General features: G+C 38.9%; 5 protein-coding genes across 18 annotated transcripts; all 5 read right to left on the reverse strand.

Moving 5' to 3' along the window:
• Positions 1-33,055: 33,055 nt before the first annotated feature.
• On the reverse strand, positions 33,056-35,359 carry FEZF1 (FEZ family zinc finger 1). 2 transcript variants are annotated; one of them, XM_065939906.1, is made up of 5 exons: positions 34,931-35,359; positions 34,559-34,780; positions 34,240-34,374; positions 33,848-33,980; positions 33,056-33,417 (listed from the first exon to the last, which is right to left on the reverse strand). In XM_065939906.1, exons 1-5 carry the CDS (start codon positions 35,357-35,359, stop codon positions 33,056-33,058), a joined length of 1,281 nt encoding a protein of 426 aa, XP_065795978.1. The 2 variants fall into 2 exon arrangements, with proteins under 2 accessions (XP_065795978.1, XP_065795977.1); XM_065939905.1 differs by having other exon boundaries at positions 34,559-35,359.
• Positions 35,360-51,071: 15,712 nt separating this feature from the next.
• On the reverse strand, positions 51,072-595,871 carry CADPS2 (calcium dependent secretion activator 2). 11 transcript variants are annotated; one of them, XM_065938659.1, is made up of 29 exons: positions 595,391-595,871; positions 453,989-454,102; positions 395,312-395,644; positions 371,334-371,414; positions 365,659-365,895; positions 360,000-360,121; positions 316,293-316,404; positions 286,154-286,293; positions 248,580-248,646; positions 228,389-228,497; positions 226,921-227,121; positions 217,945-218,081; positions 215,457-215,644; positions 193,307-193,408; positions 182,466-182,529; positions 179,366-179,489; positions 177,322-177,342; positions 154,021-154,124; positions 140,427-140,583; positions 122,985-123,126; positions 119,175-119,330; positions 117,460-117,607; positions 116,721-116,735; positions 109,755-109,829; positions 93,868-93,951; positions 93,736-93,768; positions 78,906-79,013; positions 57,390-57,494; positions 51,072-52,017 (listed from the first exon to the last, which is right to left on the reverse strand). In XM_065938659.1, the coding sequence occupies exons 1-29, from the start codon at positions 595,724-595,726 to the stop codon at positions 51,844-51,846; spliced, it is 3,789 nt and encodes a 1,262-aa protein (XP_065794731.1). In that variant the 5' UTR covers positions 595,727-595,871; the 3' UTR covers positions 51,072-51,843. The 11 variants fall into 11 exon arrangements, with proteins under 11 accessions (XP_065794731.1, XP_065794735.1, XP_065794733.1 ...); XM_065938663.1 differs by lacking the exon at positions 177,322-177,342; XM_065938661.1 differs by lacking the exon at positions 116,721-116,735.
• On the reverse strand, positions 416,116-417,249 carry RNF133 (ring finger protein 133). The gene has a single exon (XM_065939741.1). The coding sequence runs from the start codon at positions 417,247-417,249 to the stop codon at positions 416,116-416,118; it is 1,134 nt and encodes a 377-aa protein (XP_065795813.1).
• An 84,014-nt stretch (positions 595,872-679,885) lies between the features above and the next one.
• Positions 679,886-680,791, reverse strand: TAS2R16 (taste 2 receptor member 16). The gene has a single exon (XM_065938761.1). It carries the CDS (start codon positions 680,789-680,791, stop codon positions 679,886-679,888), a length of 906 nt encoding a protein of 301 aa, XP_065794833.1.
• A 56,585-nt stretch (positions 680,792-737,376) lies between these two features.
• SLC13A1 (solute carrier family 13 member 1) lies at positions 737,377-845,768 on the reverse strand. 3 transcript variants are annotated; one of them, XM_065938673.1, is made up of 16 exons: positions 845,645-845,768; positions 822,213-822,341; positions 818,879-819,015; positions 816,489-816,676; positions 815,843-815,900; positions 815,716-815,764; positions 797,734-797,891; positions 783,557-783,676; positions 778,667-778,765; positions 778,179-778,280; positions 774,977-775,083; positions 772,429-772,538; positions 768,664-768,825; positions 766,796-766,933; positions 764,967-765,123; positions 737,377-737,886 (listed from the first exon to the last, which is right to left on the reverse strand). In XM_065938673.1, the coding sequence occupies exons 1-15, from the start codon at positions 845,741-845,743 to the stop codon at positions 764,986-764,988; spliced, it is 1,794 nt and encodes a 597-aa protein (XP_065794745.1). In that variant the 5' UTR covers positions 845,744-845,768; the 3' UTR covers positions 737,377-737,886; positions 764,967-764,985. The 3 variants fall into 3 exon arrangements, with proteins under 3 accessions (XP_065794745.1, XP_065794746.1, XP_065794747.1); XM_065938674.1 differs by lacking the exon at positions 737,377-737,886 and adding an exon at positions 741,919-742,088; XM_065938675.1 differs by lacking the exon at positions 737,377-737,886 and adding an exon at positions 749,220-750,212.
• Positions 845,769-974,117: the final 128,349 nt, after the last annotated feature.

The following is a 974,117-nucleotide window of genomic DNA, read 5'->3' on the forward strand; positions in this document are numbered from 1 at the left end:
GACTTTCAAATATTGAGGAGTTAATTAATTCAAACTCCTAAAGGCAGACCCTTAATAACACTTTAATAACAAGAAAACCTAGTAGACCACAAATCTCCCAATTAAGAAATGGGTAATATGGGAAAATAATAGATATAATAATATATCTATTTTATATAAATATATATTTAGTAACAGAGTTTATTTTATGTTGACACTTTATTGACTGGGGGATTTTTACATAAACTAATGCCTGTGGTCAGTGATTTGTTATGTAAGTGAATACTGAAATGTCTCGTCAATAATGTTTGGGAAAATGAAGACAAAGTCAGCAATGAAATAAAGCATAAAACCCCCCAAATTAGGTTCTTATCACCTTCCAGCAAATGCTTCATATAACCTAAAATGCAACTCATGCTCTTTCTTTGATAATTCTTGTTAAACAGGATGAAATGAGAAATGTTTAAATGTGCAATAAAACTTGAACTATTGTAAATAGATATGTATGTATGTATGAACATATTTATGTATATATTTAAAATGAGGGTAAAAATAAAGTCAAGCAATATTTTTTTTAAACTGAGACTGAGTCCTTTTCAAGGTATCAAGACAAATAAATGCCAGAAGATTTTAATTATAAGCTTTTATGACAATGCAAGGACAAACAACTGGTTTGGCTGAGTTGTGCCTTAATGGACTTGCTTGATCAAGTAAACAGCTAGGTTTCCTACAAAGTAGGTACATCGTAGACTTTCTGAATTTTTCTACTTTTTATCAAAACTTTTAAACACCCTTTCCAGTTGCTTGTTTACTTTCCACATGATTGTACACAGCATAAGGAGGCAATTTAAGGCCAGTTTCCAGTCACTATTTTTTCATGCAGTGTAAAAACTGGCATGTAAAATAACTATTTTTTACCCTGAATATGACAGCTTCACTTCTGTAGCCCAAAAGTCATGGTGTCTAATATAAGTTTTCCTGCTAATCTAATTGGTAACAATTAAACTTCATCAGTAGGTCTATTCTATATTACTTTAGAAGGTACCATCCAACTTAACCACAGGTAATAGTGCTGTTCTGGAAAGGATTCTCAAAGATAAGGCTACTCTGCAATTACAGGACAGCTTGAAGCTTCCATCTGTCTGCCCTTCTGTATTCAATAACCACAGTCCTTGGGTTTCAGCCAGCTAACAAAAGACAATAGAATGCCATCCTTCTTATTAGATTATGCTGTTGACAGTATGATAATCCATGTGCATGAGCGAGGCTGAAAGGACGGTGAAGTAGCAGAATTTTCTTTATTCACAGCAAGCCTGTGAAGAAAGTCATTTGAATTTTGGCAAAAGACAGTGCCCTAAGAGCAGCCTTAGCTGTCCTTCGGCGTCTGCACTGTTCAGATTGTATCCTCACAACATCTGCTTTATTTGTTTGCAACTTGGCCCCACCCCCACCCCATGTTGTCAGCTTCTTGGAGGCAGAAAATCCAGTGTGCATTCCTCTGAGATCCCTAGGGAAGCGGTGATCTTCTCTGAACAGTAGGTAATCAATAAGGACTTGTTAGGCTAATTTGTTTGCCACTCCTGTTTGCCAACAACTCACAGCTCCTTCACATTGCTTGAAACAGTGCTTCAGTGAATCCCTTATGAGTCCTTGTAACAGTGTCACATAATGGAATAAAGCAGGGAACACAGACTTCTAATACCTGGATTTTGGTCCCAATTCGCTGCTAACTTTGGTGTTGTGGGAGATGCTTGGAAAAAATGCCCGTTGGCGGGGCTTTCAGATTTTTTGGTATCCTCCCACAAGCCCCTGTAATGTAATCTTTTAAAAAGAGGCCCCTCCTAACTAGCTTAATCAAAATTAACACCGCGGCCATCCCTGGTGGTCCCGTGGTTAAGAGTCTGCCTTGCAATGCAGCGGACATGGGCTCAGTCCCTGGGTGGGGAACTGAGATCGCACATCCTGAGTGGGAAACTAAGATCGCACATACCACTGGAGAGTCCGGCACCACAGTGAAGACCCAGCATGTGGGGACTAGGACCCAGTGCAATCAAATAAATTAATTAATTAAAAAAAATTGAAACCAACTACCAACTCCAACCCAGAGGAATTTCCCTTTGTCCTTCCTTTATTTTTCTCTGTAACATTTAACTGCATTTCACATATTAATTTATTTTTTACCACCTCCCCTCATTAGAATGGAATCTCCATGAAATCAGGGGCTTTCATCTCCTTTAACCAATGTATTTCCAATATTTGGGACAATGCATGAGTGATTGTAGGCATTCAATAAATATTTGTCAGTAGGCAATAAATAACATTTCACTCAAGAGGAGGAGATGGAATTAACAGATTAGGACTGGAACTAGGATCCATTGCTGTTTGTGGGCTCTTTTCCCAGAAGATGGGCTTCCCTGGTGGCTCAGATTGTATAGAATCTGCCTGCAATGCATGAGACCTGGGTTCAATCCCTGGGTCGGGAAGATCCCCTGAAGAAGGAAATGGCTACCCTCTCCAGTATTCTTGCCTGGAGAATTCCATGGACAGAGGAGCCCAGTCCACAGGGTCGCAAAGAGTTGGACATGACTGAGTGACTAACACTTTCACTTCCCAGAAGATAGGTTGTATATTGCATCAAAGGAAGAGAACATATAATATTTGCAAATTTTCTTTTTTTTTAATATTTGCAAATTTTCTATCACAAGTCCCTGTTTGTTCAGAAATTATGCAAACCTAGTCTTGGTGTTTCTTCTGGACAATAGGGAGAAATCTTCCCTTTAGCATTTAGTTTAATAGAAAGTATCAAAAATAATGAGTGATGACTAGATTCTGGGTTACATAAAACATTTGTTGGAATTTGGCATGCCAGAGAAAGTTAACAAAAACAGATCATAATCACTTCTTTGGGAGACAATACTTCAACACATCAGAGATTCAACTGAAAGTTTCAAGAACCTCTGCTTATAGTTCATCTCCAATTCTGAAGAGATAATGTCATCTCATGGCCCAGAATCCATCAATAATTGCAGAATCCCACCTTTAGGCAAAAGACTGGAAGCAGCAGTTAAACATCTCAGCATTGCTTTGTATCCTATTTGACAGGAAAGAAATGGATTGAAAAACTTTTTAGAATGTTGCATCTCTTGGTGCCCTGCAATTTTCCATTTGAAAGAGTGAGAAAATAATGTAGTCCAGAGACAGACAGAGAGAAGTGCTCTGAGAAAGAGCCTTGCAAAATTCTGGCAAGTATACGTGATAATAATTCATCCAATCCTTCCCCAAGGGTCCTGTAGCCAGTTATTTGGGTAATTGTTTACTGAGGAGAGAGAATGCAAATTTTTTTTGCTGTTTTGTTTGTTTTTCTCTAGGACTCTTAGACAAATGGTCTGGGTTGAAACTGATCTTCGGAGACCTTAAGTGCCATTAGACCCCAGTTGCTAGAGTGGCCAAGTGGTAAAGAACCCACCTGCCAATGCAGGACACTGGAGAGACATGGGTTTGATCCCTGGGCCAGGAAGATCTCCTGGAGGAGGGAATGGCTACCCACTCCAGTATTCTTGCCTGGACAAAGTCCATGGATAGAGGAGCCTGGTAGGCTACAGTCCATGGGGTCACAAGGAGTCAGACACAACTGACGCAACTTAGCACTGCACACGCAGAACTAACATAGTAATTCTTTGACATGCAGGATAAAAATGTTGCAGAGACGAACTCCAGGTAGAAGCTTCTGAATCTTCCCTTTTTCTCGCTGACATAGTGGACAAAAAGCAAGAGAATACCACTTGCAGTTAGAATATAGAAAGTAACAAGAGACCACTGTTCCAACCCTATTGTCAACCAGCTGAAAAAGCTAACCATCTGCAAAAAAAAAAAAAACAACAATGAGAAAAAGCCATGACACTAAATCAGGTCTTATTTATCATGACACTCAATCATGGCTTTATTATTTGTCGTCACTAAATCATGTGTCGTCAGAGAACGACTACACATAAAAAACAAAGCAAACTAAAAAACATGGTAATGAGTTCCTTCCATCTCTTGCAGAGCAGAGGGAAGAGGTGGAAGGCACTCTTGGCAGTGGTAAAGAGTGACCAGTTGAACTTTCAGCAAGCTTCTGGTGGCAGCATGTATGGATTGGAACCCTGAGGATCCCAAGCCAAGAGTGAGTCCATGCCTACCCCAATTTTCCTACAGGTTTTCACCCAGTACAGTGGGATGATACACAAAAAGATTGGTTACATGCAGGGGAGTCAAGAGAAAAATCCCCCAAAGTGCTCTTCAACAACCCAAAAAGCTGACAACTAGGCTTTAGAGCACAAAGATCTCCAGAATTTGATAAAGGGGCTACCTTGGTAACTCAGATGTAAAGAATCTGCCTGCAACGCAGGAGACCCACGTTTGATCCCTGGGTTGGGAAGATCCCCTGGAAAAGGGAATGGTTATCAACTCCAGTATTCTTACCTGGAGAATCCCCATGCCACAGAAGCCTGGTGGGCTACAGCCCGTGGAGCCACAAAGAGTCGGACACGACTGAGTGATTAACACTTTCACTTTCCTCTCAGAAACGAAGCACTGCTGAAGAAAAGTCCTGATGTTGCCCCCCAAAATATTTAAACCAGAGGTGAACTGAAAGTAAAGCTGCAACAAAGTTGAGATTCATTTCAGTTATAGATGAGATTACCTTAGTGTTCATACCAGTAGCCTGCCAGAAAAGATGGGATCATCATATCATTTACTTCAATGTCTACTATTCTCTTACACATATGTAATATCTGACCACACAATCAAACTATGTAAGACACAAGAAAAAACAAAAAAAATGCCATCTATGGCCAAGAGAGGAAAACAGTGAATAGAAACAGATTAACAGATATCTTAGGTCGTAAAATATCCCATAATTATAACATAGTGATTTTAAAGTAGCTATGATAAATGTCCAAAAGACGTGGTATAGAAGACATTATGTATACATATATAGATGGAGAATTTTAGAAGAGAGATGGAACTGTAAATAAAAATTAAATAAAATCACTAAAAATGAAAAATATGAATCAAAATTAAGAATTCAAGCAATATCGGTCAACTAAGCATCAATAAGCTGGATGGCATCACCTACTCGATGGGCATGAGTTTGAGTAAACTCCGGGAGCTGGTGATGGACAGGGAGGCCTGGCGTGATGTGATTCATGGGGTCGCAAAGAGTTGGACACGACTGAGCGACTGAACTGAACTGAACTGAAGCTTCAATAAAAGTAAATTAATTTAATTTTTTTAAAAAGAATTCAAGAAATAGTCTTAATAGCACACTGGGTACTACAGAGGAAAAATAAGTAAACTTGAAAATGATGGTTTAGTGGCTAAATCAAGTCCAACCCTTGTGACTCCATGGACTGTAGCCTGACAAGCTCCTCTGTCCATGGGGTTTTCCAGGCAAGAATACTGGGGTAGGTTGCCACTTTCCTCTCCAGGGGATCTTCCCGACCCTACACTGCAGGCAGATTCTTTACCACTGAGCCACTAGGGAAGCCCCAAACTTGAAGATAAATCAATAAAAATTATTTGTATTGAAATGCAAAGAGAAAAAAGGTGAAAAATAAAACAGAACATCTCAAACGTCTGGGACAATAAACATAAATGGAGTCAAATATACATATAAATGGAGCACCAAAAATAAAACAGTAAGAAAAGGATCAGAAGAAATATTCAAAGAAATAACAGTAATTTTTCTCTCAAATCATAAAATACATCAAATCATGGATCCAAGCAGTTTAGTGACCACAAGTCGAGTACAAAACACACACACACATGTATAAGTTAAGCTGCTGAAAAAATAGAGACAAAGAGAGGATCTGAAAAATCAACCAAAAGAAAAAAAAGCAAACAACTGGTGTGGATTATGATTTACTTCTCATCAGAAACAATAGAAAAGCTGGTGAAAAGGGCCAAAAGAGAATAAAAACAAACAAACAAACTTTAAAATACTGGAAGAAAAAAATTCCTAGCCTAAAATTCCATTTCCAGCAGAATTATCCTTCAAAAATGAAGATGAAGTAAAGTCATTCTCATTAGCGACCACTTGAGAAATTTTGTCTCCAGTAGACCTTTACAAGAAACATGGAGAGAAGTTTCTCAGGCTAAAGGAAAATACTGTCAAATGGAGCACGGAATATGAGGATGGGAACGAAAAAATAATATATATATGTATATATATAATTTACTGAAAAGACTTGATTATGAAAAACAATAACCGATAATGCAGGGGTTATAGACTATATAAAAATAAAATATAAAAGAATAAGAGAACACGTGTCAGGAGAAGGAATAGAAGTACTTATTACACTTTTTCACAAGGTAATACAATACTATTTGAAGGCACATTGTGAGGTGATAAAACATATTGTCACATTAATAGATGGTGAGAAAGTATTTGATGTCTTAATGCATGGGAAAAAAATATACTAATGATAGAAACTCTTAACCATGCTAGAAAGAGAAGGACATTTCCTAGAGACACAGAAGTAGACAACAAATGCATGGACACCAAGGAGGGGGAGGAGGAGTGGGGTGGATCGGGAGACCCCGGGACTGACATATATACACTATTATGTACAAAAGAGATAACTAATGAGAACCTGCGTTACAGCACAGGGAACTCTGCTCAGGGCTCTGCAGTGACCTAAACAGGAAGGAAATCCAAAAAAGGGCATCTATGTACATGTATAACTGACTCACTTTGCCGTACAGCAAAAACTAACACAAACTTGTAAAGAAATGATGACTGCAATAATAATTAGAATTGAAAAAAAAGATAAGGGCATTTCCTCTTGATAAAGGACATTCATAAAATACTATCTATCGCTAATGCTAATGCTGTACATAATGTGAAACACTAACCTCTTTTTCACTAATACGGGGAATGTTGCAGAATGTCTGGTCTCACTTCTTCCATTCAATATTGTTATGCAAGTTCTAGCCAATGTTACAAAGCGAAAAAAAAAAAAAAAAAGATGAAGGGCATAAATATTAGAAAGGAGGAAGCATACTCATCACTACTCTCAGTGAGTGAAAGTCAGATTCTTTACCAACTGAGCTATCAGAGAAGCCCACTACTCTCAAATAATGTGCAAATACACATAGAAAACCCAATTTCATCTTCCCAAAGTACTAATAAAACCACTAATAAAATAAAATGCTAATAAATAATGCTACTAAAAATTACTTGTACTGAGGAATTTATTAATTTGGTTGAATAAAAGGTCAGGATGCAAAAATAGATTGTAATCCAAAACATTTTAAAAGTACTTTTAAAAAATATAATTTGAAAGTCCATCAAAAACACCATATAACTAGGAATAAATCCAACAAACAGTACAAAATATACCAACATTGGAAACTATTGATAGAAAACATTGCTGAAAGAAATTAAAGAAGACATATACAAATGAAAAGACATAACCCATTTATGGATTGAAGGATTCAATATCATAATATTTCCTCTCTCTCCAAATGCAATGCTATCCCAGTCAAAATTCCAGGAAGGAATTTTACAGAAATATACATACTGATTCTAAAATGTATACGAAAATGCAAAGGACCTGGAATATCCAAAGTCATATTTTAAAAGAAGGACAAAATAAAGAACTTATTCTGCCTGACTCACTGGCTTTATAGCTACAAAAATAATACATTTATTAAACGTTTAATTGACCTAAGCATCAATGAATATATCAATGAAACAGAATAGAGTCCAGAAACAGATAAACACACGTGTGGTCAATTCAATGGGAAAAGGAAGTCTTTTTAACAAATTATTCTGGAAGGGGATAAACATATATAAAAAAATGGACCTCTACCCCTGTGCAACCACACACAAAAATTAACTTGAGATAGATCATAGACCTAAATGTAAAAGCTAAATCCATAAAACTTTTAGCAGAAAATATAGGCATATATCTTCATGAATTTGTAGTAGGAAAAGTTTTCTCAAATCACAAAAAACATTCATCGTAAAAGAAAAAATAATAGTTTAGATTTTGTTAAAAAAAAAAAAAAGTTCTGCTCATTAAAATCACCTTTAAAAATTAATAGTCAGGCCATGGTATTTTGGGGATATGCTTTAAAAAAGAAATCATGACCTTGATATATTTTTAGCAACTACTACAAACCAACAATAAAAAGAAAAAAAATCCTCCCCTTTTTTAAAATGGGCAAAAGACTTGAACAGACACTTGATAATAGAAAATATAGGTATAGCCTATATAGAAAAGGTGTTCAAAATCATTAATTATTAGGGGAATTCCCTGGTGGTCCAGTGGTCAGAACTCAGGGCTTTCACTGAGCGCCCAGTTGCAATCTCTGGTGGGGAACTGAGATTCCCACAGGCCGTGTGGCATGGCCAGAAAAAGAAGAACCACTAATCATTAGGAAAGTACAAATTAAAACCACAATGAGGTACCATATCCCACCTGTTAGAATGTCTAAAGTCAACGAGTATGCCCTATCAAATTCTAATGAGAATGTGGACCAATTGATCCTCCCACATAGCACCAAGTGGGAGTGAAAAATTAGTAAAACCTCTTCGGGGAATTGTTTGCAAAGTTTTCTAAAAGAGTTCTAGGTCAGGACATGCCATTGGCCACTCCACCAATGTTATCATGATAATTGAAACAGAGGAGCAAAATTAGCTAGTATGTTGAAAGTTTGGGTAAGCACCTGTATTCCGAAAGATTTAAAATAGACGTTATGGGACTTCCCTGGTGGCTCAGTGGTAAAGAATCTGCCTGCCAATGCAGGAAGTTCAGTTCAGTTCAGTCGCTCAGTCATTTCTGACTCTTTGCAACCCCATGAACCGCAGCACGTCAGGCCTCCCTGTCCATCACCAACTCCCGGAGTTTACCCAAACTCACGTCCATCGAGTCGATGTTGCCATCCAACCACCTCATCCTCTGTCATCCCCTTCTCCTCCTGCCTTCAATCTTTCCCAGCATCAGGGTCTTCTCAAATGAGCAGCTCTTCCCAGCAGGTGGTCAAAATATTGGAGTTTCAGCTTCAACATCAGTCCTTCCAGTGAATACTCAGGACTGATCTCCTTTAGGATGGACTGGTTGGATCTCCTTGCAGTCCAAGGGACTTTCAAGAGTCTTCTCCAACACCACAGTTCAAAACCATCAATTCATCTGTGCTCAGCTTTCTTTATAGTCCAACTCTCACATCCATACATGACTACTGGAAAAACAATAGCCTTGACTAGACGGACCTTTGTTGGCAAAGTAATGTCTCTGCTTTTTAACATGCTGTCTAAGTTGGTCATAACTTTCCTTCCAAGGAGTAAGGGTCTTTTAATTTCATGGCTACAGTCACCATCTGCAGTGATTTTGGAACCCCAAAAAATAAAGTCAGCCACTGTTTCCCCATCTATTTGCCATGAAGCGATGGGACCAGATGCCATGATCTTGGTTTTCTGAATGTTGAGCTTTAGGCCAACTTTTTCACTCTCCTCTTTCACTTTCATCAAGAGTCTCTTTAGTTCTTCTTCACTTTCTGCCATAAGGGTGATGTCATCTGCATATCTGAGCTTATTGATATTTCTCCTGGCAATCTTGATTCCAGGTTGTGCTTCCTCCAGCCCAGCATTTCCCATGATGAACTCTGCATATAAGTTAAATAAGCAGGGTGACAATATACAGCCTTGACATACTCCTTTTCCTATTTGGAATCAGTCTGTAGTAACACAGGTTCAATCCCTGATCTGGGGAGACCCCACATGCCTCGGGACAACTAAGCCCAAGTGACATAACAATTGAGCCCGAGCTCCACAGTCCGGGAGCCTCAACTCCTTAAGCCGGCTTACCCTGGAGCCTGCGTGCTCCCCAGCAAGAGAAGCCACCACAGTGAGCAGCCCGTGCACCACAGCCAGAGAGTAACTCCCTCTCGCTTCAGCTAGAGAATTGCTCACACAGCAACAAAGATCCAGCATAGCCAAAATTCAATACATTTCAATAAGTAAATAAACCTTAAGAAGACTCAGAAGTCAACCACATCAATAAAAGTTGTTTAAGATTTTAGTGGTCTGAGGTATGCCAGGATTATCACGTTAGGTTCTGGAGACAGCACATTTCGCACTTGCAAATACTGCCCCAAACCATTTACTGAGTGATCTGGAAGGTTGACAGCTTTTAATGAGATCCAGAGAAGTAAGGGGCCCTGGGGCAGGATTAGGCTGTGGGACAAGCACCCTGTCACTGGGCTGTATAACCCAGCAGACCCTATGGTCCTAGAGGAATCCGTGATGGAAAAGATGTTGTGTGGATTTATGGCAAGCCGCTGTGGAAGAATTGAAATATGAGACATGTACAGTTCTGGAGTAAGGCCATGGCATCCGCAGGAGAGAATGAGTGGTAACTAGATGGAAGTGATGCATCAGAGATGGGGTCTGAGCAAGGCCAGAGGCACGGTCAGCGGTACCAGCCAACAGCCCAGACTCCTGTGACATCCATTACTGGTGCAATGATGCTTCCTGCTCAGCTCACATGTGTAGCTGAGTGCTAGCTTAGGCCCTGAGGACAGAGGTGGCAAAAGGTCAAGCTGCAGTCACAGATGAGTTGGCTCAATATACACGCAGGACAAAAATTGACTGCAGTGTCACTCTCTCCTCACTTGGAGGGAGAAGAGGTGCCCAAAAGAAAGTGGTTACAGGAAAATCTTCCCGAAAAGCCATCTTGGATATGGGCTGCTCTTGGGGAAGGGGTGTTGGAAGGCTCAACCCCCTCACCTCCATTCAGGACATCTCTGAAGACTAATCCCAGCTTCACAGCACACAGTGGGCCCGGGTGAGGTTTCTCTTAGACTGCGTTAACAGTCCAACTTCTCCCTCTGCCCAGTCCTGCTTCCCTCACATCTTGATAGAGGTTATGCCCAAGAACACATCTCAGTGATCTCCAAGTCAGCCTGTTTCCCAGGAAACCTAACTTGCAAACAGTGGATTTAAAAACTCAGTGAAATAAGTCAGGACTAAAAGTTCTACATTTAGAAAGTTTGTGGGAGGCAAGGAGGATTGTTTGTTCTGTTTGGAAACTCAAGTTATTGATCTTGAAACTTTTTTAAAAAGTATTTATTTCTGACAGTGCTAGGTCTTTGTTGCTATGCAAGCTTTCTCTAGTTGAGGCCAGCGGGGGCCACTCTCTAGCTGTGGTTCGCAGGCTTCTCGTTGTGGTGGCTTCTTTTGTGGCGTACTGGCTCTAGGACACTCAGCATCAGTAGGTGCAGCTCATGGGCTCTAGAGCGCTATCTCAGGAGTTGGGGCGCACAGGCTTAGTTGCCCCATCACATGTAGAATCTTCCCAGATCAGGAGTCGCCCCTGTATCCGCTGCACTGGACGTGGACTCTTTACCACTGAACCACCAGGGAAGACTTTCAACCTGTTTTTTTTAGTTCTCTTATTTCTGATGGTGGAGACATACACCTCGACTAGAGCTATACTAGAATATAGGCTTGGTGAGGGTCCTAGCAGGACTGTCACTCCACGAACTGAAAGTAGAGGGCGCTTTTGCCTGGAACACTTGAGAACAATTTTTTTTCTCACTACTTCTCTGCTGCAAGAGGAGGGTAGTTTGCCAAAGGCTTGCTGATGGAAATGAGAGTTCTCTAGTGATCTATCTATCTATCTAAAGGCAAGGTGAATAGTTAATGTGCAATATTGGGGAAAAAGACACATAGTGCAGTATGGGAGCAGCCATGCTTGGAGTATATTACTCAAAGGGCAAATATATATTTCTTTCCTCTTTTCCTTTGTCAGAATTATTTTTTGGACATCAAGTGCAGATAACTGCACTAACCATAATCCTAAATTCATAACAGGCTTCTATCAGTGATATGTAAAAAGCTCTTATTTGTTTATTGTTCATTTGTCAGTTTATTGGTTTCAATAATATAATAAACAATTGTGAAATCACCATCTAAGAGAAAATTTAAATGATGACAACTCACATCCACATGAGATCCTCACCTATCCTGTGTCCTTGCCTCTCACCTTGAAACTTGAGTTCATTGTTGTCTTTCTTTTTGGTATAATTATATTAAACTCAACTGTATTTATTAATAGCATATAGTTTTGTTTGGTTGTCTTAAAACATAAAAGAATCTCTGTATTCATTTTTAGTGTATTATATGTTACAATGAAAAGGATTTTTTAAAGGTGTCATGCAAGATGTAATCTCTGGGTACTTTTCACTTAAAATTATACTCCAAAAATTCACCTATGGGTGAATTGTCATATGTGGCTATTGTCATATGTAGCTATGTTTATTTATTTTGTTTACTGGTTTTATTTTCTATCTTAAAGATAATATGAGAACTTCCCTGACAGTCCAGTGGTAAGACTTTGCCTTCCAGTGGAGGGGCTGCATGTTCCATCCCTGGGGATGCTAAGATTTCATATGCCTTGAAGCCAAAAAAGCAAAGCATAAAACAGAAACAATATTGTGATAAATTCCATACATACTTTAAAAATGGTCTACATAAAAAAAAAAAAATCTTAAAATGATAATGTGTTAATTCCGAACAACACAGTCTCATCCATTTCTAGAAATTCATCTACAGACATCATCTTTTTTTTATCTTTTCCTTTCAAGACATTAAATTTTTTTCTTTATTTCCTGTCTCCCACAACATCCTCATTGACTTTACTGTGTACCGCATATGTGCTCTGCTGCTTCTTTTTCCAATACAAGTTTCAAGGAACTTGTTTAGTATGGCTTGTTTAGTTTCAGAAGGAGGAATGCTTGTTTTCCTAGAAAACCAGAACAGAGAAATTCAAAATGCCTTTAACATAAAGCCACATTTTGAATACCCCCTGGGCCTACACATCAACCTTGTTCTTGTAGGTCCCTTAAGCCCACCTGAGCCCTTATACCAGTTGAGCTGTTTGTAAAGATTCATTTGATTGGGTATAAAGAAATCTCCTGTGGTATTGAAAACACATCCCTCAGAGAATAAAGGACCAAGCTGTTGGGCATAATGAAAATCAAGTATTAAACATAAGCCCTACAGGCACTTCACACACCTGGAACAACAGCCTCATGGTTGGGAGAGACAATGACAGAAAACGAATCTCATGTGTATTCCAGATGGTTCCTAGGGCTCACAGACAAACAACGCTCGTTCCACCCCCTTTTCAGAGCAGCTCCAATGAAAATTTCCTCCCACTCTCAGCGAAATAAAGAAAAGTGAAGTGGTTAAATAAACCCCTGAGTTGTGACAGGTTATCTTTATCCTCCCAACTTGCATATGAATGTGAAGTCATCTTGCAGGTAGAGATGACAAATACCCAAACTACCACGATCACATTGACATTCCCCAGTGGACACGATGACCAAGAGTACACACAGATCACCACGCTGAGATGGATACAGATAGGAGTTTAACATGTGCTGAGCCCCACGGCGCTGGACAGGCCAGGGGTAGGGAGAGAAATCGCTCACTCTGAGGAGCAATAGCAGTGAATGGTGCAGCCACATTTCTGCAGACAGAAAGAACACGGTCCCACCATTCACAACAGCTTTTAAAAGAGCAAATATTTTCTATTCATTCTAAAGAAAATTATGTTTGTGAGACTAGCAAATTGTGTGGATGCAGATTTTCCAACCTGGTAATTAGCTCTGCTCCATTTCAATAAGTAAAGGTTTGGGGGGGATTATTCATATCCGAATCATTTTCACTGCTTTTTATTTGCAGAATAGATTGGAACTGTATGAATAAGAGACCTTCAACTCCTATTAACATTTTTGCATGCAGTTGAGGCTCTCCAGAAATTAAAAAGACAAACATTGGTAAATCAATAAAAGAAAACATTATTTTATTTCACCTTGGGCTCAGCCACCCACTGCCTAGCTTCTCTCCATCCTTGGAAATTTTTCTTTTGCACTGACCCAGCTAGAATGTAGACAGGTGGTGAGGAGGCGAGGGTGGGGGAAGTGGGGGGAGCATGGAGGCTGAAAGGAGCTGTTTGAACTAAGGGGAAACTTTATGGGGAGGGGGGAGCAGGAAGTAACTTCTTTGGTGGGATAGAAGGGTTCCCATGCGGAAGCAGTTATAGAGGAGGCACTTTGTGGAGGAATTTAAATGTCACGATAATCTAGTCGGAAGCCACAGAGGCCATGGAGGTGAATGAGTGAGCGTGTTGGGGAGGGGAAATGGGTGCTCTCCAAGGACCTGGGTTGATAAGGGATAACAATAAGTGGCAATGGACTACTAGTGCACTGTAGCAAAACCTGAAGGCTTTGTGTCAGATATACCGCAACTAAAATATTGGCTTAGCCTCTTCCTAACTCTGCCACCTTGGGCAAATTACTTATCTAAGGCAAAATTAGGTTGAGAGGATTCAATAAAATCATCTCCACAAAGTACTGGACACATTGTAAGGTTAAGTACAAATATTAGACATGATCATTGTCATCATCTTCAGTATTATCATTGCTATTTCAGGAAAATTAATTCTCTATGTGAGATGGGATGAGATGAGAAATATCATCAAGATGATATTTATCAAAAATACCAAGATGAGAAATATCCATCTACTACTGCACACGGCTCTGATAGGAAGAGCCCCATTTTCGGCAATACTGTAAAGCAAGTAATATACAGGCTGTTTTCATTTTGCACAGCCTTTAAACATATATACTTCTCAGAATAAAGAAATTCCTTATTTAAAATGCCCTTAGGGCAAAGTGAACTTTACCTCTTTAAATTGCAAACATTAAACACAGGTGAACTTCAACTTAAGTTTCTCTGTAAAATTCTTTTGGGGAAAAAGTTGGCCCAAGTCTAGAAAAAAATAAAACTAACTTACATGTTAAAGGCAAGTCGGTGCAAAGAACTCACAGTAATGGCTGCGTCAGCCGGGGCATCACCTCCCTCCCTCGGGGAGGAGCAGGGGAGCTCCAGATTGTAGCAGAAGGGGATTATGTTTTCTTTGTTTGGTTTCATAGGTCTGAGGCCCGAGAACACGAGAACACGACTGAGTTACTCAATTGCAGAATTAGGCAATTCCATACCCACCTAGTGCCTTCAGTCGTCTTTTTATTAAAGGAATGAGGAAATTCAAAGGAACAGCCATGATTATTTTCTAAATAGGCTACTTAAAAGTCAAGATTTATGTTACCTATTTAAGCGGGTGGCTGTGTGAGGCAGAGGAAAACTTACTGACATAGAGATGGGGTAAGTCAGATCAGATTCCATCTCTTTATTTAGGGAGAGAGAGAGAGACAACACACAACTTCATTTGTAAGAGAAGGAAAGGGTCTGAATTAGGTGATCCAAAAGTTTCTTCCAGGCCTCAATTTCTGATTCTACGTTAGCCACATTTTGCACAGCTGGGTCTCCGAACTCCTCCAAACCAGATGTGACCTTTCCCTCCATTAAAAACCTGGAGAATTTCCCCTTCTTCTAGAATACTTGCTATGCTCCAGCTTGCATTATATTTAAGGGTGTACCTGCTTATTTCTCCCTAATTGACTATAAGATTCCTTAATGGAAGAGATATTTTTATTCATATTTGCATAAACCCAATAATGTATAGAAAGAATTATACACCACAGCCAAGTGGGACTTGGTTCAAGTATCTAAGGCTGACCCAACATTAAAAAATCAATTAATGTAATCCACCATGCATGCGTGTGTGATCAGTCAGGTCTGACTCTTTGCGACCCCAGGAACTGCAGTCCTCAAGGCTCCTCTGCCCATGGAATTTCTCAGGCAAGAATACTGGAGCGGGTTGCCATTTCCTGTTCCAGCGGATCTTCCCAACTCAGGGATCAAACCCAGGTCTCTTGCATCTCCTGTATTGGCAAGTGGATTTTTTTACCACTGAACCACCTGAGAAGCCCTTGCAACCCACCATGTCAAAGTCTAAAAGAGAAAAATTATATGATCATTCCAGTTAATGCAGAAGGAGCATTTGGCAGTATCCAACACCCATTAGTAATAATTCTCAGCAAACTAGGAACAGAGAAGAACTTACTCAACCTGATAAGTACTATCTTTAATAAATCTACTGCTGCTGCTGCTGCTGCTAAGTCACTTCAGTTGTGTCCGACTCTGTGACCCCATAGACCGCAGCCCACCAGGCTCCCCCGCCCCTGGGATTCTCCAGGCAAGAACACCAGAGTGGGTTGCCATTTCCTTCTCCACTGCATGAAAGTAAAAAGTGAAAGTGAAGTCGCTCAGTCGTGTCCGACTCCTAGTGACCCCATGGACTGCAGCCTACCAGGCTCCTCCGTCCATGGGATTTTCCAGGCAAGAGTACTGGAGTGGGGTGTTATCGCCTTCTCTGAATAAATCTACAGCTAACATCAAATCTACTGATGAGCAACTGGATGCTTTACCCCTAAAACTTGGAACAAGGTAAGGATATTCTGTTTTACCATTCTTCTTCAATAATGTTCTAGAGGTCCTAGCTAATGCCTGGAACATCTTGCAGTACCACTGTAAGAAAGTACTCAAATACACATACACAGACAGGTACACACACACATACACACACTAACAGTAATGGGATTATGTGTCAAAAGGACCCAAGAGCCAACTGAAAGAACTTCAAATGACCAAAGCTAAGACAATCTGAGCAAAAAATAAAGTGATGTTTTATTATAACCCAAAGTATAAAATAAACATCCATCAGCCGATACTGATACATATATACATATATATGTATGTGTGTATATATGTGTGTGTGTGTGTGGTTAAATAAATAAACAAATGGGGAAAAATAAATCTCTCATGCAGAAAATTTCCAAATAATTTATGTAGCTACTTTGCCTTCAGGGAGGTGGAACTCTCCAGCTGAGATTGAAACCAGGTGTGTACCGTGGCATTAATCCACTCAGTTTTGTGGTTTTCTTCAGCAGCACTTTAGCAAACTGTGTAGTAAGACAGAAAACAGGAATATGAATTGACTCAAGGCTGCGGTTTGAAGTGGAAGTACAATGAGATAGAAGGAGACTAGGATGTTGAAAATGCTGACAAGCATGTGGCTAAAGTCATGCTAGCTGTGAAAATGCTGAGGATCTGGATGAAGAAGATTGTTGGAATTGATGAATGACTTGAAGTATGAGGATGACTTTGTGTAAGAGCAAATTGACCAGGTAGACTTGTATTTTGACTATGGCAGGGGATGAGGGGTGAGAGAACAGCAGGACTGAATGGTCTCAAGGCTAAGATTTTAAGCAGGCTGGATGCAAGCTTGCGGGGTGTCAGCCACTGAGCTCTCCCTATCCTGGATTCCCCACCAAGGAAGTTATCAGTATGTCTGTACTTTAGTGTCACAAATAGAAGGATAGTGAGAAACTACTTGGCTGCTTTTGAAAGGTTGCAATTGGGAACTTTCTATTTTCATCCACTTCTGAGAAACTAGATATTTCTCGAAAGCACTGGTGATGTCCATCTTTGATTATAAGTCTGAGACTTTTTCCCTTCCACTTTATAGAGGCATGATTAACAAATAAAATCATACACTTTTAGGTTGTACAACATCATGTTTTGATAAACGTATACATTGTGAACTGATCTCTGCAATCAAGCTAACTCACATGTCCATCACCTGATACAGTAGTTTTTTTTGTGTGTGGTGAGAACACATGAGCACTTAGTAAGTTTCAAGGATGTAATATACTAATTATAATCATTACATTGTATGTTATGTCTCCAGAACTTATTGTATTTTATAACTGAAAGTTTGTACCCTTTGACCAGCACTTCCATTTTCCACCCACTCTATAGCCTTGGTAATCACCATTCTCCTCTCTGTTACTGTGAGTTCAATTTTTTTTTTTTTTTAGATTGCACAGATAAATTATACCATACAGTATTCATCTTTCCTTGACTGGATTATTTCATTTAGCATATTGTCCCCTGGCTTCATTCATGCCATTGCAAATGATGGAGTTTCCTTCTTTTAAAGCTGAGTAATATTCATATATATATATATATATATATATATATATAGTATCTTTTTTATTCATTCATCTATTGATGGACACTTAGGTTATTTCTATATCTTGGTTGTTGTGAATAATGTTGCAATGGACATAGGAGTGCAAATTTTTTTGTGATAGTAATTTCCATTTCCTTTAGACATATACCCAGAAGTGGGATTGCTGGATCATACGGTAGTTCTGTTTTTGATTTTTTGAGGACCCTCCCATACTGGAGAGTTATCATGTTTGTCTTCGTGTTGAAGAGGCTAAGAGAACACCAGTTTGGGGGTTATGGAGCAAATAAGAGAGGATTTGGCAGACGATTTAGGCGTGATTATTTCACCTTTGACGTACTGGAGAAATATCTTAAGAAAGACAAAGAAAAAGGCTGTTTAGAACTTTCAGAGTGTGGGAATAAAGAGTTCAGAAGTCCTGTTCTCCAGCAAAACAACAATCTAACTGGTAAAAACTATATATTTTATATATGCTTATGTAACATACTATTAAATTATTATGTTGTATATACTAAATTGGGCTTCCCATGTGACTCGGTAAAGAATCCGCCTGCCAATGCAGTAGATGAGGGTTTAGTCCCTGAGTCAGGAAGATCCCCTGGAGAAGGAAATGGCAACCCACTTCAGTATTTTTGCCTGGAGAATTCCATGGACAGAAGGAGCCTGATGGGCCACAGCCCATAGGGTTACAATGGGTATGACATGATTAAGCAACAACAAATACATTAAATTATATATGTATTACATACACATATATAGATGTAGATACAAAATAATCACTTAAAATCTCTGGAAATTATTCTTCAGGGTACACGACAAGTGCAGAAACATTCATTTAAGAAAATGAACCAAATCTTGCAATAACTGAGAGTCAGGGGCTGTTGAACCATGGCCCAGTTCCTTATCACCCCACCCTTAGCTCCACGATACAGAAGCTCAATCCTGGGTCCCTGGGTGCTCTATTGCAGGCAGATACAGTGAAGACGGGAGGTGTTACCCTCTCTTCCACCCCCAGCCCCAGCTCCCAGTCTAAAGTACTGGCATCCCCCTGGAAGATGCAAGTTGTCTGTGCTTCTCATCCCCTTCTCCCAGGCCCAGCTGCAGAAACTAGAGATTCCAGGCCCCAGAGTATGCACCTTCCCCCACGCATCCCCCATCCGTAGGGTAGAAGAGCTTCCCCAGGTGCAGCAGGGCAGAGAATGCCAGGGATTGGGAGGTGAGGGAAAAAACGAGTCACCACCTGTAGGGCTGGGGTTTATTTTTGTGGGGACAAAATTGTTCTCAGCAGTTTTAGTAACGATTACATAACCCTATGGATTCACTTTTAAAAATCTGAGTGTATGCTTTAGATGAGTATTTATATAATATATAAATTATACTTCAATACTTCAATAAATTATACTTCAATAGTCAAACTGCTAGGCCCCTCAGCTGTACTGTGACATTTTGCCAATGGCCCAGGCTGAGCAAAACTACGCAAAACAATTTTTAAGAGTTGAGTGTTTACTCAGACATTTTTGAGGATGAAATTCACTGCATCCTTTCAGTGTCTTCTCTCTAGGAAGGCCTACCTGGGGCAAATCCTACCGTGTCTCACTACCATCATAGTATATTTCTTCCCGACATTATCTTCCTATAGATATAGTCGATCATGACTCTGATGAGTTCTCTCTTTTCATGTTTGCTTTTTGAATGCATAAAACAAAATTAGTGTCTCTGTGCCAGGAAGCCAATAAGATCTGGCTGTAAGTTCCAGGTGCTAAACCTAATCCAGGCTTGATTTTATGTTTCCTGCCTTCATTTTCTCATCTGTTTGCTTTTAACTTTATTTTCTTATCATATGAGTCTATTTTAATAACCTATTTTTAATTGCTCCTGGAACAAAACAAAACAAAAAATTAGTTCCCAATACCCCTAGGGAAAACTTTCTTGGAATGTATTTCTGGCTAAATCAAATGAAAATGATGAGGGTAACTCAGGTGGCCAAATAGGAGAAAAATGTGTTTCATCACCAGGGTTCTCCTTCAAATGCTACTCTTCAACCTACTCTACCAGTCTGCATAGACTGTTGCTGTGGGGAAAGAAAGAAAGATCTTTTGTAACTCATTTTTGAAGGCTTTCTGATGAGCCTTGAATCTCTAATCTGGGGAAGCTTAGGCAGATGAGTGGAGTAAACACCCAAACACCATTCTCTGAGAGGTCAACATGGTATTTCTGGCTGGGATTCATTGTTCTGAGATATTAGCACAGGGACCCATGGCTGTGATGGAGTCAAGTGCCTAGCACAATCGTGCCTCTGACAGCATCCTAGGCAGAACCCTGGCTATGCCTTGCCTCCCTGTGTTTCTGCCTGAGTTTAGTTCAAAACTCTGTAACCCAAACTGTGAGCAATAGGATCTGTAAGCCAAATGATTCCTTTTTTTTTTTTTTTTTTTTGGCTATTCAAAATTATTTAATTACAAGGCTGGATAACTAGAAAAGAATTTTCTTTTCAAAATAGTTTCATAGGTAGAAAGTAATACACTGGTTAACAGGTTATGATTCTACAGCAGTGTCATGGTCAAACAGAAATGCCTTGACTCTTATGGATGCATTATCTAGACTCGATGCTGGTTCAGAATCTATTTACAAGCCAATGTAAAAATATAATTCATCCTGAACTTTCTTCCCACATCCATAAAATGGAGATTTTTCCAACCACCAGATTTTCATATGACAGACAAGTAAGACTTGCAGCACTAGCCAGAAATTTTTCCACCTTCAAAATGTCACAGCAGACTGACTTCTTTCAACAGGCAGACAGCAACCCCTCACTGTTGGCACAGAAAACCCCACTACTGTGAATTAAGTTTTTCCTCTATGAGGCATAACCCAACAGAAATCTGTTATAAAACTTCTACTCATATCTGCACATTAGTCTTGTCTCAGAAGCTGAATCTGTACATGCTTTTCTTCAAGCCAAATGATTCCTACTCAATAAATTCCTTTTCTTTTCAGATCTACAGATCCAGGTTTGTGGGTTCTTCTCAGAAATCTTGATTAGTACACAGGGCCACTCCCATTTTCTCTCTTTTCTTTATCAGTTTTTATTGGCATACTTAACTTATATCAGTTGGATCATTGAAAAAGCAAGAGAGTTCCAGAAAAACATCTACTTCTGCTATATTGACCAAGTCAAAGACTTTGACTGTGTGGATCACCACAAACTGGAAAATTCTGAAAGAGATGGGAATACCAGACCATCTGACCTGCCTCTTGAGAAACCTGTATGCAGGTCAGGAAGCAACAGTTAGAACTGGACATGGAACAACAGACTGGTTGCAAATCAGGACAGGAGTATGTCCCAAGGCTGTATATTGTTACCCTGCTAATTTAACTTATATGCAGAGTATATCATGAGAAATGCTGGGCTGGATGAAGCACAAGCTGGAATCAAGATTGCTTGGAGAAATATCTATAACCTCAGATATGCAGAAGACACGACCCTTATGGCAGAAAGTGAAGAAGAATTAAAGAGCCTGTTGAAGAAAGTGAAAGAAGAGAGTGAAAAAGTTGGCTTAAACTCAACATTCAGAAACTAAGATCATGGCATCCGGTCCTGTCACTTCATGGCAAATAGATGGGGAAACAATGGAAGCAGTGAGAGACTTCATTTTGGGGGGCTCCAAAATCACTGCAGATGGTGACTGCAGCCATGAAATTAAAAGACGTTTGCTCCTTGGAAGAAAAGTTATGACCAACCTAGACAGCATATTAAAAAGCAGAGACATTTTGGAGCCCCCCCAAAAATAAAGTCTGTCACTGTTTCCACATCTATTTGCCATGAAGTGACGGAACCAGATGCCATTATCTTAGTTTTCTCAATGTTGAGCTTTAAGCCAATTTTTTCACTCTCCTCTGGAGAGTGAAATTCTTCAAGAGATGGGTATACCAGACCATCTGACCTGCCTCCTAAGAAATCTGAATGCAGGTCAGGAAGCAACAGTTAGAATGGGACATGGAAGTTCCAAATAGGAAAAGGAGTACGTCAAGGCTGTATACTGTCACCCTGCTTATTTAACTTATATGCAGAGTATATCATGAGAAACATTGGGCTGGATTAAGCACAAACTGGAATCAAAATTGCTGGGAGAAATATCAATAACTTCAGAGATGCAGATGATACCACCCTTATGGCAGAAATTGAAGAACTAAAGAGCCTTTTGATGAAAGTAAAACAGGAGAGTGAAAAAGTTGGCTTAAAGCTTAGCATTCAGAAAACTAAGATCATGGCATTCAGTCCCATCACTTCATGGCAAATAGTTGGGGAAACAGTGACTGATTTTATTTTTTGAGTTCCAAAATCACTGCAGATGGTGACTGTAGCCATGAAATTAAAAGATGCTTACTCCTTGGAAGGAAAGTTATGACCATTCTAGACAGCATGTTAAAAAGCAGAGACATTACTTTGCCAACAAAGGTCATTCTAGTCAAGGTTATAGTTTTTCCAGTGGTCATGTATGGATGTGAGAGTTGGACTATAAAGAAAGCTGAGTGCTGAAGAATTGATGCTTTTGAACTGTGGTGTTGGAGAAGACTCTTGAGAGTCCCTTGGACTGCAAGGAGATCCAACCAGTCCATCCTAAAGGAGATCAGTCCTGAATGTTCTTTGGAAGGACTGATGTTGAAGCTGAAACTCCAATCCTTTGACCACCTGATGCAAAGAGCTGACTCCTTGGAAAAGACCCTGATGCTGGGAAAGACTGAAGGCAGGAGGAGAAGGAGACAACAGAAGATGAGATAGTTGGATGGCATCACCGACTCAATGGATATGAGTTTGAGTAAACTCTGGGAGTTGGTGATGGACAGGGAGACCTGGTGTGCTGCGGTCCATGGGGTCACAAAGAGTTGAACACGAATGAGCGACTGAACTGAGTTGATATATAGGTATACATATACCTCTCCTTCATGAGCCTTCCTCTCACCTCCTATCCCACTCCTCAAGGTCATAATAGAGCACCAGGTTGGACTCCCTGTGTTATATAGCAGTTTCCCACTAGCTAGCTATTTTTCACATGATAATGTATATATGTCAGTGCTACTGTCTCAATTTGTCCTACCCTCTTCTTCCCCCACTGTCTCCACAAGTCCGTTCTCTAGGTCTGCGTCATCTCCACTCCATCCCTGCAAACAGGTTCATCAGTGCTATTTTTCTAGATTCCATATATATGCATCAATATATGATATTTGTAAAACCATGTTTTTTTAAACTTAACTTTGTAAAATTCCAACCATATTCTGAAGTCCTTTCTCATTTTTTGATGGTTTCATGGTTTTTATTATATGAATAAAGTACAGCAAATTTAACCTAGTTCTAGGCATAGATATACAAGTTGTTTTAGTCTCTCCTCTGATAAATTATGCTGAAATAAAGTATATAATAAGAATTTTCCAAATAAGAGATAAAGTCATAGAAGTAGAATTGTGGTGTCAAAGGGGATGTGCAACCCATAATTGGAATGATATTGTCAAATTGCCCTCCACCCATATTGTATCAGTTTAAACTACCACCAGTAATGCCTGAGCGCCTGTTTCCACAAACCTCACCAACAAAGTGAGCTAAATCTTTGCTAATGAGATAGGTGAAAATTGCTTCATTGAAGTTTTCATCTACAATTATCTTAATACAGTGAGGTTGAACACCTTCTGATGTTTACCAAACATTTGTATGTTCTTTTTAAAGAACTCTTTCTATAAACACTTGTTAGGTACATCCTTTTCATAACAAATGTGTCAGGAATTCTCCTTCATACAGCGAAAATACTTGCTCTATGTTTGGTTTTTAAGTTGCAAACATTCTCCCAGTTTGTGATTTCCTTTTGACTTTGCTTAATTTTTTTTAGATGTGCATTTTTTTAATATTTATGAGGTTAGTTTATCAACATCTCTTTAATGTATTCTGAATTTGTTGCCACACTTAGAGAGTTATCCTCACTATGTGAGTATTAAAAAATATTCCATAATTTCTTCTATTTCTTTTATGGTTACATATTTTTCATCTAAATATTTGTTCTTTTGCAATTTCCCTTGGTTAAGGTAAGAGGTATGAGCCATATGTATTTTTTTCCATGACTGCTCAGCTGCCTGTGTAAATCACAAAAAAACTGTGGAAAATTCTTCAGTTCAGTTCAGTTACTTGGTCATGTCTGACTCTTTGCAACCCCATGGACTGCAGCACACCAGGCCTCTCTGTCCATCACTAACTCCCAGAGTTTACTCACACTCATATCCATTGAGTCGGTGATACCATCCTGTCATCTCATCCTTTGTTGTCTCCTTCTCCTCCTGCCTTCAGTCTTTCCCAGCATCAGGGTCTTTTCCAATGAGTCAGTTCTTCACATCAGGTGGCCAAAGGATTGTAGTTTCAGCTACCTCATCAATCCCTCCAAGGAATATTTAGGACTGATCTCCTTTAGGATGGACTGGTTGGATCTCCTTGCAGTCCAAGGGACTCTCAAGAGTCTTCTTCAACACCACAGTTCAAAAGCATCAATTCTTCAGCATTCAGCTTTCTTTATAGTTCAACTCTCACATTCACACGTGACTGCTGGAAAAAACCATAGCTTTGACTAGACGGACAAAGTAATGTTTCTGATTTTCAATATGCTGTCTAGGTTGGTCATAGCTTTTCTTCCAAGGAGCAAGTGTTTTTTAATTTCATGGCTGCTGTCACCATCTGCAGTGATTTTGGAGCCCCCCCTAAAATAAAGCCTGTCACTGTTTCCACTGTTTCCCCATCTATTTGCCATGAAGTGATGGAACCAGATGTCATTATCTTAGTTTTATGAATGTTGAGCTTTAAGCCAACTTTTTCACTCTCCTCTTTAACTTTCATCAGGAGCCTCTTTAGTTCTTCTTTACTTTCTGCCATAAGGGTGGTGTCATCTGCATATCTGAGGTTATGGATATTTCTCCCAGCAATCTTGATTCCAGCTTGTGCTTCATCTAACCCATCATTACACATGATGTACTCTGCATATAAGTTAAATAAGCAGAGTGACAATATACAGCCTTGATGTACTCCTTTCCTGATTTGGAACCAGTCTGTTGCTCCATGTCCGGTTCTAACTGTTGCTTCTTGACCTGAATATAGATTTCTCAGGAGGTGGGTCAGGTGGTTTGGTATTTTCATCTCTTTAAGAATATTCCCTGGAGAAGGAAATGGCGATCCACTCCAGTATTCTTGCCTAGAGAATCCCGTGGACAGAGGAGCCTGGTGGGCTGCTGTCCATAGCATCGCACAGAGTTGGAGACGGTTGAAGTGACTTAGCATGCATGCACGCCTTGCACAAGGAAATGGCAACCCACTCCAGTATTCTTGCCTGGACAATCCCATGGACAGAGGAGCCTGTTGGGCTGCCGTCTATGGCGTAGCACAGAGTCAGACATGATAGAAGTGACTTAGCAGCAGCAGCAGCAAGAATATTCCAGTTTGCTGTGATCTACACAAAGGCTTTGGCATAATTAATAAAGCAGAAGTAGGTGTTTTTCTGGTATTCTCTTGCTTTTTCGATGATCCAGCATTTTGGCAATTTGATCTCTGGTTCCTCTGCCTTTTCCAAATTCAGCTTGAACATCTGGAAGTTCACAGTTCGCATACCGTTGAAGCCCGGCTTGGAGAACTTTGAGCATTGCTTTACTAGCGTGTGAGATGAGTGCAACTGTGTGGTAGTTTGAGTGTTCTTTGGCTTTGCCTTTCTTGGGGATGAATGAAAACTGACTTTTTCCAGTCCTGTGGCCACTGGTGAGTTTTTCAAATGTGCTGGCATATTGATTGCAGCACTTTCACAGCATCATCTTTTAGGATTTGGAATAGCTCAACTGGGATTCCATCACCTCCACTAGCTTTGTTCGAAGTGATGCGCCCTAAGGCCCACTTGACTTCACATTCCAGGATGTCTGGCTCTAGGTGTGATCATACCATCGTGGTTGTCTGGGTCATGAAGATCTTTTTTGTATAGTTTTTCACTGTATTGTTGCCACCTCTTCTTAATATCTTTTGCTTCTGTTAGGTCCATACCATTTCTGTCCTTTATTGGGCCCATCTTTGCATGAAATGTTCTCTTGGTATCTCTCATCTTCTTGAAGAGCTCTCTAGTCTTTCCCATTCTATTATTTTCCTCTATTTCTTTGCATTGATCGCTGAAGAAGGCTTTCTTATGTATTCTTGCTATTCTTTGGAACTCTGCATTCAAATGGGTATATCTTTCCTTCTCTCCTTTGCCTTTAGCATCTCTTCTTTTCTCAACTATTTGTAAGATATATATGATGGATAACACCAATTATATGCATTGGGTTTCTTAGGCATTTTAGGCATTGCAAATTTCTTTGTACTCATTGGGTACTTACTAGCCCCATTTTCTTACTGTAAAATTTCTTAGCCTGAAAATTTCATGTGATACAAAAGTAAGTGAGCATTTTGAATGAATCAATGAAATAATGAATGAACACCGAGTTTTAGTTTTGGTTTTCTTGGAACTGAGTGTCTACACAATGCTGAGGTTTCCCTTTTCTGTACTGCTTTTCATTTAACCCTTGCTTTTATATATTTCTTCTATCTCAAATATCTTAACCAATATAATCCCTCAATTGTCATTTACTCTCATATTTTACTTCTCAAGAGAGTAGGAGATTCAGTGGTTCTCTTCCTTTACATTCTCTTCCATAAACTGACAGTTATTTAATTGCTTTTTTGTAGAATTATTTAATTCTACAAAATGTTTAAGGTTTTATATTGCAATGATATTAATGCTAGAATCAGACTAAAAAGAACAGCATAAACAATTAATGCATTACTCAATATACAAAATTAATGCTTTCAGGTGATAGGAATAGGAGTGTTTAGAGAGAGAATGTTTTATGATACAACTTACTGTAAAATATTTTTAAGTGAAAATTTAAACTTAATCAAAGTATTCAGAATGTATAATATAGTATTGTTTAGCATTACCCAGCATCAAAAAAAATTCATGGCCAATGTTATTCATCTGTACTTATACCCCTTCTTTTCTCCTGCATTATTTTAAAGCAAATTCCAGATATCACTTTACCCTTAAATCATTGAATACAGTTCTTATAGAACCATTTTTTAAAATAAAACTACTATTCTTTTTTCATATCTCAAAAAGTGAACATGATTTGTTAATTTTATTAAACTGTGTTCAAATTTGCAGTTGTCTCAGATGTTACAAATGATTTTCATTTTTACAGTTTATTTCATTAATTTGGGGTTGAAATAAGATTTACATGTAGCAATTGATTATTAATAGCAGCTATTTTAACAACTGTTAAATAGCTATGTTAAAAATATAGCAACCATCTTTAAAATCACTTTTGGGATTTACCTGGTGGTCCAGTGGTTAAGACTTCCCCTTGCAACCTACAGGTTCAATCCCTGGTGGGGGAGCTAAGATCCTTCACACCTTTGGGCCAAAAAGCTAAAACATAAAACAGAAGTAATATTGTAACAAATTTGATAAAGACTTAAAAAAAAATGGTCCACATTAAAAATAAGCTTTTTTAAAATCTCTTTTAAGTGATAGGTTTCTTCCTCCTTGTCCTCATCCTTTTCCTCCTTGCCCTCAGCCTTTCTATAGGTCCCCGTACCACTTGCTTCTCTTTTTCCAGCTCTCCCTCCCCACTCTCTCTTACTACTGTTTGTTGAAGAAACTAAGCTGTTTGTTCTATAGATGTTTCTTCCAAACTTTAGTTCTATCCGAAATTTTTTAAAATGCGAATCTTATTCAGAAATTTGTGTAAAAAATTTACATGTGTGGAATGTTTCACCAGTTCCAGGTTTTGTTCACATTTAACTGACAAAGTACATTTCTATGCATGCACATGTGCTCAGTCACGCCCAAGTCTTTGCAACCCTATGGACTGGAGCCCACCAGGCTCCTCTGTCCATGGGATTTCCCAGGCAGGAATACTGGAGCGGTTTGCCAGTTTCTCCTCCAGTTACATTTCTATGTGGGCTATCAAGAGACATCTCAATATTTGCTACTACGCTTCAAGGGTTCCGCATTGGTCTGAACTTTTATATTTCTCCCACAAAAATGTATATTACTGCTATCAAGAAGAAGAGCATTCAATCAGACTGGAAATCTGTCCTTCACTGGGAAATAGATTTGTAGCTTGAGTGAGGAACTGGTACATGATGCTGTCTCTCCCTACTCCCATAGCTTTGTACCCACGAACAACATTTGTTTTTTTGACAGCAAAATATTAGCCCTGGAGATTTCTATTGACAGAATTTTGTTTCATTTTTATTTAGTAACTTGATCTTCATAAGACCAATAGCAATATGAGTTCATTTGACACCAAAATCACCTTGAACTGGAACAGAAAATGTGTATAGTTATTTGTGATATTTGAATGGTCAAATGCATGATGGATTTTGACTTTTCTTCAAAGTTCATTATGGGCAACATGTCACAATACAAGCAGAAAAAATATAATAGCAGAGGTAGATTTTCCTGTTGAGGTCATTTAAAAACCAAGCTTTCTCTTTATTGCCTGGAGTAAGTAACCTATCCTGGCTTGAACTGGCAATTGCTTCAACACCAAGAGAATACAAATGACCAGTGTGTTGATGAATGTATCTTTGTTTTTAGTCTGCCTAGAGCTGGAATGGACATATGAATAGACTTCTAGAAACAATGAAATCTATAATAAGGTATCTTATAATTGCAAATATGATTTTTTTGGTCTTTAATTAATCTAATGGAAGCAATTTCTTGTGTGAAAGTAACATGTGTTTCTGGCAAAAATATAGAAAAAGGCAAAGTTTTCTGGGACAAGACAACAACTTCATACTCTTATTCACTGAGATTTAGGTTTGTGTTTAATTTTCATGCTTTTGAAAATATATTGTTTGTAACAGAGCAAGTCATGATCCCTTAAAATAAAAAACTTTATGCATCATAAAGGTTTTACTTATTAAAATGGTTTATAAAGTGACAAAAAATGTTTCTATAAGAAAAAAAACCCTAATTTTGAATTTGAGATCATTTGTAATTTATAGTATATATTTGGAGATAAATATTTTGCAGAGACAAAATGTTCCATTACAGTTATAATTTAGTCAATGCTTTGTCACCATATCTAACAAAATTATGATTTCTGACTTATCTACCACTAACTAAGGGGCAATTATTAAATAGTGCTCACATTTCTGGAAATTAGATTCCATTGCACCTTGTGGATTCATTCCTTTCACATTTAGACAGGAGCAAAGTTCTACAAGAAACTCACTAACCTGCAAACTTCATGAACATATAAAAAATGTTTTCATTTACTATTGAAAAACTGACACTTCAGTCCTAATCTTGCACAATAACAACTTGTTCTCAAACTAAATTTTTTAAAGTTGGAACATTTTATATCCTTTGAGATTATTAGAAATCAGAATTTGGGATCTGGGTTAAAATAAAATTGGTAGGCGTTAACTACTTATCTTATTAATTCCATTCTACATTCTGTTTTCCCAAACTGAATAAAACATAAGGCCCCAGATCAGTAACTTTCTAAAACTGGTTCCTGCAGTCTGATGGGCCGCCTTCCCTCATACCCAAAGTTATTAATAACTCCAGCTGAGAGTTGAAGATAAACCGTTTCCTTCTGCAGATAATCTGAACACTGGCCATTCTTCTTCATAAAGAAGAGAATTTGCTGGTTAAAGAAAGTGGATTGGGATATGAGTCAATTTGCGATGCACACCATTGGGGTGCCTATCTCATGAATGAAAACAGACATTTATATAAGCACACACAAACACAAACATTCAGGTTAGATAGTGAAGGGGCACCTTTTAATATCTGTTGGAAGTGGGAGAACTGTAAGGTCTTCTATTGACTATTAGCTAAGTAGCCCTTTTCATCAATTTTCAACACCCCCTCCTCCAGCCGCCACCACTCCAACTAATCTCTAAGCTCATCTCTAAGCTCATCCTGTCTTTAAAGAGATTCTCCTTGATGTTCAGTGAGTTCTAACAGCTTTGTCATAAATCAAAGTTCATCGATAATTCACCTCCTGACAAGTAGTTCTCCTGAGTGCTTAGTTTTGAGAATTTCCTTCTGGCTTCTCCTACTTAATCATCACTACTTTAGGCTACTGAAACCTGTGACCAGACAGACAACAGTTCCATTGCCTGTCTTGTCTGGAATGGCTGCCCCATCCCAAATCAGACCTGCAAAAGGCCATTCCAGATTACAATAACAGATCCTCTATACCTCGGCCCCCCTCAGCAGACCAATTCTATCCTTCCCTAGATAACTTATTTTTCAACACAAGTCAAGGTACACTGGCAGGGGCTAAAAGATGGGAGGACCACTTAGAAGTACTTCCTAACTATAAGTGTTTTATGACTTAGCAATTTTCTTCAAATATGCTCATTTTCTTTTCCACCAGTAAAATTGTGTAACCTTGAAAGTCTGGGAGAATTACATCCTGATTTTGAGAATAAGTGCAAATACTTATTGAGAATAAATTCAAGAGGCAAAGGCCATTTTCTGCCCTTTATAATGACCTCTGACTTCATTCTGTGTACCTGAAGAGAACAAATGCTTTCAATATTCGGCTAAGCCACCTCAGAAACAGTGGATGCCCATAAGCTAGAAGACTTTCCCCCCAAGCTCCCTGGGGTTCAGGCAGCTCTGAGGGAATGTGGCCAGCAGCTCGGACAAGATTTTCCACTTGGCTGCGATATTCAAGGGGAATGGCCATTCTGCCAGCTTCGCAGATTCAGAATTTACCCACCTATGGAGTTTCAAAACTCTCCATCTCTTTCTGAAGTTAAATCTAACAGGGATCTAGTCTCAGCAAAGGATAAGGTGAGGTGTGGGGAGGTCAAGAAAAGAGAAAGTTTGGGGTTCGATTTCCAGATTGCCGGATTGGGACTTCAGAGTCCCAGTGCCCTGGGGGTGATGGGGTGACGAAGGGTGTGCGTCCCAGATCAAGGGCTGAGAAATCCAGACCCGACCTCTGCACGTGGAACCAAGAATTCCTGACTCTCGGAAGCTCTGCTGTCCACTCCGTGCCCGGGGTCTTGGGCTTCCCAACCCGAGAGGGGTCCAGTAGAACTTGTCTAGGGTGTCCTGTGGGACCTGCTCACCCACTGGTCGGTGGTCGCCTCACCCAGGGTTTCTACCACCTCTCTGACTCTTGGACCGCCAAGGGATCCTGGAAGCCGTCAATCCTTCCACTACCTGAAAATGTGGGTCTCTGGTTGCCAAGGAACTCGCCGCCTTGCCGGGGAGGTGCCCCCTGCCGATCTTCCCTTCCTCAAGTCTGTCGCCGCATTTCCTTCAGCGCCCCCCAAGGCTTACAAAAAAGAGGCCAGATCAAAAGATAAAACTCCTTTCCCGCACCTCTCTTGGGGCCCTCGAGGTACTAGGAGGGCCGGGAAGACCGCCCTGCCCCGGTGCGGGAGGAGATCCTAAGCTCTTGGTGAGGATCCGCGGTGGATTCTGCATCGTAGCCTGGCCTGCCCGGAGCGCCAGGCCGAGGGAGGGGCCGAGAGGCACCCCGAGGCTCCCGGGACTACGAGGACCCTTGCTGCCCACTACCCACCCCCACCCCAGCCTCTCTCCCTGGAGGTGGCCCCGCTGCAGCGGGATGGCTGGGCTGGGCTGGGAGCTTGTCTGGCAGCTTCTACTGAGCAGCTAATAGTATAACAACCCGGCTTTGATAAATCTGAACTAATTACCCCTCTTAATTAAAGTCTTTAGCAGTTGTTTCACTGTTTTGGCAAGAAAACAGGAGAGACTTGCAGTTAGAAAACACCAGAGCCCAAGCTCACAGCGGAGCTGCTGATTAACACTTGAAGCATTTCAAGGACCTGGCACCCGCCACAGTTTGGTTTTCATCCATGTTTCCTCCTTGAATGGAGGTATATTCGTCTACAAACATACATAGACACATAAAAACATGCAGGCTCCTTTTGCCAGCTGTGTACAAGTCAGTATGTGCCTTCGGGATATGAACAATAGATCCCCCATCTACAAGGCATCCTTGTAATCCTGTGTGAAGATGCTTATTACATGCACCTTCTAGATATGTTGTTCTCACTTAACTTTGCACCACAAACACATCCGATGGTCCAGGACAAAGATGTGCTCCTGTTAGAAAGCTCCACATCTTCTGTCTTTGAACTGAATCAAATTTCGTTAGTTTACCAGAGTTGTAACAATTTGCTCTTATTTGGAGAGACTATTATTTGCTCTTGGTGAATTTTTCAGAACATTGGGGGGTACTAATCCATGGTTGACTATTTTACAAAAGAAGGCTGAGGGGGTCAGAATCAGTGATCTCTAGCTGAAAAACAGGAACAGAGCCCTGAAGGTTGTTGATTAAATAAGCATGTTCCAAGGATTTATTTCCAACAGTCAATGAATCAGTTTTCACGTGCAAGAATCAAAACCAAAATTTCAACTTCAAATTCATCCATAATGAACCACCCTTATCTAACGTGTATGTGTGCATATGTGCATGTGCGCTCATGAATGTGGCATGTGTCTTAACAGACACACACATCTATGCGTGTATATATAACATACACACAGAGTTTTTTTTGACCTCAGGGAAAGAGGAAATGGTAATAAACAATCGGCAGGCATTTCGAGATTGCAGAATCAACACAATGGGAATATATACAATAATAAAATAAAAACGGTTGCAGCATCCCCGCGTAGGATAATACAGATCTCAATAAATACAGCAGAAAATTTGTTTTAAAAAACAAAAGAAACACCATCTCTCCACCCGAGATGAAAGTCTTTCCAACTTAAAAAAAAAATCAGAACACAAACAAACCCCCAAGTTTTCTCATAATTGTTAGTGCCTATATAGCATATTATACACGAAACCATGTAGCAGGTGCATGCAAGAGGCGAAAAGACCGGGGGATTCAGAGGCTTCTGGTTGGCGCTAACGCGTGGGGCCCAACATGCCCTGGGTTCTACAGACGAGTTTGGGTAGAGAGGTCCAGCTCTATTTCGCCAGCTGTCTCGGGAGTGGGGACCCCGGCTGGGGTGGGGAAGAGACTTTGGCCTTGATCACTGGTGGCCCGGATGGAGCCCAGGCTGCAGGGGCCCCGGGGGCGGCAGCGGCGGCGGCAGAGGCGGCAGCGTCGCCGGCGGCGGCGGCGGCTGGAGAGGGGGCGACGGGTCCGCACCTGGCTCCCCAGCCGACGCGCGCGGCAGCCCCAGGCCGCTGTCGTGTAGCTTCCGGACGTGCTTCTTGAGGTCAAAGTTCCGGCAGAAGCCCTTGCCGCACGTGGGGCAGGTGAAGGGCTTCTTGTCGTTGTGGGTGTGCATGTGGAACGTGAGGTTGTAAACCTGGTGGAAAGCCTTGTTGCAAATATTGCACTTGAACTGCTTCTCCCCGCTGTGGGTCAGCTTGTGGTTTTTGTAATTCCCTGCAACAGACAAACGACAGGGACGTGGACCTGAAAAGAGCTTGAAAAGGGAGGAGCAGACGATGGAGGGACCAGGAGGCGGGAGAAGGGGGGCCACAGATCCGACAGCCCTGGGCAGGACTTAGCTGCCCACCTGCACTCGGCTGCCCGAAGTTATTTTAAAATATCGACCATGAAGTCGTTCCCGCCACATTTCAATACAATAGTTATTAATCCAATTCTATAAAACGAGAACAGGAGGTTAAAAAGAAATACCCCCTCTGTGTACGAGCCATGCCTTTGTCTAATCCCACTAAGGGGTAGGAGGTTGGAAAGGCAACGCACGCGCCGGTAGCTAGATGCACTTAAAACACATCTTCCAAAACGGCCCCCAGAACTGAGAGCTTTCGGAAAGACTCCCGCGAAAGACAACGCCTCCTGGGTTCCATACCTTTTTGATGAAATCCTTTGCCACAGAATTCACACACAAACGGTTTGTAACCTGCGTGTATTCGGGTATGCGTGTTTAAAGTAGAACTTCTATTAAACGCTTTGCCACACTGGTTACATTTATGGGGTTTTTCCTAAGCGGAAAGAAGAAACAAGCAGGGAAGTGAAGGTACTTTGTTAGTGAGTGGAGTCTGAAAAACTCAAAACACTGTCATGCTCTCTCCCTCATGCTTTTAAGTAGAACAAAGGCAAACAGTACCGGCATTTCCCCCTCGTCCAGCCGGCACATTTCAAACAAACCTTAACTGTAAGGAGCAAGAGTCTATCGGCCATTAAAACAAAAACAAAACAGTTCGGAAACAAACCAGGTGAAATTGACACAGTTGAACACACCTGGGTGTGAATGATCTTGTGTCTGCACAGGGTGCTCGCTTGCCTGAAGCCCTTTCCACACACTTTGCAAACGAAGGGTCTGGCTCCTGTGTGCACCGGCATGTGACGGGTTAAGTTATAGTGCGCGTTAAAGACCTTAAAATTAAACACAAGTACAACAGGTTAGCCCAAACAGCCCTTGGAGAACACCCCGGGCAGAGGAAAGGGAAGGAGGTGATAACATTCTAGCAAGTGTATACAAATAATTACAAAATAAACTTAGAAGGAAGGAAGGAAGACTTACCGCCCCCCGCCACCCCCCCCCCCCCCAAGTACTTGCCTTTCCACACACTTCGCAAGTGAAAACTTTGGGTTTGGTGTTAGGAGAGCCTCGGCTGAAGTCAGAGGTTTTGAATGCTATTTTTTCCGACAGAAGCTGGGCGCTTTCTTTCATATAATGCTGCAGCTGAGCCTGAGACAAGTCTTTGAAAGCTACTCCCGAGGGGTACTTCTCCACCGACGGGACCACCAGTTTATTCCTTTCGGCTAAATACGTTTTTGGCTGCGGGTGCAAAGGGGAACTGAGAAAGTAGGAGGCCAGCGGGTGGATGTTGACGCCGGCCGCCGGGTGGCACGGGCCGTCACCTCGGTTCAGGTAGCACAGGGCGCCCATGGCGTGGAAAGAGGAATGGTTGACCACCCGCGGCCTTACCAGCTTGTACTGCTGCAGCGGCAGCGCGTCGCGGGCCAGGTCACTCTTGAGGCTCAGCGCGCAGTTGAGCAGGTCGCTGCAGCTGAACGCGGGCTCCGCGGGTGTTCCGGCCGGGGCCCCCGGAGTCTCCAGACTCGCCTTCCGGGGCTCCGAGCCCGTCATCCCCGTCTTGGGGCTCGTGTCGTACGCCACAGGCACGAAGGGAATCATGCAGGGGATCGACGAGTTAAGATGCAGCGAGTGCTTGGGGTCCCCTTTGGGCATGGCTCCCTGCAGGAAGTGGGGGACGGGCAGGGCTTTGGGCTCGGGGGTGCGTGCCATGATTCTTTCGATGGAGAAAGCCAAGGGTTTGGAGGTGTTCATCACGTTGCCCCGGGCTGGAGCAGTCGCTAACATTTTGGCAGTCGCGTTGTGGCAGCTACTGTCCATGTCGGAGTCGCCAGCGTCCGTCGTCAGCCGGGGCCGGGTTGCGCCGTCGTTGCCTCGTTCCCTGCTTGTCACAGACCTGCGGAGAGGGGGACGGGCACCATCACCACCAGCAGCCTCTTCCTCCTCCTCCCCAGCATCACCAGCCGAACCTGCCTGCCCAGCCCAATGGACTCCTGCCAGCCCATCGCAGAGTTCTTGGCGCACCAATGACTCGGGGACAATCACTACTTATTTCTATCAATAGAAAGTGTTGTGTCAATAACGCAGCCAAGATCTCGCCAATCGTTAACTTCCAAGAGGAGAAGGTAAACTAGATAATTGCTCAGTTCGCTTCCAACAGTCAACAGGAAAACTTTTTTTTCCCCCTCGGCAGTCAGTGACTACTTTTCATTGGTGAGTGAGGTTCCCCCGCCCAGAAGAGGCGGGGGCGCTCTCCTCCGCGCGGCGGGCCCTCCCCTCCGCGCACACACTCTTGGGCGCACACTTCAGGCTCCTCCACCCGCCCCCCCCCCACCTTTGCTTTTTCCTCTCTTTTTAATTCTCAATCTGCTTAACCAGGCTTTAGAGGCCAAGCAAATCTGAGATCAATTTTCTCGTTTAGCTCTAAATGACATCATCTAAAATCATTGTGCAAGGGCTAAATAAGGAAACAGACTCTAATTCAGGGGCAAACGCCAGGCTATATTTATCAAACGCCAGGCTCTAGAAAGCCACGGCCAGGAAGCCTCCGGCAGCGAAATCCTAGCCTTCCCCGCGTGGTTCCTCCCGGCCGGTGCTGGACCCGGGTGGGATCCGCGCCTCCTCCGCAGTCTCTCTCTTTCTCTGGGGCAAGGAACCGAGGGCTCCCGGAATCCCGAAGTCTCCGCGGCCCGAACCAACTCTGGACCATTTGGAAGACGCCAGCAGGTAACTGGCCTCCCTAAATGCCCCTGAGAATTAAAGGCCTTCGGAGGCTTGTTTTGTGTTTGTGGTTTTGTAAGTGCGATGCCATGACAAAAGCTTGGGAAAGACATGCTCCATCCACAAAGTTAAGGAGGGGTGGCAGGGAATAAGCGGGAGTCGCATCAAAAGAAATCTCGACTAGGACCGAGCCCACTCCCGTCCGCCTCACACACAAATATACGCGCGCGCTCTCCCGGAACTAGTCTTTTTAAGTACCTGCGCTGAGCTAGAGCTCTCTCGGAGCATTTAAAATAACTGTTGGGCAGAGAAGGGAAGCAATCTTATTGATTCCCCCCTCCAATCTTCTGACTGCTGGTGTCCGCACGCCTCCCCAAAGAAGCGCGGGCGACAGCCAGGGTGAGTGTGCAGGGGGGCAAATGGGGACGATGAGCACAGCGACCTGCCTGCGCTCCGGGAGTGACCTTATCCGCGCTTCCGCCTCGGAGAGAGCGCTTGGAGCCTAAGTCCTGCAACGCCTCTCTTCCCAGCGCGCTCCGGGTGTGGCGCCTGGGCCAAAACTCCCCGGGAGTTGTTGCCGAGCGTAAGGAGCGTTCCCGGAAGACTCCCGGGCCAGCGACTCCGGCAGCGCGGATTCTCACCGCTCAGGCGGGCGCGGCCAGGAGCGCTCCGGCCGCAGCGGTGCGCACGGTCCTGGTCGCTCCCCTTGGCCAGCCTGCGATCGTGCAGAGCTTAGCCTTGCGGCCAGATGTGCTAGTGCCCAGCAAGCACTAGCTGCTGCACCGGAGGGACGTGGGAGGCGGGAGCTCGCGCCGGGAGGCAGAGGAACAGCGCAGAGATGCCAGCTCCCGGGTCTCGCGGCCTGCAAGCCCTTGTGAGTGGCCACCCGCAGCAGCGCCGGATGCCATCTACCTGGTGAGTTACCCCGAATGGGTGCGTGTAGAACGGGTGGTGGCGGGTGCCAGACATCGGGCCAAGCGGGCGTGGGCGTCCTCTTCCAGCAGGAGCGATGGAAAGGGTCGGCGGTGGGAAGCTGGATGCGAGCAGACTAGAAACCCTGGAATTGTTGAGCTGCTGATCAATTACACACCGAATGCAAAGTTGGACCCCAAGCAGAGGAAATTGACCTCAAAATACTCCAAAACAGTTCATTTTTCCTACCCCATTGCCCCGCAGAAGCTAGGGGCCACTCCCTCTGTCCTTTTGGGGGGATCTATCCCGTCTCTGCCCGGCGGGCCAAGGAGAGTGGAAACCGAGAGAGTCTGGGCTGGGAGAGCCAGAGAGATGCCCAACCGCGAAGCAGAGCAGCTGGCTGGATGGGGGCGAGGGGGGTGGGGGAAGCCCAATTGCTAAGGAGATGGGGGAGGAGGCGTGAGTCCTATTGGAAGTTGAAGGTAGCCGAAGGGCCAGGTGGGGGGAAGGTCCAGATGCGACCGGCCTCAGCCACTAGGCCTGCAAGTGCCGGGTTTCAGGTCTCGAGGTGGCGCCGGGCTGAGAGGACAGATGCCGCGGTAGAGAAGTGCAGAATGGGGCGAGCGCAGAGCGCGGGCCGGGGTCCCGGAAGACGCACCACGCCCCCGGGGGCACTTTGGAGCGGTCCTCGGCCCAACAAGCCCCGTCACCCAGGGTGTGCCCAGGCTGGAAACTGTCTTTCCATTTGCTGTTGGGGCCGCCGAACCTGTGTCTTCTCCCCTGCTCAGACAAAGAGCGCCGGACCGTTTTGCTAAGGGAGAGTGGGGGTGGGGGTCCCACGACAGATGGATCGCGGTTAAGACTTTAATTGCTGCCTTTTGGGGGCGGATCAGGTTTCCTTTCCTACCTGCCGGTTCTCAACATCGAAAAATCCACCCCACCCACCCCCAACTGCTGCACGCCTCCGATGCAGTGCCAGGTTTAAAGGAAAAAGCAAAGAAGCACGAAACTGCCCGACTCTGGAAAGCGTTGGAGCGCTTAGCTGACATGTACAACTCACCCGCTTCCGGAACGTTACCTGTCTCCTTGCCTGAATGCCACCAGTTTGTTTTACGTTCGTCGCGTGTCCCTCCCTCTTCTCCCCCTCCCCCACTCCCTCCTCCTTAACGGCAAAGAGCCTTGATTTGACCCCGGTAAATTTCTCCTTCATCGGACACTGAACTATAAAGGAAAATTATTGGCTAAAGTATATGTGTTTGGTAGGGTTAATATTTCAATGGTTTGCTTTTCACTGGTCTCTTGCTGATTTGCCTTTTTGACACACATATAAGCGTTGTGTGAAAGTATAGTGTCATTTGAGTAACACAAATATCACAAAGTAGCAATTATACCCGTCCTTTACTAGACTGGATCTTCCTTACCCTAAAGACTGAGGAGGTGCTTTATAAATCCAAGTCTTATGAGTCTAACACTCTGAATATTTTCCACTAAAAAAACTAACCTATATGTTAATTTTTAAAAATCTCTATTAAGTTAGGACTCTGAAACAAAATGCACAACATTCAGCAAATTCTTCCATTTTATTAACAAATTTATCCAGTACTTTGGGTTTTTTCCAAGCACATTTGGAAAATAACAATAACAAAAACGGTACCGATGAAAGCAGAGCTTATTTGACAAATTTAGAGGCTTCTATAACAGTTGAACACTTTAAAGTTGTCTGTTAAAGGAATGCAAAGGAGACCTGTTTGTTTTGTCAATGGCAAAATAGAAACTTGGTTTCTTTGGATTTTCTTGGAGAATCCTATAATCCCCCTTTGCTCACTAGAACTGACGATTAAGTATCCCTCCCCTTCCCAGCCACAGAAAGGCTACTTTAAATCCTCATGGAAGGTGAATTTCAAATGGGTGGTTTATCTTGCATGAGATGGGTAAGGGAAGCAGAAAAACCTTTGGTAGGAAGAAACCAGATAACAAACTCGAACTTAAGACTTTCTGAGAAAAGAAGAAAGTTCTGTTTTGCAAAAGTAATTTAAAGTTCTCTTCTTTTTTCTAGGGAATCTGATTTTCATCTCAATGCTTCCTAACCCGTGTTCTTGATATTTTTCAAGAACTTACATAATGTTCACAGGCTTTTCATTTACGTACCTGTCACAAGGAAATGCCATTACGGGTCATGATTAGTGCAATCTGCAATAGAAGACAATATAATAGAGCCATCAGTTACCAAATAATCCACAACCTTTAACCTCTTCGTCTTTGATGTCACAAAATACTGCTGAATATTAAAAAAATGAAAAGTAGACTGGGAAATACTATAATGTATTCATCCTCCTACCAAGTGCACTATTTCATCCCCAGTCACATTTTTAAGGTTTTTAAGGTTTTCAGGGCTTTCCAACATTTACCTCCCCCACCTCTTAATCAAAAGCAACTATTCAGCTTTCTTTTTGCTTCTTATTAGTTATTGAAAGCTAAAAAAGAGAGAAGAGATTATGATGATGACCTCTTACACTTTCCCAGGCATTTAGATTCATCCCCACTTTTTTCCTATTTAATAAATAGTACCAGGGGTAATGTACTTCTTTCTAGAGGAGGAAAAACATTCATAAATTCTCCTACAGTTTTGCTCAGTCTTTATCTCTGACTGGTCTTTTGTATTTCTTGTGTGTGATGGAGGCGGGAGATGGAATAGGACACAAATGGGAAGGGTCTGCAGAGTTCAAGGAAAGTCTGTTGTGTTCCTCTGATTAGTGAGGGCTAACTTTCCAGGACATTAACAAATACATGGGCCAAGAGTTCAGATTTAAGGCTTCTACTTTTGCTTTTGGTTAGTTTGGTAACAAATAAGGAATTCCTGCTAATTTCATAAAGCACTTGAAAGGCAGTAAGTATCACAGGTTAGGAGTTTAGGAGGTTAGTTAACTGGAAGACCCCTCCTTTCTTTTGAGGGAGGAGGGGTGGGGAAATGGCTTGTTTATCCCTAGGTCTTTGTTGTTACTCTTTTTTTCATATTAGGGTTTCCCTTAAACCAAATGAAATTATTCCCCTCAAAACAGCATTTGCATACTAGGTCAGTTTGTCAGAGTAAATGAAGAGCCCCAAAGGTGAGAGCTGGTAATGAGCGGGCAGGATACCTGCCCTGGGTCTGCTTCTGCCCTTCCACTAACGCTGGGCTTTTTCTCACCCGTTCCCACAGGCCTGTGAGCTGTTTTCCCTGCAGACTACCAGGCTGCGATTCAGGGTTGGACTTGATGGAAAATGAAGTTTATAAACAAGCAACCCAATTTCTCCAACGTATTGGAGGAGCTGCCTAGAAGTTAAGCAACAAAAAACGCAAAGTTTTGCTGGTAATTTACAACGATGTTACTGAAACCCGGCAAGTGAACAATGAGAAGAAGGATACCTCAAGTAGGCTCTTGTCCTGCACTGATAGCACGGTTATGCAATTGACCGCTGAGCGTTTTGCCGCAGTCGGGATATTTTTTTAAAGGTGCTTTTTTGGTCAAAATAAAAACTGTATTTAACACACAACGCGAATCTTTCCTTGATATTACGCACGAGGTTTAGAGCGGTTTTTATTTTCCAAGTTTCCTCCTTATCTCTCACGAAATAAAAGTCGACATGACCACTCAAATAACAGAGCAATGAACGAGCTTAGCAAACGGAGAAGCAATCGAGGTAAATCACAATCTTTGGGCGAGAAAGAACTTTCTGAGAGTCGTTTATAAATTGTTACTTCCCGGGACCCCGGCCGTCGGAGCGTCCGGCGCCGACCTTCAGCGCTCGGGTGCCTGGGCCTCCATCACCGTCTCGGCGGTGCCTTGGCGCCCCCCGCCCCGGCCTCCGAAGGGGACTGCCTCCCGGTGCGGGCGTGGGAGCTCGGGTGCCGGCCTCACTCCCGATATACAGGCCGGAGCTGAGCCAGGCGATAGAAGCCCGAAGTGAAACACAAAAGCTGACCCACTCTCCCCGGCCGGAGTCTCCACTCACTGGCTCTTGCTCAGGAGCCCCAAACAGTTCAAATGACGTTAGCGAGACCGAGGGCGGCCGGGCTCCGCGCGGTGGCCTTGGAGAGGCCTGGGGGCGGCGGCTCCGGCCTCCAGGAGGGGGCCGGGAGCTGGGGCGCCGCTCCGACCGCTCGACCCTCCCTCCCCGCCCGCCGCGCGGTGCCGGTGCCGGTCCAGCCGACTCCGCGGCCCCGGTTCGTCCTCCGGGGTGCCGGGTCAGCCAGCGCCGCGCGCTCGCCGACCTGATCCCTCCAACCTCGGGCCCTGGGGACCACCACCAGCCCCGGGGGCCCCGCGGCCCCTCCCGGGCGCGATCACGCTCCTCCCTCTCCCCGCGCACCCCAGCGGATCCTGCAGCGGCTGCCCTCCCTCCGCCCCCCAAGGCTGCGAGAAGGGGGGGGGGTCCTCCAAAACCTCCAAAGGGTTTCGGGAGGGGGAGGGGGTGCTGGATCGGGTTTAAAGACCGCGTTAACAGATGGCAGAGAAATCGTGTTTGTAAAGTTTTTGAACAGAACATTTGCTAATAGATTTGCTTTGACGACTCAGAGTGTAACTGAAGGGTCATTGAATCTAGTTGTCAGGTGAAAGAAAATAAGCCTGACGCGGTGACACGCCCAAGAAGGAACTAGAGCATCTTTTTATTAGTTTTGCCCGTCATTTTGAGTTTCCCGGCGAACACTATCTTAAGCCAATTTTATATGGAGACGGTGGGGAGGGGATACCTCTGAGTTCTCCCCCTAAAACCTTTCAGTCCATTGTCCTGTACTGTATTTTTGTAGCCCCCCTCCCCGCCCCCACGAAGAATCCTTTCGGGCCCTGTTGCTTGAGCTTAGAATTCGTTCGTGTCTTCTGACGGTCCTGGGGAATGCGAGGGAATTTTCCAACTAGATTCTCCTGTTTTAAGATAATTTCCTTCTACCTTACCATTTTGCACCCACCCTCCAATTTGCCCTTTTATTCCGGGTCCTGAACTCTCCCCTGTCAAGCCCCTCTTTTTTTCTCCCCTCTTCAAATGAGGAGATGGGACGGCTGTCCACAGAGCCCAACGCCCCCGCCGCCACCTGCGGGGGGCTTCCCCAGCCCTGAAGCTGAGGAATCGCTCAGCCACTGGCCGGCCCCCTATTCTCATCTCAGTGGGGGCGGACGCTCTTCTGCGATCCCCACCACCTCCCTCCCTAAAGCCTCTCTCAGACCAGATCCCACAGCTGTTGACCCTTTCCCAAGAGTTGAGCTGTAACACCCACGCCAGGAAGATCCCAAGATGAGGCTTGATCCGTCATTAAGGAATCTGACAACTTTTACCATGTTAGGTTAAATCATTGCCTTCTTAGCTTGAAGTAATTTGGAAGTCATTTTTTCCTTTTCTCTTACCACCGTCTCTTCTTTAAGTTCTGTTGAGCCTTTAAATTTCACCAACAGTGGGGCTGCTGCCCTCGGAGTTTCCCCTCGGTCTCATAGAGGAAGAGGCTGCAGGAAACCCCGCGAAGCTACGCCGCCCGCGTCCACGCGGACCTCGGCCGCAGAGAAACCGCATTCCGCGAACCGCGGTGACCTCGACGGCCGGCTGACGTCCGGAACGCGGCCCGCCGCGGCTCCTGGGACGGCTGGGCGGCTCTGATTCTCTGCAGACCCGCGAGGTCGAGGGCGGGGAGGCAAGCTGGGTCCGGGTAAAAAGCGGGAGGAAGAAACAAGGCTGTGAACCATTCAAAGGCTGAATGGGGTCGGGTTCCTGCTGCAAGTGGAGGCGGGGGTGGAGGGGGAACCCTCTTCGGTCTAACCCTGTGATTCACAGCTTCTCAGAAATTTACATAATACAAGGGCGTCGATGTAAACCTAAAGGACAAAAATAATAATTCGACAGCACATATTCCGTTTTTCGCACCATGGGCCTGGATATGTTCCCGGTGTTGGCACAGTCGCTCATTCCCTGAGCTTTTTGCTCACGCGGGAGAGTAACTGAAGTTTCACAACAGTGTTGAAAGGAAAGGCAGAGAGGGAGGGAAAAAAAGGGAGAGAAATAGAGATTGGCTTTAGTGATGCTGATTTAGATTTCTCATTGATGGCAAAAGAGTTCTAAAAATTGAGAGCGTATGCTGTGTTCAAAAGGCAGTGGACATGAGAGTAATTGGGGTCCCTCACTTTCCAAAGGACCTGTTCCCCTCATTTGTCTAACGTGGACCTTTTATCCGTAAAGCAAATTCACTACCTTTTAATATTAATAGGAAATTCCACTGTCAAACCTGGCTCCACCTGACCAACATAAATCTAAGACCCAAACGCAAAACACAGTAGCTACAAAATACATGTAATTGCTGTCTTATCTTTTGGATTAGGTTATTTTCTTTCTGCATTTGAACTCAGATGTATGTGTTCAGTGGTTCGGTGGTATCCAACTCTTTGGGAGCCCATAGACTGCAGGCCGCCAGGCTCCTCTGTCCATGGTATTCTCCAGGCAAGAATACTGGAGTGGGTAGCCATTCCTTTTGCCAGGGGATCTTTCTGACCCAGGGATCGAACCCCTGCCTCCTGCATCTCCTTCATTGGAAGGTGGATTCTTCACCACTGGGAACTGCTGCTGCTATTCAGTCGCTCAGTCGTGTATGACTCTTGGCGCCCCTCTGGACTGCAGCATGCCAGGCCTCCCTGTCCCTCACCGTCCCGGAGCTCACCCAAATTCAAATCCTGGAGCCCTGCTGGAGGCGTTTTCTTAATGATGCCCTGTGCAACACCGGGCAAAGGAAAACCTAAGGACAAGGTTTGTGGGATCCCAGTGTGCCCCCTTATTTTAGCGCGAGAGCGTACTGGTGCAGGTGCTCTTTGGACTGGTCTATGCCTCCGCCAAGTGCTTCCGGCCGGCAAGTCTAGTCCGTCTGCGGGTGAGCAGCGGCACGCTCCCCTCTTGTTCAGTTGCCGAGGTGGTTTCATTGGAAATGAGAAAGAGGAAAGGCCTTTTTTCTCCCATCTCTGCCTTCCTGCATCTGACTGTTATTTCAGCCTCCCCTTTCTCTGCAAAACCTGTGTGCAAAGTTGGCCACATTCTCTAACATTCAGTCCAACCCATTAGCAGTTTACAGTTATTTTAATTTCTAAAGCTTTTAGTTAAACCTGTATAGGCAGGAACTTAAGAGGAGAAAACATCTACTTTTTCAAGTATGCAGTGAATTCTGCCTCCACTAAGCGCCCCCACCACACTGCTGCCCCATAAAGGGTAAATAATAATCCTCTTTCCTCCTCTTTGTTTCTTTCTATCCTTTTATAGCTAGTTTCTTCAATTAGCCATTGAAATTGAGAAACTTTCCTCCCCTCTAAGAAACTTATTCTTTGTAAGTACTCCTACCAATGTGTCCCAGACGTTTTCAGGGCTGAAATAAATGATGCCAGTTTGGCGTCCTGCTTTGGCCTGCTAGCCAGGGAGTGCCAGCTTGTGGAGGGCCACACAGCTAGTGGACTCCTTGTTAACCAGAATGGATGGTGGCAGTTCCTCTTTGCCTTGAATTGTTTTCCTGTAAAATGGGACTAAATCAAAGCCCACTTTATTGTTGGGAGGCTTTGAGATTGAAAAGAGATTTCAAAATAAAACTACTTTGCATATGAAAAGCTATCCATCACCTTGTTAAAAAGTTAAGCTATAAACTTTTCCCAAATGTTCTTCAGACAACTGTATTTTAAAACAACTGTCCTGCTCAATGATTTGCTTTCTGGTTATAGACAGGGACATGCTAAAATACACTTGAAGAATCCCTTTTGCTAAATTATTTCTTCACAACCTTGAGGACTTTCCCTATCCTTGGGGGCCTGCTCTCCCACATCCAGCCTTGAGTTCCCCAGAGGACAGTTTCTTCTGTAGATGTGCGAATTAACCTTTCACAAAAGCTTTTCAAAAACCCCGATTTGATTAAAGCAGATTTCATCTCTTTAGAAACTGTTATGCATTTCTAAAATTAATCAAATTTCTGATAGACTGTCCTAATGATATGAAAGAACACACCTAGCAATCACCCAGTGTAACAAAACTGCCCAGTTTGAATAAATGACTATAAATAAGCTTCTTCAATATAGCAACTTTGATGTATTTTTTAAAAAATTATTACCCAGCTTTGGGTGTGTATGTGGGCAGTGGGGAGGGGTGCTTAACAAAAGCCCTCCCCTGATACAATCTGCTGCTCCCCTGGCATTTCTGGGTTTCACTTTTTGACTTTTTGAAATCGAGTCCTGTTGAGTTCTGACCTTTTACTAATATAACCCTTTTTAATGAATTTTTTTTTCTACCTCCCTACCAAAATCTCCTTCCGAAGTTACAATTAGTTTTGCTTCCTTGGCATTTTAAGGAAATACCCTGAACAACAAACTTCAGCATTTAAAGTTTCCTTTCTGGCAGTCACACCCAAGATCGGTGTTACCAGTTGGATGTCAGAAAGGAGGTGGTGTTAAAAGGCAAACCAGGGACTTCCCTAGTGGTCCAATGGTTAGGAATCTGCCTTGCAACAATGCAGGGGTTTCATTCCCTGGTGGGAGAAATAAGATTCCACAGGCCAGGGAGCAACTAAGCCCACATGCCTCAACTACTGAGCCCGGATGCTCTAACTGGAGAGTCCGTGGGCGGCAACAGAAGATCCTGCAGGATGTAACTAAGACCCAATGCAGCTGAATAGATAAATAAATAATTATTTTAACAAAAGAGAGGGGGAGAAAAGAAAAAGGCAAACTGGAATAGACAAAGTAGAAAAAGAACTTAACACACCACTTTCAGTTTTTGCAAAGGTGCATACCCGTGTAGAGGCTCCATAAACAAGCCTGTGTCAGGGCCTGATGGAGATTGAGTTTGAAAGCAACTCTTCACTTCCTCTCGGACCAGAAAACCGCTGATCCAAGGGATGGACAACAGGAAAGGAGATTTCAGACAAATCTAGAATATGATTATTGGTTGATTTATTTTTTAATTGCATTGCAAATAAGCACACAAATAAAGCTAACTTTAATAGAAAATTGCAAAGTAGGGGAGATAAAAGTCACCGTGGCATTCCGGAGTGGGAAGCTGGGGGTGGGGCCATGAAATCGTGTTCCCTAGGTCTGTAACTCAGAAAGGTGCAAGCAGGATATCTTAAAGGACTGACGGCCCGAGGAACATCCCTCCACTATTTAAAAAAAAAAAAAAAAAAAGCAGCTCTAGTCCTGGCACGAAGCAGGGCTCGGAATCTTTCTATTTGGTGAGTGATCGGTTTTTACCTCCGCAAGGCCACCGCGTGCCTGGCCCCGGCATTATCCGGGGCTGGCGTCTCCCCCACCACGGGCATCCTGGTTTGTGACCCTGGACCGCGCCCTCGTCCCACGCAGGGTCTCCACGCTATTGGCGTTTATCCAACAGCCTACAAGAGCTGTCAGTTCAACGCTCCGGGCAAGACTCCGTGCTGGCGGTCATCCTCAACGCTGCCGTTTATACTTGGCTGCCAAGGCTGAGGTCACGAAGGCCGAGGTCGGGATGGCCTTTGACCTCCTCTGCCTCTCTCTTGGTGCCGCTTCGTATTTTCCAAGCGCTTTCTGTGAGAGCATCTCTGGGCTGACTCAGGACGTCCTTCTAGCCTCCTTAAACTTTGCAAAACATTAATGAACAGCAATTTGTCCTTGTAAGTCTCCTGAACTCAACCTACTGGGCACAGGGCCGAGGCCTGGGATTCCTCGCTTGTGGTTTGACACCCCCAGATTGGAACCATCCAGTTTCGGAGGCCTTGGCTAACAATATACCCATGTGGACCCCAAGACACGTCTCCAGCGGCCTCCCCTCCCAACCGCAAGGCTGAGCAATGCTGGCGCTCTTTGGAGATAATCGACTTGACTCTCCCTGTCTCCTCCCCTCCCACCACGCTGGCCGTATAAATAACCCTGGAACTGGACAGTTCTAGCCAGTCCACGGACATGCCAGGGACCGGGCTAAAGGTCCGCCGAAATGACTGTGATCAAGAAGGACCCTGAACCAACCCGGAGGAACTGGGCTGTTGGAGAGTGGTCGTGTATGTTGGCAGAGGCTGACCTCCCACAGTTTCTTCTGAATCCACTCCTACATTCAGAAATAGTTAACAGGGGACTTCCCTGACGGTCCATCCGTTGAGACTTTGCACTTCCACTGCAGTAGGCTGCGGGTTCAATCCCCGGTCAGGGAAATAAGATTCCACATGCCCCGTGGTATGGCCAAAAAAGAAATACATTTTTTTAAAAAATTAACAATGGCCACGACTTCTTACACGTCTCTAACTCTCACAATTACCTTCTTTACAGAGAGTTTAAGTAACTTGCCTAAGGACAAGAGCTCGGACGAGGGGACAACGTGTAGGTGCTGGGACTCAAACCTAAGTTTTTCTAGCTCTAAGGTCGTGGCTTTACGGTTCCCCATAAAGCTGTCAGTGCCTTCGCTTCTGGGTAGTTCTTTATATCGGGGTCTTTTTCATCTGGGGAAACACATCGCATTGTTGCCTAGCTTCCTTTCTCTAGATACATAACTCACACTCCAGGGTCTCCTTCTCCCTTCAAAGGGTCACGTATAGCACCCGGATAGAGGCTGTGGTTGACCGTCCCTGTGACTTCTGGATAACCCAGTTCTCAGAGCTTTGCGTTAAAATGTCTTACTTCAACCTTACAGGGAGGAAGGCAGGTGCGCTCCGCAGCATCTTCCAGCCCAAACCCGGGTGCGGGTGGGCTCCCAGTTTGGGGGTGGGGCACTTCGGAGCTGTCCCTGCGGCTGGGGGCCACCCCGCTCCTCCTTGCGTCTGCCAGGCCCCTAGGCTTGACTCCATCTGCAGCGAAATTCCGGGGCCAAGTGAGCCGTCGGCCTTTCCGGAAGGTTCTTGCGGGTCCAGAGAGTCGTACTTGAAGGGAAAAGGAGACCCCCGCCCACGGCGTCTCTCTGCACAGCACTGGGGAGGGGGCGACGTGGGGACTCAGCCCCACCCTCTGAAGCCCCACACCCTAGACCTCGGAGCGCCGGGCTGAGCCCGCGGCGGTGGGATGGGTGGAGGGTTGTCGGCCGGGCGGGGGATGCGGGGAAGGGCGAGCGCAGAGGCTCGGGGGCCGACTGACTGCGCGATCTCCGGGCGAGTCGCCGCCCTGCTAGCGGCGCCTGAACAGCTCTCGGGAACATCGATCTGCCACCTCCCTTTAGGGATCCGGACCGGGAAATTTCCATCTTCTGTGTCGGGAGGAAGAAATAAAAGCGATCAAGCTCTTGCTCTAATTTCTTCCATCGGCCTTTTTACCAAAGGCGTGGCGGGAGGGTCCCTGGGAGGCCCGGGGTGCGCGGGGTGCCGGGTCCGGGGTCTCCGCGGGCCTTCGCGGGGTGGCAGCGGGCGCGCCTCTCTCGCGGCAGAGGGAAAGGGTTTCAGGGTCCGGGAGTGGCGGTGGCTGAGCGGCCGCTTTCCCACTAAGGGCGCCTTCCTGGAGCTCAGGGACCCCCTCACCCTCAGTCGCCGCGGGGCCAGACCGGCTGTGCCCCTGGGGGCGCGGCGGGGGCCCCGAGTCGCTTTCCCCGCGCGGTTATTGCAAAAAGTAGCAGGAAATCCTTTCTCCAGAGCGAGGGACAATGAACAAGAACTAAAGGGAATTCAAGTGGAAAAATCCGTGAATACAAGAACGACCCACAGCTGGAGCTGTGAGGTTTCCATTAAGCTCTGTGTGGCTCTTTCCCTTTCCGGGAAAAAGGCATTATTATTATTATTATTTTTCTCCAACAAGTGCTTGGAGAAACTTTCCCTCTAGATGTGTTATTTAACAAACCCATTCCGGCTGGATTAGTTATTTTCTCCTGTAACAGTCACCAAACTGTCCAAAGGTTACCCCCCCCACCCCCGACCTTTCTCAAGACATTTAGGAGGGTAAAGAGATTCCCTTTAAGTTAAAAATTATTTTCATTTCAAAAATTGTGCTACATTTGTTAGATTTTCAATTAAATTCTTAATTAAAAAAAAAACACAACACTTGGCTTCCTTTTAATAGACAGATGCTTGGGCATTCACCCTCACAGTTACACACACCAATGAACAATAATATATTATTTCAAGCAATTTGCAGTTATATTGAAGAGCATTTCTGGGCAAAAACCCAAAAATAACTTTTCATTCTTTTTCAGGGTAACTTTATAAATTTCTGTCCACACACCGTTCTGTGGCTCAAAGGTGAGTCCACACAGTCCTCATACAACCGTGAGCATCTCCACTACCTGCTCTTGACTGTTGTCCTCTGTGCGCGCCAGTGGAGACTGGAGCCGGGGAGGAAACTTTCAGAAATCCCTGGGTGTACAAGGGAAGAATACCCAAACTGGGGAGAAGCTACAAGAGGCTGACCAGCAAAGAAGGCTAGTGGGTGGGTGACATAGGTCAGGTCAGCAGCGAGACCCTCCTGGTCCCAAGTAATTTCCCCTACAACACACGCCTTCCCCTTTATTTCTGAATTCTATCAGCTAGATATATACAAATATATATATGGCTAAGAGTGGGGTCATCAATTATTCATTTTAGGACAAAATGGACCAATTACTCTTAGATATGCTGTGTCAAGGATTTGCCTGGTGGCTCAGTGGTAAAGAATCTGTCTGCCAATGCCAGAGATGTGGGTTTGATCCCTGGGTGGAGAAAATCCCCTGGAGAAGGAAATGGCAACCCACTGCAGTATTCTTGCCTTGGAAATCCCATGGACAGAGGAGCCTGGTGGGCTACAGTCCACAGGGTCATGAAGAGTTGGACAAGGCTTAGCAACTGTTGTGTGCTCAATCGTGTTCGACTCCTTGCAATCCTTAGGATTGTAACCCGTCAGAGGATGTTCCCGACCCAGGGATCGAATTCCCGTCTCTTGCGACTCTTGCTTGGCAGGTAGATTCTTTACCAGACTTAGCAACTAAACAACAAACAAGCTGTGTCAAAGAAACAGGCATTTGACATAAAGGAAAAGAAGTGTGAGTCATTTCCAAGTAGAAAGCAATTTGAGCTGTGCAGAGCCACCTTGGGGAGGGTACCACTGGGAATTTGAAGGTAGCATGACTGGACAATCGAGGACTTGAAAAAAGGATAGTATTGGTGTGATGGTGGACCAGAAAGGAAAGGACAGCATTCCAAGACAGACTGCCTGTCAACAGAGTGGGTCTCTAATCCAGGAAAGGAGAAGAAATGTCCTGTCCTGTCTATCTTGTAGTACAGGGTCTCCTACCCCTAGGGCCCAGCACTAAAGGAACACAGTATTTTACAGTATTTTAATTGTGGGCTAGTCTAGGTCAGGCACCAGAATAAATGCGGAGAGCCAAGAAGTTGTTTTACTTCCAGTGCTTCAGAAATTATGTTTACACAAGTTCAGGGGTATCTTCACTTATTCTGCATTAACTTACTTCATTTAAAAATTATTTATGGGGACTTCAGTGGTTAAAACTCTGTGCTTTCCACTGCAAGGGACGTAGGTTCGATCCCTGGTTGGGGAACTAAGATCCCACGTGGATATCATGCAGCCCAAATAAATAAATAACAATTTAAAAAAATTTTATAAATTACTTATGAATGAATGCTAACATATTTTTGAAAAAAAAATTCAAAGATAAATAAAAATTCAAAATTACAGCCAGAAAATATTTTGGAGGAAGAAAAAATGTTAATTACTTAATTATCATTATTTAATGTCAACTGCTAGTTAACATTACTTGCATTTCTAGTATTACTCATTATTAATACTAATTGATAATGTTAACTAGTAGTACATGAGTATGTAGTCAACATTACCTTTGCTCTGGAAATGTGCTGTCATAGTAACTAGTTCTTTGAACAAGTGTGTGCCTACTAGCTGGAAAGCAGTGTTAATATCTCATACTCATTTGATTATAAATAAACAAAATAAAAACACAGAGCCAAACTGTTGAGATGTTTGTAATACTGCTAACATTTTTTACTGCATTTAATTTATACAATTCTAATAAATACAGAGGTGGTTAGGACCAAGCAGACTTCTATTGCCTGCAAGCTGTTACACTGAGAAGCAGAACATGGCATGTTAAAGGCAGCACACTTATTACCCACACTTTGGGATTTTTTTTATACTTGAAAGAAGACATATTCTGAATGGAATAAGACAAGTCCATTGGATAATCTAGTCTATATTTGGGTTTGGTGATCCTTTAAGCCCAGGAATACATCTGCAGACCAATTTGGAGTGCTGAGAACCAAGGTTACATATCACAACAATGATAAATTAACTAGGAGACAAACTTTGCACATAAATGATGAACTGTCAAATACACACCATTTTAACAAGGGTACATAAGATAGGACTGGCACAGTGATTTGAAGTGGCTTATTCTCACAATGTTGTATCATGAGAAATACATATCTCACTTCACAACACAGGACATGACTTTGATGTTATTACAGAAAACAAAAGTCAAATCTTCTTCAAAAAAAGATTCATGTTCCAATCACAGAGCCAGCCAAAGGTCATCATTTTAGATCAAGCTACACAAAAAAGGCTGTTTTTTAAAAAAATACTTACATTTTCTCCTTTAACTCTAATTCCACATTAACTTTTTAAATGTAGCATGAAATACAAGCATTTATATTTGGTCCAAACAATCAATATAATTACAAGAACAGGTACAAAATAAAGTCAAGATCCTCCTTCCTTCTGCAGAGCTGCGTGTCATCAGCCTTCTTCTTCTTCATCACTGTCTTTCATCGTGATGCCTTGAAGTCCTCCACTTTCTGAAACAGAAGCTGTAGCCTCCTCTACTGTTAAACGTCTGTGTAGGGTGTCATAGGTCTTACTGTTCAGGGTGCCTTCCAGCACACCCTGCAGTCGGAAGTCCCTATAGGTTTTCTGGATGAAGGAGAGAGAAACTGCTTAGATCCATTACAGATTATATGTACGGATGTATATGCGTGCATGTGTGCTAAGTTGCTTGAGTTGTGTCTGACTCTTTGTGACCCAATGGACTGTAGCCTGCCAGGCTCCTCTATCCATGGGATTCTCCAGGCAAGAATACTGGAGTGGGCTGCCATGTCCTCCTCCAGGGATTTTCCCAACTCAGAGATTGAACCTGCCTCTCTTGCATTGGCAGATGGGTTCTTTACCACTATCGCCGCCGCCTAGGAAGCCCCTATGGATGCATATGTGCATGTTTAAATGTATATATACTCAGTTGGTATTCAAAAATGACCTGGTACAATTTACTAATGGATTCAGATTTTAGCTGCCCATGCCAGTCATCCTGTAGGTATAGTTCCGGGGAGAAAATGAAATGTGAGACTTCTGATAATGCTATTCAAACTAGAATTACCCTGAGTAGATCAAAATGTTGTGACTGTCAGATGACAAATGAGTTTTAACCAAAATATTACTAACTGCACAACATTTACTGTTTGAATAACCTGTAACAAAAGTAAAATGATAAATACTTATGTACATTTTTAATCTGAAGGTATTCTTAGTTTTTTAACTGAGGATTGAAAAATACATTTTATACACTGCATTAGGTTTTGGTGGGGGGTGTGGAGGGAAGAGGATTAATTCTATTATCACTAAAACAAGTCTGCATTTTTAGCATTGGTGAATTATAAAGTTTATTTATATGTATACTGGGTAAAAATCTGTGAGAACCTAAATGTCTATGAATTTTGCCCTTCTGAAATTGACTTGGTATGTGAAGTGCTAAATTCCAGCATTGAGCTTCTGTTGGTGGATTAATGAAAGGCATATTTACACTTTTGTGAAACAGTAAATTATTTGGTGTATTATGTGTCAAAAATAGAACAAATACCATTTTATTGTTTATACAGTGCTTTGTAACAATAGAAATAACTACACTACTCCGATTTCTGTGGCTCTTAAGATATGTAAACTATAGAATTTTCCTCATTTTACTTTTCCCCTTAAGTGAGACTTTCTTTACATGTGACTTTTTTATGACTAAACAAGGCTGGCATTTTATTATTGATTTTTAAAGTTGTAGTTAGTTGAATGGGGGAACAAAGCATAAATAAAGATAGCTTATTCTATAGAAACACTTCCAAGGCCATTAAAATGCTAAATATCTTTAAAGGTTTTTTTTTTTTTTTTTTTTTTCCTGTCCTATATTAGATTTAGAATACTAAACAGCCAGGTTTCAATGGATTGTCCCAGAGCATCAGTACATATCCACATGCCAGTTTTTTGGTCTAAATGATTGCTAAAAGTCACTTTTTTGGAGGTTGCACTTAGTAGAAGAAAAAAGTCAAAGAAGAAGAAGGAATGTTGTACTTTCTGGCCCAATGTAACAACTCCAATAGCTGAGACATTATGGGATGCCTGATTTCACTTAACACAATTAGAAGGAAAATATCATGATATTCAGATAGTTCAGCTGAAGGTGCTTATTCATGTGAGGGCAGAAGTGGTGACGGATGGCATCTTAAGCCCCTGGATATACACACCTGGGTTATGAACAGACTTCTGGGAAGGAGCAGAACCATTACAAGGTAGTGGAGTCATTGGTATTTTCACATTTTATCTTCTTGTCATCTAGGATTTGATTTATGCCCTATGGAATCATTCACATTTCAGAAGTGATATTCTCTTGTCATAAATAAAATGCATATTTGAGAAGTCCACCACATGTCCAAAAAATAAACTGAACTGTGAGGAACATGGACTGTATCTGAGGTCAGCATCTCAACAGCAAGAAGAGTTTAGTGTGTTTTTTTTTCTTAGATGACCAAAACTATTCTAATTTGATTTTAATATTTTATATTAAGACACATAAAACCTACCATCCTTATTGCCTCTTTCTAAACTACTCTGAGCCACTAGGGAAGCCCTCTAAACCATTAAACCTTATTATTACTAAGATGATATTTCACACCAAAACTTATGTAATTTGCTCCAGAACCCAAAAAGTAACTCTGTTAGGTCAATTTTGTCTAGAAAATCTGGAAACTAGTTTGCATGGTATTGCTACATAGGAGATTTGTGTTCAAGCCTCTAACAGTCTAACAGATTAAAATATATCAAGCACACAAAAATATTCATCTACAGATAAAGCATCTGAAATAAAGTATTATTGTTCCCCTGACAATTATATACTGAATTTGTGAGTCCTACTTTATTATATTGGAATGGCTTTCTTTACATTTACTCTAATTATCAATAAGTTGGCTAGGACAGAGCTGTAGTGTGGATTTGCCATCTTAAAGGCTTTGTAGTTTGTATAAAATGGGACTCTGCTTCCTTATTTTATTAGGAAGTGATAAGCCGTTAGGGGAACTGCAGGGCAGGAACCCTTGCAATCTCCCTCTCTCTCTAGAATTCATAAAATGTTTTTGACACTTAGAGATCCTCTGTGGCTGCCAAGAAGGTCTGCTTGGCTCTTATTTAAGACAAGTGCCTGCCGCGGGGTGCTGCTCACTTGTCTTTTCTCCTGGTAAAAGAGGCAGCTCATTTATGTTAACTGCTTCAAAATGTCAAATGGCCTCTAGGGAGAAGAGCAATCCATCAGCCATTTTATTTGAGGATTCTATTTTACCCTTCCCCAAATAAATCATTCTGATAGTACAACTTTGTTAATTTCTTCATCCTACATCTTCTGTGAAAATCTTATTGCAATTTGTTTTTTTCCCAGTGAGCAACACAAATGAACCAATGACTGTCTAGGTGTCTTTGTGGGGCAGAACTGGTTATCACAGATATTTTGATGGCATCTGGGTCTCCGTGGGCACAGAAGAATAACAATGCTTGCAAGGGCCAGGTTTCTAGAGTCTAGTAGCTGGGCTCCCGAGTAGAATGCATGGCTCTGCTGTAACAGGCAGGTCTAGCCTATGTGATGTGGATGGAAGGACAGCCTACTCAGAGCCTGCACAACTCTATACATGTGGTGTCTAATAGCTGCTTAAATTCACTGGAAAATGAACATTATAACTATATAGGCTCCAAAGAATGATGCATTTATAATTGGCTACTGTCTGCTTATATTCAAAGTAGAAAAAAATAATTAGAACACTAATTCATCCTAATTTTCACTGTAAAAATAATCACTTTTAATTATTAAATAAAGCACTAGGATTTGATTAAATGCATCAGCCCAAGAAAGTATTGACTGAGTTTGGGGGCCTGCTTGTGAAAAATAAAACCTGGAAAGTCAAACATATATACATGAAATTTAATTTCATATTTATCAGTCTTGATTGCTGGTAGCCATAATGAACACTATATTAAAATAAGATTAAAAAACAAGATAAATAGATTGACTTAGAATTAAATGGAAATGTCACCCTCTAATTAACAAAATTATTAATCATTTTTCCTGCTAACTATGTGAATGACTAGTGAACATTAGAAAAGGAATGACTTTGAAAGAAAAAATGATGGGTTAATAAAACATTCAGATTCTTATTCTAAAAACAAGAGTTTACCAACCTATCAACTAATACCAGTCACCTGAGTATGTAATTTCTGACATCCTGAACACAGTAGATATTAGCTTGAAAATATGGCTGATTCTAAGGGATATTAGCTGATCCTAAGCTAATCCTAATATTAGTCACATTACTGACTGCAGTCTTAACATGTACATATATTTAGAACATAAACACAGATTATTCTGATTCTCTTTTATGAAAAACAAACTTCATTTGAAAGCTCTCCAAGTCACGTTTATAGAAACAAGGAAGAAATCATAGAAGAGCTAAAGCAAATATGAACATATCGTGGTGTGATTTCAGTTTTTTGTAAAATAAATAACACCTGGTAAAAAGTCTTCTAGATCAAAGGTAGTTTGTTGATTGAAACAGAATGTGTTTAGTGTATAAAAGTTACTGGATGGCTATAACTTTACTTGCTGTTTATGACTAATCATGATTGCTATCACTGTGACATCATAGGTCTGGTCCTGTTCGAGCAGATTTGCCAATTTCTGACTTTAGAACTTTCCTCTCGGTGGGTACTTTAATCTATGATAACCTCTGTGTCTATGGTACAAAAGAATCTGCAATCTAATGAGACTTCAGGAACCATGAGAATGGTGGAAAATATTTTAATATGAATAAAACTTTTAACGATGTGATACAATGGTTCTTCTCAAACTTTATCATCTATCAGAATCCTCTGGAGGGCTTGTTCATGTGCAGATGGCCAGGTATGGCTCTCAGACACTCTGATTCAGTTGCTCTGGGGTGGAGCCCAAGAATTTGCATGTCTGAGTTCTCAGGTGATATAACATTACCAATGTTATATCAGGAATGACATTGTCAGAACCACTGCATATATGTGTGTGTGTGTGCACATACACACATGAATATATATACATATGTATATATGTGCATAAAGATACATACAAATATATAGGCACACACACACATATATAAATACATGAAAGTGAAGTGAAAGTGTTAGCCGCTCAGCTGTGCCTGACTCTTCGCGACCCCAAGGACTGTAGCCCAGAACCGCTGGTTTGCAATAGCTTAGAGTTCTGTTGCCAGCCAAAATGTAGAATTTGTCTCAATTTTAGGAAAAAGTTATACCTGTGGCACATTCTGCATTTCTACTAGAATTTATAAGGTGTGAAAAATCATGTGAATTTTAAAGGTGTGAAAAAGATATTATCTTAAAGTCCCTCTTCACTAAGTATACTCTTGAAAAGCATAAGTCAAGACAGTCTTGGTGAACTGAGATTACATCTGTTAGTGGTTATGGATGGTCCCCAACACTCACACTGATCAACTCTCACATATTGGGGTGTGCTTCCAAAAGAATTCAGGCAGTGACAACGTTTTACTTTCATATCAGGATATAACAAAAATAATGGAGATTCTCCTTGTCCTAGGGGCAAATACAATTCAAAACCCTCTAATGATATGTTAATAAATATGAAGGAAATGTATGAGGAAAAAACATTGCTGTAACTAAGATAATTAATACAGAATTATTATGGACATACTACATTTAGGTAAATATGGTAGGGGCTTTATGCATATTATCTTAAAATGTGATTCCTTGGTAACAAAATACTTTTTATTAGTGGAAACACGATAAATCTTTGTGTTTATTTCATAGTCTCGCTGAAGATGGAATAAACAGCAGTGCATCATTGCCAACAGTGATGTTTTTAAAGTACTTACATCCACTCGGTTCTATTAAATATGATTTTCTTATATGTCAATATCTTGCCATTATTCTTTATAGCTTGGTGGGCAATTCACATCTCAACACATTTTGTTTACCTTCACAATCTTGATGAGTGTCTTCAGTTGGTAAATATGAAGCTGAAGGTCTAATCTATCAGCCAGCCACACACAGATGACTTTCATGGAGCTGCTGTACCATTGCTGCAAAGAAGGATGGGGGCAGAAGGTAGGAGAACAAAACAAGAAAACCACCTCTGCAGTACTCATTTAACAGATTCGGTAATGAGGGGGTAATGAAACACTGCGAAATGACCACAGATCGGCACTTGAAGTCAATAATGCTATAATTTCTGTTAACAGAATTGTACGTTTTGCTAGAGAATCTGCTAAATTGACCCGGGCTGTGCTTTATGTGAATTAACATTACAGTCTTTCAGCTGCAACATGTTCATGGGAAACAGTGTTTTTGCATTTGCAGCCTAGCGGCCTGCTTTGTAATTTATAGGTAACAATGGGTACTAAATACAGGATGTGGGACTGAATGGACTGCCAAGCAGCAGGGAAAAAATGGGTAAATTATTTTCAAAGGGAAATTTCCCATTAATCTGTAGGTCATGTAAAAATCAGTAGATGCCATAATGCATGTAGGCAATACCTAGAAACAGCATTTTAAAGGAGGGATGGCCAAAAACATCCACAGTTTACTAACCTCTAATCCCCCAAAACACCTTTATCTATTACTGGTTGTTAAGTATTTGCCAAGATGGCTTAAAACCACCTAAAATAAAGATTTCAGATCTTAGAAAGGAACATTATCAGGAATCAGGAATTCTTGTGTCTTATAAGAATTACAAAAACAGATGTCAGTTGACCAAATTATAAAGGAAAACAATCTGTTTCATTTTGCAAGTGTTTTTGGAGGGTTCATGTTTTCTGTTTATGAAAACGCTCTTGAGGGGAAAACTAAAATTCTCCTCTAATGTACTTTTTTGCTCCTATATAATGTCTGTGAGCATTGTAAAAGAAGAGATTTTGTTCCCATTTTCAAGAAAAGGCAATCTGCCATTAGTGATGACATTTTAAGGTAACTGGTACTCATATGCCAGAGCCAGGTTTAGGTAATACTGTAAGAAAATAATGCTATTCATTCAGGTAACTGCGAGAAATATCAATGTCCATGTAGCATTTAGGAAGTGACAAAAGAGTTTTTGAGAGAGAAGGGATTTTGTGCTTTGCTTGTATATACAAAAACAGTGACACCGCAGATCACATATGCACGTTCATATGTTGTTAGGTATTCAAACAGAAAAAAATATTTCTTCCACAATAAAGCAGTAAATCGTGTCAAATTTCTAAAAGAAATCTCAAGTGATGTAAATCTGAAATTCACCTGGACTTGTATTTTATAACATGTTCTAACAAAATTTACTATAAGGAATGGTAATTTAAGCATAATGTAAAAATGAATTGGTTTAAGATTTCATCAGACTTATTTCTATTAATTGGTAGATATACTGGACACACATGCATAAAATAAGCTATTTGAAAATGAATACTGTGATATCAAACGGATGAATGAACATTCTAGTTTTTAAAATGTGAGATGGGCTATGTTTTTTTTTTTTAATGTTATTCATGTACCCAATTTTACTTTTTCCTAATGATTACTTTCCTAACTTTCAGAACGTGTAAAGGTATCAGATATAAGTTTTATAAAACAAGATAATCCTAAATTCTTAAAAAATAATAAATTCAGTACTTCAGCTGACATATTAAATCTTAATAGATTAGTATCTGATATTTAAATCCTCTACTTATTTTAAATGATAGCCTCAACTTCTTGAGTCCTATTTTAATGCAAGCAAACACTCAGAGGTATTGGTGATACTAAATATGAGTATACTGAACTAACATAACACCCTTACCTCTACTCCACTCTCCAAGTAACTTGAAAGGTAAAATGTAGCTGTAATGGTTATAACTCTTAAATTATAGTGCTTCTTCAAGGGGTAATTTAGTTAGGAGACAAAATATGATATATTGTACTAAGTTTATAACATATGCAATAATCTGGCTGTCAGACTGTAAAGTCACTATATATGTGGTAAGTTGTATGAATTTGAGATAAATGAAAATGCTTTCTTAAAATTACTCCTTATGCATCTTATGTTCTTAAAAAATCCACAGATAATTTAAAATTAATATAACTTCATTTTTCTATTATATGTAAATGATACTTATGATTAAGCGATAATTGAAAGGACATCTAATATAACACAGAAACTTATTATTAATATAACTTCTGTAACACAATGCCAAAACTGTAATTTTAAAGAATAATAATTTGGGAATCAAACATCTAAAGTTAACTATAAAAACAGAGAAAAAGAATTAATGTTAATAAAGTGCTTAAGCCACTGCATCATCATCTTGCTTTAAAGGCAAACAAATTATTCTACAAGGAACATTCTATAAGAGAAATTATTTCACCCACTAATCATGCATAATTTTAATTCCCAAGTCAAAGCATTTTGAAGAATTTCAGCGAAAGCAAGCAAAAGAGAAATAAGCAGCTTAGCTTAGAGTTTATGGTGTTATGAAGAATAAGCTAACAAACCAAAAAAAAACCCTCACTAGGACTGCTTCTTTCTTGTATATGGTGAAACACACAAACACACCAAAAAAATAAAACCACCAAACAAAACAGATGTCAGTAGCATTTCCATATTTCTGGAGCTGGAATAGAAATGTTCTTTTGGGTGGAGGATGGTAGGTCCCATTTTTTTTATTTTGAGAAAAGATTTCAAAGGTAAGTTAGCTTCATTCCCCTCACCCACCCACCAGCTCTACCGAAGCAAACCAATCCCCCAAAACAAAGAAAAAAAAATTTGAAAGGGGTGAATGTGCAGTGAAGTGTGATTGTTAGAAAATGTGCTTTCAGTTTGGAAAAGTTAATTTTATAAAGCAACTTGGTTGACTATTCACTTTTCCCTTCAGGGGATGACAACGAAGGGGCGCTGGAGCTTGCACTCAAGTCATGGGTACGGCATCACTGCTTTATTCTCTCCTTGGTCTACTTAGGAATAAAGCAGTAAGTGTATATTCTGCACTCTTTTTTTTCCCTCCATCAACCCATGCCAGCAGCCTACCACTTTAACAAAAAATATGTGGTTTTTTTTTTTTTTTCTTTTTGTGGTTCATTCAACTCCTGTAAGGGCATGCATTACTCACTTCATCTTCTTGAGATATCTCTTTTAAAGCAAAAATAAAAGAAAAGGAAAGGCTAGGGTTGACTCTGTGAGACCCCTGTATTTATTCACACTTATTGTGCATGACTGTAGACTGGTAAATCATATTAGCGGCCCGTCTCCCCATCAAGCTGCTACTTGCTTTCCAGCCCTGGGAAGGTTCAACAAATCAACAGGAGCACGGAAAACAGAACATCAGTCTAATCTAGTGTTTAAGGTGAAGTTTTCAAACCCAATCTAAGAAGATCTTTAGAGCAAGCAACAAGCTGAAGGGCTCAGAAGGTGGTATTGACAATGAAAGAGTGTTGAAATATTGAGAAGCGCAGCACTTGTGCATTTTTAATAACAAGAGGGTCAACAAGGACACAGCTCCCTTAGTGCCAGGAGTTGCCACTGACTATGGAAATTGCCACACCAGGGCTATAAACGCTTGCAGTTCATCAGCTTTCTTAAACAGTTCATCAGCTTTCTTAAACACCCTGAACCCCCTCAGTGGACCTTTAGTCTTGAATTAACAAACCAAAGCAATGAAAGAGGGTGCATTCTGAATGGCTGGCATTGATCCCCAACTGTGTCAGCACTGCTACAGGCCCTGAAAACTCTCTCCATTGTCAATAGAAATTGACAAACCTCCTCTCCTAAATAGTGCAGCTGAGCCGGGCGGGATCCACGCAGCTCTAAAGGGCGCTGCTCTTGGGGCCGGGAGCTCTGACAATGGAACAAGCATGAGCTCTTTGTCAGCCCCAGACTCGGCAATTTTCTAACAAGGATTAAAGTTGTTTCTCGGCAGTGCTGGTTGAAAAGAGATTTAGCAACACACCGTGCTTTCTTCATGCAAGTTAAAGAGAAGTAGTTAAGGAATTTCATTATTCCCTTGACTAGTGGAAATACAAAACAAATATATTAAATATGCGTGGCTCCCTTTTCTGCCTAATTTATAACATTTGGAGGCAAGAGGATTCAATGCAATATAACACTTCTTGCCTGGAAACAAGCACTCTACCTTTATTTTGGAAGTTTTATATATTTTTCTTTTTAAGAAAGTCCAGTCGCTTGCCACCTGGAATGAGGTCTCAATACATACTAATGCACAATGTATTCAGACCCTCTGGGGCTGATATTCCTAAATCTGAATCACAGGACCCCATAGGGTCCATGTATTACAGCGGCTTCGAGCAAATCATTTGTCATAATGCGGCTTCTGATGATGATGGCTGGGTAAAAATAACTGCTTTGCTGGGGAACAAATCTATGATCTATTTTCTGCTTAAGTGTTTAGTTTTTTTATTGATTATGAATTGGTACAACTAGTTGATATATTTTCATTCTTCTCCAGCTAGTCTCATCTCAATAGGTGAACAACAGAAAAAAAAAAACACCACAAAAACACAACCAATACTTTTTAGTGCCCCCAGATATGGAATGGCTAAATTTCCACAGTATGTATGTATTTCTTCATTTACTTCAAGAGAAGCTGTCTGTTTTTATCAGAGTCAAGTCACTGTGTTGAAATGAAATACCATCTAGAAAATCTCATCTGAGGAAGTATGTACCTCTTAAATGTTAAGATGAATTGAATAAAAGAACAAATAATAGTTTTGAAAAGGTGAAGGTTTTGAAAAATCTGATAAATATAAAGAATCCTTTAAGATCATGTTGTGGCTTTAGAGAGCTACAAAATATTTAGAAAAGTGAATATCTTACAGTTTCACCAGTACATTAAAAAGTAAATATAAATGCTTTATACATGGAGTGCTCCTTTGGTCCACAGTACATCTGTTTGACATAATTAAATTCGTGGTCACTCACTTCTCATTTCTTAACACTAAAATGTACATTTGATGTAATAATTCCATTCATCCCCCCTCTATTCAAGGCATCCCCCAGAAATAATTATATTTGATTCCACAGAACAGATCCTCAAAACAAAAGCATTTTGAAAGTTCTAAAGTGTGGATTTTTTGTTGGTTTGGAATAGGATTAAGGGCTATATTTAAGGAAAAGTGAAACCAGTCTATTACGTTTATAATACAGGAAGTGTTCAACCTAATCTACATCTATCAACCAGCTCAACCCAGAGGCATGCAGGAGGAGTGTGATAAAGACTTGCTCTGGACTTACTAGCTGAGGGCTGGTCGTGAACACACCAGAGAAAGACATCATCAACACAGAAGCTACGGGGGCTGAGTACGTGGAAGCCCTGTGAGGTTACCATTCACTTGACTGAGCCTCTTGCTTTCTCTATGCCTCAGTTTTCTCATCTGTGATATGAGGGGCAGCTGAGATGAATCTAGCTTTACAATAAGATTCTTATACTCTCCAGAAATACTTTGAGATTCCTTTGAGATCAAAGGAAAGGGCATGATTAGAAACAATACAGCTTGTGATTCTATTAAAAATGAACTGAAGGGAAAAGCCAAATTGTCTTTTTTTTTTGTTTTTTCAATGCTGCTTAAATATAGCTTTGTTCATCCAAATATGCAAGGCTAGAATTATAGAAGTTTCTATTAGATGTTATTTTGTTTTAAATTTATTCATTTTGGCTTTTTAATGAAGAATAGATATACTACAAAAATGAAACAGTAAAGTATAAAGAAGAATAAATAGAATTTATTAAGAGCTGTGAAGCATTCTTATTACTATGATTTTATATTAATAATGCTACCTATATTATATATTATATAATAATAATCTGACTATAAAAGTATCTGGTGTTTTTTTAAAACCTCCGTTCTACCTCCATGGGAAGTTCAAGTTCATCAGTCCAATTTTCATTTGATTCTTATACCAACCATGATGAGATGGTTCTTATTTTCATTTTGCATGGAGACTGAGCTCACAGAGGTAGAAAGCTAAGTTTAGATTAAATAATTTACTTATTTAAGTTTATATAAGTGGCAGGGTTAAGATTCATCTTATATCTATACTCCAAAGTTTGTGCTCATGACTACTAGGTTATTCCATTTCCTTCTATGAAACAGTTTGTTTTATCAATGAAGTCTCTGATTTTTTCAGAACAGTTTGGTATTTGTAGCAGACAACTAAGAAAATAGCTCTACCATTCCTGGTGCTCCCTCATGGTTATAATGCAGGATTATGAAATAGTATAGGAGAAGCTTATTGTTCCAAAGAAGTCCATCACATTTTCTTACAAGTTAATGTAATCTACATTTCCAAAGGTATTTGTACACCTGACAATGTAGTTATATAATATAATAAATTTTATGAAGAACCACACTGTTAGGATAACTAACCAACTGGTCCTTGTGCTATGCATTTCCCACATGTTTTCTTCTTAAGTGCCGTACACTCTAATGCTTTTAAAGTGCCATATACTCTAAAACTTAGGAATGCTGAGAAAATCTTTTTTCACTGCAACAAAACAAAGCAATGTGGAAAGAAGATCCTAGTTCATTCATAAAAGGATTCGATCTACATGTACAGTTTTCTGATTTTTTTATTTTTTAAATACAGAACATAGAAGAACTTGATTCATGCTTTTTTCCCTTCTGTGTTCAAGAAACTCACACTTAGGGTGATTTTCATTTTATAGTTCTATGAGGAAGATGGCAACGCAGAGTTCATGAGTACTATGGTGTCTGTTAAGAAGGAGAAAGTGTAAGAAGTGCTAACGTGGGAGGTTTGGCATATAGTAGGCACCTAATAAATGCTTGTTGAATGATGAAACATTTTTCCTACTCTTGAAGTTCAGTACTTTTTTCCATTATTTTTTAAAATGCATGAATGTAATAACTAAGATGCTTCCAGATGCATTCAATCCTCTTCAATCATAAAACAGGGTAAGTTATATAATAGGGTAAGTTCGAGAAACTGGGGGTTGCACAAGATTTTTTCCACTCACCTCTATTTAAATAACTCCAAATTTCCTTTCTCCCAAAATATCCTGAAAGTAATGTTACTAAACTAGCCTATCTATCCTCACACTACCCAAAGAGCATTAAAATCAATACTATTCTTCATTATTCATTATCATCAAGCAGGCAAGTGCCTTTGTAAATTTATTCTGCAGTTCTCTTCCTGGTGCTAAAACGACCAGGGATTACAAAGTGAAAATTTCAGATCATCAGTTGTTTCCCTTTCCCCTACTTAATGACAAATGATGGAATGCATACTGGTTGGGCTAATCTTTTGACTAATCAGTGGTTTGGCTGAACGCAGTGGTCAACCCAGTTATAATGGTATGTGTACTAGTTTAGGAGGCAGACATAGATTGTGAATGATTTATTTGGGCATAAGACCTGTTCATTTGGTTCAGTGACACATTTGTACTATACATAAAAGTTTGGTCAATATTGCATTTAAATCAATAATGTAAGATTTGGATAAAAATAAATTAGACTCCTGCAATTTCTATTGAATGGTACAAGTCTGAGATAAAACCTCCATCTGAGAATGAATGGTTAGTCAGTCTTTCTGCCTCAGTTTCCTTATAAAAAATAGGTAACAATTATTCCAAAGTTCCTTTTCCAGAGTATTGTAGGGACTGAAGTAAACAGTTATCCTTCTGTCCCTGACTCATGGTGCACTCTCAGAGGAAATGAGTGATCTGCTGGTCTGGTAGATACTGGGTTTCTCTATAAGTTTTGGGTAAGTCAATCCCTCTTTTGGGACTTTTATCCCCATGTACATTTCACCGGCCAGATTCATGACACTGAAGACTCCATTCAACCATCATTTCTCCTATGAAGCCAACACTATCTCTTCAGTTCAGTTCAGTTCAGTTGCTCAGTCGTGTCTGACTCTTTGCGACCCCGTGAACTGCAGCACGCCAGGCCTCCCTGTCCATCACAAACCGAGGCTAAACACTATCTCTTACCAGGTAGAATTAGAAGCTCCCATATTTTCTGCCCCTAAATCTCTGTACATGTGTCTGTAGAAATACTGCACAATGTGCTTAAAATCTGCCTCAACAGGATGTGAGTATCCATAAGGTAGAAACCGAGACTTTTTTAATATCTCCAGCCCTTAGCAGAATGTTCAGCACATAACATGTGTTAACACACTTTTTGAGGGACTGAATGCTTTTAAAATATTTGGAGATATAAACCGTTACACAGATAATAGTGGCAGGGCAACTTTTCAATAGACAAAGGATAGTATCAGAGTCAGAGGAACTGTTGACTTGAATGAAGCATTTCATTAATAGCAAAATAATGTAATGAATGCTAAAGTTGCAGGCATCACCTAAAAGTAAACAACTGCAATTGGCTAATGAAATTTAACACACAACGAAAACAGAACTGAAAATGTGACAGTCTAATTTCATTGTAGGTGATGAACTAAGTAAAGGAGAAAGTACTATAAACTAATGAACCCCCATACCTAGGTACATATAAGAGTGTCCACATATAGGAAATCAACCCTGAATATTCACTGGAAGGACTGATGCTGAAGCTCCAATAATTTGGCTGCCTGATATGAAGAGCCAACTCACTGATAAAAGACCCTGCTGCTGGGAAAGATTGAAGGCAGGAGGAGAAGGGGACGAAAGAGGATGAGATGGTTGGATGGCATCACCGACTCAACGGACGTGAGTTTGAGAAAACTCCAGGAGATAGTGAAGGACGGGGAAGTCTGGCGTGCTGCAATGCATGGGATCGCAAAGGGTCAGACACAACTCAGCAACTGAACAACAACACAACATATACATTCTTACACACAAAGATATAATGCTACATGTGCTCAGAGTCTGTCATGTATGCAGTGAACCGTCTGGCATGTGCTCAGGGGCATGAGTAGCTGTTCCTGGAGGGGATCAAAGGCTGTGAGGCTACCAAGTGTGGAGCTGCCAGCGCCGCGTTGTGCGTTCTCACCACTAAACGACGTGTCCTGGGTGCCTTCAGGGCTTGCTGGTCTTGTGAGAGGCGTATCAAAGAGGCAGACAGACACCATGCTGTGGCACTGTGACTCAGACTTGAGTCTGAGTGAATATGAGAGCCCTCCTGGGAGGTGGCATAAGCCTGGTTTTTCAGCAGAGAACCTCTGAAGGGTAGAGAGGGGGAGCCTGCCCTTGTTGCACCGATATGGCATTTGATATTGCAAACACTAGAAGTAGGTACAACTGTTGAATCAACTCTACATCCTGGCAGGTTTCCAAGCATCCACTTGCAACAGAGAGAAATAAAATCAAGTCAAAGATAACCACTACCTCCTATTTGAAAGCTTTCTAAATTTTAATTCTCCACAGTATACTATTTGAAAAAAAAGTCTATTCAGTAGATGAAAATGTGAAACATTTTAATGTAGAAGCTAACTTTTTCAAAAGACCCATTTTACCATAAGAATGTAAATTCCTTTATTAAAGCAGGAACTTGGTCTATCTTACCTAACATTGTATTCTCAGCCTCCAGCAGTGTGTGGCTTCAACAAAGTAAATACCGGTTGTATGACTAAATAATAAAAGGAGTTTTGATTTCCTATTTTAATTAGAATCCTACCAAGTCATTGTGACAGAGATACTCAATGATGTAAGACAAAACCAATGCCTAACCTTTATTATATTTTGGCTGTGGAGCATGTGGCATCTTACTATTAGTTCCCTAACCAAGGATTGAACCTGTGCCATCTGCATTGCAAGTGTGGAGTCTTAACCACTGGACCACCAGAGAAGTCTCTATGTTTAAACTTTCAGTCTCAATATTTACCACCATTTCTTGCACATCCTAATTGAAAGATCAACTGGATTTACTTTCTAGATCTTATGCACCCAAAATGTCAAATGAATGAACATTTAACATTAATAAACATAAATTTTATGTGTATAATATAGGCAGTAACTAAGGGGAAAGGAAAGGAAAATGAAGTCACTCAGTTGTATCCGACTCTTTGTGATCCCATGGACCATAACCTACCAGGCTCCTCTGTTCATGGGATTTTCCAGGCAAGAGTACTGGAGTGGGTTGCCATTTCCTTCTCCAGGGGATCTTCCCGACCCAAGGATTGAACCTGGGTCTCCCACATTGCATATAGACACTTTACCATCTGAGCCACCAGGAAAGCCAGAACTAAGGGGAAAGTCAACAAGAAATGTAGGGAGTATATGGAGCCAAATTTATGAGGATCAGTAGAGCAAAAAAGTATGGGAAAGCTTTCCATGAGAATGTATAAATAGGAATGTGTACTGCTGCTGCTGCTGCTAAACTGCTTCAGTCGTGTCTGACTCTGTGCGGCCCCACAGACAGTAGCCCACCAGGCTCCGCTGTCCCTGGGATTCTCCAGGCAAGAACACTGGAGTGGGTTGCCGTTTCCTTCTCCAATGAATGAAAGTGAAAAGTGAAAGTGAAGTCGCTCAGGCATGTCCGACTCTTCGCGACCCCATGGACTGCAGCCTACCAGGCTCCTCCGTCCATGGGATTTTCCAGGCAAGAGTACTGGAGTGGGGTGCCATTGCCTTCTCCGAGGAATGTGTACAGTCACATTCAAATACTACATCCTAGTCCTGGCAAACAGAAGGGGAAACAATGAAAACAATGGAAAGTAACAGACTTTATTTTGTTGGGCTCCAAAATCACTGCAGATGATGACTGTAGCCATGAAATTAAAAGACACTTGCTCCTTGGCAGAAAAGCTATGACAAACATAGCGTATTAAAAAGCAGAGACATCACTTTGCTGATAAAGGCCTGTCTAGTCAAAGCTATAGTTTTTCCAGTAGTCATGTATGGATGTGAGAGTTGGACCATAAAGAAGGCTGAGTGCCAAAAAATTGATGCTTTTGAACTGTGTGTTGAAGAAGACTCTTGAGAGTCCCCTGGACTGCAAGGAGATCAAACCAGTTACTACTAAAGGAAATCAGTCCTGAATATTCACTGGAAGGACTGATGCTGAAGTTGGAGCTCCAATACTTTGACCACCTGATAAGAAAAACTGACTCATTTGAAAAGACCCTGTTGCTGGGAAAGGTTGAAGGTAGGAGGAGGAGGGGGTGGCAGAAGACATGATGGTTGGATGGCATCACTGACTTGATAGACATGAGTTTGAGTAAGCTTCTGGGAGACAGTGAAGGACAAGGGAAGCCTGATGTGCTGCAGTCCATGGGGTCGCAAAGAGCTAGACACAACTCAGTGACTGAACAACAACAAATTCCTGACTCTAGAGCCTAAGCATGACACAGAGCATTTTGAGAAGCTTCAGAGGACAGCCCCCCAAAAGATTAAAGGGCTAGAAAAGGGGCCTATGATGAGAAGTTGAGCAAAAGGGATTATTTATCCTGGAGTAGACAAGGATGACAGGTGTCTTACTAACAGTCTTCATATATAGGAAGGATTATTCCCTAGAGACGCTGGCTACCTGCTTTTTGTTCTCCACTGAGAGGAAAAGGGGAAATGAGCTTAAAAAACAGCATGAAGAATTTAGGTGAGGTAAGGATTAGAACTTGCTTTATTTCAAATAAAACATTTTGCCCATTTTAAGAGAGTGAAATTTAGATGGTGTCTTACTTAGGGCTGGGCTGAGATCAAGTAATTGAAGGCTCTTCTTGAGTTTAGGTAAGTACCTGTGAAAATTGTTTATAGAGCTTCTTTTCAATGCGTTTAACGAACACCCTGTTTTGCCACAATGATGTTGGTTTACTGCAACAGCTGCTTCCTGACAGACTTTGTTTTTAGTTGGACTTAGTCAACGGTGGCATTCTGGCTGCCTCTCCTGTGCTCACTTGTGAATGGCACCAACCATGTAGATGAGGCTACAGGCGAGGCTTGCAGAGGGCGTGACTGATGGAGGAGGAGATCAAAAAGCCACCACAGAAAATGACTTTAAAGCCATGTGTCATTTGCTTATGAAGTTGGGTTTGAGGAGAAGGAGAATGGTAGCCACCATTTCTATGAAAACATCACACTGGCCAACTGATGGAGATGCTGTTCTCAGGGGAGCCCTGTATAGTTTCATTAATAAGTCACTGGTAGCCAGCTGCAGTGCAAGCATGCAAAGCCACTGAGGAAAAGCCAGGTTCTATATGGAGAAGCCAGAGTTTCCAGACCATCATCCATATGAAAGCAGCAAGCAATCAATACTAAATAACTTTTGAACCGCTCAACATGTTGTTTGTAATTATTTCAACTATCTTTGATAAAATCAGGAGGGGGAATATTCTGATTTCTTCCATGACTATTAAGTTACTGTCACTGGCTTCGGTGAATGAAAGCAAATACACATTTATGCATTTGATGTATAAAAAATTTCTTGAGGAAAATGCAAGTTTTGACATCTTTCATTCATCAGAGAGTTTTACCATGGTGAAGTGATTTTAAGTGATCAACCCCAATTTTTTTTTCTCCTATTCAGCAAAAACCTCAGATCAGTTCACAAGTTTTTTTTTTTTTTTTTTTAAATTCTGAGCACAATTAAAGGTGAGTTAAGGCTCTGGTGGAAATCTAAAGAGCATCAGCAAATCTGAGCACTGCTCAGCTTTTGAATTGCTTTTCTACTTCTTAGTTCTTTTAAATGGTTTTCTATGGCAGGAACATTTTTCTTAATTAGTCACAGCTAATTAGTGTTCTGGCATAGACAAGTAATCAGAAATGTCAGAGCTGCAAGGCTACATCTCCCTAATCCTTTGATAATAATTTAGCCTCCTGGGAGGGCCCCAAGCTGCGGTAAGTAGTGACTGACAATAAGGCAAAATTAGGTGGGCAGCAGACCATTAGGATAGAAAAATAAAAAGCACTACCCGATCCCGCTGAGCACCATCAGGCAACTAACTGCACTGCCAGATGAGGTGCCTGTTTAAGCCTATGTTGTTAATTAGCCTGATTCTACCAGACCTGCCACATATGTCCAGGTGCCTCATGCAAAGATGTGTATTTCTGGGCATCTGCCAAATGACAATTGTGTCCCATGATCGCATTTCAAGAATCTAAGGGAGAGGTCCACATATTTCTTGAAGATTCTTTTGAATTATCAAAGAAATAAGATCAACCGGCTACAATACATTTTTTTCTTGTGGAGTTTCTTTTAGGCAATTAGGCATGCTTAGCTCAGGTTTCTTAGGTCTTCATTCACCAACAGCTTAGATTCAAATGAGGGCCTTTGGCCGTGAGGAGTCACGTCTGGACTTGCCAAAGTTATTCTGGCACACACTGTACATCTAAAGTAGATTTTTTCATAAATTCTTACACTTACAAATGATAACTCAACATTAAAATAAAGATGATTAACTAAAATGAATGAGACAGCTGTAATTTGAGAGCAGAGGTTTTGAAGAGAAATAAACTTTGAGAGGGGGAAAGGCAGCTAAGGAGCAAGTTTGAATGCCATTTACTAAAGCAGACGTGACCATATACAGAACAAGTCTTTACAACTGTCTTAAAAGAGGCCAAACAACTTCTGTGTAAGTACAAATACTGTGGGTAAAATAAAGTGGGAATAAATACATATAATTACATTAAAAAACACCCCCTGGAAAACAGTATATTCAAGCTGCTAAATAAGAAACTGCTAAAGTGTAGGAGAGGTGACCTGCCAGTACTATGAACATGATAAGAAATAGTCAAGCTTCTGATCTACCTTTAGTGCACAAGGCGACCCCAGGGTGCATGACATAGCAGTGGGTAGAAATAAATGATCTTGGCCTCAAGTACATCACTGAGCTTATATCATTCATCTTTTCTAGGGATGGAAAAGCAAAATAATGGTTAGGACACGAGAGTGATAGTAACATTTGATTTTGACTGTTGATAGGAAACTCATGGGTGGGTCCAAGTTAATGTTTTATATTTGACTTCTCTTTACATAGAGACAACATTGAAGACAAAAATACTCTGTAATTTCTGTAAAATCTGTAATTTGTACTGATTTAGTGGTTCCCAGCCTTTTTGGCACCAGGAACTGGTTTCGTGGAAGACAGTTTTTCTATGGATGGGGTGGAATGACTCAAGATTACATTTATTGTAGCCTGTATTTCCATTATTATCACATCAGCTCCACCTCAGATCAGCAGGCATTAGATCCCTGAGGTTGGGGACCCTTGGATATAACAACTTGTTTGTCACTTGAAAGTGAAATAACATTGAAAAGAGGAAAATTGTTATTTTAAAATCAACAGTCATATATAAGCGAATGTATCTATAATATTATGGAATTATAAGAAATGCAAGAAGGCAAAGAAGCCCTCTGAATGGGTCTTACTGGGTTCCAGCCTTTGTTTGTAATGAGGCTGATTACACATACAAAGAAATTCATCCAAGGAATATGACTGAAAAAGTAGCCGGTCAGTTCTAAATATATTCTACTGTCTATTAATAGCCGCCAACCTTACTCATGTTCTGTGGATTTCAAGTATTCCTGGAAAACCAATGAAACAAATTTAATTTTTAAATAAGAATAGTAGCATCAATCTTACTGAGGATGAATAAATTCTTGAATCAAAAAGTTTGGGCATGGGTGTGAAACACTGAACTCGAAAACTCTGAGCATTTCCTCCGTTTCTTATTTGGGAGTCCAGAGAGATAAACAAGACGTAGAAATGCAAAATTACTTTTATTTTGAAAAGCATATTCACTTGCAAGAGTTTCATTCTCCCCCCCCTCCCTTACCAAATCTTAAGATGGCCACTAAACTCACTGATATTATTGAGGATCGTTTTACTTAAAATGCTTAATTTAGAGTTTCTTAACCAAAAAGAATCTTTTTCAAGGAAAGTCCTGAAAATTAATCCTATACAAAGCACTATGTGGATGAATATCACTGATTAACTATCATTTAAAGGATTACTTTTAATTTTAGAAGATATCACAACACAATTTAAAAAAAAATCTCGTTGAGATGAAACTCCTCAACAATTAAATATTTAATCAGTTTATAACACAAGAGAATGTTTAATCTGCATGATTTACCAATTAAAGACTGCACCCTGATGTGTCTTCAGCAACATGAGAGCTAAAACAAAATTGTCTCAGAGGGCCTCAAGATGGGCAATGCCTTGTAAAGGCACAAACGTTTACAGAGTTAGGTAGGTTTAGTGTCTCTCCTAGACAACGGGATGCATTCCTGTTGACCCCTACCAGCCTCAGCATTTGGGATATTCTTGGACATTAGTAAGTGGCCACAGAGGGTGCTCTTGTGACAATTACTGTGAGCATCAGTTTTGATTTCTGAAACATCACCACTTTTCAACCCAGAGACTCAAAGCTCTCTGGGAAAGTGTCCAGCCTCTCTGCTGACCCATGGGTACCTGGGGCTCATTCTGTGTTTCCTGAAACCTGACGGTGTGAGAAAAAACCTCATAATAGGCATGAAAAATGGAACTTGTGCTGCATGCTCAGTTGCATCTGACTCTCTGCAACCCTATGGAAGATAGCCTGCCAGGTTCCTCCGTCCATGGGATTTTAAAGGCAACAGTACTGGAGTGGGTTGCCATTCCCTTCTCCAAAAATGGAACTTGAGAATTAGAAAAGCATTGCCATGGTTTTAAATTGGGATCAGACAAGTTGTAAATGGTTTTGATTTGCTAGTATTTTTTAAAACAGCTACTGACAATGACGCTTTATAAGTTGGAATAAGAGAGACTACCTATAAAGCAGAACTTTGCTGGTAAATCCATATTCTCTTCTGCTAGAGAACTTCCTTTAAATTTCTCTGACCCAGACAAGGCACACTTTTTTAATGTATCTTAAGGTAAATCCCTGGGTCGGGAAGATCCCCTAGAGAAGGAAATGGCAACCCACTCCAGTATTCTTGCCTGGAGAATCCCATGGATAGAGGAGCCTGGTGGGTTACAGTCCACAGGGTCGCAAAGAGTCAGACACAACTGAGTGATCAGTTTGTTTGTTTTGTTTTGAAGGTAAATTTAACATGTGAGATTTTTTTTCCCATTGGCTAAATTCAAAATACAATGATAATCACTAAGTTTAATTCCTTTCTTTTTTAAAAGTATAGTCAAAGCTATGGTTTTTACAGTAGTCATGTATGGATGTCATTGGAAAAGATCCTGATTTTGGGAAAGATTGAAGGCAAAAAGGAGAAAGGGGTGGCAGAGGATGACATGGTTAGATAGCATCTTGACTCACCGGACATGAATTTGAGCAAGCTCCAGGAGATAGCAAAGGACAGGGAAGCCTGGCATGTTGCAGTACATGGGGTGGCAAAGAGTTGGACATGACTTAGCGACTGAAGAACAACAACAAAATAGTTGCTATATAATATTATATTAAGGCTTCCCAGGTGGCGCTAATGGCAAAGAACTCTCCTGCCAATGGAAGAGACATAAGAGATGTGGGTTCAGTGCTTGGGTTGGGAAGATCCCTTGGAGGAGAACATGGCAATCCACTCTAGCATCCTTACCTAGAGAGTCCCATTGACAGAGTAGCCTGGCAGGCTACACACCACAGGGTCGCAAAGAGTCAGACATGACTGAAGCAACTTAACACACACAGAATATTGTATGTTACAGGTGTACAGTGTAGTAACTTACAATTTTTAAAGGTTATATTACATTGAGGGAAGCCCGGCCTGCTGTTGTCTATGGGGTCACAAAGAGTCAGACATAACGTAACGACTGAACAACAACAGTTGCTATAAAATATTGGCTTTATTTCCTATGTTGTACAATATAAGCTACAAGAATATGTTGTGCAATTCCGGGAATATCATATTCACATATAGATTTCAGTATGTGCACCATTTGACAAGCAAAGACAGCCTCCGTTTAAGATATTCTGGTCATTCTAAAAGACTTAACATGAATACAGAATATATGGGTTCCAAGTATTTTTCTACCTGTAGGCTTCAGAACCATGGTGGGAGCTGTATAGAATATCAATGACATTCCTTATGTAGAATCTCTTTTCTACCTATCTACTGTAACTGCTACTGCTTCTTGCTTTCACCTGGCCATCACAAAAACACTTTAGAACTGTCTGCTACTCCGGGGTGCAAGACTCAGCATGCAAGCAACCCAGTAACTTTTGTCACCACTGCTAATTAAAACTAATTTATTTAAAACCTGGAAGGGATTTCAGAAACCATCTGGAGTTCTAGACCAGCTTCTTCAGTTTACATGTGCTGTCTATACGGAGTTTCAGACAGGTGACAGAACTTCTTGAAGTGCACTTATCCAGTCAATGGCAGAACTGTGGCTAGAACTCAGGTTTCTGGAGTCCTGGTCCACTCCTCTTCCTCCAAACACTATTCTATCATTTCAAATTCTGTAAATCTGAAGTTGTTGTTCAGTCACTGAGTCATGTCTGACTCTTTGAGCCCCATGGACTGTAGCACGCCAGGCTTCCCTGTCCTTCACCATCTCCCAGAGCTTGCTCAAACTCATGTCCATTGAGTTGGAAGTATGGTAGGCGTAATATGGACTTTTAAACTAGAGTGACACAATTTCAAAGTCTGATTTAGTATGTAACAAGTCTTTTGTCATCTCTGGATGGGACATTTCTTAACCTGAAAATAAGGCTAAAATGGGGGTGATAGCATCTACACATGTGGCTTCCCAGGTGGCGCTAGTGGTAAAGAACTCACTTGCAATGCAGGAGACAAAAGAGACACAGGTTCAATCCCCAGGTTGGAAAGATCCCATGGACAGAAGAGCCTGGTGGGCTACAGTACACAGGGTCACAAAAAGTCGAACATGACTGAAGTGACTTGGCAGGCATGCAAGCATCTACCCAGGTTAGAAGTGATACAGGTCAAGAACCTAGCACATTTCCTGGTACATGGAGGTCTGGGAATAGCAGTGATGACAGGTAAGGCCACAATGATAATTTTCACACTTTAAAAAAATTAGGGATGTATTGGGTTGGCCAAAAAGTTCATTCAGTTTTAAGTACCAATAAAAGGCATATTTTTCATTTTCACGATGAACTTTACTGAACAATGTATTCACTAACTGAACAAATTTTTGGCCAACCCAATACCTTAGTCAAATCCAGTACCTTCTATTAAATAGGGTATCTGCCACCATTTACTGAACACTTTTCTGAAGTTATTTCTGTTTAAAATAGGAAGTGTTTTATAAGTTTAACTTATGGAGCAAAGCAAAATGTCTTGATATCTGTTCTGATATTAACCATGATCTTCAAATGATACCTTAGTTTTAATACTCCAAGATTTGACCTAGAAGTCTAAGATTATCCTATTTATGGCCTTTCAGATAATATATATTTTAGTCATCTCCCTCTTTCGCACATTGAAGAAACCAAAAAACTTCCATAGAGGCTAAAACAATACTCACAGCAATGCAGGATGCTCAGAAAGCAGGGTCACGGCGTGTGGCTGTGTGGGCTGCTCATGGGCAATGATAGGAGGCACCATTCTCCTTCATGGGTGAAGCCCCAAAACAACGGACACAAATCTAGAGCAGTGCCCATCTTTTTGGCCCTTAGTCACCGGTACAATTATTTAAACAGAACCCTAAGGTATTTAGTCAGAAATATTAGTAACTATTATCAGGCTTCCCAGGTGGCGCTAGTGGTAAAGAACCTGCCAGCCAATGCAGGGGACACAAGAGGTTCAAGCTCCTAGTCAGGAAGATGCCCCCAGAGAAGGAAGTGGCCACCCACTCTAGTATTCTTGCCTGGGAAATCCCATGGACAGAGGAGCCTGGCAGGCTACAGTCCACAGGGTTGCAAAGAATCAGACACGACTGAGCACCTATCTCCCTTTGAATTAGGAACTATTAAGATGCTTCATTAATCAAAAAAAGATTTTAAAGCCAGGAACATCATGAGTAATTTATTATTACTCTTAGGACAAGTTTCACAGAATTTTCAGCAGTCTTTTCCATGCATGGGGCATCATGCAGAAAAAGATTCTTTAGTAAAACAACTGATTTCTTTTTCTTTTTTTTCTGATTTCTTTTTTTAAAGTGTTGGTATTGGAGGCAGGATCAGTGCTTTGTAGAATAATTGATTTATATAGAAATATTAGTATTTATTCTAAAATGAAGCAAATTTCTTTTGGATAAAAAGCATATCCTTTGTAAGGAATTAAGCTCTCATACTATAACCCCTGTACTCTTATCTGGGTGGGTTAAAACCACTACGTAACGACACTGCTGTGTGCACGTGTGTGTGTGTACACATTTTCCTTTGCATCTGAAGGTGGGAGCCTCCATTCCCTTACTTACTCAGGAAACACTTTAATTGGAATAGCAAAAGTTTGTCACTGATGCCTGAATAAAATTGCTCCCTTCAATTTTTTACCTGTAATAGACTCAGGTTGCTAACAGTATTTATAGGGTCATTATTTTCAACTGCTTCTTAACACCTAACAATATTATTTTAAGCTCCAGTCAAGTGGATTTCCAATAATTATATAATGTCTCTCAGTAATGATTTGTTGCTTAAGATACACATTCTACTTTACCTTTCAACACATACTTGATAACCTCTCATTTACTAACTGTAATTGAGGCAAATTCAGTCTTGGCTAATTAGGGGCTCTTAGTATCCCCTCATCTATGTTATTCTTGATGACATGTCAATAGAAGTAGAGTCTACTTTTTGTTTTTAATTATAGTAATACAAGTGTGCAACTTAAAAATATTAGAATGTTTAAGGACATTGTAACTATTTTACAAATAACAAGTCCAATGTCCTACTGGGGATATTCAAAATGACAAAACCTTCACAACCAAAACAGAATGGTTTTTTGTTATGGGTTCCTTTTAGAAGCAAATCCATAGCAATATCCGATGCTTAGGCATTGGAAGGAAAGTGCGATATACACCTATAGCCATGACAATAGAACGAGCACATCATTTTAATGTTGGCCTCCTGGCATCTACTTTAGTCAGCTCCCTTTGTTAATTGCTGCCATACAAAAGTCTCAAAAGAAGTTTGGTGAATGGAGGGGAGTTGAAGTGGGAAATATTTTTATGAAGAAAGAAATTCTACCTCTGTTACAAACTGAGGATGAGTTCTGTAGTAAAAAGGTCACCAAGACAAAAAATTGAAGATGTTAAGAAATATGTAACACACAGAGATACACACACACAGACATGCGTAGTGGCCTATTTGGAGAATGACTCTACCATGTTTTCAACAGAGAAAATGTACTTCCACTATACCAAGAAGAAACATAATGGGAATAACATCAACTCTTCTTTTCTAGTTCAACATTTTTGAAAATTACCACATAAGCAAAAAAAAAAAAAAAAAAAAAAAAAAGTAAAAGAGAACTTGGAAGTGAAACATATGCTCGTAAGTACAGAGCAATACCAAATGGAAGCAGAAGTTGCTAATACGGTTTCAGTATTTTGTAAAAGAGCCAGCTGGATGGATGATAATTTTTCTACCCCTGCAGGGCATCAAAGCTTTTCGGAAATCATTCTCTTCACACATATTAACACTTAGCTTATTAAAACAGATGATACTTTTATTGTAAAACAGCCTGGTAGAGGCTAGAAACATAAAATACGAAAGAGAAGGCTCATTTTGACCACCCAACCTGATAAACAACACACACTGACATGACAGACCATGGTGGGGAGGATGACGTAGCAAGACCTTCTGTAACTGCCACAGCTGAAGTGTCACCATGAAGCCCGTGAATTGTTGTTGTGAAAACATTTGCAGTAACTTGCATAATTAAATGAAACTGCCAGAAAAGCATTTCTAAAATGCAGAGAAGATGTACATAAATAAATACAGTTCAGAGCAAATATTACACGTCAGAATCAGCAATGGAATGGGTTATGCAAAGTTATGTCATCAGCAAAGTACCATTTCCTTTGAACTGACTGCTGCCTAATTACAAACAAGTGACAACATTGTTATTGAAATGGACTGCTCTCTTAGTCTCTTTTACAGATACTCACTGGATGAAACTTGTGGATCAAGGCATCTAAAACTACAACCTCCCCTTCCTAGGAGCTACCACGCCTTTGTGAAGACCTCCACGAGACCGGAGCAGCATTCCATCTGTTAGCAAACCTTAGTACCGGAAAACAAGATGAAAAGGCACACTACCAGTACAGTAGCAGATATCTGGCTTTACTGTGACTTATTTCTTTGTTTCCATGAAGAATATCATATTGACTTCAGAAAAACTTTTACAGTAGGGGCCAAAAACATTACAGTATGATTCTGTTTATGGATTGTGACAAAGGCAACTGATGTAAGCTGTACACAATGGTAAACTGGATATCATCTTGCTTGCCAAAATGAACCTTCGAATGATTTTGAGACTCTCATTCTAATAGTGACAGTTTTCAAGTATAGGAAAAAAAAAAAAAAACCCATTAAGACTTCTGTCAGCAGTCAAAGAAAAAACAATAAACTATTAGCTGAATGGAAGGGAAAAAAAGAAAAGAAAGAGTGATTTGCAGACACACTCTCAAAATGCAACTTTTCCCTTCATAGTACATCTACAATGCCAACTGGCTCTGAAGAGTAGCTACTTACATCGAACAACTTTTCTATGTACATTTCCTCATTGACCTTTTCTCGAAGAATGTCTTGATTTTGCCGAACAAACATAATATAGGTATCTGCCAGATCCATCCCTGGTTTCTGTTGTGAGGAAAAAGCACGGGGAATAGAACAATCTTAGGTTTTGATTGTGAAAATTTATTTAATCACCACCCTAGAAAATCATTCATTATATTATTTCAAAAGTTACACTAGAAAAATATGCTTAAGATCAACAATTGTCGTTGTTCAGTTGCCTAGTCGTGTCTGACTCTTTGTGACCCTATGGACTGCAGCACGCCAGGCCTCTCTGTCCCTCACCATCTCCTGAAGTTTGCCCAAGTTCATGCCCATTGCATCAGTAACAACAACAACAAAAAAAGATCAACAATGGACACCTTCAAATTCCATAATTAAAGTATTAAATAAAAGTTTACCATTGAGGTCTATAACTTGAGGTCATAGTTATTGTTCATCATTTAAAAGACTAGAAATATGTGGTTGTAAGATAGTAGATACCTTTTTTAAAAAATGCCTACCTTACAAAGCCAATATACTGAGTATAAATGAATAAATTTTTCAAAAAATTCCCATATGCAATAATCATTTCTTAATTGCAACTACAATTTCTTTTTCATCATTTTTGGCTGGTTTATCCATATATATATATTTTAAAAATGTTAGCTTTCCTTGGGTTGCCTTCCTCAACTACTATGGGTGTTCAAGGAATACAAAATAAGTTTTCTTATTAGGAAGATATTGAACAAAAAACATTTAATGCATTACAAAGTGAAATGCAAATCAAAATACTGTGGGTTATCCATTGCTTCTGCTCATCCATATTTATCAGTACTACTTCAAGGACTTATATTATTTTAGAAATGCAATATGACTATGGATGAACTAGTCTCCTATGAAGAGCCAAAGGTGTGGGCTAGCTAACTTTGCAAAGTTATCCAACATTTTACATCTTCTAATGTTAGATGAGACAGGGCAGTTAATAAAAATCCTCCTTGCTATGGAATCTACAAAATCTGCACAAGGAGGGGATAAAACTCTGAATGGTTCCTAAAGAGTATTCCTTCTAAACTTATCTTTAGTTCTTTATTGAGTTTCATATAGCTTGACTAGATGATTTGTATACTCTATACCTGGAGTTGATTCATAGTCTGTACTGAGTTATTCATTTAATTAGAATAGGGTAATAATATGATGAAATGGTAAAACTGATGCCCAAATGAGTCAGTCAGTCGTGCATCATTTCATATCTGTAGGATGCACTTATATAAGCCATTAATGGACTCTTCACAAAAGTAAATAACATAAGGAAATCTGGTGAAAGAGGATGTGAATCATTTAACTATTCAGAAAGATCCCTTAGGGAAGGAAATGGCAAACCACTCCAGTATCCTTGCCTGGAAAATCTCATGGATAGAGGAACCTGGTGGGCTGCAGTTCATGGGGTTGCAAAGAGCTGCGCATAACTGAGCGACTAACACACTGCAGGAAAGACAAGATATACCTCTGAGTGATGTTAGGACAGTGGTCATGCCTTTTCCTTAAATGAAAGACAGATAGTTCCTATCACTTCTTTTTTTGGGGGGAGGGATAATAGTTTATATACAATGATAAAACTGCCCATCTCTTAACCAGTGCACAGTGCAGACACTGGCATACCTCATTAATAAAAATTAATTTGACTTTTTGCTAACGAAGTTATTTCTGGGCAATGAAAATCCCAGGAAGTACTTACTGTTCTTAGACTAAAGGGAAATTTATATCACATACACTGAAGGATACTTTCAAACATAACCTTGATATAACAAAATTCATGACTAGTTATAACCGGAAACAATTATTTATATAAACATCTTAATTGATCTTTCCTTCAAGAGCATTCCTACACAATGTAGAATATATATATCAAACTTACCAAACTCATTTTGCTGTTTTTCTACATAATTCTCATCAGCAATGTTTGAAAGTTTAAATAATTACAAGGATACTCAAGAGAAACCTAAGCAATTTTCTTCTTTGGGGCAAGTGGTGTTATACTATTTCCAGTGAAAAGGTAGGGTAATTTGTATAAGATTATTAGCTACTATTAACAGTTGAAACCCGTAAGATAAGGATTTCTCTCCGTGTTTCTCAAACTCTGTCAAAACACTAAAAATGAGTGCATTCAGAAAACATACTGCTGAATGAAAATGACAGAATAATTTTCTATGTATGATAACAAGTCAGCTCCACCTGTGAGTTTCAGTCAAGTGCTTGGAAAGAAAATGCTATGATATGTATAATACCAGGTAGCAGGGTTTTGCCCAGCTGGACTGAGAGTTAAAGAATAAACACATGAGAGGCTTGCCTCCTCCACCATTTCTCTTTACCCCACCCCATTTTTATTTCTGCCTTTCAAAAGAGGAGTATGCTTATAAATTTATACTAATTAAACACTAGACCCATCAGACTCACTGGAAACTGAGTTATAGCCAGATGAAATGGAGAATGATGCCTTTATACACCTGCCATAGACTCGGAAGGTAATTTTCTGTTTCCTTGATCACTTTTAAGATAACATTAGACATCATGAAACATTGTCCAGGAAAAACGTTATCTTTTGCCACCTTAAACTAACAAACACTTTACAATTTAAGCCTAAAAGAAAACTCTGTGTTGTTTCCTTTGGCAGACCCAAGGGCTGTAATACTGAAATGTGTAAGCTGAGACAATTCTACAACTAAGAAAATTAGAATCCCTGGTTGGGGGTGTGAAGTAAGGCTCATTTAAGTTTATTTCAACAAATTAAGTGTCGTCTTTTTCTTTTTGAAATTACACTTTCTCCCCTTTGGCAAATTATGCTCCGCTTGCCTAGTAAACAAAACCTACAATTTTTACATTCCTCATTAGCATTATTTTTTCCTTTATCTTTGAGCTGTTTACCTATTCTTGAAACTGTGACATACGCGAATTTCACACCTAGTGAATATATTTTCATGTAGCTTGTGGCATGAGACTATAATCATTAAAAGAATATACACAAGTAAGAATAACTGCAACAGCTGGTGACATTTACCAATTAGAATTATAGTTCTTTAAAACACTTTATCGTTCCTTTGGTGTATGAAGGGTAATTATCTCTGATAAATTGCTGAAAAAGATATAATTTTCCTTTTAAACAGTTTCTACTTACAGTACAAATGTGTTTGGATAGAAGACATTATCACTGGTTCAGTGCTCCTTTGTGCTAAGACTCTTGCTTTATGGCAGTAAAATTTACATACTTTGGAAGTCACTGTGTCTCATTCCATTAATACATATTATCTTATTAGGAAAAAAGTTTAGTCAGAAAACAAAAACTGAACACACTTGGTTCAGTTTTCATTTTCTGGTGCGTAAATGAAAGGCATGCATGTGACTGCATCAGCCAGACAGAAAATTGCTATGCATTTTGGTGCAAGTGCGTGTCCTCAATCTTATCAAAGGAATAGCCGGTTCAACTTCAACAGCTGCAGATTTGGATGAGTTTTTATCAAGAATATTACATTCTAGAGAAGTACACTTAGAAATGCTTTCTACATCTGTAATTATCAGTTCAGTTGCTCAGTCGTGTCTGACTCTTTGTGACCCCAACGACTGCAGCACACCAGGCTTCCTTGTCCATCACCAGTTCCCAGAGCTTGTTCAAACTCTTGTCCATCGAGTCAGTGATGCCATCCAACCATCTCATCCTCTGCCGTCCCCTTCTCCTTCTGCCTTCAATCTTTCCCAGCAACAGGGTCTTTTCCAATGAGTCAGTTCTTTGCATCAGGTGGCCAATGTATTGGAGTTCCAGCTTCTGCATCAATCCTTCCAGTGAACACCCAAGACTGATCTCCTTTAGGATGGACTGGTTGGATCTCCTTGCAGACCAAGGGACTCTCAAAAGTCTTCTCCAACACCACAGTTCAAAAGCATCCTTTGGCACTCAGCTTTCTTTATAGTTCAACTCTCACATCCATACATGACTACTAGAAAAATCATAGCTTTGACTAGATGGACCTTTGTTGGCAAAGTAATTTGTAATTACAGTTTTCTTAACAAAGGAGAAAATAATGATTAAAGAACACATAGTAAGCACATGCGTGTTAAGTTGCTTCAGTTGGTTCCAACTGTTTGTGACCCTATGGATTATAGCCCACCAGGCTCTTCTGTCCATGGGATTCTTCAGGCAAGAATACTGGGTGGGTTTCCATGCCCTCCTCCAGGCAGTCTTCCTGACTCAGGGATCTAACCTGTGTCTCATGTCTTGCATTTGCAGGAGGGTTCTTTACCACTAGCACCATCTGGGAAGCCCTATAACAAGCACATTATGTATAAAATACTGGGTCTCCTGCATTGCAGGCAGATTCTTTACTGTCTGAGGCACCAGGAAAGCCTTAAATACCCCTAAAAGAGAGTCAACATTGTTATCCTTTCTCTATTCAAACCTTTGAGATCCTCAGTTCACTAAGCACTAACTTCTCCATCTTGTTTTTTAGGGTAGTAATCTCTAAATCAAAATAAGACTTCCTGGATTACTTCTAAATTGATTCAGAAAAGAACAGAATGTGGCTAATGAAATGACAGTAAAAGGTAAAACATCTAAAAAATTCCCCCAGGGGCATAAAGAAATCAATACACATGGAAGGGAAGAGAGTATCGAAAGGTGAGTTCCTCTGACTCAGGCCGTATAAGAAACAGAATACACCAGCGAGTGAATGCGTTTAAGTAAGGGTGCAGACTCCAGCAAATTTTCTTCCAGTGTTAATCACCAGTTGACTTAGTGAGATGAACACGCCGTTCAAAAAGAGAAAGAAAAAAATTCCTCGTTAATTATATACTACAAACGCTTACTTCCTGCTGCTGCACCTAATTCCACAGGTGCAAGTCTTTACTTTCCTCATTCATGGGTAGGTGGGTGCAGTGCTGCGGACATTTTTCACAGCTACAGATTTCGATACAGAAGAAGCCGCTTAACCTTCCACGGAAGGTTAACAATACACTATGCAAACACTGTCATGGTGTCTATTTAACAAGGAGACAAATTTTTAAATATACTATTTCCGTCTCAAAGATTAATAGAAGCTACAGTCTAATTGACTTAATTTGAAAGTGCACATCTCATAACCTAGAAAAGCCTGCCTTGAAGAAACAATCAAGAGTGGAACTCTGATATCTTGATTTATGATAATCTGGGTGCTTCAGAAGTGAAATATCTGCACCTGGTCATTATTTTTATTTGCAAGAAAAATGGATATTCTGAGATTTAAAACAATAGCTGCTGCTGCTGCTAAGTCGCTTCAGCATGTCTTTTCAATTTGAAGTTGTGGTAGGAAAAATTTACATTTCCACTCTGGCATTTCAGATTCAGGAAAACTCTATGATTGATCATCAGAGAATATAGGACCTAATTGTATAAACACACAACTTATCTGAGGTACCTTTAACAACAACATATTTTTTCTTTTATTATTTAATATGTTCCTTATTAGTTTGGAATTTATGCAGCAATTTCTGTGTTTTATATTTGAGTGAAAATGTTCTTAAAATTAAGTTTCTCAAAAGCATTTGGAGTAGTTTAAGAAGTTACATACACTCAGATACTTAAAGTTAAAAAAAAGTTTTGAGTGTAGGTGTGATGATTATATGTAAAACATATATACACTTTTTAAAACCAAATTTTCCAAAAACTAGAATAATTATATTGTATTCACACATAGAAAATCAAAAAGAAAGAAACTGAATGAAGGCCTTCAAATTAGATTTATTCCAACTTAAATATAAGCCCAGGATGAAGACTAATTCATAAAAAGGGGGAGAAGAAATGTCAATAATGGAAAAGCTGTAAGGATATAAAATTTTCAAGATTTTCTAATAACAGTTAATCTAGTTTTTTAAATCAAATTATTTCCAGCAGCAGCCACAGATACCTCTCCCTTTGTTAAATGTGAAGCTATTCAAAATTCTATTAATTCACACTATAATGCATTTTGAATCCAAATTAGGAAGTAGAAAATTCTGAATTAGATAATGGCATGCACATCCATTTGAAAACATCTTTCGGACTTGGAGCATGTAACATGTGTGTTTTAAGTATGTAATTTTACTCAGTCCCACATTCTAAGGGAGAGGGTTCCGTTACTCCAGAATTCTGGCTCTGGATAAGAGTCTTCTGTTTGATCCCTGTAAGCACAGTCAGTAAAAAAGCAGATTCCTACCACAATGCTGCAAGAATATCTTACATCAGAATCTGCTATAATTAACGCTCCTATAGTTTATGCAGTCATATTGTTCAAATTCTTAAAATTCACCCGAAAGCTTCACACTATTCCTTCTAAATAGTGACATATTTTATGTGTTCATTGATTTAAGCACTAGCATGTTCAAACATTTTTGTTGTATCGTGGCAGAAAACCTTCCAAAGAGGAGGTTATTTTAAATATTAAAAGGAATATTGAATAGTAATTTAAAATAATAGCCTAAAGTACTCAAGGAAAAGAGGCAGGCTGATTTTCAATTGAGACTTATGGGCTTAATTTTCATCTTACTATGACTTACCCACTTGAGCTCATGAGCGTATAGTATCTCTCTTGCTATTTCTGATCTATAAGATCACTAACGTCTCAAGAGTTTTGACGATTAGCTGCTGATACAGAGAGGAAAGTGGTAACATGTATGTCACACACTAGCTTTATAATATTATTTTCATTATTATATATACTCAATATTATAATATTTCATTATTATGAGTAATTAGGGTGACTATGAAGAAATTAAATCTCCCATTTATAATACTGCTGTAACCTTTCCCCTGTCTATCTATAGTTGCTATAATGTCAACTATAGAAACTACACTGAGGACTTGAAGACTAAACTTTAAATGCTATGGGTATTATTTCATTTCCCTTTTAAAATTCAGATTGCCTGGGGTTGTGTTATTTGGCACTAATTTGGAACCTTTCAGATTTTGGCCTAAAGGACACATGAGGATGCTAGAATTGTCAGGGTCTGGAGGCAGTTCATGGATTACCCTTCTGTAAGAGGAATGAGACAGACAAGAAAACGAAAGAAATAAAGCTGAAAGAAGCAAAGCACTCTTCTAGGAAGCACAGAAGGCAGCCTCGCCTGCTCCTGTAACGGCGAGGCTCTCAGCTTGGTCCGGGTGTGATCTGCCTCTGCAGGTGAACACGTCCCAGCGGGCACGCGCACCATTCCCCATGTTCTGCCTGGCTCTCCCTCTGACGTAAAGCACCGACTGTTCCAGCGGCCTCATCTAGGTAACAAACAACGTCTGAACAAAGGAAGGAGGAAAAACACCTCTTGTCACTGAACTGACTGGCCATACTTTTAAAAGTCATCACTGGCACATGCAAGGTGCTTGAGAGTCTAAAATAAAAGGAAAATAAATGAAAAGCAATCTAATGTTTTTCACCCTGTGGAAAACAAAATGGTTTTTCTTTTGGAAAATGGTCATGCTCTGAAGCAGAGGGTGCAGGGCAATGTATGGTGCGGGGAGCATCATTACAGGTAGAAGCGAAGACAATCCTTTTTATATGAACAGTGTGTGACATTTATAAAGCACATAGTATATGCTTTTATTATTTTTATAATGCATATTTTTATTTATTTTTATAAACAAATATGTACTTTTATTATTATTTAATATTATCCACATTAATATGTGCATCAAATCCTCAAAAGAAACCAGTGAAGGAGACAGCACAGGGATGACACCATTGTCATCACTGCACAGGTGGGAAGCCCAGGGGTCAGACTGCCAGTAAGGGGCAAAGGTGGGACTTGAACTGAGATCCTGGACTCCACACCAAGCCTGTCCAGTAGTCTATGCAGTGTGCTCAGTCACTCATTCATGGGCCACTCTTTGCAACCCCATGGACTGTGGCCCACCAGGCTCCTCTGTCCATGGGACTTCCCAGGCAAGAACACTGGAGTGGGTTGCATTTCCTTCGCCAGGGAATCGTCCCAAGCCAGGGATCGAACCCAAGTCTCTTCTGTTTCCTGCATTGACAGGCAGGTTCTTTACCACTAGCACCACCTGGGAAGCCTCCACAGTACAGAGCTGAATTCAAGTCACACTGTGGAGAATGGGAAGGTTAGAAATCTTCGGCAAGTGTTATAACAGAGAGAACATTTGAGAGAACTGTTAATGAAGACAGGAAAAAGACAAGCCATCTCCACCTTCTCAGGGAGGACCACCACGGCCAGGCGGCAGCGCTAAGCAGCCGATCCAGGGGGAGTGTCCTTGGTCCTGGCCACCGTCAACCTCATCTTGTCCTCCAGGTCCCTTTAGCCGTGTCACCTCACTGCCTAGCGCAGAGGTCACATGTGATGTGTGTGATAACCTGCAATAGGCATTGTTCACAGACACACCCACACCAAAGTGCCCTATAACTTAACGACCTATAAAACAAAATTGCAGAATTGGAGTTGGAAAAGGCTTTTACAAAAAATTTATTTGGTTCCATCCGGTCTCTGCTGTGGCAGGTGGGGTCTTCATTGCGGTGTGCGGACCCTCTAGCTGTGATGGGTGGGCTCACTTGCTGTGAGGTGCGTGGGATCTCAGTTTCCTAACCTGGAATCGAACCTGTGTCCTTTGCATTGCCAGGCAGATTCTCAGCCTCTGGACCATTAAAGAAGCCCCAGAAAGGGCTTTTAAATGTCCCTTTAAATGTTAAGCATCATCTGGTTATTTTCCCCATATAATTCAGCAATCTGCAGTACCACATCTGGTAAAAGAGTGGAGTAACTACTACTATACTATATCACCCTTGTAAAGAATTTTAGTTTCTTTTTTGTTCTTAATATACTGATTTCAGTTCTGCCTCCCACTGGGTTTTAGTTAACTGATCCTTGTTCTGTCCTCTTGACTGGATAAATATTGAGGCTTCCTCTTCTTTAAAATGGGAACTCCATATATTAAACAGCACTCTCTTGTCTCTTAGGTTTTTGCTCCCTCAAGAGTAATATCCTGATTCCCCCCCTTGTTTTTCTTTATAAGCCATTATTTCTAGATTCCCTTAACTATGCTGGCTGCTCTCTACAATAGGAGGTAAACTAAAAAGTATATGTTGGTTTTAAAAGACTATTGATAGATTTGCCACATTAATAGATGTGAACAAATAGTATAGAACAGAATGATTATTTTTTTAGAATCTGGATACTAGATTTACTATAATCAACAATAATGTTGTATAATGACTGCTAACATTTATCGATCACTAATTTCATTCTAGGAATCTTGAAAACTGCTTAACATATTTGCAACAAGCCTAAAAGTGGTATAATTCTATTTCCCTTTGATAAAGTAATTGGTGTTCACACAGGTATATGTGTGCTACGTGTTTAGACACTCAGTCATGTTTGATTCTTTTGCAACCCCATGGACTGTAATCCGCCAGGCTCCTCAGTCTATGGAATTTTTCAGGCAAGAATACTGGAGTGGGTTGCCATTTCCTCCTCCAGAGGATCTTCCCGACACAGGGATCGAACTGGGTCTCTCGTGTCTCCTGCATTGGCAAGTGGATTCTTTACCACTGCACCATCTGGGAAGCCCACACACAGGTATATGCCTATTTCCAAACTCATCTAATTATAAACACTAAATATGTGCAGTTTTTAATATATCAGTTATGCCTCAATAAAGCTGTAAAAAAAAGAAACTGATGCTCGATTATACAGATACTGAGCAAAGTGATGGAGCAAAGGTTGGAAGTGAGGCATCTGGCTCCTGAGTTTGGTTTGTACCTTCTCTGCTGTGTTCCCTCCACAGGTCCACACTGCCTCGTGGTTTTGTTTTTAGTAGCTACCGTACATTATGGTCTCATACACATTTTCATCCTATTTTCTAACACACATTGCTATCAGCTACATCTTCCCAACCTTACAGGGAGGCAATATGTCTTTTGGGGGGGTTAATTTTAATATACTACCTAAATTTTTTTAATTAAAAAAATTTTTATTGGCATAATAGGGACACAGATGTAGAGAATAAATGTTATGGACACCAAGGGGGGTGGATAGGAGGGGTGGGATGAATTGGGAGAGTGGGATTGACATATTTATACTATTATGTATAAAAGAGCTAACTCCTTCTCCAGGGGATCTTTCCAATCTAGGGATTGAACCCAGGTCTCCCCACTGCTGAGCCACGAGGGGTGCTCAAGAATACTGGAGTGGCTGGCCTATCCCTTCTCCAGGGGATCTTCCTGACCCAGGAATTGAAAAGGGGTCGCCTGCATTGCAGGCAGATTCTTTACCAACTGAGCTATCAGGAGAACCCAACTAATGATAACCTACTGTATAGCACAGGGAACTCTACCCAAAGCTCTGTGGTGGCCTAAAGTGAAGTCGCTCAGTCATGTCCGACTCTGGGACCCCATGGACTGTAGCCTACTAGGCTCCTCCATCCATGGGATTTTCCAGGCAAGAGTACTGGAGTGGGGTGCCATTTCCTTCTCCTGTGGTGACCTAAAGGGGAAGGAAGTATAAAAAAGAGGGGAGATAGGTATACATATAGCTGATTCACTTTGCTGGACAGCAAGAAACGAACACAACATTAATATACTACTTTAACTCTACTGAATGTTTGGTCTGGGCCTGGTGTTTCCATCTGTGAAGCTAAGGTGAATGTTTTCATGCTGGCCCTACATCTACTACAGCTGTTTTCCCCCCCATCTCTCAGGACTGAGTTCCCTTCACCTAAGTTACTGTTAGGATGAACAGACTCATTCTTTCCAGGTCTCGCTTTTTCTTTAATGTCTGAGGTTTTTGCCACCATGAACACACCAAGGTTCTATGATGGAGCCTTGAATTGTGTAACTATGACAGGAACTTGTCTCCAGATTGGTGGTTGGGTGGTTTAGTTGCTAAGTCGTGTCCGACTCTTGCGATCCCATGGACTGTAGCCCGCCAAGCTCCTCTGTCTGTGGGGTTCTCCAAGTGAGAATACTGGAGTGGGTTGCCATTTCCTTCTCCAGAGGATCTTTCCCACCCAGGAATCAAAACACGGGTCTCCTGCATTGAAGGAAGATTCTTTACTGACTGAGCTATGAGGGAAACCCCTTGTCTCCAGATGAGGGCTATTTAATCAAGAAAAAAGTCTATCAAACCGTCTGAAGGTCACTCTTTATCACCTTGACTAGGAAGACATCATGGGAGGCCCTACCAGCTTCTTTGCTAAGATGCATGAGATAACAAAGTTTCTTTTTGTTCAGGAACATTTTAATGACTTTTCTCTTATGTATGATATGTTTTCTTTTATAAAGAAGTATCATGAAAGTACAAAGATACATAAGACTATGTTCATAACATGCTATATTTAAATGACTAGATTTGAATCATTTTCTGTTATTGACACTTATACATCTTTAGTTGTGCTATAATTATAAGGTATACCAGATAATCAATTATGTTCCAGGAACATGAATTCCTTCTTCTCTTTTGCATTAGGAATACCACTTAATTGTATGGATATACCACTTCTTGTTTATCCATAGGCTGGACTGAAAGACGTTTTGGTTGCTTTCAATTTTTGGTGATTATGAATAAAGCTGTTATGAACATTTTTGCAGGTTTCATTGTGGACATATGTTTTCAGATCAGTTGAATAAATACCTAGGAGTGTAATCAGTGGGTTGCTAAAGCCTATATTTAGGTTTGTAAGAAACTGCCAAATAGTCTCCCAAAGTGGCTGTACAATTTTGCATTTCCACCAGCAATGAATGAGAATTCCTCTTGCACTGGATCTTTGTCAACATTTTGCCATTAACAGTGTTAAATTTTAGCCATTCCAATAGGTGTGTAATACTACCTCATTGTTTTAATTTTTATTTCTCCAATGACAAATGATATTGAGCACCTTTTCATGTGCCTATTTGATACCTATGTCTTCACTGTAGTATCTGTTCTGATCTTTTGCCCATTTTTTACCTGTGCTGTTTGTTTTCTTATCCTTGAGTGTTAAGAGTTGTTTGTACATTTTGGATAAAGTCCTTGAGCAAATATGTCTGTAGCTTGTCTTTTTACTTCCTTTAAAGTGCAGAATGCTGTGTGTGCTTAGTCACTTAGTTGCATCTGATTTTTTGTGACCCCCATGGACTGAAGCCCGCCAGGCTCCTCTGTCGATGGGGATTCTCCAGGAAAGAATACTGGAGTGTGCCTGCATGCCCTCCTCCAGGGGATCTTCCCAGCCCAGGTCTCTCGCATTGCAGGCAGATTCTTTACCATCTGAGCCACCTATTAATTCCAACTTACAATGTTTTTCTTTCATGGATGTTTTGGGGTTTGTATCTAAACTTAAGGTAGTATTTTCTCTTATGTTTTCCTCTAGAAGTTTTATAGTTTGCATTTTACAAGTAGGTTTTTAAATCAGTTGTGAGTTAATTTTTGTGAAAGGTAAGCCACTGTTCTTTTTTCTCATAAAGTTCTCTGTAAAAGATTGCTTCAGAGAGGTATCTTGCTGTAGCTTTAGCATTAAAAAAACAGTAACAGCCAACAGCATCTCATAATTTTTGAAATTAAATTTTACTTCCAGATCTAAGGGAGAAACTCTAGCAACCTACCATGGTCACGCCACATCTATGGTTTAGTATGCTTTGCTCTGTGTGGCAACTTGATTAATAGTGACATTAGTAAGTTGGAATTCATTAGAGAGTGATTGGTATGGTAAAGAGTCTGAGCACAATGCTATGGCTGTTTTCATGATATATCTATCATGAAACTGAGTCATTTGGAACTGAAAACTGAGTCACTGGAAAAGACCCTGATGCTGGGCAAGATTGAAGGCAGGAGGAGAAAGGGATGACAGAGGATGAGATGGTTGGATGGAATCACTGACTCGATGGACAAGCTCTGGGAGCTGGTAATGGACAGAGAAGCCTGGTGTGCTGCAGATCATGGGGTCGCAAAGAGTCGGACACGACTGAGCAACTGAACTGAACTATTTCTCTAACTCTTTTATTCCTAGACACTGAACAGCTTGCAGGCAGGACATATATATTTTTTCATTGTAGCCCAGAGTCTAGCACTTAGTGATTATTAAATAAGATTTATTCAACGAATTTAGTGAAAAAGTTGAGGATGTTTAATGTAGAAAATAAGAATTCCTTAGACAACAAATCCTTTTGAATAGCCATCATATCTCTTGGGAAGAGGATGCATGATAACTATCACCAAATATCTGAAGGGCTATCACGCAGAAAAGGAATTAGAATCAAGATAGAAATCACAGAGGTACAGATATTCAACTCGTTACACATAAGAGGAAGCTGCCTTACGGTGAGCCTACAATCACTGAAAAAATTAAAAGAGCTTGACTGAATCTTTTTGAGGGCTATCAGGAGAGGGGGCTTCTGCATGAAAAGGAGCAAGAATGAACCACTTTCCGGGTCTTTCAACAATGAAGCTCTAAGTGCTCTAACAGATCTAGTACAGAGTCAAATCAAGAATTGCTATAGCCCTAAGAACAGAAATAATTACGGCGTTCCATTCCATGTGTATTTAATAATTCAAAATTAGAAACAAAATCTATATTATAAAGTACTCGTTAAGAACAATAAAGTCCATATGTTCCCATGATGACTTGTCCTTTTCTTCTTCAGATAGCAAATATAAACTATTCCCCCTCACTGCTTCCTTTCTCTCTTTCGAGAGGCTCCTTTGCAGGATCACACACATGTGATTATTTCTGTTTATTGCCCAGTACTGATTTTCTGATTCTAATACAAGACAAAGAGTATGCCAAAACTTCTTTGGGAATTATTTGTAAAACTAAAAACAAAACCTACTCCCAAGAAACCCTAGGCAAAGATAGGAAAGTCCATGGCCTTTTCATTTCAAATGTTCATTTTTAATAACTATAGCATCGGTAAATCTGGGGACTGTCGAATCCATAGTATAAAATGAAATCATGCAATTTAAAAATAAGAGCCACCTACAACAGATATACAAAGCTTGCCAGCACTAAAAGTGCTAACATTTATAATAATGACCTAGAGATGGTAATGCTATTCAAGCACAGCCTGAATTAAAGATGAGATGACTTATATTCCACTTAGTTTTAAATTTTATGTTTTTTTTTCCATTGTGCTCTAACTCGTTGATATACATGCCAAGACACATGATTCAACAGATTATCAGAGGCCTTGATCATATATACGTGATAATGGAATTTAAGGCAAAAACTTTGTTAATGATTGTCAACTTAAAAATGCTGTACTAACTTGTTGATTATATTTATCACGTAAATTTTTTTTCATTGTAGCTAAGTAAGTTTCATAGTTTCCTCTCTTAATTTTTGAACAAATTTACAGATTATGCATTATTTCCCAAGAATTCTGTGAAAAACCAAATGATAAGTAAGTCAACACTGATTTATTTATGACACTTCTGTATTTAGAAAACTAGTCCTCTGATTTAACTGATTCCTCTTGTTTTGTTACTTAAACTCCAATAAGACACCTGTGAGAGCCTTCATGGCAAGGAAAGGAGAGTGAATTTTTTTCTATAAATAATGAGAGGCATTTTCTCCCTGATCCTGGAGCTACCCCCGAGCTGGTATGTTCTCATGATGAACTGACCTCCATAAGAGTCCCCAAGTTGCAACAGGAAAAGTACAGTGAAATAAACTTGTCAGGTTTTGCTATGAGAGCTAGTCCTCACTTAAAAATAAACTGCTCCCTGAGGGAATCACACTGGTTTAAAGATTTGAAATAAACCCATGGTGAACCATAAATACATTTTTAGAAGAATTATATATAGTTTTTAAAAGCAAATAAAAAATACTTACTGGAACATCAACATATTTTGCAGCTGCTTTCACCTTAAGTGGAAAAGAGATAATTATGAGAATTACTTTCTTAACTGATAAGTACTATGACAGCAGTCAAAAGAGAGAGGAGAACTCATTCAAAATACTCACAGTGAATGACAGGATGGATGAAAAGAAAGTGCCTTCATCATATCTTGAGAGCTTAGACAACACCCCTTCCAGCACTGAAACAAACTAGAACACAGTTTATGGTTGAGTATTTAGGATAGGACTGTGCGCACAAACGCATAACAGGGCAAACAATTCCTGGATCAACTTCTCCCATGGCACAAAAACCCAAAATGTACAAAGTCACACCTAAGAGGTTGGCTTATGATGTTTATTCTCTTATTTTGAAGATAAATTCTAAGGTCCTTTCACTTTTCAGGAAATAATACGTACATTTTTAAAGATAAAAGAACAATGTATAATAGGAGTCTGGTTACTATGTGTGAGATAATTTAAACCACTTAGTAAATAACTTTAAATCCCTGAGACTATTCCTTAAAATAACTTTCAACTCCAGTATAGATAAGTTCTCATCACAAGGAAAAATATTATAACTATGAATGGGGATGGATGATGTTAAGTAGAGTTATTTTGGTGACCATTTTGAAATTCATACAAGTATCAAATCATTATGTTGTATACCTGCAACTAATACAGTGTTGCAGGTCAGTAACACCTCAAGAAAAAAATACAGATGTTTAGAGGGTCAAGTGTTCAAATCCTGTTCTATCATATATCACTTGACCATTCCCCAACTTTTTCTAACCACAGAAGAGGTTGAATGAAAAAGAGAACAGATAATGAAAAGGAGGTGTAACATCTGAGGCTCTTGTAACACTAAAATGAAGTCTGATACATTAGCTAGCGAGTATTCACCAAGCAGCTCCAACTGGGACACGTAAGGATCACCCCCGCTTTCAGAAGCTTACAAAGCAATCAGGAGCTCAAACAGAGACACACACGTCAGGGTACAATAGAAAGAGCAGCAGGCTGAGAAAATACATCCTGATTCTGTTACTGACTGCTATGTGGGGTCCAGACAACCAGTGCACCAGTTCCCCCATCAGTCAAACGGTGTGTTTGTGTTGGGGGAGCGGTATGGAATTTAAACTGTCTTAAGAGTTCTACCTTTCTAAACTTTTAGTTTCTATGAAATGAAAATTAAGATACATATACGTAATGTAATTAAAATGTGGAACATTTTATTTCACTGAGTGGGAACATTAAGATCTGGCATGAAGATATAGAAGAGATGTTAATAAGGATCTACTACCCTACATCTTTCCTTTTTAGAACTAATATAAAATAATAAAATAATATGCATATATATGGTGCATATAAAATAATATGCACCATTGAAAAATTATACTTTCCCAAAGGGAAAATACTGACAAGGTTTTTTAAATACGAAAAGGGAAATTAATGAAGGCTGGTTTTTGTTCACATAGCAGCTTCTTCAACAAAGTGATAATAGTTCCAGGGACACAGCTTATTGGTCTCTGGTGACCAGGGAGCTCACTGAGGGTGCACAGGAGATAATCTTCTCTCTATGGCTGGTCAATTACTGCAAAATAGTTTATGCAAAAGAAACAAAAACTTCCCTATAGGTTTCTCCATCACATCATTTGCGACATGATGTAAGAACACAGAAACAAATTCATGCAAACAGCTGACTAAAATTTTGTTTTTAAAGAACGAGAATTATATATGGTCGGTTAGTTATCCTAGGGCACACAAACAGCAAAAACCACAAAATTACAAATTGCTCACAACTAAACGTCCACTGAGCACTTTCCTCCTGCTCGTTCAGATTTCTTACCTATCACAGCTGGCTAACTCAACTTGATGTGGTTGGCAAAGACCCAGAAGGCCAATACTCCAGGGTTGTGTCAGATCAGGGGAAGGGAATTCCAAACTTAATGGCCCTCTGTGGAAAATGCCTCGTCTCTGGTAACTCAAATCCTGAGCGCTAGTGTGAGCTGGGTGATCTCATTTGTCACGAGGAGAGCGACCATTGCTATGGTTACCAGACAACCTGAACCACTGAAGGCTCTAGCACAGCACCTGGTCCCTGGTGCCTGCAAGCATTTGTTTCCACAGGGGAGTGATGCTGAGGGGCTGGCCAAGCTAGAGGCTGACCTTGGATGGGTTTAGAAGGTCTGAGGTCGAGTTGTAGCTCTGCCTACTCTTTGGCTGTGAGCTAAGAGGCTGGACATTCAGCTTCTCCAGCCTCAGCGTACTCATCACTAAAACGAGGAGGATGACACTGCTCTGCCCACAAGAAGGATGGGGTGAAGATCAACAGAGATGATTCAGATGAAGGGGCTGTGAAAACGGCAACACACTAAGAGATGTAAAGAATGAATATCATTGGTATGATTAGCTATATCACTAGGGATTATATGTCTAAAAACCTACACATATTAAGTTACAAGTTCATGGGGGTAACCGTGGGGTTGTTCAATGGTAAGGAGAAATAATAAATTTCGTTATGAGATAATGGGTCTTATTCAATGAAATGATAACTATGGAGGCAGGATAGAGTTGACACCATAAGTCAGAAGACCCAGGTCAGAATTCTATCTGTCTCAAGGTCTTGGGGCTGATGGTAGAGGAGGGAGGCTTTGGATACAGGTGATTTGGCTCCAAAGCTCTGTTTTTTATCATCACACTACAAAGTTGTAATAATTAAATGATATGACAGTAATGTGTCTGGTATATAATAAGTGTTCAATAAATACTATTTGGTTATTATTATTATTGGAGTTTCCCTGGTGGCTCAGATGGTAAAGCGTCTGTTTGCAATGCGACCCAGGTTCGATCCCTGGGTTGGGCAGAGTTCCTGAAGAAGGAAATGGCAACCCACTCCAGTACTCTTGCCTGGAAAATCCCACAGACGGAGGAGCCTGGTGGGCTACACTCCATGGGGTCGCAAAGAGTTGGACACGACTGAGCGACTTCACTTTACAATATGGGAAATACAAAAAGTATGACTCTTAGAACCTTCCCTCCAGGAACATACAAACTAGCAGGAGAGAAAGAGATGTATACAGTTGGTCGTGAGGCAAGGCAGGAAGTGATGAGGGACAAATAGTATAACTGAACTGACTTCCATTGGAGGAGAGTGGGTAAGCCTCATTCACATGGTAGCATAGGACCTGAGCAGGATAGCTGAAATGGAGTGACTCAAACAACACTGGGGCAAGTCCATCAGCAGATGACCCGCAGGCAGAAGTTTCCCCACTGTGGCAGATGGCAGCCTGTCTAGGTTGTCCTTTCTTTAGAGTATGAAGCAGCACCAGGTTATACCCCACTAAGTCCAACGTGTGGATGGGTGGTCCTGCTGCACGCATGTCACAGAATTCTTGGCCTCCATTTTAACAACAAGGCAGAGTGTCTCCCTGGGATCCTTCCTACTCCAAATGGTCCCGGGGGAGGCCGCACACAGCAGGGACTCTAAGTGCTTACCCGGCAGTGAGCAGTGCCTGGCCCCCTGGGATCACCCAGGTAAGCCATATGGTTCCAACAGGAAGGTTTTCTTTGTCAAGGCACACGTGGGGGAAGAGCTACCTTAAAACCCCACATCTATTAATATCAACATTGACTAACAGCGATGTAGTTTCCATCTGGCTTTTAGCTGTGTAAAGCTGCAAGAATCCAAAAAAAATCCAGTGAAATGCTGGATTTAGTTGCTGTGTCTTTAACTGCTTCCTGTGAACTTTCTCTGTTCAGCTCAGGGAGTATATAAATACTCACAGATTGCCTTGAGCTCTGTTCTCTTGAGAATGTCGGGTGGGAACGAAACCCTGTAATCTCTTTGTTTCCCTGCTCTTTACTGTGGATGTCATTTACTGGGTTTGTTGGAATAATACTGAGCACCTAAAGTCTGTCTGGGTGATTACCAACTTTGCCTCATCACGTACACCCTCAGGGAAATTAAAGATGAAGGCGCAGTGAAGTGACCAGTAGAATGAAACTTGCAGTGTGCCACACGACATATGGGTTTAAATTTCCTGCTGGGTTTTAACAGGGTTTAAGAGGCATTTTCCTATGTGTATATAAAGCTATGAAGACATGCCACAGCCAAAAACACATAAACAAACAAATCTAAAAAAAAAATAAACCAGTTGACTTAATCTGGTTGAGTTAGGGTTGGGGGAGAAGATACTTTAATTACATCATCCAGACAGGTCAGATCTGTCCTCTGGCCCTTTTAAGGGAAATACAGGGAAAAATATTCCAGGTTATCAAGAAGAATAGGTCTTTGTGTGTATGTATATGTATTTATGGGCTTCCCAGGTGGCACTAGTGGTAAAGAATCCGCCTGCCAATGCAAGAGACCAGGGTTCAACCCCTGGGTTGAGAAGATCCCCTGGAGAAGGAAATGGCACCCCACTCCAGCAATCTTGCCTGGAAAATCCCATGGACAGAGGAGTCTGGCAGGCTACAGTCCATGCGGTCACAAAGAGTTGGACATGACTTAGTGACTGAACAACCAACGCCTAAGACATATTTGAAGACACTAAATACTGATGTATCTCATAAACATCATAAAAGTATATATAAATATGTCACAGACATCATAAAAATGCTTGAAAAGTCCCTGCTAGGTGATCTCAGGGTTGTTTTCTAACTCTAACACATCGTGTGTGCTATGGAACTTGAGAGCCTGGGCAGAAAAGATGCAGGCCCCCGAGGCCTCCACACACAAACATATATAACGATCTTTGCTTTAGACTGAGAAAAGGCTGTAGATATTTTTCTCATCCAAAGCTCCTGCTTTTTTGATGAGGAAACTGAGTCATGCAAGGAGACCCAGTTGCTAGCATGAAGCAGGAATGAAGTCTAGCTCTCCTGAACTCCCGGTTTGTCCGGGTTAATTAATTCTAATAAAAGCTATGACAAACCTAGGTAGTGTATTAAAAAGCAGAGACATCACTTTGCCAAGAAAAGTTCATCTAGTCAAAGCTATGGTTTTTCCAGGAGCCATGTATGGATGTGAGAATTGGACCATAAAGAAGGCTGAGTGCCGCAGAATTGATACTTTCGAACTGTGGTGTTGGAGAAGGCTCTTGAGAGTCCTGTGGATGCAAGGAGATCGAATTAACCTTAAAGGAGATCAACGCTGATTATTCACTGGAAGGACTGTTGCTGAAGCTGAAGCTTCAATACTTTGGCCACCTGATGAGAAGAACTGACTCACTGAAAAGGACCCTGATGCTGGGAAAGAATGAGGGCAGGAGGAGAAGGGGACAACAGAGGATTAGGTGGCATTGTTGACTCAATGGACATGAATTTGAGCAACTCCAGGAGACAGTGAAGGACAGGAAAGACTGGCATGCTGTAGGCCACAGGGTGCTAAAGAGTTGGACACATGACTTAGTGACTGAACAACAACAATTAGTTCAGTTCAGTTGCTCAGTTGTGTCGGACCCTTCGCAACCCCATAAACTGCAGTACACCAGGCCTACCTGTCCATCACCAACTCCCAGAGTCCACCCAAACCCATGTCCATTGAGTAGGTGATGGCATCCAACCATCTCATCTTCTGTTGTCCCCTTCTTCTCCTGCCCTCTATCTTTCCCAGCATCAGGATCTTTTCCAATGAGTCAGCTCTTCACATCAGGGGCCCAAAGTATTGGAGTTTCAGCTTCAATATCAGTCCTTCCAATGAACACCCAGGACTGATCTCCTTTAGGATGGACTGGTTGGATGTCCTTGCAGTCTAAGGGATTCTCAAGAGTCTTCTCCAACACCACAGTTCAAAAGCATAGATTCTTCTGTGCTCAGCTTTCTTTATAGTCCAACTCTCATATCCATACATGACCACTGGAAAAACCATAGCCTTGATATAAGGTAGCAATAAATATGGCATTTCTTGTATCCTTTCCTTGGCAAGATTTAATGTTCCTGCCTTCATTGTTTTTTCTTGGTAAAAATTATCTAAGTCCTTTTCTGGCTGGAAACTTTTTCTTCGGCCACATCACATAGCATTTGGGATCTTAGTTCCTCCACCTGAACCCAAGTCCCCTGCATCAGAAGCACAGAGTCTTAAACACTGGACTGACAGGGAAGTCCCCTGGAAGCTTTTGCTTTCTTTAAGGTGGTTTTCATCTCTCCACATCTTCCACAGGGGCTCCAGTTATAACACATATGCCTGAGAACAGCAGCTACTGATATAATAATTTCCAATGGCTGACATCTTATGGTTACATTAGTATTTCAATCCCATATCCTTCCTCTGAACTCCAGCCCCAAACACCTAAATATCTGAATGTTCCCTTGGTATGTCCTCCTTCCAGTATTTCAGAGGTAGCTCAACTCCCAAATGCCTGATACTGATATCATTATCTTTTCGTCTAAATCTGTTCCTCTCCCAGGGCACCTTGCATCACTGAAACACATCAACATCCATCTCCTGCTTCAGGCTATAAACCTAGACGAATCCTCAATGTTCTCCTTTCTCTCCCCACTACTAATCCCTTGTCAGTCTGCTCAGACTGCTGCGCCGGATGCCATAGACTGGATGGCTTACAGACAATAATAACTTCTCACAGTCTGGAGGCTACAAGACCTTTTAGAACCAACACTAAAAGAAAAATTGTCCTTTGCCTCATCGGGGACTGGAATGCAAAAGTAGGCAGTCAAGAGATACCTTGAGTAATAGGCAAGTTTCGCCTTGGAATACAAAATGAAGCAGGGCAAAGGATAATAGAACTTTGTCAAAAGAACACACTGGTCATAGCACACCCTCTTCCAACAACACAAGAGAAGACTCTACACATGGACATCAGCAGATGGTCAACACCGAAATCAGATTGGTTATATTCTTTGCAGACAAAGATGGAGAAGCTCTAGACGTCAGCAAAAACATGACCAGGAGCCGACTGTGGCTCAGATCATAACTCCTTATTGCCAAATCCAGACTTAAACTGAAGAAAGTGGGGGAAGCAACTAGACCATTAGGTATGACCTAAATTAAATCCCTTACAGTCATACAGTGGAAGTGACAAACAGATTCAAGAGATTAGATCTGACAGACAAGACTGCCTGAAGAACTATGGACAGGGGTTTGTGACATTGTACAGGAGGCAGTGATCAAGACGATCCCCAAGAAAAAGAAATGCAAAAAGGCAAAATGTTTGTCTGAGGAGAACTTACAAATAGCTGAGAAAAGAAGATAAGCTAAAGGCAAAGGAAAAAAGGGAAGATATTCCCATTTGAATGCAGAGTTCCAAAGAGTAGCAAGGAGAGATATGAAAGCCTTCCTCAGCAATCAGTGCAAAGAAATAAAGGAAAACAATAGAATGGGAAAGACTAGAGATCGCTTCAAGAAAATTAGAGATACCAAGGGAACATTTCATGCACAGATGGGCACAATAAGACAGAAATGGTAGGGACCTAACAGAAGCAGAAGATAGTAAGAGGTGGCAAGAATACATAGAATTATACAAAAAAGATCTTCAGGACCCAGATAACCACAGTGGTGTGATCACTCACCTAGAGCCAGACATCCTGGAGTGTGAAGTCAAGTGGGTCTTACGAAGCATCACTACCAACAATGCTAGTGGAACTGATGGAATTCCAGTTGAGTTATTTCAAATCCTGAAAGATTATGCTGTGAAAGTGCTGCATTCAATGTACCAGTAAATTTGGAAAACTCAGCAGTGGCCACAGGACTGGAAAACGTCAGTCTTCATTTCAATCCCCAAGAAAGGCAATGCCAAATAATGTTCAAACTACCACAGAATCACACTCATCTCATACACTAGCAAAGTAATGCTCAAGACTCTGCAAGTGAGGCTTCAACAGTACATGAATGGAGAATGTCCAGATACTCCAGCTGAATTTAGAAAAGGCAGGGGAACTAGAGATCAAATTGCCAACATCCACTGGATCACAGAAAAAGCAAGAGAATTCCAGAAAAACATCTATTTCTGCTTCATTGACTATGCTAAAGCCTTTGACTGTGTAGATCACAACAAATTGTCGAAAATTCTGAAAGAGATGGGAATACCAGACCACCTTACCTGCCTCCAGTGAAGCCTGTATGCAGGTCAAGAAGCAACAGTTAGAATCGGACATGGAAGGATGGACTGGTTCAAAATTGGGAAAGAAGTATGTCAAGGCTGTAAACTGTTACCCTGCTTATTTAACTTACATGTAGAGTAAGTACCTCATGCAAAATGCTGGGCTGAAAGAAGCATGAGTTGGAATAGAGACTGCTGGGAAAAATATGAATAACCTCAGATATGCAGATGATACCACTCTTATGGTGGAAAGTGAAGAACTAAAGAGCCTCTTGGAGAAGGTGAAAGAGGAGTGTGAAAAAACTGGCCTAAAACTCAATATTTAGAAAACTAAGATCATGGCATCTGGTCCCATCACTTTATGGCAAATGAATGGGGAAACAATGGAAACAGTGACAGACTTTATTTTCTTGGGCTCTAAAATCACTGCAGATAGTGACTGCAGCCATGAAATTAAAAGATGCTTGCTTCTAGGAAGAAAAGCTATGACCAACCTAGACAGCATATTAAAAAGCAGAGACATTACTTTGACAACGAAGATCCGTATAGTCAAGTTCAGTTTAGTTCAGATTGGTCGCTCAGATGTGTCTGACTCATTGCTACCCATGGACTGCAGCACGCCAGGCCTCCCTGTCCATCACCAATTCCCGGAGTTTACTCAAACTCATGTCCATTGAGTTGGTGATGCCATACAGCCATCTCATCCTCTGTCGTTCCCTTTTCCTCCCACCTTCAATCTTTCCCAGCAACAGGGTCTTTTCAAATGAGTCAGTTCTTTGTATCAGGTGGCTAAAATATTGGAGTTTCAGCTTCAACATCAGTCCTTCCAACGAATATTCAGGGCTGATTTCCTTTAGGATGGACTGGTTGGATTTCCTTGCAGTCCAAGGGACTCTCAAGAGTCTTTTCCAATAGTGTTCCTCCAACCGTTCAAAAGCATCAGTTCTTTGGTGCTCAGCTTTCTTTACAGTCCAACTCTCACATCTATACATGACTCCTGGAAAAACCATAGCTTTAACTAGATGAACCTTTGTTGGCAAAGTAATGTCTCTGCTTTTTAATATGCTGTCTAGATTGATCATAGCTTTTCTCCAAGGAGCAAGCGTCTTTTAATTTCATGGCTGCAGTCACCATCTGCAGTGATTTTGGAGCCCAATAAAATAAAGTCTGTCACTGTTTCCACTGTTTCCCCATCTATTTGCCATAAAGTGATGGGACCAGATGCCATGATCTTAGTTTTCTGAATGTTGAGCTTTAAGGTAACTTTATCACTCTCCTCCCCTTTCTCCTCCTCTTTTATGTTCATCAAGAGGCTCTAATTCTTTTTCACTTTGTCATAAGTGTGGTGTCATCTGCATATCTGAGGTTATTGATACTTCTCCCAGAAATCTTGATTCCAGCTTGTGCTTCATCCAGTCCTGCGTTTCCCATAATGTACTCTACATATAAGTTAAAAAAAACAGGGTGGCAATATATAGCCTTGATGTACTCCTCTCCTGATTTGGAACCAGTCTGTTTCATGTCCAGTTCTAACTGTTGCTTCTTGACCTGCAGACAGATTTCTCAGGAGGCAGGTTAGGTGGTGTGGTATTTCCATCTCTTTAAAGAATTTTCCACAGTTTGTTGTGATCCACACAAAGGCTTTGGCATAGTCAATAAAGCAGAAGTAGATATTTTTCTGGAACTATCTTGCTTTATCGATGATCCAAGGGATATTGGCAATTTGATATCTGGTTCCTCTGTCTTTTCTAAATCCAGGTTGAACATCTGGAAGTTCACGGTTCATGTAATGTTGAAGGCTGGCCTAGAGAATTTTGGGCATCACTTTGCTAGCATGTGAGATGAGTGCAATTGTGTGGTGGTGTGAGCATTTTTTGGCATTGCCTTTCTTTGGGATTGGAATGAAAACTGACCTTTTCCAGTCCTGTGGCCACTGCCGACTTTTCCAAATTTGCTGGCATATTGACTGCAGCATTTTCACAGCATCATCTTTTAGGATTTAAAATAGCTTAACTGGAATTCCATCACTTCCACTAGCCTTGTTGGTAGTGATACTTCCTAAGGCCCACTTGACTTTACAATTCAGGATGTCTGGCTCTAGGTGAGTGACCACAGCATCGTGATTATCTGGGTCGTGAAGATCTTTTTTGTATAGTTCTTCTGTGTATCCTAGCCACCTCTTAATATCTCTGCTTCTGTTAGGTCCTGCTCTGTGGTTTTGTGGTGCCTCATAATGACTGAAGGCAAAAGGGGAGCCTTGTCAGGGGTTTATACTGACCTGCCAATGCCAAGAGGTACCCGAGGTCCCTGCTAGGGGAGCAACCAGAGGTGGGCAAAGCGTGTAGACTGAACTTTCTTTTCTTGGTCACCTTTTCCTGGGCTCTTTGACCATTCTGTAATTGCATGGAGAATTAGAACTACTAACATAATCTGTCGGATCACAGACTTTCAATGGACTTGTGTTCATGGTGTTACCTAGTAATAAAGTTACTAGGTACTTTTACTTAGACCCCAAACTTGGCAGTCAGGGAAGTGCCTAGCTTTGCTAGAAGTTATAAGTTACAACAGTATGTTTGGGAGTGAGGCAGAACTCTAGCTCCAGGAAAGTCTCTCAGGCAAAGCTATGGTTTTTCTAGTAGTCATGTATGGATGTCAGAGTTGGACTATAAAGAAAGCTGAGCACCGAAGAATTGATGCTTTTGAAATGTGGTCTTGGAGAAGACTCTTTAGAGTCCCTTGGACTTCAAGGAGATCCAACCAGTCAATCCTAAAGGAAATTAGTCCTGAATATTCATGGGAAGGACTGATGCTCTTAAACTCCATTCCTTTGGCCACTGGAAAAGACCCTGATACTGGAAAAGATTGAAGGCAGAAAAAGGGGATGACAGAGGATGAGATGGTTGGATGGCATTACTGACTTGATGGACATGAGTTTAAGCAAGCTCCAGGAGATGGTGAAGGACAGGAAAGCCTGGCGTGCTGCGGTCCATGGGACTGCAAAGAGTCAGACATGAGTGAGCAACTGAATTGGAGGCTGAAAAGGCCACAATCAAGGTGCTAGCAGATTCAATGCTTGATGAGGACCCACTTCATTGTTCACAGATGATATCTTTTGGCTTGTTTTCACCTGGCAGAAGGGACCAGGAAGCTTTGTGGAGTGTTTTATATAAGGACACTAATCCCATTTATGAGGGCTTTAACCTCATGACTTTATTACCTCCTAAGTGTACCACCTCCAAATATCCCCACACCAAGGATTAGGTTTTAATATATGAATTGTGGGAGAACACAGACATTCAGTCTTTAGCATCCTGCCCATTGTATATCTTAAATGTCTTTGGATTAGTCCAACAGAGACCAATGTTACAGCCTCCTTCCTACTCCCTCTCAATCTGCTTGCTATGTACAATCAAATGAATCATCTTATAATGCAAATAAATATGATTAATTCCCTACTGCTGCTCTCTGCCACGCCAACTCTTCAATGACTTCTCATTGCTCTTAGGATGAACACATTAAACTCCTCAGGCCTGTAGCTGGGCTTTGCAGCAAGATTATATACTACCTCTCAGGGAGAGGAGTTTCCCTATATGCTAAGGGAACCATCAACATATAGTTAAACTGGAAGTGTGAAAGTCACAGAAATGTATGGAATGAGTTCAAGAGAAGAGCATATATAAAAAGTCAAGAATATCACCATTTAGCAGCTAGGTAGAGAGAACACAGGATAGAAAGCTGAGATCTTTTCCAGGTGTGAAAAATGGGTGTGTACGTGGGACATACGCTGCTGAGTGTTACATGTGATTAACAATGCTGGATCATCTTAAAATATTTGTGAAGACATGTGGATAAGAAGAGGATGCAGAAGTAGAATTGAAGAGATAAAAAGAAGGATGTGTTATTTTTTATTCATCCATATGTAATAAACATATTTCTCAATATGCACAACAACTTAAAATTATGGAAAGAAACACTTGAGATTCAAGGAATTCACTACTTTATTAATCTACTTTATATTGAATTAATATAATATTGAAATAATTAATATGGTATAAAAAGTCTAGGACAAATCTCTTAGAATTTGCCGTTCATAATGATCATCAATGTAGAAGTTACATATTTTAATTTTCACAGTCTATTGCTTTTTACTGCTTTCCTGGAGATCTGAAATCAGCAAGCGCATTGGATTGGGAATCTGAAACTCAAAGCTTTGAATCTCGACACCTGCACTTAGTAGGTGTATGACTCTGGTTAGTTCACTCTGCTGGTTTGCAGAATAGATTCCCATCTGTGAAATAGGGTAAGCCCACCTATTTCCTAGGTGCTAGGTATGCAGTTTGAATTAAGTAACACATGTATGGTCACTCTTTCTCAGTAGGTACTTCATAAATATCTCTTAAAAAAACCATTTCTTCTTTGGTGAAAACAAATGGCAACACATATCTCAGGGGCTGTCTTATTTTTAAATATGCTTTAGTCTTAAGGTAGTTTATATAGCCATCTAGGTGCAGGGTCATCAGAGCAGTGGTTCTCAAAGTCTGACTCAGGAACCCCTACATCAAAATCACCATGAAGAGTGGCTAAACATGCACATTCCTGTCCTGCTTCCAAAACTTCTGGAAAGCAGGGCTTGGGCACCTGCATTTGAAAAAGCTGTCAGGCAATTTTTTGGCATGCTAGCATTTAAGGATTGTATCACAGAATTGTCATGATTTATCTTTGCTTAATGATATAAAATTTCTTATTTATTGTCATCTTCGTGCAAACAGCATTTTTAATTAAGATGGTGACCCAAACTACCAAATGAATTTACTTTATACTTTTAAACTTAAGATTATTTAAAAGTGCTATTTGACTGTAGGAGAAAGGATAACTACAATCTAGACTTCATTACTAAATATAATATTAATAGCTAGTTTCAATAGGCTATTTAAAATGAATTAAAATGAAAATTTCAATTCCTCAGTTGCACTAGTCATGTCTCAAGTGCTCTACAGCCACATGCTACCACACTGGATGGTCGGGATAAACATTTGTATCATCACAGACAGTTCTAGTGGATGGTGCTGATTTCTGGAACACCATTTCCTGACTCAGATATACTAGTTTTGTCATTATCCAAATGCATTTGATATAGAAAAATTTAGGTTTCTTACTTTGTCAGAAACAAATGCAGAGATGATGTGCAGCCCTGCCTACCTTTTCTGCACTCCCTCCTCCCCCCAACCAAAACTAATTATAGTCTTTTTGCCTTGTTGCCTATTTAAACCTTTATGAACTACATGTGTGTGAGTGCATGCTCGGTCATGCCTGACTCTTTGTGACCTCATGGGCTGCAGCCTGCCAAGCTCCTCTGTCCATGGTAATCTCCAGGCAAGAATACTGGAGTGGGTTGCCATTTCCTCCTCCAGGGGATCTTCCCAACCCAGGGATTAAACCCATGTCTCCTGCACTGGCAGGCAGACTCTTTACCACTGCACCACCTGGTAAGCCCTATGAACTGCATGAAAAAAAAGTAAAGTGAAAGTGTTAGTCACTCAGTCGTGTCTGACTCTTTGCGACCCCGTGCACTATAGCCCGCCAGGCTCCTTTGTCTATGGAATTCTCCAGTTAAGAATACTGGAGTGGGTGGACATTTCCTTCCCCAGGGGATCTGGCAGATTCTTTATCTTCTGAGCCACCAGGGAAGCCCTTGCACTTCATTAGCTCTGTTTATGTATCATTCTCACGAAAGACAACTTCCACAGAGGAACTGTGCTCATAGTGAGGCTCCATCTGAATAAAATTTCCCTGGACAGCTCATAGACAATGAAGGTGCTCTGTTAACTATGTCCCTTTGGCGTGCTGGTGGCACACTGCTGCTAAAAGCGACGGGCTGGCTGGACTCCTGCGAGGGCAGGAACCTCCTGGTTCTTCTTCTAGAAGCTTCATTCTCCTGCGGTTCACCTCCTCCGCCACCTGCCAGAAGCTGTTCCTGTTAACCCTTCTCCTTTGCCCTTCTTGGTGAGTGTGTGCTGTAAGTGTGGGTGTTCAGTTCTGGGGTGGAAGCCAGCAGAGCAAGAACAAATGGGAGGTGGTGTTATTCTAAAATCATTTTTTTGTGTGACTTTTTCCCACCTGAGTACCTGCTACCAGAGAATTTGGAAAACACACAGAATAAATTCTAAGAAATCCTCCCTACTCGCAAATTAACTATAATCCCACCACCCAGATAAAAGCTCTGCTGACATTCTCATGTTTACCTGTCTTTTCTGTACGTGATAACAATTCAGATCATAGTTTCCACTTCTAAATATTGAGCTTTTTTCCCACTTGACACTATATTATGAAACTTTAATATTACAGTCTTTGAAAGCAAGCTTTCTTAATATAGATGTCCTATAATTTACCACTGATCTCATGTTAGAGATTAAAGTTGATGTCAATTTTTAATTTGAAATAATGTGACAACTATTAATGCATACAAATTTTGTGCATCTCTCTAGGTAGAAAGAAAAAAATACAAAAAGGATTTTGGGTGAATGGGTATCAATGTACTCAACAGAATTCTAACCTATGTTCTATAAATGTTGTAGACATTTATACCTCCATATACAGAAAATGTGAGTGTCCCATTTGACCTTTTCTAAAATCAAGTGATAGCTTAAGAACATCTGTGCTAATTTCTAGAAGAAAATATTATGTAAATTTTAGTTTTTGGTATGGTTTAAATTAATGAGGCTTAACATTTTTCATGCTTATTGGGCATCTCTATCTTTTCTTTTCTAAGCAACATGTACATGGGGACTTCCCTGGTGGTCCAGTGGTGAAGAATTTGCCTTCTAATGCAGGAAGTGTGAATTTGATTCCTCCTTGGGGAACTAAGAACCCACATGCCTTGTGGCTAAAAAACCAAAACATAAAACAGAAGCAATATTGTAGCAAATTCAATAAAGACCTTGAAAAAAATAAACAACATGTCCTATGTCTGTTTACTGAATTGAAGGTGACTTTTCCTTTGTATATTTTTATTCTTTTGCATTCGTATATACTTCTAATTGTTTTATGAAGTCTGATCTTGGGTTCTTCAATCAAGTATCTGTTCTTATCAAAGTGCCCCTCAGGGACCCATGCATACTCTTTCCTCGCTCTTTCAGCTTCCCAGGCTCTCAGGTTGTCCATCTCTTTTCCTATCAGATCTGATCTCAAACGTCACCTATGGCAGTCTGTTCCACCTTAATGCAAGTGCTAGTCGCTCAGTCGTGTCCGACTCTTTGTGACCCCATGGACTGTAGCCCACCAGGCTCCTCTGCCCATGAGGATTCTCCAGGCAAGAATACTGGAGCGGGTTGCCATTCACTTCTCCATGGGATCTTCCTAACCCAGGGTTTGAACCCAGGTCTCCTGTGTTGCAGGCAGGTGCTTTACTATCTGAGCCACCAGGGAAGTCCTTAGTGGAATTTTAAATGGAACACTCATTGATGCTTCATCTCTACTTATACAACTCAAGGTCATAGCTTTTGTCAAAGATATCTGAAACCTCATACAGGAAATCGTGGGAGGCCTCTGAGAGTGGAGAACCTCAGACATCACCCTGTCAACCTTCTCTGTCAACCTGTGAGACCAGTTCTAGAGTCCCAGTGCTGCCACCACAACCAACAAGCTAATTCCAAGAACTGATGGCCACTCAACTCATCCCTAGAGACAAACAGTAAGAGAACGTGAGTGTGAAAGGGTCAGGTGTTACTGGACAAGAGAGTTATTTTTAGAAGGACAACTGAAAAAAAAAAGCCAAAATTAATCAAACAAAAACCCAAAAGTTACTGACAAAGAGTGTTCATAATTTGATCCTAACTTTGCTTAAAATATGAACTTTCTCACATCTACCTTAAAGTTACTATTTCTCAATCAGGTATTTCAAAAGCTAAGACATACATTTCTAAAAATTCACAGTTGAAAATTATATAAAGAATACCTTACCTTTGAAACTAGGAGTGAAATGATTTCTTTTACAGTGTTGTCAATCAAATCATCTATTTTGGAATGGTACTGCTGCTAGATATTAAAAGACAAAGATGCATTAGTTGAAGTGGACACAAAACTTATTTATGTCATTACACATAAATGCCTTAAAGCTACCAGTTATGACATATCAGATTTACACAAAATGACCATTTTGCACCTTAAAAGAACAAAACCTTGAAAATGATCCACCCATCAACACTTTTTACATTGTGGGTTTTGAAAATTTTCCCATGTGCTCTGTTGAGTTAAGCAGCTAATGGGGTTATTATACAGATGAATTGAGTTCTTATTCTTATTCAGACAGAGGAATGTGAAGGATACTTTTTGTCTTCTCCTCTATAATTAAGGTGGCCGAGTATTTTTCTAAAGGGTTGGTTTAGCCAGAGAAGCAAAAAGACTGGAAAAAGATTTAATTAATACAGCATTTCATGTCTGACAACTCTCATTCATAAGTTATTTTAAATGTGCTCTAGAAATAAAATGAGCTCCCAATTGTTCTCGCTGAAAGGACCTTTTTGTCAGCATGGGGAGCTGCAGTTTATACAATTCTTACAATATGCTCAAGCAAGGGCAAAATTAAAATTTCATCAACAAAGGTGATAGATGGTAACAAATTAATAGGCCATAAAAGGTACAATGAAACGGCACTCACTCCCCATAGCTTTTTTACTGCTTCCTCATGAAAATGACGCCTTTAAGTAAATGCAAAAAAAAAGATGTATTTAAAATAAACCTGAAAGACTCTTTATTTTTTGCTTTCTTTAGAGACTACTAGAGTCCTCTTCTTAAATTAGCAGGAGCTTCGGCTTTGGCGGTGTGCGAAGGCACATTCATTGAAACAGTAATTCTTCCTTTAGAAGCATTTATCTGACGGCTGATTGTCCGCAATAGCCACTTCACAGAAAATGTGACTTGTAAAGACTAACCCTATCTTGATGGTTCAAGGCTTCTTGGAACCGCTAACATAATGCATGGAGTAAAAGTACTCAGGTCAGGATAAACATTAGACCAACTTAACAGCTGCTGGTTGAATGGTTTCCAAAGATGTGAGTTTTTGAAAGCTATTTTTCTTTCTGAAAACATGTCTCAAAGTTTCCACACAGAACAAAACATCAACTTAGGTCTGTTCTGGAACACGCAGGAATGAGGTCCCCCCGCAGGCTTTCAAAGTGACAAGCCATCATCTACCTGCATAAATAATGAAGAAAGGAGGCAGAATTTTGAAGCATGGGAATTATTTTCTTTTCCTGCTTGTGCGTGTGTGTATGCCTCTGTGTGTGTGTTGATAAGTGGTCTTAAATTAAGCACATATATATGAAGAGGGAACTTTCTAGGCATGTATTTATCACTCAGGGAAATAACATACTAAGTGTCTGTCTCACCTAAAGCCTTACTGATCCCCAAATTTGTACTCCCCAAAGGACAAACAGAAGGGAAATCTAGAGGGTGGATTCCTACTGCTGTAGGTTTTTGCTTTTGTTTTTTTTTTCAGAACAGCTTGAAGAGAGGGAAAAGGAAAAACAAAACCACAAAACAAAGAAAAGCAAGGTAGAAGGGGAAAAGGTTGAAAAACCTGGCCTAAAACCTGGCTGGTAGTTGAGATGACCAAGAAGACCCCAGAGGCCACAGGTAAAAAACACCACTTCCCTCTCCCCCCAACCCCCTCCTCCCAGCTGAAACTCCTGCTGACCAGGCAGGGGCGGAGCCTATGCAAATGAGCTCTGCTGGCTCCCCCTCCAAGCACTCTCTTTTCACATCCTTCTCTCTCTAGATTTGCAGCTGTGTAGCAGGAGGAAATAAAAATAGCAGACTGAGGCTTCTCTTTGGGGTAGAAGAGGAAAGGGATACAAGAGATGGGCTTCAGGCTTCTCTCCTTACTCTACACGGAAAGTGCTACAGAACATTCAGAGTCACCTGAAGCTGCAAAGGTTCATCTTCTTGCATATGCCCTACCCTCAATGTTTATCTCTCTTTGCCATAAATTTCATTTTTAACTAGAAAAATAATGAAATGGCATCAGAAAGCTATTGGATATAGAACAGCAGAGCTTCTACACAGCTGACTTTTGGGTTGCACTGAGTTTTGGCAATTTCTTAAAATCAAGAGATGAGCTGCTAAGGAGGTCTTTTTATATCGTTTTTTATTGAAAGGCAGGGAAAAGCAGGCTCTAGGAGTCATCCAATTCTCCTATAATACACACCTTTAGACTGCTGTTTTCTTTCATGTTTAATTTAGCCAAAAGCAGAGGGAGGGAAAGAGATCAAGTTAAAAATGAAGAAACGGGGTGGGAGGGGGGCTCAAGAGGAAGGGTACAAATGTGTACTTATAGCTGATTTGCATTGCTGTAGAGCAAAAACTGATATAATATTGTAAGGCAATTATACTCTGATTTAAAAAGTATATAATTTAAAAAGAGGGGAAAAAAGAAAAGTATACATTTTAAATGTGTTACCCAGGAGGCAAACCTAAATAGTATAATGGTTGCTAGGTTGCTTTTTTTTTTAATATGAGATTTTGGTGGTGCTAATGGTAAAGAACCTGCCTGCTGATGCAGGAGACACAAGAGACGTGGGTTCATTCCCTGGGTTGGGAAGATCCCCTGGAGTAGGAAATGGGAACTCACTCCAATATTCTTGACTGGAAAAGTCCATGGACAGAAGAGCCTGGCGGGTCTACAGTCAATGGGGTTGCAAAGAGTTGGCCATGACCGAGTGACTGGGCAGTAGTTTGCTACTGTCAATTTATCTGATCAGCTCTGATTTCCACTAATACTAAATCTGAAAGCAGCTGGGAACTTCCAGAGTCTGTTCCAACTGCACAGGCAGCAGATGTGGTCTAGGAGCACTGCGAGTGGAAATGTGGAGGTGGCTGCAGAATTCACATTTTACATACATACTCTGCAAAGAGAATAACCCAGAAACGCCACATACAGGTAACAGAAAGTTAGCTTGAAAAAAGTTATTCATTAGGGGGTCCAGATAATTTCCAAAGACAAAAATAAACACACAAAGAGAGCAAAACAGGTATGAACAGAATTTATCTGGAAACATGGACATTTCCTAAGCTAAAGTTGATAGGTTTTCATTTAGATTAGCAGACCAAATTTTTGTTCAAAACCTGCCAAGTTTTTGTCTGCAACAGTAAAAGCCTATAAAATTTCTATCAGAATATTTCAAATTGGATCAATGATTTCTACAAACTGGTACTTTCCAGATCATTCTTAGACAAATTCCTTGCACAACTGACCTCAAAAGTAAACTGTCAGCGCCCTGCTTCTCCATTAGGTGACTCTGCACTTGGATTAAGATGAACTTTGATGGTGACTGCAGCCATGAAATTAAAAGACGCTTGCTCCTTGGAAGAAAAGCTATGACCAACGTAGACAGCATATTAAAAAGCAGAGACATTACTTTGCAGACAAAGGTCCATCTAGTCAAGGCTATGGTTTTTCTAGTAGTCATGGATGGCTGTGAGAGTTGGACTATAAAGAAAGCTGAGTGTCGAAGAACTGATGCTTTTGAACTGTGGTGTTAGAGAGGACTCTTGAGAGTCCCTTGGACTGCAAGATCAAACCAGTCAATCCTAAGTTAAATCAGCTCTGAATATTCATTGGAAGGACTGATGCTGAAGCTCCAATATTTTGGCCATCTGATGTGAAGAACTGACTCATTGGAAAAGACCCTGATGTTGGGAAAGATTGAAGGCAGGAGGAGAAGGGGATGACAGAGGATGAGATGGCTGGATGGTAACACCAACTAGTTGGACGTAAGTTTGAGTAAGCTTCGGGAGTTGGTGGTAGACTGGGAAGCCTAGTGTGCTGCAGTCCAAGGGGCTGCAGAGAGTCAGACACGACTGAGCGACTGGACTGAATGACTGATTGAGGAATTTTTGCTTCATGGAGCCCAGGAAATTCAGATCAGGCATGGGTCTGAAGTCCTGGCTCCCTTGAAAGAAAGTGAAAGTGAAGCTGCTCAGTCGTGTCCGACTCTTTGCGACCCCGTGGACTGTAGCCCACCAGGCTGCTCTGTCCATGGGATTCTCCAGGCACAGATACTGGAGTGGGTTGCCATGTCCTGGCTCCCTCACACATGGGTAAATATCCTCATCTCACCTGACTGTTCTCATGCAGACATGTAAGAAATGAAGACTAGCCAAATGCCTGTGTAATCCAGCATTTAAAAATTTTGGTCCTTCTGCTGGGATGATTTTAAAGGTATTGGATTGTTAGTTCTGGAAATGGAAGTATTTTACTGCAATTGAAAACAAATCCCACGTAAGTAGGGGTCCCTGAGTTGCTCCATTAATGTGTTTTCACTTTTAATGGGTGGACCATGAGAAACAGTAGGTCTGAGAGCATATGACAGCTGAAGGCCCATGCAGTCATCTGCTCTTTTGCAGGGATGGATAACGAGGATTTCTTAGCACTGGTGGTTTTCCGATCTCCACATCTGTCCCTGAGGGCCTGGCCTGAGATTGCTGACTCATTACACACAGCTGTCATAAGAGCAGATCATTCTCTCACTAATTACTCCATTAAATGCTTTTCCGGGCTGTGGCTGAGAGTGTCTGCATCATCGTATGCCACGTAAGAAAACAGAATCATAATTCAGGAGTCCAGAAGGGGCTTCACTGTGGGTAAGGAGTTGGTAAGCTTTTGTCCCAGCAATGATGATATAATAAATTTACTAGAGATTGTGCAGAGGTAATTCCCTTAAATCTAGAAAAAATAAAATTTCCTAGGTTTATCTATGTAGTATACTATATATCTTTATGAGTTTCCAAACTCTGTAATAATGTAGTTTTTTCAACAACTTTAATTTGTTGCTTGTGATACAATGGGGTCCTATCCATGGGCTTACCTACGCATATAATGTATTCGTCACTTTGCAATCATCCCCAAACTTGTCTTAAACACGTACAGAGAGGAAAAGCCTGTGCAATTACATGTATATATTTCCTGGAGATTAAAAACAAAGTATAAAATACTTCTTGTGCATGGAAACTCTTGTTTACCACTTTTCAGGGTTGCTAATGGGTTTTACACCTGCACATTTTGAAGTATATTAATTGTGTGAAAGTTGTGGGGAACTAATTGTCTCTGGTGAGAAGGTACAGGTGCAGACATAATGAACAGCAGCAGCAGATTACTCTTCAAAATCATCCACCTATTAATGTAAAGAATCATTTGACAATGCAACAATGTTTTGTCATTTGTGTGTGCGCCTGCTTTTCTTTCAGAGTACTGGAGTGAGTTTTTTCTTACAGGGGAGGCAGGATTTTTTTTAATGGGGGTAAGATTTTTAAAGCAGTGACAAAAAATCAGTCTGCTCATTCAACAAATATTTACTATGTATCTATTGTGTGTCAGGTACTGCAGTATATGTGAAAACAAGAACAAATAGATAAATGCAGTATTAATGGAAGAGGCAAGATGATTCCATAAACCTGATGAAAAATGGACATGTGTATAAAGAGACAGACAATGTTCTCAAGCAGATAATAAAAGGTTTACATCTGGCTATAGAAAACCAAGAAGGTGGTTGTGAGCCATTGATAGCCAAGCCAGCTGCCTACTCATTCGAATAATTAGAGATAATAAATCACGTTTCAAGAGATCAGAGAATGACAAAACTGAACACTCGATAACATGAATCAGCTCCTTACTGAGTCTGTAAGGTTGTATGCTGTGGTATTAGAAATACACTTTTTCCCCCTGAATTGCTCAAAGAATGAAATACGTGGATACGTGCACAAATCATGGCCAAATAGCTAATGTCTGTCTCTTGGTTAAATAAACATGACATTCAAAATAGTGGACCTTCTTATCCTCTTTGTGTAGTATTGTGTGTGTGTGCTCAGCTGTGTCCGACCCATGGACTGTGCCCAGGCTCCTCTGTCCATGGAATTTCCCAGCAAAGAATACTGGAGCAGGTTGCCATTTCCTCCTTCAGGGGATCTTCACGACCCAGGGACTGAACACGTGCCTCTTGCGTCTCCCACACTGGCAGGCAGATTCTTTACCACTCGTTACCTGGGAAACCTCTTATCCTCTTAGTGGTTACCTAAGCCCTTCTGCTTGGATTAGAGTTGCTAGCCCAGTGAAGAGTTGGTTCTGAGTTTGACTCCCGCGTGTCAACTCTAAGACTCGTAAGATTTAACATATCCGTAGAGCACAGAAGCATTTGACTTATTAAAAAATATTTCTTTAATCTAGTCAATCCTGTAAGGTATAAAGGATTTCAGTGATGTTCCTCCAAGGCTCGGGGTGGTACCTCAAGAAAACCTGTGTGCGGAAGGGGAAAGGCGCCTGACACAGGCCTGTCCTTCCCTGAATCTGATGATGGTGCTATCCCAGACCATGAGTAGGAGGAGAAAGGCTGTTATCACAGTGGGCATATTCCTCACTGAAATTCACAACTGGGTTCTTCTGTATGGAGTGACCTTAAGAGTGGCCTCCTGGTCCTCAAATTTATAGGTTACCTTGTATATATGCTGTATGTCATCTACAGCCCCTAACTCTAAATTCTTTCAATACTATTAGTGAAAGTATATACTACATATATATGCATCTTAAAAATGTTAACAATCACTCTGCTTCTGAATTTATTTAGAATTTAAAGAAGGGTGAATTCACTTGGTTTTAAATAATTTTATCTTAAAAAATTGTAAAGTCATCTGTTGATTCTGCAGCTCAACGAGGAAGAAACATTCCCTTTGACATTATTTAAGGTGAAAGTATTTATATGTGCTTTAATGCATCTTTGGGTATTGCAATGTAGTATTATACACATACACGCCAACCAAAAACCTGAAAATGGAATTATATTATTTTAATTTGAAAAGATGAACACAAAAAAGGTACACTTACAAGAATAATAATTCAAATGAAAATGTGTGTGTGTTTTTTTAAATGAAACTTACCCACTGACTATCAAACTGGATCATGCCATGAGGGAAAATAAAACACGATGAAGGAGAACATAAGGGAAAAATAAAGAAATGATGAAAAAGTAATTACAATGGACAAAGATGCAACAAAATATTAACTTAAAGAGATAATCTAAGAAAAAGAGATCCATTTCACCCAATCACCACTCTCAACAAAAATAAAATCATGGCGTAAAATAAACTCTATTTCTGAATACAGAACCAAACAAAATAGAAATCAAATTGAAACAACAGGGCATTCATTGAAAAAGCAAAGACCAATTTTCCAGTATATTTCTACTTGATCTTTAAAAAAAAAAAGGGAACTTCTGTGTAAATAAAATATTTCATGGGCTATTTTCTGTGGCCTGTTTTTTGGATGCAAACTCTGGATACTCTATATTTGTATAAACAAAGCAAGTAGCTTTCTAGCTTTCTCATTTGCTTGTGAAAAGCAAGGTTTATGTAAATACACAACACCTAAGCCATTAAAAGGTATATCTGAAATTCAATGGCCACTTGTAAAATTTGGGGCAGTCTTTGTATTAAAAAGAAGCATCTGATAAGAGCAAAGAAGAAAGGGGCATTCCATTATTATAATACAGAAAAGATGAAACACATGTATGGGGAACTAGGTCTTTTTCATCTAGTCAAGTAAGAAACTTCTGGAAACAGCATGTACTTCTCTGCCAAGGCACCCTACATTCCCACATGGGACATTCAATCCACTTACCTCCTGTCCTCCATCCAGGGCACAGAGCTTGGTGCTTTGCTTTTTGGCATCAACTAGCACGTTAAACATCGTGCACATAGAAGCTGGGATGCGCAAGTCAGTGGTTTTGCTCGCCTTTTGCAGCTTGAGTTCAAATGCAGTTCTTGTTCTATTCATTAAAACATGAATTCGGAGTAAGAAATCTGACATGTCCCCCTGATTTGTAAAAGTGAAATCAACACTACAAGATGCTAATTTAAAACATGCAAATACGGAGTGTGGCATTGCCTGGGAGGTGGGATGCTCTTCTTTTTAGGTGTCTTGTATGAAAGATCAGACTGCGATACTACTTGGATACTCACTCAGACAGTTAAGTGAAACCGTGAAGTTTTTCCATTCAGAGTACACACTAGATGTCTGAGTGAGTATCCAAGTAGTAATATTAAAGCAGAATAAATCCTCTGTGTTAGGGTTTACCAAATTAAAAAAAAAAAGGACAAATCTGGAAAACTAAAACACATAATTAATGTGCAACACAGAATGTATAATTCTTCTATGTCACTTAGTTTCTCTTTCAAACACCTGAAGTTGCATTTAGGGTTTTTTTTTTTTTTTAAAGAAACTGCATAATAGATGAATTGGAAATGGTTTTGCTAAACTGTCCAAAGGATATCCATAGATTTGATACATTAGAATCACACATGCCAAACCTGATGTTTTTTAAACATTAAATAATCTAATTCATGGCCTTGTTTTAAAAAGCCATTAAACATTATTTTAAAGGGATAATTTTTCTGGTTTTGAAGAATTCAGTATTATCCAGTTGCTCCAACCAGAATTTATTATTCCAATAGGCTGCCTGCATTGCTCTTGTATATCTCATGAACAAAGGCAATGGGGAAAATAATGCTAATTAGGATGAAGTGCTGATTTTGTAAAAAGTATTAAATAAAATGAAAGTGCATGTGGAAGAATTCAAAGCCTCATAACTTATTTCTGGTTAAGTTCTGAAGAATGTAAATGGATACTTGGAACTCATCTGATGTGGACAGAGAATACCAGAAAACAGAACAATTGATGGCAATGATCATCATTGAAGCTTGTCATGCCATTTCACAGCATGTGAACACAGTATGTAATGTATAAAGTACTGAACAGATCTCTCCATGTCTCAGGAAGCACGGCCTTGGGGACTTAAAGCACAGCATTCCCAGAGATAACAATAAACACAACAGAAAGGATTAATATGAGTATGGGTGCTATGGCTGAGAGCAATGGCTTATTATTTAGTTGCTAAGTTGTGTTCAGCTCCTTGTGACTCTATGGACTATAGCCCACCAGGTTCCTCTGCTCATGGGATTTTCCAGGCAAAAATGCTGGAGTGAGTTGCATGCCCTCCTCCAGGGTATCTTCCCAACCCAGGGATTGAACCCACTTCTCTGGTGTCTCCTGCATTAGCAGGTGGGTTCTTTACCACCAGGGAAACCTGGGAAGCCCCAATGGCAATAGTTAGACCTGAAAAAAAGTAGTGGGCCAATTGTATCAAGTACATTCATCCTTAGAGTTTAGCTCCAAGTACATAATGTCCTTTAAATTAGTATGTAATGTCCTTTAAATTTTGGAAAAGCTATACAAATTGAAACCTTTCTTGTGACAGTTAAGTAAAACGTACTTGGTGAAATGTGGTATTTTGGGTGCTTGGCAGAGTAAGCAGCAACTTGAAAATATACGTCTACCTTTTGACACAGGCCTCTATCATGTCACTGGCCATTAGTTTAAGTCTTTGCTCTAAGTGATGGGCAAATTCTTGTTCTGGCCAGTGAAGATCAAAGACAAACATTTGCAGTGCATCAAGTTTCCAAAAAAGGTCTTCTGATGTTGCTGAGCCATTGCTAGAAGAAAAAGGAAGAATGAACATTGTGAACTTCCACTATTAGCTACATGGATCACCCATACATTTTTTTTTTTTTCTGTATCAATTGTTGTCAGTGAAAAAATGCTACATAAAACCTCTAATGATCAATATTTTCTTTGCCCAACCTTCTAGTTTTCCCTTTTTACTTCTTAATGAATGAGGCAAGGCAAGGAGAACAAAATAGAAGTACTGCAGTAAAGTTTCATAAAAAGGGGTAAAATAATGGGTAATGGTTTTTATTAAAGAAAAAAATAAACTTATATACATAGGAACAGACAAATGTTCTTTATCAACCTCTAGGATAAACATAAAATACATATTTTCTCCTAGAAATTCAAAGAAGTATGTTTTATGCAAGAAAATCCATATGATGGCAACTATAAGCTTTACTCAACTCATGCATTTATGCTTCTGTAATCATGATGGCTTCTGTTTGTCTTCACCTATGTTGCCTTCAGGGCTTTAAATTTCTCAGTTACAGGTAAGTGAAAGAGGTATCGGGAATGAAATAATAGATTGGGTAGGGAAGCAAATCTTGCCTCTATTTTGAAATGTTTTGGGCCTTTTCTCACTCATAATTAAACCTTACTTAGTACAAGATATGGTCTAACAGAGAAAAGATATACAAGGTGCTCTCAAGTCAGAGCAACATCATATATTTCAGGTCCTTCCATTTATCTAACCAAGAAGCCAAGGTCTGCTATGCCTTCACTACTCTGGTAAGGTTACTCTAGGGACCAGGTTTTCACACCATGCAAGGAGGTAATTAGTGTCAGAGTATATAATATTTGGGCCAATGATAGTATTATTTACTTTCCATTAAACCTAATGTACAGCCTAAGAGGAAAAGAGATGATTTGAAAATAACAGTCCTATGTATACTGCAACTTAATTATAAAAGAGAACAAAAGAAAAAGAAACAACAAATGCTGTACGATTCACTTCTGCTTAGCTTTCCAACATTTAACATATACTAACTTGAAATTTATATTTCAGGTTTGTAAAAGAAAAAATTTAAGATAAACTAATTTATCACAAGGGCATGGTGGAAAATTTTTATAAAGAAAAATTCTTTTAAATAGCCACATTGTTTAGCTAAACATATCTTAATTAGTCAGCTTAAAAACAATCACCTCCTGCTCTGGCTAATTAAAGGCTTATTTCTATGCCCTTGCTCCCCCACTGCCTCAGCATCTCAGCTCCATCACCAATCTAGCCTGCTCTCCTCCTCCCATTCTGCCAGTAATTCCTCATGATCTCCTCATTGAGCCAATATGTCCTCAGAGTTAAATTCTCAAGGGAGCAATCACAGCAAAGCAGTGAACATTACCCACAGCACTTTCTTCACTTACTGTCTCCAAACCTTAATATTCAGTGCCCCAAAAGTATCATTAAACAAAAGAACCAGAGAACCACACTGACACTGCTGTAAAAAAAAGTTTGAGAAAACACTATATTTAATTCTTCATTTTGCTACTTATATAATAAAAATAAGTGAAAAAAATCATGAAGCAAAATCCTCTGATACACTTACAGTGTCCACTTTGGTAGATTAGAAGAACTATGTTTTAAGAGTAATTGAATATAATTGACAAAGAAGCAAATTTATTTCTTATAATTTTTCAACAAAACAACAGCAACAAAACAAACCCACCATTAAGACAAAATCCCAAATAGTAAAGGTAGAATTCTAATAAAAATGAACTTTCTCATAATATGTGACAAATAGATCTTTATAGAGAATATGGATATATGTTTTTTGTTCTTTGATTCTGTTACAGAATGATTCTAAATGATACATATGCTTAATTGGGAATGTAATTAAGGTAAAAAGTATTTGTTACAATTAAATAGATGAAAAATGTAAATAGGTTTTCTCTCAAGCTGGCATGTATAACCTGCAACTTATTCATAGTTTTTTCATTTTAATATGACTTCTGATTAGTGACCTATCCCTAAAAGTATTAATCACAGGTTAAAGAATCCAAATGTGAAAAATGGAGTCTGAGATAATTTCCTGAAAATGCCAGCAGAAAACTTGCCTTACTGGCATTCACTCCTAGAGCTAAAAAAGCCAGAATTTTATAGACAGGGAGAGATTTGGAGGAGCATCTATTAAGATGATTTATACAAATGCGGGTTCAAAGCCTGCCATTCGCTGACTGGGAGACACGGCCCAGTTCTGCCTTTTAACCTCTTGGTGACTTCGTTTCCTTAACTGGAGAAAGGGGAAAGTGATATTGACCTCACAGGGTTGTCACAAGGCTTAACCGAGAAAAAGAATTTGGCTCTCTATCTCAATTAATGGTAGCTAATTTTCTTCTTCGAATTATTATTTTTTCTAGCTGACTTCATGTGAGATCTTGTGCAAAGCATGGGCTATTACTGAGTTCATTTCATTTCCGTGAGGCTCAAACTTTTGGAAACCATTCAGTTATGGGTAATAATGATGATTGGTGATAATGTCATAATAATTATGGTAATAACACTCATAATGTAGATTGTAGTTATATAGTAGTTATCATTTATGGAGACCCTAGGCTGTGCCAGGCTCTTTTCACAGTTTTTTTTTTTTAAATCCCCCCAAAAACATCTTTAAATTAGATGTAATAACCATTTTAGAGTTGAGGAAACTGAGGTTAAGGAAGACTTAAGGATGAATAAGCTAAGCTAATGAGGAATAAGGATCTAAATGTAAAGCTGATAGATTTCAAAGCCCATGTCCTTTTCACTTTAATGACTCTCATTTACCAAATCTGCAATAGGGAGGCTTGTGACAATCTGGAGTTAATAAATATGGTTTGTAATGATATAAAGATTATTTAAAAGTAACAAGATGGAACAAAGGATACATGAAAGGACAAAGGAAGACTTGCTGGCACTGAGGAACAAAGGACAAACCCTCCTCTGCAACCTGCATTATTGGTTCTTTAAAGGTGAGACTAAGATAAAAGCAGGAAAAGACTGTGTTCTTAAAGCTGTTCTTACAAAGGTTTTTCTACACAGATAAGATAAATCACACCACTGGAGCCAACAAAGGATCCTGGACATACACAGCGCTAACCACACCGCTTGCCTGAATATGGAAAACTCCGGTTATATCACTTAGACTAGAGTCACAACCTAGGTCACAAAATGACCCTGCCCCACAGGTCACATATGAACATCAATGCTGGGAGTATTAAAAAAAAAAATCGATATTATATATCATCGATATGCTAAGCTTAGCTTAATAGCTTCAAAAACTCAAACAAATAAAACCAAAACATAGTATTCCTCAACCAATGATGATAAATGCCATGCAATGTAAACACATTTGCACAGAACACAGCCCAGGCCATGCACCAGCTAACACACCACCAGGAAAGAAGTGAGGGATACACACGTGGACTCATATAAAGAAGCCATCCACGAAGGAGTAGAAAAGCTAGGAATCTGTGGAAGATTAAGAGGCAGACTTGGAACTTTTGGAAGAGCTACATTGGGAAGACTGTTGGCGATATTCCTGTAAAGAAACAAACAACGTGGGAAGGGACCACCATAAGCAATAACTACAGATGGCCATGTGTAAAGTCATCAGGGCAGGAGAGAAGAGACAGGGGCTCTGTGGACACTAACGCAAGATACCTACTTGACAGGCTGCCACGTCTCTTGCTCAAAACCTCTGTGAATTGACTGAGCGATGGAGGACTCCATGAGATCCACGTAGCGGACAACCAAGGGCACAAATATCTCTTGCAAGTGTTTATGAAATTTTCCATTACATAAAAGTGCTGAAATAGTCAAGCAGAAACAGAGTTTGTCAGAGGGCTTATAGCAGGCATCTGGAAAATATGGATGAAAAACTTTTCTGGAAAGAGTATGACATAGAACCAATAAAATACAGAGAATAACGGGCTTTGTTCCTCATACTGGATATCACGCAATCAAAATGAACCCAGAAGCAGAGTCAGCTTCTCCATATGGCTGTCAAAACCATAAATCTATCTCTATAAAATCTTCCTGGCAGGTGGTATGGTTTTATTTTCTAAAAGGTTTAGCTCACGAGGCATTTGGCCACTTGTTGGAGATTCAAGCGAACTGTGGAGTGCCCTAAAGATCTTGACACGTGGAAATATGGCAATTAACCAGTTATAATCCTCGTGGGTTTCCCACGTGACTCTCGCGGTAAAGAACCCGCCTGCCAATCCGAGAGACATAAGAGATGTGGATTAGATCCCTGAGTCAGGAAGATCCAGGAGGGCATGGCAATCCACTTCAGTATTCTTGCTTCGGAATACTGGGAAAGTCCCAATTCTTCAGACTTCCCTGTAGCTCAGATGGTAAAGAATCTGCCTGAAATGCAGGAGACCTAGGTTTGATCCCTCAGTCAGGAAGATCCCCTGGAGAAGGAAATGGCAACCCACTCCAGTATTCTTGCCTGGGGAATTCCATGGACTGAAGAGTCTGGTGGGCTACAGTCCATGGGGTCGCAAAGAGTCAGACACAACTGTGCAACTAACACATTTTTTCTTGTCTGGAGAGTCCCGCGGACAGAAGTGTCTGGTGGGCTAGGGTCTATGAGGCGGCAGGAGTCAGACACAACTGAAAAGATTTAGCATGCATACACAATCCCTGTGGCATGCTGTGTACCACGGAATTAAACCTCTTCAATTCTAAAAGTCTGCTTGCTTCTAAGAGATACACTAGTTTAATTCACCAGGAGGGTGACTGTGGCCTTGGGAATGTCTATTCTACTTTATGAACTTTTTAGTTATCTGTGTAATTTTTCTTAATCACTCACTTCTCCATGTGTGTATGTAAAAAGAGTCAGCATATCACATGCATTTTTTAGTTGTCCATTAGTTTTTAGTGAATTGTGATGTAGTAATAGAACAAACATCCTATCTAATGCCATTGCAGGAGTCTAAGGATTGGTACTACCAGGACAGGAGAGCTGGACAAGATGCACTCTACTTCCTCTAAGAGATGGCTGCTTTCTATGCACAGGTCATAACTCTATTAGAATAGTCAGTGCTGTGGATGGAAGGTCTATCTCTCTCCCAAATTCGTATGCTGAAATCCTAACTTCCATTCCCCAATGGTTCAGCATGTAAAAAGTTTGCCCACAAAGCAGGAGACACAGGAGACGCAGGTTCAATCCCTGGGTCTGGAAAATCCCCTGGAGAAGGAGATGGCAACCCACTCCAGTAGTTGGCTTGCCTGGAAAAGCCCATGGACAGAGGAGTGTAGTGGGCTACAATCCGTGGGGTTGCAAAGAGTTGGACAGAACTGAGTGAGGACAGTAAGCACATTAATAGGATGGTATTAGGAGAGGGGGTCTTTGGGAAGTGATTAGGTTGAGGGCAGAGCCCTCAACAATAGGATCAGGACTCTTCTTAGAGACCCTAGGACAATCCCTTTCACCATGTAAAGTTACAGTGAGAAGATGGTTGGCAGTGAACCAGGAAATCTAGCCCTCCCTAGACACTGAATCTGCTGGTGCTTTTGATGTTAGACTTCCCAGCCTCCAGAACTGTCAGGAAGAAATTTCTGTGACCTTGACTTATAAGCCACCCAGTGTGAGGTATTCTGTTGTGGTAGCTGGAACTAACAGTGTGTGCCCAAACTGCACCATGAAAGAAGAGAAATTCTCTAGGAAAATACTAAGTAATGCTAAGCAACTGTCAACAAAGTATTTGTCATTTTTTAAATGATAGTACATACTTCTCAAGGGGATATCCTAAACTCAGTTGTGATTTCTTTAAATAACTGTCAAAGTGAAAATGTATTCATTTAAAAAAATACTCTGTGGTTAGCAAAGGTATTCCTTAAGAGATGGTATTTTAACTGAGCCTAAATGATAGGAGAGCCTTGCATGGAAGATTTAGAGGGAAAGTTTCTAGGAAGGAATGAGCTGGTGTGCTCCTAGTAAAACAAAAAAGCCAATATGGCAGAAGCAGAGTGAGGGAGGGGGAAGAATATTCCCAGGTAATGTCTAGATGGTAGGACATTGTGAAAAGGATGAATTTTACTGGGGAATGGGATGCATTCTTATTTTTATTAAGAGAGGAGTGATGTGATATGGTCTCTCTGGCTGATGTGTAGAGATGGAGTAGATGCCAAAGGGTGGAAGCAGAGAAGAAGGTTAATACTCAGTCCTTTTCTACAAGAGACCAGATGAAAAGTTGTCGATGATGGTGGTGGCAGAGTTAGGAGGAGATGTGGAAAAGGCTCATCAGTAATCCCATTCCTTTTCTTTCCCAGCAGGATGGATGAATGTGGTTTACAATACTGTACTATATACTTGAAAATTGCCAAGAGAGGAGATTTCAAATGTTCTTTCTAAGCCCTCTGCCAAAAAAATTGTAACCATGTGAGGTGAAGGGTGTGACAACTAACCTCAATGCATTAGTCATATCAACACAAAAGTAATCAAATTACTGTACTGCACACCTTAAACTTACACAGTATTAAATGTCAACGATCTCAATACTTTTATTTATATGAATTTGAACAGTTGTATATGCTTATAGTTACTGATCTAATTACTAGAACATATTACTATTGGCTTGGCCAAGAAGTTTGTTTGCTTTTTTCTGTAATATCTTATGGAAAAACCAGAATAAACTTTTTAACCAACCCAACAGTATTATCTTCATAAAATATTCAGCTAAATACACCAATTACCTCATAATCTTTCTCAGGGCAAAAACACTTCAAAAACCTAAACAGTGTTTTAAAACTTGGGCAAAGTATGTGATGTTTACCATGGTAGCACTAATAGGAAAATGCTCATAATCACTTTAACTTAGTGATTCTAAAATTGGTCAGAGGCTGAAAACTACAGACACATGAACACGGAATGGGAAGTTATTCCCAAGTACAGAAGAAAATACAACACTGTGGTTTTTCTTGAATCTCTAATTGACATAGTTTAGCATTTTTCTTTTCTGGTGTAATAATCTTTACTGGCTTACCTATATGCTAAAAGATTTCCCACTAAAGTGAGAATGATAATTATATTTAACAATAAATGTCTTATGGAGGAGATTCATGTTATCTTAATGATGTTTTTATTAACACACTGAAAGGAGCTTTATTTATTCCTAGAAAGGTAGAAGGTACTATAGGTCATGTAATTCAGTTCCTTTTACCAAATGGCTTCCCTGGTGGCTCAGACGGTAAAGAGTCGGCCTGCAATGTGGGAGACCTGGGTTCAATCCCTAGATGGGGAAGATCCCCTGGAGGAGGGCATGGCAACCCACTCCAGTATCCTTGCCTGGAGAATCCACATGGACAGAGGAGCCTGATGGGCTACAGTCCACGGGGTCACAAAGAGTCGGACATGACCGAGTGACTAGGCGCACGTAAGTAAGGATACTTACTGAATAAATCACTGCAGTAAGAAAATTTAAAAGTACATACACTAACTTGAATCTACTGGATCTCTACTTCAGCAATCTCCTTATGTTCCTCCTCCACCTTCTTCTCTTCGTTATCACTAGCATTTCTGAACTGTCAGTACTATATTAAGTTCCTTTCTAAGTATTCTCTCATTTAATCATCACAAACGCTCTGTGAGGGAAGTGTTATTATTTTTTTTCCATCTCTTCAGTATAGGAGATTGAGGCACAAATCATTTAGGACACTTGGCCAAGTCATTCAGTCATTAGACAGTACAACAAGGATTTGGTATCAGAGCCCCTTCTTAACTTTCAGATTATAATACTTGTTGTTAGTCACCAAGTTGTGTCCAACTCTTTTGTGACCTAATGGATGGTAGCCTGCCAGGCTCCTCTGTCCATGGGATTTTATCAGACCAGAATACTGGAGTGGGTTGCCATCTCCCTCTCCAGAGATTCTTCCCCACTCAGGGATCAAACCTGCATCTCCTGCATTGGCAGGTGGATTCTTTACCACTGAACTACCTGGGAAGTCCAGATTATAATACTATTTTATCTCAATTTTAGGTACCATAAACTATTATCATTCTCTCTATTCATTTACATATCTGTTCAACTTACTATCATCATATTAGCATCTTTTAAGATCTAGAAATGTGGTAAACTCTTCTGGATTTAAAAAAAAAAAAGAAAAAAAACCCTGCAAATGACAAACACACTACACCATATCTTAGATGACTTACATGTATTTGGAATTAGAATTTTTAAAAACTGTTACAACATGAAAAGTGAAAAGGTTAGCAAGATCATTATATTCAATGAACTGAAAAGTGAACTAAATTGGGCAGCATGATTTATCCAGCTCTGTTCTTTTTTCTCAAGATTATTTTGGTTCTTTGTGGTCTTTCAGCAATTCTACTCCTGTGTATATGTCTAGAAAAAACAAGAACACTAATTTGAAAGGATATATGCACCCCAATGTTCATAGCAGCATTACTTACAATTGTTAAGATATGGAGGCAACCTAGGTGTCTATCAACAAATGAACGGAGAAAGAAGTGTCTATCAACAAATGTCCATATATACACAAAGGAACACTACTCAGCCATTAAAAAAGAAATTTTGCCATCTGCAGCAACATTGATGGACTTGGAAGGCACTATGCTAAGTGAAATACGTCAGACAGAGAAAGGCAAATAGTATAATATCAGTTACATGTGGAATCTGAAAAATGTAATCATCTAGTAGATAAAAAAGACACAGACTCACAGATACAGAGGACAAAATAGCAGTTCCCAGTAGGAAGGGGGAAGCGGACTAAGAGGTGTGTGCACGCTAATTTGCTTCAGTCGTGTCCGACTCTGTGCGACCCCATGGACTGCAGCTTACCAGGCTTCTCTGTCCGTGGGATTCTCCAGGCAAGAACACTGGAGTGGGTTGCCATGCCCTTCTCCAGGGAAGAGGTATAAACTACCAGGTATAAGATAAGCTCCAAGGGAATAGAGACACTGATGTAGAGAACAGACTTGTGGACATCGTGTGGGAAGAGGAGGGTGGGATGAACTGAGAGAGGGCAGCACTGAAATATATAATTTCAATGTATAAAACAGATAGCTAGTAGGAAGTCGCTGTTTAGCAAGAGGAGCTCAGCCTGATGCTCTGTGATGACCTAGAGGGGTATGATGGGGGGTTGGAAGGGAGGCTTAGGAGGGAAAGGATATGTGTACACTTATGGCTGGTTCTTGCTGTTGTATGGTAGAAAACAACACAACATTGTAAAACAATTACCCTCCAATAAAAAATAAAAGAGTATGCTCCAATGATACCTTGCAAAACACAGGAAATATAGCCCACATTGCACAGTAAAGATAAATGGAGTGTAACATTTAAAAATTGTCAATCACTACACAGTACACCTATGTATATGTATTTGTATTCAGTCACTCAGTCATGTCTGATTCTTTGTAATCCCATGGACCACAGCCTGCCAGGCTCCTCTGCCCATGGAATTTTTCCAAGCAAGAATACTGGAGTGGGTTGCCATTTTCTACTCCAGGGGATCTTTCTGACCCAGGGATCAAACACGTTGTCTTACATCTCCTGCACTGGCAGGTGAATTTTATTGCTAGCACCACCTGGGAAGCCCTGTACACCTGTAATATATAATATTTTATATCAACTATATTTCAATAAATAAAAGTGAACTAACACTGTGAAAATATTCAGTGTGCTTATAATACACATTGAAAGGACCATTTCATGGACAATTTTACATGGCTGTATAGCTAGACGGTGTGCCTAAGCCTTCGTTTATATGGCCTATGAATAAAAAGTATAAAGAACCTTAGGCTTTGCATCTTGATGAAAGTGAAAGTGAAAGTCGCTCAGTCGTGTCCGACTCTTTGCCACCCCATGGACTATACAGTCTATGGAATTCTCTAGGTCAGAATACTGGAGTGGGTAGCCTTTCCCTTCTCCAGGGGATCTTCCCAAGACAGGGATCTAACCCAGGTCTCCCACATTGCAGGTGGATTCTTTACCAGCTGAGCCACAAGGAAGGTCCAAGAATATTGGAGTGGGTAGCCAATCGCTTCTTCAGCAGTTGCATCTTGATAGGTACAATTAAATATCATCATTTTGAACTATACCAAAGCCAAAATACAGCCTAATGTTAACAAATCATTTCACCTGCAAATGAGCAGTTTACCTCATCAGTTTAAATGCTACTTTACTACACATTTAGAGATTAGGTACATTGGCTATTCAGTCATACTTTGTTAAGATGAGGATGCACATAAGGAAAATCATACTCAGTTACTATTAAATGTTACAATGATTCTAAGATTAAGTAGCAGTTGACTCAAATGTATTTCTGGCAAGAGCTCTCTTTTATGAAACAAATTTTACATCTACAAATGAGCACTCTACCTCATTAATTCAAATGCTACTTTATTGTACCTTTAGAGATTAGATATGTTGGCTATTAAGTCATGCTTAGTTTGTTAAAATGAAGCACATAAAGAGAATCACACACGGTTATTATGTTATTATTACATGTTATAATGATTCTAAGATTAAGTAGCAGTTGACTCAGATTATTTCTAGTAAGAGCTCTCTTTTTTTGATATACTTGATAAGCACTGGATTCATTATCTTGTTAAACAAGACTGCTTCTCTTCTCTTATTATGATCCTAGGAAAAAAAAAAACAGAGATCGTCCACCTGATCAATATACCAGCAACCTGGAAGTTGTACCAGAGGTCTTTCCTTCAGTTCCTACCTCCAATTAGGAGTGAGAACCAGCATATTTTATATCCTTACTATCTTTCCAGCACATCTCATCCTTCTGTTCATCAACACTGCTGTTGTCCTAGTTCCAACCTCTCATCTCCCATCTTGGCTAATGCAATAATTTCCTAACTCGTCTTAGGCACCTAATTTTCCTTCTGTCCATTCATCTTCTTAAAATCTCAGGCAGAGGGGTGTGTTAAAATATGAAACAAATAATGTATCTCTTAAAGATCGTAATTTTTTAATGGATCCTCAAGAGAAACTTCAAAAGCCTTAGCATGAAATGAAAGCCATCTGTGAGGTGTCTTAATATGACCTCTCTGGCTCATTTGAGTTACCCGACTCCCTTACGCCCTGTGGTCCAGTCATGATTCTGATGGTTTAGTTCAAGTAGACACTTTCCCATCTAAGTATCTCTTGAAATGCTTCATGCTGCTGTCCTTTAGCCAAGTTACTGGTTTCCTCTGCTTATTCTTCACCCTGCACAGGCTTCTACTGTGGTCCATGCTATACTTCTGTACTTGATGATGTATCTCTTTCTTCCTATGAGGGTGCAAGGTCCATGAAGAAGGGACTATATCTGTATTCTTAGTATTCAACAAAATCCCTGTCTCAGAGCAAGCGTTCAAATCTTTGTTGAATGAATGACTTGAATGCTCTATGAAGATTACTATATAGTTACTACATTATTATTCTGTATAAGAATGTATTGAGGGCTGTGTATTTTTTCATATTTTATGTGAAATATACAGTACTAAATACTTTTATGAGAAATCCTATTTTTAGACCATAATGTCCAATATCAGACCGCTAAGAATTCTACTGGATATTCATTGTTATTTAGTCACTAAGTTGTATCCAACTCTTTTTGTGATTCCCACAGATTGTAGCCTGGGCTTCCCCTGGTGGCTCAGTAGTGAAGAATTCATGGGCAATGCAGCAGCCAGAGGAAACAGAGGCTCAATCCCTGGGTTGGGAAGATCCCCTGGAGGAGGGCATGGCAACCCATTCAGCATTCTTGCCTGGAGAATCTCACGGACAGAGGAGCTTGGCGGGCTACAGTCCATAGGGTCACAAAGAGTAGGACATGACTGAAGCGACTTAGCATGCACATACACATGAACTTTAGCCCACCAGGCTCCTCCGTCCATGGGACTCTCCAGGCAAGAATACTGGAGTGGGTTGCCATTTCCTTCTCCAGGAGATCTTCCCAACTCAGGGATCAAACACGTGTCTCCTGCTTGGCAGCTGGATTCCTTACCACTAAGCCACCTGGGCAAGCTCGTCTACTGGATATAAATGTCAATTTTTGTCTCTCATTCCATTATTATTATTCCTTTGGGCATGCTTGTGGGATCTTAATTCCCTGACCAGTGATCAAACCCAGGGTCCCAGCAATGGAAGCCTGGAATCCTAGCCACTGGACCCCCAGGGAATTCTATATCTCTTATTTTAGTGAATGTACCAAAGGGAGTATTTCTTCTGTTCAGTTATGACTTGACAGCGGACTATTACATCCTGCAGAATTAGAAGAAAATGGAGATTCACATTATTTCCTAAGTACGGTCACCAGTGTTGAACGCTGGCCAAAAGTTTGCTCACGTTTTAGCAGAGTTTTCCTTTTTTATTAAAAATATCAAATTATAAACCCAAGTTCCACAGTTTTAGAAAATTGGCAACTGGTAGTACTACTTCTTTGGTAAAAGGCAAGGAAGGATGAAGGGAGAGATGGGATGGAGGAGAGAAAGGAAGAGGAAAAATGAGAAGAAATGAAGAGAAAATACACATAGAAAGGTAAAGAGAGACAGAGGACTTGGTTTCAAAAAGCAAGACTCCTTGGATACAGACAACACTATACTTGTGTATGTAAATGTATGCTCCTTTTCTCAGTTGCCCATATGCCAGTTTGCATCCCACTCCTATCAGACATTGTCAAAAGCTCTCTTAATATGTAGCCCCAGGCAGCAGAATGAGTGCTTCTATCTTCCCCATATGGTGTAATAAGGATGAGTTAGGATTTGGGACTGCCACCTGCCCAAATCAGGCCTTTACAAGGCATTCACTGCAACAGCTCATTGGAAGAGGCAGGTTTGCAACATGGCATCATCCAAGAATGTTGTGACCTTATACCAGAGGTGTGGAAGTAGAAAGAACTGCTCAGAAGGATTCTACATAGCAGTTATGAGAACATAAGTGGAGGACCAGCATCTACTTTGTTGATAAAAGTATTTTTTTCCAAAAGATTCCATGTTTTCCAAATATCACCTTCTTGAAAATAGGAAAGCATCAGTGACATCAAGCCCAATGGTACAATTAGAAATGGCAAAAAAAAAAAAGTAAAAGGCTTAAATAAAAGGTAAACTGGGGTGCAGATGTGCCCAATTATATTGAGCATTAATTAATTAATTAATCCCAATAATTAATTAGTGTTGATTATTTACATACCCCAAAGAGTCTTACATTTACAAAAGTACTTGTCATAGGCTTTTAACAGTCAGATTTCAACAGAGAATTTAAACTTGATCCAATTAGTAACAGTTACTAAGACAATAATCACTGGAAAAATTAAGAATAAGCAGATAAAAGAGTACATGTATTGTGTTTATGTTCATGTATCTCCTTTAGGGAGAGGGGAAAGGCTACCCACTCCAGCATGCTGGCCTGGAGAATTCCATGGAGTCCATGGGGTTGCAAAGAGTCGAACTCAACTGAGCAACTTTCACTTTCTCCCTGTTGACAGATGCATATAATGGGATCCCCATCATATGAAGTATGAATATGAAGTTCCGGAGAAAAGCCAGGAGGAGCCTAAAACAGCATTATGTAAAAAGAAAACACACACACACACACACAAAAGCAAACCAAATGTACTCCCCACTCAAATACAGGAACAGTACCCAGCCACGAGTCTGGGACATTAAGTAGTCACTCAGTAAATATGTGTTTACTGAGTGAGTATCAATAAAAATCCCACCCCTAAAGGAAACTCTGAGAGCATCCCACTGAAGTTTAAGTAAAATAGAGAATGCTTCAGGTTTTATTCTCCATTAAGTAAAAACATGATCAGCAATTTTATATAGTTTGGTAATATTTAATTTATACCATATTGGGATGAGAACCTCCTAAAACTACACCCAACACTTCCTTTCCTCTCAGTGCACTTAAAAAAAAAACTATGTGCCTGTTTGGCTGCACCATGTCTTAGTCATGGCAGGTAGTATCTTTTAGTTACAGCACATGGGATCTAGTTCCCTGACCAGGGATGGAACCTGGATCCTTTGCATTAGGAACGCAGGGTCTTAGCCACTAGACCACCAGAGTAGTCCAGGGCACTTGTTAAAAAGTCTCTCTCTCCCTTGAGATAGGAGGTTAGAAGGAGTGAGAGCACTGATGTTATAATGTCTACAATTTGTGGGGCAACAAATCCAACAAATCCAAGTTTAAAACCATAATTAAAAATGTCATAGCACACAGTACATACAATTGAATTGCAGCTTTATAATCTGCTGCATTATAGTTAATAGTGCCCACAGTAGCGCCCAAGGATGGGCATAGTAGTATATGCCCATCTCCATTAGATTATATCCTTTTCAAGGGCAGGAATTGTTTTTTATTCATGTATCATAAGGTGACTGAGCGTTAGTAAATCGTAGGCATACAGACCCTGTTTCATGAAGAATTAACTCAGGGAAAAACAAACTAATATAATCATTCAGCAACTTCTATTTTAGTCCTCAGTCATGTCGAACTCTTTTGGGACACCATGGACTGGAGCCTGCCAGGCTCCTCTGTCCAAGGGATTTTCCCAAAACGAATACTGGAGTGGGTTGCCATCTCCTTCTTCAGGGGATCTTCCCGACCCAGGGATTGAACTGGTGCCTCCTGATTGGCAGGCAGATTCTTTACCACAGAGCTACCTGGGAACATTCAGCAACGCTTAAGGCAAAAATAAACAGAAAGTCTTGTGGTCTAGCAATTCTCATGCTGTCTTTCATGAGATTAGTATTAAAGGCAAATGGGAAAGTCTGGAATTTTACTCCAGCTACACACAGCCTTCTGATCTTTGGGGTTATGTCCCTCAATACCGTCCTGGTAATGGAAACAATTGAGTATGGCTGTAACACTAACTTCTAAGAAAATATACAAACAGATTAAAATTTAATGTCTGCATGTAGTAAAGATTCTAGAGAAGAATTCAATATAACGAAAGCTAGTGACTCATTGCATTTACCTTCCTTTTACTATACTGGTGGGTAAAACAAGTTTGAAACACAATTCTGAATTTAATCAACTTTGGGATTGGGATCATTTTCACATTTTACTGGTCATTTCATCGTTTGTAAGAGCGTTATAAATCTAAGTGGGCACACAGCCCTGCTATAATCTAGAAGTTACATTCAGCTGTTCCTAGTAGATGCATGTACAGACCTATCTGTAAACACTAATTTGTGAATTTCAGATGTACAGCTCATTTAAGCACTGAAGAAGAACGACATGCAGGTGCCAGCCCTCCACATTTCAAAGCTTGAAGATTAACCTAATATACAATATGGTGACCTAACAGTTCTTCATTTGAAAGAAATCTGAAAAATAATCTCTGATACAGCCGAAGTGTGAGAATAACCCAGCGGGATTTCCACCTCTTCATTTCTTAATGAGTTTTTTGATAATGAGAGGTGACTTTGCCAGTCACTCTGGGCTCTATTATGGCTAATTTGACTCCACTTCACTCTCCTTGTTAATTATTAACACTAGCCTTTTTATCCTCACGAGACCACATTCCAATTTTTCTTTTTTCGATTTTTATGAGCCCATCTTTACGAAGGTGAAAGTCCTGGAGAATAGGTTTTCACTTAGTATAGAACCTGAACATTTATTATTCGTTTAGGCAGAGATGCTGTGACACTGATTATACAAGCATGGGTGTTCGTTGAGATGGCTTTAATGTGCTAGCAATGTGAAAAAGGCTGTTAATTAAAGAAGAAGCGCCATGGTATTTTTCACCCGGGAATCAGTTCCCAATAGAATGGTCATTTGCCACTTGCTAGCATATCCACAGATTAAAAGGTGACTAGCTCCAAGGGTTTGCCTTTCGGTAGTCCTGAGAGGAAAGATTTGTGCTATTTGCAGATGGCTTTCATTTGTCAGAAGCAGTCACTAGCCCTACCTATTATCCACAGGACAATTGTGGAAAATAGCACACAAGGATAGACTCTATTTGTACCAGCTTCACAGTCATTCAGGATCATTCAACTATCATGCTAATTGCTTCATTATGAAAACATTTATTTTCACTAATTTTAATACATCTCTTTTTCAAAACTGTTTCCTTAGATACCATTTAAAGTGATTATCCATCTAATTAAGGCATTAGTTGGGGAGAGTGCATCAGGATGGATGGAGGCAGGGTGGAGAGGTAAACGGGGTTTCAGTCTTTTTTGGACAGAAATGAAGGAGCCCAAGTTTGTTTTCTTCGTCAGTTCTGCTCTGGGAACCAGTGGAAGAGCCTGTGAGGGGCAGGAGATTGGGGACAGCAGCTAAAATTGTGGTGTAGCTGGTACTCTTCCCTTGAGGAAAATCATGTTGCATCTCCAAGGATTCTCAGGTCTAAGACTCTCCCTAATCATGCACAACTGGAAGGAAACACACCTACCCCAGACACAATTCTTTGCTTCCCCTTCTTAAAACAGCAACTAAATTCGCTATCTTGAATCTCTTTCCCCTCTAATTTGTCCAGTCCCTGGAATTCTTGTAATGGATGTTTTACAGTGTACATGCTAAGACAATACTTCATCTGGTCCTTTCTGCATGCTTTAACCAACCTACTTCTTCTACCTCTATAACTCAAGGCCCTCATAAACTTATTAGGCAGGAATATAAGTTTAAATGGGCTTCTCTTTACAGATGGTAAAGAATACGTCTGTGATGCAGGATATCCTGGTTCGATCCCTGGATCAGGAATACACCCTGGAGAAGGAAATGGCAACCTACTCTGGTATTCTTGCCTGGAGAATTCCACGGACAGAGGAACCTGGTGGGTTACAGTCCATGGGGTCACAAAGAGTCAGCCGTGACTGAGCGACTAACACTTTCACTTTCAAAAGCTTAAAGAATCTACTCTCTTTAAAGATATTATCTTATTTTCTAATGTCCCCAGAATTGCATCTGTTATTGCAGACCAAGTGGTCAGGCTCCAACTCACTGCGCTACTGGTTTCCTGTCAGCAAGCCCCAGCCGAGGTGCCTCGCCTCCTAGATGGAAAATGAAGATGCTTGCCTAAGATCCTCTCTGCTCCCCTAAAGATAAACACTTATTTTTTAAATATCAAAGCATAAATGTTTTCACAAAATAAAGATGGTAAATATTCAGTGCGAATAGCTAAATTATTCATTAAAAAACAAAGACAACTCAGCTATAAAACTTCCAAGCACAAATAAAACACCCATTCTAACTAATATCTCTGTTAGAGACACATTAGTAATTTTTATTTTGGAAAAGCAGACACAAGTATGTGACATTATTAATAATAAATCACAACCATTTAAAATTTTTGTATAATTAGTGGTATGCCACATGTGGGGTAACAGCTGCTTGCTGCTGCTGCTAAGTCGCTTCAGTCGTGTCCGACTCTGTGCGACCCCATAGACGGCAGCCCACCAGGCTCCCCGTCCCTGGGATTCTCCAGGCAAGAATACAGGAGTGGGTTGCCATTTCCTTCTCCAGTGCATGAAAGTGAACAGTGAAAGTGAAGTTGCTCAGTCGTGTCCGACTCTTAGCGACCCCGTGGACTGCAGCCTACCAGGCTCCTCCATCCATGGGATTTTCCAGGCAAGAGTACTGGAGTGGGGTGCCATCGCCTTCTCCGGGGTAATAGCAAGCGCTACTATTCGACAAATCATCTCACCTAACAAGATTGGACAGTTCAGAGCAATCTGTTCCTATTTTACCCCTGGCTAGTTAAGACTGAAATTAATTACTATTTGGACTATAACTCTAATTGGGTCAATATGGTAAAAACTGTCATACCATGACAGTGATGTAAGAATTTTTCTTTGGGGACACGGTGGTAAAAGGGTAGAAATTTTATGTTTTCCCATAAACATTCCAAAAGGACAATTTGGGGGGAGCTTTAGGTTGATACTTAACATTTGAACTGAATTCACTAAACGACCATCTGAACATTTCAGGAATTTAATAAAACAAACACACAATTATTAACAATAACTTTCATTATTATAATATTCTTCATTACTATACTGCAAGCAAAAAAAAATTACGTCTTAGCACCTAGTGAGATATTATTAATACTAAGCGGTCTTGACTTTGGATGGTAACTTCTGAGTTTGAGTTGAAAGTTACTGTGTTCTATATCAATTCCCCAGACCACATCCTTTTCCCAATACCAAAAGGAAATTATGGCACAGGGGAACTTTTCTATTTACCTGACTACACAGAGGAGCTGTTTTTCTCTGAAATAATTGATGCTTTCTAATATATGTTAATCACTGAATAATCAAACCTAGATCTAGATTTGCCTCCCAAATGGACAGCACTCAAAAGAGATCATTAATAAGTGCTTGTGATTAAGTAACATGTACAAAAATGACAAAACACACAATGTTATGCATTTGATAGTAGCCAATATTATATAAATGGTTTAAAAAGGAGAGGAATATGACATTCTTTTGAATTAAACATTTGGTTAAAAATCACATATCTCTTTTAAAAACCAATTTTTCTCTTTTTAATGTTTTTTTGGACATTTTGAGAGATCTTAAAAATTAAATTTAAAAGATGCTAATTTATTGGCATTACAGCAGAGGTTCCAAAGAAAATTTCTAAGAAATCTATAACATATTTTGCTTTCTCTATAAATAAATTGCAATATATTGAATAAGTTAAATCATCTTTACTGTGAGCATTAATAAGTACTTTCATCTTAAAACAACCCTCTAATAAATCTAAATATGGTTGATTCTTGAATTTTCACGCAACTGGAGAAAAGCAATGTTAGAAATAATCCTATACTTATTTATTTTCATTTAGGGACTTAATGTATAATACATTCATCATTTTTGGCAGCAGGTTTATTGCTATATATTTATCGTAAGACAATATTAAACCTGACTTGTAATTTCTTAGCAGAAAAAAATGATGATAAGAGGCTGGGAAAGAAGAAGGTCATTTGAAGTCTGCTACCTGGCAGGAGGGAACTAAACTAGAACTTAAAAACTGGGAGAAGATAATTTGCAGAATAAATAATTCACATATGGATAACTGGGTGTAGCAACTCCTAAGAGCAGACATTGTTGCTGAAACTGAAGTAGGAATTGTAGCTTAGTTCTTTGACTTTTTAATAAGACGTTTTTGGAAATTAAATTGGATAAGAGAATGAAAAGATGGTCAAAGGAATCACGATTGACATTTTAACTGATATCTAAAATATTTATTTAGCATTCATTTTACATGAGCTATTGCCTTCTTTAATCCTCACCACCAATGACACTGTATGTACTATTCTTTCTTTATTTTATAGATAAAGAACTTAAAGTTTACCAAGATTAAGTGATTGTCAAAGGTCAGATAGCAACTAGCAGAGACAGATGTGAATCTGTTGGGCACTAAAGCCCATGTTATTAATTACTACCACATGATGCCCCTGTTACTAAAACAAAGGTTCCTACCCTGATATCCAAAATACAGATGTCCATGGGGAGTCCAATATTATACACAATTTCATATCTATGCAGATGTTTTTTCCCAATAAAAGAGTTGGAGTTGTAGCACAGACTCAAAGGGATGAATAACCAAAGGAAGGTAAGAAATGATGGACTAGAGTGATGAACAAAATCAATAGAGTAATTAAAAAAAAAAGATAAAAGTCCAAAAAGTGACTTAAGTTTAAACCTAGAAGTACAGAGTAGTGATATCCTGGAAAGACAGAAGTAAAAAGATCTGGAGTTTTCAACGACAGCAAGTGTGAACTGTATCACCGGTGTGACTGAGCTCTGGGGAAAGAGAGGGCAGAGGTGGGCTGCAGGAAGACAAGGCAGAAGACGGGGAGCCCTCTGGGGCCTGGGTTACTCAAGCCCTGCTGTGGGCACTCTGTTCTACTTAGCACCACACTCCAGAGCAATGCTGAGAAATGGAGTGAGGTCTTTTCAGGGGAAGCTGATGAGAATGGTAATGGGCATGAAAATGCTAAGAGTTAAATGACTGGGAGTAATGGCTGGGAAAAGAACATATGCAACAAAAGAAGGACAATTCCACTGACTTAACAGAATAAGTCAGAACCAGAGGTTAGGAGGACATGGAGTTCAACCTGGCTTATAGTGAGAGGAATGTTCTAGAATAGGGAATTAGCAACCCCAAGATCACTACAAATGTTGAAGCAAAGGCTGCCAGTAGAAACCAAACTTAAGTTGAAGGGAAATTAAAAAAAAAAAATTAAACTTTCTAATTGGAGTATAATTGCTTTGTAACATCGTATTAGATTCTGCTGTACAGAAAAGTGAATCAGATAATACATATCCATATACAACCTGCCTGTTGAGCCTCCCTCCTAGCCCTGAAGGCCATCACAGAGCACCAAACTGAGCTCCCTGCGCTAGAGAGCGGCTTCCCACTAGCTAGCTATTTTACACTTGGCAGTGTATTCACGTCAATGCTACTCTCTCAATTCTTCCCACTCTCTCTTGCCCTACTGTGTCCACAAGTCTGCTCTCTGTGTCTGCATCTAAAAAAATCATCATAGGAAAGGCCCACAGGAAACTACATGCTAAGAAACTCCTCCAAAAATTCTGATGAAAACCTGTGTCGATACAATCTGCTAGAAGACCATGGACCAGAATCATGATAAAAGTTATTACTGCATTGGAAAAAAAATGTCTCAGTAGAGAAACTTTATATTCTCTTTAATTTCTAAATGAGAGAAAGCAAGCCATACCACAGGGCAACATTACTATCATCTGTAGAACCAAATCTGGTCCACAAACATTAACACAATGTGAATTAGCAGAAGCCTTGATATGGCAGGACATCTAGAATAATAAGTCTCTAGGATGTATTTCAGGGATTTTAGTATTCTCAGGTACTTTAGAAATATTGATCTTTGACGATTTTCTGATTCACAAGGTACAGTGAGAAGGTCCCTGTGTTATCACTAATCCTGAAGGCAGGAGGGTAGGCATAAGAGCAACTTTGGGGCCAGTGGAACAATGTGAGATTGTTGCTGGCCTCCCGTGGACCCTAGCCAGATATATCTGGGGGATGAGCAAACATGTTACCTGGGTCAATCCTTGTTGAGCGAGTGCTAGAACTCTGTAAATACACACTCACACACACGATGTTCTCTCCTCTTCCTCATTTAACACACTAAAAGAAATGCAAATGCTTACCATCATTTCTGAGGAAATTATTAAGCAGTTGGAAAAGAGGAAAACTGTCCCAGGAGTCTTGTGGCTGGGCTTCAAGTGCTGTATCCATATCTACTGTGAATAAAGCCCAAAATTTCTCTGCATGCTCTGCCAATAAATCAGGCCACCAGGCAAATGCCTGTGAACAAATAAGGAAATAATGTAAACATAGATTACTTGTTAGAAACATACACAAATACTGTGAAAATGTGATTAAAAGTGAAATTGTAGAACATTATTGTAGAATATGATACCAAATGTTTTAATATTTCTAGTCATAGAGAAAAAGAATTGACATAAATACACCAAAATATTCATAGTAGTTATGAACAAATTAAGACATACAAGGAATTTTTGTTTTACATATTTTTCTAATGTTTTAAATTGATGTATTTTTAGAAATACAATGTCATTTTATATTTTAACTCTATATTAGATATCATATTTATCAATATAAAATTTGCTTACTATTTAAATATATATCCATAAAATTATTTCTCATTTAAAAAATTACATTTTACTTGTAGTACTTTTTTATGAATCAAAATCTAAAACTAAAACACACATTCAGAGAGAGGGATTTCCTGTCCCTCCAGTGTAAATTAGGTCCCACTAGATAGGACCTAAAAACTCTCTGCTGTTTAGATGGGTAAAAAGAATATTTACTTTTTAGGAAGTTCTCAAAAATAATGTGACCTGTCCATGGAAACTGGAAGCAGGCCCACCAACCAGCCCACCTATGGATTCGACCAACCAGACTACCTAAAATATCTGGCTGAGTTGACTGGTGAAGTCAGTCTGTAAAGAAAGGAGGAAGTGACAGTTTCTTCAAATGCACAACAATAACGCAAGACTACAAGAAATATGAAGAATCTAGAAACAGGACACCAAAAAAAAAAAGAACAAAATAAAGCTCCCATAACCAATTTGAAAGAAATGGAGACCTATAAAGTTCCTAAAAAACTTCAAAAACTGTTTTAAAGCACTTCAGAGAGTTACAAGAGAAAAAAAATAGATAACTAAATGAAATCAGGAAAATAATAAAAGAAAAAATGAGAATTTCAACAAAGAGAACGATAGAAAAGAATCAATTTTTATTCTGGAGCTGAAGAATACAACAACCAAAAAGTTTAAAGGGTAGCTTCAACAGCAGACTTGATCAAAATAGAAGAGTGAAGCAATGAACTTGAAAACAAATAATTTGAAATTATCTAGTCAGAGGAATGAAAAAAAAAGAATGGAAAAGACTGAAGAAAGCCTATGATATTTGTGGTACATCTTCAAGGGAACCAATCTGATATATATTATTAGAGTCCCAGAAACAAAAAGAGACAGAAAACTTATGTAAGGAAATAATGACTGAAAACTTCCCAAATCTGGGGAATGAAGTGGACATACAAATTGATGAAACCCAAAAGACCCAAGCTGGGTTGACTTATAGTGAGACATATTATAATTATAAAATGTCAAAAATTAAAGATAAAGAGAGGATTTTGAAAGCAGCAAGAGAAAAATGACTCATCATATAAAAAATTAAGGCTAATATTATCAGATTTCCCAGCAGAAACCCTGGAGGTTTAGAGGGAGTGGTAAGATATATCCAAAACGCTAAAGAAAAACTGCTAACCAAGAATACCATACACAGCAAAACTGTCCTTTAACAATGAAGGCAAGATAAAGACTTTTTCAGACTTAGCGAGTTCGTCACCACTAAACCTGCCTTATAGAAAAGTGTGAAAGAAAATTCTCCAAGTTGAAACAAAAGGATGCTAAATCTAACATAAATATGCATGAAAGTATAAATATCACTGGTAAAGGTAAATATATAGACAAATAATACTGTAATGCTGGTGCATAAATAACTTTAAACTGTACTATAAAATTCAAAAGAGGAAGGTATTAATAATAACTATAACCACAAAAATTTGTTAAGGGATAAATATTAGTACAGAAGAGGTAAAATTTGATACCAATAACATAAAGTGTATTCAGGAAGTAAAACTGCAGGGTTTTGTATGTGACTGGAGTTAAAAGTTTAAAGTAGATGGTGAAAAGATCTGAAGTCCAACTGAAAGCTAAGTCTTATCTATCAATAATTTTAAATGTAAATGGATTAAACTCTTCAATCAAAAGACACAGAGCGGCTGAATGATAAAAGCACAAGATACAACAATAAGGTTGCTGCCTATGAGAAACTCACTTTAAGGACACACATAGGCTGAAAGCGAAGGGGTAGAAAAAATATTCCATGCAAATGATAACCAAAAGTGACCAGGAGTGGCTATACTTACATATGTTAACAATAACCACAAGAAACAAAAAAGGTCATTCCATAATGGGAGAGGGTCAATTCACCGGAAAACTAGGATAATTATAAATATATAAGCATGCAAATGGTTGGAAAGATGCCCTGTAGGAGGGCATGGCAACCCACTCTAATATTCTTGCCTGAAATATCCCATGGACTGACAAGCCTGGTGCACTATAGTCCATAGCGTTGCAAAGACTCAAAAAGACTCAAAGTGAATGAGCATGCATGCACACACATGGGATATAAAATCAACATACAAAAATCATGTGCATTTATATACACACTAATAACAATCTGAAAAAGAAATTAGAAATCAAGAAACAACAGAGTAAAAATTCCTAGAAATAAACCTAACCAAATAGGTGAAAGATTTGTAAACTACAAATTATAAAACACTGATGAAAGAAACTAAAGTAGTCCCAAATAAATGAAAACTATCCAGTGTCATGGATTGGAAGAGTTTATATTGTTAAAATGCCCATATTACCCCAAACCATCTACAGTTTCAACACAAGCCCTATCAAATTCAATTGAACTTTTTCTTTTTTACAGGAATAGAAAAAAAAATTCTAAAATTCATATGGAATCCCAAATGACCTCAGATAGCTAGAATAATCTTAAGAACAAAGCTGAAGACGCCACACTTTCTGATATCAATATAGGTAAATTATTAAGCTGTGGTAATTAAATCAATCTTGCACTAACATCAATACAGACACCTAGGCCAATGACAGAGAATACTGATCCCAGAAGTAAACCCACACATATATGATCAACTAACCTTCAGAAAGGTTATATTCTGGAGGAACATAAAATGAGGAAAGGACAGTCCCTTCAATAAACAGTGCCAGTAAAACTGGATATCCACAAACAAAACAATCAAACTGGACTACTGTTTTGCACCATGTGTAAAAATCAACTCAGAAAGCATTAAATACTTAAAGACATGAAACTATCAAACTCCTGGGAGAAAACACAGAGGAAAAGCTTCTTAATTTTGCCTTGGCAATGGTTTTTCAAATATGACACCAAAAGCACAGACAACATAAGCAAAAACAAGCAAATCATCAAACTAAAAACTTAATGAACAGCAAAGAAATCAACCAACAAAGGAATGAGAGAAAATATTTGTAGGCCATATACAGGATAAAGGGCTAATATCCAAAATATATAGTACACTCCTATAACTCAAAGCAAAAACAAAACAAAACAAAAAATAAATAACATGACTAAAAGATGTACATAGGACCGAACAGACATTTTCCCAAAGAAGACCAACAAATGGTCAAGAGGTATATGAAAAGTTTCAACATCACTGATTATCATTTGATTTTCAAATGCAAATCAAAACCACAATGAGATATTACCTCACACCTGTTAGAGTGACTATTATTTACAAAAGCAAAAGATAAGTTTTGTTGAGGTTGTAGAGGAAAGAGAACCCTTGTACACTGTTGATAGAAATGTAAATTGGTGCAGCCATTATGGAAAACAGTATGAAAGTTCCTTCAAAAATTAAAAATAGAACTCTCATATGACCCATCAATCCCACCCCTGGGTATATTTCTAAAGGAATTGAAATAAGAATCTCAGATATTTACACTGCCACAGTCAATGCAGTACTATTCACAGTAGCTAAGCACAGAGGGCATGCCAACTCACTCTAATATTCTTGCCTGGAGAATCCCCATGGACAGAGCAGCCTGGTGGGCTACAGTCCTCAGGGTTGAAAAGAGTTGGACACAACCGAAGTGACTGAACATGTGTGCAAGACACAGAAGCAAGCCATCACTTTGTCGACAAAGGTCTGTATAGTCAAAGCTATGTTTTTTCCAGTAGTCATGTATGGATGTGAGAGTTGGAGAATTTTTGCATTCAAATTGTGGTGCTGGAGAAGACTCTTGAGAGTCCACTGGACTGCAGGGAGATGAAACCAGTCAATCCTAAAATAAATCCACCCTGAGTATCCATTGGAAGGACTGACACTGAAGCTGAAGCTCCAATACTTTGGCCACCTGATTCGAAGAGCTGACTCATTAGAAAAGCCCCTGATGCTGGGAAAGATTGAGGGCAGGAGCAGAAGGGGGCGACAGCGGATGAGATGGTTGGATGGCATCTCCGACTCAACGGACATGAGTTTCAGCAAACTCCAAGAGATGGTTAAGGACAGGGAAGCCTCGGGTGCTGCAGTCCATGGGGTCACAGAGAGTTGGACGTGACTTAGTGACTGAACAACAATAACAAACCCACAAATGAATAACTAGAAAACAAAATATGATATGTACACACAATACAATAATTTTCACCTGAGAAAAGAAGGCAACCATGCCATTTGTAGCAGCATGATTGAACCTGGAGGACATTAAGTAAAATAAGCCAGAGACAGAAGGACAAATACTTTACATAGTCATACTTTATGACTTACATGAGGAATCAAAAATAGTCAATTTCATAGAAGCAGAGAGTGGAATGGTCATTTCAGAGAGTAGACTGACTGGGGAAAGGATGTAAAAGGAGGGTATTCATGAAAGTGTGGTGGTACAAAGATTCAGTTATATAAGGTGAACACATCCTAGAGGTCTACTAACAGCACAGTACCTACAACACTGTATTGTATACTTGACATTTTGCTTAGAAGGTATATCTTATTTTTAGTATTCTCATTATGTGCCTGTGTGAGTCACTCAGTTGTGTCCGACTCTGTGAGCCCTGGACTGTAGCCCACCAACATCCTCTGTCCGTGGACTTCTCCAGGCAAGAATACTAGAGTGGTCTGCCATTCCCTTCTCCAGGGGTTTTTCCCAACCCAGGAATCAAACCCAGGTCTCCTGCATTGCAGGTAGATTCTTTACTGTTTGAGCCACCAGAGAATACTCACACAAAAAATAATGTGAGCTTCTCTGGCTACAGTATCTCAGTTTTGTTTTAATCTGAATTTTTCTAATTTTGGATGAATTTACCATTTCTCATACGTTTTAGGGCTCTCTTTATACTGTTTTTAGTGAAATGTCTCTCAGGTCTTCCCCTCTCCCCTTTTTAAATGTAGCTTTTGATAGCACTAGAACTTTTTAATCAAGTAACTATAAAATTATCACACACATTTGTGTGATACAGATATTTCTGTTATTCTTTCAGTTAAAAATAACGTTAGAAAAAGTTTCATCATATTACACTTAGAGAAGTCCATATTTACTTTGAAGAACTTTTTTAGAACATGTGAGATTTGTGGTTGCAAAACTCCATCAATGTCTTCCAAAATAAGTTCAATTATAACAAAAAGAGCCAAACCACAAACCAAAAAAAAGTGGATTATAAGATATGGACATATTGAGTATTTTCTTAAAAACTTTTGCCACAATGATAATGTTCAATATATTTATAAAAAATATTATTGTGTAACTAATTAGTAGGTGGAAACTGAAGAAAACAGGTAAAGAAAAAGGGTGGTGCAGTACAAATAACAAACTCTAGTGTTGCTGCTGCTGCTAAGTTGCTTCAGTCGTGTCCAACTCTGTGCGACCCCATGGATGGCAGCCCACCAGGGTCCCCTGTCCCTGGTATTCTCCAGGCAAGAATACGAGTGGGTTGCCATTTCCTCCTCCAATGCATGAAAGTGAAAAGGGAGTGAGGTCGCTCAGTCGTGTCCAACTCTGTGCGACCCCATGGATGGCAGCCCACCAGGGTCCCCTGTCCCTGGTATTCTCCAGGCAAGAATACGAGTGGGTTGCCATTTCCTCCTCCAATGCATGAAAGTGAAAAGGGAAAGTGAGGTCGCTCAGTCGTGTCCAACTCTTTGCGACCCCATGGACTGCAGCCCACCAGGCTCCTCCGTCCATGGGATTTTCCAGGCAAGAGTATTGCAGTGGGTTGCCATTGCCTTCTCCAATATTTGTGGCAGATAATACTCTGAAAGCCATGTTTGTTTACTCAGTGAAGCTGGAAACAGCGGCAAGTAAGACTATCTCTGAAAATGGAAGAGTACTGAGATTTTGAACTTGGTGAGACTTGAGTGCTCATGGGCAAATCAGTTCTTGGATCGATTTCCACTTCCTCATCTGCAAATTGGCAGTAACAATACTTTTCCTAGCCTCCTCCAGGGTTATGTGGAAAAGTCAAGGGATATGAAAATCTCTTGCTGTACGAAAGTAAAAAATGAATCATTATCAGCAACACAAAAATGAGTCAAAATTCACACAAATCTTATAATGTTAGCTTTAGATGTTTTAAGAATAGTAATGTCCAACATTAGTGGAATAGTTTCTATGTGCAAGTACTGTTCTAAAGACTTTTTGCACATTATTTTACTTAATCCTTTCAGGTAGATGGTACAATTATCCTTATTTTACGGTTGCACGCTAAGTCGGTTCAGTTGTGTCTGACTCTTTACAACCCTATGAACTGTAGCCCACCAGGCTCCTCTGTCCATGGGGTTCTCCAGGCAAGAATACTGGACTGGGTTGCCATGCCCTTCTTCAGGGGATCTTCCCAACCCAGGGGTTTTACAGGTTAGCAAAGTCAGAAAGATTAAGGAACTTGCCCAAAGTCATAAAATTGGTAACAGAGCAATAATTTGAATTCAGGTCAGCTGGAGTGTAGAGATCAAGCTCTTACATATATTCAGTTCAGTCGCTCAGTCATGTCCGACTCTTTGCGACCCCAGGAACCGCAACACGTCAGGCCTCCCTGTCCATCACCAAATCCTGGCGTCCACCCAAACCCATGTCCACTGAGTCAGTGATGCCATCCAAGCATCTCATCCTCTGTTGTCCCCTTCTCTTCCTTCCCTCAAACTTTCCCAGCATCAGGGTCTTTTCAAGTGAGTCAGCTCTTCACATCAGGTAGCCAAAGGATTGGAGTTTCAGCTTCAACATCAGTCCTTCCAATGAACACCCAGGACTGATCTCCTTTAGGATACACTGGTTGGATCTCCTTGCAGTCCAAGGGACTCTCAAGAGTCTTCTCCAACACCACAGTTCAAAAGCATCAATTCTTCAGTGCTCAGCTTTCTTTATGGTCCAACTCTCACATCCATACATGACTACTGGAAAAACCATAGCTTTGACTAGACAGACCTTTGTTGGCAAAGTAATGTCTCTGCTTTTTAATATGCTGTCTAGGTTGGTCATAACATTCCTTCCAAGGAGTAAGCATCTTTTAATTTCATGGCTGCAATCACCATCTGCAGTGATTTTGGAGCCCAGGAAAATAAAGTTAGCCATTGTTTCCACTGTTTCCCCATCTATTTCCCATGAAGTGATGGGTCCGGATGCCATGATCTTAGTTTTCTGAAAGTTGAGCTTTAAGCCAACTTTTTCACTCTTCTCTTTCACTTTTATCAAGAGGCTGTTTAGTTCTTCTTCACTTTCTGCCATAAGGGTGGTGTCATCTGCATATCTGAGGTTATTGATATTTCTCCGGGCAATCTTGATTCCAGCTTGTCCTTCTTCCAGTCCAGCGTTTCTCATGATGTACTCTGCATCTTACATATATGGCCTCTTCTTAATCAACTCTCTATATAGCACACTGCCTTTCTGTCTTTCTAGTTTCTTAATCAACTACATATTTAGAAACTGTCTATCTAGTTTCTTAATCAACTATATATATATAACACACTGCCTTTTTGTTCATCTGTTTGCCTATCTAGTTCTGCAAATCAGACCAATGTTTTTGTCCTCTGAGCATGTTTTTGCCAGAACATCTATTATAGTCTTATTTTTTATAATATCTTTTTCATATTTTTGGGGGGTCTTAAGTCTTTTTATTACTTTTGCCCTCAAAATGCAGTAAACATTTCATATTTTACAACAACAAAAAAATGATGACTGCATAAATGAGCAAAAACAGTGCATCTGATTTTGGAACATATTACATGCTTCCTCCACACCCCAAAAAGATCAGCTTGTAATCTTTTATTTTGTAGATGATCCTAAAAGCTCTGGACACAGTTCAGTGTCTAGGGTGTCATTACACTTCCCAACATACACATACAGTAACATGATGCTGAGAGGCCATATTCTAGAAATATTGAAGCTCTCTTGAGGAGCCAGTAGAGTGGATTTGAACCTTCAGGGTGACACCTAAACTCATGTCAAAGGAATCATAAGTTTTCTGCAACTCAATTCATAACCATATTTCCCTAATTGGGTTCCTGCTGCTGCTAAGTCGCTTCAGTTGTGTCCGACTCTGTGCGACCCCATAGACGGCAGCCCACCAGGCTCCCCCGTCCCTGGGATTCTCCAGGCAAGAAGACTGGAGTGGGTTGCCATTTTCTTTTCCAATGCATGAAAGTGAAAAGGGAAAGTGAAGTTGCTCAGTCGTGTCCGACTCTTAGCGACCCCATGGACCACAGCCTACCAGGCTCATCTGTCCATGGGATTTTGCAGGCAAGAGTACTGGAGTGGGGTGCCACTGCCTTCTCCAACTGGGTTCCTAGATGAATATAAATATTAAAATAATCAATCGAAATGAGGAGCTCAAAATGCTTCAAAAGGTATGTCAAGGTAAAGTGCTACTCTTATTATTATGTATTTGTAAGTTAGTGACTAAGAAACATTTTCGGTAGGGTATTTGTGACCATGCAGTTTCGTCTGAGAGTCCTGCTGCAAGTGGAATTCTTCCTCTATAGCTCAGCCATATGAAAATCACTTGCTGGTCATCTTCTTCCAAAAATAGGAACATTTGTTGTACCACAGGCTAATCTAACCCTAAACCTAAACCTTTCCTAAAAATGAAAAGTTGATTTATCTCACTGGCTATCCAGATATAAATGCTGTGTAATTAAGATGAACTCAACTGTTGAGATGACTGCAATTACTTAGTAGTGTGTAGTAAACAGCCCTTGTTTATGAATAAGTCACTGGAAAGACTGATTCTGAAGCTGAAGTTTGAATACATTGGCTATCTGATGTGCACTGCCAACTCACTGGAAAAGACCCTGATGCTGGGAAAGACTGAAGGTGAGAAGAGAAGGGGGCCACAGAGCATGAGATAGTGGGATGGCATTACCAACTCAATGGATACGAATTTAAGCAAACTAGGAGATAGTGAAGGACAGGGAAGCCTGGTGCACTGCAGTTCATGGAGTCACAGTTGGACACGATTTAGTGACTGAACAACAACAATAAGGAATAAACAAAAGCAATGGGAAACATTTTTAAAAATCAAACATCTTTTCTTTTGCTTTTTTTTTTCATTTATTTTTATTAGTTGGAGGCTAATTACAATATTGTAGTGGGTTTTGTCATACATTGACATGAATCAGCCATGGATTTACATGTATTCCCCGTCCCGATCCCCCCCCCTCCCACCTCCCTCTCTACCCCATCCCTCTGGGTCTTCCCAGTGCACCAGGCCTGAGCACTTGTCTCATGGATCCAACCTGGGCTGGTGATCTGTTTCACTATAGATAATATACATGTTTCGATGCTGTTCTCTCGAAACATCCCACCCTCACCTTCTCCCACAGAGTCCAAAAGTCTGTTCTGTACATCTGTGTCTCTTTTTCTGTTTTGCATATAGGGTTATCGTTACCATCTTTCTAAATTCCATATATGTGTGTTAGTATACTGTAATGTTCTTTATCTTTCTGGCTTACTTCACTCTGTATAATGGGCTCCAGTTTCATCCATCTCAATAGAACTGATTCAAATGAATTCTTTTTAATGGCTGATATAATCTATCCAGATGCATGGGCTTCCCTGGTGGCTCAGACGGTAAAGAATCTGCCTGCGATGCAAGAGACCGAGGTTTGATCCCTGGGTTGGGAAGATCCCCCGGAGAAGGGAACGGTTACCCACACTGTATTCTTGCTTGGAGAATCCCATGGACAGAGGAGCCTGGCGGGCTACAGTCCACGGGGTTGCAAAGAGCGGGACACAATGAGCGATTTTCACTCACTCACTCACATCCAGACACATAATCTGGTTCAGACACTGATGTTTACATGAATGGCCAGGATCACAGGTATGTGTGTCCGCACTGAACTACTCTCCCTGCAATCCTCTACTGTTGGAACAACCTGGGACCCAGTCAGCTGGAGAGCACGATACATCCACCATTCACAGGGAGCCAAGTGGCAAACACTGAATTACTGCCTGACATTCGCCTGGCCTACAGTGTCACCAATATGGTGGACGATATTATATTTAAAATATTTTAGGGACCTTCAATTAAGATTCTGCTGCAACAATAAGTCACAGAGTAATAACCTGAGCTGTGCTCATATCTATCACGTTGTCTCTGTCTCTGCCTCTTCCCTGGGGGATATTCCTGGCCCTCCATCCCCATAGCCAAGTCCCAGGATCCGCCAGGGGAGGAAGAGTCTGACAGGATTGAAAGGGACATCTCAGGCTTGCAGTGTCATCTTTCTCTCTGCACTTACATTTCTGCTATGATGCTGAGTGTCAAACCTGCCGGCAGAACTGAGACAAGACGCCCATCCCGGCCACTCTATTGAATTTGAGAAATAACAACGTGCTCCCTGGAAAGTGTAGAGTCTGGAGTTGGCCTGACTGTGTATCGCCAGCAAGTTTTCTCACCAGGAACGTGGTGCACGTGTGTGCAGGCGTGTGCTGGGGTGAGAGCCCAAGGCTTTCCAGAAGGCATCTGGAACTCGCCGCCTTTGTCAGAGTGAGGGGCCTTAGACGGACAGTGGTCGGATCAGTTTGTCTAAATTTCTGGTCAGACACAGTCTCGTCCCAGGAATGTGAAAGATGGCTTTAAAGATTTTCTGGAAAGGAGCTTAAACTATCTTTTTCAAGAGAAAACATAGAAATTCGGAAGAAAAGCCTGAGGGGAGAGGTTGAGAGGTCCTCAGAGAGAAGGGAGGACTATCTTAGAAGCAAGTTATTGTGAAAGATCTGAAGGACGCGAAACCTGCTCAACTGAGAAACTGTTGAAGGACAGAAACAACCTCTTGGCCCCGTGAAGTGAACCACCCCTGAGGAGGGGAGGAGGAGGGAAAAAGAGAGGAGCTGACACATGGCCACTTGAAGGTGTCTGAGACAGATGCATTAACCTCCACCTAGGGAGCTGGGCTGGGTTCTCTTTTGTGCAGTGAAGACAGTCTAGCCAGGAAATCCAGCAAAATCAACATTACTGTACAATGCCATCCATCCACTCACTCTGGAAATGACTTTGGAATAAGACTAATTCACTCCTCCCCCCAGTAGAGAAAAACCTGGATCTCCTGGTTGAAAACAGTGGAAAATCCTTCAGGCAAAGCTGGCCTTTACTTAGATGGCCAGCAATAATTATGCAGGCAGTTGGTAATAAGACATTTTCATGGAAACAGTACAACCAAGATTGGTCTGTTTAAATACATACAGTCGTTAATTTCAGCTTCCCTGGTAGCTCAGCTGGTAAAGAATCTACCTGCAGGGCAGGAGACCCAGGTTCAATTCCTGGGTCAGAAAGATCTGCTGGAAAAGGGACAGGCTACCCTCTCCAGTATTCTTGGGCTTCCCTGGTGTCTCAGCTGGTAAAGAACCTACCTGCGATTTAGGAGACCTGGGTTCGATTGATCTCCTGGAGAAGGGAATGGCTAATTCCAAGGAGAGGGACTAAGGTGGCTTTAAAACTATAACCAGAGTGGGTTCTATCTTATCTTCACGTAAAAGAGTTATTCCATGCTATGAAAATGATGAAAACGATTCTACTCACCTCTCTTCCCTGAGGAATCCCAAGAATTTGGAAGCATTGTGGAATGAAGACATGCCATAGTGACACAAAGCATTTTAAAAAGAGGTCATTATAATACTTCTGTATTTTGGCATCTAGTTCAGTGATATTTATAAGTTTTGATTATCTCTGTTCAATAAAATCAACTATATTTTTGTAGCTTAGAAAATAAGTAATACTTACATTTTAATTGTGTTTGGATACATTGTACTTTAACAAAGCATATAGTGGTTGCAGGGAGTATTTAACATTATTTACACTTAAAAGACAGAAGAGTTATTATTTTCCTTATTAGTGTAGGAAGATTAAATGTAATTTTTGTGAAATGTAAATTAGATGTACCTGTGAAATTGGATAGCCAATCAGAATTTTTTTTTGAATTCGAAAAGGTCTAATACTCTGATGATAATGCCTTTTAACAAAAGACAAAGACAACACATACATACATTTTTATCATATAATCATTTTCATTGTAACACAGCAGTAGTACTAGCCTAGAAAAGCTCCTCCTGGGAATTCATTTCAAATTATTGAAGCAGCTGTTTCTTCAGTTTAAAATAAAATATCCATAACAAGTTCACACATGACAGATGCAAGGTAAAAACTTGATTCCATAGTGTGAGCTAAAAGCAGATGTTTTGAATGATCATATTTATAAGCAGATACAATACATCTTAGTTATCTATAGCAGGGCTTCATGAATATTCTTTTCTGAGAATTTGCTTAAAATGTACTTCTATAGTTTCTTATATTTTTGAGGACTAGGCTTCATTAAATATGAATATTCTATAAATTCTTCTGTATCTGTTCTTTTTCCTTCTTGCTCATTTCACATACTTTCTCAAGAATAAAAGGATTGCTAGGGCACTGAAATGTATTACATTTATTTAATTTTATACATTTTCTCTACCTAATTCAAAGTCAAAAAACTCCTGTTTTTTCAAAAAAATGAACTCATGGCTATTAGAAAGAATGACACTTTTAAATCTCAGAATAAGCGGCTTGCCTGATGAAATACCATTTTATATCTCTACTGAATGTCAATACATAATTAGAACCAGAACTTTTGAAAACTATTAAAAATGCAGGGTTAGTGAAAATTGAAAGAAACGCTTAATGGTAAAAGTGAAACACTAGTTGCCAATGACGCAGTTATGAATGTCTTCTGTGTGATTTTATTATTGTTTATCACTACTTCTCCTTGTGCACATCGACTAACTTACATTTCTAAACTAAAGCCATCAGGATACAGGGAGAAAAGCTAGTGAGTGATCTGGCATCATTAGATGGGGGTCATGTCCCAGCTTTGCTTCTTGCTAGTTGTACACCTCTGGCAGATCTCATAAGCTCTTCCGTTTTCCGCACAGAAAGACAGTTGTCAGGTATAGATACTAAATTATAGACATACACAATTCCTTTGTAACATATAGGAGTTATATTTCCAGGAAAAGCACACATTCTCAGTTTACTATAGATAAATGGCCAGGTGTGTATCAAAGGCTATGGACAGGCCACATCTTCAGTGCCATTCCGACTATCGCAAAGCATTATGCACGGCTTCATGTGACAGTTAAAACAAGTCATCACCTCTGCATGATGCTCTTCATTCTGCTGTAAGACTTCAATGCAGAGCTCTGCTAGATGAAGAACCTCTTCCAGCTTCCTCGCGGGAGTCGCCTGGTTCATGGTCTCTATATTAAAAACAAATCATAACCATGTTACCTTGAAAATAAAAAGCCAAACAGATTCTACAAGATGTAATGATGAGACCAGGGTGTTGAAACAGAATGAGAAAGCATATTTTTGAGAAACAAGAGAGACAAGAAATACAAATGAATACATTCTTTAAAGCAAAACAAAACAAATCAGTTCACCAGATTGCAGAAAATACTTCACCCACAAAGCAATCACAGGAAACGGCAAGTGCTTTGCCATTTAACATATTAGACCTAACAGGTGCACCAGAACATTAGATGCTCAACTTCTGCAACAAACAAGTTCTAATTCTCCTCAAGGTCAGAGATACAAAGAAAAGCAGATACCACAGTCTTTTCCTTCTCTCGGTATTGTATTATCAATACAATACCATTCTCACCAGATGAGTCATTCCTGGCATTAGCGAAACCCAGGCTTTTTTTTTTTTTGCTGCTATTTAAATTTCCAGCCTGAAATGTCTAAGGTTCATGTTGATCTTAAGCTGGAGAAGTACAAAGTCACCTAAAACAACTCTGACAGGCTGCAATTAACTGATTTCCTCCCTTCCAACTGGGGAAGGGTGGGGAGCCGTTCTTTAAAGCTGAAGGTTCTTTTCGTATTACAGCAAACTAATATGAAAAGGCCAGGCCGCAAAGAGATTAAGTGCAGCTACCTGGAATTCAGCAACAGAGAAGGCAAAGCAGGTGATTTCTGAGAGAAAATGAACTGGCAAAAATTAGAGGTGACCTGTGTAATGAGACTGTATCAAAATAGAGCTTTCAGCAAGGATATTAAAGATAAACGTTGTCTTAGATTTCTGGACTCTCTCTTTGCCCATATATAGAGATTGTAGGGAAGAACAAGAAAATATTCAGATAAAGAGCTTTTTCTGTGGAACCTAAGGAGTCTTTTTTTTTGCGGGGGGGTGGGGGGTGGAATAGATCTAGTCCCTCAGCATCTCCCTATAACGTCAGCCTTAAATGTGGAGGAGACTTTCATTTGCTCTTAATTTGTCCCCAACTGACATACAATGATGCAGTGAAACATAGCTTGTGGTTGGTGCTTGTTCATTAAACATTTATTACACACTCACTATAGGTTACAGTGTGATGTATGTGGGGGTTCCCATCCTCCAACCCTGGTACACATCCTCCTAAATTCCCATGCAGGATGAAAGCCACTGGCCCTCTTGACAGGGATCAAAGAGGTTGTTGATTCTTCAGGAAAACAGTGAGCCAAATACTGCAGAGTGGAGTGTGCCTACAAGGATCTCGACTGTGGGGAGTGGGAGGAAATATAAGACATGTCCCCGCTTTCAAACAGCTCAGACTCCAAAAATCACTCCTGCTAGGATCCTCAGGCATCCATTATCCAATCTTCCCTCTGTTTCATGATCACCTCAACGTCCTCACGTAAGGGTGAAGTCAAGTAGGCTCATGACTTTGCACAGCAGTCTTCTCTACTTGGGAACAGTTCTAGCTGTGACGGTGAGGAAGCGTAAGGATTTTGGGAACCGTGTAAAGCCAAGAGAGGTGATGAAGGGGATGTGAGGAGGGACAGCTGAGAGCAGGTGCATGTGGGGGAATCAGTAGGAAGATAATCAGAAACGGAGGCAAGTCCTAAAGGAGAAACCAAGGACCTTGGTAAGAGAAAGAAGCGTTTCTAGAAATGACAGAGATGTGCATTTCAGAGGAAGGTGAGGATGCAGCTGGCTACAAATGTTACCATTTATTGAGAGCCAAGGATGTGTCAGGTCCAGCACCACGCACTTCTCATGTGTCATCATGCTAATTTTCCTAACAACTTTAAGCCATTTGGCTATTTATTCATATGAGTCATAGATGAGGAAACGAGCATGGAGAAATGACATGAAACAGCTAGTACATAGTAAAGGTGGGGCCTCACAGCATGAGTTCTTACCATCTCTGCCCTGCACGTGCCCGGATGGAGCAGAAATATGCTGGGGAATGATGGCAGAGGAGCCTGAGATTGGATCATCACAGGCTTTAAGTAAGAAAATAAACAGACTTAGTAACTATATCCTATGGGGCTTCCCAGGTGGTGCAGTGGTAAAGAATCTACCTGCAATGCAGGAGACATGGGTTCGATCCCTGGGTCAAGAAGATCCCCTGGAGGAGCAACCGCAACGCACTCCAATATTCATGCCTGGGAAATCCCATGGACAGAGGAGCCTGGTGGGCTACAGTCCATGTGGTCACAAAAGAGTCAGACATGACTAACCACACACACACACACACACACACACACACACACACACACACACACATCATACAACTATATGTTATAGGTAACTTCAAGCAAATGTTCCTTTGCTGGGCTTTACAATAAGTTAATTTTGGGAAAATGAATTTGTGACTGCAGAACAAGGAAGGACTGGTGGGGGCCAGGTCTATTGTATGGAAAATGACTGGAAGATGGCAATGGGAGCAGAAAAGAAAGAGGAAGGTGGAGGGACACTTTGAGGAGACAATTTGCAAGCATTTGTGACTGGAAATTGCAAGCCAGAGAGGACAATGACCCTGAGGTCTGCAAACTGCATGGCTCAGAGAATGAAGATGCATGGTTGATGAAACTACCAAACAGGTCTTTTTGGTTCACCCCACATATTTTGGGAGTAATTACCGCGTACATATAAAGTAAGCAAATTATTCTAAACTGAAAGGAAAGTTGTGCATTGTATTAAAATTTGCATCCACAAGGAATTAGGCCATCTGGTTGCTTCAAGCAGAAAACTACTCATCATTCAAGTCATAACTTTAATGTTACCTTAATTGTGGGGCATCCTCAAAGTTTTGATGCTGAGTGACTTACTCCTCTCTCCGGCTCATGAGCCTGTTATTAGACTGGGCTCAGATCAGTGAGAAACCGGGTCTCAAGATCTCGTGCTCTCACTGTCTTGAAGAGACTTTGGACCATGATGGGTACTTAATGAATGCTCACGAGAATGCAGTAGCATAATTTTGGGGAATGTGCATGTTAAAAACAGAATCAATACCCAAATTATTTCATTTCACTTTGTGTGGGATTGCAAATAGCTTTTAGTCACTCACACACCAGAGGCGGACGAGACACGAAGCCCACTGATAAAATGCAGCTGTGGCCTGAGGACACCGCTCAAAAATCAACGAAAGCTGTGTTCTGAAATTAGAGATTTTGGGGGAGGAGTTTTCAAAATAATTTTTGATTCTCAAGAGCATATCACTCATATTCCTTAATTTTTCCATCTTTAGGCTGAGGGTGCTGCATGAAATTGAGGATTCCTAACCTTAGGTTTGAGGGAATCCTTGAGCCCCTTGAAATTATATGCTAATTTTTGTATACAGAGGCGTTTTTTCGGGAGTGAAGAGTCACGACTCTCAGATTCCCAAAGTAGTCCATGTGCCACACAAATGATAAGAATCACTGGACCATACACTTTTTAAGATTGCTTCTATCTAAGAGAGTCTACGCTTCCTATCAATTTTGGGCTTTACCTATATTGGGTTATATTATTTCAACTTCATGAGGAAATGGAAAGGCAACAAAATGTAACTGTTTTGATCACAGAAGGGGAATTTATTTCTCCTACATACTTTAGAACATTATTTACTGAACCCCTAAAACCACTCTGCCAGTTAGGGAATCAGGACCCCCATATCCAGATTAGGGAAAAGAGAGAGGTTAAAACAGTAGTAATACAATAACTTGAATTCTTTTCCACTCAATTCTCTGAATAGGATTAACATACACATATACACACTCAACTAAATATTTATATAAAAATAAGTACAGTTTATTCAATATAAATAAGCTATATTTATTCAATATAAATAAACTTCTAAATAAACTCAGAAGTTTATTTAATATAAACTCATCATGAACTTATTTAATAGAAACTTCTGAAATAGCTGAAAGTTTGAGCTTATAAAGTTACCATATCTTTAGCCACAAGTAGGCAATAATGGAAAAGAACCAAGGAAGCTACCTGAAAACTTATTACGTGTGAATATGTTTACGTGTGAATATGTCAAAACTAGCTTTTACATTTGACATTCTCTTAAGGAAAAACTCAGAGTACCTTGTGTTCTACTGAAACTTAAAAACAGTCTGAAACATTTTCTTCTAGATTAAATTCACTGAGAGTCTCAAAACTTCGTACTTGAACATAATGGCCACTCTAACACTTTAAATAAGTAGAATTTTTATCAAGCACACTATGTATGCCATCTCTGGCTGCCACTCATTTGACTACTGCCAAGAAGTTTAATGCATTTTGTAGTCAGAAGTCTATTAGATAACAAGGTTACCAATAGTGCCATTAAAATTCTGAATGCTGTGAATATTTGAGACATCACCCTTAAAATATCCACTTCCCTCTTTTTGTAACATTTCTACAGCATTATAGATGCCTCAATATTCTTCAAGCTTCAACATCAAGTTGCTCATAGTTGTAATGCATTTCAAACAGTGATATTTAAAAAAAAATAGATACCTAAAGTAGCACGATTTCTTGATGAATTTCAAAGTACTGCTTTTGGCTAAGAAAGTTTTTCATTCTGGAACACTTTTACTTTTCTATGATAACACTTCTTGGCTCCTCAAAGCAATTCCTTTTAATTATGTGTTGTTGTTTAGTTACTGAGTCGTGTCTGACTCTATTGCAACCCCATGGACGGTAGCCCACCAGGCTCCTCTGTCCACAGGATTTCCCAGGCAAGAAAACTGAAGTAGATTGCCATTTCCTTCTCCAGGGGATCTTCCTGAGCCAGGGATTGAACCTGTGTCTCCTGCATGGGCAGGCAGATTCTTTACTCCTGAGTCACCAAGGAAGCCCTTTAATTATGTACCTCTGCACATTTAAGAAGGGTTTTCCAGGTGGCTCACTGGTAAAGCAGCTACTGCCAATCCAGGAGACATGGATTCTATCACTGGCTCAGGAAGATCCCCTGGAGCAGGAAATGGCAGCCCACTCCAATATTTTTTGCCTGGAAAATCTGATGCACAAGGAGCCTGGTGGGTTACAGTCCAAAGGGTTGCAAGAGTCAGACACAATTGAGCATGTCATTTAAAAAGACAGCTTGACCACTGGGCATTAGTACACTTTAACTCTGCTCCCCTGCTTCGAATAGGGTGCACATTCTCAGCATTCTTTCCTTGGCTGCCTCCCTCCCTGCCACTGCCTGTCAAAGTTCCTTGTGGATACACAAGGATGCTCACAGTGAAGTTTGTGAGAGGACATGGGGAGAAGACTAGTCTAAAGATAATTTAGTCCATTTTTCTCTATATAAGACATACAGAGATTTTGAAATAATGTATTTGATCTTAACTTTTAACAGACTGACTATATCTGTACTTGCAGCTAAAGAAGAAATAGAACTCAGAATGGTGTTGAATTGAAGGCTATGGTGATAATCCCATCACAGAACGGCCATGTCTTACTCCTTTGCGTCTAGATCATGACAACTAGCTGGAGTGCACCAACAATAGTTCCTATATATGTGCCAAGATTTCTTGCTGATTCTTCACCATCCCCAGATTTTGTGGTCCTGTATTTGATTCAACAAACATATACTGCAAGTAAGATATTGTATTAATAACTGAGGGGATAGAATGATGAACAGAACTTCTGCCTTCAATGAATTTATGTATTTTTTCCCCTAATCAGCATATAAGGTAGAGGACAGAGCTGCATCCCATCCCTTTTTGGTCAATAAGAGGAAGTTCTACGAAAAGAGCTCTGACAGAGAGTGAATTAAAGGTACTCACTATGCAGAAAGAAATAGGATCAAAGATATATCAAAAAGAAGGGTTTTAATTGCTTGTGTATAATACATGGAGTTCTTCAGAATTAAATTATCCTCTTGGTGGGTGTGTGTTTTGAGTTCAGAAACTCTAGATCAGAGAAAGTTAGCCACAGGCTGACACCGAAGTTGCCCATCTTTCCCCTCCCCCATCTTAAGAAAAAGAACTCCCTCCCTCCCTCTAAAGGACAAAAATCAGATGAATGAGGAGAAAGCCCTGACATTCAGGGGGTAACTGAGGAGAGAAGCTTGTACACCTGAAGAAGAGATGCTGGGGAGAACTGCAGGTCCTGGGGAGAAAAGGAAAAGTAAAGAAATAAAAAAAGAAAGAGGAACGAGGGGGAGGAAGTCTAGAAATGACTCTCATTTAGAGAAAGGAATTAAAGGAAGGTGTACAGCTTGTTCCAAGTAAGGAGATGGGCAACATGGAAGCATCTACATGGGACACTGTGGAGACCCAGACAGGGAGCCTGTGCCTTGCAAGGTTCAACTAAACACGGAGGCTGACCCAAGGATACAACAACTGAGTTCTTCTACCTGAAACCCCAAAGGTCATTCAGAGGCAAGGACTGCCGGCACCCTCTCTGTAGACTGCTGATCAGGAAAACTTCTCTACCCACAGACCAACGGTGGAAGGGATCCCTCTATTTCCTTGTGCCCCTCGTCCACCAAAGTATTGGGCTGGCCAAAAAGTTCATATGGGTATCCATAACATTTTATGGCCATAACATCTTGGCCATCTATTGGCCAACCCAATAAGATGGTGACTGCTCCTGTCACCCTCCTCACCCTCTTATAAAAATACCGGGCAGTATCATACTATGGACCTATGCTGCACACTGCTATGTACACATACCTGCTTTATACCAATCAGATCAGAAATTGCTCCATCTGAACTACCACCTCTATGTTAAATGCCTTTTTCCATTCATACACCCTGGAGGCCAGCCTAGCTGGCTCAGAGAATTTCTACTGGCTCCCCAGCCTGTCTTAATTTGAATCTTAATTCTTGTCTGGGGTCAATGTTCTCCTTGTTCATGTGATTCAAATGGAGAACACAATTGGAAAATGTAAATTTTATTGAGATTTTCTGACCTACCCTCTAGCTCCAGGCACAGCAACCTGGTAAGAGATACAGTGCCAGAGTCTAGTATAGCTAGGTCCTTGGGGGGTCCTACCCCTGGTCAGACCTCAATACTCATGGGCCTTTATATCTCAAGAGGGAAGGAGGGCAGGAGATCAAATACTTTCCCATTAAACAAAACAGCCACTCCTCCTCCCACCTGTCTGCCACTTTAGAGCTTATAACTAGAAGAGATGATTTTGGGGGAAATGCTCTCAACTTAGTCCCCTAGAGGGAAGAGAATATAACCTGCTGGCTAAAAAGACCATCCTAGAATCATGGGAGAGGTGTAGCCCAAATCTGAACCCCACATCCCCAACCTGATCTATATCTGCTTAGGATATGACTCCCCAAACTTGGCACTACTAACTGTTGCAAAAGGATGGCTTATCACTGATTCTCTCTTGAACTGTCTTACTGCAAGCTATTACGGTTCTGAGTTCCAGATGGGCTTCCCTGGTGGCTCAGTAGTAAAGAGCCTGCCTGCCAACATAGGAGATATGGGTTCAGTCCCGGGAAGATCCCCTGGAGGAGGAAATGGCTACACTCCAGTATTCTTGCCTGGAGAATTCCAAGGACAGAGGGGCCTAGTGGGCTACCATCCATGGGGGTCACAACAAGTCAGACAAGACCTAGCTACTGAGCATGTACGCACACACCCTGAGTGCTAGACATAATACATAGCTCTAATCAATGAATTGAGTGTCTTCAGTATAGGTCCATGATTCACAACTTCATCATGCACCAGAATCACCTGGAGGGCTTGTTGAAACACAGATTGATGACATCAGCCCCAGAGTTTTAGATTCAGTAGCTCTCGTGTGGGGGTCAAACAATTCACAGGTCCCAGGAAGTGCTGGTCTGGGGAATGCACTTTGACAACTATTAGTGTTTATGAAAAACAAAGATGACTTGTTGAAACTTCAAATTATTTCTTTCTTTACCTGCAGTCAAGCTACATGGTTACATAAATTTCATTTTAGAAAAAAAAGTGACTTTATTCTGTAGAATCAGAACACACTATCCCTTTCTGTAATGTTACTCCAGATAGGATGAGGTATATTTTTGGACAATCTTTAGGTGAATGAAAATAATCTGGAATGCCTCCCTATAGCCATTTACAATCCATGAGAATACCAACGCCACAGATGTTTGAAAACAATAGGTCTGTAGCTTCCTAATTCCAAGACTCCCTTTGGGGCCAACTTGTTTAATGACCCGTCATTTAAAGCAACAGTTGCAGTTAATACCTCCTTGGAATTAACCATGCTAATGATATAGTGCTTTCAAATAATTGTCCTGTGGTCACAGATATATTAAATACTTTACCTGGATTGTCTTTCACATCAATAAATTCATTTTTAAGGGTATGGTTGGCTATAGAGCACAGGAGAATTGACACTGGACTACAGACAATGGCAGCCAAATTGGATCCAATTGAGCAACCTCCATAAGCCACAGCCAGTGATCTATGAGTGACAGGCCAGAAAAAGTCACATATATTTGGATGTAAATGTCAGTGACACTTGGTCAAAGTTGCTTGAGGAGGAATATGGAGGTACTGTCTCCTCTGAAGATCTTTTTTAAAAAAATTTTATCTTGTTTATTATTTGTTTACTTGGCTGCTCTGGGTCTTAGCTGTGGTCTTTGATCTTGTTTGCAGCATGCAGGATCTTTAGCTGTGATATGTGAACTCTGAGTTTCTGCCTGTGGGATGTAATTCCCAGACTAGGGATCAAACCCTGGCCCCCTGCACTAGAAGAGTGGAGTCTTAGTCACTGAATTGCCAGGGAAGTCCCTTCTCCTGAGATCTTAAAGTGAGGAACGACTGTGACGGAATTACAGAGACAGGACTATTAAGATCCGTACACAACCAGTTGAGTATTATTTGGTTTAACATTTGTCACAGGCTTCTAAAACTTGACTTTTAAGAGTGGAGAAACAGTTTAAGCCTGGAAAAATCCCATGGACAGAGGAGCCATGCGGGCTACAGTCTAAAAGGTCACAAAGAGTTGTACATGACTGGGCAAGTAAGCACACACACATATATATACCATATTTATTTCTCCTCAAAGAACTCAGATTCAGAAATTGAAAACCATCAGAATAATCTCAATTATAGTAACTGACACACCAATATTAAATTATCATATAATTAAGGCCTATAGTATCTTAAATTTCATGTCTAGTCCTTCCAGTCTTCTGATTGAAAGTGAAAGTGAAAGTGTTAAGTCCCTCAGTTGTGTCAGACTCTGAGATCCCATAGACTGTATCCCACCAGGCTCCTCTGTCCATGGAATTCTCCAGGCCAGAATATTGGAGTGGTAGCCTTTCCTTCTTCAGGGGCTCTTCCCAACCCAGGGATCAAACCTCGGTCTTCTGCATTGAAGGCAGATTCTTTACCATCTGTGCTACCAGGGAAGCCCCAAGAATAAAGGTAATCCAAAGACATTTACCTAAAACAAACAGCTTTTCCATGGTCATTCATTACATTCCTACATACAGGGAGTAACTTCATACCTCCATACTCATCCTTCTCCTGGCCCTATACTCTTCTCTCCATTTTCTAGGAGAAAGTCTGCCTGTGAACAATGTGGGTTAGGTAAGCAGGATCCAGTGAGGCAATGGGGGTGAAGATGGTTTGTTCAGCAATGAGCAATGGTCAAGGAGAAAGGCATCACAGAGGCTTCCCAGCTGGAAGACAAGCTGAAGGAGAAGAAATGAGAAGTCTTCTAGACAGCAACCACGATTGAAGATTTGTAGCCCTGGATGCTAAGAAATTAGTCAAAAGATCTTTAAGATATTTTTTGATGTTCACCATTTTTTAAAAGGTCTTTACTGAATGTGTTATAATATTGCTGTGTTTAATGTTTTGGGTTTCTGGCCACAAGCCATGTGAAATCTTAGCTCCTTAATCAGGGGTTGAACCTGCACACCCTACTTTGGAAGGCGAAGTCTTAACCACTGGACCACAAAGGAAGTCCCTAGTCAAAAGATTTTGATGTCTGTATGTATGTCTTTGTTTCCTTTGACACATAATCAAGAACTGTTAAGGCAGCCAGCCCATGCATTAGTGGTGATAATGTATTTGAAACCATGATTTGGAAAAAGTCTTCTAGTTGGGAAAGTATACAGACCAACTGAAGACTGTAGGGTTGGAGCTGGTGACCTGAGTACGTCTACGATTGCTTGTAACCTCCTGGGTCTGCCTGCCACCATGAATGTGTGTGTGTACACTGATGCCTCAGGGATATTTTATAGGTTTCCCTTTTGAAATTAAAATCCAGCAATACAAATCCAGCAATACAAATTCAAACTGAGTGCTTGAAGCTATATGGCCACTTTGCTATGGGCTACAAGATATCTCCCTAATTTCCCAAACTAGTTATCTGTCTAAGGCTTTGAGCACTTACACATTCTGTTGAGAAATAGAGAGGTGAAATCTGTCAGTTTGCATTATTCTGGTTTTGTCCAAGTGGAAAGACTTTTTAATACACCTAAACTACTCGGATTAACAAGGTGCCACAGGAGCCACACTGCTGCCTGTCACTTGGTTTGCCTGTTGACATGTGTTAGTAAATAAATAAGAAGGTCATCAATCAGTTGGTTTCAAAACCTGGATTTAGAGAATGACAAATTCGACAGAATTGCTCAGAAAAGCTAGTTATTTCAAGGCTGCATTTACCTGTGAGCCACAATCTATACAAAAATAAAAATAAAACACAAAAAAATACATGAGACACTGTCAAGTGAGCTGAATAAACTGACACCCTTTCTGAGACCTTTTAGGTAACAGGTGTTGAACACTTGTAATGAGATTTCCATGCATCTTCAGAGGAAGGAGATAAGATTCTAGCAAGAGCTGTTCAGAGTGTTACGGAGCAAGGCCAAGGGAATAGTTCTCAGGGAGGAACGCTGTGAAGGAGACATTACATAAACGTTTTGTTCTCTCAGCAGGTGCTTATGTTCTCACTAAGAATTTTTACAAAAGGCAAATATTCACCCAAGAGAGAAGCTTTAGGAAGGCTATAACTTTTCCAGATTCTGAGGAATCTGGGGTATATTTAATTAAGTACTCCTGATGCCTTATCTTGGGTATTTACCTCATATTATTTTACAAATCTTCCTTTGAAATGTGGAGAGTCAATATGGTTCTTGGAGCGCTCAAAGTAGCATTTCAGAATGTGTGAAGAATTTTTTTTTTCCAAGCATAAATGGTTGGTTAACAATTCTTTATAGAAAAATGAAGTTACTAAATTGCAAGTTTGGAAAACTGAGGAAGTGAAAAGATAAAAATGTTGCTTGATGATAGTTAACAATAAAAAGAAATGAAGCATTTACAGTAGTAGATGTTTTTTGGTAACACTCTGTTGTCTTAAATCTGTCTGGAGACCATGTTTTTTTTCTTAGAGACAGATTTAGTTTCTCTTAATCCATTTAGCTGCTGCTGCTGTTGTCTTTTTAACATTCTTGGAACATCCTATCCTTCCAAAGTGATTTGTGGTCCCACTGTATTCTGGATGAAGCACATCAATCTCCCATTTATACACGCCTCTGTCTCTACATTCCTGTTCTGAGTATCTGGTTGATCACGGGCTTTGGGGATTGTTTTATAAATTGTCTCAGTATGTGGCAAGGCAAGTCTCTACACTGTTTTGCTTTTCCTTAAGTTAATACAATTTTCCTGTACCCTTTATTCTTTTATTTAAATTTTGGAGTAACTTTTATCAATTTTCCCTAAAATCCTGAAATTCTGATGGACGTTGCAGTGAAATTATAGATTAACTTGGGGGGCTGCTAAGTCACTTCAGTTGTGTCCGACTCTGTGCGACCCCATAGACGGCAGCCCACCAGGCTCCCCCGTCCCTGGGATTCTCCAGGCAAGAACACTGGAGTGGGCTGCCATTTCCTTCTCCAATGCATGAAAGTGAAAAATGAAAATGAAGTCGCTCAGTCGTGTCTGACTCTTAGCAACCTCATGGACTGCAGCCTACCAGGCTCCTCCATCCATGGGATTTTCCAGGCAATAGTACTGGAGTGGGGTGCCATTGCCTTCTCCAACTTGGGGGGAGAATTTACCTATTATTAAGTCATCTCTCTTAAGGACATGAACTGTCTCTATATCTATTTAGATTACTCGCTGTGACCTTTATTTAAATTTCAAAGTTTTCTTTATAGAAGTCTATAAGTTCTGTATAGTCTGGCTGGATACCTTAGAGTTTGGTGGTTACTGTGAAAGGTACCTTATCTATCCATCCATCTACCTAATAGAATGATGGTGCAAAGTAGTATTTCTGAGTGTGGTCCATGAACCACTGTGGATCCCCAATACCTTTTGGAGGGCCTTCATAGTCAAAAGTACTTTCATAATAAGATGTTTTGCCTTTAAATTCTGTTGACATTTACACTAATGGTGCAAAATCAATAGTAGGTAAAACTTGTTACCTCACCATGAATCAAGGCTTAAGGTGTTAAATTATACTTCTCATGTATTCTTTATCACCACGTACTCAAGAAAAAATGCTGGATGGAAGAGTAAAAATTATTAATAACATTGAATTTCTACCCTTGAGTATATATTTAAAAAAATATCATTGGTGACAAAATGAGAAATTTGTGTTAAGTGCTTTTGTATACTGAAGCACAGTGACTATTTCAGGGAAAAGTATTTGGACTGTTTCAATCCAAGGCTGAGTTAACTGCATTTTATTCTTTTACAGAGAACCATTTTTAGTTGAGAACTACTGACAAAGTATGGTTATTCAGACTTGGAAATCTGGCAGATGTTTTCTGAAAAATGAAGTAAACCTGTCACTTTAAGGAAACAACAGACAGTATTTGTTGCCAGTGATAAAATGGAAGCTTTCAAGCAAGGGTAGAAGTTTAGAAAACATATCTGTCATGAGCTTGATAGCTTCCCAATACTTTAAGGCTTTTTTGATGAGTCAAGGGTGATACTGACAAGGGTGATTTTTTCAGTATTACATAATATTTGTTAATATTAAAAAGATCACAAGTCACTGCATATTTTTCAAATGATCAATACTTGGTGTTAAAAATTACACAAGGTGAAAGACGCATTCAAAATACATGATATATCAATGGAACTTAATGAAACCTCATGAAGAGTTTACTGATTTGCTTTCAGATTCCACATTTCAATTAACCTATAATAAACTTTCATTTGCTGAGAAGAAAACTCATAATTGTATGAAAAGTTTACTAACACTTTTCAACTACAATAAGATTGAACACAGATTTTTCTTCTGGTCTTAACCAAAAATAACACATTGCAATAGATTGAATGCAGAAGTATGTATGAGAATCTAGATGTTTTCAATTAGGGAAGCAATTAAAATAGATGTACAAAAACGTAAAACACAGTTACTCTTCTCACGAGATAGTTTTTTGTTCGTTTTGGACATTTTTCCTTTTCATAAAAATATTTTATGTTAACAAGTAATGGGTTTATGTTTATTTTTAGGCAACATTTTATATATTTGTTTTATACATTTGTTTTGCATTAATTTTTAAGAGTATAATAGGTCCCAAAATTATAAAGTTTGAGGACACTGGTGTAAAGAAAGGCAATTAATTTTAACCGGCTGACTTTTCAACCTTGATGAACTCTAGTATATCATAGGTTCTATTTAGATCCTGTAGAATATTCTAGGGAAGATGATCATTTGCAAACAACGGTGGTTTTATATCTTCTCTTTCCATTCTTTTGACTCACTTTTTTTTCATTCCTCTTAGGAAGAGAGTCTGAGACTCAGTATTATGAAAAATAATAATGTATGTATTTGTCTTATTTGTAATCCTAGAGAATGACTTTAAAATTTCTTCATTAAATATCCACTGTAGGGATTTTTCTATATGAATTATACAAAGCTAAGGAACTCTTTCTAAGCTAACGGTCTAATCTTTTTAATGCCTAAGTGTTGAACTGTTTCACCCTTTGAAAAATATCTATTGAGGTCATATGATCTTTAAGATTTTTAGTTTTTGATGTTGAATCACTTTTATATATTTGAAACAAATCTCACTGATCATGATATGTTATTTTCCAAATACACTGTTGGATTTGTGAGCTAATATATCTAGGAATTTTATATATATGCTTATAATGAAAAGGACCTATAATAATTCTCTCTTGTTCTATTGTCATTATCAGGCTTGGGAATCAAGATTATGCTTGTTTTATGAAGTAAACTTCCCTCATTTCCCACTTTATTGAACTAATTTTGGATAGGAATTATTTGTTCCTTAAAATTTGGTAGAATTTACCTCCCCAAACAACTGTTCTTAGGGATTTGGGGATGGGAGATTTTTGACAACTACTTCATTTTCTCTAAAACTTATGGCCATTGAAGCTTTGTTTCTTGGGCTGATTTTACCAATATACAGCTTTTTGAGAAATGTATCAATTTCTGACTTTCAAGTTCTGTATTTGTTCACAATACTTTTCGAGTATTTTCTCTGTCATGTGTCTCTAGTTCATTTTTGTTTTCATACTGCATTTATCTGCATTCTTTCCTAAGTAGTCAGAAGTCTATCTTACTCTATTTCTATTCTTTATAACACTTATATTTTTCTTTTGTATTGTCTACTTATTTCTGCTTTCTTGCTGCCCTCCTTCTAATCACCTAGGTCACTAGCCAGTTTTTCAGCTGTATTCATCCTGTATTCTGTTTTTCTTACAACCATATTATTTCATACCCAATACTTCCACTCAGTTTTTCACTACTGCCAGTCGCTGCATCACACTGCTAAGTATCTTCCTGTATTGCTTTGAGAATATTATGCTCAGTTTAACTTCTTCCTCCACCAGTTCCAGATAATACATATTACTTATTGTCTTTGCTAAGAGCTGCACTCCTTCGGAGTCTAGTAATTTTGGATGGAGAGCTCAAGATCATCTGGAAGTACAGAGAATGGGGTGATGGGTGGGCCTGTGACCTTTGCAGGGACTTTGAAAGGAGAGAATCTTAGTCTTTGGAGTAGAGAGTCTCAGGCAACACAGAACCAATACTGATAGATTCCCTTTTCATACTAATCCATCAGGTAACTCCTATGCATAGGGATTCACCATTGATTTGTTAGATTTAAAGCAACAGCACTTGGTTAAAAGTCTCCTTAGCTTTAGTTCATCAGGCTGAGGGTTGGGATGCAGAAGAGTGAAGGGATGATGGGGGTGGCTCAGCTCTTTCCTGTTTTCATCAAACTCTCACTGCATCACAGCTGAGCCCCTGTCCTGATACTACTGAAGATCTTGGCCACCTGACCTACTGCTATCAATCCCAATGACAAGAGCTAAGGCATTGGACGTCTCAAGGCAATGTGGGGGGAGGCAGGAGCAGAATTTAAAAGTTTCCCTCCCTCCCTCTCTCCTTCTGACCAGCCATACATCAGACTAGGGTAACTAACTCCCCATCAGACAGACTGGTGAGACTGGAAGGCACTCTTCTTTGGGCAAAGTAGAGTAAAAGTTCTTTGGGCAAAGTGGAATGAAACTGAAACGAAGGTGAGATTATACCCTGCTCTTTGGATGGCAGCTGAAAGGTGGCAGAACTCAAGACAAGGTGTTTTTTAGGGAGACACCAATGTTATAAATGGAAGGTAAATAATGTAAGAGAAGACAGAGGTACAAGCCACAGGAGAAAGTAGGGATATACGATGGAAAAAAATACCTTCGGAAAGGGGTAGGTAGAATTGGGGTCAACATCACAGGTGGATGAGTTGGCCTTGAAGAGAAGATAACTCATCCCCTGATGATGCAGAAGAGAAGAGACAAGTGGGTGTGAGTAACAGGAAGTTTGCAGCTACAGAGCTAGAAAACTGAGGCTTACTATGTCCTTTGTAAGACTAAAAGGTACTGACTTCCCCTAAAAAATCTTAAATTTAGGTGTCATTGAAACTTAGGGTCATGTTCCTATGATAGCCTAATCTGGAAAAGGAACACTGATCATGACTGAATCAGGTTTTCATTCTTTTATATATGGAATACGCTATGACTGTCTCTGAAACTGTCCTTATCTATTGCAATTCACACTCAAACAGAATAAGATGATAACTGAGAAAAAGATGGATGACTCATTGACAAAGAGACTGATGATCAAGGAAAAGTTCTGCTCACTTAGGTCACAAAAGACTTGATGGCATGACAAGTCATTCAGCCCTGGCAATATTAACCCCAATACAAAGGACAGAAGCCAAAAGCAGAGGGTAGCATGACGGTGCAGCCAACAGTTGCTTTAGATGGAGCAGTGCATACTAATACTTTCCCAGAATTAAACGAAGGTCAATCAGGAAGGACCTTAGAGGAATGCAGACCCAGAACTAATTTTAGAGGAGACAGGGCTAAGTGTCCTGAAATGTCTCCATGCGGGACCTAGAGATTGTCACGCTGAGTGAAGGAAGTCAGACAGAGAAAGAGAAATATCATATGACATCCCTTATATTCGGAATCTAAAAAGAAATGATACAATGAACTTATTTACAAAACAAAAACAGACTCACAGACTTAGAGAACAAACTGACGGTTGCCAGGGGGGGAAGAATGGGGAAAAGAGATGGTTGGGGAGTTTGGGATGGAAATGTACACATTGCTATATTCAAAAAGGATAACCAACAAGGACCTACTGCACAGCACAGAGAACTCTGTTCAGTGATACGTGGCAGCCTGAATGTGAGGGGAATTTGGGGTAGAATGGACACAGGTATATGTACGGCCGAGACCCTTTCCTGTCCTCCTGAAACTATCACAACACTGCTAACTAGCTGTTCAGTTCAGTCGCTCAGTTGTGTCCGACTCTTTGCAACCCCATGGACTGCAGCACACCAGGCTTCTCTTTCCATCACCAACTCCTGGAGCTTACTCAAACTCACGTCCATCAAGTTGGTGATGCCATCCAACCATCTTATCCTCTGTTGTCCCCTTCTCCTCCTGCCTTCAATTATTCCCAACATCGGGGTCTTTTCAAATGAGTCAGTTCTTCGCATCAGGTGGCCAAAGCATTGGAGTTTCAGCTTCAGTACTCCAATATAAAATAAAAAGTTGAAAAGAAATGTCTCCACGCTTTGTCAGAACGCTTGTCCTTTGGGAACTAGAGCTGTGGATGAACAGTGGGTGCAGAGGTCCCAGGCCACCCCTGGCATACAAGGGTGCGCCTCATGTCTTCATCTGACTCTTCACTTGGTTAGTGACCTGAGTGTACAGAGAGCTAACGAGCAACTGTACCACACGCTTGTACTCTGTCCTAAGCTGCCGGAAGATACACACAGAACACTACAGCTCTGTCAGGCGTAAGCAAATCATGCCTTCACTTGCCTCTTCTAGTCAATAATCCCTGCAACTCCTGCCTGTTATGGTCCCAAACTGGCTTTGGATATATGGGAATGAATCTGCCAACATTGTCGTCAGTTGGTTAACGACGTGAACGCAAATTTTATAGTGGCGGTGCTTATCTTGAGTGCCTAGTGAGTTGGTGGGAGAGAAAATTTGGGGCAAATAAACATACTTGAAATCCTCATTTATTCCAGATCAGATGTGGAAATAGTCAAAATGAATTTACATTATTGCATAATACTTAAAAAAGAATATGGTCTTAATACTTTCTGTACATGCATCATATAGAATAAGGCTAATGGTGTGGCAAGGAGGTGTGAAAGACACCAATATATTGACAAGAATATGCTGATAAAAATAGTTTAAAATTAACATTTCAATTGTGTCATCCTAACTGATAGAATTAAAATAATTTATAGCTATCAGAAAACAATTATCTTCTTAGGTAATTTAAATATTTTATTGACTCACAGCTTTTCCTTATATATAGTGCAAAAATGAATTTTAATTTGATCCCTATCTAGATAATCAGAGATACTAACTCAGGGTAGCTCAAAAAAAAAAAAAAAACTTTATAGATTTAGATGATTTTCTCAGATATTTTAAAGAAAATGACAACAGGTCATTCTGTTTTAGAGTCAGAAACTGTATCTACCAATTTGTTCCTAAACCATCAGGTGAAATAATCAGAAGCAGAAATGGTCACTGAGGTTTTTATTTTCAGTCCAAGATCCCACAGTCCAGGTCACATTGTCCTAATAGGCTGGACTCTATTATCTTCAAGGCAAGGACTTTGGGTTTCCCTGGTGGCTCAGATGGCAAAAAATCTGCCTGCATGCAGATTCAATCCCCGGGTCAGGAAGATCCCCTGGAGAAGGGAATAGCAACACAGACCAGTATTCTCGCCTATAGAATTCCATGGACAGAAGAGACTGGCAGGCTACAGTCCATGGGGTTGCAAAGAGTAAGACACGGCTGAGCAACTAACAATTCCATTTCCACTTGTTTCTTTTCGTACACAAATTACCTCTTGAAAAGTGTTGTCAGGACTTATGGGAATGCAAGATTTCAGGTCTATTACTTAGACATTGTAGCCTGAATTCATGGTAACACATAATCCTTCCAAAATTTAAAAATCAAATTTGTAAGGAAACTCAAAAACTTTGTTGAGAGTAAACTGTTATGTTATCCTGGAAATATTAGAAAGAAATGATCAATTCATTAACAAAAAATTTTTCATCAACTCTGCAGTTTATATACTGCCTTCTGTACACACACGTCCTTAAGTAGAATGTGTGTGCGTCCTAAGTTGTTTCAGTTGTGTCTGACTCTGTGTGACACCATGGACTCCTCTGTCCATGGGATTCTCCAGGCAAGAATACTGGAGTGGGTTGCCACGCCCTCCTCCAGAGGATCTTCCACAACCAGGGATCAAACCTGCATCTCCTGGGGCTCCCGCACTGCACTATCCTGCCCTATCTTTACTCCTTTACTGCAGGGAAGAATCAGGATTCTTTACTGATTTCATGTATTTATTATTTACTGCTCCACTTTGACAATGAAGTGCTAAATTAAAATGCCACCCAGATGGCAAACACATCCTAATGACGTCAGGAGGGCTGCAGCGCAACTTCCCCACTCAAAGAAAGCAAGCAGTGCGGCCCTCTGGGAAAGCACGTCTCTCCTGTTCAGCTGAGACCTTGAAAATGAGAGCACTAGGGGGTTAGAGCCGGGAACCTGGCAACAAGGACCTAGACAGATCCTCACCGCACAAAGCCTCTGCATGTTCATTCCATGCTACCTTCTGTTCAGGGCACCTCCACGTACTGAGATTCACAAGGAGCTTAGGTACCAAACTGATGTAAAATATCCCAGGTCAAGGCAAGCTCTAAGGAGAGGTCTCCCTCCTCTTTCATCGTAAGTCACAAAATGTTACGTAGTTTTTAGGAGAAAGTAGAGATGGTTATTAGACATTTTATAGTTGTTTCTGTTCATTAAAAAATTCCTTGAATTAAAGAACAAATGAATAATTCTTTAAAAATAATTTGCATCAATAAGGCATGTGATTAAAACACACACATACAATTAGAAACCTAGTTTCAGTATCATTTTGAACCTTGGATTATCAATAAAAATGATCCTCCTATTATATAAAAAGTTAGGGGTAAAATTAAACCAAAGAGGAAACTAGCTGATTTTGCAACAGTGTAAATCTCAAACATTTCTTAAAATTTAAAAAAAAAATTGCTTTCTAGAAATTTCAGGTTCTTCAAATGAATTCTTCAAATGAACTACAAAAGTGTTCTCATAAAACTCATGTAAACAATTTCCAAGAAGGAAAGAAGGCATTTAGAGAGGGGTCATCTGTTTTATCTCATCTAATACAGAGTTGTAAAATCCCTTTTTCTCTTAAAATTTGTGCTGCCAATGGAAAATTTGAAGAATTCCCAAGGATGAGAACTATGAGTCAAATGCTGAACATCATTCTAAATTATAGAAACAACTACTGAAACAGGTTAGATTACTAGCTGTAATTAATACAATTGCTGTCTATAACTTCTGGCTTGTGTGATCCCAAGCCTCTTTACCACGCCTCCCCCAACACCTACCCCAATAAAGGGCATGAAATTCTGGTTTAATTTTTCCAATCTTGTTATTTTAAATCAGTGGTTCATTTTTGCTCGATACTGTTAACTATTCAGGGGTTGGTTTGAATGACCTTTTGTAAGCCAGCTTGCCAGTTTACAGATATTCTCTCTACTGTAGAGTCTGATCACTGTGCCATAAACTCAATCACTTATTCAATAAAGTTTATATCAAGTAACAATGCACCGGGCACTTTTTTCAGCACTAGAGATACAGCAGTTTTGAAATACACAAGCCTGCCCTTGGGGGGGAGGGGCTAACATTCTAGGACAATAGCTGGATGAAATAACTCTCTTGCGTGTTAGATCATATGGGTTATAAAGTAAAAGAAGGGAGAATCACTTGGGGTTGTAGAGAGGTGGCACATTTTAATTATATTCAACATTTGACACTTAAGAAGTGTCAGGGAAAATAAACATTTAGTTTCTGGAGTCCTCTTAGCCTTCCGCCAGAGACCTGTGCTGTCCAGTTCAGCAGCCACTGGTCACTGGGATATGGATGAGTAGCTACTTCTCATGGAGGTGTGCTGGAAGAGGAAAATGCCCACTGGATTTCAGAAACACCGTAGGAAAAAAAGAATGCAAAATATTGTAATAACTGTGTATACTGAATACATTTTTAAATGGTAATATTTGGATATATTGGGTTAATAACCTATAATCTTAAAATTAATTTCACTGCTTTTAAAAACACCTCTTAAATACAACTACCAAATAATTTTAAGTTACAAATATGGCTTTCATTGCATCTCTATGGGCAGCACTGTTCCATTGCAAATGTCCATTTTAACTGAGTGCAGAATGGAAAGGTAGGCAAGTGCAGGGAAAATATGAAGACAGCTTAACAGGTAGACAGTGGGTTCTAATCTCCACTTACTAGCTATGTGACCAGAGACCGGCTCGCAGATAATTACCCTTCTCCTTCTGTTTTCCAAAAGGAAATAATAAAAGTAATATTTACTGTAAAGAGAGGTTGTAAAGGATAAATGGATCCATGTAAAGTGCTGAGAATAATGCCTAGCATGTAACTGTTTCCTCTTATTAAATATTATTTTTGGAAAAAGTGATTCTACAAATAACCCTTGGCTTTTGTGACGCATGTGAGAGGTTTGTCAGAAAACGTCATGACTTTGGATCAGACCGCCCTGGAGGCAGGGAAGCCAGAGGAAGAGCGAGGAGCGGGCTCTGATGACTGAGGAACATGGGTGCAAGTCTCAGGTCAGCTCAATTTCAATCGTGGCATGACCTCAAGCAAGCTGCTGACTTTTTCTAAAGTCTCAGTTGCCTCATCTGTAAAATATTTATTCTGAAGAGCAGTTTAAGAAACGCAAGTTGCTGACTTTTTCTAAAGTCTCAGTTGCCTCAACTGTAAATTATTTATTTTGAAGAGGAGTTTAAGAAACTATTGAAGCAGTATAAATGAAAAACCCCTGGGGCAACAGGTCAACAGATGACAAAATGATGACAAACTCTGGATGAATTTTATTCTCTGTGTTGGACAGACTAACTGAGGATAATGATTATAATGCTCAAGAGATGACTATTTCAAAGTTTTATCAAGCCTTTAAGCTCCTCCACATGCAACTGATACTCATTTTTACTCACTGTTAAAAGTACCTCCAAGAACATTTACTAAGCAACCCTGTTAACTTGCAACCCAATGCAACTAGAAGAATATAACTACATTTCTTAAAAACCTCTCTTCTGTTACTTTAGAACAGTCTTGAGTGGAGGGTATCTTTCTCTTCCATTCACTTAAACTACTGAGACTATACTGATTTTTTTTCTCTTTTCTATGCAAGCGTTTAATTTTTAAAAAGTCTTTTTCCCAGAGTCTGCAGCCTAGACAGCTGCGAAATGGCAGGGATGTTAAACATGAGAGAAGGGAAGACTGACTTTTATCTGGTGGAAGCGAGTAGACGGGACAGCAAGTTTCACAACGAGGGCAACTGCCTCTGCTCCATCCTTGCCAAGGCGAACGGCGACCCCTTCCCATTTCACAGAAGCCTAGCCACTGCAGGCTGGGGATCAGGGCTCCTGACTCTAGTCCCAGCTGGCTGACTTGTTTACCCTACGGCAAATGGGAAAACCACTGACAACCCTGGACTTCTTGTCTGCAAACTACGTAAAAACTGTTTGCAACAGAAATGCGGGGGATAAAATGCTCTAAAAGGTTTTGAAAAAGTTTGCTAAAGAGCATGGGACTGGGGCTCTCACAATGGGCTGTCATGAGAGGGGAGGGGAGTCTCATATTCCTTTTCGAATTCATTTTTTTCTAAAGTGCACTTCAGCGATCATTGGAGGTGTGTTCTTTCCCCTTTTCCTCGCTCTGAGTGTTTTGTTCCTGACACTTTCTGAGGTCAAATACCGGGAGAGAATTGAAGGTAGGAAAAAAACAAAAATGAAATAGTGCCCTTAATGGAAAACGTCAGGTAAAAACCACCCAAGTAAACTTGTCTATAAGACTTCGTGCACAATTTGACTAAGCTGAGAAAACTAGCATTAGAAAGGTCCATCACTTGTCTCTAGCACCTTTGTTTTCAGGTGGAACTAACTAATGGCCCTTTTGTCTCTCTCCAAGTAGTGAGTATCTACTTTGTGTCATGGGCACAGCGCTGGGTGTAGGAGACAAAACAGTGAACAATTTCAGTATAGACCTTGCCTGCAAGAATCTGAAGCAGAGATGGATGGGATGAACACACACTGGCCTCTGTAATTAAATTAATTACAACAGGCAAAAGTGGTATGCATACATACAAAACAAAACCTTTAAAAAACCTTAGAGACCTGGAGAAGAACTCCTTCCTAGCAATTTCTTGAGAATGGAGTTTTATAACCTCTGCTATGATGAACAACTTGCAAAGGTAAGAGCAGCTTATTTTTTATTTAACAGCATTATATGTTTTTACTCTCAGGTTATCTTCCGGGAATGATGAAAGGAAGATGGTCCTCTTTTCTACTTGTAAGAGTCCTTCAAACATTGGTGACAGCTCCAAATAAGATTAGTGTACATGCTTAAAACCTGATGCATAACATTAATACATCTAACATGTATTGCTTTGAACTCATATCAAAAAATATTACTGAACTTTTGCAGAGATAAATGGCTTGTATTTTCCCTACAAAGCATTAGCAATAGCTCCAACAAAAGTCAAAATCTTTTCAGTCAAAGTGATCAAATAAGACCTCTAAAAGGGAAAGAGCTATTCATCCATATCAAAACACAACACCACCACATTAAAAATAACGGCACAGGCATGCACAAACATTTATTACCTGTTTCCTTTTCTGCTGGGCCTAAAACGTAAGAGAAGAAAATTTAGGAGAAAAGCAAAGTCTATCCATGTTGCCCACTCCATAATGTAAAAGCAAAGAAATTAGCCCAATTCCTATTTCTAACTTAAAGTTGAGTTTGTTCTTGGTCTGACCCTAAGGATGAAACAAAACTATTTTTGAAGATACAAAAAAAGGGGGGGAAGGGAGAAAATGAAAAGCATAAAGGTTTTCCTTATCTAATAAGCATGCATTTTTTTTTTTTTTTTGAAAAGAGACTGCTCAGCAGTCCTACCTGACAAGATTTCTAAGATCCCTTTTCTAGAATGTTCTGAGAGGGATGACTCCAGAAAGGAACAGGTGGGAGAATTCTCTGCTCCCACCCCACTGGATCCTATTTTAGGCTTTTTTCTAACACAGACTTGCTTTTGTGTGTGATCCAGAAGAATAACCATTTCTTTCTGATCACACTGTTAGTGTGTTTATTTAGCTGATTAACGAAAGAAGCCCATGGCTCTGTATAAAAAAATTTTTCATTTGTCCATATTAAAATGGACTCTACAACTAGAAAATAAACACAGAAATAAAAAATATATGGCATATTTTTTCAATATTGTTGGATAAGGTAATGGTCAAAAATATTAACTAAAATAGTAAAGACCAAAAGGATTCTCAAAGTTTTTTGTACAGGGTTCATAATATTTGGATAAAACAATATTGTGTTTACTCAGATTATCCACAAGTTTTTTCTCTTTGCCAAACTTGAAAGTTTTAATATCTCTAGTTTTATATAAATTCTTTTAATCCATGTTCACAAAATCCAATATTCCCAAAACATGAAAATTGTTTGGATGAGTATTCAAAATGTGAAAACCAATCTGTTTCTACTTTCCCCAAATGATCTAATATTAATCGCTTTTGCTTTAACACAACATGATATCATAATTAATGAAGTTAAACTGGTAACTAAGGAGGTCTCATGTTGTTACTCTCGTGATATAATATTGGTTGCTATAGTGACGGGATGGCTTTTTTGTTAATCACTCAGGAGGTTGGTTATCACGTGCTCGTTAGAAAGCCTGATCAGGTTTGGAGAGAAAAAAGGATATAACACAGCCAATTATAATCATCTATTTCACCATCCCAATTTTGATGAATCTATCATAATATCAACTAATTAATAAACTTATAATTCATTAAAAACACTTTTATATTAGAAGTTATTACAATTTTTTCTAATGGACAATTATTTTTTATTTTTAGAGATAACTATTTAACACCATAAACTTTTTCTTTCCTAAGTTAAAGCTACATGTACTACACAAGCTAGTTTTCTGATAATTAGAGAATCTGAGGTCATTTCTATTGCTTTTAATTATATCAGTCAAAGGACGGTTAGATAAGAGCTGATTGTGTGACTTTGCCACAAATTTCAATCTATGTATTTCTAAGCATCTTAAACCTTAATGAAGAAAATGAATTATCCTTAATGAATAAAACCTGAAGAAAGAGAAAAAAATGCACAATCCTCTCAAGAGATCTAATCTTTCAAATGCATCAATATACTGTAAGCAATTAAAAGTTGCAAGGACATTCTATCAGTTTGTTTCAGCCCTCACCATAATCAACAAGTTTCCTCTTTTCTCTGAGAGATGCTGCAGAACCGAAAATGAAATTATGTAACAGTACACTGTTATAGACCAAGAATGAATACACTGCCCATCCTTTAAATGTTAGACATACTCACTGTAATGTCAAAAAATACAACCCATGAAAACACGTTTTGGTTTCTTCAAAACTCAAAATAAGAACAAAGGACAACTTAAGCACGAATCCCGGGTCTTTCATTCAAGCAGAGTCCCAGGAGGCATATTAAAGCAATGAATAGGAAAAAGCTCTTCAGTTCACCAGCTGAGATTTTAATGAGACATTTCCCTTTGCCATGGCACAGGTTTGTTCAGGGAAGGAAAGGACTTCTCACAGAAAACGCAGTTAATAGGCATTGTTGGCTCTCACGGCCACTTCAGCAATTGCTCACTGCACTGACCTTCTATTTTGGCGTATTCTGTGAGTCTCGTGTAATTGATCAAGGCAGCTTTCTCAAGACATTTTCTGACCACTTTTTTCACCTCTTCTGCTGGTATGGGAGTGGCAATATCTTTCATTAAAACCTAGAGAGAGAGAGAGAAAGACAGAGACTGCATAGAATATGAAAAGCAAGTACATAAATTGTCCTAAACCTATTAGTAGGAAGGGGTCCCAGGTAACCTTGGGGGAGGCAATGAGGAGGCACTTCACAGCTGGGAAGTAATCTCTGAGTCTTGGCTCCTCCTGTCTAAGCCTCCTGTAAGGACATCAAAAACGCCCACAGGCTACATTACCATTCAGTGGGACTCACTTTTCCTCCAGGGAAACACAAAGCCTAGAGCAGCTGTTTCAGATGAGGGTTACAGTCCTTGGGACGAAACTTTTGTCCTTGTACAAAGTGTACCTTGTACATCCTTGATTTAAAAGCCTTAAATATTTGGAGCAATATACATGTAAACACAAATTCCATTAAAATAAGCATTATTTACAGACTCTACAAAAATCAAGACCTCTACTTTCACTAATTGTACTTTCTTTTGATCTGCTGGGGACCAGGGGCGGGGGGGACTTCTTTGTCTTAGTGAAATGAAAGGACTATCAAATGTCAAAACAAAAGGAAGCTTTCTGAAATTAAACAAAAAAAAACAAAAACTGATTACTTTCCTAAATTATTATTATGGGTTCCTAAATTATATTTTTGGATTTTCTATTTACAGGTATTACTGTTGGCAAATGGAAAATGCAATTATATCCAGAATTCAACATATAACTCAGTTAAGTACTTTTATAATGACTCATTGACAGTTTTCCTTAAAACTTTCCTAGTGATAAAAAAAACTGCTTACAGTAGGTTTTAGTTATACAATTAGTCAACCTCTATCTTCCCTATAAGTAATATGATTTTTCTTGCTTTGCTTCCATTCAAATTCTACAAAATACAGGTATAGCAAAATCTTAACATAAAGAAGACAATACTTTTTAAAGTGTTCTTTATCAGTCTTTCACTTTGAAAAAAAATATTAAAAGAACATGAAGATATCCATTTCATGCTTCATTATTTCATTCTATTTTGACCAGCCTCAGCACGAAGAATTTTATAAACTCAAATTCATTCAATTATTCTAGCACTGGTGATCCTTGACAACATGTTTTCATCTTGTCAGGCAAGGTTTCCTTCTGAAAACAGCAAACTTTATCACTTAAAACTTTCCTCTCCTATCAAATTAAACTTTCTTCATATTCTCATATTAAAAATCTTTAACACACTGACATATATTTGGCACTTGAACTAGAACTGCACATTAGACTCTTTATTGCCAGAAAAATAAATCCTTCTGCCAACAGTTAAAGCATTAACAGGCACTATTCTTTTTAATGTGATTACTACTAAAATTTAAGATTAATTTTACTATTAGACTTTCCCCATGGTGCCAAGCTTTCAAATAACAGTAACAGCTTTAAAATTTGAACGTCTGTATTTAGGGTTAAAATCAGGCAGTATTTCATAGTATCTAGAAGCTGGACACTGTCTGAAGTGTGTGTGGGGAAACTGAATCCGCTTTCCTGGAGAAGTACAGGTAAAGGACTGGCACGTGCAAAAGGGAGGCACAAACTGTGTTTCATGCTTCCTCCTCTGTTTATTCAAGGCATCCTAAGGATCAACAATTCACATGCAGATTTTATTTTTCTAAGATGTCAGTAAGTACAGACATGAAAATGAAGAAATAGCCCTTACCATTTCCTCAATTCGGTAAGAGACATGATCAGTTACTATAATTGGAATGAAGGTCACTGTTCATTCTGCCACCTGTCAGTGTAGGCCATGAGGGCATCTCTGCTATTACTAACTCTTCCCTGCTGGGGGAAGGACAGAAGCTCTGCCATGGAGCTTCCAAAAACCAAAGCTGCCTTTAAAGACTTCTGTCTCATCAACAATACTTTAACGCATAGGAGGAAATGAAAACTATGAAAAGTCTGAGTTACAGACAGCTTTTAATACTATAACAATTCTATTAAAATAGTTATGACAATAATATTTCTATCACATAGTTCACAGAGATCAAGGATAAGACAGAGACAGATAGATAACACTAATCTGTATTCCAAAGATCTCACTTCAGTCCTCAGTTCTAGCTCTCCTCTCCTAAATTCTTAAATCACTGAACACTGTCTCCCCTTTTTGCTTTTCAGAGAGGTGTGAATAAATAATGCATTACCTGGAATTCCTTGAGCAGAAAAATCAGTAAGAACAGCGCTTTGAAGTCAACAAACCAAGACCAGAATAATCAAATCATGAGACAGAGATGATCGCTAGATATACTTTTTAATATGGATAAGGAATAAAACTTGTCCACATTACTCAACTGCTAGTTTTCAACTAGCATGTGAATACTTTTATAACTAGATGAAATGATATTTCCCTTTCTCACCTAATCTACCACAGAAACAGCAGTGGAGAATATACTTTCACTAATAATGATTTTTAACATGGATATAAAGCCTTATTTGCTGTTTACTTTTCATACACTTATATAATTTCATGACTTCTATGATCATCAATTTCTGTCATTTGTGAATTCACTCAAAGTAACACATACATAGAATTGAAATAAATTTTGAGGCAAATTGAGAATGAAAGAAATGATACGTGTGTGAATATTAAATGCCGAGAACTCTTACAGATATGAGGAATATGGCAGGCAGAAGTACAAATAAGGGGGGATAATAAAAGACAACTGTAAAGTCTGAGAAACAGATGATTATATTAAACTGAAATAAAAAGTGACTATTTCCTGAGGGGGAACAAAGAGGTGGGAAAAATGGATATTACCAAAAGGATGCTACAAACTCAGGATGGCAGTGGTGCAGGCTTCAGAAAGGTTTTGGAGAGGAAAAGGAAGATATAGAATTTGAACGTAGTAAGAAAAAGTGAGAAACTGATGAAATGCAACAAACCTAGAGGATATGACACTCCTAAGGAATGGGACCGTCAGCCTAGTTCAATAACTACACAGCCACTGAGAATGCAAATATACTTACAAAGTCATGTTCAAACATACCCTTTCAAGTAATGAAAGTGTGGCTTTCAGCGCACCCTCAGGTCTTCCAAAGGGAAAACAGTATCTTTAAAAAAAGGAGGAACAAAAGAGTCAAACATGTAATATCCAAGACTGCTAAATAATTCTTTTCGATTACTTGGCATTATTGAAGAACAGCAGAACGTGGTTAAAAGGGCACCGACCCATGCAGGGAATTTTAACTGCTGAAATTTATATAGTCCCATGAGTTAAATGTCTTAAAACAGGAAAGGTATAAACTGTGATGAAAAAGATTCTCAAGTTTCAATGATACAGGTACAGGGAAAAATATGGTAATCAAAGCGGAATCCCTAAGGTCCTATAAGGGAAACCTAAAATGCATTTCCTTCTGATTTCTTGTTTACGTATTTTGCTGCTCAAACTCTGTGATAAAATAAAATGATTTCCCCCACTTGCTCGTGCACTCATGTGTGATTTCAAGATGGAAACCCACACCACATATCTAACTTCTGCAGGAAGCAAGGTCCCGGCTCCCCACCCTTCCTCATACTTGCCAGGCTCCGCTGGTGTTGCTCCGCCCCCACCCCGCCCCACCCCTCCCACCTTTTGCAGCTCTTTGGCCAGAAGTCATTTATCCAAAGTATTTCTCGTCTCATGTAATCCTCACACACACGGATAACGGGAGGGCGGGCCACGTGGATATTCTGAAATCAGGGTCGGAACTGGGAGTGTGCGTGGGCTCCTCCTAAGTCAGCTGCCACGCGGTAGGGGCAGGTTTACTGCTTTTTACAAGGGGTCCCTCTTAGGGTCACCTTCCACTTGGAGAGCACAGAATGTCAGCCATTTCAGCCTGCAGGAGCGCCTCCCTTGTCCAGCTAGGTTCAGCAAAGCCTCCCTCCCTGGATCTCTTCCACTCACCCCACTCTCGCGCCCAAGATCAAGAGCTTGAGGCAGCTGGTGCCATTTTGCTCTGACTTAGACACCTTCAAACTAATAACTTGGAAAGTTTACTCATTGCCATGCCTTCTGCCATTATCCAAGGGCTCAGTAGACATATTTTCTAAGACATGATTATCATGGGAATGATTACTTTTCGCACTGTAATTTGCAGACCTTTCTCTCCAAAGCACACATAGTTTAAGCTCAAGTTCTTTTACTGGACCCAAATTTTAGACGGAAAGACTGATTCATCACAAAGCAGTAGTTGAATTTATATTCAGACTAGGTTTTAGTTTTGTGAAACTTTCATTAGTGTCAGATAAGTGCAAATAAGTGGCACATAAATCTAGCCACTCACATTTCTCTTTAGAATACTGTGCATCATTTCATTTACTGTTAAAATTCTCCTTCATTTAATCTTGCCTCTCTGCACCTCTTAACCCTCTGCCCCACCCATACATAAAAAATATCACCAATTTATTTTGATAGAGTTCCCTGCCCCCCACTCCCACCCCACTGGTGTTTTTCTTTAGAGTATTAGCAAATTAGGAAAGTAGTTTTAGTCATTTTGTATACCATAAACCTTAATCCATGCTTAAATAAAACACCAATTGGGTTCTTGTAGTCCCCTCCTCCTGCTTAAATCTTTTCAGCATATTTGCATAATCCACCCATTGTCTTTCCTATTGTTTATTTCCATTAACTGTGGGTGACACATTTTATGAATGGAATGTTATTGATCCCCAGATTACATTTAGCATTTCAGGGCTCTGAGGTCCCACTGGGTATGTTCTGAATTAGCATTAGCTGCACATGATGTGTAAATAATTTAACACATTTACAGAGTACAAGTAATCCTGAATCAGTAAAATACAGAAAATAACTATACAGAAGCTTAATTAATCCTCACAAAACAAGTTTGAAAAGAAGGGAATCATTTTGTTCTGCTTTTCAGGATAAATATTTTGGGTTTTTACCACTTTGATAGCTCTCTAATAGCTAAGCAAAATGAAAAACACTCAATTATCAAATAAAATTCAACCAAATTTAATACCTAATCTGAATAAATTAAAGTCACCCTGATTTTCACTTTAGTCAATTAATTACACAGATAAATGAGCCTGCATAGATCTGCCCAATGATTAAACTATTTCTTTTCTTTGAACTTTATATTAAAATTTAAATACAGCATCTATTTTTATCAAAGTTATATATGCACATAGCCTCAAAGGAAACTTCTTCTAAGGGAATTTTTATGAAAAACCTGTTTTTGTCAGTTCCATCCCACTTTTCAAGTAATTTCTCTAGGAAAACATGTCCTAAACTTTTAGCTGATTCTTTTGGTATTTAAATGTCATATTCCTGACCTACATGATAACATTTCAAAATTTTAATTTTCCAATTTTAGATATTATCCTACTAACTTCTCATTATGAAAGAGAAGTACTTAACTTAAAAAATATAGATTTAGAGGTATAAGTGATGTAGAATGAACTACACATATTTATAAAGTATTCAATTTGATAAATTTTGACAATATGTATGCAAGGCATACATGTGTGAACCCATCAGGACAATCAACACAATATTCATATTCATGACCCCCAACGTTTCCTTCCAACTCCTGGGGCCCAGGCAATTGCTCATTTACTGTCATTTAGCTTATATTTTCTATAATTCCATGTTAAGAGAAATCATATAGTGTGAACTTTTTAGGTCTGATTTCTCTCAGCATAACTGTTTTGATATCCTTTCATGCTATTGCAATGCATCAATATTTCATTCCTTTTCATTTCTCAGAAGTATTCTAATATTTTTTTTTTATCCATTCTTTGTTGATGGTCACCTGACTTGTTTCCATAATTTGGCTACTATGAAAATGCTGGTATAAATATTCATATCAAAGTCTTTTTGTGGGTATATGCCATCATTTCTCTTGGGGAAATACCTAAAAATGGACTAACTAGGTCATACTTCAGGTGTTTCATTTTTTAAAAATCGCAAACTATTTTACAAAGTGAGTTGTATCATTTTACATTTCTGTCAATCAGTGTGGGTTTAGGTTGTAGTTCCCTAAAGAGTAATGATGTTGAGTCTATTTTTATGTGCCTTTTCACCATGATACATTTTCAGTGAAGTATCTGTCAGAACAACTTTCTATTGGGTTGCGTTATTTCTTATCGTTTTAAGAGTTATTTATAGGGAGTTCCCTGGTGACTGAGGATTCTAGGCCTTTACTGCTGTGGTCCAGGTTCAATCCCTGGTCAGAGAACTGAAATTCAGCAAGTCATGCGGCACAGCTAAAAAAAAACGAAAAAAGTGTTATATATTGTTGATAGAAGTCTTTTGAGGAATATGTATTGTACAAATATTTTCTCCCATTCTGAGGTTACCTTACAGTGTCTTTGGAAGATCAAAAGTTCTTAATGTTGATAAAATTCAAGGTAATATCTTTCTATTTATGAATCATGATTTTGGTGTTGCATTTAAGCACCTGTGCTTAGTCCAATGACACAGATTTTGTTTTCTATGTCTATCCATCTTGAATTAAATTTTGGACCAAGTGTGAGGTATGGATACAGGTTGTTATTTTACATTTGGATATTCAATAGTCAGTTTCATGTGTTGAATAAAGTATACTTTGCAAATTATTTATACATTTGTCAAAAATTCACTGACCATATATGTATGTGAGTCTATTACTGGACTCTACACCACATAAGTTACTGATTTTTGAGTACATAGTCTTGTCTTCCTTTTCTACCATTATGTATGATATTAGCTGTAGGTTTCCCATGATGCCTTTAACAGCTTAAACATATGGCATGCAGTAACAATAATTATTTTAATACTGTTGTTCACTAATTCTGTCTTCAGTGTCATTTTCACTTTTGCTTGTATTTATCCTCTTTATTGTTGTATTTTACTATTTCTTTGTATGCTGAGAAATTTCTGACTGGATGCTAGACACTGTTGCTTTGCCATATTGGTGGCTGAAAACTTTTGTATTCCTTTAAATATTCTTGCATTTTGTTTTGGAAGGCAGTTAAATTACTTGCAAATAGTTTTATTATATGAATCTTGGTTTTAAACCTCCTTAGGAAAGACCATGACAGTGTTTATTCTAGGGCTAATTTTTTTTCCCACTACTGAGGCAAAACCATCTGTATTCGACCTGATGCTCATGATTTAGGCTTCTAACTTAGATACTGAAAACTGAAACTAGCCCTGCTGCTGCTGCTGCTAAGTCGCTTAAGTTGTGTCTGACTCTGTGTGACCCCATAGATGGCAGCCCACCAGGCTCCCCCGTCCCTGGGATTCTCCAGGCAAGAACACTGGAGTGGGTTGCCATTTCCTTCTCCAGTGCATGAAAGTGAAAAGTCAAAGTGAAGTCGCTCAGTCCTGTCTGACTCTTAGCGACCCCATGGACTGCCGCCCACCAGGCTCCTCCATCCATGGTTTTTTCCAGGCAAGAGTACTGGAGTGGGGTGCCATTGCCTTCTCTGGGAACTAGCCCTAGCCCTGTGTAAAGAAATCCCTTATAATTCTTTCACATAATTCTTTGCACAACTTTGAACAGTTTCTTCACATTCATGCACAGATCATTACTTAGCTGAAGACTCCAGGGGGACCCTCAGCAAATAGTTGCAGGTCTACTCTCTCCTTTAGAACTTTGAGTTGAAAACTGTGGCTGCCTTATACTTCTGGACTCTCAGCTCTGTCTCCTCAAGTCAGGGTATCACTGGGATCTGCCCAGATTCCTCCTTCCTGGATCATAATCTAGAAACACTGTCCTGGTATTGAAGTGAAAGGCTCTCAATTGTGTTCTACTCTTTGTAACCCCATGGACTATACAGTCCATGGAATTCTCCAGGCCAGAATACTAGAGTGGGTTCAGGTCAGTTCAGTCAGTCAGTGGTGTCTGACCTCTGTGACCCAATGGACCACAGCACTCCAGGCCTCCCGGATGTCCATCACCAACTCTCGGAGTCCACCCAAACCCATGTCCATTGACTCAGTGATGCCATCCAACTATCTCATCCTCTGTCGTCCCGTTCTCCGCCTGCCTTCAACCTTTCCCAGCATCAGGGTCTTTTCAAATGAGTCAGCTCTTCATATCAGGTGGCCAAAGGATTGGAGTTTCAGCTTCAACATCAGTCCTTCCAATGAACACCCAGGACTCTTCTTTAGGATGGACTGGTTGGATCTCCTTGCAGTCCAAGGGACTCTCAAGAGTCTTCTCCAACACCACAGTTCAAAAGCATCAATTCTTCGGTGCTCAGCTTTCTTTATAGTCCAACTCTCACATCTATACATGGCCACTAGAGTGGGTAGCCTCTCCCTTTTCCGGGGGATCTTTTCAACCCAGGGATCAAACCCAGGTCTCCCACATTGCAGGCAGATTCTTTACCAGCTGAGCCATAAGGGAAACCCAGGTGAAAGTGAAAGTCACTCAGTCATGTCTGACTCTTTTCAACCCAGGCCAGAATACTGGAGTGGGTAGCCTTTCCCTTCTCCAGGGGATCTTTCCAACCCAGGTCTCCCACATTGCAGGCGGATTCTTCACCAGCTGAGCCACAAGGGAAGTCCGTCCAGCTAGGGCAATTAAAGGGCCTCTTCATTGTCTCCCATCTCTTAGGAATCATTGTTATTCACTGTCTTACATTTACTAGCTTGAAAAGCATTTTTTCCCATATATTTTGTCTTTAAAAAATCGTTTCAGGTGAAAGGTAAAGATCATCCCATTATTCCATCTTGGATGTAAAGTTGCTTTTTTTAAAGACCACTTTGTACCACCCTGAACATAATTTCAGTTCCTCCTACCCTTCTGATGCAGTTACATCATTTCTGTGGGTTAGATCTAAATTCACAATCTACATTAATTATATAAATGTCCTAGATAACTGAGATGTATTTAATATGATTACTTTCTATGTGCCACTATTTTTGTTTATAATTAATACTTTGCTAAATTTGTCTCTTTTAATTTTGTTTTTATATACATCTTAATTCTCCCTCTTTGTCTTCTCCTTTGTCTTGGTAAATTTTATTCTCCAGAAAGGGAATATGGGGAGCACGTGTTTTGAAAGCATCATTATTTTATGATATCCTAAAAATATCATTATCCTACCACTACCCTTAATGGCTTCCCTGGTGGCTCAGATGGTAAAGCGTCTGCCTACAGTGCGGGAGACCCGTGTTTGATCCCTGAGTGGGGAAGATCCCCTGGAGAAGGAAATGGCAACCCACTCCAATATTCTTGCCTGGAAAATCCCATGGACGAAGGAGCCTGGTAGGCTATAGTCCAGGGTGGCAAAGAGTCGAATGTGACTGAGCGACTTCACTTTCTTTTCTTTCTACCCTTAATGGAGACATTTACTAGCATAGAATTTTAGGCTGGAAATAATTTTTTCTCAAAATTGTGAAGTCACTGATGCATTGCTTCCTGAATATCAGTACTGCTCCTCCCATCAAAATGAAAGCTGAAGAAAAGGATCATTTAAAAAAATTTGTTCACTGCCCAGCACATAGTAGGTTTTAATGTTATTGTATGTGTCAATGTAATTTTTTTAAGTTACATTAAGATGTTAATTTTAGGTGAACCTGGGAGATGCATATACAGGAACTTTCTGTCCTTGCTCTGCAACACTTCTGTAAATATAAAATAATATCAAAATAAAATATGAAATAAAGTACAAAACAAACAAAAAACTGTTGTAGAACAAATCAGTGTTGAGAAGTAATTTTGATTCTTGATTTTTTTGTGCTTTGGGATCCCCACTTTTATGTTCAAGATTGTGAAAATTCATAACATACTCTAAAGAGTGTCTATTTTAATTCATTGTGCTTGGTACTCAATGAACTCTTTTAACCTGAACACTTATGTGTCTTAATTCTGGAAAATTGTTTAGAATAACTTTATTGATAATTTCCTACCTTCAGCCTTAACTGTTTCTGGAATTCCTATTATTTATGATGATGAAACGCCTAAGCAGATCCTTCATTTTTTCCTGTCTTTGTAGAGCTTTCCCTTAGTATCTGTAGGGGATTGATTCAAGGACCCCCATGGATGCAAAAATCCACAGATACTCAATTCCCTTATATAAAATGGTGCAGTACAATCAGCCCTGTATATGTGCAGATTCAACTAATCCAAATCGATCCAGTCAGGGATGTGAAACCTGAGGACAGGAAGGGCCAACTGTATTCCTATTTTCCTATCCTTCTCACTCTCCTACTTTTTGGGAGGTTTCATTAACTTAATTTCTCAATAGTGTGTATGTATTATTTGTGTCATCTGCATCAATTTCTAAGAGCTCTTAATTTTCCTTAAGATTTTTTTTAAAGTCTTGTTTTTGTTTCATAAACGCTCTATATTCTCAAATCTCTCCAAATATATTAATAATAGATTCCCACCACCTCCTCCACCATTTTCTTTTTCCCATTTGGTCCGTTTTTTCCCCCAAGTTGCTGTTTTGTATTACTTGTTTGGGCTTTGAGCCCTACAGCAAATACTTTCCCCAAATATCTGAAGCTTTACCTTGGCTGTCTGATCATTTTCAAAACTGCATTATTAAATAACTGAACAGAAGCTAAATGCACCTAGGTGGGTATGTGTAGACTGTGGTCTTTGCTGACAGGGACTAGAGCTGAGCTGTTTTGTGGGAGTCTTTATTTTTCACAGCTTTAGGGCTTTTCTCTTGTGTTAGTCAGAGTCCCAGGGGAAGACACTTATAATATGTATGGAAGGCATAAGCCTGTTTGCCTGCCTGCCAGCATTTTGGGTGCCAAGTGCGTGAGGTGGAAGGAGAAGGCTGTGAATCTCAGATTTCAGAATAAACATTTATTTAATCCCCATGTTTCTATATAATCCTGAACTCCAACTGTGCCTGTTTCCTCCCCTCCTCCACCTCAGCCCAGGTACCCTCTAATTTTACCCTCTCTAGGGAAAAAAAACCTGCAGTGCTCTGCTAGGGAAGGGGAGGGGCAGCAGCCTAGCTGATGAGTTAGAAAAGAGATCTGGGGATCTAAGTATGTTTTAAGCAGATTTACAGCAAATCATCCTACTCTTAATTTCCAGGCGGGTTTACAACTGGCAGTTCCAAACGTTTTGGCGATTGTATGACATAAATCAGATTGCTTCTCTCTTTTTCCCGACTTCCAGTTTTTCCTGGGTGGCTAAATTAGATACCACCCATTCATCTGACTTCCACATTTTAAACTTTTTTTCCATTTTTTCCTCTCTTACTCTTGTCTTTGTAGGTCTCTATCTCCTGAAAAATACTGTTCTGTTATTTTGGTTAAGTTCTATTAGGAAGCTGAGCCAGACATGCATTTAACCTGCTGTCTTTAACCAGAAGTCCCTCATTTATGTTTAATTTAATTTGCCTTACTTTATCTGTGTCTTTGAAATTCATTTCTGAAACACAGTGGGGCCTGAATAAATTTTTTATTCAAGAGTTATTAATAGTACTCTGGTTATTCTTTAGTGTGAGTTGATAAGTAATTTATGTTCTTTCTAAATTTTAATGTATTGATAAGTGGCTAAGGAAGATCATTTGATAGAATCCTTAGGAAAATCTTCATGGATAATTTAAATATGCTTCTAAATTTGTCTATATGGATCCCTAAAATTTCTTCTGTTTTATTTTAACCTCATTTCCTCTTATCCAGTTTTCTATGGACTCAGGAAAAACAAAACTCATAAAATTTATACAAACTCTACATATATCAAAAGGGAATATAAAAGTCAGCCCAAAATATCTAGAGCTGTTTGGTTTAGCTCTTATCTTTAGTACATCAAAGAAATAAAAATGAAAAAGAATTCGAGTACATCTTTACAGACTTTACACAGAAAAGCAGAGAAATAAAACCGTAAGAGAGAGGAAATGAATACAATAAATGATGTGGACAATAGTCATTCTGCTGGCTCAGATGGTAAAGAATCTGCTTGCAATGCAGGAGAGTTGGGTTTGATCCCTGGGCTGGGAAGAGTCCCTGGAGAAGGAATGGCAACCCACTCCAGTATTCTTGTCTGGAAAAAATCCCATGGACAGAGGAGGCTGGCAGGCTACAGTCCATGGGGTTGCAGAGAGTCGGACACAACTTTCACACTTCACCACTCCCACTGCGGTGGCAGGCCCCTGGTGGGCTGGCTCTGACCAGGCTGACTCAGTCATGGTGGTCCCACGGCTTGTCACTGAGAAAGCACCCAGCGCATGGGCTTCCCCTGGCCCCTGGGTTGGGTTAGGGACCAGGCCTATGACCTGTCTGGGGCAAATGAGATATGAGAGGTGGTTTGCCAGCATCTTCTACGGCAGCTTTCCATCTTAAGAGAGAATCACAGAAAGAGAGAGCCTCTACTAGCTTCCCTTTAAACCTCCATGTATGGATGGGAGGTCAGGAATTCCTGGTCTTGCTACCCATCAAGGGCTAAAGCTACTCCATGAAAAAAGACAGCCATATGAGAAACACAAAGAAATGGAGCTCTGGCTACTAAATTCAGCCTGTACTGAAGTTCCCCTTATCTGAGACCTGTGTGTAAGTGAACATATATACATCTATTAGTTTAAACCAATATGAGGTGGGATCTGTTACTTGCACATGAAATCACTACTACAAATAACCATGGAGACTTACATAGTTTCTGATACAGATATTCAACTGAATGAGCTGTGTCTCAGTAATGCCAACAACAGAAAAACTACATATTTTCATTAAATGACATACACAATGAATATAATGGTGTCTATGCAACCTGAAAGATACTAATTTTGGCAGCAAATGCATATATATTCCTTGCAAATGTGTTTGCTAATGTGAATTTATTGGCCTTTTGGACAGAATAATTCTCATAATTCTCCAACAATTCTGTCCCATGCACAGCATTTCTAAATACAGCAATGAATGACTGCCCCAGGTACAATTATCATGACAAAGTAAATCCTCCCTCATTCATTTACCTTAAGTTGGTGGTACCAGCTCCAGCTGAAGTCACTAATGCAGGGAAACAGATGAACAGTCTATCCTCTGATAATTTTTTCCTTCAGGATCATTTTAAAAAATCACAGAGTCTAAGTTTTTCATATTACAAATAAAGAAACTGAGACTCAGAGCAGCCACACACCATTCACATGGTTAAATCATAGTGTTTTCAAACTGTTGAGGGCAATATTAACTAGATTTTTTTTCAATAAGTTCATATGAAATGATTCCAAATTACATATCCACAGCATGACAGATGTGCTATAAGATACAATACATTGACATGGCAGCATTTTATAGGATCTAATGATGAGAGTAATAGAAAAAGGCAAAATTGTTTTTGACCATTAAGTTCTATTAAGCCCTCTATAATCAGGGAAAAAAAGGAATATTATCAAGATATTTATCCTCCATCCTGCAAATGTTTCTTAGTGCCAGTACTTCATTTTTTTGACTGAGAAACTGTGCCAGCTGCACTGTGGTCCTTATTCTCACAGAACGTAAATAAAAGGATAACTAAGGACTTGAGAAAGGTATGTCCTTACCAGGTGGTGGGTAACTAGGGCATAGGACAGATGATGAACAGGTTTTCCACCCTCTGTTGGAATAAATGAGAAAGTCTCCTTGCCTGGTGATGCAGAAAGAGGGGGTAAACGTGCCTAGAGCTGAGCGAACAGCTTATGCAAGGCTGAGAAGACACTGTGAGCAGAATGGATATTGCAGGCGGTGGGGTCTACCTAATGAGTTGTGGAAATTGAAAGGCAGGCTGAGAAGGAGATCCCAGATGGAGGAATGTGTAGATCATATTTTGCAAGCAATGGAGGAGAAGCTAACTGATAGTTCTTGAGCAGTAGTAGAACAACATAATCCACATTTGTAGGAGATTAGAAGATTGAGCGAAATAAGCAAGCAAACACTTGTACTCATGGAGTATATACCTGAAATGGCTTATCTGATTCTCTAAAAGGGAAGAGAGTCTTTCCTTTATTTCCTCAAATCTCTCTTTTTCTTCCACTGAAACAGTTCCAATTCCATCAGGCCTGAAAAAAAAGTAGAATCAGTAATTTTAGTGATAGAAAATGAATGTATTTTATATTTTTCTATTTCCCTGAAAAATCCAAATAATAAAGGAAAATGCACATGGGTTCACAGTATACATAAAGCTTATGTCTACAGTGAAATTTTATTGGAGGTGTTTGCAGTCATTTGCTCCATATTTTGACCTGGAATGAATGGAAGGGATTTATTCTCTTTTAGAGAGGCTTCAAGGCAAAGAATAACAATAAATAGTTTTCAGATCCAGAAAACAATAACTAGTCCTTGAGAATGGCAATGAAAAGTGTTTATAGTGATTTTATCAAACAGTTGACCAATTAAATGTCATGAATGGAATTATAAAGAATATATTGAACGTAAGCTAAAATGTCTTAACTGCTTCTCTTCCAAATAAAATTTGAGCTAATGTGAAATGAGAGATTTAATTTTAATTGCTATAAGGAAAAGACATTTTGGATATGTGTAGTGGTTTATTGCTCTATTTTTTTTTGTTTAAATATGAATTAAATATAAACATTTAAATTAAAAAATTTAATATAAAATTAAAATATAAATATTTTAATTAAATATAAAAATTAAATATAAACATTAAATATAAAAAAATTAAATATAAACATTTGAATGAAAACACGCAAGGAAGAAAGTCTACCTATGTTTCAAGATTTTTGTGTTTAACCAAATATGCTTATGAAATTAAGGTGATGACTGAACAGAAGTATTCTTTTACTAAGAGATTAGAATTGAAAATATAAAATATATCTAATAGCATGGATTCAGAATTTACTCTGTATCAGTTTAAGTATCTGGTAGTATAGCACTCACCTAAAAATTTCAATATGTGAGTTTAACTGTCTTAATTAAAAACAGAGAAAAAGATACAGGACTTTTGCATTAACTTTACATATTTATACAGTTCAACAAAATGAATCTTTTACATTTGTTAGCACTAATCATTCCTTGTCCAATTAACTTATTTTTTTAAGAATATATTTTAATTCCCAAAGACTTATCATTTGAATTTATTTTTAATGTCTATGTACAAAATAGGTAAAGTGAGGATTATGAAAAAAAAGATATTAAAAATAACTTTCCCAATAAGATTTGTATTTGCTGTTCCAACTGGTTTTTACAAAAAGATCTATACATGTGTGTGTGTGCATTTTTGATACTTATAAACTAGTTGAGTAGGATAAAAGCAATTAATTCTAAAATTATACCTGAATCAGACTGGCTTAAAGACCTTCTATTCATATCAGAAAAAACAGCTATCATTAAAGTCTGAGAATTTCTTTCTAAAACAGAGCAAATAGTTTATTATTTCAGAAAGTTGTATCTTGCTTGAATTTATGCTTTGAAAATATTATCTACAATTATATTTCATTCTGATCCATAAAAATGCAGTTTGAAAGTTAACTGCAAAAAAAAACCAAACAAACTAATGTCAAAATATTGGTCTTTCAAAATTTTTAAGAAAGAAAAAAGTCTGATATTAAATTCTGGAGCAATGAACTAGGAGCTAACGCCAATGGTTTATAATAATTTAACAATGGATTTTTTCATATGTTACTTTGGAGTTATTACCTATTGAGCAAATAACAGCACAAAACCCAGACTATAACCTAAGAATGACTATTACCAATGATCACAGAAGTTGAACTGGAGAGTTTTATCTATATAATTCATTAATTTGGGAATGTGGGTAAATGAAAACTGCTAGCTACATTATGTTATTATTAATACATAGCATAAAAACCCTTACCACCAAGTTGTAGGTGGTTATTTCACTAAATACACCTATGCAAACTTGAAAAAGAGCAAAGCCCTTATTTTTTTTGTTGTGACGACTGACACAGCCCTTGATCTGGCTCTCTGACAGATGCCACGTGATTATATTTGAGTGAATTTTACTGTTTGTTTCAACTATCCAAGGAGACTAATCCACAGTGACAGTGTATGTCGTCAGGCGATACGAAACTTCACTGGGGCACATTGCCTACCTGACTGAATGGAACCAGGGGTTGTGAGAAAAGTCCGTCAGGGGGATGTCACTTGTGTCACCTTCACTGAGATACAGACGGTTATTCACACTGAAGGTCTGTCATTTTACTGAGTTTATTACGAAATTAGGTACACATCTGACAGGTTAAATACATTTTATATTTTGGACCTACTCTTATTCACACGTCCTTATTTTAGTGTGTATGTCAGTGAGTGAAAGTCACTCAGTGATGTCCATCTCTTTGCGATCCCATGGATTGTAGCCTGCCAGAATCTTCTGTCCATGGAATTCTCCAGGCAAAAATACTGGAGTGGGTAGCCATTCCCTTCTCCAGGGGAATCTTCCCAACCCAGGGATCAAACCCAGGTCTCCCACATTGCAAGTGGATTCTTTACCATCTGAGCCACCAGGAAAGCCCAAGAATGCTGGAGTGGGTAACCTATCCCTTCTCAGGGGATCTTCCCCACTCAGGGATCAAACTGGGGTCTCCTGTACTGCAAGTGGATTCTTTACCATCTGAGCGACAAGTGAAGACCCAATATACCAGGCTATGTATACACCAATATACCAGACTATGTACTAAATATCAGGTGTATGAGGTGGCCTTCTATATCTAAAATGAGCCTAAACAGCAACTTTGCTGTAGTCAAGCTTCAAAGTAACAACTCTTTCTAAAATTATTCTTCCCAGGAAATGCAAATACTTCTGTGTCATTAATATCTTGTCATGACAGTTATTAAAACAAACAGAGTAATTATCAATTCACTGGGTACTGTGCTGTCTTATATGTATAGCAACACAGGTTGAACACAGTAATCTTTTCTCTAGTCCCCCAGAGAGGGGGCTACTGAGGCTCAGGGAGGTTAGGTGACTTCCATAAGGTCACACAGCTTGTAAGGACAGGAGCCTGGACTTGAATCTAGGTCTCCTGCATTCCAAATCCAGGGTTTTTAGTGCCCATGAATTATTGTCTTTCCTCTTTTTTTTTTCTTTTTTGCTGTATCATGAGGCATGTGGGATCTTAGTTCCCCACCCAGGGATCGAAATTGTGCTTCCCGCAACAGAAGCATGGAGTCTTAACCACTGGACTTCCAGGGAAGTCCTTCCTCTATGTTTAAAAAGAAAATACAGAGCAATAAAAAAAACCCCTAATAAAAAATGGAAGCTATATCTGAGAAGCAACAACGGTGGAACTCCTTCTCAGTTTCAGTTCAGTCGCTCAGCCGTGTCCAACTCTTTGCGACTCCATGAACCGCAGCACGCCAGGCCTCCCTGTCCATCACCAACTCCTGAAGTTCACCCAAACTCATGTCCATTGAGTCAGTGATGCCATCCAACAATCTCATCCTCTATCTTCCCCTTCTCCTTCTGCCCTCAATCTTTCCCACCATCAGGGTCTTTTCCAATGAGCCAGCTCTTTGTATCAGGTGGCCAAAGTATTACAGTTTCAGCTTCAGCATCAGTCCTTCCAATGAACACCCAGGACTGATCTCCTTTAGGATGGACTGGTTGGATCTCCTCACAGTCCAAGGGACTCTCAAGAGTCTTCTCTAACACCACAGTTCAAAAGCATCAATTCTTTGGCACTCAGCTTTCTTTATAGTCCAACTCTCACATCCACACATGACCACTGGAAAAACCATAGCCTTGACTAGAAGGACCTTTGTTGACAAAGTTATGTCTCTGCTTTTTAGTATGCTGTCTAGGTTGGTCATAACTTTCCTTCCAAGGAGCAAGCATCTTTTAATTTCATGGCTACAGTCACCATCTGCAGTGATTCTGGAGCCCCCCAAAATAAAGCCTGACACTATATCCACTGTTTCCCCATCTATTTGCCATGAAGTGATGGGACTGGATGCCATGATCTTAGTTTTCTGAATGCTGAGCTTTAAGCCAACTTCTTCACTCTCTTCTTTCACTTTCATCAAGAAGCTCTTTAGTTCCTCTTCACTTTCTGCCATAAGGGTGGTGTCATTTGCATATCTGAGGTTACTGATATTTCTCCTGGCAGTCTTGATTCCAGCTTGTGCTTCCTCCAGCCCAGTGTTTCTCATGATGTACTCTGCATATAAGTTAAATAAGCAGGGTGATGATATACAGCCTTGACGTACTCCTTTTCCTATTTGGAACTAGTTTGTTGTTCCATGTCCAGTTCTAACTGTTGCTTCCTGACCTGCATACAGGTTTCTCAAGAGGCAGGTCAGGTAGTCTGATATTCCCATCTATTTCAGAATTTTCCAGTTTATTGTGATCCACACAGCCAAAGGCTTTGGCACAGTCAATAAAGCAGAAATAGTTGTTTTTCTGGAACTCTCTTTGCTTTTTCGATGATTCATCGGATGTCATGCTTATTTACATCACACATTTTCTGTTACTTGTATAAGACAGAGAGCTTAAATATCAGTACAATTTAAAATACCTACTATCAAATCAGTAAACTCAGTTAAAAGAGACCTTAACAAAAGAAAATCCTAAAATTTGCTCTTTCATACATTATAACCTAGGTACTCACAGAAGCCTGAGAGAGATTCAAACCAGTCATATTTATGAACATTTACCTAGTAGACTCAGGGTAAGGGGAGATTTAAAATACAATAGTTTTACAAGCTCAGTTTATAAATTAATTTGTCAGCTACATATTCAAAACATATTCAGAACTGACTACCCCGACCACTTCTGCTGCCCGCCTTGGTGCTGTCATTCATCGCAGGCTCTCCCCCCAGTGTGACTACAGCGAACACCGTCCCTCTCTTTCAGTCTTTTCTTTATCAGAGTATTGGCTGCACACTACTTGAGCCATTTTCAAGCAGGAGTCATATCCCTGCAGAGGTCACACTCACTGTAAAAGCCAAAAGCCCACTCTGCTCTTCTCTGCCTGCTCAAGACAAGCCCCTTCTCTGCAGCCACGCCGGCCTCCCTACCAGTTTCCAAACACAGGAAGCGCGCTGTGCCTCATGGCCTTTCGGGTGAACCTTCCACCGGCCCGGAGCCTTTCCCCAGGCACACACGTGGCTTTCTCACTTCCTTCATTCTCATCTCAAGTGACATGCTCAGGATTAACGAGGTCATCTCTAACCACCCGATGGAAGAGTGTCATCTCCCATTTCCACAGGCCTCTTTATTGTTTGCCGTTGTATATTAGATGACTGATGTCATCTAACATGTTATACACTTGTCTCCTCTGTGCTATACTACTAGTGCCCTGAACAGTAGCCGGCATATGATTAACATTCAATATATAAATGCTAAAAATATGAATTAGTGTGATGTAGAATAGAAAATATCAGTTATACAGGATCATAAGAATTCATGAATTAATAATATCATATATATTATTATTACTTATTAGTATTAATATGGCGTGTACTATTTGGAAAAAGATCAGTACACTGATCTTCACTTATAATGCACTATTAGGTAAAATAGGAAATTTTTGAAAAGCAAACAGCAGCAGGAATTATAGTCAAGAATTCTGGGTAAAAAGATCTCTAACAAAAGTTACTGTGCATTTATACTAAGCAGAAAATTTTTAGTGTTTACCTAAACACTATTATTAGTAAAGTGAAGTGGTTTAGATCTTAAGAAGAGATTTTTTTTTTTCCTGAGATAATAAAAGTAAAAATAACACTGCCTCTTTGACATTGATAATAATGATGTTAAAATGTGGTTATTTAAAATTCTAACAAAGATGACTAGTTTTCTAATTTGAATGTTAACTGGGGTTTAACTCTTTGCTTAATATATTAAAGTGGTTCCAATGAGAGGGAAGGGTATGCTCATGTACCAAGAATTAATACATATTTTCATGTTCTCCTGAGGTTTGCAGTTATTGAAGTTACATGATTTTAATAAAAAAAATAGTGTGTTAGGAGAAATAAGCTTAAGATATGAATAAATTATAAAGCATAGTTCAATAGTAGATATACTCTTTAAAATATAAGATACTGTCAAATGAATTATGACATAGAACTTCCTTCTGGTATTACATTAAAAGCAACTGAACGCCACAAGCAGTTGTGCCTATGTTAATTATTACCTGAAAAATTCTTAAAAAACAATCGTATAACAGAACTTTCTGCCATTCATTCATGCTTAGTAGACTGATCTTAGATCTGTCTATAGGTCATATTCTGTTTTTACAGAAGCCATTATGTGTGCACATGTGCATGCCTGTGTGTACATACACACACACACAGAATATCTTTTTTGAAGGGCAGATTCATCCAAAAAATAGATCCTATACATATTAAGACCTGTAAAATCAATTTCACTCAATTACTTCATGAATTAAGGGATTTTATAATTTGTACTATCCATCAATCTGGTACATTGAGCATTTTATTTTTTTTTAATGTTTATTTTTTTCCATTTATTTTTATTAGTTGGAGGCTAATTACTTTATAATATTGTAGTGGTTTTTGCCATACATTGACATGAATCAGCCATGGAGTTACATGTGTTCCCCATTCCTATCCCCCCTCCCGCCTCCCTCCCCACCCCATCCCTCTGGGTCTTCCCAGTGCACCAGCCCTGAGCACTTCTCTCATGCATCCAACCTGGGCTGGTGATCTGTTTCACCCTTGATAATATACATGTTTCCATGCTGTTCTCTTAAAACATCCCACCCTCGCCTTTTCCCACCACATTGAGCATTTTAAAGTAAACAGAACCCTTTCTGTATATGTGACAACTTGTCATGATTACCAATTCCTTCCATAATGAGTGCAACATAAACTCTAAGTGAGGTGGTGGTTTAGTCACTAAGTCCTGCCTGATTCTTGAGATCCCATGGACTGTAGCCCACCAGGCTCCTCTGTCCATGGGATTTCCACACAAGAACAGTGGAGTGAACTGCCATTTTGTTCACTGGGGATCTTCCCAATCCAGGGATTGAACCCAGGTCTCCTGAATTACAGGCAGTCTCCTGCACTGCAGGGAGATTCTTAACTGATTGAGCCAAGGTCTAAAGTGAGGCAGATGCTCTGAAAAGACAACTGCAGAACAAGAGGGATGCACAGTATTACTCACCCATTTTCTATAATCTTTGATGGCTTTTGGGGTAGTTCAGGTAATAAATTAGTTTATTAGGGAAAGGATGATTCCACTGTATTTCAAGAAAGATCTGAGAGGAAAAGAGTACAGAACTGGGTTGCAGAGTTGTATTTGAGCAGAAGAGAGAATATCACGGAGGGGACCTGCCTAAATGTTCAGACATGTACTAATCTGGTAGCTTCCCTTCCCTTGACAGGACAGCAGACAGTTTATGTGTTTTGTAGCCCTTTTCTCAGTATCATACAACATTTCAGAGGCCTGTAAGACCAATACAGACTAATTCTGGCATTTTAATATCCATTATATCTGCACAAATTTGAGTAAAGATGATTTACTGGCTACCACCATATTTTAAGGAGCAATGGTTCTGTGACAAACCCCAAAAAGAAGGGTGAAACAGCCCATGTATTTTATTTTTGAATACCACAAATCATGAGAACTTGTTGGGGTTCTGAGTGCAACCGTGAGGTCTGAGAAGGTTGACAGTAAAGGAATCGGTTTAATTTGCTGTACTGGTGCATTCTGGATTACTCAATCATGGGATCTTCCCACAATTACCACTTAAAAAACACCATCTGGGGATGAGGAGCATTTGTGCTAATACTCAATGAAAACAATAACATTTCTATGATTATTTTCTTTCTTTTTATAATTTTTTTAACATTTATTTTTGGCGGTGCTGGCTCTTTGTTGCTGCACTCGAGCTTTCTCTAGTTGCAATGAGCGGGGGCCACTCTCTGGTTGCGGTGCTCGGGCTTCTCACTGCAGTGGCTCCTCTTGTTGCAGAAAAAGTGCTCTAAGGCACATGGGCCTCAGTAGTTGTGGCATGTGGCCTCAATATTGCCGAGCCCTGGCTCTAGAGCACAGACTCGACAGCTGAGGCACGTGGGCTTAGCTGCTCCAAGGCATGTGGCATCTTCCCAGACCAGGGATTGAACCCACGTCTCCTGCATTGGCAGATGGATTCTTTATTGCTGACCACAAGGTCAGGCCTATGGCTATTCCCTTAAGCACTTTCATCATCAGGGCAGTGTCTAGATATTTAAGGCATAAATGTGCCCTTGGCTTTATAATCTCTAGCAGTGGGCATACCACCTGCAACAAAGTGCCTGGGAAATCTGTGGGCTGAATAAATACACCAGGAATTAATACTGCATAGAAAAGTCTGGTAAACTGATGAGATTTCCTTTCCCTCCTCACACACCCCTCCCTTCCCCAACTCCTAAGGGAAGTTTGCTTATCCTGGCAGTTTGGTGGCTTGTGGTAAAAGATATTTTACAAGTAACGAGTAGGCAAATGCAAAGTTCATGGTGCTTCTGAGTTTCTTACTGGCTGCTTTTCACCTGGCCTCTCTGATGAGGGATATATGACATCCTGGCTTCCACCGGAGAGAGTGAGAAGGGAGAGACGCCTGGAGGGTGGTCTTTCTGAGTTGTCAATTCCGCCTGCAGCACAGCAGGTAAAAGTCACTTTGTACTTCGTGTATTTCCCACCAATATCCATTTGTGAACAGAATGAAAAAAACGAGAAAGGCACAGTGCGAGAATGAGAAATGGTGGAAGCTGAGGGAGAAAACAGTAACCTCTCATTTTTGTTCTCTAACCTATAATACCTCCTATTGTTTCAAACAAAAGGATATATCATTTAGACGGTCATACAATACATAATCAGTGTTCTTTCACTTCCCCTGAAATTTTAAATATCTAGAAGCAGATATTAATTCTACACCTATACATTCACTGAAATAGAAGAAACCAATTTTATAGGTGCAAATATCTTGGAAATGAAATTTAAAAATCATATTCTCTTTTTCCAAACCCTCCTCCATCCTAATCCTTTCCATATGTGAATTTCCAACTGTATGCTATTTTCTTTGGAGGTTTTAGATACTTCTACAAAAAGAGCAGGAATTTGACACTATGAAGACATGCAATTTTGTGACTTCGTTTTTGTGGTAAAGTAGTGATAGACAGACAGGTAAAGGATGGCTATCAAGTATTTCATAACTGGCCTCTCCTAGAACCAAACTAAAATCACTATTGCACACAATTCTTGAGTTTAAGAAAAATAAAATATTGAGAGGATTTTAAAATAAAAATAAAGAGAATTAAGGTTAACAGTGTTCTCTGACATAAGTATTATATCTAATCAAAACCTAATATTATTTTAAAAAATAACTTTTAAAAATAGTAAAGAACTATACATACACCATAATTTAGGAGGAGAATTCAGAAAAACACAAAGACAAAAATTTTTGTAAATGCCCCAATCAGAAACAACTGGTAATGTCATTTTCTAAATATAACCCAGTCTTCTTTCTATAAATCTATACATATACTGCACATTCTGATGCATAATTTGATTGTTTTAATGAAGTATAAACATCTTCTCACATCATTTAAATGTCCTAAGATATGCTTTTTAATGGAAGTATGGTATTTCATTATATGGATATACCACAATCTATTTATCCAATATCCCATTAGTAGAAATTTAGACTTTTTCCATTTTTTAGACCATAAATACTGCTGCAATAACCAATCTTACACTACATATTTTTAACCTCTGATTGTTTCCTTGGGATAAATTCCTGAAAGTACATTGTTGAGTTAAATGGTGCTATGGATCAAAATGCATTTCCCTAAAAATTCATAAGCTATAGTCCCAACCCTCAATATTACTGTATTTGGAGACAGGTCTTTCAGGTAGTACTTAAGGTGGAATGCGGAGAAGGCAATGGCACCCCACTCCAGTACTCTTGCCTGGAAAATCCCATGAACGGAGGAGCCTGGTGGGCTGCGGTCCATGGGATCGCTAAGAGTCAGACACGATTGAGCGACTTCCCTTTCACTTTTCACTTTCATGCATTGGAGAAGGTAATGGCAGCCCACTGCAGTGTTCTTGCCTGGAGAATCCCAGGGACGGGGGAGCCTGGTGGGCTTCCATCTATGGAGTCGCACAGAGTTGGACACGACTGAAGTGACTTAGCAGCAGCAGCATGGTGGGATGAGGTCTTAGGGCTGGGACACAAATCTTATTGGATTGGTTGCTTTGTTAAAGAGGAAGAGTGAGTCTTTTTCTCTCTCTCTCTTCTGTAAGAACACAGAGAGAAGGCAATCATCTGCAAATTAGGAACAGGGTCCTCTTCAGAACCCAAGCACACTGGCATCCTGAACTCAGACTTCTAGTCTCTGGAACTGTTAGAAAATGCATTTCTGTTCTTTAAGCCACATAGTCTATGATATCTTGTCATAGTAGCCTGAGTTAGGACAAATAAGATGACATTTGCAGGCATTTGATATATATTGCAAAACTGCTTCTTAAGAAAGCACTTATCAGCTTACATTCTGACCCACAGCATAAGAAATTATTAATTTCCCTCTAACCTTATCAACTGTGGTCTTTTATCATTTGTTATAATCACTTTCAATTTTATATATAAAAGGGTATTTCACTGTTTTAAGTCATTGATTTCTATGCAGCAAAGCGACACAATATTGCTAGTTATATGGGGTCTTTCCAAAGGCCATAAAATTCACTGCAACTGATTCATTAAGAACACTTAATTGTGAGCTGTATTTATGAAGTGTCCCAACATGTCACCTATAAAATCTGTAAATAGATGGTCCAATGTCATTCATTTAACTTACTCAATGAATATTTACTGAGTACTGGCCAGGTCCTAGGGACAAAATATAAACCTAACAGAAATGTCTCCTGCCTTAGTAGAGTTTATAATAGGGAAAGGCATAAAACAGAAAAATCAGACAGCAAGTGTACCTTACATTAAGAAGGACATAAACACAAAGCTCTGGTGTAATTTGAATTTTAGGTAAGGATGTAGTTTGGGAACGATATTTAAGCAGAGATACAATGGATGAGCAGCAGTTGATCAGGTGCTGCTTGAAACAGAAGGATTAGGGAGAGGGTCTCAGGAGGTTCTCCTTAGAGATATTCAAATATTTTTCTCAAAATGCAAGTTTTATCACATAATTTTTGCTCCTAGTAGGCTGACACGATACTCCAAAAATCCTTCTTCATTGCAAAGCACCTAAACACTGAATAAATTACAACAGGTATACTGGTAAGTGTTATGTTATACTTACAAGAAAGTAAAAAATTCTCATAAGGGCAGGAAAATAAAAAATGAACTAGGAGCGGAAACTGAAGGGGAATGTGAACATCAGAGCTACCTCAGAGGCAAATGTCAATTTCAAGGAGGTCTACGGCTATGTTCAGGGCTTCCCTGATAGCTCAGATGGTAAAGAATCTGCCTGAAATGCAGGAGATTCCTGTTTGATTCCTGGGTCGGGAATACCCACTGAAGAAGGGATAAGCTACCCACCCCAGTATTCTTGAGCTTCCCTTGTGGCTCAGCTGGTAAAGAATCTGCCTGCAATGTGGGAGACCTGGGTTCGATCCCTGGGTTGGGAAGATCCCCTGGAGAAGGGAAAGGGTATCAACTCCAGTATTCTGACTTGGAAAAATCCATGGACTGTATAGTCCAAGGGGTCACAAAGAGTCGGACACAACTGAGCGACTTTCACTTTCATGGCTATGTTTAAGGGGATGGATGCACCATGAGTCAGAGACCATCTCTAGGGGCTGCTGAACCTGAGATGCCTGCAAAAAATGGGACACTTGAATGGGCTATACCATCAGTGAAAGGATGGGCTAGAAAATAAATATCCTTGCAAAGGAGAGCAAACAAGGAAATCAGTCTGTTTCTACCACATCTATAGGCTGAATAAAAAGAGTCATTCCTGAGAATATGCACCACATGCCTGACTTCATAAATGGGGTACCACCCGTGCAATTGAGGAATCTCTAAGATGGAAAATAAGAGAACTCCTGTAGCACCTCCTATCACTAAACGAAAACAAGAGCAAGTCCTTTTGGGAAGAAAGCATTCTCAACCTGGGCCTTGAATGAGAATTTCCTCAGATTAATCCAAAAATATGTGCTTACTACAAAAACTGTTAGCAGAATAAGCAAACAGTGACCATGGCAAAAACATCAGCAGAAACAATAGATAAACACATCTAGAAAAGGGAAGTTCACAATTAATGAGTAGATCAAAAGGCAGGTGTCACAGCTTATTGAGAAACGTGGAAGAAGAATAAGGGTCAGCAAACTACAGCCCCCACCTGTCTTTGTGAATAAAATTTGTACAGAACACAAGCCACACGCATTCATTTACATACGGTCCATTGACTCCTTTTGCTCTACAGGAAGATAAAGTAGCTGTGACAGACACCGTATTCCCCATAAAGTCCAAAATATGTCCTATGTTTACAATCTGGCCCTTTATAGAAAAAAATTGCTGAGTTCTGAGCTAGAAGATAGAACTAAAAATATTACACAGAATGAAGCTAGGGAAATAAGTAGATAGAATATCTATCAGACATATTTAGAGATATAGAAGATAAAATGCCCAATACATGGTTAATTGGCATTTAAGAGAAAGCAAGTTTAGAGGGGAGACAATACTTAAAGAGATTACAACATTCCAGAACTGCTGACAAGCATGGATCTTCACATCCCAATCTAGGTAAAATTCCACAAGAAATTTATACCTACCCAATATCAGGGCATGTGGATCAGAAACCCACAAAAATCCCAAACAGAATTCTTTAAAAAGAAATCCATATGTAGAAATACAACAGTTAATCCACAAAACATAAAAAACAAAATAATCTTAAAAGTCTTAAGTTAAATTCCCCTTATAAAAATGGTAATGAAGCCTACTTAACAAAGGAAGCCAGAAGAAAATGGAGTGCTACCTTCAAAGTTTGGAGAGAAAATAACAAAGTAGAATGTACAACAAGCAAAATTTTCTTTCAAACATGTCAATGAAACAAAGATAACTCCAAATAAAAATTAGTGATCTATAGGTATTCTATTTTAAGAATATACTTTGGGAAGAATGTAATTTCTAAATTGAAGCAAGTATTGAGTATAAAATAATAAAAACAATAAAAATAATGCCTAATGCTTAAGAGTAGAAAACAAGTAAGGATACAATTAAACTACTAGACAGCATAAGTGTGTTAAGTCACACGCAAATATTCTAAGGCCTCTGCACTCTCCACTCTCCAGAATGAGAGGAAATTTGCTGATTAGTGTAAGATTTAAAATTTTAGCAATATACAAGGCAAAATCTCAAATGGTGAAAATTGTAAATGAGGAGGAAAAAAAAAAGAAAATAACCTGTATGAAACAAAAAGGAGGCAAGAAACAGAAAGCTTAGAAACATGAGCCAAAAAGATCTCAAATAAAATGGTAGAAATGCATTTACTTATATTGATACATCTGGTAATTGTAAATGAGCTAAAATGATTACAAATAGAAAATATTATACTGGATAATTAAATCAGAATCTAGTTTGCTATTTATAAGACATAAGAGTACAGCCGTGTCAATATGATGCTAAAAGAATAAACATATATCAGACAAATGCGAAAAGAAGGCTACGCTAATAATCATCTAAAAAAATTTTAACATAAAATACATTATTAATTATGAAAAGGGTCACTAAATCATGAGAATAATTGCCATCTGCCAGAAGATTTAATAATTTTTAAACCTGAAAGTACCTAATAAACAGCCTCAAATTACAAAGCAAAAATTGGTAGAAGCAGAGGAAGAAACCACGACTGCAGTGGCAGCTTTCCATTCACCTTGGTTATAACCTCACAGATCAAGTAGGCAAAAAATCAGTAAGAGTTTGGAAGATTTGAACCACACAACACCTGCTTGCCCCACCAAGCTACACAATATACATATTTTTCAAGCAAGATGAAACATTTATAATATTTAACACATAATTGGCTATAAAGGAGTCTCTAGTTATGAAGAATCAATATCACATGAATTACCTTCTCTGAACACAAAGAAATTAAGTTAGAAATGAATTTTCAAGAATCTAACCAAAAGAGATTCACTATTGTAGAAATTCTAAAATATACTTATAAATAACTGTGTCTAAGAAGAAATTATAATGGAAAGTTAGAATTACCTACAATGAATCTTAATCAGATACATTATCAAAATGCATATATGTAACAAAAGCAGTACTTAGTGGAAACTGAACCTTAAATATTTATTTTAGAAAAAGAAGAAAAGATGACTATTAAAGAGTTAAATTTAGGAATTTAATGAGTTAATTTAGGAAGGTAGAAAAAAATAATCCAAGAAAGTAGAAGGAAGGAATAATAAACTTAAAGACAAAATTTAATGAAATGGTTGACTATAGAAGGGAGCATGCAGGGGAACTTTTAGGGTGACAGAACTGGCATTAGGGTAGTGAATATATGGCTTAATGTATCTGTCAAAACTGACAGAACTGTAAGAACCACACAGCAAAAGAATGACTTGACTTTATATAAGTGTAAAGAGAAAAAAAAAGTTCTATATCAACTAGGATGCTGAGGGACCCTAGGATGGAATGCATATTGTGCAAGTGACTCTAACTGTATTATATGACAGAACCTCACTAGAGAGAGGGAGGGAGGAAAGGAAGTGTCATATTGAACCTTGGAAGACAGTTTTGATTGGAAACTCCAAGCTCAGTGACTGAAGGACCTGTACACAAAGTACTCTAGTTGGTGAATTTTGAAACTGCTTTACACATATACTGGGATTGAACAAATAAGTAAATGGATGGGATGGTGGAAGCCAAGTTTCTCACTGCCGAAGAGAAAAGTTATGAATAAGCAAGAAAGGATGGCTAATAAGAACTCTGGTGTACTGGACTGGAGGCAGAGATATCAGTATGAACTCATGGGTTAGCATACATATACAACACAGGGTTAAAGTACCGAACTGACCTGCAATAGTAATAGCAAATGGTTCGGACGGATATATATATATGTATTCTGTTTCACTGGATCGTTTTTAACACAACAGCATCACATACTATATTCTTTAAAAACCTTAGCATGTTAGAAAACTACACCAAGATACAACTAGAGACTTCAAACTCTCTTCTTCCACATTTTAGATGCTAAAAGCCTTGAAAGGCCCTAAACTTATGAAAAGCTACACCAGAAAAGCAGCTCTTGCTTCTCTTCATTGTTAACTTGATCTATATTCTAACATGGGGGTCCCCAACCCATGATACTGGTCCATAGCCTGCTAGGAATTGGGTTGCACAGCAGGAGGTGATCAGCGGGCGAGAGAGTGCAGTTTCATTTGTCTTTACAGCCGCTCCCCCATGGCTTATATTCCCTCAGTCCGTGGAAAAAGTTATCTTTCATGAAACCAGTCCCTGGTGCCAAAAAATCTGGGGACTGCTATTTTAAGGCATACTGAAAAATCCTTTTGTCTTATTTCTTATGCAGTGATTTACGTTCAGTAGGCTATTTAATGCATTGCTTTAGGGAAAAAAAAAGTTGTTTGCTGTGCATGAATGGTGTGGAGTGACAAGAAAGAAAATTGATTACGTGGCCTTGGTAATTATTGCCGCAAGGTGCAGCTGGTAACTTACTCACCCTGGGTGATGGGGTACCTGGTTCCTGCTTCGGCTGTCCATGTGGCTGCCCTGTTAGACCCTCAGGGCTTTCCAGCAACAGGAGGGGCTGGGATGGAACGTGGGGGAAGAGATCCCAGAACCTCCCTGTGGCTCCTTCTAATGATCATGGACAGTAGATGAAGTGAGGCACCTGTTTAAGGCTTTCCCAGTCTCATCTTCCTGCGTGAGACTTGTGTAGAGTGAGCTACTTGATACCACGATCAAGTCCAGCTTTGCACTGTCAGTCTTTTACAGAGACATGCCCTCGAGCTTATTAACTACTCTGTGTGTGTGTGCGTGCTCAGTCACCCAGTTGTGTGCGACTCTTTGTGACCCCATGTATTGCAGCCCTCCAGGTCCCCTGTCTGTGGAATTTTCCAGGCAAGAGTTCTAGAGTGGGTTGATATTTCCTCCTCCAGGGGATCTTCCTGACTCAGGGATCAAACTTGCATCTCCTGCATCGGCAGACAGATTCTTTACCACTGCGCCACCTGGGAAGCCCTTTAACTACCATATCCTATGCAAAATATCACTGCTTGATATTTAAGTGATATACTATCACTTACAAAGTGTTTACATAATCATATTTGACCTATTTAGTCACTGTATCGGGTAGGCAAAATTGATGATATTAGTCACAAGGAACAGATGGGGAAACTGAGGCTCAGACAGGACCAACTGCTCCAAGAAAAATAGCTGAAAAGTGGGGGAACCTGGGCAAGAAGACAGATGTGCTGACTGCTAGCTCAGTGCTCTTTTCAACATAGTAAATCTCTCTGCTCCTTGCTCACTTTCGGACTCTGTCTTATTTTAAAAGGCATAATTATAGTTGGTACTGAACTCCAGGTTGGGTAGTTCTAGGTATTTCTGTTGGAAAGTCTGATTGAGGCAGATTTGGGTTGTAATATAGTTTCTGACAGAATCAATAATAGTTTCTCAGTGTGTTTTTAAAAGGCCCTCATTGCTAACTGTCCTTTCTGCTTCTACACAAGTAGCACCTGGGATAAAATCCGTCAGGTCAGCCACATGGTGTAAATTTCACCTTGCTATGATATTTTATCCGCTTGCTCCCCTGTCCCAGAAGTGCGTCTCTAGATTCATAATGGGTGTGATACTTACACTTAATTTCTCTAACTCATATATCAAAAGAGCAGAATTAAGACATGGTAATGAAAATTCCCAATGAGACTATTTGAGGCAATTTTCTATGATTTGACTCAAAATGTGCAGCCCTGCCTCTAAAATGAGAGGCAGGAAGTTGAGGCATGATTTCCAAACTGACAGGTAAGAGGAAATGTCATCATCTCTGAAGACAGAGGTATCATGATACGATGATTTGATACCTGTGAAGGTTGCGTCCTACTCTGTGGTATGATCTGGAATCCACAGAAAGCAGGGATCGCTTTACACATAAACTGCAGTCACATTGTCCTTCCTGGACGTGAAAGCCTGCACAGCTGAGCTGGCCTTTGTTGGGTAGACGGCAGCTCAAAGATGGCCCGACGAGATCACACAAGGCAGCGTCTCCGCTGCATCTCTCACATGAAACAGGGACACAAAGCCCTTCTGTGCTTTTTAATTTCTCCACCCTCAGCCTGACTTACGAAACCAGGATGTCTAAGCCTGCACACGTCAGCCTAGAGCTCCACCCGACAGGCACTGCCTCTGAAGTCTCTTTTCTCCTGGCTGACAGTCCTGAGTGGCGCCGAGGCTGAGTGTGGGGCCGTGTTCTTCACGACCATGTGAGGCAAGCATGCCGCATCCGCAGGAGTGGGTTGGCTTCCGTCCTTGACTCACTTTTCTCTGTCTTCCTTCCTTTTCTCCTCTTCCTTGGGTCTTAGTACCAGCCAGATCTCGTCTGTTGAACTCTGTTCTCTTACTCCTGGAACACTCAGAGTGCTATTCGGAGATGCTGGGTCTGCGGGGAATGCACATGCCTACGGTGCTGAGTGCCTTGTGACAGGATGGACTCCTGGAAACGGTTCAGAGCCAGACAGCACTGCTGTCCTTCGTGTCCATCCTGAACAAAAGACAGTCTTCCTTTCTTCTGAATTTTTGACAGAGGCAGTTCAGGTGCCTCAGAGCAAAGTGACTCTTTGAGGCTGTGTCTCGACAGAAGGAAAAATGATCAAGAGAGAATCTGGCCAATGCTGTAGAAAAGTTAGACTTGACATTGACGGTATTTTTAATGGAAGTCTGGATAAGTATCAGACGCCACAGACAGGGATGAGAGAAGTTTATTCTCACAAGAGGAGGTTGCTAAAATCCAGAACGTTCCATCAGTGAAGAAATTAAGAGTGTAATTACATACACACTGAAATATTTCGACTGAGCCTGCAGTGAAAGTGAAAGTCACTTAGCTGTATCCAACTTTTTGCAACCCCATGGACTATACAGTCCATGGAATTCTCCAGGTCAGAATATGGAGTGGGTAGCCTTTCCCTTCTCCAGGGGATCTTCCCAACCCAAGGATTGAACCAGGGTCTCCTGCATTGCAGGCAGATTGTTTACCAGCTGAGCCACAAGGGAAGCCCAAGAATACTGGAGTGGGTAGCCTATCCCTTCTCCAGGGGGTCTTCCTGACCCAGGAATTGAACCAGGGTCTCCTGCATTGCAGGCAAATTCTTTACCAGCTGAGCTACCAGGGAAGCCCTGCAAAACTACTTATTTTTCACATTTTTCTTCCTCTCACAATTCACATGCTTCTGGCTGGCTGCCAAAGGGAAACATATTAGAATAATGTACAGTATCAATATTGATATTGTACTTTATAATTACCCAGGATCTTCACCTTAGTATTTCCCTTTTTCTATATGATAATGCCCAGTTTCAGAAAGGTTAGATGATTTGCGCAACATGGCTCAGTTTGCATGTTTCAGAGCCAAGGTTCCAGTAGAGATCTTCTGCCTCTTTTAATTCTTTCATTGTGACAGCATGACATTTCTGAGTGACATCTGTTAGACTCTAAACATTATATAAAGTGTTATGCCTTTAAGGTCATCTTGGAACATTTTTACCCTAAACTGAGGTTCAAATTTCCCTAAAATCTATACTCCTTCTTTTTTAAGATATATCTGACCTAACTGCTGAATCAGAAACTGACTATTGACCACTGAAACTGACTATTCTAAAACACCACCCAGGGATACCTGCATAAGTACACATTTTAACCTGGGAAATGGATTTAATGTGTAATGAAAAGTGAAAGTGTTAGTTATTCAGTCTTGTCTGACTCTCTGCCAGAGTCTTCTGGCCATGGAATTCTCCAGGCAAGAATACTGGAGTGGGTAGCCATGCCCTTCTCCAGGGGATCTTCCTGACTGAAGGAATGAACCTGGGTCTTCGGCACTGCAGGCAGACTCTTTACAGTCTGGGCCACCAGGGAAGCCCTTAATGTGTAATAGTAAGTATAATATATGCGTGAACATATAAACATACCTTACATTGCACTTACAGTGTACCATCATAAGAAAAACAACAGTTTATAGAATAGAAGTAACTACGGCAACCTACAGATTTAAATCACGCTGCCTCCCATGTGCTGGCAGGAGCTCCCAGTTATCTCAGTAACTTTCCATTAACATGTGTCTCAAACACATGCATTTTCAGGGGCACATTAGCTAAATTTTCCACTTAATGTTCTCACTTTAATTTCACCTTTCTGTGTTAATGACTAAAACATGCTGATCCTATTGTGCTCTCCGAGAATGTCTATTTCACTGCAACCTTCTCATCCTCTTACATTTCAGACTTCTGCCTAAACTTGGAGGCCTAGCTTTTGACACCCATTGGTCAGGAGGAATTAAGATAGAGCCTGGAGAGAGAAGAAACTGTTTTTACTACAACAGCCCCTAACTTTGCCTATCAAAGATTAGTCATCCGGTTATCCCGACTGTCTCATGCTTGCCCTGGCATCTCACCCAAACCTTCAAAGTTTGCTGCGTGCAGAGGGTTTAATTTGGAGTAACAGGAAAAATGATTAAACTGTGTAGTTAGTGTTAGTCGCTCGTAGTGTCTGACTCCTTGCGACCCCATGAACTATAGCCTGCCAGGGTCCTCTGTCCATGGGATTTCCCAGGAAAGAATACTGGAGTGGGGTAGCCATTCCCTTCTTGAGCGGATATTCCCCACCCAGGGATCAAACTGAGGTCTCTACAATACAGGCAGAGCCACCAGGGAAATAAAAGGAAAAGACAAATGGAAGATGGATAGGCTGTTACTGGAAAAGACATTAACACAAATAATGAAGTCATTCATTCATTCATCAAATGTTTACTGAAGACTTAGATTTTGTGCTCGGGTGTTACTTTTTGTCAGGCACTCTGCTCGGAGCTCAGAGAGGTATAGGAGCTGGCTTCATGAGATGATGGATTTAATTTTCAACATGGAGACTTTAAAGCATCAGCAGAATAGTCAAGCTGCCAGCTGCAGACAGAGACCTATAGCTTAGGAGAATAATTTATTTGGAATTATCTGTATAAAGAGAGGTCAGCATTAAAGCTGTGGAAAGTGCAAGAGCACCAAGGTAGAATTTTTCACTGAAGTAGAAAAAAATTCTCAGGATGAGAGAGCAAGTTCAAGAACAGATATAAAAAAAAAATAAAAAGAACAGATATAAAAACAAAACACCATGCCACACTTGGGGTCTAGAGAAACAGAAATTATTAACAAAAGAAGTGACAGAAAAAAAATAAAATAAAAAGAGGAGAGATAAAATAGCTACACTGGGGAAAATGAGCAGCCTTTACCAGAAGCACAGGAACTTATGAATTCCACAGCACTGACATTCCCATGAGAGTCAAGAGGGTGAAGCTGGAGAAGGAGATCCAGTTTAAGTAAGCTCATCAGCAAAGTGAGGAGCTGGGAGCCAAATGTGGGAAATGGTGAGAGGCGTTTCGTGGGGAAGATGAAGAGAACAATGGAAAGGTAGCTTGACAGGATAATCATACTTAGAAAATGTAAACTATCCCTTAACATTCTTTTCTTTGAGAGGGCTCCAAAATCACTGCAGATGGTGACTGCAGCCACGAAATTAAAAGATGCTTGTTCCTTAGAAGAAAACTTATGACCAACCTAGACAGCATATTAAAAAGCAGAGATATTACTTTGCCAACAAAGGTCTGTCTAGTTCAGGCTACGGTTTTTCCAGTGGTCATGTATGGATGTGAGAGTTGGACTGTGAAGAAAGCTGAGTGCTGAAAAATTGATGCTTTTGAACTGTGGTGTTGGAGAAGACTCTTGAGAGTCCCTTGGACTGCAAGGAGATCCAACCAGTCCATCCCAGAGGAGATCAGTCCTGGGTGTTCATTGGAAGGACTGATGCTGAAGCTGAAACTCCAGTACTTTGGTCACCTCATGCGAAGAGTTGACTCATTGGAAAAGACCCTGATGCTGGGAGGGACTGGGGGCAGGAGGAGAAGGGAACGACAGAGGATGAGATGGCTGGATGGCATCACCGACTCGATGGGCATGAGTTTGAGTAAACCCCAAGAGTTGGTGATGGACAGGGAGGCCTGGCATGCTGTGATTCATGGGGTCGCAAAGAGTCAGACACAACTGATCGACTGAACTAACTAACTAACTAACTGGAGAACTAAGATCCCACAAGTCTGGGGGCAACCAAGACCAAGTGTGTCAAAACTAGTGAGCTTGTAACTAAGACTCGACACAGCCAAAATACACACACACACACACACACACATACACACACACACACATATATGTATAAATACATAAAGAAAACAAAGAGGTGATGATGAAAGAACGGTTGAGGCAAGGTACAAAGGTAAGAGCTACCTCCTTTATGGGAGGAGCCCCTGCTAGCAAAGTTTCCCTGGAAAGAGGCTGCCAGAAGAGAGTAAATAATATAAAACAAAGACTTAAGTTAAGAGATACATAGTTGTGGGGGCCTGCGTTACATGCTATTTTGTCATTTTGGTAAAATAAGAGGTGACGTGACTGGCTCAGAGTGCTAAAAGGGGATACCCGTTCTTCAAGTGTGGATCAGGGAAGGGGCTGGGAAGGGACCTACATCAACCCATCATTATCTCGCTTTATCAATGAACACATTCCACCATGGAAAAGCAAGAATCATTAGGTATTCACAAACCTGCCCACAAACCCTACCCAGACATATATATGCATTACAATAGAAATTCAGAGGACACTCAGGCGAGGCAGATCCTAGTACCAGATGGTACATAAGAACTAAAAGGCACCTTCTAATCTTACAGACACTCTCTCTGGGTTTCAAGTGGTTTTAATGGCAAAAAGACACATAAATCAGCCCACCTAAATCAACAGCATACTGATGTACATTTTTCCTTTGTGGGTTTTTTTTTTTTTTCCCCTCTTGCAAGAAGTGTTTGCTATTTAAAATCTGTTACTAGGTGATGATGGCAAAGCACGTTTTTCTCTCTTCCCAAGTTCAACCCTCCACATTTCACTGTGTGTTTGCAAGTAAAAATACCTGTTGCCGTGCACGTGAGAGGCACAGAATGCAAAGCTGTAATGGAGCAGGGTTGGGTCAATGACAGCACCGTTCTCCGAATGTTCCATCAGTTCTGTAAGGTAGCAGAGATGTCTGTGACAGCCCCTCACGCCGTAACGGGCACAGTACTCATCCAACACAAAGACCTGGCCAGGACTAAACCACCCCTGCAAAAGGAAGAACAACAACAGAAAAAAATTATTATTTTTCTTGCACCAGAATTCACTTTTCTGCAGGCCCTATTAGGTATTGTAAGCAAAAAACGCGTTAGTGTCTTTTGACAATTTTTTTTTTTCTTCTATTAGCAGTATGTTTCCTATTGTTTTTAAAACAGCAAATGCCATCGATTTTGGAACTGGTTTGGGCCACTGACAGCTTAACACCATCCTTTCTTTACTGCCAAGTGAGGCAGGGGCAACCTGCTCTTTTCCGCTGTCACGCACAATTAGTCAAATTTATTCATGGTATCTAAAATGTGGGTTGCAAACAATAACCTTCCAACAAACTTCAATCTCTATATGAATCAATTAAAAAGAAAATGGCAAAGCAGACCCGATAACTGAAATCACCTAGTTTCCAAAAGCACTGTATAAAGTGAACTGAGAGAATTTCAGTAAGTTTTAGCAGTGGTATTTAAATTATTATTTGGGTATTTAAATAGTTTGGCATTGTTATCACTCTACTGTCTTTCAATGACAAATATAACAAAGTTAATGTCTTTTTTTTTTTTTTTTTTTTTAAAAGTTAATGTCTTATAGCAATAGTTTCTGGTTCTCTTGAAAAGAGATGTTAGAGTCGGTATATGCGCTTGGTTAACAAGACAGGGCCAGGTTAGGGGGAGTTGGTTTACAAAATATTTCAGTGGATTATATGGATTAATTCAAGATAAAAAAAGAGAAAGAAGGGGGGATGCAGAGTTTTCAAAAGGGCCAGTATAATCACGAAAGAGACAGAAAAGATTGTGAAATGCAGAAAGATGAGATAAAAATAAAATGCACTAAAATTAAATAAAAAATTTTAAAAGAAGAGAAAAAAACACTAGAACAATACTGTGGTGATGGTGAAGGCACTGTACTAGACATGCTCTATATATCTTTAATATTTAGAACTATCATGCATTCTAGTTATTATGATTCCATGCTATAGATACAGAAGCTAAAGTTGAGAGGTGTTCAGTGAATTGCTCAAGACCACAGTGCAGATCAGCTGCTGAGTCAAGTTAACATCCAAGGTCATCATGAGCTCAAATGCTCTTTCTAATCACACCTGCCCTCGAGGTACAGTGTAATCCACTGTAGAGTTCTCCTCACACTCCATATGGCCTGTGGGGTCATCCACATGATCAAAACGACTTTCTGACATTTTAAGAACTAACCCCATGGAGTGGAATCCAAGAGGAAAGCGTTCCTGTTGATTATCAATCTATGTGTGCTTGTCCCCAGAAAGATAGATAAGGGTTTTGTGATGACTTTTTTTACTCTCTAATTATAAAGTTTGTGCTGGATTTGGTTTAAGCTATACAACTGCATGCTGAATAACAGGTACTTAATAGTGAGTCTATAAATAAATTAATGAACATCAGTATGATCATGGCAGTAAGTTGTTCCATTTCTTCCTGTCTGTTGAAACATCTCTGATGAGCTTAGAGTATGTTCTGTCTAAAATCTTAGAGAGAGTGTAACTTTATTGCATGCAGCTACCATGTTCAATAGCCAAGAGACTAAGAGGTGATAGGAACATGGAGATTCTGGCCAGAGGAATTTCAGAGGAATTGCCACCAACAAAATAAATCCTTGGATTTAAAGGCACAAGAGATTTTTAGGCTATAGTGTCATGCACACATTCTAAGGAGTCAAGGATTCCTTCCCTCCTAATTGTAAATTATACCTTGCATCCCAAATTTGGCTGGTTTAAACACAAAGGAGCATTTTAGCTACTCAATTTAATGCCTTTTTTTAAATAAAATAATTCCAATTATTTTTGGAGGGTTAGATAAAACTAAAGCTTTCCTCTGTTACACAAGTCATCATCATATTGTTTATTACACGGTTTCTCTCACCTGTCACTTAGGTAGTCTTTGTAGCAATGAGAGAATGGTATCACCATTTGGTGAGCAGAATTTAAACCTTAAAATGTCTGTATAGGTGTTAGTAAATCCTATCACAGAGGTTATTGCTTTAGTCTTTAGTAAAGCCTTCTATTTTCATTTCACCTTCTCCAGAGGGACCAAGAAACCACAGTTCAGCGTCTGTTCGAGTCCTTTCTCCTGGCTATTGAGTGGCACAGCAGTGATCTTCAAGTGTATAATTTTCAAATTGGGAAGCAATCGATTGGAATCCTTTATCCCTAACTCCAACTATAGTTATTAAATGAGTCAGGGATAAAAGGCTGCTTCACAACAAGTATTTCTCACTTTAAAAAAATCTCTCACTCTAACCTATAGGGGATGAGATAGATTTGTACTAACCAAGCAAGAATAGGAATCGTTCAGTCTATGATCCAAAGTCTGCCTCTGGAGTATTCTAAACAGGAAGGCGTGGTCCAGCTTGCAGGGGTTCGCAGAAATAAACTCATCCATACCGTGTTTCTGAAAACGGTCTGCATCTGTGAATTCAGAAAAGTATGGACCTTTATTTTTCTGGTTTAATAATAAGAGCAAATAAGGCTCTTGAACAACACAAAATGAGTGTCCCATCATAACAGATAAATACTCTGCTCTACATAAAGTAAGAGGCCACGAATTCAGCAAAACCCATAAAATACAATATTTTTTGTAGCCTAAATAAAAATGATAGGGAAAAACTTGCCAATCAGTTGGAAGGAGGGAATTATATTTTCATTCACAGCTACTTCAAATATCTACCACAGAAATAATCTCACCCCCCCTAATATTAAGAAAAGTTGATACATTTTAAGTATATATTTACTGAGCTGGAAAACAGCCCAGGACTATTCATAAAAAAAAAAAAATGACAACGATGGCTAGAAGCCTGCTTTCCAAATGGCAAACTAGGGCAGAAATGAACACACTTGCTTCAGCTGGATCACTTCCAGCCTTTTTTTGTAGGGAGCTCTTAATGGGACCAACTTTAATGTAGAAATGGCAATGAATGCTTCCAGGCTTCAAGTTTAAGAGACATGAAAAAGGGAACATCATGCTTGTGCAAATATGCAGACAAAGCACAACATCCCAAATGGCACTTCAATCAAAGGCTCAAATTTATTGTTCTTCACAGATTGCATCTTTCAACGCCTGTAGACCCTGCGGGTTTATCAAAAGGCAAGCTTTTATGATTGCCTTCATTAATGGTATGTTTTGTCAAAGTCTTCAATGTGAGTTCTTTACTAACGATAGAGACAGCGAGCCACACACCACCCCAAAGGAGTGCTGGGGTGTTACTACATTAGCTCCCTAAGAGATGTTGCGCATATTGGGCAAGCAACCAGCTATCAAGATAAAAGTGGGCTCTCCTCACAATGGTTGAGCTAAGCCTCCATTGTTCCTTAAAATTCACAGAGAGATCTCATTTCTAGTCATCACAAGCAGCACAGTCCTAAATGTAAGCTAAATATAGTTTTTAAAAACCTAGATGGTCCAACCCTAAAATTGCAATAGGAAAGGAGACAAAAGTTTATTGATTACACCCAATTATAGGGTCCAGCTCATAATAAAACTCAATATTGATCTGTAGACATGATGCTAACATAATCAGTCACATTTAGATATTTAGCCCAGATCATATTGATCCATGTCAAGTTCAACTTTCAGCCATATTTGTGGATGGAAGAAGTATATAATTCAAGCTGAAGGGTCTTCAGAATCACATGTTAAAAAAAAAAAGATACACAAACTAATTTATATCTCACATCAATGAAGGATATCAAAAGGTGAATGCAACAAGGAAGCAATGAATGGCCACTCATCAACGATGTGAGGTATTAGGTTCTGTCCATGAAGGAAGTGGCATATATATTCTTTTGCGTTTCATAATTGCTTATCTGAATGATTAAATACATTACATGTGGTAAATTAGAATTGGTTGCATTTAACACTGAACTAAACTGCTTTTCCTAAACTGAGAAATGAGACAATCCAACTTCTGTATTTATTCTTATGTCTGATTGCTTTTTAATATAAAGTTAAATATATGATAATGTGAAATTATACCAAATGTGGAGGCAGAATATTGATAACTGCAAGGCACACATTATAAAATCAGATTTTGTATTTTAAAGAATTTATCTTAGAATCTTCACCTCTCCATTTATCTGAGTTAAAAAAAAAAGTTTTTAGCATCACCTTTAGGAAATTATAGTTTTAAAAAACATCTGCTGAATTTTATTCATTATTTCTTTCACCAGAGAAGCTCATAACAAGATGTTAAAAATAACGCCCATTAACAGTTTATCTGTTGAGAACATGATATGCAAGAGATTTCAGAGAAAAAAATTCATAATTTCCCTTTCACTATAAAGGTTTGTAGAAGGAAATTCTTATTTTAAAATAATAGGTGTATAGTCTTTAAATATAAAAAAATTGAAAAAATTGAGTCAGTAGTTCATTTCTGTAATTAAATATTTTCAAAAATGAATTTATGAAGTATCTTTCTCATGAAATATAACTCATATATTATTAAATGTGATAAGCTTTTCCAAATTACACACATAAATGGATAAGTACTTTTCTAGCAAATACTATTTCCAATAAAAATAATATTTACAATAACAATTCAAGCCACAAACAGACTATACATTGACAGTGAAAAAACACAGAGGAAAATCCACTAAAATTTTTATTAAAAAAAGAAAATAAACCCTACAATCCCTCCAGGGCTATAAATTCGATGAAACGGAAATGTTCTCTTTGGGATTATCCCATTTTCAAACACAGGCTGTAAAGACCCTGAGTACTTACTTCTTTTCTATGTCTGATCAGCACAATTCAAAATATTTTAATGAAACATACTTCAACATGTACTACTTTACTATATTTCCATGAATTTATGAATAAAAATAAATTATAAAGGAGACAGTTTTGAACTCTCTATAGGAAACGTTTCATTTTAAAATTCTCTCATGAACCAAGGTAAAAAAGGAAAATAGCTAATATTAAATATCTAGTTTCTTATTTTTATAAAATGATATTTTCCATATAGTTTTCTCTTGGCATAACATATCTTCAATTAACTATGAGGGTAACACTGAGCTATCAATTGAATTAAATGGAAATCATGCTTTCAGTCAATTATGTAACCAAATCCAAGGCTTAAGAGGCTTGCTTTAAAACTGAGTTATACTTGATTATCTTCAATTAATGTTCATCATAACACAAAATTATGGTAACTAGTCTTAAACAGAAAGTTATTCATGGCCCTAATCAAATCTTCAATGGTAGTTTGGTTTGTCTCCTGAAATAATATAAGGAAATTATCAAAAGAAACCGATGCAATATGAGATGAAACAATGTACTGTACAACTGTCATAAATTGTGATGATTAACCTATGGACTAAGTACAGATGTTAGACATGGTAAATGAGCATGCTGGTGGAGTTTCTATGGCAACAGTTGGATACATGCTCTAGCGTCCTTAGTGCTGTCACCAGGTATGGTAAAAGTGGATGGAATAAAACTCGAATTGAGAAAGATTACTATTTACAACAGATTTAAGAAATGATAGAGGCTTTATTCAAATGGGATCTGAAAATGTAAGTTTTTCATTAATAGCTGTCGGGAGTCAAGAGATAAGATTAATAAGTAGGCTCACAGTATCAATCTAAACAGTTAACACTGACTTGAAAATAGCTAGCATAGAAAACCATGTGAGGTCTATTAGCAAGCTGGCAGATCCCACTATGCTGGGAGGGCTATTTGCTGGGAGCTGACCACAGTGAACCCAAATCCTAGGAAGGGCACCTAAGTCAGAATGTGAGAAAGGAAAAAATTAATTGAAATGTTTCTCTTTCCTTTGCAACTAATTTCAAGGATGCTGAATATTTTTCCTCTTTTCTATCCTTTTTTTCCCCTGCTGTTCACAGTGTGAGAGAGATTAGGGATTAACAGAGCAAAGGGAAGGTAAAAGAGAGTTGGAGGAAAGGGCAAGAAGAAGAGTAGGCCACTGAAGATCAGGCCATTCATTCACCTTCTAAGACCACTCATGTGCCCAGGGGTCCAGGCCTGGGACCCAGGTACCAAAAGGACTAATAAGAGTGTGTTACTAGCTGAGAGGTTGTCTCTTCTGCAAAATCTTGAGCTAAATGAAGTAGCAAATGAACCTTTGGAAATACAATAACTTGTTTTAGAATTACCCTGTGTTTAGGAGTTTGCCTGTAGCTCCATTTACCACCTCCCACTCCGATTAAATTTTCCTTTTAGCTCCCAACCTTCATTAGCTTGAAGATTCACAGCAAGTTAAAAGTGATACAAAAAACAGCCACTTCCCTTTTTATGGCACACATATAGCCTTTAATAGGAAGAGCTAATGTTTTAAAATTTTATGTAGATTATCTGGTTGGTATGTTCCCATACGTTTTATGCAAAACCTAAGAGAAAAAGTTGGTAGATACTGTTTCTTGAGGAGTCTTTTCACATCTCTATTATTAACTCAAATAGGTTTTGGCCTGTTTTGGTAAATACATTAAAAATGAATGTACGGATGTATAAGTCTTACTTTCTGCAGCAGATAACAAATGATACTTTTACATGATGACAATTTTAATCAACACATACAGACCTATAATTAAACATTTATTTTAAATAATATATTCATCATATTTTACCAATGAAGGGTGAAATTTAACTTACTAGGGTCAGCGAGGAGAATTAGCTTAAAAATTAAATAATAGTTTACAATCTGACTAAATAATTTTTTAAAAATTTGGCTTAACATTGAAAAGAAGTTAAGTACTCAGGTTCATTTTTGACACTGATTTATTATTGAAAGTCAGCTATTACTGTAGTGTATTAGGTAACAAATACTATATATTATGTTTGTGCCTAGGTGAAAGGAAAAATTTTTTAAAAGGTGCTTGCATAATCTTTTTTTGGGGGATAACAATGAAGAATAGTTTAACCAAACAATGTCTGTCAGTTTGGCAAAAGGCAGTGCACAGTTTGAAGCACAAAAACTGGATCGCATTCCTTCAGCCTTGCTTTAATTCACTTTTTTCCTTAGAATTTCTATGTATCTTAAAAGTCAGTGAAACAGGGAAGTAGAATACATCCACTTATCAGATAAATCTATGAATACACACCATTATTTATATTTTAAAAAAGATAATAAGGTTGTTCCTAATAAGTTAGATTTGATAATTATTATTTTGTTCTGATTATTCCTAACCATTCAGTACGGTTGGATTCAAAAATGAGCTTTTCTTTTTAAAGTTATAACATAGATACTTCAAAGAAAATTCAGGAAATAGAGGCAATGAATTAACAACCAATCCCTTTAATTAAACTGATCCACTGTAAATATTTTAGGTATAATTCTACCTATATTAAAAAAAAATTATCAGAGTCACAATAATATCACATATATAATTTAGCATTTTCTCACTTAACGTTATAGAGCAGTTTTGCAAGCTATAGTAACAATTTCATAGCAATTTCCTTTATGCTTACATCGATGAGAGATACTAGGTTGTTTTTACTTCCCTGTTGTGGCAAAAATAAGCATTTCTGTTTCCTAAATGACAAGGTTAATGTAAACATTCCAGTCCTGCCTAGAAAGCAGTATCATGATACTGTAAATAAGATCACGATATTACTTGAAAAAATTTTATCATTATAAAAATTTTAATATGGTAAAGCAAAAATAAGTCATAAAAATACTTACCCTTACCAGCTATAGGCCAGCAAAGAAATGAAAAACATATTTAAATGGGTTAGAAACATTTATTTCTAGTCATTTTAATTTTATGTCATTTCCTCAGTTTCCACTAATGACTCTAGAAGTTGTCTTTCCAAGAGATGATCAAGAAAGAGAGAAAGGAATAATATGGACGTCAAGGAAGAGAGGAAAATTAAGGCAAAACTACTCTCTGGATCAGTTCAATGGTATCTCTGATAAAGGTCATGGTCAGTATCTCATTTAGGTGAGACAGAAACACATTTTTCTTTCTTCTTTCCTTTCCTTTTTAAAGATAAAACATCAGGGTCTGTGAGTAAATACAAAAAAACCTCTTAACACGACTGGAACAGCTTGGATTTTTAGAACAAATTTAGCTTTTTTAAAGCAAGTTAATCAAGGGGCTAAAAAATTCAGTTCCACTTAGCCTGATCAACACTGTCTTGACAATAAATTGCTATCTAACAGAAAGATTTTGCTGGGAAGACATTATATGGCTCTCTTACTAAACTGATTATCAGTTCTTTTATTAATTCCACATCAGGAAGTCATGATTTTAATGTTCTTGATTCAGTGCTTTCCAACCACTTCTCTTCCCACTTTGACATCCTTTATAATATGGGCTTCCCTGGTAGCTCAGTGGTAAAGAATTCGCCTGCCAATGCAGGAGACATAGCTTTGATCCCTGGGTTGGGAAGATCCCCTGGAGAAGGAAAGGGCAAACCACTCCAGGATTCTTGCCTGGGAAGTCCCATGAACAGAGGAGCCTGGCGGGTCACAGTCCATGGGGTTGCAAAATAGTTAGACACGACTTCACCATGGAACAACAACATCTTTTATAACACCAGTACATGCCTTCGGTATTACTTATACTCAAGATGTAAAGAAAAAAATACTGGAACACAAGCGAATGAGGGAGACATTTTCATAAAAATAATTTCCAAGACAATGCAACCTGGCAGTTCTTAAACGGTGGTAACCTTCCCCACCTTTGTCTCTGTCCCCTGGAACATTTGACATCTAGAGAAAATTTTGGTCATTAAACCTGGGACAGTGGAGTCAATCATTACAGGGATCTAGTGGGTAGGAGACAGCGAGGATACTAACCACCCCATAATACACAGGACAGCCTTCCCCCGACCCCTGAAACAAGGAATTATCTAGCCCAAAATGACAGTCTTGCTGAGAAATACTGCTCTAACAAAGAAAACAATCACTCTGCTTCTGGTTAGTGTAATTAAAACAGTGTAATTAAAAGCAGATTAACCCTCCTACCTGAAACAACTAAAAAAAATCATTAAAAAATACTTTTAAGAAAGTTCTCAAAATTTTGGACATCCGGCAACACAGCAGAGTGATTCCTGAGAGGCGGGGAAACCAGTGAGATGAGCCTTTTAGCTGCCTCAGGTTAATGCTGGAAGAAACTTTCAAAGCGGTGGCTCTGGGAAGAAGAACCCAGGGAGAGCTAAGGGTCCCTCTGGGCTGAGAAGATGGGAGCTGACAGTTCAGGAAGGTCAAGGCGGCTGAAATTTGCAGGAAAGACTGTTGTTTCCTCCCGCTACCCCACCCCGTATTCAAATGAATACTGACCACCTGTCACTCGATGGAGGCAACGATATGAGGATGGGGAAGAACCACCACAAAGGATTAGAGGGAACAGTGCCCCCATGCACACACAGACTAGAACAGTGCTCGTTTCCAACAGCCAGAAGGTGAAACTTCAATTTTCACTGCTCATCAGCTGGCATCCAGGTGCTAGTGGTTTAGTTGCTAAGTCGTGTCCGACACTTGTGACTCCAAGGACTGCAGCCCGCCAGGCTCCTCTGTTCATAGGATTTCCCAGGCAAGAATCCTGGAGTGGCTTGCCATTTCCTTCTCCAGGGGATCTTCCCAACCCAGGGATCAAACTTGGGTCCCCTGCATTGCAGGCAGATTTCTTTACCCACTGAGCCACCAGGGGAACCCAGACTAGATGTTATGTGGCTCCACCTAAAAGTTAAACCTGAAAGGATTACATTTCTTTTGAGTACTTTAACTATGTCTTAGGATAAAACTCAAGAATATTTTTGTAAAGAAAACGACACCAAGGTACATCATAATTAAATTGCTCAAAACCAGTGTTTAAGTGAAAAGTTTTAAAGCAGCTTGGGAGCGGGGGTGAAAAACAAACCACAACACACATTATGTACAGAAGAAGAAACAAAAATAATAGAAAAATTTTTCATCAGGGAAGAGAAAAAGCAAGTCAGAGAGCAGAGCAAAGTCTTTAAAGAACTGAAAGAAAAGCATTTTTCAAAATGAAGGTAAAATGAAGACATTTTCATACATAAAAAAGCTAAAAGCTGCGCACATACTACAAGAAAAGTCAAAGGACATCCTTCAGGAGGTGAACTATTTCTCTAAGTGAATAAAGAGTGCTAGGAATGGTAACTACATGTTCGAGGATATAATATTTTCTCTTATTATTTACATTTCTTTAAAAGGTAATTGACTATTCCTGGCATAATAATAATATCAATGTATTGTGGGATTCATAATATCTGTAGAAGTAAGATGCATGACCAGAATTGTACAGAAGCCAGGAAGGGAGATACAGAAGTCTACAATTGTGAGGCGTATGTACTATGTATGAAGTACCATAATCACTTGAAGATGGATCAGGTAAATTTAAAGGTGTATACTAAGAAGCCTAAAGTATGCAGGAGACAGGTTGAGCCTAGATCCCATCTTTATTTGGCCTAAAGTGCCTTTAAGATGTCTAAATGTAATACTAATGGGTGTCTAAACAGAACAGGAAGTAGTTATTTGATGCATGAAAAGTAAGAGAAGTCAGAATGTTGCTCTCCTGGAGATGAACCTTGAGAATGAAGGGTGTTGGATGAAAAGTCACGATTTGAGCTTACAGTAAAGATAAACTGATTTATCACATTATAGGAGAAAATAGAGAAGTTTTGGAAAGGAGTATAGCAAGTTAAAACATTTGGTTTAATGATTACTAAAGCTCTGTTTGAAAATGTTTCTATCATTATTACATAACTTGCAATTAATTACTTCCAAATTAAAATGAATAATTTAGTTCTTCATGATTTAAATTAGCATACAGAAAGTGACATGAATATAAAGGTATTTAGAAAAAGAAAGCTGCCTTGATGACTTTTGTTTTCCCAAACTTATAACAGAAAATAGGCCTAATACTCTCTTGGTTTGTTAAAAACAACTCCAAAAAGCAACAGTTCATCATTTTGGTGTTCTGGAATCTTATCAATGCCAATTTGATTTTGCAATATGCTTCCCATTTCAGTAGAACATATAAGTTAGAATTATATTAAGTTTAGATAAACTTACTCTTATGCTTTTGAGACTCCCAGAGACACCCCAAGGCCTGGCAAATTTATGAATGAAAACCACACGCACCATTTACTCCAGGTTTGTGTGAAAACTAGATAACTTATTCTATGACTATGAAAATGAACTATTTTTATTCAATTAGGAATCAGGTAATGATGTAAACTACAATACTGAGCAAATTTGACTCAGACAATTTTATATCTTATTAAGGTTATTAATTGATAATCAAATTATTTTTCAACAAAACTTACAAAATTGAGCATCTGCATGGAGACTTCCTCCTTTAGGATTCAGCTTCTGGGCCTGAATTGCAGGAACAGGTTTATAGGACTGTCCAGTGGCCCTGTACATGGCTTGAACCCAGAGAATTCTATCCTGTTCATCATCACTGGCAAATATTACAGTGTCTCCTTCTTTAACAGCATTGAAGAACATATGCCCACCCTGAAGGCCTGTGGAGGGAAAAAAGCATTGCTAAAAATTCACACAGTTGACAGATTGTAGCCTCATTCATTAAATGGTCTCATGGAAAAGAACTGATCTGCTATTTGCAGCTCAATGCCTTTGAATCATATCCACAATTGAAGAACTGAAGGGAAAGGATATGAGAAAGATTTATATTTCCGTATCACTTTGGAAATTAAAAATAGCTTAGAAAAAAGTTCATAACACAGCAGAGTTCTGCAACACACACAAGAACGCATAGCAAAGTCTGGTATTTCATGCCAGAGAAAACACTCCTTATCTGTTAGCACATTTCTCATTCTATATGTAGGAGACAGATATGACCAGTTTAGCAGAAAACAATACAGGTAAGACTAAAATGATATTTACATTGTACAGTATTTTACTTTTGCAAAACTCTTTCACAGGGAAGATATTTTGGATTTTAAGTGATTTATTAGTGGATATAATCACTGACTCTTTTTTCATCTCTCTATATTAGTTTCTTATTCTATTTATTAGCAGATACATATATTTCCTTTTTGTTGTTTAGTGGTGAAGTCATATCTGACTCTTTTGCAATCCCAGGACTGTAGCCCGCTCCTGTGTCCACGGGATTTCCCAGGCAAATATACTGGAGTGAGTTTCCATTTCCTTCTCCAGGGGATCTTCCTGACCCAGAGATCAAACCTGTGTCTCCTGCATTGGCAGGTGGATTCTTTAGCACTAAGACACCAGGGAAATCCATATATTTTTTTACCTCACTGATTAATTTTATTAATCTCCACATAATCATACATTTACTCACTCACTCACTAATCTCAGACACTGAGTATCCATTACTATACCCAGAATTAATACATTAGGAGGGAGGCAGAGAAATATAAGTATCCATTGTTAGGGAGAAAATTAGTAGAATATAATATATGGTAGCAATTCATTAGCCATTTCTTTCCCTATTTCTGTCTCTTGTACCTATTTGCTTTTCAGTAAAGAAGTTTCTGAAAGCACCGCTGATACTTCTCCTGTAATTTCTGTATTATAGTATCTTTCAGATATTTCATCCTTTCACTAAGTTAACAGACATGGTGAGTTATGGCTAGAACTGAGTAACCTCATAAAGATACAATTTAAATCCCATCAAGTCTTATCTAGGTATAAGAATGAAATATGTTCCATTTACTGAACGGAGTTTGAATGGAAAATAGACACAGGATATTTATGAGAATTTCATGAATACAGGAGAGGCACGGCAGTGATTCAACTAGGAATTACCTGGGTGGGGATCTGTGTAATCCACAGTATATCCTTCAAGCTGCATTAATTCTTGTGGCTCAGACTTTTTTTCTCTATAACTGCACATAGCAAAGGTGTATTGGCTAACCTGCATGAGAAAAAAGTTTACATATTGGTTGCATTAACTTTATCTTTTAGTTTTTTCTTTATCAGAAGACTGTTTGCCCAAGTTTAAAACCATAACATATAATCTGCATATAAGTTATTAAATGTTAGCATTTTTTAAGACCTTGCTCAGAGATTAAAGCACTTTTTGTTTATCCATTTACAATTAGGTCTTTTATGCCTATGATCCAGCATTTCCCAAATTGATGACCTTCTGGCCAAATTCTATGAACTATTAACAGAAGAGCCATTAAAAACTAGTCACATTAAATATAAATTTGGGACCATAAAAGCTTTAGAGGAAAACACAGGCAGAACACCCTTTGATATAAACCATAGCAATATATTTTCCAGATATCTCCTAAAGCAAAAGAAATGAAAGTCAAAATAAGCAAATGGGACCTAATTAAACTTACAAGGTTTCACACAGCAAAGGAAACTATCAATATGAAATGAAGACAACCTACTGAATAGAAGAAGATATTTGCAAATGACCAATAAGTGATTTATATCCAACATATATAAATAGCTCATACAACTGAATATCAAAAAACCAAGTCACCCTATTAAAAACATGGGCAGAAGACTTGAATAGACATTTTTCCAGAGAAGACATACAGATGGCCAATGGGCACATGAAAAGATGCTCAATACCTCTAGTTAATAGGGAACTGAAAATCAAAACCACAATGAGGTACCACTTCACACCTGTCAGAATGGTTAGTATCAAAAAGATCACAAACAACAAATGTTAGAGAGGATGTGAAGAAGAGGAACTCTTCTACACTGTTGCTGCGAATGTAAACTGGTGTAGTCACCATGGAAAACAGCATGGAGGGTTCACAAAAAACTAAAGATAGAACTATCATGTGACCCGAAATTCCACTCTTGGGTATATATCTGAAAAACAAAACAAAACAAAACCAAACCCACTAATTCATAAGGATACATGCACCCTGATGTTCCTAGCAGCACAATTCTTTACTATTTCTAAGATGTATTACAACATAAAGAGAAGATTTAAGAAAATGTAGAGTGCCCTTTTTTGGGTAAACACTATTCATATGAACAGTACAGTAGTTATTACAGCAGGGTACAATTATAGGTCATTTAAAGTTTTTTTTTTTTTTTTTTTTTTCCCCCAGTGTTTGTAGTTTTTCTCAAAGAATATGAATTACTTTGTAAGGAGACTTTTTCTAATTTGGAATAACACCCAAAGTTAGGTTTGGGAACAGTGAATCTAATAACTTGAGACACTTAGGGTTTTTGCTACTCTTAGATTTTCTTTTTCTTTCTATATCTTATAGATCACTGAAATTACTTTCTCACCAAAAGGTCATCAAAATGCTAAGAAAATTCAGGAAAAATAAAATGAAACAACAAATAATAAAGCAAAAAATAATTTGGGAAACTATTTAGGGAGTGATTATTCACATTTTAAAAGAAATTCTTAACCTTCTCAAAAACATCTGGTTCATATAAGTAATGGTATTTTTCTATATTTCATGCATTTCTACTTAGACAAAAGAGACCAATACAATAACATGTACTGCAAACTGAAAGCTGATAGGAAAAAAAAAAAAAGTAAGCAGCTTCAAAACTGTAATGGAACATAATAAAATGTATAATTTCATTCCAAATTCCAAATATTATTTACATGTATATCAGATACATATTATGTAATAACACATAGGATTGTTGTATTTTTCGACATCACAGATTTACTTTTTGAGAGTACTGTCATAATATTCTATAAGGTATTTATTTAACCAGTAAAAATTGACCAAGGGAACAAAATATTGTTACATTTGCCAGAATTACAGGTTTCAATTATGTGGTGAGGATTTTAAAATAATACATTGGAAACTAGCGACTATGATTTCTCACTAAATCAAGTAGCTACTCCCAGAGCTAAGCTTCACTGAAAAGGAAACATAAGACTATTCTTTGAAACATACTGCTATTGAGAGATGAGGGTTATGCATGAGCCCTTGAGATTGCAATTTTAACTACAAAGTCCACAGATGTGGAAACTGATTTTCCTAAGGTCACCCAGAAAGAGAACGCGATCTGGAGTGGAGAACACGTCTCTACAATCTAGTAGGTTGTCCTTCCAATATATCGCATTAAAATTCACATTCTGGAACTTAAGAACAGCTGTGTTCCCAAATAACGAGCTGAGCTGTGTGCGCTTAGCTGCTCAGTCCTGTCTGACTCTTGAGACCCCATGGACTGTAGCCCGTCAGGCTCGTCTGTCCATGGGATTCTCCAGGCAAGAGTACTGGAGCGGGCTGCCATGCCCTCCTCCAGGGGGTCTTCCCAACCCAGGGACTGAACCCAGGTCTCCCGCATTGCAGGTAGATTCTCTACCATGAGCCACCAGGGAAGCCCAAATAACAAGCTAATTGCCTCAAATTCTGGCAAAGCTACTATTTAAGATAGGTGTAAGACATTTACTTAGATATCTCTAAGAATCTGCAACCAAAGACTACTAATGGTATGGGAGAGAGAGGAAAGCGCGTTGAGCAGCAGACAAGTTGAGGCATTGCCTGTTTATTATTTATCTTCTCTCAGGTACATATTTGATAAATCACCCTCATTTGCTTTACAGTAATGCTTATATCTGTAATTGATATAAAAGCATAATCCTTTCATATATTTAATTCTCCTCTTGAATTTAACTTGGTCTGAATTTAACACTGTCATCCTACTTTCCATGTTTTAGCCTTTTCTCTGTGGTATGTCTCACATGTGGATTTTGGTTTTTATTCCATTCCAAGAATCTGTCACTAGGTCCATTTAACTCACTTAAACTAAAAATTCATATATGTATATGAATTTTACATATATATTTTTGTCTTCTGCTATATGATTACTAAAAATTCCTTGGCATCCTATTTTTAATCTATACTAGTTACTACACAAGTTTTCAGAGACATCACTGACCCCATATTTTCTTTACCTACTGTAAGACAAATCATTTTTTTTTTTTACTGTATATAACTTACATACAGTATATAACTTTCTTATATAACTTTCACAAAATCTGGAGTTTACATTTCACATATTGTTATAATTACTTAATTACTTCATAAGCCTGGAACCTAATATAGGAATCATTTTTCAAGTTTTTCTTTGAGTCAAAATATTTTGTAACAGTAATTTAGATGTAGCTACCTTTGTTTCTTAACATTATGCTCTTTAATTCGTCTATATTTTAAGTTTGATATTTCTGAGATATTACACTCATTTACTCACTTCCTGGTCAGGAAGATTCCCTGGAAAAGGGATTGGCTACCCACTCCAGTATTCTTGGGCTTCCCTGGTAGCTTAGACAGTAAAGAATGTGGGAGAGCTGGGTTCGATCCCTGGGTTGGGAAGACCCCCTGGAGGAGGGCATGGCAACCCACTCCAGTATTTTTGCCTGGAGAAGCCCACGGACAGAGGAGCCTGGATGGGCTACAGTCCATGGGGTCGCAAAGAGTTGGACATGACTGAGCGACGAAGCACACAGCACTGCACACTCAGTCACATTTCCAATATCAGAAATTCCCTTTAGATATTTTTAGGAAAGGGAATTGTGTATTTTCTGAATCTTCACCCATATTATAATACTGGGTTTGGCCAAAAGGTTGGTTTAGATTTTTCTGGTAAGATATTGTTACAGAAAAACCTGAACGGCTTGGCCAACCCGATATTTTCTTCCAGTGCTTGTATTCATGAAGAACAACTTCTTGGAGGTATATTGAATTCTCAAGTCGTACAATTTCCCATCAATTCTCTGTAGCTGTAACTCTACTGACTTCTACACTTCAGTGTTACGGAGATATCTGAAGCAACATACACAACCTGAATTGAAAAAATATTTTGAAAGAAATGTTGAGATGAAAATCTGTTTTCACTAAACTTCCTGAAATGTGGGGAGTCTGTGTATCTGCAGACTAATATCTTTCAAATTTCACAAAATGTTTCTTTTGTTGTATTTTTTACTGTTATTCTTATTTCTGCTCTGTTCATCTGTTTTGTCCTCTTCTTTTCACACTTAGAGAAGCAGATTTTTGTTTTACAGGATACTTGCTTTCTTTCCTTAGTATCTGCCATTGTGAGCTGCTTTCAGTTCACACTTGACTCAAAGAAAAACATGAAAAATGACTCCTAAAGTGTTACAGGTGTATGAAATAATTAAGTAACTATAACAACATGTAAAACCGAAACTTCTGATTTTGTGAAAGTTATATACGGAAGTTATATACTGTATGCAAGCTATATTCAGTAAAAAAAAAAAAAAAAAAAAAAAAAAGATTTGTGTTTCAGTAACTTTTCTTCTTCTATAGAACTGACTGAAGCAGTGGTCATTCTGGATGTGTGTGCATGCTCAACCGCTCAGCTATATCTGACTCATGCCAGGCTTCTCTGTCCATGGGATTTCCTAGGCCAGAATACTGGAGTAGGTTGCCATTTCCTTCTGCAGGGCGTCTTCCTGACCCAGGGGTCAAACCCGAGTCTCTTATGTCTCCTGCATTGGCAGGCGGGTTCTTTATCTCTGAGCCACCTGGGAAGTTCCTCATTCTGTACATCACCACCTAAAATGTGGGCATCGATGAGCTGCTGTTTTTTAGTTTTAATCCTTCTGATTTCTCCCAGAACTCTTTCATTAATCTCAGACAACAACTCTTTTTTTTTTTTATACAAACTTTTCAATGGAGACCGTGTTTATCATAAATTTAAAAACTAAAATCAATATATTTGATTTCAATATCATAGAATCTCTTCATAGGTCTCCCTTAGTCCCTCTTCCTTGAACAAACAGATTTTCAAAGTCTGCTATTTGCCAAATGATAGCAGAGCCTCATTGATTCCTCTTAGTTTCCCACTGAAGTAGTGACAGATTCACCTCTTCAGTCTCAAGCTTGAAAGCAAGTAGACATTAACAGCTCTCTCTAACCCTATTTTCATTCTTTAGCAGGCATTTATGTAGCGATTTTTTTTATTGGGGTACGGTTGCTCTACAATGTTGCATTGGTTTCTTCAGTACAATGAAGTGTATCAGCTATATGTGTACACATGTTGCCTCCCTTTAGGACTTTCCTCCCCAATCCTACCCATCCAGTGATGGAGCTGAGCTCCCCGTGCTATGCAGCGGATTTCCACTAGCTATCTGTTTTACACTTGACAGTGAGGTTTTGACAGACATGCTTCCTGTTGTAATTGTATGGTTCTTTACAATCAGAGGAAAAACAACATTTTTTTTTCCATTTATTTTTATTAGTTGGAGGATAATTACTTTACAATATTATAGTGGTATTTGCCATACATTGACATGAATCAGCCATGGATTTACATGTGTTCCCCATCCCCATCCCCCCTCCCGCCTCCCTCCCCATCCCATCCCTCTGGGTCTTCCCAGTGCACCAGCCCTGAGCACTTGTCTCATGCATCCAACCTGGGCTGGTGATCTGTTTCACCCTTGATAGTATACTTGTTTCAATGCTGTTCTCTCTGAACATCCCACCCTCGCCTTCTCCCACAGAATCCAAAAGTCTGTTCTGTACATCTGTGTCTCTTTTTCTGTTTTGCATATAGGGTTATCATTGCCATCTTTTTAAATTCCATATATATGTGCTAGTATACTGTATTGGTCTTTATCTTCCTGGCTTACTTCACTCTGTATAATGGGCTCCAGTTTCATCCATCTCATTAGAACTGATTCAAATGAATTCTTTTTAACGACTGAGTAATATTCCATTGTGTATATGTACCACAGCTTCCTTATCCATTCATCTGCTGATGGGCATCTAGGTTGTTTCCATGTCCTGGCTATTATAAACAGTGCTTCGATGAACATTGGGGTACACGCAAAACAACATATTTTGAAAGTAACATGGTTTCCATAATTTTTTGTTTTCAGCATAACTGTAGAAGGCTCCAATTCTAAAGCCTTCTCGACTTAGCCTTCTAGTTATAAAATGACCAAATAATAATAAGATATATCACTTTATGGGGCATCTAACTCAGGAATTAGAAAAAATTTTTGAGACAGTGAGAGATACCACTGTGACAAAGGTTCTGTTCCCATCTGCTTATTTAGACAAGCCAAGCTTCCCCATGTTCACATCTTGGAAAGTTGTAAGAAAACATCTTGGAGATGCTCATATCTTGGAAAGCAAAAAAGGAATTACTGTGAAACCCTTTCTCATTATAGAATAAATAAGTCATTCACAGGTAAACTGGGAAGGGGAGCTAAATTCAGCTCATGAACATAGGCATTTCCAGTCAAATTTAACCTTAATAATTATTCTTCAATTACTTATATGTTTTTATAAGCTGTGTGCTACTTATATAATTGCAGTTATACTTCAATATAAAATACATTTTTAACACTTAAAGCCTTCTGATCACAGGAATTTTTATTTACTCTTCCTTGTTTCATTTTTTGTAATTAAAAATAATTATTTTTGGCTGTGCCGAGTTTCTGTTGTTGCTCAAGATTTTTTTCGAGTTGCAGCAAGCAGGGGCTACTCAGGTTGTGGTGTGCAGGCTTCTCACTGTGGTGGATTCTCTCGTGGAGATCGGCTCTAGGAAGTGTGAGCTTCAGTAATCGCAGCACGCAGGCTTCAGAAGTTGGGGCTCCTGGGCTCTAGAACACAGACTCAGTAGTTGTGGCAAAGGGGCTTAGCCACCCCGCAGCATGTGGGATCTTCCAGGACCAGGGACTGGACCTGTGTCTCCTGCATTGGCAGGCGGATTCTTCACCACTGCAGCACCAGGGAAACCCTTGGCTTCTCTTTTTCTTCAGGTGAGGCAGTTTGACTGACTTGGTTTTTTCAAACAGAGGGACAAGGGGAAATAAATCTGGAAGTTTAGGAGAAAAAGATCTAGTAACAAAGATTTTTTAAGGAAAGGGGATTTTTGGCCTTCCTGTGTTATTCTTTATATTTGCTCTCTCTGCTCTCTGGATCTTTATTTGGCTTAAACAACAGAAATTTATTGTCTTGAAGTGCTAGAGGCTAGAAGTTGAACATTAAGGGGTCGGCAGGTTGGCTCCTTCTAAGGGCTGTGAGGGTAATTTGCTCCTTATCCCTCTCACTCGTAGTGGGTTGCTGGCCAGTTTTGGCACTCCTTGGCTTGCGGCGGTATCACGTCCATCTCTGCCTTCATCTTCACTTGGCTTTCTCCTGGGTGTGTATCTGCTTCCAAGCTCCCTCTTTTTTAATATGGGCATGAGTCACACTGGATTAGGGGCACACCCTTCTCTGGTATGACCTCATCTTGATGACGCACACAATGCTATTTTCAAATAAGGTCATATTCTAAGTTACTGGGGTTTAGGACTCCAACATAGGAGAGTTCTTTACTCCAATTTTGTAGACATTTTTAATTGCAGATAAGCACGACAGAGTGATAAAAAAGATTCTGATGCATAAGTGCTTAGTTGCTCAGTCATGTCCCTTTGTGACCCCATGAACTGTAGACTGCCAGGCTCCTCTGTCCATGGGAATTCTCAGGCCAGAATACTGCAGTGCGTTGCCATTTTCTCCTCCAGGTGATCTTCCTAACCCAAGGATCGAACCTGTGTCTCCTGTATTACAGGCAGATAAGCTAAGCCATCAGGGAAGCCCATTGATGCATAGTACTTATTTCCTAAGAATAAAATTCTGTTGGGGATCAGTCATGGAAATAAGAATTCAAGGAGAAAAAGCTAATAATATAAAATCTGCAATGGTTAGAGATGTACATAAAATCACAACAATATTCAAATTCAATTGAGAATGTTTATGATCAATTTAGTGGTTTTATTTTAGAAACTACCTCCATTGTAACTGTTTATGATGAAAAGTTTACAGTGACCTATAGTTGTAAAATCTAGCAAATTAGCAAAACAGTTTGAAGACTGATGTGAGTGCTCCTATTTCTCTCTGATCTTTTTTAGGAAGATGCATATGGTTCTTCCTTGATACCTTTTAGAGATGTGATAACTAGTATTTCATTTCTTACAAGTCAGAATGGCAAATAACTAACTGTAGTTTTATGTCCACTTTCAATTTTTATTATCTTCTTCCATGGGTAGTGTTCCCTGTTATTTATTCACTCAACAAATATTTATTGAATACCTACAGTGCATTTTTTCTAAGCCTTGAGTATACAATAACGTCCTCGGCATCAGAATAAGAAAAAAACAGAAAAATAATAGCATTTCTCAAACAGTGATATGGAGAAGACTCGATTACACATTAACAATACCTACAACAATTTTGGGTTGTTTTGAATGAACTGTTTTGAAGAAAAATAAAACAGAGTAAAGAGTATGACAGGGAAGGAGTCTATTTTTGATAAAGCATCCAGAAAAGGGCTCTCTGAGGACAACCATATTTCAATACTGGAAGTATTCTGATTGGAAGTGAAGGGGGATAAACCATGTTTAACAAATGAGCCTGCCATTTCAAATCTAGGTCCCACTTTCATTTCTCCCTCAGTTACTTCTCCTTATTCTTTTCAGCTTCAGTTTGACAAGACCTTGGACATCTCGCTCTAACCCTTGTATTGCTCAGCGTGATTTTCTATAAAACAGAGACGACAACAACACGTGTTCTGCAGGTCTCTGACAGCGCTGTGTGCTAAGCTGGGTCAGGCGTGTCCAACTCTTTGCTGCCCAGTGGACTGTGGCCCACCAGGCTCCTCTGTCCATGGGATTCCCAAGGCAAGAATACGCGAGTGGGTTGCCATTCCTTCTCCAGGGGATCTTCCTGTCGCAGGGATCAAACCCACGTCTCTCATGTCTCCTGCACTGGGAGATGGGTTCCTTGCCGCTAGCGCCACCTGGGAAGCCCTTGTGAGCACTGGAGATACTAATGCAGAACACCTAGCACCATGCCTGCCTGATACGCAGGCGTCTCCCAGTAAGTCACACCCAGTTGTCAAGGGTCCATCATCCCTCTCTCTCTTCTTATGTGCCTTCCTAGAGTCGTTTCATTGTGGGTTAGAGATATAGTTTGTTCCGTAATAGGTTTGAAAGTGTGATGTCAGGATTGACCCCATTTTGAGGCTGTACGTTTCCAAGCTGGGAATGACTAAGCACTCTTGGCCTTCATGCCTCAGGCTTCTAATTTCCAGCCTCACTGGGTTCTCCCCAACTTATATGTCTACTTCATCCCAGGCTGATGGGTTGCTGCTTTCCATTAAAAAGATAGTGATCACAGTACTGAAAATACCTGTTGAATATTTGAATACATAAAAGGACAATAAATTGAGGATGAAAAGAAAAATCAGAGATGCCTCTAAATGTAGTTTAGATATTATTCCCTCTATTTCTAATGGATATTATCCATGAATATATATTTCAATATATATATTTTAAATATGATTCTCTTAAAACAACAAAAAAGATTAATCTCTATAAAGGTCTTTATACAAGTCATGTTCGTGCTGTCGTGCATTAAAGAGTCTTGGCTTGATATGCATAGCATACCTAAAGTGCTAAAAATGTGCTTGCTGTTTAAGATCTACCTTTAAAAACTACCTGTCAAAAGGCTACTTGTTTTTCATATGCGGTGTAAAATGCTTGCATCTGTGTTGCTTTTTTCTTTATATAACTTGAAGTACAGGTTCAGTTGCTGTTTTATGCTTTAAGTACTGTATTTCTAGTTAGCTTTAAATAACACAAACATTTCTTAACATGATGGATGTGTTTAAGAACCAATTTCAAAATCTTTGGAATTACCAAGAAAAAGAAAATCCAAGTAAAAAAGCCTCCAGCTTCAGAAAAATCACCTACTTTTGACAACCACGGTGATTTAAATGATAAGTATTGAACATGTGTTCTATTTTTTACTTCTTTTAATACTGTTTACTCTAATATCTCAAAAGTCACCTAACAGTCCTGGAGTTTACCACAGATGATTGGGCCCTGAGGTTTAACGAAGAACACAGATGGAAGAGAAACAAAACACCAACGACCAACAAAGCTGTCACTGACAATTAGGGAATTTGACCCAGGAGACAACTGAAAAAAGTGCAGTTTGGCTTTTCAATACTTTGGTTCAAGAAGCAAATAAGTATGAACACCATCCTTTGCCTCACTAGCTCCTGGTTCTGTTTCCATAAAATGCCATTGCATTTTATTCTTTTGATTCCTCTCATATCCCCAAGAGCCTTCCACTTTTTTCCATTTCTTTTGTAAGGTCATGCTAAATCACCTTACTGAGGCAAACCCTACAATGAACCTGTAGTATAAGATCAAGTGAATCCTTCTGAACAGTGTCAACGCCTTGCAGCTACTGGTTTGGCAGCCAACATCCAGGGTGAGGGTACCCTGGAAAAATCCCACTTGGAGAGAACTCATTATCAATTGGCATTAATCTTTAATATATGCTTTGGATGCGTGCTAAGTCACTTCAGTTGTGTCTGACTCTTTGTGACTCTATGGACTGCAGCCTGCCAGTCTCCTCTGTCCATGGGATTCTACAGGCAAAAATTCTGGAGTGGGTTGCCATTTCCTTCTCCAGGGGATCTTTCTGACCCAGGGATCGAAGCTGCGTCTCTTATGTCTCCTGCATTTGCAGGCGGGTTCTTTACCACCAGTGCCACCTGGGAAGCCCTAATATACGCTGCTGAAAGCTAAATGGTAGGGGCCAGGGGTTCCCCATGCTCCCTGTGCTTCCAGCTGATGGCAGTCTGGCCCATCTCCACGTGCCAGGGAATTAGATAGAAACAGGTGGTCGGATCTATTCTGATCTTTGTTTTCAGGGATAAGCTGACTTATAAGCTTATATAATATATTATATTGCGACTGAAAATCCATTCAGCAGAAAGACAGAGCCATGATAAACACTCAATATCCTTAACCCAATCCATTCTTAATAACTCCATAAAGGATGGATTTGTTGAGAACTGGGGGATATAAATGTACTTTAATCTGAGGACAGAGTAAAATCAGGCTGTTTTGGCATCACAGGGCACCTTAATTTACTGGGGTCCCACGAGGTACCATCATCTGATCTAGGAAACCTCCCATTTTATTTTCAACTGCCAACCTGTTCAACACCTGTCCATGTCCACACGTGTAAATGCTAACGATGAGTTCTTAGAGACCACCGCATTCTGGCTTGTATGTTGGGTTCCTACGGCAGGGATCACGTTAACAGTTGGCAGCCTAGCAACTGCCACCATCTAATTTCAGTAAAGATTAAGGCTTAAAAATCCTTAGCTGGAAATGTTCTTGGCAGAGGCCAAAGGTGCTGCTAGAGTTACTAAAAAAAAAAAAAAAAATCCCAGAGCTTAATTTAATCAAGGAAGATGAATATATTCTTCAAGATCATGATGGATTTGAAGGGAATATATATTTACTGTCTGGACCAAATGGCATAAAAAAGATTTAGCAATCAGTGTATAAATTAGAAAGAGGAAAGGCAGTCTTTTTAAAAACACTGCTCAGAGTGACTCACATATATTCATCTACTGAACAAATATTTAGCCAGTTTCTACTCACAGTAGATTGTAAGACAGACAAGGTCTTTATTTTCATGGAGCATATATTCTAGAAGGGATAAAGAGATAATTAACAAATAAATATATAAGGATGTATAACTCTGATCAGAGAAAAATATTCTGAGAAATATAAAATTGGGTAATGTGACAGGGGGTCACTTCAGATTGGGTGGGCAAAAAAGACCCATTTAAGGTGACAGTGGATCTGATACCTAAGTGGGTAGGTAGAACCAGCTAGTCATGGGGAAAACGTAAAAGGTAGAATAAATGTTCCGAATTTCTTTAGATGCTTAGCAAGCTAAGCAACAACTGAGTGGAAGAAAGGTGTGTGGTCTATGTTTAGTCACTGAGTCATGTCTGACCCCATGAACTGCAGCACAACCAGGCTTCCCAGTCCTAGGAAGAAAGGTAGGGAGATTTAATTCAAAGGCATATCTGCATAGAAATCACACTTCAAAAATAAACTCATATTATTTTATATATTTGAGAGAGGGGGCTGGTGACCTGGAGGTGCTAAACCCCAGTTCTCGGCACTGCAATTAACCTGGACGCAGAGCATTACAAGTCAAGCTGCTGCTCAGTCACAGGTGAGGACTCATCCGAGAGGAAGCTAGAGGCCACAACAGGGACAATATATAGGACTTCCCCTTGGTTACGGTCAGAGGTTTTCTAAGTGTAATAGCAGTCATGGAAGAATCTAGACAGAAAATTGGCAAAATCTGAGTTATGTTTCAAATAGATTATTCTGGCAATGTGAAGAATGGATTGTCAGGAGAATGGTGGAAAGTAGACCCAGAGAGAAGAGCTGGGATTCTACTGTGAAAATCCATGTGAAGATAATAATGGTTTCTACTAGAATGATAGGAGAGAAGATGGAAGGAACTGAATGTAAGCAGGATACTATTATGACTATAGAAAAACAGGATTTTCTGACTGACATAGGGGTAATGAATAAAAAAGGGAACAAAAAGGACACCATGGTTTTGGTTCAAGTATGCTCAAATATGGGCTTCCCCGATGGCTCAATGGTAAAGAATTTGCCTGCAATGCAGGAGACGCAGGTTTGATCCCTGGGTCAGGAAGATCACCTGGATGAGGACAGTCCATAGGGTTGTAAAAAGTCGGATACACCTGAGCACACTTGCACAGATACTCAAATATAAATCAATTTTATGTTTTATATAGGTTTGAGAAGGAACCCAAATTAAAGGTGAGATAATATTTACTTATCTGACATTTACCAAGTCTTTATTATGCAGCAGGAACACTACATATGTGTAAAGATATATGTGCATATGAATGCATGCATACATATAAACATATATTGCATTTTAAAGTTGAGTCTTATAAAATCAAGCCCATTAACATTCAATTCAGATAAATAATACGGTTACAATACTGCACATTCCTCATTCATAGGTCTTTACTCTTTCATGTAGGTGTGAGCTAGAAAAGAAGTGAAATGGATATTTTTCCACATGAAAATACCAACACAAATTTTAAAGGAACACAAGGTACATGTAAAAGAGGAATTTTGGCATTGTGATCATTTCCTGATCCTTATGAGATATTCCTTATCAAATTCAGCTCCACTCTCATTCCACTTTCTTTTATAATTTTAACTCTTAAGACATAGGTAAATGATCATTTCAATATATTTTACAACTATTTTGAAGAATAAATGCATTATTTCATTTACAGAAAACTCGATTATTACAAAGGCTATCATAAAAAGGAAACTTAAATTCTTTTCCTCTGGGATTTTTTTCCCACAGCCAAAAGAATTTTCAATTTTCTTTTCTATGTGCATTTTGAAAGATAATATAATACATGCAACTTGACTCATAATGACCATTAACTATTAAAAAAAAAAGCTAAGTTTCAGTGAATATTTAAATGTTCATGAGTCATCAAGTTTTATAAATCTTAACTTCATATTATAGGTATCTATGTCTTGGCTCAGCAATTTCATTTCTATAGGAATATTCTAACACACATGCATGAGCCCAAAGATCAAGCATATATATTCCAGCATTATCTGTTGATTAAAGAAAGGAACTTAAATTTCTAAAAACAGGGAATTGTTATGTAAATTATTTTAAACTAGATTATTGAATCCAATCATTCGTTAAAAGGAATAAAGTGAATTTTTAGATACTGACATGGTAACTTGATGTTTTATTTTTCATTTATCTTAAATATTTATTTTAATTAATTTATTTATTTAGCTGTGCCAGTCTTGGTGGCACGTGGGCTCTTCAATCTTCATTGCCGCGTGCAGGACCCAATTCCCTGACCAGGGATTAAACCCAGGCCCCTTGCACTGGAAACAGAGTCTTAGTCAACTGTTCCACCAGGGAAATCCCATAACGCATTTTAAAGGTGGGTCAAAACAACTCAGAAAACAAATATATATGTGGATGATTCCATTAGGATTGGATTATACTGAAACAAATTTAAAAGTTCAGCCTACTAGTGATGGCTACTTGGCCACTGGAAGAAAAGACTGAAATGAGGGGGTCATGCTGGTAGGGGTTCTGATGAGGGCCACAAAGACTTGCGTATGGTTTGAGTTTATCCTATACTGAGCATGTCTTGGGTTTGTACATCTTAAATCAGTTTAAAACGTAAAGCCAGAGAGACACTACCCCATGACTTTCTTGATTTGACAGCAGTATATCTATTCACTCTGCATTACTATTAGCAAACATCAGCGTATGTCCTAAGACTAAACCTAGATCATCTAATTTCCTGCAGTGGTGGCATTCTCAGATAACGAGACAGCAGTCTGCAGCAGGGTGTGTGGGATATTTCAGATATCACTGGGCTGGTGCAGCCACTTCTGTAAGCCGAGAGCAGGTTTTGACGGCGTCTCACTAACGGAGGGGCTCTCGTGTGTTTGCAGCAGGTACAGATCACTTAGTGGCGTGGCTGACTGTTTACATCCTGTGCCAGCTCAGCTGGTAGGTAATTAACATTATGCCTTGGTAGCCTGCTGTTGTTTGCAGCAACTTCGAGTCATGATTCTGACACATTGACAATAAGCAGTGAACACGTTGATACAGGGCCAGAACAACATAGATGTCTACCTACTTCAGTTTCCAGTAACGTCCCGTGGTAAGTGGGCTTCATGAGGGCGGATCTCTTTATGCCACCACTCACTGGCCATTTCTTTAACATAGTAACACTGCTGTGTACCTCATGAAATGAATGTTCCACAATGATTACGCACATATCTGTTTGTCTTTAGATCAACTGTAGTTGTGTACATTTATTTGATCATGGCATGGTGACAGAGGATATGGGAGCTTAGCCTCTAGAGGTTGACAGAACTGGATCAGATCACCAGACACTACTTACCTCAAACTAACTGTATAATTCTGGCCAAATTATTAATATATAACCTCTTTGTATATCAAGTTAATCTGTACAATGGGGACAATAATGCATGCATGTGTGCTAAGTCGCTTCAGTCGTGTCCGACTCTGTGCGACGCCACAGACGGCAGCCCACCAGGCTCCTCTGTCCACGGGATTCTCTAGACAAGAGTACTGGAGTGGGTTGTCATATCCTTCTCCAGGGGATAATAATACCTATCTTCAAATCTTATTTTGAAGACTAAAAGAGATAGTGTGGTGGTAAAAAAGTGCTTTGCATAAATAACTGCCATATTTGCATAATAAATATTAAAGATAGCAATAGTTGTATTAATAGGGGAGTGCTTCAGGAATTTTTATATCACCACAAAATATGCAGCATTTGAGGGCATACAGTTATTTGTGGAGGTATTAGCTGAATACAGATTTATGAAATAATTCAGTTTGCTTAAATTGTAGATACAAATATGGAATTTTAAAGCCATTAAATGGTTTATTACAATGAACTAAAGCATACTAGTGTCATAAGTACTTTACATCAATGATATCTTCCAAATGTAACACTAAAACACTGAATATGCTTAAGAAAAATTAATAAGAAACACATATAAGTTTAATAAAAACACATGTAAGTTTTGGGAAGATTTCCAACATATTCCTCAAGATCACTGTTCTTTCAGTTTGGCTTGGACCCAAATTTACCTTCATCAGAAACAAATGCAACCTCTTAAAAAAAGCATGAAAAAATATTTTTAATACTGCAAGCATACCGGCTTTAGAATGTAAATGGGGTCCAAAACTAATCTTACTTAGCTCAGTTAACACCCCACAATGATAAGTAATTCATTTTCCCATTTTCAACTCGGATTTAAATGTTGATACAAGAGTCTCTGGAAAGTCTCTTCACCTCAGCAGCTCCGCAAGTGTTCACTTTGAACAACGACGTTGCAGCTGAGCAAACGAGACTCTCAATCAATTTTTTTTCTTTTTTTTGAGTTTCAAGTCATGTACTTTATTTATTTTTTTAATTCTTTTTTTTTTTTTTTTTATTAGTTGGAGGCTAATTACTTCACAACATTTCAGTGGGTTTTGTCATACATTGACATGAATCAGCCATGGAGTTACATGTATTCCCCATCCCGATCCCCCCTCCCACCTCCCTCTCCACCCGATTCCTCTGGTTTCAATCAATTTTTATGAGCACAAATTCCTGGGCTGATGGCTAGGCCTCCAGCTCCATCACTCAGATAATACACACTCACGAGTGGTGATGAGATTCACATTATCACCAGAGCACCATTCTGCCGACGGCGGCAGCAGACACAGCAGGGTGCACTGTCCTCCTGGAAACGACTCCCTCACCTTTCAATAGTGCAGTCTGCAGGTATGGATCCACAAGCCATGTGCCAACAGAATGAGAGCTGTCTTTAAAGATACTAATAAAATGACCCACTACTTCCCAGTGAGTCCTTCTGCTGAATCTCCATACATACCCATCTTGATTCTGAAGTGTGTAGACCCGTTTTCCCATTACATTTGGAATTGAAAGGATGATTCAATTACATTTAACACTTAAAAGAGTTGTCAGAGTACTGGCATGTAAATCTCAATACACTTGGGCATGGGATTCTCTGTGTGAATATACGTGTATATACATATATTTGTATAAAGATACAATGCTTCCCTGGTGGCTCAGACAGTAAAGAATCTGCCCGCAATGCAGGAGACCTGGGTTCGATTCCTGGGTCAGAAAGATCCCCTGGAGAAGGGAATGGCAACCTACTGCAGTATTCTTCCCTGGAGAATCCCATGGAAAGAAAAGCCTGGCGAGCTACGTCTATGTGGCTGCAAAGAGTTGTACACAACTGAGTGACTAACACTTTCACAATGCTTAAATATGACTTCAAATTTCAAGACGCTATGTCAGGTAGAATACATCTGAGTTGACAGTTTGAAATGACAGTTTGGTGGTGTTTATCCTAAATTTTAATTATGGAGTATAGAGGTTTAGCTCCTTTGGTTTAAACTGGAGGTTGCCTTTAAAATGTTAAACATATTTTTGTTACATGGAGAATTTTCCAGCTCTCCAAAGACATGGTTAATGTTCTGTAAAGAACAATTAATGATCTCAAAGCATTCAAATTCTTTTTCTGAATTTTTTGAATAAAAGAAAAAGTTCTTCTTTTATTTCTCAAGCCTCTTATGGGGTGATAATGAACATATACATGGTTGCTCTGTAACTTGATTCTTGTGATCATATATCAAAAAATAAGGTAAGGAGCAAAGGATTACCCCAAACTTTACCTAGGTAGAAGCATAAGGTGTCCATCTGAGCTCTCAAAACTGATCTACTAAGGCCTAATTTTCATATTAAAACAATGTATATTAGAAACTCTTTTAGCCTGCTGTTGCTTTACTAGATCTCTACACAAAGAACACTCTAGGATTCTTTCTTTAAAAATAATGAATATGATCCAGCAGTCATGCTCCTTGGTATTTACCCAAAGAAGCTGGAAAGATGTCTACACAAAAACCCGCACACAAATGTGTATAACATCTTGATTCATAATTGCCCAAATTTGGAAGCAACCAAGATGTCATTCAGTAGGTGAATAAATAAACTGTGCTTCATTTGTACAATGGAATATTATTCAGTGCTAAAAAGAAATGAGCTTTTAAGCCTTGGAAAAAAACATGGAAAAACTTTAAATGCAAATTCCTAAGTGAAAGAAGCTAATCAGTAAAGGCTACATGCTGCAAGATTCCAACTATGACATTCTGGAAAAGGCAAACCCATGGTAAAAAGATCAGGGGTTGCCAAAGGTGGGAGGGTGAAGATGAAAAGGCAGAATAGAGGATTTTCAAGGGAGCGAAATGCTTTGTATGTTACAGCGATAAGTAGTATGTTTGTTCAAATACACAGATGTACAACACCAAAAGTGAAATCTAATAAAAAGTATGGACTTTCGATGAAGATGATGTGTCAAGTGTAGATCATTCTTGGTAACAAATGTACCATTCTGATGAGTGACGTTGATAGTGGAGGAACTTATGTGGGGACAGAGGATAGATAGGAAATCTCTGTACCTTCCCTTAAATTTTGTTGTGAACCTAAAACTGCTCTTGAAAAACCAAATTGACTAATAGGTATGACATGTTGAAATTTGTGGTTACTGGGTGACATTCTCATGTGTTCTTATACTTATTTCCACCAGTTCAACTCTATGCTTACTAAGAATCAGTAGTGTTTGATGAGGTCAATAACATCAGCTACTGAACTTATGGGATGAGAACTTATGATATTCTGTGTAAATGCATGATATACGACCATGAAAAAGAAGCTGCAGTTTTTATGAAAAATCTTTTGAATGTTTTGGAAAGATTTGACAAAGGCAAGTCACTAACACAAACTTGCTAAATTAGATGTAGGTGAGAAAATCTATAAGTGGAAATAAAATTAAAATGTACAAAAAGATATGCGCTCAAACTGCCTAGTAAATGCATTTAAATTTTTGTGCCAGTGTAAAGAAATTAAGCCTAGAAACCCAAGAAGACGCCTTATGGGTGTGACTTTTGGAGGACAGACCACTGAGAACTACCAACAGGGAGCCCTTACTCAAAGCAAATGTGTGGGTTTTATATAAAAAATAGTCTCTCTGTGTGTGCAAATGTATGTGCATCTTTTATTAATCTGGTTGACCAAATAGTGGTTCTATTTACTTATTTATAAATTTTGTTATTATTTATTTTTGACTGCATTGCATGGCATGTGGTATCTGCTTCTCTAACCAGGGATTGAACCAAGGGCCCTTGTAATGGAAGCCTGGAGTCTTAACCTCTGAACCACCAGGGGATTGTCAGTTCTATTTACATAAGAAAAAGTTACACTTTACCCAGGCGGGGAAAAAACCCACTTTTGATTAAAAATTTACACTTTCATGAAGTTACCATGCTATTATGGCACATCAATAAAATAATTTTATCCAGCAGTAGATAGATGACTTTATTTCTGGAAGATAGCAAATGATTTTCCTTCCTTGGGATATCACCATGTTAACCTGATCTTGTCTATACTTGCTTAACACGTGAGTAGGGCTTCCTTGGGGCTCAAGTGGTAAAGAAGCCACCTGCCAATGCTGGAGATGCAAGTTTGGGAAGATTCCCTGGATCTGCAAGATCCATTGGAGGAGGAAATGGCAACTCACTCCAGCATTCTTATCTGGGGAAATCCCATGGACAGAGCCTGGGGGAATGCTACTGTACATGGGCTTGCAAAATAGTTCAGATATGACTTAGCAACTGAATAAAAACAATACTCTGTGGATAGGAATCGGTAAGATTTTACAGACTGTTTTGAGTTAAGGATACCAAGAGAGCTTCTCTTTTCATATATATTCATTGGAAATAAGACAGCTTGAATTTATCATGAATTGGAATGACTATTACTCAAAACTATTCTTTAAAGTAACTTTAACTAAATGAGTATATTCTATGAGCAAAGGTCATTCATGATTCAAACACCAAAACAAAACAAGAGTCTACTGAACTCTACATTGTAGCAATCTGCCTATATTCAGAATCCTATCACAAACAAACCCACCAGTCAAGGCAATTAAAAAACCTGTACCTCTGAATAAGTGATATATATGATACAGTTTTTTAAAAAAGCATGTTTCTATGAATTAAGTTTTATCTATAAAACATCAGAATAATGCAGTGGTCTCAAGGTATGGTCTCGGGATCCTGGGGATCTTCAAAATCCTTTCAGGGGACTTGTGAGGTCAAAACCATTTTTAAAATTATGTTTAAACGTCTTTGCCTGTTTCACACTTACTCTGTCAAGAGCATATAGTAGAGTTTACCAGAGGCTAAATTTCACCTGAGACTGCAACAGATTGAAGGCAGAAGCTGATTTGAAAATACAGCTGCATTCTATTTTTATTAAGCCAGACATTGAAGAGGTGCAGAAAAGCATAAAATAATGCCATTTAGTTCCCTAAAATGTTTGACTTGAAAAAATAGTTATTTTAAATAAAAAGGTTAGTTGTATTGGAACGGCCTTACTACTTTCATTTTAAAATGAATTAAATATTTTCTAAATTTCTCAGTTTTAATGTCTAATACAGTAGATACTGACAGATAGAACCCAAATAAAGTTTGATTGCCTTACAGTGATTATATGACAGGAAAAAAAGTGTACTTACCTGAACAAGAACAAAGTAACGTTTTTTCCATCTTTTCCAAACCTTCTGTCCAAGGGCATACAGATATCTGGTAAGAAAGACAGAAATATCTTATATGAATAATGGTGTGGTGCCACATAATCATATTTATTCCATAGGTATTTATTCTCGAGAGCAGCCTGTAAAGTTTAGTTCAATTGGAACCTGCGACAGCACCCAACTTCTGTGTTACAAAATGACTGAGTCTGTTCTAAGGCTCTTGAAAGGGAATTGATGCATGTGGTTTATCAATTTGTCAGTTCTCTCCACAAACTGAGTGAAGTTGGAGTTAGAAAGGATAATCAAAGCAGCAGTAGGAATTGTATTCTTACACATATTTCTCAGGAAAGACGTATGCTATGAATTGGGGCTAGGGACCAGATGTTTCAGCTCTCAGGTGACAGAGGCTGAGGCCTGTGGCCTGGCAGGGAGCTGGCTGCAGAGTCCAGAACCCAGGATGAAGAGTCTGTCCAGCTGAGTGTCCCCAAAATGTGCCTGGACCAGTCTCAGTTTCCATTTCCTCAATTATCAAATCAAAGAACTATATGTGATGATTTCTAAGGTCCAAGCCCTGTAACTTGGAGACTTATCTGACTTATGCGAGCTTCTTAATGCAAATTTTCCTAACTATGAAACTCAGATACTAATGAAAGCGAAATTGTATAATTTAACAATAGTTTCAACCAAGACTTCTGTTTAACTGTGCATAGCTGTTAGTAACCTGAATTGAAATGATTCAAGTAGTTAATCACTGGAGAACAGAACTTTTGCTCTTACTTGAATACACAGATGTAGGCTTAAGGATTGAAGAGGAAAGGGAAGAAATTAATCAAGTAGGAGCATGTCATGGAGAGCTATTTAAAATTATACCACATACCTCCCACAAAAGTGGAAAATATTTTAGAAGTTAAAAAGTATGACAGAGACCTAATTTTTCAATTAAAGTATGATTTTTCACAATTCCTTATTGTGAAAAATTCCTTATCACAATTCCTTTTTCTGTAGTCAAGATTTAACATTACAGAGGGTATTCAAGCTAATTTAAATTATATACAATTCTGAATGATTAAAAAAAAGCCCTTTAGCTAATAGTTTGTTGATGGTCTTATTGTCTTTAATCTTTCTCTCAATTTTTAAAACTGAAATCTTAGCTTGAAATTTTAGTTCCTGTTTTATGAAAATAATTCTCCTTTGCAAAAAAAAGCAAACATACTTTTTGCCCTCTTTTAAAAAAGATATGGGATATTGGCTGAGGGGTGCTGAAATGATGGGCTTTCATATTCACTACTCATGGAGTGTAAAATAAGACCACCTTCTTGTAGAATAACATGACATGCAAAAATGGGCTCAATAAAGGATAGAAATGGTATGGACCTAACAGAAGCAAAAGATATTAAGAAGAAGTGGCAATAATACACAGAAGAACTGTACAAAAGACATCTTCATGACCCAGATAATCACGATGATGTGATCACTTCTGGCTCTAGCCAGACATTCTGGAATGTGAAGTCAAGTGGGCCTTAGGAAGCATGACTACGAACAAAGCTACTGGAGGTGATGGAACTCCAGTTAAGCTATCTCAAATTCTAAAAGGTGATGCTGTGAAAGTGCTGCACTCAATATGTCAGCAAATTTGAAAACTCAGCAGTGGCCATGGAATTGGAAAAGATCAGTTTTCATTCAAATCCTAAAGAAAGGCAATGGCAAAGAATGCTCAAATTACCGCACAGTTGCACTCATCTCACACCCTAGTAAAGTAATGCTCAAAATTCTCCAAGTCAGGCTTCAACAATATGTCAACCGTGAACTTCCTGAAGCTCAAGCTGGATTTAGAAAAGGCAGAGGAACCAGAGATCAAATTGCCAACACCCGCTGGATCATCGAAAAAGCAAGAGAGTTCCAGAAAAAAACATCTATTTCTGCTTTATTGACTATGCCAAAGCTTTTGACTGTGTGGATCACAAAAAACTGTGGAAAATTCCGAAAGATATGGGAATACCAGACCACCTGACCTGCCTCTTGAGAAATCTGTATGCAGGCCAGGAAGCAACAACTAGAACTGGACATGGAACAACAGACTGGTTCCAAATAGGAAAAGGAGTACATCAAGGCTGTATACTGTCACCCTGCTTATTTAGCTTATATGTAGTGTACATCATGAGAAATGCTGGGCTGGATGAAGCACAAGCTGTAATCAAGATTGCTGGGAGAAATATCACTAACCTCAGATATGCAGATGACACCACTCTTAAGGCAGAAAGAGAAGAAGAACTAAAGAGACTCTTGATGAAAGTGAAAGAGGAGAGTGAAAAAGTTGGCTTAAAGCTCAACTTTCAGAAAACAAAGATTATGGCATCTGGTCCCATCACTTCATGGCAAATAGATGGGGAAACAGTGGCAGAATTTATATTTTTGGACTCCAAAATCACTGTAGATGGTGACTGCAACCATTAAATTAAAAGATGCTTGCTCCTTAGAAGAAAAGCTATGACCAACCTAGACAGCATATTAAAAAGCAGAGATATTTGCCAACAAAGGTCCATCTAGACAAAGCTATGGTTTTTCCAGTAGTCACGCATGGATATGAGAGCTGGACCATGAATAAAGTTGAGCAACGAAGAATTGATGCTTTTGAACTGTGGTGTTGGAGAAGACTCTTGAGAGTCCCTTGCACTGCAAGGGGATCCAACCAGTCCATCCTAAAGGAAATCAGTCCTGAATATTCATTGGAAGGACTGGTGTTGAACCTGAAGCTCCAATACTTTGACCACCTGATGCGAAGAACTGATTCATTGGAAAAGACCCTGATGCTGGGAAAGATTGAGGGCAGGAGGAGAAGTGGACGACAGAGGATGAGATGGTTGGATGGCATCACCAACTTAATGGGCATGAGTTTGATTAAACTTCAGGAGTTGGTGATGGACAGGGAAGCCTGACGTGCTGCAGTCCATGGGGTTGCAAAGAGTCGGAAACGACTGAGTGACTGGACTGAACTGATACAGAAATAGTCCCCCACTTCTTCATCATGGAGTTAGGGAAACAGACACACACACGAATACATACGTTACATGGATATATAGAACAGTATTATTCATATTATGAAAAAAGGTAACAATGTCTAACAGTAGGTGAATTGTTTAACAATGCTGGAAGATGCACAGAAAGAAATACTATGCTGCCACTGAAAAAATATTTTTGATAAAATTAATAACACAAAGAATATCTCATGATATAATGTTTTATGAAAAAAGTTTCAAAACCATATAAATACTTAAGAGATTTGAAATTTGTAAAAGAAATATATGAAATAGATACTGCAAAATTGTTAGTAATAGTGCCTTTGAATGGTGGGGTTAGGAAGATTTAATTTTCCATCTTTATTCCCTGTATTTCTAAATTTTCATTAAAAAAAAAACCACACAAACAGAAACGGAGTGACTAAAGTTGACATAAATCCTAGGCTCCTGCCTAGAAAACATTGCCAGTACTGCCCAAATCAATGATGTATTTTCTTTCTCTCAGGCACATAAGTTAGTGGGAGTATTTTGCGAACTTCTATTCAGTTTTGTAATACTCTAGATATCCTACTGTCTGCGCTTTTGAATGTAATACTGATGCAGCTAGAGACTATCAGAAACATCCGTCAGTACGTTCTCACCTGTTCACCCTCCCCTCCTGAGGGCCCCTGGAAACCCTTTGCCCCACCTTTGCTCCAGCCTCTAATTTCTCTTCTATGGTTCCAGTGATAGGTGTTTAGTTGCTCTCTTCCTGTCTTCCCTATGTAATTTTCCTCTTCTGAAAGGCACATACTCCAGTGCCTATTACAGGGTTAACAGCAATGACCCCAAGAGCTATATATACTGTGGACGTGACAGATGCTCTCTGTACAAATTCACTAGCAAGATGTGCAGCAAATAGCTGCCAAGGAGTCAAGAGGGCATTTGGAATAACCTCTGCCTGTGACCGCAGGCTGCTTCTTCAACGTGTCTCACTTAGCATGCTGGTCAGACATAAGCGAAAGTGAATAGTGATACACAAACCATCAACACCATAAGCAAGTGTAAGTCTGGCTGACAGCGAAGGTTCTGCATAAGGGATAATACTGTCAGCAGCAACTTCATTCAAAATGATGCCTCGACACATTTGGAATGAAAAGGTATGGTCTCTGTGAAGAGAGAAAGCAGAGGGGTGGGTGGATGCACGCGGGTATATTGAAAGATGTTGTGAAGAATAGAATAAAAGACAATTCAAGATTGGAACCAAGGTAAGCATTTGAATGTTGGGCCTTGAGGCATTATGGGCTACTGTACTGTAAGAATTCAATAGAAAATGCATGAAAGAAGTCACCACTGATCAAACATTTCTAGAAAGGAATTCCTCATAAGAGTTTTTGTCTCAACATAAAAAAAAATTTATATTCAACAGAAGTAAACATTTCTACATAATGTAAGTGTTACCAATGCTATGAGGGAAAAATATGACAGTTTCCTCCTTTAGTTTTCCTAGTAGCCAGACAAAAATTTTACATAAGAAATGAACAGAAATAAAAGAATCAGAAGCAATAACTAATACTAAATAAGAATACATTAAACTTAATTTCAAATCTAACATTTTTCACTATAATCATGCATTCTATAATTAGGTATCAATATCATCATCTAGTTGTTTTTTTGCTGGTATAAAATCAGATTCTTACTATAAGAGACACATGTAAAATTCAGGGGAGAATGAAGAAAAAAGATGTTCACCAATGTCAGTCAAGAGCAAAAAGTCACAACCCAACTAAGAATCAAGGAGTCAAAATGATTAGGTTGTCATTAAAAGTGATGCCAAAAAAAACGACATGGAAATTATAATAATGCTAAATTTAAAAAAAGCTGTCACATGAACTCATAGTGTATGTATGGCAAAAAAAAATACATAGATATATCAAAATGTTACACCTGAAAATTAATACCTGGCTGATGAGATTAAGGATGAATTTCATTTTCCTCTTAATGTCTTTCTGCATTTCCACAATTTCTACATTGAGTATGTCTTTTTTTGTTGCTGTTGGTTGCGATTTAAGTAGGGTTTATCATTAGTGTACTTAAAGTAAAATCCACCCATTTTAAATATATAATTTGATGAAAGTTGACATAGAAGGAAAGTAACCACCACAATGAATTTATAGAACATCTCCACTCCTCACCCAAAGGTCTCTTTATGCCTTTTTACAATTAGTCTTTTCCTCATACAACCTCTGCAACCACTGATCTGACCTTAGAGTTCAGTTTTCCAGAAGGTCAAGTAAGTGGAATTGTACACTATGCAGCCTTTTGTGCCTAGCATCTTTCACTTAGTATAAAGTTTTTGAGATTCAGCTTTTGTCTGTATCAGGAGTTTATTCCTTCTTATTTCAATGTATGACTTCAGTGTGTTTTTCACCAGTTGGTAGACATTTGTTTCCACCTGTTTAGCTATCATAAATAAAGGTTGCTATGATCAGTCACATTTGGACTTTCCCAGTATCCACAGCAGTAAAGAATCCACCTGCAATACAGGAGCCGAAAGGAGATGCAGGTTTGATCCCTGTGCTGGGAAGACCTCCTGGAGGAGAGCATGGCGACCCACTCCAGTGTTCTTGCCTGGAGAATTCTATGGACAGAGGAGTCTGGCAGGCTATAGTCCATGGAGTCACAAAGAGTTGGACATGATTGAAGTGACTTAGCATGCTTGCATAACCATTCACATTTAAATCCTTGTGTGTGCACATATTTTCATTTCTCCAGAGTAATTATCTAGGATTGGGATTATTGAGTTATAGTTAAAGTGTGTTTAACTATAGAAACTGCCAAACTGTTTTCTAAAGTGCTATACAATTTTGCATTACCAGTAACAATGTATGAGACCTCATCCTACTAATCTGCCCCTGGCACGCAGCATGTGGGATCTTAGTTCCTAGACCAGGGATCAAACCTGTGCCCCCTGCACTGGAAGCATAGAGTCTTAACCACTGCACCACTGGGCAAGTCTCCTCATCATACTTTTATAATTAGAAAAAAAAAATGACTTTTATTAAGGATTTGAAGGATGTGGACATTACAGCTCCATAAATAATATCTCTGGCATGATTAAGCTAAGTTCCTGTAGACCAAACACGAGGATGTCTTGTCACTTTATCTTGAGGACTGTGGCGGATTCCTATAAGCTTTAATGGTTAAATGGGTTTTCTAGTTTTCAAATCTATTCTCAAGTCTGGTATTTAGAGCAGTCTAAATTCTTGGAAGGTGGGTGGTCTTATCCGGGGATGACTGAAATGTAGAGAGAGTAAGGAAAAAGGAGCCCAAATCATTTGAATATTTGGTTTTAATCAGGTAGTCCATTTATTAGAAAGCATCTATAAAAGTAAAAATGCATTGTCTCTGGACTCATCTTTATGCTGAGCACTACTGTTGAATTCAGAGTATGGTGTTTGTTTTTAATGTTGAGTGTTAGGCTATAAATTATCTCTTTTATGGATAAAAATGCAGTAAATTTTTTTAATTTCAGAAAAATATACTAAAGTTACATTTAACATATGCTATATTAAGCAATAAATTCATTTCATTACACATATAGAAATGCTTAATTACTGAAAAATGAGTTATTCTAGGGAGACTGTATATACATCTATAATGAATTTTTAAAGAATTTATATACAATAGGTTGACTTGACTTCAAATAGTCATAAAATATAATTTGATCATTCCTTAATGATTTAGAATAGGACCCTATAAGTATCTCAGGGTCATTACCATGAACATTAATTATAACTGCATAGTTCTATAAAAAGGAGAAGCTACGCCTGATAGGACTAAATCTATTCAACATACAGTGGCAATAGTGTTAATTAAATCTTTGAGAGTTATTTACTTGTCACTTATTTCTGCTTCATAAAAATAGTTTAGAACTTTCAAAAGTCTATTATTAATATTCTATTGCTATGTGAATCTGAACTCTGGAAAAATGAATTTTTTTAATGCCCTATGAAATTTGATGCTACCCCACAAAGGTATAGAGAGCATTATCCAAGAAGCGTATTTGTCATCCAGGAGAGAGAGAGTACCTTGGCTGGTACACTATAGATGGGCTGGGGTGGGGGCAGTGGATCTGCTCTGGAGTTATATTCTCCCCCAAATATTCTGTAGCCTGTTGAGTCATTAGCTTCCTCTAAATATATGATTATCTCAAATAAAAAAAAAATTAAAGAGTATGTACGTACATTAGACCTGCCAAACACCAGGCAAACTGGGGACAGACATTTAACTGGGTTCTATGTGACAATTTATAATGCTACCCAATAAAATAAGTATCACACAGCAGGAGAGCAACATTCTTTAACAAATGATTTTTTTTCACCTTATTTAAAGAGGCTTTAAAGAGCAAAGCAAAAGTAGGTCTTTTGTTTTAGTTTCGGTGGGGCTTTAAACATGATTCATTTTCATCTACCTACAGAATTTGGTTTTAAACAAAACCATGCTTTCTCATCCTTGTTAAATAATCTCAGTTAGTAAGAAATGGATGGAGGGACTTTCTTGGTGGTCCAGTGGTTAGGGCTCTGAAAATCTACTGCAGGGGATTCAGGTTGGACCTCTGGTTGGGGAACTAAGATCCCATAAATTGCATGGTGTGCCCCCCTCCCAAAAAAAAAAAAAAAAAAAAAACGAAATGGATAGAAGAGGCACACATATCCGCAGTTTTCACAGTCAGAGTCATACTGCATTCTTTAGTATTCTATATTAGAGTATGATGCTAGGGAAAAGATTCCCTAATCAAAGTTAAATTTGATTCAAGATTATTATTTAAATGAGGACAAGAGATATAGTCTATTGTGTGTAATATATTTGAAAAGCATATATTTCCAATGCTAACTTATACTAAAAATAACACTTTTTCCATTGAAATATGTCCCATGTGTCACAATACTCATGTAAACTAGAGTACTTTTGGATTATGTAAAAATAACTGCTCAGATACGATTGTAAAGTGTTTGCTTTCATCAAAAAATCCAACTTAAGTAAGGTATTAAGAAGCTGTTCCCTTTGAACAAAAAAATTGCCTGCTTAACTTTAAAATCTTCTCTGCTTACAAAGAAATTAGCAGCACTGACACAAAGCCCGGATTTAACACATAAGAGTAAAGCCTTGAAGCATTTGGGTTTATAAATCAGTATACACACAGCAATAATCTTAAAGTATTAATCCCTCTTCTAGGACTATTTCTAATGAAGAGTACTATTTGTTTCCAGCAAATAGGAATAAGCTAGGAATCAGCTAGGAAACAAGGCACAAAATGAACTAAATGTGTATCAATGCTTCATTCACCTATGAATTTTTTTTTGGTATTTCTAACTATTCATGCTCTATCCTCAAATATCAAAGCTAAGAGACAATGAACTTCAAGTCTGTTACTTGTATATTTAAAATATGGTATGGACATGAAGATTATGTACCATGATAAGCATGTTGTTAGGGAAAAATGTCAAGAAAAAAGAAAATAAAAAGAGCTTTGGTATAGTCAAACCTTTAAGTCAATATAGTTATTATCAACAAGGCAAACTGGTCATCATTTTTCATCCATTACAGCACAGTTATATATGAGAATCTCAATATTTAACATTAAAAATCATATAACCTCTATGGTCTCAACGTGATCCTTAAAAGCATTATCTCTTAACTTAAGAAGCCAGCTGGAACACACACCATAGTTGCTCCTTAAAGTTTTCATTTGTGAATAAAGTAAAGCAGGGTCTTAATGAGATCTATCAGAATGTGCTCTGACAACAGGAATAAAAACTTTTCTGTAGAGATATGTTGATCTTAACAGCATGTGTTACTCTTAACAGTACGTATTACGAATAAAATGATCTCAACATATTTGTTAAGTAAAATGAAGTTTGGTAAAAATCATCTTCAAGCAAAACAAAAATTCATATAATTAAGAAGTTTATTTCTGCTGAATTTTCAAATATATATTCATATTTCATCACATCTTCACATTGTAATGCCTATAAAAATTATTTTAAATGCTTGTTTTTTCACACAGTATCCCTGTGAGTATTTAATAAAACAGATTCCCATATAACATTCTATGACTTGCCTTCCTTTAAGCCAAAAAACCTCTGAAATTAGTTTTACTAATAAATTAAGCCACTTTCTACAAATGCTATATATTATCTGCTAATATATATATAATCGGAAAAGTTAATGAAATTTCAAGAGCTCATTTTCTGATTAGTTTTAAAAATTTAGATTTAACTTATCTCCATAACACAATATGTCTGAACTACAATATACTCTATATATTATTCTAGTAAAGAAATAGCCAATATTCTCTAACCATGCCATATTTGAGAAAGAAAATGGTAACATGAAATCAAGAATTCATATATCCAAACATGTTAAAATCACTTTAAAAAATATAACTAGAAAGTTGTTCAAAGAACACTTTAACACACAAATTCTCCAGATGCATTAATAAATATTGTAGTTTAGTGTCAATTAGAGCAGTGGCAGACAGTTCTAATAGAAAGGTGAATATAATGATTTATTTGCACTGAGTCCACGCTGTGGGAGTTCATGATTTTACTTTATCATGAAAAATCATCACTAATGAATATCTGAAAAACATAATTGTATACAGAATCTGGGAATTATTTGGCACTTAAAAAAAAAAGACTGTTACTTTGGGTAGATCACTTATGAGTCTAGCTTTTTATTCATAGAAATGGAACAATCAATCTACATGTGGAATGATAAAGCCTATTCTTCTATGAGCCTTCATTTTTCAAGGAAAAATACAGAAAGAAAAAAAAAATCAATATATAGAGTAGTTTAGTCCTGGAAAGGCCTTTCTTAAAGAGAAACCTCAGTCAAGGTTGAAAGAGCAATTAATGCAGGCTCAAAAATCTGGGCCATTCTGATAGAGTTCGGTTAACATGTGGCAGAAGTAATCATCCACTTGTGAAAATGATTTTCGGTTCATTCTCAAACACCTTTCAGACACTCATGATCCCATTTAACTGACAACAATACAGGCTATCCATGGGCACCACTGCATTTGATGTGAAAACCAATAGGGACCAAATGCCCTCAGGCACTTTCAGTCATTCCCCACACGGTCTTTGCTTGCCGCTCCCACTCAGCTCCAGAATAAAAGGAATCTTCCTTCTTTCACTACATTCTTTCCTTTATTTAACCCCACAAGATTAAGTCTATCTTTTTTTTTTTTTGGTTTTGTTTTCAACTAAGCATGAGAAAAAGAAACTGATTCAAAACAACAGCGTGACCTGGGCATTAAGACATCTACAAGTAAATACTTGCCAGTTGGCTTTTATAAAACTTCTTGAATTCTTCTGGGAAGGAGAAAAAGAGGTGAGGAGGCCAGGGAAAGATCATCATCAAACAAAATCAAAGAACATTTTGAAAGAAATGATGAATGATAAAAAAAAAAAAACTCCTATTTTTAAGTAAGAAGTTAAAATGTATGTGCTATGTCAACAGGAAACTTATAATAGCAGAGGAGTAAAATGCAGTTCATTTTCTGTATCATGTTTTATAGAATCTGTAACATAAAAACTGCCTCTCCTTCTCCCTGAGGAGTCTCATCTCCTGTTAATTTCAGTTAAATCTGAGCTCATATCCTTTAAAAACTGGCTTATGGTTAGTCACTCATTTGTGTCTGACTCTTTGCGACTCCATGGACTGTAGGACAACCAGGCTCCTCCCTCCATGGAGTTCTCCAGGCAAGAATACTGGAGTGGGCCACCATTCCCTTCTCCAGGGATCTTCCCAACTCAGGGGTTGAACCTGGGTATCCTGCATTGCAGGAGGATTCTTTACCATCTACACCACCATTTGTACAAACTGGAAAATGAATATAGGCAAACTTCCAAGATGAGAAGACCTTATTAATCATATCCTACCCTTAGACAAGACATCAAGATCTACAAGTGACCACTCGGAAAGGAGGTGCTCTAAGATACATGATAATGCACTGTTACCTAGAAACAAAAATGATCTGGGGAAATTTACCCAAGCAGTTCTACAAAATGTAGTTTTAAATAGCTAAGCACAAGCCAAACCATTCTAGCTGTCCAGAGAAATCTTTTCTTATAAAGACAGTGTTTCCTATTTTTTTGATAACTGACCATCAATACTCTTTTATATCTCAATTAGCAGAAAAAGTGCCCCAATACATATGCTTTCATGGTTCATTATCTCACCAATTCTGATATTTAGAAAGTTATACAAATATGTTAGGCTCTTATTCTAATATACTCCACCACAGAGGGCATATTTTGTAGGCATGGCTTCATACTTTTCCTCCGTTTAAATGTATTTCAAATTACAACGCTTATCTGCATGTGTGGAAATTTGACTGCCTTGTTAAAAGCTGAAGAAAATTAGTGAACTTACCAAGCTGATTATAAAATGTCTCAGAAGAGGGTAAGAGGAAAACGAATGTTACAAAAATGTAGTGAGTAATCTAGTCCGGTCAGGCAAACTTGCTTAGAGTCAAGCTTATGCCTCCATCCCCTTGGAGGAGGGATACAGGCTGTGAGGATGCATCTCTCTAGGGGTCACACTCTGACACATTCCAAAGGGAAAGATACTCTGCAACACTTAGCAAAAAACTTCTGGTGCACTTAATGATGAAAATGAAATCAATCACTTAGGCACTCCTAGGTATTTTTGTGACACAATTGATTCAACTTTCCTCTCCCTGAAAATGCAAATGGTTTGGTAATAATGAAACAAAAAGTTTTAGCAAAGGCTTTTAGGCATGGATCATACTACATCTTATTTACCAGGGGAAATACTTTTCCGTTGGGGGCAAAATACGCCTAAAACAATGCAAAACGTTCCAACAGTTTTAAACATCATATGCATTATGGGTAATCCTGAGTTAACATGGATATTGTAGCTCTCAGTATCCTCTCTTGTAACTGGATATATCTGTTCTACCTACTTCATATTCAGCATAAATTTAATGAAATACAAACACAAAAATGACAGTTTTTATAAACCATACACACTCTGAAAAGAAAATCATTGAGAAGATAAAATGGGATTCAGTGTTTTCCACTGTGTGTGTCTTGGGACATCTGGATAGAAAGAAGTAGTACATGGAGACAAGAATGGATTTGGAGGACAAATAAATACTGAGAAATACTGAGGTAACAAAGCTAACTGCTCTGTGTGTGAGGATGAGTAAAAGGCTGTTACAGACCTGGGAGACGGGATGCTGAAGAGTGGGGACAGGCTAGGGAGAACAGTGTAACTACTGTCTCCAAAATTACTCTCTCATAGAAGACCATGGAGGAGTCATGTTCTCCAGTGCACACTTTGGGAAATTAGACTAGATGACTAGTATCTTTTTTTTTTTTTTTATGACTAGTGTCTTTAAACATTATAATCTTATAACTCAGTTTTTGCACTCTGTTTGGAATTAACTAATACCCTAATCATGATTAAAAATATCCTCTTCACTTCTAATACTGTCTTACTTAGAATCTATAAATATTTGTTATTTGGAAACAAAAAGTTTTCTGTAAAATTTGGGTCATAATCACCATGTTCTGTTTGATTCCTGAAAGGTCTCTGCTTCTATAATATTATTCTCCGGTCTTAGTTAATGAGGACATTTTTGCAGGGCTTTAAAAATTTAGAAGACATACCGTGTATATCCATTTTTAAAGTAACTTATCTTCACATCAGTTATTTGCAAGGGTATTTGAATGCCTCCTGACACTCACATACCCCAACAGCCTTGTTCTACCTAAACTGTATCACTTTGGGCGTCCCTTCTGTGTTTTGTGATCAGCCTCACCTGCCATCAAGGAGGACTGTGAGTTCTGGGTCAAGACTTGGACTGAGCAGTGAGACCCCTTCGCTGTCCTGACAGCTCAACCTTGTACTTTGGCCTCAGCATCGCTGTCCCTGCCCTGTTCCCTGGAGCTTACATGGTTGTGTTGATGTCACCCAATACTCTAGCCTGAGGATCCAGCTCTGCTCTTGTTCTAGCTCATCTTTCTCTGATACCCTGCTCTTGAATTCTGGACTGATTAGCTGGGTGCAGACATTTCCATGATCACTCACGTCTGGAACATTCCTGTGCTGAGATCCTCTCATACTTTTCTTGGCTTTTCTGGGGACACCACCCACTCCTTTGTGCCAACACTCTGCCTTCTCACTGCTCCTCTGCTTGTCTGTGCGTTGGCTGTCTTACCCCGTCAGTCCCACACATCTTACAATCTCATTCATTTCCAGCAATTTAAACTCATTTCGTTCCTGCCTCTCAGGTTTCCAATCTCTTCTCATTCCTCAGAGTTCAACTATCACTTTCTCAGAGAAGCTCTCCCTGACGTCCCTAATGAGGTCAGATGCCTTCTTACATGGATTAGGTGAGATGTAGACATTCCTTCCACGGCTCTGCCATGGCATTCGGCACCGTGGACGAAAGTCTATTTCCAGGGCAACACAGTAAGCTCCGTGAGGGTAAGGACCACATCCGTTACCACTCACCACCCCTCACAGCACCATGACTTTATACCGCAGCAGATATTTCATTAACGGTTTTGAAATGACTAAACAGCTACTTTTAGTCTTGCCATTAGGAATGATGATAAGAACCTAATAAAGAAAGTAAATCTCCAGCAAAAATTTATATAGTATATACTGAGGTCAAAGAAAAAGTCTTAGGAAGACTTTGGATCTTCCAGAAAGTGGGTGGTTTTAAATTTATTTAATCAAGAGTATTCAGTGTTTTAGCAGCAGGATTTCATCCTGATATTTAACTTAACACAGGAGCTCAGAACATAAAGGAAGGCGGAGTGACTGCTGGAGAGGCAGGCGCAAAGCTGCAGGAGTCCCCGCTCGTCCAAAAAGCCCGTCATTCCTCAACGGGACTCCTAGGGCTTCTAGGTCACAGCATCACAGGAACCTTCTAGGTGAAACTCAATAAATACATTCTGCCCAAAGACCTCAAAACATCACCAGATTTCTAAGTACCACTAATATACACAGATTTTAAGTTTCTGATATATAAACATGGGTGGGGTCTTTGAGAAGGCTCAGTAATTTAGTAGCCTGAGTTTTGAACAAACTGGCTAAAGACAAAAGAGCTGTGAGTAAGAAGCTAAAAGAGTACCTTCTCACTGACAAATACTGAAGAATCTGGCTCATTTCTGTAAAGGTGGGCTCCCTTACGAGGTTCGGTATTATATCAGACATACTTTCCCCACGCTGTCACAGGCAGCGCTGGTCAGGCCAAATCTGTCCACGTGGAGATCCTGCCCCCGACAGTTCCCAATGGAAAGAGCTGAACTATGCATGCCCAGGCTCGGCTCTCAAACGAATTAATTAGATGTATCCAAAAAAAGGGGGTAGAGAGAAGTCAGGAGTATTACTGTCATGGGTATTCCTCTGCATGGAAGGAAGTAATAGGGGTACAGAATAAGAGCTTTTATAAACTAGAGATGAAAGAGTTAAAATAACGAGATACAGAAGAACACCAGAGCAAGACAGCGTGAGAGGGAAAACGAATGAGTCTCTTTAACTTTTAACCGTTATGTGTCTGGTGTGCTCTTCACTATTTTTTCACCTGTAAAACAGAAATGCAATGTTTGCCCTGATTAAAACAGGTGGTGTCATTACAAATATCTAGTTAAATGATGTATGCAAAGGGACTTTTGAAATTACAAAGCACAATGGAAGTCAAGACATCATCACTATTACAGATGTAGTAGTGTAGACTGGAAAATATTTCGATTTAACTTTTTAAAGGACTCTTTGGAAAGCTTTGGGAAGGTGGCTATGAATTTTTCAGTTTTTCCCACTTTAAGGAAAAAAAACTTAAAGAGTGGCACAAAAATTTAAGAATACATTTTCCTACAATGAAGGATAACTATGATATCACACAAGCTACGACTAAACACCTAGTTCTTATTTGTGAGATAAAAGCAATATTTCTGTAGAGTACATGTATTATGTTTCCCAGCTACTTAATTCCTTAGGTTATTAAGAAATTGCCACTTATCCACCTGCTAAAAAAACTCTGGACTACTATGAAAAAAGTACATTTTGATGTTCAGTTTCTCACTTGCATCTATTTGGACGAGCATGAATAACAAAAGAAAGGCAACAGTAATAAGAAGGCCATGTACAATCAGGTTGGGATTCATTGGGATACTCTTATAAAATGTTTCTCCTTCTCCCTTAACTTAAAGACTAATAATTCCATTTGTTTCTTTACTTGCTTATTCTTAGGCAATCTTTTTGCTTGTGAATGCAGGATACAAAGAGAAATGAAATCGAGATAGTCAACAGGAGAAAAAAAGAAAACAAAAAACACCTTTGACATTTACAAAACATATTCAGAATTGAAAGTCTCAGATATTTTTGGTTCAAACTGACCTTAGTGACATCTTTGATTATTCATATAGTGCTAAACATTAAAGTTTTTCTATGTTAATTTGATAAAATGTCTTGACAAGTTTGATATGTCCAAAATGGACTACCACTTCACTTTCTAAAATTTTCTTACAATTAAAAAATGTCTTGAAGATTACTTAGTATTACTTAAATAATGCTACCCTTATTATCAAGTTTTCTATTCAACAGATAAAAATAGTTCTTTTCTGGGGGGATGCTTGCGCCATCTACTGGAGAAATATATTACTATTTTTGTCAAATGACAACTTGAACACCATTTCCAGAGGTACTTGGTGAAGTACTTCCCTCTAAAATGCAACGCTGGAACAAAATCTGGTCCTTTTCTTTCTTGCACGTGTCAGTACAGGAAATCAGTACTTTCCCCCACAAAATAACACAAATACACATTAGTTCAAGTAATTCAATATTCCCATCTTATTTTGACAGCTATTCATCCACAGGCAAAAGTAGATGTGGGAGAGAGAAACACAGATGGAGAAAGGAGATTATATAACCCTTTTACTACTTATTTAAAAAGTATACAAACATCTAATTTTAAATGAATATAAGCAGAGGTTCTCTCCCATTTAGCCATACAGCTACGGAATAAAGACTACAATTGACAAATCAATTTGTAGAATATCAAGATTATTTTAAAGAATTGAAACCATTCTAAAGGTATCTCTGGGTATTTCTTAATACATAACCAAGATCATAATAAAATGGAGTGTAAAAAAAAATCACTACACAGAAGACCATGATCTCTAAATAGCTTTTTTCTCCATTCTCTGTATGATGGCACCACCTAAAGCAGAAGAATTTAAGATCTGTTCATTTTCAATTAAGAAGGCAGGCTATTTTTTTTTTCCTAGTAAAAGAAATGAGAATCTTGTCTGAAGATCTGTATCATAATTACATCTCTGGGTGTAGGATATGATTCAGTTGCAGGCACATATATATCTGCTTTTCAGTGGGATGCATAGATTATTAAAAAGTTACCATAAATTACTCTGTAACTGTAATTGATTAGAATCCAAATAATTTTTGATTTATGAGAAGCCCTTCTCTCTCCCTCTCTCTCTGTAATTAGAGGAAATAGACAAAAAATAGCCCCTCACTGCAGAGACTGAAGACATATGCTGGAGTTGGTATTCCTTAGGAATAACTGATTTAATATTTTTGTGCATTTTAGGACAGAAGATATGTTCACCATAAACATTAACAAAAGATAGAAAATACAATGAAAAGTGAACATGAATTACCATGGGAGTTCCTATAACTCAGAGTCTCAGATAGATGACCACAGGTAAATACATGATCCTTGATTATCAAATAAAATTTAAATGTATTTATGAAACTCTAAAGAGAAATACAGAATTCTACTGAACATTAAGGCGATTTAATAAAGTCTGAAATTTTAAAAGGCTTAAATAAGTTAATTTTGCTAGCATTCAGGTTAACCTTTTCAATCAACCTGAAATTGAAAAAAAAATCAAAACCAAAACCCAGGAAAAAGCAAGTAAAATAACAGATTATAATAGTACATCAGAACATATCCTGTCATTGCCCACGTCCTCCACTGAGATCCTTCGAATCAAGTAGCAACTCCCATTGCATTTCATGATTGTTTTGTTTATAACAGGTTATATTTTATTTTAGGGGATTTACTGAATTCCAGTCACCATGCTTTGCATTTTACATATATCACTTTGATTAATACTCATTAGTGATCCTATTAGGTAGGCAGAGTTACTGCTACAAACTACAGGAAACACACAGTTTATAGCCAATTTCTGATTCTTTCAATACTATAGAAACTATATATTAAGCACTGCCTTTAAGTTTCAATTAGCAACACTCACTGAATATACTTTGACTTTGTTACAAGATTCACTTCACAGTTGTAGTGAATTGTGAGAGAACAGGCCCCAGCTTCCACATACATGAAATGCTTCTCTTCATTTAAGGTTTAACCTCTCATGGAGAAGGTGGTCTTGAGCCCCAAAGAGCAATCTCAAGGCCAGTCCTTGTACACGGGGTGAAGTACATTCTGTCTGAGTTGCTGGATTGGGTATGAATGGCAGGCTTTGTATTTTACACATATTACTTTGATTTGGAGAAAAGACTAAGGGCAGATGAGCAGGAGACCATGATGAGACGCCAGCTAACTCAAGCCAGCTTTCTGGAGAGACCCCTGGTATCCCAGGACAGCAGACAAACAGGTCAGAATCCACAGAATCATAGCAAGTTTTCCGGGTACCTTCTTTATTTTCTGTGATTACCTTCTTATTTGTTCTCCCTTAGCATCAAGTAGGGCAGAAGTTCTGCTCTACTCTAGCTGATCAAAGAGAAAGTAGGAAGAAGAGCCTATTACAGAAGAGAGAGGGAATGAGAGGCAGGCAGGGCACGTCTGAGGTCCAGCGCAGCATGGAGGGAGGATGTGAGGGAATCCCCCCAAGAGGGGAAAGCTTGGTTCTGACCTCACAGTCCAGTCACCGTATCTCCAGAAGGTTCTCCTTCCTTCCTAAACCACTGGAGGTTTGGAGGTGTTCTTTAAAGGGCAGAGCTGTTCTCTCCAGGCAGTTTCCACTAACTCTCCGAGACAGAGGAACAAAATCAGCTTTTCACAAACAGAATTAGCATAGTGTCCCTACACTAATATAACACTTAGATAAGAATTCTGAAACTGGTCTCGAGCCTCAGTTCTTCCTAACTATAAACAGAGCTAATGATTGGCTTCTTGATTGCCTGAAAGGGTTACTTGAGGATCAAATGACCCAACCAAACCCAAGATATATAATAGCTCTTATATTAAAGACAAAGATGCTATAAAGATGTAAAGAAATACTATTAACAGTATTATGTTAAAGTCTAGGTCATGTTAAATGACCTAGAAGTTAAATTTGAGAAATTCCATTAATTGCCCTATTTCTCTACATAATATAAAACGATTGATTAAAATTGGGTTCTTTTTCTGGGCGGACGAAAGTGGCTAATCTACTAACTGTTTTGATTCATATGGATCCAGCTATAAAATCATGAATGAAAAATAAACTTAATTCTTTAGAATTATTTCTTATAGGAGAGAAAACTTTCCTAAGAAACACATTTTCACAACATTTCAAACATATCTGATAAGTTAATTTTCAGTATAATAATTTTTAACAAAATTTTAAAGTATATAAAAAAATCACTCTAATTCAGTGCTTCTTGAATGTTATTAGCAAGCAACAATATCAGCATAGAGAGCTTGTGAAAACATGCACGGCTAGGTCCCACGCTCCACGTTTCTGACCTAGTGCAGTTGGCCTGGAAACCTGTTTCTACAAGTTCTCAGGTGAGGCTGACGGTTCTCATACAGACAACACACATTAACCATCGGTTAATCCACACCTATTCTGAAACTTGAACAAAAACTGCAGCCACCTTTAGTTGTATATTTAAAAAGGTACTTTACATAAAAGTATACAATGAGTTACGGTTTCCTTATAGTAGCACTAGGAACACATTTTCTAACTGAAAAAAACCTAACAAAATCACATTTTCCCCTTTCCCTCTTAAATTGGATCACAGTGCCCCCAAGTGGATAAAAATGTTACTCACAGGAAAGGAAAACAATTCTTCCCTGGGAGGGAGTGGGGCTCTATGCGCTTAGTTGCTCAGTCCTGTCCGATTCTTTGAGACCCCATGGACTGTAGCCCTTCAGGCTCCTCGGTCCATGGGGGTTCTCCAGGCAAGAATGCTGGAGCGGACTGCCATGCCCTCCTCCAGGGGATCTTCCCAACCCACGGAACAGACCCAGGTCTCCTGCACTGTAGGCAGATTCTTTACTGTCCAAGCCACCAGGAAGGGTATTACCTAAATTTATCTTTACATTTTCCAGAAGGCCCAACCTAGTGTTCTTCCTAGGATACACTCAGTACAGGTTAATGGAATGAATACCCACATGCACTTTAAAAAGGCTTACCACTCATGTTTTCAGTGTTTCATTTACAAAACGCTAATATTGGTCAAGTAATCCCTAAATCTCTTAGTTCTTAAATTCTATGCCAGCAGGAAATAACCACAAAAACCTATTTAGAATCAAGTAGAATGTAGAGAAATAACAGAAATACCAGCATTATTCTCTGCTCTCCATTCTCACTATCATATAGCTCCTCCAACTTGTGACAGAAGGCAATAAGCATTCACTTAAGGTTTAAAAAGAAAATACATGTATTTAAATGACTGAATATAATGCTAGGTGGTTAAAGGGGCTCTGGCTAACCACCTGCCTCCCCAACACAACTATGCGTAGCACATCCTGGAGAAATTCTTTGGAAGAAAATGCAGCTTTCTTCCTACGTGTAATTGATAGTATCTTTACAGACACTCCATAGACATTTGTAGCACTATAATTAATTTAAAAATCAACAGGATTGTATTTTTTTTACTTCAGTGGGCACATATGAAGCCAATAAATAAAGAGGCCTTAGTCAATGCCATGAAAAGGATACTGCTGATAGGTTAAAATTACTTGTGGCTTAAAGCAGGGGTCCCCAACCTCTGGGATCTAATGGCTGATAATCTGAGGTGGAGCTGATACAATAATAATAAAATGCACAATAAATGGAATGTGCTTGTATCATCCTGAAACTGCTCCCCTGACGCTGGTCGGAAGAAAAACTGTCTTTCATGAAAACTGGTCCCTGGTGCCAAAAAGGCTGGGGTGTACTGGCTTAAAGGATTGATATTAAATCTTAATAATTTTCTTATATGCATGTACCTTTCTGCCTATCTTCCTCTCACTTATTAGTATTTATTTATATACACGTGTAACTCTGTCTCTTCACTTTTCATCATTCTCTTGATTTCAGAAAAGCACCTTCTATTTCAAATGTATATCCACAGTCTCATATTTTTATAAACTGCTCATGTAAATTCATTCTGCCTAATAGAAGGACAGAAACCCAAAGAAGGATGAATACAGGTTTGGTGGCATGATGGTGACATGGGTACATGCTCTAAGGGGGCTAACGCATACATTTACCTCTTCGCATTTCCCCTGGCTTCCTTAAGTACATGTATTTCTCATATGAAATACCCCTAAAGTCCCATGTTATTTCATGCCAATTAACAAATTGCTAACATGTCATGTTAATAATAAAGCAGTTGACCTAAGTAGAATGGCTAATTAAATGGAGTCAGGTAATTAAACGATTCTCAACATGTAATCAAAAATTATGGCTGGAAGTGTTTCACAACGTTGTCATTTTGGTTTCAAGTATCTGCCTATCTGCAAAATTCTAATCAGTGTATCCATATGCATAAAAGACAGATTCAGTGCAGATGTTAATTTGTTGCATGATAGAAATCAGGTGTTCAATTACAAATAATGGGGTGTATGAGAGAACGCCCAAGACTTCCATTTAGCTGAACACATGCATCTCAACCAGCAAATGATTGCCGACCATTCATACTGGAATTAGCTACTAACATGCACCCAAGGCACATCACATTCAACTCCTTTATTATCTTCATTATATAATATTCACATCTCCAGCCCTGTGTGTTATCTAATTTGCCGCTGATTTAGGAGTGTGAATATTTGGTGATCTAAATTCTATTTATCGTACCCGAATTCTTTAAAAAGGATTGTTTGGATTTTTATCTAAACTCTAGAGCACTTTAACATGAGCAATTTTGTTTCCTCATATTACATTTTAAACAATCAAAACAATTTGCTTTTGTACTAAGGTAAATTCCTTGAACTAAGAGTATTCAAAGCTTTTAATATGTAAAGCCTATTTCAACAAAGCCTTCTCAACATGCTATCTAAACCTATTTTAACAAAGTAACCACACAGAGGGGCCAAATAGATTCACTTGGCTAAACGATTTGCTTTTTTAATATAATTTACAACAAAGACACAGGCTTAGAATTTACTTATTAAGATATTCACCATGCCAAGCTCATAGATTGACACAATCCTGAAAGGATGAATAAATACCAGGCTGATGCTGAATTATGTCCTAAATCAAGACCCCTAATATTGAGAATTTGCAAATTGGTTATTCAAGAACTAGCAAGGCCATATACCTCTAAAACTTTAATGTCAGATAATCAGAGGAGACAAAGAAAAAGATATCTGATTAGATGGCAGAATAATGGCAGTGTACTTCAATAGAGACTTCATCATTTTAAAAGAATATGTGAAGAAGGTTTAAAAAAAAGAAAAGTGCATTAATTTTTAATTCCCTTCATTCTCTTAAAATCAGTTTCAAAATATGTGACTGTGTAAGGTCCCTAACTCATTAAGAAAGTAAACAAATGCTATTTCTGAGTATGCAGCCACCAGCAAAGCCTCAACAGTTAAGAATGGTGAAGGGATCATTTCTGTAGCCAAGAGACGCAACAATTGTGGCCTGATGAGCTGAATCAGGCCTGCTGATACACTCTGAGAGCTCAGCATCACAAAAAAACGATTCTGCATTTCTCTCTGTAGGGCATGCTACCTTGATTCCACTAATCCTGACTATTTCACTCTTCATGACCTTATGCTTAATCATTTCACACTTCTGTTTGGCTTAATCATTTCATGTTTTGTTTCTTGTTTCACACTTTGGGCCATGGAGTGCCTAGATATTTGGTCAAACATTATTTTAGGTGTTTCTATCAGGATATTTTTGGATAAGAGTAACATTTAAATCAGCAGGCTGACTGGACTGCCTTCCTTAATGTGGGTGGGCTTCATCCAATTAGTTGAAGACCTGGTTAGAACAAAATGCTAACCCTCTTCTGAGTGAGAGAGAATTCTCCCGTCTGACAGCCTTCAAACTGGAACACTTTCAGACGGGGACACTGGCTCTTTCTGGTTGTACAGTAGCTTCTAGCCTTTGGGACGTTGATTCTGCAGACTTTGGAATTTCTAGTTTCCATAATCACATGAGCCAACTTCTTATGACAAATTTCCTACTAGTTCTTTTGCTCTGGAGAATGCTAATACAGATTTAGTTCTTCTAAAACTGAGAAAAGGCAAGCCTGTCATTCCTAAATAACAGCATTCAAGGCCTAGGCCCATTGTATAAGACAAGAAGAGAGCAAAGATAGCAAAAAAAAGAGGAAAAACTGCCATTATTTGCAGATGACACAATCACCTACAGAAAAAAAAAAAATATGACACAATAAACTGTTAGAAAAAGAACTGATCAAGTCAGTTAGTTATAATCAGTACTCTACTTCTATACCACAAAAGCGAAGGTAAAATGATGGACTGCTTTTCACACAATACTGTGAAAAAACTTACATGTTGAAAAAACAAAGTTGGAGGCTTTCCTTATTACAACCTATCTAAACTGGAGCTCTAGGTGGGTTAAAGACCTAAAGGTATAAGATAAATCTGCAAGTCTAAAAGAAGAAAATAAAGGAGATTATTTCTATGATTTAGGGGTAAAGGATACCTTTTAAATAACTCCAAAGCACAGATATGGACTTCCCTGGCGGCTCAGATGGTAAACAATCTACCTGCCATGCCAGAGACCCAGGTTTGATCCCTAGGTTGGGAAGATCCCCTGGAGAAGGAAATGGCAATTCTCCAGTATTCTTGCCTGGAGAATTCCATGGACAGAGTAGCCTGGTGGGCTACAGTCCATGGTGTTGCAAAGAGTTGGACATGACTGAGTGACTAACATACATGTACACACACAAAGCATAAATATAGGAAGAAATGGATGGATTTAAATATCAGGCCTTTCTGTTCAACCAGGTTATTCAGCAGGTAAGAGATGGAGATGACATCTGGAATAGCAAAACCACCAGAAGATTATCTTCAAGTTATCTACAGAAGATAAATGTGGCTACTTAAATTGATAAAAATTATATGGTTGCACTTTTTAAGTGCTCAAAAGTCACACGTGGTCCCCAAATTGTGATAAATGCTGAAACAAAAATAAAGAAAACACGTGAATACTCCAGAAATCTGAAAGCAAGTTAGAAATTCAACTTGGCAAAGGAGATAAACATATGAATCACAAAGCAGGAGCCTAACTAACAAAAATATGTGGGAAAAGATACTCAGACTTATTAATCAAATGAAACACCCCTGCCCGCTAATCAGAAAAAACAAAAATCTGAAAGGTAAGTTTACTGGATAAGCATAGACAAATAATCTAGACAGAGACAAATAATCGAGAAAGCAATCCTGGAATACTTAATGAAATTAAGCATGTGTATGTCTGATTCTTCATTACATACGGTAGAGAAATTCTGACACGGGCCTACTAGTGGACATGAACAAGGACAATCAGTGGGGCAGTGTGTATGGTGATGGACTGGAGACAGTTTTGGTTGGTCATCATAAGAGAACTGCATAAGTAAAATGTGATAAATACTATGGAATGTACACAATATCAAGAAGCAGTGAGCTAGGAGAATACAAACTTAATCATGTGTACTAGGTCTTAAAATACTTAATGTTTAATGAAAACATAAGAAGTTGAATATCTTTAGGATAAAATATATAAATTTAAAACACATACATACACAAAATGTATTTTATAAAATTACCTAACATTCAAAGGTACACTATCTAATACTGAATGGACACCCATGCAGGTAGGCACAGAAGACACCAGGGCCAAAAACTGAAACAGCCGCTGACGGTGTGCAATGAAATGAGGAATATGAGTATGCAAATTTCTGCACCTCAAATTCTAGAGACATCAATAATTGTTTAAACTCTTCTCAAGTACATGTCCTTTTAGGTGAATTTATTTTAACCAGAAAATTTTTAGATGTAATCTAGATTTGTAAGAGTCCACTGAATATGACATTTATAAGTTGATACTTTGGCCACCTGATGCAAAGAACTGACTCATTGGAAAAGACCCTGATGCTGGGAAAGATTGAAGGCAGGAGGAGAAGGGGACGACAGAGGATGAGATGGCTGGATGGCATCACCAACTCAATGGAAATGAGTTTGAGTAAACTCCTGGAGTTGGTGATGGGACAGGGAGGTGGGGCGTGTTGCAGTCCATCGGGTCGCAAAGAGTCAGACACGACTGAGCAACTGAACTGAAGTGAATGAAGTGTTAACAGATCATGTAATTTATATAATACTGACATCACTGTTTACTGAAGAGCTTCCCCAAAAGGCGATAAATGCTGAAACAAACAAACAAACAAACAAACATCAAGAAACCTGAAAGCATTTTAGGAGCTCAATTTAGCGTTATAGCAATTTATAAAACATGCTAACCTTTAAAATATTATAAACTGTGTTAAAGTTCAATAATCAATCCAATAAAAAATGAACTTGTACCAAATTAAAGAAACATTTCAAATTTTATGATTGTTAACCTTCCCTAACCACAGATCACTCTAACAAAGTCTGCTGTGGGTATGCTCTTGAATTTGGAACTAAATTTATATCTCAGCTCTTATAAACACTCAAACTAATTATTTCAGAATGAATGTAGAATGACACTTTAATTAGTAATGTGTCCCCTGGCAATTAAGATTCTCTTGCTTCTCTTGGCAATTAAAATGGCAAGGCATATTATTAAGGTCCCATGATTCTTCATACTTCTTCCTGACAATTACCATAAGAAACATTAAAGGCAAGATCTCAGCTATAATACATTCACTGAATATTCGGTAGTAGGGTAAACACATTCTCCTCCTTGCCTAATAATTTTTCATTTCATTCATTACCCATCAATCATGCAATTTGTGCTCTGTCTTACAAAGTTCAATTTTTCATTTTATATAACTTATTATAACCAATTGATTTTGTTGGAATGCAAGTGTAGGGATACTTTTAATTAAGGAATAATTTTTAACCCATTTATTCATGATATGACTCTAACAGTCAGAACATTAAATACACAGAGTGATTGATGCTGGCAGAAAATATTAGTGGTGGAATATGAGACATCTAAAATGACTGTAAATTGGATATATTAATATAACAAAGATACATGCACAAAATTATTGATATGGCTGGTGGGGTCAGAGAATAAACACTTTTATTTAACTTTTAAATACCTAAGATTTTTTCTCTACCCACCTCTTTTACTGTTTCAAAAAAAGTTATTGAAGTATAGTTTGATTTATAATGTTGTGTTTATACCTAAGATTTTTTAAAAAGTGGTTTTATGAGGTAACTTTCATGTCCTTGATTCTCTTCTAATTCCAATTTTTATATTAAATATGTACTATTACAGAAATAGGAAAATAGTTACATAAAATTAAAATTTTATATTATGTAATACTAGTTCACAAAACTAAAACATGGTATTCACATGCATGTGAAACTTTTGAAAACAGTAAAGCACTATAAAATTTAAAGAACCTTTCATTCAGTAAGAAAAAGGCATGGCATTTAATTGCAAATTAGTGTGAATTAACTGTTTATGACAACAGCTAAAATGTATTGAACGTCAACTGTGTGCCTGGCACTTTACTGATATTAACTCATTTAACCCTTGCAGCAAGCCTGTGAAATAGGTGACTGCTATTCCACTTTACAAGTGAAGAACTGAGTGAGGCACGAGGAGGAAGAAATTGACACCAAGAGTATACTGTGATGGGGCTAGAGCCAGGCTGCTCACTCCAGCCACTCCAACGAAGCAGCACTGCTATGGCATTACATTGTCCTTTAGAAGTTTTCATTCTGCCTTAAAACGTTTCATCAATTACTCATACATTTCACTGTAAACACACCTAACACTGTCCCTCTCTCAGATATGCTTAGTAAATCTAATGGTTACACCTCTGAGTGAACAACATACGGTTGTCTATAACTACGTACAAGTATTGCTAAGTGTAAGCAGGTCCTGTCAAGAGTCCATAACTGTGTCTTGCTTAAGGTCAAGGCAAAAGACTAAACACAAGCAAGCATGTTTTCCTTTGAATAAAAAAGGTATATTTGTGTCCAATGCAAAAAGAGGCAAGGTAGGGCCTGATAAGTTATCCAAGTGTTCTGCCCTGATATTTGCAATTGTAACATGACTTTCCAATTTTTTAAAATAGCAGTTTTACTCATTTCCAATCCTTATTCTTTTGCCTTGGTCATACAGGCTACATCAGTCTAGAAATCTGATCACTCAGGTTTGATCAACTTTCCTGCTATAGATTTTCACATTTTACAAGAGGGGTCGAGCCATTCTCATCCTTCTTAAATAGACCATGTTTGTTTAGTTTACTAAATAGTCATAAACACACAGTCCTCACAATTACTACCTACACGGACAATATTGTTCAGTCAACACACTGTTCTCAAGTAATCAATTCTTTCACTGACAGGACTGACCAATGAAAACTATACTCGTCCAATTTGGGCAACACCTTCAAAAAAGAGTAACAAAAGAGCTTATTTTTAAAACTGTTTTGAATTATGATATAAGGGTTTTGGAAACAGTGGCAAACCACCAGTTAAAGGGATTCTGTGAACCACTTGTTTATGATATACTTTTAATTAGGTTGTAAAGTCATGGAAGAAGCAATTGACACCCGGTAGTCCATTACATTCTGTATATATGACTGTATTTTATCAGCTTAAATAGTTTTCCATTTTACAGTTTTATTTTCTAGCCTATGCAATTAGGTTAATAGCTACTCTATTTCGGTGGGAGAAGTAATTACTTCTACTATATCTAATGTATCTTTTGGTGCTGGTTAATACCTCTTTTTAAGCATCAATAATTTATTCATTCATTCATTCAAAGAGTTTGGCACATGGTAATCAATAAATCTGTACTGAATGACTGATTTGATGAAACCAAGCATGTACTCACTGGCTGATCAAACAATGGTAAATAATAAACTCCATTCTACAAGGAGTTAATTTCAGCTGGAGGGACAAACAAAACTGTGGATGACTGTAATTCTGTAACAGAATGTTCAGTGTACCTGGAACACAAATTTGGGAGACTGAAGTGGAAAGATGAGGAGTATGAAGGAATTTTGTATTGTATCTTCGTTTGAAAGTACATAAAATCAACCAGTTATCAGTATTTAAATCCCATGGGAAAAGTAATGAAGAGCCAAGATCCCTGCCTCAGGAGACAACAAACAAGCTATAGATTTAAGACAAATAAAAATGTAAGTATAAGTAATAAAAGCCAGGGGGGGAAAAAAGGACCTCACACACAGCTGGAGAAGATACATGCTGGTACAACTATTGGTAAAACTTGTAGTATTGTCTTGTAAAGATAATCTGTATATTCTCATCAATTCAGCAATTTCACTCTTAGGTACACACTCAAGAGAAACTACCTATATGCAAGAGGAGATATAATAAGCACTGTCTGAAATAGGACAAATCTGGAAATCACTCAAAGGTCTATTTTGATAAAATGTATAAATTATGTTTATAGATCAGCATATTCAGGAAATAGCTACATATAATTAAATATAAGGGCTTCTCAGGTGGCACAGGGGTAAAGAATCCACCTGCTAATTCAGAAGACACAGGAGATGGGGGTTTGGTCCCTGGGTCAGGAAGATCTCCTGAAGGATGAAATGGCAACCCACTCTAGTACTCTTGCCTGGGAAATCCCATGGATAGAGGAGTCTGGCGGGCTACAGTCCATGGGGCTGCAAAGAGTCAGACACAACTAAACTTGCATGCTGCATATAATAATTAATGCGGTATATGGGACAGGCCAAGAATTAAGACTAATCCAAATTTGTGTATCTATTATATAACAGAAGAGAGGGAAAAAAGTGAATAGGATTTTATAGCAAGACAACAGTGCATAGTATCAGTTAGCCTTTGCTGTGCAATATACCACACTCGAACTCAGCAACTTAAAACAATAATCATTTATTATTTCTCATGAACATATAGTTAGCTGAGCAATTCTACTGATCTGATCTGGGCTCAGCATGACCCACCCATGTGTTTTTACAAACTGGCTAGTTGGTCCGGGTTCACTCATATGTCTGAGACCTTAGAACAACTTGGGTTGATTGAGTTCTGTTCCTCTAGTGGTCTAGCTCACATGTGTCCTCATGATGAAGACAGAGAGGAGGAGAGAAAGTAACAATGCACAAATGCTTTTTTCAGCCTCTGCTTATGCCAAGTGTGCTACTGTCTCAAGGGCCAAAGTGAGTCACATGACCAAGCCCAAAGCTGGAGGGGACAATGTAGATACAGGGCAAAGGGTGTGAATTTAGGGGGCCTATTTGTTGGGTCCACTTATATAGTCCACCCACCACATAGACAAAGAACGAATTTCCTAAATATATCTCCTCCTTCAAAGTAGCAAAGCTTAGGCATGGCCAACTTAGAGAGTTTTACATAAGGTTGTAAGGCTGGTCCCAGGCAGACTTAGAAGAGGGGTGCTCACCCTCCTGGGGCCTGGAGACTATGTTGAAAGGAAAATGGAGAGGAGGGCAGGCAGTTAGAGGCACATCTTGTACTTAAGGAACACGCTAGGGTAGAAGGGCTTCTGCCCCACTTCCCACTTCAGATTCCTTGGTATAACCCGGTGGGAGGGCTTCCCTGGCGGCTCAGCTGGTAAAGAATCGCCTGCAATGCGGGAGTCCTGGGTTTGATACCTGGGATGGGAAGATCCCCTGGAGAAGGCAGAGGCTACCCACTCCAGTATTCTGGCCTGGAGAATTCCATGGACTGTATAGTCCACGGGGTCACAAAGAGTCGGACACGGCTGAGGAACCTTCATTTTCAACTCGGTGGGAGGGGTCCCGATGAAGCAGAAGGCTGGAGCTGAGTTGGGCTCATAATCTCCTGGTGTAAAGGATTCAGAAATTCCCTCAAGACCAGAGGCATGGAGATGAAGCGATGTGGACTACCTGAGTTTCTGCTCAAGGACAAGTTAGATTAAGAAGCTATCTTTCTTGGGAAGCCTCTACTACCGTGGGAAAATGTGCAATGCAGAATCAGACTAGTAGGTTCTGTTAAGTGAAAAAGTGGACCAAATAGGAATGCCTTAGTAAAAGCCTGTTAAGGGTACATGAATTGGTTGATTTAGTTGAAGTTGGGGTGCGGGCTGTTGGGTACAGAAAGGAAAAGAAGTTGGAAAGATGAGATGGGGCCAGGTTTTTGGAGAATTTGAATGCTAGGCTAAAAGTGTGAATCTAATTCCACAGGCAATGGGGAGGCACCAGAAGTTTTTAGTAGAGACATTAAATTGTATTCCTAATTCCTGCATGTGTTAGAAAACAGGTAAAACAAGAAAATCAGTGCAAAAGTCACTGAACAGGTTTCTATGTTGTTGCTGCTGTTAGGGGAGGACTGCACTGGGGTTGGCACAAGGAATGGATTTATCAGTGGGGAACACTAGGAGCTTAACTACAACGAGTGGAGGAGGAGCAGTTAAAGGCGAATATAGAGATCAATCTAACTGGCAGAAAGGATGAGGCTCTCAAATCTGCAAAGCTGATACTAACATTTTCTGACTTTTGGTCTACTGCCATGCTGTTCTACGCAGGATTCTGGCCTGGAGAACTCCATGGCCTGTATAGTCCATGGGGTCGCAAAGAGTTGGACACGACTGAGCGAATTTCACTTTTGTGCTCTTCTAATCTGCTGTCAGAGAAAGTTAAAAACATTTTTTTTCAGAAGTTCTGATACATGAAATAAAGACACTAAAAGAGATTCATACTCTTATAAAGGTAATAATGGGGGAGGAAATGATTGACTTGAGTTATAATTTTCTACGTGTCTAAGGAGCCATTCACATTTTCTCGCCCACTCTCCTTCAGTAATTGATGAAACCAGGCCAAAAACGATGACTTAGCCAAAGTCAGTGACAGAACTGAGTCCAAAATACAGGTGTCTTGGCTCTTAAACTGTTTCATTCTACATAACTATTATTGTACCATCCTCCATCTATGCCACAGTTCAGCTACATGTATCAGAGAAAAGGACCAAAAATAAGTATCCTTAAATGTCCAAATTGTCTTGACCTTCCACAATGCTCACACCTTTAGCAAGCTCAAGATTTTTCTTTTATTAATTCAGTGTTAATACTTCCAAACTTATGGATATATCCAAATAATAAAACATACCATAGTCTCAGGTATATTGTACAAAAATTTTATAGCAAGGCTTCAGTTAAGAGGAAACCATTCCATTATAATTATATACACTGTTTATAAAATTTTATAGTATTCCTAAATAGTTTTCACTATATCTTTTTGAAAAGTGCCCCAAATTAATTGAGATAACCAACGTATATGATCTGTGGTTTCTGAAATAATGAAAAAAAGAGTTAATCTTCTACCCTTAGTTATTTGACCTAAAATACCATTGTTTAGGATGCCCAGATGGGAAACAAGCATGTCTAAAAGCAAAAAAAAAAAAGTTATTTGGTGCATGAACAGTAGAAAACAATAATGTATGTTAAGATGTTACCCTCCTACAGAAAAATACTGTGTTGAATAGAAATGCACAGTTTAAGCTTAAAATTACAGACTAATTTGTCACAGGAGAAATTAGAGAAGTTTGCAAAGGAGTATAACAATTAGACATATAGTTTAATAATTATTAAAGCTATGTTTGAAAAAGTTCCCAACATTATAATTTATTAATCACTAATTAAAATGAAAACCACAGCTCAATGATTTTTATTAGTATACATAAAGTGACATGAATTTTAAGGCAGTTGGCAAAATAAAGTTGGCTTTCTGACTTACTCTTATCATTCTACAATGACTAAATCAATGTACCACAGACAGACTTCTCTTACAAAAATCATATTTAGAAAAAGGATCAATCATTTATTAAGAATCTAGCAAACGTTTTGTCAGAAGTTTTGGCAAGGCTATAAGGAGTAAGACCTTCGATGAAAATGGGGTAAGCCAGAATGAGGTAGTAAATTGGGAACTGAGAATGCAAATAGACATGTATGTATGTATGTATGTATGTATGTATGTATGTATGTATGTATGTGTGTGTGTGTGTGTGTGTGTGTGTGTGTGTGTGTGTGTGTGTGTGTGTGTGTGTGTGTATTCAGATGAGTTAGATGTCAAAATTTTAGACAAGGGCATATAGAAGCATATAGAAAGTCATGCTAAAAGGTCAATTTAAAATAAGGAATCAATTTTCCCTGGAAAAAAAAAACAGACTTGTCTCTTTTATAAGGTACCCTCCAAGTAAATGCCACTTTGACAAAGATAAGATTTTCCTCCTTTTGGTCCTCGACTGTCCCCTGAATTACTCGAAGATCATAAACCTTAAATAAAAAACGAATGCAATTTTCTTAAGAGTACAGTCATTTCACTTTAGGAGCAAATGCCACACTTGAACATTACGACTGAAAGGTTCCGTAAGCATCACACCACGGCCCCCGAATGCCTGGCTGGTCCCCTACCCTGGGAAGCACAGGAAAACGGCAACGCAGCCAGCTCCAGGCTTACCCTGTGCGTCCTGCTGGAATCTTACCCGCTGCCTTGCCCCTGAAGCCAGCAACGGGCACAGGGCCTTTTATACCTTTATGACGCAAATTAAGGAGTTTTATATATGATAATCTCAAAGTATTTCAAAATGTCTATTTATTTAATAAATGTTCAAACTGTCAAGCATGACTCTACACACAAAGGATGATGAGATCTATATGGCAGTGATTTGGCTGACAGTTTATCTTATTAATTTTAACTGTGAAATAATTATTCTACAGTTATATACTTACAAAGTTTTCTTTTTTTATTTTTATAGTAAAAAAAATCAGCATCATGCAGATATTTGGTAGATTCTAGTCATACTCTTCTACCTATTTGTGACAATTTAAGTTTCTTCTTTTTCCTTTTCAGTTGTAGATTTGTCATAATAATCATTGCTTTATTAGTTCCACTTTATTTTGCCTTTCTTATGGCTAAAAAAATAACATTTTAATTGGGAAAACATGATTTAATAAAAATGAGGATAGTAGTTCTCAGATTTAAGTTAATACTGCCACTCAGCCACTAGGCTATGCTAAAGGACAATCCATTTGTTCAAGAGCACTTCTGTCTTCCGGCCACCCAAAAAAAGCAGGAAAGTAAATTCTATAGTGGAATGTAAATTATTTAACCACTCATAACCTAGACTGAAATTCTTTTAACAGATTTATATAAAGGTTTATGTAATTAGTTTATATGACATACCTCCAAAGAATAAATGTACCCAAATTTTATCAAGTGTCATATAATAATGTTTGTTACTCAAATTAAATATCCATTTTCATTTGCATGTAGTCAGTCCTGTTAAAAAAACTGTAATGTATAGACATGGGCTGATTAATTACCAGAAACATGAGCTTCAGATTGGTTTTATTTTTCTTTTTGTTTCAAAAAAGATCATTTTAAAACACAACAGTTGAGGTTCAACCCCCATTTACTTCATTTATTTTAGGTATTCTTTTACATTAAATTATACACTATCCTCTAAATCACTCCTAAACCTTTAAAATCCTTTAACTTAGGAACATATTCATTACTTTTTTCTTAAAACACTAAGGAGCACACTATTTTCACTTTCATGACTATTCCTATTACTATCTTTGCTGGTTTATGCACGGTGGGAAGTACGAGGTGTTCAAATGGGTCTAAGAAACTTATGTAGTCAGGAATACATAAAATAAGGATAACATTAATAAAAATATTTACATAGTGGTAATAAAGGGCCATATACATATATTAAAAAAGGAGAATTCATGTAAAAACAGTTCATAAAAGAGAGATAAATTGATAATTGTTGCCCATACCATTAAAACAGAGAAAAGGATTTTATGACGAATGCTCAAAGATGTCTAGCTCTGAAAAGCTCTCCAAGCACAAAAATCCATAACCCTCCAATTTATTGTTTGACAACTGTAAAGATAAATTTTTTAACTCTCTCTTTTAATTATTCATTATTCATCTGTTAATCATTTATTATAGGATTAATTATTGACAGAATGTAATCCCGCCCAAAAGCAAAATGCTATTAATCTGCTACTCCCATGTGTGCCTAAAATACCACTTTGGCATCTGAAAGAGCACTAGAAAGAAAAAGGTTGGGTGACTTTCGCTTCTTCGATGTAATTAAGTTTAGTAAAATCCATCTATGAAGCACCAAAGAGAAAGACGAATATGGTTGTGACAGCTATGATTATGTGTCAATTCATATTTTTCCATATATATTTAAACACAGGGTGATAGTCAAGCTGTTTAAAGCTGCTACCTCAGAGGCACTGAAAAAGCTAGACAGGTGCCTGTGGTCTGCCTAGTGTGATAAATTACTATTACAGCAATGATGAAATTCTGGTTGATTATTATTACTATGTTCAATAATGGTCTTACATAGTTTTTTTTGAATAACTATTAGGAAATACAATATTCTTAATTATGCTCCATAACACACCAACTAGCAGAACAACATCACTGATATTTTCGTTTCTAGAATTTCTTTTTACATGCCATAAACTGCAGTTACCTGGATGTCTGGAAATGCTTGCTGGTACCTTTCAGTGAGAGTGAAGTGAAAGTGTTAGCTGCTCAGTCGTGTCCGACTTTTTCCAATCCCATGGACCGTAGCCTGCCAGGCTCCTGTGTTCATGGAATTTTCCAGGAAAGAATACTGGAGTGGGTTGCCATTCCCTTCTGCAAGGGATCTTCCTGACCCAGGGATCAAACCTGGGTCTCCCACATTGGGGTCAGATTCTTTACCATCGGCGTCACCAAGAAAGCCCTTCGTAAAGGTAAGTTATGAGAGTTCTTAAGTTTTGCAGATTACATTCAGAGACTATGATATATTCTCTTTAGTCATCTCCTTTGTCTATAGTCTTGGGCAGTAGTCAACTCCAGAACCATTCTGGGCGTCCTAATTTAGCCAGAGGACTCTAAAGATGTGATATGAACCAATTCTCCTTCATTGCAAAGGAATGGTAAAAAGGGAATATACATATAAAGTCTTGAAAGGCAGGTGGATTGTCTCACCTGACTGGAATATTCCAGAGCAAGAAAATGCCAAGGATGAGAGAGCAGAACTTACTCTCCACAGGAGCTGAAGGCTTCAGAACCTGCCATGTGCCCAACTTCATATTCAGTGTCGGTTCTTGGGATAATCTGAGGGCTCTAAGGGTATGCACCACGGTGCGGCCCGTGTGCAAATCAGGGGCTATCTCGGTGTAGCAGTACACAGGTTCCCATTTCTTTATATATATACATTTATTTTGGCTGCACTGGGTCTTAGTGACAGCATGTGGGATCTAGGAGGGATTGAACCTGGGCCCCCTGCATTGAGAGCTCAGAGTCTTAGCCACTGGACCATCAGGGAAGTCTCCAGGTTCCCACTTTTTGTGCCATTATTCATCAAGAGACTGAATTCAGAAGAGTAGGGAATTAACTATAAGGCTTGAAACATTATGTGTTCCTTTAATCTCCCTCTAGTGTCTATTACTCTGTAAGCATTTTAGAACAGTAGTACTCTCTCTAGTCTAAGCACTCTCCAGCTAAACCAAAATTGTCATGGTTAGCTAACAGCCCTTCCAGATCTCCTGTCCATGTACACCCTATGCCAGATGGCTGGTGGCTGGACTGCCTTTCTTCCTCACTGCCCACCTGCTGAATTCATGCCTCAAGCTTCATCTCAATAGTCAGTTGTCTTCTGAGACTTCCTTTGACCAGCTCCAGCAAGAATCAGGTATTACTTCCATCAGTTTCCACTCCTCTCTTACGGTGCTTATCACTCAGAATCATCATTATTTGTCTACAAGCCTGAATCCCTGGCTAGTCACTTCCTTCAGGCCTGGGATGGTATCTCACTGAGGTTTGTTCTGGTTGGCACAGAGGAAGGGCTCAATCCATGGCTGCTTCGTAAATCACAGTGAGCAGGTAGATGGACGGGGGAAGAAAGAGCTCTAGGTTTTAAATCCCAGGAACTCTATCTGCATAATGAGTCATAGTTACACTGGGCATCACTGCATTAAAGATACGCTATTATGGGATAGGCAAATTCTTGTTCTTTCTCAGAGTCTACCCACTGAGGTCTTTTCCCCCTAAATATGACCGGTTCTGACAAAGCATACGCTATTGCCTGCTCAAACCAAGGAAGCCATATGGTCCTTAGAGGCTCATCTCAGCTGCAGAAGGTACCTCTGGGTTGCCTCCTATTCAGTCTAACTTTTCTCCCTAGTGGTCATTTGAAGAATCCTTATCTTGTTGACTTACCAATTAACTCTGCCACAATGTTAGTGATTTAGAAACCAATAGAGCTACCTCTTTGTACAAGAAGACACAGAGACTGTTAGGTTTGTGGCTAAACTTTCAGTTCGGTTCAGTCGCTCAGTCGTGTCCGACTCTTTGCAACCCCATGAACTGCAGCACACCAGGCTTTCCTGTCCATCACCAACTCCCAGAGTTTACTCAAACTCATCTCCATTGAGTCGATGATGCCATCCAACCATCTCATCCTCTGTTGTCCCCTTCTCCTCCCACCTTCAATCTTTCCCAGCATCAGGGTCTTTTCAAATGAATCAGTTATTTGCATCAGGTGGCCAAAGTACTGGAGTTTCAGCTTCAGCATCAGTCCTTTCAATGAATATTCTGGACTGATTCCCTTTAGCATGGACTGGTTGGATCTCCTTGCAGTCCAAGGGACTCTCAAGAATCTTCTCCAACACCACAGTTCAAAGTCATCAATTCTTTAGTGCTCTGCTTTCTTTATAGTTCAACTCTCACATCCATACATGACTACTGGAAAAACCATAGCTTTGACTAGATGGATCTTTGTTGGCAAAGTGATGTCTCTGCTTTTTAATATGCTGTCTAGGTTGGTCATAGGTTTTCTTTCAAGGAGCAAGCATCTTTTAATTTCATGGCTGCAGTCACCATCTGCAGTGATTTTGGAGCCCAAGAAAATCAAGTCTCTCACCGTTTTCCCTGTTTCCCCATCTATTTCCCATGAAGTCATGGGACCGGATGCCATGATCTTAGTTTTCTGAATGTTGAGCTTTAAGCCAACTTTTTCACTCTCCTCTTGCACTTTCATCAAGAGGCTTTTTAGTTCCTCTTCACTTTCTGCCATAAGGGTGGTATCATATGCATATCTGAGATTATTGATATTTCTCCCGGCAATCTTGGTTCCAGCTTGTGCTTCAATCAGTCCAGCACTTTTCATGATGTACCCTGTGGCTAAACTTTAGTAACGAAAATTATTCTGTTCTTTTTTTTTTTTTTTTAATTTATTTATTATGGCCAGCACCCTAGGCTAGAATTTGGCTGTAGCGAGTCATAAGGCATTAATCTGAGAAAAATCTGGGTTTAAAAAAAAGCTCACTGAATTGTATTCATGAGTTAAGGCCTATTTCCTCATCAGCTACAAGGTAAAAAGGAACCTCAGAGATAAAAGCTGACATGATCCATGGCAATCCCCAGGGGCCAGTCCCTGCACTTCTGGTTATCCACAGCATCAGCTTCCTCCCATGTTGATCTGGTTTCTCACTCACACAATGGATGAAGACTCATACCCTTCCCAGCAAATCTTATACAGTCTCTTGGGTTCTATCCAAACCAGCATTTAACTTTAAAGTAGTCTGTGTACGTTTATTTCTGGTGATCTGAAAGCTAGGCTTGTTTCAACTATTATTGTATTTTGAAAAATATGTCTTCAATGTTACCTCCACACATCATTGTTCTTTATCCATGTAAATGATGTGTAATACCAGTGTAATCAAGTGCCAATAATGTGTTAGCACGCAAACAGTTACACTAACTAAATACTCAGACATTTAGCTATAAAAATGTCTATACACTTAAAAAATTAAGTTAACCTAGAATGAAATTTGAGGCTTCCCTGATGGTTCAGATGGTAAAAAATTTGCCTCCAACGCAGGACAACAGGGTTCGATCCCTGGATCGGGAAGATCCCCTGGAGAAGGGAATGACTACCCATTCTAGTATTCTTGTCTGGAGAATTTCATGGACAGAGGAGCCTGGTGGGTTATAAACCATGGGGGGCAGAGAGTTGGACACTAGTGAGAAACTAATACTTTCACTTTCAGCCTTTTCATGGATGTAATTTTGGTGGGGGGGAACTCCATGTGAATGCCTGATATTTTCTCTGAGGAAAAGGACGAAAGTGATACCATGAAACTCAGTAACTCAGAAGAAAAACATCTTCAAGTACACACTCACCCACTATGCTTCATATGTGGCGGTTTATCCATCCGTACTGCCAATTTGATTTTTAGGTCAGAGTCCTGGCTATTTTTGGGAACTATCATTTGGTGCAACTCAGCTGACTTGGAGCTATTGGAAGTTGGGTATAATATCACCTGTAAGGGACAAAAAAGAACACATTTAGGTGTATAATACAGAATTTCTAAGGAGCAGAATTCAATCTTTTCTATACATTTTCCTGTCTGAAAAGCCGGTGTCGCACCTGAACGTGTTTGATAAACCATTTCACTCCTGCTACAGCAAATGGGTTTTCAATACAAACTCGTTTATTTTTTTTTGACAAATATGTGTTTTCATATTATCACATAATGAGTTTTCTTCCTGTGTCACTTCATAACGAATTAATAGCACAGCAGCTACAGCTGACTTGACAGTTGAAAAATACTTAATAGACACCTATAATTTCAAGACCACTCTAAACTCCTCAGGGCAAAGAAGTTCAGAAAGAAATGTTCCTTGAAATTACAGGTAGCATGCTCAAAAACCAAAACCAATTATTGGAAGCAGCAAACGTATACCTCATGTTTTAATATTTTCATTGCAAAGCAGTATTAAAGAAAATCAACTCAATTAGAGACGGGAAAGATGGATGACCACATATTCGTCAATACCCAGGAAACTTCTGCCTGACACATGTTTTCAAAACTATAAAGATGATATTATGAGGACTCTAACAAAATAATTATTTTTCATAAAACTGCCAAACTATCAAGTCATTATTTCACATTCCCAGAGTTCCACAGAGTCAAAATGGGCAAGAAATACTCTTCAGATGCTAGGTATCTAGTAGATAAAAGAAAAAGTATTGTCCCCTTTTTAGTCAGTCATGATACCATTTAGACACAGCCTATATTCAAGTCTTAATGATTATTTTTAAATGGAATAAATATGCAGAACTCAGGACATTATATTTTCAGCTATCCTTATTTTAAACTAAGGTAAAAAAGTAAATACACTTGAAGCTTCTAAGTAAATCGGAGAACTATAAACATGCTTAGGTATGATAAAATGCTTTTAAAGCACAACACGGCAACTGAATTTGGTGTACTCTGCAGAAAATAAAAAAATCTTTGTTTCCACACGTAAGTGAAAATATTCACGAAGAAATCTTCAGGCAAGGCTCTTTCTCTAAGAGAGACAACATAGTCATATCATAAAATTTTTTCAAACTAGTCTCAACTTCCAAGTTGTTAAATGTATCTACTACCTTGAGACTTTTCTCTAGCCCATCCTAGAAGCCATAATCAGGTTCAGTCCAGCATTTCTACACTTAAGCATATGAAAGCTCAGCCAAGAGTAGATTACATTGCATTTGTGATGCAATGTATAATTTTCAAAAATTATGATCAGATTCTAGAATGAATCCTTTTTGACTGCTGGAATATCCAACGGGATATTTTACAGATACTTTATTAAACAAATGGTAAAGGAAAACGAGTTGAAAGTTTCCGGCTCAAACCAGCAGAACAAAGGAATGTCATTTTTAACTCAGGAGATGATTCCAAAAAAGAAGCCAAGACTAAGACAGAGCTATACATCCTCTGTAGTTATAACTGCTATTTCCCTGGCAAGTCTGGAAAGCTTTTTCTATTTCTTCCTATCCCGTCTTTAAAAAATAAAAACTTGGCATGAACCACCTACAGACTTTATTCCTTTTAAATTCTTCTATGTTGATATGAAAATTGGTATTGTTCCAAACTCCAAGCGTCTTATACAGGAAGAGAATATTTAAAACTTTTGACAATTTCTTATTCTTTAAATGCCAATAACAGGTGACTAAAAGGTCCAAAAATAACTATTTGCAGTTGATTCCCAAATTAAGGATCATCTCAGTACTGAGCATCATCGTCTCTGCCACATTTTAATTTTCTGATGAATATCTCTAACTGAAGTCAGTGGAAAGATTTATTGCTTATCTCTGTTCAATTAAACATTTAAGGGCTTATCCTATGTGGGGACACAAAGATGAAAGATAAGCAAGGAGCTGATGGTTTCCTCCTACGGGAGCTAAAACCTCAGATGATATATGGTCATATCACTTCCTTCTACTGCCTTTCTATCCCTTGGGGTGTAGTAGTTTACTGATTTTGTAGCCTCTAAGTTTATTCAACATCATTTGTTTGGTGTCTGCTCTATCACACATGTAGCTAATTCCCAATGTTAAGTTTCCTCCATTGAAATAACCTGGGATTTTCTGTTTTTCTGGGCACACTGGACTAACAATATGAACACGGTACTAAAGGTGCAAATACTCATATGTTTAACAAATGAAGGCCCATAGATATGAAATCTACTGCTTCTAAAAATGATAATGGTGAAGAAACTCTGTGAAATGGTTACCAGGTTTCCAAGTAGAAAGTGATCATACTCCTTTACATGATTCAGCCATGGATGACAACAAGACAAAGAAGTTTCTAAATGTGCAGAGATCAAAGGGCCAGGGAGAATAAAGGATGAAAAAATTCTTTTCAGATGCATAATAATGCAATAATTTCAAATGCATAATGATCAAGAACTGAATACTGCGAGGCATGGAGCCGTCACAGGGTTTGCCATGGCAGCATCTCACTGTTCTCACTGGACAAGTATTGCTCTGTATTTCCCACTTCCCCTTTTTTGAATGAGAAACTTAATTGTAGCTTTCCTGCCCCCCTGATAAGCTGCTATATATTGGATTTGTGCTTGGGCACAGTGGAGAGGGGCGGGGAACAGTAGGCAGTTAACATAAACCCTAGTTTATAGGTCACCAGGCTCCAAAGAGCCACAGCTAGACCTGATTGAGATGCTGGACTTTGGACTGGAAGTAAGGACAGGATGAAATTTTGGGCTGTTTCCCTTGAGTTGAACTGAAAGCCTTCTATGAGTGGGAGAAAGGGTAACAATTGTTGCCTTGGCTAGAGAGATGAGTTATGACAGATCATCTAGCAGTCCACCAGGATTCATGCTTTCACTAGTAGAGAACAGGTGCCAGGAAGGAGCTAGCCAGCCACGTCTTCTAGCTCCCCTTGCATCTAAGTAGGAACACATGAAAGTTTCAACTAAAGGAATATGAAGACAAGTGGTAAGTCTTCTGGGGTAATGATGATTAAGATTTATGTATGCCTTCTTCTGTGGCTCAGATCATGAACTCCTTATTGCCAAATTCAGACTTAAATTGAAGAAAGTAGGGAAAACCACTAGACCATTCAGGTATGACCTAAATCAAATCCCTTATGACTATAGAGTGGAAGTCAGAAATAGATTTAAGGGACTACATCTAATAGACAGAGTGCCTGATGAACTATGGACGGAGGTTCGTGACACTGTACAGGAGAAAGGGATCAAGACCATCCACATGGAAAAGAAACGCAAAAAGGCAAAATGGTTGTCTGAGGAGGCCTTACAAATAGCTGTGAAAAGAAGAGAAGCGAAAAGCAAAGGAGAAAAGGAAAGATATTCCCATTTGAATGCAGAGTTCCAAAGAATAGCCAGGAGAGATAAGAAAGCCTTCCTCAGCGATCAATGCAAAGAAATAGAGGAAAACATCAGAATAGGAAAGACTAGATGTCTCTTCAAGAAAATTAGAGATACCAAGGGAACATTTCATGCGAAGATGGGCTCAATAAAGGACAGAAATGGTATGGACCTGATAGAAACAGAAGATATTAAGAAGAGGTGGCAAGAAAACACAGTAGAACTGTACAAAAAAGATCTTCATGGCCTAGATAATCACGATGTTGTGATCACTCACCTAGAGCCAGATATCCTGGAATGTGAAGTCAAGTGGGCCTTAGGAAGCATCACTATAAACAAAGCTAGTGGAGGTGATGGAACTCCAGTTGAGCTATTTCAAATCCTGAAAGATGATGCTGTGAAAGTGCTGCACTCAATATGCCAGCAAATTTGGAAAACTCAGCAGTGGACAAAGGACTGGAAAAGGTCAGTTTTCATTCCAATACCAAAGAAAAGTAATGCCAAATAATGCTTGAACTACTGCACAATTGCACTCATCTCACATGCTAGTAAAGTAATGCTCAAAATTCTCCAAGCCAGGCTTCAGCAATACGTGAATCGTCAACTTTCAGATGTTCAAGCTGGTTTTAGAAAAGGCAGAGGAACCAGAGATCAAATTGCCAACATCTGCTGGATCACTGAAAAAGCAAGAGAGATCCAGAAAAACATCTATTTCTGCTTCATTGACTATGCCAAAGCCTTTGACTGTGTGGATCACAATAAACTGGAAAATTCTGAATGAGATGGGAATACCAAACCATCTGACCTGCCTCTTGAGAAACCTATACGTAGGTCAGGAAGCAACAGTTAGAACAGGACATGGAACAACAGACTGGTTCCAAATAAGAAAAGGAGTATGTCAAGGCTGTATATTGCCACCCTGCTTATTTAACTTACATGCAGAGTACATCATGAGAAATGCTGGGCTGGAGGAAGCACAGGCTGGAATCCAAACTGCCAGGAGAAATATCAATAACCTCAGATATACAGATGACACCACCCTTTTGGCAGAAAGTGAAGAAGAACTAAAAAGCCTCTTGTTGAAAGTGAAAGAGGAGAGTGAAAAAGTTGGCTTAAATCTCAACATTCAGAAAACTAAGATCATGGCATCTGGTCCCATCACTTCATGGCAAATAGATGGAGGAACAGTGGAAACAGTGGTTGGCTTTATTTTTATGGGCTCCAAAATCACTGCATATGGTGACAGCAGCCTTGAAATTAAAAGATGCTTACTCCTTAGAAGGAAAGTTATGACCAACCTAGACAGCATATTAAAAAGCAGAGACATTACTTTGCCAACAAAGGTCCGTCTAGTCAAGGCTATGGTTTTTCCAGTGGTCATGTATGGATGTGAGAGTTGGACTATGAAGAAAGCTGAGCACTGAAGAACTGATGTTTTTGAACTGTGGTGTTGGAGAAGACTCTTGAGAATCCCTTGGACTACAAGGAGATCCAACCAGTCCATTTTAAAGGAGATCCAGGAGTTCTGGATGTTCATTGGAAGGACTGATGCTGAAGCTGAAACTCCAATACTTTGGCCACCTCATGTGAAGAGCTGACTCATTCGAAAAGACCCTGATGGTGGTAGGGATTGGAGGCAGGAGGAGAAGGGGACGACAGAGGATGAGATGGCTGGATGGCATCACTGACTCGATGGACATGAGTTTTGAGTAAACTCTGGGAATTGGTGATGGACAGGCAGGCCTGGTGTGCTGTGATTCATGGGGTTGCAAAGAGTCAGACATGACTGAGCAACTGAACTGAATTGATGCCTTTTTCACTTATTTTCTAGCCAGAAGCAGAGGATCACAATGTTCTAGGAAATGAGACAGCTGTAAGAGGGTGGACACCAGAGTCCTGAATCACCACATGGAGGAAAACTATCTATCAGGAACACCTACAATAAATTCCTGAATAGTCACTGGAAGGCCTGATGCTGAAGTTCCAATACTTTGGCCACCTGATGTGACTAGCCAACTCACTGGAAAAGACCCTGATGCTGGGAAAGATTGAGGGCAGGAGGAGAAGGGGGTGACAGAGGATGAGATGGTTGGATGACATCACTGATTCAATGGACATGAATTTGAGCAAACTCTGGGAGACAGTGGAAGACAGAGGGGCCTGGTATGCAGCAGTCCATGAAGTCACAAAGGGTCAGACGCAACTTAGTGACTAAACAACAACAACTCTTTTAAAATATTGAAATGTTGTCATTTGTTTGTTATAGCAGATAGTAGTATACTAATATTACATTAACAGAGCTTGGCTGCATAAGACTAGCACAGGGAGTTGAGTGCTTCAAGATTTTTATTTCATAAGTAGATAAGCAGTTCTTCTTCAATAGAACTTAGTTCATGTTCAGAGAGGGATGTCTGATGTTGATGTACATAATTAATTATGTATAATAATGAAAATATTTAGTGTACATAACATTTTACTCATAATTCTTCTCGTGTTTTAGTTAAATCATGTGCTCACTTGCTCAGTCATGTCCGACTCTTTGTGACTCCAAGGACTATAGCCCACCAGGCTCCTTTGTCTATAGGATTTTCCAGGCCAGAAAACTGGAGTAGGTTGCCACTTCCTTCTCCAGTGGATCGTCCCAACCCAGGGATCGAACCTGTGCTCTATGTCTCCTGCACTGGCAGGTGGGTTCGTTGCCACTGAGCCATGAGGAAAGCCCAACAATTCTTTTCATATTTTAGTTAAATCATAGCTCTGTACAAAATAGTTGGCTTCTCATATTATTTAGCAAGATAGCTTGTTCTTTGCTACTCATTTCTCTTAGCTTTTCTACACACATTTCTGTTTCTAGTCTCCTAGTTTATTTTTATCACCAACACATGAAATGATTTGTCATTTAGCATAACACAACACATTTTATCATTTATCTTAAATATAAAGCCAATGTATCTTCTTCATAACAAAATGGAAACACTACTTTCCATCTTTGCTAAAGTGTAATGGAAAACAACAAAAAAGGTTTTATTCAAGCTTTGTTTAAAATTCTGTCAAACTAAATACTAAGGAAGAAAAAGAAGTGTAAAAGCATACATACATAATATTTAGAGTAATATGGAGTGCAAAAGAATTTTTCTGTTAAAATATACTTGTACAAGCTGACACCTCTACATTATTTCCTTCTATTAAGGTCCATTTATTAAAGCCAAGCCACGTGCATCTGTACATATACACATTAGTTAAACTTTGTAATCTATGAATTCACAACTTAGTATGTCCCTAAACTGTTTCAAAACCCGAAAAACTAAAAACTTGGGAAGGGGGGAATCTAGAATAACTGAGAGGGAGCTAAGTAGGATCCGAGTGAGATGAAGAACTCACCACCTTTGCCCATAAATCTCTCAGTCCAGAGGAAGAAAAAGACCACATGACCATAACAACTGCATTGCAGTCTTTGAGCAAAATAATAGTTACATATTTGATATGAATCTAGCTCAAAGGCAGGTGCAGTCAACAAATTCTTGGAAGAATCAGGACAGACTTCATAGAAGAATCACTGCTTCATTTTGGAGTCTAAAAGAACAGATATGATTTGAAAGAGAAAAACACAGGGGAGAGACTGCTAAAGATATGAGGCTGTTGGAACTGAACCACGCTTAGAGTGGCACCCTAAAACAGGCACACAATCCCATCCTGATAGTGACATTCACACCACCACCTTTGGTTATTAAGCCCTGCCCCAAGCCTAAATGGCCAGCTCTGTGTTCTCTGGGACCTATGCTTAATCAGTTTACACTGTTTGCCACCGACAAAACGTCAACTGATACAGATGTTCGCTACATTTTTCTGCCATGTCAATACTCTACCTTATCATAAGGGAAGGGAGGACCCTGTGGAACATCACTTTTAAGTGTTAAGAAAAGAGAGAACTCCATAAGTAAGGCCAGAAGTCAAGGAGGCAGAAGAAAAACCAGAAGGGTGGAATTTACTACATTTAAGGCAGCGAGTGTTTTGGGAAATAGAAAGTGGCCATCGATGCCAGCACAGTGAGGATGGAAATGCCATTATTGTTTGGTTTAAAAATGGAGGAGTCACTAGAGATATAAACAAGAGAAATTTTAGGTGAGGCAGAGTATAATGGTTTGAGGGATGAAATCAATTAGGGATGGGGGAAGATATCACTCAACTATTTCGTGAACAAGATGGGGCAAGATGAGCAAGATCACTTTGGATGGAAGGGACGTTGTGTGCAAAGGAAAGGGGGTGAGGATATGGCCATGTAGACTCAAGAGGGTGAGGAAGTAGGAAATACTGATAGGTGAGATTGGAAAGGAAGACTGGGGATAGACTGTAAAAGCGTAAGTTTTGCTAAGGAGTTTGTATATTACCCCATAACACGTAGTCAGAAGATGCTTCTAAACCAGAGAGTGACAATCAAAATGTCGTACTCTTGTGCAAAGAAAAGTTTCCACCTATCCAGCTGTATACATTCTGGAGAAGAGTCATGTGCAGTCAAGTATCCAACATCCAGTTAGGAAATGAAATGGCCTTTAAAAATACATCTTAAAAACAGAGTAAGAAGGGACTGAAAATGCTTTTAGCTAGAATGTTTCAATTTGTGATTAGATTTTTTTTTTTCCCTGACAATCAGATGTCCTTGAGGCACAGGGTGTTTTAAGGAAGTGTCCAAGGGGACATCACTCCAGACAGGTAGAGTTACCTCTATGGGAAACCTTGACTTTGGGGGTTCAGTTGACAGTTTTCTTTCTCCTTCAACTGACAATAAACTTTGCTGTTTAGCAAAGACTCATGATGACTATTCCTGGTGAACATTTTAAGTACCTTGTTGAGAGCTTAGAACCTTGAGAAAGTATGTACTGTGAAAGGACTCACTGAATTTACTTCATTTCAATAAATTTTTATTTAGCACATGCTAGTAGCTAGCATTTTTCCTCCAACATTCAAGTCCTATATTTTCAGTGTGTGAAGAAGTTAAACTGGATGATTTTTCTTGAGAGAAATCTACATCCTTAAGTGACATTTTCCAGTGTTTTAATACACTTGAGGTTGCTTAGTCTAAATTGTTTCTCTTTCAATTTAATATCATTGCTTCCTATCCTACTTGGTTGAAACAAAGAGCAACCTGGTCACTTTCACAAGGGTTTTTTCTTTTTTTGCATATTGAAAGATTTCCATTAAGTCTGCTGTCAACTTATGGTCTATAGGCTAAATCCAGTTCCTTGCATTTTCAAAGTTGGAAAGAATCCTGGAATTTACAATATAGAATTGGTCAAACTTGCAACCTCTTAAAGAATTGCGCTATTGGCCTGACAGAAAATTACACATTTCCTTCCTTCTATATAGTACTTTTTTAAAATTAAAAAAAGCCACCTCAAAAAATGAGTTAAACAAGAGAAAAAGAAAGTACTATCCAAATTAGGGGCTTCCCTGGTGGCTCAGACAGTAAAGAACCCACCTGCAATGCAGGGGACCAGGGTTTGATCCCTGGGTCGGGAAGATTCCCCGGAGGAGGGCATGGCTACCCACTCCAGTACTGTTGCCTCGAGGATCCCAAGGGATCTCAAAGAGACAGACACAATTGAGCGAATAAGCATGGACTTTCTATACTATGTAATTTTTCTTGGTATTAGCTTGTTGTATCTTTTTAAAAGAGAGGTATATAAGCTTTGATATTTGAATAATGGGGGTTGGGGAGACAGTATGGAAAACAAACACCAAGGTGTGTACATTATTTTTAAATCTTTTCTGGCATCACTACTTAATGAACGATTATATGAAGGGGCTCAAGTAATGCATTTAGCAGAGTATGCTTCTTGAGGGCAAGATCTCATAATGATAGAATGGTTTCTAGGGTAATTTAAGCCAATATTGTCAAGTAAGGCATTTTATTTTTTGACAAGTGTAGTTGATTTACAATATAGTGTTAATTTCAGATGTACAGCATAGTGATTTGGTATTTTTGCAGATTCTTTTCTACTGTAGGTTATTATAAGATAATGGCTATAAATTCCTTGTGTCTTATAGTATATCCCTATTGTTTATTTATATTATATATAATAGCTTGTATCTTAATCCCAATATCCCTAATTTGTCTCTCCCCTCCTCCCCTTGCTAACCACTGGTTTGTTTTCTACATCTGTGAGTCTGTTTCTGTTTTGTAGATACATTAATTTGTACTTTTTTTTAGATTCCACATACAAGTGATATTATATAGCATTTGTCTTCTTCTGTCTGACTTATTTCACTAAGCATTATATTGTCAGGGTCTATCCATACTGCTTCACATCCTAGATACTTACCAAGTATTACTGGATAGGTGCATGGATGCTTAAAGAAATTAGAAATAAAGATGCAAACTGTAAACTGATACCTCACTGTAGTGAAAAAGAGAAAAAGACTTGCCAACTAAAAATCACTGCCCAAACTTTATAACAGAAAGTGACAGTAGCAAATGCCAGAACTCGCATGCCACTTACTTGCCAGTCTCTAAAATATTTTGAAACTCTCATCTTTCCCCTTTTGTACTGTAACAGGTAGAATAACATGTTGTTGTTGTTCAGTCACTCAGGTGTATCTGACCCTTTGCAACTTTATGGTCTGCAGCATGCCAGCCGTCCCTATCCTTCACTATTTCCCAGAGTTTGCTCACACTCCTGTCCATTGAGTCAATGACGCCATTCAACCATCTCATTCTCTGTCACCTCTTCTCATCCTGCCCTCAATCCTTCCCAGCACTGGGGTCTTTTCCAAGAAGTCTGCTCTTCGCATCAGGTGGCCAAAGTACTAGAGCTTCAGCATCAGTCCTTCCAATGAATATTCAGGCTTGATTTCCTTTAGGGTTGACAGTTTTGATCTCCTTGCTGTCCAAGGAACTCTCAAGAGTCTTCTCCAACACCACAGTTCAAAAGCATTTTCTTTGGCACTCAGCCTTCTTTATGGTCCAACTCTACATCCATACATGACTACTGGAAAAACCATATATTTGACTATATAGACCTTTGTCAGCAAAGTGATACCTCTGCTTTTTAGTATGCTGTCTAGGTTAGTCATAGATTTTCTGGAGAAGGAAATGGCAACCCACTCCAGTACTCTTGCCTGGAAAATTACATGGACTGAGGTGCCTGGTAGGCTGCAGTCTATGGGGTCACAAAGAGTCAGACACGACTTCACTTTCACTTTCTCCCAAGGAGCATGTATCTTTTAATTTAGACTATTAGTATCCCCAAAATGCCTAGTCCTAATCCCCAGAACCTGTGACTATGTTCCTTCCCTGGCAAAGGGGAGTTGTGGTAACAGACGGAATTAAGGTCACTAATAATTTAGCAGGCCTTAAGAAAGGGAGACTATACAAGTGGGCCCAATGCAATTACAAGGGTTCTCAGAGGTGGAAGAAGACGACAAAGGCGTGATGGAGCAATGTGATGTGAGCAGCAATCAGCCATTGCTGGTTTTGGAAATGGAAGAGGGCCATGTATGAGCCAAATACAGGCAGCCTCTAAAAGCTGGAAGAGGTAACAAAACAAAAAACCTACATTCTCCCTTAGGTCTTCTGGATAGAAACACAACACTGCCTACAGCTTCATTTGAGCACACCAAGAATTGCTTTGGACCAACACAACTATAAGATAATAATTCTGTGTTGTTTTAAGCCACGAAGCTTTCCGTAATTTGCTGAAGTGGCAACAGGAAACCAATACACAGGTAATAAAAGCTGCGATTCAATCATAACAACATTAAATTTACCTAGTAGACTTCTTTAGCTAATTGTGTGACTCAAAGATTTTTACATAGTTTTCTACCATTACCTGTGATTACTTTAACAAGATGGTTTTATGTATGTGATTATCTCTCTTACTTTCCTGAAGTATTCTGCTTGTATGAAATCTTTTGAAAAAAATGTTTCTCCCTTTGTGTTAAAGCTTTCACTTTTCTTATCATAAATCAAAAGAAAGACTTAAAAAGGATTCACAATGAGACAGATTTTGGTGGTTACTAGAATGAAGACCATCATGCCTGTATTTCTAGCAAATGTCAAGCTCCACACACCCAAATGATAAAGGATTATATCTTCCATTTCAAAGTCTTTCTTGAAGACTTTGAAAGACATAGTCAAATTTGTCACAGTATTTTCCGTGGCTCAATTAAAGACACTGACTTTAAGTAATTTTCATGTATCACTGTTATTGCTTGTAGGGTCTCAATTTCAAACTTCTCCTTGAGTGGAGCATATATTCCCTCACAGCTACATCTATCTTTAAGACTTAACTAGACAGCAAAGCATTATTATTAGTCTTGATCTATTCCCCTCAGCCATAAATTATGAATAGCAGTAACCTTTATATTTCCTTACCAATACAGTTTCTATTAGAGGACCCTGCATGAGTAGCTTTATCATGAGTGTTTCTTTTTACTAGTCTGGTTATAATAATGCCTGGCATTTATAAAGAACCTTTCAACTCAGTGCCTTGAAATGCTTTGTGGAATTTAAATTAATTCTCACATCACCCTTAAAAGATAGGCATTGCTCTTGTTATGTAAGTAACTTGATGCTGAAGTTAAATGAATAGCCAAGAAAAATGACTTCAAGATAACAATAGGCACTTTCAATTTTACTTCCCCTCCCCAATACATTCCCTTCATAATTTCACAAACAGTATAACAACTAATTTAGCTTTGTTCTCACTCTTTGGTTATTAAGTACTATAAGAATTCTTTGAGTCAGACCAATTTTATTTCTGTCAATCCATACATACAATGGAGGGATAGGAAGGAGGAAGTTATGATAATGTCTATGCCTGGATTATTTCAGCTGCATCCTTAAACTGAAAACAATTATAGCTAAGGGTCTGGGAACTAATTTACAGCTAAGTGTTGGTATTTATATTAAAAACCAACTGCCACCCTGAAGAATGAAGATGAATTATTATTCTTCATTCGAATAAGATGTCAAAGCAAGGGCTGATGATTACAACCTCACAATATGCCAAGATGATAAGATTCATGAAAACCTTCCTAATTTGTCATTCTATATGTATGCAAACTAGAAAGAAGTCCTTTAAAGAATGGAAAAAAAGAAGATAGGACAGTAGGAGGTTAAGAACTCTTGGTGTTACATTTTCACTTGTTCCAAAGAACTTCATGAATTCAGAGAAATATAAGATGGAAGTGGTGCGGAATAAAGGTCAAGAGAGAGAGCTTCAGTGATTTATTCACGCCCTACTGTGTATTAAGGCAGAGCTAAAAGCATAATTTACATCTTCTGGAAGCAGGTTTCAAACTTTTCAGTTTGTTATATTCAACAACCAATCTGAATGCTGGACCTCTGACCTCAGGACTTTATTTCTGACTCAAAATACATGTCATAAAAACTAGCAGGAGATAAAAGCACTCAGCTTTTTGGTATTGGTGCTAGAGACAATAAAATAGGATGTTCCAAAGAAGCTTTGGGGGGTTCACTGGTGACTCAGTGGTAAAGAATCCACCTGTCAATACAGGAGACATGGCTTCAATTCCTGGGTCGGGAGGATCACCTGCAGAAGGCAACTAACTCCAGTATTCTTGCCTGGGAAATCTGATGGACAGAGGAGCCTGGCAGGCTACAGTCCATGGGGTCGCAAGAGAGTCAGATGCGACTAGCAACTGAACAAAAGGCTATGGAGAGTTCCCAGATACAGTAACTAAAAGAATAGGTTAGGAATGAATGTGAGGATGTTTCAACTGCTTCTTCAGTGTATTATAACTTGGAGGTAGGCTGACTATCCTAGAATCTCACTCTTACAGTAGAATCCAAATCATATGTCATTCAGTTATTGCTGTTGAGGCTTATCACTTGATTAGGGAGCCCAGGTGTTCAAACAAAACTGACTCATTCTACTGTCCATGCAAAGGAGAAATGAAACTGAAATTTCAGGGGATGGTTCGTTTGTTCATTCATCCTTTCAGCAATAACTGGACATGTATTGTGCATCAGAAACTGTTAGACAGATGCTATTGCTAAAGTAATAGGCCTTACCTTCAATGGGAAATGGAGATATAATATTGCACAGCTCATAAACTACACATGAAGTGTTTGTTACATTATCATTTGAAGTTAGACTAAACTTAAAGCAACACTTAATAGTAATCAATAATAAGCAAAGAAGAAAAATGGAATCAAAAAATATTAAATTAGTCTAAAAGAGAAAAAAGGAGATATAATGAACATGGAAGACAGAAAAAAACCTAAATGACATATTCAAACTTAATCATATCCATAATCATATTAAAATATATTTTAAATACTGATTAAAAAGCAGAGATGGTCAGATTGTATAAAAAATAAAGATCCAATCATATGTGGCTTTTAAATGCAAAGAGACAAATAAATTAAAGGATATAAAAATATATAATATACTAACATTAGTTAAGAAGAAAGCTTGGATAGCTAAAATAAGGAAGATTTTAAAGCGAAGTATATTACCAGGTATTACAAGGTATAAATGAAATATAATACAAAGTTATTTCAGAGTGACAAAGTGGTCAATTAATGAAGAGGAAATAGAAATCCTAAGTATAACATAATATTTATCCTAAATATTTATGCATATGCCTTCAAAATACAAGCATCAAAAATAATAATAATAGGTCCATAATTACACTCAGGTTAATATAAATCTCTCAATAATTGCTTTTTAGAAAGTTGATCCCAAAATTAGTAAAGATATAGATATTTAAACAACAACTTGAACTATTTGACATTTATAAAATTCTACTGAACAAAAGAACATGCAATTTTGTTTCCTTTTGAAAACTCTGAATGTGGAACATTCACAGGATAGACCATATTATAAGCTATAAACTATGACTCAATAAATTTAAAAAGGATCCAAGTCATATAAAGTATATTCTCTAAAGCCAGTAGATTTCAATTAGATATCAATTAGAAACCCATAACATAGAGAACTCCAAGAAGCTCTCACATATGTGGAAACTAATACATTTCAAATAACCTATGGGTCAAAGGAATCAAAATGACACAGAATATTTTGAAAAGAATGAAAATGAGAAAAAAATACTAAAAAAAATTTCTGGGTTGCTATTAAACTAGTATTTAGGGAATGGGGACTTAGAGCACTAAATGTCTATATTATTGGGTTGGCCAGAAAGTTCATTTGCATCTTAAGATAGTAGAGAAAAATCAAAAAGAACTTTCTGGCCAACCCAACAGAAAAAAAGATTTTTCTTAACTTATTGGATTCAGCTTTAATAAAATGTATCACGAATTAAACTCAAAGTACATAGAAGAAACAACAAAGATTAGAGCCAAAATATATTAAATTAAAAAATAGCAGAAGGAATTTTATCAACTTGAGGAAAGAGATCTACCCAAAACCTATAACTAATGTCATATTTAATGTTCAAAGATTCATTTTTCCCCCTAAGATCAAGAATTAGACTAGATGTTCACTTTCATTATTTCTATTTGCAATAAGACAACCAAAATACATAAATAAAAGCATCTAGATTGCAAAGAAGTAAAATTATCTCTATTAGTAGACAACAAAATTGTCTATGGAAAAATTGTCTACCAAGATACCAGCAGAACTAGTTAGTGAGTTTATCAAGGTTACAGGATGCAAGATCAATATAGAAAAGTCAATTACATTTCAACATAATAATAATATCTAAATTGAAAAATTAAAACTAACAAAATAATGTCATTTAAGATAGCAACAAAAATATGAAATACTCAGCGACAGATCTGGCAAAAGAAATGCAAGACCTGTACACTGAAAACTATTAAGACATCATTATGGAGAACAAAATAAGACCTAAATAAATAGAGGGGTATACTGTGTTTCTGGGTCAGAAAACTCAACTTTGTCAATCAATTACCAAATTGATATACAGATTCAATATGATCACAGTAAAAATCACAGTGGATTTTTTCTTTTTTGTAGAAATCCCCCAAATGATTTTAAAATTCACAGGGCAAAACATAGGACCTATAATAGCCAAAACTATGCAGGAGTTGGGAGAGAAAAAAAGAGAGAAACAGAGTTGGAGAGCTATCACTACTTAATATAATAGACTTACAATAAAACCAAGGTAATCATAGCAGTGTCCTGCTGGCATTGAGATAGAAAACTAGATAAATGGAACAGAATACAGAGTCCAGAAGTAGACCCAACAAACACGTGGACAACTGACTTTCGACAAGTACTAAGAGAAGAAAGTCTTTACAATAAATGGTACTAGAACAACTTGATACTCCTACACAAAAATATGAACTCTGATTTGTTAGTAGCTCTAGAAATAAAAACTAAAAAGATCAAAGAGCTAAATCTAAAAATATGAAACTATAAAACTTCTAGAAGAAAGCATAGGAAAATTCTGACCTGGGGTTAAGCAAAGATTTCTTACATATGGCAACAAAACTACAAACCATAAAAGAAAAAAGAAATAGACTTCATCAAAATTAAGACCATCACTCTTTGAAACACACTATTAACAAAATGAAAAGATGAGTTGGGAGAAAAATATTTACAAATCATAATTCTGGTAAAAGATGCACAAACAACAGATTATTATGGTCTTTCCAAACTTAAGAATAAGAAAACAGGAAACCCAACTAAAAATTGGAAAAATTTCTGAACAGATTCAAGGAATGACAAAGTAAATCATTTTTACTTCAGTCATTACAAATGACAAGTAAGCATGCAAAAAAGATAACATGATTAGTACTAGTTTTTACAGAAGTATACATTAAAACCATAATATGACACTACACCTATTAGAAATAAGGATTTGGTCTAGTGTATAGGTTGAATACTTATTCTATCTGGGGTCAAGGTTGCTGTAGTTAGCTGTTCAGTCGTGTCCAACTCTTTGCGAGTCCATGGGCTCCTCTGTCCATGGAATTGTCCAGGCAAGAATATTAGTGGGTAGCCATTCCCTTCTCCAGAGGGTCTTCCTGACTTAGGCAACAAACCCAGATCTCCTGCATTGCAGGCAGATTCTTTACCATTTGAGCCACTAGGGAAGTCTAACTCATCAGCTAAATGAGAAACTAGAGATTACTGGTCAGGGATGCAGAAAGAGATCTGAATGCCCTAATGAAGGTGATTGTTGAAGATACAGGAGTAGAAATTTTGACGCAGAAGAGGGTCTGGACTCTAAATAAATAAAGATATCAAAAGATAGGAGAATGAGAAAAAACGAAATGAGAACGATATAAAAAAATAAATAGAACCCACACAGTAGAGAAGTGTGCTATTTCAAGGGGAAAGAGAGTAGTCAAAAAACACAGCAGAAAAAATATTAAAGATTGGATTGGACAATAAAATTCATAATCAATTTAAAGGAGTGATTTTAGTTTAATAGTAAGGATGGATGAGTTAGCAATGGATTAAGGGAAGACTAAGTAGTTAAAAAAAAAAAAAAAAAAGAAGTTGGTGCATTTCACCCATAAAATGTTCACTGAGGAAAACTTACGGAAAGTGATATAAAAGCTAAGGGGAAACCTGAGTAGGTTTGAGGGAGGCCTCTATTTTTCTGAGGACACTGAAATGTCAACTATAATCACCCACATGGATCCACCGTGGAGAATGTCTATTTATAACTTGCTCTTTTAGCACTGGGAAGGAAAGAAAATGCTTTCCCCTCACTTTACCGCGAAGATGATGGCCAGCTCCTCAGACAGGGTCTGAGGGAGATTCACTGAGGAACCAGTCACGCACGTTACCAGTCTCCTTTCCAAGGCTAACTCAGGATGACCGAGTCTTCTTTAACACTTTACAGACCGTGATTAACGAGCCAGATGTGAGCTGCAAAGAGAAACATTTAGAAAGGCTTTGCACCCTATGTGCCTGATCTCCGGCCCATCACCTATCTCTGGCGCCTCTCCTGTCACCAGAATGGCTTCTGCGATACGGCATCGAAGTCTTGTGACAAATGGCTACAGAACACGTTCTGTTCTGAACAGGTTCCCTTCTGTTGCTCATGGGATTTCCCAGCAAGAATACTCGAGTGGGTTGCCATTTTCTTCTTCAGGGGATCTTCCCAAACCACGGATCTTCAGGGGATCTTCCCAAACCACGGATTGAACTCACATCTCCTGTACTGCAGGCAGATTCTCAACTGCTGAGCCACCAAGGAAGCCCCGTAACACCATACCACTTGTTAGAACTACAAAATAAAAGTTTACTTTGTATGGTGATGTGAGTTAGATATATGTGAAATGCAAACAAATTTCCATTCCGTTTTGCAGCAAATGATATTAATTTGCTGGCTAAAATAACTGTCATCTAGTACCAGCTATTTAAAAAAAAATTGGATATTAAATTTCGCTTTCAAATAGTAAAAATGCCTATGATTATGATTTCATGAGAAGTTCCTCTAAAGTTGTTTTGATGCATATGGAGATGAATCAAATTTGTATAATGCTGGAAAGTTTAATCCTCAAATATAAACTTTGAGTGAAGGGAAGGCCTAAAATGATTTTTGACATTTTATAATTATTTGTGAAAACTAGGATTGTTAATTAGTCAACAAAACATCTGTAGTCTATTCCCGACCTACTGCTTTGTATGTCGCAATTAAGAAGTTCTATGCTGACTGCCTATAAACCAGGCATGTAGAGACACGATTTAAACTCTATAGGTCTTAACCAGTTCTATATATGGGGTGTAGCTAAATATCCTGAATTTGGCTAAAAATATGTTAGCTCTTGAACATTTTAACATAAAGGAAGAATTTAGAGGGAATTCAGCTTGGAGAGAACTATATAAATGAGAAAAATTAAAAAGGATATACTCCAGGAAAACAAAAGGGGCAAAAAAGAAAATTAGACTGACCAATGAATTAGAGCTCCTGAAACAGTAATTATCTCCCAAGAAAACAGATGTTTGAACAAACTGTATTGCCTCTCTCTTAAACAGAAATTATGCATGTTCTGATAATTCTTCAGTTGGATCTCCTTCGATGCATCAGAAAGCCATGTAAGAAAAAACTTGATGAAAAAAGCACATATATAAGCTAATTTGTACCTGCTACATTAAGATGTACCAAGATGTTTTAAAGATAATAGCTCATTTTAATGGGATAATCAATTGAGCAAAGCAAATTTATCTTAATATTTTAAATACACCTGAAATTTCCAGAGTATTTACATTTATACATGTATAATGTACATGTACATTACATGCATATATACATTACATGTATAATGACTGTCACTTTGAATTGTTAGGTTATGACCATCTCCATATTAAGGAATGTTGAATAAAAATACAAATACTGAAATATCATTTAATCAAATATGAAAGAAGGACATCATTCTAGCTCCACTGTACCATAAGGAAAATAGATTCTGATTTATGTGCTTCTCTATCCTCAGGGAGGCAGAAGAATCAGTGTGCTCCTGTGTATACTGATGATGGGGGTACCAAGACCATGACCTCCCAGTGTTTGCACAGATAATGGGTTCTAACTGTCGGAAAGAATGTGCTCATAGCAACACTTCTAAAACTAAAAAGTTGCAAGGGTAGAAACTTCAAAAATCCATTTTGGACTCAAGAACACCATTTGATAAGTTAAACAGTACCAAAGAAAACAACAATTCATCCTGAAAGACTTAATGGAAACTACACTGCCCACAAATAGATGCCTTATGGGATTATTTAGACTTTTATATGGTTATGTTATCTAAGTCTTGTTTTTAAAGTTCGGGGGGCAATAGACTATGATCAACTGTATATTTATGGGTGCTTAACTGGTCCACTATTTACCTGCTTGGACATACCCATAATAAGAAAAATACTCTGTTCTGCCTCTAGCTAGTCCCTCAGCACCCAGTAGGGGGCTGGCCACCAATTCGGATGAAAAATCTCCTTATGCCACCTAGTTTCCATAAATAGGTATTCTCATCTGTCATCTGCTAACAAAATCTACATGCCAAGTATTTGCCAGAGAACATAACCTTCAACTGCCTAATGCCTATTTAAATTTCAGGTATCATTTCACAAAACTATGTGGTACAATAGTTTGTGGTTTTTGTTTGTTTTTTTTAATGAGTTACTAGTTCTCAACACTGACTGCACATTAGTATCAGTGATACTCTCTGTGCCAATGTTTGTCAACCATATATGCACATGACTAGCTCCTGAGAAGTACTTAAATGCTGCTTTCTGGATTCATCCTAAACCAACTAAGACTGGGAGTCCAGAACTTGAATTTTTTCAAACACTCCCTGAACCACTCCCTGTGTGAACATAAAGTTGAGATGCACCATCATAAATGAAAGTTATAAAAGCACCCAGAGAGTATCCTAATATGTTTCAAATCACTGTATAAAATGGTAGAAAATGACTATGCATGAAACGGCTTTAGTTTAAATAATATTCAGTCCTGCTTTAAGTCATGAAATTAAATTGGCCCATATAGACACCATGATTTGTAAAATAGTCACATTTCCTTATCCCATCAAACATAGCATTTAATGATTTTTTTTTAGGAAACGACTTTGAAGTCAGAAAGTTCAAGTTCAAATCCAGATTCTTGCAATTGCCGAGTGGTCTTAACCTCTGATTATCATTCTTTAACTAAACATGGACCGTTAACTCTCTTCTTCAAAGAGGATTAAATGGGATACGTGAATAGTAAGTAGTCACAGCAACCAGTAAAGCAATATAATGATAGAGAAGGAGAACGAGAAATGACAACAGTATTTGTATTTCACCTAGCTCAATTTACAGGCAAGGGGTCAGAGATCCAGAGAGTAAATGCCTGCCAGATCATGCCTAATAAAAAGTCAACCTTACTTAGTATGGCAAAACTGATCTAATAAACCCTTCAGTGAGTTGTTTGGGTGAGAACTATTATCTGATAGATCTGTTGAAGGAAATCTCCATAATGACTGAACTTATAGAAATTTTCAGTGATTTTTACCATTTAGAATATAAATAAGACATTTTACCTTTCTATTGCACTGGCTACTTTTAAATAAGGGCCTCCCAGGTGGCGCTAATAGGAAAGAGCCTACCTGCCAATGCAAAAGACTTAATAGATGGAGGTTTGATCCCTGAGTCAGGAAGATCCCCTGGAAGAGGGCAGAGCAACCCACTCCAGTATTCTTGCCTGGAGAATCCCACGGGTAGAAGAGCTTGGTGGGCTACCGTCCGTAGGGTCACAAAGAGTCAGACATGACTGAAGTGACTTGGCACAAAGTTAAATAAAGTAATCAGACATACATCTTTATTGAGATACATTCTAAGGACAAAAAGAACTGCAAAGAAATACTGACCACTACTTTGTAAGTTTTTTGTTGATTGTGGTACTGGTACAGTATTTCTGGAACAAATTTGTATGTATTATAAAACAGAAAATATTAAATTTATATTGATGCTGCAGAGAACCTGTTAAGTCATGATTTAAAATATTTATCCCTTAACCTGTTCATTTCTTGTTTCTTCCATTGTGGTTTGATATTTTTCTTAGTAGTATGGTTGTGTTTCTTTCTTCTTAGTTTTTGTGTATCTATTGTGGGTTTTAAATTTGTGAAAACATGAGGTTCACATATTTGCTTGTTTTAAACTAGTAGTCATTTAAGTTTAAACACACTCTAAAAGAGTCACATTTTTTTACTTCCCTCCTCCACATGGTGCTTTGATGTCATATTTTAATTTTCACACTTATCCCTTTACAATTTATTATAGCTATAGTTGCCTTTATAATTTTTGTCTTTTAATCTCCATACTGGCTTAATGGAAGTGGTTGAACCTCAGTCCTTAGAATATATTTGCCTTTCCTAGTGGAATTTTCCTTCTCCTATCGACGGCAGAAAGTGAAGAGGAACTAAAGAGCCTCTTGATGAAAGTGAAAGAGGAGAATGAAAAAGGTTGACTTAAAACTCAACATTCAAAAGACTAAGATCATAGCATCCGGTCCCATCACTTCATGGCAAAGGATGGGAAAACAATGGAAACAGTGACAGACTTTACTTTCTTGGGCTTCAAAATCACTGCAGATGGTGACTGCAGCCATGAAATCAGAAGATGCTTGCTCCTTGGAAGAAAAGCTATGACCAACCTAGACAGCATATTACAAAGCAGAGACATTACCTTGCCAACAAAGATCCATCTAGTCAAAGCTATGGCTTTTCCAGGAGTCGTGTATGGATTTGAGAGTTGGACCATAAAGAAAGCTGAGTGCCAAAGAATTGATGCTTTTGAACTGTGGTGTTGGAGAAGACTCTTGAGAATCCCTTGGACTGCAAGGAGATCCAATCAGTCTATCCTAAAGGAAATCAGTCCTGAATATGCACTGGAAGAACTGATGCTGAAGCTGAAACTCCAATCCTTTGGCCACGTGATGTGAACAACTGACTTATTTGAAAAGACCCTGCAATCCCACTTCTGGGTATACACACTGAGGAAACCAGATCTGAAAGAGACACGTGCACCCCAATGTTCATCGCAGCTCTATTTACAATTGCCAGGACATGGAAGCAACCTAGATGCCCATTAGCAGACGAATGGATAAGGAAGCTGTGGTACATATACACCATGGAATATTACTCAGCCATTAAAAAGAATTCATTTGAATCAGTTCTAATGAGATGGATGAAACTGGAGACCATTATACAGGGTGAAGTAAGCCAGAAAGATAAAGACCAATACAGTATACTAACACATATATATGGAATTTAGAAAGATGGGAATGATAACCCTATATGCAAAACAGAAAAAGAGACACAGATGTACAGAACAGAGTTTTGGACTCTGTGGGAGAAGGCAAGGGTGGGAGGTTTCAGGAGAACAGCATTGAAACATGTATATTATCTAGGGTGAAACAGATCACCAGTCCAGGTTGGATGCATGAGACAAGTGCTCGGGCCTGGTGCACTGGGAAGACCCAGAGGGATCAGGTGGAGAGGGAGGTGGGAGGGGGGATTGGGATGGGGAATACATGTAAATCCATGGCTGATTCATGTCAATGTATGACAAAAACCACTTCTATATTGTAATTAGCCTCCAACTAATAAAAATAAATGGAAAAAAAATAAAATTGCTTTATTAAAAAAAAAAAAAAAGAAAGAAAAGACCCTGATGCTGGGAAAGACTGAAGGTGGGAGGAGAAGAGCATGACAGAGGATGAGATGCTTAGATGGCATCACGGACTTTTGGACATGAGCTTGAGCAAGCTCTGGGAGTTGCATGATGGACAGGGAAGCCTGGCGTGCTGCAGACCATGGGGTCACAGTCAGACACAACTGAGCGACTGAACTGATAGATTCCTGTCTTAAAGACTCTTTAATGTTTGTTAGAATAAGCTTAGTACTAACGAACTCTGTTTTTGCTTGCCTGAGAAGTTCTTTATCTTTTCTATTCTAAATAATAATCTTGCTAGGAAGATATCCTAGATATCTTTTTCCCTTTCAGCACTTTGAATATATCATGTCACTCCCTTTTGGCTTGCAAAGTTTCTGTAGAGAAGATAGCCTTGTGGTGATTCTCTTGTATTTGAGGGTTTTTGTCTTTCTGCATTTATAATTCTTTATCTTTTGTCATTTTAATTATAATATGTCTTGGTGTGGGTCTGTTTCAGGTCACCAACTTTGAAATCTGCTCTGCTTTCAATATCTGGATATTTATTTCCTTCCTCAAGTTTGGAAAGTTTACAGCTACAATTTCCTCAAATACATTTTCAAACTCTTTTTCTCCTTTCCTTTCTGGGACCTCTATACTGCAAGTACTGGCAGGCTTAATGTTATCCCAGAGATCTCAAACGGTTTTCATTTAAAAAAAAAAAAATTTTTTTTTCTGCTCTGATTGGGTGATATCCATTATTCTGTCTTCCAGATGGCTTACGTGTTTTTCTGTATCAGTGAGTGTGCTCTTCATACTTTTATGTGTGATTTTTTTTAACTTCAGCTCTTGTATTCATTTCTGATTGTATCTTTTTTCCCTATTTTCTAGTTCCCTGTTAACATTTTCATTGAATGTATCTACCCTTTTCCCTAATTTAGTTAACACTTTTATTACCAGTGCTTTGAATTCTTTATCTGGCAAGGTGTTTATTTCATTATTTGTTCAGAGGTTTTCTTTTGCTGTTTCAAGGACAGCAATCTCTCTACCTCCTTTGGGTTAATTTTCTCTGCCTCTACGAATTTAGGTGAAAGTCACCTGTTGTGGTCCTGAAGGAGTATTCTTACGTGGGAGAGTCCCTATGCAGATGTGCCCAACGCCTTTGGCAGGAGAGCTGGATTTGATGTGAAGACAAGTCGCGTGTCTGCTCAGGGTGTGCGGGCAGCTCTGGCCCTGGTCGGGGCGGGGCTGGAGACGGCAGCGTAGAGCCAGGCGTGGGGCCGGTCCTCCCCTCCGCTCGGTGACCCTCAACAGAGGCCCAGGCTTTCTCTGCTGTGCTGAGTGTGCACCCACAATTGTTCCCCTCACTGCTCAGACACAGCCTCGGGTGCAAATCCCTTTGTCGCTCACAGCTGATCACTGCTCCCAGCCTCCGCCACCCTTGCCCCGTGGTGGAACAACACCGCGGGGCGGGGGAACCCACGTGGACTTTCAGCGCGTATGGGGTGGTGGGTGGTGCTGGACGGGCTGCCGCAGAGATCTAGGCTGCTTATTTAAGTGCCCAACAACGGCCGCCACCCCCTCGCCCAGGCCCCGCCCAGAACTTGGCGGCCTCTGCATCCCACACTTGAATCTTCTCCCCAGTTGTGGCTGCCTCAGGTCCAGCGTCCTGGGAAACCTGGCCGCCTCCAGGACAGACCTCCCTCCCCTCTGACTTGGGGGAGAAGCCAGTGCATTCCTGCTGCTCACGAGCTGAGTTTAGAGTTCCCAGAGTCTACATGTTTGTCCCCAGGATCCCAGGACTAGGGCGTGTGATCTGTGGCTCTCACTGCTCATCCCCTAGGGCAGGGGTCCAACTGTATTCTCGATTTTTCTCCAAGTTCCTGTCCAGGGTCACAAGGCTCAACAGGATTGCTTTTCTTCTCTCCCTACTGGATATTTGTATCTTTTCTACAGCCTTGGCTGTGCAGGAGTCCTTCTGCCAGTTTCCAGTTAGTTTTCAGTGAGAACTGTTAGACCTGGAGGTATATTTTTGATGTGTTCAAACATGTGAGCTCCACATTCTCTTACCCTCCCCATCTTGACTGATCTCCTGTGATGTGCAGGTCTATGTGTTTAGGCAAATGCATACATCCATATACTCAATACCCAGTGTCACACATAAATACTCCTTCACCCTGAAAGATCCTGAACACCATTTACAGATAACCACTTCCCCCTTGGGTCAATCCCTGGGTCAATTCATCTATTTCCTGTTTCTACAGTACTGCCTCTTTTAGAACAAAGCATACAATATGTTGTAAGTTTAAGTCTGCTGATCTGCATCCTTGTCAGCATTTGTTATTGTCAGTTTCTTATATTACAGCCATTTAATGGTATCACCTTGTGGTATCAATCTATTTTAAGGGCTATCTACTCATCTTTCAAATACTACACTAAATTTTAATTTAAAAACATCACTCAGTCAAGATCCCCAGATACAGAATTAAATAATTTTAGACTACAGACTTCAGATGATGTAAGGCCTTTTTCTTCAAATTTAACTCTTTATGCTGTTTCTAAGTGTGGTTGTAGTGGTTCAGTTGCTAAGCTGTGTCCACCTCTTGCGACGCCACATGTAAAAGTAGATAAATATATAGAAAACATTACCAACAGCTCTACCATCCAGAGATGACCACTGTTTTCTTCTAATTGTGTGTGAGTGCACATGTGGTCATATATATGTGGTCACATGTGGTCATGTCTAAAGACCCAAAGTTTTTAATTAATTAATTAATAAATATACTTTTGGCTGCACTGGGTCTTTGTTGCTGCATGCAGGCTTTTTATTGCAGCTGCTTCTCCTGTTGCAGAACATGGGCTCTAGAGCATGCAGGCTTAATAGTTGTGGTGCATGGGCTAGTTGTCCATGGCATGTGGAATCCTCCTGGATCAGGGATAAAACCCAGTCCCCTGAATTGGCAGGCAGACTCTTAAACCACTGGACCACCAGGGAAGTCCCAATTAATGCTATATTTAATATTCAAAGACTGAATGTTTCTTCCCTAAGATCAAGAATAAGACTAGAATGTCCACTTTCACTATATCTATTCACTGTAGTGGAGAATCTTATAGATGCAATTGTTGTTGTTAGTCGCTCAGTCATGTCTGACTCTTTGTGACTCTGTAGCCTGCCAGACTCCTGCCAGAATCCTGTACATGGGATTCTCCAGGCAAGAACACTAGAGTGGATTACCATTCCCTTCTCCAGAGGATCTTCCCAACCCAGGGATCAAACCCAGGTCTCCTGCATCACAGGCAGGTTTTCTTTACCATCTGAGTCATCAGGGAAGCCCAACAGATGCAATAAAACAGTCAAAATAAATACAAGCATCTAGATTGGTAGGTTGATTCTTAACCACTGGACCACCAGGGAAGTCCTGACCCAAAATTTAAAATCTGATTATGTTTAAGGTAAGAAAGCCAAGCGTGAAGGAAGAATGATAGCAAACAAGGTGGGTGTGATAGGAGGTAAATTTAGAGAGATCTGTTCAGGTGGAGTGGAGCTCTTCAATGTTGGTTGTGGCCAATGATGAGACCTTGTCAAAAGAGGGAGCGGGTAGAGAGGGAGGTGGGAGGGGGGATCAGGATGGGGAACACATGTAAAACCATGGCTGATTCATGTCAATGTATGACAAAAACCACTACAATACTGTAAAGTAATTAGCCTCCAACTAATAAAAATAAATGATAAAAAAAAGAGAAAGAGACTGTGGTATCCTACCCACCAAGTTTCTGATCCAGCAGACAGAGATTTGGACCTGAGAATCTGAATTTGCAACCATCTTCCAGGTGTTGCTGATGCTGCTGGTACAGGGTCCCACTCTGAGAACTCTTCCTGGGCATACCATACTATGATGAAGAGTCTGACTTTTTTATTCCAAATAGATGAGAAGACAGTGTAAGGTTTTAAAGACAGAATGATGTGTTTCTGTGTTGAATTTTACGTAGATAATAGTGGCTGAGGTGTGAAAGCTGAATCAGAGGGGACTGGATGACAAATGAGGAAGCAGTAAGTGGACTACTACTAGTGAGAAAATGTCTTGAATCAGGGTAGAGAAAATGTTAAAGTGTGAACCAACTCAGTATAAATTTAGGGAAAAGCTGACAGAACTTGCAAATAGACTGGATATTAGTCAAAGAAGAAATAATAAAGGGCAAGCTGAGGTCACTGCCTTGAAAACAACCTCTATGGAAGACTAGATGGGGTTGCTAATCAAAAGTTCTTATTTCAAAAATATTTAGTGTGTGATATCTGTTAATACACTAGAAATACCAAGTATGCAAGATAGATATACAAATCTAAAGCTCCAAGGAAGACAATTTAAAAATGGGAAGTCATGAACCCATGAACACATTTATAATCATGGAACCTACTGAGGTCATTAGCACAGATCAAAGGCTTGCAAGCAGGTCTTGCTCCCAGGGGATGCTTGGCAATGTCTGGAGATATTTCTTATCAACTTTACTTAAGAGGGGATGAGACTACTGGATATATTGACTGGAGGTCAGGAATACTACTGAAATGTCATAAAATGCACAGGAGTGCTCCTAACAGCAAAGAATTATCCTCCTCAGAACATCAATAGTGCTGAGGTTGAGAAACTCTTACACAGATAGAAAAATTGTCTTTCGTGTATGATGGGAACACAGGAGTACAAGGCCTTTCTCATATATACAAACGACTGGAAATATAGCACTCGTGCACATTATTTAAAAGTTGCATCAGTTCAGTTTAGTCGCTCGCTCAATCAATCACGTCTGACTCTTTGTGACCCCATGGACTGCAGCACACCGGGCCTCCCTGTCCATCACCAACTCCTGGAGCCTACTTAAACTCATGTCCATTGAGTTGGTGATGCCATCCAACCATCTCATCCTCTGTCATCCCCTTCTCCTCCCACCCTCAATCTTTCCCAGCATCAGGGTCTTTTCAAATGTGTCAGTTCTTCCCATCAGATGGCCAAAGGATTGGAGTTTCAGCTTCAGCATCTGTCCTTCCAATGAAAATTCAGGACTGATTTCTTTAGGACTGACTGGTTGAATGTCCTTGCAGTCCAAGGGATTCTCAAGAGACTTTCTGAACACCACAGTTCAAAAACATCAATTCTTCAGCACTCAGCTTTCTTTATAGTCCAACTCTCACATCTATACATGACTATGGGAAAAACCATAGCTTTGGCTAGACAAACTTTTGTTGGCAAAGTAATGTCTCTGTTTTTTAATATGCTGTCTAGGTTGGTCACAGGTTTTCTTCCAGGGAGCAAGCGTCTTTAAATTTCATGGCTGCAGTCACCAACTGCAGTGATTTTGGAGACCAAAAAATAAAGTCTCACTGTTGCCATGAAGTAATGGGACCAGAAGCCATGATCTTAGTTTTCTGAATGTTGAGTTTTAAGCCAGCTTTTTCATCCTCCTCTTTCACTTTCATCAAGAGGCCCTTTAGTTCCTCTTCACTTTCTGCCATAAGGGTGGTGTCACCTGCGTATCTGAGGTTATTGATATTTCTCCCAGCAATCTTGATTCCAGCTTGTGCTTCATCCAGATCAGCCTTTTGCATAACGTACTCTGCATATAAGTTAAATAAGCAGGGTGACAATATACAGCCTTGATGTACTCCTTTCCCGATTGGGAACCAGTCTGTTGTTACACATCTAGTTTTAACTGTTGCTTCTTGAGCTGCACACAGATTTCTAAGGAGGCAGGTCAGGTGGTCTGGTATTCCCATCTCTTTAAAGATTTTCCACGGTTTGTTGTGATCCACACAGTCAAAGGCTTTGGCATAGTCAATAAAGCAGATGTTTTTCTCAAACTCTCTTGCTTTTTCAATGATCCAACAGATATTGGCAATTTAATGTCTGGTTCCTTTGCCTTTTCTAAATCCAGCTTTAACATCTGGAAGTTCACAGTTCACATACTGTTGAAGGCTGGCTTGGAGAATTTTGAGCATTACTTTGCTAGCTTGTGAGATGAGTGCAATTGTGTGGTAGTTTGAGCATTCTTTGGGATTGCCTTTCTTTGGGATATGTATATGCAATTTATATATATATATGTATATATATGGAGAGCTGAAGAATAAATTAAATATACCTCAAGTTACATTATAGCATTAGATTTAAATGGCTGCTGCTATTCGACAGTGAAAAACACAATAAGGAAATAAGGTAAAATGAATATAACCATAATTTAAATAAAAAATTTGGACTCACAAATCCATCAGACTATATGGAATCTCCAGGACTCTATTATGCCACCTGTACATGTTTGTTGCATGAGTAAATGCACAAATATACAAGCACACAAATGAATGAATATTATGGTTTAGCTCTCTTAGGTAATTAAGAAATAGATGCAACAGGGAAACAGAAGAGGAAATATAGAATGTAAGTGCAGACTCACAATTTCTGGACTGTGGGTAGAGATTCACAAAATTTCTAGAAATGAAAAGAAACTTGAAAGATGTAAAGTAGACAGAAAAGGAGGAACATTTGAAATCAACAGAAATCCTAACTTTAGGGGGGAAAAATCCAGTATACACACTAATCCTATTGTCCTTCAACACGGAGCATCACAGCAGCAAGCCACCATTACGAGAAATTCCTAAGAGTTTTCTTGAGGCTTTATCCTCTGGAAAATACCTATGAAAGCAGTGCTCAGGTCTGAGTAAAATAGAGTCACATTACAGAAGATAATTTTATAGATGACTCATTGGAACACATCTACTTCAGAAACAAGAATGCAGAAAATCTTTCACACAGAGAGATATTGAGAGCACATGTTAATGTTAGTGCTTTTAGAGTCAGAAGATGCTGAGTATAGGTGAAAGACACAGGAATTGGAGGGGGCTGGGAAGAACCCTTGGAGGCGGAAATGACAATCTACTCCGGTATCTTTGACTGGAAAAACCCATGGACAGAGAAGTCTGGCAGGCTACAATCCATGGGGTCGCAAAAAGTCAGACACGACTAAAGTGACCTCAGCCCTCATATTCCAGGTATGAGGAGGTGACCATGGGCGGGGGCGGGGGGGGGGTGGATAATTCTGTGTTAAAAGGTGTGTGACAAAAATCTTTGCACAGAGAAAAATAGGTATAAGAAAGAAATACACTTGAGATATTCTGTAATCAGTCTAATCACAATATAAGGAACAGATGACTTCAAATATAAAGAGGATGCTTTTAGCCCATGGACAGAAACGTTTAAATTAGGGTTACCTTTCACCAAGGAGGACGAGTCGGTCTGTACCACTCCCTTGCTGGCCAGTGAAGTACGTGTGACAGGAATGACTCAGTCAGTGCCTATGACCTTGTGTGTTCCCCTTACACACCCAAGACCTCTCACAATACAGTCTAATGACAGCAGTTATGTTTAGGAAATCAGAGATGTAAGCTGGGCTCATAGGAAATTACAAATAAATTCCTAATGTAGTTCACACACTGCATGCTGGTCCATTCCAACTCTAAATCAAGAGAAGTTAACACGTGCTGCCTGGGACACGTGGCGCTGACCGTAACTCACCCTTCCCAGCTCTTTATCTTCAAGAGCCAGGACGCCAGTGCTTTCTGTAAAGAGTTTTACTTTGACCACAGGCCGTGGATGAGTAGTGGTGAAGTCTCCTTGGGTTCCCCACCTGCAATGAAGTAACAAAGATTCTCTTTAAAATGCAGCATTAATTTTTGTCTTCCATATAGATGTGTCTCCTTAGAAGGCACATCAAGCAATACAGAATCTTTCATGGCTCGGTGAGATTTTTATCTTCCCTCTTGTTTCTGACAGATGGCGGTCAAGAAAGAAAATAAGAATAAGCTTACAGCTTGTAATAATTATTCAGCTGGTCAAAAAATTAGCACCTTAGACTATAAAACATTTAAGAATCTAGGTGAAGGTAAGCATTAAGGAATATATATATAACTCAGTCACTGTTGTACACCTGCAACTAATACAACATTATAAATCAACTATACTTCCATAAAAAAGCAAAGCATTGTAGATATACCTATTGGTACCTATTTTATTAATTTAAATATAAATTATAACACCATTTTTATGGATGGTTGGGGAACATTTCTAGGGGTTTGAGTATAAGAGGCAGTGTCTCAGAAACCATTTTTTCATGCTGAAAATTTCACCCTATCTCTTCTAGTAAAGTCTTTACTAGACATTTTATTTATATGTTTAAAAGTGGAGGTAATTATCTTGTCATTTACTTTATATGATTTTTTTTAAAGGTCACATCAAAAGGAAAGAAATAAGCATCATAAAATATAGGAGTGTTTTCCCATTGATTTCCTAGTACACTCTCCAAAGAATAGAGTAAATCTGTCTATATCTGACTTTTCAAATGATCATAGCAAAATAACATGTTTCCTTGGTTTATCTTTCAATTAACAGCATCTCGTCATTACCACATACCAACTCATTCTAGTCTGTTTACAAACTTAACTGGCATACACTTGTATTAAAAAAATCTTATAAATGTTTCTCGTATTTCTGAGAGATGAGACATGAGACTTAGCACAGTATGAAGAAAATGCCATTGGAAAAATCAAGAGGAAGAAAGACATAAGAGACAAAAGAAAGAGAAATTCAATGAAATAAAGATTCCTATTAAAAATAAATCACCAAACAAAAACACCAATTTCTTATTAAAAAAAAAGCAAGTAGTGGCACTGTCTAAAGTTTATTTTATAAAACTTATTCAGAAAACTGAAATATAGAGATAAAAAAAAACAGAAACATATACCAAACCTGAATACTCATGATGTCATCTCCCATCATAGCAATTTTAACTTTTAACACAGTGATATGTGTTCAGTAAAAGCAGAAGCCGTTTCAATGACTAAAGAAACTAGCATCAAGATGCTAGTTTGTTCTTTTGAAATTAACATAATACTTCAGAGGGAAGGAGGAGACCCATTTAGGATGGAAAACAACTTAATTTCTATCTTAGATTTCTAGAAAGGGATTAGCAAAGAATCTTTTTGCTGTTTCATAGAATTGAGAAGGTCTGAGACAAAGTAGAGCTAAAACAGGAATAAAAATGAAAACAGATTCAGAATCAAAATAAGGAAGGAAAGAATGATTTTCAGTTTAAAGTGAGGTATCTTAAGCCTTAATACAGTCAGGCAATCTGAATGGTAACTCCAGAGTCAACTCCCACGACATACCCCTTTCTTTATCGAGTATCATGTGGTCAAATTTGGAAAACAAACTTTCTAAATGAAGTTCACCTTTTCAAGTTCTATGCTTTTGCATCATATTAGAGAATAAAATCTGTATGACAGTAATCTTTTGAAATAATTAAAATTAGCTTCATATTATAAAATATTTATCTGTGTGTCTAACTTTTCCATGAGTACTTGAAAACTATTCTGCGTTGTGGGTACAGTGTGATATACACATATACAAGGTCAAGGTTGCTACTGTGCTATTTAAATCTACTTTATCCTTGATGAGCTTTGGTATCCCTTATATAGCAGCATATAGGTATTCACATCTCCTACCAAGACTGGAATTTTGACACTTTCTTTTATATTTTTGTCAACTTCTGGTGTTCTATTTGGTGATGTAAAGTGTTCAGTGAGGCATCACAGACTCAATGGACATAAGTTTCAGCGAGCTCTGGGAGTTGGTGATGGACAGGAAAGCCTGGCATGCTGTAGTCCATGGGGCTGCAAAGAGTCGGACGTGACTGAGCGACTGAACTGAAAGTGTTCAATAGTAACCATATCCTTTAAATATGAATAGTTTATTATTTTTCACAATCCCACAGTCATGTTACTTCTCAATCACTGCTGCTGCTAAGTTGCTTCAGTCGTGTCCGACTCTGTGCGACCCCACAGACGGCAGCCCACCAGGCTCCCCCGTCCCTGGGATTCTCCAGGCAAGAACACTGGAGTGGGGTGCCATTTCCTTCTCCAGTGCATGAACGTGAAAAGGGGAAGTGAAGTCTCTCAGTCTTGTCCAACTCTTTGTGACCCCATGGACTGCAGCCTACCAGGCTCCTCCGTCCACGGGATTTTCCAGGCAAGAACACTGGAGTGGGTTGCCATTTCCTTCTCCAGTGCATGAACGTGAAAAGGGGAAGTGAAGTCTCTCAGTTGTGTCCAACTCTTTGTGACCCCATGGACTGCAGCCTACCAGGCTCCTCCGTCCACAGGATTTTCCAGGCAAGAGTACTGGTTTCTCAATCACTAGACTTGTGTAAAAATAAAGAACTAACACTATGCTAGGAATAGTGATAAGGTAAAAACCAACTTAGAGAAGTCAAATAAGGAATCTAATCAACATATTGCAAGTAGAGACAGTAATTAGAAAACAAAGAGCTAAAATGTAATGGGAAATCACTGATAATATATAACTTGGAAGGGGATCCAGGATATCCAGTCTCAAAATCAGTAATGCCAATAAAGACAGGAAATAGATGACTATCATAGGCCTGGAGGCAATCCATGAGGGTACATCTCCCTCAAACGAGGTATAGGAACTCTGAGTTCAGAGTATGGAATGCTAACAGTCAATTCCTGTGAAATGAGGAAAGCTTAAATAACACATTTTCAGGAAGGGAGAAGCCAAGGCACAAAGGTATCAGCAGATCCTAACTGTAACAGCCAGACGTCTAAATTTTTAGAGGCATTCAACAACAACAAAAATGTGCAATTTTAAAAGGGTGCATAGATAAAAATACTGTGATGATAGTTCTCATAAATTCCAACATTCCAGGGTATAAGCAAACTGGCACCACCTTGATAATTTCTCCACTGAAAAATAAAAGTTAAAAAGCTATGTACAGTTTAAAAATGCTTATGAATTCTATAACGAGTTAATTAAAAAATACAAAGTCTCCCTCCCTTTCCACCAAAAAAGGCAGCACGGAAGAAAGGAAAAAGATAATAGGCCTATTTTCAATATTCACCATGATACTTCCTTGCTTTCTACTTAATTGGCATGTTTAAACACTTTCAGGAATTAATACCAGTTATTATCTTCATGCTATTTTCTCTGTATTATGTGAAGAAAGAATACACTACCCTTGCTGTCAATTTGCTTTGACTCAAGATACATTGCCTTTTTCTACTTCTATGAATGTATTATTTATGAGGACTCAGACTTCCAGTGTAAATCTTCAAATGAATAAAATATCTACAAAGTAACTTTATGAAGACTGCAGGGTTTTGTGGCGATGAAAACTGGGTAGGTCATATACAAACTGAAATAACTGACATTATTATGTATTTGCTAATAAATAAAGTATGCTGGAAATTTGTATCAGGACCAAAAAACTGTTCAGTCTATTCACCTAGTAAGGCTATTTCTAGGAATTTATCCCAACAAAATAACCATGTGTAATTAAAAAAGCATAAGCAGGAATGTATTCTACCATAGCATTATACATAAATAACAAAAGCAAGCAACCTAAATATCTAATATTAGGGGAAATATTATGTAAATTATGTGACATACAATGGAAATTTTTGCTGCTACCTATGACAGTTATCAAGGTGATATAAAACCATGAATGATGTATTAAAAAAGAGGGGACACAAAACTGAATCAGGTGTTGATGTATAGCAAAAACTATCACAATACTGCAAAGTAATTATCCTCCAGTTAAAATAAATCAATTTTAGAAATGGAATCAGGGTCTTTCATTCATTCAAAAAACTTATTGAGTAACTCTTGTGTGCCAGACATATTCTAGTGTTGGTAACCAAAGTCTAACCTCTTAAAAAATACATTCTAATAGAAGATGATAGACATAAACAATTTTATTATTATATCATGCAGTATACGTCTCTTTCCACTCTTGCTCTGCATTCTTAACAGCTAGATATCCCCCACGGTCTCCTAAAGTAGCTAGAGAACTAGATTTATATTGTGATCTGAAAGAATTCTCAAAAGTTAATAGTGTATTTGTTTTACTTTATTTTTTTAATTTTTTTCCATTTATTTTTATTAGTTGGAGGCTAATTACTTTACAATATTGTAGTGGTTTTTGCCATACACTGACATGAATCAGCCATGGATTTGCATGTATTCCACGTCCCGATCCCCCCTCCCACCTCCCTCCCCATCCAATCCCTCTGGGTCTTCCCAGTGCACCAGCCCTGAGCACTTGTCTCATGCACCCAACCTGGGCTGGTGATCTGTTTCACCCTTGATAATATACATGTTTTGATGCTGTTCTCTCAAAACCTCCCACCCTCGCCTTCTCCCACAGAATCCAAAAGTCTGTTCTGTACATCTGTGTCTCTTTTTCTGTTTTGCATATAGGGTTATTGTTACCATCTTTCTAAATTCCATATATATGTGTTAGTATGCTGTAATATTCTTTATCTTTCTGGCTTACTTCACTCTGTATAATGGGCTCCAGTTTCATCCATCTCATTAGAACTGATTCAAATAATTCTTTTTAATGGCTGAGTAATATTCCATGGTGTATATGTACCACAGCTTCCTTATCCATTCGTCTGCTGATGGGCATCTAGGTTGCTTCCATGTCCTGGCTATTATAAACAGTGCTGCAATGAACACTGGGGTGCATGAGTCTCTTTCAGATCTGGTTTCCTTGGTGTGTATGCATTTGTTTTAAAGTATGTTGAAAACCATGAGCAGTAAAACAGTTATGTCAAAAAGTACTCAAATCCCTTAACTCAAAATTCTTATTCATTGTGAATACATAATGCACTGTGATACAGAAGCTAGGAACTTGAAAGCAGTCTCAATCTATATTCTTCATCTATAACCAGCAGTAATGAATTAAAGATATATGTAACCCCAAAATTATTTCATCCATCAACTATCTTTGCATCTTTTCATCTATCCAACTATGTGACTGGAATTGGGAAAGGTAGCGGGCATTCAAAAAAAACAAAAATCAAGATGACAGATCTCGTATTAAATGAACTCAGACTAGTAGGAGAGACAAACATATAAACTCAAATGTAAACAATAAACCAAATCATATAGAACTGAACAGGGCTCTATAAAGTACACTTCTTTTAAATTACTTCTGAGGTCAAGCACTTTCTTTTTACTGGTCACCTGCATTTCTGGCTTGCTTTTTTATTACCATTGTCTGTTTCTCTCTTAGGCTTTCTATCAATTTGGCAATTTTTAAAAACTCTTTGTATGATAGACATTAACTGTTGCCATACATATGGCAAATATTTTCATATTTGGTTATTTTCTACTTGACTCATGTATGGCTTTTTAAAATGCATAGCTTAAAAATATTAGGTAGTCAATTCTGTTGATCTGATTTATAGTTTTTGACATTAACACCCTACTTAAAAATTTTCTTCTTAAAGATTATATGAAATTTAACCTATATTTCTTTCATACATTTCCACTGTTTAAATCTTCAAGTTGTCTGAAATTCAGTAGTAATATTAAAGTGGCAGTTTCACTTCTCTTTTTATCCCAATCTCATTTGGTTTAGAAATCAAATATATTTATGGCTACATAAGCTTGAGTTTGGCTTTAAAGTTTCTGTCCTAAAAATCTATCTCTTGAACTGTGCTAACAAAACAATAGTTTCATTAGAGCTTTACAAGATTATATGTTATAACAAAAAGAAAATAGACATTTTCAAATTATATTTGAACTTTGAAATTGAAATTATATTTGATTCAAGAAAAAGGAAAGTCTCCATTAATTAAAATCTATTTCAATATTTCTTGGTAAAGACTTAAATTTTTTTCATCTTCCACATAGGTCTTACACATTGCTTATCGAACTCATCTCACAGTACAGTTGATCCTTGAACAGCATGAGGATTCATCCCCATATAATTTATAGTTGGCCTTTGTATCTAGTTCCTCTCCATCTGTGGATCCAACCAACCACTGACTGCAAAGCACCACTAGATTTACTATTGAAAAATATACACATGTAAGTGTACCCATGCAGTTCAAATTCAAGCTATTCAAGGGTCAACCACATTTCTTATTTTGTGATTCTAAGGAATCTTTTTCCTTTATATTGTCTGACTATTGGTGTCATATAAGAAAGTTATAAACTCCTTTTTCAAATAGTTTTATTTTCAATCTAGTGACTGTTTTTTCAAATGATGTCTTCAACAAATTAATTCTATTACAGAAACTGAGTTATTAAAATAACTTATGTAATTAAAAATGACATAATTCTATGCTATACATTGCTAACTTTATAATAGAAACATTAAATAAGGGTCCAGAGGTAAAGGTGAGTCTTAAAGAATTATATGTAATTCTTAAGCTTTTTTATGCTGAAATTACAAAATAGTCAAACTATAAATTAGCATTCTCATAATTTTGGCATTTTAAGATTAAAATAATGTAATATTTACCCAACAATCTTTGCATACCTAAAAGTTTCTGTTCATAACTTAAGCATCAAAGCATCAGATATTTGGTAGCACTGACTTAAACACTCTCTTGGAAAGCAGAAAATGTTCTACGTTTTCTGCAATTGACTTCAAATAGGTCTGAGGTCTCTTTCTGCTGTCCTACAGGGAATTGCCCAAGAAACTAGATTTGGATTATTTTATTTTCAATTACTCGTATTTGGTGATAAGGGAGGTATCACTCCTCACAAGCTCCAAAGATCAAAAAGGAATAAAGATGCTTGAGAATGGGATGCAAAGAAAGAGACAAGGAGAAAGAAATTATGGGTAGAGAAGTGAACAGCAATGGAGTAAAAGGGTAGAGAGGGGGAGAAAAGAGAGGAGGATTAAAAAAGACCAGTCTGGAAAGGAGAGCATTAGAGTGCTCTGAATCTTAACCCATTTTTGCACAGGATCTTTAGTCTTTCTTTTAAAGACCATTTATAGTCTAAAACGCTGTGCTGTGTTATGCTTAGTTGCTCAGCTGTGTCCAACTCTTTGGGACCCCATGGACTGTTGCCCACCAGGCTTCTCTGTCCATGGGGATTCTCTAGGCAAGAATACTGGAGTGGGTAACCTATCCCTTCTCCAGGGAATCTTCTTGACTCAGGAATCGAACCAGGGTCTCCTGCATTGCAGGCAGATTCTTTACCAGCTGAGCTACCAGGGAAGCTGACACATTGCAGTTCTAATAACAAATGAAAAACATCCTTTAAAGTAACTACGTTTTCTCACTCTAAGTTTTGAGAGGATCTTTCAAAAACACCACGTTAAAACTTTTTATAATGATAAAAAGACAGTACAAATTATCTGTTTCTTCAACATGACAAAGAAAAACCTTGGGGTGTATGTTACAATTTAAGGTAGAACAATATTCAGTGATGGCTTTGGGAGGGTAATGGTCACTTTCATAAAGAAAGAAAAATGCTACAGGCTTCACCTTCATTCTCACTCTTACCATCTGTAGGATTTTTCCCTTCAACAGACAGCTCCATTTTAGTGCTCTCAAGATTGCTAAAGCCTCAAGGAAAACAGGATCTCAAAAGTCTGCATTTCATTTATGAAGTATTCATTGCCATTAAACTTCCATATCCAGAATACAGAGAATCATTATATTTGTACCATTTTCTTCTGAACAAGTCAAACAAGCATGTTAGCACAAAATCAGGTTTCAGAAAAGAAAGAAGATATAATCTCTCATAAGCATTTTTCATTTTCTCTCTCATAGAAGGGTAGTTCAGAGACATTAGCTTGAAGCATCTAATTTTAAAGAGAACCATTTGTCACATCATGCATTATAATTTTACTTGGTGAAGACATTACAAAAAATAAGTTTTTATAAAATAGAAATCAAGACTTTTAAGAGCCTACATAGAGAAAGACTAAATAATTGATGTAGAAGATAAAGCATAAAATCTGCTATACACATGCAAATTCTTAGAAAGAGGTTTAAATAATAAAATGCAATGATGTATAAATGAGAACATACTGCATAAACCACTAGTCACCTACAGATATTTATCAATATATGGTCATACTGCTCTCATACCTGCACCTTTGAAACTTGTGAGACCATCCATCTGATTTTGTCCTGTTTTTTGACATGAAAATAAAAGGTGAATGTGTTATATGAACTGAATCAGAAAAAAAAAAAACTCTTTAAAATGTCATAGAATTAATGTCCTTTAAAGACAAAAGGAAATTTAAACTATTTTTAGTGCTTTGAACTACTAGGTTGTAATTATCACCAATCAGTACAGCATATTATTATTAGTAAGTTGGAATATCCATCAGTTACTGGTACAACTGATCCTTGAACAACAGAGGAGAGAGGGATGCTGACCCTCTGTGAAGTCACAAATCCAAGTATAATTTATAGTCAGCTCTTCTCATATAGGCATCTGTTTCTGTTGTTCAGTTGCTAAGTCATGCTTGATTCTTTGTGACCCCAAGAAGTGCAGCGTACCAGGCTTCTCTGTTCTTCACTATCTCTTGGAGTTGCTTCAAACCCATGCCCATTGAGTTGGTGATGCCATCTGACCATCTCATCCCTTGTCACCCTCTTCTCCTGCACTTAATCTTTCCCAGCATCAGAGCCTTTTCTAATAAGCCAGCTCTTCAAATCGGGTGGCTAAAGTTTTGGAGCATCAGCATCAGTCTTTCCAATGAACACTCAGGGTTGATTTCCTTTAAGATTGACTGGTTTGATCTCCGTGCTGTCCAGGGGACTCTCAAGTCTTCTCCAGCACCACAATTCGTCAGCATCAGCTCCTCGGTGCTCAGCCTTCTTTACAGTCCAACTCTCACATTTGTGGATTCAGCCAACTCAAATCATGTTTACTACTGACAACAAATTCACAAGTAAGTGGGCCTGCACTGTTCGGACCCATGTTGTTCAAGGGGCAGCTGGAACTCACTTTACCAGATCTTCCCATGATTAATCTCTAATTTGCTAGAACTTCAAGCAGGGGTTAATGTTCTTTGGGGCTAAACATATCGGCATGAAAATGTTCTGAAAATTTACATGTATTTTTAATGTGAAAGCCCTAGAATTGCTAGGGTAATACAATGTTAGTTCATCCCATTCTTAGTGACTTATGTTTGAAAGCAAACGCTCCTCAGCTGTTTCTAGCTGCTCCAAAGGTAAAAGACTCTTGGCTGTGTCTCTGAGCAGCGGGTTGAGAGGGAAACGTCAGACTGAATCATCTACAAAGGCCTGTTTTAGTTCTGGAAAAAGTCCTCTTGGGGTCTCTCTGCAGATAAAATTACTTTTTTTTTTTCATTCCTAAATGACTCTTTTAGGTGAAATGAAAATATTTTCCAAGTGCAGAGTAGTTGGATAGCCAAGGGAGAAGTCTCTGAACTATACCAACATCTCAGATTCCAGAGAGGACTGGAGTCAGCTGGGACCACTTCTGACGGAGGCTGAGAAGACAGCCAAAAGCACTAAGCGCTCAAGAAGGGCACGATGTATGGTGCGGAAACAAAGTGGATTTAAATAAAGTAAGCAAGCCATGGCAGGATCCAACCAGCCCCAGGAGCATCAGCTGAGGACTTGTGCTCCAGTCCACAGCCCAGAGGTGACATCACAGGCCGATTCAGGAGGAACCTGGCAAGCAGCTGGATCTGGTAATTTTCACAGACCGTAGCTGCCACTGGTACTGTGCTTCTAGATCCTATGAGACCTACCCTGTGTCACTCAGCAAGAGAAACCCCCATTTGTTGACTTCTGATGGCCAGTGATTACTCACTTTTGTGATACTCTCCAACTTAAATGAAAAATAGACATGCTTTTAAAAATTAAGGACATTTAAACTGATTTTTTAAAGAAATGTTGGATACTTATGAAATAGTTGAAACTCCGTTAAGGTTTCAAAAGAGTGAAAACATAAGTGACTTATGTTTTTCCCCTGTAACTTGCCAAGTTGGCACTTAATGAGACATTTTAATAATGACACTAATTCTTGTTTCATTTGTGCAACCTCGAGAATGATATTTAATAAGCACCCAGTATATGCCCATTATAGGACTGAATGTTAAAAATACAAAGATGAAAGAAAACAGACTACGGCCTCAGGGACTTGGTTTGTGGGGAAAAGAGAAGCATCAGACAGATAGTATTCTTCTGATTAAAGGCGCCCATTGGCTTTCACATTAAGACCATAGTCTCCCACCTATGCCATTACCCTTCTACGTTTACGATTTGTCTGAGCAACCACGGCTAGACCCCTTACCGCAACCACCACTGGGCTCTGGACATAATAAGCACACATTACACATTCAAGAGAGAAGATGATGAAGTGTTAAAAAAAGAAATATGGACTTTGTAATCTAAGAGGACTGGGTGTCAATAGGTGAGTTAATCAAGTACGTCAAACTTTTGAGGATCCATTCTCTTCTCTAGAAAGTAGGAATGAGTCTTCCCTGACAAGGGTTCAGAAGAGCAAATGAAGTTAATAAGAAAACATCTATCATAATGTCTGGAAAATCAGAAGGGCATATGAAATAAATGATTGTTCCCAATTCACCTGAGCACCCTATTCTCCTGATAGGAGGACAGAGGTCCAAATGACTAATTCCTGACTGATTTCTCATACTGGTGGGCAAGCAGCCGGACAGTGATCTCACATTCTCTTTTTTAGCAGAAAGCAGCAGCAAATACATCAAGTACAAAACAAGACAGGTCCTGAAAACCCTCTAGGTTTTATCCATATTAGGTGGTAACAACAAGGTTTGGCTAATAGCTCTCTGACTTCTGGGAAGTCAATCTGTGTTGACCAGAAAACATAGCTGGTGCATATTTTGCTTTGCGTGCTCCTTTATCAGTTCGGTTCAGTTCAGTCACTCAGTCGTGTCCAACTCTTTGCGACCCCATGAACCGCAGCACACCAGGCCTCCCTGTCCATCACCAACTCCCGGAGTCCACCCAAACCCACGTCCATTGAGTCGGTGATGCCATCCAACCATCTCATCTTCTGTCATCCCCTTCTCCTCCTGCCTTCAATCTTCCCCAGCATCAGAGTCTTTTCCAATGAGTCAGCTTTTCACATCAGGTGGCCAAATATTGGAGTTTCAGCTTCAACATCAATCCTTCCAATGAACACCCAGGACTGATCTCCTTTAGGATGGACTGGTTGGATCTCCTTGCAGTTCAAGGGACTCTCAAGAGTCTTCTCCAACACCACAGTTCAAAAGCATCAATTCTTCAGCACTCAGCTTTCTTTATAGTCCAACTCTCACATCCATACATGACCACTGGAAAAACCATAGCCTTGACTAGATGGACCATTGTTGACAAAGTAATGCCTCTGCTTTTTAACATGCTGTCTAGGTTGGTCATAACATTCCTTCCAAGGAGTAAGCGTCTTTTAATTTCATGGCTGCAATCACCACTTGCAGTGATTTTGGAGCCCATAAAAATAAAGTCAGCCACTGTTTCCCCATCTATTTAGTTATTTTTACATGGTACCCAATCTTGAGGTAGGGAGCACTTTGCAGAATGTCTCATCCAAGTCTGAGATGTAAGACAATTTGAATTCCTAAAATGTTTACTGAATCTTTACAGGTTCTCTTTGGAAGAGAATTCTGAAACAAAATAAAATTAAAATTCCAGTCCTTACAGTACTTTGCAGCAGTACAAAGCTGATGGCTATGTCAGTCAAGCTAAGAACCTTATGGTCTAGGTATAGCTTTTGTCATCAATATACTGGTGGGAAATCTGATCTAGAGAAGAATTTCTTAAGATCCAAAACTATTGGCAGGCCTCTCCTCGCTTTTGGTTGGGATGTGCAGAAGGAGGATTGGGATTTTTTGTTTGTTTTCATTTTCATTTTTTTCCCTTCATTCACTCTGTCCTTGAGTTACTATGATTATCAACAGTCTTATTTTTATATGGTGGAGGTAATTATTGTTTTTCACTTGCTACGTCATGTCTGACTCTTAGCGACCCCATGGACTGCAGCATGCCAGGCTTTCCTATCCTTCTCTATCTCCCAGAGTTTGCTCAAAATCATGTTCACTGAGTTGGCAACGCTATCTGACTATCTCATTCACTATCACCCTCTTCTTTTGCTTTCAATCCTTCCCAACATCAGAGTTTTTTTCCAATGAGTTAGCTCTTCACATCAGGTGACCAAAGTATTGGAGCTTCAGCTTCAAATATTCAGGGTTGATTTCCTTTAGGATTGACTGGTTTGATCTGTTTACTTGTCTCTCTGCTGAGAACTCAAGAGTTACTTGCTCAAAAAGACTTCCCTATCCATCTCCTTCTGCAGTACAGGACAATCCCCCAAAGAAGTAAGATTACTGTGTCATTTATTTTGCCTAGGATCATATTCCTTTTCTACAAAGCAGTTACTTTGTAATTATATGTTTCTGGATGTTTCCTTGTTAAGGTATATCTCTGCTTTAGACTTCAAGTGCCATTGCTACGGCCATTTTTTAAATTAATTTTTTAATTTATGTATAGTTGATTTACCAGCTATTTGATTTTAATCATTTCAAATCCAGCACCCGTGCGACACTCAGTGCAGAGCTCAGCTCAGTAACTCTGCTGCATGAATGACGCCATATGCTCTCTTATAACCAGTCTTCAAAGAGCCAGGAAGTGAGTCAGCAGTTGAATAACCGAGTTTGGTTTACAGTATATTTTGCTGGGTATACTGTTGTCTCTTGGTGTCCGTGAGAGACGAGTTCCAGTGTGTCCCTCAGATACCAGAATCTGTGGATGCTCAAGCCCCTTATATAAAATTATGTAGGTAGAGTCGACACCTTTGGTATCTGGTGGGTCCCACATCTGCTGATGCTAGCAACTGAGGATCTAGTGCGATGGGCTGAAGCCGTGGACATGGAACCCATGGGTGTGAGGGGACGACTTGCATAGATGGAGAATTAAGATCGGGAGCTGTGCTGCTTTAATTACTCCCACATCAGACACCTGGACAAGTTGCATGTACCAGAGCCTAGACCAGACTTCCATTGATATATACAAAAACATGGAAAATATTTCACGTTTACAGACAAGACAGTTCTACAGATAATGCAGCCAATGCAAAGTGGAAGGGGCTGCTGTTAATCACCTGAATCCGAAAACCATTTTTGTATTTAAAGCATAACATTACATTTAACCAAAATAATATCATCAGTAATTTTAATATATTTATAGTGCTTCAGAGAAATTCTCAAACAAGTAGATGTCTATATATCAGAACTGTTGAGACTGATAAACAACACATGCACATTTTAAAAGTATTTACCTAAGATTACTATTCATTTCTTAATCTCTGTCTCAGTAAACTGTGAAGATATGGAACTTTCTTTAGCCAAAATTTTTTAATCAGTGACAGGTGTGTTTTAGCAATCTACTCAATAAACATTTCATTTAATTTTTGAGAGCTGAAATTTATTTAAGCTCTTTTTGGAGCTTGAACAAAACAATTTTGTAGTATTTTACCACTTGTCTTTTTGGGCACACATTTCTTATCCTGTCATCACTGCACATCCCTCCTTAAGGAGAGAGTTATTATAGAATACATCATTAAAAGCTACCTGACTGCCTAAGCAGTAATCACAATTTTCTCCATGAGGTGAATCTGATACAGTATTTACTAAGGGCTTCTCCTGAAATAAAAATGAAATACCGAGGCAAAGTCTATTTGTGTGTGTGCTCAGTGGTGTCCAGACTCCTTGTGACCTGATGGACTGTAGCCCACCAGGCTCCTCTGTCTATGGGACTTTCCTGGCAAGAGTATTGGAGTGGGTTGCCATTTCCTACTCCAGGGGATCTTCCTGACCCGGGGATCAAAACCCCATTCCCTGTGTCTCCTGCATTGACAGGTGGATTCTTCACCACTGTGCCGCCTGGGTCTATTTTGTATATATTATAAAACCAAATACTAATTTAAGATCAGAAAACACTTTGTTCCCAGTTTCCATTTGAAGACTTCACAAACATTAACCAATCAAATCATATGTCTGATATGTTTATAACTTCAGAAGAATCACAAAATTTAACTGTGGATTATATTTCAACTCAACCAGCTAAAGACACATTTGTCATGTTTTTTCAATGGAAGCATATAGAACTTGGGGCTTCCTCAGTGGCTCATCTGATAAAGAACCTGCCTGTCAGTGCAGGAGACTTAAGAGATGTGGGTTCAATCCCTGGGTCAGGAAGATCCTCTGGAGGAGGGCATGGCAACCCACTCCATTACACTTGCCTGGAGAATCCCATGGATAGAGGAGCCTAGCAGGCTACGGTCCACAGGGTTGCACATAGTCAGACGTGACTGAAGCAACTTAGTATACACACATAAAGGACTTGTATAAAGACATATTTCACATATTTTCAAGGGAATAATATGGTTTTAGAAAATGAAATATGATCTGGGTCCTCTGACCACCGAAACCATATATTCACAAAATAGGTGGAATTCAGTTGCCTGGTTGGATATTTCATTATTTTGGAGTTGCAACTTTCTTCTTCTTAATTAACTATATGTATGTAAATATAGCAGTTGCTTCATTAATCCTTATTTACATATGCAAAATTAGAAGTAAACAATGTGGGTGGAAAACTTTTAAGTGAAAACAAGCACAGTTGTATATCTGGTTAAATAAAAATATTCTACCTTGTTACAAAAATGTCTTTTTGAAAACTGCCCATATGCTTTAAAAAAATTACTATAATAGCTTTAAAGAATTTTACAATTCCAATTTAAATTTAAGGAGCATTTTCTTCAAGAAATTTCATTTAATTTTTATAGGAGATTTTAATTATATATAATGCTTCTCTAGATGCACAAATATTCTGGATATGCAAGATAGGATGTCAGTGTTGTACTATTTGCAATTTGTGAAGATCTGGACCACAGAAGGCCATTGGTACAATGTCACTTAGCAGACTGTATTTCACTGTACAGTGGGTGGGAATTAGGGTGACAACTGGCTCCTAGCTGCTTTTAAGTCTGTTCAGACTCTGGTTCAACATTCCCAAGCATGAATACTAGATGGCTGTCAGTTTTATATGCATATCTAATTTTTGTTAATCAGTATTCTCCTTATAGATTACTCTCATGATTCAACAGAATTTTGTTGCTAATCATTTGATGTCAAAGTCTTCATCAGCTACAAGTCAAGTACTGAGCCAGACACTGGAAATGCAAAGCTGAAAAAGACCTGACCTCTGCCTTTAGGGAACTCATAGGTGGGTGGTAGCAGACAGAGGCAACTACAACACAGAATGAGATTTCCAGACTATGTTGTTGTTGTTCAGTTGCTAAGTCATGTCCGACTCTTTGCGACCCCATGCACTGCAGCACACCAGGTTCCTCTACCCTCCTCTATCTCCCAGAGTTTGCCCAAATTCATGTCCATTGAGTTGGTGATGCTATCTAACCATCTTATCCTCTGCCACCCTCTTCTCCTTTTGCCTTCAATCTTTCCCAGTATCAGGGACATTTCCAATGAGCTGGCTCCTTGTATCAGGTGGCCAGAGTAATGCAGCTTCAACATCAGTCCTTCCAATGAATATTTGTGGTTGATTTCCTTTAAGATTGACTGGTAAGATCTCCTTGCTGTCCAAGGGACTCTCAAGAGTCCTCTCCAGCATCACAATTTGAAAGCATCAATTCTTCGACACTAGGCTTTCCTTATGGCCCAACTTTCACATCTGTACGTGACTACTGGAAAAACTATAGCTTTGACTATATGGACCTTCGTCAGAAAGTTATTTCTCTGTTTTTTAAAATGCTGTCTATGTGTCTAGCTTTTCTTCCAAGGAGCAGGCATCTTTTCATTTCAGTCCACAGTGATTTTGGAGCCCAAGAAAATTAAATGTCACTGTTTCCACTTTTCCCCATCTATTTGCCATGAAGTGATGGAGTAGTCCTCACAGTCAACAAAAGTCTGAAATGCAGTACTTGGGTACAATCTCAAAAATGACAGAATGATCTTGGTTTGCTTCTAGGAAAACCATTCTATATCATAGTTTTCCAAGTCTATGCCCCAACCACTAATGCTGAAGAAGATGAAGTCAAACCGTTCTGTGAAGAACTACATGGCCTAGAACTAACACCAAAAAAAGATGTCCTTTTCATCATAGGGGATTGGAATGCAAAAGTAGGAAGTCAAGAGATACCTGGAGTAACAGGCAAGTTTGGCCTTCGGGTACAAAATGAAGCAGGGCAAAAAGCTAACACAGTCCCATCAAGAGAACACGCGGGTCATAGCAAACACCCTCTTCCAACAACACAAGAGACTATAAATGGACATCATCAGATGGTCAAAATAAAAATCAGATTGATGATATTCTTTGCAGCAGAAGATGGAAATGCTCTATACAGTCAGCAAAAACAAGACCTGGAGCTGAGTGTGGCTCAGATCGTCAGATCATCAGCTCCTTATTGCAAAATTCAGGCTTACATTGAAGAAAGTAGGGAAAACCACTAGGCCATTCAGGTAGGACCCAAATCAAATCCCTTAAGATTATATAGTGGAGGTGATGAATAGAATCCAGGGATCAGATCTGCTAGACAGAGTGTAAGAAGGCAAAGTGGTTTTCTGAGGAGGCCTTAAAAATAGCTGAGAAAAGAAAAGAAGTGAAAGGCAAATGAAAAAAGGAAAGATATACCCATCTGAATGTAGTTCCAGAGCAATTGCAAGGAGAGATAAGAAAGCCTTCTTTTGTGAACAATGAATGTTTCCTATCTAATAAAAGAGTGATGATATTTTCTACTGTGAAATTCTTGTTCATTCATGCCATATGGATAAATATTTCTAGATCAGATTAATTATCCTTCTTGTAATATGTCTTAATTTACATAAGTGATGCTATAAAACTGTGAACAATTTTGATCAATTTAGAAGAATGTGCTATGAAGTATTACATCTTTGGATTGCTTTAAAGAAAAGGATGAGTATAAAATGGATGGAAACTTTTTGCCCAGCCCATCAGAAGCTACATGACAGAAAGAAAACAAAACAACACACGCAGTAGCTAAGTAAAGGAATTAAACTCTTTGTGAACAGAAAGAGCAGCCCTGTGGAGTCAAACTAACAAAGCCAAGCACAGCTTGGTGCAAACAAGCTTTCTCTTTCTAAAGATGCCACCAACTGAGGAAAAACAGCAAAGGTCACTGGCTAGGTTGGGGACCTTCTCTGAAAAACCAAACCATGAAACATTCACAGATATGCCCAAGGATATTAACAATGAAAATTTAATGTAATCACTCATCTCTCTGATGATGAGAGAAACAGGTCCATCTGTCAGTACATCTCAGCACAAAAGTGATTCATCACATTAAGTCCACAAACCTGCTCTGAGCCTTCCAGAAATAGTTACTTCTGCAATTTTAATGAGTTTTCATTAGAAATCAAGACCCTTACTTTAAGCCATTAATCATTCTAGTCCTACTACAAGTAGGGTGTGTGCTTAAGCAAGGAGCTCAAATAAATACTGAAGTCCACCAAGTTCCTGCTATGACATGAAGTCACTTGAAGTCAAACTTAGAAAAAAGCACATGTCTGTCCTCATCCCAACTTGCTGAAGGTTTTATAAACTGAAGAACTCATGAGTCTTTCCCCTAGAAGTTCACTCTGGATCTTTCTCCTAGAATTGAGTATTTGCAAAGAAATAACAAAAGAAGGAGGTAACCTGAAACGCTGATCCTTTGTAAAGTAAGTAATTGGATGAAAATGTTTTTGAGTTTTTAGAGGGAAACCACAGGAAAAGTTGTTTGACGTTGACAGAAATGTTAACCCTTAGCTACTGATACTATGTTAATAAAAACTTAAGTTGTTACTTTAGAACATGATTTTCAAATGTGGAAGACAAAAGGTTAAGTTTTTACAACTCTAAGTTTATATAATCATGAGCTTCCCTGGTGGCTCAGACAGTCAAGAATCTGCCTGCAAAGCAGGAGACCCAGGTTCGATCCCTGGTCGGGAAGATCCCCTGGAGAAGGGAATGGCAACCCACTCCAGTATTCTTGCCCAGAGAATCCCATGGACAGAGGAGCCTGTTGGGCTACAGTTCTGGTGTAGCCTGGTCGGTTTGCAGAGTCAGACAGGACTGAGCAACAAACGCTTTCACTTTTCACTTTCAAGATTATATTCATAGTAAATGCTTTAACTTTTTTTCTAAACATCTATCCTATTTAAACATGAAGTAATACAGTGTATGAACAGAAGAAAAATGCTTAAGAATTTGTCTCTGCCACTCTTGCAGTTATGTAAAATTTGTGATTCCCCCCCACATTCAAATACTAAAATTTTTGAAGATTTCTATGAGAATTTGCCAATTTCAATATGATCCAAATGTTACCATCTGCCAGTAAAGCTATATTATGGCAAGGAGAGGAAAACTAAACATGAGAACACAGTGAGAGTTTCACAAAGTTGCTTCAGGTAAAAATTTGCTATTTTATAAGCCAAAGTATCAAATCTTTGCCAACCAAATTCATCGTGCATTTTGTGTAACAAGGAAATTTGTGTCAGGATAATAATAGCATTAAAATTAAAAATTTACTAATGAACTAACTAAAATTTAAAAATTGGCTAATTCTTCACTTCTCTTTTGCCAAACTTACTGGTTTCTTGGATCATCTTAAATCAATGAGATCTGCTCTGAGAATAAGAGAAATTTTAGAATATACTTCTTTCATCATCTTTCAAAACTCTCTTTAAATAATATTATGTCAGTATCTTTGATGCAGTATTTCCAGAGCTGATACTTTTGAGAAGATGGAAAGTACAAAACAGACAACACCCCCAAAAGTTTACATAAGACTCATTCTTTCTATGAAGTAAAAGAAAACTTAAGGAAAAACACCATCTCATCTTCCAGATAACAGAGCTTCCATACACAAAAAGTTCTCTTTAAATTTCAGAAAGAAGCAAAAATACTATGAACAATGGGTCTCATTCAGTAAAAGTTCCCTGATAGTTATCAATACTTTAGAAGATTTAAGAGTCTACTTTTTTCTGTACAGAAAGCCTTAGAATTGTAATTTTAAAAAATACATGAAATAAAAATAATCGACTTATAATTAATCTTAACTAAACAATTAGTGACAAAGTATCTTATAAGTAACATTTAATGAGGAAAGCCAGTCATGAATAAAACTCACCTTAGTAGGGGAAAAAGAACGTCACTTAGGTGGTATGAGCAGGAATTTCTTAAATTGACAAACCTTTAGTTAGACTATGTACTATAAAGAGAGACTCAAAATTAGAAATGAAAAAAGGACATTACAACTGATGTCACGGAGATTAAAGAGAGTCATATGAGACCACTAAGAAAAATTACACACCAACAAACTGGATAACCCAGAAGAGATGGACAAAATTCCTAGAAACATACAACCTACTAAGACCAATTCATGAAGAAACAGAAAATCTGATCAGACTTGTAAATGGAAAGGAGATTCAATCAGTAATCAAAAACTTTCCCCCAAAAAAGCCCAGAATCAGATGGATTCACTGGGGAATTATACCACAATTTTAAGAAGAATTAATGATAATTATTTTTCAAACTTCCAAAAATTTGAAGAGAACACTTCGAAGCTCATTTTAAAAGGCCAGCATCATCCAGATGCCAAAGCCACACAAAGACAGCACAAGAAAAGACTGTGTGCTCAGTGGGTTCTGACTCTTTGCAACCCCATGGACTATAGGATGCCAGGGTCCTCTGTTTGTGGCATTTCCCAGACAAAAACACTGAAGTGGGTTACCATTTTCTTCTCCAGGGGATCTTCCCAATCTTCCTAACCCAGGGAACGAACCTGCGTCTCTTACATCTCCTGATTGGCAGGCAGATTCTTCACCACTAGTGCCACGTGGGAAGCCCACAATAAAAGAAACTACAGGTAAATATCACCTATATATACTGATAAAAAGTCCTCACAACTTACCAGTAATGCAAATTCAACAGGATGTGAAAAGGTCATGATACGCACCAGGACATAGTGAGGTTTATTCCTGGACCTGACATATACAAATCAATGTGACATACCATGTTTACTGAATGAAGGCTGAAAATCACCTGATCATCAAATGAGAGGCAGAAAAAAAGCTTGACAAAATTCAGCATTCTTTTATGATAAAAGACTGACAAACTAAGAATAAAAGGAATTTATTCAATATGATAAAGACCATTTATGACAAGTTCACAGCTAATATCATACTCAATGGTGAAAAACAGAAAACTTTTCCTCTAAGATCAGGAACAAGGCAAGGCTGTCCATTTCTACCACTTTTATTCAACATAGTAACAAAAATTCTACCCAGAGCAATTAGGGGAAAAAAGGAATTTTAAAAGCATACAAGTTGGAAAGGAAGAAGTAAAATTATCCGGATGACATTATCTTATATGTAGAAAACACTAACGGTACACATAAACTTGTAACTAATAAATTCAATAAATCTGCAGAATACATAATCAACATACAAAAAACCCAATTGCATTTCTGTACAATAAAAAATGAACTATCCAAAGAAGTTAAGAAAACAATCCCACTAAGAATAATGCTAAAAGGAACAAAATATTTAGGAATAAACTTAACTAAGGATATGAGTTGGAAAGAGTTGGACATGACTGAGCGACTGAACTGAACTGAAGGATATGAAAGACTTATAGAAGGAAAATGTTATGAAACTGATGAAAGAATATAAAGATGACAAAAAGTAAATTGGAAGAGACTCCATGTTCATGGATTGGAAAAATCAAAATTATTAAAATGTTCATACTAATCAAAGCAATCTACCAACTCTACCAAAGCTCCAGTGGTAATGTTTTGAAAAGAAATAGAAAAAAAAATTCTAAAATTCAAGAGGAACCACAAAAGACCTTAAATAGCCAAAGCAACCTTGAGTAAAAAAAGAAAAAAGCTGGAGGCATAACACCTCTTGATTTCAAAACACATAACAAAGTTACAGTAATCAAAACAGTATGGTACTGACATAAAAACAGAAATATATACCAATGGAACAGAACAGAGAACCCCCAAATCAGTTCAGTTACTCTGTTGTGTCCAACTCTTTGAGATCCCACAGATTGCAGCACACCAGGCTTCTCTGTCCATCAGTAACTCTCAGAGCTTGCTTAAACTCATGTCCATTGAGTCGGTGATGCCATCCAAGCATCTCATCCTCTGTTTTCCCCTTCACCTCCTGCCTTCAATCTTTCCCAGCATCAGAGTCTTTTCCAAGGAGTCAGTTCTTCACATTAGGTGGTCAGAGGAGTGGAGTTTCAGCTTGAGCATCTGTCCTTGCAATGAATATTCAGGATTGATTTCCTTTAGAAGGACTGGTTGGATCTCTTTGCAGTCCAAGGGACTCTCAAGAGTCTTCTCCAACACCACAGTTCAAAAGCATCAATTCTTTGGCACTCAGCTTTCTTTATAGTCCAACTCTTATATCCATATCCATACATGACTACTGGAAAAACCATAGCTAGATGGACATTTGTAAGCAAAGTAATGTCTCTGCTTTTTAGTATGCCGTCTAGGTTGGTCATAGCTTTTCTTCCAAGGGGCAAGTGTCTTTAATTTCCTGGCCACAGTCACCATCTGCAGTGATTTGGAACCCCCCCCAAAATAAAATCTCTCACTGTTTCCCCATCTATTTGGCATGAAGTGATGCGACCAGATGCCATGATCTTAGTTTTCTGAATGTTGAGTTCTAAGCCAACTTTTCCACTCTCCTCTTTCACTTTCATCAAGAGGCTCTTTAGTTCTTCTTTGCTTTCTGCCATAAGGGTGGTATCAGCTGCATCTCTGAGGTTATTGATATTTCTCCCAGCAATCTTTATTCCAGCTTGTGCTTCATCCAGCCCAGCATTTTGCATGATATACTCTGCATGTAAGTTAAATAAGCAGGGTGACAATATACAGCCTTGATGTACTCATTTCCCGATTTGGAACCAGTCTGTTGTTCCATGTCCAGTTCTAACTATTGCTTCTTGAACTGCATACTGATTTCTCAGGAGGCAGGTCAGGTGGTCTGGTATTCCCATCTCTTTCAGAATGTGCCACAGTTTGTTGTGGTCCATGTAGTCAAAGGCTTTGGCGTAGTTAATAAAGCAGAAGTAGATGTTTTTCTGGAACTCTCTTGCATTTTTGATAATCCAGCGGATATTGGCATTTTGATCTCTGGTTCCTCTGTCTTTTCTAAATCCAGCTTGAGGAATGAAAACCACAATCCCAGAAAACTAATCAAACTGATCACATGGACCACAGCCTTGTCTAACTCAGCGGAACTATGAGCCATGCTGTGCAGGGCCACCGAAGATGGATGGGTCACGGTGGAGTGTTCTGACAAGACTTGGTCCACTGGAGAAGGAAATGGCAAACCACTTCAGTATTCTTGCCTTGAGAACTCCATGAACAGTATGAAAAAGCCCCCAAATAAACTCCTACATAAATAGTCTACTGACATTTCAAAAAGCCATCAAGTATATATAATGTAGAAAAGGTAGTCTCTTCAACAAGTAGTGCTGGGGAAATTCCAGTGCACTGGATATTCACATGCAACAGGATAAAACTGGAACCTTCTCTTACATCATACACACAAAAATCAAATGAATGTGGATTAAGGACTTAAATATAAAGTCTGAATTTAAACAACTCCTGGAAGAAAACATAGGGAAGAAGTTTCATGACATTGACCTAAGTAATGATTTATTAGATATGAGACTAAAAGTATTAATATAAGCAACAAAGCAAAAATAGCCAACTAGGATTACACCAAACTGGAAAAAAAACTGCAAAACAAAGAAAATAATCAACAGAGTGAAAAGGAAACCTATGGAATGAGAGAATATTTACAAACAGTATGTCTGATAATGTGATAATGTGTTAACATCTAAAACATAGAAGAATCTCATACAACTCAGAAGAAAAACAAGTAACTTGAGTAGAAAATGGGCAAACGACATAAATAACCATTTCTTCTAGGAAATTATACAAATGGCCAAAAGGTATATTAAAGTCTGCTCAACATCTGTAATCATCAGGGAGAAACAAATCAAAACCCAATGAGACATCACCCCACACCTCTTAGGATGACTATTATCTTAAAAAAAAACATATATATATATATATATATATATATGTATGTATATATATATATATATAAATATATACAACAAGTGCTGGTGAGGATGTGGAGAAGTTGGAACCCATGGAACACTGATGGTGGGAATAAAAAAATGATGTGGTTGCTATAGAAAACAGTATGGAGGTTTCTCAAAAAAATTAAAAACAGAGTTACTATATGACTCAATACCATCCCACTTCTGGGTATATACATACATATGTGTGTGTGTGTGTATAAATCAGAATTTGAAAGTGACATTATACTCCCATGTTCACTGCATTTTTCACAACAGTTAAAATATGGAACAACCTAAATGAATATCAATGGATGGATGGATAAAGATATTACAGAGGAAAACACAGACAGTACACTCTTTGACATTAATTGCAGCATGATTCTCTCTGACGCATCTCCTAGATTAATGCAAAGAAAAACAAAAATAAATAGGACCTAATAAAATTTAACAGTTTTTGCACAGTAAAAGAAACTATAAGCAAAATGTAAAGACAGTCCTCAGAATGAGAGAAAATAACTGCAAATGAAGCAACTGACAAAGGATTAATCTCCAAAATAATAAGCAGCTCATATAGCTCAACATCAGAAAAACAACCCAATCAAAAAATGGGCAGAAGACCTAAACATACATTTCTCCAAAGAAGACATACAGATACCCAATAAGCACATAAAAAGATACTCAACATCATTCATTATTAAAGAAATGCAAATCAAAACTACAATGAGGTATCACCTCACACCAGTAAGAATGGCCATCAAAAAATCTACAAACAACAAATGCTGGAGAAGATGTGGAGAAAAAGGAGTCCTCCTGCACTACTGTTGGGAATGTAAACTAATACAGCCATTATGGAAAACAGTATGGAGATGCCTTAAGAAACTAGGACTAAATCTACCACACGACCCAGAAATCCTACTACTGGGCATATAGCCTGAGAAAACCACAATTCTAAAAGACACATGTACCCCAATGTTCACTGTAGCAATATTTACAATAGCCAGGACATGGAACTAACCCAGATGGTCATCAACAGATGAATGGATAAAGAAGTTGTGGTACATGTATACAGTGGAATATTACTCAGCCATAAAAAGGAACGAATTTGAGTCAGCTCTAGTGAGGTAGATGAACCTACAGCCTCTTATTCAGAGTGAAGTAAATCAGAAAGGGAATGACAAGCACTGCATATCAATGCATATATATATTTATATATACATATATAAATATACATATGTATATATACACATATATACACATATATACATACATATACAAATATACATATGTATATATATACACATTTATAAATATATATATATGAAATCTAGGAAAAGGGTACTGATGAACCTAGTAGAGAATGGACTTGTGAACACCAAGTTAGTGGGAAGCTGAGGGTGGGGCGAATTGAGAAAGTCACACTGACATATATACACTATCATGTGTAAAACAGATATAGCTAGTGGGGAGTTGCTATATAACACTGGTAGTCCAGCCAGGCACTCTGTGATAATCCAGAGGGGTGGGATAGAGGGAGAGGAGGGAAGTATATATACTTCCCTCAAGAGGGAGGAGAGATGTATATAATTAGGGCTGATTCGCATTGCTGTAGGGCAGAAACCAATACAACACTGTAAAGCAATTTTCTGCCAATTAAAAAAGTAAAAAATAAAATCGACCCCCCTCCTTCCTGGAAAAAAAAAATGAAATCTGGCCATATGTGACAACAAGGATGAACCTTGAAGGCATTATGTTAAGTGAAATTAGTTAGTCACAGAAGGACATGAGGTACCTAACAGTCAAATTCATAGAAATAGGGAGCAGAATGGTAACTGTCAGGTCTGGAGTGAAATGAAGATGGGAGTTGGTGTTCAACAGTTATGAATTTTCAGTTCAGTATAATTTCTACAGATCAGCTGAATGACATTTTGCCTATAGTCAATAGTACTGTATTGGGCACTCAAAATTCATTAAGAGGGTAGATCTCATATTTCTTGTGTGTGTATTTTTAGAATAAAAACTAATTTTTACTTGCAAAGAATCTGTCTTGATCTCACTACAACTAGTGCAAGGATATTTTATATGTTACTCAACTCAAAACATCTCCACATAATAATGTGTGTATATAGGTATATATATATATCAATACATAAACATACACATTATGGATATTACTCCCGAACTCCAAAATGAGTTTTTCTATGAAGGAATATATAACCAGCCATCAGGATGAATATAAAAAATTAAATATATTATAATATGTTGAATTGTGTTTATGTATTTACACTATATTTATGTATTATACTATGCTTAAGTAAAAAATGCTAATAAAGAAGAGAGCGTGCTGAGATCAGCCTGAGGACAAAACCTCCACCAAGTTCAACTGATCTTTGAACATATCCACATTTCTTTGGGCAGAGAAAGGCAGGGGGAAGCACCCCGTTCTCATACACAGGCACGTCAGTACTGCATTTCTGACCCTGACTCCCCGAGGGTCCCCCCATCACCAAGGCCATTTGAATACTCTAATTTGCAGAAACAGCCATCTGTATTCCCTTCTTACCAGGACATTTTTACCAACTGTTTTAGATTTCCCTGTATCTGAAACAATCCAGGTAATATAAGTTGCACTGATTTTAGGATTACCTTTTCTTTCATGGCTCCACATGTCAATTGTAGTGGGAGTCCCCAGCTGAATTTCTATTCCACAGCTCTAGTAGACAACACAGTTGAGTGCCCCGCACATAATGTATTAACATGGTGCCAACATGGAAGACACGGTTGCAAAATTACCGTCAACAGTAGTGGGAAGCTCAGCTGCGAGCTGGTGATCCACTGACAGCTGTGCTTTACCAGAGCAGATATAAATCTTCGATGGCATCAGCTGAGAAACAAATCCAATGCTGATAGCAAATGTGTGACAACTGAAGAATGCTGTCCATTTGTGATTGACACTGTGGCATTATTCATGTTGAAAACTACCTCCTTTTGATGGAAACTAACTCTTCTATCTTACAAAAAAAAGTGGTCATGGGATTCACATCAAATAAATTTTACATGACAAAGAAAACGCCCAAGTCAAAAATCAGATGGAACTCAGAAGACCAAAGCATATTTGGCTTCATAATATGTTTGTTCATGTTGTCAAGAGCACTGAATTTTTCTTCAACTATGAGCCCCCTTCTTGAGATGCTTGACTTTAAAACAGGGTGCTAAGAGAAAAGGTTTAAAGAAAGTAGAAAATGAACACAAGGTTAAAGAAACTGAAAATGAACAGAACAAAGGCTAAAACAGAGAATAGTGAATATATGAGGTGAGATAAAAGCAGAAGAACATGGTCAAGTGTTCCTACACACAGTAGGTCAATTATTCACAATATAATCCTTCATACAGGCACCTCCTTCCCATTTTGAGGCTTTCTTGGTGGCTCAGTGATAAAGAATCCCCTCAGCTAATGCTGGAGACATGGGTTCAATCCCTGGGTTGGGAAGATCCCCTGGAGAAGGGAATAGCTACCCACTCCAGTATTCTTGCCTGGAGAATTCTATGGACAGAGGAGCCTCACAGTCCATGGAGTCACAACGAGTAGGATGTGACTGAGCAAGCATTGATATCCCCATTTTACCAATGAAGAAACACCTCACAGACAAAAATAACTGGCCATGATGAGATAGTTAACCTGTTGCAACGCTGAGATCTACACTCTGATCTGTCTGATTCTTTGGTTTACAGCCATGTTGTCCTCAAACAGAGCATCACCTTGAAATTAATGTTTTAAAATCCTGAAATTTGACTTTTTAAATATCCTACTTTCTTGCTAATTTATCTAATTTCTATGTATTTCTATTTTTAAATATTATAAATTCTGCTCATTTTTTAAAAATATCAGCTTATTTTACCACTTCACACCAAATACCATGCAGTAAAATGTAAAATGTCTTTCCTACTTATGGATATCATCATTCTTCTCATTTGTTGATGGCTCTGAGGATCCTGGCAAATCCTTTACATGGACTACTCTCACTCTCTGTTCACAGCAATGTCTATGTAGTGATTACCATGCACATGTCTTTCCCTGGTGGCTCAGACAGTAAAAAATCTGCCTGAAACGCGGGAGACCTGGGTTTGATTCCTGAGTTGGGAAGATCCCCTGGAGGAGGGCATGGCAACCCACTCCAGTATTCTTGCCTGGATAATCCCCATGGACAGAGGAGTCTGGTGGGCTATAGTCCATGGAGTTGCAAAGAGTCTGACATCACTGAGCGACTAAGCACACAGTCTTAAGACGTGCAGTCTTAAGATGCTCATCTGGTCTCCATGAAGATGTGTATCAGTGGAAGTGAGCCCCAGGGATATCTCCTGGGCTGCTGGTCAGTACTACAGATTTAAGTACAGGAATAGTTAAGAATAAAGGCATCTCTTCTGACTGTCTGGGCTCAGCAACCTAATCTGTAGCACTGCAACAGTAAAGTCTTCTAACCTCAGGACTCAGACTGGCTCCAAAACACTGCATGTTTTAGAAAAGCAGCCTTCAAAGTTTGTCTCATGTACTTCCCAAAATAATTTTCAAAAATTATGTACCCTCTTCACACATTTTTAAATTGACATCTAGAAATTTTAAATATAAATTTAAAGAGTTGCAAAGGGTATGATATCTGGTGTGTTGGAAACATTGACATTTAACATGAAGCAGTGATATTATTTTTAAGTGGATTCAAGGGAATTTATCACAAAAAAAATGATTTCATCACCATGCATTAAAAAACACCTCTATAATTCTTTAACAAAAAATTTGATATTGTTTTTTGCTTTGAATTTTTACTTTGATTCTATTTATTCCTCAAAGATTTAGAATTTTACCCTACTATATTTTAATGCTTGACAACAAACTACCACACAAGTGCACTCATCTCATATGCTAGCCAAGTAATACTTAAAATTCTCCAAGCCAGGCTTCAACAGCATGTGAACCATGAACTTACAGAGGTTCAAGCTGGATTTAGAAAAGGCAGAGGAACCAGAGATCAATTTGTCAATATCTGCTGGATCATCGAAAAAGCAAGAGAGTTCCAGAAAAACATCTACTTCTGCTTTAGTGACTATGCCAAAGCCTTTGACTGTGTGGATCACAACAAACTGTGGAAAATTCTGAAAGAGATGGGAATACCAGACCACCTGACATGCCTCTTGAGAAATCTATATGCAGGTCAGGAAGCAACAATTAGAACTGGACATGGAACAACACACTGGTTCCAAATCAGGAAAGGAGTACGTCAAGGCTGTATACTGTCACCCTGCTTATTTAACTTATATATGCAGAGTATATCATGCAAAATGCCGGGCTGGATGAAGCACAAGCTGGAATCAAGACTGCCAGGAGAAATAGCAATAACCTCATATATGCAGGTGACACCACCCTTATGGCAGAAACTGAAGAAGAACTAAAGAGCCTCTTGATGAATGTAAAAGAGAAGAGTGGAAAAGTTGGCTTCAAACTTAATATTCTGAAAACTAAGATTATGGCATCCAGTCCCATCACTTCATGGCAAATAGATGGGGAAACAATGGAAACAAAGAGAGACTACTTTTTTTTTTGGCTCTAAAATCACTGCACATGGTGACTGCAGCCATGAAATCAAAAGATACCTGCTCCTTAGAAGAAAAGCTATGACCAACTTAGCATACTGGAAAGCAGAGAGATTACTTTGCTGACAAAGGTCCATTTAGTCAAAGCTATGTTGTCATGTATGGATGTGAGAGTTGGACCGTGAAGAAAGCTAAGCACTGAAGAATTGGTGCTTTTGAACTGTGGTACTGGAAAAGACTCCTGAGAGTCTCTTGGACTGCGAGGAGATCCAACCTGTCTATCCTCAAGGAAATCAGTCCCGAATATTCATTGGAAGGACTGATGCTGAAGCTGAAACTCCAATCTTTTGGCAACCTGAGGCTAAGAACTGACTCTTTGGAAAAGACCCTGATGCTGGGAAAGAGTGAAGGCAGGAAGAGAAGGGGATGACAGAGGATGAGATGGTTGGATGGCATCACCGACTTGATGGACATGAGTTTGAGTAAGCTCCAGGATTGGTGATGGATAGGGAGGCCTGGCGTGTTGCAGTCCATGCGGTCTCAAAGAGTCTGACAAGACTGAGATGAACTGAATATTTTATTGATGCTCTTATAATTATCTGATGCAAACAACTGACTCATTGGAAAAGTCCCTGACACTGGAAAAGACGGAAGGCAGGAGAAGAGGGCAACAGAGGATAAGATGGTTGGATGGCTTCACTGATTCAATGGACACGAACTTGGGCAAACTCTGGGAAATGACAAATGACAGCAAAGCCTGGTGTGTTGCAGTCCACTGGGTCACGAAGAGTCAAACATGACTTGGTGATTGAACAATAACATAATTAGCTGTTGTCCAGTCATCCAGTCACATCCAACTTTTTAAAATTATCTGTATCTACATGTATATAAATATGTATAAAAACTTTAATTTTCTCTGATCATAAGGCTCTACACATTGTGGGGGGAGAGAGAGGAAGGAGCTAATGAATGAATGTATTTCCTTCTGGAATATAACTCAACATTATAAAAGCCCACAGATTCATAGTTAGCAGCAAAAAACTGAACGCTTTTCCTCTAAGATTGGGAAGAAGATAAGGGCATCTACCTCTTTTAATCAACATAATACTAGAAGTCCTATCCATAATAAAAATGAAAAAGGCAAGAAAAGTGAAAAGCATGAAAACCAGAAAGGAAAAAGTAAAACTGTTGGCATATGACATAATCTCTTCAATAAATGTGCTGAGAAACCTAGATATCCATATGCAGATGGTACATCTTACACCACACACAAAACTCAACTAAAAATGGATGAAAGACTTATAAACAAGACATAAAATCATAAAACTCCTAAAAGAAAACATAAGGGAAAGTCTCCTTGACATTAGTCTATGCAATGACTTCTTAGATATGACACTAAAAGCACAAGCTGCAAAAATGCAAAAATAGCCAAGGAGCACTGCATCAAAATAAGAATGTCTGCACAGCAAAGGAAACAGTCAGCAGACTGAAGAGGCAACCTATGCAACGGGAGGAAATATTTGCAAACTGTATCTCTGATAATGAGGCCATACCCAAATTATAAAGAACTTGTACAAATCAATGACAAAAGGAAAAAACCTGATCAGAAAATAGGCAAAGAACAGAAATAGCCATTTCTCCAAAGAAGATAGACAAATGGCTAACAGATACATGAAAAGATGCTCAACATCAGTAATCAGGAAAATGCAAATCAAAACCACAATGAGATGTCACATCACATGCGTAAGGATGGCTATTATTTAAATAACAAAAGAAAACAAGTGACTGTAAAGATGTGAAAAGTTGGAACCCTCCTAACACTGTTCATATGTATAAAAATGATGTAGTTGCTATGGAGAACATTACTGAGGTTTGTCAAAAATTAACAGTAGATCTACCAAATAATCCAGCAATCCCAGTTCTGAGTATATACTCAGGGATATAAAATCCCCATCTTGAAGAGATATCTGTACTCCGATGTTCATTGATTGGAAGGACTGATACTGAAGCTCCAGTACCTTTGGACACCTGATGTGAAGAGCTGACTCATTGGAAAAGACCATAATCCTGGGAAAGATTGAGGACAGGAGAAAAAGGATATGACTCAAAGGACATGAGCCTGAGCAAACTCCGGGAGATAGTGAAGGACAGGGAAGCCTGGCGTGCTACAGTCCATGGGGTCGCAAAGAGTCAGACAAGACTTAGTGACTGAACTAACACATGTTCATTTCAGTATTATTCACAGTAGCCAACATAGGGAAGCAAGTATCCATCTATAGAAATAAAACGTGTTTTTTATACAACAGAATATTGCACAGCCTTACAAAAGAAGGAAGTCCTGTCATTTGCAATAGCATGGAAATATTGAATGTTTGGAAGACATTACGTTAAGTGAAATAAGCCAGACACAAAAAGACAAATATGGTATGATCTCACTTATATGTGGAATCTTAAACATAAAACCTAACTCATAATGACAGACAGAAGAGAATGTTGGTTACCAGAACTTGGGAGGTGGAGGAAAAGGAAAGATACTGATCAAAGGGTATGAATTTCTCAGCATGGTGACTAGTAATAATGTGTATACTTGAAATTTCTTAAGACTAGATCAAGGGTTCTCACCACACAAACACACAAAGGTGACTATGGGAGCTGATGAATATGGGAAATGATTACTATCGTCAGGTCAATTTAAAATGTCTGCACATAACAAGCATCAAGTTGGACACCTTAAATACAAACAAAATTTGTCAAAAATAAAAATCAAAGTAAAATTCCTTCTAAATTTAGTTTATTACAATTACTATCCAAGTGACCCCAAAGAAGTATGATGAATATTAATAAATGTGAAAAGTAAAAATATTCGTTAGAAATGCATGTCTTAATGAAATGGATAGAGCTATTTTTCCTATTATTTCATGTATATACAAATGATTGTAGCTTAATTCTACACTGAGACAGTTCAACATCAATTTTAACCCATTTTCCTTCTTTCCTATAAACTAAGAAAATAAGTAGATGGGGCATTATTACAGCACTGTCTATCAATTTGTTCCCTTCATATATGAATGTACAAAAATACAGTGATTGATAAGCAAAAACTATTTTTCAATCATCCAGCAGTTTAAAACTTGAACAAATCCATCAGCTTTGTTGAAAGCAGAGAAATAGAAGACATCTAATTTGCAGAAGGATTTATTATATCATTGGTCAATTGTTTTCTCAAAACTACCAGGAACATTAATTTTTTTTTCCCTTTTGAATGGTGATGTGGTGGTTTTCCACTCTAGGAAAAAGATCATGGTAAGATTCAAGCTGGATGAGAGGTGAACCTTTCTTTTGTAAAGTCAAAGAAAGGAGTCTGAAAAGTGGGTTGAGAGAGAACTTGCGGCTCTTCCCTGGAAGAGAGAACAGCAGGCTCTTCCCTGGAAAGAAGGGCTTCAGGGAACAGTATTTATGAACTAGAAGAATCATATACCAATTCTATTAAAGCTGAACTTGTGCCCCTGTATCCCTTGGCAAGTCCTCTTGTTTACCCAAGTGGTCCCTCATCTCAGGGTATCCAGGGTAACAAAGATCTGAAAGTACTTTTGAATTCCAGCCTCAATATAGCACACAGAAGCAGAAGAACTGGTCCTTTAAAGGGAATATGTTTCCCAAGGAACTTCTAGGTAAATGGGGGCTTGGGGTGTGAGAATGAGCACTGGACATCCTGTTAATCTGGGTAGGCGCTGGCTCAAGAGTCATACTCTGATACCTACTGAGAGACTGTATTTTTTTAAATAATCTACATAGTAGAGAAAATATTTAAATTAGATTACAGACCACAAATGGGCCATATTATTTATGGCTGGTGCTAGACGAGAACCAGGAGGTATCATATACAGCCTTTGTATTCAAGGAACTTCCATTTTATTAAAGGTAAAGTGGAAGTCGATCAGTTGTGTTCAACTCTTTGCGACCCCATGGACTGCAACCCCCACCAGGCTCCTCTGTCCATGGGCTTCTCCATGCAAGAACACTGGTGTGGGTAGCCATTCCCTTCTCCAGGGGATCTTCCTGACCCAGAGGTCAAACCCAGGTCACCAATTTACTGTGTTGGCCTAAAAGTTCGTTTGGGTTTTCTCATTAACATCTTACAGAGAAGCCTGAATGAACTTCTCTTGCTGTCCAGTACTAAGCTGTGTCTGACTCTTGATCCCACGGACGGCAGCATGCTAGGCTGCTCTATCCTCTACTAACTCCCGACGTTTGCTCAGATGCATGTCCATTGACCTGATGATGCTGTCTAACCATCTCATCAACCGCCGCCCTCTTCTCCCTTCAGGCCAACCCAATGTGTGAGCCATCTGCTGAGAAAACTAGTTCAAGCAGGAAGAGGATTTGCGGGCAACATCATTAAAGCAGTGGCTCGGGGGAAGAGGAAGGAAGGCGGCCACAGGATACATTATTCTAGAAAGGAAGAGTGTGAGGTCAGACGTTCTGGGCAGCAGGGGCTGTGTCTCCAAGGAACTGCACCAGAGAAAAGTTAAATGTGGACATTTTCCATGACAGACGGCATCTGCTAACCAAGGGAGGACCACAGAGAGCACTTCTATGTTAATACAAAGGCATTTTGCCCCTTCCCCTCTTCCCTCCTCCAGCCTACCCAAAACTGGTAGAAAAGTACATACAGGCAGGCAAAAACAAAATGCAAGTGAGGAACAGACAACAGTACCCTTTCCCCAGGACAGGTTTCTGGGCATGCTGGGAGGAAAGAAAGGAAAAGAATGTGAAAGTGAAAGCGTTAGTCGTTCAATCATGTCTGACTCTGTGCGACCCCATGTGCTATAGCCCACCAGGTTCCTCTGTGAATGGAATTCTCCAGGCAAGAATACTGAAGTGGGTAGCCCTTTACTTCTCCAGGGGATCTTTCCAACCAACCCGGGTCCCTGTGTTGCAGGCAGACGCTTTACCATCTGAGGCACCAGGGAAGCCACCGAGAGAAATCTTACCCTTTTGAAATGGGTAGGCTTTGATTTAAAGTGATAGGAAAATTTGAATACCTAAACATGTTATTTGACACCTGAAAAGTGGTTCAGAGAGTAAAGCATCTGCTTGCAACGCAGGAGACCCAGGTTTCATCTCTGGGTTGGCAAGATCCCCTGGAGAAGGCAATGGCAACCCACTCCAGCATTCTTGCCTGGAGAACTCCATGGACAGAGGAGCCTGGTGGGCTACAGTCCATGGGGGCGCAAAAAGCTAGACACAATCAAGGGACTAACACTTTTACTTTCAAACATGTTCTTGGACACCGGAAAATGGGCAGCAAAGCTCTGGGTTCTGCTAAGATCTCTCTCACTAGAACAGGAGGGTATTTCTGGAGCACGTCTGAGAGCAGTACCATGAGAGAAGTTGTTTGTGACATACACTCTGTGAAATGTTTTGCACTCAATAAATTGGATACATAGATCAAACAATGATGAAAACAACTCCAAAACATTGCTCTGGAAAAAAGTCAAGGATTATAAGGGGAAGTCAGGGGCTTCCCTGATAGCTCAGTTGGTAAAGAATCCGCCTGCAATGCAGGAGACCCCAGTTGATTCCTGGGTCAGGAAGATCCGCTGGAGAAGGGATAGGCTACCCACTCCAGTATTCTTGGGCTTCCCTTGTGGCTCAGATGGTAAAAATTCCACCAGCAATGCAGAAGACCTGGGTTCGATCCCTGGCTTGGGAAGATCCCCTAGAGAAGGGAAATACTACCCACTCCAGTATTCTGACCTGGAGAATTCCACAGACTGTGTAGTCCATGGGGTCTCCAAGAGTCAGACATGACTGAGCAACTTTCACTTACTTTTCACTTTTACTTACAAACTGTTAATCCCTCCTCCAGATGTTGAGGCTCACAGATACGCACTTTCTCCCAAGCTCTCTCAATGCTGGTTTCCATTAGTGCTTTTCAGCAAGCATCTGGAATCTTAATCCATCATGCTTTCCCTCTAATTCGGATGCCATCAACTATCAGATTCCACACATTAGCTTCTTTTACTTCCAAACAAACTCTCAATGAATGCAATTTCTGTATTAGGCTTCATTTTCTTCTGCACCAGTAGCATGAGTTTTAGAGAAATGTGATTTCTGGCAACTTTATATAAGAGGAGGGAATCTCGTATTTTTAAAGATGAAAATGAGAAAAATGAAACGTGAGTGATTTGAGTGTTTTCCTCTTGATGCATTAAGAATAGGCATAATTTTGACAGATGATTTTAAAATGTAGTATATTCTATCTCTTGTCAGCAAGAGTAGCTGGATAATGAATTACACTTCAAAACTAATTTTGGCCTTAGTAGATACTAAAATGAAAATAACTGTTTTTTTTTTTTTTAAATACGGTTACCTTCCTCTTGGTTTATTTTTATTTAATCTCTCTTAAATGTGTGTCCCAGTAGCTTGTCATTCTGTTAAGCTTCCCATAAGTGGCAATAATCTTTCAATAGTTTGACAGATTGTTATAATTCTGGTTCAGAATTTAAAATTTCCAGAAGCAAGTACTGAAGTCTGCGTTTCCCATCATTTCCATGAGGTAGAAGAATGTTCTGTTCCAATAAGCATAAATATATTTGTCTAATGATACAGCTCAATAGCGTTTCTTACTGTTCCTTGCTTTTCTATTTTATTATTTGCTTTGATGGGGGTAGGGGACAGAGACCTATTAACCTTCAAATGTCTTTAATAAGACAGCACTACGGGATGAGAGAGAGAGAAGGTATCACAAAAAACAGTCCTGCTTCCCAGGATCTTTCCTGTGAGTGACAAGAACATTTAACATGAAATCTACCCTCTTAAAGAACTTGTAGGAGAACAATACAGTATTGTATTATTGCACAATGTTGGACAGCAAAACTCTAGAATTTTAGTCACCTTGCATATTTGAAACATTATACTGCTTGCATTGGAGAAGCAAATGGCAACCCACTCCAGTACTCTTGCCTGGAGAATCCCACAGAGGAGCCTGGTGGGCTACAGAACATGGGGTCGCAAAGAGGTGGACACGACTGAAGTGACTTAGCATGCACTCCTTGAAAAGCAACTCCCCATTCCCAGCTCCCAGCAGTTCCTGATTTGTTTTTAAAAATGAATTCCCTTGCATTTATTTCCCCAGAACCAAGATCTGCCTTGGCCTCCCATAGGGTATCATTAGCTCTTATGTTTTAGACACTCGAAGGATGCTCATTGTCTTTAGGGAAAGTGTGTAAGTGTGTTAAGATGACCACATATCAAGATACTGGTGACCACTACACGACCACAAGTCACTCCCTGCCCCTTCCAGCTTCAGTCTGTTGTCTGACTACCCCTCTACTTCCATTCAGGTGGTATCACTAAGGGTACGGGCTAAAATTGAAATAATGAAATGTCTCAAAATGGTAAAAAGCTATAAAAGTGGAGCAACAATGCTTCTGTATGTTATTATAGAGAAACAAACTTTCCCGGGTTCACTGAGAGATTATGAAATGATGAATTTTCTCCACTGAAGATACCATTTGTCTACATTCCATCACCGCTATTAAAAAAGAAAACAAAAGTAAAAATGAAACTTTAATAGATGACTACCACTCTTCATGAATCAAACTTGTCTATAAACATCGTTTTTATTAGATCCCAGGTTCCACAATCTAAGTTATGTGCCAACCTCACATGCTGTTTTCTACCTAATTGCTGGCAGGAAATCTGAATTACAGGAATGAAATAGGCAAAGGCTAGAAATCTTGATTACATTTATTGGAAATGTGGACTAAACAAGGTGCTTTAATATCAGACAGAAGGATGAATTGATCTCCAACAAAGCACAAACTGTTGAAACAATGAAATTTAGAAAACAAGTCCGAGGCGTAATTCACTATGATGATGGAGGAGATGAATGCCTTTCCTGTTGCATAAGATGAATTCAAGATAAAAATTACCACACTGCTGAAAAGCTGCAGTTGGTCAGCATTTAGGAGATAAATTTTTAAGGAAATCTGTGCTGGGAACAATGATAAACATCCTTTAGTTCTTCTTAAAAATTAACTCAGAATTAATGAGGAAATGCATGTAAGATACTTCAGCCAAATTTCCTTGTGATAAGAGTAATAAAAGGACTGTCTGTACATTAAGTCGCTTTAGTCGTGTCTAACTCTTTGCAACCCTGTGGACTGTAGCCCACCAGGCTCCTCTGTCCATGGGATTCTCCAGGTAGGAATACTGGAGTGGGTTGCCATTTCCACCTCCACGGGATCTTCCGGACCCAGGGATCAAACCTGGGTTTCTTACATCTCTTCCATTGGCAGGCTGGATCTTTACCACTAGCGCCACCTTGGAAGCCCCCAAGAAAATAGTATTGGAGGCTTATTTTAATATTTTCTAACTCACAAATATTTTAATTCATTTAAATTGTCCATGCTTAATTTTCCTATTATAGCATCTCTTTATGGATACATTCTGAGTTTATTAGAAATTAAATGGGAAGCAGCTTTCAAAAATTTTACTATTTGTGAAAAAGTAATTGATAAAATAACTATATAAAAATTAACTCATTTCATTGGACAAATATTTAAGTATCAATTAAATACACTCTGTAGAGATTATGCCAAGTGAAAAAAAAGCCAGATACAAAAGACTACATTTTACATATCATTTATATGAAAAATTCAGAAAAAAATTATAGAGCTAGAAAGTATATGAGTGGTTTCCTGGAACTGAGTAAGAATGCAAATGGGAATGAAGCAATTTTGTGAAATAATGTGTTCTGATACTGAATTGTGATGGTAGCACAAGTGTATAAATTTATTAAAAATCATCTAAATTTCAATAAAAGAATTTTATGCTATATAAATTATACATCAGTAAAACTTGGAAAAAAAAAAGATTCTTTAAAAGCATCATGGCATTGTGCTTCTAAGGACTTTGCACTCCCTTAAGAACTCATGGAGTGCTAGAGTAGGGTAGTGTTTATGAACGCTATAAATTAATATGTTGATGCCCTAATCGCCTATGTGACTGTACTTGGAGGCGGGGCCTCTGGGAGGTAACTGGGCTCAGATGAGGTCATGTGGGGAGAGACCCATGAAAATATGGCTGTCCTTATAAAAGGATGACGAGAAATGAGACGGTTCTCTTCACTATGTGAGGACACAGCAAGAAGGCAGCCATCTGTAAAGCAGGTTTTCACCAAGAACCTAACCCAGCAGGGCTATCATGGTTCATTATGTAATCAGAATTAGTAATCACAAAAGACCTACAAACAAAAATCCAACCCCTGATAGTCCCACTGGTAATTCTACCAAATATGTAAACAATAATTAATACCAATTCTTCATACCCTTCCAAGAAGTTTTTATGAGGCCAATATAAAATCAGACAGAAGTCACCAAAGAAGGGGTACTACAGACCAACCTCTTATGAACATAGATTTAAAAAATCCTCAACAAGATACTAGAACACTTAAACCAGGAACGATAAGAATTACATATCATGACCAAGTGGCAATTACATCAGAAATGCACGATTCGGTTAACACCCCCAATACCACAGAATGCAATGTACCATATTAATAGAATAAAAGGCAAATACCACATGATCATATCAATAGAAGCAAAGAAAACACTGACAAAGTCCAACACTCTCTCATGGAAAAAAATCCACTCAAACTAGGAATAGAAAGGAGTTTCCTCAAACAGATAAGGGGTATATATTAAAAAGGCACTGCTAACATCATGTTTAATGATGAAAGACTATGCTTTTCCCCTAAAATCAAGAATACAAGAATGTCCATTCTTGCCACTTCTATTTAACATTGTACTGAAGAAGCTAGGGCAATTAGGCAAAAAATTAAATAAAACGCATTTGGATTGGACAGTAAGAAGTAAAATAATCATTATTAGCAAAGGTCATATTAAATAGAGAAAAGTCTAAGAAATCCAGTAAAAATTATTAGATAAACAAGTTCAGTAAGGGTACATCCAATGGAAGTAACATATAAAAATCAACTGTATTTCTATACACTTGCAATAAATAATCCAAAAATGAATTCAAAGGAAGAATTCCATTAATAATAACATCAAAAAGAATAAAATACTAGAGATAAACTTAACCCAAGAAGTAAAAAACGTATCTTGAAAACTACAAGACACTGTTGAAAGAAATTATAGACTCAGATACATGCAAAGACATGCCATGCTCCCCAGTAGGAAGACTTAATATTGTTAAGATAGCAATACTCTCCAAATTGACCCCAGGTTCAATACAATTCCTATCTGAATCTTAGCTGGTGATATTTACAAAGCTTTTGCAGAAATTGACAATGATCCTAAAACTAATATGGAAAATCAGAATAGCCAAAATAATCTTGAAAAAATGTATTTGGAAGACACGTGCACCTGAATTTAAAACTTAATACAAAGCAATGGTAAACAAGATAATATGGTACTAGCATAAGAATAAATAAACATATAGATATATCATTGGAAATATTTCAAAATTGAGAGTACATAAATAAACCCATGATTCTTAAAAGGGTACCAAGAATACTGACTGGACAAGTAGTTTCTTCAATAAATGGTGTTGGGACAACTGGACTGCCATATACAAAAGAAGGAAGTTATACCCTACATACTATGTACCAAAATTAGCTTAAAAGGGATCAATGACAGAAATGTAAAAGCTGAAATCATGACGGTATAGGCATAAAACCACAGGAATAAATGTATGTGACCTTGGATTTGGCACTGGATTCTTAGATACGACACCAAAAGCACAAGCAACAAAAAGCGAGATAAAATTATGCTTCAAAAGACTTTACCAACAAAGTAAAAAGACAATGAACAAATGGAAGGAAACATGTGTGAAACATATATATATATACACACATATATATAAAGGGTCTAGTATCTAGTATCTCAGGGATCAGTGCAAAGAAATAGAGGAAAACAATAGAATGGGAAAGACTAGAGATCTGTTCAAGAAAATTAGAGATACCAAGGGAGCATTTCATGCAAAGATGCGTTCAATAAAGGACAGAAATGGTATGGACCTAACAGAAGCAGAAGATATTAAGAAGAGGTGGCAAGAATACACAGAACTGTACAAAAAAATTCTTCATGATCCAGATAATCACAATGGTGTGATCACTCACCTAGAGCCAGACATCATGGAATGTGAAGTCAGGTGGGCCTTAGGAATCATCACTATGAACAAAGTTAGTGGAGGTGATGGAATTCCGGTTGAGCTATTTCTAATCCTCAAAGATGATGCTGTGAAAGTGCTGCACTCAATATGCCAGCAAATTTGGAAAACTCAGCAGTGGAAACTCACAGCATTTGGAAAACTCACAGGACTGGAAAAGGTCAGTTTTCATTCCAATCCCAAAGAAAGGCAATGCCAAAGAATGCTCAAACTACCACAAAATTACACTCATGTCACACTCTAGGCAAAGTAATGCTCAATATTCTCCAAGCCAGGCTTCAACAACATGTGAACTGTGAACTTCCAGATGTTCAAGCTGGTTTTAGAAAAGGCAGAGGAACCAGAGATCAAATTGCCAACATCGGCTGGATCATTGAAAAAGCAAGAGAGTTCCAGAAAAAACATCTATTTCTGCTTTAGTGACTAGGCCAAAGCCTTTGACTGTCGTGTGGATCACAATAAACTGTGGAAAATTCTGAAAGAGATGGAATACCAGACCACCTGATCTGCCTCTTGAGAAATCTGTATGCAAGGCAGGAAGCAACAGTTAGAGCTGGACATGGAACAACAGTCTGGTTCCAAATAGGAAAAGGAGTACGTCAAGGCTGTATACTGTCACCCTGCTTATTTAACTTATATGCAGAGTACATCATGAGAAACGCTGGGCTGGAGGAAGCACAGGCTGGAAACAAGATTGCTGGGAGAAATATCAGTAACCTCAGATATGCAGATGACACCACCCTTATGGCAGAAAGTGAAGAAAAACTAAAGAACCTCTTGATGAAGGTGAAAGAGGAGAGTGAAAAAGTTGGCTTAAAGCTCAACATTCAGAAAACAAAGAGCAAGGCATCTGATCCCATCACTTCATGGCAAACAGATGGAGAAACAGTGGAACCAGTGGTAGACTTTATTCTTTTGGGCTCCAAAATCACTGTAGATGGTTGACTGCAGCCATGAAATTAAAAGACGCTTGCTCCTTGAAAAAAAAGCTATGACCAACCTAGACAGCATACTAAAAAGCAGAGACATTATTTTACTGAAAAAGGTCCATCTAGACAAAGCTATGGTTTTTCCAGTAGTCATGTATGGATGTGAGAGCTGGACCATAAAGAAAGCTGAGCACTGAAGAATTGATGCTTTTGAACTGTAGTGTTGGAGAAGACTCTTGTGAGTCCCTTGGACTGCAAGGAGATCCAGCCAGTCCATCCTAAAGGAAATCAGTCCTGAACATTCATTGGAAGGACTGATGTTGAAGCTGAAACTCCAATACTTTGGCCACCTGATGCGAAGTGCTGACTCATTTGAAAAGACCCTGATGCTGGGAAAGACTGGGTGGGAGGAGAAGGTGATGACAGAGGATGAGATTGTTGGATGGCATCAACGACTTGATGGACATGAGCTTGAGTAAGCTCCAGGAGTTGCTGATGGACAGGGCAGCCTGGCGTGCTACAGTCCATGGAGTGGCAAAGAGTTGGACAGAACTGAGAGACTGAACATGAAGGGGAACTAAGATCCAAGAGGCCACGTGGTATGGCCAAGTATAAAAAATAAATAAAGCTTTTTAAAAAAAGAGCTTCTTTTCGAGGTGATGAGTATGTTTTAAAATGGACAGTGGTTGCATAACACTCTGAATATAGTAAAACAGCTAATATTTTAAAATAAATACCAAACCTCTTTCTTGACTCCGTATGCCCTCCTAGAAATGGTTCCAATCTCCCTTTCCATCTCACATAGCCTCCTCTTAAGAGGTTTTAACCTCTTAAAAAGCTATTTATCCTCCTTATTTTCACTTCATTGTCACATTGTAAGTCAATTCTATTTGGCTGCAGGAATAGATACAACATCATTTAATATTTACTATGACAAGGCATAAAAGTAAGCTCAGGCAGGCAAATTAGTAAATTCTGACTAAGTGTCTCCTAGGTACTATGATAGAAGATGGAGAGGACAAGAGCTCTGTTCAAAAGGAGAGAGGAAGGACTTGCCTGGTGGTCCAGTGCCTAAGACTCCACACTCCCAATGCAGGGGGTTTGGATTCTATCCCTGCTTGGGGAACTGGATTTCACATGCTGCAACTAAAACAAAAAATATCATGCATGCTGCAATAAAGATTGAAGATCCTTGTGTGACTCAACTAAGACCTGGTGCAGCCAAATAAGTTTTTTTTTTTTTTCCCCAAAAAGGACAGAGGAAGGGAAACAATACAAAATACACAGATGAGAAACCACTAATTTAAAAATTATAAAGTGATGAGTCAGAAAATATCAGCTTAGCAACGGGTTATCTGAGGGATTGAATTGTGCTCAGCAAGGGATTATTTCTCAATACTAAGGATCCAGCTTTAAAAAGATAAGAGGCAAAGTCACTGCAGGCAGAGGAAAAAGCAAGTGCCATGACAAGAGAAGCTTGAGAGGTGTGAGGAACTTCATGAGGTCCAGGGAGCTGGAAGAGTGACTGACCAGAGGAACAGAGGGGCAAGGTGAGGTCCCGGAGGTAAGGAGAGACTGGCCAAGGGTAGACCTGTAGGGTTCTGTAAGGCAGGATGAGAAGTTTCAGATTGCTTCTCCTCAACCCTGGGACACTGTGCACAACGGCCCTGTTGCACGTAATCTTCTGTATACCTCCTTTGACTCCATCTGCTCTAAGAAAAATCAGTTTCCTATTCATCTCTGTCTATCCAGTGCTTAGCCAGTGATTAGCCAGAAGTTCAGAGGTTGAGGTTTCCTGAATGAAGACTCCACCTATGGACACCATAATAAGGCAAAAATGCCAAGTCCTGTAAAGAAATTCTGAATGAAATCTAAATAGAATAAAAAAAATGTTATTGAAAGGCAGTGTGCAGATTAAGGCCAGCGGATCTTCATTTGAATTCTTCTGGCCAACGTAAGGTTATTTCTACCAGAGGTTGTGATGTTTTGCAAGTGTGAAATCAGTTAAACAGAATATTTTCCAAACTTAATTACACTCATTTCCAGCATCCAAAACGTAAAACTGCCAGCAATGAACATCGTTAGCATTTCCAGTGACTGCTCACTAGTCATGAACTGGTTCTCTAACTCAAGCCTACTCACTGGAGCAACCCAAGACATCACCCACACCATCTACCTCAGCACCGCCACTGAGGTGGAAAAGCTATAGATTATATTACTAGCGACTGAAATAGAATCGAGCACTATCTTTTAAATAACACATAACACACGCTTCCTTACGAATGACTGACAAACATTTAATTGCCTAATAATTAGTTTCACATATGCATGCTGGATTTTCTGTTTGCACTACACAGGGGCTTCTGCTACAGCTCCAATTACAGCCTCATTATGCAGAAAGGCACTCACTGATTGTAACACAGTTGAGACAAAGGTAGCCAACTAACAGTTTCAGAGTACAAACCCATACAATTCTGCAAATCGACAAGGCACGTTTCTTTGGGAGGGAAGGAAAACACATTTTTTCCCAGCGGGCTTACTGTGGCCTTGAGGCTTCCGCCTGGTCTGTCTGCAGTTTCTCTCCTCCTTCCACTTCCATTGTACAGTAAACAACTCGATTGGGAGCGACTGACCTCAAACCTTGCACTTCCATTATGACAATCTAAAGACAAGAAAAATGTTTCACAGATTTGTCAAATTGACAACATTTAGCAACAGAGACAACAGAATGAACTACAATTAGGCTGACCAATTGATAAAATTATCTGACAATCTCGACGGTATTTTATCTTCTTTATAATCCATCTTTATTCATGGAGGGTATAGTACATAACATTTTGAAAAAGTTGGTATCTGAAGATGCATCTCCTGCCAGCAATTAAGTTAAAGTCTCTAGATATGAGCCACAATGAAGTGAGATATACACTCAGATCCTATAAAACAATTTTGGCAGGTGTGCATGAGGCAAAGCAGAATGATGAAAATTCAGTGAATGTGTTACAAGAATACAGGTTGAATTCCATATAAGGTGACTGGTAGACACTGTCACCATCATACCAATTCACAGATAATCAATACATGGCATCAGAAAATGTCTATACTCAGTTATTTATATGACTATCAGCATTTACAAAAGAATTTTCTTTATGGCCAATGCATATCTTATGAAAATATAAAAAAATATAACTTGCCAAGAATATCTTACTATTAACCAGACAAGGAAAAATATTTTCCCAATCCATTAATTTGATAAAGTCTACTGGAAAAGAGTAGAAAGACTGATATCAGCTTATATATTCATAACTCCCGGGGAGAAGGGAAACATACTTTACAAGTGTGGTTTTTATCTTTGTATAAAAGGCTGCCAATCTTAAAATATTGTAACCTAACATTCTCACTGGATATACACATAAAATATGAATACTGCTGAATATTATTTACTATAGCCTTTTAAAAAATTTGCATCATGAATTTTCCTAAATTCTCAACATTCATAAAATATATTCAATGGAATTCATATATATATAAAATATGTATGTATATTTTATTGATCTCCTGTTGTATATGTGCAAACAATATTAACAGCATTCATGCCATGTAGCTACCAAAATATCCACTAAAAATGTATGTATCATTTATTGATTTTTTAATACATCACTAAATCATTATACCTTTTGTAGAGCTATGATATGAACCTTGAGGCAAAAAGGTCTCAAAGAAATAAATCATCTTAACAGAACTTTTATTCCTTTTAGTTCTGGTACAAGATTTTTTGTAAATACAAATGCCTACTGTTTTGTTTTTCCATAAAAAAACATATGGGAAACTGATCACCAAAAATACAAGTCAAACTCAGAAGCATTTTCTTCCCTCAGCCAGAGCTTTATCATTTTGTCACTCTGAAATGCATACAAACATATGAATAAAAATAAACACAATGAAAACACACTATGAGAATTAATAGATAATAGTAACAGTGTTCACAGTCTAACACTCAAGGAAGCTGAGATGAAGTACTAAGCATGAAACAGAATTGAGTACACTAGACAAATCTAGAAATCTTGATGGCACGAGTTCACATGATATCTGTCCTGCATCTCTTTCTGTTGTGTGTTTAATAGCCAGAGTGCAAGAGAACAAAGGAAGCAGCTGCTTACCATTATTTCCATTACCTCTACTACAAGCTACACTATAAACAGGACAACCTAAAACAGACGACTTGTGAAAGTCTTCTGCTCTTCAGAACAACGCTCCCATCTGTGTTGGGAACGTTCTATCCTGCAGGACCGCCATTCAAAAGATGTAACTTCTACTGTGAATCCATGCATGCGTGCCTGTTTAGCTTCTCAGTTGTGTCTGACTCTTTGTGACCTCATGTAGCCCGCCAGGCTCCTCTGTCCATAGGATTCTCCGGGCAAGAATGGAGAATGGGTTTCTATGCCCTCCTCCAGGGGACCTTCCCTACTCAGGGATAGAACCTGCATCTCCTGTGTCTCCTGCATTGCAGGCAGATTTTTTACCCGCTGAGACACTGGGGAAGCCCATACATATAAGTAAATAAAACAACAATATTCTGCAGATCTGATTTCCAAAAGGAATTTGAAAAGCACAGCTAGTTTCAATTATGAAGGATAAAAGCAGCTAAGAATTCCATGGACCATCATCTCCTCTAACTTTAGGTAACTGTTTCAAACAATTCCCAGCAAAACTTGATAATGAAACTGCAGAAAATAAAACTGATCTGTGTTCTGTCTTCTCTTCCCAGATCTCTAGATGAATGATGTAATAAGGATAAAACAAAGTTATTCTAGAAGCATAAAGAAGGGAAGCATGTACAAAATATGAAATAACATGTTTCTGAATAAGACACTGTCCATCCACAGAGTTATGTGGCAACTCAGGCATATTGAGGTTGTAGTAAGAGGAAGCTGAGCAGTCTGGTGAACAGGGGACCATAAAAGTACCTCCAGATACAGAGAAGATCATGGGGTCTGCTGCCCTATTACCTACAAAAACAGTGTGGGGAAAAAAACTATATTCATGCCACTGACACCATTTCATTATTTCTGTATGACAACATACAGACTCATAACTTTCTGGATGAGCATTTTCCTAACTTCACTTGACTATTTAATTTTGACATACCATTGTATAGCTTAGTGTTTTGTGAGTTAGCTTGTCTTTTACTTTATAATTCTCTCTGAAAGCTTCATGAATGAAGAGACCTAAAAGTAATCTTGCGAGGCCAACGGCTGATTTTTGATACCATTAAAGTCCCTAACTCAAAAAACAGTTATCGCGTCAACTGAGTGGCCAGGTACTCTTTCGGGCTCTTAGAATACCTCAGTAAACAAAAACAGAAGAAAAAAAGACCTCAACTTCCTAGTTTACATTCTAGTCAAGAAAACCAGATAATGAATAATATCACTGAATTTTATGTTAGGTGCTGTGGTGGGAGATGGGATGAGTGGGTAGAAATTTTACAGAGATGATAAAATTTGAGCAGTGCTTCAAATCTGCACTTATTCTTTAGACTGGGACTTCTGTTTCTAGGAGAAAAAAATTCCTTCTCCGCTGGATAGACTCAACCTGACGGATGAAATGTGAAACCCTTAAAATGGATTAACTGCTTGCCTTTCGGAGTTTTCTCAAGCTGAAATCTGGTGTCAGATGAGGGAAGCCTGGAAAAAGGGTGAAGGATAATTATTCAGTTTAGCTAGGCAAAGGTCAGAGGCCCTGGGGCTGGAGGAGGCACCTAGTCCATTCCCTCTGGAGTTCCACAGACAAGCATGGTGCAGTCTGCCCTTCAAAGTGATTTCAATTTGTTCTGAGACTGACTCCTATTTAAAATACTGTAGGCACTATGGAACATGTCTGTACTATGCTATGACAGGAAAATATCTGTCTTACATAGACATAGTAACAGAGCATGTCAAAATAATTATAAAAATATGGAAGCTTCTTAGACCATGGCTAAATGAAGTTTTAATTCATATTATCCTCCTAACACCATTTTATTGTTAATTGCACAGCCTATTGAATACACTGGCAATAAAGCGCAGACTAACAATTCATAGAAAAATGAACTCATGAGCATAATTTTGTTTTCAAAAGGGAGAGAGAATTCATAAAAGCTCATTATTTACAATGGTGTAAGATTTTTAAACAATAGAGAAAAGAGAACGTGTTTTGAGCTGTTTTCAGTTGTGCATGCTTATAGAAATAATGGTATGCTTAAACATTACAAAAATAATTTGATTTTCAAATTATTTTTATCATTAACGAATTTAAATGCCAAACTCTTGGTAGGAAAAGTTAGACTGTCATTAAATAACTGATTTTGTTTTGTACAAAACCTTAAGAAAAAAAGGAGTTGGCACTTTTCATTCAAGTCCATAGGAAACCTGACTCAGGAATGAATGGGAAATTTTATACCTGAGATACTACTTAGGTTCAAATTAAACACTCTTAGGTTATGAGGTTAAAGAGATTGAGAAGAAACCCAGGAGCAAAGCTACTTGGCAAAGTTATTAGCTAATCCCGGAACTGAGTTTGGAGTCAGAAGAAAATCTTCTGTTTCTACTCTGATGCTAAATTTAACCTATTAACTTACAAAGGAAAGGTTAGGCTGGAAGTGAAAAAAGAGAGGCAGTTGTCTTCTCCTCAAACTTGAATTTCAAGTTGAATAAGTGGAGGAAGGAACAGAAGCATTTGTTTTTTCTGCCATAAAGGTAACAAGCCAAGCTTAAGAACTATAAACAAATAAATCTAAAATTGTACCTCCTAAGAGTACATACTTTGCTTTGTTAATTAGCAGACTCAAATAGCAATAGTGGGCCCCAGCAGAGAGAGAATAGAACAATGCAAGAAAAGAGCTACAAGCTTTAATTTTTGAGAGGCTATAAATTTAAGCTAGATATTTCGAGCATATGTGTGGATGTTGTGTAAAAACCTATATACAGAGATGAGCAGTTGAGGAAATGCATCATGAAAAATATCCACAGGGATCGGCAGCAGCAGTCAGGGATCAGTTATCTTTGGTTTCCAGTGCTTTGTACACAAGGGATGAAACTGTGCAGTCTTGGGGAACACAATTTTAAATGTACAACATTTATACTTGCTTTTTTAAAAAAGAATTTTACTGTACCTATAAGGAAACTGCAAGTCCCAGAAAGGAAGTCTTTACTTCTCATCATCTACAGTACTCAGTATTATACATTCAGTTCAGTTCAGTTGCTCAGTCATGTCTGATTCTTTGTGATCCTATGGGCTGCAGCATGCCAGGCCTCCCTGTCCATCACCAACTTCTGGAGTTTATTCACACTCATGTCCACTGAGTCGGAGATGCCATCCAAGCCTCTCATCCTCTGTCGTCCCCTTCTCCTCCCACCTTCAATCTTTCCCAGCATTAGGGTCTTTTCAAATGAGTCAGCTCCTTGCATCAGGTGACCAAAGTATTGGAGTTTCAGCTTCAACATCAGTCCTTCCAATGAATATTCAGGACTGATTTCCTTTATGATGGACTGGTTGGATCTCCTCGCAGTCCAAGGGACTCTCAAGAGTCTTCTCCAACACCACAATTCAAAAGCATCAATTCTTCGGTGCTCAGCTTTCTTTATAGTCCAACTCTCACATCCATACATGACCACTGTAAAAACCATAGCCTTGACTAGACGGACCTTTGTTGGCAAAGTAATGCCTCTGCTTTTTAATATGCTGTCTAGGTTGGTCATAACTTTTCTTCCAAGGAGTAAGCGTCTTTTGTAATATTATATATTACAGCTGGTTTATGTGATCTGATTCTCATAGTCAAAGTAGATTAACAACAAGGATAACCAAAAGCTTGAAAGGAGTTTTCAAATTACAGAGAATTCAATTATATGTTTTAAATCCTATTTCTACTCAAGTGTGTTTCAGTACTTCTACCAATAAACTTACACTGGCCTCGCTGGCACCAAGCGACTTGCCTCAAAGCTTGTATTATTTTATTATTTAACCCTAACACAACTGTTATGTTTAAAGGACAATTTGCATTAATTTGCATTCACAATCTGATTGTCTAGCCAATGAAGACTAATTTAACCTCTTTAAAATATATTATGGTGCTTTAAATTTGAAATGTTATCACAAAGGTCAGCAGAAATTATCCTGCAGCCTCATTTATGCTGTCAGAAGTGAACATGGGGTAAAGGCACTTACCTCCAAGGTGAATGACAGGACCACATCGGACTTTGACAGCTGAATCTCATTCTCATCCCCTATGTCCAAAAAGGCAGAGTTCTGGGAACGTTTTAATTTTTGCAATTTAAATTCTGGGCCGCCTTTTGAAACCGGAAGACTCTCCAAATTGGCCATTAGCAAATTCACTGAAGACCGCAATTCTTCTATATACACGCTCTCCATTTCTTTTGATATAAACTTGGGGAATCGTCTTTCCTTAAAAATAATTATTAAGATAACGATGTTACACCAGTCGGATCTCAATTTCTTCATAAAACACTATATTATGTACATATACTTGACTGTCTTAGAAACTGTGACACTAAATATAATGCATTTACCTGATCCGTTAGTCTCCAGGCTTTAAAAGCCTTGTGCTGTGTGCACAGTCGCTCAGTCATGTCTGACTTTTTGCGACCCCATGGACTGTAGCCCGCCAGGCTCCTCTGTACATGGGGATTCTCCAGGCAAAAATACTGGAGTAGGTTGTCATGCCCTCCCCTTCAGGGGATCTTCCCATTCCAGGGAACAAACCTACAGCTCTCGCATTGCAGGTGGATTCTTTACCGTCTGAGCCACCAGGGATGGGATGATAGCTGTACAAAATGGGCTGGGGAGTGATGGCCTAAAACAGCCGTCACTCAGACGACTGCCTAATGCTCCAGAAAATCAATGCCTTTACCACCACGTTCTTTGGCATCATTTAAACCGCAACCTAAGACATCCTCATCTCCAGAGTGAATGGACCACATCCAGAGCATGTTCATCAACCTGCACCTCATCTGACTCTCTCGCCCCAGTTTGTTCATGGGCTGGAAAGGAACATCTGGCACCACCTCATGACTTGGTCCCAGAGCCTCAAACCACCTGTTTTCCTTTCCTCCCAACCTAAACTTGTCATATTTCTTTTAAAATAATTTACATATAACCAATATTAAAACTGCAAATGTATTATCATAGTTATTAAATATCTACATCCATTATTAACTTTCCCGGGAAAGCTTCTTAAGTGGCCTTTTAATTTTCCTCTATAGTTTGAAGCAACATTCCCACATAGTAAGTTTGCATCCTCAGAAAAAAGCACACAGCTACTCAGTTATGTAATAACTTGGTTTCTTTGGGGGATGGAGGTGGGGAATAACATTTGGATAGTTTTTCAGTACATGCAAAAGAGGAAAAAAAATAAAGCATAAAAGCATTTTTATATTTGTGAACTAATTTTAAAAGCTATCATAAAAAGCAGCCAAAACTCAGATAATAGCAAAAAGGTGAGAGAATAGATCCTTTCAATACCATATGTGAGCAAAGACCATCCAAGACTCATGCAGGGTAAATGTCCCGAGTTTAATTTACTGTTTGTAGCCTGCCAGGCTTCTCTGTGCATGGAATTCTCCAGACCAGAATACTGGAGTGGGTAGCTATTCCCTTCTCCAGGTGTTCTTCCCAACCCAGGGATGAAACCCAGGTCTCCCGCATTGCAGGTGGATTCTTTATCACCTGAGCCACCAAGGAAGCCCCCAATTTACTGTTTACTACTGATATAAGATCCCAGATGGCTGAAGCTACATGTTACTTTATAGAATTTTGCCTGGTGATGATATAAGTAATGTGCATCTGGTGAGTAAGACAATCCAACGATTATTTTTAAAATCCTTGTTGGAAACTAATCACTTTTACTGGGTTTTACTTGGATCTTAACTTTGCCTAAAAACACCTACTTTTCAAATGCTCTTCAGACTAGGTTCTAATAACTATCTAGTTTGCTCATTAATTATACACTGAGTACAATCATTGTTTATTCATTTTATATTTGTATGACCATCGGTTTTGCCTTTTAGAAATATATGAGGAAAGTAAAAGGCAGATACATCATGTGTTTGACAGTTTCGGTGTACTGGTTATTTTACCTAAATTTTCAAGGTGTTATTTCAAGGAAAATGTAATAACAGCACATGAAAAAAACCTATTCTTATTTAGCTTTCATTAAAAATACTTCAAGGAAGAGACTGGGAGAAATCACCCCGACTGTATCAGCATTTTCAAACTTTACAGGAAATAGACTATACTAGATTTTCTTTTTCTCTCTGGGGGAATAAAAACAACAACTCTGTTTTAAAGCTTTGAGGTTTGTTGATAGTATTTCTTAAACTTTATTTAGCCTGCCTCTTTCTTGGAAACAAAACCAAATGTACATATTAAATTTGATCTTTTAAATTAGAACAGCATCAGAAATAGCACTATTCTGTAGCTTAACTGTGAGTTGTTCCTATAAACCATTTTAGTGTTCTAATTTGGTCTTCTGTACAGCTTAGCTCATTACCAGCCCTAACACATTATGTACATAAAAAAAAAAAAAATCTGTTCCATAAAATTTCCATTATTCAAATTTAGTCACTCTTTAAGGGCTCTTCACTTTCCAGTAGATGAAGCATGCATCAGAGTGGCAGGATGAAGACAGTGACAACTGTCAGACTTAGGAAATACTCTGAAGAGAGGCACAAATGGATTTCCTGACAAACATGGGATGAGCAAAAAAAGGGTCAAATATGATTCCAAGTTTTTACGCCTGATGTACTAGAAAGATAGTACCGCTAAGGACTGGCAGACGTTGATCACTTGACTGGAAATTGTCAACACCCTCCTCCACTCCCATATTCCCAACTCCATCTTCTCTATTTTCTAAATAGCAAATGATCACCTTCCATAATTTTGTTACACAGCATGTTTGTTGCTTATTTCAAGTCTCTCCCAAACAAAATGTAAGCTCTCTGAGGACATGGCAGGGATACTTTTGTCTGATGTTATCCTAAGACAACTACATCTGTCTGGATGTATCCCAAATGCCTAAAATAGCACCTGATCATTTTAATAAGGTGTTCAATATTTATTCACTGAATTTATGAACAGAGAAATTCAGGGGCCAAAAGGTTAAATAAGTTGCTAATGTTATCTATCCAGGAAACAGCAAACATGGATTTGATCCACAGGTCTTTCTGGCCCAGGCCACCACATTTTTCCTATCACTACTTCCTAATCATGCCTTGGCTAAAAGGCATAATTTTAGCCAAAGTCAATGTATATACATGGCTGATTCATGCTATTGTACAGCACAAACATAACATTTTAAAGCAATTATACTCCAATTAAAATGATAAGAAGAAAAGAAACAAGAAAAAAATATTTATATCCCTTGAAACAGATTTCTGCCCTGTGGATTCAATGCTACTGTATTGTGTTGTGAAGTGTAATAGTTGCTGCTCTATTGCTGACTCTTTGTGACCCCATGGACTGCAGAACACCAGGCTTCCCTGTCCTTCACTATCTCCTGGAGTTTGCTCAAACTCATGTCCATTGAGTCAGTGATGCCATCCAACCATCTCATGTTCTGTCACCCCCTTTTCCTCCTGCCCTCAACCTTCCTGACATCAGGGTCTTTTCCAGTGAGTTGGCTCTTTGTATAAGGTGGCCAAAATATTGGAACTTCAACTTCAGCATCAGTCCTTCCAATGAATATTCAGGGTTGATTTCCTTTATGATTGACTGGCTTGATATCCTTGCTACAGTTTGCCCAGGACTGTGCAGGAAGAACAGATTCAAACCTCCACTCAGATCTTTAAAACACTAGTTCTCATTGTTCCACGTGGATTTCCTGTAATAATAGGTACCAAGTGTGATAGGTGTTCCTAATAGTTGATTGCCAACTCTAAACTATGAATAAACCATGTTTCTGAATTTATGACATTGAAGAGGCATCAGGGCCTAGAAAAACAAACCCAAGCTCTGGAGTCCAAAGACCAATGTCTGAGGTCTTTCATTAAGTAATCTTGGCTAAACCTCAATCTCCTTGTCTACAAAATAAATTCATTATATCATCTGCCCTTGTGGGTTCAAAGGATTATGGTAGAGATCTAAGACAACAAGGTCAGTAAATTACAAATAGCCTTATATTTTAGGAAGGTGGCTTCAATTTGGTGAAACAAAGTAGAAAGCAATTAAACATCTATTTACCAAAAGACATTATATTTTGAGGGGTTTTTTTTTCATTCCAATCTCACTGGCTTCAATTTCTTCCTTCTTCGTGCTTTTTCTACTTCATCAACATTCTGATGGAATCAGTAGGGTCCCCTCAAAGAGAAGCTGCTGGTGTGCGTCACTGACTCAGCCCAGAGGTTGTACAAACACATTCTTCTCGACAGACATGGACTTGAGAACACATCCCAGGCTCCCCATCCTACTCTGGACCCCTCTGGAAATTCATTTCAATTATCACATATCCAGCCAGACCCTTGGAGAAGAACTTGGGACAGTGTGAACAGCTCAGGTACAATCTAAATACAAAGAGACAATTCAGAAATGCAGATCACAGGTCCAGAGTCCTTCCCACAGTGCCAGGCACATCTCTCCGGATTCTCTCTTAGCCTCAGTTCTTCAAGAAAAGCAATGCCCTTCTAGACAGCTTCCAACACAGGGTAGGATTTGGGGGAAAGCATTTTTCTCTCGAGGTTTTCAATTTCAATTGTCAAATTCAGTGTGGGACAGATCTCCTTAACTGCTGGTAAAGTTCACTGTCTTGATTTGGGAGGTGGTTATATAGTGTGTTATGTTATGGAGGAAATGGCAACCCACTCCAGTACTCTTGCCTGGAAAATCCCATGGACAGAGGAGTCTACAGCTCTCTATATGGACAGAGGCTACAGTCTATGAGGTCGCAAAGAGTCGGACACGACTGAGCGACTTCACTTTCACTATATAGCGTATACACACATTTATCAAGCTATAAACTAAAGACCTATGTACTCTCCTATATACATTCTGTGCCTTAATTTTTAAAATGAAAAAATCCCCAATAGAGAGGACTCTTCAGAGAGACAAAGACAGAATCAGAGGGACAAGGGGAGAAAGGAGAGTAAGAGTCTCCTTTATTATGTTTGAATAAAACACATTCAAAGTTTTCATTAAGCAGAAGAAAAAAGGAAAAACAAAATCTTATTCTCAGACCCAAAGCATTATAACTTCAAGTCTCTTTTAAGGGACTAAAATTTTACTTTTACTACTGAAGTAAATTAATGTATCAATTTATTGAGAATGATTTAGACAAAAGAGTCCTCAGTATTAAAAACAAGCACAGCTTTTGTTTGAAATCTATTTCTGTTCACAGAAACACAGTGACTCTATAAATAAAAGCAAACAAAATATTGTATTTAATATATCCTGAGATTCTATACTACAAACCTCAAATTATATTTTTCATCCATTCAAATATTAGTTGATCCCACTGTGGGCCAAACACTATGCCAGATACTTTGGGATATAGCACATGATTTTTCAGGGAGGATGGTCTTCTCTCTGATTATACTATGCTTACTGCAATATTAAACTTCTAAGTCTGGCAGCTTGAGAAATTTAGGCATTGCTTTAAGAACAACCTACAAAAGTTATCATTGAACTTAAACATCTCATATAAAGATGGATATGTAAACTAAATAATATGCTCCATTTAGATAATACACATTCATGTATCTGAGCTTAAGAGGTATGCATGGAAACAAGAAAATGATAAAATTACACTGGCTTTATCTATACAAAACTTTCACCTTACAGAAATCTAAGTACAGAAAGAAATGTGGTGCAGTATATCAAAGTTAACAATTTACCTTTGCCATTTTCTCAGCCAACTGCAAACGGCCATCAAGTTCCCTTCTGATCTGGGCTGCTTGTTCATCTGCATTATCCAACTTAAAACAGAAAATCACACGTACATGATTACTTAACAGCAGTGACCTAGAGATTAAAGCAATGCTAAAATGACTCCAAAAAAACTTTATAAGTCTTCTCAACTACCTATTGAGAACACAGAAAATCGTTTAATTAGATTGACACTGTAATTAAATTTCTTGGACACTTTTCACTATGATTTGCTCACAAAAAAAGGTAATAGATCGCTAAGGTTAATAGTTCGGTTTACCAAAAACTCTAATTATAATAATCCTTTGCCTAATATATCCCTAACAAATCTAAGCCAAGAAGTCCTTGTTTCCTTGAGGATGCATGAAGTTGTAATTAAGTTTATTCAGTTCAGTTCATTCTTCCACCTCCATTAATGTCAGTCCTAAATAGTTCCAATTAGATAAATCTCTTGTTCTTTCAAATTCCCAGAATGCACTTCTGGAGAGTGAGATACTAATGTTTCACTAATTTCCTTGCTCTTTCAAAAAATATTTCATTTGTATAATAAGTTTCTGTTAGTGCTAAACTATCAAAGTACTATTTGATTGACTGCTATCACTTTCTACCATTTAAATCTTCATATGCTCCTCATTCTAGTACCAACAGGCTCATACTGCCAAGAAATCCTTTTACAGGCTGGCACCACATTAGAATTCCGTTCTCTCATTCTAAATTTGATTGAAAGCTTAGCATGTTAGCCTCATTTTTAAAGATATTTCCATCTACATGGAAAATTACTTTAACTTCTCCACTGAAATAACCCTTAACTTTTTTTCTATAGCTTCCTTTAACTTTTCCTCATGATTCCTTCTCTCTCTTTATTGGTTCCTTATAAAACCTCTTCCTGTGAGCCATGCACAGTGTGGGAGGCCCTGGGTGGGTGACAGACATAGATCAGACTGATGTTCCTCTCCATTTTAATTCCTTCCCCTCTCTCACTTCCATCATCAAGAAGCCTAGACCTCACAATTCAACCATACTTTAGTAAAAGTCCATCTAAAAATTGGATTAGTGCTGAGTACAACATTAGACACCTGGGATAATGTAGACTGACTTGTCCATTTGTTGAAGAACTACATATAAACCATGCTACATTAAAAAAAAAAAAGGCCATAAAAAAGAAAAATTCTGAAAAAAAATGAGTAGGTCAGTAGGATGGTCCTGTCAGAAGGCACTATATGAAAAGTCAAGAAGAAGGAAAGATGCTCTAGTAAAAGGGGACCAAACATCTGGAGATGAGATCAGACATTGGTGTGGGGGATGGACTGGGGCAGGGGGGAAAAGGGAAGGGCAATGAGAGGTGGGGTTGGAGAGAGAGGCAGGGCTGCTTTAAATGCCTAAGCCAAATGAAGAAGGTTGGAATTGGTTCTTAACGCACTGGAAATTCACCAAGAGATTTTAAGCAGAACTTCATAATGGTCACCGTGTCTGTCTCCATCAAAAACAACAGGCGAGATGGACATAAAGATTTCTGTCTGTCCATTCATCTATCTAACTTGTAAATAAACAAACAGGCAGATCTGGGGTTAACTCTCTAAAAAATGTCTGTAAGTTGATTTTAAAAAACTAAGTTCATTTAAAAACGAGATTAATAATAGGATTTTCCTAAACTAAATCCTTGCTATAAAGGAGTTTCTATGTCATCTCAAAAATGAATATACTTTTTATTTTAATTAATATTAATAATTAAACAAGTTTCTCTTCACTGTGTATAAAGTCAAAATGATTTATATTAAAAACTAATATAATTATTAAGGAAAAGAAAATGTGATAAATGTCTATTCCAGGTAACCAAAGTCATGGTCCTAAAAATAAAAATTTAAAGAACAAAATTAAAATTAAAAACAAAATTTTGTTTAACTATAGTAGCTCAAATACAGTAAACATAATATGAGATATCCTCTCATCTTTGCTTAAATGCTGATAAATATTTTTCCACAAAGAAACAAAATGGTTCCTTGCATGTAAAGAGTTAAGAGTGCTACCAAGAAATAGCATTTAACATCTTAAAATCTTAGAAATTCTTCAAATTTCACCACAAAATATTATTTAACATCTTTATCTCTATATTAACAGCTCTTACCTAATTTTAAATGGAGTAGTTTGAGTTACTTCTGGGGTTTATCAGTGCTTTCTGAGAGTTTTCCATCACTTTTAAAAAATATTAATGCCTTGGGACTTCCCTGGTGGTGGTGGGGTACAGCCTACAATGCAGGGGACACGGGTTCGATCCCTGGTTGGGAAATTAAGATCCCGCATGTCACAACCACCGAGAGAGTCCCTGCACCCCAACAAAAGACCCTATGTAACACAAGGAAGATCACACGTGCTGCAGCTAAGACCCGATGCAGCCAAATAAATACAATCGAAAAAATATTAACGCCTTCACTGCATTTTGTCTGAAAAAACACAAAGAAAAACAGAGTGCTGCTACACTAAACTGTCTCTTAATAGCAGTCTCTCAGAGACAGAAAGGATATTAACTTTGATGACTACAGTGTTATTTTGTGAAACTAGAAAAACATATTTCCAAACATTTTTTTTTAAAAAAGGAAAAGCTAATACAATAAAGACAACACGTTAGAATTCAAGGAGGTATTAATAAATCAGCTGGTTGAATTTTAGTTTACCATTCCATGTCCCATATGGTTTGTCTTCTTTTGATTATCACCTTTGTTTTTCATAACATGAGAAAGTTTGTATAATTTTTATGAATGCTTTTTTAAAGGTTGATTTCTCAGTTGAGGTTTCACATGCAGTTGTAAGAGATACTTGAGAGATATCCACTGTACTGCCCAGTTTTCCCCATGGTAGCATCTTATAAAACCAGACCATCATCTATAACCAGAATACTGACACTCTCATCCAGTTTATTCCAGTTTCCTTAGTCTCATGCACATGTATCTGTGTGTATTGACTTCTATTCAACTTATCACGCGTCTAGGTTTGTACAGTCACCATCACCGTCAAGGCACTGGTCAGCTTTAACACCATATTTTGCCCTTTTATAAACACATCTACCTCCCCTCACCAGTCCTGGACTGTGTAACTTCAACAATGTACCTCACTTTCGGAATTTTCCAAACTAAATTTAATAAGGCAACAAATTTCCTTTTAATTTCCATGATTACATTGGTGGTGTGCTCCCATGAGAAATTAACTTTCATTAACACTGCATTGGGGCCATAGACCTCTTTAATCTATATGTTCACTTCTTTGGTCCTTTCCTCAAAGCCTATAGCCATAAATAGCCATCTATTCACTGATAACCCTCAAGTATGTATCTATAACTCCAACTTCTCACCAGAGTACCAGTCTTTTATTTTCAACTGCCTACCAGACTTTATTTTCTTGGACTCCAAAATCACTGAAGATGGTGACTGCAGCCATAAAATTAAAAGACACTTGCTCCTTGGAAAAAAAGCTAGACAGTGTATTAAAAAAAGCTAGACAGTGTATTAAAAAGCAGAGACATCACTTTGTTGACAAAGGTCCATATAGTAAAAGCTATGGTTTTTCCAGTAGTCATGTACAGATGTGAGAGTTGGACCATAAAGAAGGCTGAGTGCCAAAGAACTGATGCTTTTGAACTGTGGTGCTGGAGAAGACTCTTGAGAGTCCCTTGGACTGCAAGGAGATCAAACCAGCCAACTCACTGGAAAAGACACCGATGCTGGGAAAGAGAGGGCAGGAGGAGAAGGGGGCGAGAGAGATGAGATAGTTGGATGGCATCATTGACTCAATATACATGAATCTGAGGAAACTCCGGGAGATAGTGAAGGACAGGGAGGCCTGGTGTGCTGCAATCCATGGGGTCATAAAGAGTTGGACATGACTGAGCAACTGAACTACCACCTACCATTTCAACTTGCATGAAGACAAGACGCATACCCCATCTAAATACCCCAAACAGAATCTTGCTTTCCAGCTTCCCACCCCAGTCACTCCTTTCATGAGCAATGCCATGTGATATAATTGGAACACCTAATTACCATGTGTTCAAGCCCAAAGTCAACATGTCATTTGTGACCTCTCTTTCCTTCACAACCCACAACCAATCCAACTACAGTCATGCAGTGAAACCTAGAATCACTTCATTTCAGTTGGCCAACACAGTTGTATACATTATTTTGATGAGAATAACTATTTTTCTTTTATGAAAACTTGGTTTTACACACTATCTCCTCTAACTCCTTCTCTTCAAACAAAAAAGCAGGAAAAAACCCCAAAAGAATACTTTAATAGATGTATCTATTCATCACACTTTTAAATGCTGGTGACGCATCCATCTCTAGCATCTCATTTGGTCTCTCAGATCAAGACAATGAGGATAATTTGTGGAGTGTGGAGTTGGTGGCTGGGGCCAAAGGCAAGCTTCACTCCACAAAGACATCTTTTAATTTCACTTTCTTTTACTTTAGATTCCTGATTTCAATGCTTTATGTGACAATTGACTACTTATACCTCACAGATGTCTTTTCTTAGTACGGAATATTCTTCAGGTCTTTACAGAGGGTCATTTAGCCCTGACCATAAAAGATTCCCATACATATCTTGACTCTGTGCAACACCTCCAGTGTCTATCACACAGAACATTTTACCACTTCAATATTCAAAATATTTCACTGTCTTGACAAATATTTAGTACTTTTATTTTCTTTCTACTCATTACATGGGAATTACTGTTTCTACATTCAGAATTCTCTTGGCTAAAATGTTCCTAACCTGGACCATTTAGGAGTCTGAACCATCCAACTTGGGAACAAAATTTGGCGAGGTATGCATTTTTTTTCCTTGAGGAATCGTCTGAATTTCATAGCTTACCCAAAGGGGTGGTTAATTCAAAAGACATAAAGAATCATGGCTCTAGGAGAATCTTCTTCATAGAAGTCTCTATTCATTTGTTCTAGAAGAGGCTGCATAAGTTTTCAAACATAAGCAATAGAAAATGGTCACCTCATACCTACACATTATCAATTTTACCCTTTCAGAGATGCGCTGAATTCTTCGTGAAAGGACACTGGCTCTGGAAATGACCTAAACTCTGAAAAATGCTGACTGAATGATCCACAGATTACTTTACCAACTGTTGTTTCTTCTACACCTACTATACAGCCAGTACTACTGAAGGCTCTTCAGTAGCTACAGAAGTAGTGGGCTTTCTACGAGTTCACACTTCATACAGAAAACAGTTTTAAAAAACGTATTTAAAACAGAATAGAACTGCCACAAGAAACTACTGATCAAGGACTGTGGGAATTCAGTGATGGAAGATATGTCTTTCCTGGTTGACAGTATCAGAAAGGATTGCTACAATGGAAATATTAAAAAATGAACTTTGAGGAATAGAAAACATGGATTAGTCTTGACTTGCACCTCTCAAATCCTGGGCTCTCTGGGGCCCAGTCCTCTCAAGCTCCACAGAAGCAGTTTGAGAAGAGGTCCTACAAATCAACAAATCTCCCTTTGCGGAAGTCCTCAGGAAGACCCAAAGACTTCACTGGAAGACAACTATTTTATAGGTAAGAAAAGTTTAAACAGTATGAGAATAATCTTACAAAGTTTCACCCAACAGCTTCATTTTATAGTATTAATATGTGATATCATTCTAATGCTTTAAAAGCTGCAAACATCAAACACTTGAATTCATTAAATTTGCTCATATCTTCAAGGAAAAAAAAAGTCTTTTATAAAAAGTACTTTTCATAGCACTGTTTAGCATCATTGCCCTCTATGATTAATCTATTTTCGAGAGCCAGGGTAATTGTCTTCACATTAATATTGTCAATCACTAAAAAGAAGGATTAATAGCTGTGTTTTTTCCATAATAATGTCTTTGTACGTGCTAACCCTAGTCAATCGTGCCCTTCTTTCTCCCACTGGAAAAAAAATTAGTTTTTTCTGAGTCCCCAGTCAAATTATGGCACATGACTTTTCAAAGAAATTATATTCTGTTATTTTCTTGTAATATTCATCCTCATCTTTTAGTATGAAAAATACAAGTAGACTAGGATTTGCACTGCTATATACACTGAATGTTTTCTCTGAGATTAATTCTTTTGCTGGTTATTCTATTTATATTATCTATATATCTGGAGATATAGAGAAGTAACTGGCACAATCATAGCACCGATTCCAAAAGAACACCCTGCCCAACAATTTATTATATGATTTTCCTTTTTATTTCTGTTTTTTCATATAATTTTCCAATAGCCCAATGATTTATTTGACAGTGCCAAATATGCATGGATTTTGTAACACAGCTGAAAAATCCTGATCAAAAGTTGAAGTATTAGAAAACTCATTTACTTTATCAACAGATCTGTTAATTTTCTACCATTCCTTGGATCAAATTATTTATCATGAAGATGGTTGCTACTCTACCTCATTGACTGTTCCTGCTGTTTTCCTTCTCTTCACCCCTTCATTCTCTCAGCCCTTAAGCACACACAGTTGGTTCTTCGCTATTGTCTGTAGCTGCTTCTCAATACACTGCTGCAAGTTAGCACCTAGCTGTGCCCTCTCCCCCAAGTCCCAGTTCTTCACCTTCCACTGATGGCAGTCTTTACTTTCAGGCATCTAACAATGGCCTCAACGAAGACTGAATTGCCCTTCTTACAGTCTACTCTTTATCACGGCTCCCTACTTCCACACACGATTCTCACTACCGTTGATCAGAGTAAGAGCTTAGAAGAGGAGGAGGAGTAAAGAGCGGGTGACGGAAGGATGGGGGTAAGTGAACAGGGACGAATGGATATGAATGAAACATGCTACCCAGATAGCTTGGCTTAGTTTTCAGGTCCACCCTATTTTGTACCAATCTCACTTTTTAACCTCTCAGACGGTTACATTATCTATACAAATTAGTTTGCCCATTATACACAAAACACATTAAATTTTTCCAATCTTGTATTTTGCTTGTGTTTCTCCTGCCTGGGATGCTCTTACCTTCGCTGCCCAGAACAATCTCCGGATCTTCTGTGAAGATGACCTACCTACCCACCAAGTAACAAAGCAGGCATTGTCTGATGACAACTCTCTCAAAGTTGTCTTCTAATTGTTCAGCTTCTCAGATATTTATGACCTCTACCTCACACTGCAACATATGACCCTTGTTAGTTCATCCTACCACCCTGACAAGAGACCTAAACCAATCCATCTCCAATGGTGGGATTCATGTAACTACTCCCAGTTTTAACATACAATAAATACAGAGAATACCACTACCTGTATTTGAAAGGTTTTTGGACCCTAACATCCCTCCAGACTGACTCATCTTCCATGAAGCACTCTCCCTCAAAAAAAGAAACAAACAAAAAAATCTTCCTCCCTGCTATTCTGATCATTGACAATTAGCCAGCAACTACAAGGTAACTAAAACTCTTTGTGCAATTTCATACAACCAAAAGAACATAAGGAAATGAAGTTATTCCCATACTCTGGAGAGCAATACATTGCCTGTATGATGTTATGTATGAATCAGGTACCACTCTCTTGCTGGAGGCAAAGCTTTTAGAGAACACTCTTATATCTACTTTCTAAATTATGTATAAGGAACCTGACTCAGAAATAGCAGTTCTGCCACGGATTCTTGTAGCACAGTTCTGAGAGTCTTAAAAATGAATTTCCCAAACTACACTTCCCTGTCATTACTACTTAAAAGTAGGAGAAAGATGAATGAGTTAATTAGATATAAAATTGCCCTATGTGATCTGAACTAAACTATATTAAATAATGGATCAAAAAGTTCAAAAGTAAGAACATAAGAAATTTAACCTCAAACATAAAAACCAGAAGACTTTGATGGCCTGGAGAATAGTCATATATATTCTCTAAAATGGTAGGTATTACTTTGCAAATTTTTACACATCATGAACTTTTCTTTAGTATTCCATTTGGTATTAAAACTTTATCTTCTAGACAGAAGTCATGAGCTCACATTTTCAAGCAATTATTTACTAACTACACTTCCCTCAATAAAATAAGTAAATATACATTCACATTAATGAAATAACAATGAAATAGATTTTAATACAAAGTAAAATAACACAGACACTATTAGTGATTATAGAGAACTCTGCGGTGCAGTTTATAACTTTAGTCTCCTCAGGACTAATAAGAATAAATTTATACAGCACTATATGTCAGAAACCATTCTAAGCATTTGTAAACATTACTGCATCTAAACCTCAGAGCAACCATATGGAATAGTTCTTATCATTATCCCAGTTTAATGATGAAATATCTGAAGCACCGATAGTTTTAAGCTCTTTTCTAGGGTAAAGTCACACAGTTAATATTTGGAAAGGCCAGGGTCTGAATCTTGTACTTTGACCTGAAGGTTCAACATAACCACCACTTACTCCTTCACAACACCTCACCCCTAGCTTTCACTCTGTTGATCACTTGCCATGAGTCCCCCAACAGGAAATACATGAAATATTACAGTATAATTAATGGTACAAATATTCAAATATTTTAATATGCTCAAGTTGTTACAATGCAATAAAAGAGGTGTGTAAGGCTATGTTAGCTTCCCTGGTGGCTCAGAGATAAGAAAAAATTCTTAAGTGAACAATGCAAAGAAATGGAGGAAAACAACAGAATGGTAAAGACAAGAGATCTTTTCAAGAAAATTAGATACCAAGGGAACATTTCATGCACAGATGGCCACAATAAAGGACAGAAACAGCAAGGATCTAACAGAAGCAGAAGAGATTAAGAAGAAATGGCAAGTACAAAAAAGGTCTTAATAACCCAGATAATCACTGTGGTGTGATCACTCACCTAGAGCCAATCATCCTGGAGTGTGACGTCAAGTGAACCTTAGGAAGCATTACTGCAAACAAATCTAGTGGAGGTGATAGAATTCTAGCTGAGCTATTTCAAATTCTAAAAGATGATGCTGTTAAAGTGCTTCACTCCATATGCCAGCAAATCTGGAAAACTCAACAGTGGCCACAGGACTGGAAAAAGTCAGTTTTCATTCCAATCCCAAAGAAGGGCAATGCCAAAGAATATTCAAACTACCACACGATTGCACTCGTTTCACACACTAGCAAGGTCATGCTCAAAATCTTGTAAACCAGGCTTCAACAGTTTGTAAACCAAGAACTTCCATATGTACAAGCTGGATTTAGAAAAGGCAGAGGAACCAGAGATTAAATTGCGAACATCTGCTGGATCATCGAAAAGCCATGAGAGTTCCAGAAAAACATCTATTTCTGCTTCATTGACTATGCTAAATCCTTTGACTGTGTGTATCACAAACAAACTGTGGAAAATTCTTAAAGAGGAGGGAATACCAGACCACCTTACTTGCCACTGAAAAACCTATATGCAGGTCAACAAGCAACAGTTAGAACTGGACTTGAAACAATGGACTGGTTCAAAAATTGGGAAAGGAGTACATCAAGACTGTATATTGTCACCCTGTCATTTAACTTATATGCAGAGTTTATCATACAAAATGCTGGGCTGGATGAAATCACAAGATGGAATCAAGACTGCTGGGAGAAATATCAACAACCTCAGATAGGCAGATGACACCAATATAATGGCAGAAAGCAAAGAGGAACTAAAGTGCCTCTTGATGAGGCTGAAAGTTAAGAGTGAAAAAGCTAGCTTGAAACTCAGCATTTGAAAGCTAAGATCATGGCATTCAGTCCTATCACTTCATGACAAATAGATTGGGCAAACGTGGAAACAGTGACAGCCTTTATTTTCTTGGGCTCCAAAATCACTGCAGATGGTGACTGTAGCTATGAAATTAAAAGACATTTGCTCCTTGGAATAAAAGCTAGGATAAACTTGGACAGTGTATTTAAAAAGCAGAGGCATTACTTTGCCAATAAAGTCTGTGTAGTCAAAGCTATGGTTTTTCTAGTAGTCATGTATGGATGTGAGAGTTGGACCATAAAGAAGGCGGAGCACTGAAGAATTGATACTTTTGAACTGTGGTGTTGGAGAAGACTCTTGAGTCTCTTGGACTGCAAGGAAATCAAAGCATTCAATCCTAAAGGAAATCAACCCTGAATTATCATTGGAAGGAATGATGCTGAAGCTGAAACTCCAATACTTTGATCACTTGGTAGGAAGAGCTGACTCATTGGAAACAACCCTGATGCTAGGAAAGATTGAGAGCAGGAGGAGAAGGGGGTGATGGAGGATGAGATGGCATCACGGCTCAATGGACATGAGCTTGAACAAATTCTGGGAGATAGTGAAGGGCAGGGAGGCCTGGTATGCTGCAGTCCACGGGGTTGCAAAGAGTCAGACACAACAACGACTGAACAACAGTTGGTGACTCAGAGAGTAAAGAATCTGCCAATAATGCAGTAGACCTGGGTTTGATCCCTGGGTCGGGAAGATCCCCTGGAAAAGGGAATGGCTACCCGCTCCAGTAGTCCTTCCTGGAAAATTCCATGGACTGAGGAGACGGGCAGGCTACAATCCATGGGGTCGCAAAGAGTCAGACGAAATTAAAGTGACCTCAGCCCTCATATTCTAGGTATGAGGAGGTGACCATGGTGGGGCGGGGTGGGGGGGGTGGATAATTCTGTGTTAAAAGGTGTGTGACAAAAATCTTTGCACAGAGAAAAATAGGTATGAGAGAGAAATACACTTGAGATATTCTGTAATCAGTCTAATCAAAATATAAGGAACAGATGACTTCAAATATAAAGAGGATGCTTTCAGTCCATGGACAGAAATGTTTAAATTAGGGTTACCTTTCACCAAGAAGGACGGGTCAATCTGTACCACTCCCTTGCTGGTCAGTGAAGTACGTGTGACAGGAATGACTCAGTCAGTGCCTATGACCTTGTGTGTTCCCCTTACACACCCAAGACCTCTCACAATACAGTCTAATGACAGCAGTTATGGTTGCAAAGTGTTGGACAGGACTCAGCAACTAACATTAATACACATGCGTATGATAGGGAACGGTATATTCCTCATGGAATTGCCCCACCTCTTGCGATATGTAAGAAAAACGAGTGAGGGCAGGATTTGTGGAAGTGGAATTTTCTTGCATTTTCAAGAATGGAGAAGAAGGATTCCAAGTGAAGAGAGTAAAGTGAGACAACATGAAAAGTCACAATACAGGGTGCTAACGAGGAACAGGCGGTGACTTGGCTCACCCTGCACAGGAGCTATGTAGAGAAGAGCTACAGGGGGAGAATCTGCGGAAGAATCTAAGAAAGCCACCACACTTTTTTCCCTATTCAAAGTTGGGTCATGAAGAGAACAGGATGGTGAAAAGTGAAAGTCACTCAGTCATGTCCGACTCTTTGCTACACTATGGACTGTAGCTCACCAGCCTCCTCTGTCCATGGGATTCTCCAGGCAAGAATACTGGAGTGGGTTGCCATTTCTTTTTCCAGGGGTTTTTCCTGATCCGGGGATTGAACTTGGGCCTCCTGCATTGCAGGCAGATTCTTTACCGTCTGAGCCATGGGTTATGAAGAAAACAGGGTAACACTTCAATAAATTAATCTGGCAAAAAGATACATAGGATTGGAAGAGGGAAGCGGGTGAAAGGTTACTATCATGCTACATATGAGAGGTACTGAAGCTTCTAGCTATGGGGATGGATGTGGAATTAAGACAGGAACAGACAATACAACAGAGAGAGAAAGTGATAGTGCCAGGCTATTGTCTGGACTGAAGGCAGTAAAAAAGGAACAGCTCCTGGTTATGAGTTGGAAAGATGAATAGAGATAAGTAGAACCAGGTTTGAGATGAGAAAAAAATAGTATTTTGAACCTACCGATTTTGAGAAGTTTCAGATACAGAAGTCTGCCACAAAAAGAGTGGAAAGAAGAGCTGATCCATATGAACAAGGTGAAAGAAAGTGATACTCAAAATAAGCATAGTGAAATTTAAAAAAAACATCACTGCAATACTTTTCAGTGCAACAGTCCTAACAGCATGTGATTTCTCAAACAAACAAACAAGGTAGCAAGTCTATTTATATTTTTCAAACACTGTTCCTCTTGGTACCATACCATGTACATAGTAAGTTCACAAACGTGTGATGAGGCTTCATAAAACAAGATATAAAGGCCATTCATCTGGAGACATTCACATCAGAATCATGAAAACACTTTGCAAATAGGATACGACATCATTTTTATACATTTAACAATAGGACTTTCTACCAGTCTGTAACAAATATTAATAGCTAAAAACATCACTGTTACCCATTACACAAGGAAAATCTTACTAAGATAATGATCAACTGGCCCTGCTCTATCTAAAGTGATTAGGGTAAATGGAAGTATTTCATCTCTTTCTGGTCTTAAGCAGAGGATTCAGGATATCATGACCCCAATAATCAGCTGAAAGTATTAAATTCACAGAATACTCTTTGTAAGCATACATCAATCCCTGTTCTTTAGCTTTTTCAAGTTTCTTCTTTTTAAAAAGTGCTTTGTAAGAACAAGTTTTCCTGACCACCTACCAGAAGAAATCAAGGTTCTGTGGGCCATATATTTCTAAAAACCTGAAAGCAATAGACAACTAAGAGTCAAGTCTGATGCTATGAGCCTGACACATAGCAAGCATTCAATAAATTTTTTTTAAAATAAAATGATTCAATATACTAGATAGCAAGAATTTCTTGACTAATATTCTTCACTGCTAGCTGATTCCCTAAAGTTTTCCTGTTAACACTTCTTTTTTACCTTCCTGGTTCTTCTCTTAATCCACTCCCATCAGGTTTGCTCCCCAACACTCTAGAAAAGCTTCCCCTGTCAACAGTGTCTTCCACTCGTCAAACTCAGGGGTCACTTTGCTGTCATGTGGCATGGGTAACCGCTCTCCTTGAAATGTCTTCCCGTGACTTTCCTGACACCACCCTTTCTGGCTTCCTCCTCCATCGCTGGCTCTTTGCCCTTTGTGCAGTCTCTAAATCCTGGTGTCCGCAGGCCTCTGTCCTGTGCCTTCCTTTTTTGGAGGTCCAAACTCTACCAGTGTGATTTCATCATGTCTCATGACTTAAAATACTATCTTTATCAAAATGATTTCCGAAATCTCCAGTTCTGATCTCTTGTTGAAATTTCAGACATCGACTACCACCTACCATCATAGACAACTAACATTCTGATTCCATCAGGTACACAATGGAATGCTTGATTTTTCCCCACATATGCCTTCACCCCACTACATTGCTCCATAGAAAGAGAGACTGCCATATACAGACAGCCTGGATCAGTATCTGAACAGAATGGGTATTATGTTGAAAGAAACTCGAATCAGCGATGCCCCTATAAGACCAGGGTTAATATAAATGTTGTGTCAGAGAAATATCAGCAATGTAAATGGAAGAGAGCAATTAAAGCATACTATTTTTTCTATAAAATGTGAGGGAGAGGAATAGGTAGATGGTACCCATAGTTCTAGAGAACAGTATGTCTTAAACTACAGACTCAAGTTGGTTCCATTTTCTGCTTGAATTCCTGGGCTTTCATCATATCCCTTTTAAGACAAGGGCTTCTCAGGTGGTACAGTGGTAAAGAATCTGCCTGCCAATGCAGGAAATGTGTGTTTGATTCCTGGGTTGGGAAGATCTGCTGGAGGAGGCAATGGCATCCCTCTCTGGTATTCTTGCCTGGAAAATTCCATGACAGAGGAGCTTGGAGGGCTACAGCCCATGGGGTTGCAAAGAGATGGACACGACTGAGCATGCACACGTGCCTTTTAAGGTGGGCTGGTGGTCAAGTGCTCTGACTCAGGTTAAAGCTCCAAGTGAGGGAACAGAGTAGGATTCTGAAGCATTATACAGGGTATGGATCCAAGAGAATATGAAGAGAGATGTCCAAGGGAAATCCAGTTGTCTAGAAACTTCATAAGCCAACAGAGGAAAACAGGAGTACAGTAGGGCAAGAAGAAGAACCTTAAATCTACTCTCATGATTAACATGTAGGTCATGTTCCATTTTTGTCTCTAGCAATGCTGGCCATGCCCACAGGTCAAGTGAGACAGGGGGTGGGCCACATGCAATCCATTCTTTAGACCACAGAGAGCGATCTTTCCAGAATCCCAACTCGCTCCTGTCATTTCCTTCGCTCACAGACCAACAGTGTTCCATTATGTGATAATCCCAAGCTCTCCCAACTAGCAGACAAGGTCCTTAACATTCACGTTCTTTCCTAACTCTGTAGTCTCATCTGTTAGTTCAGCAAAACACAACCCCCACGGATACCAAGCCATTTCATTCTCCTCGTGCCTCTGTACATGTCGTTTTCCTCCAGCTCGCTAAATTTCTGTGCAGCTTCCAAAATTCAGGAACTGTCCTCCTCAGAACCTTCACGGAAGCTCCAAAAGAGGACTGAGTTTCCATTCTTCCAAATCATTTCTTCTTCTGGGCACACAGCAAGACTGTTTTCCAGGCTCCTCTACAGTTACATATGACCATGGCATGAAGTCCTCAAATGAACTCTCAGGTCAGGGGTCCTTGAGTCTCAGCCATCACATGGGAAGCTGTTACAAAACAGACACTAGGCCCCACATCCACAGGCCGTTTCACTTAGTCTGAAGTGGGGCCCAGGAATCCAGTGGTTTTTAAAGCTCCTCAAGTCATTCTAATGTGGAGGGGATGAGCATTAAAGAAATCCATGCAGACTGTCCAGTACCAAATTAAGATACTGCCATCCACGTGCTCACATTCTGCCTCATAAATAACCTCAAAGACACACATTAATTATACCATTCATCATATTTTGTTTACATGCCTGTCTCCTGACCACACCAAGCACTGTGAGGAAAAGAATAAAATGTTGTCATTTTACCTTGAGTGAAAAGATAAAATCTTGTCATTTTTGTACCTTCGTTGTTAACTGGTATTTTTAGAAGGAATTCAACAAGCGTTTTTGAGTGTATGAAAGAAATGTTTATCACATATATTTCATTTCAATTTTGCTAGGATATTTTTATTAACAACCATGAAAAACTGAGAACAGCACTCATATTATTATACTTGCAACAGTAGATTCAAATACTTTTTTATTCATGAAGAGATGAAAACAGGTCACAAAGTGCATTGGCAGATATACTTTTCCCTTCTATTACTATTACAAAAATGCCTTATCTCTGTAGATTTCTGTTGTCTTATCATTTAAAATAATGTGGAAATCCTGGAATAAAATCCTAATTTGGATAGGCTAGATCAAGGTAAAGAAGTCAAGTCTAAAAATAATGCACAGAAAAATGTCTGATGGTAGCCTCTATTTTTATCTGATGAGATTCAGGAGAAAGCAAAAACAAATTCAAACATTTTAGGGGAAATCTTACTTAGAAATATTTTTATGTAGCTCTTCTACACCTGAGTGAAAGTGATAGTCATTCGATCATGTCCCGACTCTTTGCGACCCCGTGGACTATAGCCCGCCAGGCTCCTCTGTCCATGGGGATTCTGCAGGCAAGAATACTGGAGTGGGTTGCCGTTCCCTTCTCCACGGGATTTGCCCATTCCAGGGATTGAACCTGGGTCTCCCTCATTGCAGGCAGATTCTTTACCATCTCAGCCAAGGTATACAATTACACAGAGGCCAAAGATTAGGAAAAAAATAATACAAAGTCAAATGAAGCAACACTGGTAAAAGCTATAAATTGATTTAAGAATATAATACAGTGGTATTCACAATTTTTAAGCCTTAATTTTTAGAGAAGAAATTGACTCAATATTATTAACTAAACTCCAATTCATTTAACTAAAATCAGATTCATCAACTCATATCATGATACCTTCACTTTTAAAAGTCAATATGTATATAAACTTTATAGCTATTCCAATTATTAAATTCAGGATTTCAAAAGTCAAGTTATTATAAGATCCAATCAGTCTCAAGGTTGCTTCTTGCTATTTCCTAAAACATGACAATTGCCATTTAATGACATTCACTTGAATCTTTCCCTCAAGCATTTTGAGACTTAAAATTACACTCACAAGGAAAGATATACCTTGCTAACAGTTATTTCCTCAACTTTATTTTCCTATCTAGCAAATGATTTTTTGTTATCAAATGTAATTGTCTCTATAGAATATGCTTTTCTATTTTTGCCAAAGTAGACAAATTATGTTAAACTGTATTATCAGCCACATGCTACTAGCTGAGAAAAAAGATGACAGTGGTGAAAGGCAGATATCAATCTCCTCTGAGAAAGCACATCTCTCCCTATTTTCTCTTTACAACTTTGATGGGGGGTCTTCAGAACAGGATGCCTCCTGGTTCCTGCGCTTTCCAAACGAAGACTCTCACAATGAGAGATTCAAGAGGCATTGCAACTGCCTCTGTTGATTATTTTATTTTTTAATTTCTAGACCTGAAGTGCTTAATCTCTAAAGCTGAGAACTTTTAGCGAAAGGAAATCATAAGACTGAACACAATACTTTTAACTCTTCTTTTTAACTTATTCACCTTTTAAATATTCCTGCTTATTCCTTACAAACATCCAAACAACTCAGGAATATTACTTAACACAGTTCTTAAGAGTCTGCAGGATATAAGGAATTTGGAGGAGGAGTTGGGGGCTGTATTTAAAGAGGACGATTTTCAGTTAACTTTGCTTTGACTCTTGGGTCAACATGGTGAGACTTTCTCCAGTGAATGGAATGAGATTAATGAAAGATTAATGAAGATTGCCTTTGGCAGAAAAGATCAGGATTTAGATGGCTGTAAAATTCAGTTAATTAATCCTCTTAAAATACAGAGGTAGAAGAGGGAGAATGACCGTCTGTATACAGGACTGTGTATTCCACTGCTCAGACTCTGCTCATTTTCATTTAGGAGTGTGTCTCTGCAATCTACAACAGCCTTACCCACAAGCGCTAATATCACCTTAAACCACAGCCCCAACCCCTCCTTATACTAGCAGCTCCCCGTGGGACCAGGGTCTGCTTATACCTCCATACCTGCACATGTTCCTCCCTCCCCCAGAATAGACAGCAGCATCTTGTCCTCCTGACCCTCTCTCATAACACACCTGAAGATTACACAGTCCTCCCCAACATGGCATCTTCAACCTCGAGAAGGTGTATCAGGGACTTACCACATCACTGAGGCATGTACAGCAGTGCTTTTCTTTTTTTTAAATTAAAGCTAGCAATTAACTCTCACGTCTATGTTCCCATCTGTATTCCCTACAGGATTACACAGAATGGGTTAACTAATTGATTTGAACAAACCGCACCATCCTTCGTCATATTTTTAAATAATCTTTAAAAAGCATTTCATTTCCATTCAAAGAAAGGCAGCTGATTCATTACTAGTACCACTTAGGCAACAGTATTTTAATTTGAAAATAGGTGATTAAAACAATAAAAATTATATCCAAGACTATAAAACACATAGCTTTAATATCAACTAACTTCATTTTTCCAAAAGTGTAACTATTTACCTGAAGTCCACTGCATTTCCTTAGAGTTACCCTGAAATTAAACCTTCTACTGGACAGACTGGGCTTCTTTCACCCTTGTTACTTTAATACTCTGATTCAAGTAAATGACGGCTAATGGTGTCAGATTGTGGTATTGTTACGTTGCTCATTGTTGAATGTACACTTTGCACTCTTTTTCCATCTTTTTTCCTTCGCATTTTGTGTTTCAAAGCAAACACGATATTCTCAAACCAAAGAATCCCAAAATGACAGTTTTAATAGCACAATCACTCATCTATGTCATACGTGGGTTTTCTTATGCTTTATTTCTGATACCATGTAAATAATTTTTCTTTCGATTATCCCTGGCTTCATAACTTAATTGTGATATGTGCTATCTTCTAAATTAGTGCTTTAAGAGTTTCTTTTATGCCTTCATTCTGAATTTATTAAGTTCTTGGCTTTAACTGGAAGTCACAGAAACACTTATGCTTTTTCAGAAGATGGCTTCCTATTTACCATTCTAGATGCAATTCCCAGGGCTCTGGGCCAAGGGTTACAAAACCACGTGAGGTTCTTGCCGGCTATGTCTCCTCATTCATATCCCTTCCTTCCCAAGTCCCCAGGAGCTGTCTGGCTGTAGACCTCCTGCATCCTAGCAGAACAGCTTCCTATCCTGAGCTTCTGACCCTGAAGCAAAAGCACATCTTGGAGATCTCCTAGGAGGACACTCCTAGGAGCATTACTGACTCAATGGTCAGGAACTTGAGCAAACTCCAGGAGATGGCGAAGGTCAGGGAAGCCTGGAGTGCTGCAGTCCATGGGGTCACAAAGGATTGGACACGACTGAGAGACTGAACAACACCAAGGAGGATGCTGTTGGCAAAAACAAGGGGTCAGACAAGGGTAAATAAATACAGAAGCAAGAGTGTTACACTTAGCAAGAGCCTCAGCGCCTTTCTTGAGACCCAGGGAAAGTGGAGAAAATTCCACCAACTTATACCTGGAGCCAGGTGCCAGTCACTCAGCTAGCTTTAGACCCTCTCTGCTCCTCCAAGCTCTGCTCTCTGGATTTCTCTCCTCACATCATTTCTTCCCTATACTGGGCAGGCTATTTTCTGTGGTTTCTATAACCTTTTCTTTTTTAAACTCTGTTGAAAGAAAACAAAGGAACAGATAAGATAGATTGGTTCTTGAGGGGGGAAAAAAAGAATCTCAGCTGTTTTTCTCAACAATCCATTTTCCTCACTTCTGAAAACTGATTGTTATTCCAAATGAAAACTCTTCGCTTATGTATGAGTATTTTTGTAATTTAAGTTAATCAAAAAATCTCTAAGCTTTTCTTTCAAATCTTAGAACTGAAGTGAACTCCAGTTTCAGCTCAGACATATAAAGAGTTTGGAAGAAGTCATCCCTCTTGTCCTTACAATAAGAGCTGGACAAGCTGAAATTCAATGACTTTTCTTTACTTATTGGAGAACTGAGGTTTCAGAGCAAACCACTAACCCAATATCTGGAAACAGAGGCAAAACAGAGAGATACTACATTTGGGGCAGAAGTCAACGGATGCCAGAAATATAGAATCATTTATCTGACTAGTAATTCTGGGTAAATTACTAGAAGCTGAGGGCCTAGAGTGAGAAACTCCTGGGGCTGTAAACCATAAGGGAGCTTTCATGCTTTCCTGGGCTTGCTTCCAGTAACCTCATCAAGTTCTCACAGTAAGGATCCAAAAAGGTTTCCCCTGTGGACCTGGCAGGGAGAGGGGAAGAAAAGTCACTGTTCTATCTCCCTGATTCTCCTCCCTAACAAAGGGGGAAAGACGTGGCTAGAAGAAAACCCTGAAAAACTTATCCCAGCTAGAGAAGGAGGAGGCTGCCCGCTATAGTCCTCTGCAGTCTGTCACGTCTATAGGAAATAATAGCAACAAAAAATCCAGCGTGAACAGGGTCAAGATTTCAAGGAAATACAAAGGGATGCTTCAGCTAGGGAAGGAGAAAAAGGGATGTAGATAAAGAGGAAAAACAATATTCATGGACAAAGGATAGAAACATCTGTGAAGGTACTGCCCTGAGATACTGTTGTTGTTCAGCTCCTAAGTTGGGTCTAACTCTCTGTGACCCCATGGACTGCAGCCCACCAGGCTCCTCTATCCTCCTCTATCCCCCAGAGTTTCCTCAAATTCATATCCATTGAGTTGGTGATGCTATCCAACTACCTCATCCTCTGTTGCCCCCTTCCTCTTTTTGCCTTCAATCTTTCCCAGGATTGGGGTCTTTTCTTGTGACATAGGTCCTCTGAGAGACTGAGGCTTTATCAAATTGTAGAACACACACATTCCCTTCTCCCCAACACCTTACCACACTACCAGTGGCTCCAGAATAACAGCTCACCATGGCTAAAAGAGCTGCAAGACACACTCTGAAGAGGAACACTTAGGGAAGACCCAGTCAAGAGACAAAGACAAGGACACTAGAAGAACTGAAAGCTTCTTGTACCTGTGGCTACAACAAAAATTAAACCCAACCAACCTCCCAGTCAGACTAACATAAATGCTGACACTAAAGCAAATATATCACAGCTTTTATTACCTGATACAACATGTCCAGCTTTTAACAAAATGCTACAAGGCATGTCAAAAGGCAAAAAAGAAAAAAGAACAGTCTGTGGAGATAAATCATGCCTCCACACCAGATTAAGATGTGACACAGATGTGGTTAACAAACAAGGAATTTAAGTAACTGTTAGTAATATATTAAAGGCTCTAATGGAAAAAGTTGAAACCATGCAAGAACAGCTGAGTAATATAAGTAGAGATATGGAAACTCTAAGAAAAGAGTCAAAAGGAATCGCTAGAAATCAAAATCACTGACAGGAACAATGCCTTCCATGGGCTCATCAGTAAACCTGCTGATTCTTTCTTTAGAATCAGAATTCTTCTGAAGAAACAATCAGCAAACTTGAAGGTCAGCTTAAACTTTCCTCTCTGAAATGCAAAGAGAAAAAGAACTAAAAAGTAAACAAAAAATGAAAACACACACACACACAAACAGAACATTCCAGAACTATAAGGAATAACATAACTAGACATAAAAAAGATAACTAAAATACTGGCAGGGGAAGGTAAAGATAGGATAAAAGGAATATCTGAAGTAATAATGGATGAGAAGTTTCCAAATTTAATGACAGACACCAACCCTCACCTTCAGAAAGGTGAAAAAAACACCAAACAAGAAAAATATTAAAAACTCATACATAGGCAGGCATATCATATTCAAACTACAGAAAACTAATAGGGAGGTGGGAGGGGGGATCGGGATGGGGAATACATGTAACTATATGGCTGATTCATGTCAATGTATGACAAAACCCACTGAAATGTTATAAAGTGATTGGCCTCCAACTAATAAAATAATATTTAAAAAAAAAAAAATATAGGGAGAAAATATTAAAGGAAATCAGGGGACAAAAACAAACAAACACAAAAACAAAACATCTTACTTAGAGAGATCAAGTATAAGAGCTTGATCAAATTTCTCAGAAACCACACAAGCAAGACAATGGAGAAAAATCTTGAGTGTTGAAAGAAAAAAAAAAAAATCTGGTAAGTCTATATCTAGGGAAATTATCCTTTAAACATGAAGGAGGAAGAGATTTTATCAGAAAAACAAAAACTGGGTGAATTCATTATCAGTAGTCATGCCTTTCAAAAAATGTTAAGTTTTTCAGATAAGGAAAATGATGCAGGTCAGAAACTTATACATGAAGCAAGAAAAGTGTTAGAGAAGGAATAAATGAGGTGAAATTATGTATGTGTGTATCTTTAATTTTTATTATTCTTAGTTGATCTAAAAGTTACCTGTTAAAAGCAATTGTAGTAACCATATGCTGGGTGAATAGAACATATTATAAGTGAAATAAATGACAGAAATTCCACAAGGAATGTGAGGAATTGAGAATTCTCTACTATGGGAGAGCTCTACTACACTTGAAGCCCTATAGAGTTATGTGAAGATGAGCTTAGATTATATTAAAATGCACATTGTAAGACCAAGGGCAATCACTAAAGACACTTTTAAAAGATAGGCAGTACATCAAAATAGGCTATAAAATGGAACAACACAAAAATCCAGTTAAAATTAGAGAAGGCAACAAAAAGGAGGGGAGACAAAGAACAAACACAAAAAAGTGCCAACATCACAAAGACTGGAATTTGATCCAATTCCATCACTTTATATACAATGGCCAAAACATACCCATTAACAGACAGATGTCAGACTGGATTAAAAACAAAACAAGAAGTAAAGTACTGTTTACAAGAAATCCACTTTAAACAAAGGATAAGATAGGTTAAAAGTAAACAGATGGAGAAAGATACACCATGCTAACTTTAATCAAAAGAAAGTTAAAGTATACTCAGCCATGAAAAGGAATGAAATAGTGCCATGTGCAGAGACCTGGATGGACCTAGCAACTGTCCAACAGAGTGAAGTGAGTCAGGGAAAAAAAAAAATGTATAATATTGTTTATATGTGGAATCCAGAAAAATGGTGAACATGAAGTTTCTTGCACAATAGAAGGAAGATTCACACTTATGGATACCAAAGAGGGAAGCTGGGGGGATGGGATGAACTGGGAGATTGGGGCTGACAAAGTACACACCTATGCATAAAATATACAGCTAAGGAGAACCTACTGCAAGCACAGGGAACTCTAGTCAATGCTCCGTGGTGACTTAAATGGGAAGGAAACTAAGAAAAGGGGCTAAGTATGCATACAACTGATCCACTTTGCCATACAGCAGGAACTAACACAACATTGTAAAGCAACTATACTCCAATAAAAATTTTTGCAAAAGAAAGCTGAAGAAGCCTTATGAGTCTGAGACAAAGCAGACTTTGGAAAAAAGAAAAAAGATTATCAAGGACAAAACTGGAGTTTATATGAAGAGGTTAATTCCACAAAAAGACATAAAATGTTAAATGTGTATGAATCTAAAAAGTATCAAGATACAGCAGGTTAAGTACCAATAGAACTGAAGGTAAAAAAAATACATGTGTTATTATAGATGGAGACTTAACCTAGAAGTATGTTCCAGACCACAGAGGACAGAAACCAGGGGGTCAAAAGTCAAAACCATTACTGTAGAAGTCATCTGTAAAATAAGCAAAAGATTAAATTTAACACATCTTGAATTAATTTAAACTCACAGGTCCACAGGAATTTATGTGATGACCCTGTAAAATTCAGGATAAATTCTAAAGCATTTGTAATGATGGATTTTAGAGGCCTATCTGCTCTATTTAAGACATAGGGAACAAATATTTTATTTGGTTTAGGTTGGTTTCCCTAATACTTAGCAAAGTTTTTGACTTGAATAGTTGGTAAACATCTACTGAATGTCTAAAGCTGACTCTTACTAATAAATTATGTTCATCAATATTTAACTATACAAGTGAGTTACTGTTTCATTAAAACTACAAAGTCCCAGTTGGGTTTCTTTTACAATGGAAGATTTTAGCTTTACAGGCATCCTCCAATATTATCAAAACCACCACCTGGTTTAATAACACAGTGAAAACAATTATAGTGAATGCATGAATTGTTCACAGGGTTAAGGTTCCACATTGCTTGTCTACTAATTAACTCTGCTAATTTATTCACTAGAAATGATTCACAAATTAGTAATGCAAAGTAAATGATACATATAGAATACAGAAATTGAGAAGTAGATTTGCAAAAAGATTTAAAATACATGTAAACATACGTACATTAAAGAAGTAGCACGCTTAATGAACACACAAATTTTAAAATGCCAGAATTTTGTCAACTTACATTGTTTATTAGGGCACAGTTCAATCATTTATACCACTAAAATAAGCAAACAAAATACAACTATGGAAGGCATACATTTAGACAAATCATAGGCTCTAAAGATGAAAGACATGGAACAAACCTGACATTTTATTCAATTTTTGATATGTGTGATTAAAACAACAACTGAAGAGGAAATATATTATTTACTCTGTCACTACTAAATTATGAAATTTAGCAACCTTCTTCAATTCATTCTATCTGGCTGGGTTAAGGAAGGAAAATTTTGAAATTTCAGTCACTGCCATAAAACTCTGAAGATGAGTATCATATCTTTATGAAAAATTATTTTGCAGTGAGGAATACCTATTTATTATAAATTGCCAAGTTTCTTCAGATAACAAATGATTTTCACTTTACTATTCAGGGCATGCCCCATATATACCCAATTGGTACAAATCTGATGGTCTAAGATAGGGCACATGTGAACAATTACTTGTTGAATAAAATGCACAGATATTCTTCTTCTCCTATCAAATAATTCTTTAAAGCTTCTTCCAAATGTCATTATCTGACTTATTAAAATTCAGTTTCACTCAAATTTTCAAACAAAGTGATGAGAGAACGTAAAGTACCTCTTTATAGGCTTGCAAACACTTGGTATTCATTTTCTGAGTCAGACAGCAGAACAGGAAATAGCATAATCACTTACCTGACATGCATTATAAAGAAGTTGGTGTTCCAGTTTTTTAATTCCTAAAATCTGCTGAAACATTTCATAGAGTTGCTCCTTGCTCAGAATAAGTTCAGACACGGCGCTCAGAGCCATTCTGTTTGGCGGTTTACACAAGTCCTCTTCACCCCTGGAAATGGCATCATACTTGGCTATCCAGGAACTCAGCACTGTCTCTTTGCTCAAGCCGTCAATTTCTGGCAAACTCCGCACACGTTTCTCTATGTTTTTCTTAAACACCTCTCTGAAGTCATTGGCAGAACATCCTCCACTCTGAACCATTCTGGCCACTCGATCACTCTTCAGAAAAACCTGAAAACAAAACAAAAAGATAAATAAATAAAAAAAGCCCATTTACAATTAGGTAGGGCCACTAACACCAACTGCTTTTAGCAATCCAAGAGTTATGACAACCAAACATTCTTCAGTGGTTCAAATGTTTTGTAAAACATGCTAACTACTGACAAAATGGAGGCTCCAAATCATCTCTCTTAAGATGCTGAAATATTTAGGAGAAAAAACAATGAGTTTTGAGGACCTCCTAAGATAATCCGTCCTTGACCTACAGACTCCCCACATGAAGGTCATGGGGGGACCTGAAGGTCATGTGGGGGGATCTCTGCAACTGATACCTTACGAGTTGATTAAGAAGGTGATTGGAGAGATGACTCAGCTTCTCTATCTGTACTTGGGAGTTCTGAGTAGTTCTTCAGTAAGGGGAAGGTTTGAGAAACTGAAAGCTAACAGTGTGGTAAGTCTAGTAGCTAAGTCAATATCCTCCAGGTAAAATCATTAGTCACAACTCCTGCACAGCCGGGGGTGGGGTACACTGTTCCCATCCATGACTTCACCAGATCCCCAACTTCTCATACACTTCTCATAGCTGCAAAGAATCCATGATGGAAAAGCAAAATCTAGGAAACTTCTAGCTGTCCACGAATGCCAGGTAAGAAATAAAATACACACAATGACAACTAGGGAGAGAGACACTTGTGAAATGGGCAGGAAGAGATGGATGACTAGTAGTAAGGTCATCCTGTGTGGGAGACATCAGACTTGGCTCAAATCTCTCCTTTCTTCTAAGCAAAGACCCAGCTATCAACAAACATCAGTCAGGATTCATGAAACATTGATTCTGTCATTAATATTTCTATGAATCCTCTATAGGTCACATGAGACTGATTTTATTCCTGTTTTCTTCCTGTAACAACAAAACATTCTTCCAAAGAGTCTGCAGGACTATTTAACATAGCCCCCATGAGTTCCATCTGTTGCTGAGACTTCTGGAAGACAAGCTAATACCAATCATTTTCCTAAGAACTGACTCAGGATACCGAGGTGCTCCTAAATCAAGACCCCACTCCCTGTTCTCTGCTACTACCAAGTCTGTCTGCATGTGGGCCAGCAGCACGCACGGTCCATGCAAAGCAGCCCCAATGACTGCCATCTGAGCTACCATGTCCTAAACCTTGTCCCCACTTGATTTTTCCCTTTTTCAGACCATCCGTACAAAATGCTGTTTCCTATCTTTGTTCATTGGTCAGGGGAGATTCCTGACTTGAATATTTTGGTTGACTAACTTGCTAACTTATGGCAGAAAGTGAAGAGGAACTAAAGAGCCTCTTGGTAAGGGTGAAAGAGAAGAGTGAAAAAGCTGGCTTAAAACTCAATATTCAAAACACCAAGATCATGGCTTCTGGTCCCATCACTTCACAGCAAATAGATGGGGAAAAAGTGGAAACAGTGACAGGCTTTATTTTCTTGGGCTCCAAAATCACTGCAGACAGTGACTGCAGCCATGAAGTTAAAAGAAGCTTGCTCCTTGGAAGTAAAGTCATGATAAAACTAGACCCCATATTAAAAAGCAGAGACATTACTTTGCCAACAAAGGTCTGTCTAGTCAGAGCTGTGGTTTTTCCAGTAGTCATGTATGGATATGAGAGTTGGACCATAAAGAAGGCTGAGTGCCACAGAACTGATGCTTTTGAACTGTGGTGTTGGAGAAGACTCTTGAGAGTCCCTTGGACTTCAAGGAGATCAAATCAGTCAATCCTAAAGGAAAACAATCCTGAATATTCATCAGAAGGACTGATGCTGAAGCTGAAACTCCAATACTTTGGCCACCTGATGTGCAGAGCCAACTCTTTAGAACAGATGCTGATGCTGGGAAAGATTGATGGCAGGAGGAGAAGTGGACAACAGAGGATGAGATGGTTGGATGGAATGGACTCAATGGACGTGAGTTTGAGCAAGCTCTGGGAAATGATGAAGGACAGGGAAACCTGGCATGCTGCAGTCCATGGAGTCGCAAAGAGTCAGACATTACTGAGCAACTGAACAAGAACTTATAATGGTTGTGACTTTTATAGCAGGCAAACATATGACACATATACTCAATGTTTCCTTTTTTTTTTAACCAGCTATAATTCAATTACAGTTAATTCTTAAGTCATAGGTATAGGAAGAGTTTATTTAGATCAAGGAAAATAAAATTAAGTTACTTAATAGTATATTTTACCTAAAAATGCCTTTAACTCTTATAGCTCTAAATACACCGGGTGTCTCCATCTCTTTTCTCCTCCTCATCTAAATGCACTGCCAGTGTCAACTCACTGCTTTCCAGTCTGGCCTTCCATGGCCCTACCTCTGGCAGCTGGCACAATTTTAGAGGGTGCTGGAGGGACACTGGAGGAAGAGGGCTCTAGTTCTTAATTCTTTTCGTCTACCTACAGGCACGTGGTACCATCCCTGGGGCAGCCTCTCTGCAGACCCAAGGCTGGCTGAGAGAGGCACCCTCCCACTGGCAGGTCCCTGGGCAGTTGTGCGGTGTGGCGCTGCAGAAGGCAGACTCCCGTGGGTCCACTGGTACAACACGGTGGTGAATGTCTCTGTAGGACACACCGCATCTTCTCCAGCGAGAGGTGGCCCCCAGCCTTTGGGCTGAAGGGAATGGGACCCTCCTCCAGACCTGTTGCTTCCCTGGCGGCCCTGCTACTCCTATATGTTTGCATTTTCCTTGCCCACCATAGCAAATCTCTCATTGTTTATAATACATCTTCCTGTTCAATTATTGTGTGGTTTCTGTCTCCGGATTGCACCATCATACAGAAATACTGAAATGTTACATGGAAGACTACTTCTAAGGGGAAGATATTTGAAAAAGAAATAATTTTTAAAAATGTAGTAATCATATAAAGCTGGAATGGCAAGATATTTTTAAAGTACAACATAAATACCTTATGACTGGCTTCAGAAAACATTTAATTACTTTGGTATCTAATGCTTTTAGCTGGCAGGGGTTTCAGGTTTTTTTTTTTTCCCCAATCTCTTCTGTTTAACAGTTAGTACTAAATTCTACCAAGTCACCAAACAGTGTTTCTGAAGCAAGGGCACTGATGAACTTAGGTTTATAGAGTCTTAATTTCCCCTATAAAACCATAACTACACTCATACTGACTCAGTTCAATTTCATGTTACTGAATTAGCATTTCCTAAGTGGTAACAATGTGTCAGGCACTTTGCTAAGAGTTGGGGACACAAAGACAAGTGAACCAAAGACCTTGCTCTCAAACAGCTCTTACCACCTGAGAGAGAGGACATGCAGAAACCTAGAGGACTAGAGCTATGCGAAGGCAGGGGAAGAAAAGCAAGTTATGAACCCTGTTATCTTGGGGGCAAGGTTGGGGAGGAGGGAAACACAGGACAGAGACAAAGGGCCTGTGATCTGAATGACCTGGGGGTTGAGTAAGGAGAAAAGGGAGAAGAAAATACATTTCAGAAAAACAAAAGATAAAAAGCAAAAAAGTATAAAATCACAAGACCTTTTGAGGGAAACACAAGCATTTTTATACTCCAGGAACGTTCAATATGAGGGTGAAGGGAGCTAAAGTTGTGCCAACCAGACCAGCTGAGGCCAGATGGCCGAACGCAGCTTGTGCCAAGCCAGGACTCTGAGCCCTGCTGGGGGGTCAGGACGGTGGCTGGGTAGCCTCGTTGCTGAGACACTGAGAAGTACCGTTTAGACAAACAGCTGGTGGGGACAATCAGCCAGAACAGGGATTGGGATCGGCTACCCGAGAGCACAGGAGACCAGGCAAAAAGCACTAAGGCCTTGATCTAGGGCAAGCATCATGGGCCAGAGAGAGAGCCAGAAGGGAGACAGTTAACACACCCTGATGAGTTCTAGGACGTGCAAAGGCACGGAAAACATGACGATTCAGTTTTTACTGGGCTGTCTGGATTCCACCAGCCACAGATAATTAAAGAATACAGGCAGAACAACATGTGGAGGGGAGGGGTTGCAAATGGTGGTGGGTAGATGGGGTGGGGGCACGGTCACCGATTATTAGTTTAGTTTTGATCATGTCCAGCTTTGAAAACCAAATAAACAGTACCAGAGTATGGAACAACACTCTCTGAAATGCCTACATTTAGTAAGTCGGCAGAAGAATGGGACCCAGGGGCAGGCGGGTAGTGTCACAGGAAAAGACAGAAAAAAAAATATGACACATTAGCAGCCAGGAGAGGAGACAGTCCTGAGAGAGAGAATCAAGTACCACAAGGCCTGGCAGTGGTTTGGCTCTACCACCGTCAGGTCACCTGTGGCCGAGAAGACAGATAAACAGCAGGGAGTGATCTGCAGCAGGAGACAACACCCTGTATCCATGTTAAGACAGCAAATATAAACTGTCCTTCTAGAAAATGTGGGTGAAAAGGAAAATGAGAGGAAGGGCAAAAGCTGAAACTGGGAAATGACATGTAGGCAGTGAGGGGGACCAATCAGGAAACAAGGGCAGTGTGAGGTCTGGACGACAGAGAACTGTGAAGTATGTCACTGTGAGACTAGTATACGGAAGCCTACCATGGGCTCTCCCATCCTTGCCCAGGGTAGGGGTTGGGGTGGATGTAAGCTGCTCTGAGGCAAGGAACTGAGGCTCTCCATCTAACAGTCCTCTGCAGGCAGCCCAAAACCAAGGGAGCGGGCTGGAAAATGAATTCTTTAGGCCAGTTGAGCCACAGGATAAGTGTGGTCTCACTTGACAGCTTGACGGCACCTTCACGAGACACTCATGAGCTCTCCTTACACATCCCACCGACACCCTTAACAAACTTTGAATGGGATTCATGACTTTTCCCATTATTTGCTCACCCTCTGCCCAGCCTGCTTCAGTGAGTTATCAGTACCTCCCCCTTGCTTCTGGAGAGACCTGGAAACCATTCTTAACTCCACCATCTCCTCCATGTTTATTTCCCAACATACACCTTCTCACTGAACCCTGCTGATCCTACCCACTCCCAAATCCCTCTAAAATTCCTCCTCATCTCTTCGTGCCCCTCACTGAGACTATGAGTAGCTGCCTCTTACTTGGCCTTCCTGCCTTGGAAATTTTCCTGACAGCCACTCTACTCTGATTTTCCCCAAGTTGTGCTCTTCACTGATATCAAAAAAAAAAAAAAAAAAAGTTATTTTTAGTCTGATCATTTAAATTCTTCTCCAGCTTAAAAATTCTTCTCTGATTTTCCACCAAAAGTCATCAGCAAGGCCTTTGAGGTCCTACACTTCAGCTGGTCCCAAACTACCTACCACTCTGGCTTCATTGCAAATGGCTGTCACTCAGTATCCACACCCTGCCTCCATCATCTTTCCTTCAAACTCTTCACACTGTCCATCTCACAACCCTCAAGTTACCTCTAAGTAGCTCTCCAGATCCCCACTAATGCCTTGAATCATCCATAACCTATGTTGTTTGCATGCAATCCTAGCAACCTTTCTTTTTCCTTCAAAGTCACTTTGTAACTATAATACTTAAATGTAAATTCTATTACATTTTACTCACATGAGGCTAAGTTCCATGAAACCAAATACAGTTTCACTCACATTTGTATTTGTGGCATTTAGTACTGGGTTGGTCAAAAAGTTAATTCAGGTTTTCCCACAAAATCTTACTTTTTGGCCAACCCAGTACCAGGGCAAGCAGTTAGAGAGGATCCACTGAATGGAAAAATGAGGGGGAATAAACAGTGTGGATGGTTAAACTAATAATTCAATTTTTCCCCTCCATGCAACTGTATAATTTAAATAGTTAACCAGTATGGTTTACTGAGTTTCAGTTATGTTTACAGAAGGAAGAAGTATAGGGAAGGGACCCTGTCCACATGATGGGAGAAGGAAAGACATCTCAGGGAAAGAGGCACAATAAGTGAAGTCACAGAGAACCAGTTCAGTGAGAAAAATAAGATGTATGCTGTCTCAAAACCATGCTATTATCTAACTCTCGACCTGTGCTGTTTTTGCAAAAATGATAGTTTTAAGTTTTTCAGATGTTTAAGTTATGAAACTGTAACGATGATAGGTTTAGTCTCATTAGGTTGTAACTGTCTTCATTCTTGTGTCCTTTCATAATAATACTTGTCAAGTTAAAGGCAGGTAAAGTGTGACCCTGGGCAGAGGCTAGTCCCAGTTGCTCGTTTCTGAGTCTAGGGTGCCTTCCTCTCTAATGAAATTCTGTCTGAAGAACATGTAACCGGGGGCCATCCTGGCACAGAAGTGGCTTCAGGAATTTAGTTTACCAACACACCCACTGATAAGCAGATTTTGTCTCCCCAGAGCTCTTCGTATATTATCTCCTTTCATCCTCATCATCCCTGTGCTTTATTTCAGTATCAGTCTCTTTGACAGATCAAGTGGGTATGCAGAGATGGGACCAGCCGAAGATCACAAAGTTACTGGGAGAACAGAGACTGAATCCCCACCTTTGGAATTTAAAAGCAACATCCCTTTACTTTTTCTTCTTTCCCACTCTTCCACCCCATCATACCCCTCCTCCTCCTACCAAGGGTTCACCCTGAGAGCCATATAGTATGCTGGGTGCTGGCCAACACTTACGGAATTACCAACCACTGACCTCCTTCTGTAAAAGCCACTGAACATACCAATTCAGCATGGCGGGGTGAGGGTGGAGGTGTGACGGTCCTGACATCAGAAAACTAACATAGTACATACACATGCTTCCTTTCTCCACATCTTAGGGACTTTTAACTTGTACATGGGTCCTCTGATTACCACCAGCTGCCACCCTTCTCATTCACCTGCTTAGTTTACAGACCAAAGAAGTTACTATCTTCAAGTCATGGTGAACCAACAACAAAACTGAAATGTGTTGACTGCAACAAGCAGCTATGTCTGCAAAGGCTAAGTCTGCTCAGCTGTCCAAATAAAACTTCAAATACACTTTTTTTTTTTTAAAGTACTTACTGTTCACATATTGCTTTTGATCTGAAACATGCATTGCTTCTTGATTCAAAAGGATTGTATAATGATGAGAAAAACATTATCTGCTTGCCAAATCACTGTGGCTATCTATGAGATGGTTCCTGGGAAGGCTGCCAACATGTGTTCAGCCAGGAAAACACTGAGAAAGAACAAGAGCCCCACTTACAAGAGATGTCTTTTTCTCCTTAATAATGACAAAGAAAACACTGTTTAATAATTTCAATAACCTATGTGGCCTGTGGATAAACCGTTTCTTCAACTATTTTTCAGGTGTTATCAAATCCATGATCATTTTTTTTGTAACAGGGATGAATTTAATTATACTAGATATCAAATAATTTCCAGTTTTCCAGCATTAATACCATTATTTCTTATCAGGTCACTTCTCATGCCTAAAGCTAGTCGACAGATTATCCCCTGTTAGCACTATATAATTTCAGGAGTACCATCCATCCAAGTCTCCCTCAACCTATCTTTCCAGCATTCTCTTCCACTGCTCCCAAGAACATACTTTCTGTTCCAATAAAGAAAAATACTTAACCTCTAACAGTCTCCACCCCAATAGCACATCCATTGTTCCATAAATATTTAACAAAACATACTCCATGTCGGGCAATGTGCTCGGAGCTGGGGATTTACTGGTGAGCAAAATGGTATAGGCTTGCTGCCTTCACAGAACTTATAGTGGAAGAAACAAACTACAGAAACTAAAATGACTGTGGGTTGATGAATGTTACTGAGAACTGAGCATTTTTGGCATGATGAGACTTTGTAGCAAGGCTGTGAATCTATCTGAGGAAGGCACAGAGCTTCCCTGAGGTGGTGAATGAGGGATGAAGACCAAGAAGAATCAGCTGAGACACGAGGGGAGACCCAGGGACAGTGGGGGTGAGTGGGACACAGCTGGTCTCGGGGGCTTTGGTGGAGGGAATGGACCTGCAATGATGAGAGAGAAGGGGCCCGCTTTGTAAGTCCTCGAAAGGTGTCTAGGCTTTATCCCCAGAGCATGGAATACCATCCAAATGCTCAAGTCAGGAAGTCACATGAGGAACACTGCATTTGAAAACAGCTGAAATTTATTCTAGGGGCTTTATATATATTAACCTTCAAACATAAAGTAGGTGGTGGTATCTATTTTAAAGGTAAGAAACTAAAGCACAGAGACGTAAAGACACTTCTCTGAGGTCACACAGCCAAACTGTAGAGGAGTGAAAATTTAAGCCTAGACCATGCAATCAAATGTGATGATTTATCAACTTATGGCTCATTAAACTGAAGGGGAGAAAGAAAGGAGCAGACAGAATGAAGAGAATCAGGCAGAATATACTCCTGTCATTCTCTCCTCTGTGATGCTGTCCACAGTTTATGCCACATGTTCACTCTGGGCCTTCTTAGCACTGTCCATTCTCTCTGAGGGTAGGACACATACCCGTCCTCCAGTGAGCAAATTCCATACAGCATCACTGTATCTCTTTTCTGCTTAGACAATGAACTTCACTAGAACCGCACCTTTAAAAAGCCTCTGTATGGTATGGTATCATTTGATAGGGAAATTTTGAAGAAAATAATGAGGTCCCCATAGTCCTAATGGATTTTGCAAAGTTATTAAACCCAAATGGGGGTGTTTTGACCAGTGTGGGATGAAGTTTTCACTGATTCAGTGTAAAGAAATGAACACTGAAAGTAGTTTTAATAAAGCTAAGTTTATTCCATATATTATTTGTAGAAATCATAGATATAAGTCACTTCTCTGTAATACAAGGCTGTTAACAGTAGATGGTGGGTTAGTTTTGTTTGCTTTGTAGTGGTTCATGACCTTTCTTGGCAAAAAATATTTGACCTTGGTGGTTTTTTCTTTCTTCCTTTCTGATCCATGAATTTTCAAAGTTTAGAAATCACTGCTTTAACCAAGCCCATTCCCTTCACATGTGTTAAGAAACTGTAACTTAAAACTGACAGCAAACTTTATATATATATATATACACACACACACACATATATATATTTTAAGTGATATGTCTAGACCTTTATCTATAAACTAGGAAGCAGATGCTCTCAAAAGATCCTGCCTTATAGCATATCTAAATTCCTTATATCAACTCTAAAGTCCTTAAAGGAGATCTAAACCCCTTAAAAAACCAAAGGCTTCTCACTCTGTCTGTGGTAGGAATTGAGATGACTTTACATTCAGAAGAACTTAAATGTGATTTGAAAAGTATAAAAAAACTCTTTTTTGGGGGGGGGGGAATATGCATGCTATTCCCATCATCAATATTACAAATTTTTATAAAGCTTTTTTCTTCTAATATCAGCTAATAGCAGATCCTTTAGTATTCCTTTATAGGTATTTTCCAGCTCAATGATTAGTTTAAATCTCCCTAAGCTGATGAAGAAAATCTCCTTAACTCTAAGTCTACCAAGTCACTCAATTCAAGCACAAATAAAAACAGAGAAGCATGATGGCTGACTACTAGCCGGGCTTCTGATCTGTACAGACTGAAAGTCTTAAGGGCAAAAAAGGTCAATTTCTGTATGCACATATACAGTGAAAGAAAGGCATCACCCTCCCACTTTCCAGCCCATTCCCTCACTCTTCCCCTGTTTCATAGTACTATAGAAAATTAAAGAAAACTTTGAAAGCTCCTTAAAGAAGGTTGAGCACTGAAAACTGATGCTTTTGAATTGTGGTGCTAGAGAAAACCTCTTGAGAGTCCCTTGGACAACAAGGAGATCCACTCACTCAATCCTAAAGGAAATCAGTTCTGAATATTCATTGGAAGGACTAATTCTGAAGCTGAAGCTCCAATACTTTGGCCACCTAATGCAGAGAACTGACTCATTGGAAAAGACCCTGATGCTGGGAAAGACTGAAGGCAGGAGGAGAAGAGGATGACAGAAGAAGAGATGGTTAGATGGCATCACCGACTTGATGGACATGAGTTTGAGAAAACTCCAGGAGAAAGTGAAAGACATGGAAGTCTGGAGTGCTGCAGTCCATGGAGTCACAAAGGGTTGGACATGACTGAGCAACTCAACAACGGAAAGTTCACAGGTTGAGCTGCTTTCTTCTGCCTATATTACGGAGAGGTTTGCTTGGTTTGAGATTTTTTTTTTTTTTTTTTTACCATTATAATAATATAGAAAATAAAATTTTAAGATGTGTATTACTTTACAATCTTAGTATCTAATATTCAGTAAATCCTTAAAATCACTTATCTTCATTGTATGGAAGAAGCTGTGGTTTCCAGGTTTACAATATTCCAGTTTTGTGCAGAGCTTCTTATCTCACCCTCATGTCTGCTGCTCTGCACTTGGCCATGAAAGCATGTAACAAAACCCAGAAGGAAATCAGACCTGAGTCTCAACGTGCGACACAAGCCGAGGGGCTGAGCCATACTGGGTCAGTTTCCTCCCTGGTGGAATAGGAATAAATATCACTTTTTCTCACACAGCTTTTTGAGTATTACATGAAATAATACAGTAAAATATGCTCTTAATCAGTTATGCAAACTGTGAAGCTGTGGACCTATGCCAGCACCCGAATCGTTATCTGCCCCTCAACAAGTACAGAGAGTATGTCTTTAGAAACTTGCAGTGATGAGACATTACCCCACATTCCTGTACCATATTTTATACCAACATCCTGTTACGAAAATGTGCAAACATACAGAAAAACTGTAGTGGTTTGAAAATCACTGCTTTAACCAATCCTATTAATAATGTGAAGAAGCCATAAGTTAATATCAACAGCAAACAATCTTCTTTTGTTCTGAAATTTAGTTCCTGCCCTGTTTTCACAAATAACATTTTTTTAATTTATTTTTTATTGAAGGATAATTGCTTTACAGGATTTTGCTGTTTTCTGTCAAACCCCAACAAGAATCAGTTTTTCTTTCACGTAACTATCTGTCTTCACCATTGATTCAAATTATTTTCATTATATATTTCAGTTAGTGAAATACACAATCTTGTGTTTTAACAAAATAATCCACAATGGATTGAAAATAAGATGAGTCCTTTGCTGCAGATACATCGTCAAGAAAGTTTTCTGAGAAGATGTTGACACAGAAATTGGGAGAAGATATTTCTAGGAATCAAATTATATTTTCCACAAGACTATCAGTGCACTGGAGAATAAGCTACTACCCTTTCAGACGGCAGCTAAGAAAACATGAATCTTGAGGACTGCAGGTCATTTACTCTTGATGAGCCAAAAGCCTACAAGCAGACAAACTTCCAAAGCTAAGAAAGAATTTCTGGAAAGTAAATCAATCTTAAAAGCAAACATTCTTTAAGTCAAAGAAAAATGAACCCCATACCTTTTGAACCACATCTCCCTGGCAAGTAACGACTCTTAATAAAAAAACGTGTTGGATGAGTTCTGCAGTTTGTACTGTGTAATTATTTGTTTTTCCACCAGATGGCAACTATGGGTGGAATAACGATATTTTTTAATCTCAGAATGTGATTTTCAGGATTGTGCAAGACTTCAAAGGTATAAATCCAATCACCCTTTCAGAGCTTGAATTCTCTCACCACCGTGGCCACCACCATTAAAACGACATCCAAGCCACCAAACTCCTTTAGGGAAGAGAAACCCTCAGTTCATGGGGGGACAATAAACTGTGTGTGCATGCTTGCTAAGCCAATCCAGTTGTGTCACTCTGTGAGACCCCATGGTCTTTAGACTGCCAGGCCCCTCTGTCCATGGACTTCTCCAGGCAAGAATACTGGAGAGGGTTGCCATTTCCTCCTCCAGGGGATCTTCCTGACCCAGGGATCAAACCCATGTCTCATGTCTCCAGCATCGGCAGGCAGGTTCTTTACCACTAGAATCACCTGGGAAGCTCAACCTGTCTATGGACAGGACCAACTACCAGCAAGTCCTTTGTTTCCACACGTAGCTGTCACTTTCTCACCTACTTGTTACCTCTGTAATAGCAGAGACTATCTAAATTCTCCCCAAGGCCATTTTTCACGTTTTAACATAGCTAACACTGTCTTCGGCCTTCCAGGTTCAACACCCCTCAGGTGACAGGGGCTCTCCTGGCACACACTCCACTTTTTCTCTGTTCTAGCACAGGACCCTTGTTCCTCTCAGCCCTCTGCCCAAGCATTCATCTTCTTGACAAAACCTCCTCTTTTTAAAACTGCCAACTCTGCCTCTGACAATTCCATCCTGTTTTGTTTTCCTACACAGCACTTACAACTATTCAATAAATTATATTTATTATAATTTTTTTCCAGTAGAAAGAAAGATCTGAGGGTGCTGGGTTTACTTGCCCCTGTGCTTCCAGGGCAAATCAATATTTAATGAATGCATGCATGAAGTGCTTCACCAGTGAATATGCCATATGAGTAAAATCTGTTAATGCGAAAAGGACAGCAATTCTAGTTACAGAAGCAATGCTTCTATTAACGCAGTATGTTGTGTGTTAGTCATTCAGTCGTGTCCGACTCTTTGCAACCCCATGGACTGTAGCCCCATCAGGCTTCTCTGTCCAAGGAATTCTCCAGGCAAGAATACTGCAGTGGGTAGCCATTCCCTTCCTGACCCAGGGACTGCACCCTGGTCTCCTGCATTGCAGGGACATTACTGCCTGAGTCACCACGGAGGTCCACTGATGCACTAGGAAAGGCCCAACACCTTGAGATGAACTGCTTAGATGCTCAATGACTCATCTTGCACTTACTTTCAGCTACAATTTTGAAAACACTGACTCTCCCTCCAGTGTTTATGAAGCTGGTTTTATGGCCCCAAACCTAAGAATTTATGTTTCTTTTCTGAATTCCATGTACAGCCCACTGTTTTCATATGTTGAGTTATTTTCAGACCTCTAGTGAATGAAATGGAGAAGGAAATGGCAACCCACTCCAGTGTTCTTGCCTGGAGAATCCCAGGGACGGGGGAGCCTGGTGGGCTGCCATCTATGGGGTCACACAGAGTCGGACACGACTGACGCGACTTAGCAGCAGCAGTAAATGAAAGAAAGTGAAAAGTGAGCTCCTCCATCCATCCATGGGATTTTCCAGGCAAGGTACTGGAGTGGGTTGCCATTTCCTTCTCCAGGGGGATCTTCCCAACCCAGGGATTCATCCCCGGTCTTCTGCATCGTAGGCAGTCGCTTCTACCGTCTGAGCCACCAGGGAAGTCCAGGATGTAGTGAATAGGTGGTGTGAAATACTATCCTTTCCAGTGTGGGCTGCCTAGTCCAGCGCATGGACTACACAAGCTGTTTCAGCTTCTCAGTTTTTTCCTAACCTTCTACTGTGAAATTCACAAGCTATCTACTATCTAATAATTTCCTTACAACTCTCTTGGCAATGTGATAGTGGTGGTAAAGACTGGAACTGGAAGAGGAAAGGAGCAAGCATTCATGCACAAGCAATGCATAAAATCTGAGAGCAGTGGCACCTGAAATGCACCTAAATGTGAGTCTTGGAAAATTTAACAATTCTTATTTGTGCAGGGTTTTAAAATTTACAATTATTTTCATTTACATTATTGCTATCTGACTACAATTGTGTGATGCATCCGTTTCTGAGAATGAACTGACCCTCTGCGATAGGACAGGTTCTTAAACTTGAATGTCCATCAGAATCAAATAGAAGACTTGCTAAAATAGATTCTGGGTCCCCCAGAGTTTAGGTCTGAAGTGGGGCCTGAGACTGTGTAGTTCCAACAACTATCTGAGTTCAGGTGAAGCTCATGCTGCTGGTCTGACGACCACTGTTCCAAGATGTTCTGCCCTGGGGTAAGGATGTGAGTGTGCCGGTCATCGGATGGAAAAGCATGGTGTTCTTTTCAATAGGGCAAGTGTGTGTCCAAGGCTTGAACTTCTGAAACAAACTGATGTTATTAGGAGAACTATAAAAAATTTCTTTTTTGCCCCTTTCCAACTTCAGAGGAAAGGAAGGATATGGAAAACCCCTCTGACTAAAGTTTTTACATGAGGGAATAACTATTTTTCAGCATCAGTACCTCTAATTGGGAGTGGCCATTCCTAGAGCTTAATTTTCCTTTTTCACTCAATCAGATGTACACTTCCCACACCCTCGTCTACCCACATGCCTCTTTCCTAATTACACTGAGATCTCATGAGTTACTACTTTAACCCCCTCCTGTTAGCACTTTCAGAGCCTATAGTTAGGATTTTTCTTCTAAGGCCCAATCCTTCCAGTCCTCAACAATAGACTCACCTAAACATGTTCTCCATTACTTAAACACTAGCTTTTCAAGCTACCTGTAGTGTAGTGGTAAAGATCAGGAGCTGTGGAACCAGACTGAGTTCAAACACAGGCTCTGCCACATACTGACTGTTTAACTCTGGGCAAGTTACTTAGCCTGGCTGGGCCTCAGCTTCCTCCTCCAAAGAATGGGGATATTGATAACACCTACCTCAGAGCTCCTGCTAGGATTAGCGGGTTTCTACCTGTGAAGCTTATATAACGGTAAGTGGACCGTGGCTCTTGTTATCAGTACCACCTTCATCGTCATCTTGACAATCAGCAGCTATACCCAGGCTGCCACACATTTTTGAGAGAAAAAGTCTTACTACTACAACTTTTCAAATGGAGATATGGGTTCAAAGTAGTAACATTAAATTCCATTTAACAGTAAATTACTTACTAATGTGAAAGTAAACAACAGGTGAATTGTCTTATTAGTAAATGAGACAATTAATAAATAATCACTAAATTAAGCATTTAGCATATACCATGTCTTTTGCTGTATTTTACCTTACTTCATTAGCACAGACCTATACTTTGAGCCATGTAGTAAAGCACCTGTAAGTTCTTTGGGTTCCTCAAATTCAGCATACTAAAAATTGGAACTCCCCTTCTACCCTAAACTTGCTTCATCTATATTTTCTACCTCAGTGAATGATATTGTCACCTCCTATCAGCCCAGGTTAGAAACCAAGGAGTCATCCTTAACTCTCCACTTCTCCTCAACTCCTTCTGGCCCACCCCCTTCTCTTCTGCATTCACTGTGTGTTGCTAAACTGAAGATGAAAATTATGGGTAGAGGTAAGTTTTGAAATTACTGCTACTTTCGTCAGTAAGAAATGAAGAAGAAAATACCTATCAGCAAATAAAATCAAAGAATATTCTCTGGGACATGACCCACCTTTGATTCATCTCACCCAATTCACCTACTGTTTCTGTTCATATTTTCATCTTATCAACTCCTGGGTTATTGCAACCACCTCCAAAATTCCTGTTCTTTATTTTCCTTAATCAAAATTCTACATGACACTCAAACTTCTTTAAAATACACCCGTTGTTCACTGTTTCTTCCGTGAGAATGCCCCTTTCCCCACCGAGTAGTTCCATTTCAAATGTTTTTTCCTTATTTAAGAGTTCCTTGCTTCTCTAGTTGAAATCCACTCCTCCATACTCCCAGAAATCTTTATCAATTTCTCTCCATGAAATGTAACCCTTTATAACTTGATATTTAGATGTTTACTTATGTATTTTCAGGAAAATGACAATAAGTAAATCTGAAGGAATCCGAGGATGAAATTGGGAACCCCACTAATATAAAGGCCTTTTGGAACAGCCTTATTTTTGGCAGTGGTTCTCAAACTTGTCACGTTGGAAACACCTGGGTACCCAGTACCTGGGCCTTATCCCAGAGGTCTTGGGTACAGTCAGGGCACTGAGCATTTTAAAAACTCTCCAGAAGGTTCTGATGTGTAGCCAAGGCTGACAAGTAGTGGTCTATGGAGGAATAGAAATAGCTGAGATTAATATAAGAATTTTTAAACAGAAGTAAAGACAACTCAGGGTAGGTGAATTATACTATAGAAAAAAAGTGTGGAAAACAAGGAATTTGGTAGCACTTGGTACCCAGAATAAGACTGAAATGTCTTGCAACTGGTTCTAGGCTGAAGCTGGAGAAGATGAGATGGGATGGGAAAGGATGGATAGGGGCAACTCTGCTTGGAAAGAGAACAAAGAGCAAGTGGTAGGAAGTAAGGTCAAGTGGATTCAGAGAAGGAATGCTGAAGAAGTCGCCGTTAAGTTCGGAAGTTTTTAGAACTGACAGAACTTATGTGGCAGCAATGAAAGTGGAAGTGTTAGTCACTCAGTCTCATCTGACTCTTTGTGACCTCATGGACTGTAGCTCGCCAGGCTCCTCTGTCCATGGAATTCTCCAGGCAAGAATACTGGAGCGGGCAGCCATTGCCTTCTCCAGTGGATCTTCCCAATCCAGGGAAAGAACCTGGGGCTCCTGCATTGCAGGCAGATTCTTTACCGTCTGAGCCACCAAAGCAGCCATAGTGCTTCTGAATTAGGAGATAAATGTTACTGATGTAGGAATGTTCCCAAATCAGCTACCCTGGTCGTCAACAATGAGGAGAAAATTTCCTACCAGCAGATGAAATCAAAGAAAACATCTCAGAGGCCTGACAAAAATGACAGCATAATTGTAAAGACAGATGTTATAAGCTGTGGTGCTGCTATTAAAAAAGAATAAAAGGGACATTTTGGTTGTGAGGTTATGATATTTGAGCTTAGTATATACATTAAGGAGATCAAACCAGTCAATCCTAAAGACAATCAGTTCTGAATATTCATTGGAAGACTGATGCTGAAGTTCCAATACTTCAGCTACTGGATTCGAAGAGCTGACTCATTAGAAAAGACCCTGATGCTAGGAAAGAGTGAAGGTGGGAGGAGAAAGGGATGACAGAGGATGAGATGGTTGGATGGCATCACCGACTCGATGGACACTGGGTATGAGCAAGCTCTGGGAGATAGTGAAGAACAGGGAAGTCTGGTGGGCCTCAGTCCACTGAGTCACAAAGAGTTGGACACGACTGAGCAACTAAACAACAACAAATATACGCTGAAGTATTATAAATTGTACAAATGTTGTAGAGTGCAAAGTGTACATACAACTCTAACACCCGTGCCCAGGGACCAGATCATGTCTCTAACTTAAAGTACATTACTCAACCCCTCTTCTCTGCCCAAAATTCTAATAGTTTAGAAAACCAGGTATGCATATTTCTGTATTAATAATTATAATAATCCATAATCCTTATTTTTCATTACTAAGCACTAAACGTTAAAAAAAAAAGAAGTACAAAAACCAAACAAATTCTAAACTATAGAAACTAGTGCTCACGGTAAATGATGGAGCAGGAACTTCACAGTATCAATGTGTGAAGGCTTCCTCTTTAATGCTTCTTCAAATTCTGATCCTTTCTCCCACTTGTTCATGCAAGCTGCTTCAAAAATCAGTGAGTTGTGTGATAGAAGAGAACACTTTCATGTGTTTAATGTTCAGTTCAATCACTCAGTTGTGTCCGACTCTTTGCGACCCCATGAATCGCAGATGCCATCCAGCCATCTGATCCTCTGTCATCCCCTTCTCCTCCTGCCCACAATCCCTCCCAGCATCAGGGTCTTTTCCAATGAGTCAACTCTTCCCATGAAGTGGCCAAAGTATTGGAGTTTCAGCTTCAGCATCAGTCCTTCCAATGAACACCTAGGACTGATCTCCTTTAGGAAGGACTGGTTGGATCTCCTTGCAGTCCAAGGGACTCTCAAGAGTCTTCTCCAACACCACAGTTCCAAAAGCATCAATTCTTCAGCGCTCAGCTTTCTTCACAGTCCAGCTCTCACATCCATACATGACCACTGGAAAAACCATAGCCTTGACTAGATGGACCTTTGTTGGCAAAGTAATGTCTCTGCTTTTTAATATGCTATCTAGGTTGGTCATAACTTTCCTTCCAAGGAGTAAGCATCTTTTAATTTCATGGCTGTAATCACCATCTGCAGTGATTTTGGAACCCAAAAAAATAAAGTCTGATACTGTTTCCACTGTTTCCCCATCTATTTCCCATGAAGTGATACTATGCTTAAATACCATCAGAAATGCCAGATCCTGGCTCACTAAATCTTTTGAAATACATTACTGTAAATATTATGACTGACCAACATCTCTCTAAAGGATGACTAGAGTAAACCTATAGCCAAGAAACAGGGATGCATACTATAAACATACTGTGCCTTTTAATATGAGGCAATACTTATGATTTACTGTATAGGTAAACTCACCTGTAGCTTCACTCAATAAGAGGTCAAAAGTGCTTTAGAATCATTTTCATGTCAGTAAACATTAAGTCCAATTCATCCCCATAATAAACACGTGTCATTTTTATAAGGAGTGTCAAACCCCCTACCTAGTGAGGCGAGCATGGGAAGTCAATTACCAGAGACATGCAAAAATATATACAAAGGAGAAATGCAAGAGAAATTCATATGACACTGGTATTAGGGGCAAAATAATTCATATTATGTTCCCATGCCATTATGGTAAAATACATTTGCATCACTAGGTATAAGAGAAAATGGTATAGCCCAAGGAATCGTTATAAAAAACTATTACAATGGATAATACCTGACATTTGACACAGCAGTGCTATTTCCAGGTTCTGGTTATTAAACCCAGAGCAAAAGTGGCTTATTGATCTGTTTACAGCATTCTAAAGACAAGGATTAAAACTGCTGTTTTGTTCTGACATATGAAACAGCTAGGCAAAGAAGTCAGGCCGCTGCCTGCCGCCTGCTAGGCACTAAAGCAATCATAGCTCCTGAGTTCCCTGATGGGAACCTTTCCTTCTCTGTTTCAAACAGACTCTATCTTCTAATCAACATCCCTTGAAAATTCTCAAATCAAGATCATAAGCACACTGTGTTCAATGTTTGATGTCCACATTAACAAAGAAAGGCTTGATTACAACAGCATATTCATGCCAATTTCTCACACATGAAGGTAAGTCAGATCTAAGATGGACAATAATGAATAAAGTGGAGGCAAGGGGGAGAAAGGAGAAAGTGTGTGTAGTGGAAAGACGGACAGGACAATTATATCAGTGTGAAGAGCAAACAACAAATTCCTCAGGTGTTAGGTGAACATGGAACACACACTCCACATGAATTTGCCAAGAGTACACAGAACGGTAATAACCTGAGAACCCTGGGTCTGGGGACTGCCATCACCTGGCCATCTGCCTAGTTTTTTTCTGTGTCTCAGTTCTCCCTGGTCTTAGAGGAATGTACTTCTTCCTTTAAACAGTCTTCCTTGGCATTGCAGTTAGAATCAACTACTGCTTTCCTGCCTGGCTGTGCATTCTGATATTGATAGCACACAGCAGCTCACAAAATTCTTCTTAATAGAGCTCTCTCTAGGGTTCTACAAGAATTCAAATCCCCGTGTCAGCCTTGGAGAGTTCAAGGCTCTTCTGCAAAATTATCCATGCTAAATTGTGATACTAAATCCTGCCTGGGCTAAAAATTAAACTTTTGTTTTATCAAAGTGATTTGGAATGAAAATTTTCAGGATTAAGTTCCCATTATTTTGTGTGATTTGGATAAACATTCCAGTTTTTCAGATTAACACATAATAATTACATTATTTAAAAAATAATTATTATTCATTTACTCAAATATTTGAGTCAGGCATTGTGCTGGATCCTGGGAATACAGAGTGAACAAAATTAACAATCCCAGCAAGTCATAATAACTTCTACATTCTAGTACTTATCTACAAAATAATCACATAGTTACTGTTTTATTTAATTGCAAAAAATTAACTAGGGAGTGGGGTAGGGCATAAGTGAAACAAATACACTATAACTAACCACAGGACTTAAGTCTTTCTATACATTATGAACATGTAACAATTATGATTAGCAATACTCTGTGCTGAAACATCTGCTATTCCCTTAAAGAGTGCTGGTATTTTAACTCTAAAATTCCTATCACCGTATATACACAGATCACATAAAATGTACTAATGGCTTGAACAGAATTATGTGTCAAAACAGTACAATTCCAGACAGCAAAAACTTCACGCCAAGAATGAAGAGAACACAGCACAATGATTTTCAAGTTAGCATATTGTACTAAAAATATCAAAAGATAAATTTTATTCTCCCTAGCTTATAAAAGTTCATTTATGTTTTTCAAATTTCATCGATGGTTTCTGTATTCTAAGGAACATATAAATATATTAACGATTTTCCTACCAAAATAAAGCCAATATATACGCAAAAAAAAAAATTCAGGAATAAATTTTGTCCTTGGTTGGGAATTCCCTGGCAGTCCCAAGGTTAGGACTTAGTATTTTCACTGTGGTGGCCCGAGTTCAATCTCTGGTCAGGTAACTAAGATCCTGCAAGCCACGTGGGGTGACCAAAAAAAAAAAAAAATCATGTGCACATAGAAATAAATGTAAATATTCACAGGAGCAACATACACTGACAAAAAAATTACATTTAGTAAGGGTGAGAAACAGGAAAAACAAAAACAAAAAAACCCTGCTAGGACTTCTCTTTCTTTTTTCTGAGACTTGACAAATGCAGAACATTACCAAAGTAACAACAACAACAAAAAAGACACGAAAATCACACTTTGGACAAACTGCTTGTCAGTATTTAGGACCTGATTTCACAAACAGGTTGAATTCAGTTCCTCGAAGGCCATGCTGTCAAGGCGGAGGATGGATGTCCGCTGCTACTGAATTAGACTGGCCGACGTCCTGAGAAGGAAGGGGCTCCTCCTCCTCCACATGCGTCACTTTATCTGACCTTCCTGAAGGAGGAAGTTCATTATTTGTGCTCTCTTCACTAGATGACAGGATATCAGCCAATTCGTTGGACATTAGGACTTGCAAGGGCTCTGTTCCATCTTCAACATCCACCTGAATCCCCAAAGCTTTAAGAATATCACATTTGCACATGGGGCACGTCCCATGGGCTAAGATCCAGGGGTCAATGCAATTCTTGTGGAAAAAATGTTTACAGGTCAGAATACGAATTGTATCGTTAGGCTTATAGAGTTCAAAGCAAACTACGCAGCTATCTCCATTGGCGCTTACTTCCTCATCCCCCTCTTTCAGTATCCGAACCTGAAGCTGGCCAAATGCTTTCTTGAGATCATTTGTTAACCGCTGCCACCTCCGGTTCTGAATCCTTGCTACCCAAACTCTTCGAATATGATAGAAGATGAAATACACTAATGTAGCGGTTGTGACGATCACAAAAGAGACAAAATAGTGATTCATCCAGATGATGTGTTTTCTTCCCACCTCGATCATGACGGTCACAAGAACGCCCTTCTGAATTAAATGCAAAATCTCCATGCCTTTTAAGTTACCAATCATCACCACAACAATATCTTCAAATACCTGATGAGACATGGGAAAGACCTGATTGCCAGTTCCTGGGAAGTTATAGATGATCACTCCACTGGCTCCATTCTCCACCGCCACCTTGATCTTCTGGGTGAAGGTACAGCTTCCCCGTTCAACAAGGGCGAGCCATGTCTGCGAGTTCTTCAATTTTCTGAAACTGGTATTGGGGCTGCAGGCAGTTTGTGTTTTTCCCTCCGGAGGCACGATGACTCCCACCACTCTCTTCAAAGTGGAGCTTCTTCCAAACACGCCAGTCTCCCCCAACTCTGACAACATGCGATTCCCAACATGAAACGATATGTTCATATAAGCAGTCCAAACAGCGCTGGTTCTGCAACAGTGCTGGCTAAGCAGCCAAAGGAAGCTGAATTTCATGAGCCAGGAAGAGGCCGCATTGTTTTTCTGAGTGCCAACCTTGAGTAGATGCATCTCTCTCTCTCTGCTTAAGTGACTGAAGAACCAACCCAACAAAAAGATGTGGTTTCCACATCTGTTGACGATCAATGTAAACTATTAAAATGGAAAATACCTTCTGGGTGAAAACAAGTTCCACTGTCTTCCAGCATGTTTTTGTAAGAAATTCTTAATTATGAGTTTTGGATTTTTTTTTTTTTAACAGAGAGAAAGAGGAAAACTTTAGATTGAAAAAAAAAAATCCCAGTCTCACTACTGTAACTCTAGATACTGTTTACTGTTGGGTGATATGATTATGACATAAAAGACAACACAGCCAATTAGGTAAGAGCTTAGAGCATGCTGTATATTTATTGGTTGAATGCTTTGAATGCTGCTAGGGGTAATTTCAATGGTACAGGACAGATTCAGCCCTTGAGTTCCATGTTATGTTACCAGGTATCACATTAAACTAAAAAATATAAAAATTATATAATGCATGTATTTTAAAACCTGAATACACATGCAAGAAAACCCATACAATTAACACTTTCCTTCACAGTTAGTGAAGTAAATATCTGTTACAAGATGCCAAGTTTTAACCATGAATGTTAATTAAAAATTAGCACTATGACTAGATATGGGGTAGAAGTAGTGAAGAGCACTGTTTTTAACTCACGTTTTCACTATACAATATATTTTTTTAATCTAGCATGTAAAATTTTGAACTTTATTTAACAAAGCTTGGTCAGAAGTTTGTTGGATCCATTTGACTTTAATTTTTAAAAGCAGGGCATCCCATTCAATTTCTCCAGCCTCACTACCCTCACTTTTGGCAGCACTAAAGACAGAAAAGACCAATGTCATTTCTCTGCAGACCTTGACATCTGTTAGTAGCTTAACAACATTTTGAGGAAAGAGGAGGACAAGTGTAGGGGAAAAGATTAAATATAGCAATATTAGTTTACCACAGTTTACTCTGAACAAAAATGCAGCTATAGATTTTAGAAAGACAAACTTTGAGGTCCTCACTTAAATTTAACCACTGACATCAGTGACTGTTAAAGGTCATAGAATCTTTTAACAAAATGTTTGCCTAAATCAGCAAACATCCTTGGTGGAAGACCCCACCTACACTGTTAGTTCTGCCTGTATTTTTGCTACACTTAGGCCAAAAGCACAATATAACTTCAAAGCCAAAAGAATGACATGTGAACTAACAGGCATGGGCACTCACTGGAACTGCCATACACTTTCTTGGGAGAATTGCCCAGTGGTTCTTATTCACCAGCTAGGAAGCCAAAGCCAAGAACTTTGACCTTGTACATAAGTGTCTCTGACCTCTATGCATAGGATACTAAGAGATACTTCAGGTTCCGTCTTGCCAGAACTACAGAAGCTAGTGTATTCTTCTGAAATATCAATTAGCATCATGACAACGTGAAGTAGGAAAGAAGATTTCTATGGGCCCATCAAAAAGTAGCATTAAAAGAAAAACACTGATGCGACACCTTCAGCTCACAGAGGTCCGTGTTCTTTCCCAAAGGCTGTTAATCTGATTTGCACACACACACTCTTCAAAACAGACAGTGAGGTACACAGTGTGTTGACTCAAAGTGCCACTTCAGTTGGACATCAATGCTTTTTCATATTATCCAGATTTTCATCAAAGCAACAAAACCCACATCTTTAGGCCTCTTATTGTTACACAGGTATCTACCAGAAAAAAAAAAAAAAGGTAAGAGATACAATTTTGAAAAGCAACTGAACAAAATTTTACTTCTGCTTAGGTCTATATGTTCAAAATGCCCCAAATAAAGACATACTACCATTTAGTATTTCCTAGAGTCAATTCTAGAAGAAAAACCTCCAACCATAGTTGATACATTATGCTAGGATTTAAAGGGCTCTGGCTAACAAAGGTGAATGTTTTAAAATATATAATGCTGCCCTAAATGAGGTCTATAATTTAAAATATTTTTAGATACATAAAAGTTCTAGCATCTAAAATAATTATTCAGAACACATTTCCTTCCCAGTCAGTAGATTTGGCAACCAGATTTCCTGGGTATTAATAAAATTAACTGTGGAAAATTAAATCAACATCTCAGTCTATAATTAAGTTTACTGAACAGAAGTATTATTAGATACCAAAAATTAAACATATGGAAGCAAAGTATAAAAATTAGTATAAAGAAACTTTAAAATATTATGACTAATTCTCCATGGCATCAATATCACAATCATCGTAATTTGAAAATCAAGGCTTAATATGTGCTAAAGTCCTTACTTAGATAAGGACAAAAATGTATACCGAAACACTAGAAAAACAACAAGTTCAAATGGCTGGATATGAGACGGAGTTTTATTTTTAAAACACACAAATTTCACCCTCTTTAGTACTTGTGTAGAGAAGTTGCAGTTGAATTTTCTCTTTACATAAAATGCTAAAAGAGAACTCATCTTAACTTTAACCACTGGAAAGACTCAGTTCCATCTTCAGGAGATGCTCTGGGTTTCTTAAGTTTGCAGAATGTCACACTTGCACATGGGGCATGTCCTATGGGCTAAAAGCCAAGGGTCGATGCACGCCTTGTGGAAAATATGTTTGCATGTTAAAATACGTACTACATCTTGAGGCTTGTAAACGTCGAAGCAAACGACACAATTGTCTTCATCTGGCTCTAGCTCCTTGTCCCCTTCTTGGAGCACTCGCAGCTGAAGCTTCCCAATGGCCTTCCGCACATCTGCCTTTAGCTGCCTTCGCCTCCTGGTGGAGGAGTTGGGCCCTCGGGGTCTCCAGGCACAGTACAGGAACAGATAGGCCATGGTGGCAGTCAGGAAGGTGAACAGAGACATGACATAATGGCTCAGCCAGGGCATGTGCATTCTGCCCACTTCAATGATGATCTTCACATAGACTCCTTTCTGAATCAAGTGCAACAGTTCCATGCCTTTCAGGTTGCCTATCATCACAGCAACTATATTTTCCGTTCCCTGGTGAGACATGGGGAATACCTTATTGCCTGTACCTGGGTAGTTATAGATGATCACCCCGTTTGCTCCCTTCTCTGCGGCCACGTTGATTTTGCGTGTGAAGGTACAGCCACCCCGTTCAATGAGGGCCAGCCAAGGGTCTGCTTGCCCAGGCCTGCTGAAGTTGGTCATAGGGTTACAAGCATTCTGATTCCATCCTTCGGGAAGTACCACCACACCAGACGCCCTTTCCAGAGGAGAATGATTCCCGAACACTCCACTCTCTCCCAATTCTGATATGAGGCGATTTCCTACCTGAAAGGTTATATTCAGGTGGGCTGTCCAAATAGCTTTTCCTTTTGAGTCAGGAAGGCTTAGTAGTAGAAAGATGCCAAGCCTCCACAGTCGAGATGAAGCAGAACTGTGAGCTGAAGAAGTAATTCTAAGTAGGCTCATTCCTTCACTTGCCTATTAACAGACAAATGTGAAAAATACAACAGCATCCGTTGTAGAAGAAAGTAAGGAAGTTAGCTTCAAGGGTTGGTAGGAGATAAATAAAGCACAGGAATGGAAAAGGTCTGCATGGATCAAATATATCTTGCTCCTTCCAGCATTTTTATTTTTGGTAGATTATCTTTCTCATAATGAAACAGAATAACAGGATTTGTTATTAGCACAATGTGATTTCAAGAAAACTGTGACTTCCTAATGGGGGAAATTGTGACATCAGAGCCAGTTAAACCAATCTGAGAGTTTATATGAATGCACTGCATACTGAAATCCTATTGGCCAAAAAGTTAGGCAGCCATGACTCATAACATATGCTAATGTGAATAAACTCTAAAGCAAAAAACAGATAATTTTTTAAATACCTGAGTTTCTTTCCCAGTTCTGGATAGACTGAAAAGCTGCCTAAACACTTTTTCCTCATTGTTTTCCCATCTGTGAGGCAAAATAGAAATCATTCATATACAAGTGCATGTTTCTGGCCAGTCATCAGTTCTCAGGTATGGTTTCATGCTACCCAATATGCCAGTCAGTCCATGGGAAGCAGAAACGAATTATTCCCTCTGTCTTCCAACATTAAATGCTCATCCCAGGTCTAAAGATTCAACATGAGGGGAATGTAAACTGACATTTATCAACACTGACAAAATAAAGCCTTACCAAGAAGACGATTATCATCGTATCAGAGGCTTTTGTTAAACAAACAATTATTTAACAACTGAAGACAGGATTTTAAAAACAATGCAATTTAGCTTGCTAAAGATCAGTTGTTGATCTTGATAGCTGAAGGAATTTAAGCAGTAACTATATTTTAGCTCAAAACATCTCAAATCTAAAGGCTCTTCATTGGGTTGAAAAGACCAATTTGAAAAACTTAGTATTAATAATTCATTGTCTCTTTCTCATTGTACGATGAATTGCTTAGGCAACGAACGGCAGCCAGAACTTCCCCTCTCTCTTAGGACAAACGCACCTGTATGAAACAACTTTTTACCCCCAACATAGCAGTTCTCAAGTGGGGGATAATTTTGTCTCCCAAGAAATATTTGGCTGTTTCCGGAGACACTCTGGATTGTCACAGTGGGAGAGAACTAGGGGGATACTGCTGGATATTCTACCATGCACAAAACAGCTCTGAGCAGGAAGTAATTACCTGACCCAAAATGTTGATAACAGCCTTGGGAGGGAGGACTCATCCCCAAATTCACTTGTCCCCGAGAAATCAGGTCTGAGCTCTTATCATGAAGTTTATAATTGGCAATACATCCAATAAGGAGGAGTCCCCAGCCTGTCTCCATTTCCTGATCTCTTTGAGATAGAAATAGCAGACACTTGCACAAGTGCCTATGATCCCATGAAGCCTGATTCAAAACTGCATCCATTTTATCAGGACCATATGCAGGGGTCTTCTATCCTGGGGCCAGGATGTCTGAACATGAAAGAAGGGAAGGTGGGCAGTGGGGGTGGGGGGAGGAGTGGAAAACAGATGACTGATGTTACTCTCTATTAGACCATTTATTCAATATCTAACCTTTCTATCTTTTTAACATCCAAGAATTAAAGAGGCTTTCATTAGCCTACCTACAAAGTTCAACCAAAGGAGACTGAAATATACAAAGGTTGGTTCATCCCATGCTCCAAATATCCCTGCCTGCCCTTCCACTTTGCCACCCTACCTCTAAGTATAGTAAGTTGATTTTTCTCATCTACAGGCTCATTTCATTACCCCCAGGCCAGCTACTGTTGTTCCAGGTTTCAACGGGAAGAATGACTGATCACATTCAGAGGCACAGAGAGACTGTTCTCACATCTCTCCATAGAAGAGCAAGGCAATTTTATTTTCCAGAAACATAACTAGACTTCCTTCAACATCTCCTTGGGTAGCAGTGCTTTAGAAAACGCACGTTGAATGGACCCACTGGTAATCAGGGTAGAATTATCATGTTTGGCTCAGGTTAACCATGATTTATCCTGCTGTGGAAAACCCCTTCCCTGATTGAGCACATGGCAGGAGGGAACATGGAGTTATAGTGTCCTGCCACCAAAGGGAACGGGTACAAATTGGAAGGTAAGCAGGTAAACAAAGTTCCTGAGATTTACCCAATGGAATTATACCTATATAACCACTAACCATGATAAACATAATATTCACTATACACAAGGTACTGATATGAGCCAGAGCCTATGTCACTAGGGACACAGCACCATACTGTTCTCACGGGGTCATCATCTAGGTGGCAGAAAATAGTTATATGCCAATTAGGTACATGCATGTATATATCCTAATTTCTAGGTTCCAATTAAGTTCAAGAAGGCTGTAATTTTCATTAACCTGGTGGAGAGAAATCGCCTGATCTCTATCCCTCCGCTATTCATCAACCTCTCAAGAATACTCAAACATCCAGAAATCTCGACTTTGATAAGAAAAATAGCTAAATATTACCTGGGCAATACTCTGTGAATATATCTCTAGATGCAGAGGATACTGAAGAAGCTTCAATAAACTACCTCAGCAGTTGCTTTATCCAGGTATTATTAGAGATCTCTAGGAATCCACAAAACACACTGGATTTGCTTTTAATCTTGAGAATAACAACTGGATAGGGTTTCTGTGAGTAATTAAATGCATCATAATGGGATTTAGCAGGAACAGAATACCGAACAGAGTCTACTACGACTCTACGTAGACTGAGAACAAGAAAAAGCAAGTAAGGCTAGTGATAAATACTTTCTGAAAGAGGTGTTTTTATTTCTAAAGAATTCTAATGGCAAAATTAGTTTAAGATGTTATTACATTTGATTGCAAATTGGTAAATCCTTACATTTTTTTTTCAAACTTTCTCCCATAAATTAATCACTACTGCTGCATATTCTCTCAGACACATCCAATTAAAAAATTTTCACATACAAATACATTTTCCACTTATTTCTGAACCCAGAAAAGAGCTCTGAATATGCTAAAATGGAATACGGTAAATTTAAAAACTAATATATGAGCTTCTGAATTACCTTGACAGTCACACACTATACTAGGGGGCAGATACAGATGTGTTAAAGTTACAAAATTTACTCCTACTCCTGCTCCTCATTCACTGGAAACTTGGGCAAATTCCAGGAGATGGTGTGGGACAGAGAGGCCTGGTGTGCTGCAGTCCATGGAGTCACAAAGAATCGAACGCAACTTGGTGACCAAACAACAGAAACGCCTCATTCATTACTCTTTATATTAAACAATATAATAACTCTCAATATCACTAAAAGCTCTGGTAACTAAATATATCAGAAAGAAAGAACCGCCAAAACAGACATTTTAAAGTGCCATCTCACTAGCCATCACTTCTTCACTATGTCAGCCAGGATTCTTCTCTATTGTCTGCACTCCGAACAGTGAGATGCATGAGAAAAGGGTAACTTGTCTAAGAGCTCCCAGGAGCCCAAAGCTCCAAGAAGCCTTTATAACATTAGAGAAAGGGGATTCTCACTAGCATTTCTCAAACACCTAACACAACACCCCGCCTCAAAGGGGTTTGTTCGAAAGAATGATCAACATGGTCAGCTTTACCACGTGTGAGTGGGTACTTTTCACTGCCTTCATCATCATCATTCCACAGTCTAGAATTTGGCAACAGCATCTCATCTCCAGCAATATTTTGCTCACCTTGAATTCGTTCTGTTGCCAGAGAAACCTACAAAAACAGTAATGAAGTTTACGATGGCATTCCTATTTGTCTAAAACCTTAGATGGCTCCCTCTATCCAAAGGATAACATCCAAGCTTCATGAAACACCAACAGACACTTCTCCAGCCTGGTCCTCTCTCCTTCAATTCAACCTCATTTTCCACTATTATCAGTCCTGAAATGTATGCTTCTTCAACTCAAAGGGCTCATAGCTTCCTGGGTTCCTATTGCAGCACTCATTATATGAAGACCTTAGACAGACTTTTTGTTCCTTTTATGAAACTGTACTACAGTAGGAACACTAATTACAAAATGGGCCTAAGTACTTCCCCCCGATGATGTCCTTTAATATGTGACTTGCCAGGTCCTTCATCAGAAGGTGGAATTCATTTCTACACCTCTTGAAGCCGGATAGACTGGCGACTCAAGTTGGTGAACAGACTGGCATGCATGTGATGATGTGCCAGTTCCCAGCCTAAGCCTCTCAAGGCTTTGTGCTCCCTCCCTTCCATCTTGAAATCCTGCTGTCCTCCAGCACAGAAGGCTAGCCTGATGGAGGAGGGCACAAGCGTACCACCTGAAGCGACCTAGGTCAACCCACAGATGGACAAATATGTGCGAACACCCAAGATGAGCAGGGATGTCTCCCTAACGCTGAGGTGACGGCACAAATGTGACCGAATCCAGCTGAGACCAATTGCTGAGCCCATCTAGACTCCTGAGCAGTGACAGACACTGACCTTTTTAAAAGTAGTTTATAAAAAAAATACTGCTCTTGAACAGAGATGCAGACATAGAGAACAGATCTGGGGACACCCCGGGAGACGGAGAGGGTGGGGCGGATTGAGACAGTAGCACCGACACAAAAAACTACCGCATGTCAGACAGACAGCTGGTGGGAAGCTGCTGTGTCACGCAGGGAGCTCAGTCCGGCGCTCTGTGATGGGGACAGGGGGCGCTGGGAGGGGAGGGAGGTTCAAGAAGCAGGGGACACATGTGTACTGATTCACATTGCTGTATGGCAGGAACCAAAATTGTAAAGCAGTAATTCTCCGATTAAAAATGAAAAACTCACTGCCCTTACATCGAGTTTTTAGATAGCAACTGATATAGTTCCCTCTACAAAATGCTCTGCTCTATTAATCTCATGGTATGGGACTAAATCTTATTCTTTCAATACTCAGCTTCTGGCACATCATAGGTTCTCAATGAAGGTTAATTAAATTGCCAGTGTCTTATCCTCCAAATTCTAACCTGTAATATTACTCACACAATAAGGCTAATCCAGTTAATTTTATCTTGGTAAAGGTGATCATTTAGTTCAAGCAGCAGCATAGTTAAATACGCACAACGTGGTTAACCTTTAATTCTTCTACAGATTGAACACTCATAAAACAGAATTTCTTATGGCCATATCTGAATGCTAAGATTATACTTTAACAGGCAGACATCAACCTACATAAATTATACTATCTTCCACATTCTGAATTAATACATTTGAACACCAAATTGAGAACAACCTTTCCTTCTCAATCAATCTACTAAGTTAGAAGACAGAATGACAATCAACAGAGAGAAACACATTACTAGTAGTTTGGAAAGTAATTGGGGGAAAAGCCTCACACCACAGCCTGTGCATTAAGAGAGCAGAAAAAGGAGCTGAACATCCTTAAGAACAAGATTAAGGATAAGGACAGTAATTGGTGGTATTGTTATCTTTCTCTGAGCCTAGGAGGGAATACATTTTAATATTAACTCAATCATTTAGACTGGATTTTTGCTCAAAGGGGTGGAGAAGAGGCAATATACTCAAAGCAGATGTGGGGCGAGTACAGAACCTTTTGAATAACCACAAGAACTTGCTCTGTTCTACTAACAGACGATTTTGCCCCTGTAGTTAAGAATCACTGAGGATGAGGAGCCTGCTTTTGGAGCTCTGTCATTTCAAAGTTGCCCTATAAACATGAAGAAGACTGCAGACCTTCTTAGGCTGCAATTGGTCATCAAAGATCTGTATAAGCTTTGTCTTCCTAAAACCAGTCCTCCGGAGTGCGGTTAACTCAGAGTGAGCTCTCAGCAGTCAGAAATAGCAAGGCAATGTTGATTAAGAGGATTTTCCCCCTTAGATCCCTTAAGTTTTTCCAGTTCACAGGTCACAAACCCTTACTTTTTTATTAGGGAATTTAATCTCTCCTTGGAGGCAGCAGAGAAGGATAAAAACAGCAATAGAGTCATCACACTAGCAGAAATTGTACTAAAGAACAAGGCTACGTTTAACAGATCTGCCAGGAAACCCCGTCTTTGCCATGTGCTAGCTGCGTAAGCTAAGTCACCCTGAGACTTGGCTGTCTCATGTGTGAGATGGGGGAGTAATACCTGCCTCTCCTGGCCATGCTGAGTATCAGACGATCCATTTCACATCTCTTAATACCTGCCTCTCCTGTCCATGCTGAGTATCAGACGATCCATTTCACATCTCTTTGTAATTCATCAAGCACACAGCTAGCATGGTGGGAGTTCAATAAAAGGGTCCTGTCCCCATTCCCAATTTGTTGAAGGCTCTTTCCTGTTTTCTACCTAAGAACATTTTCTCATCCTTCAAGACTGACCCCAGGGACTTCCCTGTGGTCCAGAGGTTAAGAATCCTCCTTGCAATGCAGGGAACATAGGTTCCATCCCCGGTCAGGGAACTAAGATCCCACGAGCTTCGGAGCAACTAAGCCCATGAGCTACAACTACTAAGCCAGCGCTCTAAAGTCTGCATGCCGCAACTAGAGTGTCCTTGTGTTGTAACGAAAGATCCCACACGCCGTAATGAAGAACCCACATGCTGCAACGAAGACTCAACACAGCCAAAATGAATGAATCAATCAATGTCAAAACAAAACCAGATGATCCCCATCTTTTTTGCAGTCACCACAGTTGAAATATCCTGCTCCTATTCTTTCTGTGGGCTTTCCAGGTAGCTCAGCTGGTAAAGAATCCACCTGCAACACAGGAGACCCCAGTTCAATTCCTGGGTCTGGAAGTTCCCCTAGAGAAGGGATAGGCTACCCACTCCACTATTCCTTGGTGGCTCAGACAGTAAAGCATCCACCTGCAATGTAGGAGACCTGGGTTCGGAGCCTGGGTTGGGAAGATCTCCTGGAGGAGGCCATGGCAACCTACTCCAGTATTCTTGCCTGGAGAGTCCCCACGGACAGAGGAACGTGGTGGGGTCACAGAGAGTCAGACATGACTGAGACTAAGCATTTGCTTTCTGCACCTACTTGGCAATCATTTAATTTTGCTATATGTTACATAGTGTAGTTAGATGCTTTATGTACGGCTATACTTTGGATGTAGAATGTCTCCAGAGGCGCAGTGTCCTCTTATTCCTGTAAACTCTGTTTCCCCCTCTGTGTCCCAACACCAACACAGTGCAATTTGCTCAGGTACCCAACAAATGTTGGACTTTTCAAGCCCTTATTCTTCAAAATATTAAGATGTATCAGCAGCTTTTGGCAACCTCTGTATTATACAGTCATCCATTAAAAAAAAAAATAGAACAGGCAATGATTTGACATGCCTTCCCTTCGCTAGGGATTACTTTGACAACAGTTGTCCAGAAAAAGGCTTATTTAATATCACAGGATCAGAGGCCATCTGTCTCACATTTTCTCTCCAAAAGTCAAAAATAAATTCCATCCACATCTCTGAATCTGAAAAAATGATACAAAAAGGGAGTAATATACAGCCATAAAGTAACAATTATTTCTAATATATAAGCAACTGGACTCTACAAATTTTTAAATGCTCCTTTAATTATCTTTTGTATATCAAGATACACACATGCACACACACACATACATATATATATACTTATATAAATATGTATCAGGTCGTAAGCCAAACAGATACTATATAAAGAAAAGTACCATATTTTTTTCATTTTGGTACTTCAAAGAAGGCCCTATTATCCTATCAGCAGTAACAGTTAAAGCAGAAAGTTTCTAAGTGCAGCTAACTATCTCAACAACCCATAGACCTTCTCTTCCCAGCTCAATACAGACTCAGATCCTGCAAACCCGGAAACCACCTAACCCAATACAAGCTATATTCTTTCTACTCTGAACTGTCTCTGGTTTTTTATCATTAAAAAGTTTTGCATTTATGCTTACCAGTATATACAACATATGTACTTTTTAAAGTAAAAATAAGTGCTAGCTACCTTTTAAAGAAATAAACAGTATTTTCTTCATTTTTCTACATCCTTTTTTAGGAAATTATATACTGTCTGGGTCTATTTTTATGCAGGTGTTGAAAACATTAATTTACTCTTACCTCTAATAAAGGCTTTTTTGATTCTCAATTCTAAGTTCTTTGAGGGTAGGATTTTATTATATTTGTCTTCCTTCAGAGCCTAGCACATTGATTTGTATAAAATCAATTACTGATTTGACTGTTCATAGTAAAAATGATTCTCTGACATAAGAGCTTGGCATTACCTGTTCTTTACATACACTCCAGGAAGACAATTCAAGAACCATCTAGTCAATATCTACATTATTCTTTCATTCATGCAAGTATTTATCAAGAACTGACTTATGTGCACAGTTCTGGATACTAGAGCAGTGATAAAAAAAAAAAAAAAACAACACCCCAATTTGGGGGAATTCCCTGATGGTCCAATGGTTAGGACTTAGCACCTCCACTGTAGGATCCTAGGGAACCCAGATCCCACAAGATGCACAGTGTGGAGGGGAAAAAAAAAACAAAACTTTTTTTTTTATATATTCATGAATCAATTGTTTCTGTGTACCCAGGAATTCAAAGATGAAGTCAAGGTTGTACCTCAGCTAAGAACTCTGACGTGACAAATAAGTAATGTAAACTAAGTGGCAGAGAGCTATGAAAGGAAGAATCCTGCCCACAGATGGAGCGGTGTGTTCACACACATCCCAGATGCCCTCCGCTAAGGTACCACCTTCCCTAGTGTATTTCATGCAGTTGGTGATAAAGCAGCCCAAATGGCACATCTGATCACAAAGCTTCTTTGACTCAGGTTCATGAAGCTCATGGAGCTGTGATATTATTATGTTTAAAAACAAGTCTTTGTTTCATATCACATTCAGTTCAGTTGCTCAGTCATGTCTGACTCTCTGCGACACCATGAACCTCAGCATGCCAGCCCTCCCTGTCCATCACCAACTCCCTGTCCATCACCAACATATCACATTTCATAGTATTAAATAGGTCTCATTAGTTTTAACATGAATAGGAATTGTTACATTTCACATGTGGTGGTTTAGTCGCTAAGTCGTGTCTGAATCTTGTGACCCCATGGACTGTAGCCTGCCAGGCTCCTCAGTCCATGGGGTCCTCCAGGCAAGAATACTGGAGTGGGTTGCCATTTCCTTCTCTAGGGGATCTTCCCGACCCAGGAATCAAACCCGGGTTTCCTGCATTGCAAGCAGATTCTTTACCGACTGAGCTATGCGGGAAGTTTCAGGTTTAGTTAAATACACAGGTTTAGTTAATTCTGAAGTCAAGCTTCCTGGGTTTGAATCCTGTCCTTATACTAGTTCTGCGACCTTGAACAGATTACTTGAACTTATGTGCCCTGGCTTCTTTACTTGTCAAACAGGGAAAGCAGCAGCACCCACCTTTTAGAACTCCTGTGAGGATTACATGAAAAAATTTACAGTACCTAAGGCATTTAGAACACTGTTCAGTTCAACATACAGTCTGATATGTGTTACCACCACTATCACCATATTCCCATTATAGTCTAAATTCACTTATTTTATGAGATAAGAATGATGATAGGGTCTTTAAGGGATTTTCACAATCCTTTAATTCTAATGAAGTCTCTTTTGACATAAAACATTCAGTATCATTTTTTCCATATATAACAAAAATAACTACTGATCTATTTTTGTGCCTGTTAATATCTCCAGCTAAACAACTAATAAGTGACTGCCCATTACAGAAAGTATTTCATGACTCATAAAGGATGCATGCAAATATAGCTGGATTGTGAATATTATCATCTTAATGTATATGCCAACTTCAGAAAAATAGTCTTTGCTCCTTCACACCCACAAACCTCCCATAAAAACAAGATTAAAAGAAGAATTTGATTAGCTCTCCTGGCATGATTTTTTTCATTTGATACAGATTATACTAACAGGTTATACAGGCGGGAAAACTATATGACTGATTTCATATAACTCAAGAGGAAAAGTCATACAGTCTATCCAAAAATACATGTGGCAACTTCTTAACCTATATATATAAAGAAAATAAAGTATAAAGTATATGAAGTATAAGTATAAAAAGGGGAGATGGAATTCACCATTCCTTTCTTCTCTACAACTTTTGAGTTGTTGCTAGATGACTTAAGTTTTTAACTTGATTTTGCTCCATCTCTCTTATCCATGAACTGAAGAATGGATGTTGTGTTAGCAAGTGTGAAAACATTTTGTAATATGTCCTTAAAGCTCCTGGGCGATCAGGTGCACTATCAGTGAGCAGTTAGCATCTTGAAAGGAAATTTCTGAGCAGTAGGTCTCAACATTAGGCTTAAAATATTCAGTAAACCATGTTGTAAACACATGTGCTATCATTCAGGCTTTGTCATGCCATTTTTATGAAGCACAAGCCGAGTAGATTTAGCATAATTCTTAAGGACCCGGGATTTTCAGAATGGTAAATGAACATGAGCTTCAACTGAAAGTCACCAGCTGCATTAGTTCTAACAAGAGATCCAGTCGGTTCTCTAAATCCAGGCATTGACTTCTCCTCTCTAGCTACGAAAGTCCTAGACAGCATCACCTTCTGACACAAGGCTGCTGTACTATGTTGAAAATGTGTTGTTTAGTGTAGCCACCTTCATTATCTTAGAGATTTTCGGTCTCTAGCTAGGATAATGAATGGATCTGCTGTAGCTTCTACATCGGCACTTGCTGCTTTCACCTGGCACTGTTGTTAAGGAGATGGCTTCTTTCCTTTATCCTCATGAACCAATCTCTGCTAGCTTCAACCTTTTCTTCTGCAACTTTCTCATCCCTCCTAGCCCTCATTGAATTGAAGAGAGTTAGGACCTATTTCTGGATTAGGTCTTGGCTTAAGGGGATGTTGTGGGTAGTTTGGTCTTCTGTCCAGACCACTTACACTTTCTCCTGTCAGCAAGGCTGTTTTGCTTTCTCATCCTTCACAAGAATGAGTGATAGACTGGAGTAGCACTTTTGATACTCTTCAAGAACTTTTTATTTGAATTCACAACTTAGCCAACTGTTTGGTTCAAGAGTCCAGCTTTTGGCCTATCCTGGTTTTCAATATGTCCTCTTCATTAAGCTTAATCACAACTTATTTTGATTTAAAGTGAGCAGTGGGTAACTCCTCCTTTCACTTGAATACTTAGAGACTACTGTGAAGTGAAGTGAAGTGAAAAGTCACTCAGTTGTGTCCCAGTCTTTGTGACACCATGGACTGTACAGGTGTCAGAATGCTGGAGTGGGTAGACTTTCCCTTCTCCAGGGGATCTTCCCAAACCAGGGGTTGAACCCAGGTCTCCCACATTGCAGGAGGACTGTTTACCAACTGAGCCATCAGGGAAGCACAGGGGTTCCTGTGCTTCCTGTGTTAAAATTGGCCTAATTTCAACATTGGTGTTTCTGAAGGAATAGGGAGGCCATTTTTGTTACATTAATAAAATGATATGATTTTTCTCTTTTACCTCTTAATGTGATTGGTGATATTAAGTTTTTCTAATACTGAATCATTCACACACTCACAGGATAAAACATACTTCATCCTGATGTGTATCATTGAAATTTAATGTTTTATTAAGGGATTCATGCAGTCACAGGCTTTTCTGTAACTCAGACAGTAAAGTATCTGCCTCCAATGCAGGAGACTCAAGGAAGATCCCCTGAGGAAGGGAATGGCAATTCACTCCAGTATTCTTGCCTGGAAAATTCCATGGACAGAGGAGCCTGGCAGGCTACAGTCCTTGGGATCGCAAAGAGTCAGACACAACTAAGCAACTGACACACACATGTACCCACATAAAATGAGACTGGTCTTTAGTTTTTTATTATTACAGTTTCCAAATTTGGTTATTTGCAAAAGATATACTAGCTTCAAACAAGCCTTCTCTTCCTCATTTCTGAAACAACTCTTAGAAATTCTCTTTCCTTGAAGGTTTGCTAAAACTATTTGAGCCTAGTCTCTTTTGGTAAAATAGACTAGATTATCACTTCACTATCTTAATGGATAACAGTTCAGGTTTTCTATTTCTTCTTGGGTCAGTCATTTAAGTTTCCTAGTCTATGGCACAGCATTATTGAAAGTAATTTAGCAATTTTTAAATTATTCTCTCTGTAGTAAATTTTCACTTTATATTCCTAATTGTGTTTATTTGTACATTTTTTCCATTGATCTTGGTAGCATTGGTCTCAGTAAGTCTTCTCATGTAATGGGTTCTTTAAGTAATTCTGTTTCTTTACTTTCTAAAAGTTTCTATTTTATGTCTTTTCACTTCTCCTAAATTGGTGAACACCCAGGTTAAGACAGCAATAGCTATCTCATCCAACGGTCTATTCAGCAAACACTACAGCAAAGACTGAAGAGTGTAAGTTTAAAAAGGTAAACCAACAGCCTTGCTTTTGGCTTTCCCAAGATGCTGGTCAGTTCACCGGATTGCTCTGAATTCATGATCTGTGAACCTAAACACTCCCATCAAGAGGCTAATTTTGGCACCATGAATTTACCAAGTCTGGATGGTCGATGAACCAGCACACATCCTCTCCTCTGAAATGGCATGAGACTGCACTTCCTTCCTTACAAGGGTGACTGCCCCTGTTACTGTGTTTTATCTGAGGTTCTTGCTCTCTTCCACCATATACCAAACCTCTTAACCTTTCATCTCTCCAGTGCTGAATAGCCTAGGAGTTCTCTCTAGTGACTGGACATCACTCTTAAGTGAGGGAACATTATTGGACTGCCCATGACTGCTACTTAGGACTGGTCAGTCCTCATAACTCTTCCCGCTGGCGGTTTCTCTCTCCTGAGCCAAACTGGTGGGGGGTGATTTGAACTTCTGGACAAGCCCCGTGAATCAGGTTTGGCTCCTCAACAAGTCACAGAAGATTTCTGTTCCTTGCAATTTCAAAGCAGCAGATATTGTTCTGCTGACACCTAGAAGATAGGAAAGGATTCTCTTCCACACAACTTGTTGTTCAGTCACTAAAGTCGTGTCCAACTCTTTGAGAATCCATGGACTATAGCATGGCAGGCCTCCCTGTCCTTCATTATCTCCTGGAGTTGGTTCAGATTCATGCTTGAACAAACCTTGAGTTGTTCAAACTCATCACCGTGAGTTGGTGATGCCATCTAACTACCTCATCCTCTGTCATTCCCTTCTCCTCCTGCCCTCAATCTTTTGCAGAATCAGGGTCTTTTCCACACATCCATTCCAAGGAAAATGCCAGTGTCCTTCCATGCCTATGGACCAAGGTTAACTGCACGGCCCACCTGCAATTCACAGAGTTCATGCTCCTTTCAAGATCTGGAGTCCAGTGTTGGTCCTGCATCTAAAAAAAGAGTTGCTTTCCAAGGACAAAACCAGCTATAATCATCTGCTGTGGTCAAAATTCTCCAGCATCTAAGGCTTAAAAATGAACACAATCTGTGAGAGAAAGCAAGCAAGCTGTATGACTGTAAAAACCAACCACAGCACAAAGTTCTAAAATAAAAGTCCCACATGTTCTGCTCTTAGTAAGTTACCACTGAAGCTTAAAGTCTGCCCTGGTCCTAATAGAAATTTCTAATAAAAACATATGATTGGGCTCCCCTAGATTTTACAAAGGGCCACAGTCTTCTACGCACAATTCAACATGAGGAGCCCTAAGAATTGTTTTTTCCCCCAAAAGTTTGCAGCAAGCTCATTTGAGGTCAAAAACCTGACCTGGAATAGTGTGAGTCTATTTACAATCATTTAGGGCCCAAAGGAAGTAAAATGGAGTTGAGTCTTTACGTGGAATACGCACATGCCTTCACCATACCAGAACAGAAAATAATGGTTCAAATACTGACAATCTCTGTAACATATATATTGGACCTGACCTTCAATATATCAACAAAACTTGCCACTTAAGGAAACTTTGTAGCTAACTGGCAAAACAAGTCCCATTAAACAGTACAAATAATCTTTCCCAATACTATCTACTCTATACATTCACACTTCTGAATTCAGAATATGACTGATCCCAACCATATTCTCATATCTGGCATTACTTCGTGCAGGAGAGCTCAGTCATGTTCGACTCTCTGCAACCCCATGAAATGCAGCCCACCAGGCTCCTCCGTCTGTGGAATTCCCAGGCAAGAATACTGGAGTGCACTGCCATTTCCTACCCGAGAGGATCTTCCTGACCCAGGGACTGAATTCACGTCTTCTGCATTGGCAGGTGGGTTCTGTACCACTCTGCAACCTGGGAAGCCCATATTTGGCATAACCTATCACTTTTTACCATTTTGCATCAATTTCCCAAACAGGCTTGTCAGAACCCAATTAAACACTTTTCTCCTTTACTCAGTTTTGTCCCTCCACGCAGGCGAGAATGACAGATATCTAGTAGCAATGCCTGAATAGTCTGGCAACTTCAAAAATGTGTAAATTGAAGGTACAAAGGTATAAAAACAGCCCATAAATAGTTCTCACCAACAAGATATAAATTTTGAATAAAAAATATTAAATGGGTAAGACCACATAAAATTTTACAAAAATAAGTCACATTAACATTTAAAAAGCAGAACCTTTTTCTCCTGATAAATATTACCTACAAACATGAAATGGCAAACCACTCCAGTGTTCTTGCCTGGAGAATCCCATGGAAGGAAGCGCCCGGTGAGCCACAGTCTATGGGGTTGCAAACAGCTGGACATGACTAAGCAACTAACACACACACACACACACAAACATTTTACAGATAATACTGCTCAGATTTTCCACCAGAACTTTATCTTGGAAATGAAAAGGTAATAATTTTCATACCCCAAAGTTAATAGTAATAATGAAGTGGTTTAAGATTGGGGAGAGGAAATGACTGTCTACTGTAGAAAATCTTACACAACATTTGGCAACTGCAATCTTTCTCAGCTTTCCATCTCTTAGCTAAACAGGCCTTAAATTTAAGAATGCCCTGAAGAGGGCATAATCATTTTCCCCATGAAGTAAAATTACTGGGCAGAACATACTAAAATACTACTTCATTATCTCACCACGGCAGTATACCCCATATTTTTTACTTTAAAAAAAGATAATATTTAGTGTTTGCCAAATAGAAACTTTGTATGTGCAGTTGATGTGACTGTCATTAAGCAATTCAACCATTACTCTTTTTTTTGGTAGGCATTCAATGGAACAGAATTTTAATTCTGCTATGTTTTACTGATAGCATTCCTAACCAGTTTGGCTGTACATTGATACTTGGACACTACTAACTTGAGGGCTTTTTTCTTCTCTCCCCTCTTGCAAATAAAACAACTATATTCAGCTGGCTAAATGCTGTTTAAAAGAAAATCTCAATTGCACATCAACTACACTTCAATAAAAATAAATAATAATAATAAAAAATCCCAGCAATTACTTTGATTTATTACACCACAGAGAAGTCCTACCATTACCTTTTTAATCTAACTACTCAAAGCACTTCCTATCAACACTCTCCATTACATTTCTACGTAGCTAGACATTTCATGGTGAAGGGGGAGTAAGGGGAGAAGGCAAAGAGGGGCGCAAGGTGAAAAGAAGGAAGCGAAAGGGAGGAGGAAGGAAGGGGTGTGGAAGGAGAGAAAAGGATGGGGGAAGAATGAGGGAGAGGTGGAGAGGGCAGGGAGGGGGGACTAGGGCAAGTTACCCGGAGGACGTAGCCAGCGAGCTCGGTCTCACAGGACAGATAGAGTAGATGGCAGGAACGCTTATTTTTAACTTCTGTTGTAGTGTATCTTCTTGAACATGTTGTGTTAGTTTCTGTTGTAAAGCAAAGTGAATCAATTATACGTACACATAGTTAGTGCTAGTTGCTCAGGTGTGCCCAACTCTTTGAGACCCCGTGGGCTGCAGCCCACCAGGCTCCTCTGTCCCTGGGATTCTCCAGGCAAGAATACTGGAGTGGGTTGCCATTTCCTTCTCCAGGGATCTTCCTGACCCAGAGATGGAACCTGGGTCACTTTCACTGCAGGCAGATTCTGTACCAGCTGAGCCCCCAGGGAAGCCACACATAGACACATACTCCCTTTTTTCGGATTTCCGTCCCATTAAGGTCACCACGGAGCACTGTAGACTTCCCTGTGCTATACAGCAGGCTCTCACTAGTGATCTATTTTATATACAGTCGTAATGTATACATGTCAATCCTAATCTCCCAGTTAATTCCATCCCCCTTCCCCCCATGTGTCCATACATTTGTTCTCTATGTCTATGACTCTATTTGTACTTTGCAAACAGGTTCATCTGTGTAATTTTTTTAGATTCTCTCTATATATATGGATATACAATATTTATTTTTCTCTGTGACACATATATACAATGGAATATTACTCAGCCATAAAAAGGAACTAAGTTGTGCCTTTCGTAGAGATGCGGATGGACCTAGAAACTGTCATACACAGTGAAGTAAGGCAGGAGTCTTTGAAAAAAGTCACAGAATAATGAAAAGCAAGATGTGTATAGTACATTCAGGTAATCACATTTCCCCCTGCCATCACTTGCCAGTCAAGTATATATGAGGAAGTTGAATGACACAAGGTACTGTAATATATTTGGGTACTTCCAGGAGTCAAAGGCTGACATCCTAAAGTGAGAGTAGTAGGGTATTTGGAGGTGCTTAGGTCATGAGAGTAGAGCCCTCACAAACAGTATCAGAGCGCTTGTCAAAAAGCCTCCATGCAGCTCCCTAGCCCTGCAGCCACGCCAGGACACATGGGCAGCTGCCGTCTGTGAGCCAGGAAACAGGTCCTCACCCGACACCACACTGCATCCACCAGAACCAGGATCTTAGACTTCCCAGAACCCAGAACTGAGAAATCCGGTTTTTTTATAAGTCACCCAATTTGATGATTTTTTAAAGCAGCCTGAATGGGCTAACACAAAGGTCTAAATGTTCACAAGGAACTTAACCGTATGTGTATAATCTGAGCATCACAACACAACACTTAGGGAGAAAACAGTGCTAAGCAGAGAGGCTGACGCAGTGACCATGGACGACTTCTCAGAAGATGCAGGGACCAAGAACTCTGCCAGCTGGTCTGGAGTAACAGGGAACAGAGACAATGAAACGAAACTGTTTCTCAATCAGAGGAAAACAATTTCAGGTCATGGTAGACTCTCTTCTGCTTTCTCCAAGCCTGCAACATATGTGTTATGATCACTTGCCAATTATTATTTCAATAATAAACCTTTCAGGAATGGTTACCTTATGCCACTACAAATGTACACAACTTTGAAGAGCCATGAAAAGGGCAAATCAAAACATCAATCTCTCCATGTTATGCAGACTCTAAGTTCTCTTTGTACTCCTGCTAGTCATGAGCAAGTTGGGATTCAAGTGCAGGAGGAAGCAGCCTCCACAACCGGCCACTTCATGGCGACCCAGGGGGTCAGTCTGTATGCTGAGAGTTCTGCAAAGCAGGGGAGGAAGAGGAAGGGAAAGGAAGAAAGGGAGGCAGATGGAAGGGTAGGGGCAAGCGCGTCGAGGAGAGAAGGGGCCAGCCTGATGGGTGTGTGGAACTCTGCACGGAGGGGAGCAAGTTGCAAGCCCCCTAACACAGCCCTTCTTCTCTGCTCTCTCACTTGCTAGAACCATCCTCCTCCTCTGGCTATCCAAAGAAGAAAGGCCAGGTTCACACCTAGCCTATCCTGTGAATGCACCAAACTATGAAAAGGAGCCAATTTAAAAAAAAAAAAAGGCTACCGGGCACAGGGAGAAAGAGGAAGGCTGGTCTCCGTTCTGCCTTCCCACTATGCCTGGAACAAAGGTTAAGTATATTTAATCCCTTTCCCTTTGAATATCCCTACATATTCACTAGCATAATACCTTCTGTCCATGCTACACGATCAGACCTGCCTGTAATATTATGAGAAACAAAGGTAAGCTAGGAAGGAAATTAAATTCCTCTATACGACAGAAACTTCTAGAACAGCGAACTAAGTTGTCAAGTTAAAGTCTTAATCTCAGCAATTTATAGAGGATTAAATATACTCCAGTGTGACAAATACATCACAAAAGCAGAAAAATCATCACTTACTGCTTCATCAAAACATGTAGAGATTAAAGGCCATTGGAGAAGCCACACAATAATAGCAGTTCACATTAAGCATTGTGCTTAGCACCCTAAACTCATTAATTGGTTTAATCAACAATCCTGAGAAGTAGGCACATTATCATCTGTACTAAAAATGAAGAAAATGAAGAGCAGCAATCGCAAGTTCCCTGGTCACTCAGTGGTGAAGAATCTCCCTGCAATGCAGGAGATTCAGGTTCAATCCGTGGGTTGGGAAGATCCCCTGGAGAAGGAAATGGCAACCCACTCCAATATTCTTGCCTGGAGAATCCTATGGACAGAGGAGCCTGGCGGACTACAGTCCATGGGGTCGCAAAGAGTCGGATACGACTTAGCGACTAACAACAACAAGATCAAGTTCCAGAATCTCACAGATGAAACGTGTTAGAGGTGGAATTCCAACACAGAAACGATTTTGTCCCGCTTGTTTCCCCCTTGTGTTTAAACTCATCTCCTTTATGATGAAGCCTTCACAGGTCCTTTAAGTCAGAGATAGCTAACCATTTCTGTAGCATGAAACTTTTATCATTTTGGTAAAGTCTATGACTACCTTCTCAGAATAATGCTTTTAACAGCATAAAAGTAATTCATAGGATTATGAAGGAAAACAGTTTTACTGCAGTTATAAAAATATTTTTAAAAACAAATTTGTGCTGTAACAATTTATGTGCATCTTTCAGAAGTCATTAGCAAGATGTAATAAGGGATTTAAGACTACCAGTTTCAGTGGAGTTCATGTACATAAACAGTATTTCGAGACAGCTGCAATAAAATTCGTGATACCAAAATATACATACTTTGATTGATGATAAAGCCAACAGACACTGCTAGAACTACTCTGGTTTACTGCCTATATTCCTAATTCTAAGATTATGCTAAATTTCAGTCAGAGGCTAGTGAAATTAAAGCTGTCATGTTTTCCCTTCTGAGTTCAGAGATTTCCTGAATTCAGCCCAGGTTAAGAACATCAGCTGTACACCGCAACTCATCACTTTATCTCTGAAACCAGCCCTGTTCCTCTTGTAGCACTCATCTTGGTCCCTCCTCACACCATGGCTAGAATGTTGGGAATGTGCCTTAATCCTTAAGAGACTATCACCTTCCTTAAGAGCAACGGATAACACTTATACCTGGAGGGTACCACAAGCACCTCATGTAGGAGGGATGGTTGAAAGTTTATGGTACACATGCATACAAATATGACATTATACTTTCAGCTAAAAATAGGAGGCACCTACTGAACAGTTAACACTTTTAAGAAATAACTGTACTCCTTCATGACACCAATTCTTACCTCACTAGCTCAATCACTTAACTAAAACTCCCATCTCAAACCAGGATTTGGATGCAAAAGAGGGGTACCTCTTTACGAAAACAAGATTCTCCATTCTAGGAGTTCCTCCAGTGACAAAAAAAAAAAAAAGGAGTTGTTTTAACTGCAAAATGGTAAATATTCAGGACTATGTCTTTGCATGTTTTATGGGGGTACCAAATGAAAATGGGTCTTTCAACAAGTATTCTGAAGGTGATTATTATATAAGCTAAACCAAAACTGTACTAAGGAACAGAGGATCAATGACTACCTGAGATAATCACAGTCTTGCATATTTTACCTGTTTATTTTCAAGACTCTAAACATTTTTATGGCTATGAGAGAGACAAGCTTTAAATATACACCTTTAAATATAAAAGGTGAGTCCAGCACGCACTGGGACTGTGCTAACAAGGGTACATATGGTTCCTCTGAAGATTTTACCCCTGAAACCAAAGATAAGACAAAAATCTTTAAAGACAGAAGTTTAACAGAAAAAAAAGCAGAATAAATATCTTTGACTTAAGTGAAGTGTTAGTCATTCAGCCATGACCAACTCTTTGCAACCCCATGGACTGCAGCCCACCAGGCTCTTCTGTCCAAGGAGTTCTCCAGGCAAGAATACTGGAGAGGGTAGCCATTCCCTTCTACAGAGGACCTTCCTGACCCAGGGATCGAACCTGTATCTCTGCTGCATTGCAGGCAGATTCTTTACTGTCTGAGCCACCAGATACTTAGCAGTGACATTTAAAAAAGGAAAAAGATCATAATTCTTTCAGGGTCATAAAGTCAAGGAAATAGGAATATTTACCTATTTACCCTGAAAACTTTTATAAACTGAACAATGCTCAAAGTAACAAATGAAAAATTTAATTCTAAAATTAGAAAGAACTTTTGATACCAAAAAAAAAAAATCCATATAAAATATCATTTGCCTAATACAGTTCTTCAAAGAAATTTTACTTAACCTTATGGATACAAGAAAATTTAAAATAAATGAAACTAAGCAACTTCTTGAAGACATTTAAAGTTAAAGAGCATTTCCCCTTTTAATGAAAGTAATCTTATAAAATGTAATCTGTGACCAAACAACTTACTCATCTGGAAGCAGAAGTGTGACTGCTCAGAAGAGATCCTGGAAACACCAACCTCGCACTTTCCCTGAATCAGGATACCACTGTGCTCTGAATTTATTCAAAGAACCAAGAGTCTACGAAGGGCCAGGTATGTCGAAAACTTCCTGAATCATGGTGTCAGAAAGGCTTCTAGCACAGCACTGAAATAAGCACCACACATATGGTAAACCTACCTTGGCTATATGGAGACCCACACTTGAGCATCTGCCCACTGGATTTGAGGATTACAGAATGAGACAATGAAGTAAGATTGAGGATTACAGAACAAGACAATGAAGGGCTTCTGCCCTTTGTGGTGACCTGGTTTGGATTAAACTTCCATATTATCAGCCAAACTTGAAATCTGTACTATGTTGACTAACCCATGATCCACTGTAAAGATATAATACCCTTATATAAAAACATAGATGCAGAGAAAAGATTTAGTTAACAAAGGACTAAAACATGTCCTGAGCCACAAAAATTCACTCCATGGGCTTGGGAAAAGAAAATCTCAATTTCTCCTGAAAATACCCGAAGAAAGGAGAAAGAAATGCTCCAACAAGATTTCATGAGCTATCTCAAACAACAAATTTCTACAATCTATAGATCAGGTCTTCACAAAATGGACAGTGTCAAGAATGCAGGCAAGTCTACAAAACACAGGCAGGCAGCAAAAAGCCACACTACCCTAAATAGAAACAGGAATCTCAGACATTTTCAAATACTTAATTTGAAATGCCATCCTTAGAATTTAAGAAAATGTGATGTGAAACAAGATGGCTAATATCAAAAATAACAAACACAATGTGATCTGCAGAGCTGCACGAAAATTTAAACCCTCACTTCTCATTACCGGTTACTGGATTTCAAGTGTGAACGCACTGACCTTTCTTCATACCCTCCTGACACAGGATGCCAATCCTGGTTTACTTAGCAATCATCAATTTACTCTGAAAAAAACACCCTTTTTCATGGTATTTTTTTCCCAAAGTTTAAAAGAAATTTTGACAGGTCAAACAGTCCTTGGAATATAAACAGTAAATCATTCCATCCCAAAGTAAAGTGCTAACAAAAAGCTGACACCAAAATATTTAAATGCAAACCTACTAGCCCTTGTCCCTCTATTTTGGCATACACAAAAAACTAAGACCCTTGGGTGGTACTTTTTAATTTAAGAAAGGTAATTACAAAAACAAAACAAAAGAGACTTAAAATACTCTCAGTTTTCACAAATCAACTCTTAAGCAACTATATTTATTTTTTAAATAGATATTAAAGGACAAGGCATAATGTCAGGGAAAGAAGTGGGCAGAAGAAAAGGAATGATATGAAATTGACTGCTGGTTATGTGAAGCTGCTAGGGCTTCCCTGGTGGCTCAGGGGGGAAGAATCTGCCTACAGTGGAGGAGACCCGGTTCAGTCCCTGGGTTGGGAAGATCCCTCAAGGAGGGCATGGCGACCCACTCCAGTATTCCTGCCTAGAGAATCCCATGGACAGAGGAGCCAGGCAAGCTGCCGTCCATAGGGTCACATAGAGTCAGACACGACTGAAGTGACTAAGCAGCAGCAGCAACTGCGAAGCTAAGGCAGCCATTCCCAATTTCTCTGGAAGAAACTGACAGCGAGAGTCAAGCTCCCTGATGCTCCAGACTAGGGAGCAGTATATACAGATTTTTTTTCAACATAAATGTGTATAAAAATTCAAACACCATGGCCTGGAGCTTAGTCCTGGAGCTATAGTATTAAGCCCTGCTCTTTTTTGGTTGTCTTTTACATTTTGGAGATGTGAAAGCCTGCAGGGCAAGAAACAGAAGAAATAAAGAAACAAATTAACACTTGGAGGCGTGCAGACAGGAAAGGAGCTTTAGAAATTATCTTCCCTCTTTAACAGGTAGGGAATCAGACCAATAGTAAAGACCTGAGTTTCACCAACATACTCTACTCTGAAAACAGATAGGGAAACAATGGAAACAGTGAGAGACTTTATTCTCTTGGGCTCCAAAATCACTGTAGATGGTGACTGCAGCCATAACATTAAAAGATGCTTGCTCCTTGGAAGAAAAGTTATGACCAACCTAGACAGCATACTAAAAAGCAGAGACATTACTTTACTGAAAAAGGTCCATCTAGACAAAGCTACGGTTTTTCCAGTAGTCATGTATGGATGTGAGAGCTGGACCATAAAGAAAGCTGAGCACTGAAGAACTGATGCTTTTAAACTGTGGTGTTAGAGAAGACTCTTGAGAGTCCCTTGGACTGCAAGGAGATCCAGCCAGTCAATCCTAAAGGAAATCAGTCCTGAATATTCACTGGAAGGACTGATGCTGAAGATGAAGCTCCAATAACTCTGGCCACCTGAGGCAAAGAACTGACTCATTAGAAAAGATTCTGATGCTGAGAAAGACTGAAGGCAAGGAGAAGGGGACGACAGAGGATGAGATAGTTGGATGGCATCACCAACTCGATGGACATGAATCTGAGCAAGCTCTGGGAGTTGGTGATGGACAGGGAAGCCTGGCGTGCTGCAGTCCATGGGGTCGCAAAGAGTTGGACATGACTGAGTGACTGAACTGACTGACTGATTCTACTCTTAGAGTTACTAATCCAAGAAGGGTTGTAGATGCAATGAGGAGAGGATGGAAAAGCATGATGCAAACCACTGTCATGAATAATTTATGTAGAAAATAAAATTGAAAGGAAATGTGGCGCAGTCGCTACTTGGAATATGAGTATGTCTTTCTTTCTACCAGAACGGGAAACAAAGAGTATCAGAGGTAAGGTGACTTAACAAAACTGCAAAATGGTGGGGGCAGGAGGGGGGTAGGCTCTGAAAATAACTGCAGTATACAATGGGATTAACAGTTATCTTAATGTATAAAGAACACTTGTAAATAAGTATTTAAAAGATGAACATCCAAATGGACAAAAAGGACATGAACAGATAATTCAGAAAGATATAAATAAGAATGACTGGTATGGAAATGCTGAACTTTGCTAACAGTAAAATAAAAATCAGTTGTCATTTATTTTATGATAATACCAAGTATGAAAGGGGGGAAAAAACGGCACTCTCATATGCTGTTATGGTAGCAAAAACTGTTAACATTTTTGAGAACAATTTGGTAATCTGTATAAGAGTTTAAGCAATATTTATCTTCCATCATCCAGGAATACCACTTTCAGAAATTTATCAAAGATGAATTTATATAAGAATACAAATGACCATCTCAGCACTTATTTTAACACTTTAAGAAAACTTAAGAGTCTAAAAATAAAACTGAGACACAGGCAGACAATGGACTATTAACAGCTACTTAAAGCCATACTCATGAAGAATATTTAAAGAATGCTCATGATATATGTTAAAAAAATTGAAGTAATTTCAGTTTCATATATACAAAAGAGAAACAACAACCTGTTTGAGTTGTCTATAGGCTTTGGAATAATAGGGGATTATTTAATGTCCTCTTTAATATTTTAGGGCTTCTCCAGTTGTTCAGACAGTAAACAATCTGCCTGCAATGCAGGAGACCTGGGTTTAATTCCCTGGCTGGGAAGATCCCCTGGAGAAAGGAGTGGCTACCCACTCCAGTATACTTCCCTGAAGAATTCCATGGATAGAGAAGCCTGGTGGGCTACATTCCATACAGTTGCAGAGAGTTGGACAAAACTGAGCAACTAACACTTTGCTTCTTAATAGTGATTATTTTTAGAGCAGTTTTAGAATTGCAGAAACTTTTCCTCTTTAATGTTTTAAACATTCTCTTAACAATCAGATTACACAATACTTCTATTAAAGTGTTCTTAAAGTATTATTAATGTAGAAAACATCTGAATCCCAGAATAAAGTGTTTTAAAAGGAAACTACACAATAAAAGTGCCAAAAACAGAGCTTAATATTTTGGGATGAAAATGAGTAATTTTTCCTTTAATATGAGGTTTGTAAATTCACACTTAGACTTGTTTTTTCCCTTACAGAAAGAATTCCCATTTGTATCATTATGGAAGTAGAAAATTTGAAAAGCAAGTGGTTGTAATGGTGATGATGGGGGCAAGACTTATTTTAATACTACTTTGGTCATTTTTAAAGACTAAAAACTTCTAACTCTCATCCATTCTCAGGAACCAGAAGAGAACATAAATTAATGTAAGTAATTAGAAAAACATTCATCCTTTCCAAAAAGTTGCTGAAGGACTTCCCTGATAGCTCAGTTGGTAAAGAATTCACCTGCAATGTAGGAGACCCCGGTTTGATTCCTGGGTCGGGAAGATCCGCTAGAGAAGGGATAGGCTACCCACTCCAGTATTCTTGGGCTTCCCTTGTGGCTCTGCTGGTAAAGAATCCAGCTACAATGTGGGAGGCCTGGGTTCAATCCCTGGGTTGGGAAGATCCCCTGCAGAAGGGAAAGGCTATCCACTCCAGTATTCCGGCCTGGAAAATTCCATGGACTGTATAGTACATGGGGTTGCAAAGAGTCAGACATGACTGAGCGACTTTCACTCACTGACTTCTGAAAAGTTGTAAACAAAGCTAACCCACCGAAAAGGTGGGGGAAAAGACTACAACATTCATTTTTGGCACAATAATAGGACTTGAATATTTGTTACACTGAAAGCAGCTAGCAAGCAATTATACACTGTCTTTCGGAAATCCAAAAAGGAAAGGCCATTTTCTTTTCCATCTATCTGTTATAAATCATACTGTCACTGGTTACATTTGGATGAAGTCCACCTGAATTTTGTCAACAGAAGCCAATATCTGATGGGAAAAACAACTTGGAAAGTAACATACAACAATAAACCTATGTTTATCCATCCACAGAATCAGCTGAAGTCTCCTAAATGGAAAAACAGAACAGGGGAAAAAGATATGGCTAGGAAAAAAAACATATTTGTAGAACTACCGTCCACTTTATGTCTTCCTCCATATAGTGAGTTACTTTGGGGGTCAGCGGAGCTTGAAGAAAAAATAGAAAACTTCTATAAAGAAAAGAAGATGAAGGTACTATAGAATTTAATAGTAATTAGCAGCTATAAAATTATCAAGATTGTTACTATTAACTTTTATTAAGCAACTGAGTATGTTATCTGCCATTTCTTTCTTCTTCTTCTATTGTGGTTCCTCTCTATCATCAAGTGTGCCCAATTAGGTGGTTTAGACACGTGGGTCCACATTTTCCCCCTAACAATGCTACTAACTTAGAAGAAAAAGACCAAAGTAATTTCAAAATCAAATTGATTATTCTTATATTATAGGCCACTATTCAAACCAGAACATTTCATACAAAGATGGGCACAATTAAGGACAGAAATGGGATGGACCTAGCAGAATTAGAAGACATTAAGAAGAGGTGGCAAGAAAACACAAAAGAACTATATAAAAAAGATCTTCATGACCCAGATAGTCATAATGGTGTGATCACTCACCTAGAGACAGACATCCTGGAATGCAAAATCAAGTGGGCCTTAGGAAGCATCACTATGAACAAAGCTAGTGGAGGTGATGGAATCCCAATTGAGCTATTTCAAATTCTAAAAGATGATGCTGTGAAAGTGCTGCATTCAATAAGCCAGCAAATTTGGAAAACTCAGCAGTGGCCAGAGGACTGGGAAAGGTCAGTTTTCATTCCAATCCCAAAGAAAGGCAAAGCCAAAGAATGCTCAAACTACCGCACAATTGCACTCACCTCACATGCTAGCAAAGTGATGTTCAAAATTCTCCAAGCCAGGCTTCAACAGTATGTGAACCGTGAACTTCCAGATGTTCAAGCTAGTTTCAGAAAAGGCAGAGGAACCAGAGATCAAATTGCCAGCATCGCTGGATCATCGAAAAAGCAAGAGAGTTTGAGCAAAACATCTACTGCTGCTTTACTGACTATGCCAAAGCCTGTGACTATGTGGATCACAACAACTATGGAAAATTTTTAAAGAGATGGGAATACCAGACACCTGACCTGCCTCCTGAGAAATCTGTATGTAGGTCAAGGAGCAACAGTTAGAACTGGACATGGAACAACAGAGTGGTTCCAAATTGGGAATAGAATACATCAAGACTGCATATTGTCACCCTGCTTATTTAACTTGTACGCAGAGTACATCATGGGAAATGCAGGACTGGATGAAACACAAACTGAAATCAAGATTGCCGGTGGTGGTGGTGGTGGTGGTGGTTTAGTCGCTAAGTCGTGTCTGACTCTTGCGACCCCACGGACAGTAGCCCACCACGCTCTGCTGCCCATGGGATTCTCCAGGCAAGAATACTGGAGTGGGTTGCCATTCTCTTCTCCAGGGGCTCTTCCCGACCCAGGAAATGAACCCGGGTCTCCTGCATTGCAGGCAGATTCTTTACCAACTAAGCCACCAAGGAAGCCCCAGGATTGCCAGGAGAAATATCAATAACCTCAGATATGCAGATGACACCACCCTTATGGCAGAAAGTGAAGAACTAAAGAGCCTCTTGTTGAAAGTGAAAAAGAAGAGTGAAAAAGTTGGCTTAAAGCTTAACATTCAGAAAACTAAGATCATGTCATCTGGTCCCGTCACTTCATGGCAAGTGGATGGGGAAACAGTGGAAACAGGGACAGACTTTATTTTGGGGGGCTCCAAAATCACTCCAGATGGTGACTGCAGCCATGAAATTAAAAGACGCTTACTCCTTGGAAGAAAAGTTATGACCAACCTAGACAGCATATTAAAAAGCAGAGACATTACTTTGCTAACAAGGGCCATCTAGTCACAGCTATGTTTTTTTCCATTAGTAATGTATGGATGTGAGAGTTGGCCTATAAAGAAAGCTGAGCACTGAAGAACTGATGCTTTTAAACTGTGGTGTTGGAGAAGACTCTTGAGAGTCCCTTGGACTGCAAGGAGATCCAACCAATCCATCCTAAAGGAGATCAGTCCTGAATATTCATTGGAAGGACTGATGATGAAGATGAAACGCCAATAGGCTGGCTACCTGATGCGAAAAACTGACTCCTTTGAAAAGACCCTGATGCTGGGAAAGATTGTAGGTAGGAGGAGAAGGGGACAACAGAGGATGAGATGGCTGGGTGGCATCACCGACTCAATGGACATGAGTTTGAGTAAACTCTGAGAGTCGGTGATGGACAGGGAAGCCTGGTGTGCTGCAGTTCACGGGGTCACAGAGAGTTGGATACAACTGAGTGAATGAACTGAACAGAACTAATTCAAATCGAAGTTAAGACGTCTGATAAAAATGGGTGAGAAAGAAACAGCATTGTCATATAAAAATTATCTTCACAATAAATGCTTTATTTAATAATATTCATGATAAATATTTAGTACTGACACAGATATACAAAAACACAGGAATACATACCCAAGAAGGCACCACATATAGAAAACCTAGAAAGATTGAATCCTGTCATGATCTAGTTGAAATTACTTTGGTCAAATAATGTGGAGAAAAAGAAATATCTTGAGTTGCCCAGCAAGATCCCACATATTAAAAGAGTCGTAAATTAAACCAAATATTCAAAGGTACAACCAATTCAAGAAAAGACAAATAATTCTTTATTGTCTATATAAAATACAGACATTCAACCAAGATGGAAAAGACTATACATAAAATCACTGAAGCAGTAACATTTATGAAGCTAAAAAAGTTAATAACAGACAGACTTCAGGGAACTTATAAGCCCTCAGTATTAAGAACTATTTTCAATTTAGTTGGTAATTCATATTTACTAGGCTTTCCACACATATGGATATATTCCCACACATATATATCTTCATGGTTAAAAATGGCCGTCACAACTAACAAAAATCTAATATATTAGAAAAGCACCTCCGATAGACTGTTGAAAAGAGCTCTATATGGCAAACATGTAACATCTCTGAAAAGACAGATTTTGAAATATAGAAGCCAGAAAAGACAATAAAATCAAAGAATACTAAGTTAGAAATAACATAAAGCCTAACCATGCTTCTGAAGCATTGGCTATCTCTGAGAAAGCACAAAACCATGAAACTGAAATCTCAATAGGAAGAAATTCCATGGCAGTACTGAAGTGATACTTTAAAATATTATAAAGAAAAAACAAAATACATAATTTTTACACAGAGCAGTAAGTGCTATGATACTCATCCACTTAGTCAACAAGTCAATCTTGTTAAAAGTATTTGTGTGCCATAAAATACGTGCTATATTTGTGGAATAAGATAATAACCAGGGCAGAAATGTTTCCTTCATGGAACATATATTCCAGAAGTCATTAAGATCTAGGTCAACATGTTTCTCAAAATATAGAGTAAATCAAAATCATCCAGGTGCAAGTTCAAAATTCTGATGCCCATTCCTATGATGTTCAGTAGGTACTGAACAGAACTGAAAATCTGTTTTTAATAAGCTTTAATGGAAAGAGTGATGTTTTAGCTCTGCTACTAATTAGGTAGCAGCTTGGGGCACTGGTCACTTATCCTTGTTTCTAATATGGGAATGAAGTGAAGTGAAGTCAACGTTGCTCAGTCATGTCCGACTCTGCAACCCCATGGACTAGTCCATGGAATTTTCCAGGCCAGAATACTGGAGTGGGTAGCCTTTCCTTTCTCCAGGGGATCTTCCCAAACCAGGGATCAAACCCAGGTCTCCCACATTGTACATATATTCTTTACCAGCTGAGCCACAAGGGAAGCTGAAGAATACTGGAGTGGGTAGCCTATCCCTTCTTCAGCAGATCTTCCTGACCCAGGAAGAGAACCAGGGTCTCCTGCATTGCAGGTGAATTCTTTACCAACTGAGCTATCAGGGAAGCCCAACACTGGAATAATTCTGCTTAAAAAGTTTACTCTGAAGAATAAAAACATTTTAAGTGTTTTGGACAGTACCTGGCACAAGTGTATTCAAAATGGCACCATGAAAGTCAGAAAATCTGGATTCACACTGAACTCAGAAGCTTACCAAATGTATAACACTGGAAAAGGCACTGAACCTCTGAGCTTCAGTTTCTATTTATGTAATTAGTGGGTAATAATGTCACTGATTAACACAAAGTTACTAGAAGAAAAAAAATATTTTGGTAAGCTATAAGAAATACTACATAGAGGTAATTATAGTAGAGGCTACCAGCAGTTGTTTTTTTTTTTTTTTTTAACTTTACTGATGTATATATAGTTGACTTACAATGTTGTATTTCATTTCTCCTTTAGAGTAAAGTGACTCAGTTACATGTATATATATTCTTTTCCATTGCAGTTTACCACAGGATAATGAATACAGTTTCCTGTGCTATACAGTACAACCCTGTTGTTTTTATATACTAGTTTATATCTGCTAATCTCACACTTTCATTCCTTACCCTCCCCACCTGATCTCCCCCCTTGTACTTTGTATCTGTTTTTGTTTCCTAGATATGTTCATTTGTGTCATGTTTTGGATTCCACATATAAGTGGTAGCACATTCTTTTTGTCTTTTTCTGACTTCACTTGAAACTACCGGCATTCTTAGTCATAGCAAAGTAGTATGAAAATATAATCCTTGAAAAAGAGGGGAAAGTCTTATGTGAGAAAAATTGAGAAACAGGTTTTTTTTCTTTTTAAACCTTGTTTTCCCAACAAAGGGTTTCCTGGTAGCTCAGCTGGTAAAGAATCCACCTGCAACGCAGGGGACCCCGGTTCTATTCCTGGGTCAGGAAGATCCACTGGAGATAGGATAGGCTACCCATTCCATTATTCTTGGACTTTCCTGCAGGTTCAGATGGTAAACGATCCGCATGCAATGTGGGAGACCTGGGTTCGATCCCTGGGTTGGGAAGACCCCTGGAGAGGGGAATGGCTACCCACTCCAGTATTCTGGCCTGGAAAATTCTATGGATAGAAGAGTCTGGTGAGCTACAGTCTATGGGGTCGCAGAGAGTCAGACATGACTGAGCGACTTTCACTTTCCCAACAAAATGTACTTAATCCATTCAAGAGTTTGAGTACAGAATATGTACCACCAGGGAAATGGTAACCCTCCAAATGTAAATCAGGAATATAGACATTAATATAGACACAGACATTAATAAAACAAGTCTTAATTCCTATGAGAACTCCACAAAGCCAAGTTGGACACAGTTTCACAAGCCAACAGTTGCTGGAAATACTACCCAAAGAACAGAAACCCTTGATTACTCCGTTCGCTACTTAAACATCACTATTGTATGAGCCCCAGGGAAGCCCGACTATGTAAACAGAAACACTGAGGCTCACAGAAGGTCAATGACTCGTGCGGTGTTACATGTTCAGTAAACGTATGCGTCTGATATGAAGCCACATTTTGTGACTTTCTGGGAGTCCGGTTGTTTCCCAGCAGCCGTTTTGAAAACACCTCTTCAGCATTTACATCTCTTTCTGCAACAATCGCAGCCAAGCAATCCATTCCAATTCCACTGGTTGGCAATCTACCAGTTGAAAGCAAATCATCTGGAAAGCTTTTAAAAAGTATAGATCCTGAAATTCTGATTCAGTGCGCCCAGGAGAGGGCCCTGGGACCCATCTATGCAAAATGCCTCCCAAGAAACTGTGATGTGAGCCAGAATCTGGTCGCCAGATGCTGCACTCTCCAGTCCACTCTGTACATGGGCTGTGCAACCAAACTCCAGTGATGTCAGGCTAACATCTGGCCCACTTCAGTTTCCATGTGAGGCCTAGTTTTACTCTTGGGGCCACACACAACACAAGCCTAATCTGTCTCCAGGCCCTTCAGGTGGCCTATATTATGTTTCAAACTTGATAACCCTAAATTGACAAACTTGATAAACCCTAAACGCACATCTTTTCATTTATATTTAGTACCCAGAAGAGAACACCATTCTCACTTAGAAACCAATGGTGGGCTTCCCTCATGGTACAGTGGTTAAGAATCCGCCTTGCAATGCAAGAGACATGGGGTCCATCTCTGGTCTGGGACGATCCCACGTGCCACGGGGCTACTAAACCTGTGCACCGCAATGATTGAGCCTGTGCTCCAGAACCCTCGTGCCGCAACTGCTGAAGCCCAAACACCTTAGAAGCCATTCTCTGCAACGAGACACCACTGCAATGAGACCTCGCACTGCAACTGCAGAAAGCCCCCACAGCACTGAAGACCCACCACAGCCAAAAATAAATATTAAAAAAAAAAGAAACCAATGGTGATACTCCTTCATTGCAGAAACAATATTCTCACTAACACAGCTTAAGTGGGCCTTTTACTAAACTGACAACAACATATTATGCTTACTTCTTTGTAATACCCTTACTAAAAATACTTACTTTGGAATATATTTATTTTGGAGCAATTTTAGGTTTACACAAAAGTTGCACATGTTAATACAAAGAGCCCCATTGGCCCCCTCCCCTAGCTTGTTTTCCAAATGTTAACACATTTAGTACCACAATACATCTACCTGAACCAAAAATGATTTTTCTAAATTACATCTTTTTCCAGAAATTACTTTCCTCAACATATTTCTTTCATCCTGAACAGACTTTGGCTTTTCTTATGTTTCATTACATGATGCAAGTATAATGAAAGTGAAGTTGCTCAGTTGTGTCTGACTCTTTGGAACCCCAGGGACTGTAGCCTAGCAGGCTTCTCAGTTCATGAGATTTTCCAGGCAAGAGTACTAGAGTGGGTTGCCATTTCCTTCTCCAGGGATCTTCCTGACCCAGGGATCGAACCCAGTCTCCTGCATTGTAGGCAGATGCTTTACCCTCTGAGCCACCGACCCTTAAATTTCCTCTATTAAGATTCATAGCCATGATTTCATCTTGCAAGACTCTGACCCAAAGACTCAAACTCTGAGTTTTACAAGATGGAATGTAATGCCCTATACTTGTTAAGATATTCTGAGTCAAGGTCCAGATAGACAGCATACACTATTGTCTCTAGATTGATGCCACACAGGTATCTGGTAAGCAAGACTTCTATACTTTTACCTTATGTGACAGGTTTGGGCTTGGGTAACATTAAACCTCCCTAGAGTTGCATTAAGCAACTTCTGATGCACACATACCATCAATTAATTACTAACCACAAAAATTATCTGTACGTCCAATTACTCTGTTATTCTTGCAAAGATATTTCCCTACCTCAGAAAAGTTCAGACACATTGCACCTCTATATTTTTCATCTGTACTAGCCTAATATACCTTTGCATGTTGTTCTTCAGTTGAGAGGTGTAGATATGTGCACAGTGGAAGGAGTCCATGCCCAAAATGACTCTGAAATCCTTAGGGAAAAAAAGGAAATTCTCTTAACAACTACTGATCATTCACTGAAGCAATTAATGACCCTGTGTGAAAACTGATGCCCACAGGAACCCCACAGAGAATTCCTGATGAGTCACAAACTAAAATCAGAAGAAAGAGAAATTGGGATTATAGTATTTTATTTCTCTGTCAAGAAAAGGGTTCCATTCATCCTCATAAAATCAGTTACTGGCTTTAGTTATTATAAAAAGTTTAGTGAACAGAATGGCTCATGTACTATTAGCAAGTAATATTTAAGGGCTTATTAACTGCTATTTAAGATAGGAATTTACTATTGAGATCCTGATTAAAAAGGATAAATTAAACATGAGAACCCACAGATAGCTAAGCTCAGCTCTATCAATCAGTGTCAGAAGATTTTTCTAAACAGCTTAGTTCTCCACAAAAGATCTGAATAATTTCCAATTCTGTTTATCTCTCAAAACCAGGCTGTGGAATTAGTTTTTAAATTGCAAAAGAGAATCGACAATGCTTTCAAGGAAGGCTGCAAACTCACAGCCTTCCTATTATACGGGTGAGCTTCTTAAAACGAGAAGCCATTAAAAACATCTTTTAAAAGGCATCATAATGCCAGAAACAAAGCTCTTCAAACTCACCTCATAGTAACTCCGAACTGCATTGCAAAATGCTTCGTCAGCTACAATCTGGGTTTCCCCATTGAGGAAGGCCTGGAACCGTTCTTTCAGTAACTGCAACTGTTGCTTGTTAAGCTGTAAGAAAAAAAGAAGGGCGGAGGAAATCAGATAAAAAAACTAGCTAATCCATGACACATAATGGTTTTTAAGAGTTATATTTGCCACCTGTGTCTAAGATTTGATACCCAGAATTCACTTACGAGTCAATTTTTAAAAGCTTGTAAATTACTGCCCCACGAACTTCAGAATACCTGACATTGAAAACGGAATCCAAATTTCTGCCCCAAACAGCGTTCTTGTGATTACTACAACTCCAATCTCTTTGCAGAAATAGGGGGAAAAATCTAAAATTCAAATGAGAAGTTAACTGCCAGCTGTCCTGAACAGAGGGCAAGAAGGGATAAGAATTCTTGGAGGTACCAGTGGACAAGCAACAGCTCTGAACACAAGACGACAGTAAAGACAGAGACTCAGAGAAAGAATTCTCTGTAAAGGACATCTGTTGGATGCTAAAAGCTTGGATTATCATGAAAAAACATCTCAGTGCCCGAGCTGGGATAAAGGGGTGATGAGGAGGAGAACAGAGAGGCAATGGGGGCAGTGAGTGCATCTCCAGGCAGGCTAGGGGAAGGTAGTGACTCAGGGAGAGGAGTGTAACTTTACAACCACGTTTGCTCACCTGGGGCTATCTACCACGGTTATGGAGGGCAGGTTAGACATGGACCATGACTTACTAACCACGTCTTCTAGTCATCAACCACAAGAAGAAGCAACTATTTCATTTCTACAGCTCACTGCAAAATGAGAGCAAGGAGCCCCTTATTGAAAAAATTTATTTCAAGATAGCAGCAAAGGAGCATTCAACCTGGCATGGACCCTTCTAAGCAGGAGCCCATGTGGCCACTCTAAACACAGCTCGCTCGCTCGCGCGCGTGCACACACACACACACACACACACACAAATATATATATATATATTTAAAGCTTAACTGGAGACAGAACATAGTCTTGCAGAGAAAGCAACAAATCCTGAGATATACAGGGACCAGGGAGGGAGTGATCTCTCCATTTCAGTCATCCTCATCAGACTCTTAAAAGAATTCAGCCCAGTTCTGGATTCTACAGAGAGTTGTGAGGCATTTGGAAACATGCCGAAGACAAAATGATTAAAGGATTAGAAAGACTAAACAAACTGAGATGATTTGGCTTCGAAAAGAAGGCTGATATGAAGTAAATTTAAAACTGTTCAAAAGGCTTGTTAAAATGCCATTCAAATTGGAGAGACATGCTCTTTCAAAACATGGGTTTTATTTAGGAGTCTAAAAAACAAGACAGCCTGTGAAAAAAACCACTGCTGGGAGTAACAGACTGATAAAGAAGTGTCCTCCTGTGCTCCAGTGTAAAAAAACCTCTTGCCCTGAGCAGTGGAGAGAGAAGAGCATTCCATTTTTCAGCCAGGTTACCCTTCTTCATTTTAGGAAAAGCTGAACCAAGCTGGAAAGCAGGAACATCAACATCACATTACATTCTCCATTTCTATATAATGTACAGAGAATGAAAGCAGGTAGTGTGTGTGTGTGTGTGTGTGTGTGTGTGTGTGTGTGTGTACTAGCAAGGCAAATTAAGCCCATGCCTTCCCCTCTCTAAACACAGTTCACCAAAGGGACCAGATGGAAGGAGGATAGCAACTGCTGACAGTGAGACCGCTGACAGCACTCTAGTTGCCAAGCACTGGGAACGGTCAAGGAGGGTTTCAATTTGCAAACCAAGGGTCCAGGTATTCAGAAACTAGCGGAAAGGGACTGGGGGGTGGGGGGATGACCATGACCTGGAGAGGACTTCAATGATCATTTGTCCCAACTCCCTCGCTTGAGAAATAAACATTATTCAAGACCTAGAAATAGGGGTATCTTCATTCAGTTTTCTTCTATCAGAGGCATTTGTTCATCAGGAATGCCTTTAAGTCTCTGCAGTCTCTAGTTTGCCAGTGTTTAGGTTTAGCCATTGTTGCGATGCGTTATGTTCCGGTGATTACGACATGGAACATTCCTGAATATGAATGGAGAGAAGGAGATTTGCACAAACTCTCTTCTTAGAAATTCTTAACAATGCTAATGTCCTTCACAAAACATGCCAGAGCACTAGGCTTCAACTTTTTTATTGATAAAAATTACTGCAGTTACATTTAAGACATAAAATGATAGCTATATATATATATATATATATATATATATATATATATAGTCAATAAGAGGATAATTTACTAGTACAAAGAAAAGGTCTACAATTCCATATAAAAGAGACATGGAGGAAAAAAGGCAATTTAAAATCTAGCAGTGGGAAAGCAGAAAGCAGTTTCCAAAAAGCTATTTGCATTATCAAAATAAACTGTATTATACATCAATAGATAGAGGCCAATGTAATAGGCCCAAGAAATAGATTCAAATACAACTAGAAGTATACTATAAAATACCTTTATGGCACCTCAAATCAGTAGTAAAAGATGGTTTCTTCAATCAATGGTGTTAGAATAACTAGGTAGCCATGCAGAAAAAATTAAATTGAACCATAACACAAGGTTACAGCCCAAATGAATTACCTGTAATTTCTTATACCATAAAGGTATAAAGAAATAGGAGAATTCCTTTAAACACCGATATGAGAAAGTTCTTTTTTAAACCATGAATCAAAATCTACAGGTCCTAAATTTAACTCCATAAACATTAAAAATAAATTTAGTATTGTGGTAATCATTTTTCCACATACATATGTGTCAAACAATTACATTATATACTTAAACTTACAAAATATTATATGTCAATTATATATTTTTTAAATAAATAAATTTAGCATTAACAAAATCACGGAGGGAAAAAAAGGCCAGGAAAAAAATACTTGCAACTCATATCCTAAAGAACTAATTTTCAAACACACATATATTGGAAATTGACAAGAGTCTAACCTATAAGCCAACAGAAAGACAGACTAAATGGATAGACTCAGAGAAATGACTCAAGTCATGAAAGCCTAACAGTTTACAATTTTCTTTTTCCAACTGAAATCTACATGAGAGCAGGATTCGGGAAGATGATGGAAGAGGAAGCACCAGAAATCTGTCTCCCACCTAAACAACAACTGCATTGGCAGTATGTGTCTGATGTAAGTATTTTCTAACTCTGGAATCCCTTTAAGGCTTTCAACATGACAAGGAAGCCTTGAGTTAAAACTGTAGTTAATTTTAACCAATTTCAGTTCTGCACAGTAGCACTTCCTACCCCCTCAAGACCCATAGTATCTTAAAAAAAAAAAAAAAAAAGCCAACAACCCAACTTTTCATAAATTACTGTTTTTCAGTCACTAAGTCATGTTTGACTCTTTGCAGCCCCATAGACTGCAGCATGCCAGGCTCCTCTGTCCTTCACTATCTCCTAAAGTTAGCTCAAATTTATGTCCATTGAGTTGGTGATGCTATTTAACCATCTTATCCTCTGTTGCCCTTTTCTCCATTTGCCTCACTATCTCTGATCATCAAGGTCTTTTCCAATGGATTGGCTCTTCACATCAGGGAACCAAATTATTGGAGCTTCAGCATCAGTCCTTGAGATGAATAATCAGGATTGATTTCCTTCAGGATTGACTGGTTTCATCTCCTTGCAGTCCAAGGGACTCTCAAGACTCTTCTCAAGCATCACAGTTCGAAAGCATCAATTCTTCAGTGCTCACCCTTCTTTATGGTCCAACTCTCACATGTGTACATGGCTACAGGAAAAACCGTAACTCTGACTATACAGACCTTTGTCAGCAAACTGATGTCTCTATTTTTTAATGCTCTGCCTCAGCTTGCCACAGCATTCCTTCTAAGGAGCAAGTGTCTTAATTTCATGGCTGCAGTCACCATCCACAGTGATTCTGTAGTCCAAAAAAAAAATCTGTCCGTCTTTCCACTTTTTTCCCCTTTATTTGCCATGAAGGGATGGGACTGCATGCCATGATCTTAGTTTTCTGAACGTGAGTTTCAAGCCAGGTTTTTCACTTTTCTCTTTCATGCTCATGAAGAAGTTCTTTAGTTCCTCTTCACTTTCTACCATGTAAATAACAATACATCCAAACAGTGGTAATTCTATTAACTTTATAAAAAAAATATGACCAAGTTCTCCTACGTACTGATATGAAAAGATCTTCAAAATATCTTGGGAAAGGAAATAATATAGGAAAGTACATAAAATAAGCCACCACTCCCATTTTTATTCTGAAAAATCAGAACACATATTTGCTTCCATATCCAGAAACTATGGAAGAAGGACGTCCTTAGACACTGGACATATGGAGAGTAAGGATGAAAAAAATTTTCAACTTGTATCGCTTCATTCATTTTAAGTTTTAAATCACAGGATACTTTTTATATACTCAAATTTTAACTAATTTTCCTTTTAAATTAAGTTTTAATAGCCACTTTACAAATTTTTAAACTCAGAACAATTATAACCCCCTGCACATAGTTTAAATCAGATCATCCTGCAGAAAGGTTGAACAAACCAAATGGCTTTTTTCATTTCTCCTTTCAGGTATAAGATTTGAACTTGACTGTATATTCCCCACACTTTTTTTTTTTTTTTTAATTTCAAGGTTGAGGACTTCAAAGAAACAAAAAAACTGTAACAATCATGGTACTCAACATTCTACTTAATGCATTACCATATCAAGTAGTCGCTCAGTTTCCATTTGAGCCTATTAAAACTAAGACATACACATACACACGCTACCTTTACACCTCACAATGAAGCTCGTTTTAATTTTAGACAGCTATGAAGGAAAAACTGTGGTGTTGGAGAAGACTCTTGAGAGTCCCTTGGACTGCAAGGAGATCCAATCAGTCGATCCTAAAGGAGATCAGTCCTGGGTGTTCATTGGAAGGACTGATGCTGAAGCTGAAACTCCAATACTTTGGCCACCTGATGCGAAGTGCTGACTCATCTGAAAAGACCCTGATGCTGGGAAAGATTGAAGGCGGGAGGAGAAGGGGACAACAGAGGATAAGATGCTTGGATGGCATCACTGACTCAATGGACATGAGTTTGAGCAAGCTCCGGGAGTTGGTGATGGACACGGAGGCCTGACTTGCTGCAGTCCACCATGTTGCAAAGAGACGGATGTGACTGAGTGACTGAACTGAACTGATGAAGGAAAAAAAACCTGCTTCCCTATGCCTTCCATAAATCCTAGTTCTATACTATCTAAGAGCAAACAAACTAAATGGTACTTTTCTTCTTCAACACGGACATTCAGGAACTTGGAGACAGGTACTAGAGTAAACTTTAGAATGAACTTCTATTCTAGAATGAAACTCTAGAATAAACTTTCTTAGTTCCCCCAACATCCTAAGAGTACTCTTCAGTTTCTCTATAAATGAAGCATTACCTGGTTAAGTAAAACTTACTTACATAATACCAAATATAAGAAATCACTCTGAACACTACAACATCATGACACTCATTAGAACAGCAATGCCCCTCCTGAAATATACTCAATAGACTGATCACGATTATCCTGGGTCGTGTGGCCAACACAGAGACGAGGGGGCGGAACACTTACCGCATTATAAGCACTCTATCTATTAGCTCAAACTAAAACAAATGAACTCTTCCTGGCAGTCACATCAACTGACTCATATCATGCTTATAATCAACAAAAATTCTAAAATATTCTTATGTGTGCTTCATTAAGCCATGTTTCATCTTAACTCCATTTACTTGATCCATTGTTCCAGTTGATTTTTTTTTTTCTTTAGAATTGATTCCTTCACCCCATGACCAAAGAATCTTCCCAGTTGTTATAAGACTAACATAATAAGGTGCTATCTGCAGTCTTCAGATCATTATAAAAATCAGTTCAGAATTAAGGGGGAAACCTGTCATATACATATCTCCTATTTGACATAATCGATTAACATTTTGGAGGGCAGCCAGTTCTATTTGTCAGACTATATTTTAATTTCATCCATATACTGTCTTTACACTAGACTGTTTACTAAAAATGAATATTTTTCTAAAGTAAAAAAAAATTGACCACCTGAAATTATTTAATGGGAATTTAGAAGAGCTTTTTATATGAAACTAAACTAGAACATATATATCCTTGCTACAAATCAGTCTTTATATAAAGAACACTTCAAATACTGACAGCAGAAGCTAAGTTTTATAATCTGGGCTGGCAGTGATAATTTATTCATAATAACAGTGGCCTCAGAAAAAATACTTGTAGAGTTCAGAAATGGCTTATGTCCCTTAGAGTGCTGGGTTTTTTTGGTTTGTTTTTTTGGTTTTATTTTTCTCCCTGTTCAAATTATACTCTAGTCTTTTCATTCTAAGTCATGACCAACTGAAGCATTAGCCCGAATCCTGACGACAGCTGGAGCCCAGCCGTTACGCTGCTCAGGAACTGGAGAGCCGCCACTGCATGAGCCTGCCTGGACCTGCAGACCCCATCATGAGTGCTAACGCTCATGGCAGGACTGCATGACCTCCTGGTGAGCAAAGGAGGCCACTGGCGGACTCTGCAGCAGAGTGGCAGGTGACCAGTGGCGGGGCTGGGGGGCCGGGGGGTGGTGGTGGGTGTGCACACAAACCTTAAATAAAGCAGAAAAACAGACACTCTTCAAGGAAGTAAAAGGGTTTATTCCAGGCAAAGATGGTCTCAGAAATGCACAAAGGCATAGCTTTAACGCCCGTTAATGAGACAAAGGAAAAGATATTAGCAGGAGAAGATTATGGGACAGGTTTTGCTTTTTCCTTTGCTATGGACACTCTACCAAAAAGATTTGCATAAAACCACTGGAAAAATTATCAGAGCCTTCTACATTTCTGAAACAGACTTTCCCAAACTGCCTGTCAGAGTAACAAAGGAGTTCCAGCCCATCTCATACATTATACAATCCTGTCGGAGTCACTGTTATTAGCAATCTCCTATCCAAAATCACTGCAGATGGTGACTGCATCCATGAAATTAAAAGACGCTTACTCCTTGGAAGGAAAGTTATGACCAACCTAGATAGCATATTAAAAAGCAGAGACATTACTTTGTCAACAAAGGTCTATCTTTGAGTCAAGGCTATGGTTTTTCCAGTAGTCATGTACGGATATGAGAGTTGGACTATAAAGAAAGATGAGGGCTAAAGAATTGATGCTTCTGAACTGTGGTGTTGGAGAAGACTATTAAGAGTCCCTTGGACTGCAAGGAGATCCAACCAGTCCATCCTAAAGGAAATCAGTCCTGAATATTCATTGGAAGGACTGATGCTGAAGCTGAAACTCCAATACTTTGGCCACCTGACGTGACGAGCTGACTCATTTGAAAAGACGCTGATGCTGGGAAAGATTGAAGGCGGGAGGAGAAGGGGACGACAGAGGATGAGATGGTTGGATGGCATCACCGACTCAAAGGACATGAGTTTGGGTAAATCCGGGAGTTGGTGATGGACAGAGAGGCCTGGCTTGCTGCAGTCCATGGGATCTCAAAGAGTCGGATATGACTGAGCGACTGAACTGAAACAAATAACTTCTCACTCTGTTCTATCACTGCAGGTATTTCAGACATGTGAATATGCCCAACTAAGACTACAAATACCATCCTAACCTGACAATGGACATAGTCAAGTGACTAAATGAAAGCCCATGAGATGTAGGCAAAAGTGTGTGTGACTTCCAGGAAACCATAAAGAACAGCTGATGCAAGCCCTTCCTTGCCTCCTTCCTCTGTTTCCACTGGCTGAAATTTGACTTGCTAACTAGAACTGTCACTTAGCCCAAGATGATGGTGAAGCAACAAGATAAAAAGAACCTAAGACCCTCCCCAGTGTGGAGCAGTCACTACAACCCAGGACTGTCACCTCCCAACTTCCTTTTATATGAGAAAGAAATAAACATCTTTATGAATAGATTGGGATTCCCAGGTGGCACCAGGGGTGCCTACCTGCCAATGCAGGAGATGTAAGAGGTGTAAGTTCAACCCCTGGGTCAGGAAGATCCCTTGGAAGAGTGAATGCAACCCACTCCAGTATTCTTGCCTGGTGAACCCCATGGACAGAGAAGCCTAGCAGACCATAGTCCACAGGACTGCAGAGAGTCAGACATGGCTGAAGTACCTTAGCACACACACACAAACAGATCACTCTTGTGGGGGAGTGGGGGCAGGTTCATTGGTCATGCAGCTGAACCAAATCCTAACTGCTAGAAATCTCAATGAGATGCTCCATCAAGGAGTCAATGCCCTAGCACTACCATCCCTGGCTAGTGAAGCTTATCTTGATTCACCCTAAACCAAAATATTCTTTCCATATGCTATATTATATGAAAACCTCCTCATTCAGCAACTTTGCCCCGATGAACAGTGAATAGCAGACTCCAAGTGCTGAGGCAGCCTAAAAATAAAGTTATTTGGACAGGCTGAGTTTTACTGGTCCCACAGTTACTGAAAGGGGGAACTTTTAAAAGCCCCAGGTTTGCAAATACTGCTTTAACATATTTTATAATGTATAACATGTATGTATGTTATGTATAAAATATGTATAACATATTTTATAATGTATAACATGTATACAAAGTGATGAGTACAGAGCAGAAAAATCCCATTGCATTGTGGACAATGGTCCCCAGGTGAGGCTTACCAAGCTGCTAAATATGACTTCTACCCACACTCTCACTGACCTCCTAGTCGAATTCAAGCACTGGCAAGATTACAAGTCTTTATGGGGGATGGTCTTGGGGGAGGGGAGCTTCTAGGGAACACGGAAACTAGAAAAGTTAAATCCATGATTTAATGAATTTCCTTGCTGCATTTTACTGAGTTCATTTCACATGTCTCATTAAATTCCCCTAAATCTTCTAGGAAGTTCATCCTCATTTCACAAATGAGGAAGCTCAGCATCTTGCCTGATTGCACATGTAGGAAGAGATGGAGCAAAATCTCACCATTATCCTGATCTAAAGGGCACATTCTTTCCAACCTCCGTATTATCTTGTTTCCCTCATAGCCACACTTCTTTTCCCAATAAGAAGTATGTCATTCCTGTATGTATTCACTTATTAAAAGTCCCCTCTACACTAAAAGCAATTTGAGGATGAGAACAGCACTAACTGCTTACTAAAATAGTGACTCAAACCACCACAATGGATGAGAAAATAGCCTATCATAGTTATCATCACTCATTTCATCAATTAACAAGGTTATATATGACTTGGAATGATGACAAATCTAGACACCATATAAAAAAGAAGAGACATGACTTTGCTGATAAAGGTCAGCAAAGCTGACCTATAGTCAAACCTATGGTTTTTCCTGTAGTCATGTACACATGTGAGAGTTGGACCATAAAAAAGGCTGAGTGCCGAAGAATTGATGCTTTTGAACTGTGGTGCTGTGGAAGACAAAAAGAGAGTCCCTTGGACAGCACTGTGATCAAACCAGTCAATCCTAAAGGAAGTAAACTCTGAATATTCATTGGAAGGACTGATGTTGAAGCTCCAATACACTGGCCACCTGATGTGTAGAGCCAACTCATTGGAAAAGACCCTGATGCTGGGAAAGACTGAGGGCAGGAGGAGAAACGGGGTGACAGAGGATGAAATGGATGAATGGCATCATCAATTTAATGGACATGAGTTTGAGTGAATTCTGAGAGATGATGAAGGACATGGAAGCCTGGTGTGCTGCAGTCCATGGGGTCACACAAAGAGTTGGACATGACTTAGCAACTGAACAACAATATATAATGGGCCAGAGTGAGTAATTAAGAGCACAAGCTCTAGCTTAAGACTGCTGTCTGTATTCAGGATACTCCACAATCTGTAGAGTCTCCCACAGGTCGCTTCTAATGATCCCCATTTATAACACATGACTGAAGCGACTTAGCAGCAGCAGCAGCATCATCAAAAGCAAAACCAAGGGCAATGATTAATTTTGTGTGTCAGCTTGACTAGACTAGGGGATGCCCAGATGGCTGCTAGTTATTTCTGAGTATATATCACTCAGTGTTTCTAGAAGAGATTAGCATTTGATTCAGTAGACCAGATAATGAGATCCACCCTCACTCATGTGGGCAGGAATCTTGTAATTCACTGAAGGCTGAATACAATGAAATAGGCTGAGGAAAGGCAAATCTCTTTCCTTGAGCTGATAGGTCCATCTTTTCTGGCCCATGAACATTGGAGCTCCTGGTTCTTGGGGTCTCTGGACTCAAGATTGAAGATACCACATGCTTTCCTCACATGTCCAGTTTGCAGAGGCCAGATTGTGGGACATTCTGGCCTTCATACTGCTGGAAGCAATGCCTGTTTTATATTTACGCATATAATCTATTGGGCCTGCTTCTCTAGAAAACTCTAATACACCAATCACCATAAATAACAACAGCTTTAGTAATCTGGTGCAATCAAGCGATCTAGAGATAACTGGGGGCTGGAGGTAGGGGACGGGGTAGAAAGTTCAAAGAGAAACAAATCTTAGGAGCCATTCTGAGATGTTCTTACTCATTAAAAGTCTCTCCCTCCCCCATTAAGGTCTGACAAAAATCAACAAAGCTTCCTCAAACATGTAATTTTGGAGGTTTACTATGGGAAAATGGTAGGAATAGGAAATAGTTCAGGACAAGTTTTGCTACCTTATAGTCCTACGAAGTTTGAAGAGTCTGCCATGAGCCATCTTTCAAACTCTAGCCAATGGTTTCCTACAAATAACACTAGTGAATTATGTCAAGACACATCATGAAGGAACTACTTTGAGACAATTTAATTTTCCCCTGACCAAAACTATTGTGTAATATAATACCCAGTACCTTATATTAGCTGACTACATATACATGGCAAGCACATTAGAAGGATTCTAACCTCATTACAAGGATTACTTTAAACTTTCTATCAAGGTGCGTTCCTTGTTTATTATTATTTTTGTAAAAACATAGCATGATTACATTTTAATACACAACCAAAATACAAACACCACAGTAAATTGATGGCAATAAAATATGGTATTTCATTTGTACTACACTAAGACATTGATATAAGCAAGGAAAATGAAAGGAAAAAAAAACAGAGCAAAATGCAATAACGCACGAGACTGATAAGGACTAAGCATATATGAAGATGACAGAACTGAACAATAACAGGAGAAAAGGCAATTTCTTTGTAACATCATATTGCCAAAGAATAAAAATGTAACATTTATACAGTTTTAGGAAATATATCCACATAAACACTTGTAAATAAGACTGATGAAATCCTGTCTACATAAATAGAGGAAAACCTATTTTACTTTGGACTCGAAACTATAAATGTTGGGTGTCCTTAGTCTTCACAGTTTCATTGGAATTATTTCAACAAATTAGTTGGATAAATTTACAATTTATATATAAACAATGTTTACTGCATAGAAAAATCTGTGACTAGTATATACAGATCCCCCAAAAGGCCATGAGTGTTAATTGATCAATAAACCCACAGGATGTGCACAAAATCTCATCAATATGAAGAATGTTTTAAGTTGATTCTTTTGTCATTTTTGAACATATAACAACTAAATGTGTATGCTGAGGTGTGTCCATATGCCTCTGTTTTTTCTATTTGAAATATTAATGGTTAGTATTCCTAGGGAATGGGTTTATTCTGACATGAGGATAGAGTTAAATAATGCTTACTCAGTAGTGTTAAGTATAATGGTGATTATTTTAGCATTCTTTTTGAAACTTTTGCACATGTGCAAATTCAATACTAAAACATATGTTGCTACATGACAATGTAAAAATGCAAATGTGAATTATGGAATAGAAAGTTGTATGGAAAATCATAGCAAAAATTTAACATTACTATATAAACATACCAGGAAAAAATGGACAGCTGCTATTTACTGCCTTAAAAATTTTAAATGTATTTCAAAAGCAACGTCTTACAACCAAAGGAACTTAAAAGATACAGCCAATCTGTGCTTGTCTTCATCATTACCTGTTAACATTTGGGAGTGTTGGGATGTTGTATCCAGTTTCATATTCCCAGGGACTGTTACGCATAGCTTCTGAGTGATCATGAAGAGCGTGTGACTTAGATACTAGTGCGCAGAGAGTTTTAAACAGTGAAACAAAGAGTATTTGACTACCCTCGGAAAGAAGGGAGGAGGTGGGATTTGAGGTAAATATGGTGAAAGAAAAACATAACATGCAGATAATCTGAGGATATCCGACATATCAGGAACATTCCTCCTATGGAGTTCCTTAATTTACAAATCGCAACTGTAAATCACAAGTAAGAAGGTTCTGGATCAAGAAATGCTGTATTAGGACAAGATTTTGGCTAGGCTCAGGAAAATAACACTGGTGCAGACTTTGTGCACCTTGGAATTATCAGATATTCCTGAGAATCATGAGTCCTCTCAAGTGATGACTACATCGGAAAACTGATGCCATTGATTCTGCCACCATCTTCCATAAAACCAAAAAATAGTCATCATAGTGTATGGCAATTCCTCACTATTGTATTGTAACAGACACTTCCTGTAGATCAGAAAAACTGGCTGAGAAGGCTCAAACTTGAAAGTGACCTAAAGGGTAATTGGAGAGAATTGTAACCAGGCATGTGGACTGTTTCCATTGTTGCTATTGGACTGAATCTCAGGAGCTTGAATGATGGAGACACTGTTACACAAAGACACTCAGGACCTTGTAATGTCAAAGCTTCATTCCAATTCTCCCAAAAGTATTAGTGTCTATATTTAAAATGTTCATTTATCACAGGAAAATTTAAAACTGATACATAAAAAATCACAATTTTCAAGATTTCAAAGGATATGGAAAATTTTAAGTGTAACATTTTACTTCTTAAATGCTGTTTTTCCTCCTCTGGTTCCTTGTTTAAAACTGGAGGAAACAGACTCAGAGAAATGAATTAAGTAGTCCAACTCATACAATTGGGGGGCAGAGATAGGTACATCCACTGGCATGCTCTTAGCCACTGGCAACCCTTGGGGTTTCTTCTGGAACTCCCCAAATCCCAATCTTCATACTTAGGTCAAGACAGGGCTGCCAGAGGCTAGGAAAGCCAAACATGTGATTTGATCAGACTGAAGAGGCAAGGAAAAGCTCCCTGTCTTCCCCTTTACCTCCAAAACATCTCATCGTTCTCCTCCACATTACTGAGCCTTTGAAAACACTTCCCTCTGTCTGGAATATCCTTTCATCCTTTACGAATATAACTCAGATGAAACCTCCCAGAAATCATTTTCTTTCTGCTCCCCCCATATTAAGTCAGCCCATCCTCTCTGTCTCTTCTGCACCTCATACACACATGTATCATTTGCTTAACATGGCTTTCTCCTTGCTAAGGTGCAGACTCCTTAAACAGCAATGGCAGTTACCTCTATATGTCCCCTTTCCCCACTAAGGAAAATGTTTGCTGATTATGAATTTATCTAGAGGGGAAGAAAATCCAGAGTGGAAGACAATATCACCATTCTCTACTGCTTTTCTGGAAATGTATCCCATCACAACCATCGACAGAAGACACTGGCGGAAATAAAACTGAGTGAGGAAGAGGGAACAAACAGTCTTAGAAAATAATTCCAAGGAAGTTTCTGTGTCCAGTTAAGTTCGTGGCCAGACTCGGTGAGGCCTGAAGGGAAGACAAAGGGTTTCTTTGTTGAGCTGCAATGTGAATGGTTCTGTTTTGCAGAGGATGTTGTTCTCAGGCAGGAAGAACTCCATGCCTGAGAACCATCTGGTATTTCATGGTAAAGGTCTGTATGCTGCAGACATATTTCCAAGAAACAGTGATTTTACACTCATTATAAAGAATTCAGACAGGCTCAGCAGTAGACACGGGCTTGCCTAAAAGCTCAGACACACTGACCAGCTCCAAGTCACAGAATGGCCTTTTCCAGTAGATAGTAAGTAGTCTGAGATAGTTTCTTTTGAAAGAAGAAAATATGATATAAATTTGTTTTCCCCAGAAATGTCTGCAGTTTTACTTTCTTTCTAAAGGAAGGGTGTCATGGATGAGAAATGGCTCTCTGTAAAGAACAAAAGAAAGACTAGCAAGGAAGGTAAGGGATTTTCAGCTTGTCATCTGTGTGAACCCATCCTTCTGACATACGTATGCATGGTAGAATCTATTAAGAAAAATATTAAGTCTACTCCATTAAGTTGGTGAGGGTGTGTTTGACTGAAAGCTGAAGAAGCCCCAACTCAAAACAGCCTGCTAAACAATAAGAAGGATTATTATCACATATCTCAACAAGTTCAAATGTGAGAGGGTTCCAGAGTCAGTTAACTTGGTGACTTAATAAAGTCATGGAGGACCCACAAGCCTCATCAGTAAGTCTATATCCTCCTTGTGTTTGCTTGTTCACAGACTTATTGTCTCCAAAGAAATCCATGTCAAATCTATGCAAAGCATCCTCATACAACAATAAGGAAGGATGGAAGAAAATGTTTCCATTCTGAAAAAGAGACAGAAGGAGGGGAAAAGATTTTCCTGCACAGGTCACAGGTCAGAAGTGATTCACACATCCATTCCTAAAGAACTCACTAAAGGAAAGTAAAGGAAATATTATGGCTGACCAATGAAAAGTCACCCAGAGACAAGAAGAAATCAGTCGATCCTGTTTAAAAAACAGGAACCATGTATCTGAATAAAACCCAAAATCTGTTAAGGAAGAAGAGGACAGCTACCATGCGGTCAACTAACTTTGCTATTCTATCCTGACCTTTCCAATAAGGAGACCTGAATCAAAAACCATTGACTAACATCTCCTAATGCCTAACACAACTTTCCTAAGGAATAACAAAATTCTGTCTCTACCTAGAACAGAAATCTTAGCTGCAACAACTTTAAAAATGTCAAATAAACTAAATCATACTGATTATTGCATTTACACTACGTACTTAGGGACAAAAATGCAAGGGTTACATTACTCCCTTAACAATGAAGATTATTTCACATTTCCTTCTTTAACTTAACAAAATTTAGCCAGCAAAAAAAAATGCCATGCTACCTCTAAGCCATCATACATATCGGCAAACTCAAGGATCTATGAAGATTAAACAGATAAAAATCCTCTTCAAGATTAACATTAACTGAACCACCTAGACTAACATGATATAAATATTTGCTTCAGATATTTGGATTCTAAAAGCAACTCTGAATCCAAATACAAAAGACTGCTCCTAGGTAAAGGCAAATGCTTAGCACATCTGTTCACCAAGTGAGGTCAAAAAAAGAGAACATAGTGATTTTCTGCTTGAGAAAGTGAAGTCGCTCAGTCATGTCCGACTCTCTGCAACCTCATGGCCTCTAGCCTACCAGGCTCCTCCATCCATGGGATTTTCCAGACAAAATACTGGAGTGGGTTGCCATTTCCTTCTCCAGGGGATCTTCCCGACCCAGGGATTGAACCCGAGTCTCCCGTGTTGTAGGCAGATGCTTTACTGCCTGAGCCACCAGGGAAGTCCATTTCTGCTTAAGAGGGAACAACAAAATGAGTGTCCATTCTATCACAAAGTTAGCTTTCAAGTAATTAACACACACACAGAGGGAGTTTCAGCCACGGCAGAGAGTGGAAAGACCCTGAGCTCACCTCCTCTCATAGGCACACCAAAATGATCACTATTTATAGGACAAGCAGGGACAGGCCCCACCCACCAGTGACCCAGCACCCACTCTGGGACATCAGGATGTCAGCACATGGCTCTGTTCACGAGTGGGTGGGCATCAACCCCAGATTCTCCTCTACCCCAACTCTGCCCACCAGTGAGCCAGCACTAGTCCCAGGAACCCCCAGGGTTCCCCAACCAGCCATCTCATGAACTAGTCCACCCATCAGATGGCAGCCTTAGAACAAGGCAGGATCTAACAGCTGACCAAACAGGAGTTAGCCATGTCCTACCAGACAACCTACAGTGGTCAGCCTGTCATGACAGAAGGACCCACACAGCCCACTTAGAAGGCAACCCTGAGCACATGGCTCAAGGAATTAGAGGGGAATGCGCTGCTGGGACTCATAGAATGTCTCCTGTAAAACAGGGCTTCTCCAAGACCAGGAACTGTGACCAACTTCCCAGATACACAGAAATAAAAAAAACAAGTTAGGCAAAACAAGGCAACAGATGTGCAGGTCCCGCATGAAGAAATAAGAACTAAGTGAGGTAGACACAGGCAACCTACCCAAGGAAGAGTTCAAGGTAACGGTTGTAAAGACGATTGAAGAACACAGCAGAAGAAGAATGGATGAGCAGGGCGTGAAAGTTAGGGGGAAAAAATTTATTTTTAACAAAGAGAAAATATAAAGGACAACCAAACAGATGAAAAACACAATCAATGAAACGGAAAATATACTAGAAGGAATCAGCAGTAAACTAAATGACAAAGGAACAGATCAGTGAGCTGGAAGACAGTGAAGAAAATCACTGAAGCTGAACAGAATAAAATAAGGAAAATAAAAACAAATGAGGGCTGTTTGAGACTGCAGGGACAAAATCAAATATACCAATATTCATGTTACAGGGGTTCTAAATGGAAAAGAAAGGGGTAGAGAACATATTTAAAGACACAATAGTTGGAAATCTCCTTAACTTGGAAAAGGAAACAGACATCTAAGTCCAGAAAGCACTGAGTCCCAAAGAGATTAACCAAAGGGGGCTATACCAAGACTTACTGTGATTAACACAACAAATACTAACATTTCTTGTAAAGCTGACTGGGTGGTGCTGAATTCTTTCAGCTCTTGCTTAGCTATATGCTTTTGATCTCTCAATCAAATCTCAGTGAGGGCCTTGCTGGGTAGAGTAATCTTAATGTAGGTTTTCCTTCTCATCACTTTAAATATACAGTGTCAGTCCCTTCTGGCCTGCAGAATTTCTGCCGAAAAGTCAGCTAATGTCCTTATGGGAGTTACCTTGTTTGCAACTTGTTATTTTTCCTTTCTATTTTTAATAGTTTCTTTTTCTTTAAAAATGAAAAGATCTGAAAAGACATTTTTCCAAAGAAGACACACAAATGGCCAACAGGCATATGCAAATTTGCTCAATATCACTAATCGGAGAAACGCAAAGTAAAACCACAATGAGCTATCACCTCACACCTGTCAGAATGGTCATCATCAAAAATATCATCATTAATAAATGTTAGTGAGGATACAGAGAAGAGTAAATCTTTGTACACTATTGGTGAGAATGTAAACTGGCACAAGAACTATGAAAAACAGCAGAAAGATTCCTCAGCAAACTAAAAACAGAACTACCATACGAACCAGCAATTCCACTCCTGGGTATTCATCTAGGTAAAAAAGAAATCATGAATTCAAAAGGATACATGCACCCCAATATTCACAGCAGTATTATTAACAATAACCAAGATATGGAAGCAACCCGCCCATTAACAGATGGATGGAGAAAGGAGATGTGGTATATATACAATGGAATACTACTCAGCCATAAAAATGAAATTCTGCCATTTGCAACAACATGGACAGACCTAGAGAGTCTGAGAAAGACAAATACTGTATATTATCACCTATATGTAGACTCTTAAAAAACTAATGAATACAACAAAAAAGGAACAGAGTACAGATGTAGAGGGTAAAAAAAACTGGTGATTACTAGTGGGACAGGAAAGTGGAGAAGGGCAGGACAGATAACAAGATTAAGAAGTACAAACTACTATTTGTAAAATAAGCTAAAAGGATATATTGTCCAGCATGGGGGTGTATAGCCAATATTTGCAGTATAAAGTCTAAAAATTAAGAATCACTACATTACACACTTGAACATACTACAAATATATCTCAATAAAAATTGAATGTCTTCATTTTTTTTTTTTTTATTTTTATTTTTTGAATGTCTTCATTTTAGATCAACAACAGGTATTCTAAAATAAAGCCTGCTCTCGGGGCTAGTTAAGCTGAAGAGCCAGCTGTTTTGTGTTCCATTTCATCTGGGCAGTGTGCCTGGTCCTCCTTCCAAACCGAGGTCTTCCACGGTGTGTGTGCACTTGTGCGTGCTCAGTGGTTTCACCGGTGTCAGACTGTTTGCAACACTAGGGACTGTACCCTGCTAGGCTCCTCTCTCCATAAGATCACTCAGAAAAGAATACTAGAGAGGATAGCCATTTCCTTCACCAGGGGATCCTCTCGACCTTTGTCTCCCGTGTCTCATGCATTGCAGGTGGATTCTTTTATCCACTGAGTCACCTGGGAAGCTCTAGCTTTCCAAACTAAACACAGGATGTCCCATTAAATTTCAATTTCAGATAAACAGGTAATGACTAAACATTTACATTAAAAATTTCAGATAGCTTTTACTATAAGTATATCATGAAATATTTGAAACATACTTGCAACTAAAAATTATCCAGTATTTACCTAAAATTAAAATGTAACTATATTTCATTTGCAGTATAGCTTTTGATCTTAACTCTGTCTTTGATAACATCTTTCTGTCAGTCATCAGGTTGTCTGTTTCTGTCTAGTTATCTTTGCCTCTTTGGATTGATAATGTCTCACAGTCCCAGTCACGTCCAACTTCTTAATCTTTTCAGTGCTGCCTGAAAAGGAAGCTCAGAGGAAATTTCCACAGCAGAGCTCAACCTGCTGGGCAAGACCAAATCCAGACAAACAGATGAGATGCCACAGAGAGGCAAGTCTGGTCATTTTTCTATAATAAAACACCAACAAGTTTCCCAGGTCTGGCTAATCACAAACTTTGAGAAGCTTTTTCAAAAATGTACATACTGAACACCTAACCTACATCGACTATTTCTGAATTCTGAATAGAGGGTCCTCCTGGAGAGCTATTCAGTTTTTAAGGTCTGAAGGGGCTGATGTGCAGCTAGGTTAGGGATTTGCTGAACCTGGTATTCATTAGTTAAACAAATCTACTCAACTAAATCAAACGGTAACAAGGTATCAATGAATTGATTTAGATGCCCATGGCATAATACTTGGCTACAAACTTCCGAGTTTTAATTTTTGACCCACCTAAGCTGGAATGATAGATACACATGATACACAGGACAGGACTGAAATCAATTTTTAAATTAGGTTTTTACCCATGACCAAAAAACAAGAGCAGATTCATCCTCTGGTCAGTGCAATGATAAATTGTATTTTAAGATATAAGTGCTCCTTAGGTGTTACATCCTGCCTGCTAGAAAAACTTAGAGATGATGACATCTGAAGCAAACTTCTCATTTAGGACAACCTAACCTTTAACTTGTCTGGATCTTAGAGAAACTGGTGAGTTTACACTAAACCTATAAGCTTAAAAAAAAATAGAAAACTGGCCATAATGTTGAGAAATTAAAGCAATTTGAACAAACATGGAAAGGCTCTGGCTACACAAACAGAACAGACCTCCAAACACAACAAAAACCACAGGGGTGGAGCCGGATTACCGCACAGTGCCGCTCACCGGTGACCAGATGTCCCATGTATCACCACACAACACACTGGTTTAAAGAGAAAACCTAAAATTATACTAAATGCGCATAGACAAGGACTTGTAAACAGTGAAACGCTGTGTCATTCTGGTCACGGCATAGGCACTGTGGTCCTGAAACCCTGTCACCTGCTACACTGGCCTTTGGTTCCACTCCATCTGCTGCCCACCTACTGGGAGACACAGCCAAGCCAGCTTGCAAACAGAGTCCTTATTCACTTCATTAGTATTTAGAAATACTACCAGTTCCATTTTACAGGGGAAAACTTAAAATCACAAAACAGATGTCCAAGAAAACTCAAAAGGAATTCAAGATGCCAAAAACTAAAAGATATTCTCAGATGTGCATATATAGAACAGAAAACTTAAATATTTTGTGCTACAGTGGATCTGAATTTTTATTTTCATACTGAAGACATTATTCTAGGGTTAGTTTCTTTTCAGTTAATTTCTCTCATGAAAATCCTGTTAACAAATACCACTGATCCTATATCTATTTACATTGCTAAGTTACAGAACCACCCAAATTTGTTTTTGTAGCAAAGAAGAGCACATTCCACACTTTTTGGAAGAACTTTCTGAAGTCCTGAGTATGACAAGTTCCTGAAATGTATCTGAATATCACAGTGAAATTTAGCTACAAGGGGAGGTGAATAAATATAACATCAATGTAAGAGATCAATATGTTAACAATATTAACAATCACAAATATAATTTAGCATCAAAATCATTAGAATATCTCAAGGAATGAGGTTATCCAAGTGAAAAATCAGTGGGTAAATTTTAAACAATTTAAAAGCTTCCATGAGACCGTTTTGTGGTTCATCACATCTTCCAAATGTTAATCACACGCCCTATTCTTTGTCACTATAGAATGCAGACATTTTGGTAGGCAAATGCGTTGGAGTATAGTACTGTTTGCAGGACCCCTCTCTTGTAAATATTCCTGCAGTATGTTAGTATGTAAACCCATCAGTCCTTTACAACACAAAAGCAGCTTAAATGTTGCAAAGGGTGTGGAACAAAGGGAACCCTCTTACCCTGTTGGTGGGAATGCAAACTGATACAGCCACTATGAAGAACAGTGTAGCGATTCCTTAAAACCTGGGAAAAGAAGTGCCATTTGACCCAGCAATCCCACTGCTGGGCATACAACCTGAGGAAACCAGAATTGAAAGAGACACATGTATCCCAATGTTCACTGCAACACTATTTACAATAGCTAGGACATGGAGGCAACATAGATGTCCACTGACAGACAAATGGATAAGGAAGTTGTGGTTCATATATACGATGGAACATTACTCAGCTATAAAAAGGAAAGGAACCCATCTGAGTCAGTTCTAATGAGGCAGATGAATCTGGAGCCTATTATACAGAGTGAAGTAAGTCAGAAAGAGAAAGACAAATACTGTATATTAATGCATAAATATGGAATTTAGAAAGACAGTACCAATGATTCTACATGAAGGGCAGCAAAAGAGACACATATGTGAATAAATGACTTTTGTACTCAGTGGGGCCTAAAGCCTTAAATGATGCTTGCTTCTCTATTACTGAATCACCTTACAATTTTCTAAATGCATGCAAACAGGAAACTCTAAACTGTAGAGCATTAATTGTCTCAACTTTTTAACATTTCTTCATATACTCAGCAAATGAACAATTCAACAAATTGAAAACCTTCTATATACCAAGTACTGCAACAGTGATAGGGAAGACAAGAAAGAAATGCCTACCCTCAAACAAGAGAGAGATTTTTGGGGGGGTGGGAAGGAATCCTCATTTTCTAATACTTTGTAAAATAACCTAATACTTTGAATGAAATGTTTGAATAGTTACGGTTGAAGACAGCAGTTTTCATTCCAAACCCAAAGAAAGGCAATGCCAAAGAATGCTCAAACTACCGCACTCATCTCACATGCTAGTAAAGTAATGCTCAAAATTCTCCAAGCAAGGCTTCAGCAACACATGAACCATGAACTTCCAGATGTTCAAGTTGGATTTAGAAAAGGCAGAGGAACCAGAGATCAAATTGCCAACATCTGCTGGATAATTGAAAAAGCAAGAGTTCCAGAAAAATATCTATTTTTGCTTTACTGATTATGCCAAAGCCTTTGACTGTGTGGATCACAATAAACTGTGGAAAATTCTGAAAGAGATGGGCATTCCAGACCACCTGACCTGCCTCTTGAGAAACCTGTATGCAGGTCAGGAAGTGACAGTTAGAACTGGACATGGAACAACAGACTGGTTTCAAATAGGAAAAGGATGATGAGAGTCACAAATAGTTTTGCCACTAATTAGGCAATATGATGAGGACAATACAAAATCTAGATTTGTGTACTCTAACAATTTTCTGCAAACAAAATGCCTCACTTCATGTAAACATTATCAAGTTAAGCAAAAATACCAAGCAAATCATGCTGATACCTTCCCATAATACATCCATCTTAAATACTAAAAATCTATGAATTTTAATAGTTTAGCAACAGTTTCATGAGCTAGGTTACAGGACTATCATACTGAACTCATGGACTCAAGGTCATGCAAATAAGAGCTAAAACCAAATCTCTCACCAAAACATATTTCATCAACTTACACGTATGATGAATACCATGTCATGAATATGGTATTGTATGGACACTGTATTGTATAAGGGATGAGTGAAGCAATGGATAATGGAAAGGTATCAGTTGTCAAAATTCTTAGTAGAAACAAAGATGTTAGGTGACAGAGACAAATTCAAATTATTTTATCAAAAGAATTCCCATTACATATTAATAAATACCCACTTACTAAAAATATTTTATTAAAAAATTAAATCACTGAGAAGTAATGCTTGGAATAACACTACTTGCTTTGTAGAGAAATATCCAAAATACTGGGTATAAAATATTCTGTGCAGTAGAAGAAAACTATGAAATCAATAAGACATTACACAAACAAGGCCTATGCTTATGTTCTACACTGACAGGAATATGCAAAGGCTTTGACACCAAGAGTTTATTCTGAAATCATTTCAATTAACACATCATTTTCTTCCAAAGAAGGTTTCCTATAGAAGTTCGCCTGGATTCTACACGAAATTATGTTAGCAAAAGAGTGGATATAATATAATCCAAGCTGCACTGTCCCATCTGTTTTCAGCTTTTATGTGAAGAAACAGGATTGGCGCATCATTTATTGTTTCCTACCATAGTGTACTAATGGTACAAAAAAGTTTAGTCAAGAGTTTTAAGCTAAAAGTATTTTTCTCTTTAAGAAAATTGTTAATGCTTTATTTTTATTTTGTAGAACTGTTTCTGGATGTGAATGGATTTTAAAAATGGCTAACTTAATGGACACTACAGAACCAGAATGAACTGAAGAGTCCATAAAAATACCTCAATGCATACAGACAAGGTTGATGCTTTAAAAATAAAAAATCAAAGTCAGAAAGTGAGTTTTAAACAAGTCCCTATTACTTTGTCAACAAAGGTCCATCTAGTCAAGGCTATGATTTTTCCAGTAGTCATGTATGGATGTGAGAGTTGGACTATAAAGAAAGCTGAGCACTGAAGAATTGATGCTTTTGAAATGTGGTGTTGGAGAAAACTCTTGAGAGTCCCTTAGACTGCAAGGAGATCCAACCAGTCCATTCTAAAAAAAATCAGTCCTGAATGTCCATTGGAAGGACTGATGCTGAAGCTGAAATTCCTAAATACTTTGGCCACCTGATGCGAAGAGCTGTCTCATTTGAAAAGGCCCTAATGCTGGGAAAGATTGAGGGCAGGAGAAGGGGACAACAGAGGACAAGATGGTTGGATGGCATCACCGACTCAATGGACATGAGTTTGGGTAAACTCCAGGAGCTGGTGATGGACAGGGAGGCCTGGCATGCTGCAGTTCATGGGGTCACAAAGAGTTGGATACGACTGAGCAACTGAACTGAACTGAAGCCCTGTTCAACTGCTATCATTTGTATCAGAACATTGCGAAACAGCATCTAAGTATACTTAGAAAAGTGAAGTTGCTCAGTTGTGTCCGACTCTTTGCGACTCCATGGACTGCAGCATGCCAGGCTCCTAAATCCATGGAATTTTCCAGGCAAGGATACTGGAGTGGGTTGCCATTTCCTTCTCCAAGTATGCTTAAGGAATAATTTTGAAATTCTGGATATAAGGAAGTTTATGTATATTACAAAAGAAACATGTACATTTGTTAATAAAAGATTCAGTTTTTAAATATTTATACCTTTAATATATAATTGAGTTTCCAAACACTTGAGTATAATCTCATATCAGAACGACATATGATCAAGTCATGGGTTCTTTACTCAAACCCCATTCAGGAATCCCAATCCCCTCCAGCTGGTGCCTCATAGTGCAGTATCCACAGTCCTCTCGGCCTGCAGACCTCCAGGGAATACCCTTTGTGTCGAATAAATGTGAGTGGTACTTCCTGGAATTGGGCTACAAAGCCCCGGCCCCCTTTCTTCCTCTTTCCATATATTCCTATGTGTGCTCCGTTTCTTAGTCGTGGCCCACCCTTTCCAGCCCCGTGAACTGTAGCCCACCAGGGTACACTGTCTGTGGGATTCTCCGACAAGTATACTGGAGTGGGTTGCTATTTCCTTCTCCAATATTTATATGTATGTGTGTATTATAAATGTCCTGTTTCAGCGTGCTTCAGCACACTGGTGGGAAAGCTCTGAAACACGGCCAAGGGACAATGTTTTGAAACCCCTCTGTTCAGCTTCTGTTAACATAAGTTTAATAATTATTTTTGAAAGTGCTCTCTGTGGCAACACAGGAAGGGGACAGTAATGCCCTGGTTGAGGCTCACTTAGCCAAATTCAGAATTCCAGTTCCTGGTCTAGATGGTTTGTAGTAATTTATAATTCTAGATAATCCTGGCATACATGCCCTGAGAAATCGGCTGAAATTTCAAAGGATTCAACAATTCTCTTATATAACACTCTTTTTTGACATTCAATCTCTAGTTGCATGTTTTAAAAGTAACTAACAACTACTAAGCACTTGGATGTGTATGTGCTAAGTGGCTTCAGCCGTGTCTGACTCCCTGTGACCCTAAGGACCGTAGCCCGCCAGGCTTCACTGTCCACGGGAGTCTACAGGCAAGAATACTGGAGTGGGTTGCCATGCCCTCCTCCAGGGGATCTTCCTGTACCAGGAATCAAAGCCAACTCTGCTATGTCTCCTGCATTGGCAGGTGGCTCCTCCACCACCAGTGCCACCTGGAAAATCCCATGAAGTACTTACAAATTAGGAGAAATAAAGTATAATTGAAGTAAAAAAGAAAACCCCACAGGTAGCTATCACTCACATCATACTGTTGACAGAGAATGGAAATCCATTTTCAAAGTTTTTATAAAAGGTTATCTAGGCCAGAATCTAATAGCCTGCCCATCTTCCTGAGTATATTGACATAGTTCAGAGAGAAAAAGATTGACAGAAGTGTGAAGTACAAGCATAGTCATGATTTCCCAATATGATTGCTTTTCCTACTTAAAATGCTAAAGTTTAAAAAAAGAAAAAAAATCACATGACAACATGACACTTAAAACCGAGTATTTTCCCAATGGAGAAGTATAAAATCTGTTCTTAAAAGCAAATGGAACACAAAGAAGATAAATCTGCTTCCCTTTATACTTTGTTAATAACTTCCTTGTAGTGTTTATACACTTGGATTATAATCTAGTCTTAGGTACTTGTAAAAGCACCCTAAGTACATGAAATTAGGAGTTGCTTTTGGTCGAAAAAGGCCAGGGCTTATTCATTTTTATAGTGTGTGGTGGTGGTGGTTTGATTGCTAAGTCGTGTCCGATTCTTTGTGACCCCATGAACTGTACGCTGCCTGATTCTTCTGTCCATTAGATTCTCCAGGCAAGAATACTGGAGTGTGTTGCTGTTTCTTCCTCCATTTATAGGGTGTGTCGCCTCTCAAATAAAACGAATTTCTCACTCATTTTGGAGTTAGGTAACCAAACTTAGAAGAAAAGGGTCACGTTGCAAATAAAGCAGACTTTTTAGACGATGAAGTAAAATATAATTAAGAAATGCTTTCTGAGCATTCACATTAAGACTTGTAAATATTTTCATACGTATTTCAATGACCACAGAGATGAGACAGTAAATGCAATTTCACATTTGATTCTGAAAGCCTCTTCTGCTGGAGTAAAATACAAGGACTGCAAAATAATATTTTTGTGATGTATCCCAAGTGGTGAAAACAACAGCCTGATTTGAGTACCAACGACATGAATTTTAGTACCTATGTCTCTTAAAAGGATTTTCTACTCAAAATATGCTGTTATTTCCTCCTCCAGGGGATCTTACCAACCCAGGGGTTGAATCCACGTCTCTCATGTCTCATGCACTGGCACGCGAATTCTTCACCACCAGCACCACCTGGGAAGCCCTTTTAAAAAGGGACATCACATCAAATCATCTCTTTCGTTGTTGTTCAGTCGTTAAGTCATGTTCTACTCTTTGCAACCCAAGCACTGCTACACACCAGGCTCCCCTGTCATTAACCATTTCCCAGAGTTTGCTCATACTCATGTCCACTGAGTTAATGGCGCTATCCTATCATCTCATCCTCTGTCACCCCCTTCTCTTCCTGCCCTCAATCTTTCCCAGCATCAGGGTTTTTTCAAATGAATCAATTCTTTGCATCAGGTGGCCAACATATTAGAGCTTCAGCTTCAGCATCAGTCCTTCCAATGAATATTCAGGATTGATTTCCTTTAGGATTGACTGGTTTGATCTCCTTGCAGTCCAAGTGACTCTCAAGAGTTTCTAACAAATAGTTCAAAAGCATCAATTCTTCAGTGTTCAGTTTTCTTTATGGTCCAGCTCTCACATCCGTACATTACTACTGGAAAAAACCATAGCTGTGACTGTATGGAACCTTTGTCATCAAAGTGAGGTCTCTGCTCTTTAATATGCTGTCTAGGTTTGTCGGAGCTTTCCTTCCAAGGAGCATCTTAATTTCATGGCTACAGTCACTGTCTGCAGTAATTTTGGAGCTCAAGGAAATAAAATCTGTCACCGTTTCTACTTTTTTCCCTTCTGTTTGTCATGAAGTGATGGGACTGGATGCCATGATCTTAGTTTTTTGAATGTTGAGTTTTAAGCTGGCTCTTAAAATAGTATATGAAATCAGACATGCAAGGACATGGGGCAAAAGCTTCTTAAATTCAACAGAAGGTAGGATTTGCATGTTTACTGACCTTTTGCTAAGCAATCTTCAGAGCTGATGCTAAGCCACCCTTCAGAGTGAGAAAGGAGTTCAATTATTTCTTTTTTATACCATGAAAGCCTTTGGGATTAAAAAAAAAAAGTGATAGCTACAAACCATCAGTGTTTCTTAAGCCAATCTTTATCAACAGAGTTGGGACAGTGGGATGACCAGAAAAATAAAAAGGCACTAAAGTTAACACATTTAAAGAGTGCTTTTGTTGGAAAGAAAAGATTTTCTTTTAACAAACTAACGATAGTTTCTAAGAACTTCCCTATTTCAGGGGGGGAAATCCAGGAGATTTTAAAAGAAAAATAACAGGCTAAGGAATTCAGATAGTTTTAAAGGAGGAAACCATATTTCCATGAAGACAAAAAATTTCACTATTTTTTCACCCTATGGATTATTACAGTCTATATAGTCTTCCAAGGCACTGCCAAAACCAAGGTGGAGCTTGTCTCACTTAGGTTTGATTACTGTCTGAAAATCAAGATCTAGTGACATAATAAGTTAAGGTTCTTACTGAGTAAAAGGTTTCCCAAGTGGCTCAGTGGTAAAGAATCCACCTGCCAAGGTAAGAGATGCAGAAGATGTGGGTTCAAGCACTAGCTTAGGGAGATGGCCTGAAAAAGGAAATGGCAACCCACTCCAGTTTTCATGCCTGGGAAATCCCATGGACCGAGCCTAATGGGCTACAATTCATGGGGTTGGGAAGAGTCAGACCTACACACCTGAACACACATGCAGAGTAACAAACGGTTAGTTTATTGAAAAGGCATACATTCTTACAGTTTATAAAGCACATGTCAGTGGACAAAAAGCAGGATTAAAACAAAAGACACAGTATGGATTGGAATGCAAAGGTTAGAAAACAAAATGAAATACCACTTTAGCAAAGTTACATTTCTAATTTTTCAAAAGTACAAATAGAGAAGAATTACTAGCTTGGTACACTTCATTAAGCAAATCACATTGCAAATTAAAGGAAAATAATAAGGATATTGCTCCTCAAAGCTTAGAAAGTTGGGGTTTCACTGCAAAAGGGCTTTCGGAACTCCTATATTCTGCAGAAGAGCTTAATTTCATTAGAGTACACAGCCATTGCACTGATTTAGAGGACTTTAAAGATTTTAATGGATAACTGATTATTCAGAAATGAGACTGTAGAAATGCAGAATTCCTTCCTGCCTAGACCTTTGCTATTAATCCAATTGTCACCATTTCTGAAGAAAGCTACTTATCTTTGTAATTTGATATTAGTATTATTTTGCCTAATTATATTCAAATTATATGGCAAACATTTAAGGCTAGTAGCAAATGAAAAAATCAAAATCTAAACTGGATTAATGCCTAAAGTGAGCTTATAGAAGAGAACACATATGAATCTTTCTCCAACTAATTCAGAATTTTTGTCACAAGACTGATTTGTGTGTAAATATGTATACATTGGCACATGTATGAATATAGGTAGATATGTACAGTGAATAACTTCATAGAGAGAACATAATAAAATCAGTATGTATATGCATATTGTGTATTTAAGTATCTACAGGTATATTTGGGAAGATCCCCTGGAGAAAGGAATAGAAAGCCACACCAATATTCTTACCTGGAAAATTCCATGGACAGGGAGCCTGGTGGGCTTCAGTCCCTGGAGTGGCAAAGAGTCGGACACCACTGAGCAACTAACACCTTTCACTTTCACAGGTGTATATATATGCTGTGTAATTATGAACTTGTATAATTAATCAGCAGTATATATAAATGTATTATTAAGCAAACAAGTCATCATTCTCAGTTGTACCTGTAAATACATAGATATTTGGATAAGATATAATTACATATACTCAACCAAGGATTCCCAGAGAGGTGAGAAGGGTCTCTAACATAAAATAAAATAAAAACAGACAGAAAAAGGCAATTTGGAAGAAACAAACTATGGAGAAAGACAACAAATCTATCCCTAATACTATCTGAAAAACAAAAGATGCAACATGAAAGAATATAAAGCTATAAAAAAAAATTCAGCAAAAAATGCTCTTGAAAAATACGGTAGCAGAGATGAAGTACTCCACAGGGAGGCTGGGGGAAAAAAAATTCAAGAACTCCCTGAGAAAGCAGAGAAAGAGAGATACAGAACACAGAAGTGACAGCTGGAGGACTAGCTAGGCAACCAGGCTAATTGGAAATCCAGACAAAGAGCAGGGAAAGCTGAAAAGCAAATCAACAGATAGTTTTTAGTTCAAGAAAATCTCCCAGGAAGGAAATTTGTGAATTTCCAGATTAAGGCTGAAATAAACATGAAACGAACACATCACTGTAATAGAGGAGGAATTAGAATGGCTTCAGACGCTTCACTAGCAACTTCGATAACTGAGCCAGGGCTTCAAAAATTTCCAGAAAACTGATTATTTAAAATTCTTTACCCAGTCATCCTATCAACTGAGTGGGTGAGTAAAAAGGACATTTTTCAGTGTTCAAGAATTTCAAAAATATTCCTCCCATGTACCACCATCTCTCAGGAAGCTTTCAGAAGATGTGCTTCATCAAAAGGAGATTCTGTCCCAAGAAAGGGAAAGACAAGGTCATAGAAAACAGAAGCTTCAACTAGGAAGAGGGAGAAAACTTTGGATATGAGAGATGTGTGAGCCACAGAAAGCACCCCTGCCCAGATTGGAGCACCGTGACTCAAAAGGCAGATTTGTTAAGGGTTGTCATCACAATGCACTTTGCTCTCATACCTTCATTTTAATCTGATGATGCTATGAGAGAATATGTCCTGATCTAACAAAGGAAAGACAAAGAAAAAGACAGGAAATCTAGGTTGCAGGAAAAATGACTCAGAAGAGGCGACTGAATAACTGCAACAGCCGCAAAGGAAGGTTCTAGGAGGAAAGACCTAGGAGTAGGCAGAGCAACCAGGCCAGCGAGTAAGATGGAGGTCTCCAGAGATTAAACCACAAAAAGTGAAAGATATGTTCCTGAACATGGACCAACCTTGTAGAGGGCAGTGTTGAGGGGCTTTTGGATCGTGGGGGAAAATGTGCAATTGGTAAAGTGAAAACTAAGAAACAAATAAGTCACCACTGGCTTCAGGAGAAAGAAAAGGAAATATAATTGTACTACGTAACTCCCAGTGGTGAACAGTACTGGCATATACATAATATATAGTGATTTGAGAATAAAGTTTCACACAACTCGATGGGAAGAGTGAAAAGAGGGAAGGGAAACAGGATATGGAAGGGTACCAGCACTAAACCCTACACCTTGATGATAGGAAATCAGCAGATGGGGGCCCAAACTCATCAATACACCAGTATTGACAACAATGACATTATTTAGAAATACAGGCATGATTAACTGTCAGAAGAGGGAGGGACAAAAATGGTTCTGAATGTTATGCAGATAGACAGAGGTAACACTCTGTGCAACACCACATCCATATGCAAAAAGCACCTGATCACCAAGCTCTAATCTGTAAACTCCATCCATGAGAGGAAAGGGATTTTATCCACTTTTATTCACTGTGTCTGGTATATACAATGGCCCTAGCAAGGGAATTACGATGAGCGCTGGAGAACTCTGTTTGAAAACACCAAAGGGGTTCTATTCAATACTGACATGGAAAATACACACTAAAAGTACACTAAAATATACACTAAAAGCATAAATAATAACTATTAAAACAGAAAGAGCAAGGTTTTCAAAATATTACTTCATATGAAATGAGATTTAGTGTAGCCAAATATTATGAATATGTATTTATTTCATCAGTATACCTAAAAATGTATATACTGAATTTGGCCAGAACACTTTAAGAACCACTCACTCAGGCACGTAACTTCTAAAATGCTCTAAGTTCTGCTGCTTCTTCAGACGCTTCCATTCAGAGCTCCCTCTGCCTGGGTACCCCCTCATGATCCCTCCCACACTTTGCTTCATTCAAACTGCTTCTATGATAGCTCAGTTATGATAACACATTTCCCAGGATACCTTCTATGATTCCCAAGGCTGGAAATCTTGTCCTAGGTGTTCCTACAGAAGCCTATTCATATTCCTCAGTTCAGTTCATTCACTCAGTCATGTCCGACACTTTACGACCCCATGGACTACAGCACACCAGACCTCCCTGTCCAACACCAACCTCTGGAGTTTACTAAAACTCACATCCATTGAGTCAGTGATGCCATTCAACCATCTCATCCTCTGTCGTCCCCTTCTCCTCCTGCCTTCAATTTTTCCCAGCATCAGGGTCTTTTCCAAGGAGTCAGTTCTTCGCATCAGGTAGCCAAAGCACTGGAGTTTCAGCTTCAGCATCAGTCCTTCCAATGAATATTCAGGACTGATTTCCTTCAGGATGGAATGGTTGGATCTCCCTGCAGTCCCAGGGACTCTCAAGAGTCTTCTCCAACACTACAGTTCAAAACCATCAATTCTTTGGCACTCAGCTTTCTTTATGGTCCAACTCTCACATCCATACATGACTACTGGAAAAACCATAGCTTTGACTAGATGGACATTTGTTGGCAAAGTAATGTCTTTGCTTTTTAATATGCTGTCTAGGTTCGTCATAACTTTTCTTCCAAGGAGCAGGTTTTCTTCAATTTCATAGCTGCAGTCACCATATGCAGTGATTTTGGAGCCCCCCAAAATAAAATCCATCACTGTTTCCATTGTTTCCCCATCTATTTGCCATGAAGTATTCATATTTCGATAAGAACATAAAATACACCAATTTCCTGGTTTTTACTCTCTTCTACTAGACAATAAGATCTTGATTACAGTAACTCTATCCTATTTATAATTGTATCCTCAGCAACCAACAAGGTAATCATAAGCACATACATTCTGATTAACAAATACATTTGTTCATTAATATAAGTAATACTTATTTAGCACCCTGGTGGCTCAGACAGTAAAGTGTCTACCTACAATGTGGGAGACCCGGGTTAGATCCCTGGGTCGGGAAGATCCTCTAGAGAAGGACATGGCAACCCACTCCAGTACTCTTGCCTGGAAAATCCCATGGATGGAGGAGCCTGATAGTCTACAATCCATGGGGTTGCAAAGAGTCAGACACAACTGAGCGACTAAACTAAAACCTTCATGTGCCAGGCACTTTCTAGGCAATGGAAATAAAATTGTAAAAAGAAAAAATTGTCTACCATTTTGAAGCATACATTTTACATAGAGAAACAGAAAGATGCAAAAAAAAAAAAAAAAAAAAAGAAGAAGTGCTCCTCAGTATCTGTGGAGGATTGGTTCCAGGAAGTCCCCAGATGCCAGAATCTGCAGAAGGTCAAGTTCCTTATAGTAAATGGTGTAGTTCACTCAAGGCTTCCTAGGTGGCGCAGTGGTAGAGAATCCTCTTGTCAATGCAGGAGACACTAGAGACAGGGGGTTAATCCCTGGGTTGTGAAGATCCTCTGGAGTAGGGAATGGCAACCCACTCCAGTATTCTTGTCTGGAAAATTCCACGGACAGAGGAGCCTAGAGGACTACAATCCATGGGGCCACAAAGAGCTGGACATGACTGAGCACATATCAACAAGAGTACAGTTAGCCCTCCATGTTCCTGGATTCAGAGGGCTGGCTGTATATATGGATTTGTATAAAACACAGTGAAAGGATGCTGCTCCGCGTTATTAAGCAGGATCAAGAGATAAAAAACGATAGGACAGAGTACTATTTAGAATGATGACAGAAGGAAGGATTAACAATAGAGATCTAAATGGAAAAGTCACTGAAATCAATGGGAAGACTATTCCAGGAATGAGAAATAACCAAACAGCATGGCCCAGAAAAGACAATGTACTGGATACATTCAAGGCAGGCATAGGCACGCCACACACTGCTTAAACAGCGTGCATGAAATAATTTCACCCCATCGAGCCTTATTTTCCCCACTGACACAATCTGGAGTCTATTAAACTAAAAGCAACACTAAAAGCCGCCTAGACTTCATCCTACTACCTGATTTCATGGCTTCTGCACCTCCTACCACAACTCAGCCTGGGGCAGATGGCTGGCCAAGTGTGCTGGCTTTCTGAGACATACAGAGTCCCTCGCTGACTCTGTCTCAGGAATCTAATCCAAACAGAGGGGCTCATCTGACACTGATGGATTATACCAATTGAAGGCTACATGTTCTGGCATGTAGCAGAGTTCACGTGCTCCAAACAGTACACTGGCCAGATCAGGATTTAGAAGGCTCACAGTTAGATTTTACTCCAGCAAAAAGTCAAGGCTCAAATTAAAATTATATCAAGTAGGACCTCAATCTCTCTAAATCAAGGATTTTTAGTTCAAGCCTAATAGTATATATAATTCTCCCTCCTTACGGACGACAACTGATTACAGTGGCCAAAGAATTCTAGTCACCTTACACGGCTTACTTCTGACCTGTGTTAAAAATAATAAACCCAGGTAGCTAAGGATGGAGAGCCAGTACCCAGAAGAGCACCCAGAAGATGTAAGAATCTAAATATCCAATTAGCACCTATAAGTGACTGCCAGCTGCTCCCTGGTGGGGGGAGAGAGGGCAGAGGGCAGGAGCAGTGAGGCACCCACAGATCAGCAGTACCCACACCCTCTTCCTACAGCATCCACTTCAATGTCTATTTAAAACAAAGCTGTCTTGGCTATTTCTAAAACTAAATACAAATACTCTCTGTTAGAGATATAAAGTGCCTTATATGTAAAGAAAGGTATCAAGTAACAATAAAAGCTATCACAGTTGAAGCAAGAGCTATCAACTGAGAGCCCAGAATGTGCTCTGCTACCTGAAAAGGAAACCCACTTTCTCACACAAATGAACCTACAGGGTAACCCTTATTATCTCCAACTTACAGCTGAGAAGGCATACTCCAGCTAGCTGATGTTTCCAAGGATAACCACAGAGCGGGATGTGTGCGGAGCTAATCCCAGGTGTTCGTCTTCCGGGCTCATTTTCTCTATCTTACAAAGGTAAACCAACAATATGAAGGTTTTTTGAAATGATCTGAACCACTGTCACGTAAATGCAAAAGAGTCTGTTATCCAGCTGTAATTTAGAAATATTTTATAAAGATTTCAGAGTATTCTTGTATCTCATCATTTTAATTAGCATGTCATTTGGCTCACTCTTCTCAAACAAACCCAGTAATTTCTGTTACGTGTCCCATAGACCATGCTCACTGGACCACGGGGTAGGGAGATAAGGCAGATTGTTCACTCCTTTCCCTTTCAATATACAGACAGATTCAGCTAAGAAAAAACATGCCCTTTAACACCAAGGTAATTTTGAAAAGCCATCCTGCTAACACCTTTTCTTAGGTGTTAGCAAGGGTATGTGCCAGTGCAAGACAATAAATCTCAAGCAAGAAAGGGTTATTTCAAAAGCTTTTAAAAGGGCTTTTCAGAACACTGAGATGGGGCAGAAGGTTCTTCGGCAGATGATATATCCCAGCTAACACGATAGGGAGTGACAGGTAAACTCAGGTCCTATTGATGGAACTGAAGTTAAAACCCCGCTCCCCCATTTGCTTGCTACTGGAAAGAGAACTCTCTTCTCTCTACAGCTCCCCTTCTTATCTGGAAAGTGGAGACAACAGTAGTCTCTACTTCCCAGGATTGACATGAGAATGAAGTGAACTAATACATATAAAGTACAAAAGACAAATGTCTGGCATGTATTAACTACCTAATTAAAAAAAAATAGTAATTAGCCCCTAGACAATGTAAGAAAAGATCCAGGAAAAGGCTACCTGCCACTGCGGGTTTTCAATGCTCGTCAAACATAGACTGTTTTCAAGAAGAGCTTTTAGAAGTTTGATTTAATGAGTTTTTAAATGTGCCTTTGATGTCATTTTACCTTTTTTCTTAGATAGTTAAGACATCTTCCTGTATTGAATGTTTCCCAGGTTTCCACGCTAAACAGTGCTCTCATCTTCAAGACTCTTGTGACAAAGGTATTATCTCCATTTCATAGACAGGAAACTGTGGACTCAGAAGTTAAGACGCTGCCCATGCCTACAAATGATAAAGCCGGGATTCCAAACTTGAAAATCTGTTTGATTCTAGAGTTAATGCTTTTAAACGTTATGTTACCCTAACCCTCTCTTCCCTTGGAGACCATGGCTGTGCCAACCACAGTGCTTTTCAGGAAAGTTTAACTTCCCAGTTGGAGAGGAATTACTGTGTGGTTATTTGTAAAAGTAAAGGTCAATAGTTGAGAGAGACATTCAAAAGTGTGCAGTTAGACCAATAAAGTTAGACCAATTGTGTAGACCTTCAATTCTACACAGCTGGCACATCCATTGTGCCTTTTTCTTATTCCCTCTGCCTTACCTCTAGACAATGTGGTGCATAAATAATTTTAGTAACTGTAAATTAGTCATGGACATTCCAAATCATCTAACTCCAACTACCTTTAGGAAAATGTGATGGTGGAAGCTATTATTGATTGGAAAAACTTCCAGATTTTCAGGCTATTCATGTGATGATAGTTAAAAGGGGTGAAGGAAGCATTTCCTAATAGAACTCCAATAATTTGTACTGCAAAGCTTCTGGTATTCTGATACCCTTACTGGAACTAATCTGTTGCCTTTTGTTTTCTTATTTCACTGGGGAGAGATAAGCTTACATCGCTTTTTGCTCACAAATCTAGAAAATAACTAAAGACTAGGGGGCAGAGAAAGCTTTATATATATGAAAGTGAAGTTGCTCAGTCGTGTCCGACTCTTTGCGACCCCATGGACTGTAGCCTACTGGCCTCCCCAGTCCATGGGATTTTCCGTGCAAGGGTACTGGAGTGGGTTGCCATTTCCTTCTCCAGAGGATCTTCCCAACCCAGGGATCGAACCCAGGTCTCCCGCATTGCAGGCAGACGCTTTACCCTCTGAGCCAATATATATAGCTTTTACTATATACAGCTTTTATTAAAGTCTGTAGCCAGCTATCGATCACAAATTAATGAAGGAAATGTGATAATGAACATCAAACTTGTCTCTTAATAAAGGATGGCTTAAAGTAGGCACCTTCAAGAGTCTATATTGCCGACCTGGCTGAGTGAGACAAGCACCTGGCAGATTAGTCATAGAAAACAGGTGATACTGGCAAGCCCAAATCTAGAGGTATGACCTTCATTTGCTAGTTAATGTTCTAGCATGCTTGAGTAGTGAGGGTGAAGGTATAACACGAGGATTGAGTTACCCATATCGGAAATATGTAACAAGTCGTTCTAAGTCTAAGGAAAACAGAAATTTTTAAAATTCCTACTTTGTTCCCAAGGGCTTCCCAGGTGGCTCAGTGGTAAAGAATCTACCTGCCAATGCAGGAGTTGCAGGTTCGATCCCTGGGTCGCTGCAAAGATCCCCCGGAGGAGGAAATGGCAACCCACTCCAGTATTCTTGCCTGGAAAATTCCATGGACAGAGGAGCCTAGTAGGCTACAGTCCATGGGGTCGCAAAGAGTCAGACATGACTTAGGGACAGAGCACACATGCACTTTGTTTCTATAACTATTTAAAATATTTCAAAACCAAATATAGGATCCAAAGAGACGGCTACTTAATCCTAAGGTCGAATAAAAGAGGAACCTGAAAGGTTTCTGAAGTAGCTAACCTACTGGTCCTTCACTACTGATCTTTCAAACAGTATCAGTCACAGAGAATTGTGATGGTTCTTAAATTGAAAACAAAATGCCAGAAAAAGGACAAAATGATGTTTTCAGTTTTGCAAAAAGAAACAAACTACATGCTATTTTTAAGGTTTCTGCTTAGATGTGAAGAAAATCATATTGTGGATAATTATATAAGTAATAACAGTTCCTTTGGAAGCCATATGTTTAGACTTATAAGCAAATATTTTGCCTTTTATGTGTTGTATTTCAGTACTGAATAGCCCAAAGATCTCATGCATATACAGTCACAAGAGCACAGAAGATGTTCTTTATTCTAAAAAGAAAACTCAAATGAGGAACGACAACCAAGCTGCAAAGCACAGAGCTTATGATGGAAAAATGTAGCTAACCTGAGAGACAGCATATGCCGCTAAGCACCACTATCAGAGAAAAGTCACAGCTGCCATAAGCGTGTATTTCCAGATTACAGCAAGGCTGCCATTCAAACTGCACTGTCAAACTGAACCTACTTTTAATATGAGATACATTCTGCATGCTTACTGGAGACCTCGGTAGGTAACTGAGTGAGACATCTAATGTGACTTTCTGCTTTCTGATTAGCACTGCCCTTCAGACAATTCAGCTTAGTTTTATGATTCCTCGATAGATGACACTTAGCTCTGCTCTTCTGCCAACAAATGGTTTTAAAATTCACAGGTCAAAAACTAGAGTCCAAATCTCACCCTCTCCCTTTTGATGAGGCTTTGGCAGCATCTCTGTTCCCATCTGTAACATGGCAGAACTCTCTACACTGTGGGGAAGTAGCTCTTGGTTTCACATCTCCCAATGGCACAATTCTGAGGACTCCTTGACATCTCCAGGCCACACTGTCTGTGCTATTCCTCAACTCTATCACTTTGTTCATTCAAAACCCATCATACCTTACAGTGACAATTCTCTGCCCTACAAAAGCCCCTTCCTCCTCTGACTCTTTTATACATGAAGCCTAATTTTCTTGAAATACTATCAGTCCTCTGCCAGAGGTCAATATCCTCAATGGTCTCTAAGAAAATAAAAAATTAAAAACTTCCTAATCACAGACTTCAAAATACTAATGGTTTCAATACCCTCATCTTGTTCAGGGACTCTACGGTATAAAACAAATGGTATGAGCTTCACAGTAAGACACATGTGGGTCTACACTTGACAGTTGTTAACTGGGTAACCTGGAACAAGTGATTTAACATCATAGGCTGTTAAATCATTTTTTGCCTCCTCTAAAATGGGGATGGTAATAGAAATCTCAATGGGCTCTTTTAAGGGTAAAATTATTATAATTGTCACACACTGTGCTAAGTCACTTCAGTTGTGTCTGACTCTTTGCAATCCTATGGACCATAGCCCACCAGGCTCCTCTGCCCATGGAATTCTCCAGGAAAGGATACTGGAGTAGGTTTCCATTTCCTCCTCCAGGGATCTTCCCCACTTGGAGACTGAACCTGTGTCTCTTATGTCTACTGCAATGGCAGGTGGATTCTTTACCACTAGCACCACCCCGGAAGATCTGTTAAGCACATTTATATGTCAGATATTTTTCTAAGCACTTGTGTAATTAACTCACTTAATCTGCAAGGTTACCCAGGAAATGGGAACTAGCATCCGTTTTACAAATCAGGAAACTGAAGCACAGAACTGATGAGACAAGAAGTTGAACTCAGGGTTGTCTGCAGAACTCTGAATCGTTAGAGAGGCGCCTTGTCTCCCTTAGTGAGAACACCATGTGTAACAAGTCTGCATACAGTGCCAGCCACACAAGGAGATGCTCATTTCTTTTCCTTTTTTCCCTATCCATCTTTAAATCACCCTACATCATGGAGATGGTGAAACGAACTCAATAATTTAAGTGTGAAAAGAAAACACTGTTATAGAAGGTTTACTTAAAATATGAGAGACAAGAGAGTCCTCTAGGAAAAAAAAAGAAAAAAACACTCACCCTAAAGGAAGAGAAGGCTTCCTTAGTGGCTCATTCACCTGCCCATGCAGTATTCAATCCCTGGGTCAGGAAGATCCCCTGGAGAAAGAAATGGCAACCCACTCCAGTATTCTTGCCTGGGAAATCTCATGGACAGAGGAGCCAGGTGAGTTACAGTTCTTGGAGTCACAGAAGAGTTGGATATATCTTAGCAACTAAACAATAACAAAAGAGAATTAGATGGAACATCATGGCAAATGACGAAGCAACCTACTCCAAGGCAAATACTCACACACACAGTATCCAATCCACAGGACCACTAGTCCCACAGTATGGATTGAATGTGGCAGCAGCTGGAAATTCTGAAATTGTGGGCAAGGCAAATTTTTGCTTTATTCACATGTGAATTGGGGAGTTTTTGAAAGTATTCATACTGAGGCCCAACCCCAGGGATAAATGTAACTGGACTGGTGCAGAGCCCAAACCTAAAAGACGACGCTGTTCCAGTGTGCACTCAGTATGTTAGCAAACATGGAAAACTCAGCAGTGGCCACAGAACTGGAAATGGTCAGCTTTCATTCCAATCCCAAAGAAAAGCCATGTCAGAGAATGCTGCGCTCCTTTCACAGATTAGTAAGGTAATGCTCAAAATTCATCAAGCTAGGCTTCAGTAGTACGTGAACCAAAAACTTCTAGATATACAAGCTGGATTTAGAAATGGCAGAGAAACCAGAGATGAAACTGTCAACAACCATTGGATCCTACAAAAAGCAATTTGGGATTCCAAAATAAAACATCTATTTCTGCTTCACTGACTATACTAAAGCCTTTTTAATTTAAGGAGATGGGAATACCAGACCACCTTTCCTGTCTCCTGAGAAACCTGCTTCTTGTCTTGTATGTAACAGTTAGAACAGGACATGGAACAATGAACTGGTTCCAAATTGGGAAAGGAGTAGTTCAAGACTGCATATTGTCTCCCTGCTTATTTAAGTTCTATGCAGAGTACATTATGTGAAATGCCAGGCTGGATGAAGCACAAGCTGGAATCAAGACTGGGGAGAAACATCAATAACCTCAGATATGTGGATGACACCACCAGCAGAAAGCAAAGAGGAACTAAACAGTCTCTTGATGAAAGTGAAAGAGAAGAGTGACTTAAAACTCAACATTCAGAAAAAGATCATGGCAACCAGTCCCATCATTGCATGGCAAATTTTATTTTCCTGGGCTCCAAAAATCACTGCAGATGGTGACTGCAGCTGTGAAATTAAAAGACGCTTGCTCCTTGGAAGAAAAGCTATGACAAACCCAGACAGTGTATTTTAAAAGCAGAGACATTACTTGGCTGACAAAGGTCCATCTAGTCAAAACTGCTGTTGTTTCAGGAGTCAGGACATGAGAGTTGGACCATAGAGAAGGTTGAGCATGAAGAAGACAGAAGAACCGATACTTCTGAACTGTAGTGTTGGAGAAGACTCTTCAGAGTCCCTTGGAACTGCAAGGAGATCAAATCCAGTCAGTTCTAAAGGAAATCACTCCTGAATATTTATAGGAAGGACTGATGTTGAAGCTCCAATATTTTGGCCATCTAGTGTGAAGAGCCCACTTATTAGAAAAGACCCCGATGCAGGGAAAGATTGAAGGCAGGAGGAAAGGGGGACAACAGAGGATGAGATGGTTGGATGGCATGATCACCTCAATGGAAATGAGTTTGAGCAAACTCTGAGAGATGGTGAAGGACAGGGAAATCTGTTATGCTGCAGTCCATGGGGTCACAAAGAGTCGGACAGGACTTAGAGACTGAACAACACATTTTGGAAAATCAGTGAACCAACTTCAGCAGCATAGTGAAATAGTTATCCATGAAGTTTAGGTCGTATTTCTTCAAGAATAGCTTAAGATACAAATTTGATCACTATTTCACTTCAACAGGTCAAACTTTTGGAAACCATATAATGATCTTGGATGTGTGTGTGTTCAGTCACTCAATGGTATCCAACTCTTTGCAACCCATGAATGTAGCCCACTAGGCTCCTCTGAAAGAAAGTGAAGTGAAAGTTGCACAGTCATGTCCAACTCTTTACGACCACATGGACTATAGCCTGCCAGGGTCCTCTGTCCAAGGAATTCTCCAGGCAAGAATACTTGAGTGGGTAGCCATTCCCTTCCCTAGGGGATTTTCCTGACCCAGGGACTGAACCCAGGTCTCCCACACTGCAGGCAGATTCTTTACTGTCTGACCCACCAGGGAATTCTCTACCATCTGAGCTGCCAGACACTCTGTGCATGGGATTTTCCAGGCAAGAATACTGGAGTGGGTTGCCATTTCCTACTTCAGGGGGTCTTCTGAAACCAGGGATCAAACCTGGGTCTCTTGCATTGCAGGCGGATTCTTTACTACCGAGCTATCTGAGAAGCCCCCATAATGATCGTAACACATGCTTAACATATGCTAAAAAAGGTTTTTGTCAAATTCAATATGGACTTCTGATTTTTTTAATTAAATAAATCTTAAGAGTCACATTACAACCTTTCTCTCAAAACAGTAAGTATTCCTTTGGTTAAAATTTGAGAATATCCCATTAAAAGTCATACAACAAAAGAATCACTCCTAAGAATATCACATTACTTTGATATTATTTTCCATCTGGGAAAACTAAGCTAATTGAATAACTAAATTAAATGATAAATAAGGGAGTTCAGGAAATCCAATGGATAGAATCAAAATGTCCCCTCAAAAAAAAAAAAAAATCAAGCTTTCCTAAATAACAAAGATAATTTTCAGTGTAATAGAAAATTCCTCTGGTAAATATAATCACAAACTAAAACAGAAAAAAAAAATATATATATATACACACATAAGGATCAAAGACCTATATAGGGACCACAAGCTTTTACTAACAGATTTTTAGGAAAGTCTAAATAATTGGAGAAACATACCATTTGTTTCTGGATCGGAAGGTGCATGCCAGTTCTTCACAAATCCACATGCAAAATTAATAAAAATCCAGTACAGACAAGATACTTAAACCATATAAAGGTATAAGAAAACAAGGGTAAAAATCGAGGCTCTTGACAGAGAAGAGCTTTCCAGGCAAAGGAAATAAGAATCAATAATTTTAAATGTATAAGATATATGTTAAAACAGATCCCAAGGAAAATTAAAAAGCAAACAAACTTGAAGAAAATTGCATCACATGAAATGGGCAAAAGCTAATTTCTAGAATTAGAACTGAAATAGAGAAGATATGAACAATTCATATAAATTAATACTTTTAAGTGCTCAACTGCTCTATTAATAAAAAAAGAACACTAGTAAGTTTTTGATTAGATTAACAATTTCAGAATTGTGATGTTTGATGCTGGAAAGGACACTGTGGTATGGAAGCTTTCAAACATTTGTGATGAGTGAGAAAACAGGCAGAGCATTTCTGAAAAGCTAGTTGGCCTAAGCCTCACTCATTATTTATTCTATTTATGCAGCTCCTCTTCTAAAATAAATCAGTCCCAATAATTCAAAAATCATTGCTCATTTACTGAGTGCAATTAGTGACAGCACTAAGTTGTTGATATTAAAAAAAAAAAATGAAGACTGAACTTTAAGGCTATCTATTTTAATAGGAAAATAAAGATAAACCCCTAACTTTATTACTGTACATTAAACCCTGAAAGAAGACTGAAGAACGTACCTTGGACACAAGGTGAACAAACAGAATCCAGACCAAACGTTTGGGAATGGATTCTGCTGGCAAAACATTTCTATATGTCCACACACATGCTAAATGCTACACACAATGAACAAGTATGACTTTTACTAGCATTGCGTTAATATCTGCAAAAGGTTAGCATACAAAAGTTTAACTTTCTGTTGAAACTTGTAGCAAACCAAACTTTCTATGACTGTACTTCCAACTCTCATCCCACTTTTCTTAGGAAGTTTCCTTAAATTACTTTATACATCGTAGAGGAATGAAGACAGATCTCATTAGTTCTGCTCTGATGTCTAGGGTTCACATTTTGTGAAAACCTGTTTGCTGTGCCTGCTATATAGATTAAACTTTTGGCTGCTTAGGTTTGTTTGGTGCAAACTCTGAATATTACAGGTCAGGTTTTTTGTTTTTTTTTAGTTAAAGGTGTAGAAAAGAGACAGCCAGAAAAAAAAAAAAATCAGTGTAGTTCACAGACACTGAATAAAAGTCACATAAGCATTTTAAGATCTTAAAAAAGAAAACTTTTCAATTTCACTTAATTTCAACCTCTGCCTATTGAAAATAAGTATTCATCTCTCTAAGAGTAGGTCTGAGTTACTGAAAGTTGTTTTCTGAGGATAAAAAATTAACTTGCTAAATTTTTTTGTCTTCCTATAAAATTCAAAACACACAGTGGAAACATACTAACTGACAAAAAATTCATCAAGCCAATTTAATTCCTTCAAAGTGAAAGAGCTATATTTTCTTTTCTAAAAATGGAACAATGTGTGAGCACAAGCTTATATTTAGCAATAAGAACCAGAACCATTTCCAAGGAAATGGTTTAGTTTAGACTCCCTAGTTTCCAGGCCTAAATTCATTTATTTTCAGGTCATTTTGTTTGATAAAAGCACAGGCTAAAAATTTCCTATCAACTATGGTCTATCCACTTACCATAACCTTTGCCTCAGAGCATGTCTCTCACCATTCCCACAGTCTAATTTCCTGTTTGATATTCTCTTTGATCCCCAAGTTAGAAGAATGCTAGTTTCTGTTAGAACTTTTTTGGTCCCAAACTTCTAATTTAAGTGGATTTAAGCAAGCAAATAAAGACTGAACTGTTTCTACTCTAATATGTATTGAAATATCCTTTGAAGTCTACTATATTTAATGCTTTAAACTGTTTCATGGGCACTTAATTTACATGACTTTTAAAATATGGTACATGTACCTCTATACATATTCAATATATATACTTACTCCAGCTTTTAGAGGGTGATAGGCAAATATAAATTTGGGGAGATTTGACCAGTTGTTAAATTTTGAAAGAACTGGTTAAAGTCTCTCAACTATGACTTAAAATACTAAATAATCTATAGTATTCTAGGAGCTTCCATTTTTTATATTCAGTTGCTGTGTTGTTTTGCATTAGAAAAGACTGATGACAATTACACTCAGTCTCATTATACTATACCTTTTACCTAGGTATGATATAAAAAAATTAAACAGTACAGCACAATGTCTGTGAAGAGTCTGAGATTTCATTCTATCTGCAAGCTAACAAATTAGCCTGCCACTGCTTTGCAGATACCGGTGCAAGACATGGATCAAAGATAAAGGATGTTATTATTCACAACACAGAAGGCGGCATTAGCTTCATGTTCTCATGGGTCCTCCTTGCCCTCAAACCCCAAAGGGGTAATGCAAGGTGGCTCAACGGGATGCGGCACACACAGAGGGTTTGTATCACAGCTGAAGAATCGTGTAGTTTAAGGAACATCATTTTCTCTTTGCTTTTAAAGGTGCTACCAGAACATCAACTGAAACTTTGTTCCAGAGGGAGGCAATTTATTACCCTGGTTAGAAAATAAATCTGCCCCCAGTGTCAGAAGGAGATACTGTGTTTGAAGAAAAAGATGCAGTGTGTCTTTCTCACTAGTGGTTATCCTTTTTTTTTTAGCATATCTGAACCCACATTTGCTTATCATCATCAAGAATTAATACTATACAGGATCTTTTCCCCTAATAAAACACAATGGTAAACAAGGTTTTCATTTCCCTTCCAGATCAACATAAACTTTACTGACAGTAGATAACTGATGTTCTTCTCAACGGGACAACTTGTGCATTTTGAAAATCCTTTCCCAGCTGCATTAAGATTCATAACCTTCTTATGAACAGTTATTAAATTTAATTGTAAATTTTTGCTAGCCTCTGTGTTCATTATTATTTCTTCCATTCCACTTCTTTGCTCATTAGGATTCCTTTTTTTTTTTTTAACTTGAGTACTTTCTCCAAGTTGAAAAATTTTTTTCCTAGTTTTTAACTGTAGAGGAACATATAGTTTCAATGCCTGTAAAACAATTTTCCTCCTACTAAAATGGTCTCATACGCTACTGCTGTGTGACCACCACAGACGCTCCATGCACGGAAGCAGCATTAATTTTCATGCTAGCTGGTCTTCAATTGAAACAGCTCTGCTCCGGCTGGGGGACCAGGGTGGTGACTATTCTACTGGCCTCATGCTGGGGCCAGACTCAACGGGGAGATGCTACTAAGACACATTCTTCTCACGTTGGAGCCTGTAGCTCTCAGCAGGCCAACCCCAGCTCGACGGCACATGTCAAAGCTCTGCTTTTGTTACACCCACTAACATGCCATTGGCTAAAACCAGTCAAAAGGCCAAGCTTAAGTGAACAGGCAGGACTACACTCTGCCCAGAGTGAGCAGAGAGGAGAGTGAGCATCTGCTAGACAACCACCTAAATCGTAATACTCATCTACAATATGCAACTGAGTAAAGGCTCCTTGGTTCCCTTCCCCCTCTCCTGGCCCCAGGAACAATTCCTCCCAGGTCTTCAAGATCCAAGGCTCAAGGAAAGCAAAGCCCACTGTGGCAAATCTCCCGTTTATTCTATCATCAGTCTTCAATGAGGAGTTTGAAGAATTTGTTGATACATGTCCAAAGCCTTCATTTGACCACCCGCCACACACTTTCCTATGATGCCTCCAATATCCTGCTGCTCAAACTAAAGACTTAAGTCGTTGGGGTGAAACGCATCCAACTGCCTGGTTACTCACTTGATAGTCCCATCCAGTGCAGGTGTTGACTAAATAGCCAGTCAGCATCTCTCTTTATCTCATCCTATCTGCTGTGGAACTGCTACAAATTCCTCAATGTCTCAGGCTACTTAGTGGCATCCTTCCATGTTTTCTAGCATTACTGCCAAGTTTGAAAATTTTTAGATATTTGTTGTTCCTTTCAACATTTTTAGGAGAAAAAAGCGTGTAGGCTCAACTTATCTTGACATTGGAAGTCCAAAAGAGACTATGATAATTTTAATTCATTTCTCTATAAATTACATAATTTTACATAAATACATGAATATCACAACCACTCTTTTTCTTTTCTGTTTGGTTCCACACTACTGCCTCATCAGCCTTCTCTTTACACACCGAGTCTTATAACCAACCTCCATGCCACCCTGCCCCTATGCAAATAGGCACACAACTACATGAACTGCACATGAAGGTATTTTAAATCATGGTTGTTTTTGGTTTTACAAAAATGGACACTTGTATAGTTTTTGGTAGGCTGTATTTCTCATTTAACTCCACCTCCAGGTAAACCTCCCCTCCTCTAAGAAATCTGGTTGAAGTTCTGAGCCATTCTTTTAGGGGCTGAACAACAGTCCACGATACAGGGCTTCACTGTAATTGACATGGACACCCCCCTCTGATAGCATTTACACTGTTTTCAGCTTTATGACATTACAAATAATATACCAAAAACCATTCTTACGCATGTATCCTTACTTAACACTATTTTTACTCTCCCATGTGTGTGAATGCTGAGTTAAAAGGTACATTTAATTTTAATAGATTTTGATAGATCATTCTAGAAAGTTTTATACCCAAGAATAACCCTCTAGCCACACCAGTGAAACAAAGACAAAGCATTAGTAGAAAGCAGTATTTTTACCACTTTGATTTTCATTTTTTCATAAATATGTTCATTTTAACTTGGTCTTCTCTGAACTGCATTTATTTATCCATTATCCTGCTTCTTGTCTTTTAGTAAAAGGATTTTCCATAGGATTGCTACAGATACTTTACCATCTGTACCATATTTGCAGAGGGGGGCGACTTTTGACATTGTTTATGGTATCCGCTGCTACTCAGAAGAGATTTCATGAAGTCAAATGTTCTTTTCTGTATTTCTAGTCTTGGTTAAGGAGGTCTCCTCTACTTCTAGCCTTCTATTTTTTATATTATGTCTTATCCTCTTTGTGCCTTATTTTATTCTAATACACAAGAGAATTCCCATCTTTGACTATGCCAGTACCATTCAATAATCTATCCTTTCCTACTTTCATAATGAATTATCACTATCCTATGTGAAATTCTATAAAATATATTTCTAGATTTCACTTTGCTCCACTGACTTACCTACTCTTAATACTATACTGATAATTTATAGTAATGGACTTAGAGATATTCCAACTTGAGTAGCCAGTTTCCTCCTCAGTAAGTTTTCTATTCTCAAGCACTTATTCTTCTACATGAACTGTATAATTATTTCTGCCAATCAAAACTTAAAAAAAAGGATAGGACCTGAAATGAAAAGGCTTTTAAATCTGTATATTTTGAATGACTTGCTATTTACATACTGAAGCCACTGAACCTTTCATCTAAGGACAAGAAATGTCAATCTATTTGTTCAGATTTGATTTTTTTTTTCAGATTTGATTTTATGTCAGAACGATAGTTTTTGTCTCATGTCTTAGGTTTATCTTATTGACTTTATTACTAACTTGAGTTTTGTTATTCTTTCAAATTATTTGCATTTCTAGATGTTTAGTGCAAAGAAAAGCTATTAATTTTGGTACATTTAACTTAATTATAGCAACTTAATCAAATTCTTTAACTATACTCTTGGGATTCCTAGGTAAAAATAACATCTATTAGTATAATCTTCTCTTTCAGTAGCTTTGCAGAAAATTGTGCTACTAAAATTTACTAAAATATTCCAGAACATGTTAAATATACTATGACTAAATAACTTGGGTGATATTAAAAACACTCAGTTCAGCTGCTCAGTCGCGTCCGACTCTTTGACCCCATGGACTGCAGCACGCCAGGCTTCCCTGTCCATCACCAACTCCCAGAGCTTGCTCAAACTCATGTCTATCGAGTTGGTGATATTTATTCTAAACTTTGAGGACTGGCTTCAAGTTTGTTTCTTTCTATTCCTATTTTAATTTTTATTGGAAATAACTGAAAAAGTCATTGCATATCAATAGATACTTTCTTATACCTTTTGTATTAGGCCATGCACACCAAATGTGCCGATATAATCAATTATGTGCAAGGATTTTCTGTTCAAGTCATTTCTTCATTTGCCATTTTATATTTTAACTGATGTTTCTTGGTGCATCTATGTTTTTAATTTATCCTCAAAATAAACTTGCATTTTCACTCTTTGTCCTAGCCTCTTTCTCTAATATTAATACTGCTCTCTTAAAATATTTTGTATTTCCTAGTACCATTTTAATCCATCTCTGTATTTCAAACATTCTTGTAGACACATTAACAACAAAGCAATAAACAGCACCTAGGTGGGTTTGCTTTTCTAAGCCAGTTTTATACCTGGCTTTTGACTTTATAACCGAATTTGTTCATTCTTAAAATAATGACTGATATTTTAGTCATTTTATTCCTTCAATTTACTTTGTATTTCAGTCATTTTATATTGCTATTTTTGTTTCATTTCCTTACTTTTGAGGGGCTGGTCAAGTTATTTTCTCCCTCATTGGTTTAGAAATTCTGCTACACTCTTCCATCTGATGAGTAGTCATCTTTCTTTTTTCCTGTTTTCATAATCAGATGACTATTTCTTGGAAACAAGATTACAAATACTCTGCTTAAGAAACTGAGTTTGCCAACTATAACCCTCTATTTACCCTCTTTTATCCCCTAGTAAGCTCACTCTTATTTTTCTCCTTATTCTCCTAAATTTTTTTCAGAAAGCTTCTCCTCTGCCCACCACTCCCACCACTTAGGCTGTCTGGTAAAGTTTATTTTTACATTTTTAGGGAGGCTTACAGTGTCCTTGGGCCTTCCCTGCTAGCTCAGTTGGTAAAGAATCTGCCTGCAATGCAGGAAACCCTGTTTGGATTCCTGGGATGGGAAGATCCCCTGGAGAAGGGATAGGCTACGCCCTCCAGTACGCTTGGGCTTCCCTGGTGGTTCACTGCATAAAGAATCCACCTGCAAAGCGGGAGACCTGGGTTCAATGTCCGGGTCAGGAAGATCCCCTAGAGAAGAAAATGGTAAACCACTCCAGTATCCTTGCATGGAAAATCCCATGGACAGAGGAGCCTGGTGGGCTGTAGTCCATACGATCACAAAGAGTTGGGCACGACTGAGCAATTAACACTGTGTCCTTATTTTGCACTGGATTACAAATCCCCAGACAGCTATCTCCATCCATTGAGGTTTAATTTCTTGGTATCTGAGTACTTATAATGTTAAGGTTTACTGTGAATACTTCCTTACCTTTTACCCATCTTGATATCTATTCTAGTTCATTTACTATTTGGTTAGCATCTGTCCTTAGATGGGGCAGGTGGGTGATACTCTGAATTCCTGCACAGATTCAAGCATCTTTCTTTCAACCTAGGGAGGTAAATGGTGTAGGCTGGAAGTAAAATTCTTGGATTGTGATGCATTTCTCTCAATAATGTATGGATACCCCTATCTCATCTCTTCCTAACTCCCAGGCAGATGAGAAAACCATGGCCAGCTGGAGGCCACCTTCCACCACTATTTTAAAGTTAATTTTTTTTCTTGGATCTGTATGGCTGGGACTTCCAAGGTGGCAATAGAGGTAAAGAACCCATCTGCCAATACAAGAGACATAATGAGACATGGGTCAGATCACTGGGTTGGGAATATCCACTGGAAGAGGCCATGGCAACCCACTCCAGTGGTGTTGCCTGGAGAATTCCATAGATAGAGGAACCGGGAGGGCTACAGCCCACAGGGTCGCAAAGAGTCAGACACAACTGAAGTGGCTTAGATGGTAAAGAATCCACCTGCAGTGCGGGAGACCTGGATTCGAATCCTGGGTTGGGTAGCTCCCCTGGAGGAGGGCAGGGCAACCCGCTCCGGTATTATTACTTGGAAAATCCCATGAACAGAGGAACCTGGTGGGCTACAGTTCATGGAGTCACAGAGAGTCAGACATGACTGAGAGAGTAAACACAGCAGAGTACATGTGGGTAGAGAAAATGGGAATTTTGTCAGGATATATGTAAACCATGAATACACAGAAACCTTTATCATCAGGTGAGCCTAGACCTTACTGAGCCCTTTCAATTTGCAGGCCCAGTTCTCTCTTTAGTTCAGTATAGGAAGATTGTCTCCTATTATGTAATTATCACCTTTCCTATTTATGTCCCTTACTCACATCACTAACTCCAATTAGTTTCATTTACAGTCTCAAATCTACTCTCCAACTCTCATTTCTCTCTTCATGATTTCTATTTTAGCTTTTCATATCTTTGCTTTATGTTTTGAGATTTTTTTTTGCACTGAATCTTCCCAGACACTGAATCAGGTCTCAACAGTGACCAACCAACTTCCCTCTCCTTTATTTGGAAACCATTTAATTGGGAATTCATGAATAAGATTTTTAGATGCCACAGTTAAATCTACCTCCCTTTATTTGTTTTGATTTTCCTCTCTCCAGCTACAGGTCTTCTGCAGATAGCTCTTTCGGCTCCAGTCTCATGTAGGGTCTTTAATTTACACATTAAGACTCCTAGTGACCTATGCCTAATTTAAATGAGAATTGATGGAAGTACTTAGGCATCAGTTCTTATGTAAATTCCCCAGGTAAAAATCCAGCTAAGACACTAAAACCCTAATGCTATTCTGAATCTCACTCATCCCAGCTCTTGCAGAGACAGCAAAGGGAAGCCTCTTTGTTCTCAGGTCTACTTGTCCTCTCCTGGGCTCAGGAGCTTGGGTGACTCAATCTAGACAATCAGCTTTTTCTTGGATATTTGGGGAGTCAAATATGTAGCACCCTATTTTTCAATTGAAGTTGAGCTGATTTACAACATTATGTTAGTTTCAGGTGCACAGAAAAGTGATTCAGTTATAAATTATATATATATATATATGTTACACATGTATATACTTTTTCAGATTCTTTTTCCATATGAGTTCAGTTGCTCAGTCATGTCCGACTCTACGACCCCATGGACTGCAGCACACCAGACCTCCCTGTCCATTACCAACTCCTGGAGTTTACCCAAACTCATGTCCATCGAGTCGGTGATGACATCCAGCCATCTCATCCTCTGTCATCCCCTTCTTCTCCTGCCCCCAATCTCTCCCAGCATCAGGATCTTTTCAAATGAGTCAACTCTTGGCATGAGGTGGCCAAAGTATTGGAGTTTCAGCTTCAGCATCAGTCCTTCCAATGAACATCCAGGACAGATCTCCTTTAGGATGGACTGGTCGGATCTCCTTGCAGTCCAACGGACTCTCAAGAGTCTTCTCCAACACCACAGTTCAAAAGCATCAATTCTTTGGCACTCAGCTTTCTTCACAGTCCAACTCTCACCTCCATACATGACCACTGGAAAAACCATAGCCTTGACCAGACAGACCTTTGTTGGCAAAGTAATGTCTTTGCTTTATTAATATGCTATCTAGGTTGGTCATAATTTTCCTTCCAAGAAGTAAGCGTCTTTTAATTTCATGGCTGCAATCACCATCTGCAGTGATTTTGGAGCCCAAAAAAATAAAGTCTGATACTGTTTCCACTGTCTCCCCATCTATTTGCCATGAAGTGATGGGACCAGATCCCATGATCTTAGTTTTCTGAATGTTGAGCTTTAAGCCAACTTTTTCACTCTCCTCTTTCATGTTCATCAAGAGGTTTTTTAGTTTCTCTTCACTTTCTGCTGTAAGGGTGGTGTCATCTGCATATCTGAGTTTATTGATATTTCTCCTGGCAATCTTGATTCCAGCTTGTGCTTCATCCAGCCCTGCATTTCTCATGATGTAAGTTAAATAAGCAGGGTGACAAGATACATCCTTGACGTACTCCTTTTCCTGTTTGGAACCAATCTGTTGTTCCATGTCCAGTTATAACTGTCGCTTCCTGACCTGCATAAAAGTTTCTCAAGAGGCAGGTCAGGCGGTCTGGGATGCCCATCTCTTTAAGAATTTTCCAGTTTATTGTGATCCACACAGTCAAAGACTTTGGCATAGTCAATAAAGCAGAAATAGGTGTTTTTCTGTAACTCTCTTGCTTTTTTGAAGATCCAGCAGATGTTGGCAATTTGATCTCTGGTTCCTCTGCCTTTTCTAAATCCAGCTAGAACATCTGGAAGTTCATGGTTCACGTATTGCTGAAGCCTGGCTTGGAGAATTTTGAGCATTACTTTACTAGCATGTGAGCACAAAATCTTGAGTATAGTTCTCTTTACTATATAGTAGCTCCTTGTTGTTTATCTATTACACTGAGTAGTGTGTATGCTAATCCCAAATTCCTAATTTCTTCCTCTCACCCTTATGTTTCCCTTTTGGTAAGCATAAGTTTACTATTTCTATGCTGTACGTTAAGTTCATTTGAATCTTTTTCTTTAGATTCCACATATAAGTGGTATCATATGATATTTGTCTTTGTCTGACTTACTTCACTTAGTATAATCATTTCTAGGCCCATCCATGTTGCTACAACTGGATTTAATTCTTTTTTATGCCTGAGTAGTATTCCATTTAATAGACACACACACACACACACACACTCACCCCCACATCTTCCTTATCCATTCATCTGTTGATGGACATTAAGGTTGCTTCCATATCTCGGCTATTGTAAACAGTGCTGCAATGAACACTGGGGTATATGTATCCTTTCAAATTATGGTATTCTCTAGATATATGCCCAGAAGTGGGACTACAGGATCGCATGTTAGCTCAATTTTTAGTTTAAGGAAACCTCCATACTGTCTTCCATAGTGACTGTACCAATTTACATTCCCACCAACAACATAGGAGGGTTCCCTTTTCTCCATATCCTCTACAGGATACAACATCCAGAAATAAATACATGCAGCTATGGTTAATTAATCTATGTCAAAGGAGGCAAAAATACACAACACAGTGGAGCAAAGACAGTCTCTTCAATAAGTGGTGCTGAGAAAACTGGACAGCTACATGTAAAAGAAAGAAATTAGAACATTCTCTAATACCATACACAAAAATAAACTCAAAATGGATTAAAGACCTAAATAAGACCAGATACTATAAAACTGTTGGTGGAAAACCTAGGCAGGACACTGACATAAATCACAGCAAGATCTTTTTTGACCCATCACATAATGAGAATAAAAACAAAAACATACAAATTGAACTTAATTAAATTTAAAAGGTCTTACACAGCAAAGTGAGCCATAAACAAAACAAAAAGACAACTTACAGAATGGGAGAAAATAATTGCAAAGGATGCAAGAGACAAGATATTAATCTTCACAATAAACAGCTCATACAGTGCAGTATTTAAAAAAGAAGAAAAAGAAAAGAAACAATCCAAAAGAGGGCAGATCTACATAGACATTTCTTTGTAGATGACGTATAGATGGCCAAAGAAACAAGTAAAAATGTTCAAAATCACTAAGTTACTAGCAAGATATAAATAAAAACAACAATAAAGTATCACTTCACACCAGTCAGAATGGTCATCAATATAGTCTACGAATAATAAATCCAACACAATTTCATACTCCTACTTCAAGGGTTTCTGAAGGCAAGGTTTTCTTCCCAAGATCTGCCTCTTTGGAGCTCTCTTCCTGGGGTCCCAACACTGTTCTCCCAGCAAGTCCCCCATCCCCAAGCACATGAAGTATTTCCTTTCCTTGAAGCGCCACCTGGCACAAGATCCCCTTTAACCCAGTTGTTTCTAAGTCCTCCTGGGTCAGAAGAGTCAAATAGCAAGGCTCCAGAAGATATAAAACTTATCTTTTAGAAAGGATCATATCATTTTGATCTTTTATGTCTCCATCTATATAGTCAATGTCTAGCTACAGTTTTTATTCCTGTATGTGGTAAATTAGCATCATTGGGGTGACAGGTGAGAGGAAGAACTGCAAATGTGCTAATAATGAGCATAAAAATACTAAGAGTAAATTTCAAAGAGGAGGGCAGAGGATCAAGCAGTCAAGAGACTGCGAGAAAGGACTGATAATGCCTAAAGTCAACATTATTTACAGACACAGACAAATTGATAAGTAATACATTTATAGATTAGGTTTACACAAGGATGTTCATCTGGAGGTGACTAAACAAGGACTGACATTCAGTTCAGTTGCTCAGTCATGTCTGACTCTTTGTGACCCCATGAACCGCAGCATGCCAGGCCTCCCTGTCCATCACCAACTCCCAGAGTTTACTCAAACCCATGTCCATTGAGTCAGTGATGCCATCCAACCATCTCATCCTCTGTTGTCCCCTCTCCTTCTGCCCTCAATCTTTACCAACATCAGGGTCTTTTCAAATGAGTCAGCTCTTTGCATGAGGTGGCCAAAGTATTGGAGTTTCAGCTTCAGCATCAGTCCTTCCAGTGAACACCCAGGACTGATCTCCTTTAGGATGGACTGGTTGGATCTCCTTGCAGGCCAAGGGACTCTCAAGAGTCTTCTCCAACACCACAGTTCAAAAGCACCAATTCTTTGGTGCTCAGCTTTCTTTATAGTCCAACTCTCACATCCATACATGACCACTGGAAAAACCATAGCCTTGACTAGATGGACCTTTGTTGACAAAGTAATGTCTCTGGTTTTTTTAATATGCTATCTAGGTTGGTCATAACTTTGCTTCCAAGGAGCAAGTGCTTTTAATTTCATGGCTGCAATCACCATCTGCAGTGATTCTACATTATTTGTCAATTTGGGAAATTTTGACTGTAAGGATTTATCAAGAACTTTTGATAGATTTAGCAGTGAGTGTAGTACTGTATAGGTCAGAAACACATAGCACAACTTTTGTGAATAATTTTCCCCTCCAATTTGAGATGTAAGTTTCTACTAAGGGTAACAGTCAACAATATAATGTTATATTCAAGACAGGATTCCAACCGCTACTTTCAGAGCTCTGCCATTACATGAAAAAAGCAAAGGGCAATGAAGCATCACCAAACCCATTTTTCCCCTTCTATAAAAGTGGTTTTCCAACATGTTTTGGCCACCTTTTTTCCCTAAAAGGGTTTAAGTAAAAGTTCACACTGGAAAACAGAAGCCTGTTTATGACCCAGTGCTCCCAGCGCCAACCATTCTCCCCAACTGAAACTGAGTTCCTTGGGAATGAGGTCTTTATTTTTCTCAAAGCTATATCTCTGTTGCTAGAGAAAGCAGGTTTACTTTAATATTTAAGAATTAAACCCCTAAGAATATGAAAGACTATTTAGAAACCATCATTCTTGACTCTTGCATAAATAGTCTCTGGGTAAGTCATTCCAGAAAGAATAAAACTTTAGCACAAGAATAGGCCATGCTCTTCCAGTTGAGTGATTTGAGACAAAATATCTCACCTTCCTGCATTTTATGAGGGTTTTACAAGGTGCCTCCCCTCAAAAAAAAAAAAAAAATCTGAAAGTCTGGTCACCTGTGTTTCAGGTCATTTGACAGCAAATTATTGGGAAGTTGTGCATACACTTCCTTGCATGCCAAGTCACTTCAGTCGTGTCTGACTCTTTGCAAACCCATGGACTTACAGCCCACCAGGCTCCTCTGTCCATGGATTCTCCAGGCAAGAATACTGGAGTGGGTTGCCATGTCCTCCTCCAGGGGGTTTTCCTGACCCAGGAATAGAACTCGTGTCTCTCAAATCTCCTGCATTAGCAAGCAGGCTCTTTACCACTAGCGCCACCAGGGAAGCCACACTTCCTGGGGCACTGCAGAAAGGACTATAAAAACCACAGGCCTATCAGCTATTTACTCCTTATTACAAAACTTTCTGAATGATGTACACACTCTGAAAATTGACAGTTGAACTCTCATCTTTGAGCCCAGACTTTGAGCCCAATGTGAGGCCCAAATTCCAGATGACCGAAGATTTATTACAGTTCGGAACAGACATTTGGAAACAGGCAATTAATCATCACCAGCTGTGTGTCTCCAAGACAGGTGGTTCAGTTCTTCAACGCTAACTATAGCACACTGTAACAATGTGCTTCCACATCCATCTCCCCCAGTAGAAACTGGCTCTGCAAAGAAAATAATGTTGTGCTCATATCAGTAATTAATTGAAGCACCTAGTACACTGCACAGCTCATTACAGGCTTCCACTTACTTGTCTGAGACAGGGAAAAGGGAGGAAATACAAGCCAAGAGAAGTAACTGCACTCCAGGAAATTTTCTGGCCCCAGCAGGTAGGACAACTTTCTGGAATATCTTAAATCATCTGGCTGATCTTATTTTTCTGGGCTCCAAAATATCTGCAGATGGTCACTGCAGCCATGACATTAAGTGACATTTGCTCCTTGGAAGGAAAGCTATGGCAAACCTAGACAGCATATTAAAAAGCAGAAACATCGCTTGCCAACAAAGGTCCATCTAGTCCAAGCTATGGTTTTTCCAGTAGTCACATACGGATGTGAGAGCTGGACCATAAAGAAGGTTGAGGGCCAAAGAAATGATGCTTTCGAATTGTGGAGCTGGAGAAGACTCTGGAGAGTCCCTTGACTCAAGAAGATCAAACCAATCAATCCTGAAGGAAATCCACCCTCAATATTCATTGGAAGGACTCATGCGGAAGTGGAAGTTCCAATACTTTGGCCACCTGATGTGAAGAGTCAACTCACTGGAAAAGACCCTGATGCTGGGAGAGATAGAAGGCAAAGGAAGAAAAGGGTGGCAGGAGATGAGATGGTTAGATAGCAGCACCAACTCAATGAACATGAACTTCAGCAAACTCTGGGAGATACTGGAGGACAGGAAACCCTGGTGTGCTGCAGTCCATGGGGTGGCAAAGTGCTGGCTGTGACTTAGTGATTGAGCAGACTGAACACACACACTCAAAGACCGGATGGCATAGGTGCTCTACACATGGCAGAGCAAGCTACCAGAGACTGAGAAGCAAACATTCACTCAAAGAAAGGAAAAATCTGCCCAGCCACTCATCAGGTTGGATTAACAGACATGGGGCTATATTTTTGTCAAGGACATTCTGCTAGTCTGAGGGGCCATAATAACTCCTCTCTTAGAATGTCTGCTGTTTTCTTCCTCATGGAGAAACCTCATTCTCTAAAATCAAACTATCAGAAACTTTGCTGCTTGAAATTCTAGTCAGAAGGAAGCCTTTCCTTCTTGCCTGGAAGATGTAAGTTGTTCTTCACACAGAAGTCACCTTGATTTACAGCCCTGGTGCCGAGCTTCTGAAAGAGGCTTCTGGATACAACATTCCACACTGCTCTCAACTTCGTAGTTTCCTAGGAAACAGGACCATGGTCCACTTTGCAGGGCTGTTGACCCATCTTAGACACAGTCCTGTTCTGCTTTGAACCTATCAAAATGTTGCTTCATTTAAATTTCACCTGAATTCCCTCCTCCTCCAAAATTCTATAACAACTCTATTTTCCTTTCATTGGGAGGAAGTTCATGAATGGTTCCTTTGATGTGTGGTTACCCTCACTGCAGTGAGTCAATGATCTCGTTGGACTATAGCTATGTCCCAGATGATCTCAGGCTAAGAGGGCTAAGGCAAGATTTTTACGAAGTCTTGTGGTAACCACCCTTTCCATGATTCAAGATGACTTTAGACTCAAGTAGAGTCTTGTGCAATGAAACTAGTTTACTGAGATGTCACCTGTGTTCAGTCAGGCTTAAGTGGACTTGTCCTCCCCAGAGGACCTAAGTCCTCAACCAGTCGCCAGGACTGTGCAAATGCCTGCCCCAGCAGTAGAAGCAGTTCAGGACTTCCCTTTTACTAACACTTACTGTTTCCAACGCCCAGAACACCCTGGCTCCTATCAGACACTGACCGTGAAGGAGACAACAGTACTTTCCCACTCCAACTCTTGGTCCCAGCAGCTCAGCATCCATGAGTTCTCATACAGGGGAAGTCTCAGATGGCAGAGGTGATAATAATGGTTCTCTTGGACCTCGGCTTGGCCGCACTGGTTACCATGTGAGGAAGGACGGTAAGGACGTGAAGTAGGAGTAGATTTCACTATTAGGGTATCATTCATACTGGAAGGAATGCCAGTGACAGCAGCCAGATAATATTCAGGGCTTAAGTGTTTTTATAACCTCTTCCTTATCTGTCAGAAAGGAAGGCGTACTGCTCTACTACCCGGCTTCCCCAAGGCCCAAACATTTCAAGGAAGGTTTAGCCTCTAATTGGTTCGTTGACTCCAAAGGCCCAGTAATTAGAAGTGAGAGCTCCTATTTAATTGCCTCAACCACTTTATCTTGACTTTGGAAAACACTCAAGAGGAAAAAGGTCTTGCAGGGGATAACTGCTAAGGAATACAAAAAGCTCAGCCACTTACTAGAAGTGTGACATCCTAACCTCAAAACGTCTCTAGTCTTCCAGCCCAGAGGACATCAACACTAGCCCATCCCCCTCCCACGGCAACCAAATGGTCACAGCAGTATACTCTAAGAAGTTAACTTACAGCTAAAGATATCTAAAGATAAATGTGTACATTCAACAAATGCCTTCAAAGGTTACTTGCACATAAAACCTAGAGGCCAAAAGGAAAACACTGATAACTTGACTATATAAAACTTTAAATGTGTGAGGACAAAAAATAAAAACACCATTTAGAAAGGCAAAAATGTGCACAGAAGTATCTGCAGTGCTAGGAGGTAAAGAAGGATCTTCCTTAACAAAGAATAATCCGTTCACAGGAAAGGAAATAGAAATGGCACTTAGCCATTTTCCTACAAAAATAAACTACAGTTGAAGGTAGAAGACAAATTCTACATGTTCACATAGTGGGAAGGTTTGAGGAGAGAAACACAGGTCCCATTATCTAAGTTAGCAAATGATAAAGCTGTGGATTAAAAAGAGAACAACCTGTCACTGTGGATGAGTTTTTCCTCAAATGGGATTTTATTAAAGTTCTTATAACCCAAGACAATACTAATCATTCCTTGTCCAATTTAACTTTTGAAAATGAAGACTTTATATAGAAATGAATTCAAAACAGGAACTGTAAAGACTTTAAAATATCAAGGCATATAAAGATCAAACTAGCACTTATGAATAAAACATCCATCTTAATCCACAGGAAATTGTTTTTTAAAATAAGTATCTAAATCTAGTACTCACATCCCTCAGTCACTCTTCAAATTATAGCTCATGAACACCATTTGGGTCTGAAATTTGTTTCAAGATGACTCTTAAAGATATCCCAATGCATGACTAGTTCTGCCTAATTGAGTCAATACTTGAAAGTTCACAGGCATGTAATCCAAGCTTTAGTGGAACCAAGCTCTCCCAGTCCATCTTTATAACATTTCCTAGCCATCAAGTCTTAACACTAAAAGCCAGGAATAAAAACTATGAGAAAGTACATAAGGAAATGGCAGCACCTAAAACAAAAAAGCAAGCATTTTAATTCAGAGTTCAATATGTAGTATGCCCCCAGTGTCTATACAGGAGCAATTCTCCCAGATGTCCAAGTTACATTTTCTTACGCACTGCAGACCACGATGGACCAAGCAAAGTAAGTTGTAGGAGACTATGCTCATGAGGAAAGAAAGAATACAAATGACCAACCTGTAATATATGTATAAGATTCAGATGCTGAAGTTCTTACCTGAACTTGTTTTATACAAGAAATTCTCACAGGCAGTAAACAGTGTCTAACTTCTAGACTTTATATTACAGAAAGAAACACTGAGGAAACCAGAGATGAAGCAAGATGGGGTTCTTTTTAGCCATCCACACAAACATACAACAATAAATTCTTAAACCTTAACTATTCTTGGTTCTTCTTTCAAACGTTCTAATCTTCCTTGGGTCATTTTATTTGACTCTCAATGTCAACTAAAACCTGAGTTTGTTATGAAGCAGGAGAAGAACAAACTGCGCACACAGGGATACACCGCAGCAGAGCAACTGAGAGCAGGCAGCTGCCAGGTTAAGAGGAGGATTTCCAACTATCTGAAGACAGACTACACAGGATGTCAGTAACAAGTACATGTGATTTACCAACTTAAACATTATTCCATTGCTATTTAATTATTCTAAGCATACCAAGACAGAATGAAAAACTTTTTTTTTTTTTTTTTAACGAGAACAGTCTGTCTTGGAAGTTTTTCAATTTCAGAATAAATTTTAATTTTTTAAAATGTACTCAATCCAATTATAATCCATAATCTAAAATGTTTGTGAAAAGTTAAAGACATGAGTATTAAGATTACCGAACAGGTTGATTAAATCACAAATGCAAAATTGTCATTAAATGATTTATATGCATCTAATTGTGTCTCAAATCATCACTGGTAAAAGAAAATACATTTTATATTAATGTTGATGCCTTAAAGGTAACTAAATCAAATTGGTAAGTCAGTCTGTAAACAGACCAATTCCCACGTATCACATTTGCTTTCTGTGTTGAATACTAAAAAGGAAGGAACCTAAAACAAAAGGCAGACTCAGTGTCTGCCAATCAAACGAACACACTATACCAAACAAGATATAATTTTCAAGCACACCTTTTGGAGAACAGATATGATTATTCTGATAACACCATTTCAGCTGCTCAGTCGTGTCCGACTCTTTGCAACCCCATGGACTGCAGCACGCCAGACTTTTCTATCCATTACCAACTCACAGAGTTACTCAAATTCATGTCCATCAAGTCAGTGATGCCATCCAACCATCTCATCCTCTGTTGTCCCCTTCTCCTCCTGCCTTCAATCTTTCCCAGCAACAGAACCTTTTCTAAAGAGTCAGTTCCTCTCATCAGGTGGCCAAAATATTGGAGCTTCAGTATCAGTCCCTCCAATGAATATTCAGGTCTGATTTCCTTTAGGATGGACTGGTTGGATCTCCTTGCAGTACAAGCGACTCTCAAGAGTCTTCTCCAACACCACAGTTCAGAAGCATCAATTCTTCACTGCTCAGCTTTCTTTATGGTTCAACTCTCACATCCACACATGACCACTGGAAAAAACATAGCTTTGACTTCACGGATCCTTGTCAGAACATAAAAGCTAGTGTAGAAAAACATACCATTTTTTTTTTCTTTTTCTTTCATTTTAAACTAACTTTAACTATTAAAAATGAAAGTCTTTAAAAGAAGCACTCTTATGATTCTCAAAAGTATTTAATGGCACCGCATTTTGAATTTTAAGTAAATTAGATATGATGATATTTCAAACAGTCTGTTTTCTTAAGAAAGCAAAGAAAGTGAACCAATTACATGATGTTCTGTCTTAATACGAACAAAGTGAACAAATAAAGGTAGATGGCTCACCCCATGCCAGGAAACAACTAACAGCAAGCATTTGTTCTCTCAAGATCAACTGTTTATCTAATAGCATCCTGCCTCTGTTAGCTTCTAGTTCAAACGCCATGGATAGGATCTGGGCAGTTCATGTGATTCATGTACAAACTAGAATATTCCTATCAGATTGTTTTTCCATGAGTACTAAGTGCAGAGGAAGAAATGTAAACAACTGTACCTTTCAGTCATACCATTACAAGTGCTAAAATTCTCCCTTAAAAAGAGAGTTCTCAAGCTCTTTATGATTTTACAAGTTTTCCCCCATTTGTACTTCCACTGATTAAAACTCCTCAGTATACCCCACCTATCCGTGACCTTTGAACATCATGCTTTTAAGTTCAAACACAGAATTCTCATTTTTACAATCCCTTCAAGTACGTCTACAAAAGCACTCTAGTACTATTCAGTTCAGTTGCTCAGTCATGTCCGACTCTTTGCGACCCCATGAACCACAGCATGCCAGGCCTCCCTGTCCACCACCAACTCCCAGAGTCCACCCAAACCCATGTCCATTGAGTCGGTGATGCCATCCAACCATCTTATCCTCTGTCATCCCCTTCTCCTCTTGCCCTCAATCTTTCCCAGCATTAGGGTCTTTTCAAATGAATCAGCTCTTTGCATCAGGTGGCCAAAGGATTGAAGTTTCAGCTTAGCATCAGTCCTTCCAATGAACATCCAGGACTGATCTCCTTTAGGATGCACTGGTTGGATCTCCTTGCAGTCCAAGGGACTCTCAAGAGTCTTCTCCAACACCACAGTTCAAAAGCACCAATTCTTTGGTGCTCAGCTTTCTTTATAGTCCAACTCTCACATCCATACATGACCACTGGAAAAACCATAGCCTTGACTAGATGGACCTTTGTTGACAAAGTAATGTCTCTGCTTTTTAATATGCTGTCTAGGTTGGTCATAACTTTCCTTCCAAGAAGTAAGCATCTTTTAATTTCATGGCTGTAATCACCATCTGCAGTGATTTTGGAGCCCAGAAAAATAAAGTCAGCCACTGTTTCCCCATCTATTTGCCATGAAGCAATGGGACTGGATGACATGATCTTAGTTTTCTGAATGTTGAGCTTTAAGTCAACTTTTTCACTCTCTTCTTTCACTTTGATCAAGAGACTCTTGAGTTCTTCACTTTCTAACACTATGGGGAAATGCTAACCAAAGAGTTCTCTTTCCTTCCCTAATTATTTAATTACCAAGGGAAAAAGAAAAACAGAAAAAGATATTATGAAACTCCTCAAGCACATCATCTTGCTTCTTGACACCACCACCCCTGCCTGCCCAGGGCTGCCGTGGCTCAAAGTAAAAACAACCTCCTTGATGAAAAGTCAAAATAAGCATATAAACCTTCCTGTAGACTAACAAGATTATTTAAGGTGTGACATACTAGTTGAAACAATGCAATTCTTTAACCTGGAAACACACCTAGAAAGAGGATATTTACCACTTGTCTACATCAACCTTGTATACATGTTCTCTATTATTTCAAACACTGCAAAGCCAACCAAAGACTAGTCTTCACAAAGCCTACTTTTATTATAGTTTCAATATGTAGCAGAACAATCTTTCTAACTAACAATTTAATGAAGATCTTATTAAAATCACTGCAGGAAACTCTGGGCTTCCCCGGTGGCTCAGATAGTGAAGAAGCTGCCTGCAGCGCAGGAGACCTGACTTCGATCCCTGGGTCAAGAAGATTCCCCTGGAGAAGGGAATGGCTATCCACTCCCATATTCTTGCCTGAAGAATTCCATGGACAGAGGAGCCGAGTGAACCACAGTCCACAGGTTTGCAAAGAGTCGGACACGACTGAGTGACTAACACTTTCACAGGAAACCCTACCATTGCTTTCATCACAGGTGTTTTTTGACTTGATTGTAGAGACGCCTGTTTTATTATAAACTGTATCATGAAGCGCTTGTCCCCAGGAGGAAAATAAAATGATACTATGGGTAGAATGTTTGAGGCTTCCCAAGTTTGTAGATTATTTATGCAAATTTGCCTAATTTGCTCAATTGTTCCAAGACCCAGTGTGGGGAAGGGGAGAAACCCCCTTTGCAGAAGGCACTTAGTCACTATGGATGGCTAGGTATGACCCAATGAAGACCCCTCTACCCATGGCAAGGAAGGCATCACCTGCCCAGGGGTACCTCACATTTAGAAAATGGTCTTACATTGTGAAAACACTATTTCATGTTCACTCAATCACAGGTACATAAATCACAAATGGCTTTACAAACAAAATCTTAAATAGATTCGAGTTTGTTAACTTCCTACCATCCAAGAATACTGAACTTTCCCCTTTAAATGCCAGCTTTGAGATATTGCCAATTTATCTAAGACTATTACCTACAAAATTGTGGTGACTAAATAATGCAAGAAATCAAACACAAGACACATCCCTTTCCTTTTTTCTTTTGATTAAGAGAGACTTGCATTTTAAATGAGTATAGCTCATTAAGATATAATATATAATTAAACCTTAAGAATTAAAAAGAGAACCAAATGCAAGCCTAAAATCTACGTAAGAGCCAAAAAGGAGTCCTGACAAGGAGGTTAAAATATTAACAGTGCACTTTCCAAGTAGTGAATATATACTACCAACTGAATCTCGAATAGGTAGTTGTTGGCTTTGTCTTATGGAGGATTTGGTTCATAGCTCTTTCAGTCAACACATTTACTGATGATAGGAGAAAAAAGTTACTGAACCACAAAATCAAGAGGTGAAATGACATCTTGGTTGTGTCATTTAGAAGCTCCAGGAAGACTTTAGAATGGATGTTTCTAGATCCTCACCAGAAGTATAAGCCCTCTCAGTCAGTTATCCCCAGAGGTACACAATACTATATGCAAATGGTGCTCCATAAATGGCATATACACAGATTATTATCTACTGCTGAGGCCAATACCTGGAAAATATTATGCATCCAATAAATAAGTGAATACATCGAGTCATAATACTAGTTTTATTCCTACCAGAAGTTTGATTCACAATGTAAATATTATTTATGAGAAATATTTTGATAAACATAGTAATGTTGGAAATTTAACACGTTTCAAGATTTTCAAAATAAAGAGCACAGAGCGTTCAACCTAACAACTTGTCAAACCAAATTAAGAGAAAAACTTTTACCTCACAGATAATATGCTTTTTTCCCCAGAACACCCATGTAACCTTTACAAACACTGATCCAGTTCCAAAGCAGTGATTCTTGAACTTTAACATTCATAGGAATCATCCTGGAGTCTTTTTAAAATTCAGATTCTGAATCGGGAGACACAGATGGGGCCTGAGAGTCTGAGTTTTTAATAAGCTCCCAGATGATAACAATGCTGCCTAAATCCACTAAGGTTTGTGTCAGGAACGCGTAGGTGGTCTAACATGGAAAAAATGTCTGAATAATCTGTTACATCAGCAGATCAAAGGGCAAAAGTCATGTCATCATAATAATGATTGAAAAGATTCAATCTACCCTCTGCTAATAAAAATACTAACAAGCAAGGAACAGTGTTCAAGATAGCTGCTTCATTTAGTACAGAGCATCAAAGTATATCTAGTACAAAATCCCACATATAATAGTTAACAGTAAAATATTAGATATGTTCCCATCTGATCAAGAAAAAGACAAGGGCAACTATTATCACTGCTGCTTATAAGACACATACTGGATGCTTTAAATGCAATAAAATGAAAGTGTTAATCAAAAAATAAACATAGGAAAGGAAGGAAAGTTTTAGTTAACTAAAAAATTGTATAGCTGTTTACGTGTAAACACTAAAAGAATCAACTTAGTAACTATTATAATAAGACCCCAGTAAGAATTAACATGAGTCTTAACATGTAAAACATACAATAACTAAAAATCTCCAGAAAAAATGCTTAAAAGTCTAAAAATTGTCACGGTATGAAAAAAAGAGTCCACCTTTTAAAGAAATCTTTGAAGGACAAAAAGTAAACTGAATAAATGGAGTAAAAATTTGTGTTTCTATTATGTAAGAATCTATACTGTGAATAAGTAAGAAATCTCCCAAATTACCCTATTAAAAAAAAAACACTGGCTTTTTACAACTGACACTGTATCTACAGTTCATGTTCAACAAGAAAAAACAAAACAGATGATAAAAGATCTTTAACTTTCTTCAAAATGCTGAGTACGTTCCTGCCTCAGGGTCTTTGTACATCCCACTCTTTTGTATCAGATGTACTCTTAAGTCCTCTCACTCACTGAATCTTAGCTCAAAAATGCCTTCTTATTTTGTCTACTGCAAGTATGCACATGTGCCCAGATGCACCCCAGGTGTAGGTCCATCCCACTGTGTATCTCAAACCATAACTGTGTCAGCCTGTCCACCTGGACACTGCCTGGCACCCAGACCAGAACATGAGCTTCACCAGTGCAGGAATCCTGTCTCTTTAAGTCTCCAGGGACCGGCATGATACCTGATAGTCAGGTTTGTTGTTCTTTAAAAAAAAAAAAAAAAAAAAGACTCTGAACAAATTCCTTGAAACACAGTCTCTTCTCAGTCATCTCAACGTCTCAGTTCAGTTGCTCAGTTGTGTCCAACTCTTTGCAACTCCATGAACTGCAGCACGCCAGGCTTCCCTGTCCACCACCAACTCCCAGAGTTTACTCAAACTCATGTCCATCAACTCAGTGATGCAATCCAACCATCTCAACCTCTGTCATCCCCTTCTCCTCCAGCGTCAATCTTTCCGAGAATCGGGGTCTTTTCCAATGAGTCATTTCTTCGCATCAGGTGGCCAAAGTATTGGGGTTTCAGCTTCAACATCAGTCCTTCCAATGAATATTCAGGACTGATTTCCTTTAGGATGGACTGGTTGGATCTCCTTGCAGGCCAAGGGACTCTCAAGAGTTCTCCAACACCATAGTTCAAAAGCATCAATTCTTCGGCACTCAGCCTTCTTTATGGTCCAACTCTCACATCCATACATGACTACTGGAAAAACCATAGCTTTGACTAGACGAACCACTGTTGGCAAATTAATGTCTCTGCTTTTTAAACACTGTCTAGTTTTGCCATAACTTTTCTTCCAAGGAGCAAGCATCTTTTAATGTCATGGTTGCAGTCACCGTCTGTAGTGATTTTGGAGCCCAAGAAAAGAAAGTCTGTCACTGTTTCCACTTTTCCCCATCTATTTGCCATGAAGTGATGGGACCGAATGCCATGATCTTAGTTTTTTGAATGTGGAGTTTTAAGTCAGCTTTTTCACTGTCCTTTTTCACCCTCACCAAGAGGCTCTTTAGTTCCTCTTTGTTTTCTGCCATAAATTAGTCAACCAAGATAGTCAAGTCAGGAATTCCCCCTGACCAATGAGTAAAGATAGGAAACAGGACGTCAGCATAACTGATGTTCTTCTAAAAGGAGAAAACGTGTGACCTTGTTTTTAAATGATTTCTATAAGCCAAACAAGGCCTATCTATAAATTGTGATTTGGATATAAGTATGGAAGACTTCACAACCACAGAAGACTATCATGTTGCATTTTCACAACCACAGATATAAACTATGTACTAGTTATACTTTTATTCTTTCAGGAAAATAGTCTTGATAAACATCCAGTGTCTCTGAAATACTATGCAAATGAATGACAATTTTAGAATCATGATGAGTTGTGTTTAAAGACAAAAAATCAACCAGTTTACCATTTTCATAGAATATTTTCTTTGATGGCATTCTAAGGAAATACCGAGGATTCTGGTATAATCAGAGCATGTGACACCAAGACAACGAAACAGAAAATATTTAAGCCTTTCTTCAACTCCTTATTATCATGAATGGCAATTATTACTCTCAATCATTATAGATAGAAAGGCACTCAGGACACAATATACCATAAGGGGTCTGTTTCTCTAGATTTCCTGGATTGTTCTTCAGATTTTCTAGATTGACACATTTTTTACGTTCTCTAGCTCCTCCCTTGAAGCCAACCACCAGTTTTTATTCCAATCACTATACTGTCAGTAGAATCTCTTATCCTCACCTATTTGCTATTATTAACATCATACACTTAACAAAAAGCTAGGCCACCCAGTTTGTTAGAATCACATGCGAAACAATGAATAAACTCTGGGGATTAGAAAGGAGCATTCTTACCAATCACAAGCTCTGTACTTCAGTGGGAGGACCTCGTTAAACCAGTTGTTAGGAACAGGTTGTCGTCGTTCAGTCACTACGTCGTGTCTGACTCTCTGTGATCCTGTGGACAGCAGCATGCCAGGCTCCCTGTCCTCCTCTACCTCCTGAAATTTGCTCAAGTTCATGTCCATTGAGTCAGTGATGCTATGGACTAGCAATAGGTTATCCAGTTAATATTAGTGCTGTGGGTCTTATCTTCCATTATTAACTATAAGTTCCTCAAGGGCAAAAACCACAGGGTATCTCCTTGTGTTCCCAAAGCTACCACTCAGCAGTGCTTTGACTAACAATGAAGAATTCTCATACACTTATTGTTTACTTCCTTTATACTTGACAAAGTTTAGATCCAGATGGGTTAAGACTCATTTGATCTTTGTTTCTACAAATATCAAAACTCTCCACCACTTATGAGCTTGCAAGCTAAATTGTAGTGCCTCTAAATCTCTTACCCTGCCATGTTACTTAAACACCTTTCCCAATTATGAGTCAAGCCATCAGACTTGTACCGGGACAAATATGAGGAGAAGTCACACCTGAGGTTCTCAGAACTCTGAAGGACTAGTGAAAGTCCAACAGTGATGACCCTACAACACGGCAATCACCAGGAAAATGTGTGCCCAGTAACTCAAAGAATCGCAACCCCCAACAACAGAGGAAAGGGAAAATATGGAAAGATCCTATTAATTTCCTACCAGTGCTTAAGCTTCAATAGCGTGATAAGAGGAGGCACACTGACCTATGACACTAGCGCTTCATGGATGTTTTATGCAGTTTTTAAAGTGTCTTCTCCAACAAAACAGTAGTTTCTCATTTAAGGAGGAGTCATGCCTTTTCAACTGTATTAATATTTGTATTAGCACTCTGGATATGCAAACCTTGGCTGCATGATCACTTCTGAAAGTAAAGAAGAGCTACTAACTGTAGCATCTTCAGGTTTTTGGATATTCCTGCTGTGGTCAACCCAAGTGCTGAGACTTGGGTTGTCAGAAGCTATTCATAATGAAGGTCACTTACAAAATTATATTGAAGCTATAAAAATTGATTCTACATCAATGTTTTCTTATTTCTGCGGGTGTAGAAGATTAGTATTCTCTTTTGAGTGAATAAATCACTTTTGTGATGATCTCAGTTTTATGCTGAAACAAAGTTGCTTAGAACTAGCAATAAAAAAATTTGACCTGTTATTTTTTGCCTGCTCCTGCACCCAAACTAAAAAACGACACATCTAACAATTTTCTGATTGGGAAATAAAGGCCAGAATCGAGGATTTATTCCCCAGTTAATTCCTCCTCTGGTAACTTCACTCTACTGGCAAGGACAGTTAATGGATTTGTAAATGCTACTTTAACACTGACTTAAATAACTTAATGTGCCTAGATATACAACATGATCATCCAGAGTCCTGTCATCTATTAACCACCCTAATCATTTTCTCTTTCTCTCACAGCTTACCATAAAGTAGCCTGAAATAGTCTAATATGGCAATCTCAGTACACATAAGAAAGATCAAACCCTGAGTTACTTAGATTAGCACAAAGAATTTTTGCCAAACCTTCTCCCTTACATAATCCTTCCCTCTGTGGTATTCATAACTGTATTCAAGTCTAGAAATATGTTAGTTTAGCCTATGATCTGAAGATGGGTAATATTAGAACCAAAGAAGTCAGCTGAAAGTTATTTTTTTTTTTTTAATGATTTCCTCCAAAAATTTACAGACTGTATTAGTTTTTAGGAGAGGGAAGATTTAACCACCTGTCAATCTATCACCCCTTGGCTCCAAATCCACCCTTCTTTGCCTGTCCTTAAAGACAGCTGAACACTGGGAAGCATTCCTCCTTTGCACTAAAGGTGATGTTAAGCTCTGTCTGTGATGAAGGCCAGAGAAACACTACAGAAGGAAGGAGCTTTCTCTCCCTGATTCAAACATGCCTGCCTTAGCTGAAAAGACCCTGATGCTGGGAAAGAGTGAGAGCAAGGGGAGAAGGGGACAACAGAGGATGAGATAGTTGGATGGCATCACTGACTCAACGGACATAAGTTTGAGCAAGCTCCAGGAGATAGAAAAGGACAGGGAAGCGTGGCATGCTGCAGTCCATGGGGTGGCAAAGAGTTGGACACGACTTAGCGAATGAACAACAAAAGCTCCTTCTGGGTACTATCACTGAGCAATAAACAGCAAGCATATGGCAGCACTCCAGCCCATACCGAAAGTCACAGAACCTCAGTGAGACCACAGATCCACCCTGGCCCAGTAAGCACAGCACCATGGCCTGACCCTGCACATCCGAGTGCTTTGCCTACTCAGCCCATGATCAGGTTCCCACTGCCCGAATCCCTCTGTGCGTCCACCCACAAGTCTGGGCCCACCTGAACTCCTGAGAGGTGTTGCCTATCTGCCAGTCTCAAGCTGCCTTTCACCTGGAGGGGTTCCCTGCTTGCCTGGCAATGGTGAACCAGCTCTGGCCTGGATAACTGTGTCAACTTCTGACACCCAACGGGCTGCATCCATACCATCTACAAGAAAGTCTGAATCCCAGCCTTAGAAAGGGGGCTCCCTTTCTATGTTCACTCCTGCCCTGGTTTATTAGCTTGCAAGGGCTGCCATAACATACATAGACTATGTGGCTTCAAGAGCAAACTCATTTTCTCAGTTCTAGTTGCTAGCAGTTCAGTTTCTTCTCAGACCTCCCTCCTTGTCTTATAGAAGGCCACCCTCATACCGTGTCCTCACAAAGCCTTTCCTGTGTGTACACATTACTGACTCTATGCACTCATCTCCCACTGTAAGGACACTGACCAAACTGGATTTGAGTACATCGAAACAGCCTCATTTTAATTTAATCACCTCTTTAAAAGATATCCTTTTAAGCACTGAAGGTTAGTTTCATTCTTAAGCACTGAAGGTTAGAAGTTCAACACATGAACTTGGAGATGTTCAGAGACAATGCAGCCCATAATATTTCGGGGTGTGAAACTGTTAGCTGCCTAGTTGTGTCCACTCTTTGTAACCCCATGGACTGCAGACCACCAGGCTGCTCTGTCCATGGGATTTTTCAGGGAAGAATACTGGAGTGGGTTGCCGTGCCTTCCTTCCAGGGGATTTTCCCAACCCAGGGATTGAACCTGGGTCTCCTGCATTGAAGACAGATTCTTTATCATCTGAGCCACAACAGAAGCATAAGGCAAATCAAATTCAGATAGCTCTGAAAAGAGGCAAACTATCCACCTGACATCTTTTGATGATCCAGCATTTATCACAATAATGGTCAACAGGTCAACAAATTATAAAATACTGGATGAGTTTATGGAAAGTAGTCTTGGCACTAGGGATACTCACTACACTCATTTGGTTATTGTTTCTATGCTTGTTCAATAGAAAGAGGAAAGAGTAGAAACTAGGGGCTTTAGTAAACTACCTTTAGTTTCATAGATATTATATACATATATATATATATGTATGTATGTATGTATGTATATATTTATGTGTACATACGCAGGTCAATTCATTCTGATAAGTTTAGGACTGTGGTTGCTTATCTTAATAGCAGAGGACACTGGCAGGTTTCTGGGCATCTGGCAAGGCCTTATCGCCTTGTCACCAAGACAAGGGCACTTGCCTTTAATAACTAATTAATCTCTATATTTATTTCCTGTGGTTTTCTGAATGTATACTAAATATATGCTATTTCATATCATGAAAAATATTTAACTAAAATGGCAAGGTTAAAAAGATGGCAATGTCTTAAGATAAAAATATGCTCCCTTACATCCTAGTATAAAACAGCTTTTTAATAGGGTATTTTAAAGTATCCACAATAAGAACTATCAAGCCACAAAAAGACACGGAAAAATCTTATTGCTAAGTGGTTTTTTAAATAGCAAGATAATTTTTTCTTAAGAACATCTTATTATATTGCACTGTGCTAATAAGTAGGACTAACTACTGATTGGGGAGAAAATTTGCTAAACTCATCTTTTATTTATCTACTCAGTCATTTAAATCATTTGCTGGTACTTTTTCCTTTTCTAAGATTCCAGCATTCTTGGTCCCCAGTTAGTTGGAGATTTCACTGATTGCTTTCCCTCCGGTGTATTTCAAGGAACTCAGTAAACTGAAGTCCCGAAAGACTACATACTCTATTTGTAACAGTAGCTTACTCAGTGGTTTCTTAAGCAAACCAATTCCTTATGTATAAGATGGAAATGATGTATACAAGGAGGTTATATGTTGAAAAGCATTATTCTAAAGCATTTTCATGGCACTGATATAAAATAGAACTTCAAGAAATGGAAAGAGCATTTACTTCTAGTTAGCTACAGATACAAAACTTAGAATAGATGCTAAAAGCTCAAAGTCTATGAGATGATAAATGTTCTAGAAAACAAAAAGGAAAACTAGTGTAAAAAAAACTTTCTAACACGGGAATTATAAGTTAAGACACTTTAACATAAAACACTTTATTTAACATAAAATGTTAAAACACTTTAACAAGTTTAATACTTTAACATAAGTTAGAACACTTATGATAAGGCACTGGCCCTATCTTCATAATCTCTCTACAGCACCTAGTGCATAGTACTTACACATTCCGTATTTCAGTATGCACTCTTTTCCAGGTATTACAGTAAATTCAAAACTAAAAATAAAACCTAACTCTACCAGCATCACTATAGTTGTTTTTAAAGTACAGCACCCTACAATGAAGTTACAGGGCCAATGCTACTTTTGATGCACACTGGAAACTTATTTTCAGTTAGCGCTCAATGTACTGTTTGTCGTAAAGTTAGAATTCACATAATTTGGGGGGTTATATCCATGTGGAATGCAACAGGAAAAGCTATGATAAAAGGACCAATGGACAAGGGCCTATCATTGCCCATTCTTCTTTGCCCACAGATTTCAAAGCAACATGTGCCAGAAAAAACTTTTCAATGTTATTCATTATCTTAGAGAAACAAGCAAGCTGATTATGTCTTTATACCACCAAGTGCCTTTTGACCCTTCCTGCAAGATGTAAATCAATAACCTGCATTTATATTTATTTTCTAGTCTTCCCACTTCCAACTTAAAGACATACTTAAAGCAAAATCAAGAAACACATTCATTTTCTATACAAGTATTTTAGACTTAATTATATTAAAAGTCTGTAATTATAATGCTTAATTATGCTAATTTGCAGCGATTACATTTAAGTCTTTTTGCTAGTGTTATTGTGAAATTAAAATTCATCATTTCAAATTATTTATTAACCAAAATGGAGTTCTTATAGTTCTCTAGTCAAAAAACACTCAGAACCACCTTCACTTGTAAATTACCTTGCTTGCTTATGCCTTATCAAAGTGCAGAAACTGTCTTAGAAGCAATTTCATCATAAAATGTTGAACTTAAGTAAATGCCTGGGAATGCACGGTGGCCTCCAAGGGGCATTCTGACAAGGTCACTACATGGTTGTTGTTGCTCAGTCTCTACTCTGGTCCAACTCTCTGCAACCCCCATGGACTGTAGCATGCCAGGCTTCCCTGTCCTTCCCTGGCCCTGGCCCATGTCCCCAGGTTTGCTCAGATTCACGTCTAGTGAATCAGTGTTATCTAACCATCTCATCCTCTGCTCCTTCTCCTTCTGCCCTCAATCTTTTCCAGCATCAGGGTCTTTTCGGAAGAGTCAGCTCTTCCCATCAGGTGGCCAAAGTATTGGAGTTTCAGCATCAGTCCTTCCAATGAATATATTCAGGGTTGATTTCCTTTAGAACTGACTGCTTTGATTTCCATACTATGCACAGGACTCTCAAGAGACTTCTCTAGCACAACAGTTTGAAAAAATCAATTCTTCAGTGCTCAGCCTTCTTTATAGTCCAACTCTCACATCCCTACATGACTACTGGAAAAACCATAGCTTTGACTATACGGACCTTTGCCAGCAAAGTGATGTCTCTGCTTTTTAATACCATACAGTTCTGAAGAACAGCCTTCTCTCAACTACTTTTTAGTGCTTTAATTGGTAACACCATTCTTAGTATAGCACAAAAAGCACAATGGGTATTGGGAAACACTGGGTTGGCCAATATTTTCATTTGGCTTTGGGAAATGAACATTTTGACCAACTCAATACTTAAGGAATAGTCTTTCTTTTCAAGTTACAGCTGCACTAGCTTTTTTTTTGTTTTTTTAAATACTTTCTTAAATTAACGATAACTAGGGAGAAGCGAGATCTGACTCAGATTTAAAAGTCATATTTCCTATTCATGCAAACTTTCAACTAATATATTTTATATTCACAACAGGATTGAGTGGAAGGAACATATCTCCTGTACACCCTGGTCCCAACATACACAGCACCAGTTTCAACATCCTTCAGAATGGTAACGTTTGTTACAATTGTAAGCCTACACTGCCACATCAAAATCAGCCAAACCTCAGTCTCCCTTAGGGTTCACTCTTGGTGTTGTCTCTGGGTCTGGACAAATGCGTAATGACATGTATCTACAATGATGGTATTAATATCACACACAGATTTTCACTATCCTAAAAATCTCTTCTCTGTCCATTCATTATTCTCCCTTCTCCGTCCATTCATTATTCTCCCTTCTCCTAACCCCTGACAAACACTGATCATTTTACTTTGTCTATAGTTTTGCCTTTAACAAGAATGTCATAGATGGAATCATACAGAAGCCTTTTCAGATGCATAGTAATATACATTTACTTAGTAATGCATTTAAAGGCCTCTTTTACTTAATAATATGCATTTAAAGTTCCATCTTTAGTCATGACTTGATAGTTCACTTTTAATATTCCATTGTCTGGATGTACCACAGATTATTTATCTATTCACTTACTAAGGCCATCTTGGTTGCTTCCAAATTTTGAAAATTATGATAAAGCTGTCACAAATACCCACAAGCAGGTTCCTGTGTGAACAAAAGTTTCTGGGTCAATACCAAGGAAAACAATTGCTGGACTGTATGATAAGAGTATGCTTAGTTTTGTAAGAAATCACCAAACTATCATCCAAAGTGGGCTATACCTTCACCATTTCCACTAGGAAGGAGACCTATATTAGGCAGCGTGTATAAGCAAAATGACAACATGAAACCTTCTCAGAGAAGGCCAAAATGAATGCAGACTTTTGAAACAAATACTCTAATAACCATCTTAACTGCATAAATGTAACAGCAAAAATTATAAAATCTACAATATGGGGGTTTGCAAATATTTTCCATGATCTGTGTGTTAAAACAGATATTCTACTATAAAAATGTTTACAAATTGAAAGTATATTACTCATGATATGTCAGAATTATATAGAATTAACATTAGTGTACACAGTTTTACTGGAATACTGTCAAACCCATTCATTCATGTACCATGAATACTATGTAGTATGTACTATGACACAAGAGTAGTTGATACCAAGACATCATGGGCCCATGAAGCCAGAAGTATTTTCTATATATATATATATATATACTAAAACATATATGTAAAATGAGCCACAGTCTTGTCTAAGTCAATGAAACTATGAGCCATGCCATGTAGGGCCACCCAAGACAGACGGGTCATGGTGGAGAGTTCTGACAAGGAGTGGTCCACTGGAGAAGGCAATGGCAAGCCGCTTCAGTATTCTTGCCTTGAGAACCCCATAAACAGTATGAAAAGGAAAAAAGATAGGACACTGAAAGATGACCTCCCCAGGTCCATATGTGCCCAATATGCTACTGCAGAAGAGTGGAGAAATAACATCATAAAGAATGAAAAGACAGAGCTAAAGCAAAAACAATGCCCAGCTGTGGATGTGACTGGTGATGGAAGTAAAGTCTGATGCTGTAAAGAACAATACTGCATAGGAACCTGGAATGTTAGGTCCATTGATCAAGGTAAATTGGAAGTGGTCAAACAGGAAATGGCAAGCGTGAACATTGACATTTTAGGAATTAGTGAACTAAAATGGATTGGAATGGGTGAACTGAACTCAGATAACCATTATATCTACTACCGTGGGCAAGAATCCCTAAGAAGAAATGAAGTAGTCATCATAATCAACAAAAGAGTCCAAAATGGGGACTTGGATGTTCTCTCAAAAATGACAGAATAATCTCTATTCATTTCCAAGGAAAACCATTCAGTACCACAGTAATCCAAGTCTATGCCCTGACCAGTAATGCTCAAGAAGCTGAAGTTGAATGGTTCTACGAAGACCTACTAGACCTTCTATAACGAAGACCCAAAGATGATGTCCTTTTCATTACAGGGGACTGGCATGCAAAATTAGGAAGTCTAGAGATACCTGGAGTAACAGGCAAATTTAGCCTTGGAGTACAAAATGAAGCAGGGCAAAGGCTAAGAGAGTTTCTCCAAGAGAATGCACCGGTCATAGGAAACACCCTCTTCCAACAACACAAAAGAAGACTCTACACATGGACATCACCACATGGTCGACACCAAAATCAGATTGATCGTATTCTTTGCAGCCAAAGACAGAAAAGCTCTATACAGTCAGCAAAAATAAGACTGAGAGCTGACTGTGGCTCAGATTATGAGCTCCCTATTGACAAATTCAGCCTTAAATCGAAGAAAGTGGGAAAAACCACTAGACCATTCGGGTATGACCTAAATCAAATCCCTTATGATTATACAGTGGAAGTGACAAAGAGATTCAAGGGATTAGACCTGAGAGAGAGCCTGAAGAACTACGGATGGAGGTTCATGACATTGTATAGGAGACAGTGATCAAGACCATCCCCAAGAAAAAGAAATGCAAAAGAGCAAGAGAGTTGTCTGAGGAGGCCTTATAAATAGTTGAGAAAAAAAGAGGAGTGAAAGGCAAAGGAAAAAAAGGAAAGATAAACCCATTTGAATGCAGAGTTCCAAAGAATAGCAAGGAGAGATAAGAAAGCCTTCCTCAGTGATCAATGCAAAGAGACAGAGGAAAACAATAGAATGGAAAAGACTAGAGAACTCACGAAAACTGGAGATACCAAGGGAACATTTCATGCAAAGATGGGCATAACACAGGACAGAAATGGTAGGGACCTGACAGAAGCAGGAGATATTAAGAATAGGTGGCAAGAACACACAGAAGAACTATACAAAAAAGATCTTCACGACCCAGATAACCACAGTGGTGTGATCACTCACCTAGAGCCAGACATCCTGGAATATGAAGTCAAGTGGGCCTTAGAAAGCATCACTACGAACAAAGCTAGTGGAGGTATGAAATTCCAAGTGAGCTATTTGAAATCCTAAAAAGATGCTGTGAAAGAGCTGCACGCAATATGCCAGCATATTGAGTGGAAAACTCAGCAGTGGCTACTGGACTGGAAAACATCAGTTTTCATTCCAATCCCAAAGAAAGGCAATGCCAAAGAGTGTTCAAACTATCGCACAATTGAACTTATCTCTCATACTAGCAAAGTAATGCTCAAAATTCTCCAAGCCAGTCTTCAACAGTGGCTGAACTTTGAACTTCCAGATGTTTGAGCTGAATTAAAAAAAGCCAGAGGAAGCAGAGAATAAATTACCAATATCTGTTGGATCATCTAAAAAGCAAGAGAGTTCCAGAAAAACATCTATTTTTGCTTTATTGACTACACCAAAGCCTTTGACTGTGTAGATCACAACAAACTGTAGAAAACTCTGAAGAGATGGGAATACCAGACTACCTTACCTGCCTTCTGAGAAATCTGTATGCAGGTCAAGAAACAACAGTTAGAACTGGACATGGAACAACAGACTGGTTCCAGATCAGGAAAGGAGCACATCAAGGCTGTATGTTGTCACTCTGCTTATCTAACTTATATGCAGAGTACATCATGAAAAAAGCTGGACTGGATGAATCGCAAGCTGGAATCAAGATTGCCAGAAGAAATATCACTAACCTCAGATATGCAGATGACACCATCCTTATGGCAGAAAGTGAAGAACTAAAGAGCCTCTTGATGAAAGTGAAAGAGGAGAGTGAAAAAGTTGGCTTAAAGTTCACCATTCAGAAAACTAAGATCATGGCATTCAGTCCCATCACTTCATGGCAAATAGATGGGGAAACAGTGGCTGACTTTATTTTTCTGGGCTTTAAAATCACTGTAGATGGTGACGGCAGCCATGAAATTAAAAGATGCTTTCTCCTTGGAAGGAAAGTTATGATGAACCTCGACAGCATATTAAAAAGTAGAGACATTACTTTGCCAACAAAGGTCCATCTAGCTATGTTTTTTCCAGTAGTCATGTAGGGATGTGACAGTTGGACTATAAAGAAAGCTGAGTGCAAACGAATCAATGTTTCTGAGCTGTGGTGTTGCAGAAGACTCTTGAGAGTCCCTTGGACTGCAAGGAGACCCAACCAGTCCATCCTAAAGGAGATCAGTCCTGGGTGTTCATTGGAAGGACTGATGCTGAAGCTCCAGTCCTTTGGCCACCTGATGGGAAGAACTGACTCATTTGAAAAGACCCTAATCCTGGGAAAGACTGAAGGTAGAAGGAGAAGGGGATGACAGAGGATGAGATTCTTGGATGGCATTGCCAACTTGACAGACATGAGTTTGAGCAAGTTTTGGGAGCTGGTGATGGACAGGGAAGTCTGGCGTGCTCCAGTCCATGTGGTCACAAAGAGTCAGACTGAACGGAATTCAACTGAATGTACTAAAACAAACTGAATCTATTATTGTGTGATTTTGAAAATAATATTATTTTCATAATAAACTGAATCAAGAAACAATGTCAATTACCAAGTAGAACTGCTGTTTTACTAAGTTTGTTACATTCTATTTTTCTAGAAACCTCTTTCGGACACTTTTAATTCAAGGCCTACATACTGTTAAGGGCTTCCCTGGTGGCTCAGTGGTAAAGAATACATCTGCCAATGTCAAAGACTCAGGTTTGATCCCTGGGTTGGGAAGATCCCCTGGAGACGAAAATAGCAAGCCATTCCAGTTTTCTTGCCTGGAAAATTCCATGGACAGAAGAGCCTGGTGAGCTACAGCCCATGGAGTTGCAAAGAGTAGGACATGACTAAAAAGCCAGTGAGCACAAATATACTGTAACAGGCTGGGTGGGAATACTTCCTAGGTCAGTCCCACAGAGCTCTTACACAAAGCTCAAAATTCAAATTAGAAAGCATGAAGGGGGAAAAATAATGAAGCAGGCAGTTTTCCAGGCAAAAGCCAAGACATAGTTAATATATAAATGAGGCTAAATAAAGAGACTGTTCTGCACAGACTCTGCAACACAACTACAAGAAAGAAGTGATTTGGGTATGTTATTCTCGCAACTCATTAAATTATCCTACATGGAGCATATGGTTTGCTTTCCTAATCAAAACTATAATTGAGTCGATCTGCAAAAGCTCACCTATACTGGTGATGCAACTCCTAACGAACCCAGAATACTAGCTAATTCCTTTCTAGCAAGAGATGCGCTCAAGGTCCCATGTAATGCCCGAACTCATGAAGGTGTTCAAATGATTATGCCTTGACCTCATATCTGGAAAAACTGACAAGGTAACTTTGAAAAGCTGTACCCCAGAAAAGCTCAACTGCAATTTGTAACAAAAGATCAAAACATTAACCCTCATTTAGAAGTCAACAAAAATGTGATTCTAAAAGTTATTCTCCACGTTGGGCTTGAGCAAGAAGCAGTACAGGAGGGTGGAAGTGTGGAGAAATACAACAAATTAACAGCCATAGCTAATCATGAAACAGTCTCCCAAATCACAGACTGTTCCAGAGAACCATTAGACTTGAGATTAATACAGAATAAGTCTGTATGAGTTCCCACATGATCATAAAAGTCAATCATTACCTCTAAACTAGCAACCATTAATAGAAAAATGTTTCCTTCTCATTCCAAAGTAGCTCCAGTTGAAATTATTTAGCTTAGAAATTAACTGAGTTATTGTTAGCAGAAATAAAAGATGAAGTTCTACTTTCCCAAAGGTTAAAATTTAAATTTAATAAATTTTAAGTCAAAGGGAGTGCTCTTCCAAAATCCAATCCTTATCAAGTAGAGAAAACATGTGATGCTCACCTCAAATTTCACACGATTTGATCACTGAATTGAGAAGATCCCCTGGAGAAGGAAATGGCAACCCGCTCTAATATTCTTGTAGGGAAAATTCCATGGACAAAGGAGCCTGGTGGGCTACAGTCTGTGGAGTCGCAAGAGAGTCAGACATGACTTAACAACAAACAACGTCACCATCCCACTTTAGGGAGAAAAACTCCCCTTGCCTCAGTTTCCCCCTCTACAAAATGGGTAGACTAGAACCTAACTCAAGTATAAATGACAATCTGTATACAGTATTTAATATCTTAGCATATTAGATGATTAGTAGGTCATTTCTGGAGAAGGAAATGGCAATCCACTCCAGTATTCTTGCTTAGAGAATCCTGTGGACAGAGGGTCCTGGTGGGCTGCTGTCCATAGGGTCGCACAGAGTCGGACATGAATGAAGAGACTTAGCATGCATGCATGCATGGGAGAAGGAAATGGCAACCCACTCCAGTATTCTTGCCTGGAGAATCCCAGGCACAGAGGAGCCTGGTGGGCTGCTGTCCATGGGATCACACAGACACGACTGAAGCAACTTAGCAGCAGCAGCAGGTCATTTCCAGTATACTCAAAGTCTCACAACTGAGAATGAAAAAGTAGCCAAATCAGGTAATAAAAATTTTAGTTAGGTATAGTTTCTCTGATAGCTTTATTGCCATACTCAATATGCCAGCAAATTTGGAAAACTCAGGAGTGGCCACTGGACTGGAAAAGGTCAGTTTTCATTCTAATCCAAAAGAAAGGCAGTGTCAAATAATGTCAAACTACTGCACAATTGCACTCATCTCATATGCTAGCAAAGTAATGCTCAAAATTTTCCAAGCCAGCCTTCAGCAATACATAAACTGTAAACTTCCAGATGTTCAAGCTGGTTTTAGAAAAGGCAGAGGAACCAGAGATCAAATTGCTGATATCCGCTGGATCATCATAAAAGCAAGAGAGTTCCAGAAAAACATCTTTCTGCTTTATTGACTGTGCCAAAGCCTTTCGCTGTGTGGATCACAACAAACTGTGGAAAATTCTTAAAGAGATGGGAATACCAGACCACCTGACCTGCCTCCTGAGAAATCTGTATGCAGGTCAAGAAGCAACAGTTAGAACTGGACATGGAACAGACTGGTTCCAAATAGCAAAAGGAGTATGTCAAGGTTGTACAATGTCACCCTGCTTATTTAACTTATATGCAGAGTACATCATGAGAAATGCTGGGCTGGAAGAAGCACAAGCTGGAATCAAGATTGCCAAAAGAAATATCACTAACCTCAGATACGCAGATGACACCACCCTTATGGCAAAAAGTGAAGAAGAACTAAAGAACCTCTTGATGAAAGTGAAAGAGGAGTGAAAAAGTTGGCTTCAAGCTCAACATTCAGAAAGCTAAGATCATGGCATCCGGTCCCATCGCTTCATGGCAAATAGATGGGGAAACTGTGGAAACAGTGGCTGACTTTGTTTTTTGGGGCTCCAAAATCACTGCAGGTGGTGAATGCAGCCATGAAATTAAAAGATGCTTTCTCCTTGGAAGGAAATTTAGGACTAACATAGATAGCATATTAAAAAGCAGAGACATTACTTTGTCAACAAAGGTCCATCTAGTCAAGGCTATGGTTTTTCCAGTAGTCATGTATGGATGTGAGAGTTGGACTATAAAGAAAGCTGAGCACCAAAGAATTGATGCTTTTGAACTGTGGTGTTGGAGAAGACTCTTGAGAGTCCCTTGGACCGCAAGGAGATCCAACCAGTCTATCCTAAAAGAGATCAGTCCTGGGTGTTCACTGGAAGGACTGATGTTGAAGCTGAAGCTCCAGTACTTTGGCCACCTGATGCCAAGAGCTGATTCATCTGAAAGACCCTGATGCTAGGAAAGACTGGGGGCAGGAGAAGAAGGGGACGACAGAGGATAAGATGGTTGGATGGCATCACTGACTCAATGGACATGAGTCTGAGTAAGCTCTGTGAGTTGGTGATGGACAGGGAGGCCTGGCGTGCTGTGGTCCACGGGGTTGCAAAGAGTCGGGCACAACTGAACTGAACTGAACCCAATAGATTGCTTCTGACTGATATGCATATAAATCTTCTGAGGATCTTGCTAAAACACCAATTCTAATTCAGTAGACTTGTGGTGGAGCTAGAAATTCCATATTTCTAACAAGCTTTGATCCTCCTGCCTGTCCATGATCTTTAAGTAACAGGGCTCTGTAACTGAGTATGGATAGAGACCGGCTGCAATTAGAAGGGCTATTTTGGCTGCAAACTCCACAGAGTTCACTCCAGAAGCTTAAAGCATAACCTGGAATAGACCTAACTGGAGCTAGGCCTCTGAGATAGTCTCTTTCCCATCTGCACCTACTTCCATTCTCCTCTTTCTCCCCTTCCTCCCAGGTCCCTACTCACCACCTACTCCAGTAGGTATCACACTGGGGGTGCAGGTGGTAGATCCATGTTTTTAAAAAGGTCTCTGGGGGTTCTGCTGGACCTGCCTCAGCAGGGCAGGTAACAAGCTCAGGCAAAATGCACCAGCATGCAACTACCCAATTTCAACCTCTAAGTGGGCTTCCATGGTAGCTCAGCTGGCAAGGAATCTGCCTGTAATGCGGGAGACCTGGGTTCGATCCCTAGGTTGGGAAGATCTCCTGAAGAAGAAAATGGCTGCCCACTCTAGTATTCTGGCCTGGAGAATTCCATGGACGGAGGGGCCTGGCAGGCTACAGCCCACGGGGTCGCAAACCTCCTGCTCCTTATTCTTCAGCTAAATGAATTACTTTGAACTTTCTTGGTCCCTTAAGGATTAGCACGAATTGTTTAACATAAACGTTAGGAAACTGATGATAATAAAGGCAGTGATGAAAACTGAGTGTGTCTATGTATCATTCAACTGTCCCAGCAACCAACCCAAGGTAAATATTTTTACCATCCTCACTTCATTGCCAAGAAGACTGAAACTTAGAGAGGTTAAGAAGTTTGAGCAAGGTCACAGAGCTAACAGTAGCAGAGGCCTGCCTGGTTATGATAGCCATGCTCTTTACAACACCCTGAAACAGATCTTGCCCAGGAATGGTGAATCTGAACTCACAGGCCATGTCTGATACTGTTTTCCTCAAAGGTTTGCCAAACGAGAAATATAAAACTTGGCCTTTTGCCACTGATACTGATTAAATGATTTTTTTTTTTTTACATTTACTTATTTATTTGGCTTCTCTTAAGTGTTAGTTGTGGCAGGGATCTAGTTCCCTGACCAGGGATCAAACACAGGTCCCCTGCATTGGGAACACGGAGTCTTAGCCACTGGCTCACCAGGAAAATCCCAGAAATGACTTTTTAAATTACAGATTACATGTACCTGCATAAGTTTAAGGACTGCTTGCACTTATTTTCTCTTTTGCCTTTGGTCTAATGAGCTTCATTCACTTTACAGTTAGTAGCTCTTACAAATCAAGGTTAGCCCTTATCCTGACACATAACAAAATTTCTTAACCTGTCTGGGTATTTTGACTTTGTTCCTGATGTCATGTACCAGCTTCTGAGGTTCAAATCTGGCACTGGAATGTTTTTCTCCACTCCTAAGTATTTATATTATTTCATTTTCAGTATTTACAATTTAATCTGAATTTGGAATTTATTCTTGTGTATTATGTGAGGAACAAATCTAATTTTATATTTCCATATGGCTATCCAATTGTTCCAACACTATTTATTAAAATCTATCTTTCCACACTGACTTGATATGCCATCTTTTTCAGATACTAAATTTTGACTAATAAAACCATATAATGTAGGTGCAATCCAATAGCCGAAAACTAAACAGTCGAGATGCCCTTTCAAGATTGATTTAAAAGTTCAAGGTGGAAAAACAAATAGCAAGAATAACCAGGAAAAGCACAGTAATTTCATAAACAGGAAGGCAGTCCAGCCATAGCAGATATTAAATGTTTTATAACATCTTTAGAATTCTGGAAATAACACAAATATGTTCACACTTGATCCAGAAATCCTGTCTTTAGCATATTCTAAAACACACTGGCAAGAATACAGAACAACCCAAGCACAAAGATATTGTGTCATTACTTGTAAGAGCAAACAAATATGGTTCATCCATGCACCCCACTGATGAAGATCTGAGCTCCCTACAGAGACCAGTCTATATAGAGTGATCAACAAAGGCTGCTAAGTGAAAAGCACAGTGCAGGATGACATTTTTATGATTCTTCATGAGTGGGCATGGGGGATGCAAAATTAATGGAAAATATGTTTCTCTAAAGGAACACAAGGATAAAACAAAAACTATTAACATGGTTACCTACAGAAAGAGGGAGGGCCCAGGGCTGGAAACAAGATTTCTATGAACATTACCTTACTATATGCTTTGAGCTTTGGAAACAAAATTTCTATTTTAAATCATTAATTTATTTTTAATTAAAATTTTTACTGAGTTAAACACAAAATCACAGTTACAAGAAATAATACAAAGAGATCTAATGTCCACTTTGCCAGTTTGCGCCAATGGTAATATTTTGCAAAACTATCCAATGGTATCAAAACCAGTGCTTTAACAGATAATCCATGTATCTTGTTTAGTTTTGCCAGCTTTTATGTGTGCATAGTAAGTTGTACATGATTTTATCACCTGTGAAGGTTCCTACATCCACCCTACAGACACAAAACAAAGAAGGATGTCATGTCACCAGTTTACACGTCACCCATATCCTTTCTGGGCTTCCCTGATAGCTCAGTTGGTAAAGAATCCGCCTGAAATACAGGAGACCCCAGTTCAATTCCTCGGTTGGGAAGATCCACTGGAGAAGGGATAGGCTACCCATTCCAGTATTCTTGGACTTCCCTTGTGGCTCAGCTGTTAAAGAATCCACCTGCAACGCAGAAGACCTGGGTTCAATCCCTGGGTTGGGAAGATCCCCTGGAGAAGGTATAGTATTCTGGCCTAAGAATTCCATGGACTGTATCTTCCATGAGGTCACAAAGAGTCGGACACAACTAAGTGACTTTCACATCCTTTCTGCACCCCTCACCTGGTCCCTAACCTCCTTACAAACTAATCTGTCTATGATTTCTAAGATTTTATCATTTCAAAATGCTATACAGTACTTTTCCTTCTGCGAAGACTGAGTAGACATACTTTTCCCACCATTAAATACAACTGAAAGTATCTGCTATCATATATAAAACAAGCATAAGACTGGTAAAGAGAAAACAGCAGACAGGATAGAAGCTGTGCAAACCAAGGAAGGACATGGTGGTTGTATCTGCCACCTCATATATCCCTGACTTGGAGATGAAGATGTAGGAGACCTAGAAACATCAACAGGCCCAAGTCAAAAAATTAGTTAAAAAAAAAAAAAGTTTCTCTATGCAGCCTAAGGACCAGGAAATGTGCACCAAAACAGAAATGAAAACCCTTAGGTAACAGCCTCTCTATTCCACCAATCACCTCAGAAAACCTTTACCCCTACCCCCTCATGCCAGCAAAGGACAAGTGCAAACCTAGAATTCCACCCTCCTAAGATGAACAATGTTCCTTGTGCCCCTGCCTGGGTGATGCCAAAGAAGGCCAAGTAGAGTGTCAAGATTATTATGCCCACTAGGCAGTAACGGGCACCCCAACCTTCTGTGTCAGTGGAGGCAATATGTGGAACTTGCACTTCAGCCCCCACAAAACAGGGTGGGCCCCTCCTCCTCCAAGGTGGGAGCAGAGAAGGCCTAGCGGAGACTAAAGGCTTTTACCATCGACCAGTGGGAACCATGACACAGTTCATGGTGAGGGAGAAACTGAGGCAGAAATCCCAGCAGCAAATAAGAGTCCCCTCTTCCTTGTCAACTGAGGAACCCAGATTTATATCTCCCCCAGCAGTAATGAGGCAGTATCCCTCTCTCACCACAGCCCCATCAGAAACAGTTAAAACAAAGGTTAAATAACAGCCAGAGTCTCTTTTAACATGATACAAAAATATCTAAGTTTCAATAGAAAAAAAAATAGCATAGCCAAAAACCAGGAAGATCTCACAGATACCAATACTGAAATGACAGGTTAGACTTACCTAACAAAGATTTTTAGAGCAGCCAACATAAAAGTACTTCAAGGAACATTTGTGAATACATGTCAAATCCATGAGAAAAAATAGAAAACCTAAAAGACATGGGAAGTCTAGGAAATTTTCTCATCAGAAAATTTACACAAGTGTTGAAACAAAACTGTCAGCCTACAATCTTACAACACAATATCCTCAGAAAATAAAGAAAAATCAGGGATTCCCTGGTGGCTCAGTGGGAAAGAATCTGCCTACCATTGAGAGAGATGCAGGTTCGATCCCTGGGTCAGGAAGATGCCCTTGAGAAGGAAATGGCAACCCACTCCAGTATTCTTGCCTGGAAAATTCCATGGACAGAGGAGTCTGGTGGGCTACCTACCGTCCATGAAGTTGCAAAGAGCTGGACACGACTAAGAGACTGAACACACACGCACATATTTCTGGCGATTTACCCCTTTTATCATTAGTTAACATCCCACTAACAACTTTTTTTCATTTTGGAATCTAACTCTCCAGGTACTGATATGTCATTTCTATTATTTTCTTTTTATTAATGATAGCATGGTATAATTTTTCCATCCTTTTACTTTCAACTTACCCACTGGCACAGAATTTGAAGTGAATTTCTTGTAAGCAGAGTATAATTATTTTTATCCACTATGCCGAACTCTACGAATGGTTGATATAAGAATTTAATTTTAAAGTAATTGATATGTCAGTGCTTAAGTCTGTCCTGTTATTTGTTTTGTACTCGTTTCCAGCATTCCTCTGATCTCAAGCTGTTTTTCTTTTGCCTTTCTTCAGGTTACTTGAACTTTTTTCTTTTTTTAGAATTCCTTGATTTCTTCAGTGTTTCAGGGTGTCTCTATGTATATGTTTGTAATGGGTGCTCTGGGTATTATATATGTGAATTGTAACAATTTACTGATTCCAACATTTTATCACCTCCAGCCTGGAGATCTCCCTTTCACTTAGGTCCTTTGGCCTCCCCCACTTTTAAGTATCATTGTTTTGCATACAGATGTGATCATTTGTTTCAATCATCAAGTGTTTAAGTCATGAGGAAATGTTTAGTCTCCCATGCACTCATTATGCTGTTTCCTCTTCCCTCCTGAAGCACCAAGATTTCTGCTTACATTACTTCCTTTCTATTTGAAGAACTTTAGCCAGTCTTTGAGCAAAAGTCAATTAAACAACTAGTTCTTTGTTTTTCTTCATCTGAGAAGGTCATTTCCCTTTATCTTTCCAGAACGATAAAACCTGTAGTAGACAGTTCTGTTTTTACTACACTTGAAAATATTCCAGGCTGTAGGTCAAGATATGCTATTCCGGGCTGCAGGTAAGATATGCTAAGAGCAGGTGGTCTTCTGTTGGGTGCAGGGGACACAAGACACTTGCCACTGTGCTGTTCCAAGTTTGCTCACCTAACACTCCAGTGTTCCTGCCTGGAGAATCCCAGGGATGGGGGAGCCTGGTGGGCTGCCGTCTGTGGGGTCGCACAGAGTCGGACACGACTGACGTGACTTAGCAGCAGCAGCAGACACATTTTAGTTTCCCCTGGGTTGTCTCCTATACCATCTTTTCTAGAACTAAAGTGTACCAAAATTTTAAATAGTTCTTAAATGTCCATCTCCAAACCACCATTTTAACAGCAAAAAAATATGATAATGGTGCAGTGTGTCCTTCCTCAAGAAGTAACTGGGCCATTACAACCTGGAGGGTCAGCCGAAGGTCAGGTGCAGTAACATCTAGGTATTCCTTTGGTCAGAGAGCACTGTCCTCTACTCTCTCTAACCTGATTGATTTCACCCACATTTTAAGGTTATATATACAATTTATATTACTTGTATTAATCAATTTTAACAAGTTTTATTTTTCTTCAACACAGAGAAATTCAAAAGCAAAACTTAAGTTTTCTTCCCTTCACATGTTAAAGAGATACTAGACCAAATTTGTTAACTAATGTTTTTCAAAGCAAAAGAAATCTTCTGAACAACATTATAAAACCAGCCTCCCAGATTCCTGCCCTTGCATGCAAAAGCCACACTGAAAACTATCTTTTAAACTCTTATTTGAATAAAGAATGATGGTTAAACTAGTAGATAAAGCTATCTTCATCACAGCTCAATAACAGCCACCTTTTCAACTATGTAAAAACTGTGACATACAGCAAGAATATGTATGAATCTGTAAAACAAGGCATCCTATACAACAATCCATTATACTTCATAGCAGTGAACATAATAGTATAAAATAGTACCGATAGGAACTCCTATCCCTATTTCTAAGTAAGAATACTTTCAACACAGAAATGTTAACTAGCTTGCTCAAGGTCACACCATAGTAAGAAGCAGAATCACTATTTAAATCCAGGCAGGCAGTTTTCAGAGTCCCTGGCTCCTAACCTAACACTACACTGCAGAAACACTCCAGTCCTGGGAAATAAAAGAATTCACAAGATTGCCTACTGCAAGACTAAAAAGGTAAAGTAAATATAAAATGTGTAAGATTCTATTCTAAGTGAAATAAGGATAAATAGCATTCATTCACTGACACTGCTATAGAAACAGCATGAAATCAAAACTTTCTTATTCTGATGCTGCTAAAATCAATGGATATAAACAATCACACTGATTTCAAAAGGTCTGCAAAGATGACAAACAGTTCAGGATAATACGCAGCCATTTAAAAGTAAGCAAGCACTAAACACCAAAATAAACTAAAAAGAAATTTAATTGCTCCCATATACAGTACATTGCCAGAGGACAAACAAACAAAAAACCAAACAGACTTAATAGATTTTTTAAAATAATTTCCATTTTTTTCATTTGTAATAATTGCAAAAAACTCTGCATCTGGACACTGGGGAATCTTCAATTTTTATCTGATAGATTATTCAGAAAAAAAAAAAAAAGAAAAGCTAAAGATCACAAGGCAAACAATTTGTAGGTGGCAAAATAAAAGAAAGTTAAAGATATTTCCAAGTTCAATAGATATCCTCTTTAGTTATAAAATAACTTCATTTATTTAAAAAGTCATTTGATGTTTTCTGTTTATAAGTTTCAGCTATAACACCATGAAGCTCAACAGAAGGTAGTTCTAAAATGTCATCAGTAAAAGAAAGCAATCTGGACTTTTACTGGACAGAACTTATAAGAACCAGAAGATTTAAGTGAAAATAGCAAAATCCAACATCAGAAAGGTTTTGTTTACCTGTTTTGCTTTTTTTTAATGGAGAAATTAACATTTGAGGGCCATTCAATTAAGCTACTCCAAGAAATTCAGAAGCAGGAAGAAATACCAGGCAAAACTCAATGTTCTGATAAGAAGTAGAAAGCAGGCCTCAGCCCTCGCCTCCAGTAGGATCAACTGGAGCTGTTATTTGTCTCCTCTGACTGTAAAAGGGAAACCAAATTCAATATTATACAATTAAGAAAGGTTTGAGCCTGGGAGGCTACAGTCTACATGGTCACAAGAAGAGTCGGACATGTCTTAGTGACTAATCAACAAGCAACTCAGACATGTATTACATCATCACCTCAAGCAACAAAATATGATTCCTTACTGGTGTTACTTGGGGTTCCCCCCAGCAATAAAATAGACATGTAACTCTGCCATTCACACCTGAAAAGCAAACATTCCTGTCTCCAAAATCTCAGTATCTTCAATCACAGATTTTCATCAGAACTTAATATCAAATTTGTATTTCAAAAGAATTATATACAGATAAAGCTCATTTTTTAAAGTAAAAAAGACTGAAGATCTGGGAGTTACATGCCCAAGTGGGGAAGTACTTCTACAATTCCTGCTGGAATGAGGATGGGGGTGGCTGCTGGTTAACATTAAGTCCCTGGGATTGCTGCCAATAAAATGTCAATCACAAACTTCACTAATTTTCCACCTCAGCATCGGGCAAAGTCTGAACGTCTAAGAAAACCCACTCTCACACTAAGCAATTTCACCGAAGATCAAAGATCCCTTTTTACCTGACAAAGTTCTGGACAAAGAGGTTGGTAAGAGGGCCCCACACAGAAGAAAAGCATACACTGGGATTACCACTGTAGCTCTCAAATATTAAGAGGCTGAAGTTTGTAATAAATGATAACCTTTCCTTTTAGAAACTAATGAAAATCTGTCTAGGAAAAGGGAAATGCTAACAGAATACAAAGAAAGCTATATTTAATCATTCCAAAGATAACAGGATGGTTCTATTCTGGCTAGAGATCATGAATGTAGCAAACCATGCTATAACATACTCACTGCAGTGTATAGGGTTGTTTATGTACGTGCGTATATCTCCTTCATTATGAAGTCATTCAAAACTAACTGCTGTGTGCTTATTTGCTTCAGTCGACTCTGACTCTTTGCAACCCCATGGACTGTAGCCTGCCAGGCTCACATGTCCACGGGAATTCTCCACACAAGAATACCGGAGTGGGTTGCCAAGCCCTCTTCCTCCAGGGGATCTTCCCAACCCCGGGATCAAACCCAGGTCTCCTGCACTGCAGGCAGATTCTTTACCATCTGAGCCACCAGTGAAACTACTTACTATGTAAGTAGTCAAGCATAGTTAAAATATATACATGAAATATTAGTTCTGTCCTTCATGGGATTCTAGTCAGGGCCAGGGGAAGATAACAGGTAAATAATATCATTCCCTCAAAAACATCTGCAAGTCACTTTTTGAAAAATACTTTGGCAAGGCTATTATTTGCAAGATCATGGTCTTAAATAAAACAGAGTTAGACTAATAAAAACCATAAAAAATCACCTATGTTTGTATACATGCAATTACTAAATAAAAGTGTAAACTTACAAAAGAATCCTGACTCACTCGCATTTAGAATCTGGTCTTGCATGTGTGCCCCTTGCCTGTACCGCTCGCCAAAGCAAATGTGACATGCAGGTTTTGAGAGCCTATTTACCCGTAAGTTAATCTTATCCTACCACAGATGTCCAGAAGTCATTTGGAGATGTAAGGACATGCTTCCCTGAGTCTAGTCTTCCATCTGCATTAAGGGGAGATGGAACATAAATAGATCTCTTCCTGTGTTACTAGAAATCTACCAGCATAGCCATGGGGGGTGGGGTGGGCAGCGCTGGTATTATTGTCTGGTCTCAGCTGCCATTTAAAGACCAGTGAAGTAATCACCACATATGTAAAAGAACAGATGTTAAAATGCCACTATATATCCAAAACCACAGCTGGCTAAACTGTAGAAGAAATCACAGTACAATATGGAAACCACCATACTGCAGCTGAGACCATAAACATAAACAGAGCTGAGACCATAAACCACCACCCAAAGTCCCCTTTTCCATGAAACTATGCAATTTTGATAATGAGAATGACAGTTGAATTTTAAAGACAATTTGGGCTTCCCTGATAGCTCAGTTGGTAAAGAATTCACCTGCAATGCAGGAGACCCCAGTTCGATTCCTGAGCCTGGAAGATCCGCTGGAGAAGGGATAGGCTACCCACTCCAGTATTCTTGGACTTCCCTTGTGGCTCAACTGGAAAAGAATCCACCTGCAATGCAGGAGACCCCGGTTTGATCCCTGGCTTGGAGATCCCCTGGAGAAAGGAAAGGCTACTCACTCCAGTATTCTGGACTAGAGAATTCCACGGACTGTATAGTCCATGGGGTCGCAAAGAGTCGGACACAACTGAGAGACTTTCAATCTCACTTCACTTTGGGCAATAAAAATACTATGATATCATAATAGTGGATATACATCATTTCACATTTGTCCAAATCCAGAGAATCCAAAACACTGAGAAGGAACCCTATGGTAAACTATGGACTTTAGAATGACTATGTGTCAATGTAGGCTCACAATTAACAAACGTACCACCCTAACGGTGAGGCATGTGTATGAGCAGAGGGTATTCAGGAAATCTCCAAACCTTCCCCTCACCTCAGTTTTGCTGTGAACCTAACACTACTCAAAAAAAAAAAAAAAGTCTTAGTTAAAAAAAACAGTTTAGTGAACTGAAATAATGCATTTTCCTTCTCAGCTTATGATGGCAGTATGGTATTACAGAATGGCAGTAAGGTACTATTTCCTACCAAAAAATGGGGTAAACAATCCAGAGAGCTGTCTATGCACAATTCCTAGTAACATTTTCATTTAATTCCTTCCAACTTTTGTTCTGTCCATTAACACTTTTATTTTACCTAACTGTACTCACGAGATCCTACTTTATTAGCAACAATGACAGGCTACTACAGGATCCAAAATCTTTGCTAATAGATGAAAATGTATCTAGGGTTTTTTTTCAGTGTGTTAATTCCTACTGAAATTGACCATTTTCCACTATACTAAAATTAAATTGGGAATTCAAGGAACAATTATTGATATGTATCATGCTTTAGGTTTAAGTACTAAAATGAACAATTTTAAGGAACAAAACATTAAAAGTATTTTCCACTTCTTAGTATTTAACTGGTACCCAAAGACATTTCCCTTAAAAATTTTGCTTCAAAAGCCAAAAGGATTTTTTTAAAAGAATAGTTTGCGTTAACAATAAGTCCTTGATCCATTCATGGTCTTAAAATTGCATGATTTAGTAAGTGCTGTAAAAATTCAAGAAATATCAGATTAGAGTGCTCTGGGAAGATTTCGGATGGCAAACAGCTTTTAGCTGGTTCTTAAAGAACAAGTAAGGTTTGAACCTGTGGGGGGGTGGGGCGGGGAAGACAACCAGGAAGCAGAGAATAACTTGACAAACAGGTTTGGCTAAAAATAATACTTATAAACTATTCAGGGAAGTGTGCCCTTGAAGATAACAGCCAAGATAGGCCTAAGAGAACAGAGATGATAGCAATATGATAGAAACAGGTGCCATACCTGAGGTAGAAAAACTAAACTGACAGTAACTGAAAAATGAAGGTCTAATCCTTGGGAAATTACCCTAAAGAGTTGAAGAATCCAAAGTGCTAATAAAAAAAAAAAGAGAAAGAAAGAAAGAAAAAAGAAAAACAGAAGAGCCATCAAAGCTTCACAAATGGAACCCAGAATAGGGTGGAATTAAGGGCTTCCCTTAAGGGAAAGTGGTAAAGAATCCGCCTGCCAATGCAGGAGACTCAGGTTTGATCCCTGGATCAGCAAGATCCCCTGGAGAAGGAAATGGCAACCCACTATAGTATTCTGGCCTGGGAAATCCCACGGACAGGAGTATGGCAGGCTACAGTCCATGGGATAGCAAAGAGTCAGACACAAATTAGCAACTAAACAAGCAGAAAGTGAGGAACCAATTTTAAGTTTCTCCTACTACAAAAGGGTATCAACTGAGAAGACACGAATGGTTTAGTGTTAAAGACATTCAAGAACTCAATGTCCATAGGAAAGGCAAGCTGAGATATCTTGCATGATTTTGCACTTTACCTTTTTCCAAAAAAGATGAGCACACACCCAAGTTCCCTGTTAGCTAATGTGAAAATATACAGGGAAGTGAAGGGAAAAAAAAAAAATCAACAAATCCATTTACGAAAGAGTGGTCAGGTCGATCTCAGACAAAATGTTACAGCTGAGCCAGACCTTGAGGCAATAAAGGAACAAGATGTGCACATATCTGGGGAGGAGCCTCAGGCCACTGGCACGCGAGGCAGTAGAGAGCCCAGTGGTGAGAGGAAAAGAAGGGAGGCAGAGATCCCTAAGGAGCAAAGTCAAAGGGCCGACATCTCAGAAGTCACTCGAAGCACTTCGGTTTTTCTGCTGTGAGTATTAGGGAGCCACTGCGGAGTTGGGAGAAGAGTGAAAAACTATCTGAGTCAGAGTCCTCAGCCAAGGAAGAACAATTCAGTGACTGGACCTATTCCTACAGCGCTTTCTGTGTGAACAGTCTTGAACTTGCATCGCTATGCTGGCTAAACTTGTCATGAGACTCCACAGCGTATGCCCCATGAACCAGAACAAGGCTAGGCCCAGGGGAGCAAGAATCACTTGGTTCTATCAAGTCAAATGAGGTTAGCCTTTCCGGTTACCTGCTGCTGCTAAGTCGCTTCAGTCGTGTCCGACTCTGTGCGACCCCACAGACGGCAGCCCACCAGGCTCCCCCGTCCCTGGGATTCTCCAGGCAAGAACACTGGAGTGGGTTGCCATTTCCTTCTCCAATGCATCAAAGTGAACAGTGAAAGTGAAGTCACTCAGTCATGTCTGACTCTTAGCGACCCCATGGTCTGCAGCCCACCAGGCTCCTCCATCCATGGGATTTTCCAGACAAGAGTACTGGAGTGGGGTGCCATTGCCTTCTCCATTCTGGTTACCTGGAAGTACACAAATACCATATCTCCAAGTATAACATAACATGGAAAAAATTTTGAAGCACTTTCCTACAGATAGGCAAACATTAATTATCAGTGTAAGCAATTTCCATTTTAAAGAAAACAACAACCAAGAAATAGAACTAAATTTTTATAAATTTTATATTATGGGAAAACAAATACCTTAAGTGTTAGAATGCAAGTTACCTTTGATTTTACATTTTGACAAGATACAAAATAAAGACAACAAATGGAAAACTTAAGACTCTTTAGCCACATCTACTTGTAGTGATAGAAATGAAAATTACCTAATCCCTCCATTTCTTGTTCAAAAGCAATACTGCATGTGAAAATGAATTTATACACAGTATTAGATTTTATATAAAACAGATTATCTTACACCTTATACTCTTATTCACTTTCCACATAGACCATTTTTCAAGGATAAACTATTCAGTCGTAGCAAAGATAATTAACAGCATCCAGTTTATAAAAGTACCAATAAAAATTTAACTAATCAATTTGATTTTATTTACAATAAAGATTATAACACTGTTATGTCAGCCAAGAGATTAAATATTTATCAGATGTTTACATAGGTATATATGTGCCAGGCTTGTCTTATTTGTATAATACATTTACTCTGATAACTGTAGATCCACTTTCAAGTTGTAATATTGACCATCTCCACTACCACCCCACATCACCTCCAACCATCACTAAATAACATACTTAAAAATAACTCCAGTACAAGCATTAAGAGGAATTTATTCTTAACTCTGAATAAAAAACATACAGCATGGCATTCTACAAAAATGACACTGAAAATAAAAATCCACAGTCACCATCTCCCAGATTCCTTTGGTTTTCTTTGCTTCATTCTGTTCTGTTCTACTGTATATCAGAGTAGAGAGTAGGCTCAAGGCAGCCAAAAGCGATACCAAAACTCCTTAAGGGAGAGACATAAACAGCAGAGATTCCCTGGACTAGCCTATCTGAGAATGTAACACTAGCAGGCATGCTGAATTGCTTCAGTTGTGTCTGACCTTTGCGACCTTATGAACTGTAGCCCACCAGGCTCCTCTATCTGTGGGATCCTCCAGGCAAGAAGAGTGGAGTGGGTTGTCATGCCCTCCTCCTCCAGGGTATTTCCCAACCCAGGGAATAAACCTGTGTCTCTTATGTCTCCGGCATTGGCAGGTGGGTTCTTTACCACTAGCGCCACCTGGGAAGCCAACAACAGCATACCTAAGACTAATAAAAGTTACCTCCAAAAACCACATACCACAGAGAGAGGCAGCCTCCAACTTAAGTGGGTTTTGCTACTGTACAAAATATCTAGGGGAAAAAATTATAAAGCAATTTTCCCATTATTTTTAAAATTAAGATATTTTAAAAATAAAAGTTGATAAACATGGTTAAAATGTATTATACCAAAGTTAAAACATACTTCACCAGGTTAAATTGCAGAACTTCTCTTCAAATACATCAGCTTCAAAAAGAAGTCTACTACCATCATTAATACTCCTTTGAAAATTCTCATTACTATGATATGAAAGACGTACTAGAGTAAGAAATAACACAAATGACTATTATTTGGAGACATAGTATCTACAGAATAAAGGCAAAATTAACAGTATTTAGTGAAGCCATGTACACAGTAAAAACTGCATTCTTGTATACCAGCAAGTAGGCAGACATCACTGGTGGCTCAATGCCAAAGAACCTGCCTGCTAAGTAGGAAACACAGGTTTAATCACTGGGTTGGTAAGATGCCCTGGAGAAGGAAATTGCAATACTATTCTTGCCTGAGAAATCCCATGGACAGAGGAGCCTGGCAGGCTACAGTCCATGGAGTCACAAAGGGTCGGACACAACTAAGCAACTAAGCAAGGCAGACATCACACAAAACCAAGAAAACTGATAAAATACTGAGCAAGAATTTGCAATAAACAAAATTATGCAGCATTATGAGAGTGTAAGAAATAATGCAAATGAACGTCCCTTTATGAAAAAACCTGAATATTCAAAATGTCAATTATTTCAGTTAATTCTATATTTTCTGGAATATTAAATCAACTATCAATAAAAATTTATTAATGAATCAAAATTTAATTTCAAAGAATAAATGTTATCTAATACTCTACAAGGAAAATAAAAGAGATAAGCCAGTATACCCCTACTTGATACATTTATTACAAATTGCAGCACTGCAGGCAGATCCTTTATCAACTGAGCACAGAGCAAAACCTTATTGCAAATTAACAATCATTAAAATCCAAGCTCACTACCATAAAATTGGAAAAGCAAACCTAATTATATAAAATTTAATATGATACATTTGATATTAAACTAAAGGATTGGGAAGAATTACATGATTATGTAGATATCACCGTAGAAAACTTTCCATTTAAATCTACACCTCATAGAAAAACACATTTTCTTTTAAACCAATTTATCAAAGTAGAGATAAAAATGAAAACTGGGTATTTATTAGGTTTTTGGAGGAATATTAATTTCCTTCAAGCTTTGCTGCAAGCAGCTGGTGAAAATAAAAGAGAGAAGATCCAAAGATTTGACTGTATCAAAAAAAAAAAACTATCTTCTCTGCACACCATAAAATAGCCCAAAAAACTGACCTGGATTCCTGTCTACCCCTTCTAAAACCATCATAATAAGGAAGAACTGAATAACCTCAGCCAGAGTCAACTAAACCCAAATTTAAAGAGCCTAATTCCTATATAAGTGGTACCCAGAGGGCTTCCCAAGTGGTGCTAGTGGTAAAGAACCCACCTGCTGATACAGGAGACCTAAGAGACTGGGCTCCTAGTTCAAAAGAACTGGGCTTGATGCCTGGAATGGGAAGATCCCCTGGAGGAGGGGACGGCAACCCGCTCCGGTGTTCCTGCCTAGAAAATCCCATGGACAAAGGAGCTTGGCAGGCTGCAGTCCACAGAGGTGTGCAGAGTCAGACACAACTGAAGCGACTTAGTACGCACACATGGCACCCGGAATGTTCTTCTATTCTAAGCAAACTATCCAGTATAAACAACACATCAGTCAGGGTCACACACACAAGAGATGCAACACTCAGAATGAGATAATAAAAGGAGGGTTTATTCACACAAGGGTGATTGACAAGGAGGGGGTGTAAGGGAACCATGGCCCGTACCAGCAGCCCCAGAGCTCTTACCTCCCCCCAGGCTGCAAAGGTAGCTGGGAAGGGGCAGTTGCTGCAACCCGTGGGATCATCACACACTTGGTTACTTTGTGCAGAGCAGTGAATTTCAGCTAAGGCACATAATTTCCTCCAGATGACCTTCATGGGGAGACAGAGTGAATGCTTAGACGTCTTTCCTCCTCCTACCTTCTGCCAGGTTCCCATGGGCCAGACTCCAACCAGAAGCTGGAGAGCACACGTCCACACCGGTGAGCCCCTGGGGCAGAGAGCAGACTGGAGAAGAGTAGAAGGTGAGTCTAGGGGAGCAAAGGAAAGGAACCTGGTGCAACAGGGTAAGCCCACCCTCATGATCTCTCTTCTGCTTAAAGCTCGGCTTTGCAGCTTTGTTCTGCCAAGTTTCAGGGCTTGCCTTGAAACCCAGTGAAAGGCCCCTGATAACATGAAGCCTTTCTCTTGTCTTCTTTAGCTATCTTAGAGACTTTGATGCTTAACATCAAAATAATCATAACAACTAGAAATATGACAATATGGGAAAGTCAATTAAGCTCGTTACTAAGTCCAGTGTAGACAATGCTAATATTGTGGCATATGAAAAATAAAGCACATCCTTTATATGGTAAGTTTATGTGAATACATACATTAAAATGAAAAGTGAGAAAGCTGATATGTTGATAGTGTTATTTCAACATGCTCTCTAGAAGTTCAAAGGCCATTATACAAACAAATACAGATAGAGGCATAAAGGGGGAGAAAGAAGACGAGGAAAGGAAACATTTGTCTACATTATCCAGTAAGAGCCTGGGGAAAGCTTAGTTTGAAAACAATCATAATTTGGCTTTACAGACAATTAAGAGGAAATAAGCTAGAGAGACTGCTAAGCTTTTTAGTAACCACACCACCAGGGAAGTGTTTTTAAAAGGGAACCACAATCAGGGGCAGAAATCAAAAACACAGCTATTACATTCGAGTGTGGGAAAAGGCACAAAGGAAAACAATGCCTTCATTTCATATGACTAAGGTACTTAAGAGATTATGTTGATTTTTAGAACTGGCTAAGGATACTGTAGTTGGAAAAGCAAAAGGCTTCATTAAAGGAACGATGCTTTCTGTGAATGCCAGATGACTCTCATTTCTGAATGAATTTCGCTAGGCAAAAGACTGTACTCATTCAGTAAACAAGATATTTTTCTTCCATACTAAAACACACAGAAGAAACTTACCCTCAATATATAAGGATGGAGAGAGGATGAAAGCCACCCACTTATATACATGTATCTGCCATAATGGAAAGAGCTATAAAAAAAAAAAAAGTTGGTGGGAATGCAAACTAGTATAGCCACTATGGAGAACAGTGTGGAGATTCCTTAAAAAACTGGAAATAGAACTACCATATGACCCAGCAATCCCACTTCTGGGCATACACACCGAGGAAACCAGATCTGAAAGAGACACATGTACCCCAATGTTCATTGCAGCACTGTTTATAATAGCCAGGACATGGAAGCAGCCTAGATGCTCATCAGCAGACAAATGGATAAGAAAGCTGTGGTACATATACACCATGGAATATTACTCAGCCATTAAAAAGAATACATTTGAATCAGTTCTAACCAGATGGATAAAACTGGAGCCCATTATACAGAGTGAAGTAAGCCAGAAAGATAAACACCAATACAGTATACTAACGCATATATATGGAATTTAGAAAGATGGTAATGATAACCCAATATGCAAAACAGAAAAATAGACACAGAGGTATAGAACAGACTTTTGGACTCTATGGGAGAAGGCAAGGGTGGGATGTTCTGAGAGAACAGCATTGAAACATGTATATTATCAAGTGTGAAACAGATCGCCAGTCCAGGTTGGATGCATGAGACAAGTGCTCGGGGCTGATGCACTGGGATGACCCAGAGGGATGGGATGGGGAGGGAGGTGGGAGGGGGGTTCAGGATGGGGAACACATGTAAATCCATCGCTGATTCATGTCAATGTATGGCAAAAACCACTACAATATTGTAAAGCAATTAGCCACCAACTAATAAAAATAATTGGGAAAAAAAATAAAATTTAAAAATAAGAGTACTTTGAAGGGTTCAACCATCATTTATAAGTTTAAATTCTGACCTGTTTGTTAAAAACAGCGTCTTTACTTAATAAACATGCTTAAGATAAACATTAAAAAAAAGTTAAGTTTAGAAGGAAGATAAATAGTCTGATGGCATGGTTATAAGGTTTTGGCCTATGATATGTCACTTTCTACTGTCAAAAAGTTACAACACAAAGAGATGATAAACCTGAGGTGTACTACTGATTAACAACAGTATCTGGTAGCTCCAGGTGAAGGCCTCCAAAGACCTTTGGTTGCCAGGTAAATTGACTCCGATCTAGTGAACTACTTCCTCTAATCAGATATGATCCTATTTCAAAAGAACAGGATATCATCTACCTTTGGAATCTGCATCTATCTTGAGAAAGAAAAACAGAGGAAGAACCTGGCTCCTTGACTTCAGTTCAGTTCAGTCGCTCAGTCATGTCCAACTCCTTGCTTGTGATCCCATGGACTGCAGCACACCAGGCGTCCCTGTCCATCAACTCCTGGAGCTTACTCAAACTCATGTCCATAGAGTCAGTGATGCCATCCAACCATCTCATCCCTGACTTCAGACTATACTACAAAACTACAGTGATCAAAACACTACCGTTTTGGCACAAAGACTTTAGATCAATGCAACAGGATAAAAAAAGCCCAGAAATACACCCACATACCTATGGTCAATAAGGGAGGCAAGAACATATAATGGAGAAAAGACAATCTCTTCAGTAAGTGGTGCTGGGAAAACTGGACAGCTATTTGTAAAATAATGAAATTAGAACATTCTCTAACACCACATTCAAATGGATTGAAGACCTAAAATGTAAGATCAGAATATAGAACTTCTGGAAGAAAACACAGGCAGGATGCTCTGACATAAATCACAGAAGTTCTTTTTTGATCCATCTGCTGGAGTAAAGAAATAAAAAACAAATGGAACTTAATCAAAATCGTCTGCACAATGAAGAAAACCATAAACAAAATGAAAAGACAACTCACCAAATGGTAGAAAATACTTCCAAATGATGTGACCAACAAGGGATTAATCTCCAAAATATACAAACACCTCATGTAGTTCAATATAAAAAACAACTCAATCCAAAAAAAAATGGGTAGGAGATTTAAATGGGCATTTCTCCAAAGACAACATGTAGATGACCAAGAGACAAATGAAAATATGCTCAATATCACTAATCAATAGAGAAATGCAAGTCAGAAGTACAATAAGATACCACCTCACACCTGTCAAAATGGCCATCAACCAAAAAATTTACAAAAAAGAAAATGCTAGAAAGGGTGTGGAGAAAAGAGAACCCTCCTACACTGTTGGGGGAATGCAATTTGGTATAGCCACTAATGGAGAAAAGCTTGGAAGTTCCTTAAAAAACTAAAAAATAGAGTTATATGATCCAGCAATCCCATTTCTGGGCATGTATCTGAAGAAAATGATAATTTGACAAGATACATGGACCTCAATGTTCACTGCAGCACTATTTATAACAAAGACATGAAGCAATCTAAATGTCCATCGACACAGGAAGAGATAAAGAAGGTGTGGTACATATATATGATGGAATACTACTCAGCCATTAAAAAAAATGAAATAATGCCACTGGTAGCAACACGAAGAGACCTAAAGGTTATCACACTAAGTGAAGTGAGTCAGAGAAAGACAAATATCATGATAGCACTTATATACTGAAGCAAAAAAAATGATACAGATGAACTTATTTATAGAACAGTAATAGACTGGGAGACTTAAAGAAACCTATGGTTAATAAAGAGGAAAGGGGGGGATAAATTAGGTGGTTGGAGTTAACATATACACATTGCTATATACAAAACAGATTATCAACGACCTACTGTATAGCACAGGGAACTCTAGTCAACATTCTATGAGCCTAAATGGGGAAAGAATCTGAAAAGGAATAGGTGTGTATTTGTATAACTGAATTACATTGCTGTACCCCTGAAACTAACACAACATTGTTGCAACTAGATACCAATATAAAATAAAAATTAAACAAAAAACCACACCTCTGCTTATAACACTATTAGCTTCCGACCCTTCCAAGGGACTTAGTCTGAATCAGCCTAGGCCTCAAGAGCCAGTGAGTCCCATCAAAGTGCCCAGATTACACTAGTCTCAGATTGAACTCTGCTTCGTCTGCATTCCCAACTTGAAGAAATCCACCACCATTCACCCCAACACATGGAAGTCACCATAAACCGCTACCTTTTTTCTTACACTCATCCCATCCATGATCAAATCCTATTCATCCTGTCAACACAGTAACTCTTTAATCCACCTACTCAGCAACTACTTTAGTTCAGGTGGTCATGTTTTTGCTAGGACTTCCCCAGATACTCACCTTGCCTTCCTCTAATCTATCCTTCCTTTTTTTGCCCAGAAGAATCTTTCTAAAAGCACTCACCTGATCTTGCTATACTTCTCTCTTTAAAACTCTTCACTAGATCTCATTTTACAGAATAAAGCCCAAAGTCCTGCAAAAGGCTCTGCATATCTAGTTCCCATCTGTCAAGTTTCATCTTTTCTATTTGCTTAACAAGTGAATAAAACCTTTTATCCATACAGCCAGCACATTTTAGATACATAGATTACCCAGAAATCTTAGCAGAACATAAAAGCCTTAGACAGAACAATGCGCCAGCCTAGAAGTGGAACAAGAAAGGATAGAGAAGTCATCTCTCATTGTGACTGATGTTAGAATCATCTACAGAGCTTAGAAAAAGGACAAGCTCCAGAGTTCTGATTCACTTGGTCTGGATGAGGCTTTTCTTAAAGGCTTATCAGATGACACTAATGTGAAACCATGGTTGTGAACTATGGGGCAGCAAAAAAGTTTGTCTCCTTCTCCAGCCCTGCCTTGAGTGAGAAATGAAGGAAGCCGCATCATCGATTTCTCACACTGACTACATCCTAGTACTTGAGCCCAATCTTCTTACTTCCACTGAAGAGCTGAGAGCTACTAAACAGAACAGTATTTTGTATCCCTTCTTGCCAGATTGGCTCAGACAGTAAAGAATCTGCCTGTAATGCAGGAGACTCCAGTTTGACCCTGGGTCAGGAAGATTCCCCTAGAGAAGGAAACTGCCACCCACTCTAGTATTCTTGCCTGGAGAAGTCCATGGACAGACAGCCTGGTGGGCTACAGTTCATGGGATCACAAAGAGTTGGAGACAACTGAGCCACTTTCACTTTTCTTGCTAGAAGTACTATAGTACCACTCTTCCTGGCTCAGCTACTAGATAGACTTTATCTTGCCACCCTCAGTCACTGGAGTTCCACAGGACCAACAAGACAGTTTCAAACAGTGCAGGTATCCAAGGATAGTTCTACTGTTATCATCAGGTATGCACAAAGGTTAAGAGAAGATACTGAAAAAACTTTTTTTCACCCACAAGCCCATAGATTCCACTCTGAATTCTGACTTCACAAATCAAGGGCAAGAGAGGCAAAAATCAGTTTATTCAGAAAAAAAGAAAACACCCATGTCTGTCTGCCCTATTCACAGCAGGTCCTGGTAAGAATTTCTTTGTCCTGGCCAGAGGCAGCCCCATGTGTATCCCACATGAACCTTTCACATTTTTATCACACTTCTCAGCATACCTCCCTTAAACTAGGTCAGAGTTTCCCTCTCCAAGGGATCCAGTACTACCTCTTCCAGGCAGTCTGTTGGTAGTTAGTTTAATAACACGTCAAGTTCAAGGCTGTATCATAGTTGTAGGCATGAAGAAACTGGGTGAACCAGACTGCAGTACCAAGAATGAGACCAGAGACAAACGGGAGAGGTCATACAGCCCCAGACAGAAAAACAAATCTGGCTGCCTTTGTTCCTAAGAGTTTCCAGTTCCCAAGTCAAGGCTTTCACGAGGCCTGGCTGATTACCCTGCCCTTGAGCACTATGAGACATTTCCCTGATAATAATATCACTACTCCTTTTGTTTCTTAGCTCCTTCAAGTAGATTTTATTACTTGCAACTAAAAAAATCTTGACCAGGACATGTTTAGTCCAGCTTGATCTGCTGAATGCAGCATTTGGCAGAATCAAAGATTATGAATGACCACAAGGCCCAGCATAAATCAGGGAGGACCCTACTCTGAAATACAAATTGTATCAGTGAATTGGGGGTTGCAAGTTAACAGGAGATGGAAGCAGAAAAGGCCTAGGCTGTTAAATGCAGTTAACATTTTGAAAGTGAAGAGAACAAAGCCAAAGTCTGAAACAGAAAATAAACGATGGGTGAAAAGAGCTGAAAACACAGATTTTGAAGAGGTTAGAGAAAGTTCTTATGGTCACAACTAACCATTAGCCAGGTTATACTCAACTACTCTGACTTCAAATTTAATATTTGTTCCACTATATGACAATCTTTCTCGTGGTAAAGCCCCACTGCGAAGTTACACACGTGATTATGGAGATCTGGAGGTTGAGTTATAACAGTCTACAGTGCAACTGGCATGCTTGGCCAGATGGTTCTAAGAAGGGCTTATTGCTTTCAGGAACTGAAAGCAGCAACAGACTATAAAGATGTTACTAGAAGCATCACAGAGAGGCAAGAGAAGGGAAGGAACTGTAAGATTTTACACCTCAAGGGAGAGGGATTAGGGAGATGGTTACAGTTTTGGCAACCAATAAGAGTGGGCATAGAGAGAAAACAAGAGCTAAGCTTCTATTGCACACAAATATGTATCGATTAACTTTGACTGTGTAACAAGTCGTCTCAAAACAATAGCTAAGGAACAATCCTGTAGTAGCTAACAATTCCAGCTGAATGGTTCTGCTGTTCCTATCTGAACTGATTCTTATGCTAGTCAGCTTGAGCTGTGTTATACACTGCTCTAAAACTTAAGGGATTTAAACGAGAAATATTATTCCTCATAATCCTATGAACCAAATATACAGTTTTTCTGGTCTGGATCAACCCAGCTGTGACTGGATTGTTTGGTGAAATCCTATTTGGCAAAGCCAGTCACATGTACAAGGCCATCATGCCGAAGCAGAAGGAACTTCCTCCCAGTGCCCACGCATTGGGAGTGTGACTGCGTGTGTTTTAAGGAAAAAACCTCAATCTACACTGGACATCCAAGTATAAATCAATCCATATCTAAGAGTTAAGGGACTTATCTGGCAGTCCAGTGGTTAAGGCTCTGTACTTCCCCTGCAGGGGGCTGGGGTTCAATCCCTGGTGAGGGAACTAAGATCCCACATGCCACATGGTGTAGCCAAAGTGTATAAATTTCAAAAACCTAAAAAAGGAAAAAGTGTAAATATACACACCCACCCACCCTATGGTGGAAGCACTAGATCTGCTCCTTTCTAGAAGTCACTGCCTTACCACACAAAACTTTAACCCTAGAAGTGCTTCTAATGTAACATGTAACCTACCTTACCCAGATTTTAGCTCTAATGTCCAAGTTCAAATTTCTACAGCAGAACTCTACTGGAGAGAAAAGTAAATACTATTATCAAGAATATGATGCGTATTTGAGACATTGATGTGTATGAATGACAGGTCCCTGGATCTGGTTTAAGGAAAGTTCTCACACTGAGGGTCACGGGAGTCCTCACCCACCTCCTCCTGCGCCAAGGCAGCTCCCCCACAGGTAAGCACCAGCCAAAAGACGGGATTAGAGGGTCTCTAAGGTGGCCATAGCCCACCTTCATTGAGAGTTTGGAAATCTATGGGGTTATCTGTTGTTGTCCCAGTGACTAAGGGTACATCTGGCATTAGGTAAGCAGAACTTAGAGTTACTAGATGATCTGCTACATGAAGGACACTCTGGGGCTTCAAGCATCTTCCAGGACATTCTTGTTAACAGAAAATTCACCTACTGTTTGAGCCTAACACTAAGCCAAGTTTATATAAGTGAAGTATTTTTGCATGGTTTTAATAGACAGTTTTTCCGAAATACAACCGCTATGCAAATCCATGAATGGTGGTATTCTGTTCTACGAGAAAATTTATCAGTGGTTGTATCTGCTGGCTTGGAAAATCGTGTTACTGGCCACAATACTGGAATCAACAATAGCACATAGTTATAGCAGTCTGCACTGATGATTGCCAAACATGGTCCTTCAATTTAAATATGAGTGCATCCCTTTTAAATGTTGTCTTCAGGGTAGTTATGCCCAAGTTAATTGAATACTGATTTACACATTACTTTCTCAAGTCATTTGTACTTCTTTATTCTATAAATAGGGTATTACATTGATTTATAATGTATTACATTGATTTATATTGTATAATTATATTTTACATTTAAATATGCTTAAATAAATATTAGATATATCATCTATGAATTCTATTTCATGATAGAAATGGTGTTACCATAAATTGGTTTTTTTAAAAGGGAGCACTAGTCCTACTAGTAGACTTATTAAGTGATTCAATGTTCTCCCTTTTGATTTTAAGTGCCCGCTTTAAAAAAAAAAAAAAAAAGTCTGCATACTAGTTTGTCAATATTACTTTTTCGTTCTTTTCTTTAGAAATTTAGGTTTTAATCATTCACATATTTGGAAGATACTTCCTTCTGCCCTCATGGCTCAAGAAGAATTCTCATCATTTCCCTATATTCCAGGATCCCTAAGCCTCCAGACAGCAACTACAATAGCCCCATGGCAAATAAAGTCACTACTCAGCCATAGAAAGCAGAGAGCTATCATGAGAATCAGGCTTAGCTTATGCAGTACAGAGGTACTTCCCAGGGGACAGAAGAGAACAGAGATGAAGATCATCAGCTTACTCATTACCTCACATTAATGGGTTTTGCATTAGCATCAAAAAACCAACAATAATTTTCAAAAAAACCTGTTTTTTTTTAAAGATTTTTTCTTAAAAAGAGGTACATGAATCAAAGAGTAGCAGGGGCTAGGACATGGAGTCTTAAGTTTCATCTCTGATTCTCGAATGTGTCCTGAGTTAAACTCGTGTGTGTGTGCTCAGCTGCATCTGACTCTTTGCAACCCGATGGACTATGGCCTGCCAGGCTTCTCTGTCTGTGGAATTTTCCAGGCAAGAAATACTGGAGTGGGTTGCCATTTCCTACTCCAAGGGATCTAGAAGAGCTTTAAGTTATTCAGCAACAGACCTGGCATATACACACATATATACATACCTTGGTCTGAAATCATGAGACAAGTTGTGTGCAGATAATAAAGTGACACCCTTTGGAGAGGGAAACAATAAAGGAGATAAAGCTAGTACTTGCTACAAAGAATGTATGTATGTCAGTTGCTCAGTTGTGTCCAACTCTTTGGGACCCCATGTACTGTAGCCTGCCAGGCTCCTCTCTCCATGGAATTGTCCAGGCAAGAATACTGGAGTGGGTAGCCTATTCCTTCTCCAGCAGATCTTCTCAACCCAGGGATCAAACCTAGGTCTCCTGCATTGCAGACCGATTCTTTACTATCTGGGCAGTTGGTAAAGAATCTGCCTGCAATGCAGCAGACCCTGGTTCAATTTCTGGGTTGGGAAGATCCGCTGGAGAAGGAATAGGCTACCCACTCCAGTATTCTTAGGCTTCCCTTGTGGCTCAGCTGGTTAATAAACTGCCTGCAATGCAGAAGACTTGGGTTTGATCCCTGCGTTGGGAAGATCCCCTGGAGAAAGGAAAGGCTACCCACTCCAGTATTCTGGCTGAGTGACTTTCACTTTCTTTACAGTCTGAGTCACCGGGGGCTACAGTCTGATACAATGGACAATATTTGAAAATACACAGCATACAAGGCATGTGTGATATGCCTAACAAAGAGTTAACTTCCTTGAGGAATTATGCTATCATGCTATCACACCTAACAAAGGAAAAGTAATTTCAACCATAAAATTAAGCCATCTGACATGACAGACAATGGAAGGCTTGACTTGAAATTCCACATAGATCAGAATACAAAAGCAAGAAAAGAGACCTAGGTCTAACAGCAGATCCAACTGGAAGATGAGTCTACAACATCAAAGGGCAAGTGTGGAGAAGGGGGAGCATTCAAAAGCCAAAAGTTGAAAGTGAAAACAGGATCCAGGTGTAAGGCAAGCTGGAAGGTATTATGAGCCAAGAGGTCTGACAAAAAGAACAGCAAGGAATTCAAGATGAGTTTGTTGCATCTGAAAGGAAACTCAGATACCCAGCAAATACACGATCCTAGATTAGTAAGGCAGGAATCCAGTTTCTAAGCAACTGGGGCACCAAGATGAGAACAGGACTGAACACAAACCCAACCCAAAGCTGACTCTACAGCTTTCTACTTCCAGTTCCTTATACAGAGACCCCAATAGGAAGAGAACAGCCCTGCCTGAAAAGAACCAACACCTTCAAGCTGGGGTCAAGTATCACAAATACAAGAGAACTAGTTGAGTAGAAATACAATCCAGACATAACCTGGGTTTCACATTCATATTAAATTCATCTTCTAAAATCAGTGTAAGTTTTCATAATTTTAAAGTTAAAACAAATACCCTCTTACCCTTTACTCTAAAAGGGATCCTTAAAGATAAATTATACCAATTTCAACCTAACAAATCACTGACTTCTAATAAAGTGAAGAAACATCTTTGGAAGATTTATTTCTAAGAGTTCCCATTTCAAAAAAGCATGCCATAACAATGCAGATAACAACCAAAGTGAGACAGGACACGGGCAAGGCACAACCTTTAAAAGAATGACATAGCCTGAGGACACCATATAAACTGATTAGAACCAGCAGGTCCAAGATGTCAGGCAAACTGATTTCCACTAGACTTTGAGCTTCAGTATGCACTCACTGTAACACATCAGTAAGCTAAATGACACACTCACAGGCACCATGATAGTTCCAAGGTCAACCATAAAGGTCAAAAAGTGAGCAGTGGTCCAATTCCTAGAAATTCCCACCCCTTCCCCCAAATAGCTAAAACACTCCTCCTACTCATTAGCCTGTGAAATTACCCACTCCTATAAAAACTGACCACCCCATACCCTGGGGCCTCTTGCTTTCCAAGATGGCCCACACTCTACCGAGTGTGTATCTCCCCAAATAAATCTTCTTCACTTTACTATGGCTCCCTCTTGAATTCTCTCCTGCACAAAGCTAAGAACCCACACACTTGGTGACTGTCCCAGGGACTCGCCTGAGATGTGACTATCCTCTCCAGCACCACATCTCTTTCCTGCAATAAAAGCATGCTCAGTATGAAGAAGAAGAATTTTTACATATCCTTGGATGTCCTGTATTAATGCATAGGAAGCATTTTAGAAGACTGGCACTCACTAGGATGGAAAGTAATAAATTAAGTAGAAAATACCTCTTTTGTATAAATTACAGCTATGACCAACCTAGACAGTATATTAAAAAGCAGAGACATCACTTTGTCAACAAAGATCCAAGTAGTCAAAGCTATGGTTTTTCCAGTAGCCACGTATGGATGTGAGAGTTGAACCAGAAAGAAGGCTGAGCACCAAGGAATTGATGCCTTTGAACTATGGTGCTGAGAAAGACTCTTGAAGAGTCCCTTGGACTGCAAAAGGATCAAACCAGTCCATTCTAAAGGAAATCAGTCCTGAATATTCATTGGAAGGACTGACGCTGAAGCTCCAACATTTTGGCCACCTGATGCAAAGAGTCAACTCATTGGAAAAGACACTAAGGCTGAGAAAGATTGAGAGCAGGAGGAGGAGGGGACAACAGAGGATAAGATCATTAGATAGTATCACCGACTCAATGGACATGAGTCCATGGGGTCACAAAGAGCTAGACATGACTGAGCAATTAAACACACACACACACACATACACACACACACACACACAGGGACATCTACAATCTGACCTTTCCCACTATACTTCATCACTCATCCCCTCCAATGCCCATCATGCTGCAAATCTCACCATATTACAAAGTCCTCCCAACCTATCTGCCACGACTTCTCCTCCTTTGAACCCATCCCATTTGTTCAAGCATTATCTATGAATTAGTTCAAATGCCACTATCCCCATAAAGCCTTTTCTCATCACCCCAATTAAAATTAGCCCTCTTACAAAGATGTCCCATGCTTTATTTCCCCTCCCACCACTTTTTTTCATTATAAATCAATAGAAGAGACCACATGTTTTAGAAGTTAGTCTCCCCTTTGACAGAAGCCACAAACTACACCACCCATCACACTCCAGCCTTCAGTATGAAGTGGCCCTCACAGAGACGAGAGAATCCTCAACTTTAAATGAAGTTTGGGGTTTTGTCTATGACTCAGGACTAAGCATTAATGGCTGAAATAAACTTTATGGAACTAGAGCTAACAGGAGGATCTGATATATAGGTTATTCCAGAAAAAGTCATGGGACCCAGATGTTTAAAGAAACAGAAGGAAACAAAGTACTGCACATCACAGTAGTTAAAATATCAAAGGAGACAACTGGAATATATATGTATCCGAAAAACTCAGGAGTAAGGAAATATGGCGAATTCCCATACTGGGCTTCCCTAGTGGCTCAGATGGTAAAGAATCCTCCTGCAATGCAGGAGACCTGGGTTTGATCCTTGGGTTGGGAAGATTCCCGGAGAAAGGAAAGGCTACCCACGCCAGTATTCTTGCCTGGAGAATTCCCATGGACAGAGAAGCCTGGAGGGCTACAGTTCATGGGGTCACAAACAGTCAGACACAACTGAGCGACTTTATGTATCTGCAAGAATTTCATGATTAAGTTTGTGGAACATTTACTGTAATGCATGGTAATAAATGGCCAGCACTGCATCTTACATATTACATTTAGTCATATTAAAGTGCTGAGGATGTTCAAATATTAAGTGATAAAGGTACCATAAAATCTAGTAAGCAAAGTTTATTCATCCCTACTCTAAGGAATAAAAGTTATAAAGGAATAAAAAGATATAAAGTTGATTTAACAGCCTCATGGAAGAAAAATTGCTTCATATGCTAAAAAGATAGTATACTGAATTCAGCCTAAAGCAAAAGGTATAAATCTCTCAAATACCAATGAAAATAGTAAATATTTTATAAATGTTGAGAATCTTGATAGGTACGCTTTGTAAATCTCAAAGGTAAACTGAGTTTGTTGTTCACTCACTCAGTCGTGTCCGACTCTTTGGCAACTCCATGGACTGCAGCCTGCCAAGCTCCTCTGTCCTTGGGATTTTTCAGGCAAGAACACTGGAGTGGGTTGACATTTCCTTCTCCAAGGGATGTGCCTGACCCAGGGATCAAGCTCACATCTCATGCATTGCAGGCAGATTCAATACTACTGAGCCACCGGGGAAGCCCAAGTTAGATGTAAAAGGAAACAGGAAACCTATCAGAAGGGGTTTAAAATGCCACATCAAGTTTTTAAACTAGCTATGTATACTCAGAAATTCAGCCCGAGAATCATTATAGAAGTAAGGGAATTGTGATATAAGTTGTGAAATAGACTCTGCTGGTAGCCCTTCAAATATATAGCTAAAACTGTAAAGAAAGAGGCAGACCAGTGACTTACATCTTGGTAAGGAACAGCAAGATCAAAAAGGTGGAATGCAGTCAAAAATGAGGTCCCAAGACACAGAACACAAAAAACACTAAAGGTGATGTGATGATTAATTTTACACATCGACTTGCCTGGGCTCAGAAAAGGCTAATAAGCTGTATCCGGGTGTGTCTGTGAGGGTGTTTCCCAAACACCCTCATTTGAACCAGGAGACCTGTCCTCACCACTGCTGCTGGGCATTGGATCCCAATCCACTGAGGATCAAGGAGAATAAAGAAGGTGAAAAACAAATTCGTTCTCTGTGCCTGTGCTGGGATATCCATCGTTTTCCTGCCTTTGGACATCAGAGCTCTTGGTTCTTGGGCCTTCAGACTTAGACACACACCATCAACCCCTCAGTTCCCAGGCTTTCAGACTCAAACAGAAGCACATCCCCAGCTCTGCCTGATGCTCAGGTGACTAGCATGCTGCAGTTTGAGAACCACTATTCTAAAGACCAGAACTTAAAAGTCTCTCTTCTCCATTGTTCCATATATTCACCTCTTCTAATCTAGTTCACTCACCTCCTACCAGAAGGTGTCTATGATAAACTCCTTTCAAACTCTGATGGATCTTTTACCTTCTTCAATAATTATGTGCACAACTCTTATCTTTTCCCATTTTATCACACTTACTATTTTTACATCATTCCACTTGCTTGAAAAATGGCCAATACCAAAGTGCATGATGAATGTAGAACATCTTGCACCATCAGAAAACAAAGAAGCATTTAAAATCATGGGAGCACATCAAAAAGCACAGAAGCCAGACTTACAGGGCCAGCATTGATCAAATCAGGATCAAAAGAAATAGTATATTAGTGGATCATTACTCAGAATAAAAATAGTGTAAGTCCATATTAATATAAATAAATGAATAACTAAATTAAATGTAGAGAAAGAAATATTCTCCTTACAATAGAATGCCAATTATTAATTGCAGAAGAAATGATGGGACAAAAAACCACTAGGATTGGCAACCACTACTGCAATACTGGGCAAGTACTTGCTAAAACTAGAAAGTGACAGTTTTATGAGAAGAAAAGATATCCAAGTAATTTCAAAAGCACCTTCTGAAAGGATATATATTAATTAAAAAAAGAAAAAACAAAATGTATTGTTATGATGGGAAAACTTAGCCAATGTTACCTTAACCAAGTGACCAAATGTAACATCACCAGTCATGGGACAAAGAGTGTAATACATGCCCCCGGACATGTTGTGGTCAAGGCATAACATCATTTCTGTGGTTGATATTCCTGGTAAAAATGTATAAAATGAATCTAATTATGAGAAAATTATAGACAGAGATAAACTAGGGAACATTCTAAGAATTGTGTTTTATTTCTTCAAAAATATCAAGGTCATGAAAGACAAAAAGTAACTAAAGTATATTTCCAGCTATAAGGAGACTAAGGATCTATAACCATTAAATGCAATACTATTTTCTATATAAAGGAAATTAATGGGTTAATTGTCAAAATTTGAATATTATCTGTAGGGTGGATCACTGTACTATATCAATTACACTGTATTAACTTGATGTCCAGTGGTTATATAAAAGAATGTATTTTGCAATTAAAATATGTAGGGAGAAAGGGCATGATGTCTACAGCTTACTTTGGGTAACTTACTTTTGGTATCTATTTTTCTTTCTCTCCTGATAAAACTAATGTGGTAGAATACTAACATGGGGAGAATGTGAATGAGTTATATATGAAACTTTATATTACTGCTTAAGACTGCTTCAAAATTAAAGTAAAACAAAATATTTCAAAAAAAAAAAAAAAAAGAAAGAAAAATGGCCAGCACATACTCAGATCTACTTAGTTTTTTTTTCCTTCATTGAATCATTAACACCACCCTATAGGAAAGAAACTCTCATTATGCCAATTTAACACACGGGAAAACACTTTCAAAAATTTTGCTTCAACTCACACTGCCAGAAATGAGTAAAGTTACTCTTCAAACCCAGACAGCATTATCAGTTATTGCTCTTAAGTATTATCTACTTAATCTCCTTGAAGCAAGTTTGGCTTCCCAATATAGAAGGGAAGCAAACAACATGTTCATGGCATGGAACAGGAGTAGCTGCAGTGAGCGGTAAAGGCATGAAGTGCTGGTTAAGGCCAATACCTAAAAGGTGCCTAGAGAACAGAAGTATAGCTGGGAACAGAAGACAACTGCTATAGTCCGGTGCTCCAGGGTACTTTGCCATGAGATGATCTCCGAGTACCAACTACAAATGGCACTTGCCATCTACCTCTACAAAGAATAACTCATCTGCTTCTGCAGCTTCAACAGTCCCTGAAAGGAGTGCAGGGTAGAGAACAGAAATGAGGCACTCTATGCTCAGGGTTGGCGGGGGGAACTGTCAAGATCTTCAGATACTGAGGTATTTTTCAGGTGTCAGTTTCACAAGCCCAATTCTTGCATCTCCTCCTATCTAGAAAAGCACTAAAATCCTTCATGGTTATGACTGCGCCTCGTGACTAGGCAGAAACCTTCTAGAAAAACATATGCTTGATGGCATGTACTCTCCCTTCACCAAAACCACATATATACTGACCTTCCCCCCTACTTCCCCCTTCTCTTTGGAGCAGTTTCCTAGAGCTATCTAAGGTGCTGTCTCCCAGGCTGCAGTTCTCATTTTGCCTCAAATAAAACCTCACTCATAACTTGTGCATTTTTTAAATTGACATCAGCATACTTCAGTAATCGCCTGAAGCTAAGCTCTGGTTTCACAGACATCCCAGAAGAGCAATGCCTTTACTCTCCAGCCCAGTAGCTAGCATGACTAAGACAGAAGTCCCCGCTGAGGCTGTGTGCCAGGACAAGCCCTCCCTCAGACAGAGCCCATAGACGCTGAGTCACTGCCGGGTCAGAGGACGAGGGAGTCTGAATGTCTCCTCAATTTACACAGAAAGAGAGGAAAGGACAGAAAGTTTCCTCTCAAGCTGGCAAACGCCTGTGCAATCTTAGAGAATGGAGACGGTGTGTCTATAGGCTATCACGCACCCAGTCTATGCTCTGCTTTCCTCCGAGGGGAGCCAGGGCTCCCCAAGGCTCAAGTGAAAGAGTGCAAGTGTTGTGTCCAACTCTTTGGGACTCCATGGACTGTAACCCACAAGGCTCCTCTGTCCATAAAACTCTCCAGGCAAGAATACTGGAGTGGGTAACCATTCCCTTTCTCCAGGGGATCTTCCCGACTCAGGGACTGAAGCCGGGTCTTCTGCATTGCAGGGGATTCTTTACCATCTCAGCCACCAGGGAAGCCACCGGGGAACCAAGGCTCAAAGGTCTTCAAGATCAGATGCAGAAACCCAGCTCTACCACGTCTCATAGAAACCAAGTCCCGAGTGCCCTCTGTTCTCTCTGCTGTCCACAGCATTTTGTTCTACTCTGAGATGGCTGCAAGTTAAAATATTTCCAGGTTAACAGGCCATACACTCTGCATCGATGTCTAACATATGATGCCCTTACTTTTCCTTCAAGAGTTTGACGCACCAAGGCAACCAGCAGCTTCAAGCAAGCCACACTAGACAAACTCAGAAGCAGTGGATGGTGGAAAAGAGAAACTACATCTAGGAAATCTGGATATTTATACCCAGAAGTTACTGAGGGGGAGAATATATCACCCCCAAAATATGCTGCTTTGGCATAAGGATTATCTCAAGCTGATTTTTTAAGAAATAGCAGACTCTCTGAAAACCAAGTAGAAGTTACCCTTCTGAAAGACATTTATGTTTATAAGGGAAATTTCCAATTGCAAAAGGGTGTCTCCCTCTCTATTCCAGGAAATAAGGAGGGGACCAGGTTTCTAGAAACTCTTACCAATGAGTTTATCATTGAGTTATCAATGGATAAGGCAACTACCTTAAATCTAAGTAATAACCATCCCCTTGTTTACTGTGCTTTGCCTGAAAATCTCCCATAACTGGCTTCCCTCCCCCAAATGTGTTTTGTCTTTAGATGGAAATGATATTTAAGACAGCAGCTTGGGTCATTTCAGGGAGTGACTTGGGTAGTTTTCTGGAGTCTTTTCCATGTATATAGAAAGCATGAAAAAATGAGTGCTAATTGCTCAATCGTGTCCGACTCTTTGCAACCACATGGACTGTAGCCTGCCAGGTTCCTCTGTCCATGTCCACAGGAAGTATATGTGATATTAAAACTTCCATTTGCTTTTCTCTTGTTAATCTGTCTTTTATTACATGGACTGTCTCAGCCAAGAACCTAGAAGGATAGAAGGAAAATTATTTTTCCTCCCCTACACTGTGTTTCTGAAGAATTCACACGGAAAAAAAAAAAATGCTTCTTCCGAAGTCTCTTACAATAGCTTTTCATGTTCTATTAAGAGTTTCAATGCAAGAACATGGAATCTGCTTTCCAAAGTCCCAGTCAGGTTAACGGATGATTATTAAATCTTTCACAACCTTCTGCATCTACATTTTTCATTTGAAGGCTAAGAAAGAAATTCAGTCTAAACTCCATCTCCTTACTATCTAGAGACAATGCAGAAATTCCTATTTCTATCAGTGATTAAGAGCTATGTTCATTGACCACTTTTTTCATAAGCACAAATCTAGTTTGTGTTTATCAAATTTTGGAAAAGCTCTGTTTACAAAGTATGTTAGTGCATTCTGAGGTTCTCCTCAATCTGTAAAATATCTGGGGGAAAACTTATTTTCATTATGTTTAATCTGCTCAGTCAAGGCATATCTAAAACAGGTTTAGTCTGCATTTTACTAAGCCTCTTTAAAAGTACACTTACAGCACAGATGAATCCTTACAGTTTGACTATTTGTATGCAGGACATCAGAAAAGCCACTGCTATGTTTTCCTAGGAAGTTTCCTGGTAAAAATTTCAGACTTCATGAACTCCAGAGCTCTTCAAACTCTACCTGCCCTCACCTCTACCTGCCCCTTTCAAGGTAGTCTTCCTTGATAGACTGGCAGCTGGTGGGAGCTGAGCAGGAGAATGAAAACCCTAAGGAGGGAAAGTTCAGGGTATTTCTCCCCCCATATCCTCTCCTGCAGGTAGCACCTCCAGCAGTCACATTTCCTTTGTTTTTTGAATATATATATATTTTATTGACATATAGTGGACTTACAATGTTTCAGATGCACAGTACGGTGATTCAGCTTTATACATATATTATTGAAATTATTTTCCATTATAGGTTATTGCAAGATACTGACTATAGTTCCCTATGCTATACAGTAAACCTTTGCCGCTTGTTACATATCTCTTTTAATTAGGAATCTAGCATTCTACTCATGCCAAGTCAAATAAGTGGAATCAAAATGTCATCAATTTTGTAGTTCGGCAAAAATTCACAAGCTTACTAAAATAAGCCTTTATCAAATGTAGCAGAAAAGCTTTTGCGTACATACAGATAAATAATATGTATAAGATATATATATTTTAGAAAACCACATCTCCTTTATTGTTCCACCTGCTGCGGGCGACCCGAGATCCTGGACTCTGCTCTCACCAGGCAGCTCCTCTGCTACAGTCCAGCCCCCACCAGGCAGCTCCCCTCCCCGGCTCCAATAACACCAATTCCTTCCTGTGTCCCTTTAGCCCAAGGGACAGGAGCAGCTTCCTGAAGTTGGTGACCGCTGCACTGCGTGACGGATCCACATGTGCTCTTCTGGCTTTCCCATACCTTCAAGGTTCCCTCTATTTAATTCCCACTGTTAAACTGCGTTGGGGTCACTGTTTTCCTAACTGGATCCTGACCAATGAATTCCTACATCGAAAGATACACAAATGTTCCTACGGTGTTAAAATCTTGACAGTATCATGTATCATCCTGCATGATTCGCAACATTCATACCAAATCTGTCCCAGGGAAATCTGTCCCAGGCTGGAGGGATGGCAGGGAAGAAGGAAGAAATGGGAGAGACAGGAGACAAGGGGACTTATGGTGGGGGGACGCTGGGGGAAGGTAGGGGAAGAAGAGGTGGAGGGCAGGCACTGGGCCATCAGGTTTCACGCTTTGTACGCGTTTTCCTGTGGCTTAAGGTAGAAACCCCAGAGGCACCTCCTGGCACACAACTCTGGTAGAACAACACTCCACCCCAGTCCTTCCGGAGAGCCTGCTGCTATCAGTCAACACAACTGAGCTGCAGGCACCCTGAAACAATGTCCTAGGAGCTGCCAGAAATGAGCAGCTTGCTTTCTTTCACCAGGTCCATGCTTCGCATGCAACATATAATAACTGGAAAGTCAGGAGAGGATGCACATGCATAGAAAAGGGAGAAAAACTCAAGCCATTAAGGTGTCAAGACAAAGCCACCACCCACGTTTGCTACAGAACAGCACACAAGCCCCCCAGGCCACCACACTGCTCAGCTATGCTGGCACAGGCATGCGCCACACACTCAAGGGCCCAGAACTCCCATGAGCAACCTCGGGGCTAATGCTTATTATCACTGCAGATAAGCGAGTATGCATCAACAATGGCAAAAAATTTAGCTGAATGTGCAGAGAGTGACAAGTTCCAAAGCAAAACACTTAAGATTATATTGTGTTGCATAAGTGTTTGGTGTGAAGGGAATGCTGAATTGACCCTGGGGAAGACAGGTACCCTCTGAAGAGAGTACTGAACAGAGAACTCTGTCTTTAGCTCTCCGGCTGTTAGTCATCACTTTGTTTAATTCAAAAAGGAATCATGTCCTTGAAAATCATAGTACAAAAGAGACATCACTATATTTATACAAGGTCTAAAAAAATTAGATAATGTTTACTGACTTGTTATATATGAAAATATAACTCATATAAACTATAAAAGCTCTGAATGACTTAAAAGCCTTTCTCCCTAGAGAGGAAGTAATTGGTGGTGGAGTCTGAAAGCTTTTTCAAGTGTGACTTTGATCCCCATCTGCTTGAAGTCAGGGCAGGAGAGGAAGACTGATGGGAAAACAAGCATGATGCTAGAGAAAGAGGCTGTGAATTTCATGGAGGGGATCACTTCCTTACTGGTGTAAGTAGTATTCCTTAGCAGTATTCTGCCTGGATGCTAGCCCTCTTCTCAAAATCGTGGAGAGGGAGATAGGAAGGGAGCCATCGTCGGAAGTGAGTTACTAGACACATTTTATTTAGTTCTAACAATTTATTTCATCAGATATGAAAAGGTATATAGAGGGTGATTGAAAAATGTGGTTATGGTCATATCTGATAAATCACAGACTGGAATTGGAATTCCAATTCCAAATGTGGACAAAGGACCCTACCACTAACAAGATAAGCACACCAAAGAGAATTCTGAGGGCAATTAAGAACAATAAACTGAACCAGAATGATGGGATGTCATGAGAGTTTGGCCTTATAGTTGGAAGGTACGGGGTGGGGTCCTCGGGAAGAAAAACCTTGAAACAGGAATTTGAAGTCCTTCAGTTACAAGAGCGAATATGAAGCAAATGCAGACTGCATCTACCTTTGTGGCTAAATCCTGAGAACTTCTGAAATCTACATGCTATTTTCCATTCCATAAAAGCCTCTTTTATAAACATGATTAAAATGTATATTTGTATTCTGCTCTCTTGTTGGCAGACTGTCAGTGGCTTAACTTCTATTCCAAATCCCTCTCTCTCCGCTTTTTTCTAGCGCAGAGATCAGTAAGAAAAAAACTACTATCCCAACCTTATTTATAGTTACAATTTGTCAATAAGGTATAGAAAGAAGTCAAGATGGAGAGGGATACTGCTTTCCTGAATAAAGTCTCTCTACAGCTCCTCCTTTTTTCCTGGAATAAATACTGGACCTGCAGGTAACTTCAACCATGAAGGCAAAAGCCTCTTGCCAGAGATAGAGTCCTTTGGACGGCAAGGAGAGCAAACCAGTCAATCCTAAAGTAGATTAACCCTGAATATTCACTAGGAGGCTTGATACCGAAGCCGAAGCTCCAAAACTTTGGCCACCTGGTGCAAAGAGCCGACTTACTGGAAAAGACCCTGATGCTGGGAAAGATTGAAGGCAGGAGTGGAAGGAGGCAACAGAGGATGAGATGGTTGGATGGCATTACTAACTCAACAGACATGAGTTAGAGCAAACTCTGAGAGATAGTGAAGGACAGGAAAGCCTGGCATGCTGCAGTCCATGGGGTCACAAAGAGTCAGACAGGACTGAGCAACTGAACAACAAAGGCTGGAAGAGCAGCAAGCAAAAGGAGGCTGCATGATGATGGCATCTGAGCCACCAACTCCGCCAATGTGCCTTGTAAAGTGAGCTAAGTCCAGTGGTTTAAGCTATTAGGTGTTCTGTTCAGGGCCAAAATAATCCTCACTGGACTACACCCAAACCTTTCCCCTCTTTCTCATCTTGGTAATGGTTCCTCATCCCACAAGTGGCACCAGCAAGATCCTAAGAATCTTTAAATCCTCCTCATCCAATCAGTCCCTGCTTGCTTCTCATTCTACTTCTTACACATCTTTTACAACCCTCCTGTTTCTCCATCATCCATCTTTACCTTAACCACTTTCATGCTCTCCTAGACTAACAAAACACTACCAAACTCCTCTATCACCAACCTGCCAATCTTATAAATACAAACCTTAGACTTTTCAGACACACCAATATGAGTTCCTGGCTCTTAGCTTGCCTCAAGAGCCTTCACAATATGGGGCTCAATGATGTCTGAAAAACACATGAAAAGGAAGCAACTTAACTAATTAAAAAAAAAAAAAAAGGTCACTATGTGTGTCAAATATACAAAGCTCTCTAACTATGGAGTAATAGTAAGGACCAGATATCTGATAAAAAAAATAACGTAAAAACAACGTTCAAAGTTAGCAAGGACACAGTGAGATAAGTGTATTTGTTATAAACTATTCACAGGAATATGTGTGTACATTTGCTCAAGAATTATTCAACACACTACAAATCTCAATATGTGCATTCTTTATTCTCAGTCTAGAAACATTGCGAAATCCTTCCCTTATCCCATAAGATACACACAGATGCTCATCATAGCATAAATGTTAAGTTATGATATGTATTTAAGAAAAGAGTACACAACTGTTAGAAAGTATTAAGAAAAGTGTTTTGAATAGGAAAGTATTCAAGATATAGAGCTTCTTTTTCAGGAAAAAGGCAAGGTACCAAACTGTGTTTATAGCATCATCAACAGGGGAAAATAGAAGTGGAAAGGAGAAGGATGAATTGCTCAGGATTCACTGCCAATACCCTCTGGGTAAAGCATAAGTACTTCAGCCCAGTTTACGTTTCTGGACTGTATTATGAGCACATATTTCTATACTCAGAATATAAAGAATTCTGAAAATTGATAAGTAATAGAGAAAAAGACAGTAGAAGTTGAAACAGTAAAAGAGAAACCTGGGTTGAGCTATTTTAAATGACAGCTTTCCCTAGCCAGATTCAGAATGAGAAGCCCTTGGCACAGATGCCCCCAGAGCAGGCACTTGGAAACGAGATCAATAACCTCCTCTGCAGTTTGACAGACTCTATTACAGTTTATGTGAATTCAGAATTCCAATTATGAGGTCCTGACATTTTTAGATTTCCTATTCCGTTTCCCACACAATCCCCACAAACTTCCCTTTAAAGCCACTGCTGAAGATCACAAAAATGCTCCAAGTTATCTTACGTCAGGTTTTCACTCTAGACAATAAAGTTCCAGGGGTATGTGATTTGACCCACGTACTCCTGACTTCAGTATAACTAATAAGAGAGTTTTAAATAAGAGCTCTTATACCAGAAACAGCAGTTCTGATCCTGCAAGGGGGGGGGAAAAAGACACCTTGGGAAGTATCTGAGTAAAGATCCAAGGGTTTGGAGACAGAGAGCTGAGTTAGAACTCAAACACCATCATTTACAAACTGAATGACCTTAAGCAGATTGCTTACATTCTCTGAACAAATACAGAAAAAGAAGTAAGATGAGCTCAAACTTCAAACACTTAAAAATGCCATTTAATCCTTCTCATTTCTTTCAAAAACCATGAGTGTTATCCCTTTTTAACCTTCATGCTCTGAAGAACAATATCTCAGCACCTGGTAAACATTAATATTTCAGGCACATTATGTAGAGTTGACATTTTTAGACTATATATTTTTGTGAAGATCGAGATTATTCTGCTGTGAGGACTCTGAACAGCAATATATAATTCGGGAATTAATGAAAACACTGGGGGCCTAGTAAAGTCCCTGGTGAGGGAAAAAACCCAAGTCAAAAGTGCAGTACTTAAGCAAATACGCTGGAGAAGAGCCATCTTTAATGAGAATACAAGAAGCTGGTTTGTAAAAAGTATAAATGTTCTCATTGGCAGTCACTTGGTCCTTGGTGGGGGAAGAAACACAGATGGTACTACCTACTGAAACCATTGTATATTGACACGGGCAGGGAGCAGGGCCTGGGGGCCTTGCACTATAAAAAGAACCAACTTCTGCCAAAAAATTACTAATGAAATTCGGGCCTCTCTCTGACCTTTACACTCACCTCATAAGTTAATTCCCCTCATTACTCCCTTCTTGGTTTTGTCCTAAAACTGCTTAAAATATTCAACCTAACCTGGTTTTAACTGAAAATTTATACTATTTTGCATTAAAGAAAATATCCCAAACTCTTGGACTGCAAGGAGATCAAACCAGTCAATCCTAAAGGAAATCAGTCCTGAACATTCATTGGAAGGATTGATGCTGAAGCTGAAACTCCAATACTTTGGCCACCTGATGCAAAGAACTTACTCACTAGAAAAAGACCCTGATGCTGGGAAAGACTGAAGGCAGGAGGAGAAGGGGATGACAGAGGATGAGATGATTGGATGACATCACCAACTGGATGCACATGAGTTAGAGCAAGCTCTGGGAGTTGGTGATGGACAGGGAAGCCTGGCGTGCTGCAGTCCATGGGATCACAAACAGTCAGACACGACTGAGTGACTGAATTCATACACATACACACACACAAGTTAAATGAGCTGGTAACTAATTAGGTGAGAGCATTTCATTTTATTCTTATCTTTACCATTATGTTAACGCCTATAAGCAAAAGTGCTGAATGAGAACATTTCTTTTGAAAATTTCTTTCTACAGCCAGATGTTTATATTTCATCATATCAAGGTCATTTTAGGATCTCTTGGCCTTATTACCATTAACAGCTTCATTAATGCACAGGAGAGTCAAACATAAAACAAATTCATAGAAAATTATATAATAAGGAATATGCACATAATATAAATACTATATTCTTTGATTCTCTTGAATTTTATTACTCTGTGTTCCTGAAGTAAAGCCAAGAGGCAGATGAAAAGAAAGTCACTTGTTTGTTAATCACAATCTCAAGATTATGATTGGAAAATTCATCCAAATAGAATGCTTTAAATGTTCTAATAAAGACAGCAGGAAGATTAAGAAGCTGTCTCAACCTAAAGGTAAACAAACACTACCCTTTACCACCTAACCTCCCTCCCTTTCACGTTCACAAAATATAAGAATGTCCAAGAGTTGAAAGATACGCTCTTACAGCCATATTGAGAGTAAATAAGTACCCAGCACAATAAATTCTTTTGAACAGTAGAAGCATATGAGACAGGAAAAAAATGGGTCATGTAAAAACGAAGCCAGACTTCAGACTCTTCATTAGCAACACCTATGAAAGCAATGCCTTCAAAGATCTGAGAGAAAATGATTTTATCCCAGACTTCTATGGCCAGCCCATTTCTCCATCAAAATAAAGATAACTACAGACTTGTATGGATTTTATCACACTCTTTCTTACAAAGCTGTAAGTGGAAAAGGTCCAGACCAAAAGTGACACCAAATCAAAAAAACAATGAAAGGAGCATGACAATGCAGGCTGCTGTCCAAACACCAGTTCAGATGAGAGAACACCAGAGGAAGACCACACGAGGGACAGATCTAGGGAGAACTGGAGAGAGAGAGAGATGAATGTTCTGCGGAATCGTGGCTCTCAAAGCTAATCAGACACAACGCTCCCTGCGCTGGCTGTTCCCCTTCACCCTCCAGGCCTATTTACCTTTACTGGCTACTCAGTTCGGTGCCTTGAGGCAACAATGACTCACACCAGCAAGCACCTGGGCTCCCCACCATCTCTCTGGGTTTCCGCTCTGGTGAAGGACCAGCATCAGAGGAATCGGAAGGTGGGAAGACAAAGGCGAAGTCCCACTTCTAGCTCTCTCCCTGCCAGGCACAGCCTCAGTGACTAGACGCTACCCACAGCCTCAGTTAGGCAGCCTTCCTCCTCCCCTTGGAGGTCCAGGGTAGTAAGGGCTTCATCGTCCCTTTCACTGGCTCCCTTAAACCTGTCAGACTCTCTCATTTGTGAACTGCCCCTAGGAGTGCAATCGCTCTCTCCTGCCGGGCGCTAACTGATAGACTCCAATAATTGCAAATGACAACAGAACAATAATCCTTTTGCTCTGCAGCAATGAAATTTATACCTAGGTTATATTATCTGCAGAGATGCTTTCAAAAATATAAACATTCTAACTGGAACAGAAACAATAAAATATCAATAACTGAAATAACAACGGCTATTAGTATATAAATGTTTAGGCGGAGCTGGTCTACAAGACAGTGAATGTATGCACCTAGCCTTATATAATGAAGAAGTCAGAATTTAAGGGAAGTTAGGCAATATTTAACTGAAAGATGTCAAAAAACAAAGAACAGTGTTGACATTTTGAAATGAGGGCTAAGTAGTTTCTACATACAGACCCATAAAATCAAAGAGAATGTGACAACTGAAAATGAAGGCTGACACAAGCATTGTGTATTGCTAACACAGTATCAGAAGCATCACTGCTGTTAGTGACATTTTTCAAAATGGTGAGCAAGTCTCAGGAAAGTTCCTACTGGAGTCCAATCTTCCTTCAATTTACCCAGAACTTGTAGTTCTAGAAAAATAACTTATTAAACCCATGCAAAAAAAAAAAAAAAAAAATACTTTGCACTTTGAAATGAAGAGTTATGCTCTAGGCTCAAATAATTATAAACCAGCTTTACCTACAGAAATGTCCAACTGGGCATTCAAATGTCATGTATGATAGACAACACAGCATGCATTCCAGGATTTCTAGGCCCCCTGGAGCCCACCCACTAAACGGCAGTGACAACCCCCTAACCACTGAGAAAACCAAAACACACTCCATTTTCTGTAAATGTCTGCCACGCATTATGACCATCCCTGCTGATAAGCTCCGGTTTATAATTTGGAACAACTTAAGGAAGCACTGAAGGGAGACAAGATGGGTAGAGAAGAAAAAGACTCCCCCCAAAATAATAATTTTATAAGAAATGTAATCAAGTGTATTACGGGGTTTCACAGTGAAAAACAGTCTTGATGATGTCAACTCCATGAAGCAGCCTTGAATTTCTAGAGGCAAATACTCAAAGAGCAGAGAACTTAATGATTCTTACAAAATGTGAAGTAAGATTAGCAACCTGGGGAGGGTATTTTCCTTACAGAAAAAGTCTGGATGCTGGTGCTGCTGGCAATGGTTTCAGAATCAAGTGTGTCTGACCCCACATCTCAAATTCCCTTAGTGTTTTCCTCAGCCACAAGAGCACTGTCTCCTGTCTCCTACCCCAGAACCTTGTGACGTGGCCACAAAGGCTGCCAGGGAAGCTAGGCTAGAAAGGTAGCAAAGAGGAGGCAATGAACAGCAAGTAATTAACACTGACAGCAGGAACAGTACAGCTATAATGGCTATAGATGAAAAACTGAGAGAGAGAGGGATGAGTATATTACATAAATTAAAAAGGCTAATTGCAGATATGATGTGGATACGACGGAGATTATTTGTTGCTGCTCTTCAGTTGCCAAGTCACCTCTGACTCTTTGTGACCCCAGGGACTGTGGCCTGCCAGGCTTCTCTGTCCTCCACTATCTCCCAGATTTTGCTCTAAGTCCTGCCCATTGAATCCATCATGCTATCTAACCATCTCATCCTCTGCTGCAGAGACTATAACCAAAATCAAGTCACCTAAAATTAGCACAAACATGACGGAAGTTTGTTTCTCTGAGATCTGAGCTTGTGGCAGCTCTTCCTTGCAAAGTGATGAGGGCCCCAGGTTCCCCAGACATGATGCTCTGCGATCCTCAACAAGTAGCAACCATGTCCTCATCCACATGGCTGATCGAGTGGCTGACTTGGAGATTCCAGCCTGTGGGAAAAAGGGAGGATGTGTCCCTCCTCTGGGAAAGGCCCAGAAGGTTTGCAGATCACTTCTATTCTTACCCCACTTGCCTGAACTTAGCCTTCTGGCTCTAACCAGCCACCAGAGGCCGAAATAGAACAGACCCTGACTTTTTTTTTTTTTTTTTAAACCATTTGGCTGCACCTCTCAGCTTGTGGGATCTTAGTTTCCCAACCAGGAATGGAATCCTGGCCCAGCAATCAAAGTGGCACATGGCATCCTAACAACTGGACCACGGGGAATTCCCTGCTTGTTCTCCTGAAGGCCATTGACAACCCTAACAATTCAGGGCGACAATCTGTCTGCCACATACTTGCTTCCAGTCTGCCAAGATTCACGGTCTGCTCTTCTCAGCAAATCTCAGCCACTCATGGCCTGACTTTCTGAATTCTGTAAGGACAAAGACACCGTCTGTGTAATTTCTCCTGAAGACCTAAGGTCTCATGGGACTCAGTCCCATTCTCGTGTGTGAGAAATAAAGTCAACATTTCCCCTGGGCTGTGTTCTTGTCCAAAACTCTCTGCAGATAATCATGCCCAGTCCCACGGTTAACCAAAAAAAGAACAAAATGAGAAAAGGTAGCCATGCTCTTAGCTAAGAAGTCTGTGGACTTATTGCGGTCAACTATCAGAAACCAATAATGGTAAATAACCACATTCCAACTAGAAGCAAGTGAGCCAGGTGCTTGCAGGTGAACTCGACCTCTCTGACCTCCTCCCCTCCCTTCTACAGAAAGTAATGGTTGACATATAAGGAGGCTGGAGGAGGAAAAGTGGTTTGTGCACCTTATTTCAATGTATAAAGGATGCACCAGAAGAATTAAAAACATCAGAGAGAAGAGTCAAAGGGTTCCCATGGGGACCGTAACTGGGGTTTGGGAAGAGAGGGAAAGGAGACTGCTTTTTATTGCAAGTTTTGAAAGGCTTGGATTTTTAACCACATAAATAAATTTAAACAGATAAAACACCTTATAATTTTCAAAATAACACTACTTCCATATTGTCCATTTTAATATAATCATCAACTTAAAAAATGGTGAGCAAATACTATGGATATCTTCTACTCCCCTTTAGGCTACCACCTTCTTCAAACCGGAACCACTGCCAGACCTCCACTCTTGCCCTGATGGTCTGTTTTCAAGGCTGGATGTCCTCGAGGCGTAAATGATGGTCCCTGGAACTGTGCAATGCAGTGGCACTGGCTACTCTCAGATACAGACGGTTTTAGAATGTAAATCAGACCACTTGTTGAACCTGCTCAGTACTCAACAGCTTCACACCTCACTTAAATTCTGACCTTACCATGGCCTAAGCAGGGCTCCCCAACCTCCAGGCCATGGAAGAGTACCTCTTGTCAGATCAGTGACAGCATTCTAAAGTGCACAACATGCAAGGTGCCTGAATCATCCCGAAACCACTTCCCCCACCCCCTACCGAAAATCTGTCTTCCATGAAACTGGTTGCTGGTGCCAAAGAGGCTGGGGACCACCGGCCTAAAGACCTTACAAAGCTGACCCTTGCCAACTTCTCCAGACTCATCACTTCCCACTCGCCCTCTCTCAGCTCCATCCTAGACACCCTAGACCTCAAGCTGTTCTTCATAAGACAAGTTTGTTTATTCCCCTGCAAGGCTCTTTGCACTTGCTATAAATGCCATCTGGGATGTCCTTCTCCCCCTCAACCCCATCATCAAGAGGCTCAGTCCTTCACTTCATTCAAGTGCTGCTCAGCCACTGTTGGCTCCTTAGAGGCACTCCCTGCCCACCCTACCCGAAATAGCTGCTAATGCCGCCATCCCTCCCCAGAGTCAGCATCTCTTAATATGAATATACACATATGTTAACGATCCGTCTCCTCTACTAGAATACAAGTCTCATGGGGGCTCTCCTGTCTACACCTGTACTCTCAATGCCTAAATTTGGGCCTAGCATACGGTATCTGTTCAAACATAGCCTCAGTATTTGACAGCTAAATGAAATACACTTTACAGAATGAAAATTCCGTACTGAATGAAAATTAAAAGAAAGGAAACTGCAGATCTACTCCATGCCAGGTAATGTGCTAAGGACTTTTCAGAAATTTTATGTAATCTTCACAGCATCTTACTGAGCAAGTATGAGTCATTTTACAGATAGTGTTAGTCACTCAGTCATGTCCAACTATTTGTGACCCCATGGACTGTAGCCCGCCAGGCTCCTCTGTCCATGGAATTCTCCAGGCAAGAATACTGCAGTGGGTTGCCATTTCCTTCTCCAGGGGATCTTCCCTCCCCGGGGATTGAAAGCGGGTCTCCAGCATTGCAGGCAGACTCTTTACCGACTGAGCCACCAGGGAAGCCTTATTTTACTGATAAGGAGACAGCAATTTAGAGGAAGAGGAAGGGCTGAACCCCACTCTTCTCAGACGAGATTCCCATAAACATGACAGACACCGGAAGTGGGAAAGTAAAACAAAGAGGAAGGGGACAACAGGGAAGAGATAAATTACCATCAAGCTAAAAAATATTACCAGCCTGATTTCATCCTACTTTTTAAATATTTATTTGGCTATGCCAGGTCTTAGTTGTGCCATGTGGGATCCAGCCCCCTGAACAGGGATCGAACCCGGGCCTCCTGCATTTGGAGTTCAAAATCCTAGCCACTGGACCCACCATAGAAGTCCTTTATCCCACTTTCTACACATTCCAGCCTGTGCACAAATTCTGAGATCATTTCATTCAAAAGAGATGAACAGCTAAACTTAAGTACCCAACTAATGTTAAAGATTTGCTAGTTGCAGCATATTTCGTGATCTGTCTCAACTGCTCCATATTTGAAATCTAGGTTTATCACTAATAATTTTCATTTCACTTCCATAAAACAAAAGCAAAATACATATGCATGTACATGTACACATTTATATTTGTACAGTGTCCCTCACAAAACAGTCTATGCAAACACTGAACCTTTTGTGTGGCAAAGTCACTGTGTTACAACTCAAGCTGTTCATCAGATGTGAATTCAGCATACAAAATATAGTTTAGGAAATCAACAGTTGAGAAACTGGGCTGTAAAATTCAGCTTCTGAATTGCAATACTGCGGTCATCTCTATACTGCTAAATTCAATTAACATTTTCAATCCCTATCTTATTACACTTGACCTCTGAACATCCGACATCGTTTCCTACCTCTTTCTATTGAAACAGCTCTTCTTAGCTTCTGTGACAAAGGTCATCCTAACTTTCTTATAGACCGCGCTGTTTCTTCTTCATTTCCTTTGCCAATTCAATCTTCCTTCTTGTCTTTTAAATCCTGAAGTTCTTTAAGACTAAGTCATTAAAACCTCTTTACTGGATTCCATTTTGGCCACAGTCGTGCCCATGACTTCAATTACTATCCACAGGACAGTTTTCAAGTTTACCTTTTGAAACCAAATCTTTCCCCTGAGCTCCAAACAACTGTCCTTTGATCTCTACTTATTTGAAGGACCACAGAGGCCACAGCTCACCGATTAGATTTGTGTTGGATTAAACCATACATCCTCCATCATTTGTCCCAAATATGTGTAAGGAAATAAAAGGGAAAATTAAATCTAAAGCCTAGGATTCTAGGACGTGGTGATCAAACTCTCCAAATTCTTATGGCATTTTACTCTCAAGTCACAAATTTTTCATAATTAGACAGTTCATCCTCCTCTTATATCATTTTAGGTGTGTTGTTCTAATATGTAGAAGCAGTGTGACCCTAGTTGAAGCAGAGATGGAAGAACAAGAATGTGCTTTATCTCAGTCTCCTTACTTAACCACTGCTCAACAACATAGGCAATCCTTCTGGTTAAGGAAACCAGAGCTCACAAATGTAGGTTAGATTCATCCTGTTATATTTCAGAACTGCTCTTGATGATATTCAGTATTTTGTAAGCCTTTTGACTACAGTAGCATTTTGGTCTTAGGCATTTTTCTAGAGAACAGAAATAACATTCTCATCTCCTTAAATAAGATTTGGAATATATTTCCCTAAATTTGTTAAAATAGTAAGAATTCAGGTTCCATGGCAGAATTTAATTTTTCCCATCTTCCAATAAAATATACAGATCCATAAAATTTGTAAAAACACTGCAGACTAAATATAAAATGAAAGCCTACTTTCCTAAGGAATGTCCACTAACTTCAAAATCCATGAAGAAAATTGGAGACACAGCCTCTTAAAACAAGTGTGCTCTACCCAGTGAATCAAAACATTAGGCACAACCATGAGGAAGGCAAAGTCAAAGTTGCTCAGTCATGTCCAACTCTTTGCGACGCCATGGGCCATGCAGTCCATGGAACTCTCCAGGCCAGAATACTGGAGTAGGTAGCCTTTCCCTTCTCCAGGAGATCTTCCCAATCCAGGTATCGAAGCCAGGTCTCCCACATTGCAGGTGGATTCTATACCACCTGAGCCACAAGGGAAGACCATGAGGAAGACAAAAGAAGATTTATAGGTCACTCTACCTGTCCCTAGCTCCAGAATGGGAGAGCTGAAATGCCACACAGCAAAGACAAAATAAAAGGCAAAGGAAACAAAACACTGAAAATAGAAAATAAGATTAAATATATCATAGTGGCAATGACTAAAAATGTTTAAAACATTTTTACAAAAAGCAAAGACTAGGTAAAAATTGTAATAATTTTTAATACAAAATAACCTCAAAATGTATACATACATACATGTGTCCACGTGTTTAGTCACTCAGTCATGTCCGACTCTTTGCGACCCCATGGACTGTACCCTGCCAGGCTCCTCTGTCCATGGGGATTATTCAGGCAAAACCACTGGAGTGAGTTGCCATGCCCTCCTCCAGGGGATCTTCCCAACCCAGGGATCAAACCCAGGTCTCCCGCACTGCAGTCAGGTGCTTTACCAACTTAGCCACCAGGGAAGCCCACATACATACACACACACACAAACAATGTGTATACAAATGCTTGTAGTATATACAGGTGAACATATGAGTGTGGATGTGTGTGTATGTATTCAGGATACCTACAATATATCTGATAAACTCTTCAAAAGAAAGTTGTTGCAACGCTAAAACTGGATAAAACACTGAATAGAATCTTTACTCAACACACTATGAATCAAAGAGAGTTACTTTTCACTGGTAACAGTATAAAGGTTCCTAAGTATATAAAGAATCCACCATTAAAATTCATGAACACTTCTAGAAATGCAAGATAAATTAAAAATACAATCAACCCTGGGACAATGCTGGCCTTAGGGGCACTGACCCTTGACACAGTTGAAAATCAGCACATTATGACAGCCAGCACTCTAATTCTCCATTCCTCCATATCCGAGGTTCTGCACAGGCCACTGGTAAATCAGGAAATACAGTAGTATTTACCACTGAAAAAACTGTGTACAGATGGGCTCCGTGCAGTTCAGACCCATGTTGTTCAAGGGTCAGCTGTCCACATAAGTATAGGATAATTTAGTTATTGCAAAGATGACCAGATAGGAAGGGTTACTACAATAATGCTGATTTAGATATAAAACTTTACATCTTAGAGTCAGACTACATATATACTAATCTGTAATGTAAAAATACTAGTTATATACAGTGAAATAGCTCAGTGAGTCACACTGACAGCATAATAAAGTTAGAAATATCTTTGGAAGAAAAGCTATGATCAATCTAGACAGCATATTAAAAAGCAGAGACATTACTTTGCCAACAAAGATCCGTCTAGTCAAAGCTATGTTTTTTTCAGTAGTCATGTATGGAGTGAGAGTTGGACTATAAAGAAAGCTGAGCACCGAAGAATTGATGCTTTTGAACTGTGGTGTTGGAGAAGATTCTTGAGAGTCCCTTGGACTGCAAGGAGATCAAACCAGTCTAAGGAAATCAGTCCTGAATATTCATTGGAAAGACTGATGCTGAAGCTGAAACTCCAATAGTATGGCCATCTGACGCGAAGAACTGACTCACTACAAAAGACCCTGATGCTAGGAAAGACTGAAGGCAGGGGGAGAAGGGGACGACAGAGGATGAGATGGTTGGATGGCGTCACCAACTCGATGGATACAAGTTTGAGTAAGCTCCGGAAGTCGGTGACGGACAGGGAAACCTGGCGAGCTGCAGTCCATGGGGTCGCAAAGAGTCGGACATGACTAAGCAACTGAGCTAAAAAGAAAACAAAACTTAACACTTGAAATTTTCAGATACTCTTATTAAATACTGGCTCAAGAAAAAACTAAGATCTATAATAACAGATTTAGCAAAACATAAAACTCCACTGTGTAACAAACTGGTCTCAAACCATATCTAGAGGTAAATTCATAGCTTTGAATACTTTCATTCTTACTACAAAGCAGAAAGTAACCCTAATTAAGAAGTCAAATGAAAGTACTCCTCCCTTATGTCTCCCAACCCCCTTAAGATCTATGATTTATGTTTTTATTTTTTTATTTTATGTATTTGTTATATGATCTATATTAAATTCTACTTTGAATTTATGAAGTTAACATGTATATTTGTAAAAACTATGATATTTGGGATATCTAATGAATTTAAGGGAGGCTAAAAGCTGAAGACTTAACACATTGAATATTGAGAAAAATAAGTGAGCAAATGAGAGAATCATGTCCAACTCTATGTCAGTATACATGAAAATCTAGAAATAGCCAATTTTCTGAAATTATGCATCATCACATTCAACGTGAAATAAGAAAAAAAAATCTAACAGACTAAGGAAATGAAAAAATAAAAAATAGGTTCTGGATGTAGTTCATGAATTCTTTCTTTCAAAGCCCAAGTATCAGATCATAGAGGATGTCCTAGAAATCCAAGTATGGTTTAATAGGAAACCTAGAAATGCATCATATCAGTAAAGTAAAACTAGGCAGTCACTTCAATTGATGCAGAAAAGAAATGTGATAATATTCAAAGTTAATTTCTGATATTTTATCCTCCTAATGTAATAAAAATAATTATCCTAAAATAAGGATAAGTACTCACTGGCAGAATACTATCAAAAAGAATTCTCAGGAAAGCCTGGACCAAGACAAAGGTACTGATTAGCAAGTACATATACTGTTCTGGACAGTATCAGGACAGTGTCCTGTGAAACACAAGCACAGTTATGGGACAGAACCAGACAGAACTTATCACTACCAGCAGATGATTCACTCACCTAGATGAATCTAGAAGAATTAGATACTAGCTACTAAATCAATCAGAAGTGTACTATAATGTAACCAGTTGTAATCAAAAAGGAGTTTTGCATTTATCCATAATAGAGAAGGCTATCACAATAAAAACAAAAAACATGAATGCTTAAAAATAACCTTGATTATAAAGGCAAAGTGTCTATATATTGAAAACTACAAAAAAAATCATGAAGACATAAGAGCCTTAACTGAAGATATATGCTATGTTCCTAGAAGATTGAATGGAATAAAAAAGTTTTCCTTTGCAAACTAGTACAGCCACTATGGAAAACAGTGTGGAGATTTCTTAAAAAACTGGAAATAGAACTGCCATATGACCCAGCAATCCCACTTCTGGGCATACACACTGAGGAATCCAGATCTGAAAGAGACACGTGCACCCCAATGTTCATCGCAGCACTGTTTATAATAGCCAGGACATGGAAGCAACCCAGATGCCCATCAGCAGATGAATGGATAAGGAAGCTGTGGTACATATACACCATGGAATATTATTCATCCGTTAAAAAGAATTCATTTGAATCAGTTCTAATGAGATGGATGAAACTGGAGCCCATTATACAGTGTGAAGTAAGCCAGAAAGATAAAGAACATTACAGCATACTAACACATATATACGGAATTTAGATAGATGGTAGCGATAACCCTATATGCAAAACAGAAAAAGAGACACAGAAGTACAGAACAGACTTTTGAACTCTGGGGGAGAACGTGAGGGTGGGATGTTTTGAAAGAACAGCATGTATATTATCTATGGTGAAACAGACCACCAGCCCAGGTGGGATGCATGAGTCAGGTGCTCGGGCCTGGTGCACTGGGAAGACCCTGAGGAGTCGGGTGGGGAGGGAGGTGGGAGGGGGGATCGGGATGGGGAATACGTGTAACTATATGGCTGATTCATGTCAATGTATGACAAAACCCACTGAAATGTTGTGAAGTGATTGGCCTCCAACTAATAAAATAATATTTAAAAAAAAAAAAAGTTTTCCAAACAGGATTAATTAAAAATGATAGCATCTAATCCACCCAGTAGGTACTATACTAAGCACTTAATATATACATCATTTCATTTAATCATAACAGGAATTCTGTGAGGTCATTATTCTCATTTTACAAATGAAAAAGGGCCCCAGAGACATGAAATGCCTTGCTCACACGATGAATGAATAGGAAAGAAAGAAGCTTAGGCCTTCTAAAGCCAAGAGTGATTTCCATCAGATATTAAATTATGGTAAAGTTATAAATATTATGGTACTAGCAATAGGAAAAAGTAGATTAATGAACCAGTCAATCCTAAAAGAAATCAACCCTGAATATTCATTGGAAGGACTGACACCAAGAGCTCCAATACTTTGGTCACCTGATGTGAACAACCAACTCATTAGAAAAGACTTTGATGTTGGGAAAGATTGAAGGCGGGAGAAGGGGACGACAGAAGATGAGATGGTTGCACAGCGTCACTGACTCAATGGACATGAGTTTGAGCACACCCTGATAATGAAGGATTATCAGAAAAGACAGAGGGACCAGAGATCAAATTGCCAACATCCACTGGATAATCAAAAAAGCAAGAGAGTTCCAGAAAAAACATCTACTTCTGCTTTATAGACTATGTCAAAGCCTTTGACTGTGTGGATCACAACAAACTGTGGAAAATTCTGAAAGAGCTGGGAATACCAGACCACCTTACCTGCCTCCTGAGAAATCTGTATGCAGAAATCTAAGAAGCAACAGTTAGAACTGGACATGGAACAACAGACTGACTCCAAATCAGGAAAGGAGTACATCAAGGCTATATATTGTCACCCTGTTTATTTAACTTATATGCAGAGTACATCATGTGAAATGCCGGGCTGGATGATGGACAAACTGGAATCAAGATTGCCGGGAGGAATATCAGTAACCTCAGATATGCAGATGACACGACCCTTATGGCAGAAAGTGAAGTAAAGATCCTCTTGTTGAAAGTCAAAGAGGAGAGTGAAAAAGTTGGCTTAAAACTCAACATTCAGAAAACTAAGCTCATGGCATCTGGTCTCATCACTTCATGGCCAATAGATGGGGAAACAATGGAAACAGTGACAGACTATTTTGAGGGGCTCCAAAATCACTGCAGATGGTGAATGCAGCCACGAAATGAAAAGATGTTGGCGCTCTGGAAAAGTTAGGACCAACCTAGACAGCATATTAAGAAGCAGAGACATTAATTTGCCAACAAAGGTCTGTCTAGTCAAAGCTATAGTTTTTCCAGTAGTCGTGTATGGATGTGAGAATTGGACTATAAAGAAAGCTGAGCACTGAAGAATGATGCTTTTGAACTGTGGTGTTGGAGAAGATTCCTAAGAGTCCCTTGGGCTGCAAGGAGATCCAACTAGTCCATCCTCAAGGAAATCAGTCCTGAATATTAACTGGAAGGACTGATGCTGATGCTGAAACTCCAATACTTTGGCCACCTGACGCAAAGAACTGACTCATTTGAAAAGACCCTGATGCTGAGAAAGATTGAAGGCAGGAGGAGAAGGGGACAACAGAGGATGAGATGGTTGGATGGCATCACCAACTCAATGGACAAGAGTTTGAACAAGCTCTGGGAGTTGGTGATGAACAGGGAAGCCTGGAGTGCTGCAATCCATGGGGTCACAAAGAGTTGGACACAAACGAGCAACTGAACTGAACACCTAGTAATGAAAATAAAGCTTAATCAAAAGTTAGGCTTCAAGAACAGCTGAACTATTTGGGGAAAAAAGCAAAGTCAACTCCTTGATTCAAACTTTAATTCAAAATGGGAAATTGATTATCTAAGAACATAAATGAGAAATAAGTTTTTAAGAAACTTAAAGATCAACTGAACTATATCTAAAAACAAAATGAAAGGCAGACTACATAAATGGTCTCCCTAAAGGAACATACTGATGAAGGGGGCACATTAATAAGTAAAACCATGATCTCAATAGAAAAGTGGGGAAAGGAGATCAGATCATATACATTCATCCTCCCAAGCAATCAGAAACGAGCAAATTAAGTATCATCTCAGCTATCAGATTGAGAAAGATAGCCTTTTAATTATTCATACCCTTTGCCCCAGTAACATTTTCATCATAAAAATTCATTACTAACTTGGAGGTTATAAAATGAAAATATTCAAACCATAAAATTTACAAAGTGATGTGATAAAATCTCAAGAAGCAAAGCAAAGTATCAATGATGCTCTACAAAGACGAAGGCTCCCAAATGAAAACCAAAGACTTAAGTTACACAATTTGAGGAAAATGGAAGCTTTCCTTATAACTGTCCAACTAATATTAGAATTTTGGAAAGAGTACAAAAATAAAGACACTCTCAGGTAAGTCCTTAGTTTGCAATTACTTCACTTAAAACAATTACTTGAGAATGTCTTCTAAAGTTTACTTCTTGAAAAACCCATATACATTATTAGCACACACACTGAAGAAAAATGCCACCCACTAACGATCTCCTAGGAGCAAATCGCTGCAAAATTCACTCAGGCATTCATATTCAGTTGCTCAGTCGTGTCCAACTCTTTGCAACCCCATGGACTGTAGCCTTCCTCTGTCCACAGAATTTTCCAGGAAAGAATACTGGAGGGGGTTGCCTTTTCCCACTCCAGGGAATCTTCCTGACCTGGGGATCTTACCTGTGTCTCTTGTGTCTCCTGCATTGGAAAGTGGGTTCTATCCCAGCCAACTGGGAAGCAGTTAATCATTGCTCAGTGTGAACTCCAACTTGAGGTTTCACTATATTCTGTTTTCCAGTTAATTTTTTAATGAAAAACACTCAGGTATACCCTGCTGTATTTTCTGTTGTGAACCTGGCAATCTATCCATAGTTTTGTAACAAATAAATTATACAACTGTGAATGCAGTTTAATGGCCTATGGCATTTCATCAAATTAAAGACCTTTTAAAAGTCCAAATATGTACTGCCCTCCCGCTATTGATTCAATAAAGTGTAAAATACTGACGTTTTTTGTTCCTTGCTTAGAGTGTCCCTATTACCTTTCCCTTCATTTGTAACATGGGTTTAATGATTGAGCAATCTAACTCACTACTGCAAATACTTTCACCTTGCCCAGGTGACACAGACACAAGCTATAAGTCATTTCCCCGTAGCTTCCCTTTAAAACAGGGCATCTCGTGTCTGATGGTTCACTAGAATCACCTGGGAAGTTTTATGACTATAACCCCAGAGACTGATTCAATTAGTCTGCAGTACAATCAGGATTTTTTTTTAAAGCTCTCCAGGTGATTCTAGTGGGCAGCTAAGGAGAAGAATCACAAGTTTTGCTTTTTTGTTTTTGTAAAGAAAGGAAATTGTATCTTTCTGCCTTTCCATGAAGAAGGCTGAACACCAAAGAATTGATGCTTTTGAGCTGTGGTGTTTAAGAAGACTCTTGAGAGTCCCTTGGACTACAAGGAGATCAAACCAATCAAACCTAAAGGAAATCAATCCTGAATATTCATTAGAAGGACTGATGCTGAAGCTTCGATACTTCGGCCACCTGATGCAAAGGGTCAACTCACTGGAAAAGACCCTGATGCTCGGAAAGATTGAAGGCAGGAGAAGGGGACGACAGAGGACAAGACAGTAGGATGTTACCACTGACTCAATGGACATGGGTTTGAGCAAGCTCCAGGCAATGGTGAAGGACATGGAAGGCTGGCATGCTGCAGTCCATGTGGCTGCAAAGAGTCAGCCATGACTGAACAGTAACAAAAAGGAAATCATATCAAAATATGTAAGTCACTTAAACACTGGTTCTAAAAAATGTTATAGATTTGGGACAGCTTCATGATTTGATTTTTGAATACTCTTAAAACCTTGGGACTATATCATCTGTTCTAATGATATCATTAGGTTTTTTTTCCCTAGGCTAAAAACTGAAATGGCAGTAACATATGACGAGACCCACCCTCTTTCCCAAAAAAGGTCTAATTTGAAATGCATAAAAAGCAGCACAATAACTCAAGAGGCTTGCCTCATAGAAAATTATAACTGATGGGATTTTCCATTCATAATTCCCATATTTAATAACCTGGCAACTGGCTTTAATTCTGTTTTGAAGGTCTTTAATGACTTTACAAACTATGCTATTTATCTTGTGAGTGTAGAAATGGAGGGAACTGCTTCCATTTAAAACTGAAGAAGGGATACACACAATATTTCACTTTATAAGCAGTCAATGTATATCAGAAATTATTGCTGATTTCATTTTTGAAAGACGCAAACTCCAACATCACTTAATCCGTTTGAGTTCTCATTAGCACAACTCATTCCACCAAATTAAGTGCTGCAGTCCCAAGATACCCTCTGGAGGGATAGATGAATCAGTTGAAACCAGCAGCACTTTTTTTCTCTGAGATACTGTGTAAGTCCAGTCCGAGGTTTCACTTTAATGCGTGGTTTCCTACTTACTCCCCATAGGACAATGTATTCCCTATTATTAAAAGCAGCAAAAACAACATAACCCATCCCTTCTGTGTTTGCCCCATAAAGAACCAAAGCTTGAGTAGTAAAGCAAAAATTATCCCAACTCCCTGAGAGGCTGGACTTTTTAGACTATCAGCGTACCTCCTGGAACCCTGCAAGCAAGAAAGGCACATCATGGGGCTTCCACACTGCCTGTCCCCCTGGATTTGGTCGTGGCATTGGGAAAACCCCTGTGAAGTCATTAGTTATACAACAGCAGGTATTATCATTTTCATGGCTTGCTTTAGAGAGGGTGGGGTAACCCTCCTGGTGGTCCAATGGCTAAAGGCTCCATGCTCCCAATGCAGGGGGCCTGGGTTCGATCCCTGGTCAGGGAACTGTGGAGGGTGGGGTGAGCCCAAGAGGTCTCAAAACATGTTTAGGAAGATTAATTTCCAAGAAGAGAAGTCGACTCTTTCCCTCTATATTCTTTCTGCCACCCAATACCTCACTGAGGGGCTTCGGTGATAAAGAATCTGTCTGCCAAAGCAAGAGATGCGAGAGACTGGAGTTTGATCTCTGGATCAGGAAGGCCCCCTTAGAGCAGGAAAATGGAAACCCACTCCAGTATTCTTGCTTGGAAATTTCCAAGGACAGAGGAGCCAGGCAGGCTATATAGTCCATGGGGTCGGCAAGAGTCGGCAATGACTAAGCCCACACACCTCATTAAGTCTTTGAAACATGGACTAAACCTGACACTTCATGTAAACAACAAGCATTTGCTAGGTTCTTATATACCAGGCCTCAGTCGCATCTTAGGTCCTGAAGATGGTACATCATAGCACTAACACACAATGACCTCTGGCATAAGGTATGTGATTCCTGGAGTTTATAAATCTAGCTCCCCCCCCCCCCATAAAATTGGCTCTTTCCTCGAGTTTGGATATCACCTAAGCAGTGAGAAATGGGGTTGTTTTTTTTGTTGTTGTTGTTTTTAAAACCACAGAAAATACTCCCATTTCCAAAGAGGGCTAAAAGCAGCCACTCACTGTAGCCTGACCCTCGCATGCAAGACATGCAGGCAAGACCCCACTGCGTGCCACTCCAGCCAATACTATTTGCCCATGATGCTCGCTCCGTGATCAGTCTTACCAAAGGAGATTACTCCCCGCCATCTGCGATTTCACACTATTTGTATACATTCCTCAAACTTAATTAGTGTGGAAAATTATGCAAAGTGGTAGGAGTGATTACATAAGGAGGTTTAAGGAGTTTAGTAAGATTACAGAGACACATAAAAATGCAAAGAACATGGGTATATGAATCCCATGGAGAGTTATCAGGTACCATTTTAATCTTTTAAATTCCTTCTTCATTATTTCTAGTTTAAGATAGTAGGCTTTAATATCTGACTGTCACTAAATTTAATAATGAAAAAGCAACTTACTAAAAACCTATGGAGTGGCTACCAAAACTTCGCATACACACCTGAAATCTGTTATAAATTGAGACTTGCAATCTGTAAGCCCACAGCTATGGAATATACTTAACCTCTTCTATGGCGGTCATTATGTTCATCAGATTCTCCCCTAACTTCTAACCACTATGGACTGTATTTTTCCTTTAGGGTCTCAATGTTTTCCAAAGACAACCTGCCTTTATGAAGTAAAAACTGATGTCCAAAGACAAATTGCCTTTATTAAGTAATAACTGATTAGCTTTATCTGTTATTGTTTCCTAATTTCAACACTGAGTCCACCTTTAACCAGTGATCTGGAATCATCCAAGGTTCATCATTATCTGTTAACTGATGGAGCAAAGATTACGTAAATAAGCAGAGACTGAAGCATCAGCCACAACTGAAGTCATTCTGCCACCGGCTGCTTGTTACTTCACATTCGTATCATGTGCAAACCATTTAGGCGGTGTGACCACCCTGTGAAAGCTTTGTCAATGTCTCCTCTACACTCACTTCCAGAATTTTCTGTAAAGCCCTAAGTTAGACTGGCGTGAGCCAACCACCATTATTATTCTAAGCTGAAACTTCCCAGCCAAAAGCAAAGACAGACATGTTTTAGTCAACTGAGTTTAATGCCACTACGATTTTTCAATTCACGGATATAACCTCTTGGTAGCTTTGTGGGCCATTTTAGCCAAGTGGGAAAACAAAAATCACCGCAGCTCAGTTGGTTAACAGAAACTCAACCAACTCACTCAACCTAATAGCAGGAGAGCTTTGACCACCAGAATAAGACTACCACCATCCTGTGATTAATTTTCTTCTCTTAAAGATGAAGACCCTTTCAGATCTCAATTTCTCTGTTTCTAAATTCTCAAGTTAGGAGGAAAGAGTAAGCAGCAATATGCACTTCAATGACAACAATTTAAGCTATTAAATCCTTTAACTAGATGTCTGACTATTTCAAGATACAGAATAAAAATATACAATGGATTAGTGATTTTGCAATTATCCAGTTACTTCTTTTATATAACCCAACTGTATAATTCAAGACAAAGTTTCCGGCATTAATTACTGGCTTGAGCATCAAATTCACAGGGATATAGTTGAATTCCCATTTCATTTTGTCCTAGGAGGGAACCCGACTGCCAAGAATTACTCCAGCTCCCTTCAGCAAGCAACATGCTTTAAGAAAAAGTGTGGGGCTTTTTGAATAAGGGGAAACACTTAAATTGTTTGGGGGCCTCCCCCCTTAAGAATACTTCATAAAACTTTATCTGACAGCATTCAATGCTCACTATCTGGGAAACAAATTTCCAAGTGTTCTTGCACAGAACACAAACAGTTCTGCTTCTTTTTTTTTTTTTTTTTTTTTTTGCTGTTTGTAATTATTTTTGATGACGTCTGAATGATGATATAAAAAATTATTTCCTCAGCGGTATTGTGACTGCATCTGTTTGCCAATTCAAATAATTTCTGGAAAAACATCCTATTTAAACAAGAGGAGTCAGAGAAATCTCTACTATTTGAACAAGCAAGGGAGTGTTTGTTTTACTAACAAAATGCAACAAGTATGCACAGTAAGAATCAGCTACCAGCAAGTGGCTTATAGCAAAAGCATCTTCAGTGACAATATTCCAGATAGGAATAGTCTCTTGGTTTCATTACACATTATTTTTATACTTTAATACCAAAAATAACATTAGATGCAATATGAATGGACGTACTGGAGACTGGATGATAGTCATAAACTTAATATAACTGAACAACATACATCAAAATTTAGTTATAATTTTGGAGTAGTTACTGAAGTTGAAAGTCACTTGACCTACAGAGTTGAGAGGCAGAGGGACTGCAATGCAACCCAATGCAAGCAAAAGAGAACAGCGTGGTACTTACCTGAGAGCAGAATGGAAGGTTCCAAGAACTCCACAGGGAACTCCCTCCAAACTGACCTCAGGAATGGTGGCTCTGATCATGCCAGTTGTTTAGGGAATAGGACATGTTACTCAAACACGTCTCCAAAATGAGAGGCCTGTCTGGATCCCAAGGTTTCTTTTCCAGCTCTAGCATTCTGTGCCTGAGTTACCGAGAGGGTTAGGCACCTGAAGGATCTGGGTAATTAGTCTCCAAGTGTACAGAATCATCCCGTAAACATGCTCAGAGAGTGATTCCAGACAGCTGCTTGGTTTAGGCTTGTTTTAGAGAAGCTGGGTAAATGCGGGTGAAGGGTAATCGGTAGACCGCAATTTACTCTGAAATACAGCTTTTCACAAGTCAATTCAGAAGTGCTCCAAATTTCTAAGAAATGCCTCACATTCTGAGGTTAATGCTTCAGAAAACAAATCTCTGTGCAACCAGGCATGCTTTGGGCAAATTACAGTCTCTCTGGGTCTTCATATCCTGCCCCAAGCTAAGGTGACTGGTGCGGGTTTCCAGCGAACCTTCTAGGTTCACATTCTATTAAGAGGGTTTCTTGGTTTCTATTGAAAACATATACCCAATTAGGGCAGTTTGAGTCATTACTTTTGTCCGCTACAAAATTAGACTCCTGGGGGTCTTGTTTCAAAACTAAAGCTGGCATGCATTTCACCTGAAACAAATGCCTTATCTCTTTGGGAATGGCGGGGGTGTGTAGTGCGTTGTTTTGAAGTGGTCATGAACCAATCCTATTTTTCATCAATAGCATGTTTCATTAAGGCCTGCCGGGATCAGTAATTACCAACCCACAGCCACTCTCCAAGCTGCACACTCTTCTGCCTTAGGATTTGACGTCCTAGTTGTACAACAGTACAGGAAAACTTGTCAGGTTAGCTTTGTTTGGGGGAGCATTTCTACACCTTCTCCCTAGAGAAGACTTCCCTCTGGCTCAGATCCCACACTCATTCAGAACCCGGGTAAAGCCCTGCTCTAGCAGAAACTAAGTGGACGGGAAAGCACCACCGCTGTTTTGAAATTAAAGTTGACAGGAGTTGCGTCCTGATCCAGCAGGGGCCCAGCTCGCCGGGTGCAGCAGTCGCACCGCCGGGCCATGGATGCCAAACTGACCGCTTCTACCAACCATGGGGGAGAAGGCGCGTCCGCGGCAACCCGATACCTGGCGGGCTAAAGAACTGTACCCCCCCTCCCGCCACACACACACCCCAAAGAGTCCCTTGCCCTCCAAGAGTAACAAAAACAGAGTGTCCTGCAGAAGGACAGCGGGCAGGGGCCCCAGAGTTCCACCAGGAGAAAAGCGCAGGGAGGAAGTGGAGGTTGGAAACGCCGGGTCCTGCAAGCAACTCACCTTCTGCTGTCTCCGGGCCATGTCGGTGGGCTGCTTGGCATTGAAGGGGTACGCGATGCACCTCACGACGAAAACGTACAGCTGCAGACGGATCCTCCGCTCCTGCTCCTCGTCCAGCTGCCGTTCAGGTTCGTCTCGCCCCTCGCTCAGCATCGAGGGGCTCGGGCTCACGGGTCTGGCCGCGCCGCCACCCGCGCGCCCCGCCGCGTCCCGCCGCCCTTCCCGAGCCGGGGCCGGCGGCGCTCGCTGCGAGCCGCCGGCAGCCACCAGCACATCGCGGCTCTCCTCTTCCAGCCCCTCGTCCGACTCCTCTTCGCTGGAAGACGGGTCCAGCATGGTGCTCGGGGCGCCCCGCCGCGCGATCCGCGGCCCCCCAGGCGCCTCACTCTCGGCGGCTGCGCCCGCGGGTCTGCACGAGCTGAGCGGCTGGCAGCTGCGGCCGCAGAACGAAAGGGAAACTGACCGAGGCTTTCCGGACACGTCGAGTTGGACCCAGGAGTGTTTCCTACCACCAGGGCGAAAGGGGCGGGCGGGGGCCGCCGGGATTAAATAGGCGGAGTTAGCGTCGGGAGTGAGCCCGAGCGCCTCGTGAACTGCTCCGCGGGCCGGGGCCCCGCCGCCCTCTCGGTTCTCCAACCTCCGCCGGCCGAGGCGCGGCCGCCCGAGCGCCCCGGCGCAGGTGGGGAACCTGTGGCGCCTACAACAAGCAACACGTGGAATGGAATGTTGAGGAGCGGGCGCGGGGCCGCGGAGTGCGCGTGCGCGCGCCGCCGCCGCGACCCGGGCAGAGTGCCTGGGTGGGTGCCAGGCGCGCGACTCGCTAAGATACGGAGGCGCTCAGCTTAGTGGTTCTGCCTGCGCCCACCTGGGATCTTTAGATGGCCGTGACCTCACCATCATCACCTTTCTTTTCTTCCGCAAGCTTTCTGAGGTACAGGCGGACAGGGGGCCAGGAGAGCTGCCCCCTTCCACCTCCCCAGGTGAGGGGAACGGCCAGAACGGGAGTCTCCGACCTGAAACTGATACCTAGGATTGAACCCCAGCGCGGAAAAGTGCGGCCGGAGCCGTTTACCTCCAAATAACGTTGGGAAGAGACTTTATAAAGTCTCTTGCCCTGCTGCTGTCCGACGCTATGGTGAAGTCCATATTGTAAAAGTCAGAGGAATGTTCTTGAAAAGAAAAGCAAAAACAAAACGCGAGAGGCTTTCTTTTTAAACCGTCTTTATTCCTGTAGATGCATAAGCAAGATCGGTTTTGTATTTGCGAAATGGCAGTCTGATTCAGCTCTATAATAATCACATAGCTTGATTATTTTCTGGGTTGGGATGCATTTGACTCAGGACAGGTGTGCAGTGTAGACATTTATTTAGTAAATATTTGAGCGCACGCCGGGTGTCCAGTGCTGTTAGCGTTTGGAAGAGCCCGCAGCGCACTGAAGCACACGCTTGGTCACTGTTGGTTCCGACCTCAAGTGGGCGTCTCGTTGCAGCACCCGAAGCCTGTCTTATCTGCGCAGATTTCTCAGTCCCGGTGTTAGAACCACCTAGGAATTTCTTTCTGTGATTTTTTCCGGTGTTCTTAATCCGGACAAAGAAGGAAATAGAGAAAACAGTGCCTTCAACTCAAGGAGCAGTGTGCAGTGGCCAAATTGGCGGGGAAGCAATGGAAGCTCACTGCGGTTATCACCGGGCAGGTAAAACTTCCGGCTCTGAGCTTGTCTACCCGTGGCCAAATAGGAGCTTTTGGTTTTTGCAGCCACTTCCACAGTTAGGTATCCATGAGGGAGCCTTTCCTTCAGCATTTACTCATACTCTCCTTAGACGTAGAAAAACAAAGAGGCATTTACTTTGGGGGAAACTTGCCTATTTATCAATCCTTGATGATGCCCACAGTGATAAAAGGTGTTTCCTGAGGGTGTGACACATCAGTTGCTCAGCTGGCCGAGCTCCAACTGCCAAGAAACACAAATCTTAAAAACGGATGTATTTAAAGACAGTGTTTCATTTTTGGCAGGGTAAATCATAAATAACAAGCTTATTCATTTAAGTTTTATAGTGTCTAATGCTGTATACATTACATTTGGCAAAGTTTTGTACATGTGCTTGGCGAATAACGTCACCAAAGTAGCCTTTTGAGATAGGTGATGAGGATTATTATTTACACTGCTTTGTACCAGGTACTGCTCTAAGCCCTTTACAGACCTGATCACATTTATTTTTAGTTCCATTGTACAGAAAAGGATCCTGAGACTTAGACAACCCTTTCATGCAGAACCAACAACTAATAAAACTAGAACACAACAGACTGAATCTTTTCTAATTCCAAATAGTAGCTTTTATTGCAATTTGTCTAATTATAAATCAATATATTAAATGTATGATGTTTATTAAGTGGATAACTTAAATAAGAATTTAATTCCTAAGCACACAAAAGTGTAATTTATATAGAGCAACTTTATTGCCCTTCCTTTTCTTGCCAAGGAAAGGTATTTTTTGTTTCCTTTATTAATTAGTTAAAATTGCTTGATGTGATAGCTTATTATTCTCTTCCTATTAAAAAATGGTTATTGAATTAAAGATTCTCCAAGCATTGGAAATCCCACTGGAAAATACCTAGTAATTTGTAGAATAACATACAGTGTCTATAAAGAAGAAAATGGCTTAAAGGGCATGAATTAAAGAAATATCCAAAACAACAAAGAGACTGTTTAAGAATTTAACTAATGAAACTTATATTGGTTAAGAAATTAACATTGTTGAAACCATGCAGGGTATAGTTAGAAAAACCAGAGATAGTCTCTGACCTTTAGAAAATTACAGGTTAGGGGATGACAGAGGAGAAAAACATTCATTGAAAAAAACAAAATAAATATTAGAACTGCAATCCAGTGATAGGTCTGATAACCTGGGAGATAATGGTAACACAGAGGAAAAATGACTTATTCAAGTTTGAGTAAGGGAAGACTTCCCATATGCTTGATAGGTGTTTTGAAGAATGATTTATAGCTATTGGAGTGAGGGCACTATAGACCACGCAACCACATTTGCAAAGGTATGAAATTGTTTTCCGCATCTGGAGAACTGCAAACAAATTAGCATGCCCCATATAAAGGCTACATATGAAGACAGGAAAGATGAGGCTAGAGAGCAAATAGAGGCAAATTCAGCCTTGAGCAGAAGGACGGTGGGCAGATGTCCATGCCCTTGTATGCCATGCTTTGGAATTTAAACTATGTCCTGAAGAAAATAGGAATACACACAAAGTAAACAGTAAGGTACAACATGAGGTGATCTGTAACTCTTAAGAGTCAATCTGGAGCAATACAAAGGCAGTAAAACAAGATGCAGGATACCATTGAGATTAGTTACCAAAGAAATCTGGGACAGATACAAAGAGGGCTTGAATTTAAGATGGAAATGAGCAAGGGAGGAAAGCTTAAGAGATGGACAAAGGAATTAATGAAACATGTATGAGATGCTGAGGAAGAGGGTCAAGGGTAGACTATGATTCCCAGGATATTCCCATCATCCCTATGATGACAAACAGAACAGATGAAATATGAACTTCTAGGGGACATGTAGGTATGGAGAAACATCAAGTTTTGAGGAGCTTATAAGAGTGCTCCTAGACCCATTTGGAAATGCAAACCTGTTACTTACACCTGGGCAAAGAAATCATCAACATGTTGGTGGGAGTTGAAGTTGCAGGCATGGATGATGAGGTCCGGAAAATGCGTTCATGGTGAGAAGATGGCCAACGATGCATCTATGAGAAACCCTCCCTACCTCTCCTCCTAAATAGAGATGGTTTGAAGAAAAGGAATCTGAAAAGAAAACCTGATCGTTAAGAATAAATAGAGCCCTAATAATTTTTAATCAACATTTTCAATTCTGTGCTTACACTAATGTTCTTGCCAAATTTCTACCTTAAATATTACCTTTTCAGGTAATTATAACATCAGTTGATGCTCTGGGATAATTGAATAAATGATGCCTAACTAAAATAAAACTATGATTGCTTTATGCCATTTCATAAATACACAAAATACACTTTAGTCAATGATTCATTTTTATTTTTGTCAAGATGAGCATAAAAACAAATGGAAGTTATACTGCTTTTTAATGAAACACCTCTAATGCTAGGGTAACATGGATGTACAGTAATAAAATAGAATATCAAACACGTTTTGGCAACAATATTTAAGGAAACAGGTGTGTGACCTGAATAGCTATAGGTGGTCTGTTTTCTAGTTGAGAATTGATTTGTGCATTTGACCTGAAAGAAAGGTATTAACTCTTTCAAGTCACAGATGAAATCATAATTTCACTGAACAGATATTTTAGGGGCACCCACTCTAAGCTATGCACTATTCTGAGTAGATAGAAACAGTAAAATTTAGTCCCTGAGGGGGTGCATGTGAAACAGACATGAACAAAATAAGAAGTTATGGTAATATATGCTCTTGTGGTAATAGAGAAAAAATTCACAAAATATTCCTTAAGTGTTTTGGAAGTCTATTATTTTTTGTAGTTATAGCTAAAATTATATTACAACAGACAGAGGACTCTTTTTCAGGTCAAATGGAAGGACCAGTTTCATAAATATGTATGAGAAAAATGTCAACTCACAAACCTAGCTAATAAAAACGTATGCATTTGTAAAAGTAAGATAAAAACAACACATTTTTTGAAACTTTTAAGATGAGTATATCTTATGAGGCAATAATCCTCCTGGCAACTTCATTGAAATCCCTCTACTTCCTTTGCTTTTCCTTTTTCTTTTTTTCACCTTTTTCTTTCTCACCTTTCAAGTTAGAATTTGAATCCTAGCAAAGATTGTTCTGTGACCCCCCCCCACACACACTTTTTACAAATAAAGGGTAAAAATATATGCAGATGATCAGCACAAATTGATCAGAAAAATTAGTAGTCTACACTGCTACACATGCCAGATACAGTTAAACTTTTGTTGTGAAGATTAAATAAGATAATATATCCAAAGTACTAAAAGATTATCCAGTATAGAGAAATGGGCTTCCCTGTGACTCAGATGGTAAAGAATTAGCCTGCAATGCTCGAGACCTGGGTTCGATCCCTGGGTTGGGAAGATCCCCTGGGGGAGGAAATGGCAACCCACTCCAGTATTCCTGCCTGGAGAATCCCCATGGACAGAGGAGCCTGGAAGGCTACAGCTTATGGGGTCACAAAGAGTCAGACCCAACTGAGTGCCTAAGCAGCAGCATAGAGTAAATGCCAAGTACTTTATTGTTATTGTAATTACTTTATTATGTAACTCACTTTAAACTGTAGAAGCATAGAAATAAATTGTAGATAAAATAGTAAATGGTTCAATGCATTTATTTATTGATTTTTTCACATAGCTTATAGTTTGTATGTCTAAATTATTTGCCTTGAAACAACCAAACTAAAAGAACTTCCAAATATGGTAAGGGATTTTATTAAAATCCTAAAGATTTCATAATTTTTATAAGAAGGTTTGAGCCCACAATAAGAAGTTACTTTCTTTCTGTTCCTATTCAATCTGTCAGCATTCAACAATGATTGATTACAGTTACATTTTTTAATTTCCATTTTATAAGAAATTTGGAGGAGGTAGCAGAAATGAGCTTGTTGAAAGTACAGGGAATAAAGAAAGGTAAAAGCATATTGTGACCTATGGGCCCAAAATGTCATGAGAAAAGTCTTGCACTAATTGAAGATGTATAATATATGTGATGATAATTAAGATCTCCTAGAGAAGCAGGTACTTGTCCTACAAGAATGTGTTTGTGTTTTAAATGTTAATAGAGATACAAACTATTTTGTGGAAATGGATAAAATCTAGTAATTATGCTCATAAATGGATAAAGCAATAAATGGAAATTTTTTCCCTCTAGCTTTCACAGATTTTTTTTTCACTTTTATTGACTTTGTTGTTAAACACATTTTCTGCTAATCAATGCAACTTATTGAGTGCCTAGACTATATTAAGCACTGTACTAGGACATTGTAAAGAAAGCATTGTGTTGATTGGCCAGGAATTCAAGCAATGTCTCAAGAGACGAAGATTCTAGTCCCACCAAAAAAAAAAAGAACAACTTTAGACCATTTCAACAATAATGCTCAAGAAAATTAAATTGAAATCGAGTTTTTACCAGAGAAAATTATAAGGGATAGTCTAATAATTTTGAGCAGGGAGAGTAAGAATATGTCTTTATTAACTATTTACTATTACCATGGTCTCTAACAACAACCAGATATTCCAGCTGGTTTTAGAAAAGGCAGAGGAACCAGAGATCAAATTGCCAACATCTACTGGATCATCAAAAAAGCAAGAGAATATCTATTTCTACTTTATTGACTATGCCAAAGTCTTTGTGTAGATCACAACAAACTGTGGAAAATTCTTAAAGAGAAGGGAATACCAGACCACCTGACCTGCCCTTTGAGAAATCTGTATGCAGGTCAAGAAGCTACAGTTAGAACTAGATATGGAACAACAGACTGGTTCCAAATAGGAAAAGGAGCACGTCAAGGCTGTATCTTGTCACCCTGCTTATTTAACTTATATACAGAGTACATTATGAGAAATGCTGGGCTGGATGAAGCACAAGCTGGAATCATTCCATCTCACATTACTTTTTAAATGTGTACCCAAGGATTGAGATTTTTTTAATCAATATTTTTTTTACTGCTTAATCAGAAATATTCATAAGTGAATCTGGCTTTTTTTTTTTTTTTTTTCCTGTGAGTGTATGACAGTGAACACAATGATTACTAGTTGATTTTGGTGCTAAAGCTCTAGCAGGAATCCACTATTTCTACTGCACCATAGACCTTTTTTTTTTTTTTTAAAAACTGTTTTGATATTGCATTGAGAATCCTTAGTTTTCAAGGTTAGGTCTCCAATTTTACTATTGCAGCTAACTCATTTTTTTACTCAGCAATTACTTAACTCTCAAATATTTTTCTTTCCTCCCAATTTAAGGACAAAGTAAGTATTATACTATAGATAGTATAGTATAGATCCATCTCGTGGATCTTATTACAGTTAAAGGTATAAGTTGTGAAAATATTTTCATTTCTATTTCAAATTATCAGATATCTAAATTTTTCATGAATTTTTATGAAATATGCCCTTAAAAATTAAAGCATTGTATTAAGTTAGGAAGACGGTTTTAGGATACCAATAAAATAACTTTTATATTATGATAATTCTGCAATTGATAACATGAAAAATTAATTTAACATCTAATGTAGAGTCTTGGATCTGAATTTAAATTTAAAACTACTATTATAAATCTATTCATTCTCCCTTGTTTTCTTATTAAACTATAAACTACTTATCCACATCTCAGAAGTGAACATAAAAAAATATATATGGTGTAGTTAGAATTTTTTTAACTTTATGTTGCACTTTTCTATTAATATGGACATCCAGGAATAACTTAATTTGTTAAATCAGTTCCATGTTTACATTTGAAGCACAATTTAGAAATTTGAGTCTCGTCTAAATAACAGAAAACTATTCATAACAGGACATTATTGGAACTTGTAGTACTCTGTCAGGATAAAACCAAAAATTCTTTATTGTTTGTTGTCAGTGTCATATTTTACATCTCACTCTAAAGTAAATATCATGAAAATAAAATGTGTATAAAAATAAACTAACAAGAACTTCTTTATTTACATTGGCCTTTTAGTATAATTTAGTTGTGGGAGAAAATGAGTTAAAACCCAATTGGGGGGTGTGTGTGTGTGTAAAAGTTATGTGTCATTTCTACCACAAGAAAACTTTGCATTTTTGTGATAAAGCTCCTCAGTTTTACTTGTCAGTATTACATCTTAAGGAAACAAATGTTAAAATAAGGAGAATAATATTTAAAATCATAGAGCATGGATGAGCTCCAGGGAGTTCAGAAGCCCCTAAAATTGTGTGAAAAATGTGTTTTATCTATGAACTTTTTGAAAAAGAGAGATTTCAAAGCTTTTGTCATGGAGGTCAGGATACCAAAAAGTCAAGAACCACAGAATCTGTGTTTTGGTCAGCATAGAGTAATTCTACATGATATGAACTAAGTAAATCATGTAGAGCCTTAAGTCTTTATGATAGCTAAAGTGAGCTAAGTATTGAGGGTATGAGTCATATACATATAACTCCACCTTAATAATTAATAGGGAAGCATTGTTCATCAATTTTTCTATAATCTCCTTAAAATGACTGTGTGTTTTATATTAAAATAATAATGATTATTAGGAAGTGTCTATTAAAAAATATCTGTACCTAAAATTGGAACAAAATAATGGACATAAATTACTTATGAAAACATTTAAATGCTAGATAAACTTAAGGAGACCTTATTACCAGTTCTATAGTATCAGCAGGTAGTTAAATAGGTTTATTATCATACCTAAATTTCTTATCACTATCTAAAAAGTGTGGTTTGTGTCTTTATAAGAAAACATCTTTGCAAGGTGGTAATCAGTGATGTCCCAGTGTCATTTAGAGACTGACTGTATTCTGAGCTACATGGCTTATTTCACAAAGCTATGAATTTGTATTGTGATAATGGTTATTTTTCTTCTTCAGATTCTGAATTCTGACTGAAAAAAAGAATTTCAAATCTCTTTATTTACCATGCCATCACAAACACACACATTCATATCTGCATGCCCACATACACATTCAAGTTATTCAATATTGCATCCTTTTTCCTTGTTACAGTAAAATATTCTCCTCCTACAATTATTTTACTGATGAAGATTTTCTGTTCTCAAACTCGAAACATTTTTATATTTCCAAAATTTAAAAATATAGATATATCCATAAGATGGTGCTGTATCTTTAATTTGGTCAGACACTTGAATGCTGAAATATGTCTATTACATATGCAGTTAAAAAACTAGGTTATAGAGTTTGATCTTTAAAGACTCTTATGCTGTAAAAATGTCAGTATAAGTATAATCAGAACCTTTACATAATTATTTTTCATATATCACAGATTGTTAAAGCCTCTTTGCCTAGATTTAGTTGCCAGCTATAGGTGAAAAAAAATAACTGAAATTCTCATTTCAACTGACGTTTTCTGAACAGCCACTTTGCACATACTACATACGACAAATGAAATGGTTGAATTATATACAGTATCCATTTCTACCAAGGTCAATAAGAGTCTTTAAAAGTCCTTTGAAACATCCAATTTGATGGAAATTAAAAATGACATTGCATGCAAGAACTTCCTTTCAAATGTTGAGAAACTGTAGGGGAATTAACTCAATCATTTTCTCTACCTAGTACGATTATATACCTAGTGAGGGAAAAGTAATTTAAGATATGCTAATTATAGAATGTATTTCTGATTCAGGCTGATGCAGTCAGGAGAGGTAATATTTCATATCCCATTTAATTATCACTTATAAACAGATTTAATAAACACAGTGTTTAAAATTGGATGTAGGATATTTTAGTTTTATGAACAACCTTATGCCAAAGGAATAGAAACCATTGCAGTGGAGGTAACAAGGTAACAAGGGAAAATGTGGAAAGGGAATATTTGGAGTCATGAAGGTTGATATGGGTGAATCCAAGATAAGAACCAAGTCATCATCACATAATCACATGAAAATCTCTAATAAAATATTTACTGCTATGATTTGGGGGCATATTTAATTTTATAGATTTGCTTTTCTAGCAACTGCTTAAAATTTTCTCTTCCTTTGAACAGTGTCATCTTCTGTATTACACCAGTATTACATCTCTTAATTCAAGCTGCTGCAGTAATTTTGCAGAAAACTTTAATTAGTCATTATGAAGTACTGATAAACAGAGAATCACCTATAGCATTATATTGCAAGATAGCAAAACCTAGTGACCAATTATTAATAAGAATTATACATTTAGGCTAAAATTTTCTGTCAACAAAGTATCAAAATATGCTATTGTCTTAAAGAGCTATAAAATAATTCTAAGAAATTATGAATTTCTTATAAATATGTAATACCAGACTAGTAGGGGCATTTTTACCTTCTCAAAAATTTCCCAGAATTTCACTTTCTTAATTTTTCTTGATATGTAGATTTTCTTATACTAAAATAGAGAATCCAAATAATATTAGCATTTATGTAAATAAAGTAATACAATAAAACTTACATTTGTATGATCTAAAATTTAAAAAATTAAGAAACTAAGATCAAGTAATGTTGTTGACAGTCATTTTCATTAAGATGATCTATCAGCCTTCCAATGAAATATTTTTCCTCTCAGTTGACATAGTGTTGGTTATACAATGATACATAATAAAACATGTGTGTTAATGGCATCTTCCCAGAATGCTTTCTTTGACAATGTTATTCAGTGGGGAGAAATAGTATTATGATGTAAAAGCTAGTGAGCATTAAAAAGATAGAGAAAATAAATATTAGTTATAAGTTTTGTTTGCATGTTCATTTTGAAAATAGGACCAACTGCATCTGTTGGTAGAGTAATACCTGGTCAAGTGCTTCAAAAGAAATCAAAGAGAGGATAAAATTCTCTATAGGGAGAGACTAAAGGTACCACACGACAGGGGCTATGTGCAGGAAATCTTCTGATGTTAAAAGACCATAAAAGGCACCTTCCTTGGTTGTCCAGTGGCTAAGACTGTGGGCTGCTAATGCAGGAGACCCAGGTTTGATCCCTGGTCAGGGAACTAGATCCCACAGCCCACAACAAAAGATTGCACATGCCATGATGAAGATCAAAGATCCCATGGGCTGCAGTTGAAACCTGGCACCTTCCAATAAATAAATATTTTTAAAAATATAAAAGACCATGAAGAATGCTAAGAAGGCAACAATGGACAGTGTTCTATTATGATAATCCCCACAACTTAATTAATGGATATTTGTTAAGAATTCACTCTGAGAAAGGCACTGTGAAGGTAGAATAATGAGCAAAAAATATACAATTTCTCTCTCATGGAACCAAAAGTATAGGGTAAGACAGACATTAAAAAATCATACACATAAATATATAATTACATGTTGAAATAATAGCATTAAAGTAGACACACTGGGTACAATGAGACCATATGACCAGAAGGTATGACTTAGAAGGGAGAGGGATGGGGGAAGCAGCTGGTACTTGAGCAGAGATCTTCAGGGAAAGTGTGAATTAGAAAGTCTTTATTACATGTCTGGGATTTGCTTCAAAATTATCTGGGGTGGAGGTAGGGTGAAAATAAAAGTCACTCAGTCGTGCCCGACTCTTTGCAACTCCATGGACTATACCGTCCACAGAATTCTCCAGGCCAGGGCACTGGAGTGGGTAACCTTCCTCTTCTCCAGGGGATCTTCCCAACCCAGGGATCGAACCCAGGTCTCCAGCATTGCAGGCAGATTCTTCACCATCTGAGCCACCAGGAAAGCCCATGAATACTGGAGTGGGTAGCCTATCCCTTCTCCAGAGGATTTTCCTGACACAGGAGGTAGGGGGAGTGGTGCCATAGATGAAATAAGATGAGACATGTATTATTAATATGAATATTAGACCATTTCAATAAGAAGCACTTTATGATTTTATATGTAATAAGTATCAGTTCAGTTCAGCTCAGTCATTCAGTCGTGTCCAACTCTTTGCAACCCCATGACCTGCAGCATGCCAGGCCTCCCTGTCCATCACCAACTCCCGGAGTTTACTCAAACTCATGCCCATCGAGTCGGTGATGCCATCCAGCCATCTCATCCTCTGTCGTCCCCTTCTCCTCCTGCTCCCAATCCCTCCCAGCATCATGGTCTTCCCCAATGAGTCAACTCTTCGCATGAGGTGGCCAAAGAATTGCAGTTTCAGCTTCAGCATCAGTCTGTCCAGTGAACATCCAGGACTGATCTCCTTTAGGATGGACTGGTTGGATCTCCTTGCAGGCCAAGGGACTCTCAAGAGTCCTCTCCAATTCCATAGTTCAAAAGCATCAGTTTTTCGGCGCTCAGCTTTCTTCACAGTCCAACTCTCACATCCATACATGACCACTGGAAAAACCATAGCCTTGACCAGACAGACCTTTGTTGGCAAAGTATAGTCTCTGCTTTTTAATATGCTATTTAGGTTGGTCATAACTTTCCTTCCAAGGAGTAAGCGTCTTTTAATTTCATGGCTGCAGTCACCATCTGCAGTGATTTTGGAGCCCAGAAAAATGAAGTCTGACACTGTTTCCACTGTCTCCCTATCTATTTCCCATGAGGTGATGGGACCAGATGCCACGAACTTAGTTTTCTGAATGTTAAGATTTAAGCCAACTTTGTATAAGTATACATATATAGTTATTATATAGTATTTCAGGCAGAAGGTGGAACATATTTGAAGACCTTGAGGCAAGAAGGAGTTTGGTTTGTTCTAAATGCCAGGAAGAAGGCCAGGGTGGCTGCAATGCATAGAAGTGAGGCCAGACAGAATAGAGTGCTGTAGACCATCCTAAAGGTGTTGACCTTTATCCGAAGAGCAATAAAGGATATTATTATAATATAACCAGAGTTGTATTCACATATTTTATTTTTTACAATAAAAATCACCCAGGTTGTACTACAGAGATTAGAAGATGGCAAGAGTAGGCGAGGGTGATGGAAATGAAGGAAAGGAAGTGACTGGAAAGAAATAGAGGAAGTACAACTGAAATAGCTTGAACATCTTGAAGATATTAGGCAAAGATGAGAGGAAAGTGTTAAGAAACTCTCCCAAATTTTTTAGTTTGTGCATCACTCAGCTTAAGAAATTCTTTTAACTGAAATTTTTTTGTTCGTATCAGATTTCAAAACTAACATTTTTGACTTGCTATTGTTTTCATACCACAGGATCTTGAGCCGTTCGATCCCTTATGTCTCTTTTAAAAGATTGAAGTCATTGCAAGGGGCTTCCCTGGTAGCTTAGTTGGTAAAGAATCCACCTGCAATGCAGGAGACCATGGTTCAATCCCCGGGTTAGGAAGACCCCTGGAGGAGGACCTGGCAACCCACTCCAGTATTCTTGTCTGGAGAATCCCCATGGACAGAGGAGCCTGGTGGGCTACAGTCCATGCGATCACAAAGAGTCGGACACAACTTACTGACTAAGCACAATCAATATTGATATCAGCTTCCCTTGTAGCTTAGTTGGTAAGGAATCTGCCTGCAATGGGCTTCCCTTGTGGTTTAGTTGGTAAAGAATCTGCCTGCAGTGCATGAGACCCAGGTTCAATTCCTGGGTCGGGAAGATGCCCTGGAGAAGGAAATGGCAATCCACTCCAGTATTCTTGCCTGGAGAATCCCATGGACGGAGGAACCAGGCAGGCTACAGTCCATGGGGCCGCAACAGTCAGATGTGAGTGACTTGGTGTCTAAACCACTACCACAATCCCTACAAGAGTGCTAAATTCTTTCTATTTAGTTTCTGTTTCATCTAGAGTGTGGAGACTCTAAAATTAGGTAAACTTTTGTGAGTAGAATAAAACCAGCTTTTTTGCTGGGGGAGAGGGGAGTATAATGGCTTTACAATGCTTTGTTAGTTTCCACTACACAACAAAGTGAATCAGTCACATGTATACAGTTTCCTGTCCCTCTTAAACCTCCCCACACGGCTCCATCCCTCACCTCTAGGTCCCCACAGAGCACTGAGCTAAGCTCCCTGAGCTAGACAGCAGCTTCCCACTAGCTGTCTGTTTCACACATGGTAGTGCATATGTGTCAATCCTCATCTCCCAGTTCATCCCACCATCCACTTCCTGCCCTGTGATCACATGTCCATTCTCTATGTCTGTGTCTCTATTCCAGGGAAGGAATGAAACCAACTTTAATACTTTGGATCCTGTCAAGGAATCCAGGATATCAGTTATATTTGTATTTCTGATGTTTATTTCCCTCCTGTCATCTTCCAGCATTTCAAAGAATTGTAAATATATGGCCTTTGCACAGATACAATAAATTTTCATTAAATAAAGAAATCATTATGATGAAAATTTATAGCAAAAATGAGAAGATTGATCTTTTCCTTCCTTTCTTTCAATACTCATAATAATGACACCAATAGATGATTGGCTATTAAAAGATTTTAGCTCAGACAGGAAGTTTCATCCAAAATCCTCACTGGAGAATATCTGTCACAGGATGAAACACTCACTATAGTGAAGGCTACTTAAGTGAAATTTATTGCTTCCAGACTGTTAGTCAGTTTTGTGTTGGTGATGCAATACTGTTCAAATGTTCCTGTTTAATATTTTAACAGGAAAGTTTGGAACTGTTGTAACTCTTTATCTACATCACCAAAAATTTTTTCAGGAAATCCTGGGAGTAGTTTTGGGACAAAAAGGCAGCCTATGTTACAATAGAAAGTAGAAAAACCTAAACGGCACCTCTAAACCTTGAATTTCTCCGCGATTTGGTATAAGGGACAAACTTCCTCCTAATCTGAGCCCAAACTAACCATTATCTTGGCCTGAATCCTAAGTGAATAAAATGTGAAATGGATTAAAAAGGAGACATCTCATTTGGCTATATCTTGCTTTGTGGTAAACAGAGAAGGAAAAAGGATAAATGAACATTTTCTTCCTATCATAGTGGCCTAGCTTTGGAATTCACTAGCTCCCTTGGTTGTTTTCTGAATTATCTGTATTTTCAAATAAAACTCAATTTTTAAACTGAAGAAAATATATTAAATTCAAATATTTTCCCTTTAACAAAACACTCTTTGGGGCAGAAGGCATCCTGTTAGAAGACTACAGCAACATTCTCATTAGTGTTAGGATTTATACAATGTCAGTCTGGGTACCATTAGTTGGGTAATGGAGGTCAGAAACAACATCTTCTGTATGTTCCATGTGGATCAACTGCTATAAGAGGAAGGGACTTCCTTGACATTTTTTCCTGCTCTTGTTAAGAATAGAAATTAATTACTCCTCTTATAATAAATATGCTTTATGTTTTTGTTATTTATGAACTGAGAATGCTGTTTGCAAAGAATTTACTCCAATTTATTTTAACAAATGTACTTACACTTATGACATCAGGCACTGAGATTCTGCAGGAAATAAAATAGACTTAAAGGAAATATTACAATTTCCATAACACTTTTAACACTTTCAAAGAGTTTTGACAGCTATTTGTTTTTCATAATAGTCTTTCAAGGAAAATACAGAGAGATTGAACAATTTCCCAAGATCTAGTTATTTAATTGATGAAATATTCTCTTAATTCCTGATCTATTTTACTTTCTTCTGAGTTATGGACCTTTGCTTCGTCCTCCAACTAATTATCTTTACCTGAACATTTGAAAAGAATTCATCATTTCTTGTACAGGTAGAAGTACGATAGAGATTCTATACCCATATTGTCAGTGTTCAGATTCTTTCTGCCACTCACTTAAGTGGCTGAATAACAAACCACCAAAAAACCCACTGGAGAAAACAACAGTCAACTATTCTCCCTCACCTCTCTTGTGTTGTTGGAAGAGGATGTTTTCTATGACCAGTTTGTTCTCTCCGCAAACACCCGCTTCCAACAACACATGAGAAGACACTACACATGGACATCACCAGATGGTCAATACTGAAATCAGATCGATTATATTCTTTGCAGCCAAAGATGGAGAAGCTCTATACAGTCAGCAAAAACAAGACCGGTAGCTGACTATGGCTCAGATCATGAACTCCTTATTGCCAAATTCAAACTTAAATTGAAGAAAGTAGGGAAAACCACTAGACCATTCACGTATGACCTAAATTAAATCCCTTATGATTATACAGTAGAAGTGACAAATAGATTTGAGGGATCAGATCTGATAGAGTGCCTCATGAACTATGGACAGGAGACAGGGATGAAGACCATCCCCAAGAAAAAGAAATGAAAAAAGCAAAATGGCTGTCTGAGGAGGCCTTAAAATAGCTGTGAAAAGAAGAGAAGAAAAAGCAAAGGAGAAAAGGAAAGATATACTCATTTGAAAGCAGAGTTCCAAAGAATAGCAAGGAGAGATAAGAAAGCACTCCTCAGTGATCAGTGCAAAGAAATAGAGGAAAACAATAGAATGGGAAAGACTAGAGATGTCTTCAAGAAAATGAGATACCAAGGGAACATTTCATGCAAAGATGGGCTAGATAAAGGACAGAAATGGTGTGGACCTAACAGAAGCAGAAGATATTAAGAATAGGTGGCAAGAATACAGAGAACTATATAAAAAAGATCTTCATGACCCAGACAATCACGAAGGAGTGATCACTCATCTAGAGCCAGACTTCCTGGAATGCAAAGTAAAGTGGGCCTTAGGAAGTATCACTACGAACAGAACTAGTGGAGGTGATGGAATTCCAGTTGAGCTATTTCAAATCCTAAAAGATGATGCTGTTAAAGTGTTGCACTCAATATGTCAGCAGTGACCACAGGACTGGAAAAGGTCAGTTTTCTTTCCAATCCCAAAGAAAGACAATGCCAAAGAATGCTCAAACTACCAGACACTCATCTCACAGGACAGCAAAGTAATGCTCAAAATTCTCCAAGACAGGCTTCAACAGTATATAAACCATGAACTTCCATTTGTTCAAGCTGGTTTTAGAAAAGGCAGCGGAACCAGAGATCAAACTGCCAACATCCACTGGATCATTGAAAGAGCAAAAGAGTTCCAGAAAACATCATTTCTGCTTTATTGACTATGCCAAAGCCTTTGACTGTGTGGATCATGACAAACTGTGGAAAATTCTTAAAGAGATGGGAATACCAGACCACCTGACCTGCTTTTTGAGAAATCTGTATGCAGGTCAGGAAGCAACAGTTAGAACTGGACATGGAACAACAGACTGGTTCCAAATCAGGAAAGGAGTATGTCTAGGCTGTACACTGTCACCCTGCTTATTTAACATATATGCAGAGTACATCATGAGAAGCATTGGGCTGGAAGAAGCACAAGCTGGAATCCAGATTGCTGGGAGAAATATCAATAACCTCAGACATGCAGATGACATAACCCTTATGGCAGAAAGTGAAGAAGAACTAAAGATTCTCTTGATGAAAGTGAAAGAGGAGAGTGAAAAAGTTGGCTTAAAGCTCAACATGAAAACTAAGATCATGGCATCTGGTCCCATCACTTCATGGCAAATAAACGGGGAAACAGTGGAAACAGAGGCAGACTTTATTTTGCAAGGCTCCAAAATCACTGCAGATGGTGATTGCAACCATGAAATTAGAAGACACTTGCTCCTTGGAAGAAAAGTTATGACTGACCTAGACAGTATATTAAAAAGCAGAGACATTACTTTGCCAACAAAGTCCGCCTAGTCAAGGTTATGGTTTTTCCAGGAGTCATGTATGGATATGAAAGTTGGACTGTGAGGAAAACTGAGCACCAAAGAATTGATGCTTTGAACTGTGGTGTAGAAGACTTGAGAGTCCGTTGGACTGCAAGGAGATCCAACCAGTCCATCCTAAAGAAAATCAGTCTGAATATTCATTGGAAGGACTGATGCTGAAGCTGAAAACGCCAATACTTCGGCCATCTGATGCGAAGAACTGGCTCATTTAAAAAGACCCTGATGTGGGAAAGACTGAAGGCAGAAAGAGAAGGGGACGACAGAGAATGAGTTGGTTGGATGGCATCACTGACTCAATGGACATGGGTTTGAGTAAACTCCAGGGGTTGGCAATGGACTGGGAGGCTTGTGCTGCATTCCATGGGGTCGCTTAGAGTCAGAGACGACTGAACGACTGAACTGAACTGACTCTCACCTCTCTGTGGGTTACCTGATCCAGGCTGGGCTGTACTCCAGATTACAGAGCAGTTCCAGGCCCATTCCAGTGTCTTTCATCCTCTTTAGACCAGGAGGCTATCCTAGGGCATGTTCGCCTCATAGTGAAGACAGGGACACAAGAGGAAAAGCCCTCCATGCATGCATGTTTCAAACCCATTCTTGTGTTATGTCTGCTAGCATCCCTTTGGCCAAAGCAAATCATATAGCCAGGCCCAAAGTCTAATTAAAGGGACCAGAAAGAACACTCTACCCACCAGGAGGCCAAAGGCAATCACATGACCAATCCAAAGATCAGTGATGAGACAGTGATGGTAAGGGAGGGTGAATATTTTTGAACCATAATTTAATCTACCATGGTGACCTTAACATTTCTTGCCTTAATTTCTCTCTTTGTAAAGCTTTCCTAAGGATGCTGTGAGAGTTCAGTAAAACAGTGAGGATGCTTAACTTAGCTCAGGGTGAGTATTAGGCAAACAGTAGACACTGCCTGTTTTTATATCTCTCTTCTTATTTAATGGAATCCTACTCCATGCCTTTTTCATAGCCATCCCATTTCCTCTTATAGTCATTCTTTTTCTTTCATTCAGTCCAAGACAGTTTGCACTTGGGTGTGGCTAGCTCTAGTAACCAAATCAATAAATGACTTCTCTATAGGGAAGATCTCTCAGGCAAGCTGTGCAGGTTTCCCTTCTTTATTTAAGGCACACCTCACCATTAAGCTTTCTGATCCAGATGAGACTGCTAGCATCCCAAATCCAGATTAAAGAGGTAAATATCCTTTTTTATACTCTAAATTTTCTGTGATGAATGTTTCTTTTTCAAAAGAAGGCAAAAAGTATTATAATAAAGACAAACTAATTCAAGCCATACCATCTCTGTGAAGTTTTTTCTAAATTCTCTTTTCTCTGTGATTGTCAATATTTTTTTTTTCTTAACCTTTATTACAGCAGTGACTAGATTGTATGTGACATTTTTACTCCTAGTTCTTAAAATGAAATCTTCTAGGAAATGGTTTCTTATTCTTGTCTCTTTCCTAACACAGTACATGATACAAAGATATGATCCATAATTTTCATTGAATAGAATTAGGGAGAAGCCAGCAATGGAACAGAACAAAAGATCATTGATTTCACTTCTGACTCAACTTCAAAAGTGATGTTCACTAAAATCTGCTGTATGTAAACTATACCTCAATAAAACTTAGTTTTGAAAAAAGATACCCAAAAGACAAAAGATAAGTGCCATATGAAGTATTAACCATTTCCTGGCAGATGATGACATTTATTATAAAATAGGTATAAAATAATATTGCTGAACATTTTAAAATTTGCTTTGCTTAGTACTAGAAAATCAGCATTGTGAAAAATATGAAAGGTAGCACAAAAATAATCTTTTCAATAATTGGTGCTAGAATAACCAGATACCCATACAAAAAATAAGTATCAACCATCATCTCCTATCATACACAAATATTAACTAAAATTGATGGTACACTTAAGAGAGAAGTTAAATCTATAAAAATTTTTAGACAGGCAAAATCTTCCTGACATTAAGTTATGTAAAGATTTTCTCAGATTGAGGCAAAAAAGTAAATCATAAAAGAAAAATTGATAAATAGGTTTCTACCAAAATTCAAAACATTTTTCTATACAAAGACACTATTCATATTGGAAAAAAATTTAGCAACAACACACATATCTGGCAAAGGACTTGGTCCCAACATATATGATGGACTTGTACAACTCATTAATAAGTGAAATAATACAACATAAAAATAGGCAAGAGATTTGAATAGATATTCCACAGAAGAAGATATATGAATGGCAAGTGAACACATGAAAAGATACTCAACATCATTAATCATTAAAGAAAATGCAGGTTAAAACCACAATAAGACAGTACTACATACCCACATCCGGGAATGTGAAGTCAAGTGGGTCTTAGGAAGCATCACTATGAACAAAGCTAGTGGAGGTGATGGAATTCCAGCTGAGCTATTTCAAATCCTAAAAGATGCTGTCAAAGTGTTGCACTCAATATGTCAGCAAATTTGGAAAACTCAGCAATGGCCACAGGACTGGAAAAGGTCAGTTTTCATTCCAATCCCAAAGAATGACAATGCCAAAGAATGCTCAAACTACTACACAATTGCACTCATCTCACATGCTACTAAAGTAATGCTCAAAATTCTCCAATCCAGGCTTCAGCAATACGTGAACCGTGAAATTCCAGATGTTCAAGCTAGTTTCAGAAAAGGCAGAGGAACCAGAGATCAAACTGCCAACATCCACTGGATCATTGAAAAAGCAAGAGAATTCCAGAAAAACATCTATTTCTGCTTTATTGACTATGCCAAAGCCTTTGACTGTGTGGGTCATGACAAACTGTGGAAAATTCTGAAAGAGATGGGAGTACCAGACCACTTGACATGCCTCTTGAGAAACCTATATGCAGGTCAGGAAGCAACAGTTGGAATTGGACATGAAACAACAGACTGGTTCCAAATAGGAAAAGGAGTACGTCAAGACTGTATATTGTCACCCTGCTTATTTAACATATGTGCAGAGTACATCATAAGAAACGCTGGGCTGGAAGAAGCACAAGCTGGAATCAAGATTGCCAGAAGAAATACCAATAACCTCAGATATGCAGATGACACCACCCTTATGGCAGAAAAGTGAAGAACTAAAGATTCTCTTGATGAAAGTGAAAGAGGAGTGTGAAAAAGTTGGCTTAAAGCTCAACATTCAGAAAACTAAGATCATGGCATCCGGTCCCATCACTTCATGGCAAATAGATGGAGAAACAATGGCAACAGTGGCTGACTTTATTTTTTGGGGCTCCAAAATCACTGCAGATGGTGACTGCAGCTATGAAATTAAAAGACACTTACTCCTTGGAAGGAAAGTGATGACCAACCTAGACAACATATTAAAAAGCAAAGACATTACTTTGTCAGCAGAGGTCCATCTAGTCAAGGCTATGGTTTTTCCAGTGGTCATGTATGGATGTGAGAGTTGGACTATAAAGAAAGCTGAGCGCCAAAGAATTGATGCTTTTGAACTGTGGTGTTGGAGAAGACTCTTGAGCATCCCTTGGACTGCAAGGAGATCCAACCAGTCCATCCTAAAGAGATCAGTCCTGGGTGTTCATTGGAAAGACTGATATTGAAGCTGAAACTCCAATACTTTGGCCACCTGATGTGAAGTGCTGACTTATTTGAAAAGACCCTGATGCTGGGAAAGATCGAGGGCAGGAGGAGAAGGGGACAACAGAGGATGAGATGGTTGGATGGCATCACTGACTCAATGGACATGAGTTTGAGTAAACTGTGGGAGTTGGTGATGGACAGGGAGGCCTGGCATGCTGTGGTTCATGGGGTTGTAATGAGTTGGACACAACTGAGCAACTGAGCAGATTTACCTGTTTGAATTAAAGTTACAAAGAGTAACAACACCAATGCTTGGTGAGGGTGTGGAACTCATGAAACTTATATTTCACTGATGGGAATGTGAAATGGTGCAACCACTTTGAAAAATTATTTGGCAGTTTCTAATACAGTTAGACATATAAGGTTACCATGCTTGCATGCTAAGTCACTTGAGTCATATCCAACATTTTACATAAGTCACTTGAGTCGTATCCATGGACTGTAGCCAGCCAAGCATGTCTCTCCATGGGATTCTCCAGGCAAGAATACTGGAGTGGGTTGCCATTCCCTTCTCCAGGGGATCTTCCTGAGCTAGGGATTGAATCCAAGTATCTTCAACATCTCTTGCATTGGTAGGAAGGTTCTTTACCACTAGTGCCACCTGGAAAACCTGTAAGGTTACCATATGACCATTCCTAAGTTACCCGAGAAGAATGATAACTTGTGTCCACACAAAGACTATATGAATGGTCAGGTCAGCATTATTCACAATAGTTAAAACCTGGAAGCTATCCAAATGTTTATCAGCACGTGAATGGATATTCTTTAAATGGTGAATTGATATAATTGAATATTCCTCAGTAACAAAAAGGAATAAACTCCTGGTACATGCAACATGGATCAGTCTCAAAAATATTATTATGAGTGAAAGAAGCCAGACACAAAAAGTACATATGTATCTGTTTCATTAAAATTTTAGAAATTTCAAACTAGTCTATCAGTACAGAAGGCAGATCAATGGCTGCCTGGAGCCAGAAGCAGAGAGAGAAATAAATTGCATGGGGCCATGGGGAATATTTGGGGGGTTATGAAAGCATTCCATATCTTGATTTGTAGCAATAGTTTATCAGATACATATATATGTCAAAACTCAACAATTTTATTGTTAATATGCAGTTTATTATTTATAAATTATAGCTCTATAAAGTTGGTTTTAAAGATAAAAGGCTTCCAAAAGGCATGCGATGGAATGACCTATAGAGAATTAATATTTTATTGGCAGATAATTTATTACAAAATAGAAAAAAAATAATACTGCTGAATATCTGAAAAAAAATTCTTTAGTGCTTAAGAAAAATCAGCATTGCACAGATCTTGGAGGGTCACATAATCAAAAATACATTATTTTTACCCTGCTTTCTGAGTCTGTGAATTCTTCCTCCTGCCTCATCTCTACCCTACTCCCCCTACTGCCTTAGCTGAACAGATGGATATTCTTCTCTCCTCTCTCCTTATTCCTCTCTTCTTCCTATGTTGGAAAAAGATCTTTTATTTTAGGCAGTGCTGATTACACAAAAGGATTAATTTGAGGGTGGAGGGAGAACTTTTCAGGTGTAAAAATAAAATATAATGTTAACAGTGATGCATGTAATCCCATTAAAGCAATTGGAAGTACTGGCCAAAAAAAAAAAAAGGATTAAATACTTTACATGGAGTCGCGAGAATTCAGGGAAAGTACTCCCAAGTCATGGCACAGTATAAGTGCTTACAAAAGCTCATGAAATTCAGACCTAATTGAATTTATCTCTGAAGAGACTGTTGCTGGTTTTTAGTTGCTATTCTCTCACAACTGGCACCCTTGAATCTGCAAATTGATCTTACATTTTGTTTTTTCTTTCTTAAATATGACATTTACAAAGAACAGAGTAGGGTTTTATGAGTCCGTTTCCAAAATAAACTCAAATTTTCTGTAGTCCAACAAAAAATCACAGCTAAACTTTTTAACAGGATGGTCTCTATAAGTTCAAACTAGTTTAATTTTTTCAATTTGATTTCAAAGGGCTAATACTAAAGAGCTATAACATAGTCAAGTGAGATTCTTTGGAATTCTAAAAGAATCTGTATATTTGGGGATTTTTTTTTTCACCTAGAAGCATTAGTATTTATATAACCAAATTTTCCTATGGCAAATATACACCTACACATATTTCCACCACATTCACAAACTTTCAAGAGCTGAAACTAGGAAGAACAAATTAAAGAGTTAGTGAGACAATACCAAATAACCAGCATTTTTAGCTAATGCTCAGTTTTCCAAATATTTCATAATCCTGACCTATCCACAATGATATATCATGCATGAAAATATGGGAAAATTTGCAGCAATTTTGAATGTACAGCAAAATATTATTAACACTTTTCCCTGTAAGGTTACCAACTCTTTATTTGAATTTTAGAGTTTGTATAATAATATAGACACTTGCTAATACCCTGAAGATAGTCATCAGTGAATTCAAATGATGAGTTGAAGACTGACTAGAAATATAAAACTTGCTTTCCTGCAAGCAGACGGCCTATGAACAATAGAGTACAATCCTGGCATGAATGCATTTTTTTATACTGTTAATTTTCAGCTGTAAAATGACCTGGAATTTTTCCAAAGTTAAGTCCATAGCTCTCCCTTCAGTAACAAAAATTCCATTATTATTTGAAATGTGATATCTAATCATACTGGAAGTAAAAAATTTAAGGGGCTAATAATAACAACAGTAATAATAACAACTAAAGTTACACCCAGAAGCATTGCCATCTACAAAAAGGTGAAAATGTACATTATAAGCCAGCATTTTACTAAGACCTTAATATAAATTTTCTTACTGAGTTTGTACAAACTCTCACGAAGTAGTTTCTATAATTATGTCAACTTTGCAGCTAAAGAAATTGAGACTTGGAGATGTTAGGTAACTTCTTCAAGGTAGCGCTAATTGTAAAGAATCTGCCTACCAATGCAGGAGACAAAAGAGAAGCAGGTTTAATCCTTGAGCCAAGAAGATCCTCTGGAAGAGAAAAATGGAAGAAAAATAAGTATTCTTGCTTGAAAAATTCCATGGGCAAGAAAAGCCTGGCAGGCTACAATTCATGGCCTCTCGTAGGCTACAGTTCATTGCATCTCAAAGAGTCTGACACGACTGAACAACTGAACACATCTGAAAAAGACCCAGGGTTGGGGAACAAATGCCTTCATTCTCATTCTCTCTCAAGGTTGTTCAGTTAGTACACAGCTGGAACTAACTGGAACTGGAATTTGAATATAGATAATCTACCTGCAGAATACAGTCTCTCAATACCATGGCTTGCAAATATTTGAAGTATATAGAGGAGTGAAAGCTAACTATTCTTAATCTTTAAGTAGAAGGGCAGAAACTAGGCACCTCCCTTAGATGTTAATATCCAGGGGTACAAGGAGCATACTGATTGCACATGTGTCAGGTTTTGTAGCAGGCTTTAAAGTCCAAAATTCTATAATATTGGGAGTCTATTATTGAAGATTGCACAGACTAGTGAAGGAGGCAGCTATATAAAAGTTAAAAGAAAAATTTTGTAAATACAATGTTAAAATAGAGGTATGAGAGAGCAAAAGAGTTATGGCAAGTACTTACCTTCCCTCTTAGCTATATATTAGCATGTTTTTTTTAACAACATCATGCTATTTGCTACATTATTTTTAATAACATTTAATAAGCAACTACTTTCTTCTCTGTAATAATCTCGAGTGTTTTAATGTACCATTATTTTCCTCATTGCAATTTTGTTTTCATTTTCTTTCTTAGGTTATTTTTTAAATACAGAGACTGGTAAAATTTTTCTCAATTTATTTTCTAATTGTATTCCGTTTCAAATTATGATGTCCAAAATTCTTAGCCATTTTTTGACGGAAACCAACTAGAACTAATGACTGCAACAGAGAGGAACCAATAATATGTTCACTAGACTTCTATTTATATTTTTACCATAAAAGCTCATCATTTTTTGTTATTTTATTTCAGAATAGGGTATCCTCAGTAAAGTTACTAGTTTTCTAGTGGAAATAATGCACTTGAATTTCCACATATTTTCACAAAGGATACAGGTTTGGTCGAAGCTGCAAATTAATCAGATAGAGATTCTGGTTTACTGTCCCACAGCCTGAATGGTGCTTTTCCTCCTATTAGGAAAGAAGCCTCGCTCGCTTCCTTGAGACAAGTGCAGACACTGTAGTGGTAAACAGTCCAGGGCAATTGTGAAGGTGAATGACAGTCCCTGGAGCTGTGCATGACCAACCAGGGACCCTGGCCCCGAGGGAGACCCCATCACTGCTTCTGTTAATTTCACTGAACTTTTTCTGACTGCACCTGGCCAGTCTGGAAAAGAACTCAAATAATCAGACATGGTTATTTGAATTTTTTGCAACTGAGAACCAGGATTACTAGAAGATAAGAAAATAATTTGATATTTTAGTGTTCAGGGCATGTCAATTTCTAGTGAGTGCCAGTGAATCTTCCTATTTGTCAGAGTCTTGCTGTTTATCAATTTAAACCCAAATTTCTCCTCCTGTCTCAATGTTTGGATGTAGCGTTTCAACACCCTCTAGGACAACATGAAATGAAATTACATTTTAACTGCTAAATATAATTTAGCTACTTAAATCACAAAATTTTATTATAAGTTTCTTTTTTATGAAATCACATTTTTAATGATGTGATCATGTAAATAATTTAACGGAAAGAATCATGTTCTCTGTATGTAATTGCTGATTAGCACTGGAAAGAATAAGACAAAATAGATGATAAGACCTTAATTACAAGTTCTTCCACTTGAAGAATAACTAAAAATCATATGGGTTTGTTTGGAGGTAGAGATGGGGATTTTATTTTAAGTGTTTTATTTTTACGTGAGATTTATGAACTTTTATAGTGAAGCAAGGAGGTTCCCTGGTGTCTCAGACGGTAAAGAATCTGCCTGCAATGTGGGAGACCCAGGTTTAATTCTTGGGTCAGGAAGAACCCCTGGAGAAGGGACTGGCAACCCACTCTAATATCTTGCCTGGAGAATTCCATGAACAGAGGAGCCTGGTGGGCTACGGTCCATAGGGTAGCGAAGAGTTAGACATGACTGATGCAACTTAGCAATGCACACGCGCATAGTGAAGCAAAAAGCCAACTTCGTAACAAACTATGTATACTATAGGATGGATCAGGACATTTTTAAGCAAGTGAAAAACAATATTAATAAGAATCTTTTAAAAACTGTAGGTAGCAAAATTCAGACATTGATTTCAATCCTAAGAAGGAAACAAAATATTATGGGGGATTTCAGAAAATAAAGGATAAATCATGCTGTGTGTATGTGTATGTATATGTCTATATATGGGTGTAAGTGGTACATGTAGTTAGGTTCAGACGTACAGTTTAAGTTGTATGTTTAAACATGTAGTTGTTTTTTTAATATTGATACTTTTTCACTCTGCTTAATTTCCATTAAAACATTTATAGAAGATTTTGAAGAAAGTCTATGAACTAATTATGCTTCCCATTTTCAAATGCCCATCTTTTGTACATTTGTTGTTTTTCACATTGATGAGTATGACTAACAATGATTATATATTTTATACACTTCAAGACTAAAGTTGGGATAAGGCTTTGAGATTAATAGGCTATTCATCTAATACCCTTTTTCTTACAAAACGTGGGAACTAGGGATGAGATTAAAATATAACTAGCTACTAGTTTCATAAATATTTTTAGTTTTTGGATGAGATTGAGGTGAATAATTGAATATTCATCTTTTGAATAATAAAATTTAGTTATGGTCATACCTCCCTAATGTGTATATTCAAAATTTAAGCTAATCTAAAAATCAGGGACTTGAAAACTAAAAAGTTTCCTAGTAAACAGTGATTAAAAAATAGGAGATTAAGTTTATCTATTATCGAAATTAAGTACCTCAAATTTCAAGTGAACATAACTCTCAATGATTTTATATCTTAAGGAATTTATAGTGTCCAACCTGGGTGTAGCCTGGTGAAATATATTCATAGTGTTAGGTTATACATAGTCCAGAGAAAGGATGATATACTGAAGATGAGCTGCTCTGAGAAAATGTGCCAGCATCTTCAGAGGCTATATGACAAAATGAGCATGGGAAGAGTAAACAGAAATGAGAGCTTGTTATTATAACTTCAAGCAAAGGAATCCAAGTATGTTATCAGTTAAAAGATTATCTAGCTCCAGATAATCAATGGTATCTTGAAATTACCCAGAAAATTGTTTCTTTCAATTTCAATGCTACCTAAGAACTGTTGTTGTTGTTCAGCCACTAAGCTGTGTCTGACTCTGCTACTCCATGGACTGCAACACACCAGACTTCCCTGCCCTTCACCATCTCCCAGGGTTTGCTCAAACTCGTGTCCGTTGAGTCAGTGAAGCATATGAATATTTAACAATAATTTTCAAGAACTAAAACTGTCAGAGATACATACAATAAAACCTCTGTAAATCACAGAGTATCAGGCTCCCCAAATGGTGAAGTTGTTGACTTAAAGAACAAAAATGGAAGCTCTACACTATTGTAGATGGGGAGCAGTGAACCCTAATGCTAAGGTCAAAGTAAAGAGGATTTTTTGGTGTCTTCCATCTGCTGTCTACCAAGCTCTGTGTCTGAGAGATGTTAAAACAGGGACACTGCAACATAATGCTGTAGTTGTTTTCTTAATTCCTTAATAGAATACCTATTCCTTTCTACCTTGAAGAATTCACAGAAGCAGAGTTGAACCTCTTTTTAGTCCAAAACCTAGAGCAAGACCTGAACAGGTGGCATTTATTTTAACATTTAGCAACTTTTGCTAGGGAGTCAACTTTTCCCAATCTAATGTATTCTTATTTCTGAAGAAATTTTGCATGTCTGAAGGAATTCACTAGGGAAGGCTATTGTCTGTTTGTTGTGTCCTCAAAGAATAGCATTAATCTTAGCAATTCATCAGGAATTGGAGGTTGGGTCTCAGGTTTACAAACCTAAAATCTTGATAGCATATTAACAATGGACTCTTGTTTGAGAGAGTGATGACAATAATCAAACTCATAGAGACTGATGTGTGTAATCAAATGTTTGTTATTTTATAATGAGAAGAATAATCTTGCAAATCAAAACTCCTGCACCTATTTAATGCATTAAACTCAGAATTTTTAGGGAAAACCATTTATAATCAAGAATTTGTAACAAGCATGAAATCAAAGCAAAGGGAGTTGTATCAGAAAAATATAATCAGAAAACAAAATCGTCCTGACTTGGAGAACTTCACCACAAAGGTAGAAAAGAAAAAACCATTTTATTATTGAAAAGGCATTCATCAACAATGTGATGCACATCACAGGCAATTTGCTAATGAGATTGCAAAGACAAAAAAAATTTTCTTCCTTTTGTGTAGCCAAGTGGGTATAATGCATTACATACTTGTTCTCAAGGTGTACAGTAAGTTCTTCAGGAAAAAACTTAGCACCACATGTCACACAGAGTTCATCCTCAATTCACTTGGTAATTGCAATGACCAGCAGTGGCAGCTAATTGGCCTTATCCAAGAGAAAAATAAACTTCTCATGTTTATGACAGGAGGTAGTTTTGCAACTTGAAATGAAGTGCCCACTGAAGTTAGACCATGATTCTCCCACAAAAGCTAGGAGATAAGGGTGCTATCTTCCTTGATTAGTACAATTCCAAAAGATGGTCCCCAGGTCTGTGAGAAAAACATTATTGGGTCTTTAAGCTGGCAAGAAGCTAATTTAACTTTTTTTTTTTCATTTATTTTTATTAGTTGGAGGCTAATTACTTTACAATATTGTAGTGGGTTTTGTCATACATTGACATGAATCAGATTTACATGTATTCCCCATCCCGATCCCCCCTCCCACCTCCCTCTCCACCCGATCCTTCTGGGTCTTCCCAGTGCACCAGGCCCGAGCACTTGTCTCATCCATTCAACCCGGGCTGGTGATCTGTTTTGCCATAGATAATATACATGTTTCAATGCTGTTCTCTCAAAACATCCCACCCTCGCCTTCTCCCACAGAGTTCAAAAGTCTGTTCTGTACATCTGTGTCTCTTTTTCTGTTTTGCATATAGGGCCATCGTTACCATCTTTCTAAATTCCATATATATGTGTTAGTATGCTGTAATGTTCTTTATCTTTCTGGCTTACTTCACTCTGTATAATGGACTCCAGTTTCATCCATCTCATTAGAACGGATTCAAATGAATTCTTTTTAACGGCTGAGTAATATTCCATGGTGTATATGTACCACAGCTTCCTTATCCATTCATCTGCTGATGGGCATCTAGGTTGCTTCCATGTCCTGGCTATTATAAACAGTGCTGCGATGAACATTGGGGTGCACGTGTCTCTTTCAGATCTGGATTCCTCAGTGTGTATGCCCAGAAGTGGGATTGCTGGGTCACATGGCAGTTCTATTTCCAGTTTTTTAAGGAGTCTCCACCCTGTTCTCCATAGTGGCTGTACTAGTTTGCATTCCCACCAACAGTGTAAGAGGGTTCCCTTTTCTCCACACCCTCTCCAGCATTTATTGCTTGTAGACTTTTGGATAGCAGCCATCCTGACTGGCGTGTAATGGTACCTCATTGTGGTTTTGATTTGCATTTCTCTGATAATGAGTGATGTTGAGCATCTTTTCATGTGTTTGTTAGCCATCTGTATTAATTTAACTTTTGAAAAGACTTATGAGGGAGTGGTCAGAGGACAGGTTAAGATAGCAAAGCGGAAGACACTGACCTCACCTCTTCCCACGGGTACACCAAAGTTGCAACTATTTGCTAGGCGACTATGCACAATAACACTCTGAAGACTAGCAGAAAAGATCTTCTACAGCCAAAGATATAAAGACAGAACCACAGGTAGATGGGGTAAGAGAGGTGAAGACATAGTACAGTCAAGACCCACGCCACCAGGTAGGTGATCTATAAGCAAGAGAATGACTATAATTGTAGAGCTTCTCCCAAGGAGTGAGAGATCCAAGCTCCACATTGGATCCCATAGCATGAAGGTGAGCCCCCCAGAATGTCTGAATTTAAAAGCCAGTGAAACATATTTTCAGGGGAGAAAAAGGACTGTGGGGAATGGAGCTCTGACTCCTAAAGGGCACACAAAAATCTCACATACTCTGAGACTCTGAGCAGAAACAGTACTTTGAAAAGAACATGGATAAGACCCATTTGCTGATCTTGGAGAACATCCTGGAGTGGTAGGAGGCAATTAAAACTCAGCCTGGGGATGTAGAGTCTGGCAGTAGCTAGCTGGGAGAGCTCATCCCAACACAAGGACACTGGAGCTGGTGAGCACCATTTTGAAATCCTCTCATTTATTAGTGCCAGGATTGGCCCTGCCTACCAGCCTGTGGGCACCAGTCCTGGGATGCCCTAAGCCAGGTGGGGCGGGTAGCTAGGCAGGGACACAGCCTCACCCACCAGGATGCCAGCTTCCCTAGGGCCCCCTGGCCCAAAGCTGTCTGCGGACTTAGTCCCACCACCAGAGGAACCCAGGATGCAAGAACAGCCAACAGTGGGCTGGCACTAACCCCAGGCCTCCTGGGGCTGCCTGCAGCTAGCCATTGGACCCAATCCTACCCAACAGAGGGCCAGCACTAGCCCTGGGGTCGCCTGGATCTTGGATCTGCCCCCCTGCCAGTTGACATCAAAGCTAAGAGCCCTAGAGCCCCTTAGCCAAGGGCCCTGTGCTCATCAAGGCCCAACAGTGGGCTGACAATAGCCCTGGGTCTCTCTGGGCTCCAGAACTACTGACAGGTGGGCTGGAACCAGCTCCAGGACCCTTCCTCTTGCAGCTTTTCCCTTCTGTCTTTTAGCCACTGCCATTCTGAACTCCTTTTCCCTATTCTGCCTAACAAGATGATGGATGTTTACTAAACCTATTGTGGTAACTATTCCATTATGTGTGTAAGTCAAACTATTAGGCTATATACTTTAAACTTACATGGTGCTGTATGTAATTATATCTCAACAAAACATATTGAGAAAAAACATATTGGGAAAAGAAGACATATACTGTATTTTGTATCTATGAACAGTGATGGATATTACCTAGACTTATTGTGGTGATAATTTTTCAATACAGTCATCCTTGGGAATCCTGGGGATTGGTTCCAAAGAATTGCAAACTCCAGAGATATTCAAGTTCCTTATATAAAGTGGCACAGTATTTACATATAACCTACACATCTTCTTGTATACTTTAAATCACCTAAAGATTACTTATAATACCTAACACAATGTAAATGCTACATAAGTAGCCATAAATACATAAGTCATTCACAGAGCATGGCAAATTCAAGTTTTGCTTTTTGCAACTTTCTGGAATGTTTTTTCAAATATTTTTGAACCTCAGAAATGTGGAACCCATGGATATGGAGGGTAGACTATACATACAAATATCAAACTATTATGCTATATACCTGAAACTAATATGATGCTGTTGACTAAAAAATACATGCAACCTAAAAGTTGAGAGTTAGGTTTTATTCGATGGGAATGTTAGGACTCCAGCCTGGGAGACAGTATCCCAGGTGACCCCAAGAGAGCTGACTCTGAGAAAGCAGTGGAGGAGCCAGGCTACATACAAGTTTGTAGCAAGGAGCAGGTAATCTGAATATTAAAAGATTACTGTTAATTAAGAGAAAACTAAATCTCTCACATGAAGAGATTTAGTGATCTTCTATGCGTGGGAAGAGGCAAGCATCTGGGCTTGCTGAAATCATACCTTTCATGTGCATCTAGTTATTTGAGGCCAATCCTGCTCTCTTTGTTGTTCACATACTAATTCCTTGTTTACCATGAGAGAAGGCAAATGTGGATGGCCACCTCTTACATCCCCCAGCTCCTCAGCACTTACTGGGGAGGAAGTAGCTGATGGCTTCCAAATAGCTGGCTTTGTTTCACCTGGGCTCAGAAATTTTGTTTGGAAAAAGACTAGTTTACTGGTAGAGCATAGAGTGGAAAATATTTCATTTCACAAGGCTATAGGTCAAATATATCTAATTTTTAAAAAATTACAAAAATGAAAAGACATACATTTTGAAAAGGAGAGAAAGAACTTATAAACTTTAGTGTAATTACCCTAGGAAAAGGGAAGAAAGAGAAAAGTTCTCTTATTTACAATAGGAAGAATTAAGCCTCCTATTTTTGATTTGTGTTGGTCCTCAAAGGTACAATATTCCAGTGTTAAATTTGTCTCAGACTTGCTCTGACCAGATTCCTTTTCCTCTAGATGTCTGGATTTTCACTTCCTTTGTTTCCCCCACCTCCCTGCCAGCAAACTCATTTCTCCATTTATTAATAGGTTCTTCCTTTAAATAACTTGCTTTTTCATTCAATCAGGTTACAATTAGCCAGGGGAACCATTCAATCTCTTGGAGGCAAATTTGCTCATTGCTGCTTAATATGGTGATTTCAAAGTTTAGTTCTTAAAGCAAACTCATTTCCCCTCCCTCCAAGTTTTTGAGAGGCACTTGTAGCTCTCCATAGAAAATCTAACAACCAGAGTTTACCTGGGGGAGTATCCCTGGAGCTGTCGCTCAGCAGCTATTGCTGATTGATTGAGAAGCCTCATTAACTGAAAAGCTAGCATGACTTTCATTCCAGTTCAACTGGATTCTGTTTTAAGCTGGGGACTGGCAATTACAGGAATGGTTTCCATTTCCCTTTGTTGTTAGGGAAACTGGCAGAATTAAGCAATCAATGTCATTACCAAAACAATGACTATATCTAAAATGGAGACATTCCAAGTGGCTTGTGAATCATTTATTCAACCTCTTGAGATTTACCTGCACTTGTATAATCACTTTGTTGTGAAAATCAAGAATAGAAAAAAAAAAGAAACCCAGGTTTAACTAGGACTAGCGACCTATTCGACTTCTCTTTTCCGATACGTACATCCAGCTAATTTATTAGCATGTTCCTCGCTGTGGGTTCTGTTATTGCCTTTGGCACTGTGAGGCATACTCAAATTAACATGAAACCTTTGCCTCCATTCCCTGAGGCCTTCACTGGACAAAAATTACCTTTGGAGGCAGCTCTGCTGATCTGTGTCCACTGATTTAATAAGCAACAGTCACCACTGTAAGAAACTTTCGGCTGCTAAACTAGCTGTGCTTCTTGCTTCTGAGGCATCTTCCTCCAAATAAGATCGTTTATTCTGGATATCATGGAAAACAAAGAGAAATTAAACTGCTAGCTTTAAACAGCTCCTAAATTAGTAACCAAATATTGTATTTCTGCTAAATTTCTAGCAAGACAGTTTTTACAAGACCACTACCAACTGCACTTATGGATTTAGAAATGAGAGCCAGTTTGCTCTTTATGTCAAGATTTCTTACGCTCCACCACATACTAAATAACAAAAGCTACAACTCCTCAATATTCTTTCTGCATTTTTTATAGCTTTCCCTTATTTGGTTTACTTGATTTTTATGAAGTAAAATCTGAGATTTAAATGTGGAAAAGGTATTTCACAGGGAACATAGCATTCCCTTTTTGGAGATCACAAATGGTCATGGTCTCAAAGTAGAAATGACAGCGGTCTCATAAGATCAAAGAGACCTGAGAATGGATCCATGTCTGCCAATTACCTGATTTGTGAGTTGTGTTATTTATCTATTTGAGCCCTAATAGCACCATTTCCTCATACATAAATTTTAGCTGGTGGTCACTAGATACAATATTGCCATATGGTTTATAATAGAGTGTTATAGAGAACATACGAAATAGCTGTCACATAGCATATGTTTAATAAAGGGTAATTATTATTATCTTTCTATCCAGGGCTCTAAAGCATCCTTTCTAGAGTTCACTGAGAAAATGACAATTATCATTTGCTTGATCCTATTCTCCTGGACTCTAATGCATGATTACTATATTTTCTGTTAGTGCAACATGTTTTCATAATGAGCTCTAGTCTATTCCTAGCACATCATCCTTTTCTTGTAAAAGCATCCAAGTCATGTGTTAGTCAGGTCAGTGAAATAATCTCATCAAAATACAAATCTAGACTTCCATAAAAAATTTTCCTTATATATTCTTCATTAGATAGTACAGCTCTGATTTTACTCAAACCCTAATACCAGATAATAAAATTATTCCCATGGCATATATGTGACTAATAATTGGGAAGCCTGCCATATTAAAAATATCCATTTATTAAAAAGAAAAAGGAAAATGAGTTTTTGTAATTAAAAATCTTGAAAGATCAAGAAGCATAGAATTTTGATAGTGATAGAGTTTTTGATACTGTAGATCTTAGCTTATTCAGTTCTTTCTCTCCTTGACCTTCCCCTCCATTTTTAGAACGAGAAAACTTGTTTACATAGGTACTAAATAATTCTGTTGTGATATTGCTAAGACCAAAGCCAAGATTCCTCACACATTATTATATCATGGTGGTCATTTTCTTTTTCGTATTTGCATATAGAGTTTCAAGTAGAGGAGATAATAATTGGCAGATTTTCAAAACTTAAATCTTCATTCCCATTTTTCTGTTCTTATACAGATTTTGAAAATAGTAGGATGACTATTTTCTGCTTTTTCCTCAAAAGATATCACCTTTCTTCTGGTAAGAGAGCAATCGTTCCTGAGGTCATCATTCCACCCCTATAATTGCTTCACGTGATGAGATGGACTGAATCCCCTTAACAAAAGTTAAATGAGTGAAATAATGAAATAAGCTATATTTTATTAATCAGCAGAGCATCTACACATTTTAAAAACAGCAGTACATAGATGGAGAAGGCATATTGTTTATGCTGTTCTAAAGATAATTTTGAGTGTGTATATGTATTTTTGGCCTCAAGTTTCCCAAAGATTCTCAGCTGTAGTGCCAAACAAATGGTATTTTCAAGATACTGAAAAGCAGCAGAAGGTATTTTGCAGAGCATTTTGTACAAAATAAACAATAAGGACTGGAAGGAGCACAGATGGAAACTTGGGATCCCCTAGTGTCCTCCTGTGCTATCCTGTCCACTAGCATTAATGGAACATTCTAGCATTTTCACCTGGGCAGGATCATCAGTTGTTCACTTCTGTAATGAATGAAGCTGGTTCTCTTTGTCAGTCAGAAAGTCTTAACGAGCTGAGCTGGTGGCTGAGGACAAAGGCAATACTGATTGAATAGTGTGGAAGGAAGTCAGGTACACCAACAAAGGTCTAGTGATTATTTGTAGAAATGAAAATGGTACTTAGAGTACTAATCAAGTTTTATTTCCCCCATTTCATCTAGTATTTTATATAGGGTTTGTGGCTGGTGATTATTTTTAGAATTTAGTTGATAAATTATGAAACATCAAAATAGCACCGTAACTGCATGGTGATGGATACCCGCTAGACTTATTGTGTTGTTCATTAATGCCATATATACAAATATCAAATTATTATGTTGTATGCTTGAAACTAATATAATGTTATATGTTAATCATATCTTAATTTAAAAAACAACAAAATCATCATTGTGAGTAATCCCAAGGAGGAGAACCCGTGACCTAGGAACCAGAAATTGGAGTTGGAGGCAATAACTAATGAAATTTATGTATTGTGCCTTTTTAGGAAGTGTGGGAGAATTTTCCTCCGTCCTTACAAGGTTCTTTCAGCTGGTCTAATAATCAGTGGCATAAGACAGATTAACTGGGAAAAAAAAAATTTATGTCAAGACAGAAGTGTAAAATGAAGTAGGTATGCCATCCTGAACCAAGGGATGGGGAAAGGGCCTGGGGTTTTCAAAGAGGAGGAAGGCAATTCACAGGACAATAAAAAGAAGATCAAATGCATAATAATTTGATGTTTGCCCTGAAATACAGATAGGTCATTCAGATAAAATTTATCTCTGGTAATAATTTTCATTCTGCGAAAGACTCTCCAATTTTAATTCTTCTAGGTAGTTATGGGAGAAACACAAGTTTCACTTCAACCCACAGGGTCTTGATTGCCTTTAGCTCATGGTAATTATGATTGCACACGCCAAAGTGGCACTTTAGGGGGAGGCTTTTTCTGGACCTGTTTAGGGAGGAAATGAGCATGTTTTATTTTGCTTTGCTTTTGTTGAAGCAGCATTCTTCTGCTGGGTTGAGAGAATGAATATTTGGATGTCTAGCACACTGAGGGTGGGCAATCAAGGGATGAGATTTAGAGGATATTCATCAGATGGAGCTGTTCAACATCTCTGGACATTCTTCTTACTTTTTGGTCATTTTCGACATTGTAAATTAAGCCTTCCCCAAAAGCAAGTACATTCACATTCCCAGATTTACTTTCTTCTAGGGTACAGGCATGTGGTACACATGTCTAGATTGAAGATATTTTTCCACAGTTTTCTGGCTTCCAGGGTAATTGTCATTTGTCATTCCTTTTTAAGATAATTTTTCTATCTCTTGCTGCTTAAATTTCGAGAGTATGTGTATAGGTGTCTGTTGGTGTTTTGCATTTCATTACACTTGAAGTGTGTGTTGGTTTTTATTTATCCTCATTTGGATTTCTTATGGTTCTTCAAACTGAACATTCTAATTTTTCATCAGCCTACTAAGGCTGATGAACTGTTACCTTTTCCAATATGAGTTCTCCCTGAATCTCTCTATTGTATCCTTCTGGAATACTACTTTATATACATCATGTGTGTGTGTTAGTCACTCAGTCATGTCCAATGCTTTGCGACACCTTGGACTGTAGGCCTCCAAGGCTCCTCTCTCCATGGGATTCTCCAGGCAGGAATACTGGAGTAGCCATTTCCTTCTCCAGGGAGTCTTCCTGATCCAGGAATCAGACTTGGGTCTCTGGCATTGCAGGCAGATTCTTTACCATCTGAGCTACCAGGGAAGCCCCCATTTTCTGTACATTAGCACATGTCATTTTACTTTCTGCATCTTTTAATTGCTTTTATTTTTCTTCTGATTTTATCAAGTTTCTTTGAATCTGTCTTCCAGTTATCTCATTATTCCTCATTTCTCTTTAATTAACTGCTTAGTACTTTCATTCAAGTTTGCTAATGAAAATATGATTGGATTATAACAGACATTTTAAAAATACACAAATCAACACTTCTTAAGCTATTAAGAGTAGCTTATTGTGTTTTCACAAACTGAACACATCCACATACTCTGCAGTTTACCAGGGTCTCAGGAGGCCTCTTTATGCCCCATCAAGCCTCTCTTCCCATTACAAGGGCAATCAATATGCCGACTTAAAAGAACTGGTTAGTTTTGTCTTGTTTTTTCTTTTTCTTTGACTTTTTATGAATGGATTCTTAGCATATATTTTAACAATATAGCAATATATTTAGACTGTTGCATGAAATTGTAATTTGATCATTGTCATTGTTCTGTAGTGTTCCTTTAAAAAATAATACCACAATTTACTTATCAATTTTATTGCAAGTAGACATTTATATTTGTCCAATTTAGGGCTATTAAAACAGCACTGCTATGAATAATTCTTATATATGTTCTTCATATTAACATTCATGACATGATGGTTACATATCAAGGAATAGAAGCTTGATAATGTGTGTGCAAATTTCACATTAGTAGGTATTGCCAAACAGTTTTTCCAAGTGATAACATAACTACTACATTGTATGACAGTTTCAATTGTTCTACATCCTTGTCATCTTTGTCTGTTCTTTTCATGTTGACATTTTCATGGAGGTGGCAGTGAAATAAAATTGAACATATTTTTATACATTTATTAGTCATTTCAATTTCCTCTTTTTGTAATGCCTGTTTTAGTTTATGGCTTGATTTTCTCTTGGGTTATCTGTCTTTATACAGATAACCTAACCCTAACCTAACCCTAACCCTAACCCTAATTTTTTTTCTGAGTTCCTAAATATTTGAGTTCCTCAATATCTTAGATACAAGCCCTTGACAGTTAGACAAACTGAAAATATCATTCACCAGTAACACTTTCATATAATATAATGGTATATTTTGATGATTACAAGTTCTTAATTTTAACGCAGTCCAACAAATCCATTTTTTAATTGCTGCTGCTCTTTGTGTGCTATATTAAGAAGTATTTGTCTATCCCAAAATACTAAAGATACTGTCCACTATTTTTTCTATCTGTTTTATTTATTTACCTTTCACATTTGCCTTTGATACATCTAGTTAATTTTTGTATAGTTTATGAAGCAGGGAGTTAAGGTCTTTTTAAAAATTTATATAGATATCCAATTATTCAGAACAATTTATTGAAAAACTATTCATTTCCCACTGAATTGCTGTGGTGCCATGGCTATCTGATTCCCTTGTTCTGTTTATTTTCCCTTGTACAATGCCACATTTTTAATTATTGTGGCATGATAATAAATCTTGAAATATTATGGTCAAAGTCCCCCGATTTCATTCGCTTCAAGTTTGTCTTGTCCATTCAAGTTTCTTTGAGTTTTTATGTGACTCTTAGAAACACCGTGCCAGTTTACACCCTGACAAACACTCACACACCTTTCTGCACTTTTGGATGTTATTGCCTTAAAATCATGGTTGATTTGTGGAGGACTGACATCCTAAAAATATTGTCTCCCAAACTATAAATATGGTGAATGCCATGCTTAATTAATTTTTTCTTAATAAAGTTTTAAAATTTTCATCATAGAGGTCTTTCACAGTTTCTGTTAGATTTAGTTTTAGGATTTGATGTTGTTGTAAATGATGTTGATTTAATATTTTACTTTCTACTGATTCATTGCCAGCATAAAAGATAAAATTGATACTTGTTTATTAGCCTTGTTAATCCTGAAACTTTGCCAAACTTTCATTTATTAATTCTAATAGTTTTTGTATATATTTTATCTGTATTAAAAAATATACATACATATGTCATGTGCAAATAAACAGTTTTGCTTCCTCTTTTTTGATTTTTGTATCTTTTATTTCTTTTACTTGTCTTATTATACATGCCAGGACCTCTAGTAGAGTGCTGAATAAGAGTGGTGAGAGTAGGCATTTGAATCTTATCCCTGACTTCGGAGTGAAGCATTTACTTTTTCTAATATTTTTTGCAATATTTGCAATATTTCCAATAAATTTGCAATATTAGTTATGGAGTTTTCATAGACAATCATTATAAGTTTAAGAACATTCCTTTCTAGTCCCAGTATGCTAAGATTTTTTAAAAATCACGAGTAGGTGTTGAATTTTATCAAATACCTTTTTCACATCTCTTAAAATTATCATTTTTTTTCTCCTTCATCCTGTTAAGGTAGGAAATGTATTAATTAATTTTTAATACATTCCTGGGATAAACCCGTTAGTTATGATGCATTATTCTTCTCATATAAGCCTATATTTGATTTAACAACTTTTAAAAGGATTTTTTTCATCCACATTTGCAAGAGAGTGGTCTATAATTTCACTTTTTTGTAATATCTATGTTGGTATAAAGTATATGGAAAATATTTACTCTTCTCTTTTAAAGAGTTTATCTAAAATTGATATTTCTTGCCTAAATACTTGGGAATTTTCACTAGTGAAGTTTTTGAAGAATGAGATTTTCTTTGTTTTATTGAAGTAATTGATTCAATTTCTTCAATAGATTTAGGAGTATTTAGTTTTTAATTTTTTTTACAGATAATTTTATATATTTAAGGAATACAATCAATGTTTTGATATATGCATACATTGTGAAATGATGACCGTAATGAAAGCAATTAATATCATATCCATCATTAATACATCCATCATCTCACATGAAGTGAAGTGAAAGTTGCTCAGTCATATCTGACTCTTTGCGACCCCAAGGACTGTATAGTCCATGGAATTCTCTAGGCCAGAATACTGGAGTGGGTAGCCTTTCCCTTCACCAGGAGATCTTCCCGACCCAGGGACTGAATCCAGGTCTCCTGCATTGCAGGCAGATTCTTTACCAGCTGAGCCACAAGAGTTACCATTTAATTTTTGACTTTCTGGTCTTACACTCATTTTGGTACTACTGGAATTAAATGTGAACAAAAAAGTTATCAACTTATTTTTTCATTTTTATTCAACTGAAACATACTAAATTGTTTCTAAATGCACAGACTTGATTATATTTAGGGCTAAACAAAGCTAATTAAAAGACGTTTAGTAGGACACAGGCTGCCAAAATAGCAAATTTTCCCTGAATTTTTTCATTTATCTATTGAGCAGTTCCTATGATTTCGCTACAGAGTTATTCATTCATTTTGAAAGTATTTTTAGACTGTGTATTTGGCATCAACATAAAATTAAGAAGCAAAATAAAATGTACTTTTACCATAGTTACTTATTATTAAGTCATCTTGTTTTCTGTTTTAAACCGACTTTTATACTCTGCCTTGTCTTGCTAGGGCCGGGACTCTGCAATCACTTCTCTGTTTTGACAATTGTCTCCTTGTCTTTGTAGACTGGAGCAGAAAAAGGGGACATGTTCTTTCCTGTCTTGCTTCTTGTGACTGTCAACATCACCTGAGCAATGATTTTTCACCTTGGCAGTAGGTACAGCAGCAGTTGGTTTTAGCTTCTACATCTCCCCAAATTTAAGCAATCTGCTTCATTTTGCCTTCTCCAGGAGACCAGCACCAGCTGGCTGGCATCCTATCCTTGTATATCTGAATCTCAGCTCCTTGACATGTATCCTCTACGATTTTGAGTTACAAGCCCCAGCCAGGAGTCTGTCCTCAAACTACTAGTTTTTCTAGGATTCCCACTCTCTTCTTTCTGTCATCTCAGCTCTAGGGGTGGTAGCTTCCTCTACCATACTCCAGTGTTCCTTTATGCATCTTTCAACTCTCCACTATCTCTTAAGTCAATTCCTTCTGTTACATTCTCTTGTTAAAATAGTTGGTGTGATTCCTATTTTCTTAAATGATAGACCATTCCTTAACCTATGGTTTTTCTTTGGAAGTAACAAAAACTCACTTAAACTAGGTGAAGAACAAAATAGACTATAGTGGAATATAGTTTTTTTCCTGGAATACTGGAACAGGAAGTACAATCAGGCCTGATCAGCTTTAGAAAACAGCCTGAAACGAAGATTAGTCATTTTTTTCTTTCTGGTACTCTATGGGCTCCCATCTTCTCTACTCTTTCTTCATCTTCTTTCTCTCTCAGTAAATTTATTTTCTCTGCCTTTATGTATAACACACTTGCTTTGGGGTCAATATGAATTCCAGTTTCCAGGAGAGGAGGAAACCCTGAGTAGCTTTGTTTGCACAAAAGTCCACCCTTGGTACCACCAGCATTAACCATTATACGTACAGTCGTTGGGCTCTACCACCTGGGTGAAGAGGAGTAATTGTCAGAGATGAGGACACTACTCTGAGTGTATGGCTTAAAGAGTTTCTAATATATTTTTAAATTTTCTTTCATTAAAAAGGATCACAATTTGAGATTTTTTTTGGGGGGGAATGATATATTTAAGGTATATTCCATTTGTATATAATAATTATTAGATTACTTAAAAAAATTTTAAGTACATGTTCATGAACAAAATTATAAATATAGATGAACCAAAGTAAAAAAAAAAAAAGATGTTACACAAATTTCCACCACACAGGTATGTATTCCCCAAATTACATCTATTTATATTTATATGCATAGATACTTCTATTTCTTTTAAAAATGATTTTTTCACATTAGCAGTAATTTTAAATAATTTTACATGCCAACAAATACGTTTCATCAGCAAGTATGTAAACATCATTTTAAAAGGCTGAAAGTGAAAGTGTTAGTCACAGTTGTGTCTGATCCTTTGCGACCCCATGGACTGTAGCCCACCAGTCTCCTCTGTCCATGGAATTCTCCAGGCAGGAATACTGGAGTGAGTTGCCATTTCTGTCTCCAGGGGATCTTCCCAACCCAGGGATCGGACCTGGGTCTCATGCACTGCAAGCAGATTCTTTACCATCTGAGCCTTTAAAAGGCTATCCAATAATTTATGACATAGTTACTTCACCCAGATTATTGGACATTTACAGACTTTAACATGCTACATTTTTGTAGATACATTAATTGTTTCCTCAGAACAGCTTTTTTGGAGAGGTATTTCTGACTTAATAAACATGTATTTCAAGTTATTTGGCATGTATTTTTGAATTGCCAGTAAGTTTGTGTACATATCTATTATCCAATTGCCAAGAAGGCTACATCAATTAACATTTCCTCCATCAATGTGAGGGGATACCCGTTTTTTTTTTCAGTGAAACTGTTGTTTCAACTTTTAAAATATGACAAATTGAGGTAGAAACTTCACATTGCTGTTTTAAAGTACATTTTATTTTAAAAAACTTAGTGGAAAATTTTTAACATTTGTTGGTCCCGTGTACATGAATTGCTTCCTTTCTATAGAGTTGTTCTTTACTTGAGTAATTTGTAACAGTTGAAAAGGGTTTATTAAATTTCCATTTTAGGTTTTAGTGTTTGATTCTTGGACCTATCAATTTAAGTTCATATTACATTTATTTTGTAAGTACCATTGAAGTTTAAGTTAATTTTTCTGCCTCCTCCTCTCAACCTCCTATTTTTTAAAAAAGTCTATAACTGAAATAAGTGTTCATTAACCTATCAGAAATTGCATATAAGTCTGCTTTAATTTGGTCAAAAGCTAACACACAGTTTTCTAAATAAATAGCACTAAAAATAACAAATTCATGAAAAGATGAATTGAATAAATTATAAAACTTACCTATTTAAGAGTCTATGAATTACATATATTTACTAAGTTGATTACAAGATGAGGTAGTGACTGAGTGATAACTTAAAACATCATTTATTCCAAGCATCATACTTGAACTTTAATAGGGATTAATAGATATGAAATGTTTTAATTTTAATAGAGTAGAAAGTTCATGTAATTAAGGAATATTTGGGGCACTTGTATATTCTTTACAGTTCAAATATCATCAGCAGTTATTCACCAACCTTACCTGCAGATAACAATTCAGTAAGGAACTGCCTAAGCCATACACATAGAAGATGAAAACAAACATAAATAAAAGCAAAGTAAAATTCTGTAGAACATAAAATAACAGATTAAATTTACAGTTAAAAGAATTCAACATGCAAGGGAATGTTGCTTAAGCTCTTGCAATTACTGGAAGATTATTGCACAGTTGTAATTCACATGGTTTGTAGTCATTAAATTCTAATATTTAGATTCATATCACATGATTTCCAGTAATTTGCAGCTCTTTTACCATTTCCCAAGTACATATGGGAGAGATGACATGAATGATAAAAAAAATTTTTTAAACTTTCTAGACTTCTTAGGGGAAAATCACCCTGAAGCACTCTAGTTTTCTTTTGTTACGTATCTTTCAATTTTTTCTTATAGGAAACAACAGAAGAATTGTATGTATTAATATTTAATATGTAAAACATATCCTGATGTTACTTGAAAGGAAGAATTCTGGGTCTATAGTGCCAAAGGCTCTGATTTACTTCTTACAGGGATTTGAGTAATTTGTGAAACAACCTCAGAACTCAATGAGAATGAAATCAGGGAAGGCCTGAGGCCAGTATTGATTCCATGGAGACTGGTGACTTGATGATATAACATAGGGAACAAAACATATTGCTCCATTAGGGCGGAACTTGCATGAGTTAAGTGTATGTTTGAGGATGATGTCAGCAGTGTGACTGGCTAAGACTCTCCTTAGATCCCTCGCCCTCAACAACCACAACTTGGATTCAATCCCCAGATCAAAGTGCCTTTGTCTATGCACTCCAGCAGTGGCCTGCGAACTGGCTCCAGCCCCTCTTTGCTGCAGTTTGGGAGTTCCTGGAGAACAGTGTCTTGGACCAGTCCCGGTGGATGAGAGCGGTTTTGTTTTCTAGGTTTCCAGTGGAGAAGTTCAGCACACCACTGGAGAAAAACAGTGTAAGTCTGGAAGCATTATAGAGGTTAAGAGGAAATTTACCTGGGTCACTTCCTAGACCCCATGCCAAAAATGACACAGATTAGGGCCAAGTGGGAACTTCCTGACCCGTGATGTCTCCAATGGGGGAATGTAGGTGCATGAGACACAAGTTTTATAGAGCACAGAGTCAGAAGCTGCAGGATAGGAGGGAGCGAAAGAGGGAGGGAGAAGAAGAGAGAGGTCTCTCAGAGGGCAGGAAGGAGACTCGGGTCCTACTGACTCCACCAAGAACCCCACACACGAGGCCCCGGAATGCCTCACCCACAGATCCCCCAACTGGCCCATGAGCACCCTCGGGGCTCATTAAAGACAGTGTGGTTTCCATTGTAATTACTATAAGTCTGCACTGTTTGAATAAACAGCGTATATATGGAATGTACACCACTGTGTGATGTTCACCAGCTGCCATTATTTTCAACAAACAGCTCAGAAATCATAAGTTAGTTCCTAAATTTCTGGCTTGACCACTATGGACTCATTAAGCACTAATGTTTAGTGAACACTTAAAATGTGTAAAAGATTTGCTGGGTTTGTGAGAATCTAAATATATATAAGTATTGTCCTTGGCCTTTAAGTTGTTATTTAAAATAGGAAACTAAAACCAAGATTATACTAAAGTAAAATCATGGATTATAAAACCCAGGGTCCAAAACTAATATTCTCATAGCCTAATACAGAGGCAGACTGTAAATTACTCTGATTTAGTACGTTAGACCTTTCCTCAACCTTTCATTTTACCTCAATGTATAGTAAGAAACACAGATGTAAGAACACCTTTCTTATACATCTCTTGTACATCAGTGAGTCTCTATGCTTCACTGGCCTAAAGATGGATTAAAAGAGTTTCCCTAAACCACTTTGATTTGGAGTAACTTCATTGATTGTTTCCTTCCTGACATTACTTTGTGAAATTAGATTGGGACACATTTTCCCCTGAAGAGCTCTACATCCACAAATGTTTCCGATTGCATGAAACTATTCAGAGTGTGAAGGATCATCATGCAGAGGAAAGTGTCCAGCTAATCCCTATTGCCATAAATGACAGAGTAAGAGAATATGAGTTTAAATTGAAAGAGAAGAAGGGATTTGGCTTGCCTATGGGGAAGGTTTTATTATTTAAACCCCCTGTCTTAGAATAGCAGGAGTCTCCTGTTACTAATAAGGGCCAAGAGCTACTTGAAACTTACTATGTGTCAGGCTCTGGCTTAAACTCTTCACCCATGTTGGCTCGTTGACTATTTGCAGCGGTCCTGTGAAACAGATACTGTTATTATCCCCGCTTTAGAGACAGGGAAGAAGAGTTAGGATTAAAAACCTGGGAGGGCGGGGGCAGGAGAGAAAAAAAATCTACGCTCTCAACCTCTCTGTTATTGGGCTCCTGCGCTGTCTTAGATCTTAATCGACTCTAGTTTCTTTCATTCTTAGCCTTTCTGATCTTTTCTCCAGTGCCCATCTTCCTATTCTTGCTGACAAACATTGTTTCTTCAAATCCTATATGCGGAATCACGCAGTTTTAATTAAGCCCTCCATAATCTTTTAGGAGTATTACCCATTTAATCTTCTAGGTTGAGTTACATGTAGAGGAGAGATCACCTCTACTGCTTCCTGACAAATGATTCATAAGTTTTATATGACTACCTAGCAGCAAAATTTCCTGCTGATATTTTATACACACTTACCTATTAAACAGAAATAATCGATTAAAAAGTATTGCAAGGAAAGCTTGGAAATGAAAATATCTAACCATACACATAAGAAGACAAACCATTATGTTTAAGTTCTTTAAAAAAGAAATGATCTACTCTTGTTAGGCAAAGTTTTTTTTTTTTTTTTTTTTCCCTAACACGTGACACAACCTAATACAGAAGGCTTAGACAAGTTTAGTTAAATGAACTTAATTTCTCATGAGTTAGTTAAAGATCATGGTGTGTTACCTCCCAGTATGAACCCTCATTTCCAGCTATCATTTAGTTGTGCTTTGCATTATTTTCTCTGCTGCCATCTGTCACTGGGCTATGATCTCATCAAGTTTCCAAGTCCAGCTGGATGGAGTCTTCTAAAGGCCCCAATTCTAACAGCGTCTAACAGTGTAGAAGTGCTGATGATGGTGAATTATGGCCACTTTGCACAGAATTATTTCTGATATGTAATTATTTCCTAATCTTGATGTGATAGGTAACATCTAATACCCGCTGCCCCCCTTTATTTCCCTCTTCTCTTTCTATGGGTATCTAAAGTGTTTCTGATTCCTATTCTGAAGTGTTTAAAGAATCTTAGGGAAAGATTATATGACCAAATTAAATTCTGAATAATTTCAATTGAATTCTGGACAAAGCAAAGTACACCAAGAAAACATCAATTCCTGAGTCTTCTCTATTAGGAATTCCTCAAAGTATGGCCCTCTACTATCTTCATCAGCTTCTTCAAAGCACAGGAGGTGCTTTTTAAAAATGGACATCCTTGTTTCCCTCTAGATCTATTCAATAAAAACATCCAGGCACTGTGGATTGACATCCATGTTTTAAATAAACACTACAGGTTAATCTTACATATTCATGTTTGAGAACTGATGTTATGTTATTTAGACAGCACCTACCTCCAGAAGCAATAAAACCAGAGAGGAATGGTGGGTAAGTATAGCTTTCAGACCCTCTCTAAGGAAATGAGCTTCTGTTTAAGACACCACGGTTTATGCCAGGTGCATAAAATTAAATAGATACAGCACCCAGGGATTCAGCCACGGATAGATGCCCTGCATAAAGTAAATTTATATGGTATGGACATACAGTATGCCATCTGCTACTGAGATAGCTTGGTACAAAATTCACCCCAATTGGGGTGTACCATATTGGATAACCTCCTTAATGGGAGGCTGCCTCAATAAGAAGTGGGTTTCTAGGCCTCAGTCTGAAATATCCTGAGTGAAAATGGGCCTTTGTTCTGGTTCTTCATGGACCTCAATGTCACGACGCACTTCTGAATAAATATAGCTGCTGTGATGGGTTTCCATGCTTTTTTATTTTCTAGGGTATCTTTATAATAACCTAATATCTAATTTGGTTTGTCTTTTCCTTGCAACCTCAGAGAGCTTAGCAAAGAATTAGTATAAAAAAATCATTTAATAGTTGCCATTCAGTACCAACAAAAGGAGAGAGATTATCAATAACAGGAACAAGGCAATATTCATTTCATTAGAAATATTCTACTTTCTAATAACTTGTTATATTTATGTCTGCTCTCTTCTAATAGTAAGCCAGAAACCTAATTTGTGTGAAAACAAAATCTTGATAATAAACACCTGGACATCATTTACTGAGCATGCTTACTGGGCATTTATTTGAAATTTTGATTTTTTTCCAGATGTGTATAGGTCTGGGGCTCAGATGCCAGTTAACTGAAAGTTACTCAATGAAAGCAGCATTAGTGTACAAGTTTGAAGAGTACTCCTCCTTGCCTCCTCTCTCTTAGAAATTTTAAGATGAGGAAAATAAGTGAAAATAATAAACAAACTTAAGCTGTCAAGGCTATATTGAATTTTTAGATTGAAAGTAGGAATAACAAAATGGAAGAAAAATGTTCAAGAAAGAAAAGCTTCCCTTCAGTTAGAAGTCTCTATAACTTTACTTAACCTCATAGTGTCAACTAGCAAGAGAAAGGAGCACTTCTTAAACCTTTCCATTTCTTCCAAACCTGAGATTGCATGGTATCAATGATATTTAAATTTGGGATTTATATGTGTAGGCTTTTAAGACTTTGTTAATGTGAATGTAGCTTGCTATTGAACTGGAAAATTGCTATAGTCTGGAAAATCATGTTTCATAATTGAGATTACTGAGTACACAGCATAATTTAGTACCAAAGTCATGATATTTATTGTTAAATATTCAGTAATGCAAAATGCATGACTGTGATCTAGTGCAATACTGCATACTCAGAATACAATTAAAACAAAAGCTTATAAGAATGACAAGGCCAATCAAGGTGAAGGAATACATAATATTCTACCATCTTCAGTTTTCTTTCTATTCCTGAGGTGGCCTTCTGGGCAGACATCTTTGACTGTGGCTCCTAATCTTTTTTCACTCTCCCCCATCTCCCAATACCATAACGATAAGCCCGCGGGTCTCCAGGGGCATACCTATTATCCACGCACCCGCCGTCCTCAACTTTGTCCCTTTGCTTGCACTTCCTGCTTTCTCTTTTGTTGTTGTATCTGTCCTCCTTCACGTCTGGTCCTGCTGTATGCAAACTCGTGGAGGTATGGCTTCTGTCCCGTATGTACCCAAATTGTATGCTTTCATTGGGTTGGGTTTTTTCCATACGTCATACAGAAAAGCCTGAAAGAACTTTCTGGCCAATCCAATACTTTCTCTGTCCGTTTCATCTTGATCAAACAAAATATTCCTGCAGTCACTTCCTACTTTTTCAAATTCTGTGGTTCTTTATTGGGATTTCCACTGTTTCCATTTTACAGAAAACATTTAAATTATTTTTTTATTTAATTTTATTTTTTCATTTATTTTTATTAGTTGGAGGCTAATTACAAAAGTGACTAGAGATACCTAAATCAGTGTCTATTCTTATCCTCCTTTCTCCATATTTGACAATACTGTACACTGCCTGGTTTGACATAATAACCTTTTTCTTGTTTCTCCATTTATCTCTTCTTTGTTGGCTCCTTTTGCATAATCCCCTTTAATTTGATTATGATCCTTTCTGGAGGACTAACTATTTCCTTGGGATCCTAAGTGCCTCGAAGAGCTCCTTATGTTTCAAATATATGTCTATCTTCTATTCATAGGAACCTCTCAAACTGCATTACATCTCTCTGACTTCTCTATTTCTGAAATTTTTCTTACCAGCCTCTATGAAAATTTTAGTTTTCAACCTTAAATTCAGTTGATGAAGAGCTCTCACCCTTCTTGTCCATGGTTCCCCTGCTGCCTGCTTGTTCCCAAAATCTAAAACTTTGGGCTTTTATTCAGCCTTTGTGCCCCTGTCACAACACTTTCCTGCTAATTTAATTTAATCCACTAATTCCTTTGTGTTCTATTCCCAAATCCCCTGTCTAGGCCCTAGTTATTTCATGCTTGGACTGATTCCATAAAACCTTATTGACATTTGCCAGAAATGGTTCTGGGCCTTACAGAGCAGAAGGAATGAATACGTCACAGTCTCTGCTCTCAGAGTTCTCAACATAGTGGGGAATGGTAGTAGAACTTTAAAATTTTCTTTGTGAGAAAGATTCCATTTCAAATTGCCAGCAACATATTGACTTAATTGGAGGTAGTAAGCTGACTTGGAGCAGCATTTACTTGCTCTAAAAGAATAATTTCAGCAGGCTGCCTTGTTTGCATTGATTTAACACAAGGCACTGCACATTGCTCTGGGAATACGTGATAAAGCAGCTTAAAGTAGTCACTCTTTTCTATTACTGTGATTTCAGAGAAGAGAACATTAAAGAGGAGGCTGGAAAACTTGGTTAGGAGCCCATGTGTCCCCTGGGAGCAAGGAGATCAAGATGTCAACCCTGCATTTGGGGTGTTCAACATTCTTAGAGCTTCTCTGATTGATTGGTATAATTCTAATTAAGATTTTCTGGCAGGAAAGAACATAGACTAGCTATTTCAGTTTGCCTGGGACTGAGAGGTGCTCAGGACACAGGATGGTTAGTGATAAAACTGAGAAAGTCCAGGACAAGCTAGAATGAAGAGATCATGGGGTGCTCATCAAATGGAAGGATAGGTCTGAATTGTTCATCCAAGTTCACTGTTAGGGCCAACAAATGCAAGTCTCTTCAGGGGTCCAGGCAGGTAAAGTAAATATGTACAGCTGCCGCTTATAAGATTCAAGGAAGTGTGTAATTTGTAGAGAGGGTGAAGGTGTTAATTGCTCAGTCATGTCTGACTCTGCAACCTCATGGACGGTAACCCTCCATGTAGCCCTCCTCTGTCCATGGGATTCTCTAGGCAAGAGTGCTGGAGTGGGTTGCCATGCTCTCCTCCAGGGGATCTTCCTGAATCAGGCTTCAAACTCAAGTTTCCTGCACTGTAGGCAGATTCTTTACTATCTGAGTCACCAGTGAAGCCCAACTGGCGGTTGCTTGTAGAGAGTACATATCCTCTATGTTAGCTTGCTGCTGCTGCTGCTGCTAAGTTGCTTCAGTCGTGTCCAACTCTGTGTGACCCCATAGACGGCAGCCCACCAGGCTCCCCCATCCCTGGGATTCTCCAGGCAAGAACACTGGAGTGGGTTGCCATTTTTCTCCAATGCATGAAAGTGAAAAATGAAAGTGAAGTCGCTCAGTCGTGTCCAACTCTTAGCGACCCCATGGACTGTAGCCTACCAGGCTCCTCCGTCCATGGGATTTTCCAGGCAAGAGTACTGGAGTGGGGTGCCATTGCCTTCTCTATGTTAGCTTGCTAGAACTGCCTTAACCAAGTGCCACAGACTGGGTGGCATAAATATCATACATTTACTGCCTAAACATTCTGGAGGCTAGAAGTTCAGAATCAAGGTGTTAGGTGGGTTGATTCCTTCTGAGCGCTGTGAGGGAAGGGTCTGTTCTAGGCCTCTCTCCCTGGGATGGTTGGATGGCACCACCAGCTAGATGGACATGAGTCTGAGCAAGCTCCGGAAGTTGGTGATAGACAGGGAAGCCTGGTGTGCCGCAGTCCATGGGGTCGCAGAATACAGACACGACTGAGCGACTGAACTAGACTGAACCCTGACTTGTAAGTGGCCATCTTCTCCCTATGTTTCTTTACTTTGCTATTGAATGCAAGTGAGGCCAAATGATATTAAAATGCTGGAGTCTGGAGTAAAGAAAGGTTTCATGACGTTTCTATAAACCTCCACCAAAACCAATGTTATTGTTATTCTCTGGTCTAATAAGAAAGGGCACGATATCAAGGCTCGAATTTTACCCTCCAAGGCCCAAGTCCTGGCTGAGAGGAGGGGGTTTATTCATGCCCAGGAGTGTTTGTCCAGCACACAGTCTGAGTCTTTCTGCCAGTGCCAAGGCCCAGCTAATGAGGCAAATTTCAGGGCCTTCAGGGCCAGGCCTCTAGACCCTGCCCAGCCATCATCACTGAGAGAACCAGGCCCCCAGGACCCAGACAAACTTCTCAGGTCGCCCAAAGTGGGCTGGGTCCCTCTGATCACAACCGATGGAGACCAACACCACCATTAAAGGCACAGAGGTGGGGATGGGAGAGAGGTTTACGACTGATTCAAGGCCTGAACATGGCCAGCCATGGCCAGTGCTCTGGAGTTCTGTGGGACACAGCCCTCAGCCTGCCCCAGATCCCCCAGCTTACCTGCCAGCTGAAGGGCTCGAAGGGCCCCTGGGAGAGGGCAGCAATCCGTCTCTCACCGCACTCTCCGCCCCGAGGACCATTGCTGGCTTACTGTTGGCCAATGGTCTCAAGGTCTCGGAGTCTCCTGGTTTTGTGCTGTCTTGAGATAATGATCTCAGGATAACAGCCAAGGACTAAAGGCTGCAGGCCTGACCTGCCCCTTTGCAATAAGGGAAATCAGTCATATTGCCTGGGGGCCCAACCTAATGACCTTAATTTAGGTCTTGATTACTTCTTGATTAACTGGATTACTTCTCTAAAGACTGTATCTCCAAAACAAATATTATATATTAATGAATATGTATGGAATCTAGAAAGATGGTACTGATGAGCCTATTTGCAGGGCAGTGATGGAGATGCAGACATAGGAACACAGGGGAGGAGGGGAAGGAGAGGGCGGGACGAATGGAGAGAGAAGCATGGCAACATATACACTACCTAAAGGAAATCAGTCCTGAATATTCATTGAAGGACTGATGCTGAAGCTGAAACTCTGAAACTTTGGCCACCTGATACGAAGAACTGACTCACTGGAAAAGACCCTGATGCTGGGAAGGATTGAAGGCCGGAGGAGAAGGGGACGACAGAGGATGATATAGTTCGATGGCATCACCGACTCAATGCACATGAGTTTGAGTAAGTTCTGGGAGTTGGAGATGGACAGGGAAGCCTGCAGGGCTGCGTACTGCAGTCCACGGGGTCGCAATTCTAGTAATTCTAGTACTCCAAGTAGTAATTCTTCAAAAAACAATGACTGAGTCAGTAAGTACAATCTTCAGTTGTAATTCTTTAGTTGTTAGTTTGTGAACTCGAGTTTTCCTTAAGAATAATAATGCTGCTGTGAGAACTGGATAAGATATGCTTCATCACACTGGTGGTTAAGGACGTGTTAACAGTACAAGGTAAGTTATTTTCAATAACAATAGTGCACACATGTTAACAGAAGCAATGACAGAAGAAAACTACTATGTACAAAGGAAATAAGGAAACAATTAACTCCTCTAGCACTTTCTCTGCCATTTGGACTCATGAATGGTCCATATATATATATATATATATATATATATATAATCTATTTTTTCCCTATATCTGTGTGACAAATCACCACAAACGTAGAGATTGAAGCCATACTCATTTATTAGCCTCAGTTCTATAGGTCAGATGTCTGACTGCAGCATGGCTGGATTCTCTGCTCAGGGTCTCAGAGACTGGAATCCAGGTGTTGACGAGGCTGGGCTCTCATCTGGACGCTCTGGGGAAGAATCTGCTTCTGACCTCATTAGAGTTGTTGGCAGAATTCAGTGCCTTTCAGCTATAGAACCGATTTCCTGTTTCCTTGCCAGTAATTGACCAGAGGGTCTCGTTCAACTTTTTAATTCACTCTCTTTCTCACGTGGCCCCTCTATCTTCGTACCAGTAATGTCATGTCAGGTCTTTCTCGTGCTTTCCACTTTGCCTTCCTCTTCTGCTTTTAAAGGACTGATATTATCGGCTGGATAATCCAGAACACTGTATCTTAAGGTCAATCAACTAATTAATAACCTAAGGTCAACTAATTAGTAACCTTAATTTCATTGCAAAACCCTTTTGACATGCAACATGATGTGTTTATAAGCATAATATTTTATCACATATATATAATAACAATATTTTATCATATTCACAGTCCCTGGTTGGGGAAAGAAATCTTGGGGGAATATTTTTAGATTTCTTTCTACTAGTGCCCCTTTGGGATAAGCAAGCCTCTGGGGTTCTTGGATAATTCAGGGAATGCAGGTCCAAAGAGAGATATGAGAGCCTAGTTCCTCTGGGAATGTGGTTGCTCAAGTGATTGTCTTTAATATTAAAAAGAGCTCACTTACTCAATTCATTAATTCAAAAGTATTTATTGATTACTTATTTGGGGCCAGGCCTCTTCTAGGTACCAGAGAATGAGTCAGGGGCATAATGTCAGGCAAACATATATCTACAAGAATAAGACCTAGTTGGGTATTATCAGGACTTTGGGTTTTGCTCTAGCTATTAAGGCAGATAATTGGAGAGTTTAATGCACTGAGTGTTACAATCAGACTTAAAATTTAAGAGACACACACTGGATTTCCCCTTCCAGGAAGATGAAGCTTATGTTCTTTCCCCCCTCTATTCCTCCCACTAAGTACAAATGAAAAATCCTAAACTTTATATATAAAATAAATATATGAAGTCCCTCAGAAGTGGGAAGAAGGCTATCTAGGGATCTTGGTACTCAAGGAATAGCATAGTGGTGAATTCTCTGGGTTTTATATTTGTCTTATGGATCCCAAACTTAAAGAATCAGCGACCTGGAAATGCTAGTGGGCACAGATAATGATAACTCCAACAAAATCTGCTGTCAAAGTACCAGGAAAGAGGTATGCCAGCAAGACAGAAAACTTGTGGATAATAACTGTTCTACTCCAACTAAACATCATGGGAAAAAAGCTATGGTTTCATCCTCCTTCCTCTCACAACAGCAAAGGCCTAGAACTTTACTACTGTCATGCTGCAAGGAGGCGTTCCAGTTCCCTGACTGGGATAGTGTCAGAGAAGGCTCAGCCAGGGAGTGAGGACTTTCATTTCCAGGAGTAATGAGAATGAGACTTCCCACTCCAAGGTGTCAGTGGAGACTTCACGGGTAAAATAGATTCCACAACACCCAGCAATAAAGAGGCATCCATTCCTTTCCCTGCTGGGATATTCAGAGGAGGCCTAGTGGACAGTAATGACTTTCAGCCCTGTTTGTTGGTATTGAGGTTGCCCCTTCCATGGTATCAGCGGAAGCCATGTGGGAGGCTCCTACTGCTCCCAGGCAGAGATATGGATCATATGAACATCCTATACAATAGCACGTTGATCTGTTACATTGACGACATCACGCTGATTGGACAGAATCAGCAGGAGGCTAGCTTGCTGGATGCATCAATAAGGCACATACCCTCCAGAGTATAGGAGATAAATCCAATGAAGATTAAGAAACTTGATATATCATCAAGTTTTTAGGGGTCCAGTTGCCTCCTGTTAGCATAGGAGTTGACTAATATGGATGCACAGGTCTAGAAACCAAGGGATAGAAGTGGGATTGGCTGCACTGACTCCAATGACCTGCTGGAAGATTTTCTGCCTCCCATCTCAACTCTAGTCTCTACAAAGTAAGAAGTCCTGGTCCCCAAAGGATAGCTACTGTTTTTGAAAGACACAACAAAGGTCTCACTGAGCTATAACCATGGCTACCATTTGAGCACTTTGGATTCCTTGTGTTTTTGAACAAGCAGAGAAGAGTAGCTAACATCTTAGCAGGGGTAATAGACTCTGATCAGAAGGAGGAAGGGGAACTGCAATTACACAGTACAGGCAGGTAGGAATAATTATGAGACTTTGTTGGTCCACTTGGATACCTCCTGACTTTTGGATTATAAATGGACAAAGGACGCAATCTATGCCTAAAAGTATATGTGAATAGGGGACCAGAACTCTTAGGAAGAAGGTATATGTCACACTACTAGATAAGAACTGTCAAGATGATGGGTAAGTGTGAAAAAAATTTAGACTAAATAGTGGGGAAAGAAGATATTGAGTACCAGCTTCAGACTGAAGACCAATTTCAGTGATGAGGGCTAGAGTTCATCCCACTGATAAATTTTCTCTCAAGGGGAGAAGCTCACCAGACCCACAGAAGATCGTCTCTTGAATGTATATGAAGAAACGTGTCTGCACAGTGTGGTAGGTGGACTGTTTCAGTCATGGAGATGAAACACTCTGATCTGCTTCAAGAGATGACCCGCCAGAAGGAGTGCAGTGAGCTGACAGCCTCCAACTGTAGCACCTTCAAGACCTGCTACAGCATTCAGACTCAGACCTTGCTCTTCCAGGGAGCTCCCAGCCCGTAACTGAGCATCCTGGGGTGCGAGGGCCTGACTGGCCAAATAAGGGCCTCCTCTATAGGAAACCTTTGGCTAAACTTCCCTATGGGGCTAACTAGGACTTTCTCAAGCTGACTCACAGTAGGAGGCCTGCTCTACCAGTCTCCCTTCACAGATGTCAGATCTGAATTATGGTCTGAAGCTTTCCTTGTCTATTCCTGTTTGCTCTCTCCTTAAGTTTTCTCAAGGAATATCCTTGTTAAATCTTTTGCATTTCTAACTGTGTATTAGTGTATGCTTTCTGAATGATTGAAATTGATCCATACACTAAAGATCTCCTGAATCCTTACCTAATCCATTGTATAAAAATAAAAAAAAACCCTCCACCCAATTGTTCTTGACAAATAGGATTAATAGCCCCAGATGGAGCCATAACATGTGTTGCCTCTTGGTTCAGTTGTATAAGTACTTCAACATGGCCAGGTGGCACTCTCCGCTTCCAATTTAATGGAACAATTGTTGTGTCCCCTTGTGGAAGTACTCATATCTTAAGAACTAAGAATATTAAACTGTCAGGCTACAAAGTTGTAGTGATGAAAAGCAAAACTTTTTCTGGAGGGTCGTTAGGGGTAATAGTGAGAGGAAACACTCTCATTTTTACGTAATGATTTCTGGACCTATGAATCCTTGCTCTAAGGAAATCACCACCATATACTGATCACCGTTTAGAGCATTACCTCATGCTGGAAGATATTAGCTATGTCCATGACGCTTTGTCACCTGGCTGGCACTGTAACTGAGTCTTCCAAAGTCCATTGCACTATAGTATGAGGCCAACTCTGTGGATTCCATTAGCATAAGTCATTGATGAAATGTGTTTGCTTTAAAATGAGTTCCTTGGTCAGGTGCAATGCTGTGTGGAATATCACAGTGATGAATAGGATTTTTGTAAATCTTTGGATGGTGTTTCTGTCAAAATAGTGCATGCGGGGAAGGAAAATACATTTTCAGAATAGGTGTCTGTCTAAACGAGAACAAAATGCTTCCTTTTCCACAGGTGCCATATTTCCTAGGGAATTATGCTATTTCAGGGAATCAGTCTTGGTTGCTGCCACTGGCAGGCTGGGAACCCAAAAGTAGTAGAGACACATTGGCTTTGGGGATTAAAAGTTCATAAAACTGAGTGAAAACATAACCTCCATTCCTGCTGTCATGACCCCTTTATTGGCAAGGATGGAGTGGTTTTTGAGAGTCTGACTGACATCTACAGAGTCAGTCTGCTCCATTTATCTGCTCCATTTGATCATTAAATTTCTCTTCTGCTGAAGTTATTCATTCACGTGATTTTACATATGATATAAATATCCTTTAGGCTTACCTGGTGGCTCAGTGGTAAAGAACCCATCTGTCAACACAGGAGACATGGGTTTGATCCCAGGGTCAGGAAGATCCCCTGAAGGAGGAAATGGCAACCCTACTCCAGTATTCTTGCCTGGAGAATCCCATAGACAGAGGAGACTAGCAGGCCACAGTCCACGGGGTCACAAAGAGGCAGACACGAAATAGCGACTAAACATCAACATAAATATCCTTACACTCCATGCTCTTTCAGAGAGGTCACTATCTCATCCCCAGGCCTTCTTGCCATCAATTTTCTAACTGTGTTTCTTCCAAATTTTTGACAGCTAGCCAAACCATTACCATTGCCTATAAATCAATGTAGATACATGGATTAGACTCTCTTTCCAGGCAAAATGAAAAATAAAAAGTACTATTCTAAATCCTGCCAACTGGGAGAATTTCCTTTCACTCTTGTACTTCAGGGTTACCCATGGCATGGAGCTTCAGTGCCACAACTCTTCCATGTGGGTGGTTCCAGTGTAGTGTGAGAAACCGTCTGAATATTTTCTTCATCATTTGGTCGTTGTGAACTTCCCATGAGGCTGAGATAAAGAAGATGTGGCTCTAGTAGGAGTTACAGGGATCTGAGTCATTTGCTGTTATTTGTATTTTGGGACCTATCTAATTCTCCTCTCCTTTATATTACTTTTCCCTGATGAGGATTGTTTCTGTGAACATTCAACTTCCTGACTCAAGGGTCAGACACACCTCCCCATTCAGCATGGGCAGCTTAGAAAATATGGCAACCCAAGGGCGAATGATCAAGCATTAAGTCTCTATTTACCCTCACTGGCAAGTCATAAAAAAATTTTTTTTAAGGAAAATAGTTATCTGCAGATGACATTTGCAGTTGTTCAGTGACTCTTTGTGACCCCATGGACTGTAGCACACCAGGCTCCCTTGTTCTTCACTCTCTCCCAGAGTTTGCTCAAATTCATGTTCATTGAGTTGATGATGTTATCTAACCATCTCATCCTCTGTTGCCCCTTCTCCTGTTGTCTTTCAATCTTTCCCAGCGTCAGGGTCCTTTCCAATGAGTCAGCACTCTGCATCAGATGGCCAAAGTATTGGAGCTTCAGCTTCAGCAACAGTCCTTCCAATGAACTTTCAGGGTTGATTTCCTTTAGAATTGACTGGTTGCCCTAAAATCTGAAATGTCTGTGATGTATTTCACTTACAGGGTCTGGCCAAAGACTCCATATAGCATTCCTATCTGCTACAAGCATTTGAAACACAGATGGATCTGCTGGGTTGTATGACCAAGTGACAGAACAATTTGCCCAGCAGCCTGGAACTATTGCTGAGCTATCTTTTGCTCTGGACCCTCTTAAACTTGCAGCCGGGGGCTTCCCTGGTGGCTCCGTGGTTAAGAATCCATCTGCCAATGCAGGAGACATTGAGTGCAGGAGAATTCAGTCCCTGATCTGGGAAGATCCCAGGAGCTGCAGAGAAACCAAGCCCATGCACCACAACTATTGAGCCTGTGCTCTAGAGTTCGGGAGCCACAACTACTGAAGCTTGCACGTCCTAGAGCCCACACTCCGCAACAAAAGAAATCACTGCAATAGGAAGCCTACGACCACAGCTAGACAGTAGCCTCTATTTGCTGCAACTAGAGAAAAGTCCACGCAGTGATGAAGACCCAGCATAGCCATAAATAAATAAATAAAATTAAACAAACAAAAACAAACAAAAAATGTGAAGCCCTTCTGGTTTCTCAGTAGATGATTTGGAACATTACACTCCAATAAAATATACAATACCACCAAGAGATACAGAGGATCTAATTAGCCTTCTTCTTAGTAGCTAAAGAGGACTTCTCACCATGGAAGGCTATACCAATGTGTCCCAGACTACTGGACTCCCAGAAATTTCACTGAATTGTCACACCCCTGAATTTTCCTGGGGGATATTTACTACTCTTTGATCCTCATGTTACATACCAAGGTTTCCACTTCCTGCTTACCAGGAGGGTCCAATCAATGTGACAGCATTGCTTTACTCAGCATTCTATACTATGGGATAGATAGGTTTTCAAAGTCCCTGATATCTAAATATAATGGGGATGGAGAATTGAAAGCAAGTTACTCTTGATGGTTTCTAAGAAGTATAGAGAAAAGACATTCAGCAATTCAACACCTGTATACCACATTGAATGCAGAGAATCTATTTTAATAGCAGCATTTCCCACTCTGTTAATCCTGGACTCCAGAGGACTTCAAGGATGCTTGTGTTCCCTGCGCTTACCCTCCAGACCTTCCCTAGAGACATAATTAGAAGATAGGTGATTTTTTAAAAAGTCACCAAAGCATTCCGATTACTTTAAATATTTGATATCTTTCACTAAAATATAGTAGCTTAGTTCTGATTTTTCAGCCCCAGTTAGCACAAACCATATTTGATTCTAAATTTTAGGCAAGCAATCAAACCAACCAATCCAAGCTACTTTGTTTAATGCCTTAAATTCAAATTTTCTGGTAATTCCTCTTTTATCAATAAATTTGGCTTCTTCCAGTATTGTCTTCCTTCTACATGATTCTAGCCCCTTAGAATGCATTATGATAAGCATTCCCCATGTTTTTCAGTTAATGAATATTGGCAAAGTCTTACAATATTGCGTGTACTACTTCCTCTTCCTTTGTGCCTAACATCTTGGAGCTTAATAAAATTATACATCAGAAGTAACAAGAAGAGGAAGATTAAAATTTTCCTGCTAGAAAACTCTCTTGGAAAGATCATTACTGGTTCTTTAGGTGAGAAGAGTCTAGCCTCTTTAGAAAATAAGAATGGGCTGCTTCCACTGGCAAAGGTGGAAAAGCAGAATTTGGAATTCTAGCTCCCCAGCTTCTCTAGAATTAACCCAGTTGTTCTCGTTCCCATTTTCATGGTTCTCATTCTTTTCCAATCAATGCTTCAACTTTAATGTAAGAAGATATATGGCTGCGAATTCCACACATATTATCATTTAGCTGCCTGCAGGATTGGACTTTAGGTTTGTTTTTAGAAATATTAATATTAACCATTTTGCTGTACAACCTAAGGAAACATTCTGGTTCATTCTTTTGATCTTGAGCTGGGAATTTAAAGCTCTAAGCAGAACAGCTAGGCTCTAAGGACAGAGGCTCTACTTATTCTGCAATTATGTGTGAAGCTATACCTAATAACCAGTTAAGCTAATTTTCTCAGTATTACCTTTTAAAAAACTTTATTGGAGCACAGTTGATTTATAATGTTGTGTTAGTTTCAGGTGTACCTCGAAGTGATTCAGTTATACATTTACATATATTCATTCATTTTCAGATTCTTTTCCCATATAGGTTGCTACAAAATATTGAGTATAGCTTCCTGTATCATATAGCAAGTCCTTGTTGGTTATCTATTTTATATACTAGTGTATTTATGTTAATCCCAAACTCCTAATTTACCTCCCTCCCACAGCCAAGTTTTCCACTTTGGTAACCATAAATTTGTTTACAAAATCTGTGAGTATGTTTCCATTTTGTGAATAAGTTCATTTGTATCGTATTTTAGATTCTGCATGTAAGTTGACTACAGGTAAAATCATCAAGCTGCATCCCTATGCTTTTTTAAAAAAGTATAATTTACTTAGAATATTATTTTAGTTTCAGGTACACAACATAGTGATTTGAAATTTTTATACTTTTAAGAACAATCCTCATGATAAGTCTGGTTACTGTCTCTCATTATACAAAGTTATTACAATATTGTTGACTATGTTCCTTATTTTGTATATTACAAATGTCACTGGGAGGTGATATTCACCTTATAACTTGAAGTTTCTACCTCTTAGTTTCCCTCACCTATTTCACGTGTTCTTCCATCCCTCATCCCTATGGCAATCAATAGTTTGTTCTTTGTATCTATGAGTCTATTTCTGTTTTGTTGTGTTTGTTCATTTTTTTTTTTTTTTTTTTGGTAGATTCTACACGTAAGTGAAGTATTATTTGTCTTCCTCTGTTTGACTCATTTCACTTAGCGTAATACCCTCTAGGTCGATTCATGTTGTCACAAATGGCAAAATGTCACTCTTTTTATGGCTGAGCAATTTTCCATTGAAATATACATACTGCATCTTCTTTACCCATTGATTTATTGATGTGCACTTGGGTTGCTTCCATATCTTGGCTGTTGTAAATAATGCTCAATGAACATAGGGTTGCATATATCTTTTTGAATTAGTGTTCTTGTTTTCTTTGGAAAAATACTCAAGTGAAATTGCTGGGACATATGGTGTGTGCTAAGTTGCTTCAGTCATGTCCAACTCTTTGCAACCCTATGGATTTTAGCCTGCCAGACCCCTCTGTCCATGGGATTCTCCAGGCAAGAATACTAGAGTGGGTTGCCATGCCCTTCTCCAGGGGATCTTCCCAATAAAGGGTTCGAACCTATGTCTCTTACATCTCCTGCATCAGCAGGAGGATTTTTTTTAACCAGTAGTGCCACCTGGGAAGCCCTTGGGTCATATGGTGGTTCTATTTTTAATTTTTTGTGTAACTTCCTTACTGTTTTTCATAGTGACTATACCAATTTTAAGTGTGTTCTTATATTCAGATATCATTTGAACAATGAGTAATAATGTAACTGTTCTATTAATCATTGTTTCCACACTGTTTTCATTTATATACTGGACTGAAAGCTATGTTACTCTTTGGAGAATATGGCTAAACTTTCTATTTATCATGTGTCACAATTATTTCCAGGATACTGAAAGTTTGGGAGTTATTTTCCCAATGGTGATATCATGATGATGAATATTATTTAATTATTATCTCTAGAACAGATTTCAGGGACTTCCTATAAATTTAGTTATGTGATTTTGGGGCCTCCTACAAAATGTCCCAGTGCTGGCAAATGCTAACCAAGCCTCCTGCCGCTCCCCAAACCCTGAGCATTTTCTATGAAGACTCCGAATCAGGCTTTTTGGATTCTTATGTAGACTTAAATTGGATGAGCTGGGTAAGAGAAGCATCTGGCTTTAACTTCTGTTTTTCTGAAATTCTACCAGAGGGATTTTTATAATGATTCTGTTTAACCTCATTTTCATTTATCAGTGTCAGCCTCTTCTGTGGGAGTCTTAAGTTTACCTTCTGTGACCTGCTGGTCGTTTAGCAGAGCTAAAAATATAAAAATACCTTTCTAGGCTTTAGTGTCAGTTAACATCTTTACTAAATAAACCCTATATGCATGCTCTTTAATGCTCAAATTCCCATCTTGCTTAACTATCAGGTTCACCCAGATAAAGTCAGTCTCACTGTATAGTTTTTGAAAAAGCAGCTGCTCTAACTTCTTGCCTTTTCAAAGTTTTTTCTCCTTACTGCCACATTTTTGCTCTGTGGACGATTATGAAGGTTCTTTAGCTTTAGGCCAGGGGGTTTGTATGTAACTTGGTATGGAACAGAACAGTAAGATATAAAGTGCTGCATTAATAAAATAATACTAAGTATAATTTCATCTTTTCTGTTCTGAGAAATCACTCAGATCTTTAGACAGACTCCTATTTGTTCATCAGCATCCTCTTCTTCTATATGAATGGAGTTTTCAGTGGACCCTATGACCAGCCAGTCAGCCTCCTTATATGTATATGTGGCCATTCTGAGTTAGTCTTTACATAGATGTAGCTCTGTAGCACTTAAAGAGAAGGAGCTTTCGTTCTTTTCCTCTCTTCCTTCATCCTTCTACATGGGATGTGCACAGGGTGTTGAGGCTTATTTGAACCTGTAGCTGCTCCAGGGATGGAAGAAGAACAAGAAACACGAGAATCTCCTGGATCACTTGTAATATGACTTTTAGAGGAGAAAAAAGTAAACCTTACCCGTGGATTCTTTACTGACCGAGCTACCAGGGAAGCACTTGTCTAATAGCCAATTCCATCTGCTTTTCCATGTGTAATAACTATTCCTTAGCATGGAACGTCCCTTGTAAAGAACACTACAAACTGTAAATATAATAGTCTGTAGTTTAGTACAAAGAAAATGACCTCTTATATTATTGCCTCTTTTGGCATGTTACTTACAGCAATGACATCTATAGAGATAGCTGAATGTGTGTTGCAAAATTTCCCCATACCCTGTTTCCCAAAGTTTTTCGTTCTTGTACCACCCTCAGAATACTTGCCATACCCATGTCCACTTTTAATATTACTTATTTAACATGTAATAGTTTGTTTAAATTGAGTTCTTATAATGGATGTAAATAGAAAATTAATATGACTTGGAGTAAGAAGAGGGCAATTATAAAAATAACTGCACTAAAATACTAAAAAAATTATAGACTCTGATTTTGTTTCTTATCAATAAATAAAAGATAGCAATGATCAGAAGAAGTGTTGAATGGTGGGGTACCAGGTGTATTCTAGCTTGTAGTATAGTTCTGTTTCTGTGTCAATTTCTTGCTTTGAAAATAGATAAGAAGATAGCCAACCACTTAAAGACTTGAAGTCTTTGCTGCCTGTCATATCTCCTTATATTTTTGCTTTTGAACTAGGCATTATATACTTTAAAAAAATAACTTCAGTAACTCTCCCAATTCCCAAGAGTTGACATCATGAGCTCCTTGGTGTACAAGTCTGAAATGAACATCAGGAGCAAACTGGTTAAGCCTGAATGGACATTTAACCTTGGACATGAAAATAGTAAGCCTCATTAAAGAACACGATGAAAAGAGAGGGGGTCATTTTACAAGCAAATACAGATTTGCTTAATTTGAATGGTTTCTGATTACAGAGCAATCTTTCCAAACCTTTGAGGTTCTTGCTTGGGAACCGCAGGTACACAATGAGGCATTTCTGATGAAATGATGTGTCCATGTCCTGCCTAACAAAGTGGCAGCTTAAAGTGCTGCCCATGAAAGCAAGCACAGTGTGGACAGATGTCATAGGAGCTTCCCAACAGGAATTCTCATTTGCCCCACGTCATCAAGAAAGGGTTGATAATTTTACTGGCATTCATTTGCAATTAACAGGAACTTTAGCATGTTCTGAAGCATTTTCAACATCCATAGTACATCTTACAAACATTTCTAGTTGTAACTGAAAATTTTGCATTCAAACAAAAAAGAACAAGTAGGAGTTTCATTTGTTCAGTTCTCCTTTTAGCACTCAATATTTGGTATCCCTTAGGCAGGAATCTTGAAAAAATGCTTCTCTCTTTTCATTCCAAAAGACAACTGGATGAATTCATCTGGATTTGAACACCATGGTGCTTCCCTGCTTCAAAGATTAGGCAGTATGTCAGACAGCAGAATCTTCACCACAATTGATTTCCTTTTTCTTTCGGTGTCACAGAAAGACCTTCTTTCCCATTCTTAAGTGTAGCAGATAAAACCGAGTTCCAGCCAAATGGAAGGCAGAAGGGTTATATGTCATTTTCAGACTGGTGCAGGAGGGGCAACCGTGTGATTTTCCCTGTTTTCTCTCTCCTTCTGTCCGCCAAATGGCTTTGGAGAATTCAGTGGAAGCCTATGAGTTTCTAACAGATGGTGGGACTACAGAATGTATAAAGCCTTTGTCCCTGAACAACTTCATGGAGCAAATCGGCTCCCATCCCCAGTCCCTGCTGTTTGGACTTCCTGTGAGTAAGAAACACACTTTTATTGTGTTAACCCACTGAGGTTATCCACAAACGAAGGCAGGTTGATCTGACCTACTACTGATAATTTGCAGAAACCAGTAATCAAGAAACCAAGCCCCATACTTGGAGAGTTGGAGAACTCAGGTTTATCATGCTCGTGGGCCCGAGGAATTAACACTCTAAGCTCTGAGCCCCCGAATAAAGGGGTTACAGAGTTTTATGGACAGACTATAGTGGGCAATGCTAGCTGTTAATTGGCTGGTTTAAACTAAGGGGTTTTGCACACATGGGAACAGCAGTCAAAATGGGGAGGGGAATGCCTGACCTTTACATGAATAGGCATGATTAAGCAGGTTTTCAGGGGCTGGGCAATTGCAAAGAGCAGGACAAGGGTGAGTGAGATAAGCTCCAGTTCCTAGTATTATAAGTCCCCACTTTCTTTTCTTTTTTTTTTTAATTTGAATTTCTCATTTTTATTTTTATTTTTTTTAATTTATCAGTTTTATTTTTTATTTTGAATTATTTATTTATTTTTCCCAATTATTTTTATTAGTTGAAGGCTAATTACTTTACAGTATTGTAGTGGTTTTTGCCATACATTGACATGAATCAGCCATGGATTTACATGTGTTCCCCATCCTGAACCCCCCTCCCACCTTCCTCCCCATCCCATCCCTCTGGGTCATCCCAGTGCACCAGCCCTGAGGACTTGTCTCATGCATCCAACCTGGACTGGTGATCTGTTTCACACCTGATGATATACATGTTTCGATGCTGTTCTCTCAGATCATCCCACCCTCGCCTTCTCCCATAGAGTCCAAGTCCCCACTTTCTAAGACTACATGACCTACATGATCCAGACTTTGCAAGCAGCAAGTTGAGTTTCAGAGGGAGAATGAGCAGGAGGTTCTGTAAAATTTTAACTTTCCTCTTCAATAACAGATGATAATTCTAAAGCTGAAGTGGAGAGAGTGACCATTTAAAGCCAGGCACCTACTTGACAGATGCCCTTGTGGTCTTGCCAACACACAGCCCCACTGTTGCCCCAGGGGGACAGGAAAGAGAGCTCTGTCCTCTCCTATCACTGTGCCAGGACTTCAGTATCAGCATCTCTCCAGGCATCAACTCAAGATTTCCAGAGTAAAGTCTTGGTTAACATAACCCAACGTTCTTCTTTTATAGGTGAAAAAAGTTGAGACTAGAATATTTAAATGATTTGCTCAAAATTACTTAATCATTAGGGCTTCCCTGATAGCTCAGTTGGTAAAGGATCTGCCTGCAATGCAGGAGACCCTGATTTGATTCCTGGGTCCAGAAGATCCACTGGAGAAGGGATAGGCTATGTACTCCAGTATTCTTTGGCTTCCCTTGTGGTTCAGCGGGTAAAGAATCTACCTGCCATGAGCGAGACCTCGGTTCGATCCCTGGGTTGGGAAGATCCCCTGGAGAAGGGAAAGGCTACCAATTCCCGTAAGCTGGCCTGGAGAATTCCAGTATTCTGGCCTGGAAAATTCCATGGACTGTATAGTCCATGGGGTTGCAAAGAGTCAGACATGATTGAGTGACTTTCACTTCACCTCACTTAATTATTAAGTGAGGACTGTAAACTAGGTCCCCTAACTTGTCATCAAGGTAATTCATATTTATAGGTCATTAAAAGCAGTTCTATTCTGAAATGCATGAAGATAATTATGAGCTATAAAGTTCAAGGAACTAGTTTGTGATTTTAGGCATGTCAGTATCTGTAGATTAAAAGTAGATGAAGAATGGTCTCAAATTTTTAGCTGCTCTTTTATTGAGAAGTAGAGTCTAAATCTCCTCCCATTGAATTGGCCTGATTTTTTCAAGTTGTTTGACCAAGAGAATATAGAAGAAGGAATTTCTAAGATTAGGATATAAAAATCCTTAAAGTTTCACTAGGTTATCTTGGAACATTTGCGGTGTGATCTTTTCTTGAATACTTTTTAAAATCATTCAAGTAATACAGAGAAGTACAAGGGAAAAAGCAAAAGATCACCTTTATTCACAACTTGGAAATCACTATTTTAACTTTAGGTGAATATCACTCCAAACAATATACAGGTAACTAGGGGAAAAAAAGGTGATTTAAAGGGTTAAAATATTTATGAAAGGGTAGATTCATAGAGTTATATGGAAAAAATTTCATATAGCTGAAGGCAAGCAATTAAGCTAAGGATAAAATTTGAAGTTATGTATTTTTTTAATATCAGAACTTTGTAGCACTTCAGTGACTTCTTTTGTCATTGAACAATTTTCTTCCCCTTAGGGTGACATTTGTGTGTGTGTGTGTGTTTGGAGTAACTGAAGAACTCTCTTTTTAAGACTTTATTTTTTTAGAGCAGTTTTATGTTTGTATCAAAATTAAAAATAAGGTAGAGAGATCTCCCATATACTTCCTCCCCCCATGCATGCATAAAGGAACTCTATTTTTGAAGTACACAATTTAACTAAAACATATTTATATAGACAATCCTACATTCATTTTTTTCTTGGATTACAATGTACCCGTTTGATCTATGTTCTTGCATTTTCATTTCAGGGAAATTATTCAGACCTCTACTTTTAGCAATGCAATATATGTACTATGTTTTAGCTAATTATTTTAATTCCTTTTCATCTTTTGCATTTATTGGGATTATCTCAAGCCTTTCTTCTGTATAATTAATAGATTTTCAGCCATGTCAATTTTGTTCCTTGCTGATTTCAAGTTAGTGTTAGCTCTGAAGTAATGTCATTTCTTAAGCCATTTGTATAATTGCTTTATCATCTTTTTTAGTTTATTTTTTATTGAATTACTGTTCATATGTTATGTTTCTATGGTTCAAAACACTCTGGGGGGCTTTTCTTTACCTCGGATAATGTTTTCTTCCATATAAAGGTTCTTCATCTGTCTTTACATGCTTTGTCCTGATCCCTCTTTTCCCTTCATTCTCTCTCTAATATCTTTGCTTGTTTTTTCTTTGTGGTTGTTTTTTGCTCTTTTCCCCCAGCTTACTGATATTTAATATGAGCAGTTGTATCCAGATTCTCAATGTTTTGATATAAAGTGGTTGGGTTCTTTTTTGGCAGCCTTAGCACTTTGCTTAAGACTGATTTATCCTCTGCTTGAAGACTGGGGATGTATTTTATCTCCTTTGTGAAACTTGAAATATATGTGTGAGCTGGAGCCTTCTTCACAGGACTTGAGAGCTGAGTTCTCATTTAATATTTTCTTCACAACCCACTCCTGTCTTTGTAGAGTCTACACTATCTAGTTCAAGGTTTGTTGTATTTTCAAGAGACAATGGTTTCAGGCTTTAGATTGGTCCCTTGTTTTGAAATTAACCCCTAGACAGTGTGATTCATAATAATTCTTTCTGCCTCTTCTGAGCTTCTAAGAGCCTGATGTCAATCATAGTTTTTTTTACTCTCAAAGCTTTCCTCTGCTCCACCAACTATATAGTACATTTCTCTCTATATTGATCATATTAATGAGAATTCTTACAATTTCATCAAATTTACTTTTTCCAGAACAAATTCAGTAATATTTCTTGGGGTTCAGAAGGACATACAAAACCCCTAGAATTTTCTGTTTTCTTCTTTAATTGTAATGGGTTTGTCATTTTTGATTGCTGTTTAATTTGCATTTGGGAGCAGAAGATCTTGAATCCAGTTTTGCTTTGTCACCATTAAAAAGACTTTTGACAACACTTTTAAAACAGTATTTTCAATCTGGAACTGATTTAGAAGAAAACAATGGCGATAATAAAGTGATTCAAAACTTTGACAGCTAAGAAACACTTTAAAAATGTCATTTAAAAAGGAACAGAAGGTCTTTACTTATTGAAGACTCAGAAACAATCAGTCATTATTAAAAGCTTTCTTTTAGTGCAATGAATAGTTTTAGTGTATGTGACCCCAGAGACAGGAGAAGTATCAGTGGGTTGAAATCACAGGGGAACTGATTTCAAATTGATACAGTGCAGAAACTTCAAAAATAAAAGCATGACTACCCCTGGGTCTTAGCTCTTGTTTTTCACTTTCTTGAAACTTTCTAATCCTGTTATGTCTGTTGGAGGCACTGCATTATTCTCATCAATCCATAGGGATTTTCCAGATCCTCCTTTTATTTTAATCTCTCCTACATCTATTCTCCCACTGCATTGTTGAACTATTAAAGTGTACATAAAAGCAAATGTAGTTTTGCAATTATTTGTATTTTTGTTTCTTATATAAAATATTTTGTCCACCTTAGTGCCTAATTCAGGCTTTCCAGGTGGCTCACTGGTAAGAATCTGTCTGTAATACAGGAGGTGCAAGAGATGTGGGTTTGATCCCTGGGTCAGGAAAACCCCCTGGAGTAGGAAGTGGCAACCCATTCCAGTATTTTTGCCTGGAAAATTGCATGGATAGAGGAGCCTGGTGGGCTACAGCCCATGGGGTTCCAAAGACTCAAATGCTTCCATGCAGGCACACACAGTGCCTAATACAGGGTCTTAAATAAAGAGTAGATGATCAGCAATTTTGACTGAATTATATAACATATATTTAAAACACATTTAGGTCCCTTTCCATATTATTGAATTAGTTCTCTCTAACACAGTTGTCCTATTAATAAAATTTAAATTTGCTGCTAACCTCTCTAGATATCCTAAAGTATGATTTACTTAATGAAAAAAATTTACCTGGTTATATTCCTACTTATCTGAAAATTTATTCTTTAGAAATTTCACAAGATAATTGGATGTATAACAATCATACAATCTGTTGGGTATAATCTTCAAATTTAAAAGAAGATAAAGTCCTCTAATATGGCATTATATTGAATATAAGTAGATATTTGGCAGTATTTCAGTCCTTAGTTTTTGATGTTTTAACAGACTGCAAATCCCATCTTTGCTTAAACTTAGAGAATTTTAGCATTCTCTGTAAGAACATATCATAGAAAGAAACCAATTTGAACGCCTTTCTATCCCACTACTAACCTTCATAATTAATGAAGTCTTTCATTATTTAAATAAGTATGCTGAAGCCATTTGTCTGAACTAGCAGCTACATATTAAACTGAATTATTCATAGTTTTGAGGGGGCAGTATTTAAGAATTTATATATGCTGTACATTTAAGTGTTACTAATATATTTTTAAAACAATGTTCTTAGCTGCAATTTCACTTCTTAATTGGTATGCCATTTGATACTATTAGAATGAAAGCCTTTATAATGAATTATCATATTTTGCTTTAATCACTGAAAGCATTGAATATAAATTTTAACAATCCAATTTACATATTTTCCTGCTTGTATTCATGACTAACCTTAAGCTCTGCCCTCTTCATGGACACCCTTTCTTATTCTTCTCTGTTGATCCCCCACGTTTTGACTGCATCACTTTTTAGGGCTTCAGGCTTAGGTCTAATTTTCCCCAAACGTCACTGGATATATTTTGTGGAAGCTCTCTTCTCCTCCTCCTCCCTCCCCCTTCCTAGTCTTCCACTCTTCCTTGTCTTCCTCTTCCTCCTTATCTTCCTTCACCTCCTTCCCCACTTTCTTCTTTGTTCTGTTTTTGCGGAGGAGAAGAGGAGCAGAACTGAGCAGATCCCCTGAATGTGCCGCTATGTGTCAGTCCTTCTACTGTGTTTTTCAGTCCTTCCACGTTGCATATTTCTGATGACCAAGGGAAGAGACGTAAGAATTAGAGGAAGAAAGATAAGACAAGGAGGAAAAGAAGTGAAAAGAATCAAGAAGAATGGAGGGACAGATATGGAAATTTGGAGGCAAGGGAAATGAAATTTGGAAAGGGGTTACAGGAAAAGATACAGTTTGTGTTCAAAGGGAGATCCAACTGTTCTGATAAAATATAGGCAGAAGTGGAATGGAAGCTGGCTATCAACTGTTCCTTCCCATTTCCAATCTTTGTAGAGTTTTAGTATTTTCATTTCTATCACATTCAGTTTTCTATCTCTCTGACTTCTTTTTCTTTATTTTATAAAATGAAGCAAACTTTAATACACCCTAAAAAAATACACACACACACACACACACACACACCACAAACATAAAAACAGTTTGTCATCCTTCAAAAGCGCTCTAAATCCAAGTATGCAGTGACTGATGCCCATTTACTCCTACTACACCGTGTATTGCAGACTGCATCCACAGATTCAGGGAGATTGCTGTTCAGTTGCTAAGTCATGTCTGACTCTTTACAACTCCGTGGACTGCAGCACGCCAGGCTTCCCTGTCCTTCACTATCTCCTGGAGTTTGCTCAAACTCATGTTCATTGGGTCGATGATGCCATTCAATCATCTCATCCTCTGTTGCCCCTCCCTCCTCCTGCCCTCAATCTTTCCCACCATCAGGGAGATATAATATAAACTTATTCATAATTTTCTTTTTAGTCTTTTTATTATCTGTAGTACCTTTAAACAAGACTCAATCACAGATTGTTAGTGCTCACAGTTTTATAAGACAGAATTTAACATTCTCATTTTGGTTTGACAAGACATCTTATGCTTGCTTTTTCCTCGTCTCTTAATGGTAAGCAAAAACTGTTTTTCTTAATGTTGGTTGTGACTTCAAGTTGGTTAATCCAGTTTAAACAAGTAGGGTTCCATTCTTATTGCATCCTTCCTTCCTTCCCCTTGGATGATTTCTTCCTGACATAGTAGAGAGCTTCCTAGTCCCTTTGCACAGAGGAAATAGGTAGTATTTCCTGAGGGAGAGGCTGTAGCAACTTCAAGTGTTTACATACAAATACATCACATTGTATATATATACAAGCTGTAACCCACATAAACACAAGGACCTCTACATGCTCATAGAGCTGTTTATTCAAAATTACCAAAATGTATATTTTTAAATGGCTGAATATTTTACTCATAGTCCTGCATTTAGTTTATAATCATTTTCTCTGGTCCCATCCCTCCCCTTTGTAGGTGGGGAAAGACTAGGGAGATATTTTCCACTAAGAGTGCAAATACTGACAATAATTTATAAAGCATCTTTCTGAGGTATTAATAGTGACTGCTATGTGCAGTCTGAAGCACAGTCTAAACAGGTGAGCAGCAACAGTTGAATGCAGCCCAGGAGGGACAATGTTAGGAAATGTTGTTGTACTATATAATCTTCCTGCTGTACTTTGGGAAAGGCAAATTCTAGCTGGAGAATAAAATCCAAGCACCAGAGCAAAAGTTAATCTCAGTTTTCACATGTAAAATATTCATGTTTTAGCGAAAGGTAAATTCTTATCTGTACTTTCCTCCTGGCCTTCCCTGTCTCCAAGATGTTTTATCTTTGAAATTAGCGTCTGTTTTAAGAATGAAAGAGCAATCGTTTTGCAAAAAACCCTTCTTACATGGTTTATCTCCTGCAATGATCAGCTCTGCAGGACCCTTCGGTTGGAAGAGATTATATGTGTCTCATGCAAATCAACCTGTAACCCGGGCAACAGTGCAGCCATCCTGGGCTATGCTATTATAAGGTGAGCAACGGAAGACATTCAGCTTCACAGCTCCCCTTGGAAAGAGCTCACAGGGCATGGAACCAGAGGCCACGAAACTGCTGTTACTCCTCTGGCCATCACCGGGCCAGACCATGCGGAGAACAGGCTAGGAAAATGGATTGTAATCCAATGTGTTGTATTACTGTTTAACCTGCAAATCAAATTATTGACTTGAGGATTAAAGTTTTTAGCTCCTGATGGGGGGTGGGGAGGATAACATACAGAGACGAACATCTTAGGGTGTTAAGACAGTCATCTTAGGGTGAAGGATAGGGTAGAGACAAAAAGTTATGGAGAAGAAGTTACACAGATGACTACTAATAGGTACAGAAAAGCTGTTCAACTCACTAATTATGAGAGAAATGCAAATCAAAGCTACGATGAGATATTACTTCTCATAGGTCATTTCTCACTTCTCAGAATGGCCATTGTTTAAAAAAATCCACAAATAACAAATACTGCAGAGGGTGTGGAGAAAAGGGAACCCTCTTACACTGTTGGTGGAAATGTAAATTGGTGCAGACACTATGGAAAACAGCATGGAGTTTCCTTAAAAGACTAAAAATAGAGCTACCCTATGACCTAGCAATACCACTCTTAAGCATATATCTGGAGAAAACTATAATTTTAAAAGATACGTGCACCCCAATGTTCATAGCAGCACTGTTTACAAGGGACAAGACATGGAAGAAACCTATACATCCATCAACTGATGAATGGAAAAAGAATATGTGGAATGTAATACTACTCAGACACAAAAAGTAATGAAATAATGCCATTTGCAGCACAGTGAATGGACCTAGAGATTATTATGCTAAGTAAAATAAGTCAGAAAGAGAAAGACAAATACCATGTGATAATACTTATATGTGGAATCTAAAGGAAGTAAAAAGATAAAAGCACTTCATTATGACTAGTGTATCTAAATGAGTTTTGTTATTAAAAATGCAGTTAGGTTAGGTTTTTTTTTTTTTTTAATAGACAACACAAAAACATTCTGGATAAAAGTATACTTTGATTTATCCCTCTAGCTAAATGCATTCTAAAACTATATTGTCTCTACAAAAGATTAAAAATTGAACTGCTATGTGATCCAACAATCCCACTTCTGGATGTTTTCCCAAAAGAGTTGAAATTAGGATCTTGAAGAGATATCAGCACTCCTATGTTCATTACTCACAATGGCTACAATATAGAAACAGCAACCCTAACCTTATCCCTAATCCTAACCCTAATGTATGTTCCATCTACAGATGAATAGATAAAGGAAATGTGGTATATACAAACAATAAAATAGTATTCAGTCTTAAAAAAGAAAGATAACCTGCTATTTGTGATAACATGGACTGGCCTGAAGGACATTATGCTAAGTGAAATAAATCAGATACAGAAAAACCAATAGTGTATGAATTCATCTATATATGGAATCTAAAATGAACAAACTTACAGAAGTAAGAAATAGAAAGGTGGTTACCAGGATCTGGGGGGAGAGGGAAATGTGGGAGGTGATAGTCAAAGGGTACAAAGTTTCAGTTACGCAAGATAAGTAAATTCCGGTCACATAGCATAGGGCCTAAAACTATCAACATTGTTTTATACACAAAATTTTCTGTGGGGATAGATCTTATGTTGTGTTCTTATCACACACACAAAAACAATGGTAATAATAATAGTAAGGGGACATGGGGAAACTTTAGGAGGTTGAATGAATATGGCTATATTTATGGCTTTGTTGTTAATGATGATATCAGGGGTATACACTTATTTAAAACTCATCAAGCTATATATAATATATATAAATATTTAAATGCATACCACTTTTTACATGTCAATCACACTTCAAAAAAAATGGTTTAGAAATAAAATAAAATACTTAGAAATGCTTTTTTTCTGGAAAAGATTTTCTGATCTCTGCTTAAGGGCACTCATTCTCCAAACTCAATATTCTTCTAAATCATTTTTTTTGGAATACTTTTTAAAAAATGTAGCTTCCTGGGTTCCATCCTTGAAATATTAATTCAGTGAATCTGTCGAGGCCTAGGAATTAGCATTTTAGACACTTCTATCAAATAGTTCTGATGCAGACAGTCTTGGGCCAAACATTAAAAACACTGCCTGAGGGTCAATGATGAAAACTCAAGAGGTAGTTTGCAGGAAAATTCAAAGAGCTCTCTACAGTCTTATCAGTCCTTTCTCCCAAATTAAAATCAAGCCTCGATGCTTTTTGTCTTTCCCACAAAAGACAAAGTTCTCCTCATTAGAAACTCTCACTTTCCTGTAAAGCAAATACATTTCCACTGAAGTATGTAGCCCTGGATATTTCACAAAGAGGCTCTGGAAGCAGATTCAGTCTGAGACATACTCTCCAGAGGTTTTAGCGGTGATTCTACCCTCTGTCAGTCATGTGTTCATGAATAAATTTTTATTTGTTCCTGCTCATATAATTTTACCGGCCTTGAAATAATTCCTTTAAAAATATTATCTCTTATCCTTGAATAATTTTCTAAAGGAAATTATCCAGGCAAAAAATAAAGAAAATGTGTGTTTGCTATCAGCTTTTCAGTAAAATTTACTATAAGGTGAATTCAATATTAAGTTTCTTCTATTTATGCTTTGAGAAAGGAAATTATAATTTAACCAGCACCCAGGCAGCTCCTGGTATTTAATATTTTATTGTTGAGCATCATGTTGATCATGCCTTGATCATCAGAAATGATTAGCTAGTAATACAAAAATGCTGATTAGGATGAGAAATCGTAAGAGAATGTATTCTAATACTGTTTCCCTAATAATTCTGATCCAAGAAATCCCATGAAATTTGGTTAAAAGTGCACATTCTAGGAGCTTCTCCAGGAAACTCTGATTTGTTAGTCTGGAATGGTTCCCAGAAATCTTTCTTTTTAATAAGATTCTAGGTCATTGACTTTTTTCTAATCAAGAAGTTAGCTACTTGACCGGTCAAGTAAGGTGAGAGGACATTGCTACAAGTTTAGATCTTCCTGATCAGTGGTCATCATTATATGCTTTTTTTCTTTAGCATTTAGGAATTACAGAAAAGGAAGAGGGGCTGTGTTCTTCAGGCTTCACATTGTGGATGCTTCTGATTTCTTGTTCACATAGATTCCTGCCTCTGGTAAAAGGATAGAGATGCTTGATTTGAATCTGTTCCATCACCTTGATTCTTTCACTGGTGTTTAACCGCTTTCGGCTTAGATACACTGAATCCTTAGATGGGTCAGTTCTATTTTAATATCAGCCAATATTTTAACCTCCTTGCAAAAAGTATATGTCTGACCTCCCCCACTCTGCCCATTTTATATATTCCCATCCTTGTGATTACTAAGTTGATGTGTTAGTAGAACGAATTTGATGCATAATAGACTTCTCTCCATAGACACATGTCTGTGCCCCATCACTTTGGTTGTATCTTACTCTCTGTGACCCCATGGACTGGAGCCTGTCAGGCTCCTCTGTCCTTGGGGAATCTGCAGGTAAGAATACTGGAGTGGGTTGCCATGCACTCCTCCTGGGTATCTTCCTAACCCAGGGATCGAACCCAGGTCTCCCGCATGGCAGGCAGATTCTCTACCGTCTGAGCCACCAGGGAAGCCTATATACACATATACAGAAGAAAAAATTTTTTTGATGAGTGTTTGGTACAGTAGATTATTTTCAAACTGAGTGAGGGAGATTCCATATGGTAGTTTTAAAAATTTTATTTGTTTTTGACTGCCCTGGGTCTTGATGCTGCACACGGGCTTTCTCTAGTCGTGGTGATTAGGGGCTGCTCTCTAGTTGTGGTGTGCAGGCTTCTCATTGCAGTGGCTTCTCTCGTTGCAGAGCACAGACTCTAGGGCAGGCAGCCTTCAGTAGTTGCAGACTCAGGCTCAGTAGCTGCGACTCCAGCTCAGGCTCAGGCTCAGCAGTTGTGCTGTGTGGGCTTAGCTGTCCCCGGGCATGCGGAATCTTCCCAGAGTAGGGTTTGAATAGTGTTCCCTGCTTAGGCAGACAGATTCCTAACCACTCGACCACCAGGGAAGTGCTCCATATGGTGTACCAGAATCAGGAGAGGGGTACCCAGTTTGAAAACAATCTCAATATTAGAATATAGTTTTTATTTGTAAAAAATAAAGTTTTAAAATTTACTTTATAAATAAAAAATTATTTCTGTGCTTTTCATATCAACTGAAAGTGCAACAGATACTTTTTGACTGGTGGAGATATGCAGAAGACAAAGTGATTTTTAGCTAGAAGAAATCTCCTTCTAGAGGAAATATGAGGAGTGAAAATTTAATTGTAACAAAAGAAGGTTTTATTCAAAGGATTTGAAATCTAAGATAGATGGCTTCTAATACATTCCTTTCAATGTTAAGGTTTTGTGATTTTTCAAACATTCAGAATTTCTTGGTTTTTAAAAAAATAGCATTCTAATCCCTTTCCTCCATTTCATTCCTCCTACATGCATGTTTGACTGTAGTATACATAGAGTTAGGAGGGAAAAACCCTGATGTTCTGCTTGATCCTAGAATGTAGGAAGCAGGCAAAAAAAAAGAGAAAAGCCATGCTCCCATCTATCAATGAGAAAACCTGGATAAATGACAAAGTTATAACTTTCTCTGAACCTATCAGAGAACTACAATACAAGGAAACTGAATAATCTAAGCTGATGGAGGGAGAACTTCCTCCAAAGAGAGAAGGAATGTGTGGAATGGATCGCTTGTGTAGAGCAAGGCAGGAAGAGATGCCAGCCACCATTCTTATACCCTGACAGTACAAATGGCACAATGTCTAGACACAAATGCTATTTACCTCAGCCTCTACAAGTCTATGCAGAATGTCTGGCCTTCAACAAAAAATTACAAAACACACAAGAAAAATGAAACCATTTTCAAGAGACAAAGAAATGACCCAAATGTTGGAAGTATTAGACAGGGAACTTTAATTGCTGTTTAACAATAAACTTTGACTTAAAAACACTTTTAGATTTACAAAAGAGTTGCAAAGATAGAACAAAGAATGTTAATAACCTGTTTTCTCTGATTGTTTATTAGGATATATAGGGAACATATATACACCTGTTGGAACTAAGGGTCTAACATTAATGATACACTACTCTTAACTAACTTCTGAAGCTTATTCAGATTTCACTAGTTTTTCCTTAATTTTTTTTTTTTTTTTTTTTGTTCCAGGATCTTACCCACAAAATCACATTGGATGCTGTGTTAGTCTTCTCTGGCCTGTGACAATTTCTCCAACTTTCTGATGAACTGTACAGTTTTGAGGAGTACTAGTTGGATATTTTGTAGACTGTCCCTGGACTTGGGCTTGTCTATGATGTTTTTCTCATGGTTAGGCTAGAGTTTTAGGAAGAACATCCCAAAACTTAAGTGTGGTTCTCATTCTTTTATAACAAGGGCCCATACTATCAACATGCCTTATTGATGAGATTAGCCTTGATCACTTGGCCTACGTAATATTTTCCAGGGCTCAGTTGTTTAGCTTTTTACTTGCTGTTGGGACAGAGTGGCAACTTTCAAGCTCCTTACATGTGGAAGAGAAAACTGGAAATCCCCATTGTATTTTTCTAGAAAATAATTTATTTCATCTTTATGTTAAAACTGTTTGCTTACAGTTTTGCAAATGGTCTCACAATTTTTATTAAAAAGATTTTATGTTTTAGTGATTATTTCTTTTTGCCATTTAAAATTTTGTATACTTTTGCATAATTTTGCTTTTTCCTTTTATTTCTAGATTAAGTTAGCTAGTGACCTGTCTACTGTATTAAAATTGTCAACTAACAGTTTTCAACTTTATAAGCATTACTATGTATAAAATAGATAACCAACAAAATACATACTGTGCAGCACAGGGAACTATATGCAATATTTTGTAATAATCATTAAGGGAAAAGAATCTAAAAAGGAATATAGATATATGTGTGTGTGTATATATAATGTGTGTATATATATATATACATATATATATAGTCTCTGACCATGGCTCTAAGTGGACATAAAAGGAAAATTCCTTTTATTGAAGAATATATATATTCTTTAATAAAAAAAGGAATGGACTCATACTACTGAAACTGACACAAAGACAAATGAGGTTGAGGTGAGCATAAGCATGCATGTTAATTAAATGAGCAAGATGTCAGGGAAATTTCATCCTAAACTCAAACCCTATGATCTTAAGTCTGGATAGAGACAACTAGGACTGAGAAAGATGGCAGAAATGAACCTCACAGAAACCAATATGTTAATATTTATCAAGTGTCAAAACCATGATGATAACCCCAGCTGCAGAGTGGCATTGGAGAGTCTCTCTTCTGCCTCTCAGGGGATGCTCTCAGAATGCAGCAAAGGTGGCAGAGCGGTTGGTGTGGGTATCAGACGCTTGTCCTAATATCCAGGACCTTTTCTGAAAGTCTTGCCATGCTATCCTCACAAAAGTCATGGATCCTACCCTTCAGTTCAGTTCAGTTCAGTTCAGTCGCTCAGTTGTGTCCGACTGTTTGCGACCCCATGAATCGCACCACACCAGGCCTCCCTGTCCATCACAAACCCCTGGAGTCTACTCAAACTCATGCCCATCGAATCAGTGATGCCATCCAGCCATCTCATCCTCTGTCGTCCCCTTCTCCTCCTGCCCCCAATCCCTCCCAGCATCACGGTCTTTTCCAATGAGTCAACTCTTCACATGAGGTGGCTAAAGTATTGGAGTTTCAGCTTCAGCATCAGTCCATCCAATGAACATCCAGGACTGATCTCCTTTAGGATGGGCTGGTTGGATCTCCTTGCAGTCCAAGGGACTCTCAAGAGTCTTCTCCAACACCACAGCTCAAAAGCATCAATTCTTTGGTGCTCAGCTTTCTTTATAGTCCAACTCTCACATCCATACATGACCACTGGAAAAACCATAGCCTTGACTAGATGGACCTTTGTTGGCAAAGTAATGTCTCTGCTTTTTAATACGCTATCTAGGTTGGCCATAACTTTCCTTCCAAGAAGTAAGTGTCTTTTAAGATCCTATCCTTACTTGTACCCATATTTTAGGATCTATAAATTTTCCTTTTATGTCCACTTAGAGGGATAGTCAGAGACTATCATAACATAAAATGCCAAATCATAATAATGAATGAGCAAGAGAATATAAAGCAAAAACTGGAGGGGGTTTGTTTGACCTTGTGACAAATCTCTCAGATGATAGCTTGAAGGACTTAGCAATAGGATCAAAAAACTTCAAGTTGGTTGACCAAACATGCCCTGTCCCACTGTGGGCATACCTGGAATAATATCATCAACTTCAAATCTCTTACCTACTTTTGTTTGTTTGCTTGTTTATTTTGAGACATGTTTTATTTCTCATTCTGAGTAATATGTTACAATCTGGACTTTGTCTAGACATTAATCTTGAGGTCTGATGGGAGCACACTCTACCCACCCTTTTTCTGGTTAATTTTTAGGTTCCTACATTTAGAGCAGAGGTAGGGAGAAAAGTTGATTTCTTGATTTATCCTTCAGAAAGACAGTCTTATTTCTAAGTTCTTGGAGTGGATCTCATTCAAACCATCAAGTACTGACAACACCAATCTGCCAATATTCTCAAGAAATATCTACCTACACACTCTATCTTTAGCCTTTAAGAAAGAAGGCTTGTGAAACTTATCTTCCCTCTAATTTTAAACTTAAATTTTAAGATCTATTTTTTCCTGCAAATGCAAGTGATTATTCCCAGTCATTTTGGCTATATCTTGGCCGTGTTTCAGTTATTAAATTAGCATATTTTAATAAAAGTTAATCTTAAAAAATCTAACATTTAAATCTTAGTTTAAGATTTAAAGGAAAACTTCAGTCATGATATAGGATTTATCTTTTATCTAACCAATGTGACCTGTCATTTTTGATATATTCTATCTAAAAAAAATATTTGAAGAAACTTAGCACTGTAAAAAGTATAGTTTATATAATTTTATCTTTGCCACCAAACTAGCAAAAAGTCAGTTCACACTTAGTATCAATTTTGTAAGTTTTATTAAAAATAGAACATCATCCTAAACAAGTGTTGTTTGGGGAGTTTGAGGTATGGCTAAAAGATTGTGAATGAGTCTCAAGGATTCTATTAAAAGCTCTGTCTAGATAAATCAAAGATGATGCTTTCCCTCCTCCTATTAAGAAGCATTTTGACATTATAAATAGTCACAGGAATAAGTTGTCTTGTACTGATTGTAAAATATATTGTAGGTACTCCTGGGGGCTTTATGGGAAAGTTTACCAATTCCCTTATTATGTGTTTCTGGAATTGAAGTACATCTGGTAATTTTTTTAAAAAGTTTTACAATTCCAGGTACGTTATGATTGGGTTTTTACTACAACACTTCTCCTGCTATTGTCTTTGATAGTCTTTCTTTCTCTTCTGCACCTTTACCTTTATCAAGAACAATTTTGGAAAGAACTTGACATAGTTTTTGATAGAAATACGAGAACAATGCAGGCTTCTCAGGTGGCTTTGCGGTAAAGGATCTACCTGCAATGCAGGAGACCAAGAGATGAGGATTCAATCCCTGGGTCAGGAAGATCTCCTGGAGTGTGAAATGGTAACCCACTCCAGTATTCTTGCCTGGAAAATTCCATGGACAGAGTCCGGCGGGTTACAGTTCATGGGGTCGCAGAGTCAGATACAACTGAACTTGCACACGCACAAGAACAATGAGGGCCATTAACACAAGAATAGTAACACCTTTAACAAAGTATAGACACAAACACCAAAATGGAAAAAAGGGCAGAACTCAGTGATCTACTCATGAGTTACTAAACACTGAAGCTTATTGTGATCGAGTCCAAAATGTAAGGCCACTCTATCTGGATTCAAGTAAAGGGACTCATGAAAGTTGTAGTGGCAGTGAAACAAAGGATTATCAGAAGCAAACCTTTGCCTTGGCCTCAGGTTTAGTTTCTTCTGAGAAAAGAAGTCATCTCAGGGTCAATTTATAAGGAGAATGTAATACACAGCACCTGACAAACAATCGCAGAAAACATAGGGGCATTTAGCATCTTATTGACTTTTATGTCTCCTGTAACAATTTTATTGAATAGACAGCTCAGAAAAAACAAGGTTTTCTCCAACCTTGCCTTCAAACATGTACCAGAGAGCATCATTTCTCACCTCTTCTGGGTATTATAGATTCTACAGGTTCCTAAGAATAGCTCCATTTTGATTTATAGTACGAAATTATAAATCACCAAGTAGAAAGCTGGAAACTTCAGAAGCATGCAGGGACTAAACATACTCCTGAACAACAAATGGATCAAAGACGGAATCAAAAAGGAAATTAAGAAATATCTTGAAACAAATGAAAATGAAAACACAATGACCAAAATCTATAGGATGCTGCAAACAGCAGTTCTTAAAGGAAAATTCACAGTGATAAATACATATGTTTATGAAAAAGAGTGATGCCAAATGAATAACCTAACTTTACATCTCACAGAGCTAAGAATAGAAGAACAAACTAAGCTCAAAGTGAGTAGAAAGAAAATCATAACAAAGATCAGCATGGAAATAAATGAGATAGAGATTAGAAATATAGTAGAAAAGATCAGTAAAACTATTAGCTGCTTTTTAAAAGAAAAAATTGACAAACCCAAGGGAAAAGAAGACATGAATGAAATCAGAAATGAAAGAGGAGACACTACAAATGACACCACAGAGTCACATAGGGTCATAAGAGATTACTATGAATAATTACATGCCAAAAATTAGGCAAGCTGGAAGAAATGCATAAATTTCTAGAAACATAAAAGTATCCAAGGCTGAATCATGAAGAAAGGGAAAGTATGAACAGATCAATAATGATTAAGAGGATTAAATCAGTAATTAAAAACCTCTCAACAAGAAAAAACCGAAGACAAGATGATTTTACTGGTGAAGCTTATCAAACATTTAAAGAATTAACACTAATCTTTCTTGAACTCTTTCAAAAAATTAAAGAAGAGGAAACACTTTCCAAGTAATTTTATGAAGCTAGCTTATCTTGATACCAAAGCAGGACAAGAACACTGAAGCATACAAAAGTTGAAACCCTAAACAAAATATAAGCAAATCAAGTTCATCAGTACATTGAATGGATCAAACATCACAATGAGGAGGAATTTATCCCAGGGATATAAGGATGATTCAGCAAGCACAAATCAATAAATGTGATATTAATAGAATGAAAGATAAAAATCAAATGGTCATCTCAGCAGGTACTATGAATAATGAGTGTTATATGGGATAGACCTCTTACAAATTAGATAATACAGGTACATAGGACACTGGTGACTGCACTAACTCAAGCTCTCAACAGTATCCTTGTTCTTGCTCCAAACACCTCTGTTATTCTTTGTAAAGTATCTCCCTTTTAAATCCTAACCATCTTTTTCCAAATTAAAACTCTTCAAGTCTTTAAAACTTACCTCTTGGTTTCCATCCCTTTTCCTTTAACTCTTAGGTCTGGTATTAGCCAGCAGTATGAACTTAGGTAATTCACATGACTTTTGTAGCTCTGTTTCCCAGGATTGGATTATCATGACCTACTTTGTCCATTTGAAAATGATTAAGTACAAAATAAAAAAAAAAAGAAAATGATCAAATGCATGTGGAAGCTCTTTGTGATCTATTAGGTGCCACAATGATAAGGAGAGGTTGTTATTTCTTGTGCCTTCACTTTATTTTATTAATTTCTGGATCCCTTCCACTGGCTCTTATATCCCCAACTCATGCATATCCTGGATACCTTTTCCATTGCAACTTCCTCCAAAGAAGACAGTGAAAGTATTGCAGATATTTAACAGCTTCTAGAAGAATATCTGTGTATTTGATAGTTGGGAACAGAGGGAGAAGGCTTTTAGTTTGTCCATTTTCTCTACTTACACACATGTGAGGAATACAGTTTCTGTTTCTTTCAACTTTCTGAGACTTTAGAACATGCAATATGTGGATACAAATGACCAATAGCAACCACTCAAATTTCAGTTGCTTTTTTGTCCCACTTGTTCTGGTAGGCTCCCAAACTCTAGCAACACACCAGCCCACCAGTCTCCTAAGCATTCTTGGGGGTCTCTGATCAGATAACACAAAGTTGATTTCTACCTTCTACTTTTCTTTTTTCTACCCAGTGCCATTTCATCTAGTTATGACTCCACTCAATTGACTATTGCATTCTCTAGGTTCTATCCCACTTTCTACAACTTGAACCACTGGGCCTTGGGAAATGCAAATGCAATAGCAGAAATGTCACTGAGATATATCAGATGGAACAGAGTCTTTGGAAAAAGTTCTTTCAATTCATACTTATATTTCACACCCTTGGTTTCAAATATGAATTCAAGAGATGATGAGACAAATCAGAGTGATAGACCCAAGACCAGATCAGAATTTCCATTTCCTTCCAGGACTAAGCCTTCTTTTGTAGTCAAACTTGAGATACCTGCTTCCTTATGTCTTCTCATGACAGAACCAGCAGTTCAGTTCACCAAACGTCCCTAATATATATGAGGTGAACAAAGTGTATTCTTAACTCTGGCATCAGAAAGCTTTAAGAGATGAAGTCGTCCTTAGGAACAATACCTGGATAAGTGCTGGAGCTTGTGGAAACTGAGACTCAAAGGTCTGTGAGCTGGCAGTTACCAATTTTGTTGCTGGTGGGTGAGGGTGGAGACGAAAGAATGAAGGAGAGAGATGCCATGAGGATAAGGTAGGATTTGGTCCTACCAAGATAAGAGTATGAGAGAAACCTATGGGATTGGAGAAGCTGAAAAGGACGTAAGTCCTAAAGGTGATTTTAACTAGTTCCTTTGTAGTTCGTATATTCTTGTCCATTTGGAAAGAACTTTAGACTGTCAGAAAGCAAAGAAAATTATAGAAGGCTTAAGCCAATGTCACTAAGATTTTATGAAGAGGAATTCCAGCTGACATCTGGGTTATGGATGGAAGAAAACCAGCTAAGCCTCAATCTGGGAAAATTTCTAGAAATTTCATTCCATTTTGTAGTACACTGAAGGGGCAAGAATCCAGCCAGTGGAAACTGTGTGTGTGTGTGCACGTGTGTGTGTGCTTAGTCACTCAGTCGTGTCTCACTCTTTGTGACCCCATGGACGGTAGCCTGCCAGACTCCTCTATCCACAGAATTTTCTAGGCAAGAATACTTGAATTGGTTGCTGTTTCCTATGCCAGGGAAACAACCAATCAAATTAAATTGCCAATATTTAAACAAATTCCAAGATGAACCTACATTAGGTAAGTCATCTCCTTTTCTGGGGAACATGTAATGTCTTAGCAAATGCAAATGAAAGAGTTAAAATTTGATATGAATGTTAAAAGCATAAAGGCACTGTATTGGAAGAGACACAAATAAGGAAAATCATATTATAGGATAAAAGTTCAGAGGCAGCAGAGAGGGATATTCAAGATCTTTTCCTGACTAAAGTAGGGAAGGTAAATTAAGGGCTTTAGTATGGAGAACATTCAGGGTATGGGCAATAAACTCTTATAGGAAAGAGACTCATATTAGTATGTGAAGAATTGGCAGTCATAGACTAAGTCAAATAAAAACAAAATGGGGACACCATGATTTTGAATCTCTTGTGTTGAATATACCGGGAGAAAGATCCCAGGGGTAGAGAGGTAGAGCAAGTCATGAGAGAGTTTGCACCAACCTGGGGATTGTGGACAGGAGAAGGAAGTAGTGGCATGGAACAGAGGAGCCTGGTTGTTTGGAGATAGATGGCTGTGGGCAAAGAGAATGAAGCTGAGGTTTATGGTTTGTCATTGTCACACGGGGGATTGTCGAAATCCTGCCAGTTCGGTTATTGGTATTAGTTTTATCAGTGCAAAAGCTCATTTTCCCAGAGATCTTGTCCCCTATGCCTCAGGCAGCTTCTAGGCTCCAGCACCTTGCCTTTAAAACTCTTTTCAGTTTGGCACTGCTCAGCATTAGTAAAGTAGAATGAATAGAGACTAATGCATAGATGACAGCTTCCCAGGCCCAGAACCAGGACTCTTTATTAAATAAGACATCCAAGATGGAGAGGAGCACAGTCAGAAAATAAAAGGTGAACAAGGTGAGGAAGATGGCAAGAGACCTCAGGGCGGCAGAGTGGGCTTCCAGGCTGGAGTTGGAGTGGCCCGTGTGAAGGCCTTTCATCTGCTTCAGACGTCGGGATAATAAGGCCATGAGCAAGACTGTGGAGGCCAGGAACAGGAGGAAAGGAATAACCAACACAAGCACTTTCTGCAGGGTGGAAAAATCCCACAGGAATGCCTCAAGCCTCTCAAGCATGGTGCTGTTTCTAGAGAAATGCTTCATGGAGATGAACTGAATATTGATGTAATAACTAGTAGCTGAAAAGATGATAGACACACAAGAAATCAACAGAGAGCCCAGCAACAGCCGAGGAACCAATCTCACAATTCTCCACTTCAGCCAGAGGAAGATGGGGTGGCTGAAGAATGAGACTTTCACACAGTAGAAGACAGCAAGCAAGCTGGTCAACCAGAAGGAAAGGATGTTAGTAAATTCCCAGACGATTCCGAAATACCAAAAATTATAATTAGAGTGGAAGTGGGAGCCAAAGTTGTACAACATCGATGACCACAGTTGAAAGAAGCGGCAGATGCCCAGGCTGGTGAGAATCATGTCCACAGGTGGCAGCCTTTGAGCCTGCACCCACTCTCTGCCCAGCGCTACGACAATCAGGCTGCTCTGCCCCGTTATTGTCAAGAACTCAAGCATATAGATGATCATGAAGAAGACAGAGAGTTGACTGGTTATCATCCTTCTATTCCAAAGAAACTTCCTGGGCATGTACTCAGAATCTCTGCCACAGTTTCCAGTTTGGGACCAGGTTCCTGGCCCCATTAGTGTTTCGTGCAAGAAAATACCTGCCTCCCAATGCAAATTTTCCCTGGCTTAATTTTGACTTTGCCATTTTCCTAGCTGCAGGATTTACTTATGCTTTGTTTACTGGTTTGTTATCAGGCCTGGATACAGGGAAATGTGGTGACTCTTGCTTCTGAGGTGATTTGATTATTTCCATATAAGACATCCCTATTTCATAACCATGCTGTTTGTATCTTCTGAGGTGTCTTTAGCTTATTTCTCCATCATTTCAATAGGATAGTCTCACTCTTTATACCTACAATTGAACTACAGGAAAGAGAAATCCTTCTCTGTCCATTCATGTCCCAGGTAATATTTCTAGCCTGCTCACGGAGTGCTGTAACAATGTCAACTTCAAAAACCCTGTCTCCCCAGCTTCTGCAGCCGCTGGGCACAGATGCCACAATCAAAGTTTGAACCTCTCTAATATGTGCTCTCAGTCAGTCATGTCTGAGTCTTTGTGACTCCATGGACTGTAGCCCGCCAGGCCCCTCTTTCTGTGGGATTTTCCAGGCAAGAATACTTGGAGTATTCTTGGAGTAATATACTCCAATACTTGGAGTAATCCCAGGAGTGGGTTGCTATTTTCTTCTCCAGGGGATCTTCCAAATCCAGGGATGGAAGCTAGGTCTCCTGCTTGGCAGGAGGATTCTTTATCACTGAACCACCTGGGAAGTCCTTGAATCTATGTAAGAAACAGAAAAGAAAATCTTTGCTGTGAGAGTCCACCCAAGAAATTGCGGGAAGCTGAGATCTTCAAGTCTCCTCGTCTAAGAGGGGCCATTTTCTTCGCTGCCCATTGGACTTCTTAACTCAGAAAAATCACCTCACAGTGCCCACTCACTCCCTAAAATTAAGAGGTGGCTTCCTTGGCTACTGTTTTGCTGATTCCAATACCTTGAGCTGAGATTTTATATATCTTTAGGATATATAAAAGCTATCTATATATTTATCCATTTGTACCATTATCATCACTGTTTTTTTTTTTTCCTTATGTGGTGAGGCTATGTTTATCCCTGCTTCCTCTTCTCAAGATGAATTGAAAGAGGGCCCTCTTACCACTAGTAAAACAATGTTTAAACTTGACATCTACTGAAGGGAACAGCCTAAAGGACGTGCTCTTTTGTTCGTTATTGTCATTGAGCTTCCCCTTCCCTGACCAGCCTGTGGAGAATTGCTGATGACGGTAACTTCAAACGTCCCTGACTCTGGTGAAATCTGGTTCTGTGAAACTGTCACTCGCTGTGAAGTCCCCACTAGATATTTCTGGGAGTGTCTCCTGTGGGCTCGAAAGCGAGTCTGACCCCAGGGAATGGGGATGGGCTGCTCTGTCAGGCACCTGCGGAGGATAGTCACCTGGCAGGTGCTTCCTGTCCAGCTTGGGACCCAGTTTGGGCTGTACCACCACTTACTTGTGCTCTTTCTGCTCAAAATTCCACCCCTAAAGGCCCCGAGGCTGAGGGAACTAGCTGGCTGCCTGTGGGGGAGCGGCCCAGTATTCACTCTGAGCTCTTTGAGGAAACTTGGAAGCTTAACTCTTTGCCCTTCTATCTTTGTAGTCTCACTAGAAGCAGATTTGATTTGCAGCTGTTCCAACAACTCCAATGGTGGCTTAGACAGTATGGAATCTGCCTGCCAGGCAGGAGACCTGGGTTAGATTCCTGGGTTGGGAAGATTCCCTGGAGAAGGGAATGGCAATCCACTCCAATATTCTTGCCTAGAAAGTCCCCTGGACAGAGGATCCTGGCAAGCTAAAGTCCACTGGGTCGAAAAGAGTTGGACACAACTGAGCGACTAACTCTTTCAAACAACTACAGTAGCACCCATTTGAGGCAAGCTCTTTTTCTATCAAGATTCTAGGCCCACATTCCAGTATTCAATGTTGCTACTGTGGAAGTGAATGCCTGGTGGGGGGTGGCACCTTGGAATGTGAAGACAGTAATTGAAAACCTCAGATACTCATGTTGATTATGGCAGAAACCAACACAATATTGTAAAGTAATTATCTTCCAATTAAAAATAAACGTAAAAAAAAGAAGAAAATACCATGTTTCTAGGCCATCAGTTGATAAATCTATTCTTTTTTTGTTGAATTTCCTTAGCACCTTTATTGAAAAATATAAATGTTGGTTTATATGGAGTCTCTAGTCTTTTCAACTTATCTATGTATATAAATGTTCACCAGGCTTCCTCGGTGGCTCAGTGGTAGAGAATCTGTCTGCACTGCAGGAGATGTGGGTTCAATCCCTGGGTTGGGAAGATCCCCTGGAGAAGGAAATGGCAAGTTACTCCAGTATTCTTGCAAGGAAAATCCCATGGGCAGAAGAGCCTGCTGGGCTACAGTCCATGGGGTGAGTGGCTGAGGACACATAAATGTTCACCAATACAATGTAAAAAAAAGAAAACCTCAGAGACAAAAAGAGCCTTAAAAGCAGGGAACTTGTGAATTTGTAGTCTTTTGATGCTGTTTTGGACAACCAATAAACTACACATTGGGCTCCTCTGGTGGCTCAGGGGTAAAGAATCCACCTGCCAATGCAAGAGATGTGGGTTCGATCCCTGAGTCAGGAAGATCCCCTGGAGAAGGAAATGACAACCCACTCCAGTATTCTTGCCTGGAAAATCTCATAGACAGAGGAGCCTAGTGGGCTACAGTCCATCAGGTCGCAAAAGAATCGGACATAACTTAGTGACTAAACAACCCAGCGACATCAAAACTACACATTACTTCTAAATATCTAAATATTTAGGAATCCATAGCTATGTAGGCAGACCAGAAGATGAATTCAGAAAATAAGTTCTGGAAAAAGACACCAGGTAGACACCAAATATTTAATTAATGCCTTCAAACTTGAGAGGATAATTCTGATAAGTACAGTTGACAAAGGAGACAAAGTGAAATCCATCGACCCTATGTGTGATAAGCGCCAACTCTGTATGCACTTTTGGTCAATCAAGGAAGAAAAAAGCAGAAGTAATCCAATATGAACTTTGGCATCCTTGAACATAAAACAAGAAACCACTGATGCAAAGGTAAACTACATTTAAAAAATTACACTAGAAAACAGAATATTAGAAAGCATCTGATCTACATACTCAACAAAATGAAAGAAGCAGGAGATTTTAAAAGGGTGATGACAAAACACTAGTTTGCAATTAAAAGGTGAATTTGGTTGACATGGATCCAGATATAAGAAGGGAGAAAGATGAGAGAAGGAATGATGGTAAGTGAAATATGCAACAAAAGCATTACTATCTGTTTTCTTTCCTAGATACACCAGGCACACTGCCTTCTGTATACACTGCCTTATTCTGAGAACCCGCAGGACCCAGGACTATTGTACTCCACAGGGGCACTCTCTATAATGATAGTGACCACTCGAGTAATCCAGATTCTTTTTGTGCAAGTTTGAATGTGAGACATACAAAGTGAGTCCCTAACTGGTGTCTGATGTTCCCTGGAGTTAGCAGTTCAAAGGCTGGCTCTTTTCTTGTGTGTGCATGTGAATCCCGAGCAAACTCTGGGATCAGCAACTAGAACACGGCAGCCCCTAGTAGGTACTTAGAAAACATCTGCTGAATGCAGGATGAGTACAAGGAAAGCAGAGCATGTGTCCTACTGTATCACAAGAGCAAAGGCCTTGAAAATCATAAAACCAACCTCCTAGCATAATCGAGAAAGGCACACGAGTGATTGCACTCTTATGTCATTCAAATTATTGAAATTGACAAAGATGCTAAATTAGGGGAAAACTTGTGGCTTGGGCATTTAATTTGAACTAATGCACCGAAATTTAAAGGGACAAAAGGTGATTCTAAGTTCTCCATAGGTGACATTGTGGAGAGTGTTTCCCATGAATGCACATTTATTGATCAGTATTTGGACCAGTGGGAATGGCACATGGACCCCAAGTTAAGACAATATAAACTCAACAATGTGACCTCCACAATGTGAATACAATGTGGTAGTTTATTTACATTTTAACGTCTTTCTCCCAGAATATTCACATCCTAATGCCTAAAACCTGTGAATGTGTTACTGTCTGTGGCAAAAGGGACTGCAGATGCAATTAAGTTAAGGGTGCTAAAATGGGGAGATTATCCTGGGAAACCTGGGTGGGCCCAATGTAATTACAAAGGTCTTTATAAGAGGAGGCAGGAGGGTGAGAGTCGGAGAAGGAGACTATGCGATGGGAGATATCAGAGTCCTGAGTCAAGGAATCCAGGGGAAGCTTCTTTTCAGTCTGTGCTTGGTCTCATTTTTCCCAGGATGTATTTATTCTGTGGAGGAAGATTGCATCCATCCTTGAAGGCTGTGGGAAACATGATTTTGTTCTCATCTTAAAATGAACAGCACACTTTTGTTTATCTGTCTCCCCTTTTCCTCTTCCTTTCCTCATAGGCTTGTCATGAAGTTTCACCTTTGACCATTGTTAAAGCAATACCAAATCAGATCCCCCCAAAGGTGGAATCAGATGTTTCCCAATTAGCCAAATACATCTTCTTCCTTGTGTTACTGGCATTCAGGAAAAGTCAGAATTGAATTTTTTTGGTGTGGCGATGGCTCCCGAAGGGCCAGCATTTGAAAAGAATATCTAATAATAACTAATGTGGTCCAAGCATAGGACCCAAACTCATTCTCTCTTCTATTTTGAATTCTGCCATCAACCTGTGCAGCCTGAAGCAAGTTTACTTTTTTTTTCTCTGCTTTTTATCACATTCTTTAAATAAGAATCATAGCATTAATTTGTTTAGTCTCCAATTTATTGAATGTACACATTACTGAAACCCTGGGAGCATGTACCCAGTCAACTGGCAAATTGCAAATTATAGAAGCTACAAGAACTCTAATTTAATACCAAAATGATCCCATCCAAAGGCCTTAGGCAAAATTCTGACAAAAAGGAGTTAAAGTCCATCCCCGCCATCAACAGCAAAACGACTGTGATTCAGGTGATATAATTCCGCTCACCACTGCCTCCGCTTTCATCACTCTTCCCAGGCACTGGCCCTGATGCTTCAGAACACTTTAAGACTCAAGGTGCAGAGCCTCTGGTGATCTGAGATAATGTGCAGGAGAATAACTCTCTCCTGCTCCTGTTACATTCAATTAGAGGGGAACAAAAGCCAAACACACCTCCAGAGCCTTGGAGATGCTTTATTTTGTCTCTCTCCCTAGGACATAGCATAACTCCATGAGACTGAGTGAGGTTAAGGCAGAAAGATTAAGTACCACCCTCAGAGACACTCCTCTATTACAGGGTCTAAAGCCAAGATTCCTATGGATTAACAGTATTAGAATCTCCTGGAGAATAGTTAGAGATGCAAATTCGTGAGCTCTGCCCACATATACTGCATCAGAGAGTCTGGGAATAGGACCCAACAATCTGAATTTTAACCAGTCTGCTAGGTGATTTTGATGCTTCATACGGTTTGAGAATCATTGATTTAAACACTTCATGTCTGGGACTTCCCTGGGGGCCCAGTGGTTAAGACTACACTTGCAGTGAAGGGTTCAATCCCTGCTCAGGGAAGTTTCACATGCTGTGCAGTGTGGTATAGCCAAAAATATAAAAATGAGTAGCGAAAACATAAACAGGTCATGCCTGGTTTTTTCTACCCTGGGAAGTACTCAGGGCAATAGGGTTATAGGGAGGGCTCCCCCACAGCCACTCCTCAAGAAACTCCAGTCAAATAGATTTATTTGACTTCAATGGAAGGTACCACTTTGCCCCAAGCTGAGACTTTCTCAACATATAAAAGGAGTGAAGTCTTTGATTTGGTTTTTAATAAATGCTATCCCACTGTGAAAATTTCCTTGTTCTAGTTTTGGGGCAGCATAAAATTTTCAAAGGTTGAAAAGAGATGTTCTGGAATAAATCTTTACTAAAAATATGTGGTAATGGGAAATGAGAGGTAGGTTAGCTGCAGGAGAGCTGTAAGAACCCTTCACTTGGTTACTTTCTGGGTCTTTCCCAACTACAAACACAAGGTCAGTAACTCATCAGCCAGAACCAGGCGCACACAGTGGGGCCATCCTCAGGGATCACTTGGATGGTCTGGACCACCAAAGGATCTGATCAGGAAAAAAAAAATGGAACAGGGAAAGTGAAATTGGCAAGATGGAAAGGCAGGAAGATAAAAAAGGAGTGAGAATTGAAGAGAAAGAGGACATGAATTCTCAAACCTACTGGTTTTTGTTCCATTTGAGAATTAGGAGCTGTTCACAGACTGTCTAGACCCTATTTGTAGATGTAAGAAAGGACTATGTTCCTGGAATTTGAAAACAAACATCTCTCAAGGATAAAGATGTCAACCACATGTGACTATGCCGCTGGGACCAGCCGCTTTCACCCATAGCTTCATGATCATAAATTCATACATTTTTAAAAGATCAATAATAGCAAACTTTTGTATGGTGTGAATGAACTAGTAGAGGAGGGAAGTTGATTTCAGGAGAGAGAGGAAGAGAGAGAATTAGAAATTCTGGAGCTTTGTATTTAGTAAGCAAGAGGTGGTAGGATTTGGTCAAGTAGAAGAGTTGGCCTTTGCTCTATGAAAGGATATTTTCCCCCTAGAAGCAAGAGGAAAAGAAGTATACACGTGGTGAAAATATGTAGAAGTTCCTTTCTTATTATACCTTTTTTTTTTTTCAGGGAAGTAGGAAGCAAGTTTCCATGATTTTAGAATGAAGAAAGGACCAAAATGTTGGAATTTATTTACTTATTATTTATTTATTTATCTATTTATTTATTTTTGGCCACACCACATGGCATGGGGGGTCTTGGTTCCCCAACCAGGAATTGCACTTGCCTTGCTCCCTGCATTAGAAGCCCAGGGCCTTAACCACTTAGCCATCAGGGAAGTCCTAAATGCTGGAATTTAAAGACAGAGGCTTCCTTGTCCTGGCTATTATAAACAGTGCTACAATGAACATTGGGGTGCACGTGTCTCTTTCAGATCTGGTTTCCTCGGTGTGTATGCCCAGAAGTGGTATTGCTGGGTCATATGGCAGTTCTATTTCCAGTTTTTTAAGAAATCTCCACACTGTTCTCCATAGCAGCTGTACTAGTTTGCATTCCTACCAACAGTGTAAGAGGGTTCCCTTTTCTCCACACCCTCTCCAGCATTTATTGCTTGTAGACTTTTGGATAGCAACCATCCTGACTGGCGTGTAATGGTACCTCATTGTGGTTTTGATTTGCATTTCTCTAATAATGAGTGATGTTGAGCATCTCTTCATGTGTTTGTTAGCCATCTGTATGTCTTCTCTGTTTAGTTCTTTGGCCCATTTTTTGATTGGGTCATTTATTTTTCTGGAATTGAGCTGTAGGAGTTGCTTGTATATTTTTGAGATTAATCCTTTGTCTGTTTCTTCATTTGCTATTATTTTCTCCCAATCTGAGGGCTGTTTTTTCACCTTACTTATAGTTTCCTTTGTAGTGCAGAAGCTTTTAAGTTTTATTAGGTCCCATTTGTTTAGCTATGCTTTTATTTCCAATATTCTGGGAGGTGGGTCATAGAGGATCTTGCTGAGATTTATGTCGGAGAGTGTTTTGCCTATGTTCTCCTCTAGGAGTTTTATAGTTTCTGGTCTTACATTTAGATCTTTAACCCATTTTGAGTTTATTAGCAGATGAATGGATAAGGAAGCTGTGGTACATATACACCATGGAATATTACTCAGCTGTTAAAAAGAATTCATTTGAATCAGTTCTAATGAGATGGATGAAACTGGAGCCCATTATACAGAGTGAAGTAAGCCAGAAAGATAAAGAACATTACAGCATACTAACACATATATATGGAATTTAGAAAGATGGTAATGATAACCCTATATGCACAACAGAAAAAGAGACACAGAAGTACAGAACAGACTTTTGAACTCTGTGGGAGAAGGTGAGGGTGGGATGTTTTGAAAGAACAGCATGTATATTATCTATGGTGAAACAGATCACTAGCCCAGGTGGGATGCATGAGAAGAGTGCTCAGGCCTGGTGCACTGGGAGGACCCAGAGGAGTCGGGTGGAGAGGGAGGGGGGAGGGGGGATCGGGATGGGGAATACGTGTAACTCTATGGCTGATTCATGTCAATGTATGACAAAAGTCACTGAAATGTTGTGAAGTAATTAGCCTCCAACTAATTTAAAAAAATTAAAAAAAATAATAAAGACAGAGGCTAATTTGTGCAGTAGATACTAGGAGTCAGAGACGCCTTTCAGAACTCTAGAGGGCAGTATTTGCATAAACTAGTCAGTGAGGAGCTGTGGCATCCATGGTTATGAAAATGTGCTGCTCTGGTTTCCTGCTGCTGAGAACGTAATGGACTGGTGGTCCCACTTCCAGATCCTCAATCACGTTTGCAAGAAAAGGCATGCTTCCCATGGACTGCACTCACCTAGTGATGGAGTGTGGCAGAAGTAAAAGGAGGACTAGTGCAGATTCATTCCTGTGAGATGGGGGACTCCTCAACTGTGACTGGCTCAAGGACAATCTTCATTCAGGCCAGAACTTTCTTAGAACTGCCCTGCAGTCTAAGAAGCTTATTGCATAACCCTCTTTCTTCCCTCTACCCCTTCACAGAGATCAAGACTCTTCTCAGTCTGGATTCTATCTTTATCTTCTCCAGCTTCATCTTTTTTTTGTTTCACAGACATTTCTCCAATAAATCTCTTGCGTATCTAATACTATTTTGGAGTCTGCTCTTTGGAAGTCTGAACTAATATATAAGTGGTACCAGGAGTGGTATGAGAAGCAAGTTGGGGTTTGGGCTGACTCACTCACATCCAAGCAGGCAAGCAGAACCTCAATATGAGGGTTATTTAGGGCACAGATCCCTGGGTTGGAAAGATACCATGGAGAAGGAAATGACAATCCACTCCAGTATTCTTGCCTAGAAAATTTCATGGACAGAGGAGACTCCATGGGGTTGCAAAGAGTTGGACATGACTAAAGTCACACAAACACTAGGGCACAGATAGTCCCTGGCAGAATATGGTGAAATAAGTCAGACAGAGAAAGACAAATATTGTATAAGATATGTGAAATCTAACAAAGCCAAATTCATGGAAATAAGAATAGAATGGTGGTTGCTAGGTGTTGAGGGGTGAGGGAAATGGGGCTATGTTGGTCAAAGCAGATAAATGTCTAACTCTAAGATGGATAAGTTCTGGAGATCTAACATACAGCATGTTGACTATAATTAACAACACTGTATTATATAATTGAAAGTTGCTAAGAGACTAGATCTTAAACGTATCACCAGAAAAAGAATGGTAATTATGTGAGGGGATGAAAGGGTTAATTAACCTTATTGTGGTGATCATTTTATGATATACACCTACATCAAATTATCATGCTGTACACCTTAACTTAGATATATGTTTATAATATTTCAATAAGGCTGGGAAAAGTAATAGATTCACTCCGCAGATGAAAAGATCAGTGAACTTGAAGAAATAACAATAGAATATACCTGAAACCAAACTTGGAGAGAATAAAAGCTAAGCCAGAGAGAGAGAGAGAGAACAGTGCTATCGAACAATTTCCAGTAACCTAATATACATGCACGTGGAATCCTTGAAGGAGATGAGGCAGGGGAGAGGGGAAGGAACAGAGAAACATTTGAAGATATATTTAAAAAAAAAAAAGAAAAGAACAATAGTAGTCTCTGTAGAAAAATGGAAAAATAAAATCTAATACATCCAAACAATGAAATATTATTCACTGCTAAAAAAATGCATTATTAAGTCATGAAAAGAAATTGAGGAAACCTAAATGGATATTAGGGGGGATCAGGATGGGGAACACATGAAAATCCATGGCTGATTCATGTCGATATATGGCAAAAACCACTACAATATTGTAAAGTAATTAGCCTCCAATGAATAAAAAAAAAAAGCTCAACATTCAGAAAACTAAGATCATGGCATCTGGTCTCATCACTTCATGGCAAACAGATGGGGAAATAGTGGAAACAGTGGCTGACTTTATTATTTTGGGCTCCAAAATCACTGCAGATGGTGATTGCAGCCATGAAATTAAAAGACGTTTACTCCTTGGAAGGAAAGTGATGACCAACCTAGATAGCATATTAAAAAGCAGAGACATTACTTTGCCAACAAAGGTCCATCTAGTCAGGGCTATGGTTTTTCCAGTGGTCATGTATGGATGTGAGAGTTGGACTATAAAGAAAGCTGAGCGCCGAAGAATTGATGCTTTTGAACTGTGGTGTTGGAGAAGACTCTTGAGTCCCTTGGACTGCAAGGAGATCCAACCAGTCCATCCTAAAGGAGATCAGTCCTGGGTGTTCATTGGAAGGACTGATGCTGAAGCTGAAACTCCAGTACTTTGACCACCTGATATGAAGAGCTGACTCATTTGAAAAGACCCTGATGCTGGGAGAGATTGAGGGCAGGAGGAGAAGAAGATGACAGAGGATGAGATGGTTGGATGGCATCACCGACTCAATGGACATGAGTCTGGGTAAATTGTGGGAGTTGGTGATGGACAGGGAGGCCTGGCGTGTTGTGGTTCATGGGGTGGCAAGAGTCGGACACAACTGAGCAACTGAACTGAACTGAACTGAACTGAAATGGATATTAATTATGAAGTGAAAGAAATTAATCTGAAAAAGCTACATAGTCTGTAATTCCAATTGTATGACATTCTGCAAAAGGCAAAATTATGGAAGATCAGCAATTATCAGAGGTTGGGGGAGTATGGAGAATTTTTAGGGCAATGAAATGTATTCTGTATGATACTCTAATAGTAGATACATGTCACTGTATATTTGGAAAAACCCACAGAATATATATCACCCCAAGTCAACCTTGATGCAAGTTAAGAACTTTGGGTGGTATAGATTCATCAGTTGTAACAAATGTTATTACTCTGGAGCAGGCTGTTGACAGTGGGGGAGGCTGTACATGTGGGGGGCTGGTATGCTGGGGTGACAAGAGGTATACAGGAACTTTGTGCTTTCTGTTCAATTTTGCTGTGAAACCTAAAACTCCTCTAAAAAGCAAAATCCATTAAAAAAATAATGGTCAGAAAATTTTCCAAATTCATGAAAATTATAGACTTACAGATCTAAGAATTTTGATGAACCCCAAACAAAAGAAATATGAAGATAATTACACCAAAGCTTATAATAATGAAATTACTTAAAACCAGTGCTAATGAGAAAACATAGTAGCCAGAGGGGAAAAGATGAATTAAATAAAGAAGAAAACTAAGCATGACAGAAGACTTCCTGTAGGAAACAATGAAATCCAGAAAGTGGTGGGGCAAAATTTTAATGCCCTGAAAGAAAATTGAAAATTTTCAACCTTAAATTCTATAATCATAAAAAAATCTTTCAAAAATTCAGATAAAATAAATACTTTTTCAGACATATGAAAGCTGAAAGAATTCATCATTAGCTGACTGACCAGATCCAGTGCTGGCAGTAACATGGAGAAATTGGAACTCTTCTGTATTATTAGTGGGAATGTGAAATGATGTTTTCCAAACACTTGGAAAACAGTTTGGCAGTTTCTTTACAAAGTTAATCATACACCTACCATGTTGTTTGTTGTTTAGTCACTAAGTCATGTCCAACTCTGCAACCCCATGGACTGCAGCATTCAAGGCTTCCCTGTCCCTCACTGTCTCCCAGAGTTTGCTCAACTTCATGTCCATTGAGTTGGTGATGCTGTCTAACCATCTCATTATCTGATGCCCCCCAAAAGAAGAGACATCACTTTGCCAGCAAAGGTCCGTAAGTCAAAGCTATGGTTTTTCCAGCAGTCATGTACAGATGTGAGAGTTGGACCATAAATAAGGCTGAGTGCCAAAGCATCGATGCTTCTGAAATGTTGTCCTGCTGAAGACTCGTGAGAGTTCCTTGGACAGCAAGAAAATCAATCCAGGTAACCCTAAAGGAAATCAACCCTGAATATTCATTGGAAGTACTGATGCTGAAGCTGAAGCTCCAACACTTTGGCCACCTGATGTGAAGAGCCAACTCATTGGAAAAGACCCTGATGCTGGGAAAGAGTGAGGTCAGGAGGAGAAGGGGATGACAGAGGATGAGATGGTTAGATCATTGACTCAATGGACATGAGTTTGAGCTAACTCCGGGAGATAATGAAGGACAAGGAAGCCTGGTATGCTGCAGTCCATGGGGTTGTGAAGTCAGACACGACTTAGTGACAGAACAACAACAACTCAGCAAGAGGAGCAATTAGGCTTATAGCTATGGCTTCCCAACCCCCAACCTGAGGGAGGATACTCTGGCCGAGAGAAGAGCCTCTCTTAAGGCCACAAGAGACAGTAGCATCATTAAGAACCATACCGTCATATAGGCTGGTGCCTCCCACTCCTACTTTGTTCTTTGGAGCAAAATGAATTTGTTTTTTCTTCAAGAGTCTGGTTTGATGAATATTCATCGTGGCTGGATTGGGATAAATGATCCTCAACCCCTTACTCATTCCTCTAGTTAATCAAACCATCTGGAAGAATTACGTGGCAATTCTTACATTTCAATTTATCGTCTTTGAACCTCCCATCAATAGAGAAGTTGCAAGCTTGCTCCTTGAGCAATAACCTCCATGGCCCCAAATGGCAACGCCAGCTTTTCACGTGTTCATGGCAAAAATATTGGAGTCACTGCTTATTCCTTTATTTCATATCTCACACCCCATCCATTAGCAAATATAGGTATTCGAAGCCTATCACTTCTTATTACCTCTGCTACTAATATCCTGGAGCAAGTTGCTATCATTCCTTACCTCAAGAATGCTGCAATAGCCTTTCTACCATCTCTGACTCTACTTTGCCATCCACTATTTCTTCTCAACACAGTGTCCAGAGTGATCTGTTAAAAATGTAAGTCCTACTGTGTTACTCCTCTGCACAAAATCCTCCAGTAGCTTCTCATTTTATAATGGTCTACAAGACCCTACAAGGTTTTTTGCCTGAATGATGATTACAGAACTATTCACTATAATTTACAATATATATATATAATTGTATATAATATATATTATACATTTCTCTATTCATGTTTTATATTTCACAATAAAAAGAGCTTTTAAAAGACAATTTAAAAAATCTAATAGGAATGTTGATAGCAACATCAAATCTAGGGAAATTTGTCTGGAAAGAGATCATCTAGAGTGGACCACAGCTCTGAAAAGTGGAGAGAAAGGATTAAATAAGGCATTAAAATGTAAACTGCAAAAAAAAAAAAAAAGACTACAAGATTTTTTCTTTCTCCAACCCCATCATTTCTCTGACCATGCAGGCTCCATCTTCAGAATCTCTTGGAGTCTTTTCATCATTATTCCCAGTCCCACTTAATTACTTCTTCTTCTCCTCTTCCTCCTCCTCCTCCACTCTCCCCACCTTCTTCTGGTTTCTAGTTTTTTGTCTCAACTCCTGCTGTTTGCTCAGATATCCCCCTCAACAAGGAGGCTTTATTTATCCTTTATTTAAGATCGCAATTTCTTCTTCCCTAGCCTCATTGGAAAAGACCCGGATGCTGGGAAAGATTGAAGGCAGGAGGAGGAGGGGATGACAGAGGATGAGGTGGTTGGATGGCATCACCGACTTGATGGACATGAGTTTAAGCAAGCTCTGGGAGTTGGTGATGGACAGGGAAGCCTGGCGTGCTGCAGTCCATGAGGTCGCAGAGTCAGACACGACTGAGTGACTGAACTGAACTGAACTGAACTGAAGCCCTATTTCACCAGTCCTATCCTACCTTCAGGCTTCCCAGGTGGCTTAGCTGGTGAAGAATCTGCCTGCAGAGTGAGAGATCTGGGTTCAATCTCTGGGTTGGGTAGATTGCCTGGAGATGGGAGCAGCTACTCACTCCAGTATTCTGGCCTGGAGAATTCCATGGACTGTGTAGTTCATGGGGTTGCAAAGAGTCAGACGTGACTGAGCAACTTTCATTCATCCTCTCTTCCTCCCTTTTCTCTCATGGCACTTCGTCCCAACTGATATTCTGTATACTAAATTACTTGCTTCATATCTACTCTCTGCACCAGAATGGAAGTGTCGTGATGACAGAAACTTTGTTTTTTGCACTGCTGTATTCCCAGTGCCCACAGAAGTGGTGGGATCAAAATAAGCCCAGTGACTATTTTCTTGAATGATCTATTGAATTTTGCTAATGCTGGTTTAAGCGTAACTCCTCAGAAATATTTTCTCATCACAGATAACCCTATGAAGGAATGTAGATTGGAAATATATCTCATGTTGGGGAAGTAATTCAACACAAATGCTATAACAGTATTGAAACCAAAAGGATCTTTTCATGGAGATAACCAGCATCGGCATTTACGCAGCTGAAAGTTGCCACTGGGGGCAATTTGACCTTGTGTCTGGAGAATGTACTCTTTGATGAGTTATTTCACGGAGCAATAGCTCAAGATCTCATTTCACCAAAGAGATAAATTTGTAAACAGTATCAGAAGTCAAAAGGAGAGGTGGTGAGGAAAATAAAGGGAGTACTTGACAAAAATGTCAGTTGGGTACAATAACTCTGTGATTATGAAATACGATAATAAACAATATGCTGCCACTTTGAATATCCTCAAAGAATAGATCTGTACAAGATGTTCTTTTCCTCTTCTGTTGTCATGTGCTAAAATAGCAGATTTTTTCCAATTACCTTGGAATGCAATGACCTGACGAGAGAATGTTTATCAGAGGAGAAGTCCACTCATCTCTCACCTCCCCTACTTACCTTGGTCTTTTCTTTCAGATACCCTTATCCAATTGGGGTTGGTTTTCAGTCCCCTTTATTTTCATCCATTGCACCGGCTCCATTTTCCCTGGTGACTTCATGAAACTTTCAGTATGTCTTTTGCCACCATCCTGACTTGCCCATCTGTAGCAGTGCCCTTTGATGACTTTTCTGTGCCTAAGCTCCCATGTCTAGGTTTTAAGTTACTTTGTGGCTCAACTCCAACATTTTCCCTCCTTTGTCCTTTTTATTCAATTTGCCTTCCTACTCTTTTTTTTTTTTTAAATTTCATATATTTATTTTTGTTTTGGGCTGTGCTGAGCCTTTGTTGCTGTGTAGGCTCTTCTCTGGTTGTGGCAGTGGGGGTTGCTCTCTAGTTTGTGGTGCATGGACTTCTGATTACAGTGGCTTCTCTAGGGCACCTGGGTTGAGTAGGTACAGCTCCCAGGCTCTTGAGCACAGGCTCAATAGTTGTGGCACACCACTTTAGTTGCTCTGAGGCATACACTGAGCCACCACGGAAGCCCCTCTCCTACTCTTGATTCTTCAATTAACAATAGAGCCTAACAAAGTCTTTGTAAAGGACATTATTCATTGATCCTATGTCTTGATCCTCTTATGCAGCTCAGGAAAATGGATTTTTCTCTTCTCGCTGAGACTCTGCTCCTCATGTTACCCCTTCATCTCATCCTGTCCTACTTCCTTCAGAGTTATTTTCATATTTTTTCCTCTCCCTTACCAATATTATCATTCTGTCTCATCAGGCTTTTTATACCCTCAAACATTCTCAACATTTCCAGGTGACAAAATCAAAACAAACTAAAGCTAAATGATCACAATCAAAATTGCACAAAATCCCGCTAGTTCTTATAGCCTTTTTTCAACCCATAATGTTTTAATGCAAAACTTCATGGTGTAGACTTGCCCAATTTCTGTTTTCTATTTCTGCTCATACGTTATGATCTATTTCTTCCGGAACAATTTGCCTGCAAACCAGTCACAAGTATATCATCCATTACTTTCTATTTTTCCGCCCATAATTATTTAACATCACCTTCTTTCTGCAAGGGTCTGTGTTAGGCAGTGTGGAGGCTGGATTAGACAATAAGCACACTAATTTACTCAAGATTGCATCTCAGTAGAAAGCTTAGGTTCTTTACTGAGTGCTGGTTAGAAAATGAGCAGAAAAAGGTAATTGGACATAAAAAGCAGGAGGTAAGGGAAATAAGAATTGTACATAGAAGTAGCATAAGAGACAAGCGCTAACATTTAGTGAAGAAGGCCATAATATAGTGAAAAGAGAATTCCCTGGTCAGATGAACTGGGTTAAAGTTTTGGCTTCCCCACTTAATAGTTCTGTGACTTTGGCCAAATTGCATACCTCTTTAAATTTGTTTTCTATAAAATGGAAAGAAAATTACTTACAGTCTTTGGCTGTAAGGGTTTTTTACAGCCAAAATGTTGGCTTGAGGGTTTTTTAAAAAAGTCCATGTAAAAAATTTAGTTCATTGCCTAGAACTTAATACGTTCTCAATGAATGTCAATTATCTTTACTATCAAATGACCTACCAAAGATACACGTGACACTGTCAGAGTTGAGAAGCTGGAAAAGATTAAAATTTAATTTTTCCAATATTCTTTTGTTTTAAGGAATTTGAAATATTGTGTGTGTGTGTGGTGCTACAAAGCTTGTTTTAATATGATTTATGTCTGTAGTGCATATTGTCTACTGTATTCTTTATGCTTTTAAAGCTATATATTTTAAAATTTGTGGAAAAGACTGCTATTAGAAAACAGGGAAATATTGATTTCCCTCTTCCTCTGTAGTAACAGAATTAGCTGGTTATATTGTAGTCTAGTTAAAAGACTACATTTCCCAAACTCCTTTGCAACTACATGTAACCAGATAACCAAGTTCTGGTCAAAGAGATGTTAAATACACGTGACATATGAAGGATCAAGGAGTCCTCCCCTTTTTCCATCTTGTTGCCTGGACCGTGGATATGAGAGCTGGAGCTCCAGCAAGCACACTGAATCATAAATCAGACCACTTAGGACGGGGAGGCATCAGGGACAAGAACCCAGGATCCCTGATGGCTGTGCAGTTGTTATTGTTTCCATTAACAGCCAACTTTTAGGATTCTTTTGTGAGAGAAATAAATTTCTATTTTCCTTAAGATGAGATTATTTTCTTGTTATTTTTGTTATGATTGTTACATGCTGACACAGATTACTTTTCAATTACTTTCCTTTGATAATCTACTTTAAGTTTCTCTATTTTGCTTGCACTTCTTATTTAAGATTTTCTAAAACATACTCACAAAGTGTAGTAGGCACTCCAAATGAATTGAATTACATTTTTATTTTCAGAAAAAAATTCTTTTAATTAGTGTTTTAACATTCTACTAATTTGGTAGTGCTATCTCGTTATCTTCTATTTTACATTAATCCATTCATTACCCTGGTAAGAAACAAACGTGCAAATAATAGTTTTGCTAAGTGGGAAGGTAGACCAATGGATGGTTAATCATCCATTGGAGAGAATAGGGAAAGAGTAGCATTTTTAAGAGAAATTTAGAAAAATGTTGCTTTCTTCAAAGAGTAACTTGAAAATGGGCTAGTTATTTTAGTGTGGACTTTGCCATGAGAGGTGAGAAATATTGAAAAAGGGGTGCTTGTGTTCAGGTGCTTCAATCACGATGTGGGAAGACGGTCTCCTTTAGAAGCGATTGTAGTATATAAATAAGAGGCTGACACAGAGAGAACATAGTAATCAAGATTTAATAAGCACAGGTCACAAAGCCAGGGTAAGTCATTGAGGCTGAATTCGGAAGATGAACAACACAGACCTGTAACCATGGAAACACAATGGGCCAAGGATAATTCTAAACCTCTGATCAGTTTTTGTTTAGTATTAAATGCCACTTGGAAAAGAAGGAAAATGAAGTGCTGAGGATACCCAGAATGTACACTTCACAAACCTTTTTAAAGCCAAATAAGCAGAGAGTTATTGAATGTTTGCTGTGACTAAAGGCAGGTTCATATGCCAGTATTTGCTTAATCAGACACAAGAGAAGTGCCAGCACAGTTTTCATTTTTTCGTTAGTAAAAAGATAGAGAATCAAAGTTACTAAAGGCACGTGGCCAGATATGTGAAGTGATTGATAGAAATAAAGCAATGTGACCATTTATAGACTGTTTAGTCTGTAACACTATTACACTGAAAAAAGGGCCATAAATGTTACTAAATTTCAAGGTAATTCATTTCATTCAATTAACAACATTTATTAACATCAATTAACATCTGTTGGCATCTTGTATGTACACAGGACTTCAGTTAGCAACCACAACCTGCTTGAGAGTTGTGATGGGGATAAAGTGCAGAGTCAGGAGGCATGTGAAGATGCCCTGTGGAAAATAAAATGCTTCTCACTGATGTCTTGGTACTCAAGCTCAATATTGCATAAAGAAAATCTCCCAGACTCTCATCACAATATATTTATCCTTATTTTATACACAATTGCATTAAATCTGAATCTCTAAATACCAGGCACCTAGAAGATTAGAAGTAAAATCTAAGAAGGAACAAAACCCCTACAACGGTCACTTTGTCACTGGTAAGGATGACAAGAATGACTGTTGAGTCTATGAATGTTGAATAACAACAGAGTAACAGACTGAAAAACATTTTTAAAAGGGATGATGAAAATCTTGAGGGTATAAATTACACTGTCTGAATTTAGGTTTTGATGACTCTGTTTAACTCATCATCCATCAAAGTAAAATATAATAATATTATATGATATATAATAGAAAATAATGTGTTGGGTATGGCATAAGCCCTCTTGGAGGATGTTGCCATTAACCCCACCATAGAGCCGCCAGAACTTACACAGGTCTGGGGAAACAGACTCTTGGAACGCACAAACAGAACCTTGTGTGCACAAGGACCCAGGAGGAAGGAGCAGGGACCCCACAAGAGACTGACCCAGACTTGCCTGTGAGTGTCCAGGAGTCTCTGGTACAGGCGTGGGTGGGCTGTGACCTGCTGCATGGTTGAGGGCAGTGAGTGTAGCAGTGTTTGCATGGGAGCATTTGAAGGAGGTCACCATTATCTTCATTACCTCCACCACAGTTTGGCCCCAGGTAAATAACAGGGAGGGAACACAGCCCTGCCCATTAACAGAAAATTGGATTAAAGAATGACTGAGTATGACTCCGCCCACCAGAACAAGACCCAGTTTTCCTCTCAGTCTCTCCCATCAGGAAGCTTCCATAAGTTTTTTATCCTTATCCATCAGAGAGAAGACAGAATGAAAAACACAATCACAGAAAACTAACCAATCTGATCACATGGACCAGAGCCTTGTCTAACTCAATGAAATGATGAGCCATGCCATGTAGGGCCACCCAAGACAGACAAGTCATGGTGGAGAGTTCTGATAAAATGTGGTCCACTGGAGAAGGCAATGGCAAACCACTTCAGTATTCCTGCCCTGAGAACCCCATGAACAGCATGAAAAGGAAAAAAGATTGGACACGGAAAGATGAACTCCCCAGGTCCATAGGTGCCCAATATGTTACTGGAGATCAGTGGAGAAATAACTCCAGAAAGAATGAAGAGATGGAGTCAAAGCAAAAACAACATCCAGTTGCGGATGTGACTGGTGATGGAAGTAAAGTCTGATGCTGTAAAAAGCATATTTCATAGGGACCTGAAAAGTTAGGTCCATGAATCAAGACAAATTGGAAGTGGTCAAACAGGAGATGGTAGGAGTAAATGTTGACATTTCAGGAATCAGCGGACTAAAATGGACTGGAATGGGTGAATTTAACTCAGATGGCCATTATATCTACTACTGTGGGCAAGAATCCCTTAGAAGAAATGGAGTAGCCCTCATAATCAACAAAAGAGTTCAAAATGCAGTACTTGGATGCAATCTCAAAATTGACAGAATGATCTCTGTTCGTTTCCAAGGCAAACCATTCAATATCATGGTAATCCAAGTCTATGCCCCGATCAGTAACACTGAAGAAACTGAAGCTGAATGGTTCTATGAAGACCTACAAGAGCTTTTAGAACTAACACCTAAAAAAGATGTCCTTTACATTATAGGGGACTGGAATGCAAAAGTAGGAATTCAAGAAACACCTGGAGTAACAGGCAAATTTGGCCTTGGAGTACAGAATGAAGCAGGGCAAAGGCTAATAGAGTTTTGCCAAGAGAACACACTGGTCATAGCAAACACCCTCTTCCAACAACACAAGAGAAGACTCTACACATGGACATCACCAGATGGCCAACACCAAAATCAGATTGATTATATTCTTTGCAGCCAAAGACAGAAAAGCTCTATACAGTCAGCAAAAACAAGACCTGGAGCTGACTGTGGCTCAGATCATGAACTCCTTATTGCCAAATTCAGACTTAAGTTGAAGAAAATTGGGGAAACCAGTAGACTATTAAATTCAGGTATGACCTAAATCAAATTCCTAATGATTATACAGTGGAAGTGACAAATAGATTCAAGGGATTAGGTCTAATAGAGTGTCTGAAGAACTATGGACAGAGGTTTGTGACATTGTACAGGAGGCAGGGATCAAGACCATCCCCAAGAAAAAGAAATGCAAAAAGGCAAAATGGTTGTCTGAGGAGGCCTTATAAATAGCTGTGAATAGAAGACAAGCAGGCAAAGGTGAAGAGGAAAGATATACCCATTTGAATGCAGAGTTCCAAAGAATAACAAGGAGAGATAAGAAAACCTTCCTCAGTGATCAGTGCAAAAAAATAGAGGAAAACAATAGAATGGAAAAGACTAGAGATCTCTTCAAGAAAATTAGTGATACCAAGGAAACATTTCACCCAAGATGGACACAATGAAGGACAGAAATGTTATGGACCTAACAGAAGCAGAAGATATTAAGAAGAGGTGGCAAGATACACAGAAGAACTGTACAAAAACCAACTGATAAAAGAAAATTAAAAAAAAAAAAAAAAAGAACGTTGTGACTCAGATAATAATGATGGTGTAATCACTCACCTAGAGCCAGACATCCTGGAATGTGAAGTCAAGTGGGCCTTAGGAAGCAGCATGAACAAAGCTAGTGGAGGTGATGGACTTCCAGTTTAGCTATTTCAAATCCTAAAATAAGATGCTATGAAAGTGCTGCAAGCAATATGTCAGCAAATTTGGAAAACTCAGCAGTGGCCAGAGGACTGGAAAAGGTCAGTTTTCATTCCAATCCCAAAGAAAGGCAATGTCAACAATGCCCAAACTACCGCACAATTGCACTCATCTCACACGCTAACAAAGTAATGCTCAAAATTCGCCATGCCAGACTTTAATAGTACATGAACCATGAAATTCCAGATGTTCAAGCTGGATTTAGAAAAAGCAGAGTAACCAGTGATCAAATTTCCAACATACGTTAGATCATCAAAAATGTAAGAGAATACCAGAAAAACATCTACTTCTGCTCTTTGACTACACAGAAGCCTTTGACAGTGTGGATCATAATAAACTGTGGAAAATTCTTAAAGAGATAGGAATACCAGATCACCTGATCTGCCTTCTGAGAAACCTGTATGCAGGTCAAGAAACAATAATTAAAACTGGACATGGAACAACAGACTGGTTCCAAACTGGGAAACCATTATGTCAAGGCTGTATATAGTCACCCTGCTTATTTAACTTATATGCAGAGTACATCATGAGAAACGCTGGGCTGGAAGAAGCACAAGCTGGAATCAAGATTGCCAGGAGAAATATCACTAACCTCAGACATGCAGATGACACCACCCTTATGGCAGAAAGTGAACAGGAACTAAAGAGCCTCTTGATGAAAGTGAAAGGGGAGAGTGAAAAAGTTGGCATAAAACTCAACATTCAGAAAACTAAGATCATGGCATCTGGTCCCATCACTTCATGACAAATATATGGGGAAACAATGAAAACAGTGAAAGACTTTCTTTTCTTGGGGTTCAAAATCACTGCAGATGATGACTTCAGTCATGAAATTAAAAGACACTTGCTCCTTGAAAGGAAAGTTATGACCAACATAGCACATTAAAAAGCAGAGACATTACTTTGTCAACAAAGGTTGGTCTAATCACAGCTATGATTTTTTCCAGTAGTCATGTATGGATGTTAGAGTTGGACTATAAAGAAAACTGAGCACCAAAGATTTGATGGTTTTGAACTGTGGTGTTGGAGAAGACTCTTGAGAGTCCCTTGCACTGCAAGGAGATCCAACCAGTCCATCCTAAAGGAAATCAGTCATGAATATTCACTGAAAGGACTGATGCGGAAACTGAAACTCCAGTCCCCTGACCACCTGATGCAAAGAGCTGACTCACTAGAAAAGACCCTGATGCTGGGAAAGACTGAAGGCAGGAGGAGAAGGGGATGCCAGAGAATGAGATGGTTGGATGGCATCACCGACTAGATGGACATGAGTTTGAGTAAGCTCTGGGAGTTGGTGATGGACAGGGAGGCCTGTCATTGTGCAGTCCATGGGGTCACAAAGAGTTGAACATGACTGAGTGACTGAACTGAACTGAATAATTGTTGATAAAGGACAGATATTTAGTTCTTATTATGTGTTAGGCACTGGTTAGGCATTTTTAATACATTTACTATCTCATTTAATCCTTGATACAACTATGTGCTATAGATATTATTCTTGCCCCTGTTTTACAGATGAGAAAGGTCTCAGATATTTTGATTAATCTGCAATAGGTTGGTAAGTTTCGAGGGGCTGAAATGTGATTCAAACTCTGGTCTCTGGGATCGAAGTCTATGCTTTTAAAATATTTTTTTGTCACCCTTCACTATCCTATGCTGCATCTTAAAGGAGAAAAAGTTATTTTGAAACTATTTTCTTTTTATCTAGAAGAAAATTGAGATAATCAAGCTTTTTTTTTTTGCAATAACTATATTTATTGAAAATTTAGCTTATGGTAGACACTGAATTACAGTTATTATTTCATTCACTAGCACAGTTCTAGCAGGGCAACACTATTAGCATTCCTGTTTAACTGCTGAAGAAACTAGTTTTAGAGAAGTGCTCACTCATTCATAGTCATTCAACTTTTAGTTAGCAGAGTGAGGTTAGTGGAATCCAGATTACAGGATCTAGAACCAGATATTCCTATTTCCAGAGTATAGGGTCTCTGGCTGGATGGAGAAACATGGTTTCTCTCCTTCACCTGAAGTCAGACTTCAATCTTAGTTTCTGTCAATTTTTTCCAATTCTCTATTTTTTTCACATAGGAATTTCCTGTATTATGTTCCTTGCATATTTAATCCTGCTCTGATGTTGACTTCTCAGAGAGTCTAGGCAAATACAAAGTGGAATCTTATTTTGAATTGCTTAGTAGGTACTGGTGGGTTGGTGGGTCAGTGGTAAAGAATCCACTGCAGTGCAGGAGACAGAGGTTCAAGCCCTGGGTTGGGAAGATCCCCTGGAGAAGGAAATGGCAACCCACTCCAGTATTCTTGTCTGGGAAATCCTGTGGACAGAGAAGCCTGGTGGGCTACAGTCCATGGGGTTGCAAAGAGTCAGACATGATTTAGTGACTGAGCAACGATAACGATAGTACTGAAAAGTGTAAGTTGACCGATTCGTTTAACAGAATTCCATTCCCTGGTATTTAAAAGCTTCTATCTCGTTGTTTATTTTAAAAAATCAATTCAATCAGACATACCTGAGATAAGGTGTCATCCCATTTTGGCCAGGTCCTAAAAGAACATGGTACAGAGTTTGCAAGGTACACATTGCAAGGTCCTGAGTGATTCCAAAGCAGTATTCTGCAGCTGGAGTTGGTCCAGGTGGACCTGCCTGGGTGCTCCACTCAGTGTCTGTGAGGTAGAGGCTGGATATTGTAGGAGGTATTGTCTCCATGTCCTTTCTGTTTCACGAGGAGAGCCTGAAAAGTACTGGTTGATTCCTTTCCCAATCAATTATTTAGTGTGACTGTATCCTAGGTTCTGGCAAGTTTTCCCACCTGTCTGAGTGTTGGGAGTTGCTTTGACAATATTTTTCTGTTTTCATGTCTATTATAGGAGGCAAGTATGATTCTACTAAGCTAACAGCTGAGACTTAGTTAAGATTCTGCTTAGCTAATAGCTAAGACCTATTTTAACATCAATATGATTTGAATTACAGTAATTCTTACAAAAAAAAAAAAGGATTTAGTTTTCATGGGGTATAGAGACCTCAAATTCACTTAGAGAGCTGATGATCTTTGAGTTAATGTGTCTCCAAATATGTGAGTGAAATCTCTTCTATTGATGGAAGACCTATGATTTTATTCACTTGGGTAGCAACCACAGATGGCCTCAGATTTTTGTCAAGCATTTTATATGTTCATGAATGTGGAATGGGATAGGGGAAGAGAGCCTGAAGAACATAGCCAAATGCCAGGCAGACAGTCCCACCTGGAGAGGTTAAATGGCATATATAATTTGAAGCTGAGAGGAAGAAAATACTGACTCCACAAAAGATAGGAAAACTCAAACTAACAGTGAACCTGGCTGCCATAAACAAGATGGAGTGTTTCCTGGCTTTGGTATTTAAGAAGAATACAAAGGATCTGATATGTTGTGGAAAAGATTTATGGATAGAGTCACAGACTGGGCTATAAGAATTTTCTAACTTCTAGAGGCTGTTTTTCAATGATCAGAACAGTAGTATTTTATTTTAAGAATGAAAAGTAGTAGACTCATTTATATATTATTTTATTTTAATTAAAAAAAACAGTTTGGAGAGTAAAAATCAATGACTGCTTTAGGCAAAGTTTTGATTCCTCTTAATGAAGAAGATTTGCCTTGATAAAGATCCTTGAAGTCTCTTACATTTCCTCATTGGTCATATCTTCTAGCTATGTACTTCTTGAATTTCTTGTGAGGTCAAGTTAGATAATATACTTATATGAACCCTACGTGTGAAACCCCTTTGCACTGCTGAAACTGCTAGACTACCATTTACTTCCTGTTATTACTATTCTTATTATAACCTCTTTTATGGATCATGTAATAGGACCTTTCTCTACTCTCGCAACCATCCTAAAAGATTTCAGTTCAGTTCAGTTCAATCGCTCAGTCGTGTCTGACTCTTTATGACCCAATGGACTGCACCATGCCAGACCTCCCTGTCCATCACCAACTCCCAGAGCCTACTCAAACTCATGTCCATGGAGTCGGTGATGCTTTCTTTATAGTCCAACTCTCACATCCATACATGACTACTAGAAAAATTATAACTTTGATTAGACCGACCTTTGTTAACAAAGTAACATTTCTGCTTTTTAATATGCAGTCTAGGTTAACAAGCATCTTTTAATTTCATGACTGCAGTCATCATCTGCAATTATTTTGGAGTCCAAAAGAATAAAGTCTCTCACTGCTTCCATTGTTTCCCCGTCTATTTGTCATGAAGTGATGGGACCGGATGTCATGATCTTAGTTTTCTGAATGTTGAGATTTAAGCCAACTTTTTCACTCTCCTCTTTCACTTTCATCAAGAGACTCTAGTTCTTCTTCACTTTCTGCCATAAGTGTGGTGTCATCTGCATCTCTGAGGTTATTGACATTTCTCCCAGCAATCTTGATTCCAGCTTGTGCTTCTTCCAGCCCAGCATTTCATATGATGTACTCTGCATATAAGTTAAATAAGCAGGGTGACAATACACAGCCTTGACATACTCCCTTCCTTATTTGGAACCAATCTGTTGTTCCACGTCCAGTTTTAACTGTTGCTTCTTGACCTGCATACAGATTTCTCAGAAGGCAGGTTAGGTGGTCTGGTGTTCCCATCTCTTTAAGAATTTTCCACAGTTTATTGTGATTTACACAGCCAAAGCTTTTGGTGGAGTCAATAAAGCAGGCGTAGATGCTTTTTTCTGGTATTCTCTTGCATTTTTGATGATCCAATGAATGTTGGCAATTTGATTTCTGGTTCCTCTGGCTTTTCTAAATCCAGCTTGAACATCTGGAAGTTCACGGTTCATGTATTGTTAAAGGCTGGCTTGGAGAATTTTGAGGTTTACTTTGCTAGTGTGTGACAATAATCCTAAAAGGTTTATTCATTCCTATTTCATAATTTTAAAATGAGACTAGATGCAGGTTCAATTACTAGTCATATCTAAACCCAGAATAGGATATAGACCTTCTTCCCAGCATAAAAATTAAGATGTTCTTCTCAGGCAAAGGAGACATTTCTATGAGCTTCTTCATTCAACTTATTGTACTTGAAATTGATGTTCAAGATAACTGATGGCTGCTGTGTAATTTGATCAGCAAATGGGTAAAAGCTGAAAAATGACAGTGAAGTAATGGAACTGAAACTAAGGGGTCAGTTCACAGGGGAAAAGGAGAGAGTATTTGTAAATTATACAAAATAAGCTGGCTCCTGGGTAATACTGAGTTCAACTACTTGATGAGCAATTATGGGATGGTGTATCACTTAATTTGAGGTAGATTTTTATCAGAGTTTAAGCTGTCTCTCAAAAGGTTAGATTTTCAATTTCTCCAGTGGATAAAGGAAAAATTGCCTTTCATTAACTTCAGATATTTTTCTCTCCACTTTTTGTGGACTGAAAATTCGAGAATGAAAGTAAAAGACACATTCTCTATTTCCAGGCTGTCGGAAGTAGAAGAAGAAAATAGAAGGCAGAAGGAACAGATAAGCCCCCCAAAAGATCATATAAGTTCTGCCAAAACCACATACCAAAAAACAAACAAATAAACAAACAAAAAACCATCTGGAAACAAAACAAAAAACACAGAAAGATTAACTGAGCTGCTAGGAATATTTACAACTTAAAATGGAGTCATTATTATTAATGATCTACAGAATGTGAAGCACCCAACTGACCACTAAGATGAGGTCAACTCAGAGAGGTCTAGACATGTCATCTCTGAGCTGAGAGAATACACGCAGATGCAAAGAATGGCTCCATTTCCTAAACTACCATAATTCTTGGATGATAAATTTCCCTTTCACAAGAAATGAAAACTCACAGTGGTGGTAAATGGAAAACAAAATATTAAAGCTTCTGTGTGTGTGGGATTATTTTCATGAGATTGTCATAGCACTTACATTTTTTCTAGAGTATTAATTTACCTTTTAAGGTAAACAGGACAGTAATTGAAGAAGAAAAATATGAATCACTAAAGGAGAAATGTTGAAAGGAGTAGGGTAATTGACGGATATATTTTTTAAGACAGAAATGTCAAGAGTTTGTCTGTTTGTATTATAATCATGACCATAATAAGTGATTTTTATTTAATGGGCAATTGCTTAGACAAAGAATATCAAAAGGTTTTTTGGAAGGGTATGCAATATTCAGCAAATTTTGTTATTCTACTAATAACATTTGGCCTTGAGGACCCTGGATTACAAACTAAGAAAATTGATTTATAAGGCATGTTTACCAGCAATCAAGGGCTCAGGTGGCAAAGAATCTACTGGCAATGCAGGAGATATGGGTCTGACCCCTGAAGAAGGGAATGGCTGTACACACCATTATTCTTGCCTGGAGAATTCTGTGGACAGAGGAGCCTGGAGGGCTACAGTCCATGGGATCACAGAGCCGGACACAACTGAGCGACTAACACATTTCACCAGCAAGCAAATATTCCAAGTGGACAAAAGCAAAGAATGTACCACTGGGAAAAAGACGGCCCCTAAATGAAGCTACCTTTTTTTTTTTCTTTCTGGAATTAAAAGTCTCCCAAGCAACTCTTCTTTATTCTATTTCTCTTAACTTTTTCTGATCTTCTATAAATGTTGGCAAGCTTCTGGAAATCTCCAGAGAAAATATCTGAGCTCTAATCTGACCAAGAGGGTGGAGATTGTTCTAACTTTATTTCTCATTTTGTGATCTCTTTATGTAGTCCTGGGTTCAAGTCCTAATTTCTCTGAATATTGTTCCAGCTACACCAAGATGTTTAAATTCATTTTCAGCTGGGAAGGACCTCTAATCTCAGAGATAACAAAATACTTAGAAAACAAATGCATAGGCTGATTCAGATGCAAATGAAGATGCATAGGTGGGTAAAATTTATTTGTGTGTGTGTGTGAAACAGAGAAAAGTTTATTACAGGGCTACACAAGGTGACAGGTGGTTCAAACTCCCTGAAAACTAAAACTTAGCTTTTCATACCAAGTTGTCTTGCCATACACACTGAGTCAGCTTCTTATGCAGATACTTCCTTTCTTCAGCCTCCTGCTCTCCTCTTCTTTCAGAGTGTCCCCCTGACTCCTCTAGGCTTCTGTCATCCTTACAGGGTCCATCTTTAACCTAGAGGCAAGTTTCAACATCTTTGGGGTATGGGTGACTGGCAGTTCCTATGGCTAGATCATGATGGGTTCTCATCATCTCTCAAAGCAAGAGCTTCTTCTTTCCAGGCTACTCAGAAAGGACCATCTACAATATACACATTCAGTCGTGTCTCATGGTAACATTTTATTAAGTGAACAAAGTCTCTGTATTACTGAAGCCCCTTGATCACAGTAAGAAGCATATGAGAATAAAGGCAAAAAATGGAACAATGGGTCTAATCATTAATTCTCCTGACATCTCCTTATCCCAATGAATACTGTTTTTTTAAGATCTTTTTTTTAATGTGGGCAATTTTTGAAGTCATTTATTGAATTTGTTATAATATTGTTTCTGTTTTATGTTTTGGTTTTTTGGCCATGAGAGACATGGGATCTTAGCTTCCTGACCAGGGATTGAACACATACACCTTGCATTGGAAGGCAAAGTCTAAACCACTGGACCACCAGGGAAGCCCCCACCCCCACCCCAATGCATATTTAAAGGGGCTTTGTGATGCCATCCTAATGTTGACCTGGAATTGTTTAGGCAAATGGTAGACTACTTTTTTCCAAGTTGATATCAACTGGAAAATAAATTACTGTAATTTCCCATACCTCCTGAAGGATGGAGAGAAACATTGGTCCTACCTAATATTAATGCAAAGGAATAGAGGGAAAAAAAAGAATGAGAAAGACTAGAGATCTCTTCAAGAAAATTAGAGATATCAAGGGAACATTTCAGGCAAAGATGGGTTCGATAAAGTTCAGAAGTGGTATGGACCTAACAGAAGCAGAATATATTAAGAAGAGGTGGCAAGAATACACAGAAGAACTGTACAAAAAAGATCTTCACGACCCAAATAATCATAAGGGTGTGATCACTCACCTAGAGCCAGACATCCTGGAATGTGAAGTCAAGTGGGCCTTAGAAAGCATCACTACGAGCAAAGCTAGTGGATGTGATGGAATTCCAGTTAAGCTATTTCAAATCCTGAAAGATGATGCTGTGAAAGTGCTGCACGCAATATGCCAGCAAATTTGGAAAACTCAGCAGTGGCCACAGGACTGGAAAAGGTCAGCTTTCATTCCAATCCCAAAGAAAGGCAATCCCAAAGAATGCTCAAGCTACTGCACAATTACACTCATCTCACACGCTAGTAAAGTAATGCTCGAAATTCTCCAAGCCAGGCTTCAGCAATATGTGAACTGAGAACTTCCAGATGTTCAAGCTGGTTTTAGACAAGGCAGACGAACCAGAGATCAAATTGCCAACATCCGCTGGATCATAGAAAAAGCAAGAGAGTTCCAGAAAAACATCTATTTCTGATTTATTGACTACGCTGAAGCCTTCGACTGTGTGGATCACAATAAACTATGGAAAATTCTGATAGAGATGGGAATAGCAGACCACCTGACCTGCCTCTTGAGAAAACTGTATGCAGGTCAGGAAGTAACAGTTAGAACTGGACATGGAACAACAGACTGGTTCCAAATAGGAAAAGGAGTATGTCAAGGCTGTATATTGTCACCCTGCTTATTTAACTTCTATGCAGAGTACATCATGAGAAATGCTGGGCTGGAGGACGCATAAGCTGGAATCAAGATCACCAGGAGAAATATCAATAACCTCAGATATGCAGATGACACCACCCTTATGGCAGAGAGTGAAGAGGAAATAAAAAGCCTCTTGATGAAAGTGAAAGAGGAGAGTGAAAAGTTGGCTTAAAGCGTAACATTCAGAAAACTAAGATCATGGCATCTGGTCCCATCACCTCATGGGAAATAGACGGGGAGACAGTGAAAACAGTATCAGACTTTATTTTTGGGGGCTCCAAAATCACTGCAGATGGTGACTGCAGATATGAAATTAAAAGACACTTACTCCTTGGAAGGAAAGTGATGACCAACCTAGACAGCATATAAAAAAGCAGAGACATTACTTTGCCAACAAAGGTCCATCTGGTCAAGACTATGGTTTTTCCAGTGGTCATGTATGGGTGTGAGAGTTGGACTGTGAAGAAAGCTGAGCGCTGAAAAATTGATGCTTTTGAACTGTAGTGTTGGAGAAGACTCTTGAGAGTCCCTTGGACTGCAAGGAGATACAACCAGTCAATCCTAAAGGAGATCAGTCCTGGGTGTTCATTAGAAGGACTGATGCTGAAGCTGAAACTTCAGTACTTTGGCCACCTCATGTGAAGAGTTGACTCATTGGAAAAGACCCTGATGCTGGGAGGGATTGGGGGCAGAAAGAGAAGGGGGCAACAGAGGATGAGATGGCTGGATGGCATCACCGACTCGATGGGCATGAGTATGAGTAAACTCTGGGAGTTGGTGTTGGACAGGGAGGCCTGGCATGCTGCAAATCATGGGGTTGCAAAGAGTCGGACACGACTGAGCAACTGAACTGAACTGAACCTAATATTAAAGATATCCTGTCAATTCAGTTACAAACTGATCAGTCTTGCTCCTTATTACCCTGGCAGAAACCCTAATCTTATCAAATTTGGCATCTTGTTTTATTTTCACTGCTTAGTAGTTCTGGTTTTTCTGTTGCTTCTTTAAAATAACTGACAAGACATTACTTCCCACCTACTTCACTGGATGGTTATGAGGATCACGTGAGATAATGTATAAGAAAATGATTTGACCTGTGGAGAGGGAGGTGGGAGGTGGGATCGGGATGGGGAGTACATGTAACTCCAAGGCTGATTCATGTCAATGTATGACAAAACCCACTGCAATGTTGTTAAGTAATTAGCCTCCAACTAACAAAAATAAATGGAAAAAAAAAAAAAGAAAGCTATTTGAAAAGTGCAAAAAAAAAAAACAAAACAAAATAAAGCAAAATAACTTTGTGTCATTGTGGAGTAGCATGGTTTCAAAATAAGAGTTCAAATGATTTTTTCCTCTTTCTAATCTAGTAGGTTGAATGCTGGGAACTACTATAGTAATGCAGCCAGTATTTAATCCCCTTATTTTCTTTCTGACTGATCTAAGATTTAGTTGGGATAATAATGTGCACAACTGAAGAATCATGTTCCCAGGATTTTTTTTTTTTTTTTTTTTTTGCAGAAAAGGGCAGCCGTGTGTAGACAATTTTTTTTTTTAACATGTCACAGTTTTGATTACCCAGGTATGGATAGAAGTTAATGGCTAAGATCTGGGGGAAATCCTAAAAGAGTGACTAAACTCAGCTGGCTTGTGCCCTTGGTCCTCCCCTCTTGTTCTTCCTTTGGGGACTGTGAACGTTTTAGTTAGAAAAGGGGTGGCCGTTTTACGACCTTGCCTTATGACTTTAAGGCTGGACACCATCAGAAAGCATAGTTCAGTGGAAAAGCTTGGGGTGCCTGGGTCATTGTTTATATACTGGAGCTGAGTCATCCAGCCCAGGAATACCCAGCTCCAGATCAGTTGTGCTACCTGGGGAAAAAAAAAAAAATCTCTATCTTGTTGAATCCACTTTTTCATGTATTTCTTATTCATAATCAGGGTAGATTTTAACGGGAGCTGGATAATTGTATCTATAGTTACTATCATTTGATTTTAAGTACCCATATATCTAATAGTAATATTTGATATTTATATTGACATTGCACCGGTATCTTACATGTCCCACTGGCATTTGACATGTGAGGACTCTACTGTGCAACTCATCCTTCTCACAAAAAGCTCTTTCTTATCCTTTATTTTTCAATGCAGTGAAAATCATCATTATTCTCTTCATCAATGAAGCCAAAACGTGGGTGTATCCTTTTACTTCCTTGGACATGTTAATGATACTTTCTTGTTAGCAATTCTCAACTTTGCATTTGGTCTTTAAAACTACTTTATCTTTTATGCAGCTGCTACTGAGTCTTGTAAACTGCATTTTATTTGCTAGTTTAAAAGTCTAGACAAACAGCAAAGTCCTACTGTACAGCACAGAGAACTAAATTCAATATATCTTATGATAAACCATAATGGAAAAAATATAAAAAAAGAACTATGTATGTGGATAACCAAATCACTCTACTATACAGCGGAAATTAACACAGCATTGTAAATCAATTATACCTCAATAAAAAACATTGGGAAAAAGTCTTAAATCGCTCCTTATTATCTAGACAGAAGTATGTCTCTTTTTCCCTTTTCATGGCACACATAGAAAATTATCTTGGGGTAAATGGATGAGATGATTTGTCCACAGTGATTTTGTTGCGCCCTCAGACACTCCAGAGCTGAGTTGTTCCTGGAATGGGTGCCTGGAATAAAGTCAGCCTATGAATTGGATATTGTTTGGGAATCGTTGGTTTAGAAGATACAAACTCAAAATCCCTACACATGTCATACAAAGCTCACCCAGTCTTTGCCTTCCGTTCCAACCTTATCCAAGTTTCATTCCTTTTCTGCTCTTTCCCTTACCCTCCGTAATCTATGATTATACACACATACACATGTGATGTATTATACATATATCACAAATATAGATAAATGTATTAATTTTATATTGTGTAAATATACATACATATGTGTATACATACATGCTAATATATGTGTGTGTTCCTATCTCTATCTCTGTCTCTATAGCCTTTTTTCTCTGGTTATTCTGAATTTTTTCATCGAGTATACCAGATGTTTATATACCTCTGGCCCCTACCTTCTCATATCATCCCCTCTTCAAAACTGCAATATCAACTCATCCTTTCAGACTCAATTCAAGTGATGTCCCCTTTGTGAAGTCTTTCCTTGTCTCTCCAAAGTAATTGATCTTTTCTTGTGTGTATCCTTTGATCCTTGTTAACACTTCTGTGACACTTCACTGCCTTTTTGTTAACATATTGTTCTCCCTGCACAAAGCTATAGAAAAATAGGAGTCAAAGGCCATGAAATATTCATTGCTGTACCCAGTAACTATTTACAACAGTGCCCTGGCTCATGATAGATACATGTCAATAAATATTTATCAAGTAGTTTGTTGACTTAAATAAATATTTTGAGAAAATGTTCAGAAAAATTATTAGACCGTATTTATATATCCCAATGACAGAAAAATTTCCCATTTACCCTGCTTAAGATTTTAGTACTAGTAAAAATAAAAGCCCCAAAATTTGTCCCCAAAATTTGTTCCTTTACATTTATACTCTATGGACTGTGGCTAATTTTGAAGACAGATGCCACATTTAAAATAAGTCTTGAATAATTTTGGCTTTACCACTCTGGTTATAGATATAGTCTGTAAACTTAAGACTTCAAGCCACCTGGCTCTTGCATAAGAAAACAGATGTTTTTCTTGCTTGAAGATCTATGTGTCCCTGGTACTTCTTGACCATTATGAACTTCTCCAACGACATTTTGCAAAAATAATTTGGCAGTTCTCTAATGTCTAAAGCCTACCTCAAGAATAATGATGACCAGAGTAAAAAGCAAGGAGAATTTGATAATCCACAGAAACTTCTGCATGTTGAGTTAATTAATTTTTATACAATCGGTGGGAACCAGTAATTTTCTTTTTCCCTTCCCCCTCCACAGTTTTTAAAAAATACATTTTCAACAAATTTACTACACCTCAAGTACTCCTGCTCATTAAGACAAGAGTGTTTACATCCCTAAAGAACAAGAGGGTTCATTATGTTAAGGTAGAGATACCTTCCATGGATTTGCTATTCTCCTAAGTGGATTGGCCATTAAGGTTTATTGTTGGAAGGGAATTGACTGCACCTATCAAAATTTAAAATGTACCCAGCAGTTGCACTTTGTGTGTGAAATGTATGTGCAAGGATCTTCATGAAAACACCACTTGTGCTTGCAAGAATTGGAAAATAACTAAATGCCCTTCACTGGGAGCTGATCAAGAACATTATATCCACTTTTACATGGACTAATATGAAAATAACATGCATATCATAATTACTCTAGTTTATGATATTTAGCGAATAAACAAGGGACAAGAGTGTGAATAGTATGCTGCTATTTATATAAAAAATCAGAGTATTTATGCTTAGTTTTCAAAGTAGAACACTTTCTATAGAGACATATACAAGAAACAGGTTAAAGTATTAGCTCGGAGTCAGGGGCAGGGGTTGGGCGTTGTAACTATGGATGAGATAAGTGATTGAGATTTATCCTTCACTGTTTATATTTTACCTTTTGAATATCCTACCAAGAGAATACATTATGTATCAAAAAAAACCACATCAGGAATATATTTCAAAGAAGACATGTTTTTGGTTCAAAGGCAATGCTATATTATTCTTGTATATTATATATCAGTAACAAGGTCTCAACGTAGAGATTTTATGTCAAAAGATGTGGACCACAGAGGTTATCTCTGAACAGTTACTAACCAAGAGTCTGTGCTCTTTAAAAGCACAGTGCCTATTTTTAAAGAAAGTTCTAAATCTCCATAGTTTTATCAATTCTGCAAACTTGGAATATAGCATATGGTCTTATATTTATTTTTATACACACACACACACATATATATGTGATTTTCTTCCCAAACTAGATATTATCTTCAAGTTAGTAGCTTTATTTTTATTTTTTAATGCATCAAAATACCCGACAAGGGTTTCTTATATATGACAGGAGGCCAAAAATGTATTTATTGATTGTGCAGGAAAGAGATTAGTAATAGGGCTTAGCATCTTTAGTAATCCTTACCTCAGGCTGTGTGAAATCAAAATGTCATAATTTATTTCAGTGCCTGCAAATAAAAACTTAGCATGTGCCACCTTTTTAGCAACTGAGTGATCTTAGAGAGTTATTAGCTATTAGATGGGTTTATGGAGTGTACACCTCAAATAGGTCTCTAGATATATTCATAAAACTATGAAATAGAGATGAAATTGTTGCTCTTAAGGTTTATAATGAAGTCATCTAGAGGCACTTCATAAAAGCAGGTATTGGGTGTAATCACTCTTGGACACCTACTGCTGCTAAACTAGCTTAGGAAGAGAAATGTTCCTTTTACTTTAATGAGCTTATCTTTCCTAACATCTTGTCATTACTCTTCATCCTAAGGGTTTTGTTTTTGTTTTTTTTTTTTTTTGCTAATGTACTGAAAAATTTGAAAACTCTCAGTAAAGACTTGTTGAAGAAATGAATATGTACCAGCTACTGTACCTGTGACTTAGAAGTTCAGCAAGCCTTTTGGGTAGAGTCTAAAGGGACTGATCTGGGTGGGTTGTTTGTATGCAGACTTCTGTTTATGACATTAAAGGAAAAAGTGCTGGAAGGACTCAGGTAGAAGGAAGAGAAAAGGAGAAGAGGAGGAGACAGTGTCCTACATGTCTCCAGCCAAAAGTTCCATGGGAGAAAGGATGTGCACAGTGAAGGATACCCACCTTCAGGAAGAACGTATGAACTGGCTGAGCCACAGCATGGTTAGAATACTAGTGTCTGGTGGTCCTACTGGTCCTTCGTAGGGAAGACTTTAAGGGGAAGAAATGTGGTGGGGAAGGAGTGATGTCTTACAGAACTAGACTGGAGAACATATGTGATTCATGGGAATCTCCAAAGTAATTACTGGGACTCTGCATGGCTAAAGTTTGAGTTGATGGGACAACAAGAGTGAAATGAGATATTACCATTACTCTGTCTCTATCGAATTCACAGGCCTGGCTTTTACAAATTAATGTAGGTAGGTCATACTCAAACTTACATGACTGAATTTGATAAAGAAATATCATTATGGGCAAATATTCATAACATGGGAGCTATTTTTTCTTTTCCTGAACTAAAAATATTAGCCTATTATTTTGGCATGAGATCAGGATAAACTTTCTATTGTTCGCAAGTGTTAAAGCTCATGATGAGTTAATATCATCTGTAACTAAACTTCATAGTGTTTCCCTACTAAGAATGCTTTTGTGTTCATAGAAACAGATGCAGTGATAAGAGATCTTGAGTTGATGAGAGATCTTGAGTTTTTCTAGGTTCTTCTATTATAAAATACTATCCCTACCCAAGTTCTTAGCACCCTAGGAAAAGGTGAAAGCCAAAAGTTTGGGTTTCAGTTAAGACAATGGAATTCTTTACTTAAACTTCAACAATGACCTTATTTGCATCACACATTTTTGTAATTTTATCATAGTTGATAGTTAATCAGTTCCTCAATACAGACAAAAGCTTTAAAAAATACTATGTATGCACACATTATTTAAAGTGTGTGTATACATGAAAAGATGCTCAACATCACTCATTATCAGAGAAATGCAAATCAAAACCACAATGAGGTACCATTACACACCAGTCAGGATGGCTGCTATCCAAAAGTCTACAAGCAATAAATGCTGGAGAGGGTGTGGAGAAAAGGGAACCCTCTTACACTGTTGGTGGGAATGCAAACTAGTACAGCCACTATGGAGAACAGTGTGGAGATTCCTTAAAAAACTGGAAATAGAACTGCCATATGAGCCAGCAATCCCACTTCTGGGCATGCAAACCAAGGAATCAGATCTGAAAGAGACACGTGCACCCCAATGTTCATTGCAGCACTGTTTATAATAGACAGGACATGGAAGCAACCTAGATCCCCATCTGTAGAAGAATGGATAAGGAAACTATGGTACATATACACCATGGAATATTACTCAGTCATTAAAAAGAATTCATTTGAATCTGTTCTAATGAGATGGATGAAACTGGAGCCCATTATACAGAGTGAAGTAAGCCAGAAAGATAAAGACCAATACAGTATACTAACGCATATATATGGAATTTTAAAAGATGGTAACGATAACCCTATATGCAAAGCAGAAAAAGGGACACAGATGTACAGAACATACTCTGGGACTCTGTGGGAGAAGGCGAGGGTGGGATGTTCTGAGAGAACAGCATTGAAACAAGTATACTATCAAGGGTGAAACAGATCACCAGCCCAGGTTGGATGCATGAGACAAGTGCTCGGAGCTGGTGCACTGGGAAGACCCAGACGGAGGATGGGGAGGGAGGCGGGAGGGGGGAACAGGATGGGGAACACATGTAAATCCATGGCTAATTCATGTCAATGTATGGCAAAAACCACTACAATATTGTAAAGTAATTAGCCTCCAACTAATAAAAATAAATGAAAAAAAAAAATTAAGTGTGTGTATATATTCTTTCATTTACAGCCTGGGAGTATGTAACATTTAGGATCTATCCCGAGACCTTGGGTAAAATCCTGTTTACAATGTGAAAGGAGTTGCTTTCAAAGCATTGTTGTATTTTTCTTATTTAACCACCAGGCATTCAATGTTTGCTTGAATCATCAAAAAATTTATTTCGGACAGCAACTGACATTTTCTCATATTAAAAAAATAAATCCTTGAGTTGACAGACATCCAACAGTAGGAGGGAAAGCTTGAGTTGACAGTTGCTTCCTTGCACAGGCTTTTAATTACAGAGTCAGCGTGTGAGCTTCAGAAGCCCCCAGGAGTCGGTAGCTACATTGACTGGTGTTCAATTCATTGCTAGAAGAGTAATAGGAAGAAGTGTGGCAATTACTGTGTTTCAGTGGGAACGTGGAGAGTATATATCTGCTCTGTGTCCAGGAGTCTTAATTTCATATAGAAAGAGAAAAAAGAGACCATCATCTATTTAACTTTATCAGAAAATGAGCTGTTTTCCCATAATTAAAATTGCTTTAAATAATTCAGGCTTAGAATTTATTCACTGTAATATTTAACCATTTAAATATTTAAATCACATCTTTTAATGCACATTAATATTTTCCCATCTTCTTAAGCACAGTTTTTTAAACAAAATATAAACTTCTCTTATGCAACTCAGTGATAAATTTTAACTGTTTCAGTTTTACTGTGAACACAATGAGAACCTATTTTTCTAGCTCTGGGTCTTAATATCAGCTGTTCTTTCTCAACATCAGCTTCTAGCACAACAGTCTGGCCATTCTTTCCAAAATATTGTTTTCTCTGTAATCTAGGGACATAGATGACCAAGTCTGTTAAATGAAAAAAAATATATATTTCTTCATCATTGTAATCAACGGACTTTTATCTAAGGCTCAAAAGAGGACTTTTCCTGTGGAGTCAAAGGTTTTATTATTGCCATTTTTTCTAATCAATTCCCCCAATATTTACAGAGCATCTATTATGTGCCAGGTGTTGGGTAGGTTGCCAGAAATGTGATCTTTGGATGAGCAAAATGCATCTGAATTCAGGTATTTTGGAAAGTAAGGTGTATGGATTTTAATATTTCTGCCCAGGCCTTCCACACCTCCAGGCCTGATTCTTCTCTCTTGGTTCTTAAGATTGTCTATCTTCTTCTGCACCAACAGAGGATCAGACTTCCCATTTTAGCATCAGAAGCATAGTGTATTCTGTGGTTTGTCACCCTTTACAAGGCCTTAGATGCTACAGGCTAAAGTCCTAAGCTGACCATATAGAGAGCTCTGGTCTAGATCGCCATCTAAGGAAGCTTGTCTGTGAGTTTCACATCTAAAGTAAGATGGCTCATTCTTAGATTCTTTGTTAAATTTCCTGTCCCCATATGCTTGGTCAAAAATAAAGGCCCTGCATGAATTTGGGTGGACCAAATTTAAGAAAATGTATAGGAATAGCAAACATATGGAAAGAAAGAAGGGATTTTTGTACCATCCGCTAGCCTGAAATCCTCTATGGACTCAAAAGATACAAACTAATCCCATGGACAGAGGAGCATAGTGGGCTACAGTCCATGGGGTCGAAGAGTCAGACACAGCTGAACACACACACAGAGGAGCCTATGTGTGGTCACAAAAAACAGTAAAGATAAAGCGATGTACAAACCAACTTCTAGTCTTAACACTTTCTCCTGACCCTTCAGGGTTCCCCTTGAGGAAAAAAATCAGTGATCAGTCAGTCAAATCTTGGTTCATTTTAAAGCTCTGCACACAGGCAAGCTAAGTCGCTCCAGTCGTGTCAGATTCTTTGCGAACCTTATGAACTGTAGCCCGCCAGGCTCTTCTGTCCATAAGATTCTCCAGGCAAGAATACTGGAGTGGGTTGCCATGCCCTCCTCCAGGGGATCTTCCCAACCCGAGGATTGAACCCGAGTCTGTTGCGTCTCCTGCATTGGGTTCTTTACCACTAGCACCACCTGGGAAGCCCTTTCAGCCCTGCATCAGTGCGTGCTCACTTGCTTTCGTTGTGTCCTACTCTTTGCAATCCCATGGACTGCAACCTTCCAGGCTCCTCTGTCCATGGGGATTTTCCAGGCAAGAATACAGGAGTGGGTTGTCATGCCCTCCTCCCGGAGATCTTCCCAACCCAGGGATCGAACTCAAGTCTCCTGCACTGCAAGAGGATTCTTTACTGTTTGAGCTACCCGGGAAGCCCAACTCTCTTGTCCAATTAAATTAAAATCTTTTGTTTCCTCTACTATTACTAAAAGGAAAACAAAAACCCTTCCCAGGTAACTCTAATTAATGTATGGCACTGAGCTTGATTGATCTGAAAGGCACAATGAATAGACATTGCTCTTGCAAAGTCCCATTCCACACAGGTATCTGGTATTCTAGATAATCTGATTTCTGAGACAATGTCACTTAAGCAGAAAGTTGGAGCAAACATGATTTAAATAACCTTTGGATTATTCCAATTCCAAATAATCTTTGGAAAATTTGTAATTCAAAGGTAACATATTAGGGACATACTTTTCCTCCAAATGGGCTAATTACAGCATTAAGATGTGAAAAGAATGTGTCATGTTTTGACATTTCAACAATAGCTATTAATCATAGTCATATTTTTCTACTAAAATTTCCTTTTAAATACTGTTTGTTAATGATAAGTTTTGGAAGTCTATTCATATGTAACCTAACAGTGAAAATAGTTCATAGACTATCTTGAATTATACACCAAATTGAGAAAGCTCTTACTAAAAATAATCTGGAACAGAGAAGATATTGTGCAAGACACTAAAAATATATGCTTTGGAAAGGAAACTAGGTGAGCTAGTTTCTACCTATTTTGACTTTTTTTTCTTTACAAAGTTTTCATGTAGTAAAAGGATAATTTACTTTAAAAAATATCAGGAAATAAGAAAGTTACATTAGTTCCTTTTGACAAATATGGAAACTTTAAATGAAAGCGTTATAACTTTCTCCTCCAGGGTGTCTTGAATTTCTTAGAGAATAAAATTTTAAAGCCATTTGAATTGAGAGAAAATCACTTTCGAAACGACTGAGATTGAGAGACAGTCAGTTTCTTGGTTCTTTGGAGAAAACTGCAGTGGAACCTTAAATTAAAAAAAAACAGATGACATTATGAAGCATCAGAATTCTTTCTACGATAATTTATTTACTTTCTGATCAATTTTTCGGCACTGTTCTGGATAAAACTAAAGTGGTTTCATACATAGAAGAAAAATTTAGTCCGAGTGCATTCCAGAGTTTTTCATGTGAACAATAGCGTCTCAGAATCTTTAAAACTGCGAGGAAGAGATGTGCTCGGGCTAACCTAGCAATGAAGCTCTATCTATAGACAAATGGGGGAGGGTGGAATCACAGGATGCCATCACAGGCAGGTGAGCAGCTATCCCGAGGCCACTGCATCCAGCCGACCATCATTTCTGGTACAGAAACGAATCACAGAGCCCTGGCTAACTAACCTCCATGGAGCATGGACCCACAGAAGGTGCCTTCATAATCATGGAACCTCACTGCCTCTGCCAAGTCTCAGGGAACCAGAATCAGAGAACAGGAGAGCCTCCAGGGAGCCTAAGAAAGCCCAGGTCTAGAAGTGAACTGTGAAATCCACTTGGATGCCAGGACGCCAACTGCAAAACTTCAGAATTTAGTTTTGAATCTTTACACTTATCTTGTGTATTTCCCTCATCTAGTTTCCTGAAAGCATTACTTTTGCAGTAAATAAAAAAGAAGAGAAAAGTTACTTCACAAATATGCTATTATAAGCCACAGCTGAGTGAGGAGAAAATATTCCCAATCAGGACCATCTGCGGTGGCCTCAAGGCAGAAGGAGCGATTGGGTTTCTCCATATTGCCTGAAAGGTCAGTAAGAAGAGTCTTCACACTTGATTCAAAATGGCCAAAATCTAAACTCTGCCTCATACATGCAAGCCAGGGAATTCCAAGGAGGCTGCTTTTTTCTTCCTTCCTTTCTTCTATCCTTTCCTCCCTCCCTCCTTTCGTTCCTTTTTTCTTTCTTTCCATGAAACCCAGCCCAAGCAGAAGGTAGTTTCTCCTACCAGGGCAAGCACTTGTTGCAGGAGGATGGCTTACAGGTTGGCTAGGGCTCTAAGGAGGAGGCCTAAAAAGAAAGAAAATGGAAGAAGCAAATCAGGCCTTAAAAAGGATTATGTGGAAAGAGAAATGGATAAATATTTGACTCAGTTCAGTTCAGTCCAGCCACTCAGTCATGTCTGACTGTTTGCGATACCATGAATCGCAGCACGCCAGGCCTCCCTGTCCATCACCAACTCCCGGAGTTTACTCAAACTCATGCCCATCGAGTTGGTGATGCCATCCAGCCATCTCATCCTCTGTCGTCCCCTTCTCCTCCTGCCCTCAATCCCTCCCAGCATCAGGGTCTTTTCCAATGAGTCAACTCTTCACATGAGGTGGCCAAAGTACTGGAGCTTCAGCTTCAGCATCAGTCCTTCCAATGAACATCCAGGACTGATCTCCTTTAGGATGGACTAAAGATCCAACTGGATCTCCTTGCAGTCCAAGGGACTCTCAAGAGTCTTCCCCAACACCACAGTTCAAAAGCATCAATTCTTCAGTGCCCAGCTATCCTCACAGTCCAACTCTCACACCCATACATGACCACTGGAAAACCATAGCCTTGACCAGATGGACTTTTGTTGGCAAAGTAATGTCTCTGCTTTTTAATATGCTATCTAGGTTGGTCATCACTTTCCTTCCAAGGAGTAAGCGTCTTTTAATTTCATGGCTGCAATCACCATCTGCAGTGATTTTGGAGCCCCCAAAAATAAAGTCTGACACTGTTTCCACTGTCTCCCCATCTATTTCCCACGAGGTGATGGGACCAGATGCCTTGATTTTAGTTTTCTGAATGTTAAGCTTTAAGCCAACTTTTTCACTCTCTTCTTTCACTTTCATCAAGAGGTTTTTTAGTTCCTCTTCACTCTCTGCCATAAGGGTAGTGTCATCTGCATATCTGAGGTTATTGATATTTCTCCTGGCAATCTTGATTCAAGCTTGTGCTTCTTCCAGACCTGCATTTCTCATGATGTACTCTGCATATAAGTTAAATAAGCAGGGTGATAATATACAGCCTTGACGTACTCCTTTTCCTATTTGGAACCAGTCTGTTGTTCCATGTCCAGTTCTAACTGTTGCTTCCTGACCTGCATACAGGTTTCTCAAGAGGCAGGTCAGGTGGTCTGGTATTCCCATCTCTTTCAGAATTTTCCACAGTTTATTGTGATCCACACTGTTGAAGGCTTCGGTGTAGTCAATAAATCAGAAATAGATGTTTTTCTGGAACTCTTGCTTTTTTGATGATCCAGCGGATGTTGGCAATTTGATCTCTGGTTCCTCTGCCTTTTCTAAAACCAACTTGAACATCTGGAAGTTCTCAATTCACATATTGCTGAAGCCTGGCTTGGAAAATTTTGAGCATTACTAGCGTTTAAGATGAGTGTGCAGTAGTTTGAACATTCTTTGGCATTGCCTTTCTTTGGGATTGGAATGAAAACTGACCTTTTCCAATCCTGTGACCACTGCTGAGTTTTCCAAATGTGCTGGCATATTGAGTGCAGCACTTTCACAGCATCATCTTTCAGGATTTGAAATAGCTCAACTGGAATTCCATCACATCCACTAGCTTTGTTCGTACTGATACTTTCTCAGGCCCACCTGACTTCACATTCTAGGATGTCTGGATTTTTGACTACCTATATACAAAAGTAGCTGGAGAAGGGATAGGCTGCCTGCTCCAGTGTTCTTGGGCTTCCCTGGTGGCTCAGATGGTAAAGAATCCACCTGCAATGTGGGAGACCTTGGTTTGATCCCTGGGTTGGGAAGATCCCCTGGAGGATGGCCTGGCAACCTGCTCCAGTATTCTTGCCTGGAGAATCCCCATGAACCAAGGAGCCTGGTGGGCTACAGTCCGTGGGGTTGCAAAGAGTCAGACACGACTGACTGACTAAGCACACAGCACATTCAAAAGTGGAAATCAAAGCAGAAATATTTAGATAGATAGATCTCTGTGGAGAGTCAGGCTTCCCTGGTGGCTCAGACAGTAAAGAATCCACCTGCAATGCAGGAGACCTGAGTTTGATCCCTGGGCTGGGAAGATGCCCTGCAGAAGGAAATGGCAACCCACTCCACTATTCTTGCCTGGAGAATTCCATGGACAGAAGAGCCTGGCAGGCTACAGTCCGTGGGGTCGCAAAGAGATGAGTTGCAACTAACTCTTTCTGTGGTGTGTATATATGTGTTTTGCTGATGTATCAACACCATGTCTCATGGCCATATTAAAATCTAAGGTCTGTTATTTGCTTTGCCTCTCTACAACTCTGATCAAATTGGTAGCCTCTAACATCATGTTTTGCAGGCTGCTTGATTTTAGGTTTTAAAAGAATAGAAGGCAACCACCTTAGAACAAGAGGGAGATTATGAAAGCATATCTAGAATAGGTATTACAACCATTGTGATACTGCATTGTCTGGAATTTAATGTATTAGAGAACTGAAGAGGAAAGCAAACCAAACTTGTAATCAACAGAACCTTGTCACACTTTCTAAATGTAAAAAATGCAATGAAAATATTCTGAATGGCTTACTCACTTGAATTATTATCAAAACCTTTACATAGACCTCATCTTTGGTCTTTAATTTTTCTGGCTCCCTTTCTTCTCACCTATATACCTGAGTCTCTTTGGAAATATAATGGCCTTATGAGGTTTGTTCTCTTTTCATTAAAGGTGCAGCTGCCACTGTGGATCCTAAAGCAATTCCTGAGAATATATGTAGAGGAAACTTGGGTTGAACTGTACACTGATATGTTAAGAAATGAGACTTGTCAGTCCCTGGTCTCTGATTGATGATCTTCTCATTTTTTCCTAAATATGCAGAAAAGTTGTATTTCAGATTTTCTGGTCCGATTTTCCCACACACAGCTGAGTTAGGTTTAGGCAGTTTTATGTGAGATACCCAGAGTGAAAGATGTAAGAAGTTTTACTTCAGACTTGTAGGCTAGAAACATACTTTTATCTTTCCTCCCTCACACACACAATTTATTTAGGAATTAGAGTCCCTCCAAGAAATTGAATCGAGGTCTCTGACACTCATTATTATACTGCAAACTTGTCCGTAGCTGAGACCATCCCATGGAGACTCTGCTGCCAAGGTGTGGTTAACACTGCTCTAAGTTGTATACTGATAATCACAGATAATAACGATGGTGTGATCACTCACCCAGAGCCAGACATCCTGGAATGTCAAGTCAGGTGGGCCTTAGAAAGTATCAGTACGAACAAAGCTAGTGGATGTGATGGAATTCCAGTTGAGCTATTTCAAATCCTGAAAGATGATGCTGTAAAAGTGCTGCACTCAATATGTCAGCAAATTTGGAAAATTCAGCAGTGGCCACAGGATTGGAAAAGGTCAGTTTTCATTCCAATCCCAAAGAAAGGCAATCCCAAAGAATGCTCAAACTACCACACAATTACACTCATCTCACAAGCTAGTAAAGTAATGCTCAAAATTCTCCAAGCCAGGCTTCAGCAATACGTGAACTGAGAACTTCCAGATGTTCAAGTTGGTTTTAGAAAAGGCAGAGGAACCAGAGATCAAATTGCCAACATCCGCTGGATCATAGAAAAAGCAAGAGAGTTCCATAAAAACATTTATTTCTGCTTTATAGACTATGCCAAAGCCTTCAACTGTGTAGATCACAATAAACTGTGGAAAATTCTGAAAGAAATGGGAATACCAGACCACCTGACCTGCCTCTTGAGAAACCTGTATGCAGGTCAGGAAGTAACAGTTAGAACTGGACATGGAACAACAGACTGGTTCCAAATAGGAAAAGGAGTACGTCAAGGCTGTATATTATCACCCTGCTTATTTAACTTATATGCAGAGTACATCATGAGAAATGCAGGTCTGGAAGAAGCACAAGCTTGAATCAAGATTGCCAGGAGAAATATCAATAACCTCAGATATGCAGATGACACCACCCTTATAGCAGAGAGTGAAGAGGAACTAAAAAACCTCTTGATGAAAGTGAAAGAGGAGAGTGAAAAAGTTGGCTTAAAGCTTAACATTCAGAAAACTAAAATCAAGGCATCTGGTCCCATCACCTCGTGGGAAATAGATGGGGAGACAGTGGAAACAGTGTCAGACTTTATTTTTTGGGACTCCAAAATCACTGCAGATGGTGATTGCAGCCATGAAATTAAAAGACGCTTACTCCTTGGAAGGAAAGTGATGACCAACCTAGATAGCATATTAAAAAGCAGAGACATTACTTTGCCAACAAAGGTTCATCTGCTCAAGGCTATGGTTTTTCCAGTGGTCATGTATGGGTGTGAGAGTTGGACTGTGAGGATAGCTGAGCACTGAAGAATTGATGCTTTTGAACTGTGGTGTTGGAGAAGACTCTGAGAGTCCCTTGGGCTGCAAGGAGATCCAGTTGGATCTTTAGTCCATCCTAAAGGAGATCAGTCCTGGATGTTCATTGGAAGGACTGATGCTGAAGCTGAAGCTCCAGTACTTTGGCCACCTCATGTGAAGAGTTGACTCATTGGAAAAGACCCTGATGTTGAGAAGGATTGGGGGAAGGAGGAGAATGGGACGACAGAGGATGAGATGACTGGATGGCATCACCAACTCGATGGACATGAGTTTGAGTAAACTCCGGGAGTTGGTGATGGACAGGGAGGCCTGGCGTGCTGCAATTCATGGGGTCGCAAAGAGTTGAACGCGATTGAGTGACTGAACTGAACTGAACTGAAGTTGTATACTACCAGAAATTTCACAGGTATCATCACTGTGTCACGTCTGAGGCAAGAGGGCATTGTTTCATGCTTAGAAAATGCTGAATTGTAACAGTGTCTGCAGACTTTGGGGGCTAAACAGAGACTTAGGTTAATGCGATGGTCCACAGGATCCAGCATTAGGAAATAATTATGTCTACTTTTATTCTTGTAGCAGGATGCTCTTCAGTCACATAGGAGAAAGCAAGAAGTGTAGTTACCGAGTTCTCATGTTGAAATCATACCTCTGTGTCTACAGAAAGGTCAGAATGTGTTCTACCTAGGCTTAAGGGGAATTGACAGGGGTCCAGTCAACCAGGTGTTGTTAAGTGCAGTTTAGTAAAGCTGAAATATCTGCATTAAGCCAGTGTGGGTCTCAGAGATGACCTGGAGTTCCTACCAAACTTAGATATTCCTCAGACCCTCTGAATTCTGACTACAAGTAAAGTTACCAATGAAGGATAAACATAAAAGCAATGCCTCAGACTAAACCTGCCATTGTGACCAGAGCTTTGGTGTGAACTTGAGGGCAGAGAGGTGAGGCAGACCTGAGGAGGGAGACTGAAGCCAGACCCTTCAGCCGGACACTGAAGCAAGTGCTGGGAGAGTGGAGAGGTAGGCCCTTCCCCTGGGTGACTACCCCTCACTATCCAGCATCTGAGTCCTACCATGTACCCCCAAATTTGCTTTCTTAAGAAGGGACGTTTTCCAAATGAGGCCATTGATAACACTTCAGCAAGAGCTCTTTGGCACTCTCAGGCCTCATTATGATTGAGACATTCAGAATTAAATCCAGAAACACTGAGACTCCAGGGAGGAAATATCTCTTCATCCCATGCCCAATTTGTCCAAGCTGCAGTAAGAAAGGAAAACTGATGGCAGGATCCAGTCATGAGGATAAAAAAGGGTAAATACCCTGTTATCCTTCTCAGAAGAAGTTGGACCCATGGGGCAGCAGAAAGAGAGAATTCAATTCTGAGGTTGCTGTGCTGGATTTTAGAGAGTTACCAGAAATCCATCTTAATGTCATGCTGGTTCTAAACATACACATGTACATACACACTCAAATATGGACCATGTATATCTGTGTTCATACCTATGTATCTTGTACATCTGTACAGTAATACAAATTGTAAATGTTGCTGTATATAATAGCATATTATTTAATATTTATCAAAACTGGATAGTTTTCAAGGTAACAGAAGAGAATTTATTCATTCATGTTTTTCAACAAATATTCACTGAACACTCACAGTGATTCAGATACTGTTTTGGGTGGTAAGAATATAAGTCAGATAAAGTCCTTCCTCACCTGAAATCTATTTTTCAAGCTTGGAGAGACACAAAGTAAGCAAGTAACAGTACAACTCATTCTGAGTAATAATAATTGATATGAAGAAATTAAAACAGAGAAATATACCTGAGACTGGAGTGAACTGGGCAGGTTAGATAAGACCGTGCACAACAAACTTTTATTGAATTCAGAGTCCAATCATACAAATGTCTGGAGGAAACAAGAAGATGTGCCAAAAGTCTGAGGTAGCACTGAGCTTGGCATATTTCAGGAACTGGGGGAAGGCTTTGGAGAGCAGGAAATTAGTGAGAAAGTTGAGGTGAAAGAGGTTGGAAAAGTCAAGCCACTCACATTTTGTAGAGAGTTATAAAGAGGAAGGATTCTATTCTCACAGCCGTTAGAAGCTACTGGTGAGTTTTACGAAGGGGAGTGATATGTTCTTATTTATGTTTTAACAAGTAAGTCCTTCTAGGTGTTTCCCAGATAGGGTAGAAAGAGTGGAATCGGGGAGATAGCCTTTGGAGTTTCAGAACCACCAAATCAGAAGGGCTTGGGAAACATTTTGGGGATTCTATTATATATGCGAAACAAATGTAAGAGCAAGCCTTTTCAAGTTCAAGGTGATCATCCTATAATGGAACTGTCTAGTCACAGGAAACTAACAGAATCCAGAGTCTCTACAGCATTCATCCTCAAAGGCACTGCTGTACAGAATAAAAAATTATTGAGCATGCAAAGAAGCAGAAAGACATGACTCAAAGTCAAGGGGGCAAAGTCATTAACGTTCCTCCCCTCCAAGACAGGCCACACATTGGATTCAGCAGACACATATTTTAAAGTAAGATTATAAAAAAAATATGGAAACTGTATTCAGATGACTAAAGAAAAGTATTTTCTTCATAACGGAACAAAGAGGAGAACGAATGGAGAAAGTAGCATTGACAGATATACACTGTCAAGTGTAAAACAGATAGTTGGTGAGAATTTGTTATATAACGTAGGGAGCCCAGCCTAGTGCTCTATGATGCCCTAGAGGTGTGGGGTGGGGGGAGGGTGGGAGGTTCCAGAGGGAGGTGATATATGTATAATTATGAGTGGTTTGTGTTGTTGTATGATAGAAACCAACACAACTTTGTAAAACAATTTTTCTTCAATTAAAAAAAAATTAAAAAAGGAAATCTCAGAAGGGACATGGACTCTATAAAAAATTACAAATCCTAACACTGCAAAGTATAGTACCTAACTTGGAAAATTCACTGACTAGAATTAGGAGAAGATTTAGGGGAGTGGAAGATGAATTAGTGACCTTGAAGATATAGCAATAAACATTTTCCAGTCAGAAGAATACCAAGAAAGAGATTGGAAAAAAATAAATTGTCCTGCAGGGTATTGTGAGACAACAGCCAATAATTCGACATACATGTTCCTCAAGTATCAGGATAAGAAAATGAGAATAGGGACTTCCCAATGGTCCAGTGGCTGAGACACTGAGCTTCCGATACAAGGGGCCTGAGTTCAATGCCTGGTGGGGGAACAAGATTCCATGAAACACAATTAAGAGTTTGCCTGGTGCAACTAAAAGAACCTGCATGCTGCAACAATGACTGAGTGCAGCCAGATAAATAAATAAATAAAAATAAATATTAAAAGAAAAGAAAATGAGATTAGGTAGGAAAAAATCTTGAAGACAATGACCCAAAATCCTCAACCTTGATGAAAACCTGAAAATGGAAGAAGTCCAGTGATGTCAAGCAAGATATTCTTCCAGCTACTGATTCAACAATATGTATTGAACGCTTATTCATTTTATTTATCAAATACTTTCTGCATTGGGCAAGAAGGAATATACATCTAATTATGGCACAGTTTCTACCATATTTAACAGTCTAGATCTGTAATACCCAGTTCCCAAACCACTAGTCACCTGTGATGATTAAGCATGTACTTGAAATGTAATAGGAGGATGGATAGTATAACATGATGAAGTGGCAATGTTTTGGATTAAATAAAATATATTATAGAAATTCATCTCACCTGTTTCTATTTCCTTAGACTATATTAGTAGAAAATTTAAAATTACATGTGTAGCTTGCACCATATATGTATTAGAACTGTTCTAAGTGATCATAATCTAGTTGCTAAAATAGGGTCCACAGGGGCTTCCCAAGTGACTCAGGGGTAAAGAATCTGCCTGTCAATGTAGGAGATGTGGATTCAATCCCTGGGTCAGGAAGATCCCCTGGAGAAAGAAAACGGTAACCCACTACAGTATTCTTGCCTGGTAAATCCCATGGATAGAGGAGCCTGGCAGGCTACAGTCCCTGGGGTCGCAGAGTCGGACACGACTTAGCAACTAAACAACAAATGAAAAATAGAGTCCGTATGTGTATATATATACTAAGTAGCTTAAGTTTCAGCTTAGATGCATTGGGACTAGATACTTTTTGTTAGCATTTTTTATTTTACAGTTATTGTTCAGTATCATTTTAAATTATTATAGTTTTGCTTTCTTTTGAAGTTTAATTTGTAATTCTCGAGAGGAAGCAGAAACATAGTAGGTATAGAAAATATCTCTCATCAGTCATTAACAACAGGTCATTCTGAACTCAGTGTAAGAAGCCACTTGGGGTTTTAAGGTTGTCAGTCTGGACAACTTCAGCTCTTTATCTCATGAGCCACATTAGTAAAAGGAGGTATGATTTGGTCTGCTTAGTATGTATTTCAGATGGTTCATTCAAATGTAAAATGAGAAACATTAAAAAATTATAAAAACTGAAATGTTATGTACAGTGGAACCTATTTAACGTACAGTTTGAAACAGTGTAGACTTCGTGTTTTGCTCATTGAACATCCTTTTTAACTTTTCTTTGGTAGATATTAACCTAAGGGGAAACCATTTTGCCTCTAGCTTTTAAAACCTGTCCAATAAAACATTTTTAATTGAGTTATGTTTCATAGATATTCATTATTACACTATTAAATTAAAGAGGAACTATTAAAGATAAAATAGTGAAGTGACTGATTTACTCATTTGAGCTGAACAGTACATTAGACACCACAGTTGACACAATCTGTGTGATTCTTGCCCTGAAGGAACTAATAGTCCTGGGTATGGTTATTTTCTTTGTAGGGTTAGATTTTCTCCTCCCCAGATGCTCTGCTAAAGTTTGGTCTTTGATCTTGTAGATTTCAGCTTTTAAAAACTGCAGAGCATTAAGTTCTTTGTTTGGAAGCTTCCTCTTTTGCCTCCCCAGATATGACTCAGATGAAGTCATGTGACTCAGATATGTCCGTCCTCAGATGAAGCTGTGGGTTAGCAAGTTAGTCCCAAAGGGCAGTGGGGCTGTGGAAGCTAGCAGGTGGTGAGACGGCTCAGAGAAAGTGGGTTCTTGAAATCTATCAGAAGTGGTGAGGGCTAAAAAGACTCATTCTGATGGTTTGCATAATGACTAAGATTTCCTGGTGTTCATAGCTTGCCAAACTATGAGATATTCAGGAAACCATCACTGCAGATCTTGCTGTCCCTGGCAAGATAACAAGGTCACACTTTCACTAAGATACCTTTGTTGAGAATATTTGTTCAAAGAGATACTCAGTTTCTATCTCTGCAGGACGCTTTGGTCCAGATAGTGTCTGTTTCCAGGAAGACAGGTATTTATAAAGGGCACTGCAAATCTGCTGCTGTAGTACCCAGAACTATGAAGAGTGTTCCAGAAGGTGAACAGGGTGGGGGAAATCTATAAGGAAGCTATCTAAATAGGGTTAGAAATTGAGCTGCTCTAGAATCAAAGCGTTACATAAAAGACATCCATGTAAAGCTGGGTGGGAGAAATGAGCAAAGGCACCTTTCTCTGACACTCCTAAATTTTCAACAAAAAAGACCAAAGACATATAAAATAGCATTAAAATCATATAGGTTAGAAACTAAGAAGTGTCATCCATGTGACAGAAGCATCGAAGGAATTCTGCTGGATATAAATGCTAAATGTACTTGGTTATTCTGAGAAACAATGACATCAGTGGAAGGAAATAAAGGGGATACTTTAAGAAAACACCCACACTTCCTGAGGAGCAGACGCTATATGGACTCTAATTAGCCAGTATTCAACACTCATATTTGAAAACAAAAGCACCAGAGGCCCAAGTTTAATTACACCAAGGAGGCAGCTTGAATGTAGGTAGCATCAAGCAGAAAGTGTGGCCTAAGGAACAGCTAATTAACTGAAGAAAAAGCCTGTTGTACACCTGCACAGTGGAGTATTATTCAGCAACAAAAAGGGATGGGCTACTGATACACACACAACATGGGTGAAAGCCAAAAACATTGTCTGAAGTGAAAGACATCAGAGGCAAGATGCTATCTGTGGTACAATTCCATTTATAGGAAATGTCTAGAAAATTCAAATCTCCAGAGGTGTAAAGCAGATGAACGGCTGCCTGGAGTGGCATTTAGGATGAAAATTGACTGAAAACCTGCAAAAGTTATCTTTTGGAAATGGGAATGTTCTCAAACTGGATTATGATTATGGTTGTACAGTACTGTAAATTAACTAAAAATTATTTCATCAAACATTTAAAACAGTTGGACTTCATGATCTATAAGAGTCAGCCCCAAACATCTGCCCAGCAGTTGAAGCATTTCCTTCAGAAGAGATGGCCATTATCTTAACTATCTCAGAAATGTTAAGACTTGAGTTAAGAATAAATGTGGGCAATCAGAGTTTTCTAAATGTTGACCTAGAGGGGTGGGATGGAGGCTCAAGGGGGAGAATATATACTCCTTGAGAGAATATATATATGTGTGTGTGTATATATATATGTGTGTGTGTGTGTGTGTATGTATATATGTATGTATATATATACACACATGTATATATGTATGTGCATATATATGTGTGTGTATGTATATACACATATGTATGTATATGTATATATGTGTACATATATGTATGTATGTGTGTGTATATACACATATGTATATATGTGAACACATACACATATATATGTATATATGTATGTATATATGTGTGTGTGTGTGTGTGTATATATATATATATATATATATACACATATACTTATGACTGATTCATGTTGTTGTATGGCAGAAACCAATACAGCATTGTAAAGCAATTATCCTCCAATTAAAATTTTTGTTAAAAGTTGCAGTCGGGTTCATCTAACTCAATCAAGTAGCCAAACATGTGCCAAAAGGACCATAATCTCCTGTCACAATTCACGGAGTATGGGAGAAATGGGATGACATCAGTCTATTAATGAATTAAAAATTTCAGTTGTAAGATAAATAAGTTCTTGTGATTGAAGGTGCAGCCTGATGACTACAGTGAGTGAACAAAACTGTATTGTGTACTCAAAAGAGGAGATTTTAAATGTTCTGCACACACACACACACACACACACACACACAAAGGTAACTATGTGAGATGATGGAGATGTTAACTAGTACTCCATGGTAATCGTTTCACAATATATACATATATCAAATCATCACATTGGATACCTTAAATGTACACAATGTCAAGTGTATCTCAATAAAGTTCGGAAAAGAAGAAGAGAAAACGCATACGACTTCTAAGGAACTACACCTCTTAGAAGAAAGCAGTTCAGTGAGTGCTTGGCTCTGAACCACTCCTAGAGAAGTAGCAATTACAGCAATATTCTAATCTTGAGATTGGGTCATTTTTGATGACTGCTGATAGTAGCAAAAATACAACGAGGCATAATTTTTGTGTGTATGGGTGATTAATCCAAAGAATGGCCTTGAGGGTCAGTGTTAGGAAATCAAGATCTGACTATGGGGAAGTGGGCTTCTTTCTAATATGCTTGCTTGTGTGACAATAAGTATGATTAGAAATACACAGGGAGATTTATCTATAGAAAACTGTCCTTTAAAAGACAGTTCTTCTGTTTGTTGGGACTGATATTCCCAGTTACAGTGATGAGACTTGATTTCCACTTGGAAGCAATTCGTTTCTGTTTCCATTAAGCAGCCTAGAGCCTGGTTCAAAATGCAGTTAACTTTACTATATGATGCTTTTTGGCTTTCAGGTGCCTAAAGAAACTCAAATTGTGTTTATAGAGCAAGACATTAAATAAACTCCTCAACTTAAAAAATGTCAAGGGTATGAGTTGGGAATGAAAATCAAAGTCCTTATTTTTTATAAGAAACTTTATTCAGTGATGTATAGAAGTGGAGAGAAGATAGCAACTTCATCATTGCACATTATTAAAAAGAAGCACAGTGTCCAGGGATTCTTTTATATGTCTGGGCATAAAGCAAGTGCCCAGAAACTAATTACTGTTTCTTCAGGTCATTTAAACTATGTATGTGATTTGACTTTATGAAAGTGAGTATTATGCTTTAATCACAATAGTTGGGAAGACCAGAAAATTATGCTGGCATCATGTAGGTTTCAACATGTGCTTGGTGGAGATCTGACTTAGAGGAGAAACTTCTCCCAGTGAGGTCATTCTTTGACCAAATCTTCTTGTGTGGAGTTAAAAAAAAGTCAATTATCCACTGAATTTTGTTTTGCCAAAAATTATACGGTGGAGACATTCTAGTTCAGTAGTACCTAAAATGGCCTTGGCGCTCAGTTGCTTCAGTCCTGTCTGACTCTTTGCAACCCTATGAACGAAAGCCCGCCAGGCTCCTCTGTCCGTGGGATTCTCCTGGCAAGAATATTGGAGTGGGTTGCACACCCTTCTCTGGGGGATCTTCCCAACCCAGGGATCAAACCCATGGTCTCTTACATCTCTGGCATTGGCAAGCGGTTCTTTACCACTAGAGTCACCTAGGAAGTCCCATTTAACATCTATGGGTGTGTTATTCATTCAGTCATGTCTTATTCTTTGTAGCCCCATGGACTGTAGCCTGCCAGACTCCTCTGTCCATGGAATTCTCCAGCAAGGAATACTGGAGTGGGTTGCCATTCCCTTCTCCACAGAATCTCCCCAACCCAGGGATCGAATCCAGGACTCCCACATTGCAGGCAGATTCTTTACCGTCTGAACCACCAGGTATGGGTGCCTATTAGCAAACACAGATGGCATCACAGAGAAAAATATCTATTTGCAAACCGAGGAATAACTCAATGACTCCAGACATTGCATTAACCAAACTTTCCTGCGATGTCCTCCAATACTCTTCCATAATCTCACCTCATCGCTTAAAAACTCTCTTGCCCAGAGCACCAGCCCCGAGTACTTGTCTCATGCATCATGGGATGGGATGGGGAGGGATGTGGGAGGGGGGTTCAGGATGGGGAACACATGTAAATCCATGGCTGATTCATGTCAATGTATGGCAAAAACCACTACAATATTGTAATTAGCCTCCAACTAATAAAAATAAATGGAAAACAAAAACAAAAGTAAACAAAAAAAACCTCTCCTGCCTTTTGTTTCAGTAGCAGTGAATTCAGACTCAGGTCTGGCCTTATGCAACTGTTTTAATAGCTTTGAATAAAATCTTCCTTACATATTTAACTTTGACTGGCAGAATTTTTGCTTTGATGCCCAAATGTGAATGTCCGTGTGGGCATGAAATCCTCTGTTGTTACTATAAGTTTCCTCATAGAAGTAGTGTGGTTAACAGGTGTTTTCCTGGAGGATGGGGATAGGGTGAGTGAAGGGAAACTTGGGATGGAAATTTTCAAGACAATGTAGCTTCTCTGAGACACTCCATCTCCATCTCGAAGTTCAAATATGATGTTAACATGCATATTAAGGGATAGGCACGGTGAGGTATAGGAGCCCCTGTTGCTTAGGCTGCTACAGAAGGGAATTCCCCAACTTTTGAGTAATTCACTAAATGCTTACATGCTCCATAAGAATTCTTCTATGTTGATAATCTATTAGTGTTTAGAATCATATCTAACAAACATTAAAAATATTGTTTTCAAAACCATTCATTGATAATACCTTTTATCTCTATAGTACCTAATCATTTAGAAAATATTTTACATAAACATTATTTCAATCTTATTTCATAACTACTACCCACCCATATGTTTTTGTATTTATTCCATCAACATATAATTTTGTGTAATTATTAAGTGCCAGATGAAACCATATAACTACATACTTATAAATGTATTTTTAGATTGAGGAAAATGAAAGTAAGGGAGACTAAATGACTAGTTCAGCATCACAAAATAAGAATTTTTAGATCTAGGGCTTGCACCCAGGGAGTAAAATGAATCCAGCACCCTTCTCACTCCTTTTAGGTTTGGAAAGGTGTTTTATTCTAGCAGTGCAAATGACCAAGAATTTTTTTAGTTTGAGCTATAAAGTGTGAGGTTTCTCCCCCCCTGAAAAGTAAATCTCTGTCTTGTAGGTGGGAAGGCTAGCTCAGGAACTAGAGAAATATTGTGATACCTGTGTTTTATCATTGCCAGAAGGAGAGGAAGTAGAAGAAAGAGCTAAGTCAGTTTGTATAAAATGTCAATTTGTATCACCTTATGATACATATATGTGTCTAAAATAATGTAACCACCACTTCTTTGTGCCTTGGAAGATCAGCTTCAGCTAAAACTTATGCTGTTATTTATTAAGTGCTTTCTTCTGAGAAGCTTACACTATCCAAAAACTAGTTAATTTTCTAATTTGTATACCATTATGCTGCAAGGAGAGCCAACCAGCCCATCCTAAAGGAGATTCATTCTCCTAAGGTGTTTAGAACACCTAAAGGGTGTTCATTGGAAGGACTGATGCTGAAGCTGAAACTCCAATACTTTGGCCACCTCATGTGAAGAACTGACTCATTGGAAAAGTTCCTGATGCTGGGAGGGATTGGGGGCAGGAGGAGAAGGGGACGACAGAGAGATGGCTGGATGGCATCACCAACTCAATGGGCATGAGTTTGAGTAAACTCTGGGAGCTGGTGATAGGAAGGAAGGCCTGGTGTGCTGCGATTCATGGGGTCACAAAGAGTCAGACATGACTGAGTGACTGAACTGAACTGAAATGATGTTGTGAAAATAGTGGCACAGGGAATTAAAATTATTCGGACAATGTCAGAAAAAGTGTGAGACAGAAGAGATGTGTCTATACACAGAAACTGATTTAAATACATTTGAATTCAATTGTCAAAACAGCAAATAACAGTGGTAATATTAATATTAAAACTTACTATGTTAATTATTTATTACATTAATTATGTATTCAACTTGTTATTTTAGAGAATCTTATCATGTTTCATTAGGATATAGTTGCAATTGACTTTCCTTGTAGTATTTATATAGTGTGAGCAAGGAAGCACTGGCAAACATGTTAGTCAGGATAAGGTAGGTTATACTGTGGTAAACCATTAGCCATGAATTCCAGTGGTTTAATACAATAAAAGTTTATTTCTGTACCATGTCACATGTTCAAAGCTGGACAGAGGCAGGCTCTGCTCCACAAAGTCACAACAAATCTCTGGTATGAGGGGCATTGACATTTCAGCATGAGGTTTCAGAGTTTGTTGCAGGAGAGGAAGAGGGAGACTGGAGAATTGCACTGAGAGGTTTTCACTCCTTCATCTTGCACATGACACAGTCCTTTGGTCAAGACTAGTAATCTGATGCCCCTAACTGCAAGAACTCCTAGGAAGTTTAGTTTCCCATGTGTCCAGGAAGGAAGGAGAGCTGAGTATGTAGTATTTATCTCAGCATGTTTGTGAAACTCACAGCAAATATGATGGGATCTGAAAATAGAGAAGATGGAAAAAATGTGTAAAATAATAGTTTGAATAAAAGAAACCACAACTGGCTGCTCACCACTGTGTCTAATTCTGCTTAGATCAAAGTATATGTTTATCCATCTATCTTTCTACATACTGCTTATACACCATAAATCACTTCTTTACATATTGTACTTTTCAGGGTTCTCCAGAGAAACAAAATAAATAGGATGCGTATATAACTTAGGAAGAAATTTATTTTAAGGAATTGGCTCATGTGTTTATTGAAGTTGGCAAATCTAAAATCCACAGGTGGGCTGGCAGGCTGGAGACTGAGAGAAGAACTGATACAGCAGTTCATATGCACAAGTCATCAGCTGTAGAATTTTCTCTTGCTCAAAAGATGTCAGTCTTTTGTTCTATTTAGAACACACCTGATTGGATGAGGCCCACCCATACATTAGAAAGTGATCTTCTTTATTCAAAGTTCCAATTTAAATGTTACTCTCATCCAAAAACACTCTTATAGGCATATCCAGAAAAAATATCTATCCACAGATTGGGACTTCGTGGTCCAGCCAAGCTGACACATAAAATTAACTATGACCCATTCCCAAGTATACCTCCACCCACCAGCTGTGAGAACAAGGATGATGGACTTGCCTTTACAACCAGTAACCTCAGCATGAAATTGTCTTTTATAGCCACATTCAGATATATGGTTCCTTAAGAATCATCAAACGCTTTCATAATAAACCCTTCGGAATTCCTGCAAAATGTTTTGCTTTCAAACATCAAGTTTTGGGATGTGAGGGCGATCTGGTTGTGACATCTGTCACCCCATTGATCGCCAGGGTTGATTCGGCTGATCTGGCTGGCTAGGCGGGTGTCCCCTTCCTCCCTCACCGCTCCACGTGCGTCCCTCCCGAAGCTGCGCGCTCGGTCGAAGAGGATGACCATCCCCGATAGAGGAGGACCGGTCTTCGGTCAAGGGTATACGAGTAGCTGCGCTCCCCTGCTAGAACCTCCAAACAAGTTCTCAAACATCAAGTTTTATTTTTGGTTTTTTTTTTTTAATTTTTTATTTTTTAGTGGGTTTTGTCATACATTGATATGAATCAGCCATAGAGCTACACGTATTCCCCATCCCAATCCCCCCTCCCACTTCCCTCTCCAGCCGACTCCTCTGGGTCCTCCCAGCCCACCAGGCCCGAGCACTTGACTCATGCATCCCACCTGGGCTGGTGATCTGTTTCACCATAGATAATATACATGCTGTTCTTTCGAAACATCCCACCCTCACCTTCGCCCACAGAGTCAAAAGTCTGTTCTGTACTTCTGTGTCTCTTTTTCTGTTTTGCATATAGGGTTATCGTTACCATCTTTCTAAATTCCATATATATGTGTTAGTATGCTGTAATGTTCTTTATCTTTCTGGCTTACTTCACTCTGTATAATGGGCTCCAGTTTCATCCATCTCATTAGAACTGATTCAAATGAATTCTTTTTAATGGCTGAGTAATATTCCATGGTGTATATGTACCACAGCTTCCTTATCCATTCATCTGCGGATGGGCATCTAGGTTGCTTCCATGTCCTGGCTATTATAAACAGTGCTGCGATGAACATTGAGGTGCACGTGTCTCTTTCAGATCTGGATTCCTCAGTGTGTATGCCCGGAAGTGGTATTGCTGGGTCATATGGCAGTTCTATTTCCAGATTTTTAAGGACTCTCCACACTGTTCTCCATAGTGGCTGTACTAGTTTGCATTCCCACCAACAGTGTAAGAGGGTTCCCTTTTCTCCACACCCTCTCCAGCATTTATTGCTTGTAGACTTTTGGATAGCCGCCATCCTGACTGGCGTGTAATGGTACCTCATTGTAGTTTTGATTTGCATTTCTCTGATAATGAGTGTAAACATCAAGTTTTGAAATGAAGTCTAGTGAAACCTAAAACCTAGTGGCATTGTTTTATCTTGATTAGTAAATTCCTTTACAATATCTACTTTCCTGGAGGATTCTAATTACTAAACCATTACAGTTTTTTGTAAAAATTTTTCCTTAGAGTTTTACTGAAGCATGAAAATATTTCTACCCATCAAAATAAAAATTTAAAATGTGTGTTAAAACTAGATTCCTTTCTGTACTAAGAATTAGGGTCTTAGAATTCAATAGCATGCTGAAAAGTAGGAAGAAAAATTTTGCCTGAAAAGCAGTCATCCAACATTTATAAGCAGAAGAAAGGAAGAAAAAATCAACTACCACGTAGAAAACTTCACGGGATACAGTTTTTCAATACTTTTTCTTTTGTAATGAATACTGGTAAAGCTCACTGAATTAATAAAAGAAGCATAATCAAGTTATCACCTGTTTCTAGAGCACTGGATCAGGATTAACAAAATAATGTTGGTAAATTGCTTTCAGAATCTCAGGTAAAGGGCATTGAGTAAGAAAGCAGTTGACTAAGTACTGTTTAAAATACATTCACACACATGCACACACAAACATATACAAACACTGATACGCATGTGTGTGTCATAATCGGTGCTACATGTCCTTATGTTATCTGAAATAAAGATTCGCAACCTTGGCGGTATTGACATTTTAGGTCAAACAGAGTGTTGTGGAGGCTGCTCTGTGCACTGTGGAAAGTTTACCAGCATCCCAGATCTCTAACCAATAGATTACAGGGACAATATTTACTCTAGTTGTGACAACCAAAACTGTCTCCAGACGTTGCCAAATGTCCCTTGGAGGGCAAAATCACCTCTAATCTAGAACCACTGACTTAGAGGCCAAGACAGAACTAACGTGAAGGAGTTTCAATGTGACACAATTCCTAAATCTGACTAAAAGGAAACTTTCACATGTAAAGGAGAATAAAATCATTGATTTTTAAAGTGATAGCTTAAAGAAGACTTCTTTTTTTTTAACTTTATAAGTTGGCTCCAAAAAAAAAACAAAAAAAGAGAGATAGATAACAAGAATGAAATAATTTCTAACAAAATTGGTGGAGGAATTGCTGTTTTGATTAGCTGTCCTTTTGCTTAAGCCAGTGTGCTAATAGAACAGGAGCAGACAAACAGACCAATGAAACAGTATAGAAAGCCTAGAAACATATATGGACACAGAACATCCCTAACATTCGTGGGGCCTGAGACAAGGTTGCAAATGGAAGCCCATGCTGGTTATCCACCGGCCAGATTGGTTTATTGGCTTATAGGCTTATAGGAAAGCTGTAAATATTAACTGTTGCAAAGAATGAGAGGGAAATTATCAGTAATTTTGGTAGGAGTTGAAACTGATGTAACTACTTTCAAGGATCCTTGGCAACATGTAGTAAAGATGAAGGTGGTCATATAGCACTAAACATCTACAGAAAAGAAATTCTTACACAAGTACACAAACATTGCAAATGTTCTCGATGTTGATCAGTGGAGGAAATACTAATACTTCATGGTATGGTCATACAAAGAAACCTACATTCATGAAAATGAATGAAATGCGTGTAATATCAGGTTATGTTTTGAATATATACATAATATTAAGGAAATATGTAAATTGAAGAAAACTATATAATAATGAACAAATGATGAGCCAATTTCAAATCATGTTTTTCTAGGCTTTAAAATTTATTTCTAAAACTTTGAGGTGACAGATTTTTATTAGTTTGAACAACACTAGGAAATGAGAAAAGACTTATTAAATAATTAAAAAAAAAAACTAAACAACAGCTTTTCCTTTGCTCAGTAAAATTAGTGAAATTTTACTGTTTATGGACACCTGCAAGGTACATAACAGCTTGGCAAAAACTAAGAAATTGACAAAATGTAGAATTAAACTTTTATTCAATACTATGCTTACATTCTTTAAATTTATGAAGATTATATCTTTAGAAAAACTACCTTTGAGAACAGCAGTTTACTTGAAAAAAAGGACTGTTTTGCTTCATTTTCATTGTTGGAATCTCTGTCTTCTGCACAGTTTCTAGGGCAGGGGAATCACTCCACAATTGCTGCGGGAAAGAATGAGCAGTGTAGGGCTTCCTTGACGGCTCACTGGCAAAGAATCCGCTTGCCAGTGCAGGAGACACAGGTTCTATTCCTGATCCAGGAAGATCCCACATGCCGCAGAGCAGCTGAACCCGTATGCCACAATTATTGAGCCTGTGCTCTAGAGGTTGGGAGCTGCAACTACTGAGCCCACAGGCCCTCGAGCCCATGCCCTACAACAAGAGAAGTCACTGCAATCAGAATCCCGTGCACTGCAACTGGAGAGCAGCCCTTGTTCTCCACAACTAGAGCAAAGCCCCTGCAGCAAAGAAGACCCAGCACAACCAGTAAATAAATAAATACAATCATTGAAAAAAGGAATGAGCAGTGTATTTCAGTTACTATTATACAAATGCCTAACAACTAGCTGCTATACCCAGGTGGCTATAATGCAGTGTTCTTTGTCATAAATTATTTTACCTTTTTGTCAATATGATCTGTTAAAAAATATTCTATTTGCTTTAAATATAAAACTTCAAATCAAATTTTGTTATAACAGCCACTCTGATTTCTGTAATTATTTATCTTCTATGCTACAGTCCATGGGGTTGCAAAAGAGTTGGACATGACTTAGCAACTAAACAACAACAAAATTAGGTTAATATTGTCTATAACTGCAATTACATGTATGCATAATTAAATATATGTCAGCGGTTTTTAGCTGGGGGTAATTTTGCCTGTGTAGGGGCATTTCACAAAGTTCAGAGATATTTTTGGTTGCCACAAATGGAAGGCATTAGCTTCTGGGATCTAGAGGGTAGATCTACAGGGTATGCCAGGCATACCACAACACACAGGACAGCTCCTCACTCACATGCACAAAACACTTAGCTGAACTAAAATGTCAACCATGTAGTTTTTGAGAACCCTGATTTGAAACTCTATACAGTCAGCAAAAACAAGACTGGGAATTGACTGTGGCTCAGATCATGAACTCCTTATTGCCAAATTCAGACTTAAATTGAAGAAAGGAGGAAAAATCACTAGATCATTCAGGTATGACCTAAATCAAATTCCTTATGGTTATACAATGGAAGTGAGAAATAGATTCAAAGGATTAAATCTTGTGGACAGAGTGCCTGAAGAACTATGGATGGAGGTTTGTGACATTGGAGAGGAGGCAGGGATCAACACCATCCCCAAGAAAAAGAAATGCACAAAGGCAAAATGGTTGTCTGAGGAAGCCTTACAAATAGCTGTGAAAAGAAGAGAAGTAAAAGGCAAAGGAGCAAAGGAAAGATATACCTATTTGAATGCAGAGCTCCAAAGAAGAGTAAGGAGAGATAAGAAAGCCTTCCTCAGTGATCAGTGCAAAGAAATAGAGGAAAAAAATAGAATGGAAAAGACTAGAGATCTCTTCAAGAAATTTAGAGATACCAAGGGGCTGTTTCATGCAAAGATGGGCAGAAATGGTATGGACCTAACAAAATCAGAAGATATTAAGAAGAGGTGGCAAGAATACACAGAAGAACTATACAAAGAAGATCTTTATGACAAAGATAATCACGATGGTGTGATCACTCACCTAGAGCCAAACATCCTGGAATGCAAAGTCAAGTGGGCCTTAGGAAGCATCACTACGAACAAAGCTAGTGGAGGTGATTCCAGTTGAGGTATCTCAAACCCAAAAGATGATGCTGTGAAAGTGTTGCACTCAATATGTCAGCAAATTTGAAAAAGTCAACAGTGGCCAGAGGACTGGAAAAGGTCAGTTTTCATTCCAATCCCAAAGAAAGGCAATGTGAAACAATGCTCAAACTACCTCACAATTTCACTTATCTCACACACTAGCAAAGTAATGCTCAAAATTCTCCAAGCCAGACTTCAACAGTTCAACCAAGAACTTCCAGATGTTCAAGCTGCATTTAGAAAAGGAAGAGGAACCAGAGATCAAACTGTCAACATCCATTAAATCATTGAAAATTCAAGAGAGTTCCAGAAAAACATCTATTTCTGCTTTATTGACTACGCCAAAGCTGTTGACTGTGTGGATCACAATAAACTGTGGAAAATACTTAAAGAGACAGAAATAACAGAGCACCTGACCTGCCTCTTGAGAAATCTGTATACAGTTCAAAAAGCAACAGCTAAAACTGGACATGGAACAACAGACTGGTTCCAAATCGGGAAAGGAGTATGTCAAGGTTGTATATTGTCACCCTGCTTATTTAACTTATATGCAGAGTACATCATGAGAAACGCTGGACTGGATGAAGCACAGGCTGTAATCAAGATTGTTGGGAGAAATATCAATAACCTCAGATATGCAGATGACATCACCCTTATGGCAGAAAGCAAAGAACTAAAGAGCCTCTTGATGAAAGTGAAAGAAGAGAGTGGAAAAGTTGACTTAAAACTCAACATTCAGAAAACTAAGATCATGGCATCTGGCCCCATCACTTCATGGCAAATTGATGGGGAAACAGTGGAAACAGTGACAGACTTTATTTGGGGGGGGCTCCAAAATCACTGCAGATGGTGACTGCAACCATGAAATTAAAAGACACTTGCTCCTTGGAGAAGACTCTTGAGAGTCCCTTAGACTGCAAGGAGATCCAACCAGTCCATCCTAAAGGAGACCAGTCCTTGGTGTTCATTGGAAGGACTGATGTTGAACTGGAAACTCCAATACTTTGGCCACCTCATGTGAAGAGTTGACTCATTGGAAAAAACCCTGATGCTGGGAAGGATTGAGGGCAGGAGGATAAGCGGATGACAGAGAATGAGATGGTTGAATGACATCACTGACTCAATTGGACATGGGTTTGGGTAGACTGTGGAAGCTGGTGATGGACAGGGAGGCCTGGCATGCTGTGGTTCATAGGGTCACAAAGAGTCAGACACAACTGAGTGACTGAACTGCTACTCCTTGGAAGAAAAGTTATGACCAACCTAGGGGCATATTAAAAAGCAGAGACATTACTTTGTCAACAAAGTTTGGTCTAATCAAACCTATGGTTTTTCCAGTAGTCATGTATGGATGTGAAAGTTGGATTATAAAGAAAGCCGAGCACCAAAGAATTGATGGTTTTGAACTGTGGTGTTAGAGAAGACTCTTGGAAGTCCCTTGGACTGCAAGGAGATCCAACCAGTCCATTCTAAAGGCAATCAGTTCCTAATATTCATTGGAAGGACTTATGCTGAAGCTGAAACTCCAATACTTTGGTCACCTGATGCAAAGAACTGACTTATTAGAAGAGACCCTGATGCTGGGAAATATTGAAGGCAGGAGGATAAGGGGATGCCAGAGAATGAGATGGTTGGATGGCATCACCGACTCGATGGACATGAGTTTGAGTAAGCTCTGGGAGTTGGTGATGGACAGGGAGGCCTGGTGTGCTGCAATCCATGGGGTCGCCAAGAGCCTGAAACAACTGAGCAACTGAACGGAACTGAGCTGATTTATACTGAAGGAAGAGGAAGGCCATTCAAAGATGATTTAGTAAACTAATTCTTCAAAGTGAGCAGACGTGTAACAAAGAACAGGGTCTCCTCAAAGAAGAAATTCTAAAGCATGTCACTGGCTGCATGTTTTATTTTACTTCTTCTTTTCATTAATGGTTGGTGGAGGGGCTCCTGCCTCTTCACGAAGCTGTATAAGACCGGATGTGGGACAGATTCTGGCTGAAAGCAACCATTTATCTTTTCTTGCCCACAATAAAGAAGACGAAGAGTAAGCTGGAAAAATTTGACTCACTCTTCACTGTTCATATGAAACTGTCATAGCGTTGTTGAAAAGCTATACCCCAATACAAAATTAAAAGTTCAAAAGAACTAAAAAAGAAGAGAATTTGACTCAAAAGAGAGTTAAGGGACTTCGCTGGTGATCCAGTGGTTAAGGCTTTGCCTTCTCAAGTAGGGGATGTGGGTTCCATCCCTGGTTGGGGAACTAAGATCTCACATGCCTCATGGCCAAAAAAAGCAAAATGTGAAACAGTAAAACAGAAGCAATATTGTAACAAATTTAATAAAGACTTTAAAAAGGGCCCACATGAGAAAACAAAAAGGGGTTAAAACCCTGGACTTGGTGGTTCTGCAACTAATAGCTACATCATGCAGTTTAAAAAGGAAAGGCAAGTACATGGTTACCAACATTAGGAAACAATCCCCAAATGGAGATCTCAGTTTGCAGGAAAGCACAATAAAGCCAGATCCTGTCTCCACAGAATGTATGAGGACTATGTACATAATTTGCTCTCATCTATTTGAACATGAACAAAAGCCATTAAGTAAGCACACAAAGGCAGTGGATATAGCATTAGTAAACAGCATCAAATGAATACAGAAGAAAATAATAAAAAATATCATGAGGACTATTTATAATCTTCTATAGTCAATAGGACAAGACTTTAAGTATACTAAAGGCCAAATAATTAAGTTGTGCTTTATTGACTTTGAATTTTTTCATAGCCTATGCAAATAATAACTGAAATTATGTTAATCTAATACACTGTGGTGATCTTGACTTAATCTTAACCAAAAGGGCAAGAGGAAAATGATGAAAACTTTTTTATAACTAGCCCTGTGGACATTGAATCTGCACTAAATTAAATTTTCCACTTTTAAGAAATTGGGAAGACAAACATCAGATGTGTCTCACCGTAGGGGGAAAGTGAAGTGTTGTTATGATTTATTGTGAAATAAAATATCCACATCTCATATATATGAGCAAGTATGAATATGTGTAAATCCCCTAGAACCATGCCTGCTACACAATAAACACTCAGTAAGTATGAGATACTGTTTTTATTAATGCTAAGTCCCAATCTGGCTTTAAATCTAATAAGTATTTTGTGACTAACCAAATAAAAAAAGCATAAGTGCAGTCTTCCCAGTCCAGAAGTATTCATGTTGTCAATTCTAAACATTAGGGGAAAATAAATATCTGGGGGAAAACCTATTTACCTATAAGAGGACTGTGTTTTTCTGAGATACCAGTAAGAGCAATACACTACGGTTATTCTTCATGTCCAGCAAATGCTCTTCAACCAACCTCTTTTCAGTCAGAAGAAGCATAGGCAATCTGAATATGAACAGAAATCTGAGTAAGAAAAATCAATGATACATGCCATCTCCCAGCAAGAACAGATGGAATGATGGTTTTTAGCCATGATGAGATGAGCAAAGGGAGGTGTGTGCTGGTTATGGTGAACTAGTGGAATGTTGTATGGAATTCCACACAAAGAGTAGCTCAGCTGAAAAGTGTTTGTTCTGCTGATAATGACATCAATAACATAAAACCAGCATGGAACCTATAAGAATAAAACTATAGAGGCTGATTAAAGTGCATAAAATGAGATCTGAACAAATGTAGTACAAAAGAAAATGCATATTGAATATAATCACAGATCAGATGGGAGCAATAAATGCTGAGAGCATAAACCTGTTTCTGGCAAGTAACATATAAAACATATATAACACATACAACCACATAATATGCAATTGAAGCTGCATTAAAATTTATTAGAAGTGTTTTTAAAATTTCTAAATATGGAGTTATTTTGAATTACCTCTTTGTTGTTAGCTACTTATTTTATGGGCTTGTGGTTAGAGTACACTGTCTAAAATTAATTTTTTGTAATTTGTTGAAACTTGTTTTGTGAACTAGCTTATGATCAATCAATTCATAAAAACAAAAAAGAGAGACAGGGCATAGGTACAAATACCATAGACAAAATAGCAAGGATAATGTTACAAACTTTATTCCAATAATTTTGAAAACTAAAGCAAAAGTCACTCATAACAAATTTTTTAAAAATTTTATTTGATTTATAACATTAAAGCAGAATCAGCATTTAAAATCAATTTACTAATGGAAATCTTATTGGACAGGAGGGTGAACAGACATATGTGGTAAAGCAAGTAGACTAAAACATTAATGGTAGAATCTAGGTGGTAGGTACAGGAATGTTCACTAAAACTCCTTCAGCTTTGCTGTTTATTTGACAATTTTCATAATAAATTTTGGAAGAAAATTCTAAATATGTAGTAAATTTTTCTCATTCTTAGAAGAATGACACTCTATGTTTAACATAAATGATTCCAGAGAATAGAAAAAGTAGAAAAGATACTCAACTCGTGTAATAAGAGTAATATAACCTAATAAAATTGGACAAAGATAAAAAGAAAAAATTTATAAGCTAATTTTACGTTGCTTATGTGAGAATTGCTGCAAAACATAACAGAACAGCTCTATGGCATTGTGGGCAGGGAGGTTTTTCTTAAGGAAGTTGCACAGAGTATATCCATAAGGATCAAAAAAGGCAAAAAAGCACCACTCCTAAAGGAAAAAGCACATTTTACTGTATTAAAATGGACAATTTCATTCAAAGATAATACACCAGGAAAAGCTTTTTAAAAGTTGCCAACCATAAATATTATTATTTAAATAATTATTAGAAATGTTAAAAAGAAATAGTAGGAAATTAAGGAAAATATAGTTACAGACAATTCAAAGAACATGAAATCCCAAGGGTTAAGAAGTATATGAAGAAATGCTCAGTCTCACAACACATTAGGGAAATGTTAACGTAACATCAAGATAAAATTTCTAACAATAAATGTTGACAAGGATGTGAGCGAATAGAAAATTTCATCTATGGCTGTCGGGAGAATAAATGACTATAGCCACTTCTGAAAGCAACTAGGTGATATCTAGTAAAACTGGACATGTTTACACTCTCAGTTCAGTTCAGTCACTCAGTCGTGTCCGACTCTTTGCGACCCCATGAACCACAGCATGCCAGGCCTCCCTGTCCATCACCAACTGCCGGAATCCACTCATACCCATGTTCATTGAGTCGGTGATGGCATCCAACTATCTCATCCTCTGTCATCCCCTTCTCCTCCTGCCCTCAATCCTTCCCAGCATCAGGGTCTTTTCCAATGAGTCAGCTCTTCGTATCAGGTGGCCAAAGTATTGGAGTTTCAGCTTCAACATCACTCCTTCCAATGAACACCCAGGACTGATCTCCTTTAGGATGGACTGGTTGGATCTCCTTACAGTCCAAGGGACTCCCAAGAGTCTTCTCCAACACCACAGTTCAAAAGCATCAACTCTTACACTCTAGAACTGAGCAATTTCAATTATAGTGATCATCTCTAGAAAAACCCATCTATGTGTACAACAAGCCACATGCAAGGTTATTACTAGGAAAAAAAATTGTCCATCATCAGAAGAATTGATAAAATTTTCAGTTAAAACCTAGTGCTGTAGGAAATTCAAAAGAATAAACTAGAATATAAGCTATTAATACAGTTACTAAAAATGTATTGTAAAAGTACATCCAGAAAATAATTTTATAAAATTTTAAAAATTCTAAACATGATATTATAAATTGCTACATATATGTTGTTATTTAGTTACTAAGTCATGTTTGACCTTTTGCAACCCTATCAGCTATAGCCTGCCAGGGGTTTTCTGTTCATGTGAATCCCCAGACAAGAATACTGGAGTGGATTGCTGTTTCCTTCTCCTGGGGTCCTTCCTGATCCAGGGATCAAACCTGCATATCCTGCATGGGTGGGATGATTCTTTACTGCTGAGCAACCAGGGAAGGCTATATATATGTATGTATGTATATATATATACATATATATATATACATGTATTTATGTATATACATACGCACACATACAGATGTAGAGAGTCTGAAATCATACATAGATGGGTGATACACATCAAATTGGGGTTATTGATTACCTCTGGTGACAGTAATGAGTTAGGGGGCTTAATTTTCTAAGGCAGGTATCATTCTTTAATTGAAGGATAATAGCTTAGCAATATTGTGTTGGTTTCTGCCATACATCAACATGAATCAGACATAGTTATACACATGTCCCTTCCTCTTGAACCTGCCTCCTACCATCCCACCCCTCTAGGTTGTTACAGAGCCCCAGTTTGAGTTCCCTGGGTCATAACAGCAAATTCCCATTTGGCTATCTATTTTGCATATGGTAGTGCATACGTTTCCATATTACTCTCTCCATTCATCCCACTCTCTCCTTCCTCCCCCCACCTCTGTGTCCATAAGTCTGTTCTCTATGTCTTAGTGCTCTGCAAATAGGTTCATCAGTACTTTCTCTCTAGATTCCATATATATGCATTAATATATGATATTTGTTTTCCTCTTTCTGACTTACTTCACTCTGTGTAATAGGCTCCAGGTTCATCCACTTCATCAGAACTGACTCAAATTGAGTTCCTTTTTATGGCTGGGTGATAGTCCATTGTATATATGCACCACAACTTCTTTATCCATTCATCTGTGGATGGACATTTAGGTTGCTTCCATGTCCTAGTTATTGTGGATAATGCTGCAATGAACATTGGGGCACATGTGTCTTCTTCACTTTTGGTTCCCTCAGGGTATATACGGAGTAGTGGGATTGCTGGGTCATATGGTAGTTTTATTCCTAGCTTTTAAGGAATCTTCATACTGGCTTCCATAATGGCTATATCAATTTACGTTCCCACCAACAGAGAAGAGGATTCCCTTTTCTCCATACCCTCTCCAGCATTTATTGTTTGTAGATTTTTTGATGATAGCTATTCTGGAAAGTGTGAGGTGATATCTCATTGTAGATTTGATTTGCATTTCTCTATTAATGAGTGATGTAGTTAGGGGGCTTTAGTTGCTTATTTCTTTTGGGAAAATATATGGAACAAATATTTAAAACAATCTAATTGCTAATTAATTTGTTAATTTCTTAAGCTTTAAAATTTGCACAATGGGTCCATGGGATGGTGGATACACTGTTGTTGTTAATAGTACTTTTCTATATGTTTGGAGTATTTCATAATTATAAAATTTTAAATAGATAAAATTGATATATATGGAATGTATAACACTACAATGAACATAAGGGTGCACATATCTTTTAGAATTTTGTTCTTTACTCTCCTAACCTTAAGTTAGATAATCATACTAAGTACAGGAAAGCCTGGCATGCTGCAGTCCACGGGGCTGCAGAGAGTCGGACACAGCCGAGGGACAGAACAACAATTAAAGCAAATGTAAAGAATTTTGATAATATTTAGATAAAACTGTGCAAAAATCTTACTGCACTTTTTACATAAGTCTCTCTTAACCTTACTTCCTCACCCAGGCTTCCACAACTCTACTCATATGATTATACCTGGTAATATCTTCAATAAAGTTAACTGATCAATGAATGAACTTCTAATATCAAAGATTTCCATGAGCTCATATTTTTCCCAAAAGTGAAAATGCAGACTAAATGGTCTTTTCCAGAATATCATTGTTGATTTTTAACATTTTTCCCTAAGAAAGACAGTAATATGTATTACAGTGATGCATTTTCATGAAGAAATCCTAGAACCCATCACAAGGTCTTGCTTTGGGTTCATGTTAAATGGGTTAAATCATCCCACAGCTAATTCTAACCTCTGAGAAACAGGAAACAACTGAGTAAAGTTCCACATAGTCAAAGCTATGGTTTTTCCAGTAGTCATGTCCGGATGTGAGAGTTGGACCATAAAGAAGTCTGTGCATTGAAGAATTGATGCTTTCGAACTGTGGCGTTTGAGAAGACTAGAGAGTCCCTTGGACAGCAGCGAGATCACACCAGTCAATTCTATAAGAAATCCACCCTGAATATTCATTGGAAAGACTGATGCTGAAGGTGAAGCTCCAATAGTTTGGCCACCTGATGAGAAGAGCTGGCTCATTGGAAAAGACCCTGATGCTGAGAAAGATTGAGAGTAGGAGGAGAAGGGGGCAACAGAGGACGAGATGGTTGGATGGCATCACCAACTCAATGGACATAAGTTTGAGCAAACTCTAGGAGACAGTGAAGGACAGGGAAGCCTGGCGTGCTGCAGTCCACGAGGTCGGAACGAGTCAGACATGACTGAGCGACTGAACAACGACAAAAGGGAAATAGCTGGTTTTCCAACTCTTCTGAGAATTGTTATACTTACCTTTACAGGAATTCAAAACAATACTTGGAGAGACAGAGGGTGTGATTAAATTGTCATTTGCTATATATATATTTTTAAGAGAACTGAAAAAAGGGATTATAAATTGTCAACAAGAAAGTATTGAATCTCCTGACTCACAAGCTGACATTTCTTCATGGTGAAGATTTAGAAGATATACTGGTGATGATTGCTTTGATAATTCTGATATTGTGGCTTTGTCTCTTAGGGGACACTTAATCAGACTCTAATAAAAGTTAACAATATGATATCCCTTGAGAACACGCAATTATAGTGTGATGCGTCTTTCAATTCACACACTGACATTCTGAGTGCTTTAAAAAGGTACTCCATCAGCCATTCAGATAGTAGAAATGAAAAACAGATGGGTTGTAAAGAATAAAAACAGGAAGAGAAAAATGAGGCTCAGTATCACTCCTGCATTTGCAGAGCACTGCTTGCATCTCTTCAGTTCACCAAAGCTCAGGTGTAGATGGAAAGTGATGCCTGTACCTCTAGAAACAATCTGTCAACAGCACCTGCCATCCCAATCTCCATCTCCACGTTTGTTGTGTTTTTTTTAACCATAATTTACTCTTATTAGAGAGAGGCTTTCAGAACACTGTAAGAAATATTTACATCTACTCCACAAAACTCTTAACACTTAGTTAATGCAAAACATTACCAATGCTGAAAGTGAAAGTGAAGCTGCTCCGTCATATCCAACTCTTTGTGACCCTGTGGACTATAGCCCACCAGGCTCCTACATCCATGGGATTCTCCAGGCAAGAATACTGGAGTGGGTTGCCATTTCCTTCTCCAGGGGATCTTCCCAAACTAGGGATCAAACCCAGGTCTCCCGCATTGCAGGCAGAAGCTTTAACCTCTGAGCCACCAGGGAAGCCCACCAACGCTGAAGAGTCCCTCAAATTACACCTGACCAACTTGTGTTACTAGAGACACTAAGAATCCTACTGGAATTAAGATCTTTCTTCAAAAAATTGAGATATAACTATAATGCATTTGGAATTGAGATATTAAAAGAACCCAGCTCAGGGAAATAAAAGATGGAAGGCTGTACTTTGTAATTAGCAATTAATAAAGAAGGCTGATCATCCAGGAAAACTTCTGCAAACCTTGAAACTTTCTACAGTCATCATTATGTTTTCTCCATTGTTATAGGCAAAGGACAGGGGTACACTAAATATTTGCAGCCTGAGTTGAGGAGGAGATTTTAAAGACACTAGGCACCGCCTACTGTCTAGGGATGTAACATTTTAAATACTCTTAATAGGTATGAGTTTTTCCTTTCTGTCTTGACTTTCAAAAATATATATTTTTATTATGTTTAAAAAGCATTCTCACCACACACATACACAGCAGGCACACACACATGCACAAGCAAAGTTAACTACATGAGGTGATAAATGTGCTAATTATCTTGATCTTGGTAATCATTCCACAAAGTATATAAAAATCAAATCATCACACTCTACACTTTAAAAGTGTATCTTTTTAAGTTAAGCTTTCTTCCTTTGACATAATTACTTTGTCTATATAATGTGTCAAATTGGATAAACTATGCTGGCTCTATCATGTCAGTAAAAAATATCTAAATTTGAAGTCTACTTTAAACTTCTTTGAATACTCTTACTGTATCCACAGAACCACCTAACTACAGATTCAGTATACATGCTTGGCAAATAGACTCAGAGGATGCTTGTGCAAGATAGAATACCATATTATAGCAACCAGTACTTGATTGTTTAGTTATCATGCCTGCTTTCCATACATGTTCTTTTCAGAAGAAACATGAAGGATTGCTAGTTTAAAATACTCTTTCTTGAAAGCTTGCTTTACATTTTGTAGAGTACTATCAGATTTTAAAAGGTAAGCTACTAGAAATGCTCAGAAGTGTTTTAGGGAATTGGATAGAGTTTTTTCCCCTTTGTTTAAATTATTTAGTCAAGTGAATATATGAAGATAAAAAATAAAATAGAGATAGGAGATAGAATGTAAATCATGGCCAATGAGATGTCTCTTCCTGTGGGAAGACCGAAGTTCTTTACAACCTCACAGTTTTGGCTTTAAAAAAAAAAATGGGGAAGTAAATATAAAGTAACACTAGCCTTCAGGAATATATTAACTGTAAAGCTGGCTTTAACATGAAGTATAAATTATCTAGCACATTAAGTCTCAAATACAGCCTCAACCACAGTCTCAGTAATACAGACTGTCCAATTCCAGTTCTGAGGATGAATTCTGACCCTTTTCAAATTCTAAGGAGGACCCATGAATATGTTCTGTATGAAGGAAGTTTAGGGCATCCCTAAGCAACTTCCCAGATACCTGAGGACAGAGCTATTCATACCCAGTAGACCCCCAACTCTGGAAAACAGCCAGTATATCCCAACTCTGACCGGAAGCAATTACTTTCCCAGTTGAGATGAAGAATAAAAGTTTATGGAGAGGAATGTCAAGGACTGTAGTAAAAATAACTTCCCCAAACCCTGAGGAATAACCTGCCATTATTTATTATTCATTTAACATTTGTTAGATGAACCACAAAAAGCCTTGTTACTGAGAAGATAAAGTATTCCTGTCAGACCATAGCTTCTGTCAGAGACTTGCCTCCTCAGGTTGAACAAACTTTGAGGTTGACTAATTATTCTAAACAATTTTCCCAAGATTTAAATCTCTACATCCCCTAATTCTTTTTACATAAAACAAGAAACTATATTTGTCCTGAGGTACTTTCAAATATGGCCATGAAATCTTGTGTTCTAAATTAAAATAATAATTTAAAATTATATCATTCGTTCATCTGTCAATGGACATGTAGGCTGCTTGCATGTATCGACTATCGTAAATAGCACTGCGATGAACATTGGGGTGTGTGTATCTTTTCAAATTATGGTTTTCTCCAAATGGATAAAGAAGATGTGGTATATTTATACAATGGAATATTACTCAGGCATAAAAAAGAATGCAAAGATACCATCTGCAGCAGCATCTGTGGACCTACAAAATATCATACCAAGTGAAGTAAGACAAAGACAAGTATTATATATATCTTGTATATGGAATTTTTAAAAAATGATACAAATAAACTTACTTACAAAACAGAAATAGATTCATAGACATAGAAAGCAATCTTATGGTTATCAGAGGAGAACAGTGGGGGAGAGATAAATTAGGATTTGGGGATTACCATGTACACTCTACTGGGGCTTCCCAGGTGGCTCAGTGGTAAAGAATCTGCCTGCCAAATGCAGGAGATATGAGTTTGATCCCTGGGTTGGGAAAAATTCCTGGAGGAGGAAATGGCAACCCATTCTAGTATTCTTGCCTGGAAAGTTCCATGGACAAAGGAATCTGATGAGTTACAGCCTATGTGATTGCAGAGCATGCATGCATACACGCTACTATATATAAAATAGATGAACAAGGACCTACTATGTTTAAGCACTCCCTTAGCCTTAGAGCTTTGTCATACTTTAAACTCTGAGCCTTTACACAAGGCAAAATAATAACAGTTCAGTTATTAAACAAAATCAAGGACCTCTAGTTAGTCCTGAAGGACTGTGTGTAGTATTCTGAGTCATACTCTGTGAGCTGTTTTGCAGATACTGAAGTCCCTACCAGGTGGAGAAAGCTGACCACATTGTAGCTATGACAGAAGCTTTTGTTTCATATAATTCTGAGAACTGGCCTCAAAAAATGGGAATTAATCTTAGAACTCAAAATTAACTGTACTTGAAACAATCACGGTGACACTGATCAGACCACCACATGACTGATTTTGAGACGATTCTCAGAGCTGACTGTGCTTCTCTGTCCCCTCCCTCTGCTAATACACCCCCGAAGTCCCCCTTTGAAAGCTCTCGCCCTTGAGGTAGCACTAGTGGTAAAGAATCCACCTGCCAATGCAGGAGATGCAACAGACGCAGGTTCGATCCCTGGGTTGGGCAGATACCCTGGGAAGAGGAAATGGCAACCTACTCCAGTATTCTTGCCAGGAGAAACTCATGGACAGAGGAACCTGGGAGGCCACAGTCCAGGGTGTCACAAAGAGTCGGACATGACTAAACGTCTGAGCACACAATGCTGCCTGAGTGGCAATTGGGAGTTGGTGTTTGGACATGAGTCCACCTTATTCCTTGGTTGCTGGCCTCCAAAATAAAGTAACTTTTCCTTTCTAATGCTTCTCTCTCAAGTATTGGCTTTTGAGCGGTGATCAGCTGGACCTGGGTTTAGTAAGAGTATTGCACAGGGAACTATACTCAATATTTTGTAATAACGTATAAGGGAAAAGAATCTGCAAGAAACACATATGCACATATAACTGAGTCACTTTGCTGTATACTAACAATGAATGAATGTTAGTTTCAATGATGAAACTAACATCTTGTAAATAAAATATACTTCAGTTAAGATAAATATCAACAATTTAGGACATAAATATTAGGTAGCTATCATAGTATTGAAGTCAAAGAAAAAAGTTTCTTACGTGTTGTGTTTGTATGTTCTAGACTCACTTCATCTTATAGAAACATTGAATTTTAAGCTAAAAATAAAGGTCTGACCACAGTCCTCAGCTTCACATTTGGACTATTCAAGTGTGTTTAGTCAGTTTTTCTTGACTCTCTTGTAAGTGCTGAATAAATCTCAAACTCAACAAATTCAAAATTGTACTCACAGAAGAACCTTTTCTACCTCCAAATACCACTATAGAGGCTCCTTATAGAGTAGTATTTACTCTCTTATTTAAGACTGCAGTGTACACCAGTGATTAAAATTGGAGATTTCAGAACCAGCCAATTCACTTAGCTTGTCCTGATTCCAAGTTTACTGGTGGGGGAAAGGGATTATAATTTAAATTTGGCTCTTCTAGAGACCTCCACTCTTATCAAGATGCAACATTAGGGAAAGGATTTATTCTTCTGCCCAAAACAACTAAGAAAAAGAAAAATTTTATAAAATAACAGTTTTCAGACATTGGATATCAGGCAAAACAGGACAGTGATCTCTGAAAGGAAGGAAATAGTTGAGCCCTATAATTGCTTCAACTTATAGCACAGGGAGAGTTTCCAGGCAGCAGCTTAAAGAAGGGGGAATCCAGCCAGAACCTGGTGATAACCTGAGTTGAATAGACAGGGTTGGGAGTCTGGGGAGGACAGCTGGCTATAGTTTGCAGAGGAGAGTATCAGAGAGGAGAGATGTGCAAAGACAGAAAGATCTCCAGAAATCCTGTCCCCTATTCTGCTGAATACTAATCGAAGCATATTTGTCAGGAAACTACCTGAAGGTAAAGAAATAATCACTTAAAATTACTAGATGAGGTGATCACAAGGGCTCACGCAGTGCTGGGAATAATTCATGCTCCAACCAGAGTGTGTGCGTGTGTTAGTTCCTCAGTTGTGTCTGATGATTTTCGAACTCATGGACTGTAGCCCACCAGGCTCCTCTGTCCATGGAATTCTCCAGGCAAGAATACTGGAGTGGGTTGCCATTCCCTTCTCCAGGAGATCTTCCCAACCCAGGGACTGAACCTGGTTCTCCCATATTGCAGGCAGACTCTTTACTATCTGAGCTGCCAGGGAAGCCCTCCAATCAGAGTGGAAGACCTCAAAGGTAACAGAGCATCAAGTAAAACACTGAGAAAGATGTTGTCTCAGTAGTGAGGGAAAGGCAGTCCCAGTACAGGTTGTCTTGAACTTACCCAATAAATCTTAAGAGCAAATTGTTTCCAAATGACTGTTCCCCCGAATAACACTCAAGAATATTTATAGAAATAAAAATATACCTTCAATATACCTAGTATTTAATAAAGTAAAATCAACAAGGTCTGGCTCTCAATTGAAGAAAAAAAAAAAAAACAGTACCAGGAAGAAAAAGAACAAAACTATGGCTCTTAAATGAGAGGAAAATCAAGCAATAAGAAGCACCAGAAATGATAGAAATGACAAAATTAGTAGGCAAGAACAGCAAAAGTTATGAAACCTATATTACATATGTTCAAACTTGCCTCATCCAGGGTGAGTTTCACATGTAAGGTTCACAGAATTTAGATAAAAACTGCAAGAAGAAAGGAATAAGATACGGGATCTAATAAACAAAAAACCTAAGTTGACTAAATTAAAAGCTGAAATAGAAAAAAAAAAAAAAACCACTGAAATGACTAAATTGACTTGGATTTAGTTAAATTCAGTGTTTTGCTCTAAAGAAAAAATGGAAGGTTGAGAGCTACGTTAGAATATTTTGTCTTTGAACTTGCATTTTTTTATGCTTTTTCAGTACTTTAATTCTAGCTTTTTTTTAACCCATACATTTACCAGTTTGGTTACTCACCATTTCTTACTGTGTCACACACCTTCAGTGTTGAATTATTTTTCTTTTCCCTTTGATATATGGTTTAGAAGTATCTTCATGAGCCTTGCATGTGGTAAGCACCCTTAGTTTTTGTTGGTTTGGAAATTTCTTAGTTGTTTTTCATTCTTGAAACATAGATTTTTCTAGATATACCATTCTAGGTTGATAGCTCTTTGTTTTAGCACTTGGAGATTCTTAATTGTTTCCAATTGTTCTTGAGGATGTAGCCTTGATTTAATTGTCTAATTATAGTTTCTTGGGTGTAGTCTGTCTTCTTTCTCTCTTTATCATCTTTTCTTTCTTTTGGTTGTGCTGTGTGGCATATGGGATCTTAGTTGCATTTGGGATCCTAGTTCCCAGATGAGGGATTGAACCTGCTCCCTTGCAGTGGAAGCATGAGTCTTAACCACTGGACCACCAAGGAAGTCCTTCTTTTCTTCCTTTTATTGCTGTTGTTGTTCAGTCTCTAAGACATGTCTGACTCTTTGCAACCCCATTTATTGCAGCACGCCAGGCTTCCCTGTCCTTCACTATCTCCTGGAGTTTGCTCAAAGTCAGACCCTCTTTCTTTTGAGTGTTCTACTATTTCACTATCATGTAGGTGAGGGCATATTTCCTTTCTAAAAATCCTGCTTTGGATTCATTATGCTTTCTAAAAAAAACTTGGTTTCTTTCATTAATATTGGAAAATTGTCACCCACTGTATCTTCAGTGACAGCATTTCTCATATTCTTTTTATTATCTACTCTTGGTGAAAGTGAAGTCGCTTAGTTGTGTCTGACTGTTTGTGATCCCATGGACTGTAGCCTACCAGGATCCTCCATCCATGGGATTTTCCAGGCAAGAGTACTGAAGTGGGTTACTGTTTCCTTCTCCAGGGTATCTTTCCAACCCAGGGATTGAGCCCAGGTCTCCTGCATTGCAGGCAGATGCATTACCATCTGAGATCTACTCTTGGAATTATGATTAAATATATTTTACATTTCTCATTCTAGCTTGCATTTTTTAACTTCCCTTCAGAGTTCTGTATATCTCTGTGTTGCATTCTAAATAATTTAAAAAAAAAGTATGCCTTCAATTCACATAATTCCTTTTCTGGTTTGTATAGTGCTATTTAACCTATTCATTAAGTTTTTAATTTAAATCATTGTATTTTTTCTATCTAAAATTTCTATCTGACAACTTCTCATATCTATCTGGTTACTTTTCGCAGCCTCTTGTTCCTTATTGTATTTGTCTTTTATTGCTGCCAAAACAAACTACCACAATGTAGTGACTTAAAACACTACTCATTATTATCTCAGTGCTCTATAGATTAGCAGATTTTTCCAACACAAGTCTCAGTGGACTAAATCAAGGTGTTTGCAGGGCTGTGACCCTTACTGGAGGCTCTTAAAAGCAATTTATTTCCAAGTTTATCATGTTGGCTGAATTCAGTTCATGCAACTGTAGGACAGAGGCTTCTGTTTCCTTGCTGGGTTTTAACCAAGGGTCAGTCTCAGTTTCTGAAAGCTGCATGCATTCTCTGGCTTGTGACCCTTTTCATCATCAAAGCCAGCAACAGTGGGGGAGAGGGTGTCCAATTCTCATGTTTCAAATCTCTCTGACTTCCCATTCTGTCTCAACTTACCACCTGACTCTTCTGCCTTCCTTTTCTCTTTTGAGGAGGCTCATATAATCACATGGAGTCCTCCTGAATAAGATTAGGTGGAATGAGATGGTTGGATGACTGGACGGCATCACTGATTCGGTGTACATGAACTTGGGCAAACTCTGGGAGAGGTTGAGGGACAGAAAAGCCCTGAGTGCTGCAGTCCTTGGGGTCACAAAGAATTGGACACAACTTGGTGACTGAACAACAACAATCTAAGATAATCTCCTATTTTAAGGTCATCTGATTAATAAACTTAACTACATCTGCAAGTGGCTCAGTGAGAAAGAATCTGCCTAAAGGAGATGCAGGTTCCATCCCTGGGTTGGGAAGATCGCCTGGAGAAGGAAATGTCTACCCACTCCAATATTCTTGTCTAGAAATCCCATGGACAGAGGAAACTGGCAGGCTACAGTCTATGGGATCAGAAAGAGTCAGACACAATTTAGTGGCTAAACCACCACCAACCACATCTGCAAAATCTCTTTATAGTAGTTCAGTTCAGTTCAGTCGTTCAGTCATGTCCGGCTCTTTGCGACCCCATGAACCACAGCACGCCAGGCCTCCCTGTCTATCACCAACTGCCGGAGTACACCCAAACCCATGTCCACCGAGTTGGTGATGCCATCCGACCATCTCATCCTCTGTCGTCCCCTTCTCCTCCTACCCTCAATCTTTCCCAGCATCAGGGTCTTTTCCAATGAGTCAGCTCTTCGCATCAGGTGGCCAAAGTATTGGAGTTTCAGCTTCAACATCAGTCCTTGCAATGAACACCCAGAACTGATCTCCTTTAGGATGGACTGGTTGGATTTATAGCAGTACATAGATTAATATTTGACTAAATAATTAGGAGACAGAAATCTTAAGAGGACATTTTTAGAATTCTGCTTATCATACTTATATATCCAAGACCCTTTTTTATATTTTCAAACATTATGTGTCTTCACTTTATATTCTTTATTTGGTAATTAGAATATCTGCTGTCTTTGCACTTTGGATTCTATTTCTTTTGTTTATGTTGTTTCTTGCACAAAACACTTTATGTCTTGGCAGAATTTATGAGCTTTGATGATAAACCAAAAAGTTTTTTGAGCCTCAAGTTGAAAAAAGTGTTCCTTTTATTTTTTTTGCCAGGTGCCTGGGGATACTACCAACCTAAGATTGTTTTAACATACAATTTCAGGTTGAAGTCTCCTATACAACACTAATACTGAGTCTTTAGGCCCCTAACCTGTGTGGTTATACATTTTCAAAAGAGATTTTACTCCTCCCCGTGAACAGGCCAAAACATTAAAATTTCCTTATGCTTCCCTCTATAAAGAGGGTTTTTTTCCTCATTTTCACTGGGATGATATCCTATCTCCATGAAATTTTCCATTTAACCCCTAGCTTGCTTGGGTCTTAGTTTGGTCTCCCATCCCTTGTACCCTGTATACTTATCAAAGAAAATTTCAAGATCTCTAGGGATTAGCAGTTTCTGTCTTGAGTCCTAGCTCAAGTCTCTGGATTCTTGCTGGTTCCTTAAATCAAACTTTTCTCTTAAGGACTTCTATTATTATTTTGCTGACACAGTAATGCATATTATAAAATATTTATTATTATTTGCCCTTAAGAAGGTCTTCCCCACCTTTGACCTCCAATATCTATACCTCCATACTGTCACTAAGAAAAGTCCTTTTCTTTCTTTCTTTGTATAAAACTCCACGTCTTTTTCTTTCTAGACAAATGAAGGTCCTCATATTTGGAAAAAACGTTCAATGTCTACTTTATTTTTGTGCTGTTTTTAGTGTTTATTCCTGGACTGGTCTGATCTTGCTCTGTACTGGGGACCTTGATTTTTGATATCTGCATTCTTTAAAATTTACCTCGTATATTATTACTTTGCCTAAAGTACTTCATTTGGAAATAAGATAGCTGATGCTGCCCTGGGGCAACAATTTAAACTATTTTTGTTTGTGTATTATGTTACACCAATAAAACTGACCGTTTCTTTGAGCTTACTTTTTCATTGCTAGTACAATCCTCTCCCTTATAAAAATAAAAACACTTAACTGAGAAAAATCCACACATAAGTAAAGATAATAGTCATGCATTAACTAAATCAAAAAAACTTTGGAGCAAAACTGTATATTATTCAGCCATAAAAAGAATGAATTTGAGTCAGTTCTAATGAAGTGGATAAAACTGGAGCCTATTATACAGAGTGAAGTAAGTCAGCAAGAAAAACACCAACACAGTATATTAACGCATATATATGGAATTTAGAAAGGTGGTAATGATGGCCCTATATGCAAGACAGCAAGAGACACAGATGTAAAGAATAGACTTTTGAACTCTGTGGGAGAAGGCGAGGGTGGAATGATTAGAGAGAACAGCATTGAAATATGTGTATTACTATATGTGAAATAGATGATTAGTCCAAGTTCAGTGCATGAAACAGGGCACTCAAAGCCGGTGCACTGGGACATCCCAGAGGGCGGGGGTTTGGGATGGGGGGACACGTATATTCATGACTGATTCCTGTCAATGTATGGAAAAAACCACCACAATATTGTAAAGTAATTAGCCTCCAATTAAAATAAATTAGTTAATTTTAAAATCTTATTAAATATTTAGCTATGGCAAAGATATAATAAAATATCTAATAATAACCTTTGATATGTAATAATAGGTAGTACACATGTCCAGACACAATTAGTGTGCCATGGTATTATTTTATCAAGTTTTGCTAATAAATTCAGTTCATAATACTGGTTAAAAGTTACCTTCCCACCTCCTAGGCCCAAGAAGTAGAGAACCAAGACTTGGAGACCTGGTAGGGTGGAAACAGTGCACACACTTGAAAAGAAGAAAATCTGAATTCTGAGTTACAGTGGCAGTTGAGGTAAGCTAAGGAGACTCGTGTGCCTGGGAGCCCTCCAAGCACTGGCAGAAGCAGACAGTAAATAGGCATTTAGTGAAATTGCCCCTATTATCTAGACAAGATCCAAACCCTGAGCAAGATACAGAGATTTAAAGTGACAAAGATTTCTCGTTAACCTCTAAGTAGAGCTCAAGATAATAACAAAAATGATATCTATTTTAGAGTGGGAGGACAAAGATTTGTTTGATCGTCTGTTTGGGCTGTCTGTTGGAAACTTTCAAAGACAGTGCATACCTCTCAAACTAAAAGAGCTTGAGAGCTTTGATGTAAATGGGACAAATGTGAAATGGATGAGTTAAGTCATTTCTGATATATCAACTAGACATAAAGATGTAACAAGAGAACCATATGGCTCACTTAAGCAAATTTTGACTAAGTATCATGTTTCTTGTATTCAGCTGGCAGCTGTTGGAAGTAATTCATTAAAATGATTCAAGCTGAAATGTTTATATTATTTTCTTGAAAGCAAAATGTACTCATTATAATTTGAAAAGTCATTTCATTTTTTTCATAATGAAAATATATTTGTCATATAATTCAACAGTGATAAATTGAATGACTAGAAAAAGGCAGAAAAGTAATAAACACTGTGGATCATAAATGTGCAACATATGATAGATGAGGGAACAAATAAATAGGGTGAACAGAGATGATCACACAAAGTGTAATATTATATTGTAATGATTAAATGGACACATTCTTTATTGAAAAAATGATAAATTTTGCATTGACTAATAAATAATGAACATGAATTTTGAATTTTATATATGTATAAAATTATTTATAATTAAAAAATATATAACTTAAAAGATCCTATTTATCATTTTTCATTTTCAAGAATAACTTTATAAATAATGTTATTTACACACACAAAAAAGCAAACCATCCCTGAGGACTTCTATGAAAATTAAAGAAGCTATTAAAGGTATGTTTTAACCTTGTCTTCTATTTTATTTTTAACATGAAAATTGCTCTGTTTTAATTTTTCCATATTTTCCTAACTGTACACATTTCTTCTGCCTTTGTGAATTTTTTCCCTTTAGTTTAATTTTAGAATGCCAATAGACCTTGATCTTTCATATCCCGGATGTTAGGAGACTATTTTCTTCTTACTTTTTTTTAAATGTTCAGTTCTTTTTCCTTTTTGGTTTCCCACAGATAACTTATTTTTCTCTTTTGTGAATATATCAGCAGTTTCAACTTTTATTCTTTAATTTTCCTCTGGTATTTCTTTTCAATTGATGTAATGGAGTATATGACTTTTTTCTATACCTGTATAAACAGTGATAATTCATGTAAATTTCTGAATCTTTTGTTTTTACGTATAGGGGAGACAGACTGAAACCCATAATCACAGAAAACTATGAAATAAAATAAATGCTTAAGCAAAACTGCTACACAAATAGACAAATGTGTTAATAGTTTTATACTGTGTAGCTTTCTTTTCTAACTAAACTGTGCTAATGGTGGAAATCATAGCAAGCCTTAGCCATAGAGCAACAAAATGCATTTCTCAGTGCACTGAGATCATACAAGTATAAACCATAAGATCAAGTGGAAATTCTTATCTGTCTTCTGTTATTTAGTGGGTTCAGTTGTACATATATATATTTACTTCCAATTGTTATACTACATGGCTATATCAAAAGTAATCTGATTGGAATATTTTTTAGATGATGGGATGTACACCTTATTTAGATTAAACTTTTCTTTTGTACCACCAGATGACCACAGCTTTGATATTTTTCAGAAAATTCCCTTGGACAACACTATAGAACAACACAGACATGATTTATACAAGTACCTAATTAACTTGTATATTTTATTTCCTATTTCTAGCTTCATGGAAAGTTTTGTAAATAATAAATGGACATCTGAAATGTTACACTGAACCCAAAGTGTAAGATGAAACAAATGACTTCATCTCTTTGAAGGTCAAGTTATAAATTATTCTTGTGATGAAGTAGGATACATATGGTCCTTAAGCGAAATCTCAACTGAGGGCTTCTTGATGAAGGCACATAGATACTCTTGGTTGCATCTTAAAACAGATTTTTGGGTGTTCACTGGAACTACAGCAACTTCACCAGGACTGATTTAAGAATCATCAATTTTCTAGAGCCAGAGTTTGCAGTGAAGGCTTTTTAGTGGCTTCTGAAACTCACCACAGAATAGTCATGCTTGTCATGGCGTTGTCTCATTACTAATTGGAGGAGCCCAGGAAGGGTAAGTGTAGAGGTCAAACATAGGTACAATCCAGGTAAACATGCCAAGCATCACCACAGCGACACCCACAATATTAACGCCAAGTCCAGCTTTAACCTTGAATATGAAAGAGCTTGAATGTTAGTCTCAAACAAAAAACAAAACAAAACAAAACAAAAAAACCCAAATTGGGAGAATTGGAACACTGTTGCAGAAGGCATATGCAGATTTACATGCATCTTAAGTGACTGGTATCAATTATTTGTTTCATAAGATAAGACCTTCCAATTAAGCCAAAAAAGAATCTGTTCCCAACTAAATGTCATTTAGTTGGAGAGCATCAGAGAAGTTTCTCTTAGGAAAATACTGAAGTCATTACAATTAGAGAAAAATCCCTTAAAAAAAATCTGCCAATTCAGGTCAAATCAAGATTTGAGTTTTGTGGTTTCGTATTTCAGTGAATATGTTTCAGGTCACTATATGAAAACTGAATCCTTCATATTCATTTCAGCATTCTCTTACCAGAGATCTAATATCTCTTCTACTCATCTTTCTCAAAGTTCCCATCCTTCTAGCTCTGATGTCATTATCCTGGTAGCCACTAAACCATCTCAGATTGCAGGGATTGGCCAACTCCTGCCCATAAACTGCTTTGTAAACCAAGTTTTCCAGGATCACAATTTTGCCCGTTTCTGTACATATTTTTGTTGGCTAATTTTATGATGCAGTAGTTGTTACAGAGACCCCCTATGGCCCAGAGTCTCAAATATTTACTCTCTGGATCTTTACAGAGAAAGCTTGCCTATCTCAGCATTCTCTGCGTTAAATCATGAAGCCCCAAGGCAAAATGGGATGCCTAGCAATGAATATTACAGAGTTTCTGTCCATGCAAGCCACTCATTTATTTTAGAATCTTGTTTTTTTTTTTTTTTAATTCACAAACCTAGCACATTGTTTATATTGTATATTATGCACATTTTTAAACCCAAAGTAAATTATGTGACTTCTGCATAGAGGCATTTACAGAATTTTTATGTTACAGGGGCTTAGGAATAGCAATCTGTGTAGAAGGAAGGAACTGGGGCTTAACTTGGAACTGCATTTGCACAGCAGGCTCACTGAGTAGCCTGTAGTTATATTCTTGCTTGGTTTGGTTCAGAAGTGGGTGATCAAGTTTGAGAGAAGACCAGGATATTCTCAAACTAGTTCTTCACTACCACAACTTTTGTATTTGGCAAAATGTGCACATTTTGTCACTTACATTTTCTATTATTCTTTGCTGTGCTAATTTCACTTCATTTTATTTCAGGTGTCACTATTAGAATCAGAAAAAGAAAGATGACTTTCCATCAGTCAGGCACTGAGCCCAACATCTTATTCAGAGCAAATGTCAGTTGTGTAAATATTTGTGATAGAAAACCACAGTGCTTGATTGCTAAATTTCATTAACCCTACTTCTTCTATCAGGCTAGGTCAAGTTGGATCCTGATCTTGATAAGCCCCAAGCTTAAACCACTGTGTTGAATATATTCTCTGCTCTCTTCCTCTTTCTGTGCACTACTGAGGCATTCAAGATCTCTGTATTTGTGACTGTAAATATTAATGGCACATTTGCTCCAGGTTATCACTCTTAAAAACAGTTCTAGGGCCAGTCACATGCACTCACATTCAAAACAGGACTCAAACTATACATTTCCTAGCAGTTGATTAGTTTATAAAAGGATAGAAAACCGAAGACATCACAAAATAATGTCTACCGGACCTGATCGCATTCTTTCAGTTCACTCACCATGTCTATAACTTTTAGATGGCCATATGAAAAAACAATAGCATTGGGTGGGTTTGCTACTGGTAGGAGGAATGCAAATGAGGTACACAAAGTAGACGGTAACAAAATATAAAGAGGGTTGACGTGAATGGCTTCAGCCTGTTGAAAAAGATAAAAAGGAGTCTAAGTAAAATGTTGAGATAGGCATCAAAATGAGCAAAATTATTATAATAAGCTTCCCAGAAGCAGGTTGAGATATAAAGACAAAATTATACCCATAAATACAGTTTTTAAGATTTTTTAGAAAACATTATCTTCTTTTTTTGGTTGTTTATATGGTGATTGGTATCCATTTAAGCATTATAACTCAGTTCATTCAGAAAGTAAAGTATCATTTATTTCAGAAACAAAATGAAAACAGCAACTCTTTATCTAGTGCTAAGTACCATGCTAAGTGTTTACATACATGTTACTACGTAATATGTAAGTATTTACATATAAAAGTGAAAGTTGTTCAGTTATATCCAACTCTTTGTGACCCTCCATGAAATTCTGCAGGCCAGAATACCAGAATACTGGAGTGGGTAGCCTATCCCTTCTCCAGGGTATCTTTCCAACCCAGGAATTGAACTGGGGTCTCCTGCATTGTAGGCAGATTCTTTACCAACTGAGCTATCAGGGAATCTCAAATATATATATATATATATATTAATATATATATATATATTAATATATATATAAAGTTATATTATATATTTATATATACATGTAAAGTTTAACGGTATATAATGTATAGCATAATAGAATAACTTCATATATTTGTATATACAACTTAATTTTCACTACAGCCTTAAGAGATGGTAATTATAGCCCCAAATAGCAGATGAAGAACCTGAGGTCCATAGAGGCTAAAGTAACTGATCCAAAAACATAGCTGGCAAGCAGTTAGAGCTTAGGAGGCTCTCAGCTTCCTTTGGCTCCAAAGTTTCTCATCATTCCATTAACTTACTGCCTCTGTGAGTTATATAATTTAAAATTTCCTTAGGGATCATCACAGAAGAGTTACTACTATTCTTAATTATTTAACTGCTCCCTGTTGAGAAATAAACCCCAGAAAAATTCCAAATTGTATTTCACTAATATCCACTTGCCTACATTTCTTTTCTAATGTGAAGCCACTCAAGAATGCTAACGTCTGCACCTTGAACTGGTAGCAGAACAATTCCAGAAGGGCAATCTTTCTGCATCTAAAGTGTTTTCCTTTCACCAAAATCATCTGCCCGGGAAAGAAAAACATTTTACTTGAAGCTATTTCTCGTAATTGCCATCTAGTTGTGGAGAAGAGAGACAGTTTTCCCCTCTCTATCTTTGCAAATCTGCTTCTTACTTATCTTTTAAAATTCTTCTTAAACTGTACAGAGCTGTGTTGGAGACATTCAAGCTTGAAGCCCGAGGTGTAAACCTGGCTTTTTATTCCCTTGCAAATCACTTATATGAAATGCTTCTCAAAATATCAAGACATCTTCTAGAGGGAGAAGTATCAATGTTAGAGATCTAAATATGAAAGTCGTCAGGAAGCACTGAATCCCAAAATCTTCTAGAGCTGGAAAGGGTCTGAGTTGACCCTCCCATTTATCTGTAAAGGAAAACTATGGGCAGAAAGAAGGTAGATGGTTCTCTTAAGATCCTGCTGCTTGAACATGGAAGAAAAGTGTTCTCCTGAGTTGAGGTCTCCTAAGAAAATATGAATGCGAATAAGGACCACCTTACAAGTTACCTACAGGGAAACATTCAAGCCCCAAATGATTCTACACCACAATGTGAGAACACGCAAAGTAGAACACTGTTCTTTCAATGAAGAGAATAAATAGGATAAATGAAATACTCACCAATGGAGATAGTATTGGAAGAAGGAGGGTAATGGTAGCTGGATTGCTGGCTACCTCTGTTAAAGACGTGACGAGCAGACAAGATATCAGAATTATTAGCCAGACTGGTAATGAACCTAGAGGAGATAATTTATTTCCTATCCACTTAGATAGTCCTGACTCCTAAAAAGCAAATTTGCAATATGTGTTATTCATTAGTAATTCATTTAATCAGACAATTTAAATATATTAAAAAGCATTATTTGACCTAAGGACTCAGTTTCTAAATTAACATTTTAATCTTTCATATTTTTCTGTGGTTTCTTAGATCTAGGTGACTATGACATTGTGAAGTTCTTAGTTATTCTTATTTTAACACCACTAAAATGCTTTAGGAAGTTTGAATTGTCTTCCCCCATTTTTTCAGTTAAATTTTAATTACATCTAATTACTACATATGGGTATAAAAAGACATGTAGTACTACAGGGCTTTAAGAAAAAGAGCATCCTTTCTGGTCTTCCTCTTCCCACATTTAAGCTGTGTTCCTCAAAGGCAACAACTTTCATTCACATTAGCTATTTATTCCCATGTTTATGTTTATGATAGCTATTTTACAAAATTCTACTTTTTCATATTTCTAAATTTTCAATTTTAGACATTATTTGGAACAAGCGTGCTTGCTCAGTTGTGTTTGACTCTTTGCAACCGCTTGGACTATAGCCTGACAGGCTCCTCTGTCTGTGGAATTTTCCAGACAAGAATACTACAGCAGGTTGCCATTTCCTACTCCAAGGGAACCTTCTTGACCCAGGGATGGAACACTGATGTTCTAATATGTACATGAAAATTCACTTTTCTAAAACCTTCCATCATACATATATTTCCTGTCCTTGCTCCCCATTCCCTTAAATTCATACATCAACATTGTAGGTTAAATCAATATTCAAAGTTTGCCATTATGATCATATGAATACTTTTCACAACTGAGCCACTTAGCATACTGTGATTGCTTTAGCTGTTTTGTTTTGGTTTTTGTTTGTTTTTCCAAGAAGTGATTTCCCTATTCTTTTGCTTGCTTAGTTTTTTAAGCAGTCACTAAACCTCCAGTACACTTTCCAGTAAAAGAAGAAAACTCCTCACAAGTAAATAGACATTTCAGGTAATTGTTCTTTTTCATTTTCCCTGATGGAGATGTTGATTTTGGAGTATATCCTCCTTTTGCTACACTGGGACTAGTTGCTCTTTAGATCTACTTTACTGTTTTTCGCTAGATTACTTATGGGTCCCCTTCACCTCTTTCTGCTGTGGGAATCCTGTCTTGTTAACTCCTTTGTGTTGATGGCCCACAGGACCACATCTTCTGTAACTTCCTGATAATTGGTGCCTGGAAAGTAAATTTCTTTAGTCTCTGCATGTCTGAAAACCTATTTCCTTTCTTTTTGCATTACTTTGATACATCAACCGTTTTAGAATTCTGGATGTACAAATAATTATTGCTCCATTTCCTGTGGCTTCCCGTGGGTTCTTTAGAAGCTTGATGTTCAGATCTTGGATACGCTGTACATAATACAGGAAAATCAGTCACACTCAGATGAACAGATGTGTTATTCTGTTTTTCTCCTACAAATGGTAAGGACAGCCCTCCATTTGTGAGATTTCACTGAGCTCCTGTGTGTGTGAATTTGTACACACATGTTAAAGTAATATGGACATCAGAAAGGCTCTAATGACAAGATCGGAAGCTGGCAAAAACATCCCCAGATCTGATAACCAGATGTTATGTATATTATTTCTAGTTTTGACATTTTTGTTTGGGGTTTTGATTTTTCAATGAAAAAGACTATTTACCATTTAAATCATATTAGCACAAATTCCTCTTTAAATACATCACTATTTAAAGAATGGATTTTACCTATGTATTAGGTAAAATTAGATTACCTAATCTTATTAGGTAAGATTAGATGCAGTTGGAAACGATTATATCACATACAGTCCTTCACCTCAGGAAGCCACTGAGATCATATATCCTGCTCATGGCTTCAAGCTGACCACTCAGAGGTAGGGTGATTTTGGGTATCCCACAGAAATCTGAGGCTTTGTGCTAGGATTTCCACAGCCAAGTAGAGCCCCTCCAAGGTTTTCCTACTTCTTCCAGAGAGAGAGTCTAGGGAATCAGACTAAGTCCACACCTTATCATTTCCTTCGATTCTGCAATTCTAGGGTCTGGCCAATGCTTTTAAAACCACTTTGAGTGACAGATATTCTGGGAAGGAGAGATGAACATATTGACATCAATACTAGAATTGCTGATTCTGATTTCCTCACAGTTCAAATTAACCAATGCAGGAATGGAAGTTATTTATTCTGAGAAACCAGATCTCATTACTACTGAACTAGTAGAAAAGTGTCTTTGTCTTCTATTGTTATCATTTGTACACAGTCTATGAAGCAAGTCAAATCTAGACTTGAAACAATATCGTAAGTGGCACTCAGAGTTGAGACAATTTTTAAGACTTTCACGTATTACCAAATTGCTGAAAGTTCAGTATCGAAATCTCATACAGAAAAACTGACAATAAAGTCAGAAGCAAAACATAGTCTTTCCTTAGACTGTCAAGAATAGGACAGAACAGGTAGTTATTTGTCTTGAAAAACAGAAAAATTTAACTTTTGGGAAACTGAAGGGTTAGACATGATATTTTTCTCACCATTGCTTTTACTTTGATGACTGAACAAAGAAATGGAATGTTCATGAGTTTTGAGTGTTTCACAGAAGGCTACTAAGTCCAGAAAAAAACAGCAGAGAATTTTCATGGAATTTTGGGGGAAGATACTCTTCTTGTAGCAACCCTATAACCAGGGCAATTTCAAGGGACAAAGGTTTCCCCAGACTTTTACTTCATATCAGCTGCATAGATGATGGGCCAAAGAAATAGCCAACTTTATTTCTCATGGTGATTTCATTTCTTTCTAAAATTATACTATACAGTCCATGGAATTCTCCAGGCCGGGACACTGGAGTGGGTAACCGTTCCCTTCTCCAGGAGATCATCCCAACTGAGGGATCGAACCCAGGTCTCCTACACTACAGGCGGATTCTTTACCAGCTGAGCCACCAGGGAAGCCTTCCTAAAATTAGACATAATAAATATTAAACATGGCTACATGAAATTCTTTCCAGACTTCATTGAATACTCATGTATGGAATAATTTTAATGTATTTAATATGTAACAAGTAATGTAATACAGTTCTATTGTTTCTCATTCTTCTTTGGATATATTAGGACCATGATATACATCAGTATTCTTGCCTAGAGAATCCCATGGACCGAGGAACCTGGCAGGCTACAGTCCATAGGGTTGCAAAGAGTCATGACTGAAGCAACTCAGCATAGGACATAATTGCAGAGAAATCTGACAGCTACTTAAATTCATCATGAAATAAGGCAAGGGTATAAACAAAAAAAAATGTTTTACAAGGAGTCTTTGTATAAGTGACTTTTATATGTTATTTTTATTATTAAGCTCTTTTAATCCTATTTCATGGATTAAGAATTCTGTTTATTTTTCTTTTGATATGCTGGGACATCATAAAAATGATGATTTATGCTCACAGAAATTCTTGAACTCTGGACTCACCTCATCTGTGTGGTATAGTTACTGCTTGGCTACTGAAATCTGCATCATTACAATGATAGATGAGCATTCCAAAAGTTTGACTGCCCTTGTGTCCTTCTTTTGAATAGCTTAGTTAACTGCTAAGTATCTTAGACACAGAGTATTACCTCACAGCCATCTGCCAAGGCAAACCCTCCACCAACAAGAATGGCTATATCCCAGGGCATGAATGACTGGAATTCTTTCCAAGTAATCAGTGGAGAGTAATCAAAAGCAACTGAAAAACAAAAGTCCTACAGTTAAACATTGCTTAAATATTACAATATGACATGTCTTATTATCATAAATAGCCATCTCATATAAAGTTTTCAATATTTCTGTATTATTCTTATATAGGGAACTTGATCTGGACTTTATTTCCACCTGGCCCAGGTAGAACATTATATTATAAGAAAAGAAAAATGCCATAACTTGGAAAACTCCTTTGCATTTTATTAGAGAAAAAAATTAGGTAAATGATAACATCATATATAATAGTATTCATTCATTCATTACACTAACATTTTTGCCTACCATGAGTAACAAGTGCATTGGGCTATCTGCAATCCACCATTGACACAACAGCATCTGTGGAACATTATAATTATCATTCACTCATAGTTATTTGAATATTTTATTTTTTTCAAATCATGAGGAGGGTCATGATAGATTCACCAGAATTTCAGTTTAAAATAATTCAAAGTTCAGATTAAATAACTTCCTTATTATTCAGGAAACCCTTAAAATGCTCATAAAGCAATAATCACAAGGATTTCTCTTGATATTTGGGTTCTGATAACTCCATTCATTTGCTTAGAAATAATGCCATTCATGAACATGGGTTTTCTGCCCATTTAACTTTTGTGTATATCAGGCAACTTTCTACATGGTAAGCTTTTAAGATTACTAAGAAGTCCTCTTCCTGTTTCCTTCCCACAAACTTAATCCAAACCAACTCTCACTGTTGATGGAAACTTTGGTATTTCCTGCTTGAATTAAGACCATATACCCTGTTAAACACTAACATCTCTGACTGTTCCTCTCATGTAAAACTGAATGCTTTATGTCTTCTTGTTCTTTAGTTGCTAAGTCATGTCCAACTCTTTCGTGACCCCGTGGATTGTAGCCCACGAGTCTCCTCTGTCCATGGGATTTCCCTGGCAAGAATACTGGAGTGGATTGACATTTCCTACTTCAGGGGATCTTCCTGACCCAGGGATCGAACCTGTGTCTCCTGCATTGGGAGGTGGATTCTTTAGGCTGAGCCACCTGGGAAGTCTGTTTTATGTCTTATCTTGCATTTTTCAATCTGATATGAATCAGTTTATCAGGGAGAAGAGAAGTTAAAGAATGAGGAGAGGATGTTGGAGAGGAGGAATCAGAAGTAGGGGTCAGAGAAGTTAAGCCATGCAGAACACACTACTAGGCCTTAGGGCTTTGATTGCAATGGTCAGAGACCTTGGGTCTCATAGGAATCTCTGTTCTATATTACACAACCTTCTTATAACACATTTGAGATATGCTAGTCTCAAGTGGCAGAGAAGGCAATGGCACCCCACTCCAGTACTCTTGCCTGAAAAATCCCATGGATGGAGGAGCCTGGTAGGCTGCAGTCCATGGGATCGTGAAGAGTTGGACCTGACTGAGCGACTTCACTTTCACTTTTCACTTTTATGCATTGGAGAAGGAAGTGGCAACCCACTCCAGTGTTCTTGCCTGGAGAATCCCAGGGATGGGGTCGCACAAGAGTCGGACACGACTGACGTGACTTAGCAGCAGTAGCAGTCTCAAGTGAAGAACAAAGGCATTTATTTCTACGCTATACTGTTTACATATATCATGTCCTAGAAATCTGACTCATCAGTCACTCATCTATTCCGACTCAAGAAATCAAATGGGCCAGTCCAACAGCTTGGCAACCAGTTCCATCCCACCAGATAAATCAATAAATAATGAATGAATAGACAACAAAACCCCGCAATTCTACCAGCCTATTTCCAAACAATTTTTAACTATCTTCCCATATTGACAACACTGGAATTTGACCACCCAAAATGTGTTGTGTTAGTATAAAGCATAGGCATGGATGAGAAGTGTGTGTGTATTTATACTCAAATAAGCAGACATATTTTCTTGTCCATGTGTTATAAAGACAATGAAATCTTTCATTGAATATGGTTTCTTTCTTCTGTGACAGCAGGTTATGGCTAAGTGTGGGGTTTATTTGCATTTTCTCCAAGGCTACTATGAGGCTGTAAATACTCTTCCCTTGAAACTCCCCACATTTTTAGAGCCTCAGCATTTATTACCGAAGGCTCATCTTAAAGTATAACTTCCAAGTTCTTGTTCCTGTATTTGTCAATAGTAAGATTAATTCTGATTATGACCAGGACAATGAACTTAGGATAGACCAAATAGTATCATCCATAGTAGAATTCTAACTAACCATGGTGTGTATAGAAATCTACTTCTAGCTTCTACAAAGTAAGATGGTCTTTTGTATGAGGAGAGGAAGTGTGCAGTCTGAACAGGGGTTGCAGTGTATAAACAGGAGATGTAAACCAGCAGCTGTGTTCATGTCCATTCCTTCTGTTCTACAGTGTTAACTGAAACCAAGGGAATTTTGTACTTTCGCTCTTCTGTCAAATTCATTCAGAATTATAAATAATACTCAACCAGTTTCTCCTGTAGGTGTAGTTTTGGTCAATCTCTTAGCTGGGATAAGAAAGAACAGGAGTCCTATAAGTAAAGCAACAGTTGAATCTGTAGCAAAACCAGGATACCTAAAAAAGATAAGTGTGTGCATTAAAAAATGCCATCAAGGATTTGTATGAACTAAGCACCAACTGTTTATGCTAATAGAATAGAAGTAGGAGTGGTGGTATTGGTTATTTATTCTGGATAATCTGCTCTAAAATCTATGGGTTCACAACTAAAAATGAAACTTAGTGAAAATGAAAATCTCAGACCACATCCCCAATATTTTCACAGGATTCCTTATTTTTAAAAATCAGGTTTACACATGCCGATATGCTAGGCCAAAAGTTCTCTTTCAGGTAAAGCTGACAGATCTGGTAAATAATTTCCTCTCTGGATTATTTCTTTTAATTATATTGACAAAGCATTGAGGTTGAAACAATAGGCCAAGTCCTACATAATTGTCTTTAAAAGGCTACTATTGAATTGTGGCAAGGCATGGATGTTTACAGAGTCTTTTAAAACTCTTTGTGAAAAGGAATTGATCTGTTTTTCTAAGATAGAACATCTGCTTCTGTGTTTATAGGCCCTGGCGATATCATACCAATGAAACTGACTCATTTGAAGCTTTGTACCCTATGAAACTCAATCAAGAATATTAATGATCAGAATGGCTTTGAGATGCTCATAGATGATCACTATACAAATTAAGAGTTATTCAGGAACAGATGGGTCTTAGAAATACCAGGTCATTCCTGCAAGTAAGACAGGTTTCCAGAATCCCCAACAGTTAAGAAGCACCTGGAGACCAGATATGAATGAAACAGGAAGAAATAATTAAAAACCAGGTTCAAAAGTCAGCATATTAATTAGTGAATCTTTGAGTCTGAAAAGCAGAGTGTGTACCCTAAGATTATTCTACTACCTTGTGACTCAGCAGCGCACACATAGTAAAGAGGCTCTTTATTCCTGTAATTTACTTGAACAATCTAGATAATCAAAGAAATCCATTATTTTATTCAGTCTGACAATTTTATAAAGCAGTCTTTCCCCCTAAATATAGATTTTCTTTCATTGTGGAGTGAAATGCTGCCTTGGTATAATTTATTTTAAAAATGTAACCAATACTTATTATTTTATAGTTCCTTATTTCTTGTATTTCAGTTATAATTTTTGTTGGATTTTTGCCAAATTAGGTCAGGCATCATGTAATCTGATTTTGTTTTATATGAAAAGACATATTGAAATCTTTCCAGGTTCAAACAGATGGAATGAAAACATGAGGTGGTAGCAATAAATCTTGATTTATCATGCTAGCTTTGGAAACTCTAAATGTCTTAAATGTCTACATTACAAACATATTCTAGAGTATACATACTTCATATAAAATCAAACCATAAATACAGAAATAACTGTTCTTTAAAAGAATTTTTAAGCTATTATCAGTTTATATTTAGTTTATTATGAACTAAGGTTGTCTCAATATTACAAAATATTAAGTTTAGGTAAATTTTATTTGCTCTGGCAATTTAAAAACACAATTGCCAATTAGATGTATATATGCAAATTTCTTCCTCTTTCAAAGTTTTTTTCTTTTCTTATTGTTTTCTCTCAGAATTTGAGACAACATGGGTGCCTCCTCAAAGCAAATACACTTTGTTTTCCTGCTACAGACAAAACATCTGAGTTTTATTTTCTTCGCATAAGGAGGAGAATTAGAAACTGATTATATTGAATTTCCTATTGGGGTTTCTGCCTGGTTTTTATTAGCCATTGTCTGATTTCATTTGGTTTTTACGCATTGGTGTTTAGGACTCTCCCCACCTAGAGTGACGGGAGTGGCATTTTTAAAAGGGGGAAGAATTATTTTTCTGTTGGTCTAGGTCTTATTACAAAACCAAAAAGTTTAATCAAACTATTAAACAAAGTTTGCTATGAACAGCTTGCTATAAGTGATTGGATATTGCCTTTTGTTTAGACTTCTTGAAATGGGAAATTTTCACCCTAATGGAAAGAAAAAGCCTATGAAGCTGCAGCTGATCCTTGAAAACATGCGCCACGCTGCACTGGGGCACTCGTGTGCTCACCAGGAATTGGCCAGCACGCTTGGCGGCTTTAAAAAGTGTTGGCAATACCTATGTAGCCAGAAGGCTCTGATGCAAGAATTTCTTCAATCCGTGTGGGCAGAATAGATTTGACTCAAACGTTTTTAGTTTCTACCCCCACTACATGGATTTTTGTGGGGGGATGTGAGACAGGAAGTTCAAATCATAGATCTGCTGAATTTAGGCTACAGAGGACTTCAGTGAAAGACAGATTTAGAAACGTGAATCTCAAACCAAGGTATTTATATGGACATGTAGGATGGTCCTCAATTTAGCAAATTATTCTACAATCTTCCCCCTCACTTCACATGACTCAGCAGTGTCTGCTGGGATAGAAATCACTGACAGATAAGCTTAACTCTGACCCAGCTTCTAACAGTAGCTTGCAAAGTCAGTCTTCTTGCTTATTCAGGAATTCCTTATTTATAAAATAGGGGCAGGGATAGATTTATAGGGAAATAATACAAAAACGGACATCAACAGAGGAAAAGACAAAATCTAAACTAAATAAATAACCCTTCGTAGAAATAAAAACAGATTGGCAAAAATCACAGAATATGAACTCATATCAGGTTTTTAAGAGGCCCTGAGTGGTATTCAGTCCACATAATAGACACTTATTGCACTTCTCGTGGGAAGAATACAGCTCTATTCTAAGTGCTATTATTAGCCCTGGCTTACAGATGGAGAAACTGAGAGGTAAGTGACTTGCCCAAAGTAAGTGGAAGAGTCAAGAATAGAACCGAAGCAGTGCGACTCCAAGGACTATACTCCTGATGATCTTAAAACATGGCTTTCCTGCAAATTATCCTTCTAATTTTGTAAGGAAGAAGATAGTCTTGTCTGAAGAAGCCTTATCTTTAGTTACAGGGCAGTCTGGTTCCTGGGCTTATTGCCTTACCCTAAATTTCATTCTTTATCACTGCTTTTTTCCTGAAAAGATTATAATTTTAAAAACCTTTTCAATGGAAAGGAAGAAAAGCAAATCTCATACAGTCTTTCAGAGTCATAGGAACCACTTAGGAGAAAAGCAGAGTATAAAACAGCAGGTGATAGATATAACACGTAATGCTTACTCTGAAAAAAGCGCAGACCAACCAGAGACAAATCCAGGATCTCGGCTAAACCATAGCAGGGCCATTACAATGAAGAGGACTAAGGTCACAATTTCTTGATATCTGTGGGAAAATTCCAATCCTTTCATTTATTTTCTCAGTCGGAACATTTGTAGAAGCTCCCTGAACTGTTGTCAGGGAGAATGCAAACACTATAAAAACCGGATGTATCAATTATTTAAGAGCATCTGCAGTTCTAACTTCTAAGGGGGCTTTACCCCTCCGTGGGCCTTTTAGCTTCTTGTCCTTCTATCTGGTAAGTTTTAGTTAGACATGGTCTGTATTTTATCATGTGGAGTTATATTTATAAAGGTTAGAACACTTGGGGCCCTTATCAAGTGTAATAAGTGCACAATAGACAATTATGCACATATTTGTCTTTAAACAAATACTTGCAGTATAAGCTGCATCCCTCGGTGTGTTTGTGTCTATGGACATGTGTATCTTACCTTATTGGTCCAAGTTTTTGATATTCTTGTTTAATAAATGCAGCACAGGCTTTTTGTTTGGCTGTTGGGGGTTTGCCACATTGGAACATCTCCTTAAAGCTAAAAAGAACAGTGTGGAATTATTTGAGAGAACAGCATTGAAACGTATATATATTACCATATGTGAAACAGATGACCAGTGCCAGTTTGCTGCATGAAGCAGGGTACCCAAAGCCAATGCTCTGGGACAATCTAGAGGGATATGGTGTGGAGGGAGGTGGAAGAGGATTCAGGATTGGGGGCGCACATGGACACCTATGGCTGATTCATGTTGATGTATGGCAAAAACCACCACAATATTGTAAGGTCATTATCCTCCAATTAAAATAAATTAATTTAAAAAGAATAATTAAGCTTGTTAAGCAAGGAATTTTCCCTTTATAGAAGATATGTGTGTGAAAGTGTCAGAAAATATCAAGCTCCCCACTAATAACAAAAACCTGTGCTTTTTGCCTATACTTCTGCCTCTTGCTCTGAATTTCCTCCCCTCTCTTTTCTGTTTTTTCCTGGTTTGTTTAATTTTTGATGCCTAACTGTCATTCCATACCTTCCATGACATTATCTGCTAAGCTCTTCCTTTTCCAAGTTATTTGACATCACTGGAATTTTCCTACCTGCCACTCATCTCTAATTTAATACTTTAGTACATACCTGACTGGTTAAATATTTTAATATATTTCTTAAGTGCGATTGTTAATTTTCATACAAAAGTTTTATCTCACTAGTGAGAATTATTAGACAGTGGGGGGCTGTAGCATGTATTTTTGGGGGGGGCAGTAATTCTAAACACTGGCATACACAGTAAACACTTGACTCATTAACTCTAGCTTTGTCAGGCTTACGAGATGGTTGTTAGATCCATCAATTTTCACACAATATGCTAAACTCCAGTTATACTTTAGGCACACAAGTCACATACACTGATCATGAACAGAGTCCAAACTAGGTCTATATTCAGAAGTAAAACCAATTCTATTACATTTTCCTTTGCATTCCTTTACTCCTTATGTCCTAATGGCATCAACCAGTTCATCTTCCATTTACTTCTAACAGTAACTGCCAGTCTCTATTTCTCTTAGCTGCTTACTTTTAGTGACCCCCTTCTCCCGTCACTAATTCTTGTATCCTGAAGTCCAGGGTCTTCAAAACCTTGAACAGCATTTTGTGAAGTGTTGCTCTAAATCTTGATTTAAACATATCCCTCCAGAGGAAGAAACAAATGGAAAACTGGCCAGATTCTTGTGGATTATCTTTTGGAATGTATGAGTAGCTCAGTTTGATTGTGTTATATGTTGGTATGGGAAGCATTTATGGGTAAATATCCAAAGGGAACTGACATCTACATTTTTAAGAAATATCTGCATTCATATGTTCATTGCAGCATTATTCACAACAGCCGAGATATGGAAACAACTCAAATGTCCTTGGATGGACAAACAGATAAGAAAAAAGAATAAAAACTATTCCACACATATACAGTGGAATATTATTTAGCTATGAAAAGGAATGAAGCACTGATACATGCTACAATATGGATGGACCTGGAGAACATTATGCTAAATGAAATGTCAGACACAGAGAAGCATATACTTCATGGTTTTCCTTATATGTGGAATCTAAAATAGTTAAACACATAGAAGTAGAGGTAAAATGGTGTATTCCAAGGGTTAGGATAAGAGGAAATGAGGATATGTTGGCTAAAGGGTACGAAGTTTCAGTTATGCAGAATAAGTAAGCTCTGGATGCCTCTCTGCTCAGTTGCTTCAGTAGTGTCCAACTCTTTGCAACGCTATGGACCATAGCCCTCCAAGTTCTTCTGTCCATGGGGTTCTCTGGGCAAGAATACTGGAGTGGGTTGCCACGCCCTCCTCTAAGCTCTGGATATCTCTGTACAAATAGAGACTATGATGAACAATAAGGCCTTATATACTTAAAATTTTGCTAAGATCGATCTTACGTGAAGAGTTTTTATTACAAAAGGAGGGGGGGAAAAGCAAAAGGGGTAGGGAGAAACTTTGGGGGGTGATGGATAAGTTTATGGCATTGATAATGATGATGGGTTCGTGCGTGTATGACTATCTCCAAACACAGTAAGTTTTGTATACATTTAGTAGCTACAGTTTTTTTGTATATCAAGCATACCTCAATAAAGCAGTTTTTAAAAAAAGAAAGGAAGCAAGGACATATTCTTTTGTAAAATTGCTGAGGATAAGCATGGCTATTTATGAAAGAGTAGATGAGATGAGGACTGTGGTAGGAGGGCAGTTATCACATGAAGAGACGTTATATTTATTTTTCTGCAGTTCTGTTACTCAGATATGTTGGGACTGTTATTACCTTTGTAGGGGCAGAAATTCCTCAATTCTTAAGTCATCCATCCTACATATTCATTATCACCCACATATACCCCTCCACCCAGTGAACATGATTAGATGATTATTGTTGCATTTAAGATCAAAAAAGTAATATATAATTTTTATAGCCTCCATTAAATGATTGACTAATGCCAGTCTTCAAATTTTTCCTCTTGTCAGAATATAAATTCTACCATTAAAAGAAACTAATCTGTGGACCGCCTTGAGAGCCATCAATAGAATTAAAAAAAAAAAAATAGAGTTAAAGAAAAGATGAGTCTCCTTAGAAACTGTTTTCTACCCAGTAGACTGCCTGTGTACTGTGTCACTTTGCTTGGGGACGATCAATAGTTAAGTCAAAATCCAAAGCGTCTTTGCTACAAATGAAGGTTAATGCCTTCGCAGTGGAACTGATGAAGCATATTGCAATGCATCAGCCTCTCCATTGAAATAAATCCCGTGGCACTGACAGATGAGCTTCACTTCCCAAATAGGTTGGGGTCATTTATAATGGGTGAGTTAACTGTGTTAACACCCAGTGTGCTCATCAGAATGTCTGGTGGCCTGCCAGGGGAGGGGCTGATCATTTCTGTTTGTTGATCTAAAACCTCTGGAGGTGAATACCAGACCTGTGGAGGTCTCTGGCAGACCGAAAAGGACACTGAAAAATTAGCTGGAGCATAAATCTGTGCCATGTGTAACCAACACTGGACAGCAAGGGGACTATTTCAACATGCCACTGATCATTATTTATGGATTTGGCTAATATATGCACTTCACAGGATGTTTTTCCTCCCGGAGAAACACATTTCAGTGCCTCTGCCCATTATCTTCTTAATTTCTCCTTTTTAAGTGGTGGGCCCATTCAAAATGATGATAAGGTCGCCTACATATTTTATAAAGTCATTATATGTAGCAAAAAAAGAACAAAACAGCTGTGGATCTGAGACCAGATGCTTTCTCCTTTGGTTTGGGATTCTAGTCCCCTGCATTCTGTATTGTTACCTGCGCAATTGAATAGACCCCCAAAGGCTTGGATTTCCAGGAAGGGGCATTTAGTATGCAGTTGGCCTCTTCCCTCTGATGCCCACCTGCCGTAGGCAGTGACATTCCACACATTGGCTCCAGCAGGAGCGCGGCCTCACACTGCTCCCGCAATCTGGACAAATAGATTGTTCAAAAAACCATCAGTACTTTCTCCCCACTGCTAACAAAACTGGCAGTTCTGGAGAAAAACCAGGAAGAGGAATGGAGAGAGAAGAATGTGAGTCCTTACATGATGAAGCTTGGGAAATGTGGGCACGGGTATGGAACACGACTCTACAGGAGTGTTTGGCTGTTCAGAGGAAGTACAGAAAGCTGACTTCAGACTCCCCTGCAGTGAATAACATGCTGTTTCATTCATAAGTCCTTGAAGTTATTTAAAGAAAACCTTATAAAGTTGAGTGACTTCCCTGGAGGTCCAGTGGTTAAGATTCCGCACGTCCACTGAAGGGGGTGTGGGTTCCATCCCTGGTTGCGAAAATGCCTCTCAGGGTGGCCACAAAAAAAAAAATGAAGTTGAATTGGTTTATTTTTCCATGAAAAAATTCCTGAAGGTTTGATAAACAGTCCTTTCCCCTTTCTTTATGGGTATTATTATATGTGTTGACTCTCTGAAGCAGCATTTTAGATCTTGCTGTAGAATCCTGCATAATTTTAAATTCTGCCAGGCATTTGAGTCATGTAACTCATTGATACTTATGAACCACTAATTTCAGTCGCAGTTAAGGTAACATCTGCAAATTCTCTGGCTCTTGATTGATCAGTGTTTCCTACTTTGACTTCTCTATGTTCAACTAGGGCCCATCCATATTAGAATTACAGCGTTGCAAGTGAGCTTGCCGATCTTCCGGTTAAATTCTACTGACTTAGTTGAAGATATTGAGACTGAGAAGGGGTCAAGACTTGCAAAGATCACTCATCTGTCTTGTGAGAAGCCACAACTTTGTCCTTGGTTTCCTGATTCTCAATCCAATGTTCTTTCCACGGAGCATGCGCTCAGATTTTTGTTTTAGTTTCTCAAGGGCATGTCAATGTTAGTACAATGTTAGGATGAAACAGGAAGCTCTGAATGCTACAGTTTAAAGTTACTTGATAGCTTGAGGAAATCCACACATTAAACCAAAAATAAGAGCAAAGTTTCTTAAAATTCTGCTTTAACAGGTGGGCTAAGTCCTCACCATAATGAGCTTCATATGTCCTTCTGGCTTATTAATCTTAATGGTTTAGGATCAGAGGAGACCAAGATAGAGTTTCTGTCTACAAATTCTCTTCCATAGATGATATTCTAGAGTATCCATAATGCATGTGTTCATACGTATCAGTTTTGTGGGAAAGAGAAACGCAGAAATGCAGCAGGCATGAAATAGGTGTAAAAGCCCTGGATGAGGGGCTGAGAACATGGAACCCAGACACCAATAAATAAAGATCTGATTAACATGGAATATGTACTCACTTGAATCCTAGGAAAAGCCACTGAAGCCAGATCCAAGACAAGAGGAGAATAATAATGGCAGCCGGGAAGGACATTATAAACCATGATCCAAAGTTGATGCAGCGGCAGTCAGGATAGCGCCTGTGTGAGAATACAGAAACGTGTTCACGGGAGGAGTACAAGTGGAATCGTTTCTGACGGTCTATGAGAAGCAACACTTCCCGTCTTTCCTGCGATAGCAGCCAGGAAAGAAGTGTGTGTGTGTCGGGGGGGTGGGGGTGGGATATTCCCTACTAAATACAGGAGTTAGCTTTGCTTCTCACCTCTTGATTCTGTCACTGCATGGTTATTCATGCTTCTCACAAAAGCGAGAGCAGATATGTTATGACTTTTGCTCCCTTTATTCGATCTTTAAGAAAGTGTTTGCCAAAGAACCTAGCACAGTACTCACGGAATTGCACGAGAAATGGGTATACATGGGTGTGTGTGTTTTGTTATTTGTATTCAAATCATCAGTACATGAGTGAAGAAAGACAAACAAGCAGATCTGGGAACAGGTGCAAATTAACTTAAGAGAACAGCACGTGTCCATTACCATTTCACTTTGGGAGCTGACAACCCGGACTCTGAAGGGACTCTGATCTGACCCACACTGTCCCTCAAAGCTGTTTTCCCCTCTTGTTTCTTCTGCCCCAAAGCAACTACAACCATCTTATCAGACATATTCTAGACCTTTCTTCCTAGAATTAGACAGTACTTTGGGGCTCAAATGGAATAAATCAGGACCAGATAAAAATAATTAAAAGCCCTGTGAAAAATATCAACTTTTCCATTAACCCTCTTCATTATTTTCAGCTTTCTAGCTCGCATAATAAAACAGTAGCAACAAAAAACATCAGGTACAAGCACAGTTTCTTTGGTAACCTCACATTCATTGTTTTGAAATGTAGTCTAAATTCTCATATAGTTATCTATTTTATGACTGTGGGGAAAAGGAAATCTGAGAAATAGTTATCTTTAATTTTTCTTCTTGAAGCAGTAACACAGAGTCAGAAATGAGAAAAGTACAGAAAATAATACAGAATTAATAAAAAAAAAACACCATTCACATATTTTTATTATGTTTGAAATCACAAAATAGAGAGAATGTAATAGAGATGCTAGATTTTCAGTGTTTTTTTCTACTTAGATCACACTTTGTATTTTGCCACTTAAAAAAGATCATGTAAATAAATGAGATGTTTCATGCTACACACATCAACATAAGCCAAACTTATTTATTTTAGAACACTGCTATTTTAGCCTGGTTCCTAAGAAATGTAAAGGCTGTTTAAAAAAAAAAAACAAAATTAAGCTTTCAAAACTGCAGATTTCTCTTGTTGTCTGCAGTTTCTATGAGTTGATGTCCCTGGGTCCTAGAATTAGCACTGGCAACTTGAGGATGATTTTATCTACCTTGAAGAGATCCTATGATTAGCTTATATAGTTATGCCATTGTTACTGTTGTTGTTTAGTCACTAAGTCATGTCCACCTCTTAGCGACCCCATGGACTGGAGCCTGCCAGGTTCCTCTGTCCATGGGATTTCTCAGGCAAGAATACTGGAGTGAGTGGCCATTTCCTACTCTAGGGGATCTTCTTCATCCAGGGATCGAACCCACGTCTCCTGAGTCTCCTGTGTTGGCAGGTGGATTCATTACCACTGAGTCACCTGGGAAGCTCAGTTGTGCCACTTGAAAGTGGCAAATGACAAGTAAAAATTGATAAAGAATGCATAAAATTGATGAATGTAAAAAAAAAATGCTTTACCAGCTCTATGAGACTCTATAGAGAATTGTCTGCTTAAAAAAAAAAACAAACAGTGTTTTCAGTTGGAAAATAAGTGAGAAAGGGCTTAAGCTTATCTTCCATCAATTTATTAGACTTGGATTACAGGTCAGTGGCCTGTGTTATTTTGTTCAGCCTAGAGACAATGAGAAATGCTGCATGGATTAGGCTCAAAACAATGCCCCAAACCCAGTTTCATTTTTCACCATCTGTAGCTCATACTTGGAAATTAGGCTGCGTTGTTCTCCCCATCCATTGCAGAAAGTTCTGTGAGATGTGAGGGAAGTGGGGCTTTTCAGAATTTTTGCCTGGAGGGATAGGCCATTTAGAAAAATGAAAGTTTAAAAAAGCTAAACTCTGGGATTTTTTTTTTCTTTTTCCTTCCTTTTTTTGTTCAGTAGTAAGAAAGTAAACACTATGAGGTGTAAATATTTTGAATGAAAATGGAATGAGTGGCACCCTAGAAGGGATTAGCTTCACAGTGGTGGTTCTTTTCCCACTTCCTTCATATTCCATAACAGGATTCCCTGGTAGCTCAGAGGTGAAGAATCTGCCCGTTAATGCAGGAGATGCGGATTCAATCCCTGGGTTAGGAAGATTCCCCTAGAGGATGAAATGGCAACCCACTCCTGTAATTTTGCTGGGAAATCCCATGGACAGAGGAGCCTGGAGGGCTCTAGTCTGTAGGGTAACAAGAACTGAACATGATTGCATGACTGAGCATGCATGCATGTCTAGTCCGTAAATGAAGGGACTGCAAGTATCTGTCTAAAGCAAATAGAGATTTCCTCTATCACAAACCATGTTAACTATGTTTAATTCTGATGGAATCCTTTTCTTTCACCTGACACTATGTTTTGTGTCTACCGTGTGCTGGGTACTCTTGCAGCTACTGGGGATATAGCTGTGAATTAGATGGACACAGTTCAGGCTCTCACAGTTTACATTAAATGAAGAACACAGGCAGAAAAACAGGTAAGCATATAATGAATAGGAAAATAAAACAGAATAGTGTGACAAAAAGAGATTAGGTGGAGGGAGAAATTTTACATAGTATGACCAAGGAAAATGAAATTTGAGATGAGATCTAAATGGCAAGAAGGAGCCAGTCATGTAAATAACTGGGAAATAGTATTCCAGACAGAGGAAATATCAAGTGCAAAGGCCCTGGGGTAGGAATGATTTTAGGATGTTTGAGGATTAGACAGAAGACCATTGTGGCTGTGTGTGGTGAGCTAAGTTCACAGTCACATGAAATAAAGTCCAAGAAGTAGCCACCAGGGGTCAGTTCATATATAGCCATGGAGGCCATCAGAAGGAATTTGGATTTTGATACTAAGGCCATTGGTCTTCCCTGGTGGCTCAGATGGTAAAGAATCTGCCTGCAATGCAGGAAGTCCAAGTTCAATCTCTGGGTCTGAATTGGAGAAGGGAATGACAACCCACTCCAGTATGCGTGCCTGGAGAAATCCATGGACAGAGGAGTCCATAGGGGTGCAATGAGTCAGACACAATTGAGTCACTAACACTTTCACTTTCACTAATGCAATTAGGAGTAATAGAAACATAGTAAGTAAGCTAGTGGCATGATCTAATTTAAAGTCTGTGTAAATTTATGAATTTCATAAAACATATTAGCTAGATGGATTGTCAAGATGGATGGTAACAAGAGTGAAACCAAGTGTAGTAGGCAGAACTCCATGATGACCCCCAAGAATCCTGCCCCTGATATTCATACTTAGTATATTCTTTTCCCCTTCTATGTGGACAGAACTTGTAAAGACGGTGAGATTTTATTCCTGAGACTAAGTTCTTTAATGGGCAGAGTGAAGAGAATTTGCAGAGGTTCCCATCAATGGACTGACTCTGAGTTAATCAAAAGAGAGATTATCTTAGGAGGGCCTGACTTACTCAAGGGAACCCTTAAAAGAGAGTTGTTCCTGCTGGCTTCCAGATGCCAAAGAAAGGGGGGCATCTAGTAAGGATCCTGAGGTATCCTCTAGTTGCTGAGAGTGACCTTATGCCAACAGACTGCAATAACACGGGCACCTCAGTGACTCAAACACAATGAAGAGAATTCTGTCAACAACCTAGATGACCCTGAACTAGGACTCTGAGCTTCTGTGGACATCGCAGACCCCGTTGGCACCCTGACTTCAGCTAAGCAAAGGACCTGGCTAAACCATGCCTAGATGCCTGACCTACAGAAGTGATGCGGTCATAAATTCCTGCTGTTTTAAGTTGTTAAGTTTATGGTAATCTTCGGAGAAGGCAATGGCACCCCACTCCAGTACTCTTGCCTGGAAAATCCCATGGACGGAAGAGCCTGGTAGGCTGCAGTCCATGGGGTCGCGACGAGTTAGACATAATTGAGCGACTTCACTTTCACTTTTCACTTTTATGTATTGGAGAAGAAAATGGCATCCCACTCCAGTGTTCTTGCCTGGAGAATCCCAGGGACGGGGTCGCACAGAGTAAGACACGACTGAAGTGACGTAGCCGCAACATAGCAGTAGGAGACATACACACGGAATCTGTTAGAAGACCAAGGCGGGTTTGCAGAGGAGTAGGGAGATGAGTCAATTTTAGCTTCATTTAGATTGGTAGCAGCATAGATGAAGAGAAGGCAGTGGATTTTACAAATATTTGGCATACAGTGTAGGAAAAGGAGCTATTCACTGACATGAATCTGAGGGAAGAGCAGGCTGGTGGATTGGAACGCCGCTGTGAGGGTGTTCATGGGAGGTGACCTTTAGCTTCCCTGGTGGCTGTGGGGGTAGTCAGTCAGATAGATGAGTCTGGAATTGAGAGAGCAGTTAGAGATGTGAAATTGATGGTTACCCACATACAGGTAGCTTTAGAAACCATGGAAATGGGTGTGTCAATTTCAGGAATCAGTGGAGATGAGTGGAAAAGGAAATACACCCGGGGCACCTCAAGTCTTAGAGGTCAGGCAGAGGGGCAGGAATGAGTTAAGCACGTTTAATTCTAACAAAATTCCTGCAAGCATGTATTATATTTTTCTTTTACACAGAAAAGGCAAAGTCTCAGGAGGTTAAGTGGCTGGCTCAAGGTCACAGAGTGTACAGTCAAGCTGGATATTTAATCTCAGGAGGACTGTTGAAAACACAACCCCTCTTCTTTAAAGACCAGTGCCCTCAATGTCCCCCCAGGTGAAAAGAGAAGATTCCATATAGATTTCAAAATATCCATAAACTGGGGTACAGACTTGATGTTTTAAGGACATTTTAGAATCCCACAGGAGTGACGGCATAGGAGAGACATGCTTTGACCTGAAGGACACAAATGTGTCAGTGTTGAAGTTTACGAAGACAGTGCTATAGATGCAGGTCTTAAGTCCAAGTACAAAATCACAAATAATGCTAATTAAAGACACAGCACTGATCTCAAAAGAATGCGTGTGATTGTGGATATTTATTGCCTTGAAACAGATATTGGCCACTAAGGGCAAGATCAGCTGATATCCACACTGATTATGGTCCTTTTGATTAATGACTATTTTGATTATTTCTGAGTCAAAGCCACTTTTCAGATTTGCTTTTATGTACTTCCAGAGGTTTCTTTTCAAATATTAATTAAACCTTTTACTCATGAACCAGACTTATATTTCTAACAGCAAGAGTAAAAGTTGAAGCAGCAGCAATGACAATGGCTGGAGTTACTGACAATTTCCTACCTGCCAGGCTCTCTACTAAGAGCCATGAATGCAGTATGCCATTTCATCTTCATAATAATGTTGTAAGTTCTAGTTATGCCTCCATTTTACAGATGGAAGAAACTTACACTTGTAGAAGTTAAGCTAATATATGGCAAGGTTGAATCTGAACCAACGTCTAAGTCTAAACTTTGCAATATCCAAATTTCTTCTGTACTATTTGCCAGAGAAATTCTTTCTTAGAAACACATATTATGCTTTTCTGCAGGAGAAAATCATGGTGAGCTTTGAAAGAGGCTATTGCTAGGTCGCTGGTTTACCTTCTTCTGTAATTAGCTAAGCAGAGAGGTTAGGGAGGTGGGCTTTGAATTTAGAGTGCCTTAAACACTTTTCTTGGTTTGTGAAGCAACAATAGTTATTATTTAACATATAATTAGCAACAGTGACTGTGCTAATCATTGGCAATTCAACTTCCTTCCAAGCTGCTTTGTATACCCACACATTTCACAGCTGACACCCACAAGCTGAATAATATACTTTGATAATCAGCAAGCTGTGAAATTTTACTTGTGATAATCTTCTATTCTTAATATGATAGATTGGCTTTTTGTGTTTAACTAATAGCTGGTGTATTTATTAAGTGATATCAATGCAGCAAAACTCCTCTGTTATGAAAGCAATAATTGCCCCTAATAATATTTCCCTTAATAACTTTATTTTAATATCAAAAGATTATTCAGTTACTTAGATGATTCCCAGGAACAATCAGCATTTCATTCATGTCTTGGTTCAGTTCATCTTAACCAATGTTTATTGATCATCTACCTGTGCTTCTTGGGGGCTAAAAGAAGAAAATAATAATTCAATAATTATTATAATTCAATAATTCATGAAACCATTTACAAGCTTGCAGTCAGTTGTGGTGGTTATGGATGTGCGTGGATAAGACAAATTTATAGAAATGTGAATATAGCTTTGATAAGAAGAGATGGGAATGGAATGTAAATTTTGGAGTAACTGAACAGAGTTTCAAATCATACAGCATCCACACAAGTAGAGAAAAGCTGGCAGAGTTGGAGGTCTTTAAAGAACCAGAGTAGGAAGAAGTGGATTAATTACAGGGTGATATTTATTAACAATGGTGTTAGGAAAGGAGGAGATTGGATGATGACTGGAAGAGTGCATCAGTGAAGCAGAAGGGTCAGGTAGAGAATATCGAGCAAGCAGGATTTCTTTAATGAGGAGCCAATAAAAATCCAAAGAATCTTTAAGATTGTAACAGTAGGTACAGAAAACAAAGAATATTTCCATAATGCCTTATTCCAAGATGAGTCAAAAACTAATGGTGAATTAATCACAAGGGAGTCAGAATCTCGGTACCACAGGTACTAGATTCAAAGATTAAGAATGCAAGAAATTTCATACCTTGTGGTTGAGTTAGATAACTGGCTCAGTCTTATCAGTATTGTTCTGAAAACCACCTACTAGGCTATATATTAACTTATGATGACAAGGGCTTCCCTGGTTCCTCAGTCGGTAAAGAATCTGCCTGCAATGCGGGAGACCTGAGTTCCATCCCTGGGTTGGGAAGATGCCCTGGAGGAGGGCATGGCAACCCACTCCAGTATTTTTGCCTGGAGAATCCCATGGACAGAGGAGCCTGGTGGGCTACAGACCATGGGATCACAAAGAGTCAGACACAACTGAGCAACTTGGCACACAGAACAACAAAGGGATGGTTCAGTCAAAATAGCCTTGTTTTCAGCATTGCAACTCTTTCAAATAATTCTCATGTGTGCATGTTTATCTTTTATAAAAAGAAAGTGCAATACTTGAACGCAAATACCAATGCGGTCTTCACTTGTCACTGGCAGCAAACTTGATTTTTAAAACTTTTGCCAACATGGCTCCCTCCCAGATGGTGGGAGAGGCAATGAGGCCGCAGAGCAAAAAGGGTACCAGGATTTAGGCCACCTGCCTTCACCTCCCAGTGCCTCCACTGACTGCTGATCATCATTTAAACTCTTGGAGCCTTGGTTTCCTCATCTTTGAAACAAGGGTGTGTATATACATGATCTGAAATATCTCTGTCTTCACTTGTCCCCTCTCATTATCACTCAGGAGCACACATCTTTCTTTTCCAAGACTGACATTTCTACTCTTATTTCTATCCCATTCCACCTCCACCTGACTGTTAGCCAATTAATAATTTTTTTTCTCTCTCTCTTTCTTTTCCCCCCAAACCTCATATCACTGTTTTTACTGTCTCCTTTGCCTGAGTGTAAAACCAAACTGATACCTAAAGGAACACTCTGCCTCTGGTTACACCATGCTTGTTCTTTTTTGCTTTCTTTTTCTTTTCTTTGTTAAACTTGAAACAATCATTTAAACTGGCTGCCTTGTTCTCTCACTATGTCCTCACTCCTTCACTCTCTTTAGTCTGAATTCTGCCCCAGTCCCCATTGTTCCCCTGCATCTGCCCTCCTGGAGGTCACTAATAAAAACCAAAAGCCTCTTTTCAGCCATCATCTTACCTGACCCTTCCACCACATTGCGTGCTCCTGACTCATTCTCTGCTTGGAAAATGGTCTTCCTCTCTATCTGTCAAAATCCCACATGCTCCTGGTTTTCCACCTACCTTGATTAACTTTTCATATCTTCCTTTTTACCAGTATTTCCTAAGAATCTTTCCATGTTTCAATTCTCTTATCTTTTTTCTCCTTATATTTCCCTTGCTACACTCAAGATTTTAATTTCTATTTGTAAATACATATATACATATCTTCCCCAAAGTTTCAGCAGGTAAAGAATCTGCCTGCAATGCTGGAGACGCAGGAGATGCAGGCTCAATCCCTGGGTCTGGAAGCTTCCCTGGAGAAGGAAATGGCAACCCACTCCAGTATTCTTGCCTGAAAAGTCCCATGGACAGAGGAGCCTGGAAGGCTACAGTCCAAAGTGTCACAAAGCGTCAGAGACAACTGAGCAACTCAGCACACACGTACATAGATATAGTCCCAAATTCATAACTAATTGAAACAATGAATTTTTAAATGCCTGCTGAAAATCTCCTTATGGATAGATTCTGAGCAGGTCACGTCACTATATCCAAAATAAAATTTATTTATTTCTCTAATGAATGTGCCTAGTCTTCTTTAGAACTTCATGAAATCACCATCTATTGACATATAGCCCTAGTGTCAAAATTTCCTAGAGTTGCCTTAACCCTTCCTTACCCTTATAAATCCTCAGGCCTAGTTACTCACCACCCTCTGACTGTACGGCACCCTGAGTCTAAATCCACCCATCACTTCGTGACTCACCTGGTAATGCCTCTCATCATTTGTCAACAAGTTGGTCATAGCCTCCTGCTTGGTCTCCTGTCCCCAGACTCTTAGAATGCCAATCAGTCTGCACTCGGCTCTTCTCACTGTGCAGACGTGCACAGGCTATTCTACTACTTCCAGGAAAAACTGATTATAGAATTTATGTACTTTGATTTTATGGATTATTTGCATTCATTTTCTCCATAAGCATGGTGTTTACTGTTTACCTTGTTTAAGATTGAGCCAGGTTACACAGACAAATTTTCTCTAGTGATTAGAGGTACTGCACACAACTAGAGTCCTCTTTAAAAACATATGTTCAAAAGTTTCTAGGGAGGTAATATTTTAGGAAAACAGACTTTGGGGTATGACTGATCTTGATTTGGTCTGCAAGTTCAGTTCAGTTCAGTCGCTCAGTCATGTCTGACTCTTTGCGACCCCGTGAACCACAGCACACCAGGTCACCCTTTCCATCACCAACTCCTGGAGTCCACCCAAACCCATGTCCATTGAGTTGGTGATGCCATCCAACCATCTCATCCTCTATTGTCCTCTTCTCCTCCTGCCCTCAATCGTTCCCAACATTAGGGTCTTTTCAAATGAGTCAGCTCTTTGCATCAGGTGGCCAAAGTACTGGAGTTTCAGCTTCAATCTCAGTCCTTCCAATGAACACCCAGGACAGATCTCCTTTAGGATGGACTGGTTGGATCTCCTTGCAGTCCAAGGGACTCTCAAGAGTCTTCTCCAACACCACAGTTCAAAAGCATCAATTCTTTGGTACTCAGCTTTCTTTATAGTCCAACTCTCACATTCATACATGACCACTGGGAAAACCACAGCCTTTACTAGATGGACCTTTGTTGACAAAGTAATATTTCTGCTTTTTAATATGCTGTCTAGGTTGGTCATAACTTTCCTTCCAAGGAGTAAGCGTCTTTTAATTTCATGGCTGCAATCACCGTCTGCAGTGATTTTGGAGCCTCCAAAAATAAAATCTGACATTGTTTCCACTGTTTCCCCATCTATTCGCCATGAAGTGATGGGACCAGACGCCATGATCTTAGTTCTGAATGTTGAGCTTTAAGCCAACTTTTTCACCCTCCTCTTTCACTTTCATCAAGAGACTCTTTAGTTCCTCTTCACTTTCTGCCATGAGGGTGGTGTTGTCTGCATATCTGAGGTTATTGATATTTCTCCCGGCAATCTTGATTCCAGCTTGTACTTCTTCCAGCCCAGTGTTTCTCATGATGTACTTTGCATTTAAGTTAAATAAGCAGAGTGACAATATACAGCTTTGACATACTCCTTTTCCTATTTGGAACCAGTCCGTTGTTCCATGTCCAGTTCTAACTGTTGCTTCCTGACCTGCATACAGGTTTCTCAAGAGGCAGGTCAGGTGGTCTGGTATTCCCATCTCTTTCAGAATTTTCCACAGTTTATTGTGATCCACACAGTCAAAGGCTTTGGCATAGTCAGTAAAGCAGAAATAGATGTTTTTCTGGAACTCTCTTGTTTTTCAGTGTTGGCAATTTGATCTCTGGTTCCTCTACCTTTTCTGAATGCAGCTTGAACATCTGGACATTCACGATTTACATTTGCTGAAGCATGACTTGGAGAATTTTAAGCATTTCTTTACTAACGTGTGAGATGAGTGCAAGTGTGCGGAAGTTTGAGCATTCTTTGGCATTGCCTTTCTTTGAGATTGGAATGTAAAGGGACCTTTTCCACTCCTGTGGCCACTACTGAGTTTTCCAAATTTGCTGGCATATTGAGTGCAGCACTTTCACAGCATCATCTTTTAGGATTTGAAATAGTTCAACTGGAATTCCATCACCTCCACTAGCTTTGTTCATAGTGATACTTTCTAAGGCCCACTTGGCTTCACATTCCAGGATGTCTGGCTCTATGTGAGTGATCACACCATTGTGATTATCTTGGTCATGAAGATCTTTTTTGTACAGTTCTTCTGTGTATTCTTGTCATCTCTTCTTAATATCTCCTGCTTCTGTTAGGTCCATACTATTTCTGTCCTTTATTGAGCCCATCTGCAAACTGCCAAGCTAAACAGCAAAATTTTCAACTCTACTAATAGTAGCCAACATTTATGCATCACATGCTTTATGCTAGGCACCATTCTAAGTGGTATTTATTTTATGTAAAACTTGAAACTATGAAAGAAAGAGATATTATTATCCTTTTTTTTTTTTTCCTGGTAAAATAACAGACTAAAGACATTAAGTAATTTGTCGAAGAGCTGGTATTTGAGTACAGACATTTGAATCTCAGAGCTAATCACCACTGTATACCACTTCCACAACAAGAATATAAGGGTTCGTGTGCACTATAGTATGTGCAATTAATCTGTCAAGGACTCAATCCTTGTCACTTGTCACCTTACCGTCTTCTCTGTATGTCGAAAAACAAAAGTTATTCTGTCTTAAAATTGTTAATGGTTTCTGTATATGTATGTTTTGCCTATGCAATGAGTTAGAATCTTCTTTCTGGTAGGTTTTATTTTTTGTGTTCTCCAAAAGCGTTCAAAACCATGCCTTGCACATTGTCAATTCTTAACAAATGTTTGTAGATTGACTGAGTGAATGAAAATCTATTTTTATTTGCACAGGATAAAATTTAGATTTCTCAGAATTCATTGTTCTTATTTTCCATATGTAAAGAAGAAAACAAAAGAGTACATGCATAAAACATAAATATATTTTATATTTAAGTAAATAGATAAACAGTTAGATAGATAAAGCTTTGAAATGTATTATCCAGTTGCTTCCTCTCTTAGATTACTTGTAAGACAGCACCTTTTTCTAAGTGTCAAAGGCAGGAACTCATTGACTCTGGGCTAATGTACCCTTCAGAGTTTGTCAAGACCCAAAATGAACTTGTACAAAATGATCATTGGTATTGCTCAAAAAGATGGCAGGAAGTGTCAGGAGAAAAGGTGAGATTATTGTAGTGGCTTTGAAAATAAAGGATGTTTCTCTGTGGCTCCAAACATCTGAACATAGAACATAAACCTTTTTTTACTTCATGTAGTTTTAAGTTTCTGAAACTTTTCCCAATGAAATTGAATGTATTTCATTCCAATGTTGCTTTGGATTGCTGTTGTATTTTTAGGGTCAATATTTGAGAAAACATTCATTAAATACTTAGTCTGTTTATTTACTATTTACTTTTTATTATACAAATTGCTATATACTTTTAAAGCTATTTACTTTTTATTGTTCAAATTCACAAGGTAAGTGACTGAAAAGTGGAATTTTTAACTCAAGTGCCCTGACTGTATCCCAGCTTCCCCATTTTCTGCACTGAAGGAATATCACAGCACTAACTTATATTCAGATTCATACATCTGCCCTCAATTATACATAAGGTTGTTTTGCCCCTTCTCTTTCAATATTTTCTATCAAGAAGGGATATTTTGAGTTTTTCAGTTTTCACATAACTCTTAATGCTAAAGAGAACTTGAAGGAAAAAAAATCAGTAAATTTCTAATTATATTTTAAGCATTTTCTAAAAAGAATGCTTTGGCCAAATTCCCATGATTAGGAGAATTACAAGATGAGACAATTAGGGAGAATAGTTACTGAAACATTTTGCTTCAAGTGCTACAATGCTCTCAATCTGTCATTGAAAAATGGATGAAGGCATTCAAAGAGTCCAAGGAACAGTTAGATAAAAGAAAGAAAATTTTGTTGATGCATTGGGTAAATACACAAAGACCAAGGGCAAACTCAGTATGGTTATTTTGATGACTTCAAGTAATTTCACAGGAATGGTGGAAACCAGCAATTCTCTAACACCAACGAAATAAAACAAAACAAAACAAAACAAAACAAAAAAAACAAAAAATAACTTGGTCTAAATTTTAGAAAAAGATTTACAGAGACGACTGAGGTAGAATCTCTTTCTTTGGGGGATTCATGAGAAAGGATAGAAGTCTAGCTTTCAGAAAGGGATTAAGTACATTTCCTGCCTTAAATTAGGAGATGCATTGAATAAATCCTTTCTGGCACTGGGAATTTCAGAAGTCTCTCACTTATAAAGCAAATGTTCTTTTCTAAGTCAGCCATCGGAGTACACATGATGGATGTATACTCATAGAAATAGTAAATGCACACAGTGGTCTGTTTTGTCCCTAAACTGCTTTGTTAGGGTTCTTTTTGTACATAAGTTCTCATTCTTTCCAGAATGGAGGGTGACATTTTTTGAATCTTGAATTTCTTGGAACATCTTGCAAATAATTCAGAAAGTTCACAGAGTTTGTGACTCTGCTTCCTAGAGTGTGATTTTCCCTGAATTTTTCTTTGAAAAGGACTTAAATCTTGTTCCAGGGAATTGTCAACACTGTCCACCTTCCAGAAACTCTGACTGTTATCTGTCCTTAGTTCTTGAAATTATACCTTGGGTGTAGAATCAGATTGAACTCTCATAAAACACTGTGGACTTTCAAACTATTGTTTCAATAATTCTTACATAGTACCAAGTATTTTTACATAGTTCATTTAATTCTTACAATATTCATATGAACTGTGACTATTTTAGATATGAGAAAATTAAGTCTTGGAGGAACTACTTATTATTGTGACTGAAAAGTGGATTTTTTAACTCGTGTCCTGTGTCCAAGATTTCCAATTTTCTGTGCTGAAGTAACATCACACCACTCATATTCAGATTCATATATCTGTCCTTAGAATACTTTATTACTGCTATTTTTTGTAATTGCCCAGTTCTTCAAATATTTTTCGATCCCAACACCAAATCTTCTGTAATGAGCAATTCTGTTTACTAGTCATCATTTAAGTTTAAATGTCAATTGACAAACCCTACACAAACTGTCCCATGTAAACAATCCCTTTCACTGTAGGTAACTACCATTTGCAATATTATTTATAATAAAAAGTGTCTTCTGTGTTTGGAGACATAGGAGAGGTGGGCTCGATCCCTGGGTTGGGAAAATCCCCTGGAGGAGGAAATGGCAAACCACTCCATATTGTTGCCTGAAAAATCCAATGGAGAGAGGAGCCTGCTGGGCTACAGTCCATGGAGTCGTGAGGCGGACATGACTGAGCAACTGAAAACTTATGCACGTGTTTGGTGAGAGTGATTACCCAGGAGTTATTTTATCCAAGCTGACCTTGGAATCTACAGACACCTGTTAATTTACTATGTCCTACATATCTAACTCTATGGGAAGGAGCAGAAGGGAGGTTTCTAGACCTACAGCAGTCCTGATGGGGAACAAAGGAGGATTAACTCAATATAGCTCTTTCTCTCTCTGCATTCCTTGAAATAGGTAAGAATAATTCTTATAATTTGTGTGCTGTTCATTTATCAAATCATCAACCCAATCCTTCTACTTACGTATTGAAATGCTCAGCGAAGATCAAGTTGGTAGAGGTACCAGTGATTGTTGTCAGTCCACCAATGGTAGAAGAATAAGCAATGCACAAGCACATAAGTTTACACATCATGTGGTCCTTCTTTGTTCGATATTTGTTTCCAGAATTTGTGCCTGAATTCTGTTCAACAATAAAATGTACCATGAGAAGAGCTCTATTTGTGGTCATAAGAAGCAGTCACAGCATTTGTTATGGGCTGAATATTTATGTCCATCCCACCCCCAAATTCATATGTTGCAGCCCTCACCCCCAATATGAAGGTATTTGGAGATTGGGACTTTGGGAAAGTAATGGGGTTAGAGGAGATGATGGGGCCCTGGCCTGATAGGATTGGTGTTCTTACAAGAGGAGACACCAGAGAGCTTGATTTCTCTCTCTTTCTTTCTGCCATGTGAGACCACAGAGAGAAGGCAGATGTCTGCAACCTAAGGAGACAGCTCTCATCAGACAGTAATCCTGCTGGTTCCTTGATCTTGGATTTTCAGGTTCTAGAACTGTGAGAAACAAATTCCTGTTCCTTAAGTCACCCAGTCTATGGTATTTTGTCAGAGCAGTCCAATAATACAGCATTTATCTTTCCATCAACAGAAATGTTAGCAATAAAAAATACGTAACCACTGAAATACCTTTACACAGTTTCATTCACTTATCCTTCTTTCTTATTCCTGAGCCAGCTCTTACCTGTTTTCCTCCCTTCTCACCAGCTTGCCCAAATCTTTCCAGGGTTTTCCCTCTGAACTGGTGGTACATGGTCACTGAATTCCTAAATCTCTTTTTGGAGTGTTTCTCTGCTTTGGCACCTTAACTGGTCCTCTCCAGAGGATACCACTTCTTTAATGGAATGTTTTCAACCCCTTATACTTCAGCATTGAGAGATGGAGTCAGTGTCCTCCTTGTTCCCACCCTCTTCCAGAACATTAATCCCCTACTGACACGAGAATAAATCAATTTTTCTTTAAGCTCATGTCATTTGGCTATCTCTTTCCTTGCCCATTCTTTTGAGTAGGATGCTCTGATCTCCCGATCCCCCACTGCTATCAATTAAGATGACCTTCCCATCTGGCCCACAACACTCCTCCATCCTGCAAATCCTGTCAAGCATCTGGATAACTGGACCATCTTTATGAAGACCCCTCAGAGATCCCAGCCTTACAGATTTTTTTTTTTTAAGTCTCATTTCTAGAGACCTTCAATCTGCTCTTCCTCAGAGCAACTTGTGCTCTATTTCCTGGGCAACACTATATCTTCCAGTGGCTCCATCTGAAAAAAAAATCACTATTTCTACATTTTTTTTAAGGATAGAACTTCTTAAGGTGCAAGACAAAAGCAACTTCATTCCTTCTCTCACCTATGGCCCATTTAACACACTCTCTTGGTCTGATTCTTTTCATCCCTAGAACGAAACCTGGAATAGAATCTATAACTTTTTGGGTCACTTCATTTAGTCAAGAGTTTTCAGTTAAATTTAGCAAAAAAAAAAAAAAAAAAAAACAAAACACAACCTCATTGCATTAGCTGGAATGAAGAATCCTCTATTTAATTACAAAAGTCCATTTGCACTGTCAAACTACACAAAAGAATTGCCTGTATTCACCTACTCCATTTCTTTAACCTTTCTAATCTGGCTTCTTTCTCTTCAGTCAAGTCAACGTGCACTTGCTATGATTTTTTATAACCTCCATATTACTAAACTCAGTAGCTATTGTTCAATGTCAGGTTTGTAGACTTCTCCTGTGCATTCACGCTAAGTCGCTTCAGTCATGTCTGACTCTGCGACACCGTGGACTGTAGCCCACGAAGCCCCTCTGTCCATGGGATTCTCCAGGCAAGAATACTGGAATGGGTTGCCATTTTCTTCTCTAGGGGATCTTCCAGACCCAGGGATCGAACCTGTGTCTCTTACGTCTCCTGCATTGGCAGGCGGGTTCTTTACTCCTAGCGCCACCTGGAAAGCCCCTGGAGACTTCTCAGCAGCACCTAAAAGAATTGATGACTCCTCCTCTCTCTGGAGAACTCTTCTCTGGGCTCTGCGATGGTTCAGTCTTCTGGTTATTCTCCATCTCTGCCTCGTCCTCAGTCTCCCTTACCTGTTCATTCTCCTTGATCCGTCCTTAAAAGGGGGCTTCCCTGCTGGCTCAGTGGTAAGGAATCTGCCCGCCAATGGAGGAGGCTAGAGTTCAATCCCTGATCCAGGAGGATCCCACATGCCGTGGGGCAGCTCAGCCCACTGGCCACAACTACTGAGCCTGCGCTCTAGAGCCCGGGAACCCCAACGATGGAGCCCATGTGAAGCTCGGTGCCCTCGAGCCCGTGCTCCGCAATAGAAGAAGCCACTGCAATAAGAATCCTGTGCAATGCAATGAGGAGGAGCCCCCACCTGCTGCAACTAGAGAAAGGCCCTCCCAGCAACGAAGACTCAGCACAGCCAAAAACAAACAAACAAACGAAACCTGGAGTTTCCTGAAACCTTGTCACAGGTAGTTGCTTGTCTATTCTCATGGTAATATTTCTCCTTAGGGATTTTCATACATTTCACTGGCTTAATGAAAGAGAATATCACACCACCTAACTAGTTTTCAGCCAGGCTTCTCCTTTTACCTATGAATCCAACAGAGTGTCCAACATAATTTGAATGTCTCAGATAAAACTCCAATTCCCAAATGTTCAAAACCAAACTCATTTTTTCCTTCCTCAAATACTGTTCCTCAGGATCATCTACAGAAGATAATAGCATTACCACCCCCATGATTACAAACACTTAGAGTGTGCTGAGTATATAAAAGCACGGCTTTAAGTTTAAATCAAACAAATGCTTTAATTCACATTTTTTTTTACAACATAATGAGAGCAGTACTGCCGTTATCCAGCTTTACACATGAAGATGTGAAGCAGAGAGAGGCTGAGTGGCTTGCTCATGGTCACAGAGCCTGGAAATGGCAGGCTTAAGTTTGGAGACCATGCAGGGCTCATAGCCTCACAATCTCAGCCGCTATATTACATTGCTTGTCCTTAAAATTCTCCTCATTCTCGTCCCACTAAATTCTATCAATTGTATCTACTGCAAAATGTCTGCACTCTGTTGGTTTTTCCCATTTGTACTATCAATTCCTCTAAGTCATCATTATCTCTGATTTGGGTTATTGTAAGAGGAACCAGAAATCAAATTGCAACATCCCTCGAATCATTGAAAGAGCAAGAGAATACCAGAAAAACATCTACTTCTGCCTTATTGACTATGAGTCAATTGACTTATGACTATGCCAAAGCCTTTGACAGTGTGGATCACAATAAACTGTGGAAAATTCTTCAAGAGATGGGAATACCAGACCACCTGACTTGCCTCCTGAGAAATCTGTATGCAGAAATCTGTAAGAAGCAACAGTTAGAACTGGACATGGAACAACAGACCGGTTTCAAATCGGGAAAGGAGTATGTCAAGGCTGTATATTGTCACCCTGCTTATTTGACTTATATGCAGAATACATCATGAGAAATGCTGGGCTGGATGAAGCACAAGCTGGAATCAAGATTGCCAGGAGAAATATCAATAACCTCAGATACACAGATGACACCAACCTTAGGACAGAAAGTGAAGAACTAAAGAGCCTCTTGATGAAAGTGAAAAAGCAGGCTTAAAACTTAATATTCAGAAAACTAAGATCATAGCATCTGGTCCCATCACTTCATGGCAAATAAATGGGGAAACAATGGAAACTGTGACAGATTTTTGGGGACTCCAAAATCACTGCAGATGGTGACTGCAGCCACCATCTAGTCATAGGCATGGTTTTTCCAGTAGTCATATATGGATGTGAGATTTGGACTATAAAGAAAGCTGAGTGCTAAAGAATTGATGCTTTTGAACTGTGGTGTTGGAGAAGACTCTTTAGAGTCCCTTGGACTGCAAGGAGATCCAACCAGTCCATCCTAAAGGAAATTGTTCCTGAATATTCATTGGACGGACTGATGCTGAAGCTGAAACTCAATACTTTGGCCACCTGATGCGAAGAACTGACTCACTGGAAAAGACCCTGATGCCTGAAAGATTTAAGGTGGGAGGAAAAGCTTGAAAAGATGATACTGTAGTAAGTAGTAGAGGGCAATAGGCAGGAAAATAGAGCTCTTAAGAAAGTCTGAGATAAGCCACTAATTAAGACAATGATTGGTACAGAAACTCTAAAAAGTAGTGGGAGAGTCCTTAGCAAATTGATCTGCTCAAGACAGTAGTTTCAAGAGTGTTTGACTCTAATTTTAGAGTGTTTGACCCTAATCTTAAAATGCTGTTGGAATAAGTCACTCAAGGTAGACAGTAAGATTCAGACTCTGAGAGTTCATGCTTGCAGATTTATCTGAACTAATCACTACATGTATCTATGAGTGGAGCAGGAATTTATGTGTGTGTGAGTTATCTTTTTTTGAATTTTGAAGAGGAAAAAAAATCCAAAACAAAGAAGAGAGAAGCAAAGCATCTAGGGGGTGAGGCTGGAGACATTCAGGGTGGGCAAAGGAAACCTCTCACACTGGTGAAAAAGGACAGAGACAAGGATATATTGTGAGCGGGAAAGAACTTACTTTACGTTTCTTGATGAGAGATGTACATGAAATTAAATGTATAGAATGATGTAAGTTTTAAAAAATAAAAAATTTATCCACATATATACCTGTGCCAAGAAATTAGACTGAAATGAAATATATCAAGATATGAGAGTGCCTGCTACTTTCTTGATACTTTTTTTTGTATCTTCCACAATAATAAAAGAATTTTTTAATATATAAAAGAATCATAGAGCACAGATATTTAGAGATAATCTAGTACAAAGACATACATTTTCAGAAGAGCAAAATAAGTTTCAATGTGACATAATGGTCAAGGCAGAAATGAAGCAGGTTTCTGTGTATCTGAGTTTCCTTTCAGTGATTTCTCTTGTGTCATCTTGCCTTCCAGAACACACTTTTTATTTATGTGAGTTTTTTAACCTATGCCCAAAACTTTACCTCTAATTACTTTTCATATTGCTTTCACAACAGCAACTGCAACCTAATGTGTTTTTATTCAATCCTAATTCTGTCATCATACGTTTGTATTTCCCACAATCTATGACATCTAAGACCAACCTTGTGAGTATGTCTTCTACAACTTCTTTCAAGTGACTGAAAACATTTTGTCCAGGACATGACTAAATTCAGAATCCTAAGACTCCGCGAAATGGGTAGTACTTGAGGGACATTTCAGAACAGAAATCCTGCAGGTGCAGATATAACTCACTATTGCCACCTGGTGGCAACGATTGTGGATTCCAGGGGCACATTATGCACTGACCCCAGGTGCTCTTATAATAATGCATAAGGGAATCACTATGGACTATACCAGTCTCCACTGCTCTGTACAAAATAATTCAACTGAGTGAGTGTGGTATAAAAACATTATCGGTTATATTTATATTTAAATGTTTATGCAAGGCTAATTGCACAAAATATTAGTTCCTGCTAATCATTTTCTGCTTGCGAAAGTTTAAAATTTTCCAGCTCTTTTTGAACATTTTTTTGCACTTTAATATTGTTCCTATGATACCATTTCTTAACTTCTCAGTTGAAGGTATTACAGTTAAAATTCCACTGTGTTACATGATGAGAATTAAGCTTTCTTTCACAGCCTCCTCCAATGAACACACTTAAGACTTCTCAAGTCTCCATTGCCCTCCCATTATGGTTATCACATAATTTTGCTTAGAGCAGAGTTCAGCATTCAGAACTAGAGATCTACTAGAGATCTACTAACAACTGAGAAATTAGATATATATTACTTTTCCTATTTTGTGTCCCCTGCTTACTTGATTAGTTTTCTAAGTGGATACCACTAAATCAGCCCGGAATATTCCCTAGTTATTTAAATGTTCTCTCCAAAAAATAAAATGATGCAACACCTAATCTACAACAAAGTGAAGTGAAAGTCGCCTCAGTCGTGTCTGACTCTTTGGGACCCATAGACTGTACAGTCCATGGAATTCTCTAGGCCAGAATATTGAAGTGGGTAGCCTTTCCCTTCTCCAAGGGATCTTCCCAACCCAGGGATTGAACCCAGGTCTCCGGCATTGCAGGAAGATATTTACTCTACAACAATATTCTACCAATTCATCATCTTAGGGACATCTCTTCCAGGACTTTCCTGTCTGTCCTGCATCTAGTCATTTTCTTCCTCTAGAGCTGTAAGGAGCTCTCTAGACTTCAGTCTACCCTCTTCCTTCATTGGTAGTTCGACTGGGTATTGATTTCTAGGTTGAAAACAGTGTTACTTAGATTTTTGAAGGCATTCTCCCCTGATTGCCTGTGAGTTTCCAGGGTTGCTCTAAAGAAGTCTTCTGTTATTCATGTTTTTTATCCAAAGGAATCGGTTTTTCTCTCTTTCTGGAAACTGTTAGGGTCTTTGCCTCATTCACTGTATTCTGAATTGCCTCATTCACTGTTTTCTGAATTCTCAATGTCCTTCCCTATGTGTATCTGTTCAATCCATCTTGCTCGTACCCAGTGGGAGCTTGTCATAAAAATTATATTTTTCCATCATGGAAGTTTTCTTGAATTTTGTTCTATCAGTTTTCTCAGTTTTCTCTACTCCTTTTCTGAAACTCCTATTATTTTCTCATCTTGTTTATTCCTTTTATACTAAAGTTTCTAATTATATTTCATATCTTTACATTGTATTTAGTATTTTATAAATTTATTTCCTATTTTATTTATATATGTTCTGCTTCTTGTTCCTCTGGTATAGAATCTCCTTCATATTTCATGAATGTAGATTCTTTGTTTCCCTCTCTGAATATATTAAGGATAGCTTCTTTTCTTGTGCTTCCATTTTTTTTGCACAGTCTGTTTCCTGCAAGGTTCTGTTTTCATTTTCTTTGTTTAAGTCTCTCTCTTCCATGCCTAAGGCTGTCTTCAGATATCCAGGAACTTTGGTGCTTTGCTCATATTTAAAGCAGTGAAAAGCTGTTTGGAATCCTAGTACACGTGCTTTGGGATTTGTTGGTGAATGTGGGCTCATATCTAGTATTATCTGATTGGGGGGTTTTTTGGGAGAAAACCCCAATGCTATATATTTTCATCTTTTCTGTTATGCTGGCTGCATTACCCAAAGAAAAGCACTGGCCTCTTGCCTACTGACACGAGCAGGGAATAGATCTGGTTATTGGGGCTAGCAGGGTGGAAGGCAGGGATTCTCACCATTCAGAATCCTAATGGTAACGTTGTCACCATTCAACATATAAATGGTCAGTCGGTATCTCTGTTTTCATCATGAAATCCATCCCCAATTCCGAACTGCATCGAGTTCTCCTTACCCTCTCTGTCGCCTGTCTAAAGATTACACTTCTGTTTGGTGGAGGAGGAATAGCTGCATCCATGGAGACTTGGGGGAGAAACTTGTGTATTTAACTGTTTCCTAAAAAATTTTTTAAATACTCTCACTTCTCAACATTTTAAAAACTTTGAGGGCTACTGGTAAGTAAATTAGATTGCTTATTTTCTTTCCTCACTGTTGACTAGAATTCCACTTTCATTGACTAATTGAGGCATTTCCCACCTATTCTTTAACTTTCTAGGTTCCAAAGTTATTTTACTGACATCTTCTCACTTGACATTTTTATAATTGTGACTTTACTTTAGAAAGTTTACTCTTTTTTTAAATGAAGATTCAGGATAGAGTGAAGGTAAATGGACCTATTTAATCTGCCATCTTATTGGAAGATGCAATATTTCTCTTTTAACTTTAAAATGCAAGTAAATACATGATTCTTGACTAATAATTCTTGCACAGATTGACCTCTGTGCCTCCATGGCATCCACACTGGGGATGAGGGAGGAAACAGGGAAAGGAGAGGAAAGCTCCAGATGCATAGAGAGAGTGACCGTAGGGCCATGCAGCCTTGTTCACTCTTGACATGTTGAGTTTATATGGTCTTGGTTAAGAGGATAACAAATTATCCTTTCTAGCTTTAATTCAACCAGTCCTTCCACAATGTGCTTCTGGCTTTAAATGACTTCTACAGGAAGTTACTTAAAAAAACCCTAGAATGAAGACAACACAAGAAAATGTAAGAGGACATCCTTCTCCTACTCTTGATGTAAACTGTTCATGAAGATCTGGTGAGGATCTAATCAGCAACAACCTGAGTGACTCAGAAGAGCTGGTAACAAATTTGAAGTTATCAGTAAGATTCCTTGAATTAGGATTTCTATCCACTATAGTTAATAAAGAATTATGATGCATAGTGTGAATCAGGATATTAGTTTATACATTAATAGTAATAGTACAATGAATGGGTATTTAAAATTTAGCACAAAAACCAGGACTTTTCATAAAAATTCTGTTTTCATCAATGTTGAAAATCAATTAAATCCAGTATTTATTTTATAAAATGTTATGTCCTGCTAAGTATTTAGAAGCTTCATTTGCAATTTCTTAGTGAAGAACAAAAAATCAAAACATACATGCTATTGAAAAAAAAATTCTGCTCTTTTATAGTGGTAAAAATGACTGAAATAATATATAAATAACATAGCAGCATAGGAAATCAGTGTGTGTGTGTGTGTGTGTGTGTGTGTGTCTGTCTGTCTGTCTGTCTGTCTCTCTGTAGGATTATATATTAAAAAAACAAAGAACAAAAAGATAGCAACTGCAGAAGAATGCAGGAAAGAGAGATGGAAAGAATAATTACTTGAAAAAAAATAGACATTTGGCACTAAAAATTACTTTAAACTTATGAAGTCACAGAAAGTTCAAGTGGATCAACCTTCTCAGGCAAAAATTTCTAACCCGAGTAAGAATGTAAAAGCCAACAATATGCTTTTTATAAGAGAAATATCTAAAGTATAAGGACATAGAACTATTGAAACTGAAAGGACAGAAGGAATGCCAACCCTCTTACACTGTTGGTGGGAATGCAAACTAGTACAGCCACTATGGAAAACAGTGTGGAGATTTCTTAAAAAACTGGAAATAGAACTGCCGTATGACCCAGCAATACCACTTCTGGGCATACACACTGAGGAATCCAGATCTGAAAGAGACACGTGCACCCCAATGTTCATCGCAGCACTGTTTATAATAGCCAGGACATGGAAGCAACCTAGATGCCCATCCGCAGATGAATGGATAAGGAAGCTGTGGTATATGTACACCATGGAATATTACTCAGCCGTTAAAAAGAATTCATTTGAATCAGTTCTAATGAGATGGATGAAACTGGAGCCCATCATACAGAGTGAAGTAAGCCAGAAAGATAAAGACCAATACAGTATACTAACGCATATATATGGAATTTAGAAAGATGATAACGATAACCCTATATGCAAAACAGAAAAAGAGACACAGGAGTACAGAACAGACTTTTGAACTTTGTGGGAGAAGGTGAGGGTGGGATGTTTCGAAAGAACAGCATGTATATTATCTATGATGAAACAGATCACAAGCCCAGGTGGGATGCATGAGACAGGTGCTCGGGCCTGGTGCACTGGGAAGACCCAGAGGAGTCGGGTGGAGAGGGAGGTGGGAGGGGGGATCGGGATGGGGAATACGTGTAACTCTATGGCTGATTCATGTCAATGTATGACAAAACCCACTGAAATGTTGTGAAGTAATTAGCCTCCAACTAATAAAAAAAAAATTTAAAAAAAAAGAAGCAATGCCAAATAAACACTAGCTTAAAGAAAGCTAGTATTGCTATTACATTTTCATCAGACAAATGCTAAGATTCCAAAATATTACCATTGATTAAAAGGAACAGGCAAAATGGTAAAAGCATTGCTTAGCCAGGAATATATAAATACCCTAAACTGATAGGGATGTAAAAACATAATCTAAAAAATCTAAAATTATACAGAAACCAAAACTGACAGATCAGGAGACATAGACATATTCACATCATAGAGGGAGATGTTAATAAAACAGTTGCATTAATCACTGCCTAACCAGACAAAAATCGTTAGGTCACAGACAACTTGAAAATCACAACTGGCAAATTTGATCTAAAAGGCTTAGAAAATACTGCACCCAATAAGTTGAAAATATGCAGTTCTTTTTGAGTAAAATGAAATATTTATCACAATTGGCCGTGGCTAGTCCACAAATCTGCCTCAGCAAGTTTAGAAGAACTGATGTCATACAGACAAGCTTTTGACCACAGGGAATTTATGTTAGAAATAAAAATCAAAACAAGAAGTAGCTGCAAAAGTTTCATTTATTTCAAAATTTAAAACATACATCTAAGAAGCCCATGGATCAAAGACAAATATAACTGAAATCAGAAAACACAAAAAACTGAAAAATATAGAATATAACAAAAGCAGAAGAAATGGAAGAAAATTTGTCTCCTCAGATTTTTACTTTGGAAGAGAAGAAAAAGTCAAAACAAATAATGTAAATTTAAATTTTAAAAGTACAGAAACTAAATGGAAAGATAAAGTAGACAGAAAAAAGTAATAAAAATAAGACAATAATAATGTAGAACATGAAATAGCATCAAGAGTGAAAAGTTGGTTCTTTGGCAAGACTTATAAAACTTATAAAATGTATACTTTTGGAAAAAATATTCCAATATTAGGAATGAAAAGATATATAACTAAAATTACTATAGAAATTAAATAGGTAATAAGAGAATATTAAAAACAACATGCAACTAAATTTGAGATGGAATTCATAAGTTCCTAGAAAAATACAACTAAAACTCAAGGAGAAATTAGAAATGTGAATAATTCTAAACCCAGGAAAGTAATGGAAGGATTGCTAAGTATATGTCTATTATGCCTTTTGCGTTCTTTCTGTGTCCTGCTAGCTGGAACAGAGATAGAGGATAGAGGGCAGTGAGGCAGCCATCTTGAACCCTGAGGTAGCCATCAAGTGCTGATGATGGCAGAGCAGGCATAGAAACAGCCAAGGTCATCATCATTGTGGAACCATCACACCGCCAAATTCTATCTTATTAAAACTATCGCTATTTTGGGTATTCTTTGAGATGAAGTAATCAATAGAAGTGATAATACTGAAAAGAAAACAAGAAAATGATTAACTTGAAATTCTGAAGTGTGGCTACCTCCATAAGGGGTTGGATATGATCGTGTGAGGAAAGGAGATGGAATCAGAGAAGAGCTCATGAGGATTTTTAGAAATTGTTATATTCTTTTTCGTAAGCTGGGGTGGTATAAAATAAACTGGTATAAACCACTTTATCATCTTTAAAATTTTTGTTACAGTCTTAAAATATGTATATATTAAAATATTTCACAATCAAGATACATGAAAAACAATTTGGGGACAAAATAAATGTATCCTTTTGTTAGGAAATGTCACTGGACTGTGAAAAGAAAAATACTGTTGAGAATTTTAGGAAACAAACAGAGTATTAGAATAAATTCTATGGGAGGTTTATTTTACGGAGGTTTACTGTACAGATAGGAGAAAGTACAACTGCTCCCAATATGGCTAAGCTCATGTTACTTGTTAGATAATATTTCCACAATATAAAAGGTGAAGAACCACATTTTTGTGGTTCAAAAATAAAAGATATATAGAAGAGAATGCATTATCAATAGTCAATTATTTCTTTAATAAAACATCTTGTGGAAACCCAGCTAAGTAAACGATGGAGCCCAGCTAGGGTTTTGACTACAATAAGTGTTAAAATCTTGAGTGAGGTTGTGTTCACAGGCTGCTGCTATGATTCTTCTTTTTCTATGAATGTCAAAATAAATTATTTATTCAGAAGTGAATTTGCCTCACCACCTGTTGTTTGTTGTTGTTATTTGGTCTCCCAGTTGTATCTGACTCTTCTGTGACCCCATGGACTATAGGCCATCAGGCCCTCTGTTCATGGGATTTCCCAGGCAAGACTATTGGAGTGGGTTGCCATTTCCTCCTCCAGGGGATCTTCTGGACCCAGGGACTGAGCCTATATCTTCGAGTCTCCTGCATTGCAGGTAGACTCTTTACCACTGAGCCACCACGAAAGCATCACTTGCATGGTGAATCCCAGTACCTGAATCAACACCACCTGAATCCCAGTATATGTCAAAAATATCATCCCTTGTTCCGGTTTAATACCACTGATAATGAGGCTTCCAATTCTCAATTGAATGGCATGAGTTCTCATAAATTGGATTAGTGAGTAGAAAAGTTATAATTTATTTTAAATCTTCAACTTCATCTTGTGTTCCCAGAGGTGCAGAAAACTGCCAAGTTAAAAAAAAAAAACAAGTAAAATGTACAAACTTTCAGCTATAAGTAAGGACTGAGAAGCCACTGACTAGACACGGTGACTAGAGCTGACATCCTCCACAATCCTCCTGACATACACTCCACAATTAAAATTTGCCAAGAGTAGAACTTAAATGTTCTCAAAAAAAAAAAAAAAAAGAAAGATAAATATGTGAGGCAATCAATATGCCAATCAACCAGATAGGGGAAACCATTTCACCATGGATACTTCTTCAAATCACCAATGCATACTTTAAATATCCTATGATCTTTTTCACCCTTATTGAGGTATAACTGATAAACAGAATCATAAGATATTTAAAGTGTACATCATGGTGATCTGATCTACATATGCATTATGATAAGATTATTCCCACCCAGCCCTTCAATACTTCAGTTACAGCATGCGTCCCTCCCTTCCTCTCTCTTTCATTGGTGACACATTCAAGTATCAGTCCTCTAGCCAATCTCAACCATACAGTAGTATTATCACCTCTAGTCCCCATGTTTTATATTAGGTCCTCTGACCTTATTTATCTTATAGCCAAATGTTTGTACCCTATTGCTAATCTCTCCCTGTTTACCCACTCCCACCCTCTGGCTCCTGGGAACCAATTTTCTATTCTTTGTTTCTACGAGTTTTACTTTTATTCTCAAGATTCCGTGTATAAATGAAACCATGCAATATTTGTCCTTCTATGTCTGACTTATTTTACTTAGCATATGCACTCAAGATTCATCCATGTAATTGGAATGGCAGAATTGCCTCTTTTTTTCTTATGGCTTAATAATATACCATGGTATATGCATATCACATCTTCTGAATCCATTCATTCATTTTTTCCATATTTTGGCTATTGTGAATAATGCTACAGTGTGAGTGCAGATGTCTCTTCAAGATCCTGTTTTCATTTCCTTTGAATATATACCCTGTAGTGGGATTGCTAGATCCTGTTTTAATATTTTGAGAAACCTTTCCATTGTTTTCTATAGCAGTTGGGCCAATTTACATTCCCACGAACAAACTATAAGGGTTCCCTTTTCTTCAACAATCCTTGTCATCTCTTGCCTTTTGGTGATGCTGTGATTCCTAAAGGGTATATGATAGCCTTTCTCTCTCTTTCTTTCTGCTCACATCTTTATAACCTGCAGAATTTGGCTGGATGGGTAAAGGAAACCCATAGTAGGTTGTGTCAAGTGAGGTCTCAGCAGTGCTAAAAACTGGCCTTGCTGCCCAACTAACTTCACATGGTCTAGGAAAAGGGAAAAGCAATTTAGAACTTTTGTTTGTAGCACCTACCTGATCTAATTTAAAATGCCATTTCCACATTTGATCTAGGGGCCAGATATTCTAGAATTGATATCTCCCCACTTGGCAGAAATAACACCCCTAGTCCATGATATTATGAACCATGCTTATTACTGTTATCCGGTTCTTAGAATTCTTGGAGAATATTAGAGAGTGCTGTTTTATAGAATTCTATTTTGAATAATAAGGATTTCACCACCAAACTAAACAACATCTAATTAAAAGCAAGATTCAATTTGCTCAAGGAAATTTTCCTTTGAACTTTTCTTTTTGGGGAAACTACAAATTATATAAGATGAATGGAAAACAATTATTTTAGACCTTTCATTAAAAACATACTGAATTTCCAATTCCTTTCACTCAAAGATGCCTGGAGGTTTAGAAATTGAGTTAGTGTAAAAATCTGAGATATTTCTTTGATTAATACCAGTGCTTGAAACAAGGAAAAAACATAGCAACTTGATTCTTCTTTTGGTATATAAAAATTGATTTCCGGATACCTGAAATTCATTTCTTATGAAAATAATACAAGTGATGATTGGTCCTGACAAATTATTCCCTCATATATGTCACTGTCTTTTGGGATCTTCCTTTCTTCTTGTTCCTTTTCTTCTCTAAAAATATTTCAGCTACTTTTGGAGTAATAAAGAACTTATGGGCTAAATACCTACCTACCATTTTTATTCTGGGCATGAGTAGGGAGCTCTGCTAATGTTTGGGCCATTGCCTATGGTGAAAAGGGAGCACTGTGAGTCTTTTTCATGTATGCAGCTTAGGAATGAAACTCAGATAGGAGTGCTCCTGAATTATTTCTGGAATCTGAGGAACTGGTGAATATCCATCAGCTTCAAAACCAACATATAATCACCATTGGCTGCTGCAGCAGCAGCAAAAGGAAAATTACCATCAAATTATCATTATCATCTGTATCGATACTTTGCAATTCTAGTAACAAGAATTTTAGGGCTGATAACATTTACAAAGAACTCATACAACTCACAGCAAAAGCAACCAACCAATCGAACAAGCAAACAAAATAACCTCCCAGACGATCCAACGGAAAAACAGGCAGAGGAACTGAAAAGACAGGTTCACAAAGAAGACACCCAAATAGTCAACAGGTACATGAAAAGTGCTTAACATCACTAGTCATCAGAGAAATACAAATCAAAAGCACAATGAGTTATCATCTCACACCTGTTGAAATGGCAATCATTATACTAGCTTTATGCTAAGTGAAATAAGTTGGGCAGAGAAAGACAAATACTGCATGGCATCACTTTTACAGGGGCTTTCCTGGTGGCTCAGTGATAAAGAATCTGCCCGCAATGCAGGAGACCCAGGTTCGATCGCTGGGTTGGGAAGATCCCCTGGAGAAGGAAATGGCAACCCACTCCAATATTCTTGCCTGGGAAATCTCATGGACAGAGGAGCCTGGTGGGGCAAAGTCCATGAGGTAGAAAAGAGTCAGACAGGACTTAGTGACTAAAAACAACAATCACTGATGCGGGAAATCCGTAAAAGCTGAACACATAGAATGGAGAGGAGAGTGTTGCTTACCAGGGGTTAGAGGGAAGAGCAGGGGGGGATGGGGAGATAAACGTTAAAGGGAACCTGCTTCCAGTTTTAAGATGAATAAATTCCAGGTATCTAATGCAAGATTATTATAATTAATATTAGATACAGTAGTTGAAAGTTGCTAAGAGAGTAACTTTTGAATGTTCACGCTGCAATAAATGGTAATGATATAATATGATGGAGGTGTTAAATAAAACTATGGTGGTAATCATTTTTCAATATGTAGGTGTATCAAATCAACACATTGGTGATTCGAATGTGTAAAAAAAATGGCAAAATGGTGTAAATTACCAAAAAACTCTATGCCTTTTTGTTTCTTCTTTTTCTTCTTTGAAATTTATTTTAAACCATCCTCTCTCAAAAAGAGTAATATTTGGATCTTTTTTGACTTGCAGTTCACATTCAAAGTCAAACCACACAGGATTTAATTTAATTCAATAAAATGTCTTATCTACTTGTTGAAAAAAGGCAGAAGACTGAAACATTATGAATATAAATATTTCTTCCATTTTATAGCTAGATTAAGTGCATACAGATTCTCCTACATAATCAGTTAATCTTAAATTATCCAGTTTAAATCTGGCAAAGAACAGGTGCAATTTATTATAATTATAACATGTTATAATTATCTAGTATGTTTATATCTGAGATTTGTAATTGTCAAAAATAAAAATCTATCTTAAATGTACAGTATGTGAAAAATACTTTCATGTGACCCCCTATAAATAGCACTTTATTAGAGCAAAAAGTTATCCCTTAATTTTTCTTTTACACCAAGCTAAAATTTTATGTATGAAGTTATAGAATGACCATAGAATCATTATTCAAAGGCCTAGCTCTTCTCTACCAAACCCAGAACTTAATCTTTACTGCCTAAAATAGACCCCAGTTATCTCACATTTCCCTTTTGAAAACTTCTTCCTCCCTCAGCGGCATCACAACCTTCTTTTATCTAGCTTTCTGTAGCAGAGGCATCTTCCATGCTTTTATCAGTCTCATCCATGAAGTCACACTAATCAGAAGGTCCAGTTAAGCCATACCCTCTGTCCTTCACATTGCTACCACAGTAAACTTCTCAAAGGGCAGGATTTACCATGCTGCCTCCTAGCTTCAAAGCTCTCCATTTCCCTTAAGATAAACTAGGATCCTTTGCATGGCACAAACTACTATTTTTCAGCTGGTCCAACTCTCCAAACATTTCACTTTCCACAGCTCATCCCTAGCACCTGTATTGGACGTGCTTCCTGCAAAATCCCCCCTCTCTACATTTTGGGGTCTTTGAATTTTATGTATTCTCTGACTACGCTACCTCTTCCTTTTTCTTTCCTTCATTAATTAGCCAAGATAATTATCTATTGAACACTTACTCTCTGTCAAGCAGTGGAATGTGGTAGGGTATTAAATGGGGAGCCAAGTAGGCCTGGTCTCCGCACATATGGAGGGTGCATATCTCTGACTGTGAGTGCCATCTTGCCTCCAGACTCAGATTTCTTGACCTCATATTCCCTCTTGGCAACATTCCCAGACTGAGCTACTTGCTTCAGCTTCTGGGAGATCTGGTCTCTGTGTGTACCTTTGGTGTGGTATTTATGTCGCAGGTTTTTTTTTTTTTTTTTTTTAAGTCCACCTTCCCCATTACACCCTGAGTTGCTCATGGTAAAGAGGATGTCTTTTCATCCATAGACTTTCGTATCATGCCTAGGACAGTGCTGGATAACCAATCCATTGGAAGGGTCTTGATCTCAAATTTAAGCATGACACCAGAAAACTGGGTTTCTAAAGATGACCACAAGAGAGTTACCAAGTGAGTGCAAGTATACCCAACAGTGTTTAAAGCTCATTTCTGATGCATTTTTCTGTAATACGCCTGGCAGACTGCTGATTTTCTATGTCCTAAAGGAATTCTTTCCCTCCCTAAAGATGATAATATTTTCATAAATATGTATTCAATTCTCATCTTAAAAACCCTTAATGTATACTGTAGCTAGTGATTTAAGACTTATCACTACATTAGTTTTCTCTTTACGTAAAAATCACTCTTTCCTTAAAGATTTCTGTAAATAACAAGATGGTTTTTGTTTTCCTATTCAGTTGCATGCTAATGCATTATAGCCTGAGGAAGGAACATATGCCCCTCTCTCATATTTCTAATGCCTTGGTTACCGTAGGACTATTTCTATGCAGGTTTACTTTTCAGTGGTCTCGAGATATATTTCTCCCGATAAAACCTAGTATAGTATTTTTATATTGATTCATTCTGGGAAAATGAATTCTATGAGCTAGTTTACAAAAGTCTTCTTCCTTCCTTTAATAGCCAGAATGGCTACAAACAGCTCCTACATCTTCATTTGACAGCAGCAGCTTATGAATTCTACTAGAATTTACTGGCAAGGAGAACACTAAAGATAACTGGATTGTAATTAAATGAATAGGAGTTGCTGTAAGTTCATAACCTGGAAGTAACAGAATGTGCTTAATAAAAAGGCAGCAAGATTTTGATAAGAAAATGAGAAAATATTCTGAGGCTAGCATTATATTTCTTTAAATTGCATATGCTAACTGCCATCACTATGGAATTTGTTTAAAGGAGAAAAGGATGCTGATTTCAGAGCCTAAAACTTTTTCTATGAGGATTTTGATTTCAGTCCATCCATGAAGACTTATCAAACCATTACACCATGCTTTGAAGTAGGCAAGTAAAATAATTCATAGACAAGGATGCAAGTAACAGATTTTAAAATGCATACATATCTAACTGCAGATCTAATATAATTTCATGCATAATTATTTAGAGAGAATCAAATTTAATGTACCTTTTCCAGCTCCATCTTGCTTGAAATTTTCCCTGCATCATTACTGTATCTGAAAAATAAATTGACCCAGTTTATAATTTCATTAAAATATAATTTTGAAAATCCTAATCAAAATAATATTCTTTACCCTGGAACTGGTTTTGTTTTCTCTTTTCTCTCATTTGCTTCTTGTCCGTTAAGACTTTCTGCAAAACATTAAATAGAAAAAAAATTAAAATGAAGGATTATCAGTGTCTGTGTGTGTGTGAAGGTGGAAGCATTATGAGAGGCTGAAAATAAACAAATTCACTTTGTACTGACATAACCTTCATCATAATAAAGTGTTCTACAAACACCAGTATCTTCCCAACATTTTTCTCACTGCATCAGAGCAGTTTATCAGAACCGGAAATAACCAAGGTAGAATGTGATGCTGTCTCCAAATAGAATACATGAATTAAAGGTTCACAAATTATGCAGGAAAGTCATTTCAGGGTAAAAGAGTAACCTGAGTCTACTGATAAAGACATGAAAGAGAGTTTTATCAGATTGGTTGAAGTATAGAGAAGTCATTCTTATTCTCCCCCTTTTGTCAGAGAATGTAAATTCAACCATTAATTGAAGGTAAAATATTTGGGTAATATAATTCCCTTGCATAAATACTAGGAAATAGAGGGAGAGTAAGGTTGAATTCATATCATGCCTGTATGGATAATTAATTCAAAATATAATCCTTGAGCTTATTCCACTGCCCAAATAGCCAGAGCCCACCATGGCCAAAGCAAATGTGATACCATCTATTTCCAGGGCCTGGTTGGTAGATCCACTGAAATAGGTCATCTGAGTGGCCTCCACCTCTGCTTCCGCACTGATGACCTGCTGGGCCACAGCTTCCACGATGGGCATCACCATGGCAGCAGTCGAGGTGTTGCTAAGCCACATCGACAGGAAGGCGGTACTGCTCATGAACCCCAAGGACAGCCTGAAACAAGAGGGCCTTCAGTGTGAACTGTGCTCTCTAGCTTCACCAGCTCTGCAGTACTTTCCTGTAAAGGACGTTGTTTGTGAGTTGAGAATTCATTTCTTCAAAACATAAAGACAGTTAAGGTTTCACCCAGATAAAGAACTCTTGAGAACAGGATAGCCAGGTAGAAATCCAAATGGCACATGTAAGACAGGACTTATTACGAGGTTTGTCTCCCTGGAAACTATAAGAGTCTTCTCTCCAAAACCAAAAAAAATGATAAAACTTATAATCAAACTGCAAGTTGGTAGATGGTGTAACAGCTTGTAATATTACACCAATATTCAAATGCCCTTTACAGATGGCCCATCTTCAAATTCTAATAAAATAAGGTGCAATTGGCATTCGCATTTAGGATCCCTTATTCTTTCTTTTATACTTGGGTCATATCTCTGTCTATTTGTATATGTGCCAAGGAAGAACAAGGGCAAGGAGGGAGGTTAATATTTATAAGTCTGCTTTTTACTTATTACTCTGGTTCAGTATATGGTGGGTGGAGAAAATGGTTAAAATCACTAGCTAAAATGAGGTTTCAGAATTTTCTGTAGATTCAATTATTCATGCTCTCCTGAATCTGACATTCCTGCCTATTGTCAACAGCTGGATGTATTACATTGTCTCCTCATACAAATAGAGTAATCCTTCTCCCTTAAAAAATAACATACCAAAGATTATAGGATTTTAAACCATGTCTATAAGCTTTCAAAATCACAACTGGGGGAGAAAACACGATCTCTTTTGAGTAGGAGGTCCAAGAATATCATTCAGAAGCTTGTCTTTCCATATAGAACCATTTATGAAATTCTCTTTCTTTTGAAATAGATCTATAAGAAAAATTCCACATTCTACATTCCAACTACAGAAAAGGTGGATATTTTCTATGTGAAAAATGAAACAAAACTTTTAAGAAAATTGTTTAAACAATAAAATATTCTTAATTTTAAAATAGGAACAATTTCAGTTTAAAGCATTGGCAAAACAATCTCTCAATACAAATCTCTTGGTACAAAAAGATTGGGAACTGGTAAAACTCTTGTGTGGTAAAAATGCCTTAACTTGAAAAACCACTTAGTGGTATAATGGACAGGACCCTGTCCCGCTGTGCAGTGTGTGACTCCAGCCCCTGGGGCCAGTGAGCAGATGGCCAAGGAAAAGAGACACATTTCTATAGCCCTTCAAGAGGCATGGAACACCATTTCATTTTAAGAGTGAAACGTCCTTAATACATACATGTTCTAAAATTTTTAAGTTACAGATGTTTGTACAAAATAGGCTTCATCTGAATTATTGAATGTTTTTTCTATTTAACAAAGAGTGTGCTCCATAAATGATAAACACAGACATTGTTATACCCTGACATGAATTTATGCAGCATAATTCAATAAATTTCCTTATGTTTAAAGAAAAATGAGATGGGAAGAATCACCTAAGGTTTTAAAGCATAATGCCGTTATGTAAATGATTATGACGCTGGAGTGTTTTTTTTTATTTGCTTGTTTTTTCAGTTCCCATCTATGTTGTTAACAAGAGCTAGAGTTAAAACCGAAATGGTCAGTTAATATGACGGATTTTGGTGGGCAAAATTTATTTTATTGGGCAAAATCAGTCCAATGAGTGATTTCACATTCTATAGATGAAACCTCTTATTTGATTGTTTTACTTTGGAACAATTCATTTAAAAACAGAAATGTTCACCTCGGATTTTTTCTGCACATATTTGTATTTTGTCAGTAAATGTGTTTCTCTTGGGTTCTTAACATCCTTCCTGATGATCAAGGATACTCTTAAACAAGTCTTGAATGTGTAATCAGCCCAATAAACAGGATAGTAGTGAAATCTACTCTGAAGTCTATCAATCTTGTTTGTTGAGGTTCAGGCTTCTCTCAGCTTTGACTCCTACAGAGCATAAAAGGTGAAAGAGTTGTGTGCACTTATTCCAATCTCCCTGTAATTAGACTTGCAGTGAAATGAAAGTTTTTTTCACCTCTAATTCAAGTACCCTTTATATCACTTTCATTTTTGCAGAGAAAAAAAAAAACAACATGAATTACACTGCCATACAAACGACTGCCTGGATGTGCATTACTTATCTGGTTATTCTCCCTGTACAAAAATGGTCTGTATGGAGTGTAAGCCTGGAGCAGTAAACACAGCACTTACCATGCCGGGTTCACACCCACCATCATCACCATTCTCAGAGCGATCCTTTTGTGCAGATTCCATTTCTCTATGGATGTTGCTAAACAGATGACTCCAATCAGCAGTAGGTGAAAGTCTTTGAAATAAGCAGATGCCACCTGAAATTACAATTAAACCCGTGAGTATTTATGCTGAAAAACAACATTGCACCAGAAAGGCATTATTTTGCTGCTCCTAACTTTGACCTTCAACTACATAATCTTTCTATTTTGTTGAAAGGAATGCAGATGTGTTTGAATACAAATTTAAATCAGTTCCACATCCTTATCCAGAAAAGTAGTATTAAGAAAAAAATATATATAGAGAGAGGGTACCCATATACTGAGTTTTTAAAGACCTGAGTAACATCAGGCAAGTGCCTTCTATTCCTTAATTTCTCCATCTGTAAACTGGGGCTAATTAGTTTGCAATCTTATAGCAGACTGGCCTTGACTGTGATGAGGAAAAGTCTCAAGTCAAACTCTGGCTCACCAATATCTTCATTATCACCATTATGCCCAGACTGCAGTTATTCTTTTGTATTTTGAATGGCGATTAGTAGAGCATACAGACACTTGGGCAACAATTTGCAGCAGGATTTACAAAAGAATTCTCTGAGAGGTACATAATATTTTTCTTTTTTAAAAAAAGTTTCTGTGGTCGAATAAGTTTAGAAAATAGAATTTCTTAAGATTCTAGAATTTTATTTCTTGTAGGCCTTCTCAAAACCTTTAAACACCAGTGTAAACTATCACTCTCAAAGAGTGGGATACCCTATGCCACATATTTTTCAAACTTATCTAATCATAGAAACCTTATTTTAAAATACCTCACGGTGATATTCAACAGTCCTGACTTTATGAAATACTTGGCTTAAGTTGAATCACAAGGCTGTGTTGAAATCCTCTCCCACAGAGGGGGAAAAAAAACTGTATTGTGGGTTATATTTCAACTAAGAAAAAAAAAAAAAGACCTGTGTCATGGGTTAGTTTTTTATAGAAGTCTCCACCCACAATGTTGGACAGATGAACTTCATGATAGCAGTACTGTACCCAAGCAGAAGATAGAAATCCAGGTGATAAATTGCATGCCTGGCATTTTGAATGTGCCATCTTTCCTGAGAATGTTTCAGCTGAGGTCTAGGTAGTTATGTGCTGAGTGGCTGAGAGTTGCGTGGAGACAGATATTCTGGCTTCAATGCATTTCATGCTTTTAATGGGAAACTGAATCCATTTTCTTCAGATGGGTACCCTTAGATTGTATAAAGGTAAGAAGCACCTCTCGACATGAATAAACTCCTCTCAGCAAGAACAAAAAGGAAACACACATGCAAGTTAATTTGGCTTTATCTTCTGAAATGGCAGGTTTCTGGAAAAGAAAACAGGGAAGCTTTTTCTTCATTAAAAAAAAGAAAAATTACTTTTCCAACACTGTGTGAGACCGAATTTTGTTGACTAGAAAAAGCTGATGCAGGATCTGAAAGTACTGGCACCGGAAACTAGGAGGGAGGCACCGGGCGTAGATGAGAGCCTGGAAAGATCGGACATGCATTTCTTCTACTGCCACTCACAGCTCAAGTAACCATGGACTGTGTTTTGCTTTTGTACACCTGAAGGTGGACACACATGCAGAATTCTAGGGGCAAGACATAGCTGGAAGTCTGGAGGACTTATGTGGAAGCCTTACCAACAGAATGTTTTTGTTGTTCAGTCGCTAAGTCATGTCTGACTCTTTGCAACCCCTTGGACTGCAGCATGCCAGGCTTCCCTGTCCATCACTATCTCCCTGAGTTTGCTCAAACTCATGTCCACTGAGTCGATGATGCCATTCAACAATCTCATTCTCTGTCTCCTTCTTCTCCTCCTGCCCTCATTCTTTCCCAACATCAAGGTCTTCTCCAATGAGTCAGTTCTTCTCATCAGGTGGCCAAAGTATTGGAGCTTCTACTTCAGCTTCAGTCCTTCTAATGAATATTCAGGTTGATTTCCTTTAGGATTGAGTGGTTTGATCTCCAGGATTGCTGCTCCTTTTAAATACAACTTTCTCACTGGACCTTTGTTGGCAAAATAATGTGTCTGCTTTTTAATATGCTGTCTAGGTTGGTCATAACTTTCCTTCCAAGGAGTAAGTGTCTTGTAATTTCATGACTGCAGTCACCATCTGCAGCGATTTTGGAGCCCCCCAAAATAAAGTCAGCCACTGTTTCCACTGTTTCCCCATCTATTTGCCATGAAGTGATGGGACCGGATGCCATGATCATAGTTTTCCGAATGTTGAACTTTAAGCCAACTTTTTCAGTTTCCTCTTTCACTTTCATCAAGAGGCTCTTTAGTTCTTCTTCACTTTCTGCCATAAGGATGCTGTCATCTGTATATATGAGGTTATTGATATTTCTCCCGGCAATCTTGATTCCAGCTTGTGCTTCCTCCAGTCCAGAGTTTCTCATGATGTACTCTGCATATAAGTTAAGTAAGTAGGGTGACAAGATACAACCTTGACGTACTCCTTTTCCTGTTTGGAACCAGTCTGTTGTTCCATGCCCAATTCTAACTGTTGCTTCCTGACCTGCATACAGGTTTCTCAAGAAGCAGATCAAGTGGTCTGGTATTCCCATCTCTTCAGAATTTTCCACAGTTTATTGTGATTCACACAATCAAAGGCTTTGGCATAGTCAATAAAGCAGAAAAAGATGTTTTTCTGGAACTCTCTTGCTTTTTCGATGATCCATTATCCATGGATGGATTCATGTTCCATTTCGATGATTGATGACATTACTTTGCCAACAAAGGTCCATCTAGTCAAGGCTGTGGTTTTTCCAGTGGTCATGTATGGATGTGAGAGTTGGACTGTGAAGAAAGCTGAGTGCCAAAAAATTGATGCCTTTGAACTGTGGTGTTGGAGAAGACTCTTGAGAGTCCCTTGGACTGCAAGGAGATCCAACCAGTCCATCCTAAAGGAGATCAGTCCTGGGTGTTCATTGGAAGGTCTGATGTTTAAACTGAAACTCCAATACTTTGGCCACCTGATGCGAAGAGCTGACTCATTGGAAAAGACCCTGATGCTGGGAAAGATTGAGGGCAGGAGGAGAAGGGGATGACAGAGGATGAGATGGTTGGATGGCATCACCAACTCAATGGACATGGTTTGGGTGAACTCCGGGTGTTGGTGATGGACAGGGAGGCCTGGCGTGCTGCAATTCATGGGGTCGCAAAGAGCCGGACACAACTGAGCGACTGAACTAAACTGTACTTCTCACTGGAAGTATCAGCACAAAATAGGGAATCTAATTAACTCAAACATTCACAGGAAAACTTACTTCTTTGGAAGGCATGATCCCAAACATCGGGAACATTAAGCCAGGCAGCAACGCTGTTACTGACAAAGGCAAAGCTTCCGTCAGCCAGAAGATGGCGATGACAAAGAGGATGTAGGCACATTCTGCTTCCTGGATAGGACAAAGGCAAGATGTCAGGTGAAATAACAAGGCTGAGAAATATTTGTTCAAATTGCAGTCACACTTGCTGAATAGAGAAAGTAAGAAGAAACTGTGCAGGTCTCTGCACCTTAGAATCAGGCAGCAAATGGCTATTTCTGAGGGTCTCTAAGAGCCAAAATTTAATGCACATAAAAAGACAATGACATAAAAACATCCTCATTTGTTATATTTTCTTCACATTTCCTTCAAACTAAGTAACAGCATGTAGTCAATTTTCTGTGCTCATGTCAATGTTTATGGGTGTTTGCCCTTACCTTCCTGTGGCCTGTAAAATTCACACCCTTCCTTTTAACTGCAATTCTTGGTTTCTAGTTGGGTGGGACCTAGGCACACCAACCTTCCTCTCTCTCTACTAAAAAGGGAAGTCAACCCAGAAGAAAAATTCTGGTGTACTTTTTTGCAGAGAAAGAAAGATACTGCCTAGTTATGTGCATGGATAAAACTGAATTTGCTTCTAAGTGATGCAGACCTGGAAGTGAAAAGCCTTCTGTTTGGCTTTTTTAGGAAGACAGTTGAGACAGGGGACTAAACAGGATAGAGACTCTTAATGTAATTTTTTGCTTTGCCAGGTATAAAACTGTGGGTTTCTGGCTTAGGGCATTGTTAAGAAATGGTTGAAATTTATCTTCATATTGGACTTCCCTGTGGCTCAGATGATAAAGAAGCTGCCTGCAATGCAAGAGATCTGAGTTCAATCCCTGGTCAGGAAGATCCCCTGGAGAAGGGCATGGCTACCCACTCCAGTAATCTTGACTGGAGAATTCCATGGATAGAGGAGACTGGCATGCTACAGTCCATGGGTCACAAAGAGTTAGACATGACTGAGTGACTAATACTTTTACTTTGGCTTATATAAATAATTTTTATATGATATCACTATGTAATAAATAATCAATAAAGGGCAGCATATTTTACCTGGCTTGGTTTTGCTCTCACACTGCTTAATCTCTGCAAATTCTGAACTGCATTTGAATAATTTATGAATTTAAGAAACTTAAACTGCTGTCTGAGTTTAACAAGGTCTTTTATTTAAGGTTTTCCCAAAGCAGTAGCATTTCTAGTTTTGTTGCCCTCTGATTCACCTACCTCACGGTAAGTCCTCTAGGCCTGGTCCTTAACTCACCGAGCATTCCTGCACTTTCAGTGAGTTTCTAAGAAATTCTTAATAAGACACGATTGTGTCATATCTTTATTGTGCTGTCTTTTTCAAGGAGAATGAATAAAGGTGTTTTGATGTTGACAATTTTATACAAAGTCTGCCTCTATAATCTTGACAAACAATAAAACAGTGGAACAAAGCTGAGCCTTGACTAAATCTTTCTGACTTGTTTTGGAGAGGATCTGTGAATATGTGCTTAATTTTTTTTTCTTTTTTTTTTATTTTTCAGTGGGTTTTGTCATACATTGATATGTGCTTAATTTAAAATGCCAGTGTTGGCGAAAGACCAGGTCTGCTTTCTCTCTTAGTTAGAACATATGTGTGTGCTCAGTCTTTCAGCCGTGTCTCTGACTCTGTGACCTCATGGACTATAATCCGCCAGGCTCCTCTTCTATGGAAATTCCCAGGCAGGAACATTGGAATGGCTTACCATTTCCTACTCCAGAGGACCTTCCCAGCCCATGGATTGCACCTGCATCTCTTGCATCTCCTGCATTGGCAGACAGTTTCTTTACCACTGTGCCACCTGGGAAGCCCATTAAAACACACGGATAACCCTCAAACTTCATTGTGACTCTGTGTTTTCTATCATACTTACAAGGACCTAGATTTCAAAGATAAAATGGACCTTTTTGCTATCTTGCCTTTTAATCACAGCCAAGCCACAGTTTCTTGGGCTTTCTGGTGGCTCAGATGATAAAGAATCCACCTGCAATGCAGGAGAGCCAGGTTTGATCCCTGAGTCATGAAGATCCCCTGGAGAAAGAAATGGCTACCCACTCCAGCATTCTTGCCTGGAGAATTCCATGGACAGAGGAGCCTGACGGGCTATAGTCCATGGAGTCACGAAAGAGTTGGACTGAACAACTAGCATTTTCACTTTCAGCCAGTCTCTTGATCTTATCTATCCCACCGTCATTTTACCTCTCGACTCTGCCCTTCAGCCTCCACTCCAATTCCTCCACTATAGGCAAAGCTGTTCCAAAACCAGGTGATTTTTCAAAAATTTAATTCATTTTTGTCATTTCCTTGCATGAGGCTGGATTGGGACTAGCTACCCTGACAACAGTCTGGAACACCCTTCTACAAGGAACTGCTAAAACATCAAAAATAAATAAATAAATAAAAAGGATATGATGCCAGCAAATTCTGTTTACCACACAAAATCCCTGCCATAGTGTTGAAATCTCATTTCCACATGGGTCTACTTCAGCTAGACACTGATAGTCTGCTCAGATGGGGCAACTTTGGGGACAAAATTTCAGTGTTAAATTATTAGCTAGCCAAGACAACTTTCATATTTTAACTGGCCCATACATAATTTAAGACGGTCATGTCAGTAATTTTTGAATTGTTTATTGAAAAGAATCCAAAGCTTGCATTGAAGGCCACCTTCACTTTAACTATGAAATGACTCACTCCAGTACTTCCTAAAATATTTCTAAAGAGTCTTATCTACATTCCTTTTTCGTATATGAATTCTGATCCCTGCTCCTGATACACTGGTTTTCTAAACTCTAATCCTTAACAGGTAGTCATCCCAGTAAGCCTCCAACACTTCAAGTGATAGCTTCTACTTGCCTGGGATCGTATCTGGAATGGATGCTTTAAACCTAGTTTGATTATTTGATTAGACTAAACAGTTGCAAACTGATGGCCCCATCTAAGAAGAAAATACAGTTTATTTGACTTACAATGGTGTGTGGGGCAGGGCGCAGGGGTGGGCAGGTGTGTGTGCACTTAACCAGCAGATTTCATATTAGAAATAAAACCAAAATTTCTGACTTCTCTTGAAAAACTGAGGAATTTGGTAACATTGGGATAATATTCTTCCAGGCCAACAATTCTCCAGACTTGAGGACTCCAATAATTCCCCTTTAGAGACTGACTTGTGCTTTTCAATTTTTCCTGGTACCTCTGCACCATCTCATGAATTCTCTTACCTGTTTCGCCTTAGATGGCATTTGAGTAAAATCTCTTGGTAATAAAAATGCTGCCTACCTGCTCTTCCTTGCAAATCTTACTTTACCCTTCCAGAATCAACCCTTGGATTGCTCATTTGGGTTTCCCTGTCTACAGCTGTGTGGTCCACGGCCCAGCAGCATCATCATGATCTGGGAGCCTGTGAGAAATGCAGCATCTCAGATTCTTCCGCAGACATACTGAATCAGGTTCCCCATGTTCCCCAGGTGATTCTGACATAAGTTAAACTTTGAGAAGCCCTGGGGTACCTACCTCTTTCAGACCTTCCCTTTTGTCATTTTTTTTAATGTAATTTTATTTATTTCATGGCTATGCTGGGTCTTCACTGCTGTGCAGGCTTTTCTCTGGTTGTGGAGAGCGGGGTTGAACCCGTGAGTTGTGGTGCATGGGCTTCTCAGTTCAGTGGCTTCTTCTGTTGGGGAGTGCACAGGCTCTAGGGTGCGTGGGCTTCAGTAGTTTCAGCTCCCGGGCTCTAGAGCTCAGGCTCCATAGTTGTGGCCCATGGGCTTAGATGCTCTGCGGCATGTGGGATTTTCCCAGATCGAGAGTCAAACCCATGTCTCCTGCATTGCCAGGTGGATTGTTTACCACTGAGCCACCAGGGAAACCTCCCCTGTTCTCTTTATTGCTGGGTCTGACTTGCAAATCAGAAATGTGCTTCCAGTTAGTGTCTTTTTGCCCAAGCTCTATCCCTAGACTCATAATCTATTTTGAAAACTTGTCCATTCTTCAGGGTGAGGTTCAAATTTACATCTTGTCTATGGAGCTTCCCACAAGCACTTCTGTACATTTCATATTTTTGCATATGCATCCCAGGAGATTACAATTGAATCTGGCTAAGTCAGCATATCTATTGTCCCTGATACCTTCCCATAATTTGTAGGAAATGCCTCTTTTTCTTAAGGAAGCTCAAAGTCTAGAAAAGGAGGAAAACAGATTTGTGCGCCTCTGAATAGGTAGGATGGCCACTGGCCCCAGTTCCTTGGGACAGATTTGGGTTTCACCTGTTGTGCAGTTGTCCCTTTTGATTAGCTACCACTTTCATTCTTAAAAGCATCCCTCTTTGGCTGACAAATTACACAGTGATTCCATTGAGGGATCCACCCTGGGAATACTTCTTTCTTTCAATTCCTGTTTTCCATTATGTGATCTTTCTTGGTTAGTCCTGGGCCAGAGAGTGTCCTTTCTCATCAGGTATTCAACAACACAAGGTTGGTTAATCCAGGCACAATGTCAAGTATTCTATTTTAAGAATCTTATATGAAATATAAATGGTTTTTGAAAATCAAAGATCTGTGGATATGTTTGTTAAAAAGAAGAAAGGAACAAAATATAGAGAAAACAATTCATTTATTTATCTATACTCAATAAAACTAAAATGAGAGCGAATAATTTTTGCTGAACAATTTCTTCTGAAGAAGAAGAAAGTGGAGAAGTTGTCTCAGTTTGCAGCATCTCAAAAGTCATCCTGAAAGTTTGATTTGTAGAACCATCTCTGAGGTAGAGGGGAAAATTACTTCATTTTATCACTGGAAATTCTGAGTGATCTGTTATCTATAGCTCTACCATCTTTGTCTCTTTAATTTTTTCCCTCTTCTATCTCTTTGTCCACCTTGTCAATCCCCCAACTCCTAAAACAGAAGGACTCCACCATTACCATCATTATACACCACAATCACTCCTCCTACTACAAGCAAACAGCAATCCAAGGAAACAATGTCAATCTAAACAACAATGTCAAGGAAGTTAGACTGTGGATGAATCATTTTCCCTTCTCAATTCCTCTCAAGTCTAGTGAAAATTGTGAGTACATCTGATGTCTTTATTAAAATTAACCCTGCAACCATAATAAGGAAAAACTTGAATCAAATTCTGTTCTAGAGATAGCAAAGCATTTTAGTATTATAAATTCTTTGAATGTAGTAACAGCAATTCATTTTGTTTATTGTGAAGGAAAATTTAGGAAGGAAAAAAGATTGAATATTATGAGTAAGACTGAACTTACAAAAGTACTTTAAAATCATAACTTCTTCTCAAAATACTATATGAAACAAAGAGGGGAAAAGTTCAGAGAACATCCTCAAAAATAAAATCACCCAATTTTCTATATACCCCCTACTGTTTCCAAAAGTTATATCAAGAAGTATGGCAAAAAAAACCACATCCACAAATCAGAGGCAACTGTGCAGAATACAGATGTTGTCAATTTCATTAGATAGTACCAGGTGTAATGTCACTTAACTGTAGTTTCCTGTTCTGTGTGTGTATGTTGTACTTTTCTGGCTGATTTGAAGTCTTCTCTACATTTTCTAGGCTTCCCTGGGGGCTCAGATGGTAAAGAATCTGCCCGCAATGCAGGAGACCCAGGTTTGATCCCTGTGTTGGGAAGATTCCCTGGAGAAGGAAATGGCAACCCACTCCAGTATTTTTGCCTGGAGAATTCCATGGACAGAGGACCCTGACATCTACATTCCATAGGGTCGCAAAGAGTCAGACACGACTGAGCAACTAACACGTTCACTTTCACTTTCTACCTTTCCTATTAAAAGAAGTTTCTCTCAAACCACCAGAGAGATAAGGTGAAATGTGCAGATGATTACCAACCAATATGGATAAGATATTCCTATTCCTTACTGACAGACACACATTATTGTATATAAATAATAACTAAGATGACTAATAAGGACCTATTGTATAGCACAGGGAATGCTACTCAATACTCTGTAGAGAACTATTTTGGAAAAAAATCTAAAAAAGTGTGGATCTATATCTATTTATAGATTCACTTTTCTGTGCAGCAGAAGCTAACACATTGTTAATCAACTATACTCTAATACAAATTTAAAAACAAATCCCTGTTCTCTGGCTTTTTTTTAAAAAAATGAAGCATAAGAAATCTTCTAGCAGTATATTTTAAAAATCATACAAAAAATTATGATATATTAAGAACATATGGAAAATATATAGTAAACACATTTGTACACATATCTTTAGATGCAGATATTTTGCCACATTTGCTTGAATTTTATAAAGTAAGTAAAACATTTAAGATTTATATATATCACTCCACTTCTTTCTCCTCTGAAATCCTGAAAGTCAACCACTATCTAGAATGTGGTTTGTATCCTTTCTATCCATGCTTTCATGATTTTATTACGTGTAGACACTACTACATTAATAAACAACATGTGGTTTTGAGATTAAATAAGATTTTCGCTGCGTATGACATGAGATGCGGGTTCAATCCCTGGATTGGGATGATCCCGTGGAGGAGGACATGGCAACCCACTCCAGTATTATTGCCTGGAAAATACCATGTATTGAGTTGCAGAGTTAGACATGACTGAAGTGATCTAGCATACATACATACTTAAAAACATTTTATTGGAATATTGTGTGAGTTTCTACTGTGTAGCAAAGTGAATCAGCTATACATATACATATATCCCTCTTTTTAAAATTTCCTTTCCATTAGGTCACCACAGAGTATTGAATAAACTTCCCTGTGCTATACAGTAGGTTATAATTAGTTATCTGTTTTATACATGGCATCAGTAGTGTTACACGTCAATCCCAATCTTTCAATTCATCCAACCTCCCCTTCTCCCCTTGGTAGCCATACATTTTCTCTACTACTGCATCTTTTTTTCTTTGTAGATCAGATTATCTATACCAGTTTTTCATATTCCCCATATATGTGTTAATATTTGATATTTATTTTTCTCTTTCTGGCTTATTTCACTCTGTGATTTTTCAACTTGCTTTTTCACTCAATGTTTTATTGATTTCAAATGTGTTCATGTTGATACATATAGACTTACTATTAATTTTTTTAAAAATTGATATAGCATTTGTTTTTATAAATATCTTACAGTTCATTTGTCCATTTTTTCTATTGACAGCTGTTTAGGGCTCTTTCCCTCAATTTTTCATTATTGTAATGCTACAGACATCTTTATACCTAGTTCAATGTGAATACAAGAAAGATTTTCTAAGCTATTATATGAAAGTAATTATCAAAATTTCTGAGTGGAAAGGATGTGTTGGAACCTTACTGGTATTGCCCAAATGCTATGCAAGATGGTTGCGTCAGTTTATGCAGTATTAACACCAACAATGTGAGAAAGTTCTGTTTCACCAGCCACTGGTATATTGAAGTAATTTATTTATTTGACAATCTGATGGTATGGAAAGTTCTTCTTAATTTAATTTGCATTTGCTTGAATACCCTTGAAGCATTTTTTCATGGTTGTTGAACATAATTGTTCCTCTCCTGAAAATTACCTTGTTTATAGTCTTTTCCCATGTTTCTGTTGTTCGTTTCTTTTTATTGTGAATTTGTGAGGTTATTTTTAGATTCTTAATATTTCTTTATACATGTATATTTATAAATATTATTCTTAGCCTCTGACTTATCTATGAAATTTGATTTATTGTGTTTCTGGGTAATAAGGTTTTAATTTTGATTCAGTTATTTTAAAATCCTTTCTGTTATGTCTTGTGTTTTTACTATCTTGTATGAGAAATTCTTTCTATATGTATTGTATTCCCATATTTTTTTTCTAAAATAAAAAAAATTTTTTTTTCAAATGTAGGGCCTAAATTGATTTGTATAGGAGGCTGATGCCTTTTTTCTAAATGGGTAATCAAAATGTCCTGGTAATTAGATGGTCCATCTTTGCCCACTAACTCTTGCTACTACATATTTCCTGTGGCAAATTTCTACAAATGCAACACATGCATTTATGGACTCTGTATCTCAATCACTTACACTCCCACCACCTTTCAAAAACTGGTGAACTGCAGAATTATTAAACTCTTTTAACTTCTGCAGTTTTTCAATCAGTAATTCAAGTCCTTTATTTCATATTTTTTCAAAGTTGTCTTGATAGTTTTAGGCTTTTACTTTTTGAGTTTTAGATTTTTATTCAAATTACATGAAATTTATAAAATAAGAAATGGCTTTAAAATATTCTCATCTATGAACGTTTCCTTCATTTAGGTATTCATTAAACTCTTTTTATAATATTTTGTAGTTTTCTCCATAAGGGTCTTGTATTCTCCAAGCCAGGCTTCAACAATATGTGAACTGTGAACTTCCAGATATTCAAACTGGTTTTAGAAAAGGCAGAAGAACCAGAGATCAAATTGCCAACATCAAATGGATCATCAAAAAAAGCAGGAGAGTTCCAGAAAAACATCTATTTCTGCTTTATTGACTATGCCAAAGCCTTTGACTGTGAGGATCACAACAAACTGTGGAAAATTCTGAAAGAGATGGGATTACCAGACCACCTGACCTGCGTCTTAAGAAATCTGTATGTCCAGTTAGAACTGGACATGGAACAACATACTGGTTCCAAATAGGAAAAGGAGTATGTCAAGGCTGTATATTGTCATCCTACTTATTTAACTTATATGCAGAATACAGCATGAGAAATGCTGGGCTGGAGGAAACACAAGCTGGAATCAAGATTGCCCGGGAGAAATATCAATAATCTCAGATATGCAGATGACACCACCCATATGGCAGAAAGTGAAGAAGAACTAAAGCGCCTCTTGATGAAAGTGAAAGAGGAGAGTGAAAAAGTTGGCTTAAAGTTCAACATTCAGAAAACTATGATCATGGCCTCCGGTCCCATCGCTTCATGGCAAATAGATGGGAAAACAGTGGCAGACTATTTTGGGGGGCTCCAAAATCACTGCAGATGGTAACTGCAGTCATTAAATTAAAAGATGCTTTCTCCTTGGAGGGGAAGTTATGACCAACCTAGACAACATATTAAAAAGCAGAGACATTACTTTGCCAACAAAGGTCCATCTAGTCAAGGCTGTGGTTTTTCCAGTAGTCATGTATGGATGTGAGAGTTGGATTATAAAGAAAGCTGAGCGCCAAAGAATTGATGCTTTTGAGCTGTGGTATTGGAAGGATTGATGTTGAAGCTGAAACTCTAATACTTTGGCCACCTGATGCAAAGAACTAACTCATTAGAGAAGACCCTGATGCTGGGAAAGATTGAGGGCAGGAGGAGAAGAGGGCGACAGAGGGATGAGATGGTGGATGGAATCACCGACTCAATGGACATGAGTTTGAGTAAACTCTGGGAGTTGGTGATGGACAGGGAGGCCTGGCGTGCTGCAGTCCATGGAGTCTCAAAGAGTCAGACACAAGTGACCAACTGAACTGAACTGAATTGAACTGAATTATTACTAGATATCTTCATTACTGTTGAAAAAAATAAGAAATTAATCTAATTATCATCCTTTTGTACACATTTTTTTCTCTTTATAGTTTGGTAACTTTAAAATTTTCTCCTTCAATGGTTTTCTCCTTCAAAGTTTCATTTATGATGTATCTAAACATGGACTAAAATTTAATTAAATTATTTTGTACGAGGATTCATATCTTTTTTAATTCTGAAAAATTTAGCCATTATTACTTTGAATATAATCTCTCTTCTAGTCTCTCTTTTTCAGGAATACCTTTCACATGTGTGTTGGGAATTCTGAATCTACCTTCAAATCATTCTTCCACGTAAAACATATTTACTTATTATGTGTGATTTTTAGGTGAATTCCTAGTATTCTTTCTTAGTTCATTGAGTTTAAACTGAGTGTACTCAGTTTAAAGTTTATAGTTTCATCTTAAGTTTTTAAATTTTGAATTCTTTTTAATTTCAGAGAAGACTTTTTCATTTCCAAGATTTCTAACTAGCCATCTTTTTAAAAATGAGGATTAATTGATACACAAAATACTGCACATGTATATTATATACAACTTGTTGAGTTTTGGACATATGTAGATACTTGTGCAACTATCACCACAATCAAGGTAATGAACATATCCATCATGTCCAAAAGTTTCTTCAGGCCCCATTTTGGGTTTTGTTTGTTTCTCTGTGTGTGTTAAAGACACATAATATGAGACCTACGTTCTTAAAAATTCTAAGTGTATAGTACAATGTTAACTATGGATACTGTGTTGTTCAGCAGATTTCTAGAACTCATCTTGCATAACTGAAACTTTCCCCTTTGAACAACTCCCCTTTCCCCCATCCATTCAACTTTTGGCAACCACCATTCTACTCTCTATTTTTATGAGCTTGTCTATTTCATATGCCTCATAAAATTGGAATCATGCAGTATTTTTTCCATCACTGGTTTATTTCTCAGCATAATATCCTCCCAGTTCATCCATGTAGCTGCAGATGACAGGATTGCCTCTTTTTCTTTAAGCCTGAATAATATTCTGTTGTCTATACAAACCACATTTTCTTTATCCATTCATCAGCCCATGGACATTTAGGTTATTCCCATGTTATGGATATTGTGAATAATGCTGCAATGAACATGGAAGTATCAATACATCTTCAATATCCTGATTTCAGTTCTTTTGGCTATATATCTATAAGTGAGATTGTTGGATCATACATATGGTAACTATTTTTAATTTTTTGAGATGCCTCCATACTGTTTTCCATAGTGATAGCATCATTTTACATTTTCATTAGCAGTATACAAAGGTACCAATTTTTCCACATTATCACCAACACTTATTTTTTTTTTTTTAAGTAAAAGGCATCCTAACAGATGTGAGGTGATAACTTGCTGTGGTTTTAATTTGCATTTCCCTGATGATCAATGATATTGAGTACCTTTTCATTTGTCTGTTGTTCATTTGTATATTATCTTTGGAGAATGTGCATTCAAGTCCCCTGTCTATTGTATATTCTTGGTACTCTTGTCAAAGATCAGTTGACCATATATGAGTGGGTTTATTTCTGAGCTCTCTATTCTGTTTCATTGGTCTTTATTCCAGTACGATACTGTTTATTTACTGTAGTATAGTCATGTATTTTGAAATCAGAAAGTGTGGATGCCACAAGCTTTATTCTCTTTGCTCAGATACCTTTGGCTATTCAAGATTTTGTGGTTACATACGAATTTTAAGGGTGTTTTATCTATTTCTGTTAAAAAAAAATGTCTTTGCACCTTTGATATGGATAGCACTGAATTTGTAGATTGCTTTGTGTAGATGGACATATTTTAACATATTAAATCTTCTAATCCATGAAATGAGATGTCTTTCTATTTAGGCATATCTCCATTAATTTCTTTCATCAATGTTTTATAGTTTTCAGTGTAGAAGTTTAAACTCCTTGGTTAAGGTTACTACTAAGTATTTTTTTATTTTTGATGCTATTTTAAATGGGATTGTTTTCTTAACTTTCTTTTCTGATAGTTGTTAATATGTAGAAAACAACTGATTTTAACATTGATTTTATACCCTGAAATTTTACTAAATTAGTTTATTATTTCTAACAGTTTTTTGTAGAGTATTTACGGTTTTCTACACATAAGATCATTTATATCTTTCCAATTTGATGGCTTTTATTTTCTTTCTTGCCTAATTGCTCTAATTAGGGCTTCTAGTACTGTAATAAATAGAAGTGGTAAGAGTGGGCATCCTTGTCTTACTTCTAATCTTATGGAAAAGCTTTCAGTTTTTGACCATTGAGGATGGTGTTACTTGTGGGCTTGTTATATGTATCCCTTATTATGCTGAGGTTTATTCCTTGCACACTTAATTTGTTGAGAGGTTTTTTTTTAATCAAAAAAGGAAGTTGAATTTTATTAATAATTTGTCTTCATCTATTGGGATGATCATGTGATAATTATTTTTACTTAAAAACCCCATGTATTTGGAAAGTAAATGTCTACTTTAAATGATGGGTGTATCTAAAAAGCCATAACTAGGAAAATTAGAAAATATTTGTAATAGAATAAAAATAAAGAGAATTTACCAGAATTGGTTGCATGCAGCTAGAGATGATTATGTAATTTTTTAAATAAATCCTTCATTCTGTTAATATGACACATCACATTAACTGATTTGTGTGTATTGAATCATCCTGGTATCCCAGGTATAATTCCCACTTGGTCATGTTGTATGATCCTTTTAATGTGCTAATGAATTTGATCAGCTGGTATTTGTTGAGGATTTTTATATGCATGTTTATAGGGATATGAACCTGTGATTTTCTTTCATTATATTAACTCTGCCTGACTCTGGTATCAGGATGTTGACCTCATAAAATCAGTTTGGCAGTGTTCACTCCTCTTTAATTTTTTGGAAGAGTTTGGAAAGGATTGGCATTAATCCTTTCAAAAATTATTTGGTAGAATTTACCATTGAAGCTCTGAGCGTGGGCTTTTCTTCATTAGGAAGTTTTCGATTATGGTTCAAGCACTCACACTCTTTACTGGTCTATTCAAGATTTTCTGTTTATGACTCCGTCTTCATGGGTTGTATGTTTCTGGAAACTTATCCATTTCTAGATTATTCAATTTGTTGGTGTAATTGGTATATTTCCATTTTAAAATAATTTGTTACTTATTGTGGATCCCTTCCCCCATTTCTCATCTACTGATTTCCCTATTACTTTTATCCTATTTGGAGTGTTTCCATTTCTGCGTTGGTTCCATTGTCAGATCTTCTTGATTGTCTTAGTGCATTTTGAAATTTTGTTTTCAGATTTATCCTGCGTAGTAGTTGTTTTGTTTCTGGGTTGTTTCCTTCTGTACTCATTATTCACCATCTAAAATTTTACAGTTGCCTGCAGCCAGTCCCCAGATTGCAGTCCAGTATGTGCTCTATCTTGTCAGCCTGAGGTTCATTCCTGCCAGAACAATGCAAATCCAGTCATCTCGCTGGATCAGGAAGCTTGGGTCAGTCCTGGCTGGGGGCTGGGCAGAAACTGCTTCCTCTGAATGCTTCCGCAGACAGCGGTCAGCCTAGCTTTTTTGTTTGGCCGTTCATAACTGCCAAGAAAATCACTCTGTAGCACTTAGTTTGTGGCACTGAAATTAATTCTGACCCCAGAGTGACATGGGGGTGCTTTAGACCAAGGTTCTCACGTTTTCTCTGCTTGCTTGCTTTTCTGACCCATTTTGGTTTACAGAAATGTTTATCAGTGTTGTGTTTATGGTGGAGAATAGGGTGGAGGGGACTTCATTGTACAAATTTCATCCAGACTGCTGACCGTAGGCTTTATAGATAGGAAACCTTATTTCAAAGGTGAAAATATTTGCCGAGTAAAGAGACAAATCTGTTCTTCTGACTAGATTAAGAGGAGGGGACAATAACATTTACGAATGCCTGTGACATACCAGGTATAATATTTGTTTTATGTAGTCTTTCCCCAAATTCTATAAAGTAGGTATTTTAATTCCATGTTGAATTAAGGATCAACAATCACATTGCTAATAATATGTAGTAGAGTTCAACCCAAGTATATTCATGGGAGCACATCTTATTTCATTTACTACCCTGTTCCAAGCACTTAAAACAGTGGTTGGCATATAGTAAGTGCCCAGTAATATTTATTAAGTGATTGAAGCTTTTTTCCTCTGTGTCTTTTCTACCACTGTTTTTATTCAGATATCTGATCCCTGGGCTTTTTCAGTGACTTAGTGGTAAAGAACCCAACTGTCAATGCAGGAGATGAGGGTTCAACCCCTAGGTTGGGAAGATCCCCTGGAGAAGGAAATGGTAACCCACTCCAGTATACTTGCCTGGGAAATCCCATGGACAGAGGAACCTGACAGGCTACAGTCCAAGGGGTCACAAAGAGTTGGACACTATTGAGTGACTAAACAACAAAGCTTGATCCCTAGATAGAAGATCCCTATATTACTAGGCATAAATTACTTAGTCTAGGAATCTCTTTTCTTTGCCTTGTTCTCTTGTCTATTTTCTACTTGCCTGGCACTGGATATTTTGATGCCCATCATGGTGGGTAAATCATCTCTATAGTTCTCCTGAGGTTTTCATCTCTTTTGCTAATAAGCTTGAATTGGAACTAAACCTTTTACCTACCTGAGTCACTTCTGCATTTCACAATATCATTGTCGTATCTAGTTTTATCCACCCCAAGTTAAGTGCACAGGAACTTGCTACAGAGGCAGAAAAGGCAAATGTTGCTATGACAAGGCAATGTGGATAATGACTCCCCTCTGATTAAAGATCTGAGTGTCAAATTATCTTGGGAAATGTGGTGGATTATATTTAAAAATCACCTCGGTTCTCTTTTAAATTATAGTTCCAGATAGAATTGAAACATAAATTAGCCTTTAAAATACAGTTTTTCACCTCTTCTCCTCTTTAATGACACACGGACTGATATTAGGGAGTAATTTGGCTGACGAATTAGTACATTTGTGGGTACGGTCTCTCAGCACAGCTTGAGAAAAGTAGGACCGATCACAAGCTTCAGTCACTGCATTTGATTTTCAAAAAGAACGCACAGCAATTAAGATGGGAGAAAAATCACGCATTATGAATCTGTGTGCTACAAGAAAAACACTATTATTATATGACAGAGCCCATAAAGGGCTTTGCATGGTTTCTGACACACCTACCCCTACTGTGGCAGGAATTTCTCAAGACTCAATCCATATTAACTGAAAACCTTAAAGTGACTCCAGCTGGCCTCAGATTGGAAGAAGGAGAGTAAGAAACTCAACTACAAAGTTAAGGAAAAATAATTAGCATTTCTTATTCATTTTCAGCCCAAATTGGTAGCAAGGGAAGGCAATTAGTGGCTCCACTATGTCAATTACAAGGGAATTTTTATTTCCTTTTCATTTAACTTCCGAAACCAATTAGCAATGGAGATGTTCTGTGTTCACAACCCACGCACACAGTGGAACTGCAAACAGCCAGAGTTCACCTTGTTCTCCAACCTGACGACAAGCTAAGGTGTGATTAAAAATGCTGGCCATGGGTTAACTGCTTCAGAGTCACGATGCGTCTTAACCGTGCAGCATTCTGGACTTCATACCCACAAGTACCTCAGATGACCTTGGGGCAGCCAATTCACAGACACTGTTCAAAACTCTTGTAAGAGGCTTATTCAATTTACAGATGAGGGTACGGACCAGGGGGCAGTGTGACAGAACCAGTTAGGGAGTTTTTCAGAATATGCTAGATGAGTTGGGACAGCCTAGGTTAAATCTCAGCAGTTTGAAACAACCAATGTTTATTTCTTGCTCACATGATCTATTTACCCTGTGTCATGGTTGCTCTGCCATCCAGGCAGTGGGAGACCTCATCTCAATATGCGTTCTAGTAATTACAAATGCAAGAACAGCAGTGCACAAGCTTTTAAAAATCTGATGTAAATCCCAGTAAGGAAGCAATAGCATCAATGGGTTTGGGAGTCAGACAGCTTGTCTGTAAATCCTCATTCCCCTTAAGGACTATGTGACTTTGGACAAATTGCTTAACCTCTTTGAGTATCTGTTTGCTCATCTGTAAAATGGGGATAATATTGACTACTCTAATGGTTGTTGGAGGCTGATAGTAGACATTCACTTACATTATCATTACCAAACAGAGTATCAAAATGTATCAGGAAGAGAAGAGCTTCATGGAAGAGACACATCCCCATTCCCCTGATACACCTACCTACATTCTTGTTCTGACCCTTAGTGGCTCTTACACTCTATTTGAAGTTCCTTCCTTTCATCATCTCCTTTCTCCTGTATCCTCTGCTTCCTACACGATCTAGCTCAGGTATCCACATCCTTCTGCCATGAGAGATCTTTAACCCATTCGTTCAGCACAGTTATCAACCATCTACTTGTGCTTGGGCCAGAGAAAACAAGTACACCATGTGTTCTGTGCTCTTGAGGTATCTGCGGGGCAAAGCGGGGAGTGAAGATAAAGGCAAAAGGGAATACACACCACAGTGGAGGCTGATGTCTCCACAATCATGCAAGGAGAGCATGGAGAATGATTCTGCTTGTATCACAGCCTGAGCTGCCTTTCCTAGCAAGCACAGGGTGAGAGGAGTGGGCATGCCAGGAGGACACCGCACATGAAAGACAGAAAGGCAAGAATAGTCCTGGGTACTCTAGGGGCATAGACAGTGAAATGTGAATGAAGGAGTTAGATCCTGGGGGCTCTGGGGAGGGCTATTAGGACAAAGAAATGGCAAAATCCCAAGATCCATCATATCTACAAGTTCTGTTAGATATTTCCCTCTGTCAGCCAAAGGGAGCCATAGAAGAAGTAGTACCAGTGCATGTTCAGTCCGTCAGTTGTGTCTGACTCTTTGTGACGCTATGGACTCTATCCCATCAGGCTCCTCTCTCCATGGGATTCTCCAGGCAAGAATACTGGAGTGGGTTTCCATGTGCCCCTCCAGGGGAATCTTCCCAACCCAGGGATCAAACCCACATCTCCCTGTGTTTTTACCCACTGAGCCACCTGGGAAGCCCATGGAAGAATTAGGACCAGTGTTAAATGCAATAGGATGAGGCTGGCATCTAAAAAATAGTCCTCTGGCAGGAGACTTTGGGGGGAAACAGTGTGAAATGATCTGTGAAAGAGAGAGATGAAGACAGCCTAGAGGCGAACAGTGCCAGCAGGAACGGAAATGAAGATTCAGATGGGAGGCAGGTGGATTCAGGAGGTAAAGTAGCATTGACTGAGTGATGTGGGCTTAGGAAGAGCTGAGGGATCTGACGTGACATGCAGATTTTAGACCTGGATAAGTGGCAGCCAGTTCTCTGAGATAAAGAACATAGAAGGAGTGGCACATTGTCGGCAAGTGGGACCGTGCAGGGTAGGGGAATGGAGGGGATGGTGGATGTTGCTTCTCGAGATACATTCACCCTTTTACTACACGCCGATAACATAAATGATTTGTTTCCATCACTGGCATGGATTTATATACAATTTGTGATGATTTCTATTTATTTTGTGATGAATGCTGGCCATGGTATATATTAACTTTTCAGCAACCTTGCAAGCTACTTGAAAGCAGAAACATTCATTTAAACTGTGTAAGATACAACCATTCACTGAGCACCATAGTTTGGGCCTCGAAAGTTCTCATCAAATATTCATGAAATAAATATATATCGCATTTGGATTTCCTGGTTTTGTTCATCTCCTACCACATTACTATCAGCATGATTCTATGTTTTCTTTTTTTCTTGTCCATCATTCTGATGCTCTTTTGTATCTAAAATGTTCACTTTCTTAGCATTAATAGCATTTACCCCTTTATCTCGGGCTTCCCCAAGATAAAGTGTCTTGGGTGGCACTAGTGGCAAAGAACCCGCTTGTTAATGCAGGAGACGTAAGAGATGTGAGTTCCCTCCTTGGGTCCGGAAGATCCCCTGGAGGAGGGCAACCCACTCTAGTATTCTTGCCTGTAGCATTCCATGGACAGAGGAGCCTGGTGGGCTACAGTCCATGGGGTTGCAAAGAGTCAGAGGCGATTGAAATGACTTAGCACGCACACACCCCTTTATTTCAAATCCCTACAATATTTTAGACCAACATTGCAAACAATATCCAGTTTCATTTGCCCCTTTAGTTCCTCATGTATTCTCAGAGTTCCTCTCCTCCCTCTTCTCTCACTTGTGGTCTTTTTAAATCCTCTCCCACTCATTTTCCTTTCCTTTGTCAGGCTTCTCAACATACCTCTTCCCCTCTTCCATCAGAGCCTTTTTCCCTTTAAGGTTTACAGTTCTTACAAGTGCTATATTTCTCCCATCTGTTTAGTTTTTCTAGATGGAGCATCTAAGTCTCTCCTTATGTATTATTTCTTTTACTTATCATAATTTCTATTATAACTTTGAGATTCACGATGCATCAGAGGCATAGACTGTGGAGGAAACAGAAGCAGCCCAGGACAGCCACAGACACAGAGGCGGCCTTCCCAGCGGTGGTCCTTCCGTCGCTGACCGCGGCTGGTACAGCGTGTTGAGTCTGTTCAGCTGACTCTCCTCCTCTCATCAACTTTCTCTTGGCATAAAATGTTTTCCCGAGAAATCCTGAAGTATCTGACAAAAACCTGAAATCTGGTCTTGGATTTACAACCAATCAACTGGGGAATGCTGCTCAACATCTGTGGGACTGTCTTCCTGAAAAAAGGGGGGGGGGGGTCCATAATGAGCACATAAACCAGACGGACTGACTTACCAGTAAGAGATGCACTCTACAAACAGAAAATATTATTGTTCAATTTTCTTCTCTTACAACTCGTCAGACAAACCTGGCCCTCTTTTTATCGTGTTGTTCCATCACAAGAAATACAAAGAAGAGCCAAGAACTAGAAAAATAAGCAAAGAAATAGCACAGAGTTCTGAGAAGAATAACATTAACAAGCTGCTAAAAATAGTCGTAAAAGAATAATGTTGCGCAGGGAATATCACTGGAACTAAGGCATGTAGCCTAGGCCAATTTTAACAAGCTTTTATCTGGAAATATTTAAGTTAGTTCCTCTCCAAAGGGAGAAAAATTCGGTTTCAATGATTAATTTTACTCATTTACATAAACATCAATTACAATACAGGCTTCTTTCACTGACCACTAACTACTAATTGGGAGTTTCCCAGGTGGCTCAGTGGTAAAGAAGCTGCCTACCAATGCAGGAAACGCAAGAGACATGGGTTCGATCCCTGGGTCAGGAAGATTCCCTGGAGGAAGAAATGGCAACCCATTCCAATATTTTTGCCTACAAAATCCCACAGATAGAGGAGCCTGGAGAGCTACAGTCCAGGGGCTTGCAAAGAGCCAGAACAACTGGGCAGCTGAGCGCAAGGCATACAGCTACTATTTGGGGAAGGACTGGGACTGCCTTTACACTTATGTGGTGATTAAAAAGATATTTCTGATGTTTCAGTGGAAAGCAATAAGAAGATAAACTTCCTTCAGTAAAGTGACATTTATACCAATGTATCAGGAGTATCTTATTCCCCTTGGAAGACATAGGACACAGGTATTGAGCTGAGGTTGAGATAACGGCTCTGGAGTCAGACAGACGTTGGTTGGACATCGGTATAGCCACGTATTGGTAAGCTATTGACTTGTTTCTATCCCTAATTCTAATCTTCAAAATCTGACCAATTATAATACCTAATTCATAAGGACACAATTTGAACTTCTGTCTGAATTAGACCCATAGGCTTCTGGGGTGATGCATATTTTCTTTTGCTATAAAATATTATTTCCATGAAAACATGGAAGCACACAGTTGCCAAATCTCTTCCATCTAAAAATTTTAAGATGCCAACTTAATGCCATGACTCATGGTAAACATCCAGTGTCATGGGAAGGGGAATCACATCCTGACAAGTTGATTGCACCAGCTCGTAGAGCTGGGACTCTGTGACATTCAGCAGATGACATACATGAGACCCTTACTCCAGTTCTCCTAGGTCCATCCCCAGGGTTTAGAATTACTGCACTTGTCTACCTTCAAGAGGTTGAGTTGCCTGGGGTCAAATAAGGAAATGGCCAATATACGCCTCTTCTATAAAGCATTATGGTAAGGAGTTATGCCTGATTTGTTGATAAATGAGTATCAAGCCACAAATTTTGTGACTATTTAAAATAGAAGGCACATCTTCTAAAATACAAAATATAGAAAAGGGTAAAGCAAAACCACTGTTAAAGCATGAATTATGAGTTCTGACAGAACCTGAGTTCAAATCCCATTTCAACACCATCCCTGTGGCCTTTGCTGGGTCACATGTCTTTGAACATCAATTTCTGCAAATGTAAAATGAGAATGCTAGGACATTTATGATTGTCTTCTTGGTTTGTAATGAAGGTTAAATAAGATAACTTGGATAAAGCAACAGGTAGAATGCCTGGAACAGAGAAGCAAGCTCTGTAAAGCAAAGCCCTTCCCCTCCTTTTTGAACATTACATGGTAAGGCCACTTACGGACTCTCATCTTTGAAGCTACATTTTTGAATTAAGGTTAAATTAAGCTAAGGGTTAAGGCCGGTCTACAGAAACAACTCAAAATTCAGCAGGGAAATGAAAAAAAAAAATCAGTCAATAACTTATTGTTTACTAGTTCCACCATCGTGTAGATTTATTGTGTTTTTATAAAGCAAAATTGACTTTTTGTTTGCTTATACTCTTTAGTTGTTCTGTTATTATATGTTTAGAAGTATAAGCTTCACAGTTTGGTAGCCTGAAAGTTACAACACAATGACTTCAATCCACATCAAATTAGCCTCTACTTAAATTTTATACCTTCTAAAGTCCTAAGTTCTCTGAAAGAAAGTTCTGCTTTCATTGTAAGCAACAGTTAAAATGGGCTTAATTAGCAGTTGATTGAATGGTTAAATATGCATTTGAAATAGCAAAAAAATGAAATTCTGCTATTGTACTTGGAAAAATCCTCCCAATAATGTTAGCTGAGTTTTAACAAATGAGTTGATTAGAAGGAAAGGCGAGAGGGACAGAGTTCATCAAATGTAACTTGATGCCAGTTTTCCCAATAAACCTAATGTACTCTTGACATAGCACTTTGGAAAAAAGAAAAAAATCAATGACTACATTGCTTAGCAAGAGTACACTTTTTCTGGTTAATGAATCATGCACAGAGAACATTGCTTTTTATTTATTTACTTGTCTTTCCCTCACAAAAAGTTTATATTCATTTTCTCTGAAAATTATGTTAAGATAAGCAAAGTATCAAGCATGTATATGTCAAAGGAGCAGCACAGATGATATGCAGTCATGCACAAAGTTTGTCTTGACTGGTTTAAATTACTTTCTCAGTCATAAGTAAGGACTTTATGCTGAGAGTAACTAGAAATATTAAAATATAGCAGGGGTCCAGGTAATGAGTCAGGAGGTACTCATGGTAAGGGTCAACCAGGTCTGGCGGACATGTAGGACCAGGGGAGTTGGAAAAAGAAGGCCATCATGAACATGAAATGGAGTAATGAGTCTTTGAAGGGGGTGGAGGAGGAGGCACTCAGATGAAAGACTTGTGTCTGTGTTTCACATTTGTCGTCTAGTGACTGCCAGAGACTCAGAGGAGTCCTCAGAGCTAGCTGGGGCAGGAGGGGCAGGGGGAAGAGGGGAGGATGAACCACATGGAATTTGAAAACAAAACCCACCAAACCAAGGCCAATGGAGCATGCCTGCTGTTTTCACTAGAAATTCTCTAAGAATCTGGGGGTTCAGAACAATGTCTGATAAAAAGTGGGGGAGGGGAGTTCTTCCCTCCCACTTCAGGGTGTGGTGAGACCTCAGTGCTGAGAGAGACCCAGCCTGAGAGGCTGTAACCCCTCATTCTTTCTCCCACCACTCCCCCACCAGGTGACACCTTGAAGCTGTGGGCAGCCAAGGCTAGGCCCCCACCAGCTTTGCTGGTAAAGAAGAACTTGGCAGAGCTAAAAAGGGCTTTTCATTATCTCATCTCACTTTCCTTCACTATGAATGAAAAAGGCTTAGAAGAAAAGTTGATAAAACTAATCAGTTTATTAAAAAGCAGAGACACCAGTTTGCCAACAAAGGTCCGTATAGTCAAAGCTATGGTTTTCCCAGTAGTCATGTACACATGTGGGAGTTGGACCATAAAGAAGGCTGAGCACTGAAGAATTGATGCTTTCGAACTGTGGTGTTGGAGAAGACTCTTGAGAGTCCATTGGACAACAAGGAGATCAAACCAGTCAATCCTAAAGGAAATCAACCCTGAACATTAACTGGGAAGGATTGATGCTGAAGCTGAAGCTCCAATCCTTTGGCCACCTGAGGCAAAGAGCCCACTCACTGGAAAAGACCCTGATGCTGGGAAAGAGTGAGGGCAGGAGGAGAAGGAGGGGACAGAGGATGAGATGGTTGGATGGCATCACTGACTTACTATCACTGAGTAAACTCTAGAAGATAGTGAAGGACAGAGAAGCCTGGAATACTGTAGTCCATGCGGTTGCAACGAGTCTGACACAACTTAGTGACTGAACAACAATTTTCCATCAGACCAGCGGCAGACTGCTGAGCTAGGCTGGAGTATTACAATTACTGTGATTCTATTTTTACCCAGACTCATATAACCTTGGTTAATGCTTGTCAGAGAAGAACATCTGGAAGGTTTTCTTCTACTCAGAGAAAAGGCATCATGGGGTAGTGGGAACTGCACCATTGTAGGGCTAACAGATCTGGGGAGATTCTCATTAACGCACTTACTCTGTGCCAGCCACAGCTCCAAGTTAAATTCTTGATGAGTGCTCATTCACTTAATCCTTAAAACAAGCGCAATACAATCCCACTTTTACATAGGAGAAAATAGAAGCCCAGAAAGGTCAATTAATTTGTCCAGGTCACACAGCTTTTAAGTGGAAACCTGGGACCTAAAGCAGGGAGCCTGACTCTGGTGACTGTTTTCTTGCCACCAAGACAGCCTTGTCACACCTGGCACAAATAAGGCACTCACTAAATGTTTGCAGATACAAATCATTTTAGCAAGGTAATAAAAATGCATTGGGTTTATATTTCTACACTTAATAGATTGACCATACTTAAAGGAAGCAGAAAAATCCCTACAAGAACACCAAAGGAAATAAAATCTCAAATGATCAGAACACGAACAATAATGTGTAAGATTTTCTGATTAAACAAGGAAAATTACTTCATGCTTTCAGTGTCTTCTCTCATGTTCTTGTGTTGTTCATTTGCTAAGTTGTGTACAACTCTTTGTGACCCCAAGGGCTGCAGCCCTTCCAGGGGGTTCCATGGTTTACACCAAAATGTGGAACTGCCAAGTAAATTAATCTGCGCTAGATCACCTTTCCTGGAGAATCCCATGGACGTAGGAGCCTGGTGGGCTACAGTCCATAGGGTTGCAGAGTTGGACACGACTGAGGAGGCTAAGCACATAGCACAGATCATTCCAATTGTCCTTTGAGCTCTTTCCCCCAGAGTCACATTGCTGCCTAATCTCAGGGCAAGGGGCTGTGTTAACCTGGGATGCTCCCTGGAGAGTGATAACTAGACCAACAGGATCTCAAGGGTCATGATTTGTTTGTTCTTCTCTTCATCTGGTTGCCAAGCAGAGAGCAATTCTGATTGAATATACTATTTAATTATTCTAGTTAATCACACTAAGAATCAACAGCATTAATCATTAAGAGGGAGAAAAAATGGACAAAATACAATGTATAACCATCCTGATTTCAAGCCCAAGGTGTCACCACTCTTTCAGTTCTGAGACAGATAATTACATAGCAACAATAAAGGACAATTAGATACCTCAGAAAACCCACCAGCCTGCTCTCCAGGTTCACTTACCTTTGAGCGGAGGATGAGTGGCAGTGGTAATAAAATCAGCAGAGTGAAAACTACGAGGAGAAACCGGCGATAAACTAAAATGTAACTGAAGAATTTCATTGTCTTGCACAGGTGCCTTCAATAGTGTTCTACTCAAATAAAGGGCAGGCATTAAATAACCAACCTGGATTAATATTTCTCTAGCTCATCATCTTCATTTACTGCCCCAGAGTCACCAACATGAGTTAAAATTAAATCTCAATTTTTATTGTTTTACTGTCACAATTCACATGGAGAGATAAGCCCTAGAGTGTGAGAAATCAAAGACCATTTTCTGCTAGGGTTTTTGAAAGGCAAAGCTGTCCTTATTTAGTTTGTGTATTGTAACTGGACTAGAAACTGTCTAGGTCTAGGAGGCAAAACCATGAGGTGGGCTGAGTCTGCCCACAAGGAGGTCCCTCCCCACCTTCTGATGTCCCCTGATTTTGAGGCTCCACCCTTGGGTGGCACCTTGAGCAAGTCTTCACTGGGTGCCTCCAGTATCCTTTCCAACGAAGCACATTTTCAGTTTGTGAATTGAAATAGCCACCCCAGGAGAAGGAATTCCGGTGTGAAAGGCAAGTTTTGGGTACAGATGGGTTTTCCTGGGCCTGCTCAGATAAGATACTGAAAGTCCACTGCCTTTGTGGAGTTTGGCTCCAAGGAGAGCTCCTGACTTCTCTCATTCAGAACTTCTCTGTTTTCATTCAAAAGATAAATACCGATGCTTCTGATAGCTAGTAGTATTTTTCTCCCCAATATCACACCTGTGTGCACATACCATGTAGAAGCTTCTGTCGTGCCTGACTCTTTACGACTCTATGGACTGTATCCCACCAGGCTCCTCTCTCCATGAGATTCTCCAGGCAAGAATACTGGAGTGGGTTGTCACGTTCTTCTCCTGGGGATGTTCCCAATCCAGGGATCGAAGCTGTGTCTCCTGTGTTTCCTGCATTGGCAGGCAAGTTCTTTACCACTAGCATCACCTGGGAAGCCCCAATACCACACCCAGGTACACGATAATCTGTTCACTGTTTATATGCACAGTTCTATGTATTTCTGGGACTCTACGGCCTCTTTGGAGAGGAAACCAAGTTATCATAAAGTCTTATAGCCCTCACCTGTAAGACTTTTCCAGGATTGAGTTGATACTATTGTGCTGATACTGGCTGGATTGACTAGATAATTATCAGGGAATTTGTACAGAGATGAGTCATTAGGGTCATCCAAGGAGAGTGAGTGAGTGAGTGAGTGTGTGTGTGTGTGTGTGTGTGTGTGTAGATGGGAACTGTTCTAACAGCAGTATTAAGGACATGTTTTGAAACACCTCAGGGCTAGGGAGTCATTGATTAGTTTCTCATTGTCTGGTAAATTAATCATCCAAGGAACCTCAACTAAACAACTAGCCCTGAGTATAAACAAAACACATTTCCTTCTATGTGTATTGTATGCTCAGTTGCTCAGTTATGTCTGACTCTCTGTGACCCCATGGACTGTAGCTCACCAGGCTCCTCTTCATGGGATTCTCCAGGCAAGAATACTAGAGTGGGGTGCCATTTCTTACTTCAGGGTATCTTCCTCACCCAGGGATCAAACCCACATCTCCTGCATCTCTTGCATTGGCAGGCGGATTCTTTATCACTGCACCATCCTATATTCAATTTCTCTTGTGACAAATAACTTTACTTTTATGCAGTCTATGATTAACATGTAGAATTTATTTCTAATTCCCCACTAATGTAACTCTGCTTTTTTTCCCCCCATCAAGAAAGAGAATTCTTTCAACAAAACTCACCTCACTGTACTGCTAATGTAGATGGGAAAACACCTTTTCCCTCTACAAGTCTAAATTTCTAAAGCTATATCATCTATAGTGATTCAGGAAAATCAGAATAGTAAACAGAAAAAAAAGTCTGCAAACCAGAAAGGCACTTTACATCTTGAGTTTCTCAGGTGAAAAAAAAGGAGGGTAATTATAGATAATAGTAATAAATAGTGAGCAGTGGTAAAGAAGCAGTCATCATAGTGCTAAAAAACACATGAAAGGAACAAGTTACTTCAAACACCTTTGATACTTTTTTTCCCTATATCATACTCTGTGAGGTTCATTGCATGCTTTTTTAATATATATGTTTTGGAGAAATCACTTCGGTTCTCAGATTTCCTTTGGCCACCTGGTGAGACCATTTGAGCCTGACTTTCTCATCTTAAAAGATTTTGCTCTGTGAGATGACACCAAAAAGGAAAATGCATTTGTGTGATATTTAATGGAAATGAAGGCGTGTGCATGCATGTAATGGTAGTACTCCCTCTAGAAGGAGGCTACAGGAAAAACACTAGACGTTTCATCAGGGCCTACATTCTATGGGCCATTTTCTCTACTCTGGCTCCCATTTCTCACCAGACCAGTTTTTGCAGGATCTCCCCTATGATGGCCTGAGGATCTAGCCAGCTTCATCTTCTGTGACTGCTCCTTATTAGAGAATGGTTCTATCTTTTCTTTATATACTTTCTCTCCACTGTCATTAAGTTTAAAGATTTGACCAAACAATTCACACTAACCATGAATGACTAATATGCCTGGATACCTCTGTGAGCACCAGCAAGGAGTGAAGCTCGAATGGGAGACTTCGGGCCCTTTAGAAACATATCTTAAGGTGTATTTCACAACACATCACATTGCTAAACAGTTACACAGCTGTCAAATGTCACCTCTTATTTGCACAGAAAAACATAAATCTCTCTTGAAAATGAAAGTGAAGTGAAAGTGTTCGTCTCTCAGTCATGTTCAATTCTTTGTGACCTGGTGGACTGTTGCCCATCAGGCTCCTCTGTCCATGGGATTCTCTAGGCAAGAATACTGGAGTGGATTGCCGTTCCCTTCTCCAGGGGATCTCCCCAACCCAGGATGAAACCTGGGTCTTCTGCATTGCAGGCAGATTCTTTACCACCTGAGCCTCTAAGGAAGCCCTATATCACAATTGTGGTGTTTTCTCTATCTGCCCTAAAACAAATCATATCATTGTATAACCATGGATTAATCTGCTTAAAATATCTTTATAAATAGAAAATGTTACAAATATTGTTCATTCATTCACTGCCAGCTACTTTGTGTCAGATTTACCATCTCATTCAGTCTTCAAACTCCAATACAAAGTATAGGAATTGTATGTGTTTTTATAATTTTTATAATGATTTCTCTTCGACAGGTTTGGAAACTAAAATTCCAAAGAGGCCAACTTTATTGTCCTTGGTAGTAAGTGGTATAACAATGATTTAGATTCAGTTATTTCTGGCACCTAAGATGTGGGTGTTTTTTTTTTTTTTTCTTGGCAGGGTACTATGCCATTTACCTGCCATAATGACTATTAATTTGACACTAAATCCATCAAATCTAGTGTTTGTCTATAGGTACACGGTTCAGTTGGCTTAGCAATTGTAGCTCTAGGGCTTCTTTTCTTAATGCCCCTCAAGCCTTATAACTGGATACAACACATGAAAATCAGGCTTCTCTTGTGGCTCAAATGGTAAAGAATCTGCTTGCAATGCAGGAGAACAGGCTTCGATCCCTGGGTCAGGAAGATCCTCTGGAGAAGGGAATGGCTATGCACTCCAGTATTCTGTTTGGAGAATTCCATGACAGAGGAGCCTTGCAGGCTACAGTCCAATGGGTCACAAAGAGTTAGACATGAAAAAGCGATTAAGCACATATAAGAAAATCAGGTTCAGGCATAAAGAGAAAGAAAGACTCCTTCTGTATATATTCTGGTTATGTTCATGAAGATGTTAGATACCTGAGTTGTGTAGATAACTGATGTGAGGGGCGTGGAAACCAGATTTTATGTGTCAACTTTCATACTTCTCTCAGGTTTGTTTTCTGGTTGCCCCTTTACTAGGCCACATTTACTCTCAAATTTGTGCTCTTCTTCAGGCCTTTTCCTCTTCTAAGAAAATACTTTCCTCTCTGTCTTTAAATCCCACCATCCTTGAAATTTGACCTAGTATACTCATCTCAAATCTGCTGCTTTCTATAAATCCATCCTGACAACTTCTGAGTCTTCATGGACTCACCTGGGAAGCTCCTCCGGCCAACTGCATTCAAATAACCTAGAGTGCTTGACAAGAGTGCAGAGTCCCTGCCCTACTGGCTCATGTTTTGCTGGCTCCCTGCATACTAAAAGTTGAGAATCATTAACATAGTATCTGTAAGATGCATTTTAGCCTGTGAGTAGAAACTCTGACATTAATTACTATTTTAATAATGCATATCAATCTCAAATCCTCAATAAACTTGCTAACTCTGTGAATAAACGGGGATATTAGTTTACTTCCCTTATGTCCCTAGCAAAGTGACAAGCTAAGGGACTTTTGCTTGACTCAGTGAAAATTTTCTCTATATTGGCCTATAAATACAGATAAATAGGAACCAATTAACCTCATTGCTTACCTAGTATGGATTACAGGAGCAGTTCTTCAGTTGAGTACTTAGATTTTCAAAGAAAAATACACACGGCGTGTTCAATAGGGGAATATTTCCCCATTGCAAATGTACCCATAAATACTTGGATAAAAAGTGTGTATGCTTAGTGTATGCTTTGACTAAGGAAAAAGAATCAACATGCTTTTACTGTTGGTGAAAGAAGTCAGGCATATTTGTATATAAAAAGTTTGCATTTCCTTCAATTATGAGTGCCTGTTTTCATTCTTAGAATTTGTTGAGTTCAAAGTGCATGCCAGTTTTACTTGGTTGCTCTTTCTTAGACTATCGAGGCAGGTATGCAAGCATTTTCTCTTCACAGTCATTTGCTTCTATGCCTTGACTAGTTCCTCTTTCTGAAACTCACTTATCATGTATCCCATTTATATATTCTAGTTATTATCATAAATTCTATCATTTCCAGGCATTGCACTGTAAAGTGTTTACTCCCTGAGTTCCGTATGTGAGCTGTGCCCTAAAACCTTTTTAGATACTGTGAAAACTAAGATAATTTTTCCCCTCCTAATTGGCATCCAGTAGTCATTTACTTTGGCATTTTTTTGCATTTTTTATTTGTTCATGTTTGCTTTTCTATTCTTTAAGGCGATGAATTGTCTTGATGAAAGTGAAATTTCCAGGTCCACATCAATTAACTGTATCAGTTTTGCTTTTCATTTTCTAAAGTAAAGGATAAAGGCATTACCCAGAGTAGGGTAATCTACCCTAGAGACTCCAGGTTCATGAACCACTCCCTGGACTCCTAAAATGGTATCATTCATTATTAACCACAACCTCAATAATCATTCCTCTAATACCATGAAGTAAATGACTGACTGAACAGATGAAGATTGAACTGTGTCCTATGAGGTGGTGACCTGAACTCCCATGAACTGAGAAGCAAAGCAAATTCCACAAGAGGAGGATCTATTTTTGGCAAGAACAGCAGCTTCCTGAATACTTTAGTCCTCCTGCTTAGACAGAACCAGTCACACCCTCCACTGGGGTGGATGGGATTTTTTTCCTCTTGACCAAGCTTGACTATATCTTTATCTTGAGTCCTCTGGGGGATGAGAGGGGAAAATCCAGGGATGGAGGGAGGAGGCGGGGGATGCTGGGAAGAGGGGAAGAGAAAAGACATACCAGAATACTTAGCCCATTGTTAGAAAAGGAAACTGAATCAAGTTACTCAAAAATGTCTAGAACTCTGAGTCCTCCTGTTCCCTGCTTGTCCCTCACCACCCTGCCTTTTACATTATGTAATAGTCACATAGGAGACAGTGTGGGACTCCTTACAAGAACATCCAGGGGATTCAGAGGTGAACCAGGACTCCCAGTTGTAGCCTTTCTTGTCAGTCCCTGAGTGGAAGGCAGATCAGAGTTTGAGGCGCTCTGAGAGGATTGCTATAACTCTAGGGCTCCAAAAAATGGAAGCTGAGGATCCACAGACATAAGTCACATAGAACCACGCTATGACCCTGGCTGATCCAAGTGTTCACTCCTTTTGTGAAGTCATAACAACTTCATCGGGTTCAAGTAGGCAATCAGAAACTGCTTTTGGGTAAAGCCAGAGAGACCAATTTAAAGCAACTAGAAAGGTAAAATTTTCCCCCTAGGAATCTCTGTGCTGCTATGAATTCACCATTTTGTTGCTCATAGACAAATGGGTCCATTTTTCTCCCTTGGGAAAAACATTGGTATTTCTCCCTTCATTTTTGCCACCAAATATATTGTCCATTTGAGCTTGATACATCTCCTGGCCTTGATGACAATGAAAAGATAAAGTTTCTAACAGCAATTTCATTTTAAGTCTAGTGAGTGGCATTGACACAATCCAGCTTATTGTCAAGCTGACCCATCTTCTTTGGAAATTAATTTTTACTTAAGTGTGGAATATTTCACAATATGTCATTAACATAAAGACAGAAAGTCAGCCAGGGTGCCCTCCTGCATTAATTTTCTGTTGGCATAGCTACAGCAGTCACTGCTCTTTACCACTTGACTTCTCTGTTACTATTTGAGTTTGGTGGCTTTTGGTCCAAATAGTTGCTTATAGAGGAAACTCATTGCTTAGGGGAAGGAAGTATGTGCCTTGTGACTACTTACAGCCTTATGAAGAAACATACCATTGTTTATTCTGATAAGTTATTTCAGTTCAGTTCAGTCGCTCAATTGTGTCTGACTCTTTGCAACCCCATGGACTGCAGCACGCCAGGCCTCCCTGTCCATCACCAACTCCTGGAGTTTATTCAAACTCATGTCCATTGTGTCGATGATGCCATCCAACGATCTCATCTTCTGTCAACCCCTTCTCGTCCTGCCTTCAATTTTTCAGGCATCAGGATATTTTCCAATGAGTCAGTTCTTTGCATCAGGTGGCCAAAGTATTGGAGTTTCAGCTTCAGCACCAGTCCTTCCAATGAATATTAAGGACTGATTTCCTTTAGGATGGACTGGTTGGATCTCCTTGCAGTCCAAGGGACTCTTAGTCTTCTCCAGCACCACAGTTCAAAAGCATCAATTCTTCAGCACTCAGCTTTCTTTATAGTTCAACTCTCACATCCATACATGACTACTGGAAAAATCATAGCCTTGACTCGACAGACCTTTGTTGGCAAAGTAACATCTCTGTTTTATAATATGCTGTCTAGGTTGGTCATAACTTTCCTTCCAAGGAGTAAGCGTCTTTTAATTTCATGGCTGCAGTCACCATCTGCAGTGATTTTTCAGTGATATACCCATTTGAATGCACAGTTCCAAGGAATAAGAAAGCCTTCCTCAGTGATCAGTGCAAAGAAATAGAAGATAAGTTATTTAGGCTTTCATTTTTGTCCATATTTCAAAGACTCACAGAGGTAAATTTTCAGAACAATATTCTTTTCTTCATTTGTAGGACTGTAGAGTTAAACCACATTAGAGGACAAACCATGAGGGTTCAACCTAATTTACACTTTTGACCTGGATAAACTTGATATAAAATAATAGGGGTGAGGAATGGCTTGAATTCTAGGAGGTTTTAAAAGAAATGGGGCTGATAAAATGGACTACTGTAGTGAGTACATTGATGTGAATAAGAGACTTGTGTTTTCTTCACAAGGGACCTGCTATCCAATGGGGAAGGCAGTGTGTACATATCCACGAACTCCTGGTGGCTTCGTAGAGCATAAGACAAGTGATATGGGAGGGCAATTAATGCGGAGTGCTCTGTTGTCTTTCATAATAATCTCCAGTTTCATAGTCCCTAAAATAATTATAAAATTTCACAGCTAGAGTCTTGATCAAATGTGTTTTTTTCTACTTTTAGAGAACTGTAGCATCTCTGGTTGGGAAAATTCTTCTAGTTCCACAGGAAATATTAGTGCCAAAAAAAAAAAAAAAAACCCACAACCATTCTTTCCCAGTCCATTCTTGAATGCCTCTGATGATGGATGATTCACCCCTCATTCCATATTTAAATAGCCCCAATCTTCTCCTCAGATTTCTCCCCTTAGACACTGAGCCAAAATTTGCCTACCTGTAGCTTCCATTTCGGAGAAGGCAATGGCAACCCACTCCAGTACTCTTGCCTGGAAGATCCCATGGACGAAGGAGCCTAGTGGGCTGCAGTCCATGGGGTTGATAAGAGTCAGACACGACTGAGAGGCTTCACTTTCACTTTTGACTTTCATGCATTGGAGAAGGAAATGGCAACCCACTCCAGTATTCTTGCTTTGAGAATCCCAGGGACAGCGGAGCCTGGTGGGCTACCGTCTGTGGGGTCACACAGAGGCGGACACGACTGAAGCGACTTGGCGGCAGCAGCAGCAGCAGTAGCAGCTTCCACTTACTGTTTGAATTCTGCTTTGGGGGGCCACTGGGGGGAAAATCAAGCTACTCCTCCATATGACAGCCTTTAAATATTTGTACTCTTCCGTTACCCACTTGCTTCAACACTGTCTCATGTCTTAGATTTAAGTTTCTTTGCTATCTTAAATTAAGGACATGGCCTTTTTTTTTTTTTCCCCTCTATAGCCCTGGCTAGTACATGGGTTTCATGCTCTGTTGCACATGGTGCTGGGCACACAGAAGCAGAACTGGAATATCACCTCCCTGGTTCTAGATGTGATTCCCAGAGCAACGCCAGCTACATTTGCCCCATTACATTGCTGCAATATTTGAATTTGCTATCCCATAAATTTGGATATGTGCTGTAGCTAAGTAATCTCTAGCTTGTCGTCTTAATAAATATGGCAAATTTTCCCTACTAATTTCCATCTTGTTAGATTCTTACACATACTTTAAATTGCCATGACTTGGGTCATATATCATATGCATGTTGTAAACATATTTAATGATAGTGTCCTCCACGTTTTTATTCAAAATAATCGATAATGTATTCAACAGGTTCCCTTCTCCAAGTACCTTCCTTCAGGTTGACACTCTTGCACTAAAGTAGCTTTTGGATGCTGTCATGAACTCAGGCCTACTCAACTGTCTCCCTTTCTAGAATGTCTCCACGCCAGAAACTGGTTCAATATTAACATCTCACTTACTGATATACAGTTAATAGCAATGACTTTTGCCTTGCTGACAATCAGGATGGCATTTTCCTATGTCTTTGAGCATAAAATCATATTTCTTATAAAATTATTGAAATTGTCCTTCACAGAAATTTAGATTACACATATGAATATGTCTACTTTTCTCCTTCTTGGCTGCATAAGTGGTAAAAAGGACACAAATTGTGTTTTCTAAGGTGTAAATTACTTACAACTTCACAACTCAGTTCTATACTTCAAAACATGCATTTTTCTGGATAAGAAGCATTAGTTATTATTGTGTCACTGATTTCTCCAAAGAAAAAAGGACTATTCATAAATCATTACTTAAGAATTAGAAATGCTCATGCTTTTGAGAAAGGAAAGGTTATCAATATTAAGCATGTATGAATGCCTATGTGTGACTCTATAAGTAGACATCCAGAAAATCACATGTGGAGTCAGTGTGAACCTAATAGTACTGGAAACGCCTAACATATTTCCTCCAGGCTTTTCATTCTTTTCTTTAGTCCCGTAGGGATGTTACCTCTTGGGCAGATTCAACATCAGCCACTCAGTGATTTCAGCAGAGTCTGCTGGGAAAATAGAGAAGCTTGACCAGGAAGTACCAAGGCTGACAGCGTGAACTGAACCTCAGACTCTCCCCTCAGGGGAAGGAGACATCACCTGAAATTATAAAGACCAAGGAAAAAGAAATCAAATTGCTGATGGTTGGTATTTTGTATTTTGTCATGCCTTTGATTTCCAACAATAGTCTCATTGTTACAGATGAGGCTCCAAGAGGTTAAGTAAATTGCTTGAGGTCGCTCATGTGAAGTTCAGATCCAGATCTGTGTGATTCCAGAGCTGGTGCTTCCCCCGCCCCCAAGTCACCACTAGTCTGACCTCCCACAAACAGCATAATTGGGTGCATTAAGTGGGCAGAGGTGAAGAATCCATGTGCCAATGCAGGAGACGCGGGTTCGGTCCTTGGTTGGGAAGATCCCCTGAAGGAGGATTGGCAACCCCCTCCAGTATCTTGCGTGGACAATCCCATGGGCAGAGGAGCCTGGCAGGCTGTAATCCATGGGGTCACAGAGAGTCGGACATGACAGAGCAGCTGAGCACCCACATGCACAGTGAGGAAGGTACAGAGCGCAGGGATCCAAGACTGAGGCCTCCAAAAGACACAGGGGCCAGATCACTTCTGAGTATCCTGCCTTGTTTCCCATTGGGAATGTGGGGAACAGGGTGCAGCCACCGAAAGGAGGGTCTACAGAGCATCATGGCCAACTCGTCCATGAGTCGAGGCAGCTGTCCTGCCCAAATGAGTAATCCATTCCTGGATCAGGAACTGTGAGTGTGATACAAATACGTTAATTTAGAAAACTTGGCAGAGATTGAGGGCAGAGCGGCAGTTTAGTGGCCATGAAGATGTCTGTGTGGTGACCTGAGGGGCCAGTGTATCAGGCTCATAACTAAACTGACAAATTGTACCAGTTTTCCCAGGATGGAGAGTCTTCTGTGACATGAGACTTTCAGTACTAAAACTAGGAGAATCCCAAAGAAACTAGAATATACGGTCACTTTGTCATGGCATCAAGAAGGCTCCCAGTCCCCATTAACCAGGGTTCTGGACATTATGTCAATTCTGTCCTCTCATCCCTACTCCCCACTTCGTCCATCATGGAGCCTCTTCTCTTTATCCCTGCAATGCTCTCAAATCTCATGTCTTCCTCATCTCTATGACCACTGTTCTTTGTTCAGACTCGCCTTTCCTTGCAATTACTGGCCTCATAACTGGTCTATGTCTCCATTCCTAACACCTTCTCCAATGATACATCCTCCACAATGACACCAAAGAGATCTTCTCAAAGGAATCTGACCACATTTTTCTCTTGTTTGGACATATCAGTGCCTCTTCACTATGGAAAAAAACATGTCCAATATCCATACACAATTTGAAAGGCCTTACAGTATAGTATGCCAGTCTGTGTTTTCAGCCTCATCTTTCTGCACTGGCCTGTTTCATCTTTGATGTTTTTCTGTAAAGCAGTCCCCCAACAAATTATCTGCAGTCTCTTCTCCCCCCATAAAACCCATATTTCCCTTTCTTTTTTAAATTAACTTATCTATTTTAATTAGAAGATAATTGCCTTACAATATTGTGACGGTTTTTGCCATACATCGACATGAATCAGCCATGGGTGCACAGTGTTCTCCCATCCTGAACTCCTTTGCTGCCCTGCATGCAGGATCATTGTCACTGTCTTTCTAAATTTCATAAATATGTGTAAATATACAGTATTTGTCTTTCTCATCTGACCTACATCTCTCTGTATAATAGGTTCCAGTTTCATCCACCTCATTACACCTGGGTCAAATGCATTCCTTTTTATAGCTGAGTAATATTCTATTGCCAGGAGAAGTATCAATAATTTCAGATATGTAGATGACACCATCCTCATGGCAGAAAGTGAAGAGGAACTAAAAAGCCTCTTGATGAAAGTAAAAGAGGAGAGTGAAAAAGTTGGCTTAAAACTCAACATTCAGAAAACTAAGATCATGGCATTTGGTCCAGTCACTTCATGGGAAATAGATGGGGAGACAGTGGAAACAGTGTCAGATTTTATTTTTGGGGGCTCCAAAATCACTGCAGATGGTGATTGCAGCCATGAAATTAAAAGACGCTTACTCCTTGGAAGGAAAGTTATGACAAACCTAGACAGCATATTAAAAAGCAGATATATTACTTTGTCAACAAAGGTCTGTCCAGTCAGGCTATGGTTTTTCCAGCGGTCATGTATGAATGTAAGAGTTGGACTGTGAGGAAAGTTGACCACCGAAGAATAGATGCTTTTGAATTGTGGTGTTGAAGACTCTTGAGAGTCCCTTGGACTGCAAGGAGATCCAACCAGTCCATCCTAAAGGAGATCAGTCCTGGTGTTCATTGGAAGGACTGATGTTGAAGCTGAAACTCCAATACTTTGGCCACCTGATTCGAAGAGTTGACTCATTGGAAAAGACCCTGATGCTGGGAGGGATTGGGGGCAAGAGGAGAAGGGGATGACAGAGGATGAGATGGCTGGATGGCATCACCGACTCAATGGGCATGAGTTTGAGTAAACTCCAGGATTTGGTGATGGACAGGGAGGCCTGGCATGCTGCAATTCATGGGTCACAAAGAGTCGGACAAGACTGAGTGACTGAACTGAACTGAACTGAATATTCCATTGTATATATGTACCACAACTTCCTTATCCATTCATCTGCTGATGGACACCTCAGTTGCTTCCATGTCCTAGCTATTGTAAATAGCTACAATGAATTTTGGGGTATGTGTGTCTCTTTCAATTCTGGTTTCCTTGGGGTATATGCTCAGCAGTGGGATTGCTGGGTCAATGAAAAGATGCTCAACATCACTCATTATTCAAGAAATGCAAATCAAAACCAGAATAAGGTGCCATCTCTTGCCTGTCAGAATGGCCATCATCAAAAAGTCTACAAACAATAAATTCTGGAGACGGTGTGGAGAAAAGGCAACCCTCTTACACTGTTGGTGGCAATGCAAACTGGTACAGCCACTATGGAGAACACTGTGGAGATTCCTTTAAAAACTAAGAATAGAACCCATGGTCTCTTACACCTTCAAGTCTCTGCATCTGATTTTCATGCTACTTGGAGCATCATTCTAAACTTTGGATGTAAATAAATTTTGTCTTTTAATGGTCAGTTTAATCTCTTTCAATGTCAAGCTTTGCTCCATATCTAAAGGATCCAAGGCAGCCATCTGCCAGTCCCCTATCCATGCTTTTATAAAAGACTAGTCCTTGACTTTCATCTCTTGTAGTAACACTCTCTTGGTCTGACAGCTTCATGATAACTCTTTACATCTTACCTTTGCTCTTTACATTTTTCCTGTTGGCTTAGTTAATATATCATTGAGACAGCTGATGGGTCAACTTTTTCATATTGAGAGAAGCACTCCAGTTGCTTACTAAATACATATTGTACCTGCATAGTTACTACAAGTTTGAAAGTTCCTTCCATTTTTCAACTCTTTCGTGACTGTGGCTGTGTCTGAATGCTCAGTCGTGTCTCACTCTCAGTGATCCTGTGGATTGCAGCCCTCAAGGCTGCTCTGTCCCTGGGATTCCCCAGGCAAGAATATTGGAGTGGGTTGCCATTTCCTCCTTCAGGAGACCTTCCTGACTCAGGGATCGAACCTGAGTCTCCTGTGACTCCTACATTGGCAGGTGGATTCTTTACCACTCGAGCCATGTGGGAAGCCCCAGATGACTGTGCCTAGAGCCTCTCATCCTTCCTCATTGCCTAACAAATTCTCTGTGGGCAACCTCCAAATAGTAAACTTAGCCTTGTAGCTTTCATTATTCATAAATCAAAGATTTATATTACATGATCTCATATCTTTTCCAGCTATTACATTCTATATCTCCATTCTATTATCACCAGTCCTGATTTAGAGTTTCTTTTCAGAATACATGTTAACTTTTTCCTTTGAAAAAAATGTTTGAAACTTCAGAAATTTCTAGAAAAATCTAGAGATTTCTAACCTTTGAGGCTATGCTTCTCCTAAAAACAAAACAAAAAATACTATCAAAAAATAAAAGAAACTATCCAAAGTCAAACTAAATAAGTAGTCATGAGATTTGCTACCTAAAATAGGTATTAGCACAATCTATTATTATCAAGAAATCCAGTCTAAATAATATAAAGGAAACTTTAAGATAATTTTACACAGAATCATTCATCTTCTCATATATTCAAGCACTTGCTGTGAATACTCATCTGGAAGATGTTTTCATAGACATTGAGAGAACTGTTTCTCAGGATTGACTTCTGTGTCATATGTTTTCACTAATTATATAGCAGCCCATGCTTAGTCTGGGAATGTGCACTTTGAACTTGGTAAAAGAAACAATTAGTCAAGACTAACTTAGAAGCAAGAAAAAAATCAGGCAAAAGTAAACCTACTCTCTAAAAATAGAACTACCATATGACCCAGCAATTTGACTCCTGTGTGTATATCTGAAAAAACAAAAACACTAATTCAGAAAGACACATGTACCACAATGCTCATAGCAGCATTATTTATAACACCAAGTTATGAAAACAACCTGTGTCCATCAACAGAGGAACAGATAAAGCAGATATGGCATATAAAAACAATGGAATATTCAGTTCAGTTCAGTTCAGTCACTCAATTGTGTCTGACTCTTTGCAACCTCACGGACTGCAGCACGCCAGGTCTTCCTGTCCATAACCAACTCCTGGAGTTTACTAAAACTCATGTTCACTGAGTCAGTGATGCCATCCAACCATCTCATCCTCTGTCATCCCCTTCTCCTCCTGCCTTCAATCTTTCCCAGAATCAGGGTCTTTTCAAATGAGTTAGTTCTTCGTTTCAGGTGGCCAAAGTGTTGGGAATTTCAGCTTCAGCATCAGTCCTTCCAATGAATATTCAGGACTGATTTACTTACTAAGATAGACTGGTTGGATCTCCTTGCTGTCCAAGAGACTCTCAAGAGTCTTCTCCAACACCACAGTTCAAAAGCATCAATTCTTTGGCGCTCAGCTTTCTTTGTAGTCCAACTCTCACATCCATACATGACTACTGGAAAAACTATAGTTTTGACTAGGTGGACCTTAGTTGGCAAAGTAATGTCTCAACTTTTTAATATGCTGTCTAGGTTGGTCATAGCTTTTCTTCCAGGGGCAAGTGTCTTTTAATTTCATGGCTGCAGTCACCCTCTGCAGTGATTTTGGAGCCCAGAAAAATAAAGGCTGTCACTGTTTCCATTGTTTCCCCATCTGTTTGCCATGAAGTGATAGGACCAGATGTCATGATCTTAGTTTTCTGAATGTTGAGCTTTAAGCCAACTTTTTCACTCTCCTCTTTCACTTTCATCAAGAGGCTCTTTAGTTCTTCTTTGCTTTCTGCCATAAGGCAGAAAGTTCTTCTTTGCTTTCTGTGGTATCATCCGCATATCTGAGGTTATTGATATTTCTCCCAACAATCTTGATTCCAGCTTGTGCTTCATCCAGTCCAGCATCTCATATGATGTACTCTGCATATAAGTTAAATATGCAAGGTGACAATATACAGCCTTGATGTGCTCCTTTCCCGATTTGGAACCAGTCTGTTGTTCCATGTCCTGTTCTAACTGACGCTTCTTGACCTGCATACAGATTTCTCAGGAGGCAAGTCAGGTGGTCTGGCATTCCCATCTCTTTAAGAATTTTCCACAGTTTGTTGTGATCCACACAGTCAAAGACTTTAGCATAGTCAATAAAGAAGAAGTAGATGTTTTTCTGGAACTCTCTTGCTTTTTTGATGATCCAACTGATGGTGGTAATTTGATCTCTAAATCTTCTGCCTTTTCTAAGTCCCGCTTGAATATCTGGAAGTTTTCGATTCATGTACTATTAAAGCCTATCTTGGAGAATTTTGAGCATTACTTTGCTAGTGTGTGAGATGAGTGCAATTGTGCAGTAGTTTGAACATTCTTTGACATTGCCTTTCTTTGGAGTTGAAATGAAAGCTGGCTTTTTCCAGTCCTGTGGCCACTGTTGAGTTATCCAAATTTGCTGGTATATTGAGTGCAGCACTTTCACAGCATCATCTTTTGCAATTTGAAATAACTCAGTTGGAATTCCATCACCTCCACTAGCTTTGTTCATAGTGTTGCTTCCTAACGCTCACTTGACTTTGCACTCCAGGATTTCTGGCTCTAGGTGAGTGATCACACTATCGTGGTTATCTGGGTCATTAAGATCTTTTTTGTATAGCTTTTCTGTGTATTCTTATTCTTGCCCATTATATATGATGTGGATAAAAAGAAATCTTTCTACTCAAAGAATCTGCTATGTTATAAGAAAATTGTAATTGCTAAACACTAGAGCATGGGGTCTTCTGTGTTATGATTGTCACAAGCATAGGTATCACTATGGACTGAGGTTGCCAGGCGTAGGACTCAAACATGGACACTTTTGAGAACAATAGAAATGCTGTTAATAATTCCTCTGGGATTGTCACAGACAAATTGAATCATGTTGTCCCCTTAGCCAGGGCAGAAGCTGAGAATTAAACTGAGTCTTAAAGGAAAGATTCTGAATATTTAGGGGGCCTGGGGAGACTGTCCTGCTTGGAGGGATGACACGACCAAAGGAGTGGAGGTTAACATGGGTGGATTAACTCACAGTAGAGAGGACTTTAGAAATCCTGAGAGCCCACAGAATCTTAAGATGAAGAATTTCACTAATTATTTTAATCATTTGAAGTACTCTATTTTCTGAGTGTCAAAAATTAGTTGAGTTACAGGAATGTCTTTGATAGAGACAGATACTCTCTCCGAACCTAATAGACTTACTCATTCACAAGCTACAGGGCTTAATCCCATTAAGAGTATAAAATGCATTTCTGGTGAAAATAACTGGGAAATCTGTGCCTCTTCCATCAGAGAGGACCACTGGATGGAAGTAATTTAATTAAGGTCAATGTCTTTCCATGTATAATAAATAAAACAGCCTGTAAGCAGGGATTGCAAATCCTTTCCAACACCAGACAGTTAGATGTGAAAGGGAAGGGCAAGCTGGGGACCTCAGTATAAGTGACAGTAGCTGGTCCTCTGAAGGAGGCAGCCATCCTCAGACCGAGCTGGCATGGGACATGATGGATCTCAAGGTTTCTGATTTTTTTTTTTAGATCATTCAAAAAAAAAATCAGATACATATTCTTTTATGTGAAATGTCCTGATATTTAAATATTTGCAGCAGACTCAATATACTAACAGAATTAAAGGCATGCATGTGATCCTGTTTGTGATTCTTCCAATCAAAACTCTGTCCTGTAACCCATAGCATAGGATCAGTCTAAACCTAGCCAGCTACATATCACAGGAAGCACGGATGCCTCAAGCCTCCCTGGGGCTTAGTGTTAAAGAACCCGTCTGCCAGTGAAGGAGATGCAGGAGACACAGGAGACACAAGTTCGATCCCTGGGTTAGGGAGATACCCTGAAGAAGGAAACAGCAACCTGCTCCAGTATTCTTGCCTGGGCAATTCCAAGGACAGAGGCTACAGTCCAAGAGATCACAAAGAGTTGGACATGACTCAGTGACTAAACAACAACAAAAAACAAGGATGTCTTACAGCACAAATCTGCACCATTAATTAAAAAAAACTCAAAGGCATATCTAATTGAGGGTCAAAGCATCCTTGTATCCCAAGAGGAGCACTGTTTATTGTACACTGTAGCTAAGCAATCTCTGGAATATGAAATGAATCTCCCAACAGCTGTGCTTGAAGGACATACTTAAAGATTCATTTATTATTGCAGCATTAAGGTGTTTTAACTACATGTTTTAGAAACCAAATTGAAGTTGGACACTTGAATCTTCTAATTCAAATCCTGGTATCTGAGATGAGCCACTGAACTTCCATGGATGAAAGCTAAATTAAGCTATAGACACCCTAAGACAGTTCTTTTCTTACCTCTGCATTCCACTGTAGCATAGCATCCCATTGTTATGTAAAACACAGACAGAATAATCTACTTTTTGTAGCAAAAGAAAACTTCTGCAACACTGACTTTGTCCCAAGATTGCCATTCTGATCATTTCTCCCAAATGATCTAGGACCTGAAACACAATGTTCTTTCTTGAGGATCAGTATTTATCACAGCATCAGTAGGATGCAGCTACTTCAGGGAGGTAGACAGACTCAGATGGCCAGTGAATGTGATTATCAACTAGGGTCAGTGCTTTGAAACTAGTCCCTATAGGAGAATCTGAATGAGGTGATCTACGAAATCCCTGTGCCACCAGCAGTTTAGAGAGGAAACTGCTCTGCCCATGTCACTCAACTTGAAAGGAACAGGGGATGAAAAGGAGAAAACAGACTGAAATCCCAATGGTAGAATCATTCAACTCAAATAATTTTAGACTGAAATCTTTGCAGATGCTCAAATGAACTCTTTGGGAGCTCTCTTTAGAATTCTGTAAAAATACCACTGTAGAAATTGAAAACACAACAAGCCCTGCATGAGTGGTTTGCTGCAAGGCCCTCAGACCTATATCCCTATGTGCAGCTGGGCTTGGGGCACCTGGGCAGTGAGTCCTGGCAGGATACTGACAGGAGGATACTGATGATGCCTGGGACCCCTGGAGAGGTGAAGAAATAGGCTCAAGAGTACTTTGAGGAATGACACTCTGCATCACACACAAAACTGGCTCCCCAGGAGATGACCACATGAGTTGCTGCCGCCACTGGAAGACACAGAATTTTTGGTCACAATATCTACTAGAGAAATGGAATTCACACAGAGTCTCTTCCTCCATCACCCGCTTTGGAATCCAAGTATTGCACGGGTGAACCTAATTCACAGAGTCCAGGGCTCACGCCTGTGCCCTTGCTACCAAGCACCAGAAAGTTTGATTTTGGACTTCTACCTTAGGAAGGTGGATTCCATAATGTTGGAAATTCACCAAGCATAGTAAGCCTGACCCCAGGTGCTGGATTGTCATTGGAAGATGGCACCTCATGCGGCAATAGAGCTAATGTTGGGTTGGAAGCAGACAACCCTGTAAAGAGCTCAAAACACTTTGCAATAATTCAGGGGATATGTAAACTCTGACACTAAGAGTGGGAAGGGAAAATAAGAATCAAAACTAGATATGTGAACTTTGAGGAGGTGGAATCTATCAAACCAGAAGACAGATGGGATAAAGGGTCTGAGAAACAAAGAGCCGTGGGGAGTCTGCCTTGAGGCACAGGGTAAAAAGAAGGAGAAATATACGAAGGATGGTAAATGTGAAAATAGGGGAATATATATTTTGACATTTCAAGTTTTTGCTTTTAGTGATCTAGAAATTCACTTTTTTGGATATTTTGTTTCCTAATGATACTGACCTAATGAGATAATCATGAATTTATAAAAACCTTGAATGTATTCAAGCAATTGAAAGGCTCACCCAAATTCAAACAATCTGGTTTCTATTCTCTGAAATATGTATGTATTATATTATTGTAAATTCAGGATACAGATTGAGAGATATATGAAATAATTGACATTTCTAGCAAGTCATCAGATGTTACATTTCCTGGCATTTAGTTCTAACTAGTTAGTGGTTTGCTTATTTAAATACATAGTTTGTGTCCCAAGTTCCTATCAATAGGGAACATTTCTCTCTGAATCATTTTGTGGTGATAGCTGCTTTAGTCTATCCAGTCTGGAGGGAAAGTGCCAAAAGGGATAACTTGCTATATGTCTCTTCTCTACCATGAATCTTTTCCACTCAGGCAGGTACTCTGTAGATTCCTTGGGGGTGTCACTGGAGGGAAGTGGTCCCACCAGCAAAATGGTGACCAGTTAGCACGCTCTGCATGTGGAGGCAACTTTAGCAGACACAGCTTTCTTCCTGGCTGGATACACGAAGTGTGAGGGCTTTGAGCAGGGCAAAGAACTCCCAGATACATTGGCTGCTTTCTCTGAGTTCCCACAGGTTCCTTGGAACTTCTGTTTGACAAACAAGAGCTATTTTTTTCACATCAGTAGAATGTGGATAGTGAGAAGCCTCTCGTTTCTTCACATTTCATCCTAGAGAGTGTAGGTTTCATTTACTCTTGGACTCATTTATTGAGTAAATAATGTCCCTCTGGCTCTTAAACAAAGATCTATCTTCATAGTTTCCTGTCATCTAGACAGTTCTCCCTAGCTACCGCTGTGTGGTCTGAAAAGTCTGCCGTTCCTTCTTTTGATTTTCTTATTCTTACGAAAACAAATAACAAACCACCAAGTGCTCCTGACATCTTTGTACTATCATAAAACTTAGGCAAGGGATTCTAGACTTATCAGCACAATCTTAGCTGCATAAAACACAGCATCTCATAAAATATTTTCTGTGATGTGATGGAAGGGGGCTCAGGTTTGGAGTCACCAGCCTTGGGTTCTAAACTTAGCTCTTCAGATTGATTTTAAGTGATGCAAACTTGGACAAGTCAGTTAGCATCTCTGGACATTAATGAAGAGACAGGACTTCTTCAGGACCTTGAGATTCTTTGTGTAGACGTTTAGATAATCTCCAAGAGATACAAACCAGTGGGTTGCTGAGGGTGTACAGGAACAGAAAGGATGTGATGCACACAGGAGCATGGTCTGCAAAGTTCTGGGTGGTCTGGCCACATGGAGGAAATGTTCTTCTTCTTCACAGTCCCCAATCACTCTTCTCTAACTCATTGTGTTTGACCACTCAATGACCCTGCGTTTATATCAGGGCTTTTCACAGCTATTCTGCCAGCAGATTTTTTTGCATTGAATTCTTACTTCTGCTGACTATATCTTGCTCATCCTTCAAATTTCAGCCTAAATAACAATTCTTCAGGTAAACCTTCCTGGCTTCTCCAGAGTGAGTGGGGCCTACCTTCATAGTTCCTGCTTTACAGTATTTCTCAGAATTGTAATTTAACAATCATTTCTACAATTAACAGTATGATGCTAATATTTCTATCACTGTTTATTGTTGTTTAGTCACTAAACTGTGTCCAACTCCTTGGGATCCCATGGACTGCAGCACATCAGGCTTCACTGTACTTCACCATCTCCTGGAATTCGCTCAGATGCTTGTTCACTGAGTCAATCCCATCATACTATATTTTACAAGTGCTGGGGTGATTTCTCTGGTTACTATGACCTACCTCTTGGGGCCTTTGGATAGTGTCTGCTCTAGGAAAGGTGCTCAGTAAGTATTTGGTGAGTGAAGAAATAAATAAACCCATCCTGTATCCTCTGACTTTCATGTCTTTGCAGGTTACTGATGTATCTGTTTGGGCAGACTTCTCCCTATTTCAATTAGATATTCCTTTTTCACCAAGTGAATCAATTCAGACATACCACTGAGGTCCTATATAATCCCTAAATGTTTCCACAGTACTCTATACTTTCCTCATCACAGATGCTATTACATTTACCTGGGTGCTGTTAAAAAATGCTCTTGTCCCCACACTATCTCAGAACAATTAAACCAGTATCTCTTGGTCAGGGGCCAGAATCATCATTTCTGGGGAGGTCTCTCTAGGGATCCTATTATGAAGTCAGTGTTGAAGACCACTGATTATTATACCACATCTTTAATCTATTGACATGTCTATCTCTGCCAGATGACTCAGGCCTTTGAAATAAGACTTTTAACTAAGACTTTGTCTTATTCATCTTACCAATTCTCTAGATCTAGCATAGAACTGAGTATTTTGCTGAGTACTCAAAAAATATCTTTGAATGGGTTAGATGAATATATACCATAGGAACAGAAGTAATCTCACATCATTATCAGACCACTTTTGCAGAAGATATGAGTGTTAAGGGAATGTTTTAATAAAGACAACGACTTCTAAGTATTGCAGCAAGGCATTCTCTGCTAAGTGAGAAAAATCTATAGTAACCTGCTGTTGACAAAATTCAAGATGTGTTTTTCCCCTCTTGGATAATAAAACAGTATTTCAGTCACATTGAGAGTCTTCCAAATGTATTTGGTTGCAAGAAAGAAACTGGATGAACTACTGTGAACTGATGCTGTCACATGTACAAATTTCAGACAAAAAAGGCAAACATACAGCTGTAGAACAATCATTGTGCTTTCTTTTTAGCAGTAAGTGTAGAGCAACTGAATAGGATAGTGTTTGGAAAAAATAAAAAAGAATCAAGCTCAGTTTTTCTAAAACATGATTATTAAGAACTATACTGATTTACTTAGTGAAGGCTTCTGGCCAAAGTACAAACAAATAGGTTAGTGGGTGGGGTGTTCTTACTTGTTTGCAAAGCTTGGTGCTTTCCATTATTGATTTTTAAAGTTTAAATGAGTAGTGAAAGTCACTCAGTCGTGTCTGACTCTTTGTGATCCCATGGACTACACAGCCCATGGAATTCTCCAGGCCAGAATACTAGAGTGGGAAGCCTTTCCCTTCTTCAGGGGATCTTCCCAACTCAGGGATCGAGCCCAGGTCTTCCCACAAGGGAAGCCCAAGAATACTGGAGTGGGTAGCTTATTCCTTCTCCAGCAGATCTTCCTGACCCAGAAATTGAACCAGGGTCTCTGCCATTGCAGGCAGATTCTTTACCAACTGAGCTATGAGGGAAGCATTTATTTATTTGACTGCACCAGGTCTTAGTTGTGGCACACAAGACTTCTTGTTTTTTAGTTGCAGCATGTGGGATCTAGTTCCCTGACCAGGGTTTGAACCCGGGCTCCCTGCTTCGGGAACACATAGTCTTAGCCAATGGATCACCAGAGAAGTCCCTTTCCTTAATTGAGGGTAAGGATTTGTGAACTTCTTGAATTCATGTCTATGGATATCTATGAGTTTCCCTAGGAAGACAGAACATAACTTTCATCATATTCTTGAAAGTTCATCATCTGAAAAAGGTCACTCTCAAAGGGAGTTCAGAGTCCTACTGACTACTGTGACAAAACCCTGAGTGTGCCGAGAAACCTGATCAGCTCTTCTGATCCAACCTGGGCAAACCTGAGAATCTGTGGCCTTGTCCACAGTCTTGTTCAGGCACACAGGGACCCTGCAAATTAGCCTGCTTTCCCAAGTCTGTAATCAGTTTAAATCTACTTTATTTCATTAAAAGGTCTCAGGACTGTCATCATTCCAGCACAGCCCTCTCTTCATCATCTCTTCATTAGCGTTTATTTCCTGACCATTTCAGTCTCTTCTTCAAGCTTGCTTCATTTCAATTATGCTCATAATATATGCAGAATGTTCCAGATTGCAGCTACAACAGGACTCCTGGGATACTGGCTTTTGTTGAGAAGACGGGACAAGAACATGTGGAAGAGACAGAGGTGGATTCGTCAGAGAGACTGGAGAATAAGCTTAGAGAGAGAATGGGGTCAAGGGTGAGATACAAGAGGATTAATCCTTGAATGTGTCCTTGAATGGAGGTCATGAGAACACTTTCCTGGGGATGTGAGCATGGAAATCAAACTGCAGTAGGTTGAAGGGTGGGTGGAAGATGAGCCAGTGAGATGGTGATCTCTGAAAAGGAGGAAAGGAGAGCACACAGTTTTAGATGACTTATTTATTTGGATAGAAGGCCTTTATATGCTGAAGGAGGAGAATATTTAGAAGAAAGAAGGGATATTTGATAGAACAACATCTCAACATGAAAAAAAAGTCCATTTTGGTGTTTGTTTTTATTTCATTGTATAATCTCTTTAAAGATGATTTGTTTTTTGTTCTTAGTAGAGCGATATGTAGCAAAGCACAGTGTCCATAAAGCATAGTTTTGGGAGATCAATAGTAGAAATATATCTAGAAGATAAAGATTCCTGATTTTTCACTTCAAAAATGTGTTTCTTCATCTGTACTCCTCCCCTTTGATGCTAGTGGGAGACACATCTGTTCTTTCTAGAGAAAGTGCTTTCACCACTGGTCTTTGGTCACAGGGATCAGTCCCCTTTTTTTCTAGCCTTTTCCTTATCTAGTTATAAATGTGTTTAATTTACTCCTGCATCTCTCAAACCTTAAGCTAATTTTAAAAATCAACATTCTATTGCACCCAACCCTTTTATCTCTGAAGTCCTAAAGAGAGTAATATTTGCTCTTTTTCTGCATTTCTATTCATTCATTCCCCCTTTACCTCTGATCTGGTCTTGGTCATCACTAGTCACTCGCCCTTGCATGGCTTCTCACTTCCAGGAGGAGAAGGAAGCTTTTTCTCCCACACTGCCTGCAGTTTCCAGACTCTGGAGCCAAGTCTCACTGCTTTTGCCCCATGGAATTCCTCCTCTGTTTTCCACTATCATTGTTCCCAAGTTTGGCTGTTGCACACAGCTGGTATTCATAGCTATATAACCCATGGTGCAGAGGTGAAGAGTGTCATGGAGGCGCAGAGTTACGATGGTGTGCTGTAGCAGTGAACAAAAAGTCCTGGGATGCTATGATTTTTTATAAGAAATATATATTTGGTCTCCCTTCCGGTTTCTGGCGCAGAGTTCCTAAAATCCCTGGGATTTCCTAATTAAGAACAGTGACAAATATCCTTTGTTATGTTAATGAGATAATTTTTGAAAGTTCCTGAGGAAGGGGCTACTTCCCAGGAGAACCTCAATTTCAATTCATTTCCTCAGGGAGGCATGCTCTGACCTTACACTTGTCTATGAGGTCATCTTATTAAAGTCTATCCTTTATCCATATCTAAGTTTAACAGTTAGGGTTAGGAGATCCAACCAGTCCATCCTAAAGGAGATCAGTCCTCAGTGCTCATTTGAAAGACCGATGTTGAAGCTGAAACGCCAATACTTTGGCCACCTGATGTGAAGAGCTGACTCATTTGAAAAGACCCTGATGCTGGGAGGGACTGAAGGTGGGAGGAGAAGGGGACAACAGAGGATGAGATGGTTGGATGGCATCACCGACTCAATGAACATGAGTTTGAGTAAACTCTGGGAGTTGGTGATGGACAGGGAGGCCTGGCATGCTGCAGTCCACGGGGTTGCAAAGAGTCAGACACAACTCAGCGACTGAACTGAACTGAAGTTTAATGAGAACTCTATATTTTCCCCAACATGTAATATGAGGTGTGTGCTCAGAAAATAGTTATTAAATCAATTAATGAATAAATTATGTCTCTGACTGAGCCGTCAGTCCACTAAGAATGTGTTAGTCTTCCTTCAAAGTTCTTTTCCCACCTGGGACTTCCTTGGTGGTTCAGTGGTTAAGAACCTGCCTTCCAATGCAGGGGACACAGGTTGAATCCCTGGTCAGGAAAGTATTAAGATCCCAAATGGAATCAGGCAACTAAGCCTGAGTACTGCAATGAAGAGCCCTTGAGCCAGAAGGGAAGATCCCACACTCCCCAACCAGGACCCTGTGTGTCACAACTAAGACCCGATGCAGCCAAATAAATAAATATTTCTATTAAAAAAAAGAACGTCTCCCATTCCATTTCCTCCGGATTCTTACACACTTTAACAACTCCAACTCAAGACACCCCTGTTTAGACTGCAAACTGCTTCAGGGAAGAAAGCCTGCCTTTATCATCTCCTTAATTTCCACAGTACCTTATGTAATGTTTTGAATGTTGTGGGTACAACCCTGTGGGTGAAAGAAGGGAGAGTGTGAATGAATACATGACCTACTCTACCTATTCTTGTTCTGTTACTCTGATTCTTGTGGATCTGAGCCTCTTGGTCATGTAATTTGATAAAAAGTTTTTGCTATCTAATATTATTCTAATTTCTTAATAGTACCGCCTGTCTTCTATCTGACTCAACTTCAATCTCCACACCTTGGTTTGTGCAGATTCCCAGCATAGCACTATGCAAAGCAGATCCACTCAGCCTTCACAATCCTTTATGCCAGCAACTTTCTGCTCTGGACATGCTCTTTTCCACTGTTCCTTACAGACCTCATGCTCCTTCTTGTGTTTAGATAGGTGTGTATGTTATTCTTCCTGTTGAAATGCCCTCCCTCATTCTCCGCTGCCTTTTGGAATCTACATATATTTTTTTAAGACTGACTTCATGGACTTCCTCCTTCTACAAAGAATGGCAGTACATATTGTGCTAATATGTATACTGGTTTGGGGTCAGACAAATTTGCAGTCTAGCATGAATTCTGGCATTGTTAACTCTGTGACCATGGCTGAATTTATATAACCATTTTAAGATTCAGTATCCGCATGTATAAAATGTGAATAATAAGAGTATGTTGTTTTCTCCTTTAAGTGGGAATAATTAAAAGGGCTGTTGTGAGGATTAAATCAGAGACGGCACACAGAGTACTTTGCACAGTACCTGGCATATGGTGAGCACTTAATGCTCAATAAAAGCTGGCCATGGCTGCTATAATGATAGTCATTGATAATAATAATTTGAAAACCTTTGGCCCACACTGATCTCTCCTCGCTCTGAGTTTCTACTGCACTGAGAGTCAGCTCCACCCAGTTTGGCCTTTGTTGCTCCCTTATTATTTTATATGTGTAGGTTTTGGGTTTTCAATTCAATCGTGGGCGCTTGCAGAGCACCTAACACAAAGCCAACTGCATAGTAGGGATGCTGTATCAACTTGCTGATTGGTTGATGGGTTTCGCCTCCAGGCTGCTGACATAAAATCCAATAATGTCACCAAGGGAAACAATTCAGACCAGGCGTGGGCCCTTTCTGAACCCTCCACAATCTAATTAAGGGAAGAAGGGCTGTGCTGTTGCACCAGACACAAGGCAAGAGAACAATTAATGCTCCTGTTGAAATCAAAATGGAAAACATTTCTCATTTCATATGTCCTAAATCTGGCCTGCAGAAATGACATGCACTGTTCCCCCTATAAATTTGAGAGCAATTCCTTTGAAATATCTATTCTGCTTTTGTAAACATTCATTTGTCTTCAGACTGGAACTTCCTTTTCTGAAGCCACAGATTTGTCTGCCGTCAACACCTGTGATATGAAACTCTTTCATCATTCTGACGACGACAATTAAGAACATTCTCCATGTCTCATGGCAAACAGAGTGGAGAATGATCACAAAACATCCACAAAACAATGAGGAATATAAATGCGCAATGGAATACAAATGTACAAAAATGTCTTCATTTATTTATTCTTTGAACTTATTATAAACACTCCCATTTACCTTTTAGTATATATGATTCAACAGGCATAAAATTTGGCTGTAAAAGAATGAATACATTACCTAAAGCAGTTATGGAAAAGTGAATTGCAGCAAGAACAGAAAAGAAGGAAGCAACCCTCCCAAGGATTTTGTGAGTGCTTTGGAAAACTTTATTCTACTTTTCAAGCAACATTTGAATTCTCCTTTCCCAGTTACTATGACTACCACCATCTACTATTTCCTGCTTGTTCTGCTAGACTCACTTTTGTCTTCTAGATATCCTCAACTACTTATTTATGTTTTTCTTCTTTATCTTCAAACTTAGTTTTGCATCTCCAAATCCCATGATGATTTAACACCCTAATATCAACATGTCACATTCCTCAATAGCATTTGTTGAACAACCACTCAATAAGCATTTACTGTGTGCTTATACCCTTAAGAGGGTCTTCCCTGTAGCTCAAACAGTAAAGAATCTGCCTGTAACGCAGGAGACCTGGGTCAGGAAGATCCTCTGGAGAAAGGAATGACACTCCAGTATTCTTGCCTAGAGAATCCCATGGACAGAGGAGTCTGGCAGGCTATAGTCAGTGGGATTGCAAAGAGTCAGACATGACTGAGTGACTAACACTGCTAGTAATACCCTTAGTATAGGCAGATTCTTTATCATCTGAGCCACCAGGGAAGCCCATTTACATGCAGAACTTCACTTAATACCCCAATATATCTCTGAAGTAATCATTCTTGCTTCTTCTACACAGATGCAGTTGTTTATCTCCATGCCACATTAGCCACTTGACATCCCGAGCTAAACATTGGATTTAAGCAGCTCTAGCTGTTGTAACAAAATACCATAGACTGGGTGGCTTAAAATAATATTCATTTATATCTCATAGTTCTGAAGCCTGGGAGGTCTGAGATCAGGGTGCCAACACAGTGGGGTTCCTAGTTGTCAGATGGCTCCTTTCTTGTAGCATTCTCGCATGGTGGAGAGAAGCATCAGCTCTGTCATGCCTCTTATAATAAGGGCACTAATTCTATTTATGAGGGCTCCACCCTCACGACCTCTCAAATGCTCCATCTTCAAATACCATCACGTTATAGGCTGGGGTTTCAACATATTAATTTGTGTAGGAGGGCACAAACATTCAGTTCATAGTACACCGCATCTTGAATTTGATGCTTCTTGAACTTGAGTTGCCTTTAACTTATTAATTTTTTCTTAAATTGGTACTCTCTACGTTTACCTTTCAAACCTCTTATTCTTCTATCTTTTCCTCTTTATTGTTTCCACTGGTTCAGTTTGGAAGACACATTATTCCATGGCTGAATCCTCCAGTGCTGTTATCACCAGCCTCTCACATAGTCTACTCTTGATGTTCTGCATTCCAAGCCTGGTGCTACTAAAACCATCTATCAGCTGGACAGGATTAGACCCCCAAATAGAATAATATATACATTTGTTCAGCTCTCACCAGCCTCACCTGGGCCTTTGAGGCTATTCAGCAAATCCATTTTTCCAGCTTTTATTGATTTTCTAGTATCCTCCTTGCTTCTGGCCACACAGAAACTTGAAATTAGCGGGTTTTTAAGAAATATCGCTTTGGATTGAGAAAAGAAACTACTTTGAATTCTGTACTGCTTTTAAGATACAACTTATGAATCACAAAAATATAGCAGAAATACATATGAACATATTATCTAGTTTATAGACAATATAAACTAGTTTATATATTTTATATGTATAGTTTATATATTCTATATAACTTTTTTAAACTGCTTGCAGTAACTCTGAGTTCCACAGATGGAAAAACCACTGGAAAATAGACAATACTATTCATTTTGCCTCATTAATTATCCTGTTATCTAGTTCATATGCTTGTGCAATACTTCCTAACATAACTATTGCATTAGGAAGTTTCTTAATAACAGGAATGGTTAGGAAAATAGGTTTTCGAATCAAAATGTTTCTGTTGAACATTCTGGTTCAACACATACTATCTATGTGACCTTGGGTAAGTTACTTATCACTCTGGGCTTCTATTTCTTTTTAAAAAAATATCTATATAGAGGCAGTAAGAGTGTTTGTAAGGTTGTTGTAAAAATTAAATGAGTTAATTATGTAAAGTGTCTAGTGTATTACCCAGAACATAGTAATCACAAAATAAATATTACCTGCTAAAATAACTGCTGTTCCTATTATTATCATTACTATCATCATCATCATGGATGAATCTACAATGGTTGCTCAATAAATACAACCCAGGTGGAATGCAAAATTATTCATCTCGCCTCAGATTCGTCTTCTGTAGTAGTCATGATGATCCATTATTAGATATAATTTTTTATTCAAGGTGGTATACTGTTGAGAGTTAAAGGGGAATCCATTAATACTTATGTCAGGACAGCAGTCATAAACTGAATCTGTTCTCTGAAAACCAGAATATCTGGTAATGGTTAATAATATCTTTGGAAATGGTTTTCCATAGTTCTACTTAATAGTTCTGTGCCCTCCTTTTCCATAATAATTTTAAAGATATAACAACTTACCAGCAGGCCTGAACTTAACATTGCCTATAATTTTATTATCCAATATCAATTATATTGCCAAATTATTAACTGTAAAATCAGTAATTATTCAGTTATATATTCCTTGGTGTTCTCATCAAGGGTAGTTGTTTATGCATGTTTATTTGTAACTGAAAGCCTTGCCAAAGTATCTGAAGAATCAAAAGGTGAACTCCTTAACCAGTACTGGGAGGTCCAGATTTCTGTCATAATCCATACGTGATAATGGTTTCTATGGACTGTCTGGAAACATCCAGGTATATACATCTTATTTTTACATTCCTCTGGTACTTTTTTTTTTTTTTTTTTTTTGCCTTTCTAGCCTTTCCTTTTAGAGTAAATTCTACCTGATTATAAAAGCCAGATCTTGGGGCAAGGAAAAAAAAAAAAAAACCATTGACAGGTGCTCTCTAGTAAGAATAAAGCACTGATGGGTTGATACCATATCGAGTCTTATTAGGTCTACGTCTTTATTCCAATATCCTTCCTTTCCATTCCTGTCCAGTTACTTTAAGCACAAGACATAATGAGGACTTAATAAATACCTGTTAACAGACACCATCATCCTGTCATCGGAAAAAATTTAGGTTGCGGGCAACAAGAAATACAATCCAACTCCTTCTGCCTTGTTTTCTGGAGAATCATTTTCATTCCTGTCACATTGAATGAACAGAGCAATGGATTCTGTGAGTCTCCCTCCATGTACAACTTTCCTAAAGGGATATTCATTTGCAATGCCAAAAGTGGAAGCAAAACAAATGATTTTTTTTTTCTCGTACAATGACGCACTTCAGAGAGTGCCAAAAGACCATTTCAGCTTAACTAGTAATCTATAAATTTTGAAAAATGCCCTTCCTCTCCACACATCTCCATTTTGTCCCGATTCCAATCTTACAACCATCAAAATAACGAAAAGGGGGAGCCAATGAGTGGTAGCCTATGTCTGACAATTCTTGGATTCTTGTCCTTACTTTCACTGTTAACACAGGGGGGAAATGTAATTTTCCTCTGCAGAACCAATGCCTCACCAGGTTCTACTTAAAGCTTTCTTTGGGGCAAGAGAGAGAGAGAGATTTGCAGGTTCATTACAATGAAATCAGAGATGGATGATTTGTGCTTTTTTACTTGCTTCTTGCAGAAATAGATCTAGCTTCTGTGACCAGTGTTTAGGAGTGTCATCAAAAATTAAATGCATGTTTCCAGATATTTTTAATAAATAGCAAAATATTTTCCCCTGTTTGTACTGATCAAATTACTAACCCACTACTAACTACTAGTGAATGGAAAGCCTTGTTCCTGGAGTCATTTTTACTTGGAGTTGAAATTATGGTCCTCGACCAACAGCCTCTCTTCAGGGCTCTGTTGTGGCCGAATGCAGAGCATCCAAGGATAACGGCTAGTTTTAAGACCACTCTGCACAGAGGCATCTCAGTCTTAGAGATACTGCTCATAACTCACTGTACTCATGGTAGAACTTCAGAACTCGAATGTCACAACACTGTAATAATTTGTAAAGAAGAGAACATCTGAGAAGGTGATACTGAAATCGAATTGACAAGTCCAGGAGAAATAAACACAAACAATCCAGATAGGCACCTATATCCCCTAGTTTTCTGTTTTGAGCACTGTAAAGTCCTGATCCTGTGCACAATTTCTTATTGAGAGTGGAATCTCTTTTCTGCATCATTATACAATCAACCCTTCATGTAGACTACAGTATATATTAAGGTGGAGATAGGTGGGTTTCCCAGGTGACACATTGTTAAAGAATCTGCCTGCCATTGCAAGACATGCAAGAGATGCTGGTTTGCCTGGGTCAGGATGACCCCCTGGAGAAGGAAATGGCAGCCCACTCCAGTATTCTTGCCTGGAAAATTCCATGGACAGAAGAGCCTAGAGAGCTATAGTCCATGGGGTCACAAAGAGGTGGCCATGACTGAACACATACACACACACAGAAAAGTGTATAATGACTTCAAATAAGGCTTCACACCCGTCTAGGACATCCCCTAAATAAGATTCCATCCACATTCCCATGCTATTTCTAACCAGTTCCTGTTCATCTTCCCTGCTTGAGCTAAAGTGTTGCCTCTTCTGGGATGTCTTCCCTAAGCCCAACCAAGATATCAGTCACTCCATCATGTGCTTCAATATACTGCCTACTCCTCTTCTTTGTAATTACTTGTGGAACCACCAGGGCTATTATAGCTCAGGCATCTAAGAAGTATTCAGATCAGGGACCCAAAAATATAAGTATAGCTCTTCTTTACTCAGTACCCACTTGATTTTCAGGTTCTCTCCTTTAGACTCTAGGTGTCCTGGTGTATAATTTGAATTTAGGTGATCAGATTATCTAGTAAGAAGACTAAGGAACTACTAAAGGCATGAGCAGAGGAAGATCACGTGGCAGAGATAGTTCAACTTCAATTCAATTATCTAGAATTTTGCAGTCAAAACATCTGATCTTCTGACTCAGCACGTGTATAAGTTTGAGTCATTAAAATATTTTGATTAGAATTGCATGAAAGGGATACATCAAAATCTTGTTATTTTGAGGGATCTCTTAACATCTTCATCTGGTCTTCAAGGGGATGCACATACAGGAGAGCCGGACAGAGGCCCAGACAAGCCTCTGGCAATGGTGAGCATGGCTCCCACCGGCCAGGCTATGGCGAGGTGCTGGTGTAACAGCGTCAGCCAGGGAACTGGTTGGCATAGGTCTTAGGGTAGATGATGGGCCACTGCCTCAGGTGGAAAATGACTCAGCCTCTATAAGGCTCCTGGACTCTTGAGTATACTCTTTGTGGAGCTTATTCCCTAAATTCACTCACTCTGTTCTTCTAGAATATTCTTGGGCAATTCCTCAGGAATTTCTCAGGCTTCTACTGAGCATTCTTCCCCGAGTTTGCCCCTTCATCCTCTCCTGTTTGCTCTTTCATTCCTAGCCATGTCTTCTTTATCCTTCCAAGCTCCCCACTATCCCTTTGTTCATTTACAACAGACCACAAACCACAATGACTGTTATATTTTAGGCCCTAAAAAATGTTTTGGAAGAGGTCATTTGGTAGGCATTTTTCTTAGTAAGTAGGAATAAAAACTAGAGGAAGCTTATTGTTCTTCCTCTGAATATTTTTTTTTCCTGATGCATCAGAGAAAACCCCTCACACTAGTCTAGTCTATGCTTCACTGATGAGCTAAGTCAACAGCTACCATGTTATATACAAAATTCATTATTTCAATACTTATTTGAGAAAATTACTTGAAGCCTTTCTTGCTCTCAAGGAACATACAGTCTTGTAAGACGTTTGTGATGTTTGTTCATTATAAACAAGTGAAGAAAAAAACTAATAAATATCATATTAGCTGCAGATAATGATAAAAAACTATTATAACAGGTCTAAATTATAATCAAATGAGTCTGCAATGTCAGATTAATTTGTTTTCTTCAAACAAAATTAAACCTACCTTTGAATTCCCAACCTATCAGACTGGCAAAAAATTCAATCACAGTCATTTTGAGGGGCCACCCCTTTCTCTTCCTGAGGGTTGCAAAGAAATCCCCAGGGAAGCTCTTCAGTGGTCTGGAATATGGGGAGGAATCTTCATTTTGGGTTGGCATGGCTGGGACTGGTTTGCTTAGGTCACTGTGGTCTCTGAGGCAACAAGGTCCTGGACAGCTAGGCCACCCCCAACCACATCTGAATCCTGAACTCAACAGAGGCTGCAAGGCCACTTCCAAGGTATCAACATTTCCAGAGATACAGAAGAATTCTGAACCTTTCCTGAGATACTGCCAGCAAACTGGAGCTGACCCCTGCCGATGGACTCATAGTCTGTTTCTCTTTCCCAAGCTTGGAAATGTTTTCCTCCATCCTCCAGTCCCCAGCTGCCCAGGCATAAGCCTCTCTTCTCTCCCCTCTGGAGTACCTAGCACAATATCCTCTTTGAAATTAGGCAAAAAACCTGGAGAGAAAAATTAAAAACAAAACAAAACCACACTAGATCTTATCATTTTGCTTCTTCTATACCAGCAAAAAGAAAATGCAAGTTAATACAACAGCTCATTCTGATACAAAATTCAAGAAATAAATGCGGTTTCACTGGAAGAATATAAGGTGGAGTCTATAGTATAAGAAGTCAGACATGGTCTAGCTGGAGGCTGAGAGAGGTGAAGACACCACTGTGGAAAGAGGGGTATCGGGGGCACTCTGGGCAGGGCGGCAACCTTGTGAAAGACTGGAGTGTGGACCAGAGCTCTGAGGGCTCCCAGACTGAAAGACCAGCTGGAAAGAAGCTTCTTAGATGAAACAGTGTTAGAGAAGCAAGGTGGAGAGATAATAATAAGAAATCTTTGTAGATACCAATCACTTGTATCTTTGGGCTTCCCTGGTGGTTCAGACAAAAAGAATCTGCCTGTAATGCAGGAGACCTGGCTTCGATCCCTGCATCAGGAAGATCCCTGGAGATGGGAATGGCAGCCCACTCCAATATTCTTGTCTGGAAAATTCCATAGACAGAGGAGACTGACGGGCTATAGTCCGTGAGGTCACAAAGAGTCGGACACAACTGAGCAACTAATAATTTCACTTTCTTGTACCTTTAAACGTACCATTTCATATGATCCTCACAACTGGCCTTTATGAGGAAACTTCTAGGTGGCTAGCCCAAAGACATAAATCTTACCCTTAAGATGTCCATATCCAGAGGAAGCCACACACGCAAATAAACTATAGAAGGTGTGTTGAAGGTGAACGGCACAGGCGTAAGAAGTGATAGAACACAGCAGAAGGACACTTCATCCAGACTGGAGGAGACCAAGCAGGCTTCCTGCTGCCCACTGGGATGTACCTTAAGGATAATACCAGGCGAAGAGAGCAAGACATCTCATGCAGTGGGATTCACATGTATGAGGGGTCAAAAGATGAGCGTTCCTTGTCCACTTGGGGATGCTGGAACTTGCTCACAAGTACTGTTCCTTAGGGCTTGGTCGATTCACCACCTGGCATAGCATGGACTCTGAAGCCAGTCTACCTTGGGTGAAGCCCTGGTGCTTCCATTTCTTAGATGGGCGATAGTGACAGTCTCCTCAAAGTCCTGTGTCTCAGTTTCTTCAACTGTAAGTTCAGTTCCTTTCAGTCACTCAGTCGTGTTCAACTCTTTGCGACCCCATGAACCGCAGCACGCCAGGCCTCCCTGCCCATGGGACTAATAATAGGGCCAGTCTCCTAAGTTGATAACTCTAAGGATGAAATGAGTTGATCAAAGTAAAAAGTGCCATATGAGTATCTCGTACTATATATTCCTGATACTTAAAAACACTCACAAGCAGATCCTAGAATATTCTTTGTCATTCTTCTTTGTTTTTCTTAAACTGTCATACTCCATTCTTATATTGCATCATATCACCACAGTTGTTAAGTCATTTTAGGGGAAAATAAAGTGGAATACTCTAGGTCTCCCCTCTTTTAAGAAGTCAAGTAAGAGATGCTCCCCCTCTTGGGGACTCTCCAGTACTCTTTCATAAGTTCTCAACTCCTTGAACCATCATAATATATTTTAGTGCCTAAGATAGTAGGAGCTGAATAATATTGTTAGATCAATAAGTGAATAGATTTGGTAAGTAAAACCTTGTATTCTGAGGAGAAAAACAGGAAAAAACTTTTTCTTAGCCGGTACCCTCATCAATCATAATTTGCAGCATTTTGGAATAAACAATTCATGGCTAGTATAGCTAGGTAGGGGCTTTCCTGCTGGCTCAGTGGTAGAGAATCTGCCTGCTAATGCAGCAGACATGGGTTCAATCCCTGGGTCGCGAAGATCCCCTGGAGAAGGAAATGGCAACCCACTGCAGTATTTTTGCCTGAAAAATCTGATGGAGAGAGGAACCTGGTGGGCTACACAGCGACTAAACAATAACAACATAGCTAGGTAACAGAAGTGAGGTTTCATTTAAAATATAATCCTTGAGGATCCATCTATACTTCATCCCACAGTCAGACCTGGAAGTCAAGTTTCACCCTGCTGTGCCTCTCCAGCATGAAACCAGCCCTTTCAGAGCCCTGTCACACATCACCTTGTCAAGATCTTGCTTCGCTTTCTTCCTCGTGTGATAAGAGTTACCATTCCCACCCCAAAGAAAATCACCAGTGAGAGCATCCGCATTGCGGGGCTCCGGGCTGAACTTTACTCTCGGGTCTTAGCATCCTGTGTGAAATGACAGGGAGTCACCCAAGGTCCTATTTGACGTGGTGCCCTTGTTCCTCTTGCATTGGTTACTGTGAGGCTTCTTTTTGTTTCTCATGTTAACCTCTTTCTCTAACCTAAGGAAATGAAAGATACAATTCAAACTGAAAAGGCATGATACACGCGCTAGTGTGTGCTTTCAATAGTATATATTCTGGTTTAAAGAGTCTCAAGGAATAAAGTCTCTTGAGAACCCAGTGCAAGCTGTGTGTGTGTGCGTGTGTGTGTGTGTGTGTGTGTGGTTATGAAGCAGGCGATGTTTGTTCTGACACTTCCCCCTCACCTCTGCAGCCTTGCTTCCTGTCCTGGGCCCCCTCAACCCTAACTCTACCTCCAGTTACCCAGGATTGCCCTCCATGTTGTCCAGCAGAGGTCTGGAGTTCACCGCTCACCAGCCTGCTCTTCATGTTCCTGTCCTATTCCTCGTAGATTCATTCATTCATTCTCCAAATATTTGCTGAGCACCCAGGCACTGCCCTAGGTGCTCTGGATGCTGCAGTCTGTAAGATCATGGCCTTGCTTCGTGGACTTGCCCTGGGGAAGGAGACAGCAAAAGCAAGGGTACAAGATAACTGCAAACTGTTGTGATGCTATGAAAGAAACAAATAGGATGCAGAGAGAAAATAATGAAGAGAAGGCTACCTTAAGATGGTCTGTTAGATCTTTCTGAATCCCAGGGATGGGAAATGACCAGCCATAAAATGACAGAAAAGGAAAAAAAAAAAAAAAAAAGCACACATTTGTAGGCTTGAGAGAGGTAAATTTGAGCAAGTTTGAGGGTTCCAAAGAATATCAAGGTGGCCAGAGCCACACTGGGAAAACAAAGTGAGAAGGGCAAATCATACAGGCCTCTGGGTCTTGGCCAGGAGGTCAGATTTAGGGTCTCATCCTCATCTATTAATTTTACTGAATTACGTAATTCTGAAAGCATTTAAGAGCACTGGTTTTGAAGTCATAAAAGGTTGGGCTCAATCATTGGGTCTGGACTTCCCTGGTGGTCCAGTGGTTAAGACTCTGCCTTTCCAATGCAAGGGACATGGGTTTGATCTCTGGCTGGGGAATTAAGATCCTACACACCCAGTGGCACAATCAAAAAAACAATTAAAAATAAATATTTTAAAAAATATTGTCTCTGACATTAACTATATCTTGTTTCGAAATTTGGATGATGTCTAACTCATAGGCTTAAGGTAAGAATTAAATGAGACAATGTGTATATAGCACCTTAAACCAGTAAATGTCCAATTAACAGTTGTTACGGTTTTTGCTGTTGTTGTTGCCAGAAGTACCCAACTCATTTCAACTCCATGGACCGTAGCCCACCAGGCTCCTCTATCCATGCGATTTTCCTGGAAAGAATACTGGAGCGGTTTGCCATTTCCTTCTCCAAGGGATGTTCCCAACTAGGGACTGAACCTGTGTGTCCATGTCTCCAGCATTACGGGCGGATTCTTTACCACTGAGCAATCATGGAATCCATGTTGTTATTGTATTTGTTAGCCCTTCTTACATAGCAAACCAACTAGAAACATAAAAGCTTACAACAAACTTACAAACAAACAAACATACAAACAACTTACAGCCTAGGGTGGCTGGCCTAGGCTAGACTTCATTGCTCCTGGGCTCCGGTCTCCACACATGCCATTCTGGGGCCCAGGGCGAAGGGACAGCAGCCTCCTGGGGGCTAGTTTGACAATGACAGTAAGAGATCAAGGCCAACGATGCAGTCACAGTTCAAGTCTGCTGATAACCCTCTGGACAAAGCAAGACATCATCTAAGCCCAAAATTAAAAAGCAGGGTATTATATCCTGCCCACCCAGAGTCCTAAGCCTAGTATGTAAATATTGTAAATAATCTAACCCATCACAATTACTGTGGCTGATAATAACCTAATATGTTACCTTGCTCAAGAATGCCACTGTTTCCACAAGACTATTATTAACACACAGAAACAAATAAATGGAATCTCTAGCAAATACTTACTATAGAGTGAGAAACATCTTCTTATTCAATAGCTGACTGACTACACCCCCAGTCTATTTGTTTTATACATTTGGAAATTAGTACTCTATTGCATTTCTACCAGAAAGACATTTTCTTTAAAAAATTATTATTATAGAACCACTGAGGTTGAAAATCATTTTGTTGGTTGATTCAAATGTAGGACTTGCCATTTTCCAGAAGTGACTTATTAGAACTAGGCCAACAGAAACAAAGTACTGCAGTAACAGAACCAATTTTTTTTTAATACTCAGGGGATTTTATTGAATTATAACTATTGGGAATTGCTTTACATTGTAACTTTTCTTTTTGCAGAGTATGTGGTGGTCTCTGCCATATATCAACTTGAATCAGTCATCATCAATTTAATCGTCTCTAGAAACCAAGTAGAGAGCTGAACGATCAGGAAGATGGTTGTGTAAACTTGCCTCTCTGTAACTTCAAGTCAGCCACTCAGACTCATTTCCCAGAGCAGGAAATGAAAAATGGAGAGTCGCACACATAAGTAATAAGCATTAAGGAGTTGGGACCTGTGCCCACTCTCCATGGGGGGGTGAGGATAATAAAATGCATTATAGCTCTATTCCTGATGAAGCCAATCCAGCCAAATTGCCTTATATTGGTGCCATGATGGCTCAGGGAGAAAGGCATCCCATGTGCCAAGATCCAGCATGGGAGCAGCTTTCTGCGGCTCCACTCACAGACATGCCACAGCCTCAGAGTCACAGAGCGAGCGGAAAGATTGTCTGGAGACTAAACAATTACCCCTCCCACACTGTGCTTGCTTTTATAAAAAAGCAAATAGGACCTAAAGTGAACAAAATTGCCAAAGATTGTATTTGAGTTTTCATTCACAGGGTTTGGAGGGACTGTTTATGCCCAGGAATGGAAATTAACTTGATTTTATAAGGGACTAAGTTGGAATCACTTTATATGTGATCTCAGTAAAGATGCTGTTAATTTTCATTTATTCCTTAGCGAGGAGAATGAGGAGAAAAATTGGCATCATGCTGTTTAAATTCTAATAATGTTCAAGGAAATAACTTGTTTGCTTAGAAATCTCTCTGACTCCATCACACACCACTTCCCTACCAACCCTATCCCAGAAGTGTTTTTAAAGTGCAAAACAAAACTTCTCTGATACTTAGAAGACAAAGGTAAAACCAAAAGAGGACATCCTTGTGATATTTGAGGTTTTAATGACAATATTCTAAGAGAAGTAATTGGTTTTTTTGTTTTGCCATAGTTTGCTCTCTTTATCCTTCCATCTCAGAAAAACTTCATTTGTTTTGTTAACCTGGAAACTACATCTAAAGTGGTTAAGGTAATGTTATGAATGGAGGTGATGATATATCTGAGGGTATGTGTGTGTTTGATTGTTTAGGTTTGAGGTAGGGGTGGAGGTAAGGAGTAGAGGTAAGGAGTCCAGCCAGTAACAGAGCTAGGAAGCCCCAGAAATTACTTATCACCAAATGACAAAGAAGCTGGTGAGCTTTCTGCAGAAGTTAACATTTTCTCCTCGGGACACTATGAAGCCACATTATAAGAAGGCTGGGAAATTTCTCATGGCTCAAAGGAATGAGTATGTAATAGGAAGGCACTACGAATTCAATTAAGATGTTTCTTCTGACCTTAAATAGATGTTGCACGGGATCAAAGGGCCTTAAGAGAACTCTTGGGGAAAGAGACTTCTGTATAAGAAGAGGAAGCTGGGAGTAATAACACTAAGTTCAAAGCCATGCACAGCCTTGCAGAGGCTGTTTCCCAGCTTTCAAGAGCATTAAATGAGACAACCTACTAATACACAGATAACGTTTTGTAAACCTGATGCGAAGAGCTGACTCATTTGAAAAGACCCTGATGCTGGGAAAGATTGAGGGCAGGAGGAGAAGGGGATGACGGAGGATGAGATGGTTAGATGACATCATCGACTCAATGGACATGAATTTGGGTGGATTCCGGCAGTTGGTGATGGACAGGAGGCCTGGCGAGCTGCGGTTCATGGAGTCGCAAAGAGTCGGACACGACTGAGCAACTGAACTGAACTGAACTGAACCTGTGACAAGTTGATCCTGCCATGAATCCTGTCAGCTCTGCCTTCACACCCATGGCTGATTCACATCAGCAAATGTATGGCAAAAACCACTATAATATTGTAAAGCAATTATCCTCCAATTAAAATAAATTAATTAATTAAAAAAAAAAACACCCATCCAAAATCTGATCCTGTTTCACCACTTCCAGAGGCTTTCACTGTCAACTCTGGCTGGATTGTAGCTATTACTTCCTAATAAGGCTCCCTGCTTCCCACCCCACCGCGCCCCTCAATTCCACTGCCCACTCCCTTTAATCTGCTCTCTCCAGAGAGTAGTTGGAGGTACCCTCAATCCATCAATCAGATCACACCACTCCTCCACTCAAAAACCCTCTGCAGGCTTCCCACTTTCACTCCAAATAAAAGCCAAAGTCTTTAAGTTGGTTTACGAGCCTATCTATGTATTTTGCCCACTACCCAAGTGCCCCCTTGTCTGACCTCATCTCCCTCATGGGTCTTCTTGCTGCTCATAAAACGATTCTAACATGTTCACGCCTGTGGGACTTTGAATTTGCTGTTCCCTCTTCCTGGAATTATCTTCCCACAGGTGTTTCCCTCCATCCTCTCCTCCCTGGACTCATCAGATAGGCCACCCTATAGAAAAACCAGGACTTCTTTTACATAGTTATTCAATGCAATCAATTCCTAAGTGTCCATTCTAATGCAAACTTAACGTTGTCTTTCCTTCTGTCTCTGCTGATCTTCATATCTGGAAAAGCAACTTTATGTTAGGAAGTACTGGAGGGCACAATTCAGTTCATTCCTCTAAATTCCTTTCTAGCACTGCTCCTTGTTTAGCTTGTCTTCCCTTGTCTTCCCTGAGCTTCCCAGGTGGTTCAGTTGGTAAAGAATCTGTCTGCAATGTAGGAGATCTGGGTTTGATCCCTGGGTTGGGAAGATCCCCTTGAGAAGGGAATGACAACCCACTCCAGTATTCTTGCCTGGAGAACTCCTTGGACAGAGGAGTCTGGTGGGCTACAGTCTATGAGGTCTCAAAGAGTTGAACACCACTGGGTGAATAACACCTCACTTAGTGTCTCTTGCGTATTTCATTAGTACACTGCTATATTCTCAGCATTTTCTCATGCAAAAGACTGTTGTTTTTGCTGTGTGTCCCACCTGACAGTCTAAGATTATCCTACACCCATCCAGCTGATTTTATTGAGATGTCCCTTTATCTGTTGCTGAACTGCTCTTCTGATGGAACTAATAAACATGAGTTAGGCAAGAGTCTTCCAATTAATTAATTAAGAAATAAAAGAAGGACAAGAGGAAATTCAACATACCTCATCTTGCTTTGTTTTTCTCTATTCCACTCATAGCAGTCTGATGCACTGTATATTTACTGGTTTATTTACCACCTGCCACCCTCCCCTAGGATTTAAGAAACTTTGTGTTTTGTTCACTGTTCTATCTCCAGTGCCTGGAACAGTAGACATAATAGATACTCAGTAACATATGTCAAAATATTTTAAATAAATGAATACATATGATTTATGAATGGAAATTTTGGGGAAGCCAATACGTTAGCAATTAGATTTTTATAAATCCTTATATGCAGACATCCCACACTTTAAAAGGACCTGCCCGCACTTCTGTTTTATGCTTTCTTTGGAATTGTGCTAGAAATCACCCTTGAAGGGAAAATTAAAGCATACATAGATATCCCCATATAGAAAAACTCCCAGAGATATAGAACAGAATCTTCACTTTGATCTTTCAGTCACAGCATGCTGAAAACACAGTAAGTACTGTGCTAAACAATTTACATGGATGTTCCAATAGCAACTCTAGTAAAGAGTGAATAACTTCCCCCAGAGTTCCACCTAGAACAGATCTGAACAAGGCAGTCTGCCCCCACAGTTCATGCTTTTAAATTCCATTCATGTGTCCATCATGTCTGATTCTTTGTGACCCTATGGACTGTGGCCCGCCATAGTCCTCTGTCTATGGGATTCTCCAGCAAGAACACTGGAGTAGGTTGTCATGCCCTCCTTCAGGGGACCTTCCTGACCTAGGGATCAAATCTGGGTATCCTACACTGCAGCCAGATTCTTTACCGTCTGAGCCACTGGGGAAGCCCCTTTAACTGCATATGCCTACCTTAGTTTTCATCATGCTTGAAATCTCGTCTCAGATACATAGCAAGAGCCCACTGGATTTGTTTCATGCAGTGGAGCTGAAGAATCATTAGCAATTAGAGGGTCTGCATATATGTGGCTTGTTCTTGATTTGTGTAAGTGAGAGGTTTTAATTGTGTATACCACATTTAACCAGGGAACCAAAATTAATGATTTGGGAATTTATCGAATCCTTGCTCAAAATGTGGTTTTAACTGGTTAATTCTCATACTAGGATTGTATTTGTCAGCCATTCTGTAATGGGAAGAGAGATAAAAGCTTCTTATGGACTGAACGGATGACAGTGAAAGCAAACTGTTAGAAAAGCAAGGAGCTCTTAAACCAGAAAGTTGAGAGATTACACGGGCAGGAGAATGAGAGGGTGAGACTCAAGCAAATGTAGTGCTTTGTTAAGAGAGAGGAATAGAGAAGAAGGAAATGCTTAGAGAGGTTTCTAAGAGTTGTAACTGGAGAAATCTGTGTTAATGACTTGAGGAGAGGAGTAGGGAAGGACTTTGGGGTCTCTCAGAGGCCAAGAGGATTCTGCTCTTGGTGGGTGTCTGGATTGTGCCATTAGCTGAGCTGAAGCAGATCCTGTTTATTGAGTTCAAATTCACTGATGTCAAGTAGTTAATCATCTAGTTATAAGTTCATCACCCTCATTTAATTCACTTGAATATTATGAAAGCATCTCTCAAAAGTTAGCTGAGCTGAAATCTAGATACCGTGTGTCCACTCATCCCTCTTAGGTACTAGTCAATAAATGGAAATAAAAATTACTTTATAACAATACAATATCATTTAGTCTTGTGTAATATAATTCAATATAATATCTTTTTATTAACAGTAATAGATAATCAGTGTTTAGCACTTCCTGTGTGCCAGACCTGTTGTCAACTTCTAGCCAGACAAAAAACATGTGTGTTAAGTGGCACTGAAATAAGGCTTTGAACAGTTCAATAACTTGCCCAGTTCACATATAAATAACTGAGCCAAGGTTTAAACTCATGTTATTTGATTCCAGAGCCAAAACCCCTAACAACAAAGGCATCTTGCTTTTCTCTTTGTTATTTGTTCTCTCCAAATCACTTGTTACAGTACTTGAGACTCTTCAACTTCAGCAACTATTTTCATGTACTTCCTACTGACTATGCTTGCTTTTAAAGTGTCTGTGGGCAAAGCATCATTTAAAATTACATGAAAAGCAAACTTATTCTTTTACTTTGGTCAAAAAATTATAATTATATAAGTAGGTTAGCCAATTGGTATAATAAGAATATTTCTTATCCTTCCTTTCTAAATCATTTACTTTTTTCTTATTTCTTGTGATTGAAATTTTCACACTTAAATATTTGTCTTGATATACAGAATTAAATTCAGAAAAATTCAAGCTTAAATGGCTAAATCTTGGCAGCATTAAATTTAACGCATGAATTACGGTGATGGACTAAGACGGAATATAATTTTTGAATATCACAACTGAAACACCATCTCTGTTGCCTGAGCCCACCATGCTAATCTGATAGATTTAACAAGATAAAGGTCTTTGATTTGGAAAGGCACAGCAGAAAATTGATGAGCACGAATCTGGCATTTTGTCAGTCAAGTGAATATGATAATGATGGTATCATTAAGCAAAATAACAATGTGACAGTTTCATATGATGAAGGAACACTTCTGCCACAGAGAATTTAAATGTCGAGCACCTGGATTCCCAGATGTTTACCAGTTTCAACCACACAGATCCTCTGCTAACCTGTGCTCTTTGTACAATAACTTTGAAACGTTTTGGGTAGTTACAGAGCAGAGGCCAAAACACATAATCATTGCTGGTGGTAGGGAGAATAATATTGCTCTATCCATTTATTAAAATGAATCTCTGTTTATTCAGTTGACACATCATAATTTGGCTTACTCCAGAAAGACTGAGAAAATCAAATTCAGCTGTGACTTTCATCTTGAAATAGTTTTTAATTATTCCTTTATAAAGAATATTTTTACCCCCTGTGCACGCTTGTCCATTTCCTCAAATGGAAACAGCCTTGAGTGTGTGTTGGAGTGGGAGGGTCTTTCTGTTGGGAGTGGATTTTTGTCTTCAGTTAGAGACAATTCCTACTTCCTCCTTTTGTCCAGTGATTATTGGTTTACAGAAGCCCTGGGTTTTGTACAGAGGCCAAGTTTTGGCGAGGCCAGTGTTTGTTCACCCACTTACTGTGATTCATAGGTGTCTTGGCACCTGGCGGAACAGGTAGGTAATTACTAAGATTCCTCTTTCATTTCCTCCCAAGGTCCTTCCTTTTTTTTAGTTAAGAAGCACCACTTAATAACTGGCTGCGTTTGACCTATCTAGAGGAAGGCTCTGTTTAGGTGATGCTGAGCTGTTTTCACCCAGGTCTTCAAAGTAATCGTTTGGTTCACAACTGCTTACTGACAGGAAGCAGCAAATAGAGCCAACTTTTCTGCATATTCACTGAATAACTTCTCATCCTGAGAGTTCCAAATTCACGTAAGTTTGGAGAAAACACCCAAGTAACTCTGATGCACCAATGGTTTCATTATGACTGCATCTGGGGATCGCTGGAGAGCCTCAAAAACCAGAGGTTCTGCTAAACTGGTCTGGTGTATAGCCCAAGATTCAGCATTTTTCAAAGCTTCCCAGATGAATCTCATGTCCAACCAAGGCTGAACTCCTGCAGTCAAGAGAATTAGAGGTCATTCAGTCAATAGGAGCTCACCGTTTGAATCATCTTCTGGCCATTGGCTCTGATTTTCCACATATATATGGGCTGCTTTACTGATCTAATTACTTAAAATTCTCAGAATGCAGGAATAGCACACTCCGTGAATGTCAATTTGTTGAAGAGTACTGTGGTAAGGGAAAAAGTTTGATTTTTGCTTAGGTTTAAAAAAAAAAATCAATCTAAGCTTATTTGAAAGAGATTTAGAAAGGATATTCAAGTTTTCTTTCTTGTTACCATTCTGTGATTATCATTTTTAGACATGAAAAAAAAGCAGCTATTCTTTATTTTTTTGCCTACAGGGAAAGAATATTTTACTGAAGAAAAATTATTAAATTTACCAATTGGTAGTTAGTGTTCTTCTTACTTCTAATATAGTGATCAGTGAGTGATGTATCAGCCTTGGTTATCATTCTTAAAAGGGGGCCTCAACCCTGATGTTCAAGGGAATATGAAGATAAACAGGGAGACAGAAGCTTGTATAGAACTCAAGGAATTTCTGCCTAGATGTAAAAAGTTTATGGCTTTTTGAAAAACAGGGCTTCTTCTGAAGTATTTCTATAAAGAATAAAATGAAACATATATTTGAAAAATAAATGTTAGTATTAGCCAGAAAATGTCAATTGGGTGGGGGAAACCTTGGCATCTGGTATTCATAGCCTAGGTCAAAGAATCCTGTACCATTTCAATATCTGGATCCTTTCTTGCTTCAAACAGAAATTCAAATGAATTGAAATTCAAACATATGAAGTACATTTTGTTTAACCAAATGGTCCAGATTTTCTTAGGCTTGACATGGCATCATTTAGATCTCTGTGCCCAGGATAAGTTCAATCAAAAAGTGTATTTTTTTTTTTACAAGTCAAGATTCACATGCTAACACTCTTATTGGTTTTCCAAGTTTTTCTAGAAGGATTCACAGGATATAGGTATTCACACCAGAGCCTCGAGCAGGCAGGAATCTGTCTGCCCTGATTGAGTGGTCACATAAGAGTCAGAGCTCCAGTACTCTGAACAATTGGAGAAGGGACGTTCTGAAGGATGAGACAGAAGGGGGTGGATTTCCCCCAGTTTTATTGAGGGTCCAATTCTAAGCTTGTAACACTGAGGAAAGGCAGTAAGTCTTGATTTAAACGCTGCCAAGATGGCTTCCCTGGTGGCTCAGTGCTAAAGAATCCACCATCAGTGCAGGAGACACGGGTTTGATCTCTAGCCTGGAAAGATCCTGCATGTCACGGAGCAACTAAGCCCATGGGCCACAACTATTGAAGCCCCCATGCCCTAGAGCCTGTACTTGCAACAAAAGAAGTCACTGCAGTGAGAAGCCCACAGAGAAAAACCCATGCAGCAGTGAAGACTCAGTACAGCCAAAAATAAATAAATAAATAAAATTATAAATGTTGCCAAGATCACCATACTGTGTATACCTCAGCTATGACTGTTGGGGCGTCTTGTCTTGGGTTAATGTAATTCATGTCAGATTTATTGTTGTTGTTCATTCACTTAGTCATATCCAATTCTTGACCCCTTGGACTGCAACATGCCAGGCTTCCCTGCTCTTCACTGTCTCCTGGAGCTTGCTCAAACTCATGTCCATTGAGTCAGGGATGCCGTCCCACCATCTCATCCTCTATTACCCCCTTCTCCTGTTGCCCTCAATCTTTCCCAGCATCAGAGTCTTTTCCCATGAGTTAGCTTTTCTCATCAGTTGGCCAAAGTATTAGAGCTTCAGTCTCAGCATCAGTCCTTCTAATGAAAATTAAAGGTTGACTTCCTTTAGGATTGATTGATTTGATTTCCTTGCTGCCCGAGGGACTCTCAAGAGTCTTCTCCAGCACCACATTTTGAAAGCATCATTGTCAGATTATAGGCTCCCAGTTATATCAAATAACCTGAATATTTTTCCCAACATAATGTTATAACCCTTCCTTTAAGATCTGAATAATATGCTCTGAGTCTGAAGTATATCCTGGCTCCAGTCCTGTCTACCCAGTTTCACTGCTACCACCTTAGTCGAAGTCACCACTCTGTCACTTGAACTGCTGACATGGCTTCCTTATTGATGGTCTTCTTAATCCACTTCTTTAGTCTCCCTCCCCCACCTCAATCTATTCTGCACACAGTAGTCAAGTGATCTTGGCTCTAATCATGTTGCTTCTTAACTCTGTCCCCTTAGAATTAACCCCAACCTCTTTATCACAGCCCTGCTTTCCTCTCCAAGCCTGACCTCTTCTCCCCACTTCCTCCTCCCAACTATGCAAGCTTTTCAATGTCTCAAACTTGCAACGATTAGAGAACCTCTAGCCCTCACCTTCAGAAATCTCTGAAATTTATACTGGCCAGTATTTCAGACTTGCTAAAATGCCTGCACCCATAGGGTGGCACCCACCTTTCCATGGTGAAAGGTTCTACAGCTGTGTAATTGCTATTTTTAGCACCTATTCAGACTGTGTCCCTACTATTCCCACTCCCTTGGGAGGAGGAGGTGGATGCTAATAGCAAGGTGGGATCACCCGGAGATTTCTCTGATGAAGGCCTCCCAAATGAGTGAGTCCACATTTGACAACCTCCTAGTACCCTGCTGGCCCAGTAGAAGGGTGTCCAACATAATATACAAAGACTATACACTAGAAACCAAGGGCTTCCCTGGTGGTTCAGTGGTAAAGAATCTGCCTGCCAATGCAGGAAATGTGGGTTTGATCCCCGGGTCAGGAAGATTCCCTGGAGAAAAAATGGCAACCTGCTCCAGTATTCTTGCCTGAGAAATCCCATGAATCAGAGGAGCCTGGTGGGCTACAGTTCATTGGGTTGCAAGAGTCAGACAAGACTTAGTCACTGAATAACAACCACAACACATTAGAAGCCTCATGTTTACTGTCAAAAGTAAGACTAATTCATCCCGAGAGCCCAGGTTCCCAATCAGTATGCAGCAGTGTGTGCTCTACAAAGGTAACGAAATATCAATCTCTTTAATGTTGGTGAGTACTCCATACATGATCAGTTTCCATGTGGACTATGATACAGAAGAAAATAGCTAGAATATTGCAAGGTCAGTGATTATGTTCATGATCTCCCTTGCCCCCATGTCAGCAAACTCAGAGATTGTCCATGGCCTTCTGGAGCACTCCAGCAGTTTCTAATGGAAACTTTGCTTCTCACCTGTTCATCCCCTCTTCTTTTCAATACTACTATATGTACTGCATTCACCTATGCCAATCATTCTACTAGGAAACATAAAAGAAGTCTCTACCAAGGAGGTCACTTTGATATGATTCATTGGATTTCCATCAACCCCAAAGACTTGCAATCACTATCTTCAGATCCTGAAGCAGTTAGTGATGCTGGTATTTAAGTCATGTGAGCAAACCAGAGATGAACTATCTTTGGATAAACCCCGTTATAGTCTACTCCATCATTATCTCAAAAACACTCTCTTCTTTAAGTCCTTTTCCCCACAATTTTAGTTTTTCACTGACATAAAGAACAGACTATAAATAACAGAACATAAAGAATAGAAATGACAAGTTACTTATCCAACAGTCAATGAGGACATTTTTATCACTGTCTTTGAGGAGATGCTACCTTGGAAATCTTGCTTTTAAGGTCCAGATTCCATAATCACCATAAAAAAACAACTCCAAATGAGATCCAAGTGTATATTGAGGGTATATAATTTCTATATATGTTTCTGCCTCCAAACTCCTGCTGAGTAGTTTGCTATTATTATTAAGGAATGCAGGATCAGCCCTCACCTAGTGACTTGTCTTAAGATGTAAAATAGCTAACACTTTCACTCTAAAAGCTTCCTGCATAAAAGCAGCAAATTACCAACCGATCATAACGATCACTTGGGGGCAGATGTATGCATGCATTTATGTTCATACATATGTATTATACACCTAGTGAACATTCGAAAAATAAGAAAACACATTTAACAGAAATGACTTGCTTAGCCCCACCTCCTTTACGGTGGTTAAATGAAAAGCATTGTAGCTGATTTATGAGTTCCAAGTGTGTTTTCATATCCTCAGATACATTTCTGGGATACATCCAAAAAGTAAGCTTGCATTCAGACTCACGCCCCGTTTACCTTAGCAGCAGGCAACCTACCAAACTTCAAATTGAGTTTCTCCCCTAGATTCTAACTTCTGCATTTCTGTTCCCCCTGCAACTGTTATGGAGAATTAGGTATGAGATTCATTTTTTTCCCCTGCACCCTCCTGTGAAATATTGTGCTACGAAAGGAGTAACCCAAATCCTTCATCACTGCTCAAATACCAGGAATGAAATTCTATACCTAAGGGAAATTACCGAAGAGGAGAGAAAGTCTATTTCTGTATTCAATAGCCACTCAGAAGAAGATCTGAAGTTTTGGGAGGGATGATAGAGGAAGGAAAAAAAATGTAGCTTTCCTATCTCAGAGACAGCAAGGGGAAGGAATTTGCTCTGGGCATGAGTGAGGAGCCAAAATGACCTAGCATGAGGCTGTCACTTTGCTGTGAGTCTCAAAGGAAGAACAGTTAGGAATCCTACATAATGTTCTCATATGAGAATGTGGCAGAGAGGTTAATTTGTTCTTTCTAGGATAGGAAAAATTATCTGATTATTATAGAAAGAAAAGAAAATAGCTTCACGTTTTTAGTATAAATGACAGGACTTGAGAGAGTAAAAGAGAGAAATATTTAAGGAAATGACAGGGTTCACTTTGAAAATATTGTTGCTGTTGCTGTTCAGTCACTCAGTCGTGTTCACCTCTTTGCATTCCCATGAACCGCAGCACACCCCGCTCGCCTCTCCTTCACTCTCTCCCAGAGGTTGCTCAAATTCATGTCCATTGAGTCAGTGATGCTACCTAAGCATCATGGTTAGGTAAACCCTATCATTCAGAATTTCACTCTCTAAGCCCTGGTACCCAAGAGGCCAAAACGAGCTTTCCCTTAGAGAAGGGGTAAAAGTCAATTTCTTTGGAGTTTCCCCCTTTTCCTACAGAGTATTAAATCATGCATTTTAAATAGCTTGTTAATTACTTCTAAGAATCTAATTTTCATGTATGTCTTTTTTCTCTGACCTGCAAAGTGCTTCAGAGTTGAGGACATCAGTAAACATAATTTCAAATGTAATCTCCGATACGTCTTTGCACTCCAATGAAAAGAATCAAACCAAAATGAAAGATGCTGTCAAACACCAGACTGGATGTGTTTTCCAAGCCATTTCTTTAAAAGAATAAAAAAAAAAAAAAAAACTACATTTTACAAAAGGCCAAGCCCAGTTGATTTCAACAGACGGGCTCTGAGAGTCTGGGGTGTGGTGGCACAGCTTGGAGCCTGTGATCCTACCCTCCGATCTGGTCCCCCTTACTTGCAATGTGATTCTGGGCTTCAGCATGCTCTTTATGAAAATGAAGGGACTGAATTAAGGGTTCACTAGATTATTTTTGGCTCAAAAATGAAAAGATTCTATGACAGTTAAAATGTGTTTGCCTCCAACCCCCACACGCACAAGCATAAGCAGGCAAGAAATCTGGCTTTTACATGGTGTCATTGATTGGGATTGTTTGTGATTTCAAACCTATGAAAATCCCCAGGAACACTGAATTAGTGATGGGATTAGGAAATTTGTCAGCAGTTAAAATAGCCATTTCGGGAGAGTTTCCAGAAAAGAGTTTACGCATCAAACCATAAGCATTGGGTAGGATGGAAAAATGAATTTCCACATTCGTGAGTAGATGAAGGCTTGTCAAACAGGTGATTTAGACCTAATGATAAGACAGAAGGGATAAGTGGAAGAGTTTTGGGGACACAAGGAGAGATTGGAATGGACAGGAAATAAGACAAATTAGGATTGTACATGGCTGCATCAAAAGACATCAATAGAAAAAGTTGAGTGTGTCTTTGCATTCCTCACTTGGAAAACAGTGTTTCTCAAACTGAAAGAAGTAACTGTATTTCATGTACTTTCACTAATCAGGGAAGGAAACATAACATTTTTAAAGACCCTTCAATTATTAAAAGATCACTGTCCATCTGAAACTATGAGAACATTGTCAATCAACTGTACTCCAATATAAAATAAAAAGTTTTAAAAAAGAAGAAGAAAAGGAAGATCAGAAAGGAAGTAATATCTAAGCAGAGTCTTAAAACGATAAATTGAAATTTGAAGGAAGCCTTGGTGGGAAGTTTATCATCAAAAGTGGTCAATTTGCAACTCAATCAGTACACTTTAATATATCCTGAGCTTTCTATTAATATCTTCTTAATTAAAATGCTTACATTTGCAATATATATGACAAAAAATCCTGAAATATGCTTAGGGAAAAACAGTTTCATTAAACAAATGTCTTTAAGAGTGACAATCAGAAAACAATGAGAAATCATCCTCAATTCTCTTGATGGATTTATCTTGCTATAAAAGGTCTTGCAAGTGTATATTCTCTTGAGAAATCAGAAGCTTGCTCTTAAATTAATACTGCTAATACAAAAATTAAAAGTCACTTGTTTTAGAGGAGTGATCAGTTTTCAGACAAGGCAATTTTGTTTTTCTATTTTCTCTTCACATAATATCTTAAAATCTCATCCTTTTTTCCCATGGTTGAAATCAGCTTCCCCTCCCAGACTGCCTGGAAAAATTCAATTCACCCTTCACATCTCTGTTCAGACAATACTTCCTGTCAGACATTACTTCCCTGACAACTCCCAAAGCCCCCCAATGAGAGGCTTGTCCTACATGTTTATTTGTCATTATTTGTTTATCATCTCACCCGTTCATTTGTGAGCAATTGGAAGCCAAGGAAGATATTTTACTCTCCTCTGTATCTCTATTACTTGCCATGGCACGTAGTCAGAGTTGGTGTCAGATAAGTGTGTTTTTTTAATGAACAAATGAATGTAAAATAACACATGGGCATATTTGCCATATGTTTTTGGTAATCTCTGAGACTTTGATACAGCAAAATACACAAAGAATAAAATAATTATCAGTCCAGGGCATCGATAGAGGCAAGATAAATGTCAAACATGATAAATTTTCCATTGAAAGCATAAAAAATTATTGGTCAATTTCATCATTCCATCATTCTCTCAAAATCCTTTTGTCCCTATTTCCTCACCTATAAAATGAAGCTAACACCTATATAAAGGGCTACTGTGAGAATTAAGTGAGAAATATATATATATATATAATGTATTTGGAGCCCGTTAGGTTACAGTTAGTGGAGTTGCAAAGAGTTGGACACGACTAAGAGACTTCACTTTCACTTTCACTTTCATATATTATATATTGGGTTGACCAAAAGTTCATTCAGATTTTCTAAGTGCTTACAGAAAACCCTGAATAAACTTTTTGGCTAACCCAATAAACATTGTGCACTATATTGCCCAGCACATAGAGAGTGTTTTAAAAATGGTAGTTATCAATTATTGCAAATTATAGTGGAAGAATTTATCCTGAACAAAAATCTACTGCATCTCCCTTTCTCCTTGTGCCTACTCAGGAAAAATAGTTCTCAGTTCTTTTCTCTTTGCCTACTTAAGTATTAAAGGCTTCATCGTACCTGGTGGAAATGGGATATATTACCACAATAATCATCATTGTTAGATAGTGATCCTCTAGGTACAAAACCAAATAAAGTGCCATTGGCCAGATAAAACAAACAGAGCAGTTAACATTACCAGCTATGCGATCTGAGGTAAGTTACTTAAACTCTGTTTCTTATAAACTGGGGGTAATAATAGTATCTATTTCACAAAGTGTCGTTAATGATAAAATGAATGAAAACACACACACACATCTCCTAGAATACTACCTGCTAGTTGCAAACATTACACAAATATTCATTGTTATTATTATTACTAGCGTTAAGTCAATAAATACTGAAAATACTAAAACACAAGGACATACACCATAGTCCAGTTATTAGTCTCTCTCATTTCTCAATACTCTAACTGTGGAAGCCAAAGAGCCAAGAGGAGTGAGATGAGACCCTGACAAGATACTCTTAGAACCACATAGCTGGGCTCTAAGAATATTAGCTTGCACCGGAGGCTACATGTCTGCTTAAGTGAGTCAGAAGTTATAAGTTTGCTATATTTTGTTTTCCCCAAAATGCTTCACTCTGCAAAAGCCAATTATTTAATAGAGAGAAAAAAGAATAACTGGTATATAAAATTTAAGAGCCATGATTACAAATGACTTTCAAAGAGGAATTTCACATTAAGAACAAAAGTGAAAGAGGTTATTTACAAGAAAATAATTTTCTTACTTTGCTAGTAACTTTATAAACTCCCATTACCATATCTCTGAGCTATTTTTGATTTTTCCATCAGGTTTGATGCTTATTACATCAGAGCCTGTTGCTATGGAGATGACAAAGATGGCACAGATTCACCAGCAAGGACCATTTTCCAAACAACTAAATATCTTTCTTTACCATAAAAGAAATATGCCTGTGTCAGACATTTCTCATGTTTTCATTTTGAGAAATAAAAAACAGGTCTCACATTTTCCATTTAATAGTGAAGCTAGGCTATTGGAGTGACAAATTTCTTAATAAAATATTAGCTACATTTGGAGAAGATGGATCTATTGAAGAATACTTTATTTTCAACATAAATCCTACTAACCATAATATTGAATAGTATTTTTGCAACTCACAAAATTTATATCACATATGCTATATTATTTGATTTCTGCAGTCTCTAGTGACTTAGGAAGATATGGTTTTATTTTCAAATCTTATAATTAGCACAGGGAGCCCAGAGAAACTAAACTGCCCAAGGAAAAGTAGCAAATGTAGGTACCTGCACCCAGATCTCTTGATAGTTCCCCTTCAACTTAGTGTACCACTCCATATCTCAGGGTACAATGTTATTTTCAATTCTGGTAATAGTTAATGTTTTCTGACTTCATCTTCCTCTTGTAACAGAGAAGAACAAAACTGACTCCATATTGGACCTGTTCTTTTTTATTTTTTTAATTAATTTATTTTTTATTGAAGGATAATTGCTTTACAGAATTTTGTTGTTTTCTGTCAAATCTCATTGTCTGTGCTTAGTCACGCTGGCTCTGTACTTTTGTAAAAGAAGGTTGCCCATAGGCTGAAATAAACATAATAACCTATTCTCAAAGCTCTGCCTGCCAGGCTAGACCATTAAAGGTGTAACACTTCACCATTCATATAAAGATTAAAAACTTCCAAAACAGAATATTTGTCTTGCTGGAGGTTTAAAGGAACACTGCAATCAGACCTACAAGGACAGCTTCAAGAACAAAGACATTTGCAACAGTCAATCACATCCCCTCCCTTTTTAATGTAAAATAAGCCTGAATTCTGACTCAGGGAAAATGGTTCTTTGGGACATTAATCCACCATCTCCTTGGTCTGTGGGTTTTCCCAGTAAAGTCGCTATTCCTTGTGCCAACACTTCTTGATTTATTGGTCTGTGATGTGGTGAGCAGTATAAGCTTGGACTCAATAATATTTTTCCTCCTCCTCATTCAGTTCAGTTCAGTTCAGTCGCTCAGTCGTGTCCAACTCTTTGTGACCCCATGAACTGCAGCACTCCAGGCCTCCCTGTCCATCACCAACTCCGGAGTCCACCCAAACTCATGTCCATTGAGTCAGTGATGACATCCAACCATCTCATTCTCTATCATCCCCCTCTCCTCCTGCCCTCAATCTTTCCCAGCATCAGGGTCTTTTCAAATAAGTCAGCTCTTCACATCAGGTGGCCAAAGTATTGAAATCTCAGCTTCAACATCAGTCCTTCCAATAAGTAACCAGAACTGATCTTTAGGATGGACTGGTTGGGTCTCCTTGCAGTCCAAGGGACTCTCAAGAGTCTTCTCCAACACCACAGTTCAAAAGCATCAATTCTTTGGTGCTCAGCTTTCTTTATAGGCCAACTTTCACCTCCATACATGACTACTGGAAAAACCATAGCCTTGACTAGATGGAACTTTGATGACAAAGTAATGTCTCTGCTTTTTCGTATGCTGTCTAGGTTGGTCATAACTTTCCTTCCAAGGAGTAAGAGTCTTTTAATTTCATGCCTGTAATCACTATCTGCAGTGATTTTGGAGCCCCCCAAAATAAACTCAGCCACTGTTGCCATTGTTTCCCCATCTATTTGCCATGAGGTGATGGGAACAGATGCCATGATCTTAGTTTTCCAAATGTTGAGCATTAAGCCAATTGTTTTACTGTCTTCTTTCACTTTCATCAAGAGTCTATTTAGTTCTTCTTCACTTTCTGCCATAAGGGTGGTGTCATCTGCATATCTGAAGTTATTGATATTTCCCCTGGCAATCTTGATTCCAGCTTGTGCTTCTTCCAGCCCAGCATTTCTCATGATGTACTCTGCACACAAGTTAAATATGCAGGGTTACAATATACAGCCTTGACGTACTCCTTTTCCTATTTGGAACCATCTATTGTTCCATGTCCAGTTCTAACTGTTGCTTCCTGACCTGCCTACAGGTTTCTCAAGAAACAGGTCAGGTGGTCTGGTATTCCCTTCTCTTGAAGAATTTTCCACAGTTTATTGTGATCTGCACAGTCAAAGGTTTTGGCATAGTCAATAAAGAAGAAATAGATGTTTTTCTGGAACTCTCTTGCTTTATCGATGATTCAGAGGGTGTTGGCAATTTGATCTCTGATTCCTCTGCTTTTTCTAAAACCAGCTTGAACATCTGAAAGTTCATGGTTCATGTATTGCTGAAGCCTAGCTTGGAGAATTTTAAGTATTACTTTACTGGCATATGAGATGAGTGCAATTGTGTAGTAGTTTGAGCATTCTTTGGCATTGCCTTTCTTTGGGATTGGAATGAAAACTAACCTTTTCCAGTACTGTGGCCATTGCTGAGTTTTCCAAATTTGCTGACACATTGAGGGCAGCATTTTCACAGTACCATCTTTTTTAGGATTTGAAATAGCTCAACCAAAATTCCATCACCTCCACTAGTTTTCTTCGTAGGGATGCTTCCTAAGGCCCACTTGACTTCTCATCCCAGGATATCTGGCTCTAGGTGAGTGATCATACCATTGTGATTATTTGGGTCGTGAAGATCTTTTATGTACAGTTCTGTGTATTCTTGCCACCTCTTCTTAATATCTTCTGCTTCTGTTAGGTCTATACCATTTCTGTCCTTTATTGAGCCCATCTTTGCCTGAAATGTTCCCTTGGTATCTCTAATTTTCTTGAAGAGATCGCTAGTCTTTCCCATTCTATTGTTTTCCTCTATCTCTTTGCATTGACTGCTGAGGAAGGCTTTCTTATCTCTCCTTGCTATTCTTTGGAACTCTGCATTCAAATGGGCATATCTTTCCCTTTCTCCTTTGCTTTTTGCTTCTCTTCTTTTCACAGCTATTTTTAAGGCTTTCTCAGACAGCCATTTTGCTTTTTTGCATTTCTTTTTCTTGGCGATAGTCTTGATCCCTGTCTCCCATTCAATTCAGTTCAGTTCAGTTCAGTCACTCAGTCGTGTCTGACTCTTTGTGACCCCATGAATCGCAGCACACCAGGCCTCCCTGTCCATCACAAACTCCCGGAGCTTACTCAAACACATGCCCATCGAGTCGGTGATGCCACTCAGCCATCTCATCTTTGTTGTCCCCTTCTCCTCCTGCCCACAATCCTTCACAGCATCAGGGTCTTTTCCAACAAGTCAACTCTTCACATGAGGTGGCCAAAGTATTGGAGTTTCAGCTTCAGCATCAGTCCTTCCAATGAACACCCAGGACTGATCTCCTTTAGGATGGACTGGTTGGATCTCCTTGCAGTCCAAGGAACTCTCAAGAGTCTTCTCCAACACCACAGTTCAAAACCATCAATTTTTCCATGGTCAGCTTTCTTTATAGTCCAACTCTCACATCCACACATGACCACTGGAGAAACCATAGCCTTGACTAGACAGACCTTTGTTGGCAAAGTAATGTCTCTGCTTTTGAATATGCTATCTAGGTTGGTCATAACTTTCCTTCCAAGGAGTAAGGGTCTTTTATTTTCATGGCTGCAGTCAGCATCTGCAGTGATTTTGGAGCCCCCCAAAATTAAGTCTGACACTGTTTCCACCGTCTCCCCATCTATTTCGCATGAGGTGATGGAACCAGATGCCATGATCTTAGTTTTCTACAATGTCACAAACCTCCATCCATAGTTCATCAGGCACTCTGTCTATCATATCTAGTCCCTTAAATGTATTTCTCACTTCCACTGTATAATCATAAGGGATTTGATTTAGGTCACACCTGAGTGGTCTAGTGGTTTTTCCCCACTTTCTTCAATTTAAGTCTGAAATTGGCAATAAGGAGTTCATGATCTGAACAACAGTCAGCTCCCTGTCTTGTTTTTGCTGACTGTATAGAGCATTTCCATCTTTTTCTGCTCATTACTAACTTCCATTGACTGGTTCCATATTCAATTACTGTTTCAAGTGTTGTTTATGTATCACATGGAGGTAACTGAAGAAATAATAACTGCTATAAAAGCAATGCACTAAATTAAAGTACATTTGTAGTATATTTTATTTGTTTGCCACTAAGTACTTTAAGGATACCAGAAACACATAGTTAAAAGTTAAAAAGATCTGTAAATAAAAGTATAAACAAACTACACTCTAAGCTGTATTTGTTTTATTTATTCCTTTATCACCAACATCTAATATAATACCTGGCTTATCATAAATACTTAATAAATATTTGAGCACTAGGTGTGTCACAATTAAAAAACTGATTTATACAGTTTCCCCACTATGTGTTATGTATGCATGTCTACAGCTCTCTTTCCTAGAGAAACAAATGATTCTACATATTTGAAAGCAAAACTCCAAGCAGTGCATGTAGATCTCTGAGATGGTTTCTTTGGCAGGTTTCAGCTAGTTTGCTTGCTTGGAAAATCAATAGAGAAACATTACTTGGGAAGAAAATATTTGGTTGTGACAGACTTCCATTTCTCTTTCTGTGTCTACTCTTTCCTTTCTGTACTTCTCATCTCTGCTCCAGTAACTTTTCCTTCATGAACCCTTGGAATATTGAAAAGATTCTGGGGAAAGCTACTTATGGCTGGTAATAGACCAAGTAAAAAACGAGACCAGATATTAACTTAGTTTTAAGGAGAGAATTTAAAAGAGATCAAGATTGTCCTTGGCCCATTTAGGGGATGGGAGCAGAGGGAGGAGATTCAAGCTTGCAACAAAAGTGTCAAAGAAGGAACACTTCAGACTGAAGAGCTGAAGAAATATGAGAGATCAAGAGGAAAGAATATCGTTCTTATACTTGCAGGGTGACTATAGGCTATTTAAGGAGAGGAGGAAGAGCTTAGAAGGAGCAGAGCTGATGCAGGACCCTGTATTGGATAACCTCTTCTCCCTAAAAGCTTTCTGAGCTTACCAACCCATGCTCAGTGCTCGGTGAACATCACCACATTCTATTTGTACCCTGGTTTGCAGCTTTTAAGTTTTTCATCATCAGTTTTCAAGATCCTTTTGGAAATCTGTGAGGCCAAAACAGCAAGATCCACTATCTTACTTTTTATGAGTAAACCCAGGACCTCAAAGGTGATATAGTGTGCTCAAATTGCCATTACGTGTCTGAATCAGGTACAACCAAAGCATCATTTCCTACATTCTCCTGGGGAAAGGAGGTGAGAAAAATAGTAGCCAGACCTGTTCAGAACAAGATGAGAGAAAAGGCTTAGAAAATCAACAGGCTATCTGGAATATGACAGGATAAAACATAAAGTAATCAATGAGTTGCCAAAAGTTATGCTAATTGTTCTCTCATTTGCTCAATCAACACCTTTATTTTACTTGAAGCTATAGGTCACTATACCATATACACAAGGGAATACAGTGAGGTTAGCATATTCTGGCTCCTACCAAGAAGGGTATGTATATGTTTCAGAAATAGATTCAAATTCTACAGGAGGGCCAATCTGTGTTTTGAGATTCTAGAGGCTCAAAGGTTTGAGAGGCTCAAGGTTACTCACTGTAAGGAAAATTCATGATGACTGCATAAAAGAAGTCATGTCACACAAGTTCCAAATTCAAATAGATCTTAGATTTGGTTGTTCTTGAGTTCTTTTTTCCCTTGAAATTAAAAAAAAAAAAAAAAGTAAATGAATACTTTTCTTTGATGGATTGGTGTATACTGCTAATCCATATTATGCTTATCTCTGGAGGCAGATGCCGTGGATAGATCAACAGCAGCCACTTTGGACCTTGAGTATGAGGTAACACTCTAGCATGACTAGGTAATGATTTTAAAGGTATATGGGTCCCCAACTAGTTGGTGCAACTTCTTCCAGCTCAATCTGGACAGTCTATCCCCTAAATTTATTTACCTGAGAGAAAATAAGCCTATTGTTTACTTAAGCCTGTTTTCTTTTCTATTTTTACTTTATATACAGTCAAACCTAATCCTAACAGATTCACTGATATGGCACATTAACACCATGATACTTATCTCTCCTTTCTTCATCTTCCCAATGTACTTACATCTCAGTTTTTTACTAACTCAGTATCAGCACTTACATTACCATTAGCACTGAAATACTGAAAGAAAATATACTTCGTTACCCATGGCACACCACAGATTAGAAAATTTGTTCACTTCCTTTATGGCCACACTAATGCTTTGACCTTTGACCAGTGCTAGTTATGGTGTTCTGTAAAAAACAAACAAATTTTGGTGCCTAAAAACTATCGGGTCAGATTGTAGACTCACCAGTGGAAATGGGTGGTCCTTGAAGTTAACAAAAAAAAAAAAAAGGAAAAGAAAAGAAATTTAAGAATTTAAACTTCATCACAGCCCATGTGCCAACCATGGTCTACACTTAAGACTGCCTACTCATTGAAAATGAATTTACCTTAAGATATCTTTGAAAGTAATACAATGGTTTTTATAAGGATGTGAATGAGAACAGCAGCCTTTGTTCTCAAAGCTAGAAGATTGTCAAAACAAGTCGTGATATATCAAAATATCACAATAAGAAAATGTTGAAAATGACATTGTAGAGTATTCAAGGACTCAAAAGAAAACTTCATATATGAATTTAAGGGAAAAAATAAACATAAAACAAAAAAATTTTAATTAAGAAATGAAAGAATATACTCCTAAGCATTATTGATACTTTATATCATATCTGAATTTTAGGTTATATTTAGTTTATGCTTCATTATGATTTTTTTTACATTTTATAAATTCTTTACAGTGTAATTATTTTCCATTTGAAATCAGAAGAATGTGTTATCACAGAAATTATGAAGAGAGACCTCAAGGCTGATATAGTCACTTTGGGCTCCCTGGGAAAATAAGAGAAAAGACTGAACATTGCTCCTGTATATCTACTTATGTGATGTCATATAATAATTAGAAAATAGCCAAGAGAAAATATTTAAATATCCTGAAACAAAAGCAATTAAAATCTTAAATGCCAGGATGGAAGTGCTCAATTAACTTGAAAAGGAACTTCCCCATTGAATTTCATGTTGTGATTAGAACAAATGTAATCCTTATTGTGTGCCTGGGATTTAGAAGACATACTGCAGCATCCTAAATTATAAAAACAGTGTTAATTCAAATTAATTTGCATAAGTACATGTGGAAAACACCAGCTGAAAGACACTGAGAAGAAAAAAATTAACAACGATGTGTCAGACGGAATGGCAATATTTCAAGTTCTAAGGAGGCATTTTCACAGTCTACCGCAAAATTCATAATAATGTAATTCCCACATATTTACTAAATTCCTACTCTGTGGAAAGTATTTTGTTAGTCCCTATGGAAAATACAAAGCTGCATCTCCTCTGCCCCAAAGACACAAAATCTAGTGAGAAAATGAACACAACTAATCATACACAGAGTTGCCTGGGAAGTGATAAGAGAGGTGTAAGGAGAAGAGAGGAACAGACTTTTTGTTTATTAATAATCTGAAATAGGAAATGAACTTCTCAAAAATCATATTGGCCAATGATTTTAAATTGGAAGTTGCTCAACAAACTTAGTGTGGAAAGAAAGATGATGAAAAAAAACAAAAGAAAGAAAAATGATGTAAATTTCCTCAAAGACTTGGGAAATAAGAACAGAAATGAACAAAATGAGATTCAACTTTAAAAAGTTGGGGATGGGGGAACAGAGAAAGCATATAGACATGGAAAAGCAATCACTTGAAAGCATTAGGTATCCAGTGGGCAGAAACCTGGCCCTAGCGTGTGGGCTAATGGATCCCACAGTAGTTGCCACTCAATGTTACAGCTCAAAGGCCTAGTCAGAGTGTCCAGTAGGTGAAGGAGACACGGGGACCTCCATGAACAAAGAATGGAAAGAAGATTTATTCTAGCAAAATCACAGGAAGAAAAGAACATTCCATTAACTCAGAGAAAAAGATAATAACCACCTTTAAGATACCTGAAAAAAGCATTCAAGGTCTTTATGAAATCAAGAACGGGGTGGAAAAGAAAACCCAGCTCCTCACTTAAATACCAATATCACTTAAGTAAAAACAGTCAGTATAGTAGAAAGGAAAAGTTTAAAATGCAGAATTATATGAGGAAGAAAGAAAACTAGCCATGGTATTATGCCTACCAGCTAAGATAATGACCAAACCACGTACCACAACATGGTTAATTCAGGAACCATAGCTTTATTAATCATTGACTAAATTGGACTGCCATTGAGTCGATCAAATTAAGGCCAGAACAAATCGAGTCTACTTCAATCTTACTGATTAGATCATTCTAAGTAGTGTTTTGATGCAAAGTCAGAAAGATACCTGAAACAAAAGCTGAATTAAACTGTCCTTTAACCACGGTGTCTAAGGGTGTCTGGAATAGTTCTTGGCTGGTAAGTAGCTATTTTCTTTAGAGCACCTCAATGCTCATTTGTGTGTGTGTGTGTGTGTGTGTGTGCGCGCGTGCATGCACTAAGTCACTTTAGTCATGTCTAACTTTTTGCGACCCTATGGATTGTAGCCTGTCAGGCTCCTCTATCCATGGGATTCTCTAGGAAAGAATACTGGAGTGGATTGCCATGCCTTCCTCCAGGAGATCTTCCCGACCCAGGGATCTAACTGGAGTCTCTTATGTCTCCTGCATTGGCAGGTGGGTTCTTAACCACTAGAGCCACTGTGGGTCACTCTAATTCATTGTTATATGGCCACAGGCTTTTAGTCCTGACAAACATGCTTACAAGGTATTGGTTGATCTTTTTGGCCAAGTAAGTGTAGGGAGCTCAAGCAATCTCTCTTCTTTATCGGGCAGCTGGCAAAAAGTGTTATATGCTTGTTCTAATAATTACAGATTAGGGCTGAAAGATGCTAAGCAAACATTTTAAACATATTTTTAAAATTTTATTATTATTATTAAAATATTTTTTTATTTGGCTGTGCTGGTTCTTAATTGTGGCACATCGGATCTTCAATCTTAGTTGCAGAATGTGGGATCTAGTTCCCCGACCAGGGATCAAACCTGGGCCACTTATATTGGGAGCAAAGAGTCTTAGCCAGTGGCCCACCAGGGGAGGCCCCACTAAGCAAACATTTTTTTCTTCTGTCTTTGCTCTGTCATTTACTCCTCTTCTCTATACTATACTTCTTTATTGAAAATTACTATTAATTTAATTTCTATATATTGTTTAGGGGAAAAAGTTAAACTGATACTTGAGGTTTAAACATCTTCTGAAAGTAAGTTAATCATAAATGACATTCAATGAAATGTTCTTCATACTCAGGCTCATACCTGAGCTCATTCATTTACCAGCAAAGGAGAGAGATTTATAAGCCAAACTTTAGGTGGTGTCCAAGTTTGAGAAAGATAAATAAAACTGAAGCTCCTCTGCATACTAATTTTATCCTCTGATCACCAGAACTGGGACTCTGAACCACCAGACAAATCCCAAAGCATCAGTTACTTACAGCAGAATTGAGCAGTTCTTTGAGACCTGGATGCCCCAAATTTCATCCAAAATCAGCTCAGTTTGGTACATTCTTTTCCATATTTTAGAAGAACCTGAAGGACCATCCTACTTTCTGCTTCTGCTTTTACTGTATTCTTTTGTCTAGTTGCTCACCTCCGAACCTCTGATCCTGCCTCCTTATCTGGGGCACCTCTATATCACACCCCCAGAACATGCGCAGCTATGTTCCCACAGCACTAAATTCATAATTAGGAGTTGACTCACAAGGTATAATAACAGTATTACCAGTTCACAGTGAGTCCTTAGCACATATCTATTTTTCAAACACAGATGAGAATACAGTCACACTCCACATTTTCACAACCTTAAAAGGGTAAAAACTAACTGTTGTGTGTGTGTTACTTGCTCAGTCATATCCGACTCTTTCCAACCCTGTGGACTAGAGCCCACCAGGCTCCTCTGTCCATGGAATTTTCCAGGCAAGAGTACTGGAAAGGGTGGCTATTTCTTTCTCCAGGATATCTTCCCGACCCAGGGACTGAACCCAGGCAGGTTGTAGGCAGATTCTTTACCATCTAAGCCACCCAGGAAACTTAAAAACTGGCTTACCACTTTAATTCTATTAAGTCAAAAGTAAGATTTAATTAAAAAAAAAAAAAAACTATGTTACAGTTTTCTTAACATTCAACTTGAAAAAAAAAATGAGGAGTTTTTACTACATTACAGAATACATGTAGTCACAACAGAAGCTAATTTATTCTCAGATGCTGGATCCTGGGATACCACTTTGTAGAAAAGAAGACCTTAATTCTGGGGGCCAAGACGTGGTTGAAATTACAACATAAAAAGACTAAGTAAGTCAATAGAAATGCAGAAATAAACTCAGGTAGTGAAGTAATGCCAGAGAGTATTGGTTTACTGCCCACCCAGTGGTCTCACAAGGCCAGCATCCTGCCTGCACAGGGACAGATCTGGACACTGTCTCTCCATTGTTGCCACAGCTCAACCTTTTCTTAACCTCCTGTCTAAGTTTTCCTTTTCTGTTCCTCTTAAACATGAGTATTTTCTCCTCACATTTTGTATTTTACTTACTGAATTCTGATATTTCCAGTTTTAAATATCACAAATCTTTATAAATTTCCATCACTGTTGCTTTGAGTTTGCATTTTAAAAAACTATCCAGGAGTTTGAACGTGTTCCAGCAAATCATTTGTTAGTAAAGATCTTATTTTCTATGAAATAAATGACCTCAAAGACATTAGTATCTCTGATCATAGAAATAAAACTACGGGCTAAGCACACAACTGGTCATTTTAATAAATGACTAGATTACTGTAGCCTGCCAGGCTCCTATGTCCATGGAATTCTCAAGGCAAGAATAGCAGAATGAGTAGCCATTCGCTTCTCCAGGGGATCTTCCTGACCCAAGGAATGAACTTGGACCTCCTGCATTGCAGGCAGATTCTTCACCATCTGAGCCACCTGGGAAGCCCAAGGTTAAGGAAAGCCATGGACTTATTTCAGGCCTTTATCTCAAACTGTGATTAAATCTCGGGTAACAACTGGTCAGACGGTCAGTGTCATGACTGAGAGGTTACTGTTGTAGAGTTATACCATGACCAAGATCACACTGTTTCTATACTTAACTTTCTAGGACTTTAAATTCATAAGCATTTAAAAAATATAGTTTTGCTCTTCAACATATCAGGCCAAAAAAAAAAAAAACCAATATGCTGATTTGCAACACAATACTAAGAAACTGTGTGCAAAGGTAAATCGGATAAAACTATAGTTTCTGAGGAACTGTCCAACGTGTGTCTCCTGGGTCATCTAGTCTATAGATCGCTGTGAAATATAAGATCGTGTGGATCATATACATTAGGCTCCAAGTGAATTTATTAATGTGCTCCAGCTATTCAAACACCAGGAGAGAGGAAAGAAAGTCAATGCATATGAATACAAAGTGGTTTTGATGGTTTTTTACACCAAAGCCTGGAATCTACAAACAGAAAAGGTCATGGAGGCACAGAAAGATTCCCAGGAGGTTTTGCTCTGCTTGTGTTAGTTTTATAAATAAACACTACAGAAATTCCTTTTTACTTCAATAAATTCCTTTCCCTTGGAGGAGGCACAGATCTTTACTAATACAGTCTTTGTTTACCAGCTGCTCTATCCATTTTGCAAATTCAACCCTGTTGGAATATAATGCCGGGGAGAAAAATACTGAGGAAATTTCTGTACTCAGTTAATAGTCAGTATTTTCTTGAAACCAGTATGGAAGTCACTCTCTGTAAATGCTAGGGAAAGATACAAAAATAAAATTATCAGACCATCAGTCAAAGCTACTAGAAAGCTTGGTAATTGTCCTATTAGAAATGACAAGACAAGGTAATAATACCAGAGCAGAAAACAGGCTCTGCTCTGGAAAACAGAAGGAGGATTTCTATCTTCTCAATCCTGAAATGTTGCTCTGTCTTCCTCTCTTTGGTTTACAGGCAAGAGTCACTGTGTCTGTAAGACTGTGTCAGTGAGAATTATGCTATAATCTCCTATCTATAGAGTCAAGGGATAATTAAAATATGAGTAACAGTTTATCTTTGTTATGAGTAAGGCCTTATTTTTCTAGCTCTCACATTGATTAAAAAAAACAGTGCTTGGCAGAGAAAAACCCTACTTACTCTAGTAATAAGATGAACCATAGGGAATCGTCAATATTCCACCATTTCTCACCTACAAAATTGGAAATTCCCTAGAGTTCAACCCAATAGGTGAAAGCAATTTTTCTACAAATCTTTGTTTTAAAAAAACAGACTGTTCTAAATGCTGATATGAAAATGTTCCCTCACTCTGAGAACTCTCAAATACTTTTCCAAAACCTGACTTTCCTATAGTCTTCTTCTTATTTGTCCCTCTGGTGGTGGACACTCTAAGTGGTCATCGGGATATCATTTGTGAATGGTATGGATTTTAGGCACACCTTTCTTTTCTAGCCTGTTACAAGAATGTTGTCATAAGTAGTACAGGACTTCCAAAATGACACCAAAAGATCTTATGCCTTGTATGCTTTGAATTGAATGGAGCAGCTTGTCAGGGATTCCCACATCAAAACTTATTTGCCGACTCTACAAATCTGGAGGAGGAAAAGGAAAAAGTCAAAGGGAAGAAAGTTCGAAATATGTACAGTACTTGTAATATTATGTATATATTAAAGTAGACACAATATTATAACAGAGGTATAGTACGAACCGCTCTCAGATGGACTTGAATGACTGGAGATGATGCAGTATTGGTATAAAGCAGAATCAGAAGCAGTGATTGTAACCTCTGTATGTACAGTACTCCTTTGCTGGTAGTAACATAATTGAAGTTAATCATGTTAAGAAGGGTCTTCGTGTTTTAATATATAGATTTATTATTATTACTATCAGGTATGGCAAGGCAAAAGATGTGGAGATCACTGCTATTGAAAAGTTAGCTTGTTATACTTTCAAGTCACAAGAAATGAAGACATCACCATGCAATGGTGGAGGGGCGGATACCACCCAGAGAAGCACTAGGATCAGACAGGTGGTAGAGGCAGGGGGGAAATATGGGGACACACCTTTACTGTGATTTCCACAGGGAGGAACAGGAAAACAGGGTCAGCAGGTTTAAGATTAGCCAGTTCGAATAACTTCAGTGGGTTCCAGGGCATAGGGACTGTCCCCAGTTGACTGGTACCTGGTCCTAAGGTGATGAGAGCAGATGGATGATGACTATGGAGTGTGAAAGTCCATTGAAGAGGTTGTTAGGGAGGTGGGCTTTGGAATTGATCAGTTTGCCATCCAAAAGTTTTCTGATGAGCAAGTTGTTTACCACCTCAAGGAGATGGCTAATTCTGAAGAGGGTAGCCCCTCCAGACCTGGATGTCAAAGCATGAGAACACAAAAAATAAGAGACATGGTTAATCCATTACATTGTCTAATAGACTCCCTAGGTGTCAAGTCATAGGCTTCTATCACAGCTCAGTCAGTAATTATCTGTGTGATGTTAAAAGGTCACTTTCCTAGTCTTTAATTCTTCCACTGGTAATTTAGACATGATTTGACTAGATAAATCTTAAATATATTAGGTGCATATTTAGCATTCTTTGAGTTATGATCACATGACAAAGGGGCTTCCCAGGTAGCAGAGAGGTCAAGCGTCAGTCTGCCAATTCAGGAGACGCGAGAAGCATGGCTTTGATCCCTGGGTCGGGAAGACCTCCTGGAGTATGAAATGGCAACCCACTCCGGTAGTCTTGCCTGGAAAATCTCACAGATAGAGGAGCCTGGCATGCTACAGTCCGTGGGGTCGCAAAGAGTCAGGCAGGACTGAATGACTGAGCACCCAGCACCCCACATGACAAAAGGAGAAGCGTCATTATATTTAACAGGATAACTCTTACTCAGGACAAGAATTTGGTAAATTCAATTTGATATAGGAAAATTAGGCTTGAATACACCTATTATTTTAGGTAATCTCTAAACAGACAAGTTGTTACTGCAACACGCAAAAAGCTACAGCTTAAAAGCTAGAATGCTTGCTTATGCCTCAAGGCTGCATCTAACCACACTGAATTTGGCTTCTGGAATCTGTAAGCACTGCCAAGTCCAGGACTCCAGGAGAACTATTTCATTTTTACTGATTGATGACATAAACAGCAACTGCATTTTACCTTCCTCTTATTCACCTTTCATATAGCACAAGGATATGGAGAGCACACCATATAGCTGGTAGACAATAAAATTATGCATAACTTGGTAACCAGCCCACCAATAAAGTGTCTTAAAGCAAAATACCAATATAGACGACATTGTAAGATGAAAATTAGAATGCTGTTCTCAACCATATAGGAAAATACCACCATATTTCTGTAGCATACCTGAAATGACTTATTTCTTCAAACTGCCTTGGTGCCTCTGTCATGTTAAGCTAGGTATAAGACCCTTATGAAACATATACACTTCTGATATTTCTAATTTATAAGTAATCATCCTTTACCTTTCCTGCTCCTAAATAGAAAGCCCTCTGATTAGACATTCAACATATTTATGCTTTGGTTGCTGTTCAGTCACACAGTCATGTCTGACTCTATATAAGCACATTTTTGAAATAGAAAGATTCCAGTGGTATGTGTGCTTGTGTGTGAACATCTGTGTGTGTGTTTCTGGGATGAGGAGATCAGGTCTATAAAGTATGATCATAAATTTGTAAAAATAAATAGATATATTTAAAGGTATGGAAATATATATATAAGCAGAATTATAAGCAGAATTCATCCTCCAGTGATGAAATTGTAGTGATTTTAATTTTCTTCTTAAAAAATAATAATAATAATTTTCTTCAGACAAATAATTATTTGCAATGAATATGCATATATTCCTTTTACAATGAGGGAAAATTAAGTTACTTCTATTTTGCAAAACAAATATTCCTACATCTTTAGAGAATTTTTTGTGAATATATAATGATCACTCATTTAGAATTATAGATTTACCATACAGGTTTTTTCCCCAATTTATTTAGGACCCTCCATTTCGAATTATTAAAATCTTGCATTGTAGATAATATTTAAAGCAGTAAAGGGGCTTCCCAGGTGATACTAATGGTAAAGAACTTGCCTGCCAATGCAGGAGACGCAAGAGATGTGGGTTGGATCTCTGGGACAAGAAGATCCCCTGAAGGAGGAAATGGCAACCCACTCCAGTATTCTTGCCTGGAAAATTCCATGGGTAGAGGAACTTGGCAGTCTACAGTCCACAGGGCCTCAGAGTCAGACATGACTAAGCCATTGAGCACACAGCATTCACGAGGCAATTAAATCAGCCATCTATGGTGGAGACTGTAAGTAAAGATTGCTTCTGATCATAGCTCAGTAAAGCCACTATCTATTCTAAAGGCCACGAGAATTAAACTAAAAGGAGAGTATTTCAGTATTCAAAAGAATTAAAATAGTTAATTAAAATTAAGAATTAAAATAGCCACTGCCAAGATCTCAGTCCAAAAAATTTCTCAGCCTTCTGAGAAATTGAGGCTCTCAGGGTTCACTGTGTAGGCAACCGAGTGTGACGGTTCCGTTTTAAAGGTTTCCTTGCTTGATTAGAATTTCATAGTCATGAGGCCATGGTCCCAGGAACACTCCTCTTACCAAACAGTTTTGCATAAGGAGCCATTGTTTTGCAGCCACAAACTGGGCCAGTGTAACAGCCAGGTTCTCTGCAGAGCGAGGTTCACAGAGGAAGCTGGGAATAAGCACGTGGCAGTGTGTGCGTTCTGTGGCTCAGTCCTCACCAACTTCTTGCGACTCCACAGACTGCAGCCTCCCAGGCTCCTCTGTCCATGGAATTTTCCAAGCAAAATATTGGAGTGGCTTGCCATTTCCTTCTCCAGGCGATCTTCCCGACTCAGGGATCCAATCCACATCTCTTGTGTCTCCTGCATTGGCAGGCGGATTCTTTACCACTGGCTCCACCTGGGAAGCCCAGCACGTGGCTAAAGCAGCACAAATTTATGACTACATTTTCAAAAGCAGCTTAAGTTTGCTTCTGTGATAACAGGGCAATAACAGCTTTAGACAGAAATACTAGGAATTCTGAGGTGGGACTAGAGTATAGACTAATCATTTTAGGTGTCTTTTAAATAAACCTCCTTACTCAAAGCAATGAAGAAACTCCTGTGATTCTGATATCAAAAGATATCAGAAATAACTCTGAGCTTCATGCTTTGATTTCCATTCCTCATGTGAAAAGTGAAAGTGTTAGTCGCTCAGTCATTTTATGACAGACTCTTTGCAACCCTATGAACTGTAGCCAGCCAGGCTCCTCTGTCCATGAAATTCTCCAGACAAGAATACCGGAGTGGGCTGCCATTTCCTTCTCCAGCGAATCTCCCTGACCCAGGGATTGAATCTGGGTGTCCTGCATTGAAGGTGGATTCTTTGCTTGTCTGAGCCACCAGAGAAGCCCAATCTTCCAAGCCTAGAGTATTGAGATAGTATGTAAAATCTGAAAAGTCAGAAGGAAGACCAGACCAAGATCCTCAATAGGTAATGAAAGTGGCAGTCACTCTTAATGTCATTGTACTCGTTCCTGTTTGTTATCTATGTCAGACTTTGTGGTCTCACTTATTTCCATGAATAACTACAAGAGAAAAGATGGCAGAGACTAATTTAAACTGGGTGAAACTTTTGTAAGGAGCCATATTAAAAAATTAACATGGCCTTTATAGAAGCACTAATTGAGTTGTTGTCATTGCCTATAACACAGGAAACTCCCAAAGTCTGTATTTTAACTGTTAAACATGTCAGTAACAGATATCACAGATATTTTATCAAACATGCTAAGGCTGAAATTATTTTCATTAATTAATTACATTTTTAAACCATCAATTAAAACTTCAGGCTAAGAGCTAAAACACTGTCAAATACAGTAATCCCCATCATTCTCCTTTAAGTGAGTATTATTAGCCCTATTCAAAAATCAGTTCATCTGAAAAGCCATAAACGACTGTGATTTGATAGGCAGAGCTAAGGCTACAATGCAGACATAATGATTTATAGTCCATGGTGCTAAGTTTTATCCAGTCAGTATTTGTATATGTTCTAAGATTAAAGGTCATATATCTTCCCTTTGATATGTCAACCATAGCATGATTTTACCACATGGAATGAGAAGTAATTGACTGGTGTTGATAATTAAACTCTAAGTATCTGCCAATAAACTCAATTTATGATGTGGGATGTCAGTGTGGTACAAGATCATTACCTGCCAAGTAAAAATGTAAATGCTTTCATTGGAATTGTTTGGATAATACAATGACTGACCAGATTAAATAAAATACCTGAAAAGATTGATAACATATGCAAAGGAAAGATCTACTTTAACTTCTTATGAAAAATTTCAAACCAAAGAGCATGATGAGTCCTCATGCTCTCAGGTCTCTGATTTAAAAGTCATCAACTCATGGTCAACCGTTTCATCTCTCCCCTTCTCCTGTACTGGAAGATAGTACATACGTATCCCTAAAAATTAAGTACTATTTTATATACAGTGCCATAATGCCATTGTAATATCTAAAAACGAAGTAACAGTACTTCAATATCATTAAATATCTTGAAAGTTTCACATTTCCAATAGCTTAAATTCAGTTGGTTTTTTTTTTTTGTTTTGAACTGCAATTCAATAAGACCCACCTCGCAATTAATTGTAATTTATCAGATCCCCCTCTACTTTTCTTCATTCTCTTTGAAACTTAATTGTTGAAGCAACTATGGCATCTGTCCTGTTGTCTGAATGTTATCATTGTATCCACTAGGGCATTTAACATGTTCCTTTATAAACTCCATAGTTCTAAAATTGGTGGTTAGATCTTGAAGCTTGAGCAGAATCAGGGTCAACTTTTTCTGGACTTACTTCACAGAGGAGGTAACATTCTTCCAGGAGGAACACAAAATGTCCAATATTATCCCTTTTTATGATGTTAAGTCATTTATGATTATTACTTAAGTTGAATAATCTATTAGAATTTGTATAATGATGATTTTTCACTTCTACCATTTTTTAAGCTGGAATTCCTTTATAAAAAAATATCTCCTCTATTAATACTTGGCTAAAGAATGATACACATTTGGTAAGAAAGACAGGATAAAGAATTTATTTCTTGCTTTATTGACTAGTTTACTTACCAACTTACCTTAATTATCACAAATTAAGTCTTTGTTTTTTAAGTATGAAAACTTACTTTAAAGGGTCTTATATTGGTGAGTGACTGTATGGTAAAAAGTTGGGGATTTTGGAAAATGCCAATGTATGAAGTTGTCACCTTGTACACTGTATACTTTATCCTCCTTAGTAAATGTGTTTCAAATTAATAGAAGATAACCAAAGAGAAAATAGAGAGATGTGTTAGATGTAATAGGTAGGACTTTTCATTACTAAAAGACTGGTAGAGTCTAATGAACCTGCAATAAAACTAAAGGTATATTTTACTGGAGGCTTAAATGTTGACAAGGCAGGAAATGACTTACCCACCCATGAGAGGAATACTGATTTTTTATGTGGTTATCTTCTTTTCTTCCAGTATCACTGAAATATAACAGACATACAGCACTGTGTGAGTTTAAGGCAGACAGCATAATGATTTAACTTACATACATCATCAAGGGTTTCCCTGATGGCTCAGACCATAAAGAATCTGCCTGCAATGCAGGAGACCTGGGTTTGATCCCTGGGTCAGGAAGATCCCCTGGAGTTGGTAATGGCAACCCACTTCAGTATTCTTGCCTGGGAAATCCTATGGAGAGAGGATCCTGGCAGACTACAGTCCAATGGTTTGCAGAGTTGGACACAAGTTAGCGACTAAACCATCACCACATCATCGAATGATTATCACAGTAAGTTTAGTGAACATCCAACGTCTCATACAGACACCAAATTATAAAATAGAAAAAAAATTCTCCTTGTGATGAGAACTCTTAGGATTTACTCTCTTAACAACTCACAAGTAACAGACAGCATTGTTAGTTATAATTAGTATCTTCTACATTACATCCCCAGTACTTATTTATCTTATAACTGGGAGTTTGTAACTTTTGACTGCCTTCATCCAATTCCTCCTCCCCTCTGCCTCTGATAATCACAAATCTGATCTTCTTTTCTATGAGTTTGTTTGCTTACTTGCTTTTGGAGTATCATAATTGACCTACAAACTATGTTAGTTTCCGTTACATAACATATTGATTCAATATTTCTATACATTTCAAAATGATCATGACGATAATCTAGTTATGATCTATCACTGTACTCTGTTCTCAACACTGTACGTTTCATACCCATGACTCATTGTTTTGCAACTTGGAGTTTGTACCTCTTAATCTCCCTGTAATATTTCTTTCCTTCACCTCCCTTCACATTATATATGTATATATACATTATATATACACATGTGTATATATACATACCATCTCTTCTTTATTCATTCATGGACACTTAGATTGCTTCCATATCATGATTATTGTAAATAAACTTATAATGAACATAGAGATGCATGTCTTTTCTAATCAGTGGTTTTGTTTTCTTTGGATAAATTCTCAGGAATGGAACTGCAGGATTATATGGTAGTTTTATTTTCAACCTTTTGAAGACTATACATACTGTTTTCCATAGTTGCTGCATCAGTTTACATCCCCACCAAAAGGGCCCAAGAGTTCCCTTTTTCCACATCCTCAATAACACTTGTTATTTGTTGTCTTTTTGATAATAGCCATTCTAACAGGTCTGCAGTGACAGTTCAGTGTGGGTTTGATTTGCATTTCCCTGATGATTAATGGATCTAACAGAAGCAAAAGATATTAAGAAAAGGTGGCAAGAATACACAGAAGAACTGTACAAAAAAGATCTTCATGACCCAGATGATCACGATGGTGTGATCACTCACCTAGAGCCAGACATCCTGGAATGTGAAGCCAAGTGGACCTTAGGAAGCATCACTATGAACAAAGCTAGTGGAGGTGATTCCAGTTGAGGTATTTCAAATCCTAAAAGATGATGTTGTGAAAGTGCTGCACTCAATATGTCAGCAAATTTGGAAAACTCAGCAGTGGCCACAGGACTGGAAAAGGTCAGTTTTCATTCCAATCCCAAAGAAAGGCAATGTCAAAAAATGCTCAAACTACCACACAATTGCACTCATCTCACACACTAGCAAAGTAATACTCAAAATTCTCCAAGCTAGGCTTCATCAACATGTAAACCGTGAACTTCCAGATGTTCAAGCTGGTTTTAGAAAAGGCAGAGGAATCAGAAATCAAATTGCCAACATTTGCTGGATCATCGAAAAAGCAAGAGAGTTCCAGAAAAACATCTATTTCTGCTTTATTGACTATGCCAAAGCCTTTGAACGTGTGGATCACAATAAACTGTGGAAAATTATTGAAGAGATGGAAATACCAGACCACTTTACCTGCCTCTTGAGAAATCTGTATGCAGGTCAGGAAGCAACAGTTAGAACTGGACATGGAACAATAGACTGGTTCCAAATTGGGAAAGGAGTACATCAAGGTTGTATACTGTCACCCTGCTTATTTAACTCATATGCAAAGTACATCATGAGAAACGCTGGGCTGGATGAAGCACAAGTTAGACTCAAGATTGACAGGAGAAATATCAATAACCTCAGATATGCAGATGACACCACTCTTATGGCAGATAGTGAAGAAGAGCTAAAGAGCCTCTTGATGAAAGTGAAAGAAGAGAGTGAAAAAGTTGGCTTAAAGCTCAGCATTCAGGGCATACACATTGAGGAAACCAGATCTGAAAGAGACACGTGCACCCCAATGTTCATCGCAGCACTGTTTATAACAGCCAGGACATGGAAGCAACCTAGATGCCCATCAGCAGATGAATGGATAAGGAAGCTGTGGTACATATACACCATGGAATATTACTCAGCCATTAAAAAAAATTCATTTGAATCAGTTCTAATGAGATGGATGAAACTGGAGCCCATTATACAGAGTGAAGTAAGCCAGAAAGATAAAGAACACTACAGCATACTAACACATATATATGGAATTTAGAAAGATGGTAACGATAACCCTATATGCAAAACCAAAAAAGAGACATGGAAGTACAGAACAGACTTTTGGACTCTGTGGGAGAAGGCGAGGGTGGGATGTTTCAGAAGAACAGCATGTATATTATCTATGATGAAACAGATCACCAGCCCAGGTGGGATGCATGAGACAAGTGCTCGGACCTGGTGCACTGGGAGGACCCAGAGGAGTCAGGTGGAGAGGGAGGTGGGAGGGGGGATTGGGATGGGGAATACGTGTAACTCTATGGTTGATTCATGTCAATGTATGACAAAACCCACTGAAATGTTGTGAAGTAATTAGCCTCCAACTAATAAAAAAAAATTGAAAAAAAAAAAAGCTCAACATTCAGAAAACTAAGATCTTGGCATCCAGTCCCATCACTGCATGGGAAATACATGGGGAAACAGTGGAAACAGTGGATGACTTTATTTTTGGGGACTCCAAAATCACTGCAGATGTTAATTGCAGCCATGAAATTAAAAGATGCTTATTTCTTGGAAGGAAAGTTATGACCAACCTAGACAGCATATTAAAAAGCAGAGACATTACTTTGCCAACAAAAGTCCGTCTAGTCAAGGCTATGCTTTTCCCAGTAGTCATGCATGGATGTGAGAGTTGGACTATAAAGAAAGCTGAGTGCCAAAGAATTGATGCTTTTGAACTGTGGTGTTGGAGAAGACTCTTGAGCATCCCCTGGACTGCAAGGAGATCCAACCAGTCCATCCTAAAGGAGATCAGTCCTGAATATTCATTGGAAGGACTGATGTTGAAGCTGAAACTCCAGTACTTTGGCCACCTGATGCGAAGAGCTGACTCATTGGAAAAGACCCTGATGTTGGGAAAGACTGAAGGCAGGAGAAGAAGGGGCCAACAGAGGATGAGATTCCTGGATGGCATCACTGACTCAATGGACATGAGTTTGAGTAAACTCCAGGAGTTGGTATTGGACAGGGAGGCCTAGTGTGCTGTAGTCCATGGAGTCTCAAAGAGTCACACACGACTGAGCAACTTAACTGAACTGAACTGAACTGAACTGATGATTAATGCTGTTAAGCATCTCTTCATGTGCCTGTTGGCTATCTCTATGTCTTCTTTGAAAAAACATCTGTACAGATGCTCTGCCCATTTTTCAATTGAGTGATTTTTTTTTTTTTTTTTTTTAGTGTTGAGTTGTATGAGTCCTTTGAATATTTTGGTATTGACCCTTTATTGATATATCACTTGCAACTATTTTCTCCTATTCAGTAAGTCAGCTTTGTTATTGCTTTGCTGTGTGGAAGCTTGTTAGTTTGATAGAGTCTCATTCATTTATTTTTTCTTCAATTTCCCTTGCTTGAGGAGATACAACCGAAAAAATGGACATACAGCCAAAAAAAAATATTATTAAGACCTATGTCAAAGACCTCACTGCCTATATTTTCTTCCCTAAGTTTTATAGTTTCGGATCTTACATTTAAGTCATTAATCTGTTCTGAATTTATTTTGAATTTATTTTTACTCATGCTCTGACAAAGTAGTACAGCTTGATTCTTTGCACATAGCCCTCCAAAATCAGGAGGTGGGTCTGGCCCAGTCTCCTTTCAAATGACTGCTTCTGCCCTGGGTCCCAAAGTGTGTGAACCTCTGCGTGCACCCTTTAACAGGAGAGTCTCCCCCACAGCCCTCTGACCCCAGAAAGTAAGCCCTCCTGGCTTTCAAAGCCAGATGTCCTGGGCTTGTCTTTCCAGTGCAGGATGCCTGGGCTGGGGAGCCTGACATGGGGCTCAATTCCCACTTCTTGAGGAGGACTTCAGCAATTGTTATTTTCTTCCCCTTTGTGGGTTGACCATCCAGGGCTTGTGGGTCTTAACTGTACCATGTCTCCATCCTTCCACCTATCTCACTGTGGTACCTTCTTCATATTTTTAATTGTAGAAGATATGTTTTTTTGCTAGGCTTCTGGTCTTTCTCATCAATAGTTGCTCTGCAAATAGTTGTAATTTTGGTGTGCTCATAAGAGGAGGTGAGCTCAGGGTCTTTTAACTCTGACATCTTGGCCACCCCCTCCCTAACCTGTTTATCTTGAAGATTAAAGAGAGAGAGAGAGAGAGAGAGAGAGAGAGAGAGAGAGATGTCATGGCTAAAGTGAGGAAGTCTCTGGCTGGCCAGTGCTGGTTTCAGGGGCCCCTTCTTGCTTCTTCACAGGCTGGTGGTGTCTTGAAAAGAGCATCTATTGAGAACCATGCTGCTTAGCATTCAGCCAGGTTCATCACTGCATATGGTTCTAGTGGGTCAGGGAGGAGAATATGTTCCCATTTATATTTGAGATGGAATAAAGCTAAAATAGAGCCTGACCATACTGTGGCTTGCTGAAATTCTTCAGTGCCATGCCACTGCTCATGGGGTAAACCCTACTTGTGTAACCAGCTAGTCGAGGCCACTATTATCTGGCCTACCACTGACTATTCTAACTAGCGTCCACTACATTTCTTTCATAACCTCCCCATTAGTGTGCCTATGAACTAGAGGAAAAGCAATCAAATTTACTACTCTTCTCCGTCACTTGAAACCCCTCTTTTCTGGGTCTGTTCATGCTGTTTCAGTTTTCTCTTTATGAAACCTTCCCACCCACCTTCTGTGTTAGGTCGAAGGACGACCCCCAAACTTGTCTATATCTTTATACCTGGAACCAGTAAACATGCTGCTTTACATGGCAAGGGGGAATTAAGGTCACAGATTGAATTAAGTTTGCTAATCAGCTATTTTAAAATAGAAAATTATCTTGGATTATTTGCGTGGGTTTCATGTAATCACAAGAGTCCTTAAAAATGGAAAAAGGAAGCGGAAGAGTATGTCAGAGTGATGTGATGTGAGAAGGACCCTGCTCATCATTACTGAAGAGGGAGACAGAAGATCATGAGACAAAGAACACAGGTAGCCTCTTGAAGATGGAAAATTCTTCAAGGAAACAGATTTCCCCCTAGACCCTCCAGAAAGGGACGCAGATCTGCTGACACCTTGACTTTAGCCCATGAGAACTGTTGGAATTCTAACCTAGATAACATAAGATAAACTACTGAATGTTTAGTGATATGTTACAGCAATCTTAGAAAACTGATGCACCACTCATCTTACCCACGAGGCACTCTGTACCACTATTTTATCTGCGTAGCTGGAGGTAGTAAATGTAATGCATCAGAGTAAGGTTCTACCTGGATGCAAATTTCTGCTTTGCTACCTCTAAGCCGTAAGATTTTGGACAATTAAGAAACTTCTCTGAACCTCATTTCACATTAGATCATCTGTTTATAGCCTTCCATTGCTCGGAGCTCCTGTCCTTTGAGGTATTTCTCACAAGTATAATTAAATAATCACTTGAGTGCTTAATTAAATGTCTGTTTCTCCCTGGAGATAGTAGTCTCCCCAAGGGAGGAAGCTCTAAGTATCTTGCTAAAATCTTGTATCCCTAACACAAGCTCCAGTGCTAAGCAAAAACAGGCATTTAAAAATATGTGGTATTTAAATGGATTTGATTAAACATGTCAACCTGGGGTGTGATATAGACAATGTATGTGTGCTCAGTCTCTAAGGCATGTCTGACTCTACAACCCCATGGATAGTGGTCCTCCAGGTTTCACTGTCCACGTTACTTTCCAGGCAAGAATACTGGAGTGGGTTGCTATTTTCTCCTTCAGGGGATCTTCCCAATCCAGGGATTGAACCCACATTTCCTGCATCTCCTGCACTGGCAGGCAGATTACTGCACCACCTGGGAAGCCCTGATACAGAAATACTGTCCAGTAAAATATCAATACATTCAGAATGTAAAATAAGTATTCACTGTACCAATGTAACTCAGGGATTTAGGGAGCCACGACTCAAAAGAGATTTCATAATTTTATTTTTTGAATTCCCATTTTTAAAGTTATTTTATTTTGTTCCCCACCCCCCACACTTTGCTTTCCTAACAAGGAGGTATTTCCACTATTAGGTATACTTAGAACAGATGGAAAGTTTCACAGTTATAAGTAGGGCCTCCCTAGGAATCATCACTCTGGTAGACTTCCCATGAGGGCAGGGTCTGATACTCATACTTACAGATAAAAAAATACAAATTTATTGTGATAAACTCTAGGAGACTGATTCAGTTGAATCAGCTAAAAGACCATTCATCAACTTATAATGAGAAGTTTTCCAGGAGCAAAACAATATTTATGTGCACTGAATCATACCTTCTTTATCCAGCAGGAACATTTATTAGGGAAAATATTTTTAAGTTTTAAAAAAGAGGAAAACAGACAAGCACTATGCATCTAACAACTTCTAAATACAAAGCATATATAGTGAGTGCTCTTATAAGCAAGCAGTACTCATAAAAGAATGATTCAGACTTTAATGCGTTCAGAATTGGCATTTGCTGTTCAGTGATCACTATAAATGGTCAATAGATCATACAATAATTGTCGTGCATCCAAACCATAGGAAAGAAAAGAAGAATCTTTTAAAATATATGGCCATGTCAATTTAATATTTTACGTCTTGTTTCTAAATCTTAAAGACATTTTTGTACTCAACAAATACATATCAGGCATTCTCTAGGAGTGGATCCCTGCAAAGCTCTTGATATAAGCCCTGAAGACATCACTAATACGTGAAAGGGAGACTATAGAACCTGCTAGTAATTCATCACTCTAGATTTTTGAAATTCAAGACTTGAACAGAGCCCAAACCCTTAAGAAACCACACGTGTGTCCCAGAGAGCTTTGAATCCCTTTAGAAACAGTTTGCTTTCACTGTGTTGGCGCTTCAGATGCTATGAAGTTTGCTTATAAGGAATAGTTACGAGAAGAATGTGTCAGCATCCCTTCTAAAAGGAACTGGGAGATGCTGTGTCTTATACTGTTCACTATACCTGTACAATCACAAAGCCCTGAATTATCAATCAATGAAATGAGTCTTTTGAAATAAGCTAAATGATTAGCAAAGAATTCAGCATAATAATGCAAGCAGCACCAATATCCTTGAGGCCTCAAATATCAGATGCAGCTCTCAGAGTACTCATTTCTGCACCTGAGCTCATTTGCTTTCAGAATTATGCTGTCTAATTGGGTACAAGTTAAGCACAGGAAAACCAATGAACACAGACTTAGCCTTATAATGGAGTAGGAAATGGCAATCCACTCCAGTATACTTGCCTGGGAAATCCCATGGACAGAGGAGCTTGGCGGGCTACAGTCTATGGGGTTACAAAGAATTATGCCTCATTCATCATACATACAGACCTGTTCCGGTTACCTAATTAAATTCTATTCTTCAATGAGCTTCCCTGAGAGCTCAGCTGGTAAAGAATCCACCTGCAATGCAGGAGACCCTGGTTTCATTTCTGGGTCGGGAAGATCCCCTGGAGAAGGAATAGGCTACCCACTCCAGTATTCTTGGGCTTCCCTTGTGACTCAGCTGGTAAAGCACTCACCTGCAATGTGTGAGACCTGGGTTCCATCCCTGGGTTGGGAAGATCCCCTGGAGAAGGGAAAGGCTACCCACTCCAGTATTCTGGCCTGGAGAATTCCATGGACTGTATAGTCCATAGGGTCACCAAGAGTCAGACACGAATGAGCAACTTTCACCTTCACTTCAACACAGTTGCAGCACATAATTCCATAAATTTCAGATTTATTTATAAGACTCAAACTAGGTAAACCAAGTGCAGTTCAGTTCAGTTCAGTTACTCAGTCAGGTCCGACTGTTTGTGACCCCTTGAACTGTAGCACGTCAGGCCTCCCTGTCCATCACTAACTCCCGGAGTTTACCCAGACTCATGCCCATTGACTCGGTGATGACATCCAACCATCTCATCCTCTGTCCTTTCCTTCTCCTCCTGCTTTCAATCTTTCCCAACATCAGGGTCTTTTCAAATGAGTCAGCTCTTCACATCAGGTGGCCAAAGTATTGGAGCTTCAGCTTTAGCATCAGTCCTTCCAATGAACACCCAGGACTGATCTCCTTTAGGATGGACTGGTTGGATCTCCTTGCAGTCCAAGGGACTCTCAAGAGTCTTCTCCAACACCACAGTTCAAAAGCATCAATTCTTTGGCGCTCAACTTTATAGGCCAACTCTCACATCCATACATGACCACTGGAAAAACCATAGCCTTGACTAGATGGACCTTTGTTGACAAAGTAATGTCTCTGCTTTTTAATATGCTGTCTAGGTTGATCATAACTGTCCTTCCAAGGAGTAAGTGTCTTTTAATTTCATGGCTGCTGTCACCATCTGCAGTGATTTTGGAGCCTCTCCAAATAAAGTCAGCCACTGTTTCCACTGTTTTCCCATCTATTTCCCTTGAAGTGATGGGTCCAGATGACATGATCTTAGTTTTCTGAATGCTGAGCTTTAAGCCAACTTTTTCACTCTCCTCTTTCACTTTCATCAAGAAGTTCTTTAGTTCTTCACTTTCTGCCATAAGGGTGGTGTCATCTGCATATCTGAGGTTATTGATATTTCTCCCAGCAATCTTGATTCCAGCTTGTGCTTCTTCCAGCCCAGCATTTCTCATGATGTACTCTGTATATAAGTTAAATAAGCAGAGTGACAATATACAGCCTTGATGTACTCCTTTCCCAATTTGGAATCAGTCTGTTGTTTAATTAATGCCCAGCTCTAACTGTTGATTCCTGACCTGCATACAGATTTCTCAAGAGGCAGGTCAGGTGGTCTGGTATTCCCATCTCTTCAATAATTTTCCACAGTTTATTGTGATCCACACAGTCAAAGGCTTTGGCATAGTCAATAAAGCAGAAATAGATGTTTTTCTGGAACTCTCTTGCTTTTTCGATGATCCAGCGGATGTTGGTAATTTGATCTCTGGTTCCTCTGCCTTTTCTAAAACCAACTTGAACATCTGGAAGTTCACAGTTCATGTATTGCTGAAGCTTGGCTTGGAGCAGTTTGAGCATTCTTTGGCATTGACTTTCTTTGAGATTGGAATGAAAACTGACTTTTTCCAGTCCTGTGGCCACTGCTGAGTTTTCCAGGTTTGCTGGCCTATTGAGTGCGGCACTTTCACAGCATCATCTTTTAGGATTTGAAATAGCTCAACTGGAATTCCATCACCTCCACTAGCTTTGTTTGTAGTGATGCTTCCTAAGGCCCACCTGACTTCACATTCCAGGATGTCTGGCTCTAGGTGAGTAATCACACCGTTGTGCTTATCTGGGTCATGAAGATCTTTTTTGTATAGTTCTTCTCTGTATTCTTGCCACCTCTTCTTAATATCTTCTGCTTCTGTTAGGTCCATACAATCTCTGTCCTTTATTGAGCCCATCTTTGCATGAAATGTTCCCTTGGTATCTCTAATTTTCTTGAAGAGATCTCTAGTCTTTCCTATTTTATTATTTTCCCTTATTTCTTTGCATTGATCTCTAAAGAAGGCTTTCTCATCTCTCGTTGCTATTCTTTGGAGCTCTTCTAAAAGCATTGCTGTTCCGTAAGTCAGTGTTTGCACAAGTTCAGGTCAATCTTACCTCAGGCATCCCTGAGGAAAGGAAACTAGTTCCAGACCCAGTGTTAAATCTTTCCTGGGCCTGTATAATGATCCTTTAGGTAAACAAGCTACTGAAAGAATTCAGCAATAGACAAATCATTCTCTCTTCTCTCTTAAAAAGATGTTAAATAAATAAATAAATAGAACTATTAATTCAAAGAAGATGTTATGCTAACTTTTATGACAATAGGGATTACATAACACAACTCTCCTTTTTTGGCTTTAGCTTCTACAATATCATGCCTTAAATAAATACATAATCTTGACACTATTTATACCCAAGGTTTTATATATAATTACCTTCAATCTCACACACCATATGATTTTTTTCCCTTTAGAGATGAGTCTTCTACCCCCTAACACTTTTGGTAGAAATGTAAATTGGTGTAGCCACTATGGAGCACAGTATGCAGGTTCCTTAAAACACTAAAAATAGAGCTACCATATGACCCAGATATCTCATTCCTGGGTATATATCTGGAAAATGAAAACTCTAATTCAAAAAGATACCTGCACCCCAATAGTCATAGCAGGATCATTTACAATAGCCAAGACAAAGAAATGATCCAAGTGTCCATCAATAGATGCTCAGCTTAAAAAGATGTGATCTATATATATGCACATATATATTACTCATTCATTAAAAAATGAAATATTGCCATTTTCAGCAACATGGATAGACCTAGAGAATATTATGCCCACTCCCCAGGTGGCACTAGTGGTAAAGAATCTGCCTGCCAATGCAGGAGATGCAAGAGATGCGCATTCTATCCCTGGGTGGGGAAGATTCCCTGGAGAAGGAAATGGCAATCCAGTATTCTTGCCTGGAAAATTCCATGGACAGAGAAGCCTGGCGGGCTGTAGTCCATGGGATTGCAAAGGGTCAGACATGAGTGAGCAGCTGAGCACACACAGAGAATATATAGTTAGTTAAGTAAGCCAGGCAGAGAAAGACAAATACTGTAATCACCTATATGTGGAATCTAAAACATAACACAAGTGACTCTACATACAAAACAGAAACAGACTCACAGACAAAGAAAACAAATTTATGGTTACCAAAAGAGAAAGAGATGGGAGATTAAATTAGGAGTTTGGGATTAACAGATATAAACCTCTATCATAAAATAGATAAGCAACGAAGATTTACTATATAACATAGGAAACTAAATTCAATATTGTATAATAACCTATAATGGAAAATAATATGTATATAACTAAATCATTTTGCTATACATCTAAAATTAACACAATATTGTAAATCAGCTATACTTTAGTAGAAAAAAAAGAAGTGCATCTTCTGTTTTAAGCAACTTCAAACAATTTTTGTAATAAATTCTAAATAGCTAACAGTTGTATATTTATCTAGAATAAAATTACAATTGACTTCCTATTTCTGATAGAACTATTGTTTCTCTTCCACATCTGTCTCTTCATCCTCTTACACTTTATTTTCACAAATTACCACTGATACACATCATAGTCAAAGGTCATGGAACTTATTTCCTGTTATTGGATATTTTCTTTCCCTACAACCTTTCCCAAGGCAAAAGCTCTGAGTTAACTGCATCACCCTCACCCCATAAACACAAGGACCTCAATCAACTGTTTTCTATTTACTGTTAAATTCCAAAGGTCCTGGATGCTGGAGGGCTTGAGGAAACAGAAATTCTGATTCATGAGATTTAAATAACTGCTCATGGGCTAATGGCAGGATCTCCATATTGAGAGGAGTAATAAGAAGTGAAGGCCATCGGGAGAAGAAACAGTGGAACAGGGCCTGCGTTTTATGATTCGGTGAAGAGTTTAAAAGAAAATACTCAGATTACTGGGAAGGGAATAAAAAGACCAATATTCAACCAAACATGTAACTCTTTTTTTCCTGTCTTTGGGTGGTTCAGGCATGCTAGAAATCTGAAACATTAATATTGAAGGAACTTTAGAAATCATATTATCCAGACTCTTTATTCAAAACTATTTAAGATCAAATTGGGAAGGCAAACGACTAACTACAGTAGCAAAGCAAATCTTTTCCTTCCCTCGCTAAATCTCTTATTCTCCTTTTAAACTTTTTTATTTGCCTTATAAATTTTTGAGGTTGAACTTTTTTCTCTTTTCTTTAATAGTGTCAAGTGCTTTAGTCTTAAGTATGCTTTCTCCATTTCTAGTTGATACAGGAATTCATTATTTTTCTGGTACATGCATAGGTTTTATAGAATTTCTTTTATAGAATTTTTTATTTCTTAAATATTCAGATATCTGTTCAATCAGTGGATTTTATTCCTATGTATAGTTGGAGGCTAGAATTTAATTTTATCTTTTTTCAATATTTTTCCAGTTGGAAAACTTATCTTTCACCATTGATTTAGCATACATACAGCGTCCTACAGACTTGGATCTAATTTTTTATTTTTCTGTGTGTTTCCCTAGAATGTCAGTCAGTCTATATTAACGCATCACTCTGAGTGTGTGTGCTCAGTCGCTAAGCTGTGTCTGACTCTTTGTGACCCCATGAACTGTAGCTTGCCAGGCTCCTCTGTCCATGGGATTCTCCAGGAAAGAATACTGGAGTGGGTTGCCATTTCCTTTTCCAGGGGATCTTCCCAACCCAGGAATGGAATCTACATCTCCCGCAGTGGCAGGCCGAGTCTTTACCACTGACCCACCAGAGAAGTCCATGCACCAGTCCACACTGTTTTAATTAGAGGTTTATGTAGTATGTTTTAATATCTATTCCCGCTAATCTTCTTACTTCCCATTGCCCTTTTTCTCCTGTTTTTTTCTCTCCATAGTAATTTGAGCTTCATTAAATTTTTTATATAACCTTTTCATCTCATTTATCTAATCTCAGTTCATCTAATTCTGTCATTTTTTAAAAAGGTATTTTTATTAGAGTTTATATTATCTTGGATAGAATTAGCATCTTGATGATGCTTATTCTTTCAAATAATATGGAATACCTTTCCATTTGTTCAAATATAATGTACATTTCAAAAGTATTTTAAGGTTTTCTCTATAACTTTTTCATATTTGTTAACTTTATCCTTTCCTCTCCCATTTTTCAGTTGTTTCTATTTACTTAAACCATTGAGTTGTTTCTATTTACCCAAACCATTTAACATTTACATTCTAATATTCCACCCTTATTCTCATCTTTGTTTTACTCTTGGATGGATAATGCAACAATGCAACATGCAATCAACATGCAACAATGTTGACTAGAAGGGCTTTGCTAAAATTATCTCTTAAAAAAATTCATTTATTTATTTGGTTGTGCTGGGTCTTTGCTGTAGCATGTGGGATCTAGTTCCCTGACCAGGGATTAGACCTGGGCCCCCTGCTTTGGGACCACGGCATCTTAGCCACTGGATCACCAGGGAAGTCCCTAAAATTATCTCTTGATTGGTTGTTCTCTGGCAGGTTCCTCAGGAAAAAATTGTAAGTGCAACATTCCAAGTTCTTACATGGCTAAAATTGGTTTTCTATAGCTATAAAAACTGAAGGATCACATGTAAAACCCTTGGCTCACACATTTTTCCTTGTATGTCATCCTATTTTTTAATAAAAATATCACCCTATTTTAATCTAACATTATATGCTATTGTTGACAATTTTCAGCTTCCGCTTTGTGGTTGTCTTTTACATCCTCGGTTACTTGTTTAATTATATTGAGTTCATTTTTCAGTATTGTGTTACAGTTTCCTTTTGTATTGTGGATTTTTCTCAGGGCAAGGCAATTATCATTATGTTATACAACTCTTCCATTTTTCTTTCCTTTATTTTTTATACAATAAAATTGTGTTCCTCATCTCAGTTAGCGCAGGATGAGAGACGATTCAGTATCAAAGTAAAAAGGTGCACAGCTTTCCATTATTACTACATGGTAGGACTTCACCTCCCTTACAACTTGATTTTCTCTCCCTGGGACTCGGATGTCTCTTTGCTATCAAATAAACCCTCTGGCTGATTGCCCATTACCTATTTTCAATTATTCTTGCCAATACTGTCTTCAGTATAAGAAATAATGAGAAATTGAGCATTTTTCCCTTGGAGAATATTACTTGGACCCTATCTTACTAGCTGAGTTCTACATATCCAAAATCAATAACCTCAGTTTCTTCCCACATTCCCTAAGTTTTAAAGAAAAATTAGAATGCTGTAAATAAATGTGATACCAGATGCACTCCAGCAAATGATAGCTCTTGGAATAGCATCTGAAATGACAATATGTACTCACTTGGAATTCAGAAATGAAAATGTCCCAGTGCCTTCCTTGCTTCATTACTAAAGGGAATCAGCCTTCTACCACGGCAATCGCCTGTTCCCACCAGCTGACAATGAAATGAATACTCTGTAGGAGCTGAGATGATTGTGGCATTAAACTTAGCATTCTCTCCATGATCCTGCAAGACTGCTGCTGAATCTAAACTAAATCATCTTTGAGAAGAGTCTGTACAGAGCTTGCTCATCATTTAAAATCTGGAGGGGAAAAAATGAGTAAAATCAAATGAGGTAGGAGAGAGATTATCAGCTAAGAGACAACTCAGGGATCTGTTTTAGATCAGGCGGAGAGGACAGGATAGAATCAGCCAAACAGCCTGGGGAGAGTGGACATCATCCGCCAAAGCCCAAGACATTGTTTTATTATTGTCATCAGTTGCAGCGATGATGATAATAATAGTGATCTGGTGTTCAGCGCACACAAAACACTACAATAGCAACAGCACTGGTTACAGAAAGAAAAGCATGATACAGCCTCCCTGGCTGCTAAGCTTGGCATCTAAATTACCCCGACTATGACCCAGAGCAGGGACACTGAGGGAAGAGAGTAGATGCCCGAGATAGGGAAGCACCTGACGGAGCATGACATCAGCTGAAGGTGATGGATCTTAGTCCTTTCATGCCCCGTGTGGAAGGGTTATCAGTGGCTGTTCAGGCCTAGTGGGTAACAGGGGGTTAAGGACCACGGTGAGGGGTAGGGAGAATGTTAATATCTCTGGGTAAAGTTTTCTGAGTGTATCTCATTTAGGATTCACAACAATGCAATCGATTAGAAACTACGGTTTCCATTCTGCTTAGGAAGTAACCAAGGTTTGAAGAAGTTAAAAGTGTCCAGGCTTCAGGTAGGAAGGAGAGAGAGCAAGGCGCAGGCTTGAAGCCCACTGAGGCAGAGCTGCAAGCTTCCGTACTGAGAGCCTCGGGTAAAACTGGGCAAGGAGAGGAAACAAGATGCTCCAAGATGGATCTCCTGCCTACAGAAGGTTTTCATCTACATGGTCCTGCTGGGAGTCTCTTGTTTTATATTAAAGAAACTGGACCGCACCTAAGGATTGGGCACTCTATGTGGAAGCATGACATGAAAACCTGATTACAATTTCTATCCACAAAAGAGACCATTTGACTTCCACAGCTAAAAGAGAACACTATTTGTAAAGTGCGATAAAAAAAACTTCTGGCCACAGTGAACCTTACATTTGTTATAATCAGCCTCTGTGAATGTTGATATAATTGTAAATCAGGCCAGACTCCATTTTCCAACAACTATTAATTGTAAAAGAATTATGTCAAACTGGCCCTGCCATGTAAGTCATTTCTGTTCACATTTTTACTTGTGTCCAGAGGATTTCTGTGGAGAGTCTTCTACAATTAGTTATGGTTTATGAATGTGGACAACGACAATGACATTTAAGCATAAGATCATTGGTCTACATTTTTTAAAAATGTAAGAATTTTTTGTATGCTCAATTCATCAATTATTCAGAACTATGATTAAATCCCATTATATTTTGGATTTCTCTATTTCTTTTGTAAATCCTTAATGTTTTCTTAATGTACTTTGAAATTTTGTTTTTAGATACATACAAGTTTAAAATATGGTGAACTAATACTTTAAAAAATTATGATATTGTTTATCTTTAAAAATACTTTTTGCCTTAAAGATTCCTTCGTATGATGTTAATCTAAGTATATCAATTTTCATTTAGTTGGGAATATCCTTTTACATTCTTTTTAAATTTTCTTTATATGATACTAAGATACCAACTTTTGTTTGGTTAGGAATAACTATTTTTACTCTTTGGTTTTCAGAATTTCTGGATCATTATGTTTTAGATGTACTTTTTATCAACAAGATATAACTGAGTTGTATTGCATGTGTTTTTAAATCCATTCTGAGAAAAAACATCAACAGACCCCAAATGCCAATTTTTCAACTGATGTATTTATTCCGTTTATGTCCATAATGGGTATTAATATATTTGAATTTATTTTTGTGGTTTTGGTTTCACTTTCAAAGTTGCTTTTTCTCCTTTCTTGCTTTTTAAAATATTTATTATATTTTATTATTCCATCTCTTTTCACTATAAGTTTGGAGATAAATACCACATTCCTATTCTTAGAGTAGTTACCTTAAGCTTTCTATCATGAGCACTGAGCTTCTCAAAGTTTGAAATCAATGAAAATACTTATTATCCGTCCTACAATGCAAAGGTCTTAGCACTCTAAACACATCTGAACTATTTAATATTGTTGAGTATTTTAGTTCCTTGTGGTGGTTTTCCTTTTATTCCATAATACAATGTTGTTATTATTTCCTAGTCAATGTTAGTTAAGCAAATTCTTTGTTCCTTATTCCTTTGCTCATGTCAGATTGTTCTGAGATTACTCTTTGTCTGAAGCACAACTTTTAAAATTCCTTTAGAAAGGATTGTTTGAGGACATTCTTTCAGTCAATTACACTTTTCTTACATAATTTTTTCTTGTATTAATACAATTATCAAAATCAGAAAAGTAACACAGCTCTAAGACCACTATCTAGTCTGTAGATCTTACTCAAACTTTGCTGTGAATCCCAGTAATGTCCATTATGTGCTCTTGGTCTCCTTTAAGTTGAAACCACCCTTGATTCTTATTGTTTTTCATGAGTTTGCCATTTTGGAACAGAGTAGGCCAGTTAGCTTATAGAATGACCCTCAATTTAGGTTTGTCCAATGGTTTCTCACAGTTAGATTCAGGTTATCGTCTTCAGCAGCAATGACAAAGAATGGACATTGTCTCCTTGCGTCCTATCTGCAGACACATGGTTTTGCTTTGTCCCGTTACTGGTCATGTTAACTGTGATTACTTCATTAAGGTGATATAAGTCAAGTTTTTCCACTGTAAACGTATCATTTTCCCTTAACAAATATGTGCCAGCTTGTCAGTAAATTCTTACCTTTTATGGTTAAGTAAACCATTTTTATCTCCTAGCACTTCAAAGGGAATTTGTCAGGTTTCAATTAATTTTCTTTGTTTTCTCAAATGGCAAAATGAAAGTTTGACCTATTTGGAAAATAATTGCAAAGCAGAAAAAGAAATATAGTTAAGAATTGGGATTGAAATTTGGAAAATTCATGTCTAGTTTCCTAAAAATATCAAAGTTACTAATAAGATTTTAACAAGGAATTTTGAAAGAATGGGAGTAAAATTGCTCACCAAAGATTTCAACCTATATAAAAACAGTGCAGAATCTTATCAAGTTAGGAACATAGCTAAAGGCATATTTCTTCCCTGTAAAATTTTATTCAACATGAAATTTTATTTTGCTTTTATTACAACAAATTTTGTCCTAAATTTTCCTTTTGGATAATTTTCCTAGGATAATAAGTTGAATACTTAATTTATCTTCTATACTTTTTATCACATCAAAAATATTTTTAAAACTACTAAATTCATTTTGATTGATGGTTTGACCTCATTCCATAGAGTTTAAGTTTTTACAAGGGTTAATATTTTATCATTTCGGAAACATTTTATTACTGTTTTTTTAATTTATTCCTTAATTTTTATTGATTTCTTGGCCCAATTGTTACTTTATTGAATAGTTTTAAAAAATTTTGCATGTCAATTTTCTTTCAATTTACTTTTTTTCTAGTTTTATTGGACAGCGGTCTGAAAACACATTCTCCAGATGTCTGCATTTGGATTTATGCTAACTTTCTTTGTTTTCTATTATACAGGCAATTTCAATATATAAACAATGTTGCTAAAAAATGAATAATTCTTATTTATGGTGTATACATTTTGGTAAATATAAATTCTTTTCTATTACTAATGATTTATTTTCTCTATATTCTTGTTTTATTTTAAAGTTGGCACAAACAGGACCAAGAAAAACACATAAGCACAGTTCGTGGAGGAGGCTGTGGGTGTAAATCTTAGGCTTAGTATTTCTGTGTGATTTTGCTCAAATTGAGCTTCCCTTGTGGCTCAGCTGGTAAAGAATCCGCCTGTAATGTCAGAGACCTGGGTTTGATCCCTGGGTTGGGAAGATCTGCTGGAGAAGGGAAAGGCTACCCACTCCAGTATTCTGGCCTGGAGAATTCCATGGACTATATAGTCCATGGGGTCGCAAAGAGTCGGACATGACTGAGCGACTTTCACTCTCACTTCACTTTGCTCAAATTATCTGTCCTTTCTGTGACTCGATCTCATTACCTGAAAAATGATGATAATAACTGTATATGCCACATAGACTTTATATGAGGATTAAATATTTAAGAGGTACACTTGAACATGTACATAAAGTCAGTACTATACAAATGTTAGCTATTACTATTATACTTGCTTGAAATTCCACTTGAAACTTACATTCATTTTTTCTTGTTTCCTTAACCTTTTATTTTTAATGTTTTTTGTTTCAATGTTATAGTAATACAAATTATTGTATTTTATTCCTTATTTATATACACTACCCTATTTTTGTGAGTGATTTAGACATCCTTATTCACAGATGTAGTCCCTATGCTAGTCCTATCACAGATCATTCCTTTCTTTTTTTGCATATGTCATTCTTTATTGACTTTATGCAAATTTATACTTTTTTAGGGGTGAGTCTATTATCTATGATTCCATTTGTTATATAGACTTGCTTTTAGTTTTGTAACATTAAAACGTTTATTATGCTGTTTTTGAAAACATGCTGAAATAAACAAATGAAGTCACTTACCAAAATCTTTTCCAAGTTAATCATTGATTTTGCCTCACAAACAAGCTCAACAACTTTGCTCCCTTCTGTAACAGAGGAAGTATTTAACAATTTTTGGCTTTTCTTCTATCTGACCCCTGCTTTCTCAGCCTAATCCAATTCAGTGGGGAGGAAGAGGGAACTGAATAGAGCCCAGCTTTTGGTTGAACAATTAACTAAAATAATCAACAGCCATCTGCTCCTTTCTTCATCCGAGAATTTCTTCTTGTTCTCTCAGCTCATTATTTTTCTTTTTGTTTACTTAAATTTCTGCAGAAAATAAAAAAGTGAAGTGAAGTGAAGTCACTCAGTTGTGTCCGACTCCTTGTGACCCTGTGGACTGTAGCCCACTGGGCTCCTCTGTCCATGGGATTCTCCAGGAAAGAATACTGGAGTGGGTTGCCATTTCCTTCTCCAGGAGATCTTCCCGACCCAGGGATCGAACCCCAGTCTCCTGCATTGCAGAGACTTTAACCTCTGAGCCACCAGGGAAAATAAAAGGTACTAAAAAAAAAAAGGTCCCTATTTTTGCATTACAGGGAGAACTAAAGGCTACTGTTTTGTTTAGGAAAACACTTATACCAAAGCAAGGCCTCTTCTGGAAAGAGAGATGTAATCTAGACTAACTGAACTTCTCCACTAAATAATAGGAATATGATTTTATTTGTGGACTGAGTGGCATCTTCAAAAGATGTAATTTTGAGCTGGGGGAAGTAGAACGATCGAGGATTCTGGGGATGAGGAAGGGCATGAGAGAATGGTGACATGAAAGAGGAAGTGCTGATGAAAGAGAGGAACATGCATGGATCTCAAAGCCTGGGGATGAGTCTGACAAATCTTTGTAAAAGTTCAGAGGGATGGTAGCTCTTGGGAGCAGTGAGTCTTGATAAGCAATTCAAAGTTATCTTTGTTGTTGTTCAGTTGCTAAGTCATGCTGACTCTTTTGCAACCCCACCGACTGCAGCCTTCCAGGCTCGTCTGTCTATGGGATTTCCCAGTCAAGAATGCTGGATTTGGTTGCCATTTCCTTCTCCAGGGAATCCTCCTGACCCAGGTATCGAACACATGTCTTCTCTATTGCCGGTGGATTCTTTAAGCATTGAGCCAGCCCCAGAGTTATCTTTATGTTGTTAAGATTACTTGGAAGATTCAGCCCTGGCCATCCCCTACCATAGCCTACAATTTGCTGAGACCTGGGGGATGGCAGGCTTATCTTGGTGTGAAGCTGGCTGGCCTCTATCCATTGTGGTACAGAGATGACCAGGTATGTCAGAGAGGCCCTCAGCAGCATCTGGAACAAGAGGGGAGAAGAGAAGTGCTCTGTAGGTGTACCCCAATGCCCTCACAAACACTGTGGGACATGGGGGTGCATTTCCTATAATCTTCCAGTATGGGGGCTGGATGCTAAATAAAACCGTGGCAAAGCAGTATAGAAAACACTGGAACACTATGGATACATTTAAGATAGATAATATTTATCTTAGGTTATACTAAAGTCCTTAACAGAGTCCCAATTTGAGAACTGTCTTTTAAAAAAACACAGCTCTAAAAATTGTGGAAAACATTCTCTACTACAAAAATGTTTTTAACATTTTAGAGTCAGAGATCTTTAATAAAAATGATAAAACATTGGATCCTTTCATCAGAAAAATGTATCTATACATATACATATAATATTTTGTCTAAAATTTAAAATTTTTATTAAACAAACCCAGAAACTCTTTTTTTCCTCTCCTTAAAATTTAATAGATGTACATAGCAATTTGTTTCTGTTGGTTACTTTTTTGATGTTACAATGAGTACCTTTACCCACTCCTAGTTATACCTTTGATGATTGATTGTTTCATTTACTCTATTTTCAGAAACTTCTATTACTTCCATTAATGTTTTCTTGCATATCATCTTCCCTCACACTCTCTTGGTACATTTTGATTGTGTTCCTCAAACCCATCTTTTGTGAGCTATGCTAGAGACTGCATATGAGGGTGAGGAGCAGAATTATTTTGTTCATTACTTCATCCCCAGCATCTTGCACAACAGCTGGACTTGTCTGATAGTCAATCGATATGAAAATAATTATTTCATTCATTTCTTGTTAGCATTTATTAGTAAAATGCAGATTCCTAAGGATTCTGCCTAAGAACCATCATTTTTTTTAAGGCACAGATAAATCTGATGCAAGTGGTCCACAGAAACATCACTCATCTTCAAACAGGAAAATCTATGAGAACAGGTCAAAAGTAAGGAATAATTCAGTTTGAGGGAGGGCAGCCAGGACCGATGTATTTCTAAGGCCCTTACTGAAGCATCCTACAAGATGAGCAAATGAGGAATCAAAAGGTTCTCTGTTTCAATTCTTGGTTCTTACAGGGGCCCCAGGAGGCCCCAGTAATGGGCAGCAGGAGGAAGGATGCTGTGCCCATTAGGCTGGCAGCGAGTCCTGGCAATTTGAACTCCCCTAAACTTTGATTTTTCCAACAGTCCTCCCCATGCAAATTCTTTCTCTTGGGATTTCCCCTGCCCACTGCTCCCTTTTCAGTGGGACAGACCTAAGAGGACACAAGGGACCCTATTAACAGTAAGTACCAAAGAATCTGCCTGTAATGCTAGGAGACGCAGAAGACGTGGATTCCATCTCTGGGTAGGGAAGATCCCCTGGAGGAGGGCATGGCAACCCACTCCAGTATTCTTGCCTGGAGAATCCCATGGACAGAGGATCCTGGTGGGCCACAGTCCTTGGGGTCACAGAGTCGGGCACAGCTGAAGCAACTAAGTATACAGCATGCACTAAAGGATTACCCTGATGTGTGAATACTAAAATTTGCATTACATTTCTTCAGAATCTTTTAAAAATCAACACTCTTTTGGTTATATTTCACCCTGAAGAATGTGGGAGGGGGAGAAAACTATTACCAATATGGTTTTGCGACCTACAGATAGGAACATATTAATGGAGTTTACCAAATAATAAACTCCACATTGGCAGGAAGATTTTCCCCCTAATTTTTTTACTGTGCTAAAATACATATAACATAATTTTTTTCTCTTAAAACCATTTTAGTGTACAGTTCAGAGGTATTAAATGCATTCAAACTGTTGTGCAACCACCGTCCATCTCCAGGGCTCTTTTCACATTGCCAAACTGAAACTCTGTATCCATTAAACAATAATTCTCCATTCTTCCTTGCCCCCGGCCCCTGACAATCACCATCCTACTGTCTGTCTCTGAATATGCCTACTCTAGGAGCCTCTTGTAAGTGGAATCAGATAGTATTTTTGGCCAACCTAATACTTGAGTACCAGGTCCCCTTACTAGCACGGGGACCATGATACTTAATTAGCATTGCCTCCTAAGATCTTAATTTAGGGCTGTATTTTCAGATCTTTTAAATGCTGAGCATTACTCAAATGAAGTTCAGTTATAAGTGTTAGTCACTCAGTCGTGTCCAACTCGTTGTGACCCCCATGGACTGCAGCCTGTCAGACTCCTATGCCCATGGAATTCTCCAAGCAAGAATACTGGAGTGGGTAGCCATTCCCTTCTCCAAGGGATCTTCCCAACCCATGGATCGAACCCTGGACTCCTGCATTGCAGGTAGACTCTTTACTGTCTGAACCACCAGAGAAGCCTGTGTAAAGTATTTACTAAAACTGCTTAATTTAAGCAATAGGAAATCTATTTTAAAGACAATATTTCCTAAAAGTAGTGATGAAGTTTAATGTCTACATTTATCCAAGTTAAAGTACCTCTGAAGAGCATTTTATCACACTTATATATACCAAAAACATATCTGAAAGAAATTGACTTCACTGTCAAGTTGAATGAGCTTGGGCACATTCAGAGTAGTTTGGTGGCAGAACAATTTGCAAGGCCTAGAGTTAAAAATAATTGAAGTCATATTATTCAATTTTTTTTTGAAATTGCTTGCCGGCTAGAGTCTATTGTATATTGTTTCAGGTCTAACTGGATTTTATAAATACCAAAAGATGGGAATTTGCAGTGTCAATACTGACAGAACAATAGCTCTATTGAGCTCAATAGAATTCAATCTTGCAACAGAATTTCCTGTTTTCCTTCTTGTTTTTTCTACCTTCAACATTACAACTTACAAAAAAAAAAAAAAAAAGAAAAAGAAGAGATAAAGCATTCCTTTACTAGACTCAGAAATGTTGTATCATGTCTCCTTTCTCTACCAAGAGCCTTGTGCCCTTCATCTTTTCAGATTCCTAGATTCCTTCAGCGAGACCTGTCTCCACTGGAGCATAGCGAACACAGATCTGCATGCCTGGTGGACTTGACCTTGGTTGTGGCAGTTTGATAGGTTTAGAGTTGCTCCATTGTAATATCTCATCAGTGTTTTAAAACAACAGAACTGCATGAAATACAGAAGAGGTTCTCAAAGCATGGAACAGTAATAGCATGCAGATCAGACAGAAAATCATACGGGCTTGTAAACAGTTTAACATTCATGGGATCAGGCGGGATATCTGACATAAAACCACCTGAGGGTCCCAAGGCAATCTTTATGTCCCTGAAATAGTGTCCTCCCATATTGCCAGTGTTCTTCTCTCCAACATAGCCTGAAATGTCACCCAGCTTTTTTGGGTTATACAACTAGTTAGTTATTTTCTTAAAAACAATACTGAAGTTTATCAAATGGTTCAAGGGGATGTTGAAAAGTCCTCCATATATTAGCATGGATTATTATGTGAAATTATTAATAGTTCATATCACTTTGAACATATCACAGGTCCTAGGAAAGTGGAGAGAACTAAGATATTAATACAGCAAGTTACAACAAGGTGGGTGTTTGATAACGCCAATATCTGAAACTTCTGAGGACTTTTACTAAATTTTTTTATTAGTCATTTTTTTCTTGTTTCCTGTAGCTTGGTAAATTTGTAAGTGAATGTTGGACATAAGGTATGAAAACTTCTGGGGACATCTTGCTTCTTTTAGTAAGCAGTTATGATAAGGAAAATTCACCTTAATCTGGTCTGAAGTTGAAACTGAGCTTAGTTTGAAGCTGAGTTTAGCCTGCAATGCAGGTCAGTTTATTTCTGGTTCATCGTTACTATTACAAGAATAACTTGTTAGGAGTCAAAACTGAACTCCAAACTGTTAATTAGGTCCCTGCTCCATAATGATCACTGAATTCCATTTTTGTCTCTCAAGCTCTGGTCTGATTTCTGACCAGTCATCCTTCAGTTACAAATTGGCAAATACCTTGAGAGCAAAGGCATCACAGAATGTGTTGGTTTACTTTCCTTCTCTTCTCTTCAGCTATCTGACTTTCAAGTACTTGCTGCCTTAGAATTTCTCTAGTGTCTTAAAACAGATAATGAGTGGTGTGTGTGTGAGCACGTGCATGCATGTGTATTTTAATCTAGCTTTTTGCTTTTCCAATTTTCTTGGAAAGTTGATTGGTCTGCTATAAACTAGTCTGTCAGAGCCAAAGCAGAAGTCTTCAGGAGTATTTGTAATTTACATAAACTACCAAGGGAGAAGTCCTGGAAAAGGAAAGACAGAATAAGCTTTCATATTTTTATGGGCTCTTTTTCACTTCTAGGAGTTTCTTTCTACTCATGACATGCCATTTGCTCAGACTCCCCTTCAGAGTCTCACACACTGTCCTGCCTCTGAGCAGCATTCCTTCAGAAACATTACCTTAATGGCTAAAGTGAATTGCATTTTGAAATCCTTTTGAAAATTGATTTTGAAAATCTTTCATTCATTCCTGTTGTGTGCCTTGGGTATTCTCACTGGAGAAAACTACAAAGAAATAAGTATCATCCCAATAATTTTTCATAGCAAAGGATAAGTAGTAGTTCTTCCATCACTTAGGAAAAAATCACAGGCCCATGGCATCAGTAGGGAACTTAGAAAATTCTGTCTAGTTTCTCATGAAGATGCCAACCTGCCTGAGGTACCACACTATTTGAAGGGAGGAGCGAACTGTAATTGTCTTCTTCCTGTCCATGGCTCTTTCAGAAAGAGTCTATTGCTTGCAGTAAAGCAGTTACTTCATGGGAAGATTTAAGATAATAAGAACTCTTAGACTCTACATCTATAATGTCCTCTCTGGAGAGAAAAAAATCTTTTGTGATTGTTGCCTAACAATCTCGTCCCATACCCTAAATTTCTGGTCTAGACTGTCCAAAGATGACTGTGATTTTAAAACTTATATGTTGCTGTGTAAGTTCAGTTCTCCACAAAATGGACATTTGCATGCAGGAAGTTTATTAAGAAAGCTTGCAGGGGAGTGTAAAAAGGTTGGGCAAAGAGGATGAAACTGCAACAAAGGTTCACTCAAACATGTGAGTACTCTGGATCAGGATGCTGCCCTCACAGTGGTCCTGACCTAGGCAAGGAGGAAATCTTCATGTTTCAACCAGGCAAATGATGCAGGCTGACCTCAGGGAAAGGGGGTGGCCTTGAGCAGAGTGGCTGTCTTTGGTGAAGGGCCTTTCCCAGAGAGGCACTCACTTGAAAGCCAGTAAATGATAAGTCTCTCAAGGTTCATTCCTGGAAGGGCAACTTGGGAAATAGCATACAGCATCTACTACGGGTTCTTAGTCAAACCAAAACTTAGAACAAGTAAAAGCTGGAAGGAAGTCATTAAAGATAAAATCCAAACAAACTAACATGCATCTCTATTTGTCTCTCTGTAGTCTTTGAAATAAATAGCAGAGAACAATAGTTTGAAAGTGAAATAACCTAAAGGTTTTATTCATCAATGTTTTATACTTGTTATCAAAGAGAAGCCATTAAGAAAGCTTGTAAACTTCACATTCATCTGTCTGATGAAGGATATCAGAGTTGGGGTAATTGCTTTCTAAAGGGTACTTTCACTCTCTTCATGTGCCTTGTGCAGGTTTTACTGAAATGCTTAATAAAATAATTGTACCGAAGTCAAAGCAACTAAAAAGCAGACATCATTCTCCAGTCATGCACATCACCATCTGAAGAACAGAATAAATATTCATTTACTAAGAACAATCACTGTATAGTCAAAATGGAATTTTGTGTTTGACCTTAGCAATGACGGCAAGTATCCAATGATATATTTAACAAAAGGAATTAATGCTCTTCAGTACAAGAGCTATCATGTTAATAGTTTTATTGAATTAGTTTAAGAACATGAATGAAGTATATGATCTCTAAAATTGTCAAACTCCAAATTTTTTAAGAAAAATTTAAAAGATCAACAAGGAAAATGTTTGTAATGAGTTATTCATAAACAATTTCAACTCCTTCAGTTTCAGTCAAATTAAATGTAAGCTTTTATTGCTATCTTGAAATTCTAAAGCATATATCCTGTTCATCCTGAAATGACTACGTTCAGTTGGGTCTGTGTATGTGTGCAAGTATTCTTAGAAGCCAAGTTGTACAGGACATGAATTTGACACCATTATGTTGTTAGACTGGAGAAGATTACTTTTATATGAGAACATCAAATAAGAAATTAAGGAGCAATTTGAAGTATGAAAAAAATCTCATTAATATTTATCTGTGTTTCCGTTAACAAGTCTGAGAATCCTTATTTTTCACACCCAGTCTAATTTAAAAATAAAAGCTAATGACTGGAGGACTATAAAACCATCTGATTTTCTTGTATTCTCAAAGTCTAAGTCATAAAAGAAACCCACATAAAATTAGCAGAAATATGTGTATGATGTGACTCAAGGAATTTCTCAAAACCATTTTTCATTCAAATCCCAAAGAAGGGCAATGCCAAAGATTGTTTAACTACTGCACAATTGCACTCATTTCACATGCCAGCAAAGTAATGCTCAAAATCTTCCAAGCTAGGATTTAACAGTACATGAACAAAGAACTTCCGGGTGTTCAAGCTGGATTTAGAAAAGGCAAAGGAACCAAAGCTCAAATTGCCAACATCCGTTGGATCATAGAAAAAGCAACAGATTTCCAGAAAAACATCTACTCTGCTTCATTGACTACACTAAAGCCTTTGACTATGTGGATCACAATGAACTGTGGAAAATTCTTAGAGACAGGAATACCAGACCAGTTAACCTGCCTCCTGCATAACCTGTATGCAGGTCAAGAAGCAACAGTTAAAACTGGACATGGAACAACAGACTAGTTCACAACTGAGAAAGGAGTACATCAAGGCTGTGTATTGTCACCCTGCTTATTTAACTTATATGCAGAGTACATCATGCGGAATGCTGGGCTGGATGAAGCAAAAGCTGAAACCAAGACTACTGGGAGAAATATCAATATCAATAACCTCAGGTATGCAGATGACATCACCCTTATGGTAGAAAGTGAAGAGGAACTAAGGAGCATTGATGAAGGTGAAAGAGGAGAACAAAAATCTGGCTTAAAACTCAACATTAAAAAAGCGAAGACTATGGTCCCATCATTTCATGACAAATAGATGGGGAAACAATGGAAACAGTGACAGATTTTATTTTATTGGGCTCCAAAACCACTGCAGATGGTGAATGCAGCCATGAAATTAAAAGACGCTTGCTCCTTGGAAGAAAAGTTATGACTTACCTAGACAGCATATTAAAAAGTAGAGACATCACTTTGCCAAAAAAATGTCCATATGGTCAAAGCTATGGTTTTTTCCAGTAGTAATGTTGGATGTGAGATTTGCACCATAAAGAAGGCTGAGCACCAAAGAATTGATACTCTTGAACCATGGTACTGGAGAAGACTCTTGAGAATCCGTTGGACTGCAAGGAGATCAAACCAGTAAATCCTAAAGAAAATCAATCCTGAATATTCATTGAAAGGACTGAATCTGAAACTGAAGCTCTAATACTTTGGCCACCTGAGGTGAAGAGCCTACACATTAGAAAAGACCCTGATGATGGGATGATTGAAGGTAGGAGGAGAAGGGGATGATAGAGGACCAGGTGGTTGGATGGCATCACCAACTCAATGGACATGTGTTTTGAGCAAGCTCTGGGAAATGGTAAAGGACAGGGAAGCCTGGAGAGTCAGACATGACTGAGCGACTGAACAACAACAACAAATACCTGATTTTAGATATCTTTCCCCGAACAAGCTCCCAAAGTTTTGCCTTTTAATCTGTCCAGACGTCCCCGCTATTGGAGGAAATAATTGGAATGCTGTCATCTTTAAACATGAGACTTGGAAGGAAGCCCAGTCACTGGGGTAATTTTTATGCAGTTAGTATCCTGCTTATTATTTGATGCTTAGATATATTTTTGTTGTTATTAACACTGAGCAATTTGGCAAATTATCTATTGGAGAGAACTGAGCAGATAATAGAAAAAAAAGTGGTTACTTTTCAGTTAGAAAGGAAGGACTAAGAAGATTTTGGCAGGGAGGGTGGTGGGCACTTAATAGAGGAGACCTGAGTATACATTGCCAGGAGATGTGAAGAACATACAAATCTACGTTGTGAATTTCTCAGTTTTCCCTGATGCCGATGCTGTTAGCAGGCCGTCTATTTTCTACTGTTCTCTCAAGTGATAACTTTCTCTGACTTACATTGTGGGGCTCTTGCACCTTTTTTAATCTGCTTTATCCTATTAACCAGCAGAAATGCTAATATGCCTCCAGTTCCTTTCTCTTCTTAGTACTGGAGATTTTTATTTATTCCTAAACACTACCAAGGGCCACAGAAAGAAGTAAAACTTAAAATGTTGCCACTTATTAAGCAAAGTGTTTATTACTTATGCTTCAATATCAGTGAAATAAGAAACAATATCAAAAGCCAAGAAGCAGCTTATTGTCTTCCATTTCCAAGCTAAGTATGTATTCTTTCCTCATTCATTCTTAACATGGATCATTAGGGACAAACTGATAGGATCATACCTTGTAACTATTACCATTTTTGAAGTACAATATTCTGTTGGAAAGTTCTCTGATGATTCCAATAATTGCTCTTCTTATATTAAGATTCTCTAGTTCTAAATATTTAAAAACCCTGTATCAAAGCTCTTATAACTTTTGGTGAAGAAATGAGAGAAAACATTTTCTGACTAACCAGCCTCAGTGCTTAAATACAGATTTTTAAAGTAATAATGGCCATCATAATTGTATTTTGAAATGAAATCCATAATATGTATCTCAGTTGAGATACAGATGAATTTCTGCTGTGTCATGGTCTTCTTTTATGTGAGGGCTATTAGTCCGTGAGCTGGTTATACATAAGCTAATCTGAGCATTGATCTGACTTGATAAATTTTGTTTAAAATATTTTGTGTGTATCATGTATGGTGATGGAATTAAAACTCTGGGGGAAAAGGCTCTGTGTGTGTGTGTGTGTGTGTGTGTGTGTGTGTGTGCACATCCACATTTGTGTAAATAAACTGGTAAACTGGTATACATATGGGGAGGTACCTATCCATGTAAATACTGTAAGACAATAATTTTTAATGAGCAAAATTTAGGAATTTGAATACCTACCTATAGACAGTATCTAAACATGAATTTCTAAAAATTTTCCAAAGCCCGTTACTGTCTGTTTAAATCCTAGAAATAGAAAAGATTTGCTCATATAGTACTGCTTCTTTTTAGGTTCTGGGGGTTTGAGTATCTGAGGTTCTAAGAGCTAAACTTCACAGGCATACTAGAACTTTGAATGTTTTGAGGTTTAATGTGAGCAATTTCCTTGCTCTTTTGCCTAGCTGGTAAATCATTTACTCCAGTAGGCAAAATTTTTCTTTTAAAAATTCTTCTATTGGGAAAAAAAAAAAGCCTCAAAATAGAGTTGAAATAGAAGCACCGTGTCCTTTCTCTGGACAAAAACCTACCAAAGTAGAACACAGTGGTCGACTTTTTAACTAAAAACCCAGTAGGAAAACAGGAGGAAGGAATTTTAAATAAGAAAGATGTATCTAAAAATCTTTTCTACTAAGTAGAAGGAAAACAACAAATTATCGGGTAGAGGTTAAACGTTGGTATTAGTGGAAGTATAGAAGCATACATTCTGTTCCCAAAAGACCCTGAGGGCAAAATAACACTTGGTTCTGGAGCTGAATATCTATACCTATTCATTCCTTGCCATTTAGCAAGAGAACAGTCCTACTGGGATCTGAGAGTCCCGAGTCTGAGTTACAAGCATTCCTACAGCACCTGAGTGTTATTTCTTATACAGAATGGAAAGGAAAATAATTTTCAGAACCAAAATCATCACCAGAGAGAAGTATTAAAGAAGTAGCTAGATATTTCTTTTTGTGTCTCAAAGAAAACCTTAATCTATTTTCTTTGCCATCCTGTTAATTCATAGACTTGACATCACTCTGAATTTCGTGTTGTGTATATTTACTCCCTGGCTTCCCTGATGGCCCAGATGGTAAAAAATCTGCCTGCAATATACGACACCCAGGCTCGATCTCTGGGTTGGGAAGATCCCCTGGAGAAGGGAATAGCTATCCACTCCAGTATTTCTGCCTGGAGAATTCCATGGACAAAGGAGACTTGGTTGGGTGCAGTTCATGGGATCACAAAGAGTTGGACATGACTGAGCAACTTTCACTTTCATATATATAGATATATAGAGACATATATTTGTATATTATGGTATTTCCTTGGTCTGTAGATGCATCATTCTAATCTCTGCTTCATCTCCCTCTGTCCCACAGGGTTGCCAGGTGATGGGAGAGGCTGGCTTGGGAGTGGAGTTTGTCTCCAGCAGATGTCCCAGCTGGGAGAGTATCATCAGATCTCATGACTTTACCAGCAGTGATCACCAAGAGGACCACTTCATAAGCGTTACCTCCCCTCAGTTCCATGGTAGAGTTGGTCACTGTGTCTTGCTTTAGACCACCAGCCAGCATCATATTTGGTGTTCATTGTGCAAAACCTCCAAACTCTTCAAATAAGAGCTGCCTAATCCACAGATTCAACCAGGACACTTCTGAGCACTGACCTGTAAGTGCCATCCAAAGAGATTTTTTTAAAGTAGTCATCGTTAGGACTGAAGTCTTAAACTTTGGAATGTGATGGAGACTTTATTGCCAGTATAACACAACTCTCAGGATTTCAATATTTATATCTATCAAATACCCCCATTTTATGCAGTATTTTCATTCCTAATACATTAAGAAATAATCTATTAACATATAATGTAGCTTGGCAACTACCCATGCTATTAATAACAAGAAAGAAAAAAAATAGACTGAAGTGTTCCCAAAACTGAAGAGGAAACAAAAAGAAAAACAATAGGAAAATTCATTATCTTAGTTATTACAGCAAAATTATACTGGTTCGTGACTTATCGATCACAGATGAAAGATGTAAACACCATCAGAAATCATCCTTTCAGCAGAGACATCAGTCATAAATGAGGATTCATCATTGATATGCTTGTCCAAAGTGGCAATTTAGAACTACTGCTACCAGCTCCGGCTGTATCCAGAATAATAATTATGAATTAAGTGGCGAGCAGATGCTTGGAAATAAAAGTTTGCCCTGGGGTGCCAGGAGCCTAAGGACAAACCTAACAGTCCTTATAAACTATTAGTTTAAAAATGGAATTGTCAATACACCCACAGGTTAGCAACTTGCTAAGCATCAATGACCATGACATACAAATACGAATAATTTTAAGAAAAGAAACTGTCTCTGATACACAGTCTTTTTTGCTTTTCTTTCTATGGCTCTGTGCCTACTCTGAATATCTTAGAGCAGCAACTCAAAATTTATTCACAAGAAAAAAGAAACAGGCTAGTAAAAATTGTATTTATTAGCTCACAGCAAGAAATATGTGCTTAAAATGGGATTTATTCTTTCTGATTGCTCTCGGAATGGACACTTAATTTTCTCCCTACAATGAAACAAAACTTTTAGAAGATTTATGACTGCTGTGAGAGCAGTTTCTCACATGCCAAGCTATGTTAGCAAAGTTGGGAATAAATCATTGAAGAAATCTGACTAGTAGTACACAGTCCATGCAAAACAGTACTTCACTTCCTACCCACCTGAAGCAACTATAGGACAACTATCATTACCGAGTTCCCTGCAATCTGTAAAATGACATCCTTGAATCACAGACAGTTAGCATTCTTCCTCTTTCCTTGGTGTCCAAGTGAGTCCTTTGGAACCTTCTCTTCTAGTCCTCTCTCCATTGTGACTTCTCATTCTGCGATCAGGTGTGCTCAGCTACCCTCATGCCCTCAGCCTTCTCCCCTCCTCATTTTTCCCTCTTTCACTGGTATCATGTGAAGCTTCATTAGAGGAAGCTGCTTTCTTAGAAGTCCCTGTAGATGACAGTGACCATGATCGTAGACTTGTCCTCCAGTTTTCCAGACTGCTGTCACAGCACGCGCCAAATGGCTTTGCTCATTCCGAATGAGAGCAGTGACTGATATTCTTTTTACAAATAGGCTTAGATTTCCACTCTTTTTTGCCTCAATGTATATTGCAATTTTTATCCAAACAAATTGAAAAACATCTGGCTAACAATTACATAATTTCAAAGTTTTGGGTTGAAGGGTTACCTTTTCTATTTTCTGGCTTCTAACACAAATTTCACCACTGGGTGAGAAGAGAAATTCCTGGCCAATAAATACATGATGAGTCTCTTTTATATTAAAAAAAAAAAAAAAAAAACTTAGCCAACTGGGTAAAATCTCATTATGACATAAGAAAACAGGCAATAATAACTATTATTTTTCGATAGCTTATATTATGTGTCTGAAACTGCATTTGCTATTTAACACACACACAGCCCTGTGACACTGCTCTTCACCATGCTATCCCTGTTCCAGCAATGAACACATTCAGTCTCTGATAAGTCACAATCCCTAGTTAGGTTCTACCAGCCAACTCAGCCTCTCATAGCCTCAAATACCCATTTCATTTTTATTTGTTCCCTATGACTTAATGATATATCAGACTAATTTGAGACATGATTTTATTCCAAGAGAATGTAATCTACTATACAGGGACATGTTTTATAACACACTGTTGACTATATTCTGATTTCTTTCCTATAATTCTTACTTGTATATGGGTCTGGATCTGAGATTCTTAAACCATGAGACTAGAGTCTTCATTTTTCCTTTGTATTGCCTGAACCTCTCTCTCTCTCTCTCTCTCTTTGTAAAGCTTACACATTTCAGGGAGGGCCACCCTGTCAACTTAGAACCAGGTTCTTGCCAAAGACTTTTTGCTAACTCATGTTCTGTTTAATCCAAGGGGCAGGGAGACAGATTTTCCCTTAGTCATCACAGTAGCAATTCTGAAGGTGAGCAGAATGCTGTGGAAGGAAAAGCTTGCCCTTTGGAAGGAAAATGGTTCATGTTTCGCTCCTTGAATTCAACTTGTCACGGGGTAGTCATGTAATGATGAAATCAAGTTAATTATCTCTTTCTATAAAAATGTGCTCTGACCATACTAGTTAAACATTAGGACTCAGAGGAATCAATTTTTTAAAAGCCTTCCCTAAAAGTTACGGGCTTCCCTGGTGGCCCAGCTGGTAAAGAATCTGCCTGCAATGTGAGAGACCGTCCCTAAAAGTTATTGCAGAGGGGGAATAATACATAGAAATAATTCAGGGGTAAAGTTGTATTACAGAAACATGGCCCTTGCACTCACATGATGTGTGGATCGATTGAAGGAAAGGTTTTGTTGTCGATCTGATTCTTCATCCTCATTGTCTATAAGGCACAGAGTTGGTGCTGACTGAGTTAGAGAGAGGCATGAAAGTGTTGTTTTCCCGAGTAGAATCCCAAACACCTGGACCAGCACAAAACTTGTTGTATTATTATAATCTTAGCATTTCCAGGGTCCAGCACAGAACCTAAATAGTGGCTCAATTTGTATTTGTTGAACTGAAACGAAGTGAAAATCAAAGGAGATAATTATAGTAAATGCTTCTCTAATGAGAAATCTTATATATGGTAATAGTATAAAGTTAATATATTATTGATATAATATTAAATACATAATTTTTTTATAGCATATGCATTTAGCTATTTAATTTTAACAATTGTGAAATATGCCCTATTTTTTCCCCCATTTTATAGATGGGAAAACTGAGGCAATGAGCATCTAATGAATTTTCCCAAAGTCACATAACCAATAATGGGCTCACCTGGGATTTGAACTCAAGTTCTCTTGCCTCAGAGTCCATGTTCCTAACCATTTAGCAATACCTACCCCAGAGTTGACTCATTGGAAAAAACCCTGTTGCTGGGAGGGATTGGGGGCAGGAGGAGAAGGAAATGACAGAGGATGAGATGGCTGGATGGTATCACCGACTCGATGGACATGAGTATGAGTCAATTCCGGGAGTTGGTGATGGACAGGGAGGCCTAGCATGCTGCGTTTCATGGGGTCGCAAAGAGTCGGACATGACTGAGTGACTGAACTGAACTGAACTGAACCCCCTCATAAAGTCTCATAAGAGAAAGTTTGTCCTCAGGTCCTGTGTATTTGGTCATGCATTCAGTCATTATTTTCCTTACTGTGTTGTGAACTCTTGAACTCTTCTGAACTCTTCTAGGAAGGGCCCCAGGGCTACTCACCTGGATCAGCAGACCCTTAAACATACTAGTCTGTTTTGAGTTGAATAAATACATCAAAACTAAATCCTCATCTCAGAGGAAAGGATAGCCTAATGGGACTTCAGAGTGATGATGCATGAGTCCTGAATTCTCATCCACTCAGATATCTCATGACTAAACTCCCCTGAGAAAGGAAAAGTGGGGAAGTGACCAAAAAGGACCTAGACCAAACCAAGGAACCCTGAACTCTTTAGGAAAAACCTGAAGCACACTGACAGAAAACAGTTTTCTCAGAGTCAGGTTAACCTGGCAATGCTCCAAGCAATTTGGTTGAGATGAAAACAGCAGCAGCTTAGCAATGTCTGCCAAGTGGCAACATAGAGGGAGAATCTTTTCCTGTTGGATCTTTCAGCATCTACTGTGAGCAGATTGATTACCAGTTTATCAGATTAGTCAGCAGGCACCTGTGGAATAACATATGGAATGGGAAGGTGTTAGTGAGTGTGTGAAGCAGGAAATGTAAATGGCACAAGAATAATGGCCTTTAGATACCAGGGGGCCTGCAGGGCTCAGCAGACCTCTGGTGACAGGGAGCCTGAAGAAACACCTTGGCCAGTTTTTGTACTTGTATTCGTGGGTTATAAGGGTGTATTTTGGTAATACACATAATGCATGAAATGTTTTACTAAGGGTAGGAAGACCTGACCTTTCTACAAATGGTGTAACATTGAACAAGTGGTTATATTCTTAGGGTCTCGGTTTCCTCACCTATAAAATAGGAGGGACTGGACTAGATGATTCCTGTGGCTCCTTCCAGCTCTAACATGTGGAGAATCTACTGTGAGTCATCAGGGCCAAAATCAGCTTTAATCACTCAGGGTTCAGGAAAACAAAACAACAACAAAATAAGAAAAAGAAAAGAAAGGAAGAACCAGAGGAAAGAAAGGAAGGAAGAAGGAAAGAAGGACTGACTTCCTTGGTGGTTCATTGGGTAAGACTCCGCCTTCCGATGCAGGGAAGGCAGGTTTGATCCCTGGCTGGGAAACTGAGATCCCACATGCCTCAGCTGGAGAACTCACGCACTGCAGCCAGAGAAGCCCAAGTGCCGCAGCCAAGACCCAGTGTGGCCAAAATTTTTTTAAAAAGAAAGAAAGAAAGAATCGATCAAGAACTTGCACCACCTGAGAAGGCAGAAGGCCCAACCCAGCCCTCCCGCTGTACTGTCTGCCACTCACTTTGCCCTGGATGAAGTTTCCTGTTTTACCATCTTTAAAAGCTACCCAGAACCAAGGTACCTTAAGTAAACAAAAATGTAAAATTAAATTATAAGTAATGAAAATCTTCTGAAAGGAAGAATTAAAAAAAGGATATGAATGGTTACACTCATTTTAGAAATCTCTTCAACTGTTAAAAGTAAAACCCTGTAAAATCAGAAATAACTAGAATTGTACAATATTCCATCACACTGAGGTTGATCACTGCATCAGATATGCAAACACAGTGAAAAATTTTCTTCTGGTCTCTCTAAGAGTCCAGAGACTTGAATTTCTAAATTCAGGTCCATCATTTCCTCCACGAAACTGATAAATCTGAGATGAAAAGAAGTTACCTACAGAGAATAAGTCTACAATCACAGTGTATTTATTTACAAATGTATACTGTTCTTACACCATATGGTTTGAACAAGAACATCAAAAAATGAAAACAAGAGCAGGTCTAGGGCAGAGAGGCCATAGAGACATCTCAGTTTCCAGGTCTGGGATGTTCTCAGAGACACATCCACTCCCAGTCTATTCAATCACAGACACCCCTGTTTTAAAAACATACCTAAGATAAGATGTCCATAGGTTCGTGGATTTATCTCTGGGCTTTCTATTCTGTTCCACTGATCTATATTTCTGTCTTTGTGCCTGTACCATACCGTCTTGATGATTGTGGCTTTGTAGTATAGTCTGAAGTCAGGCAGGTTGATTTGACAAAGGAGGCAAGAATACAAAATGGAAAAAAGACAACCTCTTTAACAAGTGGTGCTGGGAAAACTGGTCAACCACTTGTAAAAGAATGAAACTAGAACACTTTCTAACACCATACACAAAAATAAACTCAAAATGGATTAAAGATCTAAATGTAAGACCAGAAATTATAAAACTCCTAGAGGAGAACATGGGCAAAACACTCTCTGACATAAATCACAGCAGGATCCTCTATGACCCACCTCCCAGAATGTTGGAAATAAAAGCAAAAATAAACAAATGGGACCTAATGAAACTTAAAAGCTTTTGCATAACAAAGGAAACTATAAGCAAAGTGAAAAGACAGCCCTCAGATTGGGAGAAAATAATAGCAAATGAAGCAACAGACAAAGGATTAATCTCAAAAATATACAGGCAACTCCTGCAGCTCAATTCCAGAAAAATAAGTGACCCAATCAAAAAATGGGCCAAAGAACTAAACAGACATTTCTCCAAAGAAGACATACAGATGGCTAACAAACACATGAAAAGATGCTCAACATCACTCATTACCAGAGAAATGCAAATCAAAACCACAATGAGGTACCATTACACGCCAGTCAGGACGGCTGCTATCCAAAAGTCTACAAGCAATAAATGCTGGAGAGGGTGTGGAGAAAAGGGAACCCTCTTACACTGTTGGTGGGAATGCAAACTAGTACAGCCACTATGGAAAACAGTGTGGAGATTTCTTAAAAAACTGGAAATAGAACTGCCATATGACCCAGCCATCCCACTCCCGGGCATACACACCGAGGAAACCAGATCTGAAAGAGACACATGCACACCAATGTTCATCGCAGCACTGTTTATAATAACCAGGATATGGAAGCAACCTAGATTCCCATCAGCAGACGAATGGATAAGAAAGCTGTGGTACATATACACCATGGAACATTACTCAGCCATTAAAAAGAATTCATTTGAATCAGTTCTAATGAGATGAATGAAACTGGAGCCCATTATACAGAGTGAAGTAAGCCAGAAAGATAAAGACCAATACAGTATACTAATGCATATATATGAAAATTAGAAAGATGGTAACAATAACCCTATATGCAAAACAGAAAAAGAGACACAGATGTACAGAACAGAATTTTGGACTCTGTCGGAGAAGGTGAGGGTGGGATGTTTCGAGAGAACAGCATCAAAACATGTATATTATCTAGGGTGAAACAGATCACCAGCCCAGGCTGGATGCATGAGACAAGTGCTCGGGCCTGGTGCACTGGGAAGACCCAGAGGAATCGGGTGGAGAGGGAGGTGGGAGGGGGGATCGGGATGGGGAACATATGTAAATCCATTGCTGATTCATGTCAATGTATGACAAAACCCACTACAATATTGTAAAGTAATTAGCCTCCAATTAATAAAAATAAATGGAAAAAAAAAAAACCAAAACATATCTATACATCTGTACTTCCCTCTCCCCTATGGATGAATTAAATTCACATTTTACCCACCAGATCCAAAAGAGAAAATGACCCTCCCACTTACAGTGGGTCCTTCCTTTCAAGAATATTGCTTTATTTGGCTATTCCCTCCCTCCCTCCAAAACTTTGGTCACCTGAGGTGAAGAACCGACACATTAGAAAAGACCCTGAGGTTGGGAAAGATTGAAGGCAGGAGGAGAAGGGGACGACAGAGAATGAGATGGTTGGATGGCATCACCAACTCAATGGACATGAGTTTGAGCAAACTCCGGGAGTTGGTGATGGACAGGGAAGCATGGTGTGCTGCAGTCCATGGGGTCACAAAGAATTGGACATGACTGAGTGACTAAACAGGCCGAACTGAACTGATACTATTTGAGAAGAACAGGTGGCAAGGGCCCAGCAGACATAATGATAGGAACAAGAGGCTTGTTTGTCTTCAGGCACATCCTGTCACACATTTCTGAGGTCTCTGCTCTTCCTTGTCTGAGTGACCAGATTGCTGCCTCTCTGTTCCCTCCCTCTGCCCCTTCCCGTGTGGTTTAAACCACACTGGTTAGCTCTCCTCTGGCTCTGCACCCCTCTCTGCAGCAGGGAGGATGTGGCTCAAAAGAGCTGCTTGGCAGTTCAGTCCAGCAGACTTCTAGGTATTAACATTGAAGCACAGAGGTTTCATCAGAGAACCTCCAAATGTCAATATCTTGCAACATATCCTCCTGTTTACCCACTGATCCCCCCTCCCCATTTTATCTTTTCTCCTTCCTCTCTGTCCTACTCTGGGTCCCAAGGGCTACATACCCAGTCTCCCTAAACAACTGCAGTGTGGTGGGCAGGCATCAGGGAGATGTTGGTGAGCAGAAAACAAAGGTCAGGGTCTCCCCTCCCCCACAACTCTCTCCCAACTCAGCAAAAGGCTCTAGCAGCATTTAGAACTCTCCACACTTCACTTTCTGCTGAGAGGGCTTTGGCCAACTATTACATTTCTCCCTGGCCTCTATTTCCCTCCCTGTACCTTCAGCCCTGGGGATATGATGGCTTCCTACCAATGCTGGTTGCTAGGCGACTCATCCCTCCCTCATCTGTTCACTTACAGACTGTAAGCAGTTCCTCCATTAATGTCTCTTCATCTGAATCATCGAGACTATGCTTTCCTGCCAGGACAGTATCCACGGGTGTTTTCTTTGGAACACTTCAGTTTCTCCAGTGAAGAATTCTGTAATATTTATCCAGGGGATGGAGGAAGTATACACCTGACTCAGTGCTCATACACTAAGGAGCATTGGGGTAGGCATTCAATTTTCCATATCATCTTTATTGCCTCTTTCTCACTTATCATTTTTTTTTTTACAGTAACTCTACCTTATCTGCTGTTATCCTTGGTGTTTTTGAGATTTACTCTCTTCAGTGGAAATTTCTGGTTTCTTGGTGGGGTTGGGCTATGGGGGATGGAAGACAGGATCATTAGGTCTGGCCATCTGTCAGAGATTTTTTGACGAGTTCTTGTTTTTTCTAACCCCTTGTTTCATCCTAGTCTTATGTAGAAATAGGTACCTTTAAGTTCTGAATTTTTCCCAAGTTCTGTGGTATGACTTGATCTTCTTACTGATATATACATGCCATGCTATAAATTTCCTTCTAAAAACTCTTTTTCTGCATCCCCAAATTTTTATAAGTTATATGTTCATTTTCATTTACTTCGAAATATTTTAAAATTTCTCTTGAGATTTCTTCTTTGATGCATGTGTTGTGTAGAAGTGTGTTGTTTGGGAACTTTCCTGGTGGTCCAGCGGTGAAGACTCTGCACTTCCCATGCAGGTGGTGTGGGTTTGATGCCTGGTCAGGGAACTAATTCCCCAAGGGCCGCATGGCAGAAGTGTGTTGCTTAATCACCAAGTTTGTTGGGAATTTCCAACTGTTTTCTGTTCCTGATGTCTTGTTTAACTCCACTGCAATCTGTATGATTTCTTTTATGTGTGTTTTATGGCCCAGAATGCGGTATGTCCTGGTGAATGCTCCGTGCGAGCTGGAGAAGAGTGTGTACTCTGTTCTTGTTGAACAAAGTGCTCTGTAGAGGTCCATAAATCCAGTGGTGAATGGTATTTTTGAATTCAGCTGTGTCCTAACTGATGTTCTGCTTGATGGATTGCTGAAGACTCCAAGTATGACAATGGGTTCATCTATTTCTCCTTGCAGTTCGATCAGTTTTTACCTCCTGTATTTTGAGGTTGTGTTGTTCCATCCATGTACATTATAGATTGTCATGTCTTCTGGGGGCAGAGGGGAAAAAACAAAAAAGTCAAATGGGGACTTTTTATGAAATTTACAAAGTGTTTTGTGTTATAAAACCTCTCCTTCAAGTCCTCCAAAAATCTTCCAAACAACAATGCAAAACTTGTTTTACTCACTTATGATTTCTGCCTTGGGGAGGCTCTAAGGGAAAAGGGCTTGATTCCATTATGAGTTAAGGGCACACATAGAGACAAACAGCATTTGAGTTCTGCTGCTCTTTATGTTCCTTCCTTTATTTCTTTTTCTTCCCTTTCTTCCATTCAACAGATATGCACTATATACTCAGATAGTATACCAGTTGCTATAGATTATAAATATGTGCTCTCAATATATTAACAATAGAGTTGGAGATACTGAAATAGCACTGATATTATGGAAAATTTTGAAGAAAGTGTGTAAAGTGTACAGCAGAGAAAAAGGGAGAGTACTTGGTGTAAAAATGAACAAACCAGTTTCGGGGCTTCCCTGATGGCTCAGTAGTAAAGAGACCATCTGCAATGCAGGAGAAACAACTTTGATCCCTGGGTCAGAAAGATCCCCTGGAGAAGGAAATGGCAACCCATTTCAGTATTCTTGTCTGGGAAAGCACGTAGACAGAGGAGCAGAGTTCCAGAGAATGTCAAGGAGAGATAAGAAAGACTTCCTAAGTGAACAATGCAAAAAAATAGAGGAAAACAATAGAATGGAAAAGACTAGGGATCTCTTCAAGAAAATTAGAAATACTAAGGGAACATTTCAGGCAAAGATTGGCACAATAAAGGACAGAAACAGTATGAACCTAACGGAGGCAAAAGATATTAAGTAGAGGTGGCAAGAATACAGAGATGAACTATATGAAAAAGATCTTAATGATCCAGATAACCATGATTGTGTGATCACTCACCTAAAGGCAGACATCTTGGAATGCAAAGTCAAGCGGGCTTTAGAAAGTATCACTATGAACAAAGCTAGCGGAGGTGATGGAATTCCAGCTGAGCTAATTCAAATCATAAATGATGATACTGTGAAAGTGCTGCACTCAAAATGCCAGCAAATTTTGAAAACAGCAGTAGACACAGGTTTGGAAAAGGTCGGTTTTCATCCCAATCCCAAAGAAAGGCAATGCCAAAGAATGTTCAAACTACTGCACAATTGCATTCATCTCACATGCTAGCAAAGTAATGCTCAAAATTCCCTAAGCTAGACTTCAACAGTAGAACTGACATTTCAGCACAAGTAAAACAGAGAACTTCTAGATATTCAAGCTGGATTTTGAAAAGGCAGAGGAACCAGAGATCAAATTGCCAACATCTGTTGGATGATAGAAAAAGCAACAGATTTCCAGAAAAACTTATGCCTCATTGACTATGCTAAAGTCTTTGATGGTGTGAATCACAACAAACTGTGGAAAATCCATAAAGAGATGGGACTACCAGACCATAAAGCAAAAGTTAGAACTGGACATCTAACAGACTGGATCCAAATTGGAAAAGGAGTATGTCAAGGCTGTATATTGTCATCTTGCTTATTTAACATATATGCAGAGTACATCATGCAAAATGTTAGACTGGATGAAGCACAAGCTGGAATCAAGACTTCTGGGGGAAATATCAATAACCTCGGATATGCAGATGATACCACCCTTACGGCAGAAAGCAAAGAGGAACTAAAGAGCCTCTTGATGAAGGTGAAAGAGGAGAGTGAAAAAGCCGGCTTAAAACTCAACATTCAAAAAACGAAGATTATGGCATCCAGTCCCATCACTTCCTGGCAAATAGATGGGAAAACAAATGAAACAATGAGAGACTTTATTTTGGGGGGCTCCAAAGTCACTGCACATGGTGGCTGCAACCTTGAAATTAAAAGATGCTTGCTCCTTGAAGGAAAAGCTATGACCAACCTAGACAGCATATTACAAAGCAGAGACATTACTTTACTGACAAAGGTCCATCTAGTCAAACAATGGTCTTTCCAGCAGTCATGTATGAAGGTGAGAGTTGGACCATAAAGAAGGCTGAGCACCAAGGAACTGATGCTTTTGAACGGTGGTGTTGGAGAAGACTCTTGAGAGTCCTTTGGACTGCAAGGAGATCCAACCAGTCCATCCTAAAGGAAATCAGTCCTGAATATTCATTGGAAGGACTGATGCTGAAGCTGAAACTCCAATCCTTTGGCTACCTGATGCGAAGAACTTATTCATTTGAAAAGAGCCTGATGCTGGGAAAGACTGAAGGCATGAGGAGAAGTGGATGACAGAGGATGAGATGGTTGTATGGCATCACTGAATCAACAGACATGATTTTGAGCATGATTCAGGAGATAGTGAAGGACAGGAACACCTGGAGTGCAGCAGTTCATGGGGTGCAAAGAGTCAGACATGATCGAGCAACTGAACAACAGACTGTCTCCATCCACAAAGGGCCCACATTCTAGACAAGGGAGGGTGGAACCTAAGTATTACCAGGAGAACTAAGTAGAAGATAATGTTCTGGACCATACAGAAGTTAAGTGCAGGGCTGGTAAACCTGAAGCTAGATGATGCAGTTCCAGGTACCCATTCGGTATTGGTGCAGGGAAGCATACAAGTGGGAAATTGTGCAAGGTGAGCCCAAGGGCAGACTGGGGGAACTAGTGCATTTTGAACATCATTCTGAACACTGTGGAGAGATCTTCAAGAATTTGAGGATGAGGGGTGGGATAGAAATAGATTTAGATTGCTAAAAGACCACTCGGCAGCACCATAGAGGATAATGAAGTAGGGTGAGGTGGAGGCACAGAGACCAAAAGAGAAGCGACTGCGGTCCAGTCATCATAACAACTGCTGCCCATGATGGCGAGGCTTGAACAGTGGCAGCAGATCCAGAGATGAAGGAGACAGTAGGGTAGGGAGGATGTTGTGGTGGGTGGTTAAAACCTAGCCTGTACTCTCCGCAACTAGATAAAAGCCAGCAAGGAAGACCCAGCAAAGCCAAAAGGAAATAAATAAATAGATAAAATTAATTTTTAAAACTTCTATGATAAGCCATAATGGAAAAGAATATTTAAAAAATGCATGTATATGTATGTATAGCTCAATCACTTTGCTGTACAGCAGAAATTAATACTACATTGTAAATCAACTATACTTCAATAAAAAAATAGATAAGCAAACATAAAAAATCTACAGAATCTGGTCATGGGTTATCAGTATGGAGGAGGAAGCAGAACTGAGGCTGGACACACCTGTAAGGGTGTGGAGAAATTTCACTGAATATCCTGGGAAACTCCCTGCAGGACTCTCGGTGTCCCTCATGGGAGTCACAGGAGATGCCATCAAGTGTGTGCTCTTATAATTGCATATAAAATGGAGCTGAATAGGCAAATCTGTTGAGACTGAAAGTAGAATCCTGGTTGCCAGGCACTGGGAAGGAGGGCAATAGGGAAATGAGGAGTGATTGTTAATGAATAATAGGGTTTCTTCTGGAATTCAATAGTGGTGACGGTTCCTCAACCTGGAGAATACATTGTGCTTAGTCGCTCAGTTGTGTCCGACTCTTTGTGACCCTTTGGACTGTAGCCCACTAGGCTCCTTTGTCCATGGAATTTTCAGGCAAGAATACTGGAATGGGTTGCCATTAAATGCCACTAAATTGTAAACTTTAAAAAAGCAAATTGCATGGTTTGTCAGTTATATCTTGATAGATAGATAGAGAGACAGATATACACATGTATATATTTACACACATACAACCAAGTCTCAGGGCCCAGGTGCCACTAACTAGACCATGTGGGACATCTCCTTGTCTTAGGACCTTTGGACCATTGCACTGCCCTCTGAACTGGGCTCAGCTCATCTCACTGGAAACCTTTTTTCTTCACCAGTAGAAGCTTTAAGATAGTGGCCTTAGAGCAGTGGAGACTCGGATGTAGAGAAAAGACTTGAGGACACAGAGAGGGAAGGAGAGGATGGGATGAATGGAGAGAGTAGCATGGACACATATACACTACCTTATGTAAAATAGAGAGCCAGTGAGAATTTGCGGCATGACCCGGGGAGCTCAGTGACTCACAAAGCAGGACTTTGCGACAACCCCGCGGGGTGGGAAGGGGTAGGAGGTGGGAGGGAGGTTCTGGAGGGAGGGGACATATGTACACTTACGGCTGATTCATGTTAATATATGGCAGAAACCAACACAATCTTGTAAAGCAATTCTGCTTCAATTAAAAATAAATCAATTTTAAAACAAGACAGTGGCCTTACTCATATATCCAAAGAAAACTCTAAATCGAAAAGAGATAGGCATCCCAATGTTCATAGCTGCACTATTTACAATAGCCAAGACATGGAAGTGACCTAAATCTCCATCAAGATATGAGTGGATAAATAAGATGTAGTATACATGTATATATACATGGATACACTTAGCCATAAAAAAGAATGAAATGTGCCATTTGCAGCAACATGGATGGACCTAGAGATTATCATACTAAGTGAAGTAAATCAACAGAGAAAGACAAACATCAAATGATACCACTTATTGTGGAATCTAAAGTATGGTACAAATGAAACTGAAACAGACTTGCAGACATAGACAACAAATGTATGGTTACAAAGGGGAAAAGTAGATAGGAGAGGGATAAATTAGGGGTTTCAGATTAGCAGATACAAGATACTATATATAAAATAGATAAACAACAAGGTCCTACTGTATTGCACAGGGAACAATATAGTTCTGAATATAGTTCTGAATATAGTTCTGAATATAAGATACTGAATATACAGTATCTTATAATAAACCATAACAGAAAAGGATCTGAACAAGAATAAGAGATAGAGTCACTTTGGTATATACCAGAAAATAATGCAACATTTTAAATCAACTGCATTTTAATAAATAATCTCAATACATAATAATTAATCTTTTTAATTTTTTAAAAAGAAAGTGGGCTTAATAACACTCTTGGTCATCTTCTCTTATCCTTAGAGGAGGAGCCTATTATCTATGGACAAAAATAGAAGGAACAGGGAGTGAAGACAATTATTCCAGCCAGCCCAGATGAAAAGTGTCTGCAGTTCCCAGCTGACAACTGGCCATTTTCTGTAGGCCACTGAGACTTAGTTTGTCAAAGAAATAAACGCACGCACAAACACACAGTTAACGTATCTACCAAGGAAATGTGACCTTCATCTCCTTTGCCTTCATTATGCTTAAAACCTAGTGAACTTCTTGATTATGTTAGAAAATAACAATGGTGTATTAAAATTTCATTTCAGTGAGATTGGACTGGGTTTTCTTTACTAAAAACTAGATACCACATGACTTGGGCTAGTGTGACACAGTGAGAAGATCATGGGCTTCAAAGTCAATATGAGATGAGGCTCACCAGTGGTAGTTTTTGGTCTTGCACAAGTTATTTGGAACACCATAAGCCTTTGATTCTTTAAACTGAGGATAATACCTACCTCAAAATATTAAATGCCATAAAACATGCAAAGTGTCTAGTAGCATTTGGCATGATGTTGTCAATGAACATTACTACTTCCCTGCTATGACAAAGAGAATATAGTTCTCTGGTCTTCTTTCTCTTTCTGTCTCTCTCCACCCCATCCTCCCTCCCTCTCTTTCCCTCTCTTCTACCTTCCTCTAAAAATCTGGATTGTCTGACTTGCACTAAAAAAAGACCAAAATTTAAGATTCTTTAAGATTCTTTGAATGTCTTCTTTAAACAAAAAAAGGAAAAATACTATATTAATTTTTACTTATTGCTCTGAGTCATAGAAATATAAAAAGTGGAAGATTCTGGTAGCTCAGTGATTTTCCATTTCTCACACATAATAATGTAGCTGATAAGTCTCTCTGGCCCTTTCATCACTACTTTCATCCAAGCTATGTTCAGTTAGGATATCATTTGCATGTTGGCAAGATGATTACTTTAATATGCAGTCATAAAAAAAAGACAGAACCCAAACAGGAAAATAGAACACCTTTTAAATAATTGAGGTATTAAAAGAGGAACAGTTTCCTTTCATGAGAATATATTACTTGACCTTCTGCAAAGACAAGTTCATTGGCTCTAATTTTAAGGAACCAATTACATTTTTTTCTATCCAGAGAGATGGTTTTATTTGATTGAAATCTGGTTAGGATGCAAAGAGGATATTAGAATGACTTTTAGCATTTTTTTCCCCCAGCAAGTGATCCATTAATTGCCTGTGAATATTCATCGCTCAAACCTCCTACTCTATTAGGCTCAAACCAGAGTTGTAAGATTATGATGTTTTTATTGATACAATTAATAACAAATGTTACCCATTAACTTGATTATCATCAAATTGGACAATTGACAAATGTACTCAGGACCTTACTCCAGTGAATTTAATATAAATACGAGGCAACATATTGATCTGAAAAAATGAAATCAAGAATGTTACTGTAGAAATAAAAAATGGAGAAAGTGCTTTACCAATCTTTGGAAAAATCTAAAAACAATAATTTTTAAAATGAATTCTCTTTAGATTTTTCCGAACACAATGCTCAAACAATTTAAGACATCTGTTCAATATATGACATCAGTCAAAATGATAAAAGATAGCTTAGAACACCAGATGTGAGAATACCACAAAAAGCAATAATATGCAACATGCAGAGATTAGATTATGAAAAAAAAAAAAATAACCTACCATACCACTGTACTTCACTCCTCATTCTACAACCAAGAATCAAGCTCCGTATAATCAGAAAATCTCAGAAGTAACAGCAATGAAATCTTTCTGTCCTATTGTAATGCTGCAAATTGTAACCTTGAAGAGCATACTCAGATGGATCTTAATTGCAAAACGGATGGATCTTAATTGCAAAACGGCATAAGGAATGAGATTTGTAAATAGAGTCTAAGGACCTAAAATAAGATTTTAAATCAGGCTACATTAATTCAGAATTTATCCATGTGTTGATGTTTGCCTTTAGTTTATTTGAAAGGAAAATCAGAGTGTATCCAGGATTTTTTTTTTTATTAAAAAAAAAATAGCACCTTTTGATAGCTCAGCTGGTAGGGCAGAGGGCTGCAGAGGGGATTTTTTAAAAAAACAAACAGATGCTTTTTCAAGCTTTAAACAATAAACTTCACTGAGCTAACCCCTGCCCTACATGCACACTCAGGGAAGGAAGGTGAGAAACATTAAAAGAGTGGGACACACATTGCAACTTGACAAAATTAACAGTAGATAGAGAAGAATTCCAGTTCCTTGAGGCCAGGGTAAGTGCTGTCTTATCCCATTTTACAGATCAGAAACTGAAGCTGAGCAGTTACTTCTGCAAAATCCCACAGCTGAGAATCAGTTCTGAGGGATTTTCTTTTACCCCTAACGCCCCCATTTTTCCTGTTAGACTGTCTTCAGAAAGATAATGCAAGAGTCTCAAAGAGTAGCTGATGAACAAAACCCTTCTATGATTATCCTTCCTCCAGCTAGAAAATGGAATGCTGACCAGGCTGGCTCGAGTGTCCCTACCTCCTACTCTTTTCAATGCTCCTCAACTGAGACTGGGGCTTTGGGCTCAGACAGTAAGAATTTGCCTGCAATGTTGGAGACATGAGTTCTATCCCTGGGTCAGGAAGATCCCCTAGAGAAGGGAATGGCAACCCACTCCAGGTATTTTTGCCTGGAGAATTCCATGGACAGAGGAGCCTGGTGGGCTACCTTCCATGGGGCTGTGAAGAGTCAGACACGACTGAGCGACTAACACTTCTGAGACAGGGCTGTTTCCTTGGTGCCCCTAAGATACACCAATGTGAATAGAGGTCTCAACAGCTAGAAACCAAGATGCCCCCTCCCTCACAGGTCAAAGTCAGCAGTAAGCATCACTGTTAGGCACGTGTAGGGGTTCAGAGAAGTAAAACGCTATTGTTGTTGATAAGATGCTTCCAGGCTGATTAGAAGACAAGGCAGGGTCATCCCCCCAAAATAAATATAATGAGAATCCCAAGCAACTATAGAGGAAAGTTGAGAGAGCTATTTTGCTTCAGGACTTTGAGAGATCCTATATATTAAACTGGGCTTCGCAGATGTCTCAACAGTGAGGAACCTGCCTGCAATGCTGGAGACGTGGGTTCGATCCCTGGGCTGGGAAGATTCCCTGGTGAAGGGCATGGCAACTCACTCTAGTCGTCCCGTGGACAGAGGAGCCTGGTGGGCTACAGTCCATAGGGTTGCAGAGTCAGATACTACTGAAGTGAGTGAGCATGCACACACGTATTAAACCACATGGGTGACAGTCTAACTCCCAAATGCATAAGGTCATGTGGATCCACCTAGGTGTGAACTAGATGGGTGTTTTACTCCATTCCTTTTCTTTACCCCCTTTCCTGTTTTCAGTGCTTTAACACCCCTCATCCTATTGCTCGCCCAGTGTCCCCAGATGCCTAAGCTCTGCCTTGACTGTGCAGGATAGTTTTATGCTCAATATCTTTTCCTTTCATTCCTTTCCTTTACAAACTCACTAGTTCTATTTCTCCATTCTCAGTACTCGGCTGTTTTCTGGGAAAATTCAAACTTAACTATTGGATATCCCAAATAAATATTATGCCTTTGCAGTTACTGGGAATTACTATTGCTGGCAGTCAAGTTAGGCTGTGTAGATATTTTAAAGACAATCAAAAAAATAACTTCCAAACAAGTGCTTATAATATATTCTTGCTCAGATTCAGACTATATCTAAGGACAATGATCCCCAAACCAAACAATCTTAGGAAGTCTCTTGATTAATTTAATTTTACTTAAAAATAGAAAGCAATTAATATTCTTAATGCAGCATCTAATTTGACCTCTGTTCAGTTCTTTATTTAAGCTCAACAAAAAATAAAAGACCCAAGTTACCTTGCTTACATTAGTTAAAAATAATTTATTTTAGACACTTCAAATGTTTCAATATTTTGTATATAACTAACTAAAAAGAAATTTATTTTGGTTGTATCTTTGAATTTTCATTGTATTTTACAATTACTGATCCTTAGTAAGTATTGAAAACTGAGACTTCAATGTATTTGAGGTCCCAGAATACTTGCATACGTATAAAATAAACAAATTGAGGCTTGAAGAATAATCCTATCTTGGAGAAAATGTGAAAAAATGAATGACTAAAGTTGCCATTTAAATTGCATATCAGAATATAACCAATTTCAGTTCACTTTTATAAACCTGCATAATGGTTTCATATCCAGTGTGTATGTGCTCAGACTCTAAATCATGTGCAACTCTTGGCCGCTCCATGGACTGTAGCCCACCCGGATCCTCTATCCATGGGATTTTCCATGCAAGATTACTGAAATGGATTGCAATTTCCTCCTCCAGGGGATAAGGTACAAATATGAACACTCAGTTCAGTTGCTCAGTCATGTCTGACTCTTTGTGACCACATGGACTGCAGCAGGCCAGGCCTCCCTATCCATCACCAACTCTTGGAGTTTACCCAAACTCATGTCCATTGAATCGGTGATGCCATCCAACCATCTCATCCTCTGTCCTTTCCTTCTCCTCCCACCTTCAATATTTCCCAGCACTGGGGACTTTTCAGATGAGTCAGTTCTTTGCATTAGGTGGCCAAAGTATTGGAGTTTCAGTTTCAACATCAGTCCTTCCAATGAATACCCAGGACTGATCTCTTTTAGGATGGGCTGGTTGGACCTCCTTGCAGTCCAAGGGACTCTCAAGAGTCTTCTCCAACACCACAGTTCAAAAGCATCAATTCTTCAGCACTCAGCTTTCTTTATAGTCCAACTCTCACATCCATACATGACTACTGGAAAAACCATAACCTTGACTAGATGGACCTTTATTAGCAAAGTAATTTCTCTACTTTTTAATATGCTATCTAGGTTGGTCATAACTTTCCTTCCAAGGAGAAAGCATCTTTTAATTTCATAGCTGCAATCACCGTCTGCAGTGATTTTAGAGCCCAAAAAACAAAGTCTGACACTGTTTCCACTGTTTCCCTATTTCCCATGAAGTGATGGGACCGGATGCCATGATCTTAGTTTTCTGAATGTTGAGCTTTAAGCCAACTTTTTCACTCTCCTCTTTCACTTTCATCAAGAGGCTCTTAGTTCTTCACTTTCTGCCATAAGGGTGGTGTCATCTGCATATCTGAGGTTATTGATATTTCTCCCAGCAATCTTGATTCTAGCTTGTGCTTCATCCAGCCCAGCATTTCTCGTGATGTACTCTGTATATAAGTTAAATAAGCAGGGTTACAATATACAGCCTTGATGTACTACTTTTCCTATTTGGAACCAGTCTGTTGTTCCATGTCCAGTTCTAACTGTTGCTTCCTGAAATCTGCATACAGATTTCTCAAGAGGTAGGTCAGGTGGTCTGGTATTCCCTTCTCTTTCAGAATTTTCCACAGTTTATTGTGATCCACACAAAGACTTTGGCATAATCATAAAGCAGAAATATATGCTTTTCTGGAAATCTCTTGCTTTTTCGATGATTCAGAGGATGTTGGCAATTTGATCTCTGGTTCCTCCGCCTTTTCTAAAACCAGCTTGAACATCTGGAAGTTCACGGTTCACATATTGTTGAAGCCTGGCTTGGAGACTTTTGAGCATTACTTTACTGGTGTGTGAGATGAGTGCAATTGTGTAGTAGTTTGAGCATTCTTTGGCATTGCCTTTCTTTAGGATTGAAATGAAAACTGACTTTTTCGAGTCCTGTGGCTACTGATGAGTTTTCCAACTTTGCTGGCATATTGAGTGCAGCACCTTCACAGCATCATCTTTCAGGATTTGAAATAACTCAACTGGAATTCCATCACCTCCACTAGCTTTGTTTATAGTGATGCTTTCTAAGGCCCACTTGACTTCACATTCCAGGATGTCTGGCTCTAGGTGAGTGATCACACCATCGTGATTATCTGGGTTGTGAAGATCTTTTTTGTACATTTCTTCTGTGTATTCTTGCCACCTCTTCTTAACATCTTCTGCTTCTGTTAGGTCCATACCATTTCTGTTCTTTATTGAGCCACATGAACACTGGTAAGAAACAAAAACTAACTATAACCATCATTAACATGATTGGATTTTATATTTTCTTAAGAAATAATTCTCCAAGTTAAACATGTGTAAATAGGCTACTCAGACAACTATAGTTTCCAAACCTTAACAAGCAATTTCTGATACCTCATGAAAGTAAAGCATTTTGAAATATAATTAACTTGTGAGAACTATGATCTTGGAAAATATTACAGCTTTTAAGAGAAAGTACCTTACTATAAGGGCTAAAAATGTAGGTGGCCTAGTCATTCTAAATATAAAAATTAAATAGCAAAGATTTATCAGTGTTTCCATCACTGACTAAGGGACTGGATAATTTTCCTCTAAAAATAAAGTCGTATAATGAAGAAGTGATGGTACTTCCCTTTTTTTTTTTTTGCATAATTTATGTTTTTTTTTTGTTTTTTTGGCCACTCCTCACTGCACATAAGATCTTAGTTCCCTAACCAAGGATCAAACTCATGCCACCTGCATTGCAAGCATGGAGCCTTAATCATGGACTGCCAGAGAAGTCCCTAGTACTTCTCAATTTTAATGATTCTTTTCATTGTCCCAAGAGACTATGTGACTCCCAACTCCAGAATAGTATAGTTACCAGGAGGCCTTCTAGTATTGATCTTACTTTGTAAATAAACTTTTCTACAGGAAACACAATTTACTGTCCAGTTCTGTGGGATTCTAGTCAACTTCTCATTGTTTTTGTCATAAATTAATAAACTTAAATTTTTATAATAAATAAAATCTTTCAGCCTCTTTCAGACTTTACTTAGCCCTGACTAAAATGTGAAAATTGAGTTCCAGTACCTGAAAATTGCTGGATGTGTGATCAACTCATCTATAAGTAGACACTCTTTGAGTCTCAAGATCTGGACAGCTTCTCTCTCTTTCTGGCATTTGCCTCATGAACATGGTTCAGTTCAGTTCAGTTGCTCAGTCGTGTCCAACTCTTTGTGACCCCATGGACAGCAGCACTTCAGGCCTCCCTGTCCATCACCAACTCCTGGAGTTTACTCAAACTCATGTCCATTGAGTCGGTGATGCCATCCAGCCATCTCATCCTCTATCATCCCCTTCTCCTCCTGCCCCCAATCCCTCCCAGCATCGGGGACTTTTCCAATGAGTCAACTCTTCGCATGAGGTGGCCAAAGTATTGGAGTTCAGCTTTAACATCAGTCCTTCCAATGAACACCCAGGACTGATCTCCTTTAGGATGGACTGGTTGGATCTCCTTGCAGTCCAAGGGACTCTCAAAAGTCTTCTCCAATACCACAGTTCAAAAGCATCAATTCTTCAGCACTCAGCTTTCTTTATAGTCCAACTCTCACATCCATACATGACTACTGGAAAAACCATAGCCTGGACTAGATGGATCTTTGTTGGCAAAGTAATGTCTATGCCTTTTAATATGCTGTCTCGGTTGGTCATAGCTTTTCTTCCAAAGAGTAAGCGTCTTTTTATTTCATGGCTGCAGTCACCATCTGCAGTGATTTTGGAGTCCCCCAAAATAAAGTCTGCCACTGTTTCCAGTGTTTCCCCATCTATTTGCCATGAACATGGTAAATGTTAATTTTTAAGATTAAGTATCGCTACTTTCATCTTTTTTGCATACATATTTAGGACTAATTTAGTTGTTTTCTTCTCACTTTTGGAAAAATAAATCACTCACAGTATTTACACTGATGTCTTAAGAAAAATACTGTTATTCGGGAAATTTTAATAGTATGTGTCAGACATCATTTAAGAAGGGAATTGGGCTCTGAAATCAATCAGTAAATGAAAGAAAGTAACTCCCAAAACAGTATGGGGCTCCCTTTCTGGACCTGTAAATTCTGTCTATAGGATAAAGATGTCAATACAAATACTTAGGGCGTTTGGAGTGAAAAAGCCCAGCCTGAGGCTCTTGGGCAAACAGAACGTGCTTAATTTATAACCCACTTACTCACAGCTCCCAAAACCTATGACCTGTTGCCTTTTAAAAAACTGTAAAGGACTTTGTCTTACTATCTGGTGGTTAGGACTCCATGCTCCCAATGCAAGGGTCTTGGGTTCTGTTCCAAGCTGGGATCTAAGATCTGGCAAGCTGCATGGCAAGGCCTCCCCACCCCCCACCCACCCCGCCAAAAAAACAGAAGACAAAACTAACAAACAAACAAAAAACGGTAAAAATTTGGAGCCAGGTGATAATTTAGTGATGATTAAGCTGCAGGAGACCTGGGATCCATCCCTGGATCGGGAAGATCCCCTGGAGAAGGGAATGGCAACCCCACTCCAGTATTCTATTCCTGCTTAGAGAATTCCATGGACAGAGGAGCCCGGTGGGCTACAGTGGAATCACAGAGAGTTGGACACAGCTGAGTGACTAACACTAAGCCAAATGCTTAATCTTTCTGAAAAAGGGTTTGTGAGAAGTTCAGGGCTTACCTGCCATCACATTATCTCCCAGGAGTAAACCAGACCCTTCAGTATAGAATTAGAGTTTCTTACGGTCCTATTTTTCCTTCTATTTTAACTTTCACTGAGGTACACAACTCATGTGCTTTAATCCTCTATGACTTCATCACCTAGAAGCATTATATTGAGCAGGGGTAAATAATTATTTTATGTAGGCCTAATTAAGTTCAAACTGACTTGCATTTGTCCCAGACCTTCTTTGTTCCTTGGAGTCAGTCTAATAGGAGCAATTGAATCTCTTCAGTTCGACATGTATTTGGGAGGCATAGGCACCTACTTGGGGTAAGAGAGAAGGGACCACCATTTCACTGAGCAGAAAGTTTCAGTTGCTAGAAAAATGTGAACCAGCACTGAGCCATTCCAGCTCACAAGATAAAGGAATCGCCCATAGCAAAGCTAGTTGGAAGCCAGGTTGACATGCACTGACTTTACTTTTAGGTTACAAAGAAAAAACAAAACTCTCTGAAGAATTGCTATCCTGTGGTAAGTAGAACATGTATTGCTTCATTTTAAATAGTCTTAAATTATAGCTAAAGAATCCTTTTTTCACAAGAGATCAACATTAAATGAAGAATGGCTCTTATCTAGAATGTATCCTACCATATATGAAAATAACTTATAAAGTATAGTAGTTTTCCAGTTTTTTGTTTTTAATTTTTTGGCCACAGCATGGGGGATCTTAGTTCCCTGACCAGGGATGGAAGCTGGCCCCTCTCACTCTGGAAGTATAGTCGTAACTATTGTACCTCCAGGGAAGTCCTCCAAACACTTCTTTTAATATCCTTTAAATAATTAACTATAGGTTAGACTTTAAGTGGAGTCATAGATATTTATCTTTATTTGTAAGTAAGTAGATTTGCCTACTATCTCTTCTTTCACAAATTCAATGTAACTCACCTGTTCTATGCCTCAAAAATATGGCAGGGCCATGAGAGAGAGCAGATGGCTCCGGGCAATTTGCCTGTGGGGACAGTTCAGTCCAAGAAGTGTGCCACTAGGATCTCATAGTGTGAAGGACAACTCCTTCACCTCAAGCTAAACTAATGTCTGAGATTACATGATGCTAGGCAATCTTGAAGTCACTACTAAGCTTTTAGGATTCTCTTTGGAATTAATGCATAACTCTTCTTAATATCCGTTTATCAGTCAACTATAAGCCAAATATTGTGCTCGGTGTTAAGAATACCAAATCAAATACAACAGGACTCTTGCCCTAAAGAGCTCATAGTCTGGTTCCAGGTTTTCATTTAGTCCAACACACCAGTGTCATTTAAAGCTGGTTTCCATTCTGATTGATTGACACCTATGTCCTACTGACGCTTACATGTTTTAAATATTCTCTACCACCTTGTGATCTGTAATTGCAAATTGTAGGAGCATGGAAGAGCTTAAAAACACACCACCAAGTGAGATGTATTAGACATGTGTACAAGGTCCAGTAGAAAATTCAAATAAGGAGTGGTGAAATTCACATGATGACAATCTAGGAGGCTTCACAGAGAAGATGATATTAGAACCTTAAAAGCTGAAGTTTGGGAGTGAGGGTGGGAATGGAGGAAGGAACTGGAGGAGTAGGAGAAGGCTGGGCATTACCAGAATCACCAGGACACACTCCTTGGTTTCCCTGGTGGCTCAGTGCTAAAGAACCTGTCTGCAGTGCAGGAGACATGACCCAGGCACTTCCTGGGTTGGGAACATCCCCTGGAGAAGGAAATGGCAACTAAATCCAGTACTCTTGCCTGGAAAATTCCATGGACAGAGGAGCCTAGTGGGCTACAGTCCAAGGGATCGCAGAGAGTCAGATATGGCCGAGTGACTGAAAAACAACAGCTCCTTCTTACTGAATAATATTTGGAAGCACTCAAGTACTGTTACCACAAGGTATACAATATAGCTTTAATAATTTAATACAGCAAATTTCATTTAATTGAAAAGATAAGACTACTACTCGTGATTTTCCAAAACATTCAAGGCTATTTGAGAGCATCGGTTTAAAATAAATAAAGGAGCAGTAAACAACCTGAGAGTAGGAAAGACTGTCGTTCAAAGAATTTTTAAAGAGCTTCTTAGAAGGACCCTCCTCTCACTTTCCCATTCCTGGTTGCTGGTCTTCACTAGTCATTTAATTCTGACTAAGGATGCTCAGGAGGAATTGTGGGGAACATGGCTTTTGGCTGCCTGCCAGCCTCTGAACTGAAGATGATAAAAACACTAAAGTAAAATAATAATGGTAAATTATTCTGTCTTGTTCCAAATGATTTTAATTTTTTTTGGAGAGCTTTCAAATGCTTTTGGATTAACAGAATGATTGCAATCCTAAATTTTAGGAACGTGACAAAACTTAAAATGATCCTATTAATTTAAAGTTGAGGTAGCTTCATTCTTAACACATGTTATTTTACAAGTGCTTGCATATTTCAAGGCCTAAATAGATTTTTTTTTTCAAATGTTCTTAGGGCCCTAACTTCTTTATTGTAACAGAAATAATAGAGACTCTTACTTAAATGTAGAAATTGAATGTATATTCAAATACCCAATAGAAAATGTTGTATATTAGCTTGTTAGTTAAATTACATTTTGCGAGTAAACAAATTTAGAGCTTATGAATGATACCAGATGGGGAACTCAAAGTATCAGTGTTTGCCATATTTTGTCTGCAAAGATAGTTACTGAGGAAGCTTACCTAGCACCATGCCTCAACCCTGACCTCCAGAGGCCTTTCTAAGAATGACAGAGGGTTTCTAATATTTAACAATTGATTGAATTGAGACAGTCAGCTAGTGGGAAGCTGGTGTATAGCTTGGTGCTCTGTGTTGACTTAGATGGGTGAGCTGGGGAGGGTGGAATGGAGGCTTAAGAAGAAGGGGATATATATACATACAACATATCTGATTCACACGGTTGTATAGCAAAAACTAGCACAACATTGAAAGGAAATTGTACTTGACTAATACAACCTTTAAGATTATTTAAAGGCTATGAAATTTGTCCAGGCTTCCCAGGTGGCTCAGTGGTAAAGAAGCTACCTGCTGGTGCAGGAGATGCAAGAGAAGCCGGTTCAATTCCTGGGTCCAGAAGATCACCTGGAGAAGGAAATGGCAATCCACTCCAGTATTCTTGCCTGCAAAATTTCATGGACAAAAGAACCTGCTGGACCACAGCCCATGGGGTCACAAGAGTCAGACATAACTTAGCATTAAACAACAACAAACATTCCCAGGATATGCAGAATATGAGTCCCACGAATATGAATATGATCAGATTTGAGGACTTTTGTTATGGCCAAATACCTTGCTGAGAATGACATTGTGATTTCAAGAAATATTTGTAGAAACAAAACTAAAGCAGAGTCACTTATGTTGG

Source organism: Muntiacus reevesi, chromosome 6 (assembly GCF_963930625.1).
Source record: "Muntiacus reevesi chromosome 6, mMunRee1.1, whole genome shotgun sequence".
Lineage (NCBI taxonomy): Eukaryota > Metazoa > Chordata > Mammalia > Artiodactyla > Cervidae > Muntiacus > Muntiacus reevesi.

Excerpts from the sequence above, each read along its gene's own strand:
- TAS2R16 (XM_065938761.1), bottom strand. The coding sequence starts at position 680,791 with ATGATAACCAGTCAACTCTCTGTCTTCTTCATGATCATCTATATGCTT.
- RNF133 (XM_065939741.1), bottom strand. The coding sequence starts at position 417,249 with ATGCATCTACTCAAGGTTGGCACTCAGAAAAACAATGCGGCCTCTTCC.
- CADPS2 (XM_065938659.1), bottom strand. The coding sequence starts at position 595,726 with ATGCTGGACCCGTCTTCCAGCGAAGAGGAGTCGGACGAGGGGCTGGAA. Across the intron at positions 218,082-226,920 it reads CCATGCAGATGCTCAATTTT|ATGCAGACCGTTTTCAGAAA; the intron begins GTAAGTTTTGTT and ends CTGAATTCACAG. Across the intron at positions 193,409-215,456 it reads TCTCACGTGCACGGCAACAG|GCCTGATGGAATTGGAACTG; the intron begins GTATTTTTACTT and ends CTTTTTTTTCAG.
- FEZF1 (XM_065939905.1), bottom strand. The coding sequence starts at position 35,359 with ATGGACAGTAGCTGCCACAACGCGACTGCCAAAATGTTAGCGACTGCT. Across the intron at positions 34,375-34,558 it reads CTTGCGAAGTGTGTGGAAAG|GTCTTTAACGCGCACTATAA; the intron begins GCAAGTACTTGG and ends TTTAATTTTAAG. Across the intron at positions 33,418-33,847 it reads CAAAGGATTTCATCAAAAAG|GGAATTACAAAAACCACAAG; the intron begins GTATGGAACCCA and ends TGTCTGTTGCAG.
- SLC13A1 (XM_065938673.1), bottom strand. The coding sequence starts at position 845,743 with ATGAAATTCTTCAGTTACATTTTAGTTTATCGCCGGTTTCTCCTCGTA. Across the intron at positions 822,342-845,644 it reads CACTCATCCTCCGCTCAAAG|GAAGCAGAATGTGCCTACAT; the intron begins GTAAGTGAACCT and ends TGTCCTATCCAG. Across the intron at positions 772,539-774,976 it reads TACACCTACAGGAGAAACTG|TTGCTTTTGATTACTCTCCA; the intron begins GTTGAGTATTAT and ends TTTGTTTTTCAG.